This window comes from Ochotona princeps, chromosome 21 (assembly GCF_030435755.1).
Source record: "Ochotona princeps isolate mOchPri1 chromosome 21, mOchPri1.hap1, whole genome shotgun sequence".
Taxonomy (NCBI): domain Eukaryota; kingdom Metazoa; phylum Chordata; class Mammalia; order Lagomorpha; family Ochotonidae; genus Ochotona; species Ochotona princeps.
Genome location: NC_080852.1, coordinates 22,679,566 through 23,547,070, shown reverse-complemented (window position 1 = coordinate 23,547,070; position 867,505 = coordinate 22,679,566). Strand labels below are relative to the sequence as shown.

Here is an 867,505-nt window from a genome sequence, read left to right as displayed (position 1 = left end):
CATCTTTGCAGGGGTGGAAGGTGTTCTGAACAGGACAGGATGGTTTAAATGCTCACCTCTCTGCCCTATTTTTAAAAGGAGACAAGGATATACTTCCTATCAACATTGGCAGGGGCATGAAGGAATGTTTGAATCAACACTGGTATCCCCATCCCATGACAGGTGCGGTTTTGTAACTTTCATTCAAAGTTCCCACTTGGGTGCTCTATTCCTTTCTCCCTGTAGGTGTCGCCACACTACTTAGTACTAAAGGGAAATGATTTATAGATCAAGGGTGAAAAGCCTTCCAGCTTTGGAGAAATGGTTGCTTTGAGGTTAGCTGCAAATTGGGCCTAATCAGTTTATTGAATAAACCGAATCTTCAAGATAGGGAAATCTCCTTTAATCAGGCCAAATAGTAAATTCCCTCAGTCATTCACTCTGTTAAAATCCTATTAGCTCTGGCAACCCAGGCAAAGAGGAGCCTTAACTTTGTGAAAATCTGGCGGGATTCATTCCACTGATGACCCTGCGGGGCTGAGTGGATCTCACCCCTGAAGATAGTAAGTCTCGGTGGAGAGGCTGGATAATGGCTGGATCCCTTTATCGTGGAGCTGAGCCTTTGGGGCCATACAGGGATTAGAAATGGGCTTCCTCATCCCAGGCGCCTTAACAGCCTTCCTCCTCCCTGTGTCTGCCGTGATCTCTTCTGCACAGGCCAAGATAAGATGTCAGAGACGAGGAAGGCGAGAAGGTGGCGGCCTCTGCAACATCTCATTTCCAGCACCCTGCTCAGTCACCACATGCTATCCCCCTGGGCAGACCCAGCCTGTGTGTGTGTGTGTGTGTGTGTGTGTGTGTGTGTAGTGTGAACTTTCCCTCCAACCTCACTCAGCAGATCAGGATGAGTGGTGGAGAGCAGAAGTGCAGTGGATCTGTTGTGTCTCACAGGTAAGGGATGGACGCTCACCTCCAGCCCTCCCTGTGTTCACATCAGTGGTCAGGTCATCCTTTGTGTTCTGGGCTGTGGCAGAGATGAGTTGCTGCTGGCATTTGGCTTTCCTTTTGGTGCAAGGTTTAAGTTTTTCTTTGAGCTGGCTCACTGGAAATGGTTGTGAAAGTGTCTCAGGAGGGGCTGGGGCTTGGGTGCAACTGCTTAAGCTGCTGTTTGCAATGCCTACATCCCACATCCAAGTGCTGGTTTGAGTCCTGGCTGCTGCATTTCCATTCCAACTCCCTGCTAATGCACCTGGAGAGGCAGCAGACGGCCCAAGTGGTTGGGCCCCTGCCACAACCGTGGGAGATCCAGGTTCAAGACTTTGGCCTGCATTGGCCCTTGGTCATTGGGAACATATGGGGAGTGAACTAGTGAATGGATAATCTCTCTATGTCTCTCTCTCTCTCTCTCTCTCTGTGGCCACTCTGGGACTCCTCAGACTGAATTCAAAAGAAAAGAATGGGGCCAGTGTGGTGGCATGCAAGGAGCTGGACTGTCAAGTACAGCAGCCAGGACTTGAACTAGCACTCTGTTAGGGGTACTGACGTCACTGGTAGTGGCTTGACCATCCTGTGCCACAGCCCCGGCCCCACTCGTTCCTTCTAAAGTCTGAGGAGACCCATAGTTGCTAAATTCAGATGTGTATAACCTGGAAAGTGACACTTCCATGGTTATCTGAATATCTGTAGCTGGTGCCTGGGTCACACTGCAAAGCATAAAGTAAGCTGAAAGTAGCATTTCATTCATACATACGCGGTGCACTCCAATTTGGAAACTTTCTATAATGGCCAATCACTGGCAAATATCCTCTTGGTGAAAATTACAGCTTGAAAGTGTGAGTTTCTGTTGAAAGTTACCTTCTCATCAGCATCAGCCTTTCTGATCAGGTGGTTAAGCAGCTGGGAATTTAGAAACGCCTCAATCAAATAATCCAGGCACACGTCAGTCAGAGGGATGAGCGTTATACATTTTAAAATCTGGAGCATCTGTGGAAGGGAAGAAGGTTGGTTGTATCTACGCAGTAAGTTGTTTTCTTTTCTTTCTTTCTTTTTTTTTTTTTTTAAGTGGAGCAGCTGGGACTTGAACTGATGCTCTATTGACTGTCATGCCTCAGGCAGTGGCTGTACCGGCTACGCTGCAGTGCCAGCCCCAGCTGTGCATACTCTATAAAACAGCAATTCCACTGCTAGGATGTTAGCAGATCTACCCCAAAGACAAAACATGTCTGTGGAGTGAGTGATTCATTGCCACACTGTTTGTAACAACAAAAGACTGGTGGCAACTGAAAGGTCCAGCAGAGGACAGGCTGCACCAGGGGACCCTGGGGATTCACCCAGGCAGTGAGGAAGCCCTCGAGGTGCTAACGCGGAATGGTCTCCAGATGCTGGGTCGCATGAACAGAGCAAGGTACAGAAGTGTGAAAAGAATAGGCGACTGGAGGCTTTGTGTGTGTCTCTGTTGGCCTATGCCTGAGAAATGTACCCGAGAAACTAACAGCATTGCTTGCCTGCAGGGCGAGATACCACCAGGGGCAGCCATGGAGACACGTTCAGGGTGCCTTCTCCACCTTTTGAATTCTGAAGCACATGAATCGCTACTCATTCCAATAACGATAACAAATAGATTCACTTACTGATAAAACCAGCCCACTTGACACGTATGACGATCACCGGAACAATCCCAAATGAGGGATTCTCTCGGCACAGCCCACCCATGGCTAATTCACAGTGTTTTTACAGCCTTACACCAGGAGCAGCTCAATGTTGATGAGGCAGCATAATTTAGTGCCAGGGTTTAGATTTTGCTTCTACTACTTATTACCTCAGTGACCTATAGAAAATTTACTTAACCTCTGTGTGCCTTAGTTCTTTTCCTCTCCTTTAATTTATTTGAAAGGGAGACAGAGAGAGAGAGAGAGAGATACTTGCAGTCTCTGATTCACTCCTCAGATGCCCCCAGCAGCTTGGGCTGTGGCAGGGGAGAAGCTGGGAGTTAAGAACTCAACTAACATGTTCCACGTAGATGATGGCAACCCAAGTGCCTGAGCCATCACTGCTGCCTGCTGGTGTCTGCATTAGCAGGAGCTGGAACTGGGTATTGCACCCTCACATGAGCTCTGGGCATCTCTGAATGATGTCTTAGCTGCTGGGCCAGACACCTGCCTCCTTGAGTTCCTGTTTTTGTACATGATGCTAAATCCTACTTCAAAGAGTTCCCCCCAAAACTGAATGAATTAGTACCTGTCTCATTCTGTCACTGTTGCTGGCTATCAGAAAACATCTGAGGCCGGGTACTTTACAAAGAAAAGATACTGATTCTGATCACAGTTCTTCTGGTGCCTCAGAACCATGATGGGGGCAGCACTTGCTTGGCTCTGGTGCAGCCACTAAGTTACCCCGTGGAAGCCTGCATCCCTTTTGGAATTCCTAACTCAAGTTCTGGCTGCTCTGTTTCTGGTCTAGTTGCTTGCTGCTGTGTGTCCTCGGGGGCAACAGGAATGTGGGCCCGTGCCATCTTTGTGGGTGACTCGGATGGACAGCTAGGCTCCTGGCTTTGGCCTGCCCCTGCCCTGTCTGTGGTCTCAGCACTTGGGGAGTGAACCAGTGAGTGGAAGATCTCTGTCTGTCTCTCTGCATGCCGATAAAGTGAAACTATGTAACTGGAGACCCTTATGCTGAGTGAAATAAACCAGTTTCAAAGGACAGACATAGTATGTTTGCCCTGATTTGTAGTAATGAATATACAGAGCACACACAACAATGTAATGGACATTTTGAGATTTGATTATTGCTTATAGCCTTGTCTCTACTCTTGGGGGACAGTGATTTGTGATGTTTTTTTCCTACTTACTACTTGTTGAATTTTTATTTAGCAGAGCAGTAAGCTTGTGATCATCAAGTAAACTGAAAGTATGTCATTGTAAACAGTGACACAAAAATAAGAAAAGAATGGGAGGGAGGGGAGGAAGTATTATGCTCTTAAAATTGCAGAGGCGAAATATGTGAAATCTGTTCACTTTACATTTTAAAAGTTAAAAAAAACCCCAAAATTAATAAAAGCAAGAACAGAATTAGAACTAGTGTTTTAGTGGTGAAGATCCCTGCATTCCTTATCAGAATGCCTGGGTTCGAATCTTGGTTCTGGTTCCTGATACCAGCCTCCCTCCTCACCCTGGGGCCAGTAGTGATGACTCAAGGTTCTTGGCACCCACATGGGAGGGAGGCCTGGATTGGGGTTTCTGGCTCCTGACTCTGGTTCTAATCCAGCTCCAGCCATTGAAGGCATTTAGGGAATAAACCAACAGGGGAAAACTCTGCCTCTCAAATATGTGGAAAGCAATACATTAAAAAAGAACAAACCAGAACTCCAAAACTACCACTTTCTGGTGTTGATTGTGTAGGAAGTGGTTATTGTGCAATGTCTGGTAGGAGAATGTGAGTGTAGCCTTTGATTCATCGGGGGCACCTGGCACCAATCACCCCCCCCACCCATGCTTCACTGGGCTCCCAGGGGTTTTGTGGGTGCTCTCCCTCTGAGCAGACTGCAAAGTAATTTTCTGCCAGACACAACTGCGTCCTTCACACTTAGTCTGCAGGTGGCCCCTTTGAGCCGTCTTAGATCCACTCAGGGAGTTTAGAAAATGAAGAATCAGTTTGGCTCTGTTGTTTTCATGTCAGTTTCTTGGGTTTATCTAAATAAACATTTCCATATTCTTTCTTGTCCACATTTTACATGGATTAAATTGTTGCAATGGAAATGCGCCATGCTGTGAAATGCATAATATGTGGCTATGACTACAGGCATAAATGGAGGAGAAAGGTGTAAGGCAATTGTATGAACAATTCTCAGGAAAAAAGAAACAAAACTGGAAACAATCAACATATTTAGGCTGGTAGGGATTGTGCCAAGTACTTTGCAACCTTTGTCTTAAACCACTTGGTACAGGTTACACTTACGGAATCGGAGGTCTCCAGGACATGAAGTAGAAAATAGCAGAGAGAAGATTAATGTCCAAAGGTGGGTGATGTCAGTCCCCAAGTTTTGAACATCTATTGTCTTCTCTAAGGCAAACCATTATAAAACAGAATTCATAACCCTGAAGCAGAAATGGCTAATTGATTTTAGGATACAATTTTCTCAGAGAGGTACTGTTATTTGTTCAATTTCAGTAGGTGCTAAGGTCTCTATATGCATGGCCTTTCAACAGTTCCTACATCGATCCTGTGAATCAGGCCTGTCCTCACTCTTCGGGATAACAGCAACACTCAGAGGAGTTAGATAACTTGCCCAAGGTCTCATACCATGTGGAGAGGGTCGAAGGCATTTAAACCCGTGTCCGTCTACCACCATCATGTTCAGATCTGTGTCTCTGTAAGAACTCCACCCCCGCTTTAATCACTCTGTTTGGACACAAGTTCAAGGGGAGTTCTATGCAAGATCCTTGAAACTAGTGTTGTAGGGTCTGTTCTTCCTGGTTGATACCCATGCAATTCAAAAATTAAAAACAGGCTTTCACACTGAGACACAGGAAGTCTCTCCATATCTAGAGTCAGCCTGCCTTCTGTTGTGATCAAATTATTTCCGTTGGAATATCCCTTTGTGGGAATGGGCTGCCTGGGTTCATTACCTGCTGCAGGCTCCTGACTGCAGCTTCCTGCTCATGCAAACCCTCAGAAGCAGTCATAGTAATGGCTCATGCAGTAGACCTGGACAGAGCTCCTGGTTTGGAGCTTCAGCCTGACTTAGCCTCAGTGACTGTAGGCCTCTCAAAAGATAATCAGTGAATGGGAGCTCCTTTGATTCTGTGTTTATCTTTCTACCTCTCAAAGTAAATAAAACAAATAAGGATTTATCCTGTAACCACACAGTCCTTTGTAGTCCAGCTGAGAAGTGGAGAAACAGAACGTCTTGGAAGTTGAGTTCTTGGCTAAGGTTGGCCATTTGCTGCTGGCTTCGAGTTTCATATCCATAGGAAGCAAGTAGGCCTGAAATCAGGAGGCTGGACTTGGCCTTTGGCACAAGGTAGACCCCTTCTCCTCGTGTGCACTAAGGCCAGTGCAGAGATTCAAAGTGAGGCAGATACTGACTTCACAAACAATAAACTGGAGATGCTAAAAGATTTGTTTCCTCCAAGGTCCCACCGTCAGGAAATGGCAGCGCCAGGATTCAAAATATTGTCAGCTGGGCTTAAGAACTTGCTTCTTCCCCACTTAACTCAGCTGCCTGATGCTAACAGAAATACCCATCCTTGTGGTGTTCTGAGAGAGAGAGAGAGAGAGAGAGAGAGAGAGAGAGAGAGAGAAAGCTACCCCATGCAAATGCATTCTCATGCACAAAACCCCCATTGATATTGTTCTTTTGGTAACAGACTCTGCTAATGCTCTTTGTTTTTAACATAAAACGCTAACTTCTCTCTTGCAGCAGTCTCCACATGAGGCAGGCAGTGACGGGTGGGTGCTGGAAGGCCACGGGCACAGTGTGGGCTTGCTGCTAAAGATACCTACGTGATAGGGCCTCTAAATGACCCCCAAACAACCCAATCCAATTCAGCAAAGCGAGAAAAACAAAGAATTTTCTTGGCTGTGTTTTGTAGCTTCCATTAGCTTAACTGTCATCAAGAACAGTGCTGAGTCAGGTCCTGAATGATCATTCTCTCCGCTTGGGTTCTTGCCTCTGGCTCTCTGCCATTCTCTGCGTGCTCCAAGGCATGAAGACAGGACTCTGTCTCATCTATCTTCCAGACAGGTGATAGGGATAGACTAATTTTTTTTTAATGGGAAGCAAGATAGCATCTGGGAGAGGAGAAGGCATTCAAGTCCTAGCTCCAGTCTTGGTGGACTGTGTGTCCTTGGGTGTATGCTTTGATTTCTTCCTCTGTCAAATTCAGATTCAGAGCCTGCCTCCCTGGTAGGACCCTTGTCAGGGTGAAATGAGACAGGCTCACAGGTTTCCATGCACCAGCCCGCAATAGACTGGGGTGAGCCTGGGCTTCTGGGTTCCGTGGCGGCCTCGTGGGATGGCCCAGAGAACTCTGGGTCTTATTACTTTCTGGTCTCTGGAATCTCTTTCTTAAATGCCCACCATTATTTGTGGAGAGAGGTCTGTCCTCCCCTTCCCCTCCCAGCCAGGAATTTGGTCCAAAGAGGCAGGATATAAGTCCTTTTTCCAGGGATGCAGCAGCATCTATGGGTTGTTCAATTCCCTTCTTTTTATTTTTTTTAATTTTTAAAAATTTTTTTAAATTTTTTAAAAATCTATTTTATTGTGTTGTTGTTGACAATCTTTACATAGTTAATTACAGTTAAAGAAAGAAAAAGAAAAAAAAAAGGTTCAGGGGGTTAGGGAAGTGGGTAATACTATTATCCAATTCCCTTCTTTCCCATCAAGCCTCTGTAAATCTTATCAGGGGAGGTGTACCTTCCATCTGCTGGTCCACTTCTCAAATAGCTGCAATGACCTGGGCTGACCCAGGTCAAAACCTGGAGCTAGAAACTCAGTGCGACTTTCCAAATGGATGACGGGGCCAAGCATTTGTTCCACGCCCTGCTGCTTTCCCAGGTGTGTTAGCAGGAAGTTGGATCAGAAGCACCTGATATTGCAAATGTCCCTTTCAACACTGTTTTTGCTACAGCTCATGGGCATTGATATTTTTGTTTTTATTGTCATTTCTTCAGCATCACGTGGGTCATGCAGAAGCATCATTTTCTTTTAAAAAAATATAAATGGCCACTCAAATTTTGAATGTAATTACTTTATTTTTTTTAAAGATTTATTGATTTTTATTGGAAAGTCAGATCTACGGAGAGAAAGAGAGATAGAGATTCACTTCCCAAGTGGCTGCAGCAGCCAGAACTGAGCCGATTCAAAGCCAAGAACTTCTTTTGGGTCTCCCACGTGTGCTCAAGGCCCCGAGGCCTTGGGCCGTCCTCCACTGCTTTCCTAGGCCACAAGCAGGTTGCTGGATGGGAAGTGAGATGGCCAGGGCATGAACCGTTGCCCACATGTGATCCCGGCACATGCAAGGTGAGAACTTTAGCCACTAGACTATCACACCAGACCCAGTAGCATCATTTTGTACAAGAAGGTTTTTGATTTTCTTTTTCACTACTTTAGTGACACATTGGTCATTCTGTAGCATGTGGTTTAGCTTCATGTTGATGTAAATTTTCTATTTTTCTCCCCGTTATAGACTGTGTTTTCTGGCTCTGTATTTAAGGGGATGTATAAGAGAAGTGTAGTGGAGACTGACATGTCTGGATGTGGAGACATAGTGTAGCATGCATCTCTGCATTGAGACCAGGGATGGACTGTTGGTGAAACTGTTGAATATATCCTTACAGTAGGATGCTGTACTCTCTGATATTGTCCATGCCTACAACATCAGGAAACACTTCAATATCAGAATGATGGCCTTATGACTGTTCAGGGAAGACTATCCATTATAATACTAGAAGGGAGATCAGTAGGGGGGAGGGGACATGGAGATTGGGAGGGGAAATCCCAGAGCCTATGAAATTGTGCCGTAAAACAACAACAATAATAAAAAAAAGTGGAGCAGCCAGGACTGGAACCAGCATCTCCATGGGATGTTAGCACAGCGAGTTAAGCCACCACCTTCTGTGCAACATCACTGGTTCTGAAATGTTGTAATTAAAGCATGGAGGGGCTTTTGAAACTCAGAGCCCATTTGCCATATCCTGTTTCACACTGGTCCCCTACCCTAGGGACTCGGCTTAATTTTATGAAGAACATTAAGTAATTCAATATTTTTGCTTGCCTGGCTGATATCTGTACATGTTGACTCTCTTAGAGTCTGTGAGCTCCTCAGGCTTTAGCACGAAGCGCAGCTCTGTCTCACACCTGCTGAACGGCAGTCTGTCTGAGGAACATCACGCTCCGACTTGTTCAGACCCTTAATGGGATTTTTGTACACAAAAGATGTTTGTTCAGAATTTGCTTTGATTTTTAAATGTCTTTGATTATTAGAGTTTAAAAAACTTCATGTTTTCTTACGGTTTTATATTTAGATTACAAATCTTATTATTTTGCTTATAAGCCCAGCCAGTTATAGCAGTCACTTTTAAGGAGCCTTGGATTAATGTTTGGTTCTATTGGCAAACTTGGTTAAATTCCATTTAAATGGCTTTTATAAATTTAATATGTTCAATTTCCTTCTAAGTACTATAATGGTCCAACTTAATAAAACCTTTTGGATACTTCAATAACCCTTTATAAATCTAATACATTAAACTTACAAATAGGGTAAACCTTTAGTTCTTCTGAATTAGTCAGTTCTGTAATAAGCCTATTAAGATCTGAACTTAAAAATCACAAGTCTAAGCCAATTACACATTTAAAATTAGAATTGCAAAGATGACCTCTTACTTTGTTAGACTATATGCACTTGAGCAGTTTAAGTACATAAAACCCCAAACATTCAGAGTCCGTAGCCTATAAATATTCAGATGACAGATTTTTAGATTGTTATTTATGTACTTAACTTTAGATCATTGCAGAGGTAAGGAATAATAATGTATAGGAAAAAAAAAAACCACCCACAGACCTCTACTGTCTATACCGTGACATCCTGAACTGCCTTCCTTCTCTTCCACGTGTTTGGTTTCCAGTCAACCTTACTGTACACCCATGAAGTTCTTGACACCAACTGTTGCCCTGACCTGAGCTGAAATTACTGCCCTGTAAGGTTTCCCATTTTCTTCATCTATAAAAAGTGAATGAAAAAAGTTTAGATGATTGCTATTTAGCCATAAATTTTTTTAAAGGTTTGTTTATTTGAAAGGCAGATTTACAGATGGAAGGAGAGACACAGAGAAAAATCTTCCATCCGCTGGTTTGCTCCCCAAATGGTCGCAATGGCTAGAGCTGAGCTGATCTGAAGCCAGGCGCCTCTTCCCAGTCTCCCATGTGGGTGCAGATCCAGAAGACTTGAGCCATCCTGTGCTGCTTTCTTAGGCCACAAACGGAGCTGGATGGTAAGTGGAGCAGCTGGGACATGAACTGACGACCATATGGATGCTGGCGCCCCACGGAGGTGAATTAACCTATAGAGCCATGGCACCAGCCCCCTAGCCATAAAATTTTCAATCCACATTTTTCCACTAGTATTAGTTTCTGTTCAGACTACTAGGAGTAAGTCAATTAACTAAAAAACAGAACACCCAGCGCTCAGGGAAAGTCACTGAATCATGGAGCATGTTCGTTACTGCACGCACTGTCTGAAGTTCACTCCTTGTGATCATTTGCTGCCTCAAGTCACTCTGATGGTATACAACCTTTCTGACCTTGGTGTACAAGCAGCCATGAAGAGAGAGAGCACAAATCTTTCATCTGCTTGTTCACCTCCCAGATGGTCGCAACAGCCAGCAGCAGCAGGCCAGGTAAAAGAAAGAAACCAGCAGGTTTGTCTGAGTCGCTTACACGAGTGGCAGAGGACCAAACACTTGGGCCATCCTATGCTGCTTTTTCTGGGCCGTTAGCAGGGAGTTGGGTCGAAAGTGTCACAAACCATGGGGAAGGCTGGCATTGCAGGTGGTACTTTACTTGCTACACCACAATGCCACCCCCTGTCAGTCTTACTTATAAAATATTACCTCATTCTGATTTTAATTTGCATTTCACTAATGACTGCTAATGTTGAACGCTTTTTCTATATCTGCTAAGATGTTGCTATAGTTTTTGGCGTTAGTAGACTTTTGGATGTTAACCTTGTATTCTTGGGATAAATCCTATATGATCATATTGTGTAATCTTTCTGCTGCTTTTTTTACGGATTCAGTTTGCTACTATTTTTTAGTACTTCTACATCTATATTCATGCATTTAGGGAGGTTGGCTTGGAGTTTTGCTTCTTTGTGCTGTCTTTCTCTGGCTTTGATTTTATAGGGTGATATCAGCCTGCTAGAATAAGCTCAGAAGTGTTCCATGCTTCTTTATTTCTAAAAGCTGCACTGTATTGCTATGATTTCTTCTTTTAATACTTGATAAAATTCACCAGTGAAATAATCTGACCCAGTGATTTTCTTTGTGTGAAGATTTTTGAGGATCAGTGCTGACTCCATGGCATGGTTGGCTGAGCCGACTCCTGTGGCCCTGGCATCCCTTGTGGGCATCGGTTCATATCTCAGCTGCTCTGCTTCTGATCCAGCTCCCTGCTAATAGCCTGAAAAAGCAGTGGAATACAGCTCAAGGTGTTGGGCCCCTGCACCCATGTGGGAAACCAGGAGGAGATTCCTGGCTCCTTGCTTTGGATCAGCATAGCTTCAGCCATTGGGGAGTGAACCAGCAGGTAGAATTCTCTTTCTTTTTCTCTCCCTTCTTCTGTGACTCTGCTTTTCAAATATGTAATTATTTTAAAAAAAATTAAAGGAAATGTTAGCCAAAATGAACTTTAATCAGGGTGCAGGAAATACTTTTCTTCTATATTTAAAAATATACACAGGTCCTTCAAAAAGTATGTTCATGTAGTAGATTTTTAGGCAGATAGCAAAAAGAATAAGGCAGAGTTAAATATGCAGATATGGAGAAATATACATATAGGTGATTAATTAAAATGCATATTGCAAACATTTCTGTATAACACAATTTCATTGTGTAGAAATAAAAGATCTATGTGTACATCAAAACCCAGTCTGTGAGGGCAGGCACTAAATTGCCAACACTTCTGGATGGCACAATTTGAATTGTCTCAGTGATGATGTTTATTAGTCTTTGAGAAGATGAAAATGAGAGAAGCACCAACATTTTGGATGCATTGGTTGAGAAGAGATTTTATGCCTGGTGAAGTTAGTCCTCAAGTTCTAGTGGATACCCAGACAAAACTTATAGTGGAATCAAATCTGAGTTTCTGGTTGCCCATTTCTTGTGGACACCAGTAGCATAAAAATCTACGGAATTATGGTGTGGATACCAACAATTTTTGCTACAGTTGTGATATTTACGGGTGAGCCTGGAACATGATCTAAAGTTTTTTGGCTTCCTAGCAGGACAAACCAACAACAGGCCAATGTGGAGCCCAGAGGAGGTGTAGGGGTCTTAGGAAGAACATTAGCCAGTATGAAGCAGAGAGGGCACATTCCAGAAAATAGGAGAGGACAGAACAACAGCAGAGGGGTACCCGGAGACTGACAGACACAGGAAAGAAGCGGACACAAAATTGTATGTTGCCGGCCCGGCGGCGTGGCCTAGAGGCTAAAGTCCTCGCCTTGAACGCCCCGGGATCCCATGTGGGCGCAGGTTCTGGTCCCGGCAGCTCCACTTCCCATCCAGCTCCCTGCTTGTGGCCTGGGAAAGCAGTTGAGGACAGCCCAATGCATTGGGACACTGCACCTGCATGGGAGACCTGGAAGAGGTTCCTGGTTCCCAGCTTCGGATCAGCGCAGGCCGTTGCGGCTCACTTGGGGAGTGAATCATCGGACGGAAGATCTTCCTCTCTGTCTCTCCTCCTCTCTGTATATCTGACTTTGTAATAAAATAAATAAATCTTAGGGCCCGGCGGCGTGGCCTGGTGGCTAAAGTCCTCGCCTTGAAAGCCCCGGGATCCCATGTGGGCGCAGGTTCTGGTCCCGGCAGCTCCACTTCCTATCCAGCTCCCTGCTTGTGGCCTGGGAGGGCAGTCGAGGACGGCCCAATGCTTTGGGACCCTGCACCCGCGTGGGAGACCCGGAGGAGGTTCCTGGTTCCCGGCTTCGGATCGGCGCGCATCGGCCCATTGCGGCTCACTTGGGGGGTGAATCATCAGGCGGAGGATCTTCCTCTCTGTCTCTCCTCCTCTGTGTATATCTGGCTGTAATAAAAATGAATAAATCTTTAAAAAAAATAAATAAATCTTCAAAATTGTATGTTGCAGTGACTGATTCCCCAGCAGCATTCAGCTAGCGTCAATCTGAACTGCACGGGCAGCCGGAACTCCACCAGCAGCAAGGTGGGAAGGGGCTCAGGAGGTGAACCCAGACAAAGAACTGCCCGTCCTGCTGATCTATTTGATTTGACCAGGAGCAGAGACAAAGAGGCAGGTCCCATATGCGCAGTATGGGAACAGGACAATGCATGCACTAAGCTGGGAATGAACTCATTTCTGACTCAGTGAACTGCAACGACGTGGCATCCTGCAGGTTTCACCAAAGACAGGTCCAGGTAGCCCTCAGACCTGACTGCCAGCAGATCAAGAACTCTAGTAGTGGCATATCAGATGCCATTTCTTACAGTGTAGCAAAGAATTTAAGACTGCAGAGGACAACAGTGAACTGTGCAAGTGCTGGGTAGTATTGAATTCACTGAGCTCAGTGCATTGCACTGTCCCATTGAGACAATAATACCGACTATGGCATTGTATAGGTCAAAATACGTCCGTTATGACCCTTAGATCTAATGGCCAACAGGTTCCGGGAAGATCAGCACCAACAACCTAGATATATAGGACACCTGGTGTTTCCCTAATTCTGAGACCTGCTGGAACCAGAAGTGGGAGAAAGATTGTAGGGACAATAGCGCAGCCTCAGCATGATATCACAGGAGGTGGAGAGTGGTGAGCCAGGAGCTAGGGCTATGGAGACCATGGTGGAAGTCTAACATAAGAACCCAGAACTGGAACTTGCTGGAGGGAGTGACACAAGTGATTGCCAACAAAGAACCGTATACCAATCACAATAAGTAAAATTGAATTGTAGACCTGTAGGTGACACAGCTTAGAAACCTGCCCCAAGGAGAAGACTCTGATAACCAGAAGTATAATGACCAAGAGCAAAAGAAGAGACAAAGGCACAATGAATATTACTGAAGACTCCTCTGCAAAGAAGCAAAACCCTTTGCCAACTTCAGAGTTTACTGAGAAATACATCGAGAAAATGGGGGATACAGAATTCAAAACACTTGTTGTAAAACTTCTTGTCAACAATGAGAAGCATGTAAAGCAGGTATTCAAGGAATATAAAGAATATATTACATAGGAGAGGAATCAAATGAAAGCTGATATATCAGAAACGAAGAATACAGTGGAGCAAATTAAAAGTAGCGTGGAGAGTCTCCAAAATAGAATGAGGGAGGTAGAAGAAAGAATACCAGTATTGGAAAATATTTCTTGTCCCTAGGGTGAAACAAACAAACAGCTGAAAGCAGAGCTGGGTCAAGCTAAAAAAAAGTATTTAAGAATTGAAAGACACTATTAAGAGGTCTAATGTAAGAGTTATGAGAGTTGCAGAAGGTGCAGAAAGAAATCTGGGTTTACAAACGTGTTTCATGAAATAATAAGGGCAAATTTCCCTAATACAGAAAAAGAATTGGGAAACAACATCCAGGAGGGGACCAGAACTCCCAACAGGCTTGACCAAAAGCAATCTTCACCACGACACATGATCTTCAAGCTCTCTTCAATTGAACATAAGGAAAAGATCCTTAATTGTGCAATTGTGCACATGAAAAAAAAATCAATTGAGGGCTGCAGGAGAGGACGTCTAGCTCGGATCCCGACCCCAGCCCGCCATGTGCTCATGGCTCATGGCGGGCTGGGCCCGGACATGCCTGGGTGCGGGGCCTGCTTCCTTCCGGTGTGAGTACGCCGAGGGGGGAAGCCTCCGTGACTGGGTATGTCTGGGGCCCACCCACCGCCCTCATTGGGCGGTGAACGGGACTGGGGAGGGGCGCAACCTTGGGCCTGCGGGTTTAAACCTCCGGCTGCCAGAGGCGACCTGAGGGCTGCAGGAAAGGATGTCTAGCTCGGATCCCGACCCCAGCCTGCCATGTGCTCATGGCTCATGGCGGGCTGGGCCCGGGCGACCAGTATGCCATTTGGCGCCAGGCTGTGCCTGCTGGCCGCCCGGCCGGGGAGCTCAGGGGAATTGGATGTCTGAATCGCTGCTTAGGTAGCTCTAGGCTGACCCCACTGTTTCTGGGATCTGAGTCAATCCTAAAGATTCCCAATGCCAGTAACTCTTCCTTTGAAGAACTTCCAATCCCTTAATAATGCTGAGCTTTGAACACCTATCAAGTAAAAGATAAGCTCCGGCTTGTCTAGCAGGCTAGCACCTAATGGTCCTCAGAGCAACCACGGGCAGGTGCGTGATTTACGGCTAGGAACAAGCCCAATCTGGGAGGTAAGGGGACACCACAACTGGGATGAGGTTCCCACCAAGGGGTGTATGTGCTGGAATGGGGGCTGCGTTCTATCTAGGAAACAGTTGTAGTCACCCGAGGCACTAGTGTGGGCTGGGATTGGATGCACCAGGCCGGTTCAGATCCCAACATCATCTGGTGTTATGGAGAACCAGGGTAGATGTGGGACTGACTAGGCTGGGTCTCACTCCCATTCTGAGCCATGTGTGAGCTGTATGTGTGTATGGACGAGCCATGGCTGGGCTGAAACATCCAACAACAAGAACCAGAATGGGGTGAAAGCCAGCTAGGAAAAGCCACTGTTCCTGCTAGGACAGGAGGTGAACCGAGTAGGGTTGGCTCAAGAACCCCCTGGCAGGTGCAAAATCTGGCATTGGGAGGGGTTCTGATGGAGGAGCCTGGGCAACTCCTCTGGCAGGACACAGTCCCTGCAGGTAAGCGCAAGAAGCATGATAGGAAACAGCCCAGAATAAGCCATGGAAAGTTTCCCACTGGCATACATTTGGCATGGGTCAGGAGCAGACCAGGCTGAATCAGTTCATGTCATCCACTGGCAAATCCGATCACCAGAACAGAGTGTGGGATGGGCCGGGTTTGGTTGCGACACAACCAGTACACATTCTGGAACGCCAGGGCGTGGTTGCCTGTACTGGATATGAATGCAGCACCCATCCAGCACACGTGAGATCCAGGAAGGAAGGGGCAGAGCTGGTGGGGGGATTAAGGGGCTGGTCCCCTCGCTGGACAGCTACTCCCACTGGAGAGCGTGGGCTGGGATAGAGACAGACCCGACTAAGCAAGGCTACAACACCTGTGCGCTGCATGTGGACTAGATCAGGGCCACAGCATCAGCTGGCAGAAGCTGGCACTGGGGACTAATTCTGTCGAGTCAAACCACAGGACCACCTAAAGAGTGCATAAACCGGGACAGAGAGACCTGGGAGGGAAAAAGTGGGTTCCCCCTTCTTGGGTCACTATTCCCGTGGGAGGGCATGAAAACTAGGACGGGGGCTGAGATGGCTAGATAGAGAGGCACTCAACCACATATGTGAGGGCTGGATGGTTGAGTTGGTTAGATAGAACTAAGCTTTAATACCCATTGACAAGTACCAGAGCCAAATGGGATGGGGGACAGACTGGTCTTCTGCTACACATACTGGCAAACCAGGGTAGGGGGTGGGCTTGGTGGGGGTTATTGTGGGTCGCCCCGACTAGGCTGCAGCTCCCACTGGTTGATGTAAGGGCCAAACCAGACTGGACTGCAACACACATTGGTTCCAGTGCAACTCGGGACTGAAAACAGAACCAACACAGCAATTGCATCCACCAGCTGATCGGGGTGATGGACTGTGCTGGGCCCTGTGCTTGCTAGAACATACAAGAAACTAATCTGGGAATACCTCAAAGTATCTTTGGAGATCTCCCCAATCGAACTGCTGGACTCAGAACTCTAACCAAGAAAAGACAGAAGACAGAACAGGACAATCATTCATATCAGCTATATGTTGGCAGCGAAATATGGGGCAAACGGAGACTTTATGATGGACCATATCAATCAGTGAACGACCTCATCGAGCGAAACTGGCAGCGATTCATAACTGGAGAACTATTAACACCACTTGAGCACATATCTCAGAGCATGCCCCACATCCGGGACTTGGGGTGGGTGTGAAACCAGGTGGGGCTTCTTCCTCAATATCCCCCTTTACCTCAGATACATGATGGAAACAATATGGACATAATAGCATTACCCACTTCCCTATCCCCCTGAACCTTTTTTTAATTTTTTTTCTTCTTTTTCCTTTAACTGCAATTAACTATGTAAAGATTGTCAACAACAATACAATAAAATAGATTAAAAAAAATCAATTGACATATAAAGGAATGCCAATTAAATTTACAGGAAACCTCTCACAGGAAACTCTACAGGCCAGAAGAGAATGGAGTGACATATTCCAGATTGTAAATGCACAAAATTGTCAGCACAGAATAACATACCCAGCAAAACTTTCCTTTGTCTTTGAAAATGAAATAAAATTCTTCCACAGTAAAGAAAAGTTAAAAGAATATGCCTCTTCCAAACCTGCGCTACAAAGGATACTTAAAGATGTTTTCTTGGCAGAGAAAAGAATTAGTGCCCAGCAAAACCAAAGGCAAATGCAAAGAACATCCCAGTAAAATAACAACAGAACACTAAACCAATGACCAACCCATTGCTAAAATGACAGGACCAAATGACCACCCATTCATATTAACCCTGAATGTAAATGGCTTAATCTCATCAATGAAATGTCAGACTAGTAGACTGGATTGAAAAACAAAACCCATCTATTTGTTGCCTACAAGAGATACATCTCACCAACAAAGAACAGTGGAAAGTATATCTCATGGATTTTGATGCTTTGTTTTTTTTAGTTTCATCTCTTCAAAACACTTTGTTCCTCGTTAAATTCTCCCATCCAAGTACTAACCAGGCCCGACCCTGCTTAGCTTCCGAGATCAGACGAGATAGGGTGCGTTCAGGGTGGTATGGCCGTAGACTCATTAAATTCTTCACTGATTCAGATCATACAGTAGCATCGTTTTCTTTAAGTTTTTTTTATTTTGTTCTTCATTGCTTTAACGACACATTAGTCATTCAGTAGCATGTTATTTAACTTCATGGTGTTTTTAATTTCTTTTTTTTCTTGTTGATTTTGTATTGTGGCTTTTCATTTAAGAGGATGTATAGTAAATGTGTAATAGAGATTATCATATCCAGATGTGAGGACACAATGCAGTATTCGTTTCTACTTTGACAAAGATGGACTTCCAATGAAATTGTTAACTATATCTTGACAATAGGATGCTGGACCATCTGCCATTGTCCATGCCCACAATGATGGACATATGACTGTGAATGAAGAACAATACTGTAGTAATAATATATGGGAACTCATTGAGGGAGAGGGAAATGGGGAGGGGAAATGGGAATTCCTAGGGTCTATGTAACTGTATCATAGAATGATAATAATAATAAAAAAGCAGTAAAATTAAAACAAAATTTTCAAAGGATTGAAAGATAAAAATTAAAAAAAGACTACAAAGATTTTTTGTTCATCTTGACTTATTCGCACCATTGCTCAATTCTCTGAAAATTTGTGTTAGTCAGGATGAAAACCCTCTAACAGTATCTGTTCAATTACCGATTGTATATGTTTTAGTTTAGAAAGTCTTTACATAATTTTTGGATACATAATATACATTTGTAATTTATTGATTTAATGATTTATTGGCAAGTCAGAGTTACACAGTAAGGAGAGGCAGAGATCTTTTACCTTCTGCTTTACTCCCTGGATAGCTGCAGCAGCCAGGCCTGGGGGGCCTCACAGTAGAAGCCAGCAGCTAGGAACTTCTCCTAAGTCCCCCACATGGGTGGAAGGGAGCAGTGCTTGGACTGCCTTCTGCTTTTCCCAGGTCAGTAGCCCATAGCTGCATCAGAAGTGGAGCAGCCTGGACACGAATTGGTATCCATCTAGGAAACCCACTTCACAGGAGGTGGCTTTACCTGCCATGCCACAATACCGGCCCTGCTTTTTTTATTTTTAAATGAAGCAAGTTTTGGCACATTAAATTTATTTCAAGACATGACATTAGGCCATGTTTTGTACACATTCTCTTGAGTAGATCTAATGGACTTCCACATTCTTAAAATGCTTTTATAATAGCTTCCTAATTACAAATGATGCCTTTTAAATGTGTTTCCTTCTCAGAAAGAAAGAGAGTGGCTCTGACTTGCAGAGTGAGTAAATTGTGCTTGTTTCTTAATGTTTTCATGTCACCAGCTTATAGGAAGCAAAAGGTTGAGCTACACAAGCAGCCATTTGGGCTGTGGAAATGGTGAAAGCCAGACAGTGTGCGCCAGATTTATTTAAGGATTTAATTTAATAACCGAGGGTACTAAGTACTTGGGAAAAAATTGCCCTTCAGTGGAGAAGCATTAATAGTGCATTTGCATCTTTGAAACATTTTAGTTTTACTCAGGACCAGGAATTCCCCGCATGTGGCGATGCAGGGTCCTGGCTGCAGTATCACCAACTTCAGATGTATTACCATTTGTTCTGTGCTAACAGGGAAACGTGACACCACACATGGCGTGCTCCCCATGCAGCTCTTTACTCCCTCACTCTTACATTCTTCCCTTCTCCTCTGCCTCCTCTCTCCCATATCCATGAGGGGGTATTGTCAATCACACACCCTGTGTTTTTTCATTGAGTGTGGTGTAAGACCTCAGCATCTCTTCAAACACTGATCTCTGCATAGCTGCTTCCAGGCAACTGTTTACAGAGGAGAAAACCTGTCAGTCTAGGATTCAATAAATTGATCATGTACCTAGCCAGCTCAGGCAATTCAACTTCTAAATCAATTGGTTCAATATTCAAAAATCAGGCGTCTGGGCCCAGCATGATGGCTCAGACAGTGGTTAAGTCCTTGCCTTGCATATGCTGGGATCCTATATGGGCACCGGTTTGGATCCAGGCTGCTCCACTTCCATCTGGCTCCCTGCTTGTGGCCTGGGAAAGCAATAGAGGATGTTCTAAAGCCTTGGGACCCTGCACCTGTGTGCGAGACCTGGAAGAAGCTCTTGATTCTGGATTGCTTCATCTCTGGCTGTGGCATCCATTTGGGGTGTGAACCAGCAGATGCAAGATCTTTCTGTCTCTCCTTCTCTCTGTAAATCTGCCTTTATAATGAAAATAAATAATAAGTATTAAAAATTTAGTGGTCAGTGCATGGTCAACAAGTCAAACCACTGTTTGCAATGCCAACCTTCCATGTTAGAGTGCCAGTTTGAGTCCTGGCTATTCTGCTTTTGATCCAGCTCCCTGCTAATATGCTTGGGGAAGCATCAAAAGATGACCCAAATGCTTGGGATCCTGACAGCCATGTGACAGACCCAGATGGAGTTGCTGGCTGTTAACTTCTGCCTGACCCAAACTTGACTACTGCAGCCATTTGTAAAGTGAACCAGTGGATGGAAGATTCTTTCTCTTCTCTCTTTCTCCCACTTTTTCATTTCCTCTCTGTCATTTTGCCTTTCTAATAAATAATATACCCTTAAAATAAATAACAAACCTTTAAAAAATTAGCCAAGATGTATTTGGAGATAATATAAATTTACAAATAGTTCATTTTTAGCAAGGATTGCTGCTTTCCAAACTATTGCTGCAGTGTAACATTGGTAAAACTTAAACAACTAACCCTCTCATTAGAAACAGTGTACAAGGGGTATTCTAGACTGACAATTTGTATAATAGCTGACACTTGGACAGGATCATATCAGCCATGTGTGAAACTGCCCCAAACTTCTCTTTCTTCAGAAACACATTGCTCACTGACCTTCATTCTTTTCAGTTCTCCCAGCCTACAGTTTAGTTGTTTTACACCCCATGAAAATTCATCACCATATCCCAGCTCTATGGCAGATGGAGAGATCTCTGGCCTGGCATCATTTTGGAGGTCTTTCCTGCCTGCCCTTTCCTGCTGAGTAGTTTTACCACTTGTGAGAAAGGGCAACAACTACATCAGAGGCTCATCCCGTTTACCAGCCACAAACCTCCAAATACCCTAGACCTGACCCTAGCAGGGTGGTCAGGACAGGGACACTGGGAGCCAGTGATAGTCACCTTGTTACCCTGTACTGCTGCCCAGAGCTGTCAACAACCATCAGTCCATCCCCAGGACTGGACACACTGGGATCTAGGGCCCTGCCTTTCTGTCTCTTCTCTGTTTTCCTGGATAGGCTCAGACACAGAGCTGGGAGGAAATGAGGGTGACACTTCCGGTCCCCCAGCACATCCATTCTGACTTTTTTCTTTTGGTGACAGTTTTCACTGTAACAGTGCTGCAGTTGAGGAAGAGACACGAAAAGAAACAGAGGGCCAAGAAGGGGTTCTGTTTTTGTAATACATATTTTTAAAGATTTATTTTATTTTTATTGGAAAGGCAGATCCACAGAGAGAAAGATCCTTCACCCTCTGGTTCATGCCCCAAGTGGCCACAATGGACAGAGATGAGCTGATCTGAAGCCAGGAGTCAGGAGCTTCTTCTAGGCCTCCTGCATGGGTGCAGGGTGCCAAGGCTTTGGGCCATCCTCCACTGCCCTTCCAGGTGACAAGCAGGGAGCTGGAAGGAAAGTGAAGCAGCCAGGATGTGAACCAGGATATGGAGTCCTGGCAGATGCAAGGTGAGGACTCAGCCACTATGCTATCACACTGGCATAAAGGGGTTCTATTTTTAGAAACGCCCTCTCCAATCAGCAGGATCTGTCCTTGTCACCTTGGGACCCCAATCCCAAAGCTAGCCATCCCAGTGTTGGCTCCCAATGAGACCTCCAGCTGACCTAAGTGTGAAGGTGCATGACTTGGAGTTTGTGACCTCGATCCAAGGGGCAAGTAACACAAGGTTCATGCCTGAGTCCTTCCCTCTAAGGTGAGGACAGCATAAGGCCTCCTCTGAGTCCTCAAGACAGCTGTATTTGTATTCAGACAGTGTAGATCACGAATGATCGACTGATACATTCTCTTTCATTTTGAAGGCAAGTGTTTACCAAATTCCTAACAACAGGGCTTTTGGTCTGAAGTGTCGCTTAATCTTGGATTTGATCACAAGTGGCTCCCTGCTCACCAAGGGTTGCATACAGCAGTAGCTCATGATTAGGAACGCCTCATTTGCATATAAAATAAACAGCACACTTGATTGGCCCGTTGAACATTTAGGCCTGAGCCAATAAAACGAGATTGGTGGATTTGAGCAAAGATTTGGGTTATATTAGAATATTCTCTTGAGTCCAAGCAGCAGTTTCATGACCTTAAGGCCAGTCCTGGGGGAATGAAACAAGGACAAAATTTTCATTCTTTTGCTGATGTCTGTACCGTAGCAGACTTGTTCTGAAAATTAGGTGCCATGAAGATCATGCTAGCATTCAATGAAAGTTGATTAGATTCCCACTATGTGTGTACCACTGTACCCAGAGCACGGTTGTTAGGTGCTTCTGATGGCTGTTATGAATATAGCAAAGACGATAAAAGCTTACGGGGCTGGCGTTGTGGCACAGTGAGTGAAGCTCTGTTAGCCATACCAACCCCAGGATATGTTGTTTTCATACCTGCTGACTCATTTTCTCTGGAATCAGCAGGGCAGGAGAAGAGAGCATAGGAGAGTAGAACAATAGCAATTAGATGCTTCCGTGAATGGAATGTAGCAGATGGGATGCGTGTACTTCCGGGCTCAGTGGAGGAAGGCTAGTCACTAGGCCCGGTTCAAGTTCAAGGGAATAAAATGCCATCCTCCCAAGATTCTGCAAGAGAAAGGTGCCCAGGTGCTGATGAGAAGAATGCCTGGCTCTCTGCTTCCACCTGGCAACCCAGGAGCACTTTTCTCTCTCCTTTGATTAGTAAATTGAAAAAAAAAAAAAAGGAACAAATGAATTTGATTGAGTAGAGAAAGTTGAAAGCTCTGTTCAAGGAGAACTTTCAGAGATGACCAATGGTAGACACCCAACTGGATCTATGGGGTCAGTCATCCTGTTTTACCAGATCTCCAATAGGCAAGGAGCTTTTTCTATCTGATTTGCTAAAATGGTGTACTAAGCAGAATCAGAAAGCTCCTCTGGATGCCCGGCAATTGCGCTGCCATCTGCCTCTCATCCCCTTCAGTAGCCCCTACCCTTGTCAGCAGGAGCCGGGGCTGCTCCAGGTGTCATCGTCTTTGGATCATCTCTCGCTGCTTCACAACCTTCATGGCATAAGACAGCAAATCTTTCTGTTACTTACTTTCATGCCAACCTTCTCAGCCAAAGGCTGTTGGGGGCTTGAGGAAAACCATGTGACTTGGCAAGATGAAACAAAAATGAGCGAGTGCAAAAATGAGAAAGACTGAGATTGCAAGCAAGGTTAAGGAAAGAAGAAGAAACTGGAGTACAAGATGTGCTGCACTAGGCTCTGAGCCCTCCAGAGGTGGACTACAAAGTTGGCCTTGGCTTTTCCTACCATCAGCTCAAACACGGTGAAATGATCATGAATGAGTTATACACAGCACCACGGGGTAGACATTGTGCTATAGCATGCTAAGCTGCCTCCTGCAGCACCACTATCCTATTTGGGCACTGGTTCAAGTCCTGGCTGTTCCTCTAAGTTCTTTCTTTCTTTCTTTCTTTCTTTCTTTCTTTCTTTCTTTCTTTCTTTCTTTCTTTCTTTCTTTCTTTCTCTTACACCTTTATTTATTTCAATTGGAAAGTCAGATATACACAGTGAGGAGAGATAGAGAGGAAGATCTTCCATCTGTGAATCCATTCCCCAAGTGGCTGCAATGGCTGGAGCTGCACTGATCTGAAGCCATGAACCAGGAGCTTCTTCCTGATTTCCCGCACGGATGCAGGGTTCCAAAGTTTTGGGGTGTCCTCTACTGCTCTGCCAGGCCACAAGCAGGGAGCTGGATGGATAGTGGGACCGGTGGGATTAGAACCAGTGCCCATATGATATTCTGGCATGTGCAAGGTGAGGTCTTTAGCCATTAGGCTACCACACGCCGGGCCCATGCATGTTCCATTTTCAATCCAGCTCCATTGCTAATATATCTGGGGCGGCAAGAAAAGTTTTTCTAAGTCCCTGGGCCCCTGCATCCGCGTGGGAGACTCAGCAGAAGCTTGGGATCCTAACTTTGGTATGGCACAGCCCTGGCTGCTGCAGCTATATGGGAAATGAACCAGTGGGTAGATCTGTCTTTCTCTGTCTTTACCACTAACTCTTTCAAACAAATTGACATGTCTTTCGTGTGTGTGTGTGTGTGTGTGTGTGTGTATCCTCAACAGCACCCTACCTGAGGATGTGACGATGTGGGGCCAGATCTTCCAGGATAAGCTGTGGTGTCATCAATCAGTGTTAGTCAATGAGATGAGTAGATCCTCTAAGTGCTGCTGGCCTAACCCAGGGGAGGGCTGTGAGGATCTGAAGGAGTGGCCAGCCATGTAGTCTTCTGTCCACATCGGTTCCCTCACCACTGAACTCTTTCACAGGTTCAAGTGTGCCTGTGTGTGTGTGTGTGTATGTGTGTGTGTGTGTGTGTGTTCCTCTGTGCTGAATGAAAGGATGCTGGGAAGCTCTGTGACATTTGTAGAGCTATTCAAGGTTCAGGAAAGAGCTTCAGTCTTTTTTTTTTTTTTAATTTGATATATGTATTTTTTCTCCCACACGTTTTTACACTCTGTTGGGTAACAATATCAACAAATGTCAAGTAGAAAATAGTAGTAATCACCAAAAACAGAAAAAAATAGGCAAACAAAATCAACAACCCACCATCCCTGAGGAGTATAAACAAAGGCTGAGTGCCATAATCAATCCCTGGAGTGTCATGTTCACAGCCACAAGTTCTATGCTTTTGGATTCTATTATGTATCACGGATCAGGGAAAACATGATATTTGTCTTCTGGGGACGGCTTGCTTCATGAAGTTCAATGGCTTCCAATTGCATCCATTTAGTTGCAGAAGACAAAGTTTCATTTTTTATTTTATGGCTGAGTAGTATTCCATAGTATACTTATACTACATTTCCTTCATCCAGTCATCCACTGACAGGTATCTGAATTGATTCCATATTGTAGCTGTTGTGAATTGAGTGACTATACACATCAGGGTACAGATAAATTGCTCAGATGCTGACCTCATTTTGTTGGCTTGGGCGCTCCGACAGGAGAGGTGACCGGGGCTGGCAGAGGGGCCTGGCTGCAGGAAGATGGGGTGGCCAGCAAGCTGACGGGGTTAGTGGGGGGGCAGAGTGCTCTCCCTGCAGTATGAGCAGTTCAGCTGTTTAGCACTGCTGGCATCCAAGGGTGGCTGGGCTGGGAAGACAGTGGCAGGGAAGCTGCCCCTCTGTGTGCTGTAGGTCTTGAGGGAAACCCCATGCACTCTGTTCTGCAGTGGAGGATGGGACATCTATTCCCAGGCTCTTGTAGATTCTCTGACTTCCTGATGCATGGTAAATGAAGACCACTCAGGAGTTCTCCACCCCAGCCCTGCATCATCCCAAGTCCTGAGGCTGAGGTGGGATCTGAGAAGCCCTCCAGGTCCCGGCAGGAAGCCACTCATTTTGTGCTGGTGGCTTTGTCCTGTCCATTATTGGCAGGAAAGGGAAAAATGGACCTGTGTTCTTCCCAGAATACTTTAGTTCACCTTGCATACAACAGCCTCCCCACCCCCTCACTCCTCGTCACAGCTCGGCCACAGCTTTCCTACCACTTAGGATTAAGCAGCAGGTTTGCTGTGTGCTGGGTGGACCCTCAATCTCCCTGCCTTCCCCAGCGGGCATTCACCCTTCTCAGTTCCTGGAACTTCTCACTGTCCTCACCCCAACCCCGAGACTAGGCCCATGCCACTCCTTCCTCTGGGAAAGCATTATCTTTTTGGCTATTTATTTATTTTTCATTTTGTTTTAAAAGTCAAATAGAGAAACAGAAACAAAGAGATCTATCAGCTGCTTTTCTCCCAAAATGCCTGCAGCAAAGTCGAGTCTGAACGCCATCCAGGTCTCTACCTTGGGTGGCAGAGATCCACATCATTGGGCCATCGCTAACTCCCAGGGTGTGCATTAGCAGGAAACTGGATAGGAAGTGGAGCCGAGACTCAATGTCTGCCACTCTGATATGGGATGTAGGCGTCCCAAGTTGGGCCTCAATGCCCATCCTGGAAAGACTCTCTTCACTGTTTCTATTACGCTGAACTATGCCATTCTATTTTTTTAGGTCATAACCCATACATGAGCCCTCCAGGGAGTGGCTGCAGCCCCTTCCTGTTCACATGGTGCCCCTGCTGGCCAGCAAGTGGGTTTCTGAGCAGGGTATTCAAATCCCCCAATTCTTTCCAGAGGGTCTGAGAACCCACTCTCTCCAGCTGAAGCAGAAGGGGGATGAGTGGCTGCCTTAACTTGGAGCCACTCCATGTCCCTGCCACTCCCATTACAGCAGAACAAACATGGTGCCACCCAGTTGCTAGGGACAGCTGCTGTCTGGTGACAAAGTCTTAGTAGAGAGAGCAGGATGTGAATTTTGGTGGATACAAACTCCTTAGGCAGTCTTATACTCAACTAGACCCCAAGCTGTCTATGAAGAGTAGACCTGGATGGTGTTCAGACTCCTAACTACATTGTCCACTGTCATATTCCTTTTGCCAGTACCAGGCATGGCATACATACTCCATACAGAGGTTGCCCAATGAAAAGCAGCCAGTGCTTGACGTGGGCCAAGAGTGGGTCCCAAAGGCAATTTGTGTTCTTGAAGCACCTTTGCCACACCACGCAATAGGAGCTGGAGGAGGGAGACAGAAGGCTTCTGCCACTGGACAAGCCCCTCCACGGCATGAGCTCCCACCACAACCAGTGGCAGTCATTGTGAGAAGAGAGGTTCCATCACAGCAGGTGCCTGTCGAGGTTCGAACCTCCTCTTGGGGAATAGAGCATGGGGAAATGCATGTTGACAGCATGTTCTGGGGCCAAGGGGAAAATCGTGTAGTTGCAAATTCTGGCCTTGCAGTGCCTCAGCTCATGTGCACCTGCTGCTGAGTCCAAGAAAGTGGCTGGGGAATACGTCTTTTTTCTGTTTCTGTATCAGCTGACTGTGAAGTGCTTCTGCACAAGTGGCTTTTTTGTGTGTGGTTGTTGGTGTGAGCATGGAATAGAAGAAAGCAATCACCCATCAGATTGTCTGCATAGAAAAGAGGTGATGAATAGGCATGATGTGCCATTGACTTATGAAATTGGAGAAATATAATTCACTATCTCAAGCAGAGTGGTTCCATTCAGAAGCTCCTTAGGTAAGGAGGCAATGCCTGGACTTGCAAAACTGGGGCCTTCTGCTTTACCACATGAAGCCCTAAAGGGACCAAGACACACACAAATGATGACACTTAAGCCCTCCACCCCGACTGTCCTCTATCTGGAACAACACTGCTATCTATCTGCTCCCCACAACACTTTTTTTTCAAATTGTTTTGCTTTTATTGGGAAGGCAGATTTACACAGAGGAGAGACAAAGATTTTTCCATCCACTAGTTCACTCCCAAATAGTCATAATGGCCAGAGCTGAGCAGATCCAAAGCCAGAAGCCAGGAACTTCCTCCAGGTTTCCTACGTGGACACAAGGTTTCCTGACTTTGAGCCATCCTCCACTACTTTCCTAGGCCACAAGCAGGGAGTTGGATGGGAAGTGGAGTAGCTGGAAATTGAACTAGCACCCATATGAGATCCTGGTGCTTACAATATAAGGATTTAGCCAATTGAGTCACTAAGCTGGGTACCCTAAAGCATGTTTCACAAGCTCCAGGACCCCAGGGCTGGCTCAGGCCAAAGGTTCAGTGCTCATCACTTTCCTCTGTCTGCCATCATGTGTGTCTTTGGTGTCCCAGCAGAAAAGGGCAGTCAGGCAGTCCTGGGCAGCCCCCAGACAATGCAGGGCTCTGTGTGGTCTTGGTCATTTTCCCTGGACTTTGTGGGGAAAGACAAGCTTGGTTTCTACTATCCAGTGGTCCCTCAAGCCTTGGACACTGAAGGCCCAACAAATGGGAGCTGGGTCACAATCTCCTGGTGAAGTGGTCCTGCCCCAGGCAGTAAAGTTGGTGTCTGTGGAAGAGCCGGGGCAAAGCCAAAGGGTCTATTGGGTTCCTGTTCCAAGAGCCAGCCCTTTGGGGCTGGTTCTGTGGACCCTCAGGGTTCACCGATGTAGTCTCTTTCAATTATTATTTATTATTTTTCATGATATAGTACAATAAGCTCAGGGAGTTCCTCTTCCATCCTGATCAGACTCTCACTGTCTTTCCCCAGCCCTCGCCCCTGCAGACCTTCATAGGCACATGTGACTCTGAACCTGACATGCGTTCTGGATTTTTTTTGGCTCCAGAAGGACCCAGGCTATCCCACACATTCTCTGAAGCCATCCTCTGAGTAGCGGACTCCCTGATGATACGCATCCTATTTCTGAGTGGTCTGCATCAGACACAAAGTCTTGTACATGATTTAGCTCACTTACTATTCACATGTCTTCTGTACCTGAGACCTTAATGGGACTCAAGTGACTCGGACATCCAGGCATGGGGAAGGGGAACTCCTGCCACTCCACAGCTCCTGGTCCTGAATCTGAGCTCTTAGTCTGCTCCTTCCACTCATTTGCATGAAATATGTTGGTTCTTCTGAAAGCACAGGTCTGTTTTGAAGTCTCTAGACTTTCCCTCCACCATTATTAAGAATGTAAGCAAAGAAAGTCAGCATTTATAAGCCTCATGGTAAGATGGCCACAGCCCACACAGAGGACCTGTGTTTGATTTTTGCCTCTGACACTGATGCCAACTTCCTGTAGATGCAGACCCGGGAAGGTAGCAGGTGGTTACCTAAGTGATTGTGTTCCTAACACTTATGTGGAAGATCCACATTGAGCTCCTTTCTCTAGGCTTTGGGCAATCTGGCCCAGCTCTAATGGTTGTGGACTTTTGGGAAGTGAGCTAGCAGATGGAAGCTTTCTGTCTCTCTACTTTGCAAGTAAGTAAATTCATAACTTCTTTTCTTAAATATAGGCAATAATGATGTTTATAAAATAAGGAATAAAGTCCCCTACACCCCCGCCTCAACCAGTAATCCCTCACCAGAGGTACCACTGGTCATGGCTTCAGTGTGTCCTTCCCATTCTTTTTGCAACACTGCCAAGCACACGCATGTGTGCCTGCAGCACTGGAATCCCTTCTGTAAAATGGAGTGGAATAGCTGGCGGTGGCCTTGGTGGGCAAATATTTTGCAAGGAAGTTCATTCTCTGAGCCAGATTGTTCCCTGTGTCTGTGTTCCTGAGACCTCCCTGGGCTTACCTCAGCTGCAGCGGCCTCTCCTGCTGGCCTTCTCCGGAGACCCCAGCTGAGCCTTCTGCCCTGTGAGATTGGCGGTGCTCAGCACTGAGAAGATGGGAGAACCAATACATTAATTCCATTCAACACCCTAGGGTGGCTAATTAGCATATTCAGAGCCGTTCTCTGAGCCAACCCCTCAGCCCGCTTAATCAGCATAAGAAGATTGGAAGTAATTTTCAACGGGTGAAATCAACAGCCACATACTCAGCTGGGTTCAGTGCTAAATGAAGATACGGGATCCCTGGTTCTAAAAGCAGGAGAAGCCAGCACAATGCTTTTGCCTTGCTTCCACTGTCACCCTCTGCACCTGCTACAGTGCTCTGCTGTCCTGTTACTTGTCATTCGGTGCCACATTCGCTCAACCCTAGGTTGAGACCTAAGGGAGACTGTGGACGTTCCCAGGCTCCCTAGTCGGAGGGAGGGGTCCTGTCTAGTGACACAGCTTGCTCACAAGGCCCATAGCTTGCCAGGTTCCCTTCCTGCCAGCACTGGCCGAATGCACAGGATCTAGCTGGAGGCAGGAATGTGGAGACAGCATCTCCTCTTCCTACAGATCCACCTCCCAGCCTGCAGCAGATCAGTGGGTGGGTGGGCAGCCCTGAGAGTATTGCAACCTCTGCACTGGCATGAATTGGGTCCCTGGATGAGACACTGTGACATTGTCAATTTGGGGTCCAGGTGTCCTACTCAGCAATACCACAGGATACTAATGTCAACATCAACAATTCCCACACTCTTACTCTGGACCCAGGTTGAAGCAAAGGGTGACAGTGAAAAGGAGGTGGATGCCATGTGGAGTCCAAGGTCCTGGGGTAGGGGTGAGAGAGCAGAAAAGCTAAGAATCTACCTGGTAGGCAACAGGAGATTGCCCTGTGGGCTCCAAGCCCTTGTATGCATTCCATTGTGTCTTTAAATTTTACCTGCAAAATTAGTGAAGATAAAATCATGAATTATAAAAAATTATTAAGCTAGTATGAAATGTAGAGAGAAAGCTTTTATGTACTAATTTATTCCCAAAATGGCTGCAGCATCCAAGGCTGGACCAGGATGATGCTGGGAGCTAGAGGTCAATGCAGGTGTCAGGGACCTCACTCCTTCACGCATCACTGCTGGTTCTCAGGGTATATGTTAGCAGCAAAACAGAGTCAGGATTGGAGCACACAGAGAAGAGCTCACACTTAGGGCTTAGTGTTTTTCTGTCAGACCATGTTGAAGTCCTTCTTTGTTTTGGGGTGGGGATTTGGTGTCATGGTTAAGATACCTCTCAGAATACTCACATCAGTTATCAGAGCGCCTGGGTTCAAGTTCCTAGCTCCACCTTTGAATCCAGCTATTGCTGTGTGATAACTGTGTAAGCAGGTGCTAACCTGTCTCATAGGGAATAACAACTAGATTAAAGAGTTTCCCAAGTTCAGCATAGATACAATATTTTTTTTCACCTGCTTCTGATCCTTGGTTGGTGGTCTAGTACTTGGCACGGTAGCCTAGCGGCTGGAGTCCTTTCTTTGCATGCCCTGGGATCCCGTATGGGTGCTGGTTCATGTTCCGGCTCTCCATTTCCCATCCAGCTCCCTGCTTGTGGCCTGGGAGGGCAGTGGAAGACGGCCCAAAGCCTTGGGCCACTTATCATTGGGCCACAAAGCATTGTGGCCACTTAGGAGTGAACGGGTAGATGGAGGATCGTTTTTTTTGTCTCCCCTTCTCTCTGTAGATATGACTTTCCAATAAAAACAAATAAACCTTTAAAAAAAAGACAGGCCTAGCATCCATGGGCATGGAGAGCCACCTGTGGTTTAACATCTCTTTGCTTATGCATTTACGGTTGGTATGCTTTTTGCCTTGTCCTGAAGGCAGTGGCATTGGCTGTACCCATTGTCTCCTTGGGCTCAGCAGGGCATCAAGTACCCTCTGGGGTGAAATAACTGGGTCAGAGGCTCTTTGGAGGAGGGGAAGCAGATTTCACAAATCTCACTAAAGACCAACCCATTGCTCACAGCTTTGAGGCAGCACAGCCAAACCTCTACCACTAGACTATAATAAAAGTGTAGCATATATAGTTACATGAGGTGGGACATGTGGCTGGTAATGCACTGCTTGGTCCGTGAGTGGTGGATGTTTTGGCTCCATTACACTTGCCATTATTATTGTGGAGCGTACCCCTTGTTTTCAAATAAGTTGACTTTGTTTTAAAAAAGCTGACTGTGACAGCAGCCTATCCCACATCAGGTTGGCCCCTCTCTTCATCGCATCAGGGGGCCATATGGAGTGATGGGTTTAGGTTCGGTGAGACTGATATTGGTATGATGACAAACCTCTCCCATGATCCATTTCTCAGAGTCCCTATCCTTAAGCAACATATGACTGCATTGTGGATAATGATGAGTCTCAAAAAGCTCATGGAAAATATGTACTATGATAAATTGTGCATGACTTCAAAATTTCTTTGCATCCAGATGAATGCATCCTTTAGTTCCACTCTCCGTCAACTTTTTGAAGTTTACTTCTACAGGTAAGAAAGTTGCAAGGAGAAAATCTGTTCTTCCCCAGGGCTTCTCAGCTTCCCTTCCATGGGGTTTCCTCTGGCTCCTCAACATGAAATATACTGGTGATATGCTTTGTGGGAAAAAAAATATGTAAGTGGCAAGTTTACACAAGAATTATATTAGGAATTTATTTTAAAAAATTTTACAATATTTCCTTAAACAGAGAGGTTCCCTGGAGGCCTTTTAAATAATTTGATTTACAAATGCTGAACTTGCACAGGATGTTTCAGGAAAATGTGCTGTGTAGATGCGAGGCAGATGGGTTTTGATGGTGTGCACAGTGTGTGCAATTCTCATGTGCACTTTTTTGTGATTGTGTCTGTCCTACTGGGCGTGTGATGACCACTTGTTTTCATGATTCCTGTTCTCACTGTCATGTGAATCACTTACTCACAGGGGTGCATCTTAATCATCTTTGTGTCTACGCTATCCAACAGGGTCGTTGACAACTGGGTTCCCATCTTGCTTCTTCCTATCTTGAGTACCCACTCTAAGGTTACCATGGAGAGCAATCTGACAGCATTTGTTTCCTCTTTGGAAGTAGTGTAGGGTGTTTTTTTTATATATATATTTTTATTTATTTAAGAGGCAGACTCAGGCATCACTCACCTGCTAGTTAACTCCCCAGATGTTCACAGCAGCGACACTGGACTGGGGCCGGAGCTGGGAGTTACCAATACTCCAGGTCTCCCGTGTGGGAGAAAGGGACCCCGCTACTGAGCTATCACTGCTGCTCCCTGGGTCAACATTAGCGGGAAACTTGTATTGGGAGTCAGAGCTGGAAATCAAGGCCAAACACTGTGATGTGGAATCTGGGCGTCTTAATTACTAGGTCAGACACCTAATCCTAATAAATATTCCTGTAGTTGTACAAACTCTTTCTCAGTATAGCTTATGAAAACAACTATTTTTAAAGCATTCATTTGGTTCTTTCTTGTTCTTTTGGAAATCAGACAGAGATTTTCCTTCTGCTAGTTCAGTCCCTAAATCATTGTAACAGCCAGAGCTATGCCAATCTGAAGCCAGGAGCCAGGAGCTTCTTCCGAGTCTCCCATTTGGATGTAGTGGCCCAAGTAATTGGGTCATCCTCCACAGCTTTCCCAGGTACATTAACAAGGAACTGGATCAGAAGGGGAACAGCAAGGACTTGAACTAGTACCGTAGGCACAGTTTTACCTGCTATGCCCTAGTGCTGGCCCCAGAATCCAACACTTGAGCCAGTACTGTACATCAGCAAGAAGCTGAGTAAAAAGTGGAGCCAGGACTTGGCTCCAGATGCTCTGACATGGGATGCTGGCACCCAAGCCTCAGCCCAGCCATTGTAACAAATGCTTGCCCCATGTAGTTATTGAACGTTCCTGACCACAAACTATCTGTAGGCACAAACTCACCGAGGGACTCATTCGTTGCATAGCTGCCATGAATGTACCAGCACAAGCTAGTAGCCATAATTACCACAAGCTAGACAGATGGAGTCTCTTTGAAGCTTATAAGTGAGGGGCAGGGCAGAGACAGAAGCAATGGCCAGTTGTGTGGTATGTGTTAGGGCAGCATGGAACCCAGTGGGGAGCATGATGCTGGCCAGACATTGGGGTGGGAAGGAGGCGTGTATGTAGAAGATTCAGCCAAGCCAGAGTGTGGAGAGGAAGTCCCAAGGAGCATAGAGGGCAGCTGGGGTTGGGTGGCAAAGGCTGAGCATCCTGCGGAAGAGTGAAGATAGGCCATCACATGGACCACGGATCAGAGAGACCAGCCCTTTGGTCAGTTTCAGTTTTTAATGTCCTATCAAGCATCCTATGATGGAAATAAGCAAGGATCCAGAAAGTGAGGGCAAGCAAAGGCTGTTTACTCAAAAATAGGCAATTTGATTTTTTTTTATGCTATTACGAAAGGCGTTCACCATACTGATCCAACGCTTGGTGCTGCAGCAAGGGAGTCAGCTGCCATTCCTTGCATTTTAGAAGAGACTCGATGGCAGGCAGGGCATGGGGAAACTGCACTTGGGGACCAGGGGAAGGCGTCAGTGTGCTTGGGACCAGCTGAGGGCTGTTGGCCAGGAATCTGTTGGTGGGAGCATCCTCTGTGATTGGTCATGGGCCATATTTGGCTTTCACTAGCTGAAGTTGGATGAAGGGGTCAAAATTGTGAAAGTTGGGACCGGTGCTGAGGCACAGCATGCTAAGATGCAACCTGTGATGCTAGCACTCCATTTCAAAGTGTGGGTTCAAGTTCCAGCTGCTCCACTGCAGAGCCAGCTTCCTATGAATGCGCCTGGGAAAACAGCAAACAATGATGCAAGTTCTGCCACTTTGGAAACCCGGATGGAGTTCTAGACTCCTGACTTTGGACTAGCCGAGCCCTGGTTATTGCCGCCGTTTGGAGAGTGAACCAGTGAGAGTCTTTCTATTCTTCCCTCTATCTGTGTCACTTTGCCTTTCAAATAAATAAAATCCTAAATCAATTAGGAGAGCTAACCATTATTCATCAAGTCCTGGTGAGTTACTGTTTGGCTTCCTGGGATTTTTTCTAGAGATAATGGTCTGACTTCCTACACCTGTAGCCTGTAGCGGACTTTCTGCCTGGTCAGATCGCTGCTGCCAATGTAGGCAGAGCTTCAGCTTGGTAAGGTCTAGCCATTGTCTGTTCATATAGTTCATCTCTCGTTATCATCAAGGAGCACTACTCACAGTGGTAGGCATCTAAATTAGAGTTGCAAATAAGAGCAAACCCTTTCATTAATGTATAGTAAATCCCCTCAAATTATCCATAATGACACAGTTACCTAATTAAATTAGCTTCAACAGACTGAACTACCTTTATCAAAGTATTGGTCATGCCTTTTCCCCAGCACATCAAATGCCTAACCAGGAAGACTCACATTCTTAGCACGCAACAGCTTTCTAACATTGAATGATTTCTTTTAAACATAATAAATCAAAAAATTTTCAACCCTTCTAAAAACTTTTGCCAGCCTGAACAAGTTGTGCTGCATCTTTGCAAGCTTGAAAAAAATCCCAAATTTCAAATAAATCACATAGATTCACTAATACGCTCTATTAACCACCACATTTAAATGTTTAAAAATTTAGTGTTGCTCTATCTGAAAGACAGCCAACCAATAAGATGGACTGAGATCGATCTATTGGTTTATTCTCCAAAAGTCTGCAAGAGCTAGGGTTGGGCCAGGCAGAAGCCAGGAGCCAGCATTTCAGCTGGATCACTCAGGTGGGTGACAGCAGCCCAAGACTTGAGTGATCCCTGTAACCTCCCAGGGAGCGCATTACCCAGCAGCTTTATCAGAACTGGAGGAACAGAGATTTGAACCTGCCACTTCATGTGGGGCGCAGGATGTCAAGTGGCCTTCTAACTTTGTGTCCCTTCCAGAGCCTGACTTTCCTTCATATAAACACACACACACCAAAAGTCTCTGTCCTGTTAGTTCCATACCACACTCACCCATAACAAGGGAAGATTAAGGTGCACGTCTTCTTTGATGAACTCCTAGGACTCCCTGCCTAGGAACATGCAGGACTGCACAGGCACTTCCACGCCCAGATTAGACAGCCTCCCAAGCTGTTTCACATTCTTGCATTGTCTGATTTTAGGATTCTGTGAACCCAGATAAACCCTCTTTGGCATTTTAAATCACCTTATCTCTTCCAAAGAAACTGGGATAAAAATGGTACTGCTTGCTTTGTTGCTGTGTTCTTTCTTTTCCCTTTGAATTATCCTCTCCATCTCTTTACAGTCCCTCAGGGCAAGGGCTGGCTCTTTCTGTGCACCGCATTTGTTCCAGTGGCTAGAATGCATTTGGATGCTTAACAAGGCCTAATTCTAATAATGTGGCTTATGCTATAATGCCATCTGGATACCTTGATAAGCTTAGCAGAGACCCATAATATTAAAAAAAAAAAAAAACCTTGTCCATAAAAATAGATGGACAATACTTCAGGAAAGAAGCAGGCTGACTCGTGCTCTATGTTACAATACAGGTTGATTAGATATCCCCCAGGAGTTATCTCTAAGAATCTGTACCTCCCTGTATATGTTCAGTAATATTTGAAGTTGTCAAAAATTAATCACTGGGCCTATTGTTCTGAAAACTCTTTATTTAAGATAGTAGCCTAATGTTCAAGGTTGGTTTTGTCTAAGCTACCTGGAACCCTGGTGGGAAGATTCGGTCTGAACGGTGACATTTTCTAGTTGGCTGAGGAACTCTCCTCCAAAGTATTTTTTTTTTCCTTTCTTTTAAAAGCCTGTACTTTTTTAAAAAGATAGCATCCTGAAACATGCTATATGCTTAACTTCTTTTTATCTGATTTAGATGAAGGGCAGAGAGGCAGAAAGTTCTCATCTACTGATTCACTACCCAAATGAGCCCTAATGGCCACGGCTGTGCCAGCCCAGGGCAGAAGTGGGAACTCAGGCTAGGCGGCAGGGAAGCAGCCACTTCAGCCTCACTATTGTCTCCTAGCGTGTACATCAACAGGAAGCTGGAAACAGAACCGAAGCAAGGACTCAAATCCAAATCCCCAAAGGTGCCTTTTTTTTTTTTTTTGCTTCCTTTTTTAAATTAAATGATTTATTTTGAAAGAGTTGCAGAGAGCAGGGAGGAGAGAAAGAGAGAGAGCCCTTCCATCCACAGATTACCAAAACAACCAGGAACTAAAAGTGTCACCTGGGTCTCCCACATGGGTGTCAGTGACCCAAATAGTAGGACCATATTCCACTGGTTTTCTGAGACTATTAGTTAATCAAAAGTGAGGTCAGAACCACAGGAGGACGTCTAGCCCACTAAGCCACAATGCCAGCGCCATAAGATTGTCTTGCTGTGCCTGTTGTTAGCATGCTAGTGCTGCTGTTACTTTTCTCTTTCTGGTTCTGTTGATTGATTTCATGCTACAGCAGATGAGGATTTAACCCTTGCTGTTTGCTACCCTATCCCACATGCCACTTCCCATCCTCCAGGATAATTTATCATCATTTTAGTCAAATGAATATTCAGTGTATACATTGTCATGACTCCATATGCTATCCAGAGCTCAACCATGTAGAAAACTATAATTACTTTGCTTTTCCTGCACATTTTTTTGTTTTTTTCCCCTCAATAATTGCCTTGTTTATTTGTTTTAAAATTTGCTTTAGTTTCTTGTGTGCTTAATTCTGATTCAACCCATTGTCTAAATCAGCATTTCTTAAATGATCTGTGATGAATGACTAATTAAAAAAAAATCCTCATCTGTTCGCAGATGATACTTCTATCAAATACAATAAAAAATACATTTCTAGAACAGGCAATTCATGGATGACACCAAGGCAACTGACCACACTTTGTGTAGCATGGTTCAGATTTTCTTATGAAATGTTCATTGGTTTTATGTACCATAACAGGCAGAGAGAGAGAGATCTTCTGTAGGCTGGTTTACTTCCCAAGTGCCCGTAAGAGCTAGCACTGGGCCACGTTGAAGCCTGGAGCCTGGAGCTCCATCCAGGTCTCCCTGGTGCTTGGCAGGGGACAAACTCTCCAACCATCACTTGTTGCCTTCAGGATCCAAAGCAGAGTAGCTGAGACTGAAACCAGGCCCTTTGATAGGGAATATGGGCGTCCAAGTGGTGTTTCATTTACTCTGTCACAATACCTGCTCCCAAGTTGCCATGAAAAGCAAAGTTATTTAAGAGATAGAAGAACGGACTGGAGAGCATCTGTCTGCTGCTTCATGTCCTAAGTGCTCACAGCAGCTGGGGATGGAACAAGCTAAAGGTGGGAGCTGGGAACTCTATCGGGATCTCCCATGGGGACAGCAGAGACCCAAGCTCTTATCCATCACCTGCTGCCTCCCAGGGTGTGCATCAGCAGGAAGCTAGAGTCAGAAGTGGGTCCAGGACTCGAACCCAGGCACTCCCATAGGGGCCACAGGATTCCCAGCTGCTAGACCAGACACCCAAGACTCCTTTGCATGCATTTAAACACATTGGCTGTACTGTCAGTGTCTCCTTGCAGAACGCTCTTTGGCACACCCTGACCCGCCACCATGGAAATCCAAGCAGGGCTGTTTCTGGGTCAGAATTCTTGTTACTGTTAGCCTTGGGCCTTTCTTTTTTCTTCCCTCTTATTTTATTGCTGGAACATCTATCTACCTTATTCCTGACTTATTCTCCACTGGTTCACTTCCTGAATGGCTGCAATGGCCAGAGCTGATCTGACCCAAAGCCTGGAGCTAGGAGTTTCTTTCAGGTCTCCCACTTGGGTGCAGAGGCCAAAGGACTTGGGTTAGCCTCCACTGCATAGGCAGAGAGCTGGAAGTGGAGCAGCTGGGACTCAAACTGGTACACATATGGGATGCTGGTGCTGCAAGTGAAGTATCAGCCTGATAAACCAACCACACTGCCCACACTGAGTTACTTTTTTTTTAGTAGAACATATCCTTTAGTAACTGTCTAGAAAAGGATATGTGGAAAACGAACTTTTGGATGCATTGGTTATTAAAATGTGAAAATATTTATTTTATAAAAAAGATTTCTTGTTTTTTTAAAATACAAAGTTAGGGTGAGAGAGGGAGAGATAGATGTTCCAGTCATGGATTCTTTCCTCAACTGGCTGCAATAGCCAGGGCTGGACCAGACCAAAATCAAGAGTCAGGAGTGTCATCTAGGTCTCCCATGTGGGTTCAGGGACCCAAGCACTTGGGCCATTCTCTGCTGATTTTTCAGGCACCTTAGCAGGAAACTGGGTTGGAGTAGAGCATCCAGAACTTGAACCAGTGTCTCTATGGGATGCCAGTGTTGCAAGCAGCAGTTTAAGCAGCCACAGTGCCAGTTCATATTTTGTGTTCTTGATTGATTTTTTGGGTTCTGTATAGAATTCTTTTTCCTTGAGACCATCTTGGTTCTGGAATTTCCATACGGAACCTGTGATTCCTGGCAGCTCAGCATGTCTTCCTTTGTGTCCAGGATTCTATATTTCACATGATGTGGATTTATGTCCAGTTAAATCATTATGTTGGGCACTTAGTGAGCCTTTTTACTTCTCAGCATTGCTCTTGAGCAATTTCTTTCAATCTCCTTTCTCTCTTTGTTTTCTTTTCATGGAAGTACTGTCACTTGGGTGATGGTTCTGACTTGGTCTTTCCCATGAGGATCTTCCATACAGTGCATTTGTCCCCCTGCTGTCCTTGTGGGGACCTCAGCATCCAATGTCCTCTAGCTGGCTAATTAACCTGTCCTTCTGGCTACCAACTTCAGGTGTTCTCACTACCTGTCCCATGCTCTCTAACCCAGCAAGGGGTTACCTTTTAACAGTTCATTCTTATGGGGTTTAGGAGGGAGCAAAATCGAATAGGTGTGTCATTCTTCCATCTTCATGGTGTCTGGGTCACCATCTGTCCCCTCTCTCCCACCAGGTCACTGAATAGTTGAGGATGGGAGCAGCTGTCAGATCCTGAGGGCCTTCACTCTGACCCCAGGGATATCCCTTACCAGCTGTGGGACCCTAGACACATCTCATCATGTCTCTAAACTTGAGTTCCTTCATCTGTCTCATGGGGAAAATAACACTTACCCCAGGGGATTGTGGTGAGGCCTGGGGTGTCATGTACTCAGCACAGCACTGCAGTGTCCTGTGGGGTCACTGTCGCTGCTCCCACTACCTGGGACATGCCCTTGTGGACTTCCTGCTCTCCAGCCTGGGTCATCTGTGTGTGACCCCAGTGCCTTGGCTGTGCAAATCAGACCCACTCTTCCAACGTGTACTGGAGAAGACCTATTGCGTGGATTTTGTGGCACAAACTGAGGCTGCTCTGAGGGAGACTTGGGGATTGTTCTTAGCTGTTGTCCCCAATGCAGTCAAGGGGCTGTCTCCAAAGTGCTGCTATCGTCCCAGAGTCTTGGTGGTGAAGGCTCATGCTCTCCTCCTGGAGTCTCCCAAGTCTAGGTGGTAAAGGCCCAGGTCTTCGCCAGGCCTCACAGAGCCTCTCTGCCTCGTGCCTTCTGCCCGCTGGCTGGGCTCCCTCAGGCCGAGCTCTTGCAGATCCCAGGCTCTCAGTTCTCTTCTGACAGCCCTGTGGAACTTAGAGCCCAACCAGCTTTCAGCATTTCTGGAAGCATTTTCTGACCTGCCATATTCCGACCCCTTGTTTCTCATGCCATGCACTGGGTCAGTACCTCTTCCCTGACTCTACAACCAATGTGCCCTCTGCTTAAGGCCACTGTAGCTGTTTACTTATCTTTTCAATACCCTAAGTCCTAATTGCTCTGTGGACAGAGAACCTGTGACCTTCTCATTGTGTAAGCTGAGAACTCGACATGGTGCCTACGACATCTTCGGTGAGATAATATTGGTAGAGTGAACACTGGAATGAAAAGTATCAATTAATTTTTTGGTTGGCACATACTGAAAGAGCAAGATTCTTGAATTGGGGAACTTAGCAAAGTGGTTTTCTTTAGAAACCTTCAGAGTTCAAAGCTTCCTCTTACACTACAATACTGGCTTGGCACTGTTGGGGTCACGGAGTTTTGAGGGAGATGTTGTAGATGATCTGGTCCCTTTCTTCTTGCTGACCACCTGCCCAGTGGAGCCAACATAAGAGCAATTACCTTGTACCAACATCCCAAACAGACAAAGGAATCCTTATAGCTTCTCTCATCAACACAACAGCAGTTTTTCAGTCTCATCCCTGGGTGCTCATTTCCGTCCTAAAATACCTTATCTGCATGATGCTTCTAGAACAATTAAAACAGGGTGGGGCTTTTCCCATCTGGTGAAAGAATAACTTGAAAGATCTCACACAAAGACACTCCAATGTGCACTTGATTCAGGTGAGGGCAGGCACTCCGGCTCAGCCTGCAGTAGATTCTGTGGGCCCCAACTTTGGAATCTGGATTAATGGCAGGAGGGTGCTCTCGAACCAGTTCATGATCACTTTTGGAAAACGTTAGGGCCAAATAAAACACCAGACTTTATGTTCAAGCTGTACTCCCAGCAGACACTTATTTAATGAACTCTTTTCCGCTTGCAGATGGAGGTTGAAGTTGCTCTAAATGTCAACCTGCATCTTTAGACTTAAGCATGACGCACTGAGCCTCGTGAAGGGTTTCCCAACATGGGAGTCCAGCTGCCAGTCCCATGCCTTCCTTCCTTCCTCTCTTGGTCTGATTGATGCTGAAGCAGCCAAGATAGAAATTCTCCATTCAGAGAAAGTGACGGAGGCAGTGAAGAACCAGGGTGTCTTACTAGGGCTCTAGTTTCCAGTGGGAAAAGAACAATAAAAACTCATCTAAATTTTAGGTGAGAACTGGTTGTATTCATGGTTATAGTTAGTGGATTGGGCACTCTTGGATAGAAGTCTTTTTTTTTTTAATTCTATGTGTTTTCTTCATCTCTCAATATGCATTCAGGTCTTATTAAAAGAAGGCTAAGATCCATGCATAGCAGTCTTTGAGGAAGGTCAAAGGAAACTGACAAAGCACGATCAAAATTGCAGCACTGACATTGAGAACCAAGTGATGATGTTAAGTAGCCTCATTCCTATTAAATGAAATAAAAAAGCCATTATATGCATATGAGCCCAAAGCAAAATTGATCAGAAGAGTTAATCACCCTCATCAAGTCACATTTCTCCAAGTGCCCTTTGGGTGCAAGCTGTCATGCTCTTAGGCACTAGCAGTTCATCTTGTCAAGGGCAACAGACTCAGTAAGGGGCAGTCCTGGTTTCTGGCTGGGGAGCTGGAGGGGGAGGAAATAGAAGAGCCCTCCTGGGCCATGCGGTTTCCAGAAGACATCACTGGTTCCACAGACTCCAGCCCATTTGGGTCCACAGATGTAATAAACAATCATTTCATTAAAAAAGGATTTTTGTTCTCCTTGGTGGAGATGTGGATCTCTTTGTATACCCAGTAAATGGGAGTGAGCTGTTCAGTGTTTCAGCCATATGCTGTGGTGAAGTTAAGTTGATGGTTCAGGGCTCCCTGGCCCTAGGAAATGCACGAGGGAGAGCTAATGTTGGCAGCCCAGTGTGTTCATTCCACACACTGACACCCCAGGGAGAAACCAGTGGACCATGGATCTTGCCCTCTCTGAGATCACCAAAGTCCCAGATGTGTCCTGATGTGGCTTTGCTTTTGCTCACTGTTTATAAATTGGACCTAAGGAGGCACTTGAAATGCAGGCTATTTTGTAGTTGCTGTTTCCACCACCAAGTCTGGTCAAGTGTGTGCCTCAGTTTGCCCATTTCAGCTCACATCTTCATATCCTCAAGGGCGTTTGTTCATTTTCTTTTTACAGATGAGGAAAAGAAGTAAAGTTGACTTTCCCAGCATGCTTTATGTGATGTAGCCAGGGTTGACACCAGGTCTGTCTGGCTCTGAGTCATTTTAAATCAAAAGAAATTCTCTCTCTCTGTGTATACAAAATAATATACATATTTATGCAAGTTTGTATATATGTAAACATATTATCATACTTTACACATGGAGAAAATCTTGACTCTTCGAAAGTTTAAACGTAGAATTACCTTATGATAAGCAACTTTGTTCTTGTGTAGAGATCCGAAAGAACCCAACACAAGGATGCAATGCCCATTGTGTGTACATTCATGTTGATTGAAACATTATTCACAGTGGCCAAAAGGAGGAGGAAGCACAGACCTAGATCATCCAGTGAATGAATACACAAAATATGGAGCATCCATGCAGTGGACTGTTACCCAGACATTAGAAGGAGTGACATTTGGGTATATGCTGCTACATGAATGAGCCTTGAGAATACCATGCTAAGTGAAAGTGACGAGACACATATAAAAAAGAGATATGATTCTATAAAGGCAGATTCCTAGTGAAAGACCACAGAATGGAAGTGCCCTGTGGGTTAGGGCAGGAGCCATGGGGAGCACATGAGCTTCTGTTCTAGTTGACAAAGTATGGAAACAATCAGTCACGATGGATATGAGTACATGCAATTACTATGTGTATATTCAGTGCCATTGAATCATACCTTTAATTGGTAGGGGTGGAAAACCATCTTATGTAAATATTGCTGTGATTTTTTTTTAATTGGCAAGATAAGCTGACCTTGATGTGAATCCCCAGGCTACCACCTGCAACTGGCCTGAATTGGACAAGGCACTCAGTGTCTCTGAATCTGTCTTTTCTTTGTAAAATGGAGATGAGTATGCTTACTTCACCAGGTTGCTGTAGGCCTCATGTCACCTGGCCAGTCCCCAGCACAAAGTGTAAGCCTTTCCAGGGCAGTGCTGGGAGTGGGGGTAGTAGGAATCATCCAAGATGAAATATTTATCTATTTAAATCTTTATCTCTTCATAAATCAAAGAGACAGGAGGGTGAGCCCCTATCTGCTAATTCACACACTTCACCTTTGCCCCCTCCCCCAGTTCTTGCCGCAGCCAAGACTGGACCAGGTTGAAATCTGGAGCTAGGAAGTCAACCCAGGATTGACTTACAAATTACTGGAGTCATCATCCCCACTTCCCAGGATGTGTACTGTAAGAAGTTGGAGCTAGGAGCCAGAGCCAGGTATCAAACCTAGGTACTCCAATGTGGGACATGAGTGTCTTCAGCAACAGGCCAGATGCCTTCCCCAAGTTATTGATAGCTCTGACAGGTCAAATCAGAAAAACTGAAACACAGAGCATGGGTATTTTCCATCACACACATGGATGAATTGTTAAATGGTAAGTGAGGTTGTGTTCTCATTTGGGAAGAACTTTTTTGAACAGAATGCCAACGAAGAGCCAGGTGTTTGAAAAATATGGCTGCGTTAAGTTAAATGAGCCTTTTTTGGACTCCAGATGGGAGCATAAAGCTGTCTGAAACCCCAACAGTCTTTTCTTGTTGGTTTTCACATGACTGAAAAATGATTTGACCATAGCACAGAGTGGCTGCTGAGGGGTGCTGGCTGCCAGCTCGACTGCTGCTATTTGGGAAAAAAGAAGAGATGTCAGAGTCAAAACGCATAGCCCTTGAAAATGGGAGGCTTGTGATAGAAGCTTCTGAAGAGGCCTTTAATTGTGGCATTGCTAGGTGACGGCTAATTACATTCATCTTGGACAGCTCCCTTCCACGGAGCCTCACGTATCAGGAAATCCAATTCCCTGGTGAGAGAGCTGGAAGATATCTACCAAGTCTAAAGAGACCTACGGAAAGCTTTTCAACATGTCTGCAGGTCTGTTCCATTTCTCTGCTCCACAGGGCAAATGGTTCGTATCCCCACCCCATGCCCCTTCTTAAATCTGCTTCCAGTGCCTGTTTTTTGGGGGAGTGAGTTCTGCCAAAGTCTCGGGGGTATTGACCGTGAGCCGTCTAATCAAGCACAGCTGTAGACCTGGAAACGTGACCTCTCAGCATCTGGAAGTGTCTCTCTCGGCTGAAACATTTCAGCCACTGAAAGAGGAAGGACCATTGTGTTTAACCCTTTGGGTCCTTCGAGAAATAATTTTGACAAGTTGAGCTCTCCTTCATTTTGGGGTGTCCCAACACTGCAAGATTGAGAACACTTCCTGGGAGTCCATGTTTGCCCCTGTAGGGCCTCCTGTGCCACGTGGCAGTACTGCCTGAGTACGAAATGTCCCTTTGGAAATTCTCTGCTCAACCAAAAGCAAACAGGCTTTCCAGCAGTACTTTCTAACACACATCACAGACACAATACCTATTGAAATCAACCATATGTATAGAAAAGACATATAGAAAAGTCATGCAGTCCAGCCACTCATAGCTGACAGGGGTTACATTTCAGCATCTGGCTCTGCAGCCTTTTTTTTTTTCAATATGTGAATATCAAATTTCATTTATGAAAGCATGAGATTAAACAGTGCTTAGTTGTAAAACTTACCTTGATCAAATATCAATATATTGTGAATAGCTTTTAGTATAATACTTCAGTGAGCTGTGTAGATTTAACAAGTAGATGCCTCATAATTTATTTAACTAGTTGTCCATTGCTTTTTTTGCTTGTTATTCTAACAAAGGGTTAGCTAAAATTAGGTTTCACTTTATTCCTAGAAGTCTCCAAAGAAGAGTGATTTAAACATATGCGTGTTTATTTCTTTTCAGCGTAAAGTAGTTCAGAGTGGGTAGTACATGATTGCAGGGACTCAGATTTCTGCTTTTATTTTTTACAGATTTATTTACTTTTATTGGAAAGTCAGATTTATAGAGAGAAGGAGAGACAGAAAGATCTTCTGTCTGCTATGATACTCCCTAATAGTCAGAGCTGAGCCAAACTGAAGCCAGGAGACAGGAACTTTTTCTGGGTCTTCCACTTTGGTGCAGGATCCCAAGGCTTTAGGTCATCCTCTACTGCTTTCCCATGCCACAAGCAGGGAGCTGGATGGGAAGCTGAACCACTGGGACATGAACCGGCGTCTGTATAGGATCCTGGTGCACCCAAGGCTATTGTGCCAGGTCCAGATTTCTACCTATTTTAACCTTTGTTTTTCTGGATATATTTTTAAACTTTTAGTATAGCCAAAATATAATGAGGGTCTTAAAAAGTTTGTGGGAAAATAGCATTGAAAGATAAGTTTACTCTGGTGCAAAAAATTTGAAACTTTATGCATAATTTTTCATAGTACATAATTTTCATTAACCTTTTGAAGATTCCCTCATATCATAGAGCTGTCCTAGCTATTCCTGCTCCCACACCTTGGTCTTGATGCTAGCCTTTCTCTCTCTCTCTCTCTCTCTCTTTTTGTTTGCTTTGTTCACTTGAAAATCAGAATCAGAGAGTGAGAGGTCTTCTACCTGCTGGTTTGCTCCCCAAATGGCCTCAACAGCCAGGGCTGGACCAGGTCAAAGCCAGTAGCCAGAAGCTTCTTCCACATCTTCCACTTAGATACAGGAGTACAAGCACATGGACCATCCTCTGCTGCTTTCCCAAACATATTAGCAGGGAGCTGGATCGGAAGTGGAGCCACTGGGACTTGAACTTGTTCCCATATGGGATGGTGGTGTTGCAGGTGGGATGGCTTTACCTGCTACACCACAATGCTCTCCCCAAAGCTAGTCTTTTATAAAAAGTATTTGAGGGATAGAAACAGAGAGGAAGGAAGAGAGAGAAGGAGAGAAAGAAGGAAAGAGAGAGAGAGAGACAGAGAGAGAGAGAGAAAGTGGTGCTAGTTCATTCCCCAAATATCCACTAGGGTCACGGCAGGACCAGGCCAAAAACAGAAGCCAGGAATTGAGTTGGGGTATCCTACATGCGTGGCAGAGACCCCAGAACTTGAATCACCTCTTGTGCCTGGGGTATGCATCAGCAGGAACTGGGAGTGAAGCTGGAACTCAAAGACAGACACTCCAGTTCAGGTTGTGTGCATTTTCATTTAGTTTAAAAGGCAGAGAGAGAGATGCTTCATGTATAAGTTCATTTTCCAAACACCTGCAACAGCCAGTGCTGGGCCAAGCCAAAGCCAGGAGCCAGGCACCTCCTCCTGGTCTCTTACCTAGGACCCTCCAGCCATCAGCATCATTGCTTCCCAGGTTAGGCAACAGCAGGAGCCTGGACCTGAAGCCAAGCAGCTGGGACTGGAAATGGCACTTGAATTTGGAATGCCAGCCCCGCAGGTGGTAGCTTCACCCTCTGGCTCGCAATGCTTTCCCTGAGCACTTTGATTTACCGAGGACTCTTGTCTTTCTTCTCTCATTAGAGTATCTGAGAAGCCTCTGAAGTAGCAGATGGGTTCAGATTTCCTGGCCGTCAGAGCATGTGGGTGTCCTTGCGGAGGGGAAGATGAGTTTCCTTTCATGCTTTCTGTGGATCTGGAGAAACTGAGACCTAGGGAGGCTTCTATAAAGCAGCACAGTGAGCCACAGTGCTGACCCCAGGGATGCTGCTCCTGGCCCCCAAGCCCCAAGTCCTTCAGAGTTGATGAGCTGAGGCAGTTTGAGTTGCTCACGCTGGAGCACCAGAGGTCAGGTCCATCATTAGCTACAGCCTTCAGAAGAACCATTTCACATCCAATGGGAGCGATGTTGTCAGACCAAGAGGAGCATGATGATTCTCATTTGCCGTGTGCTTCCTTCTCTTGTGAAAGGTGAGCTGACTTTTTCAAGCTGCAAGCTGGCACATTTCATTCTGTGCTATTTCTGAGGTCTTGGCAGCAGAGTCGACGCTCCAGCCCAGATCTCCTGAGAACTCCCAAGAATCTGGTTCAGGGTGTTCCTGAGAAGGAGGGTTTTGACAAGCAGCCACCAATTCTAGGCGATATGGAAGCCTGGTGAGCAGCTTGCGTGCTGACGTCCACATCCGCTTCCAGGCCAGCAATCCAAACACTCGGGACAAGCCTTTACGGAGCACTTGTTGGCTGCCCTGGATGTCAGAGTGGCTGCTGGTGGGTCACCATGCAGCCACCAGGCCTCCCCAGCTGTGGGAAGCGATTGCTTGCAGATAGCAATTAGCACTTGCTCATCTGGGCCTGGCAGGGCCCACAGGTTTATAAGCAAAATAGCTTTAATAATTTCATCTCTGGAACTCACTGACCTCAAGCTTTTGTTTACTCTCTGAGAGGTTCAGATATTGCACATTTGTGTGATTAGTGGGTAGGTTTGGGAAAGAGCAATTTGACCTACAAATTTATCAGTAAATTTAGAAGGAATAAAAATTAGTCTGCCTCGTTCAGTGTGTTGCATGGCCAGACAGTTGAGTTACTTCAGCTCAAGCTGCCTGCTGTGGTCTGATAGTTTGTGTCCTCCCAAATCCACAGGTTGATTACCTAATCATCACTGTGACAGTATTTTCTTAAGATTTGTTTTATTAATTTGAAAGACAGAGTGACAGACAGAGAAGAGCGAGGGATACAAGATTGAGATATAAGAATCTTCTATCCTCTGGTTCACTCCCAAAGTGCCTCCAACGGCCGACAACAGACAAGGCTGAAGCCAGGTGCCTGGAACTCTAAGTCTCCATGTGGGTGGCAGAGGCCCAAGCACTTGGGCCATCTTCCATTGCTTTTCCATGTGTATTAGCAGGGAGCTGAATGGGATAGAAGAGCAGCTAGGACTCTGGGATGCCGGCTTCGCAGGCAAAGGATTAGTTTGCTAAGCCACTGCCCTGTCCCCACATTCCAAGATCTTAAAATAAGTCATTGCCACTCAGGATAGAAAGATATGGCAACGGCTTTGCAAAGCATCTCATGAGAAAACCCTCTTTCCACTCTTGGTTAAAAACTTTAATTCCTGCAGCCCCAGCAGGGGTCTCCACTTCAGACACTGGCTTTCCTCCTTTCTGCCACATCCATTTACAAACTTCTCCTCCTAACCCTTGAGCATTTCTCTTTCCAGACCTGAATTCCAGGAAGCAATCTAACACTCTCTTTCTGAAGATTTTCTTTAGGAAATATCCACCAGTTACTTCTGTTTGTTTAAACTTGAAAAAAAAAAATCAATGATTTCGCATTGCAAATTCAGTTAAGATTTACTTTGCAGTAATGTGGTAGGCTAATACTGCCGGAGTTGGGAAGCAGAAAGCAAATGAGGCAGCAAGACAAGATCATCGAGTCCACGATAGAACCAGGGCTCTGATTAGTGAAGCACAATTACACGGAATAAATGCAATATCGATTTGTGTGTATGTGTGTAAAAAAAAAAAAAAACCAGCCATGGGGGAGGGGGAAATAGAATGTTTTATAGTTTCCATTTTATTTCTGTTTTCAAAATATTTTCAAGTTTCCTGAACTCTATTAATTGTTTATTGAAAAAAAAAAAAAAGAGGAAGAAAATACTATTCTGATTTAGTTGATGCTGTGTACAATGTCTCTGGTATTTCTGCTTTGAAAATGAGTGTCTTTGGAAGCCCAGTGGTTCTGTGTCAGGTCTCTTGATTGCCGTCCTAGCTCACCCGCTCCTAGGGTCTCACAGGAATGTGTGCTGGCGTCTTCACTCCCTTACTAGATAGTGGATTGACTGACGGGAGATGCATACTTGCGCATTGTCAACAGTGAATTTCCCAGGGGCCTGAGTAGGTGGCTTTCTTATTTTAAGAATATGAATTTAAAAGCCAAGTTTTAAAATCATTTTTCTAATGAGATTTTTCTTTTTGTTACCTAGAATGTGTGTTTTGGTAACACAGAGCTGGGGCATGCATACTCCATTTATATCTTTAATCATTTGTAGGAGGCAGAGATGGATGTGCGAACTGGAGAACAATTTTTGTGGTTAATTATGTTTGTTTATGGTTCCCAAGGCGCATGTAAAAATTAAAGAGAGCCATACGCACAACGCCCTTGAAAGCAGTGGTATTCTTCCCACTGGGTCCTTGTGGGAGGGCGGTAGATGCCCCCCCCCCCACCAAGGAGTTGAATGTAACAGTCCGCAGGGGGCTGGGAAGCTTGACTCTAAAAGGACGGGTTTGGTAACATGAACCTGCTGTCTGGTGCTCTGTGGCCTAAGTCCCCTAGGAGTGTGGGAGATGGAACTGTGGCCATTGGCACACCGCAGTCACTTTCTGCTGTTCTTCCAGAAAGGAGCCCTCAAGGCAATGAGGATGTAGTCCCCATTACGGCCTAAGTCCACTTGAAGCTGAAGAGTCTCTCTGGAAATCTTGCTTTGCGTGCAAGCTCATAGGATTTTGAATGTTTCTTGGGCACTTTGTGGGAGACCACTGTGGGGACAGAGGCTTCGTTTTTTGTGGAATTGCACTTTCTGCTGTGTCAATTTTGTGGCGGGGCAGGCAATGGAGTAGAGGTCAGGTTCTTTGGCCTGGCGCCAGACCAACTTTGGATTGGGGTTCCAACACGCTAGCTGTGCCCAGGCTGCTTCACTCTGAAAAGGCTGCCAATTAAATTCCAAAGTTGCTCCTTTCCCTGGCTGCTCCGCCAACATTGTGAATCAGTTAGCACTGCTGTCCCTTTATTCTCTGCCTTTCTCTCGTGCTCTCTATTCCTTGAATGAGATGGCCCTGAATGACCAAGCACATTTTTGAAATCTGGCTCTGTGACAGTAAATATGCTGTTCTAATTGCGGTTTTTAAAATATTTTATAATAGCAGAGACAGAGAAGAGGGAAAGATAGCTAACCACTGATTCACTTGCTGTTCATGATGCGCATAATAGCTAGTGCTGGGCCAGGCTGAAACCAGGAGCCCAGACTCAATCCAGGTCTCCCAAGTGTGTGAGCCATCTCCTGTTGCCTGCCAAGGTGCACCTGTGCAGAGAGCTAGAACTGAAGGAGAGGAACTGGGATTTGAACCAGGCATTCTGAAATGGAATGTAGACATCCTGACTGAGTTTAACCACTGCTGCACCCAATGCTACCCCTCCCTGCCCTTTGACACAGAACCAATGAATCTGTGTCCTAACTCGCGGCAGGGAGGGTATCTTTTGGCAGCATGCAGGTTCATGAGTACTGTCAGCTCGTTGATGCTGATTCAGGTTAGACACTGCAAGCAAACTGGAAATGCCTGAATTCTGACAGCTCAGCTGTGAAAGCCACTGAGAGAGCTTTCCCCAGAATCTAGAACAGCCTTGAGGATTTACCCATCATCCAGGATGAATCATGAAGAAGCTAAAAATAATAAAAGCAAAGTTTGATCAACTATACTATAGGAAAGAAGTTATTTTTCTATTCTCTTGATTTGAAAAAAATTAGCCAAGAAAAAGAAGTAGCGTATGAGGCAGATAAAAATATCAACTGCTTTTTTGGATTTCCTGATTTTGTGACAAATTTGCAATTTGTTGGAAGTTCTATACTCATTCTAAATAATTATTAACGGGGCCAGTATTTGGCACAGCAGTTAAAATACTACTTAGTATGCCTTCACCCCACGCCAGTGTGCCTGATTAAGTCCCTGCTACTCTGCTGCTAGACTAGCTTCTTGCAAGTGTTCAACTGGAAGAAAGCAGATAGCAGCTCAAGGAGCTGGTTCCCTCCCACCTGTATGGGAGCTTCAGATGGAGTTTGAATCTGTGGGTTTTGACCGGGCCCAACACCAGCTGTTGTAGGCATTTGTTGAGTGAGCTGGTACATGGAAGATCTCTGTTTCTATACCTTTCAAATACAGCAAAAAAAAAAAAAAAAAGTTTCTGATTAAAACAATATTCACATACATACCTAAGTTTACATTTGTCATTTTATGGTCTTATAGTAGGCATCATTGAATTATGGGAGCATCAGGTCCCACAAAACTGTGCCATAGCAACAGGACCCTCCAGAGATGTGATAAATGGGCGTGGTGAGCTCTGCTTCCCAGGGACTCCCATCCCTTTATCCACTGAATAAGGATAACCTGAATGCTGAGGCACACTGCAGAAGATTCCCCGAAGAAGTGTACTTTCTGGATTATTCTAGTTACAGTTGCTTACTCTGCTCATCACAGAGTCTCTATGTGCCTGCTCCTAAAAGCATTGCTGGTTCCTTACCGTTTTCAATTGCAACAAAGTACATTTGTTTTGAGAACTATGTGATTGGACCAGTGTATTGTGGTGCAACAAGTTAAGCCACCTCCAACATCAACATCCCCAGCATTTGTTCCAGTACTAGCTGCTCTGCTTTCAATCCAGCTCCCTGCTAATGTGCCCTGGAAGATGTTCCAAATCCTTGAGCCCTTGTCACTCATAAGGGGGACCTGACAAGCTCCTGGCTGTGGCCTGGCCCAGCCCTAGCTCCGATGGCTGTTTGGAGAGAGAAGCAGCAGCAGATGGAAGAGCTCACTTTCTTTCTGTCACCCGGTCACTCTACTTTACAGACAAGCAAGTCCTTTTTTTTTTTTTTTTTAAGGAATAAAATGACACTCTCCCTTTTAGATACCTGGTAGTCTCCATAATATTGCAAACCTAGAGCTGGAAACCAACGATTCTGTTTGTTCTGACGCCACGGTAGGCAGAGGTTGGCACTCACCATATATAATTTGGCTTCCCAAAAGATCAATAAGAGAGGCAGAGCAGATCAGCAGGAAGCTCAGTGGAATGTCTTGCAAGAGGCATGTGTGTGTGTGTGTGTGTGTGTGTGTGTGTGTGTGTGTGTGTGTGTGTGAGAGAGAGAGAGAGAGAGGGAGAGAGAGAGAGAGGCTCTCATTTTTCCCAGCCCTGGGAACCTCACAGTAGCAGAGACTTGGGGAGAACCAGGACACAGAGAGTGCTCACTTCCTCACAGGGTCGCCTATCCTTGTTGAGTTTTCTGGGGTAACCTATCATTTTGGAAATAGTCTGTTCTGCACTAACAGCTTCCCAAAGCAGAGCTTTCTAAAGCTGGAGCGAAGTGAGGAAAGGAGGTCGCACACACGGTTCTGAAGATCAGGGGGGTTGGTGGCTTCACTTGGACCCTTTGAGTCCAAGCATCTGCTGAAATTTATTTATAGGTTTACAGAAAGGGTCTCGGTTAGGCGACAGCGGAAGCCCAGTGTTCTGGCTTTGGTCCAGTTTTAGAAAGCTGAAATGTTTGACTCTTTTTGTTTTATTTTAGGAGTGCGCTGTACTGTTGAAATCAAATGAGGAAGTACTGAATTGTAAGTCCAAGGCTATTTTTTAATTTTTATGATCTTTTCTCGAGTGTGGGTGAGCTAGTGGGAGGTTTGATAATCATTTGGTTGTGTAGAGGCATGGATGTGGTTTTCAAAATTCCAGATCGAGAAAATCCACATGGTGTGCTGTGAATCTTTTTGACCTCTATGGACCTCTCTTAGACTGAGTTCTCTGTGGCTTTTCCTGAGCATCCTTACATGTGGACTTTCATGCCCTCCAGGGCAGGAGCTACACCTGCCTGACCTAGAGTCAGCATGATGCCTGGCACATGAATGAACAATGAATGAGTGAGCACCATGCAAGTTAGCAATGTTTCCAACATGGAAAAGGCCTCCTTTACCAATCAATTCCTTTTTTCAAAAAACAGATTTTGATTTTTGTTTATTTGAAAGACAGAGTTACAGCAAGGCGGGGGGGGGGGGGGAGGAAGAGAGAAAGAGAAAGATCTTCCATTTGCTGGCTTTCTTCCTAGATGGTTGCAATGACCAGGACTAGACCTAGTGGAAACCAAGAACCAGGAGCTTCTTCTAGATCTCCTACTTGGTTGTCAGGATCCCAAGCTCTTGAGCCATCCTCCACTGCCTTCTCAGGTCTTTAGCAAGGAGCTGGATCAGAAGTAGAGCGGCTGGGATGCAAGCATTGTAGGCAGTAGCTTTAACTACTGTGCCATAATGCAGCCTCCAAAATGAATTCATTTAAGGTATACTAAGGAAGATTCTGTAAGACACGTGCTGTGCTTTGAGAATGAAACCTTCCTGTGTCAGAGTGACTGCAGTGCAATGCCAAATGCATTTACCCTAACGGGAAACACTGAAATGTGCATCAAAATAGCTGATCTGCCTGCCAAGACAGTGAGCTTGTGGCTTAGCCCTTGGGGTTGAAATAAGAATCTGAGTTTGAGTCCTTTCCTGGGGCTGGAAATGCAACACCACAGGATGGGCACATTATAAAACCAACAAGTTTATTTTGGCTCATGGTTCTGGTCCAGTGTGGAGGGATCACACTGGGTGGTAGCCCTCCTGTTGGCAGAGTCCCACGGTGGCATAGGGTATCACATGGTAAAGAGACAGAGTACATGGGAGGCCCAACTCAACTGACTTTTAGAGCAGGCCCACTCAGGCAATCACCCAATCTGTTCGTCACATGATTGATTGACTCATTCATAAATAAAGTCACAATCCCCTCTTACAGACTCCTTCTGGTCCCATCTCTTAATAACCCCTAATGGGGAATAAAATCTCAACATGAGTTTTGGAGGAGACAAACCACGGCATATATGCACTGGCTGAGTGGTCTTAACTAAGTGACCTCTGAGTTTTTGTTTCTGTATCATGGGAATGACAATGAGGACAATGACTGCTGAAGGTGACTGCAGAGATCAGAGGAGATAATACTTGATACAAACTAAATGCTCAATAAAAATTTCTCCCAATCTCCATCCTCTTTTGCCTTCTTTCCTCTTGCTAGCCAGCCTGGCATATTGCAATATTTCCTGCTCCTTTCCACAGCCAATCTCCAGGAAGCCCAGGGAAGGTGGGGACAGTGTAGACCCCTGTTCAGTCCCACCTGGCAGTAGCGGTCTTGCATAGCCTTTGATGGGGAGAAAACATAAAATGCTTCTAGAGTCGGCACTTACATTTTGCTCATTTAATTCATGATCACTCTCCTCCCCACTTACCCTTGCCCAAAGTTGAGTTTCATCTGCATCCCATGTCCTCTGGGATCGCTCTGTGCTTCTCTTCCCTCTTGGCATAAAAGCCCACTTAAAAATAAAATGATTTATTTTTTATTTGAAAGACAGATTTACAGAGAGGAGAGATGAAGATCTTCCATCTGCTGGTTCATTCTCCAAATGGCTGCGATGGCCAGAACTGAGCTAATCTGAAGGCAGGAGCTTCCTCCAGGACTCCCATGTGGGTACAGGGTCCCAAGACTTTGGATCATCCTCCTCTGCTTTCCCATACCACAAGCAGGGAGCTGGGTGGGAGTGGAGCAGCCGGGACATTAACCCCATTTGGGATCCTGACTTGCAGGCAGAGGATTAGCCAGTTGAGCCATTGAGCCAGTCCTTCACAAACTCACTCTCATGTTCCTGTTTGGAAGTTTTGTGACTGAGGAGTTGACAGTGAAGACAGTTTCCTTGGGCCTGGGGCCTTGAAAGGACTGATGTTTAAAAAAGCTGTTAGTGATCTAGAGAAGCCAATCAAAACTTATGCTGCCCCCCTGTCTCCCAACTCTTTTGTCAGATCCAAGGTCAAGCTCGCCCATGCTGGGGGCAGCTCGATTTTGCTCATTTGGTACATTATTTATGTAATCCGCAGGCTGTGAGGGTGTGTGGACAGAGATGATTCAGAGATGGAAATGGCTGGAAACAGATTGCAGGAGCCCAGCTCCTCCTACTAGGGTGTTTCCCACCCCCTCCCTTAGCTGCCTTCTGTGCCACTCCCTGCAGGTCCCACCCAAGCTGTTCAGGCATCCTACAGCCCTGGGCCTCTGCAGGCACCTGGGGTGGGGGGAGGCGGGCAGGGCGGAAGGGCACGCTGCTCCCTCAGAGACTCCAAGGTTGCAAAGTGTCTCAGAACACATCCCCTCCTTGGATGTAACGCTCATAGGGGGGAAAAAACACCCATGAAATAGCATACGGAATTCTAAAAAAGTTATGATGACTACTTCAAGGTTCATTTTCTGAAATATCAAAAAAAAAATTTTTTTTTAAAGTTTCTGGGGTTTGTGTTGCTACCCTGCTTTTCTGGGCCAGGTCTGGCACCTGGGCTGTGTTAGCCTGGGGATCAGGTAGCCCTGCCAAGTGACCCTTGGGCATGTGGCTCCCTCATGGGACCTTTGCCGAGCTTTGTAAGAGTTTGTCCCCACCCGGAGACTTGCCTTCAGGCCTCTCTGGTTCCCTGGTTAGAGTGCCAGCTGTGGGGTTGGGCAGGTGTGGCTAGGAGACTCACCTGTTCTGGTTTTTGGTTACCTATCCTGAAAACCATACCATGCAATGCGATGTGCTCTGATCTCACAGCTCTTGTGTCAGTGCTGACAGCCAGCAAATCTGCTTTCTCTCTCTCTCTCTCTCTCTCTCTCTCTCTCTCTCTCTTCTCTCTCTCTTTTCTTTTTTTCACATCTTTCTAAAGATATATATGTTTGAAAGGCAGAATGACAGGGAGAAAGAGATAGAGATCTTTCATCTTCTAGTTTATTCTCCAAATGGCCATGACAGTTGGGACTGACTTGGCAGAAGAAAGAAAGAGAATCAGAGAAACCTCCCACCCAGTGGTCCACGCCACAAATCCTGTGAGCTGGGAGTTTAACGTTTCTCTCTCTCCCCACATGGATGGCAAGAACCCAAGTACCTAGTCATCATTTGCTGCCTTCCAGGGTCTGCACTAGCAGGAAGTAGGAATGTAACACTGTAATCCAGACATTGCCTTAATGCAATGCAGATGTCCTAAGCAATAGCTTAGCCTCAGAGCCGATCACGCACCCCGGTTTTAAAAATATGTTCTGATCAGCATGTAATGCATGTACTCTTTATGGGGGTAATCTACAATATTTCAACATGTGTATGCATTATAAAAAGATTAACTCAAGCAATGATCATTTCCATTTGCTTATCCACCAGCTCCTGTCTTTTCCAGTTCCTGACAAGTTCTTTGGGTCTAGACTGAGCTTCTGTGAGCCCTCTCTGGGGGCTGACTGACAGTTGGCTTAGGATAACCTAGGCTGGAGTGGTGGGTGTCTGCACTCTGCTGTGTTGCCTGTCCCCCGTCTTCTAACAGGCCGCCCCTCTGCCTCCCACGGTGTGTTCTCACACAGTGGCAATCAAGAGTGAGAATAGGCACAGCCATAGAAGGCTCTGCTTACAACATTTCTGCCAACATCCCATTGGCCAAAGCCAGCCGCATGACCAAACCCAGGGTCTGGGTGGAAGGACATGTTGCATGGCAAAGAGCTCAGACAAGCACGGGGTCCAGGGGACCTTTGGAAAGATCACTCACCTCAGCCTTATTCATTAAGCCCAGGTGGGGATCCAAGGGGAGACTTGGGTTGAATATGCATGATTCCTGGCTATTCAAGCTTATGAAAGATCTGTGAAGCTCATGTTGTCAGGGCATCCCGGGCAAGGAAGGTAAATGCATTTCTCTCGATCTGGATTCTCCATGAGCAGATTCTTCAGAGAAACAGAAGCAACAGATTGTATTTCTGCACAGAGATGTGAAGCAAAGAATTGCATTTGTGGTGTAGGGATTCAGTAGGTCCAAAATCCAATGGGGTTTGGCCTCCCAGGAGATCCAGGGGAGAGTCTTAGTTAAAGTCCAAAGATAGTCCACTGGTGGAGCTCCTTCTTACTTGGGGAAGTCAGTCTTGGTTCTCTCAATATGTTTATGTGATTGCAGGATGCCCACTCATTTAGATGGGACAATGTGATTTACTCTGCAAGCATGCATTTTGTTGTTGATCTTATCCCCAAACACCTTCACATAAACATCCAGAATAACGTTTGACCCCATACAAGAGTGTGGTTACCATGGACCCCACCAACTTGATGCAGAAAACAAACCATTGCAGGTCTAAAATTGGTTACTAAGTCGACATTCGTTGAGGGCCTACTGTGTTGCTGGATTGTGGCAATCGATGCATGCATTTACATGTGTCTAAGAGGTCATTAAGGAGGACAGGGAAAACACTGTGCACACTGCTATCTTTGATATATACCCCCTTTTCAGTTTTTGCAATGCACAGTTGACAGGGTGGAGAGGGAGAGAGATGGACAGATAGACATACCTTCCAGTCACTGGTTCACTTCCCAAATAGCTGAGACGGTTGGGGCTGATCCAGGCCAAAGCCAGGAGCTTGGAGCTCCCTCTGGCTCTCCCACATGGGTGGCAGGAACCCATGTGCTTGGGCCATCTTCTGCTGCCTTCCCAGGCATATTATCAGGAAGCTGAACTGGAGGCGGAGTGGCTGGAACTGAAACTAATGCTATGATGTGTGGTAAGTAGCAGTGTCACCTCCTGGGCCAGCACTCTGGCCCATTCCCGAGCAGTACACATCCTAAACACATTTTTCATGTCTATTATCTCATTTAACCCCCACAGCAAACCTGTGGGTGGGCTCTGGTATCCTTGTTTTTCAGCTGTGGAGAATGAGGCTGGAGGATCTGAAGTGAGCTTGTCACTAGCAAGTGCCATGATCGGGCTCACAGGCACTCGTCCCGAGCCCAGGCTTCTGGCAGCTGCACTGTGTCACTCCTGGCCTGGGACTGTGAGCTCTCATGGATAGCAGAGCAGTGGAGCTGGAGTGGGGCTTGCAAGGTGGCTCGAAGGGCCACTCCACTCTCTTGTCCAGTTTTGGTTCCAGGTGCTGGCCAGCGTGCTTTGTCATTGTCCGAGCTTGGGGAAGGTGGGTGGTAAGCGCACCACCACCATGGTCACAGAGTCTGAAAGGCCATCTTGGGAAGCAGCCCTGTCAACATCCTCCTCTTGAAAGGGACAAATGAATATGCGTCTGCGTGTAGGTTGGGAGGGGGTGGGTTGGAGCCCTTTCCAGCAAAGCCACCTCTCATCTGTTCTGTTCAGAGGCGTGCTCCGGGTGAGTGTGTGTACAGACATACATATGTAATATTTTCAGACTTTCGCGTGCTTCCAAACTGCTTGCAGATGGAGGTATGTGCGAACGGGTGTGGGGGAAGTGCGCTCCCCGCGGAGGGATTGCTCCTATATGTGTTTATAGCAAGTTGTCTGCAAAGGGGCTGCTCATTGCCACAGTCAGCTAGGGGCCAAATGTGGCAATGCACACATTAGCCATCCATCTGGTACAGAGGGGGCCAGAAAAACCTGACCTGGCACAGAGTTAAAAACCTGGGCAGACAGGGGAAGGAGGGGTGCTTTATATAAGTGGTTTTTAGACAGAAGGAGGCTTCGATTTAATTGCATAAAAGGCAGTCTCTCTTGAGTGGAGAAGCAGGTCCTTTCCAAATCTGTGTTAGGCAAATCTTCGCTGAGTTTCCAGAGGCCCCTGGGATTTTATAGTTGCCCACGGATGTGTGGAGTTCTAGCAGGTCCATTTGCATTCTCAATCTTACTCCCACTCGAGGCCACTCTGCCCCATCTCAAGAGGGTCAAGCCAACCTATAGCGGAGACAGTGGTTTTGAGAAAGGGACAGGAGGATGTTTATTGTCCTGGAGCACCGGGAAGATGCAATTAAACACATTTGGGGTAGTTGTTTTCCCTTGCATCTCAATGGATAGGCCAAATTTAGGGAGTATTTTGAACTCTGAATTTTGGCCATGTTGGAGTCCACCTTGGGGAGAGCCAGTTTTGGTTCCAGCATCATCATCTTTAGGGCTCCTGCTGAAACCATGGCTAGTGACTGGGGTCTCAGAGACCTAGAGGGAGGGGAGGCTGGCTTTCTGTATGGGCATTGGGCTGAAGATCTTGGGTGTTATAAGAAAAACCTGAGCTTGGATCATCTGGTTCCAAGGCAGCTGTAATCAAGATTAATTTTTAAAATATCCTCCGTTTATATTTCAGTCACAAATAACACCTGATCTTCTTCAACAGGAAGCTGCTTTTGTGTGAGCTCATTGCTCTGTAGGATGAGTTTCCCCCCCCTGCCCATCCCAACCCCCCAAGAAGGGACTCTATAAGGAAACACTCAGTGCAAGCTAGTTCTGTGCTGGGCAGATGGAAATTCACCTGCGGTGTAGGTTTTTGTAAGCACCATACCGACTTTGTTCACCTTTGTACAGCTGCTGTCCTTTCCTGAGAGCACTCAGCAAACATTTGTTAGCTGGATAATGGCTCTATTGAGCCCGGCCAGAGTGGAGGCAGCCTCACCCAGAGTAACCCTTGCAGACTGTGACAACACAGGCTACAAAATGTGATTCTTATGCTGGTTGCTGGGAACAAGTAGGTCAGGGAACAAGCAGGGACATGGGACTTCTTCAGCCATCATCATTGGTTCTTCCATGCTGAGAGGCATGGAAATCTGAAGACAGAAAGATCGTCTCTGGCTGGCCCAGGGCTGTCCTCCTCGGTCTATTTCTTCCTGGGAACTTAAATCTTCCCCCATGAAGCAGCACTATTTTTGTTGTTTTTTTCACTTCTGTGCTTGCACATGTGTTGTCAAATCTGCCTGCCACACCTCCAAGCCACCTGACAGACCCTTTGCTCCCCATAGTCCCAGATCTCCTGCTTATATGTGAGTTGTGTTTGGTGGAAGAGCTGGGCTCATGGGCTCGGGAATCTGCTTGGATTTCCTTCCTGGGTGGCCACTGTGTATGTGGGATCTCGACAGGCAGCCTGAGTCACTTCACAATTCTGGACCTTGAATTTTCATCTGGAAAGTGGTGATGACATGAATAGGACACAGATCAAAGGACTGGTGAACGGGTTGAGCCTCTATATATAGACAAAAGACACAGACAGCCGGTCTGTGCATCCATGCTAAGCTTCCCTCTTCTTTACCCCTGTTGAAATTTCTTCTTCATCTTCCCACAGCAACCTGCTCTTTTTGCCTCTTTGCCCACTCAGCACCGTAAGTGGCCCACTCCCTTACTCAACAGCACTCAGGGGCTCTCCAGTAGCCACCCCAGTTACAGTCAAGCCTCCAAACAGGATTTGAGGTTATTTTGCAAGCCAGCTGATAATGATGCCATACCAGGAGTCTTCAGAAAGTTAGTGGAAAATGAGTTTTCTGGAAAATACTGTATGGATTTCAAAACGCTTTACACCAAAACAAATGTACATTTCAATTCCATTTCCCCTCCCACCAACTTAATGAAATCCCTGCACATTTTTCCCATGAATTCCTGCTCCACATCTGAGGTTTTGACCCTAAACAGGTACTCTGTGTTGATTCCTAAAACAGGTCTCTGTTCTCTTACCTCATCCCGCAGGCCATTTTTGGTGGGGGACTGACCTTCCCCAACCTCTGTTGGCTTTGACTCCCGTGCAAGGCAGAGGGAGAGGCCTGCATTCCAGGCAGGGTCTCGCTCACTCTGCAGGTTTCCCCCACTCTTGGCTTGGTTCTGGAGGTCAGATTCTGTACTCCATCGAGAGGCAGCACGCTCCTCGGATCACGTTCCAAGGCACATTTGTGCATTGCAGCAGACTGAAACCCATCTGCTTTCAAGCTTATAAAAGGTTAATGTTCCATCATCACCCGGAGTGTCCTGCTTTGCTCGCCTCCTTGGGACATGGTTTTATTACACTGCATTGGGTGGCTTTCAAGGGCCCACATCAGTCATTTTGAGGGATTTTAATTGAGCCAACATGGAGGAGGCTGCTTATGCTCTCAAGAGGGTCACTGCATCTTATTGTCCCTGAGAACGTATGACTTTTTAAATCATTGTTTAATGATTCATATGAGGTGGAAGATGCTCCTCGTAGAATGGTAGGAGAGAAATCAGAATGCAACATTGCATTTATAATAGAATTATACTGATGTACAAATCATGTAGGTCAGCCCAAGAACAGGCTGTAAGGCTAGCGAAAACTGATGTGGGGGCGAAATGAGATTATCAACAACTCTTTTTTTTTTCCCTTCTTGTTGGGTTAATGTTGCTGCTATTATATCACATAGAAACATCAATGAATAGTATTAGTAGTTCCTGTTTTTGATATCTGAGTCAGATAACACACTTGCTTACTCTAAGCTGCTGATCTCTACCATGTCTCAATGAATCCTCCCAGCATGCCTGTGGGGCGTGAGTGTAGAGGTGAGAGGTCCAATCAGGAGGGACCTTCCACAGCAGCTGCTTCCCCTTCCAGCCCATTTTCTCAACCACTGACACTCTTTCATGGAAATGGAATCAACCACTTTTCATTGATCATTACCATGAAGGGCCTTCAAAAAGTTCGTGGAAACACTGTATTATGAAAAAATGCCATGCGTGGATGCTGTCATTGCTTATACTCAATTGGATATATTTTCATTCTATTTTCCCTAGGACTTCTTGAAAGTACTCTGTTGCAAGAGTAAGCAAAATTGAAACATACTGATAGGAGAACATGTTTTCAATGGAAAGTGGCCCATCAGGTCAAACCGCAATCCTCCCTGCCCCAGGGGAGATCCATTATTAAGCTTTTCAAGTCATCCTGGGCAATTTCTCCACTTTGGCCTTAGCCTTGAGGCTACAGCCTAGAAAGTTCCTGACATTGCTGTTGGGTGACAGAATCCTCATTCTTGAAATCTGAGATAACAATGGCTGAGGAAATGGTGCTTTGAACGGGATGAACTGACTCAGCTGGGCAGAATTAGGTCGACTAAAGGGCAGTGACATTGTGGTTGCTCTCATTCTCATACTTCTGTTGCCCACCCCAGGTTCTTTGGCTCCCTTGCAAAGAAAATTGACAAGAGGCCAGAGGACAGCCCAAGCAAGGTTTATTGGGGGCTTGTGATTGAACAGAAGAGAGACAGCAGAGTGGAAAGAGGTTCCACCCACTAGCTCTCAAAAAGAGTCTAGTATTCCACCATGGTATACCACCATGGTATTTTACCCTGATATATCACCACCCTGGCCTGGTATTCTGCACAGATGCTCTTAGTTGTGTATGTTTGTGTGTGTTTGCACACAACAGACTCAAAAGGGCAATGTTGCTCACTACAGCCTCCCCGAGAGGATCATACACTGGTCACCATCAGGCCATTCTGGGCATGTATGCAAGTTGGGCACGTGGCAGTAAGGGATCTTTTGCAACTAAGATTTGGGCGCTATTTGCTCCTGATTGGGTCAGAACTAGAGATGAGTATATGCCAGGTTGGACAGGCTTACTTTCATGAACCCTAATACTATCCTAACTCACTTCAAAGCTTTAGAGAGCAGGTAGATTGCAGGAACACTTGAAAATCTTTTCTAGGTAGAGAGTTAAGCTTCAAAGCAATGGATGCATATCTGAAAGTGAAGACTGAATATCACTTCATCATAAAAATGTTTCAAAATTATAAAGGAGTTAGGTTAGGTGGTACTCAGGTTTGTGGTTTTCGATGTTAGTACTACCTAGAGATAATCCAGACATTGCTAATGTTTTCACCTAATTAAAATATTTAAAGCTACCATGGAGTTTAGGTTAAATAGAAGTTCTGTATTGGCTTATTAAGAGTGACTACAATCTTCTTTAGGCATTTTGGTGTTTTTCATATTGACTTCATGAAGCAACCATGCAATGAAAATAAGCTGCTAGATTTATCTTTTGTTCATTCATTTATGCATTTACTTATTCTTCTAGTAAATATTTATTGAAAGGTGTCACGGGAAATCAATCATTATGCATTTGTTATAAAATCATAGTCAAGGGTATTGCCTATCACGTACATCACTGTTGTATGGGTCAAGCCCATGTGAAAAATTTCTTTAGAATTAATTTCCAGGTAAACACTGTCTTCTTGAATTACACCAAGCCTTTTTTTCTTTCTGTTAGGGATAAACCCAGTGGTGTATTTTTGTAGGAACTTAGCTTAACCTGAGAAGAGCTTTAATGTCAAGAGCCTAGACCCCAGCTGCAAAGGGGGCTAAGTGGAAAAAAACCCAAAGTAGATCCATTGATGAGCTCCATTAGTGGAGATGAGTGAAACAGGGTCTCGTTTTCATGCAAGAAAGAATTTAGACATGAGACAGAAGGTCAGCAAGGTGACAAGGTCTAACGAGAACATCCATCAGAACAAAATCTCTCTGGATGGAATCTGACAGTGCCTGGTTGACATTCAGTTCTGGGGTTTCTAACGGAATCAGGTCCAGTTCTTGCTGCCATTTCTCCTTCCCCTCCCTCTTCTCCTGGACAAAGGATTGGCTGAGTGTGAATTCAGTAAAAGCCCTCCCAGTGTTTTACTACCCACGTGGTGTTGAGCAGAGGTGCGCCCGCTATGGGGGACAGCTGTTAACTACCTGTAAGGTGGTGGGGTAAGGCAGGACGTTGATGTTGGGTTGCTTCTCAGGTGGCTTCCAAAGCTGTTGGAATCTTTTCTGAAGAAACTTTAGCATTCCTTAGCTCCCTCCCCACCTGACACACAGGCTAATGTCTACTTGCCTCCCTATCAGTTTCAACCATGTAACCCCAGGATACTCCTTACTGGCTCTTTCTCCTGTCAGTTTTTGGAATTTTGCTACAACCACAGTATAACTTCCACTTCCCTATCTGACCTTCCCAGCAACACCTGACCCCCACTGTCCTCTGGATGTTCCATGACATTCAGTTTCTTACTCTTTTGAGTTGCTCAACCAATGGGAAACTAGGAGAAGAAATAATTGGAGCCAAATGTCTGAGGGCAGTGCCTGCCACCACCGGCTAGTTACCGTGCTGGAGATTGGGTATTAATAAATACCCCACTTTCTATTTCCTTCATGTTTCTGAGCCCATCCTTCCATATCTCCCATATTCCTGATAATAGTCAATTATCACTACATTACCACTCTTGCCCTGGCTCTCATGGAGTTCACAGATACTCCTAGTGTATTGATAGGTACTCCTGGTGATTGATAGATTTATTTCTTTTTCCTTTAATGGCTCAATTTTTCTGAATTATAACCTTGGTATGTACCTACTTCTTTGACCACCCATCACAGTTTGCAGGGAACAAAATTTCAAAGCACAGTCATCAAATGTTTATCATTTAGAACTAGATAGTGGAGGTGGTGGCACAACACTGAATGAAATAAATGCCTGAAAGTATATATAAAATGATAAAATTCGTACTAGGTGACTTTTAGCTCAGTTTTTGAAAGTAGAAAAAATACATCTTATCTGTGAGTCATGGGCCTGGTGAGGATAGTGACACAGGATTCTAACTGAAGACCGAGTACTTCCCTTGATGGCCATTAGGAAACATGGGAAAATCCTCCAGGGATCGTTCCTCCTGTCCCTGGAACAGCAAGATTCACTACCGCCACATGTACAAGGCAGCCATGCAGCCAGCCTCAAAACTGTCTTCCACATCTCCAACCTTCCTGTCAGTCATCTTGAAATAATAAAGGAATGCTTTATTATTTTTACATGGAAACATTAATTATGGGAATATCTGAAAAATAATAATGTACTCACAAAACCATCCCTATGTCTAATAGCCAGCTGCAGTGACATGTTGTGTCTGCTGCCTGGATGTCTGTATTGGTGTAGTGATGTGTGTATTCCGTCATCCATCTATCCGTCCTTTCCAGTGTGTGGTCCCCAGGATACCAGTCTATGGTTAAAGAAGTTTAGAAAATGGGTTACCCATCACCTCCTCTTGAGGATTCATGGTGTATGTTAGGATATTGAAAGATCTGAGAAATTTGATAACAAAGAAGCTCATTTCACTGTGATTAATATGGAGTTTTTCCAGTATCTTTATTTTCTTTAAGAAACTAATGCAGTGTTCGTTCCATGGAGGAACAATGATGAAGAATACTGAATTTTTTTTTCTTCTTCTGTTTTATTTTTAATTTTATGATATAATTCCATAAGCTCTGTAATTTCCCCTTTCTTAATTCCCTTCCCTCAACTTATTTCCCCCATATTATTACAATAGTATAGTACTTTATAAGCAGTCACAAGTCCATCATTTTGTTATTTGTGTTCTGACATTGCTGGTACAGACAATGTCAGAGAGTGCAACTATTGGATATATTGTCAACATATATCCAATAGTTCACAAGGAGTCCATCTTTGATTTGGAAGTAGCAATCCATACTGCATTGTATCTTTACAGCTGGATATGATAGTATCTATTATGCAGTTATTATACATTTCTTTAAATGAGAAATCATGAAACAGAATCAACAACAGGAATAAACATAAAAGATTTACAGCACCATGGAGTTCAGTAACATGCTACTAAATAACTAATGTGTTGATGAAGAAATGAAAAAGAAAACAGCTTCTTGGAGAAAACGATGCTAGTATGTGATCTATGAGTTAGTGAAGAATTTAATAAGAGAAAAGAAAATATTTTTGAAGAAATGAAAATAAAAACAACATCAAGACCCATGGGTTGCAGCAAAAGCAGTATTGAAAGGGTTATTGATCTTATAATTTGCATTAAGGTTGCCTTATATCAGACAGAACATATAGTATTTGTCCTTTTGTGATTGACTCATTTTATTGAGCATAGTGGTCTGTAGTTGGGACCATTTGGTTGCAAATTGAATAATTTCATTCTTTTTAATGGCTGAGTAGTGTTTCACGGAGTAGATGTACCACAGTTTCTTTAACCACTCCTCTTTGGATGGGTATCGGGGTTGCTTCCATGTCTTTGCTGTTATAGATTGCACTTCTGTAAATATAGGATTACAGATCCCTTTCTCATTGCAGTTTTCATTTCCTTTGGATATATTCCTAGGAGTGGGATAGCTGGGTCATATGGCAGGAAGCAAGACCTGTACTTTATACAAAAATCAGCTCTGAGTGAATTAAGGACCTAAATCTTCACCCAGAAACCATCAAACTATTAGAGGAAAACATCAGAAGCACTTTCCAAGATATAGGAATGGGGAAAGACTTCTTGGAAAAGACACGAAAAAGCAGTCAAAGCCAAAATGAACAAATGGGACTACATCAAACTAAAAAGATTCTGTATAACAAAGGAAACAATTAACAAAGCAAAGAAGCAACCAACAGAATGGGTGAAAACCGTCGCACACTACACAACTAATAGGGAAGTAATATCCAGTATCTACAAAGAGCTTCAGAAACCCAGGGATAGAAAACAAAACAAAACAAAAAACTGTGAAGAAATGGGCAAAGGAAATAAACAGATAGTTTTTTTATATTTTTATTAATATTTTGCATTATGTGACAGTTTCATAGGCTCTGGGAATCCCCCCACCCCTCCCCCTCCCCCTCCCCCCTGGTGGATTCCTCCACCTTGATGCAGTATTACAGTTCAAATTCAATCAAGATTCTTTCCTTGCAAACATATACCAAGCATGAAGTCCAGCTACTTATTGTCCAGATGGGTTGAACAATTTCTTGGGGAGACCATTTCTGGTCCGAAGTTAGAGCTGGTATAATATCATCAAAGTCAATTAAGAGTCCCAATATAACATCAACAGCAATTTGCAATATTATGGAATTGACATGGTTTTGAGTAACCAGTATGTTAAAAAAAAAAAAAAAAACAAGTCCTAACCACAACCTATGATTAGCTCATTGACATCTCAATTTTAGTTTATATACAGGACCGGACCGGCTGCTATATACCTTAAAATGGCTATAGGGTACCATTCAGCTGTCTCGTGTCTATTTCATTTTAGTATTTAGCCATTTGTTGTGTTGAAGTATAATTTTGTTGATCTTGGCAGATTTTGGGATAATCTAGACTGGCTTGTAACCCTAACAGGATATTTGCCGACATTTAAGGTGCAGAACATTTTTTTTTTTTGGGGGGGGGTTGTACAGGAAAATCCTCAACACCATGGTGAGGAGTGACTAATCTTTGTGTCCCACCCAGCAGGGCATGAGCCAATCCATACCAGCTCTTTCCTAAACAGATAGTTTTTAATAGAATGGCTAACAGACGTATGAAAAGATGCTCAGGCTCCCTTGCCATCAGGGAAACACAACTGAAAACTACATTGAAGTTCCACCTAACTCCAGTGAGACTGGCCTACATTCAGAACTCTACTAATAACACCTGCTGGTGTGGATGTTGGGAGAAAGGTACCCTCCTTCCCTGATGATGGGACGTATGGGATGGGATGGGATGGGATGTATGTTAGTACAACCTCTATGGAAATCAGTATGGACTGCTTAGAGAACTGCAAATAAACCTGCCGTATGACTAGACTTTAAGCCCTAAGTTACATTGGTTTGCATGGTACTACATGGCTTGAGTTGCTTTTATGGCATTAATATCTCTCCATGTTAGTTTTCTTTAAACATGAATTTTAATGGCTAAGGTGTCCCATGGCTTGTGGAACCAACACCCTATTACTGAGAATTTTGATTTTCCCACGTTTTGTCTCATAATGGACATTATTACGGTTCACTAAGACATTGTCTGTGAGTCAAGAATATTCTGGAAAGAGAGAAAGGACCAATAGCAGAAGCCGAAGGCTAGAAGGGAGAGGAAGTTAGCCCTATGAATCATTGTGGTTTGGGAGATTAGTTTATTTATTTGAATGGCAGATGGCAGAGATAAAGGAGAAACAGAGAGATTTTTCATCCTCTTATTCACTCCCCAAATGCTTGAAACAGCCAAGGCTGTGGCACAGCAAGCGCAGAAGTCAGAAGTTCCAGCTGGGTCTCTCACGTGGGTAAACAGGATTTCAAGCACTTGAGAGCCATCAGTTGCTGTTCTTTTAGGCTCAATAGCAGGAATTCTCAGAAGTAGAGCAGCCAGGGGTTGAATAGGCCCTTTGGATTCCTGGGTTACAAGCGATGACTCAACTCTCTGCATTACAGTGCTTGCTCCAATAATTTTTTTTTAATGCATCTGAGTGTAAGATGAAATTCTGACCTCGTTTCTGATTGTTTTGTTCATTACATTTATTTTGTAAATGATTTAAACTATCTTCTGGTTATGGCAAGAGATCCCAATAGTATTTCTTTAAATATAATTGTTAAGTAAGAAGTTAGGGGAAACAGTAGATGTTAACCATAATTTTACATAAATAAAGGAATGACAGATGTTAAGATATGACAAAGAAAATCATGACATAATACCCAAGTGATTGAAATCTGGGGAAAAGTGAGTGAACCCACATCCTGCAGATCACTGCCTGGTGTGAGCTTCTGTTTGTTTCCTCACATCAGCCTTGTTAGTGACTCTGCTTTGGATCCTCAGCCTTTTCTTTTTTCATTCCCTCTTATTTTTTTTTAAGATTTATTTATTTTATTGGAAAGGCAACATTACAGAGAGGAGGAGCCAGGAGCTTCTTTGTGGGCTCCCACGCAGGTGCAGGGTCCCAAGGCTTTAGGCCGTTCTCTGCTGCTTTCTCAGGCCACAAGCAGGGAGCTACATGGGAAGTGAAACAGCTTGCAAGATGAGGATGTAGCCATTGAGCCATCATATCGGGCCCTTTCATTCCTGCTTTTTAAAGCTTTATTGCTCCTAGGTGTGTGCCAAGGGCCCATGGACATGGGCCATCTTGCACTGCCTTCCCCAGACCTGGATTGAAAGGAGCTGAGACTCCAATGCCCTGGCGTGGGATCCCGGTGTCACAGCAGTGGCTTGCTTAACTTTGTCTTTTTTTTCTTAGTTCTCACTGCCTGGGGAGGCAAGGAGTGCTTCATTTATGCTAGAGACATTTAGTTAGGTCATGACAGGTGGGTGAACATTTGCTACTCTAATACACAGAGAGGGAGAAATGCTATATATACCGAGAGTGGGGGTACCCCTCCAGGGGGTTGCCTCCACTCCATCCCCCATGCAGGCTGCAGGTCACAGCAAGCCTTCCTTCTGTCCTCTAAGGGGAGTTGCTTACCCTGGGAAGAAATAATGCTTGGAACCAATAAACAGAAACGGACTCATTGCAGACCACTTTGGGCAATGATGCTATTTGAGAATTGGAGACATATTTCTCCCTTCTCCTCTGGTGGCTGGGAAAGCAAATTTCCCTGGCAGAGATCAGCAAGCAACAGCCATAAAAGCTAAAGGCCGTGCACGAGAGTGAAGAGAGATGGCAGCTCTGGGAGTGGGGAGAGAGAGAACTGCAAGTGGAGCGGGGCAAAGAACTGTATGCAGAAGCCTGCAAGGCACAGGTGGGATTCTGGTCATAAGCAAGTAGGAGACCACAGGGGAGAAGCGGGCAGCCTTTCTTTATGAGAGAATGGCTGAAATCAAGTTTTGAATGCAGTTCTGGTAAAATGAGAAACACTCAGAAGGCCCTCCGCGCCTGTAAGGAGAGCACAAGTGTATCCTGGAGGACCACCAGGCTTTGCTGCGCGTGTCTCCAAGTCCCCACCCTCGGCAAGCAGGCACTGGAACAAAGGGAGGGGAAGACATGCTTTCAGGTTCACATCCTAGAGTTTGGATGCCCTGTTCTGTGCTTAGTTTTTGTTTGTTTGTGTGTTTGTTTTTCTTCCCTATAGAAGTCTCCTGGGACTAGGCTTTCCACTAAGAAAGGAACTGAAGGTGAGATGTTCTTTTGGTAGTAGCAAGTGTTGCAGTGCAGGCCACTGCTGGTATGAAGCATTCAAATAGCAGGTGCTATTAGAAGATGAGGAGGCCTTGAGGACTCCAGAAGAGATTGGGACGAATCTTTTTTTTTTTTTTAAGATTTATTTATTTTTATTGGAAAGGTAGATATACAGAGAGAATGAGAGACAGATAGAAAGATCTTCCTTCTGCTGGTTCACTCCCCAAGTGGCCACAATGGCTGGAGCTGAGCCAATCCGAAGCTAGGAGCGCCTTCTTGGTCTCCCGCATGGATGCATGGTCCCAAGGCTTTGGGTTGTCCTCTACTGCTTTCCCAGGTGACAAGCAGGGAGCTGGATGGAAAGTGGGGCAGCCAGGACTTGAACCAGTGTCCATATGGGATCCCGGAAGATGGTAGGCAAGGATTTAGCAACTTGGCTATTGTGCCAGGCTCAAGCTTATTTCTAATCTGTATGCATCCCCTGTCCAAGTCAACCCCCTCCCCAATATGACTAACCTCAGTGAAACCACGCCAATCCAGACTCAAGCTCCCCAATGGAAGACGCTGGTGTACCCTGCCTAAAGCAAGTGCGTCTGCTCCAGCTCCTGCCAATGTTCTTAGGGCCTCGCAAGCACCCCCACATAAGGTTTCTAGAACCACCACTAGCAGGTGACTATTATTTGAGTATGTGGATTGTGTAGCACTACTTTTGGACCCTGCTTAAACAGCTGCTTGAATCTTGCAGGTTCTGGCTGACAGGGCGCCTGATTTGGTGTCAAGACATGAGGATTCAGTGTGGGCTGGAAACGAGCTTGTTTCCTGAAGAACCCACACATCTGAGTGAAGGGCACAGGATGCTGTTATCAGTATAACTCAGTCCCAGTGGGCTGTAATGGGAGGCTTCGCCTGGGGGAGTCAGAACAAGGTAGAGTTGACTTCAGGTGACAGATGGGTTGGGGAAAGCATGTCAGGATAACACATGACAAGGATGTTCATGCTGATTTTAACCTAATAATAGTGTTGGGCCACACAGTCCCTGAGGGAGGTATGGCTCCCCCCGACACACAGTGGTAGCTCAAGTTGTAAATAGATGAGTGAGTAGACCATTGTCTCCACTGAAGAAATGGGAACACAGGGGAAATATTACCTGCCTGAGGTCAAAGGGCTCAGAGGAAGTGAAATCTAGATCTGAGAACCTACACTTGATCCTAGCCAAAAAGCCGAGAAGCGATGAGAACCTTCTTCTTATTCTGACACACACAGCTTTCACCAGAGGGTATAATAGAAAGTGCTAGAAACCCCAGACAGCTGGAAGGAATACAATAGCCAATCAGTGTGTTGCTCTCTGCATCAGGAGAGAAGGGAATTGACCTGGATTTGCTTAACATGGTAACCTCAGCTTGGAATCCAATGCAATATGCAAATGTGGGACATTTGATTTTGAAGTTACTAACAAGGTAATGGTAGCAAGATGGGGTTTCTGAAGAAGGCACCAGTCCTTGCTCATAGGAGTCAGGCAAGTTCATGATATCCAGTGAGTGCAAATTTATAATATTCACCTTTAGCAGCAAAAAAAAAAAAAAAAAAAAAAAAAAAAAGTTGGTTGCCTATCTCCATTCTCCCATGTCCCAATGGGTATCTGTGGTGCTACAATGTAGTCTTTAAAAAATACTCTTTTCCGACTTCTGTTATTTGGAGAGTTGCTTTAAAAGCAGCGAATGGAGTCCATCTGCCATATGGGTAAGTGAACTTTTTAAGTAGGTATTTTGCCTCCATGCAGCTCCAGGAGCTGTTGTCATAGTAACGTTTCCCACCCACCCCCACCTTGAGTTGCAGAATGAACAGTCCATGAAACCAGTGGCAATGTAGGTCACGAATGAAAGCGGGTTTGGTGGCTTTGCTCAGAGCCCAGTTTGGCATAGCTGGAATCTCAATGCTGTGGCTCTGGAGGGGTTCGCATTCCTCAGATGGAACATTCTCTGCTAGAACTGAGTTCCAAACCTAACTGCAGAGGAGGGAGAGGAGAAGGAGAAGGTATGAAAACTGTGAGCAGAATCTGGCATTACATTAAATTATTTCATAAATTTGTTATTAAAAAGATATACAGATATTACTGTCAATATTCTACCAAATCCCCTGTTCTGATCATTGAAATTCATCTAGTTTTTATGTTACCATCTCTTTCTCCTGCATTTACATCCATAGCTATAAACAGACATGCAATGCAGCTTACAGAATGAAAGCTGCATTTTCTGTGGATTTGATTACTGCCACATAAAATATTTCCTAAACATTTGAAGCCGATTAGAACGTCCAGAGCTCAGGATGGCCTATCCCAGATAGCAGCTATGGGGAGGTGGGGCTATGGTGAGCTATGGGGCCCTGGGACATGGGCGCAGTTACACCCCCTGCCTTCCAGAATCTGTTCCAAGTCGGTTTGCGAAGGTCCCTGTCAATTGTGTATGTAATTGCTGGCTACAGGAGACAGCGGCCCTGTAAGCAGCCTGGGATTGTGCTCAGTCACCCATGGTGAGACACATGTTGACATAGCTCCTTCTCTGTACCAAGCGCTGTGTAGACTCATGGCTGGCTTCTCCAGGGGCAGCCTGCAGGCTTTCACCCAGGTTCCTCAAGCATTGCTTTGTACCATCATATCCTATCTGTTCACCCATCTATAACTGTCTGTCTTTCCATCCATCTGCCCATCCAACTAGCCACCTGTCTGCCAGCCAATCATGCATCCATCCACGCATCCATCCGGAGAACCATCTTTTAGTTACAAATATAGTACGAAGTCTTTTAGCTGGTGTCATAGACTCAACATCTGGCCCCTCCCTCCAATCTGTATTTTGAGATTTGAATCTCCAAGGTGTAAATATCAGGAGGCTCCCAAGAGGTAATTAGGTCATGAGAATGGAGCCCTCATGAGTAGGATCAGACTTGGGAGAGCTCGCTCTCTGTTCTCTGTTCCACCAGGACACCACATGACCAACAGCAAACCAAGAAGAGGAACCTCACATGAACCTGACCAGGCTGGCTCCCTGACCTCAGGCTTTCCAATCTCTGGAACTATGACAAATATAGTTCTGCTGTTTAACCCATTTGATGGCAATTTTTGTTATAGCAACCCAAACTAAAATGGCTATTAAACATTTAGCTGTCTGCTTCCTAAAAATAAGATCATTCTCTTATATAATTCCATATTTCCTTATCATTTTCATATCTAATTCAGGAAATCAGCATTTATGTGATATTGCTTTCTTTTGTATTTTGTTTATTTATTTAAAAGGTAGAAAGAGGGAGAAAGACGGTTAGATAGATGGAGAGAGAGCTCCTGTCCACTGATTCATTCAAATGCCTACAGTGGCTGCTGCTCGGCCGTACTTAAAGTTGACAGCCAAGAACTCAATCCAGGTCTCCCCTACTAGTGGTGGGGACCCTTCTAGAGGAGACCTATTGCCTCCAGCAAGAAGCCAGAATCAGGAGGGAGAGCCAGAAACGAAAGACAGGCACTCCAAACCAGAATCTGACAATCTTCCCTGACAACTTAACTGCTTGCCCTATAATTTTATTTTCTAGTCTACAAATCTTAACAATATCTCACTCATTATTATAGTAGTGGTTTTTGTCATAAAAAAATACCGTGTAATAAAACAAATACTGTGTAATAGGCTACATTGATTTGTCTATTTAGTCTCCTTTAATTTGCAACAGTTGTTAATCATTGCTTCTTGTAACATTGTAACATTGATTTTTTTTTTTTCTTAAGGCCTGCAGATCAGGTACTCTTAAATGATCAGCTGTAGGGGCCAGCATTGTGACATAGCACAGAGTCACTGATTTCAATACCAGAATCCCATTAGGGCACCAGTTCAATTTCCAGCTACTCTACTTCCCATCCAAATCCCTGCTAAAGGCTTGGAAAAGCAGCAGCAGATGATTCCAGTGCTTGGGCCTCTGCAGCTATGAAGGATATCTGGAAGAAGGTCCTGGCTCCTGACTTTGGTGTGGCCCAGAGCTGGAAGTGGCAGCCATCTGGCAGTGAGCCAGTGGATGGAAGATCTTTAGCTGTGAATTTCAAATAAATTAATAGTTTTTAAAATCAGGTGTGTGGAAGTATAATCAGAATGCAGCCAAGTTTGCCCTTTTTATAAAAAAAATTATTCATTTTTATTGAAAAGGCAGATATAAAGAGAGGAGGAGAGACAGAGAGGAAAATCTTCCATCCTCTGATTCACTCCCTGAGTGACAGCAGTGGCCAGAGCTGAGCAGATCCTAAGCCTGGAACCAGGAATCTGTTCTGGGTCTCCCATGTGGATGCAGGGTCCCAAAGTTTTGAGCCATCCTCAGCTGCCACAAGTAGGGAGCTGGATGAGAAACGGGGCTGCCGGGAGTAGAACCGGCGTCCATATGAGATCCCGGTATGTGCAAGGCAAGGACTTTAGCTGCTGGGCCCCACGTTTGCTCTTTTTAAGTGCACAGTTGTCAGGCCAGTATACTCCAGGACATCCTTCCCTTGGGACCTGTCTGATGATGTCCTTTTGTGTGATTCGATTCCAACTATGCTTTTGTTTAGCAAAAACACTTCCACAGGGCTGCTTTGTTTTCCTCAGCTTATCACAGCAATAAACGTGCTATTGCGTTGTCTGCTACTGTGGCTGTTGTTCCTTTGTCAATGTAGGCACCTTGCGGATATGAATTTGGAGAATGGGTATTCTATGATTCCTTCCAAGTGCCACCAGAGTTTTCATCCATGACGATTTTCTGAGAGGTGTCCAAGTGGCAATTTTCTAATTCCATATTTCCTTTTACATGTATTGTCCTGCATCTGTGAAGAAGACAACATCTGAGGTTGGCCACTGTGGCACAGGGGGAGTTAAGCCGCCACCTGTGATGTTGACATCTGTATGAGTGCTGGTTCGAGTCCCAGCTGCTCCACTTCTGATCCAGCTCTTTGCTAATGCACCTGGGAAAGCAATGGAGGTGACCCAAGAACTTGGGCCCCTGGGTAAAGGCTTTTCCCAGGCTTTGCCACGTGGCAGACCAGGAAGGAGTTGCTGGTTCCTGTGTTGATCTAGCCTAGCCCCAGATGTTGCTGTATCTGGGGAGTGAGCCAGTGGTTGAAAGATTCTCCCTCTTCTCTGTCTCTCCCTCTGTGAGTAACTTGTCAAATAGATATTTTTTAATAACACTTCTTCCCTAATGAATTAATTGCTTATAGGCACATTGACTGTTAGGTTATTCAGTGAATGATATGCTTAGTATCTTTTTTTATATTGGGGTTCAGAGGCTCTTAGCTTGATTCCTTGAAACCAGGTCACATTTTGACATGTCCCCGTCATTCTCTGAGAACTTCCTTATTTCCTAGTATGACAAGTTGTTCTAAATTCATCTTGTACTTTCTTTGTTCAAGTCCTAGAGTCAACATTTCTTAAAAAAAAAAAAAAAAGAAAAGAAAAGAAAAAGTTCCTAAGGTAGAAGCAGCAGTGGGGACTGTGGCAGGAGCATTTTTTCCAGGGTGCATACCTGCTTGTTCTTCTTCCTTAGTTGAATTGAAAGCTACTTATCAATAAACGTTAAAACATCATACAACAAGATGTATGAAATGAGAATCTCAAAGGGGAAAAAATGATGCATGAAAGAAGGAAAAACACAGGCATGGCAGCCACGAAAGCTGGTAGCTGTGCTTAGGCAAACTTGCTCATCAGCATTTTCTGGCACCAAGTTAGAGAAGGAATGGTCCGGGGAAAAGACGCCCAGCACCAACAGCCCATCCTAGGGTGCTCTGACCACCCCAGCAGGGTGGAACGCACTGCTTCAGGGGCCAGGCTCACAGGCACTTTGGAGTTGTGGTCCAGCCATGAGTTGGACTGAGCCACAGAAAGGGAGAGCCAGGCTGGGAATTTTGTTTTGTGGAAGTGCTTTGGGATGTGTTCTATCTGAGACTGCACCATTATAATAAGGGATTGCTATTATAGCATTGCACAGTTGTTTTTTCATTTATTTACACAGTGATTTTTTTAAAAAAAAGAACATTTAGTTTCTGTTGCTTATTTGAGAGGGCAAGTGCTCTCATCTGTGGATTTACTCCCCCAATGCTCAGGGCAACCGTGGCCGAAGTCAGGAGCCAGGAACTCTATTCAGGTGACAGGGGCACAAACATGTGCTCCATCACCACTGCCTTCCAGGGTCTGCATTAGCAGGAAGCTGCTCCTTGGGGATGCCCAGGAGAAGCGCAGCAACCAGGCCCAGGGGAGGCAACAACCTCTGGGATCCCGACCCCTCACACAGGATCCCAAAGCTGAGGAGGCAAAGCAGATCACACACCCAAGATGCTGTAGTAATCGAGAGAATACAGCCAGATGCCCCTTCCCCTCCCCACCCCCAGGAGTGTTTCCTAAGGGAGCACCAGATGTGCAGGTGGGCCTTGTGGGAAGTGCGGTGAGCAGTCACCTGCCTGGCTGGATTCTTCCCGTGCTGGGTTCTGTGCCAAGCATCATCCCGTGACAGCAAACATTGCGTGAAGTGTACGATGGGGGCGCTGTGGGTTATGACCAGGCATTGCACAGTTCCTTCTCGTCTTGCTTCTTGCACAGGTGTTTGCAACGGTCCTGTTGTGTTGTTGGCACTGCAGCAGATCCTAGGGGAGCAAAAGCACATTCCATCTCTGTCTAGTGCTTGATGAAAGACACTAATCAGATTAATCCAAAATTGGACATAAAGGTTGAGCCTCCCTAATCTGAAAAAGCTGAAACCTGAGGTTCACCAAGGCCGACTGAGTGACAGCATGACACCACAAGAGGAAAATTTCACGCCTGATCTCAAGTGGCAGATCACAGTCAAAATGCATTAAAATGTCCTATCAAATTACTTTTAGGCTCTATATACAGACAGCTGTGAAACCAGTGGATTTCATTTTTAGATTTGGATTTCATTCTCAAGGGTTTTTATTATTTATGTGAAAATATTCCAACCTCCAAAAAAATACCCAAAACTTGAAGCACAGTCTCAAGTATTTAGAAGGACTCGTTGTGAGTTGCTAACACCTCTGTAAGGACTATCATGAAAGTTTCTTTGGGCTTGCGGGGTTTTGAGGAAGTGACAGTTAAACAGAACAGAGAGAAGAGTCAGGGTCACCACAGGGGGTGCATTCCCTCTGGAACATTCTGGGAATATTCCTGGCAAAGGGGAAAGCAGGGCAGTCGGGGAAGAAGGAGACAGGGCATGGTGACACACAATGAGATCAGAGAAGTGGGCAGGTCCATGGTGGAAGTCTGGGGAGGAGAGACATGAATTTAGGGGAGAGTGAGGAAGCTGGTCTGGCCACACGGTAGAGGTAAAGGTGGGAGACTAACAATCAAGGCTGAGAGGTGAAGGGGAAGATGGGAGGCAAGCTGAGCACAAAATCATGGCAGGCCAGGAAGACAGATAAGAAAAATTAGAATAGTGTCTCCACATGCCTGGTGCCTTGCTGGACCAAGCCTGGACTGACAGAAGACAGAGTAGAGAGAAAGCAGGGTCAGAATTTGTTCTGAGCGGAAATAGCCAAGGACCGACATTCTACCACCTAGGCTATAGAATCTTCTGGGGCTTGAAGAGGTATGTTCAGGGATGCATGTGGCAGCAACGATTGCTATAAAAAAATCTGGGAATAACATGAGTACCCATCAACAGGGGGAAGAAAAAAAAAATGCAGGACACAGGTGCACCCTGCCCCATGTGCAGCAGCGGAGGGGCTGGCAGACCTCTGTGCGCAGACAGGAGAGCTCTCTAAGACCTATGGCTGGGAGCAGATGGGGCGCATGGGGACACGTCAAGATGGCGTCATTGCTGCTGATTCCACTGAAGAAAGGGCATTCTTCAGAGAAGCACAGCCTCCTGTCCTGTGTAAGTGCACACAGGGCCAAGGGGTCTTCTCAAGTTCACAAGAAAGCTGAGGATAGATTGCAAACATCTAATAAGTTATCATGCAATTGTCCATGAACTTTGCAAAATACCTTCCTGTAGGACTCAAATGTCCAGAAAAATGTGTGGAAGCCTTCAGAACAAACCAAAATCCACGGTTACCAACACACTGAGTTCCCTAGGTGTCACATGCACACTCAGCAGTATGTGGTGCCAGAGCAGTTGTTTTCAATGGTAGCTGAAAATGGTTTGGGCGCTGAACTTTCTGGATGTGGAGTTCTTAGCGCATTGAGTGAGAACACACGCATTGAGTGTGAACTTGCACTTTGTCTATAATATCTTCATTTCATTATGGGAACTTTCCAACATACACAAAAATAGGACACTATAATAAATCCCAAAGTACTGTCACCCACACACTTCCCTCCTCCTGGATTATTTTTAAGTGCATCCCACACACTGCACTCCATTCATAAATATTTCAGTAAGTTTCTCTAGCAGATAAGGACCCCTCAAGAAAAACATAACCACCTCTCATCACACTGAAGAACATTAATAGCAATTCCTTAGTATCATCAGATGTCCAGTTAGTGTTCACAGTTCTGTCTTGGGGCTACAGTTGGTTCATTCATTGCCATCAGAGATATGTTCTTTGGTACTTTGGTCTTTCTGTGTGTTTTTGCCGGTATGTCTCTGGGAAACATCGCCAGAAGTGACTTTGTTGGGATGGAAGATAAGGCCCAGGAGTGTGTTGCCACATACTCAGTTCTCCTTCATGGGATTGTAGCATTTTGCATTCCCACAGGCAACGAGTGACTGTGTCCATTTTCCCCACAGCTTCACCATCAGACTGTATTGTCAAACTTTGGAATTTTTTTTTTTTGACAATTTGTTGGGTAAAAAGGAGTTTCTCATTGTAACTTTCTTTTAAAAGTTTATGAAGAAAGAGAGTGGGTTTAGGGAGAATGCTTAGTCTGTATGATTTACACAAAAATAATATTTGCCAACTACCGGTCAGCATATGTTATTTTATTAGGTTTAATCCTCAAAGCAGCCTCCAAAAGAGGTAGTATCATTTCATCTCCTAAGAGGAGCAGCAAGTACAGGAGAATGAAGACGCATGTCTAGGGCAGAACTGCCAGGAAGTAGAGGCCAGGTGGTTTGTGTTTACAAACATAGCTGTGTGTATTTTATGACCTGCAGAATTGATCTGGTTTCGGCCTTTCAACATTACTCCAATACGTATGGCAACTCTCATTCCAGTGATTCCCAGGAGGAGAGAACTGAGTCATTAACCATATCAGGAACTGTAAGAGGCCCCATGACTCCCAAAGCAAGAGACCAGGACCAAGACAGTTGCTGAGTTAGTCCCTCTAGGCATGAGCCTCCACAAAATAGATTTTGGTCAAGCTTGAATATGAGATGGAAAAAAAAAAAGTCCCTTATGTGGGGCAGGTGCTGTGGTATAAGAAGTAAAATTGCCTCTTGGGATGACAGCATTCCCTATCAGATCCTAGTTCGAGATTTCTAGTCTGTTCTTCTGATCCAGCTTCCTGTTAATGCATCAGAGAGGCAGTAAGATCATGGCTCAAGTGCTTGGGTTCCCTGCCACCCATGTGGGAAACCCATTTGGAGTTCCTGGCTTGTGGCTTTGGCCTGGTCTAACCCTGGTAGGCATTTAAGCAGTGAACCAACACATGGAAGATCTCTATTCACTTTTCCCGCATTCTGCCTCTCCAATAAGTAAATACATCTTATACTTTCAAGGCCATTACTTGCTTCCCTTGGCACCTTGAGGGGAAGAATCCAATGTGCCCATCTTCTTTTCCATTCTTCCATACTGGGCTGACCATGGTGGCTGCCATGGGGATCCAGGCCCAGGGCTGGCCCTCAAGGCATTGGCAGGGAGGTGGGGTGTTGGAGGCATGTGATTGGGTGACTTAAAATGGAAGAAGGTCACACATCAGACTCTGTGCTGTCAGCACAAATATGTGCACACCCAACCCCAGATCTAATAGTGTTAAAGCTTGGGGCTTTGCATCTTAAGAGGTACGACTGTAACTTTATAGCTGTATGACCCAGGGCCAATCACATTCCCTCTTTAAAGCTCAGGTGCCCTCCTCCACAAAATGGGCCCAATGGTACTCTGTTAGGGGAGATTATGAAGATGAAATAACATGAGAATGAAAGGGCCAGGTGATGTGGTTGGTGACTGGCAAAGTAGGACTGGTTCAGTAAGCCTCATGAAGTACTCAAAGTGAAACATTTTAGAAGTTCTGGCATTAATTATTGCAAGGTCCTTAGGTGGAGGGGTGATGTGCCTGGCTGTGCTCAAAATCAGGGCGAACCCTAGATTTCAGCCTTTGGATCTTTGGATCAGTCTAGCCCTGGGTGCTACAAACACACCTGGGCTTTTTTGTTTTTAATTTGAAAGGCAGATATACAGAGAGAAGGAGACACAGAGAGAAATTCCATCTGCTGATTCACTGCGTAAGTGGGTGCAATAGCTGGAGTTGAGCCAATCCGAGGCCAGGAGCCCGGAGCCTCTTCTGGGTCTCCCATGAGGGCACAGAGTTCCAAGGCTTTGGGCCATCCTCTACTGTTTTCCCAGGCCACAAGCAGAGAGATGGATAGGAAGCAGAGCAGCCGGGACATGAGTTGGCACCCAAATGGATCCCAGCATGTGCAAGGCAAGAACTTCAGCCACTAGGCTATCATGCTGGCCCCCACTTGGGTTTTTATGCAGTTTGCTGCATTTCCTCCGCACAGGTGCCCAGTTCAGCCTTCAATGCATAAACCCTATAGAAAACAAAGAACTGCTATGGTACTTTTGTCTTTGAAATGAGTTTTGAATTCTTTATTTTTCTGTACTAGATACAATTTTGGTGTTTTGTCTGTCCCCCCACTTCCAGTCAAGAAAATGCCTGCAAGAATTCAGCTCCTGGTTGCAGAGAGATCAGTGCTCCTTCTGTGACCCTCCTCTGTGACAAAAATCTCCATTGCTACCACCACCTCCCACCCTGGAGCTGCAAAACCCTGGCTATTCCTTTTCCATGAGCTCTGGGAGGAAGAGCTGGAGAGTTACTCTGGGCTTTGGCAAGACTTCAGAATCTCGGCCACCCCCCCCCCCCCCCCAGTAGGAGCTCAATAATTTTTGAGATCCAAATTTAGAAGCTTGTAGGGAGAGCCCAGAGAAATCAGTAGTAAGAGAGCCCAGCCTTCTAACTTTTTTTCCCCCCAAGCAATCTAATAAAGCGATTGCACAGTCATTCTCCAAGGTCAATTTTCAGTGTTTAACAGTTTTAATGAGCTGTTTAAAAGTCTCAACTTGTGCGCATCGAAGCTTGCACATGTTTAGGAATAGGGAGGAGAGGAAAGGATGAAGACAGGGGGACTAAGGGTAGAGAGGAGAGCTGGGCACAGATGAGGGACCAGCTCAAGCACTAGTTCCTCTCTAGGAGTGGTCAGGGGATCAAGCTCCAATCTGAGAGATCAGTGTGTGCATTGACCTACATGCAGGGCTCATGTCTTCCCCATCAAGCCTGGGACTTGGCAAGGAGGTGGGGAAAACTTGGTAGTGAGGCATAATAAAGCCAGTGGGAATGATGAGAAAGGAGCTTTCAGTGCTTCATAAATAAATGCACTTGTGGAAGGGGCAGAAAAGGAAGGAAAGAGAAGAAAAACATGACAGCACATCGGAGTGGGGGTGATGCTCTGTGGGCAACTGGGGCCTGTGTGCCAGGGACCTAATGGTAAGTTGCCCCATCGTAACTGTGGTCATGTGAACACACCCAGTGCCCTCTGCACAGTCACTCGGTCCCAAGATCTGTGCTGCATATGCTGTAGATTTTCACTTGTTTGATTTTTACAATGGTTGCTGAAGTCGTTTCTCTGGCTGGTCCCATGATGAACATGGAGAAGTGAGGAGAAGCCTTTGGTCCAGCATCACCTGGGAGATAAAACTGATTCATGTTTACATAAGCTGACTCATAATTATAGCCACAAATATTCAGGGATTTTTGTATTTTTAAAAATTAATTAATTAATTTACAAGTAGGGAGAGAGAGAGAGACGAACAGGCCTCCATCTATTGGTTCACTCTTCAAATGGCCACAAAAACCAGCATTGGGCCAGGCCAAAGCCAGGATCCAGGAACTCCATCATGCCTCATTCCCATATGGATGAAAGGGACCTAAGTGTTTGGGCCATTATCTACTGCTTTCCTAGGTGCATTAGCAGAAAGCTGGGTCAGTATATAGACAAACACTCTAGTTTAGGATGCTAAGTGGTACCTTTACCTGGTGCACCACAAGGCCAGCCCCACCAGATATTTATAGACAACCAGAAGGAAAGCAGGAGAACCCAGTTATCTAAGTAAAGAAGAAAAGAAAGGGCCAGGGCTGTCTAGCAAGTTAAGCCACTGCCTGCAGCAGTGGTTCAAGGCCAGGCTACTCCTCCACTTATCATCCATTTCCCTGATAATGTGCCTGGGAAAGCAGTGGAAGGTGGTTCAAGTCTTTGGGCCCCTATACCCACGTGGGAGACTTGGGAAGAAGTTCCTGGTTCCTGACTTTGGACTCGCCAGGCCCCTGACATTGCAGCAACATGGGGAGTGAACCAGCTGACGGAAGACCTCTATCTTTCCCATTCTATCTGTAACTCTACCCTTCATTATTAAGATTTATTTATTTTATTACAAAGTCAGATATTCAGAGAGGAGGAGAGACAGAGAGGAAGTTTTTCCATCCGATGATTCACTCCCCAAGTGAGCCGCAACGGCTGGTGCTGCGCCGATCTGAAGCCGGGAACCAGGAACCTCTTCTGGGTCTCCCACGCGGGTGCAGGGTCCCAAGGCTTTGGGCCGTCCTCGACTGCTTTCCCAGGCCACAAGCAGGGAGCTGGAAGGGAAGTGGAGCTGCCAGGATTAGAACCGGCGCCCATATGGGATCCCGGGGCGTTCAAGGGAGGACTTTAACCGCTAGGCCATGCCGCTGGGCCCTCTACCCTTCATTATTAAGAAAATATAAGAAAAGAAGCCTACAGCAAAATTATAGCCACTTGAGCATGTTAGTGTGTGTGGCAGATACAATGGGCTGTCTGCCAGAAGCCATTGTTTGTCCATAGATGCCAAGTTACTGCTAGCCATGGCTGCCTAGCTGGATGACCTTTCTCGGCCTCCTGGCAGCAAGGTGAGAACAGACTAGTGCTGCAGTAGGTCCCTTTGTTCCAGCAGCTTCTCTAACAGTGATAGTGCGTTCCTTCCAGAGTCCTTCCCTGTGAGTATTTGTATACTCGGTTTTGACTCACCACTAGCTCAGTTATTTGTGCTTCTTCTCATATTTTGTGATCCCCTTTCAGGATCAGTAAGTAAAAAATGATGATCATGGTTTGTTACTGGAGTGCAGCTGACTAAGCTGCTGCTTGCAACTCTGGCATTCCATATCATAGTCCTGCTTCAAGTCCAAATACTTTGTTTGATCCCAAGTCCCTCCCAATGCACCTGGGACCCCTGTCACCCAGCTCTTGCAGTCTTTTGAGGAGTGAACCAGCATTTGCAAGATCTTTCTCCATCTCTCCTTCTCTCTGCCATTCTGCCTTCCAAATAAATAACTGTTTTGGGGGGAAAAAACTCAGTATCAAATGACAAACCACCAGTCAGTCCCTCTTTTTTGGTAGGAGATAACCTGTACTCAACAGGCAGGGTTCAGTTACCACAGTAATGTCCACTGTGTTGGAGGAGAGGCTGTGGGTGGTGCAGTCATTTCTCCTGCTCTGCTAAGTCTTGTGTGAGGATGTGCAGGCTTCTTCATTGGGTGCTTTCCATTTATGCTGCGTCCTACCCAAGGCCTTCATTCCAGAGCTGAAGACACTGTGGCACACAGAGCAGCTGGGTTTCTGGGCTCCGCACCTGGTCAAGGACATACACATGCCCGGTCAAGGTGGACCCTGAGACAAAGTGAAGGCTGGAGCTTGCACTCACTTCCTTTGACACTAAGACCAGCATTTTTTTTTTTTTTTACATTTTTAAGAATACTTCACCGTCTATAACATTGTCAGCTTTATTTCTGTTTGAGAAGCAGAGAAACCGAGACAGAGAGAGGACACTGCTATTTCTGGTTCACTCTCCTTATGTATACAACAGCCAAGTCTGGACCTGCTGGAGTCAGGAGTCAAAACCTACTTCTGGATCTTCCACATGGGGGCAGGGACCTAACTTCTTGAGCCTCCCAGGGTATTCATTAGCAGGAAATGGGGATTGGGAGTGGAGGAACTGGGATTTGAACCCAGGCACTCTGATGTGGAATGCTGGCATCCCAAGCAGCATATTAAATGCCACACTAAATATGCATCTCAATTCTTATATTTTTTCCTTATGTTTTCAAAAGTAGAATGTGTTCCTTTGCATATGCTATTTCAACAAAGCAGTCAGAGTGAGCCTTTTAAAACTTGTCAGAAGACAAATAAATCATTTTTTTAAAAATGGGTAAGGCTTTGAATAGGCATTTCTCTAAAGAAGCTATCCAAATGGCTAATAAGCACATGAAAAGATGCTTCACACCATGAGTCATTAGAGAAATGCAAATCAAAACCTTAATGAGATACCACTCCACACCCACTGGGTTGACTATTATACAAAAGACAGGCAAGCATTGAGGAGGACATGTTGAACTGGAACCTTCCCTCACTGCTGGGGCTAGTGTGGAATGGTGTGGCTGCCTTGGGAAGCAATTTGACAGTCCCTCCAAATGCACTGAGAATGCACATCAATGCTAAGTCATATGTGCAAATGATGATAGCAGTGTCATTCCTGATAGACAGAAAGTGGGAACAACCCTAATACCCACCTCCTAGTGAAAACGCAGTATATCCACACAAGGGAATACTATTTGACAATGAAAAGGACATGTGGGAAAGATGAGTGGACCGTGAATACGTTGAGCTCAGGGAGAGAAACCCGGACACTTAGGACTTTATATTGTAGGACTCCAATGATGGGAAATGTCCAGCATGCAGACAGCAGGTGGCAGCCGGGGATGAGGGTGGGAGAGTAGGGGAGGGTTGCTAATAGGAGGAGGTGGATGCTTGGTGGGGAAAAGAATGAAAAGCTCTAAAATTGGATTTTTTAAAATAGAAGCACTCTGTTAGTGCTCAGAAACTAAAAACCATTGGCTTATGCACTTTAAACAGATGAATGGTTTCATAAGTGAATTATATCTCCATAAAGCTATTCCAAAAGCATAGCTTTGGTGTGGGCATATCACCTGGCAGCGAAGAGGCCTGTGTTCCACACTGGAGTGCATGTGTTTGGTTGCTGGCTTGGGCTTCTGACTCTAGGTTCCTGCTAATGCAAGTCCTCGGAGGTAACACATGATGGACTCAAGTATGCCCATTCCTGAAACCTTTGTGGGAAACCTGGATTGAGTTCCCAGCTTCCTGACTTCAGCCCAGCCCAGCTCTGGGAGTGGCACGCATTTGGGAAGTGAACCCAAATGAGAGTATATAGGAGCTTACTCAATTCCTCATGCTCTCTCCTTATCAAATAAACACATAAAAGAATTTTAAAGTAGAAGTTAAGGGGTTCCCCTAATTTCTCCAACATAAGACCCACATCCTCATGATATCAAGAAGACCCTGGGTCACCTGGCCTCATTTCTGCCTTGTGAACTTGGCATATGCTCTGCTAGATAAGTCTCTTCCCCATGCATTTTACGTCCATCTGGTCACCTTGTCACAGGGCCTTCCTGGCCACTGTATTTAAAATCACAATCCCAGCCTCACCTGAATTTCCTAACTGCATTTCCCCTTAATTGTTTTACCTACAGTCCCCTTTATCTACCATAAGACTTCTCAGTTAATACAGAAATTGTCTGGCTCCCGCTATTAGAATCTCCACCCACTAGGGGTAAATGCGGTGATGCACTGGGGGTTACCACCACTTCAGAAACCCACATATGCAGTCCTGCTTTTGCTTCCAGTCCAGTTTTCTGTGAACGTACCTGGGGTCAGCACATGACAGCCCAAGTCCCTGGGTTCCTGCCAGCCCCATGAGAGAACCAAATAAAGTTTCTGGCTGCTAGCTTTAGCATGGCTGAGCACATGTTTTTGTGTATTTGGGAAGGAAACTGGTCTAGCCCCAGCTATTGCAGCCATTTGGGGAGTATATCAGTGAGCAGAAAATTCTCTCTGTCTCTCTCTCTTCCTTTTCTCTCTCTCTGTCATTCTACCTTTCAAATAAACAAATAAGTTAATCGTTTTAAAAATAGAATACAACCCATGAGATCCAGAATTTTCTGCTTTACTTACCATAGTTGAGGCCCACCACCCAGAACAGTGCCTGACATTTAATAGGTACTCAACAAATACCCATGGGATGAACACTGCTCCCGGTTCCCATCCTCCTCGTGCACCTGTTTTGGTAAAAACTGCACAGCCCATATCCCTCACTTTTCCAGTTACCAGGGAGCTTTCTGGTAAGTTTTCTTTCTGGATGCAAGGAAAGCATCCTCGTAGGAGGGAAACTGTCCGTGTTCTGTCTGCGTCCACACCCCCTTCCCACCTTGGAACGATGATGTGTGAGGGTATCTCAGCAGCTCTTTTTTCCCCTTTTCATTTGTAACATGAAAGTTTGGGTTGGATGACATCATCGGCAGCTTGGCCTCGGTTGTGCTCAGGCTTCCTGGGGATCCAAGTCCTTTGCCAGTGCGTTTTCACTTCGTCTGCACTGATTTACTGAGCACTTACTTTCACCAGAGTCAGCCGTGACCAGTTCCAATCAGCGCTGAGCCCAGGACCCAGAGGCTGACGCAACAAGGAAAGATTGGCTCTGACGTGGGGAAGAATCTGAGTCCAGCTGGGAAGAAGAGTGGGATTTTAGAGAATGGCTCCAAGGGCAGGGTAGCTGGGGGGTCACTCAATCGCAGAGGCAGATGGAGACCTTTTCTGTTCAGGCTCTCACGGCTTTGACTGCAGCCACTGGATGCAGCTCACCTCCACCAGGAGCTGTCTTCTGGCAGCAATATGTACCTCTGAATCTGGTGGGGGAAATGCCATAGGGTGCTTTCATTCCCCGTGCCTTTGCATAATGTCAATGCAATTAATCATGTCTATGATATTTTATAATCTAGTATTTTTTCATTTTTAGCAGTCTTATTAAATTCATTGAGATTTTGTAAGTAGTTATTTTAGAATTTTCCTTTGTACCCCCACTGATGTAGTGCTGAATACTCATGATAAATATGTCTCAAGGTGGCTACTGCTGTTTCCAAAATTATTCTTCAAGTCTGTTCAAGTGAAAAGTATTATTGTGCTACAACAACTTAAATTAGCCATAGAAGAAGCCGGAAGAGTGTATTTTTTCTTCTTAAAGACTACTTGGTGCTTTCAAGAATGAACACGGCCACTTGGATGGGCTGGGGAAGGGCCACTGGAGAGGACTGCAGGGTCACTGGTCAGTACCTGCTTCTAGAACAGTGTTCCGCCTGGAGTTTCAGTTACATCCTTTTCTGTTGGTTGGCCAGAAGCCCACTTCCTGCTCCATTGTGCTGAGCTCATTTGAATGGTGCCAGAATTAGGTTAGGAGCGTGTTCTATTTACCAATTTACAAATTCTCTGTTAGTAATGTCAGGGAAAAAGTTGCCTGAAAAATAATTTTAAAACTATAAATAAGCAAAGAAATGCAAATGAAGGCAAGAGCCAGACACGGTTTTTCTCCAACTGAGTGGTCAAAGCTTCTATCAACGGTGAATAGTCCAGGCTGTCAGTAACGCTGACAGAAGTTTGCACTGGTCCAGTCTTTCTGGGAAGTAACTGAACAGTCAATAGCCAGAACAAACCATTTGAATAACTTTTCCTATCTCCTTTTGAAAGTGAGTTTTGTACAACCTTTGAACCAGAAGCCTATCTCTGGTTGGGGCGGTGTGGGGTGGAGGGGGGGAGCTTCTTAAGGAAGCTTAGATCTTAAGCGAAGAAATGAGGATTTTCATTCATTTGATTATATTTGCAAGAAAAATATATTTCTAAAAAGAAACTGTTTAACGCATTTCTCCTTTCCATATTCTCTTACATGTAACTTTTCCCATTTAGTCTTCAAAGTGAGCCATGTAGGAAATGCCCTCCTGGCTCCATTGAGAACTGTGTGGGGATCCAAACGGGTGGTTCTGGATCAATCAGCCTGAGTTCAGGCTAAGTGCCCAAGTTTTTAAAGAGTCATTTATTTTATTGAAAAGTAAGATTTACAGAAAGGAGAGACAGAGAGAAAGATCCTCCACCCACTGGTTCACTCCCCAAGTGACCACAATGGCCAGAGTCAAGCTGATCAAACCCAGGAGCCAGGAGCCTCCTCTGGGTCCCCTATGCAGGGTGCAGTGTCCCAAGACTTTGGGTCATTCTCCACTGCCCTCCAAGGCTGCAAGCAAGCAGCAGGATGGGATGTGGAACAACCAAGACACGAACCAATGTCCATATGGGATCCTGGTGCATACAATGTGAAGACTTTTTCCACTAGGCTACCACGCTGAGCCTCAGTGCCCAAATCTTATGGTTCAAACTGTGACTGCCTGACTGCCCTGGATTTGGATCAGTTCAGTGCTGGTCATTGCAGCTGTTCTGGGGAGTGAACCAGCGGACCGAGTATCTTTCTGTTTCTCCTTCTCTCTGGCAGTTTGATCTACCTTTCCAATAAGAACAGATAAATTGTTTTAAAAACAAAAACAACAACCCTCACCCTACAGAAATAAAGAGACAAGGGGAACTGGAAGTTGGCTCAATCAAGATTCTCATGTCTTGGAGGCAGAGACCAAATGATGAAACTGACTTGGCTCTACAGCATTTCAGGTGTTTCTATTGACTTTTGACATTTCTGTCAACCCTACAAATAGACATAAAATAATACAATATTAATTTTCCTTTTACCCATTTAACATATATTTATCTCCATGAAATGTGAAGAGTTAAATTAACTTGCCCAAGGTCAACATTTCATTAGCACAACCAGAACTAAGCCTTGGCCTCTTTGCTCTCCAGAGAATCTGGCCAGGCAAGTGTTCAAAAAAGACAGTGGATGGTAGTAACTGAAGTGATGGATTCATGGTGATTGCTGTTAACAGTGATGGTGTTGTGGAGGTAGTTACAATGATGGCGTCAGTAGTAGTTGTAGTGATGGTGTTGGACATGATGATTGTATTTGTGATGACAACAGTGGTTGTCAAAGTTATGGTGTTGATGATGATGTGAGGGAAGTTATGGGATTGTTGGTGGGCTGATAAGTCAGTGTGTTTGAGTGATTATATTGGTGTTAGTGATGAGAACAGTGGGGTAGTCATCGTATCAATGATGGTACTCAGAGAAATAACAGTGTCAATGTGACTGTGTGGTTCAGATGTTAATGGTCAAATGGTGTTGCTGTCGCAGTATTGACAGTGGTAGGTGTGGCAGTAACGGGTTGTTTATGGCAGTAGTGGTTGCACAGAGAAAGTTGGTGGTGATGGTAGTTGTGACACTGGTTGAGAGTTGTTGAAGGTGATCATGGCAACAATGTGAAGGGATATTGGTGGAGGCTAAAGATGAAACTGATCATGGTGGTTAAGATAAAAAATCAGATTTTAGGAAATGTGAAAGCAGTTATTCTTCTAGTTATCTTCTGGATCTTTTGTTCCTCATGCTCTTGGTATCACAGATACCACCTTTCATTTAGGAGTTTTCTTCTGTTTGGGTCTTATTATATCAAGCACAAAAATATATATCAGGATAGCAGGCCATATATCTTTGCTTTGCTTTATAAATCAAGAGTGTATTCTATTGTTACGGAACAAATGCCTGCATCCTATAAAAGTGCAGGGTTTTTTTGAGCGAGGCTCATCTGTCTCCAGGAGTTCTTTTTAGCTTGCATTTTGTCGTACGTGACCTAGCAAGCTGCAGTTACAGGACACCCGGGCTGGAGAGACTGATAGCTGCCATGTTAATGACCTGTGGGATGTGTGACCTCCGTTCACTGTTCTATCCTCAGCACATTGAACTCCTGGAGGAGGAATCTGGCCCGCTCCTGCTGGCAGTAAGAGCCAAAAAGTTTCTAGCCAAATGGATACCATGTTGGGGTATTTTTGGAGACACTGTTATCATTGTCAGACCAACTGCTAGTATTGTGTTTGCATTTAATCTCTGGTTGCTCTCTTACTTTTTTTTTTTAGAACTGTGTGGGTGAGAACATTGATGGCATGCGGATCACATTTCCAGGCTGCCATGGGGCCAGGAGGAGAGCTAGTAGACTGGACGGAAGAATAATGAGCCCAAGAGATGCTGAGAGTCTGGGAAGCCAGGTCAAGTCTAGCAAGTGGAGCATAACAGAGACAAGAGCGAAGTCTAGCTCTGAAATGGAGACAAGTTACACAAGGACAGAAGGTAAGGGGCTCAGTCAAAGAGTCTGGGATTTATAGCAAATGGCAATGTCCAGGTGGGAGGAATTTGGGGTGCATGAAAATGACAAGGAAACATCTCTGTTCTGGAAGTTTTAGCTACAGGGCAGAAGGATTGGGTTATAGGGGTTTCTTTCTTTTTTTTTTTTTTGTTAATCACTACACCTTGCTGAAGGAGGAAAGAATGATTGGGCTGAACTGGAGACTTGGAATGTCATATAAATCATACCCTGGGTGCAGAGATTCTACAGCTTTGTGGAGTTTTCATTGGTCAAGACAAACTATTACAACCCACAGAACATTTGACTCTCATAGAGCAAGATGTCTATAAGTAGGTCACTCCAGGTGAGCTGTGGTGGCTTAATGATATCATGCACAACTCAAGCTCTATCCAGACCATTTCTGTATCCCTGTCATCTGGGCTTCTCATCCACAAATCTGCCACCTCGTGTTACCAACGTAGTGACCCATAGCTCTGTACTAGTCAGCATTTTGTTGGAGTCAGGCTAACTGTATAAGGAAAAGTGGTTTACTCTGGCTCATATTTCTGGGGTTAAACTCCAAGGGCCTCATCTGGCAATGGTCTTCTTACAGGCAGAGTCCTGGGGGTGGCATGTAACATCACAAGGCAAAGGACATGGAGTGGGTTTTATCTATGTCCCCCTGAAAAAGCCATTGAGATTTGATGATGGGGCTCCAGCCTAGTGAAACATCCCAATCTAATCCCTTCTCAAGGGTCCCTTCACCATTCAATACCATAACTGGTTTGGATTTCTACTCCTATTAGGCTATTAGTAGTCTATTAACATAAGGCATTGGGGTTTAAACTCCTGCCACATAGTGTTTACACCGTAACAAGTGCCACACATCACCCGTATCAACCATTCAAGGCAAAGAGACAGGGAGCTCTGCTCAAATAAAAACTTTTCCAGGAAAATTTTTCCAGAAATTTCTTAGCAAGCTTCCCTTTATATCTCAATGGCCAGATCATGTCAACTGGTCATCCCTTTGGCTCTTCATTTCTGAAGATCAACTGGGTTTTATCCCTGGGGCTAAAGTATGAAATATCTTCTGCCTTATAATGATGCTAATCTGACACTTAGGTTAGAAAAAGGGTCCTTAGAAGAAGCAGCAGCTGTTGGATGGGCAGCTAAGTCTGTCTGCTGCTGAGTATAGCTCATTTCTTGAACGTGAGAAGCATAGAATGCAGAGATCTAGCCCAGCCTGTACTATACCCACCGTGGTTCTCATGAGTGCCAGTGACTGCTGGAGTCTGGCCCAGTCTGGTACACCCCAGACCTAGTCCACACCCATGCCAAGGGACAGTGCAATCATGTCCAGTCCAGATCGCTGTATTCGCTAGTGAGAACCACAACCTAGCCAGGGTGTTCCCTTAGCTCCCCTGGTCCCAGCCACAGACCTTGTATATACCAGTGGTTGCTCTAACCCAACTCAGCATAGCCCATCCCCTGTTTTGACCTTTGTCATTAGATGTTACAGTCTGGCCTGTGCCAGGCTATCCCCAGTCCCAACTCTCACTGGTGGGTGCCACAGCCTAGTCCTGTCCAGTCTGCTCCCATATCTGGTGTACACAAACCAGTAGGTATGATAGCCATGCCTGGCATGACTCACTCTAACCTGACTCCTGCACATGTCAGTGGGCTAAGGTTGGCCCAGCCCTGCCAGGTCTGCTCCCCTCCAGAACCACCTCACATACTTGCAAAAGGTTGGAGCTAGCTTGCCTGGCCTGACCAACACCCAGGCCTGAACCACATGCTCACCAGCAGGAGCTATAACCCACCAGGAGATTTTCCCAAATTCCCCCACCAGGCTGACTCCCAGACCCAGGCACCAGCAGGTGCAAGGCCCTTAACTGGCATAGTCCATCCCCAGGGAGAGAAATCTTAAACCAGCTGTTTCATTTCCCAACTGGCGCTAGCAGTAGCCAGGGCTGGACCAGATCAAATTGAGAAGCCAGGAACTACTCAATCCTGGTCTCCCACATGGGCAGCAGGGACCATTCTCTGCTGCCTGCTAGGTGCACATTAGCAGGAAGCTGAAGTGGAAGCAGAGGCGTGACTGATTCCAGACAACTTTGACTTAATATGTGGGATGTGAGTGTCCCAAGTGGCAGCTTAAGTGGCTGTACCACAAGGCCTGGCTTTATTTCCTTTTTTTCCCCTGAAGTACCTGATGTCATATAATGTGACTTCTGCATACGGCCCAGAACCGCTTCCTGGCTCATCTGTTTACATAAAGGGCTTAGTTTACTTATTAGTAAAAACCCATAATTAATGAGATTTTAGTGTATGCCAGACTCTGTACTGCATGCTTTGTCAAAAGCAGTTCCTTGTAGCTTCTTAACAGACAGCTCCATGAGATATATTTAAAAAAAAGATATAGCTCATTTATTTATTTGAGAGGCAGAGACAGAGTTCCCATTTGCCAGTTTACTCTTTCGGAGCCTACAGCAGCTCCTGGCCTGGGCTGAACCTGAAGCCAGATGCTCCATGGATTGCAGGGACCCAGGGACTAGAGTCATCCCAGGGTGTGCGACAGCAAGAAGCTAGACTCGGGAACTGGAGCTTGGTATCAGCCAAACCCAACAACTCAGATGCAGGACATGGGGCATCTCAGCCAATGTCTTCACAATTGGGCTAAACACCTGCCTAGGAGATATTTTTGTCATCTGCTTTTGGCATTGGAAGAAACCAAGGTGAGGAAGTTGTTCACTCAGTGTCATTGAACTAGAACATGGCTGCGTTTGAGTCTGTGGCTGCTTGGAATTCTGACACTCTGAAACTCTCTGTGTATCACGTTATTGCCTTACATCAGTAGTTCTGCCATAGGTCCTGCTAAGTGCAAGGACCTTTGGAGGACAAGGAGAGATTGGAGAGCCTCCAGGGAAGGCCCTGGAAAATGATTAAGAGGACAGTAGTAAGACTTATGGAAAGCTCAGAGGAAGAAGAGGTAAAAAATAATGGTATTCTACAGATGTTTTCCTGAGATTCAATTAAAATAATTTTACAAACAAGAGCCAGGCTACTAGTTTTATTCTGTAATGTCAAAGGAATGGTTTAACTCTTGTTTAGTTAATTCAGCAAAAAAAAAATCATAGAATATAGAATCTAGAAAAAGATTTTTTTTCAAATCATCCCTATAATCAAAGATATTCCTAAAAAAAATTTTTATAAAAAACCATGCATACATTTTAAAAGATGTTTTCACCAAAGTAAACTTTTCTTTCAATTCTTTGTTTCAACAAACTCTTTGAAGTGGCTTTGCATAGTAAGCAGTGACCATGACCATGGGCAGGGTATGGAATGAACAATATGAAGGCAGGTATGTAGCCTGGTGGTTAATATGCTGATGAAGACTCCTGTGTGCCATCTCATAGTTTTTGGGTTTGATTCTCGACTTCGGCCACTGAAGTTTCCCAATTATTCCCCTTTGCCAGTGTAGACCTTGGGAGGGAGCACGTGACAGCTCAAGTGATTGAGTCCCTGCCATCAAAGTGGGGAACCAGGACTGAGTCGTGTGCACCTGTCTTTGGCTCACTGCAGTGTTGATTATTGAAAGCATTTGGGACTCCTCTCTCTCTCTCTCTCCCTCTCTGTCTCTTGAATTAATTACAAAATGAATGTTCCAGGCAGATCATCAGTTCTATGTGGCACTTTGGGTATCTGTATACTTTTCTAGGGTGGGGATCCAACCTCTATCTGTTTCTTGGAAGGGAAACTCTCCCACTGCCCATCTCTCAGCAAGAGAAGGGCTGAATCTTATCCAGCTCGAACTCTGCCCACTCTAGCTCATTCTGCATGCCGCAAAACTGAGACATCAGGTGCGTTTGCTGGCGGTTCCGTCACCTGTCGTTCTGGGTGAGCTCCGGGACCTCTGGCTGCCTGTCAGAGCTCTCGCTGCTAGGTTAGGAAAGTCTCAAGGCTCGAGGAGCAAGGGCTGAGCAGAAATGAAACTACTGCTCACAACTTGGACAAACATGAAGATTCTTGCCATCTTGAGGTCAGATTGCTGGGTATCTGGCCACCACTTCCAGTGCCTTCTCTTTGGCCGGCCTCATAGAAATACAGGCAGGCCTCTTTTCTGAGAAAGGCTGCCCGTATCCGGTGTTGATGAAATTCAGGTTAGATCCAGGTGTGACGGGAACTGAAACGAGGCAGCAATGAGCTATGTGTGTTGATCTATTTTGGGGTGCAAATCACCAAGTTTTGGGCCTGTGAGAGGGTGGTAAACTCCTGCAGAAAATGTTCTCTTTTATGTTTCCTCCCAACCCCCCTCCCCAGTAAACCCTGAATTACAGCCCATCAGACAGAAGGCACCTGTTTCCTTGTAGAAATGCCACAATGTCCCTTCTAAAAGCAGAAGCCAGAGTGTCAGACTAACTCAAGACAGAGAATAAATCTGTGTTTCTTTTCAATTTTGCCTTTCCACATTTCAAGTACACTTTTATGGGTCAGTTAAAGAAAACAGAAGAAGAAGAGAAAAAGAAATTCCTGCCAAAACGCCAGTACTAGAAACAGAAAACCATAATGTCATTAAAACTGTGCCTGAGAAAATGAGGACCTCTCCTGCCAAATTTTACAAAGTTTATGGTGAGCTTTTACATGGCTTGAGGAACAAATGCACCCAAGTTTTACAATCAGAAAGCCCTGTGCCCAGAGCTTAATGCAAGGCTGAGGGCACAGACCTAAGTGAATGAACCATGCAACAGATAAGCTTCAATGAGTTAAAGGGAGGGATCATGCTTAGAAGGATATCTGGAGAGGCCAGAACCATGGAATAGTACGCTAAGCCTCTTCCTGTGGTGCCAGCATTCCATATGGGCACCAGTTCGAGTCCTGGCTGCTCTACTTCCAATCCAGCTCCCTGTTGATGTGCCTGGGAAAGCAGCAAAAGATGGTCCAAGTTCATGGGCCCCTTCATCCACATGGACGTCCTAGAAGAAACTCTTAGCAACTGGTTTTGGACTAGCCCAGCTCCGGGTGTTGCAGCCACCTGAAGAGTGAATCAGTGGGTGAAAGGTATCCCTTATTCTTTCTCTCTGAAAAACCTGCCTTTCAAATAAAAACAAATAGATCTTAAAACAAGAAGAATGTCTGAACGGGGAAGAGTAGCTGCAGCTCTGGGATGGCTATTGGGAGTGTTTAGGAGCCAAGCTAGACTATTGGTCTGGCTTTACTGGGGTTGGTCAAGGCCTTGACTTGGTGAATATCTGAATTTTAAAGGCATGGAGGCTTGGAAGCAGATGAATTATGTAAAGGTTTAGGCATCGTGTTTAGAGTCCCAGGAGTGAGGGTTAGGACATTTCTTATTCAGATGGCATTTTGAGGTCTCTCACTAATCTGCCAGGCATGGGTTCATAAAGGACAGAGTCAGGGCCCAGTACGGTAGCCTAGAGGCTAAATCCTTGCCTTGCATACTCTGGGATTCCATATGGGCACTGGTTCGTGTCCCGGCAGTCCTGCTTCACTTCCCATCCAGCTCCCTGCTTGTGGCCTGGGAAAGCAGTCAAAAACGGCCCAAAGCCTTGGGACCGTGCACCTGTGTGGGAGACCCAGAAGAAGCTCCTGGCTTCAGCTCTGCTCAGCTTTGGCCACGTTGGCTACTTGGGGAATGAACCATCAGGCAGATCTTTCTCTCTCCTCTTTGTAAATCTGACTTTCCAATAAAATAAATAAATAAATAAATATATATATATTGAAGGACAGAGTCAGTCACTTCCCCAAATGAAGCCGCTTCCTCCTGCTGCCTGGCAAAAAAAGGCCATCCCCATTGAACATGTGGAGGAGAACTAGTCTCCACTGCTCCATGTTTTAGCTTGGCTAGCTGAGCTTCAGCAGGCACCTGATGAGTGAATCAGCAAAGTTCAGCCTTGGGGGGGAAATGTTGGCTATCTGAACATTCAGTCAGCTCTGCGAAGACACTTGGCCCTCAAGGCTTGTACAGATTTCCCTGGAAGTACATTGGGCTTCAGGGCCCAAATTATACACACACACACACACACAGAAAGGGAGATGTGTTACATTTTCAAGACCTTTAGAATGACTATCGGTCACTCCTGGGAAGCTCTAGGTATCACTGGCATGGTGGTGGGAATAATGAGAAGAGAGAAGGAATCTAATACTTATTGGGTATTGAGGCTGGGCAGAGGAGTGAACTGAAGCTTGGAGGACGTAACTGCTGGCCAAATCTAGAGAGAAGGAATTAGTGTTTGAGTTTAGGTCCATCTGCTTTTAAACAACACCACACTGTTATTGCGTTATTACCCTGTTTTGCTAAGTTGCTGAGTATGGTGGGGGCAAAACAAGAAGAGGCTTTTGGCATCTGGGGAAGAAGAAACTCCCTTCCATTTCCTTCTGAGAACTCATGGTGTACATAGTGTACTCCTCCCTTTTTCCCTCTTCCAGGTCCATGTAAATAAAGGAGGAAAGCAGACTCCCTTCCTACAACCCCTCCCCACCCCCAGCACCCTGCTGGCCCTGAATCACTGTTTGTCTAACCAGAGTGGTGGCAGCAAGCAGTTCTGGCTGGATATTAGATGTGGGCTGTGTCTGTCTTTGTATCAGAGATCGGCCAGGTGGCCATAAATCTGTTTCCTCTTCCTAGACACATAGCTAAATTGTATTTCCCAGCCCACTTGCATCTGCGTGCGGCCATGTGGCTAAGTTCTCACCAGTGAATGAAAGGACAGATTGATGTGTCATTCTGAGGCCAAGGCAGCTGAGAGCAGTTATGCTTTGTCCAGCTCACACGGCCCCTTCCACTACAACTTTCAAGCCTGCAGTATGGGGACAGCAGCATTCCTAAGGTGGAACAGGCCTGAATGCCTGAGTCAGCGTTGGTGGAGGGCTGCCAAGGGAGCTGTCCAACCAGAACAGCTTGGCATATGACTTTGTGAGTGAAAAATACAACGTATTGGGAAAGCCGGGGAACTTTGGGATTGCTTGTTATAGCAGCACAGGTTAATTGCCCAAACTAACACAGTCACACAGTGGCCAGTCCCCGTTCCAGGGCATAGCTGAATGACTCATCAGAGCATTGCATCCTACTTGCTCACCCTGCAATGTAGCACTTGGCTCAAATGTGTGCATTTCAGCCAAGCAGAACCTTTGGGGGAAAGCTCTTTTCTACTGGACTTGAAACTACAATGAGGAGCGCAGGTGTTGAGAGCCATTGCATATGAGAGCCAGCCTGAGAGTGTCCTGAGAAGAAAGCAGGACCTGGGGGCAGAGGAAGTGAGGATGGGATAGTCTGCTGGCACTGTGCGAAGCCCTGACATTCAATCCCACCTGAAACCAGACCTACCCCAAGATATTTCAGCCACCAGACCCTCTTTCAATCAAGCTGTTCGGAAACTGTTTTTTTTTTCACCATTTGGTCACTGAAAGATTATTCAATCTTGTGTGGGCAATGAAGATGGGGAAGGATTAAATAAAAATAAGAACAGCTATAGGTTCTATGACATGCTGAGTGTCACAGATTCCTTTTTCAGCCCTTAATCCTCTGTTTTCTAAAGTCATCCATCTTCATTCACCCACTGGCAGAACAAGTGAATGATTGTACAGCCACAAAAGCCAGCATCAGACACAGCCACAATACGAGAGAGCAGGTGGTGACAGATCTTAGGGTTCCAACATCACCTGAGCTGCAGCTACATGGTATCTTCCATACAAAATGTGATGTGCGAGAACAAGTGATTATAGCTCTAATTTACATAATAAGTACATATCACAATACAGGATGTACAAATCAATGCCTATAAATTATTTGACAGGTTTCTTTTGCAATCAGCAGTGGTCTAGTTTGAATTCTTCCTGAGTGCTGAGGTCCAATTTTCATCTCAGGAATGGCTGTGTCACTACAGTTAGGCTTGGTTTGGAATCTTTAGTAATTGTGAAAGAAGGAAAAAAGTCTTCCTAAGGCAAAAAATAATACGTATGTTGAAGTTTTGAGTTTCCCTTGGTCCATATAAATTTGTATCTTGTTGGAAATAATAACTAACCTGATTCCACTATCATGTGTTGAATACATGTATTGAATTATCATGCTGTGAGATTCAGACAATGAACTGGTATCCTTCTTTACTCAATTTCAGAATGAATGTGTGAATCACAAAGTTGCATCATCTAGGACTCAAATTGGTTTGAGCAGTAAGAGAGTAACAACACCATAAAACTTGAAAGTCCAGAAGACCAGCCGTCAGTTCAGTATTAATACAGATGCTGAGCTGGGGCTCTGTATGATGATTTCTTCCAATTGATTTTGTTCTTGGAACAGCACTTATACCTGCAGCTGGGTATCATACAGAGAGCTGGGTTGACCAGATGCTCTGTGGCAATCACTGTAGCTAGAGGTTGCCCTGATGGGGGTTGGGGGTTCAACCTCCTTTAATTTTTAGAGCTATGCATGGAGTAGGGGTGGTTTCCCAAAGCAAATATGGGGATATTGTTCCTATGAAGAGTGTATATGAAAGATGGGCAGCAGTTAACAGGTATCTTTTACAAAGGGGAGGTATACCACAGCATTTCTTTGGGCACATTGAATTGGTCTCTAGGGGATAGGCAATCCATATAAATATCATAGAAAGAAAGAAGGGTAAAGAAATAAAGGTTACTGGTAAAAGTAACCATTTTCAACAATAAGTCCTCCTATTTCAGTGCTTAGCATAACAAATTTAATTCTTTCTACTCTAACAGTGCCAGTCTAGCAGGTGATTCCTCACGCTCTCATTCAAAGACTCAGGTTTCTTCTGTCTTTTGCCTTAGCTGAAGGCACCCAAATACTTCACTTTTACAGAGGATTAGGAAAAACAATGGAACATAGATGGAAAGAGGTTTCCGTGATTCAGGCCTCCAAGTAATGATGCTCTTCACGTCTGCTCACTTCGTATGGAGCAGGACTCCATTGGGAGGCTGGACTTTAATTGCAAGGAAACTGAGAAATGTCGTGGAGCTGAGTACACAGGACAAGGAGCAGCAACAAAGACAAGACAGAAGGCAAGAAGAAAAGTTCCATTCACCTACAGCAATTGTTGGCCAGGAAAGTTGTTATTGAAATCAATATGTGTGGCAAAAGTAATAGATGAGAAGAGCTATAGATTCCACTGCACAAATGCATTCATTATTGTTCCATATAGAAAACTTTGAACAACTGATCTGTATGGAAATGATACATACAAATGGCACATAGTTCAATTTAATAACAATCTGATGTGAAATCTAGGAGATGGGGAAGTTAGAAACATATTAAGAACACCTCCCATGTTTAATTTTGATTTATTTGTTTTATTTGAAAGGAAGAAAGGAGAGAGAGAGACAGAGAGACAGAGAAGAGAGAACCCCCATCAGCCAGTTCACTTCCCACAAGCTTACATTCACTGGGGCCAAGGCAGCCAAAGTCAGGAGCCGAGAACACAACCCAGGTCTCCATGTGTGTGGCAGGAACATAACTACATGAGCCAACACCTGCTATTCCCCAGTGTGTATGTGGGCAGAAACCTGGAACTAGGAGTAGGGCCAGGCTTGAACTCAAGCACTCAGATAAGATAGCCAGACACTATCTTAACCTGGGACTTTTTATTTTTGTAGTGACTTTTTTTGAGATCTAAATTACATATGATAAAATGCTAACATTTTAAGTGTATATACTTAACAACTGCGTTAAACTTTTGGTGGAGAAAATAATATAAGGAAATAGATTTACAGTACCACTATATGGAGAGGAGTGTTAAGGAAACAGCTGGGATGGAAACAACTTCTCTTTCTTTGGGCTAATTAACAGTGAAGAAGGAGTTTTTGTGCCAATCAGATGATTGCTCCAACCAGAATGGAAGTGACTTCAGCTTTTGAATAGCAATGGTAGTTATAGGTTCTGGAATGAAGATAAGTAGCAGTTGTCTCCTAAGCCAAGTGTGCAGTGATAAAGAGGTTGGGCTTTGGCATGAAGTAAATCTGGATTTAATTCTGTCCTGTTTAACCTTTCTTGACCATTTTGAACCTCCCTTTTCTCTTCTGCAATGTGGAACTCGTAACAGCATGCTAACAGGATTAGCATGAAGATTAAGAGATAATGCATAAAATGCTTATCCCAGTGACCAGCACAGAGCAGTGCTCCATACATACTAGCTGCTATAATTATCACACATTAGAAAAATAATCATTTGAGCTCAGCATGGTAGCCTAACGGCTAAAGTCCTCACCGTGCATGTCCTTACTGCTCAAAGACTCCTGAAGAAATAATGCTCAACTTGACTTCTGCATGTTTTTTTATTCAACATCCCGTTATTTTATTTTTTTAAAAGACATTCTGAATTCCCTGTGGAAGCAAGAACTATAGTAACAAGCTTTCAGCTTCATTCTGCTTCTGAGATGATCATTAATGGAGTTATTGTGATACTTTTTTTTTACAAGACAGCCTTAAGCTGTAACTACAAATGCCTTTTTTAAAATCTCCTGATGTGTGTGTGTGTGTGTGTGTGTGCGTGCACGCACACAGCTGAACTCTAGTGTCTTTGTTTTAAGATGTTTTTGATGAATGGATGATGCTGTCTTTAGATGTTCCCAGCCATGCTGGGCACATTAGAATCCACCCAGTGGCTTTCATCAAGTGGAACACGAAAGGGGAAAGCCGAAAAAAGAGATACTGCACACTGGCTCCCCGAGACTGGGGTGCACCTGCTAAGGGAGTAGTATTAGGGAAACCTACAAAGTCAGCCTCTGATTGTAAAGGTTCTTCCTTAAGGAGAAAAGGAAAAAAAAAAAAAAAAGCAAGCAAATGCCCAACAAAAAAGCACATTTACTTCAAAGAACTCATGTCTGATTGAGTGGAGAAAAAGTAGCCTCATCACTTTGATCCTTACACTGAGAAAAACAACATGAAAAGCAAAGCAAAAACAAGGCTCACAATGTGGGCTTTTGTTGTGAGCATTATTAGGGTGTTTATTGGCTGCTACACTCACACACGCACACACACGCACACGAGCTCTGGAGCGTGCAGTGGAGTCTGCTCTTGAAAGCTGGAGGAAAGTAAAGGCTTTTCCAGCTTCCTCCTGCCAGGCCAGGCGGCAGGTGACTCTGGGCAATGCTCCTTTCCCACGGCAGAGAACAGGGACTGCAAGTGTCCAATGTCTTTGACACCTGGTGAGTTCAGGTTTTATTTTAATTTTTAAAAAAGATTTATTTATTTTTATTACAAAGTCAGATATACACAGAGGAGGAGAGACAGAGAGGAAGATCTTCCGTTCGATGATTCACTCCCCAAGTGAGCGCAATGGCCGATACTGCGTCAATCCGAAGCTGGGAACCAGGAACCTTTTGTGGGTCTCCAACGCGGGTACAGCGTCTCCCACATGGGTGCAGGGTCCCAAAGCTTTGGGCCGTCCTCGACTGCTTTCCCAGGCCACAAGCAGGGAGCTGGATGGGAAGTGGAGCTGCGGGGATTAGAACCGGCGCCCATAAGGGATCCCGGGGCGTCCAAGGTGAGGACTTTAGCCGCCGGGCCCGAGTTCAGGTTTTAGAAATGCACTTGGATTTTTTTAAAGTGGCTTTGGTTTGTTTACCCTTGGTAAATAGCACTGGGTTCTTCCTTTTCCTTTTTTCTTTTTTTCTTTTCTCCTCCTGTAAGAGAAAAGCCGATGAAAAGGCTTTTTGCACATCAGCATCTTCAAAACAGCGTTGTGATGAGTTAAGTGCCAACAAATCAGGATCCAATGAATTTCATTTTCCCTTTAAAATACAGAGCAGAAGGGACTTAAGGGCGGGTGAAAGTTTCACAAAGGTGCCTTTCACATTGAGGGGCCCTGAGGGCAGTCAGGACACTCAGGGCATGGACACACTCCTCCTCCTGGAACAGAGTGCTCAACCTTGGCAAGTGATCTGTCAAGTTTGATAAACACATCACGTTAGTCTGTTCTGCATGAGGCAACTGCCATCACAGAGACACTGAGTCAATAAAAGGTTCAGCTGGGTGGTGCTGTGACGGCCTGCGACCAGGAAGCCAAAGGTACCGTGTAACAGGACACTGGCTCCAAAGAAAGATGGTGTGACTTGGGGAAATGCATGAGAGCTCTGCGTCACAAGCCCAGGCGAAGGAGGATGTTCATGGGCAGTGCTACCGTCAATCCCGGGCAAGTGTCAGTCATGGTCTCCTCTCCCACTGGGTGCCTGTTGGAGTTTAGACATTGGTTTAGGTGTCCCTGAAATGTCCATGACTAAAGATGTAGGCCCTGGAGTGGTGCTGTGGGAAAGTGGCAAAATATTTAGGGATGTAGGGCTGAGTGAGACGTCTTTGGGTCATTGTGGGGGTGATGGTGGGATCCCAGTGTTTTTCTCTCTGACTCCTCCTCTGGCTCTCTAAGCTGTCCCACAACCCTGCACACACACACACACACACACGTACACACACACACACACTCTCTCATGTCATCATGTGATGCCACCCGCTGCCTCACTGGAACCCAACCACCAAACCAATCTTGGACTTTGGACTTCCAAAACTGTGAATCAGATAAATCTGTTCTAAATTTACTGCCTCAGGTATTTCAGTGTAAATGCAAAACTAACTCATTCAGCATCTATTGTCCAACACTGGGCTCGCGCACCTAGTCATGAATGAAGAAGTGGATGAATGAGCAAGTACTCTAGTGGGAAAAAGTGACCAAAGAAACAGGCTCTGTGGGTGAAATCCATCTGAAAACTAGGCTAGAAAACCAAAAGATACAGACCTTTACTCTGAGCAGGCATAATCCCCATCTTTCCTACTCTAGTAGATGCATTCCATTTCTTACTCTGATGCTCCTTCTGGCCCCTAATTTCACTGAGGTCAGAGTGCCTACAGGGCCTGGTGCATGACATGTGGCTCTCCTTAATTCTGAACCCAGGGGAAAAAAATCCAGCTCATTATCTTCATCACCTTCCTTGCCATCCTCTCCTGGCCAGTCAGAACACACAGTGCATCTTCTCAGGTCCCTGACACTCGTTCTGTTTTTCCAGTCTCTAGGCATGGAAAGCTTTAGGTTCAATGAGAACATATAAGCTGATGTTCATTTCAGTAACAGAGAAATTAGTTCAATTGCTTAGCAATAACCAAGAATCCAAACAGTCAGTAAAGGGACTAAAAGCAAAGGTATAAGCTTTCCGTAATATGTAAATACCGTACCCCGTGTTGACCCTACTGGATCCAATGTTTTTATCAGAGTATTCTCTTTTTTGTGTTTAAAAAGTCTTTATTTTGTCTTATGATGCAGTTCCACAGGCTCTGGGGTTGCCCATGCCCTTCTCCCGCCATTGATTTCCCCCCTGGTTTTACAGTGGATGTCCTTCCTGAAGTCACAAGTCCATCATGGTGTCATTGCAGTGTTTCCCAACAATGTAGGCATGGACGATGTCAGAGTCCACCATCTTACTGTCAGGAGAGTTTCAACCCTTTCACTGGGAGTCCATCTTTGGTCTGCATGCATAGAAACATACAGCACTTTATCTCCGTATCCGAACATCTCAGTCCCCACTACACTTCCAGTGTGTATCCCCTAAAATATAGGCCTAGAGAGCACAGTCCACAAAGGATGAAAATAATAAATTTTCATCAACATCAAGTTAACAGACATGCTACAGAAGTAAAAATGCATCACAAGAGTGGTGAAAATGGGAATTGAAAACCTTCTTGTAGAAATAGATGCTACTGCATGACCCTTGTGGGGCTGCAGGAATTACAGTTAAAAACTAGACCTTTATTACTCATGATATGTAGTAAAACAATGTTGAAATGGACATTTAAATTCTTAAATACCACATATTCTGATTTTTATTCTTTTTCCTTTTTAAAAAAGATTTATTTCTTTTTATTGGAAAGGCAGATATACAGAGAGGAGAGACAGAGAGGAAGATCTTCCGTCCAATGATTCACTCCCCAAGTGGCAACAACGGCTGGAGCTGAGCCAATCGGAAGCTAGGAGTCCAGAGCCTCTTCTGGGTCTCCTACGTGGGTGCAGGGTCCCAAGGCTTTGGGCCGTCCTTGACTGGGAGCTGGTTGAGAAGTATGACTGCTGGGATTAGAGCCAGCACCCATATAGGATCCCAAAGCATACAAGGTGAGGTCCTTAGCCTCTAGGCTACCACGTAGGGCCCCAAAGTCTCCCTGTCCTTCTGTACCATCAGTAGAGGCTGGGTTATGAGATTTAACTAACAGCCCCAAAACAGAAATGGCTTACCCATGGGGCAGTACCGTCCTGCCATGTGTCCACATGGGAAGAACAGCCATGATCATGGGCAGCCCACCGTTGTCCCCTTCCTTTCTCACCCATCACTGTTCACAGCAGGAGCCACTGCCTCTGATGTCTCTCTTGGGTTGTCTGCCTGTCTCCCAAAATGTCCTCACAATCTTGGAGAGCAAACAAAACATATGGAGAAACATTGGACAAAAAATGCAAATTTTATGCTTAAAGGTAATTAATAAAAATGATACCATCTTACTATTTAAAAAGGCTTATCAGAAGTGACTTTGCTAGCTGTAAAGTTAGGCTTTGGAATTTGGATCTTGGGCTCAATATTAAAAAACAAGCAGAACACTCAAATCTTTTAGGGGTACATCATCTTTCAGGGGTACTTAATAATGATTATGTTTCTGCTAACTGCAGTTCCTAGAGGAAAAAACCTCCTTGAGTATCATGCATTTTCACTGTATTTTATTTTTAAGAGGCAGTGGGCTCAAGGATAATTATACATGTTGTTAGAATTTAAATAAGGCATGTGAGTGGAAATATCATTTAATTTGCCTCTCAGAAATCAGTTCTCGGTCACAATGTTGGACTCTGCCATTAAAACTACCCCATGCTATGATAATTAAATATTATGTTTTCCAAAGATGCTAAATGATATCTCTTGAGGGTCTCAAAGTTTGCAAGTATCTCTGTTTCATAGAAGGGAACCTTAAAATGAGCAAGAGTAACTATTTTATGAACTTAGGATTTAAGATGAGAATTGGACATGTTCATGCTTTCAAGGTGTTTTATGCTATTATGTGACTAATGATAAATGCCTAACTGCCTAGAAGTGTTTCTGTTTCACCAGCAGACTGTGTGATATATGCTCTGCTTTTGTTTTCTTTGGGCTGTTTTATGTTTTCAATGTAAAAGTTACTTCTTTTATGATAGCTAACATGGCTATAGAAAGAAAACACCATTATTGCTTTTGATGTCTCCTTATAGAAGCAAAGCATTTTCACTGAAGGAAAATCAGAGGTACCTAAAGAAGCAAACCAAACTCAGCAAAATAGGATTAAAAGGGCCTAGTAATAATCTCATTACCTAAAGAGCAATCATGTAACATCGTAGTCTTCTTTGGCAGGCTTTAACAGTGTGTGTGTGTGTGTGTGTGTGTGTGTGTGCGCGCGCGCTCGTGTGCCCGCGCATAGCACTGCTGTTATATCATGTAGAAGGAATTTTATTTTCCACATTTTTCATGTAACATTAGGCATTTTGGAGTGGTGGTTGTGGTAAAAAAATGTATCAGTGCTGTTCTATAAACTTTTTCTTGAAATTAAACAACTTCCTCCCACACTCCAGAACACTGTTCCGATTGGATTAAAAGCCACAGAAATCCTCGCACACCAGGATGCCGCAAGGGGGATGCTTTTATCCCTTTATCCTTTTTTTTTTTTTTGTCTTTTTCAATAATTTCCTTCTGGTGCCAGACCATAAGAGCGCCAGTTTGAATCTTGGCTGCTCTACTTTCCATCTAGCTCCCTGCTAACATGCCTGGGAAAGCAGCAGAGGATGGACCAATTTTTAGGCTTTTGCATGGGAGACAGAAGAAGCTCCTGGCTCCTAGCTTCAAATGGGCTCAGCTCTGGCTGTTGTGGCCATTTGCGGAGTGAACCAGTACATGAAAGCATGAAAGGCCTTTCTCTCTCTCTCTCACTCTGCCTTTCAAGCAAACAAATAAATCTTAACAAAACAAAATTTTAGAAAGAATTGCATTATGGGGTAGAAGAAAATGTGGTTCACAGCTGACAACTAGGGTGTAGAGGCAGAGGAGGGCAGGATATGAGAGATTGCAATTGTATCTATGTGGTTAAATAATGACTTGCTACTCCAGTTGTAGCAGATTGCACAGGATCATTTATGGGAGCAAAAGGCAGCCTGGTGCCCCCTTTGCTTTTGCTACTTTGTTGACTGAGGAAGGGAAAGTTCCCTTTTATTATGTATATTAAAAAGATGCAGATTATGTTGAGAAATGAGAACGCAGTCAAGCTGCGTAGCTTCTCACGGGTATTATGCTTCTGTTTCATGTGCTGACAAAATATAGATGTTCTATTAAGAAGCAAAGGAATATATATATATATATATATATATATATATATATTTAACATGTTTATTTGAGAGGTATATACAGAGAGAGAGAGAGAGAGAGAGAGAGAGAGAGAGAAAACAGAGAGAGCGTGCTCCCATAGGCAGATGTACCCCCGTATGGCTGGAATGACTGGGACTGGGCTCAAACCAGAGTCAGGAGCTGGGAACTCAATCCTGATTTCCCACATGGTGACTGGGAGGAATGACCGGAACACTGGCCCCCAAGACTGCCGAGGCTCCGCGGTTGTAGACCCGGCACCGCCTTAAATGACGCCTTCCCCTAGGCCTCCGTCGCCTGAAGGCCCGCTTGTGCACGCTTCTCGCCCTGAATTCTAAACTGTGTTCTCCACCAATCTGCTATACTTCATGTCCCTAATCACCAATCCACTACCATCCCAGGGTCCCAAGGCCAATCCACAATCCCTAAGGCCTCATTGTTAGGAAAAGTGCACTTCCCTAGTCAGGGAGCCACTTCCTTGAGTCATCACTACTGCCCCCCCAGTGGTGGATCGGCAGGAGTGGTAGTCAGGAGTCAGAGCTGCAAACTGAACCCAGGTACTTCCACGTGGAATGAGGGTCTTAATTGCTAGCTTAGACGCCTGCTTCTGAGGTTTTACATTTCATTTTTTAAAAGCTGATATATTTACTTATCTGAGAGGTGGGAGGGATAGAGAGAAAGAATTTATTAACCGGTTTACTCCCTAAATGCCCACAATAATGGAGACTGAGCCAGGAACCCAGTCCAGCTCTCCCAACCGCCTAAGCCTCTTCCAGGGTGTGCAAAGGAAAAAGACCCAAACCCAGGCACTCTGATATGGAACGCTGCCATCTCGGCCCGTGTCTTAAGTCCTAGGCCAAACGCCTGCCCCGAGTGCTTATATTTTAAACCTTCAGTCTATCAAAGATTCATTGAGGAGTATTAGTCACTGTGAAGAGTGTTATCTATTAATGTGGTAAAATTTCCCTAGATTTCAACAGAATGGATATACAACTTCTCTTTAGTATGAATACTAATGGTATTTGCCATGATCAGGGAAATATGTAGGCAAATCTATCTTGTACAGAAAAACCATTGGTTGGTGTTTTCCTATATGCTTAAACCTAGAGATATCTGTTGGAAATGCTTTATTTATATTATGTTAATGTCTGCCTGCCATCTTATTGTTTAGGCATACCAGATCCAGCCTCAAACTGGAAATTTTATTTTGTCCCTTCTTGCACTCGGGAGTCATGCCTGGATGACCATCTCATCCGCACAAATGTCGGCATAAATCCAGACTCCAGGTTATGTCCTCCAGACAGATTCCCAGAAATAGAATTACTCAGAGCTTCACTTTTAATGTCCAGCTTCAAAAGCCTTCTGTGAATTCAATATTCTAAAAGTGTGCTGGCTTACGGCCGTTCTAAAATTGGAGAAGACTGGGCAGAGAAGGTGACGTGTCCAGCTCGAAGCATTGCACTGGTTCCCTGGTGAGACCCACAGAGGGGCACTTTGCAGATGGACCTGGGGTGTGAGTACAGAAGTTCAGACCGTCAGCGAGGTGACGGCTGGGTGTGTAAAGGCCTGGGGAGTGTCTTGCCTGGATCCGGTGGGTGAGAACCCCCAAGGGAAACCCAGGTGAAATCCATGTCAGCGGCTCACTTTTAAATATTGAATTTGGGATGTGATCAATCAGCAAGCCACGAGAGAGGAAGTATAAATAAAACATGTCCCTTGCAAAGAGGGCAAACTGCAATTTGCCAAGTGCACGGTAATTGCTTCTGGTTAATTATCTCAGTGGTGGGCTGGGAGCTCCAGAGGAACACGTTTCATCCACACTGTGGATGAAAATAATGCCATTCCTTGAACAATTTTGATGCTAAGACAGTGAGCAAGGGCTCACTCATCCCCTTGGATGCTAAGAGATGGATGGTAACTTAAATAGTGCTACATTTTGGGGTGTCCATTTTTTGCCACCTTATAATTACTTACAATAATTATGGCTGTATGATTATTAATAATCATGACTAATTATTACAATAATACTGAGTGCAGTCGTTGGCTAAGCTTTCATGCATTAGCTCATGAGATGCCCACCCACACCTCCTAGGAGCGAGAATTATTTTCCTAATTTTCAGATCCAGGAACCAAAGCTTAGCTGAGGGAAGAAGTCACACAGCTGATGTTGAATCCCAGTAATGCTTTTAACCACTGTAGAGCTTGTGGGCACCCCACTGAGATCTCCTATGGACCCCTCTCTCATTATAATGCAACGATATCCAACCATCTCACTGTTGATAGAGTTGTTGCTGATAGCTCACACCTGACTTCTTTGGAAGCCTTTCCCTTCAGAGTCTAGGGTCTCTTTTCCTGGCGGGTGCCTGGCAGGATCTCCTGAGCTCTGTCCTGGAGCAAAGCTCAACTCAGAATTAGCAGGTACAGAAGTTCCAAAGGTGGATGCTGGCTCAAGTTCTGTGAGTTCTTGTTCTCCCTGCAGGATCAAGCTAGGGCTAGACTTTACCTAAACTACCTCTTTGCTTCATGTCTTTTTCCCTTCTGCCCTGAGTTTTCCCTTGAGGTCATTCCCATGATAGGCCAAGTTGGCTCTGATGTGTTGACAGACCCACTGAGTGGATCCTTTCGCCACCGCCATCCCACTCGCCTTGTCTGTCCAGCTTTTGGAAAGTTCCTTCCACCTCAAAAGCCCTATGTCCCCTTTCTTCCCAATAAGAGAATTAGATTGGATGCTGCCAGGTCCTCCTTGAGTCCTGGAAGCCTCCAAGGTTTCCTGTTTGTAAAATCTGTTTCTGGATAGTTTTATTGGTTGTGCCGAAAGAGAGAATTTGACTTGGCTGTTTGCTCCTGGTAGAAGTTCCCAGAGAGAAGGTATGTATTTCTCTCCCAAGCTCCATCCCTACTCCAAAGGATTCCTGAGGACACTGGAGTCCATTATGGTTCTGTGTATATCACTCTGTGAGTTAAATCTGAAATAAATGTCTTTAGGTAGAAGCTGGAATAAGACACAGTTCCCCAACTCAGGCAGATGGTTAACCCGACATCAAGGATCCATGGCACCCTGAGAGCTGAATCTGAATATAGATTCCAGGACATGGAACCAGAAGGAAGTCCTTAGGCCATTGGAGGCATGCCCTTGGAATGAAGTTCTCCCCAGAGACTTGGCTATCAAAGCCAGGTTGGGCCTCACTTCTCAGCTTGCTTCCTGCCTATCTCTGTGACCCTTCCTACACCACCGCAGGCCACCATCCTCCCATGAGAGGACAGACTAATGGGGCTGCAGGAGCATGGGCGATGGGCGTCCAACACCATCAGTCAAAACAAACCTCCTTCTGTGCTAAGTAGCTTGTTTTAGGTATCTTGCAGTGATGGCAAGCAGACTAACACACCAAATGTAGGCAATAAGGGCAGCTTCTTTCAGGGTAGGAAGGTGATTGCTGGGGGCAGGTTAGGGGTCTGGTATTCCATGGCTAGAAGGTGTCCAATGAACACAGCAAATAGATCTTAAAATTTGTCTATATACAGGTGACTAACAAGAAGGACAAGAGTGGATTTAATACAATTCACTCAGACTGGAGTGAGTTAAACAGGTAATGATAGAGGAAATGGGAGAGAGGAATTATTTCAGATAGAAGGAATGGCAGGTCATTCATGTAACGGGAAGGAAGAGTGCATCGTGTCCACATGCCAGAGCTGGTATCCTAGAGTGGGGGTGACAGAATCCTGTCCTTCTCAGTGCAGACACTAGCCAAGGCAGAGACAAGGTAGAGAACTGTGATGTTTCAAAGAAAAGGGAGAAGTTCTGAAAATAGTCTCAAGGGATGGGAAAATAAATGTGATTTGGGAAATCGCCAGGCAGAGCTGAGATCCAGTGTTAAACTCAGAGTTAAAGTGAGACCTATAGACGTGATGTGTTTCCTTCCAGCCGAATCCAGCTGCACAGGTTCAGCATCAGCAGGGTGGGTACAAGTAAGGTTGGGATTTTGCTAAAAACAATTTGTTAAAAAAAAGGAGAAAGACATAGGAAGCTGGAGAGAGAATGAAGTGTGGTGCTAGGTAGAAAGCTGGGGAGAGTTAGTGTGGTGCTAGGCTGGGCTGTCCAACCAGACAAGATAGAAGGGGGGTGGAGAATGCTGGCAAGGAAGTGTGGGCAGCACACAGGAACACCCGGTGGGACAGAGGAATGTGTGTGTCCTTGAACAAGTGACCTGGAGTCACAGAAAGCGGTGTCCCAGAAGCAGGGCAGAGGAAGCAGAGTGTCAAAGTGGGGCTGGTGTTGGAAATGACAAGGCCAGCAGTGTGCTGAGGGAATGGCAGCTGAGATGGGGAGGAGGGAAAGATCAGAGGTCAGCACACTGTGCTAGGCCATGAGGTGGTCATCTGTGGAGGTCACCAGGAATGACTGAGAGAGCAGAGGTGGAAGTGGAGGAAGTCAAGGCATGGGGGTACTCAAGTCTCAACAGTCATGATCCTCTGAACACGAGTGTGGGAAGGACAGTCAAGGGGGTGAGGACCTCCCAGGAACTGGGACTTTGGAGAAGGGAGGAAACGTGATCTGAGGGTGGTGGAGGAAGAAAAGTGGATACCTACCAGATCACTTCCCCTTGGGAAGGCCAGTGTGCCCACCTGAGGGACCTGTAGATTTCAGAAGCAGCTGTGCTCTGTGCTAGTGCTCCCTGACCCTGGGGGGTTGAGGGGTCATTTGGTCATTTGGCAAGCTGTGGAAGAAACAGAAGAGCTTGGCTTGGCAGCCAGCTGAGAGTCCCATGTGCCTCTGTCCTGCAGAAGTTGGAAAGGACAAGATGAAACTTCACAGACTGATTGCAGCTCAGCTTCCAAAGGTGACCCAACCCCAGGCACGGTCACACACTCAGGTGACACTGGGAGGTGGAAATGTGGGAGAGCCAGGTGTTCGTGGGTTCTGCTGATGTCACCCACACGGGAGACAGGGTGAGTTCCGGAGTTCTGTGTGTGGGCTGTTGGGAAGAGGCACTGTTACCACTCACATTGTGTATTAAGAGAGACTGCAGCTGCCAGGCACCTGTGTGGGTATAGTCCATGGTCACAGCCAGTGAGGCTGTCCAGCTGCTGGCAGTCCTGAAGATTTCCTAACCATGGTAGTGGCTGGATGGGTATGGGGCCACCAATGAGAATGGAAGTTTCCAGAACAAGTAACAGTTTTTTGGATGATCCAATTTGCTATCCTAGAAAAACTAGATTCATTTTCCTGAGTTCTCTAGCCCATCTGATCTATTACAGGATAAGTAGCTTAATTTTGTAAATGATCTATTTCCTTTAAATAAACCCCATCTGTTTAAACTTGTTGGGCCATATTCTATTTTCTTTCTTTGTTTTTTTTTTTCTTGCAATTTATTTTTTCTTCTTTTTAAAATTATTATTATCATCTTTTTATGATACAGTTCCATAGGCCCTGGGATTTCTCTTAACCCCTCCCCAAGTCCCCCTACTGAGGTCCCCTGTATTAGTACTATAATATAATTCTTCATAAATAGTCGTATGTCCATCATTGTAGGTATGGACAATGGCAGAGAGTCAAGCATCCTATTGTCAAAATATAGTTAATAGTTTTATTGGGAGTCCATCTTTAGTCTGGAAGTAGAGATGCATACTGCATTGTATCTTCACATCTGGATATGATAGCCTCCATTACACAGTTACTATGCATCCCTTTAAATGAAAAGCCACAATACAAAATCAACAAGAAGAAAAAAAGAAGTTAAAAACATCATGAAGTTAAATACCATCTTACTGATTGTCTAATGTGTCGCTGAAGCAATGAAGAAAATCAAGAACCTTCTTAAACAAAAGGGTGGTACTGTATGATCTGAGACAATGAAGAATTTAATGAGGAAGAAAAAGTTTTGAAACGTTGAAACTAAAAAAAAAACATCAAACATAAAAATTCATCAGTTATAGTTTCCACTGATCTTTGTTGGTGAGATATGTCTCCTGTAGGAAACAATTAGATGGGTTTTGTTTTTTAATCCAGTCTACTAATTTATAATGTTTGGTTGATGAGTTTAAGCCATTTACATTCAGGGTTAATATGAATGGTTGGTCATTTGGTCCTGTCATTTTAGCAATGGGTTGTTCATTGATTTAGTCTTTTGTTGTTATTTTACTGGGATGTTCTTTGCATTTGCCTTTGGTTTGACTGCATGGAGGAAGGCCCTGGTGAGCTTGCTGCAAACCACTTCAGTCCCAGGACTAGCAGATCTAGGTGCAAGCTGTGGTGTCTCTCTCAGCCTCTAATGCCTTGAGGCAGTTCAGAAGTCTGAATCTTGAGTCATTTCTCTTTCAAATCCCTAAAACTTTCAAAGCACCTGACATCCTTCAAAGTTATTTTTCAGTTGAGATATGCAATCACTAGCTTCCCTGAATTGGTGCGAACTCCACTACTACAAGAGTCACGCTGGCACAGATGGACCTCAATGGGTCCAAAAGTCCTCCTTGGCTGCATTCTTATGCCATGCTGTCCCCCTCTGCACCCAGGAGGCTCTTCAGCCTCATCATTGTATCATGCATTGTAGGGGGGCAACGCAGCACCAGTAACCAGCACTCTTAGTCTTGGGGGCCAAGTCAGTGGCTTGATGGCCTCTGGAACACAGCGAAGCATTCCTTACCCCTATGTTTTCTTCTCTACTTCTCTATCTTGGTGCCTTGATGAAGAGGTCCTGGGCTAGTCTGGCTTCTTCTAGAAACATGCAATGAGATGAAAATCAATGTGCAGAGGTTTTTTATTAGAGGAAACACCCATGAGAGAAATAGGTGAGGAAATGCAGGAAGCATCAGACCACAACACCAGTGCAATTCCCGAGAGGGAGAGGGAAGGAAGATTGAGTGGATAAAGACTCATGTGAAAGTCCCCACACCCAAGCAGGCCAGCTGGGGTCCCAGCCACCCTATGGAATAGAATGCATTACTTGCTGCTCAGGGTCACTGGCAGAGTAGCCTTGGCTCAAACCCAGATGAATTTCCTTGGTCCTTTAACTACCTGTTCTTGAACATCTGTCAGGCCCCTGGACATCGAGCTCCTTACAGGCCCTGCCTCACCTCCTGTTGCAATTTCAGAGCTCAGCTCAGGCCTGGCTCACACAAGCATCAATCAGTGTTTGTGGCAAGAACCAGCAATTCTGCGGTGGTAGCCCATAATATTTTAAAGCAGCTTCCATTACAGGAGAGTATGCCCTGATCTCCCTTCTTCCTAGTATGAATGGGATGGCTACGGGTGGGCTCGGTGAGCTTGTCTGCGTGTCCTGAGTGTGTGTATGGGGTTGGGAAATACCTTTCATGTGTTAATTGCCCCCATGCCTTCTCAGCGTGTCCTCCTCCACAGTGTGAGCCACATCCCCTTACAAAAGCTCCCTTGCCAATGTCGCTGCCAAAGCTACAACTGGAAATCAAAGAGCATTTTTTTTTTCATGAAAAAAGCCCCGTAGATCTGTTTTTTCTGCAAATTCATTGCAGTCATTTTGAGACTGTTAGTGACATTTAAACCCTCCTCGAAATTCCCTTGCTGGGGGGGAGGCTGTTCTTGCAGCACAGTTTCAAACAGTAAAATCCCTTTACATTTCACCTGTGACCTTTTCCTTCCTATAATGTCAACAATGCAGAAAACAAATGTTTGAAGTTTCTGAGACACAGTTTGGTGCTTGGGTGACCAACACCCTAGCTGTGATGCACATTCATTATTCAGAAAGTGTCTTTGGATTCCCTCCCCACTTTTTTATAAGGTTAATTTGCATAAGCACGCCTCTTTTGTACTTCATGCTATCTGAGCATGACATACACTAACTTTTAAGAACTAATCCTTTCACATTGTGGTAATATTAAGACGGATTTCTGAAGCATCCCAACACACTGCTCTTTCTCGGTGAAGCGTAGAATGATCAGTGGCTAGCGTTTGAAAAACAAGGTACTAGGGAATAAAGTGAGGTTTGCATCTACACAGAGAGGCAATAGATGCCCCTTGGCAATCTTCTTTGAAAATCGCATTTAAGATTATTTATTTATTTGTGAGGCAGAGAAACAGACCCCCCCCCAAAAAAAGTGGAGAGTTCCCACCTGCTGTTTCATCCTCCAAACACAATGTCCAGGTCTGCGCAGAGGCAAAGCAAGGAACCAGAAATGTAATTCAAGTTTCCCTTGTGAGTGGTAGGAGCTCAGTGTCTTCAGCTATTCCTGCTGCCTCCCAGGATCTGCTTTAGAAAGAATGTGGAGTCAGGAGCTGGAGCTGGTTATCAGACCCAGGTACCCCTGAAACCCTGAGGTTCTGGAATCACCTGTCAGAGAAATTGACAAGAGGTCAGCTGCAACCCAGAGGAGGTTTGCTGAGGGCTTATGCTCAGGCACAGGGAGCCAAAGGAAGAGTGTCTGCTAACCAGCTGCTCCAAGGGATCTGAGCAATGCTTTCTATTGGGTTGAGGAGGCATGACTCTGCTCTGTTGGTCCAGAGACCAACAACCTCCTTGGCATGCGACATTTTGTTTTGCACTCAGCTAAATGTTCTGTGCAGGCATAGTTGTTTCTTTTGCATGCAAAACACTCAAAATGGCACTTTCACTTCCCTCTGCCCCCCTACACCCCCGGAAAGTCATACTTTGGGTGCCCTGGGTTACAGGGTAGTAATGCAGCATTGGTGGTTACGGTCAGACGCTCCTTGCTTCTGACTGGTTGGGAGCTGAGTGGTCAGCCTGGAGTTGTAGCTGAATCCATGGTCAGGTCTAGAGGAATCCTTATGGGTTACAGGGGATTTCATGGGCATCTTAACCACCAGCCTAAGCACCCGCCCACCCCCAGGCCCATCTGAGAAGCTTTATATGCCTTATCTCATGGAATCCTCACAGCAGCCCTGCCCACTAGAGATTGCCACTCCCATTTTGATAGAAAAGTAAAGTGAGACTTGGATGAATGGGATGAATATGTCTGAATGAATGAATTTGTCCTGAATGAATGAATTTGTCCTTGAGTTTCTTATGAAATACTCCTTTTTAAAGAAACAGAAATATCATTTTTCCCAATTACAATCTTTTCATGTTGACAAAATTCTCATTTTAAGTCAATTGAAGAAACAAACTATCATAATTCTATTACCAAGAAATAACCACTGCACTCTCTCTCTCTCTCTCTCTCTCTCTCTCACACACACACACACACAACCTTTTGATCTAATTCACTTTAACATTATGTCATATCTCTCCATGTCAACAAGAGAACTTTACATGTTTGCTTTGAGGGAAGAATGTTCCACTAAGGATGAGCCAAAATTAATGGAACTGATTTTTTGTGGTTATACATAAGAGTGATCCCAATCTTGTGCCAGGAATGAACATTCTTACAGTTAAAACATCAAATAGTCCAAGTTACTTCCTTTGAACAAATTCTTAAAAGTGGAATTTCTGGTCAAATGGAACACATGTTTTTAAAGCTGCATGCCTCAAGTTGCATTTAATTTCTGGTTATTTACTCTCCCCAGTAATGAGTGTTTTGTTGTTCTCTGATGAGTGGAGAGATGTAGAGTTGCACACAAATGCTGTATGAGGAGTCACATGAGTGTCTCCTGTCCCCAACCCAGATAAGAAAGCCTTTCTGCTCGACATGGGTCTACCCAGGCAGCAGGGACTGTGTCTGGGCCCTCAGGCCCTACGTGTGGAGAGGACAGGAACCTCAAGTCTCGTGTTTCAGATCTCCTCTTCTTTTCCATCTCAGGCCAAGGTCCTCTACGTGCTTGTGATGCCAGCTTGTTGACACAGCATAGAAACGGAGGGAAACACCAAATTGTAGGTCGAGAGAGAATTAGGAGCTGCAAACTTTCTCGATGACAGCAGGGCCCTTCCCCCCATCACAGTCTCACACCTCCTAAAGAGATCTCAGGATGAAACTGTTGGTATTGGTAGAAAAAAAAAATCTAGTTTATTCTTGCCACCATCACTGTTTTCTTTCCTTCCTCACTAAAATGTAATGTTTCACTATCAACCGTGATGCTTTTCCTTAATTGGTAGGTACTCTGTTAATTGAACCATATACGAAGATGTTGAAAAGATTCTGTGTGAGGAACAAAGCCCCTTTACCATGAGTAGCGCTCCTGGAGTTTCTGCAGAATTCAGAACCAGAACTCCTCATTCACTGGACAACTGCCCACTGAAGGCCAGCTTTGGGATACTCTGGGCTGGGCCAGGGCTTAGGTCATGCAAGCCCATTGCTGATGTCCTCTAAGGAACCCAGCCATCCTGCAGCTATATGGTGAAATGAGGAATCCAAGAGCTTAGAGTCATGGGGACACGGGTTCTATTCTTGTTTCAATGTTGCTAATCTGTCATTTCTCCTTACGGAATCTCGGCTTCCTCATCTGTGAAATGAGATGGTAATGGTCCCAAATTCATCAAGGCAATACATGCGAGGTGCATAATACTGTGTTTGATGCAAAGCAGATTCTCAACGAGACTTACTTCTGTAATCATTATCATCCATAACATGGTGAGAATGGTATTCACATAGAGCTGCTAGCAAGATTAAAGTGTCCTAGACAGTGCTCATAAAATGTTCATTTCAGAGCCAGTTCCTTGTTAGAAGTATCGCTCTCAATGGGGGAGCAATGTGGAAGAGCAGGAAAAATGTGAGTCATAAAGGAGTGGAAGAACTTCCAAACAGATTTTTTTAGATATCGATGTTCCCTCCCTGCCACCACTTTTTTTTTTTTTTTTTTTTTAAAGGCAGGCTCTTCTTCCTGAAGAATCTCCAGGAAACAGGCAACAGGGAAGAAACTGCTATTGGAGAGCAGAGAATACTCACCATTGCTTTGGGAATGATAGGACACTTCACCTGGAAAACAAGAGAGAGACAGAGGCTCCTGGGGGCGGTGAGTGACAGAAGGACCCCAGATCCGAGGGCCCAGGGAGACTGTTAGTCATAGGCACGTGGGGTCAGAGACCGGCAATGAATGGACAGGAACTCTGCATGTGTGGCATCCTGCTTTAAGTTTTCCCTCAGTCCTATGCTCACTCCAGATTTAGTAAAGGTCTGGCATATACAAAACCTTAAATTGGTGCCATGTGGTTAAGCTTCTGAAGGAGCTAGCAACTTTATTTCTGAGTAGGAACTTGGAGCAAGACAGGACAGAAGTTTATGTTTTTTTTTTTTTCCCTCTCTCTCCAAAGATTGATTGCTTTTAAAGGTGGAGGAGCAGGAGAGGAACTGAGAAATGTATTCACGGGTTCACTGTCTAAATGCTCACAGCAGCCAGAGCTGGCCAAAGCCAAAATCAGAGACCTAAAACTCCATTCAAGTCTTCCCCATGGACGACAGGGACCCATATACGTGAACCATTATCTGCTACTCCCAGGCATCTTAGCAGGAAGCTGGATTGGAAGCACTGCAGCCGGGACATAAACCTGTATTCTGATATGGAATGTGGGCATTGCAAGCAGCGGATTAATGTGCTACACACCATGTGCTCAGCTTGTATTTCTGACACCTTGAGGATGTTTTTGAACTATGGGATGATGAGGTGAGCCATTTTAGTTGAGTATTAAAGCAAAGGGTGATTGATGGTCCCAGAGGCAGAAAAGCTCAAAAATAATTTTTTTTTCAAACAAAACTTCAGGATGAGTTTCTTATTAAGTAGGTTTCTAAGAAAGTCTTCTGAAATCTGAGTTACTAAAAAAAGCAAAATGCAACATATGCACAGGGGTATAGAGAGTGAGAGATGCCAACTCTGTGTGTGCACATGTGTGTGCACATGCCAAGATGAATGGTAATTTCTGCCACAGACCGGAGATGAACTTTGATGGCTCAAAAGGACTATGCATATCTTGGCCTTGGATATGGTTTTCAAAATGCTTTTCTAATCCCAGAGGGACCAATTTGGCACATGGGGCACAAAACATTCCCCATGTGCCACTTCAAGTCTTGGCATTGTAATCAGTGGAATTCAGAAATGAATTAGAACACCACCTTTGGGTATAAATTATCTGTCAATTAAAGCACAAACTGGAAAATCCAAATTTTTTTCGGTTGGTTATGTAAATGTCCACTAAGCTCTGCCTAAATTTTGGCTATCCTGGAATGAGTAGATTTAAGATTCAAGAAGCAAGAGTATCCTGGTTTTATTTGTTTTTGTTGCTTTGTGAATAGTAATCTGCCTGGTTGATTTTCCCCCTTCTGTTTGGCATTGCAAGCAATTATTAAAAGTATATTTTATGAAAAAAGGGGGAATGAACATGAAAGAATATTAGATAGACAGAAATCTTACAAATCCCATGACCTTCAAGTCAAGAAGAAAATAGTAGGGGGCTGGCTCAATGGCTCAGTTGCTAAATCCTCACCTTGTATGTGCCAGGATCCCATATAGGCATTGGTTCCTGTCCTGGCTGCTCCAGTTCCCATCCAGCTCCCTGCTTGTGCCTGAGAAAGCAGTTGAGGATGACCCAAAGCCTTGGGACCCTTGGGAGACCTGGAAGAATCTCCTGGTTTCAGATCAGCTCAGCTTCAACTGTTGCAGTCACCTGATCCAGTGGATGGAAGATCTTTCTCTCTTTTATTCCTTCTCTGTGTAAATCTACTTTTTCAATGAAAGTGAATCAATCCAAAAGAAAGAAAAGGAAGGGAGGAAGGAAGGAGAGAAGAAAGGAAGAAAGGAAGAAAGAAAGAAAGAAAAGAAAAGAAGAGAAGAGAGAGGAAGAAACAGGAATGCCAATTAGTTAAACGGGAGAAAAATAGAATTGTACATAGGTTGTGATGATCACACAGAATCAGCCTGCTTAGTGAGAAACTACTCCATGTTAGTGTTGGGCCCAGAAGCATATCAAGTACGGCAAGCAAAAGCAGACTGGGTCCTTGTTCCCTTGAAGCTCACCCTCTTTTCTTTCCATGAATGCAGTGGAGACCTGTGGGAAAGGGGCTGGAGCCTACTCATGTACAGCTAGCACTCCCTGTTTTTCCACCTACAGTCATTCTGGAATCTTCTATATCCCTCCAATTTTCCAGGCCCTCCTCCAGCCCACACCCTCCCACATTTTTCTGGTGTCCTTTCCTGAGTAAAGGAGTTGAGATGCTACTTTTCTTGGGGAAAAACTTACTGACTTCAGGCTGGGCTAGATCTCCCTATGACACAATCCTCATAGTTCCTCATGCAGCTCAATTACCAAGTAACTACTACTGGCTTTGTTCTTATCTTCCCTTCTGTTCTGTGACCCATAAGGCAGATAATGTCTGTTTTCTCACCAGTGCCTAGCATTGGGCCTAGCCTGTGAAAGATACTCTTTAAGCACCTGGGAGGTAAAACCTCTATTCCTTACAGTCTGAAAGTTAAGTTATGGATATTAATGTGTTTTTCAACCTTAGAGTCTCCTCTTTTTCTTGCTTCTGATATCTTGCTATTTCTTTATTAATAATACATTTAAGTCTAACTCAAATCATCAAGGCAAAACTATAGAAAAATGCACCTAGGAAGATACACAATTTTTTTTTTTCTAATAAGTAGGTCTTAGAAGAACGGGAAATTTTCTTCAAGGGGAAGATTGGAGAGTGAGTAAAGACGGTGCTGTGAATCGCAGCCTTGGGCAGCCACCCCATTGTAATCTCTATGGTGTTAACCTATCATTATGGCTTTTCTTATTTCTTACTCAAGAAAGGAGAATATACATGACTTTAGATGACAGTGATCTGCAAAGGATTTAAACCCAAGGCCCCTGGGAAATAAGAAAATCAGCACTAGAAAATGTAAGCAAAGAAGGCTTTTGTAATACAAAAATTTCTATGCTGCCAACATCAGCATGGGCAGATGCATTCCTCCACAAAGTATATTACTACTTGCAGGAAACCCTAACAGTGTCTGGACCTCTACCACAGTCCCTTGAGTGAATATGATCTTGGATGCACCCTTCCAGAAACTGCAACTGCATGCATGCAAATGACCTGCAAAGGGGTAACAATGAACACTGACTGCTAGCTGCTGAGTTCACTAAATTGAGTCTTGACTAAAAGTTCTGATAACCCAGTGAGAAAGCTATATAACAAGGCAAGAACATTTCAATTCCCACAGACCAGAACTCTGGACTTGATTTCTACAGCTCACAAAGGAGGTGGGACGGGGGAGATTTGGACAAGTTCGTTCATCCCCAGCAACCCCAATTTCCCTGACCCATGAGAAGAATTTATTTTTCGTTTAAGATTGCTTATTTTTATTTGAAAGGCAGATTTTACAGAAAGAAGAGAAAGAAAAATCTTCCATCCTCTGCTTCACTCCCCAAATGGCACAACAGCCGGAACTGAACTGATCTGATCTGAAGCCAGGAGTTGGGAGTTTCTTCTGGTCTCTCACGTGGGTACAAGGTCCCAAGGACTTGGGCCATCCACTGCTGCGTTCCCAGGCCTGTACTATCAAGCCTGTAGATTATAACAAAGTCATAGATATAACAAAGCACAAGGAAGAGAATCCAGACTTATTGAAGAGATGACTGGTAGTATAGACCCTAGCATCCCTGAAGGACCAATTCACTCAGTATCTATTATGTCAGTCCATCCAACCACAAATCAGTTAAACACATGGTCTTGTTGCCCTAAATCCTCATAACCTCACTGATAGATCTGAGGAACTTAGGCGTTTTCTGCTTTTGTGATTTCTGCCTTACTTGCTTGGCTGGGAGCTGTGTGAACTCCAGGCCTGACAGTCTACGTGACACCCAGCAGAGCACTCCTCAGGAAGGGGACCCCTGGTGTGCTTGTTAGATAAGTTGTTCACTGCCCTATAGTCCATCAGTTTGTACTTTTTGAAAGTTGCTTGCTTTAAACAAACCAATAGAAGCCTGCCAACTTGATCTTTTTGAAAGTTAATGAGGGCCCGGCGGCGTGGCCTAGCAGCTAAAGTCCTCGCCTTGAACGTGCCTGGGATCCCATATGGGCGCCGGTTCTAATCCCGGCAGCTCCACTTCCCTTCCAGCTCCCTGCTTGTGGCCTGGGAAAGCAGTCAAGGACGGCCCAAGGCCTTGGGACCCTGCACCCGCGTGGGAGACCTGGAAGAGGTTCCTGGTTCCCGGCTTCGGATTGGCACAGCACTGGCCATTGCATTCACTTGGGGAGTGAATCATCAGATGGAAGATCTTCCTCTCTGTCTCTCCTCCTCTCTTTATATCTGACTTTGTAATAAAAATAAACATCATTTTTTTTTTAAAAAAAAAGAAAGTTAATGAATAAACTGACCAATCATGACTGTATAATTGTGTGGGATTGGCCTGAAATGTATAAAAGCCCTGTGCTGTTGAACCTCAGTCCTCTTTTTTTCCCACTTCTTTTATCCCTTCTGTTGCAGACCAACAGGGCTGGGGCGGTGGTTGGGAGCCTAGTCTGAGTAAGCTGCCTTTATGCCTTTGCATCAACATATGACTCCTGATGATGTTCTGGGGATCGCAAAATCTGGGCACAACAGATCCAGTTAGGTATCCTTGTGGAACTGTCACAGCTCACACAGAAAATTGGTTGGGATACTGAATGGTAATGGAGTCAACATGAGTTTGGCTTAGGCCCAGATTTGCTGTTTTTCCCTCCAAGGTGTGACAAGCAGATGAGATAATATTTAGGTTACTCCAAGTCAAATCAAGGCCCAGCATACTTATAAATTTGGTGGGATCTTCTGAAAACCTTCCTGATTTTTTTTTTTTTTTTTTGTATTGCTTTAAGCAATGTGTGCTGTAACTGTGTGGAAAGCCTTCACCCAGGTTTCTTGGCAAACTAACCTTAGTTGTGTCCAGATGGTAGTAGGCTTCATTGTGAACAATTCCAGCCTTGTTGTCCTCTGGTACACAGGATGGCTTGGGCTGTAGGATGGAAGCTGAACACCAGTAGGAGGTTAAAATGATTAAGGCCTGAGAGGGAGGGACCCACTCCCGAGAGACAGGGTGATTCTGGTGCTGAGACAAGCTGAGCTTCATGTGCCTGGGCCCTGGGTGACAGAAAACCACTCCAGGAGCAGGTCATTCACCATATCTGTCTATTCTTCTCTGTATCTTGTGTTTCTAGGAGTGTTTAGGCGTGAAAGCCTGGATGTAAGACATTTCTGATCATCTTTGTTGTCTCTTATAGACGAGATCAAGTTGAAGGTTCGAGTAATTAACAGGGATCTCCTTGCCCCAGCTTATATTGGGGCCAGTGTTGCAAAGGAAAATAAGCTTTTCCTTGTTCCCAGTTTTTGAGGGAGTAACCGGGGTGAGTCCTTAGGGATGATGGAGAGTTACCCCTACTTGAGAAAAGCCTCTTCATGATCTGTAAAAGAAGGTAGCCCACTGTGGAGAGGTGAGCGCGTGGGGTTGGTCAGGAGAGAATTGAGGTCTCGGGTTTCATGTTTTAGCAGGGCAGCAGCCTGCCTGAGGCTGCGCTGATCTTACATGACCCTTAAAATAATCCCAAGAATTATCTACTGAACGTAGGAAAGAGGGTCCTTTTTCCAGACTATGGAAGGACTTTTGAATTGAGTATTTCTTAGAGTGTCTGTTAGTCATGACCCAGGACCACATTCAGACTCCTCCTTAGGAGTGCCACCATGGACAATGACAACACTATATCAAATGGCCAAGAAAACAGAATCCCAAAGTAAACGGGGGCGAGGAAGTATCGGGGTCACTCAGGTACTGGAGTTAGCAATGTGAGGCCATATGCTAAAGCGTTTGCCACAGTGGAGGAGTCGGAAGATGACAGATTTTCTGCTGTAAGTTGCCAGATGCTGACTGCGTGGGAACCAAACACTCCTTGATATAGGTGACAAACTGCAGTGGGGCAAGCATCTGGGCGGCAGGAGAAAGCTGGCAGTTCACAAGGCAGACGTGACGGAGCGGGTCAGGCAATATGGCTCGGCAGCCACAGAAACAAGGAAATGCTCCGGGCACTGCTTGGCTTGGGCCCCTGTCTCACCTACCAACCTCCTTCAGGAAAGACTCAAAGGTGTTCCACTCACAGCCTGCCCACCCGCGGCAGCCACTTGGAGGGAGCAGGCACAGCCGGATTGAGAGGGGTCAGCTCACACTCAGTGCAAAGAAGGGAGTCTAGGTTCTGAGAGGGGGGCAAACGTTATAAACCTGACGGATTCACACCACGAGGTGCAGGTTCATCCGGTTATTTTTTGGTCAGGGCTGGTTCTAAGGGGAAGCGGCCGTGTGGGAGGGGTACTGGCTCCTTCACCTACCCGAGGGTTGGTTGGGGTAAGCGGCTCAGTCCTTCCCTGCAGGTCTGTGCTGGTGGCAGCTGGTCTCTTTGTCCCCGCAGCCTGGGGGCTCAGCTAAGAGCCACACTGTCCCGGAGGGGCCCTGCCCTGAGTGTCTGCTTTAAAGATGGTTGAGAAAGTTGTTTTTCTTCTATACTGGCGGCTTGGTTAATTAGAAACAGGGCCTTGAGGGGATTCCCAGGGCCATTAGGAAGTTCAAATACCGCCTGGGGTACAATGCAGAGACTTCCACGGGTGGCTATTCCCTCCAACTAAATGTACTCCAGAGAGCTTTGGGTCAGGGAAGGAGACCTCAGTGAAGAAAACATGGCAGACAAACGGGAAACAGGGTGGATACGGACCCGCTCTGAGCGCCTCAGCCCCACAGCGGCCTCCAGCTCTTGGGCCTTCTTCCCAGACGCCCGCTGTGGCCATGCAGGTCAGGGGTGGTGTCCCCCAACAAGAGCCCTCGCTGGTGGCTTCCCTGGCCGCCATTCCGTGTGTGTTGGATGGAACTTGTCTGCTTCAGAGGTGGGGCGTCGAATTCTTTCAGGGAAGGCCGCAGCCAAGCACGACCGGCTGTTGGGGGAAGAAACTGTGTTTGAGGAACCGTGAGTGGAGTGGGTGAGGGGTGGGGGAGCCCCAAGGACTTCATAGTTTACTGAAAGGGACCCAGTTTGAATCTTCCCTCCACTGTTTACCTCCCTCTAAATGCCTGCAGCAGCTGGATCTGGGAACTCGCCCAGGTCTTGCATGGGGTAGGACTCCTTGAGACATTATCCCTGGCTCCCAGGATGTACGCCAGCAGGAAGCTGGAGTCAGGAGTTGGAGCAGGGTTGGAATCCAGACACCCCACCTGTGAGCGGAAGGCATCTGAGCCATTACTTTAAACATCTGGCTCTACCGCATTTTTAAATGAGAGGAAATTTAATGTGGTTAGCTTTCACTGAGTCTGTTGAAAATAAAAAGCATATTATTAAGGTCTAGTTTGAAAAAGGAGCAAATTATCACATAGATAAGAAACTCTGGAGAGGTTATGAATATTACCTGTTTATGCTTGATTAAATGTGACTTACAACTAGGAGGTGATACATGTTTATAATTTTGTTGCGGCTGCTCAATAACATATGTAATATTGTCATCAGCAAAATGTACAAAGATATGATTTAGAAAAAGGATTACGTTCAGAGAATGTATGTGCTCTGTTAAGGGTAAATTCAATGCTTTTTGAAAATTCTGATTTTATCCTGCAGCTGGCTACGGTTGACCCTCATGTTTGTTTAATCTTTCTTAAAAATCAGATTTGAGCAAGTTATTAGAGAAATGTCAAAGACAATCCCTAAATGAGTCTTTCTGCTTGAGGAACATGAACCTTCGCGATCAAATTAATTCAGTGACATCTTTATCTTCCACTAAAATCATTTTACAAGTGCCCTTAAGGCAATAGTACTTTGTAGAAGTGATAGAAATATATTAATTGTATGTAGGTTCTGAAAAGATCACTTCATAAAGGTCAATTGGAAATAAAAAATGTTCCAAATTGTGGCCATTTTAGAGTGGCCACCTCAAGCTGTACTTCAGCCACTGGCCTTGTCATCACACCGGATGCATGTTTAGTTCATTCGGTTGCCTTTGGGGTGCTAGCTTTTCTAGGCACTTGGGGTTCCTCAGCCGATAAGAGGGATGGGAATCTCTCACTCCAAAAGACCTGTAGTCCTTCAGGGACTCTGATGGGAACAGTAAACCGTTAGCATTAGTAAAATGTTAATTACTATCTTATATCGCATCCATATGGAACAGGCAAAGTGGTGCTGCTTAATGTCATTCCTTTTCTTTAAACTCCCCCAGGAAAACATGAGGGACTTGAACTAACAGACTTGAGTGCATAGCACCGAGGCCGATGTGTAGAGACATTCAATAAATATTTCAGTACATAGTTAGTGAGATTTTATGGCCCTGGCAATGATCTAAGTCCTAGTGCGCAATTCCAACATAGTCTTAGATAGGATTTAGAGTTCAGTGGGAGAGAGTGCTATTAAAATGAATAAACACATTCTTTTTTTAAAAAAAGATTTATTTATTTTATTGGAAAGGCAGATGTACAGAGAGGAGGAGACAGGGAGGAAGATATTCCGTCTGATGATTCACTCCCCAAGTGACCGCAATGGCCTGTGTTGCGCTGATATGAAACCAGGAGCCAGGAACCTCTTCCAGGTCTCCCACACGGGTGCAGGGTCCCGAGGCTTTGGTCTGTCCTCGACTGCTTTCCCAGGCCACAAGCAGGAAGCTGGATGGGAAGTGAAGCTGCTGGGATTAGAACTGGCGCCCATATGGGATCCTGGTGCGTTCAAGGCAAGGACATTAAGCATTACGCTATCGCACCAGGCCCGAATAAACACATTCTTGACAATAAAGTAGATACTCTAGTTAGATAGACTCATGTATAATCTAATAATATTTATTTTACTTCACTGTTGAGGGCCTGTTTGATGAAAGGCAAAACTATAGCCCAACTGCTGGTCTTTATCGCTACTCTTGTCATGGATTCCGCTTATGTGTGTTAGAACGGTGAACTAGCAGCCTATGCTAAGCAGTGGGCTTTATGAGGATACTTGTACCTGTATCTTTTTAAAAAAAAATTATTTGTTTTTATTGCAAAGGCAGATATACAGAGAGGAAGAGAGACAGAGAGGAAGATCTTCCGTCCGATGATTCATTCCCCAAGTGACCGCAACGGCTGGAGCCAAGCTAATCCGAAGCCTGGAGCCAGGAACCTCTTCCAGGTCTCCACGCGGGTGCAGGGTCCCAAGGCTCTGAGCCGTCCTCGACTGCTTTCCCAGGCCACAAGCAGGAATCTGGATGGGATATGAACCAGCGCCCATATGGGATCCTGGGGCGTTCAAGGTGAGGACTTTAGCTGCTAGGCCATCATGCCAGGCCCTTGTACCTGTATCTTTCATAGGATTGATGTGTTTTTTGGTTCTCCATGCATTTGCATCAAGATCAATGATGCTTCCATTTCAGATGAATGAATTCACTCTTCCTGTTTGGCGGATATGAAAGACAGCAAGAGGAAGGATGAATAACTTTCCCAGGATCTCTCAGCCAGTAGAGTGCATGAGCAGGACAGGGTAGGGAGCTTGAAGTAGACTCACTTTCCAGTACTTTGGGGTCAGGGTAGGTGGAGGGATTGGTGAGTGGCACACAGGGATAGGTGTGGCCCTTTTAGGTGTTTTTCACCAGAGAGCGAAATAGGGGAATCGTTGGCCAGCCTCCACCAAGGAGGCTGCTTAGGTCTCTTGTGAAGTTCTAAAAGGAGTTTCAGGAATCTCAGGCCCAGGAAGCCCTCCATCCAGCAGGAAGCAGGGAGGCCCCCACTTAGAGAACTTCGGCCCGAATGCAGATTGGCCTCCCAGTCCCTTCCTGAGATGCTCACCTGGTCTTTATCTTCGTTGCTTCGTTTGGTTTAACTTTGCTTCAATATTCACCTCCCCTTGTGTGTCCTGCACAAAGCAAAAGATCTTGCATGGTTAGGAGAAACTACCTCATTCTGCTTCACCTCATCTGGAACGATTCTGAGATGCTACTGAGCACAGCCCAGGCACTTCTTTGAATGTGTCTGTGGAGGGCACACTCCCCCACGCGTGAATGTGTTGGCTAGTGAGTTAGTTATCTATTGCTGCATAATGAATTGTCTCCAGCTTGGTGGTTTATTTTAAAAACAGTCTTTATCACCTCAAATTTTGTCAGATAAAAAGTTACAAATTACCCTTCATTTGTCAGAAGGGCCCAAAGAAAATAAAGCATGTCTTGGAGCAGCCCTGTACTTTACTAAGTCCCACCTATACTTGATGACTTTACAGGTGACCTCAGCCTTCCTGCAGGAAGGCTCCCTAAGAGTCTTCTCTGGTTAGCACCAGATTGGTTCCCTAGCCTGCCTCCTGGGGCCATCTCCTTGGCCTATTGCCGGGTGGGCTGCCCAGTCTGAGAACACTGAGCAGTAAAACCTTGGCAGGAATTTTACCAAATTCATACTCAGCAAGCCTTTCGTCCAAGGGAAGAGGGAAATGGAGACAGGAAGGAGAAGTGGCAGAAGGAACAAGGCCCCAGTGTGAGTACAAGCTGTGTGCTCAGTTCTCAACTCTTTGCAGAGCTGCCTGCCTGCCTGCCAGGTATATTGTTTTCGTCAAACTATGTCACCTTGCTGTCCCCAGTCTGAATGACTGGACACTCTCAGATACTGTCTGGAGAAGTACCCATCCATTTTGACAGATGTCCTATGCCATTAAACCCTGCTGCCTTGCTCGCCGCTCCTCTCTGCTCACACCTTAATTGTTACACAAAGACAAGAACCTATTGGGCTCATCTCTGCTGCCAGTTTGTGTAGACCAAGAATCCAGGCATGGCTCAGCTGAGGGCTTTGCTTTAGCGTTTCCTAGACTGCAGGGAAGGTTTTGGCTGGGGCTGCAGTCATCCCAGAGTTTAACTTGAAAGAATCTACTTCCCAAATTCATGCAGGTGGGTGGATGAATGTCATGTCCTGGGGGCTGCAGGACACCCATAGTTCTTGCCACATGGGCCTCTCCACAGGGCAGCTGCAAATGTGACAGCTTGCTTTGTCAGAGCAAGCAAGGGACAAGCTAAGGGAAGGTGGTGAGAAGTGAGTGAGACAGAAAGATCTCTCAATTATTATTCTACTTCTAAAGTTCCCACCACAACTGGGAATGGTCCAGGCCAAAACCAAGATCTGGGAACTCATTCCAGGTTTTTCATACGGATATGAAGGGCCCAAGCAGTTGCATCACTTGATGAGTCTCAGGGTTTGCATTAGATGTTGCTGGAATCAGGAGCAGAGCCAGGATTCCATTCCAGGCCTTCTGATATGGGACCTTCACTGCACACCTGTTATCCCTGAAGTTAGAGTCTTTTGTAAACTACTCTGAGAAGGAACATCCCTTCAGTTTTTTTCCCACAGTGTCTCCGATGCCTTAAGAAGTCACTAGGCTTCAGCCTGGCATGATGGCTCAGTGGCTAAATCCTCGCCTTGTATGAGCCAGGATCCCATATGGGTGCCAGTTTGTGTCCTTGAATCTCTGCTTCCCTTCCAGCTCCCTGATTGTGGCCTGGGAAAGCAGTCAAAAATGGCCCAAAGCCTTGGGACTCTGCACCTGTGTGGAAGCCCTGGAAGAAGCTCCTGGCTTCAGATCAGCTCAGCTCCAGCCATTGTGGCCACTCGGGGAGTGAAGCAGCAGACAGAAGAGCTTTCATTCTGTCTCTCCTTCTCTCTGTAAATATGACTTTCCAATAAAAATAAATATTAAAAAAAGAAAAAGATGTCACTGAGCCCAACTCCCATCCAAGGAGTGGAGGTTGCAGCTGAGTCTGAAGACCAGGAAGAGGGACCACCACAGCCCATGAGAAGGCTGCCTGCTGCAGTTTAGTTGGTTCTTCCCTTCATTCAATGTGGGAGCTTGCATGTGCTGGCGTAGTCTTTCTCAATGCCTAATGCCACGCTAGTTTCTCTCATGTACGCAGGGCAACATTTTGTGATACATAAGGGCATTCCCATCCTCCAGGAAAAGCCCATTAATTAATTTTCATTTTCATAGAAAACCCTCTTCCTGACTCGAAAATGCTTCTCTGATTCATTCTGAATCATAGCTTAGACATTTAATGAAGGAATAAATAGCAAAACTATATACATGACAACTGAATACCTAAGGAGAAAAATCTGTTTAAATCAATAAAATGATGTAGGTTGATTCACCTAACCAAATTATGGTTATTACATTAACTCTCCAGTCGAAATTCCAAATCCCCATTCTATTTGAGATAAATTTGTTTAAGATGAAGCCCTGATGTCCTTTAAAATAATTATGCCTCTAAATGAAAGTTTAATTTTTAATCGTTTGCTTTGCTAAAATAGAAGCAAATGAGAGGATAATATGACAGTTTAAAGGATTTGCAGTAGATCGCCCCGTGCTGAGGATGCACACGTTTTCCCTGAGTGCTGCCGACAGGTGGAGGAATCGGAAACCCAGCGACAGAGCTCCTTGCTCTGTTTGTTCTGTGGAGGTAAAAGGAGACGGAATTAGAAGCCTGCAGGGGAGAAGCGGAGCAACACCACCTGACCCACGGCTGGCCTTTTTGGGGGCTGAGGTCTTCCTTCCAACATCCAGGTCTTTTCCTGGATTTCCAGACTTAGGGTCCCACAATGCAAATTCTGTTATGATAATAAGCTGATTCCCTGCAAAGCAGACTGAAAACAATTTTCGTTTTCGAGGAGGTGGATGTGAGTGTGTATTTGCCAATAATGAAGTCTGTACCATAGCAGAGGCAGGCCCCTTGTTTCAGCTATTGGCTGAGTGCTGTGATTTGTGGCGTGTTTGCTTTTTAAATCACTTTCCAGCCATTGAACATAACATCTGTCCAGTTCCATTAGGAATATGAACTTGTCTAAGAGGTATCTTTCATCAAAATCACCAAATGATGGGTTTAAAACAAAAGCACCACTTTTAATTAATAACTGTCTCATTCAGAGAAGGGGAATGTCTGGCCTGCAGGCTATCTGAGATCCACGGTATTGTTTGGTCTGGCTCTGCCAAGGCAACTACAGGCAGGACTCAGATTCCAATAAATCTCTAACAGCCTAATTTTTAGGTTGCTGATTTTGTGTGGCCCATGAGTGATATTATAAATATCCAAACAGACCTTGCTTAAAAATGGCTCCATGGGGCCTAGCACAGTGCTGTACCAGGTCAAGCCACCTGTGATGCTGGCATCCCATATGTACCCTAGTTTGTATCCCGGCTGTTCCACTCATGATCCAGTTCCTGGTTAATGGTCTGGGAGAAGCAGCAAAAGATGACCCAAGTGATTGGGCCCCTGCACTCATGTGGGAGACCTGGCTTCGGTCTGGCACAGCCCTGGCCTTTGTGATCAACTAAAGAATGAACCAGTGAATGGAAAGCCAGTCTCTCTCTCTCTCTCTCTCTCTCTCTCTCTCTCTCTCTCTCTCTCTCTCTTCCTCCCCCACCCCAGCACCCATAACTCAACCTTTCAAAACAAACAACTATTTTAAAAATTATTCCCTGCTGCTGCTCTAGATGATAGATCTCATTAACAGGTTTTCTGTTCATTGCAAGAGAAAGAGAGAGATCCCACCTGCTATTCCATCTGCCATATGCCTGCAGTAGCTGGTGTCGACCAGGTTGGGCTGAAGCCGGGTCCTGAGGACTGTTTCCCGTGTGAATGGTAGGGATCCCACTACTTGACCCATCACCATTACCTCCAAGGTCTACACCCGCAGGAAGCTACATCAGGTGCTAGAGCCAGGCATCAAACCAAGTTACTCAGATGTGGTGTGATGGCAGGTGTTGTAACCACTAGACCAAGTATACTTCCTTGCAGTTTACTTGTAAACTTAAGGCATCATACACATTTCCAGGATTTCATTATGTTCTTAATAATTTAAAATGAATATCTGCATAATAGTCTCTATTGAAGGAAAGCTACAATTTACCCAGTCATTTTCACTATGAATATTTAGATGAAAAATATTAAAACTATTATAAATAATTGATTTCTACAAAGTGTATTTTTATGGCATAATTTTTAAAATGCTGTGGAGTGTAAAGTTCTTCCAAATAGGGTCACAGGCTGTACATTTGATCTTTTCTAGCATATCAAAAAATTGTCCTCTTAGTTGTATTCACTTAATATCAGTTTTATTTGCCAGCAATGGGAATTCTCACTTTTTTTTTTCTACTGAAATGGTTTAGAAACGGAGTTGTGTTTTGATACCATTACATCATTCTTTGCCAGTAATCAAATGGATGTTATTTTTAAGTCTTCTGTGGTCTCTTGGGAAAGAATACTTTGTTAGATTCTGATGCTTTAGATTTGTCATTTACTCTTTAAAATTCTGTTCATTGAATTTGAGAAAGAGAGAGAGAACCATCTACTGGTTCACTCCTCAAATGCTTGCTGCAGCTGGGCCTGGACCAGGCTGAAGCTGGAGCCGCCTAAGGTGTGTGGTGGCAGGAAGCCCAGGCACTGTGGTGTGATGGGTTTGTTTTGAGCTGCGATGTGCAAAGCAGAGAGGACAGGTCACAGGTCACAAGGGCAGCTATAGTGTCATTCCCCATGCTGGTCTTTGCTTTTGTTCTTCAATTAACCTAGAAACTTCATTCCTTGTGTTCCCATTTGTAATGACTGTAGAATTCTGAAAATCATTTCCAGGAGTGATACAGTTTTAGGCAGCTAGTTCAGGGCCATGAGTTTGGAAGCCACACTTCCCCTTGCTGTATAATACTTTTTGCCCACCTGTGCATCAAAGAATGCATATCCATCATCACCAGGGACCACTCTGGGGAGGGGCTCACTCTCTAACTCGCTGTCTAGTCGCATGTTTCATAGCTTGGGCCCTGGGCCTCTTGCTTTCCGCAGAGTGACTCCCAGAAAGGAGGGGCAGACCCTGAACATGGCCCGTGTGTGTCTGTATTCCTCACTCTCTGTTCACTGCTTGGGTGAGTCAGCGAAGATGCAAATGCTAAGATGTTTTGTATTTCCAATTTGTGTACTTTCAGGAGTTGCAGGAGAGGTGAGTCCCAGCAGTAACGGAATGTGGGCAGACAAGCCAAGAAAAGGTGGAATATTTGACAGTTTTGTAAGTGTGTCCTGGTTGTTTGCTGTGCGTCTCTTAGGATTATTTATGTTGCTGGGGAAGCTGGAACATAGGTTTTCAGTTTAATGGACAGATTTCACAGTAATCACATTTCTTCATCTCAGGGTTTCGATCATTTGCTAATTTCTCTTATCACCAGATGAATGGTTGCCTAGTAACTGCAGCTAGTATCAGGAAGGTGCAACTCCAAGCGCGCTGGTGGTTCCTAGAGTGTAGCAGGTGCTGCTGTCACCAAGGTTGGCTAATAGACTCCTTCATACATCCTACACTTGTGTCTGACATGATCTCTTTCACCATCCGTAACAGAAATCCATGCCTTCAACCTCAGAACCCAATGTAATGACCTATCACTTCCAGGGACTGTGTCCTGCTGTGTGGCCCCATAGACTTGAAAATGGGTTTGTCAAGAGTAGGTCTGACCTGCATTTTGTTTTCTGGTAGCAGAAGGGGAAGTCATAAATTTGAGGCACATGGACAAACCACTGTTGGCTTGAAGATGGAGGAGGTTACCTGCCAAGGAATGTGGATGGTTTGGGGGAGCTGGAGCAGATCCAGCTCCCAGCAGCAAGGAAACAGTGGTCTCAGACCCACAGCTGCAAGGTGCCACACTCAGCCAACAACCACAGTGACCTTGAACACAGCTTCTCTGGATTTCCAGATAAGGACCTGATGGACCAGCACCGGGATCTGGGCCTGGAAAGATCTTATTTAGGAACTCAGGTGAGCAATACCCTGCTTTCTGAGCTACAGAACAGGGAAATGAATATGGGTGTTGTTTCAGGCTGTTACATTTGTAGTGATTCGTTGTAGCAATATTAGAAAACTAACACAATGCAGTAATGTAGTCTGACAACAAGGAGTGGCATACCCTCTCCCTCCTGCCCTCCTGCACCAACTCTTCTCTCTCACCCACTCTCCCCACTGCTCTCTCCATCCCTACCAGTGGCCCACATGGGTCTGCAGTCCCCATTTCCTCTTCTCTGGAATGAACATTTAAAAAAATTTTTAAGCATATTTAAAAATCAGTGTTATGACAAGTCATAATGTAGAAATGAAATGTATGCTCCTTTTGTGAGTCAAAAAAGAAATAATAAAGAATGAGTCTTAAGTTTTTCCCCTAAAAACAAAACAAACCAAAAGAACCCCAATACAATGATATAGGTTATTTATCATAAATGGTAAACATTGTTTTTAACTATTTTGCTAAACTTGGGGAAATTTATGTGTACCATTTTGAGAGTGAACCACTGGATAGAAGATCTTTTTCTCTCTCTCTGTCTGGAAGTCTGCCTTTCCAATAAAAATAAATAAATCTTTCAAAAAATATTGGTGACCATTGCAAAACACTTAGGAAAGATTGCATAAACAATACTCACTAAAAAAAAAGTACAGTAGAATTAGGTGGCTGTCACAACATAAAGGTCAGAAAAGAATTTAAAACTCCAGAAAGTTTTACATTCTTCCTTCAAGTTAAAGAATATGAAGCTAGAACTTGCTTATGATGCTTGAAGAGGATAGCTCATATAGTAATGTGAATGCCAACATGCCACCTGCCTTAGATGCCCGAAGCAGAAGCTAAGGTCTGTGTTTGAAAACATTGCTCTTGGGCCTGGCGTGGTAGCCTAGTGACTAAGGTCCTCACCTTAAACATGCTGGGATCCCATATGGGTGCTGGTTCATGTCCCAGAGGCTCTGATTCCAATCCAGCTCCCTGCTTGTGGCCTGGGAAAACAGTCGAGCATTGCCCAAAGCCTTGGGATCTTGTACCCGCATGGGAGACCAAGAATAAGCTCTAGGCTCCTGGCTTCAGATCAGCTCAGCTGCACCCATTGCAGCCATTTGGGGTGTTAATCAGCAGATGGAAGATCCTCCTCTCTGTCTCTCCTTCTCTCTGTATATCTGCCTTTCCAATAAAAATAAAATAAATCTTTGAAAAAAAAAGGAGAAAAACATTGCTCTTACCATGCTGGGTGATTCCATGTGTTTGCTTATTATTTTATAAAGGCTGTGTTTCTATTATAATAATAATAGATCTATGTACACACACAATAATTAAGTAGGTTATAAACCAAATCATAAAATATGAATTCTCCTTGTTGAACATATTCCTAGAAAAAAATGTAGTTGCATTTTAATGGTGTACCTTTGTATATTTTCTGCAATATGAATGTATTTTTGAAAAGGGGAAGCAAAAGAAAATTAAAATATTAATAACAATGACAAAAGAATAACTCCTAGCTATTCTTCAAAGTCAGTATCCAAAGCGTTTCTCCTCTACAGTTTGTCTTGATTTCCACGGCGTATCATAAATTGCTTGTGAGTATCCGCATTGCTCGTTATTTGTACTTCTAGTTTTGTCCTTAATTAGCTCTGTTATTTAGCCTCGCCTTTTGTCAGGATCTTTTCTGCTCACTTGAGAGCAGAGACCTTGACTTAGGAATATCCTCTTCCGTAACATCATGCACAGGTCCCACCGTTTAGCAGGTGCTCAGCAAAGGAGTATGTGAGTGAAGAATGTTCTGGTGTGGTCACAAACACATGAGAGACTTAAAAAATTTAATGTTTTTAAGAAAGCTCTCTCTAGTGCTTTTTGGTAAGCTGTTTTCAATTCCTACTCTAGTCTATGTGATCCAGAGCTTGTGTTTCTGCATCTTACATAATCGAAAAGCATTTGCTTTTGCCAAAGATCCCATCCCTGAGCTGAGACTTTCTGGGCAAAATCAGCGCAGTTTTGTGACAAACTGAAGGCAACCCGGCACGGGGTGTGCAGGCGCCACATAGCTGTTGGTTGGGCTCTGGAAGAGACTGTGCATCGCATGTTCTCTTGATATTCTCTTAATCTGCATCTGGACTACCTGTGTGCGAGCCTTCTTGCATGTGTAGGGGAGCATTTGGGAAGCACTTGCCAGTTTGCATCTCTTGCAAGCAGACAGCTATGTCCTGCATTTGTTGCTGTAATTGCTGAGAACAGAGTGGTCTATTAAAAAGTAATGGCTGCTGCCTGACGGATTTGCTTCTTGCAACATTAGTGTCATGGTGATGGACTGGCAGAATCTCCAAAGTGGAGAGGCACGTTTCCACCAGTATTTTGTAGAAGCATAAATTCACTTGCAAACGTTGCTCATTTTACTTTTTTCTTATTTATTACCCTTTAATATTTGCCATGCATCTCATGTGGCCCCTCTGATGAGTGTTTCTGGGAAGGCCAAAGGAGCCTTGGTGCTATCTTAGCCAGTGTTTGTGGGTTGTCCTTCCGCTTCTGAGCGGCTTGCAGGAGAGGGAAAGAAGATGATAAATACTGCAAGTCAGCACCAGGATCCTCACCAGGGTGTGGAAGTGCTGAGAGAGAACTTGTTTTGTCTGTGTTGTGCTGATTTGAAAAATACCTGCTGTTGTTGCCTGTTTCACTGGAATGAGGAAGTTACCTTCTGACGTCTGGAAGAACCAAATTGCAACATGCATGATTTTTTCTACTAAGGCAAGGTTCCACAGCCAAGGTAGCTGAACCATTTGTGGGTTTCTCCAGGGACTGGGGCCAAAACAGTCTTTCCATTAAGTCCAGTGTGTTAAGGACTTTAGACAAATGTATGGTTGGAGACAGAGGTTTTTCTGCGTGAGAAAGGAGATACATTAGGAAGCTTGCCCCATTGGCCAACAAGCCTGATGGACTCAGGAGCCCTGAGGAATTGGCTACTGGTAGGAGAAGGGTCAAAGAATGCCAAGAAATAGTTGGGCCCAGGCATTTCAATGGAAAGAGAGCACACACTCTTGTTTGTGGAGTTGTGGCTTCCCTTATTCCCGATGTTAAGGGTGCTCCTCCATGGGTTATGCTCCCCAGGCTCTGTCCCTCTTTTCTGCTGGTAGCTGATTCAGATTTTCTGTAGGGGAATGCTAGTGCACCATTCTGAAGATTTCAGTTTGGATGGAGTTGACTTCACCTCTGACCACAGGGCTGCGCATATGATCCAGGCCTGGCAAGAAACACTTCTTCTTTTCTAGATCCCAGAAACCAATAGCTGACCACAAATGCTCAATTTTCACATGTTGGATGACTTAAGATTTCTCCCTTTTTTAATGGAAGAAGTTCTTAGTTGCATCTTACAAAAATCTCCCTAGTAACACTCCTTTCATTATGCTTAGTATTTGTCTATTTGTTATTTGTTACTGCGCCATGCTCGAGAATCTGCAAAGCAGTAGATTTTTTTTAAGATAAATTTATTTGAAAGGCAGAATTACAGAGAAGGAGAGAGAGGTGAGGAAGGGAGGAAGGAGAGGAGGGAGAGACAGAAAGAGGAGAAAGTGGCAGGAACCCAAGTGCTTGAACCATCTTCTGCTGCTTTCTGGGGTGCATTTTAGCAGAGAGCTGGATCGGAAGTGGAACAGCCAGAAGTTGAGCAGTCTGGTAGTCATGTGGTAAGGCAGTGGGTTAAAGTGCTGTACCACAGTGCTGGTTCTTACACAGTAGAATTAACCCGCACAAAATAGTGCAGCTGGAAAGGTTAACAAGCTGGAAGAAATATTCACTGCTGAACTTTCAAGAGAAATGTGGTGGCAGGATGTTTTTATAGTTGGTGATTCTCAGAGAAGTCTTGCAAGTACTGAAACTTGCAAAATGGAGTCCAGTGGATTGCTTCAGCCAGATCTGGTCAGCTGTAAGCATCATTAACAAAGTGTTTTCTCTCTGTTGTCTTTAATAAAAAGGGGCTTCCTGAAAGGATAAGTGCTATTCTTTCACATTCCATCTGGTCCTGGGGGTATTAAAGCTACCTGGAGTCAGGCTTCCTGCATGCTGCATGACACTTGTATTTCTCCAGGCCTGAAGGAACATTGTGATGGCTCATCCATGTTGAGAGATTCCAAAGGCAAGCAGCGTTATTCCTAAACCCAGGGCCTTGGGAACCCAAGGTAAGGAGATGTGTTTCAGTCTACGCATGTGTGAGTTTTATGGCGTTGTTTCTCATGGTCCCACCTGTCCCTTGTCACCCACACAATGTTGACTTGATTGGTAAGGTTTTGATGCTGAGATGTGGATGGATTATGGTCGGGTGATGTGTTTTGCTATGAGTTCTTGAGTGATATTTTCCAATCATTCTTTAAATTGCCAGGAAATACTTTTATGAAGCAGTTAACTAAGTTTCTTTATGTTGTAACATATTTTTTAAGGGAAGATAGGGATTATAGAAACTGTTTTAGGTTTTAAAAAGGAAACGGTTGGTGGGACCAACCATACATTCTGCGCAGGACAGTCATTTTCCTAGTGTTGAAGATGCCAAGTAGGGCACCCGTGTCTCATGTGAGTGCCAGGCTCTGGCTGCAGGGCGCAGCTTCCTGTTACTGCAGACCCCCCTCAAGCAGTGGTGATGACTCTTGTGGTCGTGTTACTTATCACCCCTGTTGGAGATGTGGAGGGAGCTAACAGGTGGGCGATCTCTGTCTCTCTCTTACAAATATACATTAAAATAGCAATTATACAATTAACAAATATGGGGGTGAATAGCAGGAGTGTAGGTATAGTCTAATATTAGATACTGAGAAATAGTTGTTAATTTTATCAGATATAAAATCACAAAATCACATGACTTTGTGATTATATATTTGTGATTATGTAATCAGATATTCTTATATTTTAGGAGTGCATGTGTAAGTATTTAGTGATAAAAGCTATTTTCTTTTTTTAAAAGATTTATTTATTTTGATTGCAAAGTCATATATACAGAGAAGAGGAGAGACAGAGAGAAAGTTCTTGGCTCCTGGTTTCAGATTGGCTCACTCCCCAAATGACCGCAGTGTCCGGTGCTGCGCCAATCCAAAGCCAGGAGCCAGGAACTTCCTCCAGGTCTCCCACGCGGGTACAGGGCCCCAAGGCTTTGGGCCGTCCTCGACTGCTTTCCCAGGCCACCAGCAGGGAGCTGGATGGGAAGTGGAGCTGCCAGGATTAGAACCGGTGCCCATATGGGATCCCAGAGCGTTCAAGGTGAGGACTTTAGCTGCTAGGCTACCGTGCCAGGCCCTAAAAGCTATTTTCTTAAAAAATAAAATAAGCAGGACAATGTGATTGTTAAATCTAGGTAGTGATTACACAAAGTTCAAAAAACACATCTTTATTTTATAATGTAAACACTTTTTTAAAAAGACAGATAAATTACTAATAGATTCCTTTGTACATCTATTTTAAGGAAGCAGTATGAGTGCCACCTCTGATACAAAGTGAAGAAAGAAAGATCCACCTCTAGATATAAATTAGGTAAATTTAAATGAACTTTAAAAAATGTACTCTGGTATTGGAATATAAAATTATGCAGCATTTATATGTAGAAAGTTCATGAAACTCTCTTAATTCATCCATGTTCTGTGGGTGGGGATAAATGAATAATAAAAGCATTGCCAGTTAAGGAATAAAATTTGACTCATAAATTGAACTTCATGAAAATTATTTAAAGTACTTGTAAGCATAATAGGTTCACCAGAAATAGTACTAATTTGCATCATAGCTTTTCCTATAAATGAACAGAAAGTGATAAATGCTTATTCTGGAGAACAGAGATATTCCGTTAGGAGAAAAGATGTCCCATGATTTCCTCCCATGTTGTTGATATGTCTATCCAGTCATTCTGGAACAGAGCTATGTGGTTCTTTTAAAAGTCCTTGCCTTGAACGTACTGGGATCCCATATGGACGCTGGCTCTAGTCCTGGCAGCCCCACTTCTTATCCAGCTTTCTGCTCTTTCCTGGGAAAGCAGTCAAGGATGGCCCAAAGCCTTGGGACCCTGCACCCGTGTGGGAGCCCTGGAAGAAGTTCTTGGCTCCTGGCTTCGGACTGGCTCAGCTCTGGCTGTTGTGACCAGATCTTTGGATGGAAAATCTTTCTTGCTCTCCCTCTTCTTCTCTGTTTATCTGATTTTGCAATAAAAATAAATAAATCCTTTTGAAAAAAAGTAAAATTAAGATTAACTGTGTCAACAGTGTGGTATAGTAGGCCAAGCTTCTGCCCCTGGCACTGGCATCCCATATTTTTTTTAAGATATTTATTTAGTTAGTTTGAGAGCTAGAGTTACAGAGAACGAGAGAGACAGACAGAAAAGGAGATTTTTTCCATCCACTGGGTCACTCCCCAAATGGCCAAAACAACCAGAGCTGGGCCAATCTTCAGCCCGGAACCAGGAGCTTCTCCTGGCTCTCCAACATGGGTTCCCTTTGCTGCCTTCCCAGTCTGTGAACAGGGAGCAGGATTGGAAGTGGAGCAGTTCCCATGTGGGATGCTGGCAGTCCGGCAGAGGCTCAGCTTCCCCAAGCATGGTGCTGGCCCTATTGTTGTCTTTTGTAGCTTCTTTCCTCCCTCTCTCTGATTTTCCACTCGCCCATTAGATATGAAAGTGAAACCAGATGCAGGAAAAATATCTACACCTATTTGTGATGAAACCATTCCACTCCCAGAGAAAAGTTATTTTTGCTTTGGTAATTTCAGATATTTTTAGAATGAGGTGTTTTTGTTTTTTTAACAATTCACATGTATAAGGGTGATTAGCCCTTTGAGAGAGGAGTTGGAAATATTTTCCCCAGTCTGCTGGTTGTCATTTTAAAGTGTTTCGGAACTTTGTTATTGTAATGGATCACATTTGTGAAGACTTTTATTTGAAAAAGTTATAAATAGTTATAATAGAATAAGTCAGTTGTCACAAAGCAAGGTAGTCTTTCAGCATTTTTTGAAAACAACATTGTTGGGCATAGATATTGTGAAGAGAAATATAATAACCACAATTTCTTAAAAATTGAGGCATAGTTTATATGAAGGAAAATGCACATATCTCCCAGCGTTCAGACTTTTGCATTTTGACAATGTTGTTCACCTATGCGAACACCATTAAAACATTTGGAGCATTTGTATCACCCCAGAAATTGCCCTTTCTCGTGACTTACCTGAGCCCTCCCAACTCGGCAAGCATACATGAGTTTTTGAAGACTTCAGGCAATCTGAAATCATTACAGTGCATACTCTTCTGTGCCCAGCTTCTTTTGCTTAATCGTGTTATTTGTTGCATGTATTCATGGTTCATTTCTGATGCTGAGTAGTACTGAATCATATGAATAAACCACTCTTTGTTTATCCAGACAATGGGACTCCCTGCTATTCTCTGTCCTTCTGTCCTCCATGTAGCGCCCCCATCTTTCGCCCCCTTGGGCAGCTTTTACTTGTATTTTTCAGTCTTCAGGCCATACCTGCCTTTGCATTTTGAGGACAATGGAGACCATGATTCTTGTAGCACATCTGTAACTTCATCGTGATTGCTGTGAGAAAGGAAGAGTGGCTGACTTGATAAAGCCATCCGTGTTCATGCCAGAAGAAGGTGTGCGTTAGTAGGAAGCTGAAATCAAGAACACAGCCAGAACTTGAACCCAACTGGCACCTTTACTACTGGCCCAAACATCTGTGTCTAAACATTTGTCTTTAAGTATTATAGAAGAGTATCCACAGTTGTTTAATCACTTAAATTCAGATTTTCTGTGGGGTCAACTCCAACCAACTGATGTAATGGGAAATGTGTAGATGAGAATCATGACAGAATGAAATGATCATACAGTGTGAGGACACCTCTCTGCCCAGGCGTTCCGGATGAGCTGAGGACCCAGGGGCCCCCATTTCACTGTAGGAAGATATGTGTTTTCTTACTGCCAGAAGCAGTGTTTCCTTTTTTAAAGATTTATTTTATTTTTTATTGTAAAGGCAGATTTGCAGAGAGGAAAGGCAGAGAGAAAAGATCTTCTGTCCACTGGTTCACTCCCCAACTGATCTCAATGGCTGCAGCTGGGCCGATCTGAAGCCAGAAGCGAGGTGCTTCTTCCTGCTCTCCCATTCAGAAGTCATCCTTTCCTGCCCTCCCAGGCCACAGGCAGGGAGCTGGATGGGAAGTGGAGCAACCAGGATATAAACTGGCACTCAAAAGAGATCCCAGGCATGCAAGGCAAGGATTTAGCCACTAGGCTATTGCACTTTGCCCAGTGTTTTGTTTTGTTTTCTTAAAGATTTACTTTATTTTTTTGAAAGACAGTTACAATGAGACAGTGTGTGTGGGAGAGAGAAAGGTCTTCCATTCACTGGTTCAGTTCCCAAATAGCCACAGTGGCTGAGCTGGGCCAGGCCAAAACCAGGAGCTAGAAGCTTCTTCCTGATTACCCGAGTGGGTGTGCAGGGGCTCAAGCACTCGGGTCATCCTATATTGCTTTCCCAGACACAACACAGGCAACTGGATTGGATGTGGAGCAGCTGGGACTCCAACTAATGTCTACATGAGGTGCAGGCAAAATGCCGATGGAAGATCCCGTTAGTAAGCCGCAGGACTGCCCCAAGAAGCATTTTTTGGGGGGGTCCACACTTTTACTTTGCTTTGGAAATGTATATGTGTTGAAGATTATTCACCGACTTTATAAATTTTTACATATATTCTTCGAAAATTGGTATATCCCGAAATGTAGCCCTGCTGAGAATGTGAGAGGTTGCTGGGTGGTTCCGTGGCAGGTAACCTAAGATGAGAAGCTGTCTATGTGATTGGCACCTGGTTATTTCACACAAAATTTTAAGTATTATATTGGTCTTTATTACAAAAAGTCATATAGTAGAAAACAATGTACTATTTGTTGATTGACCAGGCTCTAAATACTGTAAGTTGCCAAAACACAGCCATTGAAGAAAGTGTTTTGATGTGTAATACATGTTTTCATTATTGAAATTATGAATTAAAAAATGGTTGTTATTAATGAAGATGACTCACTGAGGGGAAGCCTGTATTCATCTCTGCTACCTGTGCCTTTTCTCACGATTCAAAAAGTCCTTTTGTGTTGAAATTGACAAGTGAAGGTTTTACTGTGACTTCTCAGTCAAGTTTTTGAGGGGTACCAGCATTAACAGGCTAGTGTGTGACTTTGCAGTACATTCTGCCTTTGTATACAACAGAGGAGATAGTGTGAGGCATGTGGCTACACTGGCACTTACACCTTTACCTCTGTCTAAGCTTTGAAAAACCAGAGTTCATGCTGTTTGAAACATGTTGGTAAGATTTGCACCTGAGAACAGCTTTCCGTAAGGACTTGTCAACACGTAGGACTTGCTTTATTCTTTGACAATAGTCATGTGCAAGTCCATGATACGATACATTGTGATTAATGGGACCAATTTCCATTTGGTGGACCTGTGGTAAAGTTGTGATTTTGTCAAATATTCCCAAAGAAATGGATCTGATCCTGAGATATATTTTCCTATGACCTTCATCTTCAGAAGGCAATCTACTCTCAAGGAAAACAAGCAACTTTAGATTCAGATAATTAGAAGGTGTGTTACGCGTGAACATTTTCTCCTCTTTTTCCCGTTTGGCTTGATGTTTTGAATGTAAAACTAATCCAGAATCGCAGCATCAGCAAATGTTGTGACTGCTCATTTAAGAGTTCTTCATTTCACAGGAGTGTTCTCCTTTGATCCAGAAAACATGGTTGTTGAGCAGCAGTGTGGCTGTGTGGGTGAGGGTGGCTGTGTGAATGTGTGGCCATGGCTCTCCAGACAAAGCTGACCAGCAGAGGTTGCTTTCAAGGGACTCCCTGAATTGAATACCAGGCCTGCCACACCCTGGGAAGGACTGCCTTTTGTAGAGAAGCAATCTGCAATGTTAGTCTCACTTACACACACTCACACACACAGTGTGAAACAGCATATTTAAATACTCACATGTAGGCTCACACAAAATCACAGGTGCATTAAGGCACTCACTGGAGATACACCCACGTACCCACATGTGCTCAGCCCCACACTCATGCCAGCACCTATTTGGTAAGCCAATATACAATCGTCTGTCAGTATTCATGGGGCATTGTTTTCAGGCCCCCTGCAAATATCAAACTGCATAGTTGTTCAAGTCCTTTATAGAAAACAGTTTTGTATCTGCATCCATTTTCTGCATATGTCATATACTTTCAGTCATCTCTAGATGACTTGTAATACTTAATACATGAAAGTGTTGTGTAAATGCTTGCTATGTTGTCTAGAAAATAGTGACCAGGACACTGAGTATGTGCTAGGTAAGGATAGTCACAACCAACACAGACCTAACTTAATGGCACTCAAACAAGAGGCAAGGTGAATGATGTTCAGACCCAAGGACCAGTGATGGAGGGAGAGCAGGGATGTGAGGGTGCAGCCAAGGCTGCACAGGGCTTGCCTACACATAGCTTTGTTCATGCGGAATCAGTGTGGTGCTCAGTCAGTGTATGACAAATTCAAGTTTTGCGGTTCAGAAATTTTGAGATTTTGGGGGGAGAGGAGGGAATATTTTTGGTCTGCAAGCAGACTGTAACTGTGCATGTGGAAGGCTGACTGTGTATGACAGTATGCACATGTGTGAGTGGACTTTTCTGCAGCGAGCTGAATGGAGTGAGAAACAGCCACTGGCAGTTGGGAGGAAGAACGATTCCTGACAGAGGGGACAGCACACCCAGAGGTCCCAGCAAGCGTGGAGGAAGCTCCAAGGAGGCCAGATGCTGGGGAGTCTACATTTGCATTAAAAGCAGCAGCCATAGGAGGACTTTGCGTGTGAAGTCTGATTCTTCCTTTTTAAAAGATGGCTCTGGAATTGTGAGAAGAAAAAAAAAGTATTGGAAAAGGGAGCAAGAAGGGCAGACCCACTAAGCATCAGCAGCGGGTGTTTAGGCATGAAATGGCCAGTTCTAGGCCAGTGGCAGTGGTGAGGATGGAGGGCTGTGTGTGTGTGTGTGTGTGTGTGTGTGTTGGAAGGCAGGGAGAAGCTGGGCTTCAGCTAAGGGTCCAGTGGCCATAGCAGGGGCATCAGCTTCAGAATGTTCCAGGGACCTCCCTTCCACCATATCACCCAACTGGGACCCGTGGAGTCAGAGCTTCCGGGGGTTTGAGAGCCAGTTTTGTAGAGGATCGAGAATGTCCTTCTCTGACATCTGCTGCCTCCACTGCAGCTCACTGTCTGAACAAGAGCTCTGCAAAGTCGTTATTCTTGTCGTTTAGAGTAATACACATGGCTCAGAAATGAAAGTGACTTCAAATCTGTGCGTTGTGAAATGTCACTCTCATTTCCATTCCCATCTCTTCCGTTCCCCTTATTCTTTTAACAGGTAATAACTATTAGTTTTTGTGGCAAAGAAATATTTATTTATTTGAAAGGCAGAGTTAGAAAGAGAGAACCTTCCAGCTGCTGGTTCATTCCCCCCATAACCACAATAGCCAGGATCCTGGAACTTCATCTGGGTCTCCCATGTGGGCCACAGAGGTCCAAGTACTTGGGGCATCTCTCACTGACTTTCCAAGTGTATGTGGCAGGAAAGTGGATGAGAAGTGGGGCAGAGCTGGGACTTGAACCAGGACTTGACAGGCCTGTGTCACAGGCTGCAGCTGAACGCTTTGCCAAGATGGGCTCATGGAAGTGTGTGTGTCTGTGTGTTTAACAGTTATTTACAAGAGATTTATAGAGAGAAGTAGAGACACAGAGAAAGAATCTGAGAGTTAGCTTGATGTGCCACTGTGCCGGCTCCAGACCCCCTATATATTTGTATGTGTGTATCTTCCATTGTTTCTTTCAGCAAATGCAAATACAAATTCTTATTTTGCCTCTTCCTTACACAAAGGTAGCATATCACAAACATATCTTGCTTAAAATTTTTTAATACAGCCTATGGATATTTTTACATTCACATGGAGGTAGTATCTTTTTTCAAAAAGCAGCTGCATGGGGGCTAGTGCTGTGGGTTAGGCCACTCCCCCCAGTGCTGGCATCCCATTGGGCACAAGTCAGAGTCCTGGCTGCTCTACTTCCAGCTCTCTGCTACAGTACCTGGGAAAGCATCAGAAGATGGCCCAAGGGCTTGGCCCATCTACCCATGTGGGAGACTGGGAAGAAGCATGTGGCTCTTGGCTTCTGCTTAGCCCAAGTCCTGTTGTTGCGGCCATTTGGAGAGTGAACCAGGGCATGGAAGATACTTTTTGTTTTCTCTGTAGCTCTCCCTTTCAAATAAATACAACAAAATATTTCTAAAAAACAACCCCAAGCCCAAAGTAGCTGCATAGTATTCCATTGCCCGTCACTAGTTGGGTGGTTCCCCAACTAGTGCATAGGCATGGCATTTACAAACTGTAAGGTAAATGCCAGAACAGTAACTGTTGGGCCAACAGTGGAAGCGAGGGTGGCATTTTGCACTGTGGTAAAGATGTCAGTTGAAAAGCCTACATCCTACATCAGATGGCCCGAGCTTGAACCCTGGCTCCCCAGCTCTGATGACAGCTGCCAGCTGCCCTGTGAGGCGGTCACAGCACACATGATGGGCTCCCTGCCACTCTCCCCGTGGCCCTGGATGGAGTTCCTGGCCCCCAGCTTTGGCCTGGCTCAGTCCTGACTGTTGCAGACATTTCACTGGGTGGGAGTTTTGTTTCATTCTCTGCCTTTCTGACAGAAAATATAATGATACAAACAATATTTAAAATGAAGGCATTTCCCCTCTTGTTCCTTCAAGCATCAACAGCCCTTTAACCGTGTAGATACAATGCCCCTGGTACCCTCCAGCTAAGAACTTCTGATACCATGTGACGACTCAAAGTCAGAATTCTAAAAAAAATGAATAAGATATCTTATCTGTTAATATCAAGAAGAAATAAAATGAATTTATAAGAAAATACTATATTCATGTGAAATGCTCATGCAAGATTAACTACAAAGATTTGGCCACAGTTTACATACAGACACAAGGTTGCTGTGTTGTTAACTCAGGACCCCTAAGCATGGATGCCACCCAAGAAGTAATTCTCCAGACTGGAAAAACAAAAAGCCTCTACACCTGACCAAACAAGATTCTTTTGTAAGGTTCTGAACAAATAGAAAACAACCTTCCCTTTATTTTCACAGTCCTTTCAGGTCTGGAAAATTCAGCGCTCATTAAAAGCTAGCAAAAGCTCCCTTGTATTTATATTTTGGAAATGCAGGCAGGTTTTAGATTCAGACAGTAATGTGTCCCTTCCCCCACCCCTCCTACCTGTTCACACACACACACACACACACACACACCAGTGAGATAACACACACACACACACACACACACACACACCAGTGAGATACTTCCAATGCCTGTGTGACCAGGACACTTCCTCTTTGGTGTGCGAGCCTCCAGTGTGTATCCAGCAAGCGCTGTCAGGCCCAAAGTCCTTAAGCTAGAGTCCAGCTCTACACAACACCCCAGGACTGTACCCATACCACCTCTGCCAACTACTGCTCTGGATCTATCAGGAATCCATCCCATACACCAGGACCATGAGATCTTCTACTCAATGATTCACTCCCCCAAATGGATGCAATGGCTAGAGTTTGGCTGGGCGAAAGCCAGGAGCCAGGAGCCAGGAGCTTCATCCGATTCTCCCATGTGGGTTCAGGAGTCCTAGCGGTTGGGCCATCCTCTGCTGCTTTTCCCAGGAGCATCAGTGGGGCGCTGGACAGAGTAGAGCATCCAGGAGTCCAAACGGTGCCCACGTTGGATGCTGGTCTTGTGGATGAACATTTTTGTAAAACATTGTCCTGTCTCATCATCTTTCATGATTGCCCAAACGCCACAAGTGACTCCCTGCTGCTGTAGGACAAAGCACAGCACCTTTAGGCAGAGAGACAGTGAACAGGTCTGCCCGTGAATGCTTCAGCTGGCTAAATTCAGCACTGCAGCTAAGCTGGGGGTTGAAATATACACTTCTGAGTATGTTTATGCACTCCACTTCCTGGTGCTTCATTTCGCCTATTCTAAGTAAGGAGACCCTCCTCTAGGCTGCTGGGCATCTTTGGACAATTGGCTAAGTCCTCCTGCGCCTCCTGTAGCTACAAGTGTGCAAGTGGATATCCTAGGGATCGCTTGCTGCACTCACTTTTGTGACTCTGAAAACAGACAATGCAGTCTCTGTAAGTGGGGGTGAAACTTTCACATGTGGGTAAAACTCTGAGTTCTTATTCGTGTCAATTTCATTCTTATTGTTTGAGAGAGTAGAAATGCTTAGTAGGATCCATTTTAAGTGTGATGTGCACAGGGTTCTGCTTTAGATGGTTGGTCTTCTGTGTGACAGATATAAACAGTGGCCACGTAACGCCCACACCCCCACACATACCCAAATGTGACTTCCTACCTACTCAGAAACTGATTCAGACATCACCCGCTTCGAGCGGAAAGAGTGAAAGGACTTCATCACAGAAAATCTTTATAACCCAGCAGTTCAACCTGCCCTCAAAGGCAGCTCCACAGCCAAGCAGGTTGCTTAAATATGTCTGAGCTATGCCTATATTGTCTGGCTGTCCAAGTTGCCCATCAGTTAACAGGCATAACAATAGAAAGGAGGTCACGGGGTCTTTCCCACCATACGCACTTCTGTGGATCCCTTGTCAAAGTGTGTAATTATGCATTTATCACCACGGCTTTTGCAGGTCAAGCCTGTCTCCCTTCTGGTGTATAAGCTCTGTGAGGGCAGGTGGTCTGATTTGTCTTACCCTGGATGCCCAGCACATCCAAGTGGGTCCATTGCCTAGTAGATGTCCTACAGTGATGGGCAGGGTGAATGAGTGAAGTTAACACATTACCTCGCTAGTAAGGAGGCTAGTGGGCTCTCCTTCACTCATGCATGCATTTAAAAAGCAAGCTCTTGTATCCTGGAAGGAAAATTAATTTTTTCCCCCGCTCCCCCTTCCCAACCCCCGCTTGAGCATCAAAGCCATCGGGGACCAGCTGCCCTGGGGTCAGGCTGCACTTGGCTTGGTTTGGGGAGGACTGGCACGCTTCCATAGGCGGGAGGTGTGCACAGAAGCGGAGAATTCATTATAACCGGTTAGTCATCCGTGGAAATTGTAGACACTGCCCGTGGGCGGGGCGCACCTGGCACCCCACCCCGAGGCACGGGGGCTGTTCGCTGCACTGCTCGCCTAGCTGGCAGCGCAGCTGGCCGGAGCCCATGAAGTCCGGGGGTGCAGGCAGTTGGAGAAAGCGCCCTTCTCCCCTGTAACCAACTCTGACACCGAGCCCAGTATACAAGGGGGAAACTTTTCTAGGGGCTGCAGGGGGTTGAGCAGGCCTGGTTCCCAGCCCGGCGGAAGCCTGGGGGGCGGCCACCTTTCTGGCTTCTCCGCAACCCAAGAGCGCTGAGAATCCGGGCAGTGACCCGGCAGCGCGCAGCTCCGGGCAACTCGGGCAGCAGCGACAGGAGCGCGCAGCTCGCCGCGCGGTCACCCGAGTTGCGCTCGGCCAGGCGACGATGACTCAGCCCGGCTCGGGTCGGTCTTCACCGTAGGCCGGCGCGAGGGCTCCGCAAAGTTCCCAGTCGCACCTCAGACCTCGAGCGGGGGTTCGGCGAAGGGGCTCCGAGAAAGCCAGGTCCCGGAGTGGGGGTGGCAGCGGCGTGGAGGCCGCGGGGGAGCCTGTTTCCCCCATCGCCCAGGGTTTTCCCCCCGGCTTCCCTTCCCCTGGCCGCTTCCTCAGGCAGCAGGGATGCGGCCCCCAGCCCGCTGGGGGCCAGAGAGAAGAGCAGGTGACCACGGGCTAGGAGGCGCCTTTATCCCGAAATGAAGGGGGTGCCCGCCGCGCTGTGTGGATTCGGCGCCGCATTCGCTCGCTCCTTCTCCCAGTCCCGACACTGACTGCAGCCACTCGCCGCAGCCGTGAGGAGCCGGGGCCGCAGCCGGTCAGAGCGAGAGCTGCTCGGGAACCCCCCGCCCGGGGTCGGCTGCGCTGAGGGGGTTGGGGGGTGTTCGTGCGCCCGCGCGGCGGCGCCTCCAGAGCTGTTGTGGGCGGCTTGGCCGCAGTGCCCTCGCCAGAGCCCCGCGCCCGTGTCCCCGGTCGGTTCCCACCCGGCTCCTCCCGGCGAGCGGCCCGCCTCAGTTCCTTCCTCAGACTTCTGCTTCTTCCCCGCTCCCACACCCTCCAGGAAACTGTGGCTGGGGGTAGGAGGGGGAGGGTCGCGCCAACTCGGGGTTCCGTAGCCCGTGACCCCGCCACCCTATTCCCCCGACCCGGCCCTCAGCGGGGCTCGGAGCGGCCTCTCCGGCGGCAAAGAGAGAGCGCACGCGGGGCCCTCGACCGCCTCCCGCGTCCTCGCTCTCCCCTCCCCCTCCCCGGCCCGGCGCTCGAGGGCTCGGGGCTCCCGAGGCCAGTCCGCGAGTCGCGCCCGCGGCGGACTGCGGAGTTGTAAAGAACTCGCGGCCGCAGTGGGCCGGGCGGGGCCGGACGCGCTCTGCCGCGGCCAAGGACACTGGAGTTTGCGAGTCCCCGCCCGCGCGGCGCCTCCCGCTTCGCTGCCGCGGCCCGCCGGACTCCCCGGGGCCGCCGAGGCGGGGCCGGCGGCCGCCGCGGCGAGAGGCGCGTCCTCCGCCCTCCTTCGGCGCCCGCCTCCTCCCCACCTCTCCTCCTCCCGCCTCCTCCTCTCCGCCCCCCCACCCCCTCACGCTCTCCGCTCCTTTTTTTTTCCTGCTCCCCAAGTGAGCCCGGCGCGCGAGAGGCAGGCGGGGCGGAGCGGAGCCGGCAGTCCGGCGCGCTCGCCCACCGCCCGCTCCGCGTAGCTCCCGGCCGCCGCTGTGGTCGCCGCCGCCACCGGCGCGTCGGAGAGAGCCTAGCATGACCGGGCCGGGCTGGCCGCGCCGCGCGTCCCGGGGGGCCTCGGCGCTCCTCACCGCCGCGCTTCTCTACGCCGCGCTGGGGGACGTGGTGCGCTCGGAGCAGCAGATCCCGCTCTCCGTGTAAGTGCTGGCTCCCGTGCCGCCCCGGGGAGGGGACACGACTGCCCGCGACCCGCTGTGCCCAACTTTGGGCGCCTGCAGGTGCGACTGGGCAGGACCTACCGCGGGCGCCTGCCTCGCCTCGCGCACCTGCCTGCCGGGTCCGGCGCCGGGCGGCGAGGCCGGGGTGGCATCCTATCACCCCGACTCTCGGGTTGGCGAGAGCGACCTGCAGAGGCTCTAACCTCAAGTGACAGCTCCAACTTCGAAGCCTGTTTACCGGATCCAACTTCCACGGGCCGTTTCGTGTCCCTCACTTGGCGATTTCTTTCTTTTATTGGGGGGGTGGTGGTGGTGGTGGCGGGTAGGGCAAGGAAGAGGATGGGGAGGACCTTCCCGCTGGTATTAGCCGGGTGCTGCTTGTTTGGGTGGCCGAATCCCCCAGGCAGTTCTTCAAATGCACCTCAGGGGGTCCTGGAGAGCGTGGAGGTGTGTGTGTTGTGTTGTAGGGGGTGAGGGGTGGACTTGGCGCGGTGAACTCCGTGACCCCCCGCGGGCCCCTTCCCGCGCCGTGCTCTGCAGTTTGGAGCTGGTCGTTTGCGGCGAGGCGCTTTTTTTTCTTTCCTTTTTCTCTTTTTCTTTCACATTATTTCTCCCTGCTCCTTCAAGCCACAGCCCGGGTGTGTATGTGCCAGTGCGCGCGTGTTGGCTGTGACACGGCGGAGGTTGCATTTCTACCTCTGCCCTTTCTCCCCTGTTAGGGTGAAGCTGTGGGCCTCCGCTTTCGGTGGGGAGATAAAATCGATCGCTGCCAAGTACTCGGGCTCCCAGCTCCTGCAAAAGGTAAGGTTTCCGTGGTGGCGGAGGAAGCACAGAAAATGGAGGAGGCAGATTGAGTTTTGCAAACAAACGTGAGCCGGCAGCATCACCAGTTATGTCAGAGAAGTCTCTGATCCCTGGGTTCCTTGGCATTGTACTGTGCAGTGGCTTCTCCCTACCAACCGGTTATTTTTAGCTGACACTTGGTTCTAAACACAAAGAAAAGCAGGCTACTCACTCGCACCGTCCTGGCTGAGGCTCCGCTCGCACTGTCCGAATGGCTGTTGTAGTATGAGGGCAGAGGTACCCCCCTCCCACCCCTTTTCAGAAAATGCCAACCCCATCCAAGGAGGGGCAGAGTCCGTGTGTGACCCGTCCTTCAGGGGGCGGTGGGGTCCAGTGAATGGGAGAAGGATGCTGCCCTGTTATTTGTCATCCCTGCAGTTGTACAATCCCATTATTCCCCAATCATCTAGACTCAGAGCTGGGATGCATTACATCATTACAGATAAGGAGAATGAATGTGGTTATCTTTCCACTCAGCTGCACTGCCGCGTAATAACCTAGGAGAGCAGTCCACAAACTTAAGAAATTGGTCTCCGTCCATATAATTTTGGAGAGTAATGAGAATGGAGAATTGATTATTAGGCTTTTATCAGAAGCTACATCAATTTTAATTCAAACGGGCAGCATTATGCTTAAAATTACATGATGGGATCTTCCCTCCAAGAACTAGAGGCAAGGCTTGGGCTGGGGAGGAGGGACAAGAGGGGGTTAAGGGCATTTCGACTTAGCACATCCGCAGACGGGATCCATCCAAACACTGTCTTGACGATAGCAAATACAATTGTTCTCTAGGGGATAATTCTCTGAAAGTGGGTATAAACGGCTTAAATTGTTAACTTTTAAGCATTTTTAAATGTGGCTTTTTTGGGGGCCAATGTACCATATGTGTTATGCATGCTGCCTGCTAACCAAGAACCTGTTTTATTTATGGCACTCCATTTCAGAGAGTAGCATTTTGGGGGATATTATATGAAACAGTTTGTCACAATGAAATCTAAATATCATAACAGAGTATCAGCCCACCGGGAGATGGCAAAGTTATTCTAGCTTAAAAATCGCCAAATAGCCACATTCTGGGGAGCCACCTGAAAGAGCCCCCCTATTTGGGAAGGAGTTCCTTGAGTGGTTGGTTGATAACTAGATGCCTTGTGGAAGCTGATGATGGACTTACCTTTAACCCGCCTCCGAGGTAATGCAAATTAGCAGCTTGCTCCATGCCCTGACCCCCATTCTTTCCCTCTGGACCAGTGTGGACTGTTTTGGCATCTTGCCTGCCTGTCAGATGCTTTCTGTGGACAGTTCTGGACTGTGGCATTGTCTGTGTATCTACCTTACGCTTTTAAAGAAGAGACCGTTTTGTGTAACTTTAAGGAGATCTTTCTCATCTGCATGTTGGTAACAACTCTGGGAAGGATCCGCTCAGAAGCTGTGAATACTTTGTGGGTCGTGCTTGCATGTCTTGTATCTCACACTTGATAGGAGTCCACAAAATATGTTCTTTTCTTCTTTTCTGGAAAGTTCACGCATGCACACACACACATGCATGACATGTATTGTATAAAACCCCATCACCCTTGTTATTGGCTACTCTATAGGAGCAAATTGGAAAGAGCTAGAAAGCTGCACTGAGCCCCCAGTTAGCATCCTTTTTGACACCAGATTCCCAAGCCTTGCTTGGCTTTTGTCATGTCTGCAGCCTGACAATTGTGTAATTATTTCCAGCTGTTTATGGCTTTGTTATCCTTTCTTGCTGCAGCCTGGCATCTTTGTGATCTGAATGCGAGGGCAAGGCAAGGTGTGGTTTGGCCCTGGGTCACAGGGTGGGAATTCGTGGCAACACTGGGACACCAGTGGTCAGCTCCAGGGGTCCTTGAATAGCCCCGTGGCTTTGGGTGGCTTGCCTAGGGTTCCCATGAAGGATAGGAAGGGGCGTGCTAGACCACTTGGGGAGCATTTTTGCAGGTATCTTCTGGTCTTCTTGGCCCATTGCCTCCCAAAGTGACTGCATTTGTGAAATGAGCAAAAGATGTTGGCTTAGAGAGAGAGTTTCCTGTGTGAATGGGAGAAGATCTGAGGTATTAGGAGTGGGGAGACATACTGTCATGTGGACATGCAAGGAGTTTTTTGCCTTTCTTTTGCAGCTTACTTCCAAGGTTCTGGCTATTTGTATGAGAAATTACTTCTGTAAGTCAAAACTCTGTGCACTTGCCTATTTTGCTACATTGTTAACAATTAAGATGCTCTAAAGTAAGAAAACTCAATTGGAAAACATGTTAACACTGCATTAAAAGGACTCAAAGGGAACAATACCTGTGTTGCTTAATGGACTGTAATTGCACTTTCAAGACATAGCAATTTAGACCTGGTTTTGAGTTATGTAAAGGATATTGTATGCCCGCTTATAATTTCATGCAGTTTCTTTGATTGCCACATCATCTTGTAAATCAGTGTAGTATGTTCATTTTTACTCAGTTTTGCAGCAAGGCATAAACTTTACGAAGTCGTGATTGTGAAAATACGTTAAATGATAATTGGCCATCTCTTTGGAAGTGTTTGGAGACTGGCACAACCGCCATCTGAGGAACGTGTTCCTATCAGGTGCTATAACTGGAAGTATCACCATTGTTTCTGACTTCATAAATATAAACGGGCATTTCATGAGGGTCTCATTGCCACCTTAGAAAGGCATGGATTTCAATTGCTTCTTCCATTTGATACCATGGCTTTCCCTTCCTTTAGCTTAGGGTAATTGCTTTAAGCATTTGATATCAGACTTTCCCTGTTTTTTTTTCTTGCTTTTGTCTTTGTTGAGGACAGGGATAGCAGCCTGTTCGTTGCTTATGGAGAGGATCTTTTTAGTTTTTCTTGAATGCAGGAAGGTATGCATGGCTTTGCAAACTTCGTGATTTTGGTGTGGAATGGAAGAGCTTGATTTATGTGTTGCTGGAGTTGAGGCGTGGGGAGGATTTTGCCCTTGTTAGAGGGTCCCACCCCTGGAGGGGAATTGCATGTGCTCCCCTGTGTCTGCTTGCTGCCTTCCCTAACTGGCAGATTTTGTAGATTTTCAGTTCACTTTGACTTTTAATGAGCTTTCCTGTGTGACACACGCCTGCTAGCATGGAGCTGTTACCCTGTTAATTCACTTTCTCTGTAAGGAATGCCCTTTGTTTGGGTTCTTTTTGGGAAGCATAGTTTCATTGCCTCTGCATTTTAGGAGTTAGAGAGTAGCATTGTCAGAGGCCTGGGAGGCTGGGCTGTTAAACTTCATGACCTCCACACCTGTGACAGTCACGATAAAAGGTATTAAACTGACATGATTCTCACTTCATCCTTCTTAGGGAGGATTTGCTAGGTGCTGAGTTTTTTCATTATATTTAGATTTGCACTTAGAGAATGACTGTTCATGGGAAGGAAGGGCTCCAATGACTTTTTTCCACAAATTGTGGTGGTAACTACCTGCTGTTAGCGGCAGGGAAGAGCCCTCACTGGCCTCAGAGGCTTCCCGCAGCACTTAGGGGGTGCAGGCTCCTTGGAATGCACAGGCAGGTTCCTGGACTGTGCTTTCATGCAGACACTCAATGTCTCTATAGGACAGAGTCAGCAAAGTAAAAGGTTGGTTCCTTAAGCCATTTTTATAATTATGACTTTTCATCAATGTGGAAATCAATAGACTTCTACATAACTGAAAAGGAGCGTTCACCTCTCCGAAGTGGGCAGCGGTGTGTGCTGCCGGTGGGAAGCCTGGCACCACAGAGGGAAGGGAGCTTCTAGCATGCCACACATTTTGGTTGAATAAGCTTGGTCTCTTGCCACCCCGAAGGAGAGATGCCCTGTGTTAATTTGTAGCGTCGCTTCAGGTGACTGGAATTCTCCCTGGAGGATGATTTACCAGAGCCTGGACTTTTCTAGAATGATGGTTTTCGAGCCTTGTAGGGTGGGTTGTTGGCCTCGTTAGCTCACCAGGGAGCACCACAGTGGGTTGGGTTCCTGCATTTGGTGTCCAGTTGGGACTTGCAGATTCACACTCGGGTCGTTTGCTTCATCTTTGTCTGAACTTCTTCCCCCTCCGCCCCCTCCTCATCTCCCTTTTTGTTTCTTTTTCTTTCTTCAAATTTATTTTCTTCCAGTTGTGGTTGCCTTTGCTTTTTCTCTCACGGGGAATCGCAGCAGCCTGTGCCGCTCGGTAGATGCCTGGGCGCCGTCCATAATGAAGGGAAACGGAAATGATGGGATGATTTTCTTATTGGGGGACGTTGGATTTTCATTCTGTCTTTTTTTTTTTTTAATTTTTGACTGACACATAAGCATTTTTTCATTTTTATGGGGATCAGGCGATGTTTTTATGTGCCGGTAGGCTCTGTAGTGTCTAACCTGGATAAACACCCATTTCTTTAAGGATTTAACACTTTTTGATGGTGAAAAGTCACTCACAATCCTTCTTCTAGGTTTTGTGTTTTTTTTTTTTTTTTTTTTAAGGAGTGAAATATACAGGATGTTGTCATTATTTCCAGTCCCTGCTCTGGAATAGAAGACCAGCGTGTCTTATTATTCCCGAACTAGAACTTAGTGCCCGTTAATCAGCCTTTTCCCTTGTAGTTATGACTTTTATAATCTGTTAATATGGGGATTTCGCTCTGGTGTTAACTGATTAATTCTAATACCAGTTTGATTTTAGGCAGGCATGTGAATAGCAAAGCAGCTAGTAATTAATTCTCAGACTTAGCGGACATGGGGGAGCACAGTTAAAGTTTCCAGTGTTGAATGACGATGTCACCATGTATTAGGATGAACAGAAGTAGAAGCAGTGGGAAATTTTATCCCCGGTGCTTGTGGCTCTTCCAGGGGTTTCAGCTCCCCCCACCAGTTTGAGGCACATCCTCACAGAAATGCAGGCCTGGGATTTTGCCCTTCCTCAGGTGTAACTGCATCCTCAGTCGGTCCTTCCTGTTCCCGCTTGACACTGATGAGGGAGCCTCTTGATGTGCTGGGCTGCCTAGAAGCCTGCCTTCTCACGCTGGGTCTTTTGTTCAGATTTACCATAATAGATGCCACCAAGCGGATCCTTAATTCACCCAGGCATACATTCAGCTAGTGGCAAATCAGACTTTCTCCAAGGGTCCCCCACCTTTTGTAGCTACTGTGCTTGTCCGTTATGATGGCTTCCTGTATTGAGACCCTGTGCACCTGCTCCACAGAGACATGTAGCTACTTGTGTGTTTGCCGGGGCACTCGGATGGGACTTACAGGTTGACTCTGACCGGGTCCGTGAAAAGCAAATAGCTGTTCTAAAATGCCATGAATTAACATGTGAGATTCTTCCTGCTGCCCCATTAATGGAAGTTTTCCACAAGAGACATCTGGCTCTATGTTTTATAGTGAATATTTTACATTTTGCCAAAGGATAGGACAAGCTCCTAGGATCGGGTTTCTGGCAAAACAGAATCTTGGTGAATCTTCCCGAGTCTGTTCAGCAAGGCTAAGCCACACCATCAGGGGAAGAGCAAGAAGCAGTGGCACTGAGGAGGATGCTGGAATTTGGGGGAATTTCCCTGGGGATTCTGTGGGCTGCAGACTCTCCCTGGGACGGGGGAGAGGGTGGCTGTTGACACAGAGGGTAGGCCCATGACAGCCTGTCTGTGTTTTAGAAGATAGATATTTTACAAGTATGACTTTGGGGCTGGTCTAGAGTGTTTTTAATAGACGACAAACAGTTTCCATTTGCTTTGAACATTCAGGCGCTTGTTCCAGGGCTGTTTAAATCAGGTACTACATTTCATCAGGTGTGTTAAAATTTGTTCATTGAACAGCTTCTCCATTAGCGCAAATCAAGGTGATGAACTTGTGAGTGTGGCATTCAGGGCTGTGTCTGCAAGCAGTGTGTTCTCTTGACAAGGAATGGTATATTTATCTCAGCTCCATGATTGGAAAGCTATGCCCTCCCAAGGTTAAAAGAGCTGATGTCCAGGTAAATGATCCGGACAGGCAAATTGGGCAAGGCCGTCTGTGCTGTTGGCTCCCAGAACTGACCTCTGGTTATCCATTGTAGATGAAGTCACCCACAGTGGATATGCGGCTTGCATGCATCATGGCCTTTATGTGTATTAAGTTTGTGTATGTGGTCCCATCACTACAAAGGGATGCTGCTCTTCACAGAAAGTTCCAGATTCTGTTTGCTGGCAGGGAAGACTGGTTCTTGGGTTGCTGGAGAGGTTGGCTTGAAAGAGTGTGCCAGCACATGAGGACAGGACAAAGTGACCCACTCCACCAGCCCAGATTGGTTCAGCTCCTGGGATGTTGTTGGCAGCTGAAATGGGAGGACTGTGAGACTGGGACCAGCTACGTCATTTGTAGGGACTATTGTTTCACGTGGAACCCCTTGGTAAAAAGCTGAGGCAGTCAGCTTGATGACAGCAGGGTCTACGATCACATACAGGAGTCCTTGGGCTCCCCTGGATTTGGCTTTTTGTTCTGCCTACTGGGTCCTTCCATCCTCAGCCGTGTTGGTCTCCTGTGTGCTGTCTTCAGGGAAATGTTGAGTAGTAACAGGTGGAGAGCTCAGCACCTTCTGGAGAGTGGGTCATCTTTGGAGATGCTGTTTTGTTTAAGGAAAGGTTACCTGCTCAGGAACTCTGCTCAGCTTTTCAGTGTGCATTTGCTCAGTGACCTGGGGCAAATTAATATGAGAGTACAAACAGGTAGCATTCACTACAGCCAGGGGCTTCCATTCACCCCGTTTCACATACTGAAAAACTGAAACTAGCTGGAGCGAAGTGGCATCCCCAGAGTGACTGAGATGGACTTCTGGAAGGAGTCTGCTTGCCTGCCACAGCGCTACATTCCCTCATCTTTGTGTGATCTTGTTTGACCTCAGTTCCTGTTTGGAAAAAAAAAAAAAGTAAGTAAATACCTGCAATTCCCCCACTGCAGGGGTGTTTGGGTGGATTACATGAAATCTCATCTGGGAAAAGACGAAAGAAACAGTTAAAGCCTGGGACGACCGACTTGAGGTTAGAAGCACTTAGATTTGAGTCCCAGTTCTGCTGTTTATCGTAGCGGGGTCACCTTGGAGTTGAACATTTCTGAACCTGTACCTTTCAATGGGAGTACAGGCTGGTTCTGTTTTTTTTTTTTTAATTGAAACAAAATGTGCAAAGTACTCAGCACAGTGTCTTGCCCGTCGAAGGCCCGCTGGCCAGTGAGGGGCTGTGGTCATTGCTGGTTGCATTATGCAGACACCAGCCTTCAGATGCCGCTCCTGAGCAGCGTGGGAACCTGGCTCCCTGTGTCACTGTGGAGGGCAGTGGCTGAGCCCGCCTGTGCATGAATAGATGTGGGCCATGTGTTGGCAGCTGAACCCTATCTGGTATCTGATAAAGATCCTTAGAGCTGGAGGAAGCTGCAACAGCCAGGGCAGCTCCAGGATGTGCACCCCCGTGGGCTGTGAGGGCACCTGCCCAGAGGAATCTGTCGGCCCAGGAACTGGTCTGCCTCCCTTCATCCTGGCTGTCCCTGCTGTATGGGCAGTGGCATTGGCCGGGTCTGCCCTTCAGCCCAAGTGAAGCCTGCAAGTCGCAGGAGAGTCCGTGGCCCCAGGTGTGTGCCCTGCTTGGAAACACACTCTGAAATCACTGCGAACACTCCTGTGTCCTGATACCCTGTGGAGCTATGCGCCAGGCACATCCTCCTGCTGGACCTCTCCAAATAGGGGTGGCAGCAGGGGGTTTGAGGGAGAGAGCAGCTGGAGGTCAAGCAGGGGGCTTCTTCTGGGTGTGGTGGTCGTCCTGCAGTGCCTGCTGACCACCTGCCAGGAGGAGCAGTGCTTTGTAGGGGCTGCCTCTGTCGGGAAACCTCCAAGGTGCTGAAGGGCACCGCATGTCCGTTGGCACTCGTTGTTGGCCCTGCCTGTCTCTCCAGAGCTTCCTTGGCAGGCTCTGTTGAGTTTGGCTGTAAACCTTTGCAGTCCTGTGCTGATCTTCATTTACAGCAATTTTCTTTAAAGATTATTTATTTGAACAGGAGAGTTAGTGAAAGAGAGAGAGAGAGAGGTATCGTCCTTCTCCTGGTTCATTCTCCAAATTGTTGCAATGGTCCAGGCTGGGTGAGGCTGCAGCCAGGAGCTCTGAGCTCTATCCTGGTCTTCCATGTAGGTACAGGGACCCAAGCACTTGGGCCACTTTCTCCTGCTTTCCAGGTGCGTTCACAGGGAGCCGGATTAGAAGCAGAGTGTCTGTGACTCAAGCAGGTGCCCCTAAATGAAATGCCATTGCAGGTGGTAGCCTTGCCAGTTATGCCACGATGCTAGCCCTGTGTGGATCCCCTTAAAGATGTAGACTGATCCAAGCTCTTCACCCCTCCGTGTGTCAGCCTTATGTCGAGGGGGTGGAGTTTTGCTATAGCAGTTGCCCTTGGTGCTGAAAGTAAGAAGACCTAGTGGCCTTTGTGCAGGGCTGCCAGGAGGGATGCGAAAGGCTAAGGTGGGTCGCGATGTTTCTGTCCACATCCCTTTTTCCCCCAGACGCATTATACTCTGGTGCGGTTTGAAGGCCCACCCTCTTGTTATTGCAAGGACCAGCCATAGAGTCTGCTGGGCTCCTAGCTTCTAGCATGGCCCTGTGTCTATCATGAGAGGATCCTGGTGGGGCCCTGGTTGGCAGGGGACAGATGGTGTCAGGTGGTGGTGAGAACAGCCTTCCGCCTGGAAATGGAGCGGCCAGTGAAGAGGTGACCTTGTGAAGTCCCTGCCAGAGGTCAGTGTGGCTGTAGCAGCAGGTATGGACTTTTCTGTAAAAGCCAGGCAGAAGAGACACTTCTGGTTTCCCCCCAAAAGTCAAACCTCTCTTGCTTGCGCTGGTGTCTCACGTGTGGTGAGTGTGTGTGTTGCACACTCGAGGATTCATTTTCCTGAGAATTTGGCGTTGAAATTGAGAGGAAGAAACCATCGGTCTGGGGAATTCCCTCGTCTAGACCCTCCAGTGGTGTAAACTTGACCCTGCACTTCCTGCTTAATTTCTGACAGCTGCTGTGTCTTGGCTCGCAGGAGGGAACCTAGTGTGTGGGTAAAGAAGGATCTAGATCTCCACTGCAGTGAGCCAGGCACAGCTACAATGAGACTTTTTCAAAAGAACACGGACTTTGGGGTTGAGTCTTGCTTGACCGGTCACCAGCCTGTCCTGGATAGCAGAAGCACCTGTGTCAGGAAGCTCTGTAGCGGATTTGGTGAGAGAACACAGTGCGGTCCTTTAGAGCAATATTGGCATGTGGGAAGGCTTCGTTCTCTGGCCACTCTCATTCAAACTGTCCTGCTTCATTATTCATCAAGAGCAAGAGAGAGGTTCTGGAAATTTTGGTCTCTTTGATCTTATGATGAGTGCATAAAATTAAGGCAACGTATGTTGTGCACATTTAATGTGACCAGGGGCACAGTGACATACAAAAGCTTTTATTATGTCTCCAGGGAGGTAGTTTTTTTTTTCCCAGATTTTTGTTCTAATCTGTCTCTTGCGCAGTACAGGTGGGCAGTGATGAATTCAAGTTTGTTTTTGCTGTCACCGGGGACAGTGATTTTCAAAGTAAGGGGGAAGTTGGAAATGCAAGGTAGGCCTGCTGCTCTTTGTACCTTACCATCCATGTTGCTTTGCATTGTAGTGTTGAGGCAGAGGTGGAAAAATATTGTCAAAAGAACAGTAGAAGTGGGAGGCAGTCACCCCATTGGATATAGGTAGTTTCCGTCCACAAGTCAGAACAAATGGCTTGACACTCTCACCCTCCTAGTGGTTTCCATTTTTAGTGAAATGTCTGTTAACACAATAGTGTCGCATCACATACAGGCAGCCCCACTGGGCACACTTTACCCTACTGGCATAAGTGGCAGTCATTCAGCTTCTGGGATGGTCGTGTTGACGATGGGCTGCTTGATCTTTTCATCTTTGCTCTGGTCTGCTGTCAGATGGCTACTGTTACTTGATTCTGCAAGAATTTACACACTGACTCAGGTGGCACACTTCAAGTGGATCACCACCACGCAGCCCATAAAAGGCATTCACGCACGCGGTGTGTGTGTGTGTGTGTGTGTGTGTGTGTGTGTGTGTGTTTTGGACAAGAACTATTTCCCTTCATTAAGAAATACTGGCATGGCAACTGAGCAGAAGATCCCAGGTCTTTGGCCAAGTTCAAGTATTTCTGAACATCTGGAATCATCTGTTAACCCTGAAATCAGATGTTAGCTTTTCGGGAGAGGGCTCACAGCTTATGAATCTTCTGAAGAAATCCAATGATTCATGTTTCCTCGAAGAGAGATTTCAGAGTTTTACGGAGCCCTAGGTGGATTTTCTACTTAATAACAAGCGCTTTAAGTTTTTGCTAGAAACGAATGTCCTATGAATGTTGGGGAATATCTGTGCATAGAAAGAAACCAGAAGACTGACTTTCAAAAAAAATGTGCTTTTAAGGAGATGGTTTTAGGAAGGCTGACCTGTGTGAAGTCTAAATCTGCCTCAGGCCAAGCAGAGCCTCAATCCACCTGCAGCGTTTGACTGGTCTTAGGACCCTTGGAGTTCCTCTCTGAGTGTCCATGTTTCAATCTGTCAACTGGGCACCATTTAGGATGGCTGGGAAGGTAGGCAGGGAATCTTTGGGAGGAAGTGTTTAGGAAGGGAGGCCTGTTTGATGTGTTGTTATACTCCAGGCGATGCTTCCAGGGGGCAGTTAACCTGTGGTTGTCCTCGACTGAGCCCTGGGAGGACTTCTCAGGCAGGACCAGAAGCTGCCACAGCAGTACTGATGCACAGGCCCTGTTTGTTCCTGGGGCCCTGTGCTCTATTTATAATCTATCTTTTAATTCCTCACAACTGCCCTGAGGCTAGTGTTATTATCATCTGTTTCAGAGATACAGACCTGGAGAGTGTAACTTTGCCCAAGGCAACACAGGCAGAGGCCGACTTTGATCCCTGCTGGGATGATTGGCAGGTCGGGTGCCTGGAGTGAGGAGGGGTGACACCTCAGCAGTTGGGGTGTTTCTCGGGCTGGCTGCTTTCCCCAAGGGAATCCTTAGGCCTGTTGCATGTGTGCATTGTCATTTGCTTTCATAATTTCACAGGGGTAAGGGCTGCAGCCGGGGGAGTTCTCCAGTTTCCTAGTTCTTCCTTTAGTTACCGTGGGCTGATCCTGCCAATCTCTTGATTTCACATTTGATTCCTCAAGGAGTCTTTTCTGGGATTCTCAGTGGAGTTGTCCAATTTTTTGCTGTGTTCCTCATTGAAGTAATGAGAGGAAGCACCTGCTTGGGCCTTGGAAAAACTGGCTTTGGAAGGCCCAGCCTGAACCTTCTTAGCTTCCTGTTGAGGCTTCGTCATTTTTTTTTAAAGATTTATTTATTTTATTACAAAGTCAGATATACAGAGAGGAGGAGAGACAGAGAGGAAGATCTTGCGTCCGATGATTCACTCCCCAAGTGAGCTGCAACGGCCGGTGCTGCGCTGATCCGAAGCCGGGAACCAGGAACCTCTTCCAGGTCTCCCACCCGGGTGCAGGGTCCCAAAGCTTTGGCACATCCTCGACTGCTTTCCCAGGCCACAAGCAGGGAGCTGGATGGGAAGTGGAGCTGCCGGGATTAGAACCGGCGCCCATATGGGATCTCAGGGCATTCAAGGCGAGGACTTTAACCGCTAGGCCACGCCGCCGGGCCCAGCTTCGTCATTTTTACCTGTAGAATGCGGTCTTGATGGGAATTTGGGTGTGGAGGCATGGAACCGTCTAAGCACGGAACTGGACACTCAGGCAGTGCCCCAGCCAAGTTTGGCTCCTTGGTTTGCATCTTTGTCTTACCTGGCTATTGATCTGTGCTTGCTAGCTTATGTTTCCCCTCAGTGAAGGCACAGTTGTATTTTTCTCCACAGCTGACAGCTGGCTTGAAGGCTATAGCCCCTCAGCCTTTTGACTCACCGGGATGCCTCTGGCAGGTCTGGGCTTGTGTGATATCCTAGGACCCCTTATCTCTTTTCTGGTGGCTGAGGGGGAGGGGCTGAAAGAAGGTTGGGAAGCCAGACTTGATATTCCCCCTGGGTGGGCTTGGGTTTTCTGATAGCATAGGCACCGAGCAGACTGAGGTGGCTTCAGGGCTCTTTGAGGCAGCTGTGAATGTACAAGTAAACACTGGCAGGGATAGCCACCCCAGCCTTTTCCTCGTGCCCTCAAGCCGTGCTGCCAATAAGAATGCCCTTGAGCACTAGTGTACCACCTGTTCCCTTGTGGCCCTTTCTCCCTGCACTCCCCCGTGACCCAGAGTTTTATGAGCCCCTGTATCAGGTCAGGCTGCCGCACCAAGTGGGGATGGGGGGTCACTTGCAGCTCCAGCTCTGAAGTCCTGCAGACAGGGCCCTCTCTCCCCAGCCTGGCAGTTCCCGCTGCCCCTATCCAGATGCCCCAGAGAACACCCCACTACCCATCTTGGTCTCAGCACCCTGAAAACACAGCTGAGACCCGCCCAGAAGCATCCGGTGCCTCTGCAGCACCAACCACGGCCAAGCAGCTGCCATGGGAGCCCGCAGTGTCGGGCGGGTGCATGAGGAGCACCAGGCGAGACTGATGGGGCCGCCGCAGCCGCCACCATCAACCTGGGGGAGGCGACTCGGCAAAGGCAATTAGGAAGCTGCTGCAGCTAATTCCATAAAGCGCCTGCACACCACATTCCTGGGGATGTTAGGGAGAAATGGGACTTGTAATTTCCATCCTCTTCACCTTCACATGGGGGTGAACTTTACCTGGCCATCTCTGAGGCCCTGCCAGCATCAAGATGTGTGTGTGTGTGTGTGTGTGTGTAGGCAAGGGGGGAAGGCAATGCAGGCTTTCCTTTTGGGTGTTGCTTGGCTGGTTGGTTGTTTATATTTTTGGGATCAGATCCCTGTGAATTGCAGGCTGTGAGAGCCGCATCTCCTCTTCCTGCTTCACGCACCTGCAGCATCCATGGAATGTTCCTGGGGTGACCTCCTGGCTCAGACTGGTGTGGGCTGGGTTCCCGCAGGAGAAAAGCCTTGTGAGAAGCCACAGAGTGCTTTGGGGGGTCATTTTTCTTTGTATTTACATCCTACAGGTGCACTGGTATGTCCCCTTCCCCAGGCCCAGTCTGTGGATGTGCTGAGAGCCTGCCCCAGGCACAGCCCCTGGGAGATGAGAGGAGCAGCTGATCGGGGAGTGGGAGTTCAATTATCTGGGTTTAATGGGGTGGTTTTGCCAAAAAAAACCACAAAAACTTGGTTTCAGCCTCTGCTTCCCCAACAGTTTTGTGTTTGAGGTTCATTTCTGGATCAGGCTTCTTCCCTGGATGCTGTGCTTTTTTTTTTTTTTTTCTGCTCAGGACCTCTGTGCAGCTCTACAGTAAGTAGGACCAGATGCCCACCTCCCACCTTCCAGGGGGCAGAGCTGGTGAGCCTGGGCAGATGGGAATGGCCCTCAGGGCTGGGCCCCAGGGCAGGTCCTTGCTGGGACTGCTGGAGAAAGTGAGGCTTCGTCACCCCACAGTGGGTTTTTCCTGATGGGGAGGCAGCCTGTACACCCCATGCCTTCCGGGGCTCCTCCTTGCCACTTCCCTGGAGACCTGCTCTTATGTCTGCAACCCCTGTGCACCTCTGTCGCATTTCAGCCCATCTCATGTAGAGAGAATGACTCCCGAAGCACCTCTCTTTCTGACAGCCAGGGTGTCTTACCTCAGTTGTGTCATCAGGGGACACTCCCCTTAGGAACCTTGTCTGTGTTAGTGAAGCAAGTCCAGGACAGAGCAGGCAGTCAATGCTGACCACCCTGCTGAAAACGGAGGGCTCCAGCCTACTCCTTTCCCACCATGGGTTGCAAACAGTGGAATGTCTTGGCTTAGAAAAGTCTTCAGCTGTCTGAACAGACTTTAGGAGCATACACTTGCTCTTGGCCACATGTTAAAGATCTTTTCTTCTTTCCTCTCGTCTTTCCTTCGACTTCAGCAAACACCCGTTGAATACCCAATGAGGCATGCAGCGTCGCATTGGGCACCTTAGCCCCTTTGCTGCTGACCTTTCATGTCCTGCAGCAGCTGTCATCCGCCAGTTGCGGCTGGTGCTATTGTGCCTGTGCCCGTGCCATCCTCCTGCTGCCTGCTGCTGACCCCACTGCCCTTCTCTCACTGCTGAGGCCTGCTTCTACAGGGTGTCAGACTGCAGTGTGCAGCAGTGTCTTCTGGGAAGCTTGTTACAATGCAGTCCTCCAAGGCCCCACCCCAAGAGATTCTGACTCTTGGCTCAGGGCCTGGGAATCTGCATACTAACAATCATCTCAGGTGATTGGCATTGGTGATCCACAGACTGCACTTTGAGAATTGAGTTCGCATCTTGCCTCTGGGAAGGTTGCAGTTTTCCTCTGCAGAACCCTGCTCCCTCCCACTCTCCTTCCCTCGCCCTCTGGCCTGTGTGGAGTTGGCCTGCTGTGGTTTGCCCGCTGTGCAGAGAGTCCATGCTGTCGTGAGCTAGAAACTGTGGACACTCCACCCGAGGGACCAAGTGGAAGCTGAAACTGGCCCAGGGCCAGCCTTGTGCAGTGTGGATGGCATGAGGGGAGAGGTGAGGGCCCCAGGACAAGACAGAAGGTGCCCAGGGACACCTGGGATTGTTGCAGTCATTCAGTCAGAAACCACTGAGCACAGCTGAAATGGCCACGCTCTGATTTGTGGGGTGGACAGAGACTTGTTGACCTGTCACCCGTGGTTGTTCTGCTTGCCAAGTGGGTTACTGGGACCTTTGGTTGCCGCGTCTTTAAGAGAAAATTGGTTAACAGTAGAATGAAAGACACCATTGCTGTGCATAAAAGGCTGATGCTCCGAAGCTCTCCAGGACAAGAATGGCTCCCTCAGGGACTTGTTGGGCATAAAGCTGCATTCCCCCCACCCCCAAGTCAGTGTCTTTGAAACTTCTTTGACCATGGACCTGGGTGAGAAAAACATGCCTCCCTGCAGCTCATCACAGACACTGTCACTGGAGAAGTGCAGGCCTCGTGATGCCTTGCAGACTGCTGGAGTTCCGACTGTGGGGATCTGTCCACTTCCACTCTGCTGTGCTTGATTTTTATACTCGTCTACTACTCTATTCTGGAATTCCATTCTATTCTGCTTACTTCAGAGGGCTGGCTGTGACTAATAAATTGACTTCACAACCTAATAAATGTGTTAGAAAAACAGTGCTTTGAATGTTTCCAGGGTAAATTATAGACTAGTTCAGTTTTATTCTGGGAAGTGCAGCATCGATCTTTGAGACAAAAGCCAGGTCTCCCCCAGTGACGGCGATAGGTGCTGAAAACTCACGCTTAGCCAGCCAGGGCGGTACACTTCCTGGGGAAACTTCATCGCAGCTTCCCAGCAATCCGTGGGGACAGCGCCGTTCCCTGTGGGAGACTTACCTAGGCCCATGTAGCTAACAGCGGGCAGCTCTGGTTCTTGTGAATGTGAAGCCCTTGCTCTGCCTGTGCCTGTATTGGCCTCTCGCTGTGGCCAGTTGGTTCCAAATGTTCCTACTGGGCTATGCAACATGGAAAGCCCATTAGAGTAAGCTGCTGAGAGTGACACGATGAGCAGCTGTGGGGAAGAGAATGTGAGAGAAGGGAAAGGACAGGTGGGAGAGGGAAGCCTTGGGAAGCTAGGGTGTGTGGTCTGAAGAAGGCCTGCTGTCGTCCTGGGACTGACAGCTTGGCTCTGTATAATTGGGTCTGCCATCTCCTCGGAGCACCTATTGCAGGTGGGGCTTGTGATCGATGCTGCAGGACAATGGCTTGTTGCATTTCCTTCTGTGATCAGGGCTCAGCCTTCTCAGGCCTGGAGGCATGGCCTGACTCTGTTGGTACTCTGAGACCCAGGAGATACCTCCTGAGGTTTGGTGAATGAGTGAGTGTGGGTGGGATCACAGGCATTCGGAGGGATGTGGTCCATCTTCATGTTGCATTTCACATCTCCTGGCTCCTGATGGAAGGAAGGGGATTGCATCTCCAGGTGCAAATGAGAGTTATGTTGATCTTCATTTGCTTTTTGCTTTCTGAAGATTAATTTTGCTATCCTTCTTTCTCTTTCTCCAAATTTAGCTTCTCGCCACCTGAATCCAAGTGTCCCAAATCTGGTTGCCTTCTCTCTCGATGGTTTGGGTCACAAAGCTGGGAGAGCCAGGCCCTGGTAGGAGATCTGAGCTCAGGGCCCTGAGCAGCTCCTGCCTCTCCATGAACCTGCCCCCACAGTGCAGCTCAGACGTCCTTGGGTGCCATGAGTGGGTATCACTCATTATCAACCTGGTCACTGTGAAATGGGTGCCACTGAGTCTGGTTCTTGCTTCTTTCTAAAAAAGATTTATCTACTTCTAAAGGCTGGGTGACAGGGAGAAGGAACTTCTACCTGCTGGTTCACTTCCTAAATGGCCAGAACAGCTGGGGCTGGTCCAAGAGCCAGGAACTGCATATGCCATATGGGTCTCCCATGTGGGTAGAAAGGACTCAATAAGACTTAAAAACTTGAGCCATCACCTGCTGTTTCCCAGGCACATTAAAAGGAAGCTGGATTGGGAAAGAGGAACAGAGGAATTTGCTGTTGGGCATGGGATTTGGGTATTTCAAGTGATGGCTTAACCCATAGTGCTGGCCCCTCACTCTCTCTTCACTTTGCACCAGCAGGCTCATATGTACCCACACCTATCCCCTGCCCATGTCTGCCCCAGGGTCTCTGTTGGAGTAGAGGAAGGTGTGGAGATGGCCCTGGTGACCGAAAGGCAGGGATAGCACACAAGGATAGCCTGTGGACTGCGAGGCCCACCCAGCCCACGGCCAGGAGAAGGAAGTCACTGTGCTGTTGGGGCAAGTTGGGATGATACCGTGTTGTGGTACCTCCCCAGACTGTCAGAGTTGTGCTGAGCAGTGGAGTCATCTATGAATGTAAAAGGCAAAAGTATAAAAGGAACTAAAAAAATGTGACAAATGATGAAGTCCTGTGATCTTTTAGATGGTGAGTAAATGGGTGCTTATGCAACCTGGTGTATTCATTTCCTCTGGGCCCCGTCTCTTCCATGCTGTCTTAATAACATGCCTGGCTGGATGATGCTAATTGCTCTAACCTGCAAAATGAAAAAAAAACAAAAAACAAAAAAAACAAAACTGAAGCCTGCATTGATTTCAGCAAGTGTGTGGTACTTGCTGCCTGAGCTGGAACCAAGGACTTGGAGGGGAGGGGGGCTGAAACTTCACCCGAGTGGCTCAGGAGACAGGCAGGTGCATCCATCCCAGGGACGCTGGCTGCTCAGGCTGCACCTAGGTGGTAGAGCTGAAGGCGGAGGAACGTGGGGTCGGAGCCAGCCCTGGGTTTGTGGCCTGGCTCCTCGGGGGGTAGTGTGTGCCCTCGGCAGTCTGTCAGCTCCTCGATTCTCCGTTTTCCTCTTCTTGACTGACCTCTATCGCTTTGGACTGCTGGCCATGAATATAAAGCGTTTCACAGCATAAAGCAGCTGTAGAAATTCAGTGATCAACAGCAGCCAGGACTGCAACTGTGTGAGTCATCTTCCACTGTGTGAGGTCGCTGGTGCTGCCCCCAGAGAGCTTCATCCCCTCCTCAGGGCGTTGTCCCACTCCTCGGCTACTCTGTTTCTGTCTCCTGTGGCAAATCAGCTAGGGAGTGAGTGTAGAGAAAAAGTGAACTTTCCAGACTGAGAGATGTCTGAGGGTCATGTAGTCCGCCATGGCTGGTGAGGGCTCACTGACACTTCTTGTTAGAGTTCCCTGGGTCCCCTGTGGGCCACAAGCAAAAGGCGCGCATGTGCACGTGCCTGTGCCTCCTGAGAAGATGTGTCCAGGCTGTCCCTCATGGTGGTTTAGAACCTCACTCCCTGGTCGCTGCTCTGGTGAAGTGGTCACCTTCCCCTCGGAAGAGGAGCTGCCCACAGGCTGAGTCCTCCTGGGATGCTGACATGGCTCATAGCCTACATGCCTTCCCTGGACATGCTTCCAAGCACTCTGGCCCATTGTGCTTGCCCTCCGCTTGCATTGGGCACCAGGTCTCACTGCTTCTCCTCTTTCTCAAACCTTGTTTTGTGGGCATGGTTGGGGGTAGCTTCAATGCTTTCTAAAAAGGTCCTTGAATGCAGCCTTGACTAGTGCAGTACAAATTTGAGAGATGGTGGCTATTAAGACTTTGCTTCTTGGGTAGCAGCTTTTACTCCTGAATGTCAAAATGCATCAATAACACATTCTTTCTCTATTTCTCCATTCCATACACAGGGAAGAGGTGCAGGGGCGGGATGTCTCCAGAGTGAGCTGGGATGACTAGACCACAGCTGGTTCCTTGCAGGAGCATGAGGAAGCAGTCTGAACTTGAGTGCATTTGTTCATTCATTTATTCGTCAGTCACCAAACATATCTACATCTCGTTTCCTTGCCCCAGACGTTGTACTGACTCTCGGGTTAAGGACAAGTAGCCCAGGGAGTAGCCTGCACCCTCATCGAGGTTGCCGTCACGCTTTCTCAGAGTCAGGCATGCAAGTTGCCCGGCTCTGCCGTGAGGGAATGCTGACAGGATGTGATCTGGGAACCTGCTGTGGTCTGGGGTGAGAAGATGTTTTCCCAAGGCCTTGGCCTTTAGCTGAGACCTGAGGGATGGCAGCAGCAGATGTGGCAGGGGGACTGGGGACCCTGGGCTCTTCATGAGGCTTTCTGACTCGCCCTGACCCAGCCTCACCTGAACCATGCTCCAACCCCTCCAGAAAGCTCCCAGTTCTGGAAACTCATCCTGTGCTCTCTGCTTCTACTCTTGTGCCACCCCACCCCCACTCTCGTTGAATTCTCAGCCTCCCAGGGGCTCTGGTTTTGGCTCTCAGTTCCTTCTGCCTTTGGGAAATGGTTCCCAATCTTGGGCAATTTAGCTGTTGAAGCTTCACTGTTCTTCTGGTTGACCTTGGTGCCAAATCGTGTTTGTACTTTTGTCCTTAGACTTGCCCTAAATTCCACAAGCTTTTTGAGACCCCATTATCTTCTTCATCTTCCTTTTCTGGTGGGTCCAAGGGCTAAGCCTCGTGTTGGTGATGAAGATGATGTTGGTGGTTAGCGCACTACTGGTTGAACACTTGCCATATGATAGACAACGTTCAGAATGTCAAATATGGATTAACCTAACCATGCTGTAAGAAAGCTACTCCATTAGGCCCTGTGGCTAACCCAAGAAGAAAATGCGGCATCCAGTGTGCTGATTGACTTTCTTCAGACCACTTGACCAAGAACTGACAGAGTCAGGCTGTTTGGTTCCACGCTGGAGCTGTGTCCACCACACCATGCAGTGTCCTCACACAGCTTGTGTTGGCAGACATGACCACATGTGAATGTGTGTTAGTGACCAAGGAGGTTGCTCCTCTCCCAGAGCGTGTGTGATTGCCTGAAGCAGCACTGCGTGATGAAGGAGTGACTGGCTGACGCTGTCCTCCTTGGGCCCCCGGATCCGGCACAGGCGGGGGGTGCTGGGGTTGACCAGGGTGGTCCACACCGGCAACTCTGCAGGCTCTGGCCTGATGCTTTTCTTCCCAGGATGGAGGAAGCCCCCAGGCCAGTCCAAGTTGTCAAGTAGGTAACTTCCTCTTGACGGAGTCGCTGTGAGGCCACGCTGGCTTCAAAAGTGGCCGAGAGAGCAGAATTTCCCTGGGTTCACACAGGCAAGGAGCTGGATAGTCACTGGGGAGAAGGAACAACTGTACTAAACTTGCAGCTCTTTAAATGACCAAGTGTTGTCTATTCATTATGGACAGTTGTGGAAAGACAATGGTGACAAATAAAGGCTCTTAACATTCTAGCGTATTTCATTCTTTTGTCCTTTGCATATGTCTGGGCATATATGTCTGTTTACTTGACAGAAATGGGATTTTATTATATAGCTGTTTTATAATGGGAAGCCCTTTGAATCAGTACATTCAGTCTTTAAAGAGTAGCTTCAGGTATGGTGGAAGTCACTTAATTCTTTGTGAAGCTGACGTTGTGGTACAGTGGGTAAAGCTGCTGTGTGCACACCATCATCCCATTTGAGTGCCAGTTTGTGTCCTGGTTGCTCCATTTGCAGTTCAGCATTCCTGGGAAAGCAGCAGGGGATGGCTCAGGTACATGGATCCTCATGTGAGACCTGGAACAAGTTCTGGCGCCTAGCTTTGGCCCAGCCCAGCCCTGATCACTCCTAGCCATTTGGGGAGTGATCCTGCCAATGAAAAATCCCTATTTCTGTGTCTCCCTCTAACACTGTAACTTTGCTTTTCAAGTAAATAAATATGTTAAAAAATTATTTTTTCAGTGAAAATGGAAATCCTCTTTTTCAAAAAAATGGAAAGTACTGAGTGAGGTAGAGGAAGTATAAAAAATTCTTGCTACTCTTATGATGCAAAAATATCCAAATGAAAATTATACAGCATTTCTTATAGGCTATGTGGTTAGAATCACTGTCAAGATAGTTATTTTGACCACCCCTTCAACTCTATCACTTTCTTTTTATTCTTTATGTTCTTTTTATCTCCAGATACTCTTTGAAGTGATATGTTTTCCCCAGGGGTGTCAGAGCATCTATGGTCCCTTTTCCCCAGCGTGGAAGACAGAGATTGTTCCTCCCTTGTCTCCCTAGTGCTTTAGTGAGCATCTTTTTAAAAAAGATTTAAGTTTTTTGAAAGAGTCACAAGAAGGAAGGAGAGAGAGACACACACATAGATCTTCCACCTGCTGGTTTACTTCCTAAGTGACTACCACAGCAAGGGCTGAGCCAGGCTGATGCCAGGAGCTTCTGCCTGGTCTCCATGGGTGGCAGAGACCCAAACACTCCAACTGTCTTGTGCTGAGAAGCCAGGTGCAGTAGCTGGAAGCTGGAATAAAAGTGCAGCAGCTGGGGCACACAGCATTGCCTTTTATCAAATGCCAGCATCTCAGATAGAGGCTTTACCTGCTCTACCACAGCCTTGACTCCAGGTGAACATTTCTGTCTCTGGTAAACTGTCCCTGATTGTGCCTCTCAGAGTTGAGTGGTCCTTAGAAGGTGGGCTGCTGTACCAGGAATGTGAAGGTGGAGCTTCATCTGGGCCCTGTCTTTTTGCTACCCTGTGTGGGCCGCCTGCACCTGTGCCTGTGAGAATCTCGGCTTCCCTGTGGCTTTTTGTCTGGCTCAGGCTTGCTTGGAGATCCTATCTGCGTGGGAGACAGTAAGCATGGGATCTGCAGCCAGACCCCAGAGCCAGACAGACCTGGGTTCAAATCCTGGCCTGGTTGCTTACGAGTTCTGTGGAGTCGAGCAGAATGCTCCATTTCCCTGAGCTTTGGTTTGCCCAAGGCCGACTAAAGCCCTCTGACTGTTGTGACTAGGATTAAATGACCCATGTGTAGTATGTATCCTGGACTCCAGCAAACAGTGCTCAGTAATGACAGCTTCTGTCCGTCCGGCTTTCATGTAGTCCAACTTTTAGGCTTTCAGAGCATGGGAATTTGAAAATTAGAAAATTAGAAAAACTGTGATCATTCATGGCAGTGGCACTTCAGAAGATCCTAGAGGTTATGGTCTGTGTTAGCCACTCTTTGTGTGGTTGAGGGAGAGGCCTCAGGCTGTCAGGCAGCACCCTGAATACCTGCGTTTCTGATTGCCAGAAGATACCAGACAAGGCTGGCTTTAGAGAGAAGACTGTGACCTGTGTACACACTGCCAGAGATAGCAAGCTGCCACCTGAAGCTCCCAGTGCTGTCATTTTGCAGTCCAGAGGCAGGGAAATGGTAGCTGTAGGCATGAACAGTGATTAATAGGGAGTAAGTTGTCAGTTACGTTGTGATGCCTAAACTCAAATGGGGGGTGGGGTACCTGCAGGTGTGGACTTGTGGTATGCAGTGTCAGGGGCCAGGGCATCATGGGGTGACAGTGAAAGCACCCTGGGTGCCAGGCTGGAGCCTGTTTACGTCAGGCATGGAAAACAGGGGATCCAGGCTCAGGTGGGTTGCCTTTAGGGCAGAGCTACCTTCAGGCATCAGTCATCACAGAAATGTGTAAGAAAGAAGGAATTTTGGGCACCTTGTGGATGCCTACAATGGGGGTCGTGGGCAGGAGAACTTAGTCTCTGTCACCCAGGAGACTTGGGGCTCTGGGTTCAAGCAGCGATCTCTCCAAGTGGGACCTGCCTGGGCCCATTTTGGCACTGGGCTTGTCTTTGCTCAGCAGGGTGCTGCCTGACCTGATGTGACCACCTGGGTTCAGTGAGTGAGAGAGACTGGCAGGCCACTCCTCAGTGGCTGTGCCCCTGCCAGTGTTCAGTTCTAGAAGATGCTCTGACTTTCTCTTTTGCGATGTTATGTCCTTGATCTCCACCTCCAGCCTTTTTGGAGGGATGTTGGAGCTTCTCCCATGAGCCTCTGTGTCTCGAACGTCTCTTCCGGCCTTACTGTGCAGCATGTAGAGTGATTTCATCAATCCTTCTTTTCACATGTTCATCTTCAGCTTGCTGTGTTTTATTCATTCAGTCATTCAGTTAATTTGTACGCATGTTAAAATGCACACACTTATACACACATGCATAGAGAATGGAAGAGACAAAGATCTTCCATCTTTTGGCTCACTCCCCAAAAGGTCCCAAGGGACTTGGGCAATCTCTGGCTGCTTTCCTAGATGCATAAGTGACAAGTGGAGCAGCCAAGAAGTAAACTGGTGCCCATATGGGCTGCTGGTGTTGCAGGCAGATGGCTTAACTTACTGTGGCAAGGCACATGCCCCCTGTTCCTGTCATATTATGTATTTTGGGACCGTCACTCATTTCCACTTGAGCTGTCCTGGCTTTCCCTGATCCTTAGCTCAGGATGGGATGGGCCTGTTTCCTGACACCCACAGTTGTTCAGCCTGACTCCCATCCGTGGCCTGCACTTATCCTAGGTGTAGCTGTGTCGTGGGTTTGTTTCGCTTCTTTCTCATCTGTGTCCTGCACCTTATCATGGCTGTCCTTGTCCTCTAATTCCTGTGCATAGGACACTGAGAGATCATGGGGATGAAGGAAGGCCTTCCTAGAAGGACGCTTCTGGTTTTTCTGCTCCCGGAGATGCAGGAGACTCAGCAGCAGGTGAGCAGTTAGGTCTGCCCAGTCCTGCCTGCTGGTCCACGTGGGCCAGTGGCAGGCAGTGGCGCCCATGTCCAAGGTTTCTCCTTCTTTGTGGGGAAAGGAGACAGGCCAAAGACTGTGGCGATTGGTATATGTCTTCATTCCAGGGCCTACCGTGGGAGCACAGGGCAAACAGGCGTGCCTCTTTTCATGAGTAAGCAGCACTTCCTGCAGTCAGCAGGGCCCTTAGGAATAATGGTGGAGTGTGATGTCTTTGGACAAGCTGCTGAACCCCTGCGCCTTACTTCTCTTATTTCAGGCAAGGAAAAGCTGATTGCACCTACCAAGAAGAAGGAGGATACTGTGAGGATGAGGGGTCAGGTGGTGCTTTGGATGCCGCCCTGGGGAGTGGAGCCTTCAAACTCTGCAGCCCTGCTGTCTCCTGGGGACTAATGTGACCACTTGGGTCCCTGGAGGCAGCCCTGGGATCCCAGAACAAACTCAGCACCCTGGCCTTTCCTGCGAGCTGGACATGGTTCAGTGCTCCTGAGGGTGAAACCAGGCAGCAACAACCCTGTGCATGCAGAAGCAAAACCTTTGAGTCCTAATCCCCTCCTATACCTCCTGATGGCTGGCCCCCTCCTGGCTGGTTGGGATGACCGGTCTCCTTCCTTGCTGAGGTTCTGTTATGTAAATCCCTTCTCAGATGAAGCATCTGGTGTAGCCTCCAGGGGAGGCAGGACTCCTTTCTCCCGCTGAGGACAAATTGCGGATCCTGTTGTTAGCTCAGTTGGAGCCCTCTTGGCGTCTCTGGGAAGCCAGAGCCCCATTTTCTTTCTTTTTTTTTTTTTTTAAAGATTTATTCAGTTTATTACAAAGTCAGATATACAGAGAGGAGGAGAGACAGAGAGGAAGTTTTTCCATCCGATGATTCACTCCCCAAGTGAGCCGCAATGGGCCGGTGTGCGCCGATCCGAAGCCGGGAACCAGGAACCTCTTCGGGGTCTCCCACGCGGGTGCAGGGTCCCAAAGCTTTGGGCCGTCCTCGACTGCTTTCCCAGGCCACAAGCAGGGAGCTGGATGGGAAGCAGGGCAGCCGGGATTAGAACCGGCGCCCATATGGGATCCCAGGGCGTTCAAGGCGAGGACTTTAGCCGCTAGGCCATGCAGCCGGGCCCAAGAGCCCCATTTTCTAAGCAGAGAAATTTTGATGAGTGTTGAGGAGGCCAGACCAGGGGGCTGCAGCTTGTGTATCCCCCTCCTACCCAAGCCTCCCCAACACCCTGCCTTCCAGCAGGGGCCGCTGTCGCCATCAGGCAGGGATTGCAAGTATCTTCTGCAGGACCTTATCTCCTCTCATTGGGGCTTCCTGCTTCTGATCTAGACATGCTCCATGTCTTACATGCTGGGAAACTGAGGCACAAGCAGTGCAGTGGTTTGCCTGAGGTCTGGCAGTAACCGAGTGACTCTTGGAGGGCCTAAGGGTGTAGAGGAGAGAAAAAGTAGCTTATTTAGTGTTGATCTGAAGTGTAAGGAATTTGAGGGAGACACAGTTGTTACAGCAGCACGTGAGATCCCACAATTGCTCACCACAGTGTAGACGGTCCCAGAGACCAGGCACTATGAGGAGCAGGCATGGTTCTTCCATTGCCGAGACCAGGTCTGGTGCCCAGAGGCTAGGCCAGCACGTAGGGTTTGAACTTAGTTCTGTCCAATTCCAAGGGACCTGATGCAGCCTCTTGTTGTGCCGTGCTGAGTTAGCACCCAGTACCTGCCCCCAAACTGGAGGACCCTGGGCTCCCCAAACCCAGCTCCAGAGTGAATGAAGTCGGAGTGATCCTGTATCCAGACTGTGTTTAGAGATGAGTGTGGCAGGAGCTCTCACTCTGTGCCCCGCTTTCCCTGCTGGCACAGTGAGCGCACACCTTTCTCCTCCACAGGATACAGGGATGGGGGCAGCAGGGCCCCTGGTGTCACCCAGGTGTCCGTGATGGCATCTGGCTGAGCTTGCCTGGGAGCTTTGGGACTCCATCCCCCAGAGGCTGCCCAGCTGTCCCAGCAGAAGAAGCCTTTAAGGTCCACTGTTCCTGTCTCCTATCTCCGGTCCTGACAGCTCATCACGTGGCTGTGCTGCTGTGCCTGAAGCCTGAATGTGCTTGTGGGATGTGGGGACATGTTCCGCCCACGTGGTCTCGGAGCTGCTTGAGCTCAGGGAGTCTCTCAGGGCAAGACCCCCGGGCTTCTCTGGGGAAATCGGTATCACATTGCTCTGCCTGTACCTGGCTGGCTGCTCCACCCCACTTCCTTCCTGCGATTGCTGCTGTTAGACACAGGGTGGCAGCAAGAGTCAGATGCGGAGGCTGCAGCTTGGTTACCGTTGCTGTGGACAGAGCCAGGCTGGACACTGCAGCCCCTCCTGGAACCGGGGATGGCCTGTCCCCGCCAAGGCCTTGGCTGAAGCTTGCCGTCACGGGTGGCCTTGTCTGCACTGCAGATTCGGGAGAGAAGGAGCGTTTTCCTTTTTGGCGAATACTGCTAATTGTACCCTTTGCTTTCTAATTAACCTGTTTTGCATCCAAACTCAGACCTTTCCTAAATAATGCACAGCTGCCAGGAAAAAAGGAAGAGTTGGGGGTGAGCATAGGACTTGTGAGTGCCCCAGGAGCTGCCTACCTCAGTGTGCTTTCTGTACAGTGGGAAGTAGGGGAGCATCCATATCACGAGGCTGTTGGGAAGGAGTAAGGCCATCATTGGGTGGAAGAAACTAGTTCTTTTGATTCTTTAGACACCAATGTTGAGAGTCTGTGGAATTAGCAGATGAAAGAAATTTGGGGCCTGGCACAGTGACTCAGTGGCTAAATCCTCACCTTGCACACGCGCCAGCATCCCATATGGTGCCCGATCATGTCCCGGCTGCTCCACTTCCTATCCTGCTCCCTGCTTATGGGAAAGCAGCAGAGGATGGTTCAAAGCCTTGCAGTCAGCATGTGTGTGAGACACCGGAAGAAGCTCCTGGCTTCAGATCGGCTCAGCTGTGGCCATTGTGGCCACTTGGGGTAGTGAACCAGTGGAAGATCTTTGTCTCTCTTTCTATACTTGCCTTTCCAATAAAAATAAATAAATCTTTTTTAAAGAGAGCTTTGGAGGATTTCCTCCTAATCTCTGGTACGCCCAACAGAGCCCTTTCTTCTTCCACCGTTTTTGCTGTCATCCACAGCGCTCTCCGCAGCGTTCCCCACAGACCCTGTGCCCAGACCACCTGGGTTGGATCGTGACTGTGCCGTGCCCTGGACAGCTTTGGTAACTTGTGCCTCCTCATCTCTGAAGTGGGGAGAATGGAGGCTCTTTCAGGAAGCCTTGCTGTGTTAATACAGGTTGAAGATTGCTTATCTGAAATGCTTGGAACTAAATGTGTTTCAGATATGGGGGATTATTTTGGGGCCGGGGGGACTTCGGAATATTTCTATGGACTTGACCTAATCTAGAGTGTGGAAGGCTCCAAGATGTGAAACTTCCTGAACACTGTGTTGGATGATTTGGGGTTTGAGGGTTGTGCTGGTAAAGCCGGGGTGCGTGATGTGCGATGTTAGCGTTTGTTCTGGTGCTGCCTCTGCTTGGGAGGCACGATGTGTGTCTGCAGCGGCTGCAGAAGCATGTTCCAGCTTCCACAGTGGCCCAGAGTTGTGGCTTGTGTCTTGGGGTGCCCAGGCCACTCACCTCAGGTGATTCTTTCATTCTTGCTGACCCTCCCTGTGAAACGTAGGGTCCAGGGACCAGATACAAGGCTGCAGCACGAAGGGATACGTGCACACAGAGTCTGGCCCCAGGATGACCGGAAACCCTTCCTAGAGTACAGTGTGGACCCAAGAGAGGGCTACCCCAAGGGACCCACCTTCCTCTCCGCCTCTCATGGATGTGAGTGTGTGTGTCACATCACACTCAAGTATCACAAGTAGATTTGACCTTCTCAGGGGCAAGTTCAGTTTTGGGAGCCTGTTTCCTGCTCCAGGAGGGAAAATATATATATATATAGTGCAGTGGTTCCCCAGAGAGAACTAACATAAAATCCAAAGATAAAAAGCCCCTAGAACTCCACTGAGTTAAGATGCAGTTTGCCTGCTGGGAACTGAATTTGTCATTTTTTCATTTCTCCCTTTCGGTTTCTGCTTTAGATGTTAAAGGTCTTCGCTTTGGGGAAAACACTCTGAGGATTTTTATGGAAAAAACAGAAAGAAAATGAGAGGCAGGTGGGCTCGTCTTTACTGCAGGCAGGGAGAGTGGAGATGAATGAAACCCAGGTGTCCTTGTTCTGCCTCACCCTGTTTCCTGGACACACCAACAGGCACTGTACAGGCTTGGGCATTGCCTCAGGGCCGTGTTTCTTTAACATGGAAGCAGCTTATGCCATCTGTGGAACGATGCTGGTATCCGTGAGAGCTAGGCGGAGGGTTCCCCACATCACCTGGGCCAAAACCTTAATATGTAGTAATATCATTATTTCAGTCAATGTTATCACTATAATTCCCTCATATAAGGGGGGAGGGTCTTCAAAATGTGCATGGAAAAATGTGCTATGAAAAATAAGTGTGGGTTCAAAATTTTTTCTTGAAAGGCAGAATTACAGAGAGGGAAAAGAAAGAGAATCTTTCATCCATTTTCCAAATGGCTGTAACGGCTGGAGCTCAGCTGATCTGAAGTCCAGGAGCCAGGAGCTTCTTCCCAGTCTTCTGTTGCTTTCGCTAGACCATTAGCAGGGAGCTGGATGAAAAGTGTTGCAACCAGGAATTTAATTGGCAACTTTACTCACTATACCACAGCATCAGCCCCTCAAAAGCTTGAACACCACGGAATGAGGGATGGGTGAGTGGTGCATGAGGATGGGTGGGTGGATGAGTGGGTAGTAAGTGAGTGGGTATATGAATGGATCATTGATGGAGACAAGGAGAAAAAGATGGGTGAGTGGATTTCCAAAGTAAAATAGACATGTTCTGTTCTCAGGGTCCTGAACTTCTTGGCCAGATTCTCCAAAGGCCTGCTTAGCTCTCCTCTCTTCTTGGTGTCGGCTGCCTTGTCATGGCCACATTCCACCTCTTCTGTGCAGCCCTTGTTAGGCTGCTGGGGTACTCAGAGGTAGAGACCAACTTGTGCTGCTGTGCTCCTGTAGGGTGTGGACATCACGCCCCTGGTTCCTCAGGGTGCTGGCTCAGGATTGACTATGGTCCGGTAGCTTATGTGCTTGAGTCTCTGGCTGGATGTTAAGCTGCTGGAGTGCCAGAACCTGCTGTTTTGGCCAGGGACCCATGCTCAGACTGGGAGGTACAAGTGGGATATGATCGTCCTATTTCCCTTGTTAGTTTCTAGTGGTGTTTATGGGACAGAGACACACAGGGTCTAGTTTTAAGAGACACTAATTGGTAACTTAAAGCAAACATAATTTTAAAAAAAAATGTTATTTGTTTATTTCAAAGGCAGAGTGATAGAGAGAGGAGAGACACTGAGATTCCTTTCATCTGTTAGTTCATTCTAATGACTGCAATGGCTGGAGCTGGACCACTCCAAAGCCAGGACCCAGGAGCTTCTTCTGGATCTCCTGCCTATGGGTTCAGGGGCCTAAGCACTTGATTTATTTTCTGCTGCTTTCACTAGTATATTAGCAGGAAGCTGGACAAAAGTGGAAAAGCCAGGGCTGGAACCGCTGCCTATATGGAATATTGGTGCCACAGGTAGAGGCTTAGCTTTTGCAATGCCATGGTACAAGCTCCTTGACTGATCTTTTTAAGACTAGAAGAATTTTTATCTAAGTGTGAAAATGCACACACCCAAGTGTAGATGTGTGACTCGGTGCTATTTTTTTTTTCCCCATGAATGGGTGGCCAACACAGCCACTCTTGTGCCAGAAACTCTAGCAGAACAAAGCAGGGTGCCCCGGGAGGTAGCTGTGTGTGACTTGGACTCACCAGGTGACGCTTGTGATGAAGGTGGAAATTGTGGTCTTGGAAGGGTTTGATCACACTATAGTTGCTGATGAGCTCATGGTATTTTACAAATGAGCCCCAAATCTGCTGAGACCCCAGGTTTCTTCTGGCGGAGAAGGAAGACAGTTTCTCTTCATCAAGGTCCTATGGGGCAGGTGATATCAGGATACAGAAGCCACTCAGTGGCTTTGTGACTTTGGGCAGATGTTGTCTGAGTGTCTGTGAAAGAGGACAATGTTCTGGGGGCATGAGATTGCATACGGAAGACCTGACCCCAGCACTCAATAGAACAGCAAATGCTCCTCAGCCTTCTCAGGGATCCCTTGCTTGAAGACACAGAGAGGAACTGGGAAAAGCAGAAATGCACATAGATTTATTTTGTAGTTAGAGTAAATGTACTCTCTGAGACGTGAGTAGCCTCCAGGTTTGTGGGACCTTGGAGTAACTCAGATCTAATTTTTTGGCCCATGTTGATCAAGGATCTGCCATTGGTCAGGTGCTGAGCTCATGTTGTTATTTAGGGATCACAAACAAGACAAAAGTGGCCTGGGATGGGTTTAGTTTGGAGGGGACAGGCACTGGATGATGCTGAAGAGGCAGAGAGGTATGTGACTAATGAAGAGAACTGTAAAGCACCTCTAGTCCGTCTAAGGAACATTTTAAAACATGACCCACAGTAGGAACTGTATTTACTTGGCAAACTGTTGTGTGCTCACACATGTGTGTGTGTGTATGTGCAGCAGTTTTGGGTCCTTATGTGCATTGTACTGATCTATACATATGTGTGTGTTAAAGTTTGTTTTTACTTATTTGAAACGTGGCAGGGGAGGGGAGGTCTCTTTCATCTGCTGGTTTACTGCCTAGTGCTGTAACAGGTGGGGCTGAGCTAAGCTGAAGCCAGGAGCCAGTCCACATTTCCAGCCAGGTCTCCCATAGAGTTGACAGGGACTCAGGTCCTTGAGCCACCATCTCAGGGTTCTCATTCAGAGGAAGCTGGATTGAAAGTGGTGGCAGGACTCAGTTCTAGGCACTCTGATAAGGGCTGGACATCTTGAATGATGACAGTCCACTGTGCCCCAAGGCTTGCTCCTGCGCTGGTACTTTTAATCTATATGAACACACTGGAAATTCAGACCCACTCCATCACTTTTGTTGCCTCTTTTTGGGTTGCCACTTGGCAGTCTGGAAAACTCCTAGAAAATACTTAACCTGTTCTGCTGAGGTCTGACTGGTGCACTTGTCTCGGTAGTGAATTGCAGTTAAGTCAGAGTCTTTTGTGGATGGCCTGGGCTGGCAGCCAGGGAGGAGTTGGAAGGTCTGTCGTGCGGTCGACCATAATTACATGCCCAGTGCTAGACCGAGGCCTGACTTGTAAGCTATGAGTATTTCTTGGTCGGTGATTGCTAGGGTGCATGTGTTTGTACATGTACCCTGGCATCTATGAGAGTAAATGACAAAATGACTCTGTCGATCCAGAGCCCTAGTTTAAATGGTGTTTCCCAATCAATTAATTATTTTCAGATTTTGCTAAACCTCTACTAAGTACCAGTTTTTGTTTAACAAATGTTTATTTATTAGAAAGTCAGAGTGACAGAAAGGAGAGACAGACACCACAGAGGGGAGGGAATGAGGGGATTGAGAGAAGGAAGAAATGAGAGAGAGAGAGAGAGAGAGAGAGAGAGAGAGCGAGAGCTGCCACTGGCTCAGTCCTCCAATTGGCTGTAACAACTAGAGCTGGGCCAGGTCAAAGCTAGGAACCCAGAACTCCATCTGGGTGGCCCTTGTGAGTCACAGGAACCAAGTACCCCAGCTATCTTCTGCAGGCTTCCCAGGCCCTTCCACAGGGAGCTGAATTGAAAGAGTTGAAACTCAAGTCAACATTTTCAAAGGGGATATTGACATTGCATGCCTGTTTTTAAAAACATGCTGTTTTGAAAAAAGAGTAGGAAAGGCTTAGCATTGTGCAGGGTGCCAATTCAAATGTGCAAATATGACCACTCCTTTAAAAAATAACAACAGGGCTAGCATTGTAGACTTGCAGATACAGCCACTATCTGCAGTGTTGGCAAACCATACAGGTGCCTCTTTGAGCTCAGCTGCTCAATTTCCAATCCAGATCTCCTGGTCATGCCTGGGAAAAGCATGGAAGATGGCTGAATACTTGGGCCTCTGACGCCCATGTGAGAGATCCGGCTGAAGCTCCTGGCTCATGACTTCAGTCTGGCCCAATCCTACCTACTGTGGCTATCTGGGGAAATGAACCATCAGGTGGAAGATCACCTTCTCTCTCTCTGTAATTCTTTAAAATAATTTTTTAAAAATTTCAATAAGCAATTTAGGGAGTTTCTGTTATCAACCCCCAATTTACAAGAAATAATCCAGGTTCATGGAGGTTAACTAATATGCCTGAGAAGCAAGCAATGGAATCATCTTTGAATCTGGAACTTTCTGGCTTTGGAAAGTTGTATTCTTAAAAATTAATGAATGAATTTATTTGAAATGCACGGAGGGACTTATCTGTCTTGCGTTCCGGCTTACTCCCCAAATGCCTGTGACATCCGGAAGTAAGAGGCCCGGGGAGGTCCAAGTGGGTCTTGGTGAGGGTGGTATGAACCCCCTCTCTTTGAGCCATCATCACTGCCTCCCAGCATCTGTATGAGCAGAAAGCTGCGTTTGTGAGCAGAGCTGGGAAGCAAATATAGGCATTGCAGCATAGGATATGGGCCTCCTAGGCAGTGTTGTCACTGCTGCCTGCCCCAGGAGCTTGTATTTTTAAATTGTGCAATTTGGTAGCACAATGTGAAAGCAGCATGGTCTGTAGTCCTGAATGATCGTTGGCTCCCAGCCTATGGCCACGGTGTGCCTGTGTAACTTCTTTCTGTTCAGGAAGCCTGTCCTGAGGGCGGCCGTCACTGTCCGCTGTTTGCTCTTCTGGGCACATTTACCCATCTGTCTTGGAGAGGAGCCTGGCCATACAAGGTCCCATCGGAGTCCTTTGCTATTACATGTGTGAGGTTGCACAGCATGCTGTGAGACCCGGAACTGTGTTGTAGATGTACGCCTCACTTCTGTGAACAAAAGCTCCTGCCGTCCTCGTGGCCAGTCCCCCCATAGGGGAGACACCTCCTGCTTGCCAGCAACTTGGCTTGACCTTCATGGTGTTTCCTGACATCCATTGTGTTTCTGTGGATTAATTGACTTTATTATTTTAAGCTTAAATGAAGCTATTTACAAGGAAACTTTATATCAGTGCTATAAATAAATAAACCAATGTCACCTGCCATTGTGGAAGCAGCTACTATAAAAACAAAACCACAGTGATCAATTTTGTGTGGTTACTTTTGCCTACTGAAGGCTTTGCTGGAGACCTTGATCTTTTATTTGTATATTTTTTAAAATGTATGCGCTTTTTATTTATTTGAAAAACAGGGATTAGAGAGATTTCCATCTGCTAGGTTGCTCTCCAGTTATGCACAACATCTGGGACTGGGCCAGGCAGAAGCCAGAGGCCTGGGTCTCCCATGTTGGTGCCAGGGACACATCCAACTGAGCCATCACCTGATGTCCATCTGGGTACACCTTCGCAGGAAGCTGGAAGGAGAAGCAGAGCTGAGCTTTGTTCTCAGGCACTCTAATACAGGATGCAGATGTGCAGGGCTTTGGAGAGGTGGTTTTAGCTGTCAGGGTGTGATAGACCAGGCTGGGGTACCAAATGCAGCAGCTTTGGAATCTCATGGCTTACCCCAGTGCCTTTGCCGGCGGATTCTACAAAGCTGGCACAGGCAGAGCTGAGCTCCAAGGCAGTGTGCATGGCCATGGTAGCTGCAGGCCTGTCTGGAAGCTGCAGAAGGGTATGTGTACTAGTGTGTGTGTGTTTAGGGGAGTGAAGGAGGGAGGTGGGAGAGAGCAGTATATTTTGTGGCTCTGCCTGCTTTGCCTCTCAAGAGAAGCTAACTTTTGTTCACATCTATTGGCCTGAACCAGTTATGTGAGAGGCTTTACATGAGATTAGCACAGCTGAGCCCTTCCCTACCTCCAAATGCATGTGAGATAGGAAACAACAACAACAACTAAAACAAGCATCCTTGGGCCTGGTGCAGTAGTCTAACAGCTGAAGTCCTCACCTTGTATGCCCAGGATCCCATATGGGTGCTGGCTCTAATCCTGGTGGTTGTGCTTCTCTTCCAGCTCCCTGCTTGTGGCCTGGGAGGGCAGTCGAGGACAGCCCCAAGCCTTGGGACCCTGCACCCATGTGGTAGACCTGGATGAGGCTCCAGGCTCCTGGATTTAGATCAGCGCAGCTCTGGCCATTGCAGCCATTTGGGGAGTGAATCAGTGGATAGATCTTCCTCTCTGTATATTTGACTTTCCAGTGAAGCCAAAATAAATCTTTAAAAAAATAGGAGCATCCTTGTTTGAACTGCTAGAGGCTGGAGTGACTTGCACAACAGCAGACAGTGAAGGCATTTGCTGTATGAATCTGCTTGAACTCCTGTGGCCTAAGCAAATAAGGGTTTATTTTCTCATAGCCCTGGAGGCCAGAAGTCCAGCATGAAGGCTGCTCTTGGGAGTTTTCCTGGAGACGGCGCTCTTCCTGAGCTGCTTGTTGTGCTCTCCATGGCCTCTCCTCTGTTGGCAGGTATAGAGAAAGCAGCACTGGGTCTTTTCCGCTTGTAAGAACCCCAGCATAAAAGTCTATAGCCTCACTGCTGTGACCTTATTGAACATTCATTACCCCAAACACCACCACACTGGGGGCTGTGGGCGAGGTAGAGAGGGACAGCACAGAGCCTATAGTACTCGGCAGCATCATTCAGTTCTTTGCAAATAAGCAGGGGTCTTCCCCACCCCAGCACCCCAGCACCGTGCTTGAGAGGTGTCCTCGCGAAGTGAGGGGATGACATGACTCAATGCAGATGTGATTTTGTGGGAGCAGAAGGAAGGAGGGAGTTCTGTGTGCCAGGACCATGGAGACGCTTCTTGGTGAGCACCTGCCTTGTTGTCACAGCCTTTAGATGTTCTACAGGGAGGAGAGAGAATTAGCAGAGAATTTTAAGAACAGCTGCCCATTTTAGAAGGAAATGGCCACCCAAGGTGGGAAACACAGCTGCTTCCTGATGTTGGAAGAACTGGAGATTTTCAGTCCTGTACTGTCCTTCCTCTCTAGCCCTGGCTCCTCTGGTCTGGCTGTTCAACGCTTGGTGATTCTCTGACAGTGGTTTGAGAAATAGTGGGAGCCCCCCGACATGGCGTTTCTTCTGCCTTTTGTTTGGTTTCTCTAGGGGATGTGTTTTCTGGCAACAGCTGTGGGTTGCCTGGGCTGCAGTGCAGCCAGATCTGCAGACCTGTTAATGTAGCTCCTTGTGTGAGCTATTGTATATCAGATGCCTCCTCTGGAAATTTTGTTCCGGACTGCCTTGAAAATGATTTTGTTATTGATTCTGTCTTTGAACAATACACTAGAGCTCCTCACTTGTGGGGAAGAAAGGAGCGCTTCTGGGAACTTGCAGGATAGTATGCTGGGGTGGGAGGGGAGAAACGAGCCGCTTCCCTGTCTAGCCACTCCAACAGAACCCTGTTGTGCTTCCTCTCTGTGGTATAAACCAACTTCCCCCTCCTCCTTTTCCCCCCAACTTTCCCTTTTAGCATAAAACCTCATCTTGGGATTGACGAGAGTAGCATCTATGCTAAACTGCCTTGGTGGGCTCAGATAGCTCCCCTTGGTCCTCCATGGTTGGTGCTATGGCCAGATTCCCAAGTGATACCAACCACTGTTTCTGAGTAGTTTGTAGTGGTGAAGACAGAGCACCTTTTCTGAGCAGTGTCCTTCCTCTGTTCAGCCAGCAAGTGCTTCTTGAACCTAGGTTTCTGGGAGCTCTCTGTCAGACCCTCCCTTTTGCAAAGGTGCCAATCAAGTAGGCTGTGTCTTTGCCTCCTGAAGGCTGTCATGGGTGTTCACATATATTGCTTTTGTCCTAATTCTTGGCATCTTAAGTCATACTTTCTTTCCTGTTGAAGTCAAGTGTGGCCATCTGGGATATATTGTGTCTAGTATTATCAAAGTCATATTCCATGTAGTTGAAATGTATCTGGTAGTAGAGAAGGTGGTGGTGGGGGGCAGTGTAAGCCAAGAAGGACAGATACGGACTTGGCATGGTGGCTAAGTGGCTAAATCTTGTCCTTGCAAGCACCCGGATTCTATATGGGCATCAGTTCATGTCCCATCTGCTCCGCTTCCCATTCAGCTCCCTGCTTATGTCCTGGGAAAGCAGTGGGGGATGGCCCAAATCCTTGGGACTCTACACTCATGTGGAAGACCTGAAAGAAGCTCCTGGCTCCTGCCTTTGGATTGGCTCATCTCTGACTGTTGTCACCATTTGGAGAGTGAACCAGTGATGGGTTTTCTCTCCATCTCTCCTTAAATCTGGTCTGCCTTCCCGATTAAAAAAAAAATGAGACGAATCTCTTGTTTCCTGTGTGCTGGGTGGGTACAGGGTCTGAAGGCAAATGGGGCTGACTTCAAATTCCCATGACCTTGTTGCCCATAGTGGTTGACTCTGTATGTTACCATCTAGCAACTGGTTTCGAAGTGTTACAACATTTAAAAAAGATGTTCTTTGTCTAATGGAATCTACCTGTTTTGAAAAACAATACATACACACACAAAATTGCTCTTTTCCCTGGAGAGGACTCAGGCTTATGTAACTTGGGGAAAGAAGCACTTTATGAAAAGGAACACGAAATTATAAGCAGGAAAGAAATCACAACACATTATTTATGTAACATTATTTATATAACAGATACACCATAAACATGACAAAATGCAGAACGTAGCCTAGCATTACTATTTTAAAAATGGCTTTAATGAACCTCCTGATGCATGATGCCATCTTGTTGGGTTCTGATGGTGTTTGCATGAATGCTTGTGGATCTGCTGCTCACACCGCCATTTTTCAACATCGTTTTCTGTGAACAGAAGAGAAAGATGATTCACTGTCTTCTGGCAGGGGTTTCCCATGGGCCTCACACGGTAGGATATTTTGGGAACTTCAGAATTCCAATGAGCAGAATCGCTGGGACCCTGGCATTGGTGCTTTGTGGGAGCACCGGCTAAGACGCACGGCTCTAGTGTGGGGTGATGGAAGGTGGATGTGTAGCGTGGGTGACTTAGAGACATTCCATTCGTCTTTTCAGTACTGGTTTTGTCACATACATTTTTAGGCTCGTTGTCAAGTCGTGGAGAACTCTGATCACATTTCTGCCTGCCGTGGGTTGTGAGGCTGGCGGGGCATTTTAAGTTTTCTGTGCAGTAACTAATCCTAGGTGTGTCTTTGAAGATATTGATTAGCTCATTTGTAATTGGTGTCCTCAATATTCAAGTTTCTTTAAAATGAATTTTTCTGCTATTCTTCATGGAGGTCAGGATTTGGTATGAAAGGATGAAGAAATGCAATGGTTTGAGTACATGGGATCAGGGAGGCCACTTCACCAGAGGAGGAGAATGGGAAGTGAAGCCTGCTGGGGATTCCACTAGAAAAATGCTGCCGGACAGAGCTTATCAGTACATATCCTTCAGATGCACACGGAAATCTCGGCTCACTGTTGTCAGTCACTACTGAAGAACAAAAGGAGTAGGTACCTTGCTTTACCAAGCCTTGTGGTGCTCCCTAAAGGCACAAAGGGGACAAAGGGGGAGACACCTGTGCTTTGCTGTGCCCTCAGCTGCCCCCTCTGCATCACCTGCTTTTGTGCATAGACTTTGGAGAACTCCCTCCAGGTTCTCCCAGGCCAGCCACTTCCAGGCTCTGGAGCATCCAGCAAGCTCGTTTCCTTTTCTCTGACTCAAAGTCATCCACTGAGTGACATGAAGTGTGCAGAGCACTTGGCCTGGGAACAAAACTCACCATCTGTCGCTGCTGCTTCTACCTTTCCTTGTGGTGGAACGGAATCAAAGAAGCCAAAGACCCAAGTTTTAGTCCCAGCTCTGCCTCTCTATCTTTGTTTTTAAGATTTTTTTATTTGAAATTCAGTTAGAGAGAAAGGGTTAAAGGGAGGGAGGGGGGAAGAGGTAGAGAGAGAGAGAGAGATCTTCCATCTGCTGGTTCACTTCCCAAATGGTCATAATGGTCAGGGGAAGGCCAAGATGAAACCAGCACCTAGGAGCATCATCTGGGTCTCCCACGTGATAGCAGGCACCCAGACAGGTTTGCCATCTTCCATTGCCTTTCTAGGAGCCTTCGCAAGGAGCTGCATTGAAAGTGGAGCAATAGGCCTGGCATGGTAACCTAATGGCTAAAGTCTTTGCCTTGCATGTGCTGGATTCCATATGGGCACCACTTAGTGTCCCGGCAGCCCCGCTTTCCATTCAGCTCCCTGCTTGTGGTCTGGAAAAACAGTGGGGGATGGCCCAAAGCCTTGGGACCCTGTGCCTGTGTGGGAGACCCTGAAGAGGCTCCGGGCTCCTGACTTTGGATCAGCTCAGCTCTGGCTGTTGTGGCCACTTAGGGAGGGAATCAGCAGATAGAAGATCCTCCTTGCTGTCTCTCCTCTTTTCTGCATATCTGAGTTTCCAATAAAAAAAAATCTTAAAAGAAAATGGAGCAACTAGGACCCTTTGGGATGCTGGTATTGCACATGGCTGCTATACCACAAGGCTGGCCTCCAGCTCTCCCCTTTGGATTTATTTTGTTTATTTAAAAGGCAGAGTTACAGTGGCAGAGGGAGCGACAGAATCTGTTCATTCCCCAGATTCCTGAAGAGGTTGGGGCTGGAGCAGATTAAAGCCAGGATCCAGAAGCTTCATCCAGGTGTTTCATCTGGGTGCAAGGTTCCAAGCATTCCGGCCATCTTCCACTGCTTTCCCAGGTGCATTAGCCCAGAGCTGAATCACAAGTAGAGCAGCCAGGGCTTGACCTTGTGCCCACCTTAGGTACTGACAACACTGGTGATGATGGCTCTATACTACAATGCCAGTCCCAACTCTGTCTCTTCATGGGACTTAGTCAAGCTCAGCTTCTCAGAACCTCACGAGGGAGTGCATCTTTTAGCCAGAACTTTAGTGAAATTTGGGGAGGAGCTTAGTGGAACATCCATGCTACACATTACTCCTGCCTCAACTTGTGATGACGCCAGCTGTACCTCTCATTGAGAGTTTACAGATATGCAGTATTTCCTTTGGTTTGTTGGTGGCACTGGCACAGAGGCACTCACTCTCACCTTTGTTTCTACCAAGGCATCCTGCCTTACTGAGAGAGTGGGTGTGCGGCAGGGCAGTCAGATGAGGTTAGGTCATCTAGGCCCCTTACCCTGGTGGTGCTGAGATAGCATTCCCTTTGACGCAGAAGCATCTGAGCCACCTATGGAGGAAGATGATGATAGGGGTTTCCAGCATGCGCAGAAACAGAGCTGATTCTGTGTGATGCTCAGGGTCCCTCTGTGTCCCCAGTCACCCTGTTGGCATCTATCTCTGAAGCTGGTGGGGAGGTGGCAGAGGCAGGTGCATGGGGCATGCTGCTGAGAGAGGAGCCCTGGCACGAAACTACAGCAGCCAAGCTGCTGAGGTCCACCTTGCCTGTTCACAAGGGGGGCTTTATCTAAAGCCGGGGACATGGCTGTATGCATCTACGGGAGCTGGCTCCTTTTTTTTGTCTCAGACTGCCTTGATGTTTCCAAGAGGGTGTCCAGGGTCACAAGCCTGCCCCTTGCTGGATGGGTTTTTCCTCATTGATGCTTTGAGGTCCCGAAGACCCCTGGCAGCCCAAGTTCTCCAGGTCCCTCTGCTCATTTATTCTCCCGAGGTCGACAGCTCTAAATTATAATGCCCCTTGCTGAAAACCATTAATCTGCAGCAAGCAACATACTGCAAGTGATTAGCTACTCACCTTGAAATGCCATGAATAGAGAAGAAAATTACCCTACCTCCCAAGTCCCTTATTAATTGAGTACATGGTAGAAGATATACCAGGTGTCATTAGTTTCAGAAAGTGGGGTCCTTGTTGTCTCTTTTGTTTTTTATTTCAGCTTTAGATGTTTAGATGTTCATCTAATTCTGTAATTTCTGTTTTGTCATTTGGGGAAGGTTTCCCTTCCTTTCCCTAAGCTTCCATCTCAGTGCTCTGTGGTGTTCTGTTAGCAGCAGGTGAATTTTGCAGTTTGTTGAATTTATCAGATAATCTTACGGACCTTTGGGAGCATTTTTAAATGAGTCTTCCTGTGATAGTGGCTTTTTAAAACGTGGCTTCCTGTGATAGTATTCCCTGTGTCTCTTTAGTGTACAGAAATGAAGGTTGCTGACTTAATGGCCTGAAAAATTATGTCATATTTATTTACATTTGACTAATGACAGGCTTTAGGACACTTTTTGCCTATCAAAGATGTCCTGATGAAAGATAATATTTTAAGGACAGATTTTTTTTAATGGGCTGTAGGATGTGGATTAAGGTTTTCTTATATATCTAGCAACATTATTACAGAGAAGAAGATTCTGATTCTGTGTTCAAGGCTTCGGTTCTCTCTCACTCCCTGCACGCTTTGTGCACTTGTTCCGCTGCCTTGCACTCACTTCTCGCTTCTCTGTATTCTACTGAGTTGTTCCACTCAGCTCTGGGAGAGCTGTGCTCCCCCACTTGATTACAGGCCCCGCTCGGGGTGTAGATGTACCTGAGCCAGCCATGTGTTTGACCCATTGTTCTCTGCAAAGCCTTGTTGGATGACCATTCCCTATCCCTCGGTACTGGGGTGGTTGTGAGGCTGTGTATGGCTTCTCCTCTTATCCACCCCAACCCCCCCAGAAACAGGAAGAAGAAATTGAAAATTTAGAAACAGTGATCACAGCCGCTTTTCCCTCACCCTTGATCCTTCTCACCCTGATCAGCTATGTTAACATCATCTAAAAGAAAAAAAAAAATCTGGGCCACTGTAACTTCTTCATAAACACTCATGGGCTAAGTGAGTTGGTCACTAGCTAGCCCATGCTAGTATTATTTCACATTTGCATCACAACGATTGGATTGTGTTTTGTTCATTCACAAAAAATATTCTTTGGATTTTGCACTGGATTGGGGTGCTCTTATGGGGATGTCGAATAAGGTAGGGAGGTTTGAGGTGGATGTTGCTTACAGTTTTAAATGGCGAGAGCACCAAGGGCCGGGATACCCCTCTCCCCTGACGCTGGATATGGAGGATGCTCTGACTTAGGATGCTTGGCTTAATTCCATTTACAGTCCAAATGAGGCAGCACCGTCTTCTCGGCACTCCTGCCTGCGTGGCTTTGGCTGGCCCCTGAGCCAGTGCCCGGCTCTACTTCCACAGCAGGATTATTGAATCTGGAGTTTGGCTATGCAAATGAATTCACAGATTAATGCAAATGAGAGAGGACAGGAAGGCCTCTTCAAGTGGTCTGGGCCAGAGTTTCTTGGAGCTCAGCACAGCGGAGCAGACTTGCAAGGCCTTCTCGGCTTTAATCTTCCGAGCCAGGAAAGCTCAGGTTGTAAGTGCTACGTCCCAAGGGTTCAATTCTGAACTCGCACTGTCCTGCCAGTAAGATCTTCTGTGCACTGGCCTGGAGAATTCCCCTGGCTGCTGTGTTTTATCCCTCCTGCTTTCAGAATGCATTACCTGGTGCCCATGACAGAGCCTGGGGTCATCTGGAAGATAAACTGTGCCATCGGGAGCGACAGGGGCTAGGTTACTGCTCTGCTGTTTATAGTAAGAGCATCGCCACCAGGGTTTTTAGTCTTAAACCTGTAAAACTGAGAAACAAAGCAAACAGAAATGCAGTTGTGCAAATCTCATGAAAATGTCAAGCTGATTCATTGTCTGGTCCTGAACCTGTGTGAGTCGGGGGAAAGTGGCCACCGTGGGCTGTTTTCAGGATTGTGTAGATGACAGGCCTTTAGAACTCATCCAACTCAAGTGAAAGCTTAGTTTTTATGTGCAGAGCTTTCTCCTGGACTCCAAAGACTGAACGTCACCCCCACCTTGTCTTGGTGTGTGGAAAGGGCTCCGGAGCCCAGTTCTGTTTGGTGGAGTCCGCTGTATCTGCATTGACATCTGCCTATTTCTGATCCTGTTCCATGCGTCTTTCTTGTGGCTTGTTAATGCAGGTTTACTGTGTGCTGAGCACTTCCTTTCACGGAGCTTACTGTCTGAGGGAGAAACAAAATGAACTGTTGAATGAACACATTTAAAAAATTAAGTGGTGCTAAATACAATGAATAAAGTCAGAACTTTGTAAGTGTTGTGTTTGCCTAATGGAGGTGGTGATGCGGAAGTTGGGCACCATTGTGCGTTCAGGGTGGGGAAGAAATTCCTCTTTGGGGATGAGGCATTTCAGCCAAGAGCTGAGTAATCGGAATGGATTTTTCCAAGGTAAGAGAGTGTGGTATGGGCCAGTCCGGTGGCAGGTATGTCCATGGCTTTGCTGAGAGACCCAGCGGGAAGAGGACCAGGGCAGCTCGCTAAGATCCAGTTAGCCTCCTGTAAAGGTTTCCACACCAAATACAATAGCAGAAGCACCTTTCTAGTATGAGACTGTAAGGAAGATATCAAAACACATGTAAACATGAGACAGGATGTAAGGTAACATGATTCCTCCTGTAGACAGGTCTTAGCGGCCAGATTTTGGGTCACTTGGAGGCACAGTTTAGAGTTGGAAAACATTGCAGCTGCAAACTTCTGTATTGATCATTTTGAGTGAGGCCAAGAAACCCTCACTGCCTTCCTCTATGTATTTTACTTCGGCAATATCAGCCAAGGACAGATCAGTGAGTAAACCTATATTCTATTGGAATCAATTTTGTTCCGTAAAAGCTTTTTATATGAAGTTTGGCAAGTGTACATTTTAAAGCCTCTATTCAGGAAACTAAATTTTCATCAAACTGGAACTGCACTGGAAAGAGGAATAGATTTTTATTATTTGCCATGTCAATAGATTCCAGTCTTTTTCTAGGTTTTATCAGGTGTTTTAAACTATAAAAATAAATTATTGAAGGGGCAATTTTTATTTAAAAAAAAAAAACACAGATGGAATGATCAGAGACTGTGTGTTTAATGGAGAAACCCCAGTCAGGAGAACCCAGACCGTGGGGGTGAGGCAGGGTTGGAAGGGCATGTGGAGCACAAAACTCCTGTGAGGTGGAGAGTCTTCCCTTTTAAGCACTCCTCTGCAGCTTTCTCTCATTTGCATTTTCAAGATGCAAATCATTTGTTCAGATCAACTGGCTCCTGAGTGGGGCTCCTGAGGAGGCTTGTCTGTGTTCTGTAGCTGTGTTGGGTCACATGGTTCCATGTTTGTGAGGAGGCTCCCACGGCTTGACTGGGCGGTAGGAGTTTTTTTGTTGTTGTTGTTTTGTTTTGTTTTTGTTTTTATTGGAAAGGCAGATACACAGAGAGGAGAGACAGAGAGGAAGATCTTCGATCCGATGATTTACTCCCCAAGCGGCCGCAACGGCTGGAGCCGAGCCAAACCGAAGCCAGGAGCCTCTTCCAGGTCTCCCACGCGGGTGCAGGGTCCCAAAGCTTTGGGCCGTCCTCGACTGCTCTCCCAGGCCACAAGCAGGGAGCTGGACGGGAAGCGGGGCTGTCCGGGGTTAGAACTGGAGCCCATATGGGATCCCGGCACATGCAAGGTGAGGACCTTAACCACTACACCATCGCGCCGGGCCCAAAGCGGTAGGGTTTTGATGAGCTACTGAGGAGCGCAAGCAGTAAGCGATGCCAAGGCGGATACTCCAGGGGATCTCCTGTTGGGCTCTGCACTTTGTGGTCGCAGTTTCCTGGACGGTAGGGTTAACGCACAGTGGTGGCCTTGCCTACTCAGGGATGTGTCACTCTCCTAGAAGGGCAGATTGTATACGACCCACAGATTCCAGAATTGAAATACCTTCTGTCTGAAACCATGGAAGAAATGGTCATCTAACATGAAGGTGATTTCAGGAAACTCTAATGTCCCTTAGAAACATGAGTGATTGGGTCTGGTGGGGCTTAGAAATGATTTACAGGATTAAAACATGCTGGTCACGGGATGGCTCAGGGAGTAGCATTGTTTTCTCAGGTTCGGCATGTGCAGCCAGTGGTGTGGATGGTCCTTGGTGGAGCAAGGGTCATGCTGCTTCCGTAAGTGTCTACCTGTAGAGCTATACACATATATGCAAACACACACACACACACACACCCCTTCTGCTGACTCAGTCCCTGGATGACCACAGTGACAGCTGGAGCGGGCCTGGTCTGGAACCAGGAGCACAGAGCAGCCAGGTATCTGTAACCATTGACCATAAGGGCTGTGGGCGTTGTAGGCTGGACTATCCTAGGATGTTTTTCTCTTGACTTTGGGATTATTCGAGGCTGACAACCTGGGTCTCTTGTCTCCCCCCGTGTGTCTGTCCACTCCTCCTCCTGTCTTTCTGTAGATTTTTCTCAGTCTCCTATTGTCTTTAGTGTCTGCTTGTCTAACACTCCTGACTGTTTGGATGCCATTCTCGCCTTGGTCAGAGCGCTAACCTGATCATGGTGTGTATTTCCTGCCCTCTGGCTGTCTCTTCACACTGGCCCTGCGAAGGCTCTCTTCTACCCTTGAATGGCTCCTCATTGCCAGCTTTCGTTTGCACAGCTGTGCCGTCTTCAGCTCTGTTGGCCCAACAGCTCTGCCCTCCCAGGACCTTTCCTGCAACATCTGCTGTCTCCATGCTTCCCTTCCAAGCCTGCCACACTGCTCACCCTCCCTGGACTGCCATGTAAATGCACACGGAAAGGTGTTCATTTGGTTTGGCAGAAAGCATGTTGATGTTGGGCCCGGGTGGTTGTTTTCTGTTGTGCCTGTGAAATGTAGCCTTTGGCAAGTGCTGGTCACTGTGCACAGTGCTGCTTCCTGCTCCCAGCGGTGCTCCCAGCTACTCCGCGGCGGCAGAGGGGGGTGTTCCCCTTCTGCCTTGCACGCGGCAGAGCGTGCCCACCCTTAGCAGCCTGGTCACTGGCTGGGGTGAAATGAACACAGTTGGGCAAGGTTTTTGGAGTCATTGGGGGCTGCTGAGGGTACAGAAAGCAGCTTTCAATCTGGTATAACACTGTAGAATCCCAGTTCTAGAAGACAAGAATGTGAATTAGGAGGAAATAGCCAATTGTTGATGTGTGGCCACATTTGATAGCAATGGCAGTAGCAGGGGCTCACCTGAATGAGTAGGGGGACGAGTGGGCTTGTTTAAAATGGCTCTCTAGTTTCTATTCTGTTAGTGTGCATACTTCGCACACTCCTATTGAGCTTTTTCCCTTTAGCAAGTGGTTTCGAAGAGGAATGATCAAATCTGACCCCTGCCCTACAGTTCCAAAAACCAGGTCCAATTTGGCTGCTTCCCTGATGGTCTCTCAGAGGGTCCTGAGAGTCGGGGTTGGAGTGGAGGTTGTGCTAGTTTGTCCAGGTCTGTCCAGCTTTCAATCGTGGAGGTCCTGGTCACCCTGGGACTAGTTGATGTACGGTACAGGTTCCTCCTAGAGCAGTGGGGTATAGCTCCCTGGTTACAGTGCTTTAGGGCTGGAAATGAAGGCTGCTTTTCTGCTCTGAGAGAGGCCAGAAACACATTAGGCAGAGAGTAGGCCTGGGAAGGGAGTGGAGAAAGCTGGTTAATTTGTTTAAGCAGGATTTCTCTTACTTATTTGACCCTGGAACTCTTTTTGTGCTTTATACCCTGTGAGCCTCTTTGTCTTTTCCCCTCTTTGTCCTTTGGGAGGAAAAAAAAATGCATCGTTCTCTGTCCTAAAGTGCACATTATTACCTTGTATTGTGAATCTTCTCCATGATTGGGGCAACAATTAGTATTAAAATAGCCCATCACAAGAAAATGTAATAATAATGCAATTTGGGGATTAAAAGGTTTTTCAGAAGGGTTGCTATTGTGTTACAGTGGGTCGTGAGTTATCATGAGGCTATTTTTTGTTCTGGTTGGCACACATACTCAGCCAAGCAGGCTGCTCACCTCTTTCTGCAAGTGCATGGTTTTTTTTTTTTTTAAACCAAAGGCTGAACCAAGTTGTTATGGAAACGGAAACAGTCTCCCTGTCTGGGAGCAGCGCTGGGCTAATAATTAGAGAGCACGGCTGAGCAAACTTTGGTGGAAATGATTAATCTTTACAAAGCACAGGTAAGCCCCAAAGATTGAACAAGTATCGTTGGGTCTCTGCCCTTTCCAACCCCGGAAAATTTTAATATGGAAAAAGGCAAGAAGTCTCGGGCTTTTTGTTCTTCTTTACTTTGAAAAGTCATCCTTTCCTTGATGCCAATTGATGAACTTAAACATGTAGAAACATCAATGGGATCTCGGAGTGTGTGGTTTGTCAACTCCGTGAGCTTTGTAAAATGCAGGTTCCCTGAGCTCCTCTCCAGACCTACCAGGTCAGACCACCTGGGGAAGGCCTTTGGAATGCCAGTCTTTAGCAAGCTGTCAGGATGAGTCTGATGCTAGCCCACAGGAGCTGGCCCTTAGCCTACATTACGTTTTCTGAGTAGGACTAAGTAGTAAGTAGCTTGGGCTTGGCAACTTTATGGTTGTCAGTGTGAAAGCAGCTGAGGTGATATGTAAGGGAGTATGTGTGCCTGTGTTCCCATACAACTTTCTGTACAATTTTGGCAGTGCAGGGATGACCCTCAGCCTATAGTTAGCTGGGGCCTGCTCTGGGCTCTGCTTAGCACTGCCATGTTAACGGGACTGCTACTTTCAAAGGTATTTGTGTTAAAAGTCAGCTGCTCATCCTGCACCTGTATCTGTCCCACCTGATGCCAGGAGCCAGGAGCTTCTTCTGGGTCTCCCACATGGAGACCCAAAAACCTAAAGACTTGAGCCATCCTTCACTGCTTTCCCAGGCCAATGCAAGAAGCTGGATCAGAGGTGAAACATCTGGGACTAGACCAGGAACCCATATAGAGTACTAGTACCATTGGCAGAAACTTAGCCTACTGTATCACAACATGGTCCCTACTTAATCTTTGTTTAAGATGGTGTTTGTTGGTGGTGAAAGCACTGTTTTTTCTTTTCCTTTGTTCTGCTTGCTGCTTCCAATCCTTTGACCCAAGTTCGCACCATGTTTCCTGGCCTTTGAAGTCAGGTAGACCCACTCCTATCCTTACAATTAATTGGTGCCTATTCCCTGGCTTCTTAGGGTGTGTTTGGCTTAGAGGGTAAGATGCCCATTCCTACATTGGGGTTGACCCCAATGTTGACCCCCAACTTGCTGTTAATGTAGACCCTGCAAGGCAGCAGGTAGTTGGGGCACTGCCCCCACATCCCACCACTGGATTGAGTTCCTGGTTCCAGCTTTGGCCTTTTCTCAGTTCTTGCCATTGAGGGCATATGGGGGGTGAATCAGCAGGTAGGAACTCTTTCTGTCTCTCAAATAAATCGGTAAATAATTAAAAATGAAAAGGAAATTCTTCTTTGGGAATTCAAAGAAGTCAGCCAATTGAGTTTCTCAGGTTTTCAAATGCCACCATGATACAGTGTGGGATGCATTCCTTGTAACAAGTTTGCTGTTTCTTTTCTTAAAGGTTTATTTATTGGAAAGACAACATTATGGGGAGAGAGATAAGGCAGAGAGAGAGAGAGAGAGAGATGGAAATTTTCAGTTCACCGGTTTACTCTCCAAATAGCTGTAGTGACTGGGGCTAGGCCAGGCTGGAGCCAGGAGCCAGCGTCTTCATTTAGGTCTCCCATGTGTGTGACAAGGTCCCATACACTTGGACCATGCTCCACTGTTTTTCCAGGTCAGGAGCTGGATTGGAAATGAAGCAGCTGGGACTAGTACTGGCTCCTATATGGGGTGCTGGCATGGCAGGTAGCCTTCTTCACTATGCTACAATTCTGGCCCCTTGTCATTGTTTTTAAGATGTATTTGAAAGGAAGAGGGTCTTACCATAACAGTGTTCCAGTAAACATCAGAGAACAGACTCCTGCATGTTTGGTGGCAGTAAAGCAGATGCTGGGTGTATTTGTGCTCGCTGTGTACCTCCAACCTGATTATGAGCTTTGCTGCTTTTCTTGTTCCAATATTGTGTTTTCCCAAATGGTTTGCTTGGTTTCAAATTTTCTTTTTATGTGTTTAAGGGAGATGTAGTTCTCCTGGACCGCAGGCACACATGCCCCGATAAATGCTGTCTTTGCAATGTATTCTTGTTCACGTCCTTGATGCTTTTCTTTTTTGTGTCATGACAATTCCTCGCTATTATCTTATTTTCTGATTTCTTTTGAAGTGATAATGATGGTGGCCAATTTGTGCGTTTTATAACGTTTTAATTCATCTGTGCTTCTGCTGTAGTGCATGCTGAGTTCTTTTTGCTTCAGCCTTAAAATCCGTTTTCCACATGGCTCAAGTGTGTGTGTTGTGATACCATTAACTCATGGAGCATTGTCATCTCCATGTCATCAAATACAAAAATATCTTCTTTTGGCATTTTAATTTTTTTAAAGATTTATTTGAAAACTGAAGTTAGAGAGAGAGAGGGAATGAGAGAAAGGGATCTTCCATCTCTAGTTCACTGCTTGGATCCTCACAACAGGCAGAGCTGGGCCAGGAGCCAGGAACTTTGTCTGTGGCTCCCACATGGGTTCTGGGGCCCAAGCATTTGAATTGTCTTCTGCTGCTTTCCAATAGAGAGAAAGATCTTCCATCTGTTGGTTCACTCTGCAAGTGGCCTCAACAGCCAGAGTCGAGCCGGTCGAAGCCAGGAGCCAGAAGCTTCTTCTGGGTCTCCCATGTGGGTGAAGGATCCCAAAGACTTGGACCGGCCTCTACTGATTTCCCAGGCCACAAGCAGGGAGCTGTAAGGGAAGTGGAGCAGCCAGGATATAAGGCGGTATCCACGTGGGATCCCGGGGAATGCAAGGCAAGAATTTAGCCACTGAGCCATTGCGCTGGATCCATAAACTTGCTTGTTTGCTTGCTTGCTTGTTTTTTTTTTTTTTAAGTTTATTTTAAGGCGGAGCCACAAAGATGGAAATCTAGAGGGAGAGAGAGCAAGAGAAATGGAGATCTTCACATTGCTGGTTACTCTCCATGTGTTTGCCACAGCTGGGTCCGAGTCAGACTGAAGGAGGAGCCTGGAGCTCATTTGGACCTGCCCCATGTGTGGCAGGCTCCACGGTAGTAGGCCCCACCTACTTCCTCTCAGTAGTTCGATACAGGGATAAACCCACTCCATCATAACACACAACCCTGCAGTGCTTCTCTGATGTTTCTGTCTCTCTGTCCCTTAATTCTATTGTATTTTTACTTGTCATCCAGATAACCTTTTTCCAATGATTTCTGTGGGTGGTGTGACTGCTTTCATTCATGTCCATGCATGTGGGCTTGACCTGATTCTGGCAACTTTTGCCTTCTGTAGTTGGGGTGGAGGGGTGTGTGGTGGTATTTCAGATGACCTAGGGAGGGCTTGGGAAGCCTGGAGGCCGGAGTCAGAAAAGCCTCTGACTCCCTGACTGGATGACCTGGAGCCAAAGGTCCCTACTAGCCCATGCAGGGATGATGCGCCTTCGGGAGAGGGTCTTGCATCCAGGGTCATGTGAGGTATGAGTACCACCTGACTTGGTGTAGGTCGCACAAATGTTAGCTGTGACCCCTGACACCACAAGAGGTAGGTCAGTCCTTTCAGTCTGTTCCCCAGGGTGAATTCCTGCCCTAAAATGCCACCACACTCCGTCCATGTCCACATCATCATCATTACTTTGAACGTGCCAGTCCTCAGGAGCTCCAGCTATTTTTGACCTGAAGTGCTGGGATTCGTTACCATGTCACCTGACACATTCAGGTTCTTTCTTGCTGACTTGCTATTTTGGGTGTTGGGCCAGCGCCAACATGGTTTCACAAGAACAATCTGGCAGGACGACCTTCAGTTTCCTCATTCTCACACGGAGCAGCAGAACCAGTGGGCGTGAGCTGCACATCTCAGGAGCAGGGGCACCATCTCTGCTGCAGTCATGCTTCCTGGGGGCTTTCTCTACAGACCTGTTAGCTTGGCAGCATCGCTGGTTTTAGAGCCTGGTTGTCTTCCCACACTTGATCTTTCCATTGCAGAGCTGCTGTGGAGTTTGGATTTTAGGAGATGTCTTTATTTGCCTTAGTGAAAATCATCCTGTGTGGGGATGAGGCTATTACAGAAGTTGATGAAGGGCCTGAGACAAAGGCTGCACGATGATTGTAGAACATTCCACTCAAGGCCCTTGTGATTGCTGCCGACACAATGTTTTCTTAATTGGACCAGTCTCCTGTGAAGCTGGATTCCTCCTCCTTTTGTCCCTTGTGTTTATCTGCAACCCTAAAGAAAATGTTGCTGCCTCTGTGCCTCATGAGCAACACACCCTCACATTCCAGCTCTGGGAAATTGGCGGAAAATTAAGGGATGAGAGCTTTTTTTTTTTTAAAAAAAAGGGATTACCTCATTTAAAAATATTACCTTATTTCCACTAATCTGTCATCTGTTTCCATGGAAATAGAATGAGAGGAGGCTTTCTGACGATCCTTTTCAAGGCTAGCTCTTGATTTCCTCTCCAGTTTCCATAGAGATGGAAGAGCAGAGGATGGAAGGCAAGCGGCAGTCTTCACTGTGGTGAGCTGGGTGCTGCCCCATGGACTGAGGTCCAAACCCTTGTGTGGAGGTCACTGTGCAGCCCCGTGTGGTCAGGAACCTGTGGTCACAGTTAGATTGGCCAGAAGTTCCGGGGCCTACACCCCAGGGATGCTTTTCTACACGTCCATCTTCCTGACCCAGTCGCAGGTACAGCTTCTGCCCTCTGGGCCTCTTTTTTGTTTGCCAGGCTGTCGGGATCGTCTGGTGGTGATGGCCCAGTAGTGTCTGTGTCTCCTGAGGTTGGCAGTAAGAGAAGAGCTGGCGTCTCTGTGTCAGGAGCTCAGTGCACACCATGGGTGACGCTCTGAGGAGCGTCTTCAGTAAGCAGGCACATGAACAAAAAGGCAATGTTGAGTGGCATGGTCTCTCTTTGCATGGCACTGCGCTGTTTCTGAGAGCTGTCTTGGTTGCTCACCTCGGGATTATGCGACGGGCTTTAGGCCTCTAGTTAAATGCAATCGGTCTGAATCTTTAACAGAACAGTTGGTCAGAAGCCGACTAATTGATGCCATTAGTAGAAATAGTTTGTCAAAGTAAAAAAAAAATCCAACAACCATAAATGATGCCCTTTGAAGAAAATGGTTTTAAAATAAAGAAAGATGAGATGGTGTGTTTGGGAGTTCACATCTATGGGTGCCTTGTGACAGCAGGACCAGGGTCTGGGACCCTCAAGGTCAGGGCTGCCTGGTGTGAGGCACTGGTTTCTAGCATCTCTGCTCTGGCAGCCATGTGGAGGGCCTGCAAGGTGAAGGTGCTGCCAGCTCATTTGTGCATCCAGCATGTTTCTGGAGAATTCAGTCCCAGCACTGATGTCATTCGGAGACTGGGGGTTCCCATACACGGCCTGTGCCCTGTGCTCAAGGGGATGGAGCTTGCAGCAACCAGAAGCACGACCTCGAGAGGTGGCCAGCGCACCTGCTGACAAGGTCCTCTGGCTGTTTTCACAGGTGCAGCACTATTTTGATTGTGAAAGAAGGAAAAAGGAAGTGAGGAAGGGGTGCCCCCACTTGGGTCTTCTACAGGCAGCTTGGAGTGTGGTGCCTGTGAGTCATGGTCACATGGATGGATCTGATGGGCTGGGCCTACAGGCGGAAGGGTCCGCCTGAGCGGGAGGCCTGCTGCTGCTCTTGGGGCTCGCGTATGCTTTGTGCATGGGTCGATGGCCGGTTACCCAAGTTGCTTGCCTCTGGTATTCTGCAGCAGCAGGTACGCCTACACCCTAACTGGTGATGGCAGAAGGACACATTGGAGGGATTTTGCTGGGAGCTCCTGATAGTAAATAGATGTTTGTGTCCCCCTTTCCCAGTCCCTGGGTTGCAGCCCCACTGTGCCCAGTGCGGGTGGGGCCTTTGGGCAGTGTTAGGTCATGAAGATAGAACCTTCCAGGAGGGAATAGTGCGCTTTGAAGAAGAGAGGACATTTCTGAGGACACCACTAGGAGATGACTGCAGGCCAGCAAGTGAGTCCTTGCTAAGAGAAGGGGCTGGAACCTTGATGTTGAATTTGAGATCCTCAAACTATGAGTAGTCAGTGTTTACTGCTGAAACCATCCACTCTCTATCTTATATTTTGTCACAACGGCAGGAACTAAGACATCCCCCTGAGTTCTAAAGCTCAGCCTGTGGTTTGCATTCTGTTATAGCCAGCCTCCCCTCCCCTCCCTTCCCCTGTGCTGCCCTGCCCTGCCCTGTCCTCCCCTCCCCTGCCCTACCCTCGCTTCTCCTCCCCTCCGTTCCCCTTCCACTTCTACTTTTTACGTACTTTTATTTACTTTTTATTTACTTTTATTTGAAAGGTAAGTTTACAGAGAGAGAGCTCTTCCATCTGCTGGGTTACTCCCCAGGTGGTCACTATAGCCAATCCTAGGCCAGGAGCCAGGAACTTTTCCAGGTCTCCCGTGTGTGTGCAGGGCTCCAAGGCTTTGGGCCATCCTCAGCTGCTTTTCTAAGTTGCAAACAGGGAGCCGGAAGGGAAGTGGAGTAGCTGGGACATGAACCAGCTCCCATAGGGGATGCCAGCACTGTAGGCAGAGGATTAATATACTCTACTATCACTCCAGTTTCTATTTTATGTCTTAATTAATATTTTCTTTTCTTTTCCCTTTTTGATTAAACCTTTCTTGGTAGAGGAGAAGAATTTCCAGAAATGCAGATGTAACACAATGAACGACTTTAGTTTGACATGGTGATGAAAGATTTCCAAGAGTTTGCAAGTGAGCAGACCATGTGAGGCCCTCAGCCCAGCAGGTGGGGCCCTGGCACAGACCCATTTGCTGTGCACTTGCTTTGTGCCAGATGTAATACCATGCATGTGACCTTGCTGAGTCCTCAGCAAGGACGCAGTGTACCCAGAGTGGAAACACAGGAGTAAATGCATGTTACCACCTCCATCCTGGCTGTCATCTGGGCCGCCCCCAGCCCCATTGTTGATACCAGCTATGCTTGTAGGTGTAGTTTCTGCCTTGTCTTCCTAAGAGAATCAAATCAGTACTGCTTTCCTCTTTACAGGCTTTCGAGAACTGTGCCTGCCTCTTGCCCTGGTAAGCCTGACTGCTCCCCTGCTAATGTTCTGGGGTGTGCCTGGCCAGTGAAACCCAAGAGCGAGGTGTATTGCACACACAAAGCTTGTACTTCTTTTCCAGCTGTCCATGCTGGGAGGACCTTAAGGGCAACAGCTTCATCTTCTACTCTGTGTCCTGTGGACACCGAGGATGGCTGGCTGTATCTTCCACTCCACATCCAGTCGGTGCTTGGGAAACGCTGGAAGAAGAAAGTTAACCTCATAACTGGTGGAGTGGGCATCTGTGTGAGCTGGCAGATCCCCTGGTGGTGGGCCCTGGAGTGACAGATAGCTAGGGCTCCCCGGAGTCCCTGTCTACCACCACACGCAGCAGGAGCCTTGCTTCTTCCCTGGACTGGTGGCTGCTCTCGCCTGAGTGGATACAGCAGAACAGCTGACACAATATTCACCCTTCACTTACTATGAAAAAGAGTTTGACTGTAAGGTCGTTAATCAAGCTGTCACATAGAACATGAAGGCCTTATTTATTATATAAGGAGGTCCTTTATAAAGAAATTGAGCTATGGTAACGAATAGATACTGGACACAAATTATGTTGCTGCAATTAATCAAGATTTTTTACTCATGTTTAGCAGTAACAGTGACCGTGAGGGATTACAAAAGTAAATAAAGCTCCTCAAAGCTGAATTATACCCTCCAGTGACTAACTTCCCATTAAGAACATTGGCTACTTACCAATGTTCAAACCTTCAAAAACTTTTTGTAACAATCCTATGTTTAGACAAAAGGTATAAACAAGGTACACAGGAGGTGACACTGTTAATTGTTTTCCATTTAATTCCAAATTTTTGGGTTTACAATGTTAATACTTCTAAAAATCTACCCTCCTCAGACCTCGATTAAGTAACTTATGGAGTCCTTTGTTTGTGTGATCTCAGAGGGCCACTTGAGCTTGCTCCGTTGTCATACCTGGTTGGGGTGGAGTTGGGACTAGAACTCATCATTGATACTTTACCTAGTTTTTGCAAGTACTTTTCCATAAACTGTCTCATTTGCTTTTGAAACAATTCCATGAGCTGACCCACGTCATGCGTATGTCTTACAGAAGCAGTGGCCATCGTCCTGTGTTGGGACTTGTTTTCTTTTTCCATGGTTTTCTTGTGATAGAGACCCCTAATGGTGCAATTGTAAGGGAGAAATGAAATCTAACGTCCTACACACGGTATTAAACTCTAAAACTGTACTTCTTAAAGGTTTATATTTATTTGAAAGGCAGAGTTAGCATGAGGGAGAAACAAAGTGAGAAAGGTCTTCCATTTACTGGTTCATTTCCCAGATGGCTGTGACAGCCAGGGAAAGAGCCAGGAGCTTTGTGTGGCTTCCCATGTAGGTAGCAGAGACCCAAGCACTTGGGCCATCTTCTTTTCCTTCCCAGGAGCTAGATTGGACATGGAGCAACTGGGATATGAACTGGTGCCCCATCGGAGTGCAACATTGTAAGCTTAACCCACTAGTGTCACAACACTGTAACCCCATTTCTGATGAATTACAACAGATAACTAAATTTGGGAATTGAATTTGATCCCTTTGACGTTATTGTGGCCTTGAATTGTTGGTTAATATGCCTTTCTAGACATACATTTACAGGCAATAATATTTGTAATAATATTTGTGTTAGGCTATAGATTGTTCCATGGTGGAAGTTATGAAGTAATTTTAATGCAAATGCCTGTGTTTTGGTGCCAGTACTGATGAACAATGAGGCTGTTGGGGTAAGCCACTTAGCAGTACAACCTTGTCCGGCACTCACTGGGAGAGCTCATCAGCATTCAGTAACCCCGTCCAAATGGAAAAGTCTATTTGCTTTAAATGCAATTTGACTTGATTGCTATTTTTATTTTGAAAATCCAATTTTAGTTTTTTGTCTCACATAATAATGAGTTTTGTGATAAATATTGTCACCATTTATTGTAAGTGTAATAAATGGCTTTTCGCGATGGGCTGGTGTAATAAATGAAATCAGATGCTGGGAGTCCACTTAACATGGGTATAAACAAATGGTTTCCTTCTGTGCAGAGTGGAAGAGGAGGTTTATGGCATTTTATAGACATTTGGCTGCTTTCTTTGAAAATCTAGGGAATGGCTTTATTTTGATGTCTGGTGTTTCTTCTGTGGACAGAAGCTGAAGTCCTTGTTGAGTTTTCCTGCTTGGTGTGATTCGGGTGGCTCAACGGGTCACGCGGCAGTGAGTCTTGGTAGGATTTTCCTTAGTTCTGGGTGAGTCCTACCTACCTACCTGCTGTGAAGGTTTTTGGGAAAGTGGGCCCTTGGCAATCCGTTTCTCACTGCAGGTTTTCTTTGGGATCTTGGAAGCTGCTTATCATGGCATGGGATGGAAAATAAATCCCGGAAGTGCTGGATTGCTCAAGTGACAATTTGAAATAATCATCTGAGCGGTGAATAGAAGTTGAGGCACAAACTCAGTTAACAAACAGAGGAACTAATCTGTCAGTCATTGGGTGGAAAGCCTGCTTCCGAGTTTATTTCACAGTGCATTATGACAACATTTCTTTAAATCACAATTCATCTCCATTTAAAAGATATAATCTACATATTCTCTAGGAAAATAATCAGAGACAAAGCATGGCTCTACCATGCTTTTTTCTCTCTCAAGTTCATCTCGTCCCCTCAGAAGAATATTTTTCAGACTGTGAAATGTTGTCTACTAGAAACCCTCTCTGCTCCCACACAACTGAAATAAAAAGCTTAGCAACTCCCAGCAGATGAAAAAGTAGAATTGATTTTGGGAAAATCAAGACTTAAACAGTTTGTTTTCTAGCTATTCAGAACTTGCAGAGAAAGAAATGCAGAGGAACCCTGCAATTCCACGGTAGTTAGCATTCGCTTCTGGGTGCTTGTGTGCAGTGTTAGTGTTGAGCCACGCGGGCCAGCTGCAGCTGGTGGTGGCCTTGTGGTCCTTGTCCAGGTTGAAGAGGTCACATGGCAGCCAGTGGTAAGGACACACAGACACGGGAGCTGTTTGCAGGGTGTTTTTCGCTTCTCTGAAACTTCTCCTGGATGCCCATGGATTTTTTTTTTTTTCTCCTTAACTCAAAGTGTATTGTATTTTCTGTTTGCAGGTTTACATTAGCTTGAGTTTAGAAGCCATAAAATAGCCAGCATTTAGCTGGGCCTTTGGCACTGACAAATCTTTTGTCCTGGACTGACTGCCTCTCTGTTTAGGGTACGTGGATTTGCCTCGACTGTGGTCACTTGCCTTTTCTGGGAAATCTGTCTCTGAACATTTGTGTTGGTGTTCAGTTGTGGTCATGTGGCTGTCATGAGCTCACAAACATGACATGGTCTGTCTCTTTGAGGGCAGGAAACAAGTGTTCTCTAGCTGCCCTGCCCTCAAGGCATGCCCAGGCTTGGTCAGGCTTTCACTGGGTGATGAAGTGGGTCCAGTCCACATCCTACGGTTGTTCTCTGAGTGCCAGGTTCTAGAGGCATAAGGGAGGTGTGGAAAGCCTAGAGGTCTTGACTCCGATTTTGAATTTGAGCTGTGTGCCTAGTGCCGCAGGCCCCCCACTCACAGTTTTTCTGCACCCTCAGGGCTGGTTCCTGAGTGCAACAAGCCATTTCCTGAGGAGAGGAAGGTGGCAGTTAACAGGAATTATAATGGTGTCTGGTGAGATTGAATCTGTTTTGGGAGATGAGCTTCTTCATGGCTTACATTTCTCATTTTCCCTTTGATTCAGAGTAGCCAATATGGCTGAACACAAAGAGAGGTTTCCCAGCTCGTGGCAGGACACTGCCCCATGGGTGTCTGTCAGCAGCATTGTGAGGCCAGTGAGGAGGAAGATTTCTGAGTCATCCATGACTGAGGCAAAGCAGGAAAGCCTGAGACACAGAGAAGGATCTGTCTTTGTGCTGCTGGTCTAAGATGCTTGGCTGTTGTTGTGTTTACGCATTAAAGGCTCTGATGAGTCCTGTTTAATTTCACCCTCGCATGTCACAGACTTTCCTGGCATCTCCAATTTTACCTTGCTTGCAGCAAACTTAGAGAGAGGGGGCTTTGACTGGATATAGGTCTCCAACATATCATCTGATGTGAGAATTCCAGACCCAATCTTTTACAACCAGGATCAAAACCCCTTTTGTCCATTGTATTTGCACTTACTGGACTCTGTGGAAATACGCTTAGTTAATGCATAAACCAGAGACATGGTTGCAACCTAATAAAGCTTTATTTAAAGAACAACCAGTGGCAAGTTACATTTAGCCAGCGGATTGTCGCTTGCCAAGTCTGCCTTAGCTGTCAGGATTGCTGAGCTGTTCCCTTTGGCTTCAGTGCAGTTACCCAGTTTTTTTTTAAAGTTTCAATTAAAAAATTATTCGAAAGGCAAAGTGTGTGGGGGGGGCGAAAAGAGAGAGAGAGAGAGAGAGAGCGAGAGAGAGAGAGAGAATCTCTACACTTGATGCAGTAACTCTTGTCCAGCCTGCCAGATGTGACTCAAGGCTCCACTCCTCCCACAGTCTCCTAGGTTCCCGGGGCAGCTGGTGACTCTGCTCACCTGTCCTCCCACAGCTGTCGGTGACATCCTCTGTCTTAGCCATAAACAACTGTGCTGTCGTCACGTGTTGCCCTCCCTGTCCCAGCTGGAGCTCTGGGGAGCGGGGACCTTATTCTCAGAGTGGAAACACTTGAAGCCCTGGGGACAGGACTGAATGTGGACAAATAGGAGGTCACTGCGACGGGGTAGGAATGTGATGCTGGGGTCATTTGGTACAATGTTGTGTAGTATGTAAAGCGTACGGAAATGCTCTTTCCAAATACTAATTCCAAGTATCCCCAAAGACATGGGTTATTTGGATTCATCTGAGAATGAATTCCATATCCACTCAAGATTTATGCTTTTCACAAGGCTATGATGCTCTGTGGTAAGTTATGCATGTGGAACAGAAAAGCCATGTAAAAGTGATAATTTAGGGGGCAATGGGGGGGTATTTGAAAGATCTGAAGGCATATTTTTTGTCCCTCTTTCGCTGTGTAGGAAAAATTAAATAATACAGTCCCTTTTCTCTTTTCACCATGGCCTTTAAAATATTTTCCTGGCAATTTCTCTTCATATTACATGACGGCTGTAATTACATCTCTAGTTTTAAGATAATAGAACTGCATTTTTAATGTGCTCTCTGCTGTATCTAGATTTATGATATCTCTTGTTTCATACGCCTTCTGAACAAAATAGAACTGAGCTGATATTAAAATAAAGTAGGTGAATTAAAAGGGAATGAGCCTTTAAAATCGCAGATCCTACCCACATGGTCACTCACAGCTGGCCTCTCCGTCTCCGAGGACAACCCAGGCCCCACTCCATCCGTTCTGAGGTGAGGTCCTGCTGACCCCTGAGTGTGGCCATCAGCCTGCCTCGGCCTCATGAGAGGGAAGGCAAGGCCAGCCCAAAGCTGTGAGGGCTGAACTGCATTCAATCAGGAAAGATGCTGTGCGACCTTTCGTGCATCTACTTCTGAGAATTAGATAATCTCTTAGCAGTCTGGCCCCTTTTGCAGCTGTCCCTAGGTGCACTGCAGGGTGTAGTGAGTTTCTGGCAGAGGGAGAAGAGAGAGAGAGCGAGCGAGAGAGAGCGAGAGAGAGAGCGAGAGAGAGAGCAAGCGCTATCGCTTGATGCCTTGATGCCACTGATGATGAATGGTGTGGGGTGGGTGACCTTGGAGAGTCACTTGACTTCTCGGCCTTCAGCCTCCAGTTGACTCCATCTGTGTGTGGAATGATTGATTGGCCTCCAGGGTTACCTTAGATGTTAACAAAGGAAACTGCATGCACTCAGTAGAATTTTAAATACTACCATGTGAGCCTCCTACTCTGATCTTACAGAAACTGGATAGGCGACTAAAAGATTTAGAAAATTTGACAATCAAAATAGTTGAACACCATACTTGTGTTTTGAATTTTGTTAAGACTCAGCTGCAATCCTTAAGGAGCTCATATCTGAATGAACAGAGTGGGCACAAACCCAGAATTGCAGTGGGATGTGGAGGAAGGCCTCACTAGTTGTCTGGATTGAAGCCTAGGCACTCACAGGTGCTTCCAAAGTGAGGTCGTAATTTACCAGGGTGTTTCAGAGTGGCCAGGTGTTCACATTGCAGGGAGGCAAGTTCCAGCCATCCCAAACACAGAGTTGAACTCCCAAGTGACTGCCAGGTCTACAGACAAAATCCAGCCATTCAGTTGCAACCGTCTGTGCAGTGTGTACACATGAAACTCATTGCATAGATTATTATTTTTTTTAAAGATTCATTTATTTTTATTGGAAAGGCGGATATACAGAGAGGAGAAGAGACAGAGAGGAAGATCTTCCGTCCATTGATTCACTCCCCAAGTGAGCGCAACAGCCAGTGCTGTACCAATCTGGAGCCAGGAGCCAGGAGCTCTTCCGGGTCTCCCACACGGGTGCAGGGTCCCAAGGCTTTGTGCCGTCCTCAACTGCTTTCCCAGGCCACAAGCAGGGAACTGGATGGGAAGCAGGCCTCTGGGATTAGAACTGGCACCCATATGGGGATCCTGGCGCATGCAAGGCGAGGACTTTAACCACTATACTATCTCGCTGGGCCCCATTGCATACATTATTAAACATAGGTAATAGCTGTGCTTTTTATATATTTTCTGTTGTTACGCTTGTTTTTATCAAGCTTGGAAAGATAAACTAAGAAAACTAAAGAAGTAGGAGAGGCTGGGCAGGGCTTACCCCAAAGACAGAGTGCCATTCAGTGAGCAGGAGCAGTTTAGCACCATGGACAGCAACACACAGCTTGCCCAGCTACAGGGCCTGTTAAATATATTGATGGTGTATGGGTGTTGAATGTGGTAGCTTGGAATTTTCAACAGAGCGCCCTGTTCACTGTGCCCAAGCCACATTTGTTGGACCATCACGGGTTTTGGTACAGTACCCTCTGACTGGCAGCTTAGAGCATCAGAATTCACATTTCCCTGTGACAGACCATTTGGAGCTGGTATCGAGCACAGGCGTTTTCCTACATCTCAAGCAAGGAAGATGCCTTGACTGCAGGGTTTCTTGCCAGACAGTTGGTTCAGGTGATCGTCTTTCTCTCAATTTTTTTATGTGTAGGTAGTTTTTCTGTCTTCTCTAGGTCACACTTAACGAGCCTTTTCTGTTAGACCTATGGATCCCAAATAGCCAGAATGGCTTTGTTATTGTTGTTTTGTTTTGTTTTTAAAAAATCATTAGGGCAACATTAGTGGGGATACTACTTGCCAAATTCTATAGAATGTGAGTGTCTCTCATTTGTTACTTGGCAGGCCACCCTGATATCATTTGCAGTGTTTGGCCCTCAGCAACTCAGGATAATGGATGGAGCCTTTGAATGACTTTGATAACTTGATGGAATTTTCTCCATCTCTGCTATAACACATTTAGCCTCAGTTAGAGGTGAGGCTGTGCGTGGCAGCAGAGCCTGGGGGAGGACTCTGCAGATCATACTAGAAGTGTTAGCTAAAGTAACCCTTATTCTGATAGAATTGAAAACTCAGTTTTTTTGAAGGAATTCTTGAATTTGGGGACCTGCCATTTTCAGTCCCACCTGATTAAGGTGTTGATTGGAAAGTCACTGTATGTGGAGTTGGTTTCCTATGGTGATCCTCTGGGGAGTCCTATTTGTGTCTATGGTCATGTCTAGTAGGGTTAAGAAATAACTTGCCAGGAACTGGTGTTATGGGGCATTGGAAAAAGTCATTTCCTGTGATGCTGGCATCTCATATGGGAGAACTTTCAAAACCCGGCTGCTCCATTTCTGATCTAGCTCCCTGTTGCTGTGCCTGGGAAAACAGCAGAGGATGGCTCTGCTCTCATATGGGAAACCAAAGAAGCTCCTGGCTCCTGGCTCCTGGCTCTGGCCTTTTCCGGCCGCAGCTGTTGCATCCATTTGGGAAGTAAACCAACAGATGGAAAATCTCTCTCTCTCTAGCTCTACCTTTCAAATAAATAAACCTTTTTTAAAAAAAAAATAGCTTTCTATCATCAGACCACTGATTTGGTGTATGGTGTCTAGTTTTAAGAGGTGTTTGGAAAAAATGTGTGTGTGTGTGTGTGTGTGTGTGTGTGTGTGTGTGTGTGTGTGTATGTGACTATTTTAGAGCAAATTGTGCTTGTATATGTGGTGGGTCACTGCCAGGTGTGGCCCAGTCAGAGCCAGCTTCCTGAATGTGTGGATTTCACAGTCACACAGGGTGCCATGTTTGGACAGGCCTGCATTTGGATTCATGTTCTTATGTCATCAGCTTGAGAATCTTGATAACTGCCCCCCTATTTTCATTTTCAACTTTGTTGTGCAAATTATGTAACCATTCCCGAGCATAATCTAGTATGCGAGAAGAAGAACAACCTGAGTACAGGCCCCCTGTAGAGACTGGAGGGGGTTCTGTCTGGCTCCATGGAGGTACAATGAATTTTAATAGATATTCTATCCACTAATTATGGTTGCATAACTGTCCTTTGTGTTGGTAGCTTTTACTGGAAGGCAAGTTGGGGACAGACTTAAGGCCAAACACAGAGGCTTGTTGTTCTCCAAGGAGTCTTATTTATCTTGTTGCTCCCCTGCTCCCAGCCTAACCTTTGAGATCCAGGGCTCAGTATGTGACAAAGAGGGGTCATGGCTTTGCCACATGCCACAGGATGAATGCTCTGCAGGAGGTGGAGCAGACTGGCAGGCCAGGTCTCTCTGGCATAGGATTGATACCTTGCTGAGGTGAGAGGTGCAGCTTGTCTAGCATCAGGAGGAAATGTCTGGGGCTGATAATTTAGAGACCCCTGCTGGGAGCCCTCTCATAGCTAAAAGAGCGGAGGAATAAGGCTGGATTAGCCACAGGCCTGATCTCAGCCATCAGGAGCCTCAGGTAGGCCTGTTTTCCCCATTTGCTGCAGTCCAGCCCTCCGCACCTTCACTTACAATTGTTTAGAAAAGGATTTAAAAACAATTTTTGTGTGTGTCAGGGGAGTGGATGAATACATATATTTTTCTATGTTTTAATGGTCACAACTCCTTGTTAGTGCTGTTTGTCTAGATGTCTTGTTTGTCTGGATTCCTGCAAACAAGTGGCAGAAACTGGATAGCTTCACAGTGCTGGGGCCTGGAAAGTCTGAGACCAAGGCACTGGCAGGTTAGGTGTCTGGGGGCACCTTGCGGTGTCCTCACACAGTGGAAGGGGCCAGCTAGTTCTCTGGGTGCCTTTCATAAAGGCACTGATCCCATTCATTCACGCTCCAGCAACCTTTCACAAGCTCTTTCTCCTAATACCATCCCCAGGGGTGGGGTGAGGGTCTTCCCTGGGATGTGGGGATGCCAGCATTCAGACAATAGCCCTAGGATTCTTCACAGGAGGCAAGGTTATTACAAAGTAATTGTAGCAGGTGGAGTGAGGTCTGAGGAAGTGCAGTTGTTTTTTCATACCTTGTTCCTGCGAAAAGGGCAGCGAGCTGGTGGCAGTGTGTTAGTACCTTACCTATGTCGGAGTGACATGCCGGTGCGTGTGCTGCTCCCAGTACACACACTCCTTTCCTTCTCAGAATTTAAACATTTAAAACTTCACGCCACAATGGTCTAACTCCAGTTTCAATCTCTGAATGTGTCAGGATCAGGGTGTCTGTGGAATCCGATGAATGTGCGCCTCCAAGTACCTCTCTCCATGCTTTCCATCTCCTCCTTCACCCTGACACCACTGGCAGTAAGTCGTCATGTGTCCAGAGAAAGCTCATCTCTTGCTTCTAACTCCCCTTATAAAATTATAAGTACAAGAGATTGGATATGTTTTCCTTCCATGGGTTGTACCTTCTGAGAGGATAAGGCCCACAGCTCGGGGTCTGTAGGGCTGGGCCCCAGTCCTGACCCAGCAGCGTGGCAGCCATGGATCTTGGATGGGAACCTAACCTTGTTGAATGCCCATTTTCTCTTCTGTCCAATGGGGCTCTGTGTCTGGACTCTGAAGTGAAAACCCTGCCATCATGGTACCAGCGATCAAGGGGATCGTATCAGAGCCTGGCATCCTAGTGGTGAGTGTTTGATCAGTGTTGGTGGAGACTGTCAAAGACATGACCTTTATTAGATTGCATGTGTGTGTTCTTTATTTATTTGTAAAGCGCGGAGAGAGAGAGAGAGAATCTCTCACTCACTAGTTTACTCCCCACATGCCTGCATCAGGTCAAACTCAGGAGCTGGGAACTCAACCAGTAGTCCCCCTTGTGCAGGGAACCTGAGCCATCATCACTGCCTCTCAGGGTATGTGTTAGCAGGAAGCTGGAATTGCAACGGGGAGCTGGGACTAGAACTCAGGCACTTTGGTGTGAATTCCAGATTTCCCTAGTGGTGTGTTAACTGTTTGGCAGATCTGTGTGTTGAGTTGATCACAGTGAATTCACCCAGAGAAAGCTTTTAAGAACACAGATGGGGCTAAAACACAGTCCTGCTTTGGGGAAGTAGACATGAAGCTTGACTCTTGGGTACAGCAGCTTTTTGTATGTGCTTAAAGAGAAACAAGACTTGTGCAGCCTTCATCAAGCAGAGGCAATTTCTGGGACAAACTGTCATCTTCAGAGTGTTTTGCAATGGGAGATTACAGCACATTAATGATTTTAAAATGAGCATTTGTCTGCCTTCTGGCCATATTTAATATCCCAGTGCCCTTTTTTTTTTTTAAAAAAAAAACATACCATCAACATCATCATCATCATCATAGTCCATTTAGTGTTTTCAGTTTTATAACCACGCTGAGCAGTCCAGACCGTGAAAATGGAGTTTTGTTGTCTGGTATCTAGGGAGTGCCTTGGAAAGAGACGGGCTGTCCTTTGTCTGTGTCCTAACATTCAACTGGGTACATAGAAGCTGGTGACAGACTGTATGTCTTCTGTATGTATCTGTTGTTGGTGGTGGCACATCTGGCAGCCCCTGTGGGGCGGTTGGGCAGTTGGGTGCCAGGGAGAGCTAGGTTTGTGTGTCAGGACTGTACCATCAGGACACCTTACAGTATTCTGCCAGATCTCTGCTTCCTGACATTTGGGGAATGGGAGATAATGGCACCAACCTCCCAGAGCCTGTGTGAGAATGAAGACTTGGAGCCCACAGGTGGAATTGGCAGGCAGTGAAGGACTGTAGGAATGCTAGAAGCTGCTGTTACTGATATTACACACAAACACCTAATGTGCTGTGCCTGCCCAGAACTCAGTGAAGGCTTTGTTTGGGGGATAAATAAATCCTTTTGGGGAATCCTGCCTGCCACCTCCGGCTTCTAGTCCATATGCCCTGTCTGAGAGTTTTCTTTGTATTATCGATGGTAAAACCTGAGAGGCAGAGGGGTTTTTTTGTTTGTTTTTTTTTGTTTTATTTTGTTTTGTTTTAAAGATTATTAATCTTTGTCACTCAGCAGTGCTAAATGAGTCAAGAGTAGCTGGCCCTTCATCCTGCTACTTCCAGAAAGTTCTTTTAAGACATGCTTAGGGGTGGAGGGTAAGGCTTTTCTTCTTAACACAACTGATGTGTTTTGATAAGACTTTGTCACCATGGTGAGTATATGCTAGAGGGCAAACGCTTGCTGCTACCCTTGGTGCTTTTATTTCCTTTTGCAAACAGGCCATTGACACTTGGCGTTTCCCCTGCATCGTGTGGGTGACAGCAACTGAGGCAAGAGGGCGTGCCTTATTATCCTTTGGTAAAATGCCGACCGTCTTAGCAGTGCCCAGAGAGTCTCCTGGAGGGTTTAACAAGTGGAGACCTACAGGAGCAGGTGGGAATCCCATCAATAACACTTGCTTTTTGAACCTTCCCCTGTGTAGTGCAGAGCATGTACCAGTAACATGAGGGAGTGACAGTTTCCCTCCTGCGTTCCCCCAACCAGAGGGTGTGTGTGTGTGTGTGTGTGTGTGTGTTTGTGTACACACTGTGCTGTCTGTAGTTGATTGCTCTCTGGGGATGACTAATGCTGCCCTTCAGGTTATTCAGTCTGACGGCAGGTGCAGCTAAAGGCACACTGGTGGAGGTGCAGCTGGTGTGAAGGAAACGAGCATTCGACTGAGCAGCGGTTGTGCAGCTGAAGGGTGATCCTCGCTCAGTGAGAGCCAGATCATCACAGGAGACTTGTGATGGGGGCAGTGAGAGATCAGTGGTAGTCCCAGCAGACTGCATAGACACCCTTTCAAAACCTTTCCCCTGTGGCTGGGGTGTGGAGGCCGTTCCAGATTATAGTGTTAATTCAGCACACAGACTCTGCTCCCAAGGAAGGAATGTCTGCATGGAAGGTGTGAGCTTTGAGTGATGAAATGATGCTCCCAACAGCCACCTGAGTCAGACCGTGGCTTGAGTTCAGGTGGGAGAGCCCTGCAGCCATGGTCCTTGCCATCCAGAGCTGTGGGACAGTGGAGGCTATTCCAGGCACCCAGAAGCAGAGTCTTGCTGTGGCCATGTCCTCAGTGAGACACCAGGCTGAAAGGCTTTTACTCACTTCCCTAGTTTGGACAGCACCTTTCCTGAGGTCCAGTTTTCTGGAATTAACAAGGCCATGACAGTGATATTTAGATGACCCAGATAGCAGACATTTGAATTGTAATTGCCACACACTTGTTTAGAATGTTGCCCAGCATTACTTCACTTGGTCCTCCCAACAGTCCTGTGAAGCTGGAACTGATAATTTCCATTTTCCAGATGAAGGAACAGAGTCACTTGCTTGACGACTTGGAGCCAGTTCCATCTAGGGTAACTGCTGGTGATTCAGAGGCTGTGCCACTCTCAGGAATGGATCCTCTCCTCCCATAAACTGGATGAGCTTGCTGTAGGAGACAGGATCTCCTTCAAGACTAAAAAAAATCTCCATGGCCTGAGCGGCCTGGATTGCATTTTGGTCTCCCCACTTAGGGACTCTGTGTCTCTGTGCCTTGATTTCATCAGCTATAAAACAAGAATAGATGCCAACCTCTTGCATTGGGGGTGGGGTGGCGCTGAAAGCTCAAGCCCTGGCCTACAGTTGGCTCCCAGGACATGGGCGCTGCCATTGAATTCACAATTGAGAAGTGGAGACATGGCCATGGGGCCGTTTCCCTATCACCAAAGTCAGAAATGGGCCCTGGATCTCTTTGCCACTCTCTCCCATCTCCCCTTCTTTCTAGGACTTTCTCTGCATTATGCGTCCTGGTGTCTCTTCTCCTCTTGCTTACCACATCGGTCTTCAGTCTGTCAAAGAGCCGATGCATCATGCCCACATAGGTCTTCAGTCTGTCTGCATCATGCCCTCTGCCTGGCCTCCCAGTCCCTGGTTGCATTTCTTCTGATTCACTTCTCATGTGGTTACCAGGTTGCTGACCTGGTCTCTTGTATGCTATAAAGTCCTAAATGATACCCCATCAGAGCCAGTTGCTTTCATACTTCAGAGGGCATCAGAATCATTTGGAGGAAGTTGCCTTATATTGAAAATTCCAGGATCCCATCCCATATAGGTCTGGACTCAGGTATGGCTTAGGTCCAGAATCAGCTGCCAGGCCCTTGTCCCAAGGGATTATGATGCATGTGATTTGGGGTAACACACTGACCTGTGAGGGTAAGTTCAAGTTTCTCAACAGGTCTCTCCACTCTGTCTTCTTCCTGCCTCTCTGTTAGACCAGTGACTGTCCCCATGCTCACCACCTCCTATCTTTGCTTCCACCTTCCACCCAGTTTTTTTTTCTTGTTTGTTTGTTAAGATATAGCTCCCAGGGAGACTGATGGGAGATGCAGAGGTAGTATCATACCCTTTGGTGTTCATTACAGGCTGATACGTGCTGGTGGAAGCACTCTCGGCACCAACTGTTAAGGCAGTGATTCCTTGGAGCTGTGAGGTGGATAAGGTGTGGGTCCACCTCTAGAGAAAAGGGAAGTGGGGGCAAGGAGATGGAGAAACTTGCCAAGCTCCTGTGCCTAGTGAGCAGGTGGTCCAGGTCTTGTGGGGTAGTTTCCCATGGACTTCAGTGATGCTGGCTCGTGTTGTGGCATGATTGGCAGATGCTACTGTGTCATTCACTGTGCAGGGATCAGGGATACTAGGCATCTTTCCATTTGTGGCTCAGCCCCACTCAGCCCCACCAAGATCCTTGTGGATAGTGGATCTGCAGCTGGTGGACAGTCCTGCCTGTAGAAAACTGGACTCATAATTATTTGAGCTAGTATCTCATTTAATGTATTTAGGTTCATGGTTTTCATAAGCACTGATTCTTTTCAGGAACAACACTGCCATCAATCATTGAGTCCTTCAGTGTTTTGGTAGAGTCAACACTGTTGGAGATCACGTGCCTGGCCCTTAGAGACCATGTAGTTGTTGAGGTTTTATGGTTCTATGTAGTGATACATGCACCTGTTTCACTCTACCTTTGGTGAGGCTGTGCCTCAATATTTTTCTGTGAAATTCATATTGTTTCCTATCAGCCGTTTGTATTCAGTTCTCTGTTATAATGTTAGCTTTGTTAATGTTTGAGTTTTGTTTCAAAATAGTCAAGAAGATACCTCAAAATAATCAGAGAGGTTCTTTTTGGAGCAGGACTGTGGCTTAGTTATTAAGCCCCCAGCTAAGCTAGGGCACCTGTTTCTTCAAAGGTAGATGTAGGCCTGAATCCTAACTCTGCTTTGAGTTCCAGCTTCCAGCCAGTGCACACCCCAGGAGACAGAGTTGGTAGTTCAGAGAGTTGCATTCCTAGCTCCAGATGTTTGCAAGCCTTTGTGGAGTGAACGAGCAGGGGTGAACTCTGTCTCTGTATGTCTGTGTTCCTAAGGAATAGATAAAAGTTTTAAAAGGTGGTCTTAAAGGGCAAAGAACTACATGGGACAACATCAGTCTTCTCCAGGGGCAGGAAGGTAGTGAGTTCTTGGGAACGCATAGGCTGGTGGATCTTGCCGGGCAAGTAATGGAGGGAAAACGTGAGTCTGTATGCCTTTGCCAGACCCCAGCTTGGCTCCTGCCCACACGTCAGAGCCCTCCCCCACCCCGCCCCTCCATGAGATGTTAATTTGTTGCTGTGAAAATTATCTTGTCACTGACATGGAATCTGAAAGAATCAGCTCTTCTTAGAAAGTGGTTCCTATGGTATCTGTGGGGCTTTGTCAGTTGGCAAGTTATGAATATGTATGTCTCAGGAAAAATTCCTCATTTCAATTGCATTTTCTGTAATTTCTCACTTAATTTCACATTGAAAGTGATGACATTTCCACCCTTTGCCTGGGTGAATGTCTTTGGAGATGTCAGTTTGAGCATGTGGACTCAGGGGCTGTTAGAATTTACTAAATTCTGACCACAGACGCACTCCCGCTGCCCTCCAGTTGCTTCTGTATGAAATAACGCCCGTGCTATTGCATTATCGACGGAAGATAAATGCCATGTGTGATTATGGTAAATTAGACCTTTTGCATTATTTATGAGATCTGATGTAAACCCTGTTACACCTTCCCCCATTGATGTTGACATAAAAGCTGTAATAGGACTGATTGGTAAACAGTTTTAAAATGTGTCACACAGAGGACCAAGTCTTGGAAGGCAGTTCTAGTCTAGGCTTCCCCTCCGGTATGAAAGCAGAATTGTAGGAGGTGGGTCAGGTGGGCCTGAATACAGCCCTTGAGAAATGGAAGCAGAAGATGGCGAGGCGTATGTTCATCCCAGCCCCGAGGCCACTGGTCCCCAAAGCAGCTGCAGGACAGGGGCTGCCAGGCACACAGGTATGACTTGCCCTACTTCAGTGTAGATTCACTTCAGGGAATTTTGGTTTTCCACATCAAAGCTTTCAGAGGGACAGGCATTTGGACTCAGGGTGAAAACACCAATTAAGACACCCTGTTCCCATGTCAGGTCTGCGGGTTGAATTCGAAGCTCTGTCTCCTGTTCATGCTAGGCCTTTACAAGGCAGTAGGTAATGGGTTCAGGAGATTGGGTTCCCACCACCCATGTGGGAGACCTGAACTGAACTTTTGGCTCCTTCTGACCACGCCTTACACTGGTGGTTACAGCCATCCATGTGGGGAGTAAGCTAGTAGATGAGAATTGTTATCCAAAAGTAAGTAAGTAAGTGTGTGTGCGTGTGCACATTTAAAAAGAGAGAGAAGAGAGAGATTCCATCTGCTGTTCCCTTCCCAAATGTCTGAAATAGCCGGGGCTAAACCAGGCCATGGCCAGGATCCAGAAGTTACACCTGGGTGATGGTGCCCACATGTTTGGACCATCATCTGCTGCGTTCACAAACGTTAGTAGGAAGCTGGAGTGGAAGTGAAGTAGCTGGATCCTGAGCATGCCAAGCAGCAGATTAGCCTGATCCGCAACAGGCCTGCCCGGAAGAGTGTTTTTATTGTGAGTTTCTCTAGGAAGGCACTGCCAGAGCTCCTTCCCTGTGTTGTGTGTATCTCTGCCTTTGGGTAAGACATCATGATCACATCCTCTATTGTTACAGCACAGCTCCCTCAGGTCACAAGCCGTGGCTGTGCTGTGTGCTGGCCGTCAGGGAGGGCAGGACCCTTCCCACATTTCTTTCTGCAGTTCATGGCTGTCTGCACACTCTTTGGTGCGCTGGGTCCGAAATCCCTGTTCCATGCGTAACCTGAAGTTTGGTGTGTCTAGCCTGTGAGTATTAGCAGCTCACCTGGGAACTGTACACTCTCTTTTTTTTTAAAGATTTATTTTATTTTTATTGGACAGTCAGATACACAGAGAGGAGAGACAGAGAGGAAGATCTTCCGTCCGATGATTCACTTCCCAAGTGAGCGCAATGGCTGACGCTGCACCAATCCAAAGCCAGGAGCCAGGAACTTCCTCCAGGTCTCCCACGTGGGTGCAGGAACCGAAGGCTTTGGGCCATCCTCCACCGCTCCCCCCCACTCCCCAAGCCACAAGCAGGGAGCTGGAAGGGAAGCTGAGCTGCTGGGATTAGAACCTGTGCCCATATGGGATCCTGACACGCTCAAGGGGAGGACTTCAGCCGCTGGGCCACTGCGCCAGGCCCGAACTGTATGCTCTTAAGAGTGGAGAATTTTCAGTGTGGGCTTTGGTGGGTAAGGCGAGCCTGTGCACACCAGCAGAGACACCTCTGACAGCAGGTGGAGCAGCAGGAGTGAAGGTCCCAGGGAGGGGAGTCTGAAGGCACCTGGCCGCCTCTGACCAAGTTCATTGATTTTGACCTCAGGGATCTAAAAGGGCTGCTGTCCACAGCAGGAGAGCAGTCCCTGCCTCCTTGTTGCTTATCTTTGTCATAGCCTCGGGCCCTGGTATCTTTGCCAGTCTGAGGACAAGAACTTGACTGACTCCTTTCTGCTAGCCTTTCCAAGGGTATTATCACATTCCTTGGACCGTTTTTTGGAGTCCAGTGGAAGGGCAGAGACCCCGCTTTGCGGTGGCCCAAGGTCCTTCTGTTACGCAACCGAAAGGTCCTTCTATTACTCAGCCGGAGGCTCCTGGTGGGGCACCTCCACAGAGCACTGGCAGTCCCAGTGCTCAGTGGGTCTCTGTTGGTTAATTTATACCGCTTGCTGACTTTTTATGCTTCAGTTCCAGTACGTTTGAACAATGAAATTAAACTGGCCCATTTCTAGCACACTAGACAGCTTTGTTCTCCGGCTTTGGCACCCAGCCGCATGTAGAACTGTTGAAAAAGAAGATGCACAGCTTGGGAGCGCCGTGGAATTCAAGGTTTCCTGTCTGTCAGCTCAGGTCTGGGCAGCCTGCCACCTGCCAGCTCTGTCAGGCTGACGGGGTGCCTGCTGGCATCGTCTGCAGCCCCAGGCTTTGGCCAGGTCCCCTGCAGCCAGACCCTGAGGCCTATGCCTGCTCAGTGATGCTACCCTCTACTACCTTTGCTCTTCAGGCATTTTCTTGGCCTACGTACTGGCTGTGGCCAGGAGCTCCTGCCCAGGCAATTGGCTTCAGGTCAAATATATTGCAATACTCCTGTTTCTCTCCCTGTTGTCTTTTCTGACCCCTTCCGTCTCAGCCCCTTCCTTCGTTTTCTTCATTCTGGTCCTCACAAGGTTGGTCATTATAGTGTCTTATCTTGGTGTGTGATCTTTTACAAAGTATCTTTCTTTTAGAATTGCAGATGTCTCTCGTGCAAAAAGGAGGTCCGATATTTACCAAGCCTTGATCAGATCTGGATTCATGCTATGCCTTCCAGGCTGCCTGCAGTCTCACGTCGTCGTCTTCTCTCATTATTTCAGTGTCCAGTTTTGAAAGGGAAGGGCTCCTTTTAGCTTTTTTTGTGTGTGTGTGGGGAGGATGAAAACATCTTCAGAGAGAACATCACAGAGCCTTGGCTCTGCAGAGGCTCTTAGTGGTCCTTCGAGGCTGCGTTCCTGCGGTGGGTGTTTGGCCTAGTAGTTAAGAGGCCTGTGTCCCGCTTCAGATGTAGCTGGGTTTGATCCCTGGCTGCAGGGTATGGTGATTCCAGCTTCCTCCTAATGCGTACTTTTGGAGGCAGTTTTGATGTTCTAGTGCCTGGGTACCTGGCGCCCACCCAGGAGGCCTGACTCCTGGCTTTGGCTTGGCTCCAGCCGCTGTGGTGAGTGTTTAAGAAGTGAAGTAGTGCATGGGATATTTCTCCCTCCTTCCCTTTGTCCTCCTCTCAAATTAAAAACAAAACAAAACAAAACAAAAACACAGTATGTCTTATAGTAATACAAGTTGACTGAAATGACATGCGATAGTTATAACAACTATTTTGCATTTAGTTTCCCAAATACACTCATTTTTTAAAAAAGGAAGTACAAAGGTGATTTGATGTCATTGTCATCTTACAAGATTGCGTGCTCTCTCTCGCTCTCTCTCTCTTTTTCTTTAAAGATTTATTACATTTTTTTGAAAGGCAAGGTTACCAGAGAGAAAGAGAGAGAGTTGGAGAAAGAGAGGGACCTTCCATCTGCTGGTTCACTTCCCACATGATTGAATTAGCTGGAGCTGGGCCCAGCAATGCCAGGAACTTCTTCGAGGTCTCCCACATGGGTGCCAGGGCCAAAGCGTGGAGAGCATCCTCTAATGCCTTCCCAGGCACAGCAGCAGGGAGCCAGATCAGAAAGACTGCAACCAGGACTGGAAGCAGTGCCCACGTGGGATGCCACCCCAGCAGCTGTCACATCAGCCAGCTGCACCTCAGCCCTAGCTCCTCAAGTACTCTCGATTTCATGGCAAGTGATATTGGTGTTGTATTGATGATATTAATTTTAGGTAAAGATGGTGAATCATGTAAATGCAGTGTTTATGGGGCCGACAAAAACCTATGACCTGAAGCTCATTGCCTACTGTTGTACAAATGAATCCCTTGTTTACATTGTAGGGGTAAAAAGAATTTTTTTTTTTTGCAAACCCTGGAAGTTTGATATTTTACGTAAAGCTGGCAATGGACAGACTGACAGGAAAACAGGCATGCAGATTTATTCGTATGCATGCACACGGAATTTGTGCGAAGTACAAACCTGGAAGAAAAGGCAAATGGTTAAGGCTTCATCACCCTCCTTATAGGAGAAGGGAGAGTGGGATTGATGAAAGAATGTTAGAGAAGAAGCAGATGATTTAAAGCTCTCCTGGGCTCTGGATGAGGTTTGCTAAGGCAGTGTGAGTGGAGATTAGTCTGCATGTGTAAGAGGGATCTCAGAAAGTGAGAAGTTTTCAAGGAAATTAATGCATGTGCAATGGAACCAGGAAACAAGTCCCGAAAGCAACACCCAGCCCCTGGTCTGTCTCCCCTCGCCCGAAGTGCCCTTGCCTGCCTCTTATTGAAAGGAATTCACTAACCTCAGGGAGTGGTGAATCTGTTCCAACCAGGTTATAATCACTGGCCAGAGAGAGTTCTGGGCTCCTCCAGTAGATGGTTAATATTTGCTGGAGGGTTTTGTTCAGGGCAAGTCAAGATCTGAAACTCCACCACCTGTGCTTCCCCAGGAGAGAGAGGGGGTGTGTGTGGGGGCGATCCACACTGTTTCCGTAAAAACAAACCACAATCTGAATGCAGACTGGCTCCCCAGTTCTTTACTGAGATCAGCTTGCCTGGCCTGTTAGCTGTCGGAGTCTTTCTCTTCACTTTTTCAACTAACCTACAGTCACCTTCTCCTGTGCTGGTTCGTCAACCACTTTCTATGTCTCAGATAGAACAAGTTCCGGGGGGGGGGGCAAATCAGTTGTCTCAGATAGAACAAGTTCCGGGGGGGGGGGCAAATCAGTTGTCTCAGATAGAACAAGTTGGGGGGGGGGGTCAAATCAGTGGCGACAGTGTCAGCTTCAGTTGTTAAGCTTTAGTTAATCTTTCAGGGGATCTTGCCATTAGGTAGCTGGGGAACTTGGCATGAAGCCCTTTCTGTGCTTTACTTGAACCAGAGGGTGGGAGACAGGGGTGTGGGTAGAACACAGGGTCCTTGGGTTTTCCTTGAGCTGGAAGCAGGCAGGAGGTGGACTCAACATTTTGGTGTATCATTTTCTGACTGCCAAGGACATATCCATTCTGCTTTCAGGGTTGAGTAGATTGGATAGAGATCAATCGGTTTTCAAAGCTAAAGCCATCTTTTACATTAACTTTTTAAATATTTATTTTTAAGTTAAGGTGTGTGTGTGAGAGAGAGATATCTTTTATTTGCTGGTTAACTCCCCAGAAAGCTGCAATGCCCATGGCTGGGCCATGTAAAAACCAGGAACCAGGAACTTCATCTGGGTCTTTGACATGGGTGCTAGAGGTCCCGACACCAGGCCATCATCTGTTCCTTTCCTAGGCAGGTTAACAGAAACCTGGTTTGGAGGTAGAGTAGCCAGAACATCTGCCTGTGCCCAATAGGCATTATGTATTAATGCCAGTCCCAAAGATCAAACCATTTGCTATCTAGTCCTATATGGGAAAATGTTTGCTGTACGTGGTATGCAATATGAGGATGGAGCAAATATTAGGACCGTGGCACACGGAGAGGAAGAGTTGGAAAATTCCAATCAGATCGTTCCTCTTGCTGTGTGGCTGATGGATCTGGGATTCAGAGAAGGGAAGAAGTTGGCCAAGGTCGCCCAGCCCATGGATGGTCTGGTGTGGGAAGTATATTCCACAACCCAGTACTTCTAGCCTCCATCCCTTCCCAGCCATCATACCGTGCCCCAGGCTTCATGCCAACACTTGTAGGTCTTTTCGATTGGGTTTGATCTCACATTGGATAGTTGATCCAGAGCAGAAATAATTTGTAGCATTCAGCAATTACACATACAGTGCTTTAGTTTAAATTTCTGTTGCACTGGGCCCTTAAATGATTATAGTGATGGAAAGAAAGGTAATTCAAAAAATGAAGGTGGTGGTTGTGAAGTTAAGTAATTTACTGCCAAGTAAAAGGGAATGAAAGGATTTCCTAACAGAATGCTGAGCTGCTTTGCCTTTGTGATTTCAATTCTATCTCCAACTTTTCTGGTTGATTTCCAGCTGGGAGAACGCATCAAGGTAAAATAAAATGCAAATGATCTCTTGTGTATGCTTGCGGTTTTCTTATTTTAGTCTCATTCCTGCAGAGGTTGTCAGAGCAGGAGGTCAGTGCCGTAGGGCTGACTATTCTAGAGCATCCCGCTTCACAGCTTTTGATTATCCAGGATGGAATAGTCCTTGGAGCATGTTGTCCCGTAGACCTAATCTTGAGTTCCCGCATTTTCCCATATTTTAGGCAAAACTGGAGACCCTAGGATGACACTGAGTGGCCATCCCATATCCCTGGATACTGGTTTGGTTAGGTTGCTGGGAGCGATCCTCTCCCCACTTCCTCCACAGGCAGGAAGAACAGAAAGGAAGATTGGAAGCAGCTGTCTCATTTACTTTTCTCCATTCCTTCATGCTTCTGTTCCCTGCCCACCCCCACCCCTCCATCGGTGGTGAGCATGCACCTATATAAACATCATCAAAAATAAAGTATTATGAAAAAAAAACATTTTTGAGGTAAAAATGTTTACTTATAGTAAAAGATTATTGCTGTATTTTGCAAAAGGGACAACTTGTTAAATGATCCTGTGGCTTACTTAGAACTATACTTTTTGTTTTTATTTTCATTTCTTCAGAAAATTTTTTTTCTTATTCATCAGTGATACATAGATCATACAGTAGCATTGTTTTCTTCAGGAAGGTTTTTTTTTAAAATATTTATTTATTTTATTGCAAAGTCAGATATACAGAGAGGAGGAGAGACAGCGAGGAAGATCTTCTGTCTGATGATTCACTCCCCAAGCAGCTACAGTTGGAGCTGCTCCAATCTGAAGCGAGGAGCTCGGAGCCTTTCCAAGTGTCCCACGGGGGTGCAGGGTCCCAAGACTGTAGGCCGTCCTTGACTGCTTTTCCAGGCCACAAGCAGGGAGCTGGATGGGAAGCAGGACTGCCGGGATTAGAACCGCCGCCCATGTGGGATCCCGGTGCACTCAAGGCAAAGACTTTAGTCCCTAGGTCACGCCACCAGGCCCCAAGAAGGGTTTTGATTTTCATTTCTTCAGCGACCCATTGGTCATTTAGTAGCATGTTATTTAACTTCACGTTGTTATAAATTTTCTATTTTTTTCCTCCCTGTTGTTGATTTTGTTTTATGGCTTTTCATTCGAGCGAATGTGTAGTAACTGTGTAATAGAGACTGTCATATCCAGATGTGAGGATACAATGCAGTATGCATCTCTATTTCCAGATCAAAGATGAAACCGTTCAATGCATCTTGACAATAGGATGCTGGATTCTCTTCCATTGTCCATACTTACAATGTCAGTATATTCTTCAATAGCAGAACGATGGACTTATGACTGTTTGTGAAGGACTGTACCATTGTAATAATATAGGGGAAATCATGGAGGGGGTGGACTTGGGGAGTGGTGAGGGGAAATCTCAAAGCCTATGGAATTGTATCAGAAAATAGTAAAATAAAATAGAAAAGAAAAAAATGACAGAGGAAAAAAAACTGTGTTGTTTGTTCTGGGAGCCACTGGACCCGCATGTGTGTATGGAGGACTTGAAGTGCGGCTAATGGGAATTGGGATTCTCTGTATGTGTGAGATGAACAGTAGGTTTTGTAACACACTATCATAATATAAAAGTGTCGACTGCGTGTGTGATAATGTTGTAGATGTGCTAGATTAAATAATTAATTGTAACTCATCTTACTGTTTTTTGACTTTATAAAATAGTTTTCAGAAAAATGCAAAATCACACATGGAATTAATGTGGATATTAACTCTAGGAAGGATTGAACATATGAGTAGAATAATTAAGGATGTTTTTATGATTGCAGTGATGGTGGAGAAGCCTGACTTTTACTGACTAGAGAAGAGTGTCGCTGTACTGTTGGAACCTACAGTGATAAAAGGCACGTAGCACCTCCTGGGGAAGGGAAGGAAGCGTTTGGCTTAGGCCCCAACTACGAGTGTCTGTGCTCGGTAACTGTAAAGGTGCCCTTGAATCACTTTTATGGAAAGGCAGGATTATTAAGTTAATCATCTTCCACCAGTTATTTGGTAAAAAAGGAATCGCAACTGAGTTTGAACTGTATTTTTTTTTCAAATTAAATCCAGACAAATCAAGAAAATAAATAGAAGAAAGGAAGCTATTGAAAAGAGCTAGAGTATTTGATCTCAGAATAAAAGTGGTAGAATAAGTTGTAAAACATCGAATCGACAACCAAGAAGTCATATTTTCTTCCTTAAAAGACATGTGATAAAATTAAAAGTTGAAAGTCAAATATGAAAACAGGGAATTTATCTCAGCAGTTCTTGAGCCCTTGAAGGGAGAAGGCTCAGAAAATGACATTGGATGTGTGCCAGAACCCTGTGAATTCCAATGCATTGGTTCTTGCTAGTCTTCTAAGTTCATTAATAGAGTTGCAGGACTTGGAAAAATTAAACTCTAGGGTACCCAGAGTTTGAATTTCAGATAAACAACAAGTAATTTTTATGTAACGATTTGCCATGCAAGAATTGGGACATAAGTTTGCTAAAACAACAACAACAACAAAAAAACCAAACAAACAGACAAACAAACAAAAGCCCTGAATATTTACTTGAATTTTAAGTCTAGTTGAGTGTTCTGTGTTCTGTCTTGCAACCCTAGGTCTGGGAATCCCAACCCTCAGTTTAGAGACAGAGAAGGAAGCAGTTGGGGGTTGAGCAGTCACTTGGCAGCACGTGGTGAAGGGAAGGGTCTGCACCTGAGTGACCCACGGGCAGGCTTTGCACCAAGTGCCCCCACTTGGAGCCTGGTAACTCACTGCTGGCTGCTGGAATCTGGGGCTCCTCTGTTTGCCGAGCCTGTCCATGATTCTGTTAGGTTGTCTGGCTTTCTCATGCCATGGTGAATGGGCTAGAGGAATCCAGCCCTTAGTCTCAGGGACCTGTCTTCTTCATGCCATTTTCAAAAGGGCATGCACTTTCCCACAATACCACCTTGTACATTAAACCACTAATGTGCAAGAGGGAAGCTAAAATAACCAAAAGAAAGGAGTTATAGAGAAATGGAGGCAGGGGAGAAAACACTTAGAAAGCCTACAATATTTTCAAAGCTAAAGACATTGTTGCAGGTAAAAAATAAGAGCAGAAAGCTTTGAAAAAGAACATGGAGAATAAGAAGAAGCACTTAGAAATGGAAAATTATAATGCTTTGGCAGATACAATTAAGGACATTCCTTACTAAGTAGAATAAAATAAAATAGCAACGACATGGAGTCAGGTAAGAAAAGATTGGAAAGTCTGGAAATTGATGTAGCTAGTATGAAAAGGTAGTGAGGAGGGAGCTGCTGTAACATCCAGGACAGGTTTCCTGAGCAGACAGAATCTCAAGATGGAAAGTGCTCACCAAGTATGTGTGGGATGGGGAGGGATGGGGAATCCATTCCTAGACACATAGTACCTAGAGTGCCAGGGATAGAAAACAGATCTTCAGCTTCACAAGGAGAGAATAAGGCATTGGATTGGCATCCGAGTTTTGACAGCACATTTGCAGTTAGCAGAAAAGTTGGAAGGGAATGTCCAAGGTGGACTTCAATAGCCTGGTGGACAACTTTTAGTGAAGAGCAGAGGTAGAGTAATGAGCCCATATTCCTCCTCCTCTTTCTTCTCAATAGGTCGCTGGATCTGCTCATCTAGTGTAGGGCCCAAACACTCCAGCTGGACAAGCACTGTTCTTGCTCTGTTCTCAGTAGAGCAAGAACAAGAGGGGACCAGTGTGAAGTATGTAGGAAGAAGGAACTGGAGTTGGTGGATCATATTTTTATATGCTATTTATGGGCTTTTGATAGGTTTAGTTTGTAAGAATCAGTGATAGGAACATAAGCAGCAAATGAAAATCTAAGGTAGTCTTAGAAGGAGGAAAAACAAATTGTACAAGAGAGGACATACACACGTATCGAGTCAGCTCCCTGGGCTTAGCAATGAAGAATGTGCTCACAGTCAGTATTTACATTGTTGAGTGCTGAGTTAAAACTCTTGCCAGAGAGTTGGAAGGAACATGGAATCACAGTGAGAGCTGAATAGCTGTTTCCTGCAACAGGTTGCCAGTTGATAATGTCTGTAATTGATATTGATATTGTTCTTGATATTTAACAACAGGGTGACAAAGACCAGAGTAAGTAGGTAAAATAGTTACAAGTGGTTGCCTCTGGCTGGAATTGATGGCCATGGTGTGGGAGGTGGAACAAACAGGGAGCTAAGAGGGGTTGGGGTGCAGAATGGCCTGTTTTGTTAAAAAGTCAACATTGTTATATTGGGGTTGCCAGATCAAATAAAGCCTGCTCCATTACCCTGAACTTTCAGGTAAACTGTGAATATTTTTAAAGTACAAGTGTACCCATGCAATATTTAAGATGTGTTTGTGTTAAAATGTACTTGATTTTGTTGTCAATTGAAAATTCAGATATAACTAGGCATCCTGTTTTCTTGGTTGCTTCATCTGGCAAACCTGTATTATGTGTATGAATGCTTTTGACAAGAGTTAAGTCTGTAATTATTTGTGCATAGAAAGATTTGATAGTGATGTACCTCTGGGGTGTGTGTCATGGGAAAAGGGTAAGTCTCAGTTTCTCCTTTGCTGCTCCTATATTTGGCTCATTTTACTGCAGGCCTGTGTCCTGGACCCTCTGCACAGCACCAGTCCTGAATAGAGTGTGCAATGGCCAAGGCCCCTTCTGCAAACCCTGGGAACACATCCCTCTGTGTGCTGGGAGGTGGGGTCTCAGAGACTTAACCCAGCTGAGCTCGAGGTTATTAAGAGCTTATCACCAAGAAGGTACATACTATCTTGGGACCATATTGAGAAGAGGACCAGAGAGTCTGTATCCCAGGAAGCAGGTCTCATTACCCACTGGCACTTCCAAACTGCCAAGGTTCTGCCACCTACCCTTTCTGTCAAGCGGAAACTTTGTGATTGCCCAGCAGTGGGAGAACCAAGGTAATGTGGAACTGAGGAACAGTATTGTACTGGACAATGCCAGCTATGAGCTGGCCCTCCCACCTCACGGTCCTGTCCCTTTGCTGGCAACTGGAGATCTTGCTGTAGACGGAAGCCCTGGCTGGAGTGGGATCACTTGGGATCCTGGAGAACTTTCCACAGAACTTTTAAGTAATGGAAATAGAGGTCAAGAGTAATTATTCTGTATCTGCTCTGTACTGAGCGAGGCAGAAAGGAGTTCACCCATTAAATTACATTTTCAGTGTTCTGTTCCGATGCATGCTCCTTTACAACTTTATTAAAAGAAAGCATAATGTGAAAGGCTTTTAGTTCTGATGGAAGAAAGACAGGAGCCTCCGCCAGGGATAGTAGAATGTCTCATCTCACCGTCTGCTCTAAGAACAAAGGATTTTTTTTTATAACCTGGACTGGAGCAGTTCCCTTGGATTATATTAATGGAACATAACCTTGATAGACTTCTCCAGAGGATCTCTTAAAGTGTGTTCACTCTTTCTAAATACCTTTGATCTTAAACTTTTTATTATTTGACTATGTAAATTTTCTGTGCTCCTTTGGTCTCTATTAAGTCATCAAATATGTAAGTGGTTTGTTTTTTAAAAATCAAAAACCTCTTTAGAGATGAGCGCTACACATGTGTGTCCTTTCTTCTATGGGGGTTTTGTCTAGATTCAGTCAGCTTAACTGAGCATGTGCCTGAGACCCTGGAGTGTCCTGGACTCTTAGGGTCCCTCAGGGAACAGAAGACCCATGCCTTGGTGAGCCCTTCTATTCCCCTGGGGAGAGGCAGACAGCAGCAATGAGCCCAATGAAGAACAGCAATTAAAAACTTGGTTAAATGTCACAATTGATGGACTGGTCCTATAGTACAGTGGGTTAAGCCACTGCTTGGGACATTAGCATCATATATTTGGATTATTAGTTTTAGTCCCTGCAGCTCAACTCCCTTCCTAGCTTCCTTCTTTTTTTTTAAAAAAGATTTATTTTTATTTTATCACAAAGTCAGATATACAGAGAGGAGAGACAGAGAGGAAGATCTTCCGCCCGATGATTCACTCCCCAAGTGAGCGCAATGGCCAGTGCTGTGCCAATCCGATGCCAGGAACCAGGAACCTCTTTTGGGTTTCCCACGTGGGTGCAGGGTCCCAAATGTTTGGGCCATCCTCAACTGCTTTCCCAGGTCACAAGCAGGGAGCTGGATGGGAAGTGGAGCTGCCAGGATTAGAAGAGGCACCCATATGGGATCCCAGGGCGTTCAAGGTGAGGACTTTTAGCCTCTAGGCCACACCACCGGGCCCCATCAACTTCCTTCCTAGCTTCCTTCTAATGGGAAGACATTGGAACATGGTCTAAGTATTTGGACCCCTGCCACTCATGATGGCGACCGAGGTGGAGTTCCAGGCTCCAGGATTTGGCCTGGCCCACATTTCTGATCCAGCTCCCTGCCTGTGGCCTGAGAAAGTAGAAGAGGATGGGTCAGACCTGTGAGTTCCTGAACCCATGGGGAGACATGGAGGAAGTTCCTGGCTTCAGCTCAGCTTAGCTCTAGCCATCATGGCTATTTGGGGGAATGAACCAGTGGATGGAAAATCACTCCATCTATCTGGCTTCCTCCTCTCTCCTCTCTTGTAAATCTGCCTCTCAAATAATGCAATTTAAAAATTCTTTTAAAAAGTAAGATAATATGTGGTATGAAGGAGGAAGGCAAAAAGGGACCCATGGGGTTGTTGGGTGGAGGAATGTACAAGCCCAAAGATGGTGCCAGGTAGTCAGCCTTCAATTTGCCATGAAGTAGGGCTAGGATTTTGACAAATGACTTGGAAGGTGTTGGGACAGTGTCCTGTCAATCTAACAGCTATTTCACAAGAAATAAGGCTGTCTGGTATAGGTCTTTGTGGGGAAGTTAGCAAAGAGGGTGTACACAGCAAAGGTGTGTATCTGAGGAATAAGAATCTGGGACTTGTGCAGACTGCATGTCCCTGACTGTCAGATGTGGACCTGGTGTTAGAAAGGTAGATGAGTATGTGGAAAAACTCTGAACGCAGTGGCTGTTGTCCTGGGCGTGGGGCATCCAGGGGTGCACAGACTCACGTGGGGGCCTGAACAGTGCCCCAGGAAGCTTGTGAGGAGTGGCTGTCCTGGGACTCCTGTTCTCCATTGTTCCCATCCTGTGCTGCGGCCGTGAATGAGGCAGTGGTGCACGGCCCTGAATCCGGGTTGGTTTCTGGTGGTGACTGCTGGGTGCACCTTGCAAAGCTGAGCTGGCTGCTGATGGAATGGAGGGCTATGTCAACAGGATTGGACACATGATGGCGGAGGCTGCATCGACTGCATTCTTAAATTACATGTTAATTACATGTAAATTACATGTTAATTACATGTAAATTACATGTTAATATTGGACAGGCAGAGACAGGCTGACAGAGCCTCCATCTGCTGTTTTATTCTCTAGATGTCCACAGTAGCTGAAGGGCTGAATCTGGAGCTGGGAACCAGGAACACGAACCAGGTTTCCATGAGTGGTGGGAACCCTGCTTGAGCCGTCACCACTGCTTCTTCCAGAGTGTGCATCAGCAGGCAGCTGGGAGTGAAGCCAGGACTTGAACCCAGTCACTCTAATGTGTAGGCGGTGCCACTTTTGGCTCTGACAATCTGATAGATGCAGAGGGAGGCAGCTTTTGATGAAGAGAGGTTTCCAGGTCTCTGTGTCTTCTAGGCTGGCAGCTTCTCTGAGCTCTACATCCTTCCAGAAGAGTAGTTTGTAGGTGTCTTGGACCCTGACCCTGAACTACTCACTAACCTGCCCTGGACTCTGTATTCCTGAACATCTGTGTGTGAAATTCACTTAGAACTATGTATAACCCTTTCTTCCTACAGTACTTATGTTCTTTTTAAATTTTTAATGTTTTATTTATTTTTGTTTGAGAGGCAGGTTTACAGAGAGAAGGAAAGACAGAGAGATGTTCTACTTGCCCGTTCACTCCCCACATGGCCAGGAACCAGGAACTTTTTCTGAGTCTCTCTCATGGGTGCAGAGACTCAGGGACTTGGGCCATCCTCTGCTGTCTTCCCAGGCCACAAGCAGGGAGCTGTATGGGAAGTGGAGCAGCTAGGATACAAACTGGTACTCATATGGGGTCTCAGCACCAGTGCCAGAGGCTCAGCGTACTGTGCCACAATACTGGCCCCAGTCTCTTCATTCTTTTTTCTTTTAAAGATTTATTCATTTTATTACAGCCAGATATACACAGAGGAGGAGAGACAGAGAGGAAGATCTTCCGTCCGATGATTCACTCCTCAAGTGAGCCGCAACGGGCCGATGCGCGCCAATCCGATGCCGGGAACCTGGAACCTCTTCTGGGTCTTCCACGCGGGTGCAGGGTCCCAATGCATTGGGCCGACCTCGACTGCTTTCCCAGGCCACAAGCAGGGAGCTGGATGGGAAGTGGAGCTGCCGGGATTAGAACCGGCGCCCATATGGGATCCCGGGGCTTTCAAAGCGAGGACTTTAGCTGCTAGGCCACGCCGCCGGGCCCAGTCTCTTCATTCTTAAATGTAATGATTCAGCAGTTTAAATTTTCTCTGTGTTAGTGTCTTTGCCTAACTAATAAAAGGGAAACTGTTAATGATGTTTACAGATTATCTTGTAACATGCATATATAGTAAAGATTTATTTATTTGAAAATCTGAGTTACAGAGAGAGACAGGAGACAGATCTTGCCCCCACATACACACACATTGAGAGAGAGAGTCTTCCATTCACTCGTTTATTCTTTAATTGTCTGCAATGGCCAGGTCTTCAGGGCTGAGCAGGTAACTTCCTCTAGGTGTCCCACTTGGGTGGAGGGACCCAAACACTTGGGCCATCCTTTATTATTTTTCCTAGGTAATTAGCAGGGGGTTGGATTGGAAGTGGAGCAGCTGAGATGTGAACTGAGCTTGTATGGGAGGTAGATTTTACATTTTAGGTGTTAGGCTTATTTTGAAAAGTGAAGGCAAGTGCACAGTAAAGCAAAATCACAATTGAAATCAGGTGAACTTATTTCAGTGCTAGGATTTCAGGTAATGCTACAGAAATGTTCACTTACCATTCTGTTGCCAAAAAATCTCCCAAATACTATTGTTAAATAAGAATATTTGTCCTTTGAGAGGCAGAGACAGAGAGCTCCCACCCACTGAGTTAATCCCCAGATAGGTGAAAGGGCTGGGGCTGTGCCAGGCTCAAAGTAAGAGCTGGGACTCAGTCTGGGCTGGCTACACGAATGTCAGGGACCCAGCTGCCTGAGCCGTCACCACTGCCTGCATTGGCAGGAAGATGGAGTCAGAACTCAGAGCCAAACATTCCAGTGTGGGATATGCATGTCCTGACAGGGAGCTTAACCTCTTGTCCACTGTGCCAAATACCTTGCCCCTTGCAACTGTATTTTTTCAGCTAAGGGAATGGAAATAAAATCTCAGTAGTCTTCAGGAGGATCTGCTAGTTCAGGGATTAGGAGGTCTGTGCTGGAAGCTCGGTGACTGGAAGGGAGAGCTCCACCTCCACTTCTCTAGTCTCCCCTCTTCCTGTGTGATGGGGTTGCTGAGCATCCCTGCCTTATGGGATAGTCCAGGAGGATGAAGGATGTGGTGCTGGGCTGGAGCCAGTGCAGCACCTGCTTGTGGTGAGGACTCTCGTTTCCCCTCCTGGCACATGAGCCGTTCTGTTTGTGACCTGTCATTTACAGCCTTTAACGTGTGTGTGGTGTGAGCTCATGAGTTGATGGTCCAAGATTAGGATATCACCTGCTTGCCAGTTGTTCACTGTGAAGTCATTGGAGATCCTATCTCTCGGTGCTTGGGGACAGCCCTTGTTGGAATGAGGCCCTTGGAGAATCGTGTGTTGACCCCTGAAGGCTCGAGACACCTCTGACTGGAAGGAGGCTACAGTGTAGTGATTCTCCTGCTCCAGAAGACACTAGCTGAGTTCATTGGCTTACTAGCCCCATCACTTGCCATTCCTCAGATGTCCACCGTTTGCGTTTCTTTGATGACAAGAATTTTCAAGTACTACTTCATGAACATTTTCCAGAGCTTTCTCTTGACCAGCAAACAGGCAGAGGACCTTTAAATGAACTATTATATCATGACCACAGAGAGACCAGCAGACGCCCTGCCTCCCTGCTCTCTATGGGGAATTATTTGAGGCCCAAGGGCAGGGCCTGGTTAATGCACAGTGGGCTGTGATAAAGAAACACTGTAGCAGTGACCCTCATGAAGGATGAGCCGGTGCTTCTAGCTGCAAGTTGATAAGCAGAGTTACACATGGTGTTAAAACCGAAGGGGGTCCAGGTGGTGCTCCTGTTTTATTGATTTAATCTTTTCTAAAACAGATGTCACGAGGTGTTGATGTAACATGCCAGGGTATGAAAAGGCAGTTCAAGCAGAGCTGGGAAACAGCAGCTCTGAGATAATACTGAAGTACTGCCATCCCTGACAGAGAGAGATCTGGTCACGGTGGCTGGCCTTTGGTGCTTAAAGGCTGGCCTTTGGTACTCTGGCAAAGGCTGCAGGACCCAGACCCTTTGTCCTTGGCTGGAATCTTTCCAACAAGTGTGATGGGGAAAAGATAGTCCTGAAGTAGACCCTGTACAGGGTTGAGCATCCCCTAAATTAAAAATAAAAAACCCAAAAAAACCAAAAACCCCCAAACCTATGAAATATGAAATGTTCCCAAATTGGAAACTTTGGCACCACAAATGGAAAATTCCACACTCCGAAACTTCACTGTACAAGTTGCTAAAGAGATTGTATGAAATGACTTTCAGGCCGTATGTATTAAGTGTATTTGAAACAAACCAATTTTGCATTTTTTTTGCCATTGACTTTTTTATTATTTATTATTTTTAATTCATTAATTACATTGTATTATGGGACACAGTTTCATAGGTACTTGGATTCTCCCCACCCCTCCCCAAACCCTCCCACCATGGTGGATTCCTCCACCTTGTTGCATAACCACAGCTCAAGTTCAGTTGAGATTCCCCCATTGCAAGCATATACCAAACATAGAGTACAGCATCTTATTGTCCAGTCAAGTTCAACGGCTTCTTAGGTATACCCTTTCTGGTCTGAAGACAGAGCCAGCAGAGTATCATCCCAGTCAATTGAAAGCTCCAACATACCATCAGCAATGGGGTTTCATTCCCACAGTATTTCTTTATCTGTGTTAAATATCCCAGAATCCCCCTCCCACACCCAACCCCCCAAAATCTCAAATGCAATGTGGTTTTGGCCCCAGGTGTGTTTTGCATCAGGGAGCTCACTTTGTCCACTAGGGGAAGGCTGCTCAAATGTAACCTTCTCCAGGCATCAGTTAGCTGAGATTGTGGCTGTGACCATACCCTGCTCAGGCCTCATGCTGTGTCTGCCCTCAACTCTCTCAGCTGATGCCAGGTCCTCCAGAGAGCAGCTCACAGACCCCTGAGTAAGGTTCTGCCCACACTTCATCTCGGTTCCCATATTCTTTTTCCTCCGCAGCCCTGGGAGGACACAGTTGACTATGTGATTTTTGCTGCACAGCCTGATGTTCAGCTGGATATGTGTGTGTATCTTGGGGAATGATTAAGTCACGTTCATTAACATGTCTGTTATTTGCTTTTTGGCAGTGACAAAATTCTAAGATCCACTTTATTTGAAATTTTCAAAGATACAGTACAGTGTTGTTTGCTGTGGAGTGAATCTTCAGAATTTATCCTCATTGAAATGTTGATCTCTTCTGAGCAGTTTATAACAAAACTCTTCTACCCACTTAAGATACACGTATGCATAGGGTGGACTTAGTTTTTTGATTTTGGAAGCCAGCAAGTATCCCGTCTTAGTTGCCTTGGTTTGCTGTGTCTCATCCCAGTGATTTCCTGCATTTGAGTGAGTGGAGCAGGTGGGGGTAGGAAGATCCTGTATTTTGTCACCTGTCATTCAGCCATGTCTTTAACAAGGGACTTTCATGGGTGATTTCCAAACTCTCCAGCTAAGAAAGCCACCCAGTGCTTCTCCTCACCCCCCCTGCATGCCTGGAGCCGACCAGCCCTCTCCTACGGTTCTTTATTTTGTATTTAGTATGCTGTTGCAAATGACACTTGTGCCGGTGGGCTGTGGGACTCCAGGGCCTGTGATCTTTGCCAGACTGCGGTTTGGTACTCGTTATCCAGCCTTCCCCGTGTTGCCCTCGTATGTGCATTTTCACTCCCCTAAATGAGAGAGCACATGTATTTGTCTTTCTGTGTCTGGTTTTCTGCGTCACTTAGATAATCCTCTCCAGTTCCATCTGTTTTGCTGCAAATGTCAGAGTTCTCATTCTTTTCATGGCTGAATGATATTCCATTATTCCCTCACGCCACATCCTCTAGCCTTTCATCCAGGGATGGATACTTAGTTTCGTGTCATGGCGATTGTGGGTACTGTCTTTTGCAGATGATTTCTTTAGATAGAGCATTGTAATAGTCTCCAGTTTTATTTTCATAACAGGATGGTGTCACACAAATTTGCATTCAAGTCCTGACATGGTTGAATGGGGTATTATTTTATTGAGGGAAGTAACTTCACATTTTTCACTTTGTCACCTATATAACAGGAAGCACACCTGCATTGCAGTAAGAATTAAGTGGTGGTCTAAATCATCTAGTTGAGGACACCATCAAATGGTGCTGAAAGATAGAATACATTCTTTAAAAAATTATTTGTTTTTATTGGTAACACAAATATACAGAGAAAAGGAGGGACAGAGAGAAAGATCTTCCATCTGCTGGTTTACTCCCCAAGTGACCACAATGGCTGGATGGAGCTGAGCTGATCTGAAGCCAGGAGCCAGGAGCTTCTTCTGGGTCTCCCACACGAGTGCAGGATCCCAAGGATTTGGGGCATCTTTGACTGCTTTTCCAGGCTACAGGCAAGGAGCTAAAACGGAAGGGAAGTGGACCAACTGGGACATGAACTGGTACCCATATGAGATTCTGGCACATGCAAGGTGCTGGGCCTTGTAATACTTATGCTGGCTGGACATCTGATAAGGAGATTGGCTTTGTCTCAGACACAGAGACCGTGTCTAGCAATCATCTTTTTATCGAGTCTGTAGAGATTCTGGCCTTTTATTTTGAGTTCTTTTATTTTACACGTGGCCTTCAGACCCTTGAAGTCAGAAGCCTGAGAACAAAGACCTGTGACCTATTTTATCTGTGGCTTTGTTCTATCTCTCGTCCTTGCTCCCAGTAGGTTCCTGTTCTCTCTGCCTGGCTCCTCACTGTGATGTCTGAGCAACATGCTCACTGTCTCCACTGGAAGCTGACAGTGGGGCAGCGCCTGGGCAGCATCACCACCAGTGTTGTCAGGTGAGCGGTGGGTTCTTCCCTGCAAGTGTTAGACACAGCAGAGATGTGTGGAGACAGTGACCTGATGACTTGTCTTCTCTCCATCAGATCTCACACCTTGCCTTCTTTCTGGAGGTTGCTTGCACCTGAGAATTTGTGTGTCTCGGACACCTCCAGGGCTTTGTGTGACTTCCACAGTGTCACAGCTACTCTTGTCCAGGGTTGAAGCATTAGAAACAAGTGTTAGACTTCTGTTCCAAAGAAAATTTCTGCTTTTTTATTTGCATCAGATAGTCAGACACATGCACTCATACACACACATGCACCATCTTTATTTTTTTTAAAGATTTATTCTATTTTTATTGGAAAGGCAGATCAGATTTATGGAGAGAAGGAGAGACTGAGAGAAAGATCTATCTGCTGGTTCATTCCCCAAATGGCCACAATGGCCGCAGATGAGCCAATCGGAAGACAGGAGCTTCTTCGGGACCTCCTAAAGCTTTGAGACTTCCTCTACTGCATTTCCAGGCCACAGGCAGGGAGCAGGAAGGGAAGTGGTACCCACATAGAATGCTGGCTCTTGGAGGTGGAGGATTAGCCAATTGAGGCATTGCACCTGGCTCACAGGCATTTCTTAAACTAGCAACGCTATGGGCTTCCATGCTAGGGAGAGGAGAGTGGCTTTTTCATTAGGACGTTTTATGCCATGACAAGTGATTCTGCTCTCTCTGATCTTTGTAGAGCCTGAAGGCTTGGTGATGTCCATGTAGAATTTAAAAGCTTTTGTTTTGCTTGCGTGGCAGCTGTTATAAAAATGATGTTTACCCTCCTGTGTACCATTTGCCTTGGCAAGCTTGTTGTACAATGTACCAAATTTACTCTTCTGGGGCCCATTTTATTATATCTTATTCAGAGCACTCTTTTCAGTAGGGAAATTTTAATCATATGAATGCCTGTCAATGACAAAGGGCTCCTTTCCCTTTTGTGACTTATTGTCATTTGTTTTGTCCATTTAAACATGTCTTTAAATAGCCAAAGGTCAAATAAGGATCAGTCATGGCAAATATAAAACGTTAATCAAAGTTTTTGAAGTTGTAAGAAAGAGAGAAGAGCTCAGACAAAATTATGGAGCTGATTATAAGTTGGCTTAATTTTTTTTTAAACTTGCGATTTAAGTATTCTAAAGCTATTACTATTCCTGGTCTGAAAATCACACATACATTTAAAAGTCAGTAGAGCTTGTTACAGGGAAATTAGGCCAGATTTCAGCTTTGTCTTTGGAGTTGCCAGTGGAGTATTTCCTTAGGCTGCTCTGCCTGAAAAGATGCAGATCTGAGAGTCTATGGAATTTTCTCTCCTGATTCACCTGATTCAGCTCCCCCAAGACATGTCTTCAATATCAGAAGGATTAATTGAAAGCAATACATGTTTAAATGGGTACATTTTGGGGATGAATAATTTCTGTAAGGATATCCCACTTTGCTAGATAATTTGGAGGAGTATAGATACGATTGATGGCTAAAAGGCTCATCCTAGCATGTTCTCAGCCAGTTAGGCACAAGGGATTCCACAAGCAAGCCCTGGTGGAGTCTGTAGGAGATGGGTTGCCAGCGATGAGCTGCGTTAAGCATATTGTACTTAGAGCTCAGGAAGTGTGATACATTTGTGTGAGAGATTGTTCACACCACACATCACCTCCGCCGTCTCAGAAGAGTCCTATCCTGCCAAGGCATCTAGATTTGACATTTATCTCTCAGCAAGACTTTATATAGGTAGATGTAGTCGATGGTTCTGCCAAGAGAGGAATTATAAATGCTAATTCATTCAGTTGAGCAGTACACATTTCCTGTACTACCTAATAGGGTGAAAATACATCGTGATTAGTTAAATATTCTAAAAATTTCTAAGATTCTTTTTTTTCACTCATTGCATTGGTGGAATCTGCTGCCAAAAGATATCCAGTTCTGTTAAACATGATAGATATTGATGGGGACACATTGATGGTGAATTGAATGGACTCCATTGCTGGGTACTGCCTGAGTGTGTTGGTCACAGGCTGTGATCTGCAAGGGAGGGAAAAAAAAAACCCTCTGCCAACATGTAAATCAGAGTTCAGTGACCAGTGGTAGACATCATTAGGATGTCTACACATTAAGAGGTTACGGGGACTGCTCAGTGGCCAAGGCCACAATTTCTATAAAGTAGGGGTCTTAGATGTCATAGTTGCAGATATCTAAATGCTTTTAGGGATTTCTGGCTGGTAAAATCCAGTGCCAACCCATGGGTAGAAAAAGATGTGAATCAGTAGGTTGAAAGACTACCTTTATGAGCATCACCTGGAGAAGCAGGCCCTGTCCTTGGCCAGCCTTTTGAGCTGGAGGAGGGGACATACACACACACACACACACACACACACACGCACGTATGTTTAGTCATGTGGTGACTTGGCTTTTTGGTGCTGCTATGATGCCACCTTTCAGCTGAATGGTCTTTCCCTCCTACCCAGTGTATTCACTTGTGTATTTTTAGTATGTATATATTTATTTATTTTTAAAAAAGATTTATTTATTTATTTATTTATTTATTTATTTATTTATTCATTTGAAAGGCAGATCTACGGACAGAAGGAGAGACAGAGAGAAAGATCTTCTGTCCATTGGTTCACACCCTAAGTAGCCACAATGGTCTAAGCTGAGCTGATCTGAAGTCAGGAGTTTGTTTCTGGTCTCCCATGCAGATGCAAGGTCCCAAGGCTTTGGGCCATCCTCTACTGCTTATCCAGGCCACAAGCAGGGAACTGAATGGGAAGTGGAGTAGCTGGGACATGAATTGGCACCCATATGGGATCCTGTTGGATGCAATGCAGGAATTTAGCCACTGGGCCTTTGCACTGGGTCCTATTTCTAGTGTTTATTAAAGTACCTTGTATGCATTAAATGATTCTAGAGTCAGAAGGATTGGTTGAATGAATGAATGAATGAATGGACAATTGAATTGTTTTCATGGGCATTCTAGTGATGCTTGGTCTTGTTAAAGCAAAGGTCATAGGCTTTGTGATTGAGGAGACATGTTTGTTATGGTGCATTCCATGAAAACCAACATCTGTTTAATGTCGAGCAGCTGAATGGTACCTGGGGGCTGGTACCTGGGGGCAGTTACCTGGGGGCATTGGAACTCTGGCAGTTGTGCCAAGGTGAATGCACTGCAGGTGACTCGTTTGCCTAATTAGGGTTGGTTGTTCCCACATGGAGTGGACTTGGCTCAGTCCCACCTCTTCAGGTCCCCTGTCTAATTTTCTAAGCACAGTTTACTGGAATGATCTCTGTGGCCTTGGGATTACCTTCCATTGTACATGTGTGTGTATTCTCTTCTTTTGGTTTTAAAGATATATTTATGTAAGACAGATGTTGCAGATACAAATATAGAATGCTCTTCCATATATGTTCACTCTCCAAGTGGCTACAATGGCTGGGGTTGAGCTGGGCTGAAAAACAAGGAGCCTAGAATTCCATCCGTGTCACCCACATGGAATGCAGGGTCTTAAGCACTTGGGGCCTCTTCCACTGCTTTTCCAGGTGCGTTGACAGGAGTCTGTATGGAAAGTAGACACATGGTAGGGACATGTGAACTTGCATTCCTGGAATGCTGGCATTGTAGGTGGTGCTTTACCTACCATGCCACAGTGTTCACCTTTAAACTCTGCTCTGTGCATTTCCTCTGCCTTTTGGGTACATACACATGTACACATGAATGCTTCAAAGAGTTTACAGAAAGTGCACATATACCTTCAAGTCCATCTCTGCAAACCTTTTGACATACTTTCATGTAAATATAAGTGTATGTGTGTGTCGCAGAGAGGTGTTCTGTTTTTGTTTGACATGGCAAGAAAGTCCCTCTAATAAGGAGGCATTGAATAGAGATGGGGTGTCCTTCCTCATTCACCTCAATTTACTTCCTAGCACTTACCACCATCTGGTATTTTCCTACTCTTGTGCCATCCTTCACCTCAGCCCAGGGGGATCATTTCAGTAAGAACAGTGGCTTGGTGTGTTAGCATTCATTCCTGTATCTGTAGGGTCTGAACCAAATCAATGATAGTAAGAGACATTAACTTGGGGCCACTCAACAGTTATTTATAGAATATGGATTTTATCCAAGATATTGTCATTTGGACAGAGGTGAACACTCCACAAAGGCATGCCAAAGGTATGGCAACATTTGTTATAGGAGAATAGCACATTCTTTCTTTGGTGGCAGACTTTGTAGAGCACTGGGGAAATGAGCCATCTGGACATAGCAGACTGGTGGACAGTCTGATTCAAGAAGACATCTGTAAGCTGAAAGAGAAAGTGGCATGCTTCAATGTGGAGGCTTCAAGCTCTCTGATCACCACAGCTTGTAGGGCTGATTAGACACAACTTGATTCTCTTTAGAAGACAAGTTGGAGTGAACTATTGGTAGAAAGAAAACTAAGCAGATTTTTATGAACATTGATAAAACTGCCTTCTGTTGCTGATCTTGGTTTCGAAAACCATTTTCTAATAAAAGAAACCATGCCTACTTGGAGAAATGATGATCCCAGGACTGGGGTAAGGAATTTATAAGGCGATCTTGAGCCCTCATAGTGTCATAAAATAAAGAAGGGCTAAATAAACCAATAAATGAGGAGTGAATGTTGCAACAATAAAGATAAGATGGTGAGTGAATGCTACAGTGATACGGGAGTTGACTGAAAAGGCTTCCAGTGGCCAGAGCCGGAACAATGTAAAGCACAAAATAAGGGAGCATGAGATTATAACCCAAAATATCAGATATCCATGGTATGTCTAAATGAGCAGAGAGTGAATAAATTTTCCATATAGAAGAATTCCAAGTAACTGATGTGGTTACTGCACTGTCAAGGAGAGTAACATGACCCTGATGCCTCAAGTGTCGACTGCACATAGGGGCTTTCCTCCAGAGAGTACAGAATGGAAAGGAAAGGAAAAAACAGAACTTTCCAGTGGAGAAACTGACAACCAGTTGCCTAGTCGGGTGATCAGAGTTACCATTGGCCTTACTAAGTCATGAGAACGATTTGTACTCTTGATAAGAGGCTGAGAATGGTTTTAAAAAGTTATCTCAGCAAATAAAAAACTCTGGGCTTGGGCATTGTCAGGATATACCAGGGCCACTGGGTAAATCTTCAAATACTTAAAATGCAAAGCTCAGTTGAAATTTTACTCCATGTGAGAGGCCAAATGGGCCAAACTGGAAACCATAATGCTAAGGGAAATGAGCCAATCCCAAAAGGTTAAATACCACATGTTTGCCTTAATTTAAGATGATATGATGTTATGTATAACATTATGTTATGTATGTTATATGTTGTGTATAAACTAAAATTGAAATGTCAATGAGGTGGTCACAGAAGGTGGTTAAGAACTCGCATTTATTTTTAACATATTGATTACTCATTACTATGTCAATTAATTCCATAATGATATAAATTTTTGCTGATGGTATGTTGGAGCTTTTAATTGATCAGGATGATACTCTGCTGGCTCTGTCTTCAGACCAGAGAGGGTATACCTAAGAAGCTGTTGAACTTGACTGGACAATAAGATGCTGTACTCTATGTTTGGTATATGCTTGCAATGGGGGAATCTCAACTGAACTTGAACTATGGTTATGCAACAAGGTGGAGGAATCCACCATGGTGGGAGGGTTTGGGGAGGGGTGGGGAGAATCCAAGTACCTATGAAACTGTGTCACATAATACAATGTAATTAATGAATAAAAAAAATAAATAATAAAAAAAGGAAAAAAACCCAAAAAAACCCACAGTGGTCAAGCCATATACTGTGCTAAAATTGAGTCTAGCCATATGCTGTGGTGTGATTGAGTCTAGCCATATGCTGTGGTGTGATTGAGTCTAGCCATATGCTGTGGTGTGATTGTGTCTAGTTCTAAGGTGAAGTCCTCAAATGCCTACCAGAGCTGGGGCTGGACCAGGAAAACCAGGACACTGGACACGCAGTCTAGGTCAGCCATGTGGGTGGCAGGGACTCAGCTGCTGAAGTCATGCCCTGCTGCTTCCCAGGGTGAGTGTTAGTAGGAAGCTGAAATCAGGATTGGAGCCAAGATTGTCATGGAATGTGACTGCTATAACTGGCAGCTTGATTGCCGAGCACTACCACAATGACTTGACTTTCCTTTTCGTTTTCTTCTACTTTCCTTCCTCCCTGCCCCCATGCTTCTTTCCTCCTTTTCTCCCTCCCTTTTTTCTATCTTCCCCTTTCTCCCTCCTTCCATCTCTCTTTCCCTTCCTTCCTCTTGCTCTTATGATGCAAAAAATATTTTATTAACACAAGTACATAAATTTAATGGTTTTGCTTGGTGATGTTAGATGGGTCCTAAAGACGTGTTCTTGGTACTAAGACAGTGAAATTTCATCCAGTGATGGTGTTCAGAGATGAGATCTTTGGGAGGTGAGTCCATGGACTAATCTGTTAGGGTGGAACTCCTGTGAAGGAGTCATGGGAACTTTATCAGGAGTTTCCTCTTGCTGTTTGATGTTCTGTACCCTTGAGGGGCTCTGCCAGCCCGAATGCCATCACTGGATGCTCAGCCAATGGAGTCACCCTGTCTTGGACTGTGAGCCTCCAGAGGCATGAACCCAAATACATTTTGCTCCTGATAAAGTTAGCTTCTACCAAGTCTACCATTAGAGTAGTTAAGCAGGCTGTTTTTGAGAATTTTGCTCCCTGATGTGTGTTGTGAATCTCTGAGAATGTGTGGCGTAAACAGCTCAACCTGAAACTCCCAGGACACCTGCCTGTTCTCAGAGCAGCTCTCAAGCCAGATGCTGAGGCCTTAGTGTGCTGAGATGCAGACTGGGAACATACTCTTTCCTACAATTTTCCAATTTCTTTGGACTCATCACACTTGCCTTTCTTTTTCCGAAAGTTGTGTGGAACATAATTTACATGTTATTAAATTTTTTCTTCATATCATTCCTCCTCACTCTTCAATTTATATTTGTCATTTTAAAAATAACTTAGTTGAGTCTCCGTGGAACTTTGGGTTTTATTTGAGTCACATAATCCCCTGTATTGGCATTGAGTTATTAGTGAGTTGTCAATCACCTGGGCATATTAAGGAGGCAGAAGCAAATTGCTGCTGAACCTAGAGGTAGAGCAAATCACCTCAAATAATTATGCAAAAGAATCCAATTTGAATCCTATAATTGCTTTCTTATGGCAGTCCCACTATTTGGACTTCTTTTAATGGAAAGAACTCCAAGATTAATGCACTTTCTACAATGGTTTTCCTTTGTCACCGCAGAGTTTTATAAAGGTGGTGAGGAAATAGTTTCCTGTCATCAGTCCTTATAGTATCAGTTTTTCTATGTGATAGCATCAGGTAAAGAGTGGATACAGTTAAGCAAATGTTGTGCTATTCCTGAGAAAAGGGGAAATAACAAAAGATCACAGCCAGTATAAGTCTGAATTGTGGGAAAATGAATTTGCAAAATTGGCTGGCAGGACCTCTACAAGTGGGGTGGTTGCCTTCCCAGTGCCCTCTAAGGGCTCCCAAGGAGGGCCAACTTGGACTTGGCCCCATGATTCAACCAACTGCCTTTCCTCTGTGGTTCAAGGAAATTCATTTGCTGATGCCTCTTAGAAGTGTGGTTTAGCAAAAAACATAAGCTATGGCACTAATAATCTCATTTGAGATCTTTAGATATGGTTGAATATTATAGTTATTAGTGACATATAAACTAGCAGATGTGTTTATTGCTGTGAAATGTGAATGAACTCTGGATGTGGTACTCATAAACTCATTTTCAGTCATTTTATTCCTAATGCTTATCAAAATAGTTATTTAATATGCACAAACAAGTGAGTGGTATTATGGCTTACATATAGGACACAAGGCAGTATTAGATGGTAAGTACTGAGTCAGCCAAATCCAAGTTCTGTTGTGGCTCTTGGGTCGGAGTATGTTCAAGGTTGTTCAAGGCTGTGGGAGAGTGGGAATAGTCAGGAGTTAGATTTTTGAGATTCTTGGCTTTTAACCTTACAAACAAAAATGCTGTCACTATATTGGTTGAAGATGGATATAAGTCAGTAAGTATTTGTCGGAGAGTCATCATCTCAAAGGAAGGTTATAGGGCAGTGAAGCTAACTCTTCCACCTTTCACAACGTGAAGAGGAGAAAGGGGCTCAAAGGTGAAGCTTAATGCCAGTTCAAGAGTCAGAATATATTGATGCAGTTTCAGAAACTGTATTTAAGATGCATTGCGTGTCTCTTTTGATCCCTGTTGTTGACTGAGGGGTTGATGTAGACCTAAAGTACTATGTCAGAGGAAGGAAGGCCACCGATGCTAAAGAGGTTTGGGAAGGGTGGATGTGGTCTTACAGGTGACCACAACTCAAAACCATAACTTTACTTCCAGGGAAACAGGCAGTGTAAGTCTTACCCAAAGACTTATTCAAAGTCTTATTATTGTGGGTAAGTAATGCGGCCTGAGGTCAACCTGTATAGAATGTTGGATGAGTTATTTAAGTCTCAAATTCTATTTATATTCATCACTGAGTTAGGTATAGCTAATCTATGACTATGATAACTACCAACTTAGCTGCTACAAGAGTGAAGTCAGTTGTAGATTTAAGATAAAACCAGGTGCCTGCATTGTGCTGTAGCAGGTTAGACTGCTGCTGGTGATATCAGTATTGGAAAACGGAGTACTTGTTCCAGCCCCAGCTGCGCAGCTGTGGATCTGGCTTCCTGCTAATAAACCTGAGAATACAGCAGGAAACAGCTCAAGTACTTGGGCCCCCAACACTCATGTGGGAAACCTGAGTGGAAATCCTGGCTTCTGGCTTCTGCCTGGGATATACCTGACTGTAAAAACCTTTGCAGAATTAACCAGCTGATGGAAAATCTCTTTATCTCTCTTGTGTCTCTCCACCTTTATTGCTCTGTCTTTCAAAATAAAGAGACTTCATACTATCCTAGGCACTCAGTCACGTCTCATCAGCTGCTATCATATTCATTGTAATATTGTAACACCTGTAGAATCTTCTGTGGAACCAGAAATAAAGTTCACAGGATAGCAGATGGAACCATATAGTTAGAATACAAAGCACCCTTTTGGCATTTATGTCACCCCACTCTCTGGGGTGGCCCAGCTTCTCTGTAAGAAATAATTTAGAATACTCAACCCATCAGGATGGGAGAAAAGAATGGACTGGTGATGATGTTCCTATTGGGTAAATTTTTTCTGTTCCCTTAAGTGAAAATAATAAACCCAGACAGGTGCCACAAAAGGGGTAGCAGATCCTGTTGGTTGGATGTTGAGGTCAGAAACTCAGCAGTTTGGGTTAAGAGATCAGCAATGATAAGCAAGTCTGTTTTGTTTGAACCGACCCAAGAGAACAGTAATTACCAGATGTAATAACGCTTGTCAGAGACAGTTACTGAAAACCTCAGCCACTTCAGCATAATCAGGACGACAGAAGTCGCGGGGTGATTTTCCTTGTGAGCAGTACCCGCTCGGAATGCTAATCAGGTGAAGCCCACAGAGTGGGCAGGAGGGCCCAGGGAGCATCTCCTTCCATTGCGTGCCGAAGCGAAGGGACCTGGAGATGGAAGCGTTTGACACCCTTGTTTTAGGGGTTCCAATGATCTTCTCTAAGGGGAGTCCAGAACCCTCATTCTTCTCATCTGCTGGTTTTGTAATGAGATGCTTGAAGAGACCACATCTCTCTCCTTTTTACTGGTCTCTACTTCCCTGGTTTTAAAGTGAAGTTGCTGACTCTACACAGCTCAGAAACCATGTGCAGAGCTAGGACAAGGATGTAACAGTGAACCAGGGCCCCGGACCTCCTGAGCCTGATTTTTCTTGGTTCTCACTGGGTCATAACACCTGCCGTTCTACCCTCACTGAATAAGAAAACCAGGGTTAGGATTCATCTGGAGGCCCTTTCGAAATGGTACAAGGTTGGTTTTGGGCTTCTGCTCTGTAGTCGAGATGCGGGTACCATCCTTGGCAGGTGCAGATGTCATGCTTCTGTCTGAGAGGCTGGCGATGACACCTTTTCTCTCTAGCCTGTAATACCCTTCAGTTCTTCCCCAGCGGTGATGCTGTTGCCAGGAATGGCAAAGAAAAAAAAAAAAGAGAATCCAAGCACTCGTTTGCTGGGGGCCTTGAAGCAAAGCCTCAGTTGTCGTGAGCCCTCTCTGTTGGGCTTTGATGGAAATAGTCCCCGGCTCCAGGTGAGCAAAACTAATGTGGGCAGGGGCTGGGGGCAGCAGCTGACATTGGAGGTGATCTTGAAAGAGAACATTTCCCCAAGACATTAAAGGCATTCGTTGAACCAGACTTGGATTCGTACAAACTGTCAACCATGAAACACAGGGTGTATTTGTTGTTATTAAATCAAACTGTCGAATGCCTTATTGGATTTACAAATCATGTCGTTCATGCTGAAGACTTGCTGGCAGTGAGTTCCCTAAGGCAGGGGCCAGGGTCTCTAGTGGTCCCAGGGTCTGGGATAATGTCCTGGGTCTAGTAAGGGCTCAGTAAATGCGTGTTGACTGATTGGCTGAAAGAAAAAAAAATGGCATGAATTGAATATGCCAACGATTTTCAAAAGCAGATGTGCACATCTAGCATCTATTGCCGTGTGTGCGCCATAATTGAGTCCACCTGTAGAAGGAGGCAGAGATGATCAGTATACTCTTTGAATGGTATCTGTGAGCTATGTTGAATGTATTAAAAAGAAAAGTTAAAAAAACAGGAGCCAAAGAAATGTCTGTTTGTGGGTGAATTTATAAGCAAACTGTGTTGTAGACACATAATAGAACAGTATTCAGCCTTTGAAATAGAAAGATTCTGAATTGCTTCCAACACAGAGGAACCTTTAAGGCATTGTGCTAAGTGGAGTGAGCCAGTTTATCTGCTCTCCCCTTCTCTCTTTGTTACAGAGTTTAAGTCAGCTAACAATTTGAAAGACTTTAGTTCTGTTATAAGCCATGATGTGTTTGAAGTCCTGTGTTTCAGGTGCTGTCTATGCCTAGTTCGGTTCATATGTGAGAGTCTGATTGATGAGATAGAAATATGTCTTTGTTCCTGTCCCTCCTAAAATCCTTTGTTCCCTCTGGGATCCATTGAGAGTCTGGTAATAACATACTGCTACCCCTTTGTGGAGGCTGAAACAAGAATTTAGAAAGATTTAGGTGGCACTAGGATAGTTTAAAGTGTGTTGGGTGGATCATAGCAAGAGTCATCTTCTGTCCTGATTGACTGGGCACAGTGTCATCTCAGACCACTTAACTGACCTCAGTTGTAATGTCACTTCCTTTCCCCCCTGAACAGTGTCTTCTTTGGACAGTATTACATGGCTGTAGCCAAGAAGAAGCTGGCTTGGAAAGGAATACAGGTTTCTGCTGCATTTTTTTTTTTAAATTTGAAAGGCAGACACACATACATAGGATAGAGGGAGAGTGCGTGCATAAAAGAGTACACTTTCATCTGGTGTTCCACTCTACAAGTGGCCACAGTGGCTGGATTGGATTGGGCTGAAACCAACAGCTAGGAGCTGCATCTAGGCCTCCTACATAGATACAGAGACCCTAAGTGCTTGAGCCATCTTCTGCTGCTTTCCCTGGTGCATCAGGAGGAAGCTGGATTGAATGTGGAGCAGCTGGGACTTAGTGCAGGTGCCTACGTGGGATGCTGGCACTGTAAGTATCAGCTTAATTTCTGTGCCTCAATACCGGTCCCTTCAGGATTTTTAAGCTCTTTCTCTCTCTCTTTCTCTCTCTGTCTCTCCCTCTCCCTCTCTTCCTCTCTCCCTCTCTCCCTCTCTCTCTGTGAGAGAGAGGGAACGCTGGAGTGAGCAGGGTGGGGGATGGGGAGTAGCAAGGAAGAATGCTCCTTTCCTGAGGAACTCCCAGTCTGGAAGCACCAAAGGTACCTTATGCTGATCAGAGAAAACAGCTGAGTCTGCAGCTGGTTTACAGTTGTAGGCCAGGGTCTCTGACTGTAGGCCAAACCTGGCCCTCCACCCAATGTCCAGTGTCATCCAGAGTGTGCTGGACAACCTCTCACTCCATGGGTGAAGCAATGACTGCATTTGAACTAGGGCATGGGTCTCTTCTTGGCCCTATGTAGAATGCAAATTGTTGTTTGGTGTCCTACAGGGTTAAAGCAACAGTATCTATTTGGAAGGGCTGCTTGGAATGATCTCACTCCTTCCCTCACCAGTGTCCTGAATGAATGCTGGTTGTGGAAAACAGACTCATCGAAACACCGCCTCTATCCCTTGTCTAGTCCCCAAATAGAAATGCACCCCAAGAAGAGGTACTTGCTAAGGAGTGTATGTGCGGGCATGATTAATATGGAGAACACAATTCTGTTATCATGGTTAACTGATAATTCCGGACAGGCAACCTTTGTCAGTAAAACTGATTGCATTGGGAGATTGTTTGTTTGTATTTGTACCCTTTTTCCTGCCAATGAGAGCATTCAGTTTAGTGTAGGTAGAGATACCCCCTTCCCCCTCCTGTTCTAATTGCTTTTTTGTTTCTTTGAAGTTTGACAATGCAGGTGGGCTTTCCCAGACGCCAGAGTGTAGCTTGCTCATTTTGTTTGTATTTGATACCTCTTTTAAAATCTGCAGCTTCCTCTTCCCCTTTTGTTCCCTTAAAAAATGTGTTTGTTAAACATTCAAGCGATCGATCTTGCAGAGCTTCCCACAGATGCTTTGCACTCACTCATGGTGGCATTTGTCTGATCCCCTGGCATTCCCTGCACCCTGGCAACCGCAGCTCAGAAGCTTGTCCAGTGGGGTTGGATCCTTGGCTGGAGCTCAGGCAGTGGTGATGTTCTCTGTCCTCGGGAGGCACTCTTCCTCTCTGCATCCTTGGCAGCCGTTGGAGCCGGTGTGTTGCTTCCTTAAATCACTGGGGTTGCAGAGCAACAGTACTCTTTAGCTGGAATCTTTCATAAAGACACTTTTTCCTTTTTATTAAAGATTTTTTTTTTATTGGAAAGTCAGACTTACAGAGAGAGGAGAGGCAGAGAGAAGGCTCTTCCATCCAATGGTTCACTCCCCAAGCGGCCACAACGGCCAGAGCTGAGCCAATCCAAAGCCAGGAGCCAGGAACTTCCTCCAGGTCTCCCATGCGGGTGCAGGGTCCCAAGGCTTTGGGCCGTCCTCGACTGCTTTCCCAGGCCACAAGCAGGGAGCTGGATGGGAAGCAGAGCTGTCGGGTTTAGAACCGGCACTCATATGGGATCCTTGTGCGTTCAAGGCGAGGACCTTAACTACTGTGCTATCATGCCAGGCCCAAGAAATTGGTTTCTAAAGACACAGAGAAGAAAAGATTATATGGGCATAATCATTTTCTTGAATTGTTATTAAATCTCAGAAAAATATTGTCATCCTCAATATGGTGACTCAAAATACTTAAACATTTGTTTGTGCATTTGCTTTTCTCACTCTCAGGTTAAAAATACTAGTTGTCGTGTGTGTGTATTTTGAGAGCAAGTAGTCATCACATATGACAATCACATTTATAATGCTCCTTTGCTTTTACTGGTTGCTCAACACCATTTCTGCCCTCTGCTTTTTAGCTAATTCTCTATTTTTCACAAATGGCTCGGGGGAACAATATTCTCTGACTGCTTACCATGATCTGTTCCCTGTGTTCTTGAAAATAATTCGGAATATCCTGCTCATATTTGTCTTTGCTTGAGTATCTCAGGTTACTTTGTTTTCTTTTTGCCAAAATTGTTCCCTTTTAAAGTTACTGTGCAAAGAAATGAAGTCTGATCATAGCATGTGTATTTTTTCCTTGATAAAGAGCTTGTTATTTTTGACCAGATGTCCAGAGAAGTTGTTCTTTTTGCTTAAGACTTGGCAGTTAGAGTAGACACAGGAGTGGAACAAGAACCAGCACATTCCAGCAAGTAACCTTCCCATTGTTCTACGCTGCAGGAAAACAACAGAAGGGGGAGCTCTGAAGTCAGGAAAACTGCTGTGCACCAGGCTCCCTTCTACAAGTTTAGGAAAATTAAATTACATAAAAACAAGCCACAAAAAGGTTGGAAGTGAGAGCCCACACAAAGATAAAATTCGATGGTAAGAAATGTGGTCACGTCACTACATGTAACACACCAGAAGGAACTCCCTCAAAACAGAATAAAACTACGGTCGTCTAAATGAACAAAAAAAAAAATGTATTAAGAAAGTGCTGCAAGATAGCAGAGGACTTCGTAAGTCAAAACAGAAAAAACATCTTGGAAATAAGGTGGTAGAAGCGAAGAAAGCATTAGAAAGAAAGGAAAAACATTATAGAAATAAAGATTAAATCAGATGTTCTATGAGAACAGATGCGTTCAACAGACAGTGTTTTGTAGGGAATGGTAAGTGAAAATCAGGAACATTTGAAATATCAAAGTTGAAAAATGATAGGATAGAATGTTGCAGATGGGCAAAGGGGAACTAACACTAGACTGAGAAGAGGCTCTGAGCTCAAAGCTAAGAACGAAGCTAACACAAAATCTGTAACCCAAGAAACATTGCCTGAAATGCAAAGGAGTTGGAACCCTAGGTTTGAGAATAGTGATCCACAATGACCCGTATATCTAAGATGTATTGTAGTGTTGGTTCATTTGATCACTAGTTGTATCTACCCTGGCTAGAGCAGCATCTGATCCATGTAGGTGCCTTTAAAAAAAAAGATTATTTATTTGTTTACTAATTTATTTATATTGGACATGCAGATATACAAAGAGAAGGAGAGAGAAAGGTCTTCCATCTGCTGGTTCACTCCCCAATGACCTCAGTGGCTGGAGTTGAGTAGATCCAAAGTCAGAAGCCGGGAGTTTCCTCTGTATCTCTCGCTGGGTACAGGTCCCAACGCTTTGGGCCATCCTTGGCTGCTTTCCTGGGCTACAAGCAGGGCTCTGGATGGGAAGTGGAGCAGCTAGGACACATGGGCCATGGTGTCTGTATGCCAGGAATGTTCACACAAGGAAAAGACCATGAGACGAGAAGGTATGAAGTCAACTTCTAGAGTCAAGCAAGGAGAACTCAGCCTGCTGATGCTTTGGTCTTAGACTTACAGCCTTCAGTACTGTTTGAAAGCCATTCAGGCTGTCTGTGGTCCTGTGTTATGGCAACCCTACCCAGCAAATACACGTGTTCAGGTTTGGATCACCCCATCAGGTCAAGAATCATGGCAGCTGAGGTGCTTGCTGAAGGTAGCAGGCTGGTGGAAGAAGGGTTCTTATGGTTAGATGCTGTGAGCATGCGTGTAGTCGTGGAGGTGGGCATCATGGTGGCCACAGGTGTTCCTGATTTTTAGGGATGCTGTGCATGTGTTTTTTTTTCTCCATTACCCTATCACAGAATAGCAAATGTATTGACTTCCCATCATTGAGTTTAAGTGTTTTTAACTTTACAGCTTGGTATTAAAGCTGTGGGATGTCAAGGAGGAGGGTAAACCTCATCTAAAGACTTTGCTTTCTCTTCTGAGGACAGGATTTGTACAGAAGATAATTGTATCATATTAGGTGGAAGTATGATTTTATTATTGCTTGTTTGCTTTATTTGCTTGTTTATTTATCCATGAGTGACAGATCTGTGGGCCCACTCTTCAAATGCCCCAACATCTCTCAGTTGAAGCTGAAGCTGGGCATCATAAACTCAATCCAGGCCTTCCATATGGGTGGCAGGGCCCTTTTCATGTGAACTTCTCACTATTGCCTCCCAGGGGCCGCATCAGCAGGAAGCTCAAGTCAGAAGCAGAAGTCCTTATGAGACCAAGATACTCTGAAAATCAGACAGTGGCTGTTAGTTGCAAAGCCAAATGCCCACCCATCACATTGCTTCTGTAGGTGGGTTAGGCAGGGCCAGATCAAGTTGGGCTTTGAAGATGCCTGTACACAGGAGCAGCTCTGTGGATCCTACTCACTGCTTTCAGAAAGGGAAATGGCTGGGTTTGGGAAGCAGGAGGAAAGTGGAAGTGCAGTGGAGAGGCTTCTGGAAGAGATCAAAGTGTTAGGGCCAATTAGCAAAGGCAAGAGAAGCACAGTCCACCCCATCACAGGGCAGGGTATCTCCAGTTCTTTAAAAAATCAGTACCTTTGCATTTTGAAGTTAGAGATGGATAAGTGTGTTTGCACATCGTGGTTTGAGTGTCATTTGTGTGTGTTCCCTGAAAATCCTTCTGCTGGAAGCTCAGAGTAAGGGTATTGAGAAGTGGTAGATCTTTAAGAGGTGGGGGTCTACTGGAGGGAGAGCACAGGTTTGGAGGGGTGCCATCTTTGGGAGGTACTAATCTAGTTCTCACGGGACCAGGTAAGTTGGAGCAGGTTGCTAGGAAGAACAGGGCCATGCTATGTGCTTGGCTGCTTCTACACATGGCAGCCTCGCTTTCCACTTCTCTGTCATGTTGCAGAGAAGCTTGGACACTCTTGCCAGATGCCGGCACAAAGCAGTTTGGACTTCCAGATACCAGATCTGCATCAGCCAAACTGCTCTTTATAACATACCCAAACTAACACATTCTTTTTTTTTTAATTTAAAGATTTATTTATTTTTTATTAGAAAGATATACAGAGAAGAGAAGAGACAGAGAGGAGGATCTTCAGTCTGATGATTCACTCCCCATGTGAGCACAATGGTCGGTGCTGTGCCGATCCAAAGCCAGGAGCCAGGAACTTTCTCCAGGTCTCCCACATGGGTGCAGGGTCCCAAAGCTTTGGCCCATCCTTGACTGCATTACCAGGCCACAAGCAGGGAGCTGGATGGGAAGTGGAGCTGCTGGGATTAGAACTGGCACTCCCCTGCTAGCTCTCTGCTGGAATGCCGCTTCTAGTCATGCCATTTTTGCCTGACTCTTCCTTGACTTTCAGGGAAATGCTCTGGAGATTTTTATGCAGGGGGACATCTGTTGCATGATCCCTGCCCTCCAGGAGCCTGAGGGTCCCGTGGGTCCGGTGTGGAGGTTGGGAATTCTGGGTGTGGCAGGGGAGAGGAGCCCACAGGAGGATGAAGCCCATGGGAACCAGTTCTTCCCTTTCCCTGCTCTTGGTTCCTACCTGAAATTATTTCCTGGCTGTGCAACCTTCCCAAGTTATTAGAGACTTTGTCAATATTTTAAGGTCAGGATTGGATTTCATATTCTCACCAAAGCATCGTGTGCACATCCTGTTTATATGCGGTTCTGAAATTGGACCTTTCATATTAAAAATGCATAGCTTTCCCAGGTTTGATCACTTCTTTCAGGCCCCGATGATCATAGCGTATTGGTGACTGTATGATGCTGGGAGACAGGAGAGCAGCTCTGCATTCTGAAGGTGTTCCTTTGCACAGCAGCCTGGGGTTGTTCATTTCTGTTGAGAGTAAGAGGTTCTATATGAGTCTCTTAATTCCTACTGAACATTTTGAGCTGGAGGAACAATTTGAGAGGGTGGCCATTTTGGAGGCCTCCATGGATGGTGAAACTGGGATAACTTTAATTTCTGATCCTGAGTTTTGATGCAATTACCAAAGATCTTGTTTCAAACATGATCCCTCTGCATGCCCTCACAGCAGGACACTGGGTTGTGTAGGGAATGGGCTCAGAAATAGTTTTCCCTTGCGGTTGCCCATGGAGACCCATGGGACATGCTGCACTGTTTCATGGCAGGCTTCGGTGTGGGAGATCTCTCCTGGATCTCTGCCTGCTTAGTCGATGTGGCAGGTCATAGGCACACGGCACACAATGTCCTGGGAGAATCCCCTGACGGTGGTTTCGGCTCACCAAGAACTCAACCTGACCTGAACACTGGCTATACGGGCAAGAGTAGTGGGCTGTACCCCAGTTTCTCTGTCCTTGAATGAGCAGTGCTGGACTTCTTTGATAAAGCAACTATGAGAAGTCGAATGTAACCCACAGCCTACCTGCCAGTCACAGGTGGCGAATGTGACATGAGGCATAGCTTCCAGCCAGTGACTCTTGGCCTTACCTCCCTGTGACCCGACTCACAGCTTCCAGCCATGTGTGTTGAACATGACCTGTGACTTGGTTGGAGGGTCCAGAGAGATAGACATGCCTTCTAGCCAGTTTTGGTGTCACTGGGGGAGAGGACTCTTGGGGAATGTCCTTCTGCCTTCCCCTTTCCTAGTCAATATAAATTTGTGCTTGTGTTACAATAAACGGGCATGCTCCATCAGTCTGTCTCCAGTGGTTCTTGTGGATGAAGAATACGGTAGCCTCATCCCCTCTGCTTTTGGGAGCCTGCTGGCACAAAAACCGCCAAGACTTGGGATTGTAAGAGTTGTGTCTGATACCTGCTGAGTCATGTTCCTTTTCTAGATGGCCACCTGAGGTGAAGTGATTCACTGTCTTACAACCTGATATTTCCTCTCTGCCCTTCCTGCTCCCCTGGCTAGCCTGGGAGCCAAGGAGAAGTCAGTGAGCTTCTGATACACTGCCATTGCTGTGTGGAACTCTGAAGGAGTGTGGTGGTGGATCCACTAAAGATTCTCTCCATCATTTCTTTGCTGTCACCTGTGAATGCCTTTGTATATTGACAAAAGGGACCTGGACAAATTGCCTGACTTTGCTGATCTTCAGCTTCCTCGTGTGAGACCATACTGTATGAGATGATCACACCAACATGTGCATAAGATGTTGTACAGATTAACCACTAAGTGTTAAAAATAACACTAAGTACGTGTTAAGAGCTGTGTAAAAAGTTAGTTGCTATCAGGATTATTGTTGGTGTTACTATTATTACTAACTTATTTGCATCAAAGTAAAAATCTCTCTCGTCAAAAATTCATAGGGATAAGCAAGAAAGATGGAAGAAGATGCTGTACGCAGCAATGTGTGCTTTAAGGGATTTGGTGCAATTTCTGGCATGAATGCAGCCATTATCTGCAGTGTGGAGGTTTTCTCCAAGGAATTCATCAAGAGCATTCCTAGGGCACCTCAGCGTTCTCCAGCCCAGCTCAGAGGTGCTGCCAAATGCAGATAAATGTGAGGGATCGTCTCAGTTGACTTCTTTCTGCCTTCTTCATCTTGCTATCAGGAAAATTAATATTTGGTTGTTGCAGAAAGGCAAACATGTGTAACTTTGCCCATGTGGGATGGCTCTTTGATTTCCATTGCACACATTTTCCTGGCAGATTAAAAACTGTCTCAACTCGATTTTCTCCCTTAAAGATGGAATCCTGTTTGATTTAATGGTAATGTTTATAGAGCTAAGGAGAGTTAAGATTCATTCTGGCGTTAAAACCTTCTAAGCCTTTCAATAAATATATTGCTGTTATCTTGAAACTCTCCAAACTCAACTCGGAGTTCACTCAGGCATCTTACAGAGCTTTGCTATCTAAGCAGAGGACAACTAGAGAGTCTACAAATCCTTAATCATGTTGTGGCCACTCTTCCTGCTTGGAAATAAGAGAACAAAACGGAGCACCAGGACTGGCACTGGCAGGTATCCAAATGAATATTCACCCACTTACTGTTTGAAATAATGCCCCTGTTATGAAAGAGTTTGTTTTGCAAGAGTTTGGCGTTTTATCCTCATCATCTGCTTGGAATGATTAAAACAACCTTGTAACTGGTCTTTTTTTGTTTGCTTGTTGCAATTCTTGGGCTACCTTTTCTGAAATGTGGTTCCTCCCATTAGCTCACTTCTATATGGAGAAGCTCCATGTGATTCTCTCTTGGTCTGAAACAAAAATGCAGTCTTTGGAGCTTTGAGTTCCAGGCCTCTCCCTGGCTGTTACCCATTCTACCCTGATGGTCTCTGCTTCAATCCTTTGTCCTGGTACAGCCTGTTTGTGCTTCCAGGCATTCCTTAGGCTGTATGCTCTACTCTCAAACCTCTTCTCTGCATCTGCTGTCAGGTTCTCTGGCCATCTCTTAAGTCACCCAAACACCTTGCTGTCTTTTCAGAGAAAATTATCCTCAGAATTAATCATTTTACACTCCCTTGAGATATAAATAGATGTATTAAGGCACAGGCAGGTTGAGTAATTTACTTTAAGTTGCATATACATCCTTTCAATGTCAGAGTTGTGCTGGGCAATGAAATAACAAAAAGAATGGAAAATCCGGGTCTGGCGTCGTAACCTAATGGCTAATGTCCTTGCCTCGCATGTGCTGGGATCCCGTATGGGTGCCAATTTTGTGTCCCAGCTGCTCCACTTCCCATCCAGCTCCCTGCTTGTGTCCTGGGAAAGCAGTTGAGGACTGCCCAGAGCTTTGGGACCCTGCATCTGCATGGGAGACCCTGAGGATGCCCCTGGCTCCTGGCTTCGAATTGGATTGGATTGACTTAGCTCTAGCCGTTAAGGCCACTTAGGGAATCAGTCAGCGGATGGAAGATCTTTCTCTCTGTCTTTCCTTCTCTCTGTAAATCTGCTTTTCCAATAAATAAGTATTTCAAAATAATAAGAATGGAAAATTCAAAAGCATAGTTGGAAATAAGGTAATGAATAGGTTTTGTGAGGATCTGCTATGAGACTTTACCTTGAGGGAGCCCGTGCTATGGCTCAGTGGGTTAGGCAACAGCTTATAGTACCAGGATCCCATAATGGTCTGATTTGAGTCCCAGCTGTTCCATTTTCTAATCCAGCCCACTGCTAATGCACCAAGGGCTTGGGCACGTGTACTCATGTGGGAGACCCAAAATAAATTCCTGGCTCCTGACTTAAGCCTGGTCAAGCTCTAGTCATTGTGGCCATTTGGAGATTGAGACAACAGATGAAAAATCTTCCTCTCTTTTTGTTTCTCTTTCTCTGTGGCTATGCCTTTCAAATAAATACATTTTTAAAAGTAATAAAGACTCTACCTTGGTAGAGGGTATGTATATGGAATCAGTTATTTAGGTTAGGTTTTAGGATTTTAGGGTTCAAAGAGGAAGAGCAGGTAACTAATTAAAGTGGAGGACTTTAAGGCAAGCAGAACTGGATGTGGGGAGGGGGACATAGAGAGTGGATGTAGAGCCTGTGGGGGTATGCAGAAAACCTCCATGGTGAGGTTCACAGTGCATCGTCTTAGCAGTTTGGAATGTCCCCAAGGTGCTGGGCTTTACAGAGCAATAAGCATTTTGCCAGCTTTTGGATGAACTGCTTGCACTTGGTTTCATCAGCACTGTGGGCCCAGTGTTCCAACACATTGGGTCTTGGAAAGACAAGCTCAGATCGGCAGCAGCTGCTCTGTTGGGCCTAAAATCTGCCTGCTGGGGACATGTGTGATGTGGTCAAAAGAGCTGTGTCAGATCTTACCTGGATGGAATGTGGGATGAAGTCCCCAAGATGGAGTGTCTTCCCTATGCTGTTGGTGGGAAAACCTCTGTGGTTTTTTTGTCGTATAAGGGGGTGCCTTGCAAATGGCAGAGCCTGATTCTAAGTCGATAGGCATTTGAATGAGGGAAATTGTGTTTATTAGCCTTGTGTGCCTTTGTGGACTTTCCAAAGTTCTGCTACTTCTGAGACAGTCCTCGTTTTTCTGTCTGAGCTTGGCGAACAGTTCTCATAAGAAACCTTTACAAGAACAGCATTGTGCTGGCTGTCATTGATGCCATCAGCATTGGAATCTTCTTGCAGGACCCTGTAACGGCAGCCATTGCCAAAGGATCTGTGTTCTTCCTAGGGCGATTTCCTATCCAGCAATTCTGAAGGAGAACAAAAAATAACGAGCTTCTCTGATTAACGAGGAAAATGAAATTATTTATGGTAGTTTTCCCGCATTTTTTTGCTCTACGTTTTTGGCCAGTGCTGGCACTTTATAAATCTGTTTGGCCTTTCCTTTATCCACTTGGCCTGCCTTTCAGGCTATGGTGAGCAGGGTTACTGACAACCATCGAAGCTGAAATGCAGATTCAATGAGTAATTATTCAGAACTTTCCAGAATATTAGCTGTTTCAGTTGTGGTGGTGACTAGTGATGGAATAGTCCATTAGACGTTTCTGTTCCCAGCAACTCTTGAGAATTGATTCCAATCTGCAGCAGCCAAGCGCTTTGATCAATACTATAATTACTCTTATTGATGGATTGTTTTACAATGGTAGCCATCAAGGCAGTCCGTCAGCTCAGGAGGCACCCAAACTGTCCCCTGCAAGCTGTAATGTACCACAAATATCTGATTCAAATCAACTGACTATTGAGGCCAGGATGACAAGCGTGAAATTAATTGTTCCACTTCATGTAAGACCTGCATTCTTCTTTTGAGAGAGTAATTGGTTGTCGCATGTAGCGTGAGTGCTGGGGGAGCTTTGCTTCTCTGCAATGTTTATGGACGTTCTCCCCACCCCCCAGCTACTTTTTGAGGTGCCCTTACTCTTTGAGGTGTCAGCAGCGTTGTACACTGCTGTTCCTACTGTGGCTATTTTTCAGTAGGTCTTGTCTTGATAGAATAGTTTTCCTCTAGAAAGGTCAATTGTAGCCTTGAGTGAACTTCTTATCCGAAAGCATTATCTAAAGAGGCCAGCAGTAAAGCAAGAAGATCTCAAGATGTTCTGATGAATGTAAAAGGAATAATTGGGCCAGTGGTAGTGGGCTCAGTGCTCTTCTGCAGTTGTAGAAAGCTGGAAAAGTGGTATCAAAGGGCAGTTGGGTCGTGCAGCAGATTAAGCCACTTAGATTCTGTAATGAAGTTCCTGTTATTGAGTCATGCCTTGCTTGATGTCCTGTTAATGCTTGTTTTGGAAGGCAGCAAATGGTGGCTCCAGGACAGTGGTCACTGCCACCCAGTTGGGAGACCTGAATGGAGAAGTTGGTGAGCCAGTGTCAGGAAGAGAACTGTTGCGGGCGTACTTTCTCCTTCTCCTTCTGTCTGCCACACCGCCTTTCAAATAAAATCAGTTAGAAAGTATGGTCATCTTGCTGAGAATCTTCTGGATATAGTTGTCTTTGGAATCTTGTTGATGGGGAAACAAACTGATACAATTTGGGTAGGACGTCAAAAGTAAAACAGGAAATTAGACTATGGGGAGGGTCCCAACAATTCAGTGCTCATTTGCAAATAGGCCCTTAAGTTGGATAAAGTGATCTCAGTAGAACTTGATAGAAGAATAATAGAATATTTGTATTAGAAATTGGTACATCAGTTCATAGCTGGTAAGGAAGTTTAAACACAGGAGCATCAAGGCACAGTGCATTTCATGGCCTCCAGGGCTTTCTCAACCCGGCTTATATAAACAATCTGATTGCAGGTGGAAATTTCCTAGATTGAAGAGAGAAGTATGTTAGTATTTGTACATATGCTCATACTTTCTTTTTTTTTTAAATATTTCTTTATTTTTATTACAAAATCAGATATACAGAGAGGAGGAGAGACAGAGAGGAAGATCTTCCATCCAATGATTCATTCACCAAGTGAGCGCAACGGCCAGTGCTGTGCCGATCCAAAGCCAGGAACCAGGAACTTCCTCCAGGTCTCCCACATGGGTGCAGGGTGCCAAGGCTTTGGGCCATCCTCAACTGCTGTCCCAGGCCACAAGCAGGAAGCTGGATGGGAAGTGGAGCTGCCAGGATATGAACCGGCGCCCATATGGGATCCTGGTGTGTTTAAGGCGTAGCTGCTAGGCCACGCTGCCTGGCCCATATGCTCACACTTTCTCATTTCATAGTTCTTTATTGCAGCATTTCCCATTTGGAACCCATGAGAGTTGGTGGTGGAGAAGGGAGTCCTGTGTGCAATTCACAAACGACCTTATTGAACAGCTCCTATATATAAACAGTGCTTAGGCCCTGAGGTCACTCCAGTAAACAGAATCCCACGTTATGAGCTTGCCTTCTCCTGGGCTGCTTGCTAGAGCAGACAGTGATGCTGGGGATGTGGCAGCTGGGAAAGGGCTGGAGCCTCCTCGGACATGGGAGAAGTAATGCCAAGAAAGAGGCGGAAAGGTGATTCTGTCTCCAGCGGGCTCATAGGCCTGAAACCACCTTCTCCACTATGCTCGGTTTGTCTTTGAGGTCTTCTGGTAGTAGAACTTTTCTTCCACAAAGTCTGAGGAGAGTTGATGCTGTCAGCATGTGGGGCAGGTGACGGAGCCAATAGAAAGTACACCACTGAGAATGGTGGGGATGCTTCAGAGGTAAGTGCATCCATTTCTGCTCAGTCATGTAAGTGTCTGAAAGTATTGATTGAACATTTTCATAACACCTGAAAGGATCAGGAGTGATGAATAATAAATAACTGATGATGGCCAAACTCTGAGAACTGTAGGGCCCCAGACGATGTAGAGGAGAATTCCGCCGCGCTCAGTTGTGCGTGATCAGATTCGGCAAGTATCCCCAGTGACTCGTGCCTCTGTCCCACTGGCCCAGGCGGCTAAAAGGTAAACCTGGTACTCATGCATTTCTCCTCCCACTTTTCCCTCTCCTGTTTATCACTTCCATTTCACAAGCTGCATCCCACCGTGGCCAGCAGCCCAGGACTAGTCAGGAGCATCGCCAGTCCCCTACCACACAGAGAGTGACTTGGGGTATCCCCATCAGAGGCTTCCCTTGAATTCCCCGTAGGAGCTGGTGGGAATGCCCAGGTGGCTGTGCTGGTGGCATGAAAGTCTGCATCATGGTACATGGTGGCACAGTTAGCTGGACACTGGAATGTCCTGCTATTGGAAGGGGATCACGCAGAGCTGAATGGTAAGGGAGAAACAAATACAGCAAATGCAGCTGTGATCCATAATTGTGTTCTTTTGGTATTTTTTTTTTAGATTGTCTGTTGTGTTGGTCAGCTTAGTGCTACTAAGATAAAATACTTGAGGCAATCCAACCTAGAACATAGGTTTGTTTTGGGTGATGTTTTTGGAAACTCACGTCCTGCAATCAGGTGACTGTATTGATGTGACCTCTTCAGAGTTCTTGGTGAGACAAGGAACTGGGAGTGCACCAGTCTGTGTGTCCCTTACATACCCACCAAGATGCCATCCTGGAGCTCTGCCACAGCGACCTAATCCAATCAAGCCACTTCTCAAAGCCGCATCCTCCGAGCACCTTGATTGGATTAAGTTTCTGCCGCATCTTGGTGCCATCAAAATGGGACTTTGGGGTTTAATCTCCTATACCAATTTAAGAGAAGGAACCATATTTAAACAAAACCATGGCACTTGTTTAAACAAGTGCACACATTTCATAGAGGCCAAGCCGAACACCCTCTATGAATAAAATCTTGAAATATGGATTCGTTTCGTGCAGTGACTCTAGTAAGGTTTCATTTCTTCTTAGGAAAAACTAGGTAGAAGGAGTTTCACTGCACAGCAGAATTGAAGAGAATTTCTTGGGGAGGGAGGGACTTGCTGAGCAACCGGTCAGATCTCTTGTGAGACCTGGGCTATTGAGGTACTCAGTAACTTTTCTGATGATAGCATCACAACTGTGTATTCTAAAGGCATTCAGTGGAGGAAACCCGCAAAATTGAAAGTGCATTTAGTTGGAACCGAAGCCTGCCCATGCATTTGTGTAGCTGCAGAATAGGGGCCTCTGAGAAGAGAGACTCAATCGCAGCTGCGGAGGTGGAGCCCTGCACCCCAGCCACTCAGCTTTTGCAGCACTCAGGAATTTTCAGTCGTGTCTATGGAGCAGCTGCTCTGCTAGGATTTAGTCATAACGCAAGCAAAGGAGTCTTGAATAAATGTTTTCTTCCTCTTCTTGGGAATCTGGGATCTTTAGCCTTGATGTCTGCTCAGAATCGAAACAAAAGTGTTTGTAGATGTGGAGTTGGCTATTTTCTTAGCTCCTTGGTCCATGTTTTCTATGGAATAGGAGGTAACAGATTAGTGTGCTTCTTAAATATGTTTAGAAGTTTTACCTTGTTTTCCGTGATATGGTTTCGTAGATAGAAGTATTTCCCCTCCACCTCCACTTTTCTCTCATCCCATTCTCCCCTCCTCTAATGTTTTCCCTCATATTATAACAATAGTATAGTCTGAGCAGCAGTCACAAGTCCAACATTCTGTAGTAAATGTATCATGACATTGCATGTATAGGCAATGGAAGAAAATCTAGAATCATACTGTCAAGGTATATTTAACAGTTTCCTCGGGAGTCCTCCTTTTATTTGGGAGTAGAGATGCAGACTGCAACATCTCACTTCCCAATATGTCATCTGCAAGAATGTATGTATATACATGCTTACCTACATGTCTGCTTGTTTTGCATGAATGTTGCCTTATACTAGAGAGAATATATACTATTTGTCTGCTTTCTAAATATAAACTGTATTTGTTGTACCAGGCAGAGATAACATTCCTGGGAGTCTCTCATATTTCTCTCCTTTTTGCCCTGTGGGACCCCCTTTAGACTGAGTGTGAAGAACTTCTCCCTTGGATGACAGTGCCGCTCCAACATGCAACTCCTCCTGGGTGGTGCCCAGTGTTCTCCCCAGGATGCCACAAAGCTCAGGCTGTGCTGGCCTTCTGCCCAGCTCCTTGCTGCACAGGATTTTGACTCTCACGTTCCCTCTACCTTGACCATGTCCTCTTCCACTTCTTCTCGTACCTGGCTCGTCACGCGGGCCTTAGCGGGTGTGTCCTCTTGATGTAGGAGCTTACCCAAACCAGGCAATGTGGAGTCCTTTGTCCACCAGTCCGTTGCGCTAGATCCTGGCTTGTTTTCTCCATGACAGTTTCATCTGAACCCTAGACTCGTTGCTTACTTGTTCTTTTTTTTTTCCCACTAGAATCTAAACATCACAGGAGTGAGGGCCAAGTCTTGTTCCTCATTGCATCATTGGCACTTCTGTCCCAGCTTATTTTTAAGTGTTCAGTTATTTTAAGCAGAATGGATGGCTAAGTCACTGTTCTCCTGAGGAGTGACTTTTGTCAAATTTTCTAAGTAGTTTGTTTCTGCTCTCTTTAGCTTTTCCATCATGAAAGGAGAAGTAGAATGGGATATTTAGGTTAAATTAATGCTTTGCTTTTCATTTTAAACTAAAAGGTATATATATATATATATATATATATATATATACATACATATATACATATATATACATATATATACATATATATATATATATATATTTGAAAGACAGGAATAGGCAGAGGGAGAAAGAGAGACAAGAGGGAGAGAGAAAAGATTTTCCATCCACTGGTTCACTCCATGAATGACCATGATCGCTGAGCCTGGGTCAGGTTAAAGCCAGGAACTAAGAACTCTGTCTTTAAACCCAGGAGCCTGGAACTGCATACATATCTTTCACATGACTGGCAGGCACTCAGGTCTGTGAGCCATCTTCTGCAATCTTCCCAGGTTCATTACAGGGCTGGATTGGAGTCAAGTAGCTGGGACTTAAACAGATCCTCTCATACGAGATGCCAGTGTCACAAGTGGTGGTTTTTATTTACTGCATCATGGTGCCAATCCCTGGTTTTCATTTAATTTGTACAAAACCCTTAGGAACCACTAACACTCCAACTTGTTTTCTTCCTGCATCTGGAGTTCAGTTTGATTTTGGACACTCAGACTCCTGCCTGGCACTTGCTACCATGGGGATTAGCTGAATATATGACTATAAATTTACTGTGAATTTCCTCTGCCAAAACGTCAAGGCTTGTCCTAGAACTACTTTATTTATCACCGAATATGCTCCCAGGCTGGCTGTTTGTCCCACAGTGGGTGCTCCGGGCCTTGGGCTAATGGTGAGGGTGGGGAAAGTTCCTGGTCAAGCCACTTATTTTGCTTGATCTGGACATGGGATTTCACAACCACATCATCTCCGTGTCTACATGAATATGGGCTTCCTCAAGGCTGACAAATATTAGCATGTCCTGTTCATATGTTCTTTCAAGGGGTTGAAAGAGATGTAAAGTCTTTCTCACGTTTAGTACAAACCACTGAAGTTGAGAACTGGGATCTTGTACACTTGGTGATACTGAGTCTTACGCTTGACCCCAGACTGCCCTAGATTTATGAAGAATAGTAATGGTGGGGTCCAAAATACGCAAATATACTGTGGGATGTGACATGCTGGAGTGTTTGAAGTTAGAGCAATTGGAAAATGGAGACTGCCTGGCTCCCATTCTTCTACAAAAAGTATGGCAGAAACCTTTCTATTGGGCTGATCCCTGACCCATCCCCATGGGCCGGTAAAGGCAAGGGGCTCTGTACTCCGCCTGACTCTCTGCCAGGGAAATATGGTTGAGAGGATGAGGCTGGGGAGAAGGAACAGAAGTTTCTGTTTTTTTTTTTTTTTCCTGCTGCTCTCTAACAAATTCTCTTCTGTATTTCACTTTCACATATTCCGAGAACCCGTGACAGGCTGCATAATTGCTGGGCCGACATAAATCTATAGCAGCGATGGGTAGATTTTGCTGACGTGTCTGCCACGGCTGCGGGACTCAGTAGACCATGTCTGCATATCGTAACACCGTCTCAGCTTGTGATGGGACTGAGGAAGCAAAGCTATTTATTGTATATCCAAGGTCATGTTGTGAGATGGGGGAGAGAATTTCCCCAAAGTGGGAAAAAGAGGAAAGATGAAAGAATCTCTTTCTTCCCAAGACCGACCCCTGATGGGGAAGCTTAGAATAAGGGGTGGCGTTTATTCCTCTGCACCACCACGACCACCTCTCCTGAGGGTTTGCAAAGTAAATCATTAAACTATGTAGGCTTTCAAAAGAGATATGGATAAATGAGAGACTTAAACAAATTGCTTAAAGGATCTGGGGAACTTTTTTTCTTAATCCGTTTGCTGTCTATAGATACTTGCTGAACACTCACTGTGGCCCTGCATTGCCATGGGAGGTGGGCACAGTACTCACCAGAAGGTGGGCTGGTATCACGTTTCAATAAATCCATCGTAAGGTGCAGATGAATTGAACCCAGCACACATTGTGGCTTAGCCAGGGGGCCCTGTACAGAGCTGTAGCCACATCCTGTCCCAAGGATGCAGCTCGCTTGGCCCTGTGGCTCAGAGCTGCTGCCCTGCATTTCAGGACCACTTGCAATCACAGTTCTCTCCTGAAGAAACAACAGGGAATCTCCCTTCCAGAACTGGAAGCCAAGACAATTTTTATTTTCTTTTTTTGTTATTTTCCTATTTTTATTTTTGGCGTACATTTGAACCCTTTGTGTTTTTTTTTTTTCTTTGTAATTTGAGTACACAATTTAGGAATTCACACACTTTTCACTGTGACGGATAAAACTCGAGTTCCTTTGGGCTCCTTCATTCAAGATGAGCATTTGCTGTGACTGCAGAATATTCCCACACGTGTGTTGTATGTGTGAATGTGCACGCCTGTCAAAAGCTCATGCTGTGGTTCTAATGCAAACTCAGTGCATGCCACGCATGTATCATTGTACAACCTTCTTATTTTATTCTGTAGCGCATTTTTACTTAGCTCATGTTGGTAACCTGTAAACACAGTGGGCTAATTTTAATTACTAGATGTTGTGCCTATGCATAATTCTCCTAAGAGACTTGCCTGCTGTCCTGGTATAGTAAAAACAATGGAAATAGTTTACACGTATTGAGTGCTTAATGTTGGCCAGATGTTGTTTTGAGTCTCTCACATAGATTGTCTCATTTAGTCACGACGACATCTGGGTTGGCAAGAGCTATTTTTGTCACCATTTGCCATTTGAGGGGATCTGAGGAGGTACAGGAATTTGTCCAAGATCGCAGTCAGGAAGAGATGTGAGATTTACCAGCAGGTAATACAGTGCCAGAGTCTAAGATTGGTTGTTTCCCTTGGGTGCTGCAATTTCTAGGACTTGAGGTGCTAGCATCCATCTCCAAAATAGCATTCACAGAATCATAGCTGATTCCCCAAGGGACCGAGTGAGTGAGTTTGTGCATTTGTTGAGTTGATGATTCAGCAGCTACCTGCTGCATGCCTTCCACAGGCCACGTTCCCCAGCAGTGCTGTGATGAGGAGTACACACAGTCCGGCTTGCTTAAGGATGGTCCTGAGACCTCAGCACACCTATGGAATGCCTGTATGGTCTCTGTACCCAGTTGACCCAGAATCCTGTCCCCTCTGGAGTGGACAGGTGTTCGTCCTGTATTCTACTTTTGTTTTGTTGCCTGCAAAATGTATTCAAGTGTACTTTTCTCTTGGGTCCCCTGGTTTGCTTAGAGGAGAATACACCACCTGCCTTCTGTGCTAACATTTATAAAAGCAGGAGGAAGCCACCCAGCGCATGTCCTGAATCCCCCAGTGTTTTATCCCCACTTGGGGCCCAGCCACAATATGGAAGATTTGTTATTCATCCAGCACAATTGTAATTAGCATAATGGGCTCTGGTGCCCACCCAGATGTGGTGGGTGGTGTCCTTGGCTGATTGCAGAGACTGCAGCCCAGCATTCTGGGAGATTGCTCTCACTTCCTATCCTCGTATCACTTCTGTGGGCTGATTTTACTGCTCTTGTTAAGATGTGGCGTAATGGAAAGGTTCTCATATCTTTAATGTATCTTGTGTAGTGATGAAGATAATCATAGTGTGTGTGTGTGTGTGTGTGTGTGTGTTTCTTTGGAAATTAGGAGGAACAGTTAAGGACAAAAGGAAACGGCCTTTGGGCTCTTACTTGCCAGTTGTCCTAAGGCTCAGATGAAGGACTTGTACTCATCTTCTTTCTCCATTTGGACCTAAAATAACCTTCCCGCTTAGGACTTGGAAAGGGTAATGTCTTTTTTTCCCCTAAGATTTATTTATTTTTATTAGGAAGGCAGATTTACAGAGAGAAAGTTCTTCTGTCCACTGTTACACTCCCCAAGCGGCTGCATTGCCTAGGACTAAGCCAGTTCGAAACCAGGACCCAGGAGTTTCTTCCAGGTTTCCCACATGGGTAGAGAGTCCCATGGCTTTGTGCCATCCTTTACTGCTTTTCCAGGCCATGAGCAGGAGGCTGGATGGGAACTGGAGTAGCCAGGACATAAACCAGTGCTTATATGGGATTCCAGTAGTTGCAAGGCAAGGATTTATTAGCCAGTAGGCCATCATGCCGGACCTGACAAGTTTAATGTCTTATCCTTTTGTTGTTGTTGTTCTGTTTCTCTGGCTACCAACAGTAGGATGGAAAGAGGAGTCCATGGGTGATGTTGACCACAGTTCTTACCCTGTATTTGAGTTTGTGTTTGACTCATTGTAGCTTGTAGCTTTATACCAGCTGATGTGAGAGGTATGTGGCTATAATGCATTTACTTATTTTGGGAATACTTGGGCCAGTTAAATGGTGGACTTTTAGTCAACTAAATCCAAAACTACTAAGCTTTCTTTCATTACTAAAGACCATATTTTAAGAGATATGTCATTTTTAAGCAACATCTTATTTTGCTATGCATATGAAAGAAAAATGGAAAAATATATTTAAGAAAGAATTTTTTTCCACCTCTTGGGTTAATACCACTTGTACTTGGAAGAGCTTTAAATTTCCAACTGACCTAAAGTCTTCTGACGTTCAACTTTAGTATGTTCTTAACAAGAAAAGCAGTTTCTTATTTTAAAGAGGGAGGAAAATTTGAACACTGAGAAAACACTGGAAACCTTTCTTGGATATCCAGAAGCTCTCAGAGAAAGCATTTGATGAATGAAGGACACAGGAGTTAGAATAATATGGGTCAGTTTTTCTTTATATATAATCATATTTAAGAACGGTGGAAAAAGTTCTTAGGTCTAGAGAATTGGTACTTAAATCAGTGACTTGGAAATTTTTGGTTGTTGCCAAATCAAAAAGTGGCCTGGTTTTGCTCAAGTCTTATAGCAGTGGTATGTCCTTTGGCCATTGTTGCCATGTGTAGAATAAATACAAGAGATGCTGGAACATGCAGTCTTGGTTGTGGGGAACGGGGTGCTGAAGCCGCTCCCCAGAATAGGAAAGCTGGAACAGGAGGGACCGTCGCAAGATGGCGGCTGGCCCAGGGCCAGGAGGCGGAGTTGGTCTCGCCAGCAGGTAAAAAGGAAGTCTCAGGGATAGGCTAATGCCCTCACTGTGATTACTGGCCTAACACGTAGGGCCAAGTGGACCCACAGGGAGAAGTGATTGGTGGAGAATGATATAAAAGTAGCCGGTACTTTGTAATAAAAATAAATAAATCTTTAAAAAAAAAGTAGCTAGTAAAAGCTAGGTGGGGCAGACTGGGACGAAGACGACAGACAGACGACAGCAGACGGAGAAATGCGGGGAGGAGGGAGAAGAAGAACGTGCGGAAGGAAGGGTGCCAGAGAGAAAGTAGAAAAGAGGGATACAGACAGAAGCAGTAAAAGCAGTACGGAGAGACAGGGACAAGAAAGACGGAGAGAAAGTCTGGGGGGGCGACGAGGAGAAAGACTGGGGAAAGAACGAAGGACGGGCACCAAGAAGGGTGGCGGAGAGATAGCTGTAGAAGCAGGGAGGAAAGCTTAGACCAGTGGGGACTGGAGCAGTGGAGATAAGGATTTAAACAAAGCCGCTTTTGGCAGTGAGGGGTCCAGTTGCGGTTCCGGCTTTTCCCAGACCCTCAAGAGCATGCCTTGTCATTTTAGGGTCGCTGCTGGGCGGCGACACTTGGTGGCGTTTCTTAGAATTGGAATTGGGTATAGTGCCGACTACTGTTGATAGTGATAACTAGCCCCAAATTCTCAAAGGTGTAGATTCCTCAATTCTCATGCTTTAAAAATTGGAATTCAGTGTTGCCTGGGAGGAACAAGCACCCAGTGACACCATTGTCAGAAAGTTGAGTGCATGTCAACAGTAGCAGGTCCATGTGAGGAGGCACCCAGTGACACCATTGGGAGGACGTGAGGCAGGGCAGGGTGGCAGGCGCTGTGGAGTGACAGCAGTTGGATGTGTTCCCTGAGCAGTTGTAGGCCATGGAATAGTATTTCTTTATCTTGTGCATTTGAATGGAAGGCATTTAAAACCCCCTAAGAAGACCTGAATACAATATTTCTCTTACATTGTCATTATTCAGTAATACGGATTGGAGCTCCCTTACCCAAAGTTCTTGGGACTACAAATATTTCAGATTGCAGTTTTTCAGATCTGGGAATGTTAGCAAATAATTTTACTTGACTGAGAAGCCCTCATCCAAGAATCCAAACTCTAAAGTATCTCAGACTCCTGGAGTGTCTTTGTCAGTGCTCATCAGGTTTCTGATCTGGGAGTAGTTTTGGAGTTTGGATTTTGGGTTGGGGGAGTTCAACCAGTAGTACTGTGATGGTGATAGCAGTAGTAATGATTATGAGAGCTGTCAGAGTTTTGCCCTAGGGGACAGAGAGGTAACTGCCCAGTGGCCTTTTTACCACAGAACCTGGAGCAGCTGTTCTGAGAACCGAGCATGGACAGCCAAGATACCTTTTGATTCACGTGGTGTGACTCTGCCCCTTCCTGAAATGGTCTTGTTGATCTCACATGTGGTGTTCTCTTCAGTTGTCAGACCAGGAAGCTTGGAGCAGAATTATCCATATGCTGAAACTGCGTGAGAAGGAGTTCCTTACCTCTGCTTTGTTTATCAGAGGAACTGGTAAGATCCATTCTGGAGACTTTTGTTTTAGTAAGCCTTTTTTTCAGTAGAAAACAGAAACACTGTGTAGTGAAGTTTCAGGGGTTTTCCCATCTGCCTCATCTATTCATGGGGCGTTTTTCTTGAGTCTACCATGCAACAGGTTTCCATTTTGGTACCACAGCAGGAAGTGTCCAGTCCTCATTGCTCAGCCACCCTCTCTTGAACCACCCATGGGAAGTGACTGAATCTGCTGACTAGCTTTGCACGCCTGCATAATAGTTGACCAGAGAGCCAGTGTGTTAAACACAACACCCCTAATATACTTTACAGTTCTTTAGCTCACACAGCAGAAGTCTCCAGGGTTCCCTGCTTGTTTAGTCAGAGGCCTAAAATCCAGGGGTTATCCAGGATAATAACCTTTATCTGGAGGTTCTGGGGAAGAATCTTGGCCCACACTCACCAAGATGTTTGGCTGAATTCCCTTCCTGCCAGCCATAGAACTGAGTTCCTGGTAGGGCGATGTCTCTCAGCTCCTCAAGGCTGCCCTCTTGCATTCTCACATAGAAGTGGAAAAATGGAAGGAAACGATGACTTTGTCTTGGTGCAAGACATTTTAAAATCCACGCACACAGGGGTCTTCAGAAAGTTCTTGAGCACGTATGCTAGGAAGAGACTGTGTGTGGCTTTACATTTTCCGTGCATCAAATAAACATATCTTTGCATTTTGTCTTCTCTGCACATTATTTTTTAAGCACACTCCTCCCCTGATAACCTGTGACCGTCAAAGTCAACAGGAGCCCACCATGGGAGTCTCAAGCTGCAGCTCTCTGAAATGAGTTCCAGAAAGTTCTCTGCTCTTAGGAGAGTTCTTTTGTTTTAGGGACTGTTTTTATGTGAAATCAGGAATAGCAGGCCACCAAGAGATACTGAAGAGAGGCAGCAGGGCTGCACTCATTTGCATTTTTAGAAGTGATTATTTCTAAGTGACAGCTGGTGGTAGCAGAATGACAGTGAGCTGGAACTGAGAGATGAAGGTTCAACCCCTGGTGGCGGGACCGCGAGTCTGGAGGAGAGCTTTCTGGGCTCTGATTTCACCACCTGTGAAATAAGACTGCTAGGTCAGCTTGCTTTTCTTCCCTCTCCTTACTTGCCTCTCTGCCCATGTGCTCTCATTCAACCTTGCTCTAGAAGTTGTGACTGATCAGCCACTCACTCTTCCCTGCTGAGCCTGGACGTATTCCTTTAATCCTTCGTGACAAGGACCTCCAGGAAGCCACCACCATTCCCCTGTAGTTGGCACTGGAGCTGAAACCTGTATGTCATCCTGGTACCAGGAGGTCCCATTTCATCCTAATATGCTACCATTCTCTCAAATGAGAAATTATCATCTCTCCTGGGCCAGACGGCTGACAGCCAGAGAGGAGCCAGTTGGCCTATGCTTGGCTTGTCATACAGTGGGTTCAGTGTTCAAGCACAAATTGAGGTGTGCAAGAAAAGTTGATTTCTTTCCCTCTGATCGAACTTAACGTCTGGTTTGAACTCTTCCTCTGCCAGACTGTTGAAGTGAAACCCCAGGGTGTTTGTGGTGCTGCCCCGACTCTCCTTGCAATTACGTCCAAGATCCAGGGAAGCACATGGGTCTAAGACTCTGCTGGATAGCGGCCGTGGTACTTCACTGTCACCGGTGTGAGGTTGTTTTGGCAAGGCATCCTTGTTCTCATTTTGACTTCCTTCAGGAAGCACTAGATTGTCCTGAGAGTTTCCCTGTGCAGATTCTCTTGTAGCACTTCAGTTACTTTCTTGCTCAGGCCATTTTCTCCAGTGGTTATTTGATTCTCCAGGACATCCTTCATCTGGACACTGATCAGGCAATTAGCTCGCTTGCTCTCTCTTGCTTTGCCACAAAGCTTCTAGTCCTCCAAGCAGGGATGGGAGGCCTGGTACGTGATTTGGTGGCTCTTAAGTGAACAAGTCTGGAGGGGACATGTGCCCTTTTCACATGCACAGACCCGAGTTGGACACAGGGCCTCACTCCTCTAGGACGAAGCTGGAACACGTGTGTGGTGAACAACACTAAGAAGTTTCCATTGCTACAATTGTTGTTAACTCAGTTTGAGTCACTTCTGTGACCTGCTTGAAAGCCTTGGGCAGTGTGGCCAGGGCCCTGCCCCTCTTGAAGTTCTCCCAGACAGAAAAGGAGTTGCATCTGTTCTTTCTGTGCGTCTCTGGACTTGGGGAAGCTGTTGGGCTATCGGTGGTTCTTCAGCCCACCTGTTTTGCTTTGTATGTCTTTTCTCTTAGTCCATTTATGCTGCTGTGAGTGAAACATCCGAGACCAGTCATTTATAAAGTTCATGACTTTACTTATTGTTGTGCTTATTTCCTACTGTTCCTGGAGTTTTGAGAGCCCGAGGTCAAGGCACTGGTATTAGTGTTTGATGAGGGTGGTCCCCTGCTACCAAGACGATGCCTTGTTGAAAGGCAGAAGAGCAAGGGGGCGTTGTCTTCAACCTGGTGCTGGTTTCTTCTGTGTGCTAATCCCCTTCATTTGAAGGGAGGCTCTCATGACTTTGTTGCTCGGCAGAGACCATCCCTCATGCTTGGGGGAGTCAGTTTCAACATGGATTTGCAGGGGACACATGGAACTCTCACAGGGATATGCATGGAAACTTCCGACACTGCTTTGGTCAAGTGCTCTCTGTTTTTGGTTCCCCTGACCCTGTCTTGAGAGGTTTTGATTCTTTCCTCATTCTCTGAGCTCTTCCAGGAGTGTTGGGAAGACTCGCCACACCTTCTGACAGACTCTTCTTAAGGACCAGCCTGAGTCTGGCCCCTTGGCTTTCCTTGAGAACTCCCTGGTACCCCAGTCCAGGTAGACTGGCCATCGCCCTTGGGGGCCCTGGGGAGCAAGGTGAGTGGAAGATGCTGTTTATCCACGCTGAACCAGATCTCCCCAGGCTTTGTTAGCTCTCTGAGCCCTCTGCTGGGGAAAGTTTAAAGCTGAGTCTCGGCCCCCTGGTTCTTTTTTTTTTTAAGATTTTATTTATTGTTTTTAGTGGAAAGTGAGATATACAGAGAGGAGGAGAGACAGAGAGAAAGATCTGCCCTATGATTCACTCCCCAAGTGGCCGCAACGGCTGGAGCTGAGCCAATCTGAAGCCAGGATCCCGGAGCTTTTTCCGTGTCTACCACACTTGTGCAGGGTCCCAAAGCCTTGGGCTTTGTGGCACCCTGGTTCTTTCTGGAGTCCCACTCTGGGCCAGGAGGGCTGCTTCCAGCCATTCTTCCTGGAGAATAGCTTAAAACTCCTTGGCTCATTCTGTGCTTTCAGCTCTTACCCTGGCCTGCTTGTGGTGAAAAGGACACCTAAGACGAAAAAGCAGATTTTTGTGGTTCCACATGCCTGAAACAAGGATGTGGTCTAGGGACGAAACTTGCTGTGGAATTGGTGAGGTCTCAAGCTGGTTCTTTCCTCTCATCCAGCTGTGCTGACTGGAAAAGAGGGTTTGTATTCATTTTATGGTTCCTGGCTACTGGGACCTTCTCCCAGTTCAACTCTTAGGAAGTTGGAAAAGTCGTCTCTCCTCATTACTCTTTCCATGTCTGCTTCACACTGCTGCACACAGACACACCTGCACACCTTTCTGCTCTCTGATCCTGGTCTGGTTTCCTTGCTTTACTTCCCATTGTAACCCACTAACCTTACAGAGAAGCCATTTTCTGTCTATTCTGTATTCCTGAGTTTGGAGATGTTGGTGCTAGGTAGCCAGCTTTTTCTAGGTGCAGTTTACACCAGAGACAAGTCTCAGGCACTGTCTGATGTCTAGGCAGACTTTTTTTAAAAGATTTATTTATTTTCATTGGAAAGGCAGTTTTTACAGAGAGTAGAAACAAAGATCTTCCGTCTGCTGGCTCACCGCCCCCCCCAAATATTCATAATGACTGGAGCTGAACCAATCTGAAGCTGGAACTGAGAGCCTTCTAGTCTCCCACGTGGGTGCAGGGACCTGAGGACCATCCTCTGCTGCTTTCTCAGCTCATAAGCAGGGAACTGAATGGGAAGTGGAGCAGCCTGGACATAAACAGGCGCCTGTATGGGATGCCAATGCTGGCAGGTAGAGGATTGTGTGGGTCCCTGCGCTTGGCCCTGTCCACTCTTATAGGGCTGACAGCGTTGAACGATCCAGGAAGGAGGATGGGAGGACCTCCTGACTAGGAGGGAGTTCATGTAGAGACTGATTTCCAAGCTGAGGGTTTTTCCTACTTTCTTGCAGCTGGCTCAGGTGGGTCAGTTACAAGGTATGTCTCATATCAAAGGAGTTTAAGCTCTTCCTGCCTAGGTGAACTCTGTTTCACAGCACCTAAAAGTTGCATTGTGCTGAGGTGTCTTTGTCTCTAGGGAAACTGGTGTTTTTAGTTTCTGTTGTCATAGAGACCTGGTAAGTGCGAGGCCAGGGCTGGAGATCCTCAAGCTGGGTTGCATTACGTTGCTAGGTGACACAGAGCCAGCCCTGTGAGAAGTTTGAGAGGAGTTTATGAGCAGCGTTAATCTCTCAGAGCCCTGTATCTCATAGAGTCTACTACATTCTGTCTTCATTTGTGTTATTTAGTCTACTGAAAGTGTCCTTTTCTTATGACTCAAAGTCTAAACCTACCCCACTCTTTGTCTGAAACGAGCCTCTTATATAAAGCAGTATGTATGCATGGTAGAAGACGAGCTATGATAGATCCATACTTATATAGTAATAGGATGATTTCTGTCTAATCAGGGAATGTAAACAGCAAAAGCCTATAACATTGTCTTCTGACCATTGCCATGTTGCTACTGCTGCTACTTCTGATTCTTCCTCTTCTGCAACTCAGTTGGATTTTTTTTTAAGATTTATTTATTTTTATTGGAAAGGCAGATATACAGAGAGAAAGATCTTCTGTCCACTGGTTCACTCCCCAAGTGACCGCAATGGCAGGAGCTGCGCTGATCCAAAGCCAGAAGCCAGGAGCCTTTTCTGTGTTTCCTTTGTGGGTACAGGGTCCTAAGGCTTTGGGCCATCCTCGACTGCTTTCCCAGGCCACAAGCAGGGAGTTGGAAGGGAAGCATGGCCACCGGGATTAGAACCGGTGCCCATATGGGATCCTGGCACATGGAAGGTGAGGATTTTAGCCACTATGCTACTGTGCCAGGCCCAACTTGGATGAGTTTGCTAGTATGGTTTCCCTTACTTAAAGGCCCTGTTCCTGCAAGGACCTGCCTGAAGATGAGCTCCTGTGGCACTGGGCTGTAAGCCTTACTGGCATGCTAACTCCATCAGCTCTTTGTAGGGTGGCCCCTGTCTAGCACTGCTTCTAGCCTCATAGCCTGGCATCCACCTGCGTGAATCAATGAGAGCAAAAAGGAAGCACAAACAATCTTAGGCATAGCATCACTTCACTTATATAATATTCTCTTCATTACAAAGAGGGGGAAGGGCATTCCATCAAGACATGGACCCTGGGAGTCAGGGACCACCTTTGCCTTAGGAGCTGCCTACCACAGACAAGCTTTGTTTTAAAATATGTATTTATTTGAAAAGTAGAGAGCTGGGATTGGGCCAGGTTGAAGCCAGGAGCCCAGAACTCAGCCAGATCTCCCATGTTGAACAAACTTTTTAAGCCTTCTTGGGTGTATGGAAGCTTAAGTTGCAGGCAGGTCCTGAACTTGAACTTGAGCACTCCACTGTGGAATGTGGGTATTCCCAGCAGCCTCTTAAACTGCTATGCCAAATGCGCTCTACTAGATGAGCTTTGGTATGACGCTCTTCCCTCTCCTGCATTAGAATGCAAGTGTCTTGAGCAGAACCTTGCTCATGTTTGCCATTCCCCCCATCACAGTTTAGTCAGATATTATATCTTGCACTTGGCCAAATCTGACATTTTCCTGGACATCCTGAACTATAAGGGCAGTCCAACTGCCACATGTGCCCCTCAGCCCCCCTGTTCTTCCCAGAGGTGCTTCTTCCCTCTGCCCCTCATTGGGGAGTCCTTGGCTGACCTCTGGCTATAGAGTGGCAGGAGCAATGGAACTCACATTGGGGCTCACGATGAGAACAAAGGGCAAAGCTGTAAGATAGTCCCTGTGGATTGTGCAGCAGTGCCTGGTGCCTTGAGTCAGGGAGAGGCAAGACTGGAACAGGAGGGGAGATAGAAGCCATGCTGCAGCCTTGGGTATGACAGAGAGATGGAAAGAACCGATATTGATGTTTTCTCCATGTGTTGCTGTCAGATGAAGGTCAAGATTTGGAGTAGTTGATTTTCTTGTCTACCCAACTAGTATGGTTTTCAGCCTTTCTGGAGGTGATTGACCACAGACATCATTTAACACACAACGAGATCATTTGCATAGATTAGGAGTTGACCAGCTGTGGCCCAGAGCCCCATCCAGCCTGCCCACCTGTGCCTGTACAGCTCCAGTTTTCAGATTTGAGACGTGAAGGTTTTCAGATGCTGGGCTGTAAGCCTTGGCACAGACAGGTACATGACAATGTGCAGGTGCACCTACCAGGCCTCAGGCTGTGCTCTGAAAGCCCAGGTTCTGAGGAGGCATCCATACACTACCCTACTCGATGGTGCTGCTGCCGCTTTAAAATGCTTGTGCCTTTCTTACCTTATAAAAGCCCCCTGACATCCAGCTTCTGGCTGTAGAGCTGACAAGAGTCAAATTAGCATTCTTCAACATCCTTGATGCTGTGCGATCTAATTCTCTGCCAGCAGTGGACTTGTTTCCCCATTCCCCAAAGCTGTGCTTCTCCTTTGAGAGGCTGCAGCGATGAAGAGATCGACTGTGTCACTTTGATGACTCATTTTATTCCCAGTTACCTGAGTGCAATGCACAAACCAGAGCCAGAGTGAGGTAGGGATTCTTAACAAATGGAACCGTGAATGATTACAAGGATACCTCCTGGCCAGCCAGGGTTGGAACAGGAGCTGGGTGTACGAGGGTGGCCTGAGTGGGCTGGCCCCACCGTGACTCACACCCCACTGGAGATGAATAGCTTCCCCAGGGGACGGAGACTCTATGAAATATTGGAATCCTGACAAGCCCTGCTTTGTCTGTCATTGTGCCCTGCCCAGAGATGACCTTGTCTATGCTGAGTCTGCACTTGCTTGTACTTTGCAAGTGAGATTTTGGCATAGAGGCCCTGTGTGCCTGTGGCGTGGGGATGATGTTCAAGAACTTCAAGCACTTTCTCTGTCCCTCTATCTCTGCCCCTGGAGAGAATTATGTGAGGTGAGCTGCCCTTACTCCCACAGGTGTGAGTGCCTGAGCAGGACCCTGACCTTTCTGGTGTGGGGCTGATCTGGAAATAAGAACTGAGGACCCTGGCTTAGGCACTCATGCTTTGAGCAGCTGCCTCGGCAGCAGGAAGCTGAGCTCAGGGATGACCTGAGGTGCTGGTTTTGTGATCCAGCCTGTGGTGTGTTGTTATTACATGAAATAGAAGGTTCTTTCATGGTAGAGGCCAGCCAAGGCCAGCCATGGCTATAGAGCATTTTAAGAGTGACTTTTTAATAACGGGATGTGGGGCCTTCAGAAAGCTATAGAAAAGGTACATTATGAAAAAAAAACAGTGCATGCATTTAAAAACTTCTCTTTGTAAAATATTTATTTTTATCTGAAAGGGCAGGTTACAAAGAGAATGGGAGGGGGAAGGGAGAGAGAGGGAAAAATTGATTGAGATATTTTTAGAGATTTTGCATTTCCTTGTTCATGCTTCAAATGGCTACAACAGCCAGAGCTGGGCCAGTCTGAAGCCAGGAGCCTGGGACTTCTTCCAGCTCTCCCATGTGGCTGCAAAGGTCCCAAGCACTTGGGCCATCCGCCACTGATTTTCCAGGTACATTAGAAGGGAGATGAATTAGAAGTGGGGCAGTTGGAAAGCCAGCATAACAGGCAGTGGCTTTACCTGCTGCAACACAATTCTGACCACTCATTCAAGTTCTAATCCAGGGGAGGTTACACACATGATGTCATGACACACATGGATGTGATCCCACAATGTGGGGCGGTCAGGGAAGACCTCACAGAGGAGGTTTCCTGGAAGTCTAGATATGCTGAGCAGCCACAGTCTCTGAACCATGCCTGCCTCATGACCTCACACAGCCTGCTGCGATACACTGCCCTTCCTAGTTCTCCTTGACTCTGTGCTTTCTCAAGCTTTCCCATCTCTTGCCTTTTGTTTTTGTACAGCTGTCTTGGTCATGTTGTTTTCTGACTCTTGCAAACCCTCCAAGGCCAAGGGTTGTGGGTGCCTTGTTCGTTCCTCTCTCCTCCGTGTCACTGTAGAGACTAATAGCCACAGCCTGTATTTATTGAATTGATGCAGGTGTGATGAGCACTGCATGAGGCTGGCTCCCAAGAGCTTGGCGTTGACAAGAGGAAGGTAGCACCCTGGGACTGCAGGAATCTGGCAGTGTATGCAGAGAATCCATTAATGCAGTTGGGTGAAAAGCAGTGTGGAGTAAGTCATTGTCATGAACATTGCCTGCTCCCTGTGGCTTGGTTTTAAGCCATGTTTTGTGAACCAAGAAGGCATCGATGAAATTTCATGTAGATTTGTACACATTTTGCAACTCATAATATTTTCTGTTGTGCATCCTGGTAGCTAAGAAATGTGGGGCTACCTATTCAGGTAAAAGCAAGTGGTGGTGGTGTGTCTGGGTGGTGTGTATGGGTTGTCTAGTCCATGGACCCAGCATCCTGAAGGGAGGCCTGGCCAGGAAGAATGAATGGCAGGCCCGGAGTGCACTTGTAATGAGGTCATTCTTACTCCTTCAGCTGCTGAGTGATACCTCCTGAGCAGATATGTGCCCGTGGCAGTCCCATGGGATCCATGTGCCCTGTGGAGGATTATGGAATGTCCAAGATCATGGAACATTCTCTGCAGATTCTTCCTGGGAATAAATGAGCTGCCATTTGGTACTAAGTGAAACTGCAGGTAAGGAAGGAGGTTAGACCCTGTGTGAGTGCGGTGTCTTAGACGGTGAGCCGGATCCAAATTAGCAGCATTCTCGCACAGGGAAGAATGTGTCTTCAGTCCCAGTGGGTCTATGTGACTGTTTGCCAGGGTAGCTATGAGTTAATATGGTCAGCAAACAAGCTTGCTTAGGTGTGCTAAGTTCAGTCGTTGTGCTATTTCTCTCAACTTAATATGAAAACAAAGGGGTTTGCCTGGTTAGGTGAGCTCAGAAAATGAAAGCAGGACTAACTGAGGCAGTGGGTGACACCAGATAATGTATAATGTATAGAAAGCATGTCGTAGACTCACATACATAGTACAACTCAAATTGGTCAAAATATTTGTTCCAACGTACAGAAGAGAAGCAAAGAACTTTACCCAAGTATTAAGTTTGCTTATTTGGGGGATGGATGGGGAAGGGAGATAGTATAACTGTAGGAATTATCACTTGATTTTCTACTTTGAAGATATGTAATTTTAAAAAACAACATATAGCTTTGTAGTAAACTAATACAGATTTTGGAATTGAGTGGATCTGAGACCACTTCAAAAATTCCTGCAAGATGGAATGAAAGTATTTTGGTACAAAAATTTGTGCAATCCATACATATGAGGGATATTTAGAAAGCTTGTGGAAAATGCATATAATGCAAATTTCAACCTGCATGGATTTTATTTACATTTTGGGACACCAAAAGAATTTTTTTCGTTTCATTTTTCTGCAGACTGAAGTGCCCTCATAAATGCACTTTATGCCTTTTTGTAACAGTGGTTTGTAAATGCTAATACTCCCTGTAGGAGTAGCCATTAGTTCAGGAACCAGCCAGTGGGTGTGAGGAGCAGCCGTGTCCACGTGGAAACACTGGAGTAGCCTTGGCGGAGGTCTGCGCTTTAACACCTTTTCAGGGCATGGCCACAGTGCCTCTGCAGCTGAGGAATACAAGCTTGGGTGTCTTCTTGTTAATATCATGTATGTTTCTAGGTATCTAAAAGGATCTGGGGGAAGAGGTGACTTACAGAGAGATGGAGGGATGCTGTTGTCCTCTGAGCTCTGAAGTCAACGGTCTTTGTACTGGGCTCTGGGAAGGCAGTGGTCGTCTTCAGCTTCATGTGCTTGTAGTGTAATCAGCTGCAAGCTGATTTACTTGTGTGTGTTTACACAAGTAAACATACATTACAAATTCAGAGAAGTAGCAGTGTGAGAGTAAAAGTACATTGCTTTCTCTAGGAATTGACCCTCTGCAGAGAGCATAAACTTTATTTTGTCTTTTTTTGGTCATCAAATACAGTTGTTATTACTTGGATCACATTTTGTCATGGTGGTTAGCATTGTTTGTGTTTATAAAGTCTGCTATTAATTAGGAAGTACAAAAAGTATGTCCACTTTGGAAGGTAAATGTATCCCTCCTCCCTTTTTTAAACGGAAAATTGCTTTATGTGGAAGACAGAATTGCAGAGAGAGAAGGAGGGATAGAGATCTTTCATCCACTGGTTCAATGGCTTGGATGACCAGTAGTGGGCCATCTACTGCTTAATGGCTTGGATGACCAGGGGTGGGCCAGGAAGAAGCCAAGAACCAGGAGTTTGTTCCAGGTCTCCCACGTGGGTGCACAGGGCCACCATCGGGCCATCTTCTGCTGTTTCCCAGGGGCATTGGAAGGGAGCTGGATCAGAAGTGGAGCAGCTGGGGCTTGAACTAGCATCTACCTAGAACGGTGACATTGTGCATAGAGGCTGAAACTCCTTTGCCACAATGCCAGCTCTGGCCAATGTACCTTTTGATGAAACACCATGGCACTACCTTTTATTTTGGGGATATATATCTTCCAAGTTAAATATGTGTGTGTATACATATTATATATAAAATTGCAGACATTGAGAAGGATTAATTTGGGTTTAGCTTGCATGACTTGGAAACACAGTCGTAATTCCAGTGTTCAGTGTTGGTGAGGAATCCTGTCCGAGGAGGATTCAGAGGGATGGCGGGGCTGTGTAGTGGAGAAGATGCTGAGTCTTTGTTCTGATCCCAGCTGATCCGCTCGCCAGGCTCAGAATCCTTCCTCTCCACCGGAAGGTCTGGTCCTTAAGATCTGCCCGTACCCCACTTGTTAACTCATGCTGCTCTATCATGTTTTTGGTGGCAGCATACAATATGCCTAATGGGTTTCTGAACTCTAGCATCCGAATATGAAACTTGAGAACGCGATACTTACAGGGCAGGGTTCTGAGTTTAGGTACTTAACAATCAGTGCAGATCCCGTTCTTAAGAGTGTGTTAGCTACCAAGGGAAGGCACTTGCTCTCTGTAGTGGCTTACTGTGTGAAGCTGTCTTTCATTATGTGCTGTTCTGGGCATTTGATCTAATCAGTGTTATCAGGAAGCGAGTGTCTCCTGTGCCAGTGATTCCGCAAGTCACTGTGTCAATGTGTCCCTGGGGAGTCACACTCGCTCTGTTTACTGGGAAAACAGATCATGACCGTGTCATTTTGGGACTTCTGACAACAGAGGGGCTTCTGTGTGTAGATATATTCTCCGAGGAAGGGACTGCTGATTTAAATTTTGCAAAAAAAAAAATTATTTGAAAGGTAGAAAGAAAGAGGAGAGGAAGAAGAAGAGGAAGGGAGGGAGAGAAAGAGAGAGAATCCTTTCTGTCTGCCAGTTTACTCCCCAAATGCCAACAGTAGCAGTGGCTGGGCCGAGCTGGAAGCCAGGAGTCTAGAACTGCATTCAGGTTTCTTATGTGGGTGGCAGGGACCCAGGGACTTGAGCCGTTACATGCTGCCTGCCAGAGTGCGAATGCTGAGGAGGCTGCAATCGGGTGGAGCCAGGACCTGAAGCCAGGCACCCCGCACTGGGGTGTGGGCATCTTGACTGCTTTGCCCATTGTCCAGTCCGCTGACCTTTGTATCTGTTTGTATGTACTACCGCTCGGAGGTATGTACACTTCATATTGGATAGTTTCTCTTTGACAACGTCTTAGGTGTGGATTTCAGAATGTTTTGCACTGAAGTAAATTTGTTTTAATTCAGTTTTCTATGCACGTTTTAAAGTATCCTCATATTTACAAAGATACCTGCTATGTGGAAACCTCTTCTTTTTTTTTTCATTTTAAATTGTTAAAACTGTTACTAAGTTTTGTAGCACTGTTAATGTGATTTCAACAAATATCGTAGTAACACCTCTTGCTAATGTTCGAGGAATTTGGGTAAAGGGTATATATGACATCCCCATTCTTTTCTTTGAGCCTAGAATTGTCTAAAAACTGAATCCACTAAAGGGAAATTTTATGGAAATGTCTTAGAATTTTGAGGCTGACCTCTAATGTATCCCAGGCAGTAAGCATCTGTCTTGATGAAGAGCTTCAGCTTGGGAACAGAGTGTTGAGGACGGATCTGATGTTTTGCAGTGTTGCCTCCATAGCCTCAATTCTGGATGAAAGTCATCATCAGTGATGTTCCTCCAATCAGAATCACAGGGGGGATGCCCATGGCAGTGTTATGCAGAAAGAATGTGGAGCCCTGAGTCCCTCTGTGCCTGGGAGTGCCCCCCAGCAATGAGAGTGATGGTACCCAGTATGTTTGACATTAATCATGTTATTGATGTGTCAGAAGCAGTATTGCATAAAGGCATATGCGAATAAAATATGTACTTACAATGGGAGAAGAACCTCTTAGTAGTATATGTGAATAACATATGTGCTACATGGACAAGAGATTAACAAACTCTGTGGCAGCCTGCATACCAAATCACAGGTTGTTTTCTACTACTTGTGGGTTATGAGTGATCCTCATTTGTATCTTACCAGTGTCAATTTTCTACTTTATCTACCAGGCACTTACATTACTTATTAATTAAAATACACACACACACACACACACACACACACACAGCAAGTGCCCCTTACTCCTATTACCACATAAACTTCAGAAGCAGTTACTAGAAAGAATGTTTAGCCTACTGGTTAAGAATGCTTAAGTTTGGACCTGGCACAGTAGCCTATTGGCTAAAGTCCTCACCTGCATGTGCTATGATCCCATATGGGTGCTGGTTCGTATCCCAGCGGCCCTGCTTTCCATCTAGCTCCCTGCTTGTGGTCCGGGAAAGCAGTTGACAACAACCCAAAGCCTTGGGACCCTGCACTCTTGTGGGAGACTCAGATGAAACTCCTGGCTCCTTTCTTCATATCAGCTCAGCTCCAGCTATTGTGGCCACTTGGGGAGTGAGCCATCGGCTGAAAGTCTCTCCTCCTCTCTGTTTCTGCCTTTCCAATAAAAATAAATAAATTAAAAAAAAATAATGCTTACATTTAGATAATTCTCAGCTCTTACTTCTAACTCCAGCTTTCCCAGCAGAGCAGATCCTGGAGAGAAGGACGATGGCTCAAGAAATTGAGTGCCTGCCACTCAAGTGGGAGTCCCGGATGGAGATCCTGGCTCCTGGCCTTGGACCTCAACAGGCTGTGGTTGTTGCAGGTGTGTTTAAGAAGTGAACAGAGGATGAAAACTCTGTCTCTCAGGCAAATTAAAAATAAAATTAAATAAGCAGTCACAGGAAGGATTCATAGTCTTCTCAAACAGGTAATTTAAGCAGCATCAATCACCTGCCACATATAAACATGGTTTTGTCCCTTAAAAATAATCTCTAAGATTACTTCTTCTATTTATTTGTTTTTAAATTGGAGAGCTCTCCTGTGTGCTGGTGCTGGAGTAGGGGCTGAGTGGTGGTGCTCCCGGGGGTGAGAATGCCAGACAGATTCATCATAATGCCTAGGGAAGAAACATTTATATGCATTAATTTGTTCCCTAGGCTATTAAGTTACTGTTATGTGCAAAATGCTGTGCTAGAAATGGTAGAACAGAGATAGCATGTAGGTCATTAATGAAAGGCATGATTACTGACTGAATTTTTTTGTTTGTTTTTCAAGTGTGAGTTAAGTGGAGAACTGAGACATAATCCCTCACCTAGGTAGTGAATTGATTTCCCATAAGTGTGTCCACACCATTCGATGAGGGAAAGAATTGTGTTTTTGGCAAATGGTATGGGAACTTCAGGACCACATATAAAAAAGTGAACTCACAGGCTGGCATGCTAGATCAGAGACCTCAGGCTTGGAGACGGAAAGGCTGGGAGGACATTGTAAGGTGTCTGGGGCATTGGGGTAGAGAGGTCAGTGTGAGTTGGACTTGGCTGTTGGACGTGTTGGAAGTCAACAGATTTCAGCGCAGTCTAGGGAACAGAAATAACCAGACCTTTCCTGGAAGGTCTCTTTGGCCCTCTGCCTCTCCAGGCACATTGACGCAGCGGTTTCATTGGACGGTTCTGTTACACATGTTGCTTTCTCATTTCTCACTTTTGGCTGCTGTTGCGTACACCTCCGCCTGTTGGGGAGGGACTCTTACTAACAAGATGAATAGGCTTGGCCTTGGGGAAATCTGCATTTCCCAGGATAACATTTGTCTTTATTTTAAGTCATCAAAACAGCATTTAAGCGAGAACAGGGACTCATGCATGCTTTTATTCCCCACGTTTTACAGTCACTCACTTTATCCTCTAATAACGGCATGTGTGCACGATATGATGGAGAGGCCACGAGGCTGCAGAGCAGTCATTAGCTTTGTCGCAGAAATGGAAAGAGAGGCTGCCATTTGAATAATGATCCCTGGCTGTTTTCTTTGTACACAGGCCATTTCCTTAATTAGGGTTCAAGCTTCATTTCTCTTGTTTTTTAACTAAAAAGCCAATGGAGAGCGAGAGAAAGACAAATTGTATTGTGGGGGAAGGAGCGAAATGTGTTCTATGCAAAGCTAGAAGTCGATGAGAGAAAGTGAAGGTTAGCCGATGACCTGCTGTTCAGGCCCCCTTCGACAGAGCTGGCCTCCAGTCTGGATGGCTTCAGCATCTTTGGAGGTCCCATGGACCTGTCCAAACACCTCCGGGAGAGCCTGCTCTGCTTCTTGCCTAGAGTTGTTGGTCCAGGCCCCAGAATTTCTCTCTTGGGTCACCTTTTCTTTTATTTTACCTTGAAACGACCTTGGCAGCTAGTTGCTAAGCCTGTATGTTTAGGCTGGATTAGAATTTTGCCCTGCTGGGTGCCAGGTCTATGGCATTCCCAACAGCCCCAGGCTGGTTTTTTGGTAAAATGAAGGTGATAACAGCAGTCACTTCATAGGGCAGTTGTGGGACAGTGCCGGCCAACAGGGCGCATTGTGTTCAGGGTTCTGTGTGGAGGAGCCGGAGTGCATGGACATGGCTGTTTCATAATCTAGTCACTGTTAGGGAAAGCAAATGGGCATTCTGGAGCCATAAATCACAGAGAACACAGACAGCCTCATTTATTTCCCTCCACCCCTCAGAAGGTTGCATTTGCTCAACTCTTGTTTTTAATTTCTGAGCTCTGAGTCTGCTGAATATGGTCAGAAAAAGCTTTGTCGTTAGACCGAGGCTGTGCTTCCTCACCTCTTCCACTTTTGCACAAGAGGTGTTTTGCGTCTTAGTGTTGACTGTTTAAACAGCAGTCACCACAACAGTTGTTATGGCATTGCACAGTTTTCCAGACTTACCAGGGCAGGAGTCTCCCTCTCGCCTCCGTCTCCAACTTCCCGCACGCATGGGGGATGTGGAGAAAAACCCACAGCCGCTTTCCTTCTCAGTCTCAACTCAAGGTCTGTGGACCAACAGCATCAGCTTGTCCCAGGGATTTTGTTAGAGATGCTGCCTCTCCAGCCCATCTCTATGCTAGAATCAGAATCCCATTTTAACCCCTCCAAACATTCAGGTGCACAATGTGTTGTGATCTTTGATTTCTGATTGTCATTGGGAAGACAGATCCTTATGCTAAAGAGGAGGTAGTGGGGAACAGAGCACACTGCTTTCCGGAAGAGGATCGATCCTTCCTACAGCCAGAGTCCTCCACCTGGAAGTTGAGGATGAGTGGGGTTTGGCCACAAGGAAGCAAGAGCTTCTGAAGGAAAAGCAGGTTGTTCAAGCCAGGCGCTGGTGCGTTTTGGGGTTTCCTTGTTAACGTGGGGCATGGGTTGGATCTGCGAAAACATTTCTCAACAGTGTGGAAGTGCTTTGTTTTTGGAACTCAGATATGTGAAATGTGGATTTATAGACAGATGAGAGGTGCTCTGTGATGACATAGTCTGTTGAACTTTCCAGTTAGTTCCAGTAAGAAGGAAAGACCGTGGGAGGGGGGTGGGAAGTTTTCCATCTGGATCTGGAGTTGGTTCTGCCTCTTGTGGGGGGAGGGGTCACCATCAGAGTTACACTGCCACTTGAGATTCTAGCATCCCCCTGTTGGAACAGCAGTTTGAGTCCTGGCTACTTCAATCCAGTTTCCTGCTATTGTACCTGGGAAGATAGCAGTTCCTGGACCACTGCCATCTTTGTGAGAAACCAGGTGGAGTTCTACCTCTGTCCTGGCTGTGGAAACCATTTGTGGAATGAACTAGTGGAGGAAATCACTCCCTTTCTCTCTCTCTCCCTTTCTGTCACTTTCACTTTGCCTTGAAAATAAATAGAGGCAAATGTTGTGACATATAGAGTGAAAGCCTCCGCCTGAGATGCTGGGGTGTGGAATTTAAGTCCTGGCTGCTCCACTTCTGCTCCAGCTCCCTGCTAATGCACCCGGGAAAGCAGAGGATGGCCCAAGTGCCTGGGCCCCTACACGTACCACACGAGGTGTTAGTTTTTAGATGCAGTTAAGTTTTGATATGCAGCTAGTTCCCGCAACCAAGTCCTCTTTTACCTTAAGCAAAAATACCAGACGTGACAAGGTGCTTAGCAGGTCCTTTATTCCAGCAGGGTAGGAACAGGAGCAGGGGTGGAGGGGTAGAGGACAAGAAGGGAGACGTCTCCTGCAATGGTGGCAGGATGGGGGACAATGGGGGGCAAGATGGAGGAGGATGGGGGAGAGAGAGGAGAGTGGGGAAAAAAGGCAGGGGGCACACGTGGAGGCTCATTTATACAACCCAGGTGAATCTAGAAGGTGTGGGGGGGGGATAGGGGATTGGTGGGGAGGGCTGCAGGTGGGCCCCAGGGATTGGTGACCGAGATTATCACAGGTGATTGCTTTGTGGGCGGGGATCAGGGGAAGGGGCCACCAGAGAACCGAGGGGGAGGTTCTCAGGTAAGATTCCATGAGGTTACATCTCACTGGTGGATAAGCAGAATGGCATGAATTTTGCAAGCTGTGAAAAGAAAACAGTGGCGCCCAGTCCAGGATGGCAGGGTTTCAGTCTCTGGAATGATATTCGAAGCACTCCTCACATGACAGACCTGGAGAACTTCCTGGCTTGTGACTCTGTGGCCAATTGAGGAGTGAACCAGCAGGTGGAAGATCTCTGTCTCTCTCTGTAACTCTGCATTTCAAGTAAATAAATCTTTAAGGAGAAAAAAAAAAGCCTAGATAAATTAATCTTAAGGTCAAACAAATTTTGTCTGAAGAAGCAACTTGGGGCAGTCTGTAGCCTCTTGCGAGGGTCTCTGGTGTCTTCACTTGTGACAGGACTTTTCATACTTTCTTGACTTATTGGGATAAGTTAGTTTAAAGTAAGTGAGAGTCACTCAATACATCCTTCTTGAACCTCATGTATGTGGTTCCATTTTTTATCTGAAGCATAACAAGAGGACGGAAGAAGGGCTCAGGGCCAGGCCCCACACTCCTGGTCCAGGGCTGCAGCTCCTTCTCACCCCCGAAGAGAGCTGACCTCTTCCATGCACAAAGGAGGAGGTTTGCTCAAGGTGCTTCTTCAACTGGTGCACGCATCAGGTTTCTGAAGTTAATTTCCACTTTCAATGTTTGGATAATTTGCTTATTTTTTTTTCTTTTGCATTCCCTCCCCACCCTGTTAACCTTTTGTAGCTCACCCTTGTGTTTAATGAAAGATGAATGGATTAAAGGAAGCCAGGAAATGGAACAGCTGAAGAAGGTATTCAGTTAATGGGACTACTGAGCAGACAAATGAATGCAAGGAAATGCAGATAAATGCAGGCTTCCTTTATTAAACACAATTCACCTTGAATTCAGAAAAGAGGATATTTTTCCAGGAAGAGATTAGTGACAAGATTTGAAAAGCATCCCCCAGGGAAAAAAGGATTAACAGAGGGAGACATTATAGAATAAAATAGAAGTGAATTAACAAATCGATTTTCTGTAAGGGTTAGAAGACACTAGATTTATTCGGAAGATAAATATTTGGTAATTGAAACCTGTAGGTGTTTTGTTGCTGGGTTTTGTACTGGGAAGCTGATGAGCAGCTCTCAAGCAGGGGGCAGATCCTATATAATGACAGGCACACCTTCTTCTCTCCCAGCACTGTCTGGTTCATATCAAGAAGTTTTCCTTCTAATCATAGAGGCAAGTTTAAAACACCAAGAGAGTAAGCAGGAACCAGGAGGCATGCTAATATCTCCAAGCAGAGGGGCAGTTCTTCAGGGGGACCATTGTATTTGAATTTTGATCATTTTACTTTTCCCTTCCTGCAGCACTCTGAAATCCAAGGCAGCATTTTCTGTGGGTTTCAGTGTCCTGGGACTGACTCCTCCTGGGTGTTGACAGCACAACAGGGTAGTTGACCTGATGGAGGTTTGATAGGATGTGATGCCCTGTCATCAGGTGATGTGGCTTGGCGCAGAACTGCCACAGGCAATCCCTGCTACGACGCAGAGCCCGCTGAAGCCACCCTCCTCTAGAGTTCGTCTCCGACCCTTCCAGGGAGTGTTGGGTTGGATTCTTTGACTCATTAATTTACAGAGGCTTATTGATCAGAGTCGGTGATGGTTAGCTCCTGAGGCAATGTTAACCCCTCCCAGGGTTGATTCCTATTCATGCCTCTTCCGCTTCTTTCCTGCCATTAGTTTGAAAAATGGATATTGGCTTTTGCCTGTGCTGCTTTCTGAGTGAAAGTCTGACCAATAATATCATTGTCCTTATTCTTATTTTTGACGGTCCATTCACTGAATTGATCTCATTAAGTTATTTATGTTCAGAGACAGGACAAAGAAGAAAATATATTTTAGGAGCCACATCTAATCATTTTAATAGGAAATGACTTAAATTTGTTAGAGTTGGCAGAGGTGTCGTATTTATCAGGGTTTTTCAAATTAAACTTGGTTGTTTTGCCCATTGAAATACTCACAGTCCTTATTTTCTGTGCTTATTTTCCCTGTTTGTGGAATCTAACCCACTTCACTCTATGAAGTACCACATGCACACGTGCGTATGTGGAAACACACACACATACACTTGTTCCAGATTTCTTTGGTCTGGGGCGGGGTGGGGGTGGAGGAGGCGTAGTAGATGATTCCCTTGGAGGTATGCTGCTTTTGGATCAGCTTGTGTTTGGAAAGAATGAGTCATGGGACTTGAGCAGACATATGTCTCCCACCTGACCGTTGTTGAAGGTGGCGTTTGTACATTTGATGGATGCTACAGACTATGTGCTTCAAGGGAACAAAAGACAAGACTGCTCTGAAAGGGAACTGCAAAAGCCTGCGAAACAGGCAGGCAACCTGAAGCCCCTCTCAGCCTCCAGTTGTCACTTTTTTTGGTTTCCAGTCTAGCATCTCGTAGTTAGTATTGTAGTGTACAGCTCAGATCTGTTGCTTACTTTCATACCAAAGCAGGGTGCTTGATCAACACTTTCTCCTCTCACTGGCTAAAATTTTTCAGTCAAAGCTTCTCGCTTTGGAGTTTCTTTGCTGAGAACAATTCTGGCATCTGTCAGGTGCAGTAAAATTGATGCGTGACCTCCGGGAATGGTGAATCTGTATGGGAGCTGAGAACAGGAGATGGGGGCGTGATTTGCGGAGGTCCAGAGTCTGCTTCAGCAACATCTTTTGTTTGTGGAAAGGACTTTGCAGCACGTCATGTTTGGAAGGTGAGTGGTTTTCAGCGGAGTACATGTCTTGCAACTTCCCCGAGCTTCTGTGGAAAAATTCCAAAGGTCCCCAAATAAAAAACAGAAAGGAAACTTAATGGATCCCTTTCTAATTATGTATTTTAATTTCTTTCTTTGAGAGAGAGAGAAAGAGAGAGTGAGCGAGAGAGCGAGCATGAGAGTGCAAGCCCTTATCCACTGGTTTACTTCCTAGATGCCCAACAGCTAGGGCTAGGCCAGGTTGAAACTAGAAGTTGGGCCCGGCGCCGTGGCCTAGCAGCTAAAGTCCTCGCCTTGAACGTGCCGGGATCCCCTATGGGCGCCAGTTCTAATCCCGGCAGCTCCACTTCCCATCCAGCTCCCTGCTTGTGGCCTGGGAAAGCAGTCGAGGACAGCCCAATGCTTTGGGACCCGCGTGGGAGACCTGGAAGAGGTTCCTGGCTCCAGATCGCCACAGCACCGGCCATTGCAGTCACTTGGGGAGTGAATCAATGGACGGAAGATCTTCCTCTCTATCTCTCCTCCTGTCTGTATATCTGACTTTGTAATTAAAAAAAAAGAAATTAGAAGTTGAGGTTTGAAGTCCAGTCTTGCCTGTGGGTCATTGGGACCCAAGGACTTGGGTCATCACTTCCTGCTTCCAGAAGGTGTATTATTATTAGGCAGCTGGAATCAGTAGAGCCAGCACACCTGCCCAGGTACTCTGCTGAGGGCTGAGGTGTCCCAGCCTTGCTGACACCAGGTGTCTCTATGCCAAGCACCTGATCTGCTAATCCTTGACCTCTAGTCCAGTTAGGGCGTCTGTGAAGAGCGTACCTGATGCTGAGCCTGTGTGGTTTCCAGAGATGCTGCATTCTAATTGCCTGTGTGTGATTTTAAACACTCACAGCAAGATGGCCTTTCACAAACGATGTCTGCCCCCTGGTGAGTGGGCTCACGTAGTGGCGATCTGGCTTGGTGGCTGACCTCCAGGAACTCACCTCTTTGTCTGCTCCTCCATCACCCAGTCCCTAGTCCATCCTTTGCACATAGAGGTGACTGCTTCTGCTGTGGTCCTGGGGCCCCTTCCCTCTCCTTCCCACATCATCGTGGGGGATAGCGTTGATTTCATGCTGCCTTTCCTCTGCAGTCCTAACACGAGGCCTGCCTTTCTTGCCACCTGCCAGCGTTCCCTCTTTCATCTTGCCCTCTGTGCTGGCGTAACAGTAGGTCTCCATCTCCCTTGTTGGAATCACAGTACTTGGCATGTGTAATGCCACACATGGTCTGTGCTTTCATTTGGTTAGTGTCATCGCAGTGAAAGAAGCTGCTATGGGTAAAGAGGATTTGGCTTGTGCCTCGTGGAGGAGAGCCCTCACTAAGCACACTGTGTGGCACATGGCAGGTATTTGGTTAAATATTTGGTGAGACAGCAACGACTTGGCTCAGTCTGTGGTCTTTCCCCATAGTATCCAGCCCTTGATTTTCTTTTAAGTGTACATGATCTCCTATTGGATGTTGCTTTGTTGGTTTAGGTCCCGGGAAGGAAGGAATTCACCCTGAAGAATTTTCTGTTCTCATGAACTACTCTTTGCATGAAATCTCTCCTCAGACCCCTGAATGCCTGCTTTGAGGGGCAGATGTGTATACGTATGCACTGTGCTGCAAGAGGTGTTGCTGCCCTCCCTGTACTGTGTGGCCCCTCTTGTTTCAGAGCCTGCCGCTCACACCCAGTGTCCTGGCACTGCAAGGCCCAGCGCTCTCACCTGTCAGGAACACCGTTCTGTTTCCAGAGCTGTCATGAGCAGGCGATGGTGTGTGAACACAGCAGGACACCCAGCTCTGAGGACAAGCTCAGCTGTTATTAGCTGTGATCATGATTGATTAGGTGATTGACTTGTGCTCATCTGCTCTGATTTCTGGCTCCTGACACCCCCCTCCCCACCTCCCACTTCTGCCCATTGGTTCTCACCACAAGAATACTTCTGAAAGGACATTTTCCTCCAAGGAGAATTAACCGCAGAGTTGGGATTTCTACCCAGGCTGTCTGGGTTCTCAGCCCTTGTGCAGGGTGCAAATCCTACACCCTGCCACCTTCTTGCTCTGAAGATGTTTCAGGGCAGTACAAGTCTTGGTCAGCCGCTGTCTCTGTTGTGAGGATAGATACTTCAAGGAGACAGGGAGCAGTCAAGAAGAAATGCTTTCTGTCTATCTGTGCTGCCCAGATGTGGGGCTGCAAGGACCTTTCCTGGTAAGAGTCCAAGGGCCGCTTGTTCAAGAGCCAGGGACAGAGGTTCAGGATTGGGAGTGCAATGGGGATTTTGATCACATTTATTTGGTACTGCGAGTGATGCCCTAGCTTGGGCTTTCTCTGGGTACCTGCACTGTTGGCCTATTTGGCTGGATGCATGTGGGTTGAGGAGCTGCCCTCTGCTTTGTTGGACATGTAGGCATCCCTCACCTCCAGCTGCTGGAGTCTGTGGCAGCTCTTTCCCATCCTGTCTGCCTGCAGACAGACATCCTAGGCTCTGCCTAGGATGGTTCCTGGCTGAGAAGTGCAGCTCTGAGAGTACCTGCTCTCTTCCTTGTTACCTGGGCCACAGGGGCTCAGGATCCTGGTGTGAGAACCCCTGGGTGGCGTGTGGTCTGAAGGCAGGGTCAAATTGTGTGTGAGCTTCTGGGGGAATCTCTTGTAAATCGTACTGACACTCATAGGATGAGCTCATAGGATGAGAACAAATACATTTATAATATTTTATCAAAGCAAACAGAATACATCTCTAAGGATATAAGTTTTGAGAAAGTAGGAATAAGGGTTTTGTGTCCCCATTATTTTGCTGTTTGTTCACCTTTGCATCTGATTCTTTTCCCAATTGCAAGCACTTGTTGCTTTTATGGTAAGGAAGAAGTCTTCTTGTACCTTAAATTTTGTAGGATTATTACTAGAAGTGGCCAAGAAGTGAGCTCTGGACGCAGCCTGCCTGGATTTGAATACTGTCACCTTTGCATTTTCTCCTCATTAGGCTTAACTTCCCCTGTTTTAAAAGCAATAACATCACAGGCATGTTTTGAAGACTGGAAAAAGCCATCCAAAATTCTGCCTCCATACCCCTCGGAATTTTGTCCTTCCCAGCATCTTTTGCTTTGTGACTTACGTGGCTTTAATTAGACATTGTGATCTTGTGTAGCACGCACCTTAACTGAGCATTATTTCCTGAGCAGATTTATATGCTAGCACAGTGCTAGCTGAGGTATTTTTGGACACAGTAATGTAGTGGCTGCGGACAAAGGCCAGGCTTGTTCGATGTGTTGTTTAATTCATGTCTCAATCATAAACCTGAGTTTGCCACCCTCGTCTTTTCTTTGCACAGTTGATTGTATTTTCACATTAGTGATTACTAAATTTCTTTTAACTTGATACATTATAGTTTCAATCACACAAGCAACACTTGAATGTGTGATCTTTGTGAAGAATTCTAATATCCAGTGGTATACAGGAAACATAATTACAGGTCCATAAATGCTCTTTTGTGATTCTGGCCTGAGATAAAACTGTTTCCAGTTTGGTTATATCCTTTCCTGATTCAATTGAGAAATTGTCCTAATATGACAGAAGCCCCAGAGAAACACAAATGCTATGGTGTGCTTCCACAGGAATGGAACTGTTTGGAGCCTTGAACTCATCCAGGTCTGTCATACAGATAGGGAAAACTCACCTACTTCAGTCTTCACCACCACCACCTCCTGGTGTTGTGATCTAGGTTTGGGTCAAATACTTATTTCCTAACTTCTTGCCTCTTACTTTTTAATGCTTAAAAAAGCATTTTAAGCACAGGCACTGACATGGCTTAATCAAGTACTAAGGTTTCTTCAAAAGGGAATCCTACCTACAACAGTGTATGCATGCGACAACTTAGCATTCGGAAAGATGGGGAATACTTCGTGTGCTCCACGTGGAGATGGAGTACTAGGAGCACGCATCTGGGCTATGTCATTGCTGGATGGAGGCAGATGCTAGCACGGCCAGGTCAGATGAATTCAGGAATGGCCACGTGGAGGTGGAGAATTCTGGAACTGGCGGGCGAAGTCAGGAACAGGCCGTTGGAGATGAATTCGTGAACCAGCGGGCGGATGGAGATGGATTCTGACGGCTGCTAATGAGTCTCGGTGGCACAGATGAAGACAGTTATACACAGATCACAGTTCTCACGGTTTGGTCCCGGTAGTGGCCAAAGTCCCAAAGGCTCTAAGGCCGCACGGCCAAGTGCCAGGGGAAACTGACCAGTCACAGCGCCAAATGTTAGTTATTTAAAACAGTTTGAGTTCTAGTTCATACGATATTATGATATTATTACGTGCAGCTAATTCCCACAACCTGGTTCTTTACCATGAGTTGAAAACACCAGACAAAGAGGTACCTTAGGAGGTTTATTTCAGTGGGGCAGGAACGGTGTGGGGGTGCTGAATGCTTCCTGGCCGTACACAGTAGATGACAGTGCCCATGACTTTGTCACCAGCAGAGATCCTGTATGTTTTCAAATCTTGTCTTGGGGGATTGCATCGTTTTTGTTGACATCATGACAGTGTAGCAGTTACAGAGTGGTCTCCAATCTTGTTACTTAATGCACTGATTTTAAAAAGGAACCCTGTATTTGTGCATTGCAAATTTATGTTTAAACCATCTTTACAACTGAGTTTCAATATGATCAGTTGCTTTCTTGTATTTTTTTTCCATAAGAAAAAGTCATTCTGAGAAGTGGGTCTGTGGGTTTCACTGGATATTAGAGCAGCTTGTGCGATGCCATTGTCCAAAATGTCTCAGGTCCTCACTTTTTAAAAGGGAGTTATTTATTTAACAATAATAGAGTAAGAGAGAGGGAGAGAGTGTCATAGACATAGACAGTTTGAAACAGAGTTATCTTCCATCTGTTGGGTCACTCTGCACATGCCAGCAACAGCTAGGGTAGGGCCAAGCTGATGCCAGGAGCCATCACACGGGGGTAGCACTACATTGGCACATTGGCAGGGAGCTGGATCAAACGCAGAGCAGCTGTGACTCTAATGTGGGACACTGTCATCACAAGCCAGTGTCACACCACCGTTCCAGATCCTCATCGTACGAGAATATCACAGTGTATCAGTAACAGCAATGTAGAAGTATTGATTAATTTTCTTAGCTATATTTTAGGAGAAAACAATATTAGTAACACAGTGGTGTGTGAGAGTGTGTGTATAAAAGAAGTGTCAGCATTGCCTAGTATTCATACATCCAGAATCTTCTAACCACTATAGACATACCCCTATCTTGAGAGTCATGTATGTACTTTCTTAACCTTGGCCCAGCTGGCTGCATCCCCTGGGAACCTAACACCTGAGATCCCAGCAGTACCTGTTTGGAGGGCTGCTGTGCAGATGCCTGGGCATGGCTCACACTCTGCCTGCCACGTCACTGGCTTGAGAGAGGGAGCTCACATGAAGAAGGATGAGGAGGCAGATGTCTAGAAATACTTTGTACTTGAGTTCCAGAGAGTTCTAAGAAATGGGCTTGCTGGGAGAGCTCACATAAAGGCACAGATTTCTGACTTCTCGGAACGAAAGAAAGCATGAGTTACCATGGTGCTGCCCAACGTGAAGGTCGGAGGAAGACAAGAAGTGGCTAATAGCCTAGGATGGAACAGAAGGTGTGCTGTGTGTCAGACTCCGCACTGGCTCAGTTCTGTCACTTAATGTGGCCAGTCTGCCCTCTGGAGGCCTTTGAGCTGGTAGATTCTGAAATGGATGATTTTGATATTGATATGCTAACTTTACCAAAGTATGTCAGGGAATCACTTTGGCGATGCCTGCATTTCTAGAGGGATTCAGATGATGGTATTTTGCACCTCAGCATAGGGGAGGTTTGCGCGGTGTTGCTGTGTGTGGTATTTCCAGTTGTAGCATTACCTCCTTTAAGCTCAGCAGAATCTCTGGGAAAAGGTAAGGTAAGGGAGATATTTGCATGAAAGAGACTGATGCCCTGTAGCCTTTTTCTTGCCTCTGATGTCACCCTATGTGCAAATCCCCAACCTTAGTACAGCATGAGATGGGAGAGTTGGTCATCTTCTCTTCCATTCCACAGGAGAGAAGGCAAGCTGATGATTCATCCACTGTTATCTGTCCTTCAGGATTCTTTGTGACTCTTAGTGAAAAGCTAGGATCCAGCTCTGCCATCCACCCAAGTCTCTGTGTGCAGTTTGGAGCTGATGGAGTTAAAGATTTATTCACATGCAGGGTGCTAACACTCATTCCAGCTTTGGGCTCTGTAACTACAGAAACCATTTGAGCAGTTGCAGATAGTATTAGCTCTAAGCTGGTTATGGATCCTGCAGACTCATTCATTGATTGTCTTCGATTTCCAGGACATCTGGGATACAGAATTAAGAAGACTTTAGTTAAACCAATTAACTTTTGTAGCTCCTGGGCAACTAATATTGTGGAGAATGTCGTTGATGTTATTCAAATAGCAGTTTTAGTTGAACTGGGATTAAGGAAATCAGACACAAGGTATAAGAATTGTTTACAAGGCAATTACTTCTGTATCCCAGTGTCTTGGCCTTTAACACTGCAGTCTGACCATCATTATGCATACAAGTGTTTGGGTCACATTATCCTTTCAGTAGATTGTGACTTGATTGTGCCAGCTCTCAAGTATCGATCTTGCAGATTGCTCCCAGCCAAGTAGTAACCAGATCCTTCACAGCTTCACTGAGCTGTGGCTGACGAATTTCTTTACTGAAGTGTCCAGATTGAAGAGCAAGGACTCCGTGCAGTAAGATGGCTGGGTTCAAATGGGAGGATCCATTTGCTCCCATTGCTATTGCGATGTCAACCTGGAGGTGGTTCATTCAGGGTCTGTCTGTTCACCTGGCCTATGTGGCTCAGTAGTGCCTGTGGAGTGGACATGGAGCTGAATATCACTTCCAGTTACGGAATATAGTTGCAAGCTTATCTTTCCTGTGCTTTCCTGCATTTTTGGGCCAAACGTCAAAGACCCCAAGGCCCAAGAGGAAGGCAGAGCCACACAGGGGAACACTAGGTCCCGGAGTCAATGTGTGGAAGGCTCTCTGATGATAAGGACCCTGTTTGTGGGTTGGTTACATGGACAAGAAATAAAACCTCTATTGCGTAAAGCCACTGAGATGTGGGGATTTATTTATATATATGTGTGTGTATGTATATATAAAATAGCTATTGTCGTGTTAACAAGTAAGCAACTTGCTAGTGGTGTTGTAACCTTGGGTGAGTTGCCTGAGTTCTCTAAACTGTGAAACAGGACAATTGCTAGTTTGCCTGATATGAAGTGAGTGCTCAGCAGCTGCGGGCAGCTGTCATTCATCATAAATTATTACCACTCCCTCTGATCTGCAGGAGCTGGAAAGATGAATTATTTTCATCTGGAACATCAGAAAAATGTGTTTGGGACAAGTAGACTACAGAAGTCAGTCTGTATTGAGTAGCGCAGGCTTTGAAAAGAACATTTTATTATTTGCATTTCAAGTGTAGTTAAATTTGCTGGTGTTCATAAAAGACTCTCAAAGATGCATGCACGGAGACTTTTCTTCTCATACACTCGCGGACCTGGACTTGCTGCTTGGACTTGTGGGGGTGGTGAGGGCGTATCTATAGCACACCAAGTCTCCTTTCAGATCAAGAAAATACACAGAGAATGGAGTGTTGTAGAAGGACTGAGACCATTGGATTTTGCTCAGTCGACAGATGAATTCTACAGATTTAAGTCCTGTATATATATACTACCACCCCAGGGCCAGGATAGCATCCACAGCTGGTCAACTAGCTTGTTTCTGGCTTAATTTCCCTTATGTGAAACAGAAATATCACCCAGGCTTACCATCTCAGTCCTCAAATTTATCAGTGATTATTTATCGACTACATTAAGCAGTAAGAGCGTATGACTTGTCAAGATCAAGAGAAAAGAGTGTTAGCAGTAAAACAGAGAGAGGAGAAATGATCATTTTTTAAAAGATTTATTGGGCCCAGCGCAATAGCCTAGGGGCTAAAATCCTTGCCTTGAATGTGCCAGGATCCCATATAGGCAGTGGTTCTAATCCCAATGGTCCTGCTTTATTTATGTTTGTTGGCAAATTAGATTTATAGAGAGAAGGAGAGACAGAAAAAAAAAAGATTTTCCTTTTGCTGATTCACTCTGCAAGTGGCCACAGTGGTCAGAGCTGCGCAGATCCAAAGCCAGGAGCCAGGAGCTTCTTCCGGGTCTCCCATGCAGGTGCAGAGTCCCAAGGCTTTGGGCCATCTTCCACTGCTTTTCCAGGGAGCTGAAAGGGAAATGGAGCAGCCGGGATAAGAACCAGCACCCATAGGGGATCCTGGCTTATGCAAGGCGAGGACTTTAGCCAGTAGGCTACCGTGCCGGGCCCAGAAATGATTTTAATACAGTATCTGGTCAGATGACGGTCGTGGAAATGTGTCAGAGGGCACCTGTGACAGAGCTGGCTGCCCAGGAGCAGTCTTCTGGATCCTGGTGACTCAGCAGGGCATTGTGGACAGCCAGCCAGGGCTCTGCTAGCAGTACCGGAGCACTCCTCTGGAAGTCACTGGAGACACACACCTTCCCCTCTTGCTGGATGGTCTTAAAAACATGCTAAGAGACTCTGCCGCCTTCCACTGTCTTCGCCGCCGCTGCTTGTCCTGCAGAACAGGTGCCGCCTCTGTGTGTTGCTCTGAATTCAGCTTCACTCCAGAAGTGTAGAACCTGGAGCCAGGTTGGGGCAGGGGAGGGTCCTCCGTCTGTGTTGGTTGCTCTTGGGGTTGTGTTTCATTCTTCTGTCCTTCCCCTCTCTCTGTCAACCCTAAGCAGGGCCTCTTATTCTGATGCAAAGTGTCTGTTGTTCTAGTGGCTTTGACAGAGAAAAATTACATCCCTTAAAAATCTTCCCCAGACTTAAAGAAGAGCACAGCGTTGGCAGTTTGGGTGTATTTTGACCTCGGAGATACTTGACTGGCATACCTGTGTGTAATAGTATTATTTGTCCCGTTTAGTAATTGCCGTTTACAGTTAGGGAAATGCTCTTCTGGAGCTTTGTGAAGTCAGCTGGTTTTGTTGCTGTTGCGGTGAGAAGAACTGTTCCTCATGTCTGCTTAGAGGATTTGGAAGTATATTTACTTGGAAACATAATTGCTCTGAAGTGTTGTGTGTTGAAGTGACACTTCTGCACGCAATAATTGAGTTGAGAGGAATGCTAAGTACATTTATGTCATAATAAGAAAATGATGCTGCCTATAAGGAGGTGCCCCAAATTGTAGATGATTGGTTTCTGTTGCAGCAGCTTGAGTAACAGATCAGAAAGCTGTCATATCCTCCCCCACCCCGCCACACAGGCTCTGGCACCCAATTTCTCCGAGAGAGGGGCCCTTGCCAAAGAGCTACTGCTGGAGAACCCTGAGAATCTTTTGAGTAGATCTGAAAAATGCCACTACAGAGTCATAGTTGGGAGTAGATGGTCTGTTTTTCATAAATTGTCTATTATTTAGTTGGTAGAGGGAGAGAGAGAAAGACCAAGCTTCTAGCCACTGATTCACTCCTCAAATGTGTGCCATAACCCTGGGCTATGGACAAAAGCCGGAGAAGCCAAGAACTCCTGCTCCCCTACACGAGTGGCAGGAACTCGTCCGTCTCGCTGACACCCCTGCCTCCTGGAGTGTGCACTGGCAGGAGGCAGGACCCAGAGCCGGGTCTTGAACTCAAGAGTCTGGTATGGGAAGTGGCATCCTAATCGCTACGCTAAATGCCCATCCTGGTCTCCTGAGAGTTCGACTCTAACTAAGAATTTCTTCCTGTTGTTGAGGCAAGGAAATAACCTCTTTCAAAATGGTGGGAATAAACATTGGGGTTTATGATGGCCTCTGCTGATTTTGTGTCCAGCATTGTGGTGGATATTTTACACATTTCACCTCATTTGATCCTCAGGAGTAGTGTGTGGGGAGGAAGCTGGTATCATCCACTTCACCAAAGCAAAGGAGCACAGTGGAGGTTGTCACTTTGTCACACAGCGAGCAAGTTGTGTCAGTAGTCCTTGAAATTGGTACATCAGCCCGGGGAGTCCCCCATCTTAGATGGCCTACCAAGTACACATTGGTGGTGCCTCTGACTTGTTGGTCATTAACTCTAAGTGAATTTGGAGCTACTTTCTGGCTCCAGATTAGTAACATTGAAATAGAACTGATACTGTTTCTTTCCCGTCCAGCCCATTATGCTCAGCTGTCTTTACCAGGAATAAGACAGAGGAGACGGCATCACTGCCTCCCTCCAGCATTCTTGCCTAGAGAAGGACAGCTCAGACGTCCTTTCTAAAGAGAGCACCCCTTCCTTTACCTCTCATTGTCCCCCCATCCATCAAGCAACACACCTGCACTGTAGACAGATGTCCCCTCTGGAGGAGACACACGAAACAGCTGGGTGGGATGGTGAGGGGTTAGATGATGATGGTTCACACAGCTCTACCCCAGCTTCTTTATTACTTAAAAAAAAAAGCCAGAAATAAGGCTACCTTGGAAACCATGTGCATTTGCCAGCATGGTCTCCCACTCCACCGTACCCATCATGTGGTGGGTGCTCTGTGAGTATCTGTTGGATGGACAAAAACAGCAGCACTTTTAGTGTAAGGTTTCTTGGTGGTGGTGGTGAGATCCTTACTTACACAATTGGTTTAGTGAATTCATTTCTTGCACTGTGACTGAGAACTCAGTAGGCTGAAACAAAGAAAGTTGGACATTAAGAGAAGCAAAACATCTTCTACTCTTACTTGGACGCCGGGTGGGTAGGGTGCGGCACCTGCACTGGCTGTAGATTGCTTTGCTGGCTTATCAGGGGATCTGGGTCATGGGACAGTAGAATAAGTGCTGGAGTTTTGGGAGAGGGCTGGAGAAGCCCTGAGGCCCTGGGCTTGGACGCAGACTCCGCAGATTTGCTGTTGGGGCCAGAAAGATCCTCACTTTGCCATTTCATCCCCTGAACCTTCTGTCAACTCTCATGCAATGATTCAGTTATGCCAGTGGGGAGCTGTAATTTCAGTTTTGATGAGACAATTCAGCTAGGAAACTGTGTTCAAATGCTAATGCTACTTCCTGCACCCATTGTCTGCAGGAGGCTTTTTCCCTGGAGACAAGTGCACCCAGGGCCACTCTTCCCTGCTTGGTTTTAGCTCAAATTAATTGTGATTGGACGGAAGTCACCTGACTTGAGCCCCCCTCTCTGGAGGCTGTTCCAGGTGACTCACTTGTAGATATGCAGTTATCACGTAGGGAAGAAAAAATGACCCAAATGTATGAACAGCATTAAGCGTTCTGACAGTGAAGTAGTGCTTTTCTCTTTCTGGTGTTTGTGGGAAATGATCTGGCAAAATAGATGCTGCAGAAATAATGCATTTCTGTGTCTCCCTTCTCAAATGATAAATGTCCGTGGCGCTTCAGAGGATTTCTTGCCAAGTGCTGATTCTGCTAACCGAAGAAACGGAAGCATCAGATGCTCCCTTGTGATGAGGGGAAGTGCTAAGTTTCTCGGGCTTGTCTGCCTTCTGTGTCAGGAATGCCAAGCGGGGAGCCCGGGGTGGGGCTGCCAAGGCCACAGGCTGCTTTGCTCGGGCTTGCTTAGGCTCCCTACTGGAATCTGTTACCTGAAGAACCTCAGTTCTGGCAGTGCAGAAAATGGAAAAAATACTGATTAGAATCCTTGGCAGCAGGAATGACAAGAGGATGAATCAAGGAGGTACTAGGATTTGGAGTGGCACCGATCTGGGGTTCTTCAGTCCCCTCAGTGAGACCACAGGCACCTTGCAGGATGATGTCCTTGTTCTTGATCTGAAGGGTGACACCTAGCGGTTCAGTGTCTTCCTTGGAGTGACCCAGCCCACCTGCCAGAACCATGACTGCCTCTGACCATTGGACTTTTTGGAGGCTTAATGGAGGATGCCCTTCTGGCCTATGTTGTGGCTGTCTCCCGAGTCCTGGCCACTCCAGCCTCCGACCTTGTTGTCTCCATCCAGGTTGGCCACGCTTCTTTCCATTTGAAACAGTGAGGTGTTTCAGAAGTAAGTGAGTGTTCTCTGGTAACTCCCTACCCTTAAACCCTCCAGCAACTTTAGTTGTTGCCTTTTCCCTAATCTCCATCCTCTACCCAAATCAGGGGAAGAGCTGGTCTCTTAACCCTTAGCATAGCACTCCTGATGATTTGGCTTGTCTTCACATCCCCGGCATGCCTCAGTTGTCACCCAAGTGCCCTACTTGGCCATTACTGCTCCAGAGGAGTGGATCAGCAGGCAGTTCCTTGAGTCCTGGCAGTTGCATGTCTATGGACCGTCTCATGTAATGCCCCTTCTGCCAGGTCTACCTATCACCTATTGCATCTGCTATTGCACCTCCCACCTAAGAGCAGGATGGGAGTCCCTCTCTGCTTTGGTCAGCCCCAGTATGGTCATGTTGTATTTTTGCTGGCTTACCCATCAGGACGTTGTGACCATTAGATTTCAAGCTTCCTTAAACTTGGCCTACTGTCTTGATGTTCACAACCCTGTGTGGCAGAGCAGAGGCACAGATTGCAGCGTTGAGAACAGGAGAAAAGGGGCTTGCTGGAGACTGCATTTGGGGGCAGAGTGACTGGAATCTGTCATCTGGTAGTACAGCCTCATCGTATGTCTTCCTTTTTGGTGTTTACAAGGACTTCCTAATACTCCACTGGCTCCTTTGCCCATGTGAAGCATGACTGCTTTTACATGAAACCAGAGCCCTTTATAATACAGTCATTATGTGAAACCGAAGTCCTTGATAATACAGCAGTCCTTGAAGCTTTAGGAGAGAAAAAGTCCCATTGGGTGGAGCTCTAGGCCCTCCTTCTTCTGGCCTAAAGGTGCCTTGGAGAAGGAAAGCTGCTTTGTAGTTTGCAGATAGCCTTGGAGAGAGTCCTGCTGAAAGCTCCAGGCTGCCTGCTGTGTGGGTCTGTGGCTCTTCAGATGTTTTTATTATCCAGAGCTGTGAGTGCTCTTAGGGGGCCAGGCTTCAAACTCTCTCAAAGGCTCCATCAAGGGATAGAGTCAGTGTGGGGGACATCTAGGGGACCCTGAGGTGGCTTCAGTCGTCGTGGTGTGTAGTTCTGTGAACAGCTGCTACCCTTGTTAGCAGACTCCGTCTATGGTTTTTGTTTACTTGACTGTGGAATTTCAGCCCCTGTTGGCTATAAAACCCATGGGACAGGTGTTTTGATGGTAGGGACGTGGGCTCCCCGAAACAAAACTTACTTCAAAATTTTCATGTGGGTCAAATCAGTTCCATGTAGATTCAGATTAAAAAGAATTTGATTGGCTAAAGGTTTTTCTCTTTTCTGGGTGCTGGTTAAACTTCTGAGAGCCAAACTGTTTTGCACATTTGCTTTCCATGCTTGGTTCGACAGTTTTGAAATATAATTCAGTATCCCACTTCTCACTCCCTGCAGTCCACCAGAAACATCTTAGACTCTTATTTGTACTTCTTCCTTGTTGGCTGGCAGACTTGCCTGGAAATGACAGTGTTGCTTGGTTGTGTATGCCTCTAACACTCTAACACTGCCATTCTTTCTTACAGAAATACAAGGAGTATGAGAAAGATGTGGCCATAGAGGAGATTGACGGGCTGCAGCTGGTGAAGAAGCTTGCCAAGAACATGGAAGAGATGTTTCACAAGAAGTCAGAGGCCGTGCGGGTGAGTGCCCAGGGAACACCGAGGTGGCCTCGGGGGCTGGCGTGGATGCACCCGACTCACACACGGCAGCTGGCCGTTTTGTAGATGCTTTTCATTCTCCAGTCTAGTTGATAAAAACAGGTTGATGACTGCCCTAGATGCTTGCTTAGAATCTAATGCCTTCAGCAGAGGTGCTGCTAGTTGTTGATGGCTCTCGTGGCTCAATCTCTGATTGTGTGATGCGCTCACAGATTGTCAAAAATCACACAAAGACACGTGGCAGATTAACTCTAAATGATTAAAAAAACAAAAACGTCCATGTGGCTCATCAAAGTGTGGACTGGAAAGAGCTCAGTGGGGTTGATCATGTCTGGAGGAACTTCAAAATTATCCTTATCTTTACTGGAACCTGACTGGGATGGTAATCCTGAACCCATGATATATCTCTGAAATTCTGTAAAATCAGCCGGATGGCTGCAATTGCTGTGTCCATGTGTACCACTTTTGATTTCCAAGATGGATGCCGCCTTTATTCCTTATTGTCTGTTTAACAGAATGTCTTACGTTTAGGGCTTGTGAATGCCACGCTACCCCTCGTTAATGCTGTATGAGCACAGGCTTATGGGACCTACTTGCCGTCTGAGCAGAGCCTGGCCCATAAATCATGCTCAGTGAATGGAAACTGTTGCCGAGGCTATGGTTTTGCGTTCTCTGAGATGAGATGTCTTGGTGGAAACTCTGAAGTACCTTGGATGATAAAATGCACCTTTGCTCACTACAAAAAAAAAAAAAAAAAAAAATGATGCCCTGACAGCCAGTCCTGGAAGCTGCATGGCCCTGTTGGTGTGTGTGCATGCTTGGACATTCCTGGACGTGCGCATGGCTGGACAGCTTCTTCAGAGGGTTGAGTGTCACTTTTCTCTTTACAAAATGAATACTGCTTTAGAGGAACCTTTAGAATATATTGAAAACCGCTAAGCAGAGAGAAAAAACTAATTAAAAATTAAAGTGAGAAGCAAAAGAAAAAAGAGAGAAACTGGTCACCTAAAAGTTCTTGTACCTGGCAAGAAACCATGGCGTGTGTTCTCAGCTGCTTTTTCCCTTCAGATCTTTTTCTTGCTTTCCTACTGCAGTGCTCAGGGGCATTGTTCTGTTTTTAGGTTTGTCATCGTATCACCTCTTCACTTTTTATGCACGGTTTCCCTTCAGTGTGCACATTTTTCTGGTGTCACTGTGTTTTGCGGTTTTCTTGAATGGCTCTATAACCTTGCAGTCTAAGAGGGTGGCGTAATTGATTGAATTTGGATGTTTAGGTTGTTTGCAGGCTTTGATATGCATAATGTAGCAGAGTCTTCTTATATATCAATAATAGATCAACCTGCTGAGCACCTACTGCAGGGACTACTTTAAGGTTTTTATACCTGAAGGGTCTTCAGAAAGTACCCCAAAAAAGCTATGTGTGGATTTCAGGATTTTTTTTACAGCTTATTTGTTTTTGTTTTTTTTTTGAAAAGCAGATTTTTAGAGAAAGAAGATGTTCCATGTGCTGATTCACTTCCCAAATGGCACAACAGCCAAAGGTGGGCTGGTCTGAAGCCAGGATCCTGGAGCTCCCTTGGGGTCTCCAACATGGGTGCAGAGGCCCAAGGATGTGAGCCATTTCTTACTGCTTCCCCAGGCCATCAGCAGGGAGCTAGATGGGAATTGGAGCAACTGGGATTCCAACCAACCAGAACCTATGTGGGATGCTGGCCCTGTAGGTGGAAACTTAGCCTAGTATGTCATGACATCTGCCCCTCAAATTTTCTTTTTTTGCCCCAAGTTCATACTAACTTTTAATTACATTTTCTGCAAATTTTTCAAGGACGTTCATACTCGCTTACCCTGGCGACAGCCTCCTGATGGAGGTTGCACTTACCATGCCTGTTTTACAGGCGGGAAGACTGAGAGGAAGAAGGGCAACCCTTTCTCCCAGCTCCTATGGGAGTGAGAGGTGGGCTCGTGGGTCCCATGTGTGCCTTCTTCACCATCTCCAGGCCCTCAACATCCAGAGTGTACCTTGCTATCCCTCATGTGAACCCCAAATCTGAAAGAGGTTTTTGGGATCTGAATCAGCCTGTTAGGCTTACTAGGAGGATGTAGACATCTCAGTGCAGATGAGGTCATGGAGATTTTTGACCCCACAACCGTAAGCACTCCTCCTGAATCGTCAATCTTCATAGCAGCACAGTGAATTTGAAAAGGGGCAGTAGTGTTGGTAGAGTCGAAATGAACAGAAAATATCCTTAAATTCTGCTTCTACAGCTGATGGACAAAGAAGCCCCCTTGTGTAAAACTCTGGGAGTACCAGAGGGTGGTGAGTGGGGACACAGCAGGCCACCATGACTCACCGGCCCAGCAGTACCCTGCACCTGGGCCTTGTTCCTTTGAGGCTGTGGGTCCCACGGTGGTGAGAACTGGGCTCTTGGAGTAGTATTCTCTGCTGCTGGAGTAGCGGAGAAGTATTCCATATCTCGGTTGTGCCCCATTTGGGAAGCTAGTGAGAAGGGCTAAGTGGTCCCATGGACCTCTAACTTTTCCATCTAGCTCTGTGCACGTTTTGGGGAGTGAAAGCCTGCCACTTTATGCCTGATTTTGTTTACTGGAGTTGCAAGGCATCAGGTCTTGTGTGAAGCACTTTAGTGTGACCTCTCATTTACTCTTTGTATCAATTCTTGGAGTTCATGTTATTGCTTTTTTTTTTTTCTTTAAAGATTTATTGATCTCTATTTGAAGGGAGAGAGAGAAAAAGAGAGAGAGAGCAGGGGAGCTTGCCCTTCCATCGGCTGGCTGCAATGGTCAGAGTTGAGCTGATCGAAAGCTCCGAGTCAGGAGCCTCCGCCAGGTCTCCTAGGTGTGTGCAGGGTCCCAAGGCTTTGGGCCACCCTCCACTGCTTTCTCAGGCCGTATATAGGGATCTGGATTTGAAGTGGAGCAGCTGGGACAGGAACTGGTACCCTTTTGGAGTGCTGGTTCTCACAGCTGACGCCGTTAGTTCACTGTGTCACCGTGCCAACCCCATTATTGTTCTATTTGTTAAGAAGTTTTGTTTATTTTCGTTTAATTTGGAAGGCAGGGAGAAGCATCTTCTGTCTTCTGGTTCACTCCCCCAATGCCTGCAGCAGCCAGAGCTGGGCCAGGCTGAACCACAGGAGTCTGAACTGTGACGTGGGTGGCAGGGACCTCTGCATGTACGTGGCCATCAGCTGCTGCCTCGCAGCATGCACATGATGTGAAGCTGTTTTGGAAGCAAAGTGTCTGTTACACTAGGCATTCTGATGCGGGATACATGGATCCCAAGTGGCGACTCTATTGCTGCACCAGAATTGCCTCCCAGTGTCTTTTAGGAGGTGAGCAGACAGGCTTGGCAGGATGCTCATTGTCCCAAATCACACAGGAAGGGCTCAGCAGAGCTTGCTTTGGCAGCCAGGGGGTCAGCGTTGAAGGCCTGTGTGTCTGTGTCAGGAGCTTAGCAGAGTCCTTTTCAAGCACTAAGCAATCAGCAAACATTTGCCAATACTGCTAGTTCAGGGGACTCCCTGTGTGTGTATGTTACTTTACATTTTTTTTTTTAGGATTTATTATTTTTGTTGGAAAGGCAGATACATAGAGAGGAGAGACAGAAAGATCTTCTGTCTGCTGCTTCACTCCCCAGGTGGTTGCAATGGCTGGAGCTGAGCCATTTCAAGGCTATGAGCCAGGAGCTTCTTCTGGGTCTTCCCTAGGAGTACAGAGTCTCAAGGCTTTAGGCCATCCTCTACTGCTTTTCCAAGCCACGAGCAAGGAGTTGGATGGGAAGTAGAGCAGTGCCCATGTGGAATCTCAGTGGATATAAGGCAAGGACTTTAGCCAGTAGGCAGCCGCATCGGGCCTGTTAATTTTTAAAATCATATTTATTGCGTGACAAATTGACAGATTGTCTCCCCAGATGCCTTCAGCAGCTCCGATTGGACGAGTCTGAAGCCGAGAGCTGCCATGTAGATCTTCCATGTAGTTGGCCGGGACCCAACTACCTGATCTTTCCTTCACTGCCTTCAGGGTCTGCATTGGCAGGAAGCTGGAGTTGGAGCCAGAACTGGGAGTTGAACTTGGGAACTTCTGTGCTGCAGGTGCCTTCAGCATGAGGTTAACTCCCATTCTCTACCCCAGTCTTTGGAGAAGCTTGGTGCAGCATGCCACAATTCTGTCTGGAGTCTGTTGAGGTATGCCTTGCTCCTTCTGGGAGTCACATGTCTCTGCCAGTGGCAGTCCAGAGCTGCACAGCCCCTGAAATGAGGCACTGGCCAGAGGAGCTGTGAGTGTGGCTCTGCAGGTTATGATAATACCTCATGGCTCAAGCAGGAAAGGTGCTGCTTGCCTGTGGGATGTGTGAGTGCTTGAAGAGCAGAGACTATTCCTGGGGTTGAAAGTGGAGTCCTTGTTTGCAGCATCCCTGGTAGAATGCACCACTGGGGCATGATAGCATCACTTTCCCATGCCACCTGCTAATCAGGGAGCATTTTAGATTTGGTTCCTTGTCTTTCTTGCTGGGATGTCCTGGAGCCTGGGACTCTGCCTTTTCCAAGTCCCAACCTCCACCCAAGCAGGTTGAGTTAGCTCAGCGGTCATGGTGCCTGCCTTGTGCCTTCCTGGCACCCAGTGCTTTTCTGCATGAATGTTCCATTGGTGGAGACTCAAAAACATACATATGAAAAGCCTGGCTTACAAATAACAGTGGTGATTCAAATTTCCACTGATGTACTTAAAATATTTATGAGACTGTCCATGGCTGTTTAGGAGACTGCAGTAACAATACCATTCTCCTGTGAGGATGAGTTTGCTTGGTGCCAGGAAGGGAGGGAAAAAAAAAAAAAAAACCAAACCATGGGGCAGCACAGTGGCCTCGCTGTTTTCTGGCTGTTAAGCAATGTCAATCTTTCTCTGACTCTTCTGGCTTGATTTCATCATTTTCTCTCATCACTCTTCTCAGGGATTAGTTGAATCAGAGTGATTTTATCATACTCCTCTCCTATTTGAATTACTCTGCACCGTGCAATTATCCTATCACAGAGAGCCCTATTTTTGTCTGAAGTAAATGTGAACCCCAAAGTGGCCTGCCCATTACATAACCTCTGTCATCCTGTTGGTAATGGGCTATATGTAACTTTTTTTGTGAGGGGGGAGGGGAGGAAAAGGGGTGATTAGGAAATTATAAATAACCTTTGCTATAATAATTGCTGTGAACATAATGGTGCCATCATTATGGTGCCATTTCTTCACTAATATTTTCTGGCACCTTTTGATGCCCTTGGTGGCTTCAATAATTCTTTCAACCCTGCTCAGGGGCAAGCTCTCTAAGTACCCTGATGGGTAGTACTGCTGCTTGCTTCTCTGTACAGACAGCCCATGGAACCATCTCCCATCTTCTTTGTTCAGACATGTGCATGCTACCAAACCCTCCAGTCCCGTTCCAGAGCCGTCGATAAACGTGTTATGTGTTTGTGAGTGGACAAAAATGCGAGCAGTCTGCTTAAAGTTAATTAACGTTTCAAGGGACGTATTTTCCAGGCTGGTGTTTTAAAGAATGAAATCCATCTGTCCTCTTCCCATTGTGGCCTCCCCTGGGGCCACCCGTAAGTGGCACCTGGAGCTGCTTGTCAGTGTCACAAACCAGGACTCCTCTGGGATATGGATGGAAAGCAAATTTGACCAAGTTCCGTTCTATCTGTAGTTGCCCAGCATTGAAAAGTACACTGATCTGAGGGAGTGCGGGAGCAAAGAAGCTGCTTTGTGTGGCCTGGGTCCTGAGGACAGACTGCCTGCAGGGGCAGCACAGCCTGCCCGTCAGTGGAAATAGGACTTGCGGCTCTTAGGGATTCGGGAGCAGGCACAGCCCAGTACGTCGCTGGAGGAGTGTTCTTTGTGGGTAGCTGTGACTCACCTGTGCAGGTCTCTGCTGATGGGCTAGACCAATGGAAAAGATTGTGACCCAGCTGGGAGTAAGTCACGATCCCATGATTGTGGTATGGTCCCACCTTGACCTAAGCAGAGCACCCTGAACAAAGTAGACGGAGCAGAAAAAGACAAGGACTGGAGAACTGGTCATTTGAAATGAATCTTCCCCAGAGTGATTTCCTAAAGGTACTTTCTTCGTGGTGGCATCTGCCTTGGCATTGTGTGGCACAGCTCTAGAGCAGGCACTGCCTTGGTGGCCCAGATGTGGGCATTTAGAACTTCTCCCAGCTCTTTCTCCTGTCAGCTGCAGGCACTGACCAGTGGACTTCCAATGTCAGAGAGAGAAAGAGAGAGAGAGAGAGAGAAAGAGAAAGAGAGAGAGGAAGAGGAGACTAGGAGAGCAAGGTAGGCTAGCATTCTTTCGGTAACCTGTCAAGTAAAGCAGGTAAATATTTTGTTTGCTCTTTAGAATCATTTTCCCCAAAACTGAATTACAAAAGACTGACCTTCAGCAAGGACTGGGTTCAACAGGGACTGGAGAGACACACAAAGAGGAAGTGGCAGCTGAACTCACCGGGTGAGCCTTCTGAGTCTTCTAGCCATGGAGAAGATACTTAATAAATTTCAAAAACACTCTGCAGCTCTTCCCTGTAAATAAACTTAATCCTGTCTCACTTATTTTCTGATTTACAACGATAAAATGATAAATCGGGCACTTGAAAATAGCACGTTCTTGCTTAAACATGAGTGCTCCTACTTCTTGGGGAACGCTAAAAGGAAGTGAGATTTTATATCAAGTTTCTTCCCCCTTCCTGTAGCTACCTGCTGTTCATTGTGGAACTGATTCCCATTATAGCTGCGCTGTGGAAAGTAATTGCTGTTGTACAGTAATTCAATTTCATTGCATTCACGCATCAGTTCACCAGTAAGGGTTTATCTGGAGGAACCTGGGACTTGAAAGCTTTTTATCGAGAAATTCCACATGCAGCAAGACGGTTTTCCTAGGTAACGAATATCGGTATTTGCATTTAATAAACATTTACCTTCTCAGAAAAATGGATTTTTCTTCCCCCCCCCCCCCCCCCCCCCGGTCACAGAAGAGATTTACACCAGTCTTCCCAAAGGCTGGAGGGGACGATGAAAGAGGCTCTCTCTCCCTGTTTTCTAACTGTTCCCATGTATGTATAGCTATAAAGCACATCTATGGTTTTATTAAATGTTTGCCCCGAGGTGTGAAGAGCAGTGTGCACGCAAGGAATGCCTGCTCTCCACCCAAACCATGTGCCGCAGCAGGGATTAGCGCCTGTAGGGACCAGACAAGCATTCTGGCTTAAACACATCCATATTGGCAGGCGTGGAGAAAGCTGTTGAGGAAGTGTGATTTCAAAAGATTATCCATTAGGTTGGAAATGAAATCGATGGTTTTGTTTATAAATTTGTAAATTAAGGAATCGTTCTCGAAGCGGAAGCGATTTGCTCTTTATAAGTGTACAATGTGCTATGGAAAATTTTTTAGGATCAGAATATAGCTACTACTGTGCAGTTACCTTTGGTTTTCAGGCAGTAGGGGGGTATATGTGCTTAAAGATTTTTTCTGCTTTATTTCTGTTTATGATAACATCTAAACGCTTTAATGCATCTTCCTTAAGAGAGGAATAAACTTATTTCAGAAAAAAAGAATTGGTTTCTGGGGTAAGTGTTTGGGTTTGCACCTGGTTCTAGCTTCTTGTAGCATGCACCCTGCGAGGCAGCAGGTAATGGCTTAAGTAGTTGGCGCCCTCTGGCTGGGCTGGGGGACCAGGATTGATTGGATGCTGGCTTCAGCATGGCGCATTCCAGGCTATTGTGGGCGGGCACATGTTGGGTGAAATAGCTGTGTTTGGCTCTCAGATAAAGAAGTAAAAAATTTGAAAATAGAGCTTTAGAGTTTCCTGTTGTGAATGACAGGTGAAGACAGGGCAACTTAATTTTTACACAAATGATTCTGGTGGCCTTTTTTTTTTCAAACTGGTTTGCAAAATCCAGGAATTGTTGGCTGTTCTCATCCTTGGATACTAAATCTAAGGAAACTGAGCTTCTTCCGAGTCTCCCACGTGGATGCAGAGTCCCAAGGCTTTGGGCCATTCTCTACTGTTTTCCCAGTCCACAAGCAGGGAGGTGGATGGAAAGCGGGGCTGCCAGGATTAGAACCAGTGCCCATATGAGATCTTGGGCATGCAAGGTGAGGACTTTAGCCATTAGGTTACTGCACCGGGGCCCTGAGAGGCAAATCATTTCTACAAAGAACTCCGAAAGATTTCTTTCTTCACTCTGTTGCCAGCATTTCTTTCTCTTTCCTTCCTTTCTCTGCCCTTTTCTCTTTGTTTTCCTTTCTTAGCTTAACACAGGAGGTTATTCATTAAACAACGTTAACAATTGTATTTCTACAAATGAGAAAGCTGTGTGATTGGCGGTTGCGTTTGGAGAGTCGGTGGAGGTGGAAAGCAGCCTCCAGAGGGTGGTTCATGGCCTTCCCTGGTCTTCCTCCCCATACAAGCCCATGATGCCTGCCAGAGCTGAGATGGGGCCGTGGGCTTGCCAGACATAGATAGCTCAGCATGCACTCACCAAGTGGAGCAAAGCGGTGACACATGACATGTGTAGGAGGGTGAATTTGTGGGTGATGCTCCCCAGGATATCCCAGGGGAGAATTCTGGAGCTGTGCTGAGAATGTATATGACTTTTTTTTACCACCCTCAGTGCTTCCTGGCTTGGGAATGGTTGGTCAGGACACCCGTCTCGGACCCATCCTGCTCTCGGTGACGGCTGCAGCATCCTGCCTTTTTTTTTTTTTTTTAAGATTTATTTGTTTTTATTGAAAAGGCAGATTTGTGGAGAGGAGAGACAGTGAAAGATCTTCATTTGCTGGTTCACTCTCCAAGTGGCCTCAATGACTGGAGCTGAGCTGACCTAAAACAAGGAGCCAGGAGCTTCTTCCATGTCTCCCACATGGGTGCAGGTCCCAACACTTTGAGTCATCCTTCACTGCTTTCCCAGGCCACAAGCAGGGAGCTGGATGGGAAGTTGAGCTGCTGGGATTAGAACCGGCACCCATACGGGATCCCAGTACTTGCAAGACAAAGGGTTAACCAATGGAGCCATGGTGCTGGGCCTATGCCTACTTTGTATAAAGTGGTGTTGAAGCCCTTGGCACTGTGTTGGAGCTGGTAATGCTGCCACCTGTGATCCTCTGATCCTGCATGAGTGCTGGTTTGAGTCCTGCCGCTCTACTTTCCAACCAGCTCCCTGTTTATGCACCTGGGAAAGCAGCAGAGGTTGGCCTCAGTGTTTGGGCCCCTGCACCTATGTGGGAGACCTGGAAGAAGGTACTGACTCTTGGCTGCTGGTGGGCTTAGCTCTGGCCATTGCACCCATTTGGGACATGAACTAGTGGGTAGAAGAGTGCTCTCTCTCTTTTTCTTTCTCTCTTGTCTTTCCCGCTCTTCCTTTCAAATAAATTAGTACATCTGTTTTTTTTAAGTGTTGGAAGTTATACTTTCTCTGTCTGCCTCAGTGCGTGTTATTGGAGTTCTCCCTGGGATCCCAGTGCCACGAGAACAGGGACCATGATGGCTGTGTTCCCGTAGGCTTCCCCAGGACCCGGGCCAGGCACTCAGTGAGGGATTGGATGGTTGAACTTGCCACACTGAGGATGTCCTTGTATTGGAATAAGCATCTCTTGCTCATCTCAGGACACAGGGCTGACTCAGATTCTAAGTATTTTATGTGTGTTTGCGTCGATCGTGTCCTTACCCAGCATTGCATGTCTCCTCTATCCCACAAGCTGAATTTGGATTCGATTTCTGTTTTGCAATGAGAAAGAAAAAGAAAGCACACACACACGTATCTATCTCTGCTATCGATCTACAGCACATGTGCATTCCTTTTGCATCCTAAGCAAAATGTCACTTAAAATCCTAGTGCCTGTATTTGTGACCCATATTTATTCTCCATTTATGACATCCGGTGCTGAAAGATTCTGTGTGGCTTTGGTTAAGACTGTGTGGACCATGCAGCTCAGAGTCCCTTGTGAAGTGACAGTGCAGATTGCTGCCATTCTCCTAAGCAGTAACGTTGCCCCCTCATGAATCCCACCCAGAGACGACAGTTGGAACCGCAGTCTGCCTTGCCCACTGTGACAGAGGAGCCAGGGCTCTGCCTGCAGGACCCTGCGTCGGGCTCCACGTGCATGGCCAGTGGGCGAGCCCGACACTGCAGCTGCATCGCACCAAGGGGCAGCTCTTTGTTAGGATTTTCCCATGCACGTTGGTGGCCTTGCAACATGCGAGGCCACGTGGAGAAGAATGCTACTTAATTTATAGCAGTGAGGTGAACGAAACCTTAACAGGTTTGTGGGTGGGAGGAAATGATGTGTCACCATCCATTGATCCAAATGACAGCATAGATGCATACTAATAATAACAATGATAAATGAGACTGGCTATAATTGTACAGATTAGTGGCAGCAAATTAAAGGTTTACAGAAACACTTGAATGCATATTTAATATGTTTAACTGGGAATGTGTTGGTGGCATCCGTTGGGTTTTTATTATTATTATTATTATTATTATTTGCTCTTTACTCAGTATCCCATATGAGGATGAGGAGCAGCTGGTCCTGCAGAAACAGTGAGATTATTTATGTTTTCTCAATTAGGTTAGAAGGGGGGAATGAAAAGGTAGTTAAGAATTCATTGGTGTTTCATTTACACTGCATTCAGCGGAAAAATGACAGCCCTTGCGGGTAATCAGTGTCTTTGTCAAAAATCAGCTGGGATGTTGTTGATTACACGTCCCGGGCTTCCTGGCTGCTCCAACAGACAACACGTCATGCTGTGGGCTCCCGGAGCCTCAAATGTGGCTTTTTTTCCACCCCTTCCCTCATGCTTTGTAATTAATTCTTAAGTGTCAGCCGGGGAGAGTATTCAGATCCTTGAGAGTCCACTTGGAGAGCCATCCCATGCTGCCCCAGGGGCTTGGGAGCCAGCAGATGGGTTTGTGGAGTGGTACCTTGCCTGCAGCCTGTGGAGTCAGGGTGGGTATCACCAAGCAGCTGCCTGGCCTAGGCCACCTTTTGGAATTGCTTGCAGACAACCCCTCATCAGCTACCAAGGAGGCCTCGTCGGGCTAACAGCTGGTGTCTCTGTGGAAACTGGGGGCTAGGTACAGATCCTGGGCTCAGCACTTCTACCTAGAAGGGAATGGTCAGGTACCAGCTGCAGACAAGCCATGGAAGTGCTTGGCCCTGGGAAGCACAGGCTGTGGGCAGTTCTTAGCCCAGCTGCCTGGTGGCCTCTGTTAGGAATGTCTGAAGAGGACTTTTACAGAAGGCTCCACCCACCCTTTACCTTGCCATGCTGGGAATTGGTCTTTGCAATCCTGCACTTGTATTCCATCTGGGGAGATCCAAGTTGGCCTCTGAGGCCACATGTGGTTGAGATTTTATTCTGGTAAAGAATGTTTAGCTTCGCTCAGCACAATGAACAGAGTGGGATTAGAGACCATTCTCCCATAGCCTTGTATGTCCACACATGTGTGCATTTTTGCACCAGCCTGTCATGGTGGGGCAGCACTTCATACTCAAAGGAGTTTCTCCTTATAAAGGGTGGGAGAATAACCAACTGTACAATTCTTAGTCACAGATTAAAAAAAAAATTTATTCAATTTTATTGGAAAGTCAGATACAGAGAGGAGGAGAAGCAGCAAGGAATTTCTTCCATCTGCTGATTCACTCCCCAAATGGTTGCAATGCCCAGAGATGAGCTGATCTGAAGCCAGGAGCTTCTTCCAGGTCTCCCACACAAGTGCAGAGTCCCAAGGCTTTGGGCCGTCCTCGACTGCTTTCCCAAGCCACAAGCAAGGAGCTGGATGGGAAGCAGGGTTGCCAGAATTAGAACTGGCACCCATATGAGATCCTGGCGAGGGCTTTAGCTGCTAGGCTGCCAAGCTGGGCCCAGTCACAGATATTTTTACTTGGTTGAATTTTACTTGTTTGGAGTTTAAGGGGAAAGAAATGGAATCACCTACAATATTAGGAAACTATATAAGCTATGTAAATTTAAAGTTTACACAGTGGACAGGTGCGTCTCTGGTGAGCACCCACTCCCACAGAGGAAGAAGTCAGCATGAGCTGCTCGGTCTGCTGTGTCCTTACAGAGTCCCCCTCAGTCATTCCTGTTGTTACTCTGAGTGCAGAGTCCTGAGTTTACAACTCCTGCACTAGTACCCTCCTGTAGGGCCTGTAGCTGAGCTTCTGAGTGTAGGAAGTTTAAAAGCCCTGAGGTAGGATGCTTGCAGCAGTAGTGAGAGTTACTTAAAGGCGTTATCATTGCTGTCATCTTCATTGTAAACATCAACATCTTCCTATTCTTTATCCCATCATCCATTGGCCAAGCTTTATGTATATTACCTCATTTAAAGTTGTAGTGTAAAGATTTATTTATTTGAAAGGCAGAATTATAGAAAGGGAGAGGCCATTATAGCCAGGGCTGGGCCAGGCTGGAGCTACTTCTGGATCTCCCACTTGGATGCAGGACCCCAAGCACTGGGGACATTCCCTGATGCTTTCCCAGGTATATTAGTAGGGAACTGAATAAGAAGTGAAACAGCCAGGATTCGAATTCGTAAACCATATGGGATGCTGGCGCTGCAGGCAGTGTGTTAGCGTGCTATACTACAGTGTCAGCGCCATGTTTCCTTTATTTTTTAAAGTCATGACTGGGGTAGAGGAAAGATTGTGCATGGGACTTAGGAAAGCATAAATTTTTGAATCACCAGATGAGACCATTTCTGGTCTTCTTCACCTGTAGCATTTTGGCTTTGGTTTTCGGTTCTTACCCATGAATGGCCCTATTTGTTCAGTTAAATGTCTTTCTCCCATCTCCAAGATCAAATCCATGGAAATAATTCTCCATCTGGTCTCACTGTTGGTATTGTTGTAGGGTTTTTGAGCCCGAGTACGGCGGCAGCCTCAATTCTTGTCTCGCAGGAAAGAAGAATTTTCGTGCAGACACAGTTTAGTTTTAACACAAGATTTATTAGAAAAGTTGAGAAAGGAGACTCCTGTCCTAGTGACAGGAGGGGGCTCTGAGATAGAAAGGACCCTTACCCCCTGCCATAGTGGCAGGAGGAAAAGTGAAAAGACCCTAGCCCTCTGCCATAGTGGCAGGAGGAAAAGTGGAAAAAGAGACCTGTATCAATGGTGGAGAAAGCATGCTTTAAAGGTTCCCCTCAAAGGTGTTTCTCCATAAACAAAAGGAAATTCCTGGTCCCCCTGGTATCTGGCTTTGGGGCAAAGGACCAGACAGGTGTCAGGCATTGGACATTCCTGGCCTTGGGAATAGGAGTACTGCACTTCCTCCAGTCCTCTTTTCAATGATAAGGAGATCAGCCTGAGGCCCTCCTACACAATGGCCGCAGATGCTTCAGGTAGGGAATTGATATGCTAATGTCACCCTTGTCCCTTGGGAGAGACGTGCTCTGGTGAATCTAAGACATGGTGGGGGCCCAGAACACCGTAACTGCCTACTACCCAGCCTAACTCCTCTCACAGTATCAGGAAGCAAAAATCAGAGAGGTGCTGTTTGTCCCTCATCCCTCCACCGGTCCCCAGCACGTACTCCACTTTCTACTGGAATGATGAATGTGCTGTATCTCTCACGTGGAAAATGGGATGAAAAATGCTGGAAGTGGCTGCATTTGAATATGTGGCACTTATCTCTCTGTGCAGACCCTGGTTAGGAAAAAAAAAAACAATCCATCAAACTTCGTTCTAGCAAAAAGAACATTAAGCCGTCATCCACAACAACATAAAGAGCTCACCGTGGCAGCCACAGGACAATAAAGGAGTTATGTCAGCAGAATTAACAGGAAGAAATTAGCCCCCATGTATCCTTCCTTTTTATCACAGTGTGGTACATTTACATATTTTGAAATTTCACATTTGCATAGTCAATAATTTTAAATTAGATCCTCACAGCTCCTCTCTGATGTTTGTCATGTGTGTAACTTGTCTTAATAACGTAGTTGTTAGCATTTAAGAAGCAGTTATCAAATCATTGCCCCAACCCCGGCGACACAGCCTTGCTACCCCTCGGGAGGCTTTCGGAAGTTTGTCTGAGATGTCATCCACATCCCCATGGCACACAGGGGCCCAGAGTTACCCAGTGGCTTTGAAGCAGGCTGGGCTGCATCCAGCCAGTTCAGGCTGTTGGAGTTATCTGGCAACCACCACTGGGACTTGGATGGGCACATGACGCTTTGAAATACTGCCTTTCATGAAGGAGCTGGCAGGCACATTTCTTGAGAATCCCTGTCATTTTGAGGAGGATGAAACAAAAGCTTGGGAGGAAAGGTGTAATTGATTTGTCTTTTTTTTCCCCTCATGCTTAGGTCAGTGCATGGGTGGGCAGGTGCTCACTGTACCTTTCCTGTCTGGGCTTGACCATCTCTCTTGCTCTGTGATCTGTGGGGTGCGCATGGTGCCAGCCTTAGCCTCCATGGTGGCTGCTGTTAACCAGGTTCATCTGCCCCCAGGAAGAGCAGCCAGCTCCTCCCCATGTGGAGTGTTGAAGGCCACTAGGGGAGACGACGGGCGAGCGATGAGTTAGGAGTTACAGCAATGGGAGGAGTGCTTATGGTTATGGGGTCATAAATCTTCCTTGCTTTGGGAGGGTGGGTTGGTGTTCCACGTTGGGGTCTTCGGACCATGTGGAAGATGAAACAGTTGCTAATAGCACTCAAAAGATGCTATGCTGTCAGGGGCTGGATCGGAGGACCCGTGTCTCATGAGACTTCCAGGAGACTTGGGTCACCGGTGGACTCAGGCTGCCTCAGGACCCTCTACTGGCAGGGTCCCCTGATGGATGATTTCTGGACAGACAGGTCCTGAGGGCCAGAAGCAGCTGTCTGAGGGCTCTCTTGTCCCTCTGGCTACCCCTGCTTGAGTATGGGAAGGAAAAGCTGTGTCCGAAAGCCTGTAGCTGAGAAAACGAGACTGAACGCTTGGGGCCATGACCCAGGTGCTCAGCTGAGCTTAGATGGTGTCCAATGAAGATGATCATCAAGCCAGCACTGAGTGGCAAGCAGTCCACAGATTACATCTGTGCAGTCGCCCAGGGAGCACACCGCTTTAGTTGCCTGGCAGGTAGAGGGGTATGTATTTTCATAGGTATTAGAACAGACATAGCTTCCCTTCCAGTTTACACCAGTTATGCAAGTTGGTTTAAAGACATGCAGCTCGCAAAGGGGAGGGGAGGAAGCCAGTTTCAGCATGGCTTTGCAGGACACCTGGGAACTCTCCAGCACCCCATTGATAGGGAAAGTCCTTGGACACATGTGGTGCATGTAACCGTGAGGAGCAGTGAGCTAGGATCCGTAACAACAACCTGTGTGAATCCTAGGAAACAATCTGTAGGAGATAGAGTAAGATTTATAGCATAATAGCAACTATGTAAGTTAAAAGTTCATTAAACAACCATGCAATTTGCCTGACCACACTCAACGGTTAAGGGTGTCCACCGAATCGATTAATTAGAGTGCATGTTCGTGGGGGAGGCAAGGAAGAGTAAGGATCAAGGCCGAAGGGGAAAATAGAGATCAAAAAGAAGGTCTCGTTTGCAACTGGGATAAAATGCCAGCCTTCCTTGTGTACACAGACACCCAGACATACAGAGAGCAAGTTGGGCACTGAGAAAGTAGCCCCAGCAGTCATTTCCCCAGACTGACACCACGGAGGAAAGCTTGGCAGGTCCATATTTCAGAGCTCCTGGCCATCGCTTCCTTTGCTGCACTTTTTCTTTTAAGGGTGCCTGTAACACCCTGGTCACCACCTTTGTTTCTTAGTTTTCTTCATGTTAGTTGAAAGCTTAGTGATCCCACAACAGCTGAAGATTCTGCTGGGCAAACTCGGTGGGCCCTTTCCAGGTGGAGTAAGATTATTAGGGAAGAATCTTCTGCCTCTCCTGACACTTGATTTTGTGCCTCTAAAATCCCATGTAAGGGGCAACCTTGTGGCCCTACTGGGTAAGGCTACAGAATACAATGCCAGCATCCCATGGAGTGCCTGCTGCTCTACTTCCTATTCAGCTGCATGGTAATGCCCTGGGAGGCCTGGAAGAAGCTCCTGGTCCTGGTCCTGGTCCTGGTCCAGCCCTGACTTTTGCAGCCATCTGGAAAGTAAGACATCAGATGGGAGATCTCTCTGTCTTTTCCTCCGTATGCAACTTTGAGTTCCAAATATGAATATATTAAATGTCCCGTGTCATGTCTCTTCCTTTGTGTTATCCTCCAGTGTTATAACATACCAACTCCCTTTAATGAGCCAAACAGCCTCATTCTTAATAACTTCTTTATGCTTGCCTCTTAGTATGAATGATTATATAACATTGGACTTCCACATGCATGTCTTCAAGATGATTTACTGGAAAGATATTTTCTCCATGGTGGAGAACTAAGTGACCCTCGGGTTACATTATGGTTCCTTCCTCTGTCCACAAAGAAAGATCAAGCCGTGGACTGCTTCCTGGCTATCCAGTCATGGTTGGCACTCGCACACAGAAACTGTGGGTGCCTTCAAGCGAGTGTCTCCTCTGGCCCGCTGCTGTAGGCAGGGCTGTGTGTGTGCTGCCTGGGGCAGATAGCACCCGTAAATTGCAATCATAGTGGAGCACGATGGGAGAAGTAAACAGTTCTGAAACTGTGCTATGAATTGTCATCCAGTGATGATTCTGTTTTATTATGGAGGTTAAATTACAGCAATCACTGGTGCACAGAGGCGCTGCAGCCAGAAAACATTTGGGAACAATGTTTTTCTCCTATGGCATGGGTGAGGGGTATGTAGGCGTAAAACACCATTACTTGTGGACTGTGAGCCAGAAAGGAAAAGGTGAGAGGTGGGCAGAGACTTTTTCTTTTATGAACCAGGCAGATTCTGAACATGTTGCTGTTGCCACAGAAAAGATAATGCACTTGGCTTTAGATAACCTCCAGAGAGAGAGAGAGAAAGAGAAAGAAACAGGTTCCCCAGGATGCAATCTTCAGTAACAGCTGCTGGATTCTTTGTTGAATAAGGTGGGATTTTGGGTCCCCTGGGTCCAGGTTCAAGTCTGCGCTTTGCATCTTGACAGTTGTGTGATTAACAGAAGGTTATTTCTCTCTCTGAGCCCCAGGAATGCCTGCTGTGCAATGGGGGTGATTACAGCCCGTACTCACAGGGTCCACGGAGTAAGGGAATTATGAGTTGCGTCCTAGTTCTTGACCTGCACCGGGTGCTCATCTGTTGTCCTGTTCAGTCTTTATGACGCAGCCCCAGCAGCTGTGAGCATCTTCACCCCCAGTATCCCAGCATCCCCGCAGCCATGCTGTTTGCATTAGTTTTGCACATTTTTAGAATTTGTACATAGCAGCAACTGGTTTTAGCTCAGGAAATTCAATTTGGTCTTGAAGAGAGGATCTTGCTCTTCATGATGTTATTGCATTACAGTAGACTCAAGGTCGGTGTACCATCCCAGTTTCTCCTGCCTTCTCCCAGACCCTTGCCTGCTGAGTTCACACTTGGCCCTTCCTCTGATTCTGGAATGTGCAAGCCTGCCCTCTCTTTGGTGTCCTGGCATAGAACGTTCTCACTTGGTGGAACCCTCAGGCTTCATCTTGGGTTTCTCTTCTTAGATTAGCCTTCCTTGGTCATCTTGCTTAGGATAGAACCCCCTCCCATCCCACCCCAAAACATCACTTTCATGTCTGCAGTCAGCCCACACTTCCACTTTTGCCATGCCATTTTCTCTGCTGTGGCTTCGTGTCTGCCGTTTCCTCACGGAACTCATCAGTATCTAAAACCACCTTCCAGGGCTCCGACTTTTGTTTCCTGTTCCACCAGAGTTTGAGCCCCATGAGGGGAACTGTGTATCTTTTTTTTTTTTTTTTTTAAGATTTGCTTTGATTGTTTGAATCTCAGAGTTACAGACAGGGAGGGAGAGGGAGAGACGAAGGGTGGGAGAAAAAGAGAAACAGAAAGAGAGAGAGAGAGAGAGAGAGAGAGAGAAGGAATCTTCCTCTGTTGCTTCACTCTCCAAATGGCTGTTAACAGCTGGGGCCAGACCAGGCTGTAGCAGGAGCCAGGAATTTCTTCGGTTTCTGCCAAATGAATGTAGGTGCCCAAGCACTTGGGCTGCCATCTACTGCTTTCCCAGGTGCATTAGTAGGGAGCTGGATGGGAAGTGGAGCAGCCAGAATTTGAGGTTGGTGCCTGTTTGGGATACTGATGCTGTAGATAGTGGCTTAACTTGCTACTCCATATTATCAACCCTACACTGTGTGTCTTGTCCACCTTGGGCAACTCCTGCTATTACGGACACGCAGGAATGTGTCACGGAATAAACAAGTGAGCAAGTGTTTATTGGATATGCCCAGTTCTGATCAGAATATTTTACTTGCAAAAATATTGAAAACTTGAGTAATTTAAATATCTCATTAATTAATAGCCTTTAAAGTATTAAAGCAACTAACAGTGTTCTATGGGAGTTGTAAAATGCACTCCAGTGATTAAAATTAAAACTGCTAATGACACTGCCAGCACCTGTTAATTGCAGGGTGGAAATCAATACGAGATTTAATTGTCAAACTCTAATTTCCTTGTGGCTTTAAAGAGTGTAATTTGCGATGACCTGTAAATATTTATTGAATGATTAATTATAAATTTTGCATGCATTTAAAATTACATCAAAAGGTTGTTTTTTGAAGGAAGATTTCTCCCAAGTGGATGAGTCAGGATGTTTATTTCGCTTTCAGGGCGGCACATGAAAATATTCAACTCTTCAGAAACTTGGGAAAAACTTTTTATCATAAACACCTATGTACCCAGCACTCATTTCTACCATTGATATTAAATGCATTCACGTTGTCACCCATCTGTCCATCTGTCTGTCCCTCGAGCCATCGTTCTTGTTTCTCCTGCTTGATGCATTTCAAAGCAAAGAACAGATATGTTGAGAATACTTTTTTAAAAAATAATCTATTTGTTCTTGGAAAAAAAAAGATGATGGTCAAAAACTGGTTGGTCTATAAATCCAATACATTTGAAAAGAAAGAAGTATAAAATAAGACCAGAAGCATACTTCATCTAAGATTCTTGAAGAGTAGAAGGGTGCTTGGATGTTTTCCTGCTGAGTCTGTCGTCTTCTGGCTGCAGCTTATTGATCCATTCTTCAGGTGAAGGACTCTTCAGTTGTGTACAGAGTGGGTGGATAAGTGGGCTTACCCTAACTGAAGTGAGTTACGCTTTTTCAGACAGTTGATGCTGGTATCTGCACCCTGCACCCACCTGCATACACCACAGCCGTTATTCACCTTTTGATCTTCCATGGAGATCTGTCCCTTTCTGACCACCCCTTCTGGCCACGTCCACTCGGTGTAGATGCGGCAGGTCTCAGGTGTGGACACGAAGCATCATGTAGTCAGGACACCCTGCCCCTTACCACAGTGAGCGCCTTACGGCTCAGTCTTGAGCTGCTCTGGTCTTTTCCCCAAGCTGACCGCACCCCTTCTTTATTCACTGTTGTCCACATTCACCCCTTTGAACCTTTGTACCTGCTGCCTCCTGTCTGCTTTTCCTGCCCAGAGTCGTAAGACCTTGCACTGTACTTCATTCTAGTTTCTGTTCAATGGCGTGGCCTAACGGCTAAAGTCCTCGCCTTGAAAGCCCTGGGATCCCATATGGGCGCCGGTTCTAATCCCGGCAGCTCCACTTCCCATCCAGCTCCCTGCTTGTGGCCTGGGAAAGCAGTCGAGGACGGCCCAAAGCCTTGGGACCCTGCATCCGTGTGGGAGACCCGGAAGAGGTTCCAGGTTCCCAGCTTCGGATCGGCGCTCACCGGCCCGTTGTGGCTCACTTGGGGAGTGAAACATCGGATGGAAGATCTTGCTCTCTGTCTCTCCTCCTCTCCATATATCCAGCTTTCCAATAATAATAAATCTTTAAAAAATTATATCAGTTTTCAGTTAGACTTTCCATGGTCACACTCATAGAGAGAAACACCTCTGGATTATCTGCCATATGAGCTAACACATTCCCCATGCCATGTAGCATGTTTGAATTAGGTGTTCACACTGTACTGTTCAAGAAATCCCCAGGAAAGCCTGCACTTGTTCTAGCTGCTTCTGGGGTTTTCCTCTTAGTTCTCCAAGTTGCCAAGAGCCCAGGTCTCACTGCTGGTAATGATAGGGAAGCCTGCCTGATGAGCTGTAGGGTTCATCTGTTCACAACCCGGCAGCATGGAGACACATCCTGAGGCTATGCCTGGAGATGGTGAGACTCAGAGAAAAATTCAGAGAGTCACCCCAGCGTTGTGTGTGACCAAGGGTGCATGGGAAGAGGTGTCAGGAGGAGGAGGACACACGGGTACAAGTACCTGCCTGAGAACAGGAGTTTGGCAGTGCCGCCAGTGACTGGATTCGCTTCCCTAGCACTGGGAGGCTGGCCAGGTTGGATAGTGATCAGCACCAGGAAATGAAAGCCTTCTCTCTCATCGATCTACTTTCCTTGTGTTAGATAAAAAATCAGCACACACTTCCACAGTGTGTGTTCCCTCTGACCTTCAAGCTAAAGTGTGGTGTTTTTGTATTGTTGGTGTTTTTTTCTTTTTTCAATTCTAAATGCCTAGCTTAGTCAATAATAAGTCAATATTTATTGAACTAATAGCATAATTGATGACATTGTTAAGTGTTTCCAGTGGCTAGGTATGATTGTAATCCTATTACACATATACCTATATTTAATCTCTATGACAACATTAAGGGTAGAGCTTACTGTGTCTCCAGCTTGTAGAAGAGAAAACTGACTTACAAGGCTATTCAGTTACATGCCAAGGATCACACAGCTGGCATGTGGGTCAACTTGGACTTGGTCCCATCAGTATCTATGCAGCTTTTATTTTAATAATATATACGATCAGCATAATAGAAGTGTAACATTACTGTGTCACCTAACCGTTCAGTGAGAATGCTTACAATGGAACCTCACAGGGTTTTCTCTGCTTGGCCGTTGACTGAACCATGCTTATGTATAAATTATAGGATCAGAAGATGGGTGAAGTAGTTCTGGGAGCACAGACACTTCTGGTTTTGAGTGAGTGATGCCAGTTGACACACAAAGCTGACCTGTGTGGGGCTGAATATGACTGCAGACACATCCAGTCCTGCTGCCAGGCGCGAGAGGTGGAGACTGGTGCTGATCTGGGAGTCAGGAGAGGCTCTGAGGAGAAGTGCTGGGGGTGCTGCCTGGGAAGGTCCTGAGAGTAGAGGTGGAGAACGGGGTGTGGATGATTCAGGGAACAGTGTGACTAGTAACTTGGGAACAGGATGTCTTCCTGTGTGAAGCTGAATCATCAGAAATTGGAACCTTGTGTTCATTCCAAACCTGTAAATTAAATGACAAATCATGGGTAAGTGCAGCACTGAGCAAATGACTGACCAGGGTGAACTTTGGAAACATGCCTTATTTCCCAGGCATCCATAAAGACCTTGACTAAGGTGGCTGACAGGTATTGGTTTGAGGTGACATGAGTAGGTGGGTGACGTGCTGTGGACAGACCTAGATAAAAAAGACCATGATAAAAAAGACTAATGTTCAGTATGGATGCAGTTTTTGTTATTTGAATATGTGCTATTTTGTTAAAATCTGCAGTTGGTTAAATTCATGAATTCACAAGGTCAACTTTATTGATGTGTTTTGGCCATTTTCTGTTCGATTTCACTGGCTGGTATTATGGCTGAGAGAGGTGTGACCTGTGATTGGTTGAAACATTTTAACTAAGATAAAATATTTTCTTAGTGGCTAGAATCTTTGCATTCGAGTCATAATGGATAATTTTCTGGTAGTTTTGTTGCTGGTGCTCTGATATCTACACTGTTGTTTTATTGGAAATGCTTGGTGCTGGGAACTCCCGGGGCCACCTCTTTCTTTTTCCTTGGAGATTCAGGGTGCATTATCAGAAGCCTCTTGTTCTTAGAAGAAATGCCTCTGTTTCTTTGCCCATAACTCAGGTTTTCCTCAATCTGGGCAACATTGCAAATGGCACTCACTTTGTTCATCTTTCTTTTCTGTCACGAACAGAGGCCTGTGTTAGAAACACACTCGATTGTGTGATGCTTTTCTCAGCAGCGTCCTCAGAAAGAAGTAAATGTCCTGGTGACTTTGTCCTGGAGAGAGAGACAGAAAATGAGTTGGGGGAGGTAGGGAAGGTGGAGGAGAACCCTTCAAAGAAAGGCATTTGGGAGACTGGGGTGTGGAGTTTCTGAGCCGTTCTTGCTGATTGGAGCTCTCAACTGCACCATCGTACTGCAAGATGCTGGAAGACACAGGAAGCAAGGCAAGGGGCCCCACACCCTCCCAAACCCCAGGTTGAATCTCGTCCCGCCTGGCCGCCTATAGCCATTCGTTCTGAACATTGCATTTTCTCATTAGGAATCTCACATTAGGAGATGTTCCTAAGAGACAGCTCTTTTCAGGAATTCCGAAGCAAAGACTTCACGGAGCCCTTCAGCGGCACCAGCCCATCTGTCCTTCCTGCTCAGCACATCCTCTAATGGCTCCCCTGACTGCAGTCCAAGCTGTTTGCTTCTTATCTTCTTGGAGCATTGCTGTATTTATCTTTATTTCGTGATGCTGCTTTGATTTTTGTCTGTCTGACTTTTCGTTATTCACTTCCTTATCTATAAAATCAGCAGTGAGCTGTGCTGCTTCTTTGTAATGAGGTTTAAGCTGCTTCTGTCCACAAAGCTTCCTGAGAATTCTTACCACCCAGAAGTCCATAACGTACTCCCAGGATGACAGCTCAGATCTGTATTTTCTTAGGTGTCTCCCTGTCCAGTCATGACTCTTTTTTTGTTGTTTAAGATTTATTTATTTATCAGAGTCACAGAGATGGAGAAGCAGACACACACAGAGAGACAGAGATCTTCCTTCTGCTGGATTACTTCCCAGATGGCTACAACAGTCATGGCTGTGCAAAGCTGAAACCAGGAGCCAGCAGTTTCATCCGGGTCTCCCAAATGACTGGCAGGAGCCCCAGTACTTGAGCCATCTTCCACTGCCTCTCCCAGGCTTTCAGCAGGGAGCTGGATTAGAAGTGGAGCAGCTAAGACATGAATTGATTCCCATATATCATGCCGACACTGCAAGTGGTAGCTTTACTTGCTATGCCACATTGTCATTCCCTACAACTATGCTATCTTGTTATAAACTCAAAATGAGTTTTAAGTTGTGCATTGTAGCTTTAGGTATTGATATTTGTTTAAATATTTGAGTAGTGTTTTCTTGATTGGAAAGATCACATTTCATTTGTTATTAGTCATCAATCCTTTAGGGTCCAGCGCAATTGCTTAATGACTGGATTCTCACCTTGTATGTGCCAGCATCCCATATAAGTGCTGGTTTATGTCTTGGCTGCTCCACTTCCCATTCGGCTCCCTGCTATGGCCTGGGAGAGGCAGTGGAGCATGGTCCAAAGTGTTGGAACCCTGTACCCACGTGGGAGAGATAGAGGAGGCTCCTGGCTCCTGCTTCAGGTCAGCTCAGCTCCGGCCATTGTGGCCACTTGTGGAGTGAACCAGCAGAAGGAGGGTCATTTGGGCTGTCTTTCTCTCTCTGTAGATCTGTGTTTCCAATAAAAATAAATAAATCTTAAAAAACTAAACCTGACCTTTATTAAACATCTGTTTAACATTCTATTCCAGAATCCAAGAGAGCGAAGTCAAAAGGATAGGCACGGCCTTTCTTCTCCGTGAACCTAAGGTCTGGTGATCATGGAACTGTGAGAGTCCCCCTTAGGACTTCAAGGTTCGTGTTCACAGGACATACTGCAGAGGTGTGGGCTGTTTCAGGTTCTTCCAAACGAAGTCAAAATTATTGCACACTTTCCCTCCAGGGGCATGCTTTATGGGTTCAGTCAGGGTGTCTAGAAAGCTTCTAGCTGAGTAGTCCAACCTCAGTACTAGCCATGTTGCATCGTCTTACTCACATGTTAGGAAGATGTGCCATGAGTGGATCCTGTCTGGATCAGGCAGTTCCTGGCTCCTCAGGCTGCAGAGGGAACAGTGCTGTGAGGCATGGAACTCCTGCAGCTTGGAGTTCTGAATAGGTCACCTGCCCTTAGCACTGAATAGGAAGGCAGTAGGAGATGCAGCTGTTTGAAACAGGTACTTTTAGGAGTTTCCGGATCTGCCATAGTGCTGCTATGTTACAGCCACTATACAATAAGAGACTAATCAGGGAAACAGAATGTGTAGCTCTGGTGAAACAACCTAAGAGGGGTGGGGAAAGGTTGATGTTTCCTGGTGGTCCCTGACCACCAACAGGGAACGGAGTCTCTGAGGCTGACAGACATAGGCTAAATTCTTACCTCAGCCTGTGCACTCTCCCCCCAGCTGTGTGGTCCTAGTCCAGGTACTTAATTATGCAGACATCCAAGAGTGGTATTTGTAAAAGCCCCTAGCCTGCTCCCATTTCCCACGTTTTTCTGATCCTCCCTGGCTTTTGGGAACCACAGGTCTAAAACAAAAGCAGAATAGGGGCCAGCATGCGGGGGTAATCCAGCACAGCGCACCCACCTCTCTGGAGTCATATATGAAAACCCCAGCCTCAGCTCCGGCTCTGGATCCTGAAATCACCTTGTGGAGACATTCCTCTTCTCTCTCTGCAAGCTACAGGGTGGAGGTGGCGGGGGGAGGGGCGGGTGAGGAGAGGCCGCAGCCTTGGCCCAGCCTCCTCCCTGCAGACCTGGGCTTCTTGCCATCCTGTCCTGGTTTGGAAGTTGCTCTGGGGGATGTGGGGCATGGGGAGGGGGGAGTCTCAGGGAAGGTCCCCAGGGTAGTGCTTGGTCCTGGCTTGAGGAGAACTGTTATGCCATCTAGGAGGTCTTCCTGCCAGGGCTGCTTTTTGCCTGTTTGCTCAGGATTCCCATTACCACTAATTGCCTTCTTTGTGTAACTTTGGCTGTTATGTCCTTCCCCTTTGGTGTTTACTCTGTCACATATTTAAGGGCAGTTATCATGTCCTTTTAGCCAAGCTATACACCATCAATGTCTTTTCATCTTTGCACATAAATCTCAGCGCTCCAGCCCCTCAACACCTACCCCTATGTGCTGTGCTGTGTTTGCTTTGGATTGAATCTTGGAAACAGAGGAATTTTTCTCCTTGGAATTACTGGCATCGGTGTGCACTTTATAAGTCTGCCACACACTCACAGAGGGAATTAAAGAGACATGATCCAGTTTACTATTGTTTTAAGTACAGCCCAGGGCCTTTTAGCCCCCTGATGATATCTCTTTTAAATTGAATTTGAGGCATGGGCAAAAGTCAACAATGACTAGTGTTTCCATCATTTTAAAGCTTATTAAGTCTGAAGGATTTCTTTGAAAAGCCTAAAACAAAAAAAAAAGAAAAAAAAGAAAAGTATAATAAAAAATGACAAACAGTGCTGTGGTGAGCTGCAAGTTCAAGGGTTTCGGTGGTTTCCACCCCTGGGCTCCCCCACAGTGCTTGGATCTCTTTATTGTGTATTCCAGGTTTTCTGTGAAAGCTTTGACTTCTTAGCAAAACCCAATTTAACTAATGCAACATCAACTTAAAGTAAAGGGTAAAGTTATTTAAATATTGAGTTTAATTGTACTTGTCATTTTGCTCCGTGACTGGAGTGTAAGATCTAGGACCTTGCCTGCTTGGACTACTTGATTGTGCTGTGTTCTTCCAAGAGCCGGGGTGGGCTTCCAGCGTTCATGGACACATAACTTTTGTACAGCACAGCCTTTACATGAAAGCCAATTGGTGTAGCATCTGCTCACAACCACAAAAATAAAAGTTAGCTGCAGAGTCAGGGAGGAATATGCCTGTGTTGGATTCACTGAGTGTTAGCATAGTACTTCTCATTCCTTCAGCAAAATGCGTTACAGAGGACTTCTCAGTGCTGGGCATACCTCTGGTCACTGCATTGGAAATGCCATTCTCAATGGCGTGCGTGTGTGTGCACATGAAAATGGTACTGAGCTTCAGAGAATGAAAATAGCACAATATGAGAGAATGGGTGGTCTCTTTCACGTAGGGATGAAGAACCATTTCTCTAGAAAAATGACTCTTTGATTCTGGGAGCTGAATGATGGGAAGGGTAAGGTTGAGGAGATGAAAATATGGCTTATGCTTCGAGTACAACTGGAAGCCATTCAAGTGTTTCAAGCCATAAAAGCTGGGTTTCCTGTTCTTAGTGGTCTGGCTGTAGAGTGGAGAAGAGACTGCTGGTGTGAGAGTGTGGGTAGTGGCCAACAGGAGGTGCTGTTGTATTCATCAGTGAAGAGATCTCAGAATGGGGTCCCCATAGGCAGGGTATCATGAGTTGCTGGTAAGTTGGTTGTGAGCGAGTGGGATTGGAGAGTTGAGGAAAGGAAGAGACCCAAATGACACATCCTAAACTGCTTTGCAGACCACAGTTGTGCCTTGGGCACGTGAACTTTAGTCCCTGAGTAGGTAGAGATGTATATATTTTTAAAAATGTCGTTTCTGTGAGGCTTAAGCCAAGGGAAGGAACCAGGAACAGATGGAGGGTGATTGTTAAGTCAAGTTCTCAGGAAGAATTTACAGGTAAGGAAGAGAGGAGAAAAGCCTCGTCGACTAGTGGACGATAGAGCTTTCCTATCTTATCCCTTCAGGACAGAAACACCATTGTGCTTAGGATACTTCCAAAAGTTCATGGAAAAATTCATGTAAAATTACAATCTTATTGTAGTGCAAAAATGAAATCCCTACAGAGTTTTTCATGATACATATTTTTCCAAATATGAAAGAAGTTACAATCAAGATTTAGTTTTTTACTTCTTGCTTTTTTCCATTTTATCCTTCTCATTCCATTTGTTCCATGAACTTGTGGAAGTACCTTCATATAATCAGTATCTTTGTTGTCCAGTTCTTGTTGACTGTTCTGAAAGCTGGGGCCAGTGACCATGAAGCTGCTAAGTTCTGGGTTCAGAGAGTATTTTCAGGTACACGGGTCAGATTAGATCAGCTGCATCCTGGTTTAATCTAACGAGTTACAGAAATACCTATACAGTCATGAAGGGTAACTCTTACATTGAAATCTTGGTAGCTCTTTACAAGGCCAAGGTGAACATTGTATTATTTTTAAAAAAATCTTTATTTTCATTGAAAAGACAGTTTTACAGAGAGAAGGAGAATCAGAGAGATCTTTCATCTGCTGGTTCACTCCCAAAATGGCTGCAGTGGCTGAAGTTGAGCCGATCCAAAGCCAGGAGGCAAGTCGTCTTCTTGATCTCCCACAAGGGTGCAGGGTCCCAAAGATTTGGGTCATCCTCTACTGCTTTCCCAGGCCACTAGTAGGGAGCTGGATGGGAAGTCTAACAGCTGGGATTTGAATCAGCACCCGTGTGGGGTGTCACTGCTTGAAGATTGCGAATCAGCCAGTTGAGCCATTGCATTAGCCCCAACACTGTAGTAAGAGAATTATTTATCAATTTGAAAGGCAGAGCAGCAGAGGGAGGAGAGAAGGGGAGGGATCTTCCTTCCACTGGTCTACTCCCTTAAGTCACCACAACAACCAGATGTGGACTAGGCCAATACCAGGAGACCAGAACTGCATCCATTTTTCCGTTTGGGTTACAGGGACCCAAGCACTTGGCCTATAGTTTGCTGCCTTCCCATGCTCATCTGGATTGGATGTGGAGCAGCCAGGACTTCCACCAGCATTCTGATACCTCTTGTGCCAAAACACAGACCCCTCGTGTGAGTTTGTTGTCTTCCCTAGAGACAACTCATGGAAGGAAAGTGAGCTAAGCTCATGGGGTGGCATTTCTCAAAACCGCTGTAGTTTTTGCTTTTGTTCATCTTTGCAGCATGGGCTGCTATTCTGTCATTTTTGTGTTGCATATGCATTTCCAACTGCCTGTTAGCTTCCCGTTTCCTCTCTGCTGAGAGCTTTGTGCCAACGAAGGCTTGGGTCACTGCAAAGACACTGCTGATTCAGTTTTTGTGCCTAATGAATCTTCATTGGCATTGAGGTCTAACCTTGACACAGTGTGGTGAGCTATGTCTTGGCAGCCACTTGCAGGGACTGCATTCCTGTCCCTGTGAAGCCCTTTGTAAATAATATTTCCTGGCCCGCAGATGCCACCTGCATGGAAGAGCCAACTCGTTGTCTGAAACGATGAGGGGTAGATGTGGCAGTCGGCTTAAGTACAGTATAAATGATGTGAAGGGCTAAGTGATAATGAATATCCCTGCAAATATTGCATGATTTCTGTCATTGCAGTTTATTGAAACTGAGGTGTAGATCTCTTTAATGTCTGTAACAGTGTAGTCCTTTAAAAAATTTGCATTCTTATATCATTCTTGCCTTTCAGAACACCTGCAGAGACGATAAACATTCCTCATTCAGAAATCTCCTCCAGAGCTTTTTTTTTTTTTTTTTTGCCTGAGCTCCAGGGTCATTTTTTCCCCCTGGGTTTTCTGGCAGGACAAATTCTTCCAGAAGACATTGCAAAAACACTGTTGGTAAGAAGTGTAGGGGTTTTATTTTGCCATCCTAGAGATGTGTGTTGGACCCCCTCCTGTGGTGTCCCTGTGATTTGGAGTGCACTGTGAAAGGTGATCGCTCTCAGAGCTTGCAGGTTAAGTTGATGCCTGCATTGCAGGCATGCCTCTGGGTGCAGGTTACAGTCCTGGCTGCTCCACTTCTGATCCAGCTCCCTGCTAAGGGGCCTGCGATTACAGCAATGGGTGGTGCAAGACCTTACAGTCATGCATCCAAGAGACCCAGAAGGATCTCCTGGCTCCTGGATTTAGTCTGGCTCAGCCCTTGCCATTGTGGCCATTTGGGGAGCAAACCTGCAGATGGCTGATCTTTTTCTTCCTGTATTTCCCGCAGATAAATACAAGTAATTTTCTATTATAAGGAGTTGCATACTGTTGACTCATTCCTAATCCTTGATTTGTCTTCAAGTGGTGTCACCTCAAGTGCTGATAGCCTGACCAGTGTCACACTGTGAGCTCTGAGTGCTGGAACTCCATAGCCATTCAACACTCTATTTTCAGTACCAGTATGTTGTTCAGGGACTAGGGGGAGTTAAAGCATATTTTAAAATGTAAAGCATGGAATAAATAGGTCATTATTATATGGTTTCAAGTATGTTGAATGTCAAATCTTGCCCCCTTGGAACACAACCGGTGCATTTCTCAATAGCAGGCGATGACTTTCAGGATTTTCATTAAGAATTATAGTGCTATCACATCAAATTTTGACACAGATGTGGCGCAACAGGAACGATTGTTGTCGGTTGTGGTGGTGGTGGTGAGGATGTAGAATGGTGCACTTTGAAAGGCAGCTGGGCAGTTTCTTATCAGACTCTCCACAGTCTAACCGCGTGATGCACCTGTTGTGCTGCTTGGCGAGTGAATGGGTAAGCTGTTGCACCTGCGTGGGATGGTGTGTTATTCAGTGACTAAAATGAAAGGACTGCTGCAGTATGAAGAGGCATGGAGCAAATGTAAGTGAAAGAATCCATTGAGGAAGGGCCACGAGCTGATTCTAACCACACTTTTCTGGAGACTATGGGACTAGGGAAGCAACAGGGAAACGTTTGGGGAGAGGACAGATGCATTGGTAGAGGGAATTTTTAAGGCTAAGGAACTATTAAGTAGGATACTGTGATAGTGGGTTCATGCACCCATGCAATGCTTGTCAAAAATCTAGAGACTGTAGGACATAAAGAGTTAGTCCTCAGGTAGACTGTGAACTTCAGTTAATAGTAGCTTGCACTGTAACATGCAAGTATGGGCCACATTGATACAAGATATTACCAATAGGGGAAAAATTGTGGGAGTGGTTGAGGAGCATGAGTTGGTATGCAAGAGGTCTCAGTTCTTTCCTCTCAACATTCTTGGAAACTTAAAGTTGCTGTAAAAATCCTTTCTTTTTTCTTTAAAGCAATGTGGCTTGGAACTGTAAGGGGCTGTGAAGAGGGAACTAATTTTGCTTATTTAGCCTTTGGATTTATCAAAAAAAATATTTATTTCTCAGTCTAGAATTGAGTGATTTCCTTGGGAGGCAGAATGTGTGGTTTTGTTGAAGGAAGGGATACTTCCTCCTTCTGACTGCCAGGACGACTTTGGCAGGACCAGTCAACGTTCAAGGGTGTCTGTCAGGCAGGCCCCTGCAGGTCCCCATGCCTTGGTTCTGCCCTCTCTTAAGGCAGCAGGGTGATGCTGCCAAGGTGTTTTATAGGGAGAGCCTTGCAGAAAAAGTAGCTCATGGCCCTCCCAACAATCTTCTGGGGCCAGGGACAGTGGCTCCCTGCTGGATCCTGGCACCTTCCCTGAAGAATGGCTGTGGTGTTCTCTCCAGCCTTGGTGTTGGGTTACGTTAATTTACCTAATTAATAGTTTAATAACTCTTCTGGTACTTGGTGCATGGAATTGCCTATGAACCAGGAACACACAACCAGAACCAAGCTAGAAGGTTGCTATTGAATTCATGACAATCTAAAGGTAGAGGGAGGACATTGGGAAACAAATGAGACAATCCCTTTTCAGTTTATACTGGTATTCACTGGACTGGTTCTTGAGTCATCTCTTTCTCTGGTACTTCCTTTTTTTCCCTGCCATAAACACTTTTCAAAGCTTGCTATTCAGTCATCTTTTTAGGCTTATCCCAGAGGTACCCAATAAATAATATGGAATGAGGCAGTACATTTACAATGTTCTTAATGTGTACATTGGTGGAAGAGATTGCCTCCTATTACACTGAGTGTGTTAGAGAAACTAATAGGGGATAGATTCAGAGTCTGTCATCATAGTAGGTCCATCCGCAGACATGATTTCAAATGGGAAGTATAACTTTCTCTGGATCCTATTGCTCATTTGATCAGGTGAACACTAAGTCAAACCGTATGGCATGACTGAGTTGTTTTTCCAAATATTCTCTGAGTGCAAAGGCCTGAGAGATGAAATTTATGGGAGTGCCTACTGAAAGGTGGACCTGGCCCCAGCAGTGCATATTTGTCAGGCTCAGGTGGCTGCCAAAGCACATGTTGAAGCTGAGAGAGAGAAAAAGAGAGAGAGAGAGAGAGATTGCCAGCCTGTCGACTTGTAGTGTACCGGTTGAGGGAATGTGGCAGCAGGTGCGCTGTGGTGAAGCTGGGATCTCCGTGTAGCTCACGGCTGGATTATACAGGATAATTTATGTCATTCTAGGAATCGTGTCATGTGGGAAGCAATTCCCAAGGTATTTCTTCTGGAACACAAGTTCCCACTGGTACTTGGGAAATCAAATGTCCTTGATCAAGCATAGATGAGAAGTGAAACACTCATTAATGTGCATTCCCTAGATATCCTGCAGTGAAGGAATGTCCTCCACCTTCTTGAGTCTGAAGCTGACATTTCCCAAACAACAGTATTTGGAAATAGTATACTAAAAAAAAAATAGAAATCACCCATGAAATTCTACCATTTGCAACCAAGTGGTCCCAACTAGAGACCATTACGCCCAGTTCAACAAACCAATCCAAAAAGGAAAAATATCATATATTCTCTCTGATATAAGGCAAGCTTCATGCAAAATACAAGAGCAATAGATATATAGTTTAGCATGTATATATCTATATTTATCTACAGGAACTGTATAATGGAGGCAAGTATATCGTGAAGTAGAGACACATTACAGTATACATCCCTACTCCCAAATAAAATAGGGACTCCCAATGAAACTGTTAAATATGTCTTGACAATAGGATGCTGGACTTTCTACCATTGTCTGTAATGCCATGATACACTTAAATAACTGAATGATGAACTTATGACTCTTTTTAAAATTATATAAATTTTGTTTTTGATAATTTTTACCTATTCGATTAGGATGTGAATGGTCAAAGGCTAGAGCAAAGTGGGTGAAACCATTGTTTTGACATTCTCGTTTTTCCTTCCTGTATCAGGTGGAGGGGATAAGGGGAAAAGCCTCACCCAGCCTCCCAACCATTCCAGGGTCCCCAGTGTCCGGCATGCTCCAAGGGTCCTGCTCAAGTTGTTTTGATAGTTCAACAATTCTGTATTGCTGCCCATCTCGGCATTCCAGGCACAATGAAATCTCTCCAAACTCTACTAGCTGACATAATCCACCTTAGAATTTCTGTTTGCCCAGGTATTCACTACCAACTCTTGGCTGGGGTAGTTGATCAATTTGTTCTGTCCTTCGTCCTCTATTATGGTACCAGGTGTCCTCTGCAGGCTCCAGTGTACGGCCACATCCTCCACATGCATCTGGATATGCTGTCCACTGCTCCATCTAAGCTACTGAGGAGGTCCAGCTCTGACACATGCATTCCACTGTCAGACCGTGCAACCTGCAATTTTCTCCATGGTTGGAGTTTTCAGTTCAGCAGTTCAGTTGTGGGGATTCCCAAAGAAATTTCATCCGAGGTGATCCCAGGTCTGATTTCTTGTGTGTGCATGCCAATACAGGGTCTAGTACAGTCTGTTGCCCAAAATCAGCCTACATACATACTATTAATTGCAAATGCTGGTCATTTGTCTCCAGCTTTGTCTTCTACACAAACGGATGGATGTTGTAGTCCAGCCTGATCCTGCCCACTGCACACTTGGCCCCCACACAAACCAGTGGGAGTTGTATCTTAGTCTGAGCGACCTGCAATAACCCCCACCAGGCCCGCCCCCTGCTCTGGTTCCCATGCCTACCAGTATGTACAGCAGACTGGTCCAGTCTGTTCCACATAACGTTCAGCTGTCATACACGTCAATTGGCATTGAAGTCCAGTTCAACTCAACCAGTCTCCCTATCTAGCCCACACATATGCCAGTGGGTGCCGCTCTCTGTCTAGCCATGCCTGTCCCAGTCCTGATTCTCATGCTCACCAGTCAGAGTAGCAACCCAAGAAGGAGGTGCCCATTGTTTCCCTAATGGGATCACTCCCACTCTTGGATCTTGCATTCTCCAGGTGGTACTGCAGTTTAGCTGGACAGTTTTTCCCCCCTTGCCAGCATCTGCTAGCTGATGCCACAGCAAAGCCCAACCAATCTTCACCCCTTCTGGCTTATGCATGTACCAGTAGGTACAGTCTGCCCAGTTTGGCTTATCTCAGATCCAGCTTACATGAGGCCAACAGGTGTTGTAGCACTATTTAGCCTGGTCTGTCTCCAATCCCTAGGAATAGCCATTGACAAGGCCACTGTATGTGAGAAATGAATCCTAAGGGATAGTCAATGACAGGCGCACTGTACCTGCAGATAAGCAAGGGGACTGAGACCTGGTGGTTTGGAGAGGAGAGACCTGAAGATATTTATGGGTCAGACTGATGCACCAGCCCACATGGGAGTCCTGGGTTGGGCTTGTTAGCATGGAACATGGCTGACGCAAGCTATGGCTGGGGCCTGTCTGGCAGGTCTAGATCCCAGTACCTGACAGTGAGTGTCAGATCAGGGAATGGGTCACATTAGACTGGGCCATGATACCAACCAGCACGTGAGAGAACCAGGTCCTGAGGTGGATTCTGTGGGGGAATTTGTGGACCCAACCCTGTGGAACTACAAGTCACTAGACTACCGTGCTGGGCCCAGGAATGTTTGTGAAGTAGACTTTTGGGCACTACTCCAGGCCAAGAGCATTCTGTCAGGAGAGGACTATGCTGTGACCTCTGTTGTAGAGATTGGTGACAGGTGGACAATGGAGTGGTAGTAGTGGAGAGGATGGGTCTGGGTGTGCTGTTAAAGGCATCAGTGGTGGGGTTGGGCATTGATTTGTGAAGCTGGTGCTTGGGATGTCTGCATCCCATATTCAAGTGTGTAGTTTGACCCTCAGCTTCTCCACTTCTGACCCAGCTTCCTGATCATGTGTACCCTGGAAGGCATGAGCTGGTGACTCACATGTTTGGGTCCCTGCCACCAGTGTGGAAGAACTGATTTGAGTCCTAATCTCCTGGCTATATTGCTGACCCAGCTCTGGCTGTTGTAGGTCATTGAGAATACAATCAGTGAATGTCAGATCCGTGTTTCTGTGATTTTCACATAAATCAGTGAATTAAAAAGTAAAAGAAATGTTATTTAAAGAAGGATCAAGGCTGTGGCAATAAATATTCAAAACTTGAGGTTTATTTTCAGAAATCCAGATCAGGATCCAGCAGCATAGAGCCCGTGGACCACATCTGGCCAACACTGTGTACGGCTTTGTACGTCGGGTTTACTGGGCCTTGGCCACACCCTTCCCTTTTATAGGTTGTCTTTACACGGAAATATCAGAATGAGCAGTTTCAACAGGCACCAGGTACCCCACAAAGCCAAACGTGTGCATCATCTGGTCTTCTGTAGGAAATCTGCCTGACCCTGATCCAGGTATTTAATTGGATTGACTTTGATCAGGCCAGGGTAAGAAAATTAAATTATCCATGTTTCTCAGTTCCAGCTTCTTCAAACAGATGAATGAAAGCATACAGACACAAACAAAATCCCAAATGTCAAATTCTAGGAATCGGTCCCAACTTGAAGAGACAGAGACTACGTTATCATCTTGTATTTTACCCCTGGTTGGCTCTTTCCCATCCTGTGGCAAGACTTGGGCTGCAGGGGTGGCCACTGGGTGGCCAGTTTGGTCCTCAGATTTTTGAGCCCCATAAGCTATCAATCATTACCCTTGGCACCAGCCCGGGCATTGTCAACCCCTGAGGAGTCCAGCTGCGACTCCTGGTTCCTCTGAGCCCGATTTCTTTCACACATTGTTGATACTGGCTGACACTCTTTGCTCTTTCCCTCAGAGGGTTCCTTTCTGCACATAATTCTTGGGATACATATATTTATACACCATTTATAATGTAAAATCTTGTGAGGATAAAGTATGTGGTTCTCTTGTAAGGGAGAGTGGAGCCACAGGACGGATTTATGTGATCCATTCATGACCTAGACTGCCTCATGCCCAGCATGTGTTTTGTTTATTTTTTACACTTCATATGGTTTTCCAAAAATTCAAAAATATGTTGTTTCAGTGATGTTGATAATGTTCTAGAATCTAAGAAAGTCATTTATTTTTTAAAAAAGCAACCTATAACAATCACTAGTAGTGGTCACTTGATTTGTGGTGGTGAGTATTGGAAAGAAATCTGTATTTTCAGATGGCTGTGCATGAAAGATTAAGAATTAATTTTTCCTCACTGTGAAACATGCCAAGGAAAAGGTTCACCATCCGATCATGGTTTTGAATATTTGCCTTTCTGCAGAGTTCAGTAGCAATGAAGAGCTCCATGGCTTATGAAGTGGATGGTTGTAAATGAAGTGTGGACATGGATGTGAAAGCTGTGGGGTGAGTGGAGGACATGTGCACCTTCCCCGGGTTCTGATGGCCCATCCAGGTCAAGCAGAGCATTGCATAGCCTCACTTCCCTGGTATGAGCGGTCTGGATTTCAGTTTTCATTACCAAAGGCACTAAGAACAATTTAGGCGCGCTTCAACTCCCAAGATGTTGCTTTGTGAATGCCCATTTTAGTTTTTGCCATTGAGGTATCCAGTTTACTGTTTACCCAGAGAGCTGCAATTGACAACAAACAACGTGCATGGTGTTTGAAAAAAAAAAAAAAGAAGTGGGGAAGTTGTCTGACAGCCGAGTGGCTAACTCCTCGCCTTGCAACTGCTTGGATCCCGTTTGGCTTGGTTTGTGTCCCGGCTGTTCCACTTCCAATCCTACTCCCTGCTTGTGGCCTGGGAAAGCAGTAGAGGACGGCCCAAAGCCTTGGGACCCTGCACCCACATGGGAGACCTGGAGGAGTTTCTGACTTCTAGCTTTGGATTGGTTCACCTCCTGTTGTTGTAGCCAGTGGGGGAGTGAACCAGCAAATGGAAGATCATTCTGTCTCTGCTTCTATCTGTAAATCTACCTTTCCAGTGAAGAAAAAAAAAACCCACATAAATCTTTAAAAATTGGTATTTTTGAAACTGTATGAAGCAGCTAAATAAGGTTTTATAATATACAATTGAAAATACTTGTAATTATGGCATGAAATATGCTATACTTTTATGTTTTATGAAATTATGAGACTCTAGTGGATTAGAATACACATATACAACAGAACAAACAGAAAAAGAACCAAAAGCCATTCTTTCATCATCACAGCCTGAGGAGTGTGGATGTGGAGCCCGTGTGGTCAGTGATGCTGTGATCCTGTAGGCCCTGCTGCCCTGCCGAGCAGAGTATATGGGTCCATCTTGGGGACTATGGTCACAGAGCCCTTGTGGATTATAAATACAAAGTCTTTGCAACTTTTTCTGGCCAGCTGACTCTGTTTTATTTTTCCTTGCTCTGCCAAACCTGGAATCATCCCAACCCCAAGTTCCAAGGAAACTGGGCACTATCTTAATCTGGATATTCAGCAACTGTCATATGGGCATTGCTGTGTCACTGTTGTTAGAACTTTATAGCACAGCTCTCTTCCTGGGTTGCCAGGTGACCAGGTTCATAAAATCCTCTTTTGATTCTGTTGGTGGTAGGTCACCAGAACCCACAGGAATCGGCGCTGGTGGGGAATGAGGAACAGGAGAGTGGGTGAGACATGGACCTAGGAAGGGGCAGGCTCTAAGGAAGCTGCCTTCAGGCCCTTAGCTCTGCTGTGCTGTCTGCTGGCTTCCTTCTCCTCTCAGCACCTTCAGATACCTTTGTACCGTCTCACTGCCGATACCAGCTGCCACCCCTCTGCCATAATCGTGTGCCCTTCCTTCAGATATGCCCCAGGGACCAGGGACCATCTCTAGCCTTCCAGACCTGCAGAGGCAAATGCCTGAGCATCCTCCAAAGTCAGACATCTGTTCTTGAGATCACGACTGATAAAGATGATTTGGAGTTGTGGTCCACCAGATGGGTTTTCTGCTCGCCTTACAGGGAAGGGCTGTGTGGGTGGAGACTTTCCAGAATGTGAAACTAACCCAGGAGGACACATTTGTGCGCTCTTCAAGAGGGGCTATTGATTAGTCAGGACCTTCTGTGCGCTTTCAGCATCAGTCATTGCCTGAAACATGGCCCCGTTTTCGTTAGCAGCGAATATCAAAACAACAGGGACATGGAATTATATCTTTCTGAAAAAATCTCCCCCTTCAGAATACAAAGACCTTGGGGAACATCTAATTATTCATTTGATAGCTTGAGAAATGTTTTGTAGTCCTTAAGAATGTCTGTGGAAATTTCCTCTTCCTACCACGGATCAAATTGTTTAAATGATGGACGGTGATTTCATATTAAACTGTGATAATAGTATCTCATTTGCTGCTACTTAAGTGATTTCTTTTCCTCGTAACACATGTAGGTCAAGTTACTCCTTCAGTCCACAGAAATCATGAATAAAAAAGGATGGTAAATGCAAGAAAGTCAGTGATGCAATGAATTTACACTTTTTAAAAAAAGATTTATTTATTTTGTTGGAAAGGCAGATATACAGAGAGGAGAGACAGAGAGGAAGATCTTCCGTCCAATGGTTCACTCCCCAAGTGAGCGCAATGACTGGAGCTGAGCCAATCTGAAGCCAGGAGCCAGGAGCTCTTCTGGGTCTCCCATGCAAGTGCAGGGTTCCAAGGATTTGGGGCGTCCTCAGCTGCTGTCCCAGGCCACAAGCAGGGAGGTGGATGGGAAGTGGAGCTGCCGGGATTAGAACCCGTGCCCATATGGGATCCTGGCACGTGCAAGGCGAGGACTTTAACCACTATGCTATTGTGCCAGGCCCGAATTTACACTTTTAAAGTAACCACCATTGAATTTCCCAATATTGATTACTTTCCACTTGAAGGTGGTGACCCTCTTTAGCTGTTTATGGCAAAATAGATCGTCATTCACAGACTGCCCTTGTTCTCACCTAAACATCAGTGCAAAGAAGCAGAATGAGGAAAGATGTGAATGAAAAGTGGCATTTCTGAGTTGAGTGAGTAACCACTAAGTAAATAATCATATTTAGCTTTCTTGGACATTGTATTTGACTAATAACATATGGAGTACCTCTTGTTGGAGAGGCTCTCATGTCTTCATGTGTACCGTTGTGGGTTCCCGCTTCATTTGCTCTAGGAGGTTGAATAAAAATCTTACGTTATTTCTTCTACATTAGGAGAGAAATGGAAAAAATGAATTGGGCTGGCAGTAGTGACTGTGATCTGTGACCTGGAATTGGAATGCAAGTCCTGGGTTTCTGGAGCCTGGCTGGTTCATTCAACCTTCCCTTTCTGCTTGTATCTTGCATAGTCTTGGCTGACTCTCAAGTGGCTTCTGGCCCGAAAATGTATCCCTCTGTCACCTGGACAGCCACGAAAGGTCTGGCCTTCAGAGGGCTTCTAGGTCAGGCATGAGAATGTGTTCACGAGTCTGTAATACAGTACGTGAAGAGGATGGAAGGGCACGATGGATAAACAGGTGAAGAAATTCCTTCTCTGTTGTCTCCATGCCCTGCTATGTGGCAGTGGTTGCACAGACCCCAGGGGATAAAACAGGCTGCCGTCCCGCAACTCAGCCCTTTAGCAGAGAGATGGGCCAGGGGGAAATGGGCAGAGCATTCCATGTTACACAGACACTGATGCAACATATCCTGTGTTCTCTCCTAGACCTAGGTATATAGCTGTGGACAAGCCCAGGCTTTCCAGGGCCTGCCTAGCAGCTAGCATTTGCCTTACAATGCGCATGAAGCACGTCTTTCGGCTCAACATGGATTTGTCAAATGTTGTAATGCGAGGGGTCTAGGATTCCCGATCAAAGAGGCATCCATCTGCCTTGGAGTGTTCTGCAAAGGTTTCATAGCATCGCGGATATTTGTTGAGGGTGTTGAAGGAAGAGTAAAAGCTTGCCAGGCAGGGCTGAGATGACTCTGGCCAGAGGTCCCATGTACAGAAGAGGCTCACCTGCCTGTGGGGGATTTGGATAACGTGACAAGTGTGCGGTGTCCTTTTCTTACTGCTCCACCTTTTATCTAGAAAACCTGCTTGAAGTAAAAGAGGAGTTAGGTTTTTCCTTTGGAGAATTAATAAGCCTAAGGCTAAAAAGCATTTTGCCTAAAACTTGGAAAGCAAATGTAAAAATACATTTTCCCCCTGTTCAGAAAATGGTTAAGCCCATTAGGATGCAGAGATTAGGGGCTTCAGTTGGATTCACAGGAGTCGTGCCAGCTCCACATATGTACTAGATTACTCTTTTTTTCTTGAAATGATGTAGGCACTTAGCCCAAGAAGTGGAGTAAGGTTTCTTTATGCAACTGGAAAAAAAAAAAAAAAGAGGGAGAGCTTTCAGAAGGATCTGTGCATTTCACCCTGGAAACCATTAGCTTAAACACTTTGTAGACATGGTTCCTGGATTCTGGAATCAGTTTTCCCCGATTTCCCTCCCTTATTCTCTCTTTCCCCCCAGATGCCTCTTGATGAGAAAAAGGCAGCCATGTGCTTAACTGCATGTGTGTCCGCACGGTCCCAAATTATGGTACACTTAGAGTTAAGCTTTTTAGAAGAGGCTATGGTGCTTACAAAGAGAATAGCGATCTCAGAAGGGAGGGGTGTACATATTCAAAACAGAGAACCCAGAGAGCACGGGAGACAAAGCAAATGTATTTTGCCAGCAAATGTTGTGGCAGGAATCCAGGCACCTGCCAGGTGGAAGTTGTTAGCAGTGATAAAACGGTTATTGACTTAGAATTCATCCATCCTCGCCTACTCACATTTGATATACTGCCAAGTCTAATTCTCTTAGTACCAACCTACCTCTTCTAATAATTTTCCAGGCAAACAGCTGTCCAGTCATGTTGTGTCCAGTTGTTTTTGTCTTTTGTTTTCAGGAGTAACCAGCATTTCTGTGCACTCTGTTTTGTTCAGTAGGCTCTCTCATTTGATTCTCCACTTGGTCAACCTTTCTGGAAGGTGGCTTAGATCATGAGAAGGCCTGCCACTCCTGTGGATGGCAGCTCTGATCTCGCTGCTCTTGAGGTGACTTGGGGGGTACTCTGTGGTTCTTGTCTTGTCTGAATGGCTCCCAGCCCCAGTTGGCTACCTCACAAGTCCAGCATTTAGATCAGGAAACTGAGGGGTCCAGTTCTAACCATGGCAGCCACAGTTTAAACAGAACATGGGGGTCCTGGCGAGTGTAACCCATCACAGAGTGGTGAAAATAGCATTGGGGGGATTAAGGCAAGAGAGAAGCACAGGTTTGCAGGGGCTAGCAAGGGCCCTGATCGTGGACTGTGCTCACGTATCCAAGTATGAGGAGACCTCTAACAGTTTGTGAAAATGGAATTGAAAGATAATTTTATTTTGGTGTCCCCAAATGGTTAAATCTATGTGAAGTTTCACCATCACTGCCGTTTTCATTAACTGTTTTTTGAAGCCTTTTCTGAATTTTAAAATAAAATCTATGTATTTATTTGAAAGTCAGAGTTACAAAGAGGGACAGACAGAGAGGGAAGGATCTTTCATCCACTGGTGCGCTCCCTGGATGGCTGCAAAGGCCAGGGTTGGCCAGGTCAGAGCTGCGAGGTAGGAGCTTTTCCAAGATCTCGTACGTGGGTGTAGGAGGTCAAATGCTTGGGCCATCTTCTTCAGCTTTTCCTAGACAAGAAGCAGGGAGCTGGAAGTGGAGAGGTGTGACGTGAACTGGCACCCACGTGAGATGCTGTTTTCACAGCAGACGACTTTGCTTGTTACACTGTGCTAGTGCTAGCCGCTTCAGGACCTTTCATATATCTAAATATCATTTTCTGTACCCAAATAAACTTAAGTTGTAATTCTGTTTTCTGTGAACTTTTAAAAGATCTTTTTCATGCTAGTTTTCTTAGGCAGCTCTTTTTAAAACCTGTTCAATTTGCCTTGCCCTGTATAGGTGGATGTTAGTGGGATCAGAACCTTGCCTTAGCTTCAGATTTCCCCAGTTTCCTGGGTTCTATTTTTTCTGTCCCCTTTAGACTTTTATTCCTCCCTTATTTTGTCTGAGTTCCTGACCTTGCAAAATACTATGTACACTCTACCTGACACTTGCTCATCTTTATTTCCAGGAGTGGTCTGCACTTTGATTCACTATTTACTGTTTGCCTATTGCTCATAAGGTTCATTGGCAGCATGGAATCCATGATTGGTGTTTTTCATAAAGCCGTGTGCATGTTAAAAACTGGGACTCATGAAAGAGCATTGTCGCCGCCCTGCAGCGACACTAAAATGACGAGGAATCTTGAGGGCCTAGAAGAAACAGGAACCGCCACCGCAGCCGGCACACACACACACGGAACGAACACACACACAAACGAAGGAATGAAAAGCCGAACCAAAAAGGCGGCGGACGAAAAGGGGCAGGCGAACCAAAAAATGGGTTTATTGCCGAAAGCGGGCTGCTTATGCACAGTTCTCCACCAATCATTTCTCCCCGTGGGTCCACTCGGCTCTATCTGATAGGCCAGCAGTCGCGGGGTGGGGGGGGACATTAGCCTATCTCTGCGACTTCCTGTTTGTCTGCTGTGAGACAAATCCCGCCTCCTGGCCCTCGGCCAGCCGCCATCTTGTGACCACCTAACATACACGTGGGGTCGCCCGCTCCCCACAGAGCATCCGTTGGGGTGTTTTGTCCTAATGAAGTGAGGGTGAGTACAGACCAAGATTCATTAGATAAAATACAGATAGTCACTATTTCCATGCTTACTAACTTTGAGTTGTCCGTCACATGCATCATAGCAGATAACAGTTAATTGGTTTTTGGTATTTATCTTCTGTACTGTTCTGTGTGGCCTTCAAGGGGTGGGATTGTAGCTTATTAGTCTGTGCTTAACAAATAATGGTTGAACTTGCGGGAGAGAGAGAAGAAAAAAATGAACCCTTGTGAGTTCTTATCTTCTTATTCAAATAAACTTTAATTTTTAGCATATAAACAGCCTATGTTTGATACCAGAGTGTTTGTCTTACGGTAAGATAATATTTGAGATTGAGGTTCCCTTGCAACTTATTTTTCTTACTATATTAATCTCCCTACTTGCAATCCTCCCCAGTGCAACTTAATTTGCACGAGACATGTATGTGTGTAACACTCAAATGTCAGGGCTAGGCTAGGTCACTAGAAGGGTTATCAATTGGTGCCTGACGAGGTAGCCCAGAGACTAAATCCTCACTTTACACGTACCCAGGATCCCATATGGGTGCTGGTTCATTCCCGCCTATTTCACCTCCCATCCAGCTCCCTGCTTGTGGCCTGGGAAAGCAATCTAGTACAGGCTAAAGCCTAGGGACCCTGCACCTGCATGGGAGATGTGAAAGAGGCTCTGGGCTCCTGGCTTTGGATCAGCTCAGCTCTGGCCGTTGTGGCCACCTGGGGAGAGAATCAGAGCACGGGAGATTTTTTATTCTGTCTCTCCTTCACTTGTAGATCTGTGTTTCCAGTAAAAATACGTCTTTTTACTAGGACTGAGCTCATTGCCAGGCTTGTACGGTGTCAGTGATGTGCACACCTGCCCCCATAGCTGGAGGTGAGATCGAGGTGAGGCTTGGTGTTCTTGTTGTCCTGCCCATTGTTCAGCTGCCATTGCTGGGTAGCCTTTCTGCCACAGCCCTGAACTGCTTTTCCTGTAGTGTTTCTTTTCAATGAAGTAGGTTGAAATTCAACTCTCCTCTCGAACCTTCCTTATTTTTCTGTCTGGACTGGGGTGCCTCCTTTCCCAAGAAATACATTGACCTTTATCACCCAGGGTGTCTTCCTTTGTTCCTCTGAACCTGCCTGGGTCACAGGCACTTTGGAAAGTTAATTCAAATTCTGTCTCCTCTGGGAATCCCTCGCCTCCCTGGCCGTAACTAGTGAGGAATCATCACTCTTTCTTGAACGCTTACTCTACTAACTACCTGAATCCTTTATTTAAAATCTGGTAACTAATGTTAGGCCATGTTGTTTAACACTGCTGTGTGTGACTGTTGCACTCATAGGGTGCAGAGACTGTGTAAATATTTTGCTGCTTCTTTCAGTATCTGGTTGTGTTCCTTCCACACCATTTAATAAATACTTGTTGGACCCGGCGCTGTAGCCTAGTGGCTGAAGTCCTCACCTTGCACACACAGGGATCCCATGTGGGTGCTGATTCTAATCCTGGTGGCCCTGCTTCCCATCCAGCTCCCTGCTTGTGGCTTGGGAAAGCAGTGGAAGACGGCCCAAAGCTTTGGGACCCTGCACCCATGTGGAAGACCCAGAGGAGTCTCTGGGCTCCTGGCTTCTGATCAGGTGCAGCTTCAGCCGTTGTGGCCACTTGGTGAGTGAATCAGCGGGTAGAAGATCTTTCTCTCTGTCTCTCTTACCCTCTGTATAGCTGACTTCTCAATAAGAATAAAATAGATTGTAAAAATAAATAAATAAATATTTGTTGACTAATCAGGCTATAGATTTGTCTTGGCACATGAGCAATGGGAAACATTTTTGGAATGATGCGGGCTATGCATAAGCAGTAGTGAATGGTCACAAGCCTTCTAAAATGTTGCAAATCTATGATATTTTCCTCCATTTCGCGTCTATTTATTCAAGAAGTGATTAAAATTTTTAATTAGCTGTATTTGTATTTTAGCATCAGATTGACCTAGAATTCTGTTAGATGCCAGCTGAGCTTCTAATTCTTAGACTCCAGTTGAATCTTTGTAATTTAACACAGGTCTAAGGATTGTTTCTTACATTTACTTTTTGTCTTGGAAATATTTATTTTGTGTTTCTTGTTACAGTTTTTGCAAATGACATTAATTCAGCGAGTTAATTAGAAATAAGTTATTGTGCTTAAGGCATATACATGATTTTTAAAAAATGAATAACCCTTGAAAGGAAATGTAAACCTCTCCACAGGCTTGTCCCATCTCAGCAAAGGGCAGATGGGAACTGGCCCTTTGGTGGTGATGGTCAGCAGTTACAGGAGCCACACTCTGTGAAGGGACGTTAATTGGGGTCATTTTATCCATTGAGGGACACCACACAAAAATATGTTTTAAATGCTACTCAGTGTACTAGAAATACTTGTTTTGGGCACCAGTGATATACATCACCTGCTTAAAGTGGTTCTAGTGTGTTGAGAGCTGTGTTTCCATTCCTGTAATCATTTGTGGGATATTTCCTTTATCCCAAAATCAAGTACTCTGGAGCCATCGTCCTTCAATCTCATTAACACCTCTATCCCCACCCCCAGGGCCAGTTATTCACTAATCCACTTTCTTTTTCAATGGATTTCTCTCTCTCTTTTTTTTTTTTTAAAGATTTTATTATTACTGAAAAGCCGGATATACAGAGAGGAGGAGAGACAGAGAGGAAGATCTTCCATCCGATGTTTCACTCCCCAAGTGAGCCGCAACGGGCTGGTGCACGCCAAACCGATGCCGGGACCAGGAACCTCTTCCAGGTCTCCCACGCGGGTGCAGGGTCCCAAAGCTTTGGGCCGTCCTCAACTGCTTTCCCAGGCCACAAGCAGGGAGCTGGATGGGAAGTGGAGCTGCCGGGATTAGAACCGGCGCCCATATGGGATCCCGGGGCTTTCAAGGCGAGGACTTTAGCCGCTAGGCCACGCCGCCGGGCCCCAATGGATTTCTCTTTTTAGTACATTTCGCGTAAGTAAAATCATATAATAAAATCTTTTTTTTTTCTTGGTGACTGATTCTTTCACAGAACATGATGTTTTTAAGATCTGTCCATGTAGGCTTGTATCAGCACTTCACACACTTTAAGTGCCAAATGATATTCCATTAATGGCTAGGCCACATTGTGTTTATACTCTGGTCGGTTGAAAGACATTTGGGTTGCTTCCATTTCACATTATTCTAAATATGTGTGTAAGTGGTCAGTGTAGACATAGGTTTCTGTTTTTCTTGGGTTTATACCCAAGTTGTCTTTATTCGAAAACGAGTACATTAGCTCATATGTCTGAGTTTCTTCCATTGATATTTTCATAACAACAAAATGATTGAGGTATCATTTACAAACAATACAATTGATCCACCCTAAGAGTACAAATCAGCGGTTTTAGCATTTTTCTCTGAGTGTCTTGAAGTGATGCATTATATCAGGCTTGTGTATGCGCTCTCGTATTTCCAGTTCTCATCGTTCCAGAAGGTTCTCTCTTCCCATTGCTGTTTCTTTGACATATCCTTTCTCAATTTTTGTGATTTATGAGCCTCAGCGGTTGCTGAGCCAAGGGGATGAAAAGAGTTGGTCAACAAAATCAAAATTGAGAAACTTCTGCACCCATTTTTTTTGTGTATGTGATGGATAGTTGTCTTTGCTTGTGGGGGCAGCTCAAGCAGCTGCTGTTACCCAGGGCTCCGCTGTCCTGCATGTAGTGGCCCCTGAGGCCTGATTGGAAAATTTCACTACACAGAGTTGTGTAGTGTGCCTGGCACCAAGCAGGGCTTTGGCCATGTTCTTTCCCATCGTTTCCATCTTCCCAGGACTCTTTTAATTTGCTCAGAATCATTCCACTTGTTTGAAATGACAAAAGGAAATTTAAAAGCCACTGTAGTTCAAGTATAACCTCTGTGTTAGACTTTGTGGAACTGCTAATAGGGCTTCGTGTTTCACTGTGTCTGTTTCACAGTAGAAGGAATGTGGGCGGCAGACAGGTAGCCAGGGGATATTGTGTTTCTGGTTTCCTGTGAAGCCACATTGGAAGGTTGCAGGAGTCCCAGCTATCTGGAGATGGGAGTAAAGATGGGGCTCAGTGTTGGCAATGGATCATGGATGCCAGGAGCATGCATTGGTTTGCAAAGGAAGCACTGTTAGAAACCAGATCTGAAGTTAGGGGTATCAGTTTACTTTTTATAAAATGGGTTTAGTCCTCTTTCCTTACCTCTTTTTTTTCTAAGTCAAAGAAAAAAACCCCTCCAATTTTTTACCACTGGCATTCATTCAGATACCTGCTTATTTCTTTGTCATGTTAAAATAAAATTATAATTAAGGGTTGACAAAAGAGAAAGCATTGAAGAAGACAGAATAAAGCATAGAAATAACTTTCTATAAAAATTCAAACCTTATATTTTTAATTTCAGTTCATTACCTAGGCGTTAAAAAACAGGGAGTTGGCTTAGCCTTTAAGCCAGCTTTCTTGTCTGTGGAAATGTGAAAATTCTGAGTGTGATTCTGAAGGGTGAAAATGTCATTGCTCAGATATGAGTGGAACACAGGAGTCGTACAAGGGAAAAAAATAACCAGAAGCAGTGTACCGCACGTGCACCTGGCTCCCTGCAGACACAAATGTTCATGGGTGCCCGATCGCCGAGACCGTGGTTTACTTGCCGTCCTCTTAGGATATTAGCTCTGTCGTGAGGGAGGAAGGTTTGGCTGTCTCAGGATGTTGAAGTTACATTTGTGATATTCATTGAAACAAGAGCCTTGTGCCAATTATTTGGGAGCCAAGATCGTGTGAACGGTCTTATTTGTCACTGTTCCTTCTTGAGGGCATTTGAAGTAAGCTCCCTGTGAGTGCAGTTGACTTTGCCCAGTCTTAGGACTAAGGGTCCTTCACAAATCAAGAGAGATGTAGAACACTTTTTTGGGTGGTGGTTTTGGGAAGACACCAGGGGTGTTATGCAATGATGAAATGAAAAAGTTTTGTTGAAAACATTGGTGTGCTTTAAGTATTTACATTGAAGAAACTGCTGCTTTCTATAAAGAATGTGCGATAGAGCTGGGCTTTTTTCAGGAAACAGAGGATGCAGTTAAAAAAAAATTGCCATGGGTCATGGACTGTGTGGTGTTGGAATTGGGTGTGACTGTAAACAGCTTCTCCCTCCAGCACCATTGTATATTTGCTACTGTATCTCTAATTTCTGAAGGGGATTGCAAGCAAAGGCTAGGTTTTTAAGAATCTTTGAATTGGTGGCCTGAACCCAATGGCTATCTTTTATAAAATCTGTGGTTTTTTTGAGAGCTAACAGATATGGGGATGGGCTCTGGAGAGGTAGAAGTGGAGGTAGGATGGGAAGAGGGGGAACAGAGAGAAGCACTAAGCTTCCAGGTATTAATTTCACTGTCCAGATTCACACAATGGCAGGGGCTGGGTTGGGCTGGGAAGGAAGCCGTTAAGTGAGAACACCATCTGGGTCTCCCACGTGGTTTCCAGGAACCTGCTTGTTTGTCACTGCTGCCTCCTAGGGTCTGCATTATCAAGAGGCTGGAGTCAAGAGCTGGTGTCACACCCGGGCACTCCAACATGGAATGCAGCCCTCTTAATCAGTTTCCTCGCTGAGAGCCAAAGGCTCCTCCCCGACAGTCCACCCAATGGCTTTCTGACTCCTTGGAAGGAGCCTCGAGCTACCCTGAGTTGGGGATTTCTGGGGTAGTTATTATTACAGCTTTTATTGGAAAGTTTTCCTTCACTCTGCATTCCCTTGCGATATGAAACCAAATTCATATATCCTCTTCTTCCTTTACCCCGCTACTCCCTCTCTCTACTTGGAATCAAAGCAATTGGTCTATCTGTTCTCTGCCCCCAACCCCCGTCTCCATTTCTTTCTCTTCTTCTCGTTCTCAGTTTCTTCATTTGAAAGGCAGTGACTTGGTAGCGAGTGAGAGATTTCCCAACTTCTGGTTCATTTCCCAAATGACTACAACTGGGACAGGGGTAGCCTAATCCAGGTGCCAAGAACCCCATCTGGATCTCTCATGTGGGTGGTAAGGGCCTAAGCCCTTGGACCATCTTCTGCTATTTCCCCGGTACATTTGCAGGAATCTGGATTGGAATCAGAGCAGAGCAGATTTGAACCAGGATTTCCATGTGGGATGCCAGCATTGCAAGCACTGGCTCTATTAGCTGCACTATAGGACGGATCCCTGCTTTAATCTTTGTCTTAAGTTGATCCCTGTGTAATTTTTTAGCACTATAACCAGATTAATTTTATAGATAAATTATACCCTGTGGGACCTCCTGAGATGCATAGGCTAAATGTTCCTTAGCCTGGATTTTTCCCTTGCTCACGGGACACACATAAACTGATTTGACCCTTCTCCATCTCCACTCCAGACCTGTAGCTCTGCAGACAGCTAGGCTGCCTCCCCAAGGCCTGTGTGCTTTCTCTGTCACTTCCCTGGGCCCCTGACTGGTGTCCACACTTCCTTTAACCAGGCTCACGAAGCATTCTGCATGGCCAGTCACCCCCTGAGCACCATGCCCTGGTGGCCGTATCTGCCCCTGCTCTGGGTCCCCGCAGCCCTACTCCTTGTCTGCCCTTTGGTTTCCCTGTGTGTGACCTGGGATGGCATCAGAGCTTTCCTGTGTTGAGTAACTGTGAATATTAGCTTCATCCATTGACTCAAGCATTGAAACAGTTCAGATAGGAAGAATGAAACTCAGTTCTTTTTTTTTTTCTTAGAGATTTATTTTTTTATTGCAAAGTCAGATATAGAGAGAGGAGAAACAGAGAGGAAGATCTTCCATCCATTGATTCATTCCCCATGCAGCCGCAATAGCTGGAGCTGAGCTGTTCTGAAGCCCTGAACCTCTTCCGGGTCTCCCATATGGGTGCAGGGTCCCAAGGCTTTGGGACGTCCTCGACTGCTTTCCCAGGCAACAAGCAGGAAGCTGGATGGGCAGCAGGACTGCTGGGATTAGAACCGGTGCCCATATGGGATCCCGGCGCATGTAAGGCAAAGACTTTAGCTGCTAAGCTACTGTGCCGGGCAGGCTGAAACTCAGTTTTTGTGGTCCACCTTTGATAGCACAAGTCACATTGTCCCATAGTTCACTTTTTCTCCCAACTGAGGAGCAAACATACTCTTGCCTTTGTAGCTAAGCCCTTGGCACGAGTCTTCTCACATCGTTAATCATTATTGTCATCGTCTTTAGCAGTAATGGAAGCTAACATAAATGGGTCTTTGCCATGTGCCAAGAACTGTGGCCTGGAGTATTTATTGTGAAGTGGTTGGAGCCAGAATTCATCTTCAAGATGGTCTGCTCTCTGGACCAACCCTCTTTTATGTTCCCTACCAAAATAAAGTTGTTCAGTCAACATTTGAATGGTTGGCTTGAAGGGAAGAATGAGAAAGACTGACTTTTGCCCTGGACCAAACGTCAGTAAGCTGTATCTCGAGAAAGGCCAAGTGGACATGAACAATTGTTTCTGCATTGTTCCATTTTCAAGGAGAAAGGAAATTTCCCTTGGCCGTGCTTGGGGCCTAGGGGTCTAGGAGCAACCTGCCGATCACCATCCTGCCCAGTATCTCACAGGTGCCATCTGTCAAAGAAACTTGCTTTGGCAAACAGCTTAATATCTGTGTCAGCACCATTCCAAGGACATCAGTCAAACTTTGCAATAAAGACCTCTGCCTCATTCCATTTTCAGTCACCCCAGTCACAGACTTCACCACTGAAGCTGAAAAGAATACTGGGTTTGAAAAACCTGTGTTCGAGCAGCAGGCGTGCAGCCCTGTGTGTTTCTGAAAGCAAGCCCTTGGAGTCCCTTCTGTGGCAGCAGAACAAACTTCCACATAACCTCCATGTAACTGTGAACTTGGGGAGTTATTCCAAGTCCTCCTCATTTGAGAGCCAACCGTGGGAGGCACAGTCTGTGAAGATTTCTTGTTCCAATCAAGCTGTTCTGTGCTGAAAAATCTTGTCTCCTCCCCTGCCCCATCTTAATAATATCTTACACTTGTGTGGACTCCTTCACGAACTGTTTCATGTGTACGTTCTCATTGCATTCACACACTGAGGTGCAGATGGTTTTTACTTCAGCTCATTAAAGAAGAAAACCAAGACAGAGAAATTGAGATGTTTTTTTCCTAGTGCCAAGCAGCTAGTGAGTAGGAAGACTTGGTTCTGATTCTGTGGCAACAAAATATACCCAGAGCTTCTTGGAGGCCTGAGTAAATCATCCATCTCTGGGTGTTTCACTTGGTTCTTGATAACTTTCCAGTCATATAATAATTTTCCACACAATGCTTATAAAGCTGCATTGAGCAGAAGTGACGGCAGCGTGAGCCCACAACCAGAGTGGGCACTCTGCAGAACATACTAGCGCCTTGCTGTCTCGGCTGTGACTTGCCTTGGAGAGATTGTAATGAAGGGCCGGGGTAGCACGTTGGCAGAGTCCTCAAGGATGAAACAGATTTTTTCATTGCAGAAAATGAAGTTTCATCTTTCCAGTGACGTAATACCATGGTTCTGCCCGCCGCACACATTTTAGACTTTCCCATCTGAAACTTCATGACAATTCCATCACCCACAAAGAAAATAGTTCAGTGACCTCAGAACTGAAGGGTCCTTGGGGGACTTTTCACATCTTGTAGTTAAACAGGCATGATTTTGATTATCAACTCCAAAACATTCCCAAGAGACACATACGCAGAAGACCTTTCTTTAATGCGGTATCATTTGGAAAAATTACTTGGACTGAAATGTAAGATTGGCCCTCTTCTCCTGCCCCTCCCTCCTCAGCTGCCTCAGCCCTGGGGAAACCTTTAGGTGAAGTTTAGCTGCTTCCAGCCTCTGAAGTTTTGCAAAGGCTGCAATTGGGTAAGCACAATCTTAGATGGTGACTGCTATGGCTTTGGTTTGGAAATTGGTCATCTGTGTTGATAGCAAGTATTCATTTAGTCAGCCTTAAACTGATAACAGGTGTCTCCTGTGGAAGCAAGGATAATTTGTTATTGATTGTGATTGTGTCTTCTGATGTAAACTCCACGTTTATTTTGTCTTATAACCTCATTTGGCTGAGAAGACAGAGGAATTCAAGAGCAGGAAGTGCCGCCTGTGTGCACAGGATGTGTTTGCCCCATTGTTCTGTTCGCTACTTTCTCTAGGAACCTTATAGATTAACTTTCATCATCCACTTTGAAATGTTTGCTGTTTTTAAAAGCAGAAGCAATCTCTACATCCATCAGGCAGGAGGGCATTTTATTACCAAAAAAAAAAAGTTCATTTGTGTGTGACAAAGCTTATTTCTATGACAGGCACAAAGAAATAATGAAAGTTCCTTAAGAGGTGTTTTTCTCTACAGAAATGATCATCTTGAGGGCGATTTGTATGTGCCATTGCTATTGGAATTGCAAGGTAAAAAACATTTGTGTCAGTGAGGTTTGCGGAGTATTATGAAGTACTCAGCTATGACTCTAACAACAGAGGCAGTGTTGAAGGATGGAACGGAGAGACTCTTGGCTTTCTTCCCATCGAATGGGGTCTACGGCTTCAGTTTACTCCTGTCCTGATGACCCTGCAGACATTCATGGATCATCTCTCTAGGTCTCAGAGTGCCGTAGCTGTTAGCTGTTTGTAGAACCTTTCTCTGATTGCTGTTGCCAGACCCATTGGTGTGAACGGTGCCTGTTGGTCACACCTTGCTTTCAGCATGTTTCTGCTCCAAGAGGGTTCAGCTTCCCTGCCATTTCTTTTGGGGAGCTGCCTTGGCTTCCTGGCAGCATTGGTTGTCCTAACTCTGTTTGCCTTGTTCCCTTTTTGTAAACCAGCTCGTGTTGTTTCTTGGATCACCATTGGTACCAGCTCCATACTGTGATCAATATTCATCTAACTGCTACAGCTGTAAAGGAAGCAAAGATTGGTCTACACTCATACAGAGCACTAAAAACTCTTTTTTTGAGAAGGGAAGGAATTCCAACACCAGAAGGAATGAAAATGCAAATTTTTGCATCGTCATTTCTTTAGTACTGTCGTTCTTAAGTGGATGATTCCTGATCCTTGCTGCAAGAAACACGTAGTCCTAGGAACAAATCAATCTCACATGGTTTGGCTTTCTGGATACACCTTTTGATGCACTCTCTCCTCTTAACTAGGGGACTGAGTGAGTTTGAAATCTGTGACTTAGAGAAGACCCAGATCTCCCGTGTTTGTCTCTTTAGGCTAGTGGCCAACTCCGGCTTTGCTAGGATGGCATTCACCTGGGGTAATTGCTGATGGACACCAAACCCCAAGCCTTAAAATAAAAGCCATCATGTGTAGAGTGAGACAAGGATGAGCTGTGCATACTGGGCACTGTTGTGATTGTCACTGGTTGTTTTCCTACTCACTTAACTCTTACTGATTAGAAGGGAGAGTCATGTGACTTCCAGTGTTAATGACAGTTCACCAAGCTTCATGTTAATCATCAGTATAGCCCAAATCCATGCTTATAATTACAGATTTTCTTTAGTTATTCCAGTTGAACTTAAACTGCATTTGCAGAAAAATGATGTTTTCATTTCAGAAAAAAAAAAAGTGACAGAAAAGGCTCTGGTATGAGTATCAAATATATTGCAAAATATTCAGTGAAAGCCACCAAACATAGAAAGTACTTTGCAATCTCTGTCAAATTTAAACATCCCATTATAACAGCTTTTACAAGCCAAAGCTTTTTAGCTTTAACAGGAGAAATAACTTTTTACTTTGGTATCCCATATGGTTTTTATATTACTGCTTTACTTTAAGGATTTTTGTCCATAATTGTCTCCTTGCTTCCCATTTTAGGGATTCTTTAAAATTTTTTTTTCTCATTTGTACACAAAGCATTTATTCTGATCAGATCAGTAGGAGCCCAGTAGTAAGTTATTTTGGTTGTGTGATCTTGTTTTCCATTGCCGTCCCCACTGCTCACTGCACTTTTTTTTCTTTTCTACCCTTGTTAAAGCAAAACTATCAGGAAAATAAATAAATAAAAAGGAGAACAAAAACATCATTTTCTTCTGATTCAATTTTTTTTTTTTTTACTCTGATCTGTTGTCTGATTTTCCCCCTTGTGAAGCATGACGGAAAGTTCAAACTCGGCAATGTTTTTGACCCTAGTCTTGATTTAAGTGTTGAGGAGGAGGCCGTGGAAGTCTGGGTTCTGTAGTGTGTGTGAATGTGAACGAGAGCTGTTGTAAGGAGAAATAAGATGTGATCTTAAGTGAAATGCTTTCATATCCCTGCTGTGCTCTTGGTGGCTTTACTTTTGCCATAGCTATAGATAATATCCATGGTCCACGCCTTCTAGCAGTTCTTGATTAAAAAGAACTCTTCTGTCTTTGTTTCCTACAAACAGCAGAATTACATAAAAATTAAAAAAAAAGTCAATGAGCTCAGGAATGGCAAGCTCTTAGTTTATACGTGTTTTGTTCACAGTCCAGTGTGTGTATTCCACTAGATTGGTATAACCTGTTGGTCAAGGAAATGTCTGTGCATTCAAGAAGAGAGGCATGTGCAGAGAACTGTTCCCTCTGAGTTCAAAGCTCAGTTCTGAGAATTGGAGTCTTCAAAGCTGTTTTCATTTTCAGTGTTCCATTTTAATTAAAAACCACATTCACAATTCTATACAATCCCATCTGCGGATCCAAAAAGGGAATTCACATAAGATTAACTTCTTATTATTAAAAATACACTGCCTTTCTGATAGATATAATAGAGTAACATATAATAGAGTAACATTTTCCCTGGACTCACTGGTGGTTTCTTACATAATAAGTAAAACATGACTAAATTTAATGGATTTCTCACACTTGCAACTGATAATCCAGCTTATTTTATAAATATATTTTATTTGACTTAGGTGTTAAGGATATTTGTCCAGGAAAGAGATATAACAGGCTATTATTTTCTGTGGCAAGCATCAGCTGTTGAATTTGAATGGTCCTGACTTTGGTAGGGGATGATTCTGTTCATTTTTCTTTTGTTAACAAAAGGAACTTCTGTTCCCAGGATTCGGATTTAGGCAAATTTATGGCACATGTTTTTCCTCTTCAGGACCGTTTCTTTTAAATCGTTCACTTGCATGCATACTTCAGAGGAAGGGTCAGCCAGTCTTTGTTCTCCCCACAAAGGGCACAGTTCTGTTCTTCAGGACCATGTGCACCACGGCTGGGCCTGTTGTGCTGGGCTCGCCCTGTATTCCCCCAGGAAAGGGAAGCCACAGTGTCCCTGGCTTGGAGGGCAGGTTGGGCGAGCTCTGTGGTTGACTTTGTGAAGGGAGCCTCAGCTTTCCAAGAGCCCTGTTTCAAAGGACTTAATAACTGAGTACGGGACAATAGTTCTATGGTGAATTTCTTCCCTGGAGGGTTTTTTCCCCCCTAAATCTTGGTAGCCAGAGTGATGGGAACATATTTTCCTTTAAACAAAAAATATGTCAGGTAAAATCAAAATACAAAAGCAGCCATGCAACAAATTTAAGTTGTAAATGAACATACAACCTGGCTACTGGGTCGGATCATCATGTACTCGCTGTGTTCAGTATAGGAGGCTGTTCTGAGGAGTTAGTGCGATATTGAATTGTGTCCAATATTTACTCTTGGGCACTATAACTTGTATTGGGGTGTTTATGACCGAAATGCATTTCAGGTTGTATGGGGATATGATATACACACCCAGACATACATACACTTGTGTGAAATTATATATAATATGTTCATGCTATGTTGCATGATATGTACAGCTTGCTTATTATTTCCATAATTTTCTATGTATTGGCTCTTCTGTAATTTGTTGCCTATCTCTTCTCTGTTATATCTCCCCTTCTTCAACCCCCCCTGTTATCTGCTTTGGTCATACAGTTTTATTGTGTTCTTTTTGGTTGATCATTTTGATATTTCATCAACATTGTTACTCTGGATTCTCAGTGTGGAAGACACTAATAATGCACGTTTATGTGTTTCAGTGAGTAACTGTTCACAATGCTTGACTTGTTTGGGTAATGTAAGTGTTTAGACATGTACAGTGTTTATTTATACTCTATGAAACTCAATATGGGACTTCATGACCGATATATAGAAATTCTAAGTCCTTGGGCCCAGTGGAATGGCGCAATGGTTAAATACTCACCTTGCAATCACCAAGATCACATATGGGCCCCGATTCATGTCCTGGCTGCTCCATTTCTCACCCAGCCCCTGTTGTGGCCTGAGAAAGCAGTGGAGGATGGCTCAAAGTTTGGGACCCTGCATCCACATGGGAGATGCAAAAGAAGCTGCTGGCTGCTGGCTTTCGATTGGCTCAGCTCCAGCTGTTGTGGTCATTTGAGGAGTGAACCAGCTGATAAAATATCTTTGCTCTCCATAAAATCTGATCTGCCTTTACAATAATAAAAAATAAATAAAAATGAAAGAAAATTAATTCTTTTTTTTAAAAGATTTATTGTTATTGGAAAGCTGGATATACAGAGAGGAGGAGAGACAGAGAGGAAGATCTTCTATCCGATGTTTCACTCCCCAAGTGAGCCGCAACGGGCTGGTGCGCGCCGATCCGATGCCAGGAACCAGGAACCTCTTCCGGGTCTCCCACGCGGGTGCAGGGTCCCAAAGCCTTGGGCCATCCTCGACTGCTTTCCCAGGCCACAAGCAGGGAGCTGGATGGGAAGTGGAGCTGCCGGAATCAGAACCGGAGCCCATATGGGATCCCGGGGCTTTCAAGGCGAGGACTTTAGCTGCTAGGCCACGCTGCCGGGCCCAGAAAATTAATTCTAAGTCCTTGACAAAAATGAAGAGAATAAGCCCACAGGAATATATAGATGCCTTATATCATTGTCACTCATCAGCCTGGACCTACACTGAAGTATTTGCAAACTGTCCATCGTGATCTTGGGAGATTGTAGAGCTGTTAAGCAGAATCCTAAGGCCATGACCAAGCCAGTTTGACATCACCAAAGCCAAACTCAATAGTGTCTCTTCCTCAGTTTTTTTTTTTAACAACGTTATTTATATTCTCTCCATCTTAGATCTCTCATCTGTAAAGTATTTGATTGCTTACATGAAAGTAGACAGATTCTCACAAGATGAGAACAGAAAGGTGCTGTTGGCTTGGCGGAGCTTAGTCATCAAGGCCTTAAGGGTGAGGCAAGGTGTGGTATGTGTTTCTCTATGCAGTGGTTCTCAAACGCGAGCAATATCACAATCACCTGGCTATTACCGGAACAGCTGAGCCGGCTGGTCTGATTCCCAGAGCTACTGATTGGGTAGGGCTGGTGGAGGCCCTCAGAATTCCACCTTGCTAATAAATTTTCGCGTTAAGTTGGTGCTGCAGATGGAGGGTCACATTTTTGAGGACCGCAGCTCTGGACTCTCCTCTTCCTTTGTTTCAGGTGAGGAAGCAAAGGTTCTGAGAGGGGAAAGGGCTGGCCTAAGACGTCCTCAAGTGTAGAATTGGGACCAGTTCTTCTGGCCCTGGCCCTGGAATGTTCTCTGGAGTCTCATCTTTGAACTGAGAAGGGAGTGTGAAACACTAGACATCTGTATCTTCTCGAATCTGGTTTGTGAGCAGCTGTGTCTCCCTCTGTCTTGTGCCTGGCTCCCGCTCATTGTATGTGTGTGGGGGGGGAAGAGTATGGGTTCTGTGGTAAAAGAGGGCTTTGGTACTCTTCCATAATGCCAGAAGTTACAAAATTTTACCTCACCTTCTCTATGTTCATATCTAGTTCAGTGATTATTCATAGGACACTTGTCAATTCCTGACTACTGAGAGATTGATACGAATGTCAACATCATTTCTTTTGTGAAGATTTCATTCATTATTTGAAAAATCAGAGAGAGAGAGAGAGAGATCTTCTATCCTTTGGTTTCCCTCTAAGTGGCTACAACAGCTGTGGCTGGGCCAGGCCAAAACCCAGATCTAGAAACTTTTTCCGGGTTTCTCACGGGTATGTAGGGACCAAGCATTTGAGCCTTCTGTTGCTTGCCCTATGCCATTAGCAGGGAGCTGGGTTGGAAGTGGAGTAGCTGGTATCTAAACAGGCGCCCACATGAGATGCTAATGTTGCAGGTGGCGACTTTACCTGCTGTACCACACGCCAAACCCTGATGTCAGCATTTTAAAAACTTAAGCTGTTTAAACTCATGTGTGTACTAACTTCACAGACAGGCTAAAGAAAGATGCAGGCTACATGAGTAACCGCAAAAAAAAAAAATTATTATTAAAAAAATTATTGAATTTACTTGGATCTAAATCAATTTTTCTTTGCTTGCTTTTAGTTTGATGAAATTTGAGTGAAATATTTTATTGAATGAAACTTCTGTCACATACTACAGTCTATATTTGTGGTGGAGACTCATGATTCATAAATTCAAGTTAAATTATAAATGATTTTGAAAGTTGACTAGTGTTAGTGAAGACATGAAGTTGGTTTCATAAGAACATGAAGTTATCTAGTTGGTTTAGAAGAATTACGTTTGTGTTCTTGTCCTAGGTATTGATTTAACTTCAGTGATCACTTTACTGAGATACAGGTTGTCATAAAGTGCAAATGATTATCACCTGATTATTTTGTATTAGAATGATTGTAGGAAAAACCTGGCCTTGAATGATGGAAGGCGTAACATAGATTACAAACCCATGGGGATAAAGATTAATCCAGGGAAAGCTGGACTCTTTGACCTCCTTCTGTAGCCAAAGATGGCACTGTTCTAGGTTGGCTTTAGAACCTGTCTGTACCTCAAGGGCAATGTCTTTGAACTGTAGAAATAAATGTAGCATATGCCTTATTGATAATGTTTATAGGAAGAATGATCATTCAGTGATGAAGGCAGAAGTGAGATCTTAGCAACGATGGAATTATTTTCGTTTTCTTGGGAGCTGCAGCACCACTGCATGCACTGTGACATACTGTGTCACATTCAGACAACGAAGGAATGAACCTGTCTTTTCCTGTTAGAGAAATGGGGTCCAAGCCACAGTTCTTACACTTGGTGTTGCTTTCTTTCTTTTCAGCGTCTTGTGGAGGCTGCAGAAGAGGCGCACCTGAAGCACGAGTTTGACGCAGACCTCCAGGTAACTGATTAAAGTTTGAGTTAAAGTGGTTTGTGTTGTTTCCTGCTAAAAGAAAAAATATTAGGAACATCGAACTGCAGTGATGGTGAGGGAAAGGCTTTTGAGAGGAGGATGCAGAGGTGCCATAAATAGGCTTGCTTCATGAAAGGGCTCAGAAGGGATTCTCAATCCTTGCCTGCCAAATCCTGTTGAGAACTTGTGTGCAACCACTGAGCCTCCCCCTAATGGGGGTTGGGAGAAGCATTGCATCTCACAGCTGACAGTCATCCTGAGAACTCTCGAAGGCCAATGGATACGGTAGAACATAGCCACAGCTCACGTCTGGGGGCAGCTGAGAGTAAGGTTATAACGGCTCTAACTTTGACTTGTTTGTTAATTCTACAAGTCGATTTACTCACTGACTTGGAATTTGGACATCCCCTTTATCAATGTCCTACAGTAGATTTCCTATCAGATCATGGCGCACCTGTGTCTGGTTGAATAGCATTTCGGGGTGCATGCTTTGAAAGCCTGGCAAATGGCAGTAAGTGGACTGAATAATGCTTGGGAGTTTCTTTGGATTTCTTCTGAAGCAGCTTTTATTTAAGATGTCATTTTGAGCTCTGTGGCTTTTCCTCACCGCTAGGAAAACAAAGGAGCAAAGCTTAATCTCTTTGCACTTTGATAGAGCATACCTCTTTTAGTGGCATGTGGTCACAATTTGGGAGGACTGCTTTTTGGGGGATGTGTTTTCATTTATGTATGCCTTTGTGTTTTCCATATAAATCTTGAAACACACACACATGTAAACTGGCAATAGCAAAGGCAGCCTTTGCTTGAGTCTCTGCCTTTGTGCACCTCTTGTCATCACTCTCCTGTATATGTGCACTTTGTGGGTGAAAGAATGCACAGTCAAATTGGGTACTTGAGGAAAGCTTAATAGAAGAAGTGTTTACACATATGTGGTTATGGTTTGGAGAAACAATTACCTGGTGGCTGTATATCCAGAGCTAGCCATTCTTCTGGCCTGAAGAAGCTAAAACAAGGAACAGTTTGCAAAACCTAGGGAGAGTAGCTGCATGGTAAGTGTGCCTGATGGGGGACGGGGGGCAATCACCCGTGTTGAACTGGCAAAACTGGAGGCTGAGAGGATAACTCTGTGTTACACACTTAGCTCTTGGTGGTAAATACACTCTTATGAAAAAATGAAAAATTATATATATATATGATGGAATTATATGGTCTTCATTGCTTCAGACAAGACTCCTCAATGATGCTAAGTAAAAGTTTGTTGAGAAACAGGACACCTGCATTCCCACAGTGTCTACTTCCAGGTTGCTTGGTCTGAACAAAGGGAGTGATAGCAACTTTGCTATGCGGGAAGCTTGCAAGCACTACCTTAATCTTTTAATCATTTAGCCCTCAAGAAGTTTGACAGAGTGACACAAAGTACCCCCAGAAAGGCAGCAGTATATAAGAGCACAGCATATCTCATGTAGAATTATTAACCAAAATGTGTAACTTGAGTCAAGTCATGATGAAGCAGCCTGTGTAGATTCAATGACATTCTGCAGAAAAACTGTCTAGTCTCTTGTTCAAATTATCAAGGTAAAAAAAAAATTGGGGACTGGTTTCAAATGATAAGAGGTTAAGGACTCAAGGCAAGCAAATGCAGTGTGCAGTACTAAATTGGGTCTTGGAAGAATAAAGATTTGATTGCAAAATATACATTAGAAAATAATACTACATTAACGTTGGATTGTGTAGCTTCATTTTGACCTCCGTATTGTAATTGTGTTAGAGAATCTCCTTTTTCTTGTTCTTGTCTGGACTAAGCACTTGGATTTATTGGTTCAGGAGTGAGGAGTAACTCTTCGGGAGTGAGGGGTTACTGGGAGTCAGGATTATTTTGAGATATCTGGTATTTATGTCTACTGTTCTTTTTACCTTGAGTTCAGTTCTCTGCCAAGCATTGGTGGGCTGAGTCTTGGGGGAAAATGACATAATTAACTTTGGGAGATTATTGATCCCTCCACAGTGAACAAAAGTCACGTGCTATCGTTCAATTCATGCGAACATGCTCCTTTTGTCCAAAGGAAGCTTTTGTTAGATTCCTGAAGTACTTGGACTTCCTGTCATTGAAGCTTTACAGTAAGATTGGACGTTGCATGGCCAGCTCCCCTTGTGAAATGCAGTGCTGTGAACCTGTAGGGAGCATGGGCATCTTTTTGTTTTTTTTAAAGGGTAGAAGCAGAAGAAGCCCATCTCTCGGTTGTTTTCCCGAGAAGGAAGAGAAGATGGATTTTCTTCCCCAGGCCCCTGTTGTGTACATGAACAATAAACAAATCAGAGGGTATTACTGAGTACGGTCTGAATGCAAGGGTAGATGTTGAGATAATCACTATTGCAGCGGGTTGCTCATGAGCTAGATCTTGGGTGTTGGTCAGTGAAATCTCAGGGTGAGAATGAGCCGTGTGTGTGCTCTGGTGGAAAACTATAAAAGGGAGGCCTTTGATGAAAGGGGTGTGCTTAGAGGAATCCATCTCCACTTAGATGAAGGCTTTGAAGTTGCCAGGCATCCTTGCTCTGAAGTACGAGTCTGTTAGCAGCTTGGGTGCCAGCCCCGTTGCTGTTATGGGGTTAGCAGGGCTGTGCACAGGTTCCAAGTTGATTGTCACAAGGGTCCATTAGAGCTGATCAATTGTTAATGTGGCTTTCGCTGACCTCTTGACAACCCCTGCAAGAGGATTATTTTTATCAAGAAAAGAAAACACGGGACAATACAGACTCATCCCTGGTCCCCATGAAATAATGCCCAAGATGACCCCTTGCCGTTAGCTCAGGAAGAGCAGAGAGTGGGGTGTCCATTTCCTTGCTGGGACGTTTCTTAAACCATTTAGCTTCCAGTTCTGTAGATTTTAGCCTCCCTCCTTGGTCCTGGAAGAGAAGAGAGGTGAGGTACTTGTCCATTCTCTCACTGCAGACTCGACTCTTGGTATTGTTGTGGCTTTACATGCAGTCAAAGGGAAGAATTTTTTCATTGGTACACCAATCAACCCCCCCCTCCCACCACCACCACCGCAAAAGAAAGTTATACCTCCTTTACTGTGGGGGGTGGTTTACTGTCTATTTAAATTTGCTGCACAGTCCCTCCCAAGGTTTAGCTGGTGCCCTATGGGCTGATAACCTAGACATCTGTAGTCACCTCCCTGAGGTCCTTAAATGTGACATTACGTTATTCTTAACGCGTGGAGCAGGAGCCAGCATGTTGTGACCAACACAGCGTCCTCTGCCGAGACCAGCTCTGCCTCGTCTGCACTGGCAGCAGGACTTAAGGATGGATGTTTCTGTGTCTGTTTGATCCTCTGGCATTGCTGCTTTCCAGGGTCTGTGGGTTCTCCACTGGCCTGGTCCTTTGGTTTACTTCTTGTCTTGCTAGCCCTCTTAGTGTTCAATCATAATTATGTGTGTTTGTCAAAATTGCTTCTGTCCTCTTTAAACTTTCATGCGGTGGTTATTAGCATAGGCTTTTCTTGAAAGCTTGGTAATTACAATGAAAACACAGTTAAAAAAGCAACCTGTGCTTTCCTGATCACATTTTATTATCTTAATATCTCACCCTTATTATTTGGATGGCAAAATCCAGGTTGGCCGTAGGAGGAGTGAGAGATTGTGGCGTAGAATACTCTAGCAATTGAATTTTCGGAAAGTTAAGTCTACACATGTTCTAGTGTTACTCCGAGACTGCCTTCCCCACTCTTTCTTTTTGGATTTTTTTTCCCCCACTGGCAGCCAAGGAGATGAAAAAAACTACTTTTGACAGTTTACTAAAAACCTGCTTATCTTTGAACCGCAAACATATTTTCTTTGAAAGCTGTCTCAAATAAGTGCCAATTGCACAGAGCTGGTGCATGATGAAAAAAAATAGCATGGTTTTGAATTGTGTCTCCTGCAGAAGCTTTTTCCATTACGGAGTTTTCTATAATAATTTCTCTTTGTTGTTTTGTAAATAAAAGTAAAAAAAAAAAAAAAAGCCCGATGACATTCAGAGGGCTCTCGGGTATCAGAGTGGAGAGGAACTGCTGTCTGTGTGTGTGTGTGTGTGTGTGTGTGTGCGCGCGCGCAGCATACTGTCCCTTCCTAAGGGATGTCACATTACAAGAGCCTGCCTCGCAGACACAGCACCTGATGGCCAAGTGAGGGTGAGGGGGAACACTGGATGAGAAAGCTCTGCCACTCCTACAGCAGCTTGCCCCGCCCCCCGGCACTGCAGAGGCAGCAGGCAGCTGGTCCTGTTGCAGGAGACCCAGGAAGGGAAGGGCAGGAGGCTGAGAAGCCCCGGCGCTTGCTTTGTAACTGCCGACCCTGTCCGTAGGTGAAGGCAAGCCTTTGGAGGACAGGAGTTGAGCATAGCAGGGCAGAGCTGGCCCGGCCCCGGATCCTTTTCCTGCTCTGGAGAAAAATTCTGCTGAACCAGGGCCTGCAGAGGGAGGGTTGGGTGGAAATGGTAAATTCTCACCTTTTCCACTTGGGGCAGGACAGAAGGTGAGGTGTCTTGTCCTGTGTTCCTGTCCAGCCCTAATTGGTTCCTTCCATGCTGACCTGGTGAGGTGTTGAGCCCTGGAGATATTGAGCAAGAGAAAAAACAACAACAACAACAAAAACAGGCGTCAAGAATTAGAAATGGAGTTTTCATAACTGTAGTTAATTGACTTTTGCATGGTCAACAAAAATGGTAGGGAGCCCATTTGCAGGTAAAATAAGTGGAAAGGGAACAAAATGTCACATTTTCTGTACTTAAATTAGCCTTCCCCCCCTTTTCAAATCTAACTGATGAAAGCATACCTATTTTGTTGCTGTTGCTGTTACAAGCTTAATAGGGGGTCATAGTCTAGCACTAGTCTGTTTTAGGACTTGCCGCATGTCCTTCATTACAAAACTGGTATGTGAAGTCTCCAAGTAATCTTTGTGGTATAAGTTTTTTAAAATCAAAGTCATTTCTCAGTTGATAAATGCTTACCTTCGGCAAAGACACAATGTGATTTTTTTTTTTATTCATTTGACTAGATGTTACAGTTTCTAATAAGGTCAGTGTTTGAGTTTTGTGGGTCAGCTGTTTGGTGTTCACACATTATGCTCATGGGCATGATTTGCAGCCATGTTAAGGCAGGAAGAGGCAGTTGGTGGATCCTCAGCTGGATCCAGCCGAGTTAGCTTGTTCTTAGGGATCTGAATATTTGTAGTAGTTCCCATCAGAACTGGACTCTACACACTTGCCGTGGTGTCTTTGCTCATCTGTGAAGGAGGAACATGTCATCTTTAGGTGGTGGTTACTATCTCGTCTAGCTCTCAGTTGCTGTGTTCCATTCAACCAATGACCTTCTGTACACCAGGTGCTCCGTGAGGGTGTGGCCGGGAACCACGCGTCTGGAAGCTGGCTGGGCAGTCACGGGACTAACCACCTAACGAGAGAGATGAAAAGACATGACAATGTAAAAACGTGAAGCGTTCATTGTGCTAAGTGGTATGAAAGGGCATTAGACCAAACGGAGGGCTGGATAAGGAGACACCATTTAGGCTGGAAGCTTAGAGGACCGTGGAGGAAATGCCATGAGTCTGGGTGGAGAGGAGACCAGAAGTGTCCCAAATACAGAAAGGCATTACGTGTAAGATTATGAAGTTAGTGTTTTCCATATGATAGTCATTTTCACTTCTGAACTATAAGCAAACAAGTAGAGGCTCAAACATGCCAGTTTTCCCCAAAAACGGCATACTGCAATCAGAGCAAGTCTAGTAAGGAAGGCTCTCTGCCATTATCTTCACACACACACACACACAACTGTAGTCTGTCACTGATGTTTAACCAGTCAAGCTTCCTTCCCATCAGTTGTTCTGTTTCTTGTTCCCAGCTTATAAAACCCAGTGTTCTGGGCCCTGCAAGGTAACCTGATGGCTAAAGTCCTCACCTTGAACATGCTGGGATCTCTTATGAGCACTGGTTCTAATCCTGGCAACCGTGCTTCCCATCCAGCTTGTGGCCTGGGAAAGCAGTCGAGGTCGGCCCAAAGCCTTGGGACCCTGCACTCACATGGGAGACCCGGAAGAGGTTCCAGGCTCCTGGCTTCGGATAGGCTCAGCTCTGGCCATTGTGGCCGCTTGGGGAGTGAATCATCGGACGGAAGAGCTTCCTCTCTGTCTCTGCTCTCATATATCTGCCTTTCCAATAAAAATAAATGAAACTTAAAAAAAACCCCACTCTTCTGCCATTGCCCAACAGGTGTTGTTGTCTTGTTACAGATCCGAGTCTGCATCAGGTGATGACTCTCAAGTAAAAGATAATGACGTCTGCAATTGCATTTGTTGAATTTCTTCTGTCTGTGCTGGTACTTTGTTTCTGCCCCTTTGTTGATGTTTAGCATTGTCTATCCAATTCTTGCTATTCTACCATTTTCTCAGAGCATGTTCTAACCTGTTCTAGTTAAGGGACTCCTACAAGCTGAGAGGTGACCCTAATCATCATGCAAGCATGTCAACGAATGGCTGCACTGTATGGCAAGGAGCCAAGCAGCTGAACCACACCATGTCTCGGGGAGAGAGCAGAGAGCGTTCTGAAGCATTTATTCATTCATGCATTTGTTGTTTCAACAGATTCTCTTTGAACACCTGTTGTATCCCAGACGTTGATCCACATGACACAAAACACAAACTTTACAAACCAGGATTTCGGTCTTTCTTGGTCTTTACTGATACAAAATGATGCCAACTGTTGATTAATTACAGGTGCAATGAATGCTGCATTTATCTGTTTATTTGTGTAAAGCTTACATGCAGTGCAATGCACAGACCGTGAACCGTGGAGTTTGAGTTGATGCGGAGTTTCCTTCTGTCTGCTCTGCATCCAGCTCATTTCTTGTCCCTTCTGGGCTGCTCGCGGGATTTCTGATGACGTGGGTGCCGTTGGCCTTTACAAGAGGTGAAGTAGCGTAGAAACTGCGCATGCTCTTAGGAGTATGGCCCCTTTCCAACATGCACTGTGAGACCCATCCACGATGCTGCGGCCACTCTTTGTATTTTGGGGTATAAATATTGGATACTGTAGATTCCTGACTAAATGGTGCATCCGCAGCATTTTGCTCTTTCCCGTTTTACTATAAACTTTGAAACATTTTCTGATTTTCTCTGCAAAAGCCCCATTAGCCTGTGATGTTAAAAGTTTCCAAGTGTGACTATGAGTTAGATCATCTCTCCATTTTGTTCAGGTGGATTTTTGTTCATGTATTTTGAAGCTCTATTGTATTTTGAAGCTCTATTGCTCAGGATTACATGTTGAAGATTGTTCCGTCTTCCAGGTGAACTTGTCACAATGTCATTACTGTTTGCACTTTTGTTAATGTCGCATGCCAGCTTTTCACACAGTGTATCTTTTTGTTTTTAAGATTTGTTTATTTTAATTGGAAAAGTGGATATATATAGAGAGAGGAGGAGAGACCGGAAGATCTTCCATCCCATGATTCACTCCCCAAGCAGCCACAATGACCGGTACTGCGCGGATCTGAAGCCGGGAGTCCAGAGCTCTTCTGGGTTTCCCACGCGGGTGCAGTGTCCCAATGCATTGGGCTGTCCTCGACTGCTTTCCCAGGCCACAAGCAGGGAGCTGGATGGGAAGTGGAACAGCTGGGATTAGAACCGGCGCCATATGGGATCCCGGGGCTTTCAAGGCGAGGACTTTAAGCACTACGCTACCGCGCCAGGCCCTCACACAGTATATCCTACATCCACACACCCACCCACCGCTGCACTTTCACTTTGAATCTGTGTCCTTATATTTAAACAGCAGTCCTGGTAGACTATAGTTTGGTCTTGCTTCTTTTCCTGTTTGACAACATCTGCCTTTAAATTGTGTGATTTAGCTCATTTATACCTCATGTGATTATTATTATAATTGGGTTTATCCTATTGCTTGTTTTTGTTCCGATACGGGAGACCCGAAAGAAGCTTCTGGCTCCTGGCTTTGGATCCGCGCAGCTCTGGCTGTTGTGGTCACTTGGGGAGTGAATCATGGGATGGAAGATCTTCCTCTCTGTCTTCCTCTCTGTCTCTCCTCCTCTCTGTATATCTGACTTTCCAATAAAAAATTTTTAAAAAACCTCATAATAGCTACAAGTTAATTCTGTGAGTACCATCCTGTATTGTAAAAGGCGTTAATATGAGCAAGCTCAAAGACAAAGTGCAACTTGGAAGCAGTGGCAATTGATTTGCTTTTATTTAAACATTTTTTAAAGATTTATTTTTATTGGAAAGTCAGATTCATAGAGTGAAGGAGAGACAAAGATCTGTGTGGAAGGGAGGTGAAACAGCCAGGATATGAGCCGGAACCCATTTGGGATCCCGGGCGTGAGTTATCCTGTATTTGTGCAGTGTTTTTTTTTATTAATTATGTTGCATTATGTGACACAGTTTCATAGGCTCTGGGATTCCCGCAATGTGCAGTATTTTTATGCTGGCGATTTTGATCTTTCTTTGTGGCTCGTGTCTTCAAAGAGCTTCCTCTTGTTCCTCTGTAATCTCATTGGTAATGGACAACCTGGTGAAGCTGCCATGTCTCTTCCCAATTGTCGTAATTTTCCCTCTCGCAGCATTCTTTCCTTGCTGTCCTGGCCATGTGTGCCTTCATTTCTGGGTAGTAACAATTACCAGAGTCTCAAGCATTGCTTTAGAAAGGACTCCATCTCCCACCAAAGCCATTGGTTCCTTCACGGTCCCTCTAACTCTCGCATTTTCCCAGTTGTGCCTTTTGAAAGCCTGGGGATATGTATTTTCAATTAATGTTTGTTCCAAGAGCATTTGTTTTAAATAATGTGTTTGAAACACAGTAATCCATAGCTGATTTAAACTTCGTTTGCGTTTCAAACATGAGCCAGTTTGTCAAGGGTTCGTCTTGGGGCCTTCTGGACTGCCCTGGTGCGTTTGTAATGATGCTAGAGAAACGCTGTGTGGTTCTGTGTGTCGTTGTTCAGAGTTCCACAGAGCGTTTCCAGAAACCTCAGTGTCTGTCATGATGTTGGCTGGCTGCGGAGGTCACTGGCAGACCTGAGAGATTACCTTGGATCTTTCTCTAGCAAATTCTTTGTCAGTTGCAAGAACGCCCTTGGGTTGCTGATTTTTCACCAAGGATCTTGTGGTCTATGGATTTGCCAGCTGCTGTTGAATTTTTAAAGTGAATCATGAGTCTGGTGGCAGTCCAGGAAGTGGGCAGCTCAGATGTTTTCCAATCTGCTAAAGCCTGCTAATAAAACATGTGCTCAGGGTAAACACCAATGGATTAATTCTCATCGTTTCTATATTTATGTTAATTTGTAATGTTGAGGTTTTTTTTCAGATTTGTTTTCTTTATTTGAAAGAGTTACAAAGAAAGAAGGATAAATATCTTCCATCTGCTGGTTCACTCCCCACGTGGCAGCATAAGCCAGCGCTGGGCCAGGCTGAAAGCAGGAGTCATGAGCCAGGAGCTTCTTCTGGATCTCCTATGTGGGTGCAGGGACCCAAGAGCTTGGGACATCTTCCCCTGCTTTCCCTGGCGCATCTGCTGAGATCTTGATGAGAAGTATAGAACAATCAGGACTGGCACCAGCACCCATGTGGTGGCAGCTTAACCAGCCATGTGACGTTTGTTTTTGTAGTCTATAGAGCTCCAAGGGCATGCCCTCGGTATGGTAATCCTAATTGTTTCAAGTTAAATTTTTTTGTCACTAATAACCTTAGAGTACATTTCTCTATTGGTTAGTTAATAGTCATAGGGTATAGTAGCAGTGATAAGAGTAGCAACATTTTCAAAACTGTATTAAGTGCAAGCAGTGATGTTAGCACCTCACAGATTTCACTTCTCTTTACAGTCAAAAGTAGGTATTATTATCTGTTTGATGTGGGATGAAACTGGAGTTTCGAGAGATTGAGGGAGTAGCCCAAGGTTACCTGAGTGGGTGGAGGAGTCAGAATTTAGTCGCATCTCTCTGGCTCCAAATACCAATAAAGCTATGTCATCTCACAGGCCCCAGTTTGCCACGTTGACCTTAACGTCCAAGGGATGAAACTTACACCTACTTGCACATTGAAGATGAAAATATCTTGGGTTGCTTCACTGTTCTATCAAAAACACAGTTCAAAAAGAAATTTTCTAGCATGGTAAATTCTGACCCAGAAACGTATGAAGTCTTAGAAGTCTTTTTTAAAAAAAATTTATTTATTTTTATTGGAAATTCAGATTTACAGAGAGGAGAGACAGAAAGGTCTTCCATCCACTCCTTAAGTAACCACAATGGCCAGAACTGAGCTGACCCAAAGCCAGGAGCCAGGAACCTCTTCTAGGTCTCCCACATGAGTGCAGGGTACCAAAGCTTTGGGCCACGCTCTACTGCTTTTCCAAGCCACAGTAAGGAGCTGGAAGGGAAGCAGAGCAGCTGGGACACAAACTGGTGCCCATATTGGATCCCACGCATGCAAGACGAGGACTTTAGCCACTAGGCTACTGAGCTGGGCCCTTTAAACATCTCTTAATAGAATATCATAGGACAGTAAAAAGGGCTGAAAATTTTTACTCTGGTGTTATTAAGAGTGTGGACCTAGCAACCCTTCACTTGGCAGCTGAGTCTGCTCTCTACGGAGCAGCCAGTGTGATCTTGGCAAACGCAAGTGTAGATAACTTTCTGCTTACACTTGTGCTTTGCTCACAGAAGGAAACCCAAACTCCTTGCCTGGCTACAGTGATGTGGTGGATTAGCCATGCCTTCTCCAGCCTCTTAGGGGAGATCAGCTGTGGTCTTCTCATTCTCTTCTATTCTTGAAGCCCCCCCAGGAGCATTTTTCAGATCACTTTGTTTCCTCCAGCAAGATGGCAGCTCTGTGCCAGTCAGCCTGTGACAGCCAGGAGGACATCCTCAGCTGATGGTGAGAGACGTAATCAATCCACAGCCAGCTGGTCATCAGCAGTCATGAGGTAGGAGGTAACTCCTGAAGGTGTCATCTGTTCATTTTGCTTAGCAAAATCCTCTTCTTTCTAACCAGAAATTTTCATGGCCTACTTAGAGGTGATTCAATTATTATTGGAATATTAAACACGTTTTCATATACTCAGAGCAGCCTTTTAGAGGAAACCCCTGTTATTACTTGTAATCAATTAATGAATTTGCTAATTTTCTTCCTCCAGATGATTACTTGTTGCTTAATAAAGTTGCAAATATTTGACTATATTGATTAATTATGAGCAAGGGAATTGATTAATTAGGTTGCATGAAAAGTAATGCATATTAAGCACTGATGTGCATATACTGAAGACACTTCCGAAGTTGGTCAGGGAAGACAGATTTCAAAGGGAAACTTGCTCCTGCCACCCAGCACCCACTGCTCGGCAAGTCCCCACTCACCTTTTGAGCTGCCCTCCTCAGAGCTGCAGGTGCTGCCTGTGGGTGCAGGGACAGCCTGTGAATGTATAATAACCCTGTCATCCTTTAGCTTTTTTTAGATTTTTTAAAAATGTTTATTGGAAAGTCAGATATACAGAGAGGAGGCGAGACAGAGAAAGATCTTCTCTCTGCTGATTCACTCCCCAAGTGGCCGCAACAGCCAGAACTGAATTATTCTGAAGCCAGGAGCCAGGAGCTTCTTCCAGGTCTCCCACATGGATGCAGAGTCCTAAGGTTTTGGGCCGTCCTGGGTGCGTTCCTGGGTCACAAGTAGGGAGCTGGAAGGGAAGCAGGGCCGCCCACTACTGTTTTACTCCAGTAATGTCTGGCTCTGGGCTGGGGCCAAAGCTAGGAACTGGGGATCCAGTCTGGATGTCCTGGGTGGGTGGCAGGAAGCCCATGACTTGAGCCACTCGTCAAACATTGGCAAGAAGCTGGAGTTAAGACAGGAGCTGGGAATGAAGTTGAGGCTGTCCGGTACTAAGCCCGTGTGTCTTTGTCAGTCTGTTACATGGTATTAAAGGGGGTTCTCACGTGTGCTGGTGTTGAAGTGCAGCGGCCTGAGTTATAGAGGGGGAAGCCTCCACTTGAAATGGTGGCATTTTGTTTCCAAGTGCCAGTTCATGTCCCAGCTGCTCTACTCCCAGTGCAACTCCCCCCGCTAAGCCTGTAGGAGCTTGCAGATGATGGCACAAGGGCTTGGACGCCTGGCATCCTGAGTGTGGGAAACCAGAATGGAGTTCCTGCTAGTGACTTCAGCCTGGCCCTCATTTAACTGTTACAGCCACTGGACTAGTAACATTTCCCTTCTGTCTCTTTCTCTCCATCGCTCTGCCTTTCAAACAAACAAGGAAACGATTTTTTTTTTTTTAAATAAAAGGATTTTTATTTCTTGGTGATTTTCAGAAGTTTGGAACTGAAACAACTTGCTTTACGCCAAACCTTACTTTGTGTTAGTTTAAGACCTTGCGAACTGATTGGAACGTTCACTTGGCCTCATTTGGAAGTGATTATGTTTGCTCTTGTGACTATTCAGAATTTATCCTGCCTCCAAGGTTTCAGGTGGCTGAAAACAGGCAGCTGCCAAGAGGACCTTTCCTTTCTAGAGTTTAATTCTTTTGTCATATCACTGTACTTGAGGTTGGCCTAAGAGGGGGGAAGATGGAGGAGGAGAGCGAGGAGGGGAGGCTGCAGACTTAGATTCATGGCAGCGTTTTCTGCAGCTCAGGCCACGGACAGCAGAACGCTGCGTGTGGCCTTCTGTCTTCGTTGAACGGATCTCTGATTTCATGCTGATGGAGATCCATTCTGCCCAGTTGTGTTTGTGGATGAACTGCCTGGGTCACACAGATAGAGACTCCTTGCCCAGGGGATGTCTCCTTCAGGCGGAGGGACACGGATTTGCATCCTGACTTTTCTTCCTTCCTAGCAGTGGGATGAGAGCCAAGGTCTTGGCCTCCCACAGTCTTGCTGCGTTTGCCTGCTGTGTGAGGATGATGATGCCAACCTGAGTGTGGCCCGCCCGCCCTGGGCTCATTGACCCACTTGAAGTGGGTGGAGGAGGCCGTGCTGGCCCATTGCCATCGTTATTTTAATAAACACCTTTGAAAGACATGGGAGTAAAAAAGGGGAAGAATCATCGCAAGAGTTAGGCACCCGTGAGGAAGAGTTCGTAGCAGTGTCTGCCAGAGAGAAAAAGTGAAGATGGTGCTAGCAAAATTGGGAGTCATGTCCATAGTGGGACAGCTTCCAGGTTGGAGCCTGGGCCTTTGCAGACCTCTTTGGAACCCCAGTGGGCACAGGATTGGTCCATGCACCAAGTGGCGGTGGCTGTCCCTGCACTGGCCTGGGTTCCTGTGGCAGATGGAGGGCTCTGTGAAGCAGCCAGAGAGGTGGAGCAGTTTCCTGCCAGAACTAGTCAGTTTGGCAGCTTTCCGCTTTGTTTTCAACAGGTTCTTTTACATATCGGAAGGGAAATGCAAACTAGAGACCCTATCTTTAGATTCCTTTCCCAACATCCTTCATAGCTTTAGAGGCAATGTCCTACAAAGATCTTCAGCATTCTGCCTTCCCCATTGGGCGTCATTTATGGCATTCTACTCTTCTGTGGCTTTGTGTGCCAAGTTTTTGCAGGATCTTCTGAATTAAAAGTGACATTTCACTGTAGGGCACATGGCCTGGGAACCAGCTCACCCATTTAGATTTCCAGGAGCACCTGCCTGATCTCGGAAATGGGGTCGTGTGGTGGGGAGTCAGAGGTTTTATTCATTCTGCTCTCTAAGCCCCATGGGAACTGTCCAGTAAAGTCAGCAAAATTCTCTCTGGTGTTCAGTCATCTATATGGGACCTTACAGATTTCATTTAAAAATCCCCAACCCAGCTACAGGTTTGGACCTCGAAGCTTGGTCACATCCCTAACCTGGCCAAAGGAGTTAGAGCATCTTGACTCAAGACTTCAAGATGTGCTTCTAAGGTAGTGGTTTGAGGGCTGTGACCACTGAATTTCATCGCAGTGCTGATCTCCGTTGGAGGGCTGAGTACCGTTACTGCCTTCATTTCATGGGTGATAAAACTGACACTCAGAGAAGTTAGATAAATGACCCAAAGTCACACAGTTGGACATAGCCAACTGGGGATCTGAAATGAACTGCTTTTTATTCATGAACAGTGCCGAAGCAGTGGGCTTGCCAGAAAGCAGTCTTAGCTCGTGAGTCTCTGCCAGGTCTTTCTGTGCGCTGGTGTTGATGAGTGATGGAGTTAGAAAACAGACACAAAAAGATGTAAAGGCGCTGGTTGAAATCAGCTGAGCAGGTGAGTGGTGGCCCGTCTGCTTGCGCTGTTGGGTGGTCGTGGTGTCCCATGCCATTGTTCCCGCCTTGCCCGACGTCATCTCTGGCCAAACGATGGAGTGGTGAACTTGCCGCTGGCTTGTGCCCACCGAGGGCTCTGGGTGCTTCTGACCATAGAAGAAAGCCATTCTGTAGCTGCTGTCATTGCCTCTTAGTCGTTTTTCCTGAATTCACTTACAGGGGGAAGGTTCTAGAATGCTTCTCCAAAGTCTCCTCATCGCAGCGTCAGCAACATTCTATGCTGGATGCAGTCAGGCAGAACCACTGGGCTCTTTTTTGTTCCTTGGCACTTTTTTTTTCCTGTTACCTTGAAATTTAATAGACTGAAATGTGTTTAAGGGGGCTGGTGGGGGGTGTTGGGGATCATCGGCTGGTGTGTGTTCTGCTGTATTCAAATCTACCTCTAGATTTCGAGGGTTCACCTGGCCCCTGGCGGTGGGTAGGGAGGCTCTTGTGAGCGGACTTGCCATTTTGGAAGAACTCACGCTGTTTTTGCTGTAGATGACCTCATTGGGTTAGGAAGCTGGGCATGTTGGCGATCAGGATTTAATGCATCCTTTGAGAAGCAGATAGTCAACCTCCGGGCGGTGTGCTGCCTTAGGCCTTCTCATTTCGGGATGGCAAGATACTTGAGGGAGGAGATGTCAGACATTCATGGAAGGAGTATGAGCTGGGTCCTCCCATGTGTCTCCACCAGGAAGGGATTGTTCAGCCTTACTAAGAGCCTGTGAATTCCCTCTCCGTTTTGTGCATTGCCTTTGTGTTTATAATTCACTTAGAGTTTAAAAACAGACATACACACACACAGGGAGACCTGCCCATTATTTCACATGTCAGGAGCGGGCATGCTTTTAATTTATTCATTGCTTCTAATTGTCATGCACACACACCACGGTTCACTGGCTAGAGAGAGAGTAGGCCCTGCTTGTGTTCAGCAGTTAATTGAACCTGGTAACTATGATTGTCAGCAGGTCCCTGGGGTTGTGCTGGTTCCTGTGCTTGGTCCCTCCTGGGCGTCCCCCATAGCTCTGGTGCTAGGACACTGGGGATTTTCTGAATGTAGCAGCAATAGCAAGCTGGAATCCCTATCCTGCAAATCCCCATGGCAGTGATGCTAAGAACCCTTTCAGAGTTTATAGCAGTCTCTGATGCCAGGGGCTTCTAAGGAAAATGTTTCTAATTTTGAAATGTCTGTTAATTTTTTTTTTCTTTTTAGCAAAGACAGTAACCAAGAAAAGGTGTCTGGGCTACAAAAAGAAATCTTGGGTATCCTCATTTTTCATCTGCTGATAAGTAACAGTGGAAAAATGGGCAAACCATGGGCACAGTGCCAACAGTTGGAGTATAATTATCTGGACAAAGATGCCCCATATCAGCCATGATCAAGGAAATATACATTAAAGCTGTGAGATGCTGTTGTTACCAGTCAGCGGACAAAGTAAGGCAACGGTGATGATGATGGTGATGATAGCTGATGGCAGGAGGGGCCTGGGACAGGGTGGTTCACTGGTACAGCCGCGCCGCTGGGCAGTCTCAAACACTTGCACACCTGAGAATGTGCAGGTCCTGTGACCCGCCGAGGCCAGTGTGTGGCCTACCCGCAGAAATAGCAGCTCCCACGCAGCAGGGTGCGGTGCTGTTTGATTAAGCAACAGTCCATGCACATTTCCCTGTGTGGAGAGGACTGGAGTGACCAGGGCGCACACATAGGAGAGGATCCCAGGCAGTGGGTAGAAGGGATGTCGCAAGTCTTCAGATAATGGCAAGGACAATGCCCAGAGCAGGTTGTTAACTTCAGAAAGCAGAAGTAGGATGACGGGTAGGACGTGAGAGGATTCTGTTAAAAAGGGAAAATGATGTTGCACATCTTGTCTGAGTGTCTGAGTGTGTCTGTGACGACAGAGGGAAATGGCTGGCGGTGGCCCGAGGTTAAAAGTGCAACAAAGGCAATGCAGGCTTTGTCTGGGATACTTAGGATCTTACAAGGAAACTACTTAGAGCCGTGTAAATTGACTCAAGACAGAATTAAGATGGCAGGGTGGGGTGGGGGGCTGGGTTGTGGCACAGCACATTGAGCTGCTGCACGTGGTATCAGCATTCCTTTACCCGAGTGCCAGCTGGAGCCCCAGCGGTTCTGCCTCTGACCCAGCTCCCTGCTAACATGCCTGGGAAAGCAGTGGAGGATGCCCGTGTCCTGGGGTCTCTGCCACTCATGTGCGCAGTCCTCACAGAGCCCTTGCAACCTCCCTTTTCATGTTCTCATTCAGCCTTGGGCTGCGGATGCCTTGTGGATGTGAGAACATCCTCACACCCAGCGGAGCCCCTGGCGGAGAGCTGGAGTGCTTACCTACATGCTGGAGTTGGCGTTGCACTTGGTGGTCGTGTGAGGGGTGTGCTGTTGGCTGAGGGCCACCTGCCTTATAGGGACAGGTGCCTCCCAGCCTCTGATTCCAGCAGGTGTATTCGGCGCTCAGGCCCTGGTGTTAAGTACGCCTCCCTTGCCCTTCTGGTCCCCTGGTGTGTGTGGCAGCAACCTGTGGCTTTCTCCTTTTGCCTGGTTGTTTCCTGCAGTTGTGGTTGGAGCAGCTGCCCAGGCTGTTCTCCTGTGACCATCTGGACATTTCTACACATTGTTATCCTTTGGCACTGGGCCCTGTAGAGTATTTAGTCAGTCTGGGATAGAGTGGCCCCGAGGTCACAGACCCTGCCCTGGGCTGTGAGGACATCTCTGGAGCACCTGTGCCCTGGCTGAAGACGCTTCTGGCTGGTGCCTGCAGGAGAGACGGAGGGCTGTGTTTTGGGATGACAAAGACTTCTGCGTGCCTCAAAGGCAGCCAGGGAATCTCTGTGCCTTTGCCCTGAGGGCAGCAACTGGCTCCTGACGTGCCTGGGCTTATGTTTGGCGATCACATTTCTCTGGAAGGGAAAGCTTTCCTGTGTGACCCCTGCAGCCCACGAGGCTTTCATCCGCCCCACAGCTGATTCTGTTCTGTGTTTCAGCTGGATGCCGACTTACTGATGGAGCCAGGACCCAGTGTGGGCATTGTGCTCTGGGGATGGAGTAGTGGCTGGCAGACAGTGTCCACCACATCCCCAGCAGCTTCTGATTTCCGTGCTTGTAGCACTAATCCTCTGCTCACATCCCTGTAACCTCTGTATTCCATACATCTGGAGCCACATCTCCCTGCGTCTCCGCATCCTTGCATCCTGTCAGCCTGGTTCCCAGAGGGAGCCCTGGAGGTATGGGAAGAGGAGAGAGGAAGGACCCACAGCTGTTTCTTTTCTGTCTTGGCTAATGAGAGAACATGATTTAGAAATCAGAAGGATCTAATTTCAAAGCCCAGGTGGCCATTGAATATCTGGGCGGCTCTCAGGCCGGTTCCTTAACCCCCTGCAGGATGGACTCTGAAGCCCCAGGCTTGGTGCTGCCGAAACACCTTCCCCGTGTGTCCTTACCGCCACTCTCTTTGTCTGGAATTTTCCTCTCCCCCACCTCTAACTCTGCAGTTCTACCCGACCTGAAGGGCTCTGAGGATGCCAGAAGTGGCCAGGGCACTGTCCTCTGGAATGGTGGTGAACCAGTGTGATCCGCTTAACCTTCATTTGCACTCCTGGGGACCTGCAGTATTTGTCTTTGCTTTAGTGCAGTAACGCAGAGCTCCAATCCCTGGGGACCAGGCCTGGAGGGGGGCGCCGTTCCCTGTCCTCCGACTGCTCACTTGTTAGCCAGCAGGGAGCAAAGCCTCTGGAGCCCAGCTCCATGGATGCTCTTACTGCTCTTCCCCAGGCTTGAATGGAAGGCAGGCAGATGGGCATCAGTGCTGTTAAAATCAGCTTATTCCTGGCCCTGCAGCGTTGGCCCTGCAGGTGCATGGGACATGATTGAGAGGAGATTTGGTCTTCTTGGCTGGACGGTGACCCATGTATATTATGGCTTGTTGAGCTCAGTTGTTGACCTCCTGCCTCTTGCGTGCAAGAGAAGGGGTGAAGGGCACCCATGTTTTATAGATGCGCTGGTTGGAGAAAAATGATAGTTTGGTTTGCAGTCTAAACACAAAAGATGTTCAGAGTTTTACTGTAGGCACCCCACTCTTAATGAAAACATATTTATTTTTTCAAGAATGCTATAACATAACTTTTATAGCTTCAGATGGCTTTTGGTGCTCATCAGCTTTTCTGTCTTTGTTGTAAGCTACCCTTGATGGGCCTGCCATAATATTTGCCTTTCCACTCCTTTCCATGCACTGGTGGTATTTTGGAATCAATTACACGAGGCTTTTGTTTCTCGCATGGAAGGTCCCACCAATTCTTTCTTTAAATATTTTGAATAATGAAAATAATTTCTTCGGTGACATTAATGACGAGGCACCTCCCTGCCAGGCTCTTCCTCCCCGATGCTGGTAATGATAGCATTTCAGCATTCCTGACTGGCTCTGTCATTAAGCCATCATAGATACCAGCCCCCAGGAGTGTGCGGCAGGGGAAGCGGTGGAGGAGGGACGGTGCACACTGCGCGCCCAGATAGATGCTGTGTCTGTTCCCTGGGAACGGCTGAATTCATCAACCGTCACATCTGCATGCTTAATAGTTCTCTTTATGTGAAAATGCGTTCTTTGATATATATATATTTTAATTTTCCATGATAATTTGTAACCACGGTTGGCACAATCGCATCCTTTGATTTCACTCCATTCGGCGACATCAGAAAATCCTTTCTAGATGTGAGGGTGCCTTGCCATGGCGGTTCCTGGGAAGATGTCGGCTCGCTCTGTCTCTGCCTCCTGACTCCCTTCCTGCTCCTCCTCCCCTCCCTCCCTCCTCCTTAGCTTGCTGTCTCTGTTCCCTCCTGTGCCCTTTCTTTGTTCAGGGTGTGTTCTCAGAAGTCACACCGGAACCTGTTTACTGTAGAGGTGGGCTTTCCTCCACCCAGGATGATGCTTTTTGGCTTTGAGATTCTAGAAAGTCCTTGCAGGTCTACATGACCAAGACCTGTTGACACATAACATTTCTCATAAAAGAGGATTTTCAAGAGATGCAGCCAGAGTGCTCTTGGGGCATGAGCAATACTGTGGATGTGTTTGTTGCCTCCTGGGGTCTGCCACCCAGAAGAATAACCACTGGCTGTGAGTGTTCTTGTATATTTGCTCCGTGTTTGGCATTGTGTTTGGCATTGTGTTTGGTGTGGGCCCCAAGTGGGGAGCCGGGATTATACCGGAGGAAAGCTATGGCTGATTATTTCTGGGCAGTTGCTACAAGCCAGGACAATTCTGGGACAATACTGCCCAATATTGGATGGATACGACATGAGACACCCAGGCGACCTGGGCACTTGCATGCCACTGTGCAGCCTCTGGGTGTTTGCTGACTGTGGCAGCCCTAACTGTAGAGACCTGTTGCCTGCCAGTGTGGAGCTTCTGATCTGCTAGCCCACACTCCAGGCAGCTGGCCTATACTTCATCAGTCACCATGGCTCTGGGAGGAGAGTCCTGCATTTCACAGGGGAAGGTTAACAGGCCAGTCACATCCCCTAGGTGTGGGGACACCTGCTACCCCTGGCTTTCCCGATTACTGGGCTGGCCAGCATTGTGAGGCACGGGTGAGGGTGAGCTTGTTTTGCGTGAGATCCACGGGAAAGTGAAGAGCTCTTCCCAACGCTTCTCCCCCACTGGACTTTCCCGGCAGCAGGAGGCCACCAGCTGTTTCCCCTGTGTCTAACCAAAAACATGTCCCGCAGGGGGAGAAAAAATGTCAAATCATTTCAAAAAACGTCTGAAACATAATGCACTTGACAGGGGTGAAATAGCATTGGCCATAGTCACGTAATTACGACCTCAGTGTTTGTTTACCGCGAAGCCCTTTCTTCTTCCACCAAAATCAAAGCAGTCTGAGCAGCCACGTGGCGCGGTGTGTCCCTGGGGCCCCCGCAGTCAGACTGGCCCCGGCTCTTGGCAGTTGCGATCCTGGCCAGGTTGACTAAGCAGCTTAACAGTTTCTTCCACATTCATATATCCAGACTAAACTCAGACAGGCTGGTTGAACTAAAGTGAATGAAGGTCACCTATTTTTCCTTCAAACAATCAATGTTAAGATAGGGTGAGGCAGCTCTGGTGTTGGAAACCAATCCCAGCTGAAGCTGTGGCCTGCCACCATAACGTCGCCAGCCACTAGATGGCGCTGATGATTCACACCAGTGCAGTTGTGAGCCCATTTATGGATGTTAAAACCAGAGTTAGAGATCTGGAACTTCCCATGTGAGTGTGTATGTGTGTGCGCGCGCATGTGTGCTTTTTCAGTTTGAGTTCTTTATTGAGGAAGAGTCCCATTTGGATGATCCTAATCTTCTGTTTGTTTTTTAAATTCAGCAACAAGTGGAGGACAGTGGGTGACAAAGGCTTGGTTAAACCCTGTAACTCTGTGTATGCTGCTCTTTGCTGCCCCTCGCCCCACTTTTTTTTTTAAATTTGTGAAAGCCCTCAGAAGTATTTCCTTGATGAAGTTGGCTCTTCTCTATTAACATAAAGTATCTAGTTACTGGAGACTTTTTGTACATTCAGTGGAGCCGAAGTTTCCACTTACAGATTCAGGCATGATCTGCGTTGAGAAAGTACGTCTTTAGCTTGGGGATTTACTCTTGACCCTAGGAGAGATGAGCTGGCTGTGGATGTGGGTGGGGTGGGACCCTCGGGCAGCTCACGCTGGAGGGAGAGGGTCTCCTCCTGCGTGGGGGCTCTGAAGCCCGCCCTTGCCACGCTGCTGGGCAGCAGCATTGGAGGCGGAGTGAGTGACAGCTGCGATCCATTTCCAATCCTAATGAGCTGCATTTTTTCCCCTCCAGAGCATTGCTAATATGGGATGGGATCCTCAAAGTTAAAAATGGAATGTTAAAAAGGACTAAGGTTAGCTTTAATCAACTAAAAAAATTCATAAAACTAATTTTTCAGAAAAGCATGAGACCCATGGAACATTCTATTATACATATTATAATGACAAACACCCCTCACCCCCCCACCACTGCTCCCTACTCTTGTTTTTTTGTTTGTTTGTTTGGGGTATAGGAGAGTCTCCTAGTTTTCAAACAGGAAACTGCTAGGTTTGGGAGCAGTGAGGGCCAGGTAGAGGGGTTTTGTAGAGAGACTTTCTCTCTCCCCAGCTGGGGAATCTGGTCTAGACCCCATGTTTCCCAGAGATGCTATGGTCTGGAAGAGTGGCCCTGAGTTTCCTGGTGGCAGCTGAGACTAGCCGATCGCCTGGGCATTCCAGCCTGCTGTTCTGTCTGGACATCCCGGCAGGGAAAGGGAGTGCCTCTTGGCCATGCGAGCCCTTGGCTCCCAGCAGCAGGAAGCCCCCCAGGTTGTGACGGATGTGTGTTTCTGTGAACTCTTCTGGAATTTCAGAATAGCCTCTCTCCTGCACAGAATTTTCAGGCTGTCTTGTGTGGATTTCGTTGTGTTGTGGAAAAACACCATCTGTATAATAAGCGCAGCGGGATCCGAAGAGGGGTTAGAGTTCCCAGTCACTGGCAAAAAAAAAAAAAAAGTTCCCAGTGCTTTGACTATAATGAATGAGCATATCAGGGAATGGGTGACTCAGGAAGGTCTACCTGACTGTGCTGTGAATGGAGGTTGGACTTAAAGAAACCCCCAATGTGTAGTCTCAAAACACCGCACGCTTCCCGAGGTCCCCAAAGGACAAATTACTCATGTTGGATGCCTGCTCTATTCTTGCCGCATAGCAACTTCCTCTGTAAATCGTGGGAAAATGTGAAAATGTTTCCAGCCCCCAAGCTTGTACTTGTGGATTTGTTACTATTTGCTAGGTGTCTCCTTCCAAACAAATGATTCTCCGTAGATTTACCAAAATGTTATTGCTGTTTACTTTCCATCAAAAAAAGTGCCCATGTTTTCCCTGTCCTTCAGGCAGGTGTTGGGAGGGTGGGCCTGGGTCAGCCTTGGTTGAGTTGTTCCACTCCTGCATAACTCCTCGTGTGGACGTGGAGCCTCCCGGGGTGGGTGGGGGTGTTTGCCGGCACTCATGATTTATGATCGTTTGTCTCCCGAGCAGACATTTGAAATTTATACCATCAAGGAACCACATTTCGTAACTTTGGCTGAAACCTCTAGCTCAACATATACAGAGGCTGGCTTGGTCCTAGCCGTGGTTTAGCCTCCTGAGTGCATTTGTTGTGAACTCCCAAACCATGGGGACCCTCAGATTTGTTCCAGACCAGAAAGGACTTCAGCAAGATCAGCACTTTCAATCTTAGAGCCTGCCTCTGGAGCAATTCTCTACATTTATTTGGTTAGTACTGTCCTTGCAAAAAATTTGCTTGACAACAGATTTATTTTTTTGGTAATAATTAAATATTTTTAAAATCTGTCATTAAAGTAGCTTTATCCATGTAGCTACGTCAAAATGGTAGTTTGTCAAAATTGGAATTGATGCAACATGTTGGCCAAGTTGGCTATTTAAACCTAATGACCATCCATAGGTGTTCCTTAAAAGATGACAATTGTAAGATCTCCAAGGGCTTGAATGTATTCATTAATGTGGAAACACAGCCGTACATTCTCAAGTAGAGTAAGATGGAATCAGTGCAAAATGCTCTCTACTGTTGTGGCCCCATGTTTATGTATATCCTGGGAGGCAGAAAATGACTCATGTACCTGGGTCCCAGTCGTCCGAGTGGGAGCCCCAGGTGGAGATCTCAGATCCTGGCTTCAGCTTGGCCCAGCCCCAGCTTTGCAGGTTTCTGGGAATGATCCAGCAAATGAAAGGTTTTTGTGTGTATCTGTCTTTCTCTTCTGAAAGAAATCATAAATAAATGAAAACAATTTCAAATGCCATGAGTTTATTTTGGTACAAAAAAAGTCTTTTTATGATACATAGAAAATGTCTTATTAAAAAACTATGCATGGCTTTCAAAAATTATGAACCAAAATCCTTTTTCCTTTCAAATCTATCTTTCCTGAATATTTTGGAATGTTCCTTATACATTTAAAAGCCTATCGACTACTGGGTTAGTAGGATCATAGCTATTTTTAAATCTTTTCAATACTTTTATTTGAAAGGCAGAGAGGTAGAAGAGGGGTTTCCCATCCATTGGTTCACTGTGTGTCCCGATAGCCTGGGCTGGTCCAGGCCAAAGTCAGGACTTCAGAGCTCCATGTGTGTGACTCACATGGGTAACAAGAGCCCAAGCACTTGGGCATCTTCTCCTTTTACAGGTGCGTTTCAAGGCACTGGGTGGGAAGCAGAGCATCCAGGACTCAAAGCCGTGCTTCCAGGGGAATGCTGGTGTTTCAGATACCAGCTGACACCACTGCCATGGGCTGACCCTGCTACCCCCAAATCTTTGATCCTCTTCTAATTTCTATGATGAAATTGTAGTTATATCATAAGTACTTGGGAGACTCTTCCCTATTTGAGGTTTAATGAAGGTATCTTTTCTCCCCCACCTCCCCACCCCTTTAAAAAATGATTTCCTAGCTCACTGTGTGTCTTCAGATAATGTTTCAAAGTACATAGCAAAAAAGTGCGCCCGTAGTTCAGTAATGAAACGAGTTCTAAAATACCGTGCCATGTTCTGATATTTGCAATTCCTTTTAAAGGAGGAAGTGAAAAGACGTGGCTTTCCTTTTCTGTGAGTTGTCCATGAGAAGCCAAGCACTGAGACCCCACTCTCTGATGTCTTCAGGGCAGCACCCATCCTGAGACGCGTCTCTCCATGCAGACATGGTTCAGAGTCTATCAAGGTGTCATTGAAATGGTGCAGATGGATTAGGAATGCAAACCTCCCAGCCACTGCTACTCGCATATGCATTTGTCTTTTAAAAACCATATCAGGCATTCCTTTTAATAATAACTGCCTGCATTCAATTTATTTTAATTAAAATATGAAATGAGGGAGGAGTGTGGGCTGACACTTGTGGAAGTTGCTGCAGTGATAGGGCCTGCATTGTGTCTTGTCAACTCCAACCTTCATCTGTGTTGAAGTGGAGACCCAGGATTACTGCGGCTTTCTGGATGTCATGATCTCTCGTCATGCTTCTTGCTTGGGCCAAAGGAGTGAGGTAGTGGAGCTATTATTGTTTTTATAATCAGCAGGTTTAAATCTGGATAGGTTCACACATTTCAGTTAGAATATTGTGGAGCAAATGTTTTCATTCCAACAAAAAAAATGGACATGAGCCCACTTGTGAAATAACAGAATGACCCTCTGTTGAGCTTAATTTGACACTGGCGATTGGGAGGCGCCCTGGAGACGGTCGCTGGGGTCATGGCTATGGTTTAGCATGGCGAAGCTTGCTCCGTGCTTCTCTCTCTGCCTGGGAGAGGAGGACCATCATCTGCTGCTCTTGCCTGTGTTATTGTAGCTGCAGGGACTGGAGTGCCTACAGCCAAGTAGACTGCAGGCCAATATGGAGTGTTTGAGTTGCTCCATATTGCAGGGGTGGAGCCTGGCATTCTTCAAGTGAGTCAGTCAGGAGTTGGTTTTCCTTGGACCAACTCGCCTTGTAGTTTTCACTAAATTAACAGTTTGAACGGGACAGAGTAACACCTGCATCCACTCCCTGTGGGAAGCGTGAGAGCTCTGCGAGTATTTGCAATGCCAGCAAAGATGGAGTTGCCCCTAACATCCAGGCCCTCACTCTTGGAGCTACAACTCTCCAGGCGCCAATAACTAGTGAGTGTAGGAAGACTTTGCAGGGTGGAAGGAAGAAGACAGATGGTCTCAGGGCCCTGGATGTGAGCAACAACGTGGACGTGAGCCACCCTGGGTTTGCTCATTGTTTTGCATGCATCGTTAGCATAACATTCCAGGAGTCTCTCACCAAGACTTCCAGCTGGCCCAGACTGCAAAAAAAGCCTTCCCCCAGAGGACCAAAAGAAGGGTAGTCCAGCAGCAGCAACAGCAGCAAGACCCTTTTGGCTGTATTTATCCTCGACCAGCCAAGTACCAGTAGGAGAACCCCCTTCCCCAGGACCCTGTGGTTTCCCCAGGACCAACCACTGGGTTTCTGCCTCCAGGTTTCCCACAGCAGAAGCAGGCAGCAGTGATTAGATTCCTCTGTCGGTGTAAGCAAAGCCGAGCAGGGAGCTGGGCTTGCACACATGCCCACTTGGCCTTCTAGCTGCTGCATGGCAGGGAGGAAGCCTGCTAAAAAAAAAGGCTAAATGCAATCCAGAGTCTCAATACCCTGTCCAGAGTGTCAAGGATATGATGAAAACAAAATCCTGATCATACCAAGAACTCAGAAAAGTTATGTCTTCAATGAGAAACAATAATCAACATGTGTCAAAGATGAATGCAGTGTTAGAATCGTCTAACCAAGATTTGTAAGAAGCACTTTAGTAGGAAGCAATTGCAGATTTGCTGATAATGAAAAATAGAAATACCATCACGGATTGAGGAGAGAAAGACTGGGGAGGTATTCAAAGAAACAATGCCTGAATGTTACTAAGTTTGATGAAAGATATCCACCTACAGATTCAAGAAGCTAGATAATCCCAGTTCAGAGAAGCCCAAAAACTCCATGTGGGAGCACATCAAAATTAAATTGCCTAAAATCAAAGAAAGAAAATCTTCAAGTTTTGCAGCCAAAGTGATTCATTCACTGAGGGGTGCCTCTGAGTGACTGCACAGTTCTCATCTGAAATTGTGAAGACCAGAGGACATAGCTCAGAAAGAACTGTGTGTTATCATCCTGTCCAGATGTGGACACAGAGGTTAGTGTGTCTGCATGCAGACCAAGAATGGACTCCCAGTGAAACAGCGAAAAATATCCTGACAGTAGGATGCTGGACTCTTCGACATTGTCCATGCCTACAATATGTAGTGGATCAGTAGATGGACTTAGGACTGTTCATGAAGGACCACCCATTGTAGTACTAGAAGGGAATGAATTTCTTACCAGTTTTGTAAATGTTGTTTGATGATTGGGGTCAAAAGTACAAAACCAACTAGAACATTGCTCAGTGGATACAGAATGAACAGATGCTTAACAGGTAGGGAAGGTAAAGGGATCTGAATGAGGCTCCCACACGTCTCAAGACGTGTTAGAATGTCTATCCCAGTAGACTGCAGTGAATTGTGCATTTGTATTGTGATACCTGCAACCACCGCTCTTCCAAACGAGCAGTTGTCCTTGCTAGCGTTGTGTGAAGTCTGGTGACGGTGCTTGCATACCTTATAAAATGTGCTGAATGGAGAGGATCACATATAAGTGATTACACACAGAAGATGGTATTCCACTATTGAGTCTTGCTCATTGTTTTTGCAAAGATTCCTCATTACCGCTCTATTAGGTCTGAATGCACAACTGCATTTTTCTGTTCCTTGAGAGTCTTCTGAAGACATATCCCTGATGTTAAGCCACTACAGAGGATATGCAATGGATATTTGCTGGAGGATCCTAGCATTTAAGCGTTTGTATTTTCAGTAATTTCTCCTGAGTATTTCCTCCTGTATTGCTTCTTTGGTGTTTTTGGAGGCCATCTGTTAAGTCAGATGGTTGCCCATCCCATATGGCAGGGGACAGCTTTCCTGGAAGTGCAAGCTATAAGCGAATCTGCAGATAGTGTCTTGTAGCTTGGACACTGTTTAGCAAATTTCCAGTCACTCCCTTTGTACCCCAAAGGTGTTCAAGAAATCATTTCATTGTCCCCAAGGATACCTGACTGCACGCTAGTCTATTTTTGTTCAGGAACACCTAGAGCTACTAAGAAAACTCACTTCTGCTATCCCCCTTCCTTGTCTTTCTTGATTCCTTGTTGCATGCATGAACATGAGTGAAGTCTTGCACCCCTCTGATCCAACTCAGATGATGAATTAGGAACCTACAGGAGTGGTCACCAGAGGTGTCCACACCATAGTCGGCTGGCAAAGAAGATGTTAGTGGACAGACAGAAAGGATGCTTGACAGTCCAGTGGTCGAGTAGACGGATGGCACCCTGGCAGATAGTAGCACAATGTGTGTGTAGGGTCCATGAAAGATACCTTCAAGGAGAACTTTAGAGACAGATAGAATTGTGCTAAAAAGACTTCTCTAGAGAATGGTTTGTTCACTCCATGGGGAGGGTTACAGATTGGGGGAAGTGTCACCCTTTTGGCACACTAATACTCTTTACACAGAGATGTGTTGTTGCCTCCGTGAATCTTTGCTTTAGCTTCCTTGGTGGTTACTTCCTAAATGTGAAATAATTCACTTAACAGCTAATGTGTGAAATCCTTATAAAATACTCTTAACAGTGACATAGTTGGGTAGCTGGTAGGAAGGGGTTTCCACTACTAATTTGTATTTCGCCAAATGCCTTCGGATGGATGTTTTACTTTTATCAGTCCCCAGATAAGAGCCACAGACTTACAAATAATGATCAGTTCTGAAAATCTTCCTGAAAAAAATATTTCCCTGAGAAATCAAGATGACCTCTCATTGCAGATTTGCAGAGCAACTCCCTGGGACACAGAAAAGCTCTCCTCAAAATCAAAGTATAATTAATACACATTTCTTTAAGGGGAAGAATGAATCAAATCATTATTAAAAGCATTTAAGGTGACCTGTCTTTTGTAGCAAGGGCATTTAGACACCTAAATTATGATAAAGGGAGGATGGTATTTGCTAGCTATTATCATTCCAAATTTGCATAAGAGTAATCATAATAGTGAGAGGCATTAAGTGCATTAATTATCCATTAAAGGGGTAATTTAACAATCATTAAGGGAGGCACTAATTGGTAATCATTTTTAAAAGTGGTATACTTGATCTAAGCTTTATATAACACCAAAAAGATTAATCTGCCTTTTTAATTTTGATAGAATATACACTTTGCTTCCCTGTTCTGGTGGCTCCTGGTAATGACTACTGGAAAGTATAAACAGGTATGCATCCTATGACCATTTTCTCACTTAACATAAGATGCGAGAGGACTTCAAAAATCCTTACAAATATGGAATTAAAAGATATATTTACTATGGCGCAAAAACAGTTTGAAATCTGTGCAAAGTTTTTTTATTGTGGAATACATTTCTGTTAACTCTTTGAAAACTTATGTATGCCAGATTTTCAAATTTTTTATACACAATGAATTGCTTTAGTTTCATTGTCCGTGAATTAAAAAACAAACAAACAAACAAACAAAAAACGCTGAGAGGCAGAGAGCGAGCGAGTGAGCTGCATTCTGTTAGTTCCTTTCCCAGAGTTGGACTGGGCTGGAGCGGGAGCTCCACCAGGTCACACCGGGTCTCCTGTATGGGTGGCAGGAACCCAGTCACTCGGACCATCACCACTGCCTTCCAGGGTCAGTGTGAGCAGAGGGGCTAGGCCTCCAAGCCAGGCACCGTGGGATCCTGGATGCAGGCATACTAAGCAGCATTTTAACCTCTAGGTCAAACACCCACACTTCCATGAACGTTCTAAAGTGCCTTTCTCTATGGGAATACCAGTGCCTAATGCACTGGCCACACCTTGCCGTGGTGTGGATCTTTGTGATACTCTGATGCTCACTCGCCCACGCCTCCTGCTCACATTCAGGTGTGTCGGGTCTGGCAACTCCCTCTTGACTCTCCTGTGGATCATCCCGGTTCCCAGGAGGATGGACTTGTCCTCTACCTTTCCTGAGCTGTGCACTTGACCTGTGCTCCTGTTTGCTGCTGCTCTTGGAGGGGCTTCTGGTCTCTCTCAGGCAGATGCAGGGTGAGCACTCTGAAGTGCTGGTGGTGGTGTAAAGGGGTGTGAGCAGTGGCAGGGTTTTTTTCTTTCTTTCTCTGAGACTGAGATGAAGCCCTAGCTTCTCCACAAAGCCTTCGCTTGCTAACTGCCACTTCCCTGGCTTCAAAAGCTTTTTGTTCCTGTGCCCACCAGTTAGTAACTGTGTTCTGTATGGTGCGCTGGCCTTCCCCAACTCCTTACGGGGAGCCCTGGTGCTTTCTTTTTTTTAATCCATTGCATTCAAAGCTCAGGAAATGCATTGCTTCTTCATTGTTAGATAACTTGATCAAATTAAATTCACAAACATTTGTGAGTGTCTTTAGTGTGCCAGATATCATTGATTGAAGATTATCCTTGACCCAACAAAGACCCTTGGGGCAAATAAATGAGGAAGGATGATGTATTTGAGTGACATGGTAATGACACAGAAACTTTGACTTTTAAGTTTCTAATTATGCGTGGTTTTATGCTGGCTCGTGAACAAAGACAGCCGCAGAACTGTCCCCTGCTCCGGTATGTTTTGGTTATTGAAATGGACACCAGTAAGGGGCCTGTGATGGACTCTGCAAGGGCATTTGCGGTGCCTGCTTTGACGCCTTCTTACTTGCCTTCTGCTTCTGAAGTCTTCATCTTCCTTTGCATCTCTGCATTGCCCCTGTAGCCCATGGGACATTCATAGAGGATCCTAGAGAAGTTTGGTCCTATCACTTACAGTTGTAGGAGTCGGCTTTCCTCCTCCTGCTTATTCCGGCGTGGAACACTGGTACCGTGTCTGGGGATGCAGCAGCCATTCTGCAGTGAAGAGGAAAGGTAGAGGTTGGTGGACTAGGAAGGCGAGAGAAGCCAGTGTTCTCATTGTACCTGCCGTTACCTCCCCGCTTCTGTACTTCATTATCCACGAGGAGAGCAAAGCTCTTAGTTGCTTCGGGTCTTGTGGTGTGGCGTTTTAGCCTCTTTCTGCTGAATACTCCATGAATGGATTGATGACCATAGAGCAGCTTCAGTTCACCTAAACATGAGTAAGAATCCATGCTGCTGATTTCATGAGTATGACAAGTGCCTGCTGCTGGCTTAGCTCTGGGCAGTTCCTTTGAGACGCGGTTCACTCTGTCTTTCCACACTCCGTGAGCTGCTATAGAGATGGACAAAGGAGAAAAGAATTGAGGACCTTTGGTGGATTATGGAGCCCTCCCATCCTCTGGGAGCTCTCTGGGAATGTCAGTGTAATCCACATTTCTCTTTACCTGCTTGTGTGGAACAATGCTTGTGAGTACCTGCCTCCCGGAAGCGGCTGAATGGACATCCTGGCAGAAGGTAGATGCTGAGTGAATGTTCATGGGAATGATAGCGAAAGAAAACCAGCTGAGGTACAGACTCTTGAATCTAAGTCTGTAGCGTCATTAGCGAAGCAAAGTGAGAGGGTGCGGGGAAGGGGCAGTTTTGTGTGCCACAGGTCGCCTTTGGGGAATTGAGGCTAACCCAGAATTCTTCCATCCTGCCAGCTAACTGCCCTTTCTCCATAGTTTGATTTTGCCCTATGAAGAATATGTGTCCTTGTGTGCTGGGGAGGCCAGTGTACAGGCACAGTCATGCAGGTACAGTTCACTGCAGGCAGAGCCTTGGGTTGGCGATCACTGGTTTGCAAAATCATGATTGGTAGGCTGCAGTCTGTGTATGTTAGAACCCCCTATCAGATGGTTCCAGTGTTGGGCTGCTCATTTTTTTCAGGCTGCTTCTCCAGGAGGAGTGTGGAAGGTGGTGATGCTTGCTTGCCTTGACCTGCCATGTCTGCCTAGGATTGGCCTGGAGGAGCTGAGACAGATCCTTGGCAGAACAGCCTGGTCTCCCACTCAGCTGTCTGCAGGCGTGCCAGTGGGCATGTGGCCTCACTTCCTTCACTGGTTCGACCTCACAGTGCTGAGCCTTCCCTCCTGGTTGTTGCTTGCCATGCCTTGTCTCTAATGTAGGCCATGAGAGAAGACTGGGGAAGGAGAATGATCTCTCCAGTGTCTTCCTTTGATTGGGGTCATGGGTCACAGATGAAAGTGACCACAGAAGTGTATTTGCTGTGTAGAATTCACTTGTAAATCATACTGCTTCTTGGGTTGTGGTGGGAAGAGCAGGATGAAGATTTGGCTGTTTTCTGTGATTCTGTTTGCCTCTGGATGGCCCCTATTGTGTAATTCAACATTTGCAGTAGATGTGGTTGTGCCCGACTCATCCCAGGATACAAAGGGCAGACCAGAGCTGAGCCACATTTCTTGGAGGAAGGCAGTGAATGGGATCCTATGTTGCTTCTCTTGTCTTTTGAGTGCCTCCAAATGAATTCCTTGGTTGAAGATACATTAACCCGAGTTTCTCCCAACTGGAAAAGGGCCTGTTACACTGAGCCATTACATTTCTTGCAGGACTTGATTCTGAGCGTAGCGTCCCGGGTGATTTTCGAGGTTCTCACGGTGGCTTTGGCTTCTTCTTTCTTGTGTCTTCTCCTCCGGTGTTCATGTTGATTCATGAGGTTCCCTGTGTGATTATGAATTATTTCCTCTTGATTTAAGTCTCCACAATTGCCGTCTTCTGCTTACGGCCCAAGCCTGGGCCAACTCCATGGGCCTTTACTTAAACTGACCTATTCCTTATATACTTCTCTGTCTCATGTGTCCCTGGACAGTCACCTCCTGGTCTATTTTAGTGAATCTACAGTTTTATAAGAGTCTTTCCATGTGGTGCCCTCCATGCCTCCTGACTGCACTGTTGCCCATCTTGCTGTCATGAGCTACCCCAGATCGGCAGCAGCATGCTCGCCTGTTCAGATTCTCCGTGTCCTGAGTGGGATCTGATCTATAGAGTAGAGAAGGCCTGCGGCTTTCCCAAGGCCTTGCAGGTAGTGAGCGGCAGGGAGACGTTGGACAGCCAGGTGTCTGGGTCCAAGATCAACCGTTCCATCGTATGCTGTGGCATTTTCTTTAAGAAATGGCAGTGAGTAATAAAACAAAAAGATCATGACCCAGCTGCTGAATTGAACAGCAGGAATGGTCCGGTCCTTTTAAGCGACAGAAACTCAACACAAAGGAACATAACCACAGGGAATTGAGAAGGTGAAAGGGGAAATCTGGCTTCTGTCAAGTATAAACTCAGATGATGTCACCGCAACACCCAGATGCTGAGTCCCTGTCTCCAGAAATGATGGATGCTCACCTCCTGCCCTTTCTGTGTGTGAGTTTCTTTTTTTCTACAAGGAACTCTGCCTCTTTTTGAGCATATTTGTGGCAGTTCTAGTGATCAAACTCTTCAAGGATGATATTTACTGCATTTGGCAATAAAAAATCATCAGGTTGGTTCACACCTCAGATGCCTGCAATGGCCCTAGGCTCAGCCAAACTAATGCCAGGAGCGGGAAGCTCACTTTGTGTGTCCTACGTGGAGACAGCTAACTGACCTGTCACCTGCTGCCTCCCAGTTGGTGTGCCAGCCAGGACATGGAATGAAAGTATAATCACCACTTGAACCCAGGGACCCTAATCTGGGATGCAGGTATGCTAAGCAGCACCACCACTGCTCTCGTGGTAGTATTTTTCTTATTTTAGTTTTAAAAAGACTTATTTATTTTTATTGGAAAGGCAAATCAGATTTATGGAGAGAAGGAAAGACAAACACTTTCCATCTGCTGGTTTACTCCCCAAATGGCCAAAACAACCAGAGCTGAGCTGATCTGAAGCCAGGAGCTCGGAGCTTCTTCCAGGTCTCACACAAGGATGCAAGGTCCCAAGGCTTTGGCCCATCTTACTGCTTGCTGTGCTACAGGCAGAGAGTTAGAAGGGAAGAGAAACAGCCAGGACAAGAACCAATGCTCATGTTAGAGCCCAGTGCTTGCAAGGGGTTCATCCATTTTGCTGGTCACCAGTGATGGTATTTAAAGAAGCATCATGCCAGGGTTGCCTGAACCCTCTCAGACCTCAGGCTGAGCTGCACTTTCCCATCATGCCCTCAGTCCTGGGGACACTTGCAGCCCCAGGTTGCCCTTTGGGTTCTCCCAACAGGGAGGAGGCAGGTGGCGGTCAGGGCCCTTCGTGCTTCTGGTCTCTTGGATAAGGCCTTTTTTACTTTCCAGAGCCTTTAGGGCAGTAGCTGGGAGGAGAGCACTGACATGTCCGTGGGTCCCACAGGAGGCACTGTTGTCAGCCTACCAGGCCATCCTTGTTTTCTGAATGTTGTGAACCAGACCTCCCGCGCGAGCTCAGTTTGATGTGATCCATGTTACGCAACTTCAGGGAGTGCTGATCTGTTCTCATTCCCCAGAGATGAAAACCACTACTGCATGAGTGGCAGCTGCAGGTTTTTGCCTTTCTTAAAAAAATCATCTCTAGGAAAGAAAATCTGAGGAATTGTATTGTGATAGGGGAAAGTATTAAAAGTGAAGTACTTGCCCAGAAGATTAGCATTGGGAAAACATGAAGAGAAGAACAAAGAGACCTTGGAGGAGCCAGCTGCGTAGGAGCTTGCCAGGAGTCTCAAGGCTATTCCAGGGCTGGTTCAAGCGTAAGAACCTCAAATGGCTGCAGAGAGGAAATTTCCAGAAAATGCACTATTTCCAGTGTTTTGTTTTTGTGTCAGTCAAATGTACTGTATACAGGGATTGTAGGCCAGACCACAGAAGGGGTCTCATGTGGCATGGAGGGGCCTCTGTGGCCTGGGAGGCATACCGATCTTGGCCTGTTTAGATTCTTGTTGGCTTTGCATGATGACGGCATGATGCTCATCTGCTGCTCTTATTGACGTGTTGACGAGACACTGTTCGGTTCTCATTAAACCACAGCTAGATGCCGGGGCAAATATATAGGCCAAAGAGCCCAGCTTCCCTGTTCTTTAGGATGCCTAGGCAATTCTGAACAAAAGCTCTGATGATCATGGGTCTTTTTTTGCAATGGCACATAGTACTGTAAACCAAGCTTTGGTTCTTATAAAGGACATTTATGGTCATTCTGGGATAGTTCATTCTGCTGTTGGCCTTGGGTCTTGCTAATGGGTTCAACTCCTTCAGTAATATAGCTGGGAGATATTTCCAGAAAGGTCATCTTGAATTTTACAGTAGAAAAAGCCTTGCTCAATGCTTACCTTAGGTTTGACTTTAAAATATATATATAGATATATAGATATCCATTTTTATTGCAAAGTCAGGTATACAGAGAGGAGGAGAGACAGAGAGGAAGATCTTCTGTCCGATGTTTTACTCCCCAAATGGCCACAATGACTGATCCAATGTCAGGAGCCAGGAGCTTCTTCCTGGTCTCCCACATGGGTGCAGAGTCTCAAGACTTTGGGCTGTCCTCTACTGCTTTCCTAAGCCACAAGCAGGGAGCTGGAAGAAGAGTGGAACAGCTGGGATACAAACCGACACCCATATGGGATACCAACGTATGCAAGCCAAGGACTTTAGCTACTGGATACCATGCTGGGCTCATTCAGTATGCTTTTTTTCCCCTCACCCATTTACTTCTTTCTATTCATTTGAAAGGCAGAGAGAGGAAGAGGGAGAAAGAGAGAGAGATTGATTGACTGACTGACTGACTTTTCATCCGCTGGTTCATTCCCCAAATGTCTGCTTCAGCCAATGTTGGGTTGACCCAATGGCAGTAGCCTGGGACTCAGTCTAAGTTTCTGTGTTGATGGCAGGAAGCCAAGTGCTGGGCTCTCCACCTGATACCTCCCAGAGTGCACATGAATGAGAAGCTATGTCGGTAACCGAGTAGTCAGGACTCAAACCTGACACTCCAAAATGAGACTCAGGTGTCCTAAGCAGCACTGTGACCCTGTGCCCATGCTTCTCCATTGTATGCTAAGTCAGTCTATTCATCATAATCATAATTGGCCACTGACTGGCTAAGGAAAGCTGTGTGAGTCTTGACCTTTAGTGGTTTCTTGGGGATTCTGTAACAAAATAACGCAAATTGGTTGACTTTCAACCATAGGAACTTATCACCTCACAGTCTTGAGAGATAGAAGTCACGTTCAGAAATACCCAGGAGTGGTATATCCACATATCCTTTGAGAAGACATAATTCAGCTCATCATGGTCCTACCAGTTCCCCCAAATTCACGTGCTGTGCTTTCCTTATGTAAAATTCGTTCTACCCCATTTTGGCATTCCCTTAACCTGAATTATCATCAACTCTGAGCCCCACCCCCTAATTTCATCTAAATTGCAATCAACTTAATAGAGAGTTTCACTTTCTAAATCACATAGTAAGGAATGCATTAACTTCAAGGAATGGTGAATTCTCCATCCTTGGACCTGAAAATGAAATGTCTGTTTCCAAAACCCAATTGTGAGGGGTAGGTGCTGTGGTCTCTTGGATTAAGCTGCTGCTTGGTGATTCGAGTATCACGTAGCAGAGTGCCTGTTAGAGTCCTGGCTGCCTTGCTTCTGATTCAGCTTCTCAGCAATGCCCCTGGGAAAGCCTTCAAAGATTGCTCAAATTCTGGTCTCCTTGCCTCCTACATGGGAGATACCCACATGGAGTCCCAGGCTCCTGGCTTCAGCCTGGCTCTGCCCCAGCCATCGTGGGCATTCACAGAAAGAATCTTCCTTGTGAATTTTTGTAGCTTCTTTCTACCAGGATGGGAACTAAGACTGCTAAGTGGAGCATGACATGAATGAAAACCAAACCATGCATATGCCCTCAGGTTTGGAAAGGAAGGACTGAATCAATAGAAAATTCATGGGCACGGATCACTAGTAAGCAGAATCAGGGGATTTCCTTAGATGGATTCCCTGGTCTTTTATGAACAAGTCCAGAGTTTGGGCGCTTTGCTTCTGCCCAGATAATCTGTGTTGCCTCTTCAAAGCATTCCTGTAGCTTAAATAATGGATTGAAGCAACGGGATAGTTTTCTTTAAAAATCTAGTTCTCTTATCGTGAGTATGTATGTGTATGCACACTAGAGAAAATGCCTAACTTTTGCTTCATGATTCATTTGAATATGGAAGATCTTTCTAGATTCCTGCGTTATTTCATCATGGTTAATTATAACATGTGTTCAGTACACATTTTAAAGAAATAAATTCTGGATCTGTTGTGATGCCCTGTAATAGACAAGAGTGCTACCACTGCTGATGACAGAAACGTGTGAAGTCAAACAGGGTTAAATACAGAGTAAGAGTGTACTGGTTGTGCAGGTAAAGGAGGTGTCCAGAATTCCCACTGGCTCTGGGGCCCAGCTGGGCAGGACAGCGCCTCAAACCATGTTGTCTGCATGATCTTGCTCTTTGTCTCTCAGTTCCGCTTTGCAATGGAGACCTGATTCTCGTGGTTTGTTTTCCACAGAGTGGCAAGATTAAACCACAGGCTGAGGTTTAATCAGTAGCAGACAAGGGTGATCCTTCCCTCTTAACTCCTGGGGGTTGGGCTCGTGATGACATGTCTAGGATCTTGAATCTGACCTTGAACCAATCACTGTGGCCGAGAAACCATCATGCTTTGATTGCCTAGACATGGGCCAAAGGTATGTAAACCTTGTGGGTTGAGGTGGGAGAAGTAGATCTCCAAGGAGCATCAAGAAGTGTTGCTAAACGGGGAATGGGCACTGGGTAGGCAGACCTCTCATGTCTGCATGGTGCTTGTACCCTCAGTGGGGTAGCTTCCTTCTTACCATGACAGTTCTGTTTTGTCCTATCCTTGTCAGCCTGAATGGAAGCCAAAAGTTCCATCACCAACAGATGTAGCTGTATCTATGAAAGAAGTAAAGAAGAGAAAGGGTGAACAGGGACCTATACAAACTCTTGAATGCACCTGCTATTTGGAGTTGTTTGAGGGATTTTTTTTTTTTTTTTGCTTGACTGTGATCAGATTGAAATACTGCCAAATATCAATGATTTGCTGGATTTGTACTGAAATGATGACTTGATCCTAATTTCACCAAGCTTATTATACTAATAAAAACTAACAATAAGGGAATGGCTTTGTGGTGCAGTTGGTTAAATCACTGCTTGGCAGGCTGGCATGCCCTATTAGAGTGTTCTAGTTCTGATTGCTGTGTTTCCAGTGCAGCTCCTTAGTAATTCATCCTGGGAAAGCAGCAAATGATGGCCCAAGTCCTTGTGCTCCTGCCACCTACATAGCAGACCTGGATGGAGTTCCTGGTTCCTGTCTTTATCCTGGCCCAGCTCCAGCCCTTACAACCATATAGGAGTGAACTAGTATATGGAAGAATGTTCCCTCTCTCTTTCTCGTTCTTTTGCTCTCTTGCACTATTGCTCTCACTCTTTGTCAGTCCACCTTTCAAATATGCAATAATAATAGCTAGCATTTAGTTAGAATGAAAACCAGGACTTTGCCTCTATTACTGAAAATTTCATACCAAAGCTATGATAGCAGAAATCAGGTTGGTGGATTCCAGATGTGAGGGACTGGGCTGAGGACGAACAGAGACCTTCTGGGGCTGAAGGGAACATTCACTATAATGAATATAGTAGTGGCTACACAAGTAAATGTCTGTCAAAACCCATCAGATTGCACACTCAAAACTAGTGGATTTATGTCCATTGTACTTTACTGAAGTTGAATCCCGTAAGAACAAATTGGAAAAGAAGCACTTTGTAGAGATGTGTTCTGCTGGTGAGGAGGCCAAGGGCTTCAGCAGGCGATGCTGCTGCTTGCCAGACCAGGATCCTGAGCTCACTCTTGGTTTATGTTCTTAGAGGGAAGCTGTGCTGGGTCATGAACATATCCAGGTGTGCACCCTTACAAAGCAATGCACATCTAGAAGCTTTGCATTTCTATTGTTGCCTATCAAATTTACAGCAGCTTAAACAGTCCCAGTTTATTGTCTTAAAGTTTTATAGGACAGAAATCTGGGTAAGCTTGGCTGCATTTTCTACTCTGGTCTCACAAGACTCATGTCAAGGTATGGGCTGAGCTGGGCTGTTTTCCAAAGGCTCTATGGAGGAATGTGCTCCCAGCTCATTCCGTTGTTGGCAGATTTCTGTTCCATGTGGTGGTGGGAATGAGGTCCCTTCTGCCTTACTGGCTGACTTTGGCCCTCACATGTGGCTCTTTTTACCCTCCGTGCTATCAATATGACAGCCAGTCCTTGTACCTCACCTCTCTCTGATTTCCTGCTCTTTCCCCAGCTGGAGGAGATACTGCATCTTAAGGGGTCACCTAAGGTAAGGCGTTTGGCACAGTTTTAGCTGCCGCTTGGGTTATACACATCCCCTGTCAGGGTAGTTGGGTTTGAGTCCTGGCACTGCTCTTCAGTGTAGCCCCCCACAAATGTGCTCCCTGGGAAGCAACAGATGTTGGCTTAAGTGCTTGGGGTCCTGCCACCCAAGTGGGAGACCCACACTGAGTTCCTAGTTCTTGGCAGCCTGACCCAGCTGCTGCTGTTGACAGCCATTAGTGGTGTCAACCTGTGGAGGGGAGATCTGTATCATCTCTCTCTCTTGCAAATAAAGAAATACCTGACCTCTTTAAATCTAGCTAACAGCCTTGCCCAAATCTCCATGTTTTAAAATCAGCTGAAATTCCAATTGCAGTTGTAATTTCATTGGCAGTGTCTGATGGAATAATCAAGGAATCACAGTCTTGGTTGTAGCCATCTTTGGTCATTGGAATTTGGACCAGCATGCTGGCTACTAAAATAAAATTTTTGTATTCAGGGGCCTGGCACAGTAGCCTAGCTGCTAAAGTCCTTGCCTTGAAGTGCCAGGATCCCATATGTGCACCTGTTTGTGTCCTGGCTGCCACCTTTCACATCCAGCTCCCTGCTTGTGGCCTGGGAAAGCAGTCGAGGATGGCCCAAAGCCTTGGGATCCTGCACCTGTGTGGGAGACCTGGAGGAAGTTCCTGGCTCCTGGTTTCTGATTGGCTCAGTTCCCTCCATTGCGGCCACTTGGGGAATGAACCAATGGATGGAAGATCTTCCTTGTTGTCTCTCCTCCTCTCTGTATATCTGACTTCCCAATAGAAATAAATAAAATCTTAAAAAAATTTTGTATTAAATCAAGGAGAGAATTGTAAGAAAAGTTATTAAAGTCTCAAATTCATTGTACTTTATACTACTGTTAATTTTAAGAACCTTTCTGTGAGATAACACTATTATGCTGGTTTTACCATCCGTTGTTGTAAAGAAAACCACGCACTAACAGAAAATAGAAAAACAAAGCAGTGATTTTGCTGATGTTCTTACTTTTGTATTTTGGGAAGGAGTGGAAATTTGCTGGTCTGAGCCCAGTTTTTCTCCTTAAGGCTGGTATTGTTGTGTGGCCTTACCAGTGTTATCCATGGAGAGTATTTATTTTGGCAGAGGAGAGGGGAGGCCTGAGCAACACCATTGCTTTTTTTTTTTCTTTTTTAAAAAACAGATTTTTCTCCCTGACCCCCCCAAAATATTTTCTTGTTTATTTGAAAGGCAGAGTTACAAAGAGAAAGAGTGAATGAGAGAGAGAGAGAGTGCTTCCATACACTGATTTGCTGCCCAGATGGCCATAATGGCCAGAGATAGGCTGGTCAGGAACCAGGAGTTTCTTCTTTGTCTCCCATGTGGATACAAGAAATCAAGCACTTAGACCATCCTCCACTGCTTTCCCAGGTGCATTAGCAGGCAGCTGGATGGAAAGTGGAGCAGCTGGGTGTTCATGTTGGTGCTACAAGCAGCAGCTTTACGTGCTGTGCCACAGTGATGGCCTCAGAAAAATGATTCAGCATGTGGATAAGTTTGAAAGAAGAGGGTTAGTGTGATTGGCGTAAATTAGTTGTAAAAACAACCCACTTCATTCTGATGTTGTGATTTTGAGGCTGTGTTGATTTTTGTTAGTTGTCAAATTGTAATTCTAAGTATAGCTAGAAAAGTGGGTTGGGAGAATTGGTTGGGATGTTGTATGCTGTTGAAAACTTTGCTTCGTCATCCTGTGGTGTTGTCTTTGGATTGTGAAAAAAATGTCATCTAAAATAAAGAGTTCTGTCAGTTCTGATGGGCTCTGCTGGGCTTGGGCCTGAAGCCTTGGTGCTGGATACCATGCAGTTTTTTTTTATTTCTTAGATTAAATTTATTTAGACAGGTTAAAGCATATGCCCCACCCTACCTCCGCACACAAACAGACCACACCATGAAGTTCTTACAACTGAAAATTGTCTTCACATTTAAAGGCAAATATTTTTTCCTATGACAACTTTGATGAGAGAACTAAGGCAGATTTTCTCCATATCAAACAGCGATAGGGACTCTGGCTGGCAAAAGGATGCAGGAAAATAAATTCCAAGCAAAGCTCCAAATGGTGCTTGAATGTGGGGTTGGGGGTGCTTACCAAACCTGAACTGGCATGCTGCACTTGTTCTGTGGGATGCCCTTGACAGTCCACGTGTACTCCCTTTTGTGATGGGAATTGTGGATGTGATGCATGAACTGGGAAGGGTATTGGAGATGCATTGTGTGTGGCTGCCAAAACTCACTTAGGATTATGATAGGGGAGAAGGAGGGAGGAAAGGAGAGCTTGAAGCTCAGTGGTTGGCAGTAATAGTTCTGGGGTCAGCTGCATTGTGTTTTAAGACTTAGCTTGAATGAACTTGAGCAAACTGTCTTATCTCTCTGAGCTTTCTTTCCTTATCTGAATGATAATACTTTGTATGCCTTTTGGATGACTATATGTAGTGAAGCACGGAGTATCTGGCTTACAGAGACTTAATAAAGCATTCTCTTTAGTGGAAGAAGGAGGCTTATGCAAAAGGATGAATGGTGGCAGGCATTTGGTGCAACAGTTGAGGTGCTACTTGGAATGCCTACATTCCAGTATCAAAGTCCTTGGGTTCTAGTCCTGGCTGTTCTTCAAACTGAAATTCCTGCTAATGTGTGTCCTGAGAGGTCATAGATGAAGATTCAAGTACTGTAGTCCCTACAACCCCATGTGGGAACCTGGGAGTGTGGTTTAGGTGCCTCACCTTGGCATGACCCAACCCAGGCTGTTGCAGACATTTGGGGAAGTAAGCCAGTAGATGGAATATGTCCCTGCCCATCTCTGCCTGCCCCCCTCTCTCCCTGTCTCTGAGTGTGTGTGTGTGTGTGTGTGCGCGCACGCGCATACCTGTCTGCCTTTCTGTCTTCAATATGTTTCAAAGTAATAGGAGAGAAAGAGAAGAAAGGGAGGGGGAATGAGACTACTGGATGGGCAAGGGAGGATCATCTAAGTCACGAAGATTCAGTGTGGTTTGGAGAGCAATGGAAGTTCTGGTTGAAGTATTCCATTGTTCTGGTGAGCCTCACTGCTGGAATGAACATTCCCATTGCATCTACCCCTTTGTAGCTTCATGAGGCTGGCCAAGAGGTTTCCAGATTGCATTCAGTTTATTTACAATGTTAGTACAGTCCAGGATATCATTTCATAGCCACTGGTATTTTTATTTGCAAATTTAATCTGTACCATGGATGCTGGCATCCAGCTTTTCATTCTGGCTGAGCACAGACTCCTGGTAATGAAATATTACCTTGTGCTCTGAACTAAGAAAGGAAGAAAGAAGCAATGTAGGGGATGGAGATTCATCTGATGATGCTGAGACCATAGGTTGGGGCTGTTCTCACAAGGGGGCATTCTCTACCACCACAGCTGCCCCCTTTCTGAGCTGCAGAGGAAAGCTTGAGTCCTCCTGCACGCTGTACAGAGCCCTGATTTCATCTGGGTCAGAAAATCTCCAAGGCTTGCCAGTGATCAGCTTTGTGGAGAACAGAATAATTGAATTGCCTCCCTGGTCACAATTGTAAATGGCATGGAAAGTGAGCGGAGGAAAACAGGAAAGGGCTATTTTACTTTGTTTTGCTTTGAGCTTTTGGTGCTCTGAATTCCATTCATGTAGAACAAATGAAGAAATTTCGCCTTCACAGAGCTAGCCAGCTTGCTTGGGAGGTCCCCTCAGTCTCCTGGGCTCTTCTTGGGGCCATGTGAGGGCTGCTGAAGGCCCCTGTCGCGTCAACCTCAGCTTGTACTATAGTCTAGATTGTCTAGATCAACTCTACTTTCATATCAAACCGAAGAAAAAGAGGATTTATAATTCATAGACTCTATGCCTAAACTTATTTCCCACTGCCCACTTGTTCAAAGCAGCTGTAGTTCTGTCCAATTTTAAGACAGTGTCATAAGTTTGAATTTTTTAATATCGTAAGTTTTTTTTTTTTCAAAACCTTTTTGGATCTTAAAGATCTAAATGGGTGGTAAGATAGGAATATGGCCCCATCTTTCAACTTTAGTTGCAACAAAGCAGTAGTTTCCCAGATGCCCTTGTTTGGGGAAAGAGAGGGGAGACTGGGGGTTGTTGGGGATGGATCAGCAGAGGCCTGTCTCACATTGACACCTTGGGCATGTTTGTTGACCTTTAGATACTATCAAGATACATTGGGGGGCCCAGCACAATGCTCAGTGTCTGAATCCTTACCTTGTAAGTGCTGGACTCCCAAATGGGCACTGGTTTGTATGCTGGTTGCTCCATTTCCCATCCAGTTCCCTGATTGTGGCCTGGGAGAGCAGTAGAGGATGGCGCAAGGCCTTGGGCCCCTGCCATCCTTATAAAAGAGCCGGAAGAAGCTCCTGGCTGCTGGCTTTAGATCGTCTTAGCTCAGGCTGTTGGGGCCATTTGGGGAGTGAATCAACAGATGGCAGATCTTTCTGTGTCTCTCTTCTATGTAAATCTAATTGGCTTTCCAATATTAATAATATTAATGAAGATAACATGGAGTTTCCATGAATGATTCTACTAGTTAATATTCAGAGTCATGGCTCATATGTAAAATGATGAGAAATAGGTAACAAGGTGAAAGAACTATCCTATATTTAAGGTGGGAAAACTGAAGCATGTCATGGTTATTAATCCATCCAGGTTGTGTGTGTGTGAGTGTAGTGTGTGTGTAGTGTATAGTGTGTGTGTGTGTAGTGTATAGTGTGAGTGTAGTGTGTGTGTGTGTGTGTGTGTGTGTGATCACTAACCAGCTGGTACAGAGACTGGAGTGAGATCATCACAGGAACTGTGACCCATCAGTCCCTCAGATAACCTCGGGGAGAAAGTCTCAATGAAGTATTAGTAGGTCTTCAGGGTCTTTTTAATACTTGTATCTGTTTATAAAGTTGTTTATCTGAGAGATGCAGAAAGAGAGACACAGAGGGTAGAGTGGAGGAGCTTCCATCAAGGGGTCACTCTCAAATGCTCACAGTGGCCAGAACCAGGAGCTGGAAACTTAATCCAGGTCTCCCACATTGATGGTGGGAGCCATTACTGCTGCCTCCCAGCGTCTGCATTAGCAGGAGGCTGGTGCCAGGAACTAAAACAGGTACTGCAGTGTGGAGGTGAGCATCTTTCCTGCTAGGCCAGATGCCTGTTCTCTCATCTGTACTTCAGGAAGGCACAACAAGCACCTGTGGTTACATGACATTAGATAACATTGGTTGTTTTGATTTTATTGCGCTGTTACAATTCCATTCTACTTTGTGGCTCACCATGCTATTCCTCGTACTAGGAATATATTTGACGAGTTTTTAAATAAAGAACTGCTCAATGAATAGAGCAGATGATGTGGTGTCATGTCACAAGAGGTAAGTTTGGAAACCTTAATTAGGCTTTCCTGAAATTTGACCATTGGCTGAGTTTCCTCAGTTATTCCGTATTTCTCTTTTTAATTTGCTTCTTGAAAATGAATAAGTGCTGAGCTGTGCAGTGACTCCTACCCTTGCCTGTGTTCCTTCTTGAAGAATCGGAATGCAGCAGGAGAGAAGGCTTAATGCAAGTCCATGTGTCCTGCAACCCCAGAGCTGTCCTCCTAGGCGCTGTTTTACTAAACAGCTTCATTGAAAGAAGAAGTTGTCTGAATCGTGTTATTAAACATGTGGCCACACAGTTGAAAGCGGAGGGTGGAGTGGTATATTTAAAGATCTTAAACAAACGTATGCTCTGAGGGCAGCTGTTCGTCAAGCTTTTTTCTTTGCAATCAGACATCTTCAGAAGCTGGGAAAACCAATTCTGCCTGTTAGCAGGCTGTCTTGTCCTTTGATGGTTAATTCTGTGGGTTAAATCCATAAAATGTCCTCTCTCCATGGTTATGCAGGTGAAGAGAATCCCAGGAAAGTGCTTCCCTCCACACTGCACATGTTCTCTCAAGTCAAGACCATAATAGGACTTAACATTTCCTCCTAAACCCTTATCTTACAATGCAAGTGCTCACCCCAGAACAGTTGCACATGTTTCTTTGGCATTTGACCTTTCCTCTTGCCTCTTTCTGGGGTTGTGAATAGAGCATGTCTTTGCTGGGATCACTGCTTGCTGGTTCAGAGCCGTTCACAGTCACAGTCCTTGAGCCTGCCCCACATGGTCCAAAGTTTTTCACTCAGATCACCTCATGATTCTTTCCCAGCTGGCTTCTGTTGGGTTGCGTTGGCCCACCACCAGTGCAGCTCTCAGCACCAGATTAGTAGTAAATATGTTTTGGTTATTGAATGAAGACCTTATGATTTTAAAAAGTCATAAAAAGAAGGAAGTCACTGTAAGAGTCTGAAACATACAAGGCCTTTTGCATGTGAAGTTTGAACTTTTGAGAGATTTGGTGACCATGGCTGGCCAACATGGGCTACCTTCTGATTTCCAGGGACACTGCCACTTTTATCCCATTTGGTGAGATGCACGGACTTGCACATCTATGTGCCAGTATTGTGGTTGGTGCTAAGAAGCACCTGCAAAGCATAGGAGCAGACTCCAGAGTCTGACGTGTGTGGTTGCTTAGAGGGTTCCCCAAGGGCAGATGATGGAAGACTCTTGGGAAATTGAGTGTCAGGGAACTGAAGACACGTTCAGGCAAAAAAAAAAAAAAAAAAATCTGTAGAAGAAAATCTAAACTGTCTGATTCATGGGCCTGAGAGTGTTCCCCTTAGGGATCCCTTCATCCCAGGATACCTGCTGTTCTGTGTGCAGGTTGGTCTCTGTCGGGCAGGTGGAAAGCCTGGAGATCCCCTCCTTCCAATGCTGATAGATGGCACTTCTGCTCTGTTCAGGAAGCAAAACTCGGAGGTCAGGTGTATAGCTGTCCTCTGGCTAGGCTGCCCTTGGATAGTGCAGCAGAAAGGGCAGTTGGTGAGAAACCACACAAGTATTTTGTCTTCCAATGCTTTCGGGCACTCAGCAGCTTTAAGCTTTTGCTCCCCTCTGATGTCTCATTTGTGCAGCTCAAGTGGAGTTGTGTTTTCGGTGTGTTCCTGAGACGCCTGCAGGATTTCTTGGAAACTCTCAGCAGATGGATAAGTTGTGTGATCTCCGTGACCACTCTCTGGACACCCTGTGGCTAACATTCTACAATGGTCCTGGAATCTGGGCCAGCTTTTCAGTGACCTGGCTTCCAGGGCTCTTCCCAGAGAGATCAAAGACTTCAAAAAACAGCCTATGTGTGCAGAACAATTCTGCTCAGTTCTTCCATTGCTGTTTGTTGTTGCAAGCCCAGTCTTCATGGCTTTTTTCCCCCCAAAATTGGCCATGCCCTTCATTCTCTAGAGCAGCTGAAAAGCTAATAGATACTCTATTCCACCCCGTCTACTTGTAACTCTATCGCTAGATGAGTGCTTCTGAATTCCATTTGCTTAGCCCGTGTGAAGTGAATAAATTTGAATTAATGCCTAGCTGTCTGAGGTGGGGAGGCTCACGCTTTGCAGGGGTAAGTGATGTCTGTGTTAGCTTATATAAATGGATGTTGATGAGTACAAACTTATTCATGCCATGTTCCCATATTGGCTCTATTAGTGCATACACAGTTTTCATTAAGGGATGCTAAAATATGCATTTGGGATTTTTGAAAGGAGTTTCTCCTTTTGAGCAGTCAGATATTTATAAATTCCTTTGGGTTGCATTAGCAGATATTTTCCCTTTTCAAGGTAACACTTGGAAGAAATATGCAAGTGTGTATATAATGCTTCAAATCCTGACAAATTGCATCTGTTGTATCTGATATCTCTAATAGTGTTTCTTCCCACAATAATTAGAGCAAAATTGACATGTCATAAATGAGGCTCATCCTCCAGACGGAGTTGTCATTGGGAGGGGTAGAGAGTAGATGCGAAGTGCTTGACTTTTTTCTATGTTGAAAATTTTGTTATTGTGTTTTAATCTCTAAATCATTATGGATGGAACTATGGTGAATAAACTCATTAATGTTAATGGCTAGATCTGCTGCTTACATAACATAGCACTTAATTGTGCTGTCCTTTAGTATATATGCTTTCATAGGTGTTGATGGTTCCACAATTGGAGCTTTTAAGCAAATGAAAGGTTCTGAACCAAGTGCAATGTCTTTATTCCAAGGGAGCTGGCCAATTGGAATGCAAATTAAGGTGGTTTAAGCCAATCTAAGGAAGCATTTTTATTAAAGACTATTATCCACACTTTATATGTTTATTTTCAGTTTTCCTTGATTTGAAAAAATGAAGACAGGAGTTTGTAGCACTTGTTGCTTTTCCACGTGGCCAGCCCAGAGCCGGCCTGCTTCAGTTAGGATAGAGCTGACAGCACACCAGCAAGGAGTTAACACATAGAAGCTATTTCTTATTTAGTGCCTTCTTCTGAGAGTCACAGAACTTCGGGGGATTGGTTGAGGTGGGGGTAGCAAGGAGTTCCTTTGCAATGGGGGACTCAGCAGCCACATACCATCCATCCTAGCCTTGCCATCTGCGAAATGTACTTTCTGGAATTGCTACAAGAGGAAGATACCCTCTGGGGGACTCATAGACCACCTTCCTCAGGTCCTCGATGTAGGAAGTGACACACATATCTTACAACCCATTGGCTGAGCTAGACCTATGCTAACTGTAAGGGAGGCTTGGAAATGTGGGCAAGTGTGTGGGATACCCTGTGAGCACTGCTGTTTCCGCCACCTGGAACATCACAGGGGCCTGGCAAGCACTGCCTGAGACAGTGAGTGAACCAGGGGCGTGGCAGGCACTGCCTGGGAGAGTGGACCCATGCTGGATCCTTTTGAAGAGCTGGGCATTCAGAGCCTGCTGTTGCTCTTTTAAACTGATGGAGGACACACTGAAAGTGCCCGTCAGAGTATTAGCCTTCGAGGGCTTCTTTGTACTTGCACCATCGACATAGCTATGAAAGCTGGTCATTGATTTAAGTCTCAGTGCCCTATGATGTTTGTCTCTGTTCCTGCAAGGTCCTGACACGCGAAACCTGAAAATTTTCATTTTTGTGTCTGGAAGGCTTCTAAAGCATACCTCATCTTGCAGTTTATTAGGTGGAATGTTGCCTTCACAGGATGTGAGAGGAAACAGGCCCTGTTAAGGTTATCCAGAAGGTTAACCTCTGTTGACATGACAATATTGAAGTCCTTTTCTGTTGCCGCAGAGCGATGCCTCCATCTGTATTGTCAGCACACAGCAGTGTGTCCATTCTCTCCTGAGCATTATCTCAAATGAGGTGTCAAGGCTCTAAATGGATGCACCTTCTGATACTATTTTTTATTTTGATGTTTAATTTTTTCTTACCCCATGTATTTGTTGTCATGTGAGTTGAAAACAATAGCCACAAAAGGAAGTAGGGGAGGCTGAGAAATACATCTATCTCAAACTCCTCTGCCTTATTTCTGAGAAGTTGTTGTGAAATCCATAAGGCATATCATCATATTGCAGTTTCTCATTTTTGTTTTCTTGACTCATGACATAGCATTTCTTTTAAGTTATTATGATTCAGATAACAGCCAAGTCACTCAGACATACTCCAAGCCCTCGTGACTACAAGACAAGGTATGATTTAGGTGCGTTGTAATAGTTGACTGCTGTTCTTATGTATTGTTAACATTGCAGTTCTGTAAAAGCGGTCCAGCCTGACTGGCACGGAGGCAGCCCAGCAGTTGTTCTTGTTGGTTCAAGCACAGAAGCTGTTACCTCCGAGCTGTGGCACGTTCAGACAGTCGCTTAGCCATGCTGAGCTGGAGTTTTCTTGAGGAATGAGGGGATAGCAAGGTTTCAGGGACATCTTAAGAGACCTTGAGTAATAAAGCATTAGAGTACCTTGGCATGTCACCTTCAATGTAAGTGTAAATATCATTGACTTTTTTTTAGCTGACACTGAAATGACTGTGTGTTGAAAATGAAATGGTATTTTTTGGATATTTCAGAATATTTCTAGAGAAGCTTATGTTTTGAGTCTGTTCCATTCTTCCTTGCCTAACCTCTCTATCCTGTGTACCCCATTGGAAATCCAGCACTATGCTCTAAGCACGCAAATGGTAAGATAGTCGTTCTTACCTGTCTGGACGCAGAGAGGCAAATGTGTGTTTTAGCCTCTAGGGAGTGATGGAAAAGGCATTGGTGGAGATGGGTTGCCTTGGTAACCAGAGATGGATGTCTTGTCCTTTGTGGTGTGTATGCTGTGGCCTTAGTTGTCTCCTTTGCTAATTAGCATCCTGTGAGAAATGCAGGAATAAATCACCGGAGCAACTGGATCCTTGCAACATTAAGTGCTGGAACATTCTAAATTGCAATAATAATCATGATAATGAGACCACATATTCCATGTCTATCTTTTAATTGCTTCTTAACTCTTCTAAGTGGGAATAGCAAAGTTATTACGATGTAGAAACTAGGGGTTGATTTATTTCTTATTTAAATTGGGTTTTACAGGGAAACATTTTTTTTTTTAGCCTATTGGAAATTGTGAGTTCCTTTGAAGAACAACTTGGGTCATTTAAATACAAGTTGCTAGGTAATTTAAATAATATGCTACACCTTACAGTCAATGGATTATCAGCAGGCAGAGTATTATACTCGACTCCCAGGTGCCCTGTGAAGTCTAGATCTTTTTCATTTTTCCGTTCGATTGTGGACTTATTCAGAGGTTTTAAGGTTTTCACATAGAGCAAGGAGGTGTACTTATTGCATCCTGAAGGAGCTCACTGTTTTCTGAGTTGGACCCAGAAGTGAGCAGATTCGATGGTTCTAGAATATGAGTCATTGTAGCAATCAGCTTTTGTTCCTTGTGAGTTCTTCATACACAGTATGTTAGCTCTGAAAGTCCTTATAGGATCCAGTACGGTGGCTCAGTGGCTAAATCCTTGCCTTGCATATTCTGGGATCCCATCTGGGCACTGCTTTGTATCCCATTTCCCATCCAGCTCCCTACTGGGGCCTGGGGAAGCAGTAGAGGCTGGCTGTAATGCCTTGGGACCTGAGTCCTTGTGGGAGACCCAGAAGAAGCTTTTGGCGCTTGGTTTTGGATCAGCTCAGCTCCAGCTGCTGTGGCCGTTTTGGGAGTGAACCCAGTGGATGGAAGATCTTTCTCTGTAAAGTCCTTGTTAAAAAAAAAAAAAAAAAAAGAAACCCTTAAAAGGTAAGATAACTGACACTGCCTGGAGCCCCTTCTAAAAAGCCCCTCATTCATGAGGGTATACCCCGCGAACCAAGTTGGTACAGCTGCATTTCCTCCCTGCCTATTCTAACCCCAACTTTTTCGTAGGGTTTGAGAGTCACATCAGAAATCCTAGTTCCTCCTGGGACTACTTCTGGAGGGAAAGTAGAAGCTGGGGTGGTGGTCTTTTGCTGTGTGAACCAGTGTGTGAGAGGAGAGCAGTGGGAATCACCACCGAGACGCAGGAGGAGAGGTGAGAGGAGACGCTGCGGCTCTTCTGGCTGTGGTTCCAGGTCCCTCATGCGCTGGCTAAGTGCATTTCTTCCAACCCCACCCAGCACTTTCCTAGGATAAATTCCAACTTTTCTGAAGGAACTTCTTAACTAACACAATTAGTTGTTTGTGAAGTCAACATGCTTAAGTAGGCTTGCTATATGGCAAGGGTTATTCACAGTGTTCCTGAACACTGTTTTGGGATGTCGGCAACATGAATCCAACTTACAAACAGGAAATTTGTTGACTCCTTAATAGGCATCTTAAGGTCCGAGTCGGCCATTTGACATGACCATGATTTGGCTAGAATCATTTTTTAAATTTTTTTTTACATTTTATTATTATTATCATTTTATGATACAGCTGCTGTTATTTCCCTTATCCCAGCCGCCCCCCCCCCCCCCAGTTCCTCTATATCATTACTTAAGTATAGTTCTTAATACACAGTCATATGTCCATCATTGTGGGCATGGACAATCGCAGAGAGTCCAGAATTCTATTGTCAAGATACAGTGAACAATTTCGTTGTAAGTCCATCTTTGTCTGGAAGTAGAAATGCATACTGCATTGTATCCTCACATCTGGATGTTAGTCTCCATTTCACGGCTACTGTACATCCCCTCAAATGAAAAGTCATAATACAAAATCAATAATAGAAAGAAAAATAGCTATAGCCACATGTTTCACCATCTTTGGAGGGGACACAGGTAAGGAGCAGGAAGCATGACCTCCTGCACATGCACTGTAAAAGAGCTGTTTGCTTGATTCGTTTGAAACTAATGTTCTTACTAATTCTATTTTTAATCAACTAGGCATCACCCCAGAACAGGAGTGTCTGGGAGAAATAAGGGAAAGAGAAGAAAATGACAAAAAAAGTCACACTGAGAGGTGTGGGGAGCGGCCGACCCCACATGGATGAGGGGCCGCAAGATGGCGGCTGGCGAAGGGCCAGGAGGCGGGATTTGTCCCGCCAGTAGGCAAGCAGGAAGTCACAAGGATAGGCAAATGTTCCCCGCTGCGATTGCTGGCCTATCAGATAGCGCCCCGTGGACCCACGGGCAGAAGTGATTGGTGGAGAACTATTTATAAGCAGCCCGCTCTCGGCAATTAACCTTTTCGTTCGGCTCATTCCCTTGCCTCCCTTTTTTCGTTCGCCTTCTTTCTGGTTCGGCTTTTCGTTTGTTCATTTGTGTGTGTGTTTGTTCGTGTGTGTATGCTGGTCGCGGTGGCAGTTCCTGTTTTTTCCAGGCCCTTTAAATTCCTCTTCATTTTAGTGTCGCTGCAGGGCAGTGACAGAGAGGGTTTGGTGCCTTTTTTCCCTGAGTGGTTCTCAGAAAGATCCAGAGAAGGCAGATCCCGCTTGTCATTTCACAGGGGACACTGAGTCAGAGGGAGGTTCAGGTGTCATTAGGAAGCAGTAGTGGTTTCATCCCTGTGTGTCAGGCTCCCAAGACCTTGCAATCAGGCCAGACCAGGCTGGAGTTTCTTTTTTTCCTTATGGAGGTAATACAGGGTGCTGGTCAGGCAGAAGGAGGCGCTGGGTGGGAATCAGGAGGGCCACCCAAACTCTAGCCATAGGAGGACGTGGGGAGGCTCCTGCTGGCTGACAGTGAAACACAAAAATGTTTCCCTCAGCGGAACAGACAAGAACGCCGGATCCATGTGTTTGTCCCCTTTGTCTGACAGAAGGCCTGCAGGTGCCTGGCTGGGTGCCAGAGATGTGGATGTGACAGAGGCCCTGATGTCTCAGCCCAGAAATCCAAGGTTGCCTGGGAGTTCCTAGAAGTCCCTAGGGCAGAAAAGCCCACTCATGTCCTCAGTTGGGGGAGGAGCTCAGGAGATGGGGAGAGAGTTAGAAGGAGAAGAGGAGGGAGTGAGAGATCTGTGAGCCTTGCAGACAGAGCAGAGCCCATCGCTGCACATGCCTTGTGTTGGGTTTTTACTGGGTTCCCTGTGTTGGAGGCTGTGACAGATTTGTCATGCAGCTGTGGAGGAAGTGCTAGCTACTTGATTTTACAGGTAAGGAGACTGGGGCACACATAAGGAATATGTAAACATTGTCCTACATGTATATCCTGTAATCTCTTGTGTTCATTCACTCTTCAATTCTTCCTATCAGTGGATCATTTGACTGAGGTCTGTTGGAAGAGTGGTTGATGGAGGAATGGATGGATGGATGGATAGATAGATATAGTCTGTTCATCCTTTCTCTTTCTCTTTCTCTGGAGAACCTCAGCCAACACAGCCACTTTACTGAGTGAGCACTGTGTTTACTGCTGACCATGTGTTCTGGATCTAACTTCCTATCTGGATTTCATAAGTAGTTGAAGTTGGCCTCAGGTCAGTGGCAAATAAGTGCGGAGAGAAGCACGAGCCCACCCCACAGGAAGTTCACAGTCATTTGGAGTCACAACAGGCATATCTAGGAAACAATTACAGAGTTTCAAGGCAGAATTTCATTTCCAGGCCACACTGTGTGGAGCAGGTACTTTCTGCCCATGAAGTGGGCCCACGGTGGCAGAGTAGAGTGGTTACAAGAGTCTTGAGAATCTCTCCTGTATCTTGAAATATTTCCTTTCTGGCCCTCCACAGAGTAAGCTCACCCATGCTCTATTGAAGCACTCCATTCCAAGCCTGCTACTGGTTCTGTGGACACTAGATTGGCCACTTTGTCCCTCTAAGGTCATGTGCCACATTTTATCCCCTAGATTATTGCTCTCTGTACCACCGTCACTGTTCAGAGGATCACAGACATACTGCGAAATGATGCACTTAATGTGACCCCAGGGGTACCACAGCCTCAAATGCAGCAGTGCCTTGTCCCAGGTAGGGCTGTGCTCCGAGCGGTGGTGCAGAGCCACCGAGCCTCATCACACCAAGGCATGCCAGGGACTGAGAGCTGACCCTTGTTTATACCGAACCAACCTTTTCAAAATCAATATGGACAGACAGATAGATCTGAGGAGGAGAAGCTGCATCGGTGGGCACCTGTGAGAAGTGAGGGGTGCCACGGAGCTCAGCTGTGCTCCTGTTTCCACCCCAGCTTCGTTTTCATGCTGGGCTGTGAAGCTTATTTAATTAAATGACAGTTTAGCAGCTGCCTCCAGAGAGCCCTGTGCCGGAGCTATTACTGCATTCCTTTTTCCTCTGTGTTGTTCACCTCGCTTCCAGTGATACGAAACAATGGCGCTGAAGGCTTGGGTTTTGGAAAGTATGGATGGTTTCTGAAGTGCTGAGGCCTGTGGAAGATTAAGACTTCCCTCGAGAAGATGCAGGCTGGGGAAGATGCACTGTGGATGAGTGGTGGATGAGCCTCCTTCCCCATGGCACCGTGTGGGCCACGGGCTGCTCAAGCCCCATCTGCCTGGTTGATGTTTCCAGGGAAGAGTGTGGTTGCTTTTGTCTCTGGAGGCTAGACACAGTAAACCAGGCTTCACGAAATGGCTTAGAGAAAGGCTTTCGGAGATGGCATTTACCGAGTCCTGTTCACATAAAAATCTTTTGGAAATGTCTTTTGTGACTTGAACATTTTTTTAATTCATAAAATTAAATTTATAGAGACATAAATTTCTATGTAGTAAAATGTACAAGTTCTTTAGCCTATGATTCAGTGAGTGCTAACAGATGGGTATGTCTTAACATTCCTGGCCCTCTAGGTCTCCCATAGACCTTCCCAGGAGCATCCCCTGGCTGCCAGACCTTCACATAAAGGGAGTGCAACATATGGACTCTTTCTCTGGCTTCCTTTACTCTGAATGCATGAGAACTTCATTCATAGTTTGAGTGGAGCAGTAATTCACTCCTGATAGGAACCCCTGCATGAAGATACCACAAATTCACCTGTCTTTTCCTGGTAATGGGCATTTACATCTAGTTTTTGGATATTGTGAATGGTGCTTTCATGAACATTCACTCAAATGGTTTCATGGGCATAGATTTTCATTTCCCTTGGATGAGTACCTAAAGCTGAATTTGCTGCATTTTATTTTGCATAGAAACTAGTGTATTTCAGAAAGTTTATGAAAAACTGGAATTATCAAAGGATAGGTTTACTTTGGGGTAAAAAATTTTTTGAAGCCTACGCATATAACATATGTTCAGAAAGTTCCAGGAACATGTATGTTATATTGTGTGGATTTCAACTATTTGGACCAAAATGAACTATGTTAGTTCTGTTTTATTCAGAATTTCCTAAGTTATCCACTTGCTTTCTCAGTGCCATAAGAAACTGCAGAATGTTTTTACAAAGTTTCTACCATTCTGGGCCAGACAGGATAGACTAGTGGCTAAATCCTTGCCTTGCAACCACCAGGATCCCATAAGGGCACCAGTTCGTGTCCCGGCTGCTCCACTTCTCTTCCAGCTTCCTACTTGTGGCCTGGGAGAGCAGTTGAGGACGGCCCCAAAGCCTTGGGAAACCTGGAAGAGACTCCTGGCTCCTGGCTTTGGATCAGCTCAGCTCCAGCTGTTGTGGCCACTTTTGAGAGTGAACCAGTGGACATAATTCTGTCTCTTCTCTGTGCATCTTCCTTTCCAATAAAAAAAAGTAAACTTTAAAAAAAGAAAAATAGTTTCTACCATTCTGTGTTGTATTTCCACTAGCAATGTATGGGATTTCTAGTTATACTAAACCTTAACAGTATTTAATATTATCAGAATTACAGATTTTGTCTATTCTATCGAGGACACAATGACAACTGTGAGTTTCTATAATGACTAGTGATATTCAACACATTTTATTGGATGGATTTGTCATTCCCATTCCTTTCTTTTGTGTGGTATCTATTCATTCCTTTTGCCCATATTGGTATTTCTGTGTGTTGTTATAGGAGTGTATTACATATTCTCGATACAAGTCATTTTTCACATGCATCTATTATGGATACTGTTCTCATAGTGGCTTTCCTGTTTGATTAATTAATAGAAAATTGCACGGTGAAAAAATTTGGACTTTTCATTAAGTCAGGCTCAACAATTTTTAAAACCACAGCATTTTCTGTTTCCTAAGAAATCAATGCCCAGCTGAAGGCTTCAAATGTGTTTTTTTGTTTTGTTTTGTTTTGTTTTTGCCTGTTTGCGTTTTTCTCTAGAGATATCAGACTTATTTTTTTCTAGTTGAGTCTGTCGTCCATCTTGAATTAATGATATGAGTTAGGGTTGATGATGTTGTTTTCAAATGGTTAGTCATTTGTTCCAGCACGATTTGTTGAAAATACCTTTCCCATTGAATTATTTAGGCATCTTTATTGAAACAATTGACAATGTATGTGTGGCTTTCTGGGCTTATCTGATCCTTGCGTTCATTGGTCTCTTTGTGTATTCTACTGCCAATCCACATTTTTTTTTGATTAATTCGATTTCAAGAAAGGTTGACAATAAGGACATGTGAGTCTTTAGACCCTTCCTTTTAAAAATTGTTTTAGAATCTATGGGTCATATTTTATTTTCATGTAAACTTTTTAAAATCAACTTGACAAATTCTGTTAAGTGCTCACTGCAATTTTGACTGGGATTTCGCTGAATTTATCCATTTGGACAGAGTTAACATTAATACTGACTTCTAATTCATGAGTAAGGTATCACTTGCTGTTTAGGTAAGGCTTCTTTTAATTTCTCACTGTAAGCTTTTGTAACCTTCTGTAGCTTGTAGTATAAAAGCACTGCACTTTAGAATTTTATACTGAGGTATTTGCATTTTCAATTTCAGTTTCAGTGGCTTGTAGTTAGTATATTGAAATACAATAAACCTTTGTATGTTCATATGTATTCTAAGACTTTGGTAACTCCCTTACTAATTTTGTACATTATTTAGGGTTACGTACATTATTTAGGGTTTCCTATAGAGACAGTTATGTCATTTGTAAATAACTTTCTCCCAATTTGCAACATTTTTTTAAGTATTTATTTATTTTGAAAATCAGAGTTAGAGAGAGGGAGAGTCAGAGAGAAAGGGAGATCTTCATCCACTGTTGAGCTCCCCAGATGGCAGCAGCAGCCAGGTCTGGGCCGTGCTGGACCCAGAAGCTGCATTCTGGCCTGCCCCATGGATGGCAGGGACCCAGCCCTGCTGCTGCTACTTCCCCAGGCCAGTGTCAGGGAGCTGGGTGGGAACTAAAGCGGCTGGGACACTAACCAGTGCCCAGGCAGTGGCTTAATGTACTACATACAACTTTTATTTGTTTCACTGTAATTTCTAGAGACGCGCAGAACAATAGTTGATTGAAGTGGTCTTTGTTCTCAGGGAAAATGTCAGGGCTTTATCATGAGGAACTCTTTTTAAACCTTTTAAACTCTGATTTCCTTGAAGCTTTTATGATAGCTCAAATTGAAATCTTTGAAAGATTTTTTATTTTTTATTGTAAAGTTAGATATACAGGGAGGAGGAAAGACAGGGGAAGATCTTCCATCCGATGATTCACTCCCCATGTAGCTGCAACATCAGGAGCTGTGCTGATCTGAAGCCAGGAGCCAGGAGCCCAGAGCCTCTTCCGGGTCTCTCAGATGAGTTCAGGGTCCCAAGGCTTTGGGCCATCCCTGACCACTTTCCCAGGTCACAAACAGGGAGCTGGATGGGAAGTGGGGCTGCTAGGATTAGAACCAGCGCCCATTTAGGATCCTGACACATGCAAGGCAAGGACTTCAGCTGTTAGGCTATTATGCTGGGCCTGAAATAGAATTATTTTAAATGGTTTTCTGAATCTGATCACATGATTTTTCTTTGTGCTATTGAAGTTAATTACTTTGGCTTAGTTTTCAAACGTTAAATGGACATTGAAATTCTGAGATAAATATAATTGGTTTTGATATATGCTCTTTTTCATTACAGGGAGATTTGATATTTTGTTAACATTTTTATGTCTCAATTCAAGAGGAATATTGTATATAGTTATTTTTGAAAGTTCTAGTCAGGTGTTGGTGTTAGAGTTATGCCATTCTTTTTAATGAAATTACGAGGTATTTTTCCCTTTAATTTCTTAGAGACTCGGTGAAAGATTATTTGTATTTTTCTCATATGCTTCATTTTCAGTTAAAGCATCTAAACCTAGAGTTGATTGTTTTAATATGACTGTTAATTGTGAAATCAGGTTTTATTGCAATTTTAGGAGTGATCATATCTTTCTTTTTTTTTAAGATTTATTTTTTTTTATTACAAAATCAGATATACACAGAGGAGGAGAGACAGAGAGGAAGATCTTCCGTCCGATGATTCACTCCCCAAGTGAGCCGCAACGAGCCGATGCGCACCGATCCGATGCTGGGAACCTGGAACCTCTTCCGGGTCTCCCACGCGGGTGCAGTGTCCCAATGCATTGGGCTGTCCTCAACTGCTTTCCCAGGCCACAAGCAGGGAGCTGGATGGGAAGTGGAGCTGCCGGGATTAGAACCGGCGCCCATATGGGATCCCGGGGCTTTCAAGGCGAGGATTTTAGCCGCTAGGCCACGCCGCCGGGCCCATATCTTACTTTCTTCATATGTCTTATGACAGTTTTGCTAGCTTGCACTCTTTTTTTTTCAAGAAACTTGATGTTTAACCTAAAGTTATTGAATTTATTGGTGTGAAGAAGTGTTTCCTTGTCTGTGGGGAGCGGCCGACCCCACATGGGTGAGGGCCTTCAAGATGGCGACTGGCCGAGTGCCAGGAGGCGGGACTTGTCCCGCCAGTGGGCAGGCAGGAAGTCACAAGGATAGGCTAGTTCTCCCTGGCTGCGATTGCTGGCCTATCAGATAGCGTCCCGTGGACCACGTGCAGAAGTGATTGGTGGAAGAACTAGATATAAGCAGTCCGTTTTCGGCAATAAAGTCCTTTTGGTTCGCCCTCTCTTTTTGGTTCGTATCTCTCCCTTTTTGGTTCGCGGCAAGTGGTGGCCCGTACGGGGAAAATACAGAAACGGGAAGAAATGTGGGAGGAAGGGTGACGGAAGAAGCGGGTAGGAAAGCTTAGACAGACGGGGACAGGAGCAGCGGAGAAAAGGTTTTAAACACAACCACTTTTGCCAGTTTTTCCCCGGACCTCCAAGAGTATAACTCGGCGTTTTGACACTTGTCTTCATTATATACAGAATCTATAACAATGTTTCTTTTATTTTGATGTTGTGTACTATTTAATATTTTAATATTTTTCTTTATCATTTTAGTTAATATATGTTTAAAGGATTTACTTATTTGAAAGGAAGTCACACAGAGAGAGGCTTTTTAGATGCATTAGTTCCTTGAGAGACAGAGTTAGAGAGGGAGAGACTTAGAGACACATCTTTTGTACACTGTTTCACTCACTAAAGGCCCCGACAGCTGAGGCTGGGCCATTCCGAAGCTACAAGCCAGACATTTCTTCTAGGTTTCCCACATGGGTGCAGGGGCCCGTGCATTTGTTTTGTCACTCGGTGCTTTCCCAGGCACATTATCAGGGAGCTGGATCAGAAATGGAGCAGCTGGGCCTGGAACTGGTGCCCATAAAGGATGCCAACATCACAGGTGGAAATGTAACTTGCTACCACCACATTATTGGCCCCCATCAAGCCTGTTAAAAGAGGATCTAGTCCCATTCGTGATGGGGGAACCCTCATAACCCAGAATGGTCCTGCCTCTTAATAACATATTGGAGATACCTGAATTTTAAAGAAGATACAGACCATGCGACAGAATAGTCTCCATTTTTCCTTTTAATCCTGTACAAGACTCCTTTCACTTATGTTAATTATCTATAATCATGTAAAATATTTTTTTGCCATTATTACTTTGAACATGTTAGAACGTAAGACTTAAGATAAAGATTTATTTTTATTAGAAAGGCAGATTTTCAAAGAAGAGACAGAGTACAAACCTGATGGCCTCTATTGCTGTAGCTCAGACAACCCAAGGCCAAGAGCCAGGAGCCTCCTCTGGTCTCCCATGTGGGTGCAGGGTCCCAACAGCTTACACCATTCTTCGTTGCTTTCCCAGGCCACAAGCAGGCAGCTGCATCAGAAGTGGAGCAGCTGGGATACAAACTGGTGCCCCTGTGGGATGCTGACGTTTGCAGGTGGAGAACTAGCTATGGTACCAGTCCCAGTGTTTCTAATTTTTTATGTAGTTGAATGTATCTGACGTATATACTTTTCCTTCTCTCTTGAGAGCTCTCTTCTTTCAAAGGGGATCGAAGAGAAACATGATCTTTCGGTTTCTATTTGCCTCCAGAAGGTCCTTGTTTTTCTTTCATTGGTGAAGGATTATTTAACTGGATTCACAGTTCTAGATGGTTTTAGTGTACCTGTGTACTGTAAGTATTTCATTCCCCTCTTCCATATTTTCTGCAAAGAATTCTGATGATTTTGATGTGCTCCTTCCCTTACTCCTCCATAGATAGTGTCTCCTTCCTTTCCTGACGACTTCCAAAACTCTCTCTGATCTTCTGCAATTTGTGTATGATAGGTATTGGCACAGTTTTGCAATCATTTTTCTGCTTGAAAAATTCTGAGCTGTTGAGTTCCCTGGGTCTGTGTTTGTTGTTAACTGTTGGAAAGGCTCAGCCATTATTTCTTCAGCTTCTCTCTTCCCCTTCCTCTCCCCGCCTTCTCTTTCCTCCTCTTCTCTTGATAGTCCCATTACACATGTTACTTCTTGCATGATTTTCTCATGGTTTATGCGTATCATGTTCTTACTTTTTTTTTTCACGTAACTTTTTTGTTTGGAAAGTTTCTATTGACCTGTCGTTCCTGCTCTTGAGTTATTTCCCCTGCTGTGTTGTAACTCCTGATCAGTCATCAAAGACGTTCTTTGTTTCTGTGGGAGTGTTTTTGGTCTTTGACATTTTGTATGGGATCTTTAGACTATCCAGCTCTCTGCTTATATTACTTATCTGTCCTTTCATGTTTTCTGTTACTATTAACATTTTAGTCATAACTATTTTTAACAACCTGATCTCTTAATTCTAACCACCCCTGCTGTTGGCCACCTAGCAGTATTCCACAGTAGGTATGAACACAGACTCTGAGGATGGATTGCTTGTGTTTGAATTCTATCTCTACTGTTCAGCTGCGGGATCCTAGGTGGCTGCGTACGTTCTCTATCCCTCCATTTCCCTATTTGTGAGGTGGGAAGATTCATTAAGTCTACTGGGTATGATCATCAAGGGAGGTGAAGGAGCTTTCACATGAAGAACAATCAGCATAGGTTTTAGCACAGTCACTGGGCTGTGTGTTTTAATGGATGATGATGACGATAACAGCCACTGCTGAGAGGGGCCGACGGGCTCACATCCAATGTCCCTCTGCCCTGGTCTCTGTGTTTGGGAGTCTCCTCTAGACGCTGTCTGACTTCCTTTCTCACTGCATGCTCAGGGCGACAGTCACTGGCAGGAGGCTCTCCCCAGCTCCACAGATGCAACCACAGCCTTTGATTGCTCCTGCTCCCTTCTCTGCTTCATTCTGTTAACAGAGAGGGGATGATGAGCTGATGTATTATGGGAGGATAGCGTCAAAAGTTTGTGGAAAATGTAATTCTTAAAAATGTAATTATTCCATGGTACAATTCCATAAGCTCTGAGATTTCCCTCCCCCCTCCCCAAATCTCCATTCCCCCACAAATTTCCTCCATGTCATTACAATAGTATAGTCCTTCATTTTTAAAAAACTGTTTGGGTGCAATTTTTTTAATCCATGCATAAATGGATTCTTTAGAAAGTTTGTAGAAAGTGCATGTAGGAAAAATCTAGGCATGCATTTGACATACATTAGCTTGTCCTTTAATTCTATTTCCCAGGAACTGTTAGAATGTCTCTCTCATATTTTCCTGTTATTTTTATTGGATTTTGACATATTTCAGCTTGGATATTAGGCTACAAAGGAGCAGGGTGTATTTCCAAAATTTCAGGAATTAAGATGCATTTGGGGAATTTTCTTCATATTCACAGAAGAAAGTACTAAATGGCCCTCTAAGTTTATGATGCTTTTAGATGGATATTTCATGATGTCGGTGAAGATTTCTGTGGTGTGATCCCTCCTGTGCAGGCAACATGGATGGCAGTAGAAGTAAAGGGACTATGAGAGCAGATCAGGGTCCACAAACAGAGTATGGATCCAACTGTGTGTGCATGTCTGTTCCAGTTCAGTCCTCTCCCCTGTGCTGCATGTAACATGCTGCTTCACGTTTCTCTTTCAGTATGAGTACTTCAATGCTGTGCTGATAAACGAGAGGGACAAAGATGGAAATTTTCTGGAGCTGGGGAAGGAGTTCATCTTAGCCCCAAATGACCATTTTAATAATTTGCCTGTGAACATCAGTCTGAGTGACGTCCAAGTGCCAACAAACATGTACAATAAAGGTAAGACCCGCTGGTGCTCCCTGCGGAGGGTGAAGGGCAGGGCTCGGTTGGATTTGAATACCAGTGGGTTTTGAAAAATGCAGTCACATGGTGAGCATGTCAGGCATCACCTGGAAGGGTAGAACACGTTCCTGTGCTCCCTGGAGAGTCTGGGCTTGCTCTCTTCCCAGCTCGTGTTCTCATCGAGCTTCCTTACAGGCAAACCTTTACTGTGAGGAGAGGGGCAACAAGTAGGAGGTGTTCTAGCACAAAGGGAGTCACAGACACCATGACAATCAAGGGGTAGGACTGTGTTCCAAAATCACTTCGCTGTCTGTGGAAGAGAGAAGACTGGATTTAACTGACAGCCTCAAGTTGATTGATGCTTGATGTGTCTAGCTCCCTGTTGAAGGAGCTTGGTCCATTAGGAGCTTCCAACTCACTGTCTCTGAAGCTTTACTCTCATACCTGTTCTTTATTTGCAGGATGTCTAATGCCTCCTTTGCTGGCTTACCTGTTATCCATCCTTTAATTGCGCTGACAGTTATTGAGGGGGTCAGCATCTCATTCAAGGGGCTTATAGTTGCAGAACAGACAAATGATGAGATCATTAGAATACTTGACTGCATGTAAGGGCCACAGGTATGGGGAGTCATGGGCCACTGGTCACCTATGATGGTGGCTGGGGCATACACTATTTTCTGTCCTCTGTCTGTTATGTAAAAAACACTGATCATCTCAGCTACTCTCAGGGGACTCTGGGGGCATGCCCAGTGCTGTGACCTGATCTTGGCTTTGAACTCTTGATTGGCTGAGCTCAGCTTCATCTGGTAGCGGTGAGCCCTCCAGGATGGTTTTGTCAGTGGACCAGGACCAAATGACACTGATCCTTTTTGGGATTTGTGGCTGGAAGACAGCCATCTTCTTCACATTGAATGTCTTTTCAACAGAAGATGAAAAATTAACAAGATTTTTACAGAGTGATTTCGGGCATAAAATAATTCAGAATGATCTTTTAAAATGTGACAGCTGCTTCCAGCATGCTTGAGCCATTAGTGCCATTATTAAGACTTAACTGTACCTTGAGTCTTAAAGGCGTAATTATACCTTTGGATGGCAGCATCATGTAAAGGACCCACAGCACCGTTGGTCATGCAGGCTGTAGACTCAGGCTTGTGAGGTTTGCTAAGCAGAATCCTGCTAGCCAGTGGTTGGGACCGTGGGACGTAGATGGTGATTTCTAAAGTCATCCTCAGATGGCTCTGAGAGATCTGTTACCCCAACTCTCAGACTCAAGTGCTGTCCAGCCATGCTACAGGTCATGGACTAGGTAAGCTAGGCATGGTGTCTTGTCTTAGCCAGCCAATGAGTAGCTGCCCAAGGGAGTAGAGAGGGGATTTCAGGAAAATTTCTGTCTCTATCTAATTCAAACCAGCCCCTTAGTCTTCTTTGTCTTCTTCTTCCTTTTTTTTTTTATATTCAAGTTGCAGAAATATATTTCACTTTTAGAAGGCCCCCAGCTCCGATCTAGTTATTGATGACATGTACTCAGAACACATGCTCAGAGCTTGGACCCTGGATCTGGGCTTCCTCGTTTGGAAATCCCATCTCCAGCCAAGGAAGCCAACCCAGGATCGTTCTCCTCTTGCAGCTTGCACGAGCCCCATGTGAACCTGCCTGCATGGGTTGATGCTTGCTCTGGAGTTGCTCTGCACCCTGTCCTGGATGACAGTGGTCTGTGAGCGCTGCCTGGCCTCTGCTCTTGGTTTTCTACCTCCCTAACTTGGCCTTTCCCATTGGGCTGAAGGGTCATTGCCTCCCTCTGTGGCTGTGGTGTCTTTGTCTTAGGCCTGGAAGAGACTCCAGTTTCACCGTTTACAACCTGTGAACAAGCCCTTCTCCTGGAGTTGCCTGTGGGCTACAGCCCCATGAGGGCAAGAGCCCCAGCATGGTGCCTGGCACTTGGTGGATGTTCAGTACAGGCTTGTTACAAGGTGGGGGACAGTGAATGAAGTTTGCCATTTTTAAAAGGTCTGTCTGCAGAGAAAATGAGCTCATATCCTTCCTCGTCCTCCATGGGTTGAGGAGTGCACCAGGGTAATGAAGTGGCTCTGCTGACACAGGCCAGGGGCTGTGTGCACAGTGGTACAAAGCCTAGATTCTCCCTTCAGGCCCTCCACTTCACCATCAGGGTTCCCAGTTGACCTGGGGCTGGGCTACAGAGCCCTGCAGTGCTGGCAAAGTCCAGGCCCTGGACGGGGAAGTGGAGAATGAAGGTCATAACCGCCACCACAAGGCCTGAGCCATCAGTTACCTCTTCCACTTCTATAGGCCCTTTAGAAAGTCCAGGCTAAAAGAACAGCTGTCCATGAGGTGGATGGGTGTGCTGCCCAGATGGGCGGTGTGCCTGCTGCCCTGGGATGGGCAGGGTCGCTGGGCTTGAGTTTCTCAGATGTCTCAGCTGGTTATTGCAAGGTTGGGTTTGATAAAACACAAAATGCATTTTGTCAAGCACTTTTCCCCTTAATTACATGTGTATATTTTAAGGGAAATTCAACCCATATGTTTCTGATTCGTTTACACGGAAATCATTAAAATGTTGTTTTCCAAGAGTCGTTTGATGTGTGAGAAGGCTCACGATCCTTTGAAAATTTTTAAACTTATTGCTTCCTTTTTTGTTTCTTTTCACTTTGCACAGGTGTATGTGTGTGTGTATACAGAGAGAGAGAGAGAGAGAGAGAGAAAAGGGATTCTAAGAGACTGAGAGAATGAGAGAGCACGCATATCTATAACATATTAGGAAGCAAGAGTTGCTGACCCCATGTCAAAAACAAATCCAACTCTTAATGGTTTGTTGTCTCGCTGGGATTCTGAAGTGAAGTGTTTGAAGTAGGCCTGAGTCTTAACTGAATGCAGTGATGATAAGGCCCTGTGTTGCTGTTGGAAGTAAAGATCACAAGAATTAGATCAACACACACTGTTTTAGCCCTAACACCGGGGCCCTCTGTTGGCCCTTTGGCACCTGCAGTCCTCACCATGCCCAGTGGGCACTCATGGGTTTCAGAAGACCCTGATCCATCACCATCTTAATAGCAGGACTGATGTGTTTGGCAGGACTCATGAAAGCTGGTACTACTGAAGGAACTCCATAGTTGTTTGCCAGAAGTGATCATAGTATATCTGTCCTGGCTTGTTAATTATATTGTTATATCACAGAATAACCCTGGCTTCAATAATATATCCAGGTTTAAATTCACTGGGTAAGTGGTTGGTTTAGCATTCTGTAGGCAACTGCTTTGTTCCTCAGAGTTTGTGTGTGAACAGATGCAAACAAACAGGTTTGCCTAGATATGTTTGCACATATACATAACTTTGTGTTTGTGTATTCTCAGTAGTGTTAGTAGATAGAGAGTGTCAGGTGGTCCTCTGTGTGAGCCCACTCAAACTTGTCCTAGGCTTATGTTTAGCATCAAGTTCAGGATGCATAGATGGGTGAATGGAGGGGGTGGATGAATGGATGGATGGATGGATGGATGGATGATTGGTTGGTCGGGTTACTTACCAAGAATCGTGCCCTGTCATGAGCACTTTAACTGCCTCTCTTCTAGGGTCATGTGCAGGAATGTTACAAGTTCACTGCCAATTGATTTGTCTTCTGAAAGTGCGTAAGAGGAAAAGGTTCATGCTGTCTGAGAACACCATGGTCCCCCTCGTGTCCCCCTGGTCCTTGGTTTCCCTGACCACTGCCCTGTGCTACTTCTACTGCCTCTGTCCCCCTGGTCCTTGGTTTCCCTGACCACTGCCCTGTGCTACTTCTACTGCCTCTGTCGCGGCCTATTGTGGGGTTCTTTCCAGAGCTCTCAGGACAAGCCTAATGTGCATTGCAGTCCTGTGAGCTCCAGAGGATGGGCAGTGAGCATGTGATGGCTGAGTCTGGCAGGAATGAAGAGGCGTCATGAGCAAGAAACGAGGCAAAGATGCCGCACCTAGAACCAGGCACACAGGAGCTGCCTCCCACAAACCTACAAGCTTGTGGCCTCCCCGTGCCCCCTGCTCTTTCACCTCCCCCCCACCACCACCCCAAGCAAAGACTTCTGGTCTCCCAGAACTCTGTAGGATAAAGCACAAACATGCTCATGTGTGGACTCTGGTTTACTGCCTTCTTTTTGTGGTCACCGCTTTCACATCTTCCTAGTCAGGCCAAGTTCTAGGACTCCAGACTGTGAACAGCCTCTGCTTGGGTCTGACCACCATCTGAGGACCCTGTCCTCTCTCCTGCCGTGCTGGCCAGGCCTGGCCTCTGCTGATGGCTCAGATCTCTTAATTGCTGGGGTTCTCCCTCTGGCCCTGGAACAATCCTCAGCCCCTCTTTCCCCCTGGGTAGCAGTTTCTTTTTCACTTTGTTCTCTCTTCTTGCAGGCGGGGGGGTGGGGGTGCTCAATTTTCTTACACGGTTTTCACGCATTAGGGGAAAAGAGTGTATTTCCTGTTCATTCATTCTGTTAATTGTATTTCTATTTGCTTATTGTTACTTATTTGGGAAGCAGAGTTAACAGTCTTCCATTTGCTATCTCACCCCCTAAATACCCAGCAGCCTGAGCTGAACCAGGCTGAAACCAGGTACCCAAACTCAGCCTAGATCTCCCATGTGGATAGCAGGGGCACAAACTTGGGCCATCACCTGTTGCCTTCAATGGTGTGGAGCTGCAAGAAGCTAGAATCAAGCATTGAGCTGGGACTCAAATCCACATCTTCCTTGCCATGGCTTAGCCACTCTGTCAAATGCCATTTCCTCTGTTTGTATTTAGATTTTTAGTGCTTTTTTGTCTGTTTTAGTAGACAGTAATTTTAGATGTATGCCTACTGAAATAATATGTCCAGGATCATTTCATTTGTATTTTTAAGATCTCTCTCTCGCTCTTTTTTTCCCAAAGGCATAGCACATTAAGTTGGATCCTTGTCATTGGGTAGCAGCTGAGCCTGGGCTTAGAAAAATTCTCACAGGAACCGCCAGGACAGGAAAAGAAATGGATGGGCAGGAACTGTTGCTGATAATACTTGACTCCACCCTGGTGTCCTCTGCCATTTGTGAAATGCTAGAGCAGTACTGAAGAGTTGGAGTTGGCAGGTGCTTTCCTTTTTTAAAAACTAAGTTACAGAGGATGCTCTAGATGTTGTCTTATGACAACATCCCTTTTAGGTACTTGCTTGCTGGTCTCTGTTTTACCTGCAAGATAGAGAGGTGGGTGGAGCCACCTTCCTTGCTACAGAAATGATAGCAGTGAGTCTTGTAGCCAGAGGTGAAGGTCAGGCACGCCTCAGGGAGGAAAATAGCTTAGGAAACACTGTTCCTGGCTTGACCGCACTGTCCACTTGTGCCATAGGTCCCCCTGTAGGAGGAAGGGACTGCTTGGTCTGAAGGAACACGAGCTATGGAGACCATGCGGGCAGTGCCCTGCTGTGGAGCAAGACTGAGAGTAGTATACCTTAGCTTTGTTGCTTGAAGCTGATTCTGCCCCACAGATGACTCAGACATGTGCCTACTAATCTCCGTAATGGGTGCTCTTATATCGCCTGTCTCAGGGTAGCATCCGCAGTGTGGCTTCTCTGTTGGCTGTCAGTGTTGCTGTCAGAAGGGTGGTACGAAGCCCACAATGGCCTGGCATCTGCTGGGGAATTGCTACAACCATGATCCCGGTAGCTTTCTTGATCTTTCCTGAGCCTTGGAAACCCTCTCATCACTACACTGGTTCGTCAAGAAACTGAGTGAACAGGAAGTCATGTGGAGTCACGTTTGCAGGAGTCAGAGAGCTGCAATGAGCAGCTCCTTCAGGTAGCCCAGTCCCAGGACTTGCACCTGCCTTCCCCTCACTCATCATGCATGTTCACAGAGAGCCCGCTCTGTGTCCACATCCCACTGCTTAGGCTGTGTGGCTGTCAAGAACCTTGATGTTATTTTCAGTTACATCCCCACAGGCAGTCTTGGTTTTGCTTTTGTCTGGGACGCCAGATCCTGGGCTGTTTGGCGGTACCTGATCTGGGTGACCATCTCAGATCTCCATCGCTTTCATCGTCCCCAACGCTAGACTCATGGAAACCCCCTTCTCAGTTTAGGGATTTATGTGGTGCTTCCTATGGGCCAGGCACCATAGGATCTAACACAATGAAACCCTTCTCCCCACCGAGGGTCGTCAAAGCCACTGTTATTCCCCATCTTACAGCAGAGAAAGTGGGGGTTCAGGGACTTGGTAAGGATTGCTGGCCTAGGAGAGTAAGCGGGTCAGCATGTGAACCTGATGCTTTCATTCTGGACCTCCCCGGGGAGGCTGCCTTTCTGTGCTGTGTCCCGTGTGTCACCATACCCAGCACCCCTTGGCTGTGTGTGAGTGTTCTGTCGGCGGTGTCATGCCTGTTTACATGCGCTTTTCATACATACAGCAGATGGAAGTCCCCTTTTTTTTTGGCAAATTGTGCTATTTTCTTCTCAGCATGTGAAAATCCATCATAAATGAAAACTGGCCTTATTTTGCATAAATACTTCCAATCTCATCCTTTTATCAAAATACCATTGCAGCAGAAAGTTTTTTAAAAATGCAAAGCAAAATCTACATCAGCGTACCAAATGAGTCCCAACTGCTCGCACACTGGAGATAGTTCTGTTGGAGACGATTCCGCATCTGATCCTGCAAACCTGCCGACTCCAGCCCCGTACAAGACATGTGAGGACGGCGGCAATGATTCACAAAGCAAGACACCAGGGAGCTCCATGCGGTGTGGTTAGGCAGCGAGTCCCTCTGCTGGGGTGACTAGAGTGGTGTTTGCAGAGTGGGGTGCTTGTGGAGTGCTGCTGGTGGGCCCAACTCTGACCTGACATACACTGGGCTGGAGAGGAAAGGGCTCCCACAGAGGAAGCAGGCGGGAAGTGGCCTCATAGTGAAACCTCTCTTGCTTCTCCTGTAGCATGCAGGGAGAGAAAGAGTTGAGACGCAGCCAGGGTATGTCCTGGACAGGGCTGGACTAGGGCAGGGCTGGCCCTGGTCATAACACACTTTCTTGAGCAGATGAACTCAGCTCCCATTTGAAGGAAGGGTTGGGAATCATGCAGCCTTCCAACTGTACCAGTTTCCACCACAGAGAAAGCTGTTTATTATTTCAGTCCTCCTGGAACCTATTGATAGAAGTCTTCCTTGTTCACGAAACAGCTGTTAACTTCTCAGAAGGCACAGGTGTTCCTGGAGCCAGGGGACTCTGCTAAGCTTGTCCTTAGCAGCAGAGGGTCTCAGAGGTGCACCAATGAGTGTTGAAGAAGCAGGAAGAAAATGCACCATAAAATGATTGTGTGTGTGCACACGTGTGCCCTTGTACAACTGCACGCATGTGTGTCCATAAGGGATTTCAGCCATTGTCTCTGTAGTACATTTCTGGAAGGAATTGACATTGCTTTCTTTTCTCTTTTTATCCTTTTTAGTTTGAATGTTTTATCACGAACATGTGTCGCTTTTTCAGTGATTAGGAAGTGAAGACAAAAGAATCTGATTTACAAAGCTTCCCATTCACAAGAGGTTTCCCAGGGGCTGCATCTCTCTGGTACAAGAAACATGCACTGCCTGCACATTGTAAGTGGCTTCCCAGGTGGGAGTTCTCTCTGCTTTGTGGACAAGGTGGCCGGCTGTGGTTTTGTTGAAGGCAGGATCATCATCGCATCGAGTAAGCTGTTGTTGGTGGGATCAGCATGGAGGCTGCCTTAGCGGGAGGCTACAGCCTGTGTCTTTGGTGGGGGCAGTAATTTTAAGATGAGTTTTGTTGACACAGGGGAAGAGCTGTGGCTCCTCTTGCAATGACTCTGTCCACACCAATAATCTGCTGATAGGCATGATAGGTGTGGGTTGGCCTTGCCTCAAATAGAAAGGACCTACTGCCCTAATAAGAAAAATAGCTTATGGCTTCCAAGAATCCTACCAGAAACCAGACATAGAAGTGAGGTTTTCTAGTCCCCTGAGCAGCCCTGCCTCTGAGCCAGGTGATACACAGATTCCTGAAACATCTGTCCCTGGGCCTCAGTGGACCTTCAGGAGATGAGTGAGGCCTGTGACCTAGACACTGGGCTAATGTGACTGAGGGAGTGCGCCAGCTCCTCCCCATCTGCTGTGTGTCACGGACTCGGGCTGTGTCTGCAGCCTGGACTGCTCGGGAACATGTATATGGGCCACATGCTTCACAGAGGCCGTCAGTGCTCCCGGACAGCTGCACAGGAAGGCCTGGAACAAGCAGTGTCCGCTCTTCTCTGTGGAGGACCAGCAGTCACGAAAATAACCTGCAAAGGTCCATGCTTTGCGTACGGTGGGAGCTTCTCTAGTATAAGGGACTCGGTGACCCTCCCTTTCTCAGGACACATATGTGCTGCCCATTTTGGGGAGGTAGGTGAGAGAGAACACATCTCTATTTGCTTGTGTGTCTGATAAGCCCTGCTATAAATGCCTCCATGGAGAAGTGTCCACTGGAGCCCGGGTTTGTCTTCCCCAGGCCCACACCTTTGGGCCACCCTGGGCGCAACTGTGAGAGCCTGGCCTTGTCTGCACTCAACACCAGACTCCTCTCAGGCTGAGCCGCCTGGGTGCAGGTTTTTATGGCTGATGTTTTCAATCAGTCCAGAATTGCTCTCTGCTTATCCTGACACATTTCCTTCTGGAAGCTTAGACCTCTTTTCCCCTGTAGCTCGCCTTGAGGAGTTCTCTGGAGAAGACACAGCGAGAAGTCATTTCACCTGCCAAGATAGGAAATATCTTTTGGCACTTCTCAGCTGTCTTTTCTCCCCACCTCCCAAGTTTGAGTTGAGTTAATAAAAAAAAGCAGAGAAAATTGGAGGTTTGCTAGTGGATTTTTACTTCCCAGAAAAGCCATCTTCCTCCTTTAAGTGTAGATTCTGTATTAAGTATTTGAGAATGGCATTTATTAATGAATGTTTGCAATTTATAAGTACATTATCACTCAGGCAAAAAAAGCCCTTGGGGGAATGGGAGCAGAAATCCAAGAAGCTCCCAGCATCTGGGGGGCTCAGAGTAGCACTGGCACCAGGAAGGCAGGTGACTGCCTGTGCGGAGGGGCCTCTGCCTGCCAGCCCTCGCCAGGAGACAGACGGATACGCTTTGGGGAAAAATGAAATGCCACCACATGTGAAATCCACATGTTGTAAAGACTGGTCATTTCACGCTCACTGATTTTACAGCCTAGCTCTCCCTTTCTAAGATCAGAGGTCAGTCTCCTGGGGTTAAGAGCACTGGCTCTTTCCAAGATTGGAGTCATAACCACAAGGAAGCAGGGTTCACGGAGATGGGCTTGGAGCATCTTGCAGCCCAGGTGCAGTCTTGTGGACAGACCAGCTGTCCTCTCATCTCACAGTCCCTCACTGTGGGGCCAAAGCCTGGAGAGCAGCAGGGCCACCCTGGAGTGGACTGGGGGTGAAGTCAGACCTTGGCATGTGTAAGAGAGTCTGTTGAGCCCTACCTCCACCCCCTGCAGATAATGCACCAGTGGAGATAACATGCTTTTCCAATTCTAAGCAGTCCCTTTTCCTAATAAATAGCTTAGTCCTAGGAGGCACGCAGTATACTTTCAGGCTCTGCCAGAGAGTCTTATCTTCCATTTCCAGGGCTATGCTGTGTGTTTCTGAATAATGAATGGCCAAGTTAGGGGGGATTGTTTCAGAGTTACTCCGTCTCTGGAGGGATGTCGGTTTTATTAACACAAGTGACAGAGATTTCAGTCAAATGTTCTGTTGACAAAGGATGGAGACCCAGGTCAGATTTTAAATGGGTAGGGATGATTAGCCTTGTGGATCAGTACAGCCATGTGCCAGCAAGCCTCTAGTTCTAGGATGGTGCCAGCCAAGAAGGGAAGCAGAGATTGGATGTATCTATTAGGCCTTAACACGTCAGAGCTGAAAACATGGTTTCAGTGTCGTTCTCCATGGATACTTACTTGGGAGGACTGAAGTTGACTACACGTGTAACAGTTGACATTTCACACGTTATTTGGTGTCGTTCTTCCAAAACTTTCACACAGTGTGACACACTGGGGCTCCAAAGAAGTAGCAGCCCAGTCAGAGGCACAGGGCCTGGCCATCTCTTATCCTGAGAGCCAGGGCATCAGTGTCTTGGCTCAGTGGTGAGAGGCAGGTTTAATGTATCATCCTACAAGCCAGTAAGGCTAAGTCCTCGCACTGCTGACTTCACTGCATATGTTCTAGGACCGAGGACTGCTCAAGTCCTGGCCAGCATCACAAAGAAGTCACCTTTTGTACTGTGGACAGGCAACCTGCAGAGACTGGATGCCACAAGGTGAGACAGTGGTGCTCACCTCAGTCCGCTTCCTGCTCCACATCACTCGTAGAGAGCTGCTTTATTTTTTAGTGCCTGTATTGAGACATCATTCACATAGCATACAATTGGCCTGTGTAACATGTTCAGCCCAGTGGTTTTTTGGTGTAGTGACAGACTTGTGAAACCAACAACACAGTTTTAGAATATTTGTCATCGTCTCTCAAAGAGACCCAGTGTCCCTTAGTTGCCCTCCTCTGCTCTGCTCCCCCAGCCCTAGGCAACTACTGAGTTTTCTATCTCTATAGATTCACTGCATCAGCATATTTCATATAAATGTAATAATCTGATATGAAGTTCTTTTGTGACTTATTTAACTTAGTTTAATGTTGTAGAGTAAGTCTGGATTCATTCCGGTCATATTCCATTGTATGTATATTCTACTTTTTATTCATGTGTTCGTTTGTTGATGGATGCTTGGGTTGCTTCCACCCTTTGACTATTATGAATAGTGCTGCTAAGCACATTTAGGTTTTTGTGTGGAAATACGTTTTCATTCTCTTGGGGATATAACTAAGAATGGAATTGCTGTATCATACTGCAAGTCTACAGTTAACTGTTTATGGAACTGCCCAAGTGGTGGCAGCATTTTCCATTCCCACTCGTTGTGTAGTAAGGGTCTTTTCCTGTCCCTGGTGACTCTTGATTGATTTTTTTGGTCAGAACTGTGAGACGTGCTAACTCATTATGGTTTTGATTTACACCTCCCTGTTGAACAGTGATTTCAAGTATATTTTAGGGCAGCTATCGGGCAGTTGTATCTGCTCATTGAACAATAAATGTCCATTGATTCCTTTGTCCATCATTAGATTATTCATCCTTTGATTATTCAATTGTAGTAGTTCTTTCGCATATCCCTAATAACTTACAGAGTTTGTGAATATGTTCTGTCATTGTATGAATTGTCTTTTTCACTACTTTGATGGAGCCTTTTGAAACACAGAAGGCTTTAATTTTTTACTTATTCAAAAGGCAGAGTTACAGAAGCAGGGAGTAAAATGGGAGTGAAGGAGACTAAAACCAGCCAGCAGTTTATTGCCTAAATAGCGGCAACAACTAAGGCCAGGCCAGGCAGAGCAAGGAGCCTGCAACTCTGACATGGATGGCAGGACCCAGGTCCTTAGACCGTCTGTTGTTGTTTTTCCAGGTGTCTTAGCAAGGAGTTAGATCGGAAGTGTAACAGCAAGGACTGGAATTGGCACTCATATGGGATGCCAGTGTGGTAAACTTAATCCACTACATACAACAGCAGCTCCCACAAAATTTTGATGAAATCCAATTTATCTTTTAACTATGTAGCTCATGTTTTTGACATAGTGTTTAGTAGTAATCTGTGGTTAGATCCAAATGCTCTCTGGCAAGAGGTGTGTTTTTTTTATTTTTAAGATTATAAAGTTATTTGAAAGACAAAATAGGAATTAGGGGGAGACAGAAAGAAGTCTTTGATTTGCTGAGTTATGCTTACATGGCTGTAGCTGCCAGGCCTGGGCCGAGCTGAAGCCTGGTGCCCACTGCTCCATCATGGGTGACAGGGGTCCAAGTATTTGCACCATCTTCTGCTGCCTTCCAAGGAAGCTGCTTCAGAAGCAGAGCAGCCGAACTCCAACTGTCACTCAGACATGGGATCATGGCTTCACAGGCAGTGGCTTAGCTTGCTGCCTCGCAACATTCTAAGACAGTTAAAGTTCTAGCTCCTACATTGAGTGCGTACATTGAGCTCCTAGACCGAGTATTACAAGGGGAGAGTCCAGCTGAATTCTGCCTGTAACTGTCCCGTTGTCCCAGCACTGTTTGTTGAATCAGCTGTCTTTTCTTTCCCCCACTGACGCTCTTGTTGAAGTCAGAGACATACGACTTGTTGTTGTTGGCGGCCTTGGTAGTCTACTTTTGATTTGTCTGTATCTGTGGTCATCGTTGTTGTTGCTTGACTTTAAGCTTTGAAGCAGTGGTGTGAGTCTTCTAACTTTGTCCTTACGTTTCGAATGTTTCAGATACTGATTTCTTTATGGTTCTCTGTTTTAGAACCAAGTTTGAGACTCAGCCTAGGTATTGCTGCAGGGGTCATCTGGGACTCAAAAAGAGATTGACTCTAAGCTGTAGGCTGTTTTGGAGAGAATTGCTATCTTCACAAGGTTAAGCTAATGTCAAATTTGTGAACATGAAAAATTTTTCCATGTAGTTGGCTATTTGACTTTCTTGAACGTTTTATGGTTACAGTGTATAGGTTCTGCATTTCTTAAATCTCTTCTAAAGTGTTTATTAGCTTAATGTTACTGTAAATTATTTCCCTGCTTTTGTCTTTAGACTATTTATTACAAATGTACAGAAATACAATTGACTTTTATAAATTGATCGTGTATTTCTGTCTTCCAAAGTTTTTTTTCTTTTAGTTTTAATAGCCTTCTGAGTAGATTTCTTTCTTTCTCTTTCTTTTTTAAAGATTTATTTATTTTTATTGGAAAGTCAGATTTACAGAGGGGAGGAGAGACAGAGAGGAAGACCTTCTGTCCAATGATTCACTCCCCAAATGATTGTAATGGCTACAGCTGAGCCAATCTGAAGCCAGGGGCCAGAGGCTTTTCCTGGGTCTCCCACGTGGGTGCAAGGTCCCAGCACTTTGGTCCAGCGCTTTCCCAGGCCACAAGTGGGGAGTCAGATGGGAAGTGGAGCAGCTGGGACACGAAGCAACACCCCTGTGAGTTCCCAGTGAGGATTTAACCGTTGAGCCATTGTGCTGGGCCCTCTTGTGATGGTTTTGACTGATCTTACTTTCATAGTATTATTGGTCGCACAGAATGTGTGTATTTATCTTTGAATATCTATCTCATCTGCCTTTTAACTGGGTTTTTGTCTTCAGTTTTTGTTGTTTGCTTTGTTCCTTCCATCCTTTACCCCCGGTAGTTTTATTTCACATATGTTCATAAAGTTAACGGTATCCCATTCATTTCAGGCTCTGTCCATTTTTCTACATTCTTTGTGAGCAAAATATCTGTCAGTCTATTTTTGCTAACTCTTTCTCCTCCAGTTCAAATGTGCCGTAGGTCCTGCTATAGAATGTTTCACTTTAATTTTTGTGTTTTAAAGCACAGAATTTCCATTCTTAAATAATCTGTCTCATTTTCATAGTCTATTTGTTGTGACATTGTCATAATATCATTGTTTAATTATGATTCCCGTTAGTTCTTTGAACATATTCATAATATGAGCTTTGAAGTCTTGTCTGTTGAAACAAAGAGCAGCTTCTGTTGTGCATTTTTTTCTTTGTGTATTTGTCATATTTCCTGTCTCTGTGCGGTAATTTTTTCTTTTTGTTGAAAACTGGACATTTTGGATAGTGAATTATAGCACTTGTTCTGGTTCTCCCTTCTGAAACTTTGCTTATTACTTTGTTTCTAGTGACTAAATTCCTTTCATGAAGTCTAATCTACCCACTCTCTCTGCCACCTGTCCAGCCCCTGGTGAAGCCTTCGTGTTTTTTCTTGTGCTTCAGAGGGTAGAGGCCTTGATTGAGTTCACAGTTACCACGAGATGAAGTCCTTCCCTGGTCTGTTGCCTGGCCATGGCCACATCAACCATTAGGTTCCAGCAATTGCCAAGTTTTTGAATTGCTCCATGACTTAAATTGCTCTGTAGGCTGGTTGCATCAAATTGAGGAGAAGAAGGCCTCCTCCAAAAGGTTATTGTGATGATTGAAGGAGTTAATAAGTAAAGCACATAAGAAAAAAAATACAGTGATATTTAGCAGTGCACTCTATTTTCCTAATAGAGGAATGATGGTAATGAGACTGTTGTCTTTAGATGCTGGCTATTTTTCAATTTAAACTACAAATTGCGTATTCAGGTAAAAGCCCATCAAAAATGCCAGTCTTATTTATCCTGACATAGGTTTTCCTTTATGATTAAAATACAGAAATCTCACTGATTCCTTTCTGTCTGTGCCCGTGTGAGGTGGTTATTGAATTGCAGGTTGGGGGCACAGTTTCCATGCCCAGTACTTATGAACCTTCTCCAGCTTTTCCTGGGCAGAGATGTGTGTGTGATTACCAAGCAGATATCTGCTAATGGGCTGACATCCCTGTCCCCCTGTAATTACTCCTTTAATGTGCAAATGCAGAGGCTCAGAGCCCTAATGGGGAATGTGAACCATGAAAAAGGCTTTCTCTTTCAGGACAGCTCAGAGTTGTACTGAAAGGCCCCTGCGTGGGGGCAGTCTGGGCGTGATCACTGTGACTGTGATGAAGGGTGGCTGTCCCACAGCATCAATCCCAGGTTAAGCAAGCTGGGGAGGGCGCAAACCCCTTCAGCCCCTTGGTTTTATTGGACAAAAGGAGCAAGTGTGCTGGAAGGAAGATGTGGGAACCAGGATAATGCTGGAACACAGTCCCCTGAAATGTCATCAGAGCCACCGGGAATCAGTCGCTTCTGGTCTCCTGTGGCTGTTTTCCTGTTCACACTCATTTAAAAATGTGAGTGTGTTCTTTTATAGTAATGGTGGCATTCTCAGTGATGGTCTTTTGCCACCCTTTCTTGGCATTTCCAAGTAGTAGTAGGGGGAGACAGTTGTGGATATAGACAGGCTTGGGGTGGGTCTTGTGTCTGTCGCCTTGGACAAAGTCATAGTGGCTCCCTGATCAGGGCTTGTGGGGCAGGGGATGGGGACAGGAGGCACACTGCTCCGGTTGCTGAGAGCCTGTCTTGAATCCTGTTGTGATGCTTGAACACACTGTCTAATCAGATGGGTGGGCTGGGAAATCCATCCCACCTGTCTGGCCATTTCCTTTCCTGGAGCATGAGGATGGAATCCCTCCATCTTGTGTGAGCATTCAGGTTGTGGTAGAGAGGACCATAAACCCGAGGTAGACTGCTCTGAGAGTGACCCTGCAACTTGCTCTGCAGTGTTGGTCTTTGGATTTGGTAAGGTATGAGAGAAAAAGGGAGATGTTATTCTTGTAAATGATTATCTTACTTTTGTAACCCTTGTTTTTGTTTTTATTACCTGCTGGGATATTCAATGGTATTTTAGTTGTTGCTGCCTTTCTTTAGATATTTCAGGTGTCTCAAGCAGCCATGCAGACTTTCAGAGGGCTATTTTCTGTCAAGTTGCGTAGGGGGTGGGCTTCTGGACAGATTGTCTATGTTGGAAGTGGAGGGAGCAGACTACCAGGGTGAGGTCATGGATTCTGAGCAGCCAGCAAAGAAGGGTTAATAGTGTCCAGATCCAAGCCCCAGGGACAAGAAGATCCCAGGCTGATGGGGTTCGGCTGGGAGGCTTGGCGTTCCTAGCTATGTCCCTGCTGAGAACCTTCCTGATCACACAGGTGAGGTGAGTGTCCCATCTGTGCTACCTTCCATGCCTGACTCTGTGCTGAGCTGCATGTTGGCACTTCTCGGGCTGCTGTGTCCCCGTCCTGCAGAAAGAGCTCCTCTGGCATGGCATGGGATGGTTGTTCCACTGTGCTGGGTTGAAGGATGCAGAAGGTGTCATCAAAAAGGCTGACACACTGTGGGATTAAGTTGGGAGGACATCACAATGGAGTGTTTTACTCTGTCCTGAAGGGCACAGAGCCACCCCGTGTATAGAACAAGCCAGAAATATCCCCAGAGACATTCTTTTCTTCTTTCTTTGTTTTTTAAGATTAATTTTATCAGGAAGACAGATTTACAGAAAGAAGGAGAGACAGATTTTCCGTCTGCTGGTTAACTCCCAAGTGACTGCAACGGCCAGAGCTGAGCCAATCCAAAGCCAGGAGGCAGGAGCTTCTTTCAGGTCTCCCATGCGTGTGCACGATCCCAAGAGTTTGGATCGTCCTCTACTGCTCTCCCAGGCCACAAGCAGGGCACTGGATGGGAAGTGGAGCAGCCAGGACACGAACCAGCACCCACATAGGAGCATGGTGCGTTAAAAGGAGGAGTTAGCCACTTGAACCATCGCACTGGGACTTCCAGAGACATTCTTCACATTTATTACTCCTGCCTGAGAATAGCTCAGCCTTGGCTTCCAGCATCTTCAATGTAGAATAGGAAAGTTGAACTCAACTAGTATAATTTTTGCATTTTGGAAGTACTTCCTAGATGCCAGACACTGGACCAAGTATGTTAATTGCGTCCTACTGTTTATTTGCCACAGCAACTCCCTGAAGATCAGTTCTGTTTTCTTCCCATTGTATAAGTGAAAAAGAGAGCTCAGAGATGTTATGTCAGTTGCTGAGAGTCACACAGCCCATCTGTGAGATCCTTTGTAGAAGTCTGTACTGTGTTTGCTGAGCTGAGAAAAGCGTGGATGTGTCTTGCTGTGGTCACTCCCATGGCACACTCTGCAGCACCCCAGGACTGGCCCAGCTCCTTTGCTTTGGCTGGGGGATGGGCTAGGCCATAGGATGTCTTGCTCCTGCACTGCAGTCCCGAGGAGAGGAGTCTCCTTTTGGTTTAAACAACAGAGTTCAGGGCAGCGAGATTAAAGCCCTTTAAGAGCTTACAGAAAGGTAGGCTAACATCCACCATGGCTCTCCACATGATGTTCAGGGCTGGGTTGCAGTGTTAGGGACCATGACATGGAAGCTGTGCTGTGGCTGATCCTCATACCTGCGTGTCCTGCTTTAGGAAATGCAGTTGTACACACCTGCAGGTTGGGGATGAGCTCCTCTGCACACTCGCTGGGGGTGAACTCAGGCGCGGATCCCATGGTTTCAGAATTATAGATGCTCTTGGCCCAACTGCCTCTCGAATGAAGTTGATAGGGACGTATGATGGAAAGATATTCAGAGCTCCCTTTATGAGGCAAATTGAAAAGACCTACTTAATCAAAAAACTGGCTGTGGTTCATCACGTTTCAATCTCTTTTTGAGCTGCCTCTGTACCCTCCAAAGATTTTTTCCCCATGCAAGCACAACTTCTGATTACCGGCTGCACTTCTTGACTTGCAGGGGGTGTGCTCATCCTTGAGCTTGCCGGGGAAAGCATGACATTCTGGGGAGGGTGACATCTGCTGTGTGTGGTGTAGGATATGCAGGACGAGCAAAATGAGCTGTTCTTCTTCAGCACCCAGGGTGGACCATCCTGCCCAGAGTCACCAGGATGGGCTGAGAAGCTGGAGTGGCCTCGGTGGAGCCCTGACCAAGGTAGAGGAGGGACATTTGGAGGTTTGCGGCATTGGCAACCTCAGGAAAGAGATTTCATCCCTTCATTGGCTCTGGTATCGTTTGCTAACTCTGTCAGTTTTCTTGCCCAGAGTTGATCACAGTGCCTGGAAGGCACGGAGCTCCAGCAGTCCCTTTCCCCACTCTAACCTCGGGCTGGCAGTCAGCCCTTTCCCTCCCTGCAGCATCCTCCCTGTCCCTCTGACCTCATTTTCCACCAGCTGCCATCGAGTTTCCCGCAGTCCAGTGTGGCCTTCTGCCTGCCACTTGCAGTTGCTTGTCCATTTTTCTCCTGCAGGACCTCTGCACACTGCGCCTGTCACCTCTCAGGCCCCCAGCCATCCTGTCTCCTATTGGTGTAAATTGCATCTACTTTCAAAGTCTTTAACCTTGGCTCTGCCACATTTCCCAAAGCATCTCAGACACGGTTGACCTTCTTCTAGTTCTCGCAGAACTTGGTAGTAGAATCGTGCAACCCAGGGTTTGCTGACTTCTTGCATGATTCTGAGTGTGTTGGCTCCTAACTAGATCATTCTGTGTGGAAGTTGTCATGGGATAACTCGGAGGGGAGGCTGTATGCATCCAACTGGACATACCAGGCTTCAGACCTTGTGGCTCTGGTATAGTTAGGGAGGGAAGTGCGTGTGGCTTGCCTTCATGTGATTTGCAGTGGAAAAGTGTGCATGTGTGTGGGTGAGAGAGTGGGGGGAGTGTGCAAGTGTTAAAGCAAGTGGGATGGAGTTCAAAAGGGGAAAATCTAGCGAGACTGTGTTCCACAGTTCTTTGCGCTATTTTTATTCTTGCAACTTCTGTCTAGGTTTGAGAATGTTTCCAAATAAGACATTTTTTAAATTGTAATAAAAACACACTGCTTACACCCTGTGAACATCCTGAACCTTCTCTTCACACAGGACATGCACCAGCTGTCTCTGGGGAATGTCGTCCCTGCGTCCTCTGCTGGTCAGCCTGTCCGGTGACCTTGCTGTTCTAAGCTGTGTTTTTGTCACTTGGCTGGCTTTGATCTGCTCCTAGCCAACTGCTCTTGTTCTGTTCTCTGATTGCTGTCTTCTCCACACCTGCCCGTTAGGGTGGGCAGTCTGTAACACAGGAATCGTAGCCTTGACCTGGTAGTAGAAAAACAGCCCACTTCCTACCCTCTCAGAACCTCTCTCCCCCTGCCCTCAGCTCACTCTGACCTCACTGTTCCCCAACCCTGGATGCGCATGCCTCTGGTTTTGTGGGACTTTCTGCTCTTCCTCCCCCTTCATTTGTTTGAATGTTACCATTCAGGGATGCCTTTTCTGAACATTTTTTTGGTAGAAAAATGATCTCTGCCTTCGTTACCCTCTGCTCTCTTCTGACTTCAGTTTTCAGGGCAGACACTGCCAGTGAACCACCCCAACATCGCTTCATGCCCAGTCGCTCTCAGGCTGATCCCTGTAAACTCCGTGGGAGAGAGGTTGTTTTTTGTGTTCTCAAAGCCTGGGGTGGGGTCGCACATGGTGACCTGTGGGAGCCATAGTATTATCTGGGAATGTCCTAGACCCTCTCTAGATTCAGTCAGGTCTGCTGGAGGTGGAGCCCCACTGTCTATGCTTTACAAGTCATCCAGCTGATGCTTACAAGTTGTGAAATGTGAGAATCACTTGTTTAAAATATTGCAATGGGCCTGGTGCAGTAGCCTAGTAGCTGAAGTCCTCACCTTGCACATACTGGGATCTATATGGGTGCCAGTTCTAATCCTAGTAGCCCTGTTTCTCATCCAGCTTTCTGCTTGTGGCCTGGGAAAGCAGTCAAAGATGGCCCAAAGTCTTGGGACCCTGCTCCCACATGGGGACCTGGAAGAAGCTCCTGGCTCCTGGCTTTGGATCAGCTCAGCTCCGGCCGTTACCATTGCTTGGGGAGTGAAGCAACAGATGTTAGATTTTTCTTTCTGTCTCTCTGTAAACCTGACTTTCCAATAACAATAAACCTTTAATAAGATATTGCAGTGCATAAGTAAACCCTAAGAAATCTTTTAACAACTAAACAAATATTAAACAAATATTGGATGCCTTTCTGTACCATAGTATCCACTCTATTGCCTTCTTAATTCAAAATCTTCAGATTCTATAACTTTCACCAGAAGGTCCATGTTTCACTTTTGAACTTTGTAAGGATTTAAGGTTAACAAGTGAGTTCCGTTTTCACGCTTGTGGGTCATGCCACCTTCTTTGCTCTCTGTGAGTCCTCAGCTCTCATATCCCTCCCTGCCTGCACATTTCTGATCACGACTGGTGTTGGTCAAACAGTGTGGTGGCTTCAAGTTTTGGATCGTTACGGAAGTCTTGCTGTATGCTGCTGAGCGTCTGCTGGAAGATTCTGATGGCAGGTTGCTCTGAGCTGATGAGCTGGCTCCTGCTGGGGTCCGTATCGGGCTGGCCAGAAGGAAGAGCGTCGAGGTAGATGGGTCATCTGCCGAAATGCTGAATAATGTCTGGTGTGGCCAGAGCCTGTGCTGGCCAGTCTGTCAATGTCAGCCCTGAACTCATTCTTGCTTGGAGGACAGATGACGTGGCCACCAGGTAATGGCTCCAGATCAAAGGGTCGGAAAGGTTGTTTCTGGCAAGGTTAGAAATTTCAGCTGTGAAAAGATCTGAAGGAGATTTCACTGCTAAGTGCTATTTGGACCTGACTGTAGTTGGACTCATTGTCTTTGATATAATAATATGGACTTTCCACATGAATCTCTCTATAGCAGGTTAAAAAAAAAAAGTCTCCGGAAACATCCAGCGTTCAACATTGACCTCTAATCCTGTGGTGCAGAGCCAGTGAAAAACTGCTGAGTCATTGTTGGTGTGTAGACCAAGTGGGTCCTTTTGTAAACAGGGTCAAAGGAGATAGAATCCACGGTGGGGGCACTGGTGCCGAGATCCTGGATATTTGGGTTATAGATTGCATTTCCTATCTACTCTCTCCCCCTTTGTTTGGATTTTCTGCTTGTGAACTTTTTTGTTTGTGTTTAAAGAAACCTTGTAGAATTTGCTTAAAGTATTGCAGTTAGGTTGGGCTGTTTTCCATTTGTTTTTGAACCTATATGCAGAGAGGGAGTGGGACAGTTTCAAGGACAGGAGTACCACCCCATGAGGGGCTACGTATGCTGATCTGGTAGAAACCCCTCCAGAAACCAGCTGTGCCAGCAGACCTCTGATGAACAAGCGTGTCCTCCACAAGGTGACTGGATGTCCTGATGCCGCTCTTATTTTCAGGGCTACAGCTCTGTGGGCCAATTTTGGGCAGGTGGCCAGGATACTGGGTAGCCCTGGGCTGTGGTCTATAGACCCCAAAAGCACAGTATACCATGTGCTAGGGCAGAGGACCTGGCTGAGAATAGGGTAAAATGAGCTTGTGGGGCATTTTAGAAAAGGAGCTTTTCTTTGTTTCTTTTTCTCTCATTCTCTTTCCATTCCTGTGATAGAAGTCTATTTTATTATAAGAAGCCAAACGAGAGAGACGGGGAGAAAGAGAGAGAGAACGAGCTCCCACAGACAGACAGACACATAGAGCAGAGAGGTTGATATGTTGACTGTCACAGAGGCCCTGTGCTGGCTGAATGAATGATCAGGGTTAAAGCTCTGGCTCCCAGTGCAGAGGCACATTATGTTATGGTAAAGGGGTGGGCCCAGGTGCTGGAGGGTGTGGTGCAGTACTTGCACTTTTCCCTTCCTGAGTCACAGGGTCTTGAAGGCAGTGCTCCCCTCTCCCCCTAATCTTTTATAAGATGGGGGTGTTACTAGCACCACCTTGTGGGGCTCCCTTACATAACAAACTTTTTTGGACCCATACTGTGAGCTGTGCACTTGCAGAGCAGTAGAAGCACCCAGGTTGCGTCCAAGGTTGTAGCCGTTACACTGAGTGCCTGGCGCATGCGAGGGCCTGTGCTGGGTGAGCATTCTGCTCACTGAGTGGCTTTTGATGTTTGGGTCACAATGGAACCAAGACAAGGTAAACTATATATTTTATAGGACTCCACATGTCCACCTCTATTTACACAAGTCACCATCAAGTTGGGATTTGAACTCGGATGGTTATCTGACACAAGGTTGCTGATCCCTGTGGCTAGGCAGCACCTATGCAAGCTGTGTAAGACAGCACTGGGGAAGAATAGGGCTGCTGACTTCAGCAGTGAGACCTGGGCTGGGCCCTGGGCCTCTGAGTGCTGACCCTGGGCCTCTGAGCATATTGGCGCTGGCTGCCCTGTTGACTATTTTCATCCTCTGTAGTAGAGACCCTCATGTTCCCTCAGGGACCTGTGGCCATGTCTCTGGTCATGGACTCCTTTTTCTCTATCATGTCTGCCTGGGCATGCCCTGTGTGGCTAGGTCATGTGGCCACTCATGTCCACCCAGGGGGTAGAGCCTGGGAGTGTCAGACATAATTAGAATTTATTTTGGACAAGCTGCATTACTGCCCTGGCCCTTTCCTATTGCCTAATGACTGGCAGAAGCTGAAACTGTCAGCCACTGTGGGCTTGGAGCCGTGTCTGATGTAGTCGGTGATGTGGACACCAAGCCCATTGGCCGGTAGATGAAATACCACCATGGTAGACAGCACTGCCATGACACCAGCAGCTTTGGTTTGTTTCTCAGCCCCTTTCACTCTCCTTGCTTCAACTCTGCTTCCTGGAGCTTCTGTTCTTCAGTGGTAGGAGCTGCAGTAGTACATGCTCTCATTGTTCAGGGAAGATAGTGCCGGCCCCTCTGCTGCTTTGCCCTGGCCATCTTGGCTATATCTCTTCTGTTACAACCCAGAGGGATTCAGGGCAGCAGGGAGAGAGGATGCCAGGTCTGAGTAATCACAAGTGCTCCCTCAGAGGAAGATAAGCCAGGGTTTGGGGCAGGGCTGGGCGGGGAGCTATCAGCCCACATCCCTTTGTTCTCCGCCCCCTTGGCTGTCTTACAGAGCTGTGCAGGATTCTTGGAGTGCTCCAGGTGCCTGTGTACAAAGCACCCCCCACCCACGTGTGTGTGATCCCTGGGATACCTCTTTCAAGGATGTGGGACTGATAAGGTCTACACTCTGTAGGAAGGGTTTTCAGTAAGTTCATGACTATCGCATGTTAAGAAAAACTATGTATAGACTTCTCAAAATACTTTACATGAAAGTAAGCTCTTCTTTGATTTTATTTTCCATTATCCTTAAAGCACCTTCATTCATATGTATATATATTAGTTTTAAACTTTTGGAAATGTAGCCCCAATAGTTGAATTGTGTGGTTCACTGGCCTTACCTCTTGGCCCTGGTCCTTCACTGTGTGATTTTGACCAGGCTACTCAGAAGCTTAGTTTTGCCCTCAATAACAAAGGGGATCATGTTTATTCCCCCCAACATTGAGTTGTTTTGGTTGCATATATTCTTTTCTGTAGAAGCCTTAGGAGAGCTTGTGGTATGTACTGAGGCCGTAACACCTTGACTGTTCATTTTTCTGGTGCCTTGAAATTCTGTGATCTTGGGCAAGTTACTTAAGCCCTTGGTGGTCTCAGTTTCCTTGTTTGAAGATGTATGGAGTAGGACTCATATTGCAGAGGATTCTCTGAGCCACCTCATGAAAAGTATTCATCCAGGCACATGGAACATGCTACATACATGACCAGTGTTGGTGTTTTGGAAGGAGTGGGGATTTGATTTTGGAACTGCATGCAGTTTGAGAATTGGCGAGTCCACCCTCATCCTCTGGCTCATTCCTGGTGTCCTGAATGATCAGACTTAAGGCTGGGCTTAAGCCAGAAGCTGAGAAATCAGTCCAGGTATCCCACGTGAGCTATCACTGCCTTCCAATGTCTGACAGAAGCATGGAGTCAGGGCGCAGAACTGGAGTATTGAACACAGACTCTTCGATATGGAATGTAGATGTCTTTGTGGGAATCCTAATGGGATAAATGCCTGTTCCTCCTAATTATTTCTTTTGTAAATCACTTAGTGAACCGAGATGGTGTCTTATGCAGGGCCATCAATGTAGCTTATATTTTGTTGTATTTTAGGGGGTTGTGTCTGTGTGTAAAACCTGTTTCTTTGGCTGCTTGGGTGTTTGTGTGGTGTGTAACCCGTTTCCCTCTGAAGATGTACATCTCTTTTCTTTCCTCTGTTTTGCCATCCCTGTTCAAAGATATTTCGATACAAATTACAGAAAACACACACAGCATTACTTACATGGGTTAAAGATGTTTCTGTGTGTTTTGAATGATCATCTATCTTCTCAAAGCCCTGTCTCTTGAAGTTGGTAATTGAAGGTTGGGACAGGCAGTTTACAAGAGTGTAGGATGAGGGGTGAGGGGACGCCCTCCTGCTTGATGAAGGCCATGTGTGAACAGAGGGCTGCATCAGATACTAAACAAGTGACATGTGTCTTAGGGTGTTCTCCAGGCCAGCAGATTTGTGACTGGCATCTCAGGATCCCGCACCTGCAGTGCTAGGAGACAGGGTCCACTCTCCAGTTCACCCAGCGACTGCCAAAGAGGCAGACTTGGCAAGCCTTTGGCTGGTAGTGCAGTGATCACTCAGTTTGCATTTGTCTCTGGCAGAAGCAGAATGAGCTGCTGTTTCTCTCCTCATGATATTGTGTGAAGGGCAAAGCCCAGCCTACATGCTCAGCTCCTTTTCTAATCAAGTGGTAGCCAGGCTATTGAACATGATGATTGTCCCAGTCGTCCTTGTCGCTTGGTCTGTGAGGCAGAGCGAGGATCTCGGCAGCTCTTGGAAATACTGGATCTCTTACAGGGATGTTGGATGAGGAAGCAGCCTCCAGCCCATGATGCCTCTCTCTGGATCCAGGCCTTCTTTCTGGGCTGTCAGACTGATTACTGGCAGCAGGGTGAACTGTCAAGCTGCTGCTGAGTTGCTTTGGTAATCAAAGCCCCACATGTATAAAACTCAACAGCCTTTGCAGTTACCTTTCATGAAATACCATGGCTGTTTGAGTCTGTTGCCCTTTTCAGGAATTAAATGATCGATTCACCTGCTCCTGCTGCCTCACATTAACATAATGGGGGGAATTATCTCACAGGACTCATAAGGTAGTCAGTGGGTTGACTAATGTTCTCCAGGTCTACTCAAAGACTGTCACTGTCGATGTTATCATTCATCCACGTGGCTTAGCTGAGAAATGTTTAGTTTTCACTCTCCTGGAGGCTGACATCCGGGTGCCAGCACTGTGGCATTCTGGTTCTCTTTTGCAGGTGTAAGGGCAGTTAGCATCCTACTGTTGCCTCAGATGGCAGACAAGAGAGAGATAGCAGTTATCTTTTTTTCTATAAGGAAATCCTGTTACTCCCAACATGCCCTACCTCCAAACAGTCACTTTGAGTTTCAACACAGAAATTTGAGAGAATACAGACTTTCATAGCAGTGCCCTTATTTGGAAATAAATCCTTTGCAATGTAACTAGCTAAGGGCCTTGAGATAAGGCCATGCTGGATCCAGGTTGGGCCCTCAGCCTCCTGATGGTGGTCCTTCCAAGAAAAGGGAGTTACAGAGAGGGTGGTCATGCAACGGTGGAAGCAGAGATAGGAGGGTTGCACTTACAGGCCAAGGAAAACCAGTGTTTGTCAGCAACCACAGGAAGCTGGGAGAAGGGCATGGGATGGTTCCTGCTAAAGAGCCTTAAAGGAACCATCCCTGCTCATACCTTGATTTCGGGCTTCTGACTTCTAGAACTGGAGCGAATATATTTCTTATTCTCTTTAAACCACCCCACTGGTAATAATTTGTTATGACAACACTAGGAACTAATACCCTAAATTTAATTCTGTAAAATAGCCAAGGCTTTTCTGAGTCCTGGTAGTTTCTCAAGTTACCATCAGACAAGGTCCCTTGCAGATCTAGAGAACATGAAGATCATGGGAGACAAATAGTGACTGAGAAAATAAGTCTGAATTGAAGGTGACAGGACAAATAGCGTTGCGTGTGATTTTGGATGGGTTCCAGGCCCAGATCATACTGATGTAGCCTTTGATGAAATTTTTAAAACATGTGCAGATTTCATAATGGCATTGTCTGAGTGTTAATATTGTAGTTTTGTTGTTGGGAAATTAGGAAGTTGTCGGTTTGCTATAATGGTTTGTAGAGAATTTGAGTGAAGGGCATATGGGAGTTTAAAAAGTATTCTGTGTTTATTTGAAAGGCAGACTTACAAAGAGAGGAAAGATAGAGAGAGGAAAGAATGAGAGAAAAATCTTCCATCCAGTGGTTGACTCCCTAGATGGCCACAACGGCCAGAGCCAGGAAGATGTAAAGCCAGGAACCAGGGGTGTCTACCGGATCTGTATGTGGGATTTTAAAAAATATATTTTTTTCCTGAGGTCAAATTATTTCATGATGAAAACATGAAGCTGTGGTTTTATTGGTTTATAGGAGAGAAATGGGAAGGAAAGAAGCTTGGAGAGTTATCCTGTATTTATCAACATTGGTGAGCTGGTTTGTGTACCTGTATTTGTTGTGAAAATACAGGTGTTATCTTTCAGGTCACCAATGCTTTGCTCCTTGCACAAGTGAGGAAGTTGCATTTTTTTAAGATGGTCTCTTAACAGTCTAACAATCTCATTCCCAGTGACAGACCCCAGTGTTCCTTGCCCTTCCCTTGGCAGGGGATGCTATGCTGCCGTGACAGATCTGAGATCTAGGCTTGAGGCTTGTGAAAGTGACCAGTGAAGCCCAAAGGTGTGAGGGGGTTTACCAAACACGTTGTCTTTCATAGACAGAGAGGGGAGGGATAGTTGTACATCAGAAGGTTGATTGTTGTTCTCGGTTGCATGATGATAGCTTTTGGTTTTTTTTTAAGACGGGATATTTTTATGAATTGAATTATCCTTGGGAAAGAATAAAGCTCTTTCTAGAGGTGATTTTCACTTCCTGCCCTTGCAAAGAGCTATCAGTTTCACTGGAGATCAAAAGCCCCAAGTGAAAAGCTATTGCCAAATACATTGTTATCCTGCTTTTCCTCCACCCAGACAAGGAACTTGGCTGTGGTCGCTGGTGTTGAAGGCTGCCAGTGTGACAGTGTGGCCTGTGTTCTGGTGGTGTGGTCACTGTTGTTGAAAGTGACCAGTGTGACAGCGTGACCAGTGTCTTGGTGGTGTGCTCACTCTAAAGTACCCAACTGAGGAACAGTCCTTCAAGATTTCTCTTAAAAAAAGTCTGTGCATTTTATCAAAAGGTTGTGCTTGTGTTTCTCTTTGGTTTTAGGATTTGCAATTGTGCATCCTTAATATATTCATCCCAAGATGCCTTTGTGCATCTGTTATATATTTCCATATTGTTTTTGCTAATAGTTTTGGAGAGATTTTAAACATTTGGACTTTTTTCTTTCTCTTACTTTAAAGGCAATGTCTGGAGAACGTTAAGGACCCAAAAAGTTATTAATTTTTTGTACTCTTCATTTTACCATACGTAGTTGATTGCTTTCAGGACAAAAGGGCTGGTTTTCTCTCCTTTTCTTCTTAAACAGATTTGGTGCTCATCAAGGGGCTTGGGGCAACCCCCTGGTATGAATTTTTACTGATCCCATATGCTAATTAACTATGCCCTTATCTGTAATTCAATTGTAAGAGATAGGATCTCCATGGTGAATGCATAATGTTTTAGAGAAAAGATATGGGACAACTTAATATGAAATTAAGTATCTATTTTAAGTGACATGTTAGCTCTTCAGTAGTTTTACCTTTTATGATGGGCTGTTCTTTTGGAAACAGACTTTCTTACCTTACATCCCTCATGATTGCCATTACTACTTCAGATATGCAGCTCTCATGGCGACTATGCCGCCTTTTTTTTTTCTTTGTAACCTTTGCACTGTTATCATGGGATGTCCTTCTGTTGGAACATCCCATGACTAACATATATTTCAGTGCTTATGAAAATTCATTCTATTCTGATAATGTAAATGCCATCCAAATGGCAGCAGTATTAAACTTTCATGTGCACTAATTCACACACAAAATAAAACAAGGCTGTTGAGAAATCATCAGGCAGACCAAAGGGTAAAATCAAACGCTGACTTGAATGCTAGCTGTACAGATGGCTTGTCTCAAGTACGTTTAATTGTTCTCAAATATGGTAGAACTCCAAAATAGTACTAGAAGTTTGGTTCACTTATACTGTATTTCTGGCAATCTGGGTTACAAATGAATAAAATGAATTACAGAAACTAACATCAGGATAGCAAACTATTAACTTCTGTGTTGTTAGAAGATTTGACTGTACAAATAGGAAAATAACATTTGGGCAATGAAATCTTTTTTTTTTTCCCAAAAGTTTATTTGCTTGTTTGTTTATTTGAAAGGCAGAGTGGCAGAGGAAGAGGTAAAGACACAGAAATCTTCCACCTGCCAGTTGAGGACTGAGTGCCTGCAAGGGTCCAAGCTGGATCAGACCAAAGCTGGGGTCCAGGCACTCCCTTCAGGTCCTCATGTGGGAGACTGAGATTCATGCACTTGAACCATCATCTGCTGCTTCTCAGGCACATAGCAGGGAAGCAGATGGGATAGCGGAGTAGCCAGGACTTGAACAGGCACTCCCTTGTGGAATACAGGCTTGACAGAGTGCATCCCTAGAATACTCAGCATTTTAAGAAGCCTCGGAAAGCATGTTCGTATTTAAACATTGCCATCTACAATCTGTAAGTAGCTCTGTGCTTGAAGATTTTTGGAGCTTAACTCCCATTCCTGAAGGTCTGCATTGTTCATACTCGTGTTTGTAGCAGCTGGCTTCTTCCTCTTTTGGGGTGGATCCTGTTAAATATGTATGGCCTGCTTAGTTTTATTTTAGTTTCAATAACATTGTTTCTTCTCTTTCATTGTTATTTGTAGGATATAATCTGCCAAACTTGTAGCAATAGTTCCCATGAAGCATTTATTTTTGTAGTCTTTGATTTTTTTTTTTTTGCATCCCAAGAGATCTATGTTTTGCATTAAACTTTCCTTACCAGTGGTTGATAGATTTTCTTCTATCTGCTAGGCAGTTTTAGAATGCCAGAACAATTCCTTGTGCACAAGTGTAGTATCAAAATGTTTCACTTGAGGAAAAATTCTACCAAATTTTAACTCTTCAACTGAATTAGTGACTTTGTGGAGTCCTTAGGTTACCTGAGTTTCGTCATCTCTGAAACCCAAAGGAGATATTTATGATGTGCCCATCTTATCTTCTTCCCACCAGGAACATCCTAAAGTTCTTTGAAGAACTCATTTTCATAATGATTGGTCTTGAATTCAAATCCAAGGTTTGATAGGTTTAAGCTGATCAACATGTCCCGTTGCCTTCCTGTGATAAACACTTGAAGGATGTGTGTAGAGTGGTCAAAATCAATAGAAATTCAGGAGACATCTGAAGACCCCTCATTCTGTCTGTGAGTAAGATATGGGCGTGTTTGTGGTCCCATAACAGGAGAGGATGGAAATTCTGAAGCAAGGACTGTAGGGAAGGGCTACAATGTGAGAGACGAAGGCTTTGTGGATGAAGCCAACCCTTTAGGATGTCAAATAGAGAGAAACCCAGTGATGAAACCTTTCAGAATTTCGGAATCAATCCACTCTTAGTCAAGTTTAGTATTTTTTTTAATCTGAGGGACACTATTTTTAAAGATGTTTTGAGTAGAGCTTTTTGTTGCTTAAATTTAAAATATTCCCAGTTTGAAGAAGTAGAGAGTGTGTTGCCATTAATAACAGAAACTTTCCTAAGTAGCTTCTTTTTAAACAACCCTGTAAGTTACTTATTGTTGTCTGTTTCTTCTCTCATCAGGAAAACACTTTAGCTGGAGCACAGAGCGTGCTGAGCACATAAAAGGCCTTGGCCTTACCAGTGAAGGTTGGCCAAGTATTGAAAGTGCAATTATATTTTTGAATCCTATCTGGTTATATAATCAACTTCATAATATGAAGTTTCAAAAACCAACCATAATCAGTCATTTTGGTTCCTGGCAGAATGAGGTGGGTCATCATGTTCATTCATCTTGGTTTGTATTGAGTAGTCCAATATATTGCCAGTTGTTTCTATCGGTACTTAACAAAAAGACCAAAAAGTCATCCAGTTTGGATGATAAATTCTGTGGTCATTGTTAGCTTTGATTGCCACAAACCTAAAAAAGCCAGGCATAGCAAGTCACAGCAGAGGTCTTTAGTTCAGCACAGGAGGTCGCCTTGGAGAGAGGAGGGGACAGAGATAGGCAGTGGGAAAAGCAAGTGAGTGACAGAGACCAGAGAGAGAGTCTGAAGAACTGCCCCCTGGTGGGAGACAACTTAGGACCACTTCCACAGGGCAGGGTGATCCATGTGAGGAACATGGCTACCCAGGGTGGACAGCACTGGGCTTTTGTACATCTTAGGTGCGGGGCATGGGGGCAGCTCCTCAGTTTCTGCAGGCTTGTGACTTGCCATCATGGTGTTGATCTGCGCAGACTTGGCATTTGAAAGATTTCTGGATGAGGATGTCTGCTTGACCTCTGCAAAGATAGTGCTGAGGCTAGTGAAGCTCCCTTCTGTTGTTTGTGGCCAGAGGGAGGCAGGAAGGAGAGACAGCACCGGGACTTGGTCTGCTGCTTGGTGTTTCAATGTTACCAGATGTGCCTGGCTTGTGATAAGCTCTCTTGTCCTCTGGCTCCTTCAGCAGTTGCTTTTGCTCAGCCCAGCAGTCATCCTGGCCTCGAACGATGTAATTAAACGTATATCCTTTGCTTTATTTCACGAGCCATTAATACGGCAAGAGGAAGAGAACTTTAAGCTTCTGTTCTTAACACTTAGGGGTAAGGAGTTAGTATACACAAGCTACAGAAAGTCCATAAATGGAGTCATCCCATTTCATTTAATTTGGCTCAACCACTGTTGTTCAGTAAGCCAAGGAATTAGTTGATAGAGGAATTTGCAGGGTGGATGTGATCTAGTGGAAAGACAGCTGGAGTTCTTATTGATAGTTCTTGGCCAACATTAGTAAGCACTGGCATCATTCCTAGTGTGTATAGTATTTTTTTGGAAGCAGTTTAAATTTCCAGTGGTAGAGCTTAGGAAGCTTACAACCTGTAGATATTCACATAAAATTGGACATCCAAAGCAAATCGTTCTAGTCTTGTGAACCCACTAGCTTGGCACTGTGCACATCAAAGCCACCTCCGCTTAGAACACTCTGCTTCCTGGAGTCTGTGAGTGGTGGATCTTTCCAGAAATTTACAGGCAGAGGATATCGCTCCCTTCCTGTAACGTCTTTCCAAACTCTTTCCAGGGTTAACTTCTGATTCCCGTTCACACTGCCCTGCAGGGCTAGAGTTAGAGGCACATGTTGGCAGTTTGGATGTTAGAGACCTGAATGGCTTCAGCAGTTTGCCAGTCTCAGAACTGGAAGATATAGAAGATGCAGGAGCATGTGTATGTTATTAAAGATAAAAGTCCATTTTCTTTGTACAATAGTGTATTTCTGCCGCTCTGCACACTAACATGGAATGCCATGAGGGCTCTGCCATGGTGTTGCCCTGTGGGAGGAGTTAGTGGTGCCAGAGCTTAGAGCCATCAGAGTCACATTTATTTTCCCAACCCTTGGCATGCTGGGGCCACTTGGTTTCCTCAATATCTGCACAATACTTGTGTGTTTCTTTCATCCTTTTATTGAAATTGACTCACTCTTTTTTGCGGCCCAAATAAAAATTTAGTCTCATTTGAATCAATAAATCCTGGGTAACCATGAGTCAAGCATGTTGGGGGAAAATGTCCTTAAGATTATAAAATGCATAATTCCTAATGTGTTTAAAAGTTACTGTATGTTCTCCTTGGCATCACTTGGGCCGGGTTGCGGTGTTGGAGGGGTGAGGACAGGGCATATACCCCTTTTCCTTCCAGGGCTCAAGTAGGAAGCGATCAAGATTTCTTTGTTTGGCTCCGTTGGCTATTTATTCCCCAGCCCTCTGGCATCAGCATTGCATTTGACAAGAAGCGATCTTTTCATGTGAGTTTAGAAGCAAATGAAATCTAAAATTATTCCATGACTTGATGTGGTCTGTCTTGACCACAAATCCAGACCATTTATTGTGGACACTTCTTCCTTCTTCACCTCCATCTTCCAGTGGCACAATCCAGCAGGTGCGTCTAAGGGAGAAAATTACATCTGCACTGCGAGCCCCACTCCCAACTGTGATTTCTGCCACCGTGTTGCCAGGGAGTGTGGGCAGGACTTAGGGCTGAGCACAGCATGCTGACCATCTTCCGTTCTGCTCAGGTCTCCTCACACAGGTGCCTTGTGTTGGAAGTGTCCTTCATTTGACCCTCAGAGTCACCTTTCACCTCCTTTACTTGTCTTCCTCACCCACATGACAGATTTTTTAGGTCCGTGTCCCTGTGACAGATGTTATAAGCAGTTCAGAACATGAATCCTAATTATGCTTCAACAAAGCTGTTTAAACCAAGCAAGGAAAATGAATTCCTTTCCCTTGTCCCCGCATGCCCCACCCGGGCAGCCCACTGCTAAAGCGAGATTTAGAGCTCTACCTTATCTTTCCAATGTAAACTTCCTTTTGGAGCCAACAGAGTCAGCACTTCGCCTCTGGGTGTTGAAAACAAAGGGTAAACTTCAACTTGGCCCCATTTCTTCACTAATGTGATTCGCTTATCTCCCTGCCCATGAAGTTGGTGCTGTGGTGGCTCAGACATGCCCGTTCCCTCCTGTGGCTTCTCATGCCTGCTCCTGTCCCCAGGCCTGCTGGCCTGCTTTCCCTTGTCCAGCCTGCAGCTCTCTGTCTTCTCACCAGCAGGATCCCTGACAGTACCTTAATTGCTACATGCATTTATACAGTTCCTCTGCAATTATATTTCAGCCTCTGTCAGGATACCTGCTAGCCTCAGGGCTGCGTTTCTATTAAATATCAATAAAAAGCTGATAACATCAGCCCAGATGGCAGGCTCACAAAAACCATTTTCCTGGGAGCTGGGCCTGTCTGGAGCGTGGAAGGAAGGCATGTTTACATTTCCCTGCATCTTTCAAGAAGGTGGAAAAGAGAGGAACCTTTCTGAGACGGGCTCTTCATCACTTTGGGTTCTCTCCTTGGAGTGATATGTTACTGCTTGTCATTTGTTCCAACATCACTTCTTTCCAGAGTTCTTTCTGAGGGCGTCCATTCCTGCGCACAGTGTGGTTGAAACTTCCAATATCATGTGCACGGTGCCTGTGGACTGAATGAGAGGAGCTGGCACAAAGGTCCAGCACGCAGTGTTCTGAGTTCCACCGCATCTTGCATGTGGAGCTGGCCCGAGGCAGGAGTGAGTTCTAACTTACCTGGTGAAGAGTGCCACATGCTGAGCTCAAAAGCTGCACCAACACATGTTGAACACACACTCTGTGGACACTGCTAGCTTCTCTCCACCACCGCAGGGCAAGCACAACCATCCTGTCCTCCTGATTGTAGTGCCCCGTAACCACGCCCCTTTACCCCTCCCACCTGCCCTTTATGGATTACTCTCCCCCACTAATCACCTTCCAGGGACTTCCCAACCCTTGAGATCTCTAGACAGATTGTTGACAAGGGCAAGGCCCTGTCTGCAAGGCCCTGCTTGATGCCTCTCCCCCTCCTCCCCACCCCTGTCTCGTCTTTACTCCCAGCATTCTTGGCATTTAAAGTGATTTTGATTCTGCCCAAACCACTCTGTATCCTCTACCCTGTACCAGCCTGCCCCTGCCCACACCTAAAAAAATACCTGTTCATTCTGAAAATTCCAATTGTTGTTTCTGGACTGTAGCTTTATACAGGAATGCTAGCATGTGCTGGGCACACAATAGGTATTCACAGTAGATATTTATTATTATTATTATTATTGTTTTATTCTGATGATCTTCACATAGTTGAGTAGGGTGCAAAGGGTTAAGGACTACAGGAAAGTGGGTAAGACCATTGTGTCCACATTCTCTTTCTTTCTTCCTGTATCTGGAGAAAGGGGGAAGATAAAGGGAGAATCCCCACCCAGCCTCCCAACCATCCCAGGGTCCCCGACTTGGGGCATGCCCCGAGGATCCTGCTCATGCAGTTTTAATAGTTCAACAGTTTTGAATTGCTGTCAGTCTTGCCATTCCAAGCATGATGAAATCTCTCTAGAATCCACTGACTAACTTAGTCCAATTTAGAGTCTCCGTTTACCCAGATTTTCACTGCCAACACGTGGCTGGGATACGTGAACGATTTGTTCTGTCCTCCGTCCTCTGTTGTGGTACCAGGTATCCTCTGCAGGTTCTGCCATACTGCCATATCCTCCATGTGCACGTGAATATGCTGTCCACTGCTCTGTCTGAGCCACTGAGGAGGCTCAGCTTTGACACATGCACTCCACGATCAGACCATGGAACCTGCACTTCTCTTTATGGTTGGGGTTCTGAGTTGAGAAGTTCAGTTGAGGGAATCCCTAAAGAAACTTCATCTGTGGTGATCCCAGACCTGATTCTTGTGTGTGCTTGTCAGTACAGGGTCTGGCACAATTTGATGCCCCAGTCAACTTATGCATGTGCTGCTGGTTGCAGTTGCTGGGTCAGTTCTGTTTCCAGCCCTATCTTCTAAATGAACCAATGGGTGTTGGAGTCCAGCCCGATCCTGCCCACCACACACTTGGCCCTCACACAAACCACTAGGAGCTGTAGCCTAGTCGGAGCAACCCACAGAAATCCCCACCAGGCCTGCCCCTTGCCCTGGTTCCCATGCATGCCAGTAGTATGGCAGACTGGTCCAGTCTGTTCCACATCCCATTCAGCTCTCATACATGAGAGTGGGCATTGAAGCCTAGTTCAACCCAACCAGCCTTACTATCCAGCCCACACACGTGCTGGTGGGTACCACTCTGTCTAGCCATGCCTGCCCCAGTTCTGGTTCTCATGCTCACCAGTGAGAGTGGCAACCCAAGAGGGAGGTGCCCACTATTTCCTACTGGGCCCACACCCACTCCCCTGTCATGCACTCTCCAGGTGGTTCTGCAGTTTAACTTGACAGAATTTGCCCTCCTGCCAGCATCTGCCAGCATCTGCCAGCTGATGTTGTGGCGAAGCCAAACCAATCCACATCCATTCTGTCTTATGCTTGCACCAGTAGGAACAGTCAACCCAGCCTGGCTTTTCCCTGATCCAGCTCACATGAGACCAACAGATGTTGTATCCTTGCCCGGTCTGGTCTGCCAGGCACACAGTAGGTATTCAGTGAAACTTTTCTAAGTGAATGCATTCATGCATATTATATCCAGTATAGGTGCTAAGGTAATCTGAGAGTTTGGCATAATGTGGCATCATTTATGTCCTTTAAATGATTTATCCAATAGTAGGAAGAGATATTATAGCTGAAAGAATCACAAGGTGAGCGAAGGAAAGCCTGGGGGCAAATAGACAAAGGGCTGGATGTGAATGCATATCTTGGGAAGAATGTGGACTTGGGGCCGATTCTGGAGCACATGGCTTGGAGTCTTAGACAAAGGTTTTTGTCTGAGCTGAGCTGAGAGAGTAGGAACTAGTGATGCTTCTGGGGCAGGGCAGGCATTCAGGTTGTGGGGTGAAATCCAGATTTTTAAGTCTCAGATATCAGGGAACCACTGTGTGTCCTGCTCAGATGCCATTGTTCTAGTAGTTGCTGGTGAGAGAGAAGGAGACCCCTATACCTATTCCATTTCCAAAGCTAAGGAAGGAGGTGGATTCTGTCCTCCTCAAGGGCAGCTTAGAGAATGGGGGAATGTCATATGTGAAGTGAGGTATTATAAGTTCATGAGTGTCAGCAGAGTAACCTTTTATTGAATGCTTTTTTTAAATTTTTAATTCATTAATTACATTGTATTACGTGACACAGTTTCATAGGTACTTGGATTCTCCCCACCCCTCCCCAAACCCTCCCACCATGGTGGATTCCTCCACCCCGTTGCATAACCACAGTTCAAGTTCAGTTGAGATTCCCCCATTGCAAGCATATACCAAACATAGAGTCCAGCATCTTATTGTCCAGTCAAGTTCAATGGCTTCTTAGGTATACCCTCTCTGGTCTGAAGACAGAGCCAGCGGAGTATCATCCCAGTCAATTAAAAGCTCCAACATACCATCAGCAAAAATTTACATCATTATGGAATTAATTGACATAGTAATGAGTAACCAATATGTTAAAAGTAAATGCAAGTTCTTAACCACCTTCTGTGACCACCTCATTGACATTTCAATTTTAGTTTATACACAACATATAACATACATAACATTGAATGCTTTTTTTGAAGCGGTGGTCCCTTGAGCTTTACTTATCATTACTCTAGAGCATTTTAGCTGAGATTTGATGCCTTTTTTTAAGATGCCCTTTCTGTAAGCTGACTCTACACCCAAACACTAATGGTGATGAACTAGCCTCAGTAAACTCTGGCACAAAAAAATCTGAGGGGGATGCTCTCAGAAAGGATGCTTTACTTTATGTAGTTCCTGGCAGTGCCTTGGCTTCGTCCAAATTGTCCTCGTCAGCTCACACACTTGTCCCAAGGGCCAAGTGCACAGAGGCCTTGTCATGGACCCCAGAAAGTCAAGCTGAAGGTTTCTTCTCCAAGGATCACCCACCTCAGTGGTTTGTTAACAGCTGGGACACACAGTGTGCTCTGAGCCATGTGCTGCCTGGTCTCTCTGCTCCCTCTGTTACCCTATTTCATGTTCACTGTCTGGTACACAGAAGTTTGTTTGAGGCCTGAGTTTAAGTTCTCCATTATCCAGCAGGTTGTATAAGAAACCAACATTACTCGCCTGTGCCTTGGGCAATGGATTTCACTGCTTTGTAGATTGTTTTCTTGTTTGTGCAGTAGGACTGGGAGGAGTAGTTTGTATCTAGAAAGGGTCATGTACCAGGTGTGGCATTGTAAAAGGTCCTTAAATGCCAATCCCTATTGCAGCTGCCACTGCCACCACCACCACCACCAGCATCAACTCACTACTACCTGATTTTTATCATGTGATTGTCTTCTTAATATCTCTGATAAATAATTATGGTAATTTGTTTAAGAAAGTATGGAAGGTGCAGTAGCCTAGTGGCTAAATCGTATCCTTGCATGCACCAGGATCCCATACAGGTGCTGGTTCATGTCCCGATTGCTCCACGTACCATCCAATTCCCTGCTTGTGGCTTGGGAAAGCAGCAGAGGATGGCCCAAAGCCTTGGGATGTTGCACCCACATGAGAGACCCAGAAGAAGCTCCTGGCTTCGGATTGACTAGCTCTCTAGCCATTGTGGTTACTTGAGGAGTGAGCCAGTGGATGGAAGATTTTTCTTTCTGTATCTTCTTCTCTCTGTATATTTGCCATTCCTACAAAAATAAAGAAATATTAAAAATATGGAAGAAGAAATTCAAGTGCATTCACAACATTTCAGAAGTATTTAGGGAAAAGAACTCTCTAATGTTGGTATATATTTAGGAAAAAAAATGTGTGATCAATGGTGTGAAATCTCAATGTGGAATTAACTCTGAAGCCTAGCATACTGAAGCTTCAGGCCAAGAGAGTCTAGAGTATTCTTTCAGGTTTGCCAGCACACTCGCTTCCCAACTCCACTCAGAAAGCTTCAGCATTGGACCAGAAACCCTCCTTGTCCCTCTGGTCTCAGGATTGCCTGCCAGGAATTGCTTCCAGCTTTGTAAAAAGCAACCTTCATTTAACAACTGACTTATTACTAAGCTTAGAGAAAGGATGAATGTTTGGCAAATAAACCCATTTTATAATTCAGCACACATTGAATAGTATTTTTCAGTAGATATAAGTGCTTGATAATTAGCATCAGAAGTATTCATTATTTAATCTAATCTACTTAATGAATGGGGGAAATATCATTTACTTGCTGAAATGGGAGACATGAAATCATGTGACACTGAGGAAAATCCCTGCGTGGGCTCAGTCCCCTGGCTCCCAGTATCATTAGACTGTGGCTGGTGTCATTTTGTATCCTGGAGGTGCACTGCATTCCAGATGCTCAAGAAAGCTATGATCCTTCCTCTATCCCTGCTCAAGGCAGAAAATTGCTCCCTTCCAAGGGCCAGCCCTTCTACCCATAGACTCAGAGCGGAGTGCCCTCCCTTAGAACAAATATTTTGGGGGGTGACAATGGTTTATCTGCAATTCTGTATTACCTTATGATTGTTCATGTTACTCCTGAGTCCTTAGTATGGAGCAATATTTTGTGGTAGGAAATGTTATGGTTAAATGGTCACAGATAGGCTGATTTGCTGAAGAATAAATGATAGTGAAAAGTCAATTGTGTATCAGATGACTTTGAGGTCTAGAGAGGACATGCAAGTACTGAGGCATCCATGAATATGCTGATTGCTCATCCTGGGAAGAGGAAGTAGGCTGCACTTGCTACAGATTTCAGGGGAAGACATCTGATGGAATCATGAATCCAGGTGTGATGGGACCTCGCAGGAGGGGAGCTCAGATGATGTCTGTTAGAGAGTGTATGCTTGGGTAGGGAGCTTCGCTGGTCCGCTGAAATCCTGCCCACCCTGTAGCCTCACTGGTCTCCAGTAGACCAGTTTTCTCCTCACTTTCTGAATTTGCCTTTCCCCTATTCCTTCAAAGCTCCCTCTAGCCTCTGAGTGGTCTCTCCTTTCTCCCCATACACAGGATGTCTGCAGTCTATCCCATTGTACTTTCTTTATCATCCATGTCTGGGTGTGAAATCCTCCTGTATTAGTCCATTGTTTCCTGCCCAAACTGAAATGTCCACTTTCTGTTCTAGTTCCCCATTGAATATTTCATAGTTGATGCCCATACATATGTATGGAAGGAACAAAGGAATGAAATAGCACAGTGCCTTGCCCTGATGCCTGAAGGAAGGAAAGAACTTCAGTAAGGCTCCATTGATTGTGCTACGCATGGTGAGGAGCTGCCAGTGGTAGGTGTGGGTGCACAGTAGTCCTGGGATGAGGGTTTTGGCCTGGTGATACCTAGAGTCCTCTCAGAGCTGAAGGTGCCATGGGCCATGTCCCAGCAGCCACCTGTCTTTTGAAAGTGGAAATACTAGAGCTTGCTTAAGTAAAGGCATCAGCCGAAGGCCATCAAGTATCAAGTGCCAATGAGAATTCAGATTTGGATTCTGACTCTGAAGCCTGAATTCCAGATTGTTTTGGCTATACTGTGAAGCTGTTTCCAGTAACGTTCGATGCAGAGATCAGAGGTTAAAATGGGGGACTGTTCTTAGGTCTCATTAATAATTTATTTTCAATGAATGGAGCAACCACGAATATTTCTGAAGCATTTTGCATGTGCCAGTGGTTATGCTGGTGCTTGACAAAAGTTGATTGTCTTTGGTATGACTCAGGAAGATGAGGTACATCCAAGTTCTGACCTCCAGGACTTAGGGGTGGGATTTGTTTGGAAATAGTCTTTGCAGATGTGATGAATGGAGGGATGTTGAGATGAGGTCCTCCTGAATTTTGGGTGGACTGTACTTGTGTTTTTTCGAGAAACAGCAAAGGGTGGTTTGACACAAAGGTACACGAGGGGGTGAAGGCAGAGACTAAGATTAACGAGTTGTAAGTCAAGGTGATGGTTGATATGACGTGATGAGAGGCTACCTTTTCCAAAGATGTGGAATGAAAATGGATTGGTGAGAGAATGTATCGGGTCAGCAAGTAGAGAGAATGTTGGCTACATGTAACACAAAGAGAGCCCATGAGCAGGGTGTGAACCAAAGGGTGAAGCACTCAGTGGGACAGTCATTGGCTAGACATAAAAGATGGGAACCACAAAAGTGATTTGTTGCTGGGCTATATGATATACTGTAAGGACAGATGAGGGCTGTGTAAGACACTCTGGAGATGCCAGTTGCAAATTTATCATCCAGGTTGTGTGTGATTCTTACTCTCCAAACATCTGCTAGCAGTCTGCTTTATTAAAAGCTGAACATCTGATAATTCTTGACTAGTAACAGAGGGAATTTTTTAAAAAATTATTTATCTCAGAACGAGAGAGAAACTAGCGCCCAGCTACTCTGTACCCAGTACAGCTGGAGTTGAACCCACGAATTTGGAAGCAGGAGCCCAGTTATCTGAGCCCCACTGCTGCTTCCTGGAGTCTACTGCTGGGAAGCTTGAATCAGGAGCAGAGTGGGGTGTCAAGGCTGAGTACACTGGTGTGGGAGGCACATGTCTTTACGTAACAGCATCTTAATGGCAAGATCAAGTGCCCACCTCAAAGTAATTTAATGTCTCAAGATGCACAGAAGGCCAAATTGTTTCTATCCCTGGATTTCACTGTGACCAAGATGAATAGCAAGTTAATGTGGATTGGACAGAAACATCAGGGAATAGGACCATGTTGTGTCATGGTTCATTTCATTGAATAGAGAGGCTGGACATTGACACATGCACTAGTTGTTTTTTTAATTTTTTTTAAAGATTTATTCATTTTATTATAGCCAGATATACAGAGAGGAGGAGAGACAGAGAGGAAGATCTTCCGTCCGATGATTCACTCCCCAAGTGAGCCGCAACGGGCCGATGCGCACCGATCCGATGCTGGGAACCTGGAACCTCTTCCGGGTCTCCCACGCGGGTGCAGTGTCCCAATGCATTGGGCCGTCCTCAACTGCTTTCCCAGGCCACAAGCAGGGAGCTGGATGGGAAGTGGAGCTGCCGGGATTAGAACCGGCGTCCGTATGGGATCCCGGGGCTTTCAAGGTGAGGACTTTAGCCACTAGGCCATGCCGCCGGGCCCACCAGTTGTTAAGGTAGATGATTTCAATCTATTTTAGTGCATTATAGGTATGGACTACTGACAGGAATCATAAAAATATTGTGCAGACATGGAAATCTGAATTATTCCCATAAAGAAGAAAACCTTTGTAGGCCTCTAATCATCCTTCATTAGGTAAAAGTCCTGTACTTCTACTTTTTTTTAAAAAAAAAAAAAGTGTTTTTTTTTTTTTTTTTAATTGCAAAATCAGATACATAGAGAGGAAGAGAGACAGAGAGGAAGATTTTCTGTCCAATGGTTTACTCCCCAAGTGGCCGCAATGGCTGTAGCTGAGCTGATCCAAAGCCAGGAGTCAGGAGCTTCTGGGTCTCCCATGCGGGTGCAGGGTCCCAAGGTTTTTGATTTGAGCAGTCCCAAGGGTCAACTGCTTTCCCACGTTACAAGCAGGGAACTGGATGGGAAGTGGGTCTACTGGGATTAGAACTGGTGCCCATATGGGATCCCAGCATGTTTAAGGTGAAGACATTAGCCACTAGGTCACCATACCAGGCTCTGTACTTCTACTTTAAGAAGATATGTACAAACCATGAAAAAGAGGGAGTATTACAGAGGATCATTTTTTTTTAAGATTCATTTCTATTGGAAAGGCAGATACATACACACACACACACACACACACACACACACACACAGAGAGAGAGAGAGAGAGAGAGATCGAGACCTTCACCTATTGGTTCACTCCCCAAGTGGCCACAATGGCCAGAGCTGAGTTGATCTGAATCCTGGAGCAAGGAGCTTCTTTCAGATCTACCCCGTGGGTGCAGGGCCACAAGGCTTTGAGCTGTCCTCAACTGCTTTCCCAGGCCACAATCAGGGAGCCGGAAGGGAAGTGGAGCAGCCAGGATATGAACTGGCACCCCTATGGGATGCTGGTGCCTACAAGGCAAGAACTTTATCCACTAGGTTACTTCATCGGGTTCTACAGAGCATCATTTAAGGATCCATGTGTGAAGTTGAATAGTGGTTCCCCAACATAGGTCCAGGTTCTGACCTCCAAGGCTGGGAGTGGGCTGTTCTGGGAAATAGGGTCTTTGCTGATGTAGTGAATGGAGGGATCTTGAGATGACCTCATCTTGAATTTGGATAGACTTTACTTCCTGTGTTTTTTGAGAGACAGCACAGGGTGACATGACACAGAGGGACACAGAGGGTGACAACAGTTAACGTGTCCATAAACCAAGCACTCCAAGGGGTTTCTGAGAGCACCCAGGAGGCAGGGAGGTCCCTTCAGAGCCTCCAGAGGAAACACACACAGCACCTTGAGTTTGGATGCCTTGCCTTCACCAGCTGTGTGGGAGGCAGTGTCTGTGTATGGAAGCTGCACAGTCTGTGGTGTGCTGCTGCAGCAGGTGCAGGAAGCTGAGTCAGGAGCAGGAGGCCCTCAGAAGACTCCAGGCAGGGGTCGAAACCCAAAGCACAGATGTGTCTGACTCGTAAAGATCCGTAAATGGAGCAATGGGAGTTTCAAAACAGATTTTGAAATAAAACATGAAGCAAGTGGAACGCTTACTATTTGGGGAGACTGTCATTTTTGCAAATAACCTCACAGAAAGCTAATTTCTTCAGCTGCCAGACATGGAGCATCAGGTTGGAGAGCTGGTCCACCCTCTTAGTGCCGGCCTGCCCCTTCCTGGGGACAGAGGGAGGAAGGACAGGATGGGCGCATGGACTGACCTTTGGGTGACTTCACTTTTGCCCTCTCTCTCTTTGTTTTTAACCTGCATACTTGGATGAATGCTGCGTGTGATTCTCCTGTCTCAGATGACTGGTGATGTCCTTCTAGGATTTCCCTTCTATGAAAATTGTTCTCTAGGCAAGCCTGTGAAGGCGATACAGAGTGGTTATTTTACAAATCAGGGGATGTGTTGCTTCAAATGTTTCATCAAATGGGTGTATGGAACAAAGCCCCCATTTCTAACAAGGTTTTATGGAGGTACATGATTTCAGTGATTCTGCTTTTCTTGTTGGCCATATCCTCAGAACATTGTTGCCACCTTTTCTTAAAGAGAGATAGTTTCAGAGGATTATTTGATGTCCAAATGTAATAGGTGGAGGCATCCTCAGTTGCCCCCTTTGTAGTTCTGTGGGTTCTCTCAGTTCCAGGGAAATTACAACATTGTGTGGAGGGGTGGGCAACCTTTCCTACCCATGGAATTGGACCAGCACCACATGGCCACATGTGCCAGGAGAGAAAGAAATGAACTAACTGAAAACTGTTTAACATCTAAACTGGTTGAAACAGTGAGTGAATTAAATGGAAGTTTTTGCTTCTATTTGTAGAAAGGTTTTAAGTGACATAATTGAGGTCATTAATGCAGGCAAGAGTCATGGGTCTTTGGTGTCATTATTGCTTTTGCATTTCGGTAGGATAATTTAAGTGGCTTTTTTGTAGCTTGGAGTGAGTCACAATAATTACTATCAGGCTTGGACAGGAACATGAAAGGGCTTCATTTTCCAGGATTGGGAGGACAAAATCTTTTGCAGAATTACTTGGTGGTAAAAGGTTGAATTGGTCGTTTTTGTTCTCCCAGGCTATGATGTGGTTTATTGTAGCTTACAAGAGATGCAGCATTTACCCTTGAGATGGAAGTCAGAATTCTGGATGTGCAAGACATCTGAAAGAATATGGCAGATTGGAGATGAGACCTAAGGCTAGAGTGATATGTACCATATTATGGGCTGAGCTTCAGAGCTCCTCAGGTTGTATCATGAGGGCAACCTGACTGCAGATGGAAGAGTGGTTGTAGAGGCTGAGTAGGGTGCCCTGGGAGCCACTAGTGAGTCCTCGTCCATGAACGTGATTGCTGTGGGACATTTCTCGCATGAAGCTGGTTTGTGGGTTTTCTGTGAAGCTTGAGGCCTGTAGTGACCCTTCTATCCCCCTTCCTCCTGCTGTGTGGAACTGAGGAATGAGGACACCACTGTGGAACTGCTGGGATCCAAATTCCCACACGCACGCATTAGAAGGTGCTGGATGCTAGGACAGAATGCCTTTTGATCTTAACTGTTGTCTTCCTGTGTGCTTCACCTTGCCAGCAGCCTACAGTGAGAGGTACGTTTTACAAGTACGGCTGCTTAGCTGGTGAGCATTTGAACCCTTGTACTGCAGTTTCCACTCCCACCTGAGGGAGGATGACCAAGGAGCCTTCCATGGGGGGCTGCTGTTCGAGAGGCTGGAGTTTAGGCTGTGCCTCTGCCTTTATGGGGTTAGTGGGCATTCCCCTCCTCTTCTTGTGACACTGGCATGCTCAGGTTGTGCATCTCACACTCATGCCGCTAAGGGAGGACACTGAGCTCTCCTCAGGGGTCAGAATGGCGCTGAATATCCCATCAATTTGAGCAAGCTCTTCAGAGATTAAGTAAAACCAAAAGTGCCCTGTTGCAGAGAGTCTGTGATTCCCTCTTGCTTCAGCCAGTATGGGAGGAATACAAGGGGGAAAGGGGGCTTCAGAAAGTTCCTGGGGAATGAAACTCAAAGGCAAAGATAAGTTGATTTTGGTACTGAAAATATTTTCAAATGTATGGCTATAAGAAGCCTTCAAATCATTGATAGAAGTACATATTATGAAAACCATATGCATTGATTTGAAGCTTTTGTGCAGCAAAATAATTTGTATTCCCTTATTATGTTTGTAAAATATATATATTTTTAAGTTTTAGCTGATTTAATATAGCTCACAGACAAGTTAAAAATGATGATGCTCTCTTCCTGCCTCCCTTCCTTCCTTTTTTCTCCTTCCTTGCTCCCAATCTTCTACTCCTTCTTCTTTCTTATTTATTTATTTAGCCTTTTAAATAAATATATTTTTAGGGCCGGGCATGAGAGCCTAGTGGCTAAAGTCCTCACCTTGCATGTGCCAGGATCCCATATGGGTGCTGATTTGTATCCCTGCTGCTCCATTTCTCTTCCAGTTTTCCTGCTTGTGGCCTAGAGAAGCAGTAGAGGTTGGCCCAGAGCCTTGGGATCCTGAACATCCGTGGGAGACCTGGAAGAAGCTCCTGGCTTAAGCTCTACTTGTTGTGGCCACTTGGGGAATGAACCAGTGGATGGATGATCTTTCTCTCTGTTTCTCTTTCTCTCTGGGAATCTGTCTTTCCAGTAAAAATAAATATATATTTTAAAATATGTATTTTTAACTTACATTGCAGTCAAGGACTTAATACTCTACTAAATAAAAAGTCTAACAAGTAAAAAGTGAAAATACCCTAGTTTAGTGGGAATATAGGCAAGGACTATTCAACAATCAAGTTGAAGATGACTTTTGAACCCATAGAGAGTAATCGTAGTTGGTTAACACTATAGTCATATAACATTCTTAACCATTGGTTGGACAAAGTATAACCACAATGACAGTTTGACTTGAGAGGCAGAGATCAAGAGAGGTGCAGAGAGACGGAGAGGACTGGCAGACGCCGTACAAGAACACTCCCATGTGCTGGGTAACTCCCCAAATGTCCTGTAATTCTGGGATGGATTCAGGTCTAAGCCAGGAGCTAGAGCCTCAATCCCAGGCTCCCACGTGAGCAACAGGAGGTACTGGAGTTATCTTTACCGCCCCTCGGGGTCTGATGCTAAGGGAGTTGACAGCAGCAGCCAGAGCTGGTTATGAAATCAATTTGGGATGTGACTGTTCTAACTTGGTATCTTAACTGCCAAGTAATGCCTGCCATGCCTTTGTATTTTAATCTCGGAACCTGGGGCAAGGAAAAAAGGAATTTTGTTCATGGGCTTGTAGTACAGGAGAGTAAATTATTTGTATCTGCAGAACAATCTTTGTTTCATCCCTTCTACCCCAGCTCCCTCCATCCATCCATCCATGAAAATTTTGAGGTTTCTGATGTGTGGTCATCAAAAGGGTATAAAGAGAGGCCAATAAGAGGTGGCTCTGACCAAATAGAATAACAAACAAAAAATACACACTTAGTAAAAGGTGTCTAAGTTATTGATCTTTGAAAGAAGGCAATTTCTAAGCTGGGAGAGAAAGTTTTGTGAGGTTGAAAGTTGCAAATAAAGGCACCTGGAGCTTGCTAGATGGCTTGAAAGGCTCAGGCATCTGGGAAGCCCAGAAGGTCAGCATTTCATTTTCTTCAGAGCTTCCTGCAAGATGGGTTTCTGATATGCCTGCCCTACCAGATGGGGTGCTGGGGGATTCTGTTTCACTTTAATTCCTAACACCTTTCTCTCTGTCCTTTCCAGACCCTGCAATCGTCAATGGGGTTTACTGGTCTGAGTCCCTCAACAAAGTTTTTGTGGATAACTTTGACCGTGATCCATCACTCATATGGCAGTACTTTGGAAGCGCGAAAGGTTTTTTTAGGCAGTATCCAGGTGAGTATTCTCTTGTGCTGACAATTATGACTTAGATGAATGATCCTGGAGAAATTTTTGTAGGGTCCAGGGTTATATTTTCTCCCCCTCACCTTAGAAGGAGGTGGAAGGTGAAGTTAAAATCTGTTAGGATGTGGAGTCAGAATGGAAAAGCAGTTTCTGTGTGCATACTCATAGTACACACACACAGACACACAAGGCATTGATCACAAATCCTCTCTTAGACTTCAGTGTCTTTCACAATACAGTGGCTGGTATGGTTGCCTCTCACAGTAAAGAATGAACATACATAATCCTTCTGGCCAAGAAGGACTCTTACTATTGATACTATTATTATTGGGGTTGAAAGAGTAAGTCATATTCAGACAGAGATCAATTCTAACTAAAACGTGAAAGAAATTTAAGTTTGTCCCAAAAGCCAGAGCTGAATCACCTTGGAGGACAAGGTTTGAAATGGCCAAAGCACTTCTACCGGCGGGAAGCTCCCTGCCGAGGTCAGCACCCTGGAGAAAGTGCCTTTGTCAGAGTTTGTCCTTGAAGCCTATGGAGCAGGTGTTACTTCTGGGGTCTTCCCAGGCTTGGGCTTTGCAATAAGATTTTAATGCTAGTTTGGTTTGAATTTTAATTAAAAAGGGAAGTTTTAATGATGCTTATAAGTTGTGAAAACAGGGCTTGGGGCTGCAGTTGCACCAACATCGCAGCTGTAGAAATTAACAAGCTCAACCTAAAAGAAGGGAAAAACACCCTGTACCATCTTGGAGCAATTAAGTGGAGCCTTTTATGTTTTCATTAAGTAAGACTAGGCACCTGATGTCTTCCTGCTCTGAGGCACGAAGACTGGCAGCTTCCACCTTGGAGGAGCTGCTGGCCCCAAGCACAGCATCTGTCCCCAATACTTGCCTACCGGGATGTCTGTTCCACCAGACTATTCCACATTTCCCAAGAGCCATGTTCAGCAAGTCACATGCACTTCCTCTTGGAGCTCACAGAAATGTAAACAATAAGCATTCTATTAAAGATAACATTATTATAAACAGCAGACTATTAAAACTTCAGCATCACCCCCATTACATGCTGCCTTGATAGACTCAACCGAGAACAAATCTGACGCAGCTGTTCCTGGGCTGGAGGCGTGGCAGGGAAGCAGGCTTGCCTGGGAAGCCGCTGGATACCTCAGCATCTGCTCATGAGCGTCTGCGTGTGGGTGGAACAGATCAGTAGAAAGCAGCTGTTGCCTCTAGCAACAAGTCCCTAAACTCTGGTCACACGATCGTTGGAGAAATCAGGGGAATCTTCCTAAATGGTTGCTGGTAGTTAATTTAGGCACAGGCTTTTCTTGAGTTGGAACAATTAGCCCACATAATTCTGATGTGTCAGATAATTCTGTTATGCCATTTGGGGAGGGTTTTGGGTTCATAGAATGCCTGCATCCTTTCTTGTGTTATTTAAAATATCAGTCACAGTGCTCTGAACATATTTCATTGTTCTGATAAATATCTTTTGGTGCCTCAAATCTACTTATTTCTAAACACAGAGTGCACCCCTTGCCTCCTGGTAATAACATAATCAGAAGAATGACAGCTAATTTTCTTCTTTCATTTCTTGATAGTCTTCATTTCTAGAAGCGTCTTATGTTTTTAAAGTGGTAGGATAGTATAACTCCGTAAGTGTGCATGGTGACAGAAACTGAATCACTGAGCCATCGACACTGCCTCCCGCGTTCTATATTAGCATAAATCTGGCCTGCGGAGATGGAGCTGAGAACTGAACCCAAGCACTCCAGTGGGGGACTTGGGTGTCTTGACCAGCATCTTAACCATGAAACCAAACCCTAACACCAAATTTGATTTTAGGTCAATTCACATTAGAAGCTAAAATTTATCGTAGATCAGATATTTTCAATCTAAAGTTGTACTGGAAGGTATGCATTTAAAATTCAGATTATGGGCCAAGTACAAAATATTTTTGGAGGAAGGAATTAAGCAGAACCTATTTGGTTAGAGATAGCAAAACCTCTTCTATTTTTTGGTTTTCCTTTCTTTCTTTCCATGTCTTTCTGGAAGAGAAATCCTATGTTGTAATGGAAGAGTTAGTTCAAGTGGTAGATTGTGGAGATGGATTGAATGTCATTGGCAGTGCAGTGGATGGTTTGTGGAAAACATTTTTGCACAAATGGGAGAAAAGAAGCAGTGAACAAGATGCCCTTTGTTGAGATAGAGATAAAAGGGGAGCCCAGAGCCAAGGTGAAATAAATTCAGATAGATAAGAGATATTTGGCTTTTATTGTTCTAACTTTGGAATCTTTATTATTATTAGACATATTCAAACCTTGTTTCTGTGTGGGATTATGTTGACAACACATGGCTTTTCCCTTTGACAACCTCATGTTAGGCTTTGCTCTGTTTAGCTTATTTTCATTTTCATGTGCTAAAAGAATGAAGTTATATGTGTCTTAGATGAAGTTAGTTTCCCTCCAAATTTTGTTCATAATGCCCCTGGGAGAGAGATTGTTCCTCTGGGGTACTGGTGTATTGCACCATCTTTTCAAGTTTACTCGAAGCTACCATTTTAATCTGCAGTATAGATTTTGGCAATATTTTGAGCTCTGCCTGGAGATCTACGTATATGTCCTAAAGACTTAGAGCTGAAGAAGTTAGCAGTCTGCTGCTGATCATAAAGCATCAATGCCCAAGAGGGAAAGCTGAGTGGCAGGTGTCTCTGCTGTTGAATGCAATGAAAATGTTTGTTTATTCATATGGAAGGAAAAGATGGAGAGGGAAATCTATGCATTGGTTTATTCCCCAAATGCTTCCCCATGGCCCCAGATCTCCCAAATGCCATGGGGCTGGGGCAGGCTGAAGTCAGAAACTGGAATTCCTTCTGGGTCTTCCATGGTGACAAGGAGCCAAGAACTTGACCTATCGCGTCTTGCCTCCCAGAATGTCCATTAGTAAGAGGCTAAACAGAGGTGGCACTGGAACCTAGATACTCTGATAAGTAAGGGATGCATGCATTTAAAGTAGTGTCTTAACCACTGTAGCTTGTGCTTGTTCCAGAATTGTACTTCCTGTCTTGAATTTGATACCCTCTATCCACCCTGAGTGGGATTTCAAGAGATTTGGTGCTTCCAGGAATTGTGTGGTTCACAGGGCAGTGATAATGACTCCTGGTGAAATGGCAGTTCCTTGGACCCTAGTGGTAAGAAATGTGTCAAGTATTCTATTTCTGTTCCTGAGATTTGAAGTAATTTAGGTACTAGAGTGTCGGTATGTCCTAGAGGAGATGCTGTTACCTGGGATTGTGTTTTTAAAAAACATTTTCTTGTGAGATTTTTGGCAGAGGAAGTGCTCAGTGGTCAGGTCGGTTTGGTGATTCTTCCTTGGATATCCCTGTTATGGGTGGTCAAGATACGTTTGGATGCATTGAAGGCTTTCAGGTGTTCCTCCCACAATCTAGACAGCAAGATGCTCCTGTTAGCATCTTGTGGAATGTATTTATGGAAATGCTGGATAAGGCAGGGCTGATGGCATGGGAGTGGACAGGACAGGACTTAATCTAAACACCCCAGGTGTATTTTAAGATTTTAGCATAAATGTTGGGTTTGATCAAATGTTGAGTTAGCTCAAATATTGGGTATGACTTCTGCATTTACACTAACGTAACATCAGATGTTCCCACTCCATGCTGTCTCTCTGCTTCCCCACCATCTATCTCTTGACTAGGTGTTAGCACTCCTAAACCTGGACCCCCTTTCTGTCTCTGCTGTCAGCTGGCAGTATGCTTGCCACCGTGAAGACAGTTGGCATGAGCTGGTAAAAAGCTCTGGCTGGAGTCATCCTTTTTCATCCACTTTCTCACTGAAATCATATCCATCATTGGTTTTCTCAGTTGGCTAATTTTGCATCACCTTTCCCCCAAAGCATCATTTCAGCTGTCCCTGGAAGAGGTTATAGGCCAGTATGCATGGTACCCATCTCTTATCCAAAGGAGATCATTCACATTGTAGTTAATCCCTTCCAGTGGCTGCCTGACCTCACTGTGGGAGTGGTCAAAGAATAGGCGCATTTGCTACTGTCTGTGATGACTGAGCCAGCCAGGAGCAGTTGTGCTAGGTGAAGCTATGGTCTAAGTACACGCACTCTTTTTTTTTTTTTTCCACTCACTCTTATTTAGTTCCAGAAATATCCCTTTTGGACTGACATTGTGATGCCGCACATTAAGCTGCTACTTGCAATGCCAGCTTCTCCAATTGAAGTGCTGTCTGGACGCTGAGCCAGCATCCTGCTGATGCACCTGGGAAGGCAGTTAGATGGCCTAACTGCTTAGGCCCCTGACATTCATGTAGGAGACCCAGATGGAATTCTTAGCTCCTGGGTTCTGCTTGGCCCAGAACTTCCCATTGTGGTCATTTGCAAGTGAATGAATGGATGGAAGATCTCGCTGTGGTTCCTTATCTGTCATTCTACTTTGATAAAATAAAATATAATAAATTAGAATTTAAAAAAATCTTTATGTTGCACTTCAATCTTTTGTGGAGTTATCAAATGGAATGTTGCCTAACCCCATTAGGTTGTAAATTCATTGGGTGTCAAGACTGTGACATCCTAATGGTACATGGCTTTATATAAAGAAATATGTCAGGGTATTTAAAAAAATTAATTACATTCTTATCCCTTGGTGTATAATATTGTGTCAGTTATATTTAATGTTTATTACCTACTGACCTTCAATTGGCAGCAGCTCCATGGTCTATGTTCGTAGGGGGAACATTTAAAGTTATTCACAGATGTGTGTAGGTGGGAAGGAGGAAGTAAAATCTCTCTTTGTGTTGCACAATATCCACTCCAGGTTATTTGTGTGATAATTTGGGGATTTTTTTATGTATATGCCTGTGATAAGTCCAGAGTGGTCCAGAAAGCCAGCCATTTTTAATTAGAAAGAAGACTCTCAACATTGATTCTCTGGTCGGGATTTTCTCCTGCGAAAATGATCTTTGTTGTTTTTCTTTTCTTTACTTTTCTTGTCTGCAAAGTCTGTTTCAGCTCCCCATCCTTGAGTAGCTGCGATAGGTGAAACCTGATATTCTATCTAATTTTTAAGTAGCAGAGGTCTTTCTTTTCAAAAGAAACTTTATTCTTGAAAAATTAAGTTGTAAACAGAGAACACCACCCTTGGATGGTGAGAAGTTTGCAGACCATGAGACAAAAGATTTTGTATCCGATTTTGCATGTGGAGGAAATTCCTCCAGGCTTCAGGGCCTGAAATTCAAGCATCATTATGCAGCATAATTAGAGCCATTTTATTTCATTTTGGGGTGGCAAGCCAGGCCAAAAATCCCAGATTTTGAAAACAGGAGGAAGGAGGGGAACAGACCTGGAATAGTCTAAGATGGAAACGTTGCCTACACTTTCTACTCCTTGTGTCATAGACACTACCCCATATGGGTCTAGGGATGGGGCCCGCCTCTCTCAACGATCTACGAACAAGGCCACCCGTTCCAACAGCATCCTGGCTAATGAGAAATCAACTTGGCTACACTGATCATGAACTCAGGGCGGGGGCTGGAGTCGCATCCCTTCCTGACCTGGCAGCACCATGCTCTAGGTGTTTGGAGCAACCGAGCTGAGGCAGTGCTGGCTGTAGAGAGGGCTGAGACACGAGCAACTCCCTCCTTGGCTGGTGATGGAGCATGTGATGAGCACAGGCTGGGTCTTTGCATGTGATTCTTCACCCTGTCTATTCAATCAGCAAAGCAGAGCAGCCTTGAAAATGCTATGAATAAATATTTGAAGTTTCTGGGTTTCTTATAACCCCATTTTTCTTCTAGGGATTAAATGGGAACCAGATGAGAATGGAGTCATTGCCTTTGACTGCAGGAACCGAAAATGGTAGGCAGGGGCCAATCTTCTCAGTAACTTTTTTCTTTCTTTCTTTCTTCTTTTTTTTTTTTCTAAGAGAATACTTGAAGAGGGGCCAGACCTCATGTTTATTTTTGCTCCTGACCTAGGTACATCCAGGCAGCAACTTCTCCGAAAGATGTCGTCATTTTAGTTGATGTCAGCGGCAGCATGAAAGGACTCCGGCTGACGATCGCGAAGCAGACGGTCTCGTCTATCTTGGATACACTGGGGGACGATGATTTCTTCAACATCATTGCTGTGAGTGCAGCTGCTTTGTGCTTTCTTTGTATTTTGGAAACATTCAACCTTTTAGTGGCAACCGGTTAGCACAGTGACCTCCATTGGATACTGTGTGCTGGAGGGTGAGGCCTGGAGTCGGGGGTCTAGTGGGACACATTTCGTCTCCTGTCCTAGCACAGAGCCCTTGCTTTAGGCAGAGCCACCCCAGCACTGGGACTCCTGTGAAGCCAATCTTTCTAGCATCTTCAGGAAACAGAACTAGCAAGCTAGTCCCTTAAGAGGCAGGGATTTCTTAGGAGAGATCCAGCTCGGCTAGCTTGACACAATAGTCAACATCACCATTATTATGAAGCAACTAATATGTGAGGAACAGGTTGCAGCAGGCAAAGCCCTTCACTCCAACACTGAGACCCAGGTGCCATTTATGAAATGCCTGCCCTGTGCCCTGCTCTTCTTGTTTGCAGTGTCTTTGCTCCTTATGCAAGCGTCAGAGGCAAGGGGCCAGTTCGGGCATATTCTCCAATGCAGTTTAGGGGACTGGAGAGTGTCAGGAACTGTTTGAGGACACAGGGCTTTGGTGTGTGGGAGGCCCGAGAATCCAAGGCTGGAGGGTAACATGCAGCTTGGAAAGGAGCCTTCAGGTACCATCTCCAAGTCTTTTGCTTAACCTTGATTCTTTGGTACGGCTCTCATCCTGTCCCTCGTGCCCATTGCACTGTCTATCCAAGGCCTATAATCACAATAAGAAGTGTCTCCCTTGAGCATCAAACTAGGTGCACATGCATGGGAGACACTTGTGGTGTGCCACATCACATCTCTGGCACACACAGTGGTGACAACAGGCATTGAGTTTTGAGTCCTAAATCTGCCCTCATACAGCTGTGTGTCTCAGGACACATTGCTTTGCGCTGAGCCTGACTCTCCTCCATGAAGTACGTGCATGCACGTTACGCACTGTGCTGCTGTGGAGGTCACCTGAGCTGATACTCCTGCACTGTGCTTCCCAGGACGTGAGGGCCACTTAGTGCACTGCAAAAGAGGATGCTCCAAGAATGGTATTTCTATGGTTTGCATGGTTTCCTCAGACCCGTGGGCAGAGTTTGTTTTCTACAACCTTGTGTCTGGCTAGCTCCAGGCATGGGCATAACATCTATTTACATTTGCTAAACGATGGGTCTCAGACGATGGCTTAAATCTTCATGTCCTCGAGTGACTCTTAGAAGAAATAGGTGCTTGTGCTTGGGAACACAGTTTGTGGCTTCAGAGTTCAGAAAGGTATGAGATGAAAAGTGAAAAGAGGCAGAGTAATGTTCCTTTGGGAGCAAGAATAGTTCTGCTTGATTACCTGGGACGTGCTTGGCAAATAGGAGCTTAGAGGCTTGTGGAACGAGCAGCACCACACGTCCTGCCATAGAGCAGCCATTACAGGAAGGCTAAGCATCCTTTGTGAAAGTATCACTGAACCTCCACTCTGCCTCTGGGTCCTGTGGCCTAGAAACACTCCCACCAGCAGAAGCAACCACCTCAAGGTCACACAGACAGCAGCATTGGGCAGGACTGAAGGACGGTGTGGTGGGTCTACTCACCCTCTGATGCAGGAATGGTTTGGCCCCAGGACACAGCACTGTGTGAAGGAGACTTGCAGAGAACCAAATTTGTGTTTCCTACTGTAGAAAACTTACTTTAGTTGCCAGACTCCTTGTGAATATGCAAATGTGTCCTGATCCTCACACATCCCCAAGCATTTACAGATAAGCTGGAGCTAATTTGAGACTATCTTCCTTATTAATCTTTAATTACTCATTACAGAACTATCAGAAATTCACATAATAAGAAGAGCCAACTAATTACTTCAGAATCATTTATCAGACAGGATTTATTGTTCTGTTAGCAAAACCAATCGATTGAAATAATCTATGTAAATTCATTAAGATATACAAACAGTGTCAACTCAATAATGAGGAGACGGTGATTAAGATAATTGAAAGTAGACATGCTGGTTATTTTAGAATACTTAAGTAATAAAAATTAAAACAAAACCAAAAATACTTTTTTGCCCCATATTGTCCCCTTTATATAAAGAAACCCATTAGATTTTCCATTAACCCTCACTGTACATCTGTTTCTTAATTTTCACCAAAATTAAGAAACCAGCTTCAAGACTGTTTTACATAATTATTTTGACAACTGAGAAGACACTGTGAACGTTTTTATTGAAAGTCTTTATAGTAAATCATGAACTCTGTTCCTCTAATGGGTAAGGGAATGGATCAGACATGTTAGTGGATTTATATGAGAAAACCAAGGTCGTAAAGAAACCATTAATTAGCAAGAAGTTTTGCACGTTGATTGCTTGTGAGTGCATACAACATATACAAAGATTTTAAACAATCCAGGAATGTTCTTGTTCTCCTTCCATTGGTCACGTATTCTTCCAAATTTGTCAATGTGAACACAGAAAAAAATTTTTTTTTCTCCAAAAGTGTAATCCTGCTTTATGGAATGTTCAGCAGCATGCCTTTAGAATCCTGTCACAGTGATGCGTGTTTGAACAGCAGGATATCGCCACCACGTATAGTTCACAAATGAGTCAGTGATCCGCTTCCCCTCCTTTGGTGGACATTATGCCACTACTGCTCTGTTTTCTACTCAAGAATGCTCAAGGGAATAAACTCTTCTCTCTGGAGTGTGCTCAGGGGTTGCATCTGTTTCTGCCAGGGTTGAGTATGCCTCTACTAAATACAGTGCAGAAGTAAAATGGATGCACCAAAGGTTATCTACCAAGTGTACCATAATATCTTATCCTTGTGTAACTGTGTAACGCTTCCACTCTTGATTTGAAGGTCCTGAATAATAGCAGATTCATAATAAACAATCTTTCATTTGTATTCCCCTGAATTCTATCTATATTTTGCCTTGCAAAATTAAGATTCTTCCGTCTCTTCCTCCTGTTTCTACTCTGGTGTGTTTGCTGTTACGATAGGACATGAGTTTCTTCTCAATGTCTTTAATCTCTTGCCTGTGTCTAGAGAATGACCCAACCGCAGGTTTTTTCAAGTGCAAGAGTGTAGGGTATTTGTACTTTCCAGAAGCCCTTCAATGCCTGTGAGTGACTTGTTCTTGTGGGCTAGATTGTACTCCTGGGAAGGCTCCTGGTCATTTCACCCTGCCTTCCATGGCCAGCCTTCTCTTGAATGCTGGGTTGACATTTCTTTCTTTCTTTTTTTTTTCCCCAGAGGGAAAAACATAATCTTTACCTTTCTTGGTGGAAGCCATTGTGCATCATGGGTATTTGTTGGTAGAACTCTGTGGTTTGATTTCCCAGTGCTGTGATGAAAGAGGAAAGAGGGATTTAAACCTTGGGAAACCCTTTCCTTGGTAACTTTTCTGTTTTGGGAAGGTCCTTGTAAAGTGCATGCTATGCATTTCACCAAAAATCTTCTCCAGGTTCTCTCTGAGAATTAACATAATGTTAAAAAAATTGTTTTCACATTCATAGGGTATTGAAAGAAATCTATCTAATTCTGATTGAATTATAAAAAAAAGAATAGTTGAAATATGAGAATGATTTTGTACAGTCCAAGTGAAAATTTAAGGTCAAACCACTGGTGCTTGAAAAGAGATGTCTCTGAATGGGAGAAAAAGGCTTTTTTTTTTTTCTGACTCACTTTGAAGTCTAACTCCAAGCCATGCATTAAATTAACAGTATTATCATAAAAATGAGGGTGCTAATTCTGTCCCATGCTGAAATTTAAAAAATGATTTCACAGAAGCCAAAGCCCCACGTTGAATGAGCATAATATTAACGGGGCTGATATTGTTCACTCCGTTTCAGTGCCTCCTGCAGGCCACATTTATGTAGAGGGGAATAGAGCGTAGTGTTTTTGGTGAGCTCAGCCCAAAACTTTCTGGCGCCCTGGTTTTGATTTGTGGAATTTTCCTTAGAACTGTTTCTGCATGGCCTTGCCTGCTGTGGATTTGCTTTTCAAAGTAATCGATTCCGTACTAAAAAGTATGAGGATGGTATTTTCTTTCAGGACTCATTTGTTCTGCACTGCTAATTGCGTCCAGTCATGTTTCAAATTACGTAAGAAGCTTTTGTAATGCAAAAGATCCCTGGGATGCCTTGTGTTGGTGAAAATATTGTGGGTTCATCTGCTTCATTACGTAATCCCTGCACAATTTCATTCCAAAAGTTATTTAATCAAAAATGCACCAATATAATCATAACAGTGTCTGCTGGGGTCCTAGCAGAACTGTACCAGTTTCCTGCATTCCCAAACAGGCTGGTGTGCTGGTGATTTGGGACCTGGGAGTCTCTAACATGTGTCTATTTGCTTTCTTTCTTTTTTATTTATCTGGTTTTTGGAAAGGTTTTTTTAGTTTGTATCTCTGTGCCAACCTTTAAAGTAATGGGGCTTTGGGTCTAGTCATTCCTCTTCTTCCTTCACTCTGCTTCTCTGAGTATCACTTCATTCCCAAAATATCCAGCATATCTTCTGCGTGGGTGCTGCCTTTGCACACCAGGAACAGAAAACAGGTTTCCTGCCCTCATGGCAGACAGCAACCTTGGGATTTTCTGTGTGGGCTGTAGGAGCAGGGCACCTGGGCAGAATGTACCCACCATGCTGCCTGGCCAGTACGCTCTTGGAGAGGAACTAGGAAGGGGAGGCCGGGTCAGAGGGAGTGCAGAACCGGCAGCTTTAAATGAACAGGAGAACTAGGTGGTGGATTTTGGGAAGCACTTGAACATAAGCAGACATTAGGCATTTGCTGTGGGGTAGAAGGAGGGAGAAGGGAGGCAACAGCTGAGAGGGGCACTGCTGTGTCTGGAGCATATCAGGGGTACGGGAACATGCTGGTGGAATGGATGGGACAGAAATGGTGACAAGAATGGAACTGGAGTGAGAGTGTCATGCCAGATGGAAAGTCTCGACTTCAAGGCGGTGTGCTGGGCTGTTGTCTGATGGTTCCATCGCGGTAGGCAGTTCGTTTCTCATCCTCCGTTCCCAGGCAATTGACGATTGTCATTGAAGCCTGGAAGCTGCACTGCTTTCATCCATCAAGTCCAGTTTCTAACAGTAGGCAGGTTCCAGACTCCTCAGTGTTATTCCAGATCCAGAATCGATTGTCCTCTGCTCTCCCATCTTTGGGCTGTAATTTACGTGAGCAAGTAGATGATCGGCTTCTACCCAAATGCAAAACCTGCAGAAATATTGGTGGGAGGCTCCAACCCTTTTGCTTTGTTTTCAGATCATTCATCAAGATGTTATGACCTCTCCTTTACTTAAAGTTTACTTGTCTTTCCTTCTTAGAGCATTATTAGTGTTTCCTTTGAAGGTTTTGCTGTGCCTTTAAAAGGTGAAATGTAGGGAATACTTGCAGAGATGGACAAAATGGTGGAAAATGCACATGGTGATGTGTCCCCTGCCAGCAGAGCATAGAATCTGATGGTTGCATAGTGGAGAGGGGATGACTGTTCCCTCAACAAGAGAATAGCAGGGTGTAATCAGATGCCTATTGAAGATGATGGGCTTATCTCAGAAATATTTTTATGAGATAAACAATTGAAGCTTCACAGATAAATATACTTGAACATGAAAAATGTCCATTTTCTTCAGATTTAATAAATATATCCTTTAATATTAAAAATAGGAAAAGATGGTTTATGGTCACCTGTCATTGATGATTCTGAGCACATTTTAATAGGGTTTTATGTCTCTAACAGAGCAGGTGTTCACTTCGTGCTCAGAGCACATAGAGCATAAGAAGAGTTCCATGGCAGGTGCCTTCAGGAGGGTGACTTGGCAGCCAGCTGGCTTCACTATCTTGGCTCCCAAAATGCCAAGTACACAAAGCCCATCAGGGGCTCATGGGATAGCATAGAGTAGGCACCTTTGTGTACAACCAGTGCAGAGTCTGTGTTCTCCAAGGAGGTCAAAGGAACATGAGCCCTGTTCTCTGGACTGCGGTACTCCGCCCCTTTCCTTTCAACAAGTACCTGCTGAAGGGGAGGGTCTCATCTGTCAGTGTTTTTCTGTGAAGTACATGTCACATTCATACCTCAATGTTCCTCTTTGTGCACAAGCACCCAGATGCCTTCTTTCTCTTTCTAATGTACCACATTCTGTAATGACCTGGGTCATTCATTTCATCTTATGGTGAAGGAGGTGCGTCACCACTTCTCATGGGAGAGACACAAAGTTAGGATACCTGTTTCCCCAGGGTGAAAACGGTTGCTCACAGAGTGGAGATGCCTTGACTGAGGGCCCCTAGCAAGCATGTGCCAGAGCCAGGACTTCAGCCTACCCCTGCCTGCCTCAGTTGCTTTACCTTTACTGTACAAAACAAGAAAGTTAACAGAAAGGGAAGAAGGAAGCAAATAGTGACTGAGTCCTTGTGTGTTAATGTGGCAGCTTCTAAGCTCTAAGAGGGAAAAGTTTTCTACCTTCTCATCATCTGGTTGGAGTCCAGGGCTGGATCCCTGCCCTGTCTTCCTCAGCATTCTCCTATCCTGAGAAGAGTCTCTTCCCAATTCCCAGCAATTTGCGGGAAGGAGTAGCCACTTGGGCAGGAGAGAAAGGTTGAGTTGCTCTCAATGATTCAGTTCTGGCAGGGAGAAAAAAGAGGAAACAAATGGCAGAGGGAAACTGGCTGGTAACGCTGCATGTGGCATTCTGTTTTGGATATCTAATTGTTTAAGTAGGGGTGAAGGATAACTATCTCTAGGGCCGTTGGGTCTCAGGATTACAAGGGCCCAAATCTTCCATTGTAAATTGATAGGACCATCCTACATCATTATTTCACATTATTTCATGATTATTTCATCTATTTAGGAAGCTTGTCTAAATTGGATACAGAAGTTGGAAGGTTTCCCAATGGAGAGCTGCAAGGAAGCTGCAAGCAAATCCATGTGCAGGGTATTCTTGGTGCCCTCCTGGAAGGGAGTGGTTGGGTGGTGTGATGAGTACACATAGCCGGGGCCTCCTTGGCACAGTTGCCCAGTGTGCACCATTCTCTTACACATATGGCCAGGCCCCCACTGCCCTTGGTTGATATAGACCAGATTGCTGGGCATAGCTTCATCCTGACGCAGTCAAGGGAAATTAGTCCAGTGCAAGCTTGGATGATGCCACTAACAAGCTGGCTGAGGTTCAGAAGAGCAGATCCCTCCACCGTGGCCTCAGCACACACAGTGACAGCCGGCATGGTTTTGATTACCACATGTGTACCTCCCTGATGAGGGCAAGAACTCAGTCTTCCTTGCTTTTAACCACCCTCCCTGTGCAGGCCCCCACATGTAGAGGCCTATACGTTGGCAATGTGCTCTCAGGCCTGTAGCCTTGCTGTGTCCCTGGGGGCCCCTATATGATGAATTATATGAGTTCTCATGCATAAGATTCTGGAAACAGAGAGGTTTAGTGGCTTCCCCAAGGCCACATGGTGCGTACTTAGCAGAGACAGAACTTGAACCCAACTGTCCCCTTGGTGTAGTGTTCTTCCTCAAAAATCAGCTTGAGGAGGTTCTGTTGGGTAGAATGTCAGTCAAGTTCTTAAACTCATCTGGAATGTGGCTAAGAGGAAGAAGATCTAAGGTAGGCACCTAGCTAGGGAAGTTTGAGGCTCTGAATTACAGAGCAGCTCCATAAATTTTGTTCAGCACGTGGGATTCTAGAAATCTCATATACAGATGCTAGAAGTGGGGGCTGCTGTCCTGGAGAGAGGATTCAGCAGTGGGCCAGAGCTGCTGCATTTTCCTGCCCTGTTATCACTGGAAGGTTGCAAAGTGGCTGCTGCAACTGTGTGATAGCATCCTAGACAGGAAAGTGGGGTGTCTAAAAGAGTTTTCCTTTAATGGCAGGAGAATGTTCCAAAGAACTTCTTCTCGTGTTTATTTGGCGAGAATGGGTCACGTGACCACCTCTGATTTGCTAAGGCTGATTATGCATCAGGCCTGAGGAATGGCCATGCTGTCACACTAAAGTGAGCTAGGTGGCAGAGGGCGTGAAGAAGGGGGAGCAGCGGCTTTCCTAGCACCTCCTAGGCAGAGGAGCTTCCTGTGAACTTGTGTCGTGGCTTCTGGGATCCTGGGGTGGCATTTGTTTTATTGTCTAAAGCTCGCACTCCTGTTTCTCAGCGGTGAGTTATGGGACTGCACACCTCACAGAGGCTATCTAAACTCCCTGAGCACGCATGTTGCAAATGCTTTTAAGTGACAAAGAAAAAAGATCAAAAAGGTGCCAATAGTGAAACTGGAAGAGAAGTGTAGAGGCTTAAAGAGGAGACCTAAGGGGCCTGGAGGGCTGAGGTGTGTGCCTGACAGGATCAACCTGCCTAGATTGGAATGCAGACTCTGTTCATTACTTCCTTTTCGGTCACTTTGGGCCAATTCGTCTCTCTTGCTAGGTGTCAGTTCTCCCATCTGCAGAGGGGAGTACTTAGTACCCAGTCTGAGCTGCCCCATGATGAAATTTACACTGTCTGTGGATGAAGTAAGTGCTTGGAAACAGTCAGCTGCTGCTCTCTGTGCTAGCAGCACTCCTGCCTGCTCAGGAAGCTGCTGTAGGGGAAACAAGTGCAGGTCTCACATCCCTGGGGGACGGTTGCAAATTGCTGTCTGTCTTCATTCATCCGCAGCTCACAGCCCTGCCACTCTCGTTGGGCACCGATTCCCAATTCCTTAGCCACACTGCATATGAGTTGTGCCCAAGAGGTGGTTCTTCTCTCTTTTGCTCTTGAGTTCTAGGCTCTTCTGGCCACAGAAGTGGAAATACTCTCATGGAACAAATGAGCTCTGATCACCTACTATGAATCTGCCCCTGCACTTGCCTCAGGGAATATTGTGTGGACCAGACACGGGCCCCAGTGGGATCCAGGCAAAGAGTCATTTGAATTTATAGGGAGTTGATGGGAGAAAAGAGACTGATTCCCATGCTGAACGTGTGGCACAGTCTTCTTCCCAGAGAAAGCATGGATGGACAGCCTTGGAGGATGAATCAGAGCTAGCCAGGAAGAGATGCCAGAGTACAGCTCCAGGCAGAGTGGAAAACCTGATGGACAGGACACAGGAAGGGAATTCAGTCTGGCAGAATGCATTTCAGGGGAAAGGGCTGTGAGTGTAGGTGCTGGTGTGGTCAGATAGCTAGGTGTCTAGAACCCTGCAAAACTCCAGCAGTGTCCCAAGGGAAGAGTAATGGGGAACTGTGAATTGGGTCCACAAGAGGTAAGAGATGAGCTTTGTGTCTGGGAAGGACCAGCCCAATTAGAATATAGAGAATCAAGTTGTTGTAAAAAGTAAGTTAAGGAAAAAAAGTTCTGCTCCCCTGGTCATGAACTTTGTACAAAACTAAAGAGTCATGTTGTGAGTATTTGGGCATCAGAATTGACAGGAAGATGGCTGTGGGCAGTGCATAGAAGAGGGTGTTGTTTTGATGGGCAGCACCCTGACCAACAACTGCATCCCCTCCCAGTGTTAAACGGGGAGCCTCAGAGCCTCTCCTGCCCTCCATGTTGTCCCTGTTCATGTGTGACCTACACATGGGTTCCTCAAGTCCACACAGCCAAAGGCAGGAGCTGGAGCTGTTTCCATCTGACCCTGGGATGCTGTTTTTATCTCACCCGGACCTAGTACTGCTGACCATGCCTGGGGAACTCCTTGTGATGGAGCCTCACCATGGTCACTTGACAGTCTACCATTTCCCTGCATGTAGTTCAAATGTTTCTGTTTTGAACAAGAGAAGAATAAAGTCTGTCTTTACCCTCACTTACAGTTGTCTATAGGAACACTTGGGAAAGTCACCTCATACGAATAAACTGAACCTGTCACATGTATCACTTTTTGGTGTGTGAGTAACTAGCACCCTTCAGGTCTCTAATTACTTGTCTTCTCTTTGCAGTATAACGAGGAGCTTCACTACGTGGAACCTTGTCTGAATGGGACATTGGTGCAAGCTGACCGGACTAACAAGGAGGTAGGAGCTGCTGCTGGGAGGGAGCACAGGGCTCATGGCTCACTGCACCCTCTCTCCCTGTTAGTGACATCTTGTGACAGATCTGTCCTAATGTAAAAAAAAAAATAAGCAGTGTTTATTTGAGAGGCAGAGAGATACATGGAGAGAGTTCCCTTCTGATGGTTTACCTTCAGAATGTCTAAAATGGCCAGACTTGGGACAGGCAAACATCAACATCTGGAAACACAATTCTCAGATTGCCCATGTCAAGGTTGGGTACCCAACGACTTTAGCCATCACTGCTGCCTGCTTGGGTCTGAATTGACAGGAACCTGAAGTGAGCTGGTGGTGAGCCTCGGACCACCAAGGTGAGGTGTGCAGTGACTGTAGGCCTAGTGCCCAGCTCTGTCTTAATTTTTAAAAACTCGTCTGTTGTGCTGCCTCGGAGGACACAGAGTCCCAGGATGTATGAACTTGTTAGAAGACATACATGAAGTCATGGTACTAATTACATTGCAGGCAGATGCTGACTCGTTCTCAAACTATTGTATTGACGTGTTTTTCTCTCACTCTGAGGGCATCCTACACTGTGCTTGATGGCTGTGTTGACAGCCTGGAAAGAAGATGGCCCTTGCCCCGATTTCAAAGAAAATTGAACCCACTTTGATTTCCTTTATCATAATTGTTTGTTGGGGTACCTTTTCTCGGTATGAGAAGATAGGCTTTTCAAGGATAGGGAAAGGATCTGCTGTGATATCCTCAAGGTTATAAGAATGACCAGTTTTATAAATATTATGGAGCAAAAGGAAGGTAAATTAAAGGAGAATCTCAGGAGCTGGAGGTTTCTCTTACAATTAGAGCATTCTGGAAAGAAATTCCTTCAGTGGACTTCTGCAAAATGAATCTTGAATCCTTCTGACTACATTTGTTAGTACTGCTACCACTTTATTGCCCTTGTAGGGCCAGTTGACAACGCAGGTAGCAGGTGTAGCTGTGAATGCAGCCCTGTGATGCCTGCAGAACTCAAGGCTTGCATTGCCCATGTTTTACTGGGCCTGGGCTAATCCCATCACCTCCAGATGGGGAGAATGGCCAAGGGTGGAGAAGGAGTCAGGCTCTGCCAGGCACTGTGTATGTGTCGGAGAAGGCCCTCTGGCCCAAATGGGGAGTGGCATTGGTGCTCTTAGAGGCAGGTGGTAGAAGCACTTGGTTTAGATATCTTTCAGAGAGTGAACAACAGAGGTTTGAGAGACATTGGTTCCATAATAAGAAAAAAGAATAAAGAGTAGATACCTGATTTTCAGGTTGAGGGACATTAGCATGATCAGAAGATTCGTTCTTTGGGAAGGAGAATGAAGGACATTGTAGTGTGAAGAAAAGGCACATCTCAAAGATGTTCATTTATGGTTGTTTCTAGGCTACTGTAGGAAAAAAAAAGTCTTCTAATCTTAGATGAAGCCAGATTTCTGTAGGGTTTTTTTCCTCTTGTTTGGCAGCTGCCAGGGTGAGGATCCCAGCCCCTTTGCAATATTTCAGCATTGGCCTCAGGTAGGTGACCAGTGAGCAAAGCCTCCAGGGATGTGACCAGACTTAGCCTTCTCTCAGGTGCCTTCTCACGGGGGGAGGGAGGTAGGACAGTGTGATAATTGCACTGCAGATAGAAATGTTGTTAGAGGACATGGGCCAGGAATTCATTTTCAATCGCCATTAAGTTTGTGGGTCTTGGAGATCAGAGTACTATTGAAGATCGAAACAATCAAGAATTCTGATTCCTGGGCCCGGCGCCGTGGCCTAGCAGCTAAAGTCCTCGCCTTGAACGCCCTGGGATCCCATATGGGCGCCGGTTCTAATCCCGGCAGCTCCACTTCCCATCCAGCTCCCTGCTTGTGGCCTGGGAAAGCAGTTGAGGACGGCCCAATGCATTGGGACCCTGCACCCGCGTGGGAGACCTGGAAGAGGTTCCTGGTTCCTGGCATCGGATCGGTGCGCACCGGCCGTTGCGGCTCACTTGGGGAGTGAATCATCAGATGGAAGATCTTCCTCTCTGTCTCTCCTCCTCTCTGTATATCTGACTTTGTAATAAAAATAAATCTTTAAAAAAAAAAAAAAAAAGAATTCTGATTCCTGAGGCCCTCACCTCTGCAATAATAAAAGGCTGAAGGTAATGCAACAGAGCAAATGTAGGGAGACTCTGAAAGGGGGACAGGACAAGATAAGTTGCCTAGGAGTCCAGGGAGTTAATAATATGTAGATGGGTTTTCTCAGCTTCCTTAATGGCTGTGGTAAGTAAGCCTCACACAAGGACACTCACACACACAGACTTAGAAGCCTTCATAAAATCCTATTCTTCTAGCTGAAGGACCACAAAAAACTTGTATGACAAAACTTTCTTAATGGAAGCATTCACTAGTGGAAGAGTCCTTGACCAACCTTCTATTCTTTCAATGAAGCCAAACTGAAAGCTGATCCTGCTTCCTGCCCATGACCACTTGACCCTTAGGATAAACCACAAGTGAGACTACTAGGTAGATTCACAGAGAGGATTTACAAAGAGAAAGCCATACTTCCCAGGTGGCTACAATAGCTGGAGCTGAGCCAATCTGAAGCCAGGAACCAGGAGCTTATTTGAGGTCTCCCATATTGGTGCAGGGTTCCAAGGATTTGGGCTTTCCCCTACCACCTTCCCAGGCCACAGGCAGGGTGCTAGATGGGAAGCAGAGCAGCTGGACAAAAATTGGTGCCCATAGGGATCCCAGCACGTGCAAAGTGGAGGGTTTAACCTCTGGGCTATCATGCCAGGCCCCAGAATGCAATTTAAAAATCCCTTTTATTCCAGAACCTGGGGAAAGTCATGGGACTAGATGATCAACAGAAGCCAATATTGACATGAATCAGATGTTGGAAATATGAAATTGCTTTAATAAGCAATCAGGCGCTCTCTTGAAACAAATGAAAAAAAAACAATATTCACGCAAAGAAACAGAAGTTATAAAATAGAGCCAAGTGGAAATTATGCAACTGAAAAGTGTAATTACCAAAATAAAAATCTCACTGGATCAATTCAGAAGTAGGGTACAGTTGGCAACAGAGAGAATCAATGGGCTTCAAGTCAGATCCATAGATATTACCCATTCTGAACAGCAGAGGAAACATACTGGAATGAAATGAACAACGTCTAAGAAACATGTGGAACTATAACAAGAGCTAGCATTCATGCTATCAAAGTCCCAGGCAAGAAGAGAGAGCTAGAAATTGAATAAGTATTCAAAGGTATATTGGCCGAAAAACTCCAGATTGGTGAAAGTTATGAACATATGCATTAGCAAAGTTGAGAAGACTCCAAAATAGGTAAACCCAAATAAATCTGTGCAATGGTGTGAAAAAGTGCTGACAACTATCAGAGAAGAAGATATGTGATTAACTGCGACCCCACTTGGAATGATCGTAGATGCCTCTTATGATATTATGGAGACCAGAAGGAAGGTAGTGTAACGTTCTCAGAAAACATCAACCTGTGAGTTCACATCCGGTGAGAGTACCCATCAGGAAGGAAAAAACAAAGCTTAGTTGAGTAGATGAAAGAAATATAAACATTATCCAGCTGCTTTGACTCTTAAAACTTCACTTGAAAGGGAGTGACATAAGTATGCTGAAAATTGATGGGGGAAAACATAGCATCTAAACAATACTTTTATAAAGCAAGAGTAGCCATGTTGGGCCTGGTATGATGGCTTAGTTGGCTAATCCTTCTCTTGCAAGTATAGGGATCCCATATGAGCACCAGTTCATATCCCAGCTGCTCCACTTTCCATCTAGCTCCCTGCTTATGGCCTGGGAAAGTAGTAGCGATGGCCCAAAGCCTTGGGACCCTGTACCCATGTGAGAGACTAGAAGAAGCTTCTGGCTCATGGCTTCAGAAGGGCTCAACTCCAACTGTTGCGTCTATCTGGGGAGTGAAGCAGCAGACGAAAGATCTTTGTCTCTGTCTTTGCTCCTTGTAAATCTACCTTTGCAGTAAATGTAAATAAATCTTCAAAGAAGAAGAAGAGTAGCCATATCAATGTCAAATGAAGACTTCTTGTGGGCAGAGAATTTTGCTGGAGACATAAGGAACATTATACATACGCTCGGTTGCCTGATAAAGCATAACAGTTGTAGATGTGTTTGAACTGAAATACAAAACTTCAAAATGAACAAAGCAAAAATTAATAGAGGTGAAGTAGAAATAGCAAAATTTATATTTCAGTTGAAGACTTGCATGTCCCATCATCACCAATTGATGGCCTCCTAGAAGTCATCAGGGTATGAAAGAAACTAAACACCATCAACCTGGGGGATCTCAGTGCCAGTTATAGAATATGCAGCCACTGCAAGTACACGTTATTTACAAATACCCATAGAACATTAGCCAAGATAAACATATCCTTGCTCATAAGGCAAACCTCAAATTTTAAATGACTTGAAATCCTGCAGATTTCTGAGGATAATGGGCTCAAAGTAGAAATCAATTTTAACAGACAGCAGAAAAAAAAGCATTTGTAAAGTGAATAATGCAATACCAAATAATCTGTAGCTGAAAAAGAAGTTAGAATTTTTAAAATGTAAAACTGAACAAAGAGCAACAGATCAGAATGTGTGGGACAAAGCTTTTGAGAGACATTTATGTCACAGAATCCTTACGTTAAAGGAGAGGAAAGTTCTCAAAGTCAGGAAAGCAAGAATAGGGTAAAACATGAGCAAACTGAAGGAAGGAAATTTTAATAAAGAGCCAAGTCGCTAAATTGAAAGAGGAAAAGAATAGAGAAAAATCAATGACACCAAAAATTGGTCCTCAAAAAGAAGAAAAAAAATCAATAAAGCTGATAAAAACTCCCACATGACTAACTAAAACAGAAAGAGACAAATCATCAGTATCAGAAGTGAAACAAAGGGTATCAGTCTAGACCCTGCAGATATTAAAGGGATAGTGAGGGAAGGTTATTGAAAAGTGCCACTCATCAGTTCATCAAATGAGAATAAATCTGCAGGAACTCTCACACTAGCATTCAACCAATACCAAGTAGCCAACTGGAATAGTGTTGTACATTTTTTATGAAGTTGCATTAATGTCTCAAAGAAATTTCTAAGCTCACGTAAGTTTTACTAAAGAGTTCCTCCAAGGAAGAAATGATACTCATTTTATACATCATTTTTCAGAAAAAAAAATAGGAGAGGTAGTAAGCTCTCTCTTCATTTGATCCAACTCATTTTATGAGGCAGGTATTTCTCTGGTAGACTAAGACCTGCCCAGAAAGAAAACCACTACCAGACACCCCGCAGGTACCTAGATACATGAGTCTTCACATCCAGTCTAGCAACATACATAAAGAATGCTACGCTACCAAATAAGATTTATTCCCGATATCCAGTGGTGCAACATGAATATCACTTCAATCAGTGTAATTCACCCTATCAATAGGCAAAAGAGCATACATATCATTTAACTCAAAGCATTTCAGAATGAATCTAGCACCTACTACTACTACAAATACTAACAATAATAATAATAAACTTCATTGCTCTAGGACTAGAAGACACTTCTTCAAATAGATAAAAACCATCTACAGAAAGTTTAACAGAGGGAGATGTTGACAGCGGGAGCTAAAGATCTTTTTTTTAAATTACAGATATCCACACTAATGCTGTTGCTCAATATCATATTCTAAGTTTCGATCAGGCTGGGAACAACAATAAAAATTATATTGGGCAGAACAGAAGACTAAAACCATTCCTATTTTCAGATGACATGGCTCTACAGTTAGAAAACCCCAAAGAATTTGCAGAGAAAACTCCAAGAACCAGTAAGGCCATGTATCCAAGATCACATCATTTCTTTACCTGCACAAGGTATAAAAAACAAAAATTAAAAAAATGCTACTTGTAATTGCTGCAAAGCTATAAACCCAACAAAACATATGAGATCCTTGCTACTAAAAATTACAGAAATGCCAATGAAAGAAATTAAAGAAGACCTGTGTCAGTGGCGAGAATTGTCATGTTTGTGGATGGAGAGACTGAGCATAGTTAGGATATCTGTTCTCCTCCTGCTGATCCACAGGTGTAAAACAGTCTCTATCAAAACCCAAACACAGTTCTCTGGATACATGCAGTAAAGTCTAGAATACTAAGAAAGGAAGGCCCTTGAAAAAGGAGAAAATAGGTGGAATTCGTTATCAGTTTGCCCAGTGCTTTGGTTTATTTTAGAACAGCAGCGATCAGGAGTATGGTGTTTGTGCGGGAAGAGATGCATTCGTATGAAATCATGAAGATCGGATGGAGGTAGCAAAGCCCATTTTCAGAGAAAAGAACTGACAATGACAGCAGCCTTCAGGAGTGCAAGGGGAATAAAGGCACCATCACATGGCAGGAAGGCTTATGTGAATGTGTTGCTGCAAACCTACTTTTAAAGAATGGACTAGGACGGACAAGGCAGAAGTACAACTATAGAAGTATGTCAAATTATCTTCCACCAAGTGCCAAATCCATTCCAGGAAGAAAAGATGTGTTTTTCTTCTGCTGCTGCTGCTTCTGCTCCTCTTCCTCCTCCTCCTCCTCCTGCTCTTCCTTCTCCTTCTTCTACATTTATTTATTTGAAAGGTAGAGTGATGTGGAAAGGAGAGAATGAGAGGGAGAGAGAATAAATCAGTTGATCTTCCATGTCCCGGTTTTCTTACCAAATTCATGAAGTTGGGAATTAGAAACTGCATCCAGGTCTCATGGGTGGCAGGAACCCTGCCACTTGAGCTATCATCTGTTCCTTCCCAAAGGCTTTAACAGGCAGCAGAGTTGAAAGTGCAGAGTAGCTGGGATCTGAGACACACACTCTGATATGGGATGCAGGCTTCCCTGGGGTGAACAAGGCTGTGCTCCATGCGTCATGCCCTCTCCCCAGCTATCTCTACCACCTGTCTTCTGAGGACCAACTTGGGTGCCCATTCTGGATCTATGATTGCATCACAGGGGGTGTGGCTGCTGGGTCAGCAATCTGGGCCTGGTGTCTATACCTCTTCCTAGGAGGCAAACCTGGGTTGGGCAGACTTAATTGAATATCCTGAAGGAAGAGCCTCTGGACAGCCAGACCAGTGCATGGGAGGAGATGCACCATATGTGCATACATGAGTGTGGATTTGAGTAGATGAGCACCTGGGAGAGGGTTCTGACATTTCAACAGAAGACCCACAGGACATTGAAAAAAAAAAGGATGGAATTCATTACTCTCAGTGTAATTAGGACACCCTGAATTGACGGGTGCTTGTGCTTGAGAGGATCTGACCACATGCTTGGCAAGCTATGTAGTTTCAGGTTCTGTGCACAGACCCCACACTGTAGCTTTGAGGTCATTCTCCCACAGTCTTTGTGTGGTCTGCATGAAGGATTATGAGCCTGGGGAGACGCCTGTATATAAGTGGGTCAAGGGACCCTCTGAGTTGAATGATTCTGAGTCATGTCAACTCTTTTGGGATGTTTCCTCCATCATTAATGGAAATGTTGACATGTAACTTGATGGGCTTATCTTATGGCCAAATCTGTGATTCTTTACTACTTACATCTTTGAACTTGCAGTGGCCCTGGGAGTCACTGCACTATTACTTCTAGCTAATGAGAGGCAAGAAAGTGCTTCTAGAAGGTGTCATCAGGGATTATTATGTTGTATACCTTTAAAGGATAGCCATGTGTGATTTCATCATGCTCAGGTGACCCATGGAAGGACACAGGTAGAGAGTGCACTAAAACGTCACTGATAGACTGTATTTGACAAACTGGATGAGGAGTGAGGGGGCCACAGCCAGTCTTAGAACAAGACAAGGTTGGGGTTGAAAGGCTGACCTTGGTCAGATGGGGTTATTGCTAGGCCCTAGGTTTTGTGATCTTTTTCCTGTGGTTTTACTAATTGCCTTTAGTTCATGTTATCTCCATGCAGGAGGTATTGAGGTTCTGTGAAGTTTCTGTTTTTCTCTTCTGAAGGTATTGTTTACTGGATAGGCAGCATTTTGCTGCACTGGTTCATATACCAAATAATGGACTTTTTTTCTTTAAGGAAAAAGAAACCATGACAAATTAAGTGAGCCTGAAGTTCAAATATAGAATTCAGATGAGTAAGCTCTCATTATAATAGACTTCAGACGTTGTGAACCATTCATCAGACCTTAAAATGAACCTTCTGTGGTCTCTCTTGGGGAGCTGAGGAGAAAGAGGAAGAAAGGAGAGTGATACGGTTTTGTCTCTGGTTGTATGATGAAGTAGTCTTGAAATCCACTGGATTTTATGGTTCTGTTTAAGATTCATTTGCAAATGTTGCAGAATCAGCCCATCTAAAACCGCATGTTACTGTCATCTTCTTTGGCAGTTTGATCTCTTCCAGTGGGGTCAGGGGACGCAAAGTCTCCATGAACAAATGAGTAGTGTACATCAGAGTTGTTGAGTTTCCCCAGTAATATTTCTTTGCGCCTGAGCTTTGTCAGCGGGGCACTCTGGATTCCAAACCTTTGTGGGCACACAGTGTTACAACTGGCCACTGGTGTGGTGGGCAGGGTTGAGACGTTTATAAGGATCCATGAGCAGAAAATAGCCCTTCAACATGTTGGTAAATGCTTCCTGCCCCAATACCAAGTTTGCAGAGGGTGTGAGATAAACACACTTTGATCCAATCCAAAGCTAAAGAAAAGTAATAAGAATTGCATTGCTTTTAAACAACTTACACAGAGTGTAGTTATAAATGTAAATGAATTCACGATCCAACATCACTTAACATAATACAGCTCTAAACAAGAAGAAAGTTGGTTTATACATATCACCACAGAAGAATAACAGTGGTATGTAGTCAGGTCATACAAGGAAGTAAATTGCCTGAAGTATGCAGAAGTAAAGCGGAAGGACAAGGGAAAGGAAAGGAAGGGACAGGCCTTGTGGTAGAGTGGTTAAGACATGTCCTGTGCTGGAGGAAAAATCATCTCTGCTTCAGTCCCTCCCAGCCATGTGGGATTCATGGGTGGAGTTCCAGGCTCCTATTTTGGTCTGGTTCAATCCTGGTTGTTGCAGGCATTTGGGGAGTGAATCAGCAAAGAGGAGTTCTGCCTTCGAATGAATGACAAACAAATCAATTAAATGAAGGAAGCAGTAAAAGGAGGAATAAAGAGATGGGAGGAAAGTGAATGTTGCAGGAGGTACCCTTGGTATATTTTTGCATTGCTAGAGAATCTCAAGCCCAAGTTGCCTTTTTTAGTCAGAAGTATTTTTAATTATCAGTTTCCAATTATTGGAACTCTTGTTTATAGCTCTGCTTCCTTATTGCCAGAATGTCTTTCCTGGCCATTTCCAGATAGTGTTGCTCCTTTGCAAATGGGCTGATTTATACTTATAAGGGTCAAGAAGACAGCCCCAGTTTAATCCCTAACACCCTCTGAGTTCAAGTGAATTAGATGCTGTTGTCTCACAGTAATTCAAATGAAACATACCCAAGACATGTCCTGTTAGGTGGCTTTGTAAAGTAAAAGTTATCAAAATGATGATCCAGAGGTCATTTCAGTGAAAAATGTATAAACCCTGCTGTAATTTCCTTCTTCAAATTTTTTTATTTACCTACATTCCTTTGATGAAATTCTTTTATTTGAAAATAGCTAAGGTAGTAGACTCATTAGCTGAGGTAGGAACTCATTTAGGCTAGCGAATATATGCCAATGTATAGTATGAGCTAAAAACCACCAATATAGTTAACAATTTTTCATCAGTCTCCACTTCAATATAGTGTATGAATTGTGACTTCTTTGTATATGTCTAACTTAGATATCAGAATTACTCAAATTTTAAAATTATAGCATAATATGTAAATGAGTGGGTGTGACAAGGTTCTAATAAATCTTTATTTGCAAAAATACTTTATAGACAAAATATGGCTAAAGGGCTGCGGTTTGCCAAGTCCTAATTTAAATATGGTGTGGAATGTAAGACCTTAAGTGTTTATGTAAGATGTACACTGAAGTCATTGCTGGTGAGTGAGAGTGGGTTGGATCACTTCCCTTCACTCTTCTCAGTTTAACTTTTTTAAAAAATGATTGTTTGCTTTGATTCTCTAGCTGGGGCTGAATTTCTGCTTTGAATAAACTTGCCAGTGAACTGATTTCTGATTTCCCTGTTCATCTATTTTTGACTAGAAGCTGAGAATACAAGGATATGGGCAGGCATTTCAGAGGTTAAGCTGCTGCTTGCATCCCATATCCGAGTGCCAGGATTCAGTGCCAATGGATTTGTTCTCAGTCAACCTACTTGCTTCAGTCTCTATCCCTGCTGATTCTCTGGAAGGACCCCTTGCTTGTTGAAGGTGCTCAGGCATCGCTGACTGCTTAATGGAGTGTGTGGATGAAGGAAGATTGGATTTTTCATCCTACCCTAGTTTAAAGTGATGTTGCAAGTAAAAGTCAATAGTAGGTGAATGGGTACTGGAAACAATGGTTGGTTGTTGACTCCTGGCAGAGGGAAAATACTATTTAGATAAACTAGCTGAAAGGGACCCCTGGAACCCAAGAAACACATACCAGCTTGATTATTTGGAGTTATTGGCGTGAATTTAGAGTCTGATCAGTAGAGTTATCTTTCAAAATTTTGCAGAAAGGGAGAGAGGCTGAGTTAGATCTCTCGTCCATTGGTCCATATTCTCCTCCCCAATCCATGATCTCCCACCACCCATTATTTCTACAATAGCCAGTGCTGGGCCAGGCCATACCCCAGAGACAGGAACTGAATCCTGGCTCCTATATTGGTGGCAGACATTCAGCTGCTCATGCTGTCACCTGCTGTTCTCTCTCTCTACCTCTCTCTCTACCTTTCTCTGTGTGTGTGTGTGTGTGTGTGTGTACACACACATGCATCATCAGGAAACTGGGTGGAGTGTAAAGCTAGGAGTTGAACTCAGGCATTCTAAACTTGGGGGCTGGCTTCCAAAGAGGTACCTTCAGTGCTACACCCAACACCCATTCTAGTAGTCTCTGTGTTGGAGAGTGGAGGTAGGTCATGCTAGAGGTGACAGTGGTTCATTGTTAAGATCTAGGTTAAGGTAACTTTGAGCCACCTCCTCACCAGGGGATCAGCTGTAGATTGTCAGTGTGCCATCCTGTGCCCACAGAAGCCACCCTTCCCCACTCAGAAAAGGACTACCCTGCCATCATTCTGTTGCACAGAAGGTTTGGGACAATTCAGTGCAATTGCAGCTTTAAGAGCATTTTGCCCAGTGCCCAACATTTTAACAAAGATAAGGAATCCATTATTCACTTGAGAAGTCACTGGTACTTTCTAAGAGTAAGTGCTGGCATCCCAACTGGTTGGCATACAGAAAGGAAGATTATACAAAAGAAAAACTGCTATTTTGAGAATGAACCATTCTCCAGAGATTCCTTCCTGGGGTGAGGAGTGTCTACATGTACTTCTCAGACATGAATGTTAACCCTGAGTTCACTTCCCCCTTGAATAAGTTTATGGAAACATCCAAACCACTAGCAATAACTAGGCTATGATGTCACAAAGAATCTAATGATACTGGAGACTTTACCCTAGAATGTCTCACAGAGTATAGTATATTAAGCACCTACTTGCAATATCAGTGTCCCATCTCAGAATGCCAGTTTGAGTCTTGGCTCCTTTGATCCCAGTCCAACTTCCTGCTAATGCACCTGGGAGGGTGGCAGATGATGGTCTAACTCCTTGGCCCCTGCCACCTATGAACCAGATGGAGTTCTTGGCTCCTGGCTTTGGCCTGGCCCAGACCTGAATATTGTGGCCATTTGGCAAGAGAACCAACAGGTGGAAAATTCTTTCTCTCTCTCTCTCTTTCTATTCCTTCAGCTTCTTCACCCACTATACTTTCACACAGATATTTTAAAAAGTATGACACAAGAGCAGGTTAGTATCTTGACTCACATGGATGTCCTTGTCCACCAGTGAGCAGGGCAGTCTCTGCAAGTAATGTGTGTGAAGCAGAGCAACCCACCCCTTCCAAGGAATCTTCTCTGTGACTGTAGCCACCAGGCTGTGGGTTACAGTGATCAACATTTAATAACCAAGAAACTCTGGTTTAGCGCTGACATTCAGTGTCCCCGATAGAAAGATATAAAAGAATGTGTAGCTGGCAAGATTTCCCACCGTGCATTTTTAAACCGTGCTCCACTGAATTGCCTGCAGGTGCTGCTGCCCCATGGGCAATTGTAACTGACTAGAACATGAGATCGAACATATAGTCATTCCATCCCCTCACACTCCCACTGTGACCCTTCACTTTCCAAAGCCACCTCTTGCCTCTCCTTTTATTTGTTCATCACAGACTCTGTGGGAGAGGAAATCAAGTCCCTGGTTTGTATATTTTACATCTGAAAAAATGAATCTGGAGTGACTTGCTCAGAATAAAAAGCTATTAGGAGGAACTATATTAAATTGCTATTTTGTTACACACAAAAATGGCAAATGTCAGCAATTTCTGGTGGGTTGCATTACGATATTTCAGCATTTCTATCAGATGTTGCTGTCTTTTAACAGGACGTGAATTCAGGAACAGCACATTAACCTCCATGCTCCCAATTTGGGTATATTGTGAATTCCATTAATAAAGAGGGTTACAGGAGTGTAGCGCTTTCTAGCACCTCAAGAAAACAAAGTAACCCAATTAATAGGATTTAAAAAAGAAATCTGGCAGCATAGCAGTTTGTTTGCATTTGAGGATTACCCCCATCAGTGCTAGAAAACAGCTTTGTGGCTGCCTGCTAATGTTAATTATTTCTGCAGGATTAAACCTGTTGTGTTGCCAAATCCTGACTAAAACGGGTTATGAGAAATCACATTTTAAGGCTGCGTGACTTCATTCTGTGTTTATTTAGGGCGGGGTCTGGGTGTCAGACCATCTGATCATGAGCTAGTCTGTAAGTCACATGGCCCATCCTTATTGCGAGGAGGAAGGGAGGTTGCCAGGGTGTCTGCCTCAGCTACAATCACCGGGTTTGGGGAGGATAATCCAGCTGCCAGGCCCAGACCCTCTGCTCTGCTGGCCAGGGGTCCTGGCAGTGTAAACCAGTTGGCATAGGCTGTGTTGAGCTCCAGAGTTCTCAGCTGTTGAGTTGCCTAAAGCACGTGAGGTCTGGATATTGGTGCTAGACATTTCCCAGAAAGAGCTGTTGTCTTGACCAAACTGTGCCGGTTTTTCCGCTTCTGTCAACTTGTACTGATGCAGCCTGTCACCTCCTAGCAGGAAAGGGTCAGGGCACATGACTTGTGCAGGTGGACGGCCTGAGAAATGATGGACTCTACCTCCTTCAGCTTTGCTCCCTGCCTCCGAGGTCTTAGAGCATCTTCGTTCTGTGTTTGGATCTTGCTGTTAATTCAAGAGGAGTCTCTTCTCTGTTAAACACAGTCAGAACACAAAGCCCAAGGCATTTGCTTTTGTGTAGCTGCCTTGTTCTTTGGAAAGAGGAGATCTTCTGCTGATAATTATTAAAAGATGTGCTTTAAGTCTAGCAGCTTTCTTGGGTATTTGCTGCAAACTCTTGCTGGGCTGAGCTGGATTGACCTCATTTAACAGCCAGCTGGGTCCTGAAGGGGAGCATCCCACACACATCAGTGTGCCCTGGTTGGCACTGACTTCTCATTATCATTCCACTGAGGGGGTAGGGCCAGAAGCCCAGTGCCTGCCTCTTCCTGCGGGACTGGTTTTGGGATCTGTAGACTGTCAAGTAACCAAGATAATGTAGTGTGCTGTGAGGCACCCAGGAAACTGACTTATAAATCGGGCCCCCCACTGTATTCATTTCTGGCGCTCCTTCCTCTCCAGTTTTCATGAGCCTTGTCTGCTGTGGCTTCATTTTGTGCATCAAGTGAGCCACGAGCAGAAGTTGTTAGAGCAATTCACGAAGTGCAGCTGAAACCTCATGTCTGCTGTCATTCCTGTCACTGTACACTTTTTCTCTGCACTTGGATGTCCCCGTGTAGAGACTTTCTCAGTTCTCATTTTCATTGCCAGTCGAACATTTGTGATGTCCAGACTGTGCATCTAGGAAAATACACAAGGAACTTTATGATCCCCACTGATAACCAAAACCACACAATTGATGTATTGTGGACATGTCCCACTGGATGAGACACTTGAATGTATACATTTTGACTTACATATTTTCCTTTCGAGTGGGCCGTCAAATGTGGTAACTGCCCAAAACTTGACTTGGCCTAAGACTCTCGTGTTCAGAATTTTCAGTAATATAGATTGCTCTGCACACCTGGAGCCTGTGCCCAAAGGTGTATTGATATTTACTTTCTTTTTAATTGAAAGGGAAAGATGTGGAGAGAGAGAAACAGAGGTCTTATATACTGGCCCAAGCAGAAGCCCAAGAAGGTTAGGCATAATGTGCTCCCACATAGGTGTACATTAGCAGGAAGGTGGAACCAGAAGTGGAAGGGAAAATCAAACCCAGACAGTCTGATATGGGATGTTGGCATCTGCCTTGGGTGTTTAACAACCCAACATCCCCTTAGTTACTGTTGCGATGCCACACAAACCCCAGTTTTACACTTCAGTCATATTACAACAAATTCTAGCAACACTGCTTGGGTTGGTTTGGACGTGGTCTCTCATCACGACTGTCTGATGTAAATGTTTGACTCCTTTGAGGCCATAACACTTTAAATCCTTTCATCATTATGAATTATTTACTTCTAAATGGGCTCATTTTTTTTTCCTGTTACTCAACACTGGCTAATTTTAATAGCTAGCACATTATAGTAAAAGTGCTGAAGTTCTGAAGTTCTGTGTCAAGCTGTCAGTTGCTCTCTTATGTTAGTCTTCTGGGACAGTGGGGAACAACCAGGCAGTAACAAACAGTGGCAGACATTTATAAATGAGAGGCTGCAAGTGTACGGATGGAGAGAACTTCCACGAGAGCACGTGCTTCCTGACTCTGTCCGCTCAGATATAGCTGCCCTCTGGATGCTCTGCATGACGTCCAGAGCCTGACACAAAATGAAACGCCGGGTCCTGTGTTCTGGCATCGAAACTTGGAATTTGAAGATGGCAAACATAATAGAGCATTAAGCCAAGATTGAGGCCCTTCTGAGCCTGTGGTACCAGTGCTTAATCGTCTACAAGGCCCACCCTACATGTGCTCACAAGGAGTAGCTCTGATAAAGAACGATTCCCTTTTACTATCCATTGAAGAGATGATACCAAAGGACACTCAACTAACTAATAAGAACAAGAGAAAAGAGTCCCAAGTTATGTTGGATTTTCAAAATAAGACTGTTAGCACACCAACTTTATTATTATTTTTCTAAGCCAGCGTCTACTTTGCTTCGGCTTTACTTGCTGTGATGTGAAAGCTGAGCTGGCCAGCGGAGGAGGCAACTTTTTAACTTGTCCCAGAAAGGACCTGGGTTAAGGGTCTTCGAGACACACTGGTACAGCACCTGAGCCTTCTGTAGCAGGGTAATGCCTGCCGCTTGTCGATACATCCCTGTTGTCTGAAGCTCTGGGCTTTTGTGGGTGGTCCCCCTCTGTTTCTTGTCACTATCAACACATGTGTAAAAAGTGGACGTGTCCAGAGATGCAGGCAGGCTTCAGTCAGCTCTGCCTTAATTGGTGAGTGGGTTGCATTTGCAGCGCAGGCAAAATCAATTAGGAAGCTGGGCTGGAGACAGTGCAGCCTTGCTGCCTGTCCAGCACAGAGCTCCTGTGGGTGGGTGGCTTCCCAGGAAGGGGAAGGAGCTGTCCTACCTCCTCCTGGAAAAAGCACCAGGATGGCCGAGGTTCCCATACAGCTCTCCCCCAAGTGTTGTGTTCTCACTCCTGTGTTTCCTGCCAGGTCTTCCTGATTGACAGGCTTCCTCTCTGCCCTCTAGCCAATCCCTCCCTTCCTTTATTTCAAGGGTTGGGCCTTCTGAGATATGTTTTTGGAGGTCTTCCTGGCTGGCACAGACAAGTTGTGATTCAACCTCCTCCTTTTATGGCTCTATCCTCAGCATTAACCTTCCTTTTCTGCAAAGAGGTGCCATCTCTTCTCCCATAGCCCTTACTGCTCCTGGTCCAGGGCCATACCCCTCAGTGGGCACTCAGTAGTATGTCTGTCCATTGGACCAGGTTAATGTTGGCAAGTTGCTTAAATGCTAATCTTCCAAAAACATGTCACATTTCCTCAGATACCAGCATGCCAAAAAGGGGGCACTTTTCCAGAGAAGTGAGACATTGTGTGTGCAGGGATGCTTCATGTAAACAGAAAGATCTTCTCATTTCTTATTATACAAGTTAATAAACAATATGGATGAGTAAAAAGGAAGAACATTATAAGTCATCTGTAGTCCCGTTATCAAAAAGAAACAGCTAGAATGCCTCCGTGTTGACCTGGAAGGCATATGATATATCAGATGTGTGCTTTTAAAAAGGAATACTAACTTATGACTTACTTAAGTGTCTTTGAAAATGAACAGTACATTGTGGTACTCCTTACAGAGCTTTAAAGAGCCTACAGTATGTTGAATGACCACATGGCATTCCAACCCCATTATTGTTGAAAATATGCCTCAGGGTTGATTTTTCTATTATAAACAATGCTGGGATGAGCATTATATAAATATTTGGATACTTTCTTGATTAATTCCTTGGGATATATTTATGGAATTGAAATTAGGCCAAATCATATTGAGCTTTTATGCACATGCAAGTCTTTTTCACTGATTCAGTGAACAGCTGAGGTCTGCCTTGGGCTAGGCAGCATTTGGAAATAAAAGGTGAAGAAGACTGACCAAGTCCATTGTGTAAGCAGATGTTGGGCACCGTTGTTAAGACAACGTTTGAGATGCCTGCCTGCCTGCCTGCCTACCATATTGGGGTATGGATTCAAACACCACTGGTTCCACTTCCCATCTACCTCCCTGCTAATGTACCTGGAAGGGCACTGGTTAATGGTCTAAACACTTGGGTTCCTGCCACCTATGTGGGAGATTCAAACAGAGTTGCTTCCTCTTTAGGCTGAACTCTGAAGGGTTTGTGTTCTGTAAAACTCCACTGGAATACCTCACTGAGTGAGGTATGTGGCTCTAGTGAATTGGAAGGTGTTGTGATTCAAATTTTTTTTCACCATAAAATAATGATGATGTGGTTAAAAAAAAACCTAATACATAGAAATGTATGATTAGAGGGTGAGGGGTCAGTAGTGTCAGGAGGTGAATGGGGCTCATGATCCTAAGGCCATTGTGTTGCTGTCTGGACTCTCAGACTTGCTAGTGGCCTTGAACAATTTAATCTCATCTGTTTTCATCCAGCAAGGACTTATGCTCACTTCCCGAGAAGGTAACTAGGTGTTATGAGTTGAATTTTGCCCTTGTCCCCTGACCAAATTCACGCATTCAAGCCCTGATCTCTAATGAACCTTAATGGTTACAGAGTTGTAAGGGAGATGTCCTATCCTGAAAAGAGCAAGAGCCCTCAGGGATGTTTGCAGAGGAAAGGCCATCTGCATGCCGCAGGGAGGCTGCAGGAGCAGCCAAAGCTGCCAGCTTGACGTGAGAATTCTGGCTCCCAGAACTGTGAGAAAATCGTATCTACTGCTTCATCCCCTTGGTCTGTGGAAGGTTGTCATGCCAGTCTGAGCTGGCTAATCCAGAAGGGAGGTCAAGTAGGGTCTGGGTGTGCCAGAAAAGTCTCAGGTGCTACTGGTACCCCAAATGACAAGGGTGGCTGTGGAAGTCTGATGTCTGTCCCTGTGTCTTGGTGGCTCAGCATTGCAGCTCAGCAGCTGCTTGTAATGCTGAGTGCCATATCACAGTGCTGGTTGGAGTCCTGGCTGCTGTGTTTCCAATCTAGCTCCCAGCCAGTACACCTGGAAAAGCAGTAGAGGGTGTCCCCTGTGTTTGGGTCCCTGCCACCCATCTGCGATACAGAGATGGAGTGTGGACTGCTGGCTTCAGTCTGTATCAGTCTAACCATTGTGGCCATTTGGAGAGGGAACCAACAGTGGAGGATTCCCTCTCTCTCTCTCTCTCTGCAACTCCGCAGCTTCTGTCTTCTCTCCCTCTCTGAGTGGGTAGATAAATCATTCTGCAACCTTTTCAGAATTTATCCAGGAGCACCATTTATTCAAGCAAGCATAGAAGGTGACAGTCTGGGAAATAGTGTTGCATTCACGTCCTTGGATTGGAAACAACAGAAATGTTTTGTCTCACAGTTCTGGTGGCTGAAAGTTTGATGTCGTGGTTTCGGTAGGCCATCCTACACAAGGTTCCTGCATTGCCTGCTCTAGGTTCTAGGCCTGGTCCGAGTCCTTGGTGCCTCTTGCCTGGAAGATGCATCACTCCCATGTTGTGTGTGTGTGTCCCCTAAGATCATGAAGCATACTTGATTCGGGGTCCAACCAAATGAACTTAAATTAACTAACTCCAGCTATAATGATCATGTTGTCAAACAACACCACCTTCTAAGATACTTGGGCTTGGGACTTGCTGTAACTTCTGGGGCAAGATGATTTAATCTATAATGCCTGTTAGAAATACCTGGCAACAGTTAGAATAAATGCTGTAACATATTTAGTTTATAATCTTTTGTTTTGTTTCTCCCTGGTAAGCCGTAATTGTACATTCCTGAAAGCATGGAGTTTTAATCAGTGTTACGCAGCAGAGTAGCATTAATGCATTTTGTTAAAAAAAAAAAGTCCATTTCTGATTCCTTCTTCCCTCAGGATCCTGATCCAGTGGGAGGTGTGGGCATAAAAATAAGTTGGTTTGAAAACTATAGCATTTGAGAGAGACTGGTTGCATCTGCCTGCTGTATTACAGAGTTTTCCAAGGTCTGAATCTTTGGAATTGCCTCTTCCCACACTCGGCTTTGCTAGGTTCCCCTTTACCACACGGTAGGGTTGGGCACTTGTACTTATGGTCCACCTCCTTGTCTCAGCTTGAAGTCAAGGGAGGAGTGAAAAGGGATGGTTGTATCTGGCCTCTGTCCTAGCCCAGTGATGCAATCATGCTTTCTGTGGCAGTAACTTTTGGAGGTTCCCCCTCAAAATTGCAGCTGAAGTCATGCAAGTATGAATGCAGTCCACAGGAGTGAAGCAGGTGTTGACAGTGTTCTCCAGGTGCAAGCTCCTGTGTATGATTGTGTAGACTTGAGCTGCCTTTTTCTTTGAGTCGTGTGGTGTTTCTGTCTGCCAACGAATGCAACACATAGTGCGTGCATCAGGAGGTGTAAAGGGCCTTGCTTAGGTGGCTTTTAAAAGACCTTGAATTTTTCACCTGTTACTTTATGCCCCATTTCCAAGATTCCAGCTTGTACATCATCTGCTTGGCACAGAGCCAGCCTCGCCTTGGTCATGTGGTCTTGGACCTGTGTCCTCATGCCCCTGGGGGTGCCCCTTAGATGCCCTGAGCAGTGCAGCCATTTTTCCTCTAACTGCTGACCAGAATCTGGCCACTTTGTGAATTTAGTATGGTTGGCTTTGTACTCAAATGACAAGATTCCAGAAAACTAGAAACAGAATGATGAAGCCCTGGGCACATGGTTATCCATTCACTCTGCTGACTTGGTGCCAGTGAGGGAATGGGGCACAAAGCAGAATCTTTTCAAACCTGGACAAGAATTACAATCTGAGAAAGGCAACATTTCAGATGTGGTGTTGCCTTGAAACGTCTGTTTTGATTTTGGCAGGATGTAAAACAAGAATAATGGGGAACGATATACGTAGATGGAGTTGTATGGCATATTCTTTTTTTTAAGATTTATTTATTTTCATAGTAAAGTCTGATATAGAGAGAGGAGGAGAGACAGAGAAGAAGATATTCTGTGTGTTGATTCACTCCCCAAGTGGCCACAATGGCCAAAGCTGAGTCAATCCGAATCCAGGAGCCAGGAGCTTCTTCCAGGTCTCCCACGTGGGTGCAGGGTCCCAAGGCTTTGGGCCGTCCTCGACTGCTTTCCCAGGCCACAAGCAGGGAGCTGGATGGGAAACAGGACTGCCAGGATTAGAACCATTGCCCATATGGGATCCTGGGAAACTTCAAGGCAAGGACTTCAGCTTCTAGGCTACTGCACCGGACCTGCATATTCTTTTTTAAATAGGTTGATTGTATGTACATTGTGCCAAAGGAGTGTGTTTTTGAAAAAATAATGCATCATATTAACTTATACCTAGTGCCACTACATTTTTTTTCCAAAAGTCTGCAGCAAGAGGACTGGGCAGAAAAGAGTGCAGGGCCCTGGTTGTCTTTTTCCCATTGTGCCACTTGCCTCATTCTCCTTGCTCTGCTTTGCCAGGGAGTAGAGTGGGGATGATAAGGCCAGCGTCCAAGCCGCAGGGTGCCAACTGGCTAGTCTCCTGGGAGGACTGGGTTGCTCAGCCAACTCATACAGCCCACCAGTCCTCGGTAGCAGGTCAGACTGGACCCTTTGCTACCCTCCACAATCTGGCATTGCTGGGACGGGCAAAGGAGGAGCCCCTTCATTGGCTGGACTAGGAGAAACAAGAAGGGGTGTCTGTGAACTGCTTTGGAATCGGACCAGCCCCGGCTGGCCAGGAAGAAGCAGGCTGATATAGCCATTAGTGTGGTGAGGCTGTCTGGACCAAGTGAATCTAGCGGTAGAATTCAGCATGGTGGATGCTTACTTTGCTTGGCTTCGAACCCCAGGTCTAGAAGGGCTGACATCGTGGTCATTCATTTCCACACCTGCCTGCCAGGCTGACTGTACAGCTTCAGAAAAGTGACTGAGAAATTTGGAAGTGGTCTATCTGTAATCTTCCAACAGTATCCTTAATCTCTTTCTTTCATCGATGCATGGCATTGAAATGTTTACAACGAAATGTTTACAAGGGAAATAATGTGTCTGAACTGTGCTTCAAAATAGTCCACCCACACATTTATAATCACTTAAAGTGATGTTTATTTATTATTATATAATTTCTGGATCCAGAAATCCAGACTTAGCCTAGCTGGATTGTTCTAACTCTGGGTCCCTCCTAAACTTGTATTCAGGATGCTGGCTGGGGGCTGCAGGTCCCTGAATGTTTCCCAGTGTGGAAGATTGACTTCTAAGGTCAACTGTTTGCAAGAAATTTCAGTTCCATAGTAGCTATTGGTGGCAAGCTCTGGTTTCTCACCCCATTCGAACCTATAAAAAGCTGTCCCCAACACAGCAGTTGGTTTCCCCCACAGTGAATTATCCAATCAAAATTAGAAGGGGGCCAAGGATGGAATCCATAGTGCCCTCACTTACAACTTTCATCTTGCTGACAGCTTGCCATCACCTCTTCTGTTATCTCTCCCTGGAACAGGGGAGCCCTGCAGGAAGATCTGCCTAAGAGGAAATGAGACTCACTGGGGCTTACCTTGAAGGCTGGTTGCCCCAAGGGAGAGGGGAGGAAAGGTTGGGAGAGCATTAATACTCATTGAGAAAACAGTTGATAGTCATTGAGAAAGTAGTTGAAATTTTCTACTCTAAAAAAGTTTCTGAGAAAAAAAAAGGTTTGTATGTTAGAGACACAGTGCTTGGATGGAAGTCCCAGATTTGCTGCTCATTAGCTGTGAAAGCCAGATAAGCCGTATGAAGCCATCTCCTCCCTCCTACGGGGAGGTTGACAGGAGCATCGGCTTGTCTCTCGGGATTATCCAGCGGCCTCAAGCAGAGACAGCATACAAGCGCTCAGAACATGGCTGCTGTGCTGAGTGAGCACCCAGCAAGTGTTGGCCATTGGCAGGATCATCTCAGCTTCTGTATCAGGTCCCCTTAGTCAGGTAGGCTTCAAGCCGCTTCAGGGAGTAGGTGTTCGCAGGAAACCCATTCTCTACTGTTTTGGAGGCATGTTGTAATTTCCCTTGGGAAAAGCTACTGCTTACTTCTTATCCTAAGCCCTCACTTTGCTCACTGCAGCTCTGTGTGGGTGTGGCGGGCAGAGGGTACGTTGTGCTCTGCCCGTCTGCACCTGTACTGTTTTGTTGACTGCGTTCCCTGGACCAGTGGGAGCTGTTTATAAATTGACTGTTTTCTTCTTGCTGCTTTTTTAATCCCCATGAAATCTCATTATCTTTAGAAAATCCATTTCATGAGTTGGGGGTGGTACTGCTACCGGTTCTTGCTACCACAACCTCAGCAATGGGCATACCAGGCAGGTTTGGATAAGATTGGCCCATATCCTAGCCGTCTGATGGCCTCAACCCCAGCAGACATGTAACCCAAGCTCAACCAGTCAGAGTGTTTCTGGGAACATTTCTGGTGGTAACTGTGCAAGCTGGTCTTGAATAAAGTTAGCAAAACAAACAACTCTACGTTAAGTTTGAATTTCAGATAAGCAATCAATGTATTTTAGTATATTATGAATCTGAAATTCAGTTAATTGGGCATTGTTTCTTTTGTCAGGCAGCACTAGGAGATGAGACAGGTGAGAAAGGCAACTGTGTGGACCAGAGCCTGGCAGGAGGAGAGCTTGGGTCCCATGAGAGAGACCCGGGCCTGCGTGCATCCTTGGCTGCCTAGACCTTCCCATCTCCCAAGGCAGCTCTGTTCCCGGTCTTCCTAGATTCCTAGCCACTAACTTTCCTTTTTCTGTATGTAAGGCTCACTTTCTTTTTTGGTGCTTGTTTCTTTTTAGATTTTGAGTTTAGACACATGAATAGGCTCAAAATACAGTTCTGTAAGGAGCTGTGGACCACAAGCGCCCTCCTCATAAGATCACATGTTTACTGAGTGGTTTTGCTGGATGTTGTGTTAAGCACTTTGTCTGAATTGCCTCGTTAAATCCTCCCAGTGTCTCTGCATGAGATATGGGAAGAAATTATTGACCCAATAATCTACCCTCTATGCCATTGTTAGAGAGACTGCTATCCATGTGTTTCTGGTAGTAAGATTTGAAAAATGAAAATCCTGAAAATCTAAATATTCATGAATAGAGGGCTAGTCAAGCAAATGCTGGCAAGTGCCTGAAATCAAACCATAAAGTGCATTTCTACATAGTTTTTTAAATTCAGATTTGAAACTATTATGCTTAACACTTTCATTGTAACTAAATTGTACAAAAGACATAGGTCATTGAAATACATTTGCACTGAATACAAATTACATAAATTCATATAACTTTTCCAAGTGATTATATGTGAAAAAGTTCCAACTTAATTGTCTTTTGAAGTCACAAGACTTTACCAAACTGTCTCAGAACTAGAGTCACACCATTTACCTGGCTAATGTGACTCCAGACAGGTACCTCAGCTCCTGTGTGCCAGGTAGGGCACAGCAGGGATGTAGCTGCACGTAGAGGTGAAAGGATGTGAGCATGACCATAGGGTGGTGGTTTGCTGCAGATGCGCCCCCTCACATCCCTTCAGTGTGGAAGCTTCCGTGGAGCTTGGCACTGTGTTTGGAGTTCCTGGTCTTGCTAGATTTCCAGCCCCTGGCTTTCCTTTATCTGTATGGAAGGTTCTGAAGGTTCTGAACGGAAGCTCTGGCTTCTGTCAGCGCTCACTCTCTGCGGCTGATGAAAACATTTCTTCCTTGGAGAAATGCATCTGAAGCCAAGCGAGGCTTCTCGGCAGGTTTCTAGGCGATGAAGCTGGGCCCTTGGAAATGTCAGGGAGATGTGAAGGGTGAGGCCTGCTGTTCACACTCACGTCACCAGGCCACGTGAAGACACAAAGCAGGTGCTGCTGTTCCGCAGTGTCGGGGCTGTGACTTTGCTCAGGTTGATGGAGCATGGTTCCCAGAAATTCACTTGTGAGTGCTTGTGACCTCCGAGAAGGGTGCTCCCCGCACACAAGGCCATGTGTTCCCTACATTCAGCCTTGTGCTACAGCACAGGAATCCGTGTGACCCTCTCAGGCATCACTTGAAAATGTGGGCTAGCAAAGGTGCTGTTCCACCTTAGCTCCTTCCCACCTGTAGAGAATTGCCAGTTCTAAGCTCGTAACAATCATCTCATGTGGAATAATGAATGCTTTTGCCATCAAAATGAGGCTGTAGCTAATTCAGTGTACCCTCTATGACATAACGTTCTTTGTTCACATCCAGGAGGTCTAGCTTGTCGCTAATTTGGTACTGGCATCAAGCAGCTGCTGCCTTTCGATGTTTGTGTTTGTTCCACACAATGCAGAGGGGGAAGTGAGTGGCTGAGATGCAGCTCCTGGGAGGTTCTGCACTTTGTCCCTCAAATTATAGATGTCCCCATCTTTCATTTTTTGGAAAAAGTGGTACCAGGTATGTCACTGATACAAGTGTACATGGAGTGGCCCTACATATGCTCTTTTTGTAGGTTCTTCACCACCAGGTACCATGAGCATCTTGATGACCACAGTACACAGCACCTTCCCAGGCCACGCACAGCAGGGACAGGCATGCTGCTGCTGCCAAGCAGAGTCCTGAGTTCTGTGGCGCAGGAACTGCTGTGTGTGAACAGGGCAATGAGGAACGATAGATACCTAAACTCCCATGGCTGCTCTGCTCATGTGTGCCTTCCATTGCTCCTTGGCTTCATTTACAGGCTGCAGATTGAAAAGTTACATGGTTAACCACCTCAAGACAGGAGCAAAATATCCTGTCAAGCATGGATTTCTCTGGCCCATGCCACTAGGTCCCTGACCCATGGAATCACCTTAAACAGGAGGGGCTGGACTTTATCCAGGCACCCAGTATCTCCATGCCTGCCTGCGTGAGTGCTGTATTCTATCAGTACATTGAGAGCTGTGCCCTGGGTCAGGAGAAGGGATCTATTTTGCTTAGAGCCCAGCATGTTAAAGCTCATCTTGCCTCTTACACGCTTTGTTGTGCTATCTTCCAAGTCTCTGTTGGGCTCTCTGTAGAACAGGAGCATAGCAGTGCCTTTTCTCTGAAGTGTTGGATATCAGTGATGCAGCATGGCCAGTGTTGGCTTCCGATGGAGGTCTTAGCCATGCAGTGTCTGAACTTCCCACGGCTGTGTGGTTGCAGCAGTGGTGGCCCACACTGCTGGGTATGAAATTCAAGTCTGTAGGCAGGTGATCATGACGGGAATCCCTAGCAGATAGCTGCCCTCCTTCTCCCTAAATCTGATCTGTACCCCTAGCTAGGACCACTGGTTCTCAGCAGCACCACAGGTGGTGGTGGGAGAAAGGTTTTGGCTCCTTATGCCCAGCTTTCATTTGACTCCTCTGCTGTTCACGGAGAGGACCCAAACATTTATTATCATCAATAGACAGGAAGGAAGCACAAGTTCTGTCGCCAGTTAGAAGTGTAATGCAGCAGTCAGTTGCTGGCAGAGGGAAAGGGAGTTTGCCAGGATCCCCGGCTGGCCTGGAAGTTGCAACTGTTGGACAGAGATAAGCGGCTCTGCCCAACCTGCTGGCATGAGGGCACAGGCTCCTGTGGGCTTCTGTGGGCTCATCTCCCCAGGCATTAAGCTGCGTTAATTGCTTTGGAAGTGAGGCCCATTCCTAGGGCAGCAGCATATGCTACCTCCAGTCGCCTGAAGCAGAGATAAAAATGCCACCCTCCTCCTCCTTAATTGAAGTTTAATAATAAAATGGAACTGTCACCATTTCCCGGAAACGGTTTATTTTAATTTAGAAAAATAATGGAAACTGTCCGCCTCCTGATCTGCCTTTGCTGAGTGGCTTCCTGGCTCACACCTCCTCCGTCCTCGTGTCCTGTGGCTAGGTTCTTGAGGACTCTGGGGCCTTGGAAGAAGCAAAAGCTGATGTGGGCATCTGTCCATTTAAGAGACCCTCACCCTTCAGGGGCTGAATCAGTCATGTTCTAAGATGAATTAGATTATAAATTTGCCAGTCAGGAAGTTGGCATAGAAGAGCTTTAAGGTCAAACACTTTCTCGTTTTGTTTTTTTTTTTAATTCTCAAAGGTCAAGGATCACCTCTATTTTTAGTGATTAAGAATGGAGATAGTTTCATTTTCAGATGACTTCTTTTCCCCTGTTCAGTACCCTGACCCATGCAAAGGAAAACAAAATCACAGCTAAGCAAAGTACCAAAAGACTCATGGAGGGGTGAGGGGCAGTGCGGGAATTGGGACAGAGTCCTACTCCGTCTCTCCATGGCTGTGATGTCCTGATATACCACCAGTCCTTGGGTCACTCAGGGCCTTCCCATCCCCTTTTCACAAGGGGCACAGTGGAGGCCTTGTAACCAAAGGTTCTGGCCTCAAAGTCTCAGCTGGGACGTGCTATAACCAGAATAGGGCCCAGTGTCTTGATCCCAGTTTAGATTTGGTTTTCCTGGAGTCCACAGGGTCTGAATGCCAGTGGCTCTCATACAGTGATGATGATGTGATGGCATTAAATATCACAGTTTCTGGATCTCAGAGCATCCACAACTCAGAGAAAAGTAAAGCTGCAGGGAGGGGATGTGATGTAGCCATTGCCTGCAGACTTAACCCTTGGGGTGCATAGAGTTAAGACTGGTTCTAAGCAAAATCATGTATTTTCCCATGCTATGGATAATTAAAGCAATGGTTGTTAAACACAAGAGCACCAAGAGTCTGCTGCGGATAACATGCCTTGCTCTGGCTTGCACAGGTGCTCTGTAAGGCAAGAAGCTGGAGACAGGTGGGCATGGGTCCGAGTTACACCCCTGCTTATTTCAACTTCATGCTATGGAGAACCATGGGAAGCAGCAGGTGGTAGTTCAGTTGGTTGGTCTCTGTTACCCATGTCGAAGACCTGGGTGGAGTTATCTGCTCCTGGGCGTAAAATACAATGTGAGATCAGGATGCTGGTGTGGTTCAGGTTATGGGGTAGGAGGAGAGGAAGTAGGAGAGAAGAGATGAAAAGCCAGTCCTTCCCTTGCCACACATATTTTGGAAACTCTTGAAAAGGCATTTTGGCAGGAAGAAACAGAATCACACTTAAGCTTGTGATGGAAATGAATTGAGTGGAACTCAGGAACATGTTGTAACATTCCACTCATGTGTCCAACAATAAAAGCAACCATTGCCTGTAACAGTACAGGGCAGGTAGCTCACATGGATGAAAAGATAAATTAATGGCTTGCAGTTATGTTTAAAAAAAGAAGTTCTGGGACAACGTATGTCACTGAGCACTAACAGGTGCTATTGGGGGAATGCCACATGCAAACACACACATATGAAGGCAGAGACCATGTACAATGAGGGGAACCTGCACCATGGGCAGAGAGACACCACAGTTACTTTCCTTCATCCCCTACAGTCCACAGGTCATGCTGGGCCACTGACTGTAGACCCAGCACAGCCACACAGGACTCCACACAGCTCATCCTGTTCTGTTCCTTAACGGTGTTTTGCATTTCAGCCTTGCCATCCTACAGTTATCCTATTGTAATCTGATCTTCATCTTGACTCCTGGTAGACCAAGTGAAGTCCTATCTTATGGAATCCCACAGTACTGAGTGGGAACAGAGTTTATTGAATTAGGCATTGGTGCTTCTAAGAGCTGAGTGCAGGTGCATCCGAGTATGAGGTGGCACTGTGAGGTGGCAAAGGGTGCATGTGGCAGGGAGCATAAGATGGAGTGTGGGTTCCCAGTGAAAGGGACCTGGGCAGAGTGCTCAAAGAGCTCCCGAGGTGGGAGCACAAGGGAGTAGAAGGTGGGGGAGGAGTGTCATAAGAGAAGGAATTGGAAAGTATAGATTAATTCAATACTGCTTTTCACTAGAGCTAGCTAGGGGATAGCTCCTAACTGAAGGTGCAACATGAATACTGAAGGTAAACGGGTTACTGAATCCATGTCTATGCTTGGATGTAAACAGGAGATAGATCAACTATGACAGGTTGAGCATTGTTTGGGAACGTGCCTGTCTGCCCATGATGGGCGTTCTGTGTCACAAGAGGGATGCTAACAGAGCCTTTGCTTTGCCATTTCAGCACTTCAGGGAACATCTGGACAAACTTTTTGCCAAAGGAATCGGGATGCTGGACATAGCACTGAACGAAGCCTTCAACATTCTCAGCGATGTAAGCTCCTCTGTGATTTGCTTGTCTCATTTCTGGGAGAACAAATGGGATGTTAAATAAAAAACAGTGGAGCAGCATCCTTATCCAACCTGGCTGTAACAGAACAGGATGCACAAGTACCACTGGGGAGGGTGAGGTGGGCTGGTCATTCAGGCCATCTGGGAAACCATGCACTGCCTGGTAAGATCAGACCAGCTCCTTGCTGGGGAGAGCTACTGGGAAAGGCTGGTCCCGGGTGTGTCCACCTTACTGCTAGCCCTCACGCCTTCAGCGTCTCCCCACATTCGCAGATTTTTTTCCACTTGACGTGCTGTCAGTTTCTTCATAGTAGCCTTCTTTCTCCTGCTGTGTCTCACTCATTCCCTCTCTGAAGTGTGATAAAACTTCTTGGAAGAAATGAAATCAACAAGTTTTTTTTTTTCAGTGAGAAAAGAAATTTCCTAGTTTTTGTCACACTGCACATTTTCTGTGAACTTTCTGAAGATAGGCATAGATTACAAATGTGTTTACACCACAATAAATTTGTACTTTCATTCCCTTCCACCCTAACCTTTTTGAAGTGCCTGATAGTGGCTAGTGCGTCATGCTATACCTTTCTTTCCCCTCCTCTACCCCAGGAGAATTGCAGTACACAGTAGTGTACCACCAAAGCTACAGCCAGTAGAGCAGGAAGGAAGCTGACTCAACTTGGTATTTCTCACACATTTCTGAACAAAGAAACCCCCTTTTCAGCAGTGCCCAATAACATGGGCAGGTGATTCTGACCTCAGACTCGAATTACGTTAATCTACATTAAAAAGGCTGTGCCGTGTCCTGGTTACTCTTAGAGGGGTTAGCAAGAAGCCTATGACCATCTTTACGGTATTCCTTGTGTCACCAATATGTGTTAGACGCTTTTTAGTGGCAGACGCCAGGAATACACAGTGAGGAGGTTAAGCAAGGTCTTTGCTTATTGGAGCTTACTTTTTTGTGCAAAGTTTGGAAAATTATGGATCATGAGCCACTTCCAGAGTGCATCTTGTTTTATTAAATGCTATTGTATAAAGTTTTATTGTCCCACAGCTCTGCCCAAGTATTCATGTGTTGTCTGGGCCTGCTCCTATGCCCGAGCAGCAGAGCCGATTATTTCATTAGTGTTTACTTAGTGGACACTTACAGAAGAAGTTGGCTGACCCTTGCTGGGAGTAGGCAGATGAGATGAGCAGCAATGGTAGTACCATTGCTCCGGTGTGTAAGGGGTTCTGTGGGGAGAGAGTTGCTGCCTTCTACCATGAGTTCAGGAAAGGTCTGTATGGTTGGGTGATGGAGGTGTTGAGACCTGAAGGAAAGAGACAGCACCCAAGGGCACATCTGGAAGAAGTCTTCAACAGCAAAAAGTGCAGGTGCAAAGACCAGGGTGGGGAGGTTGACATATGCACAATGTAGCAAGGGGGCCAGAGTGGGGAAAAGAGGAGCTCTCACTGGGTTCTTGGCTCTCACTCTACATGTTGTGGAAAGACCTCAGAATGGCTTGGTCTCAGGTGTGGTGTGAGCAGCATTTTACTACCAGTTAGGTTCATGAGCAGCTCTGGGAAATCAAGAGCTATTACAAGAAGCTATTACAGGGAAGTCACAGAGGCTATTATGTATCTGGGTGAGAGAGAATGGTGACTTGCATTGGAAAGGTAGCAGAGATCATGTTAAGACATAAAAACCATTGTAGGTGTCTCAAACAGTAATACTGTGATTCTGGGATTGGGTTGTATAGGGAATGAAAAAGCTGCACAGATTAGTATTGGCTCCTTTTTAGAGCTGGGGGAAGGGGTCTAACCAGCAGGAGGGAGTGGTGACGCCAGAGCCTTATCTTTGTGGCTGTGCTAGGGGTCTTTAGATCCTGGATGAGGCTGCCAGCAAGACCCGAGCTAGGGGGAAGGGGCGGACCTGTGGAAGCTGGAACCATAGGGGAGACATTGCCACTGCCAGAGAATGCCAGCCCAAGAGCAGACACACACCTTAAGCATCTTACATTCCTCCTTGCATCCCTCATAGAAGCAATGATAGACAAGCCTTGTCAAAACAGCTGAGGAGCCTGAGAAAGGGAAAAGGGGGAAAAGGGAAGGGAAAAGGCAGGGGGTGGGGTGAGGGCAAACAGGCATGAACTAGAGCAGGGTGCGGTTTGGAACATAGTCAGTCGCCAGGCAGCTCAGCAGGGTGGGCTCTTGTTGCTTTGCCGGTGAGCAAAGCAGGTGAGTCATTCGCTTAGCAGTGCACAGCATTCATTATGCCTGGCTCCACCCCTTGGTTTGTTCATATTCACACTGCTCTCTCAAGCTGTGGTTGGCCCGAATTTCTAGACTCTTGTTTTCAGTAACATGTTTTGAGACAAAGAAGGCCTTTTAGGGCTCATTCTTGAGCCAGTATTACAACAGCAGGGGGGAAGAGAAAAGTAGGGAGGGAAGGTGCCAAGACAACTTCCTCAACATAAACCCTAAACCGTTCCCTTTCCCCTCACCACGGGGGTTGTGGGATACAGGTAATTAATATTTATGGAAGAACTTGCCTTTTGGACAATATGTCTCTGTTAACAGCATTTTAATTGCTCAGAAACGTGGCAGGCCAGGGCCGAGAGCCAGGCTGCTCCTTTCTATTCTGGTTTGAATCCCAAGTCGGCACCTTCTCTGGGCTGAGACGTGCGTCTTAGCAGGTTCCTTCTGGGTGGCGGTTATTGCTAGGACTCATCACAAATGGAAAATTCGTCCATGCTTTATCTCAAAAATCTAGAGGCCAGAACGGGAGGATTCCTCTTGAATCCAGGAGTCGCTTGCTTGGAAGTCTGCCCTGCAGTGAATTTGCGTGGTCCCATCTGTCTGGTCTAGATGGTGAAGGAGACTGCTGTCCTGTGGTTCTGTCTGTGGGCTCTGTGCTCGGCCTGGCTGGGCTGAGAAACCTGGCTTAGCCAGCGCTTGCTGCGTGTGATCTGAAGAAAACAGTCTAATCCTTCCTCTGCTCCTCTGTGACATGGGGATAGGATGGACACATACAGGACAAGACATAGTGCAGACAAAAGCTCAGATGCCCTTGGTCCAGTGCTTTTTAGAGAGTGATGGCAGCACGTAGGACCTGTTGTGCAGCCTCTCTTGGTGGGGACCCACAGGTATGCACAACTCATCCCACAACACTGATCCTGGGAGTCCCTGTCTCAAGGCCTTGATAAAGTGGCAGCTGTCCCCTATCAGCAAGGGTGGGGTGGGTGCACAGTGCCATCCCTCGGAACCCTACAAGGCCAGGCATGTAGTCTGCCTCAACTCTGCTGGCTCAGGGCGCGGCTCCTGCTCTTGCTGTTTGGACCTGCCCCCACTCAAGTCCTCAGGATAGCTGGCTGCGTAATCCTCCTCGGCCAGTGTTCCCTGTGGCATTCCCCACTGCTGGGAGGCTCAAGCACAGGGCTGCAGTCTGGGTGGGAGATGCCCTCGTCCTCCTGGAGGCTCCTCGGGGAGGCTCCCAGTGGCTGGGCATGTGCAAGTTCTTCAAAGCACAGATTTTGTGTCTACAGCAGCCCTAGTATCAGCATCTGGCCAAAAGCCACAGCTCAGCAAGCACATTTGTGGGTCTCCCTTTGTACTTTCCAAGAGGCTGTGTACTCACAGCCCTACAGGGAACCCTAAGACAGAGAAACCATCAAGACTGGTGCTTTTGCCCCTGAGTCCTTGTGATGGATGAATTTTTGAACAGTAAAACACCACCATACACCAACCCACCCTGCCTTCACCTGGGAACACGCACCTGCATTCCTGCTATTCAGAGAGCCAAGGTACTGAACATGAACTGCAGAAAGCAACCAACCCAAGTACTGGTAGATGGCACCAATGTCCCTGCTTGAGATTGCTGGTGGTCGGCACTGTATTCTCCTAAATGTGCCTGGACCCCACAGAGAGAAACATTTCTATTCCTTCTTTTGCCTCTGGACTTTTTAAATAGTTAAATTGTTTAACAAACACAGAGATGGTTAATCTCCCATGAAAATGAAGTGTTATGCATTTTCCACTTCATCAATATGACCTTTAAGTGCTATAATTCCCTTCCTGTGTGTTATGTCCACCTCTGCACAGCATTATGAAATAAAAACCTATTTCTCACACACACACACCACCTCACCACAACACAGCAAACGCAGAAGATTGGAACTCTGGTTGTGGCTGAGCTTAGAACGGTCCAGAGGTTTCTGTCATTAAATGGAGTTAATTCTGTCTTATAATGACCTATGTTTCAGTTTGAATATTTGCTGCAGTGACTTAAAGGCTTGTAGTAGTTGTTACAAATGACTTTAAAGCTGCATTCAAATAAACTTCTAAGCCTCCTCTGGCCATTGATCTCTGCATTCATAGCAGACTCTGTAAGAACACGGAGGCAGCTCTCAGCAGCAGTTAGCGTCTACCTTGTCATGTGACAGCCGCAATTATCTTTTTTGGCGATGAATGTGATCTTTGCAGTGATTACCTTTTAAAAATTTTTCTTAGCCAATTAAATAAAATTCGGTGACATTTCAAAGACTGTTAATCACAACCAAATGCTCTAAATGTCAGGATGCATTGAAATTTTCACAGCTAACTGATGAATCACTGAGCTAATTGTAGTTCATCATCAGGTCCTTGTCATTGTTATTATTATGGAAAATACTTTCATCACTCTTGCTATTCAATAAAAAAAGTTTGAGACAAATATGAAGAGAAGAGATATTACTCATCAAAGCATTTGAATTTAATTGCATTCTTCAAAATTCTCCGGTGACACATTACAGCAGAAATTGTCAGGGACTTCTCCGGAGAGGAAAGTCATGTGTTTGAATAAGCAGCTCCTGGCAGACAACTGCCCTTCGTCTGTGTTACTTAGATATCTTCCCTTTCCTTTTGTTTCCAAGACATTTTCAAATGAGTGGACCTGCTTGAGTCTCACTCATTCTGGAGATTCTGGGACCAGAAGCACTTGAGGGGTCATTGTTGTCCAGTTCCTTGCCCCTGCGCTGGGCTTACGGGTTGGTGTGAAGGGTCTGCTGAAGGCAGCCTCTGTGAAACCTCTCCAGAATAAAACACTGGTGAGAACAGGCTATGAGGCCACCTGCCACAAGGAGCAAAATGCCCAATCACGACATAGTTCTGGTAGATCTCAGAGCAGAAGGGTTCAAGTCAGACTATTTGTTTATTGAGACTTTGAATTCTGGTTGAAGGAGGTTTTTCCAATGGGGAAGGAGACTTGGTTAACATCCAGTAAGACTTCTAGGCGCTGTAATTGAGGCTTGGTCAGCAAATATCAGCTGTAATAGTAGCAGTATTACAAGGGATGTGTTTTGAGGTTCAGATAATCTTCGAAATTATCCTTTGATGCTTTCTTCTGAAGACTTAAAGGGTCTTTTAGGACATTTCTGGAGTAAGCAACAAAATTATTTACAACCTTTATCTTCATAGTCAAGATTTTTCTGCTGTGATGTTAGGCTGAGAAAAACAGAACAGCCAACATGTGGACAGATTTGGCTTGTGATAACAATAGGTTACCATTGGTTCTACCTGCTGACGTCACAACATCTTGGGCCTTGTCTGCTTATTATCTCAAGGCTGCGTTGTAGGAATGACTGCCAGGGCCAGAACTAAAGTAAGGGAAGTACCAAGGACATAAAATTTAGGGAGTATCAACTCTCCAGGGTGCAGCCTTGGTCACTGCCTTGTGACCTTGGAACCCCCTAGGTAGAAAGAAGCAGAAGAAACTTGGCATTTATGGAGGCCTACCATGCATCACTCTCTGTTCGAGAATCTTCAGGCCATGATGAAATGCTGTAGAGTGTATTCAGATGGAGAGCAGATTCCAGGGCCAGACTGCATTCAAATGTGAGACATCACATAGCAGCTGTGTGATCTTGGGAACATGAGCTCATCTGTTTCTCAGTTTCCCCAAATTATAAAACATTGATAATGATAATATCAACCTCAGAGAATACAAAGGTTGAAGTACGTTGGAAATGTTGCCCCACATTTAATGTGCATCCAACCTGTGTTGTAATAACCATGGGAGGATATTATTCACATTGTACCAACGAAGAGAGGAATACAGAGGAAGGAGAACTTTTCTGTGGTGCTGGGATGAGCTTGAGCTCTCTCTTTCCAGTATGCTGTGGAACCCCAGGCCTACTCTGTTAGGTTTTCTCTGTTCCAGTATTCCCCAGTGGAACTATTTCCCTTCATCCATATGTATGTTGGCGTGTCCAGGGATAGAATTAGTTTTGTCATCTCTCAGCTTACTGCACCGACAGATTCCACATCAGACTTCCATGTGCTTAGGGGCTGAGCATTGATACCTTCAACTTGCATGCTTTATTAGCTTTCTGCTTCACCAACGGCCAGCCAGCAAAGCCACGAGCAGCCTCTGTCCTCCCTGAATCTCATGCACAATAGATCGAATAGGCCAGGAACACTCCCACTCTACTCTCTCCAGAATGCCTTTGCCCCAGGTGCTCACCTCCATGGATGTCATTTGAATGTCACCTTTCCAGTGAGTTCTTCTCTGCCGCCTTCTGAAATTGCCCACTCCCCGTTTCCTGTCCCCCTTCTCTGCTCTCTCCTCAGCACCTGCACCATCGTTGTCAAATATACTTCCTTTATGTTTGTCTTCCCAAAGAGGTTACATGGCTGTCAGACAAAGGGAATGTTTGTCTTTTTCATTCCAAGCACAATGCATGCTCTTAATACTTTTAGAGTAAATGAATGCATTGCTCGGTTACAGTGAAAGGATTTTGCTACCTAAGAATGAAGTTTTCTGTGTGTTTTCCATGCCTCAGTGATGTCATGCAGTTGTAGGGTTTTTAAAGTGTATGAGTTACATTACTTTGAAATGCATCAATAGCATTCACTAAAGGGATTTTTTCACCCCTGATTCAAGCGGTGCTCTGGCCCACTGCTCTGGCAACCATGTATGGCCACTTGGGCTGCCACTCCCTCACAAAGGATGGCAGCTTTGAACCTGCTGTATAACGCTCAACACTGAAGTTTCAGTGTTGCACAGTGGAATGTATCGTCCTGGAATTTCAGCATGCCACTTCTACTAACATATAAAGTAATACCTCTGTTTCATGCTAATAGTAAATATTGAAGACAGTCCCTTAGGAAACAGTACTTGTAATATAAGCTGTTTTGTTCCTGGTTTCATCCTTGATTTGTCCAAGGTCTTGTTAGTTTTATTATATGGTGCATCCCATACCTCTCAGACCCATTTTTATATTTTTAATGATTGATTTTTTTATTTGAAAAGCAGAGCTACAGGAGAGGGAAGAGCAGGGAGAGGAGAGGAGAGGTAGAGGAGGAAGGAGGAAAAGAGAGAGGGAGAAAGATAGATCCTCTTTTTGGTCATTTACATTTTGCAGGAGATGTTACATTATCGGATAGCCCACCGATTGTGTAATGTGTCCATATAAGGTTCTTGGGTTTTGGCCTTGCTGCCTGAAATATGGTTAACACTTGAAAGTCAGCTAGGATTTGCACCTTAGAATCTAGGGTTCACTTTCCATATGGCTTTTTAAATATTATCGGAGGAGTGTGGCAGGCCTGGTGGTGCAGCACATTCTTCCTCAGCATCCTGTGTGGGCACCAGTTCATGTCCTGGGTGCTCACTTCCAGTCTCGCTCCCTGCTGTTGGCCTGGGGAAGCAGTGGAGAATGACCCAAGGCCTTGGGCCCTTGCACCCATGTAGGAAATCCATGAGACAATCCTGGCTCCCAGCTTCATACTGTTCCAGCTTTGGCCATCATGTCCATTTTGGGAGTGATTCAGAGGATTGGAGATCTCACTCACTATCTCTTCCTCTCTCTCTCCCTCTTTCTCTGTAATTGTAACTTTCAGGTAAAATAATCTTTAGAAAATTGTCAGAGGGCCTGGTGCAGTAGCCTAGCAACTAAAGTTCTCGCCTTGCATGTTCCAGGATCCCATAGAGGCACCAGTTCTAATCCTGGAGGCCCAGCTCCCTGCTTGTGGCCTGGGAAAGCAGTCAAGGATGACCCAAGGCCTTGGGACCCTGCACTTATGTGGGAGACCTGGAAGAAGCTCCAGGCTCCTGGCTTTGGATCAGCACAGCTCTGGTTGTTGTGGCCGCTTGGGAAGTGAATCAGCGGATGGAAGATCTTCTTCTCTGTCTCTTTCTCTCTGTATATCTGACTTCCCAATAAAAATAGAATAAATCTTTTAAATACATGTTGTCAGAGAGTCAGATGGAGACACGCAGAGCTCCTGTACGAGTCCACTCACAAATGCCTGCCACTGCTACTGGCAGGATGGGTGAGGTCCATCCTGGGATCCAGGAACTCAGTCCACTCCCAGATTGGGTGGCAGGGACCCAGTGACTTTAGCCATCATCGCTGCCATGCAGGGTGCAGTTTAACGGGAGGCTGAAACCAAGGAGCCAGAGCAGAGAATTGAAGCCTGGTACTCAGATGTGGGTCATGGACATCTTAAATAATGCCTTAACTGCCACGCGGGCTCCTGCCTCTGCCCTGTGTTTGCGAATCCTTCTCCCAGTGCTCTTGTAGGCTCAGGTCCCAGTGCAGTTGTGGTAATCTGTGCAGAAAGGCTTGTCACGTCACTTCTGCACACTGAGCTCTTCTTTGGAGAGACCGCCCAAGCCCTCTCGCCTTCCGCTCCTCCCAGGTGCATGCATGCACTTCTCTGAGGGATGTGCCTTTGAATTTGCGCTTGTTTTCTCTGCACAGTTCAACCACACGGGACAAGGAAGCATCTGCAGCCAGGCCATCATGCTCATTACCGACGGAGCGGTGGACACCTATGACACCATCTTTGCAAAATACAATTGGCCGGATCGCAAGGTGGGTTGCCGTTAATGACGGGCGTGCGCGGGAGTCCTTGCAGAACACCTCACACATGGATAAGTGACCTGTGGGTTCTCATGCCTGGTGCTTTGTGAAAGACTGTAACTTTCCTTATTATTATTATTTTTTCAATGAATCTCTTTGGTGGAGAGAAGAGAAACCCATGAATACATGTTTGGCGTGTTTATTGAAAGGAGTCATCGTAGAATCTGCGCCTCCCATCTGTGCAATGCTTCTCTTTGCTTTTATATTCCCTATAGCCAGAGCCATTGGTCGACCCCACAACTTTAGAAATGTGAAGTTAGCCTCGGGTCTTACAGCCATCTTCTTCTTCTTTAAAAAGGATTTATTTATTTTTATCGGAAAGGCAGATTGACACAGAGAAGGAGATACAGAGAGAAAGATCTTCTATCCACTTTCATTTCCCAAGTGACCACAATGGCTGGAGCTAAGCTGATCGGAAGCCGGAGCCAGGAACTTCTTCTGGTTTGTTGTGTGGGTGCAGGGTCCCAAGGCTTTGCCCATCCTCGACTGCTTTCCCAGTATACAAGCGGGCAGCTGGATGGGAAGTGGAGCAGCCGGGATACAAACTGGCTCCCATATGGGATCCTGGCGGATGCTAGGTGATGGTTTACCACTAGGCTATGGCACCAGGCCATTGCATTCATCTTCCTTGTGAACTGTCTTTCTGTCCTTCCTCTCCAGACCCCGCTCTCCAAACTTTCCTCTGTTCTATTCTACACTGTTTTCAAACACTTGTCAAAGCTCATCTCTCCTCAGCTCTGTTTTATGCTATGGGACTCAAATTGAGCTTCGTTGATCTGATGAACACATGTGTTCAGTGTATCAGTGATTATTAATACTATTTTGGACGGTCTCAATTTTTAGATTTCTGAAACTGAATAATTTCGAATTAACTGGAGAGATTTTTAAACTTATACATACTTAAACCTTATCCTGTACCCACAAAACTAAGTTTTTACTGAGTGTGTCGCTTGGTCAGGTATGAGTCTCACGTGCAAAGCTGTGTGCAGCTTGCACAACAAGCCCCCAGAAGACCCCAGCTCCTTCCACTGGAGCTTCCTTTGGGAGCAACCATGGCCCCTGGTGGCTGGAGCAAAGGTTGGGGAGTTTCGGGATTCCTAGATAGCACATACACCCAAGCTAGCCAGGGATGTATATGACCCACCATATGCCCGGCATGAAGAACGCAAGCCTTGAATAAAATGGAGTTTTACCCTTAAGCCAGGTAATTTCAGTTGCCTGCAGTGTTTCAGGTGATGACATCCAGGGATGGGCAGCGGCCAGAGTTATTCCAGATGAGCATTTGTGATATAAATGGAAGAGAACCCAGGACAGAGCTATATGTGTGCAGCACACGGCATTGAGCGAGCAGGATGAGACACATTGTAAGACCCAGCATGAGTGACCGAGGGAGACGAGCAGAGGGCCCTCATGCTGGGAAACAGGAGTGGAAATGTTGACATTTGACAACCCAAGTAGGCTATTCACGGGTGCCATGGCATCTCTCAGCATGACTGTACAGTATTTGGACCATTGAAAAAGAGAAGAAAATGAAGTGACCTTCTAATAAGCAGTCCCCTTAACACCAGTTGTTTTATCAATTGTGTGTACATTGCATGAACCTCTTCTGGGTGGTGAGACTCAGTGGAGCACCGTCGCCCTTGGGTCTTGGCATTCACACAGATGGTTCTTACCTGTAGGTGTAGGATGAGGGCTGCAGGCTGCTGAATCTCCAGGCACACCTCAAGTCTCAGCACGTCTTTCCGGGTGCACAATCTTGGCTGTAGGTAAAGTATAGTATTGGATTTGTTAGAGCAAGGGTCATGGAAATGTCAGCTTTATACAAGGTAGTTCTGTCTACCTATGACTGTTGTTGGGCAGAGGCCGATTTTCTTTCTGTAGCCAGTGGGTCTTTTCCCATGGTTAGAAGTCTGCAGTATGCTGGACCAGGTCATGGCCATTGGTGGTTCTCAGACCCTTAACACCCCCCGTGGTGTTTGATCCCCCATGGCCTACTGGGCCTCCTGTACTGCTTCAGATTCAGCAGGGCTGCCCTAAGAAATTCCATCCTAGAAGTAGCCCGAGGAATGGGGTTGGCTGTGCCGTGGGTGTTGTGCCCAGCTGCCCTGTTCACTCTCACAAGGACCATTTTCCTCTCTCTGTGGAACTGATTCACAGATTCATGTTTCTTGGCTTCTACCCTTCTGTGTGTTTTTTTTTTAAAGATTTATTTATTTGAAAAGCAGAGTTACAGGAGAGAGGGAGAGCCAAAAAGAAAACCTGTCCATCTGCTGGCTCACTCCTTCTGGTGGCTGCAATGGCCAGAGTGGACCAGGCTGAAGCCACGAGCTCTTCTCCCATGTCTCCTATGTGGGTAGCAGAGGCCCAAGCGTTTGGGCATCTTCTGCTGCTTTTCTTAGTGCATAGGCAGGGAATTGGATCAGAAGTGGAGCCTGCTGTGACATGAACTATTGCTCAATGGGATGCCAGCTTCACAGCGTAACAGCTGGTCCCTCCCATGACCCTTTGAAACACTGCCAAACACGGACCAACCTTTACAGATCTGGGGAGAGGTTATGAAATATTCAAGGTATAGTTTGCTCTCCATGGAGGGCATCTGCCGCTTTGAGACCAACATTCCCAGATGGCGTGAATGACAGATCCTGAAGAATGGCCACCCTGGGGCAGCCAGCATTGAGCTGTGGACTGTGACCCTTACTGTTTCCCATTGTTCCTTCTCCGTCCACTCATCTGCTTTACCTGCTCTGACCACTGCTCTGCACTGCCAGGCATGTGTTATTACCTGGGCCATGGCCTCCGTGGATTTGTGCCTTTCCCTTCTATCTACCCTGAGCTGTCCTCCAGCCCAAGTGCCCTTATCTTCTCTGTGAACTCAACTCCTGGGAGTAGTCTTGGAGAACGATTGATTCCTGGCCTTTCATTTTGTTCTTTAGTGAGCCTGTGAGAACAGGTGTGTTGTACTCCTGGAAAGTTCCACAACCTCACATCGCATCCCAGCCCTGCAAGGAAGGGCAGTGCAGTGAGCCTAGGACAGCATCTTGCATTCTGCCCCCTAGTGTTTATATTATGTATGTGCAACTTGGCTGGAAAAAGGTGGGTCTTACCTCCACTTAGCAGCTTCAATAAGTTTCAAATTGAAAAAGCCTCATAAGATTCAGATCAGCAGTCCTCATTAGACTATAGTCTTTCTTCATGAATACTTTCTTCATGAATACTTTGCCCTGAAGTGTGGACAGGACCTGTGACTTATTTCTCACCAATAGACTCTGATAACGATGAAGGGATTTTGTTTCAAATCAGTTTTGTTTTTTTTTTTTTAAGCTAATGGAAAGGGATTTCATCCAGGGAATTTAATTGAAAATACTTCCCAGAGTGTCTGCCTTACTGATGGGATGAATTAAGTAGTTGTTTAGAAAAGACATTGTGGCAAAGAACTGTACTTCCAGGATTGGATCCTGGCTTTCATCTAGGGCCCTCAGTCTCATAGCCACAAGGAAATCAGCCAGCCAGCTGAGCTCGGAGGCCAAGCCTCCAGGTGGAAATACAGCACAGACACCTTTTGCCACAGCCTCATAAGACCAAGAGCAGAGGATCTAGCTAGGCATTGTGTGAATTCCTGGCCCACCGGAAATGCAGGGTAGCCAGTATTGTCTGAAATTGCATTGGTCTGGGTCATTGCTTAAGTTGCAATAATGAAAGAAAAAAAAAGTTAATTCTGGAAGTAAGAAGATGGAAGATAAAAGTCATTGGGCCTAACGATGCACTAAAAGCCTCGTTTGGAGGAAGACATTTGGTGCTGTGGTCAGAATGCTCCTTGAGACACCTGCAGCCCGTATCCCAGGACCTAGGTTCAAGTCCTCGCTCTGGACCTGATTCCAGCTTCCTGCTAATCCACTCCCCAGAAGGCAGCGGGGTTTCTGGCTCTCGGCTTCAGCCTGGTGAAGCCCTGGCTACTTGCAGTCCTTAGGGAGTGAGCCAGAATATGGAGATCACTCTGTCACTTTCTGCCAATCCATAAAATATCCCTGCTCTGCTGGAACTTGAAATAGCATCACTTTCCTGTGTGTCTGTGGGTTAAGCTGGTGACCCTCCCTTCTGCTTTACATCGGCTGTCAGACAGAGTCCCTGATGAAACTGCATTTGGCTGTGAGTGTGGCTGTGGTGCTTAACATGTACTTGCTGCAGCCTTTCTGTGTGCAGTGTCTAACCCTTTAGGAAAATCTGTGTGCCCACTCCCCAGAGGGCAGTACCCTGGGATTCCTGACTGGGAAAGCAGAAGGAAGCGAGAAGAGGCAATGGAAGTATTTGTGGGCATCTTAAAAACAAACAGGGCCCAGTGCAGTAGCCTAGTGGTTAAAATCCTCACCTTGCATGCGCCAGGATCCCACATGGGCACTAGTTCTAATTTTGGCAGCCCCAATTCCCATCCAGCTCCCTGCTGTGGCCTGGAAAAGCAGTCAAGGATAGCCTAAAGTCTTGGGACCCTGAACCTGCGTGTGAGACCGGGTAGAAGCTCCAGGTTCCTGGCTCGTCTCTGGCTATTGTGGCTGCTTGGAGAGTGAATCAGCAGATGGAAGATCTGCTGTCTTTCCTCTGTCTCATCTCTGTATATCTGCCTTTCCAATAAAAATAAATAAATTTTTAAAACAAACAAAAAAGTACCTACTGCCTAACCAGGGCCTTGCTCTAGGTTACTGCTCAGGAGCCAGTTGAGAGCAAGTTGGAAGAAGGTCATTATTGGTAATTAAATCACTCTACCGACAGCACCAGGAGAGCCTGTGCAATATGTCCCTTGCCAGCATTTTGTTTCTGAGAGCAGAAATGAGGAGCTATTCATGCATTTATTGGATGCCATTTGCTTTTGCTTAATATCTATTGGTTGTGGCTTAACAGCTGCTGTTACACATTTGAGATAAAATAAGAACCTCTCACTATAAAGGGACTCCTTCCAGAATCCCGCTCAAGAAATAAAGATGCATTCATTTAAATCAGAAAAAAAGAAGAAGAAAATAAAGGCCTTGCCTGTCATCTATGTAGTGGCTCTTATAACCTTAAAAAAAAGCTATGGGATTATGTTTCAAAGGTCCCCCTGTTATGTACAAGGCGGAGCAGAAATACCTAGATAGTTAAGAAAACGGTTAGTTAAGTGGTTAAAAGAAAGAGATGAAAGCGATGTTCCCTGAGCCAGACCTGGACTGTCTGTTGCTAGCTTTTGCAGTCCGTGAATTGTCAGTGATGATTTGTGAATTGTATGTTTCTAAATGAACAGAGACTCACATTGTTTTTCAATGAAGAATATTTCATGACACAAGAAGTCTACATGAAATTTAAGTTCCAGTGTCCGTAAATCAGCTGTTACTGTCATGCAGTCACATCCATTTGTTTGTGTGTTGTCTTGGGTGGCTGGCAGAGGCGAGTGAGTGGCTGGGACTGAGACTGTCCGGTCTGCAAGTGCCCGAAATAACTGTTGTTTGGTCTTAGAAGAACGTATGCCAACTTTGATCCAAAAGGATTTTGAGGAAATTTAGACTCACTGGTGTGTTGTCAAAAGCCGTTGAGATATCGTCAGCATTTTATGCCTTGGCTGCGTGTAGCAGAAGGTGGTGCGTTCTGCTTGAGTAAACTCCACCCACCACACAGTAGGAAGTAGAGGGGCTGGGGGGCGGGATGGCGGAGGCTTCTCCTCGAGCTGCTCTCTCTTCCCAGGATGGTTAGTGGCCCTCTGCGCTCTTCCTTCTCCTCCAGCATGCCTCCCCTTCAGCCTGTACGCAATGATGAGTGGTGGCTGTGGGCTCTCCAGTCTTGGTCTGGACACCAGGGAGGGGCTAAGTGACAGTGTCCGGCTGACTGTCCCTGGAGCCTGGTTCTGAGAGAGGAGATGTGGAGACACAAGTGATCGTCACAGCTTTCTGCTCACTGGAGTAGCAGAGGGAACACCCACTTTGCAGAAGCCCAGGAGAGCAGGGATACTCAGTTTTAACAGAGGCTGTTATAACAAAATGCAATAAGCCAGGTGAACGATTGACAGAAGAAATTTACTTTTCGTATCAGGATGCCAGTGTGGTCAGTTTTCCAGTCTGCACGTTATCGACTTCTCATTGTATCTTCATCTGCTACAGGGCAGACTGGGAAAGCAAGTCCTTCTGTGACTCATGGACACACTCCCACAGTGACCTCATCTGATCCTTGTTGCACCCCAAGGCCCTGACCGTTAACACTCTCGCATGTCCAGCGGAGGTTTCAGCGTGTGAATTTTAGAAGGTTTCTAACATCTGAGTCTTAACACTCCCCAAATCCCAGCAAAGCGATCGCTTCTCTATCATCCCTGTTACTGTGGGGGATGCTAGTACATCTGATTTGTGTTACTCTTGGCAAATGGAAGACCTCAAGGTAACTTCGCTTTAACAGTAGGTCTGAAGGGATTCTCCCGCAGCCTGCATGTGCAGCGGGAAAGGTGACCCTAGGCACCTGCCCGTGGCTTACCCTGCCTGAGCTCTGGGAGGAGTGACAGAAGGAAAGCAGTGATGCTCTGTGATCTTCCCTCGCTCCTCTGAGCCTGAGTCAGCCTGGGTCTGTTTCTACAGCAGAACCAGTGATCGCTAGCTCTTAGAGGTTGCTAAGGGTCGGGTGCTTCTCTAATTCTCAAGCTACGTGAGAATTAAGCAGGGCACTGTTACCATCCCCTGTTCACAAGGGAGGAGGCTCAAGTTCCAGGAGCTCAAGTGAGAGTCAGGGCTTCATGGATATGGCACCAACAGTCCAGGGCTAAACCTTCTCTGGAACTAGAATGAGACATCTTAGGGGTGAAACAAAGTAAAATAACACAGGTGAGCTGGGGAAGAGCTGTCTGTCCTGCAAATGGGCACCAGGACAGTCAGTCCATCTCTTTGGTGACTGTGTCCCTTAGTGCAGGACGGTACCATGTAGGGAGTGTCAGTGCTTTGGTGGTCTTGGGCAGAGAGCCTGGGCGGGGGGGACAATTGCACAGCCTCGGGACAGGACTGTGTGTGGATGTCACTAAATCATCCCGCTCCTGCAGTGGCAGAGGGTCTTCCCTTTTGTGTGCTGTGTGCTTTATGACCATCAGTCTCAAGAAACGAGGCAAGAGGGTAACTTGGTAGCATGGGTAGCACACCAGGGTTCAGGTCCTTGGAGAGCCCTTGGCAGCCAGGTGAGAAATTTTTAAAAAAGGGCTAAAGGAGCTCTTGGCTTGGAAAGAGGGGAGCCTTTGATCACATAATGGTTTGAGGTATGAGGCCTTGAAGCTTTGCTGTAAACTGCTAGAAGTCACTGTGATTTTCGGGTAGCGTTACAACATGGTAAGTTAAGCTGCTGCCCAGGACACTGGCATCCTATGTGGGCATCATCTCCTGTCCTGCAGCTCCCATTATGATTGAGCCACCTGCTTACGGCTACAGAAAGCAGCAGAAGATGGCCCACATACTAGAATTCCTGCACCCTCACAGGAGACCCAGAACCAGCTCCAGCCTTCGACTTCCTTCAGCCCTGCTGTTGCCAACCACTGTTTGGGGGAGTGAAGCAGTAGATGGAAGATCTCTCTGTATTTCTCCCTATCTTGCTATAATTCTGCTTTTTAAAGAAATAACTGAATCTGAAGAAGAGAAGGTCCCTGTGATTTGATCTGGTATCACTTGATCCCCAGGAGGGACTATTTAGGGGTGTCGCCCCAGGTAGGTCTTGTTCCTTGGTAAAATTTGGTAGATGAAACCTTAAAAGGCTTGGTTCTGCTGCTGCACCTCTGTGTGGTTATAAAGTCTAAAACTCACCTCCCTGCTCACCTTCCTGTGTGGTGTGTGCCATTCTAAGAAGGGGGAGTTGTGGGCTGGGTCTAGACCTATCCGCTTGGAACCTCATTCCTTCAGTGATCTCCAGCCATTTAGAAAGAAATTTGTGTTCTTGCCCCCACTCCCCCTCCAATGAGATTGTTCTGTTCCCTTGACTTTCAAGTAACTTTACAGAGCACTTCCTTGCCTGCCTTTGAACCAGCTGAGAAAAGTGGTTTCCTCCCTTTGGAAGAGAATTGGGGTCAGACTGCGGGGCTGGAATGGCTCATAAAATGTTGTTGGTTCACCCTCACCACTTCCCCTCTCTCTGGCTCCACCCATGCTTTGCAAAGGACCGGGTTAACACCGAGGCCTGCGGGTCCTCTCTGGCCAAGGTTAGGATTCCAGAGCTCTGGATTGAGGGGCCAGTAAGATGCCTCCAGAGAAACTGAAGAGAACAGTAACAGGCCACAGGATAAGGCAATGCTAATACCAGTTTAAAAGGAGCAAAAGAGACTCAGACCTTAAGGAGTTGCTTGGGGAGGGGGCCACCCTTGTGCGTGAGGTGGCCAAGGGAAGACCCTCTGAGAAAAGCTTGGAGTGGCAAGGTAGGGGTTAGGAGGAGCAGGAGGAAGAGCTAAGGACTACGGCCAGGTGGGATTTGGGGATCATGATTTGGGCAGGGCTTCCATGAGCATAGTGAGGCTCTGAGGTTGTGACCCACACATAGTGGGAAGCTTCTGAACAGGGGAGGGAGCCATCAGCTGGATGCATACCCGAAGTGTGCTCTGGTGGCTGTAGGAACAGTGGGGCCAGGAGACGTGGGTGGAGGCTGTGCAGGCACCTTTGGTTTGCATTCTTCACCACTGCTGATTTCTAAAAGAGGGTCTAGAGGGTCTTGAAGGCCTGAGGGAGCTCCAGTATCTCGTGGCTGTTTCACTTGAGGGCTAAGCTTTCTCTGCCTTCTGCTCCCTCCTCCTCCCTCCCTGACTGACGTCGCATGTTAGTCTGAGAGTCTTGGGTGAGTTGCTGTCATGACTGTGTCTTCTTAGGGGCGATGGATGCTAAGGCTGTTGTAGGAGAATAGCAGGGACATTCATTTCTCATGGTCAGTCAATGGTGTGACAGTCACAGGCGTTCTCAGTCACCCCAGTGAGCACTTGCGGTGACACCCCTCGCCCCGCTCTGCAGCTGAAGGGGGAGTTGAAATGGTTCGCTGTGTCCCAGTTTATTTTTAATTACTTCTGCTGATCTTTGACATCTTGTGACTGCAGCAGAACGAGCACAGCAACACAAGTTAGGAACAGGGCCCAGTGATGCGTGGCTGCTGCCAGCCACTGAAAAATCGCTTCATGTCAGGGGCTCAAGACAGCTTCTCGCGGCATCCCTGATGCTGCTGCCAATGTCGCTCTTCCTGGGTGTGCTCTTGGGACAGTGGCCTCCACCCAGGTGCCTCTGTCACCAGAAAGCAGGTGGGAGTCCTGAACATCTCGCCAGGTGACCTTCACTGTCTTCCAGCAAACGGACTTCTAAGGTGCCAGTCTTGCTAAGGAGAGAGTCAGGCGCAATACTTGCCTTAGCTCCTTATTGAGTGCTTTGCAGTGCTACACATTGCTATTGTGACTTGATTGATTTTTTAACGTGCAAGGCATTGAGAGAGAGAGAGAGACAGACAGACAGACTGAAGCGAAGGCAGACATAAGGTGAAAGAGTTCTCATTTGTGGGTTTACTCCCCAGATGCCCAAAGAGCTAGGGGCTAGGCCGGGGTCACAGCCAGTACCTGGGAATGCCATTTAGGTCTTCACTGCGGCTGGCAGGGGCCTAGTGACTCCCTCATTGCTGTCCCTCAGGGTCTGTGTTCGCAGAAAGCAGGAGTCTGAGCCAGAGCTGGGTATCAAGCTCAGGTACAGTGTTGTGGGATGCAGGCACCTGCCTGAGGGCCTGTCCCAGTCCCCATCCTGATTTTGTACCCAAGACCACAGCTATGCAGCTGGGCATTACAGAGGCTTAGCCATGTCAGATTGTCTCCACATCCTGCAATTTCATCATGGGGTCAGGGAAGGGGGACCTTTCTGAAAATGGGGCCCTGACATCTGGGTGTGAAGAGGCAGTTCATACATTGTGCTTTGCGATTCACATTCACAGGGGGCTTGGTCAACCTGGGACACACTGAGAAATGCCACCCAGCCCAGTTATACTCACAGAAAATCTGGCAGGGTCCAGCCAGGACCAGACTTTCACCAGCTATTTGAATACAGCGAGTTCAGTGTTCATACACTCACCAGGTGTTCATGAAAGGACGAAGAAGAACTCTAGGGTTTCAGGGAACAGCAACTGTAGGAAACCGTTGTTACCTGTGGCTGGTGAGGGGAGAGGAGAGAGAAAGGGAAGAGAGCCGGAATTACTAAAATTTCGACATGTGGAGGGAGTGGAGTAGTGGCACTGGGAGCCAGACCTTTCCGGGGCGCTCGCTGCTGGGGTCTCAGCTCAGAGGAGGGTCCACTGGGGAGGGGACCCAGACTTTGGAGAAAGGAGTGACTCTGAAAACTGAATTCACGGAGTGCTCTTGAAACGGCACCTCTGAAGGTGCTGCAGGAGAAGAGGTGCTCGGAACCAGAAACCAGTGGGAAACAAGCTGGATGGAGCAAGTCCCTCCGTCAGCGTAGCCTCCCATGTTGACCCGGTGAAGTTGGTCAGTCCTCATAGGGTTTGTAGAGCCCCAGCCCAGCCCCAGGCTTGCAGAGCCTGGTGGGCTTGCTGCTAAGACACATGAACTAATTTGCTGGCACCCCTGGTACAAGCTGGGAGTTGGCCAAACCAGTTCTGCTTTATTTACAAGCCAGTGATACGTCCACATTTTGTTTCCTGTTTTCTGTTTTTTGGGTTTTTTTCCCCCTTACAGTTGGACTGCTGAATGGGCATCCTGGGGCATGGGTGAGGATAGAGTGTATTGCTTCCTGATAGAAAGGAGAGTCTGGATGCTGGCTGATCATTCTTGGAACAGGGTGTTAATGACACACACTTTACTGTGTTAAGAATTCAACGTTATGATTTGCTGCCAAGCTCAGTACTGGACACTGCTCAGTACGTGACGACTGCCATGCCATTGTTGTTGCTGTGATTTTGCACCTGTGGCATTGTGAAATGCCCTCTGTTGCCACTGCAGTGTGGTTTTACTAAGTAGGTTCTAGCTGGTGTAGTGTGGAAAACACAAAATGCTTTTTTTTAATCTTTGAATGTGAATTAATCCTATGTGTGTCTTGGCTAACATCTAAGAAGATTAAAGTATTCAGCTGCATTTTCAAAACAGTTCTGGGGCTTTTCATTTCTCTGACTTGTGACTAAAAACATATGCAGTATCTTTTTGACCTAAGCTTTGAGTACCTAGTAATATGCACTGAGAAGTAACTAGCCATTCAATAACATCAGTTACCAAGAAATAATAACTAATATTCATCATTACAGAACAGTTTCAGGGAAGATAAACCTGTCTATTAGTGAAGTATTAAAAAGGAGATTTGAAAATCTATGTGACTTGTCCAGACCAATAGTCAGGGCTTAGACTACTGCATGCCCAGGCTTCACTCTGCCAAGCTGGGTAGATTTGGTAAAATGATGCCATCTCTGTTGTGTGGTTTCTTCGTCTAGAAGGTGGGTGGGGCGAGTTTGTAGTGGGGAATGATTGTTCTCAGAGCTGAGTGAGCCCTTGGGAAGTAGGGAATCATCGGAGAAGAGGAGATGCAATGAGGGAAATGAACGCAGCTCAGCAGGTGCATCAGAGGAAACTTGCTCGGGCGCCTTGAGCTGCTGTGAAGACAGAAGGGGAGACAGACTTGGCAGAGAATGTTACGTGTGAGTGATCTACTGTGAGTTGGCTTCAAAACACATGCCTTTTGAAACAGCCCCTAAGTTTTGTCTTACATAATTTGCTGATGCAGCAAAACAATGGGAAGCCTCACAGTGGCCTATTTTCAAAGCACCGTGGCCTGGGAGCTGGCTGGTGGATGGAGGTCTTTCCTTGCAGGAGCCACGGGTGAGGCTGAGTCCCACCTTGGATGCTCCTTATGTCATCAGGAGAGCTATTGTTCGTTTCCTCTGTAGGGTGGGTCCTGCAGGTGCCCTGAGCAAGATGAGCATCCTCCTTGTTGTCAGGAGTGTGCCCGTCTGCAGGACATGAGCAACCTCCAGGCCAGGACATCAGTTGTGTGTGTCTAACACCTGCCACTCTTACACCTACGTGAAGTTACAGTCCTGTTGCATTTCTTCCCAATGCCCAAGTCAAACATTTCTCCAGATGCAGCTGCCCCACTTTGTCTCCACGTAACTACCAAAGAGGCTCTTTGGTTGTTTTTTTTCAAACCCAGTTTTATTTAGGTATAATTGGTACATGAACACCTGCATATAACTTATGTACACAGTTTGACAGGTTTGCACATGTACATTTAAATATGACCACGTATGACCCCCGAAGCAGTCAGTGAATACATCTATCCCTTCCAGACCTTTCCTGGGATCCCTTTTGTTTAGTTTGTCTCCTGAATACACTTTGTATGAAACCCACCTTCTTACTAAATGTGTAAGTGCACAGTACAGTTAGTTACTTACGGAAGTTATATGTAGTGGATCTGTGCAACTTACCTTGTATAACTGTGCTTTTAAGCATGTTAAGTGTCAAGTCTCACCCCATGCCCACATGCTTCCTACTCTGGGCTCTGGGAATAAACGTTCTCTTGTCTACTTTTACACCTTTGACTCTTCTAGATGCAGTGTTTGTCCCGTGACTGACCTAGAGCACTTGCAGGTCTGTATATTTTGTGGGCAAAAGATAGGAACATCTTGTTTTGAAGACTAAATACTATTGCACTGTAACTATGTACATCTGTCAGGTTGTTTCTGTATCTCGACTGTCATGAATGAGTGTGAAGTGAATATGGGAGTAGGGAAAGCTTTGTGTGTTGGTTTGTTGGATCATATGGTGGTTCTAGTTTTAGTATTTTGAATAATTTCCCTGTTGTTTTCCATAAGGATTTTTAACACTCACAATGTTCAAAGGTTTCCTGTTTGGAATGTCAGTGCTTCTTAGCTCTTGTCTTTTGGATCACAGCTGTCCTAAGAAGTGTCAAGTGGTAGCTCATTGTGGTTTTGTGTTTCTGCTGATAATCTGCAGGGCTGAACGTCTTCTCCTGCACCTGTTGGCCATTTGTATGCCTTCTTTGGGCGAATGTCTGTTCATGTTCTTTGCCTACTTCTCAGTCAGTTGTTTTTTTTCACTTTCACTATAGAATTTCAAGGGTGCCTTAGGTGTTTTACAAATTAACCCTTTATAACTATCTAAGGTTTGGAAATGGCCTATTGACTGTGACACCAGAAAGCACAAATAACAAAAGAAAACAAATTGGATTCACTGGAACTACCTCACATGAGGAGGCTCCTACACAGCTCAAAAACAAATCCAAGTGCAAAGGCAGCCCATGGAGTCGAAGCAACACCCTGTGTCTTGCTTGTTGGGCTTCTCTGGGTGTGTACAGTGTCCCAGGCCTTGGTGGGAGTTGCAGGGAAGCAACCCCTGAGTTCTAAACAGTGGTGGAGTAACTTTCAGGAAACTGACAACCAGTCAGAGGGAAAGACCCTGAGCAGGAGATGCTTCCAGGGAGGGGAAGGGATTTCCCAGCACTGAAACTGCTCCGTAACACTGGTTACAGGAGTGTTGTCATTACTGTTGTGTGTGTGTGGACAGCAAGAGAGTTCCTTGTCTTTCTGAGAAGCTTTAGTTCCTGGCACAGGGTCAGTCGCATCATAGGTGCTCAGGAGACCTGATAGAAGTAACAACAGGGAAAACTAGATCAAGACAAGGCTCCTGTCCCTTCCGAGCATGCTCCAGACAGCCCAGTGGAAGGAGTCCTGGCCCCAAACTATGTAAAGTGATTCTTGCACCTGCTTCATGCTTTTTCTGGTTGCTTGGTCCTCAAACAGAAGAGCGTTTTCCTTTCTTAGCTGGCTTTTCATATAGACCAGTCCCCTTTCTGTCTCAGAAATAAAACTTATCTTCTGGGAGTTTTGGGGGAAATCTGATATTCTCCACAGGCTAATTAGCCCCACATTCCCGCTTCAAGCACCCAGGAACAAAACCCAGGACTCCTGATGCCAGACGACTTTGGCCATCAATCTATTCCCCACATGATCATCCTTCCCTTTAACTGTTTCTGTAGGAAACACAAAGGAAGAAGATTTATGATGCACACTGACCATGGTCCCTTACTACAGCCCAATGCTTTCAGCCTGGCTGCTCTCAGATCCTCCTCTCAGCCTGGTCCTCCCACAAGAGCTTTTAAGCTCCCCCCAAATCCCCACATCCAGGTCACCTTGGGTCTGTTGTTCGCTGTTCCATAATAGGAAACGAGATTCTGTGCTCTCCTTTTCAACCCTAGGGAATTCCTCTCTCGAAAACAGCTAAGGGTGGTGACTCATGGGCGGCCTTAGCAGAGCCCTGTGTGAGCTGTATGTTCAGTATCCAGCAGGGATCCCACGACCTGCTGACTGGCGTTGTTGGAAAGAGGGCCCTGGGGACCTCTGCACTGGAATGAGGACTCCAAGGGAGGTGTCAAGGGGCAATTAGTCCCATGGCCCCCAGAGTCTCTTGGAGGCTCTAGAGTAGCTTTGCAAACGTGTTCTGTGATTTAAAGAGTGTTAAGCTGGGTGGAGTGAGCACCTGGAGCTTTTGGGTCAGAAGGCTAAAGTTTAGGCACTCTCCATTCCCGCTTCTGTGAATCTTACCCTGGGAACCCATGCAAACCTGAAGACTTTTAAGATTTGGTGATCTGTGTCATTTTTGCTCTCACACAGTTTGTTGATGTGCTTCAGTGGGTCAGAGACAGAAGGAATGGCTTTAGGAACTCACAGAAGACCATTGCAGTTTAGAATTCCAAACAGAAGGATATTTGTGCAGACCAAGCACATGCGTTTTCTCCCCACAAAGTAATGATTTGAACGCTCCTAAAGGAGCGATCCGTTCCCTTCTGTCAGTCTCGGAAATGGCTTTTTATGACTTTTCTCGACAGAAATCACAGATCCTCTCAAGCAAAAGTCCAGACAGAGCCGTACTAAGTCATGGTCTAGCAGTTGACACCCCACCATCAGGAGAAAGGAATGGGGTGCAGATTTCAGGGTGTGGGCCCCTGTCACTGCCTCGTGTAGGCAGACATTTCAAGGTTCCTATGTCACTGCTGTCAGTGACACTGGAAATGGTACATACCTGGTGTTTGTCTCTCCAAGCCCAGAGGAACACCCATTTGAACAGCTCCCACAGAAATCTGCAGTTCAGAGTTCTAACTGGAATTCTGTCTTCTTTCTTCTAAAGATTTATTTTGTTTGAAAGGAGGAGTGGCAGAGATAGATGATACATAGATAGACAAAATAAAGGAGATCTTCCCCTGTTGCTGTATTCCCCACATAGGCACAATGACAATGCTAGGTCAGGTAGAAGGCAGAGAAGCCTGGAGCTCCATCCGGGTGTCCCACTTGAGTGGCAGGAACCCAAGCACTGGACCTTCTTCCACTGCTCTCCCAAGAGCTGGATCAGAAGCAGAGCTGCTGAGGCTCAAATCGATGTTCCCATGTGAAGTACAAGCATTGTTTGCATCAGCTTAACCTACTGTGCCACAATGCCAGCCCCAAGTTACAATAAAAAAACACAAAAGTACATAGTCTTATTTACATGAAAATAGTAGAAATTCATATCTTTAGCAAAGCATCCCCCAACCTCAACCTCTTTTCCTACTATCAGCTTTCATATTACCTGCCATTTTCTTTAATGATAGTCAATGCAGTGTATGTTGTAATATACATACAAATGTGTTCCACGCCACTCACTACTAAATTGTGCACATATAGTACACTGACACAGAGTAACTTCTCTCTCTCTTTCTCTCTGTGTTTCGGTGGGTGATTATATGTGTAGACCGATGGATGATCGGTGAACATTAAGTCTCCTTGCCACTGGGGATGGAACCCAAGCATGTGTTGCAGGATTGGCGAGACTCCCCTCTGCTGGCTTACCTGGGATTCCTGGGAGACCAGGCTTCCTGTGCGGTACAAAGAAGACTTCCCAGTAACCCTCACCCAGTCCTAGCAGACCAACCCCTGTGCAGGGCAGACTGCAGAGTTTAGGTACAACATGACTGCTTCTGAGGAATCTGAAAGTTGTGCAAGTACTCCAGGGAAGCCAGGAGTTCCCACAGGTGTTCTTTGTGGCCCTTCTCTGCACCTGTCTTCCAACCGCCTAACCCTATCCTTACCCCAACCCTTGTCTGCTACATCAAGCTGTAACAGCTGGAGGCTGTGACAACTGTCCTTGGTGGCATGTGCAAGAGTGCTTAGAAGAGATAGAAAAGTATTTTTTCAATATTGATTTAGAGGACAGAAACTATGAGGAGTATCTGGGGAGTTTGAGGGTCTCATATCAGAGAGACTGAGCTTGAGGCCGAACACGTCGCTCCATTTCTTTAAGCCTCTGATTTGCAAGGCAGTGTCCCTCATAGTAGCTCCTTCCCAGTTACATCAGAGCCACCAGGTGAGCAAAGGCATGTGGCAGTACCATTCCATCCATGAAACTAGAGAAGGAAGGGGATAGAATTCTTGATGACAGAGAATGGAATGAATGAGCCATGATCGTCCTCCCCAAAATCCTGATGCATTCCAAACCTAAGAACTGGCATTTCATACGAGCTCTCCAGACTTTTCAGGAAAGAACCCTTTCTTGTCCTGGCCGTGTCTCAGGTTTTCACTGAGTTTGTTGTAAAGTTGTCAGTCATGAGAAGCCTTTATGTGTGCCCACATCACCTCCAGGACCTGCCCTGCAGTGAGTCTGCAGAGCCTCAGAGCCAAAGAGTGCACTGCCTTATTTTGGAGATGGTGCTGCTGTTGTCCTTAGCCCCATCTGGGGACTGGGGACCCATCTGGGTTGGAACACTCCCCCTACCCCCACTTAGATGCCTGGGCTCCCAGAGTTATCAACATGGTGACACAACCTTCAAGGGGCCGAGACTTTGATCGACCTGTGGCAGAAGGTCTGCATGAACCCTTTCCTGCTTTTTCTGTGTTTGAAACACAAGTGGGATCTGGAATTGATCCCAGGAAAAGCATCTGCCTCTTCATTCCACTTCAGAGGGGCAGAATGACAAGAAAGGCAATGAAGTCAACTAAATGCATTTTATGATTTATGCCCCATGTGATAAATCAATGGGTGATTTCTCCCCAAAATGTGGTCACTGCCCAGCTAACTCATCCCAGCTGAGACATCTGTGGGCTGCATGAAGGGGTGGGGGCTGAGCCCCTTTCCTGCCATGTGCACACCAGTCCTGGAACCCAGCGGTACCCCAAGGGTCGGGATTTGGACACTTGAGCGAGGCGGTCATTGAGATGCAGTTGGGAAGATGGCGACTGCTCTGCCACCCACACGTCTTGCTCCAGGCTGTTTGGCTTTCCTGAGGCCTTTTCTTGGTTCATCTCCAGCATTCCTTTCTGTACTGGCCTTCGTGTGTGCCGAGTTAGGTTTTTCCATTTCCTAAAGGTGACTTGGGCAGGCCCAGCCCTCATCTGAGTCCCAAGTAGAGAGAATGGAAAATTGCATTAACTCTTTCATTAACTCCAGCTGTGCAGCCCCCATTCTGAGATGGCTCGGAACCTGGGACCCAGGCCTGGCTGCAGCCTGCTGGTGGTGGCTTTCTGGAGCACTAACTTGGGAACAGTGGTGAGAACTCTCTGGTCAGCTGTGATCAGGGGACAGTCTGTCTTGCACAAGGCCGGGGTCGCCTCCTTGCTGTCTTTGAAATATCTTCATCTTCTGAAGATCTCATCTTGCCTTTCTGAACTGCAAAACCCTTATCTACATGTTCCAGCATGTTCTGTATTTTGAAATTCAGGTATCTGTTGAGCCGTTTCTTAGCTGTTTGGTAGTCCTTTATTACAAGGAGTGCTTACTTCCTCACCTACCAGTTTTTTGTTTGTTTATTTTTTCTCTCTCTTTTTAAAATTAAAATTGAGTGCTATGCAGTGAAGTCACATTTCATTTTACAGGTTTCATGCAGATGGAACTGCCTGGCTGCATCTCCCATGTTCCTCTTTTTGAAGAATATCTGTGGTCTTGCTTTGTTTTCTGTTTTTCTTTATCCGAACTCAAGAAAGTCTGTGCAAAGTGCCAATTCCATTCCCTTGACCTAGGCTGGGAGGTGAGACCCTTTGTTGGGATTAGCTGGAGTGAGTAGGATCAGAGTTTGTGTCTTTTCTCTAGGACTCAAGTGACATTAAGAAAGTTCATAACCTGAGTCCAAGGTTGATAAGGATGGAAAAATCTGAGCCATCCCTGGCTGGAGGTGCAGGTCCTGGCTGTGGGGTGGGACCTAGCAGGCTGCAGCTGGAACCTTTAATCCTGCGGCCAGATAGCTCTGCTCCATACGGTCTCTGCATAGCAGGGCAAACAGCCAGCCAGGGAAGATTGTACATTTGGTGTCTGTGCCGGTCCCCTCATATTACCATTATCCCAGCCAGAAATAATATACCTGCAGCTGTGTTTCTGTAGGGGGACATCTAATAATCTATCTGGCTGATTTTAGCTGCTTTTTCTCCAAGCACCATCCCAAGAGGAAGGTACTCTACTCTACCTTCATGGTATCCAGCAGTACTCATCAGAAACCATTGTCATGGAAACGACTTTGTCCTATTCCGTCCCCTGCTAGTAGGAAATCTTAAAGGAGAGCTCACTAGATTCTGCTTAATGCCGAAATGAAATCTTCACATACTTTGCTGGCTATGGCATAATGAGTTGACTTCTCAAAGGAGTTCTAATTATGCCTGTGGAATAAGCTCCAGATAATGAAATGCATTCATCTCTCTGGCAAGCCGTCTGTTGCTTAGCATGGAGCTGGAGTGGTCCTCCAGGCTTTGCCTTCCAGCTCCAAAGGCAAAGCTTTATTTACAGCCACAGAACTTGGAAATGGAACACAAAGTTATTTTATAATGTACTTCTTTTTTTTTATTCCCTCTCAGAAAATCAGTTTTCCTTAGCTTCAGAAAGTGTAAATGACCCTGTGCAAACCACTTATACTAATTCCCAAACATAAAGGTCCTCCTCCTTCCCCCTGCCAAACGCATTAGTGTGCCTCATGAGCTCACCAGGTGAACAGATGGGGGGGGGTGTTTGAATCCTTGGATGAGTATTTAGTCAGGGAGGGTTATAAATGAAACAGAATTAAGTGAGGAAAAAAAAACACCTACCTTCTTCTATGTTTGATTGCTAGTGAAAATGATGAGGAAAAAAATATGTTTATTCCTACTTATTCATAAATAGGAAATTCAAGTCTTTTAATGTATAAGTAGAAAGCATTGAAGGGTGACAGCTGAGGTTTGAGAAAAATCAACTTGGAGTAAAATAGTAGAAAAGCCTTTCCCAAAACCAGATAAGAGTCTTTCTTTCCAACTGTATAAACTGTAAGATCAAGATGTAATACTCAGAAGTACGTCATTAGTAATCCAGCAAAGTCAGAACGAAGCTCTGCTGAAACTTCCCTAGAAGTGGATGGCTGCTTCTGCAGGCACTTGATGACACGTGGGATGCCACTTGGGACAGTGGCATCTGATGTCGCAATACCCGAATTAGAGTTCTAGTTCTATGTCCATTCTACTGTCCTGCTAATGTGTGCCTTGGAAGGCAGCAGGCGATGGCCCAAGTCCTTGGGTCTCTGCCACCCGTGTGGGAGAGCCACATTGAGTTCCAGGCTTCTGACTTGGACCTGACTCTGGAGACATTTGGAGGATAAATGAGCAGATGAGAAACATGTCTTCTCTTTCTCCCTCCCTGTCTGTATCTCTCTACTGTTCAAATGGATTAAAGAAGTGAATAAATAAATAGTGAATAAATAATGTATCTGTGGAAGGAACTCAGGCCAGGAAGGAGCCATTCAGAGTGACATTTATGGAGAGTTCCTGCCTCGCTTTCTCTGTTATATAACCATGAAGCTGCTGAAGATGCCCGCGCTCTCAATTGGAATACCTTGGCTCTAGTTCCTCAGCTCCGTCTCACTTCGAGCTTGGGCAGCAGATGATGGCTCAAGTACTTGGGTCCTCTCCTGCCACATGGAAGACCTGGATTGAGTTCCTGGCTCCCAGACCTGGATGTTGCAGGCCTTGAGGGGACACGAAGTGCCTCTCTCTGGTTAAAGACCGCTGTTTGAATTCTGTTGACAGAAGTGTTAATTCACTCGTACATGGTTTTTTTGTTGTTGTTCAATGATTTGTTTACTTTGAAATACAGAGTTGAGAGAGAGAGAGAAATTGATCTGCCATCCACTGGCTCACTCCCCCAGATAGCCTCAACTGCCTGGACTCGGCAGAAACCAGGAGTTTTGTCAGGGTCCCCCATGTGGGTCGCAGTAATCAAAAGACTTGGGCCATCTTTACTGCTTTTTCCAGACTGTTAGCAGGGAGCTGGGTCAGAGGCGGAGCAGCCAGTACCCAAACTGCTGCTCCCCCGGGATGCCAGCATGGCTAGGAGTGCTTTACCCGCTCTGATAAAATATTGTCCCCTTCACTCATATATTTAATCGATCTAGCTCATTCCAGCCTAATTCTCTGGGCCAGGACTACTTATATAAATCAGTCATCTGGATTCTGAGTGACAGAGCGTGATTGCTATAGGCCCACTGTTGTGTGTGTGTGTGTGTGTGTGTGTTTAAAGCCAATTGGATGCATTCATAAAGATACATTGAACGGATTCTGCCTTGAACTATGTTTTTTTTTTCAAACCTAACAGTGGAGTTGTTGAACCTCAGAATTTGGAAGTATATTGAAAGAGCAAAAGATATGAGTTGGCTTTTAAGGCTTATACTGTGACATCTGAGGTTGAGCTTTTTGCTTGGTCATTAGAAACAAAACTGTCATCCCAAGCAGAAGATGCAGTAGAAACAGGATCAGGTGCCATTTGTAGTGAACACATCTGCTCGGAATGGACAGATCAACAGGTTTTCATTTTATTTCTGTTGCTTTGGAGGGCAATCCCCCCATCACTCAAGCCAGGGTATTGAAGGCTGAAAACTGATACATTGCTTGTCATCACATAGAATGCTTTCTGCTGAGTTAAAGGAGAATCATAGTCAAGTTTCCTGAAAATTTGTGATAAATATTGGTTACACATTAACAGCATCAAAACACGCATTTTAAAATTTGAATTTTGTATTAACTTGAGCTGGCAAAAATCGTAGATGTTAGCCTAAAGAAAGAATTTTCTTATCCAAAAGACTATGTATTATAACTTTGCTGTGTTTAGGGGAAACTTCTATTTTAAGAGTAAATATCATCTGTAACCTCAAAGAAACAAAATTATAAAAGCAAGTCCTATGAATATGGAAGGGAATGCCTGAAGTATTAGTAGTATATTTGGTGTGAAATTACAAAGTGAGTCAGTCCAACCTCTTAACAGGAGGTCGTATGCACAGAGCAGCGGGGATCCAAGAGTGGAGCAGGTGGGCAAGAAGAGGCTTGTATCCCAACCCTGGAGACCCCCGGATCCTCACCAAAGACTATCAGTGTGGGTGCCAAGGACTACATCCCAACTGCCAAGGAGACCACGGGGAATTGGAGTGCCTTCAGAGGCCGAGTATTCCAAGGTCATCCTCCCATTTGAATCTCCCACATGGGATAGAAGAAGTCCAAATCCCTCCTCTCAGGGCCCAGTGTCACCGGAACAACAGCCAGGAGCCCTGAGCAGTCTACAGAAACAGAACAATAAACTCCCTTTGGGACTAGGGAGAGGAGCTTTCTCTGGTCCTTACTTAGTTCCAACTCTGGATCCCCACTCTCTCTTGCAATGACCATCAGGGTCACCCCGGAGGACCCTCCCCCCAAAAACAAAACAAAACAACAACCAAAAATTAGAATAGGAAACGATCAGTGGGGACTCACACATATCTTACTAGGTAGGACACGAGAATAAATTACTCCTAACTAGGGTGTGGAGGATTTCTCTGTACATCCCTCCCAACAGTGTTCTATGCCTCAGCTGGTGTCATATGCCTTGTTAAAGCTATAAGCCAGTTTAGACTATCCTAAAATTTGCCAAGTTCAGTAAAAATTATGCTTCAACACAATAATCTGCTAAATACTAAAATGAAAATAGACACGAGACAGCTAAATAGTATCCTATAGCCAGTTTAAGGTAGATAGAAGCCAGTTGTATACAAACTAAAATTGAAATGTTAATGAAGTAGTCACAGGATGTGGTTAAGAACCTGCATTTTCTAACATATCAGTCACTCAATACAATGTCAGTTAACCCCATAATGTTGGAAACTGTAGTTGATGTTATGTTATGGCTTTTAGTTGGTCGGAACAATATTCTACCAGTTATGCCTTTAGACCAGAGTTGGTCTCCCCAAGAAACTGTTGAATTGAGCGGGACAAGAAGATGCTGGACTTTATGCATGGCTCATGCTTGCAATGAAAGAAACAAGACTGGATTTGAACTGTAATACTGCAATAAGGTGGAACAATCCACCATGGGGGGAGGGCATGGGAAGGGGATGGGGGAATATCAGAGCCTATGATACGATGTTATAAAATGAAATGCAATTTAAAAAAAATGGGTCAGTCAAATAGTGCCTTGAATTCTTTCATTTTTACTTTTTCCCCCCATGCTGAGTCATTAATCTGTGATGAAGCAACAGTGAACCTAAGCCTTTATTTTCCATTTGCACAATAACATTTAATCAAGGAGGAACCTTCTGGCAACATCCCCAAGGCCAGAATCTGCCAGCCGGAGCCCTTTGGGGAGGATAGGCTGAACCTCCGCGGCCAGAGAAGAATGCATCTAATGTGTGGGCGACACACCCCGTCGCTCAAGGAGGTGCCCTTGGCTTTTTGCCATGGTTCATTACATTGACAAAATCCCAGAACCCTGTGGACACAGGCTTATCGCTCAGGTAGAGAAACGTACTCTGAGCTCACTCTGCACATGTGATTTGCAACACTGGGAGTTCCTGGTTCTTTAAACCAAGACAAAATCCATTCTATTCCTTTGGATGCCTCACATGTGAATGTTCCCACCTGGTCTGTATGGGTGGCTGCAGTGGTAAATGGGCCTTTCTCTTTAGATACTTGATCTGGAACAAGGAGTGGAAGAGGACCCCTCCTGCGTGCAGTGAAGAGCTCAGTTGTAGGTGAGCTGCAAGCCTTCTGGCAAGACTGTAACATGTATGTGCAAATCACATGGCCCTGCAGAGTCTGGCATCTGTGGTCTCCCTCTTTGTCTCTCTCTCCATCCTCCCCCTACCTCTCTCTCTCCTCCCTCCCAGCTACACCTTAAACCTGGGATTTTTCTGCTCCATGATGCTGGCTTTCTCCTTCAGAGGGCATTCGCAGCTGCTGTTGTATTCCTTGAAGACACCCATTATTCACTGGTATATATACACCTCTCAGGATTCAACTCAGATGTGCACCGCAGCAGAGTGACCTGTGCCTTCAGCATGGTTTCAAGGGGGATGATGGTCCTTTCCTGCCTTTTTGTTAGTGGTGTTGGATTCTTGTTTGATCCCTTCATTGAGTTAGAAACTTGGTGTCAGAGTCCAGGCCAGCTTCCTGGGCAGCTTTGGGGTCAGAGACAAGGGCAGCTTCGTGGGCATGCTACTGTATGCTTGCACCAAGGGCCCTTGAGAAGGACCCCAAGTGTGGCTCTGTGCTGGGCTATTGTCATCTTGAAATACATAGTACTTTTCATAATTTTATTTTGCGCTGGCTGCTCCTGGGTTAGGGCCATGAATATCCCAGCAGCATCTCCCGCTGCACATGGTGTGTGCTGCAGAAGCACTGTGTCAGAGGATGTTTTGGTGACAAAAGATGATTTCTTTTTGTTAGTGCATGAAGCATAAAATGGCTAATACCTCTTATCAAGTCAAGGTATTATGTATTTTCCTGGCAGCTCATTGCTTAATCTCATTCTTTTCATAAAGTTGGCCAGTGCTACTTCAATTGAATTAAAGTGTCATGGGTATTATGACCCAAGAAAATAAGTCGGTTGTCGTCTATAGGTCTTATTCAAATGGCCAGGGATGGTGTTAATTTCAGTGCTCTCTTTAGAACTGAGTGTGGGGTATTTAGAGAGGAAGTATGCCAGTGGTCTTGCAGAGAGTGCTGTCATGAGCTGGGGCAAGCCTGGCACCATGAGGAAAATATCTTTCAAATGACAGAGGGAGTTACATCCTCGACTGGGGCCAAGAAAACACAGAAAGAACAATGTATCTGGTTTGGTCTTTCCTGTCACACCACTGGGGAGGCCTTGCCCCTTCCTTCCAGCAAACTTGGCAAGGTTTGCGGGGAAAGCACGAGGCTTCTATCTTCGACGGCATGTCCATAAGTTTGCTGTCACTTATCTGAGATGGACGCCTCATCCCATTCTCCTGTGACCCAACCCAGAGGTGACTGCCACAGATTGCAACGCTGGCAGAGTTTCCCAGGCTGCGCCAGCCCAAGCTGTTCATAAATTAGGTGCATGGAAGTGTGAAGGCAAGGCGTTTCCTCCCGGAGTTCATAGGCCTTCCAGAACATTTATGTCTCATTACTGCCCAGACAGCAGTTTATGCCCTAATAAATCAGAAGAGCTTTGTAGAGATGGGTTGGGCCAGGATGAATCTTTGGCATTTTCTCTTTACAGATGCAGACAATGGAGCAAAACGGCTCCATCTGGCCACGCTGTGAGACAGAACTCACAGCAAGAAGCTGTTTTCTCAGGCATCACCGTGGTCAGTGCAGGTAGCTGGAGTGAGGGGTGGCAGCCTGGGCTATGAGCGACGGGGTGGCGGGAAGCCCCCGACACGCCTTTCTCACTGTGATTATAGGCATTTGTGCTTCCTTAAGTGGCCTCGGTCTTTGCTAATTTTCCGTGTTTATACCAGCTTCCTACGTTGTGACACGCTCTTGTCTACACTGCCTGGACGGCTCTGTACTCCGACTCCTGTTGCAGTACCTCGATAAGGTGGGAGGCTGACTAACAGGGATGATGACCCAGGGGAGGGAAGATGATAGTGCCCACTGAGCCTCACATCCTCTTCTCTCCCTGCCTGCCATCAGCAGGGCAATGTGATGTGTGTGGAGAAAAAGCCAGGTCCACGTGGGATTATTATTAATGAAGTGATGGTGTACAGCAATGCATTAGTTTGCTTAGGAAACCAACTTGTCTCCAGTGGAGGTTTATAACTTGTCCAATAAATGAGGGAAAGGCCCATAAGTCATGTTAAAAATAGTACTTAGAAATAAGTGAAGGATTTCATTTAGGAGACTCATCTTCTGCATTTTGGAAAGTAACCAATATGGATCATTTTCTTTGTAGGTAGTAGCTGGAGTCTCATTTTCTTGGAGAAAGATTGCTATCTAGTTAGATCATGGAAGCTGGGTTCTTTCTGTTTGCCTCCTTTTCTAGTCTGGCTGGTGTGTGCCCCTGTGCCTGGCAGGTCTATGGCAGAGTCTAGGCTGCCCAGACTGCTTGTTTGTGTTCGCAGAGAGACTTGCCCTGGGGAGAATTCATAATGTAAAGCCCATTTCTGCTCCATCAAGGTTTGGCTGATGCCTCTCTAGTAATCATTTAGCTGCTGGGAAGGCAGAGGAGAGAGCCAGGGAGGGAGTGCATGATTTGTCAAAAGTGACAAGGAGAACAGAGCTCCTCATCAGCTTCCACTGCCCTCCAGTTACATAACACCTATCGTTCTGGGGCTTTCCCCAGCAAGTGGTCAGGTGAGCTTTAGGACTTTGCAGGGAAGTCTGCTGGTTCCGGGGCCTGTGTGGCCATCTTCTGGCCTCCTTCCCAGCGGCATTACACAACAGTGGTGGACGGATGACACTGTCTGTTTCTAGCTGATGCAGCCCTGGAAGTGAAGACTTAAACCCTAAAGTTTGCAGAGAGAGTAGGCCATTATTAAGACCCAGTACCAAGACTCCCTAGAGAGAGAGAAAAATCCCAGAGCAGTTGGTTAACAAATCATCGATAGTCTGCCCCAACGTGGTCCTGCTGTAATAAGACAAATTCCTTAGACTTGATGAGGTCACCAGAGGTGGTAATGTGTTCCTTGGGTTGATGGTGAGGAAGCTAAGTCACTTTGAAACTGAGTCACCTTGTACAGCTGCACCTTGTCTTGCCTGGCTGTGAAATGGGGATGATCATGTTAGCTCACTCCTGGGATCAGGACAAGAAGGAAAGCATATAGTGAAGGGAATTCATAGCATGGGGGCAGGCACCTTGCAAAGACGCAAAGACGGTGTTGATGAAAATGACGTTATTACTTTGGGAACATGAAATTCAAACACCCAGAAGCTAGTTTAGAGATTTCAAATAAACTTAACCTCACATGACAACTTCTCCTGATGGCCTGACTCTGTTGAGCGAGGTTCTGAGACTACGCATGAATTCAGTAAGAGAGCACCAATGTCTGTTATGGATCTCTGCCTTTCGGGATGGCATCACAGGTGACAGTACATTGTCCATGCATTTGACATCTTTTTAAACCTTCACTTCTGTCTTAAAGGGCCAAGTGGTCTGGGGGTAAGAATCTGCCATGCTTGGACAAGTCCATACAACAGAAACATTGAGCCAGATACATTTTCTTGGCAATGTGCAATCAAGTGTAAAGACAAAAGAATAGGTACTTAGCATAGCTATTAATACCCCTGCATCCTGTATTAGAGTACCAGGGTTCAACTCTTGACTGCAGCTTTCTGTCCTTGCAAAACCTGAGAAACAACAGTGATGGCTCAAGAAATTGAATCCATTTCACCCATATGGGAGTTTTGCATTGCATCTGTGCTCCCAGTTTCAACCTTATCCAGACTTGGCCATTGCAGGCATTTAGACAATAGATCAGCTGATGGGAAGACTGTGTATGTCTCTCTCTTTCTTCTCTCCTCTTCTTAAATAAATTTGAAATAAAACACATTAGAAGTATAGTAGTAAAGATTATTAGGGGAGGTGTTGGGAATTCTGAATATAATAAAGCAAGTTAAGGTGAGTTTCTTTATTCAAGACTTCTCAGCAGTTTAATGGGCTTGAAAATTCCTGAGGCAAATCTAGCCTTCTTGGTACACTGACATGAGCACATTGCTATTTTCAGAAAGCAATGCTAGCATCCCACAAGAGCTTTGAGAAATTAGCTAATTCCCAGGCTCCATTGTTTTCTGTCTAAATTCCTGACATCAAAAACTTGGATAATTTAATCATTGCCCCTTCCCTCCACAAACCTTTCATGTGTTATCAAAAATAAAGCTCCTGCCTGAAGGCCACTCCTAAGGGATGATTCTTCATGGTCTGGAAAACTTGTGAAAAATTTCAGAGAGATATTAGGTAAAACAACAATCCTTAATATTTACAAATGATTCCAAACTCAGTTGAAATGGAAATCACTCTGATGGGGGAGACTTTGTATTTGTCTTTGCTGTGCATTCCGGTCACCCTGTCGCAGCTGCTTGATCGTCTGCACTTGCCCTGCCAATGTCTCTCTTCTATGTCAGGCAGCTGGGGAAGAGCTAGGGAAGCAGCCAGGTTGGCTCTGGAAAGCTAAGCATTTTTGTAGATTTCTTACTTGTCATTTATAGGTAGCTTCTCAGTTTGCATGGTACTTGTATAATGTCATCCCTGAAGGTTGGTGGAACTATTTTTTTGATAGAAATAATGTTCTACAACAACTTTGAGTCATCGATGTCTTTTGACCAACAAAATCATAGGACGTGCCCGGAACATAGGTATGGTCCCAAATGATCTTTTCTTCTGCTGGATGATACCAAGGTACTATTTGTCTAGAGGTGAACATTGGCTCCATTGGTACATTTCATTCCTGAGTGAACAAGTTAAAAAAGGTGAGAGAGGTTTGAAGGTTAAGGACAAAAAAAAGGACAAATGCTTGAAGAAACAATAGGGTGTAATTTTAGTCTCTGGGGACTTGGGCAAAATATTGTCCAGGGAAAAGCAGAGAGATGTTCAGCAATGGGGAAGAAAGCATTGAGATTTTTCAATTGTGCGTTGAAGCTGGGACTGAACAACACAGTGGTGTACTTTGCTCCACTCCTGCTCTGTTGCTTGAGTGCTGGCCCTGAGGAGGTGGAAAGTTGGACTCGAGGTTTAAGTTGAGTGGAAGGAGGGTTAAAAGAATTAAAAGTGGATTTGAAGGAAATGACCTTAAAATCTTAAATGAGTAAAGGAAGGCAGTGAGGGTAAGAGTAACATGATAGACAGTGAAGAATCAACTATCTTAAAGGTCTCGTTAGTGGAAACCGAGCTGGTGGTCTAATGACATGGCTGATAACCATGGAGTGGAGGACATCATTGTTGGGAAAGATGGTGTTAAGATAATCAGAGGCCAAAATGTTAGTGTCATCCAGAATGAAAACAGAAAAGTGACAGAGATCAAGTCAGTGAGTCCAGTGCTGAAGGATGTAGGGCTGATCAGGAGGGCAGGAGATGGGAGCAAGGAGTGGGCTGGCCTGATAGGAAATGTCCTTCTCAAAAGGAGAGTGGAAACTCTGGGGATTTGACAACAAATAGGCAGGAAGATACCCTCCTTGAACTTTCAGAACTCATGCTATGCTGGGTGGAGGAGACAAAGAGCAGTTGCTTAATCGAACTGGAGGGGTTGGCTTTGCAAGGGCAGACAGATCTGGACAACCAGATGGAGCATGAAATTGAAGGTCACACAGAGAGAAGAGGTTGAGGATGGGAGGGAATCGCTGCTGCTGGAATTAAAGTTGAGGAAGGAAGAGATAAGTTTTGGGGTCTACTGCCAGGAGTGAACTTGTCCAGAAAAAAGGAAAGGGCCATGTGGGGATAAGGATCTGGATGATGGGGACAGCAAGGAGATCCTCTCCTGGCCCCTGGGGAAGAGGCCTGTCAGTCCTTTGGAGAATGTCTTCCTGAGTTTCCTAGCTCAAATAGTGGGCTGGGCTGAGGCAGTTTGGGTCCCAGCTGCTCCACTTTCCATCCAGATCCCTGCCATTTTTCCTAGAAAGGCAGCAGAGGATTCCTCGAGAACTTGGAACCCTGAAACCCGTGTAGGGGACCCAGATGGGATTCCTAGTTCCTGGCTTCTGCCTGGCTCTTCCCTGACCACTGCAGCCACTTGGGGAATGAACAGAAGATGGAAGAGCTCTCTATCACTTTGTCTTTCAGATTAAAAAAAAAAAATAGAAACGGTGTAGTGGTGAGGCATGGGGTGGAGCCCAAGGGACTCTGGCCATTGTGTTGCACTTTCTTACGGGTGCTATTCACATGGCCCTCTAAGTGCACACCCTACTTGAGAAAGACTTAGTAAAACAGCTCAACACTGGAGTTTAGACATTGCTGTTTCTCATGTGCCTGAGGGAGAGAGAGACAGACAGACAGACAGACAGCATAAAGGCTCTCAGAGTCGTGCACGGGGGCATAGCTCTTTAGTTTTACTTCCCAGACCTGGCCTCTGAGTCGCTTAGAACCTTTTCTCTCAGACATGGTGTGTAGCACTGCTTTTCAACCACCAGCTCCATGGTGATGGTGTAGAGTTTGAATTGCTTTCTGCTTTAGAATCCCTACTGATATGCTGTGGAGGCAGCCTTCCCAGGAACGTGCTTCCAGTGTACTGGGTTTCAGATTCCATGCAGTCACTATTCAGCTGTCCATTCCTGCCCCAAGTCTCTGGTTGGTCATCTTCAGTAGCATTGGCTGTGCAGGTTGGCCATGGGAATGGTGCACTTGTGCACACATGTGAGAGACCTGACAAAATGCATTGCTTATAACAGGTTCTCAATAAAATGTTAGACCTGTCTTCCCTTACCCCCAGCAGCTCCTTGGCCATCAGGGTATTAGAACTTAAATTGCAGGTTTTAGCTCTTAAAGGAGTGGTAACTAGAGGTTTAGAGTGGGTGCTCTGGTCTCATTGTCTGTTTGCATCTGCACCTTCTGGGATTGCCCCAGCACTCAGCACAATGCATGAGTCTTGATCGGACCTTTACAGAGTCCTGACTACATACTTGGGCATGATGTGGTGGTTCAGGTCCTCTTGCCACAGGACAAATATTATGGAGTTGTGTAAGGGTCTGCTTCCCTGCAGGGCACAGGGGTTCAGATGGATGAACCAGTTGGGTGGACTCTGGAAAGGTGAGCTTCTACTGTATGTTGCTTTCTGGGAAGTTAGGACTGTCTTTCCCATGGGCTAGAAGGAATCCCAAAGAATAGAGATCCAATTCAGCATTCTCCAAGAAACACTCCCAATGTTCTGCTATTCAAAGAAGGGCAGAGGAGTGCTGGCAGCTGTGTGCCTCAGAGAGTGGATTAATTAAACCTAAAAATAAACCTCAATTGTAGTTGCCCTGTGGATGGAAGGAAGATGCATGTCCAGGACCAAGAATTCTAAGGCCACCATTTCTTTCATTTAACTTCGACACTGAAAATAACTAAGGTGAAGGAATCTTGGCGTGTACCAGGCAGGGAGTCAAAGACTTCAATTGTGGCTCAGCACATTTAGGGAGGCAGTAATTAGTTACAACATTATTTTTTTTTTTTAGCTACAGTGAGGTATGGTATTAGGTTATGAGAAAGGGCTTAGCATATATGTGCCCTTGAGCACAGTCCTATAATTAGGACTGTTCTTGTCCCAAGAACAAAAGAACTTAGTTTATCACATAAATGTAAGACTTGTGTGTGTGTGTGTGTGTGTGTGTGTGTGTGTGTGTGTGTGAGAGAGAAAGAGAGAGAGAGAGAAAGAGAGAGAGACAATGATACAACTTTGCATGCAGGAACTTGACACAGTTATGGTTCTGGGTGTTCTTGAATGGAAATGGTAGTAATATTTGGTACCAGGAACCTTATAGCCACTTACTGTGAGATAACTACATCTCAGTATTTTTTATATAAGGAAGCCTAGTTCTGTTTGATGGTGAAGAGATATATAGGATTTCAGCATATATGTATCTCCCACTATGTTTTAATTGATATAACTTGAGAGTTGCAAATGGCAAAATATAGTTGTTATCTGAATGAAGGAAAATATCAGCTGCTATCACTTGAGGTTTTACATGGTACCCTTAAATTAAAAACAAACCAGACTTTATATTAACACAGATTTCAATTTGTTGGGAAAAAAAGCTTTGGAGTTTAACATAGCTTCAGAAGCAATGTGTTAGTCATGGATAGTATCAAGTGAGTAAAAGAAAGTTGAATTAAAGGTTCGAAATGAATGTAGTTATAGTGTGTGAAGAACTGTCTTTTGTGACCTCTGTTTTGCTTCTGTCTCCTGGAAATACATTATAAATCATGTCTTACTAGTTGTTAATATCCCTATTTTTACTTAGTCATTGCATTATTTGGATGAGGAAAAAAAAATCCAAGAAATCTCCAAAGAAAATATTGGAGTCATAGTATAGTGGTCGAAGGACTAGAGTTTGATTGATTCAACAGTGGGAAAAGGGAGGACAGAGGATTTTGTGTTTAAAAAATGTTGCTGCGTGTCCAGTGCAGTAATTTAGTGGTTGCAGTCCTTGTCTTGCATGTGCCGGGATCCCATATGGGCATCAGTTTATGTCCTGGCTGTTCTGCTTCCCATCCAACTCCATTCTTGTGGTCTGGGAAAGCAGTGGAAGCCAGCCCAAAGCCTTGGGACCCTACATCCTAGTGGGAGGCCCAGAATAAGCTCCTGGCTCCTGGCTTTGTGTTAGCTCAGCTCTGGCTTTTGCAGCCACTTGGGAAGTGAACCAGCAGACGGAAGATCTGGCTTTCCAATAAAAATCATACATACCTATATACATACATGTTGCTCAATGAGTGGTAGACCAAAGTGTTTAGAAGGGCAGTTTGAATTTGTTTGAATCTGCATCTGAGGATTCATAAAAGAAAATTCTGAAGATGTAACTCAAGGGAGAGACTTGAGAGGAACCTAGGCCTGTAGGTTTCCTTTTTGCTGAAGATAAGGCTTTCTGTTTTATCCAGTGGTTTCTAGTAGTACAGTCCTCTAGCAGAGGGCAGAGTGCCTCTACTCTAAAATTCAGTAACTGTATGATTTCTAGTTTGCTATAGATGTAGAGGAAGTTGACAAGAAAGAAGACTGCCAATTGGAGAATTCAAGACAGAGTGAGAATTGAAGAGGAAAGAAGACGTGAGTTTCACAATTTGAGTCACACATGAGGGAGAAAAGAGAATAATCAGTAAATTATTACCTTACTCAGCTGCATAAAAATTACTCAGTAATTTTTTTCCTCATGTTTCAAGTGTATGTGATGACAATTTCCATAGTGTACAGAGAACTGAAAGTAGAAACAGTGACAATAGGATCAGGAAGGGAAAACTAGCCCAGATAGGGTCTTTACTGCAATTCCAAGGACTTTTATTCTTTCAAATATGAGCATTCAAAATAAGTCTCTTAGGAGATAGTGGCATAAGCAGCGATTAAAGAGCTTTACATGTTGATCATCCAACAACTCAAGAGTCCAGAAGATGGATGACAAATTCCAAGACTCCACTGTTGGCCAAGCAATCTCTCTCATGCTCTGTGTTACCACAACTCTTGTCTTTCTGGGGTTCCTTCCTTTAGGGACTCAATGGGCCCCTTTTCCACTGTTCCTGAGCTCCATACTGGAAGTTAGAGAGCATATGGGGAGTTAGACCCTTGATGCAAAAACTTAAAAATACTCAGGCCTTCAGGCTTGTTCTTGCTTATATTCTTTAGTATGATTGTATTCAAAGAAGCTTCAGCTAAGTCTACTCAAAGAACCCTTTCTTTGCTCATCTTGCCTTGAATAAATGCCAAGGGAAGAGGTTGGGTGGATGGGAGGAAGGTTGGGGACTGTTGCTGCAGAGACTGAAGACTCCACATTTCCTGGAAGACCTTCTCCACCTCCCGCTTTCTCTGTGTGTCAGACCTCAGGGAATGGGGTGACAGGGGTCCACCCATGATCAGTGGCTTCCCGAGGTTTGGTTTGTGCCTCCAGCCAATGCCGTGTGCTCTGCCGAGGATGAGTCTTCACTCTGTTAAACCACTTATCCTTTAGACCTCTCTGCTCAGAAGTGCCTTGGGTCTCTGGCAGTTGCTGACTTTGGAAAATGATTCAGCAGTCCACATGGGCTGGCTTTGTTCTCCTCCTCCTCCTCCTTCCTCCTCCTCTTCCTCTTCCTCCTCCTTTTTCTCCTCCTAGTCCTCCTCTTCCTCTTCCTCCTCCTCTTCTAATGTGCTTCAAATTCAGTGTGAGGTCAGCTAAATCTAAAGCCTGATTAGCCCTGAATAAGTAACTAGAGCTCCGTGAGGAAATCATTTCTTTTGTTTAAGTAAAGCGGCTCAACTTTTGTATTGCCTATTGTGAATAAAATTGCCTTTTTGGCAACTGTCAAATATGCAAATTAATACCAATTTTGAAACTTTTCCCATATTGACTCAAATATTGTCCTGTTTGACCCTGGCCCAGTATAATAGATCTGAGTGGGTTTTAGTTGCTGTTTTTCTTGCTATTATTTTAAAGTCTAAAATCTATACTTCAGAAAAACTAGTAGCAGCAGAAAGAGGTACTCCTGATTCTCCATCTTCCACATAGAAACCAATGATAATTTGTTTATGCAAATAACTCTTGTAAGAGTGGGTTGTAGGATGTATCTGAGGGAAGATTGGAATTGTAAAATACAAGGATATCCTTAAAGGTTCGTGGGAAATGGAAATAAAAGGTAAATTTACTTTGGTACAAAATTTTTGAAAATCATGCATAGTTTTTTGAAAATTTTTGAAGATTCCACTTGTGCGTGGGTTTCAAAATTGTTTGCACTGAAATAAACTCATCTTTTTATTCCATTTTCCCCTAAGTTCTTCAAGTACCTTGATAGCCTCCAAATTTAGTGTCTTAAATAATTGTTCACTAGGGGGAAAAAAGCGCTGACTATGTCCCAGGATCAAGCATGCAGAGATAGCCGGAGATCGGCATTCACGACATTGTGAAAGGAAGTGTTGGTGATCTTCCTGTGTTCAGTAGTTCCTTCTTACTGTGTGGGTCTATTCTTTTGGCTGCACACATGTTTTTCATTTTGCCACGTGTGTTTAGATGTTTGCACGTGTCTGAGCCTGTGCTGATGAATGGAGTTTTAATTGAATTTCTGTGTAGCGTTTGGATGCTAAAAGTCTGCTTCAGTCTCTTCTGTTTGCCTTCACCTTCAGCTCTGGGTCCTTGCTGAGATGACTTATTCTCCTGTCTTAGTCATCTCAGGTTTTCCCTGACCTGTGCCTCTAATGCCACTGAAATGAAAATATTTGAAAGTGGCATTTTTTAATGTAGCAGTGGGGCCAGGAGCTCCTGGGCTTCCTCTTGGCGGCTTTTCCCTTCACTGGCGAGAACTGACCCAGCCAGGTCCTCCATGTACAGCCCCCAGGTTTAATTCCCAAGGACCTTCACATGCTTGGGATTATTTGTAATATTCTTCAGCCATTTTGTTACATTTAAAAAATAATTTCTAATTTATAAAGAGCACTTCTCTGAGCTCCCTGTGCCCCAAGGGTGTGGAGAGTACTCACTCCTGTGTGCCGAGCCCTGAGCTGACCTCTGGAGACGGGGAGCGGATGCGGCCCACAGACCAGGGCAGGTCTCCAAGTCTTTGTCTGTGACATGTCGTGTCCGAAGGTGAGATCTGCTGTCTAGAGAGGCAACATACTGTCCTGGTGTGATGGTTATCTCATGACTGTGTCTCCAACATGTGATGGCTCCACGCAGTTATTATTTAGTATTACTCCTTTTAGAGTGAGAGGGAAGAACAACAAAGCAGATGCTGGATTGCGTCTAGGCTTCAAATCCCTCCTGATGTTTTACAATGCTAGAGCAGTGACCACAAAGCCAGTAAGGACGAGAGTGAAAGGATTCCGAGTTCTAACATGGTTAAAGCTCTCACTGTGGCCTTTCAATTTTCCCTTTTTCACAAATGTGTGTGGAAAACATAGAGAGGCAGGTTTAATTTTTCTCCCAAGGTCATCTGTGGCCAATCCACAGCAAGCTTGGGCTGAGCAGAACTTAACAAGATGTTGTGAGACTGAAAATGCTTTCTCTGCCCCAAGACATATTGTTTTTTCCAAAGCTGGGTCAACCCTTATAAAGGCTATCTGCCGCTTCATTCATACACCCCTCTACAGACCTCCTCACTGATAGGAACAAACAGCAAAGAGACAAAACTAGAAGCCCATTCTGCCATGGGACCTCAGCATCATGGTAGTAACGAGCTTCATCGAGACCTCCTGCTCCTCCAGCTGCTAAGACAACTGTATGAAAAACACCTCCTCCAACTAGAATTTCAAGCTGCCTGTTCCCCGAGGCAGCATAGAGCCAGCTTCCCTGTGCCTGTGGATTTCCTCAGTTCTGAAACAGAAACCCTAGACCAGAGAGGGCAAGATGGATTCCGAGTGCAGTGCCCCAGCCCTCCAATCCAGGCCTTGCTTCCTGTCCACACGGAGACTGTGTGTGAGCACTGCAGGGGCAGAGTACTTCTATTAAACCTTACAAATGCTTTACCTCACTGGTCACAAGCAGTGAGGGTGCATACAACTAGAAGTTCACGTGAGTGTGGGACTTGGGACATGGAAGCTGTCCCCCTGCGTTCAGCATCCTTCTTTCCCTCTTTCCTGTCCGATGGCTGCGACTTCCATCAACACTGTGGGTTTTTCAGAACTTGACTGACAGAGCCCTCCACACTTGGCGAGCTGCAGTGTCAGGCAGCTTTGGAGGCTGGCTGTCCACGGCTCACGCTGTCTTTGGAAGCGCTGGAGAAGAATGTGTGCTGTTCTGTCCTCCCTGCTTCTTGTGTTTGTATCAGTTCTTGGCCGTCCTCGGCTGGCGGCCATGAGACTGCAGTCCCAGCGTCATTTTTCACTTGATCATCCTTACTCTGTGTAACTGAGCCCAGCGTCCTGACTTTTCTTAAAACGATACTGGCTCAGGGATTACCTGTATCCAGAATGTCCTCATCTTGCCTGAACTGTATCTACCCTATTTCTTTTTTTAAAAGATTTATTTTTATTGGAAAGTCAGATACACAAAGAGGAGGAGAGACAGAGAAGATCTTCTGTCCGATGATTCACTCCCAAAACTGCTGCAATGGCCGAAGCTGTGCCGATCTGAATCCAGGAGCCAGGAGCCTCTTCCGCCTGTCCTTAGGCTATAAGCAGGCAGCTGGATGGGAAACAGGTCCACCAAGATTAGAACCAAAGCCTGTATGAGATCCCTGCACATGCAAGACAAGGACTTTGGCCGCTAGGCTACCACACCAGACCCTATCTACTCTGGGTCTAACAGAGGATACATTTGCAGGCACTGGGGTTTAGGACTTCAGCCCACTTCTTGGGGTCCACAATTCAAGCTATGCTAGACATCTTTCTTTTTGTTTCAGGCTGAAGAGGGTGTTGACTTCATTCTGGACCAGACAGTTGTTGCCTCTTGTTCTTGCTGTCCATCTCTGGGCATCACACGGTGCTAACATTGGCTCAGCAGTCCCTTCTTTGGGCGTGTTCTGTCTTCTGCTCGCTGGATGCATGCCGTGGGTTTGAATAGACTTTGTAGGTATCTGATCAAGCTGCAGGAGATACTCTTCCTTGCTTCATTTCCTGGCAGACTCAGGAGACAGAACACAAATTGAAAAGCCTTATTAAATGTTTGTCGTGTTGCAAAATATCTCCTCCTTGCAACATGCTCGCAGCTGGTCACATAACATGATGGTAGAAGCTACGCAGCCTCTTCTTACCTCTGGGGGAGAAAGAACTCTTTGTGTTACTATTAACTGGAATGTTTGTGTGATACACATTGACTTCCCTCTCTGGTTTATAGTCTTTAATGTTGTATAAGCAACATTGTTTTGTATTTTATTATTTAAAACAATCATGGGGACCTTTGAAACAAAGAAAGGAATTACTTGAGTCCTTCATGAATGACCATGGTGGCGCCTTGTCCCTAAGAACATGGAGATAGTATGCCTGCTGTGTGTTAATTGGTCAGATGCGTGTCCTCCACGCTGCCTGCTGTTGCTCGTCCAAATCAAAGCCATTTATATTCATAAAGAGCCCTTCGTGAATTTCTTTGCCTTCTCAGCTCATTTTATGCTGTGCTATCTCTTTGGCTTTCTCCTTTCCTTCCTGCTTCTCTGCTGTGAATGCCATGGCAGGGAGGGCGGGAGAGGAGACAGGTGGGCAGTAGGATTGCTCTCTCCCACCTGCCTGCATGTGCCTCCCCGGGCCTCCGTTCCACGTCTCCATTAGGGCAACCATAAAACGTGCTCCAAGGATGGTTGTAAAAATTGAATGAGGTTACGTGCTCAAAATGCTCGACACCATTCCTGACACACAGAAAGAGCTCAAAAGCCACAAATACTGGGATGAATTCTAGCAATGATGGTTGTTGAATCTAGCAGTCAGCATGCACTCGCTCCCTTGCTGGACTTGGCAGCAGCATTCAGCACAGGGGATTGCTCGCTGTCCTCGAGGGATTTTTCCTTCCGGGCTGCCATGTAGCTGGGTTTCCTGCCCTCACCAGTGTTCCCTTCCCTGTTGCCTTCCCCGATTGCCTCTCATTTCCTTGACCTTAAATGCTCCAGCTGCAGGGCTGGCTGCTGCTTCCTTGACATCATTTCTGGGGATCATTTCTTAACACTTCCGTCTTTGTGTTGATACCTCCCGCACATGTGTATGCCAGAGCAGAGGTTTTTCCTGAAGTTCAGACTTCCCATACTCAAAGCTCATCTCCTTTGCACCTACTGGCTCCACTGCATGTGGTGGTCACTCTGTCCTTCTAGTTGCCCAGGTCAGGCGCTTAGACCCTCTCTCTCCCTCCGTCACTCATTCAGTCCGATGGGTTGCACTTCAAATGCACTAACACTTGTACACACACACCTTACCTCTGCTGCTGCCTCCTGACCCACTCTCCTGGACTCCTAGAGTAGTGTCCTGTCTGGTCTTCTGGCCTCTAGGACAACTCTGTCCTACCATCTATTCTCAGCACAAGTGCCAGGGTTATTCTTGTAATACTAATGTCAGGTTGGGGGCTGACATTGTGGTATAGTGGATTAAGCCATAGTCTGCAGTGCCAGCGTCTTGATTGCTCCATTTCCAATCCCACCCTCTTCCCCTGGATAAATAGGAAAAAGTCTTCAAAAAAATGACATCAGACCCCCGTGGCACAGAAAGTGGCCAGCTCTAGTGAGCAGCAAGTGGGCCGAGTTACTCCCTGTGTGTGTCTGATACTTGTTTTAACTCATTTATAGTGTGCTTCATGAGATGTTCATGTTTTCAAGGTTTGACTTTTTATTTCCCCTGATGAGATGATTCATGGGTGAACAAACAGGAGAAACCACCCCCATCAGTCTCTCTTTGTCTTGACCCCCCTGAGTTCCCTCAATGCCATCCGTCACAGGTGGCTGATCACCAAGTGATTAGTAATATCCTTTGCTATTGATCCTGTGAGTGGACTAAGTCTTCCTCCTTGTCCTCTGAGCATCTCTTAAAACCAAACCCCTTCTAGCAAGGAGAGCATCTTGGCAGAATGCCACCTTACCCATGCCACTTTTCTGGCCCTGCCACACCATCTGCCCAGACCCTGATTCCTGGTGGACACGTAGGGAAGACACAAGCCCAGTGTGACCAATTTACAGTTCACCTGCTGCTGCTCCTTGCTGTAGCTGGAAGTGAGCTTCTGAATCCGACTGAATTTTTTGAAACTTACGCTTTGCAGCTGCCAGGCCCCAGACCCTCATCAGGCCAGATGCACTGGGTCCTGTTGTCTGTTTCCAGGGGGGCATGCCTGGCCTCCCCGTCCTTTTCCTCTGGTAGAGGACAAGAAGTGTCTGTGATCTCATCCCTTGGCAGAGTGGACACCAGAGCCTGACAGTGTGGAAAGATTGCTAACTCAGATTAAAAGCTGGTCTTGGCATGTAGCATGCTTGCTCAGCTTTGCAGGGAACCTGAACGTGCCTGTTATTTCTTTTGTTCATCTCAGGGTAGCTGAAGACTCACTCTTCTGGGAATGGGTGGGTTGTGGTGTTCTATCTTACTGTGTCAGGTAGCTTCAGCACCCTTTAACCAGAGGATGCAGCCCCACCTGCTGCTCAAATCCTGTGACGAAATAATCTGGGGATTACTTTGTAGTTGATATTTTCCCCGTTTATCCACAAGCAGTATATGTTCCACTCCCAGGTGATGCCTGAAGCCGTGGGCATCACTGAACCTTGTATGTACTGGGCTGTCTCCCACACATTCCTCCCTGCAATTATGGTTGATCAGGAGGAGGTTACAGAGGTCAGTTCTACGTTGAGAAAGAGCCTGAGTTTCTCCTTACTGAGATGGGCTCCCTTCGAGAGTGGCTGGATTACTTCGAGTCACTCTTCGTTGCATGCCTTTCTCTTTTTTGGCAACTTTTTGATAGCTCTAGGATGTCCTTTTGTTTTTATACTTCCTAGAAAACTATAAAGAAGTTAAATTTCCTCATAAAGTATCTTTCTGAGGGAACAATTTGCTGAAAGTCACAGGTATATTTCTAGGCTATCCTTTCGTGTCTGGTTTTCACAATAGGATCACCCTGTGTCAGGTCGTGAGATGTTTAGAGAAACCATGATTTTCAGGAACTGAGTGGTATCTAGATTGCTATTTTTCCCCCTCTGTTTCTGTCTCCTCTGTTGGAAGTATATGACTGGATCCTAATTTCAGAGTGCTTTAAATTTTTAAAAACTTTTATTTTTGTTTAAAGATTTTATCTGTTTTCTTATTGGAAAGGCAGATATACAGAGAGGAGGAGAAACAGAGTGGAAGATCTTCTGTCCGTTGATTCACTCCCCAAGCAGCTGCAACAGCCAGAGCTGAGCTGACCCAAAGCCAGGAGCCCAGAGCCTCTTCTGGGTCTCCGACATGAGCTCAGGGCCCCAAGGCCCCAGGCTGTCCTCGACTGCCTTCCCAGTCCAAGCAGGTAGCTAGATGGGAAGCGAGGCAGCTGGAAACAGGTGCCCATACAGGATCCTGGCGCATTCAAGATGAGGACTTTAGCCACTAGACTATTGTGCCAGGCCCTAAAAGTTTGTTTTAAAAATAAGATTTATTTATTTGAAAGGCAAAGCTACAGAGATTGATGCACAAACACACACAAACACAGATCTTCCATCCTCTGATTCTCTCCCCAAATAGCCAGAAGGACCAAGACTGGGCTGGGTCGGGGCCTGGAGCCCAGAGCCAGGAGCTTCTTCTGAGTCTCCCACATTGGTCAGGGACTCACACACTTGGGCTATCTTCAGTTGCTTTATTAGGCACGTTAGCTGAAGCTAGATCAGAAGTGGAGCAATAGGAGATGCTGGCACTGCAGGCGGGCCATGATGCTGGCCATCTGAATCCAGATGCCCTGCAAAGGGTTCTACCAGTGCAGGCTGCCGCTCACGGGCACATTGCCTGCTGGTTATTGATAGAAAAACTTAGCCAGCTGGACTGCAGGACAAGTGCACCCTCCTCTTAATGTTCAGTTCTTTCATGGCAGGTGAGGTTTTGTAAGCATTTGTGTTTTCTCCTCATTTTTTACCAAGCTTTTCTTTTAAATCAAGCCAAGCCTGTTTTTCCTTACTGGTTTGCGAGATACCTTTTTATCTAAGGATCTTAACTGGTATCATTTCCCAGAAATACCTTTTGTTTGCCCTCTGATTTTTTTAAGGTGGCCTTTGCCGTGTCAAAATTAAGATGTGTGGTGAAGTCAGCGATCTGTTATTTCATTGGCGGTTGCTAATTTTCCTAGAATGATCTTGGCTCATTAATTTGTCCTCCTTTCCTTTCTTTGCTGCTTTTGCCCACTGAGGAGAATGGCTTGGCGGGGAGAGCAGGAGGAGATGTTGGCAGGATCAGAGAGGCCGATGTGTTCCTGCCTGGCTCCTAGTAACTCCATCATTATAATCAGATAGAAATCTTCTTGGTAGCTTCAATGATAGCTGCTGACAGCTATAACTTTACAAGTAACTGCCACTGTTATCTGTGCTTTGGGCTAGTGCCTCCCTGTATCAGCTGTCTGGGGAGGGCTCCCTGTTGCTTTCACGTTTTATCTGGAGATGACTGGCCAGCGGGTCTCCAGTCCAACCGCAGTGACATTCTGCCTGGCAGGGGAAGAAGAATCCACTCCCTGCTGCCATGACATTAGAAGCTATTTAAAAATGCCTGTGAGGCCTGGTACTATCAGCCACGCATTGCAATGTCTCTAACTTCCCTCATCAGCTGATTTTGTAATCCCTGCTGTTTGCTTTCCCTTGCCTTGTTTCCTTTGGAGCCAATTGTTAACTTCTCTGGTAGAATTCATCCCATGAGCTCTTGTGCAGATGTTTATCAAAGAGGTGTGTAATCAATGAATTTGGGAACAGCAAGAGCATGGAAAGAGGAGCAAGGCTTTGTTCTGACCATGAGCTCATATTGTCTTCCTCTTACTCATGGTTGGTGCCTGGGTAGGCACCTCCCATCACCAACCATGTCACTCAGCAAACCCCATCTTCCTGAGGTTCCTCTTCATGAAAGACTCTGCTCATTGCCGTGATGTTTACCCTTCCAGAAAACGGCAGTGGAGGTGGTCTTTTCAGGTAGGTGACAGGGTTATGTCACAAAGCATCCTTTCTTATGTCCTGTCATCAGTCCATGGAGATTCAGCAGTGTCCATCGAGGTTTTGCAGTTTGGAGAAACAGTAGTGAGAAACAGTGTTTTTGAACATGTGACTTGAGCCACCCCAATTTGGAGTCTCTTGGAACTCTCCTTTCTTAAAATGTCAAATTCTGAGGCTGAGTGTGATTATTCAGTGGCTAAGTCCTCATCTTGTAAGCCCAGGATCCCATGTGAGTACTGACATGGCCCAGCTGCTCCACTTCCCATCCAACTCCCTGCTTGTGGCCTGGAAAAGCAGCGGAGGATGGTCCAAAGTCTTGAGAACCTAAAGCTGCTTGGAAAACCCAAAAGAAGCTCCTGGTTTTGGATCAGCTGCAGCTCTGATTGTTGTAGTCACTTGGGGAGTGAACCAGCAGGTGAAAAAATGTGTCTCTCTCCTCTATAAATCTGATCTACTTTTCCAATAAAAAGAAATTTTTTAAGTGCTGGGACACGTGTCTGTCCTAATGTTAACACACTGGTTAAGGTGCCCATGTCCCATATCAGAGTGCCTAGGTTCAAGTCCCAGCTCTTGCTCATAACCCCAGCTTCCCGCTAATCTAGACCCTTGGAAGCAGCAAATAATGACCTAAGTACTCGCATCCCTACTACCCTCATGGGAAACCTGGCCTGAAGTTTTGGCTTCTATTCTGGAGCCATTGGGGTTGTTTGGCGAGAAAAGCATCAGCTTGGTGCTATTTATCTGTGCATCTCTCTGCCTCTCAAAAAAAAAAAATCAAATTTCTGGCTTTGTCTTCAGAGTTTATTACTGTGGGTCAGAGGTTACTCTCAGGTATCTGCATAGTTATAGGCTTCAAGGTGATCCTTATCCCAATAAATACACCTACCAGGGAGTACCCCTTGTACAGTGCTGCAGTTGCACAGCTGTGGCCTAGCTTAATTGGTCCATACCCATTGTGGCTCTTATGTGTTCCAGTGGGTGCAGAAGCCTAGCCCACCACCAAATGCCAAGTGATGGGCGTTGTAATCCTATCCAAACCAACCTGCCTCTGGTCCTAGCTCTCACACTTTCCAATGGAAGCAGTGGCCCAGCTTGCGGGGGGTGGGGGGTGTGATGGGGAAAGAGTCCCTGAGATTCCCCTGCCACACCTGCTCCCAGCCCTGGGTCTTGTATGTGTCAGCAGATGCTTCAGCCAAATCTGAGATGACCCACCCCCAGTGCTGGCATTCACCAGCAGGTGCTGCAGACCAGCTCAGTCCAGCCCTCTGCAGTCCCAGCTCTAAAAAGTACATGCAGCAGCCGAGCCTAGCCTGACCCACACCCCTAGCCTTCATATGAACTACTGGACACCACAGCCCTACCTGGCCTGGCCTGTACCCCAACCTGGCTCTTGCTCATGCCAGTGTGTGCTCTAGACTGACTCAGCCTGGCCTACACCCAGATCCAGCCCTCACGTATGTCAAAGGGTGTTGCAGCCCAGCCTAGTCTCGTCTGGCCTGACCCCCAGCCCTGGTTCTCATGTTCACCAGCAGAAACATTGGGGAGTTCCCCACGTTTCCCTGCCAGGACTGCTCCAAGCCCCAGATCTTGCATGTGCTCTATCCCAGCCTGTCATGCCAGATCACAGTCTGGCACTCACTGATGGGAATCTGTGGCCTAGCCCAACTGGTCTGCACCCATTCTAGCTCTCAGTAGTTAATGTTACAGCCTAACCAGACCCACTCCAAGACCTGGTTCTCATGTGACCTGGAGAGTACCATGATCTAGCCCAGCCTATCCTATACCGATTCTGACTCTCATGAGTACCAGTGGATACTGCAGCCTAGCCCAATATGGTCCACTCCCAGTCCCAACCCATATACCTGGCAACAAGTATTGGAACCCTGACCAACCTGTGCCACCCACAGCCTTGGCTCTTGTACCTTCTAATGGGAGTCGCAGCTCAGTAGGGGAGTCCTCAAAGCTTTCCAGCAAGACCCCTCCTAGCCCTGGATCTTGCCTATACCAGTGGGTGTTTCAGCCCAGCCTGACATAGTTCACCCACACTTTCGACCTTTGCTGGCATATGCTGCAGCCCAGGCTAACCAGACATGGCCCACAACCTGTCTGTCCCCATACTTGCAAGTGGGTACTGCAGCCTAGCCCAACTAAGTATATTCCCTGACCCCAGCCTTTGTGCATGCCAGTGCACAGCAGGCAGCAGGCAATACCACCCAGTGCCAGTAGGTCCTATGGTCCAGCCCAACCAACATGCCCCAAGACACAGCTCACACAAATGCCAACAAATATTATAGCCCTGTCAGGTCTGGCCCATCCCCAGTCCAGGCCCCGTGCTTCCCAGTGGGAGCTGCAACCCAGCATGCAATGTCCCCAAGTTGTCCTGCTAGGTCTGCTCCCAGCCCCAGATCCCAAGCTTGCCAGTGGATGCCACAGCCTGCCTGGATGGTCTTCCCTCAGTCCTGGCCTTTACATGTGCTGGCAGGTGCTGCAACCTGGCCCACTCTGTTCTCTTCCCAGCCCTAGCTGCCACGAGTGTTGATGAGTTCCTGGATACTGTGGCCCAGTCTGACATGGCCTACAGCCTGCCCCCACACTTAGGTGGGTACTGTAGCCCAGCCCAATCAAGCATATACCTCATCACCAGTCTTTTGCATGTCAGCAGGCAGCAGGCAATGCCACCTAGCCTAGGTCTTCTGCATGGGGAGTGCCCTGGCCTGACCCAGACGTTCCCCCAGCTTTCCCCCTCTAAACTGCCTCAGATCAGCTCACTTTCCCACCTGCAAATCCAGTGGCTCAGTTCATAGAACCCCTAGACGTCATTCCTTCTCTGTCAAACATGCTCTCAGCTGCTCCCACTACAACACGTCTCCTAATTCCCTTCATTAGGCACTCTGCAGCTCACCCTCCTGGGGGCTGTGGTGATATGTCCTGGCCGTTTCCACATATCTTAAAACAGACCTGGCACGCTGGTCTGTTTCATACAAATTTGGTATTAACAAGGTCCAGAATGCTCGCCAGCTATTGGCTGCTTTTGTCTCAGCAGGGTAACACATGGTCTAGTTACAAGGCAGCCTAGACCATTGCTTATGGCTGGGGGCCTACCTACCTTTCAGCATTTTCAGACAAGCAGAGCAGTCAAGGGAACCTGTCTTGAGTACTGGTGGCAAAGTATCCTTGGGCAAGGTGGTTTAATGTTTAGTTTGTTGGCTAGACTGGGTTTAGTTAGACCTTAGTCAGACCATAAGACTTTGGTCTTAATGGAGATCTAAACAAGTGATGGATGTGCGTCTGTGGGAGCTGGTCCCTTGAGACTCCAAAAGGAAGAGGAGAATCTTTGTGCCTCTGGGGAAGCCTGTCCCATCACCTGAATTTCCTCTCCCGTAGAGAATTTATTTTTTTATGGCAAGGTGTACTGTCCCTTCCTTGTCCCACTGCTCTTGAGGCCTGTACCAAGATTCTGAGAGGGTGAGGCTGCTCCCCGTTGACCCCCGTGGCAGGACCTCACTCCCAGTGGTGCGTCTTCCTTGCCCTTCTCTCTTTCTCCCCTGTTTCCTGTTCTTTCTCTTCCCCTCACTGCCAGGTGCCCACGCTCCTGGGGCCTGAAAGGGAGTGAGCCAGTGTATACACTTAACTTATTTTTCATGCATTCCAGAGAGAGAGAGAGAGGAAGTTAGAACAAGAGTGCTGTAGGCAAGAAATTTGTCATCTTTGCTTCACAATCTTACTTGAATTCAAATCACCCATTTTTACGGATGCCAAAGCCGCTGCTGGGAAGGGCTGGAGAAGGGGAGAAAGAAGGATCTTCGCTAAATATCTTTATGATGGAGTGGTTAATTCAGTTTTCCCTTGGCCAAAGTTTTTTGGTTGTATTACTATTATTTTCTTTTTTTAGTTCTTCCAGAGTGTCCTTCTGCTGGTGGGCATGATGATCTGCATGTTGTCCTGCCAATCATTCTTGTTTTGTAAATTAAACACAATGTGTTATCTTAGCAACACTTTCCACAAGCAGAAAATAGTGTTGATTGCTCCCTCTTTGTGCTCTATGTTGTCATTTTTGCCTTGCTCTCTCCCTCTCCTGACTTCCATTTAAAACAATCAGCGGCAAACAATCCAGATAATATGTTTAAGCCATTGTTAGATCATCCCGACCATTGATTACTTACGGGTGCTTCCCAGGAAACTGCCTGTGGATACAAAATTCAATAGCACAACAGCAGGTCTGTAGCCAAGAAGCAGGCGCGGGAATGTGGGTAGCAGCTTGAGGGGGAGTGAGTTTGTCCATCAGGAGCAGGGGAGTCAGGGGAGCCGTGGTGAACTTACTGACACACAGGGATGATGAGGTCTGTTTAGAAGAGCAGTCACAATTCATTTTTCCTTTGAACTCTTTCGAAAGAACTGGCTTCCAGACAAAGGGAAATAGAATACAGCTCTAGTTGTCTGTTTTTATAAACTTTCAACTTGCTTTGTTGCCGGTCCTGTTTTTAAAACTTGCCTTAGAACAACACAAGACGCCTTTAGTATTCCGCTCCAAACGATCTGGTATTCATTGTGATATGTCTGGGGTCCCTATTGATTTTGAAAATGCTGAACACAAATACTTGACATTCGGGAGGGCAAGCAAAGGATTAAAACTGAATGCCTCCTGTCTTGCAATCATCTTTGAAGAGACGAGGCAGTTCAAGTAAGCAGAATCCATACAGGCAGAATAAAACATGACTAGAACACTGGCAGAAGGAGATGCAGTGTGACATGGGAAAAGTAAAAAACAGAGAAATAATAAATATCTTTGCCTAACACTTTTCATCTCTCATAATGCATTCTGTAGCTGGATGCATGGACGATGGCTTGCATATATATTTTTTCTTCCTATCCTGACTCCTTTTCCTCCCAGTATAACCCATTTGTACATGGATAAAGATATTGGGAGGAGTGATCAAAAGCTTATACAAATCACTAACAAGCGCATAAAAGCTCAGCGAGGATTTTAGACTGGAATCAAAGAATGCTGGAAACCATAGGAGGCTCTTAGGTAAGAAAGGTGTAATTACTGTTGTTATTTAGCAATTACTGAGTGCTGACAGTGTGCTTCACTGGAAACACAGAAAACGACCCAGAAATGGCCCAGTAGACTTGAGAAGGAAAGAAAGCAAAGGATTGTGCATTTGGCGCAGTAATGATGCAGCCACTAGGGATACCCACATCCTATCTCTTGAGTCCTGGCTTGGCTTCTGATCCTAGCTTTCTGTTGTACCCTGGGAGGCAGTAATCCTGTTACACACTGCTGATGGCTCTTGCCATCCTTGTGGGAAGGGAAGACAAGTGGAGTTCTAGGCTCCTTAATTTGACTTGGTTAAGCTCTACCTGTTGTGGACATATGGGAAATCAACCTACGAATGGAAGATTTCCTGTGCTGTCCATCTTTCTGCCTTTCAAATAAATAAGAACTTAAAAGAAGACAAAGACCTCAAAGTCCCAGGGTATAAAAAAAGAAGCTTAAAGGAGTCACTATGAGCTTGTAGTAGCTGGTTTCTAGTATTAGAAGACCCGATGCTAGGCATTCTCTGATAGAAACTTGGGAGAAGTGGATATGAGAAGGCCAGAAATAGGAAGAGGGGGTAGCAGGGGATTGGATGAGGAAGGCAGAAGGGACTTGAGGACCTGGGATGTTTAGCTGGTCAGGGATGAGACTTGACAGGTACCAACAACAGGTACCAACAACAGCAATGGAGCAGGACACCCCAGTGGTGCAGCTGCCATTAGTGCTCTATGTTTATGCAAATATTAGCACTGTGTGTGATCCAAGATCAGAACAGAGCCATCTAGAACAGCTTCAGTCTATTTACTGGGGTTGCTCCGTCAGTGAGGCTGCAGAGTGTCCTTCCTGCCCACCCAACCACCAGCCAGTTGCCCCCAAACCAAAATTTTCTTTGAGTACTTCTTCCTGCATGTCGTCCTGTATCTATGTCTTACCTTCCCCATTGCTGTAGTGGCGTGTTATCAGAATGGAATCCTGCATCTATTGTTCTTTTTTTTCCCTCAGTTGTGTTCTTCTGAAATGGGGCTTTATCGAACTAGGCTTGAGTTCCAACTGTCCTGGCTTCCCTTTGGGAAGCTATCCAAGCTACGTACAATTCAGATAAGTGATGCTGACTAGATCCTGGGCTGCCCTGAGAGTAAACCAGAGAATGTCCAGGAAGTATTAATATACTTTACCTACTATTGATTTAGTTGTCCCCCGAAACAATTGAGTCACATCCTAGAACAACAGTGCTTATTTAATAATTTTTATCTTTCCAAAATGAATGACTGGAAATATACTGGGGCCATGGCCGAGAAGGCTAAGCCCCCACCTGTAGTGCTGGCATCTATATGGGTACTGGTTTGTGTCCCGGCTGTTCCACTTCTGATCCATCTCCCTGCTTATAGGCTGTGTAAGCAGTGGAAGACAGCCCAATTTGAGATCCTGTTCCCATGTGAGAAAGTTGGAAGAAGCTTCTGTCTCCTGGCTTTAGATTGGCTCAGCCCCGGCTATTATGGCCATTTGGGGAATGAACCAGTGGGTTAATCTCTTGCTGTCTGTAACTTTCCCTTTCAAATAAGAATTTTAAAACCTTAAAACAAAAATATGCAAATATAAACCACTATATGAACCATGAACTTATAATGTCTGTTTGATGAGTGCATTATCTTAGGGAGGACTCACTCCTAGACTTTAATATGTGCGTATAAGACCCAATTGCAACCAGGGACAAAGGTCAGAGGGGCTTGCCTCGTCACTTACATAACTTGTGAGTGATGCCTTCAGCATCTGAACACAGAATGTCTGGCTTCCATGCTGCCTCATTTCACAATCCTGTGATTTCTCCAGCCTTTGCCAAATGAGAGCTAAGTTACCATTTTCATCCAAAAGTAGCATTTATGATTGACATTTCTTGCTTTGTTTATTATACTCTTCAACTTGTGTTTCTTTTCACTCCAGGGCTGTCTTGTGGTGTCCACTGTGGTGATGGCCATGAACCACATCAATTCACATTTGATTTAATTTAAATCAAAGGAAGTTAAAGATTCAGTTTCCTCCTTGCATTGGGCACATTTCTTGGATTTAGCATTGACATTTGGCTCATGGCAACCTGTTAGCATAAATATATGATATTTTCATCATTGCAGAATGCTATATTAGACAGTGATGCTCCAGAGAAGGCATCAAAGAAATAACTGTCAAGATATTAAGCTTGTATTTTTGCTCATATATATGATTATAATATCCTGATCCTTTTAAATGGATGACACTTTGAATACTGAGCAATTGGCAGAATGATAGACAGTTACAAGATAAACTTTTTATTGAGATGACTTTATCTTACGACTCGGGCTTCAGGCAACGCCTCTTCCATGGGGATAGTCTCTTTGGAAGTGGATACTGTCCCGTTTTGTATGGATGGGAAATGACTTGGAGAAATCTTGCAACTGAAGAGGTGAAGACTTGGGCTCAGTGTGGTGACCTAGCAGCTAAATCCTCACCTTGCCTCCGCAGGGATCTCATATGGTGCTGTTTCATATCCTGGCTGCTCTTCTCCCTATCCAGCTCCCTGCTTGTGGCTTGGGGAAACAGTAGAGAATGACAAAGCCTTGGGACCCTGCATCCAAGTTGGAGTGTATCTGCATTTCCAATAAAAAATAAATTATTATTTTAGAGAGAGAGAAACCTAGCACTAACTCCAGAGCAAAAGCTGGTAGCCATGGTACTGGCTTTCCCCATAGTGCCGTGTTTTCCAAAAACCATAAGCTGTTGGAAACTATTCTAAAAGCAGAGAGACAGAATTTTCTGTTCCAAATTTATCTTTTAAAAGTTGTCATTTTATTTGAAACATAAGGAGATGAATTTTTTGTCTACTAATTCACTGCCTAACTGTCTCCATCTCTGAGTGCTGCCCCATGCCAAAACTAGGAGCCTGCAACTATTTTCTGAGGCCTCATGGGTTGCAGAGACAACTATGGCCTTCCTGAGTAGGAAGGTGGATCAGAAGAGGAATAGTGAAATCCGGAACCAGGTACTCAGATATGGGATAGTAATCACTTAACTAGTGCACCAATTACTTGTCCCATCACTTTCTCAGATTGAAAAGGAATTGGGTCACAATAGATGAGAGCATTTGGCTTCTCTCCATAGTGCTGGTCAAGTAAGTGCCTCTGATTCCTAAAAGAAGCCAGTGTGACCATTGATTGAAATTTCATCCAAGGCTTTAAAAATCATCTCTGGTCCTGTAAAGTGTTTTTGTTTGTACCAACTAAAATGTGTGCAGCTCATCCCCTGCAAGTTGTCTGATGTTTAAAATAGATCAAAAACAAATTGTAAGTGAAATGTCATCATGACTTTGAAACCTAGTGATTTTAAAACTAAATGAGCCCTACTTTGTGCAGGAAGCTTGAAAAAAGCTACATTCCCACAAATTTCTGGGATTCTGCCTGTTCTCTAATATCTAACTCTTGCTCACAACGATGTGTCTAGAAGATATAAATGAATGCTAGAAAGGGCCTTTGCCTATAAAAGATTATTTAAAAATTTAGGTTGAACAGGTGTCATAAAGTTCTATTTAAGCTTCACAGTACTTATTTGATCCCCTTGGAACTAGAATCTACCTTCAAATATTTTATAGGTTTGGGGGCAAAGTTGTGGTGCAGAGAATTAACCACTGCCTGTGGTGTCAGCATCTGGGATCAGTGTGCTTGTTTGAGTTCTGGTTTTTCCCTTCCAATCCAGCTCCTTGCTTAATGCCCATGGGAAGATAGCAGCTGACCCAAGTATTTGGCTACTGACACCCATGTGGAAAACCTGGATTGAGTTTGTGGCTTCTGGCTTTGCCTAGGTCCAGACCTGCCTGTTGTGACTTTTAGAGGTGTGAAGGGAATGCCCCCTCTCTGTGTTACTCTGCCTTTCAAATTAATCAATCTTCTTTATTTTATAGGGGCCAGTATTTATCCTAACAGTTAGGACACCCATATTCTATTAGAGTGCTGGGTCTGCCCCCACCTCTGGCTGCTGACTCCAGCATTCCTGAGAATGCAGCCCCTTGGGGGCCATAGTGGTTAGGTTCCCAGCACCCAATGAGAGGCCTGAATTGAGTTCCCAACTCTCAGCTTCAGCTCACCTGAGTCATGGCTGACCTTTAGAAAGTCAATCTGTTGTTAAGAACTTGCTTTCTCTTTGTCTCTCAAATAATGTTTAAAAGGATTTCTATAGCTCTAACCCTGCTCTAAACTAAATGTATAAAGTTTGTATATTCTTGGGTGTTTTTTCTTCGGAAAAACCAATGTCTTCTATAAGAGCAACAAATTTTGTTGTTGAGTTGCTGCCTTTTGGACAAAAAGTATTCCTGAAAGCATGTGGCTCGTCAGTGTGGACCATAGAGTGAGGTTCAGCAGTCATCGTGTGGGACTACAAGGTCTGGATTGGATGACCTAAAGGCTACTCACAATTCACCCATCTTTGCATGATCTCTTTGACCTGTCAACGTTTAGAAGGAAGAAGCCACATAAGAAGTGGTGGGATTTCTACATTGTTCTGTCTGCAGACTAATGTGTTCTCAGGACATCACCCATACACCATGTTAGAACACACAGAGCCAGGGAGCTCCTGGGAGAGTGTAGTGGGGACTGATGTCAGATCGGAACACGGGGGACTGGGGCTGTAAACAGACCCATTAAGAGAGCCATGTTTATTTGCAGCACCTTTAACTACTCAAGAAATATCGAAGTGATTTAATTCTCTGTTCAAATCTCTACCTCCATCCTCAGGTCATCACAGCAGTGATGAAAAATATTACATGCTCTCTCTCTCTTCTCCTAAGCTCGCTTTAATCTTGATCTTTGAAAAGCAAGTGGTTTTTCTTGTGCAAACAGCTTCATAGAAATGTCAAAGCTGGCACCCACCGTCTATGCTGAAGGGGGAGACTGGGTACAAAAGGCTCAGTGCTCAGGGCCCAGGCTTTGAAATGACTCCAGCTGTATTGCCAATGCAAATTCAGGAGGGGAAAAAATTACTGGAACAAATTGAAAGGTTATTCAGACTGGAATTTAGAATCTCAATAAAAAAAGGCTTTTATAAGCCAAAGCCCTCAGAGTAACCAGATCATTTAAAAATACATCTTTTCTGCATTAAATGTAGTGTGACAGCCACATTAGAAATGCTGCAGTCCGAGTATGTTCCTTAAACATTTTTAACTGACTTTTGTAAGGACAGCTGAAATCTCCTGTTGGGGGGATGCTGGATCCCTCCTCATAGTTTCCATATCTTTATGTTTTCTTTCCCTATTTTTGATATCTGGTCTTTTCCGGATTACAGTTACTGCCTTTCCTTGTTGTTGGCAGCTGCAGACTTAGGGACCACCATGAACTCTGTCTCTTAATAAAATGTGTTGAGTTTGTCTGTCTGTCTGTCTGTCTCTCTCTCCTTTAACTTAGAACGGCTTCGATCACTGACATTGGTGGTCAGAAACAGCACTCAGTTTTACTGACTGTCAGTCCCTGTCATAGTAAGTATTAGGCCAAGAGATGCAAGTATAACTTACCCAGAGGAAGGTGGGGATCTTTTTGTGTTGTGAAACATCTGATTTCATTACCTTTTGGAAGATATAATATAAACTCAGTTTTTGGTGTTCATGATAGTTCCCCCAACCTGCACCCCATCTTTGAACATTTTTAGATTGTTGATTCAAATGGGAGATTTTTTTTTCTCCTGAGTGGAAGTGACCCTGCAGATGTAGACATTGTGCAGTGGGTTAAACCGCCACTTGTGACATTGACATGCTGCGTCACACTTGTTCCAGTCCCACTTACTCAGCTCAGAACTGCTTTTCTGCCAGTGTATCTGGGAAGCCTACAGAAAATGACCCAAGTGCCTGGACCCTTGCTGTCTGTGTGATTAACCAGGCTGTGACTCCTTGTTCCTACCTTCAGCTGGCCCAGCCTTGGCTGTTGTCCTCTGGAGCATAAACTAGCAGTTGAAAGGTTCTCTTTCTCTTTCTTTCCACCCGCCCCCCTTACTTTGCATGCATGTGTTTGTGTGTGTTCCTGTATCCTTTGTCACTTGGCCTTTAAATAAATAGGAGCCAGCATTGTGGCTCATCGGGCTCAGCTGATGTTTGCAGTGCCAGGCAGCGTCCCATATGGTTGCTGGTTCTAATCCTTAGCTAATCCACTTCCAGTCTAGCTCTTCGCTAATGTGTGTGGGAAAGCAACATAGGCTGGCCCAAGTACTTGGGCCCCGCACCCACGTGAGAGGCCTGGAAGAAGCTCCTGCCTCCTGACTTCACTTGGCCTGGCCCCAGCCTTTGCATCTTTGTACCATATGAGGAATGAACCAGCATTTGGAAGATTTTCTCTTTCTTTCTCTCTCTCTGCCTATCAATAAGAAAACTAAAATAAAATCTTTTGGGGTGGTAGGGAGCAGCATTTCTCTGCAGGGAGTGGAGAATGGGATGAGGTCAAGCCTGCAGATATTTCTCGTGGCTTCCTGTGTTCTGGGAGCTGTGTGGGGCCTCAGCCTGCCAAGGACTGTGTGAGTGCAGCCAGCACCTGGCTCTGTATAGGATTTCCTCCTTGATTATCTCTAAAATGCTTCAATCTCTGAAAGATTATGTATTATTTTCAATTTGTAGAATGTTTCAGATGCATAGAACATTCTGAAAGTAGCCAATATTCATGTACTCCCGCACTTATTTCAACTTTTTGGCCTTATTTTTAAGTTCTCGCTAACCTTTCTCCTTCTCCAGAGGTCACATTATTTCCTTTCCCAGGCAGAATTAGGTCCTAACGTTGCCAAACTGCATTTGTGTGAATGTCTCCTCTCTGTGTAAGTGTCTTAAGGATGTATTACTGCACCAACATGGTAAGGAAGCTTGTCTAGAGAGTTTTTTAGATTACATGCTCCTTGAAAGTACAAGGTTTGCCTTTTTGCAAATGTTGTCACCAACTTCTGATGACTTGGCTAGTGCCTATTGGTCTTCATGGTTCTGTTCTTTGAAAGATGAAAGGACTCAAGGGTTGTAGAAACAGGCGTATACTTTCTCTTGTTGCTTAAATGAGTGCCACACCACCAGATTCTAGAGTCGTTCATTAAATCTGGGCTTGCCAAACAATGTTACTTCAACCTTTGGATTAAGCTTGTTTGAACCATCTGGCATACGATGGGTGATTTCCTAGAAGTTGCTGGTCCTGGTTGTGATCATGATGTGAGGATGTCTGTCTGAAGCCTACGGTTTTGTTTGTATGTGAAAAATGGGCTTTGTGTGGGACAAGCCTTGAGTAATACTGTAGCTCCCCTCTCATGAAGTGGCGCTCAAGAGGATTTCATGCCCCCTTTTCTCCTCAGGTAATTCTCATCAAACAAGGGGCCAGTTGTGGATTCCATGCATCCTTTCTGGCAACATCACTAGTTCACATGTTTCAAGAAGCATCGTGAGGCCAGGTTAACTAGACTCCCATGCCCTTGTCTAAGCCAATTTTTTTCCCCTACACATTCAGTGTTACTTTGACCAGGTGCATTTGCAGTAATTCCCAGCAAGACATAATTTTGTTATATCCAAGTAGAGCTTCTCACCCCTCTCTCTCATCTATTTTCTATCTATGAATTTGAGAGGCAGAGATGGAAACAATAAAAGGGGAAGAGAGAACTCCTACCCAACCGTTTATGCCCTAAATGCATGCAAGATAGAACGGGGCCAAGAGCAGAGCCCGGGCCGAGGGACACAGTCCTGGTCTCCCTATTCCGGGGTCAGGAGTCTGATTACTTGAGTCTTTGTTGCAGCTTCCCTGGATGTTTGATAGGAGACAGCAGAGAGTGTAGTCCCAAACTGAACCCAAACACTGCAATGCGGGCTATGGGCATCTCAGCTGGCAGGCTAACGTCTCAATGTATTGTCATCTTTTTTTTTTTAAAGAATTATTTTATTTTTTCTTGTTGAAAAGGTAGATATACAGAGAGGAAAAGAGATGAAAAGGAAATTCTTCCATCTGATGATTCATTCCCCAAGTGACTGCAATGGCCAGAGCTAAGCCAATCCAAAATCAGGAGCCAGGAGCTTCTTCTGGGTCTCTCACATGGGTGCAGGGTCCCAAGACTTTGGGCCATCCTCACTGCTTTCCCAGGCCAGGGAAGCAGGGCTGTCAGGATATGAACCAGTGCCCATATGAGATCCCAATGCATGCAATGGGAGGATTTTAGCCAATATGCTACTGTGTTGGGCCCTGTATTATTGACTTTTAACAGAAGGAGATGCCTTTCTGCACTTTGTTTGGCTAAGGTAGAGTTTTGATGAAGCCATTTACCACTAGTTTTGTTTCTGGGATTAAAATCAAGAGAAGCTTGGTATAGAGTATTAATTCCTGATAGAAACATGTTCTCCCTTCTGTGGTGGTGGCTCTCGCCATTGTCACCATCATGCAAAGAACAGTGCTTGAAGTCATCTTGCCAGTGCTTTTCAGGCATGTGCATCAGTCACCCTTTCCCTTCAGGAACATTCTTTAGAATACAGATGGGCAAGGTGAGATTGTTAATGGAACGATCGGAAAAACCTGTATTTATTTAAAATGACTTCTCTGTTCAAACTTGGGTGCTGGGCTTTTCTTAGTGGCCTGATGACATGTTAAGACCTGATGTTCCTGACTGATGCTGCCTCTGTCGACTGAGCTTTTATGAAGTGCTGAGTGTTTGGTTCCCTTCAGAAGTGATCTTGCACCTGAGTTTCAAGGCCACGGTGGGAATGGACACTCTCTCGCTGCAGGCCCTCCTTGCTCTGAAGCTGAAGAGCAGTCGGAGCTTTTTGATAATTTTGAGAGCTCACAGAGGGAAATATTTTTTGCCTGGACTGTGCCAGAATACCATGCTTTGTGGGCAACATAATGGATTTCGTTCGGAGCCCTGCATAGGCCAACTGTCATGATATGGTTGGGAAACTTTCCATCAGCTACTGTGAACTCCATCGCTCCGTTCCCCACCTCTCTTTTTGGCTTCTCCATTCCGGGTCACATTTTACAAAGCAGCCAACCATCCAGATTGGGATTTCATGCTCTGCTGCACTGTTGCCCAAGTTATTTCTCTTACAAAGGCCTCCTTTACAAAATCCTTAATCTAAGTAATGCATAGAAGGTGTATTAAAGGGTAGCAAGTTAAAGAAGCTAAGAGCCAGCAACTTCCTGAAAATTATGGCCATTAAAGCATTGCCGCGAAGACGGAACAATTCATTAGGGTGAGCCTAGGTAAGAGCCCCAACTCCCAAAACATGTAATGAATTCAAGTCTAATCATTGACTGTGGGCCAGTCCAGTTCTAAGGGACATTCTTGGCAGTTTGGAGGTCAGAGGAAAGATTTGATTTGAAGTCTGTCACGTGTGTTTCCTGCATGCGGCAGTAAAGTTTGTTGATTATAGAAATCGCACATATTCCTTTGCCTTTTACAGCCCAGAGGTCAGAAAAATTGATCAGCCCTGCTTCATCTTGGCATCAGCCCTATGCTTTAATGCAGAGTCTTAATATATATGAAGTGTTCAGGGAACAACAGAGGATTTGAATGGGAAAGAAACCCTGAGTGATAGTTCAAGATTGGCATTGGTTTTTTTGGCTAGAATAGAGCCTTGACTCTTTTGTTTACAGTCCTACTAGTATCAGGTGTAGTTAGTATCCCTAAAGCTTGCTGTGAGCCATGTAATCATAAAGCCTTTGAGTAAAGCACCCTTCCTATAGATTTTGCACACTGCTGAATTTGTGTGCGCTTCCCATCTAAGGGCTTTGCTGTGTAGTTTAGTAAGAGATGGGGAGATTTGGAAGCACGTGGTTGCCTAACTTTCTTTGACATAAGTGGGAAAGCGGGAAAAGTGAGTGGCATACTCATCTTCCGAAGAAACTGTGCATCTAGCAGATGTGCCCTTTCAAATCCTGTTTGATTTCCCATTGTCCCGGTGGAGGGAGTTCACAGCCATAAGATCCAAGACTTACATATATGCATTAGGGCCAGCTATAACCATGGAATCCGAGAGATACACATTATTTAAAACTTTTCAGTACTGCCCATGTTGAACAATGGACAAGGGTTAGAGCCCAACAGGGTAATTGTTTCTTTGAAACCCAGTGTCAGAGACGTAATTTGAGGAGCACAGAGGCCTTACATTCCTGGCCTCTAGTTAATCAAAGTATGTATAAAGCCATCTGAATTTGCAACTGACTAATCTATTCTAATCCACTGATTTGAGAATGAATGAAGAGTAGCTAGATTGGTATCATGTTTCGTAATAAAGTTGTCATGTCATGGCATGTCAGCGCTGTTTTTCCTACATGTCCTAATAAAAACATGGGAGTTTCTACTCAGTGAAATCAGTTATAGAGTGACCAATAACAAAGGGACAGAAAATTAACCCAGATGAACACATATTTAAAAGCATGGGAATGAACAAGACCCCATTTCATTGGAGACTGTGGGATACTGTCAAATAGGACTCCGGGTTATGTGTAATGGGTGTGTGGTGACTGGGCAGAGAGGCACACCAGCTAGAATCTCAGCACAATGTACCTCCAACCCGTGGCCCACATGTGCGGGAGGTAAAGAGCCAGACCTAGCTGGAAAGGCAATAGATCACTAAATCTTTTTGGTAAAAATGCTTTTAGTGCATATTGGTAAGTTAGGCTATAATTTAAAGGCCTAGATCGCAGGAGGACCTGAAATTTCTTCCAGGACCTAAGTATGTGGTGGGAGAGTGAGGCCCCAGTGAGCTCAGCCAGGTTTTTAGGTGCTCTCTTGTTTTCCACCAGCCTGGTTTGGTTTCTGCTTAAATCTTGGGTTTTAAGTGTACCTCTTTTCTGTGATACCATCAGCAGGAGAGACATGCTTTTTTCCCCTACTAATTCTGGCATGAGGTGAGACTGATTTTAAATAACTGTACTTTGTATCTATTCATCAACTCTCAAATCTGAGTCATTTTTAAACCACAGTTAGATTGCTTAAAATCTTTCAAGAAAAAAAGTCTGATGCCTACTACCTTTTTATTTTATTTTTATTTTTCATGACACAGTTCCTTCGGCTCAAGGAATTTCATTTCTACCCTCCCCAGCCACCCTCCCTCTACTATTTCCCCTATACTATTTATTTTATTTTATTTTATTTTTATTCATTGATTACATTGTATTATGTGATACAGTTTCATTGGAACTGGGAATCACCCCACCCTTTCCCCCCCCGCTCTCCCCTCATGTGGAATGTTCCACCTTGTTGCATATCCACTGATCGAGTACAGTTGAGAGTCCCTCTTTGCAAGCATAAACTAAACATAGAGTCCAACATCTTATAGTCCAATCTAGTTCCTCAGTATTTCCCCTATACTATTACAATATTATAGTCATTCTACAATTTTAGTCACAGATTCATCATTCTGCTATTTAAGTGTATCCTGAAATTGCTGGTATAGACAATAGCAGAAAGTCCAGCGTCCTCTTGTAAAGATACAATAGTTTCATTGGGAGTCAGTCTTATTCAGAAGTAGAGATAAATACTGCAATATATCTTTACTTCAGGGTATACTTGCCTCCATTATATGATTCCTCTAGATAAATATATGTATATACATGTTTACCCAAACATGTATAGCCAGCTAATCTTTGACACAAGAATTAATAACAATCCATGGGAAAAGATTGGCTTCTTCAACAAATGCTCTTGAGACAGTTGGATAGCAGCCTGCAGAAGTGAGAAACAAGACACTTACCTCTCATCTTATATAAAAAGTTAGCTCTAAATGAATCAATGACCCAAATAGGCACCCACAAGCCATCGAATTATTAGAGGAACTCTCAGGAAGCACTTTACAAGATAGAGACATTGAGAAAGACTTAGAAAAGTCACCAAAAGCACCTTCAAAACCAAAATTAACAAATGGGATTACATCAAACTAAGAACCTTCTGTGCAACAAGGAAAATAATCAACAAAGTAAAGAAGCAACCAACAGAATGGAAGAACATCTTTGCACATGATGCAACTGATAGGGGACTAACATCCAGATGTATAAAGAGCCTCAGAAACTCTAGGGCAGCAAAACAAGCAACCCTGTGAAAAAATGGGTGAAAGAAATTAAGAGACATATTTCAAAAGAACAATTTCAGATGGCTAATAGACATATTAAAAAATGCTCAGACTCCCTAGCTATCAGGGAAACACATTAATGCTCTACCTAACGTAAGTGAGACTATCCTACATTCAGAATGAAATTCTACCATTTACTGACATTTAGAGATACTATTTTCCACAAAGCCTTTGATTCTGTTTTGCATTCTGTCTCTCTTCCTGTCTCTCCAACACACACAGAAACCCACATGTATACACACACAAAATGGATGTAAGTGAAGTAAGTAAACATTACAGAGTAGAATCATTCATTTGCTGAACAGCTAATTATCTGTGCGTCAACCAAGTGTTAGTGTAGCATCTGTTGTATACCAGGCACTGGGCTAGCTCTTGCTAATGCCTCATGAACAGCATAAAAGAAGTTATCAAAGACTCGAAAAGTAGACAAGCAAAGTCCAAATGAAATATTTAATAGCGTGTGGTAGTGAGTGTGATGAAGGCAAATGGCCTACCAAGAGTTTTGCGTGAATGAGGCTAGATGGAACTGCCTTGCCCCAAGAATAATAATAAAGAACTTTAAAACATAAAAGTTTCTTTTTACATCCCCATATAACACAGATTGCAGAGATCTTTTGCCTTTGGTTCCACCAGCTTCAGCATGCAATCTTTATCACATGACAGCAAGGAGAGACAGGTGAAGGCATATTGCACAAGTGGATTTTTGGTCCTAAGGGGATGTATCATTTCTGTCCAGATTCCATTGACCAGAACCTGCCCACATAGACCTGACATAACTGCGTGGGGTACTGGAAAGCATGGTCCCCCTTAGTGAGCAGGAAGGAAAAATGAAGAGGAAATGGGGTTGGTAAGTCTCCTGGCTTCACTGGAATTCTTCATTTAGACCAGAAACTTTAATAAGTTCTCTCTGCAAAAGTGGTTTTTAATTAGGAACTAGACTATTAATTGGAGCCACATTAAGGGTATAATGGGAATGCATTATATTTTAATTGTTCTCAAAGATTATAGAGTCTTTAGTACTCATGTGCTACCATTTGGGAGGCTACTACAGCAGGGAATGTCTTTACCTGTGGTTGAAGATGTCAGAAAGTCCGAAGCTTACCTGAGGAGGCAATTTAATTGCATTCTGGGCAAACTAACGACTCACTTCACTATCCATCCTTCTGCCATGACTGGGTAATGTGTGTTGATAAAAGATGATTGGACTCTTACGATTCACTGACAAGTAGAGGAAAATGTGTAGGATGGAGTCAAGCCATTGAAGTCAGATAGGGCTGATTTTTCTCAGACTAGCTTATTTCTCTGAATCAAATTTCTCTTACATTAAAAAAGAGTAATAGCCACTATTTTGGGGGTGCCATGGACATCTGATAAAGCATACACATTTCACAGTGAAGAACACATTCACACCAAAAGAGACCTGTTACCCTTGTTTAGGATGAGCCAACTCAGCCGATGCTCTCTCCTAGTACCCACATGCCAGTGTTGACAGCTACCCTAGCCTCAGGTGGGGGCAGCCTTTTGAAAAGTCAACAGGTAACTTTAGCATGCCTCCCTTTTTATCTTAGTAAAGAAACACTCCTTCCTCCCTCCTGAGAGAGCACTTTTGTTGAGCCCATTGGCTCAGGAACAGGTTATGTGGTTATGCCATATCCAATCAGTGACCAAAGACATAGAATTCTGGTTATTAGCTTAAACCAATCATGATCCATCCCTGGGATGTGGGACAAAGCTTTCTCTCTGCAGGCAGAATAGTGAGCAACTGTGCAAGATGGAGATTCCAGCAGCAAGAGAATATAGGAATGATGTCAGGTAGAAAGTCAACATTCTTTGCCTCTCTTCCCTGTTCCTACCAAACGGTAGGCTTGTCACCTGGAGTAACTTCCCCCGAAGCTTACAGAGGTGACTATTGGAGTACCTCCAAATGTTATTGGAAAATGAAATGGAGAGAGAAATTTTAGTCCAAAAAATTGAAATCCAGGCCTATGTTTTTTGCATAAACATTTAAAGCAGCTTCAGGAAAAGCACTTATCATGAGATGGAAATTGTTTCCTTTCCTCTTTACTGCTGCACAATGAATATTAAACTTATTAAACAAGGCTTCTCTTTCTTTTTTTTTAAGATTTATTTATTTATATTGGAGAGGCAGATATACAGAGAGAAGGAAAGACAGAGAGAAAAATCTTCCATCCACTGATTCACTCCCTGAAGTGGCCACAACAGCCAGAGCTAAGCCTATCCAAAACCAAGAGCCAAGAGCTTGTCCCTGGTATCTGACATGGGCGCAGGGTCCCAAGGCCTTGGAGCATCCTCTACTGCTTTCCCAGGCCACAAGCAGGGAGCTGGATGGGAAGTAGAACAACTTAGACACAAACTGGTACCCATAAGGGATCCCTGCAAATGCAAGGCCAGGACTTTAGCCACTAGGCCTTTGCAGCAGGTTCAAGACTTCTATTTTAACTGAATGAATGCACAATCTTGTGTAGGAGGAAGGGTTGCTTGTAAGAAGCAGTGCCTCAAGTGAGAAATCTCAGTGTATTAAAATTAAGGGCTATTGACAGCCTGGTCCAAGTTCTGATTTTATATAGCACTAACCTGCTGAGTGACCTGAGGCAAGATTCTTGGGCTCAATTCTTCAGTTTCTTCTCTGTGGATTGGAGATTATCCTCATAGTAAAAACTGCCTTTTGTTGAGTTCCCTATTTCTGTTGTAACACATTATCACAAATGTGGTGGTTTAAAACAACTTGGTTATCTTATAGATGTTTAGGTCAGGAATCTACAGTAGATTTAACTGGGTCAAAATTCAAGTGTCGGCAGAGCTGTCTTCCTTTCCTGAGACTCTAGGGCATGATTCATTTTCTTGCCTTTTCCACCTGCTAAAGGCTACCTCTATCTCCTGGTTCAAGAGCACTTCTCTGTGCTAAGTCAGCAGTGGTCATTTGAATATTTATAATATCTCTGCATTCTGATACTCTGTCATCACATTGGATATCACAGGGCCACCATTGGCCCTATTTTTCAGATATATCTGAATAGCAATCTCAGTTCCGTCAGCAACTTTCATTTCCTTTTGCCATGTGATATGATCACATATTCCTGGGTATCATGAGGGCTAGGACTGAGCTGGGGTGCGTTGTTCTAGCCCACTGTAATATAAACATGAGATGACTCCTGCAGTGACACAGAGTAATATTGATCGCATAAGCCAGTGCTCAATACATTTTCACCAGGATCACATTTTGTCTTAACATTTCATCATCATTTTTGGGGGGAGATGGGAAGGCAGGCTCTCTGCTCTGTCCTGACAAAGAATCTGATGCTGCTTTGCTTTGATAGAGGTGATGACAAAAGGACCTAGATAGTCATCAGAGTCAATTTGCCTTGTTTTCTGAAGCCTAAGCCTGAAGTCAGAGACACTTTTGGAATCGTCTGATTCACCCCAGAAAATATATGGTTTGTGCAAAGCCAATTTTATGAGCAACAAGAGTGAAATGAACGGGCATGATCCAAGCAGATAATAGCACCCACGCAGAAAGAGGGTGAAAGGAATCGGATGGCCACCCCTCTCCAGATCACATATTTGCCCATGTCAGAGAAGGGTTGTAGGTTGTAGTTAAGACAATAGTCTTTGGAGCTAGAATTGTTTATCTTCTTATGAATTGGGTGACCTCCAACTTGAGTCTCTCCATTTTTCAGATGTGGTTAAAAAATATTACCCACCTCAACATGAAGTGAGGATGGAGTGAGCTAACACATCCCAAGACCTTGACTTCTGGGAGGTCTTGAAGAATGTGCTAGACTGGCCATAGTTCTGGGTTGTCTCACACTCATTAAGGACCTTATTGAAAACGGTTGCTGTTGAGAGAGCTAGGTTCAGGCCAGAGTATATGGACTTTGAACTTTATCTTCAAAAATCCCACTGTCATGTAGCTAAACCTTAGCATGAATGTTTATCCCATTAAAATTTCACCCCAGATTGCATCATATGTAATTATAAGATGGAAATGTTGTCTGGAGAATGTAGCCATTGTTCAAGTTTTGCACAAGTGATGATGGGTTCTGAATCTTCTGGGTGGAGAAGAGGCTGAGTGAGTTGGTTGGGAAGGATTGTGACAAGTAGGCCAAGCAACAGGGAACAGAAAATCATGATTTCTTGGTTGGAAAGAAATATGTTGCAGGTCCTGGACTCTGCAGGAGTCATGTCTTGTCTGGGTCTGTTTTCATCCCACAGCAGGAATAACTAAAGATAACGACAGAAATGATGAAAGACAAGATGATGTTTTAATGTTTTTGGCCCTGAAACAAGGAAGCGATTGTGCATAGACAGCCTTTGTTCATCTGTAGGAGATTAGCGATGGCATTAATTTATTCAAGATTGCAGTTCAGAAGGAAAGTCATCAAAGCTGAAACTCTTTCATTTAACCAGCATGTTGCACCAAACTCGGTGAGGGAGGAGGCGTGGTGCTGTACTCTGCGGTTCAGGCATTCTTCAGGATTAGCCATCTATTTGGGATGGATTCCCAAGAGATAGGCCTTAGAGTTCAGTTTTGCTACCTCTTACCACTCTCATTTTCCCTTCCTGCCATTCTGCTCTGAAACTTTTCAGAATGCTGAAAGTATGTGTCTGTATTCCAAGACTTTTGAGGCTCATGGTGCAAACAACACTCATGCTCAGAAATAAATTGGTAAGGCCCATCCTTCTAGGTCCTCTGATGCAGTCATATATTGGCAAGAAGGTCACAACCATGGATTCCCTTTACCTCCCTGCCATTTACACTAAAGGTCAAGAAGAGAATGGTAAGACTGGGTGAAAGAAAGGAAATGAAATTAGCAATCATACATAGACAATGAGTCTTTTCAGCACTAATTACAATAAGCAGATAGGGAAACTACTGAAACATCCTCAAAGGATGTATGAATGAGTAATCAGTTATGGAGTGAGGTAGAGAGGTGTGTGTGTATTGGGAGGGTGTTGTAACTCAGCCATCAAAAACAAGGAAATCTTAGTGTTAGATGTGTAGATTGGTAGCTGACTGTAATACTGAACATGTAAGTGTAACTATCAAATGTCATGTTGTGTATCTAGAATATGTAGTCGTATTTGTCATTATTATAAAGTTTTGAAAACTTTTATTTTAAAAGTGTATACCTCTTTAAAGACTATTTATGGTCAAAGTTCCAAAAATGTGCACGATAAGGTATATAAAATTTAATGAGTGGCTGTCAGAATATTCACCAAATTCTTACTCTTTTAAACACCATGGTTACCAAGTCGGTACCTGTAGAACCTGCTTACCATTGTACCTTTTCCCATTCATTCTTCTCCCCAGACAGGATCGTCTTTTTATCTCCAAGGAATGATGTGGCAAATGCTTTTCTATCTCTACCTTTCTTTTGCTTGATAATAGCTTTGAGATTTATCCAAATTGTTGTGTGTGCTAACAGGCTGTTTATCAGCTGCTTAGTTGTTGCAATGTATCATCATTTTTTTTTATCATTGAAGGACACATAGTTTGTTTCCAGATTTGGCTATTTCAAGTCACATTGCCATAAAAATTCTTCCATATCTTGTATGTCACATGCTTGCTCATGCATGTCTGTTGTGGCTATACTTAGGAGCAGCTTGATCAGTTCCTAAGGTATGCATATATTTAGCATTCATAGATACTGCCAGAGAATTTTCTAATGATAGTTGTAATAATGGGAGTTCTAGTTCCTGTTACTTACATGTGATACCTTCAGTGTTTGTAATTTGAGCCATTGTGGGGTGTGTGCGCGTTGGTTACCAGATATCATTTTAACTTGATTTACAGAATGGCTAATGTTGATCAGCATTTTAGATACTAATATCCTCCTTTGTGAAGTGTTCACATTTTTGGCTTATGTAAACATGGTGGTAGTCTGATTATTTTCATGCTGTTTATTGCTTTGTATTTTAGATATTAGTCTTAGAAATGCATTGTGAAAATTCTTTCTCTTATCCTGTGACTTGCATTGTTTTTTCTGTTACTACCTTTTGGTGGGTAAAATTCAAAAAAAAATTTTTTCTAAGATTTACTTATTGTTATTGGGAAGGCAGGTCAGATTTACTGGGCAAAGGAGAAACAGAGAGAAAGATCTTCCATCTGCTGGTTCATTCCCCATATGGTTTCAACAGCTGGAGCTGAGCCAATCCAAAGCCAGGAGCCAAGAGCTTCTTCTGGGTCTTATACATGAGTTCAGGGTCCCAAGGCTTTGGCCTGTCCTCCTCTGCTTTCCCAGGTCGCAAGCAGGGAGCTAGATGGGAAATGGGGCAGCCGGGCCAGGAACCACTACCCACATGGGATCCCAGTGTTTGCAAGGCAAGGATTCAGCCATTGAGCTATTGTGCTTGGCCAAAAATTTAAAATTTTTGATAAAATTTAGTCTTCTCCATGGTTAACATTCTTTTACATGTAATTTAACACAGAAAGGTAGTTGATATTCCCTACAATCACTTAGAATCTTCTATTTTAAATCAAAGTGCATTTAGAATTAATTATGGCTTATTTTTTCTTGCATGACCAGTTAATCCAGTGCCATTTATGAAATAAACTACAATGTCCTCATTGAACTTTAGTACTACTTTGTAAGAATCAATATTTTCTCTAGTTCATTTCATGCTATATGGTTATTCTTTATGTCCACACTTGTTCAATCTTACTCCACTTTAATTATTTGAACTTTTTTTATTATAATCTTGATATCTGGGAAAACAAAGTCTTGTAAGATTGTTTTAAAATTTAAACATGCATTATGTTGGGCCTGGCATGGTAGCCTAGAGGCTAAATCCTTACCTTGCAACCATCGGGATTCCATATGATACCAGTTTGTGTCCTGGCTGCCCCACTTTCTGTCCAGCTTTCTGTTTATGGCCTGGGAAAGCAGAAGAGGATGACCCAAACCCTTGCATCCAAGTGGAACACCTAGAAGCTCCTGGCTCCTGGCTTCAGATCGGCTCAATCTGGCCATTGGGGCCACTTGGGGAGTGAAGCAGCTAATGAAAGATCTTTGTCTTTCCTTCTCTCTGTTAAAAAAAAAAAAAAAAAAAAGAGGGCCCGGCAGCGTGGCCTAGCAGCTCAAGTCCTTGCCTTGAAAGCCCCGGGATCCAATATGGGTGCCGGTTCTAATCCCGGCAGCTCCACTTCCCATCCAGCTCCCTGCTTGTGGCCTGGGAAGGCAGTTGAGGACGGCCCAGTGCATTGGGACCCTGCACCCGCATGGGAGACCTGGAAGAGGTTCCTGGTTCCCGGCTTCGGATCGGCACAGCACCGGCCCGTTGCGGCTCACTTGGGGAGTGAAACATCGGACGGAAGATCTTCCTCTCTGTCTCTCCTCCTCTGTGTATATCTGACTTTCCAATAATAATAAAATCTTTAAAAAAAAAAAAAAAAGAAAAGAAAAAAAAGATGCCTTTCTGTGTTCCTACCTTAAGAAGAACTGTTGTATTTATTTCTTATGATTTTTCACCTATTAGGAGTAACATATTTTTATGAAGTGGATTACACTGTTTGATTATCAAATGATGAAATAACCCACATTCATGATATGTCCTATCTTTGTCACAATATATTGAATTTTTAACCTCTGATTGCATTTGATTTACTGTGATTCCAAGATCTTTAAATCTTTGTGTCAAGAGAGACTGTTCTGAAAATTTCCATTTTAAATAATGTCCTTTTTAGGTTTTTGATTGGAGTATGCTATGGCAGCCTCAAAATGAGTTGGACAGTATTTCTTCTTTTTATATTCTCTTGGACAGATTCATGTCAGATTGATATTTCTTTCTTAATTGTATGGAAGAATTCAATGGTGAGGCCACAAGGGATTGTAGTTTACTTTGAGAGAAGAGTTCTCATTATAGATTCAATTGCTTTAATAGATGTAATACTATTCTGATTTTAACATTTCATCTTGAATCAGTTTGGGTAAGTTGTGTTTTTTGAGGAATGTGTCTATTTCCTATAAATTCTCATATTTATTGACCTAAAGTTGTTTATAAAGTCCCTTTTTTTCTTTTTCAGCTATGAAAGAGCTGTAGGACTGTCTCCTTTTCCATTCCTAATATGGGCAATGGATGTTTTTACTCATTTTTCCTAAAGTCGCTTTTGCTAAGTATTCATTGTTGCTATGGATTTTCAAGAAATAGCTCTTGTCATTCTATAACAGTTTTCTTTGTTCTTGATTGCTATTATTTTTCATTTCCTTCTTTCTACCTTAAGTTTGATATTTTACTAGCTTATTAAGATGAAATTTTTGATCATTGATTTTCAACTTTCTTCTCTGTTGTTCTTACAGATAGCAGTTTCCTGGTAGTTTCTTTAATAATATCCATGTTAGATAATATACTTTCATTATTATTGGTTTAAAAGCAGATTCTAGCTTTCATTATGAATATTCTGTGTTCCTTGATCTTTTTTAAAAAAAATGCATTTAATTTTGAAGTAATTTTGATCCCCAATTTTTTGGTTACTTTTGTTAGGACTTTTAGTTTGTTCCACCAAGGTGCTGAATTTTTGCACCCTTTAACATGCGTTTGGACTTGCTTTATAGGTGAGCATATGGTATGTTTCGGTTAATGATCCTTGAGCACTTGTAAACAAACAGAATGCGTTCTGTGTATGTCAGTGAGGTCAAACTGATTAATTGTAACCTTCAGCCCTATACCTCTACGAATTGCTTTCTTTGCTTGATTTGATCAGTTGGAAAGGTGTGTTTCCATCCCCCACTACACTATTACTTTTTCTGTTTCTCCTTTTATCCAGTCAGCTTTTGCTGCTGTGACTCTCATTTACGGTTGTCATACTTTCTTTGTTGAATTAGCGCTTTCATTCTTATGTCTAATGAAATAGACTGTTATTGATAACTACGGTGTACGTCGATGATTTGGAAGTAAAAAGACAGGACAAGATATACCAAAGTATAATGACTGTTCAATAAAATCAGTATGTATTTGTGCTAACATTTCTCTATTTTTCCCATCTATGTTTCTTTGTCTCTTTAGTTTATTAATCAGAAGGATGGGAAATATTTTATTATTCAGTTTTCTCTTAGAAAATGTCTTATTTTTCAGCTTTCTTTTCTGTTGGAAGTTAAGTGCTATTTATTCTTGAGTTGTTAGAATCTACCTTAAATTAGGGGTTTTACTAGTTTCAAGATAATGCAACCCTTAATTTAATTATACAGATCCCCATACTCTTTTAATGCCAAAATCATGTTTACTGTTATTTACACAGATCCTGTTTTGTTGCATTTCTGTGCAATGTTCTTTTCTGTACTTTTAATTCCTTCCTGCATTACCCTGCCTCCAGTCATATCTCTGCTGCTTCTTAACTCTCTGAGTTACATTGACAAATTTATCCGAAAATGCTGAATTTTGCTTTTAGTTAAAAAGCATTTTGTTGCTAGTATAAAATTCTGCTTTGGTGCTTCCAGCTTAGTCCTGAAAGCTGTACTTCACTGTCTCCTCTGTTGTCTTCCGCCTCAGTTCACTGTTCCTATTTCTGCTTCCGTTCCTCGTCTGGTCGCTTGTTAGTCGGTATTTCTTTTTATTGCCTTGTTCCCCTTAACTGACTTTCTCTTTGACCTTTGTTTTGACCGCTTTTATGACGGTGTATCTGAGCATGTTTTTCGTATATAGTTAATCTTGTTGGAGTGTGATGTGTTCGTCTTGAAGCTGGCTGCATGTTTGTCAAGAGTTTTGTATGGTTTTGGCTCATTTTCTTCAACTGCTGCCTTTGCCCCATTGTTTTCCTCAGTTCTCTTGGAATTATAATTACATGTCAAGTTGTTGTTTTGTTTTGTTTTGTTTTGCCTGAATAACACATGTATCTTTTTTCTTTCTCTTCCTTTGTCCTTATGTGTTTCCCATGGAGATAAGCCTGGTTATCTTGTAACTGACTTTTCTGGTACATTAATCTCTTCATTTTAGAGTGTCTGATCTTCTGTTAAATCTGCATACTAATTTCTTAATTTTAGTCACTGTTTTCATTTCTAGGAATTTCATTGGATTCTTTTTTATGCAGCCTCTTTTCATCTGTATTTCTTTAATATTTAATCCCAAGTATTTCAGATTTCATGCCTGATTACTGTCGGATCTGGATGGCCTATTTTCCGATTATCTCTTTTTGTTTCCTCTTGATTTTTGGTTATTTGACTCAATTTGCTGTCATGCCTAGCAATTCTTGATTGCTTGTCTGACAGTGGATATGGACCATGTTCAGGCTTTGGGTGTTCTTATCTTCCTCTTGAAAAGAATCAATTCTGTGACAAGCAGACAGAATGCAGGTCCAGTGTCTTCATCCAGTTACAAACTGTGTATGTGTAATACTGTACTCCTGGGCACAGCCATTTCGGCAGTCTCAGCTGAAAGCTGGCGGTTTCTCTCTGTACCCTTTTCTCCCTGGTGAGCCTTTAACTTCACATTTTGGGTTTCTGGAGTTCTGTGACTGCCAAAGTATCTGCTTACTATTTCAGTCCCCTACCAACTGCTTTCTGCTTGGTTTTATAGAGTCCCTTCTAACACATGTACAAGGTCAATGCCAAAAGGAGAGAATGTCCACAGAATATGAACTTATTCTTCAGAATTGCCTTCTGCTTGAGTTTGTTCCCCTTGTTTTTATGTCCTTACTCTCTGCTCCAGAGCCCAGTTTTTGTCTCCTGTCCCATCGTGGTGAGGCTACCATCGACTGCTGGGGTTCCTGTCCTGCTCCGTGCATTGGCAGCCACTATGATGGAGGGTGGAGGGGGAGGTAGGGTTTTGCCTTGTTGATTCCCTTCGCCTTCCAGTCCTAGGGGCCAGAATCCAGGCCTGAGAGCAGAGTCTGCTGTCCATGTGTGATTGTGCACAGCTACCAGTGGTAGCGGGCATCCGCATGCTCGTTAACCAAGAATACCAGCTTCCTTCCATCCAAGTATTAATGACAGCGATGGTATTGCTTTCCTCTCAAAGGCATCACAAAGCAGGACTCAGAGTATGAGGTTTTACTGGTGCAAATTGTTTTTAAAAAGTATGTATTTATTTGAAAGTCAGAGTTACACATAGAGAGGAAGAGCCCGAGAAAGAGAAACCTCTTTGATCTGCCAATTCACTCCGCTAATGGCCACATGGCTAGGGATGGGCCAGACTGAAACAGTGGTCAGGAACTTCCTCTGTGTTTCCCATATGGCCAAGTACTTAGGTCATTGGCATTTCCCATTAATAGACAGCCCAAACAGAGGTTGAACAGCTAAAATTCCCACCATTGCTTATATGAAATGCAGGCTTCTTCAGCTAGAGGCTCTACCCAGTACGCCGCAATAATGGCTAATTTTTGATGGTGGACTGTATGTTTGAAAGTTATATTAATAATTTATTATAAATAATAAATGACTTTTGTTAGCTTTTTCATATATATATATATTTATATATATATAAAATTTACATAGTCCTAGTTCCCCCATGAAAGTATACTTTACATCATTAGAATATTAAAGGAGTAAATCTGGAGGAAACATTTGGCACAATGTTGAAGGCTCTGATTGGAATGACCACATCCCATATCAGACGAGCTGGCTCTAATTTCCAGCTCCGTTCCTAGTTATAGTTCCCTACAAGTACAGGCCCTGGGTCGTCGCAGTGATGGCTTCAATTTTTGGATTTTTGCACCCATGTGAGAGACCTGCATTGGGCTGTGGTTCCCAATGTGGGCCTGGCTCAGTTCTGATCACTAGGTGCATTTGGGGAATGAACCAACAGGTGGTAGTACACACATATTCTCTTTCTTTCTCTGTAAATAAATAAAATAAATAGATTTTTAAAAACCCCACCACGCTTCAAATTCCTTAAAGAATAATAAAACAAAATGTATAAATCTGGGGCTGGTGCCAGAACCTAGTTTTCTAAAGATCTGTCTGTGGTGCTGGCATCCCACATGGGCATCAATTCATGTCTTAGCAGCTCTACTTCTCTAATCCAGTTCAATGCTTCTAGCCTGGGAAACAGGAAAGGCTGAGCCAGGGCCTCGAGCCCTTACACCCACATGGGAGGCCCAGAAGAAGCTCCTGGCTCCTGGCTTTGGGTCAGCACACCTCCAACCATTGCAGCCAACAGATAAGATATCTTTCTCCTTCTGTTTCTGTAAATGTGCCTTTTCAGATAAAAATCAATCTCTACAAATAAAAAGCATTGATCAGCATTTCCCACACTTAACTGTTCAACTTTGCCAGTGTAGGTGCTGAGATCGTAGCGGTGAACAAGACAGGAAGCATCCTTTAGGGATACTGGCCACTACCTGTAGCATTCACATCTGCAGCACCTGTGACCCTGATCGGAGGAAAGGCCTTGCAACATGTCAGGTCAGCTATGTGGAACCACGGACGCCTTCCTTCAGCTTCCAGTGGTCCCTAGCTGTGTTCAAAGGCTAGCCAAAGAATGGAAAAAGAAACCTGTTCCTAATGGAAGTGGTCATTTTGGAGTGTTTGGCCTCCTTGGGGGATAAATTAGATGAAAAAATAATATTTAACCCATCACAGTGAGGTTGATTCTCGGCTCTGCCTTGTCACACGTTTCAGCAAACACTGTTGCATTAGTGAACAAAAAGTAATTTAAATTCTCTTTAAACACTTCTTTGCATTTGATTTTCTAAATTGAAACTGTCAAGAGATCAAGGAGCAGTGTCATTAGGATGAAAAGTAGGGAACTATTTTTTTAAGACTGTCAACCCATTTGATCTACCATACAGAAGTAGATTGGTAAAAGAATCAACTTGACAAAAAAAAGAAAAAAAGCAGCAGCAATGTCCGAAAAGATTATGACATTGATTCCACATAAAATTTTCTTCTTATTTTATGTAGTTTTATATTATTTTATATAGTATAATACTGCTTCTAAATATTTAGGAAAGATACACCTTAAAGCAAGGCCATGCCTTCAGAAATGAACACTTGGAAATTTTAGTATTTTATACTGAAAACATTATTGCTGACATGGGTAATGACAGTTGAAGCCCGTCTTTTCCATTCAATATGTTCTCTTGACTTCATGCATGGAAACTGTATGTTTGCTTGTTTGCTTATTTTTTTGGAAAGGCAGATTTACAGAGAGAAGGAGAGACAGAGAGACTAGTCTTTCATCTACTGGTTCACTCCCTAGATGGCTGCAATGGCTAGAGCTTGGCCAGTCCGAGGCCGGGAGCCAGGAACTTCTTCCAGGTCTCCCATGTGGGTGCAGGGGCCAAGGACTTCATTTATCATCTGCTTCCTCCCTGGGCCATAAGCAAGGAGCTGGATGGGAAATGGAACAGCTAGGACAAAAACTGGCACCCATATGGGATGCCAGCAATTGCAGGTGCAAGATCAGATTGCGAAGCCACTATGCCAGCTGGGTGAGAGCTGCTTTTTAAAAACTCCGTAAGTTGTTAAGGACCGTTCGTGTTTTGGTTGCAGAATCAAAAGCAAGATATCCTTCATTCCTGCTTTTCTGGATCACCATGGCTTACATCTGCTGGCCTTCAGAAGGGGCTCACCTGAGTGCTCGTGTTGTGTTTGGTTCAGAATGGGTCCCTTACTGTGCCCATACAAGAGTAGAGTCATTGATAATGGAACTGATAGTGCATCTTCCTTGTGACACCTGTCGTGGAGGTGTGCCTGCAGATTCCAGCTGTCCACAATACTGAGTTTTGAACAGAACCCAAGTGTTTTAAAAGTCTGAATCTTTAGATCTTAAATTACATAGGCCTGTTCAAAGGCAAAGAGTGTCTTCTGTGCAGATACAAAGGTATTTAGATAAACACTTCAATACAAGGAAAAAATGTGGAGGGTCATGGCATGGATCGGAACCATCCCTGTGAAACTGAAATTGACTGTGCTAGGCTCCTTCTGTGTCAAGCACCACTCTATTTTTTTTCTTGCTTTATAAGAGCAGTATTTTCCCTCTTATTTTCATTTATGCCTATGCTTTCTTAATCACCTTCAAATGTTTGTGGGCCGATGTTCACGTGCCCCTATTTTATCTTTTTCAAATCTCATTTGTTGCCATTTTTCTCTTAGAGGAAGAGGAAGCATTCTGTTTAGGCTATGTGCTTAAGGATGAAAGTTTCTAGAATGTTCATCTGTTTCCCCTGAGCTTGATGTATTGATGACATCACTCTGTTTCCTTTTTTTTTTTTTTTACATGATTTAAACAATGCAAAGTACACAAGGGAAAATACTCAGGACAGCAAACAGAATACATTTTTGTAATTAGCCCGAGAACCTAGGCTCCATAACTTGTGATTTTCATTTAAACATAATCCACTTAGACATCCGGCAACATATGACATTCCTTACTGATAATGTTCTTTATAGATCCAAGGCTGACTCTGAAGGATGATGGGTTTTTGGAGTGCTTGTATATGGATGAGGCATGCATCTGGATGAGGCATGAGCCTGTGAACTCTGGGCTAATCATTTTGAAGTGGGCATGGCACTGGTCCACGTGATGAAGGTGCCGCTTGGGAGGCCTGCATTCCTTGTTGGAGAACCCGGGTTCAAGTTGTGGCTCTTTCAGATTTCCAAGTTCCTGCTAATGTGGAACCTGGAAGGCAGCATGTGATTGCCTGTGTCCTTGGTCCTTGCTGCCACTGAGCTTCTGCTGGCCCCGTCTCGAGCACTGCAGGAGTTTGGGAGTGAATCAGGGTATGGGAGCATTCTGTGCCTGCCTCTCTGCCTTTCACATGAATTCAAGAAAACCTTTAGAAAAGAATTTTGAGCTATACTAGACCATCGATAACATTCAGCAGTTTTAGAGACGTGAGTTCTGTTTGCATCTAGAAGTTTGGGGGAGTAGTGGAGAGGAGGATGAATGAACACCTGCTTGAGCTAGTTCCCCTGTGAAGTGTTGCTTTTGTTTTTTCCTGCTTTGCTCTGCAGACTCATCATGTCTGTAGGTGATTTCTCAGAGGTGGTCATAGGCAGTCTCACCAAATGGCTGAGTGCTGACTTCTCACCCGGTGGGCATCGTTCCGTCCATGCCTCAAAGTCAAGGGCATGGAAGAGAGACTCCCACTGGAGGATTTGTGAAACACCAAAAGTTTACAATTTCACAAAAACAGCACAAACATTTTTACAAATCTACATTGAATTTCATAAAAAGCAGAAGTTTCGATTGGCTTGAGCTAAGATATCAGTGGAAATGAAACTAATGCTTGTTTCCCCAAGAGGGACTTCACTGGGGACCACCTCGTAGGCTCTCCCACTGTCACGTTCAAGGACGTATCCATTTGTTGGAAATCTCATGCTCGTGCCTCACTCTTTGGGACACTTGGAGCTCGAGGGACATGGAATGAGAAAGCTGTTAACCTGAGTATTGAACACAGTTTCGCTATCTTGGGACATTTGTTTTACGTCCATGGATTTAGTAATTTTAATGTAAATAGGCACCTCGGCAGCTGTGTCCCCTTAAGCAGATTTTATTTAGCAGCTGAGTTTCCCACATCTTGGCAGTCATAGATTTTCAATTTTTCCTTATGCCAAGAGGGCTGCTGGAATAATTTGAGTGCTCATTAATTTGGGGGGAAATCTAAGCTGTGAAAGGCAGACAACATGAGTCTTCTGTATGGTGCTGTACCAGGAGAAGCAGATCGCGGGAGAAGCAATTTGCCCCATCCCAAAGGAGCCCTAGCATTTTAATAAGCTGGTTATGAAAATTCTATTTCTTTGCAATTTGAAGCATCTAATTAGAGCCTGTAATTTCTCTCCTATAACGAGAGTGGATGAAGGTTAACATTAGGCCTCCCGGGCCCTTTCACATTCATTTACAGAGAGAAATCAGGTAACAGTTGTAGCTAATTAGAGCAGGGTATTAAATATTTAGTCCATCTTGATTTAACTTGGAGAATACATACACTTTGTTGGGGCATGGAGAAATGATAAAGGGAAGTTAAATTTAATTTTTAATCAAAGATAAACTTAAAGGCACTGTAATAACGCTAGCACCGACTGTTCCAACCTGACAGTCGGTTCGGCGATTGCCTCTGGTTGTCCGAACTGTCAAGATAAAGGAAGATGGTGTCAATTTAATTTCATCAACGAACACAGTGCCTACATTCAAACAGCAGGGATTTAGGCAATCTGCATGAAGGTACAGAGAACTTGATGATTTTTATCGTAATGGTGACATTAAAAAGAAGAATACATGACATTTAAAAAAAAGAAGAAAAAGAAGAAGCAAGCCAGCCTCCAGGATGTCAGAATTCTGTAAGTGCTAAGAGGCAGGAAGAGGGTGGACAGTCTTACAAAAAGCCTCACAAGATCCACTCTAAGGCAGGTGTCCCTGTTGTGGCCCCGAGCAGTTGGCTTCATCCTGGCACTGCAAGTCCTGTCGCTACTTTGGTTGTCTCACTTGGGAATGCATCTTTGCCTATTCTGGTCATCATTGCCGATCTGTACCTTGGCACTTCTCGAGTCTTCCCTTGCTCCATGGCTTCCAGTTGCCAGTTGTTACAAGATGATGTCTGACGGCAATAATCCTTTAAAAATTCCTGCTATTGAGGATAACAGCTGATTGTCAGAGCATTAGCCACCCTCGACTTCACTTTGGGCTATTACATAATAAAAGAACAAGCTGGTAGTGAGGGTGCCAGGTGTATCAAATTATATCATGCATTTATAGGAGTCCTGTAATGAGGATTAGCATCTAGGAAAGACTGTCAGAGATTGCCAGATCCATTATCTGCTGAGGCGAAAGGCTGGCCTCAGGCCTAGGGACCTAGGGCTCCAGTCGTAATCATTAAGCCAGTACCACCAGTGCTGCTGGAGCATGGAGACAGGCAGGTGACATTAGCAGGTAACATTCCTGCATTTCTCTGTTCTTTTGCCACCGAAGAGGATCAGAACAGACTGCATCAACCATGGTCAGCTGTAGAGTGGATGAATGTGGATTTGCTTGAGTTCTGGATTCCTAGTAGTAACTCTGTATCGTGGGCTGACTTTGATAGTCACAGTGGTTCTGTTCCCGCTCCAATCTCATTTTTAGATCTGGGTTTTGTTCTCTGGCTCCCATAGTACAGTACAGGAAAGCAGTGGAAGGCAGCCTCTTAAACACTCCTACTCAGTCTTCACTTGGACTCACTCCCTTGGGCTCCAGACCCTTTGCCATTCTGAATATTTCCACGGGGAAGAGAAGTGGCATGAAATAAGGGATCAAATGCTGTCGCAAAAGCTTGAAGTCAAGGATTGGGTCACCAGTTCATCCCTCCTACCTCAGCCAGAACTGGCCACCTAGTAGATTTTTGTGAATCTGTGTTGAATGGACTTGAATAAATGCTTTTGTCTTTTTATTAAGACATTTAAAAAAAAAAGGATTGCATGCTATAATACATTTATATTAAAAAAGAAAGAAAAAGGGCCTGGCGGCGTGGCCTAGCAGCTCAAGTCCTCGCCTTGTAAGCCCCGGGATCCCATATGGGCGCCGATTCTAATCCCGGCAGCTCCACTTCCCATCCAGCTCCCTGCTTGTGGCCTGGGAAAGCAGTTGAGGACGGCCCAATGCATTGGGACACTGCACCCGCATGGGAGACCTGGAAGAGGTTCCTGGTTCCCAGCTTCGGATTGGCACGCACCGGCCCATTGCGGCTCACTTGGGGAGTGAAACATCGGATGGAAGATCTTCCTCTCTGTCTCCCCTCCTCTCTGTATATCCGGCTTTCCAATAATAATAAATCTTAAAAAAAAATAATAAATAAAAAAGAAAGAAAAAGATATTGGGAAAGAAGTGTCAACCATTACCCAACTTTCAGAAAAGTATATTTTTTTGTAAATGGAAAGTATTTTTAAAATTAAGATGTATTTATTTGCGAGAGAAAATGAGCTCCCATTCACTGACTCACTCACTGAATAATTACAATGGCTGCGGCTGAGGGCTGAAGGCAGGAGCTGGGGGCAGAATCCACGGCTTGCTCCTGTTCATCAGGGACCCAGTTACTTGACCTGCCTTCCAGAGTTAAGAGCCAGAGCTTGGCATCAGACCTAGGTACCCTAAGGTGAGATATGAATGTTTTAAGGTGCTAGGCTGGGTGCCTGTTTCCTTCCACTATGCATGTCTATCTTTTAAATTTTTAAAATAGATGTGATGAGAAAGCACATGATGCTTTAGAGCAGCTGTGTTCATTTGGGGATGTCTTTCCAAGTCATTAAGTGATCAACATTATCGTTGTAATTGTACCTGTAATGGCTTCATGAAAGTTCATGAAGGAGTATACTAGAATGTGTTCTGCTTCTCTGATGAATTTAGGTTGCTGTAACATATAGCCTTCAAGTTAAATATTTGTTTTGCCATATGGCTATTTCCTTGGGTTCATTACTAGAAGTAGAGTTGCTGTGTCAAGGATTATATGCATTTTAAATGTTTGTTGATGTGGCCAAGTTATTTTCAGAAAGCTTATGCCAGTTTCTATTCTCACCAGCAGAAAAACCATTTTGCAATACTCATGTTGTCATTAACGAGTCATTTTCAATCTGATAGCAACAACACTACCCGAAAACTCTTGTTTATATTTGTATTTGTGAGGTTGAACATTTTGTTCTCTGGTTTTGTGTGTGTGTGTTTTGTTGCTATGGAAATTTCCCCTTCTCTATTCTTCTGCCTCATGTCTTTTGCCCTCTCTGCATTCTCATATCATACTGTAGCAATTAAGAAAATGAGCGCGTTGGAATCCTGAATGCATTAAAGGGTCCAGTAGCTATTGCTAACCTGTGTGTATCTGGGACAGGTTCCCAACTCTTCTAAACCTCAATTTATTCAACTATTTTTGAAAAAGACTTTTTTTAAAAAAAGATTTATTTATTTTTATTGCAAAATTGCAAAGTCAGATATATAGAGACAGGAGGAGAGGCAGAGAGGAAGATCTTCTGTCTGATGGTTCACTCCCCAAGTGACCGCAACGGTCAGTGCTGAGCTAATCCAAAGTCAGAAGCCAGGAGCCAGGAGCTTCTCCAGGTCTCCCACGTGGGTACAGGGTCCCAAGGCCTTGGGCCATCCTCGACTGCTTTCCCGGGCCTCAAGCAGGGAGCTGGATGGGAAGTGAGGATTAGAAACTGCGCGCATATCGGATCCCGTTGCTTTCAAGGCGAGGATTTCAGTTGCTAGGCGACCATGTCAGGCCCTGTAGTTTGAAAGGCATATATGTATGTATGTATGTATGTATGTATTTATAAGCGTATGTGTAGATAACCTCCCAGCCACTCACCCGCCCCCCAAATGACCACAGAAACCATGGCTGAGCCAGGCTAAAGCAGCCTCCTGGAATTCCATGTGGGTCTGGGTCACCTAAATGCATAAGGATCCCAAGCACTCAGGGCATCTTTTGCTGCTTTCCCAGATGCCTTAACAGATCTGGATTGGAAGTAAAACAGCCAGGACTGGAATTGGTGCTCATATGGGATGCCAGGCTTGCAGGTAGCAGCTTAACTTGCCGTACCACAATACTGGCCCCAGTATTTAACTGATAAATAGAAATGATGATGCCTGCTTCAATGCAGTGTTACGCTGGTGTGGGTTCAGTGCCCTGTGTCCTTAGATTAACTGCTTACTAATCCTCTATTTCTTTGATCCTATACCTTTAAACTGTCTGCAGTAAAAATTCATTTTTCTTCTGGTTTTGCATTTCCCTCCCTGAGTGTCTGTGCACCCACATCCGTCCCCGTGCTGGCTTTGCAGCTTCTGCAGCAGGTGGCAAGCTCTTCTGTGTATACTCACTTCCCTCCGTCCTCGTCTGCCTTTTTCACCAACTCACTTGCACCACTAATACGGCTTAACTTTTGCTACTTGTCTCTTGCGTGTAAGGCTTGGGGAGGAAAAGAAAAAAGAATGTGTGGAGTACCTGAAGAGTCATTTCCAGGAGCAAAGACTCGGGGAAGGGACCAGAGAGGGCTCTTTTGTCCCCACATGTTCATCTTACCAGTGCGCGAGGCTTGGGCAAGGCACCCGGCAACGCTGCAGTGACTTGTGCCTCACTATCTACTAGGGTTGAGGCCAGAGAGCCCTGTGTGTGTGCCATAGTCATGGAAATCAAACTGGTTAGGTGGAGAGGGAATGCAGTTAACAACACAGTTCTGAAAGTGGGTGGTGTTCTCCAGAGCTCTAGCATGACCTGTTGGCCAAAGAGCAACACCAAATATGTTTCTATAATACAGGTCAGAGTAGGTGAACAGACACAGTGGTAAAAATTTGGGAAGAGCCATCTTCAGCCAGTGGCTTTGGGGAGATGCAATGGCCCCTTCCCCTTCCTCTCACCTTTCCCATCCATCTGCCTGCCTGCCTGTCTCTATGTATTTAGCTAGCTAGCTAATTTGCTTTTGCCTTTCTCATTCTACAAGTCATTTCAAGAACCAAAAGCTTCCATGAGGGGAGAGAACACACACACTTTTCTTTCTCGTTGCTTCTCTAGCATTGCATAGGATGTCTAGTGTTGGACAGGTATCTGCTTAATGTTTGATGGATGGAAAGGTAGTTGGGAGGGTGGATGGGTGAGCAACAAAAAAGAACAAATTAAAAGCAGGGAAGCAAGGGCAGGAGCCTCTTGGGGCATCTCCTCTCTCTGCCTAAGCCAGTTTGTCAATGCAAGAAGGAACCTGGACAACTATCAAGTTTCATGGTTGGTCAGTAAGGTTGAAATAGAACAAGAGCTCAGGGCGAAACGCAGCTCTTGTTAGCTGAAACACGACGTTCATTCCCACCCCCAAGAGTTTGTAGAAAAAAAGAACGTGGTCCCCTGAGAGCCTCGGCTGGCTTTCCTGCCCCTGCCACTCACTGATTTGGTAGTAGTACCTCTCCACAGTAAAGTTTTCAGGCAGGGAGTGTGCTCCCATCATGGGTGTTGTGGGCCCTGCAGAAGGCTGAGCCTGCTATAGGGACAATGAGCCTGGCTCTGTTACTGAAAATCCCACAGTTTATCTAGGTACAAGCTCTCCCTGCCCTTGCTGCAAGGAGCCGCTTCCCTACCTGTCTGCACTTTGAAGAATCACAGGTAACACAGAGTGAACACTGTCTTGAGCAATATCCCTCTCTGCTTTCTGACAAGCTTCTAACTCCCTTCCTGACAGTAAGCCCCAGAAGGTGGCAGGTGACGTGACAGCAGGAACTGCTGTTTTGAGCTAATGCTTAGTGACAGACGAGATTGGTTGGGAAAATAGAAGTGACAGGAACCTTGGGAGATGGTAACGTGGCTAGCTCAGTATTCACAGTGGCAGTGGGCTTGAATGAGTTTGAGAACAGCTTGGGCAGGATTCCAGGCTCCTCACCCCTCGACCTCCAAGAGAACGTGCTGTGCTGACTCATCAGGGTGGGATGCAGTGGGGATGCCCCAGCCGAGGGCACACTGCATCTTGTTGTGTAGTTCTGGCCCTAAATCCCAGCAGAGTAATCCTGAGGATACCATCCATGCTCAAGGCCAGTGGATCTTAGTCCTGCATCCCAGTCTGTGCCCCTCCAATCCAGAGGCAGAGTGAGGCAATGTGAGACAAACCAGGCAGGGGAGACACGTGAAACAAAGGGAGCTGCTCTCTGAGGTCCACGGTCACACATCTCTGTCCTGCTCTCCAAGCTTCACACCCCAGGCCATCCCTTGTTTTGTTTTGTTTTTGTTTTTCTCTTTAGGGTCCAAGCAAAAGGGAAGTTCAATGATCTCCTGTTAAAAAGAACTCACTCTTTTTAGCATGAATCCCCCAACCTCAAATATTTTGTTTAATTTGCTTTGCTTGACAACCACTCTACCACTTGGGTTGTATGATGTGTTAACCAATTTATAAGAAAGCAAAATGAGTCTTAGAAAGCCCAGGGTCTCCTTGCTTGCTTGGGGGTGGGTGAAGATTCAGGTTCTGAATTCAGGTCTCATTCTCAATCCTGTTGTATGAGCCTTGTGTGGTGCTCACCCACATGTCTGTTTTCCATGGAATGATGCCATCTGCCCACTGTGGAACAGTGTAGGGGAGAAGCAAAGGCCCCCACTCAGAATGGCTTGGAGCAGAAAGTGTCACATCACTGCCCTAAGATGGGATATCTTGCTGCTCAGTCATCCCTATAGCAGGCAGGTATTTAAAACACGATTGGCTTCTGTCTGCCTGACTGGCCCCTGAAATCAAGAGGTAGACCCCCTAGAAAGAAGCATATAAAACTGCTCCCCTCTCCCTGGGCAGCCTTGGCTGAGATGTTATTTCTTTGGCTCATGAGCATCAGACTATGATCCTGAAAACCAGAATCTTGTCTTTTCCTGCCTCTATCTCTTCATGGTTACCACCGAACTTCCCTGTAAAAGGAAACCAGAGGGAACTGCGCGCAGGGAAAGTCAAGCTGGAGTGAAAGGAAAGCAGATCAGCCTGGAAACATAAGGAACAACTAAAATGGAGCCAGTTGACAGGGACTGAAGGAGCCCTAGTGGTAATAAATGCAAGGGTGTCTGTTACCAACTCATTGAACTTTCCAAATATATGAGAACAAACAGAGAAAAGTTGGGTGGCAGGTGCTTATATTTACTCAGGATCCACCCACGCTAGTGGGGCACGGTTGCCTCCAGCTGTCCTCCCAACCCCTGTACCTCTGCTTTGTAGAGCAGATACTTGGAACTCAGTGACACTCACGTGAGAGAGACCTGTCCCCTTTGCCTTGACAGAACACATGCTTGCAAAGCTGGAGTTTGGTCCCCCTTGCCAGAAGATTGCAAATGACATTTAGGGGGGAAGCAGTGACCGGACCGTTTTCTATACCACACAGGAAGCATCGGGAACTTGTGCTTGGGTGGAAGAGATTCTGCAGATGCACAGATTGTCCCCCTAGTGACAGTCCATTCTTCATAATGATCTATGGTATTCATTTGCTGGAATGTTATTACTTTTGTAATTTAATTCAATTTATCCCATTTTATTACCGCTCAGATAGGCAGGGTGGCCTATCTCATTCTTCTGCCTCAGGATGTTTCTTCTTTTATTATGAGCATGATAGCTTCTAGATTAAAGCAGCCTGCTCAATATAACTGTTTCCTTTGGAGTCCACTTTGTGCCCATCTCTCCACTTGTAGCATTATCAATGAAGATGAATATTGGCAGTGCATTATGAGGCATTTTTGTGAATCATCAGATTCCAGCTCTGGAGTTTAATTCCAGCTCAAAGATTTAATTCTCAAAACTGTTCTCTGCACTAAAAATCATTTAAAAATGAGTAAATAATCACAATAGGAACTGGGACAGGAGGTTTTGTTTTTTTTTTTTTTTTTTGTAAAGAATATTAGAACATCATTAGAACATATTTAGTAGCACCCAATTGACACAAAAACACAAAGACATCAGGAGACCTCTCCCTGCAGTGGAAGTCATTTAAGAAATTCTGCAGGTGTTTTAAGGGGTCTTGGAGCTGGTCAGAGGACATGCACAGGGTCATAGAGGCCTGCACACGTCCAGTGGAGAGGGGACTGCCGCTGAGATGTGTGACCATCTTAGCAGCAATGATTAGAATGCTACTTAGGACTTGTGCACCGGAGTGCCTAAGTTCCAGTCCCAGCTCCACCCCCAATTCCAGGAACCCTACTATTCCATGGTGGCTGGAATAGTTGGGTTCCTGCCGCTCATGTGGGAGCCCTGGATTGGAGCTCTGGCTGTTGGCTTCAGCTTGGTCTCGCCCTAGCTGTTGCAAGCATGTAGGGAGTGAACCAGAGGATAGGAGATCATATTCTCTCTCCCCCCTCCTTCCCTTTGCCTCCTAGCTCTTTCTCCCTCCCTCCCCTCTCCTTTCTTCCTTCTCCCTCTTCTCCTCCTCCTCTCCCCACTGCCTCCTTTTTTCTCCCTCTTTGTTTCATACAAAAAAATTATTTAGAATAAAAATTTTGAAAACCATGCTGTATTTTTTTTCAGAATAGACATTTTTCAAGACCTTTGTAAAAATAATCTTGTGTCCCTGTACTCCATTTAAATTGTGTAAGGTGGGAGTCATAGATTTGCAATGGAATGTTATTTTAAAATTACAGATCTTGTGTGGATAGATTCATTGTCATTCCAAGGAGCAGTGCTTTGGTGCTGAAGGGCCAGCTCAGCAGCTCCTGACAGATCTGTCCTTGCTGGGGAAAGGAAGAGGCTGCTCCTGCTTGCCAAGTGACTGTATCTGATGCTCATGCCGGCTTGGATTGCCAGAAACTTCTTTAAACATGTCATCTTGATCTGGCTCCTCTACTCTTTGTTCAGCCACCCGCTGCTTCAGAAAGGCTTAACTCAGTCGTCAGCATCCTGTTGTAGCTGCTTCTTTGGAACTGGCTCCAATCACTTCTTCCTTCCCAGCTCACTTCCCTGTGCTCAGACCTTATCTTGATATTTGTTGAAGTTGATATTTGTTGAAGTTTTAGTTTTAGCTTTCTGTCCCAAATCCACCATGGGAAGCTCTTATAAAGAAAACAGAAAAAAAAGGGGGGGGCAGGTTTGCCAGTTTCATCTGCACCTCTGCAGAGGTGGAGTCCAGAGCTCTATCTTAGCAAGTGAATCAAGACCTCCTGGCAATTCTGATTACCAGTGAAGTCTGAGAAAGGCCTCTGTCTTCTCAGCTCTGCCTTGCAGTGGCCTCCTGCTGCTCTTCTCCAGGGCTGTGGTGCCCAAACTTGACTACACATCAGATTCCCCATTGAGCGAATGAAAGTCGGGGCCTGCCTCCAGAAGGACTGGGCATCCAAAGGGAAATCTCCTGGGCAAGCTGATTGAGCACAGGTGCCATGGCCTCTTCTCCCCACTACAGCCAGGATAACCCTTTTGTGTGCTGTGTTGGTTCATGCCAGACTTCTGGAGTCTAGCCTGTGGCTTTTGTTCTTGCTTGGAAAGTGGTTCCAGTTCTAACAGTGGCCCACAGGGATCCCATGTTCTGGAACTCCTTGTCTCTGCATTCATTCCACGAAGCCTCTCCCAGGTGACTGCTTTCTATCCCTACTTTGAAGTTTCCTTCCACTTGACTTCAGCATTCCTCCCCAACAGCTGTATGGATTTGGTCTCTCTCTAACCCCCCTCCCTTTTGTTCAGGTGCCTACTCAGTATTTATTTGCTCTTTAGATTTTGTCTTCCTTTTCTGAGCTAGCAGGCAACCCCTCTTACCCTTCCCCACACCCTGCTCTGCATCCCACACTTTTGTTTTGCTTTATATACTTCAAATGCGTTCAATCCAAGAAATAAACATTATTTAGTAATTCACTGTGTATCAGGGTTTCATTCTGGGGTTAATGTAAACTCCCCAAGGACAGAATTTGTTTTGCTTGTCCGTGATGCCCCCTGGTGCCTGATGAATAGTAGTTGCCCAAAAGTAAGCTCCTGACATGTCAGAGAGCCGGGAGACCATCTCTACTTCCGATCCGGCATCCTGCTAACAAGCCTGGGAGGCAGCAGGTGTTGACCCAAGAGCCTGGGTTCCTGACACCCGTGTGGGAGGGAGTTCAAGGATCCTAACCTCAGCATGGCATAGTCTTAGCTGATACAGGTGTTGGCGGAATGGACTAGCAGAAGGAAGCGCTCTCTTTCTCTTCCCCCTCTCTCTCCCCCTCTCTGTCTTGCCACCCCATGTTTCCCTGCCTAGTGCTCTGCGTCTTGAATAAATAAAAGTTAGGGGGAAAAAAACTAGTTATTTATGACAAATGAATGAGAAAATAGCTTCTTTTTGTCTCAAAAACAGGAGAAATGGTGAGGTCCTCTTTGTAGGAGATGTGTAGGCCAAAGCAGCATGTCTTCTGGTGGCTTTGAGATTGCTGTTTAACTCTGCTGGTAGCCCCTGTTCTGCTTCTATTTCATTGGATACAGAAAGGAAGTGGCTTGATTATCTTCAGTTCATTGCATTTGTACTAAAGAGTCACTGTAACCCTCCAGGTTTCTGAAGGAGGTTGTGCCTGTAGGGCTTAAAAAGCACAATTTTCTTCCTTCCTTCCTTCCTTCCTTCCTTTCTTCTTTCTTTCTTTCTTTCTTTCTTCCTTCTTTCTTCTTTCTTCTTTCTTTCTTTCTTTCTTTCTGGAAAAGCTGGATAAAGGTTTTGGTTTGTTTTATTGGGACAAAAATTTATACTGAGTTGATTAAATTAAGCGACTTTGAACTTTGAGATGTCTCTATCCTAACATTTTATGAAGATTAATTGGCTTTGCAGAAGATTTAAAGAGCAGCCAAATATAAATGGAGATCAAAATGAACTAATGGGTTGCTGCTGGTGGTTTTTTTATATCCTGGTCTCTGAGTTGTATTAATAAAAGTTGTGATGTCTGCTGTTAATGAGCCTGAAGGCCTGGCTGGGGGTGCTGTGGTATAGCGTGCTGACCTGCCTGGCCTGAGCAATGGGCTGTGCACCTGGCTTTCAGAGCCACCCAATTCAACTCTGGATAATGCTCCTTCTTGGCACAGCAGGGAAGGTAGCTGGGCTCAAAGCACACCAGGAATGTTGCTCTTGAGGTTATTGTTAGAAAGAATGGTTCCTATTGTTGGTGACAAAACCCATCAGATTACAGAATCTGTGAATGGTGAAAATGAGCAGTTGACCTGTGCTCCTCCTGGAGGTGCTGCACTCACACCAGCAGTGGGGTCGGGCTAGCCCTGCGGGGAGATGTGCTGGACTTGCCCTTTCTACCTGTCATCTCTTGTAAGGTGGATGTCCATTGCCACACGTTTTCTTCCTGCATCCAGGATCATTCAGGACATGGCAGTGCGATTACTTTCTTCTCACTTATGTTGATCTTGGATTATTTTAATAAGTTATACTTATTCATTTGTAAGATTATTTATGTAATATAAAATATGGTGAAATAAAATGTGTGCATTGCCTTTTTGAAGAAACAAAAAAGAAGAGCATTTGAGGGTGAGTGTTTGCCCTCGCGATGAAGTCACCAGTTAACGTGCCTGGCTCCATTCCTGTCCACTCTTGTGGACCGTGGAAGGCAGTAAATGGTGACTCCAGAGGCTGCATCCCTACTACCCAATTAGGAGACCTGCTGTGGAACCAGTCATTGTGAGCATTCAGAGAGTGAAGTAGTGACAAGGAAAGCTCACTCACTCTTTCTGTCTCTCTCTAAAATAAAACACAGCATTTTGAAAAGGATTCTGTGCTACACAGTGGCCTCTGAGTTTCCTCATCCTGCTTGCCATTTCCTAGTGGATGAGGATACAACTGCCTGATATGCTGGTCCATGGATGAATGCACCATCAGTGTTTAACCACATCATCAAGAGACGCATAGGGTCTGATGGTTTTTGGCCATCAAGAGTAATGAAGATGAACATCACTGTGCATTTATCATTGTGTATGTGGGAAGCTGTCTAAATGTGAACTGTGGAGCTTCCAGAAGACAGGCTCTTTGGTCTTCCTGGCACTTCCTGTCATCACTGTTAGCATTTTATTTGTGATCCTGATTGTAAAGTAAATACCCAGAGATAAAAGCAAATTTACTAATACTATGGTGCTTTAAAATATTTATAGAACAAGGAAGTAAAAGATAGGATTGTTTTGTTGCAAAGATTTCTTAAATGCACATGTAGGTTTTTTTCATAATAGCCATTTGCCATGATCTTTTTTTTAAAAAAAACTCTTATATATAATTTCCATGGAAAGTGTTAAATTGCTGTCTAAAGCATTTCATGTCTAAAAGTGAAATTTCTTTTTTTTTTGTGGTCAATTATTGTGAAAAATGCAGGGTGCGAACTCAGTATTGTTTATGTTTATTTTAAAGGCAAAAATGTAACAAGTTATTTCTATGGCATTTCTGTACAGATAAGGTCAGTTCATTGGGAGCCAAGCACGTCATGTAAACAGAAATATTGAGCATGGTTCTGATTTTCTTCCATAAGCAATGAAATAGAATACAAACCAACAAAGTAAATATAATGACTACAAGTCTCTCAGCCTTGTACCTGATTCAAGGGATGGTACGGATGGCAGAAACCACTGTGGTGGTGAGGGCAGAGGCAGGGCTGGCAGGGTAGGGGGTCGTGTTCTGGTTTTCATCATTGTGGATGTTGTTAGCACAATTATTCTTGAGCAATCGTGTCTGCTGTAAAGTTTGGCGCAGTCCTATGGGTTTTCCAAATAGGCTGCCATCTTTTAAATCAGGAATTACAGAAGTTTTGCCAGTGATTCAAAGCATTGTTCTGGGGTTTTAACTATGCCTCCAAGAGAGAGCTCAGTTTATACTGAAGTTCTTCATCTGGATACCAGAGGAGGCTGGCACACACAGCTACCTTTACTCAGAAACAAATGCACAACTTTCCGTCGGGTCTTTGTCTACACAGATAGAGTCATAGCTTTAGTTTCCAAGTATCATCTCTTAAGAGTTCTTGCTTCGCTAAGAGCCTACTGGGGATACAAGTTTTTGTTTTCTTTTGTTTTGTTTTGTTTTGTTTTAATCAGTTTGATGTTTGGTCTTTAAAGAGCTGAAGTTTGACATTAAAGATAAGGTTTATGAAAAAACCTGGTATGCTCTTGAGAGTAAGTGTAGCCGTGGCTCCAGAGCTAGGAGCTGGTTGGGACCATCTGTGTTGAGTGAACCAGTGTCTGCAGGAGTGTGAGAGGAACCCCAGTGCGATCCTGAGGTTGTGGAAGGACTGTGGCTCTCATAAAATCAGACCTTGATGACACCACAATGTCACTTGATATATTTGGGCCTCAGTTTCCCCCTAAATCAGACACGCTTAACTAAATGCCAGCAGGGAGGATGGACAGATGAAGCAGCTCTGTGTGTGTCTATGTGACAAGGAGGTGGGGGTAGGAAGAGTGTAGGCACCACTGGCCCCCACTGCCTGGCAGACCTCCAGTAACCGTGTGCACTTAAACATCTCTTGAAGTTGAAAAGAAAGCATCACTGAAAAGTCAGCGCTCATGTGGCAATACTCAGGGCAGAGTGTATTCACCCTTTTTCACAGGTGGCTTTGCAGCCTGCACACTCATGGCTTTTGACCTGTCCTTGCATTGGGGTGTAATGTGCTCAGTGCTGTGCTCCACAAGGAGGACTCAGCCAGGTGAGGGAGACCCTGCCCCTCCCCTGCCACCTTCCTTCCAGTACAATGTCCTCCCTGAATTCAGTCACCAAGAGGTGGAGAGCGCACTGCACTTTCCCATGCCAAGAGTTTGCTCAGACCTTATAGCATCAACCTTCATGTTCTTTTAAATCTGAGTGAAAGTGTTTCAGCTGTTTTCATTCAATAGCTTTCTTCCATCTTACCCTCACATAACTGTAAGAAATAGGGTATGCTTTTCTGACTACAAGAGAAAATACAGTGAAGAAATAGAAATTGAGAGAGCCAGGGTTTCCCATGTGTTCTCTGCTCTTTGGGAGCCAAGAACTCCGGCAGACTAGAGAGAGTCCCCATGGGTCTCTTGGCCACAGACGGTGACTCTCATCCCAATTACTTCCTAAAATCATGCCAGACTCCACAAATGGTAAGAGAAAACCTGCATCAGTCTGTCCTCGCCATTGGGGAATACACTGAGGGTCTTTTGATGGTATTGTTATTTCCCCCAAAAGCATGCTCTGTGTTTCCTGTGGAAATGTGGGAGATAGTGAGGGGTTTGGCCCAGGCCTGGGTGACTCTGGCTCATATGCATGGAACTAACCCTGGCCCAGGATGCTGCCAGTCTCCCATAAGTTGTCCTCCTCTGCCGTGAGATGCACCCGAACCAACAGGCACTGCCAGTGTCATGTGGTTTCAAGCATCAAAGGCCCTGGTTCTGAATATATTTCTAGATGACTGCACTTCAGATATCTTAAATATGTTCCTATGCATGGGCAACAGGAAGCATTAAAGAGGTGAACGAGATGTGTGTGAGCAGTACACGGGGTCTGTATAGGATGTGTTAGCATGACTACAGCTCACCTGTGTGCGTGTGTGTCTTCCCCTCAGGTCCGCATCTTCACCTACCTCATTGGACGCGAGGCTGCTTTTGCAGACAATCTCAAGTGGATGGCCTGTGCCAACAAAGGTAAGTCTCCATGATGAGCCCTTCTGCAAATGCACCCAGGAGGCCATGAGATGTGCAGTGTCGGAAGTTGTCAGGAAAAAGGGGAGAGGTCTGTGAGAAAGCTGTGAATCCTAAGATTAAAGGCCTAATGACCAGTAGGCTTCTAGAACAGCTGCTCCCCAAATGTGTCTGTAGCTGTTAAAGGTGTAGCGGAGTGGCATGGTAATGCCTCTTCACCCTGGTGCTTGGAAGCTGAGTCAACTGGGAAGAATGACCGAGGCAGAGACAAGTACTGAGCATCAGACTAATGCGTGCTCTCTCACGATGGGTTCTGAAGATCCATCCTGAAGGTCCTGGCCCACAGGCTGTCGGTGAAACCAGCCTGGGACCTTCTGAGGCCAGTGAGTCATGGAGCTGTGCGTAGTGATACTCCTCCCTACTCAAGTTGGAAGCAACATGTTCCAGAGGGGACAGTTACGAGATGCATCAGGCGAGTCCCTGTGTGGTGACGTAGAGCACATGTCCTCCACGCTCACCTCTGCTGCTTGCCAACCTCACTGTGTCCACAGTGTGCTTGACAAATAAGCCTTTGTGTTAAGTTTGAGATTTCCTATCTCACACAAGAGATTTTCCAAAGGTACGTGGAACATGCAGAGTATGAAGAACTATGTATAGATTGCAAAAAGTTTTACACCAAATAAATGTTCTTTTTATTTTAAGTTTATTTTTGTTTCACCTCATTGGAAAGATAGCTGTGTCAACAGCATCAACAACAGGCTTAACTAGAAGCTGGGGAACCGGGGCTCAACCCAGGTGTGCCAGCATGAGGTGTGAGCATCCTAAGCTGAGAACATGATGTTGTAGCACAGACCTACCCCATAGGCTCATCTGTTAATTCTACTTTGCTGGTAACTTTCTGAAGTCCGCTTGTATAACTTTGCCCACACAATTCATTCAGTTAGTTAAATTTTGAACTTGCCTAAATGTTCTAATATTTAAAACAAGGATTGGGGCAGGCCCTTGACCTGATAATTCAGAGACTGGTTGGGCCTCCTCTGTCCTCTACCAGAGTGTCTGGGTTCGACTCCTGACTCTAGTTTCCTGTTAGTGCATATCCTGGGAAAGAATACATACCTCCCAGCAGTGATGACTAGAGTAATTTGGGTCTGTGCCCTCCCTCCCCCAACACACAGGGGCCTGGACACACACACACACACACACACACACACACACACACACACACACACACACACACACACACACACACACACACGCACAGATCTGGATTGAGGTCCTGCCTCCTGACTTCCATCCACAGCTGTCGTGAACATTAATGGGGATGAATTAGCAGAAGTTGCTTCTCTCTATCCCTCTGCCTCTCGGATAAATCAAAATAATAACAGGTCCTCTTTTTATTCTTGTATTTATTAAATCAACAGATAAAAAAATCCATGTATTTATAGTATCCGAAATGGTGTTTAGAAGTATGTGTACTTTGTGGAACAACTAAATCAAGCTAATTGACATACCCATTGCCTCATATGCCTCTGAGTGTGGCGGGAAGGCGAGAACACTTAAAATGGACTCTCCTGGGAGGGCCTGGCATTCTGGAGACACATTCCAGATCTGAGTGCCTGCTTTAAGTAGTGGCTGCTCGACATCCAGTCTAGCTTCCTGCTAACGTGCACCCATGAAAGTGTCAGATAAAGTTGACACCCCTGGCTTTTTGCCACCTCTATAGTGTATCTGCCTCTGCCTCAGCCCACTCCTGGCTGTTGTGGGCATTTGGAAAGTGAATCAGCAGATGGAAGATTTCTGTCTCATTCTGTCTGTTGTTCCGCTTTTCAAATAAATAATGACAAATAAACTTTCAAAATGACTCTTAGCAATTTTCAAATGCACAATATAGGGTTATTATCCATAATCATTATGTTATCTGATGGATTTCTTGGATTTATTCCTCCTAACTGAATTTTAGCATCCAAGTCATCCTTTGATTCTTCTGAAATAGAATCAGAAAATGGTGCTTCTTAGGTGATGGGTTCAGTGCTGCAAATAGTAGCTGCTTAGTGGTTATTCTATGTTATTATCCATAAGCTTGGATCTAAAGACTGGCACAAAAGTAGCCTAAGGTTTTTTCCTTGTGATTTGTTGATCATTGGACCTGCTCATCTGCCCACAAAGGAAAAATCAAAAGTGACATAGGTGCTCTTCTGGAGCTCAGCACTACAGGGAGAAAGGGACGGGTTATCAGAGAGCAGACACCTAACCAGGCTTAATAATCCTGTGTCTGTTTTGCCCTTTGCTTGGCATTGTCTTCAATTTTCTGATCCTACAATGAATAGGGTTTTAAGCAAGTCTCGGTTTCCCCACCGGGAGTGGGGTGAGAGAGAGGGGAGAAGGACTGAAGGGCCGGAGTGTATTTCCTTCAAGCTCTGAAATAGTGCATTCTTCCACCACTGTATTCTGGCTGGCTGACTGGCTGGCCTTACCAAAAAAAGTCAGTCTTGGTGTTCCTTTCACGGAGCAATACCTTTGGCCATGGGAGAGGGTCATGCAGACCCCAGACACCCCAAGGGAAGATGTTGTTTTTAACACATGTTTAGGAATTCTGTTGGCATCTGAAAACCTCACTTTTCCCATTTCTCTCTTCATTCTGTGGTCTTGAAAAAAAATTGTAAATTTTTTTTAAAGTTTTGTTGTGACTCGTGCTGTATCAGATTGCACGTCGGCCGGTTCGCATTTAGTCATGGGTTATTGTTTTTGTCACTGTCTGTGTCCAGCTGATGAAAATTACTCTAATTGAAGTCTTGTCTTAATCAACTAATATTACAGCATAATTTGGTTTTATTCATTGTTTATATGACTCTTTGAAACATCCTTTCGAAGACAATTGATTCAACACAGGACCTGGCTACAGAATATACTCTTTAAAATTTGCAACTTGTGTGTAAAGCAACTTGGAAAATCCAGGGAAGTAATAGTAGCTGCTTAGCTGGATGCGTTGTTGAATTCCACAATGATTTTCCTCTTCCTGTCCCAATCCAATTATTTCCCTCACTACCAGAGCCAGTCTTCCTCATGGGTTCACCTTCTTCGTTTTGCTTTTCTGAAGAGCCTGGGGAATAAGATGTCATTGTTTGCCACTCTTCAAAGTCACAGTTGCCACCAAAATGTTAGGTTTCAGTGATCTGTACCCATATAAACATTGGCTTCACTCTGCGTCACTTATGGGGTTTCAGATCACGTAACATCAGTGAGTAAGTATTCTTCTATAGTCATTAATTAAATCATTGTTTAGAGTGTCAGATTGTCAGAGTATGGAGGGAGCATGCCATTTTTCATCTCGAGTGACATGAAGTCCAGAGGGCCTCCCCACCATTGGACATATTTTTGTCCTGACTCAGCCAAGTTCTTCACTGAGATGAAACATTAGCATTCAGGGACCAGAGTGGATTCAGGGAGATTCCATGGAGGAACCTTTGGCTTGACTGACCGTGCCTGACCACAAAGTGAGCAAGAATTGTGAAAGCTCTCATGTAGTCCTTTGGTCAGTGCAAAAATTCCTCCTTGGAGATCTTGGTAGCTGTGGAAGTGACGGGTCTTACCCCGCAGACCTCAGACACTTTTCCATGGAAATGCATGTCTATGGGACATTCCTACTCCTTGGAGGAGTTCTCTGCCTCTTTTAATCTTCCAGCAAAATCCAGAGAGGCCTGGCAGTCATGGACTTGTGTTGTCATATGCCTATGTTGGATCTACTTTGAGGGAATCAGTTCTTATGGGACCAAGCAGTAAGCCATTCCAAATACATTAAAACACTCATTGCCACTGTAGAATGGATGATGAAATACAAAATGCTCCATCCCCAATGTGGCATGAAAAAGTATCCTGGGAAAACAAAAAAGCAAGGCAAAGCAACACAGATGGTCCATAAAAGCCGTGATGACCTTCTCTAGTATTCATTGAGGGTGCTAAGGTTTTAAATAAGCACTGGTGTATTCTCCTTCAAATCTCACAGTTAATGAAGTGTTTTCTAGCTGCGCAAATAGACAGGCTTCTGTGTTTGGGATCTCAACCACATGGTAGTCCTTAGGGTCAGTGAAGATCACACGTGTCCCAATCTGGGTCATCTGCCTAACTTGCTTCCTTTGGCTGTGCTCCCTGCTCATATACCTAGGAAAGCATTAGAAAATGGACCAAGGGCTCAGACCCCTATACCCACGTGAGAGAACAGGCTGAAACTCCTGGCTCCTGGATTTGGCCTTGCCCAGTCCCAACCTTAGCAACCCATCTGGAGTGTGAACCCCCAAATGGAATCTCTTTCTCTCTCCCTCCTTCCCTCCCTCCATCCCTCATAAATATTTTGACAAAAGAGATTAACATGTATGAATATTCACAAAGGAACAGGCATGTGCCTAAATGCTTCATATGGCAGTCCCATTCTCTCCTGGAGGTTCCTTGCCCCAGTTATCATTTCTGCTTTGGTCGCTTCCTTCCAGTCCCACAGACACATGCCCTTTGGCTCTGAGGACCCAGAAGGTTCCTGGCTTTTCTTTGCACATGCAGGAATTGAACTCTTTTTTTCCTTTTATAAACAGTTCATTTTTCTACAACAAGAAATACTTTTCCCCGGGTGTGTGATGGTGAGAAAGAGGAAGAAGGTGAAACAGCACTTCTTGGGGGATTCTCCCCAAAGGGCATTTTTTTGCAGGGAAAGCTGAGCCATGAGGTGGCACCATATGCTCTAGTGCCCTCTGTGACCTCATCCACACCTCAGGGCCCAGAGAAGGTAGAAAACTGGGACCTTTGCCCTTTTTGACTGCAGGCTGTCTTATTGGAGGGAAGGGAGAGCATATGGAAGATTCAGAAGAAGCTCTGTCCATCGCTTCAAAAGTGGAGCAAGGACCACAGCCTGTGAGGAAGACAAATGGAGTCTACTCTAGGGGAAGAAGCACCTGGAACTGTAGAATGCACTGGCCTTACAAAGGGAAGTGTAGAGGCATACATAGTTTTGGCATTTCCTGTTGAGTCAGCTTGTACATACGGGCCTCTTAGGAGATATCGGAGCACACGTGGCAAAGTCTCAGGCTCGCAAAGCCTCTGGCTAGATATGGTTTATCACACCGAGTGCTTGTAACCCGGGTTCACAGAAGGAGCTCTGCAAGGGAATAAGGTAAATACATTGATGTGATGTAGAAAAATGAGCAGACCATTTGTAATAGGTGGCTAATTTCAGCATTAATTACTCCTCAGTAATTACCAAGTGATTGCTGATTCTGTTTTCTTACATGATATATGAAGTCCAAAAAGACATACAAAAGAATAAACATTTAAGAGCTAGGATTTAGCAAGGGAAATGAAGAAAGAAAGGAAAGAAGGGGGATGGGGTATCCAGCTTGGAGAAGAGAGAGAAAACATGGGACGTGTCTATGGTTACAGCCAAAGGTTTCAGCCCTTAGCGACTTCCTATTATCCATCATTGCTAACTGAATCCATACATTTGTTAACTAAAACTTAGACAAAAACATTCAAAAACAAGAAAAAGGCTTTTCAGAAAGGTTTTCAATGCTCAAGGGTGGGTAAACCTTGCATCATACATTATTATTAAGACTGTTTTCCTAATCTTAGCTTTTCTTAGCTTTGGAGCATATGCATCCTGATTCTACATATTGCAGTATGACTTGGAAGAATGCCCTAGGTTTGGAGTAGACCCTCAGTGATAGTTGTTGAGCCTTGCCAGGCACCTCTGAGGACAATCATTCATTTTCTCACAGCCCCAGCCTTTTCCAGCTGCAACACATACCTTGCCCCTTGGAGGCGACCTCCTCGAGGAGGCGCAGGCAACTGTTTTCTCTCATGGGGAGAGGTGATGTCCTCTGAAGTTGAGAGGAAAGGCTTTGGAGTCTAAGCAACCTGGATTCAAATTGTTCCAGGACAAATGACCCCCTCTACGAGCTTCTCTTTGGTCCCTGGCACAGTGAGTGCGCACATTGAGTTATTGTGAGTCCTGAGTGCTGAAACAGAGCAGGAATCCCAGTAAGACCTCCAAGACAATTCCCATGTTTCTGATGGCTTCCACATATCCATCTTCCCAATAATAGAGGGGGATGAGGTCACTCATCCAAGGTTGGGTCTGACTGAGAAAGGCTCTTCCCTGGGCCACTCTAACCCTAAGTAACATAAATGGTGGTCTGCTGTGTACTTTTGGACCCTCCTACCCATGAGAAGTTTGTGGAGAGGCAGTTGCTGTACACTAGTTGATAGGTAATGGGGTCTTGGAGATAGGTGGAAGCCGTGAGGAAGAAGAAGTGAGTTTGTAGAGGCAGGGCCAGAAAAAACATGCCAGTGGATTAGACATGGAACAGGGTGCGAGAATGGTGAGTTTGAAAGTGAGTTCATATGGCTTTTACCTAAGTGGATGTTATTTGTTCAGGTAGAAAGAATGGCTGGGAGAGGAATGGCTTTGGTGAGAAAAATCAGGAACTGGCTTTGGATCAGTTCCCTTATGGTAGTGCCAATTATACAACTCCATGGGCACGTAGCTTTGGGGAGAAGTCAGCATTTGTAACTCTTTAGAACTTTGACGCAGGCAAGGCCCAAGAACAAAGATTTCTCAGCTCAGCCTCCTTCCATATGGGTGCTTTGATTGTTTTGGCTCTCCATGGCCTCTCTCTGCAAATGCCTCTTCCTTCTCTTCCTGCTTATCTTCATCTCATTGCTCTCCTGGCTCCTCTAAAGCAGAGCTGTGCCATTGGCTTTGTGGATTAGATGTGAAAAATACAGGAAACCTAGAAACACTCCTAAGAGAAGCTTGGCCCAGCTGGCACAGAATCCCATGTGCAAGAATTGTTGTAAGCTGAGAAAAGCTCACTCTTGAACCCCAATGCTCCGGACTGCTGAATAATCTCTTATCAACAGCCTACTCCATTTGTCTTCTATGTGAAGGCCCTTTGCTTAGAACCCAGGGCTTGCCTACTTAAACAAGAAACGGAATAGATTTATTCCTACACAAATACCGATGCTATGCATGTGACGAGGTGACCAGGTGTGTGTGGCATGGTCCCTTGTCTTCCAGCAATCTCCTTACCACCCTGCCTGCCATGCCCCTGAGAGAGGCCCCCACTGAGGAGACTTCCTGGAGCAGTGTGCCAAATGGGTCTCCTATCTGTAATACCTGCCTTCCGAAAGAGGAGCACCCAGGCCCTACCTCTTGGGTCTCAAACTAGAAGAAATTCTCAAACCCTGTTCCTTGGGGGCTATGTTTTCCCTTGGCATGGGTGAGGCCCAGGCCCTGGGCAGGAGGTTGGGGAGGGCAGGAGTGATAATGCATGCTAATTAGCACTGTGCAGAGCTGTCATCAGGAACCCAGGAGCCACATGGTCTCAACCTGTGTTACAGTTGGCACATGAAATTCAAAGCAGCTGCTCTTCATGTGGAAATACTCTGGGAGGGTCCCACCCCTTGCTGGACAACAGAAGAACTGGTGTTTCCTTATCCCGGGTCCTGTTTTAGACATTGACAGACTCTAGAAATGCTTTAGTGAGTGCTGCAGCAGATGTAGCTTCAAGGCACACACATTTCTGATTTGTTTAGTAACTAGTGACTGATACCAACTTAGGTCCATGTTTACTGGTATAAGAAAGAAATGTTAATCCCTGTCCATCCAGTGTTTCTCTGCTTAAAATCCTTTCATAACAAAGTAGACACCAAATTTGCATTTAGGATATTTCTTAATTCTTTCTTTTTTTTTTAATTGTTTATTATTTAACTTCAGTAATTACATTGTATTATGTGACACAATTACATAGATACTTGGGTTCTCCCCACCCTTCCCCAAACCCCCCCACCATGGTGGATTCCTCCACCTAGTTGCATAACCACAGCTCAAGTTCAGTTGAGATTCCCCCATTGCAAGCGTATACCAAACATAGAGTCCAGCATCTTATTAATTCTTTCAAGCCACCTTGTTCATTCTCTGATCCTATACTGCCCTTATGCTAATTTCTCTCTCACCAGCCCCAGTTCCTTAACTCTAGCCATTCTGAGCTATTTCAGTTCTAATAGGAGCCTGATCTTTTCTAATTGTGGGTCTTCACCCATACTCCTTGCTTGACTAGACATGTTCTTGAGTCCCTCTTTCTATAGCTGAATGTTTCCCATTCCTGGCCCAGTATAGCCAAGTTTTCTTTGGGTTGGTCTTACTATGTCGTTTGTTTGCTGTTGCTCGCACTGTTTTGGGATTGTCAGCTCTTCTATGCCCTAGGAAGGTAGGGGCCTTATGTATTTTGTCAAGTCTTGTTTTTGCTAGACACTAAGGAAAGCTTTTCTATTACTGTTTGAACAAAAGACTGTCTCTCAGAGACCCAGAACTGGATTAATTCACGCTTTCCCTTCTAATGTCTTCTAGACCACAGCAAAGCCAGTCTAACCCAAGCTAAAGGGGACCTAAGTAGTGCCCTGGAACTCAAGATCAAAATGATGTGCACATCTTGATCCATGAGGCAATAGCAATATTAGTACTTGGAAATGAAGTACTTAATATTCCTACTTAGAAACCAGGTCTGCTTAGCAGATGCAAAAAGCAGGTCTGGGAATAGCAGAGGCTAGGCTGGAATTCCAGCCTCAAACATCCACAGGAGCATAATTCTGGACAACTAAAGGTAGAGCTGGAGACCTAGGAGCCTGGATTCACTTTCTTGCAACTTGCCACCTATAAAAGCATGAGTAAAGTACATACCCTCAATCTTCCTAAGTCATCTTTAAAATGGGCACAGGACTCCCTACTTAGTTATGTAGTAAAAAGTAAATGGAACAAAGTTGATTAAGTGTTCAACAAGCATTCAAAAACTATCACAAGCATCCTAATTATGAAAATGTAGTAGCCTTGGGACTGGCATTAAGGTGGAATGGGTAAAGCTGCCACAAGCAGTGCCAGCATGCCATCTGGACATCAGTTCAAGTCCTGGCTGCTCCACGTCCAGTCCAGCTCCCCACCAATGTGCCTGGAAAATCAGCAGAGAATGACTCAACTGTTTGTGCCCCTGCACCTGTGTGGGGGACCAGAAGAAGCTCCTAGCTTCACTCTGGCCTAGTGTTGGTCACTGTGGCCATCTGAGGAGCAAATCAGCAGGTGAAAGATGTCTCCTCTCTGTGTAGCACTGCCATTCCAATAAATGAATCTTTAAAAAATGGAATAGCCTTTACTGTGGGTGATTTATAGTTTTCTCCTTGAATATAAACCCACTAAAATGAAAGGGAAAAAGAAAGCAAAATGGCATGTATAAAGGACTCTTACTTCTGCCAGGGAGAAGACAGGCAGGCATATGTTGGGGAAACATTGTACAAATGGTTGCCAACAACTTCCTCTGGGAGATGGGTTTATGGTTGATGATAATTTCATTCCCTCTGATTGGCTCAATTTTCCAATGTGATTGTATTCCTCGTGACGTAGGTGACAGTAGAGAGGAGTGCTCATGTTTATGAAAACTGAAAGTGATCAAGAAGGTCCGGAGTATGCATGCTCCCCAGTTGCAGGCATGCCTTATGTTCCTAAACTTAGTCTTCCCTTGGGTTTCTGCAGGGTTTTTCACTCAAATCTCCACATTGGCTGATGTGCAAGAAAATGTCATGGAGTACCTCCACGTGCTTAGCCGGCCCAAAGTCATCGACCAGGAGCATGATGTGGTGTGGACAGAAGCTTACATTGACAGCACTGTGAGTTCTGGGGTCCCTGGGAAAGAGGCTGAGGGTTCATCCTGAGAATGTTTATGCATTGATTCCAGGGAAGAACCACTGTATTTTCTTTTTTCTATTGTGGGGTTCAATGACAGCTTCCAACAGTTTACGTTGGTTACCTGTTGCCCGGGCAACCAAGGTTAGCAAAAGGTCACGTCAGAGAATGTAACCTTACCTGGTCCACACAGAATGTTCGCTCTTACCAGTGTTTTCTCTGCTTGCTCTTTTCACTGTTTTCCTTTTGCCTTCACTTCCTGTCCACGTAGCAATGGTAGTAGGCATGCTCTTAGATCCAGTCCTCACCACATGTGAGGCCCAGTGCTGGGCATGAATCTTCTGGCCTCAGTGGAAAATGTGAGTGAGTCTCAGCTCTGGCAGTGAATCAGAAGCATCCCAGAGGCTGCTGTTGGGTTTTCTTCTCACAGACAATTGACAACAGGCTTGTGTGATGGCTCCACTGTCACTGGCTTGGTGTTTGAACTCCAACCAGGGGCTCATTCGCAGGTGGACAAATCTGATGTTCCAGGAGCTTAAAGGGAGGGGCTCTGTCAGTCTGGAAGTGATGACTCCGTGACCAAGATCTTGTATAATTTCAAGATGGTTTTTCATATAAGCTATCTTCAGGAAAGTTCAAGGAAAATTGTATCTTGTCCAAAGTAGGTATGGATTTCAAAATTTATGTGTCACAATAAGTATTTTTATTTTATTTCCCCACAAACCTCTCAGTTACATTCTGTTACGGAAGAGTGACTGGAGAATGTGGAGGGAATGATGGGGTTGGAAACCCAGCATTTAGCAACCATTTTATTGAAGACTACTGAGGGCAAAAATTACCCACAGTTAATAAATCAAGGGAGAACATTTTATGATGATGAACAATATGTTTTCTTGGTCTTTGTCAGCTTCTGCGGAGGCATCTGATGAGTTGTAAGGGGGAGACATATGATCTGTACTGTGTCCAGCGTCTAGTATGGGGAGCAGTGGGAGAATCCCAACACCTTAAGCAAGTCATGGAAATGGTGTCACCAGTGAGAAGCAGATGAACGGCCCATCATACATGTGCGCTGTTCTGACTGGGGAAGCAGAAGCTGCATCTCTTGGCAGCCATAAGCTCAGGAGGAGGATAAAGATCTGTGTTCATTGGATCCCTTGCTTTAGATGCTGTTAATCACTTGAAGCAATCATTGTATTAGAATGACTAATTACATCTATACATGTACACATAAGTTCACATAGAGAGAGCCTTTGAAAGCGAGGGAATGTCTATCACCCCCTAAACTTTCCACTCAAGGACTTGGGACCAGCAGAGGTAAGATCTATGGCCCGGAGGCAGAGCTGCACATCCATTTGCAGAGGGAGCATTTCAAAGTCTTACATTTTATCTTACACATTCTTGTGAATTCTGTGTTTTGTATCCTAATCATCACCACTTTACAGAAGGCAAAATACTGTGTTCAGGGGCTCATGGTAAAATTGGATTGCCAAGGTGATGAGCTCATTTCCTCCACTGCTTCAAGAACTCCTTCAGGTCCACAAAACCAGACTCCCAGAGTCTGACTGGGGCTGAAATGATGGATCAGCACACACCCTATGCTTTCCAGGCCCATGTTTTATCTTTGCAGATAAGCCTGGTGAATATATTCCCTGGCCTCATCTTCCAAAGGGTCCTTCACAGTGGTGATGAGAACCTGGGAGGACCTGAGGAATGCGTTGGCACAAGGTCGCTGGAGTCCACAAGGTACAGCTGAGTGCTGGCTGAAACTCAGATCTCCTCTGAAGCTCAAGGGCTCTTCCAAACTCCTTCAAGCTGTTGGCAGAATTCAGTTTCTTGAGATCCCTGGCTGCCGACTGTTTGGGGAGTGCTGTCGGCCTCTGGAGGCCACTCACAGCGTCTCACTCTACAGCAGAAAATCACAGGATGCTGTCTGCCTCCTTCCAGGCCTGCTTCAGCTTCTGGGAAAGCCTTCTTGTGATTAGATCTGACCTGCCCAGGCGAATCTCTCAGCTGATTTGTAGCCTTACCTTTGGAAGAATGAGTGGATTTGGGGGAGAGAGGCCATGGGGGTTATTACAGAATCTTGCCTATGGCAACAGCTGCTGTCCTTGACCTCTAATTTGAGAGAGTAAGATAATGTCAGAAAGATAATGTCAGAAGGCAAGGTAGCCATGGCTCCTCCTGGGTGTTTAGGGCAGCCATGGACATTACCCCTGTTGTCTGTGTGCTCACCCCTGCAGTTTCCTCCTTGTTACACTGCGGTCTCAAAGGAGCCTTGAAAGTCTCTAAAGGCTGACTGATTATTTCTACTAAAGAATTAGCATTTGCTGATATCCAGTAAATTTAAACACTTGCTCCCACAAGTTTGCTTTTACATGGTCCCAAGTCACCTTTCTTATTAATGATCATGATAATTAAGGCAAAAGGAATTCCTGTTTGCACAACACATAAGTTATTATGTCAGAAGGCCCGGCAGAATCAAATGTATAATTAATTTAATACTTAAAAGTAGAGCTTAAAATGACCTAAGAGTATGATGCTTTCTTTTTTTTGTTAATTACACATTGATTCATACAGTTCTAGGTCTGGGCAAGTTCAAATTTAGGTGTAAAACAAGCTAAGTTTGGGTTCTTGCCCTTGAGATTCCAGGACCGTGTTTAAACGAGCCTGTTTCCAGAATCAGAGATTAACACAACTTCTGTTTGCTTCTTGCATGTTCCCTCCAGTCTGAGTAAATAGCATTTCCCACTTGGCTGTTCTGTTCAATTTGCCTTCCTGGTGAAGACCAAATAAATGAATTAATGTTAACAACATTAATTATGTTCAATCTAATAAGATCACATATATACATGAACAAAACAGCAAACACTATAATTGTGGATTTCATAGACCTTTTATCTGAGTAGAGCCATGTGTAGTCATTATCTCTTAGGTGCAGAGCAAGAAAAAAAAAGTCATTAACAGTGGAATTTGTTCCATTTTGTAAGCAAATGACTTGTGCTTTGCAGTCCTTCTTGGGCAGCTTGGGAATTCTGCCCAACTTGTAGCATTTTGATGTTGGTATAGCCAACCAAGGAGGCATCTGCATCCAGGATCAGCCCCAGAGGAGGCTGCACAAACCACAGTGGCACACAGAAGGGAAGCAAAGAAATCTTCTAGAAACAGTGGGAATGTGACCATTTAAAATAATGAGAATTCATTCTCAAACCCTGGTGCCCCTCCCAGTTGCTGGTAATGCAATTCAGAAGGCAATTTGTAGGAACTTTCCATCCAATTTATTTGCATTTGCAAATTGGACGTGGATTCCCTCCTCATCACCCCCCACGAAGTCCAACTTGGAGGAAATGCTTTGCATTTGATCTGGTGCACATTTGTTTCAGTTTCTCATCCAGGAATGGCACCTAGGCCATTGAAGAGTCCTTTAGGTGATTGCTTTGAGCCATAACCTCTTACTACCAAGAAGCAATTACTCAGGAGGAGGGGGTGGAAATCTGTGGAAAGGATGTTGTTGGAGCTTGGAAAGGGATTTACAGTGTTTTCTCAAGACAGCGCTGAATATCAAAGAGATTCACATCATCAAAACAAAAAGACACACATGTAGAAGGAAACATAAACTATCCTGCTGGGTTGTGGAACCCAGAATGCCATCTGCATTACATGGCATGGAGGAAGCTGATTATGCTGGGACCTCTATTTCATAGCAGATGGGTTCATTAAATTTAATAGCCCCCAGAGCCTTTAGAAACCGTGTTAAAAACATGTGGAACATGCTGTGACACTTCACTTCTGGCCCTGCAGTCATTATAACTCTGGCACAGACTATAAATATTACAGTACTTTATTTCCATTGAAACGGATTACTCTTATAATTATATATATATTTCAGAGAGATGCTGATGTTAAAAATGAGTGCACTGTTAAATTTTGGTACCACTTAGATGCATCCAAATATATCTCTCTCCCATTTGGTTCTAGATTTCTTTATTGTTGGGTAGTTTGTAAGGACAACCTTTCCTCACCCCCTTCTTTGAATTAATGTTGTGCAACTGAATTGATGCTATCCCATTATTATCCTCAGAAAAGGTGTTCTATCATCCTCTGTGGATGACTATTAATCAACAGAGAATCTTAGGGCTGAAAGAGAATAAAATAATTTTTAGGCTTTAGGTGCTTATTATTTCTATTTTTCTACTTTAATGATTTGCAAAGATCTATAATGACTAGAATCGCTATCCTCTGCTGCATATTAATGGATAAGTCCTTTAGGGCTGAATGATCTTACAGCATGGTGGCTTATTCAGCAGGCTGTTTGTAAGTGGTAGTTCCCAAAGTAGAGTAGCAAAGACCAACAAGGGAATGTGTTGACCTGTAGAACCAGGCGATCTACATGGGTAGTTCAAAATATGTGTAGGAACACATGATTTACAAGTTAGGTTACTAGGACAGGGATTGGCCATAGCCATTGAAATCCTGACTGGGACATCAGCAAGCCTTCTGATAGTGCCTGGGTTCAAGTCTCAGCTCTGCTTTCAATTCTTGCTTCTTGCTGTTGTACACCCTGGGAGGCAGCAGGTAAAGCCTCTAGCAGCTGGGTCCCTGCCACTCCCCACCCCCAGGGAACACTGTTGATTTCTGGGCTCCTGGCTTTGGCCTGGGTCATTTCTAGCAGTAGAGGGTATTGGGGAGTGAATCAGTGGATGGAAGATCTCTCTGTCTGTCTCTGTTTAACAAATAAATAGTTAACTGTTTGGGTGCAGAAGCTTTTAAAACCTATGCATAGTGTTTTTTTTCATAATCCACATTTTCATGGATTTTTGAAAAAAGTTCTAGCAGTTTTTTATTGAGGCATGAATAGATAACAAGGAACGCTCCTGTATTATCTTGAATTATTCCTTGACTGTGAATGTTTTCATTCCCAGGCAGGTTCTTTGCACATGGTGGTAAAGATGGGCTCTACTCTACCTCCAACTTTGATTATATTTATACCTCTAGATTTCTCTCTGCTATAGGTAAATGTGTTTGAGTCACAGCCTCACATTGAGAGAGATGATGATCTATCAATTCATGATCTGGGTTCTCATAGAATGGGAAGTGATCAGTTGCAAAGGAAATTGATCCTGAGAGTACCTACATGTCCAGAGTCAGACATGGAACGTTCCTGTAGAAGCCAAAACTAATTCATACCCCAAACCATGCATCATATCCTTATGGTATTCATAGTGGTACTGTGATCCTTTATCTAATCAAATGTTTCCAGAGAGCTTTGATACATAAAATATATTGGAAAAAAGCTGCTCTGGTAGATACTGGGGAGTAGGGCCATGTCACACCTTCTGAGTGCTACTAATTTGAAGTCCTATGTGCCCTTTCCTGGCAAAGCTGAGCCTTGGAGGGAGATCCGAAGTAATTCTGTGTCACCCTCTGAGAATGGCAAGATGGGATTCTGTGCTGTCTGTTGGACTCTCCATCTACAACAGCTCACTGGGTTGGGTCCAGTTAGGAAAGATGGTTCCAGGGATTGGGAGGTAGTGCCTGTGGCCATGTTAGAAAGGCAAATATAAAAAGCTGTTAGTGTGATGATGTAAATGTAATATCTCTGTTTTATTTTTCTTCATGACTTCAGATAATAAAAAATGACTCACTCTGTTCCCATTACCTCTCAGGAAACATTGAATATAGGCCAGGAATACCATTCCCGTTGGGAGATGTTATTGGATGGATCCTGGGGCAACCCCCACAGGAACGAAGAGCCATCAGAGTAGGAAAGCTTCAAGAGCAGGCACCCATTCTCTTTGTTCTTTCTTCATGGAGCTACACAGCCTCCTGTATTTCTTTTCCTAATCACAATAATGATGAAGCTTTTTCTTTATATTCTCTAAAGATCAGTTCTCCTGTCCCACCCACCACCATGGGTGAAAGGTGGTCTCTTCCAAGTTCCAGCTTTATATGATATTCCAGTTGAAAACCAGCAGAAATGACCTCAGTGTTTGTATATATGAGTTTACATTTCTGAGCAATCACATAAATTACTCATGTCCATGGTTCCATTGAGATCAGATATGGCTCAGGAAAAATCATGGTCTAGAAACAGATCAGCCTGGCCCATGAATAACAACAGATTCTGCAAGGAAGAGGTGTAGTGGGAGGCTAAAGGGGCTGAATTTCTGGACGTGTGTCTTTCTGCAAGAGGCAGCCCAGCTAAGCTGTCTTCCATTCTGGGCTGTGAGCCACAGGCCTATGACCATCTTTAACCACCGCTACTCCAAGTGTCCCCCACGACCTTGCCATGCCTTCCGCATTCACCCTTCCTCCTGAATGCACCCTCTCTTCCAGAACATCCCTGCTGTGTGGGTGGCAGAAACGCCTGTTCTTTGTACCCTCCGAGAGCCAAGGGGAGGTATTTTGTACCGCCCCCCACTTCATGGCGCAGATATTTGGGCAAGTTAAATTCTCAGACCTGATTCTCATGCTTTGACATGGTTTAGACTAACATGAACACATTCCTCTTATTCCCAGCATGAAGAACAATTAAAATAATCCCAGAGAATCAGCCTGTGGTTTGATACTAGCTGCCAGTTTCTCTTCTCTTGCTGCACAGTCTTCTCTCTGTGAAATTTTTATTTCTGTTATTCTTACTCCATAACAATTGCTGTGCCAAAGACAAATGAATTTTCTGTATGTCCATGACTCCAGGATATCATGAACAGGAATATTTCACCTGACTAGAGGCCTTAGTCTGCTTCTAGTTAGAAGTGGCAAATGGTGACTCATTTGCCTTCTTCTATCTTCATGGTCTTTCATACCTGCTTTGTGGAATGGAGCAATAGGGGGCTGTTCCAACTAAGGTCTGTGGGTACTACACACTCCTGTTACATTCACAAGCCCAACAGCTTGTGCAGTGACAGTTCCCTGGGAGGAAACTCTTAGTCGGAACAAAGAAGGGAAAATCACAGACAGCACAGACAGTTTATTCAGACAAAAGGAAGATGTTTTCAAGTCAGTTTCCTTTCATCAAAGAATCTGGAGCATCAGCGTATCTTCTAGTGGAAGAAGACAAGTGTTCAACATGCTTATCATGGATTTCTCTTCTGAATTGATCAGATTGATTGGCATACTCATGCCACAGTCAGATTTCCTTTCACTCTGCTTAGTTCAGGAAGTGCCTGTTACCACATGAAGGATTCTTCCTTTGAAAAAGACAGGGTTCCCTTTCACATGCCAGAATGCATCATTTGTCAATAGGTGCCCCATGCTGTTCCATGGCATAGGGACTAGTTGAAGCCCTGTCCTTGGATCTGACAAGGTCAATGTCATTGTGCAGCCCAACCTGGTGGCTTTTTCCATGACTACTCCTGAAAAAAAATATTTTAAGTTCCAGCTTGAAAGGTCTCCACAGATGGTGGAGCTATGTTAAACATCAGTTGATAAATTCTACAGTCTTAAGGTGCCCTAGGCTCCGCTTGAGCTCAGAACATTCAGGGAGGCTAGGATTCCAGTCATTTGGAGTACTTGATAACCTGGCTGCAGTTCACCTCTCGTTCTCTGTCTGTGCGGCCTGGCCCCATTCAGTGCTCTGGTCCAGCCTGACCCTGCTCACACATCCAGACCCTGCACCCAACCCTGGTGTCCTCTCAAGCTTGCAACGCTGTTCTCTCTGCAGAAAATCAACTCTTCCTCCCATCCCATCTGGAAACTCTCCTGTGCTCTCAGTTGCATTATCATCTCCTCTGGGAAGCTCCCCCTCACCTCCTTGGGTAGATCACCCAGTTTGTGGTGAGGTGCTCAGAATGTGCTTCCCCAAGCGTTAGCATCATCCTATAACTCCTCATACTGTCTCCACAAGTCCATATCTGCTCTGTGTTGCACCAAACTCTAAACTCCTGAGGAGGGGACGATGTCAGGTTCACACTGGTGCCTCTTGCACTGTGCCAGGCTCACAATTGGGAAATGCATGCATCGGCTTTCTGAATCTTACACAATTAGAGAATTTTCTATGCATATCCACATTTTTCAGCTTTCGGTGGGAATGGCATCACAAACATTTCACTGAGTGTGTCAGATAGATACTAGCTCAAAGCTCTTCATGGTTGTTATACACATAGCCATTGGATTCATCTTCACCCCATAGCTGGACTCCTGTTTCAGGTCATCAGCACTGTAAACTAAGGGCGCATTTGCCACATGTTCCAGAAAAGGGACTGGATAATGGAATTCTGTTTGGTTCATGACCAACTGCACCATTGTTGAAACACAGTTCATGGTACTTTGGGCCAATGTTAAAATAGAAGAGGGTTTTTGAAGAGAGTTTTTGGCACTGTGAACGTGATATCTGACTGTTGGGTATTTGATGGGATTTCAGGGAATACTAAAACATAATCTCTTGCATTTGTTTCACATATATTAACTTTCAGCGTGCTTTTCTGTGTATTCCTTCCCGGTTCATACCCTGTTCTAGGAGCCGCATGTTCTTTAACTGCTGTTCTGCACTCTCAGGACAACAGCAGTTTGTGCTGGGGAACATGCTTTCCTGCCCTAGACATTCTGCTTCTGAGCTGGACACACTGTCCTCCTGCTTTTTGGGGGGGCATGTTCTTTCCCTGTTCCATGTCCCAGCTAAAATCCTACCCTTCAGGTGTCCACTGACTTTGCAGCTCAGCTCCCAGAAATGATGCTCATTTATAATGATTTATAATCCGTTGTACTGACTCTCCTTCCTTCCCCGCCACCACCTTGTGAATCCTCACTATCTTACATCAACAGTGTAAGGACTGGGACAGTCTGTATACTATCTGTAGGTTTATACTGCGTCTGGCCTGTAGGAGGTACTCCTAATGCCAAGAAGTAAACAGCTCATTCTCCATCACATCACCCAGTCTCATTTCACTACTCACTACAGTGTGTTTCTCCCGCTTTGCACGTTTCTCCTAAATGAGATCCCAGCCATTTAGAGAAGAAATAGCAAAGACTAGTGGTTGCAGTGTGAACAGGGATGCCAAAAAGAGTTTAACATATCACCCCCACAAATCACGCATCCTATTTCTTTCCTTTTGGAAAGTTAGCTGCATGGGAAGTTCAGGTCTGAGGCAAACGCTTTGTGCAAGTAGATTTCCATGACTTTACGGCCATCACTGATGTCAGGTAGAAAGGGAAGTTTCAAGCACGCATCCTATTTCTGTAGTGTTCTTTCTTTGCGTCGTCTTAGGTGCAGTATGTTGGCGAAATGGTTGATTGTTTAAGGCACATTGTTTATCCTATATGACTTGGGTTTGATGGAAAAGTTCCTAACAGTGGTTTTCTTGCTGAAGATATGGCTTAAAGATGAAGTGTGCAATGTGTGGGTTGTTTTTTTTTTTTTTTGGATGGGAGGATGGTAATTTAAATAGACTCCAAAGAAATTGGATATTAAGAGAGACCAGGGGACAATACCCAGGTTGAGGGAACTTCCTTAGGATTAGCATTCAGTTCTCTAGCAAAATAGAAGTGCTCTCTGCTTTTCATTATCATCCTTACTCAGGCCAAGCTAATTACTCCGGGCCAGACTAGCAGGAAAAGTTCCTGGAGAGTTTGAGATGATGGAATGGAAGCGTGTTTCCTGCAGAAGATGCTAAGAAATTCTTCAAGAATTAGCGTTTCGACTGTAACAAGCAAATGCTAAGGAAATGGAGGGCAGGGGGAGGGGAGGGCATAGACTTTTGGCAGCTACAGCTGGTTGCCATCGTAGCACTTGACAATCTGCTTGTTATTTCATTTTCTGTTATAAAAGCATGGAATTCTCAAGAAATGCTGATCACTGCATGACAATACATATGTAACAAAATTCTCTTAAAAGCGAGATGACGGGCTATTTTTGAAAATGTATGGATCTTTTTACATAGAAAGTACTGTGGTTTTGTTCAACGTAAGTTATTTAAGGGTTAAAATAATCGTAACTATTAATGTTATTAAGAACAGGTTTTTTTCAACCAAGTACAACTGAACGCAAACAAGAACAAATTTGGAAAAGAGAAGTTGTGGCTAGAAATGCAGCACTGCATTGAGGTCTGTGCGTTGGCCACAATGCACACATTCACAGCAGCCTTTGCTGTATTGGCAGAAACATACATTTTTGTAAGGTCTAGTGATTTCCCCAGCCTTCATGGAATCTAGATCAGTTTTGTCAATTCCCCGTTTCTCTTGGGAAGATCATCCAAATAGGACTGGATTGAAGCGCTCAGCCTACAAAAGCCTCATGGTCGTTTTATGGAGCCTGGTTGCCCTTCCTCTGCAGCTGCTCAGCAAACAGAAGTGTCTGTCTTTAGCCATTGTTGCTCTGAGAACTCTCGAGTAACTGTTGTATGGTTACCTAGTTCCTGGACCAGACACCTACTAAGCTGAGGGTCAGATTGACCTTACTACCATGAAATATAGAAGACAAGATTCTTATAAGGGAAGGAGGTTTAATTTGGCTGCCAACTTTGCAAATTCACCAACTGAGATCACTGAGCTGTTCAGGTTGAACATTGCTGATGATGTGGTTACTGGCGGCATCCACAGGTAATAGCCCAGAGCTCAGGCCAATGGGAACAAGTGTCTGCCGGTGCCTCTCCTTAAAAAGGTGCAGTGATTTGATCATAGAAACTCCACCCCAGCAACCTGAGCCAATCCAGTCACTCCTTAAAGGCCAGGCCAGAGTAACACAATGAGACTAAGTTTATCCTCCTGATATGATTAAGTGTGGGGACCAAGCCTTTAGTATGTGGGTCTTTTGCATACCTAAACTAATATCCTCCCCATAGCTCTGTGCTAGGCACCTGTAACACTGTTTTTACTTTGAGGAAATACAATGTCAGGCCCTGCAGTGAATAGTCAAGCCAATTAGGTGATGTGTAATTGTTGAATTACTCGTGGGAATTACTGGAATCCTCTGACATTTAGCCACAGAGGACATCCATCCTGACTTCTGTGTTAGGGATGTTGTTACCAGGTAGTAGTAGTGAAGACAAGCCTCAGGCCAGTTCTGCAATCTGTGTAAGCATTGATGACCAAGTACACACAAAAACCAGCTACTCTGAAAGCGCGAGGAAGACCCCGATGTCTGAGATTCCAGAGGTTCTGGTGGCATCAGAGCAAACGCATTATTTGCAGGGATCGGTCGCCCTTGTCTTTGATCAGGTGCCTCTGAGGCCATCCGCAGCCTCCAAAGGCCAGGCCGTTTCAGAAGGGCCTGGGACACTCTCTTTAACGAGACAGGATGCCCAGAGTCCTAATGTGGATTCCTGTAGAGAAAGGTAAGGCCCCTGTAATAGATGGAACCAATGCAGAGAGCAGACAATTCTAATGTTACCAGTAAGAATTCATTTCTAGTGCCTGTTGTGGTAACTAACAAAACCTTTGGTGGTGATCAGAAGCAAATAGCTGCAGAACATGTAGTCTTTTCATAAAACACTGCCTGGAATGTGTATTTCTGATTAGGACTGTTGATCACATCTGACATAGAGATTAAATTTAGCATTCATGTGTATGTCACACTGTCTTTGCTGGGGTTTTCTGCATATATTACATGCCACATGATGGCGCTCTAGTGCATGCTCTCAAAGTTTCTTTGTAAACTTAGGACATTAATGAGACTAATCTCAGAGCTTAGCTCAGTAGTGAACACCTACCAAGTGCTTGATAAATGCCAAACCTTATTATCTAGCAATTTGGGTTAATATTATTATTTAATGTACCAGAGTCCAGGGGGAGGAGTTTTGCTTTCTAATTTTAAAAGGTATTTATTTATTTATTAAAAGGCAATGTAATAGAGGGAAGGAGAGTGATTCCATTTGCTCGTTTATCCCCAAACTGACACTAACATCCAGGTCAAGCTAACAGTCAAGCTAAAGCCACAAACCAAGACTCCATCCAGGCCTTCCAGGTGATGGTCATGGCCCCAAGCACAGGGACCACCCCATCATCCATTGACTTATCTAGGTGCCTTAGGGGAGCTGGATCTGAAGTGAAACTGCCTATCAGTCAGGAATTGGAACCTAGATATGGAATTCCAGGGTCACAAGTGGCAACTTAATCCTCTCTGCTGCAACACCACCTCCAGCATTGCCAAATTCTGGCACTCGACAAAAGAGGAAAGATTGAGCCATGCAGGTGTCTGTCCGTCTTTCCTAGCAGGAGTGAATCCGGACTTGCTGCCACTCTTGACAGGCAAGGATCCTACTTTGGGTTGGTGTGTCTGTAGCCTTTCATGACAACTGGAGTAAGAACACCATGATGCCAGATGTGCTGTGCTCCTCACTCCACACTATGAACAGCAGATGGACCCGAGAACCTGGGTCGGGGACGGGGCAGCCTGTGCCATGCAAGTGGACAGTGCTCTTCAAAAGGACCGTGCAATACAACTAGAATTAACAGGGCTACAACCAGATGCCTCCAGGGGGCAGCCCCAGAGCTGAGTGCTGGTACATCTCTGTCAGAGGGGTTCTAGGTTCTCAGTGTTCCAGATGAGAAAATTGAGCATCAAGTGAATGCCCAAAAAGATGGGATAACTACCGGAATGAATAAAAGTCATTCCTGGGGTCTTTCATCTGAATGGGACACACGAGGAAGGTGTCACATCTGTGAAGAGCACTGATGGGGACGCAGCCTCACTGCATGTTTCCTGGCAGTGCAGGTCTCGAGAGCCCGTGGTGGGAGAGCCAAAGCCCCAGTGGTGTCAGCAGTGCTCTAAACATGGGACACCAGAGCTTGATTCATCCCCAACTGGGTGCCCATAGTCGTGGCGGGCTGAGGTAGGAAACTTCACAGTCTGCAACGTTCCTCTGTTACATGGAGAGTTCTCCATGCCATATTAAATGACAGAGGAAAGCTCAGCTCATCACACTTGCAAGAGACACCGCAGCATTCCTGGGTTTACATCTCAGTCATAACAGTTCTAGTGGATGGGCTTTTAAATGTCCTGGAATTTGCATTTTGAATGTATTGCGTATCATGAAAGGATTTTGATGGTGTTATCACTGCAAATTCTGTAATCACAGCCTATAATTTGTGCAGCTCCAACTACTGTCACTTTGTCAGAAATCGCATGTTTTCCCTCATGTATACAGCTTCTTTCCTAAAGGAAACTAGGAGTCCTGAGTCAGACTCCTGAGGGGACATTTTTGATGATTTGTAGGGTAAAGCTAGCCACCATAATGAGTATCCCTTCCAGTCAAGTAGCAGGTTAATAAGTCAATCAAAACTTTGATACCCAGTCAGATACATCAAAGTGTCATAAAGACAGGCAAAACCACAAGGACAGAACCTTGGGATATCAGCACATGGAGTAGTCACCCAGTGCTTCTGCGAAGCTGTCCAGTTAACCTTGGGAATAAGACCTTGTCTCTCTCAGCCTTGCCTTTGTTCTGAACCTCTGACTACATACCACGTAGGATGGGGGTCACGACAAGGTAAGGAAAAGCAGTGACAATGGTCTGGCAAGAAAATTTCTTGCCTGGATCCAGTTTTTTTCTCCCCCAAAATAATGAGCTTCCAGTTGTTTTTAGTAAGAAGATTTGATCACATGGAACCCATTCCCACCATCCCGTCACCTCCAAATCCTTTCTGTATTTAAACCCAGCACCAGCGTTCCTCATGGGGCATTTTGGATATGTACGTTGGGTATGAAATAGCCTCAAATGTCTGGAGTGATGGAAGGAATGAAACAGAATTGCTCCGTGAAGGAAATTGGGGCAATAGCTGTACAAGAGGCCCATTCTTGGATGAGCACAGTGACTTAGAGTCTTTAAAAGAGCGTGAATATGTCCTAAATTTTTATGTCATGCTGTGTGCTACACCGTATACCCTTGTGTTATAAAACACATACCACAAAGGTGTCTTTAGCGTGGTTTTGGATGGAGGAAGGGAGGCTTTTATGGCAAGTGTCTAATTTTTATATCTCTCTATAAGCTTAGGCTGTCCAAGGGGATGTGCATTTGAGAGGTCAAGGTAGTGCACAAACAGCAAGTCCAGTAGGAGCTCAGAATCAGGTGTATTTGGAGACCTGAAAGGCCCCATCCTTCCCTGGGATTGTGTGGTTACCAGCAGAGCAGTGGGCCTCTCTTCCTACGTGGGAAGGTCTGGAATTAAGGACAGCCAAGTCCCACTGTTGAGATATCTTGGCTGAAAGGTGTGCTTCTGCCAGAAGGCCAGTGAAGGCTACAGTGCTGAGAAAATTCCGATATCTTCTTTGGTCTTTTCGTATGTTATATCACATCTGCTCTTCACTGTCTTCAACTGAAGAATGGGAGGCGCCGGTCTAGACCAGGAGATCTCAAAGTCTGACCTGGAGTCATGCGTGGATTTCCCTAGTTAGAGGAATCTGCCATTCTCCAAGATGCTAAGGACCAATGCAACAGGGAATGAGGCACTGGAAATAGCATTGGTTAGTCCCAAAGAGTAAAAGCCTGCTTCAGCTTATTCTTGGAAAATGAGTCAAGCCACACGTAATTGAGTTTGAGACACCAGTTCTGTTGGTTATACTATCAGAGTAGGTCTCAGATCTTTCTCCTTCTCACCACTGGTAGCATGCTGTCCATCCTACTCTCTTCCCAGTTATCCTTGTGGACTCTAAGTGCTCCCCTCAGTCCACATTGCACCTTCGGGCTGTCTCCTTGTCTTTCTTTTAGTTCCTGGGGCAGCAGGGGGGCGGGGGGGTCAGGTACCCAGCCACCTTTTACCATCCCCGAACTTGTTTCCTGGCTAATCTCATTCAGTTTTGGGTGCTCTGTTACAGTCCCCCTCCTGTCTTCACAAATAGGAAGGGACTGTCTGTCACTTTCTCATAGAACCCCTTCTTGTTCTCAGTGGCACTCAGCACAGATGTGTGTTACACATCACTTGGCCGCTTTTAAAAATTGCCTTTCTTGGGCCTACTCTAAGTTATACACAATAATGACCCCGACTTTTTTCCCATTATATTCCTTACTCCAACAGAATGCCACACAAATGATAAAATGGATGATGAATGGAAAAATAATCTTCATTTGGGGAATATGATTTCATTCTAATTCAGTAGAAACACAGTCTCTGACTTATAATGATCTGCCTTATAATTTTTTGAGTTTACTATGGTACAGAAGTTGTGTGTGTTCAGTTGAAATTGCACAGCAGAATTTGAATATTGACCTTTGGCCAGGCTTGTGATATGCAGAACTACTTCCTTGATGTTGGCAGCGGTATCTGCAAAACCTAGTCTGCCCCATGGCCATGAGGGCGAGCAACCTGCTATATGTTATGTTGCTAAAATTGGTGAATGGCAGGTTAGGTGGAGTCAGTGCATTTTCCACTTAGATATTTTAAACTTAATCCTCCAAGTCTTCTTTGAGGCATTTTCTCCTCACTCTCGCCCGTGGCCCAGCCGTCATTGAGCGTGAGCCTCTGTATTCTCTTCCTTGTCTCACTCCTTGGTAGACATTTGCAGGTCATTTAAAATCAATAACTTAAAATTAACTTTTTACATGTTTATTACATTTCTAGGGCCACCTGTGGCAGGGTCAGACTATATGGCCCAAGGGCTGGATCTTCCCCCATCCCTGATAAAGGTATTCGTGTTAAGAACTTTGGACCCATTGTTTTTGCCATAGCAGGTAAAGCTCCTTGCTGCTATGCCAACATCCCATATGAGCACCAGTTCAACTCCTGATTGCTCTACTTCTGATCCAGCTCCTTGCTAAAGACCTGGGAAACCAGTGGAAGAGGGACCCAGTGTTTGGGCCTATGCACTCTATGGGAGACCTGGAAGAAGCCCCTGCCTTCTTTGTGGCTTCTAGCTCCTAGCTTTGCCCTGGGCCAGCCCTGACTGGTTACAGCCATCTGGGAAGTAAACCAGCGGATGCAAGGTTGTTTTTTTTTTTTCTCCCTGTCTAACTCTGACTTCCAAGTAGATGGATTGATATAGATCTTTAAAGACAGCTGATGGCTGCATGAAACTCTTCACTCTTTCAAGTGATGAGAATTCCTTAGGCTGATGACTCCATTCTCAACCCTTCCCTGAATCCTCTTCTGTCTTCTTTAACATGTTCAAATCCTGGGCACCTCTCTTTCTGTGCTCAGGACCTCCCACAGCAACAAGAACAGCACAGCAGTCTCCATCTCTGCCTTCTTGCTGCACACACCTCAAGGTCACTGACACTTTCATTTCTGGAGCTTGGTCAAGACTGACCCAGAACTCCAGTGCCACGCTGAGCTGGCACTGCCTCTGCATGTCCTGGAGACCCGTGGCAGCAGCCCATCACCCAGAAGTGACTTCTCTTTCATGACTGCCCATGAGTGTCTCTGTCATTGGGCAGTGCCAGTCCAGGTGAAACTGTGGAGTCTCAGTTTGGGTGTGTGCTTAACAGCCTCCTCTCTCACTTGATTGCTGGCTTCAGTGGGAGGGTGAGGAGGTCTCTTGTTGGTCGTTAGCACCCGACCCACAGGCCTGCAGGCACTGGGAGCTTTTCTGTCTGGTTTTTGAGACCTTCCAAGTGTTTTTACTTACCTTTCTGTTTTGGGCAGGCAGTCTGCACAAGTTCCCTGAAGAGGAGGTTAGTACTCTGAGTTCTGCCTACTCAGTAGAATGCCTGCATGCAACAGGTGCCTCAGAGCTGTGGGCCTATCAGTTTAATCTGTCTGACCTCCATCACCAAGGAGTTACTGAAGTTCCCCTGTACATGGCACTATCTGGAGCCCGGCACATAGCTTCTTACACCCCCGTTTCTTGTTCTTGCTCAACATTCAGTAGGAATTTAAAGGATTGGCAGAGGGCACGATTACCACCCTCTACCAGACGGACGCAAGTAACAGGGCACATTATTTGTACTCAGAGCAGCTGCAAAGACAGAAGTATGGCACTGAAATGGCAAGGAAGAGAAAGGCAAGCTCAGTACGTATATGATTAGACACTTTTCCATTTTTAGCCTCATGGCTTACATTTGCATAATTCTTTTAAAAAGAGAAATTAATTATTTATGACTGTAGCTTTTAACCAAACTATGCATTTGAAATAATCACTGGGTAATTTAAATAAGATCTTTTCTGTAAACAGTTTGTGCTCATTAGAATGAGGAAACTGTTGGTTTATTCAATTAAAAGGACATTATTGCCAGTTTGGATTCTCTCTCCTGTTTCCTACTTCAAAAATAGAGGGCAGTCACATTGAGACAGATGGGACTTAATTAACTTGTCTCAAAAGTAACCAGATTTTTCTCTGTGTGTTTTTAAAATTTAGAGGGGATGGATTCCAAAAGGATTTTCAGAAACCAAACCACTATTTTGGAGCGCTGGCAGGAAGTTCTTACCCTTGACTCTGCCAGGCAGTTAGCACAGAAATAAGCTGGTTTCCTGACACATGAGGGGGTGTTCAACCCAGCACAAGTCAAGATGATTCTGAGCAAAGCTTTCCCATACTGTGTTCCATAAAGACTGTAAAAACATCGCACCTGCTTGGAGCTGTGTTAGGTGACACCCATACACTGCGTTAAAGAATGTATGAAATGAAACCCACTTTGGGTTCTGGGTGTTGCTGTCTTTTGCTTCCTGAATGTCTACAGTGTGCAACACACTCTGGAAAGACTGTGAGACCTGGGTAGTTTCCTGGAACATTGCAAGTGTGAAGCTCTGTGCAGAGGGCTGAGCAGGCAACGGATGGAGGAGTTCCGTGGCTCTGATGGAATTGGGGTCAGAGTGTCCCACTCACTCCATTTGTTTGGTTCACCTGTTAAGTTGTTTGGCTCTGTGGAGCAGAGTCATGAACTGCTGGTATAGACAATTAATCAAACATTGTTGTAGTGGATCAAATCTCTTGGCTGTCAGAGAAATCCTTCTTGGCCATACTCCTGTGCTTATGGAGAGGCTATTGAATCATAAAATCGAGCTGTCAAAGAATAGATCTACCTTGAGGAGCTGATGCTTCTTGCCATCTCTTGGCCCTGTTTTCCTCTGGAGGACTTTATTCTCAGGATCTCATCTGCTTGTGACATCAAGATTGCCACCAACAGCTCAGATTCCTATACTACAGTGCGGGCACCCACCCACAAAAGTTCTATCTTTGCTCGTGGCTCCAGCAAAAGCTCTTGTGCTGTCACTCATAGTTTCCACCTCTTCATCTCTACCTGAACTTACCACGTGGTCAACAGGATGGGGTGTGCTGATTGGCCAAAAGGGAGTCACATGTCAAGGGAAAGTGGCATCAAGCAAAGTCTAACCATATGATTTGTGTCCTGTGGTTGGATTCTCTTCCCAAGACAAATCAAAATGCTGTTGTGAAAAGGAGGAAGGACAGCTTTGCAGGCAAAAACCAGCTGTTCTTTGCAGCGTCCTTCCAGATATAGCCTCCTGTGGATGTAAGCAAACCCTGCTAGCTTTCTTGTGCATCTGTGAAAATTTTGGTCCAGGTTGGCGATGGAGTTCTTATATCTCTGCAGAAAATAAACTGATGATGGAGAAAAGGGGAAAAAATATTAGCAAGCAAGGGAAAAATAGAAGAATCTAGAAAATAGAAACTGTCACCTCATCTCAAAAGCCACAAGTTCAGTCATCTTTGTGGGAGGAACATGAGCAAATTACATGTGTCCTAGTGTCATAAATACTTAATGATTCACCACCTGATATCTTCTGTAGTAAAATGAGGAGGAAGCCAAGACACTGACAGGTTTAATTTCACTCCTTCTGGTGCTCCTTGCAGCTGTTTGGCAAGGGCTCTTAAGCTTGAGTTCCAACCAGCTTTTGTGGAAATGCCCAGAATTCATGGCTGATTGAGCTACTTGAGTTTAATGAACATAGCCATCGAGTATATATTTGTGCTAAGGGCTTAGTCATAAGATGGTTTTGGCTTTGTGACCCATACCTCCTGTATCTTGGCCTCAATTGTCTCACAGAGAGACATGGAGCCATGGAGGACGACATGTAAGTAGTGACCACTGTTGGTGATGAAAGGATCAAAGGGTTTCACAGCCCTCAGCTGGGACTCTGACGGATGAAGTGCTCCCATGTTCAGGACTCCCTTTGTGTAGGTCAGTGTTGGGCAGTGCTTGGTAGAGAAAGCTGGGCTGTCAAGCCAACTCTGCTGCTCACCTCTCCCAGCACCTTGAACAAGCCACTTCCATTAAGTGCCACAAACCTCGCTGTAAAACAGAGATCACAGACTCTACCTTTGATTGCTGTTACTGCTGCATGCTTATTACTGCCAAGTGGAGGGGTAGAAACAGGCGGCGGGAATTTAGACCAGGAATATTGATAGCATGCTCTGATTCTGTGTTCCTTGGACTTCTCACCACAAAGACACCAGGCAGGGCTGACACCCACTCAGGCACAGGCATCCCCTGAGGGCATCTTTGCTGAGATCTCAGGACTGATATTGGCTGTCAACTAGAACCTCAGGGGAGCGATCGGTGGAACAGCTACCCCGGCCCCGTGAACATTGCCCTCCCGTGTGGTCAGTTCAGGTGCACTCCTTCGAACTGGCACACAGCCATTGTGATTGAGTTTCAAAAACAAAGCAGACAGGAATAATATCTTTCTCTGTCTCTCTGGATGGCACATAGTGCCATTCCCCCCATTCCTTCTAGAGTGAGCCAATCACAGAGTTCCCATTTTGAAAGGCAGAGGACAAAGATCCCCAGTACTTTATAGGAGGAATGTTAACATCACATTGTAAAAAGAAAATAGTATGACCAGTTTTGAGAAATATATTCTGCCACGTGATGGCAAATTACACTGAGTGATATAAATTAGAAGAATATTAAAGGAATGGTGCTATGACAAAACAGGTTAAGCTTCTCCCTCCGGTGCCAGTATCCATAGGGACACCAATTTGAGTCTTGGCTATCTACTTTGGAACCAGCTCCCAGCTACTGCACCTGGGAAAGCAGCAATAGAATGGCTCAAGTCTTTGGGTCCCTACACCCATATGGGAGACCAGAATGAAGTTCCTGACTCCTGGTTTTGACCTGGCTCAGCCCTGGCCTATTTGGAAAATGGAAAGAAGATATCTGTCTCTCCTTCTCTCCCTCCCACTCTTCCTTTTACTCTCCCTCCTTCTCTGTAACTATTCCTTTCAGATCAATAATAACTTTGAAAAATAATATTGTAACCATCATTTATTCTGATAATAAATCCTTTTGCACATCTTTTTATTATCTGTTGGTGAGTTCAGTTTGTCAATGTTTTTATTAAGCATCTCTGCTTTTATGTTTATAAGGGATATCAGGCTGTAGTTTGTTGCCTTGTAATTTTTCAGGCATTAATAGTGCTGAAGTCATGATGAGAGAAGCATTTCCTTCTCTTTTATTTCCTAAAAAGGGTTTGTGAGATTGCTGTTTTTCACCTTGAGTGTATGTTAGAATTGACTAATGAAACAATTTTAGCATGGAATTTTTGTTTTAGAGTTGCTAAATCCAAATTCATTTTCTTTTATAGACATGGGACTATTTAGATTTTATATTTATTATATCAATTTTGCCTGTTTGTGCTTTAAGGAATGTGTCCATTTCATCCACGTTGTTTAATTTACTGGCACAAAAATGTTTATATCATTCTTTTATTATCCATTTAATGTCTTTAAGTACTGGGGTGATATTCTTGTGTTTATTCCCGCTATTGCCAGTTTATGATTAGTCTATCATACCTTTCAGTTTTATTGAAATTTTCAAAGAACCAGCTTTTCATTTACTAGTTTTACTCTCTTGATTGTGTATTTTGTGTTGCATTGGTTTTCACTTTGTTAAAAATATTTTTTTATTTCCCTTTGTTGTATTATGTTTAATCTTGCTCTTTGTTCTAAACTCATAAAGCAAAACTGGACCTCCAACCTTTCTCTTTTTCTGTTACAAAATCAAGTGGAGGAGCAGGGGAATGAGAGAAGGGGGAGAGAGGAGAGAGAGAGAGGGAGAGATTGAATACTCTCTGTCCTTTGGTTAGATTCCCAAATGACTGCTCCAGCCAGGGCTCTGTCCAGTGGAAACCAGGAGCCCAGTCTGCGTTTGAGTCTCCCACATAGTAGCAGGATCCCCAACACCCCAGCACATTAGAAGCTGAGTAGCCAAAACTCAAGCTGGTGCCCATATGGGATGCTGGCATCACAGGCAATGGCTTAACGTATTGTTTCATGTGCTACCTAAAAGTTGTGCGTTTCTTCCTATGCACTAGTCTAGCTGTATCTCACAATTGTTGATTTATTGTGTATTCATTTTCATTCTGTTGACAGTAGTTTCTAATGTTTCTTGTGACTTGAGAACTTTTTTGATTATTTGGAAGAATATTTTCCAAATATGTGATAGATTTTACCAGGTATATGACTGTTAATGACTTCTAATTTGATTTTCTAGTGTTTGAAGAATATGCTGTATATGATTTCAGTCATTGGACATTTTTGCTTATTGGGACTAGTTAATATTCCAGCATATGCACTTTCTTGTTGAATATTTTATTTTTTCCTAAACAAGAATGCTTATCTACAGTCTTTGTGTATCTGATTCTGTAAGAATCAATGGGGTGGTCGTATTGTTTAGGTCTTTCACATCTTCACTGACTTTCCATCCAGCTGAGTTACTACCAGAGGACTGCTAAAATCACCAGATAAAATCTAAATCTACTTAAAGTCTAAAAGCTTGGTTAGGAGCATTGTTCAAACTTTTCCATCATCTGCCAAGACACTCCACACCCTCCACTGGCCGAAATTAGCTGGCTGTCATGTCCACTGTGTGCATCTGAGCATACTGTCTATTACACAGGCATCACCAACTGAGAAGGCCCAGTCCCAATGCTGGTGGATGCTGCCATCTGGTCCAGCCTGATCCATCCCCAGCCGTGGTTCTTGTGCTCCCCAGCAGTAGCTGTAGTCTAACAAGGGAATTCCCCAATTTCCTCTACCAGGTCTTCTACCAACCCTGGATCTTTCGTGTACCAGTGGGTGCTGTGGCTTAGCCTGACATGACCTGGCCCCAGTTCTAGCATTCATAAGCAGGTACTACAGCTAACCCAACTGCCCTGCATACATTCTAGCTCTCACAAGTGCTAGTGGGCACTAGGGCCCAGCCCTGTCTGGTATAATCCCAGATCTGCCTCTCATGTGAACCAAAGGGTGCCATGGCCTAACCTAGCCTGTACCACACCCTTTCTGACTCTTTTAATATAAAGTGCTGGGGCCTAGCCCAGTCTAGCATGCCCACAGAACCAGCCCACATACATATTGATGGGTGCTGAATCCTTACCCAGCCTTGTCTGCCCCCCAGCGCCAGCTCTCACACTCACAGTGGGAGCTGCAGCCCAGCAGGTAAGTCCCCTAGGTTACCCCACTAGGCCCATTCCCAGTCCAGATCTTAAGTGTGCTGGCAGGTGCTTCAGCCTGTCCTGATACGGTCCACCCACAATCTCAGCTCTCACTGGCACGTGTTGCAGCCTAGTCCCACCTGACATGGCCCATACCTTATGCTGGCTCTTGTATGTGCCAGCAAGTGTTACAGCCTGGCCCAGTCCAGCCTGCCTCCAGACCTGACCCACATACCTGCTGCAGCCTTATTTGGCTTGGCCATACCAGGCCCCAGCATTTGTACTCCTCAGCAGAAACTTCAGTCTGTCAGGGAGGTTCCCCAGATTCCCTACCAGGCCCACCCCTAGCCCCATGTCTCATGCATACCAGTCTGTGCCTTGACCCTGCTTGGTCTGGTTTGTCCTCAGTTCTGGTCTTTGCATGTGCCAGCTGATACTGAAGCTTGGTCCAGTCTAGCCTCCTCTCAACCCCAGCTGCTATGAATGTCAAGTGAGTTCAGCTGTCCAGTCTGGCTGGGCCTGTCACCACCCCCAGCTCTCAAGCAAACTGGCAGATGCTGCAGTCCCACAGAGGCAAGCCTACAAACCCTGTATAGAATCTGCCCCCACATCTGGTTTTCTCATGTTCTGGTGGGTGCTACACCCAGGCTGACATAACCCATCTCCTACTTTAACACTTCCAGGCAGATACTGCAACCTAGCTCAGGCAGGCATACCTCCCAACCCCAGCTTTCCCGGTTGTCAGTGGGCAGCTGACCATGTTACTCAGCCCAGCTGAGTAGGCCACATGGGAGGGTGTCTTGGCCTGACATAGACATGCCTTCCAGTTTATCCCTCTCTAAACCCCTCTGTTTCAGCTCGCTTACCTACCTGTGAATGCATTGGCCCAGTCCATGGAAGCCCTCAGAAATCATTACTCCCTTATCAAATATGTCCTGCAGCTCCCCACCACTGCACAATGGAGTGCCTTTCCTGGAATCTGAGGGATGTGTCCCAGCCCAGTATACCCCACCTTCCCCACCTATCCTTAAAACAATAGAATCAACAATTATGCTGGCACACTGGTGTAGTTACATAGATTTAGCATTAACCAGAATGCTTGCCACCTATTTTCTGCTTTTCTCCCAGAAGTGTAATGCTTGTGTAGATACAATACAACCTAGGCAGTTTCCTACAGCTGGGTTGTTTCATTTTTAAAATTCTGCTGGTTCTTATATAATGCATTCTTAGTCATTGGGGACATGCAATAAGTTACCATGTTTTGATTAATTGTCTATGATTATGAAATATTTGTTTCAATCGTGTAATGTGTTTTATTCTGAAGTATATTTTGTGCTTTATATTAGTATAAACACTATCATATTCCTTTATTTTTGCCAATATTTTCATTATTTCACATTCAACTTACATATGTTTTAGGTAAAATATTCTCTTTGAAAACAAAATATAAGTGAATCTTTATTTTTTTGCCAGCCTGATGCTCTCTACAAGTTCATTGAAATGTTCATTTATCTATTTAATTTAATCATTCAGTCTACCATATTGTTTTGTGTGTGTGCATATATATACATATATATATGAAGTTTTGAAGTCTATGTATGTATTCTGTTCTCTTTCTTACTTAAATTTAGCCTACTGTTGTTAACCACTACATATATCAGACAAATAACATTTAAAAGAACTGTATGGATTCTTTTTCTATCTTCTTTTGAAGTAATACAGTAGCTTTCATTCCTATCTGTCACCATTTTTGGCCTGTAAGCTATACCTTTCTGTTGTGTCTTTTAATTGGTTCTTCCACATTAACTATTTGCATCTTTAACTTCTCACAGTCTGCCTGTCTACAATGAAATAAATTTGCAAAAGCGTGTCTGTCATGACCCTTTCCAGAGTAGCTGACATTATTATCATGTATTTTGCTTCCACACATATTATACATTCCATAATACATTTCTCTTTCTCTTGCAACAGTAATTTTAAAATGAGAAAATTCTTTTATTTGCCCACATATTTTCTAGTTCTGGTGCTATTTATTCTGTTGTATAGGATCAAACTTCCATCTGGAATCATTTTTCTTCAGTCTGAAGGACCTCCTTTAATCTTTCTTACAGAGAAACACTTGAGAACTTAGAGTGTGTGTGTGTGAGAGAGAGAGAGAGAAAGGGGGAGGGAGGATTTCTAGTTTCACCTTCTTCTGGAGGAATGTTTCCACTGGATAGGAATGTAGAAGTATGATTTTTTTTTGTTACACACTTTAAAGCAGTTCTTGTACTATCATCTGATTTTAAGCAAAGGCCATACCTTTGTTTCCTACAGCTGTTTGCCTCTATTTCATTGGTTACTCTTAAGATTTTGTTACTATGCTTAGTTTCAGGAAATACTGTTCTGCATTGCTTTTTATTCTTTTTGTTTATTTTGCTGAGATAAGTTTTTTGGACTGGTGAGTTTATAACTTTTACCAGGTTAGAGATATTTAGTCATTTTTCTTTAGATATTTTATCTGTCCACCCCCGCTCCCGCCCTCTCCTCCCGCCACCAGCTTTACCCTATGCTAGAACATATTCATCTGTTTATTATTTTCTTACTGGTTATAAAAACTCCTTTTCAACCTTGTTTCTTCTTCTGTGCTTCATTTTGTGTTGTTATGTTTTCAGATTCACTGGTTGTTTCTTCTGCAATGTCTAATCTATTGTGAAGCCCTCACAATGACTTTCTAGAACTCTCATGTACTGTATGCTCAACTCTAGGAGTCTCATTTGGTTTTGGTTTTAATTTCTGTCTTGAGTTTTTATTTCTTTCTTCATTGTGGTCATGTTTTCCTTTAAATCTTTTACTACATGTTACTAAACAGCTTCAAACTCATGCTTGCTTAATCCATTATTTCTTGATTTTTACCTATTGATTGTTTTCTCTCATATGAGTCATATTTTCCTGTTGGTTGTGTTTGATAGTCTTTGATTATGTAGTGGGCAAATTGGGATTCTGTTTGGCAGGCTTTACATTTTTGAATATCTAGATTTTTTAAATCTTCCTGTAAGAGCTGTTGGGTTTTGTTTGGGAGACTTTTAATTTACTTAAGTATTACCTTGGTTCTTTCAGAGCTTGCTTTTCAAGCTTAGGTTGTGTATCTTCAGGACTAGTTTAAACTTAAGGACAGCCTTTTTTGTTCTCCTAGTGAATATTTCATGTATTTAACAAGGTGCTATACTCTGGTTGGTAGGACTTGTAAATTGAAGCCATGTGTATGGTCCAATAGTTGTTTTTTTTTTCTTTTGCTTTTATTTTGTTTTGTTTTACAATTTACTGTTTCATTGGAGTTTCTGCCCTTCTCCATCTTGATGTCTTCTTGTATATATGTTTATGTTAACGTTAACCCAAAGACTCCGCAAGTTCTTTCTCTCAGAAGTACTTTTATAGTCCATGTCTGTTGTACCTGTAATCCCCGATGACTGCTTCATCAATGCAGCACAACTGCTAGATTCTACTTAGAATCATTTGCCGTTCTTTGGGATCTTGTAAGTGGCCTATTACATTGATAACAGCACTCTACTCTTTTCCTTGTCTTCTTTCAGAAATCATAGTAGGCATTCATAGTTGACCATTAAATATCTAAGAACATTTCTACTCTTCATCCCATCTATTTTTTTTTTTTTTTAGTTCTCTGGTCAGGAAAAGCAATCTAATACTAAGTACTGTATTGTGACTATATTGAGAAATCATTAAATGAAAGATAATTATTATAAATTTTGTCTTTTTAAAATTTTAATGTATTGGGAAGGCAGGGAACAAGATAGAGCTTTTATGCACTTGCTCATGTCACAAATGTGTGCAACAGCCAGGGCTGTGCCAGACCAGAATCAAGAGGCAGGGACTCCTCCAAGGTCTTCCACATGGGTGACAGGCACAAGTTGTTGAGTCATTGAGGTTTGATCCTAGGTGCCACTGATAAGACCTGACTTTCAATGCCAATGGAAAAGTTTTCTAAAGTGTCAGTTTTCTCTTATATGCCTAAGACCTAGCGTTGTCTTGAGCTCTACATGTGGTGCCTGCAGAGCCTTAGCCTCTTGTCTGCCTAGAATAAGCATTCAATATGTGCAAGCTGTCATTCTGTTGGATCTAGTTTTGCCTTGAGAAAGCCTTTGAAACACAAATGCAACACATGGCATTGATCATTCTTTTTTCAGCCAGGTGAACATGAAATGCATTGGCTGATGGTCTAAGGTAGAAACCATATGAAAGAGAAGGAGATGGTTATATATATATTTTTTTTCCTGGAAAAGAACTTCCTAGATAAGAAAACAACAAACCTAGTTGCCTTATCTGATCCATTGGTGTGGTATATGTATGTTAAGATATTACACTGTATTCTCCCCAGAAATGTACAAATATTACTTGTTCATCAGATATTTAAAAATATAAATTAAATTAACCCTCTTCCCTCTAAAACAAAAAAAAAAAATGCTTCTTAGGCTAGAATCCCAGATTGAAAAAAAAGCTGACAATCTTCTGAAGAATTCTCTAGCTGGAGAACATTGGCAGGGGATTGTCCCCACAGTTCACATTTCTAACTTCAGTTGTGTGTCATGTGTTCACTTCCATGAGACACAGGCTCAGGGGTTGCTTGGCTTTCCTCACAGAACAGTGAGTTGTTCATGAGAAGCGATTCATGGACCCACCAAGTTGAACCAGGTGGGCGTAGAGGCGGAGCCTGGGGTGATTGAGATGGGGATGATGCAGAGATTAAGATGCCTGAGCTGAAGTGTCTTCACTGCTTCGCAGGAAGCTCTGTGGAAGCAGCATGCCCTTGGCCTCCTCACAGGAGCACAGAACACGCACTCCTCCAAAGCTGCCTTCTGTACGCACACTGAGTCCCTTGGGAGTAACTGCCAGTCTTCTGATCCGTGTGGCTCCTTCTCTTGCTTCCCCTCACCCTCCACCAATAGGAAGAGAGAGAGGTGGTTCATCTGCTGGTGCACTCCCTGAAATGGCCTCAGTCCAAAGCTGTGAGCTTTTTCTTCCAGGACTCCCACGCAGGTGGAGAGGCCAAGCACTTTCTCAGGCACATGAGCAGGGAGCTGAATTAGGAGTGGAGCACCCAAGACGTGTAACAGTACCCATATAGGATCGGGGCAACATGGGCAGTGCCTTTCTTCACTGTGCCATAGCAGTGTTCCCTAACATGAGATGGCCTTAGGAGATAAGGTGCTGTCCTTCAGCCACTCAAGATTGGACAGATACAGTTGGCCATCCTGAAGACAGCCATTGGTGCAGTTCCCACTGAAACCAGTTAGTGTGACATGGCAGGTTTTAGTGCTGGGGTAAGTTCCAGATCAACATCCCGGGGAGTTTTGTTTTTTTTTTTCCATAACTTGTGATGTAGTGAGACAGTGCTTCCCAGAAATGGGTCACCCTGTGCTCAGGAATGTGCTAACACTCATCACATCGTCAAGGGGGAAATGGAAGAACGTGATGGTGAGACTGGCACTTGGCCCCACCAGCTTGCCTCTCACGGACCATGTCATTCTGAATATCTGTTTTCAGGGAACCATCTCTACTCAAAGGCAGTATTCTGAGAGGCTTACAATTCAGGCATAAAATGTGAGTACAGCAACTAAAATCTCTGGAAATTGCGACAGTATTGCAGGTGTTTTAAAACATTTTGTTTAGCAAATTCTTTTTGATTTGTGCCATAGGAAAGCATAAAATATGTTAAAAATGTAAAAATCACCTTACTTTGTATGGCTTCTTAAATTGCTAATTTCCTCTAAAAATGAGTTCTAGACCCTTTGCAAACCTTTTTTTCAAAAAGTGTTTTCTTGGTAACCTCATTAGAAACAAAGGCTCTTACTAACCTTTTGATAGCCCTAGAGCTGTCATTTGTAAAAAGTCATTTTAAAGTTAGAATATTGCTTTACCAGCATAAAACTACTATTGAGAATCCCACGTAAGGAAAGAAATAACCTCCAGTGGTTTTCTTGAAAAGTTTGGCAGACTTACTTTGTCAGAGCCTATTCATTCTGGATGATCCCCTACATTTGAAAGAACTCCATTAAGTTTGAAAATCTCAAAATATGTAACACTTCACATATTACTCACGTCAGCTATGGAACTATGAAGTTACCAAGCATTGTCTATTCTAGAAAAACTCATGGCTTTGCTACCTGTTAAGCCTGAAAAGTCACAAACCTTTTAACTCTTCATTATGATGGCTGAAAATGTTAAATATGTGTGCAAACTTCAGACAGATTATGGAAATTAAATTCAAAGAACAGTTTATGTTGGTAGGAAATCATTGGAATCCATGCACAAGTGGTTTTTGTATCATACAATTTTTTTTCTTAACTTTTGAAGGCACTATTGACAGACAATTTTGAAGCAAAATAAACCACTTTTCATTCCAATTTTCCAGGAACTTTTTAACTTGTCCTAATATTATCCAGTATCTTATAGGATCGTCATGATCCTCTGTGAATACTTGGATTTACATTTAATGTGAATATCATCTCATCTAACTACAGCATGTGTTTGCATAATGTGAATTAGCTCCTACCTGGTACTTACAGAATGAGACCTTTGGGAAACAAAAGACCTTTCAGTGTATAGGGCATTCTCTGCTGACACCTGCTAACATTCTGCATTGCTGAGCAAGCAACAGAGGAGAGTTGTACCTGCCACAGAAGAGAGCAGACACCTGCAGCACTGGGAATGCTTTCTCTTAGCTCCATTTGGGCCCCGTCCCCATCTTCTGCCTTAGGAGTGTTCCCCGTCTCCTCCCCCACAGTCCTGGGTGTGTCTTGTCTTTGTCTCCATTACTCAGTTGCCTCCATCCTTTTTCCATCTGCTTTTACCTCCACTGTCTTAAATCATACAAGTACTTTCCATTTTAATCAAGGAGTTACCAAGTCTTCTTAACTGTATTTATATTTTGGTAAGACTGCTGTTGTTTTGCTAGTGCTTTGTTTATGGACTTGCTAGGGGTTGGAGCTATCTGCTCCACCCTGTTTTTCTTGAAAGCTCTGTTAGCTTTAGTGTGTAAGCTGGTGGAAGGTGAGGCTTTTCTGTAACATGTGTCACATCGCAGTAGGAATATTAGAGATTGTACTTGTTTTGAGCTACTTGCTTGTTTTTCTATCATAGACACTGGTAAAATGCATGACTTACTAGGTGGGCCACTAAAAAACTACAGTGGTGACATTGTGTCACATCCTTTGTGAGTATAAGTGCCTATTTCCCAACATTTCAGCCCAGTCTGTTTTTCTCCATGACGAGCTCTATGAGTACATTCTGACCATTGTAGGCAGAAAGGATGGTTGGAGATTGGTTCACTTAACAGCTAATAACAAAGCCCATGTGGGGAGGAAGGCCTTTCTGGCAGTGTTTCTTCAGGGCCCAGGATTTCCAATGGAGTGGCTGATCCATGGTTCGCTGACCTGACAGATCACTGCAGATTATCTCCTGAAGACATCTGTTGAGCAAAGTCATGGTTTTGTTGTAGACACTTATGGCTTTTCCCTCATTTCCCTCTGAGAGTGTTTTATGTCTGCTTTTGTGCACAGGATGGGAACCCATTCATCTCTTGTGTAGGGTTTCACGTTTTGGCTTCACGTCGCCCCTAGAGCAACTTTCCTCGCTGGCCTGCTCTGGCTGTGGCTGACCTTTCCTGTTCTGGTCTACAACCCGCTAAGCAGGCTCTGCTGTCCAACAGGAAGGCACATGTCTCTCCAGTTGGCCGCAGATCCAGGAGACAGGACCTGGGAGAACATGCCAGTGCCTTGCTCTGTGGCACCCTCATCGGTGCTTCCTCCATCCCACTCCTTCCCGACCTGCTCAGCTCAGTGTCTCCTTATATGGTCCCACGTTGGCTCCAAATTCATAATCCCAGAGGAGTGATGTGACATGCATTAATGATCAGACAGTTTTGCAAATGATGTTTTAATTAAAACCAGCAGTGTAGAGCATCCAACTGGAAGCAGTCACAACGTTGAAAAGTGACACTGGCAGGGTGGGAGTTCAAGAGAAGGGCTGAGGGGGTTTGCATCCTGTTCAGATCTTTCCAAAGTGAAAGCTGCAGAAAAGAGTTCCCTTCCCTCCCAGACCCTCCTTCCTCTGCTCTGCTGCCTGAGCTGCTGTCTTCCTGTCCCCTGTGCCCTTGGTGACCACATGGACCATGACCTTTAAAGCAGGGGGAAAAAAATAGGTCAGGGTAGCAGCAGCTGGCCGTGGACGTTGCTGCAGTTCTGTGTGGTTCTACCAAGCCGCACTCTCCCAGCACACTGGCAGTACCTCGTGCTCCCCTACATTGCCCAGACTCCAATTCAGCTCACTTTTCAGTGGGGTGACCACCCAAAATACAGCTGAAGAATGACAATGTTAATTGGAACCTTATTTTTCCAATACAAAACATAGAACAAGCTTGGTGAGAAATGACTTCTACTTGGGAGAATTTTTAGAATGTTCCAGTGAGCAAAATGTCTGGGGTTTTCTCCCACCCGCTGATAGCCCTTAGCCATATGTAATGTGAGAATTCTTCTGGTCTGCCCATTAATAATCCATATTTTCCAGTATCCCAAGAACATGTCTGCTGTCCAGTGAATAATTCATGCAGGCATGCCTTTTGAAGGGGTCTCTGTCTAAAACCCCAGGTCTCCTCATCTTCAGTTCAGTTGGAAAGTTCTGACCTTTAGTTATCAGCTTACTTCTTTGCTCCTAAATAACCGAGTGCTGCTTGTCAGTGGTGGCCAGTGTGGTGTTCTCTGGAATCCTCAACAGAACCAGCCAGTGGGCCATTCAGGAATTCTGAGGTTTAACATTCTGTTTCTAAAATTTTTTGCACCACCTAACGAATCTGCAAGATTGTGTTGCAGATGCTGATACACAGTGTTGGCTTTGACAGATAGTTGGTTAGAGGATGAATGGGGGCAACCTTTCATGAGAACCTTTGGTAAATGTACTGCCCAAGCGAGCACTCCTGAGAACATTTGGACAGAAGTAGGCGGTTGCCCTTTAGCCAGTAAATCAACATCTTGAAGAGCTGGGAGTTTCTGTAACATGTTAAAGTGTTCTGGACTTTTTTTTTAATTTTTGTTTTTGTTGTCTGTCTGCTACTTGTTATTTTTGAAATTATTTTTTGTTTGAGGGCTGAGAGAAAAAGACACAGAGAGAACTTCCGTCTTCTGATTCACTTCCAAATGCCCACAATAGCCAACACTGGGCCAGCTTGAAGTTGGGACCGGGGAACTCAATCCAGGTCTCCCATGTGGGCAGAATGAACCAAGTTGCTTTGTTCCATCACCACTGCTTCCCTAGATTGCTTGCTATCTGGAGACTGGAGTCAGGGGCTGGAGCTGGGAATCCAACCCCATACCCTCCAAGGTCCTCCAGTGCAGGCCACAAGCATTGTAGCTGGTATTTGAACCATTAGCTAAATGCCTGCCTCAGGCATGCACTTTGGGATCTTGGTGAATGAGTAGAGAACGGGAATAAAATGAGGGGACCCAGATAAGTAGCAGAGCTGCATAAAAAGGCAGCAGTGGATAATGGGAGGTGCAGCCTATACCATCAGATTTTAGCTCCTGGAAGGCTCTTCCCTCCTTGGCCTGCATGTTGCGTGTTGGAGCTTGAGTGGATGAACATCAAGTCCCTGTGATGGACGGAAGTGGCAAGCTTTGTCCACATCGTTAAAGAGAATGGAAGAGTTTCCATGCAGACATCCACAAGGAACCTGGGCAGCTGCCGAGATCTCTCATTCGTAAGGCCTGAGGCAAGGGGCCAGTTTCACAAATGAAATAAACATATGGAGGCCAGGCCATTTTTTATTGTACACAGTTGTCAGGAAAACACTTTGTTCCCCATTTGGTCTTTACATATTTCATAGTGCAATGTGTTGTTTTGATCAATGGGTCTTTAATTGGAATTTTGTTTTTGAAAAAAGAGACCACTTGAATCTGGAAGTTGGTGGAGCTACACTGATGGATGTCGCCTCAGCTTTTAAACTGTTAATTTTGTACAAAGCTGGACTTGAGGCACTTTTCCTCAAATATGCTTTCCTCATGGCTGTCTTCTCAGTAAATGGCAGCTCCGTGTTTGCATTATTCTAGGCCAAAAACCTCAGTCATTGTTGATGCCTTTTCTTATGCCATGATGTGCTGTTAACACCTGTGTCTTACAGTTGATCTAGGGTTAGAATGGTGCCTACCAGCTCTGCCACCAGTCCCCTGGCCAGGTCTCTATCCTCTCTCATGTGCATCATTCAGTGGTCTCCTCACTGGCCTGTCCTCTCAAATCTTGCTGTTTGTGCTGCTCTCTGGCAGTATGACCTGCTAACTTCATCTTCTGAAAAACTGGAGTAATAATTGAGGTTACTCAGTAACGGTACTGTGAAATTTCATAAAGTGAATTTAGGTGAAGACCTGAGAATGATGAATAGCGTGTCAGAACTCTTACATGATCAACAATTTGTCATTACAACTGTCCTCCGTATCCTGGTGTGTGGTTTCCAACCTCAGGATAACCTCACAGGCCAGAATGACTGCTGGAATTCTACCCTTCATATCTCGTTTCCTGGAAGCATTATGGAGGGAAGCCCTTTTTTTAAGATTTATTTATTTTTATTGGAAAGGCAGATATGCAAAAAGGAGAGAGAGAGTGGAAGATCTTCTGTCTGATGGTTCACTCCCCAAGTGGTCGCAATTGGAGCTGAGCCAATCTGGACCCAGGAGACAGGAGTCCCTCCAGGTCTCCCACATGGGTACAGGGTCCCAAGGCTTGGGGCCATCCTCGACTGCTTTCCCAGGCCACAAGCAAGGAGCTGGATGGGAAGTGGGGCTGCTAGGATTAGAACCGGTGTCCATATGGGCTGCTGTCACATTCAAGGTGAGGACTTTAGGCACTATGCTATCGTGCTGGACCCAGGAAGTTCTTTTTAAGGACACCCCTTGGAAAAGCCACAGCCACACAGTTCACTAACTGCAACTTAAATCATTTAGCCACACCTATCTCTAATAGAGTTAGCTGGCTGAGTCTGCACAAGTGTCGGATTTGTGTTATCAAAAAGCAAGTTCAGAATGGTAGTTATGGCAACTATCAGTTGCTGTTTTAGGGATAGGAAGGTTGTAGCATTATGAGGACATGAGAAATTAGATGAGACTTCTTTAAGACAGTAACAACTCACCAGATAATTAGGTCTTTCCTAGTGAGGATGAGGTCTGGACTGAGAGAAGAGCAGGAGAGGACATGGTGAACATTTGTGCTACAGCAGACCTCCTAGGCCACCTGCTATGCTAGTAGTGAGCTGGATCCTCTGTGTGTGTCCAGGCTCTTCTATAAGGAGTGGTGTCAGCATCCTCCCACGTCCTAGGTATCATACCAAGAGGCAATGGTCCATGAGGTCCCCGAAGCCTTTGTGTACTTGGATCGGTGCTAGTACCACTTAGCCAGCATGAAGACTAGAGTCTCTTCTATTCTTCCCCTCTCCCTTTCTCTCGTTCTCATTACTATTATTTTTAATTTGTTTTATCTATTTGAGAGAGACAGATAGAGATGTCTTCCATTTGTCTGTTCACTCCCCAAATGATCAGGGCTGGGCTGGTCCAAAGTTGGGATTCAGAGCTTTTTCTGGGTCCCCTAGGGGATGCAGAGGCCCAAACCTTTTGAGGGCATCTTCCACTGCTTTGCCAAATACATTAGTAGAGAGCTGGATTGGAAATGGAGCAGCCAGGACTCAAACTGTCACTCATATAGAGTGCTGGTGTTGCATGCTGTTGCTTTCCCTTGCCTTCCTACCTTCATTTCAAAAGGAGATATTGTTATTTACATAGTATGAGTCAATGATGCAATATTTACTTGTTTATTTATTAAAGATTTATTTATTGTTATTGAAAGAACAGATACATATAGAGAAGTAATCTGCTGGTTCCCCCCCGAGTGGCCACTTTTATTGTCTGGCTTTCAGAGTCTTATCCAAGAAGCCTTTGCCTTTGCCAATTTCTTATAGCATTTTCCCTGTGTTTTCCTCTAGTGATTTGACTGTTCTAAGTTGATGTGCTTGCTCTATTGTGAGTTGATTTTTGGACGGTGTGTAAGGTAGGGTCTTGTTTCAAACTTCTATATGTAGAAATTCAGTTTTCCTGACACCATTTGTTAACAATGAGTGCTCTTTCTCCAAGGAATCATTTTAGCTTATTGATTAGTTGGTTCTAGATGTGTGGATTATTTTTGAGGATTTCTGTTGTGTTCCATTGGTCTACAAGTGTATTTTTGTACCAGCCTGTTTTGATTGGAACAAGCCTGTAACAGGTATTAGAATCTAGTATCGTGGTAACTCTTTTGTTTTGTTGTTTAAGATTGGTTCTGGCTACTTGGTGTCCTTTTGTGTTTCAATATAAGTATACAAGTTTTACGATTTTTTTTTTAGATCTTTGAAGAATTTTGATTGGGATTGTATTTAATCTGTGATTTTTTTAGGGGTTTGTATGGACACTTTGGTGATATTAATCCTGCCAATCCATGAACATTAGAGATTTTTCTTTTTGTGTTTTCTTCTCTTTCTTTCATTAATGTTCTGAAATTGTCATCATTGTAGAAATATTTTGCACCCTTGGTTAAATATATTCCAAGATATTGAAATGTGTTTGTAGTGTTATGAATGGGACTGGTCTTATATACTTTTTTTTTTCTGAGCCAGGGCATTGTTGCTATATAAAGCTACTAAAGGTTTTTCTGTTGATGATATATCCTGCAAGTTAGCCAAACTCTCCTGTGATTCCTGATAGAAACTCCATTGTACCATATTAGAAACACCAAGTGTGACACAGGGTGCACCCCTGGAAACATCCAAGCCCACAGCACACCATTACTTCTCAAATTTATCCTTCCTTTCAAAAAATGAGGGGAGGATGCATTCTTATACACGTGGATATAGAATCAGGTAATCGGGTAGCCAACACTGCCTCTCCCTACCCCTTAGGGACCCATTGAAGTGGGTCCAGGTTGTCTCTGGCTGGCAAGGCATCTTGGCAGAACAAATGATCTTTCTCCAAAGGCAGGAAAGAAGTCATCTCAGCTCAGGCCTCATGATGACAAGAAATGAGCACATGGGTTTGATAAAAATCCCTGCGTCCGTGAGACAATTAGACACGGACAGAAGTCTACACCAGGCCTTTCAGAACCCAGAAGTTTCATATCTTTCATTCTAGCAGAAAGATTTTTTTTCTCTTAAAGTTCTTTGGTAGGATTATCATTGTGGTAGGGAATATAGATTGAAGAATGATATAGATCAGGGTGACCATTGTGGCACAACAAGTTAACTTGAGACCTCTATATTCCAAATTGCAGGGCCAATTTTAGTACAGGTCCTACACATCTGAACTGCCTTCCTGCTAATGTGCCTAAGCAGGCTTCAGATATGGCCCAAGTTCTTGGATCTCTGCCACCCACTTGGGAGACCTGGATGGAGGTTCAGGAACCTGGTTTTTACTGTGGCCCATCCCTGGCTATTATGGGCATTTGGGAGTGAAGCTGCAAGTGGAAGATCTTCTCTCTCTCCCTCACCCTCCCTTTCTCTCTCCTTCCCTCCAGCCCTCCTCTCTTTTCTCCCCCCCCCCCCCGTCACTTTGCCTTTTAATTAAATGACTAAATTTTTAAAAAAATTATTTCACTAACATGTCCCTAAAATCAACCCTGATTAAACCCTAGCAAGAAGTTGATTGATTAACATAGAGAGTCCCAGTCATGCATTAGACAATCTCAGACATACACACAGAGCAGGAATCACCTTTGCATTCATAGAGCGTGTGCTCTAGCAGCGGAGAAAGGTACTTCCAGGTGAGATCATAACTACAAAGCAAAGCTGCCGTGAGACTTCTAAAGATGATTCTTGTGCCGGTGGGCGTGCTTTGCACTTCCTGATTTCTTAACCTGCAGCTTAACGTTGCTTATCAGCTATGACGTTCTTTCCAATCAAACTCAGAAATAGCTTCAGAAGTCTTCTCAGTACAACTCCCAAGATGGTTATTAGTAAGTTATCAGTTTTTTCTTAAGGTAAAATGCGTGGATCATCCAAGATCTGACCCAATAATGCTTGAGCCCACCTTTGTCATTGCTTTTTACAGAGAAGCACATTGCTAAAGGCTGGAAGGCATGTGCCTAGGGAGGGACTCCAACCACATTCCTGGATGGACCAAGTGTGCAGCTGGTCTAACTCTCAGGTTGGCACTCCATGCACCATTCATGAATGTCGGGTGAATGATGCCGCAGGAAAGATTGGCTCCCAACACTAGCGTCTGTGGCTGCAGACAATCTGATCTAAATTTGTTGTGTTCTATTCTCAGCCTCCTTCTCAGAGGTCCAACCTGTTTCGGGCATCGCAAGCTGTAATTTACTTTATTTGAAAGTTCCAATGGGAAAGTTACTCTTTGTTCTCATGAGTTATTTCTTGAGGAAAATACATGTTTTGTGGAGAGTTGGGGAGAAGTTTTAAACTGTGGACATCACCACAAAGACCTAGTCTCTCATTTTCCTTCCCAGCATTTCTTCTCTTGTGCTTGAGTGACTAAATCAAAGGAGGTGTTTCCTGCTCAACCAAGAATAAAGAAAAAAAAAGGAAGAGAGAGATAGAGACAATAGACAGCTTTTCTGTCCAAGAGGCCGGTAAAATCTGACTGTATTTTTATTTTTGGTTTTTTGCAGGGCTTAATTTTGGCATTTATTCTGTAGTTCATGAAACATTTGTAATTCTCACAGAGTGTTATGCATTTCATACACTCTAAGCTGTGATTCAGCACAAATGCTTTCTTAAGGAAACACATTTTTCATCCCACAACATTTGTATATCCAAGGTTTCTTTCCCTTGGTGTGAAAATATGTTTAATACTTCAGAAACTTAAGTGATTCTTTGTTGTAGGTCCAGTGTCTCATGCTGTGATATATTTTGTTCTGAAACCTTTGGAAGCACCAAAGACACTTGAGTGTGCTTGTTGAACAGCCAGTCAGAGGCACGAAGAGCCAGCCGAGAACGCATGCCTGCCTTCGTGCCTTCTCAGTCAGGAGGCCTGTTGAGAAAAAAATGTTGACGATCAAGTGCTGGAGTGGTGGTGGACTGCTTTTGGAGGGGAGGGTTCTCAGTACCATTTTAGAAATGTCGCAGGGTCCAAAGTATCTTGTGTTTTGTCTTGTTATGGTATTTATGCATTTACTTTGAAAGTCAGTTAGAAAGGGAGGAAAGGATGGAGGGAGGGAGAAAGGGAGAGAGAGGGAGAGAGAAATCTTCTACCCACTGGTTTATTCTCTGGATGGTTGCAATAGCTAGAAGTTGGAAGCCAAGAGCTTTATCAGCGTAGGCCATTAGCAAGGAGCTAGGGAAGAAACGGAGCAGCCGGACACGAACTGACACTGTAGGGATGTTGGCACCGCAGGTGGCAGCCTCACCTGCTTTGCCACAGTGTCAGTCCCAACTTTCTGTTTGTTTCAGTGTGTCTCTTCTGCCATTTACTGAGCTGCATCCACAGGGCAGTAGCCTACCTCAGCACTGATTTTACTGCACAGCAAGGGAGAGCATTCCTCTCAGGACAAAACGAAGTGGGTAACGCAGAGGATTTACGTGGGGACCCTACAATGTCTAGTTCTCTTGTATATCCTAATTCTTTTGATGTTATAACCTCTACAGAGATAGGGGAAAAATCTCCTTGTCACCATTCACAAACCTTTGTGATATCTGTTAATGTCTAAGTTGACTTAAACTTGTACATTCTAAAGGAGTGCAGCCCTGTGGTGCCATGTGTTGTGTCTGGGACACTGTATGATTACTTAACCTCTAAGTTCCATGTTATTTTTCCCTTAAGTGGAGGTACGTAGCACTGGGTGGATGTGATTTAATGGGAAGGTGTAAGTAATGGACTTAACACAGTGCCTGGTGATACGTTTACACATGATGAAGGTTCATGTCTGTGATGGGAAGTCTTGACCATGATGTGGTTCCTAGATGATGTATTTAATACAAGGATAATGTTGATTCCAGATTACAAAAAATGCTTTTCCAAATACCACACACTATCATGGCAATCACCATACTACAGCTTCATAATCTTAGTGTTGGAAAATAGATTAGTTTTACAGATGTTCATCTTCTCCCACACACCTGTTAATTTTAATTCCTGATCTGTGCTGTTCTGAAGGCTGTGACGTCTTGTTTTATGAATGGACTGACTGCCTTTCATTGTTCTTAGAACATCAGCTTTACATTAAGTATACAAATCCTCACGAATTCTTCCTTAGTCACCAATGAAGGAAACAGTAAAAGGGCTACAAAGCAAGAAAAATGGATTTTAAAACCAAGACATTCCTCTAACAGTCTCACCTTTAAATACAGGAGGGCATTTCAAGCCTGTCACCACTGATGTGTTTGTTCTTTGTAATGGGGGATGTTTGGCCCTGCAGGGATGTTGTAGGGTGTTTGGAATGCCTCTGGCCTTTGCCCAGTAAAGGCCAGCAACTGTTGCTCCCTTCTCTCCTCTCTCTCCCTGGGGACAATCCCGAATGTCACCAGACCACCACCGTTTGGTTGAGACTTGTCAGCTTACACGAAGTAGGAACTGTCCTCTGGGAGCCACTTGAAAGTGATTTGGATCCAGCTCTCAAGGGATTATCAGATGTTTTGGCGGCTAGGGAATCCCCCAAACCTTTGCTAGAACAAATGATGAACAGTTAATACCACGGGTTCAGATTGTGGGCTGAGTAGTCAACAGTGCAGCTTTGCTTTAAAACATTCACAACAACAAGAACTTGGTGCAGTTTTACCTTATCCTTTCCCTCTCCATTTTGGTTTTGCTCTTTGCCAGTGGAAACAAAATGAAGTTTTACAGTGAACCTCCAATTCTTATATAATGACTGATTTTTTTCTTTCCCTTTTTGTTCTATTTTGTTTTCTTCTCCCCTTGTTTTCCAGCTCCCTCAGGCACAAAAGGTAAACTCTGCATCCCCTTCCAGCCTTCCCCCAGATCTCACAAATCATGCATGTCTCCATGGTTTGCGTGTTTAGCACTGTTCATGACCAGTGAAATGGTTTTCTTCTCACAGCTGAAGTAAAAGAGGAACAGAGAGGCCAGCAGACACAGTGCCACTGCCCCTTGCCCAGTTAGCACTCCCAAAGACCCCCAACATGACCAGTGGTTGAGGGGGCAGGGAGGGGGAAGTTGACTTCAAGTCTGGCCATTTCCCTAAGAATTCTCAAATAGCAAGTTGAGATTAGGTCTAACTGTTCCATCAAACATTACATTCTAGGCCTTCCTTGTGCTCATCTCCCTGGGAGACACACCATGTGGATAAGCCATGCAAATCCCAAGCCTTTAAACCACATCTCTGAAACTCCCCTCAGGCCTCATGAATTGCAGAATGAGCAGCTCCTTTGCTCGCCCCAAGGCCCCTGTCCCCCGGGCACCATGAGGCGTCCTTGCCTGTGGCCAGACCCTTTCACTGGTCCTCATTGTCTGAGATGAACTATTTCCACCATCTACAATGTTCGCTGTCCAGAAGGACTCCATGTGGTTGCAGTGATGGCTTTGCTGTGTTGTCCCCATGGCATGTGTCATTGTATCCTATGGACAGTCATAGCAGAAAACATGTCGCGATGCCTGCTGCATTATTCCTCTGCATTTCACAAATATAAGCAAGATGTTTGGAAGACAGGGCTGTTTCTAGAGGCCAAATGTGATTTCATTTCAAAAAGTTAAGGTAGGGCACTACCCTGAAATCTAAACAATATCTCCCAAATTCTTCATTTTGTAGTAAAGATGATTTGGTTCCTAGTCATTGAGAGAGTGGGAACACACAACTGCTTTCCAAAAGAAAGTCTGTTCAGACCATATGGACAACCAGAGGCCTAGAAATCATTACACAGTTACTCAAATATATTGCAGATATTTAAACAAGGCAAGACGTGCTAGTTTGTGATTTGGCTTGTGGTGATGTTTGATTACACTTCAGTGCCATCACAAAAGGACTGAAACACTTCATTAAACGTTGAAGCCTTCAAGGATAGCAACTGCTTCCAGGGTAAATAGAAGGTCAGAATCCCAGAGTGTTTGGGAGGTCCATTGTCTTTGGTGGGACATGCTGTCTCCATCGGCCACATGTAGAATTATGGTATAGAGAGAATGAACAATTAGGTGCTCAAAAAATGGACTAGCCTTCACATACTAGCCTTTGTCTGTCAAGCCCTAGCCTTAGCCTTTGTTTGTGGAAACTGATTGACAAAGGAAGGCTTTCCTTTGGTAGAGTATCCCTCATGCATCAAAGGTGCTGTCAGCCATGGAGTTTTTAAAACATCTAAAATAAACCAGTGCAGAGTAGGGTAAGAACAAACGTCACTGGGATATATGATTCTCCTAGAGCTCTCCCTTCGTCATCATGCTGTGATTGACATCACCTGGCCTGAAAAGTGGAGTCAGAGTCAAGGAAAATGCAGTGGGTCCCTTGGTCCTTTCCCCGCTCTCTAAGAGGGGATGTGGACTGTATCCCCGTGTAGCCCCAGGAATAACTCTGCCTCCTTTTCCTGTTGTGCTTAAGATTGCTTTTTCTATTTTTCCTTGTGCATGAAAAAGAGAAAGGTACTGGCCTTACCAAAGACACCAAACCTTTGTTTAAAGTGATTTCAGAATTCAGTCACTTCTGTGCCCCATTCAGATGTTTGGAAAAGGAAAGTTTGAATATGAACTCTGGGAATGGAGGCTGGAGGGTGCAGGGAGCTCAGAAGAGACAGAGGAGTAATTCGAGACACCTCCACCAGGCCTGCAAGTCTCAATCTGCTGAGACCCTTGGTACCTCAACCCCACACCCTCCTTTCTAGAACTGCCTCAGTCACACTTGCAGAAGCCTTTAAGGGTGAGATTTCCATAAGCATCTGTTTTCCTTAAATAATCCTGTGTTGCTGCTTGACTTGCTCACAAGTGAAGGCCATGGTACCTTCCCTTCTAGCCTTTGCCCAATGGTAACCAGGGTCAACTTACCTAACCTTTCTAGGCCTAAGAATTCTTATTAAAGATGGTGATAGGCTAACTCTATAGTTTTGTTAAGTGAGCCATTTCTCTTATTCGTGCCTAGCAGAGAGCCTGACATATGCTGCAAACCCTTGAAAGTAGAGTTGCCATTTGGCCTGACCCCCGATCTCTGGCTCCAGAGAGCAGTCACGTGGTAGGTGGTGATGCGGGACACGGGCAGTGTTTTGTGGTTCTGACTCTAACCTGATGGACACTCAAGGAATGTCAAAGCCCCGGCAGGCATAAGGGACTCTTTCTTTTTCATTAGAAATGGTGCATTAACTCATTGCACCTTCTTTATAGAATTGGGGAGAGGAGAATGGAGAGTGGGCTTGCAATTCCAATACAGCAAAGATTTTGGAAGAACAACTGTTTTGAGATATTTCTTCCCATTGCCTTTAACAACACCCAAAGATTTCAGCCATCTGTGGACATGATAATGAGCTCTTTCTAAATCCAAGAGTTTGTTATTCTAGGGGCAAAAGGGAGCCATTGACAGCTGCTGCATCTTTTACATGAGGTCATGAGCGCATACATTGGACCATATGGTGTCTGCATTTGTGCTGTGTTTTTGTTGGAATCTGGCTTTGTATCATCTGCAACTGTTTTCTGTATAAATATTTTAAATAGTTATGTCTCTGTAAACATGGTTGTTTTAATCTCTTGGCTGATCTACAACTAAAAATGTCCCATTTGGGTGTCCCTCTTCTGTGTAGCAAACATTAATGATTGTGGTCTATAAATTATGGTTTTCATGATTCTAATACTATGAAAGTCTTGTAACACTCCACTCCTAGCATTTTGTGACAGTTTTCTAGAACAACGGTTTGCAAAGCAGTTTTCTTAATTTTGTTTTTTCTCGTGATGCTTAAGCAGCTCCAAATTCATTATGAATTTCAACCCTTGCTGTAACACTGGGGTGGAGTTAAGCAGGGATGTACCTGATGAAGGTATCATATTTTTGCAAATGAAGGTTTTAAAATTCTTGGCTAAACACCATGTGGTAATAAATATCCAACGCCTACAAGCCATCAGAAATTCATTCCGTATTCTGGAAACAACCAGGTCTCCAGTGGATGAATCTTTGGCTTCAGTGATGAAGATAAGTCCCTATGTGTGAAATACTTGCTTTCCCTTACCCTCCATTCATAATAATTCTTGACTTCCACAAAAGAACTGAGGTCCCCATTATGATAATATCATTATGGAATTGCCCAAAGACAATTGAAGGTGTGTTTGTCAGTTGCAACTCCTTGTGCATTCATCGTTTGCTGTGAGATAGTGTGGAATGGGCCTTGAAGGTCCAAAGTCAGAAATACTCCTTGGAAATTACGGCTGTTTGCTCTCCACTTTCTCTTGCATCCACACACCTCTGAGATTTACTCAATATTTCTGGAGGCTGTTCCAGGTGTTCTGTGTCTTTCCTGGCACTGTATTAGTTAATATCAGCCTGAGAATCTGGAAGAGGCATAAGCATTTTTCTCAAAACCATAGTTAAAGCAAACCACATCTCTAATCCTGTTTGGAACAGCAATTGATGCATTCAGAGCGGCACAGTATGGCAAAACGATCCCTGTCTAATAGCCCAACCGTGTGTTTTGTTTCCTGTTAGGAATAGCTTAACTTGCCTTCTTGAACAAACACAGCAGGGTTCAAGATCTGTTGTTCTACGCCTGCTGTGATATTCTGTGCTGTTTAACTTGTATGAGGACTCAGGAGTGCATAAATTAACTTCTTAAATGGAGGTCGATTTTTGGTTTTTTCAGGAGGGAACTGTTTTGTTAATTCCTCTCATAGCCCCATGTAAATGGGCCCTGAGTTCATTTGCATTTCCTTTGTTTCCTTGTTTACCTTTATATTTCTGGGAAATAAAGGGAGCAGTCATCTATACTTTTTTTTAATTTTTTCCTCCTCTTGTTCAAGGTGCAAATATGTGCAGGAGGAATTTGGCTGAGCTCTTATCTCGCTGTAATCAGATTTCAGCAATTGTGGGATGTCATTTATCATTCTTTGCCTCATTTAACATCTATACTTTAACTGTGAAATTAACTGTGATTGAAAATAGAAAATTGAAAGTTTGCAAAGCTGCCGTTTCATAGAACTGCAGGTCTAGTGATTTTAGTGTTTCATTACAGTTATATAACCAGCTCAATCAATGCAAATGAAGTGCCAAACCAAGAGGTGATAACTATTTATATTTGGTTCTGGTTTATGACTCATTTGCTTTTACCTTTACTTGCTTTATATGTAAACTGTTATTTCTTGTTTTGATAACCCTGTCTTCCTCCTTATCGTTGACTCTTTTATAGAAGCATGTTCAGGAACCTTTGCTATGCATTCCTAAACCAGGACTATTAAGATGAATACAATCTCAGTCTCAAATAGGATCGCAGCACAGTGGGTTACAGTTTAGATTATTGGATCTGTTTTCTGGATAAGGCAAAGGAAATAGGGGCCACATTCATGCAATCCTACAGCTCTTCCCATGGCTCACATGGTGGACTCTGGAAATCTGTACCCAACCACCATCATGATGGTCACATAAGTGAAGACTGGATTTTCCGCCACAGTTCTGTGACAATGTGTCTGTGGCGGTGCAGGCAGCTGAGGAAGGGGGTGGACTCTGTCAGCTTCATCCCCATGGGAAGCTGGGCTGACCCCTATCCCATGGCCCTGTCCAAAAGACAAATGAATGCAGGACCCACCTGATGCACGAATACCCAGCAGAGCCACACGCAGGGCCAGGGCTGAATTCCTGGGTGTGCCAGTGTGGGGATGGGAACCACAAAGCTCCATTCAGAAGCAAGCTATTATTAGCATTTGTTTAGGAAAAGAAATAATTCATTAATATTAAGTGATCTCAGAGTGTGTGTTTATTTGGGGTCTTCTCCATTTTCCTACTTATTTGAACATTGGAAGTCTTTTATGTCCAAATAAGGAAAAATTAGGAAAAAATTGGGGAAAAAAAGCAAGGTAGAAATAAAACTTGGATGTAATTATTACAAAGGTTTACTTTTTAAAAAACTTTTATACTGTCAGTTGTGAAAAAGCCATCAGGAAGACATGGTCAGTATGTAGTACAACTTACACTTACATGTTTTGACCCATTAGCTTATGTAGAAGCTTGCCTGAAGCGGTGGATGACTTATAATTTTATGTAGGTAGACAAGAAAAGTTGAAATACCAGGGATCAGGCAGGGAGGGGCTGCAAAAGTTATCAAACTTCCTAATGACAGAAGTTATTATGGACTTTTGGGTCAAACCATACTTAACAATCTAAAAAAAATTGATCAGGTTTAAAATTGAAAGATGCTACTTATGTGCCTTATGTGTGTGTGTATTCACCTGTGTAAACAGATTTAGAGAGTAGTATTGACAATAAATGCATTGACATGCTGCAAAAGTGCCTTTTCTGGTGGTAGAACAGGTACTTATTTTCTTCTCAATATGTTTTTTGTAATTTTAAAATCCTATAAAATGACCTGATTTTATTTCTTATGTAATTATATTTATCAATAATGAACCATGGTCCCCATCAATATGTGAAGAGGAGAAGACTCACAAGGATTAACCTCACAGTAGTTTCCTGGACCCAACTTGCCCTCAGCATAATCCAACAAAAGTGTGGAAAACCCAAAGTGAGGTATGCAGATACCTGCCCAGTCACACTGATCCTTGGAAAGAACGATGATAATCAGAAGAAGGATGCTGTGTAAGTGGGGGATGGTTTTACATGGGACAAGTCTGAAGTCCCTTCATCATTAATCTCTATGGCCTACTAGAAATAAAGTTCGTTTTGAACTTCCGTCAAAGGCCCAGTCTAGTCTAGATGCTTAGTGTAATAGTGATCCAAACTTTGGAAATCCATGGCAGTGGGCGGTGTGAGCTTTAGTTGTGGGACTCCTCAACTCTACCTGCCCCTCAGTTGGCATCCGTTGCCCGTCCTGCTCACTACCCCAGTTAGAAGGAAGGGCTATTTGGCCTTAACAGTTGGGAAAACTCAGGTAAGGAAAGGTGGTGTTTGCTAAGTTAATTCTCTCGAGAGTGTTGAACCAAATGGTGCAGCAGTCTCTTGTGATGGGCTAACCATGGTGAGACTAAGGCATTCCACCTTGGCAATCAGTGGAGGCAGGAAATCCAGGTGGTTACAAAGATCAAAATCAGAGTGAGCTGGAGGTGGTGCAGAGGTGCTACCCTGCCGCATCACCTTGGGCCCAGAACCACCATCACCTGAAGCATTGATCCTATTCATGATGGACTCAGAATACCTTCTTTGCAGGATGTTGCTGAGAAGCAGAAAAGCAATGCTTGCTTAGGGCCTGTCCACACCGTGTGCTCACTTAGTAGTGTTGGCCATGGCAGAAATAGTAATAGTACTGATTACTGTATAAGGCTAGTAGTATTGTGCCTTGCTTAGTACAGACAAATCTAATAAAATGAAAGCAGAAACAGGTTTGAAGCTGACATCATCTGGTGTTTTTTTCAAAAAGAAAAAAAGATGAAAAAGAACTGAATGTTTATAAAGTTCAAAACCAAAAAATGGTTTCAAAATCCCTAATATTTCAATGTTTTCTTGTCCCAGACCTAGTGTTTACTGAGTTAGGAATTCAAAGCCTGCTCATTTATTTAACGTATGTGATTGTTTGCCATTTAAATCAAGCACCATTATAAAATATGACTCTTTTCATGTGCTGAAGCAATAGAAACTATTCATGCTATTGTTAAGATGAAATTGCATTTTCTATTGAAAGCTAAAGAAGCATCTAAAAAAATAGAATTTGATAAATGTTCTCATCCCAGTTGTCCTTACATCCCTTAAGAAATACACTCATCCTTTTCTAAATAGAGGGAAATAGAGGATCGAGAAAACTTAGTTTAGAAGCCCATTGGATTTTGGAATGGTGGCGTAGTGTCCCCACTGTAAGCCTGGGACTGTCCTGGGAGGAACATCACAGAATGTCCAGGGCTCTGATTTCTTGCCCCAAGATGTGATGTTGTCTATGATTTTTATTGGCTCAAAGACAGTCAGAAACTCAAAGAGTTGGCGTGTCCGTTTGGCCGTTCCTTCCTTATTTCTTAATGTCCTAGATGTATCTCTTGGGGAAAAAAAAACACACACACAAACAAAACATTAAGTGGAGATTGAGCATGTATTCTCTACTCAGAGCAACTTCAAGGAATGTTTTAATAAGCTAAAGTGACCTGCAAATGTATTTTCCTCCCAATTACAGAGAAAGTGACCACACACACCCCACCACCACCACCAAAAAAAAAAAAAAAAAAGTCACTCAAACATCAGGCCAAATCAAAGCAGTATAATTCAGTGATAAGGTACAAAACCAATTCTGTGCCATAATGCCAGTGTTGAGTAAAGTCGGCTTCAAATCAAATCCTTGTCAGTGATGTTAATGTCACTTTAGTCCTCTGAGGAGGGGATTTCCTGTGTGAAAGATATGGCAAGTAAGTGCTGTATGTTAAGCAGTGGAAAACACACAGACACTATACGCTCCAAGCCACAGCCTTCCTGCCAGTCTTTTTTTCTGTGCTTTTTTAGGCTTAATTCTTGGATGTGAAATGAATATTTTTTAATACAATGTGTCAACCTTTTTTTTTTTTTTTTTTTTTTTTTTGCTGGAAACACAGGTTTACAGAGAGAAAGGCAGAGAGAAAGATCTCCCGTTCACTAGTTCACTCCACATGTGATCACACCGGCTGGAGTTCAGCCAGTCCAAAGCCAGGACCAGGAGCTTTATTCAGGTCTCCCTTGCAGGTGCAGAGTCCTAAGGATTGGGGCCATGCTCTGCTGATCCTTCCTAGGCCACACACAGGGATCTGGATTGGAATTGGACCAGCTAGGACTCAATCCGGTGCCCATATGGGATGTCAGCATTTGAAGGGGGAGGATTAGCCAATAGAGCTATCACAGTACCCGCCACCTGTTTTGTTTCTACACATCAAAGTTGGGAGGGGGAAATCAATGATTTTACTTTAATTTCTTACTAAACCTAGTTGTCCATTTGTGGATCTGGTCACAGATTTGCTGCTGGATCCTGTCTCACTTCTGTTGTTCACTGATCAGTCATCCCCCAAACCTAAACGCAGCCCAGTTAGTTCCCTGAGAACTGAATCAATGGCTCCGGGTGAGCTGACATCTCATGTTAGAGGATTCAACTGAAATGACCCTCGGTGGTAAACTGGAGCAGTTGTGCAATTGTGTGCAGCAATGCTACTATGAAGTTAAGAAAACAGAAAGCTCGATGTTTATCCTTTCCAATTAGCTGGAAGGAGTTTGGAAAACCCAACCTAAGTTTCCTGAGGTAGAAAAATGTCAGGCAAGGACTAATGCCATGGTATGGATTTTCTTTTTCCAGAAATGACTCATGGAATTGAACCACTTGCTGAATCATGAGCTCTGTGTGCTTGGATTGGACCCATCCATATTTGCCCAGGCCTGGAACATATTAGATGATTTGCAGGCTTAGTACTTCTGAATTATCTTTCCTCTTCTTCCTTGGCTCCCTCGTGCCAGAATAACTTCCTTCCCAATGTGCTTTGATCCCAGGCTCCTTTCTCGTATCTCATTAACTGCCTCTCTCCCTGCAACTGTCTCCTAAAGCAAGTTGTTTCAGGAGAAGTTGTATGGGAGAAGGAAGAAATGCCTATTTTTCTCTACATAATTCAGATGGAGAGAGCCGTGAAGCCCAAGCCAACGCGGAAGAAGCCTTTGAGCTTCTCTCCCGTAGTCCAGGAAGAGAGATGAACTGCACTTGCTGGGCTTGCCAGGCACCACACGTGCTGTTTATGTTCACATTATTAGGAATACCATGAGATGGTTCCATTCTGAGGATGGTTTGCTTGGTTGCCGTTTTCACTACCTTTGCCCTTGTACGCCAAAGCAGGAGGCTGAGAGCAGTGGGATTGGTACCCAGTCTCTGGCATCAAATAGGTCAAGGCTCAGACCACCAGCCTGCTGCCTTCTACAACCTGCAGGCCCATCCTCTACCCTTTTGTGTTTAACTGCTCCATCCTTAAGATGGGCATAGACACTGCCAGTATCTGGGTTAGGCTTACAAAGATGTAAATGCTTTGAAGCACTGTTTAAAGCTGTATTTGTTAGTGGATGAGCATCCATGGATGGGTGGGTGGATGGATGGATGGAATGATGGATGCATAAAGATGATTACACACATTTGATATCCTGCTCAGGGGGTCCATTCAGGTCTGTTTCTTGTGAGTTTGCTGTGCATTGTGCTGCTTTCCAAGGAAGTCACCTAGAGGGTTAAGAAAAGCCCCTTTCCTTTCCTGCCATTGGCTGGAGATCCCCAACCTTTTGTCTCCAGCTGCAGCGGCAGTAGCATGTGAGCCCCACCTTCTCACACCTCCCTGTGTAAGTCTGCCCACGTTCTTGTGGGCACACTCTGCATAGATCCTAAGTGAAGGAGCCCAGAACCTTACCTGTACTCTCGTACTTCTGTGTCACACCCTGCCTTTCTGGGCCTCATTTACACAATCAGTAAACAGGATGATGCTACAAAAACTCCACTCCAGGATCCTTTCCTGAGCACTTCCTGTGTCCTAGGCTCTGTGCTCTGTTGTGGATGGAAGGAAAAATCACTCCAGCATCTGCCCTTCCAGTCCTTAGGCTCCGCACAGCTCCCACTGCTTCTCCCAACCACAGTGTTCTGCGACTCTGCCGTATTAACAGTTTGCACACATTTGGTCTAGATAGTATCTTTGGTTGTAGAGTAAATATGATTATCTTTGTAGTGAAGTTCGAGAACATCTGGTTCCCATTTCCACTTAGTCAGGGAAGGTTTTATGGAGGAAGCAGCATTTCAGGGGGTCTTTAAACAAGGGGAAGGTTTTGTCCCAGGGCCCCGGAGCTCCAACAATTGGCTGTGTTTTCAGGCTTCTATTTGGGAGATGTCTAAACCACCGTTGTGAAAATAGGAACATTTGGCCACAAAGGGGGTTGGGGCAGGCAGCTGTGTGCCAAAGCTCATCATGAACATTGGCCAATGTCCAAAGTCTTGTGATAATTCTCATTATTCCTGAACATTCTTGAAATAAGCGGGTTGCACCCTAGTCAACAAAGCTGTTTCCAAGACAACTTTCAGATATGGTAACCAGTAATGTCTTGACCCTCGCTGGCTTTGTATATGTGTCCCTGGTCAAGGACACACTCTGTAGTTGTTCACTCATAAACCGTATTCCCTGCTTTATGCAGCCCCAAGAAAAGGAACAATATAAAAATCATCCCAGTTTTCGTTCACAGAAAACTGTCGTTAGGTTCTCATAAATATGTTTCAGCATTACGTGGTGTTGTCATCCACACAGTCGTCTTCAGGCTGTTAGAAAAAGTGCAAAGATGCTGTTCCAGATCAGAGAGGGAAATCTGTTTTATTTTCATATTTAAATAACTTAAACAGAGAAGCTTATAAAGAATTCATAATCTCCAAATCTTGGATGTACTTTAATAAGTGCCTTGGTCTAAAGAGAATACATTTCTGTATTATTCTCATAGCTTGAGTGACCACACTTGTCCCGAGATGATCAGTTACAAACCAAGAGGCAATGTGCCTGTAAAGGTTGGCACTTTCCCCCCTGTCTCCCACTATGACTTGGTTAGAGTCTTAGGTTACTCAGGATTTAGACATCCTGCAAACATGTTGAAAAACGTGAGTGCAGAATGCAAATCTAAGCAATGGTTAGCGTTCTTAATTTGCCCAGATTTTTAAAATAGTTTATTAGGAGCAGGGGCATGAAAGACAATTCGTATTTCCTACATGAGAAGAACAGGATTTGCAATGAAAAATACTGCCTTTGTTCCCTAAATGTTTCTCTACACAGCCCAAACACCTGATAATTTAAGTATCATCTTTTACTCAGAATATTTAAGCTTTATTTTGATAACATTTCAGTGTCAGAGTGCAACCATTGTTTGCGGAAAGAACTATTTAGATCTTCTTGCAAAAGGATTTTTTAATGGAATTTTATGAGGAGGATGATTTTAATTAACTTTTATTTTGTAGGCATTTTTCATTGCAAGCTGAAGCTATTAAGTGGTTTGATTTGTTAAATGTTCTCTGGGGTTGAGATTTTATCAGGACTTTTTGTTATTAAGAATCTAGTTCATAGAGAAAGAAGACGCAAAGGACTGTCTATGTACCAACCACCGAGATCTAACAGTATAAATATTGTATCATAAATGCTCGAGTGTGTGTGTCAGGGGAGGTCGATGAGGTTTTTGTGTGAGGCAAACACTGCCTGTTATAGCGATGGAGTTGAGTTGGGCTGATTCTGCAAGCTGGCGTCTCTCTATGGGTGGCCCTCCCATCGTCCTCTTGGTCACAGGTCCCAGGACCTGTTCCCTCTGCTTTCCATCCCTGGTACAGACTTGCTTGTTTCTGCTCCCAGCATCCAGACACTGCACTGTGATTCCTTGGAAGATACCATGCATTCTGCCAGCACCTTCACAAAGAGTCCTGTCTTTAAACTGTCCTGAAATCACTTATCTTGGGGGTGGTCTTTTTTTTCTGCTTTTCCTGGGATGTGCTACCTAGAAGTTTGCATTCTTACCTGTTTTTGTGGATTCTGATTTTACAGTCGTCACCACAGATGGTATTCAGCATTGATTTGTGTCTAAGCCTTTATGTCACTAGTTTCATATGCAGTGTGTCCTTCTGTACTTGGCCTCCCCTTCCGTAGAGTGCTTGAGATGGATCCTCATTGTGCACAGAGTCAGTCACTGAAGCTCTGAGAGTCGCACACACAGACTTCAAGTTCTGTATGTAAAACTGAAATTCTCAGATTCTGCAGAATTACTCTTGATATTCATTAAAGTATGCATGTCACAGACAAGGTGCCTCACCACATTCATGGAAAGTATGTCCTTCCATTTTAATTCTTTCTGCAAACTTCATGAGACGACCCTGAACATGCTTATGGATCACTTAGTTCTGTCAGTGCTGGTTCTATCCCTGAAACACAGAAGTTGTCCTTCCTTTCGGAACGACTTCCTACATGACAGGAGAGATGATGGAGTTTTAAAATATGCCTGTGGAACATACACCTCTTAATTCAAACTGGCCACTGTGAAAGCAGCCAGCAGTTCCTACAACCGTCACTCAGGAACACAGGAAATGTAGAGGCTCGAAGAGTGAGTCTGACAGAGTTGGGTGCTGAGAACAGGAGTCAGGTGCATCGTGTCTCTGCCTGGCTCCCCTTTGCAAGCATGAGCTGCAAGAGGAATCGCTTGCCACATGGTGCGGGCCATCCACCCGTGTCCTGTGTCCATACAAGAAAACATCCTCTCTGTGCAATCCAGTGCTTTCTGGCTGGACTCTTCCCCGCTGCCCCGTCCCTGTCTTTAACGAAGGGTAAGGAGTGTTGAAAGAGGTAGATGCAAAAGGTTTCTATGACATGGGACTGGAAGTGGGGGATGGCCCAGAGACCTGTACTCACCCTGTGGAGGGTCCCTAAATGCCCCCCGATTCTGCACGCATCCCCTTTCCAGCTCTCCACCTCGCTTTCATTCTTCCAGCTGCCCTTACAGACATAGCTGCCTGGGGATGTTATTCGAAGGCCTCTCTGCCATCCCGCTTCCCTCCAGCTGTGAGCTAGCAAGGAGAGGACCACCCTGGGCTTCGCTACCCTCCTGTGTGCTGCCCAGAGAGTGGCCCTCAGGAATTCCCAGCTTATTGGTAACCTTAAGCTTACCGACAGAGGAGAGGATGTAATTGAGAATGCAGATGTGAAAGGATCTGGCCTTGCCAGGTGCTCCCCCGTTCACTCCCCAGTCACAGGCTCAGAGCCTTCACACGTCAGAGAAGCAGTAGGTCCCCTTTCAAAACGTCTCACCTTGCACCTAAAAAGCTACACAGCCATGCTTTTCTATGTCTTACTCCTATTCCTTTCCTGCCAAGGCACAGGTCACTGAAAGAGCCAATCACTGATACAGCCCATGTTTGTGTCAGCTGTGTAGATAACCAAGTGAAGTTGACTATCATCTAGACACATTTTTACTGATGAACCCTGGAATACTTATTTTTTTTGTCTGCCCAGGATCTTGTACCTGCAATTCACCATGCCTGCCACTAGATGGTAGCAGGGTCTTCTTGTGGAGCAAAAGTTGAGCTTCACTGCCAAGAGTCAAAAGCGTAGGAGAAATACAGCTGTGTACACACATATTTTGCACCCATATGTCAAATATTTATAAGTCATAGTATTATCATGGCACAATAAAATATTAGCATAGTCAACGTGTTTATCAATTTTAACAAAAGAAGAGCACAGAAACCCAAGAGGAGCAAAATAGAAGAAGTATTTGAGATAAGTTAGGGAGTTGGTCTGTCTTTGTCCCTGGCTCAGAGCCAGGCCTGTTCCCGAGCTGACTTTGCCATTTGTGCACAGCCTTGCCTTTGAGCCCGTGCCTCAGGCTTCACATACTTGGCAGGAGGCACTGTTGAAAACCACCTGGCATCTCTTGAGTAGGCTGCCAAGCACGCTGCCCTTAACTTGCTTGAATGTGTTCCTGGGGCCAGGGCCAGCTTGCCTCTTTTTTTTCTAGCCTTGGCACTTGCCCTCAGGGCTTCCAGCTGCAAGAGAAATGGAGCATCCTGCCACCAGCCCCGGTGAACTCCCGTGACTGCAGACACACAGTTGGAAAACAAACTGGATGTGCTTCCAAAGTGAAGGTTCCGGGGGCAGCAGTGCAGCCTCACTCCAGTCCCAGCCGCTTTCCCTGGGGAGTTCTTGCTGTTCCGTCCGGGTACAGCCAAGAGCAGCCTCTGATTCTACAACTGCTCACTCAGGATCTTTCTGGAAAGCAGCCAAATCTCTAATCATTATGCAGGATTTACATAAAACCCTCATGGCAATGGTTTCTGATAGCACCATTTTTCTTTAAAAAAAAAAAAAAGATTGTCCCCAAATGCTATTACCATTCATTATTTGGGTGCTTTGTGGGGGAACACCTGAATTGCTCCCCTAGTAGGAAAATACACACCAACACTTCTCTTGGAAAGGTTAGGACCCCTTTCCCTTTGGGCTTTGTGGCCTCAGAAACCGCTCCTCTGTACAGGTGTCCATGGCTCTCACTGCCACCACCTTAATGTCCCTAGAGCTATGCAGGGTCAGGGGCACCGAGGCAGGCTTCTGCACCAGGGTCCTGCTGTTTCTAAGATTCATGGATGTGAACCAGGATCATCGTAACAAAAAGAGAAAATACATTGACTCAGGTGACACAGGGAATACAGCATGGGTGTGGTGGACCCCAGGGATGAAGGAACACACACACACCCCTCTTTGTAGGTTGGCTGTATGTTTTTAGTTCAAGTCGCCTCTCTGGTGAACAGACATGGTTGTCAGGTTTACATTCTTAAAACCAACATACACAGAAGAGAGTCTTTGCCATCAGCTCCAGGTAGGGAAAAGAAAAATTAGAATAGCCTAGCTGGAAGCTTGGTTCTAGTGATTGAGCCACTCAGTGAGTTCTGGGCAGTGGGCAGGCAGGTGTGTGTGTGAGAGAGAGAGAGAGGAGAGAAAGGCAGGCAGGCTGGCTGGCTCTGTTGGGCTCAGCCTGGGTTGCATGTGGGGCCACACACTTAGCAAGGGAGAGGCAGAGCTTCAGGAATTTAAAAAGAAGCCTACCCCTGCAGTGTCCCGTTTATAAATCTTGTTAAGCATAAAGCCAACAAAATGGAACGTCTGCGGTTGTTCAACAGGCGTCGAGGAAGTCCTGTGGGTCTCCTGTGAAACCCGGACAAGTAGCACGAAACACCAGAAATCATAGTCGCCACGAAGCTACACCTGATGGCAGCACTCGCCCTGCTCAGGAAGTGAGAGCTGAGTTCCTCTGTCCCCTCTTTGTTCTCTTTCCTGTCCCCATCAGTGGACTTAGGGTCCCTTGGGGATAAGACCCAGCTCTTGTTCCTGGTTGTCTGCCCAGCACATGGCACCTGTCACCTGGCATGATGCCCAAGCAGTGTTTATCAGGGGGATCCAGGAACAGTAAAGACGGGGCTGGCAGCAGGACAGAGCGCAAACCTGCTGCTGCGTGGCTGTCTGTGGCCATGCCCTCGGGCTTGCTGCATTGCCGACGGGTGCCATTGGGTGGGAAACGGATGAAGTGCTAGGAGTCAGAGCTGGTCAGGCTGCCTGGACCTTGCACATGAGTCAGAATACATATTCATAGGAGCCTGCATGCCTGATTAACTAGGGATGCGGACAGGAAGCAGTCAGTCTGTTGAGCAAGTTTGTGTTTTACAAACCAGATGTTCAGTATTATTATTCATCATTTCCTTTGATACCAGAACAGCCCCCATTATGTAGCATAGGAAATGAGGGATATGGAATAATATACACGTCTTATACAACAGAGCGCCACAACCCAGTGTGTCGGAGGCCTGTTCAAAGCCCCGGCGAGGGTAATTGAATGGCAGTTCAATTTAAGATTCCCAGTTGGGCTGGAGTTAATGGGATTTTGCCCAGATGGACCACAGTGACCCCCCCCCCCTTCTCCTGCTCATGCCTTTCGGAGAACGCATGTTGATTCTACGTCTACATTTTTCTTGGAAGCCGTATGCGTGAATCAAAAGCATAGCTCTCACTTCAGCAGCAGCTACAGGTTGTGGGGGGCCACACCAAAGCGGAGACCCCCTCGTGTGTGGGAGGGCAGGGTTTCTTGCTGTGGCCAACTGCATACCTTCTGCTTGGTGGTCTGGGACACAGACCGTTGCCCCCGACCGCTGTTTCCTATGGCAGGCGTACAGAATGACTTTCTGTCCTGAAGTGCCTACAGCGCACATGAACTTTCAAACGGGTGTTCTTTCATCATGCAAGGTTTCAGAGTCCAGACCTGTGGGAGACTGGGAGTGAGGGAGTCGTTAGATGCATGGAGGGTCTTAATGTTGTGCATGTGATATTTCTGGGTTTCTGCCAGTCCCTGCGGCCATACTGGTAACCTGCCCTCTATGGGGAAGTCTACAGGTTTGGGTGAGCACCAAGCCAGTTCAAACGTGGGCCAACACTACCCCTAGGAGAGGAATCTATGAAATCATAACCCCCGTGTGAGTTATGGCCAGACTGAACTCGCTGCATTTCCTCTGTTTACCTGGGGCTGGTTACAAATGAGTGATTTCAGTACAAATGCTATGTTATGATTTTTTTTAAGTAATGATGCAGTAATTACATTTGGAATTAGCCCCTGAGTAAAGTTGATACTATATTCTGGCTTAATATTTGAAAGTTAGCTTCCCAGCATTTTGTATTTGTGCCAGGATAATTACTAGTGATTTATAACTGATTTTTACTGGTTGCAGGAAAAAAAGCTTCATTTCTCATTATTGTCAATGGTGTGTTTTGATTTCATCCATGATACAGGTTGGCATTGCTTGAAATTCTGATTTAAGCCACACAGTGGAAGCTGTCCAGGATTAGGGATCTGCTCCGATTAGTTTTCTTTGCAGCATTAAGGATGCATTGAGGAACTAGAATACGCAGAGATGTCTAGGAGAGCTGTTTACGAAGGGTTGGTTTTGACCTTGAAAATAACTTTGCCTGCCTCTGGCGGTCGCCATGATAAACTTAAAGTATTTTTCACCAGACAGTGCAACCATGTTTCTCTAAACTGTTATATGTTGTAAATGTGGCTCTGAGCAACAGTAAGTTGCTGTAATCATCACTCTCTCAGTTGGTATTCTTTGGTTATTAATGTTAATAAAATGAGTTTGTCCGTTTACTCTAACACCCAAACTAAGCTGTACCATATACTAAATTATGCAATCACTATGTGTGTTAGTCAGGGTTCCTCAGAGACAATTGGAAACTCCACAAAAGTTGATATTGAAGTCTTGAGTTTGAAGGCAGAGTTCGTTCTGCCTTTGGTTGGGGGATGCTGTCCTTCAGTTTCCAGTTGAGTGGCTGAGACTCATCTACATTATAGAAGGTGATCTGATTTACACGAAGTCTACTGAATTCATATCTTAATCATACCAAGCAATATTCAGACCGACAGTTGAGCAAATGGGGACACTGGACTCATAAAGTTAACCAGTGACACCATGAGTTCCTGGTCCTTGAGGGACTTAATGAGCTCTGCCTCATCCCAGGTGCCATGAAGGAATCTAGTTCCATCTTGATATAGAAGGAAAACTAGCAAAAGCAGCACCTCCCTTCCCCAGTCTGTACTGGGAGCTTTCCCCAACACTTGTCAGCTTTACCTATCATGGTTACTGATGGGCGCGAAGGGGAAAGGATTGTCCTATAACAAAAAAAACTTCTTAATTTTAAAATGCGTGCTAGTTATTCAAAGAAGAAGGTCTGGCATAGGTCCCAGGATTACACGTTTCCCATAAACACTCATGTGCTTGTAGATGCTGATGTACCATGTACCACATTGCAAGGAACAATGTACTACAGCGCCAAGAACCAGTTGGAAGAATAAAGTGATGGACAGACTTAGTTTCATGATTTTGACTTGAGAACCCACCGTTCTGTGTGGTTTTAAACATTTGAGTTTTAGAACCTGCTTTTTATTATGCTTCTTTGTAAGAAGACGGAGTGAACAACCCTGGCTATTCTGTGGCTCTAATGCTCATGGAAAACATCCAAACATCCGAGAACTCTAACTTGAAGGTGATGGAATCTGGCTCACCAGTTGCCTCCCTTGGGTCTCAAACAGGCCGTGAATACCTCTCCCATGAGATTTTTCCAGGCCAATTTAAATGCCCCTCAGCCATGGCACTAGCTTTGATCTTACTGTGGACTCTGTTATCTGTAACTGTATGATATTGGAGTCAGGGAGAGGACATTAGCATGCTGTGGGCAGCACCTACGAGCCAGATGCCCTGCTGGGCAGTGTCATTGTATCTTTAGGCAGCAACGCTGGGAAATAGTTGGTGTTCGAAAGAGGACATGGCATTGCCACTAATGATATAAAGAAGGATTCACAACCCAGAGCATTAGACCCAGAATTGTTTTGAGCCAAAGCTCAAAGTATTTCAGGACTCTGTCTCCCTGTTGTGGCAGAGCAGGGGTTCCTGCCTGCCTCCCCAAACTGTATGCAAAGTGAATGTAATTGCAGGTCTTTGTGTGTGCATGTGTGTGTGTGCATTTCAGATTACTGAATCATCGCATGTGCCGTAGTTCTGGGGTTGCTCTTCTAAAAGAAATGATGTATATCCAAGTTGTGATTTTCCAGGTCATATCATTAAGCTGCTTTTGCATTTTGTTTTTGTTCTGTTGGTTTTCCACGTGGAACTAACATCCAGTGATCTGTAGAGGTGAAGGAAGCGGGGAACAGATGCTTCCTAATGGCACATGTTGAACATCGAGAACAATCTGTAGTGGTAAAACAGACCATGAGCATCAAGACAAGGAGTTCTAGGACCCCAAATCACTAAAAGCCTAGAACTGGCCAGTTAGAGCGGCTGACAGCAACTGACTTCATTTCCTCAACTGGGGACTGGTGGCCTCTGATCGACAGGTCATGGTGTGGAGACTTGGCAGCCCATCCTCCATGAAAGGCTTGTGTGGACAGTGGGCACTGGATCACTTTAGACAGCCCTGTCTAGGGAAGGATGTGGTGGACATGAGGGCCAGCTGCCAGCACTGCCATTTCCAAACCTCCATTCGTAACTGGTTCTTCTCTCTCCATCCAGCTTGCTGATGATCAGGGCCTTGTCCTGATGACCACCGTGGCCATGCCCGTGTTCAGTAAGCAGAATGAGACTGTGAGTATTAAGGCTGTGATTCCTGCTTCAGGCCAGGGGGACTGCTGTCTTGCATGGCCTGTTCTTCACACACTGGTGGCCTTTCTCCCCTCAGGAGTGGGTAGATGCTGCTGGCATCACCAAATCAGAGATGAGAAGAAAGGATGCAGGCAGGCATCATTTTATAGGTGCTGCACCTGCCAAGACTGAAGTGTCACGTAGCCATAGGAGGGAGCAACCAGGGGAAACGTGAGGCCTGCGAGAGGCCCTCTTTCCTTTTCACTTCTGAGCTTTGGAGCTGTTTCCCCGGGCTGGCATAAAAAAGGCATGCAAACCAGGCAGCTTAGAAAAGAGAAATGTATGTCCTTACCACACTGGATTCTGGAAGGCTAGAATCCCTACGTTGACAGGCCCACATTTCCCCCAAAGGTTCCGGAAGGGGTCTGTCCTCATCTCTTCCAGCTCCTTAGGGGTCCCAGGCACTCCTTTGTTTGCTGCCAACATTTTATTAATCTCTGCCTGTATGTCCCTTGACCTTCTCTCAAGTAGTTCTCCATCCTTCCCTCCCAAAAGAGACCCATCACTGGGTTTACAGCTCACCCTAAATCCAGGACAGCTTCCTTCCCTAGATTCCTAACTATGACATCTACAGACACTCTTCCCAAATAGCATTACAATTCAAGGTTCCAAGTAGATGGGACTTTGTGCCGACACTGTTTATCCCACAGGGAAAGGAGAGACAGCAGGAATCTGATTTCTTCTTTCCAGCAACCTTCCTGATGTTGTAAAGTGTCAGGAAATCCCAAAGGCCACACACCTTGGGAACTGGGGCCCTAGGAGCCATTCCATCACCTTGGCCCTTGGTTCCAACTCACTGCTAACATCATCAGGATTATGTCTTTGGCCATTTCATCTCTTTCTCCTGGGTACCAGATGGCAGTATACATTGAGAAAGCAGTTACCATGCTGTCCCTCCCCTAAACATCTTTCCGAAGAGAAACTGGTGAATGGTGAAACCCCTTAGTTGTTAAAACTCCCCTGCGTCTGCACAATGAGTTTTAATTTGCAGGGAGAAAGAAAAGGGTGTGTTATTGGAACATCATGGCCTAATGTGTCAGTTGTTCGTGTTTAACAAGAGAAGCCGTCATTCCTGTTTAGTAATGCTAAGGACAGAAGGGAGTCCCTGCGGGAGACCTGGGTGAGTCCCCTGTCACCTTGGTGAAGGCACCTGACACACACCTAGGGCAAGAGGCTGTTGATGAGGTTCTTTTTTTTCCTTTGCCAAGTTAACCACCGTCATTATGGTTCACTGTTTTTGACAGAGATCAAAGGGCATCCTCCTGGGTGTGGTTGGCACGGATGTCCCTGTGAAGGAACTTCTGAAGACCATCCCCAAATACAAGGTAATGAATGAATAAGGTTCGCATGAACTGGAGCCGGCCTTCCCCAGTCAGGCATCAGCTTCCACGTCTACGTGGCTTGCCGTGTCGTTGTCTTTGTACCAGCAGCAGTATCTGAACGGATGTTTCTATTTGTTTGCTCGTTTTGTAGATTAATTGACTTGCTTTTTTTCTTGATTCTTGGATACTCTAACTTCAGTTTAGGGCATCCATGGAAAAGCCACATTGTGCTGTGATTGTTGTATTTTTCTGAGGTACCTAGGGAAAAGACATCTGTTGACCTTTGAAAAAGATGGCATAAAGAATCCTGGGCTCCCACGTGGAAAACTTTCTCCTTTTTGGGGATTCTTAGTAAACCCAATTTAAACGTTGGCAGGGGGAAGCCCCTTTGAGACCCAAGCCAGGGTCTCTACCTGCCTGGGAGGCCTTTGCATGTGTATGTGACCAATGTGGGAGTGTGGGGAAGCTCAGTGTACTCTGCCCGAAGACCTGTTGGCACCCTGGGCACAGGGTGCTGCTGGATGCCCAGGGAGGGAGGCCATGTACATTCCCTTGCTTCCGTAGCACCATGCATCATGACTATTTCTGACTCTGTTTCCTGCCTATTTCTGGATGGATGATGGTTGCCTCCACCTCCATTTGCAGGGAAGACAGGACCCTTGTCCTGCGCACCACCTCCCCTGACTTGTGGGGCTTGATTTTCCATAGTTGTATAGCCTTCCTGGGGTTCTATAGTTGTAACACCTTACTGGAGTTCAGGTAGAGGAACGTGGTGGTAAAAACTGGCCCCTGGAGGTTCTCAGCTCTGTGCCTGATAAGTGTAGACAAGTCCCAAGACTTCCCTTGTGTTAAATGGTGACAACCAGCACCGTCACCTAGAGTTATATGACTGGAGTTAAGTTCCCAGAGGCGCAATAGGATACTGAATTGATCCAGACCTATATCATCAAGTGTGGTAGCTGCCCAGAGACTACAGGTTAAGGAGGAGTGAGCAAAGGCTTTGGGGACTCTTGAGACAGCAGGCTTCTGTTGATGCTGCTAGACCTAGGTGTCTAGAACGGCTTGCTCAGTGTTAAAGAAACAGCTTCTCCCCACCCCCCGCCGCCCTAAAGGAAATATTTCCAAACCTTCCATGAGCTTCTTATCTCATGAGCTGATGCTTGATATATACACAATAAATCAGAAAAGAATGGACGTAACATGGGTGGGAATTGGATGCAGTGGTTTGGTTACCATGCCCCCCGTCCCCTACCAGAGTGACTGGTTTGAATCCTGACCATGCTTCTGCTCCCAGCTTCTTGCTGATGTGTGTTCTGGGAAGGCAGCAGTTAGGATGTGCCCTATCAATCAGATTCTCAGGTTTCTCACCGAGGTAGTGTGTTCAGTTCTTCACTGCCTTATCTCACTTAAGAGCATGTAGAGACAACTCTTTTTGAAAGAGCACTTTTGAAAGTGCATCAAAAAGTTGAAGGAAAAGGAAATTAAAAGAAACTTATTTCAGTACAAGCATTTCTGAAATCATGCGCAGCTGTTTCACAGCTTACATCTCCATGAACTTTTTGAAATCCCTGGCATTTCCACCATTTCACATATAAAGAGACTGAGGCACAGAAGGCTTCACTCTCTTGCCAAGTTTCACAACTTACAAACAGGATTCCCATGATTTTGAACGTCTGCAACTCCAGGGCCATGAGGAACAAGGCCAATGACATTACTGTGATAATAGTAACACTTAAAATCACAGTCACAATTTAAATGGGTCAAACATTTATGGAGCTTCTTGCTGTGGGTTGGTATAACCCCACTTGGCTAACAGTCCCATTAAAATCTCACAATAGTCCCATTAAGCAGAGAGGTGGGAATGGTGGTCTTCAGCCCCAGTTTTAGTTGAGGATACTTGAAATAATTTTCTCAAGCCACCCAAGTCATAGAAGATGAATGAAGCAAAGAATGACAAGAAAACAGAGGAAGATGAGAGACAAAAAGAATTCCAACAGCAGTAGTTGAAATGCAGGCGCTTGTTCCTGATGCTTTTGCAGGGGCTGGGAACTTGAGCTCCAGTTAGGACTTCCATCAGTCCAGGAGGTCCCTCTCAGAGGCCCTGCATGAGGCTTGGTCAGAGTGTGCCAGTCCACAAGGGAGAGCCGTGGCCGAATGGGCCTCTCACCCTGCGGAGAAGTGCTCCAGGGAGCAAAGTTCAAGTCCCACCTTGCCCTCCTCATTAACACCTTGGAAAGATGAGTCAGCCCTTTGCTCTTGGGCTTTGCCCAGAAGATAGAATTCTTTCTTTCTCCTTCAGTTTCATAGATTTTTCCCACAAGCACTCAGACTTCCTGTAATTTTTATTAAGAATTCCAGACACCCCAGCAATAATTTCCAGACACCATGGCCTCTGCTAACATAACGAGCCATGTTATAATTAGGTTCACTTCATTAGCCCAGAGGCTCTCCCCTTGAAAGGAAGTACCTCCTCTGCCCAGGCTGTTGGCCCACATGGGCTCCAGGCCTCCAGGGGAGCTAGCTTCAGGCCCAGGGTCCTTTGGCAGGCCTGCCTGCTACAAGGGCTGTGTCCAATCTGTTCTCTATTACTCCACAAGACTGCACATTGGGGTGGACAGGAAGACTGGCTCTGTTACGGATGAAACAAAAGTTAGGGATTTCATCAGTAGACTGATTTGTGGCCAAAAAGCGAATGTTGGCCATTGTCCTATGAGATTCATCCACAGAATGTGTGTCTGAGATTTGCCCGGAGTTTCTGGTCTTCCATCTCCATTAGGTTCTATCTCTGTGTCACCAGCAAAATTTTTGAATGATACTGTAACAGAATGTTATCCTGGGATGTATTTGAGCCAGGAGATTTCTGAATTTTAGGAAGGCTTTCTTAGGAACAGGCTTGGGAAGGTCTGGCTATGTGTTTTTTGGAGCAAACCAGGTTCTCTCTCCCCTTTTTTTGCCATGCCTTTAACGTGGATTTGAAATTTTTAAGATGAGCTAGATAGTAGTTGAGTTAAATGATAAACCTGCATGTACACAATCCTTAACTGGGCGCCTGGCACCTGCAGACATGGTGCTGGAGACTACAGATGTGAGAGCAGAGATGGTACTTTCCTCCACAAAGAGCCCGTTTTATTGGGCTGGTTGGGGATTTGGTGGAAAGCAGCACACCCAGGAGGACAGAGCCTGGATGCTGATGGGGGGCAGCAAGGAGGAAGATGCAGGTAGCTCCAAAAACCAGGAAGAATCAAGAAGGAAAATCCTGTAGGGTTTAGCAATAAGGCGGCCACTGGCTACCATAGAGAAAGGAGCTTGCTTGCATCATGGGAGGAGGGTGTTGATGGGGACAGAGCAGAGAGGCAGAGTTCAGTTGGACAGTAGCAAATGGAGAGAACAGTTCAGTGGGTGGAAGGTCAGCTCCACTCCTGCGTTCCCAGGGAGAATGCAGAGTGTCTACCCCAAGTTCAGTATTTTCTGTCCTTCCCTTGTTTCTTCCTTTTCCTTTTCCTCTTTTCTCAAAGCCTCCTCCCTCCAGCCCAGCCACCACTCCGTACATTCAGATATACTGCATGACTGCCATGGACACTATGGAGACGAAGGCAGGCTTCAAACAGCCAAAGGCTTTGACTTATAATTAATCTCATAAGTCTTTGCCTACTGTCTTTTTGATAAGTACCATGCCAGGGAAGCACAGGACAGTAAGACAGAGTCCCACCTTCTTTGGAGGGTTAACCTACCACCCATAAAACAGGAAGAACCAAAGCCATCCACTAACTGTAAAGCATCATCCGTTGGGTCTAATTTTGAGTTTGGATTTCCAATCAAATGCCACTCTTGCCTTTCAGGAAAAATGTCAGACTCTCAAAGTCCTTTTTGACCCCTCCAGTCTATATGAAACTGGGACCTAATAATAATGGTAATTAATGCAGTGTTGACTGTGTCTGACATTTTTCCAAGAGACAAGATGAAAGAGATGATATACATCTCAAAGGAGAGGAAATCTCTGGTTTATCTTTTGCAGCATAATGAAATACACTTTTATCATTCAGGTTGAGTGGGATCTTATTAAGACTTGCTGTGTAAGGTAACTCCAGAAGAAAACGTCGGTTGTCCTTGACTACCGCGTGCATATATGTGTTTTGTAATGCAAGGGAAACTTTTAATTGCTGGTGTTAAATTCTCTGAAGCTAATTTCACATCACCTTGACGTTAAGCTAACAAGCAGACAGGGTCATTTCTGGTTTGTAAACTCTGTTGTCTGGATCATTTAATGGTATCATATTCAAGAATGTGAGTGGCAGAGAATTTAAAGAAAAGCAACAGTGAGGCTCAGAACTGTGAAATAACTCCTTGGGGGGAAAATGGTAATTTTTTTTCTTCCCCTTTTCACTGCTCTGGCAAAAGTGGGTTACATTTTCTTTCTTTAGAGACAGAGAGAGCCATGTGGGTTTTATGCCAGAGGCCATTTTAATACATGAATGATTTGTAGGTAAATTTATTGTAGCCAATGGGTGCAGTCAACTGTGTAATAGAAATATTGTCAAAAATCCGGGATTATTATTTAAATAAGTGCAGTGTTAAATTTGATTACATACTTTTTAAAGCTAATAAAACATTTCATTGCTCACAAATTATTTCCCATAGTCCCATTTAGTCAGAAAACATAAATTAAGTGAGGCTCTGCATTGAGAATTACCCAGGCTTTGTGTCAGTGGGAGCATAAAGGGAAAAACTTGGCAGCCACACAATTTCAGGACAGAAGGATCTAAGGAGGGTTGGCAGGCTCCAGGGGGTTAGTCAGGACACTTTCATCCTTGAAGAATTATGAAAAATGACAGCCTAGGGCAGTGCATGCCCGAGATGGCCCCAGTCGATGTTTTAGTGGAGGAAACTCACAAGTGAGCAGCACGAGGACCCCGCTTTCCCTATCACCGCTGGAGAGAAAAATGCAACCATTGATACAATTGTGCTCTTCAGAGCACGGGACCTTTCCAGAAACATTAGTTACTTTTTTTGGTTAAAAAAAAAAGTGATTGTTTTTGTTTTAAATAAATCAAAGTAAAGCCCTCGGATGCCAGGGTGGGGCTGTGACATTTGGAATTGTGCTATTTGCTGAGTTTCTCCTGTGACAGGTCTTCATCTCCACCAAATGTCAAGGATCAGCGCCTTGCATTCATTTTAATGAAATATTATGCTGATAAGGGTTATGAATGCCAAGTTTAAGCTGTAAATTACTAAATGCCGGGCTGCTTTATGCTTTGTGAATCCACCAGGGAGCAGGCTAATGAAGGTTTCTTTCTCGTTTCCTCTTACAGTTAGGGATTCACGGTTATGCCTTTGCAATCACCAATAATGGCTACATCCTGACGCACCCAGAACTCAGGCCACTGGTAAGAGAAATGCTTATGTCTGCTTTCCTCCGTTTATAGTTGTTGGAGACCATACTCCGATGGGGATGCTTCGTAGCTGTTTCTGCTTTAAAAGCCCGTCCATCATTGTGTTTCTAACTAGCATTTTGACACAACATGTGTAAATAATGTTGCACTGTCATACTGTTACATATATAAAGTTGTATGTATCTATATGCATGGGTTTATTTCATATCTGCCCGTATTTGGAAGACTTCTGTTTGAAAACTGAACAGTAAAACGATTACAATAGGTACCTTTATGCATTGAATGGGCTCTCACACTCCAGCACTACACCTACTTTTTGGGAGTCCCATTTCATACAACAAAATACACCTAAGATCCTTGGACATTTGTTGGAATGGAATTTGCCCATCGCTCAATCTCAGTGCAGCCTGTGGAGAGACCATTCAACACCTTTTTTTTTTTTTTCCTGAACTGAAACAGTTGAGGTTTTCCCCATTTCCTGCCCAAGTCATAGCAGTAGTATTGTTTGGTGACCAGGTATGTAAACCTTTTTTTTTCCTGCTCTTCTTTTCTTTCTTTCTTCTTTTTTTATTCACATGGTACTGTCTCTACCCTCTCAGAGGTGAGTAGGACTAGGGCCAAATCCAGGACAGACTTCGTTCTCATCCACCCTGATCCTTGGGTGCAGGTTGTGGGACAGTATGTGGAAAAGGATTCTGAAGTGGCAGCCAAGCTCATGGGGTAGGGCTCTGGTCCACTAGTCTGTCCTCTGACCCCTGGCAAGTTGTGAGTTACACATGGCCACCCTTGGACTGCTTACGATGATGCGTTGGAAAAAGAAAATCCCCATGGGTTTGTGTGTATGTGGCTAATTTGAAAAAAGACACGAAAGTGAGAAGTTAGATCTTTCAAGTTAGCAAAGTGTGGTTCATTTTCTTTAGCAACCCCCTGATACACATGCATGCACACAAATCCTTACACACATGTGTACACATGTGGGCACACACACAATTGCACATGTCTTGTCTACCACACACATCTTTGCCCTTTCATCAATCTGAGAAAATAGCAGCAGTGTCTGCTATGCAAATGTGTGCTGGCCAAGCGTCGTGGGGACCAGCTCCTCCTCGCTTGCCTCATGGTTTAGAAACAGTTCATGTGAAAGCATCGTCACCATCCAACTTTGCTCTAATCGCCCTGGTATTGATGGAGTCAGAGCACATCACGTGGTTTCCATATGCATGCTTTCAGATGAGACTTAGCATAATATTTGACTCCAACCACTTTTTTTTTTAATCAGGGAACTGGTTTGTTAATTCCAAACAGAATTCAGAATTCTTAAAAAGACTGATTGGAGAAGTCATGACCTTTTTAAAGATAGTTATAGTGGAAAGTTGTGTTTGAGTCTAAAAAATTGGGTACATTCCCTTTCTCTGAGCTGCCCAGTTGGGGTTGTAGGTAGGGGAGCAGTAGGTCTTGAATGTTCGGCATGGCTGGGTATGGGCTCCTCATGCTTATTTAATCCACATTGGAGTGGAACAGAGTCAGTGAAACAATCAGGCCTGAGTCTTCTGCCAGTGAATGAATTCACTTCCTCTTTATCAGCTTTTAAAGAAAGAATGGAAATGGAACCAGATGGCAGAAGTTGCTCTCTTTGGTCAGCCTACTCTCCATGGTCTACTTGTAGGATCCTCCTGGCCATGGAGGGGAATTCCTGCATGCAGAAAAGTTGTCTTTCTCGTGCACTTCCCAGAGCTCAGGTCCAAGGGACAGCAGCTGAAAGGTTCTTACAAAACCACCCAACCCACTCACCTACTGGTGCTTACAGTTCCCTTTTGTTTTATGAACTGTTGAAACAGTATACTGACTGCTTGTACCAAAAGTGACAGCCAGGTCAAATTTCCATAGCTGAAATAGCCCAAGCAAATGCCCATAGCTCAACTTCTTAGGATCCTAAACCAGATAAAGCATTTTACAACTGATCCCTGATGGAAGCCTAAGGAGCAGCCAATCCAGTGGCTCATCTTGCAGACTGAGGCCGTTGAGCATTGAGGTTTACATGAATGAACACATCTCTACAAAAGTATGGTGATTCTAGCTTGATTTTTCTCTTTGTTTCTAAAACAAAAGGCAACAACAAAGTGAACAGGAAGTCAATTATAGAAACACAAGCAGTTGTTCTTAACTCCTAGTGCTGCTGTATTCTGTCTCTGTAAAACTAGTCATGTAGCCTCTCTGAGTCTTTTTACCCTGTGATCCTGTGATCACCAGTGTATACATCTTAGCTTAGTTGTCAGAGAAAATGGAGTAATGCAAGCAAAGAACCCAGTGCAGCTAAGCCCACCCCAGCCCATCTTGGGGGTAGTGGCAACATCTTGTTTGTGCTCTGTTGGCTCCATGGATTTGTATTCAGCAGCTATAAAGGTTGGGAGGACAGTAGTGCTGGCAGATGTTTAGGGTGGATCCAAAGACCGCTTTTGAATATTTGGTTGGTTCAGCATGTTATGAGTAACATTCCAAGGGTCCATGCACATACATGTTCAAGTACACAAAGTCGTTAGAATTCTACAGTCCACCCTAATTTCAGTGTCTCATCAATTTGACCTAAATGTTCTTCACAGACACAGACAACACACACACACACACACACACACACACACACACAGAGTTTTCTCTTTGGCTCTCCAGCAGTCTTGGCCAGTTCAGGCCCAGCAAACAGGCAAGCAACCTGTGAGGTTCTAAGTGAGCCCCCACCTTATGAAGAAACCCAAAATGTTTATCTTTTGGATAATTCAGAACAAGTAAGAGCGAAATTAGAAACAAACATGACTGCAGAACGATGGTTCTAAGTCACCCTACATTGGTGCTTCTGGTTCTGAAATGCCTATTTGTTCGTCTCCATTTGGTTCCTATTTCTTGCCTCTCTCATCTTTCTCACCTCAGGCCACTGAACATACAGTCAGAGCTTCATTGTTGAGTGAATGAGGGCTTCTCCCAAACCACCTGTTTTTGTATTCACTTCCTTTTGGTTCTCCTGGGTGTAAGGAACTTGGGAACTTCCTTAAGAAACCAGGGGTCTTCATTGGGTGTGCCTCCACCTTGCCTGAGCTCCTGAGCCAGACTGGGTGCTGGAAAATGCTAGCAGCTTTCCAGACTCACTCAGGCAAGGAATCCTTCTTCAAGCCCCAGTGTTCTTCCAATCCCAGCCATATAATCGAATCCTTATTATAAATGGATGTTCCCCTCATTGCTGGCCAAGGTGGTCAGATTAGCACGGTGGGTGTGAGTGTGGGATCATGGCCAGCAAGGGGTGGATGGAGCAGGTTCACTTAAAATAACTCCTGTCCCTTCTCCATCTGCCACAGAGGCTATTTCTGCCCCTGGAGCCAAAGGAAAGGAGTGAATTTCTCTGAAGCACAGTACCAATATTTTTCTAATTTGTCCAATAAAATCCTTTCCCCCAAGTTAATGCATGGCTTGATTTTATGCAGTATTTCTTTAATCTTGTATGATTTGGGTGTGAATCAATAAGCGTCTCCAAAAACAGCTCAGCTGTAGGGGCCTTACTCAGCAGACTCACTTTGCTTCCGTAGGCATAGCTGCTAAGCCAATGCTTTGCTGTGATATCTGGACCACCCGGGGACTCTTGTCTCAACCACTTGTCCTGGCCACCCACTTGTGACTTCTTGAGACATTACCTGATGCTGGTTCAGTGAGTGGTTGCAAAGGCCCAGTCATCTTCCAGGGGGTCAAGGAGTTGTTTCACAGATGGGGCTGGCACCTGTTCTCTGCATGAGCAGCAGCCAGTGTGATTAAAGAAAGACCTGGAAAATGGCTTCTTGACTAGTCATGACAACGCTGGAAATTTCTCCTTGATCGTTACCACTCCAACATCCAGGTCAAAAAGATTTCAAGCTATAATTATGTCTAGATTGTGTCTCCCTGCTTTTTATTTTTTCCCCTTGGTTTTTGAGAGTTTTATGAACTCCATGATTGGAAGAGAGAAGTTGTTTCAATTTCAGCAGTGTTAGGTAAACAGCCTGGTTAGGTAAACCAGGGCAGATGGATTCCCCAGCTTAGCCAGAAAGTTCTTGATATTTCCAGCCATGTGAGTTCACTCCCATACCATCTCAACTTCCTAAACCAAATGGCCACAGAGGCTGGAGGGAAGAAAGCATTTGCTACCTTGGATGAGCCCCAACTATGTGGTGATCTAAATTGGTGTATTTGGACATTGTAACCATTCCTACTGTGGTGGAAAACTCAGGTTGACTCTCCAGCCAAACCAAAAGCTACAGCTTTCGGTATCTTCTCCATCACATGGGAGCACAGAGCTGCTGATCCAGCTGCCAACTCTCTACAGCCCAAGTCCCAGCATGTCACCAGTCCTGCTTGCGCCACTGCCTCACTGCCTCATTCCTATCCTAGATACGGACATGCGAATAAATGCACATTTCTACTATGTTCGGGCTATCATGTGAAAGTATGTGGACATCCAACTAGAGAGTGTGGATCAAACACTTGCTTATGTAGAGGTTATTAGGCAGAAAGTCTAAACGGGGTCTTAACAGAATGATGCATAGCCACAGTCGTTGCCTTGTGTCCATTCCTCACAGACTCCAAGCTCATTCCTGATGCTGGCACACCTCCACCTGAAGTCTTGTCCGTGACATGTGTGTAACTGGCTGTTTTTCATCCCCCAAGTCTCCACTCAGGCCTTACCACCAAGCTGTATCAGAGCTCCTGACCACAGGAGCTGTGCTCCCCTCTCCAGTCCGTCACTCACTGTCACGTCTCCTGCTTTAGTAACCCTGGATCACTCATCGCTCTTGACAGACATCTGTGTGTTCAACCCAGGCCCTTTCATCCCTGCAGATTCTCGAAACTTTGCTGCGGCATAAGGGGGATGGGAATGTCATTAGAAAATATTGCACGAATGATGTGGGCGTTGCTTGCATGCTGCTGTTGAGTCGGAGTCTGGGTACCAATCTCCTAGATTGAGGAGAGTGCAGGTGCCACAGATTCTTCAACCCAAGCTTCAGAGTCCTTGCTGTGCCTGCCATGGGAACTGAAGCTCACGTGGTTGGCCAAAGCCACATTTCTTTCTGCTCCCCACCCTCAGCTCTCCTGGCAGCCTCCTGGCTTTTGGTAAATGTTGCTTCAGTCAAAAGCTTTGCTGGTTACTCCTGAGGTCCTAGAAGCAGGTGGAAGGATACTTCTACCTGTGAGACACTTACAGAAAGCAGTATTTCCCCAGAATGGCTGTGGGTGCACAGAGCACGCATTTACTTTTGTTAGAAAAGGTGCCATGAGATGCAGGAGGGCTTCCCAGAGGAGGGGGAAGAGCCACTGCAGGGGACATTTCTTCCCTCAGCTCCTCAACATTGTCACCACATGCTTCTCTTTCAGGTCCCACGTGGTGGGAACCCAGCATCATGGACACACTTTGGGTGTCCTTGGTCTAGACACTGGGGTTCCCCACTCAGCCTCTGGGTCCTCCACTCTCAGGCTGCTGAGGAAATGAAAGAAACTGCCCAGTAGGTGGCGCACAGGCACCACCGTGTGCCCATCCCCGCATGCCTTCCCACAATGGAGTCCAGGCAATGGAGGGACTCCAGCCTGCTCCAAAGCTGTGGCTTTCAGTTTAAAAAGAATCAAAGGTTGTTTTGTAAACACTTCTGCTCAGAGGGGTATGTTCTCCTTTGCAAGCTGAGATGTGCAGATCCCTTCCAAGGGTGTTTTTGGAGCATCCTGTACTCATTCCCCCTGGTTGCCAATTACACCTGGCAGCACACTGGAACCTGTGACGATGAGGCCCGCAAGTGTCACCAGGGAACTAAGCTGCCTGCCCTGGGTCAGGGAAGCCGTCTTCCATTCTCCATGTGAACGCTCATGCACACAGGATACCTGGATGTGAGGGTGGCTCAGGTGCAAGGACCCAGCTTACAGACAAAAATAAGTTACTGCTGGAAAAAGAGGATGGAATGCCCTTGGTCCCTAATGTGTGAGGCAAGGAAGGTGCAAGTCCTAAAGTGCCTTTGGGTCAGGCTCAAGGGCACACCCGAAGCCCACAGGACAACACCAGGTTGCATGAAATCGGGTTTGTTGCATTGCAAGAAGGTGCTTTCATCCCAAAGCTGTGTTCTCAGGTCCTGTTTAGAAAGCGCGGGTTGCACCCTCCCACCAGCCTCTCTGGGCCTCTCAGTGCCCCAGCCACTGACCTCCAGGCGAGGGCAAGATGTGCAGAGCCCACCTCGGCTGTGTATTCATCTCTGGGGTTTTCTTCTTCCCTCCCTGGGCTCCTTGCTCTTCCCTGCAAGGAGGCAGGAAAGGTGTCCGCCCACCACAGCTTCCAGAGTCTCATTTCTGGCACCCTTGTCCATCTGATTACAACAACTTCTTTAAGACGCTGGCATAATGACCTTGACTTTGCCATATGCTTGTTCCTGAAGTCCTGAACAGAGGTGTGAGCATTCCCGGAACTTTTTGGCTTTTCTTAAGCTGCTGCCTAACCAGGAAAGGGAGAGAGAGAAAAAATAATAGAATGCAAAGAAGAAAGAAGGAAGGAAAGAAAGGGGAACGGGGAGAGACATGAGAGGAAGATTTGGCAGGACACAGAAAAAGGAGAGCATAAGAGATTGACAGTGAGGACCTGTATGCTTTTCCAACTGGCTCTCGTGTTTGTTTCCCAGTATAGTGGGAGTAGAAAGCTCCATCCACCTTTTCAATCAATGCTGCTTTATGTCAGATGATTAAGACTTGGTGTCTGCAGCTTACCACCATGCAGCCCAGCTAACAGCGCTGTAACCGCTCAGAGTTGGGGAGCGAGTGGCTCTGACCTCTGCTCTCAGAAGCTCACGGTCTGACACCTGCTGCCTCCACCCCTCCTCTGTGAAGGTCTCCTCCTCCCCACTCCACCCTCTACTCCTAGAGTCATCTGTCCCTATGACAAAATTCTTGCACCTACTTTTGGGTTTGCCTTCCCTACTACATGGCAAAGTGCCCCGACATCTCTACCCCTTCCCTGCACTACAAGAAACTGGGAGGTATGATTGCATGGTTTGCTGCCGCCTGTCCAAGCCCTGGGAAGGCACCTGGAAAAGGAGATGGGAGGATGAGCCAATGGGTTGAGAAGACCCATGTCCAGTGAAAAGGAGTCCACAATAAAACAGTACATTGTCCAGCACCAGGACCAACTAGGAAAGGCCTTGGAGTGCAGCTGTGGGCTGAGCAGCTGGGGTTGGTCACAGGGAGCAGTGTATAGCTGGCCTGTTGGAGGGGATGGCTTGTGCTGGCAGTGCAAGCTGGAGGGCTCTGCAGACACCTTAGTGTAAAAACACTGACTCTTTCCTGCACTGTTCTACCAGCCTTCTTCCCTGCGCTTCTGTCCTCCGTCATGTGACATCCTTATTGAGCACCCATCCCAGGCGCATCCCTCTGTAAAATGCTGAGGATTTAGGGTGACAACTACACAGAAGCCTTTTCCCCTGCATTTCATGTTTGCCATCTTATAGAGAAAACATTTTTTTAAAGAAAGCTAGTAAATACATGGATAAGTAACTCATCTTGGAAACAGGATTGAGAACACAGAATAAACAAGAGGGCCCTGCATTAATGAGATGGCCAACGCAAAACCTGTTGAAGACATGAGAATGACATTTCTGGGCAGAGATTATGGAGATGAGCTTAGGCTGAAGGATCTGTGCCTGCAAAGGCTGTGAGGCTGAGAGCTGTCAGAGTGACATCTGAATCTGCTTGTCAAGTTCAGGAGGGATGGGGAAGAGGGGATGATTTGAGGGTTCATAGTCCAACTTCTATTTGTAGCTGTGCTTAGTGAGGCCATGGCCCTGACTACGTCGGTCCCCTTTTCTTTGCCCAGATCTTTCCTGCACATGCAGCCTGGCCTATAGCAGCCAGTCACTGGGTGAATACTTGTTATTTCAGATGCCCACCAATTAGCATCCCTCGGCCACTGCCGGGAGAGCACCCGCCAGGTGTGTGTGCTACACTGGCATCCAGAGCTCTCCAGTGGGATGTGGCCCCCATGGTAACATGCTTGATGATGCCACTTGGTGTTAACTGCCTTCCACCTCTGAGTCACATCGCCTTGTTCCTGTGGGTGTCTCCTGGGAACTCTTATGGACTAAAACCTTACACTTGAATCCAAATCTTGGGGTCTGTTTCTCAGACAACAGAAGCCACACTGTTGTCTGCACACTGGGTTATCATCAGAACAGTCTTGGGTGGAGTGTAGAGTACACCTGTAAAAAACATTGACATGGATGCAGTGGCGTCAAGCATACCTTGCTTTCTATTTCAGGCCCTTCTGTGTGTGTGTCCATCACACCCACCCTCTTGGAGCGTGTACATTTGTAGTAAGGGGTAGCAGGGAGCTCTGCTCTGGTTTCCTGTTGTTACTCTGAGAAGGCACTTTAAGACATTTGGTTTAGAGATAGGATTCTCGGCTGCTTTGTTTGGCCCAAAGATTTAATGAAAAAGTTTCTCTTTTCACTGGACACACTCTGACCTTTGTTTGGCTGGATTCGTGTCGTATCTAGAATGCCCCATCTTGGATGATGAATTAGCAATAAAGAGCTCATCAAAATGTAATTACAGGCATTGTGTTGAATAATGATCTCTTAAAAATTCCTATAGATTTGTCCGCACCTCCTTCCCCTTGTGGGAGAAATGAGCCTCAGCTGCTAGCTACCAGCCCCAGCATAGGAATTCAAGCCTTTCCAGCCTGGGCGGCCAGGATGGAGTCATGGTGTCATCTAATTGATCAATTGCTTCTCTACATGTGATGCACATCTTTATATCATTTAAAGGACTCTTGCAAAAGGAGGTGTGTGTGTGTAGAATACACAGGAAATGGAAAGTCACGGCAGAATGAAACCCTCACCTCCTCTGTAGCAGCTTGTTGGAGTAGGAGAGAGTTATTAATTAGAATGTTAACTGCCCATACAAGAACAGGCAGACCAGCACGGAGAGAGCCTGAGAGGCATGCATGAAGGCTTTCAAAATTGTCAATTCTGGGGAAGCTTGCTGCCCCTTCAAGCAGGAAGGGAAGGCATCTGCCTCTAGGAGGAGGCTTGAGGAACTGCTGCAGTGATGTGGGGCTTGCCCAAGGGACCCCCTTGCATGGCCGTGTATTGGGAGGTAACCTGCGTTACCTCACTCTGTGGAGAATCCCGGAAAGCAGGCTTACAGCTGGGCCTGACAGCAGACTCCTGATGATCCGCACTGCTGCAGTGCTCATATGCCTTTGAATAACTGAAGGATTCAATCATTTGCATGCCAATGATGATTTCTCTGGAGTTTACGTTTTAGAAAGACCTTGCATCTGAATCCCCATGGGAGCATTAAATTGCTATCTAATTAGCAGTCCCGAATTATATATATTTAAAAGATAATTAAAGGTTTGAAGGCTGTTGGAATAACTGGTTATACATTTAAATGAATCACTAGAAATTTGTTAGTAATGTGTGGAGTTTTCTTTTATTTCTTGCTTCTCTCTTTGAAGTTCACTGGACCCAACCTCGCAGGGTTAAGTCTGGTAGTGGTAAGATAAAGGCGTATGTTTTTAATTATTGCAGCACAAACTCCTAAGTAATTATAAGCAGCTGCCATTTTTACATAATCCTCAATGATAAGACCCAAAGAATGCAAATAAAAACTTTGAGACCATGGGCATTTTGGCACACTAACATAATCCCCATCACACCACTGAATTGACCATCGAGCCACATTGAGGATTCGATGTGTTCTAACCATGATCTTTCTTAATCACGTGACATGCAGACCTGTTGGCAAACACACCTCCCAGTTCCCTTTCCCGTATTGTCTGTCTGTATTTGCTGGGCCAGAGGAAACACTGAAACATGTAGAATATTGAGGCAAGAGAATCGTCGGCCTGAGCTAAGCCAGCTCTTTTTTAATATACTTGAGGGCTAGAGGAAGTGGACGAGAGCGAGAGACACACAGCAGCTCCAGCTAAGTCTTCCATGTGGGAGGCGTGAAGCCATCACTGACCCATCACTGCCATCTCCCGTAGTACACAGAAGACAAGAGCCAAAGCCAGAGCCAGGCCCCAACCAGGCACTCCAAGAGAGGCTGGGCTCACCCCTGGCAGACCTTTCCAGCCTCCCTTGTCCTTTTCTACCTAGGAGATTGAGGGGAAGGAGGAAATACCATCCAGGGCTGAGTGGACCTCTGTCCTTGGCCCCATGCTAGTCTTTCTCCATTAGGTGGCATTCTAGCATTGTACCTGGTAGTACTTCTTTGGCAGGTGGCTGGGATTTCTATTGGATTAGCTGCTTCTGTATATCCACTGGACAGTGGCAGAAACCCTACATGACTGATGGACCTTCCAGCGCCAGCCCAAGACACTCTGGACTCAGGTTTGAAGTAGATGATTTCTGGACTTGTCTTGTTCTGAAAAGGTGAGGGTTTCCGGAGAAGCAAGTCAGATGCCCATCTCCCATAACCACAGTGGTGACTTTGCTTTGGACCCAATGAATTCAGAAGCACAGTCCACCAAGTTAGTATCCACAATTCCCACTGGGCAGAGCTGAAGGAGAAAAAATGTAGCACATTAGCCAGAGAGAAGATTCAGATTAATATTCTCTCTCTCTCTCCCTTTCTCCCTCTCTCCTCCCCCTTCTCATTCTACACTACATTAGAACCCCCAAGGACCCCTCCTGCTAAGGAACACGTAGGCAGATTTCAACTGGGGTCAGGGATCTGGCTTGGCAGACATGTGCCCAAACAGAAAGGAGTATCCGATGAGCTCAGCTTCATTCCTCAAGGAGGGGAGGCATAAACAGATGAGAGAGGGGAGCAGTCAGACCAAGATCTTTATCTGGAACACTCAGGCCCCACGGAGGAGTCCAGCCTCTCCCTGGTGAAATCATGTTGGGATTTCTGAAACAGATCCTAAACTTAGGAGTCGGTTAAAATACTTTGATTTTCCCAAATACCTTGTTCTCACCAATGCCTCTCCTGGGCTTTCTGAGTTTCTAAAAAAGGGATTTGGAAGAAGCAGGACAGGGGTGGGGAGTATCCGGGCATGTGCGTGATGGCAGTGCTGCAGCAGGTTTGATGGTCACAGGGAAACCCAGCGTCCGCTCAGGCTCAAGCACAAAAGAAAGAAATATGTGCTTACACTGAGGGGAGAGGTTCCTTTCCATGGTCATGGTGTGACAGTCAGCTCTGCTCAGTGCAGCATGCTAGGCACCTGGCTGATGTCCTCTACAGGGCACTGAGAACAGAAGACTCAGTAGTGAATGTCTCTCTATGCAACAGAGCAGGATGACTCGGGTCAAGCCGTGTCACTTTGGACATCTTGACCTCCCTAGCCTCAGTTGACTCCATTGATAAAGGAAGACAAGAAAGAGTGTCTATTTCCTGAGACTGTGGGGAGAACCAAATGAACTGGGTGACTATTAAAGTGTCTGTAATAAGCCAGGCCCATAGTGTTCTACCTGAGTTTACTAAAGGAATCCTTGCTCTCATTTTTTCATCCACTCTGATCTCTTGTTCATTGCACCGTACTAAAAGGCTCTTTGTCAGACACTCTCCTAGGAACTGCAGATAACCTCTTTCTCAAGGATGCTCAGGACCCAGTGAAGAGACTGGAAAATGAGCTGTGTGTCTACAGGGCAGTGTGATGGGTTCAAAGATGGGAACAGCACCATGGGAAGCTCCCAGGACAGTGGGAAGGACCGGAGATGAGCCTGTCCTGCTTCAACCTGGAAAGGTCAACACAGACCCCTGGGGGAGCCTGTGTCTCAGCTGAGTCCAGCAGGGATTGGTCAGTTGACTCTGAGTTGGGGCAGAGGGTGTAAGGAAAAAATGAGAAGGCAGGTGCGAGGACCCCAGACAACAATGATGAGGGTATTTCTGGCATCCGGCTTGGTCTGCTGAATGGCACAGTTTGTGTGTGTGTGTGTGAGAGAGAGAGGGAAGGAGGGAGGGAGGAAGGGAGAGAGAGAGAGACATGGAGCAGTGATGACAAAGGACAGAGCAGCAAGCAGAGACCACATGAGGATGACCTGTGAAATTCTGGAAAGTTAGGTGTCCTCTACAAGGTGCCTCAAACTGCAGTTGAGGTGGTATTATGATCTGGTTTGGGTTGCAAAAAATCCCTCTAGCTGGATCCTGGAGAATGGATTGGAGGGGATGATGCTTGGATGGGAAGATGGTGTAGGAAACATTTGCCCTCATCAAAGGGTGACATGCCAGGGTGGTTGGCACTAAGCTTGGAGCAGGGTGGATACAATTCAGTTTCAAAACACTGGGAAGCAGCATAGGTGATTATCTGATGGTCTTGGCTGCTTTGCCTCGACCACTGACCTCTCTCTGTATAGCTATTCTGACCCACTGCAGCCCTTGTCCTCATTTCCACACTCACAGGAAAACTCTTTCAACCTTGCAGAGGACTTTGGGTTCTCTCTTACTTGTGAATCACATCAGAAGTCTCTTGGGCTTATTCAGAACAGTATGTGTCCAGAACTATTGTAATCTCTCTCTCTCTCTCTCTCTCTCTCTCTCTCTCTCTCTCTCTCTCTCTCCACACATACCCAGGCTAGGCCACCCATCCAATGAGCTGGATGGACCCATGTGAGAAGAGAACATCATAAGGGCTCAGAGCATTTCACTGGGTAAGGTGGTCACAGCAGCTGAGGCTGCAGAGAACCCCTGGCAAGGAGGAAGAGAATCCAGAAAGCTCCAAAGACTGACACCTTCATGTCTTGTCTCCCTTCACAAATTTCTTTAACAACCATAACGGTTGTGGGGGTGGGGGGCAGTGTTGTGGCATTGCAGATCAAAGCACTGCTTGTAAGACTAGTATCCCATATCAGAGAAATCATTTGAGTATTGGGTGTTCTGCTTTTGATCCAGCTCCCTCCTAATTCCCCTGGGAAGGCAGCTCTTCTGCTCCCCACATGGGAGATTTGGATTTGCCCAGCCCTGACCAACTGATGTGGCCATTAGAGGACCCAACCCACTGATCTCTTTCTCTGTCTCTCTTGCTGCCCTTCTGCCTTTCAAATAAAAAATAAATTAAAAATAATTTTAGGAGCAGACATTAAGGCATAGCTGGCAAAGCTGTCACCTGTAATGTTGGTATCCCATATGGACATCAGTTCAGGTCCCAGCGGCCCTACTTCCAATCCACTTCCTTGCTAATTTGCCTGGGAAATCAGTGTAGGATGGTTCAAGTTGCAAGGACCCCTCACTGCACTTGAGAGACTCCAAGAAGATCCTGGCTTCAAACACACCCAGATCTACCTGCTGTGGAGTGTGCTAGCAGATGGAAGATTCTCTGTCTCTCTCCTCTCCATTACCCCATTTAACTCTGCCTTTCACATAAATAAATCAGTCTTACGAAAAAGTAGGTTTAGTAGGGAAAAACACAGCATAATAAAGCTGCACGTCTTTCATTTCCCTAAACAAATTAGACCTGTGTACATTTGCACATCCACGTCTGAGCAAGCCTCGGGTTTGGCACAATGACAGTCACGCTTCAGGCATCAGCGCTTGACCTGGGAAAAAAAGATCCCTACTTCCTTCTTCTGCATCCCTTGAGGAATGCACCTCTCTGCTCATCAGCAGCGTCCTGCTCTTCATGTCACTGAACATTAAAACCTGGACACTGAGCACACTCTCTGTTCTAGCGACCGTCCTCCCAAACTGAGGCGGTGAGACATGAAACAATGCCACATAAAGTTCTGTAAATTAAGAAAAAAAGTTACTGGACAAATTTCACATGCTTTCAAATTATAGAGGTTCTTTCCCCCCCCCCCCCAGATATTATCTCAATGTAAGAGTGGTATCCGAAATCTTTTATGAAATTGGCTTTGGGTTCTTCAAGAAGACATTTTCATCAAAAATGTCTGTTGTAATAATAAGACTATTCGTGGGTTTCAGTGTCGATTTTACCTCCCACGAACATTTTGAAGTACCCTTGCATAACTATTTTTAAGACTTCTGGCGAACTTATTTGAACTTTTAAAAATTAAATATTTCTTTATTCATTTGAAAGTCAGAGTTTCAAAGAGAAGCGGAGGGAGGGACAGAGAGAGTTCTTCCATCCTCTAGTCCACTGCTTGAGTTGCTGCAACAGCCAGGGCTTGTGCAGCCTAAAGCAAGGAGTTTGGAATTTCTTCTGGGTCTCCCTTGTGGATACAGGGGCCCAAGAACTTAGGCCATCTTCCACTGCTTTCCCACATACCTTAGCAGGGAGTTGGATCTGAAGAGAAGCAGCTAGGAGTTGAACCAGCACCCATACGGAATGCCAGCGCTGTACATGGTGGCTTTACTCTCAAAGCCACAGCGCCAACCCCTAACCTATTTGAACTTGGAAATGTGTTCTGAATGTCTTGCATGTACAGCTTGTCCCTGAGACTTTGGACAGTTTTTTTTTTAATCTAGGCATTCTAATATAAAAGAGTAGGCACTCCCTATTCTGATGCACAGGCATTTTATTTTGAATTACTCAGTGAACTTTTCTAAAAACGTTTTTTGAGAGACAAAAATGAAAGGTTTTCCATCTGTTGCTTCACTCTAAATGCCCTTGGTAGCTAGGGCTGAGCCAGGCAGAAACTCAACATGTGGGTACAGGGACCCGAGGACTCCAGCCATTCCCTCTGACTTCCTAGGAGAGGCATGAGTGAGACAACTAGATTCAGGGGCTGAATGGGAACTTGAACCTAGGTACTCCCACATGAGGCACAAATGATGTGCCCCTCGGCTGGCATGAAAGCTTCCTCCCGTCCCATCATCTTCATTTTTATACCCATCTTACAAGATATGCTGTCTTCTGGGAATAATGAGCATTAAAATCCAGCCGTGGTGAAGGAAACCAAACATTTGACCTACAAAGCAGCGGTGAGGCTGGGCCACTTCCCCTACATAGCGTGTGACTCATGGCTACTGAGAGGATACAAATGAAGATAAAGGTCATTTGGTTTTCAAAGCAGCCCTGTTAATTGTTGTTATTGTTGTTGTTTTTAATACCAGTGTTGTTTTAGTTTTTACAGCGATCAAAAGGATTTTGTAATCATGCAGGAAGAACATGTAGAACTTTTCATCTTTGAGGCACTTAAAAACATTAATTAATGAGAGCACGGTGCCTTTTGGAAAAAAAGGGAAAGGATGGTTGTCTCAGCATGCGCTGCCTCTCTCCCACCTTCCCACTGGGACACACCCTTACAGCTTGTCCTCTTGGCACGAGCAACGTTTCATCTCTAATGCAGGCTCTTTGCAGTGTCTCTCTTGGCCCAAAGTCTGTGTCAAACCTGGAAGACTGTGGAGCCACAAAATCAGAGACGAGCCTAATTCTGCTGAAAATTCTGCCTAACACAGTACCCTTCAGGAGCACCTGGACTGCTCTGAGACTCTGAATGGGCTACTGCTGATGAAATGAAGATACTGCAGGTTAGCTAAATGGTTTGATACCTAGTTCCTCGTAGCCACTGCAAACATGCAGTGCTTCTTCATCTAAAACTGCTTCTAGTTTCCTGGCCAGCAAGGCCAGTTGGAGGGCAGCCAGAAAGAGTCGGCTGCTGATACAGTTGCCGGGGTTTGACTTCCAGTGTGACTCTCTGTTCATTCATTGGCTTATTGGGTACCGTCCCATCAGTAGCTGATCTCTGAACTGAGGCCAGAGCACTCAGGCCCAGGGGAAACCAGAGGCTCAGGGAACAGGCAGAGCAGGCTCCGTGTTCTTTCTACCATCGCCAAGCCTTGTGTCGCCAAGCCTGCTACTGTCAGGCTCAGAAAGCGATTCTCCCCCACTTGGAGTTGGGGGCATCCAATAAGACAGGTACAGAGCGTTAGCACAAAGTCTGGCATAGTTTCCTGCACTCACTCACTCATTTTGCAGAGTGCTAGGAAGCAAGAATGCAGCTGGCCAGTAGAAAAGAAATGGTTTCTGTCTGTCTGTCTGTCTCTCTCTCTCTCTCTCTCTCTCTCTCTCTCTCTCTCTCTCTCTCCACAATCATTTGGAAAGCAGAACACACTGATCAACACATTATGTAAGATCTTCCTTGGAAAAAACGAACTTGGAAAACTACAGACAGTAACTGCTCCAAAGAACCTCTGCCCTTAAGGAAAGGTGGCAGGCTGTCGGGGTGATCCCTGCATTTGGTAGTAAAGGCAATGTCGTTCCACTTCTGAAACTTTACACTACTTTCCAAATTTCCTATGGTGAGCAGTTGCTACACGGATGATTAAAAGTATTGCATACATGAGGACATTGGGATTGTGACACCAGTGGTCTTGGCTGCAGGTCACAGGAGAGCAGTGCTAGGCAGGGCCATGAGACACTTTTGGGTCTATCACAATCACACCTTTCTTTAAAACAGGTGATATGGAATTGAACTGTTGAGTTCTAGGGGAAAAGGCATTTGACCAGGCTAGGCTTCACCTTGTGATTTGGCCACCAAGCCAATTGCAGGACCGCTTCAAAAGAATGAGACTATTGGGACTGGTGCTTGACTTAGTGGTGAAGAATACAGTCAGGATGCTTTCCTCCTGAAGCAGAGTGTCTGGGTTCTAGCCCTAGCTCCTGGATCTAGTTTCCTGTCACGGTGCACTCTGGGGAGCTGCAGATGATGGCTCAAGTAAACCACACTCCTGATAGCCACATGACCAAGCTGCATGACATTCCTGATGCCTGGTTTTGACTTGGCCCTGCACCAGCTATGGGGAACTTGGGGACTGAACCTGTGGATGGGAGCTGGCTCTCTGTTTCTCAAAGTTTTTTTAAGCAACAACATTGCTGAAAACTGTTTTATTTCTTGCACATCTGTATGGTGAGGAAGGAGCCACTCTCTTTTGGAAGTCACTGGCGTGTCAGTTGTCAGCTGGTGACTGGTGTTGGCAGACTGTGTGTGCCATGTGCTGGGTTTCATGTTTAGCTGTGTGTGTATTTCTCCCACTAGGTTCTCACCATAGTCCTGTGATTCAAGTGCTGTTCTTTTCGCCTTGCAGAGGCAGAGTGAGTCTCAGAAGTTCACAGCTAGTCCTGGAGTACTCAGTCTTGCGCACTGGTTTTGAATCAAGTCCATCTGTAGGGCCTTGGCTTTTTGCACTTCTCCTCCATGGCCTCCCTCTGTGTAGCCTGATTGGCTGGTAGAGTTCTGACTAGAGACTTATGGCCAGCTTCTCCATGCCTTCCCCAAAGCATGCCTGTGTCTGGTGTGGGGTCTGAGGACATTAGGTGTCCAGCAGTATTTGGGGATGTGTAGATGGACAAAGAAGCTAATGAAGCAGTGAATGGACAAGTGAGTAAAGAGGTGAATTGTCCAGTGGCCATCATTCCCCGTGTCTTGAGTTGTCAGGAGAGCAGGCACACCCGGGTCACCTTTCCAGATGGTTCCTTCAGCCTCGGGGAGAACAAACTCAGGGACTTGGAGGAGGTGATCAAAGTCTTGAGTAGCTGAGGGGTGTGGCTGCCCAAGGAGACACACATCTGGCAGCTAGCTTCCCACAGATGGCACCGTCCTTGGGCATGGTTAGTCGAGGGCCTCCCTCTTTCATTTCCTTGCTTCCTGTCGGCAGCACGGAGCAGCACGTACTGCTCCTCAGCTATGAGCGTATACAATAAGGTTTCACAGGGATGGCAAGGTGTGCATGGCTCATTTCCTCTGGCCTTTCCCAGGACACAGGCTGCTTATTATTTTTTTTCCTTCCCTTTGGTTGCTTTAAATCAACATGGCCATCACCAAACAGCCTATAACTGTGCAGACTTCCACACCAAGCACACCCACCTCTACCATTAGACACCTCTGGGAGTCGTGCTATGGCACTTCCTGGGAGCAGTATTCAGCAGCCCTTCCTGGCAAGGCCCTAGATGTTTCTAGCTCTCTCCTGCTCTTCTCATCTAAGAGCTATGGGCGTGTGTGTGTGTGTGTGTATGTGTGTGTGTTAGCCACATCTGGCCTTTATTGGAAACTCCACCTCAGAGGATTTCATAGTGCAGAATATCTTTCCTTATTAAATTCTCCCTTACATGTTTTTTTCATAAAGCAGGCACCAAAACCTACAAACGTACCTGGGGCTGTCAAAGTATCTGTTTATAAACCTTTGGAAACCGTTTGCAATTCGTTAATCACATTTTCAAAGGAAGTTACAGATTACAGATACACTAACAAATGCCATATACAACGCCTTGGCCCCAGAAAGGAGCCCCTCGCGGGGAGGAGGGAAGAGTGGTGGAGTCTGGGGACTGGGATTTGTTGCACATGGACAACTGTAGGAGACAGAAAAGTGTGGGCCTGGGGCCTGGAGGTTGGAAAGCAAAGTGCTTGTTCTGTCCCTCTGGGCTGGGGGTGAGGAATCAGGGAGAAGAGATGGGCTCTGCCCAGACAGAAACCACATTTCCCTGTCATCACTAAAGCACCCAAGTGTGTGACTGCTACATGCAAAATGTGCTTTTTAAGTAGTTCAGCTAAAAAAGAAATGATACAACTCTTTCATGGGGTAGTTTAAAAAGTTTATGGAAAATGAAGTTTAAAAGATAAGTTGATTTTGATGTAAAATGATTGGAAATCTAAGGTGGGGTGTGAGGACTGAGAGGGCTAAGATGGCAGTTAAGACAGTGAAATGTCACGAGGGGTTCCCTGTGATCAGGACCAACTCCATGCCCGACTCCAACTTCCTGCTCATACAGGCCTCAGGAGGCAACCCAGAGGGTCACGGGGCTCCCGGACCTGCCTGTGAGAAACTTGGGTTGACTGTTCGGCTTTCCATGGCCCCTGGCATGGCAGTCATTTGCAAAATAAACCAGCAGATGCGAGCGCTCATGCTCTCTTGCCTTCTCTCTCTCTCAGATAACTTTTAAAAAAAGTTTTGAAGTTCATGCATAGAAGGGATCTTCAAAACATTCAAGAAGGGCCTGGTGCAGTGGCCTAGAGGCTAAACCTTGAATACGCCAGAATCCCATATAGACACTGGTTCCAATCCCAGCAGCTCCACTTCCCATCCAGCTCCCTGCTTATGGGCTGGGAAAGCAGTTAAGGATGGCATAAAGCCTTGGGACCCTGCACCCACGTGGGAGACCTGGAGGAAGTTTCTGGCTCCTGGCTTCGGATCGGCTCAGCACCAGCTGTTGCGTTCACTTGGGGATTGAATCATCGGATGAAAGATCTTCCTCTTTTTTTTTTTTTTTAAAAGATTTATTCATTTTATTACAGCCAGATATACACAGAGGAGGAGAGACAGAGAGGAAGATCTTCCATCCGATGATTCACTCCCCAAGTGAGCCGCAACGGGCCGGTGCTGCACCGATCCAAAACCGGGAACCAGGAACCTCTTCCGGGTCTCCCATGCGGGTGCAGTGTCCCAAAGCATTGGGCCGTCCTCGACTGCTTTCCCAGGCCACAAGCAGGGAGCTGGATGGGAAGTGGAGCTGCTAGGATTAGAACCGGCGCCCATATGGGATCCCGGGGCTTTCAAGGCGAGGACTTTAGCCGCTAGACCACGCCGCCGGGCCCAGATCTTCCTCTTTATATCTCCTCCCCTCTGTATATCTGACTTTGCAATAAAAATAAAATTAAAAAGTTCAAGAAAATTCATACATACATACATACAGAAAGTCCAAACTCTTTTTACACCAAAATAAATTTGCCTTCTAATTCCATTTACCATGAGCTTCAAAAAGAAGTCTCCCAAACAGGATAGAAATCTATAGACTACTTCTTGCATGAAACTCAAACAGGCTTAAAAAGAGTCCTGTGAGGAATGGAAAGAGGATACTGTGGAGAGAAAGTACTGATGCACGAACCATCAGGGCCATGAAGATTTCAGGCTCTGTTTAATCCAGGAATACAAACATGGTTTCAGAATTCTCCTATTTTTTTCTCTATGTTTCTTACTCTGGCTTCATTGTTTTTTGAAATGAATTCTTTTTTTTGTTGTTGTTGTTGACACAGTTCCGTGGGCTCAGGGATTTTCCCCTTCCACCCTCTCCCACTTTCTTCCCCCGACTATTTTCTCCTGTATTTTAACAGTTTAGTCCCACAACAATAGTCACAAGTCCTTCATTCTGATATCTAAGTGTGGCCTGACATTGTGGGTAAGGCCATACCACCCTGAATGTGCCCAATCTTGTCTGGCTTCATTTTCGAAAGACCTTCCCCAGGTGGTGGCAGAGATGGCCCTGGGGTGCTCCAAAGTGGGGTACCCACCTTAGATATGCCAGTGGATGGAGAATTGTGTTTTTTTTTTCTGGATAAATCCAGGAAGGCCTCACCCACTGGGGTCCTTTAGGTCACATTTGGCTTGTGTATCTACCTGTGGACTGACAGCTGCCATGACGGGTACTGGGTGTTTCCTCACAGGCTCACACCACATGCCTACCTCAGAACCAGCACTGGTTATACCTCCTCCAGAGCCATGGGCACTGAGAGTGGGACCCAGGAGGCTCCCTCCAGGGTGGTCTCCTGGGAAAATCCGGGAACCCACAGTGCAGGAATCTTTCCAATGGAACCCTACCTTTGGCTTTCACAGGGTAAAAGAAAGAGATATAAGCTTAGTCTGCTGTAGCTTGCTCATAGCCCTTGACTTGTTCTAACTGTAGGACAACTCACTGATTTACCCTTTTCTTACCCAGAAAATCCCTCTGCTACATTGCTGTTCACATTCTAAAGCAGCTCACCCCTAAAGAAGACCTTGATAACAAATGTTTCAGACCCATTTCCTGTTTTGGGTGAAGAAGACATAGTGGAAGGGCATGATGAAAAGATGGTGCCTCAGAAGCTATATCCCTAGCACCTGTTTCTTTCTTTTAGATTATAGAGATCTGCAGCTCATGGACCCAAATTCAGGGGACTCCTTCATCCTGTTGCTCTAATAGCTCCATGCATCCAGGATATCATTTTGGTAGGGTGTACTACATTTCCTTAGTTTTCATATTTTAAAAAAATGAGTAAAGACATCCAGGAAAGATCAGAAGTTAAGGGTTCTCTGCGTAATCTGAAACCATCTAAAAACTTTGGCCAAAAACCCTCTGAAAAAAAGGACTTGGGTTCCTTAGCAGAAGCATGCATTTTTATACCAACAGAAAACTGAAGTCTCAACATTGGAAGACTGACACTGGAAGGAGATGTAAAATCGTTCCTGCGTGCCACCATCCCCAGATGTCCTGTGCCTGCCTCTAGTCTATAGAGCAATGACTTGCAAATTATCAAATGTTCTTTATTCCCAGGAAATGCATTATTAGCCAGTTCAGTGCAGTAAACTTTTGACTTCTCAAGAAGTACATGGGCCGATAGAATTACTCTGACCATGTATGAAGAATTTGTTTTGTGCCTGAGAAAGCGCTATCCCTTTATATGCAACGCCTCATTTAATGTGCTCCAACAGTCATTGTTGTGAAGGGACTCTTGGTTTTTCTATTTGCTGCTGAGTGTGGTTGCTTTGGAACAGCTGGGTGCTCTGCTCCAAGTCTCATGATGACTGAGATGGGAGCAGTAACAGATGGCAGAACCACTGGGCTCTTATCTTCTCAAGATGGAAGGACGTTCAGTCCTCGGGAGTTTGGGGAACTCTTTTTAAACTTATTTGACAGTGGTTGAAATAGCATGCAGCTTAGGCCTGAAACCCTGAGCAGGCACTAGTAGCAAGTGAAGTATTTTCTGCCATGCTGGATACATGGTCCTATTTGTACTGTTATTAATTTGTTGCTTAACTTGTTATAGCCTATATTCTCCTCTGAATAGAGAGCAATACATTAGCCTTAACAGATGCAGAGTTAGTGGTGATAAAGTACACAGAAGTCCTTGGAAGAGAGTGAAACCCTGTGTAATTGACTTTATATGAATATCTTTATTGCCTTGTACTTGTTAGGTGTCTGATACATGTGTGTTGAATAAATGAGTAAGGGAATACTTTGACGTGATGAAAGGAAGATGTTCTTCTAAAAATAGACTGTTTATGCATATACCCTTAGAGTGCAGGATATGGAGCAGGTGTTTTTTGCTAGCAACTAAGACCCCTGTTAAGACATCCATGTTCCACATCAAAGCACCTAGGCTTGGTTGTCAGCTCTGTTGATGGTGCTAGCTCCTGGTGATGTGTACACTGGGAGGCAACAGGTAACTGATTGAGAAATAAGGTTTCTGGCACCTATGGGAGAATACTTTCCCAGCTCCCAATGGACCTAGCCAAGTCTTCATCATTGTAGGAATTTGGAAAGTCAAGCAGCAAATGGAAACTAGCTCTCTCTCTCTCTCTCTCTCTCTCTCTCTCTCTCTCTCTCTCTCTCTCTCTCCTCTTTCTCTCCCCTCTTTCTCTCTCTTCCCCCTTTTCCCCTTTCCCTCTCTCCTTCTTTCTCTCTTTCTTTCTACCTCTTACTGTACCTGGCCCCCTCCCTCAGCTTCTATACCTCTGAAATACATGCATACATAAAGTTCAAGATCAGACTGGTTGATTTTCTGGGTTGCACATTGGTTCTCAGTTGTAGTTGTAACTGAAACAGATTTGGGCACTATTTACCACGTGCACAGAGAGCAGAGATTCAGAATAATTGAGTGTCTGACTCTTACTTCTCTGGAGGTGGTCTTGAGTCTTAGCACCATACGCTACCTCCCTGTCACCCTCCCCTTGCTGAAAATGCCACTAACCTCCTTTCTGTTCTTGCTACTCCGCTCAGGCCTGGCTCTTGTGAGGCCTGGAGCTTGCATGCACACACAGACTTTCCATAACAGGATCCAACTGCTAATCTGTGACCGTGTACAGCAGCTTCTGAAGGCAGCACTTCCCTTGCTCGTTGTCTGGAGTAGATCTAATGTCATAAAACTGACCATGACAGTCTGTTAAATGGAAACCTGAGAGTAGAAAGTGGAGGTGTGGTTGATGGGGTGATGGGAGCCTGCTGCCCTTTGCAAGGGAGGTGACCCTCCTAGGTGGTAGTAGGGAGGGGAACACTGCAGACATGTAGCAGGACTATTGAAATGAGGTTTATAAGGGAAAAAAGAGTGCAGGAGAAAGCTCTTAGCCCTGTTAGGTGCCATAGCGAAGCACACTCTGGGAGGCAGTAATGCTGGCCCAAGCAGGAGGGTCCTTGCCACCCACATAGGAAGCCTACAGTTCCCTGTTCCTGCTTTGGCCCAGCCTGGCTTTGCTGTGGTAATGGCCATTTGGGGAGTGAAATATTGGAGGAGGGCTCTGTCTGTCTCTATTCCTGGCCATTAATGCTAACATTTCTGTTGAAAGCCAGCTTAGAATTGTGTTTGACGTCGGCAGTAGTTCCTCTCTTCCTGCCTGGTATATCTTCAACCCATGTCTGGAGTAACCAGTCACTGTCCAGAATGGTAAACTGTAATTAAGGAGACTTAAAACACTCTGACCGCGCATCTCAGAGTCTTATCAGTTAAGTCAAAGGATGACCCATATAGAAACAAAAGTGAGAGCGCAGTGTGCGTCCATAGGAACACTCTTCCCATATGTTATGAACCATGTCTTGTTCATGAGCTTGTAAGGCAGCTAGTTGCTTATCCCTAGCTTGCAGCAGAGGGCAGACTTTCCTACCTTATAAGCACCCCAATCAATCAGCCAACCAACCAGCTAGCCAGCCAACAGGAAAGGCCTCTAGCCACAGGGGGATCCAGACATGAGAACATCCAGTCCATAGGATCGTTAGGTTTGCAGAGTGACTGACAACAGTGGTTTAAAGGAAAAATGAAAACCACTTCCTGGGTTACCAATGCAGTCACCAGCTTTCCTGAAGAAATGTCCTAATGACCATTAACTCTGACAATGATTCCCGATACAACATCCACTCCAGGTGAGGTAGTTGTGTTGAACTCAGTCCTGTGGCAGCTAGCTCGATAACCAATAGAAGGTGCTTGTGTCTGCAAAATATATCAATGGGATGCCAAGGTCAATTCCAACTGAGGCCAGAACCTTGGCTGCCCAAAGAGTAGGGTAGGAGTGGGAGGATCCTACAGCACTGGGAGATAACACTGGAGTTTGGTTCATGTGTGTAAGCAGCCCTGTCCTGTGTCCTTAAGCAATGAGCTCTGTAAGTTCTGGAAGAGAGAAATGGAGTGTCCCCTGTCCTACACTTGTGCATCCTGGTGAGAGAACAAACTTTCCTTTGCCTTTTGGTATTTATAAAACGAGAGTGTCCACTAATCACATTATCATCCAGCAAAAAAGTTAACTTTCATGAGCCTATCAATGGAACTTGGAACAAAGAATTCCAGGCATCAGGCCATGGTTTCTCCCCAGTGTCTGTCCACTCCCAGACTCCACCCCATGACAGGACTTGGAGGGAGGATGAAGCATGCCTTGTTGGTCATCTATGGATATTTTTCTTCGTTTGTCTTTCTCTCCTTCCCCCTGCTAGTATGAAGAAGGAAAAAAGCGAAGGAAGCCTAACTACAGTAGCGTTGACCTCTCCGAGGTGGAGTGGGAAGACCGAGATGATGTGGTAAGTGACCTGCTTGCAAGCCTCGAGGGAGGTTGCTCCACTGCTCTGCCTGGGGGCTGTCCTCAGAGCTGGCCATGAGGCCCCCAGAAAGACACCATGCCACCAGGGGGTGTGGATGGTTAGCCCTTTCAGCAGGCCCGGAGCTGTGTGACTTCTGTCGGAACAGAAACAGACAAGCCAGCCGCTCCAGGTGCTTGAGCAGTCATCCCTTGGCAGATTCTGGTTGTCTTTGCAAGCTGATGGATCCGGCATCCTCCCCAGTGCAATTCCTGGGACTGGACATCATCAGCGAAGCCTGGCTGGGCCACAGGGGCTCTGCCTGTCGCTGCGGAGTCAGGCCACCGGTGCTGTAGGCGAGTGCCTAGACAACCAGAATCCACCTGTTAGGACCGCATGGGCTCAGTTTCCCGGAAGCAGCACAAGTCCTCATTCCTTCTGCATGATAGGCATCCCCTGAACTTCCCAAGCCTTTCTCCCCTGCCCTGACCGTTCAAGCACAAACTACAGTTTCCCCCATTCAGCCTCAAGTGCTGTATCCAAAGCTTTTCTCCTGCTCATCACTTAACTCCATCCAGTCTTCTGTGACTTCCTCAGTAAATCAGCTCTGACAGCCATGGCTGCCTTTGTATGAATCCAGGCGGACTGTCCTTAATTAAATTGTAACTCCCCAGGTCTTCCTGTCTGGGCCTGTCCCTTCAATTTTTCCTATCTCCTCCCCCGGCCTCACACACTTACCTGGGGTCCTTTCTTACATGTCATCACTGAGGAAGCACCGTTTCCATCTCCCACTCTGTCCTGGTGACCAAAGGGGTAGTGATGAGAACTGTCTGCCCCCCCAAACAGGGCTCACTTGCTTTCCCAGAGAGGGGCCGGCGTCACACCCTTCTCCACACAGCCTGCCTTCTTTTCACACCGTCTGCTCGCTGCGCCGTCTCAGCATCAGCCTCTCTTGAGTTTCTTCCTCTCCTGTAAAATGCAATTGGCACATCTGTTTTAGAAATTAACCTATTTCAAAAAAAAATTAACCTATTTCCTTCTTCATCTGTGCTAAATCTGTTTAAACCCAAGTTCAGACAAAATAACCCTGCTCTTTGATAAAGGCTTCGTCCTCATCGGTTCTCCTTTCCTTACTTGCACCAGCCAGACGCCGCATCAACTCCGTGACCTTGTCGAGTGTGATAGCTTCTGATCTTATTACTCCTGAAATGTTGTCGCCGGGAGCCCATCTGCTGGGATTGCATTGTGTGTGATGTGTATCTGCTTCCCTGACCCAGCACTGCTCAGGTGATACTGGCCCAGTTCAAATCCCACCTTCACAGCTTGTTGGCTGTTTGTCTCTCAATTCTGACTTTCCCTAGGCCCCTCAACTTTGGTTTATTGTAAAGACTTATTTTATTTGGTTTAGTGTAAAGATTTGTTTGTTTGAAAGGCAGAGTGACAGAGAGAGAATCCTCTGTCCACTGTTCACTCTCAGATGGCAGCAACAGTGAGGGCTGGGTAGGAAGTCCATGGTTGTCTGTTACACGGGTGACAGGGAACCAACAAATTGGACCATGCTTTGTTGTCTTTGCAGGCACATCAGCAGGAAGCTGGACTAAACATGAAACACCCTGAATTCAAATGGGCATTCTAATACGGGATGCCAGTGTCACAGGTGGTACCTGGATCTGTGATGCTTCAACACTAGCCACCTTGGTTTTGCTTTTTTGTGCCATGGATTTTTTTTCCCCAGTACAATGAGTCTGGCTGTTACTGCCTTCCAGAACTGTTGTGAGGATTGAATGTACTAAACTCCTGAAAGGCGTGAACCTGCCTGCCTGCCCTGCCGTGCGCCCTGATGACCATCCTCGGGGCGGTCGCAATTGTTAATACTGTCCTTACCGTCCTCATGAGTCACCAGGTTCTGGGTGCTTACAGGGTCTCACTGGACCCAGCAATCTTTTGAAAGGTGTTTTCCCTTCATGTTCCCTCTCTTCCAACTCCACTTTAACCACTGCTTTCTAGTTTGTTTTTGGAATTCACTGATCTTTGGTCTTTGTGTTTTCTCTCCCAGAGAGCATAAAGCATGTCACCATGCTTCTCCAATGCACCCTCATTTCCATTTTCATCAACACAGAAGGCCAGCTTGGCTGCATTCATCGTTACTGCACAATGTCAAGTGAGCACACCTCCACTAGCTAACACCAAGCTGGGACTCTCCACATGCTACATGAAAACATTTATTATTTTGTTCCTTCCGGTTACCACCCACAACCCAACTAATGTCCCCTCTTACAAATCATGCCATTGGAAATGTCTTTTTTTTAAATTACTTGGGCTGATTTCTTTTATAATCAGAGCTCTAGGCTTTGGGTTCTTGGTCTCCTGTGTATGTTTTTTTCACCTTCTCTGGACTCCTAGAACTGCATCCTGCCTGTCCACCTTCAAAATGTCACCATTTCAAGCAAATCCAGTGCTTTTATTTCACACAAATTGATCTCCGGTTATCTCTGTGGTTTGGGTCTCCTGTCACATTGGGAACATGGTGCCTTTAAAATGCAAATTACTTTACCATCAACATGTTTGACTTGGGACAACTTGAGCCACCACTTCTCCCCTGGGGATTTGCACCCACTGATCAGAGTATCCTTGAATCTGTGCAAAACATCTGTGTGAAGTGTGCATAGAAATCTTACAAGCCCATGTGCTAGCCATGGGGTTTTCTTAGAAATGGCAGAGGATGGGGAAAGACCATGAGGGCAGAGCCCATGGAGGAAGCAGCAGCAGTGTGTGACCAACTGCAGGGAACTTGGGTGGAGTGTCCTACTTTTCTGGGATAGCCAGGCTCTTGTCAAATTTGACAAACTTATTTATAGCAAAGACACTGCATACTTCCAGAAGCTATATAAGATTGCTTAGATCATTAGAACATGTGCAAAATGGACTGGCCTAGATTAAAATAAGAGGAGTATGATGAGACTTCTCTCCCTGTCTTGAGGATGAGTTAGATCTCACATCAACAACACACTGAGTAGGGAACATCTTTGGGAAACCCAGGAGCCAGCAGGGGACTGAGAGACGCACACACACACAGCTCTATCTGAATCTTCAGTGTGGATTGCCTCTGGGAAGGAAAAATTATCTTCTTTATGTTTATCCTTTGGTTTAAATTCCCAGAGAAGGCTAAAGGAATTAAGGATGGTTTCTGGTTTATTCCTATTCCATTGTAGTCACTACCGACCTTTCTACAGTGAACATGATTATTCCTATGAATAGACAACCCTTGTATTAAAAAAAGAAAGCAAAACTCATGCCTAGTAAAAGCTACCCTATCCTGACCTCTCCTGCACAATGTACTCTTCTAAGCGCATTTCTCCCTCACAGCAATCCTAAGAAGTTCGTGTCATTGCTATCCCTGTTTGACAGATGTGCAAACTGAGGCAAGCATTGGTGTAATGGTCCAAGAGCCCATAGTGAGGGGTTCCAATGCAGGTGATCTGGCTTCCTGGAGCTATGCTCCTGACACTGGAGAATGCTACAGAGGGACCCAGGGGTTGTTGAGACTGTCTTCCAGTGCTCATGATAGAAGAGTTCTCCCTCCCTGAGGGGTGCAGGCAAAAACGAAGAGTGCCTTGCTCTGGGAGCTGCTAACCATAATGATTATCCACATACTCTCAATAAAAAAAAATCCTCCACCACCGACTCTACCTCACGTCCATAGGCGAGCTCTGCTGTGACAACACAAGCCGCCTTCTTACTGCCCCCAGTCAACCCACATCTCAGTAAAAATTCCCTGCAGTCCTTTCTTCTCAAATCGCCCCAAAGCCTCATGTTTCCAAGTAGTTGACTGTTTTACCTTGACTGTGGTCTTTTCCAGCTCCTGCTGAAGCCCTGAACCCCTGAGGCAAGCCCAGCCTACCCTGACTGTCCAGGCTACAGTAGGGGTAGGAGACGGAGAGCAAGGGAGATTGTGTTGCCTACGTGCTCTGGGCCTGAGCTTATTTTCAAGAGCTGCTTCGGGGTAACAAGCCTGCTGATGCAATGCATCCTTTTCTCATTGAATCTGCCAATGTGACGAGGCTTGCGTGTCACGAAAGGGCTTGGAAGCACATGGAACTGTGCACCGGGAACAATGAGGTTCCTGCTCTGATGTGGACACTACTCAGCCTCCCTTAGGAGAATGAGCTATCATGCTGTAAGGACACACACACACAACCTATGGCAGGCACTGCATTTTTTCTGGCAGGCTTTCCTGAAGGGCTATGCGTGGGATGTCACAGCAGCCAGCTCAGGACAGCAGGGCAGTGTGGCCTCTGGCTGTCAGTGCTTTGTTCAGTAATATCAGCATTGTAGAAAGGGGACTTTAGGGACACACACATACCGGGCACAGGGAAGCTGATCGCTGCCCCAGATTCTGAAATTCAGCTCCACAGGGTAGTACCTTTTATTGACACTACAGTGAGAGCTGCCTGGCTGTGCACTGTGTTATCAGACACATCCATCCATCCAGTAGGACAAAAGAAAAGTACCGCATATAAACCACTGAGGTTCTTTATTTGCCTTGCTTTGACTAGGTGTTTAGATAACATCTACCCATATGATTTTTAATGACCACGTACTATGCTAACCATACCAGAACTTACTCCAAGATTTTCCTCTGTTGGATCTTGTGCCATTTCCCAGTTGTTCCCTGCTGTCATTGTGGGCAGGGGCTGGTTCAAAGGTCATTGCAACTGCTGGTAGCAATGCATTCCTGCCCCCTGAGGGCACTGATAGTGTTATTATTTCCCATCTGTCTTGCCTGCTCTGGGTCTCTCTCTAATACCTTGCAGTCTCAGGGGCATCACAGATGTAAGTATGTAATTCTGGACAGGTTGTTCTTCTTCTAGAGTCTCTGTCTGTTCAGAAAGTAAACGGATATTTCCAGAATGCTGCAGCCTCACCATGCTCTACCTGTGTGTTTGGACCATTCTGTTAGAACATCGCCTAAGCTCTTTCCTTCCTGGCTGTGAGGACACAAGCATTTTCTCACCGTTCCAGGATCATGGTACCTGGGATGAGAGGGGGACCCTCTGTGAGTTTAAAGCCTCAGACTGTGGCGTGGCCATGTTTTGAAACCCGTTAGTTGATTTAAAAAGAAAGCTAGGAATAACAATACATCATTTTTATAAGACTGCTGTTAAGTGTTGGGTTGCATCCAGGCACTCCCTCTCCTGATCCGGGGAGCAGAGGTTAAGAACTTGAGCTCAAGAGGTGGAGAAACTGTTAGCTTGGATGGTTCCCTTGAACCATGCCTCAGTTTCACCATGTGTAGAATGGGATTGCAATGGTAGGTTTTAAAACTTGTTCCTGTCCTATTGTAAGATTGCAGTAACTAGTATTCATACTATATAAGCTATGTGAAAATCTTGTGGCTTTCTTTTTTTTTTTTCTTAAGTAGCCCCAGACAAGGCTCCCTGGGGTCTAGGCATCCTCACTTAGGGGTGCTCTTGAGCTGCAGAGAGGTCCCAGGACAGTTGGTTTGTGTCTGTAGCCAAACTTGAGCCTTGATATCTTGGGTCACCTCCCTTGACCTTGGACCGTAAACATTTCTACCTGTACCAACACACAGGTACTTACGAGAAACAATGTCCAGTCCAGGGAGTTGGGGGAGAGGTCACAGAAACTACCTAGGGTTCCTGAACAACAACTTGCAGTGGCATAATCCCTTCAGATGGTTTACAGAGGGCTTCCTAGGCATAGAATGCATTTCTTTTAAAAGTTGTATTTTCTGTGATGCAGTTTTGTAAATACAGGAATTCTTCCATCCCCCTCCCAGTCTTCACTTCTTGTCTTCCCTCCTCACCATTGTCTCCATTGTTACCACGGTAGTATAGTCCTGGAGTGCATCTCTTATGTGACTCCTAGTTTAACAACATTTGAGCATTTGTCTGAAGCACATGTGAGGTTTTACTCCTGGTTCCATAAGTAAGAGGTTTCAGATCCTCAGTGAGAGTAAGGAGGATGATCATGAAGATGTTGGGGTGCTCCTGATGGTGATGCTGGCTCCAGGAATGTCATGTAACACAGGTACTAGCCAATGTTTACCCCTTGCTTAGCTTCTGCCAGGCGCTCTTCTTAATCTGGAGTCACCCAAACCCCACTGCAGTAGTATGACTTGGGTGCTGCCAGGAGTCGGATTTGTACAACAGGAACTTGAGGCACAGAGAAGGTAGTGATTTGCCCAAGATCATGACACTCCAGCTCTCAACAGAAGAAAAAGAACAAGTTCCACTAGGGCTGCTTTTCCTTCTTTTTTGTAGATTTTATTCATTCAAAAAGCAAAGTTACAGAGAGAAACAGATACATACATACAGAGAGACAGAGGTGCAGAGAGAGAGTAATGGAGGGAGAGCGAGAAAGGGATATCTTTCACCCACTGCTGGTTGACTTCTTCAAATGGCCGCAACTGCTGGGGCTGGGCCAGGCTGTAGCCAGGAGCCGGGAGCCCCCTCCTGGTGTCCCACATGGGTGTCAGTGATCCAAGGACTTGGGCTATATTGTGCTGCTTTCCCAGGCACCTTAGCAGGGAAACCAGAGCATCTGAGACCCACAGCGGTGCTCATATGGGTTGCCAGTATCACAAGTGGTGGCCTCACCTATTGTGCCTTCACACCAACTGCTCCCCGGGCCCCAAGTCTGTTTCTTAGCTATGCTGCTGCCCTGCCATGCTGGTAGGTGTATAACCTCTAACTTCCTTTATTGTTACTTCAGAAAAAGGCAGGACCGTACTAACAGTCTAGTAGTTTGCCTGCAGATGACAATGGTGATCCAAGCCTTGGATCCTCCTAGTCCAGGCACCGACTGTTCCCTACTACTGGAAGCTGGGGTGGGGGGTCGGGGTGGGCTGCATGGAGGAATGGTGAGGCTTACCTAATCTCCAGCTTGCCTGGGGAATGTGAGAGGGGAAGGTCCCAAATGGCTTTAGGCAGGCACCAGAAAGAAGAAAAATGAAAACCATGTTAAAGATAAATCGAGCCGTTCTTAAAAGTTAGAAAGTAGACTTAATTAGGACCAGCTCTCTCCATCCAAAACCACAGAAAGTTAAAATGGGAAAATATTTCCAGAAATGCCCATTATGTGTTGTTAAAAAAAAAATCTAGGGTAAAATATATGTTTTATTTTATACAAGCCTCCAGCTACAAATCAGGCTTTCTCTCTCTCTTTTCGAACATGGGAATGCAGACCCAAAATGAAGCAGCCCCGAATCAAATTTAGCATGCCTATGAGCTTTGCAAGTCCCCCAGATCTCACTCAGGCTTCTCCAAAGGAGGAATGAAGGGAAATGATTCAAAAGCGAGACACAGGGCTTGGAAAGAACCTTCCCTGGCAGGCTGTGGCGTGTCCACGTTGGCTCCTCTTCCATTAAATGGACTTGTGTCCTGTTGGTGCCCAGGGCTGCACATCTGTCATCGCTATGTCTGCTGTCCTCCTCTGAACCCACGGAAGGGGCACGAGTCATTAGATGAGGTCAGCCTGGGGTGGGGGAGGAGCGCAGGCCCCTGGTTCCTAGTGAGCAGTGGATGGGAATCTCTGAGCATCTCATATGGGGTCGCCCCTGTCCAGCGCCCTGTCAGCAAGGCCATTAATTGGCCCAGATGGCTCAGAGAGCATTTCAAGGTGACTCATACTATTAAAAAAAAACGAACCTCTGTCTTCCAAATGGTAGGCCTTTTTTTTTAACTACTGTGTAGGAAAACATCTTTAACTTGATTATGTTTTGAAAAATGACTTCTTCATGACAAAAATCAGTGCCTTTTTTTTTTTTTTGAAAATAGCTCATCCCTGGAATTGTTTTTGCTGCCAGCATATTTTAGCAGATGGCAGGAGGGGGTTAAGTCCCTGACCCTCAGGACACACAGTCATGTGGACTCCGGGCTGGTGCTGTTCTGGAACTTACACCAGTGCCCCATGTGGAAGTCTAAGCCAGTTGTTGGTTATTGGCAGCCTCTGCCCCATTGTACCAGGGTGGTTAGACGGTGCTTTAGTAGAGGCGTGAGTGCCAGGATGTGGGCTTCATCTCCAAGCCACCTGCGATTCAGCGGCCAGAGCATCCCTCATTCTACTGTACACTAGCCACACGCACAGCATGACAACTGTAGGCAAGCACTAATATGCCCATCTTCTCTTATTCTTGTAGCTGAGGAATGCCATGGTGAATCGAAAGACGGGGAAGTTTTCCATGGAGGTGAAGAAGACAGTGGATAAAGGGGTACATTTTTTTTCTCGAACATTCTTGCCGCTTAATTTAAAACAAACCACTGTGAAAAATTAGCTCTGAAAGCTCTATCTGGAATAAATATCTTTCTCTGAGATCATTTTTCTCTTGTCTTTACTTATCTCAAACAAGATTCATGTAGTTCTGTTAACCTGATCATAGTGTGTCCATTTATTTTTATTTATTTCTGAAAACTTCACTTAGCAGACTAACCGTGTTTTCTTTTCTCTGCAACTTTTCTTTTTCAATCTAGAAACGGGTTTTGGTGATGACAAATGACTACTATTATACAGACATCAAGGGTACCCCTTTCAGGTACAGCTGACCATGATACATGAACATTCCATCAGATCCATCGATGGTGTTTGCACAAAGCCCGCTGGCGCACTCAGAGCACACCGGCTGCAGTAACCGAATGCCCTGTTGAAAGGCTGGGGAATGCTGAGCCTGTGGCTGCCTCCTCCCCTGTTCTCCACCCCCACCCCACTGTCCCCCCAACAGAGTAGAGGAGATGGCTCAGGCTCGCCACGTAGAATTCATTCCCTGTGCCATGACCTTGTGTCTCATCATGGAGTAAATTGTTTCTGGAGTTCCTAAAAGGGTGAAGAGAGTGTTACAGGAGTCAGTTCTTCACCATCTAACCTGCTGTCCCATGTGTCCCACTTGTTTTCATGCCAGGCAGCCATCCTGCGCTGAGACGGCCGCTCCGTGCCTGCATGCTGCGCCGCTATGTCAGCCTCCCTCTGCTGTCCCCCTGTGTCTGTCTGCCTTTGAACCTGTCTCTCTTTGTAACTGTCCTGAGCGATGGTTTAGCTTCATTGCCTGCTTTCACGTGCCTGTGTAACACTCCTGCTGCTCTTGGTATTGTGATGCTATCATTTTATTTAAAAAGTTATTTCAGCAAGTCTACTTCATGTCCTTGAAGTAACGTCTCACTCCCATAGAACTATGGAGAGAAAGGTTTGACTGCCCAGAGAGGAATCTGAGACCTACATTCTAGCATCGCTATCAGATGCTGCCAAATGGATTCCATTGGAACCAGGAACAATCCAGAAACACATGAGCTGCTAAGAGGGTTTGCCAAATGAAGAGACAATGTTTTTAAAACATCGTCTCTCGCTTGAGGCAAAAACAGAAAGGAGCTTAAATCAATCCAGTGAGAGTATGGAAAACCTATTAGACTAAGAAGAGGTTTGAGCAAAGACATCTACAACACAGCAGTGTGGCTACACTCAAATGGCAGGGAGAGTTTTTGCCTCAAGAAAAGATTTTTTTCTTTACCTTCACTCACAGACAGTAAGGTCTAGAAAGACCTGTGCTTGCCTGAATGTTGGGCTGAGGCACAGAAGGCAATAGGGAGCAGGGTGCACTGCCCTGGGGCGGGCATCTCAGAGAAGGGCTCTGCTGGAAGGCTGAGCTGTTTGCTACAACTCTAGAAGACACACACGATCGGCCAACTGCTGCTGGCATTTCCAATCAGAAATGACTTTGAAGCAGCTGCGTGAACCTAAGAAAAACCAACACCCACTATAATCAGTGGGGTTTGGAAGTAAACTGTTAGAAAAACTGTTTACAGAACATGAAATGAAAATGCGAAAATGGAAAATTAAAAAAAAAAAAGTTAGCCCACAAGTCCGTTGCAGGGATACCGTGATCTCAACGTCTGCTCTGTCTCTCCGCACAGTTTAGGTGTGGCGCTCTCCAGGGGCCATGGGAAGTATTTTTTCCGAGGAAATGTGACCATCGAGGAAGGTAAGATGCTACTCGCGTGGCATGGAGAGAAAGCTCTTGGTTAGCTGAGGAACTTGCTCCTGCAGGCCAACTTCTGACCAGCCAGGCAGTTGGGCCTTTGACTCAGATCTTTGGCTGTTTTTGTGACCCCTCTTGCCAATTTGTCCAGGTTTCCAAACGAGAAACCCTGATCCAGGGCAGCCCTCTGTGAAGAGTTAATTTGTTTGGATTCTACTTTGAACCAATGAGTTGTTGTGGCAACTCAGTGGCGGGTAGGGGAGTCATTCCCAAATGGTATTGAGCTTATAGATGAGAATCGGTCCCAGGAGAAAACACACACAGTAAGGTAAGAACTCAAGCCTAGATGTAGAAGCTTTAGTTAGCTACACATTTCTCTTATGTGTCCTGGCAGCCCTGTCATTGTGACAGTTGACATAGTTTATATGGGTTGGAAGGAGGAAGAAGCACCTTGGGCTCCCAATCTTCTTGTCTTCATCAAGCACAGGTGCACAGTGACCTAGTCAACAATGGCCATTGTTACTTTGGTTTTAACTTTAAACATGCCACCACACACTCCACATGCACTCCACACACACACAGTCTTGATTCCCAACTAAAGTTCAGCAAAGTCACTCTTCTCATGGGCCTAGGGCCCAGGGCAGTAGGAGTGGGGCCTGGTCTCTTGGAAGACTGCACTCCTAGTGGTCTTAGGCAGTCCCCTTGTCCCCTGTCTGGACATTGAGTTTTTCATCTCCCTAGAGAAGGAGTTAGACTAGAACATTACTCTTCCTGAGTTAACCCAGAAATGACAGCGGAGAGTAGGAAGGTCAATTACAAGCCAAGTTTTAATTGTTTAGAACCGGTTACAAATGAATGTGGTGAGTTTCCAGAAACTGGACCACCCACGGCCCATTCGGATGACCCAGCCAAGATTGATGGTCCCGAAGACACCGAGTTCCACAGTGAGCCATCTGGTTTACTGTTGATTGTCCCTGCATCATTTCACAGATGTTGGATTTTATTCCCCCAGCAACTGTAAGATCTTATGGGACAGAAATAAGAGTAAAGGAGTTTGCTGTGGCCTAGGTGGAGCTCTGCATTCTCCTTCCCAGAGACGCACAGTAAAACACGGGCAAGTTATGCCACAAAATGTGTTCACAGAGATCATGTTTTAATTTTCTAATTCTATGGGCCAAGCATGGCTCTGTGGATAATACTGGCCATGAGGTCAGAAAAGCCATGCCTAAGCCATCAGAGCTCAAGTTGAGGAAGCTACTCATAGTCAGAACAATGGAAGGAGAGCTTATTCAGCAATTCCATGCCTTAGGTGTCTGTTGCTTCTCAATTCTCAGTATAGGGGCCTCTCTTCCCCTCCCCTCCCCTCTCTGTTTCCTCCCCTCCCCTGCATTGTCCTCCCCTCCCTTCTCTCCTCTCCCCTCCTCCCCTCTCTTTCTCCCTCCTCTCCCCTCCTCTTTCCTCCCCCACTCCTCTCCCCTCTCCTCCCTCTTCTCTCCTCTCCTCCGCCCACTCCTCTCCTCTCCTCCCCTCTGTCTTCTTTGCTTTCTTCTCTCCCATTCTCTTTCTCTGCCACACACAGCACATACATGCACATGGTTGTTTAGCAATTGTCTTTTGGATCATTTTCTTGGGTCGCTATCTTCCTGTCTGGTCCACAGCTGTTAAATCAAGCAGTCATATAGAGAAAATTTTAGAGCTAACTATAACCACCATGCAAGAAGTTCGTTTGAATCCTCAGCAAGGGGTGTCTGGTTATCCACACAAATGAGGTCAGATCTTCCTCTCACTGTTGGTCCTCTGTAAATAAAGGCCTTCCATTCCTGCCAACTTCGCTGAGTAATAGAAGCTGGGAAAGCTGCTTCCCCTTAGGCTGGCAAATCAAGGGTCTTGTTAATTTGACAGCTTTGCCAAGATTACTGTTCTCTTCTCTTCCTGGAGAGGGAAAGGCTTCTTTGGGCATGACAACTACACACTTAGAGGATCATCAATATAAGGACTGTTCCTTCTAGAATGTAGAAGCCAACACCAGCTATGGCAAAGATGGTGAACAGGTGGGCTTTGCTAAAACATGTAAGATGTCACTACTGATGTTGAAATGACAGACTGGAATTCTAAGTGCTGAAATTGTTTGTCTTCTGAATTTCCCTTGGAATTTTGACTACATCTTTTGCGACCATTGTGCACATTAATTGTGCAGTAAATTGGAGCTTGTGTCACCGCTGTAAGCAGTGCCAATCAGTACATGTGATACTGTCCAAAGGACCAAGATCAGAAGTGAGAGAATTAGAAAATAATGAATATTTCTTTGGTGCCCTGGGAATTGAGAGAGGCAATCAAGCTGTTTAGGGGGTTCCTTTGAAATGCAGCCAAAGAGGGCTTTGTGGCTGAAGCTTGAATGGAACCAAAACCACAAAAAGAAAAAAAAACCAGAATTGTCATCCTTAATATCTGTGCAGGTACAATTCTGTGCTCAGATTTCTTCAGCTAGGACCGCTCTGCTGGCTGTTAGACTTACCCCCTCTCCTCTCTCAGATCTTTGCTTAAGGGGTCTGCTCACATCCCACAGGAGTTCAGCAGCTCAGCCCAGTTCCCAGCTTACACTGGGATGGCCCAGTAATCCTTTCTGATCATACTGCCTAGCGTCTCCCCAGGACTTGCTGGCATAGGGGCTTCCGAGGCTTCCCTGGGCACACCACCAGGGAGGGCAGTGGCGCTGGCAGAGGGAGGTAGAATGGGAGGGAGTGTTTCCTTTGAGAAGAGTCCCTCTTCGTGGGCAGCACACTTTGGGCTCAGTGCCTGCCTCCATTCCATCCCCTACAGGCCTCCTCGAGAATCCTTAAAGCAACAGGTGGGTGGGGGAGGGCTGCTTACTCATGCATGCTTTCTTCTTCCTCCCCAGGCCTGCATGATCTGGAGCACCCGGACGTGTCCTTGGCAGATGAATGGTAAGAGTTTAAAGAACCCCTCATCAGCATGGGGATCTACTGCCCTCGGGTTGGCTTTCCTGCTGAATCAGAGGTAAAGGAAGGAGATACTGCATATGTTTACACGCTCTTGTTTTGTTCTCTGTCATGTTCTTAGGTCCTACTGTAACACTGACCTACATCCTGAGCACCGGCATCTGTCTCAGTTAGAAGCTATTAAGCTCTACCTCAAAGGCAAAGAACCCTTGTTGCAGTGTGAGTGCCTTTAGGAGCATGGCATGTGCACATGTGGGGGTGGCAGGGAGGCAACAGCAAACCAGGGAAGCTTGGCTTTGGCAGAGACTGTCACTCCTATCCGGTCCAGCCCAGCATCTGGTTTCTCTAGAAGCACAAAATTGGGTTGCTCAAAATTACACAGAATCCCCAATCATGGCTTAACCCTTTGCACTGGGTCTATCCCCTCTACCAGACCATTTGTAGTCAGGAAGTTGAACAGGATGAAAATTACCTGTGCCAATGGACATTAAACATGCACTCAGCCAGCTCCCTTGCTTTACAAATGGGAAAACCACGATGGAAGATAGAACTTGTCTTATCTGGAGCCAAGGGTGTCTAGTTCTCCTAAGAGTAGGGTCACCACTGGGGTTGTCCGAGGGTCCTCGATGGGAGCTTGGTGAGTAAGAAGTGGACAAAGGATGGCTCAACAGCAAGTCAGGGTGTCCACCCATGACAGAGGCAAGAGTAGGCACTGTCACATTGTAGAATGTTCCATTACGCACAGTTTGGGGAGGGGCAGACCCACCAAATGTGAGCATGACACCTGCCCTACTTCTGACAAGTAATTGTGATTCAGTGGTGTGAAAAGGTTTTACCTGAGTTACTCTGTGGAGTAGCCATAGCCATCCTGTGACACGTGGAAGGAAATCATGCAGCGACTGAACAGCCTCCTCACGAGCTAGCACAAGGACCAGATGCACAGTGCAGGAACCAGTGTCTCATTTTCCTGGACTGTTTTAAATGACCTATTGAAAGACAGAGCCATTCAGATTTACCAAATATTAATATTTTTCCATATTTGCTTTCGATAGCATAAGGAATGAATATTTATGGATAATGTTGCAGTCCCTGGGGAACACTTCTCCCATAAAGAATGACCATCCTGATTTGTTCAGCAATAGCTTTCATTTTATTCTCTTACTACATATGTAGGCTACTTGTGAGTAACATATAGCATCGTTTTCATTGTTTTGTGTATTAAACTTATGTAGTATATGATGTGCTAACATAGTAATTTTTGCCATATGCATGTCTACTACATAGGTGAAAAGTTCACAAATCATAGAAAATGCATGTGAAAAAATGCATAGAATAAAAAATATGGATTTCAAAAAGTTTTGCACTCAGACATGAATTGCAAGTAAATATATTATTTTTAAAAATACATAATTGAAAACTCCTTGCACCAAAATATATTCTTGCTTTATTTCACTATTTCTGAAACTTTTTAAAGTAGTCTGTCATGTTCTAGTTTGTGTCTGCATTCATTCCATGTTTTGGAACCTCTTTGTGTAGGTCATTTAGCTGCAGAACATTTGTTTGAACTGAGATGTAAAATTCCGGAGCTTCACTGTGTCTCCATGTATGCAGCGTCTTTTGCTGTAGCGTGAAGTTGTAACTAAGTTTTGCCTTTTAGTAAACTTCAGTTGTGTTTTGGCTTCCGACCCTGCTGGGGACTGGGGTGCCTCCTGGTCATTGGTTGCCTGCTTCTGCAAAGTGCTTGGAGAACATGGGTAACTCTAGGGTCTCCCCCCAACTTGAACCATCTACCACAACACTCCGCCAAGATCCCTGTGGATACAGATATCCTCTTTTAAAATGAAAGAAATAAAAACAATAAGCCCTTGAAGGAATCCCGAAACAAGAGTCTGGTGGTCCTTGAGTGATTGTTTCCCTGTGTTCTCTGAAGCCTTGCACATTTTAGTGCCGAACAGAGTAAAGGTGACAAGAACCAGCTTCCCATGGAGTTGGCTTTTTTCTGGTCTCTGAACCTGGACCTCAGCCTGCGGGTCCAGAGCAAGACTGGGGAAAGAGCAGAAAACAGAAGTAGCCAACATCGCAGTCCCTTAATTTACTGTCATCCGTTCTAAATGCTTTGGAGGCCTCTGTAGAATTGGTGTATCAGGTATCAGGACTTTTAAATGCATGGCTGCGGGGAAGTTAACTCGTATAGAAACACCATGTGTGAGGGACAAAAAAAAAAAAAAGTTTGCAGATCCAAGGACCACTGCTACAGGAGCCTTTTCAGGGTTGGGTCTGAGCTGTCTGTTTCCCCTGTGCTTCCCAACAGGTGATAAAGAACTGATCCAAGAAGTCCTTTTCGATGCTGTGGTGAGCGCGCCCATTGAAGCATACTGGACCAGCCTGGCCCTCAACAAATCTGAGTAAGTGGTTGCACGTGTCTGCCGTTCATGGTCATTTCCTCACTAACGCTCCAAAATATGGTTATGGTTTAAAGAATACAAGTGTTGTGGGAGACTGGTGTTAAAGTTCTTTAATTTTCCCCAAAGCTGCAAACCACAAGAGCTAGGGCAGATTAGCGACTCAGGCTTGGATGGCAAGTTCCTGGGGTTGACATCTAATTTGTTTGAGTTTTCACTCGACATGAAATTCTGTGTGCTGAGGTAGGGTGACACTTCCCAGAGAGAGGGAGGCAGAAGGAGCTTTGTATTTCCTGCCTGGCCTCAGCTCCATCCACTCTGTGGGTTTGAGGGAGCTTGGGACGCAGGCCAGGGGAGACTGAGCAGACCAGGGAAGTGAGAATCTTATTTCCAAGCATGTCAGATGTAACCCAGAGCTTTGATTTCTGGAGTAGAGGAAAGAGGAGTGTGGAGAGAGGTTGTCGTAGCACCAGGGGTAGCAGATGTCAGAAGGCTAGGGTGTGAGCTGCATAAGCAGTTCTCTGTTAATGTTGTCCACTACTACTTTTAAGTAGGCTATGAAAGATTGAAAATAAGAAAATCACTCCTTATTTTTATTTTTTTTAAAGATTTTAAAATTTTTTACTGGAAAGGCAGATCAGATTTACAGAGAGAAGGACAGAAAGATCTTCCATCTCCTGGTTCATTCCCCAAGTGGCCGCAGTGACCAGAGCCATCCTCCACTACTTTCCCAGGCCACAAGCAGGGAGCTGGATCCTTATACTTGCATGTAATACGTTGGTCAGTCCTCTCCACTCTTCTATTCATTAATTTTTTCATTGTTTTTAATCTTCCTTTTTCTTTTGCCACTCATTTGCCTTCCATCTTCATTTATTCTTCTGCTCCTTCATTCATCAAGTATGGATTCTGTGTCTCTTATGTACCAGCTATCCAGCCAGGCATTGGCGACCCAAACAAAGGAAGTCCTTGACTGTTGTGCCTGTGGTGGACAATGTGCCATAGTAATGATTCTGACAGTTATTTTGAAGGAAAATTACAACACATAAGCTGTAACAAGAGCTGGAGAAGAGGGGAAAGGTAGGAGCTAGTTCAACACTTGGAACACATTCCGTGGAAACAGAACAGTGTGTGCAAATGGCCAGAGGCACAGCAAAGGACTCCTGTAGTATGACTGGGAGATGTGCAGAGATGAGGTGTGCAAGGGGCCAGCTAGAGACAAGTATTACAGATCTCCTGAAAAACATGCTCAAATATCTACCATTTGTCACAGAAGTAGCATACAATTGGTGAAGTTTTACACTAGTTTTTTTCTTGCTCAGATTATTATGGTTCCTATGCATGCCCTCCTAGTCAAGTAAGCAGGACCAAGAATAGATTTGGTAGCAGCCACACAAAAGACTAGCACCAAGCTTTCCTTAAAGTTCTTTTTGTTTGTGGCCTGCTCTCTGAGCTCACACCAGAAACCGAGAAACAAAGAGGTGTTTGTGGTTCAAGATGTGTTTTTTTTTTTTTTCTCAGCAGTTTTGAGTAGTGGGAAGGCCTTCATTTTCCTCCAAGACTGCTTTTACTGGGGTAAAAAAAAAAATGCATTCTAGGTTTGGTGCCTGCCTCTGTATGTGTATATGCATGTCCATCGTTTCAAGTTCATGTTTCCTACTGCTCTCATGTAAAACTGTCTAGGTGTTTTCAAATGCAAAGTCCACTCTCTTCTTCCTGTCTGGAAGCACCTCCATGATGCATGTTGTTCTGTTTCAGGAACTCTGACAAGGGTGTGGAGGTGGCCTTCCTCGGCACTCGCACAGGCCTCTCAAGAATCAACCTTTTTGTCGGGGCTGAGCAGCTGACCAATCAGTAAGTTGCGGGGCTCCCTGTAGGGGCCCAGTTGGCTCCTGATATGGGAAATTCAACTGGAAGCTTCTTTGATTTCTGGATGTGAAATGATTAGAAACAAAATTCACATCCCCCAGGCATGCTGAGATTTCTTCTCTGTTCTGCCATGGGAGGCCCAGTGTTTGTATTCACCTGCACCTTGGCATGAACACAGCCCACTGTTCCTCATGCTTCTTGGCCTCTGTCCACCATGCTGGAGGCCATTCTCTCTCTGGTGGGTCATTGCACAGCTTGGGAGAGGGTGTGGCCACTTGGGTGGGGGTGAAGGGCAGCCAGAAGAAGGAAGTACTCACCTCCTGACACGTGGCATCAGAGCTGTGGGTGCGTCCATCTGTTCAGCAGCTATGTTGAGGAATCCCTGCCTATGTGGATGTACGGCAGCATTTTAAGATTGGCATCTGCTTTCATAAGCCTCTGTGCCTTTTGGGTGTCGCCTGATCCGCTATAGAACCCCAGGATGGGCCATCTATTTTGCCAGGCTCTGCTTGCACTGCAAGGAGACATGGGCAGAAGGGGAATAGTGTTAGCTGAATCCAGTAGATCATTGTCCATTGATCTACCACGCAACCTGAGCCCCCATGTCCTCAGTGAGCCGCCAGAGCTGATGGAGAGTTCAAAGTCTTTCCTAAGCCCACTGATGAGTACTCAGTTTCTTTCCTCCGGAGCAAAGGAGGAGACAAATGGGACCTAAGATCCGGCACACTCAAGTGTGATTTGGAGGTGTTTGAGTTTAGAATGTTCATCATGGAACCTCATACAGCTTCGGGATCTCTGGAGATGAATTTCTGAGCCATAGTCTGGTCATAAATTGGAAAAGGGTCAACCCACCAGGGGCCCAAGGAGATGTTCTTCCCACATCGGGCTCTAACTGGACAATACTCTTTGTAGCAGTTAGATGAGGTCAACACCAACCATGAATCTACAGAACCTAATGTGGAAGATAGGCCACATGTCAGGTATTTAGGGAGAATAATGTCCCATGCCATAACTACTGCTTTTTCAATAGCTCTCATGTACCAGTTATAGCTGTGAGTGAAGATTTTTTGAAGTCTCTTTAGCTCTCTACCCTCAGTTATTTCTCTAAAGAACAAGTTCCTGCAAAGGACTAGAGATACACATTGCCTTCTCCTTTTGGGATCTAGAGAGGTGAATGGAGACAGAGCAGCAAATTTTTTGAATGCCCAGAGAAGAAGGCTGCTGGATTGAGATGAAAGCAAGCAGAGAAGAGGAACAGTAACAGCAATCAAGCACTGCCTCTTTCTCTCTGTAATCTGCATGGCTGTAATGGATTTGAAAGCAGTCAGAACTAAACTCACAAATGCTAGAATGGGTCCCTGACTCCTGTCACCATGTCCTTGATTTTCTGCTCCTCTGGGAACTGAGGTAAGGATCTCCTTCAGTTACTGCAAGTAACAAAGGCTTGAGCTGGACATGTGGTATAGCGGGTAAGACCCTGCTTTGGATGCCCTCATCCTGTATCAGAGTGCCCAGAGTCAAGTCTTGGTGCTGCTCTTGATTTTGACTTCCTGGTAATGGATACCTTGGGAAGCAACAGGTTTCAGCTCAAGTAGTTAGGTCCATGCCGCATGCCCAGAATAACATCATTGAGTTGGAATGAGTTCTTTGGCCTGCTCCAACTCTACCTCCTGTCATTTAGAGAGTGAACCAATAGAAGAGCAATAAATATCTCTCTCCTCTCTCTCTCTCTCTGAAATGCATAAATATGTACCTAATTTGAAATAAAAGACTATGGCTAGGAAACTTCTTTGGAAAGTTAGAGCTGTTGTTGCACGAGTTGAGATCCTTATGCTATTACTGTGTGTGAGCCAGAGTGTGTACTCACTCTGCATGATTAGAATAATTCCTTTGTCTCCAAGAACTCATCATTGAATCATAGATATATAATCAAGACATCATAATGTCTTTGGCCTGCCTGTTCCATCCTATCAAATGGTATTCAGTGAGATCTAGGTCTTTGATTCTAGCCCAAACTTTTATTTCTGACTTTAATTTGACCAGACCGTACAAGGAACAGTTCAGAAGATTAGGTAAACAGCTAGATGATATAAAGTTCCCAACCCCAAATTAACTTGTACTCAGTCTCCTACACTGGTATGCCATTTCCTGACAGTGCCACCTGCCCTTGGAAGTTGGTCAGCTACAGTTCATAACCATCATTCCCAATATTAACAATAATGTATTCTGTTCCTTCAGTATGGCCTTTGCTATCACATGCAAATAGTGTGATGATGTTAACTTTCTCCTCTAATTACATTTGAAATATGATGGCTTCGCACCTGCCTTTTGTACCACAGAGAGCATGAACGATTCATGGGCTTTGAGAATCCTGTGAATTTAGGGTATACATTTGTGGCACAGGGGTTTAGCCACTGCTTAGGATTCCCACATCTGTTGTGGCTGGTTGTTGGTCCTACTTACTGCACTTCCAGTTCTACTTTATACTAATGCATTCTGGAAAGCAGCAGCAGATGTTTCAAGTGCTTGGGCCTGTTCTACTCATGTAGGAAACCAAAATAGAGTTCATGGATTCTGGATTTATCCTAGGCAGTCCAAGCTGTTAAAGCATTTGGGGACTAAATAGTAGAAGAAAGACTTGTCCACACATCCACACATTTGCTAACTCTCTCATTCTGCGTTCTAGCAGAAGAAAATACATAAAATGCTGCTTTTTTAGAGAAAGGATTATCTAAATTCGTGTGAGCCCACTTCTGGTCCTCATAGACTTGTCCTATGTGTTATTGCATGGGGGCCCGAGACTCAGTTACTTGTCCAAGGTCACTTGTCCAGAGTGTAGAACAGTCTCACCTGATTCACCATAATGACTCCTATATCTAGAAAGTTCTTTCTTGCTGAGTTATCAGCTGCTATAGCATCAGCTATTCCCTGCTTCCTCCTGAATGCTGAGGCTGGCAGGGACCTCCAAGGCCTTTCCTGAACCCCATCCTTTCTAATCAACACCGGAACTGGCGGGCGGAAGTCAAGTGCTGCAGGCTCCTGCTCACTGTGCTGGGTGCCAGGACCATCCTGGGCTGCAGAGCCATGGAAAAACAGACGTTTAGTGTTCTGGACTTATCACGTACTGGCTGCAAAAGCTGAGTGTCACCATCAGTCTAGCTGATGAACTCCTCATCCCTTCTATGCAAGTGCCCCCAGAGCAGCGTGTGCTGGTACAGTGATAAGGTCCCTCTGGCCTGTAGGTCCATGCACCTCAGCACTGGACAGGCCCAGCAGGAGTGGAAATGCCTGCAGCTCAGCCATGGCTGTGCCTGTGGCCCAGTGTGGAAGGCTGTATTGATTAGCTCTGTGGGCTCCACAGTTTGGATAGAGATCAAAACACCACTTTGGATTCCATAAATTATTTGTGGTTTGAATTTTTCAATTGAAAGCAAATTTAAAGTAGTAGCCAAATGAGAATAATTTTGAGAGGAAGATAAAGGCATGTCAATGTCTACTTTGATGCATAAACAATAAGCTGAAGTCAGAGACCCACTTTAAACCCCTTAGACTTTTCTAAGGGTGATTTACATCCTCAATACATGTTCTCCTTGGTTCCCCCGATATGACAGAAGAAAGAGCATTCCATTTACTCATTATATGGCTGCTGGAGCTCCCCAGGTTATTTTTGAGTAATCTGAGGTGTGCAAGATTGAAAAGGCCCACTCTGTACTGAGAAAGGCAAGCTGGGGCTCCAAAGACTGACCCTGGCAAAGACTATGGTGTGCGATAGGTTTGAGCACCAAGGTTTGAGCGTATGAGTGATGCCTTGTGCTGTACTTCGTCTCCAGGGACTTCCTGAAAGCTGGAGACAAAGAGAACATTTTCAACGCAGACCACTTCCCTCTGTGGTACAGAAGAGCCGCCGAGCAGATCCCAGGCAGCTTCGTCTACTCAATCCCATTCAGCACAGGTGGGTGCACACATAGAGAGCAGGTCCTGGCCGTTGTGGGCAGCACCATGGAGGTGCCCAAACACTGAAGAGCTTAGGTCAGTCTTGAGAGCCAGTGGTGAGCATCTCACCAACCCTGAGCCCAAGACCTGTTCTATCACGGGAGGGACCCCACATGAAATGAGTTTTCCTTAACCACATCAAGCCAACAACATTTCAGAAGGCAGGGCTGGCATTTTGCACCCTGTAAAGTGTAAATACAAATTCATTAGTCCTTTTTTTTGTTATTGTTGTTGAGGCCTACTTAAACTTTAGGCATCTTTTGCCAGAAATGCCAGTGAGTTGTGTCACATCCAAAGCCAAAGTGCCCTTTAGACTGAATTGATGGAGACTGGTATGCATGAAGACTCACTGTCTTTGGTCTGTGTGCTCTCCTAACAGGGGCCAAAGCAAGGTGTGTAACAGGTGATTATTCTAGTTCTAGAATTCTGTCATAGCAAAGGCCGCCTTACTCCTAAAAGAACCAATGCTTTCTTGTATCAACCAGTTTTCTAATGAGACAAAGTGGAAATGCTTCTCACTTGTGTGTGGCTTTTTCTGTCTCGACCATTTGTTGTTTATGGTCATGTCTCTGTGTAAGGGTCAATATTAGTCATCGTAGGAACTTTCAAGTTGGAAGATGTGCTTCTGTAAACTTGAACTTCTCTAGAAAGTTCCATCCAGAGCCTTGTTGTTAGTAGCTCTTTTAAATATTCCTAAATGAACCCAAGGACAGCTGCCCAGCACTCATTATCAAACCCCCTGCCTCAGCTGTAGTATGTTCTCATGTCCAAGGCTGAAAACCTACTCAGAGAGAGTGATTTTTGAAATGTGAGGAAAGCTTGTTGACAAGTTGTCTGATACCAAATGAGCTCATTTGGAAGGCAGTCCCTCCATAATGGAGCTAGGCAAAGAAGGGCTGCTTGTTAACTGTCAGATTCTGGAATGTCAGATAGCATAGTCCTGGGGAATGCTTGCAGTCTAGGTTGTATGGGTCTGTGGGCTCTTGCTTAATTGACTTCTGTGTATTCGCGCTCGTATGCATTGGTGCTTTCATAAATACAAATTTCCATATTTCTAAAGTTCTTCCCTTCTGCTTGTCCACATGACACTTTTTAAAAACATATACATTTACTTTATTTACTTTAAAGGCAAAATATTAGAGAGTGGAAAGACAGAGACCTTCCATCCACTTATTTAGTCACAGTTGTGACTGGGCCAGATCAAAGACAGGAGCCTAAAACTCCATTTCCATGTGAATGGTAGGGCCCAAGCCCTAGGACCATCTCCAATGCCTCTACCAGATTCATTGTTCACAGCAGGAAGCTAGGGCAAAAGTGGAGCTGCCTGGACTCCAGCCAGCGCTCTGATGTGGGATGCTGATGTTATAGATGGCAGGTTAACACATTGCATTACAATGCCGGAGCCTTGTATCACGGTTTTTAATCAAAAATGTAAGCTTAGAGAGTTAACTTTTCTCTTTGTTGTGAATCTTTAATTAATAATGTGCACTTCTTTCTGTCAAGCAATCTCTAGACTTTCTCACAGTCCTCTAGAGAAACATCTCTAACCTAATATATAGCCTCGTTTGCTCTTCTTCTGACTATTGGAATCAGTAAGTTATGATTTTCTGACAGAGCTTAGATCCAACACTGTAGAGGCAGAAGGAGTGATGGGAGATGAGAGCATCCCCGGAACTTCTTTGTGTGTGCGTCCACTTGGGTGTGATGACCACTTACTGGCAAAAATTTTCTGTTGTTCACTGTCTTTCCTAAAAGAACTATGTCTGGGGAAAAGTAAAATTCCCATTCATCAAAGCTGTCATTGAATTGGTTTTTTTGTTAACTGAGGTTTGCTGTGAGCTTTCAATGCTATCCTATAATGAAAAGAAACTTGCCTTATTCATGGTCAAGTTACGGATGTTTGTAAAGTAGCATGTTTGGAGATTTCTTTACCTCTCTAAATTCAGGGGATATCTTAAAATCACCAAGTACAAATCAGTGTGGTTGGATATGCTTTCTTTTTCTCTGTTACGTATCGAATGCCTGTACACTGGGAAAGAAGCAGATTTTTATTGCCAGGAAAAAAAAGTTTAACTGCTTCAGTCATTTAGGTCCAAGTTTGGCTTACCTTACCTCTCAGTTCAACTGGGTTCTGTTCAAGTTGTGTTCATTGAGTACCATTTCTAAGGCAGGCACTGGACTAATAATGATTAACAGTGGGCTTTCAGGGTTTGTTTTATTTCACAGATGTTGGAACCATTCTTAGTTGTTGAAAATCTAATGCCAATGCTGTATTATTACCACTTTAGTAAGGGTTTGGCATAAAGATGGCATTACAGCTCTGTCTGTTTTTAGAACAGTTTTACTCTGAAAAACTAAGTTGAATATTAGAATTATATAGATCAGACCAGACTTGATCAATGAATAAAAGCTAGAGTTGCCAACTGACTGTAAAAACATTTTAAAAGTTTTTATTTCATGCAGTTCTCCATGGCTATTTTCAGAGAGATTATCTGCGTGTGGCATGGACACAGTAAACATTGCAATGAATAGCTGTGGGTGAACAAAAATGGGGTCCCTCCATGGTAGTCAGGGATGTCACTGTCAAGAGGCTGGACATTTCCCAGGGCAGCTACAACTCAGGGCATGGAGTCTAGTCCAAATAGCCTGACAGAAGTGGCAGAGTGTACCCTAGAGTCTCGCTTTTGGAAACCAAGCCCCCAATAAATTTCCTAATTGGTGTCTGTCTGCCAATGAGATTGTTGTCTTCATGTGTGCACTGTCATTAGGTCCAGTTTTACTATGGTGGATTTTCTTCTCACAGGAACAGTCAACAAAAGCAATGTGGTGACAGCAAGTACCTCCATCCAGCTCCTGGATGAACGGAAATCTCCCGTGGTAGCAGGTAAATGACATGTCCCTCAGTGAATGCAGAGTGACCATGGTGTCCATTCATCTGGCTAGTCAGCTACTTTTATGTGACAAATGTATTTCCTCAAAAGTAGAGTGAAAAAACAAAACTAAAGTTTTGTGCCATCTCTTTCCTGGCTAGGTGTTGACAGCTGGTGATGTCTGATTTGAGCATAGAAATCTTTCCCAGGGCTTGTATATGTAAACTTGGTTGATAAGTCACTGGATTGTGCAGAGGAGAATTACTTGACAGTGAATAGCATGCTCATTTGAAATAAATTCTGAATTTCCAGTTCCTTAATCATTAATTAGTAACATTGGGCCTACGAGTAAAACGTGGCATGACGTTAGGCAAACATAAGCTGAAGCGTGTGTGTCTCCAGAAAGAGTGTAATTTCCTTCACCGTAATCCCCCTGAGGAATCAGAGAGAGAGATCCCTCTACAGCTACTAGGTGAGGGAGACAGGAGAAAGTTGAAACAAATTTATGACCAAGTCCTAAACGACCAAAAAACCCCATTGCTGGCTTTTCCCTTTTCCCTTTTCTCTCAGCAAAATCAGGATCTGAGTGGCTTTCATTGGCAGTATCTGGCTTATAGAACTAGAAGAGCTGCCACAAGCCCTCCTTGGAAGACTGACTGACTGAGATCATGGCTGGCAGTACTCTGCTTCTAATATAGACCTGTTGGTTTCATTGGCTGATGGATTGGTGATATATTTCAAGCACCATCCTCATATTGTTTGGCTTGTCAAAGGAAGTCAGTTTGTTCTGGGGCCATCTTCCTCTGTAAGTGATACTGCAGGGTGACTTTGAACCTCATCTTCTGTGTGTTTGCTCACTGAGCAAGTGTGGGAAGGAATGCAGAGGGAGCAGATGTGTTGTAAGTAGTGTTTCATTGGCTGGGGAGTACAACTCTTCCACTCTCTGTGTCTGATGTGTCCTATGCATCGTAATTGTGTTGCTGGGAGCAGTGCCCTGGTGGTCCCTGGTTTATTGCACATGGCAAGGAGGGCATTCCTATGTGTCTGACCCGTATCTTATCTTGGACTGGGCAGGCCTGTTGTTAGTCAGCCAGGAGATAGGGGCGCTGTAGATTCATGGCTGTTGTGTCACTTCATGTCTCAAGGTCCTGGAGAACAACAAGAGACAGGATCATGTAACTTCACAAGATTTATGCTTGCATCAAGGAGGCAGACTTGCTCCCCTCCAGCCAGCGGACTACTGGATGGATGTTGTCTCCTAGAAGCTGGGGCTGTGTGTAGCGACTATCACAGACATGACTGGGCCATGTCTGTCCGTCCATATAAACATGAAATTTTTTTTAAAAATCTTTTCCTTGGGTTTCTCATTCAGAACGCTCTGGGTAGACCATTATGTTTATCCCAGCCACCTGTGTCCAGCTTCACCAACTGTGTTCAAATGGTGCTGAGTTCCTTATGCCGTAAGGAACTATGATAAGGAACTAGGAGTACCCATATGACTGTGGGTACTGTTCTTCCAGTTAAGAGAAGAACATGAATTTTCCAAATAGCTTGCGTATCTATCTTTGAGTTACAGTGCTGGCCAGAGACTGCAGGCCAGACACCAGTCAGCTCAGTCAAAGTGGGCAGAACAGGCTTATTGATATGTATCAACAGGTCCCTATTTTCAAAAGCATAAATACAGATAAACCTGAAAGGTGAGATTAAGGCCATCTGAGGAGCTGTATTTAATTTTTACCTTTAAGATTGGTGATTATCAACCCTCTTCTTCAAATGGAGTTTGGCAGATGTGAGCTAAAACAGAATTGCTTGGGTTTCATCTTGAAGATCGCTATTGATGCAACCCTGTGAGGGTCATGGCCTTAAGAGGACCCATCTGTCCCCAGACACAGAGCGCTTTTTGGATGGAGGAGCAGATTTTATTAACTCGCACACAACCATCATAACAGATTCCATTTGGCTCCTCTGGGTATTTTCTTCAAATTAGGCGAAAGAGATTGTTTACCTCTTGAAAATCAAAACAGCAGTCTTCATTGGAGAAGAGGCCTTGTTTTGGTAGATGAAGTTTAGCATGTAAATGGGCATGTCCCCCATCTGTGTGCCTTCCGCCCAGATGGAACATCATGGACCAGCAATGACGTTATTGTGTTAAACTGGAACTTACCTGGAAGAAAAGGTATGCAGTTTTGCAAACAAGTATCAAGAACTGCTTTCAAAGTTCTGCCTCACTCCCAGGTCTGTTCTGATATTCTCATATGCTTTGGTTGTAATGCATTATTATTTGGGAGTCAAAGAGTTTATTGTTTTGTTTGATTCTCTTGTTTTTCTTTGCTTTTCTTTCTTAAACAAAAACATTCAGATGCTCATCTGTCAATGACACCTTTGAAGAAAGGCCAGTCCGACTGGGCAGGCGTCCATCTGCACATCAGGCTGCATGCACAAACAAGGCCTCATCCATCTTCTTGGCCTCCTCACGAGGGCCTGCCAGCTCCCCTGCTGCCATCAGTGGGCTGGACTTTCCTAACTGCTTTCCCACTACAAAGGAGTGGTAGGCCATTTCCTTTGGCCTTCCATGTCTTCCAGAGCCCAGGAAACTGTGTGTGTGTGTGTGTGTGTGTGTGTGTGTGTGTGTGTGTGTGTGAGAGAGAGAGAGAGAGAGAGAGAGAGAGAGAGAGAGAGACTGACCGACCATTTCCTTTGGTTTTCCATGTCTTCCAGAGCCCAGGAAACTGTGTGTGTGTGTGTGTGAGAGAGAGAGAGAGAGAGAGAGAGAGAGAGAGAGACCGACCGACCGACCAACCATTTCCTTTGGTCTTCCATGTCTTCCAGAGTCCAGAAAACTCTGTGTGTGTGTGTGTGTGTCTGTCTGTCTGTCTGTCTGGCCATTTATCCATGTTCTGTTGTTAGTAGAAACACATACCCTGGATGGGAAAGTCCACCTACATGTGTGACTTGCTGAGTGTTGGTCTTGTGTCTCTAAAGGTATGTGTGAAACAGGACCAAGCATATCACCTCCCTGCTTTTATTCTATGTCAATCTGGGGACAGTATGAGACAACAGACAAGAAAATACTGGGATATTAAGTCAAAAAAGGCTAGGATTTGGTAATAACCCATTTCTGTCAAGTTAGTAGCATATTCTTTTGCTCAATATTTCATAAAATTCTGCTTTTGCTAGGAATTCTACCTGTAAATGAAACATAATCAGGCTCCACCAAGCAGTAGCTGTTGTTGTTTTTTTAAGGATTTATGTTATTTTTACCAGAAAGCCAGATATACAGAGAGGAGGAGAGAAAGAGAGGAAGATTTTCCATCTGATGATTCACTTCCCAAGTGACCACAATGGCCAAAGCTGAGTCAATCTGAAGCCAGGAACCAGAAGCTCTTCCAGGTCTCCCTTGTGGGTGTAGGGTCCCAAGGCTTTGGGCCGTCCTCAACTGCTTTCCCAGGCCACAAGCAGGGAGCTGGATGGGAAGCGGGACTGCCGGGATTAGAATTGGTGTCCTTATGGGATCCTGGCATGTGCGAGGCAAGGACTTTAGCCACTAGGGTATTGTGCTGGGCCCTCAGCAGCTATTTTTAAAGCAGTGTCTACACAGGGTGAGCAAATTGAAAATTTGAACAGTTATCTGGAAGACCCAGTCCTTTTCATCATCTTGTCATCACAGCATAACCTAGTGAAACAGAGTAGATCAACCCTCAATGAGAGCTTCGTAAATGGAAGTGAAATCTTCCTTGCCCCAAATTACTTGTTAAACTGAGTTCTTTGAACTACTTAGGTCATTGTGATAATTCTCCATCATGCTGTCAGTGGTAAACTCAGTCCTGTGGACTAGCAATCATAGGCCCACTGCTACTGTGCTAGGATAGGAATGATGTGGGAAAAAAAGACTTGAATAAAGTGGGAAATGCAGCCCTGTCGAGCATGACTGCTGTCACTCTGTTGCTTGTCTGACACGCCATACCTTCTAGACTCTCCTGGGGCCATTGTAAGTTCCCAAATCTCGATGTTTGCTAAGAAATTCAAGCTCCTGAATTTTAAAAAGAATAAATTCTGAATTATCTACAATTTAAAACATGCATAGTATATAAATCTTAGGTCACTCTTTAAAATGTTCCATTTGACTTCTGAAATAATTATAAACGCTCCAGGGACAAGGACTGGCCTCATGATATTTTTATTCCCATATCCAAACACAGAGAATTATTCTTGTGAAAAGTGAGAAAGTTTTTAAATAAAGATGGACTTCATTTTCAACCTGCCGTCTGTAGGTCTGTAATGTTATAAAATGTACTGACAAGACAGACCGTGCAAGCACAAAACACTCTCTGATCACTCAATAGCTGAAGCCCCTGTCCCCACCACAGGAGTGTGACACAGACCAATAGGAGTGTTTCAATGAATAGAAAACTCACTGGGTGCCCAGTCCTAATGGGAACTGTGTTAGTTATCTTTGTACCCATGGATGCCTTTCCTGAGGTCCAAGCATCTCATGGGCTGCTTAAAATAGCTTAATGTGATCATCTGTAGGAATAAAAAATTATAGGTCTTACATGCATTGGTGTCTTGTAGCTCTTTTTCAATGAGTTTTATTGAGAGTTATGACTTACATATAAAAATATGCACCCATTTTAACTGCAAAATTCAATGACTTGGTAGATTTTAGGAGACGTAAGAACACAGACTACATTGGAGCTGTTCATTGGAAGAAATGTTGGTTGTGTGGTGTCATCTGTAGGGCTTTAACGTCACATAATAACAAAGAGGGTCTTATTTTAACCAACTAATTAGTAAGCTGATCTATCAAAGAAGGTTGATCACTAACTGTTATTTTCTCTGAGTGCAGAGTTTAGTTTGGGGCCTTCCTGAGAGTTGGCTGACTAGTGTTGGCAAATGTGTAGGTAGATATTCAACTTAGTGACACGCCTTTAATGAGGACTCTCTCACACACCTGGTAATACAAATGAATACCTTGGGAATTATGTTCAAGCTGCGTGGATGAACGACTAGGTTGACCAGTCTGAGCAAAGAAAGTATCTTCTCTTTGCAAAATGAATGCTTTCTGATTAAACCAATAGTTTCCATCCAGAGATAGGGATATTTGGCAACATCTACAACCATTTTTGATAATCACCACTGGTTAGGACGGAGGGTACTGGCACCTAGTAGGGAGAGGTCAGGAATAGTGCCAAATACCCTACAAAGCACATAATGGCCCACAACCACGAATTCTCTGGCTCATCCCGGCATTATAGTGCCATTGAAAAGTTCTGGATTAAACTGACAGGATATTTCACCTTGTGTTTCCCAATTTGCTATTTTCCCCTATTGGTTAATTTTTAAAGCCATCTTCAGTCTTAATTAAATTATTCCAGAAATGTGGGTTTTGCCCCTACTGTGTACCTAGTGCTGGGTTCATGCTGTGAGGGTAATATGGAGTACAATGGGAGGATGCTTGTTGAGGCAATACAAGTGCCCTGTTGGCATCTGGCATCCAGAGGCCAGGGTGACACTGCCCAAGGAATAGTTGTCCCAATTTGTCTCAAACTGTAAGTGCCCTCCGAGAACATTGAGCATGGCCTAGTTGCTGCCAGTGGTTTAGCTCCCATTGCATGGGGAATGTAGACAACAAAATCCATGGAAGAGGGAAGAAGAAGAAGGAGAATGAGCAGTGCTTTTTAGAAAAAAAGAAGCATGGGGCCTAGCATCGTGGCCTAGTGGCTAAAGTCCTTGCCTTGTATGCACCAAGATCCCATATGGGTGCCAGTTCATGTCCCAGTGGCCCTGCTTCCCACTTCTCTGCTTGTGGCCTGGGAAAGCAGTCAAGGACAACCCAAAGCCTTGGGACCTTGCATCCATGTGGGAGACCCAGAGAAAGCTCCAGGCTCCTGGCTTCAGATCAGCTCAGCTATGGCCATTGCAGCTGTTTGGGGAGTGAATCATTGGACGGAAGATCTTCTTCTCTGTCTTTCCTGCTCTCTGTATAGCTGACTTTCCAATAAAAATAAATAACTCTTTTGGAAAAAAAAAAAAGCATGATTGGCAGCTGCAGAGATGAGAGATGCACATTGGTGTTTGTGTGGATATGTGGTGGGCCAGGATATCTAGACTAATTAGGAGGTGGTTAGAGAAGGCTGCCCTGACTGGGTCGACATGACTGCAGACCTGAGTGTGGCAGTGTAGACGCTGTGTGAAGGTCTGAGGGAGAGGCATTCCTGGCAGAGGGAGCTTTCTCCTCCAAGAATCCTGAGTGAATCTGCCATGAGATGCCTCAGGCGCACGTACATGTTCCCGGCGGGCCCTCAGAGAGCCGACCAGATCTCTCAGGTTCTAGAAGTCTTCACGAGGATGTAAAGTCATAGTTGGTGGGCAGTTGGGTGGATGACCCAGGGGGAGAGGGGAACCCAAAGCAAGCCCCAAAGGAGGGATTTGTGTCTGACATTTCTCTGCTAGGCGAATAAATGGATGTGATGCAGAGGTAAAAGGAGGACAACAGCAAGAGGGCTGATCATAGCCAACTCTTCCAAACTGGAGGTGTGATGTAGTTGTAGATGGCAAGTATGTCTTGGAACTCTCCAGCAGAAAGCGAAAACCAAAACTGGCAACTGGAGCAGCTGCTCTGCATACCACTGTAGCGAGTGACAAGGGCATATTGAGGATGATTGCTCCAGAAATAAAAATAGCCCAGAGTTTTGAGAAATGATATCTACTATGCTCACTCTCCAGGCCACTCACTCCCTAGAGACACTGTCCTCTTTGTAAACCCCATCAAAAATCCCAGCACATCCTCCTCTCAAACACCAGCAGTAGAATCGCAGGGTAACAGATGCTTGTTCATCGTGGCTCACGTGCCGTGAATCCTCAGGTTAAGCTGCCTCTTTTTGAGGTCATGGTGGGATTCAGATGTTAAAGTCAAGCTGAGCTGGATGTTAAAGGGGGCTGCTCAGAGCTGCTCCTCCCTTTCTGTCAACTGGCTTGAATCTTTCCCATTTGTGAATCAGGAGTATTGATGCTTAAACTGAATTTCTCACAGCATAGCTTTTTTAAACATGGAAATAGCCAATATTGGAGTGTTTCTTGCAACCAGATTCAGGCTAGCCTTAGGAAGGGCCCGTTTGGTTCCTGCTGAGAGAAAAGATGCTTGGTGAATTGCCTACAGTTGAACACTTAGTAACCAGGAGCTGATTAATTTTTATGGAAGCGCTTTCATTGTCAACAGTTATACCTGAAAACGGTGGGGTTTTTTTCCCCCATTTTTTGTTCTCTATGGAAACTTGCCCATGGGAATATCTTTAGAATATCTAGACTTATTTGACAATAAAACTTTGAAACTCTTAGAGGTTGGCAAAGTGCAGAAGTGAATGCCCAATTCTGGACCTGTATTTCTTTAATAGTTTTGTTGAGATACAGTTTATGTTCTGTGAAAGTCACCCACTGCATACATAACTGCCCAACTCATCGGCTTTTAGTATACTTGATAGTGTTGTCTAAGCATCACAATATAATTTTATTTTGTTCTGTTTTTAAAATGTTAATTATTGGAGGGAGAGTGGGAGAGCTAGAGAGAACTTTCACCTGCTAGTTCAATTCCTAGACGACCATAGGGCCAGGCTGAGACCAGGAGCCAAGAAGCCCACCCTGTTCTTCCAGGTGGGTGATAGAGACCAAAATTCTGGAGATACCCTCCACCACCTTCACCACCATATTTGTCAGCAGGGAGCTAGATCCTAAATGACGCAGCCAGGATTCAAACTTGCACTCTGATATGGGGATGCTGACCTACAACTTGATTTTAGAATTACTTCAGCATCCCGCTTAGGTTTCACCATACACTGCCCCCCTACCAGACCCTAACTTCAGGAAATCACTCTCATCTTCTATCCCTGGGAACTATTTTTTTTTTTTTGAAGTTTCATATAAAGAGGGCCCTATAATGTGTGACCTGTTGTGACAAGCTCCTTTCTGTTTCCCGGGTTCACTCATGTTGCACCACTTACCAGTGTTCCCCCTTTTTTTATTGCCAGATAGTAAAACATGAAGGTGGTGCTCAATTTTTAGCTGTTAGGAATAATGTTGATATAAGCGTTCATGTATATATTCTAGTGTAGACATATGTTTTCTTTTTTCCAAAGTGGATTTACCATTTTGCAGTCTCACGAGTAATGAATGTATAAGAGTTCTAATTTTTCTACATCCTTGTCAACACTTGTTATTGCCCATTTTTTGTAGCCATTTGATGAGTGTGAAAAAATATGCATTTCCTTAAACACTTATGCTGAACAGTTTTTTTCGTGTGTTTGCCCGTCTTTTGTGTATCTTTGAGGAAATACCTATTCGGGTGATTTTCTCTGTGTCAGTTGGGTTTGTCTTTTTATTGCTGGATTTTGAGGATTCTTTACATATTCTGGAAATAAGTGCCTTGACAGGTATCTGCTGCCTATTTTTTGGTAGGTAATGTTTTGCAGAGATACAGCCATGCCCTTGCTGTCCGTGGGTGTTGACCTGTTAAAGAGGAAGGCCTAAGTAGTGGGAGAGAGACTCCCTGGCCGACTAAGCCAACATCATTTACCACCTGGAGCTTCATAGTAAAAGCTGGCCAAGTCCTGTTGTAGAGGAAAATAATGTCACATCTTCTGTTTGAAGCAAAAACAAGAAATGCTCATTTGTTCACTCACCTATTTCATCCTGCTGTTATAAAAATGAAGTGGATACTTAAATCAGACTTGACATAAGTAGATGCTGAAGACAGCTGCGTGTATCAGGCCTGGTCCATCATTGTACCTAATGTTTTGGTACATGTGGTTACAAAGAAATCCCAATCAAAGATCCTGAGCCTTCTAAAAATATATGCTCTCATCATTAGTCAAGACAGTGATTTACTTGATCTTGGTTCGGGTTTATAAACCTCTGAACGATGTAATCATCATAATGCTGGGCAGAGCATTGGAAATGCCCTCACATGCTTCAGTGGAAAGCAGTTTATGGGATTCCAGCCCTTCCTCCCCCACATGGCTCACGAGAGATTTGGGGGTTTATTTAACTGCCTTTATCCAAGCAAATCTCCTGGTGACCTTCTTGGGATTTTGATCTCAGTTAAGACGAGAATATGCGTGACTCATGCTAAGTGAGGGCCCACGGAGGATAAATGACCTGACATGACCCTCCCTCCCTAGGAGGAGAGGGACGGATGAGAGCCGAGCCTGCAGGAGAAGCGGAAGCACTCGGGCAGTCAGTGCGGGGACTTTGTTGCCCTTGCAGAATGCGTTGTCCCTCTCTAGCTGGGTACACACAAGGGTGAGCCAAGGCTCTGTTCCCACTGCCTCACTCGACTTTGCACTAAGAGTTCCTGGCTTCTGTTCCAGGTGAACAGCTTCTGACAGGGCTGGGAACATCTGAGTGTCATTTGCATTTCAAGGGATTCAGAGCAGGCAGGTAGGAGTGTCCAGTTATCTTTAAAAGGAAAATCTCAGAAAATGGCCTACATGGTCAACTTAATATGCTTTTTGTTTTTTCTCTTTGGCAAGTCTACCAACTTCCAGATTTTAGCCAGCTTAGCCAGGTTTTTAAGAGAGAATTATTTTGTTACAGTGTGATCTTACTGGTTTTGTACTATTTACTTTTTTATGTGTCCTTTTCTCTGTTCCTCTCTCCATTTCTCTTTAGAATCGGTTGCAGTCCTCATTCATCCATTGTAATACTTTCCTCTCATCAGGGTCACCAGTACTTGAACTTCAGATGGTCATTGCTTTTCGTGCATCAGAAGCCTTTTACCCTGTTGCTGCTCCTTTGCATGGTTCCTGCCAGTCCCTGCTGAGTCTCCCTTGCTGATTACTCATAACCCAGACTTAGAAATAGTGGAGGGCCCAGAGGTCTTCAGTGGCTTTCTTACCCACTGTCTAAGCTTTCAGTACCATCTATTAGCCTCACCTCTTTTGCCTGACCCTTGTCCTGACTAGTGAGCACCTCCTCTTTCTCCAGTAGTCCCGTCACGTTCAGTAGTGCACGTTCAGTATAGGCATCCTATACTGATGCCCTGATTCCATTCAGCGTGTCCCATGTGGTCTTGCTTATCTAGGTGAATGCAACTCAGTCATCCTTTTACCTCATCATGTATTTGGTCCACAGACTTTAGAGTTGTTTTGTTGTTGATAATATTTGAGCAGACTCAAAAGTAGATAGAAAAATATGACTTCCTGTGGATCCTTCAAATTGTCCTATATGCCATCCACTAGTGAACACTGTGTTCTTCAAACTCCTGTTCTGCTACCAGCGCTCCTCTATTATTTTAAATCAAATTTTAGTCATGACATCATTCCATCCAAAAATACTTCAGTGTACAATGTTAAGGGATATGGTCTTTGCATTTTAATATAGCAATATCATCATTACACCTAAAAATAATAACTTTTTTTTAAAGATTTATTCATTTTATTACAGCCAGATATACACAAAGGAGGAGAGACAGAGAGGAAGATCTTCCGTCCAATGATTCACTCCCCAAGTGAGCTGCAATGGGCCGGTGCTGCGCCGATCCGAAGCCGGGAACCTGGAAGCTCTTCCGGGTCTCCCACACGGGTGCAGTGTCCCAATGCATTGGGCCGTCCTCTCCTGCTTTCCCAGGCCACAAGCAGGGAGCTGGATGGGAAGTGGAGCTGCCGGGATTAGAACCGGCACCCATATGGGATCCCGGGGCTTTCAAGGCGAGGACTTTAGCCGCTAGGCCACACCGCCGGGCCCAAAAAATAATAACTTTTAATTACCTACTACCTAGACAGTTTCTAAATTCCTATTTATCTAAATTGTGCCATTTTAACTGTTTTATTATTTGAGTCATGATCTTGTAGTCAGGATGGATTCTTCTCCTTTCATCTCAGTACTACACCACTACCTACAAGGACCAGCCAACTTCATCTCTCCCCTGGACTGTTGAAATGGCCTTCTGACTATTCCCTTAATACCTTCTTCCAACTTTGACCCTTCTGTCTCCTTATTGGAGCCCCAGAAATCTTAGAAAACAAGTCACTCCATGTTTCTCCTCCATTCAGAGTCCTTTATTGACTTCCTTGGAGTTAAAAGCTAAAATTTTCACAAGAGTCCATGTCTCAGTTATCTGCTGTTGCGTGACAAATTGCGATAACATTGATTGGCTTAGAGCTGTAAGCGTTTACTATCATATAGCTCTTGTGTGTCAGAGATCTGGGCATTGGGCTGTCTCCTCGTGGTTAGTTTTTCATAAAAGCTGCAGACAACGTGTCGGCTCTGGATCGTCTATAAGGTTGCAGTGGAAGTGTTGCTGAGGGCTTCAGGCACATCTGAAGGCTCCACAGCAGATGAATACTCCCATATTCACTCATAGGATCATTACAGGGTTCAGTTCCTTGAGGTTTACTGGACCACATGTCCCCATTCGTTGCTGGTGGTTGATCAGAAACCTTTCTTACTGCCTTTGCACGGAGTTATCTATGGAACAGCTCGCTGTGTGCGAGCTAACTTGCAGCAGAATCAGCAGGGGTGAGCCATAGAGAAGCCAGAGCATCCTCAGGTGTTTATTCTCCTTTCAATGAAACACGTTATTTACTAGCTAGCATCCTAATCTGAGTTTAATGTGATCATTGTCTCCAATAATTACGAGAGCCTGTCACTCAGTTTCTTCCACTCCCTTTCCAAGAGTGGCCTTCCCAGAGTCAGAGCTGCTGGAAGGATGCTCCGTTCCCATTTTGCCTTAGCTCCTTTTGCTGTTCTCCTGTCCCAGGAGTGGGAATAAGTGACTTACTGGCTGGTTTGGAAATGTTGGCAGTGCCAAGTGAGGATGCTCGCTCTGCCTTCTCCAAATGTATCCCAGTGCCCAGGTTGGGATCGATCTCGGGAAGACTTCTCTCCACATTCCTCCTCCATTCCATGCTTAACACACTTCCCAAGCTTTCTGATGGCATTGCTTAACCTCTAATGTAGTGGAGTACCCATGTGCTTTGAGTACCATAAGGTATAGAGAAAGTTAGACATGATACTCAGAAAGCCTATGGCAAAAAAATTGGGTGTTCTGCGTGGGTGGTGCTGCTGTTATATCTCTGTGTAAACAGCTAATACAGTTCACAGTCTAGATGTTATGGTTCACTGTAAAATGAACCAAGAATGGTGCGAGTCAGGGCGTATTGTTCATGCTAATGCCTTGCTCCTGCAATTGCCTTTTTTCTGTCCTGGAATCAAGTATTCGTGTGACTTTGGGAGAGTTTCTTGTACTTTTCATGTTTCTATTTCCCATCTGTAAAACAAAGGCACTTGAACCACATCATGGTAGCAAATAGGTTTAATCCCATGTGTCAACTCCATTTGATCAGTAATGAGTACCTGAGGAACAGATTTAAAAGGATTCTGAGGTCTTGTCTGGGCTCACCAGATAAGTTTACCGTGACCTGTTAGCCATGTCCTGACGGAGAAGGATGCGGGTGGTAGCTCTTCTGAAACTTGCCAGGCCTACAGTGAATGATCTTCAAGACTCTTCCCAGCACCCGTAGATTCTGACTATTTTTCTGCACCTTCTTGATGAGCCTGTATGGCTGGATGACATCCAAATGAATGTTCAGTGTCACTGCAGGGAGATGTGGTATGGAGAGTCCAGCAGAGAATCTAAAAGGGTAGAAAATGAAAATGCCTCTTGCAATGGGATGGAAATTTCTTTGAGTCCTCCTTGTACATTGAGCATAAAAAAAAAAGAAGCCTTTTCATCAACAGGGCAAGCAAGGTGACTCGCTGAAGTTGTACATACAAACTGCAGTCCCCATAATGTCATGGTGGCTTGCTGCATCATTTTGTGTATATGTGTAGGTTTCTCTCAAGAGCTCTGAACAGAGAATACAGTGGTGAGTAAGTGGCAAAAGTATTTCCTGATATGCAATAGAAAGCTACACATTTCCAGCAGTGGCTAAAATTGAGTAATGTGGGCTAACATGAATGTGTTTTGTTTCGGGGGTATTTGTTTAGCTTCAGTTATGAGATTTCCTTTTTGTGGGCCTTCCAGAAGACCTCTGTGTGTGAATCACTTTTTAGTCTTTCATTGTTGTAAGGAAAATGAAAATGTCAAGTATTGACTGGCATTTTATAATCTTGAGCACAAGAATCTTCCTGCAGGAGTGCAGGCTGTTTGCCTTAATTGTAAGAGCTCTTCAAATTCAAAGTTGTACCTGGATCTTTCTCTGGAATCTTCATTGATGTTGTACCTTTTTCTATCCTCTCTGTCTCACTGTACATGGCCATTGCACACTTGTGCATTTGTGGTCTCTCACAAAAATATTGCCCAGCTGTAGTCATACTGTTGTACCGAGTATGATTTTATGAAAACATGTTTTAGATGCTTTCTTTACAAATAAGCAACACTAAATATGATTTGGGGGCCAGTGCAGTCCTCAGCAGCTGAGTGGAAGCACAGTTTTACAGGAGAATCTGTAAATTTGGTGAAGCAATAAACAGCTGAAAATAATCTGTGAGGCGTCTGCAAATTACCGCTCATGAGCTATAGTGGTTGTGAGAGATAATTTGTGGTTCTTGCAGAATACCGGCAAATTGAGTTTTTCATCTGCAGTGTTTTTTGCACTTGTAACATTTCATTTCTCATATTAACAAATGATAACTCCATGTTTGTTAATCCAAACAATTTGATTTATAAGTCTCTATGCTGAGAAACTGTTGACATTTCAAGATAAGTAATTATTTTCACTGCCAACTGTTGTTTGTAGTGCCTGAAGGCACAAGATAGAAATTTGAATATTCATACATGTCATTCTAATCACCTTCCTTAAAAAATGATTCATTGAGCCATAAGTCTGGTCATTTGACTCATCACCTGTACTTGAAAATCTAGCAGACTACAAACATTGACAAGCAAGAGTTTCAATCACTTTCAAGTTTCCTGCCGTGTGTTGGTACATTGCGGGCAGGACACAGGCTTGACCTGCAGTGTCACCAACCTGTGGGAAGGCACAGTGCACTGACAGTTTTAAATTACTGCAATAAGAAGCATGCATCTTTGCCCTCTGTAGCCCCCAGCTCATGTACTATCTGTTTAAGCATCTCACAGGCTGGGTACCATGAACACTCGGGGAAACACCATGCTCCACGGCTGGGTGTACAGTGCAAGCTCAAGGAGCATGGCTGACATTGGGACTACATATAGAAAGGTCTTCTGAATTTCTCCTCTTGCTTTCTCGGGCAAGGACTCAGGGCAGGGGCAAGGAAGGGTTTTCTTCTTCACCTACAAAGATGTCGCTGAAGTCCCAAGAGCAGCTGGACTCCTGAGAGTCACCCTTGTCCATTGAAGTGTCCCATGTGGCACAGCAGAGAGAGGACGGCAGAACCTGAGAGCCTGGGACAGAGCCAGTGCAGCAGGTTTGCCCCCTGCGGTCCTAGTTTGAGCTACTCTTTAATGTATCCAGATTTGTTTTTAACATTTAGCAAAATGCCTTCTCATCCAAATTGGAACCTCGTCTCCCCGCACCCCAAAATCCACTAGCACAATTGCTACTCCAAAAAGGTGGCCCAGCTTTTGCCTGTGGGTGTGTGGGTCCCACCTTGCCATGCAGCATTACAGGCAGGTGTAAATTGCCTCCGTGCAGGCTACAAAGCATTGATATGAGTCCCAGGCCAAAGGTGTGGCAGGCTCCATTATTTCCTTGGGGGCTCTTTGTACTTGGCCATGGTTTGGACTACTTCTTCACATCCCAGGTCGGCTGTGGACGCTTACTTAGGATCCAAACCCATTAATATGTGGCCTTAAGGAGTCACTATAGAGCCAGTTCTCTGAATGGTAAATGTTTTTTATCGTTTGAACCAATTCTAATTGATTAGTTCTGGTTGCCGACACTGCTGTCTTAGGAAGGCATCTGTGGTACTTGAGGACTCAGCAAAGAGGAGTACTGGAATTGATTAGTGATGTCTGTCATGGCCTGGGGATGGGGGCAGCTTGCCCTGTATTTGTCATTCTCTGCTTTTACTCTGCACCTAATTTTCTCTGTGCTGTCTTCCTGGATAAAGTTATTTCAGTGCAAACAAGTGACTTAGTATGAGCAGAGGCATCGTGAGAGAGAACAGGTAGATTCCACTTTAAGAAGACCTAGCATGAGAAAATGCAAATTTACAAAATGTATAAATCTGGAGCCAATTATTTCCATTACAGAAAGATTCCATGAAAGGTTCCTTTAAATAGCGAGCTCCCCTACTGCATTAAAATGATGATTCAATTTACAAAAATTCACTTTGCATGCAAGTCTTCAGGACCATGTCTGCGGAGGAAGGCACACCACACCTGATTTTTTTAAACCATGGCTTAAGTAATGTTCAGGATGGCTGCTGCCACATAGCTGGGGTCTCTTGGTAATTTCCCCCCCTCCCTTCAGACTTCCTTCTTACTTCCTATCCCAGAGTGTTGAGTAGGCAATCTGGGTGGTGGTCAACAGCTGTTGGCTTCCACGCTGACGCGGCTGCGTTTCATTAGTGGGTAAACTGATTGCACCAATGTTTATGTGTGGGTGTGGGTGTACATGTCTCTGCACTCTGTGCTGAATGTGTGTAGATCCAGATACGCAAAAGTCCCTCTCTCCCTCTCCACCTAAATTCATTCCTGCTGTGGAAGCTGTAAGCGGAAGGTTCCAGTCTCCTGGAGTAGCTATGGCCCGATAGTATTATCTGCCCCTAGTTCCAACTCTGCATGCTGGCTTGTATGTTGTTCACCTTTGTGTCAGGAAACACCACCAGATCCTTGGCCTGAGTTCCATTATGCAGATGTGTAACCCTCCTCTTCCCCTGCAACTTAGAAAGCCCCAAATGGTTTTCTGATTTAGAAAATTAAATAGAAGCTGACTCTTGTGGCAAACTATGAAATTCCCAACCAACAGGCACTCTCCTTAAATATATAACATACACAGCATCTGAATGCATCTCCGAGCTAGCATGAACTTGAATTACAGAGGCATTCATGCCCCTTGGGTAGGATCAGCAGTGTCTTCCCAAGCACTCAGAATCCAGCAGTTTTCCAATGGACCGTAAAGCTCCCAGGAATGCCGACCGACACACATGCTCGAATTGTTTTTCTGTTTTTTTTTTTTCTTGCTGTGTAAAAGCAACTTAATCCAAGGAAGAATACCTGAGTTTTTTTTTTTTCGTCTTCCCCATGCATGACCTTCTCCCACATAGAGTCATTGTGACAACACCTCAGGAATGAGTGCAGATGTCATGTGTATCTCGTATATAATACTTAAAAAATCACACGGTCAGTTTCTTCACAGGAATATGTTTTTATGGACCCATCATGGAGTTCAGGGAAGGCAGAAATGAGGCCAGTTACAATGAACCCATCATCCCTATGCCACATGTTTGCTCCTAGCCTTCCACCACCATCAGTGCTGTTTGAGATAAAAGCTGTTAAGCTGGTGAACTGTCAAATAGCTCTTTGCCTTCCGTCTTCCCAGGCTCATGGTTTGGAGCCAACGGCCTACCCTGATACCGGGCTGTAATGGCCGCATAGGCACAGCCATAGATGGCAGCTGCCAACATCATGAGACACATGATGCCACACACCACCCCCGTGATGACGACGGTGGCGATGGCGTGACGCAGGTTGGCTGGCCTTGGCTTGGGTTTGAGCTCACACTCAGAGCCGTGGCTCTCGGTAGGCTTCAGGGCTCCCCTGTGGGCAGAGCCGGGCTGCTGAGCCCATGAGGGTGCTGCATCCGGAGAAGGAAGCAGGCAGGGCTGGTACAGCTCGTGAGGGATCGCAAGGAGTTTTTCTCCTTTCCAGGGGTCAGGTGACCTGCAGACGATGCCATCTGTGACGCCTCCTTTAGAAAAACCAAAGCAAAGGATGACAACAGAGCTTTGATACAGCTGAGCTGCACAGTCCGTGGCCTGCAAAAACTTAGGCAGATGGAATTTATAAAGTACCTTTTTCCCCCCCTGGAGTCAAAGAATTTAACAACCATATTTTATGATTTTAGGATTTCTAAATTGGCTAAATGCTGAAAATGCCACACACTAAATTGGCAATTACTTCTGACCAAGAATTCATTAGAAGCCAAGTTACCTTTACGTTTTACAAATGCTTGTGGGGGTTGCACAGGGAGGCAGTGAACAATGCAAAAGCTGACAGCTAGACGCACTGGGGGCCAACACCAAGGGTTCTGTTGCCCACAACATTCCTACCACTCATTCCTCTAATGAGCCCTGCCAGACAAGAAATTTTTTGTACCAGATCCCCCTTGGAAATCTAAGGAGAACATAAAACAAATGCCCATTGTTGTGATGTTATGTGTTAATTACAAAGACCCTATGTGTCTACCAACACTGCTGGGTGATGCCAGATGGAGCGCGGAATGATGCTGGGAGGATTTCTTGTAACTGAGGACGTGAGGATACTGTTCACTGAGTTGAGGGGATTAAGAGTAATTAACGTGTCTCCTCAGGCCTCAAAACATTTACTGCTTGGCCTACTGAATTTCCAGTGAGTTAACAAAAATAGTTTCCATTCTCTGAAGGCAATTGACTTCCTTAGGTATGTAGACTACTGTGGTTCAGGAACTTTTAGGGTGGGTAATTCCTTGCTAAAAAAAAAAATAGGTGCTGGGCTATCCTAGCCTGATTTGGTCACTGGCTTGCTGTTTGGCTTTGAAAACAACAACAACAACAAAATGTCTCTGATGAAATTTTCTGCCAGAAAAATCGTCAAATCTGCAGCTCCCATGAGAGTGTTTACAAAGCGTTATAACCTGAGTCCTCACACTCTGCTGGAATGGTTCGTTCTTGTCCAGACCCACAGAGGTCATGAGTGAATGAAGCAGTACACAAACAACATTACCCCCTCAAGTGTGTTTTTTCCCTGTTATCCCCACTGCCCATCTCTACTACTGCCTGCTGTCTAGAGTTTTGTACAGGAAGGGCAACATGGCCTCCAGTGGCACTTTGGCCAGGACTCATCTGTCATCTGTTTCTCGGTTCTCCCAGGATAAACTAGCACTCCTCTTAGCAAAGTTAGATCACATACTCTTAGAACACACGTAGGGGAACTATCAAATTATACTAGAAGGACATACATGGAAGTAATCTCTCTGATAGTGTAAGCGCCTGTTGTAGCAGAGTACTTCGAAGATTAGGGAGTGGTTTTACATCCTTTCTTTCTAACCCGCATAAGACAAGTGCATCGGTTATTCTATGGTCCGGATACACTGGGGTTAGTGGTTGTGGCAAAATTCAACCCACTGCCCATTTTGCGTCACTGTTAAAAACTGAATCACCCAGCACCAGAATCTCTTGGACCACTGCAGGCTTCTTCTCTTGAGACAAGAGTCCTACTTTGAACGTAAAAGTTAAAAGTGGAATCTTACCCTTTGGCAAGCCACTGATTTTTATGAGGGCAGAGTTGCAGAGAAACGGATGAGCCCAAGAAGCCACTGACCTGTGCTGCGATTAAGGATTCTTGCCTCATGAACCGTTTTGTTCCCTTGCACCTGGCCATCAAGAGCCTCTGCCAGGGAATTTGTTGTAAGGCAGAGGCCAGAGACAGAATGAGGCACATGGCCTTGTAAAGTAGTAAGGTTATTTAGCCTTAGATTCCACCAGGGGAAGAGGGCCACTGGCCATGGGACTAGCAGTTCCATCCAGCTGCCTCCAACTGGGACAGTTGATCCAATCACTCTAACATGGAGTATCTTTCTCCAGCACCAAGTTTGTGCTGTTAAGTGTAAGTGTGGGATCCAAAGCCTCAGGAAATATGCAAATTAAGCCTGGAGACATATCTGGAAGGCAGAGACTGTGGTTGCCCAGGCCCATAGCCTGTGGTGGAGCCGTGTCCTCTGCCAGGACTCACCACCTAGCCATATCACACTATCTCATGAGCCATGACCCCAGAAACAGATCTCTGCAGCTCAACTCAAGGGTCCTCTCCCTTCCTGACTCGTGTCATGGGCTGACAAGACAGGAAATCCCTGCTTCTTGGGTACTCGTTGCTCCTGATCTGACCACAAGTACCTCATAACCTGTGCTTGGATTCAAATCTTGAGGCTGCACATTGCTTAGTTGTACAACCCTGAAAAGGGTCTTTAGCCATACCCTTGCCTCTGCTGGCTTTTCTGGGGAGTAGGGGAGGAGGGTAATAATGAAATTTGCTTCCCAAGATTCTCCTGAGGACTCAGTTGGATAAAATCAAATATTTTAGCATGATACCTAACCCAGAATAGACATTTAATAAAGTTATATGAGCATGAAGATGATTCATGTGCCCAAGAATAGACAAGGGGAAACTCATCAGTATAAAAATCCATAAACATGTTTAAATAGAGGAGAATGTGATTATGTATTCACCAAAGCATACTTTTTTACGTTTAGGTTCACAATAAGTCTGTATTTTCCTACTACTTGTGGTCACTTTGGGCCTGCATGACTGAGTTCCTGCCAGAGGAACCAGAGAATGCCACCTTCAGGCCACAGAACTTCCATTGCAAACCCACATTCTCTGGGGTTCCCTTTGGTAGTAACCTTAGAGGCTGTGTGAGGAAGCTGGCACCGTCACAGCCCAGAAGGGGCTTCCGACCCTGAGCGATGGCGTGAAATACAAACCCTGCCCCCAGCTCCCTGGGGCGCTGATGTGCGTGGCAGCAGGTCTTTGCAGAGGTCTGTAGAGACCTTTGTCGATGTGCCGGCCATCAGTGCAAATGGTGTTTCTATTTGTGGGGCTGCTTAGGAACAGGGTTTTGACTAATGTCTGTTCTCTCAATTTACCTATAACAAGTGCATCCAGAATCATACCCTCTCGCACATTCATGTCAGTTATTTTGGGACATCCAGGTCTTCGCCTTCTTCTGAAGACCTTTATCTTTGCTTGCACAGCTCTACCATGAGGGCACGGTGAGCTTCCTCACTGAGTCCAAGGTATAGAATAGACTCCAGGAACCCCCGGCCTTACTGTTGTCTGTTGCTATCTGTGACTCTGGGGACTAGTGGAGGATATTCAGGTTGCCCAGGAACCACCAGCAAGCTTGTGGAAGGGCAGCAAAGACTTCATCCCATTCCATGTTGCTTCTGGTATCTTGTTATCAATTATTACCATTTTATATAATAATTATCAATTCTTAGTACCATTTTAATCTTATCTGATGAAAATTTCCTTTGTTTACACTTAGCAATTCAATCCAGAGAACAGCAACTGAAGCCACCTCATCTCCAGATGTAAACAGTTTTTTGGTTTTTATGCTGTCTTCTAGAAGAAAAATGTTACCATGTATGGCTCCTGTGTAGGTTGGCAGGTGCCTTGGCTGACTGGTGATATGTTATTGACTATTAGTCAGCCCTCCATATCCAGCTACATTCAAAAGGTCAACCAGTTGCAGATTGAAAATAGCTGGAGAGAACACTCTATATCTGCACTGAACATATATAGATTCTGGTCATTTTTCACTAAACTATCTGATGTGGCAGCTGTGTACACGTTATATTGTACTAGGTATGATGACTGGTCCAGTATTGCTCTAAAGTATACAAGCTGTGTGCAGATTTTACAACATTTTATCTAATGGACTTGGATAGCCACATATTTTGGTATCAGGCGTGGGGGTATGATGTCCTGGAAACAATCTCTCATGGATACCAAGCTGAGATGTGTGCTTAATTTAATGTTATGTGTTTTCACCCCATGCTGAACTCTAACCTGCCTCCCTCTAGGACATCTGTAAACATGCGTACTCTGGAGGTTATACAGCTTAGATAGAGAGCCTCAATCAGCAGCTCCCCTTGGGTATATGGTGAGCATCTCAAATTTGACATGCCCCAATCTGAACTCATGGCTGACACCCCCCACCACCCCACAAGTCCCTCTCCCATTCGCCAGACTGCTGCTTCATTGCTAAGGGTATTCCCATGTATCTGGTTTACAACAGCAGGACAAAACAAAATCACATTTCCCAGAAGGATATTCTTTTCATCTCCTACCCCAACCCATTAGCAAGTTCTTTCTCTTGAATTTTTAAGATGTATGTGAAAGGTATAGGGAATCATTCTCCATCCGTTGGTCCATTCCACAAATACCCACATTAACTAGGACTAGGTCAGGTCCCAGCCAGAAGCTGGGAATTTAGACTCTGTCTCCCCCCTGGGTGTTAGAGATGTAACTACTTGAACATCACTGGGTTCCAGAGAGCACATGAACTGGAAACTGGAATTGGAAGTACAGTCAGGACTCGAACCCAGGCATTCTGATAGGGGCTGCAGATTTCCCATATACTGTCTTGACCCTTATACCAAACATCTGTCCCTCATCAACAGTGTCTCTCAGTTGAATGTTCTAAACATTTCCCCAAGTTGATCACTTCTCAGCATCCTAATTTAGACCACCATTATCATTATCTCTTCTTTCACTAACAAAGATCAGCTTCTCCCTTGGCTATTTCTACTGAAGCCTTTTGTCTGCTCACCTAAGAGTCACTGGTGTGGACTTCTAAATTATAATCAGATAGTAGTGTTCCCCCTGGCTACAACTGTTCAAAAACTTTCCATCTCTTGAAAAAGTCCCCAAATCTCTGCCTATCATACACCTTCCTGTGTGGCCACCATCCATCGTCTCACTGCCTTCCACTGTTGTAACTCCCTCCTTTGCTCTCAGCCGAGCCTAGCCTGCCTCCTCCCTCAGTGGCTGCTGCACCTTGCTGGCCTTCCCCGCCCCCGATTGTCTCCTGGCTCTTCCTCCTCATCGTTTAGGTCCACACACTTATGTCACCCACTGGTGAGGTTGACCCCATTATCATTTCTCCCACTTCACCAACTTAGTACTAACTGTTGGGGGGACCTGTATCTTATGTAATATTTTATCCAAGAGCTCTCTCTACTATCAGAATGGGAACTTGCCAGTGACGGTAAGGATTTTCTTGTTCGCTGCCTGCCTCTTTCTCAGTGTCTGGCACATAAGTCACTGAAGAACAGCAATGGACGAATGATGATGAGACAATGGATGGGGGAAGCACAGGAAGGCAGGGAAAGAATGCAGGGCCAAGACCTCGAAGCCAGACAGTTATCCTCATCTGCTTCTACTCTGTGATCTTGGGCAAGTCACTGCACCTCTCTGGCTCTGTTTCCTGCTGATAATAGGAGTGGATAGACTTTAAGGGGCCAGCTAGTCAATATTGGTAAATGTTACTAGTTTCTCAACTCTCCCTTACAGTATGAAGTAGTGCTCATCATGTAATGAATAGGCATGTTTGAGTTCCAATAAAACCGAAGCAAGAATGGGGCTAAATTTGACTCTCTGGCAGTGGCTCACTAATGCCTAAATGATTTCCAGAGTCCCTCCTCTTTAATATTCTAAGATCTCTCAGTTTGCTTTTGGCATTTCGTTAAAGTGGTAACTTCAGAGAGGCCTCACAGCACCCAATTTCTATGATAGTGGAATTTGCCAATACAGAAAGGCTAGCAGTAGGGAAGAGTTGCAGCTGTCAAATCACACTTGGAAATCAGAGCTTGGTATTGCTCAGAGGTTGAGCAGTTTCTCGGGTGGTGCTTGGCCTTCCTACTTCTTAGATAACTCTGTGTTGTGTTAATTATCGTGTGCATGCCTCATATCAACAGATAAATTTAAGCACCTGTAGTGGTTCATGTAGCCCTTTTCCTGTACCATGAGATTCAGTGTGACAAACCTCAACTCAGTCCCTTGCACACTCCTCCACCATTTTCTAATGCAGAGAACAGATGAGGTCCATCCTAGACTAGTGAGACACAGAAGGGGTTTTCCAAAGAAACATGACTGACCTTTATAGATAAACTTCTCCAGCCAGAGCTTCAGCCTGAGCAAGTGGCAATTGCATTTCCAGATATTGTCCTTGAGATACAAAAGCTTCACGCTGGGCATGGACTCCAGAAGTGCCCGATCAAGATGCTGAAGCCGGTTGTGTTGCACTGCGAACACGGTTAAATTCTCCCAATCCTCACTCAGGCTTGTGGGAAGGTGGCTTATGGAGTTTGATGACAAATCAAGCTCCCTCAGCCCAGGGAGAGAATGGAAAATTGTGTTGTCCAGGGAGAACAGGGAGTTCTGAGTTAGGTTTAAAACCTGCAAGTGCTGAAGCCCCTGGAAAGCTGCAGGGGACAGATGTGAAAGGGAATTATTGGCCAAGTTTAAGGTCATGAGCTGCGGCACTGACCTAAATGCGAAAGCAGGAATCTGGCGTATCTGGTTATCTTGTAAGTTCAGCCATAGAGTCGGAGCAGGCAGATCAGCAGGGATTTCTGCCAAACCCCGTTGGCTGCAGTCTACAAAACTGGAAGATGAGTGACACTGGCAGTTCTCCGGGCAGCCACGTGCCCCCTGCAGCAGGAAGATCATACTGGAAAGCAGGAGCAGTTCACCTAGAACAGACAGAAAGTGGCGTTGGAACCAGTGTGTAAGGGGTTCAGTGTTTTTCTCCCCTTTTGTATTCATAGCTAGTGTGACGTGGGAGACAGGTGGCACCATGTATGTGCTGGAAGAGGTTGTAGCTTTTACTGTCTTTGTTGGAGTTGGGCTGGGCTGCGATACACTTCATGCGAACGCTTTGTGGAAGCTTCAGAAGAGATCTTTTCCCAGTGCCTCAGTAGTCAGAGGATGGAAAACTTAAGGATGGGGAATAGAACAGTGGAAGAAATCTTTGTGCAGAGAGCATATGCCTTTTGTAGAATGCAGCAGATTTATTTATGGCCAGATGTGTCTGAGATAGAGAACTTCAGGTATTCAGATTCCTGAAAAGTATGCGTTAGAGCAGTGCTGCCCAAAAGAACTTTCTGTAAGAATGGAATACGTGTGCTGTCCAATAGGGTAGTAAGTACCCACATGTGGCTAGTGAGTTCCTGACATGTAACTGTGGCAACCAAGTAAGTGAATTTTTGTTTGTCTACAACTTTGGAAACTTGAAGTGGCTTCATGTGGCTGACAGTTTTTATACTGTGCAGGGCAGCTCTAAGCATATCCATCTCTGCAGGTGTAATTCCCTAAGTGACCATTTCCATAAATGACAGTTTCTAGTCCTTTTTAGGGCAGGAGCTTGCCAAAATACAGAAAAGCATCAGGAATCATACATGAAACAGTCCTGTTCCCATGATATTCCTGCTGCTTGTTTGTGGGTTTTACTTGCTTCCTCATTTTTCTTTTCACTCAAAGCAGTGACCCACTACCAAGGCAATGGGGCTCCCTCTATTAGTGACCGTGTCTTATTTTCCAGCCCCACCAATATTTATGTATCTCTCCAGATGTGTTGAAAATCATTGTTAACAACAGCAGCTATAGCAAGTCATTGTAGTGCACACATTTGCAGCTTAGCAATACACTCTATGCCTGATATCGATTAATTCCTTCTTCTCTTAGAATTGGAATCTGCTTGGAAATTTGGTTCCATTATCATTGTCATTTAAATGTGAAGATGCTGAGGCATGGAGAAGCTGAATCCTTGCCGTAACTGGTATGGCCATAATGTGCAACTTCCACAGTCTTCCTTCAGCACCTGGAGAGTACTCACCTGCTGTGCCCCACTGCCTATCACATCCCCTCTCTAACAATCAGTGTGAATATCATCAATAGCACGTATCACGCTGCAGTTTGTTTTATTCACTCAAAATTTATCCATATGCATGGATACCTAAAAGTGGATTCATTTGCTTTAGCTGCTAGGGGAGTATTCCATGGTGAGATCACATTATAGTTAACATTTATACTCTCTCTGTCCCAAGAAGATTTGAGCTGAGGGTTTTTCTCATCACAAATCCTACTGCACCGGTGGTTATGCAGAGGGCTCTGGACTCAACCTGCTTGGAGCCCAGAGAGGAGGGTGAGTGGTGAGTTTACATTTTATAGATACGCTGTGAGATTATTCTCCAAAGTTTCCATGTCAACTCCTTATGTCCCTGAGACTTGGATTTCCAAAGATGGCAGACAGCTCTCTAGGGCCTTGTATGACTTCATAGAGGAATTCACAAGGCCACACAATAATGTTCAGATCTCCACAAAGTTATCTGCTGCCATGAAAGCTCTGCCTGGGGTGGGTAGTTGGCTTGTTTTTGGCTTCGCTAGAGGTTATATGACGCGGCCTTCAAAGGCACTGAGCCTGTTGGCCTTGGTTTCCCTCGGTTTTCTCCTGCTGGCTGGCCATGTTCTAGGGCAATGGGGGAGATGTTGAGGGAGGTTTCTGAAGGAGCTGGTGCTCGGTTTGAGGTCAAGGAATGCAGAATGTCCACTCCCCTCCCCTTTCAATGCATAAAAGAGCAAACCCCTTGTTGTCTTTGCCATTTGGGCGAAAATCCAAATGACTCCTTCTAAGGCTATACAGTGCCTTTTCTATGAAGTAATTCATGTTGTGCCACTCCATACACCTGTCACAACTACATACCTTTATCTTTAACCTCTGCCTCTGCACCCATCATAGATCCACATCTGTCCAGTCTTTAAGAAAAGCTACCCGACAATAGATTTCCCACAAGCACCTTTGTGTGGGGGACCTTAGGGTCCTCTTTTAGAGAACTTCTCTCAGGGGTGACAGAATTAATCACGACTCACCTTTCATGGCTGAGTCTCCACAGATGTCCCCACTGATCATGTAGGCCGCCCTGATTAATCTGCAGATGAGCAAACACAGGACATGGCAAACTCAGAGAGCCTGTCTTTGATTCGTTTTTTTTCCCCCTGAATCCAGCTTGCGCTTTTTCTTCGGTGCAGGCAACAGTTGTCTCTTTCAGGAGACCGCTTATTTAAGCAGCCCTGCCCCTTGTCTCCATCTGGCTGGGCTCGATTTCCATAAGAGGGTCTTTAGATGGTGCCCCCTTCTTCTTTCTTAGAGTCTTGGCCTCCCCAAAATCATCCCTGCCTTTCCCATTCAGCCACCGAAACACATAAAGGGTGTTTGTCAAACCTCCGTGAACAGCTGTAGCATTCAAACATGACCCCGATGGCTCAGGCTTTTTGATTATTTAATCTGCTTGAAGTCCAGGGCACCAAAATAAAACGGCTTTCTTAATCCGGTCGTGGCTCCTGAATTCTGTTGACTTATTAACCATGCTCCTCTGGATGCGGGGGCGGGGAGCTCAACACGAATCCCCAGCCCGGGGGTCTAGCAACAGAGCCAGCAGAGTGTGTAATATGAGGACAAATTGGCCTGCTGGAAGCTGACATGGTTTGCACAGCGCGCTGCTTCGGTCATCGAAGGCTTATTCAGCCAACATCCATGGGGATTAGTGTTGTTGACAGGGTCTTGATGCCCTGCAATTCATAGCCATGGCTTCTTTGAGTGGACATTGCAACCTCTTCTCCTTGGTGCCACAAATACTTCTCAGCTGCTCACTCCCCATGCCCCAGCCCACCCCACCCCATCCTGGCCCTGTTGAACTGACCTCTCAGCGAGCGTGACTTTGGAAATGTTTCTCCATCTTTCACCGTTTCCCTGATGCTGAGGTTCAGGCCCGTCCCTCATTTTTCACAGACCAGACAATGAAGCCTTCCCCAGCGAGCATCAGGCATCAGTGAACTGTGACTCTAATCAGATCTGTTGGGAACTTTCCCACCAGGGTTTGGAACTGCTTCTGCAATTGTACAAATCCCCTACCAGTGGTAGAGCTGGCATTCCAGTGCTCTTAGCCACCCTTGTATAACAAGCCAAGGTGCTCTGCGTACCCACAGCAGCCACGTTGTAGCGTGACTTCCTTGCTTTGACGGAGGCAGTATGAAGTGGAAACTAGGTCTCAGCCCAAATCCTAGAGCAGTTGAGTGTGGCATTCACGTGGGTCTGACTTGGAATTCCAACTCCATCAACCACCAGCTCCATGTCTTGGAACAGGTGACTGGTCACGTGAAACCTTATCTCTAACAAGGACATGATAGTAGTTCCCACTTCGCAAGACTGTGCTCAGGACTAAATAAAGCAATAGAGATCATGGCTCAGTGTATCTTGAGAGATGTTTGCAGGCACCCGTGGAATAACTTCACAGACACCCATGCTCCTGGCATTTGGAGGGCCAATCTTGACCATCAGGACAAAGATGTTGCCAGTCAGAATAATCCTAATGCGGTAAGTTACAGACTCAGATGTTGTCAATTTTCAACAGCCTATCCTTTGAGGACCCCTTCTTCCTTTAGCTGTATCCCTTCCCAACTCATAGAACCCAGCGTATTCATCCTGCTCCTTCCTGAAAGTCTGCTCTTAATATTCTCTCCACCATCTTTTGAGTGTCACAGATGTGATGGGGAAAGGCAGGCGTAGATGACAAAAGAGGTCAGGTGTCAAAGAGCCACTTAAACTTAAAAGCGTAAGGCGTTTGTCCTTCCTTCCTATTTCCATCTGCACAGAATTTACTAAAAATTGTTTCTCAATAATTCCTATCAGTGGCCCGCATGTAATGTTCAAGCACGAATTCATCGCAGCATAACCAATGCGTGTAAACCAAATGCTTCCTTTCAATGCTAGGAGGCCTCTGTCTTTCCCAAGTATCAGAAAATATTGTTTTGTAGGGCCAAATGGTTAGTATTATCCGCTGATGGCCATACAATTTCTGCTGCAATGCTGCTATCGTCTTGGGAAACCAGTGACAATAAATAAATGAATGGGTGTGCCTGTGTTTTAATAAAAATTTATTCACAAAACAAGTGATAGATCGATCAGCTCTTGGCTCTTGTGCAAGCCTTCTCTGCCCTAACTAGACATTGCTGACACTACCTCCCACTTCTCTCCCACCTACCATCCATATCCAAATCCCAACTCTCCCCACCAGCCAGACATATCCACTATTTGACTCGTTATTATTAAAAGGAAGGGGTTAAGTAGGATGTTCTTTGGTGGCCCTCTTGTATGTCTAAAGTGTCACTCTGAACATAGCGACTGAGTGGATGTGGCAGGTACTGTTCTTACCAACTCCAGAAAGACTTGTGCGGAGAATTTGAGAGCTGAGCTATTTTGTTGTTCCTGCAGGACCCAGCTCAGGTGACCATGTCTCTTGAACAGAAAAGATTAACTTATTGACCCCACCGTTGATTGTAGAAGTTCAGGACACCTGCAAACAGTCAGCAAGCCCTTCAGTCAGGATGTGTAAGTGAGCCGTCACACGTGCCTGTTGTTTAAGCCCTAATGCTGAGTGGTGCTTGGCAAGTCATAGGTTCTCTGAGCGTGGACTTCCTTTGTGTTTGTTGCTGATGCTTCCCGATGAACAGAGAATGGAGTGTTACTTGTTCATGCAGAGTATCAATCTGAGGAATCTGCTGCATAGGCTCTAAAATGTGTGTCCCATCTCTAATTCCAACACACCAAGAACCCATGGAGAATCCTGATAGAGGAAGGATTCCTGGGAGCGGCTGGTCATTGCCTCACGGGTTCTTCGACTCCATTTTGCTCCTGCTGACTCAAACTGGTGATTAAAGATGGGCTGCACATGTGAGCAATGAAGGGTTCCCCAACAGGTTGTAGGGCTATGGAGGCAGAGGCTGGTTGATTTCTTCCATCTGACCTCAGCCACAAGAACATAGAGAGGGCGTGTGATCAGCAGGCTATTTCTCGCGGCTGCACGCCTCTCCTTTGCTTCCGCCCTGGAGGAGCCAGACCCGAGAGGTGGCAAGGGGACTCTGTGTGCAGCGGGGTAGCCCAGGGGAGACCCTGAGTGCCAGCCCTAGGCCTAAGCTGCTCCCTGCAGGGGAGACCTACACTGTGAGGGGCTTCTGGCACCAGCATCTGCATGTGAAACGGATACACCTCGGGCGTAATGCTGTGATTGTCATCGCACAGATTTTGAGAAATTCGTAAGCTTTTACAACATACTCTTTTATCCACTTTAAGTCAGAATGTTTTCTAGCATGAACTGGTCTTTTTAACATGTAACCTGCCTTCAAAAAATGTTAGCAATCATTATCTGCTCAAACTGATGATGTCTTGAAATCTAGCATTTAGTAACCCTTTTATTAACACAGCTATGTGCAAAGAATGAATTCTCGAAAAATAGTCCTCAGAAACTGTTCAATTAAACAAAGCAAGTTAAGGAGGTAATATTATGTATTGTATGTGTTGCTTTTATGTGGAAAAAAACTAAAGGTAGAAAAATTAATGCTATACCTGTGCATGGGTTTGATCTAAGGTTGAAATGTATGGAGGAAGGCAAGTTACTAACTTGTTATTACTAAGTACATGGGATGGGGGACAGGTAGCATTTTAAGGAGAAGGGTAGATGGTTTGCTTTTTTCACTTACACTGCCGCATATTCCGCTTGCTACGGCAAACGTGTGTTAGGTCTGTAATTAAAAAGTCGCCAAGGAGAAGAGTTGACTCATGTTCCACAGTAAGTCGAGGCGCCTTTCATTTATTAGAATATTCAAGACGGCTTATCCTGTGGCAACTAGCTGAGCTGGATGTGTAAATATAGCAAGCCTGCAGCCTGCCTCCCCTCCCTCCGAGAGGATTAGCCACAAAGGTAGCATCTGTCCTTTCCTGCCAGCGGCTCCCAGCATGTGACAAAACTTTAGGCTGTGTTCGGATGTTTTCTCCAGGAATCATGTCAGCAAAACAGGCTGAGAATTGAAGTTCGGTCGAGGGCTTTGGAAGAAGCGGTCCCAGAGTTGCTGGAGATCACTAGTAGACCCCATCTCTGCATTTGGTTTGCATTTTCTCACCGGGTGGAAACTCCCTTGTCTCCCAGGCTGACTATTACAGTTATTTGAAAAGTGAATCAATAGGTGGAAGACTGTTCCATCTCTTGGTTCATCTCTGCCTTTCAGTAAGTAACTTAGAGAGAAATAAAGAGAAAGGAGGGTAGTGTAGAGCTATGGCGTATCAGGTTAAGCCTGTGCATGCAGTGCTGGCATCCCATACGGATAGCAGCTCAACTCCCTGCTTCTTTACTTCTGTCCTGCTCCCTGCTAACACACCTGGAAAAGCAGCGTAAGATTGTCCAAGTGTGTGGGCTGCTGCAGCCGTGTCAGAGACCCCGAAGAAGTTCCAAGCTTCTGGCTTCAGCCAGCACTTCCCTGGCAACTAAGCCAGCAGATGGATCTGTCTCTGTCTCTGTCTCTGTCTCTCTCTCTCTTTCTCTCTCTCTCATGCTGCCTTTCAAATCTTTCTGTTTTAGAGAAAAAAATTCAGGGAGTGTGCAGCTGTATACACTTAAGTTTTTAAGATAATTATTTTTTTATTTGAAATGCAAAGAAAGAATCCTTGTCCAAGATCCACTCCCCACAAGTGCCTGCCACAGCCTGGACCAGGGCAGGCCATATTCAAGAACTAGGAATCTAGTTTTTGTTTTGTTTTTTCATGGAAGTTGGCGACCCAGCCTGCTGAACCATCCCCTCCTGCTCCTAGGGTGTGCCTCAAGCAGGAAGCTCACCTAAGTATAGTGTACTGTTTAGCAGATCTCAGCCCATTGGCATGGGTATTGATCTCATTACCTTGAACTTGCTACCCCTATGAAGACTCCCTGATTTGGTTTAAGCAAGCTAGGACTTCCCTGACATTGTTACCCTCTCAAGGAACTGAGGTTCTGAAGTCATGCTGGGGAACTTCAGATGGCAGCAGAGGCCCCACTGGATGCGTGTGAGGTTTTTGCATTGTCAGAGTTAGAGAAAATACAGACTTTCCATTGCACTATCTTCCCGGTGATGGCCTCCCCAACACTTTTCCTGCACATAAGATATATGTTGAAGATAAAGATGCATTTAAGATAAGTATGATTAAAGGTAATTAGTGAGCTCATTGTGGCTGGTGGGGTAAACATAGGCAGATGCTGGTTGACATGAAGCTCATGAAAGAAACAAAAGAATCAAGCAACATGGCAGTTTAAGTTGCTTGGCCAAGGCTTCACACTGACAGGTGGTCTTGCTGGGATCTTTTTTGATTGGCTACTTTTGTCCCTGCCCCAGGAATATAAATTGGAATCAAATTCATGTTTGTGTTTGATTGTTTACTCATGTTACACATGAAATGAGTGTTTGGTGCAATTCAGCTTAGTGGATTTTTGTTGGCTTTTTTGTACTTTTGTTCTAACCTGATAGGCCGGACTGTGATAGATTATAGAATGTTCTGTACGTTTAGGTTATAACTTTGTGTATCTACGTTATCCTGCTATAGTGAGTCTGTGTTTAACTTCTCCCTTTCAAAGCTTTCTCTGTTAGCCCTTTTGATGCACATAGCTTGAAAATGTTCTGGAACGCACAGTTGTCTCAAGATTCTGCCTGGGAACATGGCAATTAAATATCCAGAAGTTTAGGAATCTGGTTTGCTATTCTAGGGTTATCTGTTTGATCGTTTCCTTTTACAACAGTGTCCCTGGTTAAAGACATGAAAGCTGGGCTGAAGCCATCCAGGCTCAGTGCTGCCTCCAGAATGTACTGGATGTGTGGCCTTAGATGAGTTATCTGATCTCTCTCATCTTCAATCTCATCAGTGCTAAAAGGAATCTAGCTTGCAGATTTGTGGGGAGGGTTACTTTTGTTTGTTTGTTTAGGTAAGAATCTTAGGAAAACATCTTTTTGCACAGCACAGTATACATTAGTTGTTATCTCCTCAATGATTGCACCTGTATGTGTCATTAAGTACTAACAGATGCTATATTTACTTGCAAAATCAAGTCAACGCAAAGGAACATTTGGCTTGCGTGACGGTTCACCATCTTTTTAGATCATAAAATGTGTAGAGTGTGTGTGTGTGTTTGTTTGCCTAGAATCAGTTGCAGGCTCAGTGAATTTCTGTTCTGCCTATCTCTGCTTATTATCAAACTAGCTCCACAAACAAAGGAAAGCTGGTGGTTGCATCATGAGTCATGAGATGGCAACTTCGTGTGGGGGGATGTTAGCCAAATAGATGTCCTGCCTGGCCTTTGAAGCGGCCTCAGCCTTCCCACTCTAACGCAGTGGCAATGTTCCTCCCCTTTCATTTAATCCAGGGTTAATTCATATCGGGCCACCTACTATGTGCTTATGCTGTTCTTTTCTTGACACTCCCTTCACATCTCTCCTCCAGCCTCTCCTGGGTTGCTGGGGGGCCTTTTCCCCGCATCTTTGCATAATTAGAGAAAGCATGGAGTCATCTCCCCAAGGGCTGTGCAGCTCTTTCATCGTAAAGCATGACTGTCAGGGTTTGGAGGCAGATAGGAGTAGAAACATTTGTGTTCAACTAGCAGGCTGCTTCATTTGTTGTCAACATTTCATTTGTGATTCTAATGAGAGCCTAAGAGAAAATAAACTCATGTACTTGCTCTTGCTGCTACAGCTGATGTTTATAAGTATCTGTGGCCTTGACTTGCTCTTACCACACAGGCATTTGAAAGTACAGTTGATGCTGCTGTATGTGCTGAACCCCTAAGAGGGTTTGATCTGCCGATGAACGTGTTCCTAAAGCCTACTGCTTTTCCACTTTTGAGGGGCTTTCAACATCTTTATATAACCTGTAGGTGCATGCACTAGGCTCTCATTCTAAGCTCCTTGTATTATACCTTACTGGGTGTGTGTTGAATGTACCTTACCTGCTAAACTATTGGTGGTACTGTAAGAGAACTGGCCATGCTAGACATGGTGATACATCTGGTGAAGACATTGCTTAGGGCACTCCCATCCTGTATTCAGGTGCCTGGGGTAGAATCCTGCCTCCAGCTTGCTTCTGATGTTTTTGGAAAACAGGACGTGGTGCGGCTCAGATGCTTAGGTCCCTGCCAAGGATGGAGTTGCTAACTCGTGACTTCAGCCAGGCCTGGCCCTGGCAGCTTGTGGGTTGGTGGGGAGTTCCATGGATGCAAAATCCTTATCTTGTCCTCTATCTCTGTCATTCTGCCTTTCAAATACACTTTAAAATGAGAGAATTTGACTTGGAACTGGGGAAAGCATTCCTATGAATGTTACAACCAGGTTAACATCCACAGAATTGGTTTCAGGGAGGGGGAGGGACTGAGCCATTCTAGCTAATGACATGGAGTTGGTTAGGCTGAGAGGACTGGGAGATGGCAGAGGGCCTTTGGGGCTACTGAAAGGCCAGTAGGCTTACAGCACAGATAGTGAAGGGAGAGCGTGGACAAGCTAGTATAGACAGAAGGTGAAGAAGCTGCTTGTTGAGTTCCCCGCTCCAATCTAAAATTTTTTTATTAAGCTTGTGTTACACCCACACAGCCCTTTGTGAATGCCACTACCTGATGTTGGGCCAGGACTTGAGCCATGCGGAGTGCTTCCTAATGGAGACGGGGGTGTGTCGCACATCCACAATGGCATCTGTCAGCAGCTCCATCACCTTGCCCTAACTGAAGAGATTTACCCGCATGGTCCTTGTTACCTGGCGTGGAGTAGAAGGAAATGGGGATGGTCCCTACATGTCAAATCCCAAGCTTTTATGTTGTTCACAATGACGGGAATCCATGAAGCATGCACCCAAGGGACAGAAAAACAGCAGTTTCCCTCCGCACCATCCAAGTGCCTTCGACCAAGGTAGTATAGAAGAACTAGCTGTGCTGGAATCCAGAGCTGCCCTGGTGGAAGAGAACTTTCCTTTCCATGAATTCCTGTGTATGTCAGTAAGGTGGGTGCAAGCCCCAGCAGACTAGGGGTAGCACATAAACGTTTGTCTCCCACCACCACCTGCTTTCTGAGCCCATGGCCACCTGATGTGGCAGCCCCTTTGGAGCTAGCCATGGCCTCAGGTCCTATCCAGGCCTGGGTGAAGGCAGGCACTGCTAGATAGCCACAGGTATCGTGCTGACACAAGCCTGGTTACTGTTCCTGAATTAGAGCCCATCCCTCTCCACATCTGACTAACCTAGATGTCCCTGAAATCTACATTACAAATCCCAATGCCACAGAGGAGGGCTTCAAAACATCTGTGGAAAAAAGTGGCATTGAGATACATTTTCTATGAACTTTTAAAACATTCTTGAGGTTTTTTGTTAAAGATTTATTTTATTTTTATTGCAAAGTCAGATATACAGAGAGGAGGAGAGACAGAGAGGAAGCTCTTCCATCCGATGATTTACTCCCCAGATGACTATAGCAGCTGGTGCTGCACCAATCCGGAGGCAGGAACCTGGAACTTCTTCCAGGTCTCCCACATGGGGGTGCAGGGTCCCAAGCCTTTGGGCCGTTCTTGATTGTTTTCCCAGGCCACAAGCAGGGAGCTGGATGGGAAGTGGGGCTGCCAGAATTAGAACCAGTGCCCATATGGGATCCTGGTGCATTCAAGGCGAGGACTTTAGCCTCTAGGCCACATTGCTGGGCCCAAGGTTTTTTTTGTTTCTTAATTTTTATGAAATAAGTCAAATCATGCCCTAGGAAGATAATGTGCAAGCCCATCTAACTTCCAACATTTTACATATTTTTTTAAAGATTTATTTATTTTATTACAAAGTCAGATATACAAAGAGGAGGAGAGACAGAGAGGAAGATCTTCTGTCTGATGATTCACTCCCCAAGTGAGCTGCAACGGCCGGTGCTGCGCTGATCCGATGCCGGGAACCAGGAACCTATTCGGGGCCTCCCACGCAGGTGCAGGGTCCCAAAGCTTTGGGCCGTCCTCGACTGCTTTCCCAGGCCACAAGCAGGGAGCTGAATGGGAAGTGGAGCTGCCGGGATTAGAACCGGCGCCCATATGGGATCCCGGGGCATTCAAGGCGAGGACTTTAGCCTCTAGGCCACGCCGGGCCCATTTTACATATTTTTTTTTCAAAAAACTAATTCTTATTTGAGATCAGACACACAAACAGACCAGTAGACAGAAAACTCATTGTTCATTCCCTGAAATGCTCGCCATGATCTAGTCAAGGCTGAAACTGGGTGTGAGAAACTCCATCCAAATCTTCCACATGGTTGGCAGGGACCCAAACACTCGAGCCATCACCCTTACCTCCAGGGTCTGCATTGGCAGGAAGCTGGAGTTGGCAGACAGTGCCTGGAATCGAGCCCCGCCACTCCAGGGTGGCATGTGTTCCTCTCTCATGGCTCAGCCAGATGCCCACTCCCAGTGTTCACATCACGAGTGGATTTGTTATCTTCTCCTTGCCTTCACGGGCATTTCTTTTTTCTCTCATGATGGAAATCATCCTAATTCCGCAATTTTTTTTTAAAGGGGGAGAGGTGATGCTCAGGTAAGAACGTGTTAGAGTATGTTGTAAACTAAAGAAGTTGTATTCTGTTCAATTGTCTGGGGAAGTCCATGACATGCATGGAAAATGATTCCAGAACAGCCAAGAGATGACATGGACATTCGTGTTTAGGTTTTAGATATGGGTATAAGGACAGTTCCTACCGGAGCTCCCAGTGATTGCCAAGGGTTTGCTGTGAGGGGACAGTTAGTGAACCCCATGTATCCTTTCTTACTGGGGCTCTCCCATGGGGTCTGTGGACTGGCCCAAGAAAATGAGGTACCAGTGCAGAGACAGCCTATCTGAAAGGGTACAAATGCCATACAGAGAACTGGCATCAAGAGGTAGCCATCAAATTGGCTCCATTTGCACTGATGGAACTTTATTGGTTTCATTCCTTCCCTGTTTAGAAATCCAATCCACAGGACGTCCCTAAATTCTCAGGAGTGAATAGCATATCTCATACTGAGCTCTCAGACACAGGGTTCTCTGCTGGGAGGAGACCTGTCAGGCCACCCCACTTCCAGGGAAGGAATGATTCTCTTTTCCATCTCACCTGAGAAGGCTGAGAGCATTCCCCAAAGTCCCCGTGCGTTCGTGCAGGAGTTGGAGCGTGAATCCCTCTCGGTCTGATTTCAAAGCATTGGGACTGTTGGCTCTTCCATCTGCTTCTCCCTGGTCCCTTCCCTTTCACCTGGGGAAAAGCATAACAACTCCCAGGAAGAAAGTGTAGCTCAGACAAAACAGCCTTGTTGGAAATAATCCACCCACCCTTGTAGTCCTGCTTTGTGTGCTGCTTTTGGCACTGGAATTACAAGATGACGAGAGCTGTTCTCTGTCTACTGTAGCCACAGGTTGGAGAGAGCATTTGGAGTCCAGGAGTGAAGGAAGCCAGGTATTTTTTGTGCAGAGAGTTAGCAGTAATCCAGTCCATCCCCCCAGAGTGGTTGCTATCAGTCAGATCTCGGACACATTTGTCATGGCTGCTCCCAGTTCAGAAGCTGCCCCCCTCAGGCCCACCCTGTCTTCATCACTGGGCAGGAAGGAGAGAATTCCCTTTGATCTGCAAACCAGTAGCAGGCGAAGCGTGGCATTTTGGGGACCTCCTGCTGCCCCTGTGCCCAGGCAATTGCTTGGACAACCACACAAAGCCCCTCGGCCACGTCTGCTTGACAGCATCCAGACTCGTCAACAGAGCATGCCCAGGAAGGAAGTGCAGTGGCGACTCCCCTTCCCACCGAGGAATAACGGGTCATGCTGCAGGGAGAAAAGATGCCAGAACTCAGAGCTGGGCAGATAAGCATCTCAAAAAGAGGGACCAGAGAAGCAAAGGAAGGGGCTGAGCTCACAGCCATCCCCAGGTGTGTGATGTGTTGGGGGTGGGGAAGGGGCAACTTCCATGTCAGAGCAGGATCACACATTCACCACGTTAGCGCCCGGTCTCCATCCAGCACCCTGTGCCCGTGACAAAAAGCTGAGAGATTAGACAACTTTTCGAGATGTGTGCATCATTGAAAAAGTAAGGCAGGCAGCTTGGGAGGCTGAGGCTGTTTTCTGCTTTTCCTCCTTCAGAAAGGACGGTTTTGCAGGCAAGCCTGAAGGGGGTGGAGCGTATACCTTTGAAAAAAATATATTCGGCTCCCCTATGGTATAGTATACTTGGATATATTCAGATCCAGCTAAACCCACGCAAATGACTGCAACAGTGTCTCATGTGGTCAAATTAAACTCTTCGTCATCGATATTTTATTGAGCTCTAACCGGCATGCGAACGCAGACGTCATATTCAGGCCGTGTGTTTCCTATGCCGCCGTTGGGGTAGATGCTGGCATCAACTGCATACCTCCCTTTCCCTGCATCCCTACATAGTACAGCATTTTTGCAAACCTTGCTGCAGGCTACTCTCTGCAGGCTGTTGACTGTTAGCAGTGTCCCTGGGTCAGGGTGAATGCCTCAGAAGACCAATGGCAGAACCGATTTATGAAGCATCCTTGGTCCCTGCCCGTCACATTTGCATTTATCCCATGCTTGATGTTGAGTGGGCTTTTATTTGGCGTGGGACGAAAGGGGGGAGTCATTTGAATTTTTCCAAAACCCATAGGTAAAATAGGGCCTGTGTTTGGACAGGATGAGTTTGCCCAAAGAACCCAAGGTGTATCTCTCATGTTTGTGTATTTGAGAACTAAAGGGATATAACCGTGAACACCGAGCCTCTTAACAAGACCAACTTCGTCACTTAATAAGGGAGATTATTTTATAGATGTAAAGCCAGTTAACACATTTAAAAGTTGATAAGACAAGGCAATTTTCATATGTTTCCTGTTCTCCAGTGATTAAAGCAAATGGAACCCTGGACCAGGGGAGGTTTTCCATGGTACAAGTAATGCCTCAAAATGTTTCTCCTGGTAATGCAATTAGGAAATATTGGCCCCAGTTAATGTAACTTAAACAAAACATGTTGTCCTCGTCAAACTTGTTCAAGTTGTTAAACAGGCAAAGCCTTGTCCAAAAAGTTAAAAAACAGGGGCATATAGTGTTTCCATGGAAACTCTGTTAAAATACTGATTTGTGGATATGATCGTAATCAGCCCCATAATCTAATATGACTGAATTAAATGAAAAAGAATCTCCGTTATGAAGTCAGTATTCTTACACATGCAGAAAACACATGGGTTCTGACGGACATTATTTTCAAACTACTTACTGGCTCAGGGATCGAGCAGCAAGGCTCCAGTTTTGTCTGTTATCCACCCCGCCCGCCCCGTGTCCTTCCCCCACTTCCTCCATCCATTGTTCACTGGTTTTATAATGCCGGGATTATGTGGGCAAGCAGTAAATAATGTCTTGATGACATTGGGGTTTTCCAGTATCTATCATTGCTCCCCACACAACGCCCCATATTGTTTTCATTGTCTTTTGTGACCAGAGAAGATAACCCATATTATTTAACAGTGTGTGGGACGTTACAAGATTACATTTTATTAAGGTCATAATTTCTCCCTGCTAATGGGGTCTTGGTAGGATTCTATCGGTGAGGCTCCTGACCTTGAGAGGAGAGGACAGATGGCCGGGGTGAGAGTCCCTTGGACCCAGGGCAGCGGCTGCCCGAATTGGCCTTCTCCCCGCCCCACGCTTCTATAGCCCCAGCTTGCACCTGTCTGGGCTGCAGTAAAAATGGAAACTGCTCGCCATGGGATCAACTTCAGCCCCGTGGAATGGCAAAGACAGCTGTCTTTCAGCAAATGGACTTGATTTATGTGGAAACTGTTCCATCCAGCAAGGAGCACAGGTGGTATCCATGGGATCACTTTCCTTCCTGCAAAAAAGAACGTGTCCTCAGTCATGTCGAAACTTCCAGTAGGATTTGCTGAGTGCTAACTCACCAGAGCCCAGCAGTCACGGCTGTTGGAGGAGCATCTGGAGGATAACTTCACACCTGCACAGGTGCGCCACGTCAGGGCTTTCCATCCCACCTTTGCCATCACCCTGAGAGTCACCGCACGGCTGGATTGGCCTTCTAGCCAGGGCGGGGCAGGCAGAGCGCCAAGATTCAGACTCTGACAGCTGGAGGGGCAGCCACGTTCTCTGCGCTCCCTGGCCCAGCCCTCACAAGTGGCTGCAGCTTCCAGGAGGCGGCACACTTTCTTCTGCAGTTACAGAGAGTGTGGTGCTGCAATCTGCCTCTCTCAATGTCTCCATTTCTATTTCTATCAACTTGGTTTTCCAGCAAGATAGTACCTGGACAACGTTTAGGAAACTCAGTAGTGCTTAGGAAGCTTGTGAGGGAATCTGTAATGTTTGAGTTAATTTAAATATTGTTACTTTCTCTGGTTGGCAGTGCCATCTTACATCAGCCTTTTCTGCCTCTGTCCTGTCAACACACCTTGTGTCTTTATGGATGAATTAGACCCTGATCATAGTTTAGATATTCTGCACCTGTTCCCTACTGTTAGTGTGCCACTGGGCCCAGCACAATAGCCTAGTGGCTAAGTTCTCGCCTTGCTTACGCCAGGATCCCATATGGTCACTAGTTCATGTCCTAGTGGCGCTGCTTCCCATCCAGCTCCCTGCTTGTGGCCTGGGAAAACAATCAAGGATGGCCCAAAGCCTTGGGACCTTGTACCTGCGTGGGAGACCTGGAAGAAGCTCCTGGCTCTTGGCTTTGAATCAGTACAGCTTTGACTGTTGCGGCCACTTGGGGAGTGAATCAGTGGATGGAAGATCTTCTCTGTCTCTCCTCATCCTCTTTGTATATCTGACTTTCCGATAAAAATAAATCTTTAGAGGAAAAAAAAATAGTGCACCACTGCGTATTTCTTCTTGTGATGTTTTTCTCTGGATTGAAATGTTTCTTGTCCTTTGATTTCCCCCAGTTTTCCTTCTACTACTCATCCCCCACACACACATGTTCTATCAGATATGTCATGTGCCAGCTACTGGTCATATATCTCTTTCTACTACCAGGACTGGAGAACCTCTTTTTTTTTTCCTCCCAAGGGCCGTTTGGATGCTTATAATATCGTTCACAAGCCATACACAATTGTAAGCTTCAACAGTAGCTTGCTGTAGATGGAGCGAGTTTTCAGTCCTGCCTTTGTTTGTCTTTGCAGTGTCAGAACAGATGCTTTGCACGGTCTGGATCTTCCCCTCCGTGGGATCTAAGCCCATGCCTTTGTTTTTCCTGATTTAAGTCCTTATATTACTGATACATTTTTCCAGTAGTTTTCGAAAGAAAAGAGATAAAATTTCTTCAGTCCTTGTAACTCTAAAAATGCATTTGTTCTTCTCTTGCACCTGATCCTTTGATTGAGTATAAAATTCCGAGCTGCAATTAATATTCCTGCAGAAGCTTGCAGGTGATGCTTTATTTTCTCTTAGCTTAAACTTTGATTAAAACATCTAGCGATGTTCCATTTCCAGATCCTTCCAATGACCAGGGTCTCCAGCCTCCAGTCTGGAAGCGTTGGCGTCATAGTGCTGACCCCTGGAGTCCTGAAGTTCTGAGATTCTGTAGCTCCTCTTCTGTCATGGTGCTGCGTGTGTTTTGGACTCTTGGGTCTTGAAAGTGTCTTCTCCTTTGGATCTAGAAGTGTCTTGTATGTTCTTTGTTCACATCATTTTTCAGGATCATTTTTTTTTCTAGAAAGTTTCCTTCTCTAACATACATCCCTACTCTCAAATTTTTGGCTCTTTTATTTCAAAATGCTTGAAGTTCTTTTTGACAGCAGTCTTTTTTGGCTCAAGGACACAACACCGTTTCAACTCTCTGCATCATTTCTATGTTGCTGGCTGTGCCGCTACCTCTACATCATCTATTTTGTTTTTCGGTTCTTGCCTTTTTCATGTTGAAAGACCTACACAAATATGTGCAGTCGTATTCTTTTTTTCCTAATTGTTAGTTATTTTGCTATATATACATATTTATATAAGTAATTTTAATTTTTTTAACAGGTCAAGGGAATTTGGGCACTTATGGGGACTGGGCTAAGATCAGTAACCCTAGAGTTTGCTTGGGCCAGCACTGGGAGCCTGGGGGCGGGGAAGGGAAGCTGGGCTTCTCCTGAGTCACATGCATTTTCTCAGTTAAGCTCCCCTCCATCTCACCTGGACATCCAGATGTTCAGGAACTGTCTAGGGTGATGACTGCAGTACAGGCCGCGGCATCTGGCCTTGGTAGGTGTTAGCATTCTGTGACTAGAATGGTCAGAGGATTATTCTGTTGTGTCTTGGCCTTGAAAGGGGCTCTTGCTGCCAGAGGCTCCTAGTTCCAAATGCTGCCACCCCTTTTGGTCCTATATGTATCTCCTGTACATAACTCGGGCATGCATCCCTGTGGAAGCCTCCAGAGTGGGAATAGCGTCTTTAGGAAGTATAAGGATAGAGTCTGGAGGAAGCCCTGGAGTTCACTCTGGCCTGACCTGTTTATTAACACTATACTCTGGAGCATTGGTCAGCATCTCCAAATGTTCATGTCCCTCTTAGGCAGCCCGGTGGCCACTGAAGCTCGTCCGCTGCAGTCACTCCCCACTGTCCACCCAGTGCAGGGGAGAGGTGTTTCCTTCACATCCCACCCTTAGGTACCTTGAACCCTTTGTTTTCTGAAGACTGTGAGGATGTGAACAATCAGACAGGAACAGGTCGAAAAGCTACTTCTGCCCAGTGGTCAGTGGACGGTGCTGCAACTCTGGGGTAGTGTCAGGTGCCTGAGAGGGATGGGTGCTCCCCACCTTGCTGAAAAGGAGGAGGGGCCTGACCCCTGCCTCAGCACCTTTGTGACACTCTGTGCACTGTCTACAAACAGTGGGAAAAACTGGGCTCTGCCTCATGTGGATATTTCCTTGATGCTGAGACGATAGAAATAGACTTGGGAGTTTCTAGAGAAAGTGAGAGACAGCAGTACAGGTTGGTGTACCTGTCCTGGGGTCTCAGTTCTCCCTACTCCTCCCCAGGGTCTTAGCGCCTGCTGTTCTTCCCTTTGCCTCACTTTGTCAGTGCTTAACCCTTGGTCACAGGCTATACATAAAAAGCTGTTTATCCTTTGACCCCCAGAGCTTGGAGGATGGGCACCTTCAGACTTCCCCCTCATCCTGTAGCTGCCTTTCCACCTGCTCCCAGTGCTTAGTGATTGCATAGTGTCTGTGTGCCTTAAGAAGCTGAACACTCTGGGAACACACAAGCTGTTACATCCTTCACTGGGTCCTGCAGCCCTGCAATTCTTCACTTGGTGGGTGGTGCATGGAGAGGAAAGAGGAAGGGAGGAAATTGAAGGTAGAGGCACCGGTATCTTAAGGTTCCAAAATGGCAAAGAAAAGCTGGGGACTTCATGTCTTCTAAGAAATTGGCTCCACACAGTGGGGAGAGAGCAGTTTGCCCTGTGTTGGAAAAGCACATTGTTTTATGCTCAAATATTTGAAACCTAGGACAAAGTAACAGGGAAGAAACTTTGGGAGTACATGCAGTTTTTATAGAGACAAATCCCCATGACTATTCAGTTGCCCCAACCAAGATTCAGCTCCTGTGAGTGGAGCTTTAGCATGGATGCCTTTATCTGTAAGGGTAATGCTGTGTTCATGAAAATAGTGAGGGATTGTGAAAAATGAATCTTCCTGTGACAAGTGCACACTGAAGAAAATTCAAGTTACCTGGAGAACCTTGGGCAAGAGTTGGCCACTCTTTGCTGTTGACAACTGTAAGCAGCAGCATTTTGGGAGAATCTAAATGCCTTGAATAGGAATGGTTAGAGGTGGGTAAGCCAAATGCATATATATATATATATATATATATATATTTTTTTTTACAAATATACATTTTACATTTGAAGTTTATTGAGAGAGAGAAACAATTGGGGAATATAGAGCTCCTATCCACTGGTTCACCCTCAGATGCCCACAGTGGGCAGGACTAGGCCTGGAGGATGCTTGGAGCTAGGCTACAAGGCAAGGAGCACCCAGGCAGGTGCTCTTGCATGCTACCTGAAATCTCATGTCCACCCACACACCTGCATGCCACGGTCTCTCAAGTAAAATGACCCCTGATTCTTCACGGCCTTCTGAATCTAGCACCAGCCCTCTCATTGGCAGGCCTGAAGGTGAAACCACATATGAGGGAGGTGTTGGAAAATTAGGTACCCCCTCCTCCCGCAAATTTCATCACAGAGCTGACTTTCTAGGTAGGAAGCTGTGATGTGCAGGTGAATACTACTGGGCAAGGAGTTCAGATGCTCCTGTGATGTCAGGCTACAGTGGTGTTCCATTCCCACTCCCTCACCTCCTTTTCCATTCTTTTTTTGCTTGTCTTGATTAGGAAATAGAAGAGAGTGGGTGAGTGAGAGTGAGTGAGAGAGAGAGAGAGAGACAGTGTGAGTGAGTTTGTGTGTGTGTGTGTGTTCTGCCTGGGAAGCTTTAGGCATACTTAAAGCCTGAGGTCCATTCCTGGGAGCTCCTTGAGAGCTCATCAAGCTAAGCTGCAAGAGCTGAGACAATTGTAGTTGGCAAGAAATAAGGATGCTCCCAAATGCTGAACGGGTCCTTGTGAAGATGCATGTTTTGCCTTCATTGTTGCCCAGAACTTGATTACTTAGATCAGTTGGACTAGCATGGTGCACAGTGCCAGGTTCCTAATTGTGATTTTACCATGAGCATCACTGTATGGTCACTAACCAGGGTACTGGATGATGGTCGTGGCTGCCTGGTGTGCTGTGTTGAAAGGATGGCGAGGCGCCTAAGGAAAGAAAACCAGGAGTCATTCCTGGCAGTTGGCATGAAGTAATAAAGGGGCAGCATGCATGCCACACAGTTGCCTTCCTTGCCCAGTGCTGTCATTCGTGGCAGCAAGGGACTATCTGTATGGAGTTTCTCAGTATGCATCTCTGTTCACGAAGACTGCTTCCCTATCTTCTATGAGGAGCAGGGAGTTACCACCCTACAGTATCATTGTATCTCTCAAGAATCTGTCCGTGACAAGCAGTGTAAACCAACCTTCAATTGACTAGAGCAAAAATTAGCAAAGAAAGTCATTTCACAGGTTAAGGTGGGTGGAAATTCATTGTCACATGGAACTGAAAAGTCTAAAATTGTAGCTTGCATCAGGTACAGTTGGATACAGGGCTGAGCTGAAATCACCAAGGTTTTCCATCTCTGTTTTACTCTTGGTGTTGATCCTATCCTAAGCAAATCCTCTCCACCCACTGCCCCTGATACCTCTCTGGCTAGCCTGGTGAACCCAATGGAAATAAGTCCCATTTTTGCTTAAAGATCTCAGTTAAAAGTCCTGCAGCTGCTTTTCATGGGTATTGGTTAAGTCAGTACCCATCGTGAGGTAGAGAACATGTTCTGTGTCTACAGAGTGGAAAGTGAACCCTCCACAACCAACAGAGGCAGGACAGCTCATTAACTGTAGGGGAAGGAACTATGTTACTCCAAAAAGGGAGCCACGTGCACCCAGCTGGTGAAATCAAACCAGCATTCGTGACTGCAGCCCAATCAGGGTCTGCATTGGTCTAGGTGTGCCCTGAATCTTCTCAGGCAAGAGCAGATAGAATCTCATTGGACCTCCAGTTACTTGGGCTAGCATAGGAGGGGTTCAGTGGCCCAGCCCACCATCCCAGCACCGAGTCTCTGTCTATCACCCATCCACCACAGTCAAGTGGAAGCAAATTGGATGCCATTCTCCGTATCCTCAGCAATTGTCTTGGGCCTAATTGTGCTGGAAAGCAGCAGACACCAGGCTGAGCTGCCCCGTTGCCTCCAGAAGTGCTGGTCAGAGTTTCAGGAAACATTCCAATCTGGTTTTGAAGTTGCCACAGTCAGATGCATCCAGCTGAGCCCTGGCTGCAGATTCTTTTGCCTACAGTTCTCTTGGAAACAGGGTCCTTGCCAAGCTCATCTGGTGTGCTGTGCTCTGGGTAGAAGTAATTATTTTTATGAGGCATTATTCATGTCTAGTCTACCTGAGGGCCACCCCAAATAATGTTTCTCTGGCTATTAACAGCTTTATCCGCCACACAGTCTCTGGCAGTTTCCTTTAGGGGAAAAGAAAAAGATTCGTCTTGAAGTCTACCACCTCCAGCGGCAATTTGCTGCCCGTTTCAGGGCCAAGCTAAGTGGTTGGCACCTGACAAAAGGGCCAAGTCGTTCTCTTTCAAGTGCAGCCGGGAAATGGGAGCCATAAGTGAAGTAGGGGACCTGGAGAAGTACCTCCATGCGGCCGAGGTAGCTTTGTTGTTCTGTTGTGGGCTGGCAAACTTCAACATGCTCAAGCGATGTTTTGTCAAATTTCTTAAATGCTGAGCATGGCACCAGCCCAAATGAACGTAGATGTTATTTTAGTGCTAGGAGAGATTTATTCTAATGTACAGATGCAGCCACTACAAAGGCCCCTTTTAATCTGCTGGGGGTTCTGTTCCTTGACTCTCTGCAGCCCCCTCCTCATTATAGGGAATTGATGTGTGCTATGAAATTGCAAAATATCCCGTCCTGCTCTCTTCATCTCCCAAGGCAGGGACCTAAGTGCTGACAATAAGGATCAGTAAGATACTTTGTGAAGAAAACACAGTTTGTGCGGCTCCACACCCTTTCCCAGCCTGCCCTCCCCTCCTGATCTTGCAATTCAAAGCCAGTATTACTGTTTGAAAGAAGACTGCGGACTCTGCCCACTGACCCACAGGGCTCTGGCCAGCAGGGCAGCAACTTATCCAAGACCCGGGTTCCCTAAGTTCCTAAGTTCCGCAGGATCTGTTTCCTTGTTGCTTGGCTCTGAGATGGGAAATCAGCAGTGGAGCTGGGCCTCAGTCACCAATCTGTTGCACTTGATCACGGCCAGCGTTAGCCGGCAAGGGAGCATAGATGAAGCCATGGAGACATGTGAGGTTTAGGGGAGCTACAAAGTCAAGGATGAGGGGAGAGGGGGGAGTGGAGGCCACTCCCAGGAACTTCTAAAAGAGAGGGACAGAAGTCAGTCTTGTCTTACCCAAGGCCCCTTTGGCATAAGACTGTGAAAGCCCCTTTAATAGCTCAGAATGAAATTAACAGAAAACAGTGAGTTGTCCTATCTGCTACCCCCGATGATAATCGTATTATTTTAGAAATAACACATTTCTATCATCTCAAGAAATAAAAGGAGAGTGATAGCAAAGGATAACATGCGTTTAATACATGTATGTTTGGGGCACCACCCCAGAGAAGGCAGAATGCAGTGGCCAAGGCTTCACTTCCTTCCGTGCATAGCTTACCAGTGAACCCTGCGGCCCTGATGGCGGGGTTGCTCCAAATCGGAAATTTTTTTTAATACAATTAAGTTGGCGGTGGGCTCTCCCCTCCTTCTCCCCTCCCCTCTGTTCTCCCCTCTAGGTTCATAATGTGTGTCCATCGTGAATTTTCCTAAGCCCACCATGCTTTCACTGGAGTGTCTCCCAGCCATGCAGGAGAATAACTTTTCATTGTACTGTAATTCTTGTATGCTGGGGCCCTAACGTAGATACAGTGAGGATTAGGCCTTCGTTGTTTATGGGCCAAACCTGGAACTTGCATCTGAAACCAAGTATCCTCATTTCTTTCTTGCAAGCCATACTTGGTATGTTGCAGTCACGCACGGTTTGATTCTAGGCCTCGCTGTGGATTGTGGTTTCCGATACTGGAGTTCCAGGTGGAGCATCTGAAGCCCTGAAGGACTTGAAGTCACTATTTTAGGGAGCTGTCCTGAGAACTGTGGCTTCTCACAGTGGCCAGCAAAGCATCACTCGCAAAGCAGCCCCTAGGGGGTGGTACTGCCCCACTGAGAACCACCACAATGAATGGGGAGCCAAGGGCAGCTGCAGGCTGAGTCCGGCTTGTACCTCGACTGACCTAGCAACTGCAGGGTCTGGCGAAGTCAATGAATCATGTGCACTTTATTTTTGTTTTCTGTTTGTGTTGATATGTGTATTTGAAAGACATAGAGACAGAGCTCTCCCTTCTGCAAGTTCCCCACATCTAGAAGATTGCTACTTAACAGCAGTCAGGGTTGGAGCTGGCTGGAAAGGGGAGCTTGATCCTGGGTCTCCCACAGGGAGGTGGGGCGGGCACCCAACTGCTTGAGTCACTGCCTACCACCTCTCAGGGTCCGCATTAGCAGGAAACTGGAATCTACAGAACTGAGACACAAACCCAGGCATTCAGAAATGCGACCTTAAGCCTCCCAAACAGAACCTTCCCTACTGTGCCCAAACCCACCCCATCCCTGCAGCTTTGCTTTCTGAAGTTGAAAGAAAACATGTTCTTCCTCCTGGCCTGGCTTAAGGAGTAAGCAACACAGTGTAAACCAGCTGCCCTGTCCCCATAGGTCCTCAGTTAATGTGGTTCCCTATGCCCTATGTACAGACTGCCTCCCGCATCTCAGTCTGTCCTTCGCCAGGACAAAGGAGACCACAGTCTTTGTGCTCTGCCAAGCCCCCTGTGGGCACAGGGTCTCTGGAAACCGAGGCCAGGAGGGCAGGGCTCTGCCCAGAGCTGCTCTTGCTTTCCCGAGAGCTTCTCCTGCCACTTCTAAAGGGCCCCCCAGGCTTCCAAGGTGCTTCCTAAATGCACCTCTGAGAACGCAGATCAGCTCAGGCTTAGGAAAGAAAAAAACAACAGCATAAAGCAAAAGCTTTGCAGAGAGCAGGTATGGACCTAACTAGTCTCTATTATGCAGATGGAATGTTAGTCTTTGTTATTGGGATAGGTTTTGGAAATCCATATTCTTTGTAAGTAATTTGAAGGGCTTCTTTTTTTCTCATTTATGTATGTAATATCTATTTTCAGCTTTCAAGTTAGAAAGATGAGGGTTTGTATTCTGATTGATGCCCATGGAGTCCCTCCCAGTTCCAGATGGGAAATTTTGTCACCCATCCTCCAGCTCAGCCCTAAGCTGTGAGCAGGTGACAGTGACAAAATCTACCTGAGAGAACTCTATCAACTCTGCAAGTGTCACCCGCTCAGCAGAGCTGGGCAGGTCTGTAGCAGGTACAACAGCAGCGACAGGAAGCTTGCTGGAAAGGTTGAAGGCTAATGTCCCTGCAGGTGAAAGAGGCAGGGGCTTGGCTGCTGGATTGCCCGTGAATGCAGTCCCCATGTTCAGCCAGTCACTCAGTGCAGCTGTTTTTAAACTATCATTGGTTTCCACCTACAATTTCTGCTATCCTGGTGGGCCAGAACTTCCAGGGAGTTTAGTATCTCCCTTCACTTTCCTTCAGGGCCTACGTGTAGCTGAAGAGGTACAGCAGAGGGTGACCTTGTTCCAGCAGAGGGTGACCTTGGCATCAGTCTATGGTGACTTGGGGCTTCACGTTGACAAGCATCAAGGTTAGGAGACCTCGTCCTGCTAGATTGTCTGCCCATGACCCTAGGGAAGCTGTCTTGATTTTCCAGCAAGATTTTCCAACAAGGCTGGGACAGGGAAGCCTAAGGGTCCCACCACATCAGAGACAGAAAAGACAAAAAGAGAGATGTGGTGAGAAATACCCCCTCTCCTTTGTCCTGACAGCCCTACCTTGACCTTGGGCAGGACAATAGATGCCTGCAGGGATACCACCCATGAGTGCGTCCCTCTAGAAGTCCCCAACACCTTGGTTCCTTCTTGGCTCACCCCCTTTCCAGAAGGATTATCTTTTCACAGTGCTCTGTTGAGAAGCTTGGAGGCAGTTCTTCACTTTGTTTCTAGTCCTGCCACTGCACAGGGCCTCAGCTTTGGAGATACAGAAATCCAGCTTTTCCCTCTTTTGTTCTCAGAGTTCCTCTCTGTCCTCCCTTCCCTGAGGCCTTAAACATGGAATGCTTTAGCTGAGGGAATGGAGAAGAGCCAGGGGGTGCCAGGAAACTCTGGGAGAAGAATGTTAACTGTGTTTCAGACTGTGATCCCTCAAAGAGAACATGTGAGGCTCCGATTAACTGCCTCCTGTCTGGAACACAGTGCACTGGCTCCCTCATGCATTTGTTCAGCTCTGACAGCGCCTACTGGGCACCAGCTGGGCCCAGAACAGCCTTGTAGAATGGGAGAAGGGATGTAGAGACCAGGCATCCTGTGTTTATCATGGGCCACTGTCTAGGAGTTGGCTTTTGCATGGTAATCCAGAAAAAGAACCAGCCTTGCACAGGGCTGACCAGCACAGCCCATTATGAAAGCTTGTTGAAGGGGCCAGGTCTGGGACTCAGATGTTACCAAGTATTTCATGATGGAACATGGCTTCTCCCTCCCCAGCAGTTGCCACATTTTAAACTGTGGGACAGAAGTGGTATCCTTCACTTTAGGGCTAATGCCTGAATATTCTAAGGTCCTGAGATTCCAAAAGGTTAGAAAGAAAAATGCTGAATTACTGCAGAGTGCTGTCTACCCCTCGCATGCGGTCTTCCCTGTTGCATTCTCTCTCCCTCCTTGCAGTCACCTTGCAAGCAGTTATTCTGGGAGGGTCTGCCCTGAGCCAGACCTGCTCTGGCCGGACACATCTGCCACCCAGGTGTTTGGTTTTGCAGTGGGTCTCTGGATGGCCAGAGGGAACCTGCTTCAATTCCTAAGCACTTGACCTTACCTTGGCAGTTTGCCTAGATCGCATCAACCTTTCCACGTTCAATGAAATGGCGGCTCTAGATAGAGAAGGGAAGTGATGGTCTTGTTGACCCACCATCAGGAGGACAGTTGAGCTTCCTTATTAGCTTGTTGCAGTCTTTGACAAAGGCTAGGGAAGTTTGTTGAACCAGCCACCCAGGTGGTCTTGAAGTGTCAGTCTCCCCAGACACCTTGCCAGCCTGGAGTTCTGCGCAACGTGCTCTCCCCACCTGTGCCGTTCGCTGCTAAGTCCTTGCCAGTTTTTTTCCTCATCATGCTGGTTCCACCCTTTCAGGGATGAGTTCTATTTTTTTGCCTCTCACTTGCTTTGTTTGCTCTCGAGCAATCTGCAGGTCACAGCTAGATCACCTAAACAACTCAGTTTCTCATTGTCTGGGAACAATAGAACCACTTTGAGTTTTCAGATAATGATGAAAATATTCTGGAGCGTGGATACCTCCAATTTACACTTTACCTGACTGGGCGGGGGCTGATTGTACTAGTACTCCAAATTCTGGCAAACTCTTACCTTTGCTATAAGAGTTTCTGCAAACTCATGTTTTCTGTAGGGGACTTTAGGGCTATAACTTATTTCTAGGGTCCTGGTTCTTGTCAGATATCAGGTGTGCATGGGAATAGTAAATCACTTTGTAGGTCATGGATAGGAGCACTCAAAGTACCCAGAGTTTCTAACAGGTACCTGGCATATGGTAGCAGTTCTATAAACAATGTGGTGATCACTGTTTGCACTGATGATGTTAATATTGCTATGGTATATTGCAATTCCTGTGAGCTAATTTATAAAATGACTTCCTGCCATGGAATACATCTTACATTTTTTGGAAGCATATCAGGGAAGCAGAGAAATGTGTTTCATGAAGTAATTTATTTGCAAGCCAATGTGTTGAAATCTACCAAACTAATAAGGTGGAGTATTGAAATGTACTGTGCATTGGGGTTGGCGAGGACGGGCAGGATTCTCTGCCTGGCTGAGATGGGTCTGACTAACCTGACTATGGAAAAACTTGTCAATTCCAGGTCTCACCCCACCAGGGAGGTGAGAAGTGAACTTACCCCCTTCATCATCTCTCAGATACTTGGTCAACTGTTACTCAGGGTCCCTTACACAAACAGACAGCTAACCATCTCCACCTGCAGATATTCCCAAAGAACAAAGCTGTTCACATCTCATGACGTGCTGAGAACTTGTTAGCAGATCTCTGTTGTCCTTGAGATGAACCCAAGCCACCTGGATGGATAAAGGTGCTTTCCTGAGACAGAAAACGGAAAGTGATTAACATCACCCTCAGCACACACTACCCAGCCCTAGGTATCCTTTCACTGTCTATTCCCCAATATCAGTCTGCGCTAGACACTGTGTCTGTAGTTGGAGGGGGGTACATCTAGGGCTAAATGCACGATATTACTTAATGTCAAATACTGGTAAAAAAAAATTATGAAGAAAGGCAAAATAGGTTTAGTTGTTGACAAGATGACTCTTGGAACACTCTGTGGACGGAGCAAAGGTTTATTCCTGAGGTTCATGAGGGGTAATGTCACCTTCGTGGTCTCAGCTGGAGGAATCCAGTGCAGATACTTAGGAGGTTTGGGTTCTGGGTAGAGCTCCCATTGTGAGGATTTGGTTGAGACTAGACTACCAAGAGGTTGGTGAGCCTCCCTGGAGTCTTGGAAAAGCAGTTGTTCCTTATTAAGTAAGTAGTAGCTCTGGTTGAGCCATGTGCTCCCGAAGGAGAGGTCAGTCTGACTGGAGAAATGGATTTTCTATAAGGTTCTCCAGCTATAAGCGAGAATTTTCTGAAACAGAAAAGTAATGGAAGTTATTTAAGTAAAAAATAGGCTTAGTTCCCAGTCCTTACAGTTAAGCTACAAGATGCAAACTGTCTCAATCCCCTCAGGGTTAAGTGTACCCCATGCAGATCAACCCAGGTCATTGCCTGGGTGAGTGTCAGGTGACTCTAGGCCTAGATTGTCAGATTCAGAAGACCAAAAATATTAGATCTGGAAATCCATTAACTTTTTCAAGTAAATAATAAATTTTCCCATTTATAATTATTATAAATTTTTGAAATAAATGGTCACTGGATGAAGTCTGATTTTTCAGCTGTTGCTTCAGGGCCAGATAATTATGCAGCATTCTGATTGTATCCTACCTGGTCACAGCTGGGCTAAGTGGAGCCCCAAGAGACCCCCTCTCTTTGCACCAGATGTAAGTGGTCTCTAGTACCTCCACATTCCCACCTAGTCCTGGAGGGAATTTGAGATGGACTCTAGATGTTTCCACTGAGCAGAGTATGCTTGGGCAGGTCCTTAGCCTCCTTGCGCTGGTTATCAGGAGGCTGAGAACCAGAGAATTTGGAGGCCTTTCTGCAGCTCCTTGGGCTGGCTATGTGGCTATTAGAGTGCTGTGTTGTATGGAGCACCATGGCCAACATCCAACTCAGAGGTGTTCGGCAAGTAGATGGGGCCTCTCTAATGGGTTTGGAAATGTTTAGAAATCTGACCTCCCACGTTATTTAACATCCGTGGTAACTTTTATCAGGAAATGATTGAATAAGGAATGACTAACTAGGGAGCTATAGTTTAGAAGCTGAAAATTTTCTTACTAGGCATTGATCTATACAGCTCTGATTAAAATACAATGAAGTACAAGGCTACTAGTTTTTATTCTGAAAGGGTGGGGATTGTCTCCAAGACTGCATTGACTTACAAAACCTGTCCAACCCCAGTGCCAGAGGCCTGGGAAACCAGGGGAAATGTGTTTGTTCAGGTAAAGAGCTGTTTCTCCTGGAAAAGAGCCTCCCGATTACCTCAGAGGTGAAATGAAAAATTACGGTTCCATCTCATAGCCCTGCTAATGCTTTTGAACACCGACCCAGTGCTGCAAATGCGGGAAACGTTAGTCATTGTCATTTATTAACACTTCCCTAAAGGTGCCTGTTCCCAAGGAGTTCTGACAGCGCAGATACATCTGGGCACATGGCTCAGGCCTTACCGCACAAGTCCCCAGAATCCAGTCATGGGCGGAAGGAAGGAGGAGTTCCACGCTAAAACAGGCTCCACAGCTCCTAACCTTCAAGGAAAATCATCTGCTAGCACCTTGTCAATCATGTGGTAGTGTGAGCCCTGCTGCTCCTCTGTCCCTAAGCATATATCATGTAGCTCTTTGTTATTTAAAAGCATGTATGTATAAGAAAGCGGACCTCTCCTCACACATGCTCACCACCACAACCACCACCACAGGAAGTACTTCAGAAGTGAAATAATGTGGTCATTGAGGGGCTTCTACTGAAATGCCTCCCCTTCATAATGCCATGTCTTCACTTGACATAGCCTTAACAGTGTGTGTGGTATGTTGCTGTGAGGATGAGGTTTCCTTCCCACGCCTCACTTCTGAAATAACAGACCTTAGAGATCCATGTTCAGGGTTTACCAAGATGATAACCAATGCCTATTGCTTTGGTCTAAATATGTCTCTAAAGGTTTGTTGTTGATCATGGTCCCTCGCCTCTAATGTTTAAAGGGAGCTTTTGGATTTGCTAGTCTGACACCCAGGGGGTCATCGGTGCAGCTGCCTCTCTGCCCGCCCCCCCATCTTGTAAGGAGGCTACTCTGTTTTCAGTTTCGCCCAAATTAGTCCCAGAATTTCAGTTGTCTTTTTTGTCCAACATTCCATCGTGCAATTCATTAAAATCTTCACATGAAATATTCACCAGATGAGTTATGTCATCATTCACATGACCATTTGGTTATTCATGTGGTAAGTCATTTATCCTGGACATGAGCAGGCCTCTGGGATGGGCTCACGTTGGATGGAAGCGAGGTTCGTGCTCTTTTCTTCAACGCTCCAGAACAGTGGCCTTACCAAGCTCATCTCAAGATAGTCCAAAAAAGTGACATTCACGTTCTTTGTTAGTTCTACTTGCAATTAACTATTTTGCAAACAAACAGAAGAAAACCTTTAAACAAATGTGGCTTGGCTAACAGCTATTACGGTTGACTGTTGGTTAAGGCGAGTTGGAACCCAAATGTGCCAGGCCTTGTTACTGTCACTTCTAGCAAGCTTTGCCGTTGTACACAAAGAAATGAAAATTCAGGGAGGCTGAGCCAAGGTGGGGCTGTTTCCCCAGCTGTGCAAAAATAGTCACCAGCCTGCCTGAGAAATGTGACCCACATAAGGGCTGGTTTTCTAAAGGAAGATATCTGGACGAGCCTTTATGGCATGAATTTGAGAGGAAATGCATGGGAAGTGGTTAACAGGTATTTTCTTTGTTAGTAATTTACCATCATTTTATTTTCTGTATTCATGATTCCATTGTCTACAGGGTTCCTACTCATGGACGTGACCCTGTTGGTGGGTCAATCCAGAGCAGGACAGCTCTGGGATCAGCTTTTCTGACCACATACTTGAGTGAAATTCTTATCAGCATGCCACCTGCTAGAACCAGGTTGTTAAAAAGCTTTATGGCTGCCAGTGCCAGGAACAGTGGTGCTTGTTCAGGACTGCATCCTGACCACCTTGGTTCATCTTGAGTGGACAGAAATGGCCATAGTTCTAGAGGGGACAAGTGACACACCTCATGAATCCTGAAGGCAGAGGGGCTGCTCAAAGCTCTAAGGGCTTGCCCAGCTACTCGCATGACTTTGATTGTTGTAAAGCACTTGTGGATTAGTTCCCCAGGACATATCTTAGCTGAGGACAGACTGGATTTATCACAGAACTTTTTTCTCCTTCTCAACGTAAGGACCAGAAAGTAGTATTAGTTGTGAAGTATGAGAAGAGAAGAGAAGCTTTAGTAGCAAATCACTACAAGATTGTTGAAGACATTATCAACCAGGTATAGTGTTTTCATAGACATTATTCATTTATCTCATTTATCCCTGTCCCACAGAAGCCTAGGGCTGGTGTGTCTCTTTTCAGACACAGGCAGGTGAAGTGACAGACCTAGGAGCTCCCAGACATAGCTTTGGAGACTGCATTCGCAGCCAGTTCTCCAGCAGAGCCTTTCCTGATTGTAATTCGATCGATGGTAGCTGGGTTGGTTTTCAGCCTCCTGGATGAGCTTGTTTTGTGTGCTTGAACATACTGAAGAGCTGCAGGACTGAGCCATGGGAAGTGGAGTGTCTGTGCTGGCTTGCATGCCAGGCATGGTGAGCACTATTTTATAAACTGGATTTGGGCTCCTAGGGGTATGCAGCAAGCCCACAGAAAATTATTTCTAAATGAATACAATATGAAAAAGTGATTTTATTTCTAATTTTACATGTTATGTTGTTATTTCTTGAGTTTCGGATTACACTTGAATGCATGTCTATTAACGTGATACGAGATGCATGCATGATTTCATCTTGAACGCATTTGAATATAATAGCACTGGAAATGTAATTTGTATTCTCAAATTTTATAAGGCAAAATAAGTAAGTCTTGGGGGTAGTAGCCACATTGAGCATGTTGCATTGATTTCTTTGAGGTCCTCTCAAACTAATTACCAACTTCCCCTTGCCAGTCCAATTTCTCTCCCAGCCACCACCCTCTCCGATCTAAACCCTCCATACCGGAGTCATCCCGTTTCTTCCACCTCTGGGGAGAAATGGAACAGCCAGATCTACGGAGAACTTAACCTTTGCTTGTGAAGATAACTTCCCATTCTCTGACGACTGTCCAGTGCGCCTCCCTGAGGTGCATGGAGGATCTAGGGAAGCCATTCTGTGTGGCTCTTAAGCACTTGAAAGACAGCTAGTGCCACTAAAGAACTACATAATTCATTTTGTGATTTACACACCCTATGCCTCTCACAGCTGTGTATTCAGCTCCCTTGCCTGGGTTTGAGCATGCCGGTGATGGACATCTGTAGACCACTTGTCCTGTTGTATGTTGTTGTCTGGATGATGCTCGTGCTTGTGTGTTGGTTCTGAGAATGCTCAAGTGTGACTCTCCCTTCAGTGGTCTGATGACCTTCCCCCATGCCCTTGCCTTCCCTCTGCTGCTTGTATCTTGTAAAATCTGCCACCTAACACACAACGCTTCTGGGAATCACAGGAGGAATGAATGGAAAAGAGGGCAGGGGTAGATGGGGGAAAAGAATGTTGGAAAAACAAAGTCTGGAAGGCCAGGCATGGTAGTCTAGTAGTTAAATCCTTGCCTCTCATGCATCAGGGTCCTGTAAGGGTGCTGATTTGTGTCTCGGCTGCTCCACCTCCTATCCAACTCCCTGCTTGTGGCCTGGGAAAGCAGTCAAGGATGGCCCAAAGTCTTGGGACACCCCACCTCTGTTGGAGACCCAGAAGAAGTTTCTGCCTCCTGGCTTTGAATTGTCTCAGGTCTGACCATTGCTGGCACTTGGGGAATGAACCAGTGGGCATAAGATCTTTCTGCCTCTCCTTCTCTCTGTAAATCTGCCTTTCCAGTAAAAAGAAGTATTTCTTTAAAACATTTTTGGAAAGGAAGTACTCCATTGCTAAACTGAATATCTGTACTCAGGCCCTCTGAATGTTGAGATGACTTCTAAAAAGAGTCCCCTGAAAAATTCAAACCAAAGAAAATGTCATTGCTTGCTTGAGATGCTTGAGTAGTTAATAAGAAAGGATTTTGGGCTCAGGATAGCATTTTTTTAAGATTGTCTTATTTTTATTGGAAATCCAGATATACAGAGAGGAGGAGAGACAGAGAGGAAGATCTGCCACCCACTGATTCACTTCTCAAGTGGCCACAACCACTGGAGTTGAGCCATTCCAAAGCCAGGAGCTTGTTCCAGGCTTCCCATGCCAGTGCAGGGTCCCAAGGCTTTAGGCCATTCTCTACTGCTCTCCCAAGCCACAAGCAAGGAGCTGGATGGGAAACGGGGCTGCCATGACACGAACCAGCACCCAAATGGGATCCTGGTGCATGCAAGGCGAGGATTTTAGCCATTAGGCTACAGCGCTGGGTCCTAATTGTTTTTTAAAGACTTGTTTGAGTTACAGAGAGAGAAAAGAGACACAGCTATGTTCCATCTGCTGTTCAGTCCTCAAATGTTCAGAATTGGACTGATCTGAAGGCAGGAGCCAGGAGCTTCTTCGGGATTTTCCACCTGGGTGCCCAAAGCCTCGGGCTGTTCTCCACTGCTTTCCCAGGCCATAAGAAGGGAGCAGGTTAGGAAGTAGAACAGGTGGGACTTAAATTAACACTCATATGGGATACCAGTGTCTCAGAGGACTAGCCTTCTGCAACACTGTGCCAGCCACCAGGATGACAGTTGTCACAACATTTTGCTGATGTTTCGTACACCATCCCAAGATCTTGGGGTCATGGACCAGGAGGTTCTTTACGTTAGCATGTGGGGACATATCCTGTTGGTGTCGTCTGCATCCTCCTAAGAGGTGAGTAAGGCACCACTGGAAAAGACTCTTTCTTGCCTGTGTTCAAGATTCCCAGCAGGGAACCCTGGAGCAACCTAATCAGGTTAGGGCATCAGGACCAGGCAGTGTACCAGGAGAGAGACCATGAACTCTGGGGAAAGTATGCTGATGGTTTTCTGGACTGTCTAAAAAATTTCAAACCCAAGGAATGGTGTTTTTATTTTCTGCGCTCTCCTTGGGACTTGGGTTTCACTAAAGCATTTTTTGTCCTTGTTTCCCTTATTAAATTAGCGAGACTGACTTCAATTGGAATATACTGTTATGACTTGAAATGTTGTTGAAAGAACAAAACAGACAGGTCTGACAAATATCTCAGGTTTCACTTTGGTTGTGTGGGGGATGAGGGATGAGAGAGGGGCTTGCTGGAGTTGGTGTTTGCTCTGATAAAGCTTAAAGGGAGAAACATGCTGGACTGAAACAAAGGCAGGTAGCCAGAGGGAACTAAATATCTGCATGTTGCAGGTCATATTCATTTTCCCGGATAATCTCCACCCTAGGGTGCCTTTAAGGATTTTGTTTGCTTGCTGATTAGGGTGGGGGGTGAATATTTATTTTTAGCATGTGTTTTGCTCTTTAAACCATATATGTGCTTAAGAAATGATGAACCTGAGGCATCATGAGCTCTCAGTGATTTTCCCACTAGCCACTTTCTGGGCCCTTTCCCTAGAACTTCCTCTGCGCGCATCCAAGTGGACTTTTGAAAATAAGTGATCCTGCCCCTTTGCCTAAAGATCCACTATGAGCCCTAAAGCATCTATTCAGAGAAGGTCTTCTGCAAAGGGCCAGGTAGCCAGGGCATGAGACTGTATGGGCTCTGCTGTGGGGAGCCAGGGGAGAATGCAAACAATTGCGCACGACTCTGTTCCAGGGTTGTGGAAAAAGAGAAGCTGGATCTGACCCCTGGGTCCATCCTGGCCTGTGTTCAGGACTTGTTGCCATTTGCTCAGCATGTCAGGTGCTTGCGCTGCCATCCTGTTCAATCCTCAGAGCCTACTAGGGTCTTTAAAACAACAGCAACAACAACAACAACAACAAAACTCCCTCCCTTGGCCTGACGTTTCCCGCATTTTGAATCGCCATCTTCCCTTGGCTCTTGGATCTTCCTCCCTTACATTACACAAATCCCCCACCAGTTCCTCCTTGGGCCTCCAGGTAACTTTGACCTTCTAGTTGCTCTTCAGCCAGACACTGAGGGAGCTTGTGGTTCTATTCTCCTTATTGAACCGTTTTAGAGTTCAGCACAGAGACCCAGGACAAATGATCAGAGCTGACCGATTGATGGGGTTGTGAGTTTCTTCATCATAGAGAAATATCTGAACTTGTACAAATACTGTGAACCCACCTGTGCCATGAGAAACCAGGGACCAATCAGCAGGAGCACAGGCAGGAGACTCTGGGAGCCCTTGGGCAACAACCTCATGACCCAGACAGGGGAGTGTGTGAGGAAGGAGGGAAGTGATGTCTAGCTTAGGGCATCAGGACCAGGCAGCGGATGCAGCCTGCTGGAGGGAGATCAGAGAGAAACAGCTCACTTGATTAATGGGAGCGAGGGACTGACTCATTAGCAAAGATTAAAGCACTGTGAGGAGGTGGGGTACAGGAACAACGGGCAGATGAACGCAGGCTCGAGGTAGGTAAGATGGTTAAACACCAAGACGGGAGAAGCTGGCTTCTTCAAGGGAGGAGAAAATGGGGGTTCAGCTGGAGAAGGGAGGAACTTTGAGCTGATGGGTGGCTCAGGGCAGCTCTGGGCTATAGGAGGAAAAAACAAGATCAAGCTAGTGTGTAGTGATTCTTCAGGGTGCCGTGTGCTGCTATCCCATAGGACCTCACAGCTAGCTTGCTATGGCTGTTGGCCTTGGCTCTGAGAAGCAGCTTTGTGGGCAAGGCTGGCTGGGCAGCAATGTGGGAGGGGAATTGTAAAGAGAGAGATGTTGCAGAAGGCAGATACACCCAGAGCCCACCTTCTCAAGACCCATGATTTTGAGACCCTCAGCTCTGACACTAGTTTTCTGCCAAACCTTACTAGTCTTTGGGAAAATCAAACATGCTGGGTCCCAGACTCTTGTTGGAAGGACAGAGCAGGGAAGTGCCTCCATGGTTGGTGCATCAGAGCAAACCCAGCCCGTATCCTGCTGTACTGTGTACCCCCTGCCTAGTCATGCATGTTGAAAGAGAGAGTGGGGATGTGACCACTAGGGGGCAGTTAGGCTGAGTCACTTTGTTGAAAGGAGACACGCTTCCAAGCACCAGTGTGAAAAGTGCTTTACAGACTTCTCACTCAAAACCGCATTTCAGACATACACATTCTTACAGTAAGAGCTGAAACAGGAACTCAAGAAATAATCATCTTAATAGCCAGTTAAAAGTATTATTTTTGTTTTCAGTTCATATTGGGGCCTCATGCATTTTCGAAACACTGAAGTAATCTATTTCCCAAGACCAGTTTGTTATACTGGACTCAATTTGATCTAATTCAAGAGTTGTATGCGTATAAATAACTTTAAGAATCCCTTGTCTGAAAGTGTAAAACGTCTCTATTTAGATGCTTCCTGGTACATTCAATGCGAAATACTCATATTGGTTTCTTGCCATGTCTGCTAAATCTCAATGATGACCTGAAATAATTACATAAAGGGATCGCTAATGCTTTGTTTTATTTGTAATTTGTCACAGCTGTAGGTATCCAGATGAAACTTGAATTTTTCCAAAGGAAGTTCTGGACCGCCAGCAGACAGGTAAGTTATGATCAGCATCCCGGAGGATTCGTGACACTGTGAAGCACAGGTCCTCACATTTGGGTACCCAGAGCCTCCAAGTGCCAGATTTCCGATGGATGTTTGTAAAATGAATTGCCCGGCTGCTCGGATTACCTTTCGTTTCATTACAAAATAAAGGGCTGTCAGCATGTTAGACACCCATGCTGGCGAAGCAGGGGATTTGCTCTTGGGAACAGTTTTAATGGTGAAATCAAGATTGTGACTTTCAAAAGAGTATTTCTTGGACCTTTCAGGGCCTTTTGTGAGGTTTTCACAGTAATTTCCTTCTAATCTTGTTAAGATGCCTGCCTCTTTGTTGAGTAATCTAGTGTGATCTTGAAAGCCCTTGCATAGCTGGGATTCTTGAAGCAGTTATCTGCTGCCTTTGGCCAGGGGGCTTCTCTGGACCTCTGTATGTCGGAGCATTTGGGGACATTTGTGGTATTTAATGGAAATGGTGACAGATAAGCCACTTCCATCTGCCAGGTTGTGAATATTGCTGTATGTACTGAGGAACCCCTCTGCAATCCCCTTTATTTCAGGGTAATGGCAGGGGTGCTATTCTGCCATGTGTCTCTGTGATCTCTCTATATACTCATCAATGGGAAGATTCAAATAAAGGCAAGCATGTCATGGTGGATCTTCATGTCCTTGGCACCTTGCTAAGGCACCTGTATCTTAAAGAAACTGTAAACTAAGAATGGGGACAAGGTTTCTTTTTAAAGTAACTAATGGCATCATTATATTCCTGTTGAAGATCCTCAGAAACCATTGACAATAAGTGACAACGTAAATTAATAAAATAGATGGGAAAAGAGCCAGCTCTACCCTCTGCCCTCCTCTAACCCCTCATCGTTTTCCATATCCTTCTTTGAGGTTTTGGAGTTGATGTTGATTCTTACAAAAAAAAAAAAAAAGCAGATTTTCCTGAAAGCATGCTCTTGGATGGAGATTTGGTATTTGTGTCCCAGACCATGACTTTGATGAGAGACCCGCTGGAGCGCTCAGTGCCCAACCAGACGCTAATGCACGTTTCTCTCTCTCTCCCCCTGTGCAGTGTGCCTCTCTGGATGGCAAGTGTTCCATCAGCTGCGATGATGAGGTAAGACGCCTGCTGGTCTTGTTTCTGGCTCTGAGGAGGTGAAGGACCATGCTTTCTGACAGAGAATGCTGCCCTAAGCTGAGCCAGATCTGACACTTCGCTCAGGGACAATCTCCAAAGAAACATACCAACAAAGGGAGCGGGGGTGGGCAGGGCGTTTGCTTTCTGTCCTCTTTCTCCCCCAGCCCCCCCACCATCAGATGGTTGATGGGAACTGGGAAAATGTGTTTTCAATGTCTCATGGACCGCACTTTGGGAATCTTGACATTTTATTGGAAATCCTACAGACTGGCTGCCATTGGAGCTCACTGTGTAATTTTCAAAGCTTCCTCCCTGCGGGTTCTCACTTTCTATGCTCACGTCTACCCAGTGGAATACGTAGCAGTTTTGTTCATTTACAGATGACTAACTGGAGAATCCGAAAAAAATTAAGTGATTTGATTAATTTCATATTGTAAGCCAAAACTCTGGGAGCTGAAACTCTGGAATTCAGTTTTTTTGTTTTGTTTTGTTTTTTGTTTAATTCTAGCACAGAACTTCCCTTCTACAACTTCTCAACTTTCTCTCTCTCTCTGAGGAATTTGAATCCTACATAAGCGCAATAAAACAAGAAGATGGCTTACCCCCTCTAGGCCCTGAAATAGACTAGAACAGTCAGAGTGCGGTGGCCTTTCCCTATCAGTGTCCCGTTTGACATCTGTTAGTACAAAAGCTAAAACTGTACAAATAAGCATTTGTTTGTATTCCTTCAGGTTGGTGCAAGGACTTAAATCCTAATCACACGTTAGTCTAGCCCAGAAAGCAGACTAGGAGTAGATTTAAAAATACATATACAAAGGAAAAATAAATGCAGAAATATAAAACTAAGTCCAAGATTAAGTTAAAACCCAAAATATTTGTTTCTGGAGGGTATGGCTACCGGTTTTGTTTGTTTGTTTTTACTATTGTGTGACCCAAAGAAGAAAGAGCCGGCCAATCAGCTTTGTTGCAGAAAGCCTGTGTTTTTTTATGATCACATCAAAGATAATTTTCCATGATGACGAGGAGCTTTGCAGTGAATTCAAGGAGATCGTTTTCACAGGGAGTCAAGTGGACCTCTTCAATTCTCCTATTGGAGTCCTCGGCTCGAGAACAATACAGCTTAGTAGCATCTATTAGCTAGTGTCACAAGACTGTATGTTAAGCTCTTCTCTTGTGTGATGTGTGCAGTTACTAACCCGATTTATAGTAAGACAATTGGGTTGGTTGATTGTATTGATGGTTTGCTGCTTGGATGGTGGACTAAATGGTTGTTGTTGATGGTTGGCTAACTTATTAGTTGGTTGACTCATTGTTGGGTTAAGTTAACTGGATAAGTCAATGGATAGTTGATGGGATATCCAGAGGCACTAATCTTCCATACTTTATATTGCCTTACTGCATCCCCATATAAACATAAATGGAAGGGGACCCAGCAGCCTAGCAACTAAAGTTCTCACCTTGCACATGCCGGGATCCAATATGGGTGCTGGTTCTAATCCCCATGGCCCTGCTTCTCCTCCAGCTGCCTGTTTGTGGCCTGGGAAAGCAGTCAAGGATGGGCCAAGGTCTTGCGATCCTGCACCCTTGTGGGAGGCCTGAAAGAGACTCCTGGCTTCAGATTGGCTCAGCTTTGGCCACTGCGGTCACTTGGGAAGTGAATCAGCAGATGGAAGATCTTCCTTTCTGTCTTTCCTCCTCTATATATCTGGCTTTCCAATAAAAATAAATCTTTAAAAAAAATTAAGTGGAAGGGCCCAGCATGGTAGCCTAGTGGCTAAATCCTTACTTTGCATGCACCAGGATCCCATATGGGTACTGGTTCATGTCCTGGCTGCTCTGCTTCCCATCCAGCTCCCTGCTCATGTTCCTAGGAAAGTATTAGAGAATTAACCCTGCACCCCTGTGGCTTCAGATCAGCTCAGCTCCAGCCATTGCAACCAGTTGAGGAGTGAACCAACAGATCGAAGATCTTTGTGTCTCCTTCTCTCTATCAATCTGACTTTCCAATAAAAATACATAAATTTTTTAAAAAGTGGAAGCAAATCTTGATTTAGAGTTGGAAACATCCAGTGCTTGTTCACCAGTGACTGATTTCATGGGAGTTCTAACACAGTGGTCAAAGATACAAGCTGAAAGTTAGAAGGACTAGTTTCAAACTGGGACTCTTACGATCCTGGGCAGTCCTCTGAAGTTCTCTGTGCTTCAGTTTCTGCTCTTGCAGCACGCAGACAAAACCTCACAGACTGATCATGCAGGAGAAATGAAATACAACAGGCGAAAAGGCACAGGGCATGGCTCCTGAGAGGTAGTAAGCACTCAATACATGTGAACTATGAATCAAAAAGTCTGAGGACACTTTTCCGTCCTCAGACAACAAGGGCATGTATCCTGCATGCAAGTGACAGTTTTCCCAAGCCCTAGTAAGTGCAGCCTCTGAGGACATCTTTGCTACCAGTGATGCTCTCTAAACAGCCGCTGGGATAAGCAAATGTCATGAAACGGTTTACGTCCTGTGAAAGTGAAGCCTTCAGTTTAATCTGGTTTCTGAACTTGCACTTGGATGCTATCAGTCATTTTCCTGTTTGATTCTTCAAGGTTGCCTCCAGGCAATCCATTGCCAGTGTTTGAAATGGAAAAGCCAGCCTTGCCTTCCCACCAACACCCCTTTCCATTTTTGCAGCAGCCTCTGTGCACGTGTCATTCTCTTTTCATAACTTTTAATTAGGCCTAGGAGACCATGTCCTTCCTCTCCCTCAGCTGCTCTCAAGTGATCAGGGCCCCATTAAAAACCAGCTGTGGGGACTCATTAATTTCATCTGCTTCTGTCTCCCAATGCCCCCTATTCCCACTCCACTGCCTGGAAGACCTGGCGCAGCTCTCACACTTATCGGACAGACTGTGCCATCAACACACTTTCCATTCCAGCCCCATTGTCGTCCCCCATCGCTGCACTCCCTGCACCCTGGACTAGTGGATGGAACTGATGTTTCCCCAGATACCTTCCCATATTGTGGCATTAGTTGGCCTAGCAAATGCCTTAACTCTGTGACTTAGAGGACCTTGATGTGGCACTAGGCAGACTTACAGGAAGCTTCAAACCCTTCAGTCCAATATTAACTTCAGAACCCAGGACCCCATCATTCATAGACTCATTCATTCTTTTGAGTCCATGTGAAGAGTTCTTCGTAGGTTCCCAGTACGTGACTGACCATTAGGGATTGAGTGACCAGCATATTCAGACATGACTCTGTCCTCCTGGATCATACTGGTTGGGTAGATAGGTAAGACCATATTACCATCAACCTTTAGTAGTATGGAGTAAACTAACATGGAAGGAAGACTTCCCTAAGGAGGTAGTGTTTGAGTCACCCAAAAATGGAGGAGTTATTTTTGAAATTGATAATGAAACACAAAAACAGCTTCACAGGCTGAGAGCACCCCTGGAAACATCCAGGTTTCCAAGGGTCTTGATTGGTTTAGGGAAACATGACTGGCATGTTACAAAAGCAGGGAGGGAGGCAAGCCACACCATGTCTAATGGCATCGGGAACAATGTCATTCTCTCTGTCCACTCACTTCTCTAGCAGCTTCCATCTCGTAGTGAGATCACCAGTATTTTGCAAAGATGACAGAAGATCAGGAGGTTGTTTCTTACCAAGGCATTTCAAGGAAGTGTAATGGAAAACTTCAGTGTCAGAATCAACCCTACCTCCTCTTACTCCAATGAATAGAGGGCTAGTATGTTCTGTTCATTCCTAAGACTTTCGAAGGCCTTGCAGACCTGTTTTCTGGCATCCGGAAGGCCTGCTTGAATTATGGCAGGGCAAGAACGGGGGCTGTGTCCGAGTAGCTAGGTATTTCCATAGCTGCAGCCGCCTGGGTCTGCAAGTGGGTGGATGTGCTGGTCAGTGGAGTAGCTGTTGAAGGGAGAGGCATAGCTGAACCACTGAACTCTAACAGGCACATGTTTCCTGAATTACCCTTCTCTATTTTTTGACAAAAACATTTTTGATATGGTAATTGACCTGTAACCAAAACATATAGCAAGTGAGGTGAAGGACTTGGCTGTTGTTTAGTTGAAGTATGTGGATTCACACAGGGACACCTGGAAACTTGTGGCATCTGAGATGTGGAGATTCAGGTCCTGCCCTCCTGTAGAGGAACCCAGGCTATTTCTCCCCGTCCCCCACAGCCCTGTCTGCCTCTCTCGTTTATACATGGCTGGTAGATAGCACTCTCCTGGATTCTTTTGTTTCCCAGCTTACAGCCTCAGCCCAGGCCTTCCCATCAAAGCGTTTGTGTAGTGAACCACTGGAGTAGGTGGATAGGCATACGTACTTTTTCTTTCCCCACTCCAAACTTCAGTAAATGCAAAGCAAATAAAGGGAATGACCCCCCCCCCCGCCCAACAAAAGACAAGAAAGCAACAAAACTCGCTGAGGCTGCCTCTAGGCCCGCTTGCTCCAGATTGTCCGTTTGTAACAGGTTCCCTGTCTGAGAACCTGTATAGGTATTAGCACTGAGATGCTTATAGTGAGGACACTGAGTGGGCGACCAACAGAGCAGAGGTTTTCTGCATGGCTGTAAGTCCCTGCTCCCTGAGGACCAATGTAAGGCTCACAAAGCACTGTGCTCACTGCTTTTCCTGGCCCTGCCACCTTAACCTTGACAACAGCCTCTGGGCTAGTTGTTGCTGCTGACTCCATCCTTCATAATCGAGAAATGAGGCTCAGAGTGTTAGAAGCTTTTGGTCAAGGTTGCACTGATAGCAGAAGTCAGAGTCTGTCATTTTAAAGTGGCTATCTCCGGCTGAATGTCGCCTTCCCAGGAATGGATGTGTCGGTGCTGTGGCTCCTCAGATCCTGTGGCCTGGGTTTGGGTCATAACTCAGTATCTACCTCATTTGCCTTTTGATACAGAATCAGACTTCTCTGACATCTCTCGATAGATAGATAGATAGATAGATAGATAGATAGATAGATAGATAGATAGAGATGTGTGTGTGTGTGTTACTGGAAAGACAGATTTACAGTGAGAAGGAGAAATGGAGAGAAAAATCTTCCATCTGCTGGTTCACTCCCTAAGTGGCCACAATGACTGGAGCTGAGCCAATCTGAAGCCAGGAGCCAGGAGCTTCTTCCAGGTCTCCCATGCAGGTGCAGGGTCCCAAGGCTTTGGGCCATGCTCTCATGCTTTTCTAGGCCCCAAGCACTAGATGAATGGGAAGTGGAGCAGACAAGACACAAACCAGCACTTATATGGCATCCCACCACATACAAGGCAAGGATTTGCTGCTGAGCCATTTCGCCAGTCCCCCAATATGTGTTTTTTTTAAACATTTACTGGAAACGCAGAATCACACAGCGAGATCTGTCATCCATGGGTTCATTCCCCAGATGTCTGCCACAGACAGGTGTGAGTCAGGCTGAAGCCAGTAAGCCAGGACCTCTTGTGCTGCTTTCCCCCGTGTTAGGCAGAAGCTAGCCAAGAAGTGAAGCAGCTGTGTCTCCCAGCTGGCACTTCGCTGTCACAAGCAGCAGATTCAGCAGCTGTGTCACAGTGTCTGCTCCTTTCTGAGACAGCTGCAGAAAAACATCAACTTTCTGCCTTTCTCCTCCCCACTTTTACCTCTGCACTTTTAGAGCAACTACATCCAGAGATGTTTTGCCAAAGGTGGCAAGCCATGAAGCAGGTGCTCAGCGTTTGAGTCAGACCTCGGCACTCCTGACATCCACAAGCCCTTTGGCCTGTTAGTGTGTCCTTGGGACAAGGGGTTAGACACATGCCTCCCAAGATGCTGAGCTCAGCTTGGCGGAAAGCAGTATCACAAAGGAAAGCTGAGACAAATGTCTCTTCTATTTGCTTTCACTGGGGAAAGCAGTTGAATATTAATATTGGAAAGGGCCTTAGAAAGTTGATTGAATTGGATTCTGGCTTATTCTCTCCCGGTTGATTCAAATCCCAGTGTTTTGTTCCTCTGAATCCATCCAGTGGTGGTTGACATGGGGCAGATCTGTTTTAAGGAGTCATACGGTGATTAAGTGTGCCTTCCAGGGTTGATGGGTAACCAACACAGTCTTGCCTATAATGAAAACTTAATGGTACTTTTCAGATTCAATGACCCGGGTCTCCATCAGTGACTCAGCCTCCTGCTTTTGTCCTGTGACTTTCTCAGTGACTTGCAAACCTCAATGTTGGCAGCACTTGTTTCATGCATAATAAAGTGACCAAGTGTTTTTAAAGCCAGTGTAACCTTGAAAGTCAAACTTGGCCACAAACAAGTACAGTGAGGCATCATCTCTGCTGCCAGGTTCCTGTCCTGGAGTCCTAATAAAAGGGAGAGAAAATGACTTTTTAAAACAATGTTAGGTTAGAAGGGTGCCATTATTACTCTGTATGGAAGACAACAAAGGCAATTCCCTGGGCTGTGCCCAGGATGACATGCTCACCACACTGGGGCCCAGTAGGCTGTAGCCTGATCTGACTCCAGTGAGTAGGTTGTCAAGTGCATTTTTGGACTGATGCCTCTACGGCAGATTTTTCCTTTTTTCAATAGTGTCCATCAGCAAGTGGTAGACACACACAGGAAACTTTCCTAAGCTCTGTAGCTTAAGGATTGGTGATTGGTGTGCTCAGGCAATCCAGGAACCTATGGTAAATGTTGATAACACGTAACCAAGCTGGCCCCACACAGCAGTCGCTGGTGGTATTCTGCTTGCTGTTCGCTGCAGGTACTGAACGCACTGACTGACTGCGCTGGCTGATTTCTCTATCATTTCTTAGGGTTCGGCAACAGGGAGTAGATGAGATCTGTCCTCTGCTGCTTGTGTTCATAAAGAAACTCCTTCATGGGCAACAGGACCCTAACCAAGATCTGACGGAGACTGGAACTCTGTCCTGTGGTCTTCTGAAAGGCAGCAGGGCCCAGCGGTGTGGGGAGTGGTGGCTGGCCTGTCCTGAAGCGTTGCAGTCAATGCCAGCTGCTTAGCTGTGTGACCTTGGGTTAGGCGATGCCCTGTGTCCAAGAGGATAGTCCTCTACGAACTGAAAAATAAGCTTGGCAACAAGCTCATGGCTTTGTGCAAGTACCCTCCTGCTCCTGCCTGCACATTCTCTTCCTTCTTCCTTTCTGGTTTCTTCCCTCTTAGGGACAATCGTGCTGTGGAACACTTCCTTTTCCAATCATTGTCCTCTTTGGCTCCGAAGCTTGCCACCCCTCAGTTTTTTACAGCTTGATTTTCCAAGTTCTGTATTGAGTCAGCAGCCCTCATTGCTTTTCTTGAGTTCAATGTTTGCTCTGTTCCTTTCACTCCAGGAGAGAGAGGGATCCAGCAGGGATGCCTGAGCATTGAGTCTCCTCCTGGCCTCACTCAGCTCCAGCCCATCACAGAGGGTCAGGAAGCGAGGTCAGGGAATGAGCCAGGTGCTTACAACAGATAATGAGAAGTTATACTGAAGTTGGATCTCTAAACAAGACAGACGTTGTGAATATTATGTTTTAATAAGAACATAGGGTTGGGGTTAGCAAATTTAGGTTGTAAGTGAATTACGAAATTGTGAGGATCTGGAAGTTTAATGCTTTTGGTACAATTGTAAGATGCAGAGTATAGACTCCCTCACTTTACAGCTGATTTTTCTCGGAGTGGTCACCAGGATGGACAGTGGCAGGGAAAGGGTTTGATTCAGTTTTCCAGGAGCTTCTCTTAGTCTCTGGCTTCTGATGTCATCATCTTGGGAAGCACCACTCTAATCTTGTCTCCTGTGGTCTTTTCCTTTTCTCTGGGTCTATGCTTAAGCAGATCCTGACGGATCAGTGGCGCCCTGTGTGGGGGGTGACACAGTCAGGGAGGTATCGAAGAGGGGCTGAGAACTGCCAGCCCCTGAACAAGGCATCTTTGGTGCACTGCACAAAACCCCAATTCGCTGATCCCAGTCCATCAGAGCTGCAGGCTCGGTATTCTCGCTCCGATGCACCTGCATCTCACTTCCCACCATGCAGCAGGTGACAGATCCTGGATGCCTGGAGATGCTCTCCCGCCACATGTCCACCAGTTGCTGAGACTCCTTCCTAGAGATTATTACATGACCCGCAGTCCTGCCCTAAATTCACCTCCTTTGAATATTCCATCAGGCCCTATGCTATAAAAGGGCAACCCCAAAACTTGTGGAGCACAGCATTGATTTTCCCCTAAGATTATTCGCACTCCTGCTACATGGGTACCTCCCTTTGTCTTCCCATTACCTGCCTCTGCTTGAATTCCTTGACACTCAGCAGCAAGTGTCTAGGCAATGGTCCCTCCCTACTGCAGCCGTGGGGAACCACAGTTGCTTTTGTGGACATGGTGAGACCTTGCCTTTTCCTTAATACCTTCGGGTTTCTTTTATCATCTGTTTGCCTTGCCACCTGCGTTATACTATGTAATGTTTGTAACACTAGACAAAAATCAGGAGACTAACCAGAGATATAGGTTTAGTAGTAAGACCACTAATTGGCTAGGGATGTCTAAATTAGGGGTTAATTTTATCGTTAGATATTAAGGGAGTGGCCATGATGATTTTGGGCTTCTGGGTTGCTGTGTCTGCCAGTCAGTGTCTGAAAATGGAAACCATAGTCCTACCCAACTCGCATTTACTGATTGGACGGAGGTGGACCTCCCAGTGTTCACTTGGCTGTTGCTGCAAAATGAGCAGCCTGAAATTCACATGATCAAGGATGTGGATTTGTCTAACATGAGCCAGTGTGGACTGGCTGAAACTCATCAGAGCCCTGTTATAATCTAAGGTACTGATACCTGGTGTAACTTTCTACATTGGTATCCAACAGTATAGACACCAGCCATGGGTAGCCAGGACACCCTGGAAATGTGCCTTGTGCCACTGGTGGGGCTGAATTTCCAGCTGTATTTCATTTTACACTATGAGATTGACTCCACAATGCTGTATGGTCAGGAGGAGAAAGTTTGTCAAAATTCTTCCTGGGAGCAAAGTAGACTCTGTGAACACAAACAGCCAATGAATGAATAGATTACCCACGTCACAGCGTGGGGAACACGGAGAGACTGCATGGTTTGCCAAAGCAGCCAGCTACTTTGTAAGAGGAAGCCAGCAGTGCTTTTAATTTTCTGTAGATTTTGCCAAGTCACTGTCCAGAAATAAAGGTCAAGCCCTTGAGACCAACTTTCTGCTGTCCTTTTGTGCCCAACTAAATGCAAACTCCATGTATAGGCAGATGTCCCAGAAAACACTGGCCCTGTGGTGGCCTGGAGCTAGGCAGAATTTAGCTCGGGGTAAAGATATGTTACAAATTAAATGTTGCAGTAGGTATATAAAGCTGCAATAAATAGAAACTGAGTTACATCAAGGACGGAATTAAATCTTAAATTTAAACTCCACAGTATTGTAATTAAAACTTAGCCTGTAGCAAATCATTCACTTGAGATTAAAGTAGTGTGGGGCAAACAGAGGTTCGAGTTTACCTTGCTTGCTACAATTTATAAGTCTGAGCTACCAAAAACTAACATCCCTGCCCCCAAATCCAGCTCCCAATTAAAACCACAGTTTGAAAACCTTTAGGAGGCCTGAGGGGCCCCTTCAACAGAGGTCTGCCCCTTCCCCCCGCCTCAGTCTATGAACAAATTAAAAAATATTACCTGGTCCCCTGATGGTCCTCCGAGCTGACACGGTGTTTTTATTAATACATCATTAGAGTAATGACACTGTGCCGATGTTTCGCTCTCAAAACGCCTGCACTTCAGCAGCCAAGCACATAGGTTTGGAGGCCCTTGCACACTTGATTCCTGGAAAACAGAGTTTAGATCATATAAAGAGAAAACAACAGAAAAGGAAGACCAAGTGTAATTTTGCATTTATGAATGTAGATTCTTTCTTATCCAGTCTGGGTCCAGCAAGGTTCTTTCAGTGTTTTTGTTTTGTTTGCTAATTTTGCAAAGTGAACACTGGGCTTAGCACAACAGTGACCATAACTCAACAGGGATTTCCCATTCCCTGAAGATCCCTCCCTCCCCAGACACAGCCTTGCTCAGGTTGGAAATGCTCCACCCTGCATAGATGCAGCTGGTGGGAACAAGGTTGAAACTGGTATTTTTATCTTCTAGACGGTGAACTGTTACCTCATAGACAATAATGGATTTATCCTAGTGTCTGAAGACTACATGCAGGTGAGTGACGGATTTCTAACCACTCCAAGAATGAATACCTGGGTTAGCAGGAATGAAACAGACCATGGCCAGGATTTAGAAGGGAACAGAAGGATACACACAGCTTTATTTTTCATCCCTGCAACAATGTCTCAGTTGCTTAGCCCCCTGCAGGTCCCAGGGAAACTTGCCCACCCAATAGGGGGCATTGGTGAGGGCTGGCAGAGCCCCAGACCAAGCTCTGACAGATTAAATGTCCTACTTTATAAAAGTCTTACTTTGGAGTTGTCTGGCCCATGTAAAGATTTTTTTGCCTTTTTGGGCAGCTATGGAGGTGTTTCTCCTTTTGATAACATTTCTACACGCACACATGTCTCATTTGAGGCGTTCTTTGTCATTTTGCTGCTTAGAATTCAGTGCAAAAATTACCCAGGGCTCAGGTTAGATGAGGAAATATACAAAGGCACTCCCAAAAATTTATGGAAAATCAAATCAAAATACACATTTATCTCTGTGCAAGAGCATTTGAAAGACAAACATATGAAAAGTCTTTAAAAAGCTCATGGGAAAATGCATAGTATGAAAAAACCTGGATTTATTTTTTGTGCACTAAAATGAACATTAAACTTTTTTTTTTGCTTTTATTTATTTGAAGGGAATTTGAAGGGAAAAGTGACATAGAGCGAGATCTCTGATTCACTGTTGTGTTCTCCAAAGTCTGTCAGTAACGGGGGGATGGAGAGGACCCAGGCCAGAGCCAGGAGGCTCGTACTTCATCTGGGTTTAGCAGAGACCTCAGTACTTGAGCCGTTACCTGCTGCTCCCCAGTTTGAGTGCCTGGAATTTAAACTCAGGCATCCCATCTGGGACATAGGTGTGCCAAGCAATATCTTATCTGCTCTGCCAAGCACCTGCTCTGTAAACTTTGAATTCCATTTTTCTGTGAGCTTTCTTGAAGTGACTATCCTACCCCTCACTTGATTGAGCCATATGCAGTGTGCATTTGGGAAAGAGAGATGGAAAGAAGGTAGGCTTCAGGAATAAACACAGAGGTCTGCTTGGAAATCAAAAGAGAACTGAAGTCAACAGAGGGTAAGAGAGGAATTGCCATTGTGGTTTTCTGTACCAAAACCTTTCCTGCAATTATAAATGAAAATAGCACATTAAATGAAAATCAAATTTGTTTGTATAGGCTTAGTAACAGTATAGTTGGGTGTCAAGGCAGATGTATTGTGCCCGTTCTCTTCAGTAACCAGATTTTAGGCACATCTCTTACTCCATCTGGGTTTCCAAAAAGACTTTGTGCAATGAAGATAGTAGACTGTATAAGGCTTCTTCTAACTTTAATATTTCAGGATACAAATATGTTATAATAAAATCTCTTGAATCATTTCAAGTTGTTTAATAGACAACAATGTGTGTGTGGGGAGGAGTCATTAAGGCTGAATCAATTAGCTAATTGTCCTTCAATGTGACTCCTTAGAGTTCGAGAAGTCTGATGTATTTATAAGCAGTGGCCCTAAGAAACTTGAGGAATGGTGCTTCCAGTTCCCCTCTTACCTGTGAAGTATGTTGTAATACTTTAAATGTACCTTTGGTGGGCGAAAAATTGTCCCTTTGAGACTCAAAATGACCCCACATAGTCTCTGAGGCTGACCATCACTGGACATGGGGCAGCTGAGAGCCATGCAGAGGATAAATGAATCAGTGAAGCCAAGCCGATCTCTGAGGCTCTGGCAGGTCCACTGGCCTGTGGGTAATATGCCCATTTGGCTGGAAAGTTGGGCAGAGACATCGAAGACTCTGTGGGGTGATGACCCAGGTTAATTGCTTGGGTTGGAATGAGGGTAGACTCTGTCTTTCTGCCATAACCATGGAGGCCCAAGATAGAAGCCCGATCCTCGGGTACAAACGACACAGTGAATGTGTTCCACTGGTAAGCCCTGGGCCAGCCAACAAACCATTGAAATCTGAAGGCTGACACAGCCGTGGCCACCACAGGTTCCTTCTGCATCCCTCCATGGAATCAGCCTGTACTGCTGCCCAGAGAGTCAGCCAGCCTCTTCATTCCAGGCCTGTTGGATGTTCTGGTTTCCTGCACCCCAATTAGAGTAATACGCATCTGTCAACCCGCTCCATGACCACTGGTGCAGTTGCAGACAGAAATACAAATGTCCTCCTTGTTACAGCAGTAGCATACACCCACAGAGTTCACAGAAATGTCCCATCTCCCTCTACCAAAAAAAAAAAAAAGACGTGCATCATGTTCATTCCAAGAAATGTTCTTCCCTCCTTCTCCCCTCCTTGACTCCTTGCCCTTGTATGCTCTGCCTTGCTGCCTGCAAGCTGCCACGAAGATGCTTGAGGTCCCTCCATCAGCTGCAGTGCACTTGGGGTTCAGTGAGTGCAAGGCCAAAGGAATTGGTCTAATTTGGATTCTTATTACAGTGCCCTCCACCCACCATACACAGAAACTGTAAATTTTGAAAAGCACCCAGAGCAGGGATGGAGCTTCCCTAACTGGGCTGCACAGGCTCATCCTAGGGTGCTGGCAGAAAAGTGTGTTACTCTAAGCCCTGCTCTTACCTATGGGGCACCTTACCCATGGGATACCTCCACCAGAGGGGACATGCATGGGCTATGTTCATCCTTCATTTCACCAACTCTGCAGCTCTCAACTAGCATCAAGACCTCAGATGCCTGAGCCTGGCCATGGGAAAAGATATGTAAGGACTTTCCAAGTACCTCAATGAAGACAGCCCCAGATGATCAGGGTAGGTCAGTGGAGGTCTGACTGCTTGGCCAGGCTCTCTCCTGTAGGAGCTAGGCAGTCCTATTCTTAGTATATAAATAGTCTAGCATCAAAATGAGAGTGTTTTTCTAAAAGGGATAGATGCTTTAGCTATAGGAAGTTTGTAAGGTCAATGAGGAAAGTTGCTATATTTTCCTAAACAGGTCCAGGAATTACTGACATTTTTTTTCATCCTTGCTTAAGAGGCCCTTTCCCAGCCTGTTTCTGTCAGTACGAAGTAGCTTTGTAATCACAAGGGATTATGTGCAGATTAATGCCTACTTCATCCGAAACCAGTGATGACTGGGCACGTGCGCATACGTGTGGATTTTAATGCCAGTGTTCAGCACGTGTTGTGTAACCTCCTTCCATGTGTTGAGGAAGCGTTCACATCTGGTCACTGCCTTGCTCTGTGATCCCATAACTCCCGTGACTGTTGCAATGCTCTCTGGGTGTGGGTAGCGGTAGTTCTGAGGCCTCACATTCCTGTCAGCTTGGGAACTTGGGCTCTGTGCGTCTACTCACTGCCAGGTAGGTGTATTGCTTTCTGACACTTTTGTCTGTCTGCTTTTCTTCCCCACAGACTGGAGACTTTTTTGGTGAAATTGAGGGAGCTGTAATGAACAAGTTGTTAGCAATGGGCTCTTTTAAAAGGTAAGAATTGTGTGCTCCTTACCCCGTGCCCCCTGAGAACGCTTGCCTAAACCAAACAAATCAAAGTCAGATAAAGCAAGGCGAGACCGGACCCCAGAGCTAGGTTTCACTGGTGTTCTTACTCCAACAGATCCTGCTGAAATCCGATGCCGCTTGCACATATGTTAAGAGCCCTACAGGCTTGCAATGAGTTTCCTGTTCCCTGATGTATCATCTGTTAGAGGCCAATATTTGAAGTCAGAGTCTGTGCTGTGACATATTAGGCCAGCCTTAAGTGAGCCACTGGGAAGACATGGGAACCATTTTCCTAGGGTCAGAAAGGAGACAAACCAGGACAGCAGCTCAGGATTCCAGAGTTCAGAGATAGGAGTTGATGCTGAGAGGCCTGATGTGAGGCCTCCTGATGGAGGCAAGCTTGAGTACATTGCTGGAAGAGCAAGCAGATGGTGCTGCATCCCACAGGGGGCAGACACGACTCCACCGGCTGGGAACATTCATGGAATCTTAGTAAAACTACTGTGGGTTGGTTGTTTCCTCTTGTGCAGGCCGATGATTCTGTTGGGAACACCACAGTCTATGGGAAAAGCCATCCCCTTATGAGATCAGGATGTCAGTAGGTCTCCTGGGGGCCTCCCAGGAAGAAGGGTGACATTTGAAATGGTGCTTTCAAGAACGGATTTGATGCTGTTAAATATAAAACAGCGGAAAATGCAAGGATGGACCTGCAGCTCGGTTGGGGGAGCCATTGCCCATTGGCTGCCCACGGGAAAGGCAGGGCCTCCCACCCCCTGGTTTACAACTGCCCTGCAGCAGAATGGCTAGGAAGTGTTAGCTCAGGAAATCAGACTTTTAAGCCAGTCAACGAGACCAACTGAGTGCTGTGCTGAAAGCCAGGAATTCAAAAATGATGACCCAGTTTTTGAAATTCCACAGCTTGTTTGTGCCAGAAGGGAAGAATAATAAAAAAAATGATATAAAAACCTGGCTGAATGCCAGTTCTTCTGCAATCTCTGACACACTGGCTCGCTCACAGGCCTGCTTGAAGCCAAAGCTGCCTGATTCTGTCCTAAAAATTCAAGGATGGTTCTCCTTATGAGACAGCTTGTCCACGTGCAGGAAAGCTTCTCCTGGAGCTGGGCTGTGGTTGCTGTTGAGTGTTCCATGACTTCTTTGAGCTTGCCACAGTGGCTCCTGGACAGCCCGCTCTCCTGGACACCACTGATGCTTCTGTCTCTGTGTGGATATATACATTTGTCTCACGTTAACTTGTTTTCACCCGGTGACGGGGGTAGACAAACGATGAAGAATAATCGCACACATGTTTCTTGTTGGAAAGCCTATTTTTCAACTTCTTTAGCAAACCCGGTTTGCCCCTTTTCCCTCTTGGATGTTTCAAGCTGTTGGGAAGGAGGAAGAGAAAGGTTATCATGGGATTGGAAATTTAGTCTTTGTGACTATGGGTGAAAGATAACTGGCATGAACCTAGAATTTTTTTTTTTGTTTTGGCTGTGAGAGACCAGCGTGCTCAAGAAAAAGAGAGAGAGAGAGAGAGAGAGAGCTCGAGCGCGAGAGAGCTGGGGACTTGATTTCTAAGTGACTGTTATCATATAGGAACCAGCTGATGGCCCTCCTGGGCCACGTGGAAGGTCTCCAACAGTGAGAGATGAGGTTTTATAGTCAGACAGGACTGGGTTGAAACTAGGCTCTGACAATGTCTGGTTGCAACCTTATGCCAAGCTACCTTTCCAAGGTTGTGTACCACATGGATTGGATAATCATAGCTGCTTCCAAGGGCTGCTGTCAGAGGTCATGAGAGACTAGTAAACATACATCTCGTAGCACAGTGCCTGGCGTACATGAAGGGCTCAGCCATTTGCTAGTGGCTGCTCTGAATCCCAGCTCTGTCTTGGCTTTGCTTTCTCTGCTGGGCACAAGGGAATGATGCTTGTGGATTCTCACATCTGTAACACCTGGTGGTGAGCTCCGTTGCCCTTTCCTGCACACAGTGCTTGCTCAGAGCATAGTGCTGTCGGTTCTTCTGCTCAGAAGTCTGTGTGCCACAGGCACTGAAAGGCCATGGCAGCAGGCAGTCGATGGGCACTGTGGCCCAGAAGTCATGTTCCGTGTGAAATGGTGCCTCAGCTCCCTAACAGATGGAGTCTGTAGTGTGCTTCGCTCAGAGCAAGCACAGATCAGCTCTTTGAGTTGACCCGTGTGCATCCTGCACAGTCCCAGGCTGCCACAGTATGCTTCAATTTTTTCCACTTATACTCTGTTCTCAAGACCTAGCCTCAGGCCCTGCAAAGCAGCTTTGTCAGAAAGACTGAGCTTAAAGTGAATGCCACAGCCCTCTGCCCTGCCCTCTGCCTCTCTCCGCTCAATCGTGCTTGCTGCTGCTGCTGCTCCCTAGGGAAGTGAGGCAAGACTTGCTCTTGACTTGGTCACAGGGGACCTTTCCCCAGTTGCTCTGACCACTTGCCTGGTGGTGCCTTCAGACAGAAGTGGTAACTTCTGCATCTGGGGTGCCACAGGAAAGCAAAATCCCTGTGGGCTCTTGTAAACAGAGGCGTGGCTGGAGCATGTCCACCGCAGTGTGTGCAATGATCCAGGAGACAAAATGGATCACTGTAATGGACTTGTTGGCCCAGTGTGCCACCCAGCTTCTGTATGAGCTGGTGTCCTGGGGTCACTTAACAGTCCAGTGAACATAATACCTGTGGATGCCTTCCTTTAGCACCTGCCACATGTCAGGCCCAGGGCACATTTGGCAGGTGTCGCCTCACAGGCCTTGCAGCAACTCTAAAACAGGTCTGCAGGGGACCAGCTGCAAGTGTGTAGGGCCTGGTGCAAGCTGAGAGGGTGAGTCCTGTGTTTCTGAAAGTCTCAAGTGTGTGGAAGCAACAAGAGTGGAATATTCAGTGTGGTTCCTCTGGGTGCGGGGCTGTGCTGTTACACTAGCAGGTCTGAAGCCAACCAGCCCTAGCAAATAGAAAAAGGTTTTTATATATGTGGAGATAATGAGACTTGGAAAGGTTGAGAAACTTGCCCTAGGTGCGTGCATGGCAGAGATAGATGGATTTGTATGTCTTTCCACCTGTCCCCCAGTGATCTTCCAGTGTGTGCCCTGTCCCCGGTTCTCTGTGCAGTGGTAGAGCTCTCCTCAGGTGGGTTTGTGTGGTGAAGGAGAAAAGACATTGCCTCGGCAAAGTCTGATCCGGGTGAGTGAAGCTTTCAGGCTATGGGGGCAGCTGAGTGGTAAGACAGTGTAGGTTTTGGAGCTGAAGAAAACACACTGTTGGACAAGCCAGGTCACTGGGCTTCTCTTGTTCTGCCTAGGGATGCTTTCCATCTTCCAAAGAACTTCACATTCTCCTTCATTCTCCCCCTTGAAATCTACTCAACTGGGACTCGTGCGGGACTTTGGTTTCTGCTTCTCATTCTCTTTCATATCTAAAAAACCTTGCATTGAGAGCTCGGAAAAGCCTCTCTTTCAGTGCTTTTTATGATGACACTGTCCCATTTGCTCCTAGCAAACTAAAGTCTAGTTTCAAAATCCTCTTGTTAGAATTCATCTAAGTCCCCTCCACCATCTTCTTGGCTCCCGGTGATGCAAATTCAATGCTGTCGGATATCCCAGGACAAGTGAAAAAAATACAGTAAGATTTTCCTGGCGGGTGTGCGTATGTGATACTCTGGATATATTCCTTGGTGGCACAAGGGAGCCGCCCTGCTGAGCAAGATCTGCTGGCATAGATGCATCATCTCACCCAACAGGGCAGGTGCACGGCAACTCCGTGACCCAGGGCTTCCGCCTCCCTCATTTTCTCTGTTCTCCCTTCTCTCTTTAGACTTTCAAGTCAATAAACAACATCTGAATCGATCTCTTAGAGGAAAAAGCTCCAGTCCATGTTTCTGAAATTAGTTCTTGGAGGCTCTTCCTGCACCTGCATCTTCATTTCCTTAGGGTGTGATGGGGAAGACCCACCGTCAGAGCCTTGGTGGTGGTTTACTGGCTCACAGAGCCTCTGGCGTTGCCTGTGCCAGAGCAAAACACCAAGCATAGAGATGGAAAGAACAAGACCCAGGTCTAATCCCAGGCAGGGCATCCTTCTACCACAGATTGCTGCTCAGATAGCAAATACCTTGAGAACCAGGAGCTTTTCCACTCCCATTCCCACCCCTGCTCCCTCTGTCCTCCCCACCTGAGTCAGAGCTCAACCAGGTTATGTTGTGGTGTGCTTCAGCCTGCACATAAAGAGCAAGTGGTTAAAGCGGAAAAGGGTGGCCTCTAAGGTACTGGAGCCATAGAGATTAAAGAGAAAACCCACTGAGTGCAAGATGAAGCCCAAGGAAGAAGGTAATGGCCTTGAAAAGCAGGGAAAGTCACTAATCTTCACTGAGGCTGTTGCTTTTATCAAACACTTAAAGCCTTACCCATATGCTTTTACGTTTTTGTTTTTCATGTAGGTAACACCCAAGTGATTTTGAAAAAGCCCAAGGATCTAACATTTTCTTTCTTATGCTGTGCCTGGTTGCAACATGCCTGGGGTTCACCCCTCCGAGCCACTTGCACCACTCATAGGGCCTGGCAAATGTCTTCACATATTCACGAATCTGGTGGAGTTGATTAGAACTTCTGCTACTTAATTCACCTTTCTGAAAAGTCACACATCCCAGTAGAATTCCAGCCTTCAGCCATTTCTCCTCAACCCTTTAGGGTAGGGCTGCAGACTTTCCTTGTGGGTTTTTTTTTTTTTTTTTTTGCCAATCACATTACATTTCAGCAGGTATCCCAGCCATGGAGGGTATAGAAAGTGCTGAGTGGGAGATCTGTTAGATTTGAATGGCTGCTCTCCTTTCTGCTGACTGCCTCACCAATGTCTAATATTCAGTGGCTCGTGTAATGCACGGAATGGCTTCTTGGCTCTCCATTGACCTGACCATTTCCACAGATGTACCATTTTGTCAGAAGTGGTGTTGAAGGGAACAAGGAGACAGATTGGCTTGGACAACTGTTTCTGGGCCAAAGTTTCTGGAATGCACACAGAGTCCAACAGACCACCTCGTAAAATCCTAAAGCTGCAGCTCGTGCACGCCCTCTCACACCAACCACAATGACTGTCCTATCCCTCGCAGCAGCAGACTCTTGCTAAAACCTAACAATAGGATAAGGCATCATCTAAGACAGTTATTAGGTGGTATCCCAATTAATCTCTGTAGCACCTCTAACGAAGTAACTACTGTCATTGTTTCCACTGACCTAAGAATAAAGAACAAGAAAGGTAGAGGCTTCCAACATTCTAGTAACTTGTCAGGTTTACCAAGAATGAGTAAAGGAGATGGAATTGAAGCCATGTTTCGGGATTCCAGAGGATGTTTCCCTAATCACCACTATCCATTTCCGTAGTTGATGCAGACTAAAGTATCTCATGCAGTTTTCCCCCCACCTTCATGCCTATTGTATCTTAGGAGATAAAATCTTTGAGCCCAGCATGGATTCAGTGCATTGGCTGGGGGCTGTTTTGCTACAAACAGTTGGAAAATTCAAAACAATAAGAGCTTAAAGAACATAAAATTACTTTTTCTCTTCTTTGAAGGAAGTCTGCAAATGCCAATTTGGGGGCCTCATCATAGTAACCCCAGACTGAGGACCACAGATTTTTTTCCCCTAATTTCCTTAAGTTCAGCTCATGGTCCAAGATCAGTGCTGAGCTTCAGCTGTACAATCTTGAGTCTAGTGTGGCCGGTGTAGGAATCAGAGCTTCAAAAGACCCAGGAGGCTAATGTCAAACTTCTTTATTAAAACTCATTGTAATCAGTGAATAGGCTTATCAAGTAGCCACCCAGATACATTGCTCTAATTGCATGAGCACACCTCACTCACCAAGGAAACTGGGAAATGTGGCTATTGGAAAGCAGGGTGTGTGCTTACAAAAATGAGGTGCTACTGGACATTAGTACGCATTTCTGGCAGAAGTGTTTCAAGTCTTCCTGCTCTTTTGGTCTGGGTGAGATGCTGATGGAATCAGCAGCTATGGCTTTGTGCACGAATAGCATCTGTCCTTGGAAAGTGTTGATGGATGCTGGGAGATCTGCTGCCGAGTCTCCCAAAGGAACGAATGAGACCCTGCATGGCTCCGACATGTTTTGTTCTGGGATTCTGGCTGCTGCGACCACACGGATAAATGTCTCTGGCTGTTGCAGCGATGGCCAGTCAAAGCACTCCAGGGCTTTGCACTGCTGGGACATGAGCAGGGAGCCACGTAGGCAAAACAGACGATTTGGATTCACCTTGTGGAGCACAGAGTAACAGCCGAGCCACTAATGTAGCAGTCAGCGAGGACTTCCATGACAACAATGCCTTTGCTAAGCCTTTCCTATATTCTTGCCTCAAGCCCTTCCAGTTTCGAAGCTAAAAGCTGCCCCTCCCCCCGACAACATGTTCTACTTCTCAACACAGTATACTTTTTTTTTTTTACCTGCTAGCTTAGTGTGCCATTTTGCCCTTCAGACTGCTAAGGTTCAGAGTTGTGTATGTCCTATGATGAGTCTCTAGGTCGGTGCCTCCCTGTCCTCTTTCATCTTTTTTTTTTTTTATCCTTAGGGACATAGGGGAGGATTGCATGAGTGTTTTACAAACCTTAAGCTGTTTCGAGATTCGTTTTAGGTCAATCCTTCAGCAAAACTTAGCACAGTGAGTCACTGTAAGTAAATCATCTGGTCTTCTAGCACGCAGTAGGTATTTAATGTTGATCCTTGCAGTTGCTCATCAGCCCAAATTAACTGAGCTTAAGCTTTTTAAAACTCCACCTGCCAATTCTTTGAAGAAGTATTTTTGTTTTCTTTTGTTTTGATTATGATATTTTGTCTGATTGGAAAAGAGCAGTATCAGCAAAGTGATCTTAAACGAGTCTCAATGTCCTAAGCCTGGCGCCCAAGCCCTGCTCAGCTCGGGAGTTAAAGGCTGGCTAGTCTTTGAGCAGCCGCTTCAGAGAGCACGTCTGCCGTTGGCCAGTGTTTCAGAGAGATCCCTCCAGGAGGCACAGTGATGATCATGCCCAGGACTCGGGAGGTCTGGAGCTTCGGGTGTAAAAGGAGGGGCTGGTGATGATGTCATAGGGCTTAAAGCGTGCTGTCCTGGGCATCCATTCCCACTGCTGAGCGCAGCTTGTGGGCTGCACCAATCCGCTTGGGTACAACTCTTCTGGCCTTGTTTTGGAGCCAGCAGAGCAGGGTACAGGTAGCCACAAACGGAGTTTTTAAAACAGCAACAGCACATCTTCTAAAAGAATTGTCTGGTAGGCTGTCTTCTGTAACATGTGGATAAAGCAGTTTGAACATGCAGAGGACAGGGGAGGCTTGTAAGTGTAACCTCCTCAATGGCCAGAGTCTCTGGCAAGCCTCCTTTTGAAATGAAAGATGGGAAGCCTGGCCCTGGGAGTAGGGTGGGGAGTGGAGAGGTGGGACTGGCCCAGAACAATTTCATTTAGCCCCAACATGTAATGCCTTTGGAAATGCTACAAGCTGAGGGTTGAGGTTTGTGCCACCCATCTGTCACGGTGCTGACGTGGCCAGGGGTGCTCACAAGCCCAGTCAGCTGGTCCACTTACTGCTCATCAGCCTCTGCTCCCACTCCACCCCCACCCACAGTTTGGGTTGAAAATTGCTTCTGGACTTGTCATGAGGCCTTATCTTGGGCAGTGTGTCCTGTGACATTCCAGTAAGATGCCTGGATGGGGCAATGATGCTGAGATTGCAAGCATGTCCCAGAATCTGTCAGAGCCTACCCTTCAGCAGAAAGCAGGTTGAGATAGATTCAGCTTGGTCCTCAAATAATTTGGGTTCTGCCACTGGTTGGCTGCATGACCCTGGGCACAGTGTTTGGCCTGGCTGAAAAATTGGCTTGCTCCTCTGTGAAATGGGGCTGCTTGGAATCTGTCTTGTACAGATGTGCTTAGGGATGGTGTCCTGCTAATGGTTGTGAGAGTTTAGTAGATATCCGTTGTTGTTATCCTGGGCCTTGGCAAAGAAGCCCATGGACAAACATTCCTGCATTATCACTTGATAACCACAGCAGGGCTCTTGAGAGTGCCTGGTTCTGTACTTACAAGCTTGGATTTTATAGTGTGTTGTGTGTGCCAATGAGCTAGGAAAACCAAGAGGCTTGTCTGTCCTCCAGCAAGCTGGGTAAACACTGGGTTGATGCCCATTGTAGTAAACACCACTACTACTAATTAACAATGGCAATGAAAAACATACTAATGATTATATCAGCAGTAGCAGCCCTGCCTTCTGTTGCATGCCTCCTCTGTGCCAGGTATCATGTTAAATGCAACACATCAGTAAGGTTCCTTTAACCCTTGCAACAGCCTTCTAAGTTAGCCACCTGGCTTCAGATCAGCTCAGCTCCGGCCATTGTGGCTACTTGGGGAATGGACCAGTAGATGGAAGATCTTTCTGTAAATCTGACTTTCCAATAAAAATAAATAAGTCTTTAAAAACTAAAATTAAAAAAAAGAAAGAGAAGCTTGCCTTAACCCAAAGTGACCCCAATCTTTACCAATATGATCCAAAGTAGATTCCAGCCAGGACCTAGATCCACTTCAAAACCCCATCATCCTTTGGTCCTTGCTGATCATCCTCGTTCAAACCTAGTGGTTGCAGCAAGCTAGGGGGTTTCTCATCTTCTGTACCTTCCTGGCACCTGCATTTCCTTTGTGCTTCACATTCCAAGTGACAGCATGACTGACTGCCAGGTCCTCATTTGTCTCTCCTTGTTAGTTAGGTCTACACCAGACTTGTCACCACTCCTGACAACGGTGACACTCACTTTGTTGGTCCCAACATTCTTTGATGCCTGAGTCTCCTCATTTTCTACAACTTGTCTCCTTTCCTACAGGATCACCCTGTATGACTACCAAGCCATGTGCAGAGCCAACAAGGAGAGCAGCGACGGTGCCCATGGTCTCCTGGATGTGAGTACAGGGATGGTGCCCAGTGCAAAGTTGCTGGGTTTGGTCTTTCTGTCCCTGTGAGCTTTGCTACCTCTGTGTAGTAGGCAAGTGCATTGGTTTCAAAAGCTGTGAATGTTCAAAAGTGTTTTTTGAATTTATTGAAAATGGCCTTTGCTTAGACCCAAACCCAGTGATGATGAGAATGGAAAACAGACCTAAAGGATTGCACGCATAGAGGCAGCAGGTTCTTTCAGGTGGAAATAAAAAGGGAGTTTGATCAATTCTCTCACCCTCATTGAGCTTGTCATTCACAGAAAACTCTTTGTAGCAGCACTCATGGACCATAAACTAATCCGTGCAGTGAGACTGCCATTGGGTCCTGCTGTTACAGCATTGCTTCCCTGGGAGCTGATAGAGTTGGTGATATCACCCTTGAGGATCAGTTAACACAGCTACTGTATCAGTGGAAATGGGCCTTCAAATGTCCAAAAACTATTACAGTTTGGTGCCAGTTAAAAATATAACTTGCAGCATACAAACCATGTGAATTTGTGTACAACGAAGTACAGAACCAAGCAAAATAAACTGGGCCCCACGTGATGGCTCAGTGCTTAAATCCTCACCGTGCGAGCACTGGAATCCCATATAGGTGCCAGTTCATGTCCCAGCTGCTCCTCTTCCCGTCTAGCTCCCTGCTTGTGGCCTGGAAAAGCAGGAGAGGATGGCCCAGGGCTTTGGGACCTTGCACCCACATGGGAGACTCAGAGGAGGCTCCTGGCTTTGGATCAACTCAGCTCTGGCCATCGTAGCCATTTAGGGAGTGAAACAGCAGATGGGGGATCAATGTTTCTCATCTCTGTGGATCTGCCTTTCCAATAAAAATAAATCTTTAAAAAAAAATAGACTGTATTTTGTTGCGTTGACGAAATCATCTATCCCAGAAATGAGCCAGTGGCTGACTCTGAGAAGCTCAGGAGTCTTTGTTCACCAGCCACCGCTGACTAATGGACTGTCTCTTCTACCACACACGGAAGGGGAGCAGCCTGGATCAGCCAGGCTCAGGGCCTCTTAAGTGATGATCATCCAGTCAACTGGCACATGATGCAGATCAGTCAGTCAACCAGGCTTGTGTCAGTGCGCAGCACACGTGAGCCAATCGATGGTAGTGACATTGAACAGATACCCAGTTCAAGCAATCATGCACTTTAAACATCCAATCAGCACGAGTCACATTCCACCTAGCAGAGAACAGCAGAACCAGGCAAAGAGGACCAGTTTACAGGATTCTGTTTACAGAAAACAATGTGGTTCAGTCAGCATACTGCTTACTGCCTGAGCTGTGAAAGAAAAGCAAGCTCTTATAGAATGAGACAAGCACTTGCACTTCTCTTTGGGGACTTTCCGACAACCCAAGGCTATGGCAAAGGTCAGGTTATTGACATGTCCCAGAAGTGTTTCGGAAGACCTAGCCTTACTGTTGCCATTTTCTGTTGTCCGGGCTGTCACAACTTCCATATGGTCTCATGTATGCGTAGACATACGAGGGGGCCTCCAAAACTCAAAGAAAATCCGTGTGTGGGCTCCAAAAGTGTTTTGCACCAAAATAAACTCATCTTTTAATTCTGCTTTTCAAGAACTTCTGGAAGCCCCCTCATTTAACCCTTATAAACATTAACATTTTGTAGACAGTGAAAATTAACCTAAAGTTTGGCTTAAAACATGTCATTTGAAAGCCATTTTGGTTTTGTAATACATATGCCTTCTCATTTGTGGATGCAAGGTTTAACAAGGGGATTGCAGTATTTAACACAGTTCTCCTGCATTGAAGGGACAAGAAAAAAAAATTCGGAGTTGGAAAAGTTCTAAAAGGCAACTAAGATGTGAGAATTTTGGCAAATACTGCATTTTTGGACTGTATCTTTCCTAACCTAATGTCTGGACCTTAGCATAAATATTTTCAGCTTTAAAATGTTCCCAAGATATGTTATTATCATTAGGCTTAAAGGCTTCAGTGGTTTTATCCTTTTGAATGATAAGGTGCATTGAAATTTTTAATCCCATATTTACATAATCCCTCTGCTCCTATATTGAGCCACTGTCTGGCATGCAATGCTTGAGTGCTTCTCCCCCTGGCCTCAGGGGGAGCTGCTGGTATTTCCTAAATCCCATATTCAGTCTCTCCTCTTGGGCCCACACCATCCATCCCAGCAGGTACAACGACACAGAATTGTCCCAAGGCCTGGCCACCATCTTCAATGGAAGATGATGGTTTCTCAAACCATGAGGACACCTAATGGCAAAGCTATAGGGCTGCAAAGTTTCATTTGGTTTTAGTGAACAGTTAACATGTCCCACCTTCTCTGCCCGTCACCCTGGGGTCTTGGCACCCTCTGAATCAGAGAACAAGGGAGACACCAGCTGATGAAAGCCTGTTGGCCCAGGAACAACCCCAGTGGGTGATGGTTGCTGCTACTGTTCTCATTTACTTTCTGATCTAAAGTAGGAAGGTTTCAAAAATGGCTGGAAAGATACAAACTCATTCATGTTTTATTTAAAGCTGCACAATTCCCATAGTCCCAGTTCCAGTTCTAAGGATGAAAATGTTTAGAAGATAGGATTAACAGCCATGGTTGCAGAAGCCAGGGTTTGGCATCCATTTCAGCTTTCTGATACCTTAAGGCAACCACAAAAGGTCTGGGAGCTTTCTGAACCCAACATGTGCCCCTCGGCATTGCCCATGCCACTGCCTGCCTCCCAAGCCTACCCAGTACTGGCATACCTAGGAAGGAACAGCCAACTGTTGGGGGAGGCATGCTGTTTCCCAGAATCCAGGAAATCGAATTATCCATATAGGAAATATCACAGTAAACAATCCAACTTTTTTTAAATCAAAATATTCGGAAATAAAGATTAGGCTTTCAGTGCCTTCTTTTATGGAAAGAAGATTTTCTGCAAGGATACAATCACATTTATATGGCTACCTTTTTTTTCGTTTTGAGGCCAGATATGTAAGCGTGAGAGAAGACAGCCTAGATCCTACATAATTCCTGGAAGGCATGACAATCAAGTGTTTGCAAATTTTGCTGATTTGAATGAATGACACGTGGTGATGCAAAGCAGGGAATCACCTTTCCTGTGAATTACCATTTGAAATTAGTTACGTGATGTCAGCCCCTGCACATTAGGCTTCAAAATATTAGTCCCCGGAGGATAAAGCTTTATGTGCCGTTTGCTGAACTTCCTGTCTCCTCCCACTGATAAGCCTTGTGTTACATCATGTTTATTTTACTTGTAAATCACATCTCACTACAGGGGAGTTCAAAGTTTTCAAATGTTAGTCTTGGGATATAGTATCCCCAGCCGTTCTCTTCCTTTAGTGAGAGCCTCACTGTGCACATGATATCCATCTCTAGAAGAATAACATTGTCTTTGGGTAAAGCCTTAAGTTAAACTGCGACCTTTGTGGGTGATACTTGGTTTCCTTCTCGTTTGCAGCCGTACCATGCCTTCCTCTCTGCAGTAAAATGGATAATGACAGAACTTGTCTTGTAAGTACGATTTGTTGCATGTTTTAAAAAGCACCGTTTTTCCTTTTCCAGTGACGAAGTGGATGGAGAGACTGGGTGTGATGCTTTCAATAACCACCGAGTTCTTAGTACTCAGAGATAACCTCATTGACCATTTCAAAATATTAAATATGGAATTAAAAAAGTGTAGACTGTCTTTCATTAAGTTCTTCATGTTGCTCTTTATGCGCTTATGTCATTGTTGAGCAGACTCGCAGCTTTCAATACACAAGTCAAATTTATTTATTGTAGTTACTCTTAAATTTAACATGCCTGTCTGCCTATTTTTCAATGCAACCTGGGTGGGCTGTGGTCACAAGAACAAACTACTGTGGCAGTCCACTGTGCTGCTCGATGTCGCTGTACGTGCAGGAGTGGCCGCTGGGGCTGGAGGCTTCCCTTAGGTGTGATTTAATTGTTTACCCTGTCAAATTGTGGCCCCATCTGAGAGTGCTGGATACATCTGTAGCTTAGGTCAGACTTGAAGTGACATGAAGATGAAAGGCTTGACTACTAGACCAGGTATTGGACACGTTACAGAAATAGTGCCACACAAAAGGAAAGGCTGGCCTGATTCAGCATGTCAACTGGATCATTTAAGTTACACCAATCCCTCTCATTCTTTTCTCTGCCAAGGTTATGATTCTGTGAGCCCAAGGCAGACTTGTGACCATGTAATGAATAGGCCTTGTTGTCTTCAAGGCTTTACTGTGGGCTGTGTCAAGTGAGCAGCATGTGTAAGTGCAAATGGAGAATAAGTTTTCCATTCTCAAAATGCATGAATGCAGGCAACAGGATTTTGATAAACCTGCTACAGATGGTAGCCAGGGCACTAAGAAATAATTGTCTGAAATTTGACCCATGTCTGTTCATTTGGAGTATGACTTACATTATTGTGGGTCCTTTAAAAGTAATTAAGACATGCTGATTTTTATAAACGTGCACTGTGGCTTAACTTCATAAAGAAAAGTTTATCATACAAACGTCCATGCACATGTGTGTGTTTGAGTTGCAGAATACATTTTCAAAGCATATTCTTTCCTGCAGAATAGGTAGAGGAAAATATTCTATTTGTATCTCTAGACTTAAGCAGAGCATCTGTTTTGGAAAGTGGCTATTGTCTAGACTCCAACTAGAGATGGCACTGAGTATGAATGGTGAGCGCCTAGTAACTGGAGAACGGCCTCCAGCTTGCCAGCCAGGATTCATCACATTTCTGTAAATCAGATTTCAGGGTTCAGGTGGTATTGGTGATAAAGGTCTTTCACAAGTCAGATAAGACCTGGTGAACACTCAGTGGGAGCTCAGCCAGCCATGGTGATGTCTCCAGAAAATGATGGTTTTCTTCCAAAGGAAGTAATCTTAGACAGCAGAGAATGCCATTGCTCTGGTCAGTACATGGAAAACCAAGTAACGTTGCTCTCCCACCTTCTGTTTAGGTTCCTGGTGGAATTCAACCTCTGCAGCTGGTGGCACTCCGACATGGTGGCTACAGGTAAGCAGCCCTGGCTTGTTTCCTGGTCCATGAGCAATGCAGGGTTCACTGGCTACTCTTCCCTCAGGGATGTGTTGCGTACAACGACCAAGGGCAGAGTGATGATTTTCCAGTTCTGTCAGCAAACAGCCAAGCTTGTGCTCAGTGATAAGTCTTCCAGTGTGGCATAAAATTCCACAGGGTTCATTCAATGCATGTTGATAATGAGCCGTGATCTGTTTCCTTTGCTAAGGTTCTTAAGTCAGACACTTTTCAGGTTCATCTGCCAGAAAGCTTGTAGTCAATGTAGAAGTTTGAGCAAATGAGACCTAGGTCAGCCTGAACCAGTGGATAGGCACTGTTGATTGTTTTCACTACTGCCCTCATAAAACATAAACATGATCATCTTCCTCTCCTGTACTCAGAAGGCTTGGATGAACTCAACAGCAATTGGTGGAGACTCTTAGAGGCTGGTGTTATGCGGTCGGAGCATGTTGTATGAGTTTGAGACCTGGCTCAAAGGTGGGCTGGTATAATCATATTGGAGAAAGTGACATTTCACTTAAGGTGTGTGTGTGTGTGTGTTTAGTCGTAAGTCAGTTATATGCTGGCCACAATGACAGGAACATAATAGTTACTCAAACAGTATCAACTGTAATTAATTCATGGAAATGGTGATGACAAGGTGGGTCATGATGATGAGAAAGTTAGTACTCCTTTATAAGCATCGTTGTCCAGCACCCTGACCAGACCTACTTGGTCACCTGCTGTTTCTAAGCTACAGTATGTTATTTCTTTCCTCAATGCATTCACTTATGAGCATTGTTTCTCTTTTACCCAGGACTAGAAAACTGCCATTGTTCTTATCATTTTTTTCATTATCTGTCTTAAAAAAAAATACAGCCATGGGCCACAACTGGGAAACTTTGTGCAGCTGAAAACACAAAATTTTAAACTTGTTTTCTCACCTTAAACTTTGCTCTAATGGAGCTCAACATATTTGACAGATTTTTCCAAATTCCGTTGAGAATTATTGATTTTAAAACCAGTAACATAGAACTGCCCTGCACATACACATCCCACCACTAGCACCACCTCCTGCAAGACACAATCCACAAGACATTCTCCTTTCCTTATTTAGGCTTATGATGCATGGTTGTCATCTATTAGTTTTTGTTAGCAAACACAAATGGCCATTTGCAGGAAGCGGTTCTATCACCATTCTTCTACTAACAATTAAGACTGGGATGGCAGGTGTGCAAGGTAATAGTCCCTGAGCCTCCTGGACCACGTTGGGGACCTGGCAGGCTCCAGCAGCCTTCTTGTCTACTGCTTTGATCACCTGCAACAACTGTTTGTCTCATGGCAAACAGCAAGCCAGAAGAGCAGTGGACACACACACGCTTCTCAGGAACCTCCTCATCAATGTTAGTATCCACCCCATCTTTCAGTTTCTTAGCAGAATGATGATCACTGTTTGCATCAGCTGTGTGGCAGACCAGTTCTGGGCAGGGTCAGCTTGGATATGGCTTGGATGGTTGGAGATAATCATCTGAGATGTGAGGCCAGCTGCCTCCACTGGTGTGGGGGTGGGGTTGTTTCTGCTATGGCCAGTATCGATGCCCTCATGAACCACTTTGACAGACTTGTTCTTGACTTGGAAGCTTAAGGTTGCCTCTGAAAGCTGCATTACATCTCCAAAGATTTGACTGCAGCCAAGGTTCCCATCATGCCAGGTTGGAGAATGTTATTCACCCAGTACTTAGGGACTCCACCAATACCCACCATTTGTAGATATCCTGTAGGGTGAGAATGGTTCGTTTTTGCATATTGAACATTCTAACAAAGCTTTCTTGGCAGCAGATGTAACCATGATAGTCAACATGGTCTAACCTACAAATAGGCCCATTTTGCCCAGATCCAGGGGCACTCTGATTTCTAGCTACAATCCAAGACAGAGCAGGATCTGTATATGCTCACGCCTACAGAGAACGGCCTGTGGCAGCACTGCCCCTTGCATCTAGGCTTGACTCCACCCTGGACACTAAGGTTCCACTGGAGCAGCTCCCTGTGTTGGCATTTCAGCCACACACACTCGTTGTCCTGGAGATGGTAGGGCTTATGCCCAATTATTGCCCCTCCCTACTGGAGCTTGACCAGTTTTGAATGGAAGTGCATGTCTATGATTTCACTTCTAGAAATTTCGCCTCCAGCAAATCAACTGGGATGGGAACAAAAGTTTCCATGACAAAATCATCCTCACAAGGAGATGCCAACAACCTACGGTTGCAAACACTGCTATCTCTGCCAGTAAAAGCATCTTAAAATAAATCAGAACACACCCAGGGAATGTCCCAAGAGCAGTGCTCTTTATCTACATATTCTCAAATAAAAATGGTCGAGATTAATATAACGAAATCCAAGATATAAAAATATTTATGTGACAAGACACGTCCGGCGTGGGGGAATTGAGACTGTGAGGTTAAATGTGGGTAAGCAATCAGAAAGCAAGTGAAGTATCAGTAGAAGAGCAAAATATAGATGGCTTAGTTAAAAAAAAAAAAAGCCATCATGTCCCTGAAAGAAATTTAGCCTGCAGTATAAACTGCTTTTGTTTAGAAGTACACGATTTAAAAAGGAGCAATGAATATGCTTGGGGCTGGCCTTGTGGCATATCAGGTTAAGCTACCATCTACAATGCCAGCATCCCACATTGATGGCAGCTTGAATCCCTGCTGATCTAGCTCCCTGTTGGTGCACCTAGGAGAGCAGTGGGAGAAGGCCCAAGGTTGTGGGAATGCTGGAAGAAACTCCTGGCTTCTGCCTAGCCTAGCCCTGAATGTTGTAGCTTTCTAGGGGATGGTGAGCCAGCGAATGGAAAAATCTCTTTTTGTCTCACACCCCCCCAACCCTGTACAAACCCTGTAACTTTACCTTTCAACTAAATAAAATAGATCTTGAAATAATCCACTAAATCTTGGTGCTGGATTGTTTGAATCTATTTTACTTGGAAGAGTTAGACGGAGACAGTCTTCTAGCCCCTGGTTCATTCCCCAAATGGCTGTAATGGCCAGAACTCAGCTGGTGTGAAGTTGGGAGGCAGGAGCTTCCTTTGGACTCCCACATAGTTGCAAGGGCCCAAGGCCTTGGTGCATTTTTTTTTTTTGCAGAGAGCTGTATGGAAAGTAGAACAGTCGGGACTCGGACCAGCGCCCTTATAGGATGCTGGTGCTGCAGTTGGAGAATTAGCTTGCTATGCTACTGTGCCTCAGCTAATCTTTTCATATTTACTTATTCGATTAGTTGATTTTTTGAATGGCCTGAAAAAAATTTTTAAGCAAAAGAAAGACAGTGACTAGATTAATAGAACAATAGAATGGGTTGCTCATGCACTATAAAGCTACTTTGCCACACCAGCAACCAAGGGAAAAATTCCATCTTTGCTAATCAGGCTGTGAGCTTGATGAGACCAGAATTGCTGCTTATCCTGTTAAGTAGTCCTGCTCTGAAGCCAGACAGCCTTCCTCTGCCTTTGGCCAGCTGGGAGGTCCTGGACAGGTCAACTAGATATCTCTTGTATGGGTTTTCTCATTTGTCAAGAGAGAGAACAATAGATATAATATGGTGCAAGAAGCAAATTAAACAACACATGCAGCACCTGCGTGCAAGGAGTGCACACACGGCGGGCAGATGCTCACACTCGGAGCACTAGTGGGTTTTGGCCAAAAGGTCTAGCTTTTTCTTGGGAGTACGCTCTGATCTCAGGACAGTGGGCTGGTCTCCTCTAGTGGTTTGCTTTCTGGCTCTCCCCCTCCACCTGTTGAAGATGCCGTCAGCTTTGTTCCAATCTCCACTCATATTTCCCTCGTCCTCCTCTTGACCCGTTTCCCTTCCTCCAGCCACCATGGTAGTCTACCCTCTTGTTTTGACGGAATTAACTAATTTTGGAATTTTGACAGTTGCTGTGGTCCTTGCCTAGACCAGTGGTTTACATTTTTTCTGTTCCCCTTGCTCTAGGGGTCATTGCAGCATTAGGTAATATTTTGGGATTTTCTAACATGACAGGAACAAGGTGCTACTGGAATGTGATGGATAGAAGGCAGTGTTGCTACTAACCAGCCTGCAACCCCAGGAGAACACTACAATACAGACTGACTCAAAATGCCAGTAGTGCTATGGTTGAAAGGCCCTACTCTAGAATACAGGGAAATAGGGTAGCAGACAGTGAATGAGGCGGGAGGATGAGATCTGCATTCTTGAAATGTTGAAACATTAAAGAAGGTGAGAGTTCACATGCTGAGTTTCACATCCTCCACCCCTCCACAGCCGGAGCTAAGTGAAGAGTGTGACAACCTAGTTCTGTGTTCTGACTCAGGAAGCTTTTCTAAAAGGCCTTTCACAGATAACTTCCACAAGTTTGCTCACTTCACTACAGGCCTGAGAGCACTTCTTCCTCCAGAAAGACCTTGTTGAGTTATCACATTGCTGATGCACGGGGATGTGGACCCTAGAGCTTTGTCATTTCCAGGAAACTGCTGTGTAGATTGTCTGCACATGTCTTCAGCATTCCCGAGAAGCAAATACTGCTGGAGTGTGTCTGCAGACCTCTCTGAAGTTCCCAAGGCAGATAGCCGATAGGTGATGGACTCAGACTGAAGCCCAAACCTTCTGTCTCAACTAGCTAATGTGAGAGCTGCACCTGCCATCCCTGGATATGGAGAGCTGCTGAGATGTGGAGCTGGGCACTTGACAAGAATTGTCCCGCCTTTCCTGTCGCCCTCTGCTGCACATGAACGTGCCTTTCAACATCTTGTTGATGAAGAGACTCCATCAGATACAGATGAATTAACTCACAGGCAGGCTGCTACTGCCGGGGTTCTCCTTGTGCATAAACATAAACTGTACACCCAGTGGAAGGAGGAAAAAGTTTCAAGCACAGGACAGATCCAACTCACAAGTTCTCCTCGTTCTATACTTCCCATTCTCTGCTAGAGAAAGACCCAGAGCTGAGACATACATCTTTGTTTCATCTAAAAGTGGAATCTGTAATTACACTGTTTATCTGCTTCATTTCCTTAATGAAGGAGACTGTGGAAGCCCATTTCTGCTTGATGATCACAAAGGTATCATTTTCATGAAGTTGCACAAAGAGAATGGAGCTTGCTTGCACCCGGTCATGAATGAGGATGCATTCACAGAGACAAAAGAGGAGGAAGGCTTTTCAAATGGCAAATCTATTCAGTCCCAATTGTCGGCACATAATTACTGTGAACCCTAGTCAGTTATTCTCATCAAGGACATTTGTTGCTAAGGGAAAATTAAATTCAATTGTGTGGATGCTTCACTGGGTCCTTCACTGTGAACAAGTGACAGGTTCCGGCGACGTCGGCATCAGATTGCCAGCTTATATGGGGTGGGAGGCACGAGGGGGTGGTGCGGAACCGTGTAGGTCCCGCATGTGATGGCTGCACTTGCAACTGGACTCCCTCACTGTGACTTCGGGTGAACATTTCTGTTTCTCTTAGCTTTGGTTTGTTCATCTCCAGAACAGGAGGAGAGCAAGGGCTTGCTTGCTCTGTGGAGGTGTGGAATCACACACTTACGGAACCCACCCTGGGTGGAGCATGCAATAGGTTTTTCGCAAGTGTCAGCTCTGCAGGTAGTAGGAAAAGTTTCTTTGTCGTTGTCATCTTTGTCAGTAGAAGATTGAAACAAGTCATTCTATGTGGATTTCTAGACAGGCCTGACAGGCCTTCTGAGACTCAGTTTCTCCTTTTTGGGTAAAAAAAGGAAAATCCTGGCTGGGTCCCGTGATCCATGTCTACCCACACCTGTGCAAGAGGATGACCATGAATTCCTGAGAGTTAAAACAGTACGTAATAGATGGATGGCTGGCAAGCTTGGTCATGGGTTAGAAATTCTCTAAACAGTAGTGATGGGCAAGTATACGCATCTTCTGTAGTACTGTGCACACTGGAGGGTCTTTGTAATAAACCACGTCATGTAGGTAAACGGTGACTGATTTTTCTCTAATTTATGTGTGTTTCCTCAAAACACTGTGAAGCAACTTCCAGCCAGTCTATAGTGATGCTGTAGGTAGATTCAGCAGTGTGTCACTGACAAGCCCCACACTTGTCGTCTCCAGGAAGGAACAGAGCCAAATGAGTCTTGCCACTGGGAGCATTGGACTCAGTATGTTGTACCTGGTTCCAGACAATTAGAATTAGGGATGCTCCAATTATCACTCTGTTAACATTTTGTGGAGTTGTAGATTTACCATGTTCATGAGGTATAGCTTTTCTTATCCTCACCATCCAAAGGGCCCCGACAGCAGTTAGAATTTGTAAACCTGTGAGTGCATTACTGGGAAATTTTCATGAGTAGATCTGTAAAACACACCTGTCCCTTCAGCATCCTCATGTTACCTATCAAACTATTGAGTTAGCTAGAAGGAGTAGGGCAGGGATTTGTGTTCCAAGCCTCTACATGTCAGAACTTTTACCTTTAAGCACTGATGCTGTAGTGACTATCATGGTAAGCACTTGCATGTCACAGTGACTTCATTAGAATACTAGTGTTATTAAAGTCGTTGCTATGCTGCTGAAGGTGGAACTGGTTGTTGTGGTGGTTAAGAGTTGACATTTACTTAGCCCTTATGGCATCCTAAGCACTCAATTTGTTTTTCTCCCATCAACCTTTGAGTAACTTTATTCTAAGTTTGTAAGTTAGAAAATTGGGACTGGGGAGGATTTTTTTTTTTCATCTTGCTCACTGGACATAACTTTAACTTAACCAACCACCAAGCCTTTTCAAAGTACCTACTATGTGCCCATCCATGTGCCAAAGTTATTTAGTCAGTTTTAAAACTGACGTGGTATGTTTTTAGACAAGGAACTTCATAATAGTAGGATTTGGTTCGTGGCTGAGCTTCAAAGCTATTATGTATTTTACTATTTTCATATTTCAATTTTCTTTCTATAATAAAACCATGCAATTGTATCATGACCTTTGTCTCACCCGAAATAATATGGTACAACTTACATTTTATACATTCGTTCAGAGATACATATGTGTTGCTGCTAAGTTTGAGAATGTCTGAGGTCAGAGACCTGGTGATTGATGTCGTCCCAGAAAGTTGAATGCTTGTGATGCATAAATGATAGTTGATCAAGCCAACACAACTGCTGGAGGAATTATAGCTTATAGAGTTCCTTGGCAGATGAAATCACTTGACTAATTAGAAAATAATGCATTATGCTGTGCCTAGAAAAATCACAGAGCACAGAAGTAGAATTGCATTTGGAGTTGCTCTGGGCTGCCAGTCACAATATTGATCTTGTACCTTGTGTTTTTGCTTCTCCCTCACCACCCCGGCCCTGTTCCCACCGCCCCCTGACTCATCCATACAGCCCAGAAATTGAAGCAGACCCTGGAGCCTTGTGACACTGAGTATCCGGCATTTGTCTCTGAGCGCACCATCAAGGAGACCACTGGAAACATTGCTTGTGAAGACTGCTCCAAGTAAGCTCTCCCCGGAGGACACCCTCCACCCTCCCACCCCTGCACACACCTCTTCACTCTTAGAAGGTGCCCCAGCGAACCAGTGAGATGAATATGCACACAGCTCACCATGAGAGATAGAGACCATGGCTCTCCTCTTGTGTAGCAAAGCGTTTCCATCCTTGTGGAAGCCATCTGGCTTGGTTTTGCTAGAGAGATCGTGGAGATGTTGAGAAACATTCAGACTGTACAACCAACCAGCCTAGAGTGGAGGAAATGTGGAGTCCAGGTTGTGGATATTTGAAGAAAGTCCTAATTGGTGTTTTCCTTACTGCAAGTTGGCAGGTCTAGCTGTCTGAGTAATGTTCTTAGGTATTTTTATGGAAGGCACCAGGCCCTCAGAATTCACATTTGTTGTATTGGAATGGGTTTCTGGGTGGTTTAATACATATTTCTCGGAGTATTAGTGAGGGGGACAATCCTTCGGTGGCTTTTTTGGAGACTGGGACTTCTGCCCTCTATTGGACAGTTCCTTGTTGAGGTCTATTTTTATTAAGTGTTGATTTTATGTTTGGGATGTTTTTTGTTTAGTTACATGCATTGTACTCAGGTATGTGTCTTCCTGTTTACATGTGTTTTGATACATATTTTTCCTTTATTTGCATTCTGTCTGATTTACTTTTTCTGTTTTATGTCTTGTGAATGCTGTGCCCTGTTTAAAAACCTGCCCTAATGTTATCATGATATTCTATTATGTTTCATATTTCTGTTCTACACAATTCATGAGACAATGTTACCTTTCACATTTAGAATCTTCATCTCTTACCTGTGTGTGTTTGAATGTGTGTGGCCAATGTTTGACTCATTCCCATATAATTTGCTTTCTTTCATAGACTGCCTTAATTCCTTTTGTTCTCTGTAACAAAAGATAAAAGCATTTATGGATTGTCCTAGTGTTTTAAACTTGGGGAATAACCACCCTCTTTTCTGTCTGCTTGCTTTCATAGTTGGCTATTTGCTCATACATTTTGTGTTTTTGACCTAGCTGATGTTTAGTATTAGATGTTGTTTCTGTGGGAACCAAATCAAGTGTGAGTTTCTCCTCACAGTGGATTTGCTTTTGGAGTTTCTGTCTTCTTGCATCCTATTAGTATTGACTACCTGGGAATCACTGTTAGGGATGCTTTTATGTTTAGGGGTTTCTGCACCAAATAATTACAGTACATATTTTTCCTAAATAGCATGTACTTTAGGCCTGAAGTTTGATTTCTCATGGACAATATTGTCTTTCCTCTTCAAAGCCTCAGAGTGCCTGATGATCAGATTCTTAACACTTAGCCCTATGTGTACATGTCAACTTTCAGTGTTTTTTATTTTCTTTTTCTTGCAAGCCCTACAGTACTTAAACCTGTTGGTTTTATTTGAATGTTTCTGTGGTTGGAACAAGACGGCTTTCCTCTCTGCCCACTCTGCTGTTTGATAGCTGGGGACCTCCTGGAGGCACCGCAAGAAAGCTCTGAGGTGTAGTGGCTTTGTGCAGGGGTTTTAGTCAGAGAGAAATGAAAAGGTGGATTCTAGCTCTTTTCACTGATATGTGACTTTGGCCTAGAAATTAAAGTCTCTGAAGCTCTTCCTAAATTAAACATAATGATAGCAGGCATATGTGGGCTTGTTGATCCAATGAAATGAGGAAGTTTGTGTGTTGGGAATTTAGTGCAGTGCCTGGCACAGAGTGATGTGTCTCCCAACAATGTAGGGGCTTATCTGTCGTTTCACTTTGAGACTTTGTATTGTAAGAACGGGGATATACTTCTCTCTGTTTCTGCCTATGGACATTTTTTATTTCTTCTGCGCTTCCATTATACCTCCCCTTAGGTACAGTCCACCACGGATTGAGAAGGAAAAAAGAAAAAAATTTAAGTTAAATAAAATAGTGAGTCTTCATTTCCATGATGTTGTCGAACTCGTAGCAGGGGTGTGGATGTGACGCTAGAGTTGTGCAAAAGAGTGTCCAATATCTTCCTGTAGAAATTAGTGCTAGCGTATGACCCGTGTGGTTCAAATGGGAGAACAGTACAGACTAGATCATCATTACCCATGGGTGATAAGACAGATATTAACAATCTCAGGTGGTCACATGCAATCAGTTTCTTATGAATTATTGATTAACAGGTTACATCACAAGATCTTATTGCATGTAGTACAGACAACTAGAAAGTGCGATAAGATACAACTTCCAGGTACAATGTTTAGATTTGACATCATATTATCTTATATTGAGGCAAACATATGATATCTGACCTTTTGGGATTGGCTCATTTCCCTTAGCATAATGGTTTCCAGTTGGGCCCATTTGGCCACAAAGAAATGCATTTTGTTTTTTGTTTTTTTTTTTAAAGATTTATTTATTTTTATTACAAAGTCAGATATACAGAGAGGAGAGACAGAGAGGAAGATCTTTCGTCCGATGATTCACTCCCCAGGTGAGCCACAACGGGCCGATGCGCGCCAATCCAGAGCCAGGAGGCAGGAACCTGTTCCGGGTCTCCCACATGGGTGCAGGGTCCCAAAGCTTTGGGCCGTTCTCGACTGCTTTCTCAGGCCACAAGAAGGGAGCTGGATGGGAAGTGGAGCTGCTGGGATTAGAACTGGCGCCCATATGGGATCCTGGCTCATTCAAGGCGAGGACTTTAGCCTCTAGGCCATGGCACCAGGCCCACATTTTGGTTTTTTTAATAGCTGAGTAGTATTCCATAGAGTAGATGAAACATAATTTCCTTATCCAGTCTTCTGTTGATGGGAATTTCCGTTGCTTCCATGTTTTTGCAATTATTGATTGTGCTGCTGTGAATGTAGGGGCGTGTGTTGCCTTCTCGTGTAGCAGGTCTTTTGGATATATTCCTAGGAGTGGTAGTGCTGGGTCATATGGTAGGTAGATTTTCAGTTGTCTGAATATTCTCCATACTTTTTTCCATATAAGCTGCACCAGCTTGCATTCGCACCAGCAGTGGAATAGGGTTTTTTTTCCCCTGCATCCTCACCAGCAAGTGTTGGGCCACTTTAACTGGAGTTAGGTGGTAGCTCAGTGATGTTTTATTCGAATCTCCCTTATTACCAGGGAGCTTGAGCATTTTTTCATATGCCTGTTAGCTATTTGGATTTGCTCCTTTGTAAATTTGCTCCATTTCCCATGCCTATTTCTTGAGTGGTTTGTTGTTTTGGTTGTTCTGGAATTCTTTATATATTCTGGAAATTAGCCCCTTGTCTCCTGTGTGGTGTGCAAAGATTTTCTCCCATTCTGTTGGTTACTTTTTTTACTTTGTTGATTAATTAAACTAAGTGAACTACAGATTGCAAAGAAACAACTGCCTTTGATGCCATGGCAAGTGGAGGTCATTCTGTTCCTGTGTGGTACAGAGCTGTCCTGGTGTCCTTGGGGAGATGCAGAAATAGCTCGGTACTGATGCAAAGTGGAAACTGAAGACATTGACCCCACCCATGAGCAGCCTGTTTCAGATCTGATGTTGAAGACACACAGGGCACTGGGAAGTTGGAAAAGCCCTTCCCTGGTTGCCTGGCAGCTATGAAAAGACACAAGGCATTGCAGGATTGCCCTTTAGGGCTTCATTTCACAGCCACTGTCCAACAGCTGTGCCCCACAAGCAGAGGTCCATAATAAGAGCTCAGGGGAACAGGATCTGGGCTTATTCTTTCTCTTTTGGTCAATTTCTGAGTAAGGTATAATGCATTAAAAAATGCTGAAGCCATACATTGGCAGCCTGATTAACATTCACCTTATTGTTGAGTGAGTACATCCATGCAGCCATCACCCAGTGAAGTGAAGTGGAGGCTGGCTGGTGCCCCCACCCCCCGGGACAGCCACGCATCACCTCTGAGGTCCTAAATTCCAGTCCCAGCTCCTCTTTCCACCCTCATTTCCTGCTAATGAGCACACTGGGATGTAGCAGGTAATGGTCTAAGTACCTAGATTCTTACCAGTCATGAGGGCACCCAGATTAAGTGCTCGGTGCCCTGGCTTTCCCATGACAGTTGCGAGCAGCTGTGAGTGAACTAGCAGGTAGAAGCTTTTTCTGTCCATGTCTATCCCTTAGTGCCTTTCAAATAAATGACAAATCTATCTCTTGTTAAAGTGAAGGTAAGAGGACTGATCTAAGCTCAGGCCCCACTGATCATACCTGAGATAACCATTCTGCGAATTTCTAGCATTACCAATTGGCTTTGCTTGTTTATCTCTATCTTGTGAGATGAAAGGTTAGTGACTAGGATAGGAGGGATAAATGACCTGAAGGAAGTTATAATGGAATTAACCCAGAAAATGAAATAGGGCCTGAAGGAAAAAAAAATATGAAGGTAACAAAGGACTTTAGCAAATGTTTCCAGAGAGTTTGTCACATGCCCAACTGAGCTACATATGGAAGACACAGCAACGATGTGACACTGCCAATCCCTGGCCTCAGGCACTGTGCAGACAGGCCTCTGAGCCATACTGACACTCTGTGGGTTAAATCATGCTTAGAGTTGGTGCTACCGGGGAGCACCGAACTGAGGTATGGAATGGCCACAAATGGCTTCCTGGAAGAAGCAGCATCCGCTGTAGGGTTGCCAGCACGAGGACGACTTGGCAGGGAGTGTGTTGTGCAGGCAGAGGGGAGAGCATGGTGGAGATGACCAATAGGCAGTTTGTTCAACCAGATGTTCCACAGTTCAGGGGAGTCCGAGCAGAGAATTGGGGGTGAGGAAAGAGGAATGAGTTAAAGGCCAGATCACGTTGCTTCTCTGATGTCATGAAAGAGAGCTGGCTTTGGGAGGTCTTCAAATGCCACCTTGACACCAGTGCGGAGCAACAGAAAAGCTTAAGGTAGAAAAACAGGTGGTCAGCTTCCAGGTGATGGGAAAAAATCCTAGGACTGTGACTGTGGTGGCCTCTGGAGCCACAGATGTCAGAATTGGACAAACGCTGGCGCCTCTGCTAGCCCGTCCCATCCTCGGCACTTGTACATGCACTCCCAGGTCCTCATGGAGTCAAAATTCCATTTGTTTTATTTTGCTTTTTTCTTCTTCTCCTCTTTTCAGGGATTTGGGATTGACAGGTCACTGGGGTAAACAGTTGTAAGAGAAATCAATTCATGAATATTTTCATTGCCGATCTACAAATCTTTTTGCAGCTTTGTTAGACAATATGATTTAATACATGCAAATAAGCAGCCTCTTTGGTTGCTCTTCAAGAATTAAACTCTTTTTTTGCGTATTTCTTTCCTTGCATGCTCCATTTTATGCCATAGAATTTATTGAGATCCATTGGTGTATTTATGAAGATATTTTGCTTTGTATAAGCCTTACATTCTTATTTTTTTTCACAATGGACCACATTAATGAGGAAAATGGTGTTGTTTATTTTTTATTCTCTTCCACTTCTTGAGGGTTTATAGGTGGTTCAGCACAATTGGTGGCAAGCGGAAGGGCCACATGTGCAGGTTGTCTTGTGTCCTGTTCACGTAGGACGCTGTCAAACTTTGCCTGGAAGGAATGGGATATTTCAGGTCGATTTCCCTGAAGACAATTACTCATTTTTAACCAGATTTGTAGGTAACTTGAGGTCAGGGGCAAATGGCATTCAAAAATAACACTATTCTACAGCATTTGGCCAGGAGTGAGCCTGGAAACTGAGTTTGGTGAAAATTATAGTATTTCAGAAATTACGCACTAAGATCTTTTTCATAGAAAAACATCTCGCCTTCCGCAATGGAACATACAAAACTGTGTCCATTACAGACTGGTCTAAAGGCAGCGATTACTTTGCTCCACAAGCAATGGTAAACTGTAGCACAGCCGTTCCAAAGAACCATGCCCGTCCCATGGGAACTTGCGTCAGTTGCAGCTTGCACATGGCCTGTCATTAGCAAGCTGCCCATTGCTTAGCAGAGCTCTGGGGACCCTGGTGTCTAAGCATTTTGCTGGACTCAGGGAATGCTATAGAGTAGCTCTAGCTGTGCAGTAGAAGTCTCTATAGTTTTCAAGCATCTTTTTCTGGACCCTGTTTCAAAAATCACTAGATGGCTTCTTATGGAAAGTCCATCAAGAGGTGATTCAATTCACTCCAAATAGAAACCTTCCAAGTGGCCTATCCAGAAGCGAGCATTTGTCTGTCTATAGCATTTCCATATATATTATAACACAGAGTGGTGGTATGTGATGTTTAAAAAGGGATTTTCAAAAATACAGGGTCTATTAAGAACGCAGGAGCCTAAAGGAAAATAAGAATTTACATAAGAATGTCATTAGGGTTGGTGGTTTGGCGTCTCTAACCAACAATTTTCGTCATTCAATATCCCACTGATTATTAAATTAATCTGTTACTCAAACAGCCATTGTAAACAACTCAGACCATATTTTCTGGGCATTTGTGACTGTCAACAAGTTTGACAAACGTGAATATCTAAAAAGAACGAAATTCTTGTACTACTTTTTGCTGTGTTTCTTTCCATATTGGTAGCTCCCTACCCGCTTTGTCAGGAGAGGGATCTACAAAGATGTCCTTGGAGTAAGAGTTGATTGTGATGGTAACTACTTAAAGCCAGTTTGGAACTATAAGTCCTCAAAAATACAATTTTAAATATCAAGGCCAAAAGTCGCATCTCAGTACTGGCAAGATCATGATTTCTGAAATAAATTTGGTGGTTGTTTTGTTTTTAAGTCTGTTTTTTTTTTTTTTTTTGGTAGTATCACTCATCACTTTTTATAAAAACTGATGTTGCCGTCAGTTTCACTTTGGGATGTGAACATAGGCTTTGCTCATCTTCCTTTAAGTCCCCAGAACTGGGGCTACACTTTTCTTCTCTCATCACTTCTCCACACACGCCTTTCATTTATCCGCTAAACTGAAAGAAAAGTAATTGGTCTCGAAGCTGTGTTGACATGTTTCGTGGGCTACAGTTCAGAGAAGCCGAGTTCAGGGATTCCATCTTCCTACAAACGATTTCAGCTTCCTGTTGAGGTCTCAGGCTGGGTGGGTGACCAGACCACACGTCCTCAGATTGCCGCTGAGTGCCCTGCAGGTGCTATTATCAAGCCGACTTTCGGAAGCAGCCTGTGAAATGGATCCATAGCAGAGTGGGGTGTGTTGAAAGGATGGAATCTGGAACCAGTAGCGGGGGGGGGGGGTGTCATTGCCCTTCACAGGGGCAAATATCTTTTTTTTTTTTTAATATTCTATGATACAGTTCCATAGGCTCTGGGAGTTCCCTTCTCTGCTCTGCAAATCCCCTCCCCCTCCACTGATGGCCCCTGTATTATCACAGTAGTATCGTCCTTCAAAAACAGTCCTAAGTCCATCATTCTGCTATTTAAGTGTAAAATCTTTTTTTTTTTTTTAAGATTTATTCACTTTTTATTACAAAGTCAGATATACAGAGAGGAGAGATAGAGAGGAAGATCTTCCATCCGATGATTCACTCCCCAAGTGAGCTGCAACGGCCGGTGCTGCGCTGATCCGAAGCTGGGAACCAGGAACCTCTTCCAGGTCTCCCACATGGGTGCAGGGTCCCAAACCTTTGGCAGTCCTCGACTGCTTTCCCAGGCCACAAGCAGGGAGCTGGATGGGAAGTGGAGCTGCTGGGATTAGAACCGGCGCCCATATGGGATCCTGGGGTGCGTTCAAGGCGAGGACTAGCTGCTAGGCCATGGCGCCGGGCCCTAAATGTAAACTCTTGATCAGTTCTTTCCAATGGGCCTTAGTTTTCTCATTTCCACTAGGAAGATAATGACAAGACTGTTCTCATAGGGTCTGTGTGTGGCTTTTTTAAAATCTTCATAATCAGCACAGTGAACAGCACATGGAATACGTGCTTCGTAAATGGGAGATACTGGCACAGGGCAGTCCGCGAACCCACCTGCACTGACAGGGATGTAGAAAAGCCGCAGGACTCCTGTGGCTTTCCTCTTCCAGATTTTGTAGCCTGGAGGGTAAAACTAACAGTTTGTAATCAGGAAAGGTGGATGGGAGCTTTGTGCTTTGAACTCCACGGTCCTTGGTGAAGTTGGCCGCTGCTGGGGTATGCCTGAGTTCTTGGTTCGTGACACATTAGAAATTCTGAAACAGACCACACGTGTTCAGCAATGATCAGATACTTCATTACACAAATGAGAGAACAGACTTTGGCCAGTGGAAGGACATTGGTATTCTGAATAATGTGTAGGTATAAACATGTAACATGTTTTTAAAACCACTTAATTTGCAAGCATTTGCCAATTTGTTAAAATATTTTTGTTCTCTCCTGCACAGCAGATTCTTGTTTAAAAGCAGGAAATCAATGTGCTTCAGTGTTCCATGAAATGATCAGGATGTCTTTTCAAATGGGCTTAACTGAATTTCTAAACAGGTCAACCTTGCCTGCTGCTCTGAGTGCCCACCACTGGTCCAGTCTTGACCCAAGGAGGACTGGGGACTAGGTATCTTTTTCCTCAATGTCACTTAACTCCCTTGTGCTTTGCCAGGGTGAGCACTAACACACAGAGCCATGAATTCAGAACAGTTACCTTGTGCGACTTCGGTCACGCTTGAGTCTTAGAGGAAAGCCAGCTTGCCATTCCTCTTGGTTTTTCTCATGCATCTCATACATTGTAGGAGCTACTGCTGAATCATAAAGTCAACTCCTTTCCAGCCTCAGAGACTTAAAACATGGTTCCATCAACTGCAAAAAGCTTTTCAATGATGTGTCCTGTAATACCGTGGCTGTGGCACACAAGCCTTAATAAAGGGCTGTCTTCTTTTTTATGTTGTGGAAACTGGGCCAGGTCTGAATAAATCAGTGCTAGCTCTTAACACTGAACAGCCCAATTAGTGCTGTGTGTTTGTGGTTGCTAAAAACGTCTTGGCTTTCAACTTTCCAAAAGGAGAGGAGGAGACAAACGCTTATCTTGGTTATCTTGGGAACTTAACTTTGAATTCTTGAAAGAGAGCCATAAGATAAGGATGTGGTACAAAGACACTGTAATCCTCGGGATTGAAACTCCTGGTAGAGTTTTCTCCAGGTCCATACGAACATCTTGGCTAGTGGAGAGAGCTTCTCTGCTTGTTCTCAGCTGCTTGGAAAGGACAATGTGCCCATGGTTACAACTTGGAGGATCCAGATAGAATGATGTGCTTGTGTAGGTGTTGCTCGTTACTTGCTGTTTGATGAGCAGTGTTAGGAGAGGTTTACATACAGGAAATGGTGAAAAGTGTTGCTTTCCCTCCTCACTCCGTGATGCCAAGTGAGAGGGGTGCGTGTCTGTAATGACTAGACAGGCCCCTACCTGCCGTGAGCCAGTCTCACATACAATTTCCCGTTTGTACATTTCTTGATGTGTGGGAAGGAAGGGGGGGAGCATGTGTGAGCTTGGCTGGGCTCACAGCTCAGGGAGACTTTCCTCTTCCATGCCGGAGGGTAGGAGCCCAGCAGAGCCAAGGAGTATTTTTGGAATGTTTATTTGCATGTGGAATGGCAGGGCAGGAGCCCTAGCTAGCCACGCCGTGGACGGACGTCCATGTGCGAGTGCCTCTCCGCGGTGCATTGTGTTCATCCTGGTGGTGCTTTGTGCTGTCATCCTGCCATCCTTCCCTCAAAGAGGAGCCTGTGTTCTGCCTGCCCCCGCCATTGGTCTACCCCCTACTACACCTGAGGCGGCTTAGCGAGTTGCCAAAACCCTATAGAAATGTGTTTATTAACTCTCCAGTTTACCCTCCATTTGTTTGTCTTGGAAAGAGTTTATATATTCCTATGGGTATTAAAAATCCCATCTGATGTATTAAACGAGCTCAAAGGATCAAACAGAAGTGCTGTTTGAAAGGTAGCACATGAAATATAGACACAGTTTCTAGACTCAAACCATTTCTTTCCAAAAGGGCATCCTATGTGCTCAAGAAGGAAATTCAGTTTCCCAACATCAGTGTTGCTTTAGGATGTGGACTTTGTCCTTTGGGTCGGGTGTCCTCTGTTCCCATCTTTTGGAGCACCCTCTTGCGATTTTGTCAGGCCCCTTGACTGTCTAGAGCGGAGGCAGGCATTCATTCCATGTATTCTCCATTGCTAGCAAGATGTAGCCTAAGGACTTGAATAAACACAGCATCTACTGGCTGATGACCAAGGTTCTCAAGACATTAGGGATGAAAACTAGGTGGGCAGGGCCCAAGGTGAGGATCAGAATCAGCCACGGCTTGGAGATGGTGTGGAGATGTGATTGAGCGAAGGCAGAAGGATGTGGGAGAGATGATCAGGCTGGCATGAATCCATCAGATGCTTCTCAGACAACACACTGAGAACTTGATATTTAGAAAACATTATCTATTTCATGAAGGAATCCATTTTTGTTCGCAGTCTTGTTCAGTGCGTCTAGGCCCCAAGAGAGTTCATGTGAGATTCCTCTTTCATTGAATGCCTTTTACCATTTCCATGTTCACTCTTTCCATTTTTTCTCTTGTGGTGTTGTTGCATTTGCATTTCACCAAGGAGGAATGTAAACGCAAACCAGGAGGATCCGCTGAGCAGCTCTACAGAGCAAGCAAATGCAGAGTTTGTATTCAGCGTGGTGGCCAGCAGAAGAACTGCTGTTAGCGGCCAGTCAGGTGCTTCCCTGTCATGGTACAGGCTGCTCTGTGCAGGCACATGTCATGGTAGTTTCATCTCAGCATTGAGGTATGCTTTGTGAGATGACAATCCCATGCGTCCCTAAATAAATGGGAAGAAATCTACAGAGAACCAGCATGTCTAGAGTCATGCCTCCTTCTGTGTCAGTTTCCATTAGATCCACCTGAAGGTTCTCTTGTAGCACTTGTTACGTTTCTTGTTAGCCATCTCTTGGTTTATCTTCTTACCTACCAGACCAGATGGTATAGTCTGGAATAGGGGTTAAAAATGTACTGGCATTGGCAGAAGGAAGATGTGGGTCTCAGAGCCATCACTTCCTAGTTGGGCAGCCTTGGCCAGCATGCAACTTATTCCTCTGAATTGCCATCTGCTCATCTCTAAAATGAAGATGCTACTTTTGTCTTTAGGGGAATTGGGTTGACATGGATATTATTAGGTGTAATGATAAAGTATTTTGCGTAGCCAGGCATTTAGCTGGCACATAGTAGCTAGGAGGTCTTAGCTGCATTTGTTTGTAGATGGAACCATGTTGTGTTAATTCCTCTTTTCTATGCTCAGTGTGAAGCTATGTGAATAAAGTGGGACTCAGAAAAGTGTTGATTGAGACCAGTTTCCAGAAAGGATAACCTTGTTGATTAAAAGCAGCAGAGGAAGGGATGGGATAGAAAGGTATGTGATTCTAGTTGCTAAGGCACCTGTTGTTTTGTGTGATATTGCAAAACAGGTATCTGTTTAAACAAAAATAACAGCTCAAAAACTCTCATTTCCAAGAACTGGAAGCAAGTTGTGTGATTTCTTTAGAAAAAGAGACAATGGTCCAGGGAGGGGAGGAGATGTGACTGGCGTCCGCACAGACGCCACACTCCACTGTCAAGCTGCTGGAGGAGCTGCAGAGGCTAGCAGTGCGGCATGCTCATCCCACAAGGGCATGCTGCAATGCAGTTCCCACCTCTGGCTTGTGAATCTGGCTTCCTGCTAAGCAGACGCTGGGAAGCAGTGGCAATGGCTTAAAGAACTGAATTTCTACTACTCCCATGGGTGACTTGGACTGAGCGGTCAGCTTTTCTGGCTGAAGCCCATTCCAATCCTGGGCATTACAGCATTTTATCTCAGTGTGTGTCTGTCTGTCTGTCTCTCTCTCTCTTTCTCTCTCATGAACAGAGAGAGAGCTTTCAGCTGGCCATTTAGGAATCTCTTTCTGTATAATTGTTTCTCTATATCTGATCATTTAAAATAACTATTACTCAAATATGTAAATACTTACACAGCTGCATTAAAAGTAAGTCATTATGGTTATTTTTCCACTGTGGAAGTGAACGTGTGATTCTCCCATAAGGGAGGCTGGCACTTGAAAATAGAGAATTATCTATAGTCTCATCATCCAGAAGTAAAACTATGAAGAGAATGTCATGTTTTCTGCACATTTTTCCAGAAAGACAAATTTGAAATGTCACTAGTATATTTCCTTGCTTTTAACTATTTTTGAAATATATAAAGCATAAACATGCAGTATATAGATTTACTAGCTTCTTTTACCAATACCATTCAAGTTGGATTATTTTTTTTTTTCATTTTTTGGATAAGCAGCGATAACATAGATAAGTGTCTTCTAAATCTCCATGAATCTGTGCAGTGAATTCTTACGCTATCAATTTCCAGAAATAAAGTAGCTTGGAACCATTCTTTATTAAGATAAAGAGTTACACAGTACAGACATAAACATCTTATTTTTTTTTTCCTTTTGACTCGTTGCCCTGCTGTCTATTCGGGGAAATAAGATATAACATTTGTTACATTTGGAAGGATTAGATATTAGGTTGAATTAATTTTCAGGCTTCTCTGGGAAGCTATGGTGCCATCTAAGGGAACCTAAAACTACCTGCTTTTATTTCTTCTATGCAGTTGAGAGGAGCAGCCTACTGCTGGTGTAGCTTAAGAATAAGAAAAACAAAAATTACGGTAGCAGTAGGCCAGCTTATACACTGAATGCTTTTGTCAGTAATTGTTTATAAGCCTCCTTATATTATTAAAAAACGTGAACAGAAAATATTGGGTTCTAGCAGGGTGCCGAGTTAATTATTGCATGTTAATAAAAAGCAATGTTGAAATGACATTATACAGGCTTTTTGAGGGGAGATCCAGCAAAAAAAAAATGAGCTTCAGAAACACTTTTCGAATGTGTGAGCATGGCGATAAGTACAGCTAATCAGGAAAATTAAAGCAACATGAAAAACTGCGGAGATTAATGAACCCTGATTAAAACGGGATAAAGTGCTCTGGGAATATAAAGTAACACAGTTCTGTGAGTGAGTCTGTGTTCCCCAGTGCTTATTGCAGTTAGCATTAAGGCCCTCTAATGAATTACGTTAAGCATTGGAATAAGCCAACCATTTCCCAACTGGCATATTCATTTATTCTTATGTCGTTCCTCTATTGCAAAGGACGCAGGTTTCAAATATGTGCCGATCATGTTCTGCAAGTGGAAATTGTTTTTTTAAGAAAGGAGGCAAATCAAGTGGTAGAAAACTCTGCTCTCTCTATTTGGAAATGCAGCAGGCTAGCAAAGGAATTGTTGAATGATCAGGATATTAAGGATGATTCTAAAAATGCTTTCAGGCTATGCTTATTGTGGTTTTTTTTTTAAAGATTTGTTTCATTGTTATTGGAAAGGCAGATTTACACAGAGAAGGGCTGTTTTGCTCCCCAAATGGCTGCAGTGGCCAGAGCTGAGCTGATCTGGAGCCAGGAGCTTCTTCCAGGTCTCCCACATGGGTGCAGGGTCCCAAGGCTTGGGTTATACTGCACTGCTTGCTCAGGGCATGAGCAGGGACATGGACTGGCACCGGTAAGGGAGGCTGGCACTTGTAAGTTGGAGGATTAGCCTATTGAGCCATAGTGCTGGCCTTCCTAGGCTGTTTCCACACGTTTTGGGAAGCAGTGAATTCAAAAAGCTCCTAGTAATTTGTGAATGAGGGTGGTGTAAGGAGTTATTCTAATATCCCTCCCTGGACCCTCAGAGACCAGGAGGGGATCCCATGGCAGAGCAGGATGAGAGAGGTGTGTGTTCCTAGTTCCAGTGACACCCCCAGAGGCCTCCAAAGTGCTCTTCATTGCAGAAGCAATGGACACTTCGCCAAGGATCATCAGAAAGGACATTCAGGGCCATGTCCCAACTACCAAGGAGGTCATTGGATATATGACTGCCGCTGAAGGCCAGACTTGAGGTCAGTCATTTCCCACTGGATCTCCCACATGGGACAGAAGCAGCCCAGGAACCTGCACAGGCTCAAGGCCATCCACGGACTTCAGTGACAGCTTGCAACAGCACCCAAGAGCCCCCGGTGGTTCTCACAGTGGAAGGGAAACTGTAAGTTTCCATCTAGACACTACCTTCTCTGTCCTAGCTAGCTTTGGCTTCTTCCCTCTCTTACAGTGACCATCAGGGTCTCTCAGGAGCCCCCGATTAGCTTAGGTGATAGATTAATCTAGAAGCTCAGAAAAGAAGCATTCCTAGAAAAAACTTAGGTAACCTGTAATTGTTCAGCCTGCCTCAATGACCAGGCTCCTAATAGACATATTTGCCATCTCCCTCTTTAGTTTTTGCTAGACTTCACTGAGGTAGGATACCCTCACTGCCCTAAGGCAGATTTCATGTCCTGCTCATGATTTGCCAACCCCGCCCACTCACCAGTCATCCCTAGGCATTCACCCGCAGGCGCCAACCCCCTGGGGCCTGCCCTCAATCCCTCCCAATCCCCACCCCCCACACCTGGCAGAAAAAAAGGCCCCCCCCAGGTGCGGCTCTCTCTCTCTCTCTCTCTCTTGCTCTTCTTTGCTCTCCCCTCTTCCTCCGGCCTCCCTTCCCCCCTCCCCTTCCCCTCCACCCTGTTCCTGCCCCGCTGGAAAAGGCCCCCCCTCCCCCAGGTGCGGCTCTCTCTCTTCTCTCTCCTTTGCCTGCTCTTCTTTGCTCTTCTTCCTTCTTTCCTGATCTTCACCACCTCTACCCTGTTCCTGCCCCACTGGAATAAACCTCCTAAGATACCTCCTTGAGTCTGGTGTTTTCGACTCACAGTAAAGAACCAGGTTGCGGGAATTAACTGCTCGTAATAATATCGTAATATCCTATGAACTAGGACTCTATCATTGTTTTAAATAACTAACAGGTGGTACCTAAAATAGTACACATCAATAATTCAAGAGAAGGCATTGAGAGTACACAGTAGTTTGAAATTTCTATTTCACTTGCCTGTCAACATGTAATATCAATCCCAACCTTTTTCTTGCTCCATGGTCCCAAATTGCTCTACATAAAATTCCCCAGGGTCATGGTGTTGCCGACTCTGGTGGACACCCCAGTGCCTGAGAATGCTTCCAAAGAGCTGGTTGATGTGGTCTCTTCACTTACAATGGGCCAACTAGCCATGTCATAACTCACAACCTTATGTTTCTTTTGCCTTCCAAAGTATCACTTTTTCACACTTTTTTTTTTTTTAAATTTCAGACTGCTTTCCGATAGGTTTCAAACATGGACCCAGACTCCTCTGGGGAGCCTGTAGAAATGTATGTTCTGGGCCTGGCCTTGGAACATCCGATGGTAGACTCAGAGGTGGGTCTGGGACTCTGCACTCTGGTGGGTGCACAGCCAGACTGGGGAAAGCTCAGGTTGATATTCTCAAGCACAGGATCATAGGATAGGGTAGTATTTTCTGGGATGTCATGACCTAAAGCTAGAGTCTCCCTCTTTTTCTTACTGGCACACACCGTGAAGAAGCCAGGAGAAAGAATAAAGAGAAAGAGTAAGAAGTGAGAGTGCACTCAGCACACCCCAGGGCTGGCCTGTCTGCACTGAGCATAGCCGTCATGTGGCCAGGCCACGGCTAGAGGCCAGAGTGTAGCAGTGGGACTCAGGAGGAGGGTGACCCTGGCATTCCAAGTTGAGTTACGGAAACTAAAAAGGGATGATTAATCGTGACAGAGCTGTGAATCGGAGCTTCAGGAAGACCTGAATACACTGTCCCATTTGTCAGTGGAGCTCTGGGAGGGTCAGAATGGGGTGGGAGAGAGCTCAGAACTCGACACGTAGCATCTTGGAGAAATTAAGTGAAACCTTCCTGCAGGAGCCTGCGCCCAGGAGCACAGCAAAGTCAGGACGAAGGACTAAGTCGCTTTGCTAAGGGAAGGGGGTTAACAGGAACAGAATCTTCCAGATTGCCATACTGATGTTTACAGGAGACAAACAGCTTAATTTGTAAAGTCACATATTTTCTTTCCCATGTTGGTGCTTCTTTCCATTCTGTCAATTGCCATACTTAAGCAATAAGTCGTCTTTGCTTTGCTGGCATTCCCCGTGGGACAGGAGTTTTGAAAAATTTAGGGAAACTGGAATGAAAAGATGCTTATTGTGGGAGAAGAACTTTTTTCATAGTATGCATGTTCTGTCAACTTTATGAAGACCCCTTGTATTAATTACATGCATTGCAAAATGTGGAACCCAAAATTCAGTTTACCTCTTAATTTCATTTTCCATGAACCCTCGAAGTTTCCTTTGTATTTTTAATGAGAATGCTACATGATACAATCCCGCTGCATTTAGGTAAAAATAAAAGTGTTTTATTAAATATATTAATTTATGCCATTATTTGTCCCCAGGGCACACATTTGATGACACACACTATAGTACTTATTGAGAATTAAAACCAGCTAAATCCAGTCCTTACCTTTGTCTATGAACTACTTATATGGTCTTTATGGCAAACCACTGCATCCCTCTAATAATGCTTTTTGCGTAAAATCTAGAACCCTCCTCCTCTGTAATATCCATGATTGAGCAGTTGCATTCAGAAATTGTGCTAGCTTGTCTGCCAACGTATGGTTTTATTATCTTGAATTTCTGTTATTCCATGTGTCACATACTTAGCCATCTTATTTTCGCATCCCCGTCTCTGGTGAGCAGGCTCGTTTCGCTGCTAGTACTGCTGCTTCATCTCTGAATGTTGCATGTCTTTCCACCTTGTCATCTTTCTACTGGTCCTTGTCTTTAAGTGCCCTCTTGGAAGTAGCACACAGTTTGTTCTTGGCTTTTATTTGTTATTTATTTGTTGTTATTTATAGCATCATCTGCTAATTTTGATCCATGGTTTGCATTTACATATAATAACATTTACTCTTTTAATGTGGGGTTTGAGCTTCATTATTGTTATTTAAAAAAATCATTCAAAAAAGAGCTGGGGGTAGGGGTGAGAATCTTCCATCTACTTGTTCATTCTCCAAATGGCTGGAACAGCCCAGGTTGGGCCCAGCCAGAAGCAGGAGCTTGTTCAGGGTCTCTCACACTGGTGGAAGGGTGTAAATGCTTCCCATGATTATTAGAAGGGCGTGCTGGAGCAGAATTGGAACATCCAGGACTTGAAGAGTGCATGCGTAGCTTTTCGGCCTTTTGGCTAAGGTCAGGTGAACAGAGTGCATAGAGGATGCTGGCACTGTACACTGCAGCTTAACCCCCCCCCCCCGTGCCAGAGCGCCAGACCCTCTTGGAGTTTTGATAGATACTTGTAGTTGTCGCCACTACAATCAAGATATAACCATTCTCTGGCCCTGGCACCTTCCTCAGCCTGTCCCCACCACTGCAGCTCATAGGGAACGGTGATGTGTTCTGTGACTGTAGAGCCAAATCTTCTCTACTTTATTAGACTAAATGGAATCATTCAGAATGTAGCCTTCTGAATCTGGCTTTTCCCTCTTAACATGAGATCTCTTCTTTTTATTCTCATCAGTAGCTCTTTTCATTATTGACTGGTATTCTATTGTGGGTTTCTCATGATTTATGCATTTTCCACTTGAGGGATATTTGGACAGTTTAAAATTGTTAAACTACCCTTGCATGGTGTTTGTATGAATGTAAGTTGTTATTTTACTTGAACGGATACCTAAGAAAAGGACTGCTGGATTGTGCAAACACTTTGTGGACAATTGGATTCAAAAAGCTCATTTTGAGGCAAAAAAAAAATTGAAATCCATGCAGTTTTTCATAATCGCCCTCTGCACACTTTCTGACCTGACCCTGCCCCCCAAATATGGCAAGTCTACATTTAATTGCATAAGAAAATTGCCAAGCTGTTTTATTTCGTAGCTGTGCTGTTTTGTCTATGAGAGGTCCAGTTAGCCTTCGTCCTTGCCAACTCTTGGTATTGTCATTTTTATGACCATGACGGTGATGTGTTATTGTGGTGTTTAATTTCCAAGATGAGTAATGACTTTAGATTGCTATTTATTTATGTGTTATCCACAACCCTTAGTCAATGAAATGTCCTTTTTCATTGACAGGAGAAAAATCTGTTTTCATTTTCTTGTGTCAAGAATCTCTTCTGTATTCCAGGTACTAGTCTCTTGTAACAATATATGAACTGAAAATATTTCCTCTGGCCGATAGCCTGCCTTTTCACTCCTTTCATAATGCCCTTCTCAGAACGGAAACTATTTTGTTGAAATGTCATTACTACAGTTCGAAATGACTTGGCTTCCCAAATTACCTAGGACCTTAAACCTCCAAGTCATAAGTCAGTGATCCGAGAAGGGCAGGAATCTAATCCAGTCCTGGTGCTTCGGAGATGGGACATAGTGCGAGGTTCCTGGGTCTGGGGATGTGCCCTTGGGGTGACTTTTGAAAGAAGCTTGTTGTACAAGACTGAAGTTGAGCCCAGCCGATCTCTGTGCGTTCTGGCTTATCACACACCCCATGTTGCCATCCACTGAGTGAGCTCTTCCAAACATTGGTTCACTCCCCAATAGGCTGCAATGGCGGGGCTGTGCCAGACTGAAACCAAAAGCCAGAAGCTGCTTCTTCTTGCCCTACTGGAAGCTGAGTGAAAGTAGAACAGTTGGGACCTAAACTGGCATCCACGTGGGATGCCAAATTTGATCAATCTTGTCCCCCCCTTCCCCATCTTGAGATACAATACTGACTTCTTTAAACTTTTCTTCTGGATTATAGCCAACTAGGCTACTTAGGAAAGGTGTATGCAGAGCTTTCCCAGGAAGATTTAACTCTTAGGAATTTGGATTCTTGGAGTATAAGCAACTCGTGCCTTCGCCTAAGATTAAAGAGAGTTGGCAATGCCAGGAGTCAAAAGAAAATAAAATCATAACCGTTCATCTATTAATTACTATCTCAGCCTTGAAAAAATTATTTTTTTTTTAAAGATTTATTTTATTTTTACCACAAAGTCAGATACACTGAAAGGAGGAGAGACAGAGAGGAAGTGGAGCTGCCGGGATTAGAACCAGCAGCCACATGGGATCAAGGCGAGGACCTTAGCCACCAGGCCACGCTGCCAAGCCCGAAAAAATTACGTTTCTCAAGCAATGCTGTGAAAACCGAAATTTTTGTAATGCTATATCGGGAAGGAACTTTAGAAATCACTTTTTAGAAAGAAAAAAATTAAAGCTTAGGAAAGATAAAAGAGAACACTTTTATTTGAAGTTGATTTTTTTCTTTTACATTTTATTTTTGATGTTTATAAAGTTGATTAGGGTGGGAAGGGTTGAGGATTAGGGAAAAGTGAGTGAGACCATTGTTTCCAAATTTCCTTTTTCTTATTCCTTTATCTGGGGGAAGGTGCATGAGATGGGGAAAGCTGTACCCATCCTGTTCACCGCCTCAGTACCCACGGATGGGGACGGCCGCCCGATGTCATCCCAGGATCCCGACGTGGAGCATGCTCTGAGGGTTCTGCTAAGTGATTTCAATGGTTCTGAAATGCTGCCAATCTTGCTGGTCCAAGGATGAGGACATCCATCCAAATTCCATTGGCTGCATAGTCCACCTTAGAGTTTCCATTCACTCAGATATTTGCTGTCAATGTTTGGATGGGGTAGCTGATCAATTTGTTCTGTTCTTCTGCTGTGGTACCAGGTATCTTTTGTAGGCCCCAATAGGTTGCCATATGCTCTGTGTACATCTGGGCATGTAATCGTCCAGTGCTCTGTCCAAGCCACTGAGGAGGCCCAGTCCTGACACAGGCACTCCACGATCGGAGCCCAGATCCTGGAATGCTCCCCATGGTTGGAATTCTGAGTCCAGCAGTTCAGTTGGAGAGATCCCCAAGGAAACTTTGTCTGAAGACCTAATTCATGTGTGTGTGTCAGTATGGAGTCTGGCCCAGTCCATCCTGATAAAAAGAGTTAAGAGAACACTTTTCAAGGTGTTTACTCATTGGATTCATACTGGGAGCCTGACTCAGCTGCATGGATTCTGAACAAACAGGCTTCTTACCTCCTGTCCCCTTGTTTTCTTCTACTTTTTTTTTTCACTTTGATATTCTCTGCATGAACCAAGTGCATACAGAATGGGAGAAAAGTTCTGGGTTTTTTTTTGTAAGATTTACTTACTTTTATTTGAAAGGTAGCTTTACAGAGTGGACGAAAGACACACAGAGAGATCTGCCTCACTCCCCAAACAGCTGCAACAGCCAGAGCTAAGCCAATCTGAAGCCAGGTGCCAAGATCCTCCTTTGGGTCTCCCATGTAGTGCAGCAGTCTAAGAACCTGAGCTATTTCCTACCCCCTTCCCAGGCCATAAGCAGGGAGTTGGAGAAGTACAGCAGCAGAGACACAGACCAGCAGCCATACGGGATGCAGCACAACAGGTGCCAGTAGCTGTGAAGCTGCCACGACAGCCCCAGAGTTACGATTTTTAAGGTGAGAGACTGGAAGACACCCCCTACCCGTATTTAAGTATATTACCAGTCTTTACAAAAATCTGTTGAGTACATGAAAAAGACTTAAAACATTGCCTTTCTGACAGCGTCGTTGGGACACAGCTGTCTTTCAGATTTCCTCATGGATATCAGTGTCCATCGCAAGTGTTGTCCTACTGAAAGTAAACCATCACACTGTTCTAAGTAAGGAGGTGCTGCATGGGGGTTAGAATTATTGGAGGCTTTGGTTTCAAAAATCAGATCCCAAAGTGTGGCTGATCATCTAATTTGTGTAACTCCTTCTCTCTGGGACATTAATTCAAAGCTACAAGATGTATTCTTCAGAAAGCTTAGATAGAAGCAACATAGAAAGACACGCATTCAGCATTTACACCAATCAGCAGAAACATACAGAACTTCCAGTGTAGACCAGGCAGTAAGAAAGATGATGTTGGAGGAAAGCTAACGGGCTGGCATGGTGGCTTAAGAGGCTAATCCTCTGCTTTGCCATACCAGCATCCCCCATGGGCACCGGTTTTAGTCCTAGCTGTTCCCACTTGCTATCTAGTTCACTGCTCATGGCTGAGAAAGCAGTGGAGGATGGCTCAAGTCCTTGTGTACCTGCACCCAGGTGGGAGACCCAGAAGCAGCTCCTGGCTTCTAGTTTCAAATTGGTTCAGCCGCAGCCATCGCGGCCATGTGAGGAGTGAACCAGTGGATGGAAGATCTTTCTCAGTCTTTCCTTCTGTCTGTCAATCTGCCTTTAAAATAAAAATAAATACATCTGAATAAATGGTCTTCAGAGGAAGGCTCAGAAAGGGTTCCTGGAGAGGGTGCTTCCATCCCGGGAGACAGACTGAGTACCTAGAAGATGGTGACACTACCAAGCAGAAACGTCCTCATTTTTTGAGCGGATAATCCAGTTTTAGTTTTTCGGGTGTTTAGCAGACGACGTTGTAGATTTCAGTGGTGCTGCTTATTGGTACAGTCCAACCACTATGATAGTACTGAAAATAGGAAGTCATTATGCCTTATTAAAGTGTAATTCCTACTTGTTCCAGAAACGTAGAACATAGGGAAATGTATAAATACTGCCTGCCAACTCACTACTTAGAACTAGCAGAAAAATTACATGCTCGGGCTCTGAAGCCAGACAGCTTGGGTTTGTATCTCAGCTCCACACCTCATTCATTGTGTAACTTTAGGCAGGTTGTCTAGTTTCCTCATCTGTAAAATGCAGGTAAGAAGCACATTTTAATCCTGCCAGTTTTCCTTCCAGCCTTTTTTTCTTCTATGCAAAACTGACTTCATACCTAGGCTGATTGTTTCTTTGCCCTTAACGTGGTTAACTACACAAAACTATCCTTTTCATGTTTCACAAGGTGTTCAGTCTTCTAGCAGCAGGTACTGGGGAGAACTTGCTTTGCTGGACCGTGTAAGCAGGTGTTCCACTCGCCAGTGAATGCTATTTATCATTTGGAGATTCTGGTTTCTTTGTGGCTTAGTTTGCTGTTGCTCTGGGTTTTTTTTTGCTAAATGATTGCAAGTATTCCAAGGGAGGTTGCAGAGGAGAATGGAAAGCCAAGAAGTAAGAGATGAGAAGTATGAGTTCAAGGTCATGTCAGCTTGTCCTTCCATCTAGGCAAAGATTCTACGATCTCCGTTTCTCAGGGAAGCATTGCATTGCTGCTGACCAAACACATTTCCACATGCGGGTTTGTTGTTCGATGGGTAACATGCGAGGCTCTGAAAATACTGTAACTCCAAACAGAAATGATGGCGCTCATTACTCGTGCCACCTTAAACCAACAACTTTCTTCAATCTTCTAAGCTGAAGGTGCCTCTTCTGTAAGGTGGGCTTCATGCTGCTTGGCTCACAGAGTTGTGAAATGGGTCAGGTTTCGGTAAAAGTTCTTGAAACAATTCCTGTATACAGTAAGTGCTCAGTAAGTCACAGGTGACAATGACTGTGATGGGGGGTGGGTAATGGTGATTAATTACAGAGCACAGTGATTGAAACGAGACTGAAGAGACATGCGGGCCTGGCTTTGTAGAATTCTGATGGTTGATGATGTTTATGATTTGGGAACGTTTGTTGAACTTCTCCAAGCTTGAATGTTTTCATCTATAAAATGGAAATCATGGTATGTCTTTGAGTTGGTGTGAAGATTAAAGGGAAACCACATAGAAATGTGCTGGGTACTAGATAAACACTCCATAAATGTTAGCTATTATTGTCATTATTTATATTCTAAAAAGACACTAATAGTTCTAGTGAAAATATTTAACAAATTCTTTACTCTTCTTAAAGGATTAGGAGATAATGGTTCATGTCATAATTAAGAGGATTTGCTGATGACCTCAGTATTAGAAAATTACTTTGAAAAGCTAAAATAATAGCCAAGATTTGAAAGCATCTTTTTGTTGTCAACTTTTTTTTTGAAATTCCCTTCCCCTTGGATAAGAAAACCAAACAGTCCGTGTGGCTTTTCATTCAGTAGGACCTTCTTTTCCATATTGCAAATACAAAATGCCAGCCCTTGCCGCCTGCCTGGGGTTAACAATGCCAGGGGACTTCCTGCCCAAAGTTGTTTTCAGATTCTGTAACCCCTCAATGGGCTGAGGTGGAAAGCCATTGGGATGGCACTTGCTGCAGCCTGCGTGCCACACAGTAAATGCTGCCATGGGACAGTGTCTTGCAGAGTATCATGTTGGCTCTCTGCTTGCCGTCCCCACTGGTGCGTCACAAGGGGAATGCTATAATTTGTCCATTGTCCACAGTTTTGAATAAACAGAACAAAAGGAATATGGTGGTCTGTTTCATCCAAGGAGTGACTTATGAAAACAGCATGTTTCCCACACTAGTGAAATGGAGTGCAGAGGCCTGTGCCCGTTCAGTTCTTGGCTGGCCATCTCAGGTTCACAGGAGAAACCAAGCTTATTCTATTGAGGGCTCATTTCCTGAAATCCCACATTTCCAGCTGCAGGCTGATCAGGCCATGTACTATGGTCTTTATTTACCAACAACAGAAGGCTTAACTCGATCAAGCTTAAACCATAAGGGGCAAAGTTGAGAGGTGGACTTCAGGCAAGGCTTGCTCTAGTTTCCCACAGTTAGGATCCAGAGCCAGGGGTTTTCTAAGCATTTCTCAGCAGATATTTCCATTCTTGAGCATCAGCGGCTGCCAGCAGCCTTCTTCTACACTGGTAGGGGTAAAAATGGGAGCTTCAACCTTGAGTCTGATACCTCAAGTTCAATGCCTATCTCGTACCCATTGCTTTCTCTAAAGGAAGAAACTGTGCCGATCAGTGTAGGCCCCGAAGACATGCCTGGACAGGGCAGGCTTTCAGCAGCACCTGGGCTGCCTGGAGGGAGGGTGGATGCCTTCATAAAAAGGAGAATATTGGTCCCCAAAGCAGAGATTGGATATCAAAGAGAAAGTTCTGTAAATGCTTGGGCAGGGCCCTCTTTTTAATTTTTTTTCCCTAGTATCAACCAGAAGCAAAGAGGTCTTGCACCTTAAAGAACTATGAGGTTACATAAAAAGCCTGGGATATTTAAACCTTGTACTCTATTCTGGAAGACTCTTGCCAGAAGCTTGTGCTGCTAGAACTGTACTTTTCTCTTTCGCTCTTACTGAATTGCTATTCAATAAGCACTGATGCTGAATGCTGAGCTGATGTATAACATTTTTTTTTCCTTAACCAAGGTCTCTGGGCCAGCTCCGTAAGCCTGTTCCTTTGCATTCCTTGGTTAATCCTCTGGGGCATGCTGTGTGGCTCCGTCACTTAGCCTGAATTCTAGCTCTTGCATTGCATTGAAGATCCTGGCATCTGTAATCATCAGGAATAGATTACTTATAGATTTTTCTCTTGGTGTAATCTTTGCCAGGTTTTATATCAGTGTTCTTCATAAAAGGAATTTGAAATATTCCTTCTTTCCTGTGCTTTGAAGCAGTTTAAGTATTTGAGAACTGCATGTGCCTGGACATGCTAAAATGATTCATCTGTGAATGTACCAGGGCCTGCTGCTTCTCGGGGTGAGCAGGTGCAGCAGGGTGGTCCTTTCTCCTGTTGAGGCTGCGCATGAGGTGGTCCTGGCCTCTCCACTCTTCACCTTCCCCACACTCCCTGAAGAGCATGGCTATATAGTCATTCTATTACATGTGCCCACTTTAAATTGCATCGGGACTTCAAGAATCATCCGAGGTTCACTCTCTATGCTCTGTGCGCCTGGACCTGCGCAAGGCATTCGCGTGCTTGCTGTGACGGTGTATGTTGGAGAACAGGGCATCTGCCGTGTATGAGAGGGATGGAGTTGGCGATCCACAGGTAGGTGAAAGACCAGCCGGTGGGCAGCACAGAGTAGGACAGGGTCCGTCTCAGGTCCAGAGTTGCGTGTGATTCGCTCACTGCCTTTCATGTCTCCTCTGGATAAAAGCTGTGCACTCTGCAGGATCGGCGTCTACAGCCATGGGGAAAGGCTACAGTCTCTGTTCAAACTGTCTTAGGATCTTACCGAACCCCATCATTTTTAAAGATAGAGTAATGCGCACCCATGTAATGAAGACCAGCCAACTGGATTCTCCAAAGGGGAAATCCTGTCCCTCTCTGGGGAGCCTCTTATCCCGGGCTCCTCCCATTCTGTCTCCTTGTGCCGGGCCAGCATTAGGCAAGTATCACACTCACTTTCGTCATCTGATCTGCAAAGCTCCCCTCTGAAGATAGGGCCTGGCCAGCAATCTCCCTTGGCAGGGGGGGCTGGCTTCAGACCATACTGCCTTTTTTCCTGGTAGGCCCTCCCCAGTCTGTAGTATAGATGAATGGGAAAGGGGGCTGGATTATTTCAGTTCCAGCACTGGATGCATCAAAATTGCTTCCCCTCTTTTCCCACCTCCCTGTCCCTGGAGGACCTAATTTATTTCCTGCGTTTTGACCCATCCGTGCTTAGCAAGGAGATCTGTGATTCTCTGTGGAGGCATTTCCCGCCTCGCCTCTTTTGGCCCCCAAGGCAAATGCAGCCCGCCACAGCGCTATGATGTCAGCCATGCTGCTGGGCCCAGCTGGCTGGAGGTGTGTTTTATGGAGTTCAACCCTGCACCCTGGGCCATAAATACACATTGTACACATAAATGTACAGCTAACATTGCCCAGGCCCCTCTGAAGCACCCTGTTAATAAGCAGACAGTAAGTCTTTAAAATATGGAAAAGCAGTTAATCTTTCCGCCGGCAAGTCCTTTGTAGGGGGTGGTTTGCCTCCGCCTCCGTGGAGCTGCAGGGCTTGTCAACTCCCAGGAGCTGGGAAAGAGGAAGTTGGCTGTGGGGTTTCATGGCAAATGTGGGTTTTTTTTGTTTGTTTTTTTTTTAAATCTCAATCTGTTGCCTGGGTTGTCATGGAGCGTCTGTATGGAGCGACCACCCCAGGACTGCCTTTAGGGAGCGTGGGGGGCGGCAAAGCAGCAGCAGTGCAGAGCTGGCGGCTGCAGGCCTGTGGCCTGGGGTGCCTGCATCCCGTGGCGTTTGGGCCTGCTGGGCTCCTGATTTCAGCCTCCTGCCCGTGAGCACTTCAGGCAGCAGGTGATGGCCCAGGTGTAGGGTTCCCCACCACCCCCATGGATGGACTGAGCCCCAGCTCCTGGGCATCTGCGGACTGGGGCAGCCGATGGAAAGTGGTGTTCTCTGCCTCTAGCTCTCCCCACCGGGATACCCCTGGGAATAAAGGAAAAAGAATAAAATGTGTTCAGCCATGTTTCCTCTAGAAGTTAAGTATCCTGTTGTTTCCTTACCAGTAAAATGAGCGTAGCTTTCTCTTACGTAGGTAGTTGCTTTAAGAATATACTTCCTGTCGCTGAGGTCCCGATCCTCGCCGTCTCTGGTGTGGCACTCAGTTGGGTAAGTGTTGTAAGACTGCAGGAATACACTCTCTTGGGGAGAAGTGCAGGACTTCGGATGCAGCTCAGGTTCTTGTGACAGGCACTGTCCCCGGTATTGCCCTGCTTCCTGAGTGGAGTGTGCACCCTTCCTGACCTTTATGCTCTGTGTCACCCCACACACTCTAGAGAAAGAAAACACTCAGACATCCACCTTGTCTGTGCTCACTGTGTGTGTACTGCCAAGTACTTATCCGACATGTCCCGGAGGGCAAGGAACAAGGAGGCTCCCAGGTTAAGATCCCCATCCCTTGTGTTGCCGAGCTCACTGAAGGTGGAGTGCTAGAAGGGGAACCGTGCGGGCATGGCAGAACCATCCTCCTCCTCCCTGGTGGTGTGTGTTCAGCATTCTGTTTACTTCCTTCCCATCTTTTCTTTCTTCTCTTGTTCTTGCCGCCTCCCACTCTGTGCCCCTACTCCCTGCCCCCCTCCCCCGACCCAACCCCTTTCTCCCTAATGCATGACGTGGCTAGAAGGACAAGGCTGGATGGCAGAAGATGCAGGGAGCCAGTAGACACTTGACTGGAGAGGTACAAGGGCAAGTCTGTAGTTGGCCTGTAGCCTGTTACGCCTGCTGAGAGACAGGGTAGAAGAATGGTTCTTGTTGGAGGGCTGATGGGAAGACAGCAGGTGGAGGAGTTTCCAGCCTGCAGAAGACAGGGCCCTGTGTGTCACACACTGAGGCTCAATGGTTAGTCTTCTCATTCCTTTTTCTTCCTAGGTTCTGATGATGCTAACAAGTACCTTCCCTTCTCATGTTAGAAAGCCCCACTTCTTTTTTCTGTTTTCCAGACTATCATTTATATTTATTCACCTGAAACATTCTTAGACTCATCTTAAATTCTGTCAAACTGAGATCGTTGTGAATTTTAAAATTAAAAATGACATCTTCAAAGTATGAATGTCCCTATCTGTAACCCCTGTAGTTCCCTTCAGTGCTTAGGTGGCCTGTGTATGTTTTTTACAGAGGTTTCACCATTGCCTTCATGAAGGCTTGTGTTTCACAGCGTTTATTCCTGAGCGTGTTAGTCATCACTGTATACCAGTAGTCTTTCTCTTGGCTTAAGGGCTTCTCATGGGTTCAGCCAGAGTCAGGCTGCTGTTCTGTGTATGGACTAGGTGCCTCATCTTTGTACTGAGTCGCATGTTACAGCGAGGGTTGTTTGTGAACACAGCGGCAGCTGTGCCCGACGAGCCTCCTTGGTCTTGCTCCCCGGCGGTGCTCTCGGTGAACATTGTGTTTCGGTCACGGCATTTGGTCTGCCCAGAATAGACAGTTCATGCCTCATCTTCAGAAATGTGTTCTGCATACCTCCACACATGACTGGCTGTAATGTTACTTTGACTTTTTTTCTTCTTAATTGGGAGTGTTAAAAGTTAGCTCATGTCAAGGTTTAGAAGGTTTTAAAAATTTTTATGTATGAGGGAGAGAGACTGTCTCCATCTTTATGACAGCCAGGACTGTGTCAGGCTGAAAACAGGAACAGGGGTGTCATTGCTGGTTTCCCGAGTGATGGAGACCCAGCCCCTGGCGCCATCACCTGCGGCCTCACAGGGTACGTTACCAGGACGCTGCATTGGAAAGCAGTGCTGGGCCATGACTTCAGGTACCCCCGATGCATGCCCAGCAGGGCCCTCACAGTGGGGCCAAACCTCCACTCCCTTTTAAAACAGTCTTTCAGATCAGCTTTTGTGTGCACCAACTATCTTCATGTTTTTATGTGATTTGACTCTTGTACTGTGATCATTATAGTCACTGATTGGACACACCTGAAGCTGTGCTGGGCAGTCAGGTGCACCCTTAGCCTTGCAGAGAGGACAGCGGGTTAGAGACTCTGAGCAGAGGTGAGCATGCAGAGAAAGAGGCCAGTGGTGTCCCTGCGGGCACAGATCTAGCTGGAGTGGATTTATAGGAGCGGGGTGATCAGGAACGGGGTGGGGCAGCGAGAAGCCACCTTCTGGGAGTTGCACTGAAGCACAGGGAATGAGGACACACAGGAGATGATGGCATGGTTGCCACCCAAAGGGTTAGGCTTCTTTTCATTGCTATCACTAAAATATCTGAGGAATTACTTGCGGGGGAAAGAAGTTTTTTGTTTAACTTTGGATTTGTGCAGTGCCACACTGGGCAGCTACACAGTGTCTGCTGAGGGCTGTGCACAGCACACGTGCAGAGAAAGCAGCCTGGGCTGAAGCAGCAAGCAGAGAAGCCAGGCGCCACTCCTTCCTAGGACATGCTCCGAAGACCTGTGCCAGGTCAGGTGACCACACGTAATCCCTTGAGCTAAGCCTTTGGGGACCAAGTTCCCAAGACCTAGGTCTTTAGACAGTAGTTTGGGTGTTCATCAAACTACAGCACAGGAGCCAGCAGGTAAGGGAGACTCTTTCATCAGTATCTCCTTGCAGAAGCCTGAGAGATGGGCTTTAGGAGGCGGCCCTCAATACTCACTGCAGTGCAAGACGGGACAGAGGAAGAAGGGCTCAGGTTATGTTTCCAACTTCTTGGTTGGAAAACTAAGTGAACTTTTTCCCCATTGAGAGTATGAAAAGTTAGACCGTACACATTTGATTCTGGCTGTTTCTAAATTCTCAAGGAATCATGATGAACTGTGCTTTTTAAAAATATTTCTTATTTCTACCATTGACTTATTTTGGTTATTCTAACTATTCTAGTACTGAGCAATATGCTTTCTGTTCAAGTATACTCTAGTTCCTTGTATTTGAGAAGAGATCTTCCATCTGCTGGTTTAGTCTCGTCATGATCACAGCAGCCAGCACTGGGCTAAACTGAAGTGCCAGAAGCTCCATCCAGGTGTCATGTAGGCCATCTGCTACTGCCTTTCCAGGTGAATTAATTGGAAGGTGGAACAGAGATGGAGCATGCTGGACTCAAACCAGCACTTGAAGGTGATGCGCATGTCACCTAACAGCTTAGCCACCCCTCTGAACACCATTTAGTCCATAGAGTTACATACAGAGGGACAAAAGGAAGACTGGGGAAAAGCTTATTTCCAGTGGGGAGGACAGTGTGGCGGGAGCAGCAGCGACCAGGGCGGGCCGGCTCCTGGAGCACCCCCATCTCTAGGGTCTGGAGTTCCCTTTCCTGTTCCTAGGGACCTGGGGACACGAGGTTTGCTGTTGTCAGGAGCTCCTCAGTAACTCTGCAGCCAGCAGACGGTGTAGTGTGCTGCAAGGGTATTTTATATCAAAATAGGAGTCTGAGAGCGGCCGCTGGCTGCTGACTGCCCCTCCCTCAGCACATCTGTCTCGTTTGCACCATTTTCTCTGACATTGGAGGACCGTCGATGCTACTGAGACTTGACTGAGAACCAACTGGCCACTGCAGCAGCTGAAGAACAAGAAGCTACAGGCTTGGCTGGAGCTACACGTGCAGCCAAGTCAAGTGGACAGGAAAAGCACAAGAAGCTTCTGGAAGCACTTTTTCTGAGACCTGCTGGCCATCCGGCCGGGCCCACAGGTACCAGGGTAGACTTAGGAGCCGGTTCCGTGCCCTCTTCTGCAGTGTTTGAGCTTAGGTGTGGATCAGTGAAGGAGCTCGCGTCAGTCACCCACGCTGAGGGGCAGCCACCAACTCGCGGCTTGCTCTGAACTTACCGACGGGCTTCAGGACGGTTTCCAATGTCAGATTCAAAAATGGTGGTTAACTGGGTTTGACAAGACACCTTGTGTTTTTATTTTATGATTTAGACCAGAAGCTGCAGTGACCATGCTACCATGATTCTGGGGCAGAGGCAGTTCTGAGCTTGAGGAGTGAGCCAGCCTCTGCCGCAGAGGGCACGGGGCACCCTGTCCTTGGGGCAGCAGGGCCGGCCACACTGCTGGGGCCACCCCTCTGAACACCATTTAGTCCATAGAGTTACATACAGAGGGACAGATAAGCAAAGGTAAGGAAATTGCACCTCCTAAACAGTAATAGCCAGGGATAGAACAGGACGAGAACAGGAGTGCGGGCACTTGGACCCACTTCTTGCTCTAATGCCTGATGAGCAGGAAGCTGGATTAGAAGGGCAATAACTGGGACCAGAACCAGCACCAGCACGCATAGGGGATGCTGGCATGCAGGCAGCCGCTTAACCCAGTAGGCTGGCCCCTGAATAACACTTTCAAAAGATGATCTGCACTGGTCCGTCTGGGCATTTCTATTTGTATTTTATAACCATCACATACCTAACACTTCATATCTTGTTACTGCATTGTACTGTTTTCTAGTGTCAACTAATTTATTATATTTTAATCTGTGTAATACTATTGCTTTGCTTGTACTGTTTATCATAAGCAATTTTCTAGTATACTTTCTCCCTTTGCATGTCATTGTTTTAGGAATGTCTATGGCAAACATCACAATCTTGTCATTTTAGAAACCCAGCTTAGGAGGCTTTCAGATATGTCACTCTATTATCTTGGATTCATTAGGTTCTCAATTTTTAGATTCTAAACAACAGGTTTTTATAGTAAATTATTCTGTCTTTCTCTGGAGAGAGGACCCTTTGGTCCATTACCAACTGCCAGGATAGTTTTCATTCTCTTTTCTTTGAAAGATTACATTAGCAAATTATCTTGGATCTTTTTCCTTGATTGCTCTAGTTTTGTTCTTCAGAGAGCTGTGCGATCTTGGTTTGCACTTTTCTTTGGTGCTTGTGACGCACCTTATCTCAGACGGGCTCTCCCTACGGTGGTAGGCGTAGTTCGTTATGAGCATAACTGGCGGAGCGATATCCTTGCACAGGTGAGAAGAGCTATAGACCTGCAGCGTGCCTTATTGCCAGCAGTGGGTAAAGACAAGGACCGTAACTGTAAGTCTCAGACACCAGCCTTGAAAATTCTAAACAGGATCCCCCACTAAATAGAGGGATTTTCTTTGTTGCAACCTTTGTTTTTTTAAGATTCATTTATTTTTATTACAAAGTCAGATATACAGAGAGGAGGAGAGACAGAGAGGAAGATCCTCCGTCCGATGATTCACTCCCCAAGTGAGCCGCAACGGGCCGGTGCTGCACCGATCCGAAGTCGAGAACCTGGACCCTCTTCCAGGTCTCCCACACGGGTGCAGGGTCCCAAAGCTTTGGGCCGTCCTCTCCTGCTTTCCCAGGCCACAAGCAGGGAGCTGGATGGGAAGTGGAGCTGCCGGGATTAGAACCGGCACCCATATGGGATCCCGGGGCTTTCAAGGCGAGGACTTTAGCCGCTAGGCCACGCCGCCAGGCCCTGAGAGTGAGTTCTTTCTTTAAACCTATGTAATTTTTAGCTGACTCACTAGAGGAACCAGTGAAGCTCTTCCGGGTCTCCCACACGGGTGCAGGGTGCCAAGGCTTTGGGCTGTCCTTGACTGCTTTCCCAGGACACAAGCACAGAGCACAGTGGGAAGTAGAGCAGCCGGGATTAGAACCAGCACCCGTATGGGATCCCGGGGCGTTCAAGGCAAGGACTTTAGCCTCTAGGCCACGCCGCCGGGCCCAATGAGAGGCCGTTTCTAGCCTCCCAAATGAGCACACATGTCCCCCGTCAAATATTTTTGTCAATGGGGATGCCTGTGGCCTACAGGGGGCTCCAGTCTTCCACTCGTCATTCCTCCATCAGTTTTAGGGGGTCATAGAGCCAGATGCCCTTCTGGTTTTTTTTTAAAGATTTATTTATTTTTATTACAAAGTCAGATACACAGAAAGGAGGAGAGACAGAGAGGAAGATCTTCCATCCGATGATTCACTCCCCAGGTGAGCCCCAACGGCCGGTGCTGCACCGATCCGAAGCCGGGAACCAGGAACCTCTTCCAGGTCTCCCACGCGGGTGCAGGGTCCCAAGGCCTTGCCCATCCTCGACTGCTTTCCCAGGCCACAAGCAGGGAGCTGGAGGGGAAGTGGAGCTGCCGGGATTAGAACCGGCACCCATATGGGATCCCGGGGCGTTCAAGGCGAGGACTTTAGCCTCTAGGCCACGCTGCCAGGCCCTGTTGCAAGCTTTTAGTAAACCATTTACTAAAAGTTTGCAACAAAGATGAAACCCATGGAGAAATTGCTAGGCTGGATTCTATTGTCTAATCCATTTCAATGCAATGATATACCAGCTACAGACTGATCATATCACATAACTTTTTCTAAGTGTTTATCCAGCATTATTGGTTCTGCTAGGACACAGGGCATTGATTTTTCCAAAGCCAATACTAATTGTTCTTATGGGGGCACTGTCGTGTCCTGTCAGTGCATTGGATAACATCCTCTCGATTCCTCTAACTGCTTCCTCTAGAGAGTCAGAGTTGCAGCACACACCTTGGATTTGGACAGAATCACAACTGTCTACTTAGTATTAATTTCATCTGAATGTTCTTCCTCTACAGAGGCAGGGACTGACCTGCCTCTCTTGTCATTAGTGTTTCAGTCCCTGTTTGAGGGACAATGAAACTCCGACAGGAGAATATCAGATGCATCTGCTGTGTTGGAGATCTAGCAGAAATTACGCAACAGCTGACCTCTTGAATCTCAGAAGCCCATTTAGCATGCATGGGTTCAAGACCCAGGTCCAGCTCATGTGCGCTGTGAGCGGCTGCAGTGATGGCAGAAGCACTTGGGTTATGGAGTTGCTGGCTGGGGGCTAGCTAACAGAACGGGAGCTCACTCTGTCTACTCTAATTTCCTATTGTTTTCAGTCCCCACCTCTCTAAGGTGTGTTCCTGCCTGCTAGTCATAGTGAAGGGCCACAGGCAAAAAGGTCACTTGAGGAGACCAGTGTGACATTTACTTTACGAAGCAGCACAGGCAGCTGACCTTCACGGGCTCACTGCGTCTCTCCCGCAGGTCCTTCGTCATCCAGCAGATCCCCAGCAGCAATCTCTTCATGGTGGTGGTGGACAGCAGCTGCCTCTGCGAGTCTGTGGCGCCCATCACCATGGCGCCCATCGAAATCAGGTATATCCTTTTGTGCAGAGGTCCAGCCGTGGCTGGGGGCACAGCAAGGAAACCTAGGTGGGGGAGAGAGACAGAAGTTGGTTCAGGGAAGGAACTGCCCAGAGTCTGAGATCCAGGAAAACACGCCTTAACTACAGTCAACATAACGAATCCCTGAAGTGCGAGCGTCTGAAGGCCCAGAAGATCCGCAGGCGTCCGGAGTCGTGCCATGGCTTCCACCCCGAGGTAAGACGGCAGCCAGCCTGTCCTCCCAGAGGCTGCGCGGAGATGCTCGCAGGCCGGCAGGGGACGCCTTGTCTTGAGCAGAGCCGGACTCAGCCTTCTCCCATCACATCCCACACGCTCCTTCAGCAAACATTTCCACTTCTCTTACCTACTTGGCACGCCCTGTAGTTACGTCCACACTGTGGCTCTGACCAAGCTGGAGTTAAGCTACAGAGAACAATGTTATGGCCACTTTCACAAACGGCTCTGTAAAAATAATAGTATCAGTTTATACAGATAGAGTAATACCTAGGAGCTATTTTATTACTCACCTAAATCTGGGATTGGGTCACCCTAATAACACTAGAGGCAAAAAATTTTGATGTCTAAAGATGTAAGTTGAAATAGAGAACTAATTACTACCTGGAGAGTGAGTGAATGCCTCTTGGAATGAACACTCAGGTGGCTCTGGTGGCATTTTCGCCTTTAAGCAGACAGGAGCCGGAGCTGTCCGAGCACAGGGCGCACGTCAGCACGCTGCCAGTCGCTCCCCAGGCGTGATCACTTGCCTCTGTTCAGAAGACAGTGATGTCTACTACAGCTGGATGCTGGGGATGTCAAGAAAGGCTGTAGTGAATATGCAAATCAGCCGTGCACTCAGACAACCAACTGGAAAGCTTCTGGAGTTACTAGAATAAAGTGGTTGCTGGACATAAGGTAGAAACTAGTTTCTTTTCAGAAATAGTGGGATGAGGTCACGGGGGAGATAGGAGACTATTTTACCCTGTAAGTAAAATAGTTACTGAAACCAAAGATCCAATTCATTTTATATAGAAATTACAAGTGACCTATAGAAAAAAATAACAAGACCAATAGGGAATTTATTTGGTACATATACATATGTACAATAACATATAAATTATATATATGTACCGAATAAAGTCTCATAAAGTGTTCCTTCAAGTATGACATAAACCCCATCCAGGGATCCTCCCCGGCGCTGAACGGGTAACAACAGAATACCTAGCTACAGTCTAGCCGTGCAACCTCTCTTCTGGACATCATCAAAGCCAGTACCACTAGTTGCTAAGGAAATGACTCGCATAAAGCACAACTTGAGTAATAGTTTGCAGACCCTGCCAGCAGCTCTCAGCATCCTGGACGAAGGGAGCACGCTGCGTCCTTCTGTTTACAGCAGCAGCTCTCTTCTCCCAGTGAGGCCTCTACAAAGGCTTTCCTAGCCAAGGCCTTAGGTGGACTCTTCTGTTGATATCCTGAGGCCCAACATGTGCCTTTCTAGTAAGATTCCAGCAGATGCCTTTTCCCAGTAGTCCCTTACCTGCTGAATGGTTTGCGTAGTGCTGTGCAAAGAGCTGATGTGCTGCCAAGGGAAGTCCAGTCTGACGTGGTGACACGGGTCCAGGGCCAAGGGCTGTGGGCAGAGCGGTGTGGCCTCGACGTCCTGGAACCCATTTGCTCTCTCTCCGCCCGCTGCCTCCCCCTGCAGGAGAACGCCAGGGAGTGTGGTGGCGCTCCGAGTCTCCAGGGCAGCACAGCCCTTCTTCTGTTCCCTGTGCTGCTGCTGCTGCTGCTCTCGAGGTGACCCGGAAGAGATGTACTCTTGGCATGCTAAATCATGGATAAACTGTGAACCAAAATATGGTGCAACATAGGAGACATGAAATATAGTCCGACCATCAGCATTTCATGATTTTAAACTGTGCGTGATATAAACTCTTAATGACATGTTGACAAAAAAAGTTACCTTTTTACTTTGCTGGTCATGCAAAAGTGAGTTTGCTACATGATAATCACCTTCCATCAGAAATGGGACTGCAGGTGGCAGGCAGGGCCCCTTCTGCTCGAAGCCCACTGAAACCACTTTAAAACTGTGCACTTTTTCAATAAAGTATATTAAAATCATAGTCTCACTGTCTGGATTTTTATCATCTCGTTCCCACCAGCAATACAAACTTAGAAACTGCATGGAGACCCCGTTTCAGAAACCATTCAAGGAGGGTTGCCGGCAGAACCTTTGTTCTACAGTAGATTCCAGATAAACATTTAACGACTATTTAGATGCTACACACTCAGGTATAAAAATATTTACAGAAGTAAATCAAATATCCTCTACATGGAAACTCTAAATTTTATGGAACCAAACTTCAACAGAAATCGTAATCTGTATGAGAACACGAGCCCTTGTGATAGTCCAGTGTGTAACCCTTTGGGAAGAGATAAGAAGTCCTAACTCGGGGCGTCGCCCTGAGCAGGCCTGGGGGACTGGGAATGAGGAGTAAGCTTAAGGCTTGAGCGTCTGCCTTCCAGCTTTCCCCATGAACAAAAGATGAAATTGGATCCCAAATAGCCTAAGATGTGAAACTACCCAGACCTGCAGGCATTCCTGAAACACTGGATCTTGATCCAAGGAAAACAGACTCCGTTCGATCACGGTTCCCAAATGAAAGGGAGTCATTTCCACGGTTAGGTAGAGAATGCCTTCCATTTTACGATACACATCTAAGAGGGAGCTGGAGAATACTAGCAAACTCTCTTAGGGCAGCCAGGATAATCTGACCTTTTAGAAACAGGTGTTTCATTCTACTTCATAATACAATGTTCCAACATTCATAGAAATAACAGTACTACGTTGTTAAACCTCTTTAAATCACAGTGCCTGCAGTACATTCTCAAAAGAACAATCCTGTAACATGCTATTCTGACCAAAACTTGACAACAGTGGGCCCTTTTGCTATCGTTCATTTCTTTGCACTAAGTAAACATGGGAGTTCAACTGCTACTTATACAAATATCAAAATGTATTCAAGTTACATTGGCATATTAATATCAGATGTAAGTCAGACAGTTCAGGTGGACTGAGATGTCTACCACACACCTTACCTACATGAAGTCATGCATGTAAAGACATCCATGGCCAGGGGAAAATCACCTTTGAATATTGACAAAGTTGGAATGATCACAGAACTAAATGGTTTGCATGATGAGAAAGCATTCATCTTATAATGGCGTTCTAAGCAAAATGAACATCACATTCCCTCTATTTCTAAAAACCTGGTGGCCATAAGTCATATGTTATAATAGTAATGACACAAAGCATTTAGAATTTCACCTTCAGATCCTGTGAAAATGTCTGGGCCATCATGACAGTAGAGCGAGGCCACACGGCCTCATCCAGAATCACAGCCAGGTCACACTTAGCAGGTGCCTCAGATGCTCAGTGCCTGTGGGACAGCCTGGCAGCCAGACACCCCATGTCTCCGTGTGCACACCAAATACGTTCCTCCAAACTAACGTGCCTTAAGATCTACTGTCAGTCCTCCTGTGTCAAACATCTTCCTTCCAACTGACTTACCTTCTAAAACCAAAAATCTTACAGCCATCTTCCCCTGCACTCCTACTCTCAGCCCACTTTGAGCTCTGCCTGCCAACATCAACCCCAAGCACGTCTCGCCAGCTCCTCGCTGTCGGTGTCCTCCTCCAGGCCCTTCTGGGTCCAGCCCCCATAGCGTTCTCACAGATCTCATGACTGCTGTTCCTGCAAGCATCTCTGTTCCACAGGCCGTGGACTTGTTCCCTTTGCCAGTGCTCTCTGAACGACATACAGACGAGGCTCTGTCCACAGCAGTGGCTCTGTGTGCCTTGTGCACATTAGTCACCCAGGGAGCTTTCAGAAATGTTGACTCTCAATGCTGGCCCTTTGGTGTAGCAATTAAAGCTACTTTTTGCAATGCTGGCATTCCATGTGGGCGCCAGTTCAATTCCTGGATGCTCAACTTCTGATCCAGCTCCTGGATAATGCCCCTGGGAGAGCAGTGGGAGACAGCCAAAATCCCCGGGCCTCGCACCCACGCGCTAGACTTGGACGAAGCTCTGGCTTCTAGCTTCAATCTAGCCCAGCCGTGCACATGAAGGATATTTGGGTAGGAAACCAGGGGAGGGAAGATTGTGCCATTCATTCATTCTCTTTCTCTCTCTGCCTTTCAAATAAATAAAATGAATCTTACAAATAATAACTTGACTCAGGTCAGCGTTGTGGCATCACAGGTAAAGCTGCTGCCTGCAACACCAGCATCCTACGCAGGCCGTGGTTCATGTCCTAGCTGCTACCTTCCCACCCAGTCCCTGCCCACGTCCTGGGAAAAGCAGTGGGAGACGGCCCACGTGTCTGACGTGCTGCCTCTCGTGGGAAATCCACAGCGGCTTCCATTTCCACTGGCTGGGAGTGAACCGGCAAGTGCAAGGTAAACGTAAGAACAAAACACAACAAGTAAATGAATAAAACAACTGACTTTCCAGGGGCAGGCCCCAGGCATTTCTGTTCTTAAAATTTCTTCAACTGACACTAAGTTGGAGAACCCCAAGGGATCCGCCCCTCATCCCAACCAGATCACTTGCTGCCCTCCCTGCGTGCTTGTACCCACCGGCCCCCTTCCTCTGTCCTCCGTGCCAAGACAGCCCTCTCCTCCCACAAAGCACTGCCTGGCCAAATACTGGAAAACTTTGAAGAATTCCTTGACAATGGCATTAGAAAATAAGTTTATTTTGGTGCAAAAAGACTTGTTTTTATACCTTTTCCTATTCAAAAGGCTGAGAAGTGATCCATACAGTTTTTCAGTAATATCTTTTTTCTATGAATTTTGAGGTTCCCTTGTATTTCAAATATGGCGAATAAATGCTGCCTTCATGCTTTACCAATTACTTTTAATAGTCTTTTTTTTTTTTTTAAAGTTTCAACAAAAGGCAAAGAGAGAGAGAGTCTGATCTTCCATCTGTAAGCTCACTGATCAAATGGTCACCACAGCCATGTCTGGGACAGCCTGCAGCAAAAATCCAGGCACTCCATCCTGGTCCCTCCAGAGGTGGGAGGGGCCCAAGCATTTGAGCTGCCTTCCTCAGTGCATTAATAGGAAGCTGGGTCAGAAACAGAGCAGCCCTGTCTATGATATTTCAAATACATCTTGGAACCACCGCCTGCTATCATTCCCAGTATACTGATGAGGAAATTAAAGCTCAACCATTAAGTTACCCCGAGGTGCTTTGGCCAGTAAGAAACGACTCAACTCCACACTCTGTGCCCTTGGCCATGGAATTACGCAGCTAGTTCCACAGCGCAGCAGACATCAGCCCTTCTATATCAACGTGAGGATATCTTCTAGCTTAGGATACTGCACTTTGGCAGCATCTGAATGTATCAAAGGCAATCCAGACGCGTGGCAGACAGCGATGCTTCTGTTTGCTCTGGTACACAGTCTGGGACGTGCGACTCGCATACACCAAGGAACGTAACCCCCTTAGTTTTTCCAATGTCTTCACATTGGAAAAAAAAAACTATTCCTGTCTTTGAGATGTTTTCCAATTATTTAAAAATGTAAAGACTACTCTTAGCCTGGGAACTGTACAAATGAGGCAGACACTGGCATCCTGGTCTGTCAACTGCCTCAGCTACCCAAGTGCTGCTGTCACTGTGGAAGCTCTTACCGCATGCTGCGCTGGGAATGTCCTTGGAACATCACAGAAATGGCATGCTGCGGTAGTGGCAGCTTGATGGCTACTGCAGCCGCTGCAATATCAACATCACTTCAATTTTTACCTCAACCTCATGCAAACTCGTATTCTCAGAAGCACTCCGAGTACCACAGCACAATCTAACATCTCTATACTGATGTAACTGAGTTCAAAGGGTCCAGTTCGCTGCTAGCATGACT

At 45.4% G+C, this 867,505-nt stretch overlaps 2 protein-coding genes across 2 annotated transcripts; one reads left to right on the top strand and one right to left on the bottom strand.

The window, feature by feature from the left end:
* Positions 1-149,183: 149,183 nt before the first annotated feature.
* Positions 149,184-863,704, top strand: CACNA2D3 (calcium voltage-gated channel auxiliary subunit alpha2delta 3). Its single transcript, XM_058678785.1, has 37 exons — positions 149,184-149,412; positions 150,153-150,234; positions 304,164-304,280; positions 361,918-361,977; positions 422,741-422,903; positions 468,332-468,463; positions 474,291-474,351; positions 474,471-474,621; positions 484,500-484,574; positions 512,415-512,504; positions 521,230-521,343; positions 609,782-609,860; positions 619,423-619,556; positions 677,522-677,593; positions 678,895-678,975; positions 684,282-684,356; positions 708,700-708,783; positions 716,942-717,013; positions 717,273-717,334; positions 718,704-718,771; positions 721,668-721,713; positions 721,850-721,947; positions 724,040-724,133; positions 725,886-725,981; positions 729,827-729,948; positions 732,793-732,873; positions 792,083-792,144; positions 793,223-793,267; positions 803,404-803,466; positions 806,820-806,890; positions 815,790-815,865; positions 819,340-819,392; positions 820,850-820,905; positions 828,294-828,405; positions 861,465-861,577; positions 861,718-861,800; positions 863,287-863,704. Exons 1-37 carry the CDS (start codon positions 149,291-149,293, stop codon positions 863,380-863,382), a joined length of 3,261 nt encoding a protein of 1,086 aa, XP_058534768.1. The 5' UTR covers positions 149,184-149,290; the 3' UTR covers positions 863,383-863,704.
* LRTM1 (leucine rich repeats and transmembrane domains 1) lies at positions 749,234-758,692 on the bottom strand. Its single transcript, XM_012925896.3, has 3 exons — positions 758,409-758,692; positions 755,636-756,232; positions 749,234-749,688 (listed from the first exon to the last, which is right to left on the bottom strand). Exons 1-3 carry the CDS (start codon positions 758,446-758,448, stop codon positions 749,273-749,275), a joined length of 1,053 nt encoding a protein of 350 aa, XP_012781350.3. The 5' UTR covers positions 758,449-758,692; the 3' UTR covers positions 749,234-749,272.
* Positions 863,705-867,505: the final 3,801 nt, after the last annotated feature.

What these genes read in the sequence shown, in the direction of transcription:
- CACNA2D3 (XM_058678785.1), top strand. Translation starts at nt 149,291, where the DNA reads ATGACCGGGCCGGGCTGGCCGCGCCGCGCGTCCCGGGGGGCCTCGGCG. An exon ending in AGAAGTCAGAGGCCGTGCGG is followed by an intron (nt 304,281 to 361,917) that starts GTGAGTGCCCAG and finishes CTTTCTTTTCAG; the next exon opens with CGTCTTGTGGAGGCTGCAGA. An exon ending in GCTTGTGAAGACTGCTCCAA is followed by an intron (nt 828,406 to 861,464) that starts GTAAGCTCTCCC and finishes TCTCTCCCGCAG; the next exon opens with GTCCTTCGTCATCCAGCAGA.
- LRTM1 (XM_012925896.3), bottom strand. Translation starts at nt 758,448, where the DNA reads ATGATCAGTGGGGACATCTGTGGAGACTCAGCCATGAAAG. An exon ending in TGGAGACTCAGCCATGAAAG is followed by an intron (nt 756,233 to 758,408) that starts GTGAGTCGTGAT and finishes TGTCTGTTCTAG; the next exon opens with GTGAACTGCTCCTGCTTTCC. An exon ending in GGAGAAGTTTATCTATAAAG is followed by an intron (nt 749,689 to 755,635) that starts GTCAGTCATGTT and finishes GTTTTTCTAAAG; the next exon opens with GAGGCGTCACAGATGGCATC.